This window comes from Ischnura elegans, chromosome 4 (assembly GCF_921293095.1).
Source record: "Ischnura elegans chromosome 4, ioIscEleg1.1, whole genome shotgun sequence".
Lineage (NCBI taxonomy): Eukaryota > Metazoa > Arthropoda > Insecta > Odonata > Coenagrionidae > Ischnura > Ischnura elegans.
Genome location: NC_060249.1, coordinates 58621123 through 59743090, shown reverse-complemented (window position 1 = coordinate 59743090; position 1121968 = coordinate 58621123). Strand labels below are relative to the sequence as shown.

Genomic DNA, 1121968 nt, shown 5'->3' with positions numbered 1-1121968 from the left:
ACTGTGAACTTTCTAATGAATACATGCAACAAGCTTCTTTCTTCAAAAAAAATTTAAGCAAAGAAGCAAAAATTTAGTTAAATATCTATCATGTTTCTCAATTGTTCGGACAGAAACTTTCAGTTATTTGACAATTTGTTATCCCTTAAAAATGACACCACATTGTGATTTGAGTATTTCATGTTTCCATAAAAATAAAGAATCAAACTTGACTGTGGCAAAATCAACATGAAATATCACCTGATTAATGGGAAAATTTGTAAAGTTATTTGATTTTAATTATTGAATTTGTATCCATTAAAATTTTGTGAATGTTTTACTGTGATTGTAATTTCTAATTTGTATATAATGTAAATTTTATAGAATTTTTTTCGTGATATTATAAAAGACAATATTCCATTAAAAAATATACAAATATCCCAACATGCTGTTGATTATTTGTACTAATCTAACCACATGAATCACTTGAAAGCCAATTTAGATTGCCATGACCAGTGGTGTAGCCAGGAATTTCGTTAGGGGGAGGGTCCAAAACCAGAAGGAAAAAATTTGGAAAAACAGAGTACATACTAAGTAGAGGGTTTTAAACTAATTTTAACACTATTAATAATAGGGTGCTTTCCATTTTTTTTTATTGCCTAAAACAAAAGATTATTACTCCTGGAGTATATATTACAAACTTTTAGATTTTTAAATGACGATATCTATTTTTTGCGATTTTGTATGTGAAAAGCAAAAATTTTCAAGTGCGCGACAATGCGACGACTAAGTATGAATGCTGGGAAAAGCCCATGTGACGTCATTCTGGTTCCAGCTACCACCATGTGAGGCCTCCTTGGTGCGAAGCTATGAGCACCGATATGATGCAGGCTGCTAGCACATTGCTAACAGGTAGCAGGATACCCAGCTAGCAGGTAACAGAATACCCAGATAGTAGGTACCACTTGGCTTAAATAAGGATTATAATTACCCTACCCTATGATACCCAATTATTAAGAGATATTTCCCTGAGCTCTGTGCCTCATGCATGCATTGGTAATCTCAGACAATGTAAAACTCCTGACTACTCGTATAGCATCTAGGTCCTTGTGACGTCACATGGAGTGGCATCTCATGGGCGCCAATCTGTCCTTTTTCAAATGAGGTTAAAATTGACCATTAACATTCGTCTAAACTGGGATTTCTAAAACCAAATAATTTGCACATTTTGAATACACTTATGGTGGGTAACAAATCACAATCTATGCCTTTCGTTTTCTTTGATGAAGGAGACTACCCTATTGAAAAACTTCATTTGTTAATGAAATCTTTGGTAAATTCATGATTTTTCATTATTTTTTTTCTTTTGTGAAACAAAGTAAATGTGTTTTTATATTTTGGGGGGGTCTGGACCCCCTGCCCACTCCCCACACTACGTCACTAGCCACGACAAACTCTTCACAGCCTCACTTACCATTTCCTTCACATGCATAGTTTCTTCCAATTGCAAAATATGATTGCCTTGAAATAATAAGTCTTACTGTTTCCAAAAAGCTGCCATTAAATTATGTAAATCCATATTTTTATAAATACAGATAGTGAATCTGGCCAACTACAAGTGCCGTAGTGTATGATTGGCCTACTGCTCTATACAAAATGTGATTTTTTCAGAAAAATATGAACTTCATACCTTCAACAGCCTATTTTTTGATAAAAAAATGAAATATTTCCAAGTCTCAATAGTTTGAGCAACACATATGCATTTGATATTGAACTTATCTTGCACACCTAATTGTTCATAAGGCAAATATATACAAAACCATGATAGGCAAGTAGCAAGACATTAGTTTTGGGAGATGGTTGGGTGGTATATGGGTTTCTTAAATTGATATATTTTAGACCCCCCCAGATGTTTAAAAATAGGCATTTTTTAAATATTGTTAATATTAAGTTAGTATCGTTTATTTGTAGTGTATTACGGAGCCTCAATAATTGAATTTCATATTAATAACTTTCATATTAAAATGAAGAGAAAATTTCGTAAAGCAATGTTGTATCTGATGAGAAGAATGTTAACCTGTCAGATACTTGTGGCCCCCCCCCCCCCAGAAAAAAAATCCTGGATCCGCCCCTGAACCGTAGTGCATACCCTCAAGGCGCAGATCACGGCGTCCCTTATCCACAAAAACAAGCGCGATCCTTCCCTGTGATACACGACTTGGGGAACCCGAAAATAATTCCGAATTTTTACAAAATTATTTTCCTCTTTTTCCACAAATAACCTCAATGAAATCACGGTTAACGGAATAACAATTGATTTGTTCCTATCTCCGCAAGTTATCAGTCCAGAAATAATGGACTTTATCGCGGGAAGTATGTTATTTTCGTGTCCAAAGACCAATTAGATTTCGTTGAAGATTAAGCGAGATGAAGCAGGGAATTTGGAAGCCAACGGTAAACGAACTTTTGAGTTTTGCTATGACGGCAGAGATAAATATAAAGTCGCTTCGCGAGCATGAAGGACAAGCCAGAAAGAGCATGATACGATGTTTTTCAGGAGAGAACGTGGGTATAAGTGAGTTACCTAAGATGGGGAACGTTTCCAAGGTTATAAACATCTACAACAATTCGCTACGCCGCGCCGCAATCACAAAAAACATCGTGATTATTTTAAATTGCACTCTTCGCTATTCCGGAGAAGTGCGAAATGCCCCGCGCCTCTAGAAAATGTCTTCTCTCCCATTGATTCACGATGCCGACTTTTCCCCACACAGAATGTAACTCGTGCACAGTAGATATATGACTCATAGTCACGCATTAAAACGGCAAAAGCATGGGCCTTGATTATTTTGTCCTCCTCAACAGTAACAGCAAAAATCGCCACAAAGGGTACGAGCATAAACTAAGTTCAAACATTGTTTCCAGCTTACGTAAAACCAGTAACCATTTTCGTTAGATATTCACGCTCGATTACAATGCCTTATTTGTCCAAATCTCTCGCTAACCATCCATTGTTTCTCAAGTTCTCTCAGCATTTGAAATATTTAAATGAAAAATATTTTCGTAATTACTGATTAGTTTCTTTTGGGGGGTAGGCCCAAATATGACCTAAATTCTATGCGACGCTGGCGACTATTTGACAGACGCACTATACATAATGCCCCAAAAGGAATATCCTGATTTTTATTTTTTACATTGCCGACAACAAATATCGAACATAAAAACTAATCATGTTCTCAAAGCTCATTAGCGATATCTTGCTATGAGTGAACCATTCTCTCCGTCTAATCATTCTCCGAAATTTTTTCGTAGCTTACGTATGCATTACCCTTAAAAGACTACAACCATTCCGGGAAAAATAAACTATCATAGTTCGCTCACCTTTATAGCCACTCGAGAGGCCTCTTCATAGACCGTAGGCTACTTTCCTACGTTCTCAGATCTGAAAATATTTCATCACTTCTCTAAAAGTTGGTAACATCGATTTGTTTAAGGCCGACGAGGCGCCAAATAAGGGACAAGTCGTCTCACTACGCATCCTTTTTTACCTTCTACCATCTTCGGATTTGTATTATCAAAGATGAACGCCCTCCTAGCAGCACACGCGGGATGAATTTTGCTGCACTCGAGGCGTGGTAGGGGGAGAAGCGAGCGGGTAGGGGACGGGATCGGCCTACTTGCTCTTGTATCCGCGACGCTGCGTGGGCGTTGGAATATTATCTTCGCGGGCGCGGACTCAAATTAGGCATTTTGTGGCTAAACAGTGGCAGATACGTCAAAATGCATGAAATTTTTGCCCTGTAAGATCGGTAACTCGGCAAAATCTACAGGGAATGGCCATAAAATATTATATTTTTCGAATTTTGACCCTCCCCCCCTAAATTGCATTTGAGCGAGGGTCAGGGGTTCACCTAGAGGTCTCAAATTTTTCAGACCTTATTTTTGATCGGTCCCACAACTTTTTTTCATTGGGCCAAATGGATTTGAAAAAAAATCGATTTTTCCGATCCGCCCTACCCCTCAGCGGCCTTTTCCGGCAGTTCTTATAATTTTATATAAATTAAATATTTTTTCGAACCCTATGACTCATGACCGTACCGTTGTAGTTCTCCATTTTTGAGATAATAATTCACGAAATAGTAAAATTTTACGCTTTGTCCAAAATTAAAAGTCGGCCTGAAAATTCGTTTCGTCACACATCACGTGATCTAGATTTAAAAAATTGGCACTTTTGATAACCCGATTTTTTGACCCCCAAATGCCCCAAAAAAGAGTATAAGCATAGAGGCAGTTGGCAACACTGTTATAGATAGAAAATTTAGTTAAAAGAAAATAAATTCCCCAAGGCCCTACTCTTTGCTGGGCAAAAAGGTGGGGGGGGGGGGGAATTTGGAAGGATGACCAAAGGAAACGACAAAAATATAAAACTAGGAAATCACTAGGCCTTGGGGAATTTATTTTCTTTCAAATAAATTTTCTATCTATTACAGTGTTGCCAACTGCCTCTATGCTTATACTCTTTTTGGGGCATTTCGGGGTCAAAAAATCGGATCATCATAAGTGCCAATTTTTTTAATCTAGACCACGTGATGTGTGACGAAACGAATTTTCAGGCCGATTGGAGCACTTTTAATTTTGGACAAAGCGTAAAATTTTACTATTTCGTGAATTATCATCTCAAAAATGGAGAACTACAACGGTACGGTGTTGCGTCATAGGGCTCGAAAAAATTATAAGAACTGGCAGACTGATCACACTCACGCGGATTTGCTCCGAGGAACAAATTTCCGCGTAGGTCTCAATCACACACGCACTCAGGTTTGTGTTAGTCAGTGCCTGTGTTTACCGTAATCGAAGGCTTTATTTCATTTTAGTTGGTCATAACACTTTTTAGTAAACTTTTCTTCATAAAACCAAACCAACCAAACTCTTGTACTCCAAATTCTAGGTTTTAACGCGTTGCGTTATATGTTCTGTTGCGTCTATGGGAAATGGTTTCTCAAGTGTGCCAAGTGCCAAACGTGAAAAATATTAATATTTTTCCGCAGAAACAAGGTGATGTATACCTCTATATTGTACTTATTATACTTCAGGCAATTTTATTATTTATTTCACTTGATGGGTATAATGTGGAAGTATTATTACCTCTCTGCTGTGTTACCGTACATTTTAAAATGGTTTGTGTGAGCTCTTCTCCCTTAATATCCATTGTAACGTAAATTCTTGAATCGAAGTGATCAGCAGACGAAATTTTGCTGCCATGTTTTAACGGGGTATTTAAATTCCTAAGAACGCCGATTTGGAAATATGTGGCTATTAGGACGTAATGCCTTTGGTTTAAACATGGTTAAAAAGCTAATGTTTAGAATATAACTTTACCCAATCAAACTTTATGATGCATCTATTCATTATGAATAACGAACAACAACTGAAAACGTACTAACGAATACGTATTGTACGCTTTAAAATTGTTTAGGTTGACGCGCCTAAATGACGAGAATCTTCGTCATCCGTCCGGAACGTTCGGGAAAAAAATGACGAGAATACTCGCCATCCGTACGCAAACGTGTTAAGATAGTGGACCTGACAAAAGCGTTCCCTTGAGAATTCTGCCTCATTTCTTCCCATTTAAATCGTCTATCTTAACATTATATAATTATCTTCTGTGTATAAAACACACTGATCGGCCTGAAAAAAAGCTTGCTTGAAATTTATTATCGCCCACTAGCTTTGAGTAAAATGGTAGTTGGAAAATATGTGAGCGTGCACTGCGTGGGGGCGTGTATGAGGGATGGAAGGAAAGCCGAAACAAAGTGACCGGACGAGAGTAAATATACATATATACTACAGCGCTCAAAGCGCGTGGCTGCGCAGTGAAGTAAATGAGAAGCCCAAATTGTAACCCCTGCTTCACTATTACAATGGTAAATGGGAAGAGTTAGCAAATTAAGTATTTATAGATTAAATGAAATTCATGATACTTCTCTTTTTACGTGAGTGTAAAATGCAATTATTTATCTTGTGCATTTATTTCAAATTTAATATATTTCCAACCCAAACGAACGAAATGAAACGCAGAAGCCGAAAATCGCCCTTGCTTATGATATATACTCAAGGATTTATTGTATTTTCCAACAGTTGTCAGAATGAACACGAAAGTGCATCGCGTGATCACCCAACTTGTGCGAACTCATGAACAGAAAATAGAATCTGTTTCAATTTGGTTCATGCATTCGTACTTACATTTTCCGTTGCACCAAAAACGTTCATGAATTTTCGCTTTAATTCGTACATGTTCATGTAACGTGTAGCCAAGTCTTAATAATACCACGATCTGAGGGGCACATATCCTGCGCACTCCATTTTTAGACATACGTTCTTACATTTTATGATGCCTGCCAATAGAAAACGATGAATTTAACTGTCAGTATTATGTAAACGAAATACACAGCTGATTGCATGAAATATACGGTTTCCCAATACGTGCGAATCGACAACAAATTATATAATAATAATAGGCAATCCGAAGCTCTCCCTAGAAACACATTTTTTTACTATGTGATTGGGTAAATAAAACCATGATGGTCACCAGGGGGGAGCCATGATTAACGATCTCCAAATTTTGAAACGTTAAAATGACGTGATTTGAAGTTAAAATATTGAACGGCTTTCGATAACTAAAGATTCGTCGCGCTCACAGAACGAACGTGGCTTCGCCACTCAAGTGTTTACTGAATACGAGAAGATTATATTTTTTGAGGAGGCGTTGAGGAGAAGCATGAGGTATGCGAGGCCTGCGAGGCTTTGAAACATCCAAGCCGAACCAAGCCACCAACATGAGGAAGTTGCACTGTCATAGAGGACCACCCACAATTTTCTATGATATTCAACATTCTGCAGCTACCACATGTCTTCACCGTCAATGAATTCTGCTGGAAATATCATCAGAAAAAACACCACAGAAAGTATTATCCAGGCAGTCGCACGGAAATATCTGTGCATGTACGGGAATGTTGAGATTGAGGAGAGGATAAAGTCCCTACAAACATTTTCTAACCTGAAATCCATAGATTAGGCTTTCATTTGATGAAAATTTAAAAAGATGAAGATCAACATACTCTTTAAATTTTTACAGAATTTTTTATTGGTACAGAGCGTTTCGACGCTAAGGCGTCATTATCGAGTACATGCTTCTAATAAACAATTATGTGAAAATTTAAAAAGGTTGTTTATCTTCTTTTATTTTTTAAATCATTAAAATAAGAGACTGTCATTGGGAGGGGTAATAATTATCAGGAAAAAGTTGTTTTTATAGCCGATAGCCGCGAGAAAGTCCCAAAGTAACCAGCAAAACATGTTGTTAGCTTCTTCAAAGTAGGTATTTTTCGATAAATCCAGGCGAAATTTTCAAACGTAACTCGGCAGGGTAAATATTTTGCGACCAAAATTGTTTTTTTCCGTGAATTCTTTTTCAATAAAACTACACCAAAATGCTCATCCAGACTTTCAACTTTGAACAAAAAGAATTTTTTAGACCACACTGCTCTACTATGCTACTCACTTAGTTACTTATGGCTGTTCTTGTGGAATTTGGGGGCGGAGTAATCAGGAAAAAGTTAGCTCGTTGAAAATATTCTAAAAATGTCTCTCAAATTTCTATGGTCGCCTCTGAACAAAGTTTGTTCGGTCACGTACGCAAGGCAGATATAGTGGAACTCTCGTAAAGATCTTGCTCCCATGGGCCACCCTGCGAAATAAAATTATACTTTATTACTCGCATAAGAAAACAACAAAAGGACCCGAGTGCCAAAAGCGTTGTATAATCCACCAAAGAGACTGGGGCCCCAAACCAAAAGTAAAATTAATAATAATAATAATAAATAAGTAATAATTTGTTAATTCCATATTCATACCACGAAATTTAATATCAATTCTCGATCACAAAACTAGGGCGGCTGATCAGCGGTAGAAAATTTTGTGTTGGCAAAAGTGGCGGATTCATATACATGGGGGGCGCGCCCCCCTTGCGGGGCCGCCTGCATTGCCTAATATTTAGAACCACAATTGCAACTTTTTTATATCATAGAATGGCATTGTCTTGTACACGTGTATAATCAGTTTAGATAAAAATGTCTTAAAATGTGCATATGACTTATTTTTCATACGATAAAAGAAAAGGTACATCAAGGTATATTTTAGCGCCCCAATCCTTGAGTTTTTTCTGGTATCCCCTACTGGTTGGCATTCGCTAACTACTTCCGCACCAGACTAACGCGTCGATTTCCATGATTGCCCTCGGCGGTAGTAGTAAAATCGCCCCAATACCTTAAGCCAGTAGCGGATACAGAAAACACTCAAGGGGGGCGCAAAACATATTTTGAGCCACCTATACGTATATCGTAATAAAAAATAATCAAGTTAGATGCAAAGTTTAAGAAAGTTTAATTTAAACTGATCATTCGTATGTTCAATACAATACCATCTTATGGCATAATTAAGTTAAAATTGTGGTTCTTCAATGCTCGGCAATGAAGGCGGCTCCGCCAGGGTGGGGCGCCCACAATGCCCCCCCCCCCCCTATGTATCCGCCACTGCCTTAAGCGCTTTCAGCGATCACAAATCAAACACTCATCGTAACCACATTAACTCATTTACGCCCAGAAAACTTTCTGCTTGCGATTGTGGATATATTTAGGTACGTTCAGTGGCGCTGACTCCATGGGGCTTGCGGAGGCCCGAGCTCCCTCAAAAATTCGTCATGGGGGTGAGGAAAAAATGGGTCAGGCTTTTCGATTTTCCACGGAATGTCCAGATATCGAGATTCGAGTTATCAGGGTTCTAATGTTGTTCATATGACTCTTCTAAAATGCTTAAAAAAACTTGAAACTCACTAATTATAAAATTTCCCGGGGCAAGATCCCCGGTTTAGGCCCCGCCAATATTTTTTGAAAGTCGGCATCTCACTCAAATAGTTTCTTCATAACGACCCAACGTTATGTAGCTACACAGGTGATAACGAGGTCAGAACATAATGTTGTTCAATTACTACGAGCATAGGAGGATCTAGGGGGAGGGCGCGGGGACACGTGCCCCACCCCAGACCCTAAAGAATATGCAAGATTTTTAATACGGTCCCATTATCATTTGTATTACGAGGTATCCTTGTGCCCCCCCCCCCCCCAGAACAAAATCCTGGATATGGCCATGCTTGTGCCCCCCCCCCCAGAAATAAATCCTGGATCCACCCCTGACAACGAGTGACCTTTATAGAAAGGATGAACCTTCAGAACAAACATTTTTGGAGGAGGGAATGTTAAAATAATCTATACAATGCCATTTCCTGTTTACTTTCATGATAATTTCATATAATTTACTGACAGTAGGTGCCCATATTAATTTTCCGTTTCGCACCCGCCTATTTCCATCAGAGGACTTATTTAGACCAGCTTAAAAATAAACTAATAATTGGATTAAGTTATTACAAGCTTCAGCAAAACATTTTTGACGATTTGACAGGGAAATGGAGCGCGGGTTTTCCTCAAGAGCCCCATGTGCTCAGAATGTTAGGTTATGGCTACGGTGGGTGGAAATGGGTTGTTTGCCATAGAATCATAAACTTGACCGTGATTATTACTGCGAACTCACACCTTACCGCAAGAGTAAATTAAAACGTTGTCATCGAAAATAATTGTCCATTCTGACTCTTCATGTAGGTACTACTGATGGTGCTCAAAGTTGCGAAATGATCTTTTAATATATTCTCGAATAGTCGAGTGGACTGCAGGAAGGATTACGTAACTTCGCTCCGAGGCCCGTGAAACGCAAATCCTCCGACGACTACGGTGAAATCAAGGACGCGGAAGCAGGCTTGTATAGCATAATCACTTCGACGCGATTAGATTAATCGACAATTTCCGCAGACGTATCCAGCCACACCTTATCGCAGAGCTACTGAGAAGCGGACGATGTTTTGATGGTTCAATTTTTTTAAGGCGGATAACACATGTGTTATAGTGTCATGTGAAACACGTGGTACGCTTCATCCGTGCGCGCGCGGGAACACACGCCCTCTGGTTGGCAGCGAGAGAACTTATCAGTTACACACCGTGTTCCGCTTCCCTGTGACCAACGCGGAGAGGAATTGTCTGTATAGCCGAGGAGCTCGAAAAACTGCTGCGGTTCACACTGCGGGGCGTCAGTGTGGAAGCGGCTTCGAGCTACTCCAATTACGAAACCACTTTGAAGAGCACTGAACGGTTTATATTGTTGCGCTGCATATTATAAACGGTTGGAGCGACGCAATTCAACAAGACAGCATTGTCGTGACCGCGGTATTGTCGTCGTTCGACAAAGCAGAGCTATTCTTCGATCAAATCGTGAGTGGAGTGACAAGAGAAGGGAAGGAATTCCATCGTTATCGCCAACAACGTTTGACCCTGAGAGACGGCGGTAAATAAGGTACGTAACATCTTTTACGCTCTCCTTTTGCTGATACCTTCCACTCAGCAAAATGATTCAATTTTTGTCTCCAATGTCAAAAACCTATCGCGCATTTTTCCGCATTTAATTCGCAATTTGAAGGAATTACCAGCGGGCGTTTAAGGCTACCCGGTCAGGGGCGCAGCTAGGAATTAATGCTAGGGGGGGTTTCAGGCGCAGCTAATACTGGGGTGCTTGGGGTATTGCATACCCGAAAGGGTAAGCGGGAGGTGCGGAGGCCTTCCGCCGGAAAAAAATTAAGATAAATGGTTCAAAATGGTGATTTTTTTACGACCTTCTGAGGGATATTTTATTAATCCTCACACTATTCTATAAGTAATATTAATCCAATTAAGTAAAATAGATTTAACTTAAAAATTTCTTTGATCTCTGGGGGGGGGGGGTTTTATCCCCCAAACCCCCCCACCCCCTCACTGCGCCACTGTACCCGGTTACTATGCATGCGAGTTCTGATGAAAATGTTTTCTGACTATTATGTCCGAAATCCTCGTCAGAACAAGGTGGTTATGCTGCGCGCGTTTTCTGATATTCTGATGTTCAGCACGTTTCTGTAAAGATGGACGGATTTGATGAATTATATTTTTTTGAAAGTCCGTCAATGAAATTATTTTTGCCGAGAAATACCTCTGTTGAGATATTTTTTGTCTCTCATATCCAGGGCCGGACTGGGACCTCTAAAAGGGCGCTGCCTTCAGCTTCAGAAAGGGCGCAATCCGAGGGTAGGGCTATGGGATATTGTTTTGAAATTCAAAAAGTAAAATTTGAAAAAAAATATGGTATTTTTTCACAACAATGGTTTCAAAAAAGCTATTTTACTATTACAACGTGTATGTGATAGAAGGTACACTAATTTAACAAGCAAATACTCCAAATGACCATGTGTAATTGGCTTCCACTTAAGATAGATATTTTCTAAATATTGTATATTTAATATTTTCAAAGATATTTATTATTAATGTTACAAATTACACTACTGCCACTATTAACGATGTCTGAATAATGGAAAGATAAAACTTGTAAGTAAGATTAAGGTCATAAATGGGTTTTTTATGTATACATTTGTGCAATCCAAATCATACATGAAACAAGAGACGTATTCAACTGTTTTATGAAATAAAATTAATACAAAATACAATTTATCTTTATAGAAATACAAAACAGCCTCTGAAAACTGAGGTTATAACTAATTATAATGAAGGCCATTTTTTTGGAGTCCACTTTTATTATCATAAGGAAAGTAGGCGCTTCATTTCCTTGCTTTGGAAACAGAGTTCATCTATAATTTTTTCATTGCTTATCTTTGTGACTAATTCTCGTTCCGACTGCATCAAGAGGAGAGCTTCCAAATTCTCATTGCTCATGGATGAACGAATTCTCGATTTTATGAGCTTCGGCTTTGAAAATGCACGTTCGCAGCTCACTTGGGTCATCAGTATTGTTTAAAGGGACTTGTAAGCCTTATGGAGTTGCGGATACATTAATGAGTACATGTTGTACTGATAAAGTATCTTGTATGCTCATCTAACACAGGCATTTGTTGTTGCTTTTACACCAAATCGTTTCTACATCTTCTGATTTAGAACTTTAACTCACGTCAATGTCACTGGAGTCCTTCTGAAAGTGATCTTGTAAATTCATATTAAAGCTATGGTCATTGCTCAATAAATGATTCCAGTTCTTCCTGGAGCTTGCCTTTGTCAATGTTGGGGATCACAGAGCACATTTTTTCCAATGCATGTTCTGGTACTCCATTTGTTCTTAACTCAGAGAATCTTACAGGATCAAAGCATGAAAGATCTTGATAAACTCGATTTTGATCTGAAAACCTTGCTTCCATACTGGCGTTAATTTGGTCACCAACTACATAAAACACATTAACTTTAAAACTCTCTTCACTGCTGAATAGAGTTTCTACGACATCATCACTTGTTTCATCTGGCATTTTTTTCCGTTTCTTCTGTCTTCTGGCTGGCAATTCACTCTCTATGCTGATGTTGTTGGAATATTGATCCAGAATTGGATTTTCTTCGATTTTATTAATCAGACTTTTTGACATGAACTCGACAAAGTTTTTTGCAGCATGGAAAATGCCTGAACACTATTCTCTTACTCTCTTAAGACTGTCTTGATCTGATGAAATCAAATTCCAAGCCTGTGCATAATCTAATTTTTTTATTTGAAGATAGTCTGACAAATGCGTTGTTGATTTGAAAATAATCAAGAACATCATAGCAGTTAGGATTGTTTCCAACGACAAAAACTTTTGAAGAAGACTGTTTGCTCTATTGCTTATTTTGGAACTTAATTATTGGGCATTTGCCACGATAGAAAGAGAAATGATCAACTCTATGCACACAGTTTTATGCAGTTTTCCTTCATCTTCCGCCAATTTCATCCAGTTATGGAAATAGCCAAAGATCTTGGAAGTGGCGTCACTCTTTGATCTCCAATTAGTTGCGCCAATAGCACCCAACCTATAACTTGGATGTTGCTCCAAATAAATATCTAGTCTCTTGTGTAATTCCCTTTCAAACACTTGAGTTTGCTGCAGTAAACCAAAAAACGAAATCGAAGCCGTCACAACTTGTGATGTGTCTACCATAACCAAGTTTAGGGAATGGGAATAACACCACGTATGAATGTGGTGTGGGATCTGCTCTTGCAGCCTGGCTAAAACGCCCTTATATTGACTACTCATGTTTGCAGCTCCATCAAATGAGTTGGCAATACAGTTTTTGATATCAAGTCCTGCTTCCCTTATCACTTCGGTAAATGTCTTGAATAAACTTTCTCCTACTGACGACGGCGGCACGCTCTGTAAGCCAATTATTCTTTCATCTACTTCTGTCCCCAACACGTATCGTAAAACAATGACACATTGGTCGAAACCAGAGACATCTGTAGTTGAGTCCATTAAAACAGAGTACGACATAGCTTGCTTTACTTCATCAACGATAATTGATTTGATCAAACAATTTGTAATGTTCATTATTTTATTAACGGCGGTTTTACTCAGAAATGTCACCTGGCTTTCCCTTCCTCTGGCTTTAGAACCATCATCGTCTGCTGATTTTAACGCAGCTTTACTCATTTGAATGTTTTTTTCACATGATTTTCTAAGTTTCTGTCATAATTGCAGAGAAGAAGGGTTGTATCTAAAAATATATCTCTTTATCGTTTGGCGCCATGTCGTCTGATCATAGGTCTGCATTCAGCTCCGCCACAGCTGTCAACGTTGTCTCGCAAAGCGCAAGCGCAAGGCGAACCTTTAACCAAAGCGCAAGCGCGACCTTTGCGCGTCATTGCATTAATAGCATGTCGCTGTCGTCTTGTTAGCTACAGTATAATTTGTATAAGTTGTTTTTGTATACCAGTGTTGGGTTTGAATTGACTGGAGCACCTTTTAGAAAATACGTATCTGCGCCTTACGGGCGCAGGAACGCATTTTTCTAAGGGCGCACCGGCCCACGGGCGGGCCAGTCCGGGCCTGCTCATATCCCACAAACACCTGTTCTTATGCATAAAACTTATCAATTTATCCTCATCGATTGTGAAATAACGAAATCACTCGAAATTTAACTCGTCTAACTCACTAGTTAAAAAATGAAACACTAACACCAATAAAACACCCAAAACAGACGCTAGTCGCGCGAAAAAATCAAACTTATTTAATCGCTCAACTACTTCTCACGACCTCGGGCATATTCTGACGTGGGTAGTCGCTGCCAGTGAAAACACTTTCATTGTCAAACAGGTGTTTGTTCGCACAAATTCGGACGTACTCATCAGAACACATATCCGTTAGAAATCGCATGAATAGTAATCGTAGCCTAGTGGGGGTTAGATCAGCGGCCTCCCCATAATTTCTAGAAAATTTAAAAAGATGATAATTTTTAAGGAGGCTCTACATTGAAATTTTTATATCAAACGATGTTTAAAAATTTTGATGAATATCAATAAGCCACTTGTCATCGCATATCAGAACTCAGACGCATTATCGATTAGAATAGCTGCATACTACGAAGGCGCCACGGAAAGTAATGACCCTCCTCCCACATCGATGTTAATCCGCACATGGGAAATGCTAAAATGATTGTGGTATTAGTGATATTCTCTTCAGAAAACCACCGCTGAAGTTACGAGACACATGGGAATATATGGAATGGGAACATAGCGCTTTATAATGTACGCTGCGTCACGACATTCCATGAGCCCAGGGAGCAGCCGCGGACTGCGCGGCACGGTAAAAACATCGATTTTATTTAGTTTGTTGCGAACGGTCTCAGATTATTTCCGTCGATGAAGACTCTAAAAGGCTTGATGCAATTACGATGTAAATATCTGAGAGCAACTCGGTGTCCTCCTTTTTACACAGCCACACACGGGCAAAAATGTTACTGAAATTAGCGTCCGCCATTTTGTACTGCATCGACGATAAATATTACAAGACAGTAAAGAAATCAGGTTAAAACAAAAGGAAAATAAATGTAGTAATAATATATCATAGCTTTTATTCAATAAATTTGCTTAAAACGATTCACTATCCAACATCCGTCGAGTACGGCAATTCCCGTGGCCAGCAGCCAGCTCCGGGCGGAGCCGCACGTTCGAAAAATCGATCTTAATTTCGGCGTCGCAGATGGTCGCAGCTGTACTTCCGATTATCATAATCTATATACTTTGTTGTATATGTGGTATAAACATCTCGAGGTAACTCGGTGATCCTTTTTTTAAAATCCTACATAAACACAAAAATTCGACGAAAAACAGGGTCCGCCATTTTGTATCGTATTGGTTACAAATACAACAACTAAGTCGTAAAAGTTGATGGTAATCGATGATAACAAACCGTGTAACAATTTTATGAATTTTTGTCGCTATTGAATTACTACTAAAGGTGTGACATTAGTTTAAACATGCTGAATTTCGAAAAAAATTCAAAGCGGGCAATTTGCGCCAAATTTGTTCAACTTTGAGGCTATGTATTTTATATTAAAAATTAGCCTAAGAAAAATATTTTATGTCAAAAAATGCACTAATGTGTTCGCAACAACTGTGCAAAGTTTCAACTTCCATACTCAAAAAAACCATTTTCGAGGTTTTGTCCAGCTTTTTTCGATTTCAGCCCACTGTGGGGCGGTCCCCCTAACACCCCTTAATCCGCCACTCATACCCATGGATTTTTACAATGAAATTATAATAATAATAATAATAAAATGCCTTTATTCGGGTGGGGTTGAGACTAAAAAGTCCCTTCTTCCAACTAAACCCTCGATAACGTCAACGCAAACATATCAAAAAATGGTAGACAAACGTTTACAATACAAAGAATATACAATATACACTGTTTGTGAAATGTCAAAAATATAAACAACTATATGTGAAAATTTTGTGTAAAAAAGAGTACTGTTTGTGGGAAAAAACATGAGGATAAGGGTGTAATATCCTTCAGCGAAAAAACCCACTGCAGGAAAACGCCCACACAAGAAGGGGGCGTGAAAAGCCTGCGAAAACCTACTGAGTGAAAGCTAATGTCATGTTACATGCAAAATACAACATATGAAATTATGATCTTGTCAACGTTGACTTTTCCTAACAAGCCATTCAATTAAGACTCCACTGTGTCAGAAACTGCGTTAAAACTCAAACCTTTCGACACCACTGGTAACACTGGTGATGGGTGTTTTCGCAAATAAAGTTAACATGTGAAGAATCGTGACGGCCTTGGTAATCTGTAACATTCGTGCTCGACACAGCTTAGTTAATGATATTGGCAAGTAAATAAATCACACAGGTGGAAAAGAAAAACGCACTACGCACTAAGAAGCATAAGTACTCAGAAACGGATAAAGAAATGGTACAAAGATCGTCATTATATTTCTTTGGAGAATTAATATTTCCAAATAAAAATAGAAATTCTGCAAAATCTTTTAATTGGAGGTAAAGTAATAGAGAAGATTTCTCCTGAATGAAGTGGTACAATTTGTTGTTCTCTGGTTTGAGGCCAAAAAAATTAGCTAGGCAGGGAATGTCAAGTAGCGATCACGTCGCGAAGTATTCGTTTTAATTTACACATGATATACTCCATCCAAGATACTCCTGTAATTTGCTATTATAACAACTACCGTTCCATACATCCCTACCTTTTCTACCAGCGGCTCTCGTCATCCTTTCATCCATTGGCAAATTCATAATCATCATCACTCAGCAATCCTAAGATTGGTGTGACGCAGCTCTCCATTCCTCTTTCCTATCCACTGGGCCTTTCCATAGCAACATATTTCTTCTCTTTTACATCCTTTATGACCTGTGCTCTATGTAACTCATTCGGGGCTGTCCCTTGCCCTTCTTCCCTTTCACCTATCTTTCTACGATTGTTTTCATTGGGCCATCACTTATAATTTTATTTGTTGATTGATAGTGGAACTTCTATTTATTTTTACGTAATTTTTCTGCATGTAATTTCATGAGCAACTTGACGATGTATTTAACTGCATATATTTCATGTTTGACGAGGGGTTGGATGGAAGATGGGACTCTCTAGTCCCAATCTCGCCCAATAAAGACTTTTATTATTATTATCATGTCTCATTATGTGGCCAACTAAGTCTTCTGGTTAAGGGTTTTAGAAGATGTCACGTTTTTACCACTCTTCTCAGCAATTCCTCACTACTTACTCGCATTTCCAATTTTTTTTCCTCGAAATTTCAAAATTCGCAAATTATTCCGCTAAAAAGCACCAGCAACAGCCAATAACAGCCCATTACGTCCTTCACCCAATACTTCGCTACTCTCCTGATATCGACCGCGCCCATCGCCGTCTATTCTATTCCCAGTTCACCATTCATCTTCATCATGACGCTATTTACCTCTAGCTCCAAGCTAACGCAAGTCCTTGAACTCGAGCAACTATCGATTCCCTATCAGGCAGACGTGTAGTCGATTTTTTTCGGGCCGGTACGGAGTCTACCACAAACAGTTCCATAGCAAATAAAGCCCTCACCTTGGAGCTCCAAAGTGAACCAATGTCTTGGACACATTAATAAACCACTGCAGTGATATTGGGCCAAAATTTATTAACTTAATGCAGTCCAAAAACAGCACAAGATGAATTACAAACAGTGGCGGATCCAGGATAGAGACAAGGGGGGAGGTGTTAAGTAAGAGTAATCTCCCAGCAGTAGTGGGGGTCCGAACAAAATTACCATCCTATCTAGTGTTATTTGGATACCCAAAGGGGAGGGGGGTAATAATTGCCCCCTTAGCCCCTCCCCCCATAGATACGCCACTGCTTACAAAGGACTCATAATAACGAAACAATAATTAGGAAATAGTAAGCGAAAGATCGGCAAAAATGAACAAAATAGTATTCATGAGAATTGTCAAATAACAAACAAAGAATGGTATTCGATACCTCCACTGCAAAAACCCCCAACAATCGCCTACCAAATCAAATCCACTCATCTAGTAGTCCAACAATACAAATCCGCTCAGCTGGCAGTGTCAGGAGCATAAACGCTAACCTACAATCTTGGAGAAAAGGCGGTGAGCGTGCTCCGGACACAGCCAGCTGAGCGGATTCGTATTGTTGGGCTACTAGATGAGTGGATTTGATTTGGTTGGCGATTGTTGAGCGTTTTTGCAGTGGAAGTATCGTAATATTCAAAGAGTGGTGAGAGGAGTGAAGGGAAAATTACGAGGAAGATGGTGCAAGATAGTTGAGGGATGAAAAAAGGCTCAAAATTTGGAACACATTTTGAATCGGAATTAATGAAAGAGGAGAGTCTGAATGGAATAGAACGTATTTAAGAGACAGAAAGGCAGTAAAATTATGGCAATCTGCAAGGAAAAAAGTTTTTTTAAGCAGAGAATTTCAAGCCAGTGATCCGATCCACTCGTAATATTACACCTTCCCTGGCTGCGTGCAAGCAACGAGATAATTCAACGTCAATGAGTGAGGAGTTTATAGTGAGCACTAACTGCTTATGTTTAATGCTTACCACAAACTTCTATTTTTAAAAGAGCAATTGTAAGGTCCAACGATCTTCAGGTTCAAATCTCATACACCTCTTAGATGTTAATACATTCGAAGAAACAGTAGTAGGTACTATGCTCCTTGTGATATGATTGATAATTATTCATTTGAGTAGGATACATAACAGCTGAGTGAGTGTCAGTTGTGTAATAAACTCTTACACAACTATTAATATTAGTTGGATGTATTAATTAATTTTTGCTCTCACACATGGAAAAATTCTTGTCCATATCTTATTTTTTTAAATTCACCTCTTAACATTAGGTACAATTCTCTTCGACGAAAATAATATAAATTTCTGCCACCCACGTCATATAGCACTGTTCGTTCATTTAGCGCATCCATCGCATCGGGCCGCCAACAGAAACATTATTTAAAGATGTGGTTTTTGACCAGAAATAACATATTTCTTAGGCAACCGTCTCGTAAGCTATTTAGCCTGCCTAGATATAACTACTGACGAATTATAGAAAATTGCTGTGTGATTAGTTGTGGATTACTAGGAGGTCAAGTCGTTCCCTCGCCAATATTGAAAAGATTTTAATATGGTAATCACTAAAGTAATTCTCCAACGAAAGTTTATATTTCACTAAGCAATAGTGATAATTTTTTAGACATTGCACCAATGAAATTTCCAAAAGTCTCCGTCATATAAAGAATCGGAATTACGGAAAATAATGAAAACTTCCTAGGTAGATACAGAAGTTTAGTACGTAATTCAAGTGCATAAGTAAAAACGTAATACAAGTAATGTAAAAGCACTTAAACTACGAATGAAAAGAAAAAAGATTAACTGCCCCAAAAGCCCTTCACAATTTTATAGGATTGAAAAAATTCATTTATAGTGAAAAATGCGTATTGTGCGAGCCGGTTTCGTCAAATGATTAAAATTTGGGCACACTCACATCTTTGAGCTTAAATTAAACGAGAACTTCGAGTGAGTATCCAAACAATACGATTGCACAATCCCGGCCATTTTGATATTAACAATCTCAGAAAATTATAATCGCACATTTTCGTCCAACCTTAATTATTTAAAGCCCTTGAAAATCCAGAGCATTAAACAAAATGCCAAAAAGGCTGGCTACCCAAAAAAAACCGTTTTCATGGAAACCGCAAAGTGCATCCAAGAAAATGTTTGCATTGCCATAGCTCAGTAACTAAGGAGTCGCAACCACATGTGCATGGGCAAAAAGTGCTTAAAACTGTCTCCCCTACTACCTGAAGTGTTGCAGCTTCCTCCTAAAACACCATGTATAAAGCCTGAATCATACGACCATTTTATCCGTCGTTTCCGAGTGATCCCTATCGCGATCACTGCTGTGATCACTCGCAAATGATTGTTGCCGGCAATTGTTTTTCGCGATCACTCTAATGATGAGGATCCCCACCACTTTTTTCATCACTCGTCTGTTCGCTTTTTCCGACGCTGAAACCGTCACTAAAACCCCAAATCAGCCAATCAGAACGCATTCCCGTAAGGAGCGATTGCAGCGCAACGCTTGACAATCGTGGGAACGACATAGGTAAACATAAACACGCTATATATTTTCGTTATGCGGGTCCTATGACAACCAGATGTGAAATCGGAAGTAATGCAAAAGGCGACGGCGGGAGGGACCGTGTTATTCAGAGAAATGATCATTCGAGCGACCACTTTTCCGGTCGCGAAAAGCGATCGATTTAGTGACCACTTTTCAGAACGGAAGAAAATGATCGTGTGATTCAGGCTTAACTGAGGGATATCCTCGCGATCCATCGTATTGTTGATGAGCAATGCCCTAAGAACCTTCACCATAGCGGGAGGCGGGCAGTTGATTATAAAAATGAACAACGGCCTTAACCCGTGAGCGCCCAAAGTTTTTTATCACACTTCGTTCATTTTTATAAAATATGATACATATGGGTAATAAAGAATGCTCCTAAAAATTTCCCCGAAATATTGCATAGAACCCGATTTACAAGCCGGTGCTATATGGCACCGCTTGGCGTTAGCGGGGTCTCTTTGCTGCTAAATGTATTTTGAGAAAAACCAAACTTCGTCAACTGTGACCAAAAACCACAATATAATTTATTTATTGTACATTGGCTTTTGAATGGTATGGAATATAATGCTGATACAGCCATTACAACCCCCTTGAACAAGATTTTAGATTTTTTTCTCCACTCGTTAACTTCCCTGTGGCTGCTTTTGAAAAATAGATTTCGGGGTGAGGTTTTTTCCGCAATTGATCGCTCCGAAGTGTACCTACCAGTGCCATTATAGCCCCTACTCCTCTGCTCCATCAGTATGTTTAGTCCGACAAAAAAAATTAGCCCTTCTTGCTGCCTATACTGCGCGCGTAGCTCGTTTGTCTGTCCCACCATTGTTCGTGGCACGAATATTACAAAAGAGGATCCTCAACTCGGCCTCTAAATGTGTTGCCACACACCGCGCATTTAAATGGGTTTACAAAAGTCGCCACTCGCGTCGCTGATGGACAAATTGATCCGAGTTTCACGGGGAAATGAGGTATAATTAGGTTGTCAACCGAAATTTATATACATACATGATGATTGTGATCCATCAAATTCATAACTTTTCATTGTTATTCCTCGCAATTACACACATTATAATGGAAAATATTAGAAAAAGTTGATCGCATTGCAGTCATCACCGCACCGCGGACATTTTTTTTGAAAACCGATTAAAATGCGACCGAAGTGGCCACAGAAATCAGCCTTCTATGGGATTGAATAGGGCCTCCAAAAAAAAAAAAAGACTCGGATTACTTGAGCCTAAGTTTTTTTTCAGTTATAAAATTCTATATTTCAGCAGTTGCTTTATTTACAACACAGTGTTAAAAGGATGTATAAAAACATAAACAGTGGTGTTACAAGATAAAAGAGAACCTGATAATTTTTGAAAGGTTTATTCGGAAAGTTTATGATAGAGTTTTTTTTAGATTTCTGAGCAGTTCCTGGGAAAAATAATCTAAATAGATATTAGAACCATGATTCACTTAAAAAATTGTAATCTGTGGAATTCTCACTTTTCATAGCATTATAATTATGAAATTACTACTTTTCGTCGACTTTAATCTAGTTTTGAAGGGGTAGAATCACGTAAAAATCAATTTCCGTGCTTGTAATTCCCCAAAATTACAATTAGGACGACCCCTGCACCTTCCAGGTGGATGGCCCAAACAGTAGCCCTACCCGAGGGCCCCCAATCACCCCAGACCGCCCCTACCCCTCTACGCAGTCCCCTTGGTCCGTGAGATGTGTTGAATGAACTGGGAATCCTCCCTACCACAAGGATGAGAACACCGCCCAAGCCACGCAGCGTGGATGGATGCAGAGGGGGTGATGCGAGCAGGAATTTTTGAAGGTCAAGGTTTCCAAGTCTGAGATGTCGGCGTGAGAGGGGAGGGTGAAAGGTAGAGGAGGGGTGATGAAGGGGAAGAGTGGGAGGTAGAGATAAATAAAAAAAATCTCCAAGCCAACCAGCCGACGCGGCGGCGAGGAGGATTCCGTTACTCACAGCCAGGGTGAGCAACGTTCGTCCGACGAGCCTCGCGCGCCTGAAGCATTTTTTTTCTCTCTCCGGTCGAGTTTTTCGGGGGCAGTGGGTTTGGGAAAGTCATTCCGAGTCCGTAACCCGCACGAAGAGGTGCACAGCCGACTTTGTGGAACCCGAAAACGGCGTGAAACAAGGTAAAGTTTTTCCTCGACAATTCAATTCGAAAAGGTTTTATTTCCTTACTGCAGTTTTACATGTATGTTCACATAGGAAGGTTTATGTACGTACAGTAAGGTCTCGGTTATACGAAAATATTTCCTCTTCAGGGCGTCACAAATTGTTCTAATTTATACATTGTTTGCGAGCTTGAAGCAGATGTGGTACAAATAAAAAATCTGGAACTCTTTTTTCCTTCGGTATGGCTATTGTTCCGGCACTCTTCTAAGACGTGAGGGAAACCGGCAGAACCTCACGTAGATCGCCGTGTGACAATGACGTTGTTAACGTAACTGCTTGCGTGTTCGTAGTGCTGAATTATTACATCGCAAGTTGTGTCTGTACGGGGTAGTATATCCGGAAACTATGTTAAGTCGGTGAAAGAGACAGCCGTTGTGTGGGAATGTTCCGGTTTCTGGATTCGCATCTACGGCTACTTAACTTGTCTTCGTGAATTCTAAGGACAATCACCGCCTTCCCCTTCGAGAGCTTTCTGTACATGATTGACGGGTAATGAGAACTTGAATAAACAATAAAGGTACGGGTGCCTTCATCATGCCAGTAGTGCAAAGGTCAGCAACTCTAATATAATACTAAAATCTTCTCAGTATTGGCAGGGGACGACTTATCCTCCTAGTAATCCCCAACTTGCGACGGACCTTGATGGCACGCACTTTTCATGACCCCAACGGTTCATAAAAAGTATGTGGGTAGGGGCGGACGTACCGGCGGCTGTCCTATATATGAATATCTTACAGTAAAGTATGCGCGATGAATTTCGCTGCAATCACACAGCAATTTTCAATAATTCGTCAGTAGTTATATCTAGGCAGGCTAAAGCTTACAAGACGTATGCCTAAGAAATATGTTATTCCTGGTCAAAAACCACATCTTTAAATAATGTTTCTGTTGGCGGCCCGATGCGATGGATGCGCTAAATGAACGAACAGTGCTATATGACGTGGGTGGCAGAAATTTATAGTATTTTCGTCGAAGAGAATGTACCTTATGTTAAGCGGTGAATTTTTTTAAATAAGACACGTACAAGAATTTTTCCATGTGTGAGAGCAAAAATTAATTGATAATAGCACTGACAATTGCTCTTTTAAAAATAGAAGTTTGTGGCAAGCATTAAACATAAACAGTTAGTGCTCACTATAAACTCCTCACGCATTGACGTATTGTCCGTTGAATTATTACGTTGCTTGTACGGAGCCAGGGAAGGGGTACCTAAATTCGATACCTCCTCTGCAAAAACGCTCAGCAATTGCCCACCGAATCAAATCCGCTCATCTAGTAGCCCAACAATGCGAATCCGCTCAGCTGGCAGTGTCCGGAGAATAAACGCTCATCTCCTATTCTCCAAGCTTTGTTTCCTTCCGTATCGACCATTCACTCACGCGGTTTCCTGGCCTGACAACTATGACAGTCTTACTTCAGTAACTATCTTCAACGGATAACTATCGGGTAACAATGTCGTTTACTATTAGATGTCGGTAACAATACCCATTCGTGTGTTTGGATTGTTAGGACGAAAACTACAACATTATTATTTCACATGCTATCTATCTGCTACGGTAATCAATCCGTTTGCTTGGAGTTTGCAACAATACCCACACGCAGATTGTTACGATGAAAAGCGGGTTCATTACTTACCACCCCCAAGGGGCGAGGTCTGATAAGCTTAGACGAGAGTCTTCCATCTATTCATCGAATATTTTTAACCACCGTTTCTTAAGCTGGTAAAAGAAAAACTTTCATTGGAGAACCACTTTCAAGACAAAAATCTTCTCAAAATTTCCAGAAATGACGAGGGGGCGGTCCCCTTAATCCGCCACTCATACCCATGGATTTTTGCTACGACATTATGGTCTTTTCAGCGTCGACTTTTACTAAAAAGTCATTCAACTAGGCCTCTACTGCACCAGAGACTGCATTAAAACTCAAGACCTTTCGACACCACCGGTGACATCACACGCGAAAAGGGTTTTGAAAACGAGAACGACCGTGAGAGCGCTAATTCGGAATCTGGTGCACTTTTCCCGTCCTTACGAGGAAATGGGGGCATGAGTGCTTCTGTCCCTGCGCGCGTGCGGACACGTCCATAGCGACGCGTTTTCGCATTCGCGTGGGGAACACAAGGCGAGGCTGAAAATTTCACTGCTGCCACTTCTTCCCAGTGTCCCGAGAACGCTCGCAAATTTCACCATGCGAGGATGCATGCACAATTCATTTACTTTCCGCGACATCTTTTGGTGACATGCAATAGCTCTCATAATCGGGGAATCAGGACCCAAGGGGGTTTCCTCTGAGGTTTTGGGGGAATAAACCCCCACCCTTGAGCCCAGAGAAATTTTTAAGTTTAATCCATTTTACTTATTTGCATTGATATTACTAATAGAATAGTGTAATGATAAGTAAAATAACCCACTAAAAGCCGTAAAAATCACCATTTTGAACCATTTACCTTAAAATTCCGCAATTTATTAATATCGCACCTACCGCTTATCCTGGTGGGTATTCTATACCCCCACACACCCCGGTATTGGTTGCACTGAAACCCTCCTCAGCCTTCTTAGCTGCGCCCCTGCTGTGAGGGTTACAACGCACCGGGGCCGGGACCCAGTAATTCAGCTGATACGCCCGCGCAAACTCTCATTGTCATTGATGAGGGCTCACATACGGAGATAAGTGGTTTATAGATATCCATCAATTACTTTACAACATTGTTTGATAAGTTCTCGCGATCTCCACCGACTCCATGGGGCCTGAGGGGGCCCGAGCCCCCTCAAAAATTCGTCATGAATGCGAGGAAAAAATGTGTCAGGCATGTCGATTTTCCCCGGAGTGTCCAGATATCGAGATTCGAGTTGTCAGGGTTCTAATGTTGATCATATGACTCTTCTAAAATGCTTAAAAAACTTCTAAAAAAAACTCACTATGTACTTATAAAATTTCCCGGGGCAAGATCCCCGACTTGGGCCCCCCCAATATTTTTTGTAAGTCTGTCAGGAACTGCATTACTGGCGAAATTTCGATGTCCGGCAGTAATGCAGTTCCTGACCCGGTGGCGATCCCGATAACTCTTCACGCAGTCAGTTCGCCTGGAAAGCACTAAATCTTTCTCCATTGTTTGATAAGCTGGTGAAATTAAAACTTTCACTGAAGAGCTACCTGAAAGCTTCCAATTTTTGCAGAAATTTCGGCACTGCCGGCCGCCCTATCTTCCCCCCTCAATCTCCCACTGATTGAAAAGAAGACCATTTTGGTAACGTCCAATCATGACAAAATCTTTCAGCACTATATTAACGCAATTTTATGTTTATTTAAAGGGTTTTACGGTTTTGCGATGAGTGAGAATGATAAAATAAATGCCTGGTGTGGGCAACCCGCCTATCACCCTGAATTTCTAGCTGAATGTGGTATCCCTTACCAGGGATGCCGACTTAAAAAATATTGGGGGGGCCCAAACCGTGGATCTTGCCCCAGGAAATTTTATAAGTAGTGATTTTTAAGTTTTTAAGCATTTTAGAAGAGTCATATGATCAACATTAGAACCCTGATAACTCGAATCTTGATATCTGGACACTCTGGGGAAAATCGACAAGCCTGAGACATTTTTTCCTCACACCCATAACGAATTTTTGAGGGAGGTCGGGCCCCCTCAAGCCCCATTGAGTCGGCGCCACTGTCAATTACCATATCAGTGCCACAGCAAAGAGGGGTGAGGTCGGGCACCATCCGAAATGGGAAAATTTTTCCTCTGACCTCGACAACTTGAGCTGCAAGCATTTTACAATTGTATTCAATAGCCCCCAGTAACCTATTCTTGTTGCCCAACCTGACAATCTGCCTCCCATGGCCAATAACCCTAGGTACAGTACTGTCCCATTTCACCTTTTGTAACCTGAATTTCTATTAAAGTTAGACAATAATAACTTACGTCAATCGAATAAATACAGGAAAATAGCAGTTAATAGAGCAAAAAATTGATTGCAATCAGGAGCACACTATTCCCACTGGATATCTTGGCCTAGTTGTGCAATACCGTGGAAAGACACTGTTTTCTCTCACTTTCTCACCCAAGTCTGCAGCCACAGCCTGTATGGGAGGAAGAGTCAAGTGATATAAAACCCTCTCTGAAATATTTTGTGGATGCATTAAACACAAGTGCTTCCAAATGAACACTCATAAGAATCAGTGGTGCCGACTCCAAGGGGCCTGAGGGGGCCCGAGCCCCCTTAAAAATTCGTTGTGTGTGTGAGGAAAAGATGTGACAGGCTTGTCGATTTTCCCCAGAGTGTCCAGATATCGAGATTAGAATTATCAGGGTTCTAATGTTGATCATATGAATCTTCTAAAATGCATGAAAAACTTAAAACTCATTACTTATAAAATTTCCCGGGGCAAGATTTTATAAGTAGTGAGTTTGGGCCCCCCCAATATTTTTTGTAAGTCGGTGTCCCCAGGGTCAAGTGATATAAAACCCCCTCGGATATATTTTTTGGATGCATTAAACATAAGTGCCTCCAAATGAACACTCCTAAGAATTAGTGGCGCCAACTCCATCGGGCCTGAGGGGGCCCGAGCCCCCTCAAAAATTCGTTATGGGTTTGAGGAAAAAATGTGTCAGGCTTGCCGATTTTCCCCAGTGTCCAGATATTGAGATTAGAGTTATCACAGTTCTAATGTTGATCATATGAATCTTATAAAATGCTTAAAAACTTAAAACTCACTACTTATAAAATTTCCCGAGGCAAGATCCCCAATTGGGCCCCCCCAATATTTTTTCTAAGTTGGCATCCCTGCTAAGAATACACTTCCCCTTAAATTCGCCCCCTTCCAAAAACCTTCACACAAATGCAGCCCTCTTCCCCAAATTTGAAGACTATGGTCTTCATCAAGTTAAAAAAATTTTCCTTGCTCACGACTCAATATTCAGCATCAAACTGTTTCTATTCATCCCTGTCGATTGCTTCAAAGTATTGATGTAATAAAAAATTCACATACGCTGCATGAACACAAGTGCATCCTCGTGATTACTACCCATGAACGATGTAACAATTTTATAATGAGTAAACTAGTCTTTATCAGCCAAACTTTAGACGGTCAAGTCATCTTTCTACCTCTGGGCTTAAGAGAAAAACACACAACCCAAGCATGGTAAAAAAATGTTCCTACAGCGGTTGTAAATGTTAATGCAAAGTTCTTTGGCATCAAAGGAAATGTTTAGAATCTATCCTTGAGAATAACTCCTAAGAGACTGCATCTGTTTCAATGTATTGGTAGATAATGATCAAAGATGGGGAGGCAAGTTTTTCAGTAAAATCTAATACAACCAGAGCGTGGATGTGAAAATAATATGATAGGATGACAAAAAGACTGAATCATAATTAAATGATATTAATATTAAGCACCTGCAAGCAAAGCTATTTTAAGAAAAAAGTAATGAAATTCTTTTTTTCCACAGCAAAACGACTTGGCACAATGTTCGGCCCTCTAAGCAGATGGTGGTATGGCGAGTGTCAAAGTAAAGCCAGGCTTGATGGGAAAGTGGCAATAATCACTGGATGCAACACTGGCATTGGAAAAGAGACAGCAAGGGATTTCGTAAGAAGAGGTGACTTAAATGTATTTTTCACAAATCATACTTTAACTCATAAATCAGTCATTGCCCTATTAAATATGCAAGAGGCTATGAAAGTGAAAAGAAGGGATCATATAACTTTGATGGGCCACAAAAAAAATATTTCAATTGAATAGTCCTTTTGGATAAATATTTTGGCTTTCCTAGAACCCCATTTTGTTTGCTTAAGATCTTCAAACAATTAAATGTCTGTTATGGAGGCTTCCGCAGTGAAAAATTAACCCGGAAACCAATTATCAATTAAATGTCAGTCATAATCATAAGACAATCCTGAGGCTAGGTTTGTGAATCTCTTCACTCGATTCTCCAGTCAGCAAATCTTTTCATGTTTCTTTTTATGTGCAACCATGATTGCTCGACACATATATCTACTAATGGCCATACATATTTTGTTGCCCTTCCCTTTCATTATTACAAGGGTTGTCCATAAAATGTTTCCCATGTACTCACAAGGAACAGTACATATAGTCACGAGGAATCAAGCTACACACCCGGTGTCACGAGAGAGTAGCTTTGGTTCCTCCTCTGTGTCGCCGTCCAAGTTATTTGTCTGCAACAATCGGCATTGGCTAGGCAACCATTCAAGTCAGAGCTTCCATTTGCTTCTCCCACTAGGTGTGGCTCATGTGCTGTGATTCGATTTTATGAGCGGAAAAGAATGACGCCACTCCTAAATGTGTGAAGTCTACGGATTTTAGTGTAAGAGCAAACAAGACTTCCGCAATTAGTGCAGAGAATCCAAAGACAGACGTACAGACATCCATTGCAAACAACATGCAACTTCAAACAAAACAATGCAAAAGTGAAAGAAAAATTGCTGGAAGCTCCAGGAGTGATGTTTCATGAGGATTCTTCTAATCCTTCAGTGATTCTACTGACTTTTTGATAGCACATTACAGGATGCCAATACTATCCGCTGGGAATTTCACTCCTCCAGCCCTTCCCAATGATTTCATGAATGGCAGTCTTGACGTAAGCATTGGAAATTATCACTGACATTAAATAGCCTTGAATCATTACTTTTCTTTCTTGGTCATATGGCAATTAAAAATTTAAAGAAGTGAAAAGCAAGAAAAACGATGTGTCTTTTTGCTAATGGATTCAAAGCGGCCATTGCACAGAGGGATTCAAAATTTTTTCTATGAAATGGTAGAACACCCTCCCAAATGTTAAATATTATATTCATGATATTACAAACTGCAATGGGTAAACAATAATATGAATGGCAGTTTGGAAAATATTTATTTTTTTATTATCTCACTACTTATTTATAAACTTAGTTTGACAATCACCTATTGTAACGATATGTTAGCTCTTTTCTCAGATTTCTCAAAGAATATAATGTTATTCATCAAACATCTGTTTGCATAGACCACTTCCTGTAAAATGGGACATCAAAAACTTTATGCTCGTATTAAATTGCCATTTACAAAGCTTATTTTTATTTTTGCAAAACTCTTACAAGTTATTTTTTATTTGAGGAGGCAAACGTGTAAAAACCAATTTTCATAAAAATTTTAGAGGTCAAGGGTCTACTCCGGTCAAAGTGGCTGTGGAAAGACCTGTAAGTCATCAGGCACATGGCCGCGTCTAGTTCTTGCTCTCTACTTTTTGTACATAGGAATGATAATTCTGTTCTTAAAGGGCCTTATGTCTCTCGTTGATTAGGGAACCTTGAAAATCATTGTTAGTGGCTTTTGGGAGCAGCTGCATGTTGCGCCTGAAAGCCGTTAACAACGATGCCGCTCGCTGCGAAAGCATACGTTCCAAGCGAACCTTGAAAAGCTCAGTAATCCACTCTGGAAATCTCAGTGTCTGTGGTTTCATTTTACATATATCCAAGGAATCTTTCCCATCACAACAATCGTGAATTTCCCTTCAAAATTGGTGTTTTCAAAATGTATCTCAATGAAACCATACCAATAAAACTAAAGTTCTTTTTAGGAATGGAATAGTTCCTACCATCTTCTGGAACTTTAAGGTATTCATTAACTAAAATTCACCATTCCTTTTTTATGTCAACAGGATGCCGAGTAATTATGGCATGCAGGGATGTGGAAAAAGCCAACCAAGCCGCAGAGGAAATAATGGCATCAACCAAAGAGGAACCGAAGAATGAGGAGAAGAAGTGTGGTCCAAATGAGTCATCAGAAGAGAGCAAAAAGGAGGATAGCACCAAAGCCATGAAGATAGGAAGTGTTGAGGTTCATCAGCTTGATCTCAGCTCTTTGGACTCCGTGAGAGAATTTGCAAAGAACATACTTGAAAAGGAGCCAAAAATACACCTTCTCGTGAACAATGCAGGTAAGATTTATACATGATGAGAAACGAATAGGTCTGAAAAGAGGAAATCCAAATTCAAATTAAAGTTGGAAGGAAAATATCTCTGTAACCACTTTTTCTATTGTCCGATGCAGTCATCTGTTGGGAAGAGAATGAGCGTAAGCCCGCCAAAGGCTTGGCTAAGAGTGAAGGGTTTGATTCTACTCTGGTGGTTAGTTGGTTACGTCTTGGTACAGAGAAGTCATGTTTATTTGAAAGGTTGAGATTGCTCATGTCAGCAATCAAGTGGGGGAAAGTTCTCTAAGCTTCGTAACTGATTGCAAGTTGAAAATCACCAGAATTCCAAGATTCGTACCTGCTGCTAGCTGCTTGCTAAGAATTTCGACTGTGTAGAGTAACTTGCTGTGTATGATGTCTCGTTTGTTGTTAAATATTTTATTCTGGTGCTAGTGAATGAATGAGCTTCCGTAAAAATCTAATTTGTGGTTTTTCATGGCTTTCAACGAAGTGAGATTAGTGGCAGTGATTCGGTGGGTTGATCAAATAAGTGCTTCACGACCACAGATTGGGTGAATCTTCAATTTATAGTGTGCCATGTTTTCCTTGAATCCAACGGTTGGATATAAACCCAATGAACCCAACACAAAATTATCTTCTGTAAGACTTTCGTTATTTTCCAATAAAACAGCAGTGCAACATGGTTAGCCCTCGAGTTATCTTCACTGAGACAACGGTAGTGTTAATTATATTACATTCCCTAATTGTACTCCAAGTTATTTTTTCAATCATTCCGATCAACTGTCAATGAATTTACTTTGTGTATATTCATGCTAAAAAGGGGAAATAACTGTAGTAATTTTCCACATTTATTAATGTCAAACAGTGTCACTGCTTATACACATTTTCTATCAACAGAAGAAGCTCTTGAAAATGACACATGTATACGTATATGTGAAAACCAGTTGAGATAAATAACAGTGGAAAATTACTATAGCTGTTTCTTTCTTGTTGTTAATCATTTCTGGTTTCTAGTCATGATTACATACGATGTATTTGTTTTATTCATTTGAGTCACTCAAGAGCTTGATCTTGTAACACAGTTTGTTGAGGGGTACTGAGAGAAATCTATTGTCAAGAACAGGGGTCTCCAATTTACTAGACCACGATGGCCACATTCCAAGTTCTGAATCACACTGCAGGCCGGAGAGCAAATTTGCTGATTTCGGAAGTATACTATCTTCAATATGATAGGTATTCGATACTTGAAACGAGTACGCGGGCCGGATCCAGCCTGGGGGCCATCTTTTGGAGACCCTTGGTCTAGAAAGTGAAACTTCCAAAAACATCGTTGAAGAGCCTTTAGTTATTCCCCTGCTCCCTACTGTCACGTTAAGATATTCAAATGACATTTTTGTCATTTAAGATAAAATTCAATCCGGCAAAAATGATATCATCAACAGACAGAATGAAGTCCATGCCTCAATTAAGTTTACAAATGACATGGAACAAAACAGTTCGCTTCCTTTTTTCCACATCTTTGCCATAGAGAAACAAGCCAAATTAGAATTAGACATCTTCCTTTAGAGTATGCATCATGATTATTGCATTAAATCAGACTCCCATCACCTGTATCCACAGAAGCTGCCAGAGAAAGTGAAGGAAAAGAACCACAGAACCATCAATCAATATAATTTATTGAGTAGACAGAGACATTGACACCTAACATATGGGAAAACAGATTTTCCGCCACATCCAAGTCACATAATACACTGCATGCTAGCTTCAGTTTTAAAACTTCCATTGAAAATGGATAAAACTTCTTTTCGTAAAAGAGTTAGGAAATTGAATCCTTTCTTCCATTCTATGCAGTCCAAATATAGACTGCAGGCAATGAAAGACAGGAGAGAACTGAAAGCCAAAACCATGAACAGGACCCAAAAATAAGTTTATCTCGGGTAAAAAAATGGAGAAAGAGAAAACTCATCACAAGCAACCATGTACAAGTCTAAACCAAGTATGTAGTCCTGAGATGGATCAAGTCCAAAGTAATCATACCTTTGGGTGGAGCAGAATGCCTGAGTGAAACATTTTCCATATTATTCGTGCATTGTGAGTTCGATAAAAACAAATAACGATATCCGAGGAGAAAAAATGAATTTTCACCATTCAAAATTTTATAACAACAACAGTGGCTAATATGCGTTAAAGTAGATATGAATAATATGTTACCACTATAATTGTGTCTGAACAAAATATAATACGGAGAGATTCGAACCACAGAATTCGTAACACTACCGTATAAAATCGGCTTGTTAACCGATAAATAGAAAATGGTTAAATAGAAAATACCGAAACTCAATTTCCAAAATGCAATGAAAGTGGCACTGCTTCATTCATTGCAAATACTTTTGAATCCGACTATACATTGAAGTGTTCTGTGCATTTCAATAAACGTGGGCCACGGCAATTGATGTGATCTAAATTTAGTCAACATTAAAATTTTCTTTTATTTGCAAGAAACTTATATTTCTTACTTGAAGTAAAGGTCCATGCTGTTTTTAAAAAGTACCAATAAATTTTTTGCTTTGTTTTTAGGAATAATGTCTTGCCCACCAGGAAAAACAAAGGATGGCCATGAAATTCAACTCGGAGTGAACCATTTAGGTCATTTTCTACTCACCTGTTTATTACTTCATCGCATATGCTCAACACCAGAAGCAAGGATTATTAATGTTTCTTCAATGGCTCACAGATGTAAGTGAACACCAAAGAGATGAAATTCTGTTGTAATATTTCTAGATTCCTCTTGATTTCATTCAATTTGTAGAATGACTTCAAATTCCATGGGGAGCAGTAGAATCCATGCTTGGTGTTTCAGTGCTTCGACTGGGAAAGAAAAGAGATTGTTATCAGGTCACAAATTAAGATAAAAGTACTTGCTCCGAAAAGTCCTATATATAAAAAGTCTTAAACATGACCTTAATCACGATGACTGCTAATTTCCGGGTTCTCCAGCCGCGTCTGTCGTTTATAGTTGACTACAGTTTCGGAAGCCATCCTGCTTCCGTCTTCAGGCCGAAGGTGAGAAGTGTTCATTTTTTGCCGTCTTATATAGCACTGGCCGATCTCCTCCTGTGCGCTGATTGGTCAGAACTCTCTTCCAAACGTTGCTGATTGGGTAGCCGTTGTCCCTGTTAATATTTTGCCTTTTGTGGATTTCAATCGCTTCCCTGATTTGCCTTGGGTAGTAGCGACTCTCTTTTGCCACTATCTTCGCTTTTTCAAATTCAATGTTATGGCCGGCCTCACTCCAAACATGCTCTGCAATGGCTGACAAGTGCAGTTGTTTTTTATTGGTAGCCCTCACATGCTCCTTCATCCTTGTCGCCATTCCTCGGCATGTTTCGCCAACATATGATTTTCCGCAGGAGCATGGCACTGTGTACACGCCTTCGCATAGTGCCTGCGGGATACGATCTTTTGGTCCAGGTACAATGTTTTGTATCTTGGTCACGCAATTGAACCTTGTGACCACGTCATGCTTCCTTAGTATCCTAGCAATACACTCTGACACTCCTGCTATGAATGGAATTGTAAGCCGTGCTGCAGGTTTGGTCAATTCCTCCTCCTCTGTGGCCTGGCGTTCCTCAGATGGTCGTGAGTGCATCTTTTTGACCTTAGCGGCCCTTTTGAGGACCATTATCCGGTCGTAGCCATTCCTGATTAGTGCTTTGGTCAGGTGCTTCTTCTCTGATTCTAATGATCATTAGATTAGTTTGGAAGAGAGTTCTGACCAATCAGCGCACAGGAGGAGATCGGCCAGTGCTATATAAGACGGCAAAAAATGAACACTTCTCACCTTCGACCTGAAGACGGAAGCAGGATGGCTTCCGAAACTGTAGTCAACTATAAACGACAGACGCGGCTGGAGAACCCGGAAATTAGCAGTCATCGTGAACGACGCCGCGGAAACCTACGCACTAATGACCTTAATCAGTGCCTCAGTGTGGACTTCAGAGGTCAAAAACTTTCTTTTGAAATTAATCACCCATTAATTGAAATATCTATGACCCTTATTTCCTTACAGGGGGAAATTTTGACTTTGATGATATGCAATTGGAGAAAGGCAGTCATTCACCGACAGCAACATATGGAAGAAGCAAATTAGCAAACATCTTATTCACTAAGTCACTAGCCAAAAAGCTTGAAGGTAAGTAACATAATTCATTACATAATAGTATATATACATAATCAAAACATCTTTAGAGCCTTTAACATGATTTCATTCATTGCTGCAACAACTCCAGACATTGTCTTCAATAGTACACGCTAAAGCAATATGTATATAAAATAGTCACATTAATTGAGTATCAATACAAGCTATTTTTGTGAGGTTCCTGTTTAAAACAAATTAGGGTTCAGTATCTCTGAGAATTGGCTGGAATAGTATAGTACGAATATTATGATTAAATACTTTTTAGACATGAATGGAAATCCAAAATATGTAAGTAAATATGCACTATCAGTTAGGTAAACAACAGGAAGTACTTATAATTATATATTTTTTTCATTTCAGAAAACCAGTTTTTGACTAAATTATTAAGAAAAAACTTGCCTTTGCTGATTTTTTGCCAAATTTTATGTTATGGGCATTAACTCTGCCAAATCTAAAGATTATTGAAGCATGCTTAGAAGGTATTTTCACTCCAAAGCATAATGTTTCATGTGATTCCACTATCCCAGCAGTTATTGGCTACTTCTTTACAAAACAATTTTTTTCACAACTTCTACACAAGTTTGTCCCAATTTTCATATAGAAGCAATATTTTTAGCTCTCTATAGCATACTTAAATATATCCCCTAGGCATGAACACATTGAAAAACATTTTGTTAATCAAATTTGAAGCTGGGGCTGACTTTTTATGGCTTAGAGATTAACTTCAGTATCCATCTGAAACGAAGGCAGGGGAGTATTACTTGTTGGTTACCCTATAATTAATTCATTGGTATATTAAATACCTACATAAACAGACCCAGTGTCTTTCATTATATCTCTAATTGAGATTTCTATTTAAATTTCAGCCCAACTTAAAACAAATTCGCCATTTCAAATGATGGACAGTATAAAATATGTGGCAATAAGCTGATCTAGAATCTTCTGTTTTCTCCACAGGCCATTTACAAACCTCAATAATAATGTAAAGATACTAATGTACAGTGATTAATGCTGACTTTTTATGGCTTATTTTCTACAAGAATATCTTTTAAACTTTTAATGACTGCTATTTATTAAAATATGGAAAGGGAAAGAACTATCGTGACTTTCAAGGCAGCAATTTAGCACGGATGTAAGCCTCTTTCGTCTTGGTTTTTAAGTAAACTGAATTCACTCACTGAAGTTAATTTTTAAAAAGAATTTTACCCAGTTTCAAATTCAAATTTGACCCGGTTGCCCTTATTTTCTCTCTCCCAGACCTCTATGATAAAATTATTCCAACTCTCAATTTCAGAGGTGAATTTATAGTTACCTGCAAAAGTTTAGCTTAAAAAAGCCACTAAGTCCTAAAAACATGGCATAATTTTTTTATTGTTATTAAAAATTTAGAGTGGAAAAGTAAAATTGTGTGTACATATTTTTTAATGGATCCCTTTGCAATGATCAGAATAAAACCCTGTAACAAGCACAGACCCACAGTAAACCGAAATCAGGAAGAGTTTGCCAAAAATAAAAATTTCAACTTATTTACAGCCTTTAGCCGACTTTATTTGTAGCCTGGAATAAAAAATTCAGATTCTAAAAGATCCATGTTATAAAAAATTGAAGCATTTTTCAAAATGAAATTCATCATATAGTGACAGCCTTTTAAAGTTGAATAAAAATCCATGAGATCTTATGTTTGGCATTGTTAAAACCTAATGAGATTTTAACAAAATATCCCAAAGCTGCTTCTTCCGTTGAATCTCCCTTCAGTGTAACATGTGTGGTAACATTAGGAATACTATAAATGCTACATAAATGGAGCTAATTAAGCTACTTTACTATTTTATCAATTTGACAACATACACATTTACATCCTGGATGATGAAAACCTCAAGGGATTCCAGGATTCAAATCTAAGTCTTTTAGAGGTCAGCAAGCAATAACATTTCCATTTGGCTTAAAATATAAATTTTGGTAGGAAATATAATTTGTTTAGATTTGTCAAATTCTCCTGAACAAAAACCATATTGGATATGCAATTTTTTTCCCTAACATATATTTTTAGTATGCAAAATAATCTCACAAGCAATGTGCCATTGGAGATATCCATCATCTGTTTTTTTTATTACCTATTTTTTATCTGTTTTACCTAATGTAAGAATTTTTATCTGTACACTCATATTTTCATGAAAATTTTGGCCTGGCCATGGAATGTAGTATGTACATGATCCAGGTACATAATTTCACTATTTCCAACACTACATCATCCGAAAGTATCCTGGCAAGTTCAAAATAAACCTTGCACACATTTCCATCTTTTAACCATTTCACTACGTACACCTTGAGTGGTGAAGTAGTATGAGGCAATCAAAAACCAGACCTACCACTCGGAGGGACATATAATTGAATAAAAATATAGAGAACATAACTCATTATTTGGATAAGTTCACAACTTACACACTGCAGTTGCTTAACAATAACTATAATTACCTAATTCACCTTACTGTGATATGGTTCCTACTTAAACACTTCCTTGCAAATTATAGGGACAGGAGTTAATGTCTATGCCCTGCATCCTGGGGTGGTAGCAACCGAATTAGGACGACATCTTCACTCAACCATAATTCCAGGAGCGTCTTGGTTCTACAAAAATGTGAATTTGCTTGGAGCAAAGAACTCTGTTCAAGGTGCTCAAACAACTATTTACTGCGCAGTAGATGAAAAAACTGCGGACGAAACAGGACTTTACTACAGGCAAGTATAAAATAATTGTTGCTAATTACATGTATTATTCTATTTATTGCGAGCTGCATTTAGCCAAACAAATGAAAGTTGCAATAGATAATTTAGATGATCCAAAAGCGCTGAAGTGTAAAAATAATAAAAAATTCAAATCCATCCGGCTTCGACTCTAAAATAATGCCCAGTCTCCAGGTGAACCAATTTTATCAAAGGCTATACGTATAATAGCGATGAAAATAGATTGTAGGAGAGAAAGACGGATGAGATGGAAAAATAGACAGAGAGAAAAAGGAACAAGGAATATCATGACATTACGGGTGAGAAGAGAAAACTACTTGAGAATTTGTATGAGGAGGAGTCAAATGATGTGTTTAATGGAGTGATTGTAAATGGGAGAGGGTATCAGTGACTTCATGGCAAATTTAGTAGTGCTGGAATGCACTCTCCTTAACTTTTTTTAGAAGTGAAACATTACTCTGTGTGTTTTTTATTTAAAGTAATAATTTCCAATTAATTACATTTTTTGTTTTAGTTACAGATGTATACATTAGAAATTATGAGGCAACAAAATTGATAAGTGTCATTATTTCTTTTGTTGACCAGTACTGGAACGGCATTCTGGCACCATGACACTACTCGAGTATTATAAAAATATATAGGCCTGGTCACATGATACAAGAAAGACTTGTTTACAACAACTTAACTTGGGATAGCTGTGTAGTCGAAAACCAACAAAGAGCATTTGTTGGTTCAAAACAAATTACATTGATATACCTCGACTTAACATAGTATTCATTAGTAAAGAAAAGCTTTAAGTTACTGTTAAAGATTTCATTATAGGGATAGTATGTCATCAATCAATTTTGTTCTTAATAAGCCGAGTTGCACCAAATTAAGTTGTTGTGAAGGGGCCTCTTAGCATTTAATAGTAATTTGTACATGCATAAATATGGGAATGAACACAAAATTACACAATGTCACTGTCCAACTAATATGAATGTACAAACATAAAATAGCACCTGTTCTAATTTTATCCATGCATTCACACATGTTACATTCTCAACTACCAACTTTGTTCATGCATCCACACATCAACACAATGTATCCTGTAATTACTGAAGAAGGTAATTCAAAGTGAGAGGGGGAATGGGCCAGGGCAATAAGTAAAATGTTACATTAAAACCGTAGGTTTAGAGTAATTCAATTCAAATAATAATGAGTAATAGTAATGTAAGACTCGATGTGTCTCTCCTATGGAAGTTGTTATGAATCTATGAAACTGCCCCATCAGAAGCCTTTATTTTGTTGGGTTACGAATACATTGAAAATAATGAAAAATTGAAATCATCTTGCTGCCTCTTCCAAAATAATTGACAATCCTCATTAGCACTGGAAAATACCGAATATAAAGATGGGAAATTTGTGGCATTCAGATAGAAATACTCAAGTATATTTATTTTTATTCCAATTGAAATGCATAATAATGTAGAATTCGGGGTAAAATGGCTTGCCTGTCAATAAACATGCTGAAATGACGAGAGCCTGAGGGAATTAGTCATTAGAAGGAAAATTTTTTGGGAGCTACATATTTTATAATGTTATCGGGAAGAAGTTGCATAAGAGATATACAGCGGTGAAAGTACTCCTGTGATTCACAGCGATGACGCAAATGTTGAGTTGCCTGATTTCATTGCATGAAGATGCACTCTGATGCTACTCTGTCTGATACTAATCACAATAAATTTCATTTCAGTGATTGCAAAGTGGCGACTCCTTCTGCCAAAGCAAGAGACCCTGAATTGGCAGAACGACTGTGGCAAGAGAGTTTGAAAATGGTTGATTTAAAAGAAGATCCTACTTTGAGTCTACCAAAGAAAACTACATGAGATTAACTTCGTGGGTTCTACAGGAAACATCTGTGCAATTGGAAGTAAATATTTACTTTCAGGAACAGTGAATATGTGCCCAACATCAAGGAAGTGTAAAAATCTCATGTACACATTTCAATTGCCAAACTTATTCACTGCATTGCATTTTTGAAATAATTTCAGTCCAATAATCCATCAAATATGACTGACCATTTTTTATCTATTGCCTTAAGAATACACGCTACACTGAAAAAAATCTTCAATGAGGCATCAATCCAATCAGGAAAAGTGTGACTTGTTTAAAAACATGTTAAGAAGAAAAATTACATTAAAAATATATTTGTTATAATTTTATACTGCTTTATGAAATTGTGATATGTTCATCTATAATAAATTGTTTTAAAAGTATGGAAGCATATTAATTCTCACCAGATGAGGCAGGGCCATAGGGCGGTGGAGGAGGGTGCCATCCTACCAGGGAGAAATTTTTCCTGGCCAAGGCAACTTAAACTTTGAGTAGGTATTTGCATCAATATTCATTATCCGCCTCCCCTGCCCAGTAACTTACACATTGCCTGACCTGACAACCTGTCTGTCTACCCAGGCCAATAATCGTGGCCAAGTTTATGAAGTGAGGATTGGCGCCGACTCCATGGGGCCAGATATTGAGATTTGAGATATCAGGGTTCTAAGTTGATCATATGACTCTTCTAAAATGCTTAAAAAACTCGTTACTTATAAAATTTCACGGGGCAAGATCCCTGGTTTGTGCCCCCCCCCCCAATATTTTTCGGCATCCCTGGTCGAGTAGTGAGGTTTCCTGAGTACTTATCGTGAAATGAAATGTTCTCGCTAGCATTTCAGTATACAAAAAATTTCCTCATAACATGAATTAAACTGAATGGGGACAAAAATAACATGTTACTAATTTGACACAGGCACAAAATCAAGTGCAAAACGGTGGAATAGTCTCTCAAGAGAATATGATGAAATTTCATTCACTGAGGTAATGTTGACAAGAGGCAAAATAGTAGATATGCTCATAATCAGGCATTGGATTGATTAAGACTCACAACCGGTTGTGTACATGATTCGGGACTACTGAGCTAATAATGAATCAATAAAAATCTACATTAGAAAGAAACTCAAGGGAGAAGAGGTAGAAACCAATTACGAGAAGTGTTCAGAAGATTGGTAATCAACTAACTGCAACAATATCAGCGATTATTTAGGGGAAAGAAAGAAGTCCTTCATAATAAGTAAAAAATGTAAGGTGACAGATAGATGGGATATCGATCAGACTATAATGCTCTCACGCTCTGTAGGCACCCGAATCGCAGTAATTATATAAAATTGGGGTTAAAAATATATATTTCATGCATACCTAAGATGAAGTCAAGGGTCACAAACAGAAACAGGTAGTGCAAAATCATATCTCCGCCAATTGAGGTCTAAATTTTCTCGCTTTTCCATGAAAATTCATTAACACCAAAATATGCAATCCGATATAATAGAAGCATAACTTAACGGGTAAGCATTATGCAAACAGAATCTTAGACGGAATGAATACTTACACAAAAACAGATTTCGGACGCTACAGCGCTTGACCACAAATTCCTTTAGCTCTTGATCTATACGGATCTCGAGACAGCAGATTGAACACAGAACTACAAAATCGTGTTAAAATCTATAATAATGGTCCACATCTGCAAAAAACGTTATTGTTCGAATTATTTTAAACATTCTAATGCCTGTGATATAACTGGTTATCCTAAATGACTTCCATTGAATGAAGTTAATCAATCGGCCAGGTAAAACACGCGAAGTTAGGAATTCTCTTATTGAGTCTCCATACACGAACCACACGAATTGAGAAATTCACGTAATAATCTTCATACAGCGAACTATGTGCTCACTATCTCCTCTCACGTAAATGGAATCAGCAATTTTCATGTTGAATTTTAGGCTGACATTACTATTTTTAAGGTAAAAAGTTAAAATTCGGTGCTATTTAACTAAACACAAGAATTCAAACTAGCACAATGAATTGTTTCAATTGACCTACCAGGAGAGGCGCTGTGATCTCAGAGATATTCCTGTGCAAATTTCAAAATTTTGTTTTAAATGCATGGAATTCCTGTCTCCGACTTAAGTCCACGATTTCATTCGATCGTTTCAAAGGAAATATTTTTGTACTTAATTAAAGCATAGCAATTTTGTAGACACACCACAAACCAAAACCCACCAAATTACCAAACCGCAGAAACCTGACCGACAATCGAAATCGATCGATTCTGCGTTGATATTCCGGTGTTTGTTATGTCGTTATGTTCTGTGATATTCTGGCGTTAATTTGAACTTTTCGGTTATCGTTAGTGCTATCGCTACATTCTGGCGCTTAATTTCTCGTGGCAGAACGCAGATATCCTGCATTTATCCATGTTCGTTATTTGCGAAAATTTGTTATATCCTCCGACTTATGTGCATTTGCTGAACGTCCTCTTGTAAACATCCTGCAGCGGATATGGGACTTCCCAGGATAGGCAACCCGGTGAATTGCTGTAATCAGCGCTGTCTCCCAGTAATCGATTAACGTGACATTTTCGTGATACATTTCATTGATGGTTGATTCAATGTTCCCTCTATGGCCGGTAACATTGTAAAGGCACTCCCTCGATTATAAAGCAAGCATCTCAATCACTTGATCTTTCTTGAAAATTTTAGTGGCGTTAAATCGTTCGAGGCGATGATAATCCGAAAACTTCAATGAGCGTGAATTTGTTAATTTTTACTACTAAATAATTCAATCATGTATTCTGAGTACATTTTTGGGAATTTTTTCCTCTACTCCAATGTGCATTTTCAGTATTTTTCGAATCAATAACAATCATTTTTTTGTGCAAACTGTATTTGTTTCAGAAAAAGGACCGTCCATTTTCTTCTATCAATCGAACTTTGGGTTTGAACTTCGATATTTCCCACAAAGTCGAACTTTTCTTTTCGATTAATAATGGATTTCTCGAAAAATCGATTTGACCGACATTTCCCTCTCACTATGCTCATTCTTCTTCGGTTAATAGGTCGTTGAACTTGGTTATTTATTTCCTCAGACCATATAAGCAGCTAGTATGTATAATAACTACTATAATAAGTTGCTTATATGGTCTAATTTTCTTTCGGTATTCCCCTTTTCATCTATTCAAACGCAGGAATACAAAGTCGTTCGCGGATTCCATGGGCGGGCGACTATTTTGGATGGCATCACTGTGAGTCTTTCTTCGCGCTCCCTTCTCTTTACAGCCATCTCTCTTAAGAATGGTTCGCGACCACGTGACCGCCCATTCATGCTCATCGCTCCGGGTGATGCGATGCTGCCTCGCGATATCGCTCCACGCACTGTGGGCATGAGTGAGCACGTAGCGACTTTGGTTCACTAGAAATAGCCGCGGGACACACTCACAGCACGTGTGATGTCCCAGATCCGAGGAATGCGATTCGGAAGCGGGAAAATTACATGCTTTTCCTTTTCGCAAGCTAAATTCCACTCTATTTTTTCAAATGCGGTCCATGAAAGGAATCCGACAGGCATCGGAAAATTACCTAAACGAATCGAGCGCGAGGAAACGCAGGATCAGGGTGTGGCAGTGGCGTAGCCAGGGCGGGGGTCCAGGGGAGGGGGGTCCAGGTGGTGCGGACCCCCCCCCCCCCCCCCCCCGAAAAATAAAAATTCAATAATTTTTCTTCATAAAAGAAAACAAAATATTTAAAAATCATGAATTTACAAAATATTTCTTTTACAAATGAAGTTTTTTCGATTGTGAAAAGTGTTTAAATTAGTTTAAAACCCAATACTTAGTACCTCGTTTTTCAAAAATTTACCCCCCTGATTTTTTGGCCCCCACGAACGAAATTCCTGGCTACGCCCCTGGGGTGTGGCTGTAATTTTTCTAGGATTTTCTATTGCAACCTCTGAAAACATACTATTTATATAGTCGACGGCATGGTCCTAACATGAACATGAGTAAATAAGAGGATCAATCTCTATTTTCTGTATTATTATCATGTCTCCGGGACTACTAACATATTGCACCCTTAAAATTTCATTCATTGAATTGATTTCATTAACATATTAGTGGTGGGTGTTAATCTAATATTTTTTACTTTAATACTTCAATCGTAATGGACTTAATATATCTATAAAATGTACGTTGATAATTTTTTTTACTTTAATAGCCACCCTCCTGCCCCGTAAATTTCCACAAGCCCACTCATAATTATCATCGCCATGTGGGATTCTGTCTGCAGGAAGGTCCCGTTCAACACCTCTCTCCATCCGCTTCCGTCCCAAGCTTTTGTTTCCTCATTGCTGTTGATCTTTACCTGATATTCACCTGACATCATCTTTGTCTTTCGTAGAAATAATCTTCATGCTACACGAATCGCTAGATGGAGAAAGGCATCATTTCCAACTTGGACGATTTTTCTTTTTTCTCCTTTAAGTTGTTGCTTGGTGCAATAGGTACTCAACTTCTCCTACTAAAAGGAAACATGCTATGGAAAGATAAGCTCGGTGTTATTAGAATGACATTTTTTCATTTAGTAGGTAACGTCGAATCTTGCACCTAGCAAAAACTTTAACGAAGAAAGGTAAATCGTCCAACTTCGACATGATGCATTCCTACAGTTAGCGATTCATACTACGTTATCCCTTCTTCCAAAATCACAGCCTTTTTAGGTGATTGGATATCATCTACTAATATTACCATGACATCTGCGATTCTTATGCTTCTTAGAGCCGGTTTACTTGATATATTAACACGTACGAGTTAAACTCCGTTTGCACGAATGATTTTTGTAGACCGGAACGTGTCATGTACGAATACATTAACTAAATTAGAGCAGGTTCTATTTTCGGTACATGCATTCGCAAAAGTTGGCTGGTTACACGATGCGTTTTCGTGTTCATTTACGCGTTCTTACATTTAGACATAAACTCGTACGGGTTAACGAACCGAGTAAACAGGTCTTTATCTTCCGACCTCTAATGCTCTCCTTCCTCTCTCCCATCAAAAAATGTTTGGATCATTTCCACAGCATATATATTGAACAAGGTTGGCGATAGACAACATCCCTGGCTTACTTTTTTTCCAAGATACACCCATTCTGTCATGTCCACAAAGCCGCTAAATTAAAAAACAATTCAAAAGCGTACCTGCGTCATGAACCCCAACCCTCCGGCTCTCCTTGAGTATCCCTGAGCAAAAAATTCTAAATGCTTTCACGATCCCACAAGTTTCGTACAAAGAACTTTTACTTATCTTTTATCAAAGTTTCTGAAGAAGAAAGCGCTCCAGTATCTAAAAAAAAACGTTTGTTATAGTCTCTTATCTTATAAGAATCGCAAGTTTTCACCGTTCGTGTTAAACGGTGAGTATTATAAAACCGCAGAGCGCTTTCAGCTCTTAATCAAACCCATATTTTGGAAAGTGTTTTCAAGTGAACAACCGATCAACTTCTGAACTAGTTTATTTCCGAAAATCCAGGCACGGTGAAGAGGAACTCCAGCGTTATGAGGCCGAATAACAACTCCAATATGGTGGTTTCCTACTATTTTTTTACTGCCTAAATCGAAAGATTATTTCTCCTAGAGTACGTATTTCACTGAAGCTTTTAGATTTTTAAATGGCGATATCTATTTTTCGCGATTTAATGAAAATTGAAAAATTTCAAGCATTAAAATTATATTTATAACGAAAATGTATTTAAAATAGAAATAATTTGCAAGGTCTGCAACGTGATCGCCATCTGTTGTAACCATTTTGTCTGCAGCTTACTCCCGCAGGTGCATTGTGGTTACAACAGATGGCAGTTACGATGCAGACCATGCAAAATATTTTTATTTAAAATAAATTTTCATTATAAATGCAATTTTAATGGTATAAACAAAACTTATTGTTTGAGTAATTATTTAATCAAGCCCCTGCGTGCTAACTTGCACTGCACGAGCCCTTTTTTGCACTGCAGGAGCGTGTGAAGTGGTTGAATTTTCGTTGAAATTCACTGCTCCACCACTGTAAATGTAGTACAGTGTCAGTAATTATTTTTCTGGGAGACATTTATATGTGTATAAGGTATATTCTATAAAATTTTCACTTGTTTTCATTTAGTCCCTTTTTAGATTTTGACCTGCAAAAATCGATGTTAATAGGCTTTCGGCATATTTGACAAGCTCTAGAGAAAAGGAGAGCGTTCTCAGTGCTATAACTTATACTGCAAGTAGTTTTTAACTATTCAACTCAGAAATAACGTTCTATTAGTGAGTCTCTTTTCCTTCATAAAAAATTATAGCGTTCAAAAGTTAGTATTGACAAATTTTTCCCGAGTTTTTACGGAAAGATTTTGACTGACCGTCTTCTATGATAGCAAAATTTAAATAAAATGGGTTTCAAAAGTTCTTTTCATGATAAACACACTGTTTTTTAAATTATTCTGATTTCTTTTTAAATAGCTTCGAAATTAAACTTTTTGCAGAACACGCTTTTCATCAAAATTTGCCAAGCCGCCCTTTTACAAATGGCTGCCAAAAAAATTATGGCTCATAAATTTTTTCAAATGGTGTTTTGTAATTGTCTACTTGTAGGGAACCATTGATTTAAAAAAATCAGGATAATGAAAAATGTCGAGCAACATTGCCTGGGTGATTTGAAAAGGATTGACCCTGTGTAAAAATGATCGCCATTGTGGGATGTCGGCTTTAATGTAAACTTTTTTATGTTCGCATTGGAGATTTAATATCTTCCTTTTTGATGGAGCAGTCAGTGGGGGTTATCCGAAAAGGTTTTTTTCAGTATTTTTTTTTCAAGATTTCGATGCAGTTTCGAGGAAAAAATTCACTAAATAGATGATAGAACCATACAAAAAAATTAAATTTTATTAGCTGTAAAATTCTAACTTTTAATAGTATTTTTTCTTACGAAATTGTTATTTAATATTAACTTTCATTTATTTCTGAAGAGCCAGAACAGCGTCATAATCCGTTTCCGGGCATGCAGTTTCCTAAAATTTTCCGGGGGAGGACCGAGTACCCCGCTTCTCCCGGTACGGAGGGCCGCATCAGGATCTCCAGGCGAGGGCCCCCTTCCTCCCCAGACCGCCCCTGAATCAGAACAATAGGTATGATCTCAGATTCTGCCATTTTAACATTCTGCCATAAAATCGCATGCGCTGAAGCCGAGTATCTCTCTAGTTCATGTGAATTCTTTTGAGTGTTTGACACCCAACTAATGCACAGTCAATGGGTTACTTCTGGTTTGGCACTCCTTGGCGGAGCCGAACCCTCCTAACGTAGGTAGAATAGGTCGCCCAACCCCTCCGGATGCTTTCGCCGCAATAATGTGCCCGAGGGCGAAGAGGTGATGGTCTCTCCAGACGGGATGGAGCCGAGAGAGAGTGTAACGTTTGCGCCGCAGAGTGAAAGGGATTGTATAAGCCAAGGCGAAGAGATCTGATCTGCGGCGTCTGGGAAAGGGAACTAACTTACTGAGGAGAAAATTCGGGGGCGTCGCCGAGGGAGTGGTAATTTTCTTTCGGCCGACCAACACCTTGGCATTAGGAGATGCAAGAAGACTCCTTTGTTCTTCGGTCAGCTTCTCCCAATCTCGTTCTCCAACTCTAAAGGTCGTTTTACACGGGGCACGGAATTGCACAGGTTAGAGCTGCATTTATTTCTAAAATGGCATGGAATTGCGCGAATGCATGAACGAAAATAGAACTGGGGCACTTTTGCCATCTCACATCCACGCATTCTCGCATGTGTTCCAGTAATTCACCGCTTTAAACGACGCAATTTTGATTGCGCCTTCGCACGTACGTCAGATTGCGCAATTCCGTGTACCGTGTAAAACGGCCTTTTATTTCGTTCGTTCTCGTTCCGGCTTGCTCGCCAATCTTAATGTGAGGACCCTAGAAGCCAATGGGAACAAGTGCAATTTTATAATTTCCGAGATAAATGCAAATTGGTCGGGTAGTATAAAGGACTCCGAAGTATTTGAAATACCAAAAATTATTTTAAAATACGTATTTTAAATACGTTTGTGATTTGTATTTTTTGTTTCAAATGCATTACCTGAATGTATTTTGTATTTCAAATACAGATTTTTGGTATTTTCCGATTATAAAATAAAAAAAATACATTTGTAAAATACTTTTGAAGCAGCTCCGATAACACTTCTGTAACATTGTGCTTCAAGGATTACTTTCTTTAGAATTGTTTTCGTCATGTTTGCAACTATCCATACCGTGCCAAGGGTTGTTAGGTTTTTTAATATATCTTAGTTTCCACACAAATAAATTTTTTATTTGAAAAAACATTCAAAATGCTGTTTTGTAGTTTGTTTTTCAAATACCCAAATAAAAGGTATTTCGTATTTTGCATTTAAAATGCATTTGGAGCGGTATTTTGTATTTAAAATACTGCTCGGCCCAGTGGCGTAACTACGGGGGGGTTAAGGTGATAGATACCCCCCAAAGCCTCAGAGAAATAAAGAAATTATTGAAAGAGATTACCAGTATTTGGCATGTAATAACTGCATCTGCCTAAAGTTTAATCTTAAGAGCAAAAATGACGTTTCCAGCGGGGGTGTCATAGTGCCGTTACGCCGTTCCGGCACTGGTTAACAAAAGACATAATGGTCACACAAAACTTTTATCAATTTTGGTGACTCAAAATTTGTAATATATAAATATTCGTAACCAAACAAAAAATTTGTAATGAAATGTAAATAATAACTTGCAATTAAAACACACACACTAATATTTCATTCCCAAAAAGAGTTGAGGAAAGTGCGTTCTGGCACTGCTTTTTGCCATGACGTCACTGATTTCCAGGCAAGTCATTTTTCAAAAATTTGCCGTTGATTCTTCATCCCCCACCCCCGTCGCCACCCCAGGCCATCCCATCCCCCCCCCCCCCCAAAGCATATCCCTAGTTACGCACCGTCTCGGCCGGTATTTTGCCCAGCCCTGGTGATATATCTGTACCAATGAGGGTAAGGACACTATGTTCATTTTCCTAATTTTTCAGGAGAGAAATTTAACCAGTAATTACCAGATGGTTAGGGTACAATACCAATAGCATTATGATATAAAAATGTCGTAAACTTGTTACCTAACCTTCTAGTAATTATTGGCTAAATTTTTTTAAAATATTAAAACTGCTCTCGTGAAAAATTAGGAAAACGGACATAGTGCCCTTTATCACAGAGGCACAGAGAATGTCCTCTGAGGTTTTGGGGGATAAAAACCCCCCTAGAGCTCTGCGAAATTTTTAAGTTTAAACCATTTTAATTAATTGGATTGATATTACTATTAGAATAGTGTAACAATTAATAAAATATCCCTCAGAAAGCCGTAAAACTCACCATTTTGAACCGTGTATCTTAAAATTCCGCAATTTATTAATCTCGCGCTTACCTTTTATCCTGGTGGGTATTCCATACCCCCACACACCCTGGTATTAGTTGCACCTAACGCCCCCCTCCCCTCCCCCACAGCCTTAATTCCTAGCTGCGCCTCTGCAAGGGAGAGGGCATAAAGGCCGTTTTACACGGGGCACAAAATTGCGCAGGTTAGAGCTGCATTAATTTCTAAAATGGCGCGGAATTGCGCGAATGCATGAACGAAATTAGAACAGGGCCTCTTTTGCCGTCTCGCATCCACGCATTCTCGTATGTGTTTTAGCAATTCACCGCTTTACACGACGCAATTTTGATTGCGCCTTCGCACGTGTGTCAGATTGCGCAATTCCGTGTACTGTGTAAAACAGCCTTAAAGGTGGAGGAAGGAAAAATAGTTGGCGGGTATTGGTAGTGCTTTAGTGGGCGCGGTTGATCCCTGGTGCAGAAAACGCCCGTAAAGCCCAAGCCAACTTGTCCACCTGCATTTGTTTAAGAGCTCGCCTATTTGATTGGACGTTCAGCAGTGGTTTTTCTAAGAGGAGGCACACTCCAATCCTTTGAAGGTTGATTCCTCTCGCCACTTCAGTCGCATTTTAATCGGCTTTCAAAAATGTCCGCGGCGCGGTGATGAGTGCAATGAGATCCACTTTTTCCCATATTTTGCAAAATGTTTGATGAATGAATTTGATAGATAATATCATCAGCATATAAATTTCGGTTAATACGCCTAATTATATCTTATTTCCCCGTGAAACTCGAATCAATTTGTTCAACTTTGAGGCCAAGTAATTTGTTTAAAAAATTTACCAATGAAAAACGGTTTGCGTCAAAAAATGCACTAATGTATTGACAATAACTGTGCAAAGTTTCGAATTCCGCACTCAAAAAAAGTCGTTTTCGAGGTTTTGTCCAGCTTTTTTCGATTTCAGCCCACTGTGGGCCGTCTAGAGAATCCTCTTCCGTAAAATTCGTGGATTTTCCCCTGAGAGCAGGATGATGTCGACGGCGAGTTTCTCCCCACCCTTCCTACCGTACCCTTCCCTAACTACGCAATTCACCTTACCTGTCGCTATATGGGTGAGTGGTAGGGCGGGTCATAGGACACCAACTTGTGTTGGCTTATTGCAGTGTCAATGCAGTGCTGATCGCAGATATTTGAAATTAATTGTAGCCACGTATATATGGCATTTGCATAACGTAGATTGCCCTTAACTTAATTTTAATTTGTTCCGTGCTAAAATGTGGATACGTTGCGCAAGTCAACACGTGAAGGGACCAACTTAAGGCCGGATGGCGAATGACGATATATTGTCGAACTTGGTGACAGGAAACATAATAAAGATACACTTTTGTATGTTCCACAGAAGCTTTAACAATCGACCCAGGTTTCGACAATGCAATATGTCATTTTCAAAGGTGTTCTTGGAAATATTAATGTTTCACGTGAAGGGACATTTTAGGCGATATTCACGCCGATAATTGTCTGAACGTATTGAAACGAATTGTCTGAAATGTCTGAAAGTATTTCTAGAGCTAATTACTATTACTTCTCCCGTATCTATAACAGCTACGAAATATCAATACGGACAAATAATTGTAATTCATTTGCAACGTTCTCTATATTACAAAGGGATTCGTTGAAAAAACCGATATCTTACTTGTAACTCAGTAGATGAGAATCTGACTCGAATAGAACTCATGATGTCGTAGCAAGGAATTTTTTGTAAATTGAGAATTGAAAGTCTCTTCGCTCACAGTTGTGAATAGTTTTGAAGTCGAGTTTTCGCGGTAAAAAAAAAAAATTCATTTCGCGATTATGAATAGCGAGGGATGTGCGAATGCTCGAAAATTTGAGTGGAGTCGAGTAGTTGGTACTCGACTCGAGTGTTTCGAGTAGTGTTACGAATGTCGAGTCGAGTCGAGTAGTTTACAAAGCTGTTGAGGTCAATGAGCTCAGAAATCTGCCGAGAGGAGGCGCTTTCATGAAACCCTTGTAATAATATCGTTGTTAAAGTCAGTAAGTTGTTCTAATGCCTTGGCTCTGAAGTTACAGCTTGATGTGTATGTAGCAGTCAGTAGTCGACGTAGCGTCGGCGACAAAAAACATTCCGTCAGCCGCGGCGGCCGACCGTCTTCCGACCCGGCGCACAGTGGGCGGAAATCGGAAAAAGCCGGACAAAATTACAAAATGGCTTTTTTTGAGTTATAAACTTGAAACTTCGCAGATATACTCAAAAATAATTAAAGTTTATTGATATGTACTTCATTTGACATAGATCCTACCCGTTACTGAGATAAAGAGGCTCAAACGTGAGCAAATTTCCATAAAAACGCCCGTCTTCAATTTTCTCTGAAAATCTTCCAAAGTAAGTGAATGGTGAAGTTATGGGTGGATTCTTGCCGAATAAAAAACCACATAATCTGTTAGCATGGTGTTTTTTCTTTAATTTTCCGTAATCTTAAAGAATACAGCCCATAAATTCTTACCGTGCAGTAACAAAATGGCGGATACTGTTTTTCGACGAAGTTTTACATTTAGGTAGAGTTTCAAATAGGTTTTCGGCAAGGTCGCGCAGAGTAACTTATATGAGAGCATTGTTTGAAGATTTCTTGAGGTCTTTATGCAGTTTTCTTTGAAATAAGTTTGCGTCGCCGGAAATTACATTGATTTTTCGATCGCGCGGCAGGGTTCTTCTCCGCGCGTCGGGAGTTGGATTAGCCGCGCCGCGGTAAGGTTATTGAAGCTGTATGGGTTTTAACGCTCAACATTCACCGTTTTTATGTTTTGCTTCAAGACACCGATTCTCAAATGGTCTATGGTGAAGACAGTGGAGGTTTTTCATGCGATGTACTTGCACGCTTCATCGAAGTTCATTTCGTTATCTTTGGATACGATCGAAGACCATGCTTCTATTAAAAGCGTTCAAACCTCGACAAAGTGAGTTGTTTTCCTGGGACTCATACAAAAAGACCTACCAGAAAGATACCAGCTGAGACCCTTGTACCTTCTTCAATCACCGATCCCTGACCCTCAGGATTCTAATTTCGAAAACGGTCGCCTGGAGCGGAGCCCTTGGCCGTCTTAACGGAGGCATTTCCATGGGAACGAAAAAATGAACGATTTTTGTGTCGCTTCAAAAATTGGCTCGCTGAATCCATAACATTTCCGGAATATGCTTTGCATTACTTTCTCAATACTTCTACGGGAGTTGGCATTTTTGTAAAAATCTATTTTTTTCAAATTTATTGAATAAATACTATTCCACATTTAGCTTTACGTTACAATATTCATACTTTATTCATACGTACCGACGGATCAATATTGACATAAATGGCGGGAATAAATCATTCTGCGACAACGTTGCACTTGATAAAGGAAACTTACCCATGCGGGACTCGAACCCGACACTTCTTTAGCAGGCGAGCATTTTATCCCGCCGCCACCCAAGTCGGCAAATTGAACAAATAACGAACTGCAAAAAGCGTCATTAAATCTAATGTTTTACTCTTGAGATGAAGAGAATAATGTTCAAGAAGATGGCTAATAATGCAGTTTTCAGTGACTTAACATTACTAATCATGAACATAGATTACTGATGGCAACTAAATAATCAAAATTTTATGGACGAAATTATGGATCGCGTGACAATCTCATGTTCTGCACCTACAGTAAGCACTAGAAAGTTGTTGAAGCAGATACGATGAAGACAGGGTAGTTTAGGTAGACAATTCCACGGGAACTTCTAGATTTTTTAAAACGTGTATCATACCCTCAGTTCTACTTTGACTGTGGTGAAGGAAAGTTAAGTTCTCTTGAGTGCGCAGAATTTGTGAAAGTGATTTTAATTTGCTTGTGGAGCGTAGAAATTTCAAACTTCCACTTGCCTGTAAGTACGTTTTTGAAGAAATCCCCGAACATCTTTTTCAAAATAGTTATTTTAATTTATATTATCAATTTTAGCTGAAAATTTTCTTAGCATTCCTTTCCTAACTAAAATAAATTAAAATTTAAATTATCAAATGCCACTGTTTAAATTCCAATCGATACGACATATCCAATATGCATTCAGAAAATCATATGTGGCAGTGCAGCGTACACAAACCAACAGAATATTTATCGATATCAGGTGAACGATATTTTACATCTCCTAAGTTATTCATACCCGACGCTATTGCATCGCAGATTTAGAACCCCATGATTCAGCTGTCCTTCAGTGTGTTGCAAACTAAAAACTATCGTTTTTCTTAATTTCGAAATGACTATACTTCCCTGTAGGATAATAAATTATATGGGTTTTAAGATTAAGAAAAAATTAGGAAAATAAGGTAAGCAATGTAAGCATTACTTTTCCGTTGATCACGGTCAGTAGTAAACAGAACTTGATCGTGTAAAATCCAGAGTTGAAATCATTAAGGCCATTCACCTGCCTTTCGATACAGGTAATGTCTTTCTGATTTTGTAACTTCTTTTGTCTCTTTTTTTCACCTAAAGCGGATGGGATGACAAAATCGTGTCGACGTCGGCAGTGGATTTTCCCAGATAGTGTCATCTAAAATTGTAGAGCCTATATGTGAGAAGTGCCTCCGATGCAATTTAAATTCTTTCTCAAAAGTTTAGAGATAAATGTAATAAACCAAGAGAAAGTGGAAACTTCAGTCGTTACCTGTAGCGCCTATGTTACCTGCTGCTTTTTAATCAAACTAAGAGATACAAGGGAACTCATGACTAGGAATTTATCTGAAGCATCCACTTGTTGCCACATTTGCTTATATTGAGAGTGGCCCGAACTTCCATCAAAACCGTACTTAGAGATTAATCTGTAGTTCACCACACATTTTAATTCTTGAGAGGTGGAAGTGGTGGCTAAGCAGGCTATTGTTACCAATATGGTGTGGTTCAGTGGTGCTTGAAGGTTTACTTCGCACATGGTCTCAGTTATTTTAATTCCTTCGTTATAAGCTGCCTTTTTTTGCTATCGCTATTCTATCATAACTGGGATACAATTCGTGTCCATGGCTCAGAGCTGTCCTACGAAAAGACCGATGTTGACGCTTGGTCAAATCAGAGGCAATCATCAATGACAGTGCCTCTTCCACTGTCATCTCAGGGTGGACCTTTTCACTCGTCCTCCACTTTGAAAGAACTCTCTTAGCCCGAGTAGGGGTCGTAGTTGTTATTTCTGCAATTAGGTGAGCTGCTGCAGTGTCTCCCCTCTCTCTCAAACTCACAGATGCCGCGAGAGCAAGCTCAGCAGTAGTAGCAGTAGTTTTTAAAGTTTGAATTTTCTTCTGCGTCATCTAACACATTAGGTGCGACATTTTTTTGGCCGCCCTGGAATGCCTGGCAAATATAGTATGAATTTTGTAGCATGATGATACAGGGGGAATTTTATTTAGTCAATCAATTTGAGAGGAATAGATTTTTACAAAAATACAATACTCAACCGGCTGTCGTTGAAGTATCGGGAAAGTGATGCATAACAAATTCTGGAAATGTTATAGAGTCAGCGAGCCAACTTTTGTATCGACACAAAAATCATTCATTATCGAGAGAACTCTCTACCCATTTCTTAAGGTATGGCATTAGAATGCGTTTTGTCAGGAAGTCATTGAGAAAATTCAGAGCATCAGGGCCTTGTCTTAAATTCAGCCTCCGCGATAAATAATGGAGCAAATATTTTTTATCGAGTGAATGATTTTTTTACCAAATCCAATTTTATTTTGTAGATATCAAGTCATGTAATAATGTGAGGTGGCATTTTCTATGGAATGGCGGATGGAGCCTATGTAAAATTTAGAAATAATAAATTTGTCGAACCTATGGTTATCCAATGCCCTAATGCGTACACGGGGAGGAACGTATGGTAAACGTGTAAAGACAAGGTAATCTGTATGTCAAAGTAGAACTGAGGTAATGATGCTCATTTTTAAAAAGCTAGAAGTTCCCATGGAAATACCTCCGTTAAGACGGCCAAGGGCTCCGCTCCAGGCGACCGTTTTCGAAATTAGAATCCTGAGGGTCAGGGATCGGTGATTGAAGAAGGTACAAGGGTCTCAGCTGGTATCTTTCTGGTAGGTCTTTTTGTATGAGTCCCAGGAAAACAACTCACTTTGTCGAGGTTTGAACGCTTTTAATAGAAGCATGGTCTTCGATCGTATCCAAAGATAACGAAATGAACTTCGATGAAGCGTGCAAGTACATCGCATGAAAAACCTCCACTGTCTTCACCATAGACCATTTGAGAATCGGTGTCTTGAAGCAAAACATAAAAACGGTGAATGTTGAGCGTTAAAACCCATACAGCTTCAATAACCTTACCGCGGCGCGGCTAATCCAACTCCCGACGCGCGGAGAAGAACCCTGCCGCGCGATCGAAAAATCAATGTAATTTCCGGCGACGCAAACTTATTTCAAAGAAAACTGCATAAAGACCTCAAGAAATCTTCAAACAATGCTCTCATATAAGTTACTCTGCGTGACCTTGCCGAAAACCTATTTGAAACTCTACCTAAATGTAAAACTTCGTCGAAAAACAGTATCCGCCATTTTGTTACTGCACGGTAAGAATTTATGGGCTGTATTCTTTAAGATTACGGAAAATTAAAGAAAAAACACCATGCTAACAGATTATGTGGTTTTTTATTCGGCAAGAATCCACCCATAACTTCACCATTCACTTACTTTGGAAGATTTTCAGAGAAAATTGAAGACGGGCGTTTTTATGGAAATTTGCTCACGTTTGAGCCTCTTTATCTCAGTAACGGGTAGGATCTATGTCAAATGAAGTACATATCAATAAACTTTAATTATTTTTGAGTATATCTGCGAAGTTTCAAGTTTATAACTCAAAAAAAGCCATTTTGTAATTTTGTCCGGCTTTTTCCGATTTCCGCCCACTGTGCGGCGGCGTATTCGGAATAATCGGAGTTAACCTATGCGTCGCCCATACTTTACTGTGTGATACTTTTATACTAATTTCTTAACTCAAACGCTGGGAGAACACGTAAAAATTGTTTAGATTTCTAGGAATAAGCAAGTAACTTTTCGGCTTTCGCGGACATTGCCGGTTTTTCCCTGTGTGACATCACTAATATTGCAGTCTTTTTGACTTTTTGAATATTACTTACGTCCGATATTAATTTTCGATTATTCCTTTGCTGCGTTTCGTTTCCTTCTTGAACTAACCAAACAAGAGTTGCTAAGGTTGATCAAACAAAGTGAGAATTTAAGAAAAAATTGTTTTCATAGAAAGTTGTAAAATGCTTTGCAATGTGAAATAAGATCTGATGCATTCCCGGCGATGCAGGTAGTGAAGGCTGATCGGATGTTCCACCGGGTTATCTCCTCAATGGCTGCCGACGTTTCCTATGAGTACGAGTAATGTCTTCACTGCTTTGCAATCTGTAGGCAGCGATTCTTCGGTGTTTCCTTCAGCATTTACCTGTTTTACGGGAGAATATTTCGCCAACGATCCAATAGGGTGGTTTCCTATTTGTTTTATTGACTAAATCGAAATATTATTACTCCTGGAGTAAGTATTTCACGCTTTTAGATTTTAAAAAAAACGATATCTTTTTTTTCGCGATTAAATGAAAAGTGAACATTTTCAAGCGCGCGAAAACGCGACTGATAAGTATGAATGCTGGGAAAAGCCCCCGTGGCGTCATTCTGGTTGCGGATGACACCGTGTGAGGTCACCTTGGTGGGATGCTATGAGCGCACTTCGATGCAGGCTGCTAGGAGGTAGTATTCTGCCCAGCTAGCAGGTAGCGCTTGGCTTAATTATGGAATAATAATACCTTATCAAACGAAGGAAACTTTCCGATTATAGACAGTTTTAACAGGTGATTATTAAGAGATGCTTCCCTGAGCCCTGTGCATGCATTGGTAATCTCAGGCGATGTAAAACTTCTGACCACTAGGATAGCATCTAGGTCCCTGTGACGTCACGTGCAGTGGCATCGCATGAGCGCCAATCAGGCCATTTTCAAATGAAGTTAAATTTGACCATAAACATTCGTCTAAACTGAGATTTCTAAAACCAAATACTTTGAATGTTATGAATACACTAATGGTGGGTAACGAATAACAATAAATGCGCCTCGTTTTCTTTGATGAAGGAAACTACCCTTTTGACTTCTTCAGGTCTGCTGAAGACCTTCAGTTGCCCAGTAATATGGATAAACGCGGAAGGAAATCCGGAAGAAACGCTTCGTACTGTCATAATCTCTGCAGAAGCCTACTTGGATGCTTTACAATCTGTTTAAAAACCATCTGCCGGAATCGAAAGAAAAAACGGAATCTTTGATATCTCGGCAAGAAATATTTTTTGTGAATGTGAATCGATCGAAAGTAACCGTTCGGGAAGTTCTGAAAGCGTTTGAATTTGAAGATGAAAGTAGTTGCGGAGATTGGGCGAATGGGAAAGGAAATCGCTGTTGAAGATCCTCTCCCTTGATGGGACACCAAATGAGTTATGGGAATGGATGAAAGCGGCCATCCAAAGGCTTCGATCCTGCCGATTACTTTTTTTGTGATGCAATCTTCGGTGGAGGTTGCCGAGTAGCAGCGAAAATCATCCCCAGCGGATATAAGGAGCCCGAAAAGGTGTGATGGAAATGGGGAAAAGGTCTCCCGAGAGTATTTTTGTCGCGGCAATATTACTTTCCACGGGTCTCTTTAGCTCTGTATTTTCCAACCTACCTTAGGCTCCAAAATCATTTCGATTCGTGTTTGGCTTCAATTTAATGAAACACGAAGAAGGACAAGAATTTATTAAATTTTCGACACTTTTTTTTAATTTTGCATCCTCAACATCGTAGGTTTTAATTTTAGAAACGTACTTAATTTTTTTTGGGCGTGCTTAATGAATTGTACTCCTTTTTGAGGATATTAGAGTTTTTTCAAGAAAAAAAATTTCATTGGCATCCAAACGTGAGCATAATGCTATACCTACGGCCTCGTTGCTTCAGATTATGTAAGTTTTACCGGTACCGGTATTAAACAGCACACAAAAAGGAAATGGATGTGGCTTAGATGAGAATGCTGAGATGGATGACGAGAAAAATAAGAAGAGATAAGATTACGATTAAGACGATAAGGGAGATGGCAGAAGTTGTTGATATCTCAAAAAAAAAAACAGTAGAGGTAGACAGGGGCGTACCCAGTTTCAAAACTAAGGGGGGGGTGGGCAAGTCGTAGTTGTTCAGGTTGTAACATTTTAGCACAGAAAAGGTCAATGAAACTAAAATTTAAAAAAATAATGACAGCGCTTTATTAGTTTATCAATTGATTTCCTTGAAACAATAATGATTTTCATCTTAGTTCCATTTTTTATACAAATATAATTTTTAAAAAATTATTCAAATTTCATTTTAAAATAAATTTATTTTCGGTTCTAGAAGGGGCAACTGCCCCTTTCCCTCCATTCTTGGGTATGCCTGCTAAAAATACAATGAAATGCAACAGTCAAATGTTTTGCCCGTGACGGGATATAGAAGACGACCGTTTCGCGTTCTTATGGTTTTTCGCGTTTTCTTCTTCACTATTTTGACTGTAGAAGCTAAACATTTAACTTTAAACAATGTTTAATGATTCACTGTGGTCGAATCTACAATGAGTAAAACAAAACATGACACCACCCTATGGAGCTTCGGCAGGATTTTGTACAAACGCTTAAAATTCAGCGATCTAACTTTTCTGCGCCGATGTGGCTTATTTTTTCATTTTTAGCGTTTTTTTGTTATTCCAACTTCCTTAAATATTGTTATAAATTATAAAAAGTATATTTCACCCACTTCTCTTTTTTAGTGTGTCGGAAAATTTTTACCGGGGTCGTTTCTGCATGCCTGGGTCATGCTTCTGAACTGGTCACCCTAGAGAATACCATTGATCATATGAAAGATGCATGGATAAGACTGCCTACGTCGTATACTGTTGGTCACTCTGAAATTATTTTACCCACATATTCACTCGTAAATGGTTATTCTGCATTCCTACAGAATTTCGCAGGCAAAATAACTGTTTAAATCGACAATTATGATCACTGAGGTAAATATTTCATCCCCATTCTTTTTGCGTATTTCAACGTGATCAGATGTTCTCGCTGCCCATGTTATGTAGTACTTAGAGGGCCTACCCACGTTGGCATACCGGTTCCGGTAAGATCGGGTTAGTTAAGGCATGTCGGGCCCGTACTTTTGTGTGATCATTCATATTGGTGGTGGTGCTCTTGTTCCCTCTTTGCAAACACCAGGAAGGGAAAAGGGTTAGAGATTCCATGGGGTCCTGCAATCTATCTAGAAAGCTCTAATGTGAGTGTCAGGGCATGTGCCGAAGGCAGCTCCAATCCGAGAATAAATTAACGTTGTACAGAAAACATTTTAAAAATTCACTCTGAAATACAATGGAACTTGGATGATTCGAAAATCAAGGGACCATTTAAAAACTTCGAACTATCCAAATATTCGAATTAAAGAAGCCCTTAATAAATAGGTCCAAAATAATAAAATTCATATTTCCAATCAAAACTCTTTATTAAATTGACACTCTTGAAATATAAATACTTTGATTAACGCCAAGATTAAAGTAACCTTAAAACCTGAACATTTATATCAACAAACTCCGAAGTAAAGTATAGTATTAACATTTTTATTCAAACCTTAAAATGTCCTCAGCATCATATGAACTGCTGTAAACTACCAACTTAACTCGCATACGTTAAATCGTATACGTTTAGACAAGATGTCGTACTTTAATGACTAACAGAATATTGAAAAATAAACATATAGCTCCTGGGATGGCAGCCATAAAACAAAAAACTACTGTTTTTCAAAAAAGGATGATTTTTTCCGTTTCCTCGAATTAAGTCTCTCGGCTGTTATAGTAGGTTTTAACGCATTCAAATAGTTGAAGTATGCATTTTCCACCGGTTGTGGCTTTAAGTTTTTAAAACTACGGGGACTAGCCGATTTCCCTATCATCAAAAAAGGCAGCTTTCCGCAACCGTCCATATTTGCTCCAACCAAAGGCGTTACTCTTTCTTTACTTTGTTTTCCTTCGTGGCATTCTTCGTCTTTTAAATGCCAGTTTTGTCTGGTGTGTATTTCAAAAAAAGGTTTTAAATGCACCAATGCATTTTCAAATGCCGATATTATATTTGGTTGAAATGCCGCAATTGATGCCGAAATATTTTCCGATGGTTTCACCATTATTTTGAGTCGCAAATTATAATTTATACCTTAAATTGACACACCAAAAATTCGAACTATCCAAAACAAAATTCGAATTATTCACGATTTTCTAGCATTGTTTGAATAGAAAATGCTAGGGGCCAAGAGAAATATTCGAATTAATGAATATCTCGAATTAAAGAATTTCGAATTATCCAGGTTCGACTCTACTTGACATACTGCCGTTGGAAACTCAGAGAACTTACCTCTATTACTCAAAATGGCCACCCTGCCATACTGACGGAACTGCATGACATCGTTATCGATTCTATGCCTCCTAATTTCTCCACAACAAGGCGACATGTTTAGATTTTGCCGTGGGTGGAATTCGATCTTCGTTCGCTCATCCTAAAAGCAAACAAACGTCGCATTGTGCCTCCTAGCCCTGGATGGCTTTTCGTAGGAGTGTGGACGCGGCAATGGTTTGGGAAACTGGTTTCTTCGGCAGCTTTCTTCCACGCCAGGTGCACAGCTAATGTCACCGAGTCCGATTTTTGATGGGTCAACTCCTAACGAGGGACACCCTTTGTGACTTCGGCTCCTCGAAGCTTTCTTTTCTTTGACCGTTGAAGTTACATTTATTAGGGAAAGTGAGTTCCTGAGCGAGCTTCGCCTCATTAAGCTTTGCCGCGTGAAGGGCAATCTTATGATGGTTTAACCAGTCAGATGAATCCTCACGAGAGAATTTCAGTGAATCCAACATTATCCTCCAAGTAAATGACTGATGTCCATCGGTCAAAAATGTTGCCGATGATCTCCCAAGCGGGTTTTACTACTGTATAAGATGTAGATTTGGAAATAAATACATTTTATGTTCCAAAATATTTTAGCCAAATAATTTTACGGAAAACGAGTAATTCTCTCATCTCTGGGATTACATCTTCTCTGTAAAACTAAAACACAAAGTCCCAAAAACTGCTCACCTACCTTCCGATATCCCTTCCCCTTAAATAAACCTATCCTGATATGCCATGACTAAAAAAAACCGATTGATTCAAACTAACATGAAAGAAACAAGTAGTAGACATCCCGGGAACTATTTTAATAATGCAAAGGAATTCTTCGCTTGAGTGAGTGGTAATAATATTCGTTTGCCTAAGAACCAATTACAGGAGGAGCCAATCAACACTGTTCTTTAAAAACTGGCTCCTACCTTTTCAAAGCATTGATTCCCCTCCTTCAATTCTACAAATTAGTTTAGATTTTTATCACCTCTTCTGCATAGCATGGGGTAAGTGGGGTAAGCACGAATTTTATTAGGGGGGATCCAAAGTCAAAAGGGAAATTAAAAAAAAAACAGGGTACTAACACTAAGCCGAGGTTTTTAAACTAATTTTAACTCTTTCGTGATCGAAAAAAAAACTTCATTTGCCAAAGAAATTTTTGTGAGTCATGATTTTTCATTATTTCTTTCATTTATGAAGCAAATTAATTGTGTTTTTTTTATATTTAATGGGGAGGGCGGGAGGGGTCCGGACCCCCCGAGCCTCTCCCCTCGCTACGCCACTGACCTTACTCTGCATTGGATTCCAATGACATAAGTAAAATGAAGGATTATATGAAAGCGGAGGCAAGTCTATGAGGTTAAGCATCATTTCGAAAAATTGGAAATTTTTATGCTCAATCATATCGTTGAAATTTTATTCATTATTTTTCTCTTCTAAGTTCCTGTATACCATGTTAGTCAATCCTTGAAATGTTCCGACTAATCTGTTGAGACGAAAGTAAAATTCTACTTGTGAAACAATCAAATATCTAATAAAAGTTTGCAATTTTCTTATAAATGACTTTTATATTTTTATTTTGCTATCTTATAATGATGATTATTCGAAATTGATTTTCCCTCGAGTCCTTAATTCCTATAATTTTTTGGATGCGTGGTGGAACGACCTCAGCGTGGAATGATGGTCGAATGATCGCTTCTTTATATTCATACTGAATAAGCGATGAGTATGAAAAAATATTTCTTCAAAGAAACGTTATTACTTACCTTTCACTCTAATTAGGCTTGAATTGCATGCAGCATCTCATTTTTTCCCGTTGCAAATGACTGCGCGTCACCATTTGTAGGGGGTCTGCGGGGCAGAAAGAAAGGGTTGGGCCCCGAGACGCTAATGAGAGAAACTGACCGTTGGCTTTACTTTCAGACTGCGATGAAAAAAAGCTACGTTTCGGAGAAAGGAATTCCCACCCGAAAGGCGCATCGTGGACTTCTTTTGTTCATACCGTCAATAGCGCTGAGATGGAGTTAGGACAGAAAAAGAAAGGACAAAGTAAACACAAAGTAAAATTATATTTTTGAAAAAAATTTAATATATTACAAACCGGTTCATATTTTGTAAAAACGACTTTTACATTTTCATTTTGCAATCTAATAATAACTATTAGTCTAAATTGGTTTTCCATAGGGTCTATAATCTTTTCGTATGGCCGTGGAATGACCGCTAATTGCAATTCGTGCCGAATAAACTATGTTTATGAAATATCTGTACTTGAAGAAACGTTAAAATAAATAAAACTCAAGGAAACGTGGGCTTTACTTGCAGTCTCTGATAAAATAAAAATCTCGTTTGGAGAAAGTAATTCCCTCTCAAGGGCGCAGCGTTGGCTTCTTTTGTTCACGCCGCCAATATCGCCGAGACGGAGATATGGGAGAAAAAGAAACGACAGAGCATATGAAGCAGAGAATTGGAGATAGAAGTCAGCGCGATGAAGTATCTTAGATCGACTTCCATTTCCGAAGGGAAGTTTGCCGTTTACAGTATGAGAAAGCAGCTCACTCAAAAATCAAGGCGGGAGAAAACTACGATAGGCCTTCAACCATTGTAGGCTAGATACGTTTCTAAGGCAATTATTCTTTAACGGAGGGGGGGGAGGGGGCTGGAAAGTGAGATCTTGAATACTGCCGCAGGTACGTGGCTATGAATTTGATTCGGGGGAGGTCAGGGCGGTATTCGGGTTGCTTACACTGGTAACACATGTACGTTCCCACGAATCGGTAAACGATAAATTCCATTAAGTAAGTCATAAAACTCGTTTGCCAAATCCTGAAATAATTTGCCTTCGTTGATATACACCTAAAAGGCCGTAGTTGTTATGCTATGATCTATATGAGTGTTTTTTTTTTTCAAAATCCGCCAGACTTTTCGTCAAATTATAAACTTTACTGTTCTGGCAACAGTGGTTTCTATTTTTTGACTTTAATCAAAAATCGGATCTGATACCTTAATATCAGTTCACATCTTTAAATAGTTTAGAGAACGTGAGAGGATAATGGCCCCAGAGACAGTCGTGTCCTAAAGGCATGTATGGTGGACAGTGGCCACAAGGGAAAAATTTCGGGGGGGGGAAATGAAGACCTCCCCATCCACTGGCTACATGCCTGCACGTAGTGCGCATACCAAGTAGTACCACAGTGTTGTTATAACCTTCCTCTATGGTAGTACGCATTATGAAATTCGGCCATTGAACTTTTCAAATGCGTTTTTAGTCGATGAAAGCGTCCAGCACAAATTGATCGATACGCAGCTGTCATTCGAGGTTGAGTCGAATTCCTTTCCATTTCGAAGTATAACCCTGCCTCCGCTTCGGCCAAATCATATCACAAAGAAAAATGTTTCGTGATACCATTAAGGGTGATCGTAAATTCTGCGTCATTATGTTAAGTTCTCGTACATCTATATCGGTACTTATTCTTGAAGCCTTTAGTTAACTGGGATTTTTTTCTTGAGTGTATCCATACTGCATGGTACTTTTTGGAAAGCCTAAAAACACTGATCATTGGCTGAGCAATCACATTTGCTAAATGATACCGCAATGATATAATATTTTAACATGAATGCACAAAATGGGGGCTTGGTATAGTTAATAATGCGTGAAATTGATCTATTCATTGCTATACGAGGAACTGAATGAATGCTTAATGGGTACTCTCACAGTGGTGGATCAATAGGGGTATAAAGGGGCCATAGTCTTCTCAGTGGATGACACTTATACCTATGGTATAAAATCGAAATCCTCCGATGTTACCACTTTTTAATAGTATTTATTTATATTTTTGGCTATTTTTCCGGCTATAGCGAATTAAAATACTATTTAAAATACTAAAAAATAATAATACGAACATGGGTCTATTTTACCTACTAGCTTTTGGTTCGCTAAAATTGAAAGTGATACCGACTTACCTGGAAAATACGAACGAATATGTGCAAAACCGCAACGGCAGCCTCCGATAAATAAATAACCTGCCATGCCAGTTAGCGTTGAAAGTCTTATTTTAAGTGACTGTGGTAATTCTGTATTTATTTTAAGCTTTAGCGCTCATACTTAGTTTGGTAGTGAAAATCATTGAATATACTGTATTCCGTCTTGCTGTCATACGTGAGACCAGGGTGTCCGTTGTGGAGGAATGCTTATCCGAGAACGATTCAGAAAATAATTTCTGGCTGTTGACATCGGCGAATTTGATTTTCAATCCGCCGACCCCAGTATGAAGAAATCTTGCTTCATAGCAACTGTGAACGATTAGTCGAAACAGCTTTTATGGACCTTCAGATGAACGAACATGTACTGTTTAATTTAGAGGCGGAGTGAAGCAGTATTGATTAAAAAAATACGCTTTTCTAATGGCACTGCATTTTAATATTATATATAATATTTCCGGGCAAAAACACTGCATTTGAATAGTTTTCTGGTTCACGAATAAAAGCTGCACCAATTGGCGCTAGCGCCAACAATTATAAACCTTCTGAGGGCTATGATGAGAGTCCTTTCCATAAATCTTCAATTTCAATTGGCATTCAGGTGTTACCGTCTTCGATAATTTTCATCTATATTCCTCTATGAGAAATTTCTAAATTATAAAAAAAAAAAATGAAACAAAAAAAGTTTTAAAAAGAACAGTACCCAAAAACAGTATAAAATAGAAAAAAAATAAGTTTTTTATCACTCTGGGAGTAAAGCTTGGCTGCCGATTAGGTTTATTAGAAATGAATGTAAAAGAGCCTGATACGGGAGTGAGGATGGGCACCTGCACTTTCTTCTTCGAGTCGTAGAAAACTTATTATTGTTTACTTTTAGTGCATTTTATATTGTTTTGAAAAAGCGTTCTGTGGCAAATGGAGCGATGCACCAAGCTGGATTTGATGAAAACACAAGCAAATAGACCTTCCTTTGGATACTACAACTCGAATACAGAGCGAGAACAGGCTCCCTGCCATTTAAACCACAGAAAAGAGGGAATCTTTTGTCGGAGTGAATGTCATCAAAGTTATTTCGGCCAGATGACTTTTCTCACGCGAAGTTCCACCACGGGTTCAACGACACGAGATGCACGATGCACTTTACGAGTGCACTCCTCGACGGGGTCAGAGCTATATTAAGGAGTCACGACTGCCGCCTCGCCGGATGTGCATGCATAAATGTGCACTCAACTCACACATACGGGAGATTGCGCGCCTCCCCCTGCACCACTTTCGACATCGACCTTAAGGGCGAAGGGAAGAACAGAGAAAGGATTCGCTTCACGGGCGCCTTATTGAGCGCCCCGACACTTGGCGTCTTAACGTCCGTTGGAACATTTCAACCGAGACACGGTGACTCTCGTGCAACGGTCCCAAACGGAAGTGGGGCAATGAGTGAATATTAAAAAGGAAATATCACCATCGCTCTTACAGCCTCTTTTTCCGTGAAAATTACTCGTTTAAAACTTAGGCTAGATCTCAAGCTGCGCTTACACCAGGGATGGCAATCGAAACTAAACGAGAGTCGAAGCCAGTAAAATTTCAATGGTTTAGTTCCTGGGAGCAAAATGTGGAAGCGAAACAAAATGGATTTGAACCTGGAGTCAAGACTACTTCGGGTTACGCAGATAATATTTCGCACCGGAGTGATCACGTGCTTCACCTTCTATCAGTTTAGTTTCGACCCACACACCGAGTACAGGGTATGGTTGAATGAAGAAAAGGTTCGGCCTACCGCCATTGATGCTTGGGGAACTCATATTTATACCACAAACAGGAGACCGATGAACGCGAACTGGCCATTTTTTTTAATCTCAATTTTTTAACCTCTCTACACGTATGTCAAACGTAATGGGTCGAAATTATTCCCTCTCCCCCGCTCCACTCAACTTCTGGGATCGAAACTTAAGTATGAGCAGCGGAGTTTCGATTAATTTAGTTTCGTTCCCGGGAGTAAAGTTTCGTCCCGGGTCGAAACTCCTTGGTGATTTAAATTTCGTGCGGGAACGAAACTAAACCTATGCCTCGTATTTTCATTTCCCTCCGAATTGAAACGAAACATTTTCGTTTCACTTGCCATCCCTGGTTTACCCTGAAGGATATGTTACATAAACAAGTTGCATATAACACTTTTTTTACGAATGTAAACATATTTAACTTATTTATATAACATTTTTTACGAATGTAAACATTTGTAACTTGTTTACATAATATGTTACTTAGTGTAAACACAACTTTTTTCTTCATCGCGCAAATGAAAAGTTGAAATAAGTACGGAAAAATGAAAATTTTTTATTGCTTCAACTTAACTTTCACTCGTTCACTAGTATAAATACACTGTATCATTTTCGAGACAAGCGTCGAACCCACTTGTCTTGCCTAACAGTAAGACCCACTCCCGACCACTCACTGACTCACTCAGTCACTCATACAAATGTTTGGGGTGAACGAGGCAAGATATGAAAAAATGTCATAGAATCCACCCTTCCCTTGAAAATCGACTGAAATGCTTTGATATATATATCGAAAACACTAAATTTTCTCCATAATAAAATAACACAAACTTCCACACTTTTTAATTCCTAAATTCAACAACCGACCATGGTTTCAGCACATTGTGTAATTTTCAAGGTTATACCACCAGGACTCTCTCAATATTTATGGCTCAGGCCAAGGTAGGAAGGAGGTGGGGACTTATGGAACTGGTGTTGGGGGAGTGGGAGGGGAAACAGTCTGGGTGAACAAATGAATTAATACCGATAACAGAAAACTTACAACAAGTGGGTCGTGAGTGAAGGTCAGTGTTTCGACGTAATGGGGATGCTTAACTTTAACAAAGGTGAGTCAGTAATATAAAACATCATTATACAAAGTCCATCCGGGCTATTGGCAATTTCGAATTTTTCCATAAAATCTAATCTAAGCCCTTTGTTATTTTTTTAAAGTGTGGAAGTTACCATTTATGTTCTTTTATCATGGACATATAAATATTTAACTTTCAAAAAATCATGCCGGAAACGATTTTGTACGTTTATACGTTATATGCTAGAAATTTTTCTATTTTCCATATATGAAGACCGGTGCATCCTTCATAATGACTTAAATAAAATATCTTCTTGGATTATCTCCAACAAAATGGATGTTAATGCGAGAAAATGCAAGCAAATTACATTCACGATAGGGAGAAACAAGGATAATAGGTCATGTATCTTGTTTGGGCAAAATATTTTCAACTATAACGACTTAAAATACTTGGGGGTTAATGTCACATCCATACTTGATTGGGGAATGCATATTGAACAGTTGTGGGGAAATCATTTAAAACTCTGCATTGAGTTATGAGAAATATAAAAGAGAGTAAAATAGAAACCAAAGAAATGGCCTGCATAACTATGGCTCGGCCTGTACTAGAATATGCTACTTCGGTGTGGGATCCCCATAGTAAAAATGAATCATTAAAGCTTGAAAATTTTCAGCCGAAGGCAGCCAGGTATACTCTACGGAAACATAGAAGGGGAGAAAGTGTTACAGCTATGCGAAGGTCTGTAGGATGGAAACCTCTAAATGTGAGAAGAAACATCAATGGGTTATGCGGGGTGTTCAAAGCCTTCACAAAAGAACGGGATTGGAAAGAAATCGGACTAAAGCTGGACTCACTCTACTGCATAGGAAGGAAAGATTATAAATTCAAAATTAAGTTTCTTACTTTGTCGTTAGATTGGTAGATTTGTTATTCATGTATGCAAATCTAATGCTGCTACCAGGCAATATCCTACCTTCAGCAATATTCAATAATAATAGCAATATGAAAATGTTGCCGACTGCCTCCACTATTTGGGGGCATTTTTAGGGTAAAAAAATCGAAAATTGTTGAAAATCATACAGTGTATCAAACTAATCGACGATTAAAAGTTAAGTTGTAAAAATCAAATTATTCATCTTTCCTAAATGTATGTTGTACCATATACTGTGTCATTTTCAGGAATAGCATTGAAAATTATACTATCTATTGTAACTAGTCGACGATTATAATTTAGGTTGCAGAAAGCCTAGTTCCCCACTTATTTATTTATGTTATATATTTCCCTATTTAAAATGGAATTCTACAAGGCAAAGGCATCAACAATTCAGTACACGAAAATTATAATTTTCGACTTATCGAAAATGTATCGATTTCGTAAGGAAAACATGATAACAAGCATATTCTGAATATTTTTTTTATTTTTGGTCAACGGATAAAATGGAATGTAAATTTAATCTATTGTGAAGAAGTCAAAATTGAATACAGAATTTGCGTTTTCATCCGGAAATTTTTGGGATGCTTATAAAAGTCATTTGTCAGCACTTTCCCAAAACTCAACTACCTATATAAAAATAACATTCAAGAAAATTCTTCGGTAAATCTTCAAATTTTAGGTAAAGACGATTTTTGACAGCAGTCTTCTTGATTTATGTGCCCTTTATTAATATCAACTTTTGAAGAGCGATCCTTCACTAGAAATGACTGATGCGTCATCTTCATTTTTCATCGAATTGTTTGTCAGGAACTAATACAGGAGGCTATTAGGGTGTGCAATACCCGTCAGGGTAAATTGTGTGGGGCCCCACCCCAGAAAAAATTTCCTATATATGGTTCAAAATGATGGGTTTGTGAGGGATATTTTATCAATACTTAAACTATTCTGTAAGTAACATCAATCCAATGAAGTGAAATGGATTAAACTTAAAAATTTCTCTGAGCTCTGGGGGGGGGAGGGTTTTTATCCCCCCCCTCCCCGTCGCTCCCCCCCTCGCTTCGCCAGTGTGCGCGGTATCCAACGCTACTGAGGAAAAACTGCCAGACGAGTAAGAGTTGTGATTCCTCTTTTGGAGCTACTTACGTGACTTTTAGGTTCCAAAATAAATGATTATTTTTAACTTCAATAAATATGGTTTGAAAATTCTGGCTTAACATGAGACATTCTTCTTCGTTAAAAATCTAAAAGACCAAATAGGGTGCAGATTATTGATTGAATAAATTTTTCCAGGTACACGTTATCCAATTTCTTTGTAACAATATCCATGTTAAATTATTCTACGTATAATCGGAGGCACTGAAAAATCTGGAAGGAAAGTACTTTGAGTCACGTATTAAGTTTCTGTAATTATAAATTAGATGTGTTGGGTTTTTAATGATTATAAAGGGATAACTTTTACTTTAAAAAATTACCAGAGTGCTAAATCTAGCGTATGTTTTGGAGTTCCTTTTTCATTGTTTGTATTGCTAAAACTACGATTGAGATTATATTCACCTCCTCAATTATTTAAATCATTAGTTTAGAAATGAAATGTGATCACTGATCATATGTTGTTGTAAAAAATTCATATTGATTTTATGCGTCATATTGTCCTTTTTACTCGACTATCCTCTAAAATCGAGAGAAAACTTGTCGGAAAATTGTATGGCATACTCCTGCTGTCTTTTTAATCTTAGATGTGCGTTATAAAGTCGAAAAAATTAAATCAAAGTTACGCTCATAATACATGTATCATTGAGCCATTCCTTAATGATGGCCTCATCCTATATTACATATGTATGCCGATGATGATCAATTGACATTTTAAATATGCTTAACGTGCCTCTAGATTATCACTTTTTTGTAATGAATGCTCAATGACCTACAGTTACAAATAATGTCAGCATTTCACTGAATTCGAGTATTTTAGGAGATAAACCTAGCGGTTGGATTGCAACATGCAACGAATTCTCTTTTGCCTCGCTTTCTAACTCAAGTACTGTTTTTCTCGACTTTGGAGTCGACGAATTCAATCAAGGATTTGAATTAGGCAACCACCGTCAGGAGGAGAAACTTATTCCTGCCAAGGCTGCTGAGAGTCTACGTTCATTTCGTAGGCTACAATAGGCAAAAGGAGTAAAAACCTTTCACTTTATGGTTATAAAATGATAGAGGAGATCAAATGGAGAGGCACAGAGACAAACGTTGGTGGAGTGATGAAAAGGTGTCGGGAGATCGGCCACTTGGAAGATCGATCGAGGAATCAATGTTAACGACTACATGTTAACCAAAAAATAACCCGGCTTCACTTCGAATCCACTCATAAATGATGTTTTATTTCTTTTTTATGCGTTTTTGTGAGATTTACCTCCATATTGCCGGAAGGATCATACTTTGTGGGTGCCCCTGGATTGGTTGGTGGCCCAGGGACCAGGCTCCTTCCCTACACATAAATTATAAAATCTACTTCCGACCTCTGTCTGATTTTTACAAATGTTTTGAGTGAGCGAGACGTGATACGACAAAAAGTCGTAAGAACGATCTCCTATAAATCGTCTGAAACCCTGGGAAAAATTTTAGCGAAACTTTAAATCTTTATATATATAAAAGAAAGTCGAAAATCGTGTTAGTTAGAACACTTATAACTCAAGAACGGCTGCACCGATTTCAATGAGATTTGGTTCTTTGGATTCGTCTCAGGCGGGGTTAACATATAGGCCATTAAAAAAAGGATAATTTCACAAAAACAAATTCATCTCTTTCCTATGGACATGCTTTTAGGAGTTATAGTAACACAACAATTGATAAGTCGGTCAAAACTACAAATTAAATACTTTGTTTTGTTTTTACCACTTTAATAACTTAATTTAGTAACAATATTACATTTTAATTACTAAATATATTCAAAATATTAATTAAATTGAAATTACATTTTTAAAATTTAATTCGAGCTGATTGTAAGCCCAGCCGTGGCCCAGCTCGAGTTGACACTTCACTACCGTGTTTGTAAACAAATCTCCAAGCAATTGTTGACAAACGGTAATATCCGTGTTCCGAATCAAAGATGGTTGATTTAGCGAGCAAGAACGAAGATGTGGATGACTAAAACGAGGTAAATTCAAATAGTTCGTACTCTGCATGGATTCGAATCTTTTAAATGTGTAACAAACGAAGACGAAATCACCAACTATCTATCTGAATATTTTAATTCCTTGGACGTACCTGGCTTACCAAGGCACGATTTACAGAAAAATGTAGTTTCTGTGCTCATGATCTTTCGAAGCCTAAACCAACCATAACTATCCAACGGAACGTGTGTGATCATTAAAAAATTGGTGATGAATGTGATTCACGCAACTTTACTCAAAGGAAAATTCAAAGGTTGGGAAGTACTCATTCCGTAGATTCCATTATCTCAACTCATATGCCCTTTTGAGCTTAAACGTATCCAATTTCAAATTCGTTATGCATTCGTGATAACGATTAAAAAATCGCATGGTCATTCTTTCAGTTTTTGTGTTGTTTGTGCTCATGTGCTAATGAAAACCCATGATTTTCTCATGGTCAATTTAGCGTGCTATGTTCACGAGTCGATAAACCATCCTCTGTATTTCTTCCTTCGCTTCAAGTGCGTAGCTAGGATAGGGGGTTTTGGGCGCAGCTAATACCACGGGTCTGTAGGGTATAGAAAACTCGCTAAGGTAAGCGGGAAGTGTAGGGACTTCCCCCAGACATTTTTTAAGATAAATGGTTCAAAATAGTGGGTTTTGTGGCTGTGTGAATAGTTAAATATGTTTTGTTTGTTAGTCATCCGTCCCCCTAATATTAATAACAAAATCTTTCATAAAAAAATTCTCTAAGCTCTTGGGGGAAGGGGGGGGGGTTTATCCCCCAAAGCCTCCCCTCGCTGCGTCACTGCTTTGCTTCGCTATATTTATTTAGCTTCATCCGCTTCATCTTGCGCCTGATACAAAACAAAAACTGTTGTTTATCAGAAGGTGGTTGACGCAAGACATTAAACCCGAATGTGTAGGGCTCACCGTGGTGCGTTTACGCATGCAGTACTTTTACGCAGTGCATTTTTTCCAAATAGAGATACTAAAACTGGCGCGCCTTAAGTCATTTAATTCGAATGCTGCTTCATAGGGTCTTTTTTTGCACGATTTTGAGCATCAGTCAAGCGTCGGTCTGGGGTTGTGTCAACCTGCCCTCTGAAAGTGTACGCAACAGACTTGGACCTAAAAACATTTTTTTACAGCTAATAACGCAAATAGCCAACAACTGAATGCGTATAATTTTTATTTCATAAACTGCTTTATTTAACCACAATGCCCAAAATTTCTTAAGCCAAAACGTAAGAAAATTTGTTGAAAAAAATCCGCGTAAACGTGCTCCGATCCACCCCATGTAGATTCAATAAAGGAAATGTCTTTCTGACAAGCAATTTTGGTACTCATTTACGTAGTTTTATTGAATTTGTATCCTTATTTTATTATAATAAATTAAACATGATTAAAAACGATACAGCCGCTCTTGATTTATAAATGGAGTAAGTAAACTGTAAGTTCATTGATTGTTAGGCGGTACGAAGTTCGCCGGGTCAGCTAGTTTTATATACATTACAGTGTCTCCAGCCGTCTATATTGCCTAATTGGGGGCATTCGTGGGTCAAAAAATCACGGAGAAGCTTGTTAATGGCACCAAAGTCAAAGGCAGCAATTAAGTCAACACCTTGCAACAGTCGGAAAACCTGGAAGCCAAGGCAACTGTTTGGCATTTCCTGGATCCAATTTAAGCAGGTTAGATATCACCAAAAAAGTGATCCTTAAGGAACAAACGGCAGACAATGATTGTAAGGTCTTGCAAGGTGATCAGGAAGGGAGATAGAGCATTCCAGGTTGCGAAAGCGATTGTTAATCTAAAATCGAGAAAAGCAAACACAAATCTTGCATGCGTTTTTTTTTATCAGTGCGGAATTTCAAATCTTGATTATTTGTTGTCAAAAGGTCGACGCAATAAAATTATGTGATGCTAATAATATACCAAGGCTCAAAGTTGGGTATTTTAGGCAAAATTTAAAAGTCGCAATGAAAAAATATTACAAAACCCATGCCAAATGCCGAAACTTGATGGAAAGTGTGAAACAATCCTATGTAAGGTATTTTATAAAATTGGTTTCTTTACCTTGTTAAAAATATAAATGCTTGCATTTTACAAATCGATTTAAATACGTGATTAAAGTCCCTCTTAAAGTTTCGGTAAGCATCATTTCTTACAAATGCCGCTGTAGATTCGTGTTCAAATGTTATTACTTCCTTGCGGCGAATGAGATATGTAAGATACTAAAAACTTTGGCCATATTTACATTAGGAACCATTGTTTTTCAAAAGTGATGAAACTAACGAACTTTTATAGTTTATTTTAGAAGATCGATTAATAATTTTATCAATTGGTTACACAGTAATATATTATTTATTAATTATTCGAAAGAGAGTTTTCGTTCTTTTTCGTAGTGTAGCTATTTTCATTTGCTGAGGAAATCTCGTCAAAAATAACAATCGCGCAATAAGATGCAGTTTTCATATAAGCACTTATAAACAGTATTCTTTTGATTCGTGACCTAAGAATTGAATAGCGTTCTCCACGTTTGATTTCGTAAATGATGTATCTCAATATCCGCCTAGCTATCCTGTTTACGATTTCGCGACATGAAGCATTCAGGTGGATGGGGTCAAATTTTCCTGTGGTGGCATTTTCTCGCCTAAATTACACAATGTTTAATGCCATGTCGACTTTCTTAATTTACCTTTTAATAGCGTTTTTACTATCCTCTCCCTTGTCCATTGTTGCCAGTGCTTAAATTAGAAGGTCGGTCGATGCCTTTGCATGATGGAGTCAAGACTCAGGTAGCTCGCCTGTACAAAGGTTCAACGAGAAGAAGAGGGATTTCCCATTTTTTGTAGCTCTCAAAATATGTCTTTAATGTCTTCTACCTTCAACACTAACGCCAGTAACTAAAGATTTTTCCAAGCAATGTATTTTCAAATTTTGATCTAAAAATGTTATAAGTTTATTTTATTATATATTTTCGCCGGCCTCGGTGGCCATGGGGTGATGTCCTCGCCTGCAGAACCGTAGATCGCGGGTTCGAATCCCGCTTGGGTAGGCATGGATGTTTGTATCGTTTTTTGCTTAATCCTCCGTTGTAAAGGCCTCTATGAGCTCTTTCCGGAGAAGTGAGAAATAAATAAATAAAGTTCCCTTTGGATTTTATGACGTTGTTTTTCAGTGCGCATAAACAAAATGACCCTGAATAATGTAATAAAATAATATAATAAATATGTTTATGAAATAATATCGATCAGTTTTGACACTAGGCATATATTTGACATTTGAAATATTTTATAATACTAAAATATTTAACATGTCATTCAGGCAAAAAAATTATCATAAGATACCGTACAATTCGTTCTATTAATTGAAAGTAAGCACCGAACAGTACTCTTTCATGGGTCATTAGAACATTATAGCTCAGAAAATGAAGTCAAAATGCGTTACTTGAGTAATATTGGAGTCCGCATGAGTTTGTGGCGTCATCAACTTATCTGTGACAGGGTTGAGGCCGTCGATTTTTCATCGGGAATGCTGGAGTAGGTGACGGATTGAAAAACCGAAGAATACGTGTCTATTCAATACTCCAACATTATCACAAAATGCCGCAGCCAGAATTCTTTTTTTTAACGTTGGCAGTGGCGTAGCGAGGCTGTGGGCTGGGGGTTCCGGACACCCCCCTCCCTAAACATAAAAGGACACTTACTTTGCTTCATAAAAGAAACCAAAATGTTGAAAAATAATGAATTTACAAAAGATTTCTTTGACAAATGAAGTCTTTCGATTATTAAAGGTGTTAAAATTAGTTTAAACACTCTACTTAGTACTCCAAAATTTTCTCATCTGGTTTTGGACCTTCCCCCGAACGAAATTCCTGATTACGCCAAGGGGAGAGAGATTTAAGTGTAGGGGTTATTTAATGAATTTTGGGAAGGGGTTCATTTAAAAGGGTACACCTTAATGTATTCCGAAATATTTTCAGGTAGGAGGGGGCTGAACTTCTTAATCCGCTACAACCCGTGATTCAAAGGTAGTGAAAAAAAGGACGTAGCCAAAATTTGTTCTTTATCCACTCGGATTAAAGATTAATTAGTGATTGAGTGAAGAGGGGGGTAACATAATCTTAAATCCAAATGGACTATTTTTGCAACTTAGTGCGATTTAAAATCATGCAATCTCGATAATCCCCATCAATAGATTGCACTGCAGTCAACGAGAATTTATTCCTCCACAATTTCGCATCATTTGGTGCCCTAGTGTTGTCCTTTTAGTAAGGCCAACAACCGCACAACGATGAATTCATTTGTTTTAAAGTAATTAGATTTTTTCAAATAAATTTCCTACGTTCATGCCACGCTGTTACAAAGCTAATCTAACATTCTTATTTATTCCCCTGATCCTATAATGCTCCACACAAAAGAATAAAATAGAAAAAATTCTGATTCAATGAGTGAGAAATTCTCATTCTCATTTAGGTACTAAAAGTTTTTGCCTATATTAAACTAGCTGACCCGGCGAACTTCGTACCGCCTAACAATCGATCAACTTACAGTTTAGTTACACCATTTATAAATCAAGAGCGGCTGTATCGTTTTTAATCATGTTTAATTTATTGTAATAAAACAAGGATACAAATTCAATAAAACTACGTAAATGATTCAATAAAACTACGTATCAAAATTGCTTGTCAGAAAGAATATTAAATGTTATCACAGTTTCTCCATAAATTTTACTTTAGGTTCTAACGATATTCATGCTTAAGTTGAAAGGCCCCTGAGCGAAATTTCTACTTTGGAGAATTCATTGAACCATTTGAGGAAACCTTTTAAGCTTATAGCAATATTGAAAAAAAACTGCCCCTTAATTTCTTGGCCAAAGCGGCATGAAAGTAGGCGGAAGCGGACAGTTTTGTTCTTAGTTGGAGGCTTCTGACAATTTTAAATGCGTGTCGATTAAGGTGTGATAGACTTCATTCGATGTACCTTCAAAATGACACGCGAATTACTCGTTCCATTCATCATCATTCAGTATTCTGCACGCGAAGGAGCAATTCTTTCAGCCTTCATGAGTTCTTTTGAACTTAAGCAAAACTTAAGCTGACCAAATGCTGATTCAGTGTGATATTGTTCATGTTATTGCATATTTTGAATTAATTTTTAAGGAAAACGAAACCATTAGAAAAAGATTCATTTTTAATAGATTTTTAGAACTAATTTGTGACTAAGTTTCCGTGTCCAGGTGCGCAGTTAGGAATTAAGGCTATGGGAGGTTTTAGGCACAACTAATTCCGAAGTGTCTGTGGGTTATGGAATACCCGCCAGGGTAGGCGGGAGGTGTAGGGGCACTCACCCAGAATTTTTTTTAAGATAAATGGTTCAAAATGGTAAATTTTACGGGTGTGTGAATAGTTTGATGCTTTGTTTGTTAGTCAGCCGTCCCCCTCATATTAGTTGCTAAATCGGTCACATTAAAACATTTTATTAAAAAAATTTCTCTGAGCTCTTGGGGGGAGTTTATCCCCTATAACCTCCTCTCTGTGCCACTGTCCGTGTCGACTAGATTTTTGTTATGATTTCTACTCTGCAAATTTCGGCGAAAGCAGCCACTGTCTAGAAAATGATTTAACCTATTACTATAGGGAATGTATGACGACATTAGAACCATAGGCACCGTTTCTAATACAAGTAATTAGTTAATGTTAACGTTTTTGTAAGGGAAGCCTGAACTAATATATTCCTGAAATAATATAGTCTATACTAATATATCCCAAATTAGTGATATTCATTATTAAAATAAATTTTAGATTTTTAGAACAATTTGGAATTAACAAAATACCCGCATGTTTTGGGTAATAACTATTTGTTCCAGACCCACTCACCTCTCCTAATGCAATGGCAGTAATATTTCCATGGATCTATAGTCTTTTTGGCAATTTCACATTCTCATGCATGTGGTGAAATCTAGACCTGCCCCACACGCCTTAAATTGACATAATATTAAACCCCAACCCACCCTCATCTTATCGACTGCCCTTTTTAGCCGTAAAATTCTTGGCCGATTCAGAAATAGGGTGGTTTCCTATTATTTTTTTATTGCCTAAATCAAAAGATTATTACTTCTGGAGTACGTATTTCACGCTTTTAGATTTTTTAACGACGATATTTATTTTTTGCGAGTAAATGAAAAGTGAAAATTTTCAAGGGCGCGAAAACGCGACGGCTAAATATGAATGCTGGGAAAAACCCGTGTGACGTCATTCTGGTTCTGGCTGTTACCGGGTGAGGTCACCTTGGTGCGAGGCTATGAGCACCGCTACGATACAGGCTGCTAGCAGGTAGCAGAGTGCCCTGGTAGCAGGTAGCGCTTGGCTTCAATAAATTTGGCAATTTTACATGCGCATGCATGAGGTGAAATCGGCCCAAGTCAAATTTTATGAAAAACCAAGAATTACTGGTTAGGATAAAATAAATTATCATCGAACTGGTTAAAAAAAAAAGGCCGTGGATCGTTTTTCGGTCAGGTACCTTCCCTCGTATCCCTAGCAAGTAGATTTCAAATCGTAGTTTATACTAATGGTTTATACGAATTTCGTCGCTGTTATCCAGTTGCATTAAAAGTAACCGCATTCAAGCGAGACGACTTTTCGCCGGTCGCCGTTCATTGCACGGAGCCTGAGATGCACCGAGTCGTCTCGTCTGAAAGCGGTCTCATATTTCACGGCACGTGCCGTGGAGGGCGGCTGGCTAACAGACGAACTTAATGGAGTATTAGAATATCGTCAACATTGAAAGTTTTATCGGAGCACCTGTGATAACAAATTATTTATTCGCATTTTAAAGTTAGATGTCTTCTTCGCGAGGGTGGCAGTGTTCCTGAGGGAGAATATGTTTACGTATAAAATAAAATTATATTCAGTAATTTCTAATTTGAAGCTATGGAGTGGTTTAAGACCTCCATAATTACGATAAACAAAACTGTTTGTCCTCCGCCATTTATTAGAGTACTATTCTTACCCAAGGTTGTTAGACGGTAAGGTTGCCTCATTCGTAACTGCGCATGCGCCAGCAGAAGTCCCGTTACGTCACTGTAGACCCTGCATCCCAGCTGATCCTAGCCATTTCATTGTTTGCACGCTAGAAATTGAGAGAGAATAAGTTCCTGAGACCTTACGCCGCCTTGTGTTTAACACGAATCTGAACACATTTCCTGCAATTTCACAGGAAATCGTCTTTGTAATCCACTACTCATAAGACGAACTTTTTGTGGGTGAAGAGCGCCATTAACCCATTTACGGCCAACGTTGCGAAAACGCAACATTATTGATAAATGCAAAAAAAATGTTTCTATTGAATTTTATTAATGTAGAATTCGCTTTTTTCGATAAAAATAAGTTTAAACTGATTTTTAGTGAGATAATAATGACATTTAATAAGTATTTCAATATTTATATAAATACTCAAAATGTGTCAATTTTCGAGTCTCCTGTTAAGCAAGATAAATAATTTTTCCTAAGAGTAACTATTCCCTTTATTAAGTTTTTTATTCGTCCATGCGGACGTAGAAATTTCAATTAACAGATACTAAAGCTTATATTTCGTCAGGGAGTCAACATTAAGCGAAAATCAGATCTGGAAAATAATGTTGCGTTTTCGCAACGTTGGCCGATTCCGATATCTATAGGCAGTTATGCAATCCGCATGACCACATATTTCCGTCTCGTAGGAATACGCCGTTTTTACTGTCAGATATAATCCTACGCATTTTTATGTCTCGTATTTGACAGATATCGTCATATTTGATAAGTAAAATTCTTAGATATTATATTTCCAATGAGATGCTGCATTATTTTACCTAAATCCAATATAAAATAGAGATGCATTACGGCTTGAAAGAAATGAGTCAAATTGAATATTTTTACAGAAGATAACGTATTTTCCAGTTTTTAATTGACATTTTTATCACAACGGATTGAATTACAACAAATAATGATTATTTATGAATTACATGAAAGCATTCCGGGTGCAACGGAACACAAAACTTTGTACTTTCAATCCGAATTAATCCTTCCTTACGAGTTCCTTTCCTTCCTTATTAATCCTTCTCGTACTTCACGATTTAGCGATATCACCGACTTTCACAAAAGGATATTGGGTGAATGAAGACGATAATGTGTAGATTTGGTTCGGCAATGATTGGACCAAAGCATATTTAGATTTATAAAAAATAATCTACATTTTTCAGACAATTCCTGTCTGGACAAAAATGACAGATTTGTAAATTATGACCTCAATTTGACGACTTGAATTAAAATTATTACAATTCGGAATATTAGCGCATAAATTTTGAAATAATGAGCAAATGGTACCTTACTTTGGTCATTACAGTGCATAAATGTTCTATTTAAAACAAGCCTTTTAGATTTTGCTTTTAACTTTGGTTCTTATGTTATTCAGACGGATTTAGGGTTCAACCAGGCGATAGAAAATTACTTCTATCGAAATTTAGGCTTGAAAGCAAGTGTTATTCTGGAATTTCTCAAGGTTATCCCTGATCCCTCGAATCGTCGTATGTTTTTCAATAACGTCTTTTCATCTTGAAGACTATTTATTGTTTTGAAAGAAAAAGGATTATTTGTCAATGGAGCCATCCGTGAAAATACGAGTAAATACGTATAACGGAGGAGTGCCTGATAGAATATAATAAAACCATCGACGTGAAATCTAGAGGAACATGAAAACAAACATTTGATAAAGCCGAAGGTCTTAGTATTGTTCGATGGAATGATAAATAGATTGTCCCTGTAGACAGCAATACAAGTTTTTCGCTTCCATTTGGCACAGGGAAAAGTTTCAGCAGAAAAAAGAAAATACTATTTCACATTCTATTCTATGTTAATAAAAGAAAATACTATTCGTGTTATTGGGGAGTATAGTAAATACATGGGAGGTGTGGACCTATTTGATAATACAAATGCAAATTACCATAGTAGAATTCAGGGGGAAAAAGGTCCTAGCTTATCAACTTACTGGACAGCGTTTGCACTAACGCCAGGAGATTGTACAAGTTATGCAACGGAAGTAAATTTCACTGGTAGACTTCAAATCGTATCTAGCAGGGACGCATCTAAAAAGTGAAGTGAATAAGTCAGTAGATGACGTACCCCTATACAATTCGCGTCCATAAACATAGAAAAAGTTAGGCCACATAATTCATCGCGGATTCGTGAAGCATGAAGGGACGAATTTGGCCATAGAGTTAAAAAAAAGTCAGTAGTTGCCGAAACAGTTTAAAAGCCAAACCATGTTTGAATGCACGAAATTTTATGTTCCATTGCACCGAAAATGCTTGAGTATTTCATAATTAGCCATTAATTGTTGTAATCCAATCTGCAATGATAAAATTAAAGTCAATGAAAAAATGTGAAATACATGCTCTTTAGAGAAAATTTTCGCTTTGACTTATTTCTTTCAAACCGTAAAGCATGTCTATTTTATAGTGGATTTAGGTCAAATAACAACAATACCTCGTTGTAAACATAATATCTAAGGATTTTATTTATCCAATATGACGATATTTGTCATATACGTGGCATAAAAAGGTATAGGATTATATCCGACAGTAAAAACAGCATATTCCCATGTGACGGCAATGTATTGCAATGCGGGTTGCATAACTGCATACAGATACCGGATTCGGCCAACGTTGCGAAAACGCAACATTTTTTTTCTACCATAAGCAAATTTTTTTGAAGGCCCATATTTTCAATTTACCTTATTTAGCATGTTATTAGGTCAATTGAAAAGAAAAAATTATATATTTTCAAGTATTTCTTTACTCGGCCGGTAATAGGTTAATCGTCGGATATGCCAGGCTGCCGTTGTACTGTGGCAACGTGCTCCAACAGCTTGTCGAAAACGAAGAAAGCTGGACGGAATGTCTCATATCACAGACGGATGCTTAAATTGAAAAATCGTTTTATTGTATATATTAACTAATCGAATCATTGACCGTGTCTCGCCCCCCACACATGTGAAGAAAGTGGTGGAAGTGAATCGGTCAGACAACCTAAGTGGATACGCTAAAGATTTCATAATCAAGAACTTAGATGCCCCTATTGCATTGGAAAATCTGGAATTCTTCTCTTTTAAGGCAAATTGAACTTAATATTTTGCGCACTCATTCATGCAGGGACTATTTTGCAAATTCATCGTTTAACTCGTATGCTATGAGTAACATCCTGTACCAATGGTAAGATATCAGGTAAACAAATTTCTAGTACTAAGTCTATAATTTTGAGTCCTTTCGCATGCCTTTGAGAGCTATTGAGAAATTAAAAATCAACACTACGGATCTACGAACTGCTTAACCGACTTTAGCACCCTTCAAAACCTATGGTTTGACACGCTGGTTATCATGATTTCCCGACGTTTAACCCGATGACCTTTGACCCCCATTGTGACCCTCAGAGGTCAAAAAATCAACACTACGGATCTATGAACTGCCTAACCGACTTTGACACCCTTCAAAACCCATGGTTTGACACGTTGGTTGTCATGATGGCCCGACGTTTAACTCTATGACCTTTGACCCCCATTGTGACCCTCGGAGGTCAATTAGTGAATAATAAGGGTTTTTGGACTTTACCAATGACTTGGGCACCCTATAAAACCCATGGATCGACACCTTTGTCGGTATACTATTCTTTTTGCCACCTTTATGACCTTGACGGTGACCTTACTGGGTCAACAGTTGAATTTTCGTGAATAAAAGTATTATTTTCGGGTTTCTCGTGTCCGAAAACCTAAGAATAGTCATCTTGGTCAATGAAATTCAGACTTTTTTCTATCTCGATTTTTTAAACATTGAAACCCCATAAGGCAAATTGAAATTTTTGGTTTGGACCCACATTGTGAGGTCAAAAGGTCAAAATTGTAAAATTTTGCGTACACTCAACAAAACTTAGGACCTTTTCCCATAAGTACATATGCCAATTTTCATGAACATTGCTCGATGCAAAGTTACTAAAATTACAGGTCAAAAATGACACACGACCCTTGGGACAGTCTGTATTTTCAAAGCCCGGCGAGGAATGAAAACGAGCATAATTTCTATTTAAAAAGTTGCAGAACTGTAATTTTTTGAAGCAACTAATTTGGTTTTTACGTATTTTCCTACCAGCCATATTAATCTAAGTTTAAATTATATTGCGGAAGTAGCAAGGAAAACAGTGTTTTGAGAGTTACAGGAAGGAAGTGTGGACACGGAATCAACTCGCACACCTTCCCATTTCATCACTTCATCAGGAAATTATGGCGTCTGAATACACGAATTTATCTTTTTTAAATCTTATCATCATTATTTTCATAAATCGGCCTTCAATTTAAAATTCGGGTTATAGTGTTCGATAGAGGGTAACTTCAAGAACTCGCTGCGGTAAGCAGTTATGCCCGCGGAAAGGCTAGAATTTGAAATGGCGCTGGAAGTTGGGTCTACAGTGACGTCAAGCCAATGGGAGCCCGAGTCGCGAATGAGGCAACCTTTACTCTAAGAACCTTGATTCTTACCGGTATCGGTTAGGTATCTGGCTATCAATAATATATAATGTCTTATGAAAATGACCAAATTGGAGTTATAGCATGATTCTTCAAATACGATGCGGTCGTTTTCAACAAATTCAAAATTAAAAAAAAAAAACGTTTCAAATTCAATGCGGTTTTTTTCTGAAGAATATAATGTTCGGTGGTTAAGTTTTTTTTAAGCCGGAATCAGCAGCGAAATTGGTTGGTATTGAGTTTCCCAAAATTCCCGAAGCTGATGACTCACGTCCATTTAACAAATCGCGATTCAATGAATATCCGGTTTTTCCCGCTGCGAATGGAGCGCTTAATCTTCAATTATTAAGTCGCTCAGTCATTCCTTTCTCCTGCGACCGCTCTTGTTTTCTCTCTCCCTTCCCCTTTCCCATCTCGATGTCCATTAACAGTTCCATCTCTACATTTTCGATTCCGAAAAATTCTCTATGTTGAAAATCGTTTATTCCAGATCACTTCACCTGCACCTAGACCAGTACCCATAAACAACCCCATATGTCTGTACCTATATATAAAAGAAGGGAGATCGGGTTGGTGTGGTGGCTAGAGCGTGGAATTCCCACCCGGCGGGCTTGGGTTCAAATCCCGGCGGTGGAAGAGTATTTTCGGAGACTGCCCGATCCCTGCTTGTATGTCGTGTGGAGAACATTCAAAGCGCAACACTTCGTCCGTCGGATGGGACGTTAAGCCGTGGCCCCCTTGGCGCCTTTCGTTAAGAGCAAGCTAATTCCGACGCCAGGTTTCTCTCCGCCCTTCCTTACCTACCCCTTCCCTCATGGCGCAAATGACCTCAGCTGTCGGTCGCCTCCCCCAAATACCATACCATATATAAAAGAAGATGTCTGTTTGTCTGTCAGCTATACTTTTCCATACGGCTGCAAGGATTGCGGCCAAAGTTAGGACATAGGTTCATCTAATGCTCCCAAACCCCTTAGTGCTACTTTTGGTTTCGTCCAACGGGTTCTTGCATCGTTTTCTCATTACCATTTCTTACGTCATATCATAAATTCTGCGATTGGGAATCCTGCCGGGTAGGCACACCTCTTGACACAGTCAAAGGGAAAACGATAAGACACCTCATTAAATTAATGACACTCGCCTATTTACCTTCTCGGTGCAAAACTTTTTGCTGAGGTATGCGTGTTCACACGGCGTTTTTGGTCTACGCACGTACGGACACACATAACGGCCGCTATACACGGTGAATGATCATGCGAATGATCATGCTGAATGATCACGTGATCATTCCCAGAATCATGCGAGCAAAACAGAACATGTTATGATTTTCACTGAATGATCATGCGCATGAAGGTTCATTCGCGAATTATTCCGTCATACACGGTGAATGATCATGCGCATGATCATGCGAATGAAATCATTCGCCATGTATAGCGGTCTTAACGATCAATGCTGCGGAGCGAGATGGCAAGTGAAACGAAACGAAAATGTTTCGTTTCGACCCGGAGTGAAACGATAATACGAGGCCTAGGTTTAGTTTCGTTCCCGTACGGAATTTAATTCACCAAGGAGTTTACTTTCGACCCGGGACGAAGCTTCTCTCCCGGTAACGAAACTTCATTAATCGAAACTCCGCTGCTCATAGTTAAGCTTCGATCTAAAGGCCGTTTTACTCGGAGCACGGAATTACGTAGGTTAGAACTCCATTAATTTCTAAAATGGCGTGGAATTGCGCGAATGCATGAACGAAATTAGAACAGGGTCTACTTTGACATCTCACGTCCATGCATTCTCGCATGTGTTCTAGCAATTCACCGCTTTAAGGTCGTTTTACACGGGGCACGGAATTGCGCAGGTTAGAACTCCATTAATTTCTAAAATGGCGTGGAATTGCGCAAATGCATGAACGAAATTATAACAGGGGCTATTTTGCCGTCTCGCATCCACGCATTCTCGCATGTAGGTATTCTAGCAATTCACCGCTTTACAAGACGCAATTTTGATTGCGCCTTCACACGTACGTCAGATTGCGCAATTCCGTGTAGCATGTAAAATGGCCTTTACACGGCGAAATTTTGACTGCGCCTTCGAACATACGTCAAATTGTACTCAGTGTGTGTGTCGAAACTAAACTGTTCGAAAGTGAAGCACGTGGCCCCTCCGGTGCGAAATATTATATAGGTTTCGTTTCGCCACGGAGTTTTAGTTTAGTTTCAACCCGAAGTAGTTTTGACTCCGATTTCGTTTCGATCCTGACCTCTGCTCCCCAGGTTTAAAACCATTTCGTTTCGTTTCTACATTTCGCTCCCGGGAACGAAACTCTTGAAATTTTACTGGTTTTGACTTTCGTTCAGTTTCTATTGCCATTCCTGCCTGTACAATTTTAAAATACCTGCTAGTTTAGAATTGATTCTTTTTCTCGTAGGTTCAACCAGTGGTGGCGACCCTCCAGTTGAAGTATATGGAATACCTCCTAGGTTAACGGAAAGCCCGGTGGGCCTATGACAAAAAATGGATATAAAATTCATTATGATTTTTTTGTTCATTCACACGCTTCGGAAAACTATACCCTTTTATTAATTTAGCTAAATATTTCGCTTGTATAGTACTGAAAGGTAAATTTATTCAATTTTAAATTCATTTTAAATTTTAACAAAGCACGACGCGTTTCGACCATTAGGTCATTTTCAGATAAAATAATATTACAACAACATATTGTACTTTTAAACGCGTCGCGCTTCGTTAAATAAATCTGTGGAAAATTACCATATATCGTATATATATCGGCAATAAGAATGTCATTCCACTCTATGTCGCCTACCTAAGTAACTTTCATCGCTCGCTATTGGTAGACATCATGAAATGTAACTAAATCGAAAAGTGGAGTGCCATAAATGATAGATGCCCCTAGGCTCGAGGTCTCCTCAGCAGATGTATTGACGGTAGGCAAGATTTCTAGAGGTTGAAATGTTAATTTCAATCAACAAGGGAAAGTGTTGAAGTTTATAAATAAGCAAAGGGTTGTCAAGGGTAAAAAGTTGTTGACAAGTTACCAGTGCAGATGAATAAAATAAGTTAAAAGACACAACAACATCGTGTATATTTAAGAAGAATGATTGAGTTACAATAAAGACCTCACAGCTACCCTCTCCGTGCCTACGAACATGACTACACGAAAAACATTGTTTACTTCCCAAACATTGACCACCTACGGTGATAGATGTATTAAGCTGTAGCTGTTTTTTATAGTGTGGCCACTTCGTTCCCTCGCTTTGTTCTCGCGACTGGCGTAGAGAATGAAAAATTAAAGTTTTCCGAAATTAGACTGAGCGAGTGGCTCCTTGCAAGTTTTTTTGGTGAAATCAATGCTGCCAACCAACAGGAAACCTCACGCGGCAGGCTGTACGCTCCCAAATCTTGAGCCAGAATTTCCGCATGTTTTTATCAACCGCGTACGCACTTAATAGTAATTTGTAACTCACAGGGCTAGAGAATTCCCTTGGCATTCCAGCATAATAAGGAAGTATACGTTAGCATTTTGCACCCTTCTAGATAGGCGAGGCGGGTCCCCAGTTGAAATATCCAAGTTTGGAACTCTACAAAATCTTCTATCAAATGTTGGGAAACATTATGCGTTATGCATTATGCCCCCTTCTTATTTGTTCACGAGTGTGTAATTTTGTATTCAGATTGGTATGGTGAATTTCTTGGTTTAGTCTTGATAATGCTGCAGTACAGCGAAACATGTCAACTGTAGTTCAATAAAATTTTACGTGGTGTTTCAAAGTGTTTCACTTCATTCTCATAATGGATCTCCACAAAGTATCTGCCTCATCCATTCAATTTATTATGCCTTATGATACCCTCAGCTGAGTTGTGTTTTGTGTCGAATGGCGCTTGTTAACAATCAAACTTCACTAATTTATCGTCTGAATTTGGCAAAAACACAAGTTGTCGATTATGATTTTATGGTGTTCATTTCTGAAGGGTATTATCTTTAATGTTTTATTTTAATACGTGAGTTACTTTTTTATTTCGCTCCATATTTAAGAAGTGTCAATGCCCTCAGGAACACAGCCCAAGATAAAAACTTCCATGTAGATTTGAACCATTCACCCTATGATATCGGTTTTATCTTCTCTTTAATTTTACTCATTCTAGTGATAGGTGATCATTATCACTATGATGTAACATTATTACTCTATTCAATTCTCATTAAATTCGTCGCGCAACTTAATGGTCAATAAAAATAACCATCTAGGTCAACTCATAGTGTCGGCGAGGATTTTTTGCAAACGCTGGATGTTTAAAACGTTTTTGTTACTAGTGCTCCTGAAATAAAAGGGCGTAGTTTCTAGGTATAATGATTAGTGAGGACTTGATTGAGGAAGAACCTTGGATAAAAGCTCTTCTCAATCATCGAAGGGTATACACTTGTATTTTTATATACTAGGTATCTTTTGTTTCGTATTGGGATGCATGCCAAGAAGACTTCTTTTCTACTTGAACGAAATAAGGACGACTCCATAGTTTTTGCATCTTCCAGCAGAACAATGACAGTATAGTATTTCTCCACGTTTTTTATTGCCTTAGTTGAATGTGCATTATCCGCAAGCATAGTTCAGAATAACGAGGCTTGGCCTAACATTATGACCCAGACCAACACCTGAAATACCGTACTAATCAAAGCTCAGACGGCATATCAATCATGAAATTGATTCGGGAGGACATTCTTCAGTTTATATGCTATGTAGCTCCTCGAAGCTAAAAATGCTTCGAGTTCTGATGTGGTTAGAAAAGTTGCATTTAGAAATTCATCAATTATTTACAAACATTATTTGCTAATTGGTGAAATGAAAATTTTCATTTTAGAGAATTTTAAAGATTGGCATTTCTGACGAGTCGATTAACGTTTGAATTCTTCAAGCGGGTGTGTAAAGAGGAAAGAGATAAGTTAGTGTCATGAGTGATCGAGTACTGTGTCCAGAAGCGGTTCAAATAGCGAAAAAGTCTGTTGGCAAGTCGTTTAAAGGGAAAGAATAAGCACAAAGCAAGCTCATTTCGCGGTCCACAATGCCTAAGGTTGCAGGCATAGTTCAGAATAACGAGACTTGGCTTAACTTGGGTTATTGGTATGGTATTTGGAGGAGGCGACCGACAGCTGAGGTCATTTGCGCCATGAGGGTAGGGTATGGAAGGAAGGGTGGAGAGAAACCCGGCGTTGGCATTAGCCTGCTCTTAACGAAAGGCGCCAAGGGGACCACGGCTTAACGTCCCATCCGACGGACGGATGTGTTGCGCTTGAAATGTCCTCCATACAGCACTCAGATAGGGATCGGGCAGTCTCTGAAAATTCTCTGCCACTACTGGGATTTGAACCCGAGCCCGCCGGGTGGGAAGCCAACACTAGCCGCCACACCAACCCGATCCCCAACTTGGGTTATTATGACCCGTACGAACGCCTTATATATTTTAACAATCAAAGCTCAAAGCAAGCTCATTTCGCCGTTAACATTTCCTTTGGTTGCAAGCATATCTTCATCTACATCTACATAACACCCTGCGAGCCACCACTAGGGTGTGTGGCAGGGGGTGATCAATCACCAGCATGAAACATGCAATCGGACTCCCACACGCACACCACACGGTCCAAAAACGTCACGCATGGTAATAAATTATATTACCACATAAATATAAAATGTAAATACTTGTCATCTTTCCCATAAATTCGGGGAGGGAAAGGTCGCAACTAAATCCGCCACTGCACCACCGCAGACTCACTTCGCGGAATAGAATTTTTAAGTCGCGAGGGAGTGTTCTTAACTTTCTTTCGAACGCCGCCTTGGCGCTACGATCGCATTTGAAAATCGGGTGGAGGGGGCAGTCGGCGAGTATACGGGGAGGGGATTGAGAATGGTAATGGTTGCGAGAATCGTGTCGGGGAAGGGGGAAGGAGGGGGTTTAGGAGTAGGGGGACAGTGGTCTGGCGGGAGTGTTTGTGTTGGGAGAAAAGAATAGACGGCCAGTGCGACCTCCGACAACCAGCGTGGAGGGTGCTAAGGAGTCTTATCTGGAGTGTTTGACTCGTCAGTACAGAGTATCGTCTTGAAGGGACTCCACTTCGGCGTGTTGTTTGTTTATCGCTGTACGAGTCTGAAGGGTCGAGCAAGCTGCCTCAGAGGAATACCTAAAGCGGATCTCGTTTAGAGAACTGTTCCAGGGTGGATTTAAACCCTTTTCCGGCGTACAGGTATGCTTTCCATACGATGATGTGGTTTTTCAATAAAATGTCTACTTCACTGAATGTTGTCCTCTGTTCTGAAAGGTTTCAACGATACCTATTTATTATGTTGAATGTTGGTTTAATAGGTTTCTAGCTGGCTAAATTTTCTCAGTGATGATGGTCCTTGGAATATACAGATTATTCCCCGTTTATTGAAGCGATATGTAGGTTATGCGGTTGTTTATTGTGCTTCGAGGTTCTTTTGCTAATAAATTTCTAAATTAATGAGATTAACTAATTAAATTCGTTATTAAATTTTTGAATGAGTTCAATAGGTGTAATACCACATTATGGCTTACGGTTCAAACTAATTATCCCTTGCGGTCGAGGCTTGTCACTAGATTGCGATTTAATTGTATACAATTTTTCCTTTTCCACAGTCATAACTTTCGTTGGATATGCTTTCGTATACACAGCACTAGAAGATACGTCATACGTTTTCCTGTTCCGTACAAAAAATGTTTTTATTGTATATGAAGCTCGATACACAGTTTGGCACATTGAAAGATCAGAGAACCTGAAATAGTAATCTGTTTCTGTTTTATAGTAATTCTGTTTGATAGTTTTAAGAACTTTTCACGAGTGTATTTTTAAGCCCTCGATTAACCTTCGCCTCAATTACGTATAACAGTGTTACTAAATGCTGTATATTTGTGAAGTATTATGGTGTGTAGAAGTGTTGAAACACAATTAATGCTTCGAATGCGGACCTAATTAATGAGCTGATCGCTCATTAGAGTGACTGTTAACAGTACGGAGGGTTCCATTGTCACCGTTCCTTTGATGTCTTAAGTATTTTCCACACCTCAACAAAGAAATCGTTTTTTCATCCGTATTTGCATCGCTATTTCCTTCAAACTGGTGGCAATCGGAATCAAAGCCCTCCAACGGCTAGGGTTAATTGTGTCGGTTGGAATCAGTGGACTGAATTGTGCTGGTAAGGATTCTCAAGAGGAAAATTAAGTTTTCAATGGAATAAAGCCTCCGTAGAAGTGTCCTATTACATAAACAGGATTCATTACTCCCGTTAAATCAGTCTTATTTCGTGACTTGTACCTTGTTTTTATTTAGTTTATAATCTTGGAATTTTTGTGGTACACACCCAATTTCGTCGTATATAAAAAATATTCTCTTCAATATTTTTTATCCTCGAATACAGCACATATTGGCATTTTATATCGGTTCTTTTCAACAAGTTGACAATCACAAGTGCACGAAAAACAATGCCTTGGATAAGGGCTACATACCCACGCGGGACTCGAACCCGCGACGTCGTGTTTGCCAGACGAGGACTTTACCGAGGCCGGGTAAAATATTTTTTTGGTGGTAAAAAGTTTTTACTTAACATTATGTACAGGTACATTTTGGCAGGATTTTACTTTGCACAATCGGAAAGTTTCCATTTGATAGCGTAAGCTTCGATCAATCACCAAGTTCCGAAAAAAGGCAAACTACGTGCGGGTTTCATGCGTCCCTTCAGCTATCATACTGAAAATTCTAGGCTATGCAGAGTAGATACTGTCACATTTTCCCGATTCTCAAGTTTGAAAATTTTACCCCAGTATTTTCTCCGACGTAAATGTTCGATATCCAAGGTACAGGTGAAAGAAAGTGCTACCAGACCCTGGCAAAAGTGCAAAAACTTACCCTTAAATTCAACTTGTAAAATTTATATTTAATGGCTATTAAAACATTAAATAAATCATTATTTGACGTGCCAATCTCATTAGTGTATTTTGGCTACTCCAATAATTCTTACTAATGCATTACAATTTTTATGAAAAAATGTTTTAAACACCCTTCAGTGAAACTGAATTTTTCTAATCTTAAACAACAAAAGGGTATTTGCTAGAATCACGAATAAGATTCGCTTTAAAAAAAGTAAAATGTCGTGCAAAAAGATACATTAAATAAAATAAGAAGATGGCTAAGTAATTATTACATTATTAAGTAAAACAAAAATGGTAAATACTTTTTCTCACCTTGGACCGACAATGGGTTAACTATGGTCCACGCTGCATATTCTGAAAATTACAAGATGATAGATGCAGTTTTATTGGGACGGTTAGCAAATGATGGATTTAGTTTACGAGAGAGATGCTTCCTTTCGAGAATTTTCGTGTATCATATTCCTTCTGTGATAAGACTTTTTTTTATCAGAAGAACGCCTCTTTACGCTTAATTTCCACACACTTTTTTTTATTAACGAACTACCGACCCGGTTTCGATTTAAAAAAAGTAAAATGTCGTGCAAAAAGATACATTAAATAAAATAAGAAGATGGCTAAGTAATTATTACATTATTAAGTAAAACAAAAATGGTAAATACTTTTTCTCACCTTGGACCGACAATGGGTTAACTATGGACACTACGACACTACGTGTCGAAACCGGGTCGGTAGTTCGTTAATAAAAAAAAAGTGTGTGGAAATTAACCATTTTATTTTATTTTATCATCATGAACATTAAACATTTCCGCCTCTTTACGCGTTGTCTTCAACCTGCCGAAGTTTTTTTCCTGTTTTGTTCCTATCTCGATACACCTTCCTGATTTTCTAATAATTTTTGAGATAAAGATGTACGGCAGTTGGAAGTTATTTCATCACCTAGTTATGCGATATAAAACTTTGCTTTGAAACGTAGAGACGCTATCAGAAGACTTCGCGCACATTATGCCCACGTTACGTGATCTCTGCTGACAATAGACCGCATGACTTTCACCTTCCTTTGAGCAAATGGAACGTCTGAATCACACGATCATTTTTTCCATCCATTTCGAGGGACAGTTCAATTGATATTTCTAATAATGGCGGAAATTAATGACCTTTTCACGCGATCATTTTCCGCGATGGCACGAGGGATGGAAATCCCATCCCTTTTTCCGTCGCTCCTCACGTCCCTTTTTCCGTCCCTGAAACCATAGGTACCTTCAGCCAATCAGAACACACGGGCGCCAACAGCGATTGTAACTTCACGCTTGGTTTTTCAATTGAACGACACTTGCATATACGGAGAGTGACGGAAAAAGCGTTGGAAAAGGGGACGGTGGGAATGATAGTGGGAGTGTGATTCAGAAAATGATGGGTCGAACGATTACTCTTTTGATCCCTGAAAACCTATCCATGGAGCTATCATTCTGAGGGACGGAATAAATTATCGTGTGATTCAGGCTTAAGTTTGTAGACATGTAAACCCAATCGTGGTGATTAAAGTGATGTGTTTTCGGGCGTACCAAGGATCGAAACTAGCGGGCCGCAAGACATGGTCGCTCAAGTTGTAACACATGTAAGGTTAAGGAAACTAAAATTTCAAGATAATTATAACAGCGATTTTTTAGTTTTCAAAATTGTTTGCTATTTGCAAAAATATTTTTATTTGTGCACATGTTTTCTACTTATATTTCTTGGATTTAAAGAAAATTTGATCAAAATTTTCGTTTTGAAGTACATTTACTTCTGATTCTAGGAGGGGGGGGGAGGCGGCCCTGGGTACGCGCATGTTTTTGGAATTAACTACGAGCTCTTTTGTCAGCAATGGAGAAAAAATGTTCACAATATTTCTTTCATTTATTCTATTTTATCAATGGATGTTAAGTAATAATCAGAAATTTATTTATCATTGAGGTGATACGTTTTTTTCGTGGACTTTAATGCTATCTGATACGCGCAAATGCCAAAATTCGCGAAAATTAAGTTGGAATACACAGTGAATTGCAATAAAGGACATTGAAGCGAGGCCTATCGCGATATCTCTAGCTTTTCACATTTTTTTTTCACTTTAAAGTTTCTGACCCCTGACTCTTCTTCAAAAAATTTATGTGATCATTTCTCCATTATATCCCTAATCTGAGGAGAATTTTGGAAACTCTGACGTAATTATTAGTGGAAAAGGGTGGTTTCCTATTTTTTTGTTGCCTGAGTCGAAAGATTATTACTCCTGGAGAACGTAATTCACGCTTTTAGATTTTTAAATTACGATATCTATTTTTTACGATTAAAATAAAAATGAAAAATTTCTAGCGCGCGAAAACGCTAAGTCCAAGTATGAATGCTGGGAAAAGCCCGTGTGACGTCATTCTGATTCTGGCTGCTGCCGTGTGAGGTCACCTTGGTGTGAGGCTATGAGCACCGCTACGATACAGGCTGCTAGCAGGTAGCGCTTGGATTGAATAAGATTTATTAATACCCTATCAATCGAAGGAAACTTTCCAACTATAGGCATTTTTAATTGGTAATTATTAAGAGATGTTTCCCTGAGCTCTGTGCCACATGCATGCATTGGTAATCTCAGACGATGTAAAACTCCTCACTACTCGTATAGAATCTAGGTCCCTGTGATGTCACGTGGAGTGGCATCGCATGGGCGGCAACCTGGCCTTTTACAAATTATGTTAAAATTCACCATTAGCATTCGTCTAAACTGGGATTTTTAAAACCAAATAATTTGTATATTATGAATACAATAATGGTGGGTTACGAATCGCAACCAATGCCTTTCGATTTCTTTGATAAAGGAAACTAGGTGCCCTAATACGCTAGGAACACGTTGATCGTTCGTTCTTTCATCGTTCGTTCGTTCGTTCATCGGTGCGAGTGTATACAATGCGAAGGATTCCATCGTCACCGTTCTTTTGTCTGTTTTTAAGTAGCATATTCCGTATTTCCCCACATAAATCGTGTTTTGCATCGACATTTTCTTCAATCTGGTAACCAATGAAAGCCCCGCCATCAGTTGGTGTTAATTGTGCACGTTGGTATCAGTGGATGGAGATGTGTTGGTATGGATTTTTGGTGGTTTTCAACTCTCGTGGTGAAATCTGCGCTCTTGGAAGTTTTCTGACCGGAGGTAGCAATGTTGGAAAAACCACTAGGAAACATTTCCTGCGCTTCCCAGATTAAAACCTTGGCCTTCGAGGAGAAGAGCCAGCCTCTGTGGATACTTCGCACACATCTGCCTCCATTACGGGTCGTTGATACACTTCGGTCATTATTGCTATGATTTGCATGCACACAATACCTTAGTCTGCCACCTCAAAGGTGTTTTTATATGGTGGATTTTGTGTTCAACTTATTAAGCTGGTGTAGGCTCCCGAAAAGGATGTATTGTTCCATACGCCACAAAAACGCACAAAACTATGAAAAAGCAGAAATAAATTTGCAAGGAGAATTCCTGATTGTAGCTTCCATTATCAATAAAAGCCGGAAATCAAGTTACATGTGGTGCGATAATTTCAAGGTCAAATTCATTCACCTTGGAAATAACTGGAATGAGGTGCTCCCGAATTCGTCAGAGTTTTAGCCGAATAAACCCTTTCTATTCCAGAGCTTCTTCTGGGAGAAATCAAATTTCAAGACCTCTCATTTTAAAAAAGTGAAAATTTTCAACTCAATCATAATTATTGTAGCAGCTACATATTTCGCCACTAAACTTAACAGCACAAAAGAACACGCAGTTTAGAACTTTTCTGAATAGAGCTGAAAATGTATACATTTTTGATGTTGCTTAGAGGCAACATTGATTTATAATGGGTTCACCGTGTAGCCAAGTTAACTGTGAAGGAGATGTATTGTGGTGGCTTCTCTTGGTAAAGCACTCGAGGATATCTCGGAAGGCCCTGGTTTTATAGTCCAGGTGAAGACGAACGTTTCATTGGTGTAATTTCGCTTCTGATACGCATTTGCGGGTGAATCTGAGAAGCTTCCGCTGACTTGTCAATTTACATTTCTAAGATTAAATTCGATATCTTTAATCTATCCCTACTGCGATGTGTGCCTGTATTCGTTATCTCTTGTTTTTTTCTACCATAGTCTTGCTTAGTGCGAAGGAATTCTTAAAACATTTTTAGGAATTAAGTATACGATGTGGATCCCAGATAACATGTTTCCTGGCAGAAATGTTTTTGGGGCTAGAAGCCGCGGTTTTCCGACCTTTGCTCGTGAGGATGTAGAAGGAAGATCTATTTTGGATTTATGTTGATAAAATATATACCAATCCCGAGAACCAATATTTAATTGCAAGCACTTTTCTAGATATTTAGTATGCGATATCCAATGTCTGTTAACTTTCTTGAGGTCAAACGTCACCCAACGAAGAATTTCATATTATAATTATATTAACGTAGTATAAAATAGTGTATATTTACGAAATGTGGTAATAATTTTTAAATCACCGGAAACAATCAGTGGCAAATTTCTGTCACCGTAGTGTGGCTTTCCAGGTAGTCTTTCTTGATACAGTTTTGGGGAATTCTTCTGTTTCGTGTGATCTTCGATAGTGAAAGATGGTGGACTGTATAAAGATGAATTTAATGCGCTGCAATTCAGATCTCTGGATTCCAGAAAACAAAGATTTCGCCCATGGGCGTATCCAGTATCAAAACCAAGGGGGGGGGGCAAAACTAGATGTGGTCGTTCAAGTTGTAACTTTTTTTGCACAGAAAAGGTATAATGAAACCAACATTTTTAAGGAAATTATGACAGAAACTTATTAGTTATTATAATTATTTGCTTGAAAATTAATGATTTTAGTTCCATGTCTTATACTAATATCATTTTTCTTCAAAAGGAAAATTTGTTCATGACTTTTGTTTTGAACTAAATTTATTTTCGCATTCAGGGGGGGTTGCCCCCCTCCCCCCCTGGCCCCCACTGGGTGCGCCCATGATTTCACTCGCAATGAAACAACCATGAATAATAGAAACACCGCTCAGAGAGCATGGCACTGCCGAACCTCTCCCTGCCAGAGTTCAGACACGACTGACCCTCACCACCGTCTCGCGCTACACCACCGCCACAACGTCAAGAGACGGAACACTTCCTTAGTTTTTTAATGCACTAATTCCATCGGTGGAAAAATGAAAATTGTGCTGAGATTACTTGGTTTCTTGCGCGAAGTGATTGCTGGTGATTTCAATCTTTACTAATGAGTTTTAGTGGTCCCAGCTGTAGTAATATTTGCCCTAGTGACAATTTAGTGTGGATGCTGGTAGTCGGAGATCTATTCATTCTCCGATTACATACAACCACGCTCTGTTTTTTTTCAATCGCAAAGTGACCACAGTTTCATCACGCAGAGGTGGTCAATCAGACCGCAAAAGTTAGATCTATGAGTAAAGGTGAGGTATTGTGGGAATTGAGGGAGCGTGAAGAAATACCCGGCGTCCTCGAACTAGTTAAAAGCAAAGGAGAAAAGAAGTCGGAAGTTATACCGTCCCAACCGCTGAAATGAGGAACTGCTTTGAATGTAACAGCACCCAGAACTTACTACAAAGGTGTACCCAGGATCAAAACTGGGGGGGGGGGGGCAAGCCGTTCAAGTTGTTATTTCCGTACCATCGAGAGCTCTATACAGCCTTTTACATCGGGATTATTAACAAAAAAATCTCGAAAAATCGATTTCGTTTATGAATCACTACATGAGATGGATCCGATTGGCTGATTGCGACGATAGAGTTTGCTTACATTTTGTTTATTTCGGTTGAAACGTTTATTTGTGTCATTTAATTCTGACGGAAATGTATCAGAATTTTAGAAAAATTCTATTCATGAGTTTTTTTCTTAGCAAGCTGTAGCTTTTTGTGATAGAAATATTGAATTTGAGGCTCCATTGTTGATCGCGGCTTTTCGTTACTGCGCAGACGCCTAGAGCGCTCTTCTTCACGTTTACCATGAAGGTTGTAAATATCTGGGGGGGGGGGGGGCACCACTGGTTTCGAGCGTGGAGCGAAGTGTGGCCGGAATGGGGGTGCTTGGGTAGGAAAGCCACGCCCACTTTGACCAAAACATTGACAATCCCATAAGGGTCGATGCTTCACTATTTGGTGAAATTTTTGGTCGTAACTCGTTAATGCATTAAAATAAACAATGGAACGCACAATCTAAACCTTTTTTTCTTACTTCATTCGTAGGCTACGCGAAGTTATAACTCAAATGTCTTTTCCCAGGGAAAAATTATCATCAATCACCACGGTTACGTTCTAAAACTAGCTCAACTTAAAATAAAATTTTACGAGAGTAAACTAGTCATTTACCTGCACTTATACTGGAATTGAATTTCATTATAGCCAACGGAAATTAACAATTGCAGTAATAAAGTATATTTTGAAGGATATCCCCACCAGTAAAGTGGAAAACAGGCATAGAGTTTATACATTGATAGAAGTATCACAAATGATGGGGAAAATCCTATGGCAATCACCGGCGAAATACGAATGATTATGGTAACATTTTCCACTGAATGTATTTAATTTTCAGAACAAAACTTAGCCACCTCAAAGCATCAGTCGGAGATTAAGTCCAAAAATTGTCAAACCAAGATGGCGGAACATTGACCACGCCAAAAACTCGGAAACAGCGACTCCAGATATTTACAGCCTCCTTGAAATGTACTCTGAGCGCGAAAGTTGCCACCATCTTTAAAATATAGTAATTTCACCTCTGATACGGCGAAGAAAATGAAGGGAAATCTGAGTAGCGTCCATTTAATAACGGCGGCATAACGAGTGACGTCAACACATTTATATTTCACTTTGTTTCAAAAGCCTATGTACTTCGATCGTTAACGCACAATAAACGAGCCGCAAGTCGTTGTACGAAAACGATGTGCGTATTTTCTTACATTCTATTCTCCTATGATTCCAACTCTCATCCGGATTTACACTGAAAATAACGATAAATAATCCAGTTTTCTTGCAACTTTACGACTATCCTTTGGTATCTTCAGGGCTATCTTATCTTACGACGTTAGTTTTTTTATGATTTGGAGATAGTGTCAAGTTATTGGTTATAAAAAATATGATGTACTATTATGAAACAAGCTTAACCGTTTTAGTTCCTATCATTATTGCTCAAACCTTGTGGAAACTCTTGTTCTTCACCTATCCTGCAACCATTTTTATCCTCTAACACATGATGTTTAAATGGACTATGGGCATAAACGTTACAATAACTTCGTAATATTACCTTTTTCCTATTCAATCGCACGTAAACCGCTGGAAAATTATCAAACATGAGCTATTTTTCTGCTCGGCTTCCAAAAAAAAGCCTTGAAACAATCTACTAAGTCATTTGCACATGATTTTCGTCTAAAAATTGCTGTTTCCAACAGCCTAGGGCTGAACCTTGGGAGCTATTTCAAAATCTATTATTACCTATTATTCTATGACCTCGACATGCAGATTTGCATGAACTCGAGTTTTTTGCATGCTTCAACCTGTTAAGCCAGAGTTATTTTCTCGCTGTTTAATCGTCTTTAAATACAGTAATAACGTGGCGCGCTTTCCCTTGACATGCGACGTTTAACTCGAGGACAAGCGTGTATCTTGGGTAGTTATCAATGCCAATAGAGCAAGAAAATATACTAGTTTTCATGGTTAAATAAAAAACACAGTACTATTCCACAACCTTATATTTTTGCAGTCTACTAGTTTCAACGTTACAACGTCATTATCAAGACTAACTGAGAGAAGCATACAACATCCAGCCTTATTTATCCAACAATAGTGTGAGGGAAGAAGGAGGGGGGGGAACTAAATGAGGAGCAGCATTGAGCATTATTGGTTGGGCATTGTTGGTTGGATAGGAGGTTCAAAACAAAAAGTATAAAAGCTTGGGGAGGTGGGTTGGGGGGGGGGGGGGCAAGCTTTTATACTTTTTGTTTTGAACCTCCTATCCAACCAACAATGCCCAACCAACAATGCTCAATGCTGCTCCTCATTTAGTTCCCCCCCCTCCTTCTTCCCTCACACTATTGTTGGATAAATAAGGCTGGATGTTGTATGCTTCTCTCAGTTAGTCTTGATAATGACGTTGTAACGTTGAAACTAGTAGACTGCAAAAATATAAGGTTGTGGAATAGTACTGTGTTTTTTATTTAACCATGAATATCTCATCGTTCCACCAAGTAACGCCTAAATCTGTTGATTATAAAATATACTAGTCTAGGTGGAGAGAGCCTGATGCCAGATAATTTGTTTAGCGTCTTCAGTATAATTTTTTTGCTACCTCATCAGTGAATAAAAAAAAGCGTAATTATTGAGTAACTTTCCACGGTCGGAGGTCGGTGTTAACAAGGTGTTTCAGGAAGAATCTGCAATGCCTACTTCAGGAGGTGGTTGGGGAGACAGTTTTAAGCATCCTTTGTCCATAAAAATGGGGTCGCAACAATTTTTCAGGGGTTCTCAAAATGAGTGAGATCGCGCAATCGTATTATGTATACTCGCTCAAAGCTGTCGTTAAATTAAGCCTAAAGATTAATCGTAACACATAATTATAATAGCAAATTTTGGTCCAACCTTAATTATTTAATGCCCTTATAAATCCGGAGTATGAAACAAAATGTCGAAGGCTGGATACCCAATAAAAACCGTTGTCATGGTAACTGTGAAATGCATCCAAAAATGTTTGCGTTGCCATAGCTCAGTAACTAAGGAGTTGCATGTAGGTATGGAGAAGAATGGATATGGTGAAGTGGATGGAGAGGAGAGGGAACGACGAAGTGCTGGACGTGTTGGGTGAATAGAGAGAGAGCCTCTTGATGAGATACCAAGGTAGAAGGTGTGGGTGGAGTGGGAATTTAGCAGGTGGAGACGTTAGAAAGACTGTTAGAGGGAAAATTTTGGGTAAGAGAGGGGAAGGAAGGAAGAGAGAAAGATTTATTGATAGATGGAAAGAAAATAGGCATTTTAGTGAATTAAAGATGGAAGATATTGAAGGGTAGAGTGGATGAAAAAATACTTCGTAAATGCTCCATGAAAACCTAATTTAACTGATAGAATGCCTTAGTAATAATAGTAATGATAATGATAACAATAATGATGATGATAATACTAATATCATTTCCTTTTGTCTAACGGGCGGACATTTCGAGAGCTTATGAATTTGATGTAGCAGAGGAGAATGAAATATTTGGTTTCGAAGAACATTGAGTTGGGGACAATGAACAAGCGAAATGATACCATTTCGTAAACTTCTCTACGATTGGTTTATCGCATGTTTGAACGGCGAAACTTTATTTTTCCTTAGGCCATTGCTAAGAGGTGGAACACGAAAGTCGTACTAACACGAGACTGAGCTGATCCAGGGTAGCAGTTCTTTGAGGGACGTTTCCAATTTATGCATTTCTCCGGACACGACAACTCGAAAGCGTAACAAGTTATTTTATCCACGATGTGCCTGTCTCTAGCAGTTTTTACAGATGCGAGGTTATTTTATACTGTCATCCCCTCATCATAAAAATATCTGCGACGGAACATAGCGATTGTCAAATTTCTTCATCCAGTGTTATTTTTAGCGCACCTCTTATGAAACTATCCACCTTCAACTCGAAATGTAACCGATATATTCCGAATGAAGGTTTGTCATTTAATTAACTGCATGGATTTAATCAAATCGAATATCTTCATGGATTTAGAGTTCTCGTGCTTTTATTGCACATTAACTGGAATTTGGAGAAAAAACCGTGTGTCAGATTAAATAACCCTCGAGCGATTTTCTGGTTAGATAGAAGAAAACGGCAATATTTAAAGCAATTTCTAATAGAAAAAATTAATATTCCGTCAAAGCAAGAATCTATTTTTTACTTTTTTTAAGTGGTCAAATAAAAAGTCATTGGTTACTGATTATCTTTGCGTTAAAAATTCAGTTGGTCGCTTCAACTCTTTTGTATCTCGCAATACTTTTCATGCATTTACCAATGTGTAGTCACTCTAAGATCCATAAAACTTATTATAGTCACGGAAGATTAAGATTGCCGAGTAACATATCAATCAAAGTCAATCAGTTTGTAAAACTGAAGTTAGCCAAAAGGAAGGCATATTTGGCCTCATTAGTTCTTAAGGCACGATTAGGATTATCCATTTTAAATATTCTGCTGTCGATATTTTTCTCGTTTTCACAAGTGCTGTCTATACTGTTGCTGAATTACTATTTTCCTCGAATTGCGCTGGCCTTTCCATCGCCTATTAGCCATCACCTTGGATAGGACTACTACAAAGAGGCCAAACCCACAAGAGGCCAATATGACAAGAAGGCATGCACTATCACTCGCGTCTTACTTGGAGGCGTTTATGCCAGATGGCGTCGCAAGGCCAAGCATATTTTTTTATTCTAAAAACTTTGCCAATACCAATAAGATAATGAAAGGGAGTGTACGAAAGGCAGTGAAGTTGTAATATAAAAGTTATTCATCAGCTATTTTTGTTCGTCAGTTCTTCTCGGATCGTGAAAAGGGTTTTCATTCACCCTAGATATCCCCGTATATTTAATCCCGTTTCTTGATACTATCCCATGAATACGAGGTACTATTCCACATTAACAATTAAAAAAATGAATTCCTCTCGGTTTTCCATCCAGGGGAGAGAAATTATCGTATCCAACGTTTCGACATCCCGTTCCTCCTCCGAAAGGAATGCTACCGTTTGAGGGACCTCGAAACGTCGATTATCTCACCCGGCTGGACACCCGAGGGAACTTAATGCAATTAATACGCCGTAGAGTACCAGTGTTCTCTTCGCCATGTTATTTTTGTAAGTTGTGACGGTCATGATTGGGATCGTCTCTTTTTTATATGGCAGTTGGCATTTATGTCGCGTACTTATTTATTAATTAATAATACTTAATAAAGTAAGTACTACATTAATTTATTAATATTTAATGCAGTCCAAAACAGCAAGAGGCCAATTGAAAAGGGCTTATAATGGTGAAGAAAACCATTGAAAATAATAAACAAAACGTTGACAACAATGAACGAAACCAAATTCAACAGTACTGTCAAATAACCAACAAAGAGCAGTGGCAGTATTCAAAGCTTAGAGAGAAATATTATGCTGCGTTCATAAAACTCCATGTTCTGCTGGCGTATGTGTTTTCTTTCAAGCAGGCCTTTCTATTGAGATATTACTGAATTAAAACAAAGAATGGTAACACTAATAGGATAGAGAGATACATTATGTACGTTCTATGGCATCGTGCGTTCACAGAAGCCTTTGTTACTGCTGGCATATGAGTTTTCTTTCGAGCTGCCCTTTCCATTGAGAAATGACTGGAAAGCGTGTAAACCTGGTCACGTCTTCGAAGAAGGTGGTTCCATCCAAAAACCTTCGCCACTCCAAGTATCCCATTATAGAGCCCGCGAAAAATACCATCCGCGTGGAAACTGGCTCCGCGACCTATTATAGTGTTGGTGTGAGCATTATATTTTTTTCTATTGAGGCGATGATTGATAGGCTCCCGCGATGATTCCTTTTCGAAAATGCCGGCGCGGGAGAGAGAAAAAAAGTCTCCCAGGAAGTCTGCGATGGAACGCGCCTTGAATGGAACGGAACGGCATTTATCATCCGCGGTCTAAGCAATCCGCTAAGTCACCCTTTCCCGCAGACCAATGTCTATTGTGGAGCGGCGGACATTATTAATTAGGTTAACCAGGAGAAATCCCATTAAGCTTTTCTTTTCTCCGGCCATAGAGGTGGGCTGATGTGTCTTGGCGATGAGCCTCGCGAAGCACTTCCCGTTTTACATTTTTCGGAGCGTATGAGACGCTTTATAGAAGACGTTTACATTTGATATTCTCTTGAAGTAATTTGATACTTTATGCATGCTCGAGTGGGCGTGTGTTTATTGCGTCCCTCGTCAGCTCAGTGTGTAATTATGAAAACTGATCTGACAGGTGGGTATAGAGAACTTCCCCGACGAGGTCATTGACCTGCGAAAATGCACATTTAGAGGTTTTTGGGTCCAGTTTTTTTCCTTGTGCTGTTTTTCCACAATTAATAATCATCAAGGAACAAATATTGCGGTGAAATAATTAATATTCAGGGTTAAGAAAGTGTAAGGGTGATCTGAGAATTCGCTCGAGTTCAAATCGGTCGATCCACATTAAGGATCGAATATTTTTTATCGCACTCACCCCAGTGGCCAGGTATCTTTCAAGGCAGACGTTTTTTTGCATGCAACTTTAATTTGGTTTACATCTGAATAACTTTCTACAGTATCTCTTTCAAATTTTTAGTGTTTTAAGATAAAACCTACTGGTATAATATGAATAAATAATTTTTTATGCGTACTTCAAAATAATAATTTTTATGACATATAACCTCGATAAATTAATAAACTTTATGAAGGAAGCGTGTAGATAACACGAGTTGTCTCGTGATCCGTCCGTAACAGATGGCTCGCGAAACTCGAGTATACTCGTGATCCGTCCGCAATGTGTTAAGAGCTTCTGCTACAACGACTTTTTTTGGTGAGAGGGCGTCTCGACTGATACAAAAAAACATTGCGGTCACAAATTCGAAATCGATTGCGTAGTAGGAAGATCTAGCTAGCAAATTTATCGGCAAGGGAAAAAACCATGACGTTTCTAACACTATGACGCAGGTCAGCCTGCACCAGTTGTCGTTGCAGTTCGTTCCAACTTAAAATTTAGATGTATATATGTATAAACGATCGTTTTCGACATTTACCTGAATCTGAAATTTAATAATTTTAGCATTTACTTTAAATTATTCTCTCAGATGAATTCTTTTTTATACTTGTGATACAGTAATATGTTGTACAAGGTCTACTGTGGTTAAATCGAAAAATTCAAGATGATATCATATATTTTGCCCGCGAAAACCGTCGTTCAAAAAAGTCTGGTCGAGAGGGAAGTATGCATCCTCTTAGAGTCCAGTCGTTGAGAAGTAACTGAAACTTGAGAAAACCGCTGAAACCCTCAATTCCATTTAATAAAGAAACATTTACCAAATTTTATGCTAATAAATAGATTTTCGTTAAAATCCTGACACTTCTCGATCATGGAAATAAAATTTAATGGAGAAAAAATTTCCTATTGGTATAAACAGCATAATAGCAATCTCTATTGTCGTAGTCAATCAAACAGACTCATCACATGCTTGACGGCTGTGCATGAGGGCTGGTTCGTTGGGTCTATTTTGTGTATATTATAATTATATATAATTCCTTGCATGATAGTAAGGTTTTAATAATTGAGCCCGAACAATAGGGTAGTTTCCTTCATCAAAGGAAACGAAAGGCATTGATTGCGATTCGTTACCCACCGTTAGTGTATTCATAATAAACAAATTATTAGGTTTTAGTAATCCCAGTTTAGGAGAATGGCAATGGTCAATTTTAACCGCATTTGAAAAAGGCCAGATTGGCGCCCATGCGATGCCACTCCATGTGACGTCACAGGGACCTAGTTTCTTCACGAGTAGATAGGAGTTTTACATCGTCTGAGATTACCAATGAGGCACAGAGCTCAGGGAAATATATCTTAATAATCACCTATTAAAACTGGCTATGGTCTGAAAGTTTCCTTCGTTTGATAAGGTATTAATAATCCTTAATTAAGCCAAGCGCTACCTGTAAGCAGGGTACTCTGCTACCTGCTAGCAGCCTGCGCCTAGCGGCGCACATGTCCTCTCCCCAAGGTCACCTCACTTTACGGCAGCGGGAACCAGAATGACGTCACACGGGCTTTTCCTGGCATTCATACTTAGCCGTCGCGTTTTCGCGCGCTTGAAATTTTTCACTTTTCAATCAATCGCGAAAAATAGATATCGTCATTTAAAAATCTAAAAGCGTGAAATGCGTACTCCGGGAGTTATAATCTTTCGATTTGGGCAATAAAAAAATAATAGGAAACCGCCCTGTTGGAATCTACTGTGCCATGTAGGCCTTCCTTTGCTATTCTACATGTTCACTTGTTTCACGACAGCGGTATTCTCGAGATTACACTGTCTTTTACGTGGCCATTTAGTTTTGAATGCAAAGCTTTGAAGCGCTACGTGATCGAACTCTTTCAGGACTATCAGGAAAGAATAAACCTTTGTTAGTTCCACGATAATTTATTAACTTGCTACCAGTGGCGGTTTGGGATGCTTTGGGGCTCTCAGCTGGGGCTAATAATGGGTCCCTCCTCACCGGGGAAATTCGGGGTCCTCCCCTGGAAAATTTTAGGATATTGCGGAAATGGATTTTGACGCTATTCTGACTCTTAAAAACCAAATAAAGGTTAAAAAAAATAGACATTTCGCGAGAGAAAAACTGAGAAAAGTGAGAATTCACAACCTAAAAACTGTAATAATCTATCATGTTTCTATGATCTTTTTATTGAGTTTCTTACTTGAAACAACACTCACATCAGTGGCGTAGCCAGGAATTTCGTTTGGGGGGGGGGGGTCCAAAACGAGAGGGGAAAATTTTGGAAAAACGGGGTACTAAGTAGAGGGTTTTAATCTAATTTTAACACTTTTAATAATCGAAAAAACTTCATTTGTCAAAGATATCTTTCGTAATTTCATGGTTTATCGATATTTTGTCTTCTTTTATGAAGGAAATAAATTATGTTTTGATATTTCGGGTGGGGGAGGGGTCTGGATCCCCTGGACCCCTCCACGCTACGCCACTTACTGACATCTAAAAAACCTCTAAAATAGCCTGATCAAACGACCCCTTCAAAAGAGTGCCAGGCTCTCTTTTCTCTTGCAACGCATTTTTTTTTATTTACATGATCTTTTTGCGCTGAGAATGTTGCGATTACAGCATCTAATGCAAAACCTTGAATTTTCTGTTTCAAAAAAACTTTAGTACAAGTAATCTGAGTCTTTCATTATTACACCTTTCATGTATGATTCACGTTAGACGCGAGCGTTGTGGGGGCCCCATAAGCTTGGGGCCCCCCACCAGCGCTCGCCGACCTGGCCAGAACGCCCCTGCTTGATACGTTTCGATACAATGTATAATATACATCTATATACTACCCCGCAAGCCACCTATAAGGAGTGTGGCAGGGGGTGTTAGGACACCAGGCGTTTACAAATAAAAAGGAAGTGCTCTAAGGAAATTACGAATAGCATTTATTATGGTCCTTTAAGGCTCGGGGAAAAACGAATTCGCATATCTAACCGCTCGGCAAAATATCTCTCTTAATTTATCGCTTCTGTCGAACCTGGAAATATAGTGGGGCTCTAATATTATGTTATCCGTGTCGCTCTTAAAGATATCCATTCTCAATTGTTCAAACAATCTAAGCCTAGCGCATCTTCTGCGAAAGTTTACAAAATTCCCCCGATTTATATAGGGGAATGGACAAGGAAACCTTGTCCATACCTCTATATAACTTGAGGGAATCGAGACCGGTCGCAAGTGAATTAATTATTATATAACTAGCAAAGTTTTTTTTTCTTTCCTGATAGTGGTTTTAGTTTTAGAGGAAGGTAAAGAATTATTCCAATGGGTATCCCCAATATGATTGCAACAAAGACATTTGAAGAAGCTAACCGTGGAATTTCTCGGGGAACTGGCGCAATGTAAGGAAATAGTTCAATGCACGCGTTTGAGCTCATCACATCCATCGGCGATGTGACGAAAGGAATGCCTTTGCTCTTTGCTCTCAATGCACGCCGCTGGTCGCGAACATTCCTCTGCATTTGTGCCTCTCTTCTTCTTGGCTTCTGTTCCTCTCTATTGGGGCTCGCTCCGTGTGAGTAAACTTCAACTTGACTTATCTTGGCGTAACTATAAAGTCGAACACTTGGGGAGAGCCTCTACTGTTTCGAAATAACTGGAAGTGGTGTACCTCAAATTTGAATCGTCATAGATAGAAAAATAATCAAATATCTATTGGAAGCAGCCAGTAGCTTGGAAAATAATGGTAGCCATCGAGAGCCGTATGAACTATTCAATGTTCTCTTTAATATATTTCATGATTCATAGATAGTCTGAGCTTTGATTGGTGACCAGTGACTACAACTTTGCGTCTTCAACTTAATTTTCAATACACGTCAAATACTGAATAATTTCTATCACATTAAATCGGTAAATCAAAGTTTTTATCGATAATTAGTTCTCCTTATTCAATATAGTTATAAATATCAATATAATTTCTGGACATTGACGCAAACGTGGGAAAAGGAGTATTTTTAAAATTCATGTATCGGTCAATGAATTTCTCTAGCACCCCAATTTGCAATGCACTCATTTGAACGCTATGTTCGAAGCCATTTTCCTCAGCTATGAATAAGTGTATTTCCTACAAGTTTCTTGCAATTAAACGACAAAACTGGAGACTCTTTCAACCGCTAATGGAAACCATACTGGACCACACGTGACGCAATTATGTCTCCTTACCCAAACCCGCTTAAGGAATTCAAGCGTTAATCGACTCGTTTGATTCATGGGACTGGGGGATATAAAGTCAAGTTTAACCACAATTTTGCCCTGTCTAAACATGTCCTCTTCTATGAGTCTTTCGTGTTCCTTCACCTTTTCCTAATCATAGATTATTATTTAGAAATGTATTGTTTTTCATTTCCAAAAAATGTGAAAGTAAATTTTTTTAAATTACAAAATTTAATTGAAATTCGCGGCAGCGAATTTTAATGTACTGGAAAACTAACAAAAAAATCAAAAGGAAGTACCGGATTGCTTAAAAATATTAGAATCGAAAACGAATTTATAAAAATAATTTCTACGGATTAAATTGTTGAGTTTTTTTTTCAAATTTGTGCAAATATTAATTAGTTTTAAGTTTCGTATGATCAGAGGTTTTCCCGGCGTATCAGTTGCAGAAAAGTTTCTCGGGTTTTCCACCGGTTGATGTCGTCCATGTCTCCCGACGTTTCGATCCGCGACTTGCTGATCATCCTCAGGGGATTGAGTGTGAAGTGAGTTGAGTAGATTCGGAAGATCCCCTGAGGATGATCAGCAAGTCGCGGATCGAAACGTTGGGAGACATGGACGACATCAACCGGTGGAAAAACCGAGAAACTTTTCTGCAGTTTTAAGTTTCGTGTTTCATACAAACATCACATTACACTGACAACGGTATATGTGCGGTAATTTGGTAATATGCTTTTGTGAACTGACTGGTTGGTGTGGGTTTTGGACTCGCTGGTACAGCCTATGAATTGCCATGAGATGAAGTTACACTACTGTGAACAGGGCTCAAAGACTCCGATCAGCTGTTCGCCTCAGCCCCAAGGGCACGCCCGCGCCGTCTCCTCTCTAAGCCTTTGCCAGACCGCGTGCCTAAACGCTTAGCAGCCGGAGAAAGTTCGTGCGTTTGTCTTTTCGTGTTGCGCCCGACCCAGTTTGAGGGTCTTTTTCGCTGCCAAAACAGTTAACAGTGTTCGCCCCCAGCCCACCTGCCCGGGGCGAGTGGCGGACGACGTGCTATTGTATTTTTAAAGAGACAGTCATTCCTTGAGAAAAGGCTTTCGCTCGCGAGACTAGGGAAGTAGTTCATGAATACGCCTCAAAGAAAGCACGGGAACACTCACGGTGGAAATAACCTGCGGGATTATTGTAAAGGCATCTGATGCGTGGGGTAGTGTGATGTATGGGCAATAGTGGAAATAAATAGATAAGGAACGTTCACCCGTCATGAATACGTCCAAAGAAAGAGATCGGTGTCAGAGATATTTTTCTCTCTAATTTTAACTGACATATGGATTCACTGTCTTCGGGCGTATTTATTTGAGCCAATTAGTGGCTCAACTTCATTTTTTGCACTCATAATTGAAGAAATGAGTGCAATAATCAGATAATTACCTAATGTGAAAGTTAGAGAAAATTGGCAAACAAATAATGGCTCTTGTATTCAGTAGAACGTTATTTTTCACTATGTCTGCTGAAATTATTTGGAATTAAAAAAAAAATAATATTGTGAACTGTTGAGATGGGGTAGGGTCTTCATGCGTTTTTTGAAATCTCATTTTTGCAGAAATTGGTCATTATCTGCTTCTTGAACTCAGGTTTGCACTTAATTAATAATAAACGAAATTATAATTCGAGTTATCCTCTATCAGTGGGAGCAACTCGCAACGGGAGTATTCAAACAAGGGATTAAAGCCATAATTTGAGCCTAGGGTCGATGAACAGTAATCGAATTATAGTGAAGGGGAATCAATCGCGATTTCGCTTTTCGAAACAAATAATTTTGGCATTCTTGTTATGTTATTCTTAATGTCGTCATACGTCAGTTTATGGAGCTATGTATACTGAATTTACTCTACTATTAGTTTTGTTTTATATTCGACTCGTTCCTACAATAAATGTTGTGTATCCGTAAAATGATCGCAAGCAGTTTGAGTGTGAATTTTGCTGTTCAGTATCATCATTTAATTGGCAGTTTTTGCATGTTTTTGGTGGGTTTTGAGGAAAGCAGCAATTGATCTCCCTGTAGGGCGAGTGTCGAGCGAATCGCATCTGTGTTTGGAGGACGTCATTTCCTGTGGCTTCAGGATTGCTGCAGCTCAATGCGATAGAGAGGAAAGTACTTACGAAAGAAGGCGCGGGAATCTCATTGTGGCAATGTTCCGTGTAATTATTGAATAGACTTTCAGTGCGTAGTATATAACAGAAGGGAGGAATAACCTATGAATTGCTCATGTACTTACTCACCATGGAGTCAACTCGCGCATTTTATTACCTAGCAAAGAAATAAAACAATAGGTAATTTGCATTGAAGTCTTAAGAAGACTCATGATGTGATACTACCGCTTTGAAGATAAAAGGCATATTAAAAATGTAATGTATTCTAAGATTACCTATATTTAAAATTATGAATCGGATGTTGTTTATTTTTCTTTAACTTATCTTAAACGTTGGACTTGAGAAGCCTTCCTTATCTTCCTTAAGAAGCTCTCCTTCTCATCCCGGGCTACTTATTTCCCCAAAACAACATCCTAATCTCCATCTCTGGAAAAATTCCTCTGTATTTTCGAATTAACTCTTGCACTGGACTTGCATCGAAAATTCAGTCAGTTTTTAAGCATGCGATTGAACAATACAAACCTAAAGTAAATAATTCTTAAACTTAATAAGATTGGCATGACTGTTCCTTAAATAAAAACTTTCGGTCTCTTTAAATAGTTGCAAAGTTGGTTATACCACAGAATATATGATAACAAATAAGTTTAAAGTAGCTGCACACTAACCAAGATCAAAGCCTAAACTGAAAGTCTCAACTTCATCATCATTATGGGAAATCATCAAAGTCAGCAAATTAAATACTTCTAAATAATTTATTAAAATCCTGATAGTTCTCCGTCTTCATGAGTATAAAATTTAATATAAAAAAACCTCGAATCCGAATTGAAAGCAACAATATCGCTGGAATTTCTGCTCCGGGAGTTCACCAAGATCCAATGGCTTCCGTCCCGGGATGCGCCGTAATTCGCGAGCGCATTGGAACGAAGAAGAAAAAATAATAAAGATTAAAATTTCCCCGTCCCATTCATTGGGGAGTGCGCCCTTGGCATTCGCGCCGATTAAAGGCCGTCTCGTTGGCTTTGGCTCGTCAGCACGCGGAAGCTCGACCGATTTCGCCGCTGCATCGACATGCAGCCACGAGCCACGATGACGAATGGGTCGGCGGGACGAGGAGGTATGTTCTACGCGCAGTGCGACGCGTGCGTGTGAGATGGTCATATGGAAACAGGCACGTGGCCAAGGGGTGTTTCATCCACATCTACGTAGTACCCTGCAAACCAACTCTAGGGTGTTTGGCAGGGGGTGATCAATCAACAGCATGCAATAGGATTATTTCCACATGCACGCCACACGGTCCAAAAAACTTTACGCACACTAGCAAATTTTACTACCACATTCATGCAAAGGTAAAACTTGCCAACTACTCATTTAGGTTATCTGCCAATGAATCTAGAACACACAAAACATACTATTAGAAAAAAATGAGAAAATTCAGAAACATGCATCAAGGTATAGGTACATAAGTTTGTAGGCTACACTACAAGTCATCTAATCTATTTTTGAGTTCTAACGCTACCATTATAATGCCTTATTGATCTTGGAAAAAAAGGCATTCTGAATCTGTCTGTTCTACTGTGTATATCTCTTATTTTATTCATATGATCTGATATACCGAACCTGTTTATATGACTCTATTCCTCCGCTCACACCCTTCTTCTTGCGCTCTTCGTTATATTCATATCACGCTAATTATATTCAATGGTTTAAGCGTCGTCAATATGTCTGGTCACTAGAACGACGGAGTGTGAGCCATTTGGGAGATCGGGTTGGTAAGTGATGGCAGGAGTGTTGGCTTCCCAACCTGAGGACTCGGGTTTAAATCCCGGCGGTGGCAGAGAATTTTCAGAGACTGCCCGATCTCTGCTTGAATATTGTGTGGAGGGCGTTTCAAGCGCAACACTCCGTCCGTCGGATGGGACGTCAAGCCGTGGTCCACTTGGCGCCTTTCGTTAAGAGCAGGCTAATGCCGACGCCGGGTTTCTCTCCACCTTTCCTTCCCCACCCTTCCCTCATGTCGCGAATGACTTCGGTTGTCGGTCGCCTCCTCCTAATACGGTAACCAATTTTGGCTATGGCATGCCGTAGTTCTGTACAAAATATCATTTATTTCATAAAAATATTCGCAAGACAGATACAGAAAATCATTAAAGGAAATTGGTGAATGGAGTTATGGAACGAATTTCCCTGGATCACTCCGTTGTTCTAGTGCTAAGAGGACGCAACACACCCGCTCGACTGATCGTATTAATTTCGCCTTCGAGTCGAGTCCTATCTTATCTTGATCCTACCACCCTCTCAGTCAAGTGGAAAAAGATCGATTAAGCCGCTTGCACAAGGAATCTAGCAAACCTTGGAATAAGTGCGTTAACAAGACTTCTTGTTCCCAATTTAAAACGCACGCTTTCGACGTGAAATTTTCTTTTTTTTTTTAATTGTGATCTTAGTCAACATTTCCTATCTCACAAATATGGAAATTTCACCCAGAGAAAATACGGAGTTAACATTTTCAAATTTGAGATGCCGGAAATGTTGACAAGGTTCTATTTCATGTACCTTGAAAATATCAATATTATAACGATACTTGTAAGGGGTCGCACCACCCTCTCGAAGATCGTATTACGTATTTTTTAGTGACTTATTACTCTTTAAAATTATAATCTAGAAATTTTCTAAGTGTTGGAATTTACTTGACTTCTGTTAGCAATTGCTTGCATATCAAGTAAGAAAGTTTTCCATTTGAGAATATACCGAGGTAAAATTTTAAAATTTGTGAAACAAGCAAATGATGAAAAGAGTCTATTGTATATAACTTGAAATTTTCATAACTATAGCGTATGTTTTGTGAGTCAACCAAATGATACGTAAATATTAATGCGTCAAGGGAAACGACGGGTTAAATGGGAATGATGTTTCTTTGTTTAGTAAGCTCTTCCAGAGCAAAAACTTCGTCATAATAAGTCATCAATACGAAAATTGGTTAGACACACGTCTCGATTCCGCTCTCCCATCCGCAAGCCATATCATAGCGATGTTCATACCTGATATTTAAAACTTGGAGTATCTGCGTCTCCTCGGGATAATAATCTGGCGGTTCTCCCTTGCCTTCCACATCAGTTTTGAAACAGCCGTGAAAAAAATGTTACCACGCCTGCAGTAACATGAGTCTCGCTGTACCAATCACTGTGGTCTCCACCTTCATTCATATGAAGAAGAGCTGCTGCCCTCTCCCCAGGGTGATGGGAGGCGTAATTGTTGGCGGCCTCTCGCACGGTGGTCGTGCCTCTCGTCGCCAAGTCACGGCATCTTAACAGGCTTAATGAATCATTTAGATGGCCTATCTTACCCAGGGATAGACCCATACCACCTCAGAATACCACCTCTTTTTGTCCTAGACTACTTATTCCACGAGTAAACTCACTTATAACGCAGCCGACCCCTATATATAGAGGTTAATCCACCATACGCTAATTGGCTAACAGACCCTAGGATTGCTTTGGTTCGGACGCAGTGCCTTATCGTCAACAATTCATTTTAACCAATCGATAATGAATGAGAGGTCGGGAGCCTGAGGAGGAAGGGAAGCATTATGATTGATTTATGTGCTGCTACGATCGACGTCAGCTTTAAGTAAACGAATGGCTTTTAGTACCGATTATCATCATCGCCTGGGAAAAGCAGTCTTTCAAATTTCATTCCTTAGCATTTATCATCATCTTGACATTTACGAAAATAACCGATGCAAGTTTAATCGCGTAGTTGACATAAATGTTGCTCTTGTCGTAATAGCGCTGTAAAGGTGAATGACCAAGCTGCGAAATAACTTTAGTGACCAAAGTATTGCAGTTGAATATTTTCTTCTGCCATATAAGATTATGAATAATTAAGTTGAGGTACCAATTGCCTGAAGTGAATGTCTAAAGACACACATCGAAATTCCAATTTAAGTTGGAAGGAATAGTATCTTTTTCCTTACAAGGCTGCATAAGACGATCGAAAAAACTTATTTCGTTGATAAATGTCCTTCCAATTTTTATTGACATTCATATTTTCTGTCTTACGGCGTGTGTTCTTTTTGAATATTTTTATATTTTACGTCAAGATTGTTATCGGATATTTAGAGTGAAGAGGAGGCATCACTCCCGCTCAGCCCGTTATTTTTCCGTAACGACTAACTCATCGTGGTTTACAGGGTAGACCTTTTTCAACATTTGCCTTTACCTCAAACTTGAAAAAAAAATACTTAATTAATATCTCAGATTTAAATGTTTTGCATTTGAAATATCGGCAAATGTTGAGAAACTAATATCGTATTCAGCGTGCATATATCAACGCAATAACTAAGGTTTTCAACAAGTAATTCGTCCTGAAAAATGGCAAAGTATAAATTGTTAAGTGGGTTTGATGTACTTATCCTCAAATGAAATGGAATGAATTATAGTAAACGTTGTCTCTTTGTTCTAGGCTTGAGTTAATCCCGACTGATTGCCACTGTCATGCATAATTATCCATTGGCCGCGTTTGGTGTTTTGCTTTTATGTATTACTATTATATTGTATGTGCACCATTACATTTGTGGGTAAAATTTTCTCGGAATTTCCACCGTGTTAAAGATTCTATTTCTGCTTACGTTTCGAGCTCCGACTCATGGCTGATCCTCAGGGATGCTGAATGTCGTTTCGAAGAAATCGGCCTTCTTACTGTGGATTTATATGCTATTTCACAATTATATTTCATTTACATTTGCATTTATTGTATTTCTGGGTTGAAAACCATCGTGTTAAGCTAGAAAAGGAAGTTATCAAGGAGGAAGTCGCCAAGTTCATTTAATTTCATCTTCTCCTGTATACACTGCCCAAGATTCCCAAGAATTAACCAATGAAACATCTCTCGAAGTACGTACTGGCATAATTTTGACCTCAGTGTTGGCCTTGAACGCCGTATAAAGTTTAGCCTCCTTATTTTTTAATTAATGCATGGAAGAGCGACCATGCGCATCTTATTTTAGGGATCAAGATTGATACGATGAAGCAAACATACCGGTTGGCTCAGTACCCGATGGTCCAGATTTTTTTTTCTCCAGAGAGGAAGTCACGCGCATCTCTGGGATTTTATTTCGCATGAGGAGAATATCAAGGATGATATGAAATTTGTCAATTGGCCTTTAACAATGGTGTACACTATCGCAACGGGCGATCGCGTTTTATTTTTTTTAATGATTTTATAATAATATAATAATAATATTTATTGCAGAGATTAGAAATTTTACAAAAACTTATAACATTAATCAAAGATGAAATGTCATTTACAAGAAAATACAATGTGAAAAAAAAGTCTAGGTCCCGCTAAGCCTTTCAAGGCTTGTCAGCAGGTGCCTATTAGTTTTTTTTTTTTTTTTTTTAAATTGGTGGTATAAGTAACATTTAATTGTCCAAGTAACCTTTTAATAGAATAAAACATAGTTAAGAATGAGTTAGTGAATGTTTAGATTAATTCTGCTGATGCACATGGAGCTGAAATATGTAACAGCTGACCAAAAATGACCATTTTTCACTTTTTATTTTGGAAAAAGCGATGATAAATTCTTATGATAGAATGATAATTGAACATGTAAGTGAAATTATTTTATTTCTAAGTATTTCATTTTAAACCAGGCGTCGCCTGTCAAATTCATATAGATAAATTTAATTTTTTCCTTTTTTTTAGAAAATTGACTGAAAATTTTCGCTGAGGTTGCTTTTTCCTCCTGTTAGATTTCCTGAATTTTTACTGTAAGATCCCTAATTTTCTAAGTATACTAGAGTAAAAATGAACATTTGCAGAGCCCATTTTAGTGAAAATATTTATTATTTTGACAGTATTTTTTAATTTTCGCTAAAAAATTAAAATGTGCTATTTTTCCCGTATATTCAACATTGGTTGGAGGAAAATGTATGCTCTTGGCATTCCTCGGAAAATAATTTTATACCGCTTTATAAAAAAGCCTCTAATTCATTCTCAAAATAAAAACCCTGCCGCAACCTGCTACCACACCTCTCCTATCGAGTTATGTACGTGGGGTTGATATAAATTTTGACCAGCTTTTTTCAATTTCAGCCCACTGTGTAACGGTCTTTATAACCCAGCGAAGAGATAAGGAGGTCACTGTGGTGAGTGAAATGAGTTTATCGGTTCCACTTATGTATAATGAATTTGATTAAAATAAACTTGCTACGGGATTTCGTAAAATAATCGATAGGAACTAGTAATTATTTTCATCGTATTTACTTTAACTTTGCCCATTTTATGAAATACTGACACCCTTGATGGCTTAATTTCTTTCCCTCGCTGTCATCCTTTTCGCATAACAGCTAGCATGCATATTTCATCGAGCTGTAACTTTCACATGGGTAGTTTACGTGGTAATTGTATCGGGGGTAACCTAATGCTTGAAAGCATTGCGTATGATGCGATAGAAATATTTTAGTACTTGCGTATGCGTAAATAGAAGGGGGGTAATGGTTTTAAGTTCTTGGCGTAATTAAGTCCGCAGTAATTAATTTTTTTGGAGGCATTGGTTTCTGCGAGGCAAACTTAAGGCTATGTTTCCCATATATTTCGGAGTGAAATCCTCATGGTCTACCTCCCCGCTGACTGCTCTATATTAGGGATGTGTGAGAACTCGAAGACTCGAGTCGAGTAGTTCCGGTTATACAGCTGTCGAGGCCGGTTAAGTTCAGAAATCTGCCGACAGGAAGAGCTATAATGAAATATTATTACAGTGGCGAAAATGCTTTTACTCGGGACTCTTTTTGGCAGTTTGGATACATACTCGTATATATAAATTAAATTGACGACATATTAGTGGAGGTTAATTCATTTCAATTGTGGTTACGGAACTGTTCAATACACATTAATTTTCATTCATCTACTAATTATGACACAATTAAAATCGATATTCCTCATTATATTTTCCTTTTTACATTGAGCTAAGCATCCAGAATGGAAATTTCAAGAAGATTTGGAAAATTGAGAAAAAGTTGGTGCATACATTCTCATAATACCAGATCCGGAAGTGACCAGACTCGACTCGATACTCGAGATCAAAAAGCACTATTAGCACATCCCTACTCTTTATTTTATCGGCTAAGTTAACATGACGATTTTGCATATATAGCCTTTTTGATTTCTCCAGTTTCTCTCCAAATGATGTGCGCACTATGCAAGAACTATAATGGCACAGCCTGGTTTCCGGGTTGTCCTACGCGTCTATTGATCTTCGTGACGACGTTTTCACCGGCGTTGCAGCGGGCGTCTTCAGGTTTGAAGCGTCGGATGCAAGTTTTTTTCCCTACTACTTGGACTTGGTTTTGGCTAGGTGCGTCCTGATTTTTTGGTTTGGACAAGTTTTTCTGCCAGGCGTTGGAGAGCGAATAGGTGCCCTCCCTGTTGAAAACAGGTGTTTTGGGCATTTCGATCAGTGGCGCAGCGATGGTGGAGTTTTGGGGGATAAACCCCCCCCCCCCCCAAAGGTCGGAGAAATTTTTAAGTTTAATCCATTTTACTTAATTAGAATAATATGACTTATAGAATAGTGTAATAATTAATAAAATGTCTCATAAAGCCGTAAAACTCACCATTTTCAACGATTAATCTTAAAAAGATCTCTTGGGCAGGGCCCCCGCACTTCCCACTTACCCTGGCGGGTATGCCACACCCGCAAACCCCTCAGTATTGGTTGCGCCTAAAACCAGGGGTGTCATGGTGCCGGAACGCCGTTCAACTCAAAAGACGACATAATAGTCACTGGTTAATAGGAGACTTAATAGTCAAATAACATTTGTATCAATTTTGTTACCACAAAATTTCTAACATATAATCGTGACCAGAACAATTTTTAAAAAATAAAATGCAAATAATAACTTGAAATATAAACACACAGAATAATATTTCACTTCTAAAATGAGTTAAGGAAGGTACGCTCCGGCACTACTCATTTTGCCATGACGTCACTGCCTAAACCCCCCCCCCCCCCCAGCCTTAATTCCTAGCTGCGCCCCTGATTTCTATAGCCTTCCGAATGGGTAGGGGATAACAATGCTTCTCTCTAGCGATGAGTCTAGCATTTTCGAAGTCAACATTGTGAGTTGGTCCTTCCCATTCGGGGAAAAAACTTGCATCCGACACTTCATATCTGAAGACGCCCGCTGCAACGCCGGTGAAACTGTCGTCATGAAGATGAATAGACGCGGAGGACAACCCAGAAACAAATTACTGCACCACTCCGCGGAAGCTTCAATCAACATTTAAAAACTATAATGATCCGACTCAGCGGCGTCAACCTCTTGAATATGAACACTTGCGGCCGTATTCATAGTTTCCTTAGTAAGCTACTAACGCCCAAGTAGCGTTCTAAGTAGTAGCATACTAGCAAAATGGTATTCATAGATCGTTAGTAAGGGCTACTACGCTTAGTATGCTACTATCTTAGTAGCCGGTTCTTAGTCGCCCTCCGGCCTTGTCTAAGGGAGCTACTAAATATGGCGGACCGTTGTGGATGATCGAACTCCGGTTTTATTTGTATACTGTTATAGAGTTTTTATGCATTTGTGCCAAAATGGAATACGAGAATCCATTCTCCAAGTAAGGCAGGCAACGTATGTAGTGTAATTGTTGACAGGAATTTAAAGTTTTTCGTAGCTGCGAGGAAGCTACGACTTGCAGTGAACTTGTGCCTCTAGTGTAAGTGAACACAATTTGTACATTCAGTGCGCCCCTAAGTGAATTGATTGCATATAGACGATAAAGTAAAGAGTGAAGCGACAAGTGAAGTGATTTGTGAGTGTATGAGCTTCGACAAAATGATTTATTTATTTCATACTGGTTTAACCATTTCGATCAAAGGTATCTACTAGCTGTTGCGAAGGGGATATGTTTTATATTTGAAGCAGTTGTTCTTTAGGGAATCAGGAAACGCTTATAAATTTTCATTCGTTTGTACGCTTATAATTTGTGTTTGATTATATTACTTATTCTTGTCACTTTATCGTGAGCTTTCGGCAGTATTTACATTTCGCGTATTTCGTTGCGCTGTTGTTTTTGTTTTGGTTACGGTACGAGTGATAGTGGAGAGTGAGATTGGAAGTATGTTGATGTTACAATTTCTGGTTTAAAAATTTGTTTCAGCATATTTATTTCATTGTCCACGTAATGGTAATGTGAAATAACATCAACTGATTCTAAATCATTAGTGATGAGTGGGAAGTGAGATGTGAAGAATTCTTTCGAAAGTCAACGAGTTCAAATTCTTTTGGTGTGTGCAGAGTGATTGGAAAACTGATTATCATTGTTTACTAGAGTCACGTTAAAGTGTTTTAAATTAAGTGTGAGTCAAGCTTTTCATTGAACCAGTTGATTCAGAATGTACGGATTATAAGTGTCATAAAGACAGCTCGTGAAATGTGAAGTGAAATGTTGTGTGCGTTGTAGTCCTATTTGTGATATGATCAGTAATAAATAAGTAAAACAAGTTACGTTAATTATGCTTTGTTTTTTACATTAACCACCTCTAGTAAACTATATGCCGTATATTTCCACACGCTGTCAATATTTGAAATATTTAAATGTAGCGAAGCAGATTGTTGTTTCCTTGACTAACACTTTAGGAGTTGCAAACATATGTTACTAATTGCTCGCACGTAGGTGTTTGTAACGTAATAAATGTGTGTCATTCACACATTAATCTCAACGTTATTTTCTTAACGTTTCATTTCTGCATTGCAAAAGTTTTCGTTTCTACTCCGACATTGAGGTGTATTTCTGCTTTCCGAATACAGATATGTATAATACTTACGTTGCTAGTTATGTTTTTCCATACTAATCACGCATACACTAATGGAAACAAATATCGGAAGTGCAAGCAATACGCAATTTATATGATCAATAAATATACGGCCGTTTGTAAAGCAATAACTGCATCTCAAACATACAAATGCTTCGGTATTACTCATAAATCTACCCTTTCCCAAAGGTATTGCATAATTTTTGTGTACAGCAATAAAAAAATATGTCTGAGATGCGATATCACATCGAATTATCCATTATGAAGTAAATATTTCAATGCACTTTGCTGAATCAATTTCTTTTGTTTGATAGTGTTACGAATTTTCCGCGCCGCGGAGGAGTCAGATGCAGTGTTGTCAAGCGTAGCCTAGCGGGTTGAACCCAAATCGCTACCGAGTATCGGCTGCCGAGCTGGCTAGTAGCATACTAAGTTAGTAGCTCTTAGTAGCTCACGTAATACAATCCATGAATACCATATCTTAGTAGGCGACTAAAAGGTCTTAGTAGCCGACTAAGTTAGTCGCCCTACTAGCGTGTTTTAGCGGAAATCTATGAATACGGCCGATTGTATCGTGAATTGGATGAATTTAGAATGTGGTAAATTTGAATAGTTAACTGATATTCTATTAAACTATATTGTATTCTACTTAACTATAATGATCCGACTCAGTGGAGCCAACCTTTTGGATATGAACTGATTGAATTGTTAATTGGATGGATTAAGAATGTGGACAATTTGAATATTTAACTGATATCCGGAATAGAGGAAGAATGAATGGTTCGTTCAAATATTCTGGATACCAGCTGTAATGCACGCATTGCGAATTTGAATCCCCCAAGTAATGCTATCGCCGCGAGGAAGCCAAGCCTTTTTTCCCTCCTTCTTTTCTTTCAGCAGAGTTTAATGTAGAGCGCCATGAAGATAAGGGACCAGCTATGAATCAACCTTGACCTTCAGGTTTTGTGAGTTTTATTTGAGGAAAAACGATCTTGCGTGTTGCTGGTAGAATTTTTCTGAAAAGCTCGCGAGATACTAAGGATTGCCCCTTCCTCCCAATATAATTCCTTTCGCCTTACTGAAAGAAAGGCCTGAGGCGGAAATTGACCTATGCCATTAAGAAAAGGTATTTAATCTATACTTTCTTGGGTGTTCCTGATAAAGTTTTCTATGCTGAAATCTCACCCACAAGCCTGATATCGAGGAAAATCACTGTCTTTGTCCGTCATTATATCTATCGTGGCTGCGGATTTCAAATTATAATTTATTTTTTACTATTAGTTATTAGAAGGGATACGTGGGAATATCGCTTTCATTTTATTTTTACTTTCAATTTACATCTATTTTTTTCTTTATTTTCATAGTGTAGCACTAGTAGTTGACGACAAAGTGTAATGAAACACAGACATTTGAAAAAATACGGAATGGTTAAAATAATTATGTGGTATAACAATAATAAATTAAGGAATAAGATATTAAGTATTATAAATAATTATGTTACATTATATATATATATAATTATATATATTGGTAGCCTGATTATCATCTACACAAGTTGAACATCAACATTGAACAAGTTTCAACACTTTCTTTCTTCAACAAGTTGCGCCTGTCATTCACAACTAGATGGTACTGGCTGAAAAACATCTATGCATCCACAATGCTTACTGGTGTCCAGATTGTGTGGGGTGCAGCATTAACAAACTCAGTTTTTTTTCTTGGCAGATCGCAAGAAATATTTGCTTTATATCGCAGAAGCTACTATAGTTCTCTCTCAACCTCTCTTGTAGCTGCCGATGAAAATAGATGTAACCATCTATGAAGCATTAAGACCCAACGTCCAGTGGCGTAGCGACGGGCGGGCTCGGCACTAAATTTACGAATTTTTCCATCGAAAAAGCAAATTTGCGGTTTAAATATCATCAAATTCCAAACATCGCGCCTCTGGCGTATTTATTCACGTGTATCGCATCAATATCGCATTTATCGCATATGCGATTTTCACGTATCACTATTATCATTATCAAATTAGGCATAGTATTATTCACTTGAAAATATTTTTGCCTAGCATATAGTACTAGCAGACTACCCAGCGTTGCTCGGTAAGAATAGTACCTAGAGAAAAAAGGAAACATGGAACTTAGTCATAAAGCAGGATCTTTGTTTTTCCTCCTTGAGCTTGTCAAGAGGTGTGCCTACCAGGCAGGATGTACAACCGCAGAAGTTGTATGGCGTGATGTAACAAAATGTAATGAGAAAACGACGCAAAGGATGCGTCGGAAGTAGCACTACAGGGTTCGAGAGCATGAGATGCAACTATGTTCTAACTTTGGTCAAAATCCGTGCTGCCATATGGAAACACATGGCGGACAAACAAACAGACATCATATATGGTCTTTCTTCTCTTATACATTCCCATTGTGACCCTCGGAGGTCAAAAACCAACAATACGGACCTATGATCTGCCTAACCGACTTTGGCAGCCGGCACACTTCAGAACCTATGGTTTGACACGTTGGTTGCCATGATGGCCCGACGTTTAACTCTATGACCTTTGACCCCCATTATGACCCTTGGAGGTCAATTAGTGAATAATACGGGTATTTGGACAATACCAATGACTTGGGCACCCTATAAAACCCATGGATCGACACCTTTGTTGGTATGTTTTTTGTCACCCTTATGACCTTGACGGTGACCTTACTGGGTCAACGGTTGAATTTTCGTCAATAAAAGTGTTATTTTCGGGTTTCTCGGGTCCGAAACCCTAAGAATTAACATCTTGGTCAATGAAATTCAGACATTTTTCTATCTCGATTTTTTTAACATTGAAACCCCATAAGGCAAATTCAAAATTTTGGTTTGGACCCAAATTGTGAGGTCAAAAGGTCAAAATTATAAAATTTTGCTTACACTCAACAAAACTTAGGACCTTTCCCCATAAGTGTGCCAATTTTCATGAACATTGCTCTATGGAAAGTTACTAAAATTACAGGTCAAAAATGACACACGACCTTTGGGACAGTCTGTATAAGACCGGTTTCGCTAATCATCGATGAAGGATGAGCCTTTGGGAAATTAGTTAAGATGATATCTATATGAATAGCTTTTATTTTTCCACATCTTTGCACGACGACGCAATGTGGGCCATTTTCAACTGACGATTTTAATTTTTTTAAATGTTTTTATCGGTATTCAATTCTTCATAAATTAAGAGTAATACTTCGTTTTATTTGTTGCAACTCACGTCTCATCGCTTAGTTAGGCCACAGAGTAATTATGTGGTTAGGCGTCAGTCATCATTTTTGCCGAAGTGAAGTCCCTTGTTCTGAATCCTAAAGTCATTAGCAATTCATTTGTTTTGCGGACCTGTTGCCGAACCAACCCCAATAAAACGCAACAGCGAATTATCTGGAAACAGCTTATCTCGAATATGTATCCAAGGGTCGGGCGAATGCATGATACGTAGTTCAGCGAAATCCAAGCTCGTAGAAGCTCATTTAGCAATTTTCCTTTGCGGCAAAACAGCATTGAGGAGATATTATCATTGTTCCGTGGAGGGATTCCTCGGAAATCGTCTCCCCAAATTCGAGGAAGGGCCGCTTTCCGTGAAAAGGAGTCGGATCTGCCCATTCCCATGCATTTCTTATCGCAAATTAGCGAACACCTCCGAGAGACGCATGGTTTTACCCCGTTTTATGGGCATGAAACCGAAAAGTCCTGCCTGATGACCGAGGTTAAACACCTACCAATGAAGTATGGGCGGTTCCAGGACTTTTCTGGGGGGGGGCACATAGGGTTACCGTTGTCCCGGGCGTTTTGTCTCGGGCCTTTTATCGCCGGGGATTTTAGGATAGGGCGTTTTGACAGCGACCTAGGCTCAAGGGCCTGACAGGCAATGGGTTTTTCTCATATTTGAGATAAAAAACAACATCGAACAATTACAGTACCGAATATTCTCCTTATTTTATCATGAAAGTTATGAATATGAAATTAAATGATGAGGCTCCGTAATACACAAAACATAACGGACGTATTGATAAGCGTATTAAATATCTTGTCTATTTTTTTAAGCGTTTAAACGTGCCCCGTGCCCTCCTAAATCCGCATATGCTTGTAATGGTCGCAGCCAATCCCCGGCCATTAACTTATTTCCGACCACCGTAGCCGTGCCTACACCCTGCCGCGCTGGGGAAAATGAGGATCTTGATGAAAAACTGCAAACTATTTTGTTTTCAAATATGTTGCATAAAGTTTTTTTTCGACCTAATCCATCTATTAGTTTTTTTAAGCTGGTAGGAATAATCCCACTTGCTGAAGAGACAGGTGCAATTCGGAATTCCAATAGGTACGTATAAAATCGTTTCTGGTTTGATTTGATGGAAGTTCGATATATCCATGATGAAAGAACACAAGTGGTAATTTCCACACTTTTAATTCAGAACTAAACAACCGATCATGGATTCAATACATTGTGTCATTTTCAATTTTTCCTTGGTAATGACACAATATGTTGAAACCTAGGTCGGTTGTTGAGTTTTGGAATTAAAAGAATGTTGACATTACCAATTGTGTTCTTTCATCATGGAAATAGAAGGACATTGAAAGGATGGTTTAACTTTCCTTCATCCAAAACTATGCTTTCCTTGAATATCTACCAGCTTTTTTTATGCTAATAGAAAACAGGTAAAAAAAATGTCTTCTTGCAGTAAGTCACATTAGATATTGACAACTTTACCGAGAAGACAGTAGCCGTGTAGCCTCGGGCCATTCTGAAGGCCGTTTAAAAAGGGCACTTAATAAATCTAACGTCTGTGCGAAGGTGCACTCAAAACTGCGTCGTGTAAAGCGGTGAACTGCCAGAACGCATGCGAGAATGTATGGACGTGAGATGGAAAAAAAGCGCCCATTACTAATTTTGTTCGTGTATTCGAACAATTTCGCTCCATAATGAGAAAATGATAGGTACAGTTCTAACCTGCCCATCGCGTGCCCTGTGTAGAAATCTTTTACAAGAATGCAGTAGCGGATCCAGGATAGGGACAAGGGGGGCTAAGTAAGGTTAAAATTGTAGCTGTATTAGGGGTCGAAAAAAATCACCATTCTATCTAGTGTGAATTGGATACCCAAGGGTGGGGGGTATAGCCCCCTCAGCCCTTCCTTAGATTCGCCACTGCAAGAATACATCACCAAAATATTTATGAGGGTAAGTCAATTGTTTTCCCCGAAGTAGTTGTAAAATTTTATAAATATAATACTCAAGTACTACCTACGAATTTTATGTAAAATTAGAATGCAGACCAATCTGCAGAGGGTGTGCCACTTTGTCAATAGTTTTTCGTCTATGTAAGAGAATCATATCACGTCAACGCTCAATTTTTTCGTCATTTGTTACGGTAAACGGTCGTCCGACTACTTCATTGGGCGCAACACTTGTGCGACCATGTTGGAATTTTTCAATCCATTTGTAGACATTCCATTGTGACAAAACATTATTCCCATACTGTACCGAAAGTCTTCAATGAATCTCGGCCCCTGATACGCCTTACGACCACAAAGAAACGGACCAACGAACGTTGCTCTTCTTTGGTGCAAATACGAGTACAATGCGGATCTGCCATGATTAACAGCACGACAACGATAAGGAAACATGCCTCGCAGCTTAAAAACTTGCAAAAACATAAAAATAAATAAACAAAGCATGCGTCATCAACGAAAACGACAGTGCTACCAAAATTAACAAAGATATAGCTAAATTGCGGACAATAATTGACTTTTTTTTAATCTACTAACCCTTGATTTATGTGGTATTCCATTATAAGTTTTCCTTGATATCAGACAATTACTTATACCACTCATTTTTTATCAGAGCGCGACCCGGGTTTCAATGAATTATCATCATCTTCAGGTGCAAATTAATTTGTGTAATTTGCGCCTGAAGATGAAGATAATTCATTGAAACCCGGGTCGCGCTCTGATAAAAAATAAGTGGTGTAAGTAACTGTCTGATATCCACGAAAACTTAAAAACTAATAATTGACTTTCTCTCGTAATACGAGAACTTAAGACGGCCATTGGAGCGAAACGTCAAAATATCTTCAAAATCGCAAGCGGTCATTTTTTTGCGACGTAATGCGAGCGTTAACGTTTTGCATGAGCACGAGAGGCATTTGCATCGGCGGCGAATCGTACATGGCGTTAAGGCAAAAGGAATGGTGAAAGGAGTCCTGAGGGTTCGCCGTCCGAGAGATTGCACGAGGCGGTGATTGATGGATGCGAGGACTCACTCTCTCACGAAGGCCCGAATGAGTTCGCATTCACGGTCAACGGACCTGCAGGGTCACAGACATTGGCGCTGGGGTTCGAGTCGTCGTCGTGGGCGGGGTACGCGTTCCTGGAGGTCGTTATAATGCCAAGAGCGCGAAGGAAATGACCTCCAAAGAGGGCGTGGATGTGCTGTTTTCTTATTCTTCGGAAAATCGCCAAGTCGTTCATTTTTCATCCTTTTCGTCGTTTTGCTTCTCTTCCCAGAACGACCCGCATTGACCCCTTGTCCAGCTCCGCCCACTTCCTTAACGACTGTCCTTCCCATTAGGAATACATAGGTCTCGCGTGGCTTACGGTCATATGTATGCACCAAAGAAACGGATAAGGAATTAATTCGCCGCGAAAAAAAACTCTTGGCTTTACCATGATTCGAACCCACATCCTCCTACCTCTGATCAAATATCCAACCTGTTTTACCCCCGGAGTGGATACAGTCAAACATAGATAAGCGACAACTGGATAAGGGAGACACCTCTATAAATGAGACTCATTGCCGGGTCCCGTGACTCAGATCAGGGATGGCAAGGGAAACGAAGCAAAAATGTTTGGTTTCGGCCTGGAGGGAAACGAAAACATGAGGACTAGATTTAGTTTCGTACCCTTACGAAATTAAAATCACCAAGGAGTTTAGTTTCGACCCGGGACGAAACTTCACTCCCAGGAACGAAACTAAATCAATCGAAACTCCGCTGGTCATAGTTAAATTTCCATCCCAAAAGTTGAGTGGATGGGGATAAGAGGGAATACTTTCGCATTGCGTTTTATAACGACACATTACGTTTTCCATACATGTAGAGAGGTTCAAACATTGAGCTTAAAAATCTAATCTAAAAAGTTTGCGTTCTCCGTTCTCCTGTTATTGATAAAAAAATATGAGTGCCCATGCATCTAATGGCGGTAAGCCGAACCCATTCAATCATACTTCGCGCTCGGTGTGAGAGTCGAAACTAAACTGTTCGAAGGTGAAGCACGTGGTTCCTCCGCTGTAAAAAATAATCCGTGTTTCGGTTCGTCCCAGAGTTTTAGTTTAGTTTCGACCCGATGTTGTTTTGACTCCGATTTCGTTTCGACCCTGAGTTTAGCTCCCCGGGTTTATAGTCTGTATACCATTGGGTGGCGCACGGGCCCGTCGGCTACCTGAGTCGGCCCCATAGTTTTCATGGTGTCCTTTCCTCCCTCAGGCGCTCGCGGACCGACTCCGGTAGCAGGCGGGCCCGTATTCAGACTATATTATTGGGCCATGGTATTCAGACTATAATGCCTCGTTCAGATTACGATTGTTCCAGCAATCGTTGGAACTATCGTGCATTCACACCAATGTTCGTTACTCTGCTCTACTCTAAGAACCTTGCATTCACACAACGATTGTTAAAACCTGTGCTGCCCTCTAGTGCTGACATCGAGAGTGAACTAAAGTGAACGAGAAATTGGCGGTTAGCAAAGCTGTTGACATAGGCGGGGACAAGATATTACTGTGTTCAAGGTGTATTTACCGAATAATTTTTCTTACGCCCATATTCTTTCTTCCTAGGACAAATCCATGAAACCAAATAGAGCGAAGAGAGCTTCACGAACTTTTCGTCTTTCTCTTGTCGCTTCCTCTTCCGGTCTCCCAGCGCCTAACCATCGTAAAGTGGCAACGTTCGGAACTATGTGAACTATTGTCAGGACATGCATTCACACGGCTGGTTCGGCCAACTATAGTTAGGACGATCGCTCGGACAATCGTAATGTGAACGGGGCATAATTTCTTTTCCTTTCATTGCAACATTTCACTCCCGGTAACGAATCTATAGAAATTTTACTCGTTTTCACTTTCGTTTAATTTCAATTGCCATCCCTGATTTTGACCCTTGAAAGCCTCTATAAGTGAGATATTGTTTGAAATAATATCCATCTTTGAAAGAACCGTTCTCTGTTCTTTCATAGATGGATAACATTACAAATATTCAAGCACCTGCGTCGTGCATTTTTGGTTTTAACATATATCCATCCTCCTACTGCAAGTTATTATTTATTTATTAAAGTATTCCACCAATTAAGGTAGGCTTCCATGGAGTACTTGGGAAGAATTCTGCGAGCCTCCTTTTCCATCAAGCACATCCCTCATCTCAATTCACAATAAGCCCTACACTCTTTCATTCGATCTAAAAATCCTATTCTTTTCCTTCCTATTCCTAGTTTACCTAACATTCTGCCCTCCAACACGGTTTTCAACATCCCATTCCCACTAAGTACTCGCTCCATCCATACCTTCTGCCTCCTCCGTTTTTCATCCCTCTCCTCACCCACCGTGTCCAGCACTTCGTCGTTCCCCCTCCTCTCCATCCATTTCACCTCCTCCATTCTTCGCCATACCCACATCTCGAATGCCTCGAGTCTTCTCTCGTGTAAGTTATTGATGAAAAAAATTGCCTTCATCAATGACTTACATGTCTTGGGTATATGTATATATTGATCAGATATAAAATACGAGATCTTTCTTTGTCATTCGCAGTTTTTTCGGCTCGGTTGTCGTTCTCCCTTGACCTTTGTTAGCTACCCCGTATCTCAATAAAGCGCCTCAAACTTCATTCTCCCGTTCCAAATTCCTTCGTTTCTTTCGCGTCTCGGCCTTATCTTGAAGGTTGGAGAGGACAGACTGCACGACCTGTCTGCGAATATAAAACCTGTTCCATTGCCACACGCCACCATATCGATTGCTTCACGCCCGACTTACGCCGAATTACAATTCCAAAAAAAGGATGCAGCAACATGTATTTATTTCATCAAAGGTGAATGTAATCGCATTCGTACTACTCATGATAATTTTTGGATGAGATCTCAGATTACAGTTCGATTAAAGGTTGCTGGCCCTTGATCGACAACAGGTTTTTAGCTAGGAGAGTTTGTTCGGGAGATATAATCGCCAGAGATAGGTAATAGGGTTTTCTTCATCTAAGAAAACGAAATGCTTTGATTGGGATTTCTTACCCACCATTAGTGTATTCATGATATACAAATTATTTGGTTTTAGAAATCCCAGTTTAGACGAATGGCAATGGTCAATTTTAACCTCATTTGAAAAAGGCCAGATTGGCGCCCATGCGATGCCACTCCACGTGACGTCACAGGGACATAGTTTCTATGAGTAGGAGTTTTACATCGTCTGAGATTACCAATGCATGCATGAGGCACAGAGCTCAAGGAAACATGTCTTAATAATCACCTATTGAAACTGCATATGGTTGGAAAGTTTCCTTCGTTCGATAAGGTATTAATAATCCTCATTTAAGCAAAGCGCTACCTGCCAGCAGGGTACTCTGCTACCTGCTAGTATCCTGCGTCGTATCAGCGCTCAAAGCTTCGCTCCAAGGGCGGCAGCGGGAACCAGAACGACGTTCCCAGCATTCCTACTTAGCCGTCGCGTTTTCGCGCGCTTGAAAATTTTCACTTTTCATTTAATCGCGAAAAATAGATATCGCCATTCGAAAATCTAATAGCGTGAAATGCGTCCTCCAGGAGTAATAATCTTTCGATATAGCCAATAAAAAATTAAATAGGAAACCACCCTATTGTGATTCTGCAATGTTTGGCAATACGGGCGACACCGCAAGGGGGAGGCGCGCGCCCCCTGTACCCCCTATATGTTTCCGCCACTGTTTCCAACCACAGTTTGAGAAACTTCTGTATTAATTTTTCAGCGGGGACGTTATACCTCCCAATCCATCTTCTATGCTTGATTTAAAAATAGATATCGCCATTCGAAAATCTAATAGCGTGAAATGCGTCCTCCAGGAGTAATAATCTTTCGATATAGCCAATAAAAAATTAAATAGGAAACCACCCTATTGTGATCCTGCAATGTTTGGCAATACGGGCGGCACCGCAAGGGGGAGGCGCGCGCCCCCTGAACCCCCCATATGTTTCCGCTACTGTTTCCAACCACAGTTTGAGAAACTTCTGGATTCATTTTTCAGCGGGGACGTTATACCTCCCAATCCATCTTCAATGCTTGATTTGTTTTGCCATGCTTTAGTCCCTTCTTTCATTTGAATTCACTTGCCTATCAGCACCATATACCATAAAATTGGTTTCAATTTTGTGTTGATCGTATTTCAATTGGTGGATCAGCTGCATGACAATTAAAGAATTATAATACAGTAGTGGAAGCAGAACAAGAGATGCAGGGAAACACACTAAAAATCGGCCCCGTAATTGAGTCGAAATATATTTTTTTAACTTGCTGTGTTTCGCTTCCAATGTTCGTGTGCGTATTCTACCCCTCCTAGGTGCACAGATATTTACAGTGGGTATTTTATCAATGATTTCTGAGGTGAATTTCTTTCAGGTCCATCGAAACTAGATGATTGTGTCCAATTGGGAGCCCAGCCGTCGTTATAGTGGCTTTAATTAGGTCCTTTATCGGGTGGCTGCATATCTTAGCTCATTAATCGGCTCGTGTTGACAGGAAAGGTCGTTACGGGGGCCCAAGTCATCCCCTACCCTAGTCTCCACGACCTTGTGGTGAACTTCGAGTTGACTTTGACCTTTCTTTTCGTTTGTATAGAAGAGGATACAGAGCCGGCACGATAGTCCATTCGAGTGTCTTCTGTGCAGCCGGATGCGAGAAGGGTAAAGCCTGGCGGAAGGGTGTGTGCGATAATGATGATTCACTTGTCGGATTTCCTTCGCATTGAAAGCGTCTGGGGATGCTCATCGCCACGCAATGTTTTATTTTCATTCTTGGGCTATAAAATTGAAGCATAATTTGTTCTTCCTCTCCCGCAATGTTATGATAATATTATTTGAGGTAGTGAATTAGTCCAAGTTCAATATTTATATTTGAAATTTCATGCTGATTTTATGGGATGAAATATGACACATGGTAAAATATTCCGAATATCAACGGCGCAGAGGGCAGTAGGCATTTTTAAGATCACATAATCCGCGGTAATAAATAATTAGATAAGCTGCGAGAATTCAAAAGAAAAATTAATATCAATTAAATCGTCACCAAAAAAGATTAATCTCTACCGGTTGAAAGGGCGTCCTCTTATAATCTGCATCTACAAACTACCCCGCTAGTCGCCTGAAAAGGCATGTGGCAGGGAGTGTTACAGCACCAGCCGTTAACACAAAGAAAGGAAATGTTCTAACACTATCATATTCTATCATGTTCTATGTCATAACTCTTAGCATTTATTTAGGCCTTATATCGTACGGGGAAGAAGCGATTTCCCATACCTATCCGTCCGCTAAATATCTCTCTTATTTTATCGTTTTTGCCGAACCTGGAAATGCAGTGAGGTTCTAATATGTTGCTCTCAGTTTAGATTTTAAAGATATCCATTCTTAATTGCTCGAGCAATTTAAGCCTAGAACGCAGCCTCCGAGTCTCTAGCGGCTCCCAACCTAATTAGTTTAACATCTGCGTAACAATTTCTGTACAACCGTAGCAGTTTTTAACGAATCGTGTTACTATAGGTTTAGTTTGTTGTTAGCTTGTGCGAAAATGCGTGTTGATTTCGTTCTCGTTGCTTGGTGTTGCAATGACGACCACCGCCTCTCTGCCCCGACCGATTAAGGTTCGTGGAAGGATAGAGCTCGCGTCTGAACACGATTAACCGATCAATTTAGCGAACGAGCGGGAAAAAACGAGGATGGACGGCAGAAGAGACAATTCTGTCGATGGCGTCAATCGAAGAGAAAAACCTCCGTCAAGAAGGAAGCCCCATAACTTATTGTACCCTCTCTCTCCTTCAGTTGTGGAAACTAATTTTATGAAGCAGAAGTAAAAGTTGAAGATGAGCATACCTCACGCAGTGGTGAAACAAATTAAATTTCTTTTATGCCGGTCCCACTCATTCGTTTTACATTGAGAAATTATACAATACATTGTCTAATACATAGTTACAAATATGCTTGCAAAAGCCACTTCCAGTTGAATATTAAATTCATATTTCCTGTTGCTCGTATTCAAGTTGCATATAATTCAGCTCTGCACATTAGAAAGTGCAGGCAGTATACATGTAGTTAAAGGTATTTATAAGGCTATTAATTCGGTACTAACTATAGACAAAGAGTTTATGCAGCTCTTTGTTCCACAGACAGTATTTTTGTACTATTGGGCTTTTGCCTGGAAACACCAAACTGGGAGCAAACCATCAAGCTCCATATTGCTCGTTGCTTGATAATTAAAGTTGACACTAAAGTGTTTAGAATTGTTTACCATAAGCTGAATCGTTCGATATTTTTTCTTAGATGGTAAATAATTCATTCGTTTAAGTGCCTACGAGGTAAACTGAATCATTAATCATCGTCTCTCTCAGAAGGGGTCATTGAATAAGCTATCTTCCTTATTACTTCACATATGGACAAAATAATTTCCCTGTATTCTTTTAGCGCCTTACGTGCATTTTTCAGATTTTTTCGGGCATTAATAGGAATAATTTAGGATTGGACGCGTGTATACAGAGTTGAGTTTTGGTGATATCTCGCTGGGAGCCCTTAATAACGTAGATCATTAATTCGCTTGCTACCTGTCATCAAGATTATTTCTGGATGGCAGGCTGTTAAAGCCGCTCGAAGTTCAAGATAAGACCTTGCAGCAGACGCATTCCTGGAATGGTATCCATCTAAGATGTGTCCCACGAGCGGTGACCAAGCGTTGAGGTCGGTTAACCATTGATTGGGCAACAGTGACCGAGATCCGTGTCCTTGAAAAACAAAATCAAATTTCCGCGGCTTTGATTTTTCTCTTGATTTCTCTTTTCTTCTCGTATCGATTACCTGGTGTCCGTGAAGATAGGACACCTCTACAAGATGTACGGATTGTGGTATCGCATTCATTTCAAAGAGATAGGCTGAGTAGCTCTCTACAGGGTATATCTGGAGGACTTTGCAATACTTCAGGAGGTGGTGGGGGAGACAATTTTAATTATTTTTTGTGCTATAAACATGGGGTCGCAACTCCTTGGTTACTCAGCTATGGCAACGCAAACGTATATTTGGGTGCACTATGTATTTACCATGAAAGCGGTTTTTCTTGTATACCTAGCCTTTTCGACAGTTTATTTAATAATCTAGATTTTTAAGGACATTAAATAATTAAGGTAGTGCAAAAGTGTGTGATTATAGTTCTCTGAAACAGTCTCAAAATGGCTAGGATTGTGCAATACTCGCTCATTTAAGTTCTCATTTAATTAAGCTCCAAAATTAATTGTTTGACAGTATTAAAATCGCACATTTACGTCTAACCTTGATTATTTCATATCCTTAAAAATCCAGAGTATTAAATAAAATGTCGAAAGGGCTGGATACCCAAGAAAAATCATTTTCATGATAACTACAAAGTGCATCTAAAAAAGTTTTTTCATTGCCGTACTTCATTCACTAAAGAGTTGCGACCTCATTTTATGGACAAAAAACATGGGTTCGCAACTCCTTAGCTATGGCAACGCAAAAATATATATTTGGATGCACTTTGTAGTTACAATGAAAACGGTTTTTTAGTGGGTATCCATCCTGTTTGATAGTTTATTTAATGCTCTTAATTTTTAACGTTAAATAATTTAGGTTGAACGAAAATGATCGATTATAAGTAATTGTCTGAAATGATTAATATTTGAGCTTATTTAAACAAGAACTTCGAGCGAGTATCACCGATCGGATTGCGCAATTTCACTCATTTCGAAATTAATTCGTTTCGTAATTAATCGTACATTTTCGCCCATCCTTGATTATTTAATTTCCTTAAAAATCCACGGAACGTATAATTTTACACGTTTTCGCGTGACCGCCTAAAAATTCACTCGTTCTAAGCACAATTTTCCAAAAATAGAATACAGCATCTCCGTGCGGTCGAGTGAATCAATCATTGAGTTTTTGGTTTTCAGGTGAATTATTCACGATGCAACATGAAAGAAATTTATCTGTAACGAAATGTTTTCCTGCAATTAAAAGAAAATTTGCAACGTGAGAAAGCGAAATTGGGCTTGGCTTGAGCAAACGTTCAGTGGCGCCGACTCCATGGGGACTGCGGGGGCCCGAACACTCTCAAAAATTTGTTATGGGTGTGAGTAAAAATGTGTCAGGCTTCTCGATTTTCCCCGGAGTGTCCAGATATCGAGATTCAGCGTTCTAATGTTGATCATATGACTCTTATAAAATACTTAAAAAACTCACTACTTAAAACATTTCTCGGGGCAAGATCCCCGGTTTGGGCCCCCCCAATATTTTTTGTAAGTCGGCATCCCTGCAAACGTTTGATCGAATATCCAATATTCGGGTTATTTTCTCCTAATAAAACTGTTGCGATTTTATATAAAGTATAGAGAGAAAGAAATTATTTTCTTCAATTTTTCTCAGATAATTGATTTTAGCGATTTATACAAATCGTGATTATATCAACAGATCAAGATGAAACAGAGGATGGTGCCTTCTCGATGAGTGATCATAACCAGTCCGCCAAATTCGTAATGAAAAGAAGTTCCGTCACGTAAATCCGACATTAACGAGTCCCTATTTTGAAATAATCCGAAGCATTTTTTGTAGAGATTGTACAAAGCTCGCTGTGTCATTATACTTTTGCAGCTTTCCTTAATTTGTGTGTTACCTTACACTTATCTCAGTTTTTTCCTACATTCAAACCAAATCTTCTGGAAATGCAAATTGCCAATGAAATCAAGTTCTTTTTCGTCGAAAAGAAATGCCTAATGTGTATGCGTGATGCTTAATATCCGTTGCTAAAGCACTTTACCGTGAGAATAGCCTTAATGACTATACGAGCCTTGAGTAAGATACAGTGTTTTGGAAACTCAGTTGTTTTTTTTTTAAATATTGATTGCAAGCCGAAGTTGAAGTCTGCTTCTCTTCTTAACCGTAGAAATAGCAGTGTCGAGTGTTCGTTTATCTTCTAAATATCTGACAAAAACTTGTAACTCCTCCTCTAAAGGAAAACACGAAAAGAGGAGAGCTCCTTATCCCTGGGTCAACTATGCTAAGGTTGCTCAAAATTTATATTTCCCTGGTTAAATACCATTTCTAATCGAGGAAATTGAATTGATGGCACCTGTAAGTTCAGTAAGTACGTGCAAGTATAGGTGCTTTTTAATGGAATTCTAACTTTGATGAAAACGGTAACAATATTCGTCATGGGACAATAGCAAAATATAAATATTTATAGAGGAGGGTAATCGAAATAGAGATAGTAAATAGAAAACTGCTTCCTTTGCAGCCGGTGTATAAATCACGATTTTTCTCTGTCAATTTTAGGGTTTACATAATATGCTCCAATGACTCCAATTTTGGGGCGATATCCGTTTATTTTTGTCGGAAAAAGAAATTTCAAAAACAGGCGTCTATATGTCTTGTTGTTTTTTTATGACATAATTGCTTGGGTTTATGGCTTCCAAGCCTGATTTTTCTTAACCTTCCTAAATTTATTTTTTTAGCCGGTAGAAGCAATAAATTTTGTTATATGTTTTGTATCACGTAGGTGGATATTTATCTCCTTCAGAACTTGCAGTGAATCTTGCGGAATGGTATTAAACATTAATGCTTACCTCAAATTATGGTAAATGGAAAAAGTTTGAAAGTAAAATGATTATTATTATTGACTGTATGTACTAATATCCCGATTCATTTCCCTCTTCGTGAGAATTAAACTAAAATTCAAACAAAAATTCCCAATTAAATAAACAACATAAAACCTAACGTTGATAGTAGTCAGTCAATCAATCCTAAGTATCTAGTGATCTCGGATTTTATAATTTAAATTTTGGCCGCAGAAGTCTCTTGTTTGTACCATATCTTAAACATGGCACATTACGGTATGAGGCTCGCATCATGTAAGCGCTTTAGGGAGTACACCATCAATATGGTCCTCAAATTTTTTGATCAAATGAGGGCTCATGAATTTAAATCTGCGGCGCCAGTACGGTACGCGGAACAATAATAATCTTTATTTCTATTTTATCTCTTGTACAGATATATCCTGGGAAGAATAAGAACCATATGTTGATTCAATATATCAAAGCCTTTCGCCGGTTGTTTGTACAAATAATTGCGGACAAAGTAGAAGATTTGTTTCAGCTGCAAACGTTGTTTTCAATCACCTGTTACCTCTAATTATGAGAATTATAGAGCAGGGGCATTAATGCAAATATATCATCGGAAAATCAGCTCATTAAAGATTTTGGTAATCACGTAATAGTCATCTTAATTTTATTTTGCTTTCTTGTGCTCTCTCGCATGCCCTTGTGTTTCTTCCTTCTCAGATTTCCGCTTAAACACCTTTTGTTTTATTTTAAAGTAGCCTTCGTTCAAAGTATACATACATTTTATTTCATATTGCAACGCACACACGTCGCGAGAATGAATTGACGAGAATATAGGTGGTTAGGAGTAAAAAAATTAACAAACAATATGGTTGATTTCCAACAGTAATAATACATTTAATGACCGAAGTAAGCTTTAGGAACACAATACATAAAATACTAAATTGCCTGAGGATAATGTACTCTTGCCGTTGGGAAGAAGCCGGGCACGCAAGAGTTCCTTCCTTGTCTGAGGTCAGTAGCAGAGAGCGAGAGACAGGCCGCTTACCAGATCGCGGCGGCGCTCGAAGCAGGCGTGAGAGGGGAGGTGTAGGCAGAGGAGGGGAAACAGGTTTCACGCTGACGATTCACCTTACAATTGGGTAAACGGTGGCGGAGGGTAATTGAAGTTCACACATGCCGTAAAGAGGCCGACACCGTTGGTGAATTCACTATAAATTGTGAGCAGTTCACAGGACGCGAGGATCAGCGGCACGCGTGGATCAATCAGGCACGACGTACTCTGGAGCTTCGCGAGACTGGTACTCTCAGAGGGGTCAAGTCTCAGAGGGGTCAAGTCTCAGAGGGGTCGAGTCTCAGAGGGGTTGAGTCTCGGAGGGATTGAGAAAGTGCCCATTATGGCACATCCACCCACTGATGTGTTTTGAACAAAATGAACTAAAGATGGGGGTGAGACTTTTTCACCCAGAACAGATATCCCTTCCAATAAAGAGCTTCCCCTGAACAATAAGCAAATAAGTGAATTAATAATATTGAAAAAACATTTATTTCTGACCAATCCAAACCCCTCGATATAGCATATTACATTATTGTAGAGTTCCCATAAGTTAATCAGCAAATATTAATTGTTCAACAGACATTATTATTAGCATTACTATCGTTGCACTCATGATACAATATTGGCAACGTAATCATTCATTATCAGAGAAACGATAGTTTAGAAATTACCAAGAAACCCTTAACATACATATTATTTAGATGCCTCCATCTCTGCCTAATTTTACACAATATACTGCTTTGGCAAACAACAAAGATACATGATAAGGAAATAATCAACTTCTGACTTTTAGAGAAGTCCTTAATATTGTCACAGACTTCCATAATCACGACAGATCAAACAAATCTAACAAATAACATTAGTGATAAATCATTGCATAATAGATAGAAAATAGGATAGACGAGTGTGGACCTTGTTATATTATTATTTTTTTTTTATAATTCAATCTTTGTAATGATATTTTCTTATATTTTTTGTTGTATTTTTTTTTTCATTCATTCATATTTTATTTCTTTCATTTTTTAAACCAATTTTGTTGAATATACATATTTTTTTTATTATTTTTTTTTTTTTTTCATTAATTGTTATAACATTTTTTTCTTTTCTTTTGTTGCTCCATTAAGGAGATCTTTTCTGATCCACACTTACCGTCTTACAAACATTTTGGATAAGAATTCAAAGAAAATATTCACTGGAACAAGAGAATTAACACAATTATCAACTTTTCTTCCGTCTCAGTGAGACAAACTAATTAGGATGAACCATAACCCTTTTTACTTGATTAGGCCAAAGCATGAAAAACTAAGGTTCACTATACCAGACATCAAAAGGCATAGACATCATAAACTCCCCATGATAACATGGGTGCAAGGGTGAGAATATAAAGAATTCAAAAGTAGTGATGCAGTATAAATAAATCACTGAAAATTTACACAAGGTAACCATCGAGAAACTAGATGAGATGGTACCCATCAGTCGTGAACCAAGTAGGAGGCAGAGAGAGATGAAGAGTGCATCTTACCATTTACAAATGACATTAAGTCTTTTGTCCACTGCTTAACCACATGTGGATCAGAGAAAACACAATTGCCCACTATATGTCGTAGACACCAGATAAATAATTGCATTACAAGCAAAATATAAACAATTTGAATAAAATCATCCAGCAAAATGCTCTAAATATTACTTAGCCAGTGCCATACTGGGTTTGAAAAAACGTGAAAGAAGTAATTTTGCATGATAAAGAATCGAAAGACAGAGAGCATTCAGCTAAATGTGGGACAAGAATTTAAATGAGCTTTACTGAGAAGCTCACAAACAGGGGAATAAAAACAAGTCAATGGCTGAGGTTAAATGGTCAATTATACAAACAGCCTTATTCAACAATTCAAGTATTCAGTATTTCAATAATTCAATTTAGAATTCTTCTGTCGACAGACAGGATAACCCCATAAATCCCCCCAAAATACCAGCCAGAATACTGCTGGGTGCTGACTGCGGAAGGCAAGCCAACCGGACGATGGGAACGCAACCCCCCTACGCCAAATCTGTGGCTCGACATAAGCCATCTGTGCCAGGAATTTCAATTCCATCAGTGGCAACAGGTCCCATTTTGGGCATTGCAGGTGTTCAGGCCATCAGCCATGAACAAAATATCATCTTCCCGAGCAAACAGCTGACTCGGGTTAGTAACCAACTTGGGTTAACACCATCCCTGGGTTGCTCCCATCACTTCAAAATCAGGCCCCCAATAACTTGGGTTGGCGAGTTGGCTGCAGTATTGACCATGAATAAACTTGGGTTAATGGCATGACCCATAAACAGCAAATAATGAATTCACCATTTGGCAAACAGTGAATTTTCCCACTCACAGAATGAATGCTCTCATAAATTTGTGAAAAAAAAAGCAATAAGTCAAGAGTGACTGGCAAGTGACATCTGGTGTGTGTGACGACATATAGATGGGTAACACAATACCAATTGCACACCAATTCGGTGTAGAGAATACCAAAATTCATTATATTATTCACTTATTTTCATAAATTATTTGAGATATTATTCATATTTTCAGTAAATTATTAATAGACCACTCAAATATGTGTTTTTTATATAATAATACAAGTTGCCAGTAACACAAATTGAAATCGGTAAACATGACATCCGATAGTTTTAGCCAAGTAGACTGGATTAATTACAGTAGGCCTTCAAATGAGAAACATGTGCAATTTTCTCCCTTTTTTGTGACACCTTCAGAGCTACTGTGACAGGAGTAAGCATTTTAACAATTGTGAATGGGCCTTCCCATTTTGGATATAGCTTGGCAGTTTTACCTTTTAATTTGGAACTCAAGTGGTGAGTTTTGAGAAGTACCTGGTCTCCCACCTTGAATTGAACATCACTGTGCATCTTATTGAACCTTACTGATTGTCTCTGATGTGCATTTTTCAAATTACTTAGTACCTCAGACCAAAATGAAGACATATCTTTTGTATCAGTACCATCATTAAACATTTCAGGGGGAATTTCCCAGACATTATTCAATGGGTGTGGCAACTCACGACCCAAGAACACCTTAGCCGGAGAGTGGCCAATACTAGAATGACAAGCTGAGTTAAACGAGAAAGACAGATCAGGAAGAAATTCCTCCCATTTATTGTGAGAATTATTACAGAGAGACGAGAGGGCACATTTCAAATTTCTGTGAACCCTCTCTGCTTGGTTTGCCTTAGGATAATATGGTGAAGTGCAAACATGAGAAACACCAAGCTTAAACATTGTATCATGAAATAACCTTGATTTAAAAGCAGAACCATTGTCTGACACAAGAAATTTTGGATATCCAAATTTGGGAAATATTTTCCTTGTCAAAAGGTTAACAACCAAGGAGGCACTTGCACTCCTGATGGGTTCAATGAAAGTGAATTTTGAGAAACCATCAATTATTGTGAATGCATACTCATTCTTGCTACGGGGCAAAGGACCCACAAAGTCTACATAAATTCTCTCCCAAGGGTAAGTTGAAAGAACAGAAGACATTTGCCCCTGTGGGAGACGATTTAAAGGCTTAGATAATTGACAAGAGTGACATCTTTTGACCATATCAGTGACTTCCTTCCTCCAATTTTGCCACCAAAACTGACGTCCAATTTTCTCACAAGTTTTGGCAATACCCATGTGGCCACTGGTAGGAAGGTCATGAAAATATTTAAATAACATAGGCCTTATAGCAGGCGGTACAACAATTTTGGGCCTTTCAGCTCTGTTTGTGACATGGCACAGAAGGTGGTTTTTTAACTTCCAGCCCGGGTGTGACTCTGGGTCTCTAGATAAATCCTCAATAATGGTCTTTAGACCAGCATCCGAAATTTGGTGCTCACGAATATTTACAAAAGAGAGAGGGACATGATGCAGAAAGAGAGAGCTCTGGCAAGCCGTATCAGACTCATTGGGGCGAGATAAGCAATCAGCAACACTATTTTGCTTGCCTTTTACATGGTGAATGACAAAACGAAAGGCAGATAACTTTAAGACCATACGCCCCACTTTTCCTAGCTGCTTAGGATGTTTGAATAGCCAAGTCAAGGCATTATTATCAGTATACAAGTGAAAAGGTTTAAATTGGACGTATGACCGGAATTTTTCAACAGCCCAACAACAACTCATAGATTCTAGTTCATAAGAGGGCAGACGTTTTTCATGATCATTGAGCATCCTACTAGCATAAGCAACTGGCTTTAAATGACCATCATAATATTGATTTAACACAGCCCCTAGGGCAACTTGGCTGGCATCAGCATACAAGTGAAATTCTTTGTCAAAGTCAGGGAGAGATAGTACTGGTGGATTAGTTAAACACTCTTTTAACTTTTGGAATGCTTCCTGCAGCTCACCGTCCCAACGAAAAACAGCACCCTTCCGTTTCAAGCGAGTCAACGGTGATGACAATTCGGCGAAGTTAGGGATGAATTTAGAATAGAAAGAAGACATACCAAGAAAACGTGACACCTCCTTCACCGATCTCGGAGTGCGGAACTCTCTGATTGCTGCAGTGCGATCTGGGTCCACCATAAGTGCCCCTTCAGAAATTCTGTGGCCAAGGAATGCAATGGATGTTTGGGCCATTTTTAACTTGTCAGGATGTACCGTGAGTCCTGCCACCCTCAGTTTGGATAGCACTGCTTCCACGTCCAACAGATGTTGCTCAAAGTCCCTCGAGTAGATACACAGATCATCAATATAAGGAAAAACACAAGCATATTTAAGGTCACCCAATACCAAATCCATCAACCTACAAAAAATTTGGGGTGAAGTCGTTAGACCGAATGGCAGCCTAGTATATTGATACAGACCGAGTGGTGTAATAAAAGCTGTGTACTGCTTTGCCGTTGACGAGAGAGGAATTTGATGAAATGCAGAATTTAAATCGATAATAGAAAAGAATTTAGCCTTACCCAAATACTGGAAGGCATTTTCGACATTGGGCGTGGGGAAACAATCCGCCTTTACCTTCTTGTTTAACTTACGATAATCGACCACCAACCGATCAGATCCGTCCTTTTTGGGAATTAGAAACGCAGGGCTTGCCCATTGAGAATTAGACGGTTCGATAATTTTATCGTCCAACAGTTTCTTCAAGTGACTTTTCAATGCTTGTAACTTCGGTGGCGATAAAGAATACGGGGACGAGCGAATTGGCTGATTGTCAGTCACCTCCAATTCATACTGTAACAGGTGGGTCGCGCCGCACAGTGGGGCGAAAACCGTTTTGGTCTGCCAAAACCCTAAAATTCATAATGTCCGGATTTTATTTAAATTTTTTTCTCAGGTAATGCAATGTCAGGAGCAATGGAATCTGAAGAAATATTTCCGTTTCAATCATTAATGTAGAGACAGCAACCCTACAAACATGAGTGATGCAGAAATGCATCGCCAGCACGCGCAGATTTTGGTTTCATTCGTCAAGTTCTTCACGGCTACTGCTAAGTACCAGCAAAAAGTGTTTCCCTCCACGAGATAACCAATACTTGATGATCACTGCCTTTAAATATCAGGCCCTAGTACTTCTAGAAGAAGTCATTTTTTAGGCCTTCATAACATGTGCTACAAGTTTCAGAATAACACAAAATGTCACTTGAGCTACAAAAAATGTCTAACGATGTCGGATCGATATATTACTTTGAATCAAATGGTTGTTATGTGCTCGAAGTGCCAGAAAAAAATTGGGTGCTGGTTCGCGCAGGTTTTTGAGATAATTGCTTTAGAGTGCAACTATGTATTACTTTGGTAAGCGCTCCGCGGCGCGCGCCGCGGTATAGGAAGCAACAAAACCTCTCACATATCGCCACCGAGAAGATTTTGTCATTACTTTTTCGCTGGTGATTGAGATAGGGCCAGTGGTATGTAGTAGGGTTCTCCGGTGTTCTAAAACGTGCTCGTGGTTATGTTAACGATATCGAGGCATGAGTTATATAAGCTGTTGATGACGGAAAACCGTCTTCCATGGAAAGAACGTTACCAGCGTGTATATCTTCATTTGGATGAAGTATTTGGTTTTCCCAAAGACAATGTGATAGAGGAGAAAATGAAAAGGACGGCCCGGCGGCTTTGTGGGGAAGTGAGAAAGAAATGGATGGAATTTCACCGCATTGAAAAGGACTTTCTTCGCTACCATGGAGATTGGCTGGATGCGAAAATTGTGATTAATATTCCTGGAACTACAAAAACGATCACAAAAACTTCAGGTATTTATAATATTTTCAACGTAATAATTTTGTATTTAGATTCTAATTAAAATATTTTGATCGATATATTACTTGTACTGTTGCACACTATAATGTATTTGTATATTTTAGCCAAACGGAAGTGTTATCCGTGCAACACTGCGGTCATAATCACTGAACGTAAGGCTGAAGTTAACGTACAGGCCTTACTTGACATAACTGTTTCCAGAATCGCCATGCTGCAAGCGGACGTTATGGAGACCTTTCTCCCATCGTTCTCCAAAATTTACATTTGATCTGCAGGTGGGGGCTTGATGTTAGCAGCTTCCAATCTATGTAAAAACAGGTCTCTAAAGACAATTTTATCGACAGTGATCTTATAATGACGTGTGTCGTCCCTCTTCAGTTGTACTACCAAGAAGACAATAGTGCAAAGGTAGTGGTGTGGCAGAATGTTCGCCCTTCATCTACAAGGTATTGCAGGATTTTAAAGCTAGAGTTTAAAAAAGAAAATAAGGAAACAATTCTTAATGAACAGCAAAACGTTCAGACACAAATTGATAGACTAGAACCTTCGAATGTTGTCATACCGAGTTGTGGTCCTATTCAAGTACGCCATACAATGATAATGTCAATGATTGACGGTAAGGTATGCAACGCCATTACACACACTTCGTCTCAACGGTGCTGCCTTTGTGGCGCACTCCCCCGGGAAATGAACAACATCGACAAAGTTCTGGAAAGGGGAGTTAATACAGAATCATTTCGATATGGACTTTCAACTCTCCATGCCTATATTCGATTCTTTGAATGGCTTTTACACGTAAGCTACCGGTTAGAGACTCTAGAATGGAAAAAAACTACAGATACTAAAGATCTAATACAGAGAAGGAAAATTGAAATTCAAAAAAAGTTCAAGTCTGAGATGGGTCTTCTAGTAGACATCGTCAAGCAAGGTAGCGGCAATAGTAACGACGGAAATACTGCGCGTCGTTTCTTCTTGAACGCTTCAAAGTCAGCCGCAGTAACTGAATTAGATGAGGAACTAATTAGCCGGTGTGACACAATCCTACGAACTCTCTCCTGTGGTTACGCTGTTTATGTGCAAGCATTCCAAGAGTATGCAATTCATACAGCTAGGCACTATGCCCGTCTCTACCCATGGTATCCAATTCCCGCATCAGTTCACCGAATATTAATTCATGGTTCGGATGTAATAGCAGTTGCACTTCTTCCCATCGGAATGTTAAGTGAAGAGGCTATGGAGGCGCGCAATAAAGATTTCAGGAGATTCCGGGAAAAAAGATGCAGAAAAACCTCCAGAGAAGATATTAATAGAGATCTTTTCAACATTTTAATGGTATCGTCAGATCAACTTATCTCATCCTTGCGGCCATTACCTTCGAGAAAGAATGGAAGTCTAAAACCGGATGTCTGCGCTCTTCTTCAGAGTGTTAGTAGATCTACAACGGACAGTGAAAGCGAAGACAGCGATTAATAAAAATTCAAAGTGAATCAAATTTTTTTCTGATATATGTTTAAGAATTTGTTTAGCGTTTAACTTGTTAATATTAGAATTTATTTTGAAAAAGGGTATTATCTGTATTAAGAAGTGATTGATTTGATATTTTACTTGAAATTTATGTAGTGAAAGCTATATTGGAAGTTGAATTTTTATATCTTAAACTATTAATTGTCTTGTAAAACAATATTTATAAAATTTATAAACATATAAATGTGATTATATATGTCCACGTGTTTTTCTCAAGGTTATTATATGATATTATTTCCGTTCTTAGTAAAAAGACAATTAAAAGTTCAATGCAAACTTTTAATTTGTTTATAATTTTTCCGCTTTTCCGTTTCTTAAAATTTTATTGCATATTCCTAATAACCAGCCCATAATATGCAACCATATGAATTTTTATGCAAATCAGACAAATCCTTGATATTTTGCCGACTTTCTCCGAATTTGGCCCCACTGTGCGCCGTGAGAATGACGGACTACATCGGAGAAACGAGATAATACGCTGCTCATTTGTTTTTCAAGTTCAAACGGCGAAGCGGGAGCGTCACGAGCGAGCAAGTGCGAATTAGTTTGGCGTAAATTACTATTTTCGTCATCGGTCATGGATTTTGCCACACAAGTCGAATTGAAATCATGCTCACTACCGTCGTTTTCAGAAATAGTGGAATCCAAATCGTCTTCTATCAGTTTTTCACGAAATGGAAATACGCGATCCGGAGACGACGCAAAAGAAAAGCCATTCGGGTGAATAGAAATAGACGCCTTCTTAATGAAATCCTGTCCTAAAAGACACGGCACCGGGAGAGAACACACATAGAACTGATGTTGCCATGACAACGATTTAATTTTCACACGTAAAGTCACTCGAGTGCGAAGTATAATTTTATCACCGGCGATAGAATGTAATGGAATTGAACAGCCTTGTCTACGACTTCGTCTGCATTTATTAATATTGTTCCAAAATCGTTCATCAAGCAAAGACAGAGTAGACCCTGTGTCAAGCAACGCGTCCCCAGGCACGCCCTGAATTTGAACTGGGATATGAGCAAGGCCGAGGAATGAGTCACCGCAAGCAAAAGTCAGCTGTGGCCGAGACGGCCTGTCTCGAGCGTTCAAATCACGTATTTTCTTTCGACATTCTCGCTCAACGTGACCACGTTTTCGGCAGTAATGGCATGTAAGAGTAGAGGATTGAGGAGAACGAGGAAATTGAACAGTGGGGCGCGATTCGGAAACAGAATTTGAGTACTCAGCTCGTGTCATAAGAGCTTTAGCGGCATGAATCAACATTTTTTCCAAGTCGACCAAATTCGTGGGCTTTTGACAAAAGAGCAAAACAGACTGCGTTAGTGGATTGATACCATCAAGAATGACTTCCACGAGTTCGAGATCGGTAAACTTTTTACCTAGTGCCTTATTTGAAGACACGATAGAGTAATAGAAATCACGAGGGTTTTCGTTAGGGAATTGAAATCTTTTGAGCTTCTGAGAGACCAAACGGTCAAGCTCGCGATTGGAGACGAAAGTGTCCCAAATTTCGGAGATAGTTTGCTCCCAGGAAGCATTCCTACGAATAACACCCAGCCAGAAGGGTCGACAATTTGGTGGGAGCTTACATAGTAAAAGAGTAAATAAGTGAGTTTGAGAGGTCAGAGCCAAATCTAACAACTCTGAGGTTTTACAAATAAAACTAAACCATACACTAGAAGACGAACTTGACGAAGTAGGAATTTCGTCAATCAATTGACGTACTACACGCAGACCGTCCGCGTTATCCATGTTGACTATGGATTCGTGTTGCTCGAGAGAGTTAGCTGAGCCTACGTTTGACTCTACAGCATTCAAGGAAGTTTGGCGAGCATTAAGACGATCACGCCGGTCTGACGACGTGGTGAGATACTCTACCGCGTAGGGGTTTTCTGGATTTTGAGACATGAACGCAGTAATCTACAGAGCACACAAACACTGATGCGAGGTAATAATTATCAGAGCAAGAGACCCTAAATAAGTCACACCACAAGGCCTGAGTCGATGTCACGACACTCTTAGAAAACACAGTAAATACGAAAACAAGTGACTTAAGAATATGCACACCAGAGAACACAGTGAATAAACTAAGCAAATCAGTAATACATACGATAGCAATAGCAGAAAATACCTCGATCAAGGTGCAGTGAAATACAAGTAAACCATTTAAGAGAATATTGTGGAAATCAGTGCCCAGGCAACTTAAAGAATACAATAAATGACACTCCATTAGTTAAACCACCTGTCAATTCGACCAATATCCTGGTCACGGCACCATTTTGCAACGCACACACGTCGCGAGAATGAATTGACGAGAATATAGGTGGTTAGGAGTAAAAAAATTAACAAACAATATGGTTGATTTCCAACAGTAATAATACATTTAATGACCGAAGTAAGCTTTAGGAGCACAATACATAAAATACTAAATTGCCTGAGGATAATGTACTCTTGCCGTTGGGAAGAAGCCGGGCACGCAAGAGTTCCTTCCTTGTCTGAGGTCAGTAGCAGAGAGCGAGAGACAGGCCGCTTACCAGATCGCGGCGGCGCTCGAAGCAGGCGTGAGAGGGGAGGTGTAGGCAGAGGAGGGGAAACAGGTTTCACGCTGACGATTCACCTTACAATTGGGTAAACGGTGGCGGAGGGTAATTGAAGTTCACACATGCCGTAAAGAGGCCGACACCGTTGGTGAATTCACTATAAATTGTGAGCAGTTCACAGGACGCGAGGATCAGCGGCACGCGTGGATCAATCAGGCACGACGTACTCTGGAGCTTCGCGAGACTGGTACTCTCAGAGGGGTCAAGTCTCAGAGGGGTCAAGTCTCAGAGGGGTCGAGTCTCAGAGGGGTTGAGTCTCGGAGGGATTGAGAAAGTGCCCATTATGGCACAATATTACATTTTTTGCTATTCATTAAATTCCACGTTTATTTTTATTCCATCCCCGATTTATTCAACGTCTCGCCCGCACCCGAGAAAAATTCATTAATAGGTATATATTATTTAATTAATTAAAATTTATAAGTAACCATGAACTGTATTAGCTTAGCCACCATAAATAAACGTTAGAAAAAGGTATGACAAAATTGTAGTCTATTCTTTGTTATTAATTTAAAACTGATTCATTTTTCTTTTTATTTTATTATTGCAAAAAATATTGGTATAACCTTTTATTGTTTATAAATCAAAATTATGTACTCATATTCATTCATAGCCCCACTGAAAGTGTGTAAATATACCGAAACGTATGCAAAAGTTGCATTTAAAATTCTTCAAGACCCATATTCCGAGACAATAATTTAACTCGTTGTCTCAGGCGTGACTTAATGGAATCGACTTAGCATAATGCAAAAGAAACCTCTATAATTCCACACTGGAATTTATGTGAAAATTATAGTTTTTCTACATTTCATTAGAATAAATTAGTGTACTACATTCAATATGAAAAATAATCAATATAACAGGTATCCTACGCGAATCAATCTCATACAACTGCTCACACCACCACCCTACCTAGACGGCCTTTTTATATGTCATCGTAAACGTAATATTTGAGGCTATGCATCCCGATCGATGACGAAAACCTTTAGTGACGTCGACGAAGGGAAATGGGACGGTACCAACGGAAGTGATAAACTGGATGAATACCACCCAAAGCTTGAATAAAAAATGTTTTTCACGCATGGGAAGGCATTGTATGTTTCAAGGGTGCATGTAAGGCGCTGACACTCCAAGGTCGACTGTTTTCTTTCACTTTCAGCTCGAAAATGAATGGTTCTCCATCGCCCCTGTGAATTATTCAGTTGCTTTATGGTTGAGCGGTAGCAGTTGACCGACTAAGGTACAAGGGTCCTTCTTTTTTTATGCCATCCATTCTCCCTCGCCGTTATATATTTTCCATAGAAAAGCCGCCAATCAATTTAATCGTGACTGATAATCTTCTCCCCACTATAGCCTTACTACTACCATTGGGAAGCCGCACGAAAAGCCGTGGCGATTATCTTTAGGATCTATTTAATATTTCGTTAGCCGTTATTGTCGATACCGGTATTTTGTTGTTCTCGGAATTTCAGCTAATTGTTCTATGGGCTTGAAATTGTTTGAATCACGTGATAACCGAATTCTTTTTTCACTTTCTTGTGCTCTTTTGCTTCTTTCATTCATATTTCCAATTAAAAACTTTTTTCGTATTAAAATGTGGCTCGTTTAATATATGTTTACCTTATACTTCGGGTTATATATTTTTTTCTCATTTCTACTCATTTTTTGTATTTTTATTGCATTCACAGTTTATTCTTTGCCCTACAAGGAAATATTTTATGGTATCCCAATATATTTTATTGTTTGTTATGTTTCAGTTTGAATAAATCACCATTTCCTTGGAACTTAAGAATCAAACTCAATTCACTTGGGGCGATATCGTGGAAGGAAAGCATTCTAAATCGGATTTCAAACCTTTTCTCAGGAATATATTTGTGACTTTCATCTCTTTTCTTCATTTAATTTCAGAATAATTTTTTTCACCATAGTCTCCACAAAAATGGATTTTATTTTTACTGCAGGCATGGCGTATTTGTTTGCAGCAGGGATGGCAATCGAAACGAAACGAAAGTGAAAAACAGTAAAATTTCAATAGTTTCGTTCCTGGGAGCGAAATGTTGAAACGAAATGAATTTAATTAATTAAACCCGGGGAGCTAAACTCAGGTTCGAAACTAAATCGGAGTCAAAACTACTTCGGGTCGAAACTAAACTAAGGGCCGTATTCTTAGTGGACCCTACATATCCGTCCCTACATAACAAAAGGCCCCTACATGCGTTTCTCAGTCGACCCTACATAAGTGGTGGGGGGTAATTCCGTCGTCAAGTTCTCTGAGATGACGTAGATGATGGCGCAGTGCTAATTTTACACTCTGGTGGTGTAATGGAACTAACTATGAAACTAAGAAAAGACGACCGAAAATTTATGACCGAGCATATTGTTTTTGTAGAGTGTAGGACTGGTTCAGCTACCCTACATCACGTAGGGCCCGTTTAGTTCCAAAAACGGCCATATGTAGGGCTTGATGTGGCGTATGTAGGGCGAGATCGGTTTATGTAGGGGCTGATGACGTATCCAGGGTCGGTTGGCCCTACAGGGTCGACTAAGAATACGGCCCTAAAACTCGGGGACGAAACGAAACACCGATTATATTTCGCACCGGAGGGACCAAATGCTTCACCATCGAACGGTTTAGTTTCGACCCACCCACCAAGTATGAAGTATGGTTAAATGAAGGAGAGGTTCGGCCTACCGCCATTAGATGTAAGGGGCTTTCATATTTTGACCACGAACGAGCGGTGAACGCAAGCTGGCCATTTCATTTCTAACCTCTCCACACGTATGTCACACGTAATGGGTCGAAACTATTCACTCTTTTCCTCCTCCACTCAGCTTCTGAGATCGAAAATTAACTATGAGCAGCGGAGTTTCGATTTATTCAGTTTCGTTCCCGGGAGTTAAGTTTCGTCCCGCGTCGAAACTAAACTCCTTGGTATTTTCAATTTTGTGCGGGAACGAAACTAAATCTCGGCCTCGTGTTTTTGTTACCCTCCGGGTCGAAACAAACATTTTCGTTTTTTTTTCACTTGCTATCCCTGGTTTGCAGCGACTTGCTCTATTTTAACCATAAAATTTTTTCCGGGAAAAAATATACTTTGTTCAAACTCACAGCTCTTGGAATCTTAACGTGTTTTATTCCAACAATTAGTAACAAAAATTAGACTCACTGAACCTTGTATATTCTATGTATATGACAAAGGCTATTGCAAGTTCCAATTTTTTTAATGTCTAATAAAATTATTGTTATTCTCTTGGAAAAATGGTATGGTTACGCTCAGAGAAATTAAGTCTTTTCAATGAATTCTATAACCTTTTTCAAAGAAAAAGAAACTGTTTCATAACAATCCAATATTCTAATTGGATGATAACAATCGCCCTTTCTAAGGCCAAGTGTTTACAAGGCCAAGTGATTACAATTTTCTTATCCAATTCACTGTAATCTTCTGGCACTTGTTCACTTTCTCCTCATTCAACTCAATTTGCGTTAAGCGAATCTTTCTTTACTTAGCCTTGACCTTGCTCTCGATCTGGCTTCCCAACCGATGTCATTTTTGCCCGTTTCCTTCCTCATCCCCCTCAGTCTAATCTTACAAGAATTCGTAATAATATTCAATTTGAAATTACGCAATGTCCCTTCGTGTCTTCAGCGCGTCCATTACACTTCGTTGGTTTAATTTCGTCCCGGAGCGAAACTTCACACCCGGGAACGAAGGTAAATTATATACGTGTAGAGTTACGTTTGACATACGTGTAGAAAGGTTAAAACAGCGCAAAAATCGAATGGCTAGTTTGCGTTCACCGTTATTCTGTGAGTGGTAAAAATACCCCTAGCATCTAATGGCGGTAGGCCGAACCTCTACTTCATTTTACCATACTTTGTACTCGGTCGAAGGTCCCTGTGGTCCCTCCGATACGAAACATAATCCGCGTTTTGTTTCGTCCCGAAGTAGTTTGACTACGATTTCGTTTCGACTCTGAGTTTAGCTCCTCGGGTTTCATTCTTTTCCGTTTCGTTTCTACTTTTCGTTCCCGGGAACGAAACTATTGAAATTTTACTGGTTTTGACCTCAGAGTAAGGATTGGGGTAGAGGGCGCTTTCAGGCTGCGCAGTAGCAGATTCTGTGGTGAACATGGTTACCACGTGATCGTGGGAAGAAGTGCGGGAATCCTTACTCTTCTTGTGGGAAGAAGTGCGGGAAGTGTGGGATGTAAGTGCGGGATCTTGACTACATGCGCAGTAGCCAAAGCGCACTCTCCCCCATCCTTACTCTGAGGTTTTGACTTTCGTTTAGTTTCATCCGTGCTAAGAAGACTGTTAGGGCTTCCAGCCGGGTGGTCTCTCTCCATTCTGTCGACTTTTTGGATGAATGGAGAGATACATGGAGAGAATCGACGTTTCGGCAGTGTATACGCTGGCCAACTTTATCCACTCGCCATTAGCCCTGAGGATGGAACACGACTCAATTTCTGAAACGTCAACAGAGTGGAGAGAGAGCACCCGGCTGGAAGCCTGAATAGTCTTCTTTGACTATACTCGCCGGGTTAGCATCAGATCTTACTTGATCACCTTTACTCCTCACGTGAACCCGAACCCCTTGTCAAGTTTACTTTCCCAAAGATAATTAACCATTAATCTGTGTATGGAATTCAAGGCAACAAAGTGGAAGTAACTTTCAGTTAAGCTTTGAGAAAGTGTTACTTTTCTTAGTTTCAAATAATCAAGGTGCACTAGCCGAGGGAAAGTGGCGCAGCCAGGGGGGAGGTCCGGGGGGTCCGAAGCACCCCCCCCCCCCACCGAAATATAAAAACACAATTATTTTTCTCCATAAAAGAAAATAAAATATTGAAAAATCATGAATTTACAAAACGTTTCTTTAACAAATGAAGTTTTTTCGATTATGAAAAGTGTTAAAATTAGTTTGAAACCCTCTACTTAGAACCCTGTTTTTTTTATTTTCCCTCCTGGTTTTGGAGCCCTCCCCCCGAACGAAATTCCTGGCTACGCCGCTGCCTAATATACCAAAATATCTATCTACCACCCTCCGAGCCGCCTTGGTATGTGTTTGGCGGGAGGTGTAAGGCTACCAGCCATTGTCCTAGACGAGAAAAATAAAAAATAAAAAAATTAGTTTGACCTAGCATTCAATAGTCCTAAATTGTTTGGGAGAACTCAAGCCTATCCTTTCGGCAAATGTCTCTCTCAATTAATCGTTTCAGAATTTGCGATAAAATTAGAGAATGAATGTCATTCTCTGATTTTATCAAAAGGTCGAAGAGCGGAAGTTAATTTGTCCGATTATCATATTAGCTAACTCAAGCCTTGAAGGCCGGTGAATTGAACATGATAACACGTGCCATGTGCCAAAAAGGTAGCACCGTTCAATAGCTTTAATAATGAGCGGCTGGCTATCTGAAAACGATTAAGTATACTATGCATGCTACGTAGAAATCGCCAATATTGTAAATCCAGTCCTGCGAAGCGACTCAAATTTAACACGCGACAATATTATCTTTAAAAATACCTTTTACACAGTGCGCCGTTTAAATTTGAGGTATTTTGCCATGCTTGGCAGATTTTGGGGGACAGCACGGGGGTACGGCCCCCCCAGACGTTAAAAAATAGACAAGATTTTTAAGGCGGCGATGCAGTGCGTATGGAGACCGATGGCTGGCATTTTATTTCACCTACTTTTGTTCTTCGCCACCAAGCCAAAAATTAATTCCGTTTGATTATTTTATACGTGCATTTTTTCGCAGGATTAATGAAAATATAAATTTCGCGTAAGTACAATATACTTAATTTTCATAACTTAGCCCCTCTAAAACGCGAAATCGACTAATTTGCATCGAAATCACATATTTATTAGTAATTTGTTTTTATTTATTTACTTATCAATACACCTGACCATAGGCGAATTTAGGAGGGGCACGGAGGCTCGGCCCCCTTCCCCCCAGACCCTTAAAAATTTTATAGTACGGTTATCATTACGTTCGTTTTATTATGTATATTGCGGAGCCCTAATCATTTAAGTTAATGTTAAATTACTTTGAAATCAAAATAAAGATAATATTTTCAATAGTAATTGTTGTATTTTGTTTTTAATCTTAACTATGAGAAGACTACTCAAATCCTTGTGTCCCCCCTCAGAAAAAATCCTGAATCCACCCTTGTTACCATGAGTCATAATTCACCCCTAAAAATCAGTTTGTAATTTAAAATACAAATTCTGAGCTTGGACTAAATCGCTACAGCAAAAAGATATTATCATAAAACGAAATAATGAAAATGAAAACTCATTCTAATTTGACCGGAACATGGAAATGTGCTTCGTTCCTATGATTATATTATACGAGTCACTCTGTAAGGTATTCGTTCTAAATTTATCAAGAGATCTAAGCTTTTCACGTAACCTCCCTATTTCCCACGCCTTCCCGGTCTAATTCATCTGAAAGCTCTCTGAAGCCCTTTGTTCGCTCGTAGCAGGTTTTGCGTGCAATACTGAGGGAACAACTTGAGTAGAGCGTGGTGAAAATATTCCGTAGATGGTAAACGAGTTTTTTTACAACACACTTTCTCCATTACAGTGCTCCATAATTTTTCTTAAAACTCGATTCAATTTTCACAAAATAGTTATTGCACAGTTATTTAGAAAGCAGATCATTAAATTATCGCAATTCATTTACCTAAAACCGAACGCTCTATAATTTACGACATTAGACTAATAAAAAACAATGTAGCAAAGATTTAAATCGTATACGCCGAACACCGCTAATTGTCATCGTCAGGCGTGCAGCTAAGAATTAAGACTAGGGGAGTTTTAGGAGCAACTAATACGAGGGGGTATAGAGTGCGGGAAGTGCGGGTGACCTCCCCCAGAATTTTTTTTTTAATAAATGATTCCAAATGGTGAGTTTTACGGCTTCCTGAGGGATATTTTATTAATCCTTCCACTATTCTACAAGTAATATTTATCCAATTAAGTAAAATGGATTAAATTTAAAAAGATTTCTGAGTTCTGGGGGGATTTTCCCCCTAACCCCCCCTTGCTGCGCCATAAGTCATCGTCGTCGCGTGAACGTCATAGTTTAAAAATGAATTTTTTCATTGTGAACGAGTTCATCTTCTTGACATTATAACCGAAAACTAAGTCATGTACCCTCGCGCGAAATTAAATTTTTATTCTAAACTTCAGTGAATAGGAAAATAATTTTAGCGAAAACATTTATTCGAAATTCAACCCCTTTCTCTTATATCAAAATCCAAATTCTTAAAGTTGCCAACATAACTGAAATTTTTTTCTGAAATTTATTTGTGAAAAATCCATTCAGAGTTAATCCACTTCTGTTGCTGGAAAGTGTGGGAGGGAAAATACCGCGCTAACTGATCGGGAACATCTCGTGACTTCAACACTTTCTTCTCCCTTTCCACTTTGAACGCATATTTCAACGCTTATTAATAGAAATATGGACACCGGATAAAACACGGGAAAACGTGAGTGTTTTTCCAACTTTGTCGCACATTAAAAAATATTTTGCGTAGGAGCCCATACTTTAAGAAAATATTTTATCATAACAAAAAGGTTTAACGCGATTACAAGGGCGATATCGATTGAATGCATGTTTTAACTCGGTATCTACTGAATAAACGCGATAACTTAGGTTAAAATTTGTATCATTTATAATAAAACTCAACATAATGATGTGGTAAAATGGCAATGCGATGGTAGTCAGCCTAACTCACATTAATCATGTCGGGTCCCATGCGTAATAATGAGAATTTGATTAAAGAATACGTTCGCCAACGTCTATAGATTTTAATTTTGTTATAAAAATGCGGGAATTGGAAATCAAGGTAGGCAGGCTACTTCAGATTCAGTAGATGTCGCGTTCGTCCGGTAAGTATGAGCTGTGGAACATATTCCGTATTCAATTGAGTGGAGACCAGAGGCGGTCGATATTTCGGGTCATTTGCGCCGTTGTAGCACGCGTGTGCATGCTAGTCGAGGGAGGTGTACTTCTTCCCCTCCGCCACTCATTTCATTGACTAAGGAGGACAAAAATTATCCCTCATTAGAGACACAAAGGCTCTCGGCAAACTTAGAAGCACAGCCGAGGCTGCTGAAAGAGGTCGATTAATTTTAGTTGGTGCAAGGAGTAGATAGATATCTTTCCGTACATGCTAAGAGCTGAGCTACCTCTTGGTTGGGCTGGGTAAATTGAGAAGCTGTAATTAAAAGATAAAATGCGTATCGAGTGAATATTCTTGCTGTCTTTAATAATATAACCCGCTCATAACATTATTTTTCCATTGTTTTTTTCTGAATCAACGAAATATTTCACTTAAGTTAGCGCCCAAAGTTTTTTTTTAATCACGCATCGTTCATTTTTATAAAATATGGTACATATGAGCTGAACACAATAAACACAGTCCTAATTGATTGAATAATAGAGAAAACCTACTAGGTATGTGCACCGAAATGTACGCTAAAATTCACATATTACATGCATTGCAGGATTATTGGCTCGGCACTGCACTGGGTGTCATATGGTACCCGTGGGCGTTGACGGGATTTCCGTCTAAGAACCAGAAATTCGATGATTAATAAAAATCGATTATTTGTTAAAATAGACCTTTGCATCGGGTATTGCCTTTGTATTAACCTAGCAAATATTTTCAGGGCAATTAATTCGAAATTTACGTTTTTTTGTACTTGGACGAAGATACTTGGACTTTTCATATACTGCGCAACTTTTAAAATGTGATTGAGAGTGCGTCTAATTCAAGGTAGAGAAGTGGCTTTTCTGGTGTACCTCGTTCAGCATGATGCGGTATATCCCTTTTTCTCGTTCACACTATTCACTTATTTCGCTACTTCATTTTTGTTGGCCAAATTTACTTTCTTTAAATATAATCATTCCCACACCTCCATCGTCATCGATTGGATGAATAATGTCTTTGTTATTTTTTAGCTGATTGTCACCGAAACCTCACGATTTTAATATTCTTTTTTTCCGGATTCACAACGCCATTTCATTTTCACTTTCATGTCTGTGGGCAGTTTGGAAATTTCGCAGTCACCTGAATTGATTTTTCTCTCCCAAACGATGACAACAGTTGGATCCCGAGATAGGGAAACTATGGGTTTGCGAGTGGTAGAAATGGACATTTTTATTGGATCACGAGATTGTATCGTGCGTTGTGGTGGGCAGACCCAGATTGTATGTTTAGCGGGACGTTGGCCTTGCTCATTCGGTTCACACCTTGAGTTCAGCTGCACTCGGAACAAGAGACGGGGCCCTCCTTCGTCATTTAAAGAGACTACGCTATTAAGACTCCATAAAATACTTTATGCGTATATTGTTAAATATTTTTCGCTCATATATTTATTTAGCATTATCAGACGAATGATTCTCAGATCATCAAACATGCGAGAACAAATCGCAGAGATGGGTAAACTCTTCTCGGAATTCCCACCGGGTTGAAGTATACATATTCTCCAACGTTTCAAGCTCCGACTCGGGGCTCATCCTCAGGGCTTCTGAATTTCGAGTTTTTATTGAATAAAAAAAGTAATTACTATAATAAACGACACTTCACAAATTGTAACGGAATGATTTCATTTCACTTGTTCATTGACCTTAAGTCAACGTATTGAAACCAAATATTTCCTTCCCGTCTGCTACATTAAATGCATCAGCACTCGAAATGCCCGTCCGTCTAAAGTACAATGGAAATATTATCAATACTTCTGGGGTATTATACCTATTAAGGTAGGTTTGCATGGAGTATTTACTAAGTATTTTGGCAGTATCCCCTTCCCTCCTCAATTCACTAGGATAGACTTCCCTCTTCACTTCACAATAAGACCTACACCCTTCTATACTATAACTATATAAATCCTATTCTTCTCCTTCCTCTCCTTCTTTTACCCGACATTCTACCCTGTAACACGGTTTTTAACATCCCCTCCCCACTAAGTACTAGCTCCATGTATACTTTCTTTCTCGTCCGTATCCGACCTAGAAGCTGTCTCTCCTCACCCACCATGTCCAGCACTTCGTCTTTCCTCCTCCTCTCCGTCCACTTCACAGTCTTCATTCTCCTCCAGACTCGAACGCTCAAAAAATTCGGGTATGTATTCAAAGTACGGAAAATAGGGTGTGACGAAAAATCATTTTTTCGAATAGCGAATACTCATAGCACTCAAAAGCCGTGTCTATTCATTCTAATCGACGGAAAAATAATGAAAACATCTTGTAATAATTATTAATTTGGTATTTATGACTATAAGCTTGAGATAAGTCGCTTCATTATCCGCTCTTATTAGATGTTATACAGTGCGAAGATATTCTTCTGTAGAGGAAAAATGACAAATTTTACAAACATTCGATAAATGTCGAAACGATGTGATGACTCGAAATCTTAACTTATTTTTTAATTCTAAATGTATCATCAGAGAGCTAAAATAATATAAGGCACTAATCAAATCAATAAAATGCTATCTTCATGTTAAAATTCGATGAACTAATTTTAATTTTTCCATACAAATATCATTCACTCCATTTCTCCGAGAGAATTGTCTTCTTCAATATTTTCGAGGTAATCCGCATATGTTCCGTAAGCTTCATGAGGATCCCTCGGGTGGCTTATGGTCAGATTATTCAACCACCGCTGCTGTTTAGCGTGCAGTTGATTATGGATCATCCGGAGCAATGGGTGAAGCTGAAGAAAACCGGTTTGATGAGGAGAAATACAGCATGTACCCAATTATGAATCCGTATTGATCCTTTAATGTGTGTATTTTCCCAGAACTCCGTTATTTTCTGAATAATAATTTCCCAATTCAAGGCTTGCTGTGCGTCTGTAATAGGATGGACTCGACGCTTTCGATCGCCTCTTGCAATACCTTCGATCTTATAGATCGTGAAAGTATCGAAGTCGATACATCGATCGAAACATCGAAATTTCTGAAATTACATGCATTTTTGGACTTCTTGGAAATTTTGACGAATTAGTTGATTGTAAAAGAGAACTTAAAAATCCAAAATTCGTTCTTCAAAATGATAGTTATTGCCCGCCGAAGGGGTAAAGTCCTCGCCTTCCAAGCCAAAGGTTGTGGGCTCCTATCGAGCCTGGAAAGGACTTATCTGTCTTGGGCATTGGCGTTAGTGATGGTATGTTGTCGAATGTTCAAAACCATGTTGTAATAAGCCCGGTGATTCTCTGTTCATGTATATAATTTAGCAAATGGATGAAAGCGAATTACTAGTGAATATGGAAATTATATTAACAAATATCTATGATTTGTGATTTCGATGCAGAGTAATAATTTCGTTCTGTTAGCGGAACAATGCTTTGAAAATTAAGTTTAACTAAGCTAGGCGAACTTAATATTTTCATTATACCCTTGAAAGAATGCCCATATCGTAGAATACTCTGAAAATAATTTTTGAAGTTGGTGAAGAACTGAAGTAGGAAAGAGTAAGACGACAGCCATCAGTCACACGACGTGCTGCATGGCCGCCTCGTTGAAAAGTCTTTTTCGTTTCCTTAATCTGTTTAGCAAGACTGTTAAGAATTATCCGTCCCTGCGTGTTCTATTTAATAAAAATCGTAGTTCACCTCAATTTTCGTGCACCTGGTGGACCTAAAATTATAAAATAATTTTTTCCCTAAATGAAAATTGTTTTTCCTTTTCTTTTTAAGAGAACATCGTTTGTGTCAACGTTAATACTACGTAAAACACTTAAATCATTTACGTTTCACGTCCTACTACGTTTCTCCAGTTTATACAGTCTGCCCATCTGGTAAAATCGAGGACATTTTTCGAATATAAAAATAATTTTTTCCATTCAAATCACCAAAATCGAACATAGTGCGATGCCTCCTGAATAGGGCTGTGTGTAATGTTTTAAAATTCTGAGCTACGCTTGCGAGCATAAAAATTACAGATCATATGTGAGACTTAGGCTTTACACTTTGACTGGTTCTATGGTTAATAGTCAGGCTTGCTATATAAAGCGTCTTTTTAAATTAATCCTGCTGAGGTCCTAGTATTAATGTAATGACTCGGTTAATAAATCCTGAGCAAATTAGTCCTAAATGTCGTCATTCTAACGTATGAATACGTTACCTACCTTTGGAGCAGTTATGAAATTTACCAAAGTTTTTTCCGACATTAGTCCTTGTTGAACAGCCAGATTGAGAATTCGAGTGTCTAGCGTGTCGTTGCCTCTTCCGACTCGGGAATAACTCGAAAAGAGGACATCCGAAGGAACGCGTGTTTCTCACAATAGGTCGGCGTAGACTTTCTCCTTTTCGAATGCTCATTTATCCAACAAATTATCGTGGGGTTCCAGGGTCGTCCCATATGATCCCGTATGATGCACTGAATTGACTTCCTCTTTCACTTCTTTTAAGATAGACATTTGGTACCAGTTTCTCTTCTGCGTCTCTGGGGTGAAAGTTCAAACGAAATACGGCGTAGTGTCTTCAGCCCGTCTGGGAAATAGAAAAGCTCACCTGCTCACATTTTTTGGGTTTCTCTAATTTGACCCATGGAAATGGCATTTCAAAAGTCTTCTTGGTTGGTGAATGGGATTTCCCTTCGAAATATTTGATGGCCGTTGTGCGAGGATCAAGCAATAGAACAGAAGATTGTCCTGATAGCATCTTGTGAGATTACCGATGGATCATTTATTTATATATTTTTCAATAGCAAACTGCAAGAGTGGAAAACGGTTGATCAAAATACTTACCTTTTAAAGATAAAAAGTGAGGTTATGATATTATTTCATCTCTTTGTAAATTAAGTGAGTAACTTATAAAATAAGGAGTAACTTTGTGTTGGCATATTTCCTGTCGTTAAGCTATGCATCAGTTTTACCCTCTTTGACTATTAATCTCTTAGAGAGCCATAGCCGGAAGCAATGAAACTCAAAAATACCGTTCGTTTGATAATATCCTGCTCCATTGTTTTGTCATTTAATCATTGGATATCCCTGTGGCAATCAATACTTTGAAAATCACTAGTTACTCCAGGCTTTAATTTGTGAAACATTGGGAAATAAAAAGTTAATGACGGCCTCGGTGGTGGCGGGGTAAAGTCCTTGCCTGCGAAACAGGAGGTCGCGGGTCCGAGTCCCACCTGGGTAACTATCCATATCCAAGGCATGGTTGTTTGTGTACGTTAAACTGTTAATAACCCCGATGTAAAGGCCGTATCGGGCTCTTTTGGGAGAAATGGAAATAAATAAATAAATAAATAAATAAATTACACCACGTAAAATACACTATTTATGTCGAGCGTCCCGGGTCTCGTAACATATCTACATCTTCTCATCTTCATCTGCTAGCACTTGGGCTTTTACCCTTTTATGAAAACCGGGCCATGCCCCGATAGTCCTGAGATTGGTTTGATGTAGGTAGCTCTCCACTCAAATCTCCTATCAACCAATCTGTTCACGCCATATACTTACTCTTCTCTTTCAGATCCTTCTTTATCTGCTCTGTGTTTCATTCGAGGTCTTCGAGTGTTCCGTCTTTTTCTTAAGGTTTTTATGGGACTTCTATTCTCTCCTCCTACTCATCTTGGGACTTCCTCATAACTTACTCGGTCGATCCATTTGCTCCTGATTATTGTTCTGTAGCTCCACATTCCGAAAGTCTCCTCCCGTCATTTCTCCAGTACTATCGTTGTCCATGCTTCACTTCCGTAAAGAAGTACACTCTTGGTGTAAGTTCTGAAAATGTTTCATCTTCTTTTATGTTCCAATTTCCAGCTGTGCATCAATATTTCTTTTTGAGGAAAGCTCGCTTCTCCTGGCTAATCTGCTGATTATTTCGTTGTTGTTTCTTCCTTCGTTAGATATTCTGCTTCGAAAATAGCAGCACTCATTCACCTCTTCAGGCTTTTTTTTATCCCTTGTGCGAAAAAATCCTCAGGGAAAAAATAATTTGTCTTGACCAGGATTTGAACCCGGATCCCCCGATTTCATGTCGAGTGCTTTAGCCAGCTACCGAGGCGTCATTCTCTCCTGTGGAAATTTGATAACTACAGCACTCGACCGGAAATCGGGGGATACGGATTCGAATCCTGTTCAAGGCGAATGATTTTTTCCCTTGAGGATTTTTCGCACAATTTGTTCATTGTGGGTGACTGCCGTAAAAAGTTATCACCGTGGCTAGTCCCGGTATACTTCAATTTGTTATCCCTGTTTTAATGTTAGACTCGATTTCTTCTTTTACGCTGCATACCAATACCTTAATTCTTGGGTCTTTCCCACTAACCAAATTCAGAACTTAACGAAGCGTATTATGTACCTTCCCTTATTTACCACTACGGCGATTAATTGTAATTTGTACTGAGAAGTGGATGTAGAACTATGAAAACATATCCGTTGCTGTCATTATATAAAATCTAGATGATTGTCTCCAGGGGCGCAGCTAGGAATCAAGGCTGGAGGGGGGGTTTAGGTGCAACTAACACCGGGGTGTGTGGGGGTATGGAGTACCCACCAGGATAATCGGTAGTTGCGAAATTAATATATTGCGGAAGTTTAAGATAAATGGTTCAAAATGGTGAGTTTTACGGCTTTCGGACGGTTATTTTATTAATCCTTACTCTATTCCATTAGTAATATCAATCAAATTAAGTAAAATGGATTAAACTTAAAAATTTCTCTGAGCTCTGGGGGGGGGGGGTTTATCCTCCAAAAGCCCCCCTCGCTGCGACACTGGTTGCATCAAAAGATAAAATATGTAATGGAAACTTTAGGCAAGTCAGATAGATTTTCATTGTGGAATATGGGAATTTGGGTAAAAATATATATTCAACCTATCTTCTTGACTGCTCTGTATTCTAGAAAATATCGTCGAACATATGAAGATGTACCACTACCTACTGCTCCTTTACCTCTATAATTAAATTAAAGCTAAGATGACTTAGGCTTGTAAATTACGATTTTTTTCAGTTTGGTGGAATCGGCACGCTTTTTCATCTATCTATACGGCGCGCCGTACGCCGCGGCGTGAAATTTTTTTTAAATATATCATAAGTCAACCTGAAGATTCGAGTTACAGATTATATGATCATACATTAAAGCTTCGTTTGCCAAAATATGGAAGAAAAAAGCGTGTCAGCCCACGATTTTCTTTCGTCGTTGTTTTTTACGCAGAAAAAATCTATGAGCGAGCCAATTAAACTGCCGTCCCATAAATGTCTCTGGGCCAAGTCGTGCATCGCAAATTGAGTTAACCGCGACGGGAGTCACACCTGCGGTCGTTCGCGGAGGATCTCTCAAGACGGGCATTTCGTCCGGTCGGTGTTAGTAGGCTTTAATTGGCTCGGGAGCTTGAGCAGCTTTGAGTGAAAGAAGGAAAAGAACTTATGGTAAACAAGTGCTCATCATCACGTGCTCTGGTGGCTCGTGTTTGGTAGGAGGTGACTTCTTCCAGGGAATAAATGAAAATACGGTAAAAAAGATAAAAAACACGCTTCTTCCAAAAATAGTATAAAATGCTCTAAAAATCTAGGACAAATAAGCTTTTCACAACTAGGAGAACAAAGTATAAGTGCTGATTAATTTCATTTTAAATAAGACTGTAGAAGAGCCTGATAGGTGAGTGAAGATTGGCCCGCAATATTAATATCTAAACCATATCAGTACCCACGCTTTGTTCCAGGAGTGGTGGAATGCCTATTTTTTAACATTTTTGTGCATTTAATGCTGTTTTAGGAAAAAGCATTTTTCTTCTAAAAATTTTATTTTAATTGTATTTTCTAATTTTTAGTTGTGAATCATTTAGTTGATTAAACAAGAGCTATTAAAGAAATTTCTGCCAAAAAAAATAAAATTCAATCTATTTGTTTAGACAAGTTAAAGCTTGTTTACGTATGGAAATTTATTAAACTAATTAGAGCACAATGTAAAAACATTCTCGTATCTGATTATTGAACATTGTATAGACTGCTGATGGTTGCTTTCGGGAAATGCTGCGTTGGTAACATTATCTGCTCGGCGTTTCACTCCTCCTACTGAGAGCGTTTTCAAGAAAATCGGAGGGAAACCGTTCTTCTCCCGATCTTATATAGGTTTCGTTAACCCATTGTTGACCCGATTTTGAATTTTCACGGAAGGCGATAGCCGTTGGTCATTATATTGGGCGAGGAACCCTCACCATATATCCATCCTCCCTATTGAACTTGTTTGGCCTTTTCGCTATCTCGACGGATTCCCGTATAAGACGCGAATAATATTCTTCCGTCTTCGCCAATACCCGTGTAGCGTTAAACATTATTTTATGTTTGGAATAAATATGACAATGGGAAGTAGGTTAAGAATCAATTATGAGATTGCATGAATGAAATAGACTTACAGACGAAGCAAGTTAAGAAAAAGTGTGTATGAAGATTTCGTATGATTGGATTGTTTTTACTTTTTACTCGTTTTTGAGAGGAGGATGATTTTTTTCTCCAGGCCATCATTTCTCACGCTTTCATGTTCTATCTTTATCGGCCTAAGGTTTTCACTCCACTCACGCTTCCTCACCACTCACTAAGACTACCTATACATTTTATTTTCGTCATTCTCATATAGCCGCCGTTTCAACTCACACTTGCCACCTCCGCTGTTATTGCCTTCGCTGTCGTTGTTCGTCTTTTCGTTTTAAGGTAATTACAGTTAAGTAAGATTTTGAAAAATTTTACTCTTATTCGTGACAAATTTATGAGTAGAATGATTTTACTTGAAAACCGACTGAATAAAAATCAATCAAGGAGGTTGGTAAGTCCTCCCTCATGCTCAAACTAATGATATGCATCCTATGAAAACATAGATCGACGCCTGATGGAGAATTCCTATTCTTCCGAATTTTTTACCATCAATTATGTTTCACGCAAAAAAATCTGTCTGAAAATCCGTCATTATTCCCTTCCAATCTTACGGGAATAAAAATGTGCTTGGTGAATTACAGAATACATTACACAAACATTGTGATGATGTCTACCATAATTTTTTTACATGTTCTTAAGTTACTTTTTTGCAATTTCGCTGATTGTTTGCCGATTAGAATAGGTTAACATTTAGTTTACTAATTTCGCTGTTTCAGTTCTGTGTAAAGTTGTAATATATAAAAAATGAAAAATTGAGTAATGAGCACCGAAATAAGGATTATTTTCATCCTTATTGAAAAGTACGACATGGAGAATGCATTGACTTCACGACTTTCGGGTAATATCTTTGTGTAAGAAAACATAATGGCGGGCTTAGTGAAATGCTCTTAGGGAAAATATAAATTTTGCTCTGTATTGATACAGTTATTTCTCTGGTGTTACTTTAAAGACACTAAGGAGGCGCCATCTCAAATAAAATCTATACAATTATTAACAAAAATTCCGATTAGTCAAAGATATAAGTGGTCACATTTATAGTTGTTGATTGAAAAAAGGTAAATAAAATTACTCTTCTGTAATCCTGCTCAATTCTGGGTTTTAAAATAATCGAATCTGGCAAAGCATAATACTGAAAATCCTATTAGATTGAAAACTAATCAACTGCCTTCTCGGCGTTAAAATTATGCAAAAAACTCTTTTTCCTGTTTTATGCAGAATCTTTGATTTTTAGAGATTGAAATTCATACATACTTTGTGTCCATGCATGACTATACACAAACTTGTGATTGGTACACTTCATATCTCCATTCCACCCTGTTCCTAGCTGGTAATTTTACCTTCCAGTGATTATTGTCATCAGTTTTGCAGTGTGGGAACTCAAAGCCTTTTTTTTATATCGTATAAAAAGCTAAGTTTCGCGTATGTATGTCTATGCTTTTGTCACGCAGCTTTTAGCTGCTTGTACATCAGTACCTTAGCTTCGGGTATTTCTACAGAATAAGGAAGAGGATCAAGGAAACAATTCGATTCCGTAAAAAAATAATGCTTCAATTCAAAACCGTGGCTGTAATGTTATTTTTCACCGCGAGATGACTCTTACCATGATTCACAAATTTAATTTAAAAAAAAGAATATAAGCACTAAAATAAATAACTACGTAACAGTGCATTCAAGAAATTTCAAGTCGTTTTTATTGATTTAACATAACGCTCTATTTTTCAAAATCTTTAGTTGATTCACTGAGGTTTTCATGCTAATTATCCTATGAAAGCCGCAGAAGACAATAGCACGTATTTTGCTATTTATATATCCCCACGAGCCACAATTCATGCAAAGGTAATCTATAGTAAAACTTTACGATGATACTGATTCAGTTGACTATGTGACTGGGTTAATCTCATTATACCAATGATATTGCCATGAAACTCTCGGGCACTACTGGGTGGAAAAATGTTCTGTCACATAATTGAAACCCTGCATAGCTGATATTCGTATGAACCAATATTAGTCATGGTTTTTGGGTCGAAAAATCACAATTTTTTCTGCTACAAACATAAACTTTGGGCCAAGCGCTCCGATTGGCCGCGAGTTTTCCCTATTTCCGGATGCTCTGGACAACACATTAGAATGCTATTTCTGCCGGATATCGCATGTATTCGATGAATCCGGCAAGAGGCAAAATCTTGGCCATCGGAGAGCTAGGCTGATAGTTTTCATAGCTTAAAAATGGTGTTGGATAAAAAAATAAATAGATCAAAGACATGTAATGCTAGGAGAAATTGTTAATAAAAAAGGAAAAAAACTTGAAGTGATTTTTAAATTATAATTAACAATTGCTGTTAATAAACAATTGTATGAAATCAATGTTCCCTTTGCTATACTTTGTCATCTATTTATTTTTTAAGTTTAATTCTCACACAAACAATACATCAGACGACAACAGTGCATATGCGCAAGTCATTTTTTTATACTTCTGCCAACTAGCTGGTTGAGGTGATTGGCTCAGCGGTACAGTTCTTACATTCGCGACTTCGGCGCTGCCAGTAAGTGAAGTCAAAAACCTAAAAAACATCGGTTAATTTGGTTTCGCCTGACGTCAGGGTTAAAAATTCGTGACAAAATTTTTCTTTGCACTGTATATATTATACCGTTTTCAACATTTCCCTGTGTTTCAAAATTGAAATTTTTATCTTTAAATAATATTACCAGGCCTAATTCAATCAAAATATAATTTAAAAAAGGAGTAATTCAATTGCTCAATAAACACGATCAATCATCTTCAAGCAAACTATTAAATACATCACTGGTATGCATAGCTTCATTCGAAGAGAAAAAAATGAACTCTCCTGTTAAGGCTAATGAGAGAAAAATGCATGTTCTAAGGGCTTTTTTGAATTTAAAAAGATTAATATGTATATATGTGTGGGGCAAAAGAAAAGATAAGGACATTTCGAAAAACTATTATTCAAATGAAGACATTTAATACCAACTATTTATTTGTTAAGTTGATTACATTCTTCTTCATTTCTGCCAGTATAGAGTGAAATGCTAATGATAAATATAAGTAATAATTCTAAAATATATACAAAAACACAACATAAGAAAAAATTACCTTCTAAAATAAATTTTAATAATCTAGAAACATATGAAAGAGTAAGAAGGGGACGAAAATTTTGTTCCAACTTTTCCTCATTCAAATCTTAACGAAAATTCAAGGTAAACAATAATATTTACCATTAAAACTAACGCAATATCATAGTAAGGTAAGTTATTCAATGAAATAAAGCTATATATGCAATGGTAATAATCTCTTTTCTTCGAGAAAAAACATATTTACAAGCAAACGAAATATTTGCAGCGCGTAACCAAGGACAACAATAGCAGTAAGTGAAGCTCATTATCTCTGTGGAGCAGAAGAGTCATATGTCAAAAAACTTTGGCAAACCACTGTGAGTGAGCTACACGCCGAATGTGTAACGTAAATATCCAAATTAAATTTTCTTTATTGGCTAACCTCCTTCGATGCAGCCTCGACCACATTTTAGATTGGTGGAATAAATTGCGCGCGAAAAGGCTAGCCGCGTGGCTGGGCCTTTTACTCATTACCATGGCGACCGTTTAGATCTGTGTTTATATATTTGATTTTCCGCAGTATTTGTTTGAGGGCGGCGTGGTCTTGGTCCTGCGGACCAGTGGATGTCGGAGGAATTCAGGCTGGTGGGAGTTCCCTGAAGACTTCCGGCACCCACTGGGACGCGCTCCGAGGAATTCACAATCTGTGGAACCACGTCGCCCTCCCCCTTTTAATTTTTTCTTTTATTTTCATTTCACATTATTGAATCTAATGAAATATTTTTAAATACGAAGGTCACTGGTTCGAGCCCCACTGACGACTTGAAAGATGGAAAAAGTTTTTTCACATTTTTTTTCATTTATATATTCATAAAATGTCAAGATAGACAAGTATATTTTCAAAATTAAACTTAAAAACGTTTTTCACCTCAAAATATAATTAGAGATAATTTTGGATGTGTTCAGGACGGTAAATAATTCGAGTAAAATGGATAATTCAAGTTTTCATAAACCTGAAGAAGTCGAGTCAGTGACATAAATACCGTCAAAACCCGAACATGCTAAAGGCACGGTAATGTTACAACTGATTTTTTGTCTTGATATCGCAATAGCTAAGCATGTTAATTCATATGGATAGCTCTCACTGGTCATTTCAGCTGTATTTTGTGTTTTTGGATTCACCCCACGTGGGGCCGTTCACTTTTTCGGAAATGAATAAATCAGTTTTTCAGTGAAGCGAGCTAAAATCCGTTAATGGATTCGAAGAGCTTGTAAAGGAGAGAAGTTAGAAGGGTGGAAAGTTATAGGTTAGGAATTAAGAACGAGTTTTATCAATGGCATCGTTCAAATTTAGATTTTCTTATAACAATCAAACAATTATAACAATTATGAATTCTTGGTGTATAATATGTAATAATATACAAAAATATTTAATAGTCCTCCATCAAATTTTATTTCAATTAAAATAAATGAATATATAATAATAGCTTATTTACGCGAGTAATCCGTCCCCAAAAAGGACCGGTCAACGAGGAAGTTTGTGTCCATTTGAAATGAAATAAACGAAATCAATGTCAGGAATAAGTTTTATAATCCTGAAAAATTGCAAATGTTTATTTCAATTCAAATGGATACATACTTCCCTGTTGGCCGATCTTTTTGATTACGGATTACTCATGTAAACAGGTAAGCTATTATTATATTTTCATTTATAAAAATTGAAATTAAATTTGATGGAGGAATATTAAATATTTGTGTATATTATTATTATATACTAAGAATGTATTACTGCCATAATTTTTTTTATTTTTATCAGGATATGACTAATAAATAATAATAAACAATCATTATATATTCATTTATATAAATTGAAATAAAATGTATGGAAGAATATGTAATATTTGTTTACGCAGTTAAATAGTATATGATAAGAATTTATTACTCTAACTACATCATCTTCAAGTTACAAATGGTTTAAATGGTACAAAACGGAGCATTTTGTGCCTTGAAGATGATGCAGTAACATCTATTATTCGCCATATATCGCCTATATTAATTGAATAAAATTCGAATCGAATAAAATTTAAAGGAAGAATATATAATATTTTTAACGCAGTTAAAAAGTGTATGATAAGAATTTATTACTGTTACTACATCATATTTTAGGTACAACATTGTTTAAATGGTACAAAAAGGAACCATTTTGTAGCTTGAAAATGACTTAGTAACATCGACACCTAGGTCGGGAATAAATTTTACAATCGCGGAAAATTGCAAGTGCTTATATTTTCAAGATGGAAAAATTCCACTCCACCATGCTTGGATCTTCGAATTTTATGTCCATTTATTAAAGACTATAAACAATCGCTCGCGAGTAAAGTGATGCACCCTCTTAAAGCCGGGAGACATTATCTGGGCTGACCATCTGGTAGGCGAGAGAATAGAGTGCGAGGAATATGGGTCGGGAAAAGAAGAAGCCGTCCAAGTTGGTTGGGAGGAGAGTGGGTGACGCGGAAGCGACGACCTTCTTAGAAGGGGGGAGACCGGCCGTCTTGAGGGTTCCTTCTCCTCTCAAAGAGTTGGACTGCCCCCGTCGAAACCCTGTCTCGTCCTGCTCAACCACCATAAATCCGAAGGAAATGTTAAAGGTGTCCCCAGGATTCCTTCTGTTTTTCACCCTAGCGTTTAAGATCGTGAATGACCCTTTAAGTAAGGGAGAAACCTTTTGGCAGTTAAGGATTCGCCTGTTTTAAGTTTGGGATTATGTTTTGGCGAATTTTCTTACGGCGAAGTGAGAAATTGTGGACTGGGAAAGTGAAAGGGCGGATACAGTGGAATCCTTAAGAATATGAGCCGTGAGAAAAATATGCGTTTATATCCTTAAGTCGGAGAAGTTTTGCTTTGATTTAATGTAATTTCTAATACTTAGCATATATTTGTATTGAGGTTAAATTTAGAGGTTGGACTTGAGAGGGAATTCGTGTAAAAAGGGGCATAGTTTTGAAACTACTTAGATAAGAAGTTAAATTCGATGAAATTCTGGAAAGAAAGAATTAACTATTGGTATTTTATCTGAAAAAAGTAGAATGATTTTCGATTCATTCATTTTTTTTAATGTGAGTAGTCACCAACAAAATGATAGTGGACGTGGCTCCACCTTTTTTGTCAACGCTTTCAATTTATGATGCTATTAATGATTTCCTGATAGCTCTCTGTGTGTTTCTCTCATTAACTCCAAATAAATCATTGCCGAGTCTATGAGTCGCTATAAATAAAGTACTTTCACTGTCTGCTGTCCTTTAGCACATAAAAATAGCTTTATCTCGTTCTGGAGACTGTTTTGGTCTTGTCTTTGATTCAGTGGCGTAGCCAAGTATTTTTTCGGGGGGGTCCTAAGCCTGGGGAGGGGGGTACGGACCCCCCGGACCTCCTCTCCCTCGCTACGCCACTGCTTTGACTGTTCAAAACTGAAACAGTTCAAAGAACAACCACTTTGCGTAACATTTACGAAACGCGTTTCCTGATAACTCTCTATATGATTCTCTCAGTAACTCCAAATAAATCATTACCGAGTCTATGAGTCGCTATAAATAAAGTACTTTCACTTTCTACGCCAACCCGTGAACTTGACGTCGCGGGCGCAAAACACTATGTACCATCCAAATCGCCAGAGAAAGCGTCTGGGCTGAGAACAAATAGTATATTATTTAGCCTCGTTCCCCCAGAAGACCTACTTGGCCTTGCCATTTTATTCAAGAGAAAATCGAGGCAGATGAGAGGAATGGAAGACGAAAGAGGGTGAGTGAGACGCCCTCTGTCACGTGATGGTTCCCTTGGAGTCCATTCCCACCAGCGCCTACGACTTCGACGGGGCGAAGGAATGATACCGTTGCACTCCACAACGTAGCATTTAGGACGTTCCGATATCGTTCAACTCGCGCTATCTCGATTAGCTTCTACTTACTACACATCAGTGGCTCCAAAACGGTGCCACCGAGTCACGCAAAAGGGTGATGTGAGATTCGAACAGCAGAACTAGCCGAAAATTATAGGCGGGGGAGATACGCCAAGAAATAAACAAACCAAATAAATTCATGTGCGAGAAATGTAGACAATTCGATAAGGTAAGGTAGTAATTTATTCCCGGCGATGTGTTAGGAGTCAGCGTGCATACATATTCTAGCGATAAAAGAAATCAGTGGATAGCGGCGTGACACCGAAGATTCACTATTGGATGAAAAATGGAGAGGTAAAAATTTTTCACCACCGAGATTTCACTCGGGTACTAAAGCAGTAGATTCAACGCAAGGACTTCAAACCCAAGTATATTACGCAAATAGGCGGTAACCATCCAAATAAAATTGTGTGTAAAAGATGGGGTAGTTCACCCAGACCCGGAATTGTTACTCAATAAATGAATTTGGTAAATGCAGGAGCAATAAATGCATGGTGGAGAGTGCATGCAATGAGAATAAATGCATGGTGCCGCTTATCCTGGTGGGCATTCCATCCCCACCCACCCCGGTATTAGTTGCACCTAAACCCCCCTAATTCCTAAAGCCTTAATTCCTAGCTGCGCTCCCGATCACGTGAATAAATTTCCGTTAAACCCCTAATAGGGTAGTTTCCTTCATCAAAGAAAACGAAAGGCATTGATTGCGATTCGTTACCCACCATTAGTGTATTCATAATACACAAATTATTTGGTTTTTGAAATACCGGTTTAGACGAATAGCAAGGGTCAAATTTTATCCTCATTTGAAAAAGGCCAGATTGGCGCCCATGCGATTCCACTCCACGTGACGTCACAGGGACCTAGTTTCTACACGAGAGGATAGGAGATGTACATCGTCTGAGGTTACCAATGCATGCATGAGGCACAGAGCTCAGGGAAACATGTCTTAATAATCACCTATTAAAACTGGCTAAGGTCGGAAAGTTTTCTTCGTTTGATAAGGTATTAATAAACCTTTTTTAAGCCAAGCTATACCAGCCAGCAAGGTACTCAGCTACCCGCTAGCATCCTGCGTCCTATCAGCGCTCAGAGCCTCGATCAAGATCACCTCACAAGGCGGGAGGGGGAACCAGAAATGCGTCGCACGGACTTTTTCCCATCATTCATACTTACGCGTCGCCTTTTCGCGCGCTTGAAATTTTTCACTTTTCATGTAACTGCGAAAAATAGATTTCGTCATTTAAAAATCTAAAAGCGTGAAATACGTACTCCAGGAGTAATAATCTTTCGATTTAGGCAATAAAAAAATAATAGGAAACCACCCTATTATACCTCATTTTCGCGTGATACTCGAATAATTTTGTCCGTCAGCGACACTAGTGGCGTCTTTAGGAACCCATTTAAACGCGCGGTGGTTGACAACACATATAGAGGCCGACTTGAGGATCCTCTTTTGGAATATTCGTGACAATGGTCTTCAAGAATGAGCCGTGGATCCATGTCTCAGGAGCAGTTCTTTTAGCGTCTAACGCTCGACGATAGCTTCACCCAAAACAAAAATGCCCAGTGCTTGCGGTACAATATCGCTCATTATGTATTTGGCCTATTTGCCCTCAGATATCATAGGCCCCGTTTGACCTGTGTCTTGTAGTAATGTAGCGGAGCTCCTTCAGACTCGTACCATTTTGTAATTGCTTGGCAAGACTTTATCGAAGACATTCGTTAATATTACGGAAGTTTAAAGAAAAAATACCTAAAAAACAGATCATATAGTTTTTTATTCCGTAAGAAGCCACCTTTAACTTCATCATATAATTCATTCGGAAGATTTTCAGAGAAAAATGAAGACGGGTAGTTTTATGGAAATTTGCTCATGTTTGAGCCTCTGTATCTCAGTAACGGCTAATAACCATGTCAAATCAAGTACATTTCCATAAAGTACAATCATTTTCGAGTCAACATGCGATATTTCGAATTTCTAACTCAACAAAAGCCATTTTGTAATTTTGTCCGGCTTTTTCCGATTTACGCCCGCTGTGGGACGGTTATATTCAAAGGGATTGCATAGAGGATGCCCAGTAGGGTAGTTTCTTTCATCAAAGAGAACGAAAGGCATTGATTACGATTCGCTACCCACCATTAGTGTATTCATAATATACAAATTATTTGGTTTTAGAAATCCCTGTTTAGACGAATGTTAATGGTCAATTTTAGCATCATTTGAAAAAGGCCAGATTGGCGCCCATACGATTCCACTCCACGTGACGTCACTCGGACCTAGTTTCTATACGAGTAGATAGGAGTTTTACATCGTCTCAGATTGCACGTAGCACAGAGCTCAGGGCAACATCTCTTAATAACCACCTATTAAAATTGCCTATTGTCGGAAAGTTTCCTTCGTTTGATAGGGTGTTAATAATCCTTATTTAAGCGAAACGCTACCTGCTGGCAGCCTCCATCATGGCGGCGCTCATAGCCTCGCATCAAGGTGGCCTCACACGGCGGCAACCGGAACCAGAATGACGTCACCCGAGATTTTCCCAGCATTCATACTTAGCCGTCGCGTTTCGCGGAATGCTCGGCGGAAGCCGCGCGGGGTAAGGGGCCACGTCCCCCCCAGGCTATTAAAATATAAACGAAATTTTTAATAAAAATATCAACAAATTTTATATTTTAATACGAAATTTATAAGTATTTGCATATTAATAACTTTTATTTTAAAATTAAGAGTATATTTCGTATAGTAATTATTGCATGTAGTTTTTAATCCCAAATATGATAATACCGTTTGCCTGTCAGACCATGAAATGAAACCCCCCCCCCCCTCAGAGAAAAATCCTGGTTCCGCCTTGCACTCCATCACGCTTGGATCTTCGGATTTTATGTTGAATATTGACTTAAGCCTGAATCACACCATCATTTATTCCATCCCTCAGAATCATAGCTCCAGATAGGTTTTCAGGGACCAAAAGTGTGATCGCTTGACCCATCATTTTCTGAATCACACGATCAATCCCACCGTCCCTTTTCCCATCACTTATTCCGTCACTTTCCGCATTTACAACTTTCGTTCAATTAATACACGAGCAAGGCGTTGCGATCGCTGTTAGCGGCCGTGCGTTATGATTGGCTGAAAGACGGTATCAGCAATGGTTTCAACAACGGAAAAAGGGACGTGCTGAGTGACGGACAAAGGGATGGGATCATCCATCTTTCCATCCCTGGAGCCATCGTGGAAAACGATGGCGAAGAACGGCCATTTTTCGCTATCATTGGAGCGATCGCTGGCGCTATCCTTCCAAAGGGATGGAGTAAATGATCGTACGATTCAGGCTTAGCCTTTGATCTTATTTATTCCTTTGTTTTCGTTATAAAAGTCATCAATGATGATTTTTATCATTTTCGTTCCCTTTCATAGTTTCAACTAATTAACTCAATTTCATTGTCAGTGACCCACATTCACGATTCCAATCACAAAGTAATCTCCGAACAATCACGAAAGTTTTCCATCCATAACAGCCGACATCTAGAATTGGAATGCTTTCGGATGTGATTGACGGAAAGCTTCGGCCGATCAGCGAGTTGTTGGTTGAAAAGACACGGAAACATTTTGAGTTCTCGTTTCTCCGGCCTCGTTAAAGACAGCTGAATCCGTGACATATGTAGGAGTTAGACTCAATTATGATCTATCGTGGAATAAACATATTCGGGAAATAATAGGTCAAGCTAATCGTAAAATGGGTTTTGTGAAAAGAATATTCGGAAAGTGCGACGATAAAGTGAGAGAAATTAGCTACTTATCCTTCGTTAGATCCCATTTGTGTATACCCTGCCAGTGTTTGGGACCATCATTAAAAAAGGCTTAATAACGGAGTTAGAACGCTTGCAAAGAAAAGCTACCAGGTACGTGAAAAGTCGCTACGATAGTATTGTTAGTGTAACTGACCTCTTAGAGAAACTCGGATTGGAATCTCTGTCAGACCGTAGATTGAAAAATAGACTAAACCTTTTAGATAAATTCAAGAGCAATGTCTTTTCTAACGAAGTTAGCCATATCTTACGAACGCCAGCATACTGGGGAAGATCAGATCATATTAATAAAATATGAGTGATAGTGTGATAACAGACAGATTCAGAATGTCTTTATTTCCACGATCAATAAGAGATTATAGCGGCATCGTTGGAACTCTCAAATAGATTAGATGACTTGTAGTGTAGCCTACTAACTTATATAACACTCAATGCATGTTTCTGAATTTTTATATTATTTCTAACCGCATGTGGAAGTATAATTTTTTAGTATGCGTGACGTTTTTTGACCGTTTGTTATGCATGTGGGAGTCCAATTCCATGCTGCATTCTGGTGATTGTGCACACCCTGCCAAACGCTCTAGAGGTGGCTTTCTAGGTATTATGTCGATATAGATGTGGATGCTTGCTCGTATTTTTTATTACGCTTCGCCAAATAATCATAAACACCTGTGTATTTCATTCGCGTTTCGTATCAGTTGCTCCAACTCAACACAACCCGCTTTGCTGCCGAGAAAATCGTCTTTAGTTTTAAGCCAATAGCCTAATTTTTTAAAGGAAAATATTATATGAGGAGGTGAGAAGCAAAGGAAGTCAAGTGGTTTTTTTGTTCTAAACGGAGTTATGTACAGATGTTAGGTAAAGAAAACAAACGAGGCCAACTAGATATTTAGTAGTACATTTGATTTTCCACTCGATGTGCAGCACAGAACAGAGACTAAATCGCATCCCTTGGCCACCAAGTTTTTTGTATATCTCTTCCATCAATTTCTGTACCTAATTCCATTTATTAAAATACCACTTCTACCCCTTGGCCTACTAACCCCTCATTTGTGATGATAATCGTATGCATAGTAAGTTTTATAAAAGAAACGTATTGTAATAGCCGGAGTTTCCCAATTTCGTCGTAACGTAATATAACTCCAAAAATACTTGAAATAATTCATTCGCTGGCGATTTTTGAGTGGAAATGAGAGACTTAAGTAGGTTTTCCCCTTTATTTGGCTACTTCATGCATTTTGCGTTTCTTTATAACGTTGAATTCATTTCCGTGACCTGAGTTTTTATTGTGTTTCCATGGCCTTCCGTAAATCATAAGGTATATTGATCGTCGACCGAATTTGTATGCACCGATCGATATATATGTATGTATTCGGGATGATAATCTTCTTTCAAAAGCACAGTCTCACGCTTCACTGTCCTCATTCTGCGCGGAAGATTATGGAATGCGTGACGATAGAAAGAGTAACTCTTACTTTTTAAATTTCCTTAGCTTCTTTAAATCACCGGACATTTTTCCGTCATACAAATATATTTTTGAAAAGACTTGCGCTAATCATTAAGTTTCAATGTTAAAAATCCGGCTATACTAAAATGGAATCGCTTTGTGATCAATTAGTAATTGTTGATTTTGTTTACTTTTTTGAATGCAAACCCTTATTGCATCACTTCGACTTCTGCCTCATTGAATCCCAAACGCACGAAGCAATCAAATTGGTCACCTTTTTCTAAGGTCAGCAAACGTCAAAATGCTTTTAGTATAATCAAAATAAGAGCTTCACCTTCTAAAAGTTTGTAAGTATTTTCTTATCTCGATGACATAATCTTCAGTTCCAGTAACGTTCAGGCATGCGCAATCATTTTCCCTTTCCATTCATGACAGATGTTATACTGCCCACCAAGTATCTTTATCTTTATTTATTAAAGGGTGAATATATTTTCCTCGTATTCATTTGAACTTAAGCACACTTATACGTAGTAATGAAATGTGATTTTTTGTGTTCCCTTGCAAAGACAAAAAAGGTTTTTTTCCACATTGAATACAAGACGATGGATTGGTCCCATTCATATAAAATGGGCTGTGGTCCTTCCGATTTGCGTCGTAAAAAACTGAAAAATCAAAATTACGTTTTGCACATTTTTATTTTGCAGGTAATCCGTGCCTTTGGCGACTAATCATATAAATAATCCTGTAACTATAATTTCCACTGATGTATACGAAATTAAGCATGCTCATTGGTAATTATTGAGGGTGCGGTTTTTCATGTAGGAAAATCATTCAGTTTTTCTAATTGAAACACTGGACTTCTGTCTTCTTCAGTTAACATGAGCTGAGTTCAATATGTATTTGTTGATTTTGTTCACTTGTTTGAATCTTGCAAATAATCAATGCATAACTTCGATTTTTGGCTTATTGAACCCTATCAACGGACAAGAGTTGTGAGTCTTTGAGTCTTGGTATTCCTGGGACATGACGTTTAGGTTTAAATGTACATGTACATGACGTTTAGGTTTGTTTATGAGAAAAGTATCTTGATAGTTACTGTTCGCAAAATTTTTGGGTGAACCGGAGTTGGAACCCCTTACTCGCCAGTTGGCACCGCGCGTTATGGTGACTTCATTTTTTTCAACAAATCCCGACTTTATTATCGAAGTGACCAATTTATAAAACGTTGAAGTATGATTTTGATGAAATCTGTGGATTATAAGAAGAATTTGGATGAATATTTTTGAAAGAGGTGAAATATTCTAGCGGATATTTCGCATTTTTGCCTGTAAGTATACGGTCAAAAGTATGCGTTACATTGGTGTATGAAAGAAGGTTTCATCGTCCAAAATCGAAGTAAAATTAATTGTTTTCTTTTTCTGCTAAATTATAAATTTCTTATTAATTATTTCTTTTTGGTGCAAATAATTATGTATTAAAGTTGTATTTTTTCAGTAATTTTACACATTTTTTCAAAAAGTTTATCGTGCGCCGACCAGGGGGTCCAATTACGGTCGCGCCCAATTTTGGTATTATTTTACAAAAGGTACAATCCGGATTTCGCCTTCAAACCTTCACTTTCCTGTAGTGTTTTTGCCTCCTGATTAACGTGGTGACATTCATTCCTGGCGGAAATCAATAGTTTTCGAGATATTTTAACTTTTATGGAAGCGATTTTCGGGTTCTGCGCATGCGCGGCCATTTACGATCTTCACTTACTCACCCTTTACTTTACGCACTTCACCTTCTGCGCATGCGCAAACATTACCATGCCGCCCAATTTAAACTAAGTGATTTACCCGCTTTACCAACTGGACCAGCTCGAAGGATATTTTTTTCTAGTTGACCAAGTCGTACATGTGCCCGGAAAGTGATTTACCCACTTTACCAACTGGACCAGCTCGAAGGATATTTTTTTCTAGTTGACCAGCCCGTACATGTGCCCAGAAAGTGATTTACCCGCTTTACCAACTGGACCAGCTCGAAGGATATTTTTTTCTAGTTGACCAGCCCGTACATGTGCCCAGAAAGTGATTTATCCACTTCCACCCCCCACTTTGTTATGTATTGGACCATCACTAGGGATATTTTTCTCTTGTTTACAATTTCAAACATGTTCCGTGAAACTAATTTACCGCCATTCCAATATGGCCGCGCATGCGCAGAACCCGAAAATCGCTATCCATAAAAGTTAAAATATCTCGAAAACTATTGATTTCCGCCAGGAATGAATGTCACCACGTTAATTAGGAGGCAAAAACACTACAGGAAAGTGAAGGTTTGAAGGCGAAATCCGGATTGTACCTTTTGTAAAAATTTACCCCAATTTTTAAGTACCATTTGATCTACACTATAAAAATTGCTATAAATTCTAAAATCTAATAGTTTCGTTTTTATGTTTCAGGAAATCCGTGCCTTCGGTGGCTGAGTTAGCGGTTTCTTTGCGATGGGGGGTCGTTTGAGCAGCTGGTGGTATGGGGAGTGCAAGAGTAAGGTGCGACTTGACGGCAAGGTGGCCATCATCACTGGATGCAACACCGGCATCGGAAAAGAGACCGCCCTGGACTTCGTGAGGAGAGGTTGGTGGAAGAACGAATGTTACATTACAGAGCATTCTCCCTTAAGGCCGCTTTACACGGTAAACGGAATTGCGCAGGTTAGAGCTGCGTTAATTTCTAAAATGGCGTGGAATTGCGCGAATGCATGAACGAAATTAGAACAGGGGCTATTTTGCCGTCTCGCACCCACGCATTTTCGCATGTGTTCTAGCAATTCACCGCTTTACACGACGCAATTTTTATTGCGCCTTCGAACGTACGTCAGATTGCGCAATTCCGTGTACCGTGTAAAACGGCCTTAAGAGACGTGGCGGATCTAGGGGGGCACGAGGGCACGTGCCCCCCCCCTCCTCCCCAGACCCTTAAAAAATATGCAAGATATTTAACACGGTCCCTTTATTGTTGCGTTCGTTTTGTATTACGAGGTATCCTTGTGCCCCCAAGAACAAAATCCTGGATACGGCCCTGCTTATACCCCCCGCCCAGAAATAAGCGTTTTTATGCGTTATTATGGGCAATTTTTGAGGATTTTTTCAAGTGCTGTCTTTAATTCCTTAATCCTCGCTCATTACGGCTCATTTACCTACTTCGCGCAATTAATATTTATAAAAGCCGAAGTGGCTGTTTAACACGGTACAATCTATTTCATGAACTTTTATACTCATAAGTATACTTGTTCCCCGTAAAGTGGCAAAATTTATCGATACTTTCGCTAAATTATGAAAAATTGCACTATTGAATCAATGATTGAAAGGGGAAATTAAAGTTTCGTTTAATTCATTAAAGTTTTAGTGTATAGTTCAGGGGATGTTTGAATTTTACTAGTGCTTTGTAATTTTTTTAAGTGGCCTACGTAAAAGTCCAGTTTCGGAATAATTGATTCTCGCCCTATAACGTATTAATCGCAATTAGTGAATCCACCGCTGTTCTACCTGCGAATAAACAACTTCGTTACTAGCAACTTTTTACTTTCATTTCCAGCAGCAACTAATTGCAGTCGATCGGCCCTTCTCGTTTCCGAGTTAACGGCCAATAAAACTGTCTAATGGTGACGTTGGGTCGTGGCAAGTGCGGGAATTATCGGACACATGTAGAAACATTGATATATAATTCATCCTAATTATAATTCATCTCTCTCCATAATACATCCCAATCCCTATATATTTTAATGAAGATTTTGAATCGCATGGCAGCAAGGGCGGATTCATGATTTTTTCTGTAGGGGGGGACAAGGGTCTGACAGCCAAATGGTCTTCTAATATTTAAGATAAAAAGACAACATGTAAGAATTACGGTACGAAATATTCTGATTATTTTAATATGAAAGTTATTAATGTAAAGTTATATTATTTAGGCTCCGTAGTAGAAAAAAACAAAACAAGCGTCATGATAACCGTATTAAAAATCTTGTCTATTTTGCAAGAGTCCGGGGGAGGGGGGCACGTACCCCCGTGCCGCTCCCCTAAATCCACCTATGTGCAGCAGAGCTGTAGTAGAATTTGTCACTCAGAGATTCATTCTGATATAGGCCGCAAGACCCAGTGGCGGATACATATTGGGGCACGCCCCCCTAGCGGTGCCGCCCGTATTGCCGCACATTACAGAATCTCAATAGGGTAGTTTCCTTGGTTTAAGAAAACGAAAGGCAATGATTGCGATTCGTTACCCACCATTAGTGTATTCATAATATACAAATTATTTGGTTTTAGAAATACCGGTTTAGACGAATGGCAATGTCACAGGGACCTAGTTTCTATACGAGTAGATATGAGTTTTACATCGTCTGAGATTACCAATGCATTCATGAGGCACAGAGCTCAGGGAAACATGTCTTAACAATCACTTATTAAAACTGCCTAAGCTCGGAAAGTTTTCTTCGTTTGATAAGGTATTCATAATCCTTATTTAAGCCAAGAGCTACCAGCTAGCAGGGTACTCTGTTACCTGCTAGCATCCTGCGTCTTATGAGCGCTCAAAGCCTCGCCCCAAGGTCACCTCACTTGCGGCAGCGGGAACCAGAACGACGTCACATAAAGTTTTCCCTGCATTCACACTTAGCCGTCGCGTTTTCACGCGTTCGAAATTTTTCACTTTTCATTTAATCGCGAAAAATAGATATCGCTATTTAAAAATCTAAAAGCGTGAAATACGTACTCCAGGAGTAGGCAATTTCGATTTAGGCAATAAAAATAAAAAATAACAGGAAACCACCCTATTACACCTTTTTTATAGATATCATAAGATGGTGTTGTCTTGAATGTGTGTAGGCATATTCAGTTTAAGTAAAAATGTCTTAAAATTTGAATGTGACTTCATTATTTTTGTATTACGATAAAAGTAAAGGTACCCCAAGATATCTTTTGCGCCACACTTGAGTTTTTTCTGTATCCGTCCTTGCGGAAGATCAGAAGTATTTGACGTGTTAACGGGTACATTTTGATATTTCCTGAACTTGCACGACTCGCTCCCGACTGCAGTTGACGTAATTTTAACCCATCGCACCACTTTAGTTGACGTCAGCACCACAAAACAAGAGAACCTAGTCTTTTTGTGAGGTTTCCGGAACCGCGGTTCCTTTTAAGATCAACCGCTCCTCAGCCGACGGTTCCAGAACCAAGTTTCCCAAAAACCCTTTCTTTTAACCTGAGTTCGGGCCGGGGTCCTTGCTCAGATCATCGAGGTCCCAAAACCAGTTGCGCAGTTAGTTTCTCTGAATCCATAAAGGATAAGTACTTCTCAGTGTGGATGCTTCTTGCGAAATTATTTATTCTTCTTTTATATTGGCGTTTTTTACATTTCCTTATTCTTTTTTTCAACCAATAAATTTTACATTCATTTTCATCATACATACATTACGCTATTCAGGGGCGCATAGGGGCGGATCCAGGATTTCTTTTGGGGGGGGGGGGGGTACAAGCAAGACCGTATCCAGGATTTTGTTCTGGGGGGGCACAAGGATATCTCGTAATACAAAACGAACGCAATGATAATGGGACCGTATTAAAAATCTTGCATATTTTTGAGGGTCTGAGGGGCGCGTGCCCCCGCCCCCCCCCTGGATCCGCCTATGGGGGCGCAGCTATGAATTTAGGCTGGGGGGGTTGAGGTGCAACTAATACCGGGGTGTGTGGGGGTATGGAATACCCACCAGGATAAACGGTAGGTGCGAGATTTATGAATAGCTGAATTTTAAGATTAATGGTTCAAAATGGTGAGTTTTACGGCTGTCTGAGGGATATTTTATTAATCCTTACACTATTCTATGAATAATATCAATCCAATTAAGTAAAATGGATTAAACTTAAAAATTTCTCTGAGCTCTGTGGGGGGGTTTTATCCCCAAAACCCCCTCGCTGCACCACTGACGCTATTTTATTAGTTTTTTAATTTAAAAATTTACTGTTAAATCATTCCCTAGCCGCTAGAGTGATGATTCAAATTTTTGTAGTCAGTTTGATTATTTTTATCCTAATAAATTGTAAAAAAAATAATTGATGATGTTCTATTGTTATTGCTCTTTTTTAAATCAGAATTCTAGCCATCTGTTCTGAGCATCGACAGCATCCTTAAATGGGTGCTGTATCTTTTCCTTTTGTCAATTTTGATACTGTATATAGCTAATTTAAGAGCGTTGTAGCCTTGTGGATCAAGTGCTTGGCTGGTGCTTGAGAGATCTTTGGTTCAAATCCCAGATGAAGTCCTAGGACATCTCCCGTAAAATACTCAGTGTGCGAAATAGCCTCAGGGAAGTAAGTAGTCTCTCAGCCTTGAATGCATGAGATTTGCATGCTTTGTGTATTCATTGTGCAATTGATTATTTATAACTTCATGCACTTTGCATGAAAAATCTACGGTTCTGATACTTTTAGTATTTTTCGCATTCAACAGATTTTAAATTAAGTTCCTGGTGTGGTTTCAAGAGAAATGAAAGTCTCTTCTAATCAATGTATTTTTCTTAAGACCTTGGCCAAGTTATCGTTGATGCCCAAATGTTAGCACTCTGATACCATCCTTATGACAATGAAAGCTAATTTATGCAATATAATATCATAATCACAGGGAAAACTCTACATCATGCCATAGCTGCATTGTGAATACATATTGTCCAGAGGTGAAATGTTGCCGGAATGCAACGGAATGTGCCATTGCCGGAATGCCATTCCGGCTCTGGTTAACAAAAGACACAATTGTCAAATAACACATATCATGAGGATAAAATAAAATGGTTAACTTCCACACACTTTTTTATTAACAAACTACCGACCCGGTTTCGACACGTAGTGTCATTATCAAGGTGATAATGTCACTACGTGTCGAAACCGGGTCGGTAGTTTGTTAATAAAAAAGTGTGTGGAAGTTAACCATTTTATTTTATCCACATGAATATTAAAAATTTCCACTATATATCGCCGGACACTGTGAACACATATCAATTTTGTTGCCTCTAAATTAATAATTTATGCATATGTAACCAAAACAAAAAATTTCATAATAAAATGTAAATAATGACTGGTAACAAAAAGAGACGAGCAATATTTCACTTCAAAAGAAAGTTAAGGAAAGTTCGTTCCTGCACTGCTAATTTTGACATGATGTCACTGATATCATCTATACTTCTTTTTTTCCGCAGGATGTCGCGTCATAATGGCTTGCAGAGACTTGGAAAAGGCAAATAAAGCGGCAGAAGAGGTATTAGCTGCTGCAAAAGAGGCCGAGGAACTAAATAAGACTGAGAAAAAGTTACCCCTGGAAAATAATTATGTGGGTGAGAAGCCAAAAGTTGAAGTCTACCAGTTAGACTTGAACTCTTTGGAATCAGTGAGGCAGTTTGCTGAGAAGATACTCAATGCAGAACCAAAAATTCACCTACTCATCAACAATGCTGGTAACCTGATTTTTTTATCCTGGTTTATTTTAACGTAGCTTCACATCCTTCAATGAATTTATTACTAATCAATTGCATATGCAATGAACATAGCCATTGGGACAGACACACCCTCCTACACAGCTAGCTCAAATGAACAGTGTACCCTGAATTTATTTGACATGTAAATACATTTTAAACTATTTACTTGACAAAAATACTAATTTAAGTTTACTACTAGTATTAGTTTTTTATACAATTATCTGAAATGAAACTCAAAAATAAGAGCCACATGTCCTTTTAATCATGGAAGCTTCTCAAAAGCAGTTAATGATCAGTGCCGCTGACTCCATGGGGAATGATGGGGCCCGAGCCCCCTCAAAAAATTCGATATGGGTGTGAGGAAAAAATTTGTAAGGCTTGTCCATTTTCCCCGGAGTGTTCAGATATCGAGATTCGAGTTATCAGGGTTCTAATGTTGATCATATGACACTTCTAAAATGCTTAAAAAACTTAAAAATTACTACTTATAAAATTTCATTGGGCAATATCCCCGGTTTGGGCCCCCCCAATATTTTTGGTAAGTTGGCATCCCTATTATTGATAATTTTGGAGGTGAACAATGCGTGAACATATGTAAAAATCCACTCCAACACACATATTCCAAATATTGCCAATTTTATTTCTTTGCCATGTTGTAAAAATATTAATGTGCATTCAGTAAATCTCCTACAGAAATGTTATCCTTAATTTCTGGCAAATGATACGCTAAATTCTAAATATCATTTGTGTTGCCATTTGATGTTTAATTCAATTATTCAATCTGCCTAATGTTTCTTGCTGCTATCATCAGTTTTTTTTATTTTAGGTGGCATTCCACCATAATTAAGTAATGGTTACTGTCGATATCTGCCTCCGGGTAGCTGTTACACTTCTTCACTTGATTCCTGAATCTTTGTTTCACTAGATTGTAGTCATTTTGGAATCTTCTTGAGCTCCTGGTATTTTCTGCCAGAATTTTCCTAGCACGGGATTTTGAAAAAAAGGTGTTGGTAACCACTACCCTTTATGCTGCGCAGAATTCAAGTCATCTTTCTCCTCTTTCATTTTGGTTTCCTTATTCATATTTTCCTGTTATTATTTTGTCTTGATCTTGAATAACGACGGCATTCCAATCAAACGCATAATAAGATTTTCCTCTCCTCTCATCTGTGTGATTACTTCCACAGTATCTTAGTAGACATTCTCCACTTCTTCATCTGATTCTATTGGCAGTTGACAGATGTGATATTTCACTACATAAAAAAATAGAATGTCAGAGTATAGATGCTCCTGGGTAGTGGTCTTCTCTTAGATATATTGCGGGTAGTCACCACAATGAGAAAAATTCTGCTGGAGGGGGCAACTGAAGCCCTCAAAGCCCCTAACCCCCTCCCCCTGACTCTGTGCCCGCATTGGATGCATTTTACCTTACCTATATTTAGTTAATGTTAGAATAAACTTTTGCATGTACCAGGTGTAATGGCATGCCCCAAGGATCTGACTAAGGATGGCCATGAGCTGCAGCTGGGAGTAAATCACTTAGGCCACTTTTTACTCACCTGCCTGCTACTACATAGGATCTGTGAGACTCCAGATGCAAGAATCGTGAATGTTTCCTCAATGGCACATTTATGTAAGTATCGTCGATTAAAATTTAAAAAATACCTCCAAATATTACCTTTTGGGAAGAAGTAAAAAATTTTATGCATTCTGAAAATGCCATTCCAGTTTATTCCGGTTACTTTCCAACCCTGCTACTGCAAGGATAATTTAAGAATGAGTCATTCAGTTATCAATATAAAGTTTAATAATGCTTGTACATTTAATTTGACGTCAATTATAAATCACTTGCTTTCATGTACACTTCAGTCAGAATCTTTAAGTTCATACCCAGTACTTTAAGATTTTTGATGCCAAGGCACGTTATTTTCATTTTGGATTTTAATTTAAATTTTTAATGATGTCCTTCATGGAAAATCAATTTTCTTCTCTGAACTTAAAGGGCATTCAGATGACTCTATAACGGTTTGCTGTCAGCTAGTTGCACTTGTCTCTAAAATTCATCTAATATGGCTGTTTGAATTTTATGATGGTTTTATCAAAAACTGCATTTTTACAAATATTGCGGGAAACTAAGACCAAAGTTCAGCAATTCATTATAGATTACCTTTGCATCTTATTGAAAAAAAATTATGTTGTAATGTACATGAATGCAGATACTATTACAAATTATTATTTTTTACTTCTTTTACAGGGGGAGACTTCAACTTTGATGACATTAACTATGATAAAACTAGGTACTCTGCCACTGCGGCATACTCTAGGAGTAAACTGGCAAATGTATTATTCACCAAGGAACTAGCCAAGAGATTAGAGGGTAACAGAGACTTGTGACTTCTGATTTACTCGGCCTGCTTTTACCTCATTTCATTTCTGAAGCAATGAAATTTTGAGTTAATGCAAAAGAAGTGTTTGTGAAGTAGAAACATTTCACTTTGAATTAACAAAATCGTGGGTTTGTTTGTTAGTGCTTTTTTGGAAATATTGAAACATGACTTATTTTCCATGTTCAACAGGAACCGGGGTCAATACATATGCATTGCATCCTGGTGTTGTGGCCACAGAACTTGGGCGTCACCTTGATACAGCTGTCATTCCCGGAATGTCTTGGATATTTGCTCATGTTGCTCCTATTGTAGCTAAAAGTCCCCGGCAAGGAGCTCAAACTACCATTTACTGTGCAGTGGATGAGAAAACAGCCAAAGAATCAGGACTGTACTACAGGTAACTTTTTTTTATAAAATGAGGCGAAATAATAATTTTATGTACTATTTACTACAGCTTTAAGTCTTATGCTCATACTGTTGAATGTAGGTCATTTTTTTCTCTGAGCAAAAACTGACAATAAATTAGGTGTATAAAAACTATGACTTTTTCCTTTACTTTCACTCAACCAGCTATTATTACAATTCTGCCATTTCCAGAATTCAGATATTAGGCAATATTTATGTGGATTCTATTTATATTGAGATCTTATTTACCAAACTTTGCCACATCAAGTGAATAAAGAACTCGCCTGACATTTTAACACACACATAAAATGGGTTATTTCCCAAAGATATTAATATAATATTTAATTATTTTAATCGAGAATAAGGTTATATATTCATTTGGAATATGCCTTACACAATACATATGTTGAAATCGGCCCTATTTGTTGATCTCCAGTGACTGCCGAGTGAAAACACCCAGTTCAAAAGCAAGAGATCCCGAGCTGGCAAGGAGATTGTGGGAAGAGAGCCTTAAAATGGTTGGACTCAAAGAGGACCCAACGCTCAACCTCCCTCAGAAGGCTAGGTGAGGGGATCTAAGGAGAAGAGTCAAATGTAAGGCTCAAAACCGATGAATTAATGCATAATTAATGGTATTTATTGTCTTTAAAATATTATTTTTTTTTTCTTTTCTTGACCTTGTTTAATATACGATACAGTGGAACCTCGTTAAAGCGAGTACGGGCTATAGCGACACCCCCGCTATTACGAGAGATAGCCGATGCACCGTCAATTGACCCTATAATAAGAGTGTTAAAAAATTCGTTTTTACGAGACCCTTTCGGTGTTGGCTCTCGCCATAGCGAGGGTTTCACCGCCGGAAGACTTTCATCAAGACTCCTTGACCTCTGTAATTGCTAGCGATCTGTTAGAAATGAAGTTAATGGAGTGCTCAGTCTCAAATTTATGTGGTAAACTGTCGTTCGATAAATATAATGATTGACGAAACAATGCTTTGCATGATTTTTATTCAGTGCGGCGCTTATAAATTGTTTGAATAGTTAGTCGTTATTTGAGTAAGGAAATTTAGTGATGCAAAAAAACATCGCCTATCGTCTGGATTTATGCTTACGTTTATCGGATAGATGTTTATCTGTCGCCGCACCACTCCTGTTCCTGTATATCTGTTCGCAACAGGTATATTAGCTATTATTTGCTCCACCTTCGGTAAAGCGACAATTCGCTATAGCGAGTGTTTATTAGTGCACCGTGGGGTGTCGTTATATCGAGGTTTCACTGTATAATATTTCTTGGAGTTTAGGTCAATTTTAAAACAAGTTTCAGCCAACGGTTCGATTTATTTTTAAATCATCATCAGGGCTATGTAAGAAAAAAGTATGAACAATATAAAATACAAAGATTAAAACGATATACAATATTTATACATAAAAAAAGGTACAATCGGGTTTTTGACATACCTACTTTGAGCATATTTATTGATGTTTTGTTGCCAAGGTATTGCCACACATAGGTTACCATTAATTTTGATGATTTTAAAATATTACTGACATAAAAGTTCCAATTTATACAAACTTAAGTTTAAAAATTGTGTTGGTAAATTTGATTTCTATAGCGTGTAACCAGCATCTGCTTTTGCAGCTAATTCCATTCCTGTTACAGAGTTTAATACCATCTTCACAACGTAGTATTATTTCCTTTCTTTTAGCTTTGGACAGACAAGATAAAAACTAAAAAAATAAAAATTTTACAATCACAATGAATGGAATTTAATTTTTTATTTTCTCATTAAATCTTAATTTTCAAAAGAAGTCTCTGCTGACAAGGGTGAAATTTAAGTTCCTTAAGCTACAAGATTGTTTTGAAACCTATTTTTTATTTCTCTTTACTCTTACACATGCAAAATATACCCATCCTTTACTGACATTTTCTGTAAATGAAAATTAAATGCTTTTTAATCAGTCGACAGGTGAGTACCACAAGTGTGAAATGTATAATCTAACTTATGGTACAGGTCCATTTCATTCAAATATTTTGGTGGCTTGATTTTAAATTACTGTACGTGTTTTATTTTTTATTCTTGGGATTGAGTGAGGCAGTTGATACCTGATCCTCTCTGATATCTTAAAGAAGTACAATTTTCAATTTTTTGTGTACATAAAGGACAGCATTTAGACAAGTATTGTCGTGCACAGGGGCGCAGCTAGGAATTAAGGCAAGGGGGGTTTAGGTGCAACTAATATCAGGGTGTGTGTAAATTTTTCCATTTAAAGATTTTTCTGATATAACTCTCCTTTCCTGTATGTCTTCATGTCTGTTTGTGTCTTAGAGCTACCCAGTATCTTCCCCGATATGAAGTATGACTCATGGGAATGTATGATTGTGACCATTTTTAAATTGAAAATAATTTATTTATCCAAACCTCTCCTCCTGATATTTTTTACTAAATTTTTACTGTACTACTATCCAAAGAATTATTTCCATTCCCATTATACCGATACAGTATTCACGTAGTTCCCTTTAGAGTTCTATGTATTTAGTTGGTTGTTGAAAGGTTACCATTATTTTGTATAACGGTTTGATAAAATTTTCATTGGCAAAGTATTCCCTGTACATATTGTTTAGATACATTGCCCTTTAGCTATTAAATTATTTGTTATGTCATAAATTCCTATTTCTGGTAAATTTATATTCACTCGGCATACTGGCATCTGATGGACACCCAGTGACTGTCTACCATGTCCATATGTGAATTCCATAACTGTCTGTATTTAAGGTAATGGTTGCTCACAAGAAGTGTGCCTCCCGTCTTCATATCAGATTTAGGAAGAGGCAGCAGACATCCTTTAAGTGTCTGTTACAGTCTCTCAAAAGATACAGAAGTAGGATGCCAATAGATGGGCAGATCTGACTTTCCAGCTGTGGTTATGATGAGATTCTGAGGCTAGAAATTCATGTAGTTTTCTGCAGTTAAGAGGCTCCATTTGTATAATTATTTGAAAAATATTACATAGTTACTAGAGTACAAATAGCCCTATGATGAAAGTGAATACCCCAACGGTGATTTGAGAACTGCAAGCAAGGACTTGCTGGACTAGACAAAAATTGAGAGACTTTACCTATTGAAAGAAATTATGCTATGGTAAGGGAAAAGCTCCATAGGTGCATCAAAGAGATGAAAACTGTGGTAGAATGCATGGAGCATTGCTGCAATAGAGGCATAGGCGGATCCAGGGGGGGGGGCACGGGGGCACGTGCCCCCCCCAGACCCTTAAAAATATGCTAGATTTTTAATACGGTCCCATTATCATTTCGTTCGTTTTGTATAACGAGGTATCCTTGTGCCCCCCCCTGAACAAAATCATGGATACGGCCTTGCTTGTGCCCCTCCCAGAAAGAAATCCTGGATCCGCCCCTGAATAGAGGGGCACGTGGGACCATTTGGTTGCCATCCTGGCTAGGGAGCATGGGATAGCATTGACTTGGTACTATTAGACTTTATTTCATGGTACATCATGTTGTATTTTTCCCTTAAGTCCCTATGTACAACTGTTTTGTGATTGAAATAAAGTTAGGGAAATTGAAAATGGGAAGGTGGTATGAACCATGGCAGGACATACATTGGACATCCTCCTGATCATGCATGCTGTGTGGATTGTGTTTGAAGTGCTTTTCCCTTTACCTAACACTTGTTTATAACAGATAAATATTGAGCTCCTGTCTGTATTTTAATTGCTATTTTAATTATTTTTCAGTCATCAGCATTCCTGAGCAAAACTGTATTCATAATCCAGATGGTATATCCATACACTGCTTCATAGATAGAAGCACAAAATTCACTCTATTTTGTATAATTCAACTGAAGGGTTTTCTTTCTGATTATTAACATCTCCATCCCATGTAATCTCAAAAGAACCCATGTGCTGGCCACATTTGAAAATCCATGTTTTATACTCAACTGTAAATACACCAATAAATACAACTATCATTTTTTTATAATCAGATAGATTATATTTGTAAGCAACAGAACCTGTCTTGCAATCCTCATAAACTCATTATAGCTTATTCATAGTTTATTCCCTTAACTTTGGCACCTAATATGTATGTAGGTGGTAGTGATGCCAACTTTAGCGTCAGCAGATGAATGGCTACAGCTATTTACCATTGCTGATGCTGAACTTGGCATCTCTAATCCTTGTCAAAGATAAGTAATAAACCCCAAAGATTTTATTTTTATTATTTTTGATATGCGATGTGGTGACTGAGATACATGCTAATGAAGAATCATGCTATTCTGTGATGTCTTCCTTGAATTACAAGGGTAATCTTTGAGTAGTGACCCTAAGACATTGCCACTGTGCTGTAAAATCACCTTCACCTCTGTATTTCTGCACTCAATTATCCCCATGAAATGAAGATCACATTTATTCAAAAGGTAGAGATCAACTTAATTGGTTGCAAATACTTATACATACATTTTTTGAGGTGCATGCACTTCAAACATCCAGGTACTTAAAATGTAAAAGTTTGTCGCTCATTTAAAGGCTTATTAGAAAAACAAATTGTGGCATACGTCAAGTAGAAGTATACCAATCTGTCATGAGCAATAAAATGTTTTTCATAATGAACATTTAATGTTAATCAAAGTTTATGAGGTCCATAATGATAATGTGTATCACGTTAGGATATACATACTTTGGGTTTAGTTAACATTGCTTGGGTTGAGTAAACCACTTTACCTAAATTAAATTATGTATTATATAAACAATTATTGACATGTATATTCATTTTCAAGTGTTACGATATTTATCAGTGGCATTGCTATGACATACAATACTGCATACTATGCAATTTGTGGTTAATTACCAAGCATTAACTGCCTGAACCTGAATTTGATGGTAAGGCACAGTAGTAACCATCCTCTCAATGTTGATGGCACATCATCACCAAAAGCAACAACTCTCCCCACCCCTTTCCTATATTATATGGTACCTATTCATTTAAAAAATAGGCATCTTCACATTTTTCAATCCCCTCTTAATCTTAATCCATCCACTCTTTTGCATCAAACTCTATGTATGGCCCTGGTAGAGAGCATATCATATCCATGTGCACAAATGGTGTGGTCTGGAACACTAGGGAACTGATACAGAATGCAAAGGTAGATTTAGGGGAGGGGCATGGGGGCATTCGGGCCTTCAAGACCCTTAAGAAATAAACAAGAAATTTAGTATGGTTTTCATTACGTCTGTTTTTTTTGCATATGTTGGAGCCTCAATCCTTTAATTTCATCTTAATAACTTTTCTGTTAAAATAAAGAGAATATTTGGTAAACTAATTGTTGAATGTTGTTTAAATATTCTTCGTTAAATTTTGTTCGTATAATTCGTCAAATTTTAATCTTCATTAAGAGATGATTGTTTTGTCTATCAGACCCTTGTGCGCCCCCTTTTCCCCCCAGAAAAAATCCTGGATCTACCCATGATGGAATGTAATTGCACAATAGGTATCCCTAGTTTCTTCATGTGCTCATAAATCCCATGCCCTTTCCAGATAAGGAACTTTGGTTCTATGTCTGTTCTAGATCAGTAATTGTTTCCCTATCAGGAACTGTTGTTCCTTAATAAGTTTCTGGCCGTTGCCTTACTTTATGTAGGCTGGGAATTGGTTGGAAATTTTTGAATTGGGTTTTCATTTTGTCTCACTTGCTTTTGCAGATTTTATAAACTTGCTCTCGTGCCTTTCACATGCTTGATTCAACTTGGTGATAAGAATGTAGGGTTATTTTCAATGCACAAATATTTTGAAAGAATAAATTTCGATAAACTCCATGAGGAAGGGCTTATTTGCGGTCATGTTGCATCAAAATAAATTGTTTCTTGTTGCTCCTAGCTTGATCATGAGTAAAACAGACAGGTCTACAAAATTTTAATAACATTAGTGGTTATGATTACAGCTTGTATCCTCATCAAGTGGTTCTAATCTGTATATGATGTGTGCTGTATCAAATAATTGCGTTGATAAAATTTTTTTGTGGAATTTCCAGTCTATTTTACTGAAGTGTTAGGCTTCCACCCAATCAAGCCGGAGTACAAAAACGGTATTGGTCATAAAGAGTTAATGATGACCATCCACTCTATCCGGCCAATCCAGCAGGCTTAAGGTTTTTCTTGTTCTGTATGTCTCATGAATTCTCAATTCCATCCTTTATCCCTATCACTGTGATGGTGATGTCAATTGCCAATGAATTATGCATGGCATGAATCAACCACAGGTACACTTTTTTTCAAGAAGGACTGCACCTGTGCTCCCCTCTACTATTCTCCGCCCATATTAAATATGTACATATATTTCTTTTGAACATGTAGTCAAGAGAGATATATGTAGCTGTAGAGTTAAAGGGTATAAAGTACCTTCAGAATATGATTTGAGTCTTGGGAGATGAAACTGATGAGGGGTACAAACTGACTTGATTCAACTCTGGAAATGGTGTGAAAAAGTGCTTTCTTCAGATGTGGCCAGACTGAATGTAAGATAATAACTTGGTCGATTTTTGTGGCCTGTGCTAACACTTATATTACGGGAATTTTTTTAAATGTTTTGTTTTTCTGGGATTTCCAGGGAGAGTTAAGCCGCATTAGCGATCCCTTAAGGGAGGGAAAGTGCACTTGGGCTCTACCCGGAGAGCAATAAAACTTTTGGGAAACTGAAGTAGGTAGTCAAGCAATGGTCAAACGTTTAAAAACGTTTTTCCCACAGTCAAAATTCAAAACGATTAAGAATGTTCTCGCAGTCTAAGGGTTAAACCTGAGTGAGCATTTATCTATATACACATGTATGTATGTAATTTTTAAAAATATCTTTAGTGATTGCCTTTGTGAGGACCAAGTCAACCAATGTAAATGCTTTGTATTTTGTGTATTTAGTAGCTAGAAACCATATCCCTCAGTATTTTCTGTAGTAGATAATGATTTCTCAAAATCTGTAGATTTTATAAAAGCAAACCACCAAAATCATGAAGTCTTTTATCTACCACTGTAATTTAGAGAAACATTGTAATTACATGTGTACCTGTATTGAGCCTTGAATTTGTATATGTACATACCGCCTTCACTAAAATTATTTATAATTTTTTTACACTATATTTGTCCCTTTGGTTGTGAGATGGCACTAAATAAAGGTATTTTTTACTAAAATTTATTCAATATTTAAATGTGAGATGGATTTATTGTGCCACATTTTTGCCTTATGTTCTTTAATTTTTGATGAAATTCATGTCTGCTGATAAGAGGGTTAGTACCCATATCATACCAAATTTGAAGTGTTCTAAGAAATTCCAGGTTATTATTAGGTTGAATGTAGGCTACTTTAGAAAGCACAAATATGAACGAAGTAAGTATGTACACCAAGTGCTCAGAATGCAGAATTAATAAAACATGGAAAGATTGATATTGGTGGGCAGCATTTAGCATAGGAGTTGGCAAGGGTGAATCTAGGATTTTTTCTGGGTGGGGCAAAAGGGTCTAACAGGCAAACGGTCTTGCAACAATAACCTTACAAAATATTCTCTTTACTTTTAAAATGAAAGTTATCGATATTAAATGAAATAATTTAGGCTCTGTAATACACAAAACAAAACAAATTTGATCATAACAGCATTAAAAATCTTGCCGATATTTTAAGCTTCTGGGGGAAACATGTGCCCCCCTCCCAAATTGCCTATTGGAGTTGGTGAGTTATAATTAGTGGGGTCAGGTACAAAATTAGCCAGAGGTTTTGCAGAAGTTTCAGTTGAGCATGGCTTAATGAACTTAAGAACATTATTTATACAAGTTAATGCGTTAAAAATTGACCTTATTTTCTTTAATATGCTTTTAGAGAAATAAACTATCATCATGACAGCATTGCAAGTGACCCTCCAAAATGTGAGAAGGGCAGCACCCTTCCTAATTGCTTAAAGTTTCAGTTTATGTAAAGGAGTAAAGCAAAGATTTGATACTTTTATGGAGCATTGCTTAAGTTACAAAATCGAGGCTCCTAAAAAGGGAAAGATGAGAGTAAGAGGTGTTTTAGTTATAATAAAGCTATGGATATTGTACTAAAGCCCCCCTCTAATTTTCATCACTTTTGCAAAAATTTGGAGGAATGAAACGGATTATATTAGCATTTATATATCTTATTAGGTTTTTGAGAGGTGAAAAGTTCTAAAACATGATGATTAATGGTAAGGATGTAGATTTGGGGGGATTAGTTTCCGTCAATGATTAAAAAAAACGCATTAAAATTATCAACCTTTCCTTTTTTTAGCAATTTTTTCTCTTATTTTCTTCATTTTTCAGCTCCCATTTCATCTTCCCCTACCCAAAATATCCCAGAATGATGGAAAAATATATCAACCGCTCATATTAGCAATAATAAAAATATTTAAGAACACGGCATAGATAAAAATGAAACTTTGTGCCAAAATTTCAGAAGGTACGCTACCATGCTGGCAGCCACAATGCCACACATGCATCAACAAAGAGAAAAATAACAAATGAGAAGAACGATGAATAGCATAAGGAATTTGGTATTTTATTTCCCTTTCCCTTTCCTTCTACTGAGGTAGAAGTTTCTCATACAAAAACCAGTAGTAGGCCTAATATACATACCTACATGCCCGCATTCAACTTCTCTGAAAATCTCCTCTCCTTTGGTGATATCTTCATGGAACCGTTCCCAATGTTAATTTGAAACTGCTCATAAATATTTTATGAAAAGGTCCAGGTGTTAATGTAGGAAATGTATTTTTAGCGATATGTTACACCCCATGGCCTAATACGCTGACAGCAATTCCTCGACATGGGCGACATAATCATCACTTCCTTGTCGCCCAAAAAGTTCTAACACACGTTTCAGAATCCAAGGCAAGCTCAATTTTATGTATGAATCAGGTGTTTCATAAACGTCGAATCTTGGAAAAGTTTCCTATTCTGGGGGCCCACGAATTTCTTCCTAGGTTTTAGCCTCACTAAAACAAAAACTTTAAGTTAAAAATTGAAATTCAGCTCCTGTCTAGTCTATTGCTTTCACAAATTATATCATCTGTCCTAGTTTGGTGTGCAATGGTGGAAAGTGAATATTTTATGTCGGAACCAGGGAAACATGAGTGACAATTTTATAACCATAAGTGAAGACTTCTCGCAGAGGCTAGTTCCGAAAGATGTAATGTTTTTCTCAGGCACGGCTGTTGTATTCACAAAGTTCAGAAGCAGCAACAGTAGCCTGACCAAGTATTTCGTCAAATAACTGTAACAAGTGATACAGCAAACAATTGGAGCTTAATCCTAGCCCTGACCGCCAATTTGGCATCCAGAGTTAAATTTATAAGCAGTTTTAAGAATTAAAGAAAGCTGTTATTGTTGAGATGTTTAAGGCAATTTACCGCAAACATAGCTGAAGCGATGAGGATGATTTTTACACATGCGTAACATAATTACACATTATATCACGGTAGTAATCACAACTCAAGCCCACATATAGTGGCGCCGACTCCATGGGGCTTAAGGGGGCCCAAGCCCACTCAAAAATTGGTTATGGGTGTGACTAAAAATGTGTCAGGCTTGTCGATTTTCCCCGGAGTGTCCAGATATCAAGATTCGACTTATCAGGGTTCTAATGTTGATCATGTAACTATTCTAAAATGCTTAAAAAAACTAAAAACACACTACTTATAAAATTTCCTGGGGCCATATCTCCGGTTTGGGCCCCCCAATATTTTTTGTAAGTCGGCACCCCTGCCCACATACAGACATTCACTTGGAAAAAGCCGGAGTAAAACAACTTTTACTGTTTTGCACAATTTAAACTAATTTGAAAAAAGGATCCTTGCCCAGGACACCGAAAGAGTTGACTCTGCGATCACTAGAGGTATACCGAGGGAAGGTGGTGACAATTTCAATATACATAATTGATTTGAGAGGCTGATACTTTGTGGAACTCCATGATTAAGGAGAAAGAATACTTTTTAACTCCAATGAGAATATAGAAATCTCATTCTTATATTATTCGTATAATTACTTTTCCGTTTTTAGCTGCGAAAGCTAGAGAATTGCCGTCCAAGCCTGAGCGGGACAGGCAGTAAAGGCCAGCGTAGTAAAGTGAATCTTCCGACATCTTGCTACATATTTTAATTATTGTTGCTATGCTACACAGCAAAATATTTTTATCATTACTGATATTTCTTGTTGTTATATATTTTTATCGTTCGGGGGAGGATGATGTGAGATGGAAGCTGGAAATTTTATAAAATACGTGAAAATTTGCGAAAAAAAATGCGAAATTGATCATTTGTAATGCGTTTTTACTCAATTTACGGAGACTAATTCCCCCCAAATCTATCTCTTTACCACAAGTATTAAGTTTTTAGGAATTTTCTTCCGTCAAAACCCCTAGAAAAAATTGAAATGCTAAAATAATCCTTTTTATTCCTATAAATGACCGAAAAGTAATAAAAATTGGAGGGGGGGAGCTCCCCAGAAAATGGTGGGTAATGGGGAAAAACGGAGTTCATATTTGGATTTAGGAGGTCATTTTAACATGGAGGCATAAGGAATAGTGTCAGGGCCGATTTTCATGCCGTCCAGTGTAATTTGTAAAATAAATAATGATAATCTCAATAAAACTGCTTAATAGCAGACATACAATGTTTAATTTCAACTACGGAATCTCAAAAAATAGCTTACAGATGAAGTAAATTTTAGTGGTGAGGGAAACGGATATTTGACAAAAAGCTCCTATAGTTCCAGCCCTGACAGTGCTGCAAACATTGGAGAAAAGAAATGTTATTTGTGCTCCATCCCCTTGCAAGAAAGAGAAAGGTGGGGGTTGAAATCAAAGAGATGCATGCTATACCTATATATATGGAAAGTGAGTGAGGGGAAGTTATGAAGGGGGATGGCAATGGTAGGGGAAGGAAGAGAATGCGGTTTCCGGAGGGGAGGTAAAGAGTGGGAGGGGTGAGGCGGCGGAGGAAGTAAGGGAGAAGAGGGGGAGGGAGGGATATCGAGTGATGTCATCCAGCCAGTGAGGAAGATGCCGGCCGGGTAACAACAAAATCTCCAGCCGCCGGTAGCAGCGCTCGATTTCGGCGAAGACCCGAACTCGAGAAGGCTGGGAGCGTGTAATCTTTCGCCACGGCAGTGAAGCGCGGCCGTTCGCCGCTTAGTTGGTCGTGTTTCGTCGCACCAAAGCGTTGCTCGTAGTCCGCACCTCGTTCGGCGTTGGTTGTGGGGCGTGGAACAGGAAGTCGGTTCCTAGAGGGGAAGGGAGGTGTGTTACGCGGAGGATATCTTCACTTGTTTCCAGCAAAGCAGACAACCGCCGGCTGAGTTGAAGGTGAGTGGGTCGCCATAGCAGCCGCTTTGTTTACGAAGGCGGTCATGTCGCGTATTCCGCACGATATTCACGTTCACTCATTTTTTGAGTTGATCGGTCTGGCGTTTCGATCACCTGTTGTTCATGCCGGAGACAAGAGTTCGATTCTCGACAGTGGAGGAGATTTTATTTGATTTGATTTATTTCTTTTAGAGGTCTTCCTTCGCATCCCAATCCACCAATGTGACTTCAAGGTGTACTTTGGACGTTCAATATGCAATAAAATTCGTTGAATGGAACACCGATTCATTTTTCGTATTAGCACCTTTTTTTGTAGTTGAATGATTTAGCTTCTGATGTAGTTATTATTTTAATTAGAGGATGCTGGTTAATGCTTTCACCAGGTTTCCCTCAAGTCTATGTCGATAGTACCGATTAATATGGCCAATTTTAATGATCTTTTCATTGAGTTATCCAATGTCGGATTTTACTGTCGTTCAACGGCGGATCCAGGATAGGGACAAGTTGGCTAGAGGCCTGGGGGTAAACTCGCAGCAGTAGTGAGGGTCCGGGAGGTTACGAAAATTTTTGAGAATTTCGAGTCTTGTGAAAACACTGTAAGGATGACCCATTACTAATTTTACGAATTATTAAGTTTAAAAAATAAACATTTATGTACATTTTTAGTCATTTTACCTAATGATAGGTTCTATAATGCGTCACGTTTTTATTTCTCATTATATAAGGTCCATTACGAATATATCTAGAGTAAATTGGATACTCCAGGGGGGGTAGCCCCCCTAACCCCTCTCTGCGATCCGCCACTGCTGCCGTAACTTAAACTACAGGAATTGGAGGAGTGGGTACGTGAGGGTCATTTGCGCTTTGAAGGATGTCCGACGCACCGGGATTCCTTCCCGTGGCATTTATATCAGTCTGCTGTTATTAAAGGTGCTTTGTGGACCTTGACTGTGAATCTCAGATGAAGCACAGAGTGCTTATTTTGAAGTGCCATACATACACCATAAAATTGGGATCAGCTGCGAAAAATCTCCGTATATGCACAAATTTGAACCAAGTCCGCCTGATTGAGATGTCAAATCTTTAAGCTACCCCAATACCACATCCCCTAAAATGATGTAACGCCTTTAGATGCGGTTGTATGTTTTGATACGAATTACAAAGTAATTTTTTACAATTTTGGGAAATAAATATTAACAAAAATTAGTGATTTACGTCGAAGTTATGAGTTAAAATTGATTGAGGTGAGCTGTTGTCCATATTAGCAGCGGAGAGACCAGTATGTTATACTGGAAGGTTAAATGCTTCGAACCCCAATGAGCCCACTAAATTAACCGTCAATACTATACAATACCCACTTTGTTGCGGGCACCGCATGTAATAACCATCACCTTGGTAGTCACGATCCGTGACGTATCTCAAGTTTTAACATGTCTCATTCATATCGCCCCAGTTCTCTCTTCGAGGAAGACGAACAATAAAAAATGATCAGGGGTAGAGTTGTAAATGGATTTTTATAAGTGGCTTATTACCTGCTGGTCAGATACTGGTGAACACCGTTGTGTGTGCGATTTCCTTGCCAATATTATGCATGTATTTTTTTCAAGTTTTAATTATTCAATTATCCTTTTCTTCGTCATCTGATTGCGTCGACTAATATTTTAATCTATCGCCGAAAAACTCTGTGAACTTGAAAGACTTCTTTTTATCGAGAAGTAAAGGAAATCACCATTCCTTCAGGAACTGTGGCGTTACGAGCTGCGTTGGGATAGGCCTTGTGAAAATGGGCCCGTGGGTTGTGCAAGACAAAGGTTGTGCGGGTAATTCCTTCCGCGACCTAAGCCAACGTGAACAGGTGTTTGCGTCATACGCTTGTAAACATGAATTGAGAGGATGTTAGCTTCCTTTAGAGTCATGAGAAATGGGTTGGGGTCGCTTTTTTAAAATTTCTTTGAAAGTATGGTAATAATGAGATGACGCCTGTCTTTTTGTGATTTTTATTTAATCATAACGATGTCCTGAATCCGAAAATGATATTTTTTGGCGGAAAATAAATTAACCAAAAAACGGAAAAAATCAATTAAAAGTAGTTTTTAATATGTTATTACAAGTGTGGGTACTAAAAATGCTCCTAATTTCATGCTAAACTTGGTGATGCAATTCATTTCTATATTAGATATAAAATAATGTCATTATCACGTGGAGACTCCTTTTAAGAAATGTACTGCGCACTGAGCGATTCTCTGCTCGCACCGCGAAAGACAAATATGCCGAGTTGGGTTTCGTCGGGGCATGGTGTTAATATAAATTACACGAATAAGTCCTTCATAATCATATGAAATCCGAGCGAATGGACGTCGAACTTTCGATAATTTAGAAGGAAAAATTAGAGTCACTAATGTATTAACACCATGCCCCGATCCAACCCAACTCGGCATTTTTGTCTTTCGCGGTGCGAGCGAAGAATCGTTCAGTGCGCAGTACATTTCTTAAAAGGAGTCTACACGTGATAATGAGATTATTTTATATCTAATATAGAAATCAACTGCATCACCATGTTTTGCATGAAATTAGGAACATTTTAAGTTCCCACTCTTGTAATAACATATTAGAGACTACTTTTAATTATTTTTTTTTTCTTTTTTTTCCGTTTTTTGGTTAATTTCTTTTCCGCCAAAAAATATCATTTTCGGATTCAGGACATCGTTATGATTAAATAAAAATCACAAAAAGACAGGTGTCATCCCATGGGATTATTACAATACTTTCAAAGAAAAGAAAAAAAAGCGACCCCAACCCATTTCTCATGACTCTAAAGGAAGCTAACATCCTCTCAATTCATGTTTACAAGCGTATGACGCAAACACCTGTTCACGTTGGCTTAGGTCGCGGAAGAAATTACTCGCACAACCTTTCTTTAATGAATTTTTAATTAATTTTTTTTTTCGTTTTTTCCGTTTTTTGGTTAATTTATTTTCCGCTTTTCCTCCACCTGGGCACAATCCGCATTTATTTCAGTAAGGCATAGAAGCGCGTCATCTTGTGGCGCATGATTACCGAAATTATGGCAAAGAACTGTCAGCTTGTAATTAATGGTTGAGGATGTAAATGTTCCATCTCTCCTCATGGAGGTCATCTTTGAAGGTGGTCTAACAGCCTCGGGTCAAATTCTACAATTATTTCACGCCTTATTGAGAAAAAGATATGGCTTGAAGATGTGTAACTGCATACCCAGGATCATAACTAGGGAGGGCAAGCCATGGTCTAGGGTCATAAACTTTTAAGTCTTTCAACCGCCAAAATCCCGCCAATTCAGCGAGTAAGATGGTGTAGTCGGTTTTTTCCAAAATGACGAAGAACACGTGCAGATGGGTTCCTTAGTCGACGGAACGGGTAGAATATCTGCAGAGCTCAAGTGTCCTTGTTATGTAAGCTCTAGGGGAAACTTAACAGAATCTGAGAGAGATAGCGTCTGTGGACTGTCTTCGAGAAAATAACAACCTCTACGACCCCCACCTCTTTCCCTCCTTGTCTTATTTGTTTGAGATTTTTTTCGTTCAAGTTTAGGCTGAAGATGTGGCGGTGCGATATGGCCCTCCCTTTCCACGCTCTGCTGCCGATTACACCGCCCTAGGGAAAATTTTCGGAGGAAAAATCTAGCTAGTCATAACTCGTGCACTTGTGGTTCATCTGGATATCATTTTATGTTTTACTCATTTTAGAGGAGTCGTGATTGAAGGAATCTGTTATTATTACTGGGAAAAATCTCTCCAGTTATTGCTCGTGTACTCGAAGTACATCTGGATTTTATGTTTTCTCATTTTACTAAAGTATTTAATAGCTAATACCTCAATAAGTAGCGCTGGGACGTATCTAAATTTTACAAATGGTAGTTATTATGGTTTAACGAACATAATATCAGTTTGTGTTCCACCGGCTAGCCTAGGTTTACATGGAAAATTTTACTTGTCACCCCAACCTGTATACTTTCCCGCATTCTGTTTCCATATTCAGTTTGACTTAAGGTTTATTATTGCGCATCATGATTTCAGGAAACGCGTTACCCTCCTTCGCGCTTGAGGTGGTCGGTTCGCTATTTGCGTATGATGCGAAAAAAATTATTGGTATACGACATCCATCTAGATATGCAAGTGAAATAAGAGTTCCAGGAATGTGGGTATTTCAGTCTGTGTACTTTTAAGTTAACATTTTTTCCAGCTAGTTTTTCAGACTACGGTGAAATATTTTGTAATTAACGTTATTGTACTTCAAAAACAGTATTTATTAGGTAATATCTCAATAAGTAGCGCTGTGACGTCCATTCATTTTACTATCGTTGTGCTGCCGACATTGCTAAAGGATTAAACCTTTTAAAGCCAGATGTTTAAGCTCTTAAATTTAAAAGCCATGATTCCCGAAATATTTTATGGGATTTCAAATAATGTTAAGTATTCTACGGAAATGTCAATATGTTTATGTGATGAAATCATTAAAATAAGTATGAAATCATGAGGACAATTCCGTTGGTAGCAGGGACTGGAATTTTGTTGGGGATGTGATATGATTAATCTTGAAAAGTAAGGTTATAGCCAGCGGGTGTACAAGATATTCAAAGTCCCCACCTCCTAAATTTTTGGTGAATTAAAAAAAATAACTCTCAGGATGTCTGAAAAATCCCATGTATCTCAGCAATAAGACGCAGAGGAATACTTTGAAGCAGTTCATCAGATCAGGGAAACCAATGGCTCACCAGAATGGCCTGCAACAGTTTGCTGAACACACTTGAAGGTGATTACATTAGAACGTATGCATGTACACTTTTGTTCAAAGTTAAGCATATATTTAGTACATTATTTGAAAAACATCCACTTCAATCATCAAGGTACTTAATATGTAAAATTTGTTGAAATTTTAAAGGCTTAAAAGAAGAAAAAAATTAGCATTCGTCAAAAAGTAGAAGTGTACCAATTGACATTTGTCAAGAGTAATAAAATATTTTTCTTAATCAACATTCATTGTCATTCTAAGTTTAAGCTCAGTTATGAAAATTTGTGAGGTCCACATAGGTATGTACTTTAGGTTTAGTACACATTGCTTGGGTTTCGCGGACCACTTTTTTATTTTAAGAATTTATGATGAAGAAAACGATGATTGACATGTAAATTCATTGGACCAATACTTAATCATCTCAAGCGACGCTTTTGACCGTCAGGATTCCACTAATTGATTATTTCCTTTGTGACACTGAATTAATTTCCACTGAATATCCTTTAGAAAAAAACCCTTAGTAACTGTGAGAGGGAGATCTGATGCTCAACCAGAACGTGCGGGAAATGGTCTCATAAGTGTGGGGAAAGCTTTTACGGTGGACGTAGGGGATTATATTTATTTTATCACGAAATGCGAGGATAATTTTTAACTACCATTAAGGTGCTAGAGCATTTCACTCGAGTGTGGAATCGAAGATGATATTCCATTTCAGTGACGATAATTATGCCTTGATTGAGTGAGGAAAACTGGAGAGGAAGACATGGTGGTAATTTAAAGTCTGATGGAAGGAAAAGTTTAATTATTGCTCTGAAATTAATTATGACATCAAATTTGGAATCGAAGTTTCAATCTGGATGAACAATTATGGCACAAAAAAGAGAAGAGAGAGGTAGATGTATCATATTATTGATCGTGAATTCGAAGCAACAAGTCAAATTAAATGTCATAAAAGAGTCAATTTTCTGACTATTTTGCCAGTCTCAAATGCTGCGGAGCATGGTAATTTTTAAATTTAACGGCAAAACACTGCCACAGTTTTTTTTTCTATTTCTAAGTCGCCTTTTCTATTTGGTTTCGTCCTGAAGGTTATTTTGAATATGAATGAGGGTAGGAATTACTCTGGAAGATGTGTTAAAGAACGAATTTTACACATCAATATGCGATCAATATTATATGTATAGGGATTAGTTATTTTTCCTTGACCACCAACGATGCACTGTCACAGGCATTTTCGAAAATGTTCTTGTTGTTTCTTACGGAATACTGAAGTACTGAAATTTGCGCCGTGAGGGATTTACTTCTGGAGGAGCACAATTTCCACTTTGATTTTAATGATACTGTTCGGTCAAGAAGTCTACTCACCATGTCGCCTTCTTCATTATAGGCATTATAATTATCATAATAAAAATATTTTATCCGTTTAAATTAGATGAATCTCCTTGATATTCTGAATTGGCTATAAAAGAGTATCTTTTCATGGCAGATTAAATATGGTTTTATGTGAACTCTTATTTGACTCATTTTTGTACAATTCGGTTTTTGGAATTCTATTTATATTTTCTTCAAATATTGGTTGCATTAAAGTGAAGTTAGGCAACTCATACGCTCATGATCAGTCTGGAACACAATTAAAGGCAAGTTTTTTTTATACCTCAAGAGTTTATAAACCGAACACTTTATCCTTGGTATTGCATTTGATTTTATTTCAGTAATATAACTTTATTATAAAATAGGATAAAAAGTTCGTATAAATACAAATTTAACTAGCTTTGAAGGTACTTATTTTATCTCTTCAATTTCCTTACAGTTGTTATTTCGAGATCTGAAAGGTTCCGCTTAACTAAGCAATAAATGATATTCGTATCGGTGGATTGTCTACACTATACTCCAAATTCATTTTTAGTGCGCAATTTAACTTCATTTTATTGCCTGTTGAAAAGCGAAAGAAACCCTCATATTCCGAGGTATTTACCTATTCTATACAAGAAATGGCTTATTTATATTTGTCACCAAAAGTTGGAACTTTGGGGTGAAAATTTTTGAAAAAGTGAGAACTAAAGTGATTTGACTTTCTGTAACTTAATCGAAAATTCGTACAAAAATGACTTCACGAAACTACTTTAATATTTTCTGTTTATATACCTATATTGGTCGACGAATGAAGTCGTCGTAGCCTATAAATAGGCAAATATGTAGGATATCTGAATTTTTCCTCCGACTTCTTTAATCAAAGGACAAACTCAGATACCCATATAGAGCTAAGGTTTACTTAATATTAAGTAGAAAAGGTAAGCGAGCGAATGAGAGGGCTTGGTAAAATGTTTAAGACAGTGTCGCTCTTCGTAGTAGCGTAGTGAACCACCCCACTCCGACCCTAAAATAATGCTATAAATTTTTATCAATTTAAGCTTTTGATGTGATCAGACAATGAGAGGTCAACAATGGAAGTGTTCCTGACATATGGCAATCGAAGACTGATGAATTGATCGACCAAGTACGTAATGAGGAATTGCTAAGAAGCCGGGGCGCAGCTAGGAATTGAGGCTGGGGGGGTTTTAGGAGCAACTAAAGGCCGTTTTACACGGGGCACGGAATTGCGCAGGTTAGAGCTGCATTAATTTCTAAAATGGCGCGGAATTGCGCGAATGCATGAACGAAATTAGAACAGGGGCTATTTCGACGTCTCGCATCCACGCATTCTCGCATGTGTTCTAGCAATTCACCGCTTTACACGACGCAATTTTGATTGCGCCTTCGCACGCACGTCAGATTGCGCAATTCCGTGTACCGTGTAAAACGGCCTTAATACCGGTGTGTGTGGGGGTATGGAATACCCACCAGGATAAATGGTATATGCGAGATTTATGAATTGCGGAATTTTAAGATACATTGTTAAAAATGGTGAGTTTTACGGCTTTCTGAGGGATATTTTATTAATCCTTACACTATTCTATTAGTAATATCAATCCAATTACAAAAATGAATTAAACTTAAAAATTTCTCTGAGCTCTGGGGGGGGGGTGTAACCCCCAAAAACCCTCCCCCCCCTCGCTGCGCCACTGCTAAGAAAAGTGAGAGAAAAGAAATGTCTCCTATATACCCTTAGAAAAATGCGAGACAACTCCCTGGGCCACATTATGAGACATGATGGCCTGATGAAAACAATCGTAGAAGGACAGGTGGGAGGGAAGAAGGGCCAAGGACGGCTTTGAATGAGCTTTTTAGGAAAGGTTATTAATGATATTGAAAAATATTATGCGTCACTATGAAAAGGCTACAGATATTAGAGCAGAATGGAGAGCTGCGTCAAACCAATCTTGCGATTATTGACATAGATGATAATATGATGCAGCGTTGTCAAGCGAATGAAATATTTGCATATCCATACAAATCTGTGCAAAGTTTTTTGGAATATCCGTGTCTAGGTGTTAATAAACGCAACAATAGGGTAGTTTACTTCATCAAAGAAAACGAAATGCATTGATTTGCGATTCGTTACCCACCATTACGGTATTCATAATATACAAATTATTTGGTTTTAGAAATCCCAGTTTAGACGAATGGCTACGGTCAATTTTAACCTCATTTGAAAAAGGCCAGATTGGCGCCCATGCGATTCCATTCCACGTGACGTCACAGGGACCTAGTTTCTATACGAGTGGATAGGAGTTTTACATTGTCTGAGATTACTAATGCATGCATGAGGCACAGAGCTCAGGGAAACATCTCTTAATAATCACACATTAAAAATACCTAAGGTCGGAAAGTTTCCTTCGTTTGATAGGGGAATAATAAGCCTTATTTAAACCAAGCGCTATCTGCTAGCAGGGTACTCAGCTACCTGCTAGCAGCCTCCGTCGTGTCAGCGCTCAAGCCTCGCCCCAAGGTCACCACACACGCCAACAGTTGGAACCGGAAATACGTCACACAGACTTTTCCCATCATTCCTACTTAGCCGTCGCGTTTTCGCGCGCTTGAAATTTTTCACTTTTCATTTAATCGCGAAAAATAGATATCGTCGTTCGAAAATCTAAGAGCGTGAAATGGGCACTCCAGGAGTAATAATCTTTGGATTTAGTCGATAAAAAAATAATAGGAAACCACCCTATTCCCATCTTGGACGGTAACCTAAAAGTGTCCAACGATGCGACCTGCATGACGTCTCCTATGCATGGGAACATAGGCGCCGACTCCATGGGGCCTGAGGGGGCTCGAGCCCCCTCAATAATTCGTTTGGGGGGGCGTAGCCCCCCCAATAATTCAAGAAATTAATTAAGTTATGTTATGCTTTGTAAAATCACAAAAATATGTTGGTATATTTTATTGTCCTTGTTTGACGATAGTTACCTTTTAAAATAATTTCAGTGATGATATAAAACAAATAATTATTACGGTATTAAACAGGTTAACTGAAAAAAGTGGTGTGAATCGTGATAGTGTTTCGGGGCTGCGACACACTTTGAACTTTTCCCGGTGCGTGAACCTTCGGGTACAAACTGGCGGGCCAAGAGGGATGTAAGCCGCCTCCCGGTTGATTTAAATGGAAGAATGACTAATTTTATAAGAATGGAAGAATGACATAAAAATGTGTCAGGCTTGTAGAGTTTCCCGAAGTGTCGAGTTATAGAGAGTCGAGTTTTCGGGGTTCTAATATTGATCATATGACCCCTCGAAAAGGCTTTAAAAAAACTTAAAAACTCACTATTTTTCATCTAAAATTTAGAAAATTTCCCGAGGCATGACCCGCGGTATGGGCCCCCCCAATATTTTTTATAAGTCGGCGCCCCTGCATGGGAAGAAACGTCTAATATTTAAACGCTGAATTACGATTACCTTTTCCCAAAAACATACCATTTCTCAAGCGAGGCATAGCTTTCATAAAGAGTTTTCTCTGAATGTAGGCAAAATGATTTAATTCTTTCTCAACTCTTATCAGTAATTATTTTTAGCAAATGTACTTCTCTCTTAGTAATAGCTGTTGAAAAGAAGACGACATTTTTCACACATTTGAGCTCCCACAAATATCACGATCAGTTTCAGCCGTGAGATATCGTTTATCAGTGATCGTGATAATCACTTAACTTCAACCCGCCGTGTGAGTGAGAAATAATCTTGCTAAGTTCGTGACTTCTGTTTTGAGTCTCGGCCTAGTATTCCGACTCACATGTCTTCTTAATCACTTCCATCAGTTAGTTTCACGTAACCTTCCGATGGAGATAAATGATTAGTGTTATATACACATCAATTGTTATTCCGTCTCTTTTTTCGTGTGACTTTTTTCGTGAATCAGCCCACTAATAGAAGACGTTTCAGGAGGAATCTGCAATATAAAGGAAAGACTAAAACATACAATAACTATAATAAAACTTTAAGCCAATTTGTTTAAAACACAAAAATAACCTGATTGGAAGGTTAAAAAATAGTCATCAAAATGACGAAGGTTTAGTGACCCCGTGACTCTTGAGCCAGGTTTGGTAATCTAGGGTTAAATTTGACAACTTCAAGTTGGATCTTCACTAAAAATCATCTGTGTCGCGACATTTAGCGACCCAATGTCCCCAAAAACACGGTCCATTCATACCCCTCGGCCTCCCGTTCATTTCAACTAGAAAGCAGCCACGTCTAAGACTTTCGTTTCCGTTTTTCTCTCCGTCACTCATACCCGCCCTATTATTCTTACTCCCAATTCCACAGGGTGTTTCAGGAGGGATCTGCAATACTTCAGGAGATGGAAGGGGACACAATTTAAGCATTTTTGTCCGTAAGCATGGGGTAGCAACTCCTTATTTACTGAGCTATAGCAACGCAAACCTTTTTTTTATACACTTTACAGTTACCATGAAAACGGTTTTTCTTGGTTATGCAACCTTTTCGGCATTTTATTTAATACTCTGGATTTTCAAGGGCATAAAGTAATCAAGGCTGGACGTAAGTGTGCGATTATAATTTTCTGAAATAATTAATCTGAAAATGGGTTAGGTTGCGCAATCGTCTTGTCGATACCCACGCTCCCGTTTAATTAAACTCAAAGATAAATTGTCACATTTTTGTCCAAACTTTACTATTTAATGTCCTAAAAAATCCAGAATATTTTATAAAATGTCGAAAAGGCTAGATACCCTGTAAAAGCCTTTTTCACGGTAACTCCAAAAAAATGTATGCGTCGCCATAACTAAGTAAACATGGAGTTGGGACCCCATGTCTGTAGACGAAAAATGCTTAAAATCGTCTCCCCCACCACCTACTGAAGTATTGAAAATTCCTCCAGGAACACCCCGTCAAAATTAGGATAAGCCCAATGAGGAGTCTATGAGCCCATGAAGCGTCTATCATCGCTAGGCGTGAAATGTTTTCCTCTAAGGTCTTCCTTAGCAACTGCATGTGCATGCACCTATATGTAATATGTGTTCAAGTGTAGCCGAGTGATTAATGCGACGGAAACATCCTTTCCGACAGTTGAGGATCACACGTATCCAAGCTGAAGCGATGTTGATATTGTCCCAGTTGAATCTATAGGCATGTTCACCAAGGCTCAATCGACGGCGCTGTTATGGACCTTTCAAATTGCATCATTTATCATTAGCGTCTGTGTTCAAGGTTAGAAAAATGCCAGCGTAGTAATCCTTGGCTATTTAAATCATTTCGTCGAAAAATGATGTACAATGGCTTGGGATGTGGATTCTGATGTCAATATTTGTCTTAATATATTCATGCGTATGAACTATGCAAAAGGTATTGCTCTCTGGTAATCAATAAAATATTACTAAATAGCAATTATAATAAACAGTTAAATTTCATTTTCTATATAATATAAATTTTACTCGTCGGTCGTCTAAGGGCGGTACAAAATGGAAATTGCTTCAATGAGTGAGGAGGAATCATGGAAAAAATAGAAAAAAATATTCATTTTTTTATTTATAATGGAATATTGGTTTCCAATTTCGATCCCATGGTTGCAAACCTAGTCGTCAGGATATTTTGCTGAAATTCCAATACGCACCTGTGCTTTAAGTGAAGCAGTGGCGCAGCAAGGGGTGGTTTTGGGGATAAACCCCCCCCAGAGCTCAGAGAAATTTTTAAGTTTAATGAATTTTACTTAATTAGATTGATATTACTAATAGATTAGTGTATGGATTAATAAAATATCTATGAGAAAGCCGTAAAACTCACTATTTTGAACCATTTATCTTAAAATTCCGCAATTTATTAATCTCGCACCTACCGATTGTCCTGGTGGGTATTCCATACCCCACACACCCCGGTATTAGTTGCACCTAAACCCCCCCAGCCTAAATTCCTAGCTGCGCCCCTAATGTGAAGAGTACTTCGGTGTATCACGTCATCCGATGGATGGGACACTTAATTGCAAGACCTCACGGTCCCACTCGAGTAGGCTTATTTTAACGCTAGATTTATCCACGATTACAATGTTCGGACCACTATAGGAGACTCAAAATTTTCTATTTTTACACGCTTTTTCTTAACTTGCTTCGTCTGTTCCTTTTAACGATGGAATCTTGAAATTGATTTTTAAAACACTTCGTACAGTCGGATCGGCTTGAAATTTCGTACTTTCTTGCCTCGGACCACAATACAACATTCCATTATAATTTTCTTCCGCTGTACTCTAACAAACGAACTAAATATCTAATTTTAATTATATCTAATTATAATTATCTATACGAAATATCTATTTTTTAAATTATCATTATTCTTTCATATGACTTTTCAACCATTGGGTTTACCATAGTTTCATAATACTCATTATATCTCTCATATGTTCATATTGTTCATTATATTTCTCCATCTCAGGGTAATCGGTGGCGACGAATTTAAGTCATCTGAAGGGTGCCGGCGGCGGAGGGGCGACATGGACAACTTGTGGGGTCGGCGGCGTGGCGGCGGGGGCGGTGGCGGAGGAGGCGGAGGCGGCGGTGGAGACGGTGCTGGGGGCGGGGTCGTCGATCGTCGCGCTGGGTCCGGGCGTCGGAGGCGGGTGGGTCGCCAAAGGATCTGCATTCTGGTGACGACCGCTCTGACGGGGGCGGCGCTGCTGGCGGTGCTTGCCTCCATGCTCATCATGGTGAACGGGGACCAGGCGCCCGACGGCGCCACCATCCGACAGTTACACGTGGTAAAAGCCCACTCTTAGATAAGAGTAAAACCACACGTAATGTAGGAGGTGCAGTCATAAGAGGAGTTCTCTATTTCGCTCGTTGAAGGGGGGGGCTCAACCCCTCCCTCCCCCCCTCCCAGATCCCTCGGGAAAAGGCCTGAGGTCTTTTCTGGTCAATCAACCACACAATTACTGGGGTACTTACAATTTTTGTAGAAGCCTATGATGCAACACCGTCCCTACATCCGTTGTTGAGATTATAATTCACGAAATAGTGAAATTACACGATTTGGCCAAAATTAAAATTGCCCCGAGTAGTCTGAATATTGCTTTCTCGGCGTATCACGTGGTCTCGATTCGAAAAATTACATTTTTTAGAAATCGAATTTTAGACCTACAAATGCCCTCAAAAATAGGATTAAGTGAAGTAATTGCAGTTGGCAACCCTGCCATAAACAGAAAATATAAAATTTATTGTTTCGACCTTTTTTCACGGGGTTTTCAGACGTTTTTACTGGGGATTATTTCTATATATTTTTTAAAATCTTATTTCGTCTCTTTCACTCAAAACATTAGTGTGAGTGAGTGAGTCAGTTAGTGAATGATTGGAGGAGGGTTTTTATATAGATGCCTCTATATTTTGGCGGAATTTGGGGTGAACGAGACGTGATACGACGAATTGTCATAGAATCGATTACCCTCTAAAATCACTTGAAAGCCCTAGGAAATATTTTCGGAACACTTGATTTTCCAATTTATACCTACGACAGTGTTGCCAACTATTTATTTATATCAATAGGCAAGCTCGATTTCCTAAAAATGTCAGCCGTGGAAGTTCAATCCGATTGAGAGGAGAATTGGCCGCAAATAAACCGTTCGTGCATTTCTCAATCTGCGCTTCACACAAGCTTCAATAGATGCCGTTAAGAACTAATAAACCACCGGCAGCTTTGAAAGATTACGGAAGTAGAGTCGAAGGCTCTATCATCATTCCTCGGCACTTGCCAATATGCATCCTTTTGATTCGCTGAGAAGTGCGCAAGACGTTTGAAGTTCTTCTCAGTCAAGGGACGTGGAGTGCTAAATTCATGGTTCTTTTGACGTCATAGGGAAGGATTCTAGTCTACTTCGTCAGATTTTGACCTAGTGCTTATTTTATATGCTATAGACAGGAGTGAACATTCTTGCCTAAACATAGCCCCATCATTAGGCAGGAAACGTTCATACGATATATATTTTTCAAATTCCTTGCGAATGAGAATATGGTGGATTATTTTCACCCTTCACTGGAAAATGGGCTTCGCATCAATCGGGAACTCTATTTTTGCGTAAACTTTTTAAGAGAAACAGTATCGCCATTTTCTTTTTTAAATGGATTTTCCACGTTACAATCGCTATCCGATGTTCTTGTATTGTTTATTTTCAATGATAATCATTTAAATTATTATACAAATATGCGTATTCGGCGTTGAAAACCTTATTTCACGATTGTTTTTACTGGTCGCGATAGTATTTTTTTCCATGTTTATCCGCCGTTTCTTCATCATTATTTGCCATGATAAATCGATATGGAATCTACTTCTACCCCTTTCTCTATTATTTCAGGTTTTCCGTCATGGTGATAGGACGCCGACGGACACTTATCCACGAGATCCTTACAAGGACAACTCTTATTGGCCTGAGGGATGGGGGCAGCTGACGAATGTGAGTACGGAAGATAATTTTATGCTGTAGCTGTAAAAGTTTATACGGTATCAGCGGTTAGAATATTTTTTTAACTGCGATTTTATTTTTATACTTAAATCGTACTGATTAAATTATTTGTATAATGTAAATACAGATGTTAATTTTTAAATAGAAATATATAACATTCGGCTCAAATGTATCGAAGTAATTTGGAAAGAGCTGTTTTATATATTCCAGTTTCTAAGATTTAATTGTTTAAATAATTAGATTTTATAAAGGTAACTGTCAAAGATTAACCAATAATAACTACAAATTCGGTTTCAACGGATCAAAAACATCATTAACAAACGTTTCAGACATGGATAAAGTTAAAACACAACCAAAAACGTGTACAGAGGGTGGAAAACATTCTTAAATAGCAAGTTCAAGTTACTGTTGCACACTTGGTAATTTGAGTAGGTATTAATAGTTCACATATACTCCATTAGTTGATTTCATTACTTCCGGCTAGGGAACGTGTTAATTAGAACTATCGCGTTCACGAAATAGTCAGTTACGAAATGTCTGTTACAAATTGTCTAGATTACGAGATGTCGTGGTTACGAACTGTCTGTTTACGAAATGTCGGTTACGACATACCCGTTTACGTATTGACGTATACCATTTTGTACAGCGAATGAAACAATTTGTAGTCTTTTTGACCAATAGTATACGTTTTGCTCCTCGATGATCCTTGGTGGTTTTGTCGATAGTTAGGCCTTTTTTCAGATACTGAAATCTGCCCTTATGTGAAATTTTCACGCAATTTGTTCATTTGTGACACCGTAAAGGGTAGTTGCTCAAAGCAAAGCCCTATGATTCGGCGGGAAACGTTCATACCATTTTGTTTATTCCTTGCGGTGAAGAAGCTCTTGGATCATTTTCAGCATTCAATTCAAAATGGGCTTCGGATCAATGGGAAATTCTATAGGCCGTTTTACACGGCGCGCGCAATTGCGCAACCTGACGTATGTACGAAGCCACAATCAAAATTGCATCGTGTAAAGCGGCAAATTGCTAGAACTCATGCGAGTATGCATGGTTGCTAGATGGCAAAATAGCCCGTTCTAATGTCGTTCAAGCATTCGTGCAATTGCACGCCATATTGAGAAAGAAATGCAGTCCTAACCTGCGCAATAACGAACCCCGTGTAAAACAACCTTATGCGTCAGGGTATCCTGCTGTGCCTGACCCCGACTCTGAGAAATACCCTTATGAAGTGCAATTTGCATAGGTTCCAGGATAACAATTTTAAATGTTGCTTATTGGAATGATTCACTAAATATTATTATTACGCAGGAATAATTGATAATCATTTTGTTTAGAGAATATATGAGATGAGGATAGATCTATATTAAATGATCAAGTGATTTTATGACTATATTTCACATTTATTTGAAACTTCCCTCAATTTCTGAATTGAAAATTGAACATACATATCGAAGTCTAAGAAAAGAAATCCCCCACCCGAACGAAATTCCTGGCTACCCCACTGCCTTGTATCTTATATTGCCTTATTTATTATTCGTATTTCATTTTAATTTAAATATCGGTATTTTTTCACATGCCTCTGCTTGCATTCAGAAAGGGAAGGAGCAACTTCATGAGCTGGGAGTATTCTTGAAGAATCGCTACGGACCGGGAGGAGTGCGAGCCCTTTATGATGGGGGATTTAATAACGCCGAGACCAAAGTGCAGAGCAGCTATCCTGATCGCTGCTTGAACAGCGCTGGGTCCCTTTTATCTGGAATGTTTCCTCCCTCAGCATCACCTGATGGAGTCCAAGTGTGGCTGCCAGGTTTGGATTGGCAGCCAGTGCCAATTCGATATACAGAGAGAGCAGAGGACATGGTAAAGTGCAAATTTTTTTTCTTCTGTTGAAATTACAAGAGTAGTCAATATCAGTAATATATTATATTTAGTCATGTATAACTTACATAAATGCCTTGTAAGTAGGAATATCGTGGTCTTATCTTCAAAATCTCTAAACTTATGTGGGTTCAAATCTCACTGCCATGTAGGTCACCCAACTCACAGACTGTTGGACGTGAGAGTATTTATGATTTAATTTTTTTTTGTAAGAACTGAGTAATTGAAGATTTGGTGTATAAAGTAAAATGTGTTATCTTTTTGTAAGATATATCAAACTCCGCTACTGATATAAAATATTGAGTCATCTAGTTACAGCAAATCTATAGAGCCCATGTTCCACATATATATGTTGAATTACCCTAATTTTACCGCCATATATCTCAAAAAATAGCGTATGGAAATCTCTTTTTCTTTCTTTCTAAGAATATGTGACCAAATTGTCATCAAATTCTTGTTACATTTACCGATGTGCTCTAACTACTTTAACTACTAGTTCGGACACTTATTGTATGAATATACCGGGTGTTTATAAACGAATATTGGGGTTCTAACGCTTTATAATATTTATTAAATTATCCTTCATCATCATTAGTCAACAATCCTAAGATTGGTTTGACGCAGCTCTCCATTTCTCTCTCCTATCCGCTAATCTCTTCATAGCTACATATTTCTTCTCTTTTACATCCTTTATAACCTGTCCGATATAACTCATTCGGGGCCGTCCCTTGCCCTTTTTCCCTTCCACTTGTCCTTCAACGATTGCCTTCATCAGACCATCGTGCCTCAAAATGTGGCCAACTAAGTTGTCCCTTCTTCTGCTTAATGTTTTTAGGAGGCTTCTCTTTTCTCCCACTCTTCTTAGCACTTCCTCGTTACTCACACGGTCAATCCATTTTATCTTCATCATTCTTCGGTAGCACCACATTTCGAATGCTTCCACTCTTGACTTCTCTGCTGCTGTCAACGTCCAAACCTCGCTTCCATAGAGAAATATACTCCATATGTAGCATCTGATGAATTGTTTCCTTACTTCTATGCTGGTATTTTCAGCTGTAAGAAGATTCTTCTTTTTGTAGAAAGCCCTCTTCGCCTGCGCTATTCTACTGTGTATTTCTTTCTTGCTCCGTCCATCGCTGATAATTCGGCTTCCCAGGTAAGAGAACTCGTTCACCTCTTCAAGCTTATGCTTTCCTAGGTTGATGTTTGTTTTAGCCTCCTCTCTTTTACTGCAAACTAATATCTTAGTCCTATGTCCTAATTATCCTTACAGTTATAAATTATACGTCAAATAAAAGAGCAACTCAAAAAGTTTGTTTTTTATTTCAACAATGCACATGTGCGTGTAATGTTTCCGCCGCGATCCGTTAGAAAGCGGTAGTAACACGAATGGCGACTCGTGAACAGAAAGAGTTTTGTGTTTTACAGTTTGCAAAGACTGAATCTGCGCAGTAAAAAAATTGTTATCATCCTTATCCCAATAACACCAAACGGTCATAACGATGAGCTGCTCAAGATGAATGATTCCAACCAAGAGATAAATTTACGCACTAAATTGATTTAGTAAACCAGAAATTTTGAATTACATGTAGACAGAATTGAGTACATATCCCCCGCCCCCCCCCCCCCCCCCGAAATATAAAAAAAACAATTAATTTCCTTCATAAAAGAAAACTAAATATTGAAAAATCATGAACAAAGAAATACGTGAGATTTCTTTGAAAAATGAAGTTTTTTGATCATAAAAATTGTTAAAATTAGTTAAAAACCCTCTATTTAGTACCCTTTTTTTTAATTTCCCCCCTGCTTTTGGACCCCCCCTCCCCGCCCCGTTCTAAATTCCTGGCTACCCCACCGGACTATGGACATACAATGTTGCATTAATTTTTACATTTTTCTGGAAACTGTCACTTTCTCCCCATTCATAGATGATAGCAGCAACCAAGGCTTGCCCCAGATACAGCCGTGACTTGCAAGCAATTTATGATTCGCCAGAAATACAGAGAGTAAACCAGGAAAATCAGGATTTGTATAATCATCTGACGGAAAACACTGGGAAAGACATGAATTCAGTCCTTGAGGTTGAGCTCCTCTACAATACTCTCCAAATTGAGGTACGTCATCTGGGTGATTTATTTTTGTAAAAGCAAGAAACCTCCTCATGTATCGCTCCAGCACATGTTGTTCGCTGACCATTGTTGGCTGATATAAATATATTAAGTAATGGTGGTTTACAAGATGAAGTGAGTGGAGTGATACTTAACCAATATTTTGAGAGAAAATATGAAAAGGTCTTTTATCACTAAAGTTGAAAATGTGGGATTTGCATAAATTTGTAAGCTTAGAAGTTGTAAATATTAACGTAGAAACTGGTTGTGCAATTCTATGTAATCATTTTTGTAATTAAACTCTGAAATTCAATTTTGAAATCAATAATGGCCTTGATATTGAAAGAATATAGAGATGGCATTTTCCACAGGTTTATTGTTGAAATTAGGACGCGTATCGACCCACTAGTCATTATCAAATACTGTACTATTTGTACTTGATATTGATAATGGCCTGACATCATGACGGTCGAAACGCATCGCACTTGAAATAATAAACCTGTGGAAAATGCCATTTCTGTTCTTTCAATGCCAATAGGACATCATTCATTGTGTTGTGGTAGAGGTTGAAAATGAAAAAGGCCTATATTTTTCCAGAAGGATTTGATTCTTTCCCAGAATATGGTGGCTATGAATGTCACTTTGGCTTCCCACCAGGTTAGGCACTCCATTTCCAAAAACTATATTTTTCTGTCTTGTGACTCCTTTCCTACTTCACGAGCTATTCATGACGAAAAATGAAGGCTTTAACAATTAAGTTGATGATGCCGTCAACCCACACCTTTTAAGAGAATTATATGCATAAGTTACCATTCAACCTTACGCCTTCGCCTTCTCATGTTCATTGTTGTTTACACTCAAATGAGACATTCTTTCCCTCTTTTTAAGCAGTTTTCTCTGAACTAGTTCATGAGCCAACACTTTCATGACGTCACAAACTCATAATAATTGCGTGGCAAGTTTTTCATTTTTTTATATTAGGAGAGAATGGTTGAATGAGGAATTTGTTTTAGTTCATTTTTCCAATTCATCACCAAGTAGTTTATCCACCCAATTCTTTGCTCGTTCAGTCAGACACAAAATCGCAAGTTAACGGGTCAGTAGCCTAAAATAATTTTGCTAACCTTAATTTTGTCGATAACTTTCCATAAGCAATTCGATTATATTCAATGTTGTTTCACCCCATTAAACCCTGATGTATCTACATAAATTTAAAAGAGAAAGCCTGCTTGTGTGTCCGCTGAGCATTTCCATAAGGCTCCACAGATTGCACCTTCAGTTAGTTTGTAGGTGCATATCATGCTCCCAAAGCCCGTAGTGCCACTTTTGGTCGTGCCCGGCCCATCCTTTGCGTCATTTTCTCATTACCGTTTGTCACGTCTCGTCATACAATTTCTGTGGTTGGAGATCCTGCCGGGTAGGCAAACCTCTTCACACGCTCAAAGGGGAAACGTTATTGAATGGATTCCACGGTATTAATTTTCTTGGTGCAAACCTTTTTGATCGCATTGGGGTATGCATTCACTCGACGTTTTTGGTATGCGCGCGTATGGATACACAATACCAAGCACAATACAACCAATGTTGTGGAGCGGGGGTATAAGGTGATACCGTGCGCGGTCTACGGAAATCGTTTTTTCCATTGTTACCTGTTACATATGTAAGCCATCATCAAGCCTGCTTCGTTCCCTATATCTAAAATTTCTGCCATGTGACCATGAATTCCAAGTTCCAAGTCTCTCATTTCTCTGGGTATTATTCATCCTTAGTAACGCCGCGCCGGGTGGCATGCAAGTAATTAATAAATATCTTCCAAAACATCAGCCTAAAAGTTTTTTTTAGTGTCATCTTCACAAGCTCTACTCTCCAAAAGGATAAAATAAATCGCCATCATCAGTCAACAAAAATCCATATTGCTGCGTAAAACCAATCAATTTCTCTCCCATCAACAAGCCTTCTCATATTGTAACGCTTTTCCCTTACATACTGGGAGAGGAGGAATCACTTGGAAGGGAAGTTTTTGGAGGGATAAATTGGGGGACTACTATCGGCGCAAAAAAGGTAGAACGCTGAACTTTAAACATTTGTATAAAATCCTGCCGAAACTCCATAAGGTCTTGTCATATGTCGATTTACTCACTGTTTATTCGGGAGAACATAGGCAGTACTTATCAGTGTCGTATCCAGGATATGGACAAGGGGGGGGGCAAGTGGGAGGTAGCCTCCCAGCAATAGTGGGGTCTGAACAAAATTACTTTTCTATCTAGAGTAAATTTGGATACCCTAAGGGATCCATAGACCTCCCTACCCCCTCTCCGGATCTGCGACTGCATTGTAACATACCAAAAGGGTGTGAAATAGGCCCTAAGTTTAGAGCTAATTTGTATTTCAAGTCGTTAAAGTGGGTAAAAATATCGGAAAAATATGACTGAACACTTGTATAAAGTGGCAACCTCCAAAAATGTCGATTTCATCTAGTGTGTGTTTCGACCCCGTGAGGCCGTTTTACACGTGGCACGGGATTGCGCAGGTTAGAACAGCATTAATTCATAAAATGACGTGGAATTGCGCGAATGCATGAAAGAAATTAGAAAAGGGGCTATTTTGCCACTTCACGTCCACGCATTCTCGCATGTGTTCTAGCAATTCACTGCTTTACACGACGCAATTTTGACTTCGCCTTCGCACACACGTCAGATTGTGCAAGTACGTGCCCAGTGTAAAACGGCCTTCAGAGCTAGTGACCCCCCCCCCCCCCAATAGATCCGCCACTGGTACTTACGTTACTTGAAGAATGGTGACGATGTCGATGATGGCCACGATGGTAGGTTGAGACAGCGATATGTCGTCTCCTCCGCGCGTCGCGTCGTCCACTTCTGCTAGCTCGCCGACCGGAGGGATGCGGGTATGAGGATGCGAAATGCGGGAATTCTACTGGGTTGCAACAATTTCCTTCTCCCTTCTGTGCAGACCACCTCCATTACGCTTCTTATTTTCGCTATTTCCTTTGAGTCTAGACGGCTGCTCCGAACTACCAGCGACATACGTTCGCGAACGTCTATCGAGCAAGCAAATTCATTTTCGGTTCGCTCGCTCGCCCACAAATATGACCTTCATATACACTTGGGAATGGTCCCGCTGCCGGTGAGTTCCTACACTAGCTCTTCAGCGTGGTTGATCTCGTGTTCAAACACACTAATGGGGGAAATTGCACAACAGGAGTAATGGGACGAGTTTAACCTTTCCCGTGTTAGTGGAATTCTTTCTTCGGGCATCACGGTAGCGTAATATTTTCCATCGGAGCACGTCGGGGGTTATAGAATAAATCTCCACTTGAGATAAGCCCTATTTGATCCCGGTGAAGCCTTCAGTGGAGGACGGTTTTGAAGGAGTGGGTTGGGAAGCACATCACACCCAGTTTCTTCGCCACCACCGTCTCACCGCGGGGGGTAAAGGGGGGAGGATACAGGAGAACACTCGTCTAACCCCTCGCCTGCGGGAACGTTTTTAAAAGTTTTGTTCAATGACTGCGGGGCAAACGTTTTTAACCACTTCCACTTCGATTAATTTTCTGAATATCGTGTCACTATTCCCTTTTTATTTTTTTGTGGTTCTCTTTTAAATGATAGGTAATGAAATTATATTTTGTAATCAACGTAGAACAGTGAAGTAAAATGTGATTATTAAACATGGAGAACACAGCTATCGCTACTCGAATAAAATCATTTTAATCCTTCCAAGACATCATGCTTCATGAAATATGAATTATTCATGTATACTATGAATGTTTTAACATTGTTAAGCTTTCAAAATAATTATATTGCTAAATAGTGCTAAAATTATGAAAATCCGATGACGAGACCCCTATGAAAAAATTGTATAAACCAGTATAAAATTTGTATACATTCTTATACATTGTCATGACAATTTGTATAAGAATGTATACAAATTTTATACAGGTTTATACAATTTTTTCATAGGGGCATACACTCGTCATTGAGCGGTTTGGCATCGAAAGTTCATGACGAGCTAGACTCGTCATTATAGCGCAAGGGGTTAAACGCTTGAACATTGCTCTACTATCTGCGGCAGTTTCCCAAAATTTCTATTGCTCCCCGGGTAGAGCCCAAGTGTACTTGTCCTCATTGTTGGGATCGCTAATGCGGCTTCACTCTCCCCGACCATCCTTCACGACAGGGGGTGTCTCCTGGCATTTCCTATCGTACTGCCCATTTCTTATTGTTTCCTTCCCGCTGTTTATATTCCTACGACAAGTGCCCAAATGCAGAAAATATTCTCGGGTTTTCCGCCGAGTGATTGGCTCCATGTCTCCCGGCGTTTCGAAGAACGATTCGTTCTTCTTCCTCAGGGGATCTTCCTTGATTAAGAAGATCCCCTAACGATGAAGAACAAGTCATTCTTCGAAGCATTGGGTGACATGGAGCCAATGGAAATTACCCGGTGGAAAATCCAAGAATCATTTATGCATTTCATGCACTGGGATAATCTAAGATCTTACAAGTTCTCAAATGTTGGCCCATCAGTTGGTAAGAAAGAAGGAAGGATTGCCCCGCATTGTAAGGATTCACTCCTTGATAGGCGTTCTGCCAGGCTAGAGGGAAAAATATTTCTTGATTCTCTCCCACACTGGCTGCTAGCTAAAATCATGTACTCCTGCAGCCTAAACAGTGGGAATCAGGGGAGCACTAGGAATTAAGGCTAGGGGGGGTTTAGGCGCAGCTAATACTGGGGGGTCTGAAGGTGTGGAATACCCGCCAGGGTAAGCGGGAGGTGCGGGGGCCTTGCCCCAGTAATTTTTTAAGATAAATCGCTCAAAATGGTGAGTTTTATGGCTTTTTGAGGGATATTTTAAATCCCTCACTTCCTTACTCTATTCTATTAGTAATATTAATCCAATTAAGTGAAATGGATTAAAATAAAAAATTTCTCTGGGCTCTGGGGAGGGGGGGGTTTATCCCCCAAACCTCCCCCCTCGCTGCGACACTGGTGGGGAGGGGGGATAGTAGGGATGGAGGAAATAAAGGAAATGTTTGGGAAAGCACTCACACACCTGATCATAGCCAAAGTCTTCGGCTGATTCACACACCAATCCCTCATTCGGGTGAATTTTGTTGCCCATCCAATTAGGAACGGGTATAATAGGTATAATATCAATGTATTTCTTATCTTTCACATCCTTTATAACATTTCCTATGTAACTCATTTGGGGCCATCCCTTGCCCTTCTTCCCTTCCACTTGTCCCTCTACGTTTGTTTTCATCAGGCCATCGTATTGTGGACAACTAAATTGTACGGTTTTCTCCATAAGGTTTTTAGAAGAATTCTCTTTGCTTCGACTCCTCTTAGCACTGCCTCATGATTCACACGGTCGATCCATTTTATCTTCATCATTCTTCGTGTAAATACCGATTACAAAAAAGGTCTAGAAAACTAAAAGACTTTCATAACCAAAGATTTTTAAATGCTAAGTACAGGGTGTCACTAAAGAGTATATATATTTCAAATTCATATATTAATTAAACTTTAACGTAAACGAATATGAAACTTTACCCACATACTTACAAACCTCTCAAGTTTGGGTTACAGATGTTCAATATGTCCTCCATCAGCGGCACGAAAAATATCATATCGATATTCAAATTCCCCTTACCCGGGCAAGCATGCCCTTCGTCGCATATGTTATGGCAAAACAGATCCAGTTCTTTACAGGTTCTATGGGATTGGTACCATCAAAGTGATTGACTTGGGACAATTTGGTATGATTTTATTTAGGTTGACAATATTACATAATGCCTAATGCAATGAGACAAATTTCTATCACAGTGTCTTCTCTGACCACATTGCAGTTTCTAGGCTATTTCACACACGGTTAGGTGGTTCTATGCAAGAAGCAGTGACCTTAAACTAAGCTTGTAATATTTCTACCATTTCCATCTCCATAAAAACTTATATAGGTAGGACAAACATTGTTCTCTAATTTTTTTGATAAGTAAATTTTAACACACCAAACATGGCTGGAAACTATCCATAAAAGTATTGCCTAAAAATGTTACACAGTTTTTACTTCTATGAATTTCTTTGGTTTTGGGCTCAGCAAAGGGTGACTTGGGACAGTTACCAAAACGTGCCAAGCAAGTATAAAAGAGATCCTGGTTCCAGAAAATACAAAGAATCTAGTGATGAATCAATACAGAAAGGTGTGGATAGTGTTAAAAAGGAAAACCATCCATAAGGAAAGCAGCTGATAATATGCTGTCACCAAATCAACTCTCCAAGGGAAATTCACAGGAGAGAATCTCCATCTACGTGGAAGACAGACAGTATTGTTGGCAGTTGAAGCTAGTTTTAGTGTAAGGAATCTTAAAAATACTAATTGGGGATTTCTTCTTCAAAACGTGATGTCCACTTACTTTTAAAATCGTATCTTGATAGAATGGACTGAGAAGAGATTCAAAATAAATATGCATGGTATAGACTGGGTTCGCCCCTTCTTAAAACGTCACAAGGGAAAATTAACTGTCAGGCTTGAATATGAAGAGAGAGAAGATGAAGCGCACAAGAGCTACAGTATCCTCACATACCGTAAAAGAGTATTTTGATAATTTGGAACTGACAATGGAGGGAGTTCCACTTCAAAACGTGGTAAATTATGATGAAGTTAATTCAATTGATTCAGGACCCTAATAATTTAGTGTTGAAGCCACATTCATGAGAAACTATGGCAATTATAAAGATATATTTGATTTTCCAAATATACCTGATATACCTGGTATCATTGAAGGAGCTCAAATTCTTCGGGTTCTATCTAGTGAAAACCTTTGAAAGCCGGGGTCGTTTTAGGTTTGAAAATGAAATTATGTAATTATAACAATGCTTTTAATTTTTGTTGAAGTTAGATATATTTTAATATTAATACCCTAACTTTATCATAATTGATTGACATATGGGCACTTAGTTTTTTTTATATCTTTCTGATAAATCATTAATTAAAAAAAAATAAACAAATTAGAGACCCAAGTCACCCATATGGACTGCATACTTGGATCTAACATGATTTTCAGGGGGGGTCCCAAGTCACCCCATTATGAGGTGTGACTTGGGACAGTTCTAATTAGTTAATAAATCGGCAAATAATTACCGATTACAATTTATTTTTCTTGCAATTATTCCTGACACAGAGCTTGCACTTTGATACTGATTTCAAAAAATTTAACTGAAATGGGAGAGAAAATTTGAGTTTTGAATGCTAAAACTGTCCCAAGTCACCCACTTTGACGGTACATAAACATTGCCTTTAAGGAAAACCCACAGGGAGAAGTCACAGGGTGTCTAAAACTGTGAACGTGGAGCATGGGCGTACCCAGGGGGGGGGGGGGGCAACTGCTCCCCCCAAGAAGCAAAAATAAATTTAGTTCAAAACAAAAGCTATGAACAAATTTTCATTTTTGAAGAAAAATGATATTAAGATACGACTTGGAACTAAAATAAAAATCATTACTTTTTCAAGCAAATAATTATAAAAACTAATAAATTTCTGTCATAATTTCCTTAAAATTTTGGTTTCATTAACCTTTTCTGTGCAAAAAAGTAACAACCTGAACAACTACAGCTAGTTTTGCCCTCCCCCCCAGTTTTGATTCTGGGTACGCCCAGCCAGGACATGCTAAGGCCACAGCTCTTTTCCGACCAACCCAACAGTTTGGAGGAGTTCCATTCATACACTCACATACTTGACGACTCCAGTGAGGGAGTTTCCCATATTGTTGGAAAATGAAGTTGTCTTCGAGAAGCCTTGGAAACAAGCGAGGCACAAAAATCGATATTTTGGACAAAATAATAATTTGTAATATGCATACATATTCTTTTTGAAACAGCTTGTATTTTATAGTGTGATTTTTAATTTTTGTAATTGTGCTAGGACATGAGGGGTTTGAAGCTGCCTGACTGGGTAAATGGATGGTATCCCGAGAGGATGAGGCCATTAGCCAGTCTCAGCCTTGCTCTATTCACTAGAACCCTGCCAATGAAGAAGACAAAGAGTGGTAAGTTCATTGAAGGACTACATGCAGGGGTGGTCTGGGGTGATTGGGGATTGGTTGACCAGACATACCAATTAATCCGGACATGTCCAGACATGTTTAAATGTTCATCCAGTGTCCAGGCGGATTTTTTAAGTATCAGATAGCATCCTATTTTCTGATCATTATCTACTCTTACTTTACTAAAAATACTTTGAAAACTGAGAACTTCACGGCTGATGTAATTTAATATTGTACCTATTATGGCTATTTATTTCCTTGGAACTTCAATGAAATCTAAATGAACCTCTAAAATTGTTGTCTCAGGTTGGTTTTCAAGCTGGATGGAAATTAATTAGTAACTTGAATCTTAAAATCATATGTATTCTATGTTCTACGATTACAAAAACTGGAACTGATTTTTGTAAAAATCAACAAACAACAATGCACAAGGCAACTCAGAGAAATAAACATTGAAATTGCATACAAAAATATACCAACAAAAATAAGGCACTTAGAAATCGTGTGACCTCTGCTGTCTGTGCCCACCGCCAAAAAACCTGGGACGACAAAATCAAAGACCTCAGCGTTAAAGATAACTCCATATGGCAGCTGGCGCGGTCCCTGAAGAATCGGAAAACACCATCACCACCGGTACAATTCAGCAACGTGCTTGCAGTTACCGACGCCCAGATGGCCGACCAGTTTGCCAGACAACTAGCGAAAACCTTCCAAGACACCACCAACTCCGATGCAGCGGAAGCATGCAATACCTCATCTGCTTCTCTCCGACTCTGCCCCACTCCTCCATTCCCGCCGGTCTCTCCCTCAGAACTGGACTACATAATACAGAAGCTACCGAAGAAGAAAGCGCCCGGACCAGACAAGTTCTCCAACCAACTGGCAAAGCAACTCCCTCCCAACTTTCGCCTGTTCCTCCGTCATTTGCTGAACACCTGTTTTAAACTTTCATATTTCCCACAGCCATGGAAATCAGCCAAGGTCATCCATCTGCCAAAATCAGGAAAATCCCCAACTGACCCTGACAACTACCGCCCGATCAGTTTGCTGTCAACTTTCGGCAAAATTCTAGAAAAAAACCGTCCTGAACCGGCTACTTCCTGAGCTAATGGACAACAAACTCATCCGGGACGAACAAGCGGGTTTCAAGAAGGCGCACTCAACAACCCATCAGATCACGAGGATGGTCGAAAGCATTCAACTAAGCTTCAACATAAACAAGTATGTGGTTGGCGTCTACCTCGATCAATCCAAGGCATTCGACCGTGTCTGGCACGAAGGACTAATCCATAAACTTTCCTCCTTACCTATCTCCACCTACCTAACCAAATTAATTCAATCGTACCTCTCTGGCCGAACCTTCTTCTCCATAGTTAACCACTCCCAACAAAAATAACCTTTTTGAATTACCCTTTCAAAAATGCATCAGGTCCTCTTTTCTCTTGACACCTTTATTTCATTTATATGATCTTTATACAATGAGTATACTGTAAATAAAGCAAATTAATTAAATGTAGGATCTTATAAATGCAAAAAAACTTTGTTTCAAGTTATCTGACTCTTTTATTACACCTTTCTTATACACTTCACGATAGACGTGAGCGTTGTGGGAGCCATTGACGATCACCAACCAGCCGACCTGGCCAGATCACCCCTGACTATATGCTTTAATTATGTTTATGCTTTGCCAGCCAGAGATCATGATGTATCCATGGCATTTAGCAATAGTAGATACTTGTCCATACAAATGGGGAAATCCACAAGGATAAAAAAATACCACTGCCATTCTTTCATAGGTATTCTGGTCATGGATATCAATCACATTGTAAGTGAACGAAAAATCTAAAGTGTGAATGATAAGCATACGGCCCTCCACATTTGGTCCGAACTGAAGGAAGGTTCCTATAGTTTTTAGGTTTCTACTCCTGCAGAAATGTTACACGATCAACAATTATTTAGCATTGAAATTTGGTGATTATTTACTGATTTTGCATCAATATGTACAGCAAACCTGAAATTTGTAAAGAATGTTTACCATTTTTTAGTCCAACATTATTTTAAAGAGGATTCAAGTTCAAATTCATATTTTTATGATAGTAGTACCCAAATATAGGTTTTACTACATACTTATTGATGCAAAACTCAGTAAATAATATACCATTATGTACTCTCTCACCTTAAATGACCAATTCATTCCAGTTATACGGCAAAAAAGATTGGTTTGAATGTGTAGATTAATTCCTGCTCCACAAGATTTTTTCAGCATACATACATAGTTCCTATATTTTTCCAGGGGTGTTACTCTGGGACATGGCTACTCATATGAGCAACATGATATCAAAACCAGAGAGCAAGAATAAGATTTACCTGTACTCGGCTCATGATACCACCATAGTGAATGTGGTGCAAGGACTTGGAATCGGTGATGACAACTTCAAGCCAGAGTATGGAGCAGCGATTCTGGTTGAACTCCTAGAATTTTCCAATGGAGAAAAAAATGTTCAGGTGACTAAATAAGTTGATTTATGGAAGGGCTCTCTATGATTTTGACCCTTTTCCTTTCACAGCAATTTCACTTTTCACTCCCAGGTTGCTCAAGTGCGATTTATGATCGCGTAGGGAATTTGGAAAAAGAGACTAATTCTTTCATTATGATAATATTCTAATAAATATTACTTATTTCAATGAACAAAGCAGCACTAATATTTTAAATGAATTTCTACAATATGAAATGGAATCAAGGTCACAGCCAGTAAGTTTTCATTCAATGGAAGTTGCAGTCAAGACTTTCTGGGGATACATACGAGGGTTGTACCAAAAGTAGTAAGGTTCCAGTATTTTTTACAAATAGAAAAATTTGTTGATTGCTATTAATTTTCACATCATTGAAAAGCTTACACTTTTGCCAATTTTTCAACGTGGTCTCCATATTTTTCAACACACTTTTGAATATGGTGCTCCACCTTTTCCTTAAGTTGAAGAAGTCTCCCACTAGCCCGTTGAGGAAGCCTGTGACCTCTGCTCGGACTTCATCGTCTCTCTTGAAGCGTTTGACACCTAAGTGTTTTGTTTCGGGGGTGTAATGGAACAGCCACGCTTCATCTCTCATGACGATAGACTCCAGCAACTTCTCCTAGTTGCCTCCCCCCTCACATTGTGAAGAAATTTGCAAACACAGTAAAGGTGTTGCTCCTTGTGTCCATCAGTGGGCATCTGGGGGACTCAGCGAGTACTTATCTTGCGATAACCCAACGTTTCTGCTAAAGTTCTTTCAATTGTGCAATTGGAAGCTTCAGGAATGCATTCAACAAGTTCACGCATAGTGACAATCCAATCTTTGATCAGCTCACCATTAAAATTCTGAACAATCACATTCGAAACCGGAGGTCTTCCACTCCGTTCTTCATTGTGAACTTCCGGACGGCCCTCAGCAAAAGCCCTGCACCAATTACTGATGTGCTGAACGGACATGCACTCTTCAACATAAAATTCAGTCAGTCAGCCGATGAATCTCCATGGGCAGTATCTTCCTTGCATGGAGAAATCGGATTACTGCTCGATCCTCACCCTTGACAGGAATGGGGATCAACACTTTCATTGTTGACGGTTGCGAAGGCAATAACGACCGACACAGTGATTCGTGGACGGGGTGACTCGAGAGTTGGGGAACCACTGCACACAGCACAGTTGTGGGATTTATCCTAGAACCTTCCCTCAACATTGTAGCTAATTGAGAACCTTACTTTTGGTACAACCATCGTAGCATTGAGCAAGCAATTTCTGGGATTCAGATAATACTATATTCTTTAACACTTTAAGGGATGAGGGAGTTTGACCCCTCCTCTGATCCCCCAATGCTGGTCGGCCTTAAATGATATCCCAAACTGTCTCAGTACATCCACTCTGGTCCACCATTCTCCAACGAATATAATTAGTACATATATACTTCAGGGTCTTTTTTTGGATTCCATATATCATTGCAACTAAATTCTTCTCTGCTTTTCAGATATACTTGAAAAATAGTACAACATCTGATGACTTGTATCCATTGATTTTGCCAAGCTGTCCTCAACCCTGCCAGGCTGATACTTTCTTCAAACTTGACACCATTACATCGCCTGAGCAGTGGGAAAGCGACTGCCAACTCTGATGTGACATCACCAACACCTTTCCATTTGATGACATATGCATCATAAAGCAATGATTAGGTTTATTTAAAACTTGATCAAATTTTATAATCTGCCTTTCCAGTATTTTTCTAAACCAATAAGGTATTAAAAGTAACGTGAGTCACATATTCTTTCCCTCTGAGAGAAGTTCATTTAGGCTAATACTTATATGAAATATTGTTTCAGCCAACAGTATAAAATCTCATTTTTGTTTGGTAATAATGGTGATTGGGATTGACAGAAGAATATGAAAAATTGATTTCATATCACCCCATAATTTCTTTAAAATTAGTACTTATCAATGGAAATTCATGTATGATCATTTTTTTTAGATTTTGAACAAAATTTATAAGGTAAAACTACATTTCACTTATGACTGATTCCATATCATTGTTTGATAAATATACACAGTGAACATCCTGCTTAAAAATTTAAACATCAAAATACTATTTTTCTCTATAAGATACATATTTTGTATACATAATTGCTTATATTTACAAAATTGAAAAGGTGTTGGTACAAAATTTTCTCTCCGTAAAACGAAGCAATGAAACTGCTAAAAGTTTCAACATGAGCCCCAACATGTAGATATCACATTGATATCTAATGTTTTAAATAAAAACCTATAAACATCATCCTGACTCTTTCACTTTGAATTAGAAAATTTATATTTAAGAAGCTGCCTCACGTCTATTCATAGATTTATGGAAAATAAATTTTATTACTAACACATGAATGCTATTATGATCATTCCTAGAAAATCAATCCTTTGGGAGGAGCTGAAGAAAGATAATACTGAAATGCTACCACAATTTTTTGCCATAGTTCATATAAATGACTTCCATCAGATCCTAGGAACCGAGCCCGATGTTCGTAATTTCAAAACTTAGTATGATCGAATAGTGCCATGTATTTACCATAGGTTTTTTGCCGTACCAGAATTTCTCCGAGTAATATAAAAAATTTCATAATATCCTTCTTTGTTAAATCAAGAGTTTACTGTACCTTCTAACTTTGCAACTTCTGAGGAATAATAATCAATACTTCGAATCAATACCCCGGAGTCATCAAGTAGAGAAGTCAAAAAATTCATCATTATTTTCTCTTCCCAATGAGGTGACTCCCACTTTTCTACGTTCCGTGGTTGCTAAGTCACCTTTTTTCTCTAGAGGGTTTTAATCTAGCTTTTATCTCACATTTTCTCTTCGTCAGGCATAATGAACAAATGGGGCCTTACTGTCCCCCTTAACTCAGTAAATTTGTCCATTAGTCCATCACTTTCAAGATACTTTCATCATCTCCTTAGCTAAACTCAAACCTCATGTCTGAATTTGAACTTGAATAGCGCCACTTCACCCATATTTTGAAAATTTTTGTCTTAAAGAGAATTTTAGTTTTACAAGGGCTTTAGGTCGCATGACAAAAAGACTGCTTTCAAATCTTGAAATGCATGCTCATCGTCCATCAGAAGGCAATGTTAATTATGTAAATCGATTTTGATACCTGACTCATATTTCGGTAGAATTTTATTTTATTACAAAATTTTTAAATGCTTATCAACGAATTTTTAATACTAATTCATACTAGATTGATTGCATAAATATTAACTTACATTATTTAAACATACATATTAAAATATCATTTCTTTAACTATTTCAGTGCAGATGACAGCCCCGGGCAGTCATCTGCTCACAGCCACAGGTGTGGATGACATCCAAGGGCTCTCACGGCCTTGGGTCTCAGATGAATGGGAGTATTGAGCTTCGTGCCTCCCTTTTGACTTGCTTCCTTGTTTCTGCTCTGCAGTTGGTTTCCAGCCATCATATATTGCGTTTCGTTTCCGTATTTCTCCAAAACAATTTTTCCTATATGTTTCGGAAAATCATTGTTTTTTCCAAATTTTCCAAGTGATAATTACCTTGAGCCTTTGATACACAATTTTTTTGTGCTATTCGGACCCAGAAAAATCAGATTTTATATAAAAAGTATTATAACAAAGTGTTTGTGCTCGCCAAGATTTTCTGTGATGCTTCAGGGTATTTTCATTGTAGGCACCTGAAGTTCCAAAGACAACTTGCTTGGCTTGAGACAGTCGATGGAAACAGTGGAAGGTTTTCCATTGATGTTTAGGGAAACATAATAAAGATACATTTTTGCATGTTCCACAGAAGTTTTAATAATCGACCCAGGTTTCGACAGTACACTGTGTCATTATCAAGGAGTACTGTCGAATACACTTTTGTATGTTCCATAGAAGTTTTAATAACCGACCCAGGTTTCGACAGTACTCCTTGATAATGACACAGTGTACTGTCGAAACCTGGGTCGGTTATTAAAACTTCTATGGAACATACAAAAGTGTATCTTTATTACGTTTCCTGTCACCAAGTTCCATCAAATATCGCCTTCCAGCCTTAAGTTGATGTTTAGGGCATAAGTCTTCTTATTGCGGCACAGTGTCTTGGCGAACAAAGACTTGGGAAGACGTGGCTAAGTCCTCGTGGATAAAGACACGCTGCGAGGAGATGTGGCGTGATGCAGGGGTCAGACGTAGCTGACTCCTGTGGTCACGCAGCTGAGAGACCAGATCCGTTGAATCCAAATGCTGGTCAGAGACGACGAAGAAGTCCCATAGTCATCCTGGTGCAAACTCCACCATAAAACTTGTCTCCCGTCGATATGTTTAGCCATCCATGCGTAAGAACTGTCGCGCATGGACTCGCAGCTGCCTCTCCTGCCAGCGTTGCAAGATGTCTCGTCACATCACAAAGCCACTCGGTGATGTCATTCTGCCAACCAGGCGAATCAGTAGTCGAACACCTATCCACCGGTCCAACTCCATGTTGTGGTGGATACTGTGCCACAAACACATTTAATTTTTGTCTTAGAACGATTTTTCGAGGTATCAAAGTTAGTTTTTCTAATTGCTGTAAGCAAAAAGTCACCACATTGACACTGTAAATCTGATGGGCCTGGCCAAGGATAAATTCTACTAATCGAGCATCTATTAGGGAAGCTCTGGAAATTTGTAAACACCCCACGAATTTCAACAGGGACCAAGGACAAACGATTAGCAATGCATGGCTCCCACTAACATCTTGAAATAAAGGAGGAAAATACCAGAATATTTCACCCCAACTCCCCTCTCCCCATCACGGCAATGTATAAACAAATGCACAACCTTTCCAAAGCACTATAGCCCTAAGCGGTCCACGGTATACTTAAAGAAAAGTTGAAGACTTTTAACCCAGAGGTCATGGGTTAGCCCAAAAGTTTCATCAATTGACAGCATATGGACCGAAAAACAACGTCATCAGAACAATGAGTGATATAATAAGAAATTGGCGACTATGGTTTTCTTACAGGCTTACTATGTATATTGGTTTTTCGAGGCAGAAAATTTTTTTAAATAGATAATTATAACTAGAAGTCATATTAACATTAAGAATACAAATATCTTTGCTTTTTAGATTTTTTATGAAATCAATACTGAAGGTGTTATGAAAATAATTCTATCATAGTACTGAACGCAAGTAATTGTCTTTATTTACATACCGATTATGGGAATTCACCACTTAACAGTATCTCACTCAATCAGAAACCAATGAACTGCCAATATTTGATTACTATTTTGACCAGTGTCTCAATGCATTAGCTGGTATGGCATCTCACTCAATCAGAAACCAATGAACTGCCAATCTTTGATTAGTATTTTGACCAGTGTCTCAATGCATTAGCTGGTATGGCATCAATATTCCTTTCCATTTGGAAGCCAGGTATGCCATTAGGAGATCCAAAAATCCATATGCACACACTAATATCACTTAAAATTTGTTTCAGGCTCCAAAAAGGCCGGATCACAGATGTCCCGTTTCGACGGAGGTACTAAGTGGCTGGGGAGTTCCTCAGGAATGTCGTGTCCGTCCAACTTGATTCCAATAAGATGCATGGCGAGGGCAAATTCATCCGAATCCAACATACCATCCTTATCGATATCTGACAACAACCAAATTTTAGTCAGGGCTGAATTAGGAAGTTTGGATTTCAGCATTTCCGACTTGGCAGCTGTGAAAAAAAAACATATTCCATATCAAGATCATCGCACAACCATTAAAATGACTGTTGTTCGAAAATTCCAATTTGAATTACTATTGGAATCGGAATCAAATTTTCACCTTGGTAAATACCCATTTTGGATTCTGATTCTTGACATAGAATCGAGGAATCAAATTGATCCATCTTTAATTACAACTTAAAGAGGAGAGAAGATTACTAAAAGTTGTGCCACATGAGCACACAACAAAAGAAGTTTGAACAACAATCACAGCTGAACAAGAGAATACATGTATCAGAAAAGTATAATTAGAACAATATCAGCATATAGGTGAATGACATCAAGGTAGAGGAGTGCAGGAACTTTAATCAGTTATAGCCCCTATCACTGACCTATTCACATAAATGAAAGAGAAAGGTTCCACCTTTAATCTTGAAACACAACATATTTTTAAATGATTTGAAAATATCAAAACCCATCATGCAGTGGAGAGAATAATTTTTTTTAAAGATGAAATTGAAAATTTCTTTCATTTTGATAGAATGGTTCCAATGCATCCCACCTAACACCAGTTTTAATGAACCGTACTTATCTCTTATGCATACTGAAATATCAACCATCATACAATATGAGAAATATGTATAAAAATCGAAGGAATACCATCACGACTAATTATCGATTTACCTTCTGCAACGTAATTCAATCAGCGTTACAAACTGAAACTCTTACCTGAACCCGAGACTTTTCCGTCAACAGGCCCGAGTGAGTTGAAAATTTTATCATATTTCTCTTTTTCTCTTGAGATAATCCATTCTGATTCTCCTGATCCAGCATCAGCTCCTTCCCCTCGGCCATGACCAAATGGAGTGGAGTTATCAGCAACAGAGTCAAAAGCACCTCCTGCACAGCAAGAATATGATGGGTACTTAGATTAAAAACATGGCCCAGATCAATAATACACTGCCAAGGTCATTCCAGTAATGATAAAATAAGAATTTGTATGCCCACAATTTATTTACGTTTTATTGTGGGCATACGATATCTTCTTTTATCATTAGATAAGTTCCACAACATCTCTCCTGAGAAAGTTGAGTTTAGTCCATTCCAATAAGGTGAAACAAAGACCAAGTCTTCACTGTTCACCCTTGCACCTCAGAATGGACAGTGGAGGAAAAAAGGATAGCATATGGACTGAAAAACAACTTCATCAGAACAATGTGTTTAAATATCTACAGCCTATCCTTCATTCTAAGAAGTCTCATAAAGTTAAGGAAAGAAATCTTCATACCAAAGTTATCGAAGAGCAGATAAAAAGTAAAAAATTATTAGTAGCATATACCTTGAAAGAGGGAATGTACCAACAAACCACTGATATGCTATGTCAAAAACATCATGCTTAATTCAGTTACCATACGTTTTATCCACTTAGACATTAAAAATGGTTAAGGGTGAAACGCTCCACATCTAGAGATTGTGATTAGTAAAAAGATATATGATTAATTTTGAACAGCTAAGCAAGGTGTTGGAAAGAAAATCAGTGGAACCCAAAGCTATTTGCCAGGTGAATCTGACTCATCTATTCATTATAAATGAACCTAAATTTTAAATATGTATTGCCAATACGTAGTATGTGCATACATATGTATGATCGAGATTAAGAGGAAGTTCTGACACAAAAAAATACTTTGTAACTGCATGCAGTAGATGAAAGCTTTACTGACTGGTTCTTTTTCAATGAACATCTGCTGGTTAAATTTACACCAGGCTTAAAAGCACTCTTCCAACTCTGTTACTTACCTCAATGAGATTACCTTCGATGTCTTCTAAGACCTCCTTTTTTACAATGAGAACACAAAATGAAGTCCCATAATATGAAGATCTTAAGAAAATCAGCGACACACACATGAAATAAGGATCAGTGAAGAAATCAGCATCTAAAGAAGCATACCTTTCATTTTGTCTTCCTCAGTATTAGCCTCGTCACCAGCGGGAATCACTGCCATTAGTTTAGCTATGTCATCAGACAACATTTTATCAACAGCTTCCAACATTTTTGGATTTAAATTTTGAAATTTTGAAAAATCTTTATGGATTAATATCTCCTGCAAAAAATATTAAGCATTCAAATTAAATTATTGTACACAAATCAGATTCACATTGACTCACAAATCAGTACATATTAAAATTTGATATGATTTAAATAACAACTCTCACATCAATAATACTATTAGGAATGGACAGATCCACGACCTTCTTCGGATCCGGATCAGATATAGTGAAACATCGGTTAGCGAATGCCTCTGATAACGAACAATTCAAATAACGACCAGCTTTCTGGAACGGATTGTGGTCGTTATCTAGGGTTCTACTGTACTTGATTTCAGGTGTTGGATCTTCAGATATTTTCGGATCCCGATGCAATTTTAATTGTGTGCCATAAAACAAAGTAATTACAAATTCAAGTTTCTTCTGGGAACATGCGATCAAAGGAATGCTATTCACATTTCGTATGCGTTTTAATATTTAAACTGATTAAAAATCATTTTTATAAACTTTCAAGTAATTTGACAGTACCAAATTTTCCTAACACAAGTTTCCAGACCTCCCCCCCAAATGCAAAAATCACTAAAGTCTTTCAGGAAAATAAGGATTGGATTGAAATGAGTTTTCAACAGATATTCTTTAAATCCACAAAAAATGATAGATGGGTTAAGACAAGCAACTAAATTAATTTTTTTCGAGCAAATAATTTAATAATAAAGCGCTGTTACAATTTTCTTAAAATGATGGTTTCATTCACCTTTTCCACGCTAAAATAATACAACTTAAACGACCAAGGCTTGCCCCCTCACCGCCATAGTTTTGATTCTGGATATGCCCTTGCACTCTTAATATCAATAAAAATGTTTCCACACAATGAAATACATTTTTATCAATACATTATTATATTTAATTTGAAAACTGTACCGACTGGAAAATGTTGAATAATTGTATAGTTTTGTAGCAACTAAAAAACTTTGTTTCAATAATTAGGAGCATAAAGAATCCTAAAAATGTTAGAAACGTGACGAATTTGGCCTAATCTTTTAAGTACCTCGTGCATATCATCCAATTGCTGAAATCTAGCGAGACATCTTTGGGTCCAGTAAGTGATTCACCTGGCATTATTTTCTCCAGAAGCAGAGAATGGAAGCAGGTAGGATGAAAAAGGTCAGTGGGGGAGATGAGATAGGGATGAAACAAGTTTACATTGTTCTTATGTAACTTAATACTTTCCTTCAAAGACAATGATTCATGGACTTTGTTGTCTCGGAAAGGAAATAAAATATCTGAGGCATGGGCTAATGGAGGGCTGAGTTTGTTTCTTTTTAATCATCAATTTTCCCTTAAAAATTTCCACGACTGAAAGTCTGTTGAATAACCCATACGAGGGATTTTAAACAAAATGGTTCATGAGTAGGACAAGCATCATAGTGCAATGTCACATGCGAAGAGAGGATTGGAACACTTTCCATTCTTTCTTACGGGACGCTGCATTCACTGAAGCACTAATTTAAAATTTAGTATCCAGATCCGATGTCTTAAGCAAAGCCTCCGAAGTATCAGGTGAAGGGCAATATTCACAGATATTTGGATCCAAGGCATCTGATCCGACTATCCCTAAATAGTATTGTTGGTTTCGATAAGTTAAAAGTACATGACAAATTAAAAGCTAAATTTTCCAAGATACATATTTCAAGACAATTAATTTACTTCTTAATTCAGTACTGCTGTACTACCTGCATCCTCTTTAGCTCTGGAAAATCACCTGGGGGAAGATCCTGGTGTTCCCGTTGAATTTTTTCATAGATAGCCCCTAAATTTTTAATCAGTTCTACTTTCTTAGATTCCTTCCCAAAAAAACGAGGATAATTGGTTTGAAGAGCAGCTATTATGTAGGCATGAACCTAGAAAATTGAAAACAATTATTTTTATCACAGGACTTCTGGTACAAATAGCTCCTATTATTCTTCTTATAGTTTATTCTATTTGACGAGTTGAGCTAATGTCGTAATGGGGCAATACTACCTACTTAGTTTTCAGGGGATATGGCTGCTGAAGGGAGAGTGAATCAAATACTCTTTGGGAGTTGACATACTCAGCTTTTATTGGTGTCCGCTCTTCAGGCCTTACACTTGTCCGGCGGGGCTTTGAAACTGGCGCGCATGGAGGTGGGAGTCTGGGGCAGGATTGATAAAAATCATGATTTTTTCAAAAAAATAATTTTTGTTGATTTTTTTTATTTAAATCAGATTTTATTGATTTAAATCGGATTTTATTGATTTAAATGAGATTTTTATGATTCTCCATTCATCAAAAATTCAGTTACTTGCAAAACTAACTATTTGGGCAGCATATTGGAGAATGATCGTTTGCAGAAACAATAAGAGGCAACATACTCTAAACTCAATACAACATTTAGTCAATCAGGGGAGAGAACCATGGAAATGCCAATGGTATCAAATTAAAAATTACCAGCATAATATAAAATTGCCATTGGAAGTATCAAATGTACTATATTCTGCGGTTCTAAAGCATATGAAGTTTAGAAAAATTCTGTAATTGCAACTTTGTATGGTGCCCACGCTTAGAAGTTAAATCAGAAAACAAATTTTTTTTCAACGGATACACTAGTATTCTAACCAAAGCCAATTTTTTAAATTTTCATGTTACATGCATTCCTACAGTATCATTTCTATTTAAGAGCCAACATTGTGCTGATAACTGTCGATTCATTGTCTTAATTAAGAAAAAAAAATCAAAATTATCCACTTACAGCTTCCTTTTCTTGACTCTTTAAAAATCAAGCATCTGATTAAAATCACCTGATTTTTTAAATAAAATCAAGTGATTTAAATCATGATTTTAATCATGATTAAAATCACTTGATTTAAATCAATCAACCCTGGTCTGGGGTATCAAACTTACTTACTGGCGGCGAGTAGGGAGAGGCGGATGCTGATGGTCGGGTTCCTAGTCGTACCCAGTTTGAGTTCCACACGAGTCGTCATTCGAGGACTACCACAGCTCCCATGTCAAGGTCCTGAATAGTCCCCGGAGGAAATCGCAGAGGTCCCCGAACGACGAACTCTTTCCGACCAAGCACTAACACACCGCACTCACTGCACTCAAAAATGCTCTATATATCTAGTTCCCTGGGTGCGGGTGGCAGGAAGGGGGTAGTAGCAGGAGAGGGGGAGCGGAACATGCTCTGCGTGGCGGAAAGGAACGGTGACGCTACTTTTCCCACCCAGGGGTGCGTGGGTCCAAGGAGCATTTCCGAGAATTTGGACCATGCACTAGGGTACTCTACCCCCCCTCCCGCTGCTACCCCCTTCCTGCCACCCTCACCCCCAGGAACTAGATATATAGGGCAGAATAATAATAAATAAGCATTACTTGGCTCCATGTCCACACTGTGCAAAAAGGGAGTCGTGTGCACATGGAGCCGACTTCTACTGCTTACGACTCCAATATGCACAGTGTGCGCGGAAGGAGTCGTTTGCAAAGGGGAGGGAGTCACGACTCACCAAATAAGACTCTCTCGCCTCATAGCTATATCTGCTGAGTCGCACATTTGAATTGACTCACTCGCACGGTGCCCATCACTAGTAATTACATTATATTTCAAGGGTAGGAATTTTTACCATGTCATAAGTCTCAACACTGGTCAAATATAAAATTTCCATAATTTATGAAATGCTAATTTATTATTATTTCTTTAACAGGAAAAGACATTTGTAGAAATCAAACCATAACGATTCCTTTCACAATAAAAGATATCAAACTATTTTCTTAGGAATGATTATATTTCTCCTCCATAACTTGGGATGGTTCATTTAAAACTACTAAAATGAGAGCATTGACTGATAATCACTTAAATATACAGCATAGCTAGTTAAATGATAAATGCTCATAAAAGGTCAAAAAACAAGGGTTACACTAATCTAAATTAAATCTAAAGTTCAGAAATAAGGACAAACCTCACCATATAGAGAGCTTAACTGAGTAACTTTCTCTGGAATTACTACATGGAGTAAACTGCCAGACAATAATGATCATTCAACTAAAATACCAATTCCACATACCTTTGCCAACCTTGCTCTCTTATACAGATCATTCACCTTTCGCATGGCTGCATTTTTCGGAAGAGATAGAAGGTCTCTAAAAAGGTCATTCTTCTCATCTTCAAACAACCTAAAAATATTATAGTATCCTAGTATGCCATTATTTTTGATTTTTCACATCAAGCATCAAATTAAAAACATCAACATTTTGCCTACGTAAAAAATAAAATGCCAAAAATAACAATGAATCAAATTACACAAACCTCCTATTAATATCATATCTAAGTGGCCGGTCCCAGAAAGAGCCAATATAAACTTGAGACATCTCCGGAGAGTTGAAAACTTTTCCAAGTGACCACATAAGACCTCCATAAACCCTCATCAATTCCTGATGATTAACCATATCAGCTTTGTTTAAAATTATCCTTATCTTGTCATCATGACCTCTGAGGGCTTCCAAAGATCTGAAATGAAATATTTTCACCATGCTGTTAGTCATGAAAGATCTTTAATTACTACAAAATATGGGGCAGGCAAATTTAAACAGAATCATCTATCCTCATGCTGTCCAGGCATCTATGTATTTCTCAAATACAGGTATGGAAAAAAGTAGTTGGCAGGTGGTAGTTGCACGGCTGACACAAACACTTGATGATTTCACCATATTTAATCCATATTATCAACACAATGCCACTTGTAAGACTGTAATATTGAGGACACAAAACACATGAACAAAAGTCAAACATGAACTCTTTACAGCGCTTAATTTAAAATTTCGTAAGTTCACTTTAAATTAAATTTAAAATTAATTTAAATTAATTAAATTTAAATTATCTTAATTTAAAATTTCGTAAGTTCACTTTAAATTACAAACAAAGGTAACCCAAAGAGCAACATTTTGTACACATGATGTCATTAGCGTGTGAAGATAGGGAGGGGTGAAGGATATAAGATCATTATGGGCAACAAAATACTTGCTCAACGATAGCCCTGTTTGAATGATTACTGAAATAGACTTTAAGAAAAGCTAAGCTTATAACAATTTAGATGGAAAATTTGAGTTTTTACTGGTGCACAGTCTGAAGGGGTAATTCTCGGGTTTCCCACAGGAGGTTGCAGGTACAATTGCAGAGAGGTTAGCAATTTGCAAGAATTGCAGAAGATGACGAATTCGAAATGTTGGGACCAGTTACCCCAAACCACAATTCATGGGAAACTCAAGAATTATTTTTTCTAACGTTAGCATATTCTCAGGCAACCTATCCCACAGTAAAGATAAAGAAAAAAAATTTAGAAGACGATATCAACTGGTGGAGGTTCAATTACTACATATGTATAATTTTTATTACAGTGGCAGGGACATGATTACAGATATTAATTGTGACAGTTAAAGGTATGTAACCCTTAGACTGGGTGAACATTTTTAAACGGGTTGCATGTGGAATGCAGGAAAAACATTTTTCAACGTTTGACAATTGCTTGACTACCTACACCAGTTTCCCAAAATTTTTACTGCAGCCCGCATGGAGCCCAAGGGTACTTTTCCCCCCTGTAGGGATCGCTAATGCAGCTTCACTCTCCCCGCCCATCCTTCACGACTTTTCTCCCGGCATTTTCTATCGCACCGCCCAAGTTTCCTTTCCACTCCACGCTGTTAATATGCCTACGACAAGTGCCCAAATGTTGGCCAATCTATTGGTAAGAAAGGAAGAAGGGTTGCCCCAGATTATAAGGGCTCACTCCTTGCGAGGCACTCGGCTAGGCTAGAGGGAAAAATATTTCTTGGTTTTCTCCCGCACAGACTGCTAGCTAAAATCATGTACCCCTGCAGTCAATGGGTCAAGTGTCCCACCCATTCGATGGCATAATGCACAGAAGTGCTTTTAACATAACCCTAAGTTACGAATCCGGCTTAACTTAAATTCGGGTTACCCTCAAGGGCAATGTACTATGCGAGAACAATTAAAAAATGCTATTTCCTACACCAGATCCTTTGAATCTCTTGGCAATGATCAAAAGCTCCTCTATGCAGACTCCTACTCCCTATTTTGCAACACAGCATATGCCTCCTTGCTAATCCATTCCCATGCAGTGCTTTTATCACAGGTATGTAAACTACCCAGTGTTATTTTTTTCGGAGGAACTGAAGATTTCGTACATTAAGTAAAACATTTATAGGTACATTGCAATTGCTCTCCAAAAAACCCTCGGACTACTGAGGTCGGACAGTAGTTTGGGGGAGGGTGCAAGGTTGCCAGGTAAGAAAGGGAAATGCCCACCTCATATGTACACAAAAGGTTTCCCTTAAGAAAGGAGCCAGAAGGGACGATGAGCATGAAGGGCCCTAGGAAGAACCCCTTGCTTCGGTAATTCGAAGAAAGGGCTTGTTTTGGTGGTTCAGGCTTCTTTCGGTGCTTCAAATGCATGTGAATACATTGTATGACTAAGCACGGGTGTGAGGTGCGTTAGGGGGACAGCGATTGGCTGCAAACTGGGCTGGCGCAGGGTTCTCCATTCCTCCAATTGAACTACCATCCGACAACTCTTCCTGGCTGGACTGTAAGCCCTTCTACCTGTCATTGGACAATTCTAGGCGGCCTGAATGTACAGAGGGGTGAACTCAATGCATCCAATACTTTGAGTACGATACAAGGCAGAGGGGGCCTCAGCAGCAGAGAGCGATTGAAAAACTTCTGCTATCCCGTCGACTGGATGCGCCCAATTACACAGCAACGGAGAGCTGGGGTGTGGGTAAGGGGTGGTTCATTCGCTTGAAGGTGCAGAGTGTACTCAATCTCAGGGGCATAGTAGTATCAGGTGGTTTATGGAAGTTAATCATGTCTGGGAAATGTAAATATTTAGGCCTTAATACCAAAATTAAAATTATAGACGAGTGCGAAAGGAGCTGGAAAGACTGATATCGGGAGGCGGTTTGGTGCCCAATCACTTACGTTGTTCCCAATATTAAAGAAAGGTAAAATTCATGCAGCAGTGAATGAACTAGGAACACCCAGCAGCCAAAGATATTTGTGGAAAGGGGAAAATCCGCAAACGGAATCTGCACTATTCAAGTAGTTTTGTCAAAAAGGTCTGCCGGACTTCCCATGTCAACGGTGAGATGTTAAAGATGAAGGCTGACTACATTTCCAAAGGGGAGAAATATCTTCAACCACCATATCATGCCGTATTTCAGTGAACCTTTCAGCCAATTTTCTCAACTGACTGATGTACTGGTTAAAAATTTGAAAACTTGACAAAACTGATATTTTCAGCATGAAGTATTTGCAAAATTATCCAAAAACTTCCACCACACACCAAACATATTGATTCCGACAAGTTACGCTGTTTATACAGCTTTCTTTGGCAATCAAAAAATAAAAGAACAGGACACACACCTAAACTGGGGGAATTCATATTTTATAAAATTGATAATCCCCCATTTCTTTCTTTAAATATGTTGATACTCAACTAGATTGTGCCTGATAATGACTATTTAGTTGTTAAACTTTGTTAATACTGAGGAAATAATATAAAAACTGTAAATACGAACGATTATGAGACTTCGGTGGGTTTATGCAACACTTCTGGATACCACAAGCCCTCTGTTTAGCGAGTAATTTCCAAGGGATTGTGAGCACATGTTAAACCAGACTTCTACTGTAGTAACTTATCAATTTTGATTAAATAATTACAATAAATTTTGCTTAAGTTGTTGATGCCTGCTCTTTTATCACAAATATTGTTTTTTTTAAACATGTGTCATTTCTTTAAATAATCTTTTGTTCACTTAAATTCAGTATCTAAAATTCCAGTATTTTTGAAGGCTGAGCAATAGCCATACTTTCATAGAATAGACATACCTATTCTAGACAACTAGTAGATAAAAAAAGCTATCATAATTAATAATATTTGCCAGAAGAGTTGACTTTGCTTTTTTAGTGCATGTGCATACAATCATTTTATCTATCCATCCACCAAAAAGCATAGCAGTTACACTTTTTTTCAAGATTCAGGTTCTTTTTGGCTAATTTCACTGGACCTATACAATAAGAGTCTCTATTTAAAAAAAGACATATTCTTGACATCTAGTAGGTATTTAATACACCCAAGACATTGAAAACATTTTCTAGACATATAGTGGATATGTACACATTTAAGATATCTAAGACATTTAAACATGCTCTAGATACCTAGATGATATTTCGCTGAAACAGCTGGTGCAACAAAATAATAATCAACATAAATAAATAACAGTAATCAATGAAACACTAAGGTATTCTATTAAAAAAATTAAAGGTATCATAAATGAAAACTTTCACCTTCTAAATTCATCAGATATATCCAACTTATGGGCATCAAACAGAAGAATGATTCTATCCACTCTCTCAGCAAACCACTCAGTCACACCAGCGAAATCGTACCTAAGGATGAGAATAAAATTTAGCAGGGAAACACAAGAATTCTAATAAAACTGATCAATAAAAAGAAGAGTAATTAACCTTTTCCCTACCGTACACGTATATATACGTGTGGACGTTTCCTGACCCGGGAGACCACGGGCGTATATATACGTGTGAGATTTTCCCAGTCAAGAAAACGAAACCCATATATATACGTTTTCGAGCTCTCCCCCTTTCAGGACGGTCGTGGGTTTAGGTCGCCTTTGTCTCGGGACCCAACGCTTCGGGGTTTAGGATTAACCCTCCGAATCCGGGAGCAGGTACCCAGACCCTTCGTCTTTTACAACCTCTCTCAGCGGTAAGGGACAGCGGTCATACAATTGTTCATAGAGTCAATTTTCGAAATAAATATTTGTTCATTTCTCAAGAAATATAAACTAAGAATTGAATTGTTTGTCTTTTGAGCAGCATTTACAATTTTTAAACGAAATTCTACGACAAATATTAACTTATATCTCGAGTTATGTATAAACTAGGGATGGGTCGAATAGTAGATTTCTCGAATTCGAATATCGAATTCGAATATTAAATCATTGCTCGAATATTCGAATACCTCGAATTTCGAATACCTCGAATTTCGAATACCTCGAATACTAAACGATGAATGTGAAAATGTTTGACTAGGTCGCCTACGCAGCAGGAAACCCAAGATTTTGGCGAGTAATTGTGATTGCCTTTAAAGGATTAAAACAGGAATTTAGCTGATTAATGGAATATTTTAATTTTATGTAAACAATAGGGTAGTTTCCTTCATTAAAGAAAACGAAAGGTATTGATTGTGATTCGTTACCCACCATTAGTGTATTCATAATACACAAATTATTTCGTTCTAGAAATACCGGTTTAGACTAATGGCAATGTTCAATTTTACCTCATTTGAAAAAGGCCAGATTGGCGCCTATGCGATGCCACTCCACGTGACATCACAGGGACCTAGTTTCTACTCGAGAGGATCGGTGTTTTACATCGTCTGAGGTTACCAATGCATGCATGAGGCACAGAGCTCAGGGAAACATGTCTTAATAATCACACAGTCTGTTTGATAAGGTATTAATAATCCTATTTAAGCCAAGCGCTACCACCTAGCATGGCACTCGGCTACCTGCTAGCATCCTGCGTCGTAATAGCGCTCAGAGCCTCGCCCCAAGGTCACCTCACTTGCGGCAGCGGGAACCAGAACGATGTCACGCGGAGTTTTTCCCTGCATTCATACTTACCCGTCGCGTTTTCGCGCGCTTGAAAATTTTCACTTTTAATTTAATCGCGAAAAATAGATATCGTCTTATAAAACTCTAAAAGCGTTAAATACGTACTTCAGGAGTATTAATATTGCGATTTAGGCAATAAAAAATAATAGGAAACCACCCTATTTGAGCATTACGCCTCCGTCGTATTTCTTCTTCTTCCCGGTATTTATTTTCCTGCGCAAAATGCTTAAATAAAGTCAGAAATATGTCGTGTTTGGTCTTATTCTTTTTTAAATTACGCGCACATTACTAATATTTCAATCCAATAAAGGTGTAATAACAATTGCCGAAAGTCTTTGTTAGACACCTTTCCGGCTAGTAGATGACTCATGCAGCAGTTGACCTCGAGAAAGGGGGAAATTCGAAGCAGGTAGGTAGAAAAAGGTCAGTGGGTGAGAAAAGGGGGTGGGTGCGAGACACGTTTTTATTTTCTCGCGTAACTTGATATTTTTTGAAGCTAAGGTTTTTGTAATACAATCCCTGCGCTAGCTGGGATCTTTTGTTTGATTTCGGAGAAGAGGAAATCGTCAAGAGTGGGTGAGGCGAACGCTGAATGGAGGGGGATAGCAGATCGTGGGAAATGCGCCAATGTCACTATCCCACGGCACTGAGTTCCTCCCTATGGTAGTTTCATCTCCTGGGGAAGATTCAAAATAAGTGCCTGTCATTATTAGCCACAAAGGACACACGTCAAACACCTCCTCTCATTTTATCAAAAGATGGATGCGGGAAAATGGTCAGTGGGAAGAAAGAGGGAAGGGTGAAACACGATTCTATTATTTTCCGGTAACTTGATATTTTTTTCAAAGCTGAGGTCTTCGTAATACGATCCCTGCACGAGCCGGGACCTTTCTTTTGTTTTCGGGGAAGAGGAAATCGTCTGAGGGGGTGAGGCGAACGCTGAATGGATGGGGATAGCGGATCGTGGGAAAAGCGCCAATGTTGCTATCCCACGGAACTGAGGTTCTCCTGATAGGGGACACCTGGGATTTTCGGATTTTTTTCATCCGATCAATTTCGGTTCCCCACGTCCAACTCTTTTCACCGCTTGAACCCGTGAATTTGATGTATTTCGTCAGCTTGCCTAAAACGGCGCTGCGTGCAGTAGACGACTAGAGTTCTCATTTTTCCGAGTCAACTACCAACGACGTGCGAGCGACAGTGTATGACGCGAAATTCAAAGTATTCGAGACGGTACCTTTGGCATAACTATTCGAGATCTCGAATATCGAATACTTTCTATTATTCGAGGTATTCGAGTATTCGCGGATACTATTCGCACATCTCTAGTATAAACATCAAAATGGAAATTGTTGCTGCGTTAAATGCTTTGATAATGGCCTTAGAACTTCATTTAAAATTTGACAATGCTCAGATAAAAATGAGGAATTATATTCAATGTCTGTAATTTACGTGCAAGCAACAATTATCCATTTGCTATATACATATAAGCAATACATAAGTTGACCGCGAACCAATGCCGCAGGTATGGTCGTAAACCCGGAAAGGAGGGAGCACAACTACTCTTGGAGTCTGAGATAATACGGAGTCCCACCGTGGAGGGGTCGAAAAAGGTTCAGCGAGACCCTTCTTAACGAATGCCCTCCAAAAATGCTCCGTACCACGAGAAAGAAGAGTCTCTTGGGGAGCGGTACAGCAGTCAAGCTAAGACGAAAACTCCGCGGTCTCGAAAGGGTTAAAGCTGCTATTGAGGTTTTTTTTGGCAACATTGCAAAAGATATCAAAATCAGTTCAACACATTATATGTACATATTAACCAACCAGGAAAATCGATTTTATATAAATTTATCAACAATAATAAATATTAACTGAAAAGGGAATATAAGTAAAAGAAATAAGATAAGACTGAAAATTCAAAAGCATGCCAGTTGATATACCACTTCCATAGAAAAATATTTGCAAAATAAAATTAATGAACATTATCGTTCACATAAAATATCCAAGCAGCATACACCATGCAATGTTAAATGAACAGGATCAAGGAAAATAAACTTGATTTTTTCAGTTAGAAAGCACAAGCAAAAGCAGGTTAAGTGAGCATTGACATCATGAAAGACAAAATATCACACAGAAATCACCATTTATAACTATGACGCTGAATTAAAGCATGAAAGTATATCAACAGATAATATCTCATAATAATCTCAAAGTACAAATTTAAAAATAAAAAGGCACAAAATCTATTTACTTATTATTATTGCAAGTAGCAGTACAAAAGATAACACTACCCACACAGCACAAAATATCCATTGGATAATAATAATAATAATAATGTTTTATTTGTCCAGAGATCTAGTAGTACAAGGGATACACTGATATAGGACACGTCAGGTTAAAGAATATATATACAATAATACAAAAAATACAATGATGCAAGATATGTCAAAACATTGTTTAAAAATTCATCCATAGAATAATACATTTTTAGTTTCATAATGTCCACCACATATCCATATCCATGAGAGATGGCTAATACAATGGATATCCATGGCTGTATATCCAATAGAGTACAACAATGAACATCCAATGGATATCCATGGCTAGATATCCATTGGAGACCCATGGTTGGATATCCAAATGGACATCTGAGGCTGGATATATCCATCAGAGTACACTTATGAATATTAATTAGACTTTCTATGATAGATATATTATTGAAATTACACCTTAAGCGTAAAAGGGTAGTTTCCTTCATCAAAGAAAACGAAAGGCATTGATTGTGATTCGTTACACACCATCAGTGTATTCATAATATACAAATTATTTGGTTTTAGAAATACGTCCGTTTAGACGAATGGCAAGGGTCAATTTTATCCTCATTTGAAAAAGGCCAGATTGTCACCCATGCGATGCCACTCCACGTGACGTCACAGGGACCTAGTTTCTATACGAGTAGATAGGAGTTTTACATCATCTGAGGTTACTAATGCATGCATGAGGCACAGAGCTCAGGGAAACATCTCTTAATAATCACCTATTAAAACTGGCTAAGTTTGGAAAGTTTTCTTCGTTTGATAAGGTATAAATAATCCTTATTTAAGCCATGCACTACCAGCTAGCACGGTGCTCTGCTACCTGCTAGCATCCTGCGTCGTATCAGCGCTCAGAGCCTCAACCCAAGGTCACCTCACTTGCATCGGGAACCAGAACAACGTCACACAGGAGTTTTCCCGGCATTCATACTTAGCCGTCGCGTTTTCGTGCGCTTGAAAATTTTCACTTTTCATTTAATCGCGAAAAATAGATATCGTCATTTAAAAATCTAAAAGCGTGAAATCTTTCGATTTGGGCAATAAAAAAATAATAGTAAACCACCCTATTGTAGTACATATAAACGTAAAAATTGATGTCTATACCTTTCTGCATTAAAAATGTAGAATATTATATTTTAATTTCATCAGCAGTTTCGTAAAGTTAGAAATTTAATCTGCAAATTAGGATTTAGTTCATATTTTCCACACAGGCATGTTGCGGATTGCGTGATAAAAGAAAACTGTGTAACAATTTTAATTGACAATGTGAGTGATCATTGGTTTTACTGACGAATACTTTTGATAAAATTTTCTCGGGTCTGGCACTGGGTTAGGTTGCTTAAGGCCTTACCCAAAAAATATTTTATCAATTAGTCACGTAAAGGTGGACAACAATTCTACCTGAAGACGCGAGTAAGCAATGGGAGTCATAAATGTAATAGTGAACGGTGGTGATCGGTTGTAAGCGCCGTTGCTTCCGATTTTTCTTCATGATGACTTATCCAGGACAACTGTGTTTCTGATTAATGTGTTACTATGATTTGTAAAGTAAAGGTGCACATTTAAATCGATTTATTCCCCGAGGCCGATCATACATACTTAGGGCAATAATGAACGAGGTGAGTAATTTTTTATACTCTTATTGAATTTCCTTTTTAACGAGAAATATAAGAATTTTACGTTTATATCCTTGTGGCTAGAGGGTCCAATTGAAAACGATTTATTTTCGCATGATTTTGCGCGTACAGATTGTAAAATATGTTGTTAATGTTCATTAACATCCTAGACAAAAAAATGAAAGCATTTTAAGCTATTTTTAAAAGCATTTAAAAATTAACAGTAATGTCTTGAAACAATGAATAAGTCTACCTTAAATGTTTTTTTTTCCCCCTCGACCCTTAACACGTCTTTCCGTGGCATCTAAAATGTTTTCATGCATATTCACTTAAATGATATTTGCCGAGTCAGTTACATGCTTTATTATTTGTTTCAGGAAGACCAGGAATCTGGCATAGAAAAATTAATATAACTATATAATTCGAGGTCTTTTTACTGTAAATGTGATTATAGTTAAATAAATTTAATTTTGGCATGCAATCGTTGTTTCATTCATCATTTATTTCTCTTGAAATTTCTAAAATCTTGGTATGTTAAATTTATGCAAGATTCTTTTACCTTAATCACTGCTTGACATGTTTAACTATTTATTGTAAATGTGGATACATTAAATTACAGTGGCTGAACAAAGAATATTTTAAGGCATCATTAACTCGAATGTACTTTCCGTTGTGTAGTGCAGGTGCACGCCAGTGTAGATATTTGATGGATCCACTCAGTTTCCTGTAGGAGACATGGAGATTTTTGTTGGGCATCCCCTAGAATTTCCACAAAATCTGGATATCACTTACAATTCAGGAGGATTTATAATATGAATATGCAGTGAATAATTATTGTGGAAATCCACTTTCCACAATATTTAATCACTGCATATTCTACTTATACTGGATAAATGTAGTGAATGTCCAAAGAATTCTTGATAGATATCCAGTGGATGTCTAACGTATATCCATAGTACTGTAACAACACAAGGTCGCTGGGTGGTTGCGAGAGCGAGGGCACGTGCGGTAAATAAGGGTTTGTAAAAGACGGAACCCATGCGCGATAGAGTTTACCTGGCCAAGACCGGCGTGAGCGAGGCGGCGGAGAGGAAGTCAGCTGAGCGACCGGCGAAGAGAGGGGAAGGGAGAAGAGAGTGAGGCGACGGAGGGGAAGGGAGAAGAGAGTGAGGCGACGAAGGGGAAGGGAGAAGAGAGTGAGGCGACGGAGGGGAAGGGAGAAGAGAGTGAGGCGACGGAGGGGAAGGGAGAAGAGAGTGAGGCGACGAAGGGGAAGTCAGCTGAGAAGGCACGGGAAAAGAGGGGAAGGAGAGACCGGTTGCCGCAACGAAGGGAGAGGAGTTCTGGCGCTCTCTCGATCACTGACTGCCCAGCAGTAAGGAAGTCGCCGGCATGCTATGCCGGTGGCCAGACAGACAGGCGGCAAGACGACCGGGCAGTACCAGTAGCCAACTTCACGGTTCCTCCGGAGACCTCAGCCGGGGTCACCTCACCTGTGACCGACGTCCCGGTGCCTCCCAAACTCCAGCCAATACCATCGGACCTTCCGGCCTACGTTGGTAAACTCTATCGCACTAGGTCATTGAAAATTGATTACAGAATTGGGGTGGGTTGGGGTGAAGCATGGGTTTTCCATCCTTTTAATTTTTGTTGGGTCACAATGACACTTTGCTTATGTTTCCGTGCTTTAGCTCTCGTACTCTACCCGCAACCGAGCTCAGCCCATGATTTGGTTAGTTTTGTTCAATGAGGGGATTCTTTGTGGCATTGTTTCTTTTTGTTGTTACGTATAATATCTATTGGATCAATAAATGGTTATGCTAAAACTTAAGAGTCTTTGTGCATCCGCTCCTATACCTGCCACGTGTTTCAAAGAGAACCTATTTCACGGCCCACCGCCGGCTACGCTAGCCCGGCATATTAGTTTGTAGTTTATTGTACCAGAGGGAAGGTGCCCGTACGGTTACAGTACATATGTCCAGATGGAGGACAATTGGATATCCATTGAATCCACATGTCATCATGATATCTAATGGATATACATGTGGATGTCATGGTTACTAACATGGATATCCAGTGGATGTCCAATGGATATCTTTGTGCTTTGTGGGATAATGTCATTGAATTAATGTCTTTCAATGAATACCTTGGAATTTCTGAGTCTCAAAATTATAACCTAGCTACACTCACTCTACATGGCTACTATATTCCAAAAATGCAAAGGATTCCAATTATCACACCTAATAAAAACAATAATTCATGTTAAAATAGTTCTTGGAGTGTAGGTCAACGTATGTTATGCAAAAAAGTTTTAGCCAACGTTTCTGTTTATTTTAAACTATCATCAGGGCTTAACTTTGTACATGTTTAAATGAGAAATATTTTAACATGAATTAAACGAGGTCAAGACAAGGAAAAAAAATAAATAAAAAAATAAAACAATAATTCACATAATGATCTGATAAAGCTATAGGGGGCTCATTACAGGATATGAAGGGAAAATGTAACAATATAACACAAAATACAAACCCACCCTCGATCCACACGCTGCTTTTCACCCGATAATACACCAGGTGTGTCCACAATTGAGATGTTACGAAGAACAGGTGAATCCAGGCAGGAACCCTGGAATCTATTCAGGAAGGTATTTCCAAACCGAGATAAAGGCTTAAATGGAAGCTTTGGGTCCATAACTAAGGCATTTCCAGGTATTATATCCCTCTGTCTCTCATCACGGTTCATCACCACGGTGAATCTACATAGAGGAGTTTATGCCTGTTAGGTTAATATGTAAAACACTCATTCCCAAACTCTAAATAACAACTTTTATCACAAAGACTTGAGTTAAATACCACAGATTGTTACCATAAGAAGTCTACAGAAGACATTTGTATGATATTAATTATGATTTGAAACAGAATAAGGTAAATAGAAAATTTTAATGAACTTAAACTTATTTACTATAATTGAAATGATGATCAGAAAACTGTAAGGAAATTGAATTTTATGCATCTAATATGAGTATATAAATCAAATATTAGATCAAAGAATAGAGCAAAATCTAATTTGAATTGAGATTGAATAGTTCTTATAACAAATATTCTTCAAGTAAAAATGAAAAATAAGGAGCAAAGCATTGCTAACTATGTTATTTGAGTATACTCATGTGTTGGTCACATTGTGCCAATTGCAGTATCTTGGTAATTATTTTATTTATGATTTGCAATTATTTTCTTCTTATCGACTAGGATGGGTTATGTATTTAGGAGTCCAATCGCCATTAAAATTATTTGGTAAAACATTGTATGTGTCCTTGTTGCGACTATGACATAAAAGGTTATGGGCCCGGGCATAGTTTCCATACACTGTGCAACGGGGAAACAAAAAAAAAAATATATATATATATAAATGCCATGATAGGCCACAAAAAAAACATAGGCACAAATAAAAGAGAACTCACACTTTAGTTTCAAATTTTCGACCCCTTTGTGTCTTCGTCGGGAAGGAGACAAGGAGAGACTGAGGAGGAGGACAGAGGATGCCCAAAGGCTGAGGGGATTAGGATAAGATAGTGGTAGGGAGAGGGTGGGGAATGGGGGATGGGAAAGAGGAGAAGGCTATACAGATCAGTGGGCCCTGTTAAGACCAGGCGGGTTGAAAGCTTGGTATAGCCATATGGAAGACTGCTCAAGAGTTTTCAACTCTAGTGGTGAAGCGGAGGGTGGGAGAGAGGCAAGTATTTCTATGTGAAAGCAATCATCAAATTCTTAATTGTGGGAAACGGCGTGGGTAGAGAAAGGAAGCGAAGTAGATTGGGAAGTGGGTTTACAAGAAGCTCGATGGTTGTTAATCCGTAGATTGAGTGAGGTGGTGGCTAAACCAATGTAGAAGGCGGGGCAGGAATTGCATAAAAGGATATAAATTACATTACTAGTTGTACAGGTGGGGGACGGAGTGGAAGGAAGCGGAAAAGTAAGAAATTTGTTAGGAAGTGACTGGGTAATGAGGATAGCACACGTTTTGCACCGAGGTCGTTGGCAAGGGATAGGTAAAGAGCTAGTACGGGTGGTGAACCTTGAGAGTGGTTTAGTCGTTTTGAGAATGGAAGATAGATATGGCGGCCGACGGAAGGATGAAGATGGACAGCTAGAGAGGATTTTTCCAGTAGTGACGTTGTTAGAAAGAATCGGAAAAAGGCTTTTGATGATTCTGTTCAAAGCCTGTACGCCCGGGAAGTATGTGGTGGAAAGGGAGAGATATGTGGGTTGTTCTTGGTATGAATTTTGGGTTTGTAAGTATTGTGTAGGATTTTCTTACGTAGAAGGTTCTCAGGATATCCTCTACGAAGAAGTGAGTGGTGAAGATTATTAAGAAAAATGTCCAAGGATTCGGGATTATTGCAAATTCTGTGGCCTCTTACTGAGAGAGAGTAAGGAAGGGATTGTTTAGTATTTGAGGGGTGACAGCTGTTGAAGTGAAGATATTGTTGTTTGTTAGTAGGTTTAATGTGGACTGAAGTGATGAAACTTTTATTTTCTAGGGAAATGGTAACGTCGAGAAATGTTATTCGGGAGGGGGAGTGGTTAGAAGTAAAGGATAGTTCGGAGAATTCATTGAGTGCTGAAATGAGAGAGCTCAGTGAGTCTTCTCCATGAGGCCAGAGAATAGGTGTTTTGTGTTATGCATTTGTCTGCTAGGTTAAGGAATATTTTTTCTTTGCTTCACAAAGTGTTTGACAAAGGGAAATTTATTTGAGTATATTTAAGATTTGATCACAATTGCAGTACCTTAGGTAATTATTTTATCTTTTATTTGCCATTGCATTCTTCATATTGATTAGGATGAGTTAATATATGTATCTAGTGGTCTGGTCGCAATTAAAATTACATGGTAAATCATAATATCTGCGTCGTTCTTGTGCATATAAAATAATAAAAAAACTAACCACTTTTCTTCCACCAACTATCTTCCCACAGGCAACGGAAAATGTACTTCATGTTAAATTTTAGACAATATAAAGACAACAAAACAACGTCTCCGATGACAGCCGAAAAGCTAGGGGAACACATAAAGAAATTAACTTGAGCGTGACATACTTATCGGTAGTCGGCTCTGGCCCGATACGTAACCCTGGAAAATCATTTCCAAGTAGATATCTAATGAAGGTGGTTTTTCCAGTAGAATACTGCCCCATGAGCAAAATCATGGGTTTAGCATCAAAATCTGCATCATCCAAACGCGTCGAGTGAAAGTCATGGAACTGAAAAAGATGACAGAAAAAAATCAAAGACGCAGATAGCAACGAGTAGCAAAATTGCTGATCCACAATGCTCACCAAAAATAACTATGCCGAAACACCAAGACGCACATGTTACGTTGGAAGTAAAATGCATGCATCATAAATGGTTTTTGTACTCACTTGATAATGCTCCTCCAAAGGCTTAAGTTTAGTCTTGTACATAAGCTTAAGTTGTTTCTCCACATTCTCATGAGTAATAGGAGACTGTTAAAAAATTCAATATAGTTGGTAACACAGCGAATGAAATTAATTATATCTACAGTAATACATGTAATACAGACAGACATACGCACCGACAGATAATATTGAAAAACAGCTTTCAAATTTTTAAACTTCTGCAGGGCGACCATGATTCCCAAAGATGATGAGCTTGTAGCAATATCTTCCACTAATCGAAGCGTATTTGAATGTCACAGGTTGTTCACGGCCGTCGTCCTTTTCCCGCACTCAGCTTTCATTTATTATGACACACCTTTTCTCTCATTCCTCTCGTTTCCATTACTCTTCGTGAACCTTGTCCCTATTCACTATCGGTCTTCGTCTTTTCAGTTTACATCAGGAGATCCCCAATTCAATACTATCTTCATCCATATCTCATGCATTCGATCAAAATACGGCCACATCTGCCGGTTCGAATATTACCGTGGGGAATCGTCAGGTTGGCGGGTCCGCCTCTACCACCCACCGCGCATTTGAATCAATTTAAGTGGGATTACAGAAGTCGCCACTCGCGTCGCTGACGAACAAATTGGTCCAAGTTTTACGGGGAAATGAGGTATAATTAGGGGTATTAACCAAAATTTATAAATTGTTGATGTGATCTATTAAATTCATTACTAATCCTCACAGTTACAAGCATTATATACCAAATTATTGGAACAAAATGGATCGCATTTGGACAATGGAGCGCTGCGGACATTTTTGAAAACCGATTTAAATGCGACCGAAGTGACCACAGAAAGCAGCCTTCAAAGGGATGGCATTGGGACTCCTCCAGACAGTCCCCTTGTATACAGGCATCAGGATCATAGAGGGATAGAGGTTATCCCTCTATGATCAGGACGATCAGGACTGAATCTCGGTGCGCTTCCGCTCGTCATTTGCGGAAATTACAGGTCGCCACCTCGCGTCGCCGCTTCGCACAGTGGGTCCCAAATCGAAAAAAGCCCGGCCAAAGTCAATGTGCCCGCTGTTATAATTTTGTACATATTTCATGAAAAGATTTACTTCCACATTTTTTGCTCGGTTAATTCTGAATCCTTAACTATTTTTTTATGAATTTGCAATAACTTTAATGTTATTTCACATTTAATTTGAGCAATTAATCAATTTTTTCAAAAAAGCCAATGAAATTTAAGACTATTATAAATACTTCATCTTACAAAACTAAATTAGATAATTAGAAACATATATTCAATGTATTCTATTGCTTCTTTTTGGACATGTATAGGTCAGGACTCTCAGGTTTGTTAAATAAACATTGCTAATTATGCATTTCATTGATCAATTTTCCCTTTTCCTTCCCATCTTGAAGTATCCCAAGTCAAACTTGAATCGTGTTTAATTTTCTTCAATTTTTTAGGTTAAATCATATTCCATTTTGCAATTCCTTAATCTTGCATTACCTAGAATGATGGACTGAAGATATATCTTCAGTCCATCATTCTAGGCTATTGTTGGCTTCATTTAAGGTGGTTTTAAGTACTAATATTTAAATAAATACTAAAATTAATATTTCGGCGTCGCTGGTGGTCACAATGACCCTCATGCATGTGCGCTACGCGTCCACCCCCACTGCCCGTCTGCCTTCGCAGACGCGCGTAATATATCTCCCTCCACAGCCTGTCTCACGCGGAAATAAAAGAATCGGCTGGACTCGTCGTTAGTTGGTTTGTTTGGACCTCAGTGAAGGACTGGGCCCGGAACTATGTGCCATGTCAAAGGAATAAGGTGACAAGGCATTTTAACTCCCCAATTATAATTAGTGATTTCCCTACTCCCCAATCACTATAATTAGTGATTTCCCTACCCCCAGCCACAGATTCGAGCTTGTACACATTGGGACCTGGTGGACCCCCTGGCATACTGCGGTGGCTTCCAATATTGCCTTACCTTGGCAGACTGATACACCCGTTTACGGGTTTATCAATTGACCGGAAGCTATTTCCCCATTTCGGATTTCTTGGCCGACACAGTAGCCAAAACATTCTTTCGAGAATGGATTTCACGTTTTGGCACGCTCCACCGAATCACAATGGATCAAACCCGCCAGTTCGAGAGCCTCCTCTGGAAGCTGGCCGACCTCTCAGGAGCCACACATCTAAGGACAACCGACTACCATCCTTCGGCCAAGGGGTTAGTGGAGCGTCTTCATTGCCAACTGAAGGCAGCCATGCACTGCAACGAATCCTAAAGGCCATTTTACATGGGGCATGGAATTGTGCAGGTTAGAGCTGCATTAATTTCTAAAATGGCGTGGAATTGCGCAAATGCATGAACGAAATTAGAACGGGATATTTTGCCATCTCACATCCACGCATGTGTTCTAGCAATTCACCACTTTACACGACACAATTTTGATTGCACCTTTGCACGTACGTCAGATTGCTCAATTCCGTGTAAAACGGCCTTAAGGATAGACAGATCTCTTGGGCCCCCACTCAGCCTTTAAGGAAGATCTTGGGGCTACCTCTGCAGAGTTGGTGTACGGAGAACCACTGAGACATCCCTGGCGAGCTTATATAGCCATCAACTGCCCTCACAATGGAGGAACAGTCCAGTTACGTGATGCAGCTGCGGCGGCACATGTCTCAATTGAGCCCCTGGCCACCATTCCATCATGGTGAAAGAGCATTTTTGTATTTTAAACCTTGGCTGCCTCCACTTCTGTCTTTGTTAGTGTGTCTGGGAGGTGTATGGCACGTAAAAGATCCTGTCAATCCCTTCCGGACTTTTTTCACTGGACCATGAGGACCCCCTCTGAGGGATGGATTTGCAGAATTTTGGATAATCTGGTGAAATTATTTCATCGACCACAATAAAATAAAAAAACAAATATAATATTAAGTTTGCCATAATTTTAATTTGATACCAAATGCCAAGGAAATCTGTTGATATTTATTCGCATCGGTTAAAATTCTTCCATGCATCAAACATCTCACATAGTCACCAGGGTACAGATTGTAAGGGAAGGACAGGGGAGTACCTCAAGGGAATGGTATGCCACAGCTAATGAGTAAGAAAGGGACTAGTTTGGTTAAGAAGGGATGGTTGCCAGCCTTCTCATTCTTGAAAGATTGAGACCAAGGAGATATGGGCCACATAGAGCAGGGAAAAAGAGATGGTTCAATATTCTTGGACATATTTTCCACAATCACTAGTACACTTGCTCATCTTTGTTTCCACATCTGTAGGGTTAAAGCACCTTAGCACCGCTGGTCAAGTCATAGAAGAATGCACCCTATGTGCCTCATGCCTGTAAAACCTTTTAGGAATTAGCAGGGCACTAGCTGATGTAAGCAAACCTCTTTCCAAGCATTCTTAAGGTGGCTTTTAAGATGTTGCACTGAAGCAAACTTTCAACATTGATTCATGCCACCAGATTCCAAAGAGGTGAAAGGTAAAAATAAGCGTCTGCAGTTGATAATGACCTACTATTAGAGCGTCAGTCAATGGTATGGATGAATTTATGGGATGTAACCCAATTAAATGAGATAAAGTAGCAACACATTTGATTTTGTTGTAGGATAAGGTAGATACAGGACTCACTCCATTACACTACCCCTCAATTACACACCTTAAATGACATACTTTTCATGTGGTGGTGTTCATATATGTACTGGCAAAAATTATCTCTCTGTAACCCAAGAGATCATGAGATTACAGGGATACTTAAGAGCAAAGGAATGACTAAGTGGATTTGATCACAAAAGCCAAGACACATGAACAAAGAGAGTGTTGTAATTAAATAGATTCATATATATTTTTTGATAAAGCAGTGTCACAATATTTTGTACAATGAAATGCCATATTCATTCATCTGAACACACAATGAGTATAAAGGACACTTCATACTTAGCTTCTGGAAAATCCATTTACACTGATATTGCTTTTGACTCAGCAAATTCAACATATCAGCTGGGTACAGGAATGGGTGATTCACTGATGAGAAAATAATGACTTATGTTACAGAATATTTCCAACTCTTAAAAAAAGTGCCATTAGACTGTTTCCTCATAGTGTCACTATGTCAAAATGGTGGATGAAGTGAGCCATTTAAAATACAAACAATATACAATAATATATAACGAGTAAAATAATATAACAAAAAGCAACAATACAATGATGGTATGAGGCATTCCATGAGAAGTCTAATTACATAAAGGAGGTAAATATAAATTTTATTTATATACATACATTCAGCTAATTTTTAAACTTAGGCTCGCTAAAATACTGCACACATTCTTAAAGCACTCAGTGCATTGTTAGCATAGAATTAATGTACTTTTTGGCAAAATAATGACTGGTGGGTAATTAATTAACTAAAAGAGATATTGCACCTATTTAACTACATGGTCAATCAGTCCAAGTGGGTGCATAGTGTATATGCAAAGTTAACGACTTCATAGGAACTTACGCTAGAAAAATAAAAATACATTTGTGCGCTTCAAATGAACAAGTATGGGAGCATTGCGCATATTTAAGAATACCAAACTTTGCACAGGAGAGTTTAAGTAATTTTGGAAAAAATTAAAATATACCACTTTCTCAGCAAATATAGGTAGTATTTTTCAAATTTAAATTTGCACAAGATCTAAAAAGACAAGAAAGTGTGAAATAAACCAATTAATTTACCGATGAAACAGATAAGCGTAACAAATAGAATTTGTAAGAATCCTAAACAGGGATAACAAATAAAATAAATTTGATCAAAGCATAGCTCCATATGCTGATACATGCCTAATTAATAACCAAAGGAGTAAGCCATCCAGCAACTGAGTTCTTTCTTCATGCATACTCAAAAATAGGTATCACCTCCACACTTTTTAAGCTTCCACCAAGGACCTTCAGGGTGCATACATTATGCAGAAAATGTCTTTTGATTTACCCATCTTCCTGAACTTGTGTTTTGACAACCCAGGAAGTTATCAATAAAAAAAACACTCCAATGAAAATAAGATCTTGAATGAAAACTACCAATTGACGCCTCAGACGGACAAGTGAAATTTGGGAAAGAAGGTATACTTACTTGCAGGCATTTGTGTATTTGGAATGAAAGAGGACATGGAGACACATTTTTATAGACAGGCTGAGGGTGCTAGAAGGAATTCCATTTAACGAAAGGAAATCAGTCATTTCTCCGAGTAGAAAGCCGTTCACTGCCTGTACGTCAGGAGAACAGCACTCAACTCCGATGATGATCCATTAAGGGAATACGACACTTAACAGTCATCTCACTCAGTCAATAACCCATATACTGCCAATCTTTGAATCAGGACATCACTTGCTTGTCCAGTGTCTTGAAGCAGGTTTTCCATATACGTTCGACAATGGTACCGTGCACTATGCCCATGCAAGTCTGCTTGTGTTTTAACTACTGTAGGCTCTTATGAAACGTCACAGCCTTTTGAGAAATTTTATAGCAAAAAATGATCCTCCACAGTAGAAAAAATTGTGTGAACACAGCATAAAAAAAGTTTCTTTTTTCAACAGCACCACTGCAGCAGTAAAACAAACACTGGACATTCATACGGATATTATGTATAGGTAATAGGTATTCACAGGAACAAATCCTTAGGAAATTCCATGCGTGTTTTTGTAGTAACAAAACCCCAAAGGGAAGCATCTTGATGAAATAAAATTTGGAAAAAATATATACACAAAGCAACAACAACAAGTGGATATCACTGGATATTTGGGAAAAAACACTTTGATTACACTTATAAAGATTGGCACGAATGGGTGGTTCATTTTGGTGAAAAGTAGGTGGTGCGGCATCAATATTCCATTCCATTTAGGAGCCCGGCATGCCATGATGAGATATCCAACAAAAGGAGGATTTGCAACACAGGCATTTGGCAGTTGTGATAGAGGCAACCAATCCTTCTGCACACACTGATATCACTTAAAATTTGTTATAGGCTCCTAAAAGGCCGGATCTCAGATGTCCCGTTTCGACGGAGGTACTAAGTGGCTGGGGAGTTCTACAGGAATGTCGTGTCCGTCCAACTTGATTCGAATAAGATGCATGGCGAGGGCAAATTCATCCGAATCCAACATACCATCCTTATCGATATCTGACAACTTCCAAATTTTACTCAGGGATGAATTTGGAAGTTTAGATTTCAGCATTTCAGACTTGGCAGCTGAAAAAAAACATTCCATATCAAGATCAGGTAAAGTATGACTCCGGATACTGGCTACAAATATAGAGAAAATTCCATGTCTTTTTCTAATTCATGCTACAATATCAACTGTCATACAATGCATATGAGAAATATCTACAAGGTATATCATCACAACTAATAATCACTTTATCTTCCCCAATGTAATACAATAAATGTCTACAGTTGAAACTCTTACCTGCACCAGTAACTTTTCCATCAATAGGTCCCAGTGAATGGAAAATTGTATCGTAATCTTCTTTGTCTCTTGTGACAATCCATTCCGGTTCACCCGATCCAGCATCAGCTCCTTCACCTCGGCCGTGACCAAATGGACTAATGGTATCAGCAACAGTATCAAAAGCACCGCCTGCACAACAAGAATATGATGGGTACTTGGAATAAATGCATAACAGTGATTGATAATACAGTGCCAAGGCCATTCTGTTAAGGTGATGAAATATCATTCATCAATGAGTTTCCACATCTAATGCACAGCTCCATTTTCCCAAGCAATCTCAGGCATTACACCAATTAAGCCACTCTCAGAAGATCAGTCTTTTTGTCTTGCCAAGCCCATTCTATTAAAATTATCCATTCAACAGTTTCCACAACTGACACACATCTTTATTTTCCAAACTCATCACAGGCATTTGAACTGTTACGTCATATTCAGATGATCTAACTCTTTTGTCATGCCATCCATAATCATGCCAGGCTCTGAACAGTTGACTCTGTCACCGATGTTTGTTTGACTATGAATTTAAATTTTTGTGCATATTCCATAGAATTCATCAACCACAAACTGCAGTACCAACAACCAAGCACCATGGTCACGCTTCACAACATGGTCCATGACTAGGGCTCCTAGATAGTGGTAAATAGATATAAATTGATAGCCATAACCATAACTCCTGCCTATCAGGCCGCCATATCTCAGGTATTCCTCAGCCTTGTGCACGGGTCTCTCATTGTCTTTTGTGGTTTAAACTCCAGAAAGCAATGTTTTCACTCACTAAAAAGTCCCCCCTGAATGAGTAAGTAAACCAGTACTCTGAATGCATCACAGACCCATGAAAATTAGACTTAGCTCTTTGGCATTACATAGCTTATTTTGAACTTGCATGAAAATGGCGAAGATCATTTATTCAACTCGCCTTTCGCTTCCATCCGCTGATTCTTTAAATGAATTGCGATTTTGGGTCGGAGAGAACAACCTCATTGTTGGCATGTCTTTGAGTCCTATACAGGGTGGAGAAAAATTGTGTCATGAAATTTTAATCCTGGATAGCTGATGCCTGTGGGGACTACAATTACCAATGATATTTATGTCGAGAATGCACCATTTTTAAACTACAAAAACTATGAGCCATGCACTCTGATTGGCCATGAGTTTGCCATGTTTCCGGATGCTCTGGACATCTCATGACTTCGAATGCTTTACTTTAAAGCAGCGGTTCCCAAACTTTTTCTTTCCGCGACCCATTTTAGCTCATTCTTTTTAGCCGCGACCCCCTAAAAATGGTCGTCCAAGTTTAAGTACGTTGTTCACCATATTATTAGTATCTCGCGACCCCTTTCCGAACGGCCTACGACCCCCTTGGGGGTCGCGACCCCCACTTTGGGAACCGCTGCTTTACAGAGATCACACTGAATACAAGGTATGCGGCAAGAGGGCAAACTCACAGCCAATTGGGGCACTTGGCTCAATGTTTCTGTACTTAAAATCGTACGTGGCATCAAATATGCAGGATTAAAATTTTGTGACATAATTTTTCTTCACTCTGCATATTTCATATGTACGATGGCAAATCATAGTGCCAAATATAAACGAGTGTCATTATGACCATGGCAGCCAATAATGGCATGATTAGGTTTATCTGAAGGTAACCACAGGTCCATGTTATAGTAGGTCAAAGTGCCATACAGTGGATGGTGAAAGACAAAAAGCTGGAACAATGAAAGTAGCCTCGGGGAAATTCACTACAGCACTTTACAGATCTTTACAGCCTATCCCCCTTCCTACTTTGAATCACACTCTACCATTTGACTTAAGCCTTGAACCCTGTTCTCTTTCCCCCCTTCCTTAATGCCCGTTTATTAATCAGAGATTCGACTCGCCTTGGACAATGAATGTGGACAACCTGAATGAATGGAATTCTTAATTACCAATAGGCTCCAGTGGTTCCAAATTAGTTGAACTAAAATCTATACTGCAGCTTCAAAGCGTTTGTAATAAAAAATAAAGTGCAATGAAAGCTCAATTGCAGGTAGTGGCTAGTTAATTCACTTAAGAAAAAGACAAATAAAGAATAGGCAATAGGGATGAAGCTGAAGCAGAAAGCTATTCCTTAGATTTTGAGTTTTGAACAAATATAACTTTTAGAGATAGTTCTCTCAATTAACCTATTCAATTCGACCTATCCTATTCATAACATTACAGAATCTCTCTATCAACCTATCACTGTTACTGTGGCCCCCTATAAAAGCCTGGTTGAGAGAAACACAGAAAAGAAGCACATGGATTGACATGTACTACATATATCGGTTAGGGTTTTGGTGGCAACATTCCATGGAATTAGGAGCAATGACATTGGAATTAGGAATTAAATGCACACAGTATAATTTAAATACATTATTGTCATAGTATGTACTACTACTATTTCCAAGGAAGTTGAGGTGGACCCAAGAAATTCAACTGATTTAGTGAGTGTTATTCTACATATGCTTCTCCATCATGATACACCTATCTGAGTCCTCCACGAATCCTTCAACATATACATATGTATATGTATTCCTAAGACATTCAGCCCAGAAGATAGTCCATCTTTTTAAAAAATAAAGGCATAATTAAACTTCAATGGGCTAATTACTGCTAATAATATCAATAACCAGCGTCGCCAATCCAGGGAGAAGTCATCCAGTCTGGGCAAGCAGATATTTCTGATTCTCAGTATCAATCAATATCTTTTTTCTCTAACCTCTAACATCTTTTCTCTAATAGAGTTCTTGTTTCTTATAATTAATAAATTTATTTCTTATAATTGTATTCCCAATGTAAGACTTGGTACTTTCCTAGAGAACGATGTGGATGAATGCTTAGCAGGATTCCCACCAGGTGAGCTGTTCTACATATTAGAATGGTGGGAATCCCGCAACACATTCATCCACATGATATTCCCAATTTTTGTAATGCTTTACACCGCTTTCACTTCATCCATCACTCTTCAAGGTCCCTAGTCATAATACATGTGCATATGTGCATGGATGTAATAACTAAATACAGTGGAACCTCGTTAAAGCGAGTACGGGCTATAGCGACACCCCCGCTATTACGAGAGATAGCCGATGCACCGTCAATTGACCCTATAATAGGTGGGTTAAAAAATTCGTTTTTACGAGACCCTTTCGGTGTTGGCTCTCGCCATAGCGAGGGTTTCACCGCCGGAAGACTTTCATCAAGACTCCTTAATATCTGTAATTGCTAGCGATCTGTTAGAAATGAAGTTAACGGAGTGCTCAGTCTCAAATTTATGTGGTAAACTGTCGTTCGATAAATATAATGATTGACGAAACAATGCTTTGCATGATTTTTATTCAGTGCGGCGCTTATAAATTGTTTGAATAGTTAGTCGTTATTTGAGTAAGGAATTTTAGTGATGCAAAAAAACATCGCCTTTCGTCTGGATTTATGCTTACGTTTATCGGATAGATGTTTATCTGTCGCCGCACCACTCCTTTTCCTGTATATCTGTTCGCAACAGGTATATTGGCTATTATTTGCTCCACCTCCGGTAAAGCGACAATTCGCTATAGCGAGTGTTTATTAGTGCACCGTGGGGTGTCGTTATATCGAGGTTGCACTGTACTGAATCTTGAACTCACTTCATACAACAACCTATGATTTAACTGAATCTTAATACCCTTGTATATATATACAGTAATCATGTAAAATAAGACAAGCATAGACATCCACATAATTAGGACAGCATTTCACAAAGCATGCGAGGCAATTAAATATAAATTATGGTCAAATACAGCAAAAAGGAACATATATACATACAGTATGGATAGTTAAAAATAAACAAACCTTGGCAAAGACCATGCATGCTCACAGACAGAGGGCCTGTAGAGAAATTATTAATTCATTAACTAAATAAGAAGAAAGACATCATGAATAAATCATAATGGTATGAAAAAACATGCCTTTAACGTTAATTGTATGGGAGGGGTATATAGCTTAGAAATAATTCAATCATAATTTCAACATATAAAATGATATACCTATACACATAGTGTAAGTTCAATGAATAAGAATTCACAGAAACATCAAAACTACAGACAAAGCACAGTTTCATGGAGAGGTAATTTTAAATTTCAACATAAAATGGTAAAAATCACAATTACCTAAGAAACTGAATACCCCTTACAAAATTTTTTTCCAATGTATTTATGTTAAGTCTACAGAGTAACATGCAACAAGAAATACTTATATCCTGGTCAAAAAATGTAAAAAAGGCATAAGATAAAGCTAAAATCTTTTAAAAAGATGATTTGAGAAGCACTGAACCCAAGAAACATTATACTCCCAACACAAGGTAGTTTGTTGAGCAGTGGTGATATCATTAGAGTTTATTTACAATTATGGAATAACCAGTGAATACCAACAGCTTGGTACTCAAGAAGTGTTCTTTATTTTCACAAGGAAAAAGAGCGCTTATTTTTCCGTTGAGCCAAAAATGGATCTTACAAAGAAGTTTCTATTATTTTATTAACCACAGCTAACAGTAAAAGCTACTTGGAATAAAACCATAGGAAGTGAGCAAAGAAAACAATGACATTTGTATAGTGTACAGCAGACTCCCGATTATCCGGCTGCGGTTTACCCCGGTTGCGGATTATCCGTGCATGAGTTAATGGTCCTTCAACATTTTCTGCGATCCTTATAAAAAAATAAAATTGGATGCAAAAGTACCGAGATGTTTGCATTTAAAAAAATACAATGCTACACCGGGCTAATTATTTCCATTACAATCCCCTTCTTAAAATGGAATTATTTAACTACTTGCTGATAAGGAATGTTTTAAGTTTATTTGGATGTCTGCTCTGGCATTGTAGACGACAATCAGCGGTAGGAAAAAACTCTTGATTAACCCCTCAATGCAGTCATGCGTACCCAGTACGCTTCCTGACCGTCTGTATCTAATATTTTTTCTCCGTTAGATATTTCATTTTAAATTAAAACTAATTACTCTGCTTTTTGAAGTAATGTTTTTTCTTTCCGATAAAATATTCATAGCAATTTTATGCCATCAGGTTTTTTAAAAATGGTTTGATCTAATTCCATTTTAAACCAGGGAGCTTACGAATTAAGTATCAAAAATCAACACCTTTCTTCAACTGTAATACATATCCTGAAAACTATGGCCTCTTCTGCTTATGAGACGTCAAGAATGGTCAGCTACTTCACCTTGAGATACGATATCTTTCTCATAAGCTCATTGCCTTCTCTCTGTCTTTTCCTTGTGAGTCATCACCTCGAGCCCCAAGGGTGTTTGGCCCGCCTCGTTAGTCATAAGCGTCCTAAGCGAAGGGGCCATGTGCTTCGCTCTGCATTTATTTTTTCTTTTGTGGACAGTAATCAACGAAGATAAGATTCCTTCTAAACAGTCAGCATATTCTAGGACCCCTTTGAGGCATTTTCTCGTCTCTAGATCGAGCTTCGAAACTTCAGTCCACTAGAACCATTCATGCTGTGTGGTGTTCTTTCAGGCAGTGTGTTGAAATTCTTGTCGGGTGTACTTCCTGTGTGTGGTTATTTTTATTTAAAATTGGGGATCTTATGAAATGGGATTAATATTGAAAGGCAAAAAAGAGACCCAGAAGTGCAGAATGTAGTTAGTGCCAAGCATGGGAAAAGAAGGGACAGCGTGTACTGGTGTGAACAATGTGCAATGGGCTTATGCTTGGAACGCTTCAAATCATGTCACTAAAAGCAGAATTACTGAGGTAAAGTCATTTGAATATTTACATATTGACGTTTGAAACAACAGAACATAGGTACCTATAAGAAATGACTTATGAAATGAACTTTTGTGAGACGCGACTACTCGGCATGGTGCCTGTCATTGTAGTTTCGAACATCATGCAGTGGTTTCGAAGTGGATTTGTGCAAACCACTTTTCTGAATCTGTGACCTCACAGCCACGGGTGCGTGGTTTTTGGAAAGCAGGTGCATATTACTCGTAGCAGTAGGAATACAAGTAAAATCGCTTTATCACCGCGAACAAGATCGCTGTCGGGAAGAGAAAGCTCTTGACGATTCTGGAAAGCAATCTAAAATAACAGACAATGTGCGTAAGTAATAATAGACTGTTTGATTCAGGCAAATTATGAAATTTACAAGAAATTAAAGTTTGGATTTTCGGTGTTTTCTGATTATTCGTGCCGCCTCTCCCCATTATTAGCCCAGATAATCGGGAGTGTACTGTATATAAATATCTAAACATGCTAGCCTAGACTTGACATGGTAGAAGAATAATGAAGAAATTATATTTTAACTACACAGCTAGCTTTTTTCAACTACATAATGCCATAAATCTGGAAATTGCAGCGTAAATTATATTTTCTAGAAGAATAATATGTTTGACGACAGAATTGGAATCATAGTGGTGCTAATTTGTTAACCTTTCCACATTTGTGGTTGCACATTTTAGAAATGACTTCCATTGGGTAACATCTAAGTACTTGTTAAGCTTATAATGAAAACGGAATATTTACTGCATGCCTAAAAAGAAAATTCTTCAGTTTGGTTATACTAAGAGGATGCATTTCTTTAATATACATATGTCCAGAAGTCTGAGCAGTATTTTGAGTAATAAGATTTCAATTCAACCTGACCTTTTGATATTTGGAGTGTAATTTTTCACTCACTCCCAATTTGATTGAGGAATGAAAAGGACCATGCTTCAGTTTAAATAACATACATACGTGCATGCCAAATGATAAACAGAAGTTTTCCCAAGCGAAAATTAATTTCTCTGTTTCTGAATACATCTATAAGCATCGGACATTGTGCGAAGCAACATCTCTGTCCTTGAAAGTTGCACATCTTGAACCTAATCAAGCCCTTGTGCACTACAAATAATGCAGTATGAGATAGCAACATGCATTTAAGTTAGAGCAGATGATATGGGGAAATTCTATCCAAAGAATTAATGGAAGCTGGCAGCAATCATCTGAATTTTGCATGTAAATTCCTTCATTAACAGAAGTTTCAGTCACTTTTTCATCAACACAAGAATGTTATCACTAGATAAATATGCGACGCACATAATATATTTCCATTTACCCAAAATTTTGATTACTTCCAGAAATTAAATGCAATCTGAATTGTTAAAAACAATCGTTTTTTTTGTAACTACAGTTGAGGACCTCAAATCCAGAAAGCATGGGACCGAAGGGCTTCTGGATTTCTGGTCTTCATAGTATATTTAGTAAATTAATTATTTTATACATGTGCACAGGCTTTTGTACTTGATATTTGATATCCTTATGTGTCTCTGACAAGGTTCTTAGCATATGTCCATAGCATGTGCTAACTTCCTACTAATCCCAGAACAAGGCTTGGAGAGTGGTCCCACGAGATGGCAAGTCAAAACACTAGGCAGAGGAATTTTCAAATGTTCTGGATTTCGGGTTTTCCAGGTTTCGGGATTCCGGATTTGAGGTCCTCAACTGTACTTGAGATGCAGCTAGCAAATTAGATACTGATTGGCAATTTTTGCAAGAGATATTATTCAGAATCAATGTATCATAGCAATTTCAAGAGGTGAGAAATGCCTGAATAATGAGGGATATACAGTGAGTAGGTACACTAGCTGCTAGGAATGATGCTGGAATCAATGGCACATCAGAAGCACAATGCATCTCAAGTATGTACTTACTAGCAAGCAACCACATACATTTGTTCACTAACAAAATGCTTACATAATTTTGTTTCCATAAGACAAATTATGAACTTATGATTCTTAAACATCAAATCTCAACAATCAACTCAAAATGATAAACAACTCCCATTCTAATATCTTTGGCTTTGATAATGCATGACATAGGAGTAGCTACTTTATTTTCGCAGACAATTTGAATTTCTTTCTCAGGGTGCCGGGTTAAGTCCACTATTACCAATCAAATGTGCATCGTAAAGCTGTACCTTAGATTGCATACTGGGTATGTATGTGATAGATATGTAGATAGATATGTGCTGCTTTGTCATTCCTAAATTATCTGAGTTTTCATCCGCAACTCCAGATCCAACGCTCATGTTATCAAAACTTCTATGTTTATTTAATTACACTTTTGTTAACCTTTTGCATGAATTGAACTAGCTTGAAAGCATGCGCAGATCTGATGTCATTTTGGTCACCAGGAATACCTACTTTGTGTAATTAGTACTACACTAATAGATATCACAAACCTCACTACATAGTTAGTTAACCAACATCAAAATTCAACTTACTATTCCAGAATATGCAAAGGCAACGGAATTTTGCAAGAGAATTAGAAGAAAGCTAGGAATCAAGCAACAAAAACTTGAAATGAGATAGCTATGATTATTCTGTAAATATAAAAAAAATCTCAATCGTTTTATGAGCGGTCAACAGGTCAATAAAAAATTACATAGTAGTAACATATGCCTCAAAAGGGAGAATGTACCAAACAAACCACTCATATACAATATTATGTATTAATAATATGCTAAATTCAGCAACCACATATATCCTTCCCCACATAACCGTTAAAAAGGGTAAGGGGAGAAACTCTTCATACTAAAGGACTATGATCAGTAAAAAGATATGTCGCTAATTTAAGTCAAAACTTTACTGAATGGTTGCACTTTTTTGATATCTGCTGGCTTCCGAAAACAAGGTTTTCAGGTGTTTTACTGCACTCTTCCAATCAGCTTAAGGTTGGAAGGCGATATTTGGTGGAACTTGTTGACAGGAAACATAATGAAGATACACTTTTGTATGTTCCACAAGAGTTTTAGGTATTAAAAACTCTTGTGGAACATACAAAAGTGTATCTTCATTATGTTTCCTGCACTCTTCCAACTCTGTTACTTAGCTCAATGAGAATAACCTTCACTGACTTTTGGAACTTATTTTTTCATAAAAATTGAAAACACAAAATGAAATCCCACGATATGAAGAATCTATAGAAAATTAGCGAAACACATTAAATAAGAATCAATAAAGCAAGCAGCATCTGAAGAAGCATACCTTTGATATTGTCCTCCACAATATTAATCTCATCTTCAACAGGAATTATTGCCATTAGTTTAGATATGTCATCAGCTAACATTTTATCAACAGTTTCCAGCATTTTTGGCTTTAATGGGTGAAATTTTGCAAAGTCTTCATGTACTAGTTGTTCCTGCAAATAAAGATATTAACCACTCTAATGACCTAATTTCTTGTACAAAAATTAGACACATGGTGCACAGACAAGTAATACAATTCAATGTGATTTACATAACAAAACTCACAGCAACAGTATTGTTGATTTTGGATGAAGTAAAAAGTAAAAGAAAAATTAAAAGTTAAATTTTCAAAGATATTTAAAGATCATTTAATTACTTCATACTCTTCAAATATTCCAAAATAACCAAGATTTCTTAGGGTACAAATTGTAATTAAATATCCAATTTCTCCATATTTCCGGTGCAACCGCGTCGGTTTGTTGGTGATGACAACAGTTTCGCTGGCACTGCTGCCAGCGTCTTCAGGTCGAAGATGATGCCGGTCCACGATTTTCGTCCTCCTTATATAGGGGGTCAGTCCCGCCATTTGTGGCTGCTGCTCTCTTATATAAGGAGGACGAAAATCGTGGACCGGCATCATCTTCGACCTGAAGACGCTGGCAGCAGTGCCAGCGAAACTGTTGTCATCACCAACAAACCGACGCGGTTGCACCGGAAATATGGAGAAATTGGAACCTGAACACCGCGGAAATCTACGTAGTCACATTGTAATTAAATATGTTGTATGAAACCGATTTTGCTGTAAATTGGGAATAACTAATGGATGCAAAAAGACTGAAATACAATTGAAGAAAGAAAAGATAAAATTTAAAATGGGGACGCAGGTCCACTCTAACACAGAGTCAGTTAAAATATGGATTAACCCTAGTAAACTTGAATAATGCACATCCTTGAAGGAATTGAATCTAAATTAATGTCTTCGTTCTAAGACAAGAATACTAATAAAACAGTACTCATGAGCAAAATAGACACATTAATACAGATTCCAAATAAGGTGTGAAAATCAGATGCACAATATAAAAATAACACAAAAATACTGTTCTCCAATACAACATGCACTGAATTCATGTTGTGCAATTCCATACTAATGCATCCACTCAAATATGTATTTATTCCCACTCAGATTATTGCTAATTGCAATCTTCATTCAAAAAAAACAAGCAGAGTACTCAATAAAAATATTCCACAGAGGTTGTGTTTATTATGTCAAAAAACTAATCATTGGAGTTAAAGCCTATCAGTTTTGTTGATGAAATTCACACCAAATGAAAAATGCACAAGACCATAAAACAAGGCCAACGTAAGATGAAGGTTAAGTCTTCGTTAAAACTTTCGCGGGTGCTCGTCATGTTGAATTAAAACTTTTGGGCTATGTCGCCGCGTCAGATTTTGGGTGGCCCCAACGTTTCCCGACCGATGCTGGTCGCTTTCTCAAGGGAATCTGTTTCCCTTGAGAAAGCGACCAGCATCGGTCGGGAAACGTTGGGGCCACCCAAAATCTGACGCGGCGACATAGCCCAAAAGTTTTAATTCAACATGAAGGTTAAGGTTTTGCATCATTAAGTAAAATACGTAAATACAAGGCATAAAACATGCACTACCATAATGAGAAATATAATTGCCACACACTTAAGTATCATAACTACGATTTTAAATTGTTAAGATAAAAAAATTGCTTCATGACAATTATGCATACAGCTGTATTACCTGCATCCTCTTAAGCTCTGGAAAATCGCCAGGGGAAATTTGGTGTTCCCGTTGGATTTGTTCATAGATAGTCCCTAAATTTTTAATCAGTTCCTTCTTCTTATTTTCCTTCCCAAACACAGCTGGATAATCTTTGCGAAGAGCAGCAATTATGTAGGCATGAACCTAGATAATTGGAAAGAAGTTTTACCACAGAGCTTCCAACATGAAGAGAACAAATAGCTTCTATAATTTTCCTTTATCTTACTCCAATTAACAAATGATGTTGGGTTAAAAAAGGCATGTGATGCATCTCAAAGAAAATATGAGTTTTTAATTAGTTTAAAATATGAAATTTGGGCGCTAAATTTCTGTTGAAAAAATTATTTCATACAAGATGAATAGATATTACTCATGTCTAAGGAAATTTACGACTCAAATTTAATAAAATATTGTTCAGAAAATTTTGTCACAAGTTCACGTTTTCTGAGCCCGCAGCTGTCCAGAAACAGTTATATTTAGAGGTTGTACCAATTATACTGATAGTACTTGAAACTTGAACAAGTATCAATTTGTACACTTCATGGAAATTGAAGAAATATAACAAGTACAAAAAATTTGAAGTAATTATATTTCAAAGGTAGGAATTTTTGCCGAGTCATACTCTCCAAGACTGGCTAAATACAAAATTTCCTAAAGTTATGAAATGTTAATTTATTATTACATATATACATTTTTTTACAGAAAAAGAGACTCCTATACATCAAACCACCACAATTCCATGCACAATAAAAGAAATAATACTATCCTCTTTGAAATGACTCCATTGCTCCCCCATGAATTGTATTTGATCATTAAAAACTCTACAAATATGAGAGCGTTAATTCATAATAAATTACTTAAATATTACGGAAATGGGAAACATAGCATACTATCGATAATGAAGGATTACATATTAAGGCAAAAAACAAGAGTTTAACTGGTTCAGAAATGAGGACGGACTTTTGGAAATAGAGAAACAGCTTAACTGAGCATCTTCCCCTGCATTAACACATATGGTCTTTCTACGAATAAGGATCATTCAACTTTTTGTTGGCCTCGGTGACTGCGGGGTATAGTCGTCACCTGCCACAGCGAAGGTTGCGGGTTTGAGTACTGCCTGGGTAAGTTACCCTTATCCAGGGCATAGATGTTTGTGCATGTTTGATTGTTTAATATTATCATAGCCCCATGTAAAGGCCGAATAGCGCTGTTTTCGGAGGCTAATAAATGAATAAATAAACTAAAATGCTAATCCCACATACCTTTGCTAACCTCGCTCTCTTAATAAGATCATTCAGCTTTCGTAAGGCTGCATTTTTCGGAAGAGATAGAAGGTCTTTAAAAAGGTCAATCTTCTCATCTTCAAACAACCTTAAAAAAATGTATACCATCATTTCTGACTTTTGACATCAAGCATCAAATAAAAATACTTATTAACTTTGGCTCTGTAAAAAATAAAACATCTAACAACACAAATCAATTGACACATACCTCCTATTGACATCATATCTAAGTGGCTGGTCCCAGAAAGAGCCAATATACACTCGAGCCACTTCTGGAGTGTTAAGAACTTTCCCAAGTGACCACATAAGAGCTCCATAAACCCTCATCAATTGCTGATGATCAACCATATCAGCTTTGTTTAAAACTATCCTTATCTTGTCATCATGACCTCTGAGAGCTTCCAAAGATCTGAAATGAAATGTTTTCACCAAGCTGTTATTCATGAAAGATGTTTAACAACTACAAAATATGATATAGGTAAATTTATACAGAATCATCAATCCTCATGCTAGCCAAGTACCTTTTCTCGAATAAAGGGAGGCATGAAAAGGGGATGTATGGTAACAAAAACACTCCAGATGATTTCATCATACATATTATCAACACAATTGCAGCTTGTAAAACAGTACTATTGCAGACATTAAGTACAGGAGCAAAAGCTTAACTTGAACTCTTTAAAAGCTTGTCATATCGTAAGTTTACTTAAAGTTATGAAAAAAGCACAAAGCTGAAGTGAAAATTTTTACCCATTAAATTTAAGCATAAAAAAACACGGAGGGCCAATTATATAAGGCCATTATGGATGAAAAAGTATTTACTCAAGAATAGTGCTGGATAAATGATTACAAAAATATATTTGAAGAATAGCTAAGGGAATTAACATGTAGACATCCTCAGGCAACCTATTCCACTGTGATGATACATAAAGAAAATTTAGAAGATATAAACAGGCGGAGGCTAAATAATAAATACATAATTTTTGCCACTGTGGCAAGGACATAGTAACAGTTGTGACTTGTAACAGTTTAGGGTATTTAACCATTGTGGATATGATGCTAAGAGGATGAAAAAATTATAACGGACTTTTGAATAAAAGTGCAGAGATCTTGACAATAATGGATTAATCAATCTATAAGTTAAAATAGGCAATATAAATATGATGAATATTGAGACTGGTGCAACAAAAATGATTATAAAAATAAATCTAGACAGAAATCTATGAAATACTATGGCATTCCATAAAAAAATTTTACGATATCATAAATGAGAACTTTCACCTTCTAAATTCATCAGATATATCCAATTTATGGGCATCAAACAGAAGAATGATTCTATCCACTCTCTCTGCAAACCACTCCAACACACCAGTGAAATCGTACCTAAGGATGAGAAAAAAATTAGCAAAGTGAACCACGAGAATTAAAGTACAACTGATTGTTAAAAAGACAATAATTAAAGGTAACTAAGTTTTTTTGGCTAAATTTTATACAATATCAAAATCAGCTCAACAAATTATATGCACATATAATTACCAACCGGGAAAATCAATTTTAAATAAACTTATCTACAATAATAAGCTGAAAAGAGATAGTGACTACAATGCTTAATAAAAGTTATCACAGACAAAGAGTTTCAAAATTCAAAAGCAAGTTAGAATGCTTTCAAAAATATCCACTTGAAATATAATTTTCCATAAAATATTTTAAAATATTAGAAATTAAATTATAAATATCAAAACTCAAATCAAAAATCAAAACAGGGATAAATAATACTGATTAATGAATATGTGGTTCTTGTCAAACTCTGACATGTACACTACTTATCGTATAAACCAATGAATGCAGGAGATAAAGATTTTAAAGGGGCTGGATGAAAATTGTTTGAGACTAACAGTAGGAATTATGACTTAATGGCATTATGAATCTCCGAGGTGCACATGCTCCAATGCTAACAGCAGTTTTCAATTAAAATATCACTTCAGTGGATCTAAATCCATATATAACCATATAATGTATCATGTAACATATCACAAACATATTTTCCAAGGACTAATACACTTGATGCACAGTCCAATGCATACACCACGAATTCATTACCTAACATGCACTGATTATCTTGTCTATACATAAATACAATTTGAAAAAAAAACCCAAATAAAACCTGCCGAAGAAAAACCCCAAAAGCAAATCTTGACCACTATCCCACTACAATAAAATACTAAATCCCTCCAGGAAATGCATATAAAATAAAATTTTCATTTTGGGCTAATATGGGTAGTTGTTGGAATGGCACTATTTTTTATGTTCTGTTAAATACTCTATCACTATGACAAGAATGAAATCCTCGTCAGTTTTCAAAAATCACAAATATACTAGAGCATTAAAAAAATGCACAAAAAATCAGGCAAACAGCCATTAATGAACAGATAAAATTATTTTCATTCTTTCATTCACTGAATCAACTCCACAGTCACAAGGCACATGAGCAATTTAAGCTGAACATTACTAATTCAAATAAATCAACACTATCAAAGCATTATCTTCCACCCGATCTTACAGGCCTGGATTTTTTCAAGAAAGTACGTTAGTTTGTCTGTTCCACGTATATGTACTGTGCTATGCATGAACTAAACTCAAAGTTACAATATTCAGTAGTATTTCAATACTCAAATACAATTTAATTATCAAAAACATGCACCATATATGAATAACTGAAAGTGCGACTACAAGTACTGGAACCATGAATATTAATACCAGAAAGATAAGGATCACGTCAAATCTAATTCTTGGGATAGCAACTATCCATAATAAAGTGGCAATTTTCTAAACAAGAAAAATAAAAGTGAAGATTACAAGCTCATTAGTATCAAAAGTGAATTTTGAGTGAATATAATGACAAGACTGTTTTCGGACACTTGTCCTCACTGAAACTTTGACTGTTGATATTGATTCCAGCTTTGGGTAACAAGCATGGGGAGCTGTATCCCAAATGTAAAATGGAGTCAAGGAGACTGGTAAGAGGAGAAAAGGTCACCAATCAGAAGCAATGAAAAAGACAGACTTCAACAGAAAAGTAGGCACCTGAGTTCAACTATTTTTCCAAGATCTCATTCCATCATTGGAGGAAATTCTGGACCAAACATAATGGCACACCGGTCCTCAATCACACCTTAATTTTATAATCAATTCACTTGACAATCCTAAAGCCCACAGATTTTGCATTTGACAATTTGCAGTCCATAAGGTCTGTCAAATGCCCTGAGTTTCCAGCTTCTGGATACCTAACCCTGTGGCAATCCTGAGAATTTATCTTTTGTTTACAATACACTAGGAAAAAATGTCATCAGTCAAAAACCAAAAGGAAACAGTGTTATGAGGAGGTTTAATCACAACTCTATATCCAAATTTTCCCCATAACATCATGAGACGAAATGAAAAGTTAAGTTAGCTTAATTTCTTAGTATCCATACTACATTTCAACACTCATTTGATTACTTTCATCAAAATATTTTCACCACCAGTCACTCTTATATTAAAATGGTACTTCAGGTTGCACAATGAATGCTATCCTGTATGTACGTATTGGCAAGAAAAAAATGGTAATTGGTAACTTTCCTTTAGCGGAACATAATGTGAAGTAAATTGGATGAAACTAAATTACATTGGTGATTATTTCACCAGGTATTGCTTGATGCTTTCATGTTACATCCTCTTTGTGAAGTAACTTAATGCCTGAACTGAAATCAGCCTACTATGCCAGAACTCTATTTAGACTAGGCCACAAAATTAATGAAAAACAAACAAGTAGGAAATCAGAGAAAAAGAAATAAGTTCCCCTGAACATAGAAAACGATATCAGTAATTAAAAGCAATAATATAATTTGATATTTTTAAGGCAAATTTCAAAGAATTATCATTAACACGAATCCTACTTTTAATGATAAATTCATAATGTAATTCCCAATATTACATAGATATTTGAATTCACAAAAAGCAAACAGGAATGACAAACGTGCGATATTTGATACAAAATAAAAAAATATACTATCTTGACAAAGAGCACATTTTTGCAAATTTTAACAACTAACTTCAATTTTTTATGTCACTTCAAAACACGTTTTGCCACTAAGTCATGAGAATAATAAGAATTTTTTTCGTAACTCTGCAACTTTCTACATTGAGAAAGGAACACCAAAAAAACTAAATATAGTGATCATTAACCACTATTCACAGAAAGAACGACATCAGGATGCATACAGGAGCCTCTAGACCAGGTTTGGTAAAACTTTTGTCAACTGAAGGTCGAACTTAAGAGCAAACTCTTGAATAACATGCCAGTCCATACAAATAAGGTAAGAGGTATTGCTGGTTTATATGCTTTTAATAACTATCCAGTCCTTACAGCCTATTTAGGGCTATATCCTTAGGCTTGGTAAAACTTCTGTCAACTGAGGGTCAAATTTAAGAGCCAACTCTTGAATAACATGCCAGTCCATTACAAATAAGGTAAGAGGTATTGCTGGTTTATATGCTATTTAATAACTATCCAGTTCTTACAGCTAATTTAGGGATATATCCTTAGGCTTGCTCTCCCATTCTGCACTTAAACACTAAGTCTGGCTATACTATTACAGGCAGAGTATTACTGAAAACCCTCGTTTGAATTGAGAAAAAGTTACACTTCAACACACTTATAATACACTGCTACAGCTCTTTATACTTAAAAGGCTTTCACAGGTGAAAAAATGAAAATGAGAGATTATATTCACAATGTCGGAGAAGCACTTTACAGCAAAAACCTTAGAGAAAAATTCATAAACAGCAAATCAAATTTACTTGCAGTTAGGCGAAGAGAACAGTTACGCAAAATTACTGATTAAATGCAATGCAGTAAAATGAAAGTACTGACACCACTTATTGTAAAATAATTAAAGATAAATAACTACTATTAGTCGCTTGAATGTTATATTTACAGTTAGTAGTCATGAAATAAGACAAACCAAATGAGAACCACATAGATATTTTAGTATGCACTTGCATTCTGATATGATTGAGATTAAAAAACAGTCACCAAGGGGATAATGTTATTGGACTTGAGCATTAGTTTGGTAGAGATATTTTTGGCATCATTTCTAATGGCTGTCAACATTCACAAATAGATAGGGGTCAAAAATTAGTTTACCTGAAACTTGCTTTATGCAGAAATGTACTAGGGATGGCAAAAACCCTTTAGCTGCAGAATTTTATTTGACCAATTAATGCATATGAATTAGCTGGTGATTAAATATTAAGAGCTTTTTCATTTTGGAGGTAATATTTGCTTTACATCTTTGCAGTCACAAGCTACTGCCATTTTAATTCGAAAGAACCCGTTATCGTGCTTAGAACAATGGAAACTAGCCACCAATCTATAGCTGAACCAGAATAATCATAAGTGTAACAAAAACACTGTAGTATGTGGGTCACGATTACAAATCAATTGATCTAACCAAGATATTTCGACTTAAAAAATATTATTGAGAACTTATCATTTGGAAAGAAATAGCATACAACTTACGGACTTACTTACACAAAGCAAACTTATAATAAGAGGAAAATTTCTTACCTGGGTTCTAATGTATCAAGAGTTATTTAGCTTACATTCTGTTAACGTTGAAAAAAGGGGCAAAAAAAAGCAGTTTAGAACTGAAAAAATATATGTACATGGACATCCTCAAAACCTACATTTTCCAGTCCTCACAGTGCCAAAATTCCATGAAATTCCCTGAATTTTTACAGAGTTGAATTAGAGACAGAAATGTGAGCAAGCGACACAATTATGTACACTCATCTTTTGAAGAAATAGTGCCAAATTCAACTTTGTTTATGGAAAAATCAAACAAGTTTTACAAACTACAAATGAAGCTATATTACAGTTATCAGTTAAGAGAGTCCCTGCAGCGAAAGGGTTAAGTATTATCATGCAAGATAAATAGGGATTAATATTCATAGAAAAATGACCTTAAAACAACTGAATGAGGAGTTAAGTGGCCCATACAGTCTTACCCGAAGTATGATGTGTAAGTTGCCCTCCACCCAAACCTACAATGCAAGAGTAATAGAGGTTGCTGTCTCCATCACCTTTAAACAGCTATATCCAAACGCAGCCTCTTAAGGTCACATTGGGCTTCAAGAAAACAAATTAGTGCTAAGAAACTGTATACTTTATAACCTTTCTACCAGTCACTATTCATTCAAGTAAACAATAAAAATGAAAATAAAAAGAAATTGATATTTTTTCATTACAAAAATTATTGAAAGACAGAAAACTGTGCTGTTAACACTTTGGAAAAAGATAGAGATGGCGGTTAATAAACAAAAAAGACAAGCAATAATGGAAAGCTTTTCCTGAATAAAATCCAAACATTTTGTGGCTTCTCTTTGTTACTACAGGTGCCATGATTCAAAATTACCAAATAGAAATAAACTATAAACACCATAGGTAGGAGTAACAATCAACAGCCCACTTCCATAGAATAATATTTTGCAAAATAAAATTATTGAACATTGTACATATAAAATATACAAGCAGCAATATACCATGCAATGTTAAATGAGCAGGATCAAGAAAAATGAACTTGATTATTCCAGATAGAAAGCGCATGCAAAAGCAGGTTAAGTGACCATCGATGTCATGAAAGACAAAATAGCATACAAAAATCACTATCTAAAACTGTGAAGCTGCACTGGAGCATGAAAATAGAAGACACGCCATCTATTTACTTTTTATTAATGCAAGTAGCAGTATGAAAGATAACTCTAATGCTATTGAATTAATGTCTTTCAATGAATACCTTGCAATCTCCAAGCCTCGAAATTATAACCTAGCTACACTCACTCTACATGGCTACTACTTTCTAAATATGCCAAGGATTCTAAGGATCACAACAACTAAAAACAATAATACATACAATGATCTTTCAAGTATAGTAATAGGGGGGTCCTACAACCATAAAGGGAAAATGTATCTATCTAACAAAAATACAAACCCACCCTCGATCCACACGCTGCTTTTCACCCGATAATATACCAGGTGTGTCCACAATTGAGATGTTACGAAGGACAGGTGAATCCATGCAGGAACACTGGAATCTGTTCAGGAAGGAATTCCCAAACCTAGATAGAGGCTTAAATGGAAGCTTCGGGTCCACAACTAAGGCGTTTCCAGGTATTATATCTCTCTGTGTCTCATCACGGTTCATGACCACGATGAATCTACAAAAAGAAGTTATGAAACTAAATTAGCAAAAATGTTAAATCTAATATAACTAGAACTCATACTAAAATTATACACAGAATCAGAACGGATTTCAACTAAATGCATCCAATCGAGTAGATGCTTCAAAAATCAGGTAACTGAACAGAGCAAATTCAAATAAAAAAATGAGACTGAATAGTTCTAGTAACGATTATTCTTCAAACAAAAAAGAAGATAGAAGGTTTAACACTTTGAAGTGACAACTTTTCTTCCACCAAATATTTGCCAACAGAAAAAGCGTTTCATGCTAGATGCAAGACCTAAAATGTTTAAGTTTTTAAGTTTCACCAGGCTGATGACGTTGGCCGTATGTCAAACTATACATTAGGATGACTAATGTATTGGTACAAAAAATTGAAAATAGATTAACATAATCTTGAGAAATCTCGCCTGATCATAAATATTTCCTTAGAAAATAATGCCTTTAAAATAACATCTCCTAAGAAAACCAGAATCATAAGAGAACATCGAGAAAATAACTGGGGCGTGACATACCTATCGGTAGTCGGCTCAGGCCCGATACGTATTCCTGGAAAATCCTTTTCCAGCAGATATTTAATGAAGGTAGTTTTTCCAGTAGAATATTGCCCCACGAGCAAAATCATTGGTTTAGCATCAAAATCTGGATCGTCCAGTTGCGGCGAGTGAAAATCATGGAACTATAAAAGATGACAGAAAAAATCAAAAGACACAGATTGCAACGAGCAGCAATATTGCTCTGCCACAATCCTTAGAATAAATAATTATGCCGAAATACAAAGAGGTGTGTTACGTTAGAAGTAAAATGCATGCATGGTTTTTGTACTCACAAGATAATGCTGCTCCAAAGGCAGAAGTTTGGTCTTGTATATCTGCTTAAGTCCTTCCACCACACTTCCATAAACTTTAGAAGACTTTTTGTGTTCGTCTTTGGTAATCCAACTAAACATTTTGAAATTTTTTGGTGGTTTAACTATCAACGAAAAGGATTGTACTGTGAGTCACTTTCCCTGATGACTGGGGCGGCGTTCTGTACCCAACTCCGGAAACGATGGTGACGTCAACGATTGCTAGCAGACAATAATGGAAGGTATGAAAAATTATGCTACTAGAAATCACTCAATGTTATCACAGAAAAGTCAAATGAAGAGGAAATTCACTAGATTATTAGATGAAAGTAACAAGGTTTAATATAACTCTGGGCCCCTGTAAAAATTTTTCCAGTAATAAGCGTAAATGAATGTATTTCTCATACCTCACAAACAAACGAGCAGCAGCGTTTGAAAGTCGACGTGTCATACGCAGAATGTTGTGGTCGCAAGAACACGGAATTTTGTATTTACTGAAAAAAATCACTCTGAAAATGAAATTTTTAACCGCCTCGTAAATAATCTATCATCTTACTCGTGTACAACCAAAACATCAGATAGTGCCACTAACTTCTCTCGCACAGCTGACGGCCTACATCCCATGAAATCTGGCAAGTAGGTCAATGAATTGCAATCAATGCACGTAATATTTAGTCCTTAGGTGAGGCTCCAGAGAATTACACGTAGGCAGCTCCTGCGTTAGTGATTTGGAACAGACTAAGGATACGCATGGCAGTCTATACGATTGTCATGAAGAACTCGCTTGCAGAACTTCGCGCGCGGGGGTTTCAAAGTCATCCATCGAAGTCTGCCTACTCGGTAACCATAGCAAAATCTGGCTTTTTGCCGAAATTTTATTGAAATTGGGTGCGTCCTCGCAGTGCGCAATGAAGGTGGCATTTCTTGCGATGCATTGCCGCGCGATATTAAGCGAAGCAACAAGTGTGCTGTATTCATTGAAAAAAGAGTGACTACTAGCTTGCCGGCGAAAAAGGACATAATTTTCTGTGCTTTAACCATTCCGGAATGATGAACCGGAAACAGAAGACAGGGAGGTCGGTGGGGATTGTCCTTTTCAAGCCCAATTCATTGTTGCGAGTCTTTGAATGCGTTCTGCTGGCTGATTCCGTCCATCCCCTATCCAATTTAGCCGCGCACATAATACCAGTAACTGACCACTTCCACCTATTCAGCTGCGGTAATGGTGTGGGCACTTTGCCAGCGCCTTGGTCAGGATTTACAGATGCCTGTGCCTGCGGCGTCGAAAGAGGTTCAAATATCACGCAACACCATTCTCGAATTGGGGCGTCTTCCTCATTAATTTCACTCAGCTCGTGAACTTGATATCCTGGCGTGTTCTCCTCTCCTTTTAAGGAAAGCTTTTCTTCCAACCGCGGCCACGCTCAAGCTATGATTCGGTACAGGATGCAGTTTTCAAAACATACAATTATCTCGGATAGTTAATTTTGTGATAATTTTAAGGGCGAGCCAACAAAACTGATGATGATTTGCTTCTCTCGTAGGGTAACAAAAAAGGAATAGTTTTTTTGTTTCCCATAAGCCAGGCAGTATTTTAAGACAATTAAGAAGGCAAAATTTATGAAATGACAATTTTTTGATGAAAAAACATTGCACTAAAGTTAGCGTCAAAATATATGTTAATTGGTCATGTTACCGGCAGGCTTGTGATGCATGGAAATTGCCATAGCTTGAAAAAATATTAGGAGCTTACATGGAAGGAACTATTCCGGATGATCAATTGGAGTTACAGCTGACACCATCTCCCAAAAATTTGGCAAGTTGGTTGAACCCCCTTGGCTCCCCCGCTCAGGTTATAGGGATTATATCCTCTATATCGCTATCATACAACTCAAATAAAAATTAAGGCTTAAAATAATGATAGTGAGGATAACGTATCATATTTTTATTTAAAGTAAAAATGAACTTAAAAACTATGAAAGACATAACTGATGGATAGGAAGTACTACAAGGTAGCTCCTTGAGCCGGGTAATAGAGAGCTATTATGCTAAAGATTTTCCTCATTCCGGGGGAAAGGGGTTTGGGCCCCTTAGGCCTAATAAACACCCATAGCACAGTCCCATAGTCAACAATCTCATTATCAGACGCGGCCTTCCCCAAGGTTAACTTTCCTCGGATACTCGCGCAATCGTCCGACTTCAGCCTTTTTCCTATATAATGTTCAGCTCAGCGAATTCTTCCAGTGGCGTAACTATGAGGGGGGGGGGGATGAGGGGGATAGATCCCCCCCGAAGCCTCTGAGAAATAAAAAAAACTGGGCAGTCGTGGGACTGGCCGACAGAAGTGAAAACTGAAATAATTATTATCCATTTATTTTTTATACAGAATTAATATTATTAAAGAACTAATTTTTCCAGCAATACTCATTTTTCAACAAAAATTGAAATTATTTTTTTCAGCAAACTGTTTATTATTAAATATGTATTAAAAATTCGATGTGTATAAATAGAAAGTAACATCATTTATATATTAAAATATAATATGCTTTTATTTCTTTTATTTTATATGCTTTAAACCTATAATTGTTCACTATGCACATAAAAGAAACTGCCGTAAATTGTACTGATCTGTATTTTTATAGCGTGTACACTCTTCTACACGTTCACGCACGAGCTCTTTATATTTAATGAACTTATATAATATACACTATAGATTTTTATTTTCAATTTTAATATTTTTAAAACAAAAAGACTTTAACAGTCTATATATTAACAATATATTAACATAGTGTATACATTAATCTCTATTAACAGTCTACAAAATAATACGCACTGTATAGAAAAAGTACACATGTACAGTATAGAACTAGAAGCAGACAGATGCCAGTATTCAGTATGTAAAAGTATAGCGGTGACGCAACCTATACCATTGTATACACTATACACACTATGCATATGTATATCTCGCTGTAGCGATCGCGGTGTCGGGTCGGTGACGCTCACGCGAATTCTATGCTTTTTCCTCATCCCGCAAAAGTGCTTAACGCCGCTAAAGAAGTTTTCACTCCAAAAATCTTCAAAACTATTGTCTAGTGTTGACATATAATAACTGCATCTGCTTAAAATTAAATCTTTAGTGCCAAAATGGTGTAAAATGTATTTCCAGGCATGTCATTTTTTTTTAATTTTCCCGGACCGACGTTGCCTGAGGGGGGGGGGGGGGGGGGGGGTCGCCACTCCAGGCCATCCCATCCTCCCCAAAGCATATTCCTAGTTACGCCACTGAATTCTTCTGAACTTGATCTCGCTAATGATATCTGGGTGTTCGTATTAATTCCTGATTTTTGTAACTCTATTTTCAATAGTTATCGATCGACCTTATATTTAAATGATCATCATCCGCATGTAAAATAGGCTACAATAGAATATTGATACATTTCCGAATCCATAGCGGCGGTAACAGCGACGATTATACGGGGCCACCACGATCAGGGGCGCAGCTAGGAATCAAGGCTGGGTAGGTTTTAGGCACAACTAATACTTTGTGGTGTGGGGGTATTGCATACCCGCCAGGGTAAGTGGCAGTTGCGGGGGGCCCTTCCCCAGAAAATTATAACATTAATGGCTCAAAATTACTAGTTTTATCGCTTTATGAGAGATATTTGATTAATCCTAACACTATTCGATAAGTAATACCATAGAGTAAGTATTACCATAGAGTACCAGATAGAATACCATAGAGTAGTTACTTACTCTATGGTAATACTAAGCCATTAAGTAAAATGGATTAAACTTAAACATTTCTCTGAGCTCTGGGGGGGGGGGGTTATCCCCCAAAACCCCCCCTCGCTGCGCCTCTGACCACGATCATGATTTTAAATGAAAACTAGAGAGGTTATATTATACGGCTATAAGGGGAATCTTTCCGTGCAAAGAAGTAGTGCGGCAACTTTTGAAGTCAAGAAAAATAAATGGAAGTTCCATCGGAAAATCATTCTAAGTTGCATTGGAAGATCTTATCTGACAGTCTACTGTGAGTTACCGTATCTACCGATTTGATCGATAGATTTTTCTTCCTCATAGGAGAATCTACTAAAATTGGTAGCATATTAATTGCGTAAGCTTGGTTTCGTTAGTAGTAGGACCTGCCCGCCTTTGTGACGGTGCAGGATTCCTCGTCCCCTCCCCTTCTTCCCCGTCCTACCCCTGGAGGCGTCGTCGGGCTCCCATCGCGGCGGCGCCTCCTTTCCTTGTTCCTTCCCGTCCTTCCCCTTCTGGTGGCAGAGGAGAAAAGCTGATCGCTTATATTCCCTGCTCCAGGAGTGTATCCCGCGAACCCGACCCAAGGGTTTCGTTCCTACTGTGAGTTACCGTGGATTTTACAGCTTTTCTGCGATCGCTAAGGATATCATTGACTTAATTAACCTCATGAAAATAGTGAAAGAATTGGCAAGTTAATTTCCATCCCTATCTAAAATTTCCAACCAGTTCCCAACTAATATAAAACCTATCAATGATAAGGTGAGGTCATTAGCTGAAGTAACTATTGTGGATCTTGCGGACTATGAAACAATAAAATCAGAAATCTAATGCGATAAAGTTCATATCAGTCCCATACATTTCATATAAGTGCTCTACTGATACTCAACCAATTCTATGGATGGAGGGAAGGTTTAAGATCGTTGTTTTTTAAGGGGGTTTCATTACTTTCCACCGGCCTTAGTGGTATGCAATACTTAGATATTCATTCTTTAATTTTAAAAATTGTTTACTAAGCTGATGAAATTACAACTTTTAATGGAGAGTCACATTTAAAATACCGTCGTTTCAAATTTCCAGTTTTTTTCCAGAAATTACGGGGGGAAAGGGGACCGTTTATTCCTCCTTATTATTCCGTAGCTGCATGGAAGCGATAAGTTCCCTGCTGCCGAATTACAGGTCTCAATTTTAATTTTTACAGGGAGCTAGTTCATTTATACAAGTTTAACTTAAGTCCTGTCTTGTTTGACGAAACTGTCACCTGTGGAAAGGTGCTTAGTCCAGCACGGATAGCCTACAGTCGAGCAGTGTTATTTATTTGTCATGAATCCCGTCTTTGGAATTAAAAGGTCGAACTTCTCCAATAAGACGGTTGTCACAGCTACTGCAGGTGAAGTACACTCTGTGATGAAATACGTGTAGCAAGACCTATCGGGGGTCTGTAACACTATCAAGGAAAAAAGGAAGAATTTATTTGTTTTTTTAATTACTTCAACCTCTCTAAAAAGCCTTTGCCCTATTCTTGAAGGTGGAAAAAAAATTACTAGAAGGAGGTTTCAGCAGTCCCAACCAGAAATATAAAAGCATTATAGATTGTAATGACTTTTTCCTGCCGAAAAATAATTGATAACATTTTCATTTTACCTATGAATATTCCTACCAAACTACTGATCCTCAAAACTTTTGCTGAAAGAGAGTGATATAGAAAACTTTGGGGTGGACATCGTCAACCCATATCCACCCTTATGTCTCTCCAAAAACCTAATTCCCCGTCCCCAACACGAATCTAATGACTCGCAATGGTGTTAATTTTTATTGAAGGTAAAAATATTTTGCATCTCTTAACTTTTTTTACGCATTCAGCAAGGGGAGATTAATAATGATTTCTAAGGTTTCATAATTGAGTAAAAATTTTTAACCTCCAAAATCATTAAGGTTATTGGTACGGGAAAGAAATGCTTCATATAAAAGCATAGCCGGATTTAGGGGAGTCCGGGGGCACGTGCCTCCTCCCATACGTTTAAAAAATGGACAAAATATTTTATAAGGTTATCATTACGTTCGTTTTTTATATTACGGAGCCATACTAACAAATTTCATATTAAAATAAAGAGAATATTTCGTACAGTAATTGGTGTATATCGTTTTTAATCTCAAGTATGAAAAAGTCGTTTGCCTGACAGACCCTTGTGCCCCCACCCCAGAAAAATCTTGGATCTGTCCCTGTATGAAAGGAAGCTGGAGTCCTCTAAACTCTTCTTCAATCCACCCATTGGAAATACTAACTCGGACAACGACGAGGCTTTCATTCAGCGCTATTTTTTCTCCCTCAAGTAAAATGTTACCCCTTCCATTTTTTAAAGATGTAGAGGAAGTTTGTATCTACAACGCAGATGAAAATAAAGTAAATCAAAGGGTAGCTACATCGTCAAAAATCGATTTGAAATTTTAAAATTATCATCAAAATTTTTAAATCGGTTGACTTTAATCAAATAATTGACTTAATATCTTCCTTTTCCCAAGATCTTTAAAATGAGCTGTTACCCGGAGATATGACGTCTTATTCGAAAACTCTTTCGTAAAATTTCAGTTTTACAACCAGGGATGCCGACTTACAAAAAATATTGGGGGGGATCTTGCCCCGAGAAATTTTATAAGTAGTGAGTTTTTAATTTTTTAAGCATTTTAGAATAGTCACATGATCAACATTAGAACCCTGATAACTCGAATCGCGATATCTGAACACTCCGGGGAAAATCGACAAGGCTGACACATTTTTTCCTCACACCCATAACGAATTTTTGAGGGGGCTCAGGCTCCCTCAGACCCCATGGAGTTGGCGCCACTGTTTACAACTGTAAAATATCTTGTTAAATATTGCATGCATTGATTTAGGGGTTTTCATTTTCTAATCAGATCTACATCTACATGCTGTCCCGCAAACCACCTCAATAAGCGTATGGCGGGGGATGATAGGACACTAGCCGTTAACATGTAAAAAGGATGTGCTCTTACGAAATTACGCCTAGCATTTATTTAAGTCCTTTATCGTGCGGGGGAAAAACGAATTCTCACACCTATCCGTTCTGCAAAATATCTCTCTTAGTTTATCGCTTCTGTCGCTTAACTGTGGTGGGGTTCTGATAAGATGTTCTCCGAGTCGCTCTTAAAGATATCCATTCTCAATTGCTCAAGCAATTTAAGCCTAGCGCGCACCCTCCGAGTCTATAGTGGCACCCAACCCAAGTCGTTTATCATCTGTGTAACGCTTTCTGCACGCCCGTAGCACTTTTGGACGAATTGGGCAGCTTTCATTTGTATTTTATCAATTTCACGGATGAAAACGATTTGCCAAGTTATGTTAAAATCGGTGACCTGAGAGGCAATCATCAGGTTGGATTTGGATGGGATGACCCATATGAAAGGATTTTTAGGGGTTACCAGTGTCAAGGCTTTGAAATGGCCATAGGAGAGGAAACGTTGGCCTGTTTCTTCATGATGGCCATGTCTTGGTGCGGGTTAGAGCGCGGCCAAATTCGCCCAATTAATAGGGGTACCCTTACATAAATTCCCAACAGGCCGAAAATTAACAGGAGCGTTACTAACACCACTCTCATGAATTCCTGAAAAGTCACCATCGATCCTGAATATGCATAAAGTTTTATTCAAGGTCACGAAAATGTTATTTTTTGCATTTTTTGGCCAAACTGTAAAAATTGCTCATACCATTTCGTAGATCAGGAAATTATCTATAGAATATTCACTAATTTTTTTCTCTTAGATTTACCATTTCTGAGAATAAGCCATTCGAAAGCCACCTGGAACTGAATTCTCCGTAATGTGCATGACTTTATTGTTGCGTTGTCCGAACATTATTAGACAGCTTCAGCTAACTTTTGAATGGCTTTTTCTCAGAAATGATAAATCTAAGAGAAAAAAGTAGTGATGATTCTTTAGATAATTTCCTGATCTACAACATGGTATGAGCAATTTTTACCGTTTGGCCAAAAAATTCAAAAAAATTTTTTTGTGACCTTTGACCTTGAATAAAACTTTTGCACACACGGGATCGATGGGGACTTCTCAGGCATTCATAAGAGTGGTATTCGTAACGTTCTTATATATTTTCAGCTTGCTGGGAATTTATGCAAGGGTCATGTCTATTTTGACCGGGCTATTACCCAAAAATCCATTAATATTCACAAACATAAACCGCGAAAGTTTTAGTAATTTGGAATAAAGACCCATTTTAACTCTCGATTTTTTAAAAGTACAGTATAAGATATACACCTGACACACCATCGGATGAACTCCTGGTTAACACGCGATCGTGCAGCGGTTAAACGTCACACAACATTTTAACGAAAAAATACTAACCACATTTCTCCTTTGTATGTTGTTTATTGTGTAGTGAATTGTGCTTATGGTCATTATCATGATAAGTAAATGGTAAATTCTTTTATGCATGCGGTGGTATTTAAAAAAAAGTTTTTCTTTAGCCTTTCCAGGCAGCAATTATATCCCAACAACACCCAGACTACATTTTTGGCGTTATATATGACATCCGTGTAATATCCATGTTATGCTAATGAACGTTGTATTGATATCTGTCAAATATCCAAAGGACCCGCCAAGCAATGTTGCAGGGATGTCCAAAAGTGGACATGGAGGTCTATATCACAACATCTCATAGATATCTTCACAGCATCTAATGAGTAGATAATGATTGAACCCATTATGGTATTTCGTAATACACAGACATACAAACAAAAAATTTTTGCTCTTCAATTCCATACAGAACATATGCTACCTGCAGCTATGCTGTACTGTCTGGAATTACAATTTTTGATATCACGGATATTACAACTTGGATATCAATGCTACGTTATTTTTAAAACTCGTCGTGGATGTTACAAATAGGATATCTATGTAACCAGTGGCGGATCTATGGGCTATAGCCCCCCGTTAAGTATCCAATTTACTCTAGATAGAACGGTAATTTTTTCCGACCCCCTCTACTGCTGGGATTCAACCCACACTAAGCCCCCCCCCTTGTCCCTATCCTGGATCCGCCACTGCATGTAACGTTATCAAAATATCCATCATGAAATAACAATAAGTTTTGGATATATCCACCATATTTAGACAGACCGATGGATATCGTCTGCTGCTTGGGGTCAGTCACCATACTTTTGGCAACTATAGGCTAGAGAAAGCGAGAGAGCCATATCGCCAATTCCCACGATAATTGGAAATCGTTGTGTCATGCCTTCCTCTCTGGACTCTCTAGGAATCGATAGCTAACGTCCGTCATCCGCTAAGATCTACGAGATCCGCCGTCGCATATCTTCGATCGTGTGGGAACGCAGCGTCGGCTGTGCGCGGTTTGATTCGACGTCTGATCCCCGGCCGGAAGGTCACCTCCCAGCAACGCGATACCAATTTATCACGGATCATCTCATGACAGCCAGGGAGGGCATCCACCATGCCTGGGGTGGTAGGTAATCGAATCCGGTGACCTTAATGGGACAGCCGACGAGCAAATCACCAGAGAGCGGCGGTCCACGAAGGAACAACACTGCCCTAGCAAGACGCCGCCGCCGATCGACGCTGAGATGAAGAGGATCGGGGTCCTAGGCCACTGGCGCGGCTCACAATAGGGCAGTGTCCCGGCGAACCGAAGGTGCGCGCTGGAGACGAAACTGAAAAAAATTACTGCATAGCAAAGAGAAGTGAGGAAATGGGCTACTTCACCAATTGTTATAATTATCGATGAGAAATATAGAGAAATATAAAGATATATTTATAAGAACCTACACTTGGAGTATGCTCCTATACGGAAGTGAGGCATGGACAATAACCGCAGCGTAGAAAGCAAGGATAGAGGCCTTCGAAATGTGGTGCTACAGAAGAATGATAATGATCAAATGAATCGACCGAGTTAGTAATGAGGAAGTCCTAAGAAGAGTAGGAGAGAAGAGAAGCCTCATGAAAACATTAATAAGAAGATGGAACAACCTTATATGCCAAATCTTGAGACATGATGGCCCGATGAAGACAATCGTCGAAGGACAAATAGATGGAAAGAACGAAAAAGCAGACCTTAAACTAAATATAAGGATCTGTTAAAGAAAAATGTGAAAGAGGAGAAATACGGTGGTGTGAAAAGATTAGCTGATAGGAGAACTGAGTGGAGAGCTGTGTCAAACCAATCCTAGGATTGTTGACCCGTGATATTGATAAAGATATGCATAAAGTGGCGATTATTATTCACTTTACTGATTTATTATTATTATGCTAAACAAATTATTATAATTTTCATTGATAAACGTAGAGGAACATAAGGGGGTGGATAAAAAATAATGGGATGGACGCCATTCTGTTTTCCTTATATCTCGACACATATATACGGCATCTGATGCGAAAATTCTTTCGCAAAATTACAGTTTTACAGGATTATAATATCTCGTAAAATACTTCATGTGTTGCAAAAGGATTGAGGAGTTTTTATTTCCTAATATCAAGGGAAGACGATTTGTCAAATTTGGTCGAAATTGGTGAACCATGGGGAAATCGCCAGAAAGACTTAATCCGCGAACTGAATAAAATACAAAGGAAGGCTGCGCGGTTCGTCAAAAACTGCTTCGGGCGAACTGACAGCGTTACGCAGATGTTAAGCGAATCAGGCTTTGAGCCGCTGGAGATTCGGAGGCTGCGCACTAGGCTAAGATTGCTTGAGCAATTGAGAAGGGATATCTTTAAGAGCGACACGGAGAACATAATATTAGAGCTCCACTAAATTTCTAGGTCCAACGTAAGCGATAAATTAAGATAGATATTTTGCCGAACGGATAGATAACGGAATTCGTTTTTCCCCCAAACCATAAAGGACTTAAATAACGCTATTCTTAATTTCCTTAGAGCACTTTCTTAAATGGCTGGTGTCCTAACACCCCCTGCCACACGCCTATTAGGCAGCTGGCGGGGTATTATGTAGATCTTTACGATGGTTTGGAAAGGTAAACCCTAAATTAAGGCGCAGACATGTGAGTTTCTCACATTCAAAGAATACGAGCCAATTCATTTCCCTGAGCCACATCGCAAAGCGAGCATTTTAATTGGGGGTGTCCAGAGGTTTCACCGGAATCGAACCCAGGACCCTTTTATAGGCTAATGCTTTATCCTTTAAAATACCAAGCCCCTACTACTGACGCACACTGTGAAATCATACATGTTGGATAGTGATCGATAAATTATCGAGAATCGTACGTGATGAAGACTTTCAACAGGTGGAAAACTTCCCTAGTCATTGGTTATCGCCGTGTTTATTGTTTTTATTAACCTGATTGGTAGCTCCTAAGTTGTGGTGCACATCAACTTGGTCTCCAGCATAAGTTTTCAAATGCTTATTATCTTGCATCCTCAGATATCTGGGATTCAGAGATCTCCATTTGTTCTACAGTCCTTGCAGTTGCAAAATAGTAAAATTTGAGTTATATATTCGATGGATTCATTATTTTTTTAACATCTTGAGAAAATTGATGCACATTTAAGCATGCAATATGAATTCAGCGTGTATGGAGAACTATTATTTTTTCTTCGCGTGGGGTCGGTCCCAAGGGATAATGAGTCATAGTAACTTTCTGGTTCACCACTATGCTGCTCTCAAACATTCTTCTCGGATATTCATTGTGGCTAACGACAGATTCCTACGAAAATAAAAGCTGGGATGGAATCATATAAATAGTGGTCATTAATACTTGCTAGTATATGGAAAAGGGTTTTTAATAAACTGCCAAGGAAAGCCTGCTCATTGAGCGATACAGTATTAGCAAAAAACAGTAAAAATGCATTGGAGAAATGGCTATGTGAAAATCCTTTGTATTCAATTCCAGAATACTTTTAGATGGAATTTTCAGCGGTTGTGTCTTACATGCTTTGTCATAATATACATGCAGTAAAGTTTTCTCGGGTTTCGCACCGGGTCAGGTCCTCCATATCTCCATCCATCTCCTTATGTACGACCATACCCTACACTCTTCTTATTCATACCTCGAATAACACATTTTAATGGAGCTTCGATGAGAGCTTTAATGGAGTTTTGATGGAGAATGGAGATGGAAGGAGATATGGAGGACCTGACCCGGTGCGAAACCCGAGAAAACTTCACTGCAATTGTTCGCCGGGAAAAAAACAAAAATTATATTGTAATATATATGTCTTATTATTTAAAAAAATGTGTTGTAAGCAATAATTGACATCATCTACGAGAGATTCTCCTTAATGAATTAATAAAGGTTATTGTTCGCAATCAATAATGAATAATAATAAAGATTATTGTTATCAATCGTCGAGGAACAAGTGGATAGCAAGAACGGAAAAGGAAGACCTCGAACAAAATATGTGGAACAAGTAAAGAAAGATGTAAAAGAGAAGAAATACGTAGATGAGAAAATATTACCTGTAAGAGAATTGAGTGGGGAGCTCCCGTCAAACCAATCTTAGGATTATTGACCTGTGATGCTGTTATCATTATTTTCATTGTTATTGTAATACTAATTATTATTGCATCATAGGAAAGCATATTTGCGATTACACATTCGCCTATAATTCATCACTCAAAACACCTGCATTGAATGTAGTCCCAAAGTATCCCCTCACCTTTAATTGCATCCGGCTACAGAGACCCCCGCGAGCCTTTCGTGTGGGTAGACACGCGTGATGCAATCATGTCTCAAGGGAGAAGAAGTGACCACGCTAGAAGGCACGCTATTACCGATACAATGCCCAATGACGCACGACCATCTGCGGAGGAGGAGAAGCGATTGCATCGGGCAACAATAAGTTGAAAATGTGCGCGCGCTATCTTAAGCCTGAATCACACGATCATTTTTTTCGTCGCGAAAGTAATCACTATCGCGATCAATTTTCCCGTCGCGAAAAGCGATCGCTCTAGTGATCATTTTTCTGAATCACACGGTCACTCCCGCCGTCGCTTTTCGCATCATTTCCGATATCACAGCTCGTTGTCATAGGACCCGCATCACGAAAATATAAAGCGTGTTTATTTATCTATGTCGTTCCCACAATTGCCAAACGTTGCGCTGCAATCGCTCCATACGGGCATGCGTTCTGATTGGCTGACATGGGGTTTTAATGACGGTTTTAGCGACGGAAAAAGCGACCGGACTAGTGATGAAAAATAGCGATGGGAATCCTCATCGCGATCGCGAACGCGAAAAACAATTGTCGGCGACGATCATTTCGCCAAGTGATCGCGATAGTGATCACTTTCGCGACGAAAAAAAATGATCGTGTGATTCAGGTTTTAGACTAGGCAAGTATTGAAGACGCCCACCGTAAATCTAAAGCGTGGAATGCGCGGAAGCGCGTTTCACGTTTTTTTTTAAGGTAAAGACATGTATAAAGCAAGAATGACTCCAAGACTGTCTTGTTAGAAGAATAGAACAAAATGCCCTCAAGAATCACAGCAAGATTGGTCCATTCAATACCAAGTCACCTTCAGGCAGTTCTGAAAGCCAAAAGGAATGCCTCAAAATACTGAGTATTGCGTATAAATTGTGCTTCATGACTTAAATTGATATGGAAAATTCTGGTGTCCGATTAATTTTTGTGCGACACAGTTGAAGTTGTTTTTCTTTTTTGTTTAAAGTTTCGAAAGTTTATATTTTGTTGCTGTAGTTGCAGAGTATGTAGGAATAAAGAGTCTATAGAACGCACTGATAGCCAGAACACTTCAAGCCAGAAACAAACACGCAACACAGGGAAAATAGAAATTTTATCTAGAACCTAGAACTGTCCGAATACTTTTTGCATTAACTGTATGGAGTTAAGATTCGTTAACCTATTTTCTAAACTATTATTCGCCATTGTTGTTATCATCATTGCATGGGCGTACCCAGAATCAAAACTAGGGTAGGGGGTGGTGAGCAAAACTAGCTGTGGTCGTACAAGTTGTAACTTTTTTTGCACAGAAAAGGTTAATGAAACCAAAATTTTAAGGTAATTATGACAGCAATTTATTAGTTTTTATAATTAATGGCTTTAAAAAATAATAATTTTAATTTTAGTTCCATGTCTTATACTAATATTATTTTTCTTCAAAAGGAAAATTTGTTCTTAACCTTTTTGAACCTGTAGAACTAAATTTATTTTCGCTTCAAGGGGGGGGGGAAGTCGCCCCCTCCTGCCTCCGGCTGGGTACGCCCATGCATCATTGCACTTCAGCAAACAATATCGTATTCGGTAAACCCAGTCTGAGATCAGGAAGAGAGTCTGGTATAACTGGTCAGTGGCGCAGCGAGGGTGGGTTTTGGGGAATAAACCCCCCCCCCCCAGAGCTCAGAAAAATTTGTAAGTTTAATCTATTTTATTTAACTGGATTAATATTACTTATAGAATAGTGTAAGGATTAATAAAAATATCCCTCAGAAGGCCGTAAAACTCACCATTTTGAACCATTTATCTTATTTTTTCTCAGGCGGAGGGCCCTCGCACCTCCTGCTTACCGTGAAAGGTATGCCATACCCCCACACACCCCAGTTTTAGTTGCGCCTGAAACCCCCCTAGCCTTAATTCCTAGCTGCGCCTCTGTAACTGGTGGCATACCAGACTAGGAGATTCGGGTTTGAATCCCGGTTAAAACAAATGATTCTCTCATTGCGAGTAACGCCCTTGATGATGATTATTATTATAATAAATTAACACACGCTTCTGTCCGTTTCACATCCAAGATCCATTAAAATGTGTAACTCGAGGTATGAATAAGAAAAATGCAGGTTATGATCGTTCGTAAACGCCTCTCCGAACGAGCAATTGAGGTATCGAACGACCTTGGGCACGCACGGACACCTATGTTATCCGGCCTCGTGCACTGGAATCCCCTCGCCATTTGCACACATATCCGTGGGTGTTGGCTTCCGGCGAGGCGGAAGTTGGGAAAGTCGCGGCTCATCCCTGCGCTCGGGTTCAACGCTCAAGAGTGTCTGGGAAGAGATGGAGGGAGAAAGAAAGCAGGCCAGAGAGAGAGAGAGAGAGAGCATGTATAGACAGACGGATTGATTCGGCATCCACAACAATTTTGTCCGTCGGCCTTGGAAGCGGAGAAGAGAGGTTCCCCCACTCTAGTCCCACAGCCAGCTGTGCGTCTGCGATCCCGGAAACTTCGAGTGGACCCGCGGTTACTGAGACGCCTGGCACCTTTCATTTATCAAAGATGCTATTAAGGCCGTTTTACACGGGACTCGGAATTGCGCAGGTTAGAGCTGCAATAATTTCTAAAAGGGCGTGGAATTGCGCGAATGCATGAACGAAATTAGAACAGGGGCTATTTTGCCATCTCACGTCCACGCATTCTCGCATGTGTTCTAGCAATTCAACGCTTTACACGACGCAATTTTGACTGCGCCTTCGTACACTCGTCAGATTGTGCGTGTAAGTACGTGCCCCGTGTACAACGCCCTTTTGGCATGGGCGTACCTAGCGAGGGGCAGGAGGGGGCAGCTGTCCCCCCTCGAAGCAAAAATCGCAAATGTCTTCAAGGAAAATAATATTTTTCGAGCAGATAATTTTAAAAACTAATAAAGAGCTGTTACCGTTTCCTTAAAATGTTGATTTCATTCACCTTTTCCATGCTTAAATGTTACCTGCAACTTGAACAACCATGGTTTTCCCCCCTTAGTTTTGATCCTGGGTACACCCTTGCTGTTATTTTCCTGGATGGAAATTTTATGGATGGATTTATTTCCTGTTATTTTGGTGAATTTTCCTATAGACTAACTACGCTTCAGCCTAGGGTCTTAAGATTAAGAGGGGCCTACATTAAAATTATTAGCGAAATCAAAATTACGCTGTTATAAAAACAGAGATCATTAAAACGATGAACCGAAAACAATGAGAAATTCTGTGCATATAATTAATGAACAATCATAAAAACCTGTTAGTTAAGATAAACGCGTTTGGCTCAAAGGTTCTCGTAAGTGGAATAGAATAGGGCTTCTTTTCATCTAAATCCAGCCTGGATGTCGTTTATACCAAGGCTCCATACATGACGTAACTGTAGGTTTCATCATCATCGGATCTTAAATTTGCTCTAGATAAAATGACTGCGGACGAGGGCCCCCTGACACCGGTTTCTCAGTAATGGCGCAAATAGGAATATGCTTTGGGGGGAATGGGATTGCCTGGGGTGGTGACCCCCCCAAGCAAAGGAAGGGGGATCCGAGAAAATTTTTGAAAAATGACATGCATGGAAATACATTTTACATAATTTTGGCGCTAAAAATTTAACGTTAAGCAGATGCAGTTATTGAATGTCAAAACTAGACAATAGTTTAAAATATTTTTTTCTATTCCTCTAAGGCTTAGGGGGGATCTATTCCCTGCTCCTCCCCCCACCCCCCCCATAGCCACGCCACTGTTTCTCAGGTAGTATTCGATACAGCCCGGGAGTCCCCCGACTCACAAGCCTTGAGAAATACCCCTTATTGACGCGATTAAGAAATGGGGAAATGATTAGATTTGAAGGAATGACGAAATGCCAAGAGAGTCATTATGATATTACATGTAGGGATGTGCGAGTACTCGAAAATTCGAGTCGAGTAGTTGGTACTCGACTAGTTTAGATAAATGTATTATTTAAATTTTTGACATATTACCAGAGGTTAATCCATTTAACTGTTCCTATGGAACTGTTTAAGACACATATTTATTCATTTATCTCCTAATGCTTACACGATTACCATTAACGTTCCTCATTATATTTTCCCTTTTACATCAAGCTAAGCATTTAGAATAGAATTCGTAATGGGATGGAAAAATGAAAATATATTGGAGCCTGTATTGTTGTATTGTATGGTCCAGCAATTAACCTTACTCGACTTGACTCGATTCTCGCGAGTAGTTTTAAACTCGATTCGATAATCGACTCGATGTCAAAAAGAGCAACTCGCACATCCCTAATTACATGTACACTTTTTAAGAAAACAGGCACGGATAAGGACACAACGGCCCATAGGACAAATTAGTGGTAAAAAGAAAATTACTATTATTATCAAAGCCTTTTCTCGTTAAGATCGAGGTCAATTTGGCAGCTTGTTTCCCACAACTCTTGTCCCTAACCTAATCTCGACCAGTCCCACGGTAATGAAATAATAATGCTTCTCCTTTAGCGAGTCTTCAGCGGGAAGTTCTACGACTCAATGAGTAAAAAACATTTTTTTAGAAGGAAAAAAAGCATAACCATCCCCTCTTAGTTTGAACAGAAGTGGATAACAACAGGGGCTCTTCATCGCTTTCAAGGATAAAAGCTAAGTATCAAAGAAAACCAGTAGAACGAGATTTCGGCAATGACCCAGATCGATTTTTCTCTGGGTCGCGCATCAGTTGATAGTCTTATTCGAGTAAGACTACGTTAAAAACGAACTGTGATAAAGAAATTCACTTATCTACTACGCCCAGAAATGAGCGAGGTGCCAAAAAAGTTATTGGTCTACAGTTAGTTGTAGTAACGTCTCAAATTTTGTGATCAGTTACGAAAAATAACCTCAATTTGAAAAGGGAACACGTTACGATTACACGTTAAACTACTTTTTAATTTTCATAAAACATTTCAATAAGTTCCAATATGTTTATAAATTGTACTTGTAAACCAATCAACCTGGTTTGAAGCCCGATATAACTTCATTAATACTATTCACGAGGAATGTATAAAACCATACATGTCCTTAAAGATTGATAAACGAGAATCTATATTTTGATGATTTTTTAAAACTGCATTGTTAACACTCTTTATTTAGAATTAAAAAACAATAATTAAATTTATTCTAAAATTCTTTTGCGAAGTTGCCGTAGAGTACTTTTAGATTTTCAATTACATTGTTATTTTTTTACAATTATTTCACTTTTAGCTCTAAGGTGGCACAATTACAGTTTCTTAGATGATTAAGATCCTTTAATTGGTCAATTTTCGTGATATCTACTTACGTAGATGACTCAATAAGACAATATTTATGGGCCAAAGAGAAATATCCATTGATATTTTCAGCTTTAATATGATAAACTGATGTTTCATGTAAGCAAAAATTGATTCTACCTAAGTTCTTCTTCCTGTAATGCTTTACAAAAATTGTAGGTTAAAATGAAATTCGATTAGTTGTCATTAAAAAAACTATTTAACTCTTTACTTAATAGCATTTCATCAATTATCCGCCTGTCATCCATTACCTATTAATCAGAGACATCATGGCAAAATTAGCAGTGCCGGAACGCACTTTACTTCACTTTTTTTTAGAAATAAATATTAATCTGTGTGTTTTTTATTATAAGTTATTATTTTTACATTTTATCACAAAACTTTTTGTTTAGGTTACGAATTTACATATTAAAAAGATTGAGGCAGCAAAATTGATAAAAGTGTTATTTGACTATTATGTCTTTTGTTAATCAATGCCGGAACACCGCGGCGCGCCGTTTCGGCGCGTTCCGGCACCATAACGCCACTGCTATTAACCATGAAAACGGCTTTTCTTGAGTACCCAGCCCTTTCGACTTTTTCTTTAGCACTATGGAGTTTTAAGGCCATTAAGTAATTTAAGTTGGACGAAAATGTGCTATTATAATTTTATTATTAATTATAATTTGAAACAAGGATTAAATTGCATAATTGTACTGTTGATACTCGCTCAAAGCTCACGTTTAATTAAGATCAAAGATAAATTGTTCTAGAAAGTTATGATCACCGAAAGGCATGGAGAGAACTGAGATTCAACGCTGCGAAAGCCTGAAGCAGAAATGTTTTATTTTTCCCGGGCAGGGAAAATATTTTTTTCTAGTTTACTTTTTATAGTTTTACTTCTCAGGAGGCGCCGATGCATTGTTTAAAGCAAATACAGTACTCATCCCATATTCCAGACCTGTACAACTAAATAACTTTCACCGATTTCATGCCTTCGGGGCAAGGAAATACGGCATAATAAATGGCAACTTACGTCTCAATCAACAGTATTACTCTTTGAGCTTGATAAAACGAGCGCTTTAAGCGAGAATCGACAATACGATTGCACAATCTCACCCATTTTGAGACTAATCATTTCAGAAAATTATAATCCCACATTTTCGTCCAATCTTAATTATTTAATGTCCTTAAAAATCCAGAGCATGAAATAATAAAAAACTGGATACCTAAGAAAAACCGTTTTCATGGCCACTGCAAAATGCATCCAAATACATTGCGTTGCCATAGCTAAGGAGTTGCGACCCTATGTTTATGAACAAAAAATATTTAAAATTGTCTCCTCTACCACCTCCTGAAGTATTGCAGATGCCACCGGTAACAACCTGTATTATAATGCTCAAATTAATTTGTGTTTTTTTTCATACTATGCTGTTTTTGTTAGAGCAACATAGTATTTTTATATTTAGGTGCCGTGCTCCCAGTTGTATTTTTACTGGAGAAAGTAAACAAATAGTTATTTATTTGTATACACAGAAACAAAGAGAGATTAAAATAAAATTGATTGTTTGAGGCGTAACTTGGTGAAAGCGATTCATAATTAACATTAAAAAGAAGAACTTGGTGCTTTCACATTAATATTTATTCACGACCATGGTTTCAACGTTAGACGTCATCATCAGGACCTGATGATGACGTCTAACGTTGAAACCATGGTCGTGAATAAATATTAATGTGAAAGCTCATAGTTCTTCTTTTTAATCTTAGAGGTTCAAATGCTTCAAAATAAGTCGTGGGGGGACTTTACCCTCACATTTCCAGGCCTACGTTCCAGACCAACCTTGAACTTGAAATAACGAATATACGAAATAAACTTCACAAGTTCTAGTTCCAGGAAAAGTGAGGCCCATACTTTCACATTTGTGAACTGTTCCCAGAGATGGTGTTTAGAGTGGGATCGAAAAGAAAGAGAGCGTGGAAAAAGTGCAGAGGCTCTTGGAATGGGAGCGGACTCAGCGGGTTAAACAAAAGAATGACGGCTCGCGAATTTTGTGTGGGGAAATGAGGAGAAGGGCTGACGAAGTCAAACACATATAATATATGTAAAAGGAAAAATCTTAACTGCGATGTCAAGACCGGAGTTTTCTCCGTCCCGGAAACTTACATCAAGTTTTGACGATCCGGTAGTGTGGGTATATCGTCAGAAAACGGAGGCGTTTTTGCCGTTCAACAACCTCCCCTCAACGCCATGTCGAGGCGGAAAATTACCCGATATCTTATGAGTCTCTCTATCTCCTCAGTATCTCCTCATGAATAATCGAGAAGCAACTCGTTGTCTTACACGGAAGTCGGCAATCCTCGTCCTCCGAAATGATTCTACATGACATCCGCACAACAAGTAAACTATTGATTTTTTTACACGAGAGACTCTGACAGCGATTATAAAGGGAAATGCAAGGTTCAAATTCATTAAATCAATGACGAATTTATTTTTTCCTTTTAAGAGTTTAGGTTGAGTTTGTTTTATTGAGGCCGTTTGAGCATGGTGTATTCATGGCGGTGATACGGTGAACTTAAACGCAGTTTCATATGGTGTTCGGGTTGGAGCTCCACGACATCTGGCTGTATCAATGCATCAAAATTCCTTAAAAATAGATTTCACGATTATATTTTGGTGTAAGTTTCGTTAGCGAGAAATTCAAGTCGTCTTTACGACAACTTAACTTGGCATAACTATGGAGTTGAAAATCGTTTGATCGTTTGCAGGATCACATTAACTTAATACGGCGACTAAAGATAGTAATTATTAGGGAAAAGCTCAAATTTCTCTTAAGAGTGACCAATAGTAAGGAAGGTAGTTCTACCCATCGAGAGACGTAAATCGATTTTATGATTGGAGCGTGGTTTTTTCTGTAATATACCGTTGATTGGTCTGCCTCATATTATATCAAGATACGCTAAGTTAAGCTGTTGTAACGTGGACCACGTTTGCGGATATTTCACACTTGTCGTCAGCCGCTTTGCGTAGTCGAAAAATACGATTTAATCATATTTTACGCTATTTACGATCAAATCGGTCGGCGGATTTCGATTCAAATTCATCATCAAGCAGTCGAATTCTCATGCACCGAAGTCTCTTGGTGGGCCAAAGCTCTTATGAGTGCGCTTAAATATAGTCGTCGGATTAGGCTCGTCGTTTCGTCATGCGATAAGTGGAGAAGAGCAAAAATATAGCGACTCGAGAGAGTCAGAGCACCACATTTGAAGCTATATCGCAACGAATGAGGCGGCTCTTATGCGAGACGGGCGTTTTTTTTTCGGGTTGGAATTCCACTACATCTGGCGATAACACAAAAACCAAGCCTCTTGTTTGCTTTCTAAGGCTTCAAAAGCAGACCTCGTCTCCTCGCTGGCAATATGCAGAGCGATTTCGAAGGGGAGTTCTCTGGGCTGATCAGTTGACACGTGTTTGAAACACGTATGCTAACCTTAATCGACACAATACTTCGAAATATACAGATGGATGAATAAAAATTATGAGTTATGGTTTCATTGAGAGAACAATGAAACGTAGCCAAAGATTACTTAGTATTGTTAGATTATTTACTATTAGCACAGCATTTTTCACAAACTCTAAATCGTGAGAAAGATGCGTTTCAGACACACCCAATGACAACAGGAATGTCCTAAGAAAAGTCTATATTCTTTAAAGTGATATAAAATAGTCGTCAATATTCCAATATATTAGTGGAAAGTTGCTATATCATTTATCAACTTTATAAAGGGAAAGTATCACTGTAAGTAACAATCATAACATTTGTTTTAAGATTGTTTATGCACTGATTATATTATCTCTTTTTAACTTTCGCTGGTGACATTCATGTAGATAAATACATTAGGATAGCGTTACAGAGGGCTATTCGGGCTTCCAGCCGGGTGGTCTCCCTCCATTCTGCCGACGTTTCGGAACTCGAGTCGTGTTCCATCTTCAGGGCTGATCACAAGGTAATGTCACTGCAACACTGTTGCGAAAAGTCCTAACTTTTGCCAACAGTGATGATCGCTCTGGCAATTGAATATGATAAAATCAATACAATTTTTACCTTTGTTGGGCCGTTTGGGTGGAATTTTCAACTTCATTTTTAAAATTTCCGTCTGTTTTAGTGTGAGTCTTTTGTATTTTTTACACGCTCTACCTCAATAACATCAATTTAATCGGGAATAATATAAGCAAGGATTGGAAAGCGAATGAAAAGAACTAACCTAATAAAGTTCTTAATGTGTACGGGTTAATTTCTAGTCTAATTGCATATCGATGGCTATGTTCTAACAACACGCATCTCAAAATTTGGCCGGTTTGGCACAGGTATCTTAAACAAAGTGTAATAAGTGTTTGTTGGCAAGTGTATGCTTCTTTTTCAGTTATATGATTTTTTTTGTTTTTAATTTTAGCGAGCAATTAGAAAAAAATAATATTTTTTTTGCTCTCCTGAAAAGTTGCTATTTCTGAGACACGTGTTGTTAAAACTTAGCCATCGATATAAGTGATAATGATAATTGCCTTACAGATATTCATGAGCGATAAGGCGCCGAAATCCAATACACGCTAATCCACCCACAACGTTGTGCACATGTTTGTTATGACTGAAGCGTATGCACGAATATATAGCATGTACAATGGTCGAATATGCAAACCTATGTATCCAATGGAAAGACTGACATTTACTCGTTTAGATATATATCAACTTGGAATGGAATGTGGAATTTGGACGCAGGATTTTTTCAGATGACATTCAGGATGATTCACAGGTACTATCACTCTGCGTTAGAAAGAATCAAGAGACGGAGGTAAAAAGTAATAGATTGCCTGACTAATGCGTTTTAAGTTGCCGTATTTTCCTGAGTTACCAAGTATAGTTACAAAAGCGAGAGTCTCTTTAGGAAAGAATTCGGACGTTTTTTAAATTGGTTTGCTGTTTTACAGTCATTGGAATCTCATGAAATGTTAGAATAAATTGTAATATTGACCCTGGCAATGATTAAAATAATGCCAAGGGCAAGCAAGACTACCATCTTACTTGGCCCCTACGTGATTTTTTTGGTAAAATAGTGAGTTTTTCTGGAAGAGTGAAATGATAAAAATGCACTAGCGTCAGTTTATATTTCAGCTAGTATTTAAATTTAGCTTTCTTGAGTTTTGATTGATCACAATGAATTACCATAATTACAATAAATTTCACAATGGATAGGAATAAAAATTCAAATTGTATAAATACACGCTGCATAGTAATTTTTGGCCGATAAATCAGATTTTTTTCATGGTAAATAAGATAGCTGAACATTTTCTGATTATTTTTTCAAAAACTATTTTTTTGATTTTTCATCCAACTAATTCTGTGGCAAACGATTTATTTTCTCTCTGGTTTTACGCTATACAGAAAGCGATGAATGTTTAGTGGAAGTTCTAATCAGCCGAGCATACAATCATTCACGAGTAATCCAAAAGAATTCGAAATAATTCATAGGTAGTCGGGAACTCGAGGTGACAACCTAATACGTGGAAGATCGAATTAGAGCTTTCTATGGAAGTCTTTATGATTACTCACCGGTCAGAAATCATGCAACAAAAGTAATTTTTTTCAAACGGGAACACCGACTCATTGGTGAGTAACCACAGGTAACCACTCACCGCAGAAACATCGGCTGAGTGCGGCCATTGACATATTTGGCGTCCTTCATAGCTCGGTGGTGTCTCTGATTAGCGGTAGGAAGTTCATCTCTTCATTGCTCTACGGCACAAAAACAAATGAAAGATGTCACATTACACGTAGACGAGAGAAGGACGGCGTATTTTAATACGATAAACAAGTTTCATTGGCGTTATACCTAATATGTTTATTTATGCGTTTCACATTATTCCCAGTATTAAGAATTGGTTTGAGTACAATGAATAACGATAGTCTTATTTTTTATACATAGCTAGCTCCATTTAAATTCCTCTAACCACTTTCGTGGGGACAAAAGTTAAGTACCTCTTAAATTAGTCTTATCTGGCTCAATTTTTTTTCGAAAAAGAGAGTGGATATTTATACCAATTTTTTCCGAAAATGAAAAGGTTGCTGCAAAAATTACATGAATTTGAAATATACGTCATCATTGTAAGAATTATGACCATAGAAGATAAACACCCGGTCAGAGTTTTCGAAAATGGTGCTCAATAATTATTTTCCTCAGCCTATGCACCGATAATTTTTTTTGTCATCTACTGGTGAGCATAACTTAACCTTTGCAGCAAAGAATTGGATGTCAAATAATGTTACGTTCATGACACTAATTGCGAATAAAATCACTCCAAAAAATCTTCAAAACCATGCGAGGCGAAAACATTTTTATGTTTAATTTTTTTAGGAACATAATCAGACAGGGAACTTTGGGCAGAAAAGCATAAACGAGAAACGAATGTTGCACTAGATTATGCGTTAACAGCCTCATAATGGAGGGTTTCATTATCAGCGAAAAAAGTTAACATCTCACACCCAGTGGGACGTGCAAACCCGGTTTTGGGTCAAGGCCGGGCACCTTAGGTACAACCACAGTTTTATAGCACTGTGGAACTCTGCTCGAACTCTCGCTCCGAACTCGTTATGAAATTAAGGGGACGTTGCAGACTTAATATTATTCTGAGCAATATTCCCGCGAGAGTTGCTGCGAAATAAATATTACTAATGACGAAGTATCTCAGTTTTCCCGGTGAAATGACTTGAATGTATTATTCTCGGGTTTCCAACCGGGTAAAGGTCTGCATGTTGTAGGCCGACGTTTTGTTGGGAAACTCTACCGACATCTTCAGGGCTGATGACAATGGGTTTATGGTAACATGTAAAAATGAAAAAAAAGAATAAGTTTCTCTTGATATACGTCCAAATATTGCTCTTCAACTTAGATGAAATCGAAATAATTTTCAATATTTCTCATGAAACTATTTTTTCAACCATAAATAGCTGTAAAGGGTGACATTAGGTAGTGTATCACCTTGTAAACCTGGTACATTCATTCTTTTGTTTATATTCTTTTTGCACAATAAATGTAATTGCTGGTTAAATCTACACATATATTTGGGGTAACCTATACCAATCTATTGATGTGCTGATGGTCATTAACCCTGAAGGTGTAAAAAAGTCTCCCAACGAAACGTCGGCCTACAAAATGCAGACCCTAACCCGGTTGGAAACCCGAGAAAAATTCATTCTAATTATTACTCATCATTTTTTATGGTGTAAATCGTGAAATCTAACCGAGAAAATCGCAGAAAACAACGGTAGCAGGTAGTTTAGAAAGTTTTCTTACATTACAATGTCTTCATCTTCCGGTTACTACCGCGTCAGTCGCTATGTTATTGAGCTTCTGCCAATTCTTTAATTATTTTTTAACTAATCACTTCACACATCACACAGGACAAATATTATTATTTTCAACTAAAGAGTAACTAATCAACAGATTATATCTCTTGGATACAACATGTATCATGTAATGTTTAACATATATGTCGACAACAGATTCTCTGGCACTACTGCCAGAGTCTTCAGGTTGAAGATGCCGGTCCACGATCCATTCCGACAGTTTTTGCTGCCGCTCCCCCATTGCTGTGTTCACATAGCACCCGATGCGGCAGTAACTGGAAGATGGAGAAAATTTAATCTCAAGGTAGCGGAAATTTTCGTTGTAACATTTCCTGAAATTCAATGGCCACAAAATAATGTGACTAAAGACTCATAAAAAAGGTCTAAAAATTAATACCTTGAATTTTAGCGTGCATTTGCTGGCATCTGTGACATTGATTTCATGGTAAGCGTGATTCCAGATGGTTTAATGCCTTTTGAGTATCGAAAAAGTGGAATATTGAACGCCTTTTAAGTATGAATGGGTACTTATAAGCTGGTAATCTCATTTCAATTCCATATCGCTGATAAGCTGGCAGTGAGTTATGAAGAAAACTATTCCAAGCTGAGCCAGGACAGAAAAGAATAAAATCTCTCTGATAAAAGTTAAAGAAAGTGAAGGAGGGTGGAGCAGAAGCGGAGAGGTCCAGGACAGAGGATGTGTGAATTTGAAGACTTAATTTCGGGAATAATAGACTGCCTCATAAATTAAACGAGTAACTTGCGCACCCGCATCATTTACTCCAATTATCTCTCATTAAATACGCGAGGAACAATTGGAGCACATGAAAGGCCTTTTTTACTTTAAGTGCTGTAGATGAAGTATAAACTTATGCACTCATATTCTCATTTCCATTTCATTCACTGGATACTTTATGGGCAATGTATATAATTCAATATTGGAGATTAAGTTTATGATTAATTTTGGCTAATTCAGAAACGCTATTGCTGAAGTAAATTTGAGGGCAAAAGGAGGGAATATTAATATTTTTTAATACCACTCAATGTTATCGTTAGGTACGACCTAATCTCGAACTGCTTAGCGACAATATAATAATTTTTACGAAGCGACAAATAGCATAACCTAAAACGACGACCGGCTTTTAAGAATTATTTTATTTCAGTTTTTTCTCAGCTGCAGAAAATGATAGTAAAACCTGAATATTAGACAACCTATGCCCCGCTAATTTATATTTATTTATTTACATTACCTCATAAACAGCACATTTATGGCCTTTACAGTGCGGTATTAACAATTAAGTATATTAATACACGCCCATGCCCAGGATAAGGATAAGAATAACTTACCCAGGCGGGACTCGAACCCGTTACCTTCGATTTGGCAGGCGAGGGCTTTACCCCGCAGCCACAGAGGCCGGAAAATAATATGAAACAATCGGTCTTCCTGATATCTTTGTTAAAATAATGAAGTTAACACAGGTGGAATAAGTTTACTTTTAGATATTAGTCCTGTTACAACAATACGTGAGAAAAAGTAAATACATTTCATGTTACAAGTTGTCATGTAAACATAACAACAACAAAAAACTGGAGAAAAGATAGAATATTTAAAAGTTGTTAGATTATAAATTCAACACCCTCACTTAATCTAACAACTGACACTGCGTACAACAAAAAATTCAAGTATTTAAATACAGTAGTTTGACACAGTTTAACAATTTGTCTCCAGACAGAGCTTTAGTTAGCATATCAGCTGGCATTTCGGTGCTTGGTAAGTATTTAACACTTACTTCACCATTTTCAGCCAACTCTCTTATGTAGTGGTATTTAACTGAAATATGCTTTGTTCGTTTGTGAAACACTGGATTCTCCACAAGTTTCCCAGCACTCTGATTATCATTATAGATTGTTATCACTCCCATATCTTTAGTTAATTCTGAAATTAATCCTTTAACATAAACAACATCCTTACATGTTTCACATATAGCAACATATTCTGCTTCAGTTGAACTTAATGATACAGTACTTTGCTTCTTGGACATCCAAGATATAGGTCCATTATTATAAGTTAAAACACATCCAGTATAAGAATGACCATCAATTGTACAATTTCCATAATCAGCATCAGCATATGCAGTCAGTTTACTATCACATTTCGTGAAACACAAAGAATAATCAAGAGTACCTTTTAAATATCTAAGAACACGCTTTACAGCCACAATGTGACTCCTACCATGACAATTATTGAATTGACTTAAATAGCTAATTGAATAACATATATCAGGCCTGGTACATACAGAAAGATACATTAAAGAACCAATAATTCTTTGGTAATCAAAATTCTTATGACCATCTAATTCTTTTTCAAGTTTTAAATTAACTTCCATTGGAGTCTTAACTGGCTTACAGCTTTCCATGCCAAACTTGGAAATAATTTCCTCTGCATATTTAGATTGATTGAGTTTTATTGTGCCAGTGTCTTTATTCCTAACAACTGTCATACCCAAACATTGCTTTAATTCGCCTAAGTCTTTCATCTTAAAGCTTTGACCAATTTGTCTCTTTAATTCTCTTGTCTCCGACTTATTATTGGAAAAAATGAAAAAATCATCTACATGAAGACCAATTACAACAAAAATTCCATTATGATGTTTAACATACACACAAGGATCATATTTTGATCTCACAAAATTAATATTTGTCAAAAAAGAATGAATTTTGATATTCCATGACCGTGCAGCTTGTTTTAGACCATAAATAGCTTTCTTTAGTCTACATACTTTATTTTCGCATCCTGGCTCAACGAACCCCTTTGGTTGCTCCATATACAGCTCCTCATTTAGCTCCGCATTTAAAAAGGCTGTAGTGATATCTACATGATCCATTTCTAAGTCTAACTGAGCAGCCAACGCAAATAGGATACGCATTGAAGTCAAACGAATAACAGGAGCAAAAGTATCAATAAAATCTTCCCCGTATTTTTGTGAAAAACCCTTTGCTACCAGTCTTGCTTTGTAGCGAGTAGAGCCATCTGCGCTCACTTTTCTTTTAAAAACCCATTTACACTGAACAATATTTTTATTATTTGGACAGTCAACCAACTCCCAAGTTTCATTACAAGTTAGGGCTTCCATTTCTTCATTCATGGCCTGTTTCCACATATTTTTATCAGTTCGGCCTAAAGCGTCATTCACATTTTGTGGATCCTGTTCATTAATAACAGCAAAATTTTGAGCACCATCCCGAATTAAGAAGGAAAAATTGTCATACTCATATTCATCATTTCTTTGCATAGTAGGGTATCTATCACCTATTAGTACTGGCTGTAGGGGTTCCATACCTAAATCTTTGACTTGACCCTGGTCATCACCACTCTTTTTACTGTTATCAGATTCATCAAAAATTTCCACAGCACCTTCAATACTATTCATAGGGACTAAACTTTGATGGTGAACTGCAGTGACCGACACAATTTCAGAAGTATTGTCTTTTTCTGAAATGGGTACTTCATATTTGGAATCAGATTCAATAATAACAGCATCACGAGTAAAGACAAGTGTTTTAGGATCATCAGCAAGAACACAACGATACCCCTTAGTATTTTCTCCATATCCTACAAATATGCATTCAACAGATTTTTTATCTAGTTTATTATGCTTTACATCAGGAATATGAACTTGTACCCTACTTCCAAAAATTCGCAAATGTGACACATCAACTTTTTCACCAGACCATATTTCCTCAGGTACTGCATTTTCTACGGCAGCAGTTGGACACCTATTTTTTAAATAAATAGAAGTATTCATAGCTTCGGCCCAAAACTCCTTTGGTAATCCTGAATCAAAGAGCATGCATCTAACACGTTCAATTAGAGTACGATTAGTACGTTCCGCCACTCCATTTTGTTGGGGTTGTGTGGGGAATGGTTTTTTGATGAACAATACCATGTTTTATCAGAAAATTTTCGAACTGATGACTAGTAAATTCACCACCATTATCTGTCCTAATTATTTTCAAAGGTTTACCAGTATAGTTTTCAGCCATTGCCTTGAACTGCAAAAATTTAGAGAAGGCTTCACTTTTTTCTTTAAGCATATAACCAAAAGTTTTGCGACTAAAGTCATCCACAAATGTCAGACAATATCTAGCACCTGACCAAGATTGTTTTTCCATCGGTCCCATTATATCAGCATGAACAAGCTCTAAAAGCTGTTTGGCTCTCTTAGCCTTACACTTAGGAAACTTAGTAACCGTCTGTTTACCTTCTAAACATATGATGCAAGGGTCTGAACATTCCTTATTGAAAGCGATCCCTTTTACAAGACCTCCCTGAAGTAGGCGTAAACCTTTTCGATTTAAGTGACCTAAACGTCTATGCCATAGAACATGATCGACTGCACTCACCAACGTGGCCCTCACTTGCTCTTTATCCTGGCTATATTGATCAGCGATATAAAGGCCTCCTACAAGAGTTCCAGACAGTCTAGGTGCAACATTTGACCTTTTCGGGCAGTCAGGACGTATGTGTCCTTCCTCATTACAACCGTAGCATACCACCTTAGTATTATCTTTCTTTGGTCTCCATTGCTTCTTCTTAGCACCTTGAGACAGCAATGCGCATGAACTCTCCTCTTGAAACTTCAGTTTTCTACGAGCACTTTCCTCCAGAAAAGCAATCTTAACTTCGTCCGAAGGAGGAGTCGTCTTCTTGTCTCGCGTCAGCATCATCACAAGAGTCTCATAACTCTCATCAACTCCGTTCATCAGAGCAAAAGAAAGGTACTTGTCCTCGATGATCTCACCCATGTCGAGTAATTTACGATGAGTTGCAATTACTTCATTAATAAAATCTTCTATGCATGGAAATTGGGATTGACGGCTGTTGAACAGTCGTCTTGTTAAATCGAAAACGTGGCTCATACTTGACCCTTCAAATGCAGCTCGAAGACTCTCCCAGGCCATTTTAGCGGATGTAGCAGTTTGGACATGAATATAACAGGAAGATTTAACACTCAGGCATATTTTGGCTAACGCCCGCAAATCTCTATCCCGATTACTGTCCGTCACCGTCTCATTACCACTCACGATATCCCATAATCCCTCTAACATGAGGCTCATTTTCATAGCGAATTTCCACGTACCGTAATTTTTCTGGCCTTCTAATTTGTCAATATTAGGTACAGAAGTGGAAATCGTCACTGGGCATGCCGCCAAACTATCTTCGGGCTTCCGGGGTTTCCCCATGTTCACTACGTTAATAACGGACTATATAGCACTCAATAAAGAAAAACTTTCACGTTCTCTGGGCCCATAACCTGTTAAAATAATGAAGTTAACACAGGTGGAATAAGTTTACTTTTAGATATTAGTCCTGTTACAACAATACGTGAGAAAAAGTAAATACATTTCATGTTACAAGTTGTCATGTAAACATAACAACAACAAAAAACTGGAGAAAAGATAGAATATTTAAAAGTTGTTAGATTATAAATTCAACAATCTTCACATGGATTAAGTTTATATCGAGTAGTAAATCCCTGGGATTTGATGGAATTAGTGGATATCTAGCCAAAGAACTAAATATCTTTTAGAGTCCGCTAATAGCACATATCTATAATTTGAGTATTTCTCCCGGGAAGTTCCTTTTGGAATTAAAAAAAGAAAGCAGTCACTCCGATTTTTAAAAAAAGGTAATAAAGAGAGCATCGAGAACTATAGACCTATCTCTTATTTATTTTTATAAAATTCTAGAAAAATTGGTAGAGAAAGGCTGATAAAAGTTTAGGACAAATTGAACCTCATTAGCAGTTGACAATTTGAGCTCAGAATTGGAATGAGTGCCGAACATGCACTAATAAAATATGTCTCTGTTACCACATTTGATCACTAAAAATAGAAAACTAAAACCATTCCCTTGAAATATTACTAATTAAAAGTAGAGGAGTAGCAAGCTTCCACTAATTCGTTATTAGTGCCGGCGAAAAAGTAAAAAAAAAAATATTTTTAGATCACTTTTTTCTTATCATCAGAAAATACTTTTTACAGCATTTTAATATCATTACTTTTATTGATTTTTTAAAATTGAAGTTTTGAAGAATTTGTAAAAAATAATCGTTAATGGCAAAATAAAAGTAGGTCTTGCGTTAAATATTCCTTACAACAGGTGTTAAGTGTTTCAAATCATAATCAAAATAGGAATTTTTAAAGAAATATACATTTAATTTAGGAGAATTCAAATCAATTTGCAATATTAAAATGCTCAATGACTTCTCTGTTCGACTATTAATGGTAGTTGAGCAGTTTAATCGAGCAGAAAAAGTTCAAAAAAGTCATCTGGTAATAAGGAGGATTTCATTTTGACCAGCGGTCCACTTCAAGTCCAGGACGCCAGGCCTTATAAATATTTTTATTCAGACCCTTCCGTGGTTGCTGGTTGATTGACGCCCGTTGAGTTGACCTGGTTCGCCGCCCGAATCATTTTTCACGGCAACGTTTTAATTTTATTTCCCGACTCTTGTGGTCAGCAGCCGCACCTCGAGCCTCTGCCAACAACACCACATCTAGAAATTGAAGCATCCTGGACACCCTCGCCTTTTTCGCCGGGCGACGATCACGGCATACGAAACATTCATCGCACTCTCTCTCTCTATCTCTCTACAGCTTCCACGCACGCTTTTACCCTGGAGGAACATACTTATGCAGAAAGTGGCCTTTTAACACGTTGAGTATGGCAGTGTTTAAAATCCTTTATACTTCATTCCCCCTGTTCCGGCCGGTATATAAATTGGAATATTTAAATATGAACTCCTCTCTTTAAAATGCCATTGTTTCATTACATTTTAAGAATTTTAATGGAATTGTTTGTACTAAACAAGTATCTACAGGTACAGGTATATATACTACACATCAAGCCTCCTAAAAAGCATGTGGCAGGGGGTGTTAGGATAGCAGCCGTTTACACTTAAAAAGGAAATGCGATATTACGATTAGCATTTATGAAAGTCCTTTATTGCTCGGGGGAAAAACGAATACCATTATATATCCGTTCAGCTCTCTTAATTTCTGGAAAAATACCTCTCTTAATTTATCACTTCTGTCGGACCTGGAGATATATTGGAGCTCTAATATTATGTTCTCCGCGTCGCACAGTGGGCTAGAATCGAAAAAAGCTGGCCAAAACCTCAAAAACGATTTTTTTGAGCTAGGAAGTTGAAACTTCGCATATATATTCACAACTAAATTGTGCAAAACTTCTCAGATTATTTGTTTTCCTGTGTTTCACGTTAAAAATATATGTGAGGTCAAAGTTGAACAAATTTAGCGAAAAATGACGACCCTCGATTTTTTCTGAAAATTCCCAACTTTATCCTCGTGCAGTGATTTCATGAATAGTTTTATCGAAAACACCGTTATACCATCTTAATTGGCAAATCTTTTTCTTCAATTTGAAGGGTTTTTAAAGGTTTTGTTTCATCAATAACCATAGATTTATAACAAAATGGTGGAGCCTGTTTTCAGCCCATTTTTTGGGCTGACGCGTCGCTCCTAAAGATATCTATTCTCAATTGTTGAAGCAATCTAAGCCTAGCGCCCAGCCTCCGTGTCTCCAGAGGCTCCCAGCCTAATGCGCTTAACATCTGGTTAACGCTGTATGGTATCAAGGTATGTGTGGTTGTTGTAAGGTATGATGTTGCTCATCCTCTTTGGTGCGATGACAATACGTGAAACTTGGAAATGCAAAATGGGGCAACTTGGAAAATTGACTTGATTTAAACAAGACATATATGCAGATATTCTAAAAGTGTACAAAAAATAAAAATCATTTTTTAACAATAATTGCCCGTTAAATATGAAAAACACATAAATAATTAAATTAAATTTGTAAAATAAAAGGATTCCGTAGTAAATAATTGTGAGACTTACTGAGGCATGATGTTAGTGATCTTTTTCGGTTGGATGCGAATGCGTGAAAGCTGCAACTTTGAAAATTGACTTTATTTAAACAAAAAGTTAATCCAGACATTCCTAAAGTGTACAACTTGTGCAAAATTATATTGTTAATGATAGATGCGCTTTAAATATGCATAAATAAACATAAATAATTACAATGAATTGTTAAAATAAAAGGAGTCCGTCGCAGAATCCTCGTCATCCGTTCTTAATGCGTCTCAGGAAAAAACGAAGCTTCTCGTGATCCCTACTCCATTTCAAATTACGGAAACGCCTTCAAGTGTCCCTTTGTGGTAATATTCCATATCGTACTTAATTGATACTCGTTCTCTAATCCACAAAATTCTGTTATGAAACTTCCAACCCTTTCCTCAATCAATCCATATATCCCCCCTTGTATTTTATGACCACATTCGTTGGTAATTGTAAACCAAAATCTCATGAGCCGTAATAGTAGTAATTGGAGCCATAATGGGTAGTAATTAAGTTGATCTCCTGATTGTCCGCAATGAAAATGCCCTAATACAAGGAAATCTAAAGGCCAGTATCTTATAGTTGGAAAACTTAAATATCTCCGAAAAGAAAAGTAACAGAAGCAGGCGAGATGTAGAGGAATGACATCCTATTAGTATTGAAAGAACAGAGAGATGGCACTTTTCCACAAGTTCATTATTGAAAGTACGACTCGTTTCGACCGTCAGGTCATTATCAAGTACAATCATTACGTGCAATCATTACATTCAGGTGTTCTTACATTTAAGTGTTCACTTATATAAATCATCGTACTTGATAATGACCTAACGGTCGAAACCAGGGACGCCGACTTACAAAAAGTCTTGGGGGGGCCCAAACCGGGGATTTTCCCCGGGAAATTTTACAAGTAGTAAGTTTTTAAGTTTTTTAAGCATTTTTAAAGAGTCATATGATCAACATTAGAACACTGAGAACTCTAATATCGATATCTGGGAACTCCGGGGAAAATAGACAAGCCTGGCACATTTTTCCTCACACCCATAACGAATTATTGAGGGGGCTCTGGCTCCCTCAAGCCCCATAGAGTCGGCGCCACTGGTCGAAACGCGTCGTACTTTCAATAATATACCTGTGGAGAAGAGCCATCTCTCTGTTCTTTCAATACTAATCTCCGAAAAGGTGTTCGATTGGCTTAGGCAATCACTCGTAACTGGAAGTGAGGTCTAGTCTGGTAATCACAGCACGATGTGGTGGAAGTTATTAATATTAGTTAAATGGAACCTTGAAATATTTCCACTGAATTTATTTGAGCACAACGCGTTCCGCGGTTACGACAACATTCTCTCAAAAACACTTGAGAATTTTGCTGTACAAATGACACGCGTCGGGCTATAATAAATTTAGTGGAAATATTGTAATGTTTGATTTAACGCAACTTACATACATTGCTCTTAAGTTGATGTGATAGAATCCCGATATTTTTGGCATAAGCAAGGCATTCACTTTATTCGGACTACTGATAAAAAGGCGTTGGCTAGTGTTCTATATTCTCGTATTCTTCGTAGTTCTTATTGGAAAAAAGAACGCTCAAGGGAAATTTTCTCACATGTTTCGGCGGAAGAAGCGAAGAAGTTCTAACAAAAATCAGCAGCCGGTTTTGGTCATTAATTGATATAAGAAAGCTGAGTGAACTCCCAATATTATTTAGCTATCTCATGGAATTACGAAGACACCGGAGGATATCGGTCATTAATGATAACAAAAAACGGAAATAAAGTTAACATGGCATGGAAGGGGAAGATGCCAATATCTTGCTCGCCAACCATGGCCATTTGACTTTGTGCAATTATGATTTTTGAGGACTCTCAAGTGACAAACATCAAGAAAATCAAAATAAATGGTTGAAGACAGGGATTTTTGGATCTGGCATACAATTGGAAGAGGCAAGGCGAACATCTATGCTGGTAACGTATCCTAAGAAACATCGAAAGAAAATTTGTACCACGTGAAAACCATGAGACGTAAAATTTTGAAGATTAAATAAATCAAGTAGTGACTTCCAGAGAAATTATTTTACGCATACACTTAAGTGATTATATGATGACAGTATTTCAGACCAACTGTACCAACTTTGATTACATTGAATAAAGGCATAATCGAGTGTTAGAGTATATTTATCGTGATTGGATCTGTGATTAAATGGCTTACAAACATTTCTTTTACGTTTATTTTCATCGTACATAAATGACTTATGTATTGGTAACTATGCATAAAAATGTTAATCAACGTCAGGCAGAGAGTTTGAGATGGAGCGTTGAGCTGTTTGATGCTATAACCTTGACCTTAAGAGAAGGAGATGAAAATAGCCACGAGGCGTTCGAGATGCGGGTTCGGTGGAGGATGGATGAACACCGATGGACAGACTTACGAGGCGACGCTTTGTGTGTCGGGAGGGGACGGGCGGATCTATAAAGACATGGATTATCATCGTGGAAGGCACAGACTGCAGTCGTGGGGGTTCAATTAGACTGGTGACTTAAAGAGGGTACTTATGACATGTAAGAAAACTTTGTAATTTCTCATAATTTATGCTGCACCGTAACAAATGTAGACGTAACAACAATTTTTTACATTTCATTCATCTGCATCTACATAATACCCCGCAAGCCGCCTAAAAGGCGTGTGGCAGGGGGTGTAAGGACACCAGCCGTTATTACATTAAAAGGAAGTGCATTAAGGAAATTACGACCAGTATTTATTAAAGTCCTTTATGGTTCAGGGGAAAAACGAATTCGCATATCTATCCGTTCGGCAAAGCATCTCTCTTAATTTATCGCTTCCGTCGGCCAGTGTTTGGGACCCTCATGAAAAAGGCTTAATAACAGAGTTAGAACGCGTGCAAAGAAGAGCTGCCAGGTATGTGAAAGGTCGTTACGATAGTCTTGTTAGTGTAACTGACCTCTTAGATAAACTCGGATGGGAATCTCTGTCGGACCGTAGATTGAAAAATAGACTAAACCTTTTAGATAAATTCAAGAGCTGTGTATTTTCTGACGAAGTTAACCATATCTTACGGACGCCAACATACTACGGAAGATCAGATCATATAAATAAAATAAGAGAGATAGATTGTAGAACAGACAGATTCAGGATGTCATTTTTTCCACGATCAATAAGAGATTATAACGGCAGCAATAGAACTCGTAAATAGATTGCATGACTTGTAGTGTAGCCTACTAACCTATGTAATAATTAATGCATGTTTCTTAATTCAATTATTATTTCTAACAGCATATAGTAGTATAGTTTGTTAGTATACGGGACGTTTTTTGGACGGTGTGGTGTGCATGTGGGAGTCCGAATGCATGCTGCATGCTGGTGTTTGATCACCCCCTGCCAAACACCCTAGAGGTGGCTCGCAGGGTATTATGTAGATGTAGATGTAGACCTCGAAATATGGTGCGGCTCTAACATTATGTTCTCTGTGTCGCTCTTAAAGATATCCATTCTCAATTGCTCAAGCAATCTAAGCCTAGCGCGCAGCGCTAATTAAATGTTAGGTCAATTCAATATTGTCACTTCCGAGGCAACGAATTACATGAAGAGGATGATGGGCTTGCCACGCGGCTCAAAACCCCATCATCGAGAATACTCATACCAGTTCATCGGGAGTGGAGGAAATTTTGCAATGGTACCCAGCACAAGTTGCTGATCGGATTCTTAAAATTTGGTCAATTTTTTTTCGCCCGCCGGATGAGACGTTTAAGATGTAATCTTACAGATGATTCCGTCGCATTAAAAAAATAAGTATGAGGCCGATGCCAACTGGTGAAACCTATTGAAACAGATTTTGGAGGAACAAAATTTATGACCACGGAGAAAATATTTTTTTCCAAAAAAGAGAGTTCAGCTTCTGTTCATGGGAACGGACGCAGCCCTGCGATCCCGAGGTATCAAGGGAATCGAAAACTTATTTCCACTTTAGTGCAAATGACTGGCGATGAGAATAGAGCAAAAAATAAATTTTAAAAAGGAATACCCAATTCTTCAAGGAGTGTATTGGTATGAGGTAATGATTCTATCAAATGGGGCATTAAGCCAATTTACAAAAACTTGGGAATCACCGCCTTTGATTAGGAGCAGGATGGTACTTGCTGGTGATGCAAAGGTAGTTATGAAGGAGACTCGGAAATTAAAATAAAATTAATGGCAAAAGAAAAGATTCAATGAATTAATAACACATTTCCACATAATACTTAACATGAAAAGGGCAATTAGTAAATAATTTCAGTAATAATATGAATTTATAATTTAATGTATTCGAAAACAGACCACGTCGTCAGCCTACGTAGATGAAGTTTATAATATTCCATATTCTTCGCTGTCTTTCACTACTTGTTTATGTTGACAGAACTAAACCATTCACAGGCACGTTCTTTCTCTAGCCAGGTGGTTTAACATATCTCGGTGGTTAAACTAATTTCCATAAAGTTTTACGAAATACAGCATACAGTTCAGCCATTATCAGTGAATTAAGTTACTTTCTATATGACGACTGTGGAAATGTAGTTAAGTGCCTGCTCGTCTCCAATCATCAAGAACGAAAATTTAACAAAATCCTTTTAAATTCAAATGAATGTAATCAATGAAATAATTATTTACCTTATAGTATTTCTGAAAGAGTTTCACACTCATTTTAAACAATTAAAGGGTAGCATTGCTTTGTAAAATTTCACATCTGTTCCTCCTCTTCAACCAGGATTCAGACCGTCTGAACCTGAGAAACTAACAGTAGGGCCGATATCTGGATTAGTTCGACATACATAATGCAAACGCCTAAGAAGTTAATCTTTTTGAAATAATTAGCGGTATTATAAACTTTTTTGTGTGTTTTCACTTATTTTTGTATAACTTCCAATGATGCGAGCGGGAGGCTTCCTCAGAGTTCCTTCCTCAACGCTTTGAGGCCTGCATCACGCGAGGGGAAATATCAGTTGAAGTGGTAAAAAAAATACGGTAAAACATCCAAAAACTAATTTAATTTATGATCAATGGTCCGTGAAAGCTATGTAAAGGAATTGCAAGCAGTTTCATCGCAATTTCAGAGGAATGAATAAAACGCTAAGTTTTAATAGTCAAGCGAGCAAGTTTTTCTTTATTTTCAGTATTCGCTAGTCAATAACCATGGAATTTTTGCTGTGACGGGACTAATATGGGTTCCTAGCATGATATGATGATTTGTACGCTTTGGCTCATTTTATGATTTTTTGTGTCGGTGTTGGAATAATTGATCGAAAAAACGAATTCTGCAAGTAAAGGAAACTTGCTTGCTTGACCATTAATGGCTAACGTTTCTTTCATTCCACTGAAATTGCGATGAAAAATATATTGAAACTTCAGGCTGCAATGGGATACCGAACATAGAATCGTCCTCGTTTACAAAGACCGCAGAATAACACAGTGATCACACGATTTACAGCTTCATTTCTTGAAACAAAACTCACTAGAGAAAAAAAAACAATTATTTCATGAAAATGTGTGACTCACATTGACCAGCACAAAAAATACTCATAAAATACGTCAAAGCATAAAAATCATTAAATCATGATAAGGACAAAAAGTAGTCCCAGCACAGCACAAATTCAGTGATTACTGGGAAACAAATTCAGCAAATAAAGAAACTCATAGTAGTTATATGAAACAGGCGCATCCTTAAAATCAAATATCTTGAAAAAATTAAATATAAGAATCCATGAATTGAATTTCTCACACAATGAGTACCCTAATTTTTTGATTTCCTATGTGTCTAAATGCCTAGGAAACGACGTCTTTTTTATTTCAATGGATGTAAAATTCTTATAATATCGGCTCTCTTTCACGCTAAAAATCAAGAATGCCAATTAAATTCGTGGATTCGTGGAATATTTGTAGCATAAAATCTATCGAGATCACATAATGGTCCAACTCAATAGGTTGCAATTGCAATTGACCCAAAATTCTTATAATATCGACTCTCTTTCACGGTAAAAATCAAGAATGCCAATTAAATTCGTGGATTCGTGGAATATTTGTAGCATAAAATCTATCGAGATCACATAATGGTCCAACTCAATAGGTTGCAATTGCAATTGACCCAAAATTCTTATAATATCGACTCTCTTTCATGGTAAAAATCAAGAATGCCAATTAAATTCGTGGATTCGTGGAATATTTTTAGCATAAAAATCGATCGAGATCACATAATGGTCCAACTCAACAGATTGCAAATGAAAGAAACCCTTGTCTTCCAATGCTCTAGATACCGTATCTAACGATAAGTGGTGTAATTGAGCGTTTGGCCAACATACTCGGTCCGATGCTGGATGAGATCTTGAGAATCGAGGCGACTGTTTAGGAGTTAATCCGGACAACAATCATCTGAAGCAACTCGGGCGATAGCCAAGAAAATTCCCTCGCCCGCTCCAGTTACAATGGATGGACGTCCTTGCTCGCGCATGAACCCTGTTTGGAGTCTCAGCGTGAACTCTTTCGTGTCGTCCGATGGAGGTCGTCTTTAAGGGCCTCTTTCCGGGAAGCGAAGATCCCTCGAACGATCACGTCGCGTCCAAAATGTCGGACATATGATGACATGCAGTTGTTTTCTCACACTAAAAATACACAATAGCAATTATTAGCATTACTTCATTAGGATACAACTGTCAGATTATTAAATTTATTAAAATTATTTATTATTCCTTTTCCCCATCGTAAATTCAACATGTGATATTTTATTTTAGCATATAATAGTATTGCCAATGGAATATTGTCACAGTGAACTTCTCTCGATTTCAGTGCAAAGGCTAAAAATGTAAGGTCTTCCAATGAAAATTGAGTGAAAAATGCAACACCGCGTAAATTACATGGAATTGCAGCATTTCATTAAATCTATCTCCATGATGGAAATATTGCACTGAATAACGCCGGAAACTGTTTCAGCTCGGCTAATAAAAGTAATTCACAGCACAATTTTATTTATGCAGAAAACTTTGATGATAATTCGGTTTAATATTTAATTAAAGAAAAAGCATTACTATTTCTTGGCTAGAAATCATTTCAGGCTTGGTGTGGTGGATACACGGTATACTCATGATAAAATATAAGCAATAAATGGTAATATCATTGGAAATTACAATGTCGAAACCATGGTCTTAAGTGAAGTTATATATTAAAGTGTGGAAATACAATTTATTGTTCATATTTTATCATGGATAATTTATAATGCTAATTCTTTAATTAAATATTTTAGAAATATAGTAACTTAAAAAATAAATTTTAATAAAATTAAATAAAAAAATGATTTCAATTCAGTAGTTAAACTATGATAAATCTCATGTCTTCAGAATACTGCTTAGGGTTGGTGAAAACAGTTGGGTTTTCGGTAGCTTTATTGAAATTCAATTTACTGAATCAAAATCAAAATGCAAATTGCGGTATAACTCGCAAAATAAAACGTTAGTGACGCAAAATAAAAAATATTCGTTATATTATTTTGTGAATAGCTCTAATGCTCATCGACTGGTCTGTATCAAGCGAGGGCTTCATGATCTCCGGCATGAGCATACGAGGCCTATCGCGGCACGTGGAATCCTTCGCCTCTATTGACGGAGCCAAGGGACAAAAAGTAGAATGCGCCTCGCATCCTAGAGCATCATGATATCCTCTTTCACGCAATGGAACATTCCTATGTTTCCCAACAATAACGACGCTTCACCGTTTATTTGGCGCCCTCCAAACTTAAAGGCGACTAAAGCAGCACCGAGCTGCGTTCTTGACCAACATTCCATATCAATTCCGCTACAAAGATAACGAAACAAATATATGTGCGGCGCATAAAACATAAGGAATCCCTGATTTCTGTCGCTTCTGTATCTTACATCGGGTGAACTTTGACAGAACAAACAAAAAACTATATAGTGAAGTAGATTATGAAGAAGTTGTATAACATAGTATATTACAGAGAATTTGTTAGAGATATTTAACGTTATAAGACGTTGGGACCCTCTCTCCATATTTTAAACGAAGGATCAAATAATTTCACAAAAAAATACCTACTTGTTCATGTATGTGCAGGAGTATATATCTTGTTTTCGCAAATAACCAAGTCGGAATAATAATTATGTTTTCGTTGCATTTTTCGCAAAGTTATTGGGGCGAAAGAACAAAGGCGTTCTGTTGCATATCAAATGAGAATTTTGATCAGCTAGTCCCTTACTGTATATCTTTCGAAAGTAACAGGATAAAGAATTTTATCACTAATTAGCTATAGTTTCAAGATTATAAATATTTGATAACTTCCCCGTGATTCAATAAAGAAGTTAATTTGAACTTTACAACAATATACTGAATTTTTTTTTACATATTAGCTGACAACAGTTATTGGCATGGGTCTTATCTTTTTTCTTTGATCTTTTGCTAAACATTGTAGGATGAGGAATCCATGAGGGAAGGCAGAGAATAAGATGAAAAAAATATGGAAGGGTTTAATGTTAAAGTAGCCCAAGAAAAGAATTGTACAGACGATAACTAATCGAATAATAACCTAAATTTGTCTGTTTAAATCAGAAGATTTCTTACATCTTCCCATTTGAGTTTGGTAAAAGGCGACGGAACACTTGAGATCATACGAGAATTCTATCCGGGTCAAGGTCACTTACATGGTTTGGATCGCTGTCCACTTTCCCGAGGAAAGTTTTGGCTACGTTCCGGAATCGATGGTCAAACAACCCAGCTCAATGTTTTTCTTTCCAGAAAGATCCGATCAGAAGAGACAACTCCCATGTCTTTCACCGAATGGATGCTTTTTATCGAAATAATATATGTCATCATTGAACTAATACATGTTAACCTAATAATAACAAAATTCACTACCACTGGAATGATAGGGGTGCAATGCATAGGTACAAATAATTCCTCTCCTTCAAATTCAAGCCGAGAAAATACTTGCTGAGCTCTACCATAACTTAATGTTGGGCCTGACGTGATATCTCTCCAGTGCATGCTAAAGAAACTATCATAACTGATGAAAAACGCGATAGCGATTAATAGAAAGGAGTTGGTCATCCATCTAACACAATCTTGATAATTTAGAATATACTAATAATTAGGTCAACATAAATGTTAGCACGAAATCTTGGTGCAAGAAAGGAGACTAACATGTAATAAACATAGTTAAAATCACTTTATAAATCTATGTAATAAAAAATAGATTTATTAAAAAAAAATAATTGTTATGATAATTTCTACCGGATGTTCAAACTTGGCTGCATTGTTCACTAACTCATTTAAATATATGGGATTCCATTTTAGGGTTTCTTGGTTAATAAAAGTAATTTAGTAAAATATAATTTTGTAAAAAGTTGATGAAGTAATTTTGATAAACACTTAAAATTCAACTGCCATATAGGAGTGATTTTAAAATGAATATTTTAAAATCACTCATTAATTTCTCACTCACTCACTCACTCAAACATTATCTCACGACCGCTGCGAATTAAATTCTATAGAGCAGTTAGAAATTTTAAAAATTATTGAAAACTAGAATAACACTCTCAAAAACGAATATCTTTACCCATCCTTTTCCCCTATTCTGGCGTCCGTTTCAAAATTCATCCCTCCCTCCGTTAGGTAACTAAGTAGTTACCTAACGGAGGGAGGGATGAATAGTACTATCGACGTAAAAAAGGCAGAACGCTGAACTTTAAGCATTTGTATATCATCCTGCCGTAGCTCCATAGGGTCGTGTCATATATAGTTTCACTCATCGCTTATTCAACTTCAACAACGGATCATTAAACATTGTATAAATGTAAACGTTCAGCTTCAACGGTCAAAATAACGAAGAAGAACACGCGAAAAACCATGCAAACGGCGAAACGGTTGTCTTCTTCTCTCGTCACGGGCAAAATATTTGATGGGCATTTTATTGTATTTTTTATTGATAGAACAACATCTTCGCATAACAAATAGCTTTTTAACATTAAATTTTACCTATTTTCATCCTCCTCTACATTCGATAGCCATCTCTTCCGTAATCTATCTCTTCTTCTAACCCGCCTAAGGGGTGGGGGCCCTCCCCCAGAAATTTTTTCAAGATAAATGGTTCAAAATGGTGAGTTTTACGGCTTTCGGAGGGATATATTATTAATTTTTTTTACATTATTCTATAAGTAATATTAATCCAATCAAGCAAAATGGATTAAACTTGAAAATTTCTATGAGCTATTTATCCCCCCAAACCCCCCCCCTCGCTGCGCCACTGGCCGAAGTGACTTGGCCTCTATCTCTAATCTAATTACACAAATCTCTCCAAATATTTAAGCCGTGGTCCATGAATCCAGAGCTGAGATGAATTTGGAAGCGCAGTAGGATCCCATCGACATAGATATTGGTTCGGATTTCTTTCACAGAACCCCCGTCGCCCAAGCATGAATCGTCGAAATTGTAAGGGGTGACGGTTAAATAGGGGGCGATACTCAACCCGCCAGAGGAGCTAAATAGATATGAATGGAATTCATTCACTCGACCAGATAAAGAGAGTTGGAGGGGGAGGGATGACTCTTTCGAAGGAGAACCGAGGATGTCGAGCCGAGGGATTGCCCATCTGCCTTACGACGGATTCTTCGCGGACATACTTCTCAGGAGGCGCCACTGTATCAGTTATAGCAAGTACAGAACTCAATCACACCTTCCGAAGTTCAACAAATAAATAACTTTTCCCCAATTCCAAACATTCGTATCAAGGAAATGGGGCGTAATATATTTTTCTTATATTATATGCAGGGTGGTGAAAAATTGTGTCTCAAAATTTTAACCGTGGATAGCTGATACCAGAGATCAGGACCCAAGGGTTACAACACACCGGGGCCGGGACCCAGTAACTTGACTGATACGCCCGCGCTCCCGGGTAGGGGTTTGGATGGGAAGGAACAAGGAAAGAGGCGCCGCCGCGATAGGAGCCCGTCGACGCCTCAGGGATGGGGATAGGGTTGTAAGGGAGGTACGCGGTAAACACCTCACCGCTATAGAAGCGGAAAGGGCCTACTAAAAAGCGAAACTTGGCATCAGCCATTAATGTGCCAACAATTTTGGAGGATTTTCCTATAAATAAGGAAAACCCATTGATCAAATCGTTGGAAATAGCTTATGTCAGTAGGAACCAAAATTACCAATGATGTTTAGGTTGAAAACGCACCATTTCTATACCACAGAAACCACAGGAATCTACTGTACTTCATGAGGTGGTCGGAGAGACAATTCTAAGCATTTTTTGTCCATAAGCATGGGGCCGCAACTGGTCTGCTGAGTAAGCAGATTCCTCCTGAAACACTATAGATATTAATGGAAAGTTCTTCTTTTCTCGTGCGGATAAAACGTCCGTGGCTGTTCATCGATTCGTGGCTATTCGTCCATTCAGTTCTATTAAATCAGAGGAAAACATTATTTTAAAATTATTTAGGATATTTTTTCTTGATACAGTGTATACTTTCCTGCACATATTGCATAAGACTCTGTACTCTCAATTATGATTATTTTCAAGGTAAACCATTATTTATCTAACCTTGTGTTTCTACGAAGGAAAATAGTTTGATAAAATATCCTATTCTTGGTCCACAAATGATAAATAACTTAATGAAACTCAATTTATTATTTTACTCTCGTTTGTTAGTAATTTTAATCCAGCCATAATTTTTCTAAGACAAAGATTAACTGCCTCCGAAAATTTGCGACGCGATGCATTTGGCGCTTAGATACGATTGAAGGATGAACAGTAGCCAAAGAACTGTTCATTAATCTCACGCAAAGCTACTTCCTCCAGTGGAATTCAGAAATTATCGCAGCCCAGCGGCGATAGTCGCTAATCTCGCTTATCTGGTGGATATGATACCACTGCGCTCTCGTTCCGCAATTTGACGCCTCTTTATTGGCGCAGTTTATTCATGAGAAATCCACATCCCATGAGAGCATGGTGTAGGTGCCGTGGAGTCCCCGTCTGCAAACATATTTCTACTCAGGGGAAATAAACACAAATCAAGGGGGATTTGAGGCATAGGTCGCTCACATGATCGATAGCCATCCGAGGAGGCTAGTCCATGGATTGAAGTACGCATGGTTTTAAGGAAATTTTCTAAATCTACTCTTTGAGTTGTATGTACTTCATCGACTTACCATCAGTAATACGCTTCCATATACATTTTAATTTATGGAAGTTATATTTTAATAGCCCCATTTTTTACGAACTCATACGGTGATATTTGTCTAAGCTTAAAAAAGATGTTGATAAATGGTAGAATATATAATAATTTTAATAAAAAAAGACCTAATGTTACTGATAACGCAAGAATCGTGATGAAAATTAAAATTTGGCTCAAATTTTGAGTAATTATTTTTTGAGTAATTATCAAATGACGATTTAGTATAAGGTAAATAGCTTTAGTTAAACGAATTTACACAATGGTCAAATCAAATGGCCGGATCAGACTTCATATCAGCAATGATATGAGACCTCGAATGACCTCCATTCCGTATAATAAAAAAGGCGCCTTTTCCGTTCTTGCCATCTACTTTTCCATCGGCGATTGTCTTCGTCAGCCCATCACGTCTCGAAATGTGGCCGATAAGGATGTTCTGTCTTCTAATCAAGGTGTTCACGAGTCTCCTCTTTTCTCATACTCTTGTTAAGACTTCCTCATTACTTTCTTGGTCGATCTTTTTGATCCAATGCACCCTCCACATTTCGAAAACCTCTACTCTTGATTTCTCTACTCCTGCTATTGTCCATGCCTCACATCCTTAGACAAGGATACTGCAGATGAAAGTTATAACTAATTGTTCCCTTGCTTCTATGATTAAATTTTCCGCTGTAAGGAAATATTTCTTTTGGTGATCTCTCTTTTTGCATTACCTATTCTGCTGATCAGTGGCTTAACTAGGAATATGCTTTGGGGGGAGGGGATGGCCTGGGGTGGTGACGGGGGGAGGGGTAAGCGGCAAATTTTACATAAATGACATGCCTGGAAAATGCATTTTACATAATTTTGGCACTAAAGATTTAACTTTAAGCAGATGGAGTTATTGCATGTCAAAATTAGACCATAGCTTAATTTTTTTATTATTCCTGAGATTTTTCGGGGGATTTATCCACTCATCCCCCATAGTTACGGCAATGCTACTGATAATTTCCTTCTTGTGTCTACCATCGATAGTTATTCTGCATCTCAAATAACAAGAGTTCTTTCACCCTTTCCAGTTTGTTTTTCCCTATTCTAATATTAGTCTTGACTTCTTCTCTTCTGCAGAGTAATAATATCCTAGTTTTATTTGTGATTATTTTCAGCTGATATCTACCCATTACCCTACCTGTATTAAACCGATTTTTTTCAAATCCCTCTCTGCTATGACAGCTAAGTCATCGGAAAATCGCCTACAGTCGCCAAGTCACGGCAAGCACGGCATCTTCACAGGTTTCTGCATCATTTAAATGGCCTACCTTACCCAAGGATAGACCAATACCCCCCTTAGAACGCCGTCGCTTTTTTCCAAGACTGCTTACTAGACGAGTGAACTCGCTTATCTCGCAGCAAACCTCTATATCTAGAGGTCGACCCACGATATTTTTCCATCGCGATATCATTAATATTCTAGCTCTTGTTTACAAATTTGATAAGCATACGCAAGATTTTCAGTTTTAGCATACATGAAAATGCGGATTTTTAAACACGGATTTTCAAAGTTCAAGCTTGGTGAGACCAATATTTTTCCAGATCATCACAAGACTAAAGCGCTCATTTTAAAGGAGTAATCACCAAAATAGACTTAATACATCCGATATATAGGAAGGCATTAGTCCTCCTCAGGCCCGGAAATAGGGCTGGGCGGTAGATTTCAGGGGGCAGCAAAATTTGAAAGGTTTATTTAAAAAGTTATTTATTTTTTCTAATTACGTTATTTAAAAGTATTTAATAATTTATTAAACAATACAATTAACCCATTATAACCCAATGTTGCTGCTAAGCAGCATAAAAAATTTATACATTTTCAGCTCCATTCTGAAATAATGTAAACTACGCGTCCTTATATTCTGTAAAGTGTAATGGCGAAATATGTAGCTGCCACAATAATAACGATTGAGCAGAAATATTGGAATTTTTTAAACGAAAAGACTTGAAATCTCCCAGCAGCAGCTCTGGGTTAGAAAGGGTTAGTAAAATTTCTTAATAGCAAAAACACGGTGCGTAATTTCAACTACCGCATCTCAAAAAAACAGTGCGAAAATTCTACAGAGCTACATCATTCCCTTTGATCGGGATTCGAACCCCGATCCCTCGATTATAGATGGAGTGCTTAGCCAGTTAAGCTTCCGAGGCGGCACACTTAAATCGAATGAAAAAAGTAGCTTACGGATGTATTATATATTAGTGGTGGGGGAGGTGAAGGAAGGGGCCGACAAACTGATCTTTGCCCCCCTGACTAAACTCCTACTTCCGGCCCTGGTCTTCTTAATAATGGTAGTTCAACAGGGGAGAATATAATGATAGGATATCCCTTTCGGATTTAGGGTACATACCTACGCCACCACGTCGCAGATTTTCAGCCAATTTGAATTCGCTCCCACACCGTGCTTTGTATATTCTATCGCGTTTCCTTTCCGTGAAGTGATTCACGCCTTCGTCAACCCCACTTCACAACGAACATATTCCAGTTATTTTATCTCCTATTTTCTTATCGGTGCGTGACTGTGGATTTTGCCTATTTGATAAAGAGTTGTGTCCCAGTTTAATCCTCTTCCAGGTAGGTGGAAAAATATTTCTTGGCTGAGAAAGACAATGACCTCATAAAAATAAAGTGAGGACTGTCTTGATGGCGAATTCTCAATACGCTAAAAGTGGCTACGAAATCCTATCCCATTCATATATTACCTATCGATCATCACATTCAAATGCTGGCCTAATAAGAACTACGAGGTAAGTAAATTTTTCGGCGAAAGATTCGAATTTTATTTATAATTTATAGATCCAGTATGAGGTCAATGTATGTATGGGAATAAGAATTACGACAGCAGCATATATTAAAAATATCCTTGAATTTTAAAACGGATGATTAGAATTCACAAATCTATCGGTTTCCAGATCCCAAAGTTTGTTCATATAACCCCAGACTAAGTTTCGAATGACTTACATTTCGGGCAGATGTCGGCAACCTTTTGTGTCCGAAGAGCCATAAGGTATAATTTACAAAATTTCACAGTTTTTAAAGAATCGCATAAATTTTTGTTTCCTTATTATGGTATTGGATTAAGAAGTATATAAATTTGATTTTTATTTGAAATAAACAGCTTAAAATACGAAATAATATTTATTAATACAGAAATTTAAACCTTACATAAATGATTTTGAGTGATTTCTACAGTAGTTAAATCAATGAGAGCACAGTTAATAGTTGATTTGATATCCTCTCTCCCTCCTGTATTCATTTTTGTTATCCTGTTAGCAGTTTTTTTTTAGTTATGAAAAAAAATAATAAAATAAGTATATATTGCGCATGGAACTGCAAGCCAGCAATTTGACATCGAAAAAGTCGAATGTAAATCGCGAGTCATAGGTTGCCGACCCCTGGTCTAGGATATGTGCCACTTATGTTCCTATGCAGGTGCCGGATATGTTCCTATGCAGGGGTTTATTTTTAGGGTTTACATGTCCTTTTAAATTTGCAGCATAACTTTGATCCATTATCCTGAACCAAACTTCATACATCAAAATCTATTAAAACTCTTGATCTATTGAAACTATTGGCGGAAAACGCTGACGAGATTATTGATAGAGGAGGAAAGAAAACAGAGTTTCACTCGGATGAGAGATAATCCGTCGCCTCCGCACGCCTTGATTCACGTACTTAACATGAGTCTCCCCCACTGTCCATTTCTATGGGCCAAACTTTCATTTCACCTTGAGTCCCCGTATCATTTTTCTCCGTTCGCGAGAGGAAAGCTACCCGAGTGGTGGATATATATGGGGGGGGGGCGCGTGCCCCCCTTGCGGGGCCGCCCGCATTGCCTAAAATTGCAGAACCACTATTAACAAGTAACTATTTTATACCATAAGATGGCATTATCTTATTTATGTGTATAATCAGTTTGAATCAAACTTTCTTTAACTTTACATGTGACTTGATTTTTTTGTTACGATAAAATTAAAGGTATCTGGAGATATCTTTTGCGCCCGCCCTTGAGTTTTTTCTATGTCCGCCACTGAGCTACCCATGGAACATTCTTCGGCTTCTGCAGAGAGCTCCTGCTTATGGAGTCTCCATCACATAAACCCCAGCCTGAAATTGAAATAAACTGAAGGATATTAATAGCTAAGCTTAGGAAGTAAAAACACAACACGCTTTTTTAAGCCTTTTTCCCTCTTTTCCCTATTTCATTGAAGGAATGAAAAGTGACTGGAAATTGTACTTTTCAACATGGGTATCATTTTGCAAGCATTTTCATGTTTTGCGGAAATGTGTGCTATTTTAACTAAGTTCTGTCGATTAACAGATTTACCTTTGCTACGTCTCCAATTTTCTTTTTACATTTTAGCATACTAACTTATATTGTAGCTTACGAACTGCCTACACAATGAATGATTACTACTTAATTATGATCATGATCATCAAAACAGAAAAATAGTTCATAGTTCAGTAAATATTGAGGATTGATGGATCGCTCTCCCCTCATCAATTTTTGAAAACCGATTTAAATGCGCCCAAATTGGCAACCAAAATCAAAATTCAAACCAGGTAAAAAAATCAAATAGGACGGATTTGCGTTTCTTCTACGTAGTCCCTTGATAACGTGGTTCTGCTACCTAAGCTGTGCGAGGAAAGTCCGCTACAGCTACGTCATCACGAATGCGTAAGATGAGGATCGAAGGTCGTTCGACTAATAAGGGAATCGTTCGACCAAGGATTGATTACGTTTCCAGCAACACTCGGTCGAGGTCGCGCGCAGCACAATTCAATGGCCTATTAAATTTCGTCATACGAGGCGAGAGGAAACAAAACAAATGAAAAAAGACTTCTGCGAAGCGCATTGGTACGCGAGTCGTGATGGAGTATCGTCATTCACAATCCGTGAGTGTTTGAGTGTGCATCCGGAGAGATTCCACTTTAGTGCTTCACGCGCTCGAGCGCTGTGAGACTCGTTCATACCACCTTTACTTCACGTATCGTACCGTGGATTTTTAATTGAGACTTCAAGAAGACAGTCTACTTCTTTAATCTAAAAATATAGGATATAAATGGGTAAAACTAAGTCCCCTCGGATATGATGTTACCAGTTGTAATTTTGATCGCTTCCTACCGAGGTTGGTCATTGGACATACTCCATATCCACGTAAGACTTAGCTTCTTATGAATCTCAAATATAAATTTCATTTCAACGCTCACTTCAAGGAGGCCCATCAGAGATTTTCGTTTAAATTTACAGCATTTATTTCGACGTATAAGTTAAACAAATTTAAATAATTTAAATAAATATTTTAAAGCGTTAGACGAAATTTGCTTATATTTATTTAGATTGTAAATAGTAAATAATTAAGGTTGCATTAAATGACTCAATCTCTTTGATTTGAATAATAATTTAAAAGTTTATTTTCTAATTATTTCAGTTCAGTAAATTTTAGCTCCTTACTTAGATATTTAATCAAACTTAATTGGACTTGAAACGATTATAAAAAAGTCTAAATTTACATTTTTTTAATTTTTGCTAGGTTTGAGTACTCTGGAAAATATAATCATTCCCCCATTTATTTGACCATTCACCCATTTATCAAAAACAGGTCGTCGTATTTGCTGTAGAGGTCAGATATGCATCGTGATCTTTTTAACATTCGCAATATATTGGCGTTTATGCACGGAGAGTCACCAGTGCTCTAACATAAGAAGTCTTCAAGCCACTTATTAATGACCTAAAAATTCGAACGAACGAAAGACACACACTCTATTCGAACCCATCACGGAAAGTAAACAAAAATAACCGTGTTTTATTTTCCGCTTTCACTTCTCCCAATGAGTTCATATGAGCCTCTGCAACCAGCTCGTAACAACATTTTTCTATGACCAGTGATCAACAAAAATGTGGGATAAAAAAATACTATCGACGGACCATAAATGAAAATTTTACCAACTTAGTATTTTAACGATTCTGCATATTTGACAAAACAAGCAACAGTTCTTCCTGATATTTGGCAAGATTAATATTCTTCAAATACTTAAAAAGGACCTGTACCTTGTACTAAACAACGCTAATTCAGCAGGTTCTCTATGAAATGCCTTGTCATTTTCAGACATACTTGGGTATCAGCAATAAGATTTTTCCTTTCGTAATTTCCATCAATGAGCCTTCAATAATTTGAAAATATATCATATTGTTTCCCAGTTTCCCTTTATCTTTGATCGGGGACGAATTCTGTCGACAAATACAATCAAAAGAATCATTTTGAAGACCATATCTATCCGTAACCTTATTTTTAGGAAGGTGTGCGCCTCAATACTAATATGCTTAGGGAAACATGGTTGCTTAAAATATAATTATACTGCTTTTTTTGTCCTCTGAATCCTTGAGGCATTTATTATTTACTACTGCCGTCAAGACTTACATTTAGATTATTTTCTCCCCTTATTATAACAAAAATTCAACTATTGGCTAACATTGTTGCTGCTAACGTTTTTCTTCTTTAAGGCTTATTTATGGCTTGTTTTCTAGGGAAACTGAAACTATTTTACCAGTTCTGAATAGCGCTCAACAGAAAAACCAGAAAACCAAAGGTAAAGTAAACTCATTTCTTCTAACAACGTCTGAAACACCGTATTTGAGTTTAGACCGCCGTCAAGTACGTCCGAAACTAGTGGGAGGAGACGGCGAAAGAGAGATAAACAGCGATGCATCCAGACAGTCATCTATTTTCCTATTAGCGTGTGAATGTTAATTATCTTGAAACATCTCGCGCCGCGAGCGCTCTTGTCACGCGAGTCCATTTCCAGGAAACGCCGCTACCGGAACTTCGGTGGCCGATGGAAACATCTAACGACACAACGGGAATTTCATCGATCATAAGCATTCGCACTTTGGAATGGATCATTTCACATAACATATGACTGAGGCCAAAATGAAAGATCAAAAACTATTAGAGAGTACCTAGGGATGATATCGTCCGCTCCTAGCCGCAAATTAGAATGTATCCCAAAAAATCATTCCATTCGGGTGAATTTTGAATCCCGGAGAAAATTGTACGTGCAAAACCTGAGCCGTATCTAAAAATTACGTCCACAATATCGTATGTCGGATCACCAGGCTACAAAGCCGTATCCCAGCCATTAATTCAATTTTAATTTTGAGAACTCGATTTTCATTACTTTGTATTAAATTATGATTTATAAATAAAATCCGCGAAAGAATGTCAAAAAATGCCAAATCTCCCTATCCTACGTATCAGGGCGTTAAAACCGAGATAATGGATTTTTAGAGATAAGACACGAAAATATTGCTTTCGCATAGATATACAAGTATAATTTTAAAAAATAGGAAAACCAAGATCCCAAAAAGAAAATCGATATACGGCTATCTGTATTGATTTTTCGAGATAGAGCTTTGTGGACTGGTATTCTGACGTACGATTTTATTAGCTATTTACTTTCATATACGGTTATGTGGCTCAAATTATACACATGCAATTTAATGGACTAGGTATTCAAGATACGCCTGAATGCAGGGGCGCAGCTAGGAATTAAGGCTGGGGGGGGGGGGTTAAGATGCAACTAATACCGGGGTGTGTGGGGGTATGGAATACCCACCAGGATAAGGGGTAGGTGCGAGATTAATATATTGCGGAATTTTAAGATAAATGGTTCAAAATGGTGAGTTTTACAGCTTTCTGAGGGATATTTTATTAATCCTTACACTATTCTACTAGTAATATCAATCCAATTACGTAAATTGGATTAAACTTAAAAATTTCTCTGAGCTCTGGGGGGGGGAGGGTTTTATCCCCCAAAACCCCCCCTCGCTCCTACCCGACAAGTTGTTTGTAAAAACAACTTGTCGGGTAGGAGCGGTCGATGTGCGAGCGTATATGGAGGAAAACATGAGATGAATATGAATGATTTCTAAACTCTCCCCGAGAATCAGGGATGGCGATCGAAACTAAACGAAAGTCAAAACCAATAAAATTTCAATAGTTTCGTTCCCGGGAGCGAAATGTAGAAACGAAACGGATTTAAAACCTGGAAGCTAAACTCATGGTCGAAACGAAATCGGAGTCAAAATTACTTCGGGTCGAAACTAAACTAAAATTCTGGGACGAAACGAATTGCGGATAATGCTCCCCACTGGAAAGACCACGTGCTTTACCTTCGAACAGTTTAGTTTCGACCCAAACACCGAGTACGAAGTATAGTTGAATGAAGTAGAGGTTCGGCCTACCATCATTAGATGCATGGGGCACTCATATTTTTACCATAAACAGGAGAACGGTGAACGCAAAGTGGCCATTCTATCTTTAAGCTCAATGCCGGGATCGAAACGTAACTATAAGCAGAGGAGTTTTGATTAATTTAGTTTCATTCCCGGGAGAAAATTTTCGTCCCAGGTCGAAATTAAACTCCTTGGTGATTTTAATTTCGTGCGGGAACGAAAATGAACCTAGGCCTCGTATTTTCGTTTCCATCCGGGTCGAAACGAAACATTTTCTTTTCTTTCTATTGCCATCCCTGCTGAAAATAATGTGGATGAAATTTTTTCGGGTCAAGAAATTTAAAGCTTACCAACCGAGTAGCCTTGAAAACGATTGACGAGTCGGAACTCGATCTGTCGGCTGACATTAGATTTCCTGTGAAGTCAACTCTTTCCCGAGAGATATCGTTGGAGAACATCACATTATATGATACACAAAGATATCGTATGATCCAAATAATTTTAATTTCATTCAAATTTCATATTTTAATTCCTGATGACGATTTCAAGTCAATCTAAATACGTGCACTAGAAGTTCGACTGATTTGGGCGTGATGTAGTGAAAGTTGGACATATTGAAATTAAAGGTAATTGAACTTTAATGCGTTCCATGCGTTTCGGCTCCTCTGTCCAACTTGTAAAAATCCTTTCCCTCCTCTCCCTCAAATTTATAAAAGTTATGTTCTCATAAGCTACAGTTTCTTGTACCAGATGATGGCTCTTTGAGCCGAAACGCGTCGTACGCATTGAATAATTGTGAATAAGTTCAACTACCTTTAATTTCAACGTGTAGTAGAGCTCATGAAATAAAAATGAAGTGGAGAGAACGATATCTTCGAGTATCATTTAATTGGATTTCTAACCCGGTGGCGATCCCGAGAAAATTTCTTCCAAAAAAATAGCTTCTGAACCATTAAATATTTGGCGTTACCTCTTACACTCTGAGGTTCTGTCTACTTCAAACTTATGTTTAAATTCGCCTCTGATTGTACAGGGATTTATTATAAAATTATATTTATCTAGTTATGGTCAAGTCGATTATATTAAAGGATTCATTGAAAAGCAACCTATTCTGTGATCTTGAAAACTGCCAATCTATGGGTGGAACTTAAGTCAGATATTCATAATAACATAACGATGAGCTCCTGTGAGATAGTAGGTACAGATAATCCCGTCTGGGGAGGGGAAGGGGATCGGGATTCTGTTTACTGACTTCGTCTGAAAGATGCAAAGTGCGCCGGGAATCAAAATGCGGGTAACAATAACTTAAAAAGAACTGTCTACACGATTGAAATCTTCATGAAATAATCATGTGAAAAAGTTATAGGCATAAAGAGAAACTCTGTTGCAATAATTAATGCTTTTCAACGACCACTTCGTTGAGAACATGAAATTCGATGTCTTCTCCATGTTCTACGAGAGTAAGGCACACAAATCCCACTTTTTCAGCCTTATGCGTATTTTCCTCAGAAAGCTTCCTTTTAAAATCCGGTTGGCTCATCTTTCGTTTACTTTACTGTCGGCTCATCTCATTTTCCTCGGCTCATAAGGATTCCATGGCGCCTACGTCACTTTCCGTCAACCAAATCGACCCGAATATCTGTGGTAAATTATGAAAAATATTTGTAGTTTACCTCACCATCCTTATTGGGAACCATTTCAGAAAATATATGTGGCTCATAGATGGCATTGTACACACCTTAGTTAATCAATGGTATCAAAGTTCGCCGTTGAACGTCCATTCAGTGGGTAGGTCGAAATTTGAGAATATAATTTAGAGGGGTTGCATAATTAACGTTAAAAATTAATTGTTTAAAAAATATAAGTAAGATCAAAAAAGAAAGGAATCCATTTTTAGTTTTAAAAAATAAACGGAATGAATTAAAATATTTTGGCGTCGTTACTTAAAGAGTCCCATAAAAAATTATCAATGAAAAGAGATGCTATCGATTTGCAATTTTAAATTTAAATACACTTTTTACGCTAAAAGTTTTGGGTTTGGGAGGGAAAGCACTCATATTTTACGAAATACAACAAAATGTTTATAATTAACGTATGCGCGTAATAATCGTCGTACATTTCCGGAACTATTCTGAAATTTACTTAAAAACTCACGAAGAGAATCAAGCGTCATGAATGTGAAGAAATAAGACCCAAATTTTCCATTTAACCTTTAAGTCTATATATACCGTGGTAAGCATGAGAGGTTTAGTGGTTCAATTCCCGAAATTTATGGCAGGCATTATCTTCATAGTACCTCTTTCAAATAACTCCCAATCGAAATGTACACCTCCTCCACGGAACACCTTTTTACTTTTTCAGATTTTCCACAAAATAAGTCTTTGTATATATTACGATTCTTTTTCAGTCTATCTCAGTCTACTCAGGCATGCTACTACTATTACCATGTACACAGGCATAGAACAACGACCGCAACCGCACAAAATGACGTAACTTCCACATGGCGACCATCACCAATATAATGATACATGAAAAGGCTATGCGCTAAGCTATTAATGAACTTTTACTAATAAAGGTTTGTTTTATGGCAAAAAGTCGCAGATTATACGTAATGTTTATACTTTGGTGAAGGCCAATAGAATGGCGGTAGGTGCCGCGGTTACATACGAGATGACCAATCACCTCATATATTACTATAAATGGTTCAGAATAGATGAAAACTGTGGCTTATATTTCATACCTGACTATTTTAAATTTGTACTAATTATAATAATAATCATTATCATGTTATTTTTGATCTATATGTTTTGCGTACAAATTATATGAAAGATTGCTGGGAGTTATTATAACTTCTAACACAACTCCCTTTAATTTTTTTCCTCGCTACGGACTCGATGCAATGCATAACCATAGCGTAATTCAGAGCATATACTCAAGATGTCATGACTCATAATTCGAGATTCAGCCGAGTGATGCGGGTGGGATGGGGAGGGGATGAGAGAGGGCAAAGTACCTACTTTAGGGTGAAGGGAGGGGGGATGTGAGGGGAAGAGACAGGAGGAGTGGAAGGGGAAGAGAGGGGTGGGAGGGAAGGATTACGATTTGTTTACGTGAACTTGAGCGCGAGGACGAGGTGTGAGCTCAAGAGAAACAGATGACACTCGCTGGAGGCAACGCCCACCGTCATTTCCTTGGGACTCAAATAACTTCTCTCACTCTCCGAACGTTTAATATCTCCTCCAGCGGGCCCTGACTGATAAAAGCCGCTTATCACGACGGAGGAAGCTATGAAAGCGGATAAAATACTTACGACGAAATTATTCACCTACTGCCTTTAAAAAGAACCAAGACACCAGAGTTTGATGAGCTCTATCGTCCAAACGAAGCGATCAAATTCAATTCAACAAAAAGCGTACGAAAGAGAATTTATTTCTACATTGGACCATTTACTTCAAAATATTTTTGGCGTCATACTATTTCCTGAACTTAATTTTTTCTCAAAAAGGTACCCGTTTTTCGCGAGTAAAATTAAGTTTCCCAACTTTGAGCGCTGGGTATTCCCGTAGTTTTCGTTCCAATAACTTGGAATTTTGATACAATAAAGTCAAATCTATTAATAAAAGGCGGTAGAAAGCAATTTTTATGCCACTAAAATTGATGGATTCATTGTAAAAAATGCAAATCTCTGATAACTCTGATTGTAAATTTATTGCTACTGATGTATGCTGTACGATGCATATATGCTTGAGGACTTGGGCATGGGGTACCATATACCTGGCGTATATGGCACCGTCCACGGAAATTATACAGCATTTGAGGATTTTGTAGAAATCCAAGATGAGTCCAAGTTTCACATCGTTTACTGGGGCAATTGAGACGGCAGCATCCACATTATCATCATCACTGGTCAACAGGGGCGGTCTGCAGGGCCGGATTTACCCTAAGTTACGCTACAGGCACCTCTCCATTGAGCGCCCCTCCTCACTTGAGCCGGCCCCTCCCCGATTTTTATGATAAGGCACAGCCATTCACATGAGGTAAGGTTCGTAAAAAAGGAATAAACAGGTGTATGGCTATCAGCATAAGTCTATGCTTGAATTTTTACGCTGGGAAAACATAGACAATTCAATTGAAGAAAAACAGCTTGGAGTAAAACTACATGAAACAGTGTAACTTTCATGCAACTAAAACACTTTATACCCTTTCCAAAAATAATGTCTAGCCTTAATTCAGACAACAAAAAAGAAGAGTTAACTTCAAAAATAAAAACATTACGTACTGCTGTAATTGAATTAACTGCCGCCCTTGAAGGCGCCCCTTGGACTGCGACGCCCCTAGGCACGTGCCTATTTTGCCTTATGGTAAATCCGGCCCTGGCAGTCTGGGGTGCTTGGAGGCCCTCGGCTAGGCCTAATGATGGGGCCCTCCTTACTGGGGAATTTGGGGGTCCTTACCCGAAAAATTTAAGGAAATTGCATGCCTGGAAATGGATTCCAACGATATTCTGGCTCTTAAGAACAACTCGAAAGGAAAAATTTATAGCAATTTCTTAAGAAAAAATACATTGAAAAGTGAGAATTTCACAGTTTACAAAGTTTAATAATGCATTATTTTGGTTCTATTATCTATTCAGCGAATTTGTTCTACAAAATTACATTGAAACCTTGAGGACCTCTGAAATAACCTTTTCAAATAACCCCTCCAGATAAGCATCAGGTTCTCTTTTATCTGTTGACAACTTTATTTTATTTACTTTTCATTTGATCTTTTTACCCTTAAAATTAGTATGTTGAATTAAAGAAACTAGTGAAAATGTATTGTTTTCTAATTTCAAAAAAACTTTGGTTCAAGTAATCAGTGTCTTTTTTTATTACACCTCTGACACACTTTTCATGACAGACAGTGGCGTAACTATGGGGGGGTTAGATCCTCCCCAAAACCTCAGAGAAATAAAAATAACATTCAAAACTATTGTCTAGTTTTGACTTATAGTAAATTTTAACATAACCGTTTAATGAAACCCAAATTTTAAGTGCCAAAATTATGTAAAATGTATTTTTGCAGGCATGTCATTTTTCCAAAATTTTTCTAAAAGGGGGGTGAAAGATCGCTTTTACCCATGCCTTCTCATCCCCCCCCCAAAGCATATTCTTAGTCATGCCACTGATGACAGATGTGAGCGTTGTTGGGGCCTGGCCAGACCGTACTGGCTGGTCAACAATCCTAAGATTGATATGACGTAGCTTTCCACTCAATTCCCATATCAGCACATGCTTTCGCACCTAAGTATTTCTTCTCTTTCACATCTATCTTTACAGGCTACATGATCAAAGTCAGCATCAAATCTGGGGAAGGGTTTCCTGACTCGGGTCAGGGGAGTATGGAGCACCCCCAGGAGAGATGAGCATTCTCCCCTGGTAAATTTTTTATAATACCCATTTATTACACATTATGGAGCCTTAAATTTCATTTTTATCCTTAAAAAGAGAAAAAATTGAACAATTTTAGACATTTAAGAAGTTCAACCATGGAGAATAAATAAATTGTCAACTTGAAGTTTAAAATAATTATAAAATATTATTGTTTCATGCAACAGAAATATGTGAAAATAGCCATGCATTTACACATACACTCCCTTCACCCCATAACAAGAATGCAAAAACTATTATAATAATAAAAATTTATAATAAAAAAAAAAATTTGGGGGAGTCATGACCCCTGTTACCTTCTCCCCCCCAAAATACACCCCATGCTCCATATATTTCATTCAAGGTCTTCCAATTCCATTCATGCCATCCAGTTTTCCTTGATTATCATCATCAGACCTCAGATGCCTCAAGATATGGCCGATTATATTGTGTTATCTTCTTCTCGAACTTTTCATGAGTCTTCTCTTTTCTCATACTCTTATTATGACTTCCTCATTATTTTCTTGGTCAATCTTTTATATCCTAATCATTCTTCCGTAGTACCACATTTCAGAAGCCTCCTCATCTCAATATCAGAGAAAAATTTTTGTTATGTATAAACAAAGGATAAAATGAATTAGGAATATGTATTATAAGATACAGGCTGGTAGCAGTGGTGTAGCGAGGGGGGGGGTCCAGACCACCCCACCAAAATATGAAAACACAATTAATTTCCTTCATAAACCCACACACTGAGTGTGAAGTATGGTTGAATGAAGAACAGGTTCGGCCTACCATCATTAGATGCATGGGACACTCATATTTTTACCACTAACAGGAGAATGGTGAATGCAAACTAGCCATTTCATTTTTAAGCTTAATGTTTTAACCTCTCCACATGTATGTCAAAGGTAATGGGTCAAAACTATTCTCTCTTATCCTCCCCACCCCACATTTGGGATCAAAACTCAGCTATGACCACCGGAGTTACATTTAATTTAGTTTCATTCCTGGGAGTAAAGATTCGTCCCGGGTCGAAATTACACTCCTTGGTGATTTTAATTTCGTGCAGGACCGAAACTAAACCTAGGCCTCATATTTTTGTTTCCCTCCGAGTCGAAATGAAACATTTTTGTTTTGTTTTAATTGCCATCCTTGGTTAACATATTGGCCTATTGGAGAAATGAGTGGGGAGCTGCCTTACTACTTTACCTTAGGATTGATGACTGTTGATAAAGATGATGGGGAGTACTACTTTAACCTTTAAATGTCTATCATGTCCATGCAGACATGAGGAAAGAGCTACACTTGATTCCTGGCATGCATGTGCAAGCACGGAAATTAAAAGGCAATCTAGTTAAATTCGGCCATGAATGATGACCATTAGGTACATATTAAAATCTGGAGTATGAAGGTTAACCCATCTCTTAGATGGATAATTAGTTTTATTACGTTGCGTGATGAGTGAATTTCATTTTTACAAAATGAGCCAAATTCCATACTACTTCACATTTGAACCATAAATGTTGAGGGGGAGCATCCCTGGTGTAGTCACCGACATCAATGATGAAGTTCAAAACAGGTTTTAAAATCCAGCTCTTTTATTCACGGGGTATGGGGTCTACGCCCTTCTAGTCATTATTGGTGTAGTTATAGTTAGTTCTGCTTGGGGTGACCCATCCCTGACCTCACCGGGACAGAGTAACGAGGTCAAAATTTAACCCTACAAGAACTTCACTCTATAACAGTTGATCTACAAGCTTTTGCATCTCACCACTCAAGGAGGTGAAAGATGAAAGGAAGGAAAGAGGAAAGGTCACCATGATGAGCACCAGAATTTATAGGATCAGTGGCGTACACAGATCCCCTTTTTCAGGGGGATCAGTCCTCTATGGTCATCTTCCTTATATTAGCCACTCATAGGATTATCATTTACAACTCCAAATGTTTACCTAGCTTTCTCATTTAAATATGGATATTCAAAATTTCCGCAAAATAAAGCCTAATGTTATTTTATATGACCATACATTGGTTTGACACCAATGCAGAGCATAACCTTGGTATTCAATGGCAATTGTGCCTGTATGGACATATATGTAAAAGGAATATTTCTCAAATTCAGTCAGAAAAAATCAAATTGATGGTTTGAGGCGTAACTTTGTGAAAGCGATTCATCATGAAAATTGAAAAAGAAGAAATTTTATGCTTCCACATAAAATATTTATTCACACATTTACACGACCATGGTTTCAATGTTAGACGTCACTGATGATGATGTCTAACGTTGAAACCATGGTCGTGTAAATGTGTGAATAAATATTCATGTGAAAGCACAAAGTTTCTTCTTTCTCAATTTTCAGACAAAATCAGCCGTTTCGGTTAACCACTCTCTACCCCACGCTCACACTTGGGCTAATAATGCTTAGCAACAGGCTCCTGGGATTTAGCACCTTGCGTACCGGGGTATTTAAATTCCTAGGAACGCTGATTCTGGGTAGAGGTGTTGTGATTGGAAATATGCCTTTGGTTTAAAAATGGTTAAAAAGCTAATGTTTTGAATATAACTTTACCCAATCAAACTTTATGATGCATCAATTCATTATGAATAACGAACAACAACTGAAAACCTACTAATGAATACGTATTGTATGCTTTAAAATTGTTTAGGTTGACGTGCCTAAATGACGAGAATCTTCGTCATTCGTCCGGAACGTTCGGGGAAATAAATGACGAGAATTCTCGCCATCCGTACGCAACGTGTTAAAAGTATGAAAAGTGGTGGTTGACAGGGGGGCAGCTAGGAATTAAGGCTAGGGGAAGTTTTAAGCACAACTAATACTGTGCTGCAGTGTTGCTAATCCGAAAGTAAATTTTACGACTATGGGCTGTGCATCCACCACCCTTTCCACCTACAAACTTTCCAACTCGGTTCTGTGAATAGTTTGATGTTTTGTTTGTGAGTTATTCGTGCCCCTAATATTAGTTACAAAATTTGCCACATTAAAATGTAGAAAAAATTCTCTGAGCTCTAGGGGGGGCTTTCATATCCCCAGAGTCTCTTTTTCCACATCTAAAATCTCAAGTCCTAAATTATTGTCATCTGCTGAATTTTCAATGTTTTGTGGCAGGTTTCCACTTTCATACAACTACTCCATCCTCCCACTTATACTGTACCTTCTCTCGTTTTGTAAACATCCTTTCATCTGTAGTCCTAATGAATAGAAAATCTTGTCATCTTTTGCCATTAAGGACTGAGTTTTATCCCCCAAAACCCCCCCTCGCTGCGCCATTGGTGGGTGTGGACATATCATCATCCGAGCTACTGAGGAAATGATGGTAAGCTGGGAGGAGGGGGATTTATAAATCCACTCACAGAATATATGATGACGGTTGTTTGTATAGGCGGATATTTCTGGGGGGAGGGGGCATGGAGGCATGTGCCCTCTCCAGACCCTTAAAAATTATTCAAGATTTTTAATTATTGTCCCATTGGCCCCATTATCATTGTGTTCATTTTGTATTACGAGGTTTCCTTGTGCCCCCCCTAGAACAAAACCTGGATACAGCCTTGCTTGTAGCCCCCCCAGAAAGAAATCCTGGATCCGCCCCTGGTTGTTTGCCAAAAGATTTCATGAAGACAGTTCCTATGCTACCAAAAAAGAATTAAGGCTTTGAATACAGAGAATTATAAGGACTATTAAGGCCCGTTTACGTGGTACATCAGCTTGTACAAGTTATGTCTAAATGCATGAATGTAATAATGAATGCCAAAAGGTACTGTGCAATCACCCAACTTGTGCAAATGCATGAACAGAAAAAAGAACCTATTCTAATTTGATTCATGCATTTGTACATGTTCTGTTCTGGTCCACCAAAATTGTTAATGCAATCAGACTTTAACTTGTACGTGTTAATGTGTCATGTAAACAGGCCTTTAGTATAATACCACATGCAGTGAAGATAGAGCTGAAAATTATGAATAGATGAATGAAGGTAACAGACAAAACATTACTTGTATGACAACCAATTTACTTTCAGAAAAAAAAGTTGAACCATTGTGCAATAGTGGTACCTAATAAGGCCTTTAGCAGAGAGGAACCTAAGGTAAAGTCAGGACTTGCTTAGTGAATTAAAAAAGCATTTGATCGACTGGATTTAGTGAAGATGATTGGAATTCTTGAGAAAACTGGATGTGCAGGCAGCATCTTTGCATGGTAGATACTGATTAAACTTTGTTGTAAGTATAGTCCTGGCCCAGGGGAAACGGGCTTGCGGCCTCACGCTGGGCAGGTTAAACAATTAACAAGGCAATACAAGACAAGACAAAGATTTATTAAAATACTAGACCGGCTTAAAGGCATCAGTGAATGCCTGTAGTAAGCAGTATTAGGAATATGACAAGAAGTTTAATATAAAATACCCAATTCAAGTGGATTTTTAAAGCTTGGAGAGCAAGGTGCTTGCAACCAAACATAAAGCAGATGGTTAAAATCTTGTGGAAAAAGTAACTATTTGCCCAGAACTTTGGAGGATACATGCCCACACAGAAAATAAACATCTATTAAATATCTAATAGATATCTACAGATAGATAAATACATAGTTATCTAATAGATATCTATTAGATATATTATTGTCAAAACAGCAGCATGTCTAGTAGATATCTACTGTAGATGTCTATTAGATATCTACTGTAGACATCTATTAGATCTCTACTTATCTATGTTTTATACTTATCTTTATCTATAAAAAAATTTCCTCATGCCTATGCTTGATGCAATTAACATTAGTGAAAAACTTGTCTCCATATGATCAAATTGAAACTACAAAATATACTGCCGTGACATAGTATCGAACCCAGGTCCCTCTAGTGAGAGCCAAATTTATTCACCTCTAGACCAACAGATCCTGATACTGAGGTGGCACTATTTTGGGATTATATAACACTTGTTGAAAATACTGCTCGGAAATTAATTAATTACAGCCAAACTAAGGCCCATTCAATGGAACCATTATCAGTTCAGAGATGTGTTCGCTATTCCGAATGCCATAAAAAAATACCGCATTGAAAAAGGCGGAATAAGGTACGTGGTCTCCCCTTGTCAGATTAGGGAAGGAACAAACTTATGTAATTACAATAATTATGGTTATTAGTACTAATCACCTTAATTCTAATAAGGGAACGGCAGCAAAGGGAAAGGCAGCTTGGGGGAATGGATGATTGCTGACGTCAAGCAGTTCGCATCGTTCGACGCATGGATTATTTTTTAAGTCCACCATCGCTCGAGTAAGGAACCAAAAAAATTGTCCCTTAACCAAATGTTAAATCGCTTCCATAGCTCATGAATCGCATTTAAAAAGACACTTTCGGAGATGCATACAAAACCCCCTCATCAACTGCATTCAATAATACTTTGTTCAGACTGTGCCCAAAGTGAAAGCTCCTCTACGCCAAGGCAAACCGCGAAGTATCGGCCAAATCGAAAGAGGCCAAATTCGAAATTTGAAAATTTTGAATGCTTGTATCTCTGAAAATTTGTAAATCGAATGTGCTTAGGAAGAGGACTAACTGTACGTCCAATTAAAGAGCGGTTACGAGTGGGTCACCATGGCTCCACAGGAATGAAACTTATTATATGATGTTGCGTGTACACTGAAGAAAGAACTATAATTGACGCTCTTGGGCACAGTTCACGAAAAGAACTTAAACGCGGCGCGATTATTATAACTTAGCATAGCAAATATCCACCTAAATGCCATTGCTTATGCGTGGAACTTCGTAATAAAGTTCATTTTATAGCCGCCGGGACCGGGACTGAGGTTCGTAATTTCGTAAAAATGAAAATTTCGCAATAACGTTTCTTTTTCTATCGCTTGGATAGGCCTTTTCGTCGGGACCAACAATTTGCTTCGTAATAACGAGAACTTCGTAATAACGTTGTTCGTATTAAGGAGAGTCTACTGTATATCTATTCATAGATAAAAATAGACAATATATAGATATCTATAGATATCTATTTTCAGTGTGGGTGGGCACTCAGTAGAGAAAGGAAGGGAATAGTTCTGGCAAAGGTATTTACTAAAAGGAAAGAGCAATGATGCTGAGAAAGGATGACGAGAAATGACTGAATATATTTTAGATGTGGGCAGCGAGGATAAAAGAGTGGGAAAAATGAATAGAGAGCAAAAGGAATGAGGATTTCCTAGACATAGGGGGGGAAGGCGAGAGGAAACTTCTAAAGGCTATAGGGGAGACAAATGAGGAGAGATTGAATGGATGAATAATGAGCAGGATGGGGATGCTGAAAATGATATGAGAGTAAAGAATGGTGGACGTGGAGGGAAGGTAATAAGAGTCAATGGATAGAATGTAGCTGCAATGGAAACAAAGGTATTTTGCTGCAGTAGAAGAGAATAGGCGAAGTCCAATGTGAAAATAGGAGACCATAGAATTGAGGAGGTGAAAGAGTTCTACTACTTGGGTAGTCAAGTGACCAATAATAGACGAAACAAGAAGAAAATAGTCTATTGAATAGTGCAAGCAAAGACAGCTTTACTCTAAAAGAGGAGTATCTTAACAGCAGGAAATATAAGCATTGAAGCGAGGAAGCTTTTCATTAGGATGATAGTAAGGCATGATTGATGACAGGAGCTGAGAAATCAAGGTTTGAAGATATCAACATGCGGTGCTACAGATAATGATAAAGATAATGTAAGTTATGTGGAGGTCCTATGTAAGTAGGAGTACGAGAGAAGTCTTTTGAAAACCTTGAGTAGAAGATGAGACTGTTTTATTGGCAACCTCTACCTCATCAAGAGATACAATTATCTAGTTAAAATTATTGCTGGAGGACAAGTGGAAGAGAAAGATGGTAAAGGTAAGCCTCATATGAGACACATCACTGGTAGATTCAGCATTAAATTTGGGCAGAGGGATCATGATGTGGATCCTTAGAGTATAACCTGCAGCAGAGAGGAGCATTTTTACAATAGGAATACAAATACAATAGGGAAAATTTGCTACCCTTTACAATAAATACAAGTCATATTTCTATCACATTTGGGACTTGTGGCAATGAATTTGCATGTACACTCTCTTTCCTCCTATATACGGATACAAAAACTATTTGAGTACTAAAATTTAAAAAAATTTGGGGGGGTCATGACCCCTGTGACCTCCCTTAAATATACCACTGAGACACATGGAGTAGGTGATTGAGGATGCAATGCAGAGGAACTAAGTAAGCCATATTAAATTTTCTATCGGCAATTTGTAAGCCAATCATTTATATTTTAAGGTCATATTGATAATGTAGTAGAAGCCATCTCAAAAGAATGAAAAACTTGGAAATTTTCCACAAAAATAAAATTTAGAAATTGAAATATAATTAATTAGCATGAAAAAATATGACCTAAGAAACCTATGGTTGACATATTTCCAAGGATATATAAGCATGCATTTTTAGCAACACCAGCTTTACTCCTTTGTGTTACTCTCAATATCCTCACTCTCCCACATGCATAGGCGGATCCAGGGGGGGGGCACGGGGGCACGTGCCCCCCCCAGACCCTCAAAAATATGCAAGATTTTTAATACGGTCCCATTATGATTGCGTTCGTTTTGTATTACGAGGTATCGTTGTGCCCCACCCAGAACAAAATCCTGGATACGGCCTTGCTTGTGCCCCTCCCAGAAAAAAATCCTGGATCCGCCCCTGCCCACATGTGGTGTATACTAACAGTGTCTTGGCTTGGACATAGTGTCCCATGAACTTCTTGATTAAGTTGCCCTATTAAACTCACAAAGCCATTTGGAACCAGGATAGTTAATGGAGATTAGATGTAGGTAAAAACTATCCTCTGAAAACTTCACTTCCTATTCTTCCTCCATCATATTCTTTGATTTCTCTCACCAAAAAGAAATTTATCATCTCTGTACACATGAAAAGTACTAATAAACAACAATATTTACACTACCATAGCTGCATAATCTCACATAAAAAAATTTCTCTCCCATTTTCCCTTCCATTGTGGCCAGAGAATATGCAACAGTCCGGACTCTATGAATAAATTTCTTTCACATGTAGGCATGGCCCTTCAATGAAGGAGATACCCAGAATCCCTTCTTCGACAAAAAGTTTGTAGGACACCCCAAAACAGCTAGGCAGAGACAATTCTACACTCTCTTTCACACTGTATGACCTTTATTCCGGGCGTTCACACATTACAGAGGACACTCAAAGGCCTTCTCCCCAGTGTCGGCGAGTGTATATATGCATGTTAGCAAGTGCACACCCGAAGGCGATTGAATTATGAAAGGAAACTATGTATGTATTCCTTTACAACAAGAAAGATAAAAATCCTGTCAACATATAGATATGATATGAAGCTCCAAACGTTACAGCTATCTCCTTGGCGAATTCACTGCTCTACTAGAGTGCTGTCCCATGGCATCGCACCGGACGCATATTCGGTCTACGCGATTGCTTATGGGTGCTCGGGCGGGACAAGGGGGGGCATGCCACGTTCAAATGGGTGCTGGGAGCAGACTCAACACAACGCGAGTGGGCATGCGCATATTTGGTGAGTAACTCACTGGTAGTGTAGCGGTATAGCTGCCACCTACATTACCTGTGCTCAGGATCCTAGTCTGTCATTGCATTCAGTGCCATTTAGCAGCATTCATTTGAACTTCATGCCCTTTTTCATCATTGTATATCTTCTCTAATGCACACCCTGGATATCGATGGCTAAGTTCTAACAACACATATCTCAAAATTTGGCTGGTTTGAGACAGGTATCTTAAACAAAGTGTAATGACATTTAAAAAATAAAATTCAAGCAAAAACAACTCTTTGTTTGCAAATGTATGCTTCTATATCGGTTTTATGAATTTTTGGTTTTTAATTTCAGTGTACAATTAAAAATATAAATCGTTTCTTTTGCTCTCCTAAAAAGTTGCTATTTTTGATGTACGAGTTGTTAGAACTTAGCCCTCGAATTGTTACCACCAGACGCCACTGCTTCTCCCCAATCTTTTGGTCAATACTATTACCTCGAAATTTTTCCCACAATGCCCTAGCCTTGTCTTCAAAAAGCCACCAAATCGGACTGGCATCTTTAATGCACTCAAACCTCTATCAAAATACAAAGCAGTAATAAACCAAATCCCTCACTTTGTAACCATGCAAGATGTAAAACATACCGTATCCTAATAACCGAGCCCTTTCCCAATAAATATCTCTATTTCCCTCCTTCTTAAACATCAAATCTTCCCAGCAGTATGCAAAACATTAAATAGTACTCACCACTGCACTAATAATACCCCACTTTTTTCATCTGCATATCCACCACCCACCTTTACCTCTGAATGAATCTCTCGTACTGCAATAGTGTATCATTCCTTTTTTCCTCTCTTCCACTTGTCATCAATGGTTACTCCCACAACTCTTTATTTGATGAAGCTTACAGAATGGGAATATTGGCCTCCCTCTTCCCACTTACCGACCCCCTGGAACTTAACACATTCAGCACGGAGTACGTCAATTGACGTGCTGTGCCGGTCAGACTTTCTCTGCCTCTGTATGTGAATAATATCCACTTTCGAGTCTTCCGATTGTGTGCATGGTCTTTAGCAAGCTTCCCTCTTTCGACCCGTGTGTGCCGTTTGTAAAAAGCAGTATTTGAATGGAAGTTATGGCATGAAAACCACTCTCTATTTTTCTTTCTTATTTTATCGGCCAAATATGATGACGTTTATGAAAATCGGGCCCGCATTGAATGTGTCAACCCAAATGTTGGTCCCATGGCATCTACCAGATGCCAAGCCATTTCCTTTTCTTTACCCACATTGTGTTTTCACAGTAAGGAAATTGCCCTTCCTCGTATCTTATTATTTTAATGTTCTGAATTAGTCACCAATGTGATTTTATGTTTCATTGCATTTCTGGAATTAATACGAATGTTTTGTTGCTTTTGGCATCTGGTAGATGCCACGCGACAACTTGAGGTACAATACATTATATGCTAATTCCTTCGCGATATTAATTGCTAAGTTTTTAAAAGTGTTCAATAATTTAAACAAACAGTATTAACAACTCTTTAGAGCATTAAATTTGGGGTTGTGACTTTTTCCTACACATTTATGATTAAAATTATTTAGATGCAATAAAACTGTAAAATAAAATGCATTAAGTACATATTTTATTTATATGATTATCTCCATCATTTTTATGCATATATTTGATGCTCATGCATGAAATTAAATAATATATGAATGATTTTTTGTAGTTAAAACAGTTTATTTTTACTGGCATGTACATATTTACTAAATGGTGTCTGTGAGATGCCACGCAACAAATTGGGTCCTAATATGTGACATGACTGACTGAGGGTTAAGGACTTGAAGGAGGCATGCATCTGGGTTTTTCATACATTTTCCGCACCAGGGATCAAGTATGCCTACTAAAGCTCCACCAATCCTAATACGCTTCCTTCATGTCTCCACTTCAGACATTTGTTTTTTCCCCAGTCATTCCTGTGCCTTTCCTCTTCAGAAGGGTGGGCTGCATCCCATTGAAAATCTATAGGCATCAGGTGGGTGGGGTGGCAAGTATGGCCTCCCTATGGGGTGCTCCAGGCACAAACCAAGGCAATAGAAGAGATTTTTCAGTAACAGCAGCCTGATCCCTGCTTTATTGTAGCATGTGGTAAGCACTTCAAGTTGGTACTTCATCTATAAGATGGGATATTATGCCTTGGACCTTTTGATGTCTTTTGTTTAGAGCATTTTATTCTGATGTGGATTATGCCCCCTACTATTTTCTATTCATAATCTTAATATATTACTAAAAAATGTTAGAATTAGTAAGCACAAGCAATAGAGGCTAATCTGAGAGACTGGAATTACCAAACTGAATTTGACAAATATTCCTTCAGAGTCATGACAAGAGCAATCGACTTTCATCACCAAAGAAAGTTACGCTCAGCAATAAAACAATATTTCGATTTGGCAACAGGAGTTCCCTCAGCTAGTCCTCAGAATATGAGGGAGGAGTCATGGGCTACCCCAAATAAAGGATTTATACTTGTCCATGTCCTAGCATTATTTCTATGGCTAGGCAATGATTTATATACTGTCTGCCTCAGATCAAATAATAACTGGAATTAATGATGAGCAGAACAGCAGAAAATTAAATGTCCTCAAATATGTATTGGAAAGGACAAACAGAATGCATCTCACGAAAGACTGCAATACAAGCAATAGTAACTAAACGTATACCACACCTAAAAATGAAAATAAGTAAAAAAGAAGGTTTTTATCACTTTGTGCAGTTTCCTCAGAAGATGTCACATACTTTCGTTATCAAAAGTTATAAATGTATCTCATTAATGGCATCAGTCCTCATTGGGTTTGAAGAGACATCATCTGTATTGGGCTATCCAACGGAGCAGTGGCGTAACTATAGATATGCTTTGGGGGGGATGAGGGGACTGTGGGTGGGGATGAGGGAGATTAGTGGGGGCAAACCCCCCAGGAAACGGAATATAACATGCCTGAAAATTCATTGTACATCATTTTCGTGCTTATAATTTAACTTTAAGCAGAGGCAGTTGTTATGTATCAAATCCAGGAAAGATTTTCAAATAATTTTTTAATTTCTCTGAGGCTTTGCGGGGGGGGGGGGGGGGGATACATCCTCTCATCCCCCCCATAGTTATGCCACTAAAAGGGAGGGAGAAATATACTAAGTACGTTTATGACTCTATCCAACAGACTTGGAATAAAATGTATCATCTGCATTTTTTATTTGGGGTCTAATACCCCCTCCCACTTGTCCCTAAGAACAGCAGAGAGAAGGAAGTACTTTACAGGGTTCCTGATTCTTACATGGATGCTGAGTGAAGAATTATGTTTAACGTCTTTACATCATTGCCTTGATAATGACTAGATCTTAAGTCAAGCAATTATGGAAAAATTGGATGCAGCAGTTTATAGAGAGTGAGTTATTTCAATAATGCTAAAAAATGGTTTTTACCTCCATTCAGTCTTGATTTACTGCAATGGGTAATATATGATTTTGTTAGATTAATAGGGGGTTCAAATAATGTGGCCCTTTGTCAAAGCTAAGACACTGTCAGTGGGCTCCACAGATGGGAGAAGGGAAGTAGGTACTGAGTATCCAGAGTGAACCTAGCATTGCCAAATGTTCATACTTATACAGTGGCGCCAACTCCATGGGGCATGGGGGGGGCCTGAGCCCCCTCAAAAATTTGTTATAGGTTGGAGGAAAAAATGTGTCATGCTTGTCGATTTTCCCCGGAGTGTCCAGATATCAAGATTCGACTCATCAGGGTTCTAATATTAATCATATGACTATTCTAAAATGCTTAAACAACTTAAAACTCAGTGCTTTAAAAAAATTTCACTGTAAGGCTTGGGCTCCCCAATATTTTTTGCAAGTCAGCATCCCTGTATTTATACCTAATTATTTAATGAAACGCGTGGACTACAGGTTTCTTTAGTACATAACATTTTAGTAATGCTATTAATTATATTTCTATTTCTTCTCACATAAGTTGGGGATGCCTCATTGCATGCATGCTTTTTTCCCTTTTGCTCATCATATACAGTATATTTTTCACTTTTTAACCTTCATCTTCCTCCGTTATCCAGGTATTTTAATTCTTGGCTATGGCCCATTTGGTATCTTAATCTCACGATAAATTTTGGGCACCCATCTTCCTTGCCTTGGCTGCCTAAGGAAGCAGTATTATCCATCTTGACTATGATGCATTCCAAGTGAAAGCATAAGTTCAGTTATAAGTGTAAGAGGATCATTGAGAAAGCAGATAAATGCTTTAAAATCAAATGCACGTTTTAAATCATCATTAGGCCACTCATTTACCATAAACTGAAAAAATTTTTAAAAATATTTTTGATATAGATATATTTTTTAAAGGGTCCCTTATGATCCTTGTATCCACCCAATCTTAAAATTCATTTTGGTGCTGGATGCTGATCAAAATTTCTAATTCTAAGATGAATTGGCAATTTTTTAAGCCGGATTGAAATATTGATTTCAATTTAATTTTTTTTGGTTTTTTCCCGGCGAACAATTGCAGTGAAGTTTTCTAGGGTTTCACACCGGGTCAGGTCCTCCATTTCTCCTTCCAACGTTTCGATGAACAACTCGCCCATCGTCTTCAGGGATCCAGGAATCCAATGATTGGATTGGATTATCATTGGATTCCTGGATTCCTGAAGACTATGGGCGAGTTGTTCATCAAAAGGTTGGAAGGAGAAATGGAGGGCCAGAACATAGAGCCAAATGGCAAAAATCGCATATTTTTAATCGCATTTTCGCAATGTTCCACCACCTAAAAATTATTTTTTCAATACGCCAACCGAAAGGTATTAAAAAACACCTCCAGGAAACGTTTTTTCTTTTTGGCCCTCTCAAGCATATTTTATAAAAACATGCGTTAGAAATTTTCAAATCAACGCCATATCTTCTTGTCTCGCCCAAAGTTCTTGAAAACAATTGGAAATCTGCTGCATTAAATAAGGTTTCAAATGCCGCAAACCGCATTAAAAAATATGCCTTCTTGACCGAGATATTAAAAAAAAGAATGAAAATCGTATTTTCGATCTAGCCGGCCCTGGTGGGCCTCTAGCGGGCTGGAAATGTAGAGAGGTTTGTCCTATTTGATCCCAAATTGCATACCCCAAGTACGGGAAAAATCCGGGAGGGGGGACTTTTCACCCTCTTTATCCGGCTATGCCCTTTGACGAGCTGTCACGGTAAGTGTCCGCATAATGTTTACTATCATTTTTGTATCGTTTCGTAAGATAAAATACGCTCATTGAAAGAGATAATAGCCAAATTTGTAGTCTACATTTATTTAAAATGATCAAACGACTAACATTCGCTTATATAAATTAGAAAATAGAGATTAACCTTTTATTGTTACTCAAATTTCGACGAAAAAATTATTTAATTTGAAAAAATTAAACTCTCTATCGGCGATCATTATTCTATTTGCAGTGGCATTTTGAATCCGACCAATTGGGAGATTTAAATTCCTAAAATAAGAAAAATGAAGTGGCCGTCGGGTACGGCCACCGCCATTGCTCTGGCGATGGGTGTAATGCTCATCGCTGGCGGTGCAATCGTGGCCATTTTCTGTTGCCAGAAAAGAAACAAGAGTAGTTTCGACAAGGAAGAACCCGAAATGGAGGAGGAGAAGGACTTAGACGACTATGAGGGAGAAGACCCCGAGACTGAGAAAGGAGAGGACAATCAAGAGGAGGTAAGTGCAGGAAGAAACGAGAATATGATTGACATGGCGCTAATGGCTAATCCGAACGCAGAGATGGGACGTGTCGATGAATGCTCCGACAGGAATCTGCGAATGGAAGGGCGAAATTGGGGAGATGGAAAGAAAGTTCTGATTGTATTCACTTAATGAGTGTATTGATTCCAATAAAAACTGAATAAAACTTGAATGTACGTGTTTATATCTCCTCAGGACCAGTAGCTCAGCGAAGGAGGGGGTTTGGAGGATAAACCCCCCCCCCCAGAGCTCAGAGAAATTTTTAAGTTTAATCTATTTTACTTAATTGGATTAATATTACTTAAAGAATAGTGTAAGGATTAATAAAAAATCTCCCAGAATGCCGTAAAACTCACCATTTTGAGTCATTCATCTTATATTTTTTTCTGGCGGAGAGCCCCCGCACTTTCCGCTTACCCTGGCGGGTATGCCGCACCCCCAGACCCCCAGCATTAGTTGCGCCTGAAACCCCCTCCCCTAGTCTTAATTCCTAGCTGCGACCCTGGCTTGTGGAACATACAGGAGATGCCCAAGCATTAAATGACCCCAGTCTCGAGCTTTGAAAAGTTTTTTTCAACAAAAATGAATCAATATACATTTAATGAAAAAATTAAAATTAAATTTATCATTGCTGAACACAATCAAATTTTTGAGGTGAATTTAAACAATTCTTTTACTGTGTAGTCGATCAGTTGTGTATACCTACAACGAAAGTGACACGCCAAGATTCACATAGAATCATCTCAGCAAATCTAGGGGGATCCATGAAGTGGATGAAATCATTTGTACAAGAGGTTTTACACAAAAACGCTTATTGGAAAGACGCGAGAAAAATAAATGAAATTTGCTTTGGCATTAATTCGAAAAGTGTTCTTCCATCAATATTTTTAAAAGTGGGATGAGTGCTCCGAAGTGAATATTACATTATATTCCACTCAAAGTCATCCAAAACGATATAATTAGGTAACAATTTTAATTTCAGAGACGAATGCTACCCAAGAACCTATACAGAAAACTTTGTTTTGTGATGAAATAAGTTCAACTCTCAGCCACTGGCAGCAACATAAATAGACACCATGGCAACTATTTGGTTGCACAAATATTTTTTGAGAGAATACAGGGTGTTTCAGGAGGAATCTGCAACACTTCAGAACGTTGGCACAGCGAGGGGGGGTTTTGGGGGATGAACCCCCCCCCTAGAGCTCTGAGAAATTGTAGATAATTTTACTTAATTAGATCAATATTACTTATATAATAGTGTAAGGATTGATAAAAATATCCCTCAGAAAACCATAAACCTAACCATTTTGAACCATTTATCATAAAAAATTTCTGTCCACACACCTCCTGCTTACCCCGGCGGGTATTACATATCTCCCACACACCCCAGTATTAGTTGCCTCTAAAACCCCCCTAACCTCAATTTCTAGCTGCGCTCCTGCTTCGGGAGGAGGTAGAGGAGACAATTTTAAGCTTTTTTTTCATAGACATGGGATCGCAACTCCTTAGTTACTGATGTATGGCAATAAAAAAACTTTTTTAGATGCACTACTGTTCTCATGAAAACAGATTTTCTTGGGTATCCAGCCATTTCGACATTTTATTTAATACTCTGGATTTTTAAGGACATGAGATAATCAAGGTTGGACGTAAATGTGCTATTATAACACTCTAAAACAATAAATTTTTGAGCTTAATTAAGTGAGAACTTTGAGCGAGAATTGCACAATCCCAGCCATTTTGAGATTAACTGTTTCAGAATATTATAATCACACAATTTCGTCCAACCTTAATTATTTAGTGTCCTTAAAAATTCAGATTATTAAATAAAATGTCGAAAAGGCTAAGCAACCGAGAAAAACCGTTTTCTTGTTAACTACAAAGTGTATAAAAAAATTTTACGTTGCCGCAGCTCAGTAAGAAATGAGTTGCGACCCCATGTGTATGAGCAAAAATACTTAAAATTACTCATCGTCCGTACAGACAGCCGACCCACCGAAGTAATTTTTCTCGACCCCTTAACTGGTTAATATCAGTAAATTTAGATCATTAACTAAGCTTGGAGCTAGTGGATATGAGTTTTTTTTTTAAGCAATACGGTTCGAGATGTCATTTTTGCCGCCATAGGTTATCGGGCGAATTGACTTCCTCGCAAAGGGAGGTCATCGGGGAGCGGACGCGTATCAATAATAGAGTGCGGCAGTTGTTCAACAGTAGAAGGTGATTTTGATAGAGCCATGCGGAGTACAAATCAAGTGAACAATGGCAAAAAATAGGAATGGGATAGAAAAGTAACGAAGAAGTTATCAAGGAAAAGCATTTGAAATTGATCACTTGCTTTGAAAATGAAGAGCGTCAAAGCGATATTTCGCGTAAGTTCAATCTCACGACGTCGAAAGTCCGAAAAACGTCAGTGACATCAGCCACACCAACTTCAGCCAAGCGGTCAACACGTACGCGAAGTTCATTACTGGAAAAAACGGAGACTTTTAATTACCTGGATTTATAATAAACGGTTGAATGACGTTCCTCTATCACAGGCAGTTATTTGTGCAAAAGCTGTGGCTTTATTTGAATCTATTAAAGAAGATGAGGGTGATGATTACTGCGAGACATTTAGTGGAAGCTCCGGCTGGTTCCAGAATTTTAAACTTCGAGCTGGTGTTTCAGTGCTACGATATCAGGTGAATCTGCAAGCATAGTCGACGCCGCAACATTTTCTGATGAACTCCAGTCTGTGATTGAGAGTGGCTCCTTTCCTCCTCAACTAGTTTTTAATGCTGATGAGACGGGATTGCTTTAGAAGTGAATGCAATCTCGTTAATTCATTTTCAGGGAAGATAAACCTGAGTTAGGTTTCGAGGCATTTAAAGACCGTTTCACGTTGCTGTCATGATGCTAATGCCTCAGGGGACTTCAAATTAAAGCAAGTTATGATTTATCATTCAATAACTCCTCCAGCAATGAAATAGTATTCAAAGTAGCATTCGTCTGTCATTAGGATGAGCAACAAAGGGCCTTGGTGGCACAAGAATTTTTTTAGGATGGTTTTAAAATTCGTCAATTGCCGGCAATGCATTACGAACCCATGAGATAACATGCATTTTTTCCTGGATGTTAGCCCACCCGCTCGAATGGTGGGAATTTCAAAAGCACGCACAAATTTATTTCAACGAGAAAAAAACGTCTTTTAATGTGCGCGTACTATTTTTAAAGACATTTTAAACTATAAATGTTTGCATGAATAAGGTATTCTAAGGCTATTTATTGGAATATAGATGGTTTATAGGAGATTCGATACCCAACACTAATGCTACCGGGAACACATCCCTATCTCCCCAATGTTAAAATGCTCTCAAATAACGCAAATTCGTATAGTGCAAAGACCCCAAGGAACGCATCCCTTGCGCTAAGCGAGGCATGGGGTATTCCCATCCCCGGGCGCTATCATTTGTGTGGTTCCTCTTTCTTCTTCCCGTTCTCCAGTGCTCCCAATGTCTCCTCCGTTACATTTCCTAGACCTCTGGAGAGGTCTTTTTTTTTAAACTCCACCTCCTGCTCGGAACCGACCGAAAACTACCTGACCGTGGGAAAGAACAAAGTAATCGCTCGACCTCTCGGCTTGACCCCGCCCGATTTCCACCCCTACCACCCTCACCCCCTCCCCCACAGTGCCCTCACTGATGTGCCCCTCCCTGGAAAACGTAACCCACACCACAACACCCGACTTATGTGCCGCAAATTAAATTGACGTAACTTTCGATTTGCGTAACTTGACCTTACTATGATCCAGGCCGATAGCAGATATATATTAATAATATTATATCTTTATTCCACTCATATGAAATTGCATTACAACAGAAAACCCTTTAAGAATGGTGGAATATATAGGTACCTCTTGTGAAATCGTTTTGGGGCTACCATCATATACTGTTTATACAGGAATGGAGTAGCAGATCCAGGATAGGGTCAAGGGGGGGCTAAATATGGGGTAAACTCCCAGAAGTATTGCGAGTCCGAACAAAAGTACTATTCTATCTAGTGTAAATTTGATATCCAAGGGGGCTATATCCCCCTTACCCATAGATCAGCCACTGCAGGAATCAATATAATAGAAATCAATCAGGCTATCAATACATGACAAATAATTTTCTTTCGTTGAATTCAGTGATTTTTTAATACTCTTTGCATTCAATTGTGATATTCAAGTAATGTACATGCACAAAATACTAATACACATGGTAACTAACTTGCTTTTAGAAAAGCATAACAACTACATACATACAATATACCTTGTATTGAGAACATTTTATGCTACCTTTATTAGCAAAAACTCTACTTCCGATAAACTCTATATTCCACCGATCACAGCTATGTCCGCGCATCAAACATGAAATCAATATTAGACGAATGTCGATAGTTTAGATGACTGATGCATCTCAATATTTCTAGCTCCAAAGGAACGATATATTAAGGGAGATGCTTTGACCAACGGATTTGTATAAGGAAATTAATTGTTTCCCCGAACAATAAAAGACTTTAATAGATGCTTGGTGGGTCTCAGCACACGCGTCTACTTTTCTTTATTTGTTAACAGATGGTGTCTCTACACCCCCTGCCACATACTTATTTTTTCACGGCTTTTAGGGTAGCATCTACTTGAACATAACTCCAAATGCATCGAATATTGATACTTTACTTTCTACTGGCTAATTTCGAGAGGTATTGGATATTTTCTTGACTAATGATTGTGAAAAGCCGCTAATAGTTACTGTGAGTCAACAGACGTTCTTCTCAAGCTTTTATCTCTTAAGCTACTTCAATCTAAGTCACCTTAAGGTTTTGTGATCGAGCCTTTATGAGGACGCATCAAGCCCCGTTCACTAGTTAACTTGGCATAACTTAACTTATTATGAATCAGAAAAATGGCATTATATCCCATCAACAATTATACAATCGAGGCAACGCAGTGTCTAAATAAACTTACGAAATGGAAGTTAGGGTTTGCATTTGGAGGTGTGTGAGATTTATGAAATTAAAGTAATTGCGACTCCTCGGGATAATAATGAGGCGGTTTCCCCTGGCCTTCCACATAGCAGTGCTACAGGTGTTAAAGTAAATGTTACCATGCCTGCAGGGAAATGAGTGTCGCTGCTTTGTCCACCGTGGTCTTTACCTTCACTCATATGAAAAAGAGCTGCTGCCCTCAGAGGCGCCGACTCCATGGGGCCTAAGGGGGCCCGAGCCCCCTCAAAATTTCCTTATGCATATGAGGAAAAAAGTGTCAGGCTTTTCGATTTTCCGCGAAGTGTCCAGATATCGAGATTCGAGTTATCAAGGTTAGAATGTTGATCTTCTTAAACGCTTAAAAAACTTGAAACTCACTACTTGTAAAATTTCCTGGGGCAAGATCCCCGGTTTTGCCCCCCCCCCTCAATTTTTTGTCAGTCGGCATCCCTGGCTGTCCTCTCCCCCGAGTGATGGGAGGCATAATTGTTGGCGGCCTCCCCCATCGCCAAGTCACGGCATCTTCACACGGCATCATTTAGATGACATATACTACCCAAGGATAGACCCATACCACCTCGGAATGCCGCTGCTTTTTGTCCAAGACTGCTTATTCCACAAGTAAACTCGCTTATATCGCAGCTAACCTCTATATCTAGAGGTTGAACCACCCCGGAATTCGTAACCCGGTGGACGCACTCGGTGCCTTAAAGAAGCGACGTTCTTCTCTTTTACAGGTTCTAAAGTATGCAAAAGAGAAGAAATACGTTACTATGAAAAGGATAGTGGACAGGAGAGAGGAATGAATAGCGCCTTCAAACCAATCTTAGGATTGTTGACTAATGATGATTTGCAGGTGAAAAAAAATTAAAAACCGAAGGGTGGCCTTCTGAATTGAGCTATTTGGATATCCTATGTTACCTAGTTATCTATTACTTGAATAAAAAACAGCTTGCTTTCATCTCAAATTGAAAGGAGGGTTAACAATTGGCAACAGAAGAAGGAAATGGAAGAGAAACGAATCTCCGAAGAAATAAAATGATTAAATGAGAAAAGAAAGAGTTGGAATCACTCAATGCCTTGCCTGTCTTACCACTCAGAGGGACCGCCTTGAAATCCAAAGCATGCAATAAATAAAATTTGGGAGGGAATTTGACCCCTAACTTTGAGGAAAGCACTTGAGTAGAATATGTAGACAATGTGTATCTATCCACAGTTTAAATCTCCAACTCCTCTGTCAGGGTTCCAAGGGGTAAGGAATAATTCTCTGAGTACCACAAAATTACAAACACATTATCCGTACAATCAATCCGTCAAAAGGTACATTTTTTGTGCTCGAGAATGACGCCTTTGCGTCGTACCAAATAAGAATTTTGTTAAAATTTACAATATATAGTCGATTCGGCCAAGAAACAACTCAATTTCAATAACTTGTGTACGGCACTTAGTAGCTAGTTCAGCAGAATAATGATAGATGGCGTATATTACACGCTGATCTTTTCTATTAAATACACGAAGATTGGAAGGTAATTTTTAGCTAATACTAATTTATATATTTATAAGAAATAAAAAATAAAACTTTGTAAGGTCCACTCGTGTTTTTTTTTTAAATATGCACGACCCGGGTTTCGTAACGTAATTACATCTTCAGGTGACTGATATTCCGTGCATCTATCGGAAGGGATTGTGTCCTTACAGTCTCGCTCATTTATGTATAAATATAAGATGCATGTAAAATCAGTCACCTGGAGATGTACTTACGTTAATAAACCCAAGTCGTGCCTATTTAAATACACAAGTGAACCTTACAAAGTTCTATTCTTTTATTTCCAATGTGGAGAGATTTCACGTAGTCGAGTCTGAAGTTATCAGTTATACGAGTATATTCATTAATCATAAATCGTTATTGTACTTTTCCACACGATTTAATTAATACGACCAGTAAAAGTACAATAACGTTCTATTATTAAGAATGGATTTTCACAAAGTAAAGCCAGAAACAATCGAGTTTATATATTCATTGTTAATTTCTCCATAAACCCGCCTTAAGTCGGGCTCATAAGTAGCCAAGTTACGCCAAGTTGAGTTGATGTGAACGGGGCACTCCATTATAAGGCTCCAGATCCCTCACCCCCCCTTCTACCTGTAAGTATAAGTTTCCCCCTTCCCCTTTCTCCCTACATGCCAGGGTAACCCTCCATCGTCTTTCCCCAGCATCCCATTTCCTGGTCCACGGACGAAAATCTCTCTCCCGAGGAGGAAGGGGTCGTCGGCGCTCCTTTTCCTCCCGCCCGCGTCTAATTACGGTGAACTGCCGGTGAAGCAGAGGGGGTCTCCACCTCCTGCCCTTCCCCCGAAATTCTTCCCGCGGATCCAATGACCTCTTTGCCCCTGTCAAATGTGTATGTATGTGCCTTCCACGACCACTTTCTCCCTCGCAATACGAATGGAGATCATTGGTTCGCCGAGCGACAGCACGTCCATGCATGAGAAGACGCATTGCTCTCGCTCGAACGATCTTGTTTTATCCTGATTTCTTCCTTTCCTCGATTTATTCTGATTTCCTGTCGTACAACTTGTTTAAAACTTACGCCATCATCTTCAATTAGTGAATAATCATAATAATTGCAAACGGAAAGATAGGCAAGGGACGGCCGCTAATGATTCACATAGGACTGGTAATTAAGAATGTAAAAGAGAAGAAATACAACACGATGAAAAGGCAAGCAGATTGAAGAGACTGATTTAGAGCAGTTTCAAAATAATCGAACGATTGTTGGCTTATGATAATGATGAATAACCTCGTTTTCATTCTCAAGCCGATTTTGGAGTATAAAATACTCTCTTACAATAAATTTGTTAGTAGGAAAACATGCATCAATATCCTGGATGATACACCACATAGGCAAGATTTGAACCCGTGACCTTTAAGTTGGAGGGCAGGGAAGTTAACTCGTCGCCACCGACGTCGGAAAAAAATTTGTCAGAAGTGGGATTCGAACCCACGCCCGGAGAACCGGACTGCGACCTGAACGCAGCGCCTTGGACCGCTCGGCCATCCTGACTTATAGCAGATGGAAAAGTGTAACGGTATATGACTTCGTTTTACGAAAACCCAGTGGCTTAGCCAGGATTTTGAAATTAGGGGAGGGTTAACCTTAGATTTCGGGGCCCTACCGTGATGTATGGAAAACACCTCAGGGCAAATGGGGGTTCTCCCCCGGGAAATAAAGTAATTTTTAGGACTCAGGAAAAGTAATCTCGTGCGAGTATTTAGTAACTTATTAATTGAGGCCATCTTCACTTTTGTTAGAAGTTACATTGAAAATGAGGGGGTGAGAAGCCAAGGGGTACAAGTAATTTTTTTCTCAGCTGAGTTTGATAATGTTAATTATTAGAAGAAATGCACAAAAATTGGTTGCCATGGGATACGAGTGAGTCTCTGTTCTGTGCTGACATCGAGTGGAAAATCAAATGCACTACTAAACATCTAATTGATATCGTTTGTTTTCAATACCTGAATTCTGTACCTAACTGTGTACAGAAAAAAGAAACCACTTGTACCCCATGGCTTCCAAACCACTCAAATGTGTGTGCCGGGCATTGGTTGCTGCTAGTTTATTTATTTATTAAAAAAGTAGAATGTTGAGTTGATTGTCGTCGTAGAAGCCATCTTGAGAAAATAAAGAGCGCGCTGAATTAAGACACTGATTGCGAGTGAGACAAAGAGCTATTATTATTTTAAGAGATTTTGGCATCTCTTTTAAAGGCTCAAGGGAAGGGGGTGGGTTTTAACCCGGAAAACCCTCCAGTGAGAATTTATAACGAATTCGTGTACCCATCCGTTCGGCAGCGTATCTCTCTCAGTCTGTGCTTGCTGTCGTATCTGGAAATTTAGTGCGTGTAGTATTCCTTAATAATTAGCAAGCATTTTAAACGACGAATTTATTTTAAAATGGAGAGTTACCAAACACCATATTTGTATAATACCATAGCAACGTACATGGATGCATATTTTTACAACACCTCCTCCTCCAGCTACGCCACTTCTGAAATCCTAACATTAGCAAGAATACACCAACCTTAAAGTATATAGTCCTTTAATAACTCCATGACACCAACCCACAATTTAATGTCTCCATTTCCTCAGCTATTTTCACTTGATTCTCTATGTCAGTTTTGTGTCATAAGTCGATGAAAGATTCCCGAAGATGTTCTGTGTGTGTTCTGTTGGGGGGTGGTAGAGCCAAAAGGGAGTATTATACAGAGTCCTCAATATTGCCATATAATAACTACGAAGTTGAGAGTAGTGTTGAGAGAGCAATCTAGAGGACTCTGGTATTATACATAATACCCCGTAATGCGCTTCGATAGAAATATGGCGGAACGTGTGAGAGTACCATCCGCTTACATGGGCGTACCCAGAATCAAAACTAGGGGGAAGGGGGCAAAACTAGCTGCGGTCGTTCAAATTGTAACTTTTTTGCACAGAAAAGGTAAAAGAAACCTACATTTTAAAGGAAATTATGACAGAATTTTTTTAGTTTCTATAATTATTTGCTTAAAAAAGTAATGATTTTTATTTTAGTTCCATGTCTTGTACTAATATCATTTTTCTTCACAAGGAAAGTTTGTTCATAACTTTTATTTGTAACTAAAGTTATTTCGCTTCTCGGGGGGGGGGGGGGGGGCAGTTGCCCCTCCCCCTGCCCCCCTCTGAGTACGCCCAAGTCCGCTTACCTATATAATAATAATTAACTTGTACGTTGATAAGATGATATGACTACGGCCTAGCATCTATTGCATTTATGACGGCTTAGCAGAGAGAATAAGCGATGGAAACCTTAAGCTGCAATAAAAACTTCTGCTTTTTACTTAACAAGGCCCATTAGCTCAGATGGTTCGAGCGTCGTGCTAATAACGCGAAGGTCGTGGGTTCGATCCCTCCATGGGCCAATTCCTTTTTTACCGGCTGCAGCGGCGGCGGAGTTAATCCCTCGATGGCCAAACCGAAGGTCGCTGGTTCGAGTTCCACCTGGAATTGTTACCGCTGCCCAAGGCTTGGGAATTAGTGCTCGGTCAAAGTTGAAGTTTGTAATCATCTCCGATGTAAAAGGCTATGGTGTTATTTTGAGGCGATTAGAAAAAATCGATAACGTCTTCCACAGTAAGCGGAATCGTTGGGAGGAGCAAAAAGAATGTAGGAACTGAACAAGGATTCACAGTCTCAAAGATTTTCAATACAAACATTCAGAAAGCGGTGAATAAAGTCTTTTGTTTCAAGAGGTAATAACGAATTCGTGTACCCATCCGTTCGGCAGCGTATCTCTCTCATTTTGTGCCTTCTGTCGTATCTGGAAATTTAGTGCGTGTAGTATTTCTTAATGATTAGGAAGCAAATTAAACGACAAATTAATTTTAAAATGGAGCGTAACCAAACACCATATTTTTATAATATCATAGCAACATGCATGGATACATATTTTTACAACACCTCCTCCTCCAGAGTTAATAAAAAAAATTGAAAACTAAACAACTCTTTTTTAATACACAATGACATAAAATTATTTCTCATAGCTTCATTATAAAAATCATTATACTTTTCAGGTCTTTTTGTCACCCTTCCAAACCGGGTTTTGTTATGTATTTCGTTTGTACCAGTTTGTAACTTTTCCACTATACAGGTCATCTAAATCGTGGTTAGCAAATTCCTTAAAAACTCTCGCAAATGAAGACTGTGTGGTCTTTCGTGTGTGTTCCATTTTTACCAAATAAGACTTTGGCGTTAGTGCATGACCCACTATTTGTAGCATTTCTTAGTAATGAGGAAGAAAATTAAACGACAATTATCTTTTGGAGCTAATTAGGGGAGAAAAATGGAGCGTAACCAACTACCTTGTTCATTTTAAAACACCACAAAGTGCTGGACATCCTGGGTGAGTTCAGGCAGTTATTAGATGAAATACGGATGAGACAGAAAGTAAGGTTGAAGGCAGTACTACGCGGGGAGAGGATGCTGAAAACAGTGTGAGGGTAGAATGTTGGGTAAACGAGGGAGAGGAAGGAAGAGGATAGGATTTTTAGATAGAATGAAATGGTGTAGTCTTATTGTGAATTGAGGAGGGAAGTACATGAAGGAAGGGGAGGCTGCTAGAGTACTTATTCATTATTCCATGGAAACCTACCTTTATCGCTAGATTTGTTTAATAATAATAATAAAATAAAATAATAAGAGCATATATAGAAACATACACATACATATTCTCAAAAGTGCAGTTGTAAGATCAATAGCGTTGCCAGGATTTTGAAATGAGGGGGGGGGGGGTTCTCCGGAGATTTCGGGGCCCTTACGTAGTGTATGGAAAACACCCTAGAGGAAAGGGGTCCGGAGATTTTCAATGCTGAAAATGGGATTTTAAGGACTCATAAATAGTCATTTTGTGCGAGTATTTATTAAAATAAAGTATATAAATTGGAATAAGTAAAATCTTTTATGGCGCCTCTTTTAAAGGCTCAATTCTGTAGTAACCCGGAAAATCACCCCAGTGGCTACGCCGCTGTGCAAGATAATGTTATAAATACATGTATCATATGAGAGACATTCGACCGAGAGGAATGAGCAGACCAGCCTGTGTCTTCCGACATGTTGGTCGGGGGAAAGACGTGGACGATCCATGAAGTTAACCTGTTGGATGTTGGCGAAAGGGATGCCCTCTTCGGAAAGGAGGACTGCGAGACAAATTTCCGCCCCGTTGGATCCAATCAGCGGAGACGCCGGCTTCAAAAAGACTCGGATCGAGCGAAAAAAATATGACACTCCCACGGGAAAAAGTTTGAGGGGCCGCATGCGAAACGTTTTGATTCCGTGTACTCGACCGCCGTGTTTGGAGTGTGCCACGACCATTTCGCCACGCTACGCAAGAAAGAGGGGAAACCACGTGCGGCGGAGAAAAAAAAAACGCACGTCTTTGCGGTTTTTCTCGGACGATAAAAACGACTGGATTTTATAATTGAAAATCCTCTTTTTCCACAAATTGAAAGCCGATTCTCTTCGTGAGGAACGAAGCCATTGGACGTAGTGAAACAGCACCAGTTTCGTCACAAAAAAGAATCGGGTACGCTGCGTATAGCTCAATAAATAGATAATATCTTTCGTGTAGTAACTGGTTGAATCAACTTATACAAACACAGCTTCAAAAGAATACTTCGTTTTCTCGTTTAAATTCTATTAGAATGTAATCTTATTAGATTTGAATTGAAAAGATGCCTTAAAATAATTGACTGAATAATCTTTTTTTATTTTTTATAAATTTTTTTATTTGTATTATAATAGATTAGTTAAAGTTTAAAGCATTGCATTGAACCTGTGATTATAGCATTTATACTTTCAAATACCTAATAAAAGTGGTTTTTTATTTTTACTTTGAAAAAGAAATATTTCAAATAAACTTACGGTTTAATTGATAGAGAAATCAACTATCCAAGAAGAGAAGAGTATTCCATGGCATCAAAGTTTTTTCAAAATACAACTATTAAATGTTGAAAAAACACGATGTTAACACTGTCTCTGTGCCGGTCCTTAAAATAAAAATCCTGAAAGTACTAGCTGAAGGGGTTTACCGGAGTCATATGCAAACTTGTGACCACAGTTATTTTGGCAAAACCGAAAAAAAGAACATCGGAACATAAACAGGCATTCAGAGTGGGATATGCTGATCACTCCATTATCAACGAAAAGCATGCTGACGTTCATTGGTTTGATATGGATAACATCCAGAGGCGTAACCAGGCGTTTATTTGGGGGGGGGATAGAGGGGCACCCCCCCAGGCAAGGTTCCGGGAAAATATTTGAAAAACGACTTGCCTAGAAGTATATTTTGCATCATTTTCGTTCTTGAATTTTAAGCAGATGCAGTTATTATAAGTCAAAACTGTACAATAGTTTTAAATAATTTTATTTTTGTCAGAGGCTTTGAGAGGGATCTATCCCTTCATCCCCTCCATTGTTATGCCACTGATAACATCAGTGTAATAGCCGAAGCAAAAAAAAATTCAAGACCTCGGACATCCCGAGGCTTAAGCTCAGTAAAGACTTATTATTTCGAGATCAACACCATTTGACAACCTTTTCTCGTAGCTATAACAATCACAATATCCGTAAACCACTCAGGAGTAAGTTTTCATTGAAAGAAATAGAAAGAAAGGCCGCGCAATTCCGGCACTGGTAAATAAAAATCTCAATAATCAAACAACACTATTATAAATTTGGATTCCTCTAAATTTCTAATATGTACATTCGCAACCAAAACAAAAATTTATTTAAAAATATGCAAACCAAAATCTGTAATGATAAAACACACAGAGTAATATTTCACATGTAATAAAGATAAGGAAAGTGCGGTCCGGCAGGGCCAATTTTGCCATGACGTCACTGCACAACAGAGATATTTCTCGGCAAAAATAACTTCATGAACGGACTTTCAAGAAATAAAATTAATCAAATGCGTCCATCAGTTACTATGCAGTGCGACAGAAACATACTATCAGAAAATCACAAAACGCGGGCAGTGAAACCGCCTCGTTCTGACGAGGATTTCGTTCGTACTCGTCAGAAAACATTTTCGTCAGAGCGCGCATGCGTAGTAACCGTAGCCAAAGCAGAAGAATACGTCTTTCCCACGCACAATCGTCGACCACGGCACAGGGACAGGAAGAGAAAGAACAATACGACACCAAAACACAATTCCTCCGATCATCCATCCATTTCTCTCCCACCCGAACCCTCCTCACCCCTCCCCCTTCCCCATAAGGACCACGCGACCCCTTATGTGCCGATGTGCCGATGCGGCCGACGTACGCGGTATAATAGTTTTGCCGGGCGGTCGCGCACGTCACGCGAAGAGGAGACGTGGGGGTGCCTTATGATTCCGCGATATTAATGGATGTCCAGGGAAGAAATGGGATGAGGGAGAACCTTTGGCCGGGAGGAATGAGAGAAACAAAGCAAGGGAACTGGATAGGCGCCATCGCGCTGAGGACACCGATACGAGCCGCGGTGCCGCCGTCGACTCAGCAGTCGGTGCTAGAATAATTACACTATACTCAACCGTAGTTTTTCCCTTCTCCTCACATTAAAGATCGGATGTTTTTTTTCAAACTTACCCCTGTGGTTGGTTATATTTCCCATCAAGCTTGTTTTTCGCAGCCAAATGTAATTGATTCGATAACTCAGTAACGGTTTATAATATTTATTTAAAACTTTCGGTATTTCAGTATAAAATATCAAGTCACGCGGTGGTACCATAATTTTTATCCATGAGAGTTAGTCATTAGTTAAAGAAAATACATTGTTTCGACAATTTTTCCTAGGGTGTTATATAATTTTAGAGGGGGTCGTTTTATGACTTTTTGTCGTATCTCGTTCCGTTCACCCCAAACCCCAAACTTTTTTATGAATCAGTCAGTCTGTCAGTGGTCGGAAGTGGGTTTTAAAATAATTCGATTTTTGAGCACAAGAAACAGGATGATACAGGAACAAATTGAACCCACCTAAGGTACCCAGCCTGCTATTGCCTCTAGAGGGTATTTGGGAGGTATACGGGTAAACAATTTAATTTAATCAGCTATATATTTATTTTGCAGAATGCTTGCAGTGAAAGTCATTATTATTTATTGGCAAAAATGATGGAATGTAACTTAATCGAAAATTGGAGTGTCAGAAGATAGAATGCCCTTTGGTCTTCGCAGCAGATACATCGCGAGTAATCACCACAAGGGAAACATTTCGGGGGGGCTGAAACCCTCTAACCCCCCAATGGCTACGTGGTTGCCTCATATTTTATAGGTATATACGTGATCACTCTTCTCGTGGTAATATACAGAGGAGAAAGTCCGCTCCAGGATGGATAGAAAACGAGAGAGAATGATACTGACTGGTTGGTTCCATGGATGTCGCATTTTTTTATTGCTCTTCGACCTATCTTTTCATTCAAACATGTTATTAATATCTCACGGCGAACCTCTACTAAACGGTTGATATTCTTTTCGCGTTACCCCACAGGGGTCGCTCCAATCGGATGTCAAGGCAAGAAGAGAAGGAGAAAGTAGGCATTCAATATTTATTGGAGATGAGAGCGGGAGAGGGAGAATTTTTTAATGTTTCAGGAACTATGGCAAGAATATTGATACAAAAAATAAGCATACATGATAAATAAAATAAGGATATAAGTCAGTATTAGAATATTTTATAAAAAGTGTTTACTCTTGATAAAGCTCTTCCAGAACGCTTATTTCAATAAGAACTTCCAAGGAATGGATAAGTATCTATGGAATGGATTGAATACACGCTGCACATTAATTTCAACTTTAACTGCATGGTTAATTTTTTCATAAAGCAACAAATTTACTAAAAAAAGTTGATAAGCAAAAATGATGAGCATGGTTTCCACAACAATAGAGACGGTAGATGTTGTTCGAATACATTTGGCCGTGAAAACAATTAATTTAATTTAATCAGCTATATATTCATTTTGCATAATGCTTGCAGTGAAAGCCATTATTATTTATTGGCAAAAATGATGGTATGTAACTTAATCGAAAATTGGAGTGTCAGAAGATAGAATGCCCTTTGGTCTTCGCAGCAGATGTTTTTAGCGCTAATTTGAAAAAAAACGAGAGAAATTTTAATACAATGAGCTATCAAAACTTAAAATAACTGGATAGTGGAATGTTTCCAAGGATACGTGAATTCCGCTTGACAATGCTGACACTAATACCTTAATGACTACGAGGTTTTTTTTATCTTTCACTGATCTCTAAAGTTTACATTTTTAACCGAGCGAAAATCAATTCGAGAGAAAAATAATCATTGCAAATTAAGATTACTTTATCCAAATTTTGGCAGGTCAACAAATTTAAATCATGGGCGTACCCAGCGAGGGGCAGGAGGGGGCAGCTGCCTCCCCCTAGAAGCAAGAATCGCAAATGTCTTCAAGGAAAATAATATTTTTTCAAGCAAATAATTTAAAAACTAATAAAGAGCTGTTACAGTTACCTTAAAATATTCGTTTCATTCACCTTTTCCATGATTAAATCTTACCTACAACTTTTAAAAACTATGGCTTGTCCCCCTAGTTTTGATCCTGGATACGCCCCTGATTTGAATGAATGGAAATTGCAGCAAAAAAGTAGATTTTAAATTTCACCGTTAATGATCCTCTCTTTTTTTATTTTGTCTACATTTTCGGTAATAATTGTAATAATTGAGTATCGAGGCCATTATATCAGGTCTATGTAGGTACCACCTCAATCCAAAAAAGAAATACGTTTTCATAAATGCCTTAACCTGCTTCGATAGCTGCTATGAAAATATTAACTGGCTAAAATTAGCCAGTTCCTATGGCTTCATCAAGTGACATTTTATTGGAATCCCTTTTTCACAAATAGCGGTGACCAATCAAATTTCGATAGACATTATAACAAATCAAATTTTGGTCCACAAGTATATTTTTGACATATCTCAGTCATCATTTGCAATGATATTAAACTTTTAATATCGAAAATGATAGTTAAATCATATGACCTAGGGGATGGAGACGTTGAAGCGATCATGGGCGTACCCAGCTAGGGACAGCTGCCCCCCCCTAGAAGCAAAAATCGCAAAAGTTTTTAAGCAAAATCAGTACTGAATTGAGACGAAAGTATTGAACTAATTTTCTTTAAACCCACGAAAAATGATATGTATTAGTATAGGATATGTAACAAAAATAAAAATATTTTTTCAAGGAAATTATCTCATAAACTAATAAAGCGCTGTTATAATTTTCTTAAAATGTTGGTTTCATTCACCTTTTCCATGCTAAAATGTCACAACTTGGCTTGGCCCCCCCTCTAGTTATGATCCTGGTTACCCCCTTGGAAGCGATGTTGGTGTTAAAAAATTGCAATATTTTAGGTATAGAAAATATGAGCTATGACGCTGCTCAGATAATTATAAAATCGGAGCGATAAACAGGCGGGAAAAAGATAAAGGGAGACGGAGCAAAAGCGAATTCTCCCCTCCATGTTCGTTTCCTCCTTCAGGGGTGGTTCGCACGCCCCTCCCCCTCACATCCCATTCCACCCTCTGCCCCCTCTCTACCTCCGGGGCCAGCGCGCAACACTTCAAAGGAAATGACTCCCACCAAAGCGGAGAAAAACAAAAGCGATGAGGAAAGCGAATAAGTCCGATTGGAAAAGGCCCATCGGATCGACCTGAGGACGACCGGAGGAGTAGGAGGAATAAGAGGAGGAAAAAAACGAAAACAAAACACGCACACATGCGCTCACATAAGAGACCGAAACACAATCGCCGAAGCGAAAAGAACGAGGTAGTGCGTCTATCCCTATTCTCTCTCTCCAACGCCGTTACTTAGTGTGGGTATTATATCCGCGCGCTGTTTCTCTCCGATGACTCGTGGGGATTGATGGTCCCACCGGGAAAGAGAGAAAGATCCGCTCGCCACTCGTATGATCCCAATGACGAACATTTCCCACGCCGTCCATTGGCGGTCACTGCAGCCAAGGTTCCCACGTGTCCCCGGTGACGATTCTCCATTGTCGGTCGGTCTCGGAAGCGCAGGGGTTCGTTGAGTACAATCTCCGCGGAAGTTCTACGAAAACATAGTAGGACCATTCTTCCACATGGAATAATCTTTAATTTCCGTTGGAGCATCAAATCTGGTTTCGCTGGTGGTAGTTCGCGTTGCCTTGGTGACGTCGTCAAGATTCTATCATCCCAACCCATTATCTATACCATAGCCCTATCTTTACCATTGAGACGTCGCGTCGTACAGTGGCCTGCATCCGGAGAAAGGAGGACAAAAATAATTTTTCGACCTATCCGAAACTCGTTTGGACTATTTATGTAGTAATATGTCTGGGGTATCACACTTCATGCTCACCTTTTGTATTAACCAATTTGGCTAACTTACATGCATTGCGTCAAAGTAGCGCTATTTCTAACGGGGGGGATCGGGTTGGTGTGGTGGCTTCCCACCCCGTGGACTCGGGTTCAATCCCGGCGGAGGCAGAACATTTTCAGATCCCTGCTTGAATGCTATGTGGATGACATTTGAAGCGCAACAATCCGTCCGTCGGATGGGACGTTAAGCCATGGTCCTCATGGCGCTTTTCGTTAAGAGCAGGCTAACGCCGACGCCGTGTTTCTCTCCACCCTTCCTTCTTTATTTTTCCCTCATGGCGCAAATGACCTAAGCTGTCGGTCGCTTCCTCCAAATACCATACCACCACACCATATTTCTAACGGAAACGTGCTTTTTCCAGTTTTTCGAGAATAACGTATTTTAGATTTGTTTTTAGCTTTACCTCGCCAATTATATTGGGGAAGTAACTTTGAACTATAATGATATAGACATTATACCATCTTAAAATGTAGATATCAACCTTTTAACGGTGTTGATGATTGCTGTAGAAGTAAGTAAAGAGGAGACATTTTGTTCGAAAAAATCGCATAAATGTTGAGTCATGAAAAAAGTGACGTAGACTTTCGCGGATATGTTATTTGGAGACAAAAATGCTCAGTATTAAAAAAGATATTAGTAAGGAAATCAGTTGCGATTTTTTGCAAGCAAGCGAATATCAACGATTTTCGCGCCTATCCACCTTACACTTAAGCGTCAACATGCGAGCATCAGCACAATGTAGGCACGTGGTAAAATGTATCTTCCCATATTTCATTGACAAGGATTACAATAAAACGTCGTTGGGTTCTTGTGGCGGCGCCTCCTTTCCCCATTTTCCATCCTCTCCACCTCCATCCTGAGGTGACTGAGCGAATAATAAGTCTTCAGAACTTGGTCCTGGCCCTCATGGCTGTATCCTCTAGGGACCCACCCTGGGCCCTCAACCGAAGTCCCCGCGGAAGTTTGATGCGTCCATTGATCCAGAGACCTCAAAAATGAGGCATAGCACCAAAAATGATCTTTCTTTCCGAACAAATTGACGGGTAAGGAGTGATAGGAAATTTTCTGCTACTTCAATTAGAAGTGTCTGGGAATTAACTGGTTGGAACAGAACAGTCCGAAAGCGAGCGCAAGCGATACTGCCGGCGTATTCCTAGTGTGCAGTTACATATAGCCTATAATTCGTAGGATGATATCATCGCTGCTTTAGTTCTATTTGAGCAACAAATAGAAAGTCTTCTCTATTTAAAAAACAAATTGTCGGCTTAAGTGTATTAGAGAAATTCCTGCTTCCTCTATTAAGGTCTCTTCACACGGTAAATTATCTCGTGCAAGTTAATGCCTAAATGTATGAACGCGAGAATGAAACACCTGATAACCACCCAACTTGTGCGAATGCTTTAAAACAAAATAGAACCTGTTCTAATTTGATTCGTGCATTTGTGCATTTTCCGTTCCAGTCCAAAAAATATCGTTCATGCAATTAGACATTAACTCGTAATCATTAACTTATCATGTAAAAAGGCCTTTACTATTGGAAAAGGGAATTTACTGGCTGGTATAATCTGAAAGTGAGCCCAATCAAGACTGCTGGCGTATTCCTAGTGTGCTTCTGCATAAGCCTACAATTCTGATGATTATGTCACCATTGTTATAAATGACTTAAATTTGAGTTCTGTGTACTGCAATGAGATGAAATCTGTAATTCTTTAAATTTAACTTTAAAAAGTGCGCTATTTTTATTTGTCAATCAACTTTTTACGATGAAATGAGAACATATGGTACAGAAAGTAAAATGCTATGGCAAAAAGTGAAAAGCTACAGCAGAAAGTGAAATGCTGATACATCAGCTGGGAAAATGAGCCATACGTTTTTACGTACATCTTTCTCTGCAAAAAAAGTAGATCTGGGATTTTTCCAAATTGAAGCTCTGAAATGTATATTCGATGCTTGCAGAAGTTTGCAGATGCGAAATTTATACTTGAAAACTGAAAGCATCCTTATACCCGGCTCCGGCTGATTCTGTCCATGTATACAGCCGTAAAGGTATCTTGGAACGCGGAGTCTTGATGTATTTAGCTAATATCTCCATCTCAGAAAATAATTCATCAGCCATTTCCAAGATTTAGGGATTCCCCAAAGAATAGTTCCAGATTTTTGTGTTCGCAAAAAGTTTGATTATTTTAAAGCTCCGAGTACCTCAAAAACATTCATTACCAGTTATCTCACTTACAATTAGTGAAACACAAAAAACTCCTTATTGCTAGAAAATTTTTACATTGAATTCGACAATTTTTTTCTTATATTCCATAGATATTATTCAAAACTGTCCACGATTCCAACGACTGAGGGTTACAGACGTGGTACTCTAACATAGTGGTGTAAGGGAGAGGAGGGTTGCATAATTTTGACGCAATATGGCGTAAGTTTAACAAGAAATATGACGCAAGCCTCCACTCGTTACCAAATTTAAAAAAAATTTATGAAACCTCCAACCCCCTACATCTTTTATCCCCTAATTAATTTCCTTACCCTACCATGGTATTTTGTGTAAATTGCCGCATTTATCTGTACATCATGCCCATCAGTTTGTGGACTATGACGCCCAGTCCTTGAGAAAGCCATAGGGGTTGAAAAAATCTATGGAATGTACGAAGTAATATCAAATTTAATATTAGTAAAAACCAATGCCGATACGATAAATATCAATTTCGAGGGTCAAAAATGGAATAAAATAAAAATATAGAGGAGGAAGATATCTAATAAAAATCCCCTGTGTAAAAAATAGGTTATTGCTAATTATGATAAAAATGTAGGAGTCAAGTACTCACGTATGAACAGAGGTCAAGGAAAGGGTTTGGACGTCTGCATCAAAATCACTTTCCTTATGATGCTCGCCCTGAAATGACATGAAATATTTCTGAGACAGCGATCGGGAGAGTGCACACATTCATCGATACCAATTTATGCCCATGACTAGGAACTAAAAAACCCTCAAAGCAATAAAAGCAGGATGCAAGAGCTAAAGAGAGAGAAAACAAGACTTCGGTTAGCGCAAAACTAGAATGTATTGCTTTATCCCTCCCCTAAAGATTTATTAACCACGCGCCTCAATTTTGTTCGCCAAATGGAAACCATTAAAATCCATAATACGATTCTCAAGATCGGCGCCTCGGGGATATCCATTCATCAGCTACTATTTCGTTTTAACTGCCACCATTCGAAAGGTTAATAAGTCGACAGACACGGCATGGGACCGCGTAGAGGCGGAAGTGGTAGCGACGAGTTCAAAAGCTCCATTTGTAAGAGTCGCAACCTTGGAGAAAACTGGAGCACGACCCCCAGGCGGGACTTAATAAAGAGTCGAAGAAATTCCTTCCCACGGTCCACTGCGTTAAATATGTATCAACCTCTCTTTTCCGGTGTGACCGCTATTAAATTTCATTATTGACGTCTGTGATGGCCGATAGGTGGCGCCGCCGCCGGTGAACACGGAAAGGAGAAAGTGGTCGCGGGAATTAATTTGCTCTCTCTCCACACGCGAGGTGAGAATCACTCGCCACCTTTCCGGCTGGACGACCTACCACCCAATTAGCAAAAAGTCTGCACATAAAAACTCCATATCCTAAGGTTAGCTGGCATTAAAACAAGTCACATTATGAAGTAACAGGCCACAGAAAAATCATAAAACAACTTTTCCCACCTACAAGCACTTGACCTATATTTATTTTATGATAGAGGGTTTCTTTATTTCTAAGTGAATCAGTTTGTATCCGCTTATAAATTATTTCCTAAAAACAGAATGCATTATGTCACAATGAAAACCAAATGCATTCAATATCTTGTATGATGTTGGGCACGATATGGTGGAAGTTCTTAATATTAGTAAAATAAGACATTGCTATATTTCCACTGAGTTTTATTATGGATTTACGCGTTACAAACACTTGATAATGTTGTATGTAACGACGAAACGCGTAGTGCCATAATAAAACTCAGTCGAAATATTGCAATGTCTTATTTCACTAATACCAAATGCATTCAACTTTGTTAAAACATGCAATATAATTTTCTATTAATAAATTCTTCGATTGAGTATTAATCTTGCGTTTTTAATTTTCACCATACCAATTGGAAATCAAAAACGGAATAAAATATTTCTAATAATAACACAGTAAGAAATATTTATTTCAATAAAGTATAAAGTTTGAGGGGTTATTTAAATGACCTTGTGGCTGCTTATAGGTGCTTCACAAAAGTTTTCTGCTTACTGATCACAGGCTCAAAGAAAATTTTTCGAATGCAGGGTCACTATTAATTTTGTTACTCATTCGTTATTGTTTAATTTTGATAATCATCTCCATGTTTAATTAAATTTTTTTGAACATCGAGCTGAAATTATATACAAAATGTATTGTTATCGAAATTTGATCTTTCTTTAAATTACGGATTTCTAGGTATCCGGAATTTTGTTTAAAATTGATCGCTAAATTCCACATTCTAAATAAATATACATAGTGGGAGATTTTACGCAAGAAATGCATTGTTGCGCATTTTCTTCTGATTTATTCTAGCCCCCATTATTCGTTTTACGTATGTAGTACCATATGGTCGAGAAAAATTTGGATGTCATGAACGTCGTTAAAGTCTAATGAAAGTCTTAATGTATTTTCATCATCATTATTAGACAACAATCCTAAGATTGGTTTGACGCAACTCTCCATTTCTTCTCCTACCCACCAGTCTTTTCGTAGCGACGTATTTCTTCTTCTTTACATCCTTTATAACCTGAACTATGTAACTCATTCGGTGCCGTACCTTGCCCTTCTTCCCCTTCACCTGTCTTTCTACGATTGTTTCCATCATGTCTCATAATATGGCCAACTAATTTATCGCGTCTTTTGCTTTAGGTTTTTAGGAGATTTCTCTTTTCCTCATCCTTCTAATAATGCACCATTAATAAGGCTAAAGGAATTCCTCTGGTTGCAACAGGTTTACGATTGCTTCTACGATTCTTTTCATCAGGCCATCGTGTATCATAATGTGGCGAACTAAGTTCAAAGTCATTGCGTTCACCAATTTCGCAAAAGTCAACAATATTTTCAGTCAAGTAACGTTTATAACCATTAATTCGATCCATCCATCCTCACTCCTTCTTTCGTGAGTGCATCCAGCCCCCACCTTGATCGAGATGAGGGATGACTCCTCGCGTTCTGCTCTCCCCAACCGACCCGTGATCCACGCACGCACAGCCGATGAGGATCGCGGCACACGCAAGCACGCGTGGAACGCACCCACCCACGCGGCACCATGATTTACTCTCCGTACACGGACGCGAATTAACCTCTTCACTGGCCCCAAGCGCGCGCGCCCCCCCCCCCCTCTGGTCAAACAAGAACGAACCTTAACCTCTGGGCTCATTTTTTTCGCCAGCGCAACAGACATTTGTGCTGCGGGAAGATGAAGAGGATGAGAGAAGTTTATGGGCGTTGATAGGGGTGGAAATTTTCGATGGAAGAATGTTGATACGCTCCATCTTCGCAAGAATGCAGGCAAATTCCTTTTCCCCGTTGAGTACCCTTAGAAAAACCTCTTCGGGCGGTTTCGCGGGGTTGGATATTAATCACAAGTACTACTCTCGAGGCAAGGCTTGTAAGCACTGTATTAAACAATCAACTTTTTACGCACGTTTGACATCGTTCCAGATTTAACGAGAAGGAAATGTAATATATCCATGATGAAAAATGATGATAATGGTAAAAATACATGAGAGAGTGACATTTTCATCACCTTGAAAATGACAAAGAGTGTTGAAAGCATGGTGGGAAGTGGTTTTCTACATTAAAGTATGGAAATTACCATTTATACGTTGTCGTGTGCACGGATGCAAAGTTACATACGCCAAGGATAAAATTTTCTGTAAAAAAACTTTCTTAAAATCATCAAGTTGGGCCCGCTACAGTTAATTATAAAAAAAATCATTTTTCTCAGCCAGGATTCGAACCCAGATTTCCCAGATTTGCTCTTCAGGAATGCTATCTATTACTACTCCACTTCACCATCTTATTCCAAAATTATTCCCAGACTGGGTGGGTTCCAGAGTAAGGACTTGAGGCAGTCGGCAATCGGGAGATTCGGGTTTGAATTCCGGCTAAACCAAATGGTTTTTTCATTGTGAATTTTTATCCACGGTGTATATGAGGCTTGTAAGTCTAGGAGACGTTACAGTGATTTTTTTACGCACTGCACCATTGAAAAACAGCTGAAGATAATATACCAGGCGCATTTTCAGCATCTCGCCACATCGGCTTATTTAAACGTAAGTGTAAATATTACAATAGCAACAGTTCAGGACCAGAGCAAATGCAATTCATCTCCCATCCACTCCGAGGAGGCGGTGAGTGAAAACTACGACTATGAATTCCTCTCATCGGACCGAAACGGCGTTAACGCTATCTATATATTTCTAGACCATATGGTACACGCGTGGCGCGAAGAATGAGCCCTGGAAGTAAATCGGAGAAAATGCACGGCAGTGCATTTCGAATGGCCAACTTGGTATCAATGATAGGCAGGTTGCATAGACGATAAAACTGATATTCATTATTTTTATTTACTGTATACAACTTACGAATCAAAAGTTCATCAAGAAGAATTTTTTTATACCACAATATGCACAGTATTACGAATGTATTTATTAAGGTGATCCAATAAACAGGCAATAGGCTCTGGGATAACCTAGAGATCCAATCTGGTTTTGTATCTATGGTATTTTAAAATATTTAAGGAGACATAAATACATTAAATTATTCAGTGGCGTAACTATGGAGGGGGATGAGGGGATAGATCATCCCCCCAAGGTCTCAGAGAAATTAAAAAAATATTCAAAACTCTAGTCTAGTTTTGACGTATGTGACGCATCTGCTTAAAGTTAAATTTTTGTGCCAAAACGATGTAAACTGTAATTCCAGGCATGTTATTTTTCAAAAATTTTCCCAGACATTCCGTTACCTGGGGGTGGGGTTGTCCCCCAAACCCCTTCATACCCCCAAAGCATATTCCTACGTCACTGATATTATAATTATTGTCAACTATTACTGCATGTTGCCGGAAAAATCAAAGTTTTGACCCCTCTCGTCTAAGATAACACGTCATATCCTTGCCAAATTTTTGGCAGTGAGATAGACCAGCGACTGAAATTCGGTAGTTGTGGTGGCTTGCCCATCTTGCCAGTGATGTAATTAACTCTTTAAAAATCTTTCAGCGTTTGATGCCAATATGCCAAAAAAGAAAAGGGTTTTCCTTCAGCCCGAGATCAGTTTCATGCGTTCTGACGCTGCTAACACCATCTTCGCTGGAATGCAGACCGATTTATTTTCCTCCATTCAACGCCCCAAAAACTCTCCACGGGTGATTTCGGAGGGCGATAGATCGATCAGGTGAGGGAAGGCTTGCGCGATGCGAAAAATTTGTCGCAATTTCTCTTTGAGTTATTAAAGGTGGCTTTTCAAGTAATTTCAAAGTTCCTGGCTTTAAAGTTGGAAATACAAGCACCATACACGATTCCATACATGATAGAGAAAAATTAGGTCACGAAATTTTAATCCTGGATAGCTGATGCCAAAGAGATCAGGACTCCTAGGTGGGTCCTCTGAGGGATACAACATAACGGGACCGGGAACCAAGTCAGAGACTTATACGCCCGCGTTCCCGGGGAGGGGTTTGGGTGGGAAGGAACAAGGAAAGAGGCGCCGCACAGTGGGCGGAAATCGGAAAAAGCCGGACAAAATTACAAAATGGCTTTTTTTGAGTTATAAACTTGAAACTTCGCAGGTATACTCAGAAATGATTGAAATTTATGGATATGTACTTTATTTGACATAGATCCCACCCGTTACTGAGATACAGAGGCTCAAACGTGAGCAAATTTCCATAAAAACGCCCGTCTTCAATTTTCTCTGAAAATCTTCCAAAGTAAGTGGATGGTGAAGTTATGGGCGGATTCTTGCGAAATAAAAAACCACATAATCTGTTGGCATGGTATTTTTTCTTTAATTTTCCGTAATCTTAAAGAATACCGTCCAGAAATTCTTACCGTGCAGTAACAAAATGGCGGATACTGTTTTTCGACAAAGTTTTACATTTAGGTAGAGTTTCAAATAGGTTTTCGGCAAGGTCGCGCGGAGTAACTTATATGAGAGCATTTGTTGAAGATGTATTAAGGTTTCTATGCAGTTTTCTTTGAAATAAGTTTGCGTCGCCGGAAATGACATTGATTTTTCGACCGCGCGGCAGGGTTCCTCTCCGCGCGTCGGGAGTTGGATTAGCCGCAACGCGGTAAGGTTATTGAAGCTGTATGGGTTTTAACGCTCACCATTCACCGTTTTTATGTTTTTCTTCAAGACACCGATTCTCAAATGGTCTATGGTGAAGACAGTGGAGGTTTTTCATGCGATGTAATTGCACGTTTCATCGAAGTTGATTTCGTTTTCTTTGGATACGATCGAAGACCATACTTATATTAAAAGCGTTCAAACCTCGAAAAAGTGAGTTGTTTTCCTGGGACTCATACAAAAAGACCTACCAGAAAGATACCAGCTGAGACCCTTATACCTTCTTCACTCTCCGATCCCTGACCCTCAGGATTCTACTTCGAAAACGGTCGTTTTATGACACCGCGGAGTGGAGCCTTTGACCGTCTTAACGGGGGTATTTCCACGGGAACTTCTAGCTTTTTTAAAATGTGTATCATACCCTCAGTTCTACTTTGACTTATAGATTACCATGTCTTCTACACATTTACCATACGTTCTTCCCCGTGTACTCATTAGGACATTAGATAACCATAGGTTCGACAAATTTATTATTTATAAATTTTACATAGGCTCCATCCGCCACTCAATAGAAAATGCCAATGAAGTAATGAAATAATATTGGAATTGGGAAAAAAATTATTCACTCGGAAAAAAAATATTTGCTGCATTATTTATCGCGGAGGCTGAATTTAAGACAAGACCCTGATGCTCTGAAATTTCTCAATGACTTCCTGACATACAAAAGTTGGCTCGCTGAATCCATAACATTTCCAGAATTTGTTATGCATCACTTTCCCGATGCTTCAACGACAGCCGGTTGGTATTGTTTTTTTCTAAAAATATATTCCTCTATTTGCTATGCATTCCCGGGCGGCCAAAAAAATGTCGCACCTCATGTATAATATCACGCAGGAGAAAATTCAAACTTTAAAAACTACTACTAATACTGCTGGGCTTGCTCTCGCGGCATCTGTGAGTTTGAGAGAGAGGGGAGACACTGCAGCAGCTCACCTAATTGCAGAAATAACAACTACGACCCCTACTCGGGCCATGAGAGTTCTTTCAAAGTGGATGACGAGTGAAAAGGTCCACACTAAGATGACAGTGGAAGAGGCACTGTCATTGATGATTGCGTCTGAGTTGACCAAGAGTCAATATCGGTCTTTCCGTAGGACAGCTCTGAGCCATGGACACGATTTGTATCCCGGATACGACAGAATAGCGCTAACAAAAAAAGGACTTTTATAACGAAAGAATTAAAATAACCGAGACCATGTGCGAAGTAAACCTTCAAGCACCACTGACCCACACCATATCGGGAACAATAGCCTGCTTAGCCACCACTTCCACCTCTCAAGAATTAAAATGTGTGGTGAACTACACATTAATCTCTAAGTACGGATTTTATGGAAGTTTGGGCCACTCTCAATATAAACAAATGTGGCAACAAGTGGATGCTGTAGACGAATTCCTATTCATGAGTTCCCTTGTATCTCTTAGTTTGATTAACGACGTTACAGGTAACGACTCAAGTCTTATTTCCACTTTCTCTTGGTTAATTACATTTATCTCTAAACTTTTGACAAAAAATTTAACTTCCACCAGAGGCACTTTTCACATCTGGGCTCTACAATTTTAGGTGACACTATCTGGGAAAATCCACGGCCGACGTCGACACGATTTTGTCATCCCATCCGCTTTAGGTGAAAAAAAGAGACGAAAGAAGTTACAAAATCAGAGACATTACCTATATTGAAAGGCAAGTGGATGGCGTTAATGATCAGGAATTTACACGATCAAGTTCTGTTTACTACTGACAATGATCAACGGAAAAGTAATGCTTATATTGCTCACCTTATTTTCCTAATTTTTTCTAAATCTTAAAACCCATATAATTTATTATCCTACAGGAAAGTATAGTCATTTCGAAATTAAGAAAAGCGATAGTTTTTAGTTTGCAACACACTGACGGACAGCTGAATCATGAGGTTCTAAATCTGCGGAGCAAGAGCGTCGGGTATGAATAACTTAGGAGATGTAAAATATCGTACACCTGATATCGATAAATATTCTGTTGGTTTGTGTACGCTGCACTGCCACATACGATTTTCTGAATGCATATTGTATGTAACTAATAACTTCAGGCTTTACTTTGTGAAACCTCTCCACATTGGAAGTAAGGAAATAAAACTTTGTAAGGTTCAATGTTATTTAATTATGGGCACGACCCGGGTTTCGTAACTTGGTTACATCGTCAGGTCATCGTCAACCTGACGATGTAACCAAGATACGAAACCCGGGTCGTGCCCATAATTAAATAACAGTGAGCCCTACAAATTTTTATTTCCTTACTTCCAACATATTGTATATATCGTGTCGATTGGAATTTAAACAGTGTCATTTGATAATTTAAGCTTTAATTTATTTTAGTTAGGAAAGGAATGCTAAGAAATTTTTCAGCTAAATTTGATAATATAAATTAAAATAACTATTTTGAAAAAGATGTTCGGGGATTTATTCAAAAACGTACTTACAGGCAAGTGGAAGTTTGAAATCTCAAGTCACTTTCACAAATTCTGCGCACTCAAGAGAACTTAACTTTCCTACACCACAGTCAAAGTAGAACTGAGGGTATGACACACGTTTTAAAAAAAGCTAGAAGTTCCGATGAATTGTCTACCTAAACTACCCTATCTTCATCGTATCTGCTTCAAAAACTTTCTAGTACTTACTGTAGGTGCCGAACATGAGATTGTATCGCGATCCATAATTTTCGTCCATAAAATTTAGATTATTTAGTTGCCATCAGATGTTGCCCTAGCTTCATGATTAGTAGTTATGTTAAGTCACTGAACACTGTATTATTAGCCATATTTATGAACATTATTCTCTTCTTCTCAAGAAGAAAACATTTTATGGATATATAGTAGAACTGAGGGTATGATACACATTTTAAAAAAGCTAGAAGTTCCCGTGGAAATACCCCCGTTAAGACGGTCAAAGGCTCCACTCCGCGGTGTCATAAAACGACCGTTTTCGAAGTAGAATCCTGAGGGTCAGGGATCGGAGAGTGAAGAAGGTATAAGGGTCTCAGCTGGTATCTTTCTGGTAGGTCTTTTTGTATGAGTCCCAGGAAAACAACTCACTTTTTCGAGGTTTGAACGCTTTTAATAGAAGTATGGTCTTCGATCGTATCCAAAGAAAACGAAATCAACTTCGATGAAACGTGCAATTACATCGCATGAAAAACCTCCACTGTCTTCACCATAGACCATTTGAGAATCGGTGTCTTGAAGAAAAACATAAAAACGGTGAATGGTGAGCGTTAAAACCCATACAGCTTCAATAACCTTACCGCGTTGCGGCTAATCCAACTCCCGACGCGCGGAGAGGAACCCTGCCGCGCGGTCGAAAAATCAATGTCATTTCCGGCGACGCAAACTTATTTCAAAGAAAACTGCATAGAAACCTTAATACATCTTCAACAAATGCTCTCATATAAGTTACTCCGCGCGACCTTGCCGAAAACCTATTTGAAACTCTACCTAAATGTAAAACTTTGTCGAAAAACAGTATCCGCCATTTTGTTACTGCACGGTAAGAATTTCTGGACGGTATTCTTTAAGATTACGGAAAATTAAAGAAAAAATACCATGCCAACAGATTATGTGGTTTTTTATTTCGCAAGAATCCGCCCATAACTTCACCATCCACTTACTTTGGAAGATTTTCAGAGAAAATTGAAGACGGGCGTTTTTATGGAAATTTGCTCACGTTTGAGCCTCTGTATCTCAGTAACGGGTGGGATCTATGTCAAATAAAGTACATATCCATAAATTTCAATCATTTCTGAGTATACCTGCGAAGTTTCAAGTTTATAACTCAAAAAAAGCCATTTTGTAATTTTGTCCGGCTTTTTCCGATTTCCGCCCACTGTGCGCCGCCGCGATAGGAGCCCGTCGACGCATCTGGGGTAGGGTTAGGGTTGGAAGGGAAGGGACGGGGTAACCAACTTACCGCTGTAGAAGCGGAAAGGGCCCACTAACTAGCGAAACCCGGCATAATATGCCAACGATTTTGGAGGATTTTCCTATTAAAGAGAAAAACCCAGCGATCAAATCATTAAATCGATAGCTGATGCCAGTTGGAACCAAAATTAAAAATGATGCTTCCATCGATAACGCAACCGTTTTTAAACTACAGAAACTTTTAGCAGATCGCTCCGATTGGCCGCGAGTTTGCTCTTTTGCCGGATGCTCTGGACAACTCATGACTTAATATGCTTTGCCTGCCGGAGATCGCGATGTATCCGAAGCAGCCGGCCAAAGGACAAACTCGCCATGATATTATAATTCCGTGACACAATATTTCTTCACCCTGTATGTGGCAACAAAAGGTACTTTCATTAGGAATAACAAATGACTGCTACTAATAGAAAAAGCGAAATAGACTACTGGCGGATGAAATGCAATTTTCCACTCCTAAAATACTTTTATTTTTTCTAAAATTAAAGTTGTAAACGACCAGTTGATGACGGAGCAGTTCCACTACTTTGACTCTAGTGCCAAAACAAAAAATATATAACTAGGGGAGAATCTTTCACGATGAGAAAGATTGTAAATTGGTTTGGAGAGCAAGGCTGCAAAGGAGGGATGCAGAGAGTCCCTTCTATCAAGGTTCCGCAGCCAACACCCTGATATTCTCACAAATCCGCTCACAATCCGTTCCAATGCATCGCGAACACGCCCATTTAGTCCCTAGTGCCCTTCTTCGTCCACCACAGGAAAACTACGAATCACGTAAGAAAGAGGGGAAGACGCTACACATAAGAAATATTCATAATTCACCGATGCATCGATCCTGCTCGAGTTCTATAGGCATGACGGGCTCTTAATATCTCCACACACGTAGTCAATATCGTACATCCGAACAGCACGACTCTCGGTTGATGACCAGCTCACCTCAGAAAGTTGCGTATGGCGGCAGTGCAAATGAATCCTTAATGGTTCTGCAAAACGCGAGACACCCTCAATACAAAGGCTCCGGAACGATGAAGAATAGGGTAGTTTCCTTCATCAAAGAAAACGAAACGCATTGATTGCGATTCGTTACCCACCATTAATGTATTCATAATATACAAATTATTTGGTTTTAGAAATCCCAGTTCAGACGAATGGCAACGGCCAATTTTAATCGCATTTGAAAAAGTCCAGATTGGCGCCCATGCAATGCCACTCCACATGACGTCACGGGGACCTAGTTTCTATGCGAGTAGATTGGAGTTTTACATCGTCTGAGATTACCAATGCATGCATGAGGCACAGAGCTCAGGGAAACAGGGGAACATGATACGATGCAGGCTACCTGCTAGCAGGTAGCCTGCATCGTATCAGCGCTCAAACCCTCGCCCCAAGGTCGACTAATACGGCGACAGCGGGAACCAGAATGATGTTACTCGGGGTTTTCCCAGCATTCATACTTAGCCGTCGCGTTTTCGCGCGCTTGAAAATTTTCACTTTTCATTTAATCGCGAAAAATAGATATCGGTATTAAAAAATCTAAAAGCGTGAAATACGTACTCCAGGAGTAATAATCTTTCGATTTAGACAGTAAAAAAATAATAGGAAACCACCCTGTTCTTCTAAACATACATATTATTTTATTTTACTCGACACCACATTCATCATATAAAAATAAATATGACTAGTTCTCATTATTTTTATTAGAAAAAAAAATAAATTATACGATTGATATAAAGGCAAAGAGGCAAAATGCTGCGGCGCCGTAAATATGTGTGCTAAAGACGCCTATGTCTTGCTCACAATTTCTACGGCTTCCTACGAAGGTTACACTTCGACCAAGTGAATCAGTTCAAAAATTAAATTTGAGTTTTTTTTATACCTTCAGCGATCTTAAAAGTGCCGCATGCTCGGAGAACCTCGGTTACTGACAATGAGAGAAAGTATCCGACAAATGAAGATTTTGCGGACATTATAACCATGAAATTTTGCTTTGGACTTCTTTCAGATAAATTTGACGACAGCAGGCATTCACCAGTTTTTTATTGTGAGCAACTAGAAGTATTTGTTAAGTTAAGTTTTGTGCCAATGAAATAAATTATTTTCTATCTTTCTCTCCCCTGAAGTACTATAAGAATTCTCAATAGAAGATGAAGAATATAAATTCTTGGTAGAGACCTTGAAGAGTTCCGTTTTCAGCTTCCTTTTCCGTCTGCTCAAACCCTATCTTCATCCTTTCTTCTCTCCTCCTTTCCATTTGCTCTCTACTCTACTTCATATCCAGTTCCTTTGTCTCCCTCTCTTCCTCCTGAGAACGTCCGTCCGACCTCTGAAGCCGATACACACCCATAATCGATTCGCACTACGTCCAAAGGCAATAGCTCTCGGCCCATCCGCGGAGGTCCATGTGCGATGGCAAAGGAAGAGGGGGGAGGGGAGCAAACGACTCGCGTCCCACCTGCTCCGATCCTCTCTCGCACAGATTGGAGGAATGGGGAAGGTTGGCTGACCCGATGACCCGGCCCACCCGAAACGAAATTCACTCGGATCCACCTGTTGCCCCGCGAGTCCAAATCAGTGCCGGACGAATGAGACAATAGATTGATTTGACGCAGTTCTCCATTCCGCTCTCATATCCGCTAGCCTTTTCATGGCGACGTGTTTATTCTTTATGACATCTTTTATAACTAGTGCTAGAAAAGCTAGGAGCTGTTCCTGCTCTTCTTCACTTCCACCTGTCCTTCGAAGATTGTTTTCATCAGACCATTATGTCTCACACTATGGCCAATTAATGTTTACCGTACTATTCTCCTTAATGTTTATGGAAGACTATCTTCCAGATTAAAGCAATATTATTTCATCATCATGTAAGGGTTGGTTTAGACCCCGTAGGTGCGAAGGTGCGCAGTAATAGACACCATAGGTACAATTTTCCAACAGGTGCAATTAATAAAAATCAGGAATATGGTGGTACCTAATTAACTCCGAAAATTCATCGCGGAAGTTAATCAGTGAATCAGAGACTCTTAGTCTCAGTGAAACGACAAAACCTGATGCAACTCACAAATTATTGTAAGCGTTACCACAGAATACTCATATCACCATAATGCATGGAATTGGAGGTACCTGAAATAAACTGATAATTGAGGACATTTAGAAAAAAATGAATACCGAATACATGATAATTATGATGTATTATGAATGTAATGTAAATAATCTTGTATAATTAAACACCGAATTACATGGTTACACTAGAATGTTTCCACTATAAAGCAATATTTAATGACTCTAGGCCTAAAATAAGCACAAATTTAGTTAATAGAAACTATTTAACAATTAAATACTGGATAATTAGCTACACGAGTATAGTAGGAAAAACTAAATGAATCACCTTGGATGGGTTTGACTCGATACTACAAGGCTTCAGCGACAATAATATCCCTCACAAATTATCCAGATAGCATTAAATAGATAGATAACGCAAATGCGTTACTCAATGTACGTTTTTGATTACAAAACTGTCAAATCTTATAATTTTATGTGCTATGGGAATTGGAAATGAGCATAATTTTTTTTAACGGTTTAATAAAAAAAGAGAGAGTTGGTTTAGAAAATATAAATGCTTCAGCCAAGCAGCATAAAAATAGCGGTTCGACACAAAAAGCAATATCTTTCTTTAATTTCATTTTCCGGTGATTTTAGGCAGTCTACATTTTTGCGTACAAAAAATAAAAGAAGAAAACCAAGGAAAGAGAAACAACAAAAGGGTCTGGATCCAGAGTGCAATAAATCTAGGCTTTTTTTTAAGACAAAACCTTAAAGTAAATTTGGAGGCACACCTTCATGCCAGAACTGGAAACGCGAGAAGTGCTCAAAGGCCTTCACCCCCTCTCGAGATGATTGTAGCTCACAATCAAGCAGATTGACAAAACTGGTTTCTTCCTCAAAATTTAAAACTCACTAATTTCAATTCACGTCAAGCTGATTCCACGAAAAAATTATCATCACATTAAAGACAATAGGAACGAAACCCTTGGGTCGGGTTCGCAGGATACACTCCTGGAGCAGGGACTATAAGCGATCAGCTTTTTACCTCTGCCACCAGAAGGGGAAGGATGGGAAGGAACAAGGAAAGGAGGCGCCGCCGCGATGAGAGCCCGACGACGCCTCCAGGGGTAGGACGGGGAAGAAGGGGAGGGGACGAGGAATCCTGCACCGTCACAAAGGCGGGCAGGTCCTACCATCAGCGAAACCAAGCATACGCAATTAATGTTCTAACGACCTTGGAGGATTATTCTATGAGGAAGAATAATCCAACGATCAAATCGTTAGATCACATTAAAGACAGCCAGACAATCGGATAAACTAACATTTCGAAGGGAAACTTCATAAGGCTTATTAACTTTAGCATTTATATGGTTTGTTTCTGCCAGCCCCATATTTGCACCGATAAACTAATAAAAAGTACGGGCACTAATGCAGTTATTTTTGCGGGGTTATTTTGTTTGGATTTCATCACAAGGGAATCTAACGAAAGAAATATTTGTAATTTCATCATTTACTAGAATTGCCAAATGGGCCAAAATTATTTCTTAGTTCCTCAAGTAGCACAAGAGGTTCTTATCGCATAATTACCTTTTTTAATGGGATAAAAAAATGGTTACTTAATGTAAAAAATACAAATGTATTTTTTTTGTTAATAGTACAATTAATACAAAATATATTTTGTTTACACGGCAGGTTGAGATTAAACCACAAATTTTCATCTTTTCATGCATTCATTTATGTTTCGTATCTGGTCTCAGTTTGCTTGTATTTGCAATTCGTATTGTAATTTGTCTTCAGGTATTCCAATACAGACATGCCTACAAGGGATTCCAAATTCATCCTTGTTTACTTGAAACATAAAGCAATAATGTCGGTTCAACGGATAAATAAATTTGTTATTAGTATTTATTAGCATTGGTGATAAGAATGACATAGTAAAAATAATGGCAATTAAAATTGACTCTTCCAATGAAAAAGATACGACACTGTTAGATTCAGTAGAGACATGTTGGACCTGGACCATCATAAGATGAAAGAGATCTTGCAAGTCCCACTGAAAACAATTATGCCAGCAAAAAGCGTTTTTATGTTTTCACATAATTTTCGATCGAAATGCGTCGTGTAATTAATTAACCAAGTTGTTTTAGTGGAACTTGCAAGATCTCTCTAGCATGTGTGAAAAACATATGGCTATCGATTAATTGGATTATTTGTGGTCTGACTCAGCCACCATAACAATGACGCTCATTATCAATTGCTGTAAATTATTTAAAATGGATAAATAATCCACTTTGGCTGATAATGACTGGAAAACAACATCCAAGAAATAAAAAAAAACCTTATAGGGATTATAGTTGCATTTTGATTGTAAAAAATTTGGCACCATTATATTTATTAAACTCAAGCGGTGTTGTGGCGTACACCCAAATATATATTGAATACGATTTGGGAAGAGGAAGCGAAAACAAAAGGATTTTATTTTTTAAATATGAAAACAGAAGGATTTTTTAAAAGTATTAAAAAAAAAAAAGATTTCCAGCAATAAAAATATTTTTGTTTCGCTCGATCGACCTATGCCAATGAAAATTCCGAAAACAAAAAAATTAAAAAAGAATGCAAGTTGCAGTAACGGCGTTTGCTTCAGCACGCGTACGCAATCAGGAGGGAGATAAGTTGAGTTGACTTGGGTGGGTCCGAATAAGCACTGGGAAGATTCCAGGGGAGGGTTCACGGACGTATAAGGGAATGCACGGCATGAGATTATTTTTTCGTTTCAAGTCAATCCCCAATCGACTTCGCTGAAATAAAGAACTCAACATTGCTATTTTTCAATACCATCGCCTCCTCCCCACTAGCGTCATCAACAACCAACCACACCCTTCGCATGGCTGTCGTGTGTACTACCACACCCAAAATCGAGGGTAGAACTGTGAGGATTTAGGTATTCAAAGAACGATTGGAACCAATCATGCCCTCTCATAAGTTAATCGATTCATAGTGCAATCTACAAGCCTAAGGTTGGTGTACTAAAGTCCTCCATTTCTCTATTTTGCAAGCTAGTTCTTCTAGTTCAATGATATCGTTCTTCCTTGTGCCCTTCCTTACCCCTTTGCCCTCCTCCTCCTTCTTTATCTCTCACTCGGGGGACTTTAATTGATTTTTAAATATGTCTTCTCATATCTCTCTCTTCTCATCCACTTCTCATGAAAACCTTGACAAGAAGACAGAACAACCTTATGGACCACATCTTGAGACATGATGACCTGATGAAGAGGGACAAGTGGATGGCAAGAATGGAAAGGAAAGGCCTCGAGCAAAATATATGGAACTGGTAAAAAGCACATGAAAGAGAAGCGATACGTAGGTGTGGAAAGATTTACTGAGAGGAGAATTGAGTGGAGAGTTGCGTCAAACCAGTCTTAAGGTTGTTGACCGGTAATGATGAATATAATTCTCAATTAATTTCTTTGCGTTACGGCATGGCTTTTAATTCGGATCTTTCTCTGGATTTTGCTGGCTTCAAATTTCCTCATATCTTCCGTTCATCTCCTCGCCTCTCACCCAATCCGTCCAAATATTCATTAGCACCGGACGCAAGCACAAGGTCTCCAAGGATTCAAGTGTTTTCTAATCAGCATCACGGTTGTCTCATTAAATACTAGGATAATTAAATAAGTCTTTAGGAAATGGTAGAAGAACGAATGATTTTGGGACAGTTATTTTTTATTTTCCACTTAGTCTCCATCTCTATAAATTTTTCCTAGTATTTTTCGAAACACTTTAAGCCGTCTAAAAAGTAGAATGTCGAAATCTCATCAAAATAGGCACGAAACGCAGGAGCAGATCTCCCGTGGACTTCATTCAAAGTAAATTCAATTTCTTTCGGAGTTAACCCTCTCAAAAATAAGGGTTAGATCACCCCACGAAACCAATTTCATCTATTTTTATAAAAAAATGAAAGTTGTTCACTACAATTGGCAACAAAAATGAAATATAGGATGGGTAAAGCTAAAACTCTAACATAAGAACTGACTAGGCAAGGGTGCTGCTTACTAGGGAAAATTAATTTTTGATTTTGAACTCAGCAATCTCTCAAAAATTCTAAGGACTTGTTGAACGACCCTCGCAGTGTAATTCACTCATGAATCCATACGGATACGTTTGAGGATCCATATGAAAGATAAGAAGAATCTGCGTACTATTTTATGAGTGCTATAAATTTGTTGATCCTTTGCATCTGGACATCCACAAAAGTTAAACGGGTTGTATAAACACACTATAAATCCTAACAATTTAAAGCATTCCCGTCGTTATAGTAAAATAGTTGGCATATAAATCAATTTTGCGTGCATTAAAATGTGTCTCTTGATAACTTTTAGATTTATTTTGATTGACTAAAATCATGCTAGTTAACCTTATCAAAAAATTACACACAAAATACACATTACATTACCAAAAATGTACATTAAATTTACCCCGATGTAGAGGCAGATTGACCCAGGATTGACATATGCCCAGGATTAATTTATTTTTAAAAATATATATAACTCATCTTTTCAAGTTTATAATTTCCACCAGATTCAGAAAAACTGTTCAAAAATTTAACCATAATTTCGTACATTAAAATATGTACACAACTAAATAATATATAAAAAAAATAAAAAATAGGGCCAACGTGCCCGGGTCTCCCCAACTCGAATGCCTATCCAGGCCACTCGAGTGGCATTTCAGTGCTCGAATTCTCGCACTCCAGCACATTTACACTTTCAACTTTAAGGCATTCAATTTTATGAAACCATGGTTTTAGGTGGAGGAAGTTTTTGATATAAAAATTAAACGAGGTTGGAAATGGGTATCATCTCTACGAGGCGAGCGAGGGCTTGGGTCATTTGCTCCACGAGGGAAGGTCAAGAGCAGACATTCATAATCCATTTTTTCTTTCTTATCATGGTGCCATGTGAATAAAACGAAAAAAACCCTCTCCGAGCCCATACCCTAATATTATAAGCTTCTCTCTTTCATGCTGAGGTCAGGCATAGTATTCCGGAAGAGAGCCCACAATCCCAGTCATTCATTTCGAGTGGATGAACGAAATAAAAAAAAGAGAATCGAAAAGGAGAAATAAACAAGAGACGAACAATATGGCAATGGAAGTGGTAGTTAGACGGAAAGATGAGGTTAGGAGTCTCTCGTTCTAGCCGGTCCCCTCAACCCCCACAATCCGATACGTCCCCTCATCATAAGCCATCGACGAAAACCTCCACCAACCTTGCCCTTAAGAACCCGAAGAAGAAATGATGATAGGGAAGATGGCAACGTTTTTTTATCTTACGTCCTCTCATCCATGAGACGAGAGGAAAAACGAACAAGTGATCTTTTTTTTCCACTCACAAATCTCTCTTCCTGTCTCGCCCACCTGCTTTGAATGTAATAATTTCCTCTGGTCCACAGGGATGGCGATGCTGGATGGATGGGTCCACGCGAAGATTGACCGAAAACAAACATTGGAGGAAGAAAATAGCGAATGGGAAGGGGAAGTTTCTCGGATGCCATTCTCCCTTCTCCCGAGGGAGGTAATCGAGGAGGATTATCGTCTCAATCACGGGGTCAGACGGGAAGGGAATGAGGGCAGCATTAAGACTTGATTTCCGGTCCTGAGTATCCGATTTCAAATCCCGTCTGTGGCGCTGATGTTGCACGATGGGTCAATACATGAACGAAGGTCATGCGGTGTAAACCTCCAGCACAGTATTACGTACGTACGATGAACCATTACCAGCACTAGACATATTTTCCTCGTTATTATTCATAATAGTTCATATAAAAAGAACAAGCGTAGGTCGCTAAACGCACCAAGGTCATAGCATCTGAGAGTTTTAATCTGGTGCGATGGGTAATACGGCAGAAACAGCCGTAATAATTTTTATGGTGGGCGAGGAGAGGTAGCTTTAAGATGAGATACGAAGGAGACAGAAAGTACGGATGGAGCGAGTACTTAGCGGAGAGGGGATGTTGAAAACATTGTTAGAGGGTGGAATGTTAATTTAACGAAGGAGGGAAAGGAAGAGAACAGGCTTTTTAGATAGAATGAAAGAGATTGAGCTTTATTGCGAGTATTAAGTACTCTATGGAAACCTACCCTAATCGGTAGAATACTTTAATAAATAAATTTATTAGCTCAACCGTTTTCAAAACTAACGCGTAATTCTCAGCAGCTGTCCTGAAAAGTTTACCTGTCAATTTGAAGAGTAGTTTCACGTGTAAACGTTGAAACCCGTTGAAGTAACAAATAAGTGTGCAATATCACTACGGCTGTTTCTACCTTATTACAATGTATTTCCACAAAGAAAACTCGTTCGTATTTCGTCGGAAACTTCATCGACAGTCGATCGAATACTACGGCCCCCGGCACAGGCTGATTTAGAGACGCTTCAAACGCTTTGAGACGCTTAAAAAATGGACAAGATTTCTAATACGGTTACTTTCACATTCGTTTTATTTTGTGTATTACGTAGTCTTAATCATCTAATTTCACATTAACAGCTTTCATAACAAAATAAGTTTGGCGAATAAGTTTTCGGTAATTGTTGTATTTTTTAACATCTCAAATATTAGAAGACCTGTCAGACCCTTGTGCCCCCCCAGAAAAAAACCGGGATCCGCCCCTGGCCCCCAGCACGTAAGGAAAATTTACGTTTTTAATATCGTGCCAGAATGGAACAAATAAAAAGCCCTTTTTGTAGTATGTAAGATATCTTTCCCGATTATTTTCCCTTTCTCGCTCAATATGTAATAATATAAATAATTTTGGTGACTGTTCATACTTTTTCATCATCACCTAGAGCATCAGAAATGTGTAGGTATCTGCTCTCTGTTGAATGCTCACATCGAAATACCTTATTCGTACAAGTGATAATTTTTTCTTGGTCATGCACTCAATGGTTTGGTCCTAATTTCTTCAGTTAAGTCTCACATCAAAAGATGGTGGATGTGAACTAAAAACTAAATGTCTTTATAAAGTCCAATATGATGTTCATCAAAAGCCTATCCCGTTCTTTTACAGAATCACAATTAGAGATTTGCTCTCAATGTAAAATATTGTTTTATTTGAAAGGCCATCGAAAGATTTGATTCTATCCCGGCGAATGGTGGCTGTGAATGTCTCTCGGGCTTCCCACCGGATTAGGCACTCCATTTCTGCCGACGTTTCGATGAAATACTTTCTCATCGTCTTCAGGGCTGATAATAATCAACATTTTAAAAAGTATTTCATCGAAACTTCGGAAGAAATGGAGTGCCTAACCCAATGGAACGCCCTAGAGACGTTTACAAGGTCATCGTATTTATCTGTATTGAACAATAAAAGAGTTCAATGCATGGATTTAAAAAATAGAGGAAAATAATTGAATGTTTTCTGTGGAATAAGTGGAGGTTCATACGATGCAATAACTTCATAGATCTCAATGGTTAATCTGCTTGCAAAAGTGTTTAGGCTGCTTTTATAATCCAGAATTCGGTCCATATGCATTTTTTCTACAATACATTTAAAAATAATTTTCTTGCGCAATATTTTCATTCATTCGCGAAAATATTCACGACTAAAGCGGTCATCATGCCAAATGAAAATTGGGACCTGAATACATAGAGAGAGGGAATTCTAAACGCAGGTAATGACCCTCAGAAATCGTAAGCAAACAAGCGGATAAATGGCCACAACGATTGATAATATTTTTCCCAATCATCTCGTGCCTATCTTTGCCTCCTCTCACCACATGGTTAATGCCCGCCTGTGAGGGCGATGGACCAACAACGAGGGATGGTTAGGAGCCTTGGAGGACTCTTGAGAATCGGCGAAGTGAGGCTGATTGCGGCCCGTACTCAACGCTAATTGGGACTCAATTCCGTCCATCTCCGAGCATGCGGTTAAGGCCGTCTTGTTTCCTCTGAGAGAGAGAGAAAGAGAAATGGAGAGAACATTATATACTCTCAAGCTCCAACCAAAGATGCCACTTTGCGGTTTTAACACGATGACGATGTGATTTCTCGAGAGATTCGTCATTTTTTTTCTCTCGCTCTGTTCTCCTTATGGGAACTCGTCTTCGGTCCCAATTCCACAGCTCGCGCAAGCATTCATCGCCCTTCTCCGTACATTACAAGCAGGGGCGGACTGGGCACGGTAGACGGGCGGGAATCCCTGGACCTGCGAGGGCCCAGACATTGTACATGTAAAATTCATTGCACCAAGGAGGTTGTAATTATCTTGAGGCGCTGTTTTAGCGTGGTCAAAGTTCCGCCATCTTGGTTTGACAATTTTTGGACTTAGGTCTCCGACTGATATTCTGAGGTGGCTAAGTTTTGCTCTGAAAATGTACTACATTAAGTGAAAAATGCTTCCATAATCATTAGTATTTCGCCGGTGATTGTCATAGGATCCTATCATTCGCGATACTTCTATTAATATATAAACCCTGTGTCTGTAAGCCACTTTACTGGTGGAGATATCCTTCATAATATACTTTATTACTGCAATTGTTAATTTCCATTGACCATAATGAAATTCAATGCCTGTTTCATGTTTTCCTAGATTTTAATGCTGACCGTCCCTTGTATCCTTGTATCTTGTGAAAGAGTATTCTTTAAATTCAAGTTACTGATGACTTATGGGTTGTATAGTTCTTTTTCTCCAGAAAATTTTTACGCGATGAAAAATGAGGAGCTTTTACAATAGAAGGGAATACAACTGTGGGCAGGTTTACTAATTCATCAGAAGAACGAATAACATTTAATTTAAAATTATAAATTGAATTGCTTGGTTAGAATGGTTAAAAACATCCACGTCAATGTTTTCTTTTAATTGTTAACCCTTTGAGTGCGGATGGCATAGCATTGATGCCCAGCATAGGTCCTGCCAACGGGCGGGTGGCATCACATTGATGCCATGCCGGCCTATGTCCTTCAATAGCTCCCTACGCTCCTCCGCTCTGTTCTTTCTACTCTCACGATGGTTTCCCGCACGCACATTGGATTAGGCTACCTTGATATGCCTTCCGTTTTTGAAAAAAAGTTTATATTTTTTTAGTACATTTTTTTACATTTATGGAGTACTTTTTAATTTGTAAGATTTTTCGCCATTACAAAAAAATTAAAATGTGATATTTTCTTTACTCTTATGAATATTTGTACTAAATGTTGCCATATTTGAAGGTTATTATCCCCGTTTTAGTCGTATTAAAATTTTTGTAAACAATATTTAGTCATAATCTTCCTTTCATCTCACCGACGAAAAATATTTTCGTATTTCAAAATACGGTCACAATACACAAGCTAAACACAGTTGAATAATATGTTTCTCTTTTTATTATTGTTAAAACTTAATATTTACATAATGCCGTTTTAACTCATAACATTCTTCCATAACATATTTGCAACTCATTTTCTGAACGATCCTATCAATAGAGGTTTGATTATATTGGTTTCGGAAAAAGAAATAGATTTTTTCTACTTTTTCTCATTTATTTCGTTTGAGTTTGTTAAAGTTACTAGGCTCGAATAATTACGTCCACCAATTCGTTATTCACGGGAAATATTAAAGGTTCTAGGAAAACTTTTATATTTATTTCATTTTGAATGAGAAATTAGAATAGGGGAAATCTTTGGGGAAAAAATGATCAAATTTCGGGGCTCAAAAAAAAGAGTCGTTTTATGTCACCGCGGAATAGACTACAAGTCACTCTGTGTCTCCTGTTATCTCTATTTTTAGAAGTATTTTTGCCATTCTTATGAGAAATGCATGCAAATGCAAAGTATTCTGTTATGTGCATGTGGTGGAGAAGGTGAGGTCTTCCTGCTCAGTTTTTTCGACTCTCGCCATTAGTACAGTCTCTACTTCGGACATCTTTCGATTGCGTGCATTTTCACTCCCCTACAGAGATTTTATTTTTTTATAATATTACCGTATAGCCTTTTTCTATTGGAAATTTCAGTATTTTACGTATATTTAGCCACTTACGTGGAATATGGGAAAAACCTTTATTTTTAATTTTATTCTTATTTTAAAAACTCAAGGACCGTTTATTCCTTTAGTGAACTAGGCTTAGAATATCTCCTCGCAATAAAACTACCTCTGGCACAATTTACTCAAGTTTATGCATGGAACACTGCATTGAGTCTTCTCCGCGAAGGTTTTTTTAACTTTGAAGCAATTTACATATTTTACTTCAACCAAATAGAGCTATTATAATTAGAAAAGACCGAGCATATGGATATTACTCGTGGGGAATGGGGAATATTTTTAATCTGGTATACCTAATGTATGATTGCATTAAGTATTACAAGATGGCCATCCATTCCAGATTATTGGAAAATGTAGGAAAATATCTTCGATGTTTCTTGTCTTCACACCACTTTTTCCCGAGACCGATTTCTACTAATTTTTCGTTGCATGCATTTTGGCAGGGACTCTGGAGTAGATGATCCGATACCAAGAGACCCCTTGCATAAAATTCGACCCCTTTTGAATTTATTCACTCAAAGAATGAAATGAATTTACTATCCGGGTAAAGAACTCTGCTTCATGAGTCCATGTTGCTTTGGCGCCACAAACACGGCATAACATTATATATGCTTTCAGGGCCTAATGGCGTCGTGCAAGATGCTATAATTTACACAGGGGCGAAGGATCCTGATGTTGGAGGCAGGGGACATGCAAACAAAGTCGTGCGAAAATTAATCGATAGATTTCATCTCTGTGGACACAGTTTATACAGTCGCGAAGCCACGATTTTGAAATGAGGGGTTTTTGCAGGACATTTTAGGGCCCTTCCGGAGAGTGCGGGGGCCATCTTACCCGTTTTTGGCGCCTCAACGGGGGTTGTAACCCATTACCCCCCCTTCCGTGGCAACACTGCTGAGTTTACGCATAGAAAATTATAATAATCTCTTGAAATATCTATTGAGTTACTCAAAAAAGACACACATATGAAAATCTAAGGACAAACAGAAAAATAATACTCCTCACGTTCTAAGAACGACTAAAAAGTGGCTCTGATGATATATGATGTGCAGAAGCTCCAGGACTGTGTTTGAAGCCTTTTTTCAAAGAATTCCACAATTATTATTTAGTTTTTATAGCATTAACGCAAAATAAAATGTCAAAAAGATAAAATAACTTTTATATGTTTGCATGCAAATCTAAGTTACTGGTGAATTTAAAAATTTATAAATGTGAAAATTAAACTTCGAAAACTTTTATTTGCCCAAAATATGATGCATAGAAAGTGGATGATAACTGAGAACATATTTATCTTCTTTTATAATTCAATTCCGCCATCATTTCAGAAATTATTTTAAGCTTCTTAGTTGCTACGTAAAGATTAGTTGCCCTTAGTCACCTAATGTTTGTGTAACGGGTTGCATAAATATCCGGAGCATTGTTTCACATGGGTGCGGATGGCATCACTGTGATGCCATTAACAAATTGTTTAATAAATAGTGAAATGAATATAAAAATCTTTTTTGTATTGCAATTGTTTACATATTTTCGAAAAACAAAGTGAATGCAGTGAAAAAAAATTCTCCGCCAATGTGAAACAACTCTGAGAAAATTCTACGCAATGAAAGGGTTAATAGGGCAATATACCTTTTAAGAACCCTTAATCACGTCGCCGCCGAGGCTCTTGGGTAACTACTTCGTCCCTGATCACAAGAGACATATAAGGAATACCGAGTGAAGTTTGGGGGAAAATAGATAAAAAACGATCCTACAAGGAGCATTACACTTATTATATGTCCAGTGTCTTCAATTCATCGGTAATGAAATGATTCTTTCATGTTCTCCTGGAAGAGAATTTGCGCTTTGCAGAAGTTTCAAGAGAGTAGCTATTGGGATCTCCACTTCGTAACCTTCAGTGACTTGCAGATATCTCTAAGCCGGTGAAACTGTTGTCATTGGAAATGGATCAGTGCGGCGAAAACCCCAAAGAATACTCCGTTGAATCTTTTATGTCCATAGAACATTTTAAACGCCAGTTAAAGATAAATGACAAGTATTAATCATTGTTATTCAATGAGATTGATTTTTGGCAAGTTGATTTTGTGGAAATTCATGTATAATACTGATTCAAACAGCTGCAGTAATATTCAGGGCCGTTTTAAGGTCATCGTAGGCCCTAGGAACTTTCAAAGTCGTAGGCCCTCCCCCACCTCATTATTAATATTTTTCAAAAATGCACCCACACTTCTTTGCGATTTGAAATCTAAATAAACTTTCCGCATTTTTAATTATTCTATGCAGACTCTATGCAGTTATGATGTAGTGATTCCGGTGATACATCATGAGCTTCGCATTCGTTGTTTATTGTTAATCGTGTGCTTCTTTTTTCTTAAATTTTTTAAAAAAGTTTTAAAGTAAGCTTCCTTTTCAAAACTCAAATTGATAAAAACGTATCTTCGGTCAACGATGGGACAAACACGGCTATACTCCCTGGCATTACTTTCAATTGAAAAGGATTTGATGAGGGAAATGACATTTGACGACGCCATATGTGACTTTGCTAAGACAAAGAGCAAAAAAGTTTATTGTAAAAATACTGTAATTTACAGATCTACAGCACTGCAGCTTGACTTGCTCATGAACTCATCTCACACGGTTACATATAGTTACTTTAATACAAACATTATTAAATTTTACTGGCATTCTGAACTTGTTTTCACTTTATGTTCTGGCTTTCGTAGGCCCTTGAAAAGTCCGTAGGCCATAGGCACAGTGCCTACTGTGCCTAATTGATGAAGAGGCCCTGGTAATATTCCACACATTTTTATTTGCTCAACCGGTTTCAACGCCATCTCATCATTATCAAGAGCTGTCTCAGTTATTATTGTTATTCAATATGAGCATATGGTTTTCTGCAATCAAATTTCTACGCTTTATACTTCACGAAATCACATTCTTATGAGATTTAAAATTCTTTCGGTAGAAAATTATGGAAATCCTACTTAAAAATTGAACTTGCATAAAATTTCTGAATAGGTTGCTAGTACTTTTCCTAGCAAGGAGATAATAAGTGAGAAATATCTCATGAATTTTAACTAATACCTAAAACCCTAACATAAGCAACTCATTTTAGTTGTACTTACACTACGGAATACGTAGGATGAAATCTTTTGCTCGTTACCCTAAACAGGAAATTCAACATAATACGCATTTGGATAGATTCCACTGCAGGTATTATGCACTACCAAGAAGAATCCTAGTTTTTATATAGGGCCGAGCAGCATCAGGAATATTTATTTTGTTTAATTTTATTTAAAATTACCCATAGATACCATGCGTAAAATGCCACGTGAATACCCATTTATAAATATTCTAAACTTGGGAACATAGATATTTCATACGACTGCAGAAAAAATTTGCTTGAACCTCAAACACCGAAGATTTCCTGGGAAACATGAACTACACTTCAGGTTGCCTTATACATGGGTACAGAGTGAAACGACGCCGGCCGAATCACATTTCATAAAAATTCATCACCAACTGGAACAAACATGTCATTTTTCTCCCTTCTTTGTATGGCTCGGGTGAACCCAAACGGATGTTACTTCCAGTATGCTCTCATACTTTATGGCGAGATGAAAATGGAAGCACGATTTTTCCTCCTGTCGCTGAGTTCTCGTTTCATTGTGCATGCGGGAGAAAAACTGTACTTGCGGTTTCGTTATTTGCCATATTCCCCATGGACGAATGTCGGTTGAGGCCGTGGAATATCATGTCGCACAAAGTGAAGGGCCACGTCAAGATGACGACGAGAAGGAATAATTCATGACTTTCTCGGATTTAATAACCTGGAACTTCACGGCCTTCGATAACCCGGCGCATGCTGAATCTCATCTGTTTACCTCCTGCAGAGTATGGATAACACTCGGCTCATAATCTTCATAGTCACGATCCTTCGAGACATTTTCGCAAAGAGTGAACAGAAAAATTGTTCTCAAAACTGAAAATAAGTCCTAATCGTGAGGGGAACGAAATCGCTGTGACCACTATAGAAACGCATTTTAAGAATGATTTATGTTAAATAATTGAGGCACCTTGGTAGTAAGTCAGTTCAACAAATTAATAATGGGAAAATACACTAAACAATGCAAAACTCAGCAAGCAAGTAAATCGTTTCGTATAATCCGTTTTACATACACCACAAGTTGGGTAGATATGGGAAGCATTTACTTGACCGTCAACCACACAGCGTTCCGAAATATACTATGGAGTCGTATGACCTGGTAGATATAACATTCATTTTCTTCCATTCTTTATTGCCTATTATTGCAATCCGGTGCGGACGAACTTTCTTGCTTATCGATATCGATGAGTGGTATTTAATTTTTCAGCATTTAAATCATGAATACATACGTTGCCTCTACTTCTGAGGGATTCATTTAAGGTGGTGATGTAGTTGATGTAGTCATTTTGTAGTGTGCCATGAATAACTTCTTCACTGCTTGAGGTGTTACTCCACTTAGCTTCCAAGAGCCTTAAGAGCTTCCTCTGTAAGTCCGTCCGTCCGAAGAACGAACTGTGTGGAAGACAGTGAGCACTGGCCGTGGCGGATCCAGGATAGGGACAAGGGGGGGCTAAGTGGGGGTTAAAATTCCTGCAGTATTGGTGGTCAGAAAAAAATAACCATTCCATCTAGTGTAAATTGGATACCCAAAGGGGGGGGGGGGTCTATCGCCCCTTTAGCCACTCCCCCCGTAGATTCGCCACTGTGCACTGTTAGTCTATATAATGAGTAGTTGTTGAAAGTATTCAACGTAGACAATTAGCAGTTGAAAAATGGAAATTCATAATACTATGGCTTTTACCAAGTTTGAGCAATTCATTCGCGAAATAAGTGATCAAACAATAGAAACTTAACACTTTTCGCATCACTAAAATTTATAAATTTCAAATAGAGATACTTTATACAATATTGAAGCCAAAAATATCGCATTCCGTCATCAAAAGTTTAACTTCCGAGCATGGATTGGACCTTATGGAAAGGAAAATGATACGCTGGAAACTGACGCGCATGGAAACTTCCTTTGAGCGCTATATCGGTATTCGGGCGCGATTAAACTTTCTAAATTTTTTGCTCTTGAAAACTTCGAAAATTCCAAATTTCAACTGGTGATGTTGATAGTAACGTTCTTATATCGATGCTAGTCTATTCGCAGAAATAATCCGCAAAAATAGACTGGACAGCAGCGAAAAATATAATTTCCATTTAAAAAAATATGTAAGGACCAGGAGCACAACAGATGATGGAAATAAATTAAATAGATACAATAATATTTGCGCACTAAATAAGAGCGATTTCTTATAGCATGAACAAAGAGATGCTATCTTATATGTTCAGCCCCGTAACTACTAATAAAATATGAATAATATATTTTTGCACATGCTGGAAATGTAATGTGGTATAATTCTGTAAATTTTGCATATACAACATGAAATTTAGAAAAAAAATCAAATAAAGCGATGGCCTCAGTTTTTTCATAGTAATATAATTGTAATTGATTTTCATTATATAAACCCACCGTTATGAAGATATTTCCCATGTTTTAATAGCTTTCAAATTTTTGTATTTCCTTTTATGTTAATTTCACAGAATATGAACGCCCGCTTAGTTCTATATCGCACGGACTAAACGTAAGGATAATTATACTCGCGTAAATCTACTCTATATCTTTATGAGGCCTTTAAGCCTCTAGGTGTATTTTTAATATTTTGTCAATAATTGTATTTCGAAATACGGAGAAAATATTTTGTATCTCTCATTTCATTTCCTCTGATAAAATACACGGTGTTTCAATACGGGTGAGATAGCGCAAGCGTATTGTTGATACTTGCTCAATGCTCTCGTTTAATTACCCTCAAAATTTAATTGTTTTAGACAATTATAATCCGATATTTTCGTCCAATCTGAATTATTTAATGTCCATAAAATTCAGAGCATTGAATAAAATGTCGAGAAAGCTGGACATCCAAGTAAAACTGTTTTTAATGTAACTGGAAAGTGTATAAAAAAATGTTCAGTAATTAAGAAGTTGCGATCAAATATTCATGGGAAAAAAACTCCTTAAATTTTCTACTCTACCACATACTGAAATATTGCAGATTTCTCCTGAAAAACCCTGTATATGGTCTCAGGGTCTTTTCAGTATGACTCACCCTGCTTCGTCTGATCCCGTATGTAGCGATGGCCATTCCATTGTATGTATGTGTTCAGTGCGCATATTTCACATTCGATTTATCACAACAATCGCGCATTCCATCCATTCTTTGCCTCCTTTTTGCTTTTCTCGCTGCTGTTCACTTCTTCCACATCGACTCCTCCTCCGCTCCACCTACTCTCGAAGATGGCTTCTGTTTCTGCACACGGCCACCTTGGCGCCCTCTTCGCCCTTCCTCCCACCCTCCGAAAGGGGGAAGGGGTCGTTCTCACGACTTACTTGTCACGACGATTCTTAGCATTCCCCGCAGACTCCCTCTTTGTTGGTTGTGGTGCCTTATGGGCGAAAATTTACCGTCGCCACTGGAATGGATCCCAGCTAAAGGTAAAAGAAAGACAAGGAAGAGGGGAGACTTTTCCCGATTGGGAAGAATCTACCCATGCATGTATTTTTATTTTTATTCCTTTGTGTTTATTTTTTTTCTAATCCCCCAACTCGCCGTCCTTATCCTGCTTGCTCATCAAGGGTGTTCGCGGCGCGCCACCAGGAGAGGAATGGAGAGAAAGACACATGGAACGCATGAGGAAACTCGTCATCGATGTCTTCGTCGGTAGTCACACGAGGACCGCTGAGGTCCACGGCAGTTTTTCAGGCGGAGTAGGCCGAGTGGCTAGGGATGGGCGCTGCTAGAAGGAAACACAGGGTTTAAAATAAATATAGGGTACGGCTTACAAACAGGATACGTTCGGAATACTTGGTCGCAAGATCGGATAGGTCGTCATTGGTCTCATTTTCTCAAGGTTGAGAAAACAACTGTTTTATTAGTAATGAATGAGGACAAAAAAATCCGCAGCCAATAATGCTAATCATGTATTGTAGACATAGACGGTCATTGGTAACATTATATTTCAATAGATTACTTGATTTTACTTAAAAATCTGGCAAAAAAGTCCAAAAGAAATTTTCATCGAGGCAGGACTTTAATATTTGTATTGAAAAATTCAATCATTGGCGAGTCAACTTTGAGGAAATTCACTTCGAAATGAATAATGCACCAGCTTTGTATTTAACACACTATCTGTTTTGTAAAATCACTGATTCCAATGCATCGAATGCCATTTCAACGAGGCAGTTAATAAATCCAAAAAGGGCCTCTTGAAAAAAAAGTTGCTTGATGCGTTTCAACTTGAAAAAAGTAGGACTAGTAGAGATTAAATGTGGAAAAGACCAAGTTAATGAATTATTAATTGTTTACACATACTCGAAGAGTTTGTGCGTGGCAAACCTTATTTATTTCTTTCTTGTGTTTGCATTTTCATGCTACAAATGTGTGCAAAATTGAGCGGTAAAAAGTGTTTGATTTAAGATCCACTGTTGCGTCTTAGCTTAATTGGTCTATCTTTGAACTTTGTTGCTGGAACGCTGGGCTTAGTCTAATTGAACTCCTCCACTCACCGCGTGAACTTTCTCTCCTACAATTCCATAAATAACACTCGGTCTTCATCACATTCAAGGAGTGCTAGACATAGTAGGTGAGGGGATGCAGCTTCCAGATGAGATAAGGAGGAGACAGAAAGTATTGACGGAGGGATTAGGCGAGACTGTTGTATCTTGGACCACGTTTTACATTTTAATTTTTTTACGACAAAGCTTTTTGAAATTATAATACTTAAGCAGTATCTAGCTATACTGAAAACCTTTCCAAGCAACATAAGATATCTTTAAATTATATATTTCTACAACTTTAGAAGATTGGAGGCATTCGAGATGTGGGTATCGAGAAGAATTGAGAAGGTGAAATGGACGGAGAGGAAAAGGAACGATGAAGTGCTGGATATGGTTGGTGAGGAGATGCAGCTTTTAGATAAGATACGGAGGAGACAGAAGATATGGATGGGAGGAGTACTTAGCGGGGAGGGGATGTTGAAAATGGTGTTAGAGGGTAGAATGTTACGGAACCGAGGGAGGGGAAGGAAAAGAATAGGATTTTAGATAGATTGAAAGGGAGTAGGCCTTACAGTGAATTGAAGAAGGCAGCGCTAGAAGGAAAGGGAGGCTCCCAGATCACTTCTTTAGTACTCCATGGAAACCTACCTTAATCGGTAGAATACTATAATAATAATACAACTTTAGTCAAGAGTAATTTATATCTAATGTTATGTAAAGTGGTCCTTTCAATCCTTCGAGAAAGACCCTTCGCGTACTCTGGGTTTGAGATCCTTGGGTGCTTCATGCAATCCCAAAGAATTGGGATGCTTTTGCGCGAGAGCACGGGAATGTGAAGGAGTTTGAAATTCGTGATTCTCGCAGATGCATGCTCCCGTGGACACTGGCGAAATATTCCGAACTCCAGCCCCTCCCTCTTTTGCCCCTCTTTTCACCTTCGAAACACGGACGGTATTTTTTTATCCCCCTCCACGGTCCTCTGCTCCATAGGTGGGTGGTTGGGAATCCCGTCCAAAGAGTGAATCATTCCGTGAGCAGGGATTTCATTCCCGATTGAAATTCCGGCGAGGGACACACGGTATGATAAAAGTTTTTTTTAATAAGTAAAATTCGAATAACACTGTTTCAAATCTGACAATTCAAATCATCAACGGAGATATCGTATGGCCCAATATTTTATTTTCAGAATACTACACGTGTTTCAGTTGTCAGAAGTTTCTGTTAGTATCTGGTGATGATTGTATAACAATTGAAACACGTGTCGTGCTCTGTTAATAAAATTGTGGGCAATACGATATCTTCTTTGATCATTAGTTATGTTGTTCCACAACATCTGTTCGAAGAAAATTGACTTTTTAGTCTCATATCAATAAGCGTATTCTCCGCGACAACACTTATTGTTATTTCTTGTTAACCAAAATTAACATTTCGAATGCCTCCAGTCTTCTCTCGTCCTGCTTCCATTGTGTCCACGTTTCCCCACCGTAAATACTGCAGGTCAAACTCTTCACTAACTTTTTTTTTTAAACTCTTGCACAACGATCCTCTCATTAGCTCCTTCCTGTTCATGAACGCCTCCTTTCGCTCATGCTATTCTCTTCCTGATGTCCTAACTACTGTATCCGTTTTCCTCTAATGTGCTGCCTAAATAGTTGAATTGCTCTATCTCCTCAAGTTTTACCCCACTTACTTTTATGTTAAGTCTCACATTCCTCGTTTGCGATGCTTTACAAAACCACATGACCTCCGTTTTCTTGTGATTAATCCTCATCCCATTCTCCTCGTATCGCTTGTCTAACGCATTCACTAGAGCCTGCAGTCCCCTCGCTGACAGCCTAATCAGCGCCTAATCATTCGCGAACCTTACCGATTTAAACATCATTCCTCCCACTTTCACTCCAGCTTCCAACTCGTCCCACGCTTTTCTCAATAGTTTTATGGACCAATCTCTGGTTTATTGACCTCGATTTCAAACTATCTCAGCGCATATGTTGAAAAATAAAATAGCAGTTATATCTTTTGATAGCTCACTGGATAATGGTTAAATAACTCAATACAGTATACCGTTAAAATGTACAGGTATGCATCAACATTCCGGGGAAAATAAACCGAATATATTCTGGTAAGTATATATCCATATACAAGTAATTATTAATATCATATAATTATTATTATTAACATTATTATAACAATAAATAACGATAACATGAGAGTCAGATTATTGTCGAACCTCAAGAATAGTAGATCAGAAGAAATTTTTAGTTTATTTTCAGTCCGCTTGTACAACCGTAGCGCTATCGTTTTTGTTGTACCCCAAAAAGGCTTAACCCAATGGTGAGAAAATGGGAGGGCAATTCAAAAATATTTTATATTTTCAAAAAGGTCCTGCTTGTGGATAAGATAACGACCCTGCATGACATTTACGTAGGTGTTGATGCATTCGAATGCGAAACGTTTGACTCCTAATTTATTAGTAATTTCATTCAAATTCTAATTTTAATGAGTATACAAATTAACCTTAAGAAAGAATAATACATCAATGAGGTCTTTCTTCTCCAATAACCTCTATTTTTCACCATAGGGAGGTGATTGATCTAACATTCCCCGTTTTCAACGAAAGTTACAAAGATTAACCAATAGCCACGATGTAAGTCAACGGAAATGTACCAAGAAACTCTCTCGCCAGGACAGGGTGTGTGTGCTCTTAGAAATGTTTCGGTAAATGAATACAAAAATGAAACCATGTCGAAATTTTGAAGGCTTGCTTTCACTCGTTCAGTGAGAAAAAAATGCTAGATAAACTGCCAAACCGAAATTTCCTGGTCAAACAAATTACCATCCACTTGAACGGGAATTTTTTTCTTCACATATCCCACGTCCTCCCACTAAGTATTTCCACCACGCTTGATTGTTTGCTCAAAAAACCTCAGAACCCACAGCACACGGGATGATGGAGATGTGTTTTGCGGACATGGTAATTTATGGTCATCGAAAAAATCCTCGGGCAAGAGATTTCGATAGGGTGCTTCGGAAAAAAATAAGAAGACGAAGACGCACTTTTTAACTAACACCGGGTCTCCTCACATAATACAAAAGATTCAGCACATGATGAGGGCGAGGGATAAAATTGTTCATGCCCCAAAAGCAAGTGAAAGTGACGTAAATGAAGCATAAACATAGAGGGGGCAATTTTTTCTCATTTTCCTTTCAAATTAACAGCGTTTCACGCGTTAGGCGCCAATACTTGTTACCGAGATAAGACGCAATGAAGCCCTAAAAGGTAACGCGAAAAACTCTGCTTATGTTGGGCCAGATTGATGGCTGTGAATATTTTCCGTCCCATCCAAACCAATAATAACGAGGTACCTATTAAAATATGCATCCTCTTCTTCTCTTTACTCCCGAGTCTCACGTCTGTTGGATGATGGTTTCCACCGGTAAATATGTTGATATTTAGCTTATTTCTGGCTGAACCGTACCAAGGTACGGGTTTCTAGCTGTGATGAGTGCATTAGTTTTAATGCCGTAATCAGGTACTAGAAGGATATCTGTATTTCTACAAATTATACGCAGTGAAGTAAGCTTAGCTTAAAACCCTGTTAGGTTTGTAAACTATTTCCATGAGAATAAACTATGAATGGTATTTTGGTAAATTTGAAAACTTCCACACAATTTATTCTCATAGTTTATTCTCATGGAGATCAAACATTTCCACAAGGTATCGCCGGACACTGTCAATTATGCTGTAAATTATTCTTTGAAAATAAACGGTATTAAAAATAACGGAAAATGCGTGAATCGAAATCATCCTCCTCAGCAAATGTCTTGGCGCATAAGGTTTTATAGCATTTTCTGTATAATTAACGATGCGGAGTATTTTTATCTTTAAGGTTGAACTACGGAAAGAGCGAAGTCCCATTTTAAGCCTTTTTTACCATTCTTAAAATAAGTTTAATCTGAATTCAAATCCTCGCATTTTACTTGCTTCAGTTATAATCAGAAGTTATCTTTGTTTCAATTTCAACCATGCTCCGGAAAAAAAGAGGAAAAAAGACGTTAATGATTCCTTATTAAACGATTAAAGTTTCATAATGCAATCTCACAACACCCGAATATACTCGTAACACAATATTTGATACTAGAACTCTGGAACCGGTCATTTTGACCGGTTTTGAAAATCATTTTGCTGTAATTTCCATTGCATTCAATCTTCAAATCATTCAATCAATTTCAGTCTCATCAATTAATATGTACGAGTCATACACCTACTACTTCTTTCAACTACCTTTAACCCCGGGATCAGTCATATTGACTGGTCAATAGTCTTACGCAATTATTAAAAATGTGGACCTGGTTGAACTTTGCGCAAACATGACAAAGACGTCACCATAACTAATGCATTCAAAAGAAGAGGATGCATAAGTGAGTAAACCAGCCGACCACGGTATGTTACCAACCGACTTTATGGTCGACTTGTAACAATTTATGTAATAATAATAATAAAAAAAGAATAATGGAGAATCGAACACATTCCACTAAAAATACATGACAGTATATATAGGTATCGAATTCTTGACACAAAAATATGTTAAGATAAAAGACTGATGATTTTTACTTTGATATCTTTGTGATGGTAGTTACAGCTACAGGCCGGAAAAATACTTGTGATTTCCATTACCCGAGAGAGGGATGAACGTTACGCGAGTGGAAAGTTAATAAACTGCCAAAATACGGGGAATGGCACGCAAATGAGCATAAATTCGGTAATATGAGTGTTAATGCAAGACCGTAAAATTGGGGGAAGGGTCAAGGGACTTAAACCCTCTCGAAATATTTCGGCAGATACATTCTCTGGTTAATCTCCTCTCAATGAAACCACCAGAATAGCATAACGCCCTCAGAATAAACTCCTGAAAATTTTTTCTTGATGATCTCTAGAAAAAAAAACTTGATAAAGGTATGTAAAAGAACTATCCATGGTGTCTCCTAAAGAAACGTAAGCTAAAAAAAAAATAATATGATTCTACTGCAAGCCAAAAAACCAATAATATTTCAATGAAACGGCATTATCATTGAGAGGGATGGCGGACTTAAAAGCAACTCAACATCACATGACTGATGTCATATCTTACATTCATCCGTCAAACTATTAAGCTGTCAATTCCTTCCTTTCATATACAAGTTATATAAGGGTTACCTCACTTGACATGCTTTTACAGGGAAGTTACCTTCATCTCGCTTAAGGAGACTTCAACGAACACTGGTTAGGAGTGAGCCAGTGGTACACTTGTCCGAGAAAATAATATGCTCATTAGCGCTTTAAAGTACTCACTTGTCAATCAAATATCAGACGCATCTTTTTCACGAAGCAATAAGTGGCAATTGCATTTGCAAAGTAAGCGAATCATCGTCAACGAAGTTCTCTCTTCAACCTAGGAAAAGAGTCGGTGATAGCCATAGCGCTAGAGTGACTCAGCAAAGAAAGCGATCAAGAAAACCCAAAAGAGATTTTTTAAAATTCTAAGCATGATGTACCAACTTAATTGAATGTGGCAATAGTTAATCGATGGATTAAAACGAGTTATTCAAGTAACAAACTCAATTTATCGTCGGTTCTTAACGACAAATCCTTCCCATTTCCGCGAAAATAATAAGTACCCAGACAAGAGCAAAAATAAATTTCTTGTCTCCTAGATTTGTGAAAAAGATTCGAGAAAAATAATTCAAACAAACATTTAATTAAGTTAATTGTAGTATTGGTTTCATGTACGACAGATACTTATGGAAGGTAGCGTACTCGAAGGATTAGCAGGAATGTGTACAAGTATTGATGATTTGAAACACATTGAAACGTGTTTGCCCAGAAATAAAATGATCAACTGGATACCCTCAAAATTCTGGAAAATGAGAAACATTCATGTAGTATTTATTAGCTGTCCATTAGTTTTCACTAATTTTACCCCTTTCCGCACATGTATCACAGAATGATTCTCCTTATTCAAGCGGATGGGAAAATTCGTATTTCCACAAAAAATTCTGGAAGATGTTAATTTGCGGAGGTGGAGATAGTCACTAGCTCCTTTCAAGTTTACTGTCGACTTATACAGCCTTTACTTATAGAATAAAGACGACTTTCTCTGAGGTGAGAAGGATGCAGTACAAAAAACGACACCTAATTGACTCGTTCAACGTTTATGGTACCAATTAAAGAGCCAAAAGCAAAAACTGATGTAGATAAATCCCAGAATACACTATAGTTCTTTTTCTTTTAAAATGAGACTGACAAGAGAGGGACACAGGTACCCACTGGCTTCATGCAGCATTGTACCGTCTGACTAGTTGAAGTCGGTACACAACGTTGGCTGATCTTGCGGCTCAATAAAAAGACGAATATAATGGTGCAACTTTCACCATATGAGTGATTATTTCCGATGCCGACTAAGCTTAAAGTAATGTTAAAAACGAGACGCGCGAGATCATCGATCCAAATGAAACTATCTTGAGCAGGTGAATTAGTTTTGCTACCTAGTAAGCCGAAAGCCCGGTAACGTTAAACAAACTTTCAAGACTCCATGTGGCACAAGAAAAATATAGCCAGTATAATTGCATAAATAGAAAGGGCAACCCACTTAAAGAATAATCTACTATTAGCAGAGAATACGAGTGAAGAAGTAAAAGAAGGAATCATCATACGGAGCATGTTTCTTTATGTCACTGAGGCATTGACGTTGACAGCAGCAGGTAGAATCAATCATTCGAAATGTGGTGCTACAGAAGAATGATGACGATGGAACGGATCGACTGCTCTCATCTACAAAGAGAGGTAGGTCTACGGTATTCAAATACGCGGTTCGTCATCAAAGAAATTTTCATCACAAAAGTTTAGTGCATTTCATTTTAATAATTCTGCTTCCAGAGGTGACATTTTAACGACATTATTAACAACGCTTAGGCTATTAAAATTCTCAACATACCATTTTCAGACTAATTTACATTTGAGTAAATAATTTTAAAGTTTTTGTAAAAACATTTTTGCGTCATTTTCACTTATTTTATGCATTTGACACGCAAATTACGGCACTTTTGCATTACTTGTGTAGCAACCAACGATATCTTTTTCCTGTATATTTCGAAATGCAAGCTTGTTATTTAACATCAAGAGAAACATAACGCATTGGGACTTCATCACGAATTATGCAGCATCGAGACAGAAACTAACGAATATTACAGCGATACTAAACGGGCGACATCTTCAAAAAGAAGATTCAAAAACGGAAAAGGAAGCAAACGGGATGTAATAAGGAGGGAAAAATTAATAAGAGACCATGCGGATCATACCCAAGCGGCAAAGTGATATCTTTTTGATATAATTTTATGCCAAAATTGTATCACTGGAGATATATTTTAAGCATTGAAAATTATAAAAAAATCAATGACTAAAGTTCTAGTCATATCAATTTGATCCATAAAAGGGATACCTATGTAACATTACCTCAGGACATTTCACGTAAAAATTTCGGCAACACTTCAATTCCGAAAAGAATAAATCGTTCTGTTGTCAACATCTGAAAAATAATTTGGTACGGTGCTATGAACTATTTTAACAGGCTCTGATGCCTTCACACGCTCTTAATTTAACACCTCAAATTTGATTAGTACCTCTGTTTCATCAAGAGTGACTGGATGCATTTGTATGTTGTTTGACATCGCTATTTTAATTAGTTTAAAATTTTAATATCCAAAGTGATATTAAATTATATCACTTTTATATTACCTATGGTATGGGAACGTATAAGTGGTGTATAAATTGATATCCACGAATATTACAATGGTGGATCCTCAACTCGGCCTCATAATGTGATTTCGCCCACCACACATTTAAATGAGTTTACAAAAGTCGCCACTCGCGTCGCTGACGGACAAATTGATCCGATTTTCACGGAGAAATAAGGTATAATTAGGGGTATTAACCGAATCAATACAGATGATGACGTGATTTATCAAATTAATTAATTTTGAATGCCATTCCTTGCAATGACAAACATTATAATGCAAAATATAGTAAAAAAAGTGGATCGCATTGCACTCATCACCGCGCCGCGGACAATTTTGAAAACCGATTAAAATGCGACCGAAGTGACAACTGAAATCAACCTTCTATGGGATGGAATTGAGCCCCCTCTATACGATCCCCTTATTGATACCTATGTAGATTTAAAAATGGCGTATGATGCTGTTTGAGTACATGCAAATCCCGTCCCTGTTTGAATCGCGAGGAATGGAAAAGAATAAAATGAATGAAGTTAGCGGAGAGGGTAGAAGATAGAGAGAAGAGGGCCTGGATGAGGGGGCGATTTAGAGGGAGGGGGAAATGCAGGAATGAGGCTGAAAGTGGGGTGGGGGATGAGGGTTGAGGCTCCTCCCCCGCCCGTGGCGATGTGCCACGCCAAAGGAGACCACTCCCACAGCACAGAGAGAGAGAGAGAGATACTCTTCAGGGGGTGAAAATGGAGGAGAGAGAGAGAGGGGGAATACTACGAATTCCTTCAGTACCACCCTCATGCCCCTCCCCTCCAAATCCCTCACTAAGTTCTACGGGCATTTTTGCCAATAAGTGTCGATATACATGCTATGGTTTAAAATATGTTTCCCAGCAAATAGAGCGGCGTCACTTATGCTTACACGCCACTCATTCGACCTTGGTAACTACCAACGTGCATGCACACGGCTGTGATAACCCAGTGCTGCCTTTGGGCGCCGAAGTTTTGAAAATCACACGTTGCGTACGGATGGCGAGAGTTCTCGTCATTTTTTTCCCGAACGTTCCGGACGGATGACGGAGATTCTCGTCATTTAGGCGCGTCAACCTAAACAATTTTAAAGCGTACAATACGTATTCGTTAGTACGTTTTCAGTTTTTGCTCCTAATTCATAATTAATTGATGCATCATAACGTTTGATTTGGTAAAGTTATATTCCAAACATTAGCTTTTTCACCATGTTTAAACCAAAGGCATTACGCCCTAATGGGCACATATTTCTAATCTCAACACCTCCACCCAGAATCGGCGTTTCTAGGAATTTAAATACCTCGGTAGGCAACGTGTTAAGGGGTGCGAGCTTCGGTAAGGACCGAGGTTGCGTGAGCGGTATATTATACTCTTGGACGAAAATTGCCTTTCGCTATTGCAGTAAGTTCATTTATTTGTTTCTAGAAATCAAAAACAGCACAAAGGCCTTTTCATTGGCCGACCAATTCATAAAAACTTTGTAGAACAATCATCATGATTATTTTTCAATAATCCTAAGATTGATTTGACGCAGATCTCCATTACGCTCTCCAATCTGCTAGTATTTTTATCGAACAGAAAACATAAAAAAAAACAAAACATCAAGGTCAAACGAAGAAAGAAACTTAGGGGTTGGAATGAGGGGAATTTTTCGGAGGTTTTTATAGGAAGATTTGAAAACTGTGGCAGAAGAGATAAAGTATAGGGAAGAATATTTTGAGGCAAGAGAGTTATAAGCAGGTGATTTGGCGGGAAAGAGAGTCTTGTGATATGGAGAGGCTAAATAGGGGAATATGAATAACACACTCATTACGCAATGGGTGGGGATTAATGAGTCACCGAAAGAGGGGAAGAATTTCGTTGGTTTGCAAAACTCCACTGATGACTTCACTAAGGAACATCAAGTGAGGTAAATCACAGCGATGAGATGTAGTAGACGTGTATTCCAAAATCACACAAGTGAAGGCGGGTAGAATAGTAACAAATATATTTGTTAACTTTTCAATCAAAACTCAATATTAAGGAAGATACGCCTTTGAAAATACCGTCCCTGATCACCCTGCAGAAGAGTTATTGTTAGTGATCGAAATATTACCGATATTCCTTGCTTTTTCTTAAACTCTCTAAAACAAAACATTTCATGAGGGAGGCAGTATCCTAAATGATAGGCACAGAAAAATATTTAGATCTTCAAATGCCTCAAATAACATATAGCAACAGAGAAAATCTAATTTTGTGTAACACATTAAAGGGGTGCCATTTAGTTTGTTGGGAAAATTTTTTGGGGGTTAAAATTCAGATGAATAGAACGTCTGAGTGGAAGAACAGTAATATTCCAAAATCTCATTTTTCGGGAAATAAAAGAAACTTTATAACTAAGAAATTTGAAGGCTAACAGAAAAATCTACCTTTGAAATATTGGAAATAATAATAATTGAACACTAAAAACTGTCTTCGAATGGAAAAAAACACAAAGTTTTAGTTCTATATGTATTTACTATAATGTGTCATGGAATATTATCTTTCTTCCTCTTATTAAAGCTTTATCAAAAATAGGAATAAATAACAACTTCTTTAATTACTTTTTGACGCTTCATAACTCTTCCATGTATTATGAAAAAGGGAAAATGACAATGTTTGGGTATTAGTAAACATATTTTTTAAATATAGAAGACTGAGTTGTGAGAAGCGCCCTGGGTGGTAGAGACTAATACCAGGCGAGCACGGTACAACGTCTGATTGTGAGTGGAGGAAGAGTAACATTACTGGAATGTTATTTTTCTTCCACTCATTGAAAAATTTTAAGCATTATTTAAACAACAGACGGAACATAAATTTTACTGTTCTTCCCTGAAACGATAGCACTACATTCAAATTGCAAAATGACTATGGTAACTATTAAATTTTTTTTTTTAATATTACTCAGACGTACAATTGAAATACGAAAAAATCCATCTTGATCAGGAGTTGAAGCATGGGACGATGGCTATTCACACTGCTATGCTGCTACTGCTATAACTCCCAAAAATTTACGAAATCAAGATAAAATATGATTGAATCATTAATACTATGAATTTAAAAACGCACATTACAGTTTTGGGATAACCGCTTAGAACCAATCGGATTCACTAAAGTGTTTAAGAAAGATCAACTGATTGCAATACAGGTATTTTATTGATGATGGAGGGCGTGTCTTTCCAAGTCCTTCATATGACTCGGACGAAGTTATCATAGGCAGGTAAAGAGGCTGCTAAGATGAAGCAAAATGGTTAAGATCTAAGTTGAAAAATCAAGATTGGATAGAAACTCGAACAATATGACTCGATGTCCATTTACTAGATCTTTGGCAGTATAACTCTATTTTCCATTTTAATCAAAAATCGACTTTTTTCATCGCCACGGCGACGATATTTCGATTACTGCCGTTTTCTGTCGATTGTAGCCGTTTCAGATGGGTGGCTGCCGCGTGAGAGCAAGTATTTAAAAATCATATTTTATGAAATTCAATCCTGTATCCTTCTTAATCTGTCCCAAGTACTTGTATTTAGGTTCTTATGGGAAGATTTTCCTTCAATGTTTCGCCCATTGAAGAATACATAGATAAAAGCTACACCAAGTTTGATAAGACCCTCGCTCTTAACACTGATGGGACTCTTAATATAATAAGACGCCTCCCTCAAATACCATCCCATGCCAATAGTGTTTTCAATCATAATCGCTTATATCTATGATAACGCTATAGTTGTAAAAATGTAATTGAAAAAATCACTCATTTTATCATTGTCCTAAGGTATGTATACTGCAGTCACCCATCAATAACCTAGTTTGGATCAGCAATGAGGGTCCACCACCCAAAACCGTCCGTGAAAATGACGTTTATTTCGTCGAGCGCCACAGACCAACACTGAGACCGAACGACCGAACGCAAGCCACCTCCTGCTGTATCCACCCAACTCCCAAATCGAAAGCCAATCCCCCTTCACGCAACTCGTCAATGCACAGCGCCGCCACCGCCTTAAAGCCCTCTCTCGTCAGGGGGTCGAGAGACGGACGATTGAGGAGAGGGCGGAATTCTGTTCTCTTGGGGAGGGGGCGTTTAATCGGGTGAAGGAACGGACATAACAGGTTAGTACTTATATACTCATATATACTCCCGTTTGCAATGGTGTGTGATTGAGGGAGGGTGGGTCCATGTAGCCAGGGGTGGAGCCAGCCGTGACGATACTGCTATTATTACCGCGACGCAACATCTCTACTCTTTTATTTTTTATTACCCAGTCGACGTTAAGGCGTTCGGAGTGGCGTAGGTGGGGATTCGAGTATATACTAGCTTAGAGATGGGAAGGAGATGGAGACGCAGGTGGGCCACTATATAAAAATAGACTGGATTAATTTTGAGAAATAAAAACTAAGGGACTGAAGACTAGATGAAGGTAAAGATAGACAAGCCTATTCGAAATTTTATTTAATACTCTGGATTTTTGAGGAAATTAAATAAATAAGTTTGGACGAAAATGCGCGATTATAATTGTCTGATAAAATTTATCTTTGGGCTCCATTAAACAAGAGAAGACATAAAGCAGATCTCAGGGGAAGTTTTTCGAAATAGTTCACTTTCTCGGGGATCGGGTTGATGTGGTGGCTAGAGCGTTAGCTTCTCACCCGGCGGGCTCGGGTTCTTATCCCGGCAGTGGTAGAGAATTTTCAGAGACTGCCCAATCCCTGCTTCAGTGTTTTGTGGAGGACATTTGAAGCACAACATTCCGTCCGTTGGATGGGACGTTAAGCCGTGGTCCCATTGGCGCCTTTCGTTAAGAGCAGGCTAATGCCGACGCCGGGTTTCTCTCCACCCTTCATTCCATACCCTATCCTCATGGAGCCAATGATCTTAGATGTCGGTCGCCTCCTCCAAATACCATCCAATACCGATAGTTCATTTTATCACTATCACTTAAATCTATAATAAATCTATAATTTTAAAATTGTAATTGAAAAAAATCATTCGTTGTATCATTGTCATAAGGTAAGGATACTGTAGCCCTCGATTTCTCCTCATCCAAGCACATATTTTCAGTTCCCTGATGTTCTCCCTCCTCGTTCCCATCTTCATCCGTCGAGTATTTATCAATAGGTCTTCGTCGGGAACTTTTACTTCAATATTTCCATTCATCGTAAATGATATCAAACAGAAATGCATGGCAAGTTTAGTAAGAACATCACTATTTACCTTGATACAACTCGTTTCATTAGACCTTCGTCGATCTTTAATATCTGAACTTAAATAAACGAGAGCTTTGAGAGTATATCCACGATAAGATTGCGCAATCTCACCCATTTTGGGAGTAATCTTTTCATGCAATTATAATCACACACTTTCGTCCAACCTTAATTTCTTAATTCCCTAAAAAATCCAGAGTATTTAATACAATGCCGACACGGCTGGGTAACCAATAAAACCGTTATTATGCATAAACAGTTTTTTTTTGCAAATGCAAAGTGCACCCAAAAAAGTGTCTGCGTTGCCCTAGTGCTGTAACTAAGAAGTTACGACCTTATGTGCATGGGCAAATGAAATGCTTAAAATTTTCTCCCCCACGACCTCCTGAAGAATATTATATTCCTCCTGAAACACCATGTATATACGGCCTTGGGGAATTTATTTTCTTTCAACTGTTCAACGGCCGTAGATCGTTCAATCACCTATATACATATACTTTGTATTTATCATCGACGAACAATACCGGTTAATAACAAATTAAGGGTACGGCGATGAGGGTTTTTCACGGCCTCTGTACGAGGGGGGCCTAAAAATAATCAGACGGCAATCGCTGCGAGCGTCGCACTTACATATTAGGCTTCTCCCACCAGATGGGTATTATTGCATATTTTATTAGTCAGTATGCTAAACGGCGTGAGCTTAGACGATTGTAGCGAGTCCCAGTGACAGTTTACATTCGAAGATTTTTTTGACTCCTACGATTTTTAAAATGGCTGATATTAGAGAATAGCGTGCGCCGTTGAAATTTTGGTGTCTGCTAGGCAAAGTGGAGTCGGAGACGGTTAATATGTTGTCTACAGCTTATAAAGAACACACCTTAAAAAGAACTCAAGGTTTTCGCAATTCAAAGGCGGCAACATGTCGATCGAAGGTATTCAACGCCCGGGCCGGCCTTCAGGGTCCAGAAATGATGAAAATGTGAAAAAAAACTCGCTCCCTTGCGCACGAGAATAAGAGGCGTACTAATGAAGAACTTGCTGAAAAATCTGTTCTTTCGTGGTGTCATTGCAGCGAATTTTTGCTGAAGATTAGCAAATGAGACGAATCGCGGCGAAATTCATCACCCGTTCGCTGACTCCTGATCAAAATGCGGCACGTGTTGTTGCTTGCCGCGACTTACATTTTTGGTAAAAACAATGCATGACATTGCTTGCTCACCCACTCTACTCACCAGATCTCGCACCTTGTGATTTACTTCGGATGAAAATGGAGATGAAATGGAAATGTTTAGGTCACATTACGGAGGTGAAAAGAAAATCGAAGGCGGCGCTGTAAGGCAACGGAAATTACGAGTACCGAAGGTGTTTTGCGAAGTGGAATAAACGTTTTAACCTATTTATCAGCGTAAATGGAGAGTACTTCGAAGGTGACTAACGTTTGTAACACAAAAAATTAATATAATTTTTGTTTTTTTCTCCCGGCGAAGAATTGCAGTGAAGTTTTCTCGTGTTTCGCACCGGGTCAGGTCCTCCATATCTCTTTCCAACGTTTCGATGAACAACTCGCCCATCGTCATCAGGGACTCAGGAATGCCTGAGGACGATGGGCGAGTTGTTCATGGAAACGTTGGAAGGAGATATGGAGGACCCTACCCGGTTCGAAAACCGAGAAAACTTTACTGCACAAAAAATTAAATTTTGAATTTTTTAGGAATTGTGTTTATTTTTACTCGTAAATGTGAGACTATTTAACACTGCCCGAAGACTAAGTAACATTGCCATTACAGGGAAGGATAAGCAAGACGAAAATGAGAGATTTTCCTGGAGAAATTGGGCGCGACGAGAAAGGAAGGGAAGTTCGAGAGAAGGACGAATGAAAGGGTGGGGATGAAATTCGGGGAACGGGAGAGATTTGAATGGGCGTGTGCTGGGCAGGGAGTCGGAGAGGTTTGAAAGGGCGGGAGGCGGGGGTTGAGGCACGGGCCACGGGACAGGGAGGACCCGCGCACGTGTGGAGAAGCGGCAGTGGTAGCAATTAGAAGACAATAGGGTGGGCCAAGGGCGATGAGGTCAACCCTTTCACTACGCATAGGTTGAGAACATTCCTGGACGGGAAGCCGAGTCATTTCTTCCTGAAGGACTCGTTCACCATTTTACCTTTATTGTCGAATACAATCATTGAGTTTACCGCTCAATTTTAAGCGTTTTAATAGTTCTATGGTTACAATGGAACTTTAAAAATTAAAGAGCACTGTATTTTCCTGTTTCTCGACCCGTCGCCAACATTAGCTTCGCCACGAAAAATCGTCGTCGTTACCCCTTCGGCGGAGCATTTAATAAGGATGTATAAAAAGTGCTAAAAATTATGCGGAGAAGCTCTGTTGTGAATGCAGTTTTATCGTGTATGAATAAGTAAATTATTCATGTAAATCTCAGAGAATATTTTTTTTTATTTACACTAAAAGATAAAAAGATACTGTAGAGAACTTTAAAAAAACCGCAGCAAGAAGCAGAAATGTCGATAATAAAATATCGATTAGTTGTGCATAACAATATTATTGGCATTTTGTGTAATTTTGTTGGAAACTATTAATAGGTTCCCTAAATTCACTGCACTATAATACAGCACTCTCGACGGTCTGGAGAATATGTCAAAATTTGCGATCATTGTTCATTACTGAGGGAGAAAAGGCACATTGGACCGCCGCCAATTCATCCCTCACTTTGCGCTGAAAGACATGTAATTTTTCAAAGCAAGTTCCACGCACCTGAAACAGTCACGCATGAAAGATAATGTATGTACCCAGGAAAGGATAATTCCTCTCAACGTAACAAGCAATTCGTCCAAAAGCTCCTTTCACGCTAATACCCACTAAAGATTCATAAATACACAAGCTCTTCTCCTCCACCTTTCCTTATCTTGATCACCCTTTGAATTATCCTCTTATTCAAAATAAACCAAAGAAAAGGATACAAATTTAACGTCAGATTCACGCAAAAATGACAAAAAATATTTCACGGAAAAGTTGAAGGAATACTAGAGGAATTCTGCGACGAAAGCAGTCAATATTATTATACAGTAAACATGCGGCTCAATTTTATCCATGGTTAGGTAACAGGGGAGAATATTTTTAATAATAATTTTAATATATAAACACTTTTATTTCTCAGAAAATGAGATATAATGGTAATGGTTGTTTTAAAATTTTATAAACAGTCTTTTGGATTGCAATAGCAATACTGCGCAATGTGATGGGAGAACATAACACATTAACTCCTTACTACAGAGCTATAGCATACTAATCATTTTAATAACTAATAAACGGCGGCAAAAATATAGTACTTCAAAAGTTATATTCACCACTTCATGTTGCATCAATGTAAGTACTTGATATGTACACAATGAGGTATTAATTTTACGGAGAATTCTTGAGGTCCAAATAGAAGATTCATTTCAGGAAAAAATTTTAGGGGCTCAATTTTATACTGAGTTCCAAAATTTTTTCCAATATACTAAATAAAAAGCTAACCCACTAGCACATGTAATTTTTGATTATTGGAATCTTTCTTGTTATGCGGTTCAACTGTTACTTCTAACGAGGTTTAGGAGAATGTGAACAATGGCTATGAAGAAGGCACTTACAAATTTTACATTGACTGAAGATATGTCAATGGGAAATTTACGCTTATGGGAATTTATGTACCTTAGCGTTTAGCGAATAGCGTTGACATCATTGATACGCATGAACGAACACCAAGATGTAAAGCTGGCGTTTAACATAAAATACTTTTTTGAGCTTCCTAAAGAGTTTAAAATTATTTGGTATCTTTGAGGTTTCCGCATTTGACGCATTTCCGATATGTGCATATCCTTTATCAGGATTGGTATATTGGTATTTTGTAGCTAAACATTAAAATAACGCCTTTTACATTTCTAGCTGAAATTCCATCAATCATAAATACAGGTTCTTAAGGTTGAACTAATCAATTTATTATAGTAAATTCTGTAAAAATGATATTGTAAGAAAAGAATTGTAAGAATAACAATGAAGTATAAAACCTTGAAACAATATCGTCACTTCCCCTTGAAGTGGTACAAAATTGGGCTCACTTGAATGTGTATAACAGACATGAAAGTCCTGACATACCTAAGAATCATAAAATATAAAATGATCATTGTATGGGGGAAAAATAAATTCAATTGGACGGTTTCTTTGATATTTCACTTTTACTTGCACCAATGTTTTAATAAGTACTTTATAAAGTACTTAGTAGTGGTAGTAAGTTAAAGTAGTGGTATAAGTAAAAGTGAAATATCCAAGAAACCTTAAAATGGAACACCACACAGTTGAGAATGAGTCATTGAAATTCCATTAGCTTTTAATTAGTTGACCAAAGTCTCGGCAAGTCTAATGCATTCTCAGTTTATTTTTGCATCGCTAGGACTTTGAAAAAATCACTTCAATATTTTGTTGAAAAACAAAACTCACGAAGCCAATCCAAATGTTTTTTTAAGGAAAAGAACAAGAGGGCAAATTGTGAATGGTAACCAACGGTGATCTATCTCTGAATCTGAATATTTAGAGTGCCACATTACGACCTCACAGGAGGACATGTATTTCATGAGAATCAATCGGAATCTCGATCACCTCGAGAGAGGAGGACAAATGCGTGGACATCCGTATATGCGATGAACACAAATGTACCGAAAGAGTGAGATAGGGAAGTGAAGGGGGAGGGAGAGATTAATCGCCCGACGCCTGCGTTTCCGGCACAATGAAGCCCCGTGGGGATGGGAATGCAGGGTGGTTGAACAGAAGGGGTTGAGAGAGAGAGAGAGAGAGCTAAGGGTGCTCTCGGCACAGGGCAAAGTGGTGGGGAGAGGCGATTTATTGGACTTCAGAGTGCTTCGCCGCTCTCTTCGCTTTGATTGGGAGTGGGTGTCAGGGGATGGGAGGTAGAAGAGAGGGTGCTACAGAGAAAGGAACGAGGTATGGGTTGAGGGGAATCGCGGATAGCAAGGGAATGCGTGGCAGAGGAGATGTAGGTCGTAGGACTAGGGTCCGGGTCTCTTGTGGTATCATCTCCTTATCTGCAACCCTTAACAGTCAAACTAGTTTCTTTGTCGGGATTGTTAAAATACGGAGTTCCCCATTTGCGCGACATGCCGACTGATTCCATCTTATCTCCCTTGGCGTCCCGAATCTCTCCAATAAAAGAGTATTAAATGATTTAAAATCGTCGCTCCATACTTATAAAGCCATTCACTTTTAAAAAAAACCATGGGCTTAACCATTCCGCAGATAAGTTGATGACGTCACAAACTAATATCAACCGCGTCACTGCTTCTCAGCCGATTTTTGGTGTTGTGCATGGGTCTTTCGTGGTTGGTTGTTGTTTAAGGCCGTTTTACACGGGGCACGTACTTGCACAATCTGACGTGTGTACGAAGGCGCAGTCAAAATGGCGTCGTGTAAAGGCCGTTTTACACGAGGCACGGAATTGCGCAGGCTAGAGCAGCATTAATTTCTAAAATAGCGCGAAATTGCGCGAATGCATGGACGAAATTAGAACAGGGGCTATTTTGCCGTCTCGCATCCACGCATTCTCGCATGTGTTCTAGCAATTCACCGCTTTACACGACGCAATTTTGAATACGCCTTCGCGCGTACGCCAGATTGCGCAACTCCGTGTACCGTGTAAAACGGCCTTTAAGCGGTGAATTGCTAGAACACATGTAAGAATGCGTGGACGTGAGATGGAAAAATAGCCGCTGTTCTAATTTCGTTCATGCATTTGCACAATTCCACGCCATTTTAGAAATTAATTCAGTTCTAACCTGCGCAATTCCTTGCCTCGTGTGAAACGGCCTTTACACTCTATTGAGTAGGTATCTTCCATACTAATAAATGTTTTCTTTGAACGAATATGAGATCCAAAACCTGAATGACATCATCAACTCATGAAAAGCGGGCATATACTTTCGTTTTTTCTTATTTAAAACTTACGACTGAAGAAACGAATGGGGCGGATTTATTTCTTCGTGTTCTTTCTTTCCATTCCATTTACCGAATTTTCTAAATGAAGCACGACTACAGGTGCGAGTGAATGACTCCATCATAAGAATACAATTCCTTGAAAGAAACTTTGCGGATCACTACGTGTTACCTAATATATAATATGTTTTCACATCATCACCCACAGATTTTCCTTGAGAAGGACAGAATACCGAGCCAAGAGCTGGAAAATATATTGGATATCGCAAATAACAGAATGAGTTGATGTTTCGGAGAACACCCAACGTCTCTTGAAAACTTAGTGATTGGCAGTTTTGTCTAATTTTCCATAACAGCTCAATGATCTCAGAGACAAAGGATAAACAATTACTTTTCATCGACAGAACTATGAAATCTAATGGCTTAATCTTGACTCAACAATAAATTTTTGCACAATACCTAGGATATTGCATTCGGATAATTTCATTAAGTACTCATTATTCAGGAGAGTAAGCTGTAATGGTAAAGGGTTTGAAACGCAGGCGACAAAAACTTGATTACTGTGTCTTATTGGCATAAATTCCTACATCCGCACATAAAACTCTACAGATTGTTTAAGAATAGAAGTTAAAATCGCAAAGGAACTCTTGGCTCACAATTATGATGGGATTTCAAAGTCAATTAACATAATTCAGGAGAGAAAGGTAATGGAGTTGAATGTTGGGATGTTCTTTTGATACCAAGGCTTTCCCGAGTACTTAGGCTAATGCTCATAAATACGACAAATAGATGCACTTTCAAGGTGAGCGGAAGAGTATGAAGATGGAATTGTTTACGTAATTGTCCACGCGTCTTTATTTCTCCTCGGGACTCTTCTTCGAATTGATTTGCGGCGTTGGGCAAAGAGTCAAGACTCCCTATTGGTGCTGACGAGCGGGCCAATAAATCACCGACACCGGTGGAATACACGTTCTTGGTGTCACTGCCGACGCTGAGCACTAGCAACCATGTGGAAAGACTCAGGAAAAAGAGTATAACCGACCGTTGATGGAATTGCGAAAGCGTTACTAGGATCGACAACAAAGAAGCAACTCTTCATTCGATTGTCAAATGGGATGAGAGCAAAAAACTATCGGAACGGTTAAAGATTCATGAAAGATTCATCTTTCAACGTTCGTGTTGGCCTTGAGTCTCATGATTATTAATTAAAAATCACTCCGACAGTTAAAATTGCAAATAATTTTAAAGTCGCGAGTAAATAAGTAAGAGGAAAAAAGAAATTGTCGACGTTATGAATCGCAATTGTGAAATGCAGGAATGCAAAAAGCTGAAATGAAAAAAAATATCATAAAGGAAAACATATTAGCTATAGTCAATACATAACGATTAAGCTTGATAAATGTCATAACTGGTTGCTCTGTTCAATTCAACAAAAGATACCGCATCGATTTAGCAGTTTATAAATATTATAGCCTCTTATTACATGTTTTTCCATTGGTTCCGCATATGATTAAAATAATTGACAATTCAATTCTAATTGCCCAGCGTTACATGTTTTTTGCCCACTAGAAAATCACGGAAACAAAAATAAAGAAGAAATCGCTCTAGGTATGTATTGAAATTTAGAAAAACCTGCGCGCCTCGCCGGAAAAAAATACCGCTACACAATGAAGTAATTAAACCCGCACGGTAGTTTGTCGTCTGCGGTCTCTCTGCTGAGGTCGCTTGCGGTTTTAAACGAGTTGGAAATACATTCTTTGAAGTAACTAACCGCAATGCTTTGAGAAATCATAAGGTGCGACACACAAACATGGAAGATAAAAAAAAAGAGTACTTCCTCTTGAACCCACGAGAGAGTTCATCCCTCCTGGTGCATTCATGGAGTACGAGAGTAAATAAAGCACACCACCTTACGGTAGATTTAAATCTCCTCGGAAATATGGTCCCTTCGCTTTTAAGAGACCGGCCGCTTGGCCACAAGCCAGGTAACGCTGCTAAGGTAACGATGTCGGACAATAAAAGCCGACAAAGGGAAGCCTCAAGGGGTGGAGGCGCGGGGGGGTTGGTTCACCCCCTCAGAACACATCCCTCAACAATTCTTCCCGACCTGTGTCCCTATGACAACTTGCGGGGTAATTTGAGCACTATCCAGGGTAATTATCTCAGAGCTTGGACGGCTAGACTGAAGCGAATTGGACGGACGGGACGGGAGGAGAGAGACGGGCACCGCCTATGTCACGCGTGGACTTCCCGCAGCAAATTCAGGAAATAGGGGGCAGGGCCACCGTTTCGAATTTGTTTCAATTGAGAATGCAGAGAGAGGGACGGATCGAGCACAGAGATGGTCGAGTAAGGACTGCTTCTTTTTCTACTTTCTCCATCGCAGGTGAAGCCATCGGACATCCCCAGATAAAATCTTCAAAGGGCGAGTTGGATCAGGGAAAGTATCTGACCCCCCTTGCCCTCAATGAGAACGAAACTCACACGCCAGTGACCGAGTCTGGGGAGAGCTCTATCCTCACCTAACCAAAGTTTGGGTGGAATCACTGATAGAGTGAATAGCGAGAACCGTATTTTTGATGAACAAAACAACAACAAAAGCATTCGTGACGTTTCCTTGGGCCTCGAATAGTCCTTTTCTGCAAAGGTAACCTCAGAACCGACTGTATGGTGATTTTTTCACTTATTTGTATAAGGGGAGCGTGGTAGCCTGATGGGTGGATACTTGGTTACTGATCTAGGAGTCTAAAGTTCGAAACCCGGGTGAAGCCATCGTGCATCCTCAGATGAAATCATCCAAGTGCTAGGTTGACCAGGGAAAGGAACTAGCCCCCTTATCCTGAATGTGAGTGAAACTCACGTGCCAGTATCTGAGTTTGAGGTGAGCTCTACCCTAACCTATTCAAATCATACTTTGGGTTGAATCACTGGGAGATCGAGTATCGAGAACGGTCCTTATGGTAACAAGAGTCTTCTCGAAGTCTCCTTTGGTCTCCAACATTTCTTTTTTGCGAAGTTTATTTCAGAGCCATCACCAGACTCCGCCGACTTCATCAAGGTAAATACTGATTACTCAGGGGGAAATATTTTTTATTTTATGTTTTGAGAACTTTGATAGAGTTTTATCAATAAACTTGAAACATTCGACGGACTGTTCATCGAATAAAAAAGATGTATTCCGCCAAAATTTCTGTGGTAAAGGTCGCCACGATCATAATGATAGATTCTGACGTTTTATCAAAAACATTTTTCTGATTTGAGAACGGTTTTTATTGTTGATCACAAAACATTTGTGAAATTATTTCGTGCTCCCAACCAGGTCAAACGCAAGTCTTCCAACCTGCCTACTGGCTTTATATTTTAATTTTCATCGGCAGATTAAGAGGCTAATTTTTAATTGATATTGCATCTGCAATGTAAAAAAAATAGATACGAGTTTAGGTATCACAAAAGCATTTATGTTACCAGAATACAAGTAGAGAGGGAAGATTCTTGGAGTAGGAATTATGAATAGCAATTGGATTAAGCAAGATAAAATAGAGACGGGAATGTGCATTGATATAATAGCGAATACAATATGCCATTCCTATGCACTGATTGAATGCAATTGAACATAAATTTTGCTAGCACATGAAGGAAATGACTTCCACCTAAGAACTCGGATTTTTTAATAATTCCATGAAATTGAATGATAGAGGGATGATAATTGCTGCTATTGAAGGGGGAAAAATCGATTTAACTTATGGGTAACGTAATTAACCAACCTTACGGCTGAATGCATATGAATTGATGCGATGATGACACCTGCGACGGCCAATACCGAGGAATTATGAAGAAAGCTGACAAATGATATCAAATGTGCTTCAAGAAGAAGAATAGCGAAATTATGGAAATTGAGACACCTCTATGAATGCCGTCGAGTTACGATGACGACATTATTTTATTCCACCATATTTACTGGAATTATTATTACTTTATCACGAGCATTTAAAATTACAAATCAATGCGCAAACAGAATAACGCCATGGATAATAGGAGCAAAAAAACGCATAAGAGAGCCTGGGTATTTAGTTTATCAGTTATTTTGGCAAAACACTAATATGAGGTTACATTTACCTTAATAATAATGGCAATAAAAATGAAATCTGTGACGGTCGATGGATTATCTATTGAGTTATTAGCAAGTAAATTCAGTAATTGAAGCCAAGCGACATCAGATAAGCGGAAATAGCGGTGTAGTTGCCTAAAACAGCTGGAAAAAGTGTAAAATTATAAATATTAGTACACAATAATTCACAATATCTGTACCGTTATTTGACTTCATAGTCTAAATTGATGTTGTATTCGGTGGGAAACAATTTCTTCAATGAAAAATGTGAAAGTATTTGATTATAACTGAGCAGTCGAAAACCTGCGTACTTAAGCAATTGTATGAATTCCGTCATTACTTCTATGCTTGTGATCTAATTACAGCTGGGAATAAAAGCTTAGAATTAATGAAAAAACTCATCATGTGCAAGTGGAAATAAAAGAATAAAACTTCAAAAGATTCACTTGTATCTGTAAAATGTAATATGAGAGATCCTTACAAAGTTTTTCTCTTTTATTTCCAACATGGAGAGGTTTCACAGAGTCAAGCCTGAAGTTACCAGTTATATCATACGCTACGTTAGGAGCATGTTTCTTTACGGGAGCGAGCCTTGGATGTTGAAAGCAGTTGAAAAAAGAAGAGTAAAAGCATTCGAAATGTGATGCTGCCGAAGAATCTCGATGATAAAATGGTTCGACCGCGTAGTGAATGAGGAAGTGCTGAGAAGAGTGGGAGGAAAGTGAAGTCTTCCAAAAACAGTAAGATGAAGACATCACGAGGCATGATGGCCTGATAAAAACAATCGTCGAAGGACAGGTGGACGGGAAGAAGGGCAGGGGACTGCACCGAATGATTGCCATAAGGCTCGTTACTAAGCATTTAAGCCTTTAAGGCCCATTTTGCAGCAATTTGATCGCATATACCAAGATACGTTTTTAGGCTAATATTAATGCTTAGATTCCAAAGAACATTTATATTAAAGCGATATCTCTCATAGTTTCTGAGATACATTCCGGGACGTGAAATAATACAAATCCTCGCACCCTTACGGTCCATATCGATGGCTAAATTCTAAAAACACGTATATCAAAAATAGCAGATTTTCAGGAGAGCTAAAAAACGATTAATATTTGTCAGTTGTACACTGAAATTAAAAACCAAAAGTTCATAAATTGAAAGAGAAGCATTCATTCGCAAACAAAGAGTTGTTTTTTGCTTGTATTTTATTTCAATTTTATTACGCTTTTTTTAAGATTCCTGTTTCAAACCGGCCGAATTTGAGATACGTGTTGTTCGAACTTAGCCATCGATAAGCGGGTGTACAAATCGCGTTGCTGTTCCGCAGAGGTCTGAAATGTGGAAATATGATGAAGTAGCCCACCAACTCATTTTATCACAAAATGGCTTAAATATTTAATTAGGACGGCAATCAATTCCCTGCTCTTTAAACACTACTCCTTCTGTTCCTCATGCCGTTTCATATGTCTTCGAGGACTAAATTTTATTTCCATTCTAACTTAAGCGATGCATGAAATAGTAACGTAATGCTATTAATTTTTTATTAATTATAATATTTCTCATATATTAATGTTAGTACTCAAGTATTTTCCAACTTCCTCTTTGTTTTTGTTGTTTTTTGCTTGTATTTTATTTCAATGTTATTACGCTTTGTTTAAGATGCCTGTTTCAAACCGGCCGAATTTGAGATACGTGCTGTTCGAATTGGCATCGATATGTGTCCCATTGACATAAAAACACGAATTCTGTGTTTTTCGTACCAACTCCATTAGCTAGGTACACACAAAGGATAAACAGAGAGTCCTGTTATAACCGACTTATATCCTTGTTAATTTTTATAAACTATCAAATTTACACTTCCTAAACAGCATTTCAAGTGAAAGTTCTTAACAATATGGAAACTACAATATCTAAAGGATATCACAAAAAGAATTTAAAACTAGAGGCCAATAGCCTATTCTCAACAGAACCAATTCTTACAATTATATACCATCTCATTTAATTTTGAGATAATTTTTAAAAAATTGGGACATGTCCATGGACCTTAAAGAGTTAAAAGGAAAGAAAAGCGTAAATATAAAAAGGCTAGCAGATATTGAAACGAAGTGGAATGCTGCGTCAAAACCAATCTTCGGATTGACGAAATATTACGATGAGTTTTTACTCATGGAACAGCTCATTACAAATCACGTGCATGGAACTCCCGGATTTCCGCCTAAGCTTCGAAATCTCTAGAGGTACGAGAAAATAAATAAAAAAAGGGTGAACAGCTGTCTGGGGTGTGCTAAGGTCATAGGTGAGCGCACACCACAGATGTTTACGCGAGGACTAAAGAGACGAAAGCTTAGATCTTATCGAACGGACGATGGGAGCGGTGAAAGTGAAACAAAAGGTAAACGAAAAAAAACATACGTTCTCAAACATTACGGTCTGAGTTCATCGGCAGGGTGAGAGTGTAATTTTTAAGGGGTCGAACGGTTTGGGCTGAGGTCGAGGAAAAAAATGAACGTCGAATTGACCCCGTGCATATAAAGCTCGAGGGCCAATGGTTAAGAACTGGGACGTGAAATATTTTCCACGCTTATGTGCTCGAGAAAAAAAAAGATGGCGAGATAGTATTTCAGCTAAAACAAAATCTCCGAAAAGAGACGCGCGCGAAAAAATATGGCAGCATATTTCAAAACGTCCGCATCCCACGATTTACGTTCTCGATGTCTCTTCTCGAAGTCATTAAAATACTTGGGGAACATTCTTGAGAGTCGAGTCACTCGTTTTAGGTGCTAATACCGGGCCGAAAATTCTTTTAGGTATTAATTCGTGCAAACGGAATTGCTTTCAGCTCATTCGCATTCGCTATGCAGCTCAACCAACTCAAATTCCGACCCAGCACAATTTATGACGTTAATTAATGAGTTGGTTCATACCGATGCCGAAAAGAATATCTACGGCTTCGTTGTGACACCTAAGCTTCTGTCCTGTAAATTCAAAAATGAAAATCCTCTTCTGCATTAAATAGCAATCAAATATTTCTTCCTTAACATAAAAAACTTAATACATACCTACTTTTGGAATTTATTTGATTTCATATCATCGAATTTAGAACAGTTTGTATAGATAACTACATCGGTTTAGTATTTCTCATCTTCAAAAATGCTCAGGGGCAAAATATATATTTGCTATGAAATTGGCTGGGTATTTAATCGGATTATAAATCGATATTAACGCAATAATGTTTACTCTTTTAATGGATTAATAGCTGCGTTTCACTTACCTCTCCAGTCATAATCTCAATAATGTTTTAAAAAGAGGTAAGGAATTCACAAATGCGATGGTACCTGGCGTGACATTATAGAATGTAATATTCATGTTGAACCAGCACGAAAAGCTTTATATTCTTCCACAGAAAGAATTGCTCAATGGATAACATGGCTAAAGTATAGTTTCACATCCTGTGTAAGAATGTAACATGAACATTGTTGATCTAATGTACAACGAATTCATTATTAGCGTTGATGAAGTCTTCTTTGAAAGGTAAGGCATCTCATAGAAGCGACTAAAACTGCTTTATGATTTCCGCGAAATTATTCCCTCTAACATTACCTACAGAAGACATTTCAGTATTTATCAGGGAAAACCATATGAGAACACAATTCATCGCCATAAGAGTTTGTAAAAATATGCCATAGAACCAAAAGTAGAAACTAAAATAAGAGTTATTACAGAGAATTACCAAAGAAAATGTTCTTATTTGACCATTTACTCGGAAGTCCTGTCCATTGGCTAACAGTAAAAAAATGATTTATATTTGCGGCTATAGGTATTCTTTTTCCTTCACTACACTCGAGCCTTTCACCAGGGTGACTCGTTAGCAGTAATGCACGTCACAATGGTTAAATGATTTCTATGACGGCTAATCATTTCAGACGAAATACATACGTGATTTCTCTAAAGAATAATAGAATTTTATTCCACTCATATTCAATATATTACATCGAGAAAAATAAACCCTGTAATAATTGTGGAATATATAGGTACCCCTTTGTGAAAAGGTTTTGGGGATACCATCATACACGATTGAGAACATGACTGGTGCTAACATACATAAAAAATACATTTATTTCGTTTAATTGAGTGATTTGTTTTCTTGACAATTGCATTCGATTGTGAATTCACAGTAATTTACTCATGGATAACTTTTCTTAACACATACTATCATAACAAACATTCTCTCATAACGCATAAGAATTACATACAATATACAATAAAGAGCAAAATTACGCAGTCATAGCTCAGAGATGAGCTTGAAAACTAACACCAGACCTGTTTGAGTGTCTCGCGGTAGCTTTAAAGCGGTGGTGTTTACCAACTCTTTTACTACCGATCAGGTTTTGCACGAGAGAATGAATGAACGGAGAGGCCATTTCACAATACTACACCACTGTTGACCCTCTTTCAGCCGCATGCCTACTTTCATCTACGACAATCTATGGGGACTAGTGACCTTTCCCCATTCAGCTGCAGGGCCCCAGCCTTACGGCCGATAGTGCTTGACCTTTTTTGCAGAAAGATTTTTCGCACCTACAAAAATTCCGAAGACAATGAATGAAACACCATGTTTCGCAAGAGTATGCCTCGCATAGGTACGCATTCGCATAGCGAATATGGCAAAGAAATAACGCCTTCGAAGACTTAACGGTTAGAACACGCATTATAACTATTTTTGGATCAATGAAGGTTTTATCCCCGTGAGCAACAGCATAAATTGGCGTGAATAAATTCATTATGATGAAAAATAATGATTGAAAAAAATCCACCAGTCACAACTCTACATGACGACTTTATATAGTTAACGTGACTATCGATTGAGAAAATACTGATATCCTCCTTCTTACTAGCTATTTTTTAGAGTAATGTGATTATTTCATTTTTAACTAATGACTTTTCTAATCCCCGCACACAACAGTATATATTCGTGAAAATCAATTTATTATGATAAACAAATAATATGTTAAAAAGAATACACCAATGACAATTCGACTTTAGACACTTAATATTACTATCATTAGGAAATAATATCTTCCTTGCAACTAGCCATTTTTTTAGAGAAATTTATTTACTTTCCTTCTTAACTAATGGCTATCCCAAGTCAATTATCACCGCTTTTAGTAGTTGTGGACCACTGGACGCCCATATTACCTTTTGAAATCCTTAGTCACGCCAAGTTCAGCCGCTGTGAGCGGTGCTAAATCCTTGCTGTAACGTTTAAGTCACCACGTGGTCATAGTTATAATATTGATGCTTAGGACAGAGTCAGATTATCTTCTTACAGTTACCTCTTTGAAAAAATTGCAAAGATAAAATCGAATCTGGAAAATAGACATGCAATTCTCCGTAAGTACTGGTAAAAATATTGTTTTCTTATAAAATCGTTTCAGGCTTGATTCAGTGGAAGTTCGATGTATCCATGATAAAAGAACACAAATGGTAATTTCTACACTTTTAACTCAAACCTAAACAACCGAACATGGTTTCAACACATCGTGTCATTTATCACGTAGTCAAAATCACACAATGTGCTAAAACCGCGGTCGATTGTTGAGTTTTGAATTTAAAGTGTGGAAACTGCCACCCGTGTTCTTCTACCATTGTTTTTTTTTTCCCTTTTCAAAATTGATTTCCCATTCGCCATAATTAAAACGATACAACGGGTACAAAAGGCAGAAATTTTACTTGCTTCAATGAGAGAGATATGTGTAAACGACAATTCTGCTCCGCATAAAAATATTTAAACGAATCAGGTTCAGAAGTAATAAGCCATCGTCAGCTGTTTTGAATAAAGTTTTTGTGTTTTGTTTTGAACAACGAATGTATTATTGCCATTTACATGATGACTCGTCTGTCTCTATCCCATATATTTAATTTCATATTTTATTTGTAGTATTTTTTTACTTTATTTACAATTTAATACTTTATTTGTAGACCTCCTAGCTTTTTCATATTATATTTTATTTGTAGTATTTTTTTACTTTATTTACAATTTAATACTTTATTTGTAGACCTCCTAGCTTGCTCAAATTATATTGTATTTGTAGTATTGTTTTACTTTAATTACAATTTAATACTTTATTTGTAGACCTCCTAGCTTGCCCATCATCATTTCGTCTACCTACTCTTCCCTGGATCTCCAAAGGCCCTTCGGATCGTTCAAGAGCAGCTTTGAAAAGTCATGTTTTACTGAATCTTCGTTTAATTCTTTTTTTAGATTTTTAAAATAGTTTATATTTGTTAAAACTACACATTTGAAGTTGTATATTAAATTTAAAGGCGGTATCGGCTGTTCTTGAATTATTGAATAAATAAAAGAATCGGTTTCATAATTTATAGGTATAAAAAAGCATGAAATTCAACGGGACCTCGAAGTTGGAATAAAAGAAAAATAGATGTTTATAAAAGTCTCAAACTAAACTCCATGGTGGTTGCAGGCTGGTTTCCTGCCTACTGGATATCCCGAAACAGATATTGAGTTTTGCAATTCAAAGACAAACGGATAAGACAAAAAAAGAACATACTGAACATGACAACAATCATACACTCCGCAATTGGGAAACAAGCCTGGTTTAATCCACTATTGACTGCAGTCTCAGACCGTATCGCACTGTAAAACCAGCTATAGAATATCCTCCTCTTAACATCGCGGTAACCATTCATAGTGCTGAATTGAGAACCGTTCACTGTGCATTGTAGTTGCCGCCGGCGACTGTCCTTGTGCTTGGTTCATCAGACAAAATTGACACTAATACATCGAACCGAGCTCGGTTTAAACATCATTTAAACATCAAGCAAGAAGATGAATACGAAAAAAACGACGAATGTTAGGAAAAAGTTAATGGAAAAAATTAACCACAAATTCTAAATGAATGCATGTAGAATTAACCACCACGTGAATTAAAGAGGACCAGATGGAGTTTGGAATAGGTATGGGACGCATGAAAATGTATATTACAATGCATAATAAAGCAATAGCAGACAGAAAGGTGTAACGAACACATCAAATTTGGATCTTGAAAGATTAGGAATTTAATACCTGGAAAAGAAAATTAATGACACCTAGCGTCACTTTAGAGAAATACAGTTACCGGCTCCTGAGCTCCTGAACTTATTTTTAAATAATGGCAAACGATGAGGTTTTGACACATTTAAAGGCAATTCTGAGGATCCTCTTTAGTAATATTCGTGCTATCACCTTTGAGCTGACAAATGACGGCCACGCTCTTCAAATGCGCGACTCCTTTTTACCTCCTCGTGCCTCCAACCACCCCTTTATTATACCTTTCGATTTCCTAGTACTCTCCGTTTCACACCCCTCCCTTATTTCCTCCCTAAAATGCCTTTCCCCTTTCATCCAGTCCATCTGGCCCTGCGTTGGTCAGTGTCACCGTCCTGAAGACTCGTAACGGAACCTTCATTCATATTTGATGCATGAGATGAATGAAGAGGGAGTAACTGAAACATTGAATATTCCTATAATAACGCTGTCGGTCACCTTATCTTCATATATTTCGTTATTTTTCATCTATACAAAGTGAAATTCCATTTGAATTAAATAAATGAAAAGTTGATGTCGTTACGCTGGGTTTCTTTCCTCATTACTTTCTCAGACGGACTGATGTCTCCTCGTCTTCAGTCCCACTGAAGAGTGAGGAGATGCCGCGCTTGTGCCCGTAGAGGTGCATGCCCTGGGGAGGAGCGGTGCGGCGCGCGCCGGCTCGCGTGGCTGTTGGTTTCCGAAGTAAATTAGGCATACATCATGAAATGACGAATCATTAAAAATCAGGTAGTAATAGATAAATTTCGCACAAAAAACTGTCTATTACCCATTAGTATGAAGTTGTGAAGATTGCCAGTGGGTCAACGGAATAATTCAAGCCCGAGCAACTTATGCACACTTAATGTAGTATTTAATGTATGTGTAATGAAATTTTACAAACATTTCGTCACTTTCAAATCGCATAGATAGCAAATATCACTCTATCCGGAAAAAATGTATGAATAATACACCTACCCTATCATATATTGTAACTTTCATTTAACATCTGTAATAACATTTGTTTAAAAATAATGAAATCCATTTTGAAATGGCTTTGTTATTCTATTTGAAAATATTTGCGGTCTGTTTCAAGTAATAAGGTCATTCTCGACTTTATGTGACTAAACTGGTGGCAAATAAATTTTAGGGTATCGGTTTGGTGTGGTGGCTATTGTGTTGGCTTCCCACCTGGCGGGCTCGGGTTCAAATACCGGCAGTGGCAGAGAATTTTCAGAGACTGCCCGATCCCTGCTTGAGTGTTGTGTGGAGGACAATTTAAGCTCAACATTCCATCTGTCGGATGGGACGTTAAACCGTGGTCCCCTTGGCGCATTTCGTTAAGAGCAGGCTAATGCCAACGCCGAGTTTTTCTCCACCCTTCCTTCCATACCCTACCCTCATGGCGCAAATGACCTCAGCTCTCGGACGCCTCCTCGAAATACTATACCATACCAAATAAATTTTACGTAAAAATGAGTTTCCGCTTTTATTCATTAAAATCTCAAGCAGATTTTACAAAGTTTTTGCTAAACAATCAATTCGTTTTTTGACTTTCGTCTCCAGCCAGATCGCCGCATCCGTCCACCATGCACTCCAAGTGGAGGAGAGGGATGAGGGGGAAATAGGTCCAGTGGTGAGGTTGTGGAATTTCACTCGAGGGAGCATTAAGGAAGGAGAGTGGGGGGGGGATTGGAGAGGAGGGGGGGAGGAAGAGTTGGTGCGTGGGAGGAGAAAGATGGGATGGGAGCATCTAGAAACTGGTTTTGGAGGCGGGGGTGGAGAGATAGACGTCTATGGCATCTTCTCCCCTCTCCGTTGGAGAGTGGTTAAGGGGAGCGGCGCGGACGAGAGGGGTAGGAATGGGATTAGAGCTATAAGGTGGAGGAGGATGAGTCCGGACGTACGATAGATGGGCTGGGGGGTGGGGAGAGTGAAGGAGGGATGGGTGAAAGTATAGCGAGAGGAAGAGGAGAAGAGCAGAGAGAAAAAGAGAGAGATGCACACATTTATAGATAGAGATTGGAAAGGGCAAATGCATCGGAGGAGAGGAATCCCAGAGGAGCAGAGCTGCGGATTGTCAATGGACAACGGATGAACCAAATGAATCAGGCTTGATGGAGTGGAATTTTTCCATATTGAAACGAATACTGGCAATTTTCCACGATTACATTCATAATCGTGGAAATATACAGCGTGTTTCAGGAGGAATCTGCACTACTTCAGGAGGTGGTAGAGGAAGACCATTTCAAGCACTTTTTGTCCTATAAACATGGCGTCGCGGCGCCTAGATACCGAGCTATGGGAACGCAAATATTTTTTTTGTGCACGTGAAAACGGTTTTTCTTGGTTATCAAGCCATTTCGATTTTTTAATTAATGATCTATAATATTATTATAATATAATCCATCTACTTAATTACAATTTAATCAATTGATTTTTAAAGTCATAAAATAATTAAGCTAGGACGAAAGTGTGCGACCATAATTGCCTAAAACAATTAATATCAAAGTGGGTGAGATTGTACAACCGTATTGTTGATAGGTACTCGCTCAACGCTCTCGTTTAATCAAGCTCAAAGATTTATTGTTTCATACAGTTTTAGTCGCACATTTTCGTCCACCCTTCATTATTTAATGCCCCGAAAACCAAGACCATAAAATTAAAATTTGACCAGTAATTACTAGAAGGTTGGGCAACAAGTTTACAACATTTTCACATCACAAAGTCATTGCTATAGTAACCTAACCTTCTGGTAATTACTGGTTAAAGTTAAAATAAATATTAAAACTGCTCTCCTGAAAAATTAGGAGTACGAAACAGTAGGTTTACAGTTTCTGAAAAATTAGATTTGACTATACAAAAAAAATGTAGAGCTGCGAGTAAAATTCAACGCTCCACGCACCTTCATCCTTGAAAATATCATAATGAGAATGGATCAATCCCGCAAGTACTTTTTCGTGATTTGTTGACGTATTATTTGCTTAAAACCAACTCCATCACCTTTAAGTTACCATGAAATATAGCGTAGAAGTACGAAAAATATACCTTCAAGGAGAGGAGAATAAGGCAAGGGTGTATCGTACATAAATACCATGAAAATGTCAAGATGATATGGTTGGTTTAAAGGTATTAACTATTTTTCTAAATTGATAAATGTTCTATTCTTGAAGTATAAAAATAAATGTATAACCATGTTAAATTATATATCTGAAAAAGTTAATTTAGCGCAGATTATGGAGATTCTCCGGGAGTCTATTTACTAACGCAAAGTGATGACTTCTACAAGAATTTGGCAGTGAGTGAGTGAGAAACTTCAGGGGCATGCAGTGCAGTTGCTTCACCTGCTTCCACGATCACTAACAGGTGTCAGTTTTCATCCAGCTTGACCAATATATTTCCTTGACCTCGAATGTTTTCCAAACACGTAAAAGATATGATTATCTTCCCAACATATATGAAAAAAATGTTATTTGAATCATAATTTTGGCATTCTCTGGCAGCCGAGGCTTTTTATAGGTCCATCATCATCACCATAAGTCAACAATCCTAAGATTGCTCTGACGCAGCTATCCATTCCTCTCTCCTATCCACTGTGCCTTTCCATAGCAACATATTTATTCTCTTGTACATCCTATACAACCTGTCCTATGTAACTCATTCGGGGCCATCCCTTGCCCTTATTCCCTTCCAACGGTTCTTCTACGATTGTCTTCATCAGGCCATCATGCCTCATAATGTGGATGACAAATAAAAGGTTTTTAGAAAACTTCTCTTTTCATCCAACCTTCTCAACACTTCGCCATTGCTTACTCGGTCGATCCATTTTAGCTTCGACATTCTTAGGTTGCACCACATTTCGAATGCTTCCATTATGCACTTCTCTGATATCGAGGTCGAAGTCTCGCTTCCATAGAGAAAAATGGTCCACATGCAGTATCTGATTGATTTTTCTCTTAATTTATAAACACAGACATCAAATGAGTTGAAGAAAAACTCACCAATCAAACACCTTCTCTGCTACCGTCAACGTCTACGCATCGCTCCCATGGAGAACCACGCTCCATATGTAGCATCTTATGCATTTTTATTAGGTAGAGAAAAAATGTTTTTGAACCAGTTTCTTCTGAATTTAGTCTAAAATTTATTATATTAATATGTGGATGACGTGGTCTGAAAATACATTCTAGGAAGCTTGTACGAAGCTAGGAATACGTAATAGGAATACTGTGGTGACTGAAAAGACTGCTTATGTTTTTGAATAAATGCCCAATACAAAGCACGGTGGAGATGCGTTCGGTCCTGTGCAGAGCGTTATATCTTACAATACATCGATTCACAGGCAGGAACATGTATCGTTCGAAAAATTTTATCGCATAAAGCACAATATCAATTATCGAATGGCATAGAACACGGTGCGAAATTGGGCTGGGAGTTGAAAGGTGAAAGTAGGGAGGGATGCACAAGAGGAAGAGTTAGGTACATGGGAAAGGGCAGATGCAGGGAGAAACTCATCACGGCTGAGAGTACACGCTCTAAAATGCACTATAGAGGAGGCATGGAAAAGAAACTAGTCTTTGATTTATACTTCAAATGAATGAAATATTACACTGTCGTCAAAACATCAGATACAACAGTTATCCGACGATGGAAAAGTATTGACATTTCTCAAATTATCGTGAATCGCGTAATTATTTATGGTAGAAAAATTTTAATTCTTATATTTTCTTCAAAGATTTTGAGCTAACATTACATGTAGACGATAGCGTTTACAGAATATGCATTCCTAATTTTAATTCAGCGGGTCTTCTCCTTTGAAAGCCAGTAGTTGCTATAAAAATTTCAGAAGGTAAGGGAAAGGCCGTGAAAATTACCGTTGACTCTTGAGTGGTTGGATTTATGGAGTGCATTGGCATTCATACATATAATTAAGCTACATATTGGTGCGAAATGTACCTCACAAGGTCTAGAAGATTACCTTCTGATTTCACTAAATTAAAGAAGGTAAAATTTAATCAATTTTTCACTTCACCTCTTTTTTAATACCGTAGCGTGATAGCCAACTCTCTATTTCATGTGACTCAATTATGTAAGGTCGAATTATTAATAACTGCAATGCCACAGCATTTAACACCGTTAAACTAGACCTAGAAACAGTGGAGTAGTCAGGAATTTTGTTCGGGGGGGGGGGGGTCCAAAACCAGGGTGGAACATTTTTGAAAAACAGGGTACTAAGTAGAGGGTTTTAAACTAATTTTAACACTTTTCATAATCGAAAAACATTCATTTTTCAAAGAAATCTTTTGTAAATTCATGATTTTTCAAAATTTTGTTTTCTTTTACGAAGGAAAGAAATTAAGTCTTTATATTTCGGAGGGGGGGGGGGGGGCGCCAGAACCCCCGGAACTCCTACGCTTCTGCCTGAAAACAAATGGAGCGTAAAAAACGATAATGGTGAAGGAAATTGTTGGAAGAGAATAGTTCCCAGGGACTTTCTTTCCATATAATGGTATGTGCTCAGGTGTTAGGGGAAAATTCATGGTTCAATGGCTTATCCTCTATGATCCTGTCAATTTGTAATCGAGGCCATTTATTGTGATCCGCAAAATTTGATTGATGTGAAAAGCCTGAAATTAAAAAAAAAACTTAGGAAGGCTACAGTAACGTTTTTTTGTTACTTATTTGACCTAAAATAACCCAATTACGCGCTACATTGTTGTTATGCTTCGTCATTAACATAATTAGTGATTACGTGACTAGACCGAAACATCAGCATCACCTTCAGTGAAAACTTCAATTTGACAATAGCAGAAACTTTAAAAATTCTAGTTCATAAAATTCAACGTTCTATGCATCAGCGTCATCATCCCCCAAAGCATCATTTTGGGGAAACTTAACTCCGGGGAAGCATTACTAGGTAATTTTATTTTTATTTTCTGACGCATTACTTGCTTAAAACCAATCCCATCATCTTGAAATTATTGATAAATGTAGCATAGAAGCACGAAACACACTATTTCGGAAAAAATTCCCTCCAAGGAACATTTTACGTTGGAAATGAGGGTAATGAGATCACAAGGGCATACTGTACATAAATACTCTAGTGCCATGAAATGTTCAAGATGATAGGGTTTGTTTGATGATATTAACTTTTTAAACTATTTTCTAAATGTATGAATTTACTATTACTACAAAGTTAAACATTCATGGATGACCTCTTTAAACTTTGTGCCGGAAAAAGTACACCGTCCCGATTCACGAGGTACCATTCAAGCTAGTATCATTAATGTAAACTCAAAATAAAGGTCGAAAACACGAATAGAAGTCGCTATGCACCGCTAATTTCCAAGCATGAAAGCTAACCCTCGGCTGAATTATGGGGACTTTCAAGAATTTCTCGTAAACACGGTAAAGTTGAAAAATCGCTAATTATCCAGGATAGAGGAATTTAAGAACCACTCAGGATCGAAAGGATTGGGGAGGTAAATAATCTATCTTTGTAAATTTAGCGAAATTCAACGTTATTCGCATTACTGTCCTCGGAAATATCATTATGAGAGTTATTACTCCCGCATGTGCTTTTTCTTGATTTTTGGGCACATTGAATGCTTAAAAATATCCCTATGATCTTGAAACTATCAAGAAATATAGCATAGAAGTACGAAATACACCATTAATAAAAATTTTTCTTCAAGTATAGGAGAGAAAGCTAAATATTTTACATTAGGAATGAGGGTCAAAAAAGTATATCGTACAAAATATCATGAATTTATCGAGATGATAACGTTGGATCGAAGATATTAATTATTTCAACTACTTTTATAAATTAGTAAATATACTATTACTAAAGCGTAGGTATTAATCGATAACTTCATTCAATTTTGCATCGAAAAAAGTACACAAATCCCATACATGAGGTGCCAAGAATAGATGTATTATTGATTTGCACTCAAAATAAAGGTAGAAAACACAAATAGAAGTCGTTATGCACTGCTAATTTTCAAGCCTGAAAGCCAACCAATGGCTTATAAAGTTCTGTACCTGTTCTGTACTTGATGTCTGTATATATTGTACATAAATTTCATAGAAATTTTAAGATGATAGGGTTGGTTACAAAACATTCACCATTGTAACTATTTTTCTAAATTGATAAATACACTAATAATCGAGTATAAAAATTATTCCTTGCTAAGTTTTGTGCGGGAAAAAGTACACCGTCATCATTCACGAGATAGGTACCATACAAGGGTGAATCATTACTCTTCAATCAAAACAATAGATAGAAGTCGTTATGCGCGCCTCAGTTTCAAGCTTGAAAGCCAACCCTGCTGAATTGTGGGGACTTTTCAAGAATTTCCCGTAAACACGGTAAAGAGGCTGATGAAAAATCGCTAAATATCCGGGATAGAGGAAGTTAAGAACCACTCAGGAGTGAAAAAGGATTTGAGATGAGAGAGGGGAGAAATAATCTCTGGGGATGATAATGATGATGATGGCACCGACTCTGTATCGGGCGGTGCCCACAAATTATCGCGGCCGGCCGCCCTCAACTCTGACGAATCGTGCCCGTTTTATGCACCACCCTTAACCACCGTCATCCCCAACCAACCTTAAAAAAAAACTCACTGACGAACGCGAACGGTCGAGAAATGTGCCCTCAACGTGTGATCGGGTGCGTGTTCAATTAATCGTACACGTTTTTCTAAGTTCGCACATCCTCCTGCGATCGGAGCGCCGGGCGATGTTCGTGTCTCTCGCGAGAGCGTTCGAAAAATTGTTCTCGAACACACGAGAGGGCGCATCATGAGGCGAACATCGCTTCGCGTGTTCCCGGTGCGTGTCTGCGCACTCGAAAGCTCCGGTTGTTTTCGCGTGTTCGTCCCAGAAAGACGTGTCTAGGAGACGCATGCAAGTGTTCCTGTCCTCTCAAAACGTGAAAAATGAATAAATACTCGGAAACTACTAGAGATGATCTCTGCATTCTCTTCGGGTTTTCACCGCGTCCGTTGTGTTTTGACGACAACTGTTTCGCTGACATTGCAGTCAGCATCTTCAGGTCGAAGGTGAGGTAACTCGGAAAATTTTCCGCCTTATATAGGCTGAGAATTTTCCGAGACGCTGACTGCAATGTCATCGAAACTGCTGTCGCCAAAACAAAACGGACGCGGTGAAAACCCGAAGAGAATGCAGAGATCATCTAATCAACGCCGCGAAAATCTTCGAACCTACATTAAACTGCTAGAGTCCGATAAAAAGGGAACACCGATGTCTCCCGCTTCATTGAGAGTTTATTCAATAATCAATATCCCCGTATTAATTTGACAAATTGAATCTATTTAAACTAATTTCGTAAGTTATAGGGATGAGAGGAACTGTTATATTCCATTCGCTTTGTTACATGTGACTTCTACTCATCAGTAACGGTGATTCTTAACTGAGATTGCGACCACCGACGAGAATCACTCGTAAAAGTCAGCCGTGATTTGTGGCGCTGCTATTCCTGCTATTTTGTCCAATTCCAATGAATAGTTCTTCACAAAAGGAAGGAATAAACTTGCTGAAAATTGGAAAATTAGGCAAAATATTATTTTGAGGGAATAGTTCTGGTTCTGAGTTTATATTAACTTGGACATGGTGAAGTAATTGATAAGTGGCAATCATTAAAATCCCGGCGGCATTTTTTAACATCTAGTTAGTTAGCTTAATTTTACCAGTTTATACCATTCAATGAACATAGTCAAAAGAGTAGTCCATTAAGACGGTAAATTTGCCATTTTGTTTAGAAAAAAATGATCGTGTACGGCCCCTAGCCGTAATTGGATATAAAGTTGCTATGAGTTTTTTAACTAATTTTCTCTTTACTGTGGGGTGATAAGTAAAGGAGAAAAATCATCAAAATATAATAATAAAAATGACCAGGCCATTAATGGTATATTATTAAAGCTTCAAATAAATTAATAACCACACAAAGCATACTTCAATAGGAAGAGTTTTACGAAAATTAAGTTATCTTAATGTAAGGGAGAAAAGTTTTGAACGCGGACATCTGACGAGATGTTTCCAGACTCTGAAAGATCTTATCTGATTGGATCAAAAACAGTATCATCTACCGCTCGAACTGGCTAGATAGGAAATATTCCTTACTTTAGAAAAAGCATTCTATCTTCCAAGACGGCATTAATTAAATGATACAACAAGGCCCTAGGTTATAGGGCAATAATTATACGTAGCTACGAAAAATTTCTGAGACTACTAGACTAAATGGGGTCACCTCTTAAGTGTGGTAGGGCGCGAGGTTGTTAACACTAGGTGTGTTGTTAAAGAGCGAGAAGAGAGGATTTTCACTCCCGCAGTATTTCGCACGGGTCCTCCCTTCGATATTTAGCCGCAAGTGGGCTGTTTATTGTGGCCAGGAGACGGAGAGGCTGGGGGGTCACTTCCGCGATCAGGGGTCAGCATAACACCTTGGGGTCACTCGGATTTTTATTGAAGGGTGGAGGCATGCAAGGGAAGGTTGCATGAGATTACTACTTTATAAGTGTCAGAACGATCGTGTTACTCCTCACTAAATTGCCAAGCATACGCGATTAACAAGGCGTCTGCAACAATGCGATTTAATGGAACGTAAAGCAACCAGAATTAGTAATTTTATTCCAGCATGTTAATTCACATTCTTGGAATATGCTGTGGCATCAATATGCTGTGGCTATAGTCCCACCTTGCCCCACGAATGTAATCGTGTAATTTTATATCTTTCAAAGAAAAATGACAAGGCTCTCCTAAGCGTGGTTTAAATAGGAGAAGAATTGGATGAGACTGCAACGAAGTCTTGATAGATTGTTTTACAGATTTTAGCATTCATACATTTTTCATTCATTTTAGCATAGTGTTTCACGAGGAATGTGCAATACTTGAGGAGGTGATAGGGTAGAATATTTTAAACATTTTTTTCCATAAAAATGGGGTCGCAACGCCTCTGATACTGAGCAATGGCTACGAAAACTTTTAAGATCCATTTTACAGTTATCATGGAAACGGATTTTGTTGGGTATCAAGCGTTTTCGAAATTTTATTTAACACTCTGGATTTTTAAGGGCATAAAATAACTAAGGTTGAACAAATATGTGCGAAAGTAATTGTCTGAAACAATTATTATCGAAATGGGTGAGATTGCGCAATCCTATTGTTGATACTCGCTCAAAGCTCTTGTTTAATTAAGGTCAAAAATATATACATGTGCAAAAGTGTATCCAAAACATTTTTACGTTGCCTAAGCTCAGCAAATAGGGAGTTTCAACCGCATCTTAATAGAACAAAAAGTGCTTAAATTTTCACCCTTACTACCACTTGAAGTATAGCGGACTACCCCTGAAACACCCTGAATTTTTCCTCTTGCTGTAATTTGGTGTATTACTTACGAAGACGCGATGCGTTAAATAAAATATTTTTCAACTGTATAAATTAATAAGAACAATATTCAATAATAAAGTATAAATTTGAGGTATCCATTTCGTGTTTCGAATAAAAGATAATGGAGTGATATTCATATTTAAGAAATATTTTGCAGCCGCTACATTAGACTCTCAGAACAAGGGCCCGTTTTTTTCGAAGAAAAAACGTGTTATATGAAAAAGATCACACCAAGGTCAATATTTTACTATCGAAGAATATAATAAAAATGAATGAATATAATAAAAATTAAATATTAAACAAAAAAAATCTAAAAAAAAACACGAGCAAGTATGGCATCAATGACTATGGGTTTTAATTTACACTGTAATTGACAGCGAATTTGAGCAAAATAGCAGCACTGAATACTCGATCAGAATCGTGAAGCAACAAACTAGAGAGGAGAGATCAAATTACGAAATGCACTGCAGGAGTAATGAATCAATGTGAGTCGATTAGTTCCCGACCTGCTTCTCACATATTTCTCTCTAGCATTAGCATTCCACGCACTCGTCCATTAACCCTCATTTAAATGCGTGTGTGAATCGCATTATCATGTACTACGATGCGATGACATGCTCGCGAAGTCGCGGGAGGAGGCGCTCGCTGCATCTCTCAGCATCGATGAAGAATCTGCGACTCCTTAACGACGTCAACAACATCAACAAAATAAAAAATTCTATAGAAACCTAGTTTTTAAAGTAAGGGTACGCATTCTGCGCCTTCCTTGCTGGAGAATAATCTCGTACAGTTTCAGCGGAACACACGAAGTGTTTGGATGGAGGTGGTAGGTCGATGGAAAACTTTCCTAATCGATGCAAATTAATGATTCCCCTCTTGCAGCATCATTTGCTCGGTTTTTTTCCTTTCCTATCGTAGACCACTTATTCTTCATCCCTTTCCCCAATGCCTCATGTCCCACCACTACGAGAGGGATTATGTCGTCGTTACTACTCTCATAATTTATAATTCGTTTCTCCTGAGATAGGAAGACTTTCTATCCTCCTCCTCCAAACACATTTGGAATTGTAGGTTAGTAGTGTAGCACGAAAATGAGTCTCAGGAGGCGTCGGGGGAGGGATAAGTGAAATATTTCGCCTATCATTATCGGGGCACTCCCAAAGAAGTAGTACCAAAACTTCATCCTTCCGCAGGAATTATTAGCATCTTCATCTACATATTACCCCGTAAGCCGCCTTATAAGGCATGTAGCGGGAGTTGTAAGACACCAGATTTTTACATATAAAAAGGAAACACTCCAACGAAATTACGCGTAGCATTTTTTTAAGCCCTTTATCTTGCGGGGGAAATACGAATTCCACCGGTTGAGTTAAGTTTATGAAGAGGGTTTTGAAATGACTTCAGGCTGTATCCACATCCAATTTGGACTTCCCTTTTTTATTCACAATACGGCCTTTCGACTTATTCATAAATACTATTCTACTCCTCCTATTTCTTCGTCTCTTAAACATTCTTCTCTCCAAAACCTCTAGTCTCCTACACATATCATAAAGAAGTTTCCTCTCATCACCCGCCATGCCTAGCACCTTATCCAATTACCTTCACGGGAGAAATACATTATATATTATGGCTAAATCGCAGAAAAGAAATGAATAGAAGAGCATTACAAAAATGGACATTTTGAATGAAATGAATGCTCCACTTCCCCGCTGTCTTTGTCTATTTTTACAAATGGATTTCTAGGATTCTATTTCAATCTCCACCCATTAATTAAATCCTCTCTCAGTAGTGTATGAATATAAATAGCTAATACAATATGCCAGTTTATTTCAATATATTTATATTATTATTATTATATATTATTTATAGAATGACTCACGATGCTTCCCACTATCTAGTCTGAATTTTTTAAGACATTGATAATAATCCATTTTGGCTCAGGAAGGTTTGCAATGCCACCGCGAAAAACCCCAGAATATGCAACCTTTCACTCTATTTCAGCACTATGAACTTAACTTTTACATCACAACATTAAACAGGAAAGGAATTGAAATACATCGATGATACTGGCTCCACAAGAGATTTAAAAAAATACACCCCACTATTTTTTCACACATTTAATAATAGTGATAATATCTAACAGCACTCATTTACCTACATATTCCCCCATAAGCCGCCTTTAAAGCATGTGGCGGGGGTTGCTTGGAGACCAGCTGTTTACATGTAAAAAGGAAATGCTCAAACGAAATTACGTCTCCTAAGTGAAAATAGTTTTTCTTATGCCATCCAATACATTTTACGGGTACGAAGATATCTTTGTCTCCGGCGTACTGAAAGCGACAGCCTTTTTAGCCTTTAACCCCTGAATATGCAACCTTTCACTCTATTTCAGCACTATGAACTTAACGTTTACGACGCAACATTAAACAGGTAAGGAAATGAAATACATTGATGATTCTGGCTCCACTTAAGATATTTTAGAAATAAAACGACTATTTTTTCACACATTTTATAATAGTGATAATGCTTTCTAAGTAAAAGTTGATTTTCGTATATCAGCAAATACATTTTACGGGTGCGAAGATGCCTTTGCCACTGGCTTACTGATAGCGACAGCGTGACTGCACGAGGAAACAGAAACGTTGCTCATGAGGTCAAATATTTGATGATATCTCTACGCAGAGCAGTGACTCAAACTTATACGCATTACATTTCCATAATATTTATATTTTGTTGCCTTACTGACATTGGAAAATATAGTGCAGTGCAGGGAAAACACACATTACACTGAATCATGGGAATGAGTTGAATATTCAAGACGCATTACAAAATAACTGTGGGGAATTGCCTCATTAATAAAGATACGATACACTTCAGCGGCCACACACGAGTGATAAATATGCCTCTTCTAATTTCTCGGGCAATCATTAAGATTCAAGGAGCGTCGCGTTGCTCACAAGGCTGCGGCTAACACGAAAGACGAGTCTCCTTACGGACAGTAACTGTTAATAGCCGCTCGTAATAGCTTAAGAGACCATGCGACCGAGGTGTTTGCTGTAAATCAATAAAAAATACGGATAAATGAAAGATAGGAATCAATTGCTTTTGAATCGCTAAAATTTCTAGCTTACAATAGGGTAGTTTCCTTCATCGAAGAAAACGAAAGGCATTGATTGCGATTCGTTACCCACCATCAATGTATTCATGATACACAAATTATTTGGTTTTTGAAATACCGGTTTAGACGAATGGCAAGGGCCAAATTTTATCCTCAGTTGAAAAAGGCCAGATTGGCGCCCATGCGATGTCACTCCACGTGACGTCACAGGGACCTAGTTTCTACACGAGAGGATAGGAGTTATACATCGTCTGAGGTTACTAATGCATGCAAGAGGCACAGAGCTCAGGGAAACATGTCTTAATGATAACCTATTAAAACTGGCTAAGGTCGGAAAGTTTTCTTTGTTTGATAAGGTATTAATAAACCTTTTTTAAGCCAAGCGCTACCAGATAGCATGGTACTCAGCTACCCGCTAGCATCCTGCGTCGTATCAGCGCTCAGAGCCTCGCCCAAGGTCACCTTTCAAGGCGGGAGGGGGAACCAGAAATGCGTCACACGGACTTTTTCCCATCATTCCTACTTACGCATCGCGTTTTCGTGCGCTTGAAAATTTTCACTTTTCATTTGATCGCGAAAAATAGATATCGTCATTAAAAAATCTAAAAGCGTGAAATACGTACTCCAGGAGTAATAATCTTTCGATTTAGGCAATAAAAAAATAATAGGAAACCACCCTATTAGTAAAAATCTACCTGATTCCCACCGCATACTTACTCTCGCAAGCTCTATATTCTATGAAGCAAGCGTTTTGGCGGAGAATCTGAAGTTCTGAAGATACCGACTCCTTCCCAATAATCACGGGATCGTACATTGAAAAAAAAAATGACTCCAGTTGTCAGAAAGAATGAAAAATGCTAAGCCAAAAAGTTTCTCTAGCCAAAGTTTAGTGCGTGTACATTTAGGTACATTGATGTCCTATCAAATAAAGTGGTAGGTCACGAAAAATAGCAACTTCAAAAAGTTGGATGTGAAAGGAATCGCTTTGCTATCTATGATTAATTAAACTAAGGTAGATATCGATAATCAAATAATTAATGAATGCAGTGATGCAAATAGTTTGGTAGATAAGTAAATTTGCATATATAATGTAATAATCATTATACTTTTATGTCACCTCACCTCACAAGATCTGAAATGAAGTATTTTCAGAAATAAGGGAAAAAATACCAAAGGATTAGTGGCAGCTCAAGGGGACTGAATACCACTGCAGAAAGTGTCTTTGCAGGACGCTACCGTTAATATCTCTAGGAGGCCATTTTTGTATGTAACGAGGAACTGTTTCCACTAAAAAGCATGGGATTTATGTAGCCTTGGTTTGTACGTTTTTACAGTTAAGCATGTGAAACCAGTTGGAAGGAAAAAAATTTCTAACTTCCCAAAAATGTGGTATTTTTCTCGTGAGAATTACTCCGCTCCAAATGGAGATACAGAACTGATCAAAAGATAGCCAAAAAAGAAATCCCCACCGGAAACATATAAATTGTGTTTTTTTAACGTAATCTTTACGCATCATTTGCTAGCTACATTTCGGTACATAAATACATAGGTCTTCGGTCACCTCTCTAGGAATCATTGCATGTAACTTGTCAGAAATCTTACGATCATATTAATGCAAAATTATCTTTCGAAATTTCTTTTAATTCATCAGAGCCCAATAGAGCTCCTGATTTAAAATATATATTTTAAAATGACTCATATTTTTCCAAGATGGGAAATTAAGAGAATAATTTTTTAAATTTTATTTTCACATTTTTCTGAATATTCTTGGGAAAAATCTGCATTGTGACCTCGGGTTTGGGAAGAAAGAGCCATCTGGCTTAGAGTCAATAAATAAAAGGCAAACAAAAATCTGGTATAGTCCAAAGTGAGAGATGAATAGTCACTATAATGTCCATTTGAATGCGTATGTATGAGGATGAGCTGCATCTTATAGAGGAGGCGAGGCGAGTTGACGCGAGGTTAATTTAGTGTTTCAGGGGGGAAAAAAAGAAAGATATAGGTAACGGGCCCTTCAGGGCGATATCCTTTCAGAGCTTTTAAAAACACATTTAAAAGGTCAGTGAGTGAGGGAAGGGGTGTAAGGAGAGAAAGAAAGGGAGGCCGTTCTCTTGAAAAACCAGTCCCATATACACTACCATACAATCTCTTTTTCCATTCAAAGACGAATGTGCGAGAGATTTGTAGAAACACTCTTCATTCCCCTCCCTCCCTTGCCTCCCACGTAAAGCTTATGCTCGTGATACCCTTCGTTAGATACTCGCTCTTCCATAGTCCAAACCAAACAATACTCTATACCATTCGTCTCTATGCTGTCCCGTAGGGTGAATAATGATGCGTTTACTTATCGTCCGAATGGTAATGGATACATTTATTGGTTCAAAGCGAGCGAAATTTGCGTTCGAGCGAGTAACGCACAGACCTGTTACCCACTCGTCATGACACGCTTGAGGATGCCTCAAAAAAAGTGTTTGCCCACGAGAGATACGGGAATTGATTAAGAAATTATTTTTCTTTCGAAAATTTAGAGAATTTATCTTAAAAAAATAAAAGAACGATGTTATTATTCTCTCGTGAGAGCACATTTTGAATACGCTACTAGTGATGGGGAGCCGTACGAAAAAGGAATGGTTTCGGATGTAGGTAGAATATAGCACGAAATATAACAAGGGATTGCAAGGGAAACGAAATGAAGATACAATGCATGGGTTTAATTTCGTTCCCGCCACGAATTTAAAATCACCAAGGAGTTTAGTTTCGACCCGGGACGAAACTTTACTTCCGGGAACAAAACTAAATTAATCGAAACTCCGCTGCTCATAGTTTAATTTCGATACCATATTTTGAGTGTATGGGGATTAGAGGGAATAGTTTAGACCCATTACGTTTGACATACGTGTATAGAGGTTTAAACGTTGAGCTTAAGAATCCAATGGCCAGTTTGAGTTCACCGTTCTCCTGTTAGTGGTAAAAATATGAGTGCCCCATGCATCTAATGGCAGTAGGCCGAGCCTCTTCTTCATTCAACCATTTTTCGTACTCGGCGTGGTCGAAGTCGAAACTAAACTGTTCGAAGGTGAAGTACGTGGTCCCTCCGGTACGAAACATTACCTGCGTTTCGTTTCTTCTCAGAGTTTTACTTAAGTTTCGATCCGAAGTAGTTTTGACTCCGATTCCGTATAGACCTTGAGTTTAGCTCCCTGGGTTAAAATCCATTTCGTTTTGTTTCTACATTTCGATCCCGGGAACGAAACTATTGAAATTTTAATGGTTTTGACTTTAATTTTGTTTCTATTGCCATCCCTGCTTTTATTGCAATAGCAAATGAGACTCATCCTGTCATGCTGAAGATTTAATTTAGTTTTGTAAAGCGGCGATTTCTCTCTGGAGTAAGGGAATTGGGTATGAAATATTCGTTAAAATGCAAGAAATCATATGTAGCTGCAAATATTTACAGATTTATCGTTTACATCAGTATATAGTAAAAGAATTGGAGAGTCCTGACGTCATGCTGAAGGATACCTTTGTTTAAAACAGTATTGACTCTAGAGATATTCCTGCAGAAATCGTGCATGAAGTTTGTGCTAGAAATTCAAGGAATTATCTAGGCTAAACGTAAACACAGATTTTTGTTTATAATAGCATGATCTCATAACATTGGATAAGAAAGGAGGGTTATGAGATATGCACCTATTGTAAGTATCGTAGGGGAAGAAGGCCTCATTTTGTTCAAATTGTTACCAACAGATTAAATTATTATCAATAGATGTCAGACATAAGAAAAGTTTTTACTCCATCACCGCATGATTAAATAGGAGTTAAATATTGATCAGTTGTCCACCATATTAGAGCTTGTGAATTTTTAATTACATTTGCAAATAGACTCTTATATTTTATTATTTACTAATTAGCAAGTAGAGAAATATTAGTTACTGATAAAAAAATTGAATACCACATCGGGAAATTACGAATTTATGGATATTTTCTGGGAAATATTATTTTATTTGAAATTACTACTTTGAAGTCTGTCGGCGAGCTGTTGACCCGATGTGGTGATTGAATAGTCATCCTCTAGTAAACGCTGTAAGAGAACATATAGTATGAAACCAAATCGTGTAACTGAGGGAAACACTTCATATCAAATTACTGCACGTAGAACACATGATCTGTATCAGCTTGAATATGTATATGGTCTACGGAAATGTTCTAAGTCTATCTATGGTCTAAGTAAATGACGAAAAGTGATAGATACAAAGTTAATAGACACGCAAAACACGAGAAAAGAATAAACATTAGTTAGGCTATTTAGCCGACACATTATCCAAAATAGCATTTTTTTCGGTATCGCACTCATTACAGATCACATCAAATGATTAAAATATTATTAGTAATAGAGACACGCCCATCCGAGAAACGAATACAATTTCTCAAGTGATGCCGCATTAATCGACATCAGGGCTATCTCACAGTATTAGCGACCACGAAAAAAATCCCTTGAAAATGATTCGGAGTAACTGATGCATTGCATCTGCCAAACGAACGTTGTAAGTTGCATGCACAGTTAACATTGATAAAAATGAATGACATATATGATTTATGAAATAACGGTTAGCGGTATGTAACCAAAAGCAAGTGAAGGAATCCCAAAAAAATTCATCTTAAGAATAGAAACCCTTTAACATAAATATATTAATAAAAAAATATAGGAAATGAAGTTAGGTTTGTTGGGTGAACTGAATAACTCACACAAAATTTTGTCCAAAATCATGCCTACATGAAAATTAACAAACAATTAAATGCGATATTCCATTCATGTAATTGGATGTAATATTTTTACATTGGAGATGCAAGCAAATTTCGATTTTGATTCTTTAAACCCTGAAAATATTGAAACGATAACGTAGGTTATGCATGAAAAATTAGTCAAGGAAAAGGACAAAACACGACTTAATCATCGGGAATACACCCGTTAAAAACCCTCACTACAACGTTGAAATCACATTCATATTAAATCGAAATTCGAAGCTTGTACGTGGTGGAAGGGATCCATTTAGCAACGAAAAAAAACATCGTGACTTCCACAGTTTATTTAAAAAATAACTACCGGTTTCGGCAGTGATGCCATTATCTAGTGCATAAATACTCTTTATGTTATTGGAGTTTATTGAGAATCAGCTAAAACTGAGAATATATGTTTTTGAGGTTTAAGTCACCAACAATTAGATGCGTCAAGCAATGCATGATATTTTATGAAAAAAGGCATTTATGAACTTAATAATGATGTCACAGCCAGCGGCGTCATAGCAAAATTAGTAATACCGGAAAGAACATTCCTTAAAAAACTTTTTAAAAGGAAAATATTCTTCTGCTTTTTTAATGCAAGTTACGTCTGCATGTTTTTAAATGTATATCACTTTTAAAAATCAACAATCAAATTTTTGTTTTGGTTACGAATGTATATACTAGAAATTTTGAGGAACCACTATTGATAAAAGCGTTATTTGACTATTACTTATGCTTTTCTTAACTAATGTCGGAACGGCGTTCGGGCACCATGACACCACTGGTCACAGACGAAAACGCTAGTAATAAAAAAAATAAATTGTAGAATTCACGACGTTCTTTTCTAACACGTATTCGTAATGCCAACATAGCGGAGTGACTCGTGCAAGTGCATAAATACATCCCCGGAAGCTATCTCCCAAACGTGGACGAAATCTAGCGTGGGCCGAAAGAGAGGGAGAGAGAGGCGTTGTGAGGAATGGTTCGCGTGGGAAAATGTGCATCGTGCGCAAATCGGTAACCGCCGAGAGACGCATTACTTCACACCCCGTTGGAAAGGCCCTCACTCAGCCTCTGCGAAAGGAGCGAGCGAGTGGATTGTGGGCGGCGGAAAAGTAGCCGAAGGGAGAAGGAGCCTTTTTCTCCGCCCTCCAATGAATCCCCACTGTACTCCACGTGATTCCCTTCGTCCTAAACCTTTCCCTTTAAGTTTCTCAGTAGTACTCAATGCCACCCATCACAAATATTACAAAAGAGCATCCTCAAGTCGGCCTCAAATGTGTTGTCAAATACCGCGCATTTAAATGGGTTTACAAAAGTCGCCACTCGCGTCGCTGACGGACAAATCGATCCGACTTTCCCATCACACTCAATGCGGATGCCTTGAATTCAAGGCATCCCGCGCAAGCCTAAGACGCGGATGCCTTGAATACAAGGCATCGGTCCCGTTGGGTTTCTCGGCCCGCCATCTGCCTCCGCGTCTTCTACTAGACCCTGCAATTGTGCCCAGCGTCTCAGTGTGTCTTCTCCTGTGACTGGATGCAAGTCGTTTGCTTGCAGCAGATTTTTTGCCTTCTTTTTATTATAATATATTTATTATAATTTTATTATAATATTTAATATTTTCTTTGTTAATAGTGCAAATTTTAATAATTTTGAACTATGTATGATTGTATACGATTAAGGAAGACGTAATATCTGATATCATTGCAAAATATTTTTTCCGCGTGGCGGTGTGTTGTGATAAATTTTCTCAGCATTGAGTGTGTTAAATGCGCGGTTTTTGACAACACATTTAGAGGCCGACTTGAGGATCCTCTTTTGTAATTTTTGTGAGTTTTATATTTATTTTTACCAAAAGATGTCAGGTGGGAGTAATAACTTCATTAACGTACGAATTAAAAGCAAGAGCTAAAAACCGATGAATTAGACATTGAAATTTAACTTTCATTAGTTTGTTATTATGTACATGGAGTTTTAGCATGGCTATTTTATAATGTCTACTCTTCTGAATTAATTTTTAAAAAACCTAATCAGTACCCACGTTTCATTCTTCGATTGAAGAAAAGCTTGTTTTTTAAATTTCAGTGCATTTTATACTGTTCTTGGTAAAAATGTTTTTGTTTTAATCTATTTTATTTTATTTTTTAATTTAATTCCATGGCGCCTAAACGTAATAAAATATGAGCAACAATCATGAAATGTTAAGGGCGCAGGAAAAAAAAACATGTGATAAAGAGCATCACACGGAAGCATCTTTTAAATTGCGTCGCCTTTCTTCCAACTCTAAGTGCATATTTTTATAAAAAGATGTCGGTGGGGAGGAGTTGGGAAGGGGGAGAAATTTGGAAAACTTATTAACATATGATTCATAAAGAAGAGCCAAAAATAGATGAAATAGCCATAGCCGAGAGGAGGCCGAAGCCGGATTTCCCTCCGCCTTCTACCAACTGACCACACTCGAGGCGACTGTTCTCGTTCACCTTTCTCTTTACGTTTCGATAGAAGTCTCAATGCCAACAATCTTTCAAATTCAACCGTTCTTATTTTTTTAATTTGATAACGCATTGCCGTAGTGAAACTTAGGCAATAATCTTGAAATTTTAAGGATAGAGGAAAACATAAAGAAAAACACGTAAGAAGGAAGTTTTTTTTTTAAATTAGTCGTTGTTTTGTTATTGTTTTATTATCAAATAAAACTGCAAATGTTTACTAAAAGATGTCAGGTGAGAATAATAAGTAACTTCATTAACGTACGACTTAAAAACAAGAGCTAAAAACCTATGAAGTAGCCATTGAAATTTATTTTTTATTGAGCTATTTGCCATTTACATGGAATTTTAGCATGGCTATTTTCTCATAAAAAACAGGCAGCAAAAATTATGTTGTTGAAAAACTTGCATCACGAGATAATACATCGGCTTCAGGTACATTACCTTTGGGAGACATTGAAATGAATTGTTAGGCTCATTAATAATATAAAACTTGAATGGAAACTCAGCATCACTCTTTCCGAATAATATATTACTATAAATTATACTTTACATATAATTTCGTAGAAAGTAGACGGCAAAAAAAAATTCAGTTGTAAAACCTGGATCACAAGATATACATCGGCCTCTAGTGTCTTACAATTAGTTAATGGCGAAACTGATTTAAATTGCGGGGGTCATAAATTAAGTAAAACTAGACTCCATCATGGGGTAGTATTCGTTAGTCAATATAATGAGTCACGAGAAAACAATAGGGTAGTTTCCTGCACCAAAGAAAACGAAAGGCATTGATTTCGATTCGTTACCCACTATTATTGTTTTCATAATACACAAATTATTTGGTTTTAGAAATCCCAATGTTAATGGTCAATTTTAACCTCATTTTAAAAAGGTTAGATTGGCGCCCATACGATGCCACTCCACGTGACGTCGCAGGGACCTAGATGCTATACGAGTAGTCAGGAGTTTTACATCGTCTGAGGTTGCGAATGCATGCATGAGGCACAAAGCTCAGGGAAACATCTCTTAATAATCACCTATTAAAATTGCCCTAGGTCGGAAAGTTTGCTTCATTTGATAGGGTATTAATAATCCTTATTTAAGCCATGCGCTATCTGCTAGCAGGGTACTTTGCTACCTGCTACTAGCCTGTATCGTAGCGGCGCTCATAGCCTCGCAGCAAGGAGGCCTCACACAGCCGCATCTGAACCCAGAATAACATCACACGGTATTTTCCCAGCATTCATACTTAGCCGTCGCGTTTGCGCGTTTAAAATTTTCACTTTAATCGTGAAAAATAGATATCGTAATTTAAAAATCTAAAAGCGAGAAATACGTACTCCAGGAGTAATAATCTTTCGATTTAGGCAATTAAAAATAATTGGAAACCACCCTAATCACCAATACAATCATGAATGAGAAATACGGTTTTAGAGTGATAAGGAATAAAATTTAGGCGCTTACCTCACCCATGATAATAGTAATTAAATATACTGACCAAAATACCACATAATCGGTGTAAATCTTACGTGCTTTCACATTGCATGGATGCGAATTAAAAAAACGTACCTTTCAATCTTAGAGGTTGAAACGGTGTTTCAACCCGTGAGGTAAATTTATTATTTTAGGGAATTAAGTTCACTAAGGGCCCATTTCATCAAATTTAAAGAATGAACATTACTAAACATCACCAGGGTAATCAAGGTCTATTGCGCCGGAGACATGAGAATTATGCCAATTCTTCCCTAAACAAACTGTGATAATTTTGGGGATAAAATATGCTATACCCAGGAAAATCAATGAGCTACTAAGAAATGTTTTCGCCAATACTTGAAATTTAAAATAACTAGAATATAAATGAAATTCCTACAAGATGATTTGAATTTTTGAACTATAGACCTGATTTATTTAGACTTAATTGAAAAACCAACACATTTTATGCTGAAAAATACTATTACTGTAATATGAAATTGTATTGGGATATGATTACCTTTCGTTTAGGTAAAAGTAGGCATCCCTCTGGCCACCGTCGCTGATCGTGCAAGAATTAATTCACCCATTAGTAAGTGTTGGGTGATTTTTATATCACATATTAATGGACAACCCAAAATTTAAAAAGGGCAATCGTGCACATATGTCAATAAACAAAAATTTTGATGCTTCAAATTTTTATCAAAAGATGTCTGGTAGGAGGAAGCTATAAACGCATCAGCGTTCCATTTGAAATCAAGAGCTAAAATAGTTCATATTATCTTTATAATATGATCTGCAATAGTTTATTAATAATAGAAATGGAGGTTTAGCATAGTTCTTTTCTTTTTTAAAAATGATAGATAAAACTGAAGGGCTATAAGCAAACTTGGGCTACTAGATAATCCGTCAGTTCATGGCTTGATAGTTACGGGACGCACCTAAGTGATGTTAAGCATATTTCAAGTAAAGAACATTTCAACCTCTGTTCCAGAAGGTTAAAGTGATTGGTTCGTACGAACCACATGGTCAATAAGAATACTTCTAACGTCAAGATGATTATAGCAATGCACTATCATTAAACTTGCTGTAGCATAATAATTCCAAACTAAATTTTTGCGAATGACATAGACATCATACACTTGCGCTGATTAAATTGGCTTTACACCAGAATTCAAATAAACAGGCCATCCTTGAAGTTTTTACCCACTACTTTCCTGATCATTAAAATTCCACACATATTAGCTTATTATAGGGCATGTTAATCAAGTATTGCATATGAAGACATTAAGAGTCATAGTTGAAGAAGCTTCCTATCCATCGCACAGAAAAAATATCTGAAAACCGCATAACATTAAAAGGGGTTGTAACGAGTGGATAGAACATGCCCGAGAAACCTAGTAAGATTCGGAATATGATTCGGAAACTCGGAATTCGGATAAAACTTGAAACCGTTCTCGGATCTACCTCACGATATTTAAATTTCTGCATAAATTGCATCGCATGTGCACGATGAAGACCTTAAGGTTCGCGACTGCGCGGTTCAAAACAAAAAATATTTTTCCCCATCACCTGGAGGCTACGAGTTATGCTTAGATCGCATGAGCAATTGAGAAAGGATATCTTTAAGAGTGACACGGGGAACATCATATTGGAACCTGACTACATTTCTAGGTCCTCCAGAAACGATAAATTAAGAAAGGTATTTTGCCGAACGGATAGGTATGGGAATACGTTTTTTCTCCCGAGCAAGAAAGGACTTCAATGAATGCAAGGCGTAATGTCATTAGAGCATTTCCTTTTTTTGTAAACAGATGGTGTCCTATCACCCCCTGCCACACGCCTTTGAGGCGGCTTGCGGGGTATTATGTAGATGTACAGAGATGACCAAATGCGTTTTTTCTTTCAATGCTTCCACTGCCACCCTCGAAACTTCCCATCATCGAGACCGTGAATTAAGTTTTTGATCATACTAAACCCAAATGTTTAGTGGTAGATAGATAGACATAGATGAATACTATGAGTGCGGCTCAAAGAGAAAAACAGTTACTCTCTAAAGCAATGGGTGGTATATTAAACCCATTGACTTAGACACCGTGGTTTTTGAGTTCAGCGAGCCGACAGGCCGGCGGCAGTATAATGTCTTCATGTCGCCACATTCTACGAACAATTCAAATCTTTTGACCTATGACGACCACGTGTCTATCGTACTATCTAATTCGCCAACCGAGCCTATTACTGCAACCATTTCAGATTTACTGACTCATAATTACTTCCTTTATCCTGGCCGTTATCAATCCGTGACATAACGCTAGTTTTTCCTCAAAATCCCATCCTCGTCGCTATTTGTGGTATATTAAACCCATTGACTAAGACACCGTGGTTTTAATGTTCAACGAACCGACTGGCCGGCGGCAGGGTAAGGAGACAACTGACTCCGAGCTAAACAAGTGAAGCTTGAGGAGCCGGGGTAGGTGGCGTGCCGATCGAGCCAATCGAGTCTCATTCATTGAAAAACTTCATAATTCCAAATACAAACATAAAACAATCATTTAACCATCGGCGGTCCTCGACTAAATATACGACCACTGTTTTCTCGCTTCGCCTCTCGTCTCGCGTTGATCCTCTTCACAGGATTTCCCTTTCTACCGACCAAAATGGAGAGCAACTTCGCTTTCTGACTGACGGACGCGCCCCTTCGAGTGAATGGCAGCCTCCCATGATAGTCCAGATGGGCCGCGGGGGCGTCGAGGCCGGAGAACGCAGATACACCTACATATATGCATGCTCGCGAGGAATTGACCACCGCCTATGGCCCGAGGATAAAACATAACGCTCGCTCTTCCCGCCCTATGTATGGGATATCGATCGCTATCACCACGATCGAAATGGAGCGAGAGAAATATCGAAAGGGTGTACGCAGTGCAAGTATGCGGGCTTTGAATGGAGGTAGTAAGACTGGCGATATTAACACGTGCAGCGCTCGCCGTGAGTAAACTTTTAATACCTCCTAAGAATCGTACCATCCAGGATCGCTATGCCGGAAATATAGATACATATTTAGAAAATTTGAGCTAAGCTATTACCTCTTGTCTAATCATCATTATCACTGGTACACAATCCTAAGATTGTTTTGACGCAGCTCTCCAATTAATTCTCCTATCAGCTAATCTTTTCACACATACGTATTTCTTCTCTTTCACATCCTTCTTTACCTGTTGCGTATATTTTATTTGTGGCTTCCCTTTTCTGTTCCTACTTTTTACTTATTTCTCGATGATTATCTTTATCAGGTCATCATGTCTCAAGATATGGCCTATAAGTTTATTCCGTCTTCTTATCAAGGTATTCATGAGTCGTCTCTTCTCTCCTACTCTTCTTTGGCTTTCCTCATTACTTACTCGGTCGCTCCATTCGATCCTCATCCTTCTATTTCGAAGCACCGCCATTCTCCACCACATTTCGCAGGCCTCTACCCTTTATTTCTCCGCTGCTGTTTGCCTCTGTGCACCTCAAATTCGTAAAGAAGCATACTCCAAATTAAAAGCTCTGATAAATTGTTCCCTTAATTTCCTAAATACTTACAGTGGGAAATTCCTTCCTTGAATTTCCCACTGTAAGTAGATCTTTCTTTTGGTGGAATGCTCTCTTTACCTGGGATACTCTCTGATATTTGGTAGCGATGCCCTAACTCAGAGCATTGTTCAATATGAATTATGAAACCAAAATTTTTAAATCATGACCAGATAGGATAAATTTTGTTTCATATTTTTATATATTTGTTTCTTAAGCTGAGACGAAATACTCAAACATGGTATCACCTAGGAAGTGGAATTACATTATTTCTTCGCGAGACGAATATCGCCCATGTGAAAGTCTTAGTCATACGGTGAGAGATTAAAAAAAAACTCGAGAGAGAATTTAAGGTGACAGAAGATATTTCCGAAGTTTGCAATACTTGGAATCCTTTACTAGAACTAATATGCTTCCGAAAGAGTCCAGCATTAATCATGATATTTCTGCAATGTACATAAGGCTTATTAGCACAAAATAATGTATTTTTCAAATACCGCTTAATAGGGGGCAATAATTCATTTAGAAATACACTAAATCGATAACCATATTATCCCACCCTATTTTGCATGGAAATCTATGCTTGAACAGTAAATGGCTAATTGAAAGAATACCGAAATGCGATGAACTCAGAAAGTACAAACAAGTATAGAGAGCCTCGGGTAATAAAACAGAGAAGCCGAGGGAGAATTATAGAGAGAGAAATGGACAGGAATACGCGCCCAGGAAATAACTCTTGGCGATTGGCGGAGGAAGGAGTCGGAAACTGGAACAAGTGTCACGGTCGAATGGTTCGCGATTTTGCCGAAAGAATTCTAATGACATCGTGCGTCGGGGCATAAGCATCGCGGCGTCCGCCACAGAGAGACAAAGGGAGGGAGTGCCGTTAGCTTTCTTCGAGAGAGATCCGAGGCAGTCCCGAGTGGTCTCGACGTCTTCCCAATCTCCCCGAAATAGGCTTCGTTTCCCTGCGATTTTCAATCATTCACTCGATGAGTCAGCGGCGATATCGATGAATGTAAAAGATTGGTGTACGTGGAACGAGTTCACGATTCTAATGATAATTCGATTCCTATTCCCTCAAGAATGAGAATGAAACAGTGGTATGAACCAAACGAACTACACAACGTGATGACGAAATCCGTAAACCGTGGGAGGAATCAGCTGAGGCCTTATCGACCCTATTCAGATGGACCTCGACCCAAGTTTTTAAATGGAAAAGATGGAAATTAAAAACGAATCGAATGATATTCTTGGCGAATTATTTTTTTCGGTATACTTCTGCGTAAGATCTGGGCAATGAATTATCAAGTTTTTAGTCCAATTTAAATTATATGATCCAACAAACAAAAACAATCAAACGTACAACACGAGTCTCACCTATATTTCTATTTTTGTACTAATTTATACGGGTGCAAATTCAAATATACCAACACACTTAGACTCGAGGCCGTTACTCAAATGCCTGGATACACTAGCACATGGGTGGATTCAGGGGGAGGGCACGGGGGGTACCTGCCCCCCCAGATGCTAAAAAATAGACAGGTTTTTTAATACGGTTACCATTAAGTTCGTTTTATTAAGAGTATTACGGAGCCTCAAAGATTTAATTTAATATAAATAACTTTCACATCAAAATAAAGTAAATATTTTCTAAAGTAATTGTTGTATTTTGATCTCAAATATGAAATGATCTGTGAGACCCTTGTGCCTCCCCCAGAAAAAAATCATGGATCCACCCCTCCACTAGTAATTGGCTTCATTAAGGGATAAGATATTGTCTTTCAATTGTATTGAGAGGGTGCTGGCGTATTGAGATTCTCGTTCGTAATGCAACAGTTGTAATGCTGACAGCAGCTTATAAGAGGTTGCGCTAGGTTGATACCTCCTTAGGAAGTGAGCAGAAAGAAAGCATAGAAGGATAGACATAAGCGGAGGTAGATGCAGAATCTATAAGAACCTTAGCATAAACACCATCAATAAAATTCTCGCAAAGGGCGACTATGATGGTACACAAACAAATTTGCATTTAGAGGGGAAAGTTAAAAATTAAAGCGAGATGAATCTTTGCAATAATAAAATTAAGTACGGAAACTGCGATTTCACCTAGAAATACTTATTTCAATACAAGTTGAAAATCAGAATTTATGTTGACTAAGGAATTGAGTAACATCTCGAGAATATTATGATCAGAAATTAAATGTGTCGAGCAACAAATACTCCTACGTGAAAAAGCAGTGATATAGCTTGTGATTCCAGTTTTTAGAAAAATTATTTTTAATAAATGTACGTTTTAATATCCTAAAATATTCTCGCAAAATCATGTACACGAAGAACAAAAATCTAAATAAAATGCAACTTCACCGTAGAAAAAGAAATTGATAACTCGCTAAAATAGCTGTACGGCAAAATTACAAAAATATTGTAAAAGGTTAGGGGAGAGTAATGACAGTTTACCTAGCTTTCAGAGTAATCATCATCCATTCTCCATAAATCTAATTCTTTTAAAGGAAATCACCTTTCAGCTGCAACATTACTTTTCCTTTTCAAGGCCCCCGGATGCAGAGGTACCTACTTGGCTTAATTTGGGGATAAACTATCGTCTATCTAATACATAGAGGTATGTACATGGATTAACGAGATTCCCACTGGATTTTTCTACCAATAGAAAAATCAATCAATCTCGTTTGTAAATTGAATTATGGTTTCGCTAGTAGTGGGCACCGTTGTCGTCATGGCAATGCGGGTTTTTCCGTATCCCTAAGCCCCATTGCACACACACCGATTTTGGACGGCCGTAAAATACCGGCCGATATTTTACCGGCGAAGCGCTGCTTGCACACACGCCGGATTTTTACCGGTCAAACGACTATAATTGCTATTGTAGAAGCTATAGTTATTATAGCAATATAATAGTTAGTTTGTTATAGTTGCTATGTTGCTGAGATGGCGCCGTTGATCCACAGAGCCAATGGCCGGCAGCTAACCGGCATTTTACAGGTCCCGGTGCGTGGTCGATATGCGTGCAAGCTCCCATGCCCTCCCATTGTACACTATTGGAATGTGGACGGCTGATATTTTACCAGCCGTCCAAAATCGGTGTGTATGTGCAAGGGGCCTAACCTTCCATTCCCATCCCTTCCTTGGAGGTGTCGTCGGGCTCTCATCACGGCGATGCCTCCCATTCTTTTTTCCTTCCTCAGTCCTTCCCCTCTTGAGACACGCGCCCTTAAAAGTCTCAGAATTAGTTCCTGGTCCTCAGGAGAGTAACTAGTGCGGGCCCGCCCTGGGTGCACGTTTCTACTGTACTGAGAGACAATTGGCGCATTCAGGGGCGCAGCTAGGAATAAAGGCTAGGGGGGTTTCAGGCGTAACTAATACTAGGGGGCCTGGAAGTGTGGCATACCCGCCAGGTCAAGCGGGAGGTGCGGGTGCCCTCCGCCTTAAATAATAAAGATAAATGGTTCAAAATGATGAGTTTTACGGCATTCTGAGAGATATTTTATTGATACTTACACTATTTTTTAAGTAATATTAATCCAATTAAGTAAAATTGATTAAACTTAAAAATTTCTCTGAGCTCTGGGGGGGGGGGGGTTTAATCCCCCAAAACCCCCCCCTCGCTGCGCCACTGGGCGTATTGGTATTCTCGTTCGTAAAGCAACAGTTTACATGTTGACAGCAGTGTATACTAGGATGTACCAAGTTGATATCTCCTCAATAATAGCGCAGAAAGCAAACATAGGTGGCGAGACATAGGCGGAGTATTTGGAACAATCATCATCGATCCTCCAAATTATATAATTCTTTTGAAGACAGCTAGCCACATTCCTGCTGAAACATTACAATCCCTTTCAGCCCAAATACTTCAACCGATACCCACGCAGATTACATTTAGGAGGAAATGCTGAACTGATTAATGGAATCACCATTAGGCCGCCAACGATGAGTCCGAGAGATTCCGCGGGAATGGAAGGAGCAAAAAAAAAACCTCGAACCATTGAAATCAAATAAATGATGGAGTTTAACACCTCTGCAGGCGTTTGGCAAGATGGATGATTAAAGATGGGCGAATCGTGGATTTTCACCAGTCCATTCTCACATTCATTCCGTTCTCAACATCACGTTCCAACATTTCCGGTTCCTCACCCCCCCGAAAAAACAGATCTAGCGGACCTACGGAGAATTAAATGAACTTATCCTTTGACCTTTCGGGAAGGAAAAAATGTAAGCGATAAGTCAAAAAATCTCTCAGATTTATGATCATTAAACAGTCAGGTCGAAAGTGTTATTTCTCACATTTAAAACCGCATGAAATGAAAATATTGCACGAGGAAAGTCTTGAGGGGGTGGAGGAAGGAAGAATTAATATTTTCGTCGCCCCGTTCCCAGGCGAACCGAAATTTTGGACGGTCGGGGCGGGAAATCAATTTTTTTAAGAGGCTTGCTTACTGATTCCAGTGAGGTCCTAGCCGAGGTCTAAGGTGATTTTGTTTTCGTAAATGGACTTAAATACACATAATTTGTCAAAAATCAACGCGAACGACATAATCGTGATAAATGAAATTTTTTTGGCCAGTTGATATCACGTGAGGAACATTTGCTAATGAAGAAAGGCGAAAAGGAATTGATAAAAATGTGGATATATCTCACACTCTTTCACGATGCTCCTTTGCGACACATTTTTTAATTTCAACTTTTCATTTCCGTTACTGTAACTTTATCAAGGAAAATATGCAATGACTATGATTCCATGATATGATATGAGCGTCAAATATAGTTTTGATTGAAGAAGATGGTATTTCACCCTGTATAAATGAGTAGGCAATAAATGGGTGGAAAATACAATTAATATCAGAGATCAACCGCGATGGATTCTAAAGAGCCTTGCTCGATAATGAGTGGTGATTTTTGGGTATTTTCTCATTCAAATTTCTAGAACAATATGCCCTTTTTAATCCGCCTTATTTAAGTCCACTTCAGTTAAAATCAATCCAAGGAGAACTTCCATGGCAATGTATTTTATAAAATCTCATGAAAACAAAATTTAAGCCGCACCAAGGCCAAACGTTATCATTTGGAAGATGAGTTATTCATAAATCGTCAACATTCAAGAAGAGGCTAATTTATACGTTAAAAGTACTTCGCAGGAAATATCAAGCAGGAAAAAAACACGGAAAACGTAATGGTTAAAAATGAAAGAAATCTTTTACTGCCGAGTCCAGTTCATGAAAATTTTTAACTAGACACTAGAAAACTTCTATTCTTCGAACCTTTCTATTATCTTCTAAAAACCTTTTCTTTTTGTTCTACGAACCTAGTACATCACTTTCAGGATTCTTAGCCGAACAAGTCGTGAGATGGAGAGTGAGAGAAATTGGTAATGAATGGGAAGAAATGAGGGACCTGAGTGTAGTGGAATCGAAACTCTATAATGATAACTGGGTCTCGGAGCCGCTAAGGAGGATGTAATCAATATAATATACAATGGATATCCTGATTTTTTATTCATATGCATAGATCGCCTTTATAAGCATATACAACTTCGACCTTCTAAGCCAAGGGTTCCCAAACTGGGGGGGGGGCGCCCCCCTGGGGGAGGGGGCGAGGAGAAAGTCCAGGGGGGGCCTGACACCCAAATGAAATAAACAAAAAAATTACAAAAATAATTTCCTCAGATCTTTGAAATAAATTCTTTCTAAGTTTTCATAATTGTAATCTTTCCATCCTGCGTTTCCCGCATTCAACAGTGAACAAAAAAATCTACCTACTCACCGTATCAAGTAGGCACCTACTTGTACGAGTACAAGTACTTGTGCAAGTAGGAGTTGGTATGCACGGCACCGTGTAAATAGGGTATTGCAAAATGGAAAGCTGATATGTGTAGCGGGGGGGCGGGGGGGGGGGGGCGTGGTACAAAAAAGTTTGGGAACCCCTGTTCTAAGCCATATGGCTTGTCAGAAGGTTCCACTTATACTACATAGTAGCAAATTGAAAGCATAGCATGTATATTACATTTCAAGTTTCAACTTCAAACAAACAAAAAAACAATAATATGACACAAAAAGTTTTAGGAACTATGAAACCAAAATATGAGAATTTAATTTAATTTGCACATTTCAGATTAATTGCAGAAATTACAAGTTTACAGTTTCACTAATTAACATTTTTTCACTTTTCTTTTAATTTCGGCCTAAGATTTTAGATTACATAAAGCCTTTAGCGTACAATTAAAGGTATGAGGTACAACATACTTAAGCAAAATTTTACCAAACATGTAAAGATACGTTTTCAACAAAGGAATGTTACGTTTATCCATTGAATGTGTTTTATTGCATTGGATTTTGTGCTCTTTTTTGTAATAGTTTTCGGTAATAATGAGCCAATTTAGCATTTTATTCACAGTTAATATATTATATTCCGTATTCAAGGACGGTTTTCAGGAAACGCTTACTCCTGGAAGAGCAAGAGACAAGTCGGTTGCCATTGTAAGTCATAAAGTACACGGCGAAAAAGGACGATAGAACAGGAAAGAAATTGGTTATGAATAGGAAAAAATCATGGACAAAAGAACACCATGAATGCTCGGATCGAAACTCTATTATAATAACAGGGCCTTGGAGCCACTAAGGAGGATATAATCAATACATCTGCTCGACTAACGGAGAAAGGTAAACCACGTATTAGAGGCAGAGGGCGTGCTTGGGATCGTATGATGAAAAAGGGATGATAGTGTGAAGGCTTAGAAATTAGAGGCTTCATCATGCGCACCGCTCGAGAAAAGAAGACTAATAATTTCCGTGGAATCTGCACTAATTAGGCCCATAGATCTCCCGCGAGATAGTCACCCAATTAAAACACATCATTCCTCCACTCTATGGCGTTGATTCACTCCTCCCACATAGAAGGAAGGAGGGTAAAAATAAAAAAAACGAATTAAAACAAGAGGAAAACGATAAAAAAAGAAACAATGCGGCCGGCGGACCCTAAATTAGCCTTCGCATTATCGATCCCGACCTAAGCGTTTCAACACAAATTTCGGGCAGGATCATCACACAATTACGGTCGGCCGGCCCCTTTGACCCGTCAAAATTCTCATACTTTTTTTCTCTTTTTTTGAATAATTTTTTTATTTCATTCTTTCTTTAAGACCCCATCGGAAAGAAATCTTTGCCGCTCGGGCCTCATATATTACGACCCCCAGGGAGTGGGTAAGATAAATTCTCTACGAGCCCGCGCGCCTTCTCTTCCGAATGGGTTCGTGTGGAGATATTAAAGGGTGGCGGATGTTTGTACATGGAGAGAAAGAAGGAAGGTGGTGGAGGGGCGGGAACGGTCTCATTCCTTCTCTCTTTTTCTCTCACCCCATTTCGCTATATACACACACACTTCGTTTCCACACCCCCACTCCTCGGAATCATATCGTGCTTACCCATCCTCCTTCGCCCCAGGGAAACAAGAGGTAAGCTTCGAGAGTCTTTCCGCCGAATAAACGAAAATACTGGCGAGGAAAGGCTGTATTTGATTCGACGGAGTGGTAGTTTGGTAATATGGTATCCACCAGCCCTACAATTTTTAAACTGCATTAGTGCTATGAGAAAATCAGAGTAGAGATTCCAAGATTATCCTAAATTTTTAATCAATTACTTGGATCGCAGATATTAAACTTCGTTTAAAATATTAATCGATACATAATACTTTACGTGCTAAATATGGTGTTAAAATTTATTTGATAACCACAAGGCGATGTATGATTCCAATGTTCAAAGATGGCAAAAAAGACTAACTATCTAATGCATATAAAAGTAAAAAAAAAACTTTGTAATTCCACATAAATATTTATGTGGAGGTTATGAAGAATTTTGTTAAGTAGATTCCATAAAGTAACGCCCGAGACAACGAATTATGACTATCTAGTAAGTGCATCAAGTATTCTCATTTAAATATTTTGTAAGTTAAACAATAATTAAAATTTTTTATTGATTGATCTAAGAGGATGTATCATTCCCGTTCGAAAGGTTCTATTTAGCGTTTTTTCAACAAGGATAATACGTTCTAAAATCATAAATCACATTGAAATTATCAAATTGAATTTAATGCCGTGATTAAACGTAAAGTAATATGCATCGATTGATATTTTAAATCAAGTGAAATATCTCTCACTATGAGCATTGATTATAAAATTGGGATAATTTTGGAATTTCTACACCCGATTTTCACATAACACTAATGCTATTATAAATGGTAAGGCTGTTAGATACCATTACAGCTACACAGCTGTCGAAGGTTTTTTTGATCCTCAGGCCATTGTACACACACATAGTGCTCAGGATTAGTAATCTGCCAACCGTATTTGGAACAAAGTAATCTTTTTAGGGTTTTCATTTTTTTCAACCAAATCTGACAATATTTTAAAAACTTGAACTCAGATTCCACCGCAACATTAATTACACAACCGTCGAATGGTGGACATCATCTGGTCCAAGAGGAAGTTTCGAAAGTACATTTTTTGTAAGTTCAACATTAGTTATATACAGAACAAAGTTACGTAAGATGTCATCTTATTTTTGAACCCGGGTAATAAAGACAGAAGTACAACATTTACTTGAACACAACTCTTTAGTTCAAAAGAATAATTATACAAATTTCAAAAGCCGGTAAAGCTAATGCTTAAAAAGTGCTGCATACCTGGATTTCCCTTTGACCCTAAGATTTCCTGCCCCATCCCCTTCGGCCTCCTTCACGTTTGGTCCCCTTCCGGGAGGCGATGATGATGTGCGCTCGCGATTGTGTGTTTTTTCGTCTCGTTCCCCTTCCCTTTCTCCCCCTGACTTCATCACAATCGAGGATATTTATCAAATCATCTCCCAGAGCCGAAACGGACCGAATAAGGGCTCCGCGGCCGACGGGGTGGGAGGAAAAAAATAAATAGGTTTATCTCTGTGTGTGTTTATAAAGAGAAATTTGTTTCAAGGAAAGAATTACTTACGATACATTCCTATCTCCTTTAAGGCCTGAAATTACCGAGAAATAAACACATAAAAGGGCATATGAAGCTCAACCCTCAGACTTGCCTCAGAATCTGCTTGAAGCGATACTGGCGGGAAATGCCGAAGGTATTCAATAAAATGTATCAGGTGCCTGAATAAAATTCTGTTCTATTATTTTTCAGAATATCAAAATGATATTTTATATACTTTTTATCTTCCAATATTAACTTGTACCTATACAATTGAAGGGGCAAGAAGCCAAGGGATACGAGTGATTTTTCTCCTAAGCGAAGTTTGGTACAGAAAATACGCAAAGAAAAACGAGATCCACTAAATCTTTGGGAGTGCATTTGATTTCCCACTCGATGTTAGTACATAACAGAGACTAACTCGTATCCATTGGCAACCATGTTTTTGTACATTTCTTAAATATCAACCTTCCTGTTCTGTGCCTAACTCGGATTAAAGATAACCACTTGCACCCCTTGTATTCTCACCCCCTCAATTAATCTTGATTTTTTTATGCAAGAGTTAAGTTGCTGCATAATTATTTATTCAAACAACTACCTATATAGAAGCCGATATTTTGGCTCATTGCAATTTTCGGTACAGAAGCAAAAGCCGATGTGTCGGCCCGCGGCACTAAGCGGGTTGACTCACTCCATGTTCACCATATTTAAAGGCAATCCTCCATGGGTAAATTTTTGGGAAAAATTTAATTTTTTTATTTTTTATTTTTATAAATGATCTCACGACATGCTTTGATGCTGGGGAAATGTTTTCGTTCTTTCTTTTAATTGATCCCAATTTTTCAATAAATTTGAAATTATAGTTTTTCAAATGTCCTGTCAAACTGGAGATACGTTACCGCGATATGCGTGTTCATTTCCGCATTTTTTTCTCTCTTCGTCATTATTGTGGAGAAAACTCTAAATGAGGGCATGATGCAGCCAAATTAAATTTTTATGCATGGGAATTGATAATTTATACCATTTCCGCTGTCGGAGACTTCCTCATGGTTGTCTTGTGTACCTAGGTTTATCCAAAGGACATCAACAGACACCGTGGAGCGCGAAGGATGCCTGCGAATATCAGAAATGAATGCATGGGCGTACCCAGCGAGGGGCAGGAGGAGGCAGGTGCCCCCCCCCTTAGAAGCAAAAGTAAATTTAATTCAAACGATATTTTTTAACAAATTTTCTTTAAATCCAAAAAAGTGATATTAGTATGAAACATTTCATTAAAATAAAAATATTTTTTCCGAGCAAATAATTTTAAAAAACTAATAAATCGCCGTTATAATTTTCTTGAAATTTTTGTTTCATGATCTTTTATGAGTTACAGCTGGAACGACCACGGACTGCCCCTCTCTAGTTTTATTTGTGGGTTCATCCTTGATTGTAGACATGATATCAATTAGAAGTGACAAACAAAACAAACTAATAATCAGTCATAATGATGAATATTTAGAGAATTTTCCATCAAGGTGTGCATTAATGACTTATAACAAGGCTCCTCAGTTCTTTTCTTGATCTCTTTCTAAGCGTCATAACGTTTTCTCCATCGCTCGAGCAATTTCCTTCGACCCATGGAAATAAAACTTCTCCTCCACACCAAATGCAAGAACCTCCTGAACACTGCTGAGAGAGAGAGACAAGCGCAGCCTATGAATCTTTTTTGGGATTTCCCCCCCTCCCCCCTATTCCAACCCCCTCCATCTACCCATCCCCACGACGTGGAATGGGAACTTCCCGGGCGACCGCATTCAACTCTTTTAGTGGAACGCTTTTTGAACCTGGACGCGAGGAAAATATATTGAAACCATTAAAAGATTATTTTTTTTTCCTTTTTGAAACGAAATGAAAATACGACGGTGTTGATGGGTGAGCCTGGTGGATGGATAAGATGAATCACTCCTCCCTTTATCCGTTTCCTCCTTCGCCTTAACTTCGCTCGCTTTTCTCTCATCATCCCCTCTTTGAATGTTCTACTCACCATATTATTACAAATCCCGCATTTAACCATCGTAGTGCCAGCTTTTTGGAATGGCACTAGTGAGAAATGTCAAAGTTATTTAAAGTCAACGTAACATCTTCGAGAAAAAATTCTTTCATGTTATTATTTTTATATCAACCTGCTTATTTTTTAATGTTACTATTTTTATATTCAAACGTTAACTGTATAATTAATCCTGATTTTTATGCAACATTTGAGCTGCTGAATAATTATTAATTTTAGCAGTAAACTACCTGAGAGCCGATATATCGGCCCGCGGCACTAAGTGGGTAAATCAGTTTCCGTCGTGAATGAGCAATACGCAACAAAATATGATTTCAACTTATTGTTACAATTTTTAGGAATGTATACGTCCACGCAGGACATGAAGCGGGGTTATAAAGTTATTAAGTCCTAATTAAACTACATATCATGGAATTAAGATGATGAAAATATTTTCAATGAACAATTTTCCCCGTAGTTCGTGTTAACTGTAGCAACACTTATCTTCAAATAGCGTATATACTTCAGATTCATACTTTTGATAACTCATCACTCCAATTTAGGAAATAGTAGCGGGCTTGACTTAGTGGAAATCCTTCATTCAAGGAGTTAGAAGGAATTAAAACCTTGCTTTTTCCACGTGGTGATATATTTTTCCGACCATGGTTTCGTCACAGAGTAACATTTTCAATAGACATTGGAAATCTTACTCTGTATTGACACTATGCCTGGAAAAAATAAAACTCCATCTGGCATGTGCTTTAATTCCTTCAACACCTAATTACTCCTATCTGCGTAGTATTGCAAAATTTCTGGGCCTAATTTTATCATCATCTTGATGTCAAGATGCTTTGATGTCAAAATGTCAAGATGCGAAGAAGATTATATTCTATACCAAGAAGATATTTCTCTTGTAACTTTATTTACATTTTTTCCACGCATAACCAATCACCTACAGGAGACCATAAGGTGGATTTTACGATTTTGACTATATACGCATTGGAAATCCCATTTTTATTGAAATTGAATATAATAACGTAAGGAGTACTTTAAAAAAAAGTCATTAATATGTGGAATTGCTTTGCAAAGTTTATGATTACACGGATACATGTTAAATACAACGCACCTAAAATATAATATACTTATCACCGTCACGAAAAATATCACCTTCAATGAATGAAAAATAATCTTACAAACTGTTTTCTTACTAGTTATTTGGAGAAAAAAATGTTATAGCATATGAAAATCATTGTATTACATATATTCATTCTGAGATGTACCTATAAATCCGTTAACAGTATTCATTATAGCATTTCAATGCGGCAAAGTGAAGACGATACAAGTAATAGGGGCAGTTTCAACTGCAATAAAATTATGAATAATGCTCGCCGGAATTTTTAATGCATAAAGGAGTAAATATTCGTCTCCGCTACGGGGAATATATAAAGTCGTCGAATCAGGAAGGCATCAGATTTTAAGATTATAAGTTTATATATTTAAGAAGGAATTTTAGGAATTTCTCCAATTAAATCTCATATAAGGTTAGGGAAACGAAGAAGCTTATCTGCTTAATGTATAGTTGAAGGAACATGCTATAAAACTGTATTCAGTTTAACGCCACTAGCTAGCAGTTATAACAAACAAAGACACATTAATCAAGGTGAACATCTGCTGACTGTATTGGGTGGTCTCTGCTTTTTACCAATCTACGCTTCCTTCCTTTCTATATGCTTCTCCTGTATTTCTCATCCTCCTCCATCTATCCATTCTCTTCTCCGTTCTATCTCTCCGTTTCTCCAGGTGGCGATCGTGGTGGTCTAGCGGAAAGGGAATCAGATTACTATAGTGACGGGCGTGAAGGAGAGTTAAGACTATATACACAACATAATGGTTGAACAAAGTGGAGAGGAAAACGATGGGAGGTTTGTTTGATAAAAAAAGGCGGCGGAGGAAGGGGAGGGAAGCTGACAGCGCACGCAGAGATTGAAGCAGAGGGGGCTGATGTCCGTGGAATAGGAGTAGGGATGAATTTGGGATTAAAAAGTTGGAAAAACAGCCTTTTAAAGTCAAGTCTTTATAAAAATTTCCTTAAAGTATATCTAAAGTGTGGTTTTATCGAGTGGTCTAGCACGATCTCGTAAGTAACTTGTACTGATTCACATGAATTGTCGAATGGGCAAGTTAAAATAAAAGGAAAATAATGTGGATAGCTGGAAAACTACTTTAAAGCACTCATTTCTTTCAGAAAATCCCTAATTAAAGACAGGCATCCTTCGCGTTTCAATCTCAATTTATGCTACATTTTTGGCCAAAGGTTAAAGTTCTGGATAGCTTAACGCCTCAAGTTAAATGAAATCGGGGATTAGCGATTATTTGCTCTCTTCATTCTTTAATAAATAGATACGGTGTTCAAACATGTCCTTAAAGTACATCTTAAGAGTGGTTTTATCGACTCTTAGCAACTACGAGCTCGTAAGTAATCTATGCTGGTTAAGATGGATTTTTGAGTGAGCAAGGTAAAAGAAAAGATTAATAATGAAGATATCCAGAAAATTAGAATGATTGGAAAAAGTTTGAATTGAAAGTAACGATAAAACAAAGGACGCCTTTAACGCCGAAGAATTCCACTAAATGAAATAGGCAAAAGGTAGATATCTATTGAAGAAGGAAAAGATGAGAGAAAGTTCATCTCCTATTTCAATATTTAAAACGGAATGATAAACTATGTTTTTACTTTTTTCTATTCATTCCAATGCACCCCAAAACGCTGTTGGTCTTTTTCATTCTAGATAAATAACACATTGCAAGGGAAAATTACAAGTACTTTTCCTCTGGCCTAGAAAGCCTCACCCAAACGGGACTGAAAATCGTGACTTTAAGTTTTGCAGGCTAGGAATAAACCCGTCGCTTTTAAGGTTAGGAAATTACGTTGTTGACAGCTGACAGAGACTCAGATTATTCGATAAATTTACACCTCTAGGAATATGAAATCGGTGATTAGCGATTGCTTGTTGCTAATTATTTAATAAATAGATGCGGCCTTAAAAAGAGTTCCTTAAAGTACATTTAAAGTGTGGTTATATCGACACTTAGCTAGTATGAGCTCTAAAGTAACTTATGCTTGCTCAGATGGATTTACAAACAGGTAGGTTAAAATCAAATATGATGCTTAGAAATAACTCGAAAGTGTTAATTTTCTTCAGGAAATCCTGGATTAAAGATATCCTCCGAGTTGCAATTTCAACTGAAGTTTCCACAAAAATGTTAAAAAATCGATGTATCATACATCACCCATGATATCTAGGCTGACGTTAAAGTATCATACAACAGTGATTTGAATATGCATACAAACATCAATCATTACCAACCTTACATAAAAAGTTAATGTTATTTATTACCCCATTAAATGATTGATACATCAATAATAACCTTAAACTCATGGCAATTCGCAGTTTTCACGCTTCATTTTACAAAGAATAAGCATTGATCCGTCGTGTCTAATCTACAACCAACATAAAAACAAAAACAGTGACGAGCATGATCTCAGGTGTTGAAAGGGACCATCAATCCACACAGGTATCGCCCGTAAACCCAACCCTAATGCCACCGAGCGTGACTCCCCAATGATCTCGACCATAAATCACCGACTTTCGAAAACAGAACGGTCCTCTCTCTCATTTCGGCCATCGCGAGCTTCATCCTTAGTTGTTTCTTTGGGACAGGCCTTCAGACGGACGCTATGGCATTCAAAGCGAGCAGCAGATTGATTGGAAAAAGTTTGAATAGAAAGTGAAGATAGAAACCAAACACTTAAACGTCAGGGAACTCCTGTAAATTGAATTAGCAAAATAAGGATTGCAAATTAACCCTTTTTAACTCAGAGCTGTTTCTGGGAACAATTGAATTTCAGGACTTTTTTCTGTTACTACGAGAATTTTCAACTCATTCTTAATTATTGTGGCAGATTCATACTTCGCCATTTAACTTTAAAAACAGGCAGTTTGAATTTTTCGGGAAAAGAGCTTAAAAAATATATATTTTTTTAAATGTTACCCAGATGCAATATTGGGTTACAATGGGTTCAGATGGGTTCAATTCATTAAGAATTAAAAATACTTGTAGTTTTCTTGAAAATGACCAACTAAGGGTAAATATAACTGCGAGGATAACACCAGATCACATAATGCAGAATTAATGTGGCGTAAATCATCTAATAAATATCTCTTTAATTGAAAGAGTTGTACTCTAAGGATAAAATTTAAGTCATATTAAACCTTGCTTCATTTTCAACGCGCAACAATTGAGATAAAGGACCTCGGTTCGAGCATTGTTAGATTGAAATCTCAATTGAAGTCACATTTTTAGCCATAATGAAATACTGACGATTTCTCAGAATGTGAAAATTCATTACATTCAAGGTTTTACTTAGAGTAGTCATAACGATTTTAATGACTATACAAGAAGGTATTGAGCATAAGAAATCTCCGTTTTTCAATGAAACGATATTTGGGTGATTTTATTTACAGAATATCCGTCATTTTTGCGCCATAAAACATTTCATTACAAAATATATACACTTATTTCAGCCTTGGTGTCCAAGCAATTCCAGCGAAATGTTACTTAAAAGGGTTGTGTCCATAAAATTACATAACAAAGCCAAAGGACTAGAGTTATACGTTATATTAAACACAAAAGGCCAATTTTTAAAGCAAGCGGCACCCAATGAGAAATAAAGACTAATATTTATATACGGTCTCACTTTTCCATAAAAATGACCACAGCAAAATGGAAACTTTGGATTATGAGTTCGAAATTAGTTTTTAAAAAATCAAGGGGATTAGAACGTTCGTGGTAAACATTTCGTTTCGGGGGTAAAAATATTAAGCGATGATATTTTGAGTAAACCAATGTCAGAGTTTAAAATATACCGTCTACTATTCAGGAAACTTCGTCAGCATAATGACATATCTTTATTCATCATCATCATCATCGTCATAATCATCATCACTGGTCAACAATCCCAAGATTGGTTTAATGAAGCTCTCTACTCTATTCTCCTATCAGCTTATCTTTTCACACATACACATCTCTTTCACACCTTTACCTACTGCATATATTTTGGTCGAGCCATTTCCATTTGTCGGCACTCAGACATGAACTGATGATGTGGCTACGAGATGTGGCTATAGGTCACGAAAAGTCCTCTTGAAAACAACTCGACGCAGCTAACTCGGAATTCATGGAGAGGACCGCTTCAATGGTTTTATCGAATTTGGGTTTGAGTGCCGATAACATCCTATGGTTCTGCGAATACTTAAGTAATACTAAGGGAAATGGAATGCATTAACGGCACAAGTGTACTTAATCCTCGTTAAAGCCCCGAAAAGACTCCAGATATGGGAATTTCCGGGAAATGAGGGTATGTTATCCCCTGAGAGCCATTCAGATTGCCCGGGGTGAAGCCCAAAATAGAATGGAAGAAGGAAGCCCCCTGCTAACATGCACATGAAAGATGGCGAAGATAAACATGGTGGACTCGCTCATTCCCATCCTTAAAACAATTCTTTGGTTAAATTTGAAGTACACTCCTCTGAGAGCGAAGTTTCAAGGTGGAAAACATTGATTAGCGCCAAAAAAATCCTTGCTCACCTCCTCATATTAGAAATAACAGAGAGTTACATTAAAAATTAGAAAATAACATTCTCCGCCTAATAATTGGCATAGTTTCACGCTCGGGGTCGTAATTCAACATGCGTCTAAACTTATAACGAATTCAGAATGAATTGTGAGACAACTCCAATTAAAATATTATCACATAAGCACAGATGGAAGTAAAACAAATAAGGTTCCAATAAAATTTTCTGACTACCCCGCTCTACTCTTCGAAAAATATGCTTAATGAATATTATGGTTTGAGAATAATGAATTAAAAGGCTTTCGTTTATATAAAATTATTTTCAAACCTTGGTTATCATCGCAACGGTTTTATATAATTTGTATAAAAATCTCAATTACATCTTTTTTCTCGAAAGTTTTAGTTGGAACAAAACTAATCAACGCAGAGTTCCACGTGCATATAAAATATCAGGACGAATTTTCATTCTAGTGCACTTTCAAAATCCCTCTTTTCCTCTTCAAATCACGATATTATCCTCAAAACTGCGAGCGTATCATAAAATGAAATGAAATTGAAATATGTAGCGCAGCAAAAAACAACAAGTATGCATATAGATGCACTTAAACAGTGATACCTGAACCAACAGTATCCGTATTGAAAATTGATCCTACAACTAAAAAATTTTTTTAAAAGCAGTGAATTAATACAGATTAATTCACACATTCACTCATATTATAACATGTTGGATCTATTCACTTTTAGATTAATTAAAATATTCGGAGTCCAACAATTTCCTTTCAGTTGAAAAATGATTCATAAATCCGCATAATGAAAACAGACGTGAAGACCTCTACGCAAGCTTTCTCTTATGTAGAAGTACTTAACTCCCTATTATCGTATCGGTAAAATATGATCATTATTCAGTGACGACACCGAATGAAGCCTAACCAGTCTCATCGCGAGCGAGGAAATTGATTTCAAGGAAGATACTCATAAGAATCTCGCAAGTGCGAAGGCACAATAAGTTGGGCGATCGGCCGGCGAGAGGAAGATATTTATAGAGGTGAGGGGTCTATACAGAGGTATCCATAAGAAGGCCTGAAAAAAAACATTAAGGCATTGACTTCAATGAATATGCCCCCTGATCCTATAAAACGCACGCCCGAGGGCACTAAGTATGCATTGACGGCTATTTAAGACGCCGTGGATGTGTGAGAAGGGATGGGAGGTCTTCCTCAGGAACCTATGGATCAATGGCTACGGAGAAAACTTTATTGCACCCCCCCGCGTAGAGGCCTTTCTTCTGAAAATCCATTACTGTTTTTAAGAGGGTGAAATTATTGACTGCGAGGATGAGGGTGAATAAATATTTGACAAAAGGAGGGGAGGAGGAGGATTTCATAGCATTGGATACGTTCAGGGGTAGGAGCGCCAAGTGAGAGTCGATATCTCTGTGCTGGAAAACACAAAAGATCGGCAGGTATAGAATGCGATGCTATGCGAAAAAATATTCTCGCTTTATCGACCTTTATTCTCGTAATATCTCCGTAGCCTCAAAGGAACGTCCTAAAATACCATTCCATTCAGGCGCATCTTGTATTCTTTGTCCACAAAATCGTATTTATAAAGCCTCCCCATAAAATCGTATATGAAATTTCGTCCATAAAATCTTGTATTAGAACACTAGTCCAGATAGCCGCATCTCAGCCAATAATTCAATTTTCGTTTTTATGAACTCGATATTCATTCATTTGCTTACATTATAAGTATTTTATGAACATAATTGTCGTGATTAACCTCCATATTCTAATAGTTAACTGAAGATAAATTTCGTAAATGATTTTATGGACGAAATTTCAGATAAGCTTTCAACGGCTTAAGGCGAGTGTTAATGGTCAATTTTAACCTCATTTGAAAAAGGCCAGATTGGCGACCATGCGATGCCACTCCACGTGACGTCACAGGGACCTAGATGCTATACGAGTAGTCAGGAGTTTTATATCGTCTGAGATTACCAATGCATGCATGAGGCACAGAGCTGAGGGCAACTACTCTTACTAATCACCCCTTAAACTTGCCTAAGGCGGAAAGTTTCCTTCGTTTGATAGGCTATTAATAATCCTTATTTAAGCCAAGCGCTACCTGCTAGCAGGGTACTCTACGCTATCTCCATGCTCGGCAGCAAGCAGCCTGCATCGTAGTGGCGTTCATAGCCTCACTCCCAGGTGGCCTCAAACAGCAGCAGCCAGACGTCACACGGGCTTTTCCCAGCATTCATACTTAGCCGTCGCGTTTTCGCGCGCTTGAATATTTTCAATTTTCATTAAATCGCGAAAAATAGATATCACCATTTAAAAATCTTAAAGTGTAAAATAGGAATCCAAGGCAATTCCAGGTGTAATAATAAATTTTGATTTAGGCTATAAAAAATAATAGGAAACCACCCTATTTTTGTGGTTTTTCGGGTTATAACTTATTTTTTCAAAATTTTAAGCATAAGTCTGCGCATATTGCTCGCGTAAGTGATGAAAGTGGTCTGCAAAATAAATTTTCGAGCCCTGATACCATGCCTGATGATTTTTTATGTTAAATGGTCTCCTGATTCCGAATCTGACGTCTGTTTTCTTCCATCACCGAATATTTTCGGGGAAGGCCCCCTTCTTTGATTTTTATCACTTTGCGATCGTTTTGACAGATGGAAAGGATCATTTTTGCATTTATTTCTCTTCTCAGGTTTTAGAGAGATGAAAAGTTCTAAAACATGAGCATTAAGTAAGTTAGGTAAGAATGGATTGGGATTATAATTAATTAAAATGTGATATTCCTGGGAAACTTAGAGACTTATTATCATAAGTTACGCTAACTTGCCATTTAAATTGTTGGTGTTATGTAATATTTTTATGAGTAACAGTGGAGTTACTTTAACATTTTGGGTTGACTATCAATACTCCAGAATGTTCAACAATGCGATGCAGGTAATTTCGCTAAAAATCCGGAAAAAATTTTCTTTATCGAAGAAATTTGCTGGGATTTCCGTGTTGACTGGACAGCCTGATTGTGGTATGTGACAATATGATGGAATATATAACGTTCTCCATCCAACAGCGAAAATTAAAATAATCAAGCCTGCATTGTTGTCCTGGGCAAGTACGAGGAAGTTGACGTATTATCCTGCATAATACTCGGAGAAATTCATATAGGTAGGACAACCCGCGGACCACATGTAGCCCCTTAACCCTTTAAGGCCGGAATATTTTTTTCCTCCGATTTTTTCTTCTTTTCAGGGATTGATCGCTATTTACTTAAAAACATATATCCCAAATATTATAGAAGTATGTGCAGTGGTTTCATAAAAATGACTAGTGTCCATATGATCACGCTAGGCGGATACCGTAGCAGTAGCATCCCCGCTCGAGTAATTCAACTCTTCGAATAATCACTGCATTTATCTTGCTCCCCAGATAAAGTCTTTGAAAAATATAAAACATATCAATTTTTAAGTCATATTTATTTGTTCTTCAGGACAAAGGATTTATGGTATTAACAAATTAAGCCATGTGATAATAAATATATGTCATATGGCCATGTCAAATTAACATATGTGAAAAATGCATAAACGTAATGTGAACAGCAAAGAAATTAATTTTTTGTGAAAGTTTGCAAAACATGGTACACAAAGCCCTAAGCCACATTTCACACATCGGGTACGAATAGTACTTTGGCAATATTCACCTGCACAGCGTCGTCGATTGCATGGTTCAATCAAATGGCCAATACCGTCGAGGCGAGTTTCATCACTTACTCGGACGTGGATACAACTATTCCTTGAATGTTATGTTGCCTACATAACCTTGGTGTGAGTGGTTTGTGAAACATTCATTTCACCGATCTCAGCATATATAACTCCTAGCCACTTCGTGCTATCTTAGAAAATCTATCCAATAAGGCGTATCTTGAATTTCTAGTCCAGAAAATCAAATGCGTATTATTTAACTGGGATTTCAAGAACCATATAATTTGTGTATTATGAATACACTAATGGTGGTTAACGAATCGCATTAAATGCCTTTCGTTTCCTTTGACTAAGGAAACTAGCCTATTGGTGGCGCCCGGGTAACGAATATAGGGCACAACCTGAGAATACGCTTGGTGGGTCGTCAGAATTAACGCACAGCGGACCTCACCAGCGAGAATGGCTCTCTAGCAAAGCACCTCACAGAGTATTTATATACGTCGGCCCTCATTCGTATTTGCTCGATGACCATCCCCCTGGTCTGCTGGTCTCTCGGGGTCAAGCAGCACGCCACCCCTCCTTCCCAACGCCCATATAACCAACCACGCACTTGAGGTCATCAAGCCGCCGGCGTGCAACTCGTTATTGCATTCGATCCGCGGCCAGCATCGCTCGTCCTCGCCCGGGGAAGGGATGAACCATGGCCATGAACGCGTATCGAGTTACTTGACAAATGGCGAAAAAAACACCATTAATGCGGTACTTTATGGGCATTTTCACGGCGATAACGAATTATGGCTCGGCGGGCTGATTTAGTCATCAAAACCACCTTCAGGCACGCTCCCCCCATTCCCATGATCAAGCTCTACTCGCTGCTGACTTAACTCCCCTACACGTCTTGCATACAGTGAGATATCGCCGGGTTAAACTATTTATCCTTAAGTAATTATCGCGGTAACTATTCGCGAGTATCGGTCATAATTTTTAGCGGAGACTTTAACGCCTGAGTGTGCGGTAGGAAAATTACGCTCGCAGGGAAATTTTAAATACGCTGAAGATGAGTATGGACGCCTGCATAGAACGGAAATAATTGCATAAAAATTTATGAAACTAACCATTTGAAAAAGTAAAAAAGAATTGCGAAAATGTTTTAAATAAAATTCAAAGAAGTTAATTTTTTTTAACTTCAATGACAATGAGCAAACTCAAATTACTCCTGCTTCAACTCCTCTCATGAGACACCTTGCATGCAGTGAGATATTGCAGTGTTAAACTATTTATCCTTATGTAATTATTGCGGTAACTATTCGCGAGTATCGGTCATAATTTTTAGCGGAGACTTAAACGCCTGAGTGTGCGGTAGGGAAATTAAGCTCGCAGGAAAATTTTAAATGCACGGAAGATGAAGAATAGGAGGAAGATGAGGACGAACCCAATCAGTGGTTGGACCTAATAACATATTTTCTAACTGGATATATAATTCCAGAGGCGTCGTTCAGGGCTCAGTCCTTAGCCCTCTTCTTTTCTCGTTATTCATAAATAATCTCCCCGAAGTCATAAAACACTGTAAATACCATCTTTCCGCCGATGATTTCCAGATATATTGCCACTCGTCAATTCCGGACTTGCTCACAATTGCTCTGATCAATGAAGACGTTGAGCGAATGGTATCCTGGACACTGAAAAACCACCTACGATTAATGAATGTAAAACAAAGTCGATAATAACTGGGAAAAGCTACTTGCATTCTCAAATAGATATTTTATCTCTGCCCAACATTCAAATCGGTCACTACACCATACCATATGAAGAAACAATAAAAAACCTTGATGTAACATTTGATAAACATCTTACTTGGAAGCAACAAGTACAAAGTACTAAACAGAAAACCCTAGGTATATTACACCAGCTGTATAGATCAAAGAATATTATACCCCCAAAAATACGCACCATCCTAGTAGAAACACTAATCCTTCCACACCTGGATTACTGCCCTTCCATACTTACAAATATAGATGAAGAAAACAGCAACAAATTGCAAGTGACAATGAACTCGACAATACGATTTATTTCTGACCTCAAAAAGTGGGATCGAATTAGTAGCTCGTATGCCCTTCTAAACTGGATGAAATTCATACTACGTCGCCTTTATCATCTCACCTGCCTCATATACAAAATACTTTCTTCTGGTAACCCGCATTATCTGTACGAAAGATTTATTTGGAAAAGAAATATTCATTTCATACCTACTAGATATCACTACTTTGACATTCATATCCCCCACCATAGAACATCTCACCTCAATATAATATTCATGGTTACAGCTGCCAGAATATAGAACTCACTACCGATTGAAATGAGAAATTTGCCATCAATACATGTATTTTAGAATAAAGAATGTAAGTTGTTTAATAATAGCTCATGGCAATTCCCAGTGTAACTAACCATGCTGACGTGACTGAGTACTGATGTGGATGAGGGGAGAATATATTCTGTATTCGGGTCATTCCATGTGAATTCAACACACCTCTCAACCTGACCACGTCAGATTTCTTTCAAATTTGGTGTATTCAATGGTACTGGTAAGTGATGGAAAAATACCAATTTGTAGAGGCATATGATGATTTTGACAAAAGTTACAGGTCCGCAAATGTTGTAAATTTGTCGAAATTTCAGCGTGTCTCTCTAAAGGTAAATGACTATAATTCCGGTTCTATTCAAGGTAAAAAAATGAAACTTATGTTTTTGGAAAAGTATTATGTAGGGCTTTAAATTGATATGCAACATGGCCTATTTATAATAATTTCAATACTCGAGGTCATTGACCTTGACATTTGACCTTGAATATCTCAAAACACCCGCCCTTCAATTTTTTTAATAAAAATATATGTTATTGCTCATACATTTTACTACACGCTCACAAAATATCAAGATGGCACACATAAGGCATCATGCCCAAAAAATTATTTGTCTACGGAACTACACAAGCAAAATGCAAGAAGTACCACTTAAATATGAAATGTCCATTGTTGAACGGTATAGCTCATGGCTATATCATTGTAGTATTACAAAAAACAATATGATGGGTAGCTTCAATGAAAACACAGTTAAAATTGGTAAAAACCAGGGGTGGTGGACCTATAGAAAATTATGTCATGAATTCATGACATAATTTTCAATAGGTCCTACGTTTCTCTGTTACACCGGAATATTTTTCTTTGAATAAATAGTGATACTGATTCTAATGTATTTAATATGTCTGAAAATGTTGTGTGGCTAGATACCCGGATATCCGCATTCGGGATGTATTTATATGTATAGGTATGCTTTTATAAATTTATATTTTGTTTTTGTTTTTTTTTCCTCTATTTTTTGCATTTACTGAGTCTTGCTGTAGTGTTTTTTTTCTTTGAATCTTTGTCAAATGATTATTACTGATTTGTTGTGCACTTGTAAATTATCTCATGGGCCAAATGGCCCACGTTGATAAATTAATTGAAATTGAAATTGATGGAAGCGCGCATAAAAGGGTAATAATTGCATAAAAATTTATGAAACTAACAATTTAAAATAGTAAAAAAGAATTGCGAAAGTGTTTTAAATAAAGTTCAAAGAAGTTGATTTTTTTAATTTCAATTATAATGAACAAACTCAAATTACTCCTGATTCAACTCCTCTATTGAGAAATCTTGCATATAGTGAGATATTGCAGAGTTTAACTATTTGTTCTCAAGTAATTATCGCGGTAACTATTCGCGAGAATCGTCCATAGTTTTATCGGAGACCTTAACGCCTGAGTGTGCGGTAAGAAAAATTCGCGCGCAGGAAAATTTTAAATGCGCGGAAAATTAGGATGCAAGGGAGCAGAGAACGATCATACTTGCAACTAAATTTATAAAGCAGACAATATAAAAAAAGTATAACAAATGAATTACGAAAGTGTTAAAAAGAAAACTCAACGATGTTAATTTTTTTATATTTTTCAATGGCACCTTCCATACACTACAAATGTATAATATCAGAAGATTCAAACAAGGAATTTTTCCACATTGAATTAAATATTTGTAATTTTCCACGATTATAAAATGTATTATGACTTTGGATTCAGCGTTACTACATCATCTTCAAGGTGTAGTAACATTGAAAATGATGTAGTAATATTGAAACCCAGGTCGTACTAAATTTTATAATCGTGGAAAATTGCCATTATTTATTTCAATTTAGACTTCAAATGCCACTGGTTAAGGTAATTAAAGTTGAAAATATTATGACCAAGTAAACAATACTCCCTTTAATATTATACCGCAAAATTTACTACAAAAATGGTTCAAGCCTTCAAACATAATAAGAATCATTTTCAAAAATTACAGCTCGGTCATGCTCTCTCTATTCGATAAAAATGAAGTAGGCGATTGAAGTAAAAATCAGATAACTGATATAATGGCGAGTCCTCAATATTTCCCGTACTAATTGGTTGTAAAACTCAATGAAACAAGTAGTTAACTACATTTACAGCCTTAAATTGTGGGAAACAAGTAATAAGAATTGAATTTCATTCAACTCCACGTCCTGCTATCAAATAATTTTGCAACATTGGCTTTCATTTAAACCGTTAATTCATACAGAAACCACACCATATGGACTTCATGTTATGGCTCTCAATCGATTACTCCCAAAGAAGAATCTTTGGAATATACACATAATAAAAGTCATTAAACATCTACAGACATCATAAATCTTCTTGAGTAAGCTCGAACACAAATAAATTATCCACGTGCCACAAATGAACTCAAATCGTTTTTCACATACACATGTTTCCCCCATCTTTTCTCGCGTCGAATCAAAACGTTAACATTTTGAAGGTAACGAAGACAGTAAATTATCCGAACGGTTTAGTTTGATCCGAATCCATAAAATTATGAGGAGGGTTACACTTCTCTCCCGTCACGGTCCGCTGCCTTTAGAATCGGTCCTAATCTCCTAAAGGTAACCAAAGGAAAAATATAAGAAATGAGATATTAATGGCGGCCATAAATTCAATCCCTCCTTTATTTCTTCCTCTCATTCTCTCCCACCTACATCAAACTTCCCCTTTCCGCCGCCGCCGCCTTTCACCGTTTGAACGAAAAATGTTAAAAAGGAATCATCGGATAATAAGGAAGTATGCGAAGTGAGGAGTTAACGAGGGTATAAACTTCCTTCTTTGGGATTGCAACGTGGGAAAAACTCCTGCCCACATCCCAACGCCCCCTTTCTCATTGGAAGAGGCCCTTTGGAGAGAGAGATGAACAGGGAAGATTAAAAAGGTGGAGGAGGAAGAAATACGACATCTTCACTCCTCCAATTTCTTATGATATTTTTCCGTTTTATTTTTACTTTTTTTTCTTTTCTCTTTTAGCGCCCCAGCTTATCGAGCGATTGAATCATAGCGTCCCGGGAGATAAAGAGGAGGAGTGGATATGTTCGTAGTCGGATTGAGGGACAGGGGAGAAGATGGGAGGATACAGGCGAAAGATGGTTCACTCCTCTCCAGAGGTTTTAAGGTGGACGATTTACCTCGGCGGAAAGGGAAAAACTCAGAAAGCAAGAGTAGCGTTTCGTACTCAGACTTAATAAGAAAATGACATACATAACTGGATATTTTATTTTAATATACAGCACCTATAAAATGAAAGAATGTATATAATACGTGTTTATTCACTACCCGGAAACATGATCTCAAAGCTCGTGACATATGCTCGTAAAATCTATACAGAAGTGAATATTTTAGAGAAATACTTCTCCAATCTTCCAATTTCTCATGGTATTTTTCTTACTATCTTAGGTATATTATAGGGTACAGTTCAGAGAGCAAGGGTAACGTATGGACATTAGGCTTTCGAAAACAAATGATAAGCAATAATGCACTAATTTAATTACACAGCACCTTTAAAATATAAGAATGGATATTTATGATTTTTTTCACTACACGGAAATTTCATCTTAAAGCTTATAGCATGCGTACGTATACTCTGTATAGAAGAGCAAACTTTCTTGAGGAATGCATCTTCACTCTACTAATTTATTATGCTATTTTTCTTACTCAATAATTATATTAAAGGGTTTAACTCAGAGAGCAAGTGTAACATCTGGCCCTTAGTCTTTTGAAAGTAACTGTTAAGCAATACTGTATATATATAATTTAAATGCACATCACCTTTATATTTCCTTTAGAAAATTCGAATGAATAATTCGTGATTTTTCCACTGGGCGGAAATTTTAGTGGAAAACACGTAAATTACGTCCTAATATTCTATGCATAAGTGAAAATATTCTAGAGAAATATATAAAAGTAGCGTTTGATTCTCAGCTTCTCAGCCTTTTGTAAGACAACACCAAGCAATGTTGTAATAATACTTTAAATATAAATTATCTATGCAACATAAAGATGAATGTATATGCTGACAAACTCGTGACCAATTTCACATATTTCGTAATGAAAGGCAGATTCTCCACAGAGGATAAACAATAAAACAGAGGACACAGACAATAAACAATAAACCACAGAGGATAGCTTGATGGGGATTTGAAATCAGATCCCCTGAATTTGGAAGTTTTCTATCACTTAAACTACCAAGCCCTAAGTAATAGAACAACTGGCGCAAATTCAGGAGGTCCGGATTCGACTTCCAGAGAAGCAAACATTTCCCCCTCCCTCATGAAATTTTCGCACTTTACGTGCACTTGTGGGCAACTATGCAGAAGTACGGCGCTGGCTAAAGCGCGGGTATCTCCTCGGATAGTCCATAATGCAGTTTCACATTCATAAATTCAGCAATGCATGCTGCTGTCATAAGAAGTTAATGGAAAATCTTTGTAGCTATTACGTGATATATTTTATCTTGGGATAATAATAGCATGAAATCATGTTATGCAACGAGGAGAGGTGGGCTGAAGCCTGTTTTCCTACACATTAACACTAAATTGAATAAAATATCACAATTACCATAAACATCTATCTTTACCAAATTGTTCAAAGTACTCTACCGATAAAGGTCGGTTAGAAGGGATTATTTAAAAGGTAATCTTGCAGTCTACTCATTCTTCATGTAAAACTCTCTTCTTTCATTTTGTATAATAATCCAATTTTCTTCTTCTTCGTCGTTTTCCTAACATTAAACTATCCTCGTCCTCTAAAGCTGTTTTTAACATCCCCTCACCGTAAAGTACTCGCTCCATCCCTACCTTCTGTTTCCTCTGTATTTCATCCTCTCCTCACCCACCATGTCCAGCACTTCGTCGTTTCTCCTCCCCGATGAATATGACAAAAACAGCGATTACCTATATTTTGATTATTATATTTCGAACTGCAAAAAAAGAAATTCTTAATTGTCTCGCAGCGATGGATTGCGCCGACGTAGTGCATCCCCATAAGCTTCGGCGTTGCCTCGGAGATTTGATTGGAGGAGGGTAGGGAGGGGAAGGAGGGCGATGGGTGGGAGTGGATGGCGAGGGAGATGGGCTTTACGGGGACGAGTCGCTCTCCGCATCTCCACCCGCCCCAACGGTGATGGAAAGAGGGGAGAGAATCTGAGATGACCCCGGCTGATGCGCTGACCTTACAAATTTTTATGGTTCCGGTAAATAAAACGAGCGAAATAAAATGGGAATGGTATGGTGATGGGAGGGGATGCATAGAGGATAGAGGGGCACGTGAGGGTTGTAGGCAGGGATGCCAACACCTCGACGTGTTCCCACTACCACAAGGTAAATTCCCGAGAGTAAACATATGCGAGAGAGATTATTGGCTTCTGCGCAAGCGACCAATATTGAAAATTTAATACTTATCCTGTATTACGTGATTGGTTATATGTTGGATATCATTGGCTGATTATGACGATAGAGTTTGTTTTTGTGATGTTTACTTCGGCATTAAATTTATTTTCCAATTAATTAAATATACACAAAAAGGAGATGTAACAGGTTTACAATAAAATTTCATCATCATCGACAGTCATTAATGCAAATTTTGTTTGACGTATTTCCACTCAAATATCCTGTTCACACGATGTTTAACACACGCAAGTCTCTCTGATTGTATGAACATTTTTGGAGGACCGGAACGGAAAAGTATGAATGCATAAACCAAATGAGAAGAAGTTCTATTTTCTATCCACACGTTCGCACACTTTGAGTGGTTACTTTGCACATTGTTGTGTTCAATCACGCGTTCATACATACTTTTAGAAATTAACTCGTACGGGTTAATGTACTATGTGAACAGGCCTTCAGAGTAAATCTGTACCAAGAAACACAGAAATAATGCAATTGTATACGAGAAGGAGAAAAAAAGGAAGACACAAGTGACACGTTACTTCATAAGTACAAAATTAATCATCATTAAACATTACTGCAATGACGTAATTCAACTTATCAGTTTGGGGGAGATGAAGGTGAAGTATAATCTGCAAAATATAAAAAACTGTCGATGAATTTTAATGTTTTTCCAATACGGAAAAGTCGCACATAGTTTAGCCATATGTTGCCGGAAACTCATATCTCACTGAGCGATTCAAACCGAAGGTTAGAGTGGATATGTGAGGGTAGAGCTCACCCCAGACACAGATCTATCACAAATTTAGAGTGGGGGCCAGGTTCCTTATTCTCGTTTACCTCGTTCTTTAAAGACTTCATTTGTTGGTGTCCAATGGACGCTAATAACAGAAATGAATCCAACAGAATTTAGTTTTTTCTTCAAGAAGACCGTCATTATTCCGGATTCACAATACCCCGGCCAAACTCATATCTCACTCAATGATTCAGCCCGAAGGTTAGTTTGGATAGGTGAGGGTAAATTTCACCTCAGAGTTAGCCAAAGGCCTGAAAATATCACAATAATTGGATAGGGGGCAAGCTCCTTATCAATGGATCACCTAGCTCTTTTAATATTTTCTTTGGTGTGGTCCGACGATGACAAATATCTTGTAGAGAAAAATAATCGTGCCTAACTCCGTTTTTTTCGAGCAGATTGTCATTTTTTCAGATTCACAATATCCGAGAGAAAAATCCTGCGTCAATTCCCCCCCCCCCCCCCCATCGCCAATAGTACCTTTATTTAGAATATTTTTTTTTTCAGAATTTAGGATATCTTGCTCCTTTTCTTACAATATTATATAGAATATATTTTAATATACGAAAAAGTCCCACATAGTCTAGCATTATGTTGACAGAAACTAATATCTCACTCAGCAATTCAACCCAAAGGTTAGTTTGATAGTTAATGATAAAGTTCATCCCTGAGTCAGTCATGGGCATGTAAATATTACATTTCGGGTAAGGGGGAAGTTCCCGATCACCTTGCCCTTCCAAGATTTTACTTGGGGAGTTCGGAGCTCACCTCAGAGTTAGCCAAAGGGGTGTAAATATCACAAATTTAGAGTGGGAGACAGGTTTATTACCGCTGCATCACCTCTCCCATCTGCGATTTTACTTAAGAGTGTTCGACGATGGCAAATATCTTGTAGAGAAAAATAATCGTGCTTAACTCATGTTTTTTTTTCGAGCAGATTGTCATTTTTTTCAGATTCAAAATATCTGGGAGAAAAATCCTGTGTCAATTTCCCTCCATCGACCACAGTTCCTTGATAATTCTTTCTTCCGACTCTTCATCCACAACTCAGCGACCCCCTACCGCGAGTCGGGCACGTGTTACTGTTGTCGCCGTTTGCCGCACCGGAGAATTCTCCGTGCGTCTCTCTCTCTCGGCGTCCCGGGTCGGGAAAAAAGGAGTCGAGAGATTGACGATGACAGCTCTAACGACGGCCCAAGGGAATACTGGATGAAGACTTCAACCGGCCGCTCCTATAAAAGGGGAAAGAAGAAGAAGGGGACCGTAAGAGGCACCGTCCACCATATGCGTGTGTGCAGTCGGTGTCGCAAAAAAAAGCACGTCCCGCGGCTGTCACTTTACGTTTCTGAGCGGACAATATAAAATCAGTCATTGTCTCGTAAGAGCCCTGCGTCGATTCTTTCTATTTTTGTTATGGATGACGCGGTTTTCTTCAGAGAAAGTGAGTAGTGAACTCGCTACGGGGCTCGTTTCAAAGCGGTATACTACGTCACTTGGTAGTCAGTCACTGGTAAGGATTCCAAGTCAATGAAATAAGATTGTATGCTTTCCCGGCGAATTGCGTGGGTAAGCTTCTCTTGAGGAGCTTAATGGGTCTCCGACGACGTTTCGAGCTCCGACTCGAAGGTCATCCTCAGGGATGCTGAATGTCGTTTTTTTCAATGGATTTTGTTAACTCGGTTGGAATCCCGAGAGAAATTCACCCTCATTCCAATTCCTTGATTTGAGTCGTAATTATGCCGATCTGGGTGACCATTGGGGTGTCCCATGGGAATGAAATTTGAAATTATCAATAACGATTTTTTTAATCATCGTTTTTGCAATTAACACTTATACGTGAAAGATTATTTATCTCTATTATAGAAAATCTAGTGGCCGGTTTGTACATTTTTTGACGGGGCCTATCTTTCCACAGCGGGTTTGATGATTTACTGTTATCGCAGGTACAACAGTACGTCTTGCAAGAAAACTTCCGTTAAAGAAATTCGGAAGGTATGAATGATGTCGATGATACCTTAAAAGCAATTTATGGGGTAAATACCAAGTGACTAGTACAAATGGTTTTTTTGGCTTAGACCGAAATTGAATCGCAGAACAGTGCACTAGTGATTCATGAGATTAAGCAGGTTTTGAAAATTAGGTGATAAATAGACCACCAAATTACCTACGTCAAATAACCCATGGATACTCTTCACGAGGGGATTCTTTCCTTTAAATTCCAGTTCAAGCGGTTGATGGTTCCTCGATTAAAGATGATTTTATTTACCAGTTTTCAGCGAGCAGCACATAAATGACATTCAGATAATTAAAGGATTTCATATTTTTGATCATCACTGTATTCTAGTCCAACTATATCGGCTTTCCATTACTTTTTATTCTTTTCTTTCTATTTTATAGATAAATCATGAAATACAATTCATTATTTAGAATAATGCAATATCTCACAGCGTTCAATATAAGGATGATTCACAATTGAGTTACTTATGAAAAAGCTACTGAGGCGTTATCAAATTTCCACAGGGTAGCCAAGGTAGCTTAACTGGCTAAAGCACTCGGCCGGAAAACGAGGGATCCGGGTCCAAATCCCGGTCAAAGCAAATGATTTTTCCTCTGTCCATTTTTCGCACAACTGAGAAAGACATTAAACGTTTAAACCGGGTATGGGTAATAAAAATAGCATGTAATCCAAGGTTACTCTCACGGCTTCCATAAGGAATACACGAAATAACTCGTTAACATGTGGCAGCATGGACTGATAATAAAATACATCCTAAAGATTCAATCTGTGAACCTTAAGAGTTGAAGGATATGGATATCTTTTTACAGGGACGTCGCGTTTATCAGAAGTTTAAACTGAGGTTAAAAAAAGGTGTTTTATGGGAATAAAATTACTTCATTCATAAGTCAGTCGATCCAGCTAATGATATCCATTATTGATAATTCTTAAAACATAAAACAGTCAAGCTTTACAGAACAGCAAGTGGTTTGTAACAGGCCTAAAAGCGCGAATGAAATATAGCAAGAAAGGTTAAGAAAGCCTAAAGACTTGACCTGAAACAGGTTGTTTGATCGAACATCAAGTTTCGCAGATAAATATGCTGGCGTTCCCGTGTAGCATTAGATTAGCAGACTAGATTTCATCCCTATTTGGATATAGAGACTAGCCAAGTTTTCACATGATCAAGTTTTAAAACGAGTGAATCATCCAGAGCAATATCGATAATAATAAATTTGTTCCGAGTCAAGAGTTTGCAAAAGGAGCCTCTGACTTATCTTAGCTCAATATCCTATAAGTCTTTCTCATTTTTTTCAGCCTTGTCATTTCATAGCGGGAGCCTAGCATGTTTTACTTCAGGCATGAAATAACTCTTCAAATGATTGCATCGGCAAAATAATGAAACTGATTTACTTCTCCAGTCATTATTTCCGTGTCTTATAGGTTATAAGCAATAAATAGCCAACTAACACAAAAATTTATTTCGAATTATTTTCAGCAAGCTGCCAAGAAGATTTTAAAATACCTCTAGTACTATCACTATGATGGCTCGCTAGAGATCCCTAAATGTTCCGAGGAGACCAGTTAATTCCTAAATCATGAAGCATGAGAACTATCAACAAGTTCCTTTCAATTATAAATGCTGAAGAAACCATGGAAAGTAAAAAAGATAATCCCCAAAAAATGCGAATTTGATAGATGTGGTAACATTATGTGACATTGATCACACAATGAAATCGGTCGCAATGTAAATATGATATTGTTGAATGGGGTTTTTACAGGTAATCCTTAAAGGAAGCACATGTAAGGGCGCTTCGCCGAACCAGTGGCGGATCTATGGGGGCTAAGGGGGCTGTAGCCCCCCCTTGGGTATCCAATTTACACGAGATAGAATGGTAATTCTTTCCAACCCCAACTACTGCTGGAATTATTAACCCCACTCAGCCCCCCCTTGTCCCTATCCTGGATCCACCACTGGCAGAAACCAAAAGACAAGGGCAACACTGTAAACCTAACTTCCGTATTATTAACTATGGGAAATTGAAATGGTTAGAAAAAAGTCACTTATCTACCGAATTCCCTCTTTGCTTAACTCCCTGTCTTCAAATCCTTCCCTGGACCTCTTTTTCTCTATCACTATTTTCAAATCCTACCTCAAATCCCACCTGGACAATTCACCACTCCCTAATTCCCCTCCCCTTTCCAAAAACCCCCTTTTTATGTTTCAACATTTTATTTCTTGTTTTTTGTTTCCTTTTTATCTATTGCATTACCTTTAAGCCGCTATTTATTTAATGAGGTGTACCAATGAAAAGCCTTTGTGCCATTATTGGAGGTAAAACAAATAAATAAAGAAAATATTCATGTATATGTTTGACCGACATCCTGATATTTAACTTTGATTGTGAGTGTAGAATTAAATGGTAAGGCAAATTACACTAACAGATTAAAAAACATGAAAACAAAAGCTAATCTCGTAGTCAGCCAATAAAACTCATCAATCAGATTCATCACGTCATCTCGAATTTTTCCGTCTCACTCTTGGTTCCATGCTTAGATGCTGACGAGCAGTCTTGTAAAGATTTCCTCTGGGGTGTAATTTGCTGATATTTACGATTGAGAGTGATTTTTTCGATAAACTATGAGGAAATAAGTTAGCTCGCAGTGGTCTGGGAATGAAGTCATCCCCTTCGATACGACCAGTTCTCCAACTGAACGCGATACTTTCGGTGTTAAATTGAATTGTACTCAGTGCAGCTAAGTATAAAATTCGCCACGAGAGAATCATTTGTCTTGGACGGATTTCGAAGCCGGATCTCCCAATTGCCGATCAGGTATGTCACCAATTATTACACAACCAAGCCATCTTCTTCCTAGGCGAATCTTAGAATGTCTCGAATTCCGGCTATGCCAAAATGCCTTTTTCATAGCGAATTTTATCCTAGGTGTCCTAACTTTGCAACTGCACTCGTGAATGCGTACAAAGTTGTATGTTCAATGCAGCCCTTTGGTGTAACTGCACAATGGTATTCGTTCGTATCCCTGGGGTAAGAAATAAGATGGGTAAAATGGTACACATGAAAGACGATTTATTGACAGTAGCACAATTTAATTACTGCATATTAGGACTCAATTGAATAAAAGATCGTTCTGTGAATCAGCATCGCTCACTTAATATAGATAAGCGTCTCCTTTCCTCTTGTTGCGGTTATTATCATATGCAAACGTCTAGACAAGCCATATCATAAATGGCCTGGTGCTGGAGCATTCCCGCCAAATAACGGAAAACTTCATCAACAGAAAGATTAAGAAACAAAATTGCTCGTCGTCTTTTAGGCCACAGCGATGCACATGACAAGTCCAGATTTACTTCAAATTCAGTAGGAAACGAGTGTAGGTAATTCTAATTCATTCGATTGTATGCTAGTTAACTTTGCGGTGGTTTATCTCGTAATGAGAATAAAAAAAAACTTTTTTAACACGGCGTTCCGGGCGTTTGCTGAGGCTCTAAGACGTTTGCCTTCTTGAAAATGACGCAAAGGCGTTGTTGGAACTGGTAGACGTCAAGTAAAAAATTGTGGAAAATAAATTTTTTGCATTTAATTCATTAGCACTACTTGGTTGACTAACGGCAATGTATTTTTAATGCGCTTATTACCCTACATCGGAGGAAACTGGTAAATTACGGTGTAAAATTACATTTTTTCACACGAAAATTAAAAAACGGAAAGAAATCCAAAGACCATTACACCATTTTTACCCATGCCCAGATTATACGAAAATTTATTTAAGGATAAAGTATAAGTCAAGCCCTGGCAAATCCTCACAAATTTTCAAGGTTTAGAGGTTGGCCCTTCAAAAAATAAAAATAGAATTGTTTTATCCTCAAGTGAACTAAAGATGTGTGATAGGACATCTCCAGCTTCAAATAAGCAAATAAAATTGCATAATTATTCATGCGACTCTAATGTATTCCTTGTTCATGATCTGGAGGGTAGCGCTTTACGGTGTGGGAACGAGGGCTCTTACAATGAGGATCGAGAGAGAAGACTGAAAGCTTTCGAGATGTGGGTGCGAAGACGAATGGAGAAGGTGAAATGAACGGAGAGGACGAGGAGGAACGACGAAGTGCTGGACATGGTGGGTGGGGAGAGGCAGGTTATGAATGCGATACGGAGGAGACAGAAGGTATGGATGGAGCGAGAACTTAGCTGGAAGGAGATGTAAAAGCAGTGTTAGAGGGTAGAATGTTAGGTAAACGAGGGACAGGAAGAAAGAGAATCAGGATTTTTCGGCAGAATGAAAGGGAGTAGGCCTTATTCTGAATTGAAGAGGGAAGTGCTAGAAGATAAGGGATTTTCTCAGAATGCTTTATAAGAACTCCATGGAAATCTTAACCGGTAGAATTAATCAATAAATTTACTATCTCAACCGGGGAGATACGAGAGAGAGGACGGAAGAGAGTAGGATTTTTAGATATAATGAAACGGATTAGGTCCTATTACGAATAGGAGAGGGAAATATATGAAGGAAGGAGTGCCTACCAGAACGTTTCTGATTTTTTCATAAATATGGGTAAAAATAACAGGGCTCAGTTTATGTAGCGTCATTATAAGAAGCCCTTCAGACCGTTATTTTTAGAATGATGGAATATTTTAAATCGGATTAGGCCCTCAGTAGCCTCGTGAAATGTGGGTAGTTGTTAGTTTTATTAACCACGGTCCGTTTTTACGAAGTTCATCGACGATTAATTTTCATCGTTCATTAACAATCCTAAGATTGGTTTGAAGCAGCTTTCTACTTACAAGTTCTCTTGTCGGCTAATGTTTCCCTCCTGCTGATTTCCCCCAAATAGGCCTATTTTGAATTGCAGAGGGGAGTATATGAAGTAAGGGGAGGTTCTCAGAATTCTTCTTAATTACTCCATGGAAACCTGCCTTAATCGGTAGAATACTTAAATAAATAATGTATTTCTTCCTCTACACGTAGGACCGCATACAGGAAGCACAGCAATTATACACACCTCAACCAACATTTTAAAGCCACGCAATTAATTCACAGGAACGCGGCCAAGAAGAAAACATACTGCACCACGCTGTGATGCACTTGCTCGAGGACTTGTTTCTTCGAGACCGAATCGCTACCTTGTGTGACCAGATACAGCTCTTTAAAAGGATCTCCTCTTTTTTTTTCAATTCCCTTATGGGATGGAAAATTAATAGCTCGATGCCGCTCTGGAAAGTGTGGGTGAAACAAGGAAGCAGCGCTGCTAGTCTCTGCCCACGCCTTTTGCATTCGGACTGCCTAAATTATCGCGGTGCACTCCGATGCGAAATCGGTTTCTAACGAGTCCGGCCTTTAAAAGGCGTCGTGGTGAGCAATTCCTCCTTCTTTTGTTTCTTAAGTTGGAAAGAGCAATCAGCGCGAGTCGATCTACGTTCATATTTTTTTCTCTAAAGCGTATTTTAAATGCTCATTCACCCCCTCTACCCTTCTTGTCGCTCTCTTAAAAGTCGACGATATCGTTAAGGGAGCCGGTCTTTCTGTTGAGGTGCGATTAATTGACACCGCTCTCACCGGGGCTGTTTCGCGCACCCCCTACCGGGAAGAAGGAGCGGCGTCGCCGGGAGGGACTGAAGGTGTGGAAGCGTGCGAGTTTCTCGAGTCGTCGGTCGGTTGAGGAAGACGCGGTGTCGAGCGGCCGGGGGCGGAAGACGTTCAGCCGCCGAAGGGTTAATCTGATCTCATTATAACGCACTTGACATGGGATGAGCTCAAGACTAAGGAGATCCAGGCGAGGAGAGGAAGGGGGGATTCCCACGATGAACACTCGGAGAAAAGCCGAATAGAAGAATGAACGTTACAAATATAGTAGTATGCATTCATCTACATCTACATACTACCCCGCAAGCCCACTAAAAAGGCGTATTGTAGGGGGTGTTTGCTATTAAGACATCAGCCGTCTACATATAAACAGCAAAACTCAAACAACATTACGACTATAATTTATTAAAGTCCTTAATGGATCGGGGGAAAAACGATTTCCTATATCCATCCGTTCGGCAAAATATCTCTCTTAACTTATCGCTTCCGTCGCACCTGGAAATAAGGCGGGGAAATTGAGTATGGGAAATTGGGGAGATTCAGTGGAATGACATCCTCATTTAATTAAAATGAGAGGCATCAATTTTCCCACAAATTTATTTAAGAACGTACGATGTACTGAATTTTACATCTATACCAATGTGGCCAACTGCCTCTATGCCTCACTTTTTAGGGGCATTTGCGAGTAAAAAAAAACGATTTTTCAAATATACCATTTTTCGAATCTAGAACATGTGATACGTCGAGAGATCACGTTACGTGCACAATTTACTTGAAAATGATATGGCGATCGAAACGCGTCGTACATTATTAAATAAATTTGTGGAAAAATTGCCATCTCTCTTTCCCATTGAATCAGAATGTATTGGTGCGGTATGCATGGATACTCATTATTCACCATTGAAACCATATGACGCAACCCCGTAACTCCGGAAATATAATGGAGCGACAAGGAGAACATCACATCAAAATATGATGTTCCTTGTCGCTGGGATGGCGAACTGGAATGTCGAGTTACAAAAAATATTGGGGGGCCCAAACCGGGGATCTTGCCCCGGGAAATTTTATAAGTAGTGAGTTTTAAGTTTTTCTTAAGCATTTTAGAAGATAAGATCAACATTAGAACCCTGATAACACAAATATCGATATCTGGATACTCCGGGGAAAATCGACAAGCCCTACACATTTGTTACTCACATCCATAACGAATTGTTGAGGGGGCTCGGGTTGGAGTCGTCGCCACTGCTCTTAAAGATATCTATTTTCCATTGTTCAAAAAATGTAAGCCTTGCGCGCAGCCTCCGAGGGATTATGCATTGAGACCTTAGTAGCTATTTTGGAATAAGGTCACTAATATAATACACCAATTCTCTTGCCAACGTTTCCCAACCTTATTTTTGCGCGATACGGACAGTAATTTTGCAAGTACTGAAGAGTAAAGTAATGAGCAAGGCGTTGGAAAGAGAACTGGTTTATATTACAAGTGACTTCATTCCGAAATAATAAAAAGTTTCATTACTAAAAAAATTATTCATCTCCGTCATTAACAGAAAAAAGCTTTTCCAAATTGAGAGGGTAATGTTCTCAACGCTAACACCTTACAGGTGAATCTAGATTTTAGAGCATCTTTTGTATCCTTCTGAGACAGAGCTAATGCCATATAGCGTTCGCGGAGGGAAACGTGTTGGGTTTAAGAAAATTCTTAATGCTAAAATTTTTTCGCGATCACTTGGATTTTCATAAGGGAAATTAGTCAGATTTCTACGTAATTGAATTGTTTTGTTTTCTTGAAGATGTTTCATACGTGCTCATTTAGTACACCAGTGTCGATGACCCTATACTTCATTTAAGAATAATTCCTTGGACTACTTTACTAGTAGGACTCCGGCTAAAATTAAGAAAATATTTTTGGAACCTACTCACAAACGGCCTACTCATAAATGGGCGCCTCTCGATTCTAGAAAAGATTATTTTCAGCGTTTGAAGACCCAAGAACGTTTTAAACAAGGCACGTAATTGAAAAACCTGATCATATCGACTGATTCGTACATGATGGCGGGGAAGGTTTCCTTAATAGAAGCACTTCAGCACTTTTCCACTTCTTTATTTTTTTTAAACACAACTAGATTTAGCGATTTTGTTTTCAGCATCATACACATGTAATAAATAGATATTGGCGAGGCAATACACCGCATTGAGAAATAATAAATGTGTATTCAAATTATGGAGGGACGGCCAATTTTTCACTAATTCTAAGTAAAGAAACTCCGTATTTGCACGAAATGGATAGAATGAATTAGCATGAAGGGTCTATGGTGAAATATGGTAATAAATCATTGCCATCATGACATACTTTAGGGAATAATAATGTTGCGGATTTCAAACCAATAATTTCAAATATCTGTGACAAGAGTGCAAAGCTGGATTTTATGGAAAATTAAGAAATTGGAAACTATTTTTCACCATTTCTGTCTGTACCAGTTCCTTGACCTCCCGCCACGGCTTGCCCCATCCTCTAAACCTGACGATATCGTGAAATAAGGTGTGATTTTCAATGATATCCCATGTTGAAGTAATAACATTTTCGACTAAATCTAACGGAATATCAGGGAATGTGGCTTTGAAATCATCCCCATTCATATATAAATCAGGTGTCAAGCACAGCAGCATTATAAATTTTAATAGGAATTACAAAGATATCTCCGAAAGGGGTATTTCTTTAAGTTATTTCATCACTATTGTTTGATTCTAAAGAAGCTACACGCCCATCTTATCAATACCGAAGGCTCCCCACAGGGTACCCGCCACTTTCACTCTTTCCCATGACGCCCACGTCTTTTGACATGCAAATGGCGCCACGCACGGAGGCGAAGAAGACAGAAGGTTTCGCTACAGGTGTAAAAAAAAGCTTTAAAATAGCTTCTCATGAAGAGTCGAGTGGGAGAGGCGCCAGTGGTGGGTTAGGGGAGGAGGAGGTGCGTCAAACGGAATAGATGCACCGCATTTAATTCTTCCGTTGTTTTCTTTTTATTATTTCACACTCCCGTCGCTCGCAAATCACTCGCGTTTCTCACGCGAGGAGAGTGAGGGTGGGGGAAGACGTCAAAGCGGTTGAGATAAGTTGATCACCCTGCATTCCGAGACTCCCTTTATCTTAACGCGCAGAGTTCATCGCCAGGGCTTCATGACCCGAATAGCTGATCAAATGACGCTCCTAATCCCACGTCCTCCTCGAACATTTCCATCCATTGAAACGTAAAAAGATTCACCCTCCTGAATGGCACACAATAAACGAATCTACACAAAATTTTCAGGCTTCACTTGGTGGCACCACATGTCTATAGTGCGAAATAAATCACTTAGTAATTTTCCACAAAAAACTTTCATCGGTCCGACCAAGGGCTTCGACTAGCAGGGGCGCAGCTAGGAATTAAGGCTGGGGGGTTTAGGTGCAACTAATAGCGGGGTACGTGAGGGTATGGAATGCCCATCAGGATAGGTGCGAGGTTAATAAATTGCGGAATTTTAAGATAAATGGTTCAAAATGGTGAGTTTTACTGCTTTCTGAGGAGCATTTAATAATCCTAACCCTAGTCTATTAGTAATATCAATCAAATTAAATAAAATGGATTAAACTTAAAAATTTCTCTGAGCTCTGGGGGAGGGGTTTTATCCCCAAATAACCCCCCCCCCCTCGCTGCGCCACTGTCGACTTGCATAGTCACTATCAAGGAAACGTAAATAAATCATATAGTAATGTTCCACAAACACTTTCATTGTTCTGACCCAGGGTTTCGACTAGTACCTTGATAATAACTATACTTATAGTGGTCGAAACCCTAGGTCGGAACAATGAAAGTATTTGCGGAACATTACCAAGTGATTTATTTTGCACTATAAACGGATCTATTGTCTTTATGAAGGCTTCCGCGGGTTGATCAGAATTTTAATCTAGCTCTTCCGGGCAGTGCTTAATTTAGGTACCGGAACGCCCTAAAACTTTCGATTTTTAAAAAATTGTAATAAAAGTTTCAATGAGAAATCATGTTTAACAAAAAAAAAACGGTGACTTTTTTGACATGACCCAACTTTCCGTGAGAGCTGCCGGAGCGCCGTTCCCGTGCGTTTCGGCCGAAATCAGGCACTGCTTCCAGGCTTCATTCTGCGTCTGTCCATATTTATCTCGATTCGGATGAAATACGGAGTTTTCCATTAGTTAATTGCTTATATTTTCTCATCGAAGGATTGGTCAGATTTTTTTTGTGTTCTGATATTTCTTTGGAAGCAGAGAGTCGCATGTTACTGTAGGAGATATTAGGAATTCCGAATATTTGTTAAATATTTGAATCTTTTTCGGGAGACATGCCCTGCGCTGTCTCAATTAAAAAGTTACACTAAATTGTCCGAAAAAAACATGGCTATACCATTGTGATATTCGGTTGATAAATTGAACGAATTCCAAAACAGAGTCGGAAAAATTATATTCCACTATATCAACCAAAATAAGTGCATGCATGAACTTAATTTAAACATTTTTGATGATGGGCACAGTAAAGGTTGTAAAATTCGATTCAAAAGGAAAGACTATTTTATTAGAAAGAGGTTGTATAACTTTCGCGCAGAAAATAAATTTAATTACAACTGTAGTGGTGAAGATAAAACTCTTATGTACCAGTTAATGCCGTTCTACGATGGTGAAATAGATATTGCCGAAAGACTAAATTCCCATCTATTACAAAGTGGCCAACTGCCTCTATGTCTCTACTTTTTAGGGGCATTTGGGGATTAAAAAATCGATGGAAATGAGAAATTTGAACACCATGGAGAAGCTTATTAATGGGAACAAAGTCATTGCCGCAGCCATTAGTTCACACGCAGATTGTAACAGTCAGAAATCGTTGAAGCTAAGAACTGTTTGGTAGGATCCAATTCCTAGGATCCAATTTAATTACGTTAGATATCACCTAAAACGGATCCTTATGAAACCAACGGCAGAAAAAATTGTAATAACTCTCTGGGTGACCAGAAAAGGCCAAAGGACTTTTCCAGGGGGATGGGAGTGGGCCAGAGTACCAGATGGGAGTGGGCCCCCCCCAATCAAGCGAAAGCGAGTCATATCAAATACATGCGAAAGAGAGTTATTGTCATGAATACTACACTGTAAACAAAGAATTCAATCTCGAAGTAAGCAATGACTCAAATTGAACAGTCATTCATAGGCAGAGGAAAACAATGAGGAAACCGAAGAGCTTGGAGTCGAAATGATTAGTCCGACAAGCGACCAAAGGCAAACCGTGCAGGCGTATGAGAAATGTCTGACCCGAAATAAATTAACCTGCACACCTCGTGTGCTCCATTTTTTCAACACGATCCGCCAGCAATGATCTCAGAATGTGATCCAATCGGATGAAACGACGCCTTTCATGATCGAACCTGAGGCAAATAGCCAGGCCTGCGGGAGCTTGTAGCGTGAGATAAATAGATGGAGAAGAAATGGAAATCTCTCAATGAAAATCAATATTTATAATGCGGAGAAGGTTTACCAAACGAAAAATTATTTATCAAATTAGATATGGCGACATATGATGAAAGCCTGCCTTGTATGCATACACAAATAGTAATACAATCCTAAGATTGGCATTTTGCAGCCCTCCATTTTTATAACGAGCCTATCATGGGGAACACATATAAGGAATATTTGTGGAGTCCTGAAGAATTTGGGATTCGTCAAGTTTACTGTGGGAATATTTTCGGATGAGAAAATAAAAGAGAGGTGCTATTTTGCACACGTCCGACCACACCTTGAATGTACAGATCCGGTGCAGAAAGGCGTATTCCGTGAGCTGCGATACATTGAGAGATATTTTGGCGAACGGTTAGGTAAAGGAATTCGTTTTTCCCCGAATTATAAATAAATTTAATTAAGCAAGTGAGCAACGACTAGTGTGGGTGCTACAGGTATAGTACGATATTTGCATGAGGCGAACGACAGCTGAGGCTATTTCATCAAAGGGTGGTATTTCATCAAAGAGTGGTACGGAAGGAATGGTAGAGAAAACCAGGCGCCGGCATTAGCCTGCTCTTTACGTGTATAGGGAACCACGGCTTAACGTCCCATCTGATGGACGGAGTGCTGCACGTGAATTGCCCTCCGAAATTCACACATGCATGGATCAGCAGCCTTTGAAAAGTTTCTCCAGCCATCTTGTTGACGCCTGCAGTTAAGAGGACTGAACTTCACTTTTGACCTGAAGATGCCAGCAGAATGGCTGGAGAAATTGTCGTCGCCTTCAGATAAGAGTACGCGGAGCATTGGCGCAGCGAGGGTGAGTTTTGGGGGATAACCCCCCCCAGAACTCAGAGAAGTTTTAAAATTTCATCCATTTTACTTGATTGGATAAATATTACTTATAGAATAGTGTAAGGATTAATAAAATTTCCCTCAGAAAGCCGTAAAATTAACCATTTTTAACCATTTATCTTAAACACTTTCTGGAAGAGGGCACCCGCACCTCTCGTATTCCATACCCACCAGTATTTGTTGCTCCTAAAACCCCCTCTAGCAATAATTACTAGTGGCGCGCCTGACGCGGAGGAACGCCCGAAAACCGATAGCAACGTTGTACTACCGATCGAAGGATTCCGGATGATTCCTTCAGGATAATTTAAAGGATTTGAATGAAAATGTTTTATAACTGTTTCATTTTATAACTAGTAACATATCCCAAAATAATACTGAAGTTGGTATTTCCATGTTGACCTCAGCTTTAAGTATTTGCTCAGCTACCTTGAGCTTTTCTTTTCTATATACATTCAATCTCAGGGCAAGAACTAATTGGTGTTAAAAGGGGAACTCTGGCCATTATAATTGTCCTGCGTTACGAAGCGTTTTCCACCTCACAACTTTAGCGCAGCGGCGAAAGACATGGCGCCGAAAAGAGAAAGTAAGGCTAATAAATCGAAGTACAGATTGTCCCAAGGGTCGTGTGTCATTTTTGACCTGTAATTTTAGTAACTTTATATTGAGCAATGTTAATGAAATTTGGCACACTTATGGGGAAAGGTCCTAAGTTTTGTTGAGTGTAAGCAAAAGTTTACAATTTTGACCTTTTGACCTCACAATTTGGGTCCAAAACAAAAATTTGAATTTGCCTTATGGGGTTTCAATGTTAAAAAAATCGAGATAGAAAAATGTCTGAATTTCATTGACCAAGATGTCAATTCTTAGGGTTTCGGACCCGAGAAACCCGAAAATAACACTTTTATTTCCGAAAATCCAACCGTTGACCCAGTAAGGTCACCGTCAAGGTCATAAGGGTGACAAAAAGGATGGCGTACCAACAAATGTGTCGATCCATGGGTTTTATAGGGTGCCCAAGTTATTGGTATTGTCCAAATACCCGTATTATTCACTAATTGACCTCCGAGGGTCACAATGGGGGTCAAAGGTCGCAGAGTTAAACGTCGGGCCGTAATGGCAATCAATGTGTCAAACCATAGGTTTTGAAGGGTGCCAAAGTCGGTTAGGGAGTTCAAAGATCCGTATTGTTGGTTTATTGACCTCCGAGGGTCACAATGGGGGTCAAAGGTCACAGAGCTAAGCGTCGGGCCATAATGGCAACCAACGTGTCAAACCATAGTTTTTGTAGGGTGCCAAAGTCGGTTAGGCAGTTCGTAGATCCATATTGTCGATTTTTTTTACCATCGAGGGTCATAATGGGGGTCAAAGGTCATATATGTATGTTTTGAAATAATAGGAAAAGTAATTTCCCCAACCGAAGGTTTTGAAGGGTCACCAAGTGAGTGGCGTGGTACACATATCCACTGCCTTTTCCGACAAGCCCCCCTTGCCCTCTTAGTTTTACGCCGTTGTTGATTATTTATTTCCCTAGACATCCTTTTTCCCGACTCTGTGTCCACATTCTTCCACTACATCTCTCTTCAAAGAAGGTCCTAAGGAGGTCTAACGCCACATAGGACTTTCTTGATAACTACGCTGAAATCCCATTGTTTTTAAAGATTAACATATGTATATCAGTGGTTAGAGCATTTCTTGTCTTTAAATTGACCAATGTTATCACTCCGATTTTAAATGAGCTCTCTTGAAAACTCATATGGTCGACAAATGGCAAATAGTCAGGTATAAAAATTGAATGTTCACTTTGATATATTCAGCCCTGATAATGCCTTTTAATATTTTTCCAGGAAAGTTAAAATCACGGGATAAATAAACTTGAGGAATTCGTATATTGGCTCCAGGAGGAGGAGCTTGAATGCCGTAGAATTTCTTAAAAATATTATTGCCTTGATAACTTTATCATTCTCCCCGCTCTTCCAGAATCCAGGTTTAAAAAATCGAGGTAAACTATTAAAAAAACCTTTTAAAATACCAATTCACGAAATGAATGAACGTAAGAGGAAGAATCTCAGAGCGATTGTAAACGAGAGCTATTCTCGACCTCTGACCAACACTGAAAAAGCAAAAATCTAACATCACAAAATGGATCTTATAGTTCTGAGTGGCTGAGTGATGATAGCAGATGTTTTCAAGCCAGTTATTTCTGATTGCTTGATGAAAACAATCGTAGATGGACAGGTGGAAGGGAAGAAGGGCAAGGGACGGCTTTGAATGAGTTACATTGGACAGGTTATAAAGGATGTAAAAGAGAAGAAATACGAAAAGGCTAGCGGATAGGAGAGAGGAATGGATAGCTGCGTAAAACCAATCTTAGGATTGCTGACTTATGATGATGATCATAATGTGTTCTACCTTTTTTTGGTAAAAATAGTAAATTTAATACACTAAAATCTGCTCATAGGTAGGGAGTATAGGGAAAGAGGTACGAAGGGAATGAGGAGACATTGTTTGGATTGATGGAAGGCGTGTCCCTTGTTGACTCAATAATGACGAGAGTATCTCGTGGAAGAGGTGGGTGGACTCAGGGAAGGGGAAGAAAAGAGAGTACGAAACTCTTTGATGAAGACGGAAGGGACAGATAATAGAATCTGACGTCTCAGATAGCCGGGGAGATAAAAGCCCGCGAGGTCTTAATCAGGGCGATATCTTAAGTGGGCCCGGCTTTAGATGAGAGCGGACCGCTTGTGTGTGGTTAGGAGGAGGGAGATTAGTATCTGTGGTCGGGGAAAAACAGCGACGAGGAGGGCGGGACGGAAAAAAAGAAATGAGATGGTTTCCCAATACGAGTGGGACTGGACGACTTAAGTCTACACCGAAAGGAAACGTGGCGAAAAAAATATAAGCTACAGTATTTATTGCTAGTACAGATTACTATAGTATTAGCTATATATATATAGTATATTATATATAGGTAGGTGTATGATATACAGTATAAGTATATAGGTAGACATACATGAAAGAAGCACTTTCAATTACAGTTTATGGCATTTTGTAGCATCTATTTTTTCTTTATTTTCATAATGTATCAGTAGTAGTTGACGACAAAGTGTGATGAAACACATTTATTTGAAAAAATACGGAATGGACGTTCGCACATTTTCGTCCAACCTTAATTATTCAATGCCGTTAAAAATCCAGAGCAATAAATAAAATGTCATAAAGACTGGATTCCCAAGACAAACCGTTTTCATGGTAACTACGAAAAGCATTCCAAAAAATGTTTGCGTTGTCATAGCCCAGTAACTAAGGAGTTGCGACCCCATGCCAACAACAAAATGGACAAAAAATGCTCAATATTGTCTCCCCTACCACCTCCTGAATTTTTCCAGATTTCTCCTGAAACACCCAGTAATGGAGGGCAAAATGAAAACCCACTCGAGGAAGACTAAAAGGCATTAGTGCATTCTTAGTGCAGAATAACATTAATGAACTAAAGGAACTAGCTTGGGAAAGGGAGAAAGAGAGGAGTGCTATACTCTATTGATTGTTATGCTGTATTTTCGACCTATTTGCACGTGACAAACGTGTATTACGTTTTCTATTTCCATTAATTATACGTAAGTTTGGGTTTATACGTGGGCCTCAGCATTTGGTTACTGTGCAGCACCCCAGTACGTTCATGCATGCATTTAATCTGAAGGAAGACCATAAGTTTCTGAAAGGTTATAGAGAGATGTTCTGCAATCTTAGGATTGTTATACCATGCATGTATGCCATCGGAGATCAATCTTGAAAGTACGAGGAATGGGATTGTTTGAAAGATCTACACCACGATTCGGGATGAGGTTGGCGTGAGTGAAAGATGTCGCCGGAGGGTTGAGAGAGTCGTGGGGTGAGGGGAAGGGGGTGTTGAAAAGCGCGAAGCACCCCCTCCCCCTATCCTTCATAACCTCCCCTTCCATCGCAGCCCAGCACAACACCATCTCCCCCTCCTCCTCCTCTCTCCTTTTCTCTTTCCTCGATTGAAGGGAAAGTCGATACCCGTCCCCCATTCTGCGGCGGCGGCTCAAGTGTGTGTATCAGTAGATATGTGAAATGTTTTCCGGGGATATCCTTTCGGAATGGCGAGAGTTCGTTCCCACGCCCACTGCGGAAACTGGAGCACAATTACAGATTGACACTGACCGACGCGAGACCAGATTGACTGGATGAATGGGGAAAGGAATTTTTTTGGGCAGGGAATCTGGAAGGTGGGTATGTGAAACGGACTGGGAAATCGAAAGTTATTCAATTTTAGGGGATAATTATTTATTTATTATTTATTTATTATTTATATATTATTTATATATTATTTATTTATTATTTATATATTATTTATTTATTATTTATATATTATTTATTTATTATTTATATATTATTTATTATTTATATATTATTTATTTATTATTTATTTATTATTTATTTATTATTTATATATTATTTATATATTATTTATTTATTATTTATTTATTATTTATTTATTATTTATTTATTATTTATTTATTATTTATTTATTATTTACTTATTATTTACTTATTATTTACTTATTATTTATTTATTATTTATTTATTATTTACTTATTATCTACTTATTATTTATTTATTATTTATTTATTATTTATTTATTTATTATTGATTATTTATTTATTATTTATTTATTATTTATTTATTATTTATTTATCATTTATTTATCATTTATTTATCATTTATTAATTATTTATTTATTATTTATATATTATTTATTTATTATTTATATATTATTTACATATTATTTATTTATTATTTATTTATTATTTATTTATTGATTATTTATTTATTATTTATTTATTATTCATTTATTATTTATTTATCATTTATTTATCATTTATTTATCATTTATTTATTATGTATTTATTACTTAAATATATCATATATGAAATGACTATGGATAAGTAAACATGTTTGGATATTTTCCAATGCTGTGATCAACTTAAAGCTGAATGGCAATACTTGGTGGAACTTGATGACAGGAAACATAATAAAGATACACTTTTGTATGTTCCACAGAAGGTTTAATAACCGACCCAGGTTTCGACAATACACTATGTCATCTTCAGTAGTGCATTGTCGAAACCTGGGTCGGTTATTAAAACTTCTGTGGAACATACAAAAGTGTATCTTTATTATGTTTCCTGTCATCAAGTTCCACCAAGTATTGCCATTCAGCTTTAAGTTGATCACAGCATTGGAAAATATCCAAACATGTTTACTTATCCATAGTCATTTCATGCACCAAATACGAACGAAGCTTCAGTAGAGATCCCATACGACAGATTTTCATATAGAGAATGATATATTGACGTAAATGTGGAAAACTGAAAGGAAAAAGTCATAAATGGGTACTGTCTTTCCATACCACCAAAGACTTCGTGATGCCGAAAGTGCCTTTTTCCGTGGCGTATCCTCTTGCAGTGGCGTAGCCACGGGAAGGGGGGGTTTTCGGCTTACAAGTCCTCCATTTGAGCTCGGGTTAACCCCCTTTGCCCTGGGGTGTTTTCCATACACCCGAAATCTCCGGTAAACCCCCCCATTTCAAAATCCCACTATCCTCTTGTACGACTTAGGATGTGCTAATCACGGTTGAATGCGTATAAACTACAAAAAGATCTCCAAAGAGTTTACATTTCATTAGAAGCTCCATTATTCATGGCTTCATGATTCACCTGAGTTTGTTATCACATATAGCAGTAAGGTATTATTCCGTTCCAGACGTAAAGCTAATTCAATGCTGCATTAAAAAGTATTTCAAAATGAGTGGTCAGTTTAGACAGCATCAGTGCATGCTAAAAATGTGTTTCATTTACTATTTACGCGAGGATAGCATATCTGATAATATATTTTACGAGTGGACGCAAAATCGGCGAAAGTTTTAATTTCAAATAGCGCTCGCGGAATCAGCTTTGATCGGAAGCCGAACCCATTGTAAGGCGGAGGTCTACTGTACACAGCACGAATGGGTATTAAAGCATTATGCCATTAACGAAATGGGGAAGCCCAGGATTTTTTTTGGAACGGCCTAATAAAAGTATGGGTACTGTTTCTAAGTACGAGAGTTTTGAATACGTCGGGAAAGCATTTGCATTATAAGAACCCTAACGGTATATTCCTGAAAATAAGACTGTCAACATCCATGCGTCAAAATATGTGGAGTTTTGAAAAATTTGGTGTTCGTGGGAGGTAAAATACTCTCTCCATAGCCTTAATTTTAAATAAATAAAATACGAAACCTGCTTTGAAATAATGCATAGGTGTACTCGTAAAGCAAAGTAATACTACATTGAATGTCTCAGAAATAGCGAGCATCTTCATGTACAAATATTTACCCATTAATATGACCAGATAGCCCCTTCTTTTATAACTTGTCCAATCATCGCTGTGATGTCTTCTGCATGCAGAGGAATGTTTGTTAAAATACAGCCGGACTCCCTCAACAAAAGTAGTCTCGGCTCGAGGTAGCACTAGAAACAGCTCTCCCCCCCCCCCCCCCCCCCGAATTTGCGCAATAATAAGAATAGAATCACGAATATGGCAACAAAAACATTGATAGGAAAATTGCCTGTGCTTAAGAGTGCCTTGATCTGCAGTCGAATGATCTTTGAATTGTGATGGCCATTGTTTGTCGCGACTCGATATTCGACGAAATGATAGCAAACGTGGATTCAACCGTTGGTGAGTCCTATGTGTGCTTTTTTTCTGGTCTTTCAACGCGTGTGGCAGGTCAGAGATCCGGGACGATCACAGAGGAGCCTCAGGGGGAATAGGGGGGAATGATGTCTTCTTATGAGCGCAGCCACCCGTTCGAACACAATTCGTGAGCCCTCGCGATGATGAACCCAAAAAATTCTCGCCTATGTGCCAGCGCTAAGGTATTGCCGGAGAATCCCCTCGTTCCCATTCGTGATGAGGCTGCGAGATAATTCCGAAAAAGGCATCGGACCGAGTCACAAAGTTTCACCGCGAAAGAAAGAGCCTTGAGAGATTCGAGGATACATTTCTGCCGCTGCAAATGGACATTGAGGATAACGGAATGCATACCAAAGTTTCATCCGCTTCATTTTAAAAACGCCATATGTAGCGCATACAAAACAATGATCTCTCTAAAACGGTCTATATACCACGAAAGGTATGAGCTCTCACCACTTCTCTGAATCAGGAGCTCAAAGGCTAGATTCACCGCCGCTTGAATTGCCTACGTTTTTGTTCCTCTTTTCTATTTCGAAATGGAGAGAGATTAATTTTTGAGGTCTAAATTAAATTTCCTATTTCCTCGAGTAGAATCAATTTAAATGTTTTTTCGCTTACTGAGTCTCTCGCTTGCATTAGTTGCATATATGGTTGGAAAAAGAGAAGCGTTTTGAGATTTATGCTTGAGGAGGTTCTCGGGTATTGCTGTGTAGAAAAAATTTTCACTCAACGTTTCACTCCTCCTACTGGGAGCGTAATCAAGAGAATATAATGACCAACGGCTATCGCCTAAAATTCAAATCCGGCACAGCAATGGGTAACGAAAAACATATATAAGCTCGGGAAGAGAATAAATTCCTTCCATTCCCTTGATAACGCTCCCAGTAGGAGGAGTGAAACGTCGAGTTAAAATGTTTTCTACACAGCAATACCCGAAAACCTCCTCAAGCATAGATAAAAGAAGCTGCGAAAATCTTCATACGTTTTGAGATTCTTTCTAGCCACCTGTACAATATTTTGGCAAAATAAGGACGATTTTAATGATTGGGGGGATAATCATCCATCAACCTGCTTTATGGGGTCAAAGTTGAAAATGATTATTTCCTATAAAGGAAAGAGGAGTGATTATTGAATGCTTTTGGATATTTGCAAATTGGTAAATTTGTGGGAGCTGTGATGTGAGAGCCAGTTGCCAGCAATCGCCACCTAAAACTTTAGTACAATACGCGACTACAGTTCCCAGTTGAAAACTTGGCTATCTTCATCACTAAGCACATTTTATGCAGACAATCAAGTAACCATAATTTAGTTTACCCCGTTTCGCGAGAATTGGAGAAGAAAAGTTACTTAAATATTACTTAGCTTCCAAACATGAGATAAACGACAGGCTCCTCTTGGTATTTATATCCACGTCTTTTATTTAATACCATTGATAAATAGTTCTATAAAGCTGATTTGAGGCTTTGATTTCACATTATTTCTGTTTCTATTCTCTTTTAGCCGTAACATTTTTTTCTGTTTCGATTCTCTGGCTCACAGAAATGCAAATAACGAATTCTTTTTTTACAGCTAAAAGATACTTGGAGCATATGTGGAGGAATAAGTAAAATTCACTCAAAACATATAACTTGAACACTAAGCCAAAATATTTTTCATCAGAACACATACATTGAATGAAAATCCGTTGATAATCACAAACAAATACCAATTCCACCTTATCTAGTTCCATGGCCGTGGTAAAATACAAAATTCATACGGATATAAACACAACAAATAATAATACCATTGCACTATAACCGTATTCATGTAAGTTTCAATTGCGCCTGACATGACTAATAAGCATAATCATCATCATATATCGATAGGTACACGCTGGACTCCAAACGAATATCAATGTGTGATGCCGTAAACACAGTTATTCCGTTATCCATGCGGATAAATCAGATGACCATATATATAGAGAGATATTAGAGAAACATGGTGTACGTTCGGTGACGGACGAGGAATATGACAACCAAGTCTGGCACAATGAATCATTATACGCTTACGTTACGGAGAGAGGGTGCATTCATGGGATCTTATCTTAGCATAATCTGTGGACTTGGTATTCCAAATTTATTCTCTCTGCCTTCCCTCGATTGACATTCATCGCGGGTCCCAGTTTCGCTTGCAGCATCCGGCTGCGGTCGCTCCTATTTGATGATGCACAAAAGTTGCAAATGTCATTATGTCATCGACGAGACGGAGATGTCTAGAGTTTGATCGCAGGGCTTGATAACAGCATCGTACCCGTTCCAAGATGCGAGAGCCACGAATACCTTAGGTGAGCATTTGCATCGCGAGATCCCTACCGGTACATTTCTGAGACCGCACTAGGCAGCATTCACGGGTAAAATAGTACAGAGTTGTACGAATAGTGTTTTAAAAGTTAAACTCAGTACTTTTTTTAAATTTTAACAACACATGATATATTCGTGGATCTTTCCATTTTCCTGGTTTTCGCCGCGTTGTTTATCATAGGTTGACGATAGTTTAAGCGGGATTACACCAGGCGTCTTCAGGTCGAGGTGCCGATATAATAATTTTCGCCGCATTTATGTAACCCTCGTTTCTCGCTGCTGCGCTGCGATCGGCATGATTCTCTCTGCGAAAATGCCGATGTCGGCAGTTCGATCACAAGACGTCTGGTGAAATCCGGGCGAAACTGTCGTCAACCTATCGCAAACAACGCGGCGAAAACCCGGAAAATGGAAAGATCAAAGAATCAAGATCGCCACGGAAGGATACAAGACAACATAACGCATGAAAAATGTTTTTTCTTTTTAAACTACAAATGGATATATTTTTCCAACAATTTGCTTTGCAAGGTAATTATTGCTGCCATTTACATCGTTGAAACCTCAAAATTTTTGTTAAAACATATACCGACCCAATTAAATTGTCCAGGATGGTCCCCTTCTCTCATCAACGGTCCAATCACCACAGTGATGCTTCCATCATTTCGAGACATTGTTGATAGAATGTAGTCGATGAGCCTGTAACGCATATTTAAAAGAATGTCCCTGGTAGAAGGATGGAAACTTGGAGAAGGAATTTTTATAGTTTACTTAAATGGCGCTGCTTATGCTAAATTCACGGAGACGCTTCCAAGAATTGAAGATCAAAAGCAACAATAAATTTATTTATACAGGTAGCCGTATTCGGCCCATGAAAAATCCATTTTGTATCACTGAAACATATTATATTTCCACAAATAGGATGGTATCTGGCCTAACACTCCGGCGGCATTCCACCACTCGACGTTGAACCGAAAAGTAAAACTTTGCTTTGTTCCACTTTTATCACTTTACTCCACTTAAATAATGTACTCTTCCACAAGATCATTTCATTTCACGTCGAAAGGAAATCCACAGGTGTTGACTGTTGAATGAAACCGAGGTTGTGAAATAAAATTAGGTACCTGTGAATGTACAAAATTTTTCTTGCTGGTTCAACATAAGTTAATATTTTTTATAATTCAGTAGATTCGTAAATGAAGTACATTGTGAAAAATCCACTTTGGAGCAATTAAAATGAAGATAATCCACACGTCTAAAGTAAAACTTGGAACAGTAATGCTAAAGCAACAAATGCAAAGCGGAAACATGAGGATGGGGATGAATGAGATCAGGAATGTGTTTATGCGACACTTAAGCTACCAAGAAATGAATCGGGAACTATTAGGAAAAGGCCACATTCAGCCAAGCTGGCAATGACCGAATTGCTTGAATGAAATGACCGAGGAGGAGACATGACAATGCAGATGTCTTCTGTGGAGGGCCGTAATCCGAATCTCCCGGACCTTTTCATCAAGAAGAGCCAATTTCGACCATTTACGCAAATAAAACGGGATGCTTTCACGGACCAGCGCTGCATAGAATACGCGCAATCACCGAGGAGAGGGCGCGGCACGGGACTTTCTCGCCCAGCGAACATTAGCACGGTATCATCACCATCACGCGTCAAGACGTAGCCATCCATTATGCCGACCATTCATATTATAGGTTTACTCACGCGGCCCACCGCCCGACGCCTTGGAGAGCTCGAATCGTTTCTTTTTTTTCCCTCTCTCTCATCGTACCACCCTCTTTTGAACTCAAGAGAGAAAGAGAGGGCAGCGGGCTTGCTCTGGCGTCTGTCGTCGGGCGAGCACACGGCCTGCCGAAATTTCACACTGCCCCTCTTCATTTAAAGTGTGACTATCGGCCTAACGCACACGCCCGAGGAACGGGGTGGCGGGGATGGGGTAGTGATGCTGGGGTGAAAATCCACCCAGAAACGCTAACCTTATCGGTCTCCTCTTCTCCTAACCTCAAAGACATTCCACTCTTACGCATATAGGTGAGCAGTGGCGTAACTAATGGGGGGGGGGGGGAGGGGTGAGGGGATACATCCCGCCCCCAAAGCATCAGAGAAATGAAAAAGTTATTTTAAAATATTGCCTGGTTTTGAAATGTAATAACTGCAATTGCTTAAATTTAAATTTTTAGTGCCAAAATGATGTAAAATGTATATATTCAGGCATGTCATTTTTCAAAAATTTTCCCGCCTCAGGCCACCTCATTCCCCTCAGGCCATCTCATCCCTCCCAGGCCATCGCTTCCCCCCACAAAGCATATTCCCAGTTACGCCATTGTAGGTGAGGGTAGTAATATGAGCCATGCATGTATTAAGAGCCCCCAGTATATCTGGTCATACTATGCACACAGTCTAGTGGGTATAATCTGAAACACTAGATTAAGTTCCCCATCATACCACTAAAGCGCTCTGGTTCAGTTGTGGATGATAATTGATGGCTGTAACACGTGCTTGAGTTTTACCTCTTCTGAAAACTTTGTAATTTACTCATTTAGCCTTTAATTACGGCTACTATTCGATAATATTTACTCTTGTAGGCTGTGTAATATTATTTAGTAGGCTTCTAACTTTGATTAAATGTAGGTGATAATCACGTTAGACATTAACAAAGGTACGTTATGATTTGAGGAAATTCGATGAGGCGATGTTGGTAACATGAGCCTCCTTCTATGCCTGTTCCATGAGTCCCCTTCTGTGTCTGTTGCATGAGCCCCATTTTTTGAGGGTCTCATATTACATGCACTGCACGTTGTGTTCCTACGTTTATTATTTTAGATTGTCGGCTAAAAACCCATAAAAGGCCGGAGTGTTCATTTTGACCGTGTTTGAATTTCAAATAGTCTCCACTTCCTTCACGATGGTTAAAAATTGTTGATATTTCACGGATTTCAATGAATTTTTGTCTTTCGACCACACGTCAAAATATTTTAGCATCGGCTGCATGAGTTATGAGATAATTGCTGATTAACTAAAAGCATCAGTGCGGTCATTTTGACGGATCTCAATAACGTTCTGCTTAGTATTCGTGTCCTTAAAAATCAGATTTTTTAAAGGTACCTATCATGAATTAACTGTAATTACGTTAACAATAATGACGTTAACAGATTGAATTCACAATAGATTTTCTGCATGTTTCTGTACAATTTCTTTTTTTTTCAATGCTATGCAGTTATATCACAGGATCACTGCATAGACTACCTCAGAGTTTACTAACCAAAGTTTGTGATCAAGTTGACCATAAACAAGAAAAAAGTGTCAATGAAGTTAACTAACTGATTCTGGTTGGAATCATATTGGGTAGAAAAACTGGAATCATGCTAAAAATTATTAGAATACTAGCTTTATATCTACTCCCATTCCAGTATGATGACCCAGATGTTGGGTAACGGTTCTAGGTTAATTTTACCTGGCAACGGCTAAGTGGCCATTAAAGTATTAATTAAAGCCATTGTGCCACGGGAGATTTTTCATGAAAAAATAAAATGCCAGGAAGTGTAATAAATATAACAAAATTACTTTCTACTACAAGGTTTAGTAATTGTAACCTTGTATCGGGATGGTTCATATTTTTTTAAACTTGCGTAAAACATAACCATGATTCTAGTTATTCTAGGTAGAAATTTTTTTCGCTCACCGCCAAATTCAAGCCGCTCGCGACTTATGTTTTGAGGCTAGGTAATACACTATGAATAAACAATTTCCTTCTGTATTAATTTATTAATTCGATAGTTTTCTTCTCCCCTAAATGGAATGTAGTCATAGGAGTGCCAAAATATTGGCAATAAAGACAATTTATTGGTATCTAACCGTTTTAGTCGCTTAAGCGCCAAATTTACTGTACTACTACTGTAAAAAAAGGTGCACGCTAAGTTTGGCAGTTGTACCCATGGTAATGGTAGAGAATACGCCGAAATAGTTGGGGTAAAAAAATCATATTGAATATTAGTAAGTTTACCTTACCTTCATGCTCATCGTAACCGTGTGAACACAATATCGCAAAGCGGGAAATTATGCAGTGCCAATAAAAAGTATTCAGCAATGAAATGCAACATTTATTCAACCAACAACTCAAAAAAATCAACAAATCGTATCATGAAGGCGGTAATTCTACCTATATGGTTCTGTAAAAATTTCAAATAAAAAAGGCGATGAACCTTTTAATCCCTCCTAATCTTTCTTTTAACCCATTCTCCCTGCCCCTTCATCATTCATGTCAACCCATAATCTCTCGAGTGTGAAATTCCTAAAGGGTCCGGGTCCTGGAGAGAACCCATCTCCCTTCACCGATACTTTGGTATGCAATCGAGGAATCGACCCAAGCCATTCGCACACAGCACATGGAGTAAGACGAACGCTTGAGAACGAGAGACGAAGATGGTAAAAGCAAATGGAAGGACGAACGGGAAGAGGGGGGGAAAATATTTATTTTCATAGAGAATAAAAAAATGGACGAAAAAAAACAAAAAAATCTCGGCGAGATGAAAGAAAAAAAACTTAAAAAAAAACTGCTCGGGCGAGCGGAAAAAATATTATTTTCTTCCGCATCGGCACTTCTTCTCGTATGAGTAATGTGGGATCTCTGTTCCGACCGTGGGCAAGCGATGAGGCGGTTTGAAAAAAATAGCCAAAATAAAATAATGGGAGCGGCGGCTGTTTGAGTGTGTAAAGGAAGATGAGGGAGAAGACGGAGGTGGCCGCCCGGTTATCTGGGCATCTCAGAAGTGCATCACCGTTTCGGGTGCAGAGTGCGACCGTGCTTTTACACCGTGGACCTCCAATCGGAAGCTCCCGGTTCGGTGTCACGTCCAACGTTCGCTTCAACCCAACCACCCACGTCTCGCATAATGGCAGTGACCCGAGGAAAGAAGTGGTAGGATATATAGGTATAAAGTCAGTGGCGAATCCAGAGAGGGGGTTGGAGGATATATTTCGATGCAAGTCACCCCTTTGCATATATAACTGAGATGCATCCTTTTCTTCACGGAATATATCTTCATACTATTCTATTTCTTTGCGTTTATTCTTTCGTTTTACTTTTTACTACACTATTTATACTGAGTCTCTTTCTGAGATTGAATCCTCCTCCCCTTAGGTATCCAATTTTCGCAGTATAAAACGGTAATTTTGTTCAGTTATCGAATACAAACACGTAATGCATTATAGAGACTTACCATGAGGTAAAATATACATAAATGTTTCTTTGAAAAATTAATTATTTGGCAAATTAATGATGAGGCAGCATTAAATTGCTGTCACAAGCCTAGGAATTTTCAAAATATTCGTAACCTACCGGACCCACACAACTGCTAGAAGGTACACTATATAAACCCAGTTTTTTTACATTCTCTTTTATTATGTTTTTAGACAATATTTGTCATTTATAAATAAATTTTTCTTGTTCAAAATAACGTAACATAAACAATCGGTAATATTTTTGGGGCTGGAACGGATTGATGACATTTCAATTAATTTCAATTGGGAAAATTGTTTTGAGATACGAGGAAGGTTGCGGAACGAATCAAACTCGTATCTCGAGGTATCACTGTATTGTTATTAAATTTACTGAAAATTGTGTCACTTGCATTTCCTGTCATTACGTTACAAATTGAAAACACCTTGAAAAAGTGGGCCTCCCACCAAAATGGGCCCCTGGCCACCCGCACCATAAATCCGGCCCTGATTTTTACGCTGGGCAATCCCGCTTACGTCGCACGATTGAAGGTCGTTCACCTGAGGTCCCACTGGATCTCATATATGTATCTTCTTGCCAGACCAATTCCCCTCTTGCAGATATCTTGAGTGCACACGGAAGGCGCATTAATCAGTTCGCCGACCCAAAGTGCATGCACGCGGCGGGAGTGAACACTGGATCCATATTATTTTTCCGCACTCGGTCTTCCTCAAATTGACACCCAATTACGCCGTTTCGACGATTGAATCCGAGGAAAATTATGGCGAAATATTAATGGGAGCCAGTGGCAAAGACAGATAAACAAGTCATCCCTTCGTATATATGATGGAGATGCATCCTTTTCCTTGAAGGATATGTCTTCATAGCATCGTAGTTATGGGGCTGGGCAGTATTTCAAATTCAAGTATTTAAAAATATGTATTTAACATAAATTTGTAATTTGTATTTGGTATTTCAAATACAAGGCCAGACTGTATATTGTATTTTTTATACATATTTGTATACAGACATACAGAATATGTATTACAAATGCATATTTTCGGTATTTTCCCATTCTGAAATTTAAAAAATACATTTGTAGAATACTTTTGAAGTAGATATGATAAAATTTCTGTAACATTATGCTTCAGCGATTACTTCGTTTACGTTAGAACCGTTCTTACATGTTTGCAACTATCTATAACGTGCCAAGGCAGTTTATATATCTTTTAAGATCTCTTACTTTCCATACAAAAGTATTTTGTATTTTAAAAAATATTTAAAATATTATTTTGTAGTTTGTTTTTCAAATACCCCAGTAAAAGGTATTTTGTATTTCAAATACCTTTGCCACGGTATTTTGTATAAAATTTCAAATACTCCTCGGCCTGTATTTCACCCACCCCTGCCTCTTTATATTCGTTTCATTTTTTACTACACTATTGAAGTATCCAGCTGCCTATCTATGCGCTATTCACGACATATTTATCATTTGACTACCGGCCACAAATGTACATATATTTTCATGTCCTCGTGAGACTCATCGATTATTGCATCATTAAACGTTTCCGAGTGATGAAGTAAATAAATCTTACTATGGAAATTGTAACCTCACCATATGAGCACAGGTACAATATGCATAAGCTATTTATTCATGACCAATAGCTATGAATATGCAACGATGTGCCGGCAAGCATGTTGCATGATGGCACATTCTGAATAAAAAAATAATCTGTTCTGAATGGAATGCCAGCCTAATAAAAATTACTTCATTAATACAATACAATTGATGGGCGATGGCATCCCAAAGGTAGCATTTGACTTAAACTAATAGTTACATTAAAAACGACAGTAGTCACAATATATTATTATCGGAATTAAACACCTACTTTCAATAGTACTTCCTTCAAGCATTTTCGGTGTACCTCCAAGGTGAACGTAGGTGCCAAAGAATCACTGATGATGATAAAATATGTTTCATACTAGGAAGTTACAACACCAACAGTAACAGCTTAGGGTACCAGTATTTTATCTGCAATGAATACGTGCCATTCCGTTTACGTCTTTGAAACTTCAGTATGCGCTTAAAACTCCTGTACGATCTTAAATGGAGTTAGAATACTAAAAATGATAATTTAACAGTAAATATTTACGACTATAGGCTTTTCCATTAATAGCCTAGTCGGATATTTCAAGGGATTTGTTCCAGGTCAGAGCTGTCTGGAGTCTACTCTGATTCAGTCATAACTCCTGGTAATATTTACCTCAAACTTAATTATCTGGCAATATGACCAAGGTTATTAATATTATTATTAAGGTCACCCATTCAAATGTAAGTTAGTAATTAAATTGAAAGTTAACGATCGATGCGTGTTTATAAGTTTCTAGTAGTAAAAATTAGCGATGCGTTAAATTATTTTGGTAAAAATAAAGAAACTTTTCCAAAATACGATAGTAAATGAACTATCGATTTTTCCAATTTTTTCAACCATTCATTGCGACAACAGGCCTTAAAACACAGTACCATTACCAAATTCTTAATTATTCACCATGAGATATTCAACGTTAGCTATTCTGATAAAAAACTAACGATTTGAAAACACATTACATTTAAAAAATTCAGATTTTTTAAAATCTTACAACGAAAGAAAAAAAAAGCCCGAAGAAAACACGACTCAAGCAGGATATTTGACGAATGAATACGAATTCATCGACCGGCCGCGGTGACTTATACAAGACATGAAAGAAGATGAAACAGAAGAGGCGACGAAGAAGAGAATGACAAAAAAGAGGGAGCAACCTATCTTAGAGGCAGGTAAATAAAAAAAATACATGCTTGCACATCTATCCGTTCCGACACACGAAGAGACCGTACCTTTGCGGCAGCCGCGCGGCGGCTATTAAACTCAGATATTTCCTAAATGCAAGGCCCTCCACCCTCGACGACCTCTGGGAAACATGGATGGGATGCACACAACATATGAGGCTAATGGTTTCCCGATCCAGCGCGTTCTCCAAGTGCCATTCATCTCCCTCCGACGCAGTCTGACGAAAACAAAACGAAGAAAAAAAACACGGAGAAAAATGAGAGAGGCTACAAAAAATATACCCTTCACAAAACTCCAACGTATTTGTCAAACAAAATGAGATTGATAGCGGAAAATTATGCTTCGCAAAAACATTGCCCCTGGGGGATGAGGGGTTGAAAGGGACGGGGGAAAGAGAGGAAGGTTTCCAAGGAAGAAGTCGAGGTTTAACAAAAGAAACGCGGGTGATTTTTATCCGGGGTTTTCAAAAAAATTTCGACTACTCTCACCTCGAGTCTTTACCCGAAGTTCCACTTATCCGCACTAACATAAGGATTAATTTTTATAAAACTAGACCTTAAGGAGTAATCCTTTTCGTATTTACGGCTAAAAACGGTTTTGCTTATATCGATAATCGGAAATGTTATCAAAAATCAGAATTTCAGATTTCAAATTTCAGAATTTTTCGAACGAATTATGGTATAAACCCTCAAGTGAAACGCAAAATATTGCGTTATTGAAGTATTTAAAGGAAAATTTAATTATTTTACTGCCAATTTTCAATGCTTTTAACTAGCAATTTCGTCTTGAAAAATATTTGTACAAAGCCTTGGACGTGATTATGCTTCAATACGTATGGTATTTGCTTAGCGTTACTTCTGAATAGATTGCAGCTTCCAATGACCAAAAAATACTAAAAACGATGACAAGGTACGGCGACGTAAGGCTATGACCATAATGGAAAAGTTAGCAATAAAGCAAGGAATCCGAAAGGAGAAGAATATATTTAATATTTGGAAGGCTTTCTTCAAATTCATGAAAAGGCATTCACAATTTACCTGTGAGCAATAAAATTTCAATAACACGCAATAAATGAACGGGAGATTTAAATAGCAATCAATCGTAACATGATACATATTTGCGTCATTAAAGTGTCAAATTTAAAAGTTGGAAAGCCTGCTTCGGATGCTATAGCGATAAAAATTCAGAGGGGCTTGGTGAAAAATTTTTACCCAGCGTCATATCGTAGTCACGCACTTAGATCAAAAGAAATGATGGCGAAAATGATGATGAAAAAGCTAAACAGGAAAAATGAGCTCAAGTAATACCTAATTATAGACAAGTCCATTTTTTCACAAGAATCACCTTCTAATCGACCATACGGAGAGGACAATTTTAAACCTACTGAAAAGATGAAGGTAAAAAGGAAGTCTGAAAGGAATGACACATTATACTTGGTAAGAATACTCAAACGAAAATTTTATGAATTTTTTCACATTTACAAAATAAGTGTGGCTACTCTAATAAAATCATAGAATGACAGCACTAATACCATTTTAAACGCGCAAAATATGAGTTCACACTAAATTTCCACCAAGAGTTGCATTTTTACATTGAAACGGTACACTTATCAGCTCTAAGGTCTGTACCGAGTATGTTATATCAAATATTGGTTTACCACCGATATTAATTTTAATAGTGCCTGATGATGATGTAGATTAGAATAACTTGTTGTACTAAGGAATCATTAACTATGGCAATAGTAAGTTAGTATAACGAATATATTAAAATTAAGCACGCTAAGTGAAGCCTGAACTAATCCAGTAGATGTAAGAAATACCAGCAGGACTTCGAAGCAAAAATTTCATCTAGCGACACGTCATAGTCAGACAAGTATAGGGCTAAAGACAGCTTCCTCATTCTTCAATCATTGAATGATTCAACCCGAATACTGGAGTAAATAGGTGAAGGTAGAGCTCGTCCCGAACTAAATTACAGAGTGTGAATTTCACACATTAAGGGTGGGACAGCCAAATCGTCTATCTATGCCACCTCGCACTATGAGGATTCTATTCAGGGGCGTGAGGGGGCTTCAACCGGGATTTGAACCCAAGACCCTCGATCAGCATCCGAGGACTATACCCACTAGGCTACCACGCTCCCCATGTAAACTAGTAAGTGAAAAATCCACCAATCACAGTCCTACATGACGACTTAAGACAGTTAAAACGACTGTAGGCAGACAACAATATGTTCTATAGTCTGAGGTTTCAGGCGAGATGGAGTGGAAACGTCACATAATGAAAAATGAAAAAGCAGGAGCAATTTCCACAATTTTACATTTATTAATACTATCGGTATTAATAAATGTAAAATTGTGGAAATTGCTCATGCTTTTTCATTTTTCATAAAAATACCTTCCTTGCTACGGGATAAATTGTATAGATAAATGTTTTTTTGCCGTCTTAACTAAAGACAATTCCGAGTCAAGTATCGCCGCTTTAAGCAATTGTGGATCACTAGACGCTCTTATTAGCCTTTGAAATCCTCAGTTGCGCTAAGTTAAGTTGTTTTAAGTGGTGCTAAATCCTTGTTGCAAATTTAAAGTCACCATGTAATCATGGTTTTATTAGTGATGCTTAGGACAACGTCAAGTTGTATCCTTATAGTAAATTCTTTAAAAAAATTACCGCGTTCCCCGTGATGACAAAATACAAAGCAGGGAAAAAATATCTTGAACAGCATCCACAAATAGATACGTCAATTTTTTTTACTAGAATAAGCCGCAAATCGACGCTGTAAAGAGGGCTATGATCATGAAGGAGGAGGTAGGGATAAAAGTGGAGTCTTGAGGGGATTGGACCAACTAATGGTCCACGGGAATTCTTTTTTTTACCCCATTTACTTTCTCTTTTTCTTTCTCTCGATTTCCAACCCTTGCGCTCATAATGTCGGAGAAAAAAGGAATTTGAAGGGCACGTGTGACTTGTAAACGACGTGAAATTCAACAAGGCGGTTTAACTCCACTCCTAGAAGGGGAACGCGTTCCTTTTTTTCTCTCTCACAAAGTGTTATTCGGTCCGCCCGTCGAAAAAATCTCTCTCTTCCACACCCCTCGCGAGTTCTCGCCAAAGGTTTCCAATCCATTAAGATAACGAGGAAACTTTTTTCTCATGCGTTTGCTAAAAGAGAACGCTTCAACGGAGTGGAGGGTTGGAACATGACTCTGATGGTTCCGGGAAAATTTGGAATGATCCGCTCTTTTGTTTTGATCACCGAGTAATTCTCAATCGTGTCTTGTAAGTACATACCTAAGCGGCATCAACAAAGAGTATTATTTTTCCCTTATTGTGGACGAAGGCAGGTCAGAGGTCGGAATCAAAAAGAAAAAGATATGCCATAGGCGCTGGGCCGGATTTTCCTATAGACTAACTACTTAAACCTAGGACCTCAAGGTTAAGAGGGGCCTTCATTCAAATTGTAAGAAAAATTTAAATATGGCTAATATTATCCAAAATCTCTCTATTCTAAAAAAGTGAACACTAAAACACTGAACGGAAAACAAGGAGAAATTCCACGCATATGACTGATAAACAAACATAAAAATGAATTGGTTAAGATTGACGCGTTTGGCTCGTTGTGGCAGTTCGGTTGTATATACTATATTCCAACAGAGTATAGTTTATGAGTTCAGTGATTACTAGGGCAAATATTGTCGTGCCTTATGCTACTAAGCTCTGGTTTGTTCTTGCATAAATCTTTTATTATTTCTCGCGTAATTTACAATCTTAAAAATGGGAGGTGAAAGGGACTCATAAGCGGAATAGCTTACGTTCTCTCTCAACCTACATCCGGCCAAATGCAAGTACGCTTCACGTACATTTTAGAACATTTAAGAAAATAAAATGATTTTAAGAAGCTGCTGCCTAATTTTACCGACAGCTTCAGGTAACACATGAAATCCACTTCTCGCCTGATCATATACCTACAAATATTATTCCACATGGGATGCAAAAGGTGCATAAGTTCCTGCTATCCAGTTCTCGCCATACCTTTGGACTTTCGTTTCGTTGTTAAAGAAATGGTACGATTGAAAACCTCACAGTTTTCAAGCTCCCTCTTTCTTAGACGACCATTAAAAACTGTAGGCCTGGGTTTCTGCGACTGGGTGTCAACCATGTAAAAATCTTGAGAATCCTCTACAATTGGCCATCATAGTTCGCTTACTCGCCGCGAAAATATGAGCAGAAGTTTCAACGTAAGAAACATGGAAAATGCCTGAGATAAGGAAAAGGAGCAACGCCAACCCACAACGGAAAAGGCTAATTATTGCCGTGTCACGCATTTAGTCGTCTATAGGTATGGACGGGGATTGTTAGTAGGAAATAATAAACGAACAAGAGAAATTAATTGTGAAATAGAAGTCTGAGTAGGGTTTAAAGGCCCAATGATGATAAAAAATTTAGTGCCGCAAAAACTCTCATAGGACTAAAACACCTATATATGCTATACTTAACGTGGTGATTTGAAGAAAGTGGTCCTTTGCATTACTTTTTTGTTTTACTTTTTACTTTTGAAACGCATTTTAATATACTGCAATTTTTTAATATACTGTATTTGTACTTTTGTATTTCTGTTACTTTGAAAACGGTTCAGGTCCTTTGTATTACTAAGAGATATATCACAAAGAAAGCCACTAGGATTGGCAATGACTGCACAAAAATCTGTTAAAAAATCATTTAAATTTTCCATTTTATATTCATAAGGACTGTGCGATGATTGAGAAGTGTTGGACACTTGAGAGTAAAAGGAAACGACGTTTCCTCTACTTGGCGGGAGACACCTTTTTTAGGACATAGACATTGGGGTCTTAATTTGACATAGAAATAAACCTTATTTTTTTATTTTAATTTTCCTGTTATTTTTTCCAACCTGTTGGAAGAAAGGTTAAAAAATACCAAGAAGGCCAGCATCGAATGCCTGTAATGGAATGACATTGACCGTGAAGCCAAACGGATATGGAAAAAGTAAAAGAATATGTGCAAGTGAGATAATGCAGTCTCGGAGTGCTTAAGCTGTTCCGAGAAAAACCAAGCCCATTAATCAATCGAATGCTTTCCAAACTCAGGCAGATGCATCGGGAGCGTGGACGACTTTGGCGGATCGAAGGGAGGCCACCTTAAAAGCCGCCCGACTAAAAATCTGGACGGGCGCATTTAGACTCGAATGACGACACACACGAATTCTCGACGTCTGCGAGAGATGGAGCCTCCCAGGCGACGCAATCTCGCACTGTGGGCCGATATCGAAAATAGGTGGACACAGTTAGAAAATGCCATTTGTCGAGGTAAGAACTAGAAACTTGCATTGCTGGTTAACAATTAAATCCAGTGGATGCCAATGGAATTATGCGCTCCCCATAGTCTAGATACAGACATGCAAACGGCACTCAATTTCATCAGGGATAGCAGTTTATTTTATTTTACATCTTAAAGAATATTTAGGAGCTAATGGAATATTTTTCCGGGATAAAAAAGGCACCATCCGTTATTATAATACATTTTTCTTAATTAAGGCTCAGTAACAGATATTTTAAATTCATTTTAGTGCCCTTGTTACATAATAGCGAACATTTATTACGCGCAGTATTTCACGTGAACTAGGAAAGTAGTTTATGACATTTAAAAATATATTTATCGTAAAATTCACTTCAAAGATGGATTGGAGTGATTTGAAGGCGTGTATTGAAGACAAATAAAATATCAGCTTCCTATTCAAAACCTTATGCCGATTGTATAAATAATTTTTTCTTCCTCTTGTCCTCATTTTTAATTGTTAATTAGTGTTTAGGACTGCAGGTCATCAAAAATTAACTGCTAAAATTTTGGCAAACGTTTCGATATATTTCTATGCCTTCATCAGGGTTCTTTTGCAATGAATATGATTTGTTTGCCCTTATGAAGGTAAAAAAATTAGCCGAAACGTTGGCCTAAAACTTAGCATTTAATTCTCAAAGACCTACACTCCAAGGCACTAATCATTGAACCCTTGTCAGGGGAACGGACACGGATGCCGGAAATTTGAAAACTCGCGACATATTATTAGCTCTTTCGAATGATAGCGCCTCGCCTCTTCGGAGTCAACTGCGTCTCTGAGACAGGATGCCGTCAAACCCAGCGGGATAAGGGTAGGAAAGATTCACCACCACTCCAATCCTTAAAAGAGCGGATGGGATGGAATAAAATGGTGTCAATTATTCATTTACCATACCTGTACCACCGAAAATAGCTCCATTGAACTTTCACATCGGGGTTTTTAACGAACCATCAAACGCACAGGAACAGCCACGGCCTAGATATGTGTAACCTACCCAAGTGGGACTCGAACCCACGACTTCTTGAAGGGTTGTCATCATTTAATAATGTAACCATGAAATCATCGGTAAATATGATAAGTTTTCTTTATTATAATTGGTAACAGAGATGCAAAATTGATCTTGAATGCCGTTGTTACAAAACGGCGGGCGTTTACTACACGCAGTTATTCACATCACACAGGACAGTATTTAATAGCGTTTAAAAATATGTTTATCACATAATTCACTTCAAGGGTTGATTGAGGTGATTTGAAGGCATATCTGGAGAGAAGTGTAATAATGGCTTCCGATTCAAAACCTTATGAGCATTTTTTAAGACGCATCGCGGGCACCGCTTCGGGTACCGGGAATTGGAAAACCCGCGACTTACTTGGCTCTTTCGAATGATAACGCCTCGCCTCTCCGGAGTCCACTGCGTCTCTGTGACGGGATGCCGTCAAATGCAAAGAGATAAGAGAAGAGCAGGAAGATTCACCACCACTCCACTTCTTAAAAGAGCGGATGGGATGGAAGAAGAAGAATAAAAAAAGGAAGAACCATGGATTCCCGGGGAGACGGTCGATCTCAAAGGAACTCGTGGAAGATGGATGACCTGATCAGCTTCATCGGCCACAATTTGTTTGCATCCGTACAAAAACCGCAAAACATTTAGCCCGGGAAAAGAGAAACGTGAAAAAAATGAAGGCGAAGCCTCTTTGCTCTGCCCAAATTGTTCCATTTATCAACCAGTTCGAGAGCTTTGAGAGATGAAAAAAGGAAGGAAAATCATTCCAGCGGAAAGCTCTACGGAACGCATCTGTCTCTCCAGCCTCTCTCCCTATGAGGAGGTTCTGTTGTTGAGTTTTTTTTTATGCGTGCCAACCTTCGCGCCGCTTCGTCTCAAACAACGTAACATCAATAAAAAAGAACGCCGTAGTATTTTCTTGCCTATACGCATGGGAATAATATTTTGATGCAAGTCGTCTTCAAAGGATGTCTATAATTTTTTTGATAGCGCAATATGATGCCTAATAGCGACACGTATACCTACCATTTACCTTGGCACGCTAAGAGATCGAGGCTCATCGAGGAAAATGCAATAATGATGGCTATTCACCCATCATTACTCACGATAATACTGACTTCTTACGTCTCATGACGAATGCGAGCAAGAAGTCGAATTCGGTTGAAAGTTAAGTAAAATTGATCACAGATATTGTTTCCGGGAATATTTTTATACTAAAAACCTTATACATGCACAACTTGAATTGGAAGTTAAGTAAAATTAATCAGAGATATAGTTCCGGGGAATATTTTTATACTAAAAGACATATCACATACATAAATCGAATAGAAAGTTAAGTAAAATTAATCAGAAATATAGTTTCCGGTAATATTTTTATACTACACTGCATTACAAATACACATTTAACTAACATTTTAGAGACATTCCTCCGCGCTAATATCATCGTAAAAGTTCTCATCAAACGAATTTAAGTAAATTTATTAATCAGAAATATAGTCTCTGGTAATATTTTTATACTACACTACATTACAAATACACATTTAACTAACATTTAGAGACATTCCTCCGCGCTAATATCATCGTAAAAGTTCTCATCAAACGAAGTTAAGTAAATTTATTAATTAGAAATATAGTCTCCGGTAATATTTTTGTACTACACTACATTACAAATACACATTTAACTAACATTTTTGAGACATTCTCCCGAACTAGTATCATTGTGAAAGTTCTCGTCAAGCGATAAGAGGGAAACGTCATCTCAAAAAAAAAACGGCAAAAATAATAACGCAATTACCTCAAAGACAAATGAACGATAATCGCATGTATAAGGATGACCTCAGGAGATAATCCATCACCGAACTTCCACACTCGCACTGCGAGCAAACAGGCTCAAGTAGCGGTAAGGACGGATGATTAACTTCCTCGTTGTCAAATCCCTCTCGTTTGAATAATACCCGATAATATTTCTATGCTTAGGCCACTCATCTGAGATATTTTTATAAATAAGGGCGTCTGTTGCCTGGGGAAGCTTTCAACAAAAATGACAAGAGGAACGTTAAGATCAAACGTAATTATTACCATTGTTGGCAACCTGTATTCTTGAGGAAAACACCTAACCATCACTATTTCTGTACAACAAAGTTTAGCACAAAATGTACAAAAACTCATCTTTTCGATCGATTGGTCCCTCACCATCGTTCAGACATGAATCGAAGATCGGTCATAGTGATAATTTTCCGCAGATGGAATTAACTGCCTGTAAAGTGGCGGATCTATGGGGGGGGGGGGGCCTAAGGAGGCTATGCCCCACTCCCTTGGGTATCCAATTTACACTAGATAGAATGGTAATTTTTTTCCAACCCCCACTACTGCAGGAATTTTGAACCCCAGTAAGTCCCCCCCTTTTCCCTATCCTGGATCCGACACTGCTGCCTGATGACGTCATTTTCTTACAATATCCCGTTCGGTTCCTATATTATAAACGTGTATAATAAAATATAATTATTTTCCTTCGCAGACCAAATAATTACCTCCCACTCAAATAAAACAAGAAGAAGGAGCTCTTAGCACAAATTTATGGTGGAATAGGTAGAAATATTCTGAGGAAAAAAACTGAAAAATATTCGGGCTCTTTTACACAAACTAAGGAAGTAGTAGTAATTTTTTAATACTATATTTTGAGAGCAATTTGAGTGATTTAAAACGGTCGGTAAAATTTGATACAGCTCACCCAAACATTAAACTTCGTACATAATCGGCATTATTGAAAGCGGAGTTCAACTCGAATAAACTTCTTTAGTTACTTCAAGCTGACATACCTGAAGAACTTCGATCAATTATAGCGCAGATGCGAATTTTGACTTCAAGAATATCAGAATAGCCAAAAATGGCATATTTAAAGTTTTGATTCCAATTCGTGGTATCACGTGTGATTGACAAGTGTGACTCAACTCCAGTCAATGCCAAACCTCTAAATCGTCGAACAGAAAAATATTCAGGTCACAGATGGGAATTTTGACTTCAGGGGCAGAGGGTCAGAATCGAGAAAGATATGAAGTAATGGAAAACTTGCGATGTTTAAAAGCTTGTTTTCGAAAAAAAAAACACGATGCTATCGCTAAATGTTAACCCCCTTATCAAAACTGAAAAAAGAGTCCTCTCATCCCCTAGAACACTAAGATAACTTATTTAAGAAAGGAGAACACGAGCGGAATGGCTTGGATCTTTCTCTTCGTCTCCATTTAAGGATCTCGCATACTCCCAATCTTCTACTTTCTATCGTGCGTTGGTCACGGTTCTTCCTGGCGGAGAGAAGACCTTCCACGCGCCGGCTGCATACCATTAGCGAGAAACCTTCCGATTCGGATGGGTCTACATCTTCCGAACGGTGCTTGTGCCTCATCTATACCCACGTGTGCCCGTCTCATTCTCTACTCTCGTCCGTTTGAAAAAAAAGGCATCATCTCCTCCAATTCCGTCGCGCCAAATGGAGAATGGAGACGAGAGGGGAAGAGAATGGCTCGTTCTACCTAATTCTTTTCGATTCCCTTCCGATCAATTCCTATCCGATACATCTCCATTATTCCAGCGGAGTCCACTCTTTTTTTTCACTTCCCCTCTTCACCTTCGCCTGACCATATTTTGCCTCTCTCATAATGGACGTCGCTAGTGACTTGAAATAGGCAATACGTCAGGAAAAAAGTAATTTTTGATATAAGTGGAGAGTTGGGGTGTATTTTGGACAACGCGTGCAACCCTTTGAGAGTAATATACTTCACTATGAGTATATTCCTTTGGGCAGTGACAGTTCCTTGCACTTTAGTTACTGACAACTTCTTACAGCAGTGACGACTAAAACCTATAAACTTTTGCTTTTACCTGGATCTAATAGCAGTAAATAATCCGTGTGACAGCGATAATCATTTCAACTTCATAAGCACTTCACTGTTTAGAACCTCTTCATATAAAATCAAATCCATTAAATCTCACTGTTTTTCGGCAACGTATGGTATTCCTACATCACTTTGGTGTGATAAATAGTATTTATTGCAATCCTAGTATACACAAAAAATATTGAACTCCTACGTGCCTTTATTACTTCCACACCTATTTATATTTGATTAATCTATCACAGAACTATTCTTATGTATAACATTTAAACATACCCAGCGACTCTGCTAGTTTATACTAATAATTATATGAAAATGGGAAGTACATTTGAATTCTAATTAAATTTGTTACATTATTGTAACTTAAAGATAGGAAATAGCCGCTTAATTTAGTTTTGGAACAATATTACTGGGGCCGCATCAAATGGACTAATCTAAGCAGTTTTAAGATAATAAAAAATCGAAAATAAAAAATTAATGTATAACAAAAATATAATTAACCGTCAATAATACTTACTAACCCACCTTGGTTCGTTAAATATATTCTCACTTACTTTACTTAATTCCATTTCCAATTTGAATATTTCATTTCTTGCTAAGATACTTGATAGGGCATTGGAAAACGAATCCGTTTTTCAAATGTTTCATTCCTTGTTAAGGGTTACGTTTTAAACAATTTATTCCGGAAATCTCTCCGTATGCCTGTCCAAGGGTGCAAAGTGAAACTTAAGAAGATATGTCGAGGGATGAATAAAACGGCAGACCCCAGCAATACATGAGTGACTAGGATATAAGAACCTTGTGAGGTGAATGGCCCCCAAGTTTCTCGGCTGAATCCACCCCCGCTGGAGGAGACACTGGGAGGCAGTGGCGTAACTAGGAATATGTCTTAGGGGGGGAGGATGGGATGGCCAGGGGTGGCGATACCTTCCCCCCCTCCCAGGCAAAATCTGGTAAATTTTTGAGAAAAATGACATGCCTGGAAATGCATTTTACATCATTTTGGCACTAAAAATTGAACTTTAAGCAGATGCAGTTACTATACGTCAAAAGTAGACTATAGTTATAAATAATTCCTTTATTTCTCTGAAGCTTTTTGGGGGGATCTATCCCCCTCATAGTTACCCCCCCCCCCATAGTTACGCCACTGCTGGGAGGAAAGAGGATGCTGAAGTCGATCTAAACGGAGAGAAAAGTGGTATGCGGGAAAGACGAGAGAGAGAACGTGTGATAAGGAGATGAATAGAAAAAATGGCAATTTGTCACATATGTGTATTAAATATTTTCGAATAGCTTCGATACGGAAATGAAAACGAATCAAAACACGTCTCCTTTACTGACTTGCCTGTCTCTTGTGTAATTAAGAGGAAACATACCTGTCCCTCGACCGGTATTTTTTGCTCTTTTTTCTCTACTTGCTTCGACTCTTTCATCGATGGAATGCAATAATTGACATTTGCAAACTACTTCCTATTGTCGCATCGGCTTGAAACGTTGCACACTTGCTTGTATTTGAATACAATACAATATTCAATAATCGAACATTTGACATTTTTTCCTTTGTGCGCTAATTAATTAACTGAATTTCCACATGGAAATATCGTTTTAAATTTTCTCGACAAATGGCGTTAATTATAAATATTTTAGTGAAAATTACTTTAAAAGCTCTAGTTTAATCGATTACATAATTCACTACTAAAAAGTAGTATATAAAAATAGAATACAAATGTTAAAAAACACTTTTTTTCCAATGCAGTGTAAAATGCACTCAAAAAACAAGCTTTTCATCCCTCGGAGAATGATGTTGTGGTGCTGATTAGGTTTAGGTATTAATATAGCGTGTCAATCCTTACTCACCTACGAGGAGGTTGTAAATATTTGGAGGCGCTGTTTCCAAGTTTTTAGCGTGGTGAAAGTTCCGCCATCTTAGTTTGACAATTTTTGGACTTAAATTAGTCTCCGACTGATATTTTGAGGTGGCTAAGTTTTGATCTGAAAATGAACTTAATGAAGTGAAAAATGCTACGATAATCATTAGTATTTCGCCGGTGATTGTCATAGGATCCTATCATTCGCGATACCTCGATTAATGTTTAAACTCTTTGTCTGTTAGCCACTTTACGGGTGGGGATATCCTTCAAAATATACTTTATTACAGTAATTTTTAGATTTCCATAGGCTATAATAAAATTAAATACCAGAGTAAGCTCATGTAAATGACATTTTTACTCTCGTAAAATTTAATTTTCAGCTGAGCTGGTTGTAGAACGTAACCGTGGTGATTGATGATAATTTTTCCATGGGAAAAGATGTTTGAGTCATGACTTCGCGAAGCCTTCCAATGAAGTAAGAAAAAAATGTTTGCATTTTGCGTTCCATAGGTTATTTTAATGTATTAACGAGTGACGACCAAAAATTTCACCAAATTGTTAGCATTGACCCTTATGGGATTGTCAATGTTGTGATCAAAGTGGGCGTGGCTCGTCCTACCCAAGCACCCCCATTCCTGCCACACTTCGCTCCACGCTCGAAACCAGTGGTGCTCCCTCCAGTTATTTACAACCTCCTTACTCACCTATCAAGAAGCTCTCCTACACTCTTTCCTAATACTCCTAATCGGCACCCAAGCTTTACTCTGTGAGTGATTGAAAGCTTATTTTTTTTCTTCTCAATTTTTATCTCTTTTTTTTCTGTTTTGGGAAAAAGCGTGTTTATTATATCAATATTATTTTTACTTCCTACTTTTTAGAGGTGAATCATGTAATCGATTAAACTGGATCTGTTATAGAAGTTTATCCCAAAAAGTTTATTATTTGAGAAAATTTACAACGATTATTCCGATTGTAAATTAAGTTATTTAATTTGAGCAATATGGGAATTTTTTTTTGGTAAAAGAGTTTTTTTTGTCTTTTCTATTTTATTTTTAGTAATAAATTACTCACCTAAAACTAATGATATAATCTTATAATATTTAGGGTAATCAGAGTAGACCCGATATAGCATTTGTCTGTGCCTCAAATGTTAAATATTAAATATGAGAAAATAATTGAAAGGTAAATGCATCTAATTTGATGTACAGGCAAATGTCAACTGCGGTCCAATTTATTTAAGATGATAGGATGTGTTCCAAGATGTTAGGATACGTTTTGACGAGTAATCCGTCACCAGAAAAGACAAATGGATCAGGATGTATGCGCCCTCTTAATATGGAATGCGAGCGTTTGCAGGAATTTATGACCGTAGAGGTAGGTACTTTCATGGTAATCACATCACTCATCAGATCATCACGATGAACGTTGAGTATATCGAAACCTTAAACAGTGGATGGAAAAAAAGAATGTGGAGAGTAACTGAGGTTTTTAATTGAAAATTAATGCCCAGGATGTTCTCAAAATGCTACTACAGTTTTGCATGGACCACGATTGAGTGCAACGGGATTTTATCCTAAAAAAATATCAATGGATACGAAACTGGTGCCTGGCAATGGGAAGAATGCATTCTGGCAAACATACAAACTCGACTTGCTCTACTTCTCTACCCGTTCCAGCTCTTCCTAACGGCTTAACTCATACCACATCCTCCCCCGCCCAGGATAGTTGAGCAGTTGTAGATACAGAGAGATGACACCATGACTACAGGGAGAGGCGGAACAGGATCAGTGGAACTATGAGCTCACTCCGCGACCATCGATCTAATTCCTATCTGACCTCCCCCAGCGAACCATCGTTCATCCCTCATCCTCCTCATACCCCTCCCCTCTCTCCCCCTTCCCCTCCTCCCACTCCCTCCCCTCCGTTTTCTTATGAGGACGAATCACTTCAGCTCAACCGGTCTGTTTTCCCGACGCATTACTCGTTTAAAACTTGCGCTGTCATATTCAATATTTAACCCATTTTAACCCAATGTTGCTTCTAAGCAGCATCAAAAACGAATACATTTTCAGACCTATTCAGGAGAGATTTAACCATCGTGTTCTTTTGTGCTGTAAAGTTTAATTACAAAATATATATCTGTCACCATAATTATGATTTGGTAGAAAATTTTAACATTTTAAAGATAAGTCTTGAAATTTTAATCCTCCCAGAAGCAGATCTGGGTTATAAAAGATCAAGGGTACACAGGATGTTTCAGGAGGTATCTACCATAGTACAGAAATCATCTTATCTTTAACCCTGGATAACTAATCCTTCGTAATTTTTACGACTCACCAAATTCAAATTCCAAAGTTTTGGAAAATGAATTTTGTATTTAAAAAATGGTATTTTAAATATTTTCCCCCAGCACCTTGCATCAAAAAGTTTTGTTATAAATCATAATAAAATGAATTATAAAAAAATACTTCCAAGGAAAGACTAAAATACTTTAAGTTATTTGGTTTAATGCACAAAAATAATCTTATTGCAAAGTAAAAAAATATGTCATCAAAATGACGAAGGTTTTGTGACCACGTGACTCTGACCTAGGTTTGGTAATCAAGGGTTAAATTTGATAATTTCAAGTTGGATCTTCACTAAAAATCCTCTGTATCGCAATATTTAGTATCCCACTGTCCCCAAATACACGGGCCATTCATACCCCAGGCATACCCAAGTTTATTTCAACTAGTAATCAGTCAATGCTAAGTCTTTCGTTTCCGTTTTTCTCTCTGTCCCTCGTACCCGCTCCATTATCCTTTCTCCCAATTCCACAGGGTGTTTCAGGAGGAAGCTGCTATACTTCCGGAGGTGGTAGGGGAGGCAATTTTGATATTTTTTGTCCGATAAACATGGGGTCGCAACTCCTTAGTTACTGAGCTATGGCAATGCAAACATTGTTTTGAATGCGCTTTGCAGATACCATGACAACAGTATTGTTTGGGTATCCAGCCATTTCGACACTTTATTTAATACTCTGGATTTTTGAGGGTATTAAATAATTTATATTGGTTACAAATGTGCGATTATAATTGTCTGAAACAATCAATATTTGATTCACATAAATTGCCATGAAAAAAATGAATTTAAATTCCGTTAACGAGATTGGAATTAAACACAATATTTCAGCTTCATCAAACGAGAGGTTTGAGCGAGTAACAAGAATACATACGACTGCACAATCTCACCCATTTTGAGATTAATTGTTTCAGATAGTTATAATCGCACATTTTTCCAATCTGAATTATTCATTGTCCTTAAATTCTGGGCACTGCCTTATCAAATAAAATCAGTTTTTATCAATCACGTCTACTTTTTGAGCCACACGATACTCTCACATTGTCTTTAAGTCTATAGAAGAACTCATTACAGTATCTCAGGCGAAACGAAACGAGTATATACATCTGTCGTCGATGTCTTACCCCGTCAATTATCAGGCGTCAGTCGGAAAAGGTTTAGGCTTACATCAGCCAATAGGAGAGCAGTAATGCTTTTTATGATCCACACTAGATTCAGCAGAGAGCATTCTTATTTACAAAAGGTGTAGAAAAAAAACTAGAGGTAAAAAAAGGAAACTTAGTACAGTTTAGAAATCAGCATGCCTACCTACCCTAATACATCAGCTCAAAATTCGTAATCAAGAGAACTTGTGATACAAATTATCCCCCTGGGTAATTTGTCAAGAAGAGAGAAAAGATACAACAGTTCAAGTATAAGTGATACATTTCTTAACAGCTTGAGTGCAATGAACGTAATATTACGTTCAGGTAATCCCTCTGAAGATTGCCAAAGACGCTATGCTTTAATCTGAGGTTTCAGGCAGGTTTTCATGACGCTATATTACATGTAAAACAATATTTTTTTATGCTGTCTATGAATCAAATAGTTCAAATTGAACATAAAAAATATATGAAGATATAAAATTATTTTATATTTGATGGCTAGAGATCAATTGTTTCAACTTTTTCATTAAAAAAAAAACAATAGGTTTTCATTGCTGCTTGAAATATTAAAAGTCAGCGAACTTTTTTATTCAACGCATTTATTAACAGTAATAAATTTCATTTTTATTAAAATTCTCTTCGTAATTAATACAGTGTTGCTGCGTATGTCTTAAAAATGTCTGAATTCAGTAAAATCGGTCAGACTTTTCCTAAGGGCTTTTAAGATAGCGTCCGGCAATCAAAGTGTTAACCGCATGTCTCATCTCCCTCTGAAGATAGAAGGGGGGGCAACACCATCCCCGACTCCACTCTTTGAGGGGGCACTCGTGCGAAACCCTTTGTCGCTGTGTGTGTATGTACGTCTGCGCAAGTGCCGGTCACTTCCTCTACTCTCTCTCTCCTTTTTTAGATTCTCCTCCTCTTTTATTCTCTCTTTCCCCTTCATCACGTCCCATTGTTCCCCTGCCTATTCCCTCATTCGCCTTGTCATACCTCATCCCGTTGGCTGGTTATCTGACGTAGGTTAAACGCATCTGAGTTAACTTTACACTACAGATTTTATTGAGCAATAGCTTCGGTGATATACAAAGATATCGTACTGTCCACCTTATTTTAATTTCACAAACGCTACAACAAGTGATTTGATTGACTTGCAATCATCATAAGAATAAGCTGCTAGTGTTTGGGATCCTCATGAAATAGGCTTCAAAACAGAGTTAGAACGCGTGCAAAGAAGAGCTGCCACGTACGTGAAAAGTCGTTGAGACAGTCTTGTTAGTGTAACTGATCACTTAGATAAACTCGGAGGGGAATCTCTGTCAGACCGTAGATTGAAAAATAGACTAAACCTATTAGATAAATTCAAGAGCAGTCTATTTTCTGACGAAGGTAGCCATATCTTACGAACGCCAACATACTACGGTAGATCAGATCATATAAATAAAAGAAGCGGGATAGGCCGTAGAACACACAGATTCAGAATGTCTTTTTTTCCACGGTCGATAAAAGGATAACGGCAGCGTTATAACTCAGAAATAGATCAGATGACCTGTATGGTAGCTTACTAACTTATGTATACCTTAATGCATGTGTCTGAATTGTTTTATCATTTCCAACAGCATGTTTTGGAAGTGCTAGCTTTATTGAAAGAAAACCTAATGAGTAGTTGTCAATTTTTGCCTTGGAATGAATGCGGTAGTATAATTTGTAAGTATGCGTAACGTTTTTTGTACCGTGTGGTGTGCATGTGGGAATACCACTGCATGCTGTATGCTGGTGATTGATTACCCCACGCCAAACACCCTAGAGGTGGCTCGCAGGGTATTACGTAGATGTAGATCAGGTACCAGTGGCGTAGCCAGGATTTTAAAATGGGGGGAGGGGGTTACCGGAGATTTCGGGGCCATTCCGTGGTGTATGGAAAACACCCCAGGGCAAGGGGGTCCGGGAGTTCTCCCGCGAATATTTTTGGGATTTTTGACGTTGAAAACGTGATTTTTAGGATTCAAAAACTGTAATTTTGTACAAGTATTTATTAAAAAAAGTAAAGGGCTGTGCTTTTAAAAGCTCAAGGTCGTAACCCGGAAATACCCTCCCGTGTCTACGCTACTGTCAGGTACCATACCAGTAGCAGGTAAAGGTTGTGAAATTAAAGTGGACTAGTGGACAGTGCGTGGTTATATTTTTTGTACGTGGTTAGCGTGGATAGTACGATATCTTTCCGTATCATTTAATATGTTGTGGCACGATAGCTCTCTGTAAAGTTGACTTTATATTTTCGGTGTTGCACTGGGGTAAATAGCTAATTATAGCCAATGTTTCGACCCTCTGTCTGTGAGTCAACCTCAGGGCCGATTTAATACTCTCTCAGCGCAGCCCTGAAAACCACTCTTCACTAGAGGAGACTTATCTCTTCACTTGGCAGAGAAATATCCTGGAATATACCATTTCCCAACTACTGAGTCCAGTGGATATATCAGTGATATTCAGACTTTTTATTCTGATGTCAAGTCAATTTTAATCGTAATAAAAGCCGAAATTAGGCGGTAATATTGAAGAAATATATGGATAAAATAAAAGCCGTTACAACGTTCATCAAAGCGTCAAAAAAGGCACTCCTAAACTCCTAAGCAAGCCTTATATGGGTTTCTAAGAGAGGAGAGAAGTATATTGTAATTTCATAGCAAATCATCTATTAAGCGATTATCCTATAAATTTTTCTCTTAGTGATTCATTTTAATCCTATTTTTGTACGTAAATTAATAGATTATCAATTTTATCGACAACGAATCGTAATCCTTCAAGATTGATAGAGAATTTATCTTGATTCCTGCATATATATCAAAATATTGACCACCTTATAGCCATGAGAATGACTCAATCATGTAAATATAGAGTCGTGACGCTTTCTTGCGAGGAGATAAAAAAAGAGGATGAGGGGCGGGTGATGTGTTAGGAAGTCAAGACTGCCACTATGGAACCGGATTGTGACGTCAATGGCCTACAATCAGTCATGATATACATTCACCATAATAATGCACTGGAGACTAAAAGGTTCTGAAGGATGGGTTGACCTTGGCATTCCGCAAAAGAATGCAAAATAACTTTAGGAATAGCTCCTTCTACAGCAACATACGAAACGAACGGAATGTTCAAAAAATCACGTTTAAGTATCCTGAAAAGTTCGTGTAACATGTAGGACAAGTGCATCGTGAGAAGAAGTTAACTTGCAAAATAACCGTTCACTCGTTTAAGAAAGGTTTAAAAACTTACGGTGGGTGAAATTATGAGCCTATATTCCTTCGAATGTAAGATCAGAACTTTAGTGGCTTAACTATGAGAAAAATCATGGCCATATGCACCGATTAATATTTTCAGAGGCAAATACAAAATAATTGATTAAAAAATTGGGTAAATTAATAAGAAAATATTTATTGTAAATAGGTTGAAAATTTTCATGCACGATTCGTGCTTATAGGACCACAACCACCTTGAGCTTCATCACCAGCAATCACGAATGCAAAGATGGGGTTGCATCGACTCTCGTATACGTTTACGACCAATCAATTCATAAATTTTTAAATTTCCACTATAATGGCTTCAGTGATTTACCCCATGTAGTACATTCCCGGTACTACTCCGCGGTTATTTCTAATATTTCATTTATTTACTATGACTTTTAATAGACCGTTGCGACACACAGTAAACTCAAAATATTTGCTGTCCACACAAAACTCAAATCATATTACATAACTCTTTTGTGCTCATCATTGGAAATTACCAACAATATAGGTATAATTCCATACGATTTCTATCTCCATTCTATATGTCACAGTTCTGCATTCAAGTTACTTAGTACAGTCGCTCACAGTTGCTAAAATGACCTATTATACGAAGAACTATTCGTATAAAATCGGATGAAAAACCCAACATTCATATCTCCGAACCTCAAAGTAAAATTCAATGTGCGTGAATTATTTTATGGCACCATTTAGTACTCTAAATATTATCTGTCTACTTCATTGTTAATTTATCTACCTTTATGCCACAAGGCTCAGTCATAGTACCTATGGTATTCGTTTTCCACTTGGCTGATATTATGTTTGAATAATTAATAGTTCAAATATATTATACTGGTAATGGTATTTACTGCAATATAATTTTAATTGGACCAAAAATATTTTTATGTTGTAAAGAAAATCTAGAAGAAATCTAGTAGTCTAATTCTTGCATTGATAATATTCTTGCATTGATAATATTCGCATTAAGATTTTTTCATTTTTTAAAATAATGAGGCAAATTGTTCTCGCATCTCGTTAGTAGTTTTGTATATGCAAGTAAAAGTGGATATTCCATTGAATCCATTAAAATCGCTATAGCATTTTATATTTTTATGCTACATAACTGTACGATAATGCGACGGTTAAAGGTAAAGCCCTGAACATTTGACGATCAAAACTTATTTCACGCAGTGATTCTAGAAATAACTATGAGAGGAGCAACGAAAAAATTTGAAGAACATAACAGCGGTTCCCACATCGGGGCATATTTTAGTTCTGCACACAGGAACACGTAACTGCTTCAGATTTTCCTTCCACGCTAGATCGTTCAGTTTCCCCCTTACTCATTCGGCCTTCCTCGAAGGAAAAGGAGGGAGAGAAAGAAAGACGTAGCTATTCAGCCCACACTCAACTGCGTCTATTACAATTCTTTTCCAACCCACCTGCTTCATCGTATCTTTCCCTCCCCTAATTTCACCCTACAAATCTTTCTCGTTTTCCGCCTTCAATCTTCACAATACTTACGCTGACGGCACCAGCAATTTCCGCTCATTTGTCCTTCCGATAGTTTCATTTTGATCCTGTAATTCATTGCTTTATATCCATTCCCTTCACGTTTGATGCTCTCCTGCTCTCTTGTCAACGTGGATATTAGTTATTTTTCGCCGTTCAAGAAGATATCCCAACCCGTTCAGTCAACCAACCTGTTATCAGGACGTCGTTTATATCTCTGACCTCAAAGGTTACGTACGACTTTTTAATTTATTCGGGAATAATTCATTTTCACCACCGTGAAGAGTTTCCTTTTCCGAGATTTTTACGGGACACCCATGCGAGCCGTACATCTTCATAGGCGAGTACCACTCCTTATCCGCTTACAAGTCGTGAATGGGAGCCGAGCAAATTTCAGTGAGCAAAGGTAATATTTAGTGCTTTTAAGAAAAATGTTGAGCAAGGAAGTGCAGTTTTACTCTGAAATATTGCGAACATTAAAATTGTCGACCATGCTTTACACTGTGCGTATAGAACTATCTAAAAAATAGTTCAACTCCTTGAACCTCTATGAACATCGGTATTTCGGGAATCGATACAGAACAGGCAAAGAATCGACAAGTTATGCTTACATTTTCTAATTGAATAATTTACGTAGTTAAATAAGAGTCAAGCGCATATAATAAAATTTCATTATTATCAAAAGAGACATAATAAGAAATGACTGATAATGCTAATTTGCGAAAAAATTCGGAATTAAAGTTTTTAGCAGGGTAAGCTATGACTCATATTTTACAATGGGGTAATTTTAAGGCTTATTACCATATTTTACGTCCTAATGCACGACGCACTCAATGATACAACATCAAATCAGATTCTCACATTTGAAGACGCAAATAATATACGCAACAACGTTGACAAAAGCTAATGTTTACAGCATATCATAAAGATAGATATATAAAAAAACTCACGAAAAATGGTGATGAATGGGAAAGTAACCATTAGCATGCGTACTGAAAAGTGAAAGGCATTACTGCAATTAGTCATTTATTCCGATTCTATAGAACCCCAATACTAATCTTGCAACCTCTAACTCAATAGGAATTGCTAGTTCAGCTCTTGAAATTAAGGTACAGGTTTCATCCGAAAGATGGGTACATTGATTTGCGAACATTTAACAATAAACTCTAGTCATCATTCATAGAACAAATTTATTACAATATCATAAAATACTTATAATCTTGATAATTATACAAATACATTAACTTGCATGGCAAAATTTAAAATCATTTCAGCTCATGCATCTCTTATACCTTAAAATAAAGGAGTCCTATGGAAGACTATCAAAAATATGTACAAACTATCCCACAAAATTTACATGGAGCCAACGGTATATACTTTAAATTAAACTATCACTTAATAAGTATTCCAAATTTTTTATAGTGGGAGCTCCATGGACCACTCACGCAAGATTCCAAGATTTTAGCGAATAACAACTATCAGGTGGGTTCATCTTGATGAGCATACAAGACTGAAATATACTATGGACAAATAAAAATGAAAACAAATTTTAATACACTCTTAACAAAACGCACGATTGCAGCGTATCACTCGATTAAATGTATTGCACATGCGGCCTTAAGTAATGTCTAGCATTCATTCCTTGATTTCTTCAAGTGGAATGCCAGCAATGCCTCCATAATGTTCAAACTAGACTCACAAACACAACAAATACACAGTAATACACACATAAGTGACCATTTGTGATAGATTTTGCACACACAGGTCAAGTTCCATCCATTTTACCACCTTTTCTCCCCCGGACTCGCAGACACAAAAGCACAGGCCGAAGACCACAAGTAAACACACGCAGACACACACACAAAACACAAAGTCACCCTTATTACTTTTATCTAGCGGTACGGAGCGGGGGATTGGATAGGAAGACTGCTGGAGAGCAGAGGGAAAGGGGGGTGGGATATGTGGGATTGTCCGCTCCGATAACAAGGTCATAAATTAATACGAGCGGGGGGCTTGGAGAGGAGGAAGGAGGGTTGTTGGATGGGCATACAGGGGGGGAGGTGGAGAGAGATAAAAGGGAAGGAAGGCCAAATGGTCCGTCCCGAGAAAGGTCTCGAGAGCGCAGCTGCGACCCGGAGATGCTCCAGCAACGACGGGCAAGAAAATGCCCCGAGCCGCCGGTTACCCGGTCGACAGCCACCCGTGTTGCAGGCATTGAAGTCTCCAGCGAATCACTGCTGGCGTTCAAGTCTCCACACGGAATATTTACCCAGTCTCTCTCGCTCTCCGCTTAAAACATAATCCTTAACCCCTTTTCAAAGTCACCCGCTATTCACCACGGCGGGGAAACCACGTAACAGGACGGATTCGTTCAAGGAAAAATGCTTCTAAATCCCGCTTACGGATTGAATAGTATACAACATGCCGCTACGCTTCGGTAACGATTTAAATAATTCTCACTCGTTCTTCAAAGGCACTTCTGGACGGGATGATAAGGGAACAGTCCCGAGTCGATTTGCATGGGGTTCGATTTATTGAGTTTCACCGTTTTAAAACGCTGAGTGCGGTTAACTGAACTGGTAGCTTCGAGCTTGACGCGAATGCAAATCGCGGAGCTCGAAAAGGCAACCTAATACTCAAGATTTTGCCGCGGGTACACATCTATACATCGGGTCATTTTCTAAAATATATTCACGGCTCTTCTCACCACAAATGCTGATAGTACAATGGAAAATATTAAAAAATAAATTTTCATACTGGACGGCAGTCAGAGAATCCTCAGGCAGGCGAAATCGTAAAATGTATTTCGCCGGCATCAAGAATCCTAAGCACTTGAGATCCTTGAGTGCAGAACAACACAACCTGCTTTTGATATTAAAGTCATTAATTATAAATTAACAATATATATATAAAAGAGTAATAGAGGAGTCATTCTAATAAAATATCCTTCAAATCAATACTACATTAATTTTCTGTAGGTAGCCATCGCATTAAACGAGGGCTTGTTATGGTCACATTGCCAAGCACAAAGAACAGACAATATAATTGTGCAGGGCAGAAAGATTTTTTATAAACAAATTGTATTTTATTTCATTATAACTCGTTTCATTTCAAAATAGTAGTTTTCAAAAACGATTTCAAGTTGCGTAAAGAGTATTGTAACTGTTTATTTTCTCTTCCCAGCTTGAACATCAAGGTTCTAACGTGCCAATCCATTTTGGTGGTGCCTACCATCAACAGTTTATCCTCTATCACTCCCCACTCCACCTGCCTATCTCTTCGAGCGCTCCCCCCACAACTACCCCCGTCCCCACGTCTTCCTCCTCCTCTTCTTCCTCCTCCTCGCCCTCCCTCTCCTCCCGCTCCTCCAGCATCGCCTCCCCTTCCCCACCACCAATCCATCGGCCACCGTCCGCACCCTGACCCACCGCCGAGCAACACGCCGCACCGTAAGCCATCTGCAGCGACGTCGACGACGGCGACCAGGGCCGGGGCGGAGGGTAAGGTGATAGCGGCAGGGGCGGCGGCGGCGTTGGAGGCAGCAAGGGCGCCAGACCCACGCCGAACCCGGAGGCCTTCACGAAGGAGGCGTCGCTGCCCGGAGGCGTCGGCGGTAGCAAAACCCGGGGGCCCACCAGCCCCCCGGCGGAGAGCATACCTCCGCCGCCGCCGAAGCCCGGACCGCCTCCACCCCCGACGCCCCGACCGAAGCACGGCACGCCGCTGCCCCCAGGGAGGCCCACGTAGCGCATACCCTCGTCCGCCTCGTCCGGAGGCGTCGGAGGAGCCGCAGAGAACGCCAGTACTGCCCTTCGATGCGACATGACGCTTCCGCCTCCCGCCTCGTGTGGACCGCGGGCCTCTGGGTGCGTCGGGCGATGTCGATGGTGGTGATGCGACATCCTCCTCCGGCACGGCCCCACCGCCTCCCTCTGCGGCGGCTCTGCCGACGGCGGAGGCGGCGGCGGCTGCGGGGCCGGGGGCGTCGGGGTCCCCTGTAGGTATACGGGCTGAGCGTGGGGGGATTGCGGAGGGAAGGGTATAAGCATGATGGGGGGCGGCGGTGATTGTGGCGGCGGGGGCGGGGTGGGCTCGACCCTGCGGTGGAGGTATGCCGCGGGGTGGCCGTGGTTGTGCAGGGGACGCGGGGGCTCGTATGCGGGAACGGGGTGCGCGCCGGGGGACGCCGAGGGGATGGGGCCGCCGATGTGCGTCAGGTCGGACATGGGGGGCGGCGGCGGGGGCGCGTGGTGGTGGTGGTGGAGGGCGTGGTGGTGCTGGTGGTGCAGGTGGTGCTGCGGGTGGTGCGGTTGCTGGTGGTGTTGCTGGGGGTGTTGCGGGTGAGCGGCGGGCGAGGCGTCGTGGCGGTGCGGAGGAGGCTGCTGGTTGGCCGCCTCGTACGCTAGCCCGTACTGCAGTTTGCTCTGGACGGCGTAGTAGTGATAGAGCCACGCGTTGGCCTGCATCACGGCCGCCTCGCGGTCGCTGAGGAGAAAGAAGGCGGAATCATCACTCCGGTTGGATTCTCATTGATAAATCCCCAACTTGGTACCTCACCTCGATGGTTAAGTTGGGTTTCCATATGTGTAATACGAGCAAACCATAGAATTAGCCTAAAGCATGCAAATTTCAGGATGGGGGACCAAACTTTCCCCCCTGCCACACGTCTTTTAGGCGGCTTGCCGGGAATTATGTAGATGCAGATTCCTTCTCCTAAGCCATCTCTCAATGCGTTTTTTGAACCAATTGTGACCAAAGGAATGCAACCGGTAATTGTACCTAAAGATCAACGAAGATACCGCGCCCCGAAAATATTTATGTTTCGCAGATTCTTATCGCGGTTTCCTGGTATATGTCCTTCTGAACTTCAACTAAGAGTTGAATAGAAAAAATAATAGATTTCACATAGCTTAATATTTTCGATTCAACATGAAGCAATTTCACGAAGGTGCGCCTGTAACTATCAATTTTCTACCAAGAGATTAATCCCAAGTTTAACTAAGGTCAAATCTTTATAAGTACACAATGCTTTGAAAGTGATAGAATTTCTCCAATTTTCCCATTTTTGCCTTCCCCACGAACAGTTTAAACCGTGCAAACCCAGATAAGCAAAAGCGACTGATTCCGGTATCACTAGGCGGAATTAATCCATTTTATAGTTAGAAAATAAACGTGCTACTATACTGATATTCAATTATATTTTTACTACACGACGCGGGTTTTTCTACAATTTAGTTACATTAGGAACACAGAGAATGATACTGCACTGTGATAAAAATAGTAAATTTATAATATCGAATTGCAAAGCATAAATCTTTTTCCAGAGGCAGGCAGAGAACCACATATTTTTCGACTTTTCGGCACATTTAATGACAATATTTTGTGAAAAAATATTTTAGTTCCATTCTTTGCGTCCCAATTTCTTCCATTGAAGGATAAAAACCAATGTCTGACACCAGTCAACGTTTTATAGTTTCATTATACTTTGAAAAAGTCCAGAAGTCTCTAAATCTTCCCGCCCCCGAAATAAAAGATATGCTCGTCACTGCTTTTTTTATGTTTGCTATAGATTATACACGATGGATCTATACTAATTCTTTATTAAATGACGAGCGAAAATTGCAAATCACCGTACAATAAAGGTTATCATTGTAATATCAATCATAATGGTGGAATACAAACATTAACCTTATAAATAAACACAATAAAAATTCAGTGTATGTAGAATTCCAGTGTATTATTATCTATCTACTCCAAGGGGAGCAGTTTCCTTCGGTATACCGACCAGCCATTTCACGGTTCCGCTGTATAGTGGCACAACCGCGCGTTTAACTGCATCACGGTCGCCTCACGACCGCTGAGGAAGTAGAACTGAGAAGAATCGTTACTCGGGATGAGTTCCCATTTGGATAACTCCGGAGCTTAGATCCTTTCCGACGGAGACCGCTTTTTTTCTTATATGGCGACGGATTACGAGGAGAAGAAGGGAGGATGACATGTTTAGGCCATTAAAGCCACTACGAAATCTCTGCCGAATGGACCATCAAAAACGAATACGGAGCAGAGGTAAAGTGGTGTATCAATCTTCTTATGGGTTCCGTTACAGTTAGACCTGCTCCATACTATCAGCGATGATTTCTTCCATTTGCGATTTTTGAAAGATTGATGTCTCAATATTCTCTCGCCAAAAGCAAATACCAAGAGATTTTTTGGAAATAGGGGTGTATTTGGTCTTCTCCAGACTATTCCACAATCGAACTTTGCTTAAGAGACATTGAAGAATAGAATCTTGCATGTTGAGAAAAGCTGGATAAATGGCTGCTCTCAAAATACTTTGATCGTATACGCACAATATTTCTTATAGTAAATACCTCTACAAGCACCAATACTAGATACTAAATTTTAGTATGGGCACTAGTATGAAAAAACAAAATGGAGCAATGTGGAATGAGATGAACAACAAATGATGTCATTTGGAAAAGGGATTGAGGAAATGTTTTCTAAAAAGTACCACAAGCGGAGAGGGATCAATGGGAAGTTTTCCTGCACAACCAAATATACACAAGCGATTTTCAGATGAAAATTTTAAATTTGTGAGAATCAAGTGCACACTAAAAAAAATTGGAAACTTTTTAAAACTTTTGAATGCATCTTCGGAAATCAGTGATTAACACAACTTCATTTGTAGGTGAAGTTCCATGCAAACTAAAAACTGGCTTTAACTTATACGCCAGCGCTTTAAACTATTGTTTGCTACGAGAAAATTTGCATAAAAGTTTCAGAGATAACATGGTGTAACTTGATATCAGAGACGGTAGATGAACAAAGTATGCAATTATGCGGCCATTGAGGAATGACATATTTCGTTTATCTACCGTTCCTAGACCGGGACATCTCTTTTTACCCCAAAATTTTGAGGGCACATTTCACGATGAAAAAAGTTCGTAATATCTCCTTTACTTCATATTAATTAACATAATTCCTCTTAACATGGTTAATAGCCAAGTAGTTGGCCTTGATGCTAGAGAGTTGTTTGCTGTTGTTGGGGAAGGATGAGTACCACAATTCTCACCTAAGCACTTGATTGGTGCACACTATCACCGGTTGACCTCCGCTGCCGGCACCATTGGCGTCCGTGCCGTTCCCGGTGGTGTTCCCTGATGCACCACCGGCACCCGAGGAACCGCCTCCGTCCTTGGCCTGCAGCACGCAATGCACCCACAGCCAGTCTCCCGACCTCTTCTGCAACCGAACCAGCAGGATGCACGACCTCTCCTGCTCCGACTGAGTGACTGTAAAGAGCGGAAATGACGAGAAAATGAGAAATACACTGCACGCAAAGCACCACCCGAAATGCTGATTACTAGGGCTCCCAGATTTTCGCGAACAAAAGTGTAAATGGCTTTATATTCTTTTTGCAATTTTATATTATTTTAAGTACTTGTTTAATAAGATTACTATCACTATTTACGATTTTTCCATTATTTTGGATGGTGTTCGGACATCACTATCATATTTATAACTGAAAGCAATGATGAGATTGCGAAAATTCGTATACGCGAGAGACAATGGGCTCTACTTATTATTGAGATTTCCTATGCATAGTTCAACCATTCACGCGAACATATATTCGAATAGAACACAGAAAATCACATATTGTGCTCAAATTAGTGTCTCGAAAGCCATAACTTCGACTAGATTCACTTTAATAACCAGGCTTGCGAGATATGATAAAAAACCCGCATTATTAAGAGGACGCATCACTCCGCTCGATAGGCCTCCACTCGCGACTAATCTCTCGTTCAAACCTTATTTTATCATTTTGAAATTTCCTGATTGTAGAATATACCCTTATCAACATTTGCCGATATCTCAAATTAAAAAATTGTGCCTCATAATAATCTCTAGCCTCTCAGGCTCAACCTTGTGAAAGTTCATATTATCGTAATTGAAAAGAAAAACTTTGCTACATTCCACCAATTTATTTTCAGGTACAACTGATTTCGACGCAGCGGCGTCGTCTTCAGGTACAGGTTGTCACATTTAAGATAGTGAAAAATGCTGAAAAGCATTCACGCAAAATATATCCTGAAGAATTCAAGCTGTTTATGAAATTTTGAACTAGAGTTTCATTTAGCAAAACACAAAATATGACCCGTTGAAGGAGTGTGATACTTCCTTTTTTTAGCAATATATTATTTCTTTCCATACACCGATAACAGACGATCCTGCTAAAATATCTTCCAAAGTTTTGTACCCACACGCTTCCTACAGCCAGCGCTTCTGCACGCGGTAAAACAAGAAATCTCACTAGAACATAATTAAGCCTCAAGAAAAAATCTAAAGTAAAAGTGGTGGCATAAGAAATCCCGGTCAAATTTTTATTTTGATAAGCACACGTCATGGGTCATGAGTCAAATTCATTATCTCAAACAGCAAAAAATGGTTACTTAGACGGACACAGAATTACATCTATTCCCGACGAAGAGAGAAGCAAGGAAAAAGACGTAAAGGGAAGAGTTGAATTACCAATTTGAGCAAAGTTACTTCTCATTTTAAAATATCCACAGTGCTGCACAATAGATTCAGAAAAGCAATACACTTACGGTAATTTTATTTTACAAAGTGATACCTGAAAATTTCAGACTTTCTTGAAGCAGACAATTCTTTTTCAATACCTATTAATGTTAAAATATTTAAGCAAAACATTTTTTAGAGCTACAGAAAATTTTTCACTTCTATTATAAAAAAAAACACTTCCGAAATAACAATTAAAATAGCCTTTTGAATTGCCTCATTCAGGCAAAAATAATTTTCCTTTGCATAGTTGCATACATCCGAAACCAAATGAATTAATATCCATACTTACTTAACCGATGCTTTGACTGCGCTTCCCTCATGGAATCCCAGTGCAGGAGATGGTACCAAGAAGCCCCTTGAAGCTCACAGCGAGGGTAACCCAAATGAAATTCTCCGCTGGAAATAAAAAAAATAAAAAATCACACTTTTCATCTACAATTGCGGAATATCCTAATAAAAGGAGAAAAAAATGACATATAATGTGATGAAAACTTTAATGCTACATTAAAATTCCTCTCACGATTCAAAGAAAAAGATACAAACTGCATGACATTAAAATTTTGTAGTGACAAATTTTATTCGTTTGAAACCTAACCGTTAGGAAAAAAATTGTAATTCCGAAATCGAGATGTTTTACTCATTTGAGACTTAAGTTATTACTTAGATTTAACGGCTGCAAACCCGCTCCTTCATAAAATTTATGATTCTTCGATTTAAAAAAAATTAAATTTGACTAAAATCATATTTGATTCGCAGACAACTTCTAAGACCTCTTGAACTTAAGGGATAATATCATACTCCCTAACGAATATCGAGGGATGAAATCACGTATATGTATATATGACCTGGGTAGGGAAAACACATCCAGGCCGATTACTAATTCCATAACTTGACGCTTGAAAAAACGAGAAGCTAGCTAAACAAAATTCCCTCTTTCAGGATTGAAAAGAGAAATAAGAATATTATCGCTACCTACTTAAAACATACGCTGATTACTAAAATAATAAGCGAACACACACGTCGATCTGATAAAAAAACTGAAATCCAGAAACCCGACTTTACCGGTAGCGCCGACCAATTTACGACGCGCTGGCGGAGTCGAGGTGGACTCCACCTTCGTAATTTCGATCCAAACCGCGGTTCCCATTGTCTCTCCCTCCCAACGTTTTCGCATGGGAGTGAGCATTTTTAAGCTTTGAGGGAACGGAACATAAGACCAGGGGGCACAAGAGGAGGAGGTAGGATGGAACAGGCTCGTAGCGAGAAGTTCACTTCGGGGTCTGCTTGGGTGGTGTACGGGCTGCCTAAGTGATTATTCATTTTCAATTCACATGCATCCGAAAATCATAAATTACATAAAATTAAACCACTGCATGAAACTAGTGGCCTTGCACGCAGTCGCGCGAACGGACGCAAAGTTAATTAGGCCAGAGAAGAAGTTCACCATGAAAAAAATATTTGTCTTAGCCGGTATACGAACCTGGATCATTCAGTCAGGCGTGCCAGCCAGTTACACCTCCAAGCCATGTTGTCGGAACGAACTTCAGGATGGGTTTAACCGAACAAGGTGTTGATGTCACATGTCCACATTGTAAGTAATGGAACGAACTGTCGGAGAAGAAAATCCTACTTAGTCGCTATTCGGCGACGACGAATTTCAGAGAACTGCATGAAAAAAGTGACTTTGCTCGCAGTCACGCGCATATGTACGAAGTTATATACATCTAGGATGAAGTTCGATTTGTAAAAATGGCTTCGCCATGATGACTAGATGACTACTCCAAATATTTTTTCAAGGCAAACTTCATCTTTGGTACAGATATATAAAATTGGCTATTAGATTCGTTAGCGTACAGTTGAAACTTGTACTCAAATTCATTTTTTTCCGCCACTAACGAATTTATTAAGGTTAGATCTCCTAAGGCGTTCTAAAATCCGCCTGATTTCACCAAAAAATTGAATTTTAGGGCTTTGGTAGTATAATTTATTACTATCACATTTGGAGAAGATTTCGAATCAGCGCTACCGGTATAGTGGCGTAAGTGGATTTGTATATTTTAATCAGAACGTGCATGGTTGATTATTTTTTATTGGAATTTTTTAAAGATATCAGCAGTATTTACCATTTCTCTTCCCAGTTTTCAGGGAGAAAATATTGTTTAGTTGAAATTCTCGTTTTGTAGCGTTAAGTCCGCGATTTCGAATCCAACCTGTATTTTTTCCCCCTACCCAGATCATAGGCTACGTGCCTTGGAGATGGGGACCATCATAGTCCAACGTCTCCTAAGTCGTACCCCTTCCCTGCGCGTACGGCTGGAATCATAGAGTTAGTAAGCATGACGCTAACGACTGTAAGAGCTACTTCCACTTGGGCAATAAAGAGAAATGTTAACCGATGATTCTGGGAACCCTGAAACAATTTGGCGATGGCACATCAATTTCTTATTTGAAAGATATAGATACAAAGCCTGAAGCACATATGGGCACACATAAAATGAAATATCTGGTAAGAGGATATAAAATCCCATGATAATTTGTGGAGGGAGAGTGGAATGCAATGACCTTACACATTATTGACTGACATTGGCATCAACAGTGAACTCATACAGAAAGTTGTATGCCCACCAAAACTTGAATCACTCACTTTGGATCCGAAGTGAAACGCGCTGTTAGGTATTTTTTTTATTACTTCTGGCATTTTCATATTGTAAAAAATTTCAACAGATACCTCTTTCAATTTCCAATTATTACCTCCTGAGTGGATAATTCACGGAAAAAGCCCAATAGTTCAGCCTTAGTTAGACCACTGCTTGCTCATCAGCCAAATACCCAATCCCAGGAGTTGACAACTGAGAAGTACACTATTCGAAATATTAGCGCCAGTAGTTTACTACTGAGAACTCCTCATAGCTCCATCCTCAAATAATGTAGTGCAATTAACTACATATAACCACCTATTTCTATTAGTTCTTTATACTAATGATAGTATCACAGTAAATTCATCACATTCTGCATCATATTTACACAAATAACAGATGCCGACCTTAATTACTTAAAGTTAACAAAGGAAACTGAAGATATTTCCGTAAATACATGTAGTCTCGTGTCACGTTCTCTTCAGGAAAACAGGATTTCTAAGGACACTCAATATGGCGGAAAGATTTTCTACCTGACTTCACCCAGAATACGTCACACCACCTCTGATGGACTATATACTCTAAGGCTGGAATCTCAGTCGGTAGAAGCCAAACACGGTCGCCTGAAACCCATAAGTCCTCCACGCGCGCCAAACACAGACCCCATAAGAGCACGAACGGGATTTGGGGGTGCCACGCCTGTTTCTTCATCCCCACCCACATCTCTCACACGTTACACGTCACCCACTGAGTGACTCCACAAGATCACCGGGGATGGCCCATCAGAGGACCAACCACCTCTTAGCGCGTCGGGGTCATGCGAGGTCGTCCACATCCAGTAGTTGTTACACTTCTGGCTATCGAGGTCGCGTAATTTCGCTTTGAATACCCGAGTCACGTCGAGGCCCATTCATTTTATTACAGGGCGGCCACAGATTTTGACTAAAAAATCGCCCCACGCCATTACTCCATTCTTATGTTTTTTAAAAGCAACTGAGGCAGACGAGATGTAGTGTAATGACATCCTGAGTTAATAAAAAGAGAGGGAGCAATTTTTCCACATATTAATTTAACAAAGTACGAAGCGTTTCGAGTTTATATTCGCAAAATTTCCGTCTCTCTTTTTCATTAAAATATGCATTTTTATTGATAATAACGAGAACATAAGTATCTGTACCCATGTAAAAATGCATAATCTTAGTTATCCTGGCGTTCAGTCCCCAGACTTTATCAAGGCACCTGACGAAGGAAGAATCTCTCTTACTATACGAGTATTATTTGCATTTGTGGTAAGAACTTATTGTTAAACCATTATATTCAATTGGATTTCACTGAATTTCCGAAATATTGCCTCATCCCTAGCTGTCACCATTTCCATTCTGTAATCCAGCGATGATCCTAAATGATGATAAAAATAAGATCTACCATTTTGTAAGGGATTAATAAAATATATATTGCAATATAGTCATGCAAATGGATCATTGGAGAAATTTTTCAATCAAGACCATTTTATTTATTCCACATAAATAGAAAAAACTTCCGTACTAGCTTCGGCGAGAGGAATATTAAGCTCAAGTGGATTTATACATTTAGGAAATATTATATGGATGATATGGTCGAAAATTATTTATGCCATCACGTGCAATAACTCAATGACTCTCTTTTGATTTTCCCGTCGGCCAGTCTAAATATTGGTCTATTATTCCACGGTTAGGTTTCACAATTATCTCCACTTCTGAGCAACTACTATTTTCTGCCTTAAGTTCTCTCTGCAGTCGTATGTATTTTTTTTCTCGTTGCGATACTTATAGCCTTCCATTTTTTGGCTCTGGATGACCTAGAATATATTCGATGACCACTATTCGAATTAAAATGAATTTTTAAAATTACAGCTGGGCAAAATACAACTACCATGACTTTTATTTAAGGATCTCGAATTCTTTTTCGATAATTTACTGGTACAACAGTGCTATTTAACATAGATAAAGCTATGGAAAAACTACATGAAACTATGGTGAAGAAAAATAACCTTATGCGTCCACGCTCCCACGAAAAAAACGTATCACTATAAAAAACTATATATATCTCTATGCAAACCTCCTAAACGTTTTTCTTCACTCGTTGATTCCAATTCGAGCTTCAAATTCTCATACTTCATACTTCCCACCAGTCGTTTTGGCAGAGGGAGGGAGAGATAGGGATGACAAAGAGTGAGAGAGAAAGACGGAACAAGATAGTAACGATTTTGTGCCACGGCCGCCTCGCATTCTTCCCTCCATCCCGCTCGCTCTCCTTCTATTGTTTTTCTTGCGCCCAGAGTATTGTCTCCTCCGTTGCCCCGCGTGTGGGAAAGGTCCCCCGAATCAAACGTCTAATGGTTCGCCTTTGGACAGGGATACATGCTCGCCCCATGACTGTTTTTTCTCCTTCTCCTCCTCCTTCTTCTTCCTCTTCCGGAAATTGATTTTCGTCAGTCATGGTCCTTTAAACGGAACGGCAGATCGCAGGCCATTTATCTTTCGCCGGCCACACACGAGCTCGCAGAGACGAAGGGATACTTACACACTCTCGCGCACAAAACAAAGAAAAAAAAAATGTAAAACAAGTATTCGGCTCTGTCACTATGGCGAGCGCATCGAGATGTGGCCATTCAACGCGACATTATCCTTCAGTCACGTGCCTGGTCATCTCTGGAGACCAATCTTCTCTCCTCGGCGAGAATGGCGTATATTATGCATGTAATTGTTTCAAATTGCAGCGGGGGAAAAGAGGTATGGACGATGGGCGAGGTCGCGAACATTTTCCCGTTTACAAAGCCCTGCCTTGCGGAAATGGTTTTTAATAGGTTCTTAGGAGTATGAAGATGGTGCGGAATTTCCTAGGAGTTGGACCATGAAAATTACACATCACGGCGACGCTAAGTGGTATACATGGTGATTGCACTGAGGGCTTGATTATCAACAAACCAAATTGAAATACCCTCATTTCGATACAAAGGGAGGAAAATAATGATAAAATATAAACAACAAATGGTAATTTCCATACTTTATGTAAAACTCCGCTATCAACAATATTTTTGACACTTTAAGTCGTTTTCAAAGTGAAGAAAACTTCGTGTGGGTGATTGTCGATACCACGATCGGTAGTGGAGTTATATATTTTAGTGTAGGAATTACCATTTTTTGTTTATATTTTATCATAGATGAATCGCATTTCCACCACGATAAGCCTGAAACGATTTCATAAGGAAGGAGGAACTTCAAACAATGTAATATTTGAGTTTTTCCCGGCTTCTTGTCTGAAGTAGTAATTTTCGGGTTTTCCAACGTGTGTATATTTGGATAACTGCTTCCGACGTTTCGAAGGCTGAGTTCGCCATAGTCTTCAAGGAGTAGATTGTATTTACGCCAGTCAATTTTCTAAAAACATGAAACATTCCATCCATGAAGACAGCGGCAGACTCAGTCTTCGAAACGTCGAGACTAGTTACCCAAAGATACACACGGTAGAAAATCCGAGAATTTTTCTTCATTTTCACACAATTCTCCTCAGTCATGACTTAAATATCCATTGATGTGTGTGTTCAATTTTTATATGAAAATAGAAATGGCTACTTTCGCATATAAAGATCGATTCCCTTCTGAAAAGTAAATTTATATTTAAAAAATAACTGTGGGGAAGTACGATAGGTTGATCATCTGGCTGTTCACCGAATGGTCCCAGGTTCATATCCCGAGTGAACCAATCGGATACTCGCTTACAAAAATCCTCAAAAGGCGTTGTGGCCCAGTGTATGGAATATTCTCTCCCCTACTCTGAATGTGTCAAGGGTGAGCTCTACCCTCTCTTAATCAAACTAATCTCAAGGTTGAATAACTGAGTGAATGGGTGAGAATATCTTGAGAAAGGAAGGACCAGTGTGAAATTTAGTTATTTTCAAGATAATTGAATGAATTTCTTAATATATGCATCCAAGTGAGACAAGGCTGTTGGCTATGATGAAGTAAAAAATGGATTGGAAATTCATATCCATTTTTCATTTTCAATTCAAGTTCATGGAAAAAGTGACTTTGTACGTAGTCATGCGCACGGGCGCAAAGTTATCTATCCCATGGATGAAGTCGCCATGAAAAAATCACTTGGCTTAGCCGAGATTCGAACCCGGATCTCCAAATTTCCGGTCACCTGTCTACCAGGTATGCCGATCACATAAGGTGGTAACATACCTGAACGGCAACTGGGAGATCTGAGTTCGATTCCTTGCATAGATGATTTTTTGATGGCAAATTACATCCTTAGTGTACATACTGTATATATTCATACGTTTCCTAAATTATAGGTCACGTCGTCCTGAAATGATTTAGAGCGTTAGATTCGGTTCTCCGTTTACTTTCCTTGGTGTTGTCACTGGAAAGTTTTCTTTGAAATCAACTCAGCCATCCACTGCTGATTTATACGCGCTGCCTTATGCGGATAATAAATGCGATCACTTCACCGCGCGGTTTCAGAGAGTGAAAGATTCTTGGCGGGATCACTTCCAACGCATAATAAATGTAAAATTAAAACAACCACTTCCTCCTTTTCACGGTCTCTTGTTTTATTGCATCCCGAAGGGCAATCGCCAGCATTTTCACTGCCGTAAGAAATAGGGTGTTGACTTGCACATAATTGGGCGTAGTTCCCACCCTGCAATTTCAAAGCCCTAAAAATAATAACCCTTATACCTGGTCACTAACGCCAAACACATTGATAAATTTATAGTATGGGTCAACAGAGATTGACATAAGTTCGCAATTGTCCAATAAAATACGAGCGCACAATAGCAACAGGTAACTATAAACTTTCTACTGTTCAGATTGGCAATATCACGGCTCTGTTTTTTTGAAAAATACCAATCAATTTTACAGCTGGCAGAGAACAAATTGCAACAATCTATTCTCAGAATATTTTTATTGGCATTGTTAACGATTTTTTTCAATCAAACGAGAGTTTTCCGCATTATTTAACACTTAGTTGCAATTCCATTTTACTTGGGGTACAAACTTGTCGCGGTGGAAAGGCTTGCGAGTTACTATGGTCCCTAGAGCTGCACTGGCGGGATTAATTTGTTGTGCTGCAAGTTGGGAATTATTCGCCGTAAGGCCATCCATGTCAGATAGGTCAAAGGGTAGAAACCAGACGAAAGGTAGTCCACGTGATCGTGTCGCGTAAAAAACAGTGTTGGAATGGAAGCAGAAAACTCTACCGAATTTCTCTTCCCTGAAAACATGGAGCTTGATCAAACGAGTATCGGGTGGAATCCGGGCCCTCGTCCTTAAGGTCTGGTATCGTAGATGGCAGCGAGGTTAGCATGGTCCTCGCAGTCCTTATGATGCGAAATTCTTAAATACTCCATGCAAACCTATCTAAACTGATATAATACCTTAATAATAATGATAACTTCAAATCAGTTGCTGGGAAAGGAGATTCATTAAATTTTATGGTGAGATACCCACTCAGGTGGGATATGAGCCCGCTGCCTCTAAGTAAGCATCAGAGGGGTTTAATTGCTCCTATAGCGAGAATATCCAACTCACTATACGTTAAAGGCTATTAATATCGAGCTATTACGGTCGAGAAAGACCTCGTGAAAAGTAAATATTACCACCATAAGATAGTAAAAGTTTATAAAAAATACCTACATGCAATTATCAAAGAACCATCGCTCACGTCAGCGACACAGCTTGTTCCATCTCAAATTCATCATTTCTTCAGCTTTCTCGGAAACATAATTTGAATATGAAATGAGCACAAAACTATATCATTCACCAATGATTTACCAGCACCCGTTTGAACGTGCAACTAGAGGGATGCTGAAAAGTGATGAGCACCTGCGGTCATAAATCACCAATCAATAAAAGAAAATGCTTCTCCGACAGCCGTTTTGTTGCGCTTGTACGACGAGATTTTCCTTTTAACGATAGCGAGAGAGATACGCCCGCGATAGATCAAGGGAAAGCTGCACTCCCATCGCAATGAAACTCAAGGCTGGCCCACTCTTCTCGAGCGCTGATTACATATTCAAGTCAATAAAAGAAATAGTCAGGCCTAATGTATTAGGTAAACGGGAAAAATGCGCTTTATAATGCTCAAAATCAGCTAGATATCTTTCATGATAATCGTAAATCAGTAAATTTAAAATCTCTATACTTTGCAGGATTAATATAAACATCTCCAGCACAAAACGAACTTTATAGATTTTTGAAAGAAATTACTAAATACCACACGAAGACAATGGTAAACTAACACAGAAATTTGACCGAAATACGGTGTGGAACCTTAAAAGAACACGGTATGAAAGGAATTAGTTACACAAGACAAATTGTCATGGATGTAAAATAGAACCATAAAATAATTTAATATGAAAAGGATAGGAGAGAGGAGTGGAGAGATGCGTGAAGCAAATCTCCGGATTGATGACTATTGATGAATGTGAAATGATCACTCCATATTTCTTATAGTCCGTATAATTTTGTATACTTTAACTCTTATACTTCAACTTGAAGGTTTTCATCGCTATGAGTAGGACACATCCCTTTTATCAGTAACCCAAATTCCAAGCCCCTAGGCCACCTTGATACCTAAGAAAGGCGACAGCAATGACCAATAAATATTACTTGCAGACGCACTTAATGCGCGCAACCAGTGGTACTTCTTTTTTCTTGTGCCACCAATTCGAAATTATATTAGTATAGAACGAACCTTGGTCAATAAACTGTATCTCAAATATAAATATTTTACCTCAAATTAAATACTGTAACAATTTTTTAATATTCATGATTCAGGGAAATTGTGACATGAGATCTACTCTTTACATGGATACTGCTAATTTTAAGATTATAGCGTCTGTATGAACAAAAAGAGTGCAAAAAAGTTGTCCAGCGGGAGTACTGATCCTCCTCGTAAATCCCGCCATTCTCAAGTACTTAAGCCTACACTTGATCCACCGTGAAATCCGTATGCGCCCTCATATAATTCAAAATATGATCTCAACATACATGCTCCAAGCACCTCCTTAATTTTTCAACCATAAATTACTTGAGATCCATTGTATAAAGGCAACGTAATCCCGTGTTTACCCGCCCTCTAGATTCCGGTTTGAATGCAAAGAAATCCTACGCAAGTATTCCACCCTGGATTTCTTTGAACAAGCAGCGCGCGTGAATGAGAGTGCTGATCCTTGGGCAGTGCGCACTGCTGTCGACCGGGAAGTGTCCGCCTCAGAAGAGGTCCGGGAGATGCCGATGCTCGAGCACAGTTCAAGGCTACGAACGCATTTTTACACACCCAAACGTTCTGTTTTCTTTTTTTTTCAAATTAAAAAGGTGCCGAGGGCGGTGGATCCCACGCATGGCAGAGCGTTAAGAGGACAAGGCACGCAGCAGCATGGACTTAAGAGGATACATTACCACTCCTCGAGCCGTCTTTTCCTCTGGCCTACTACTTGTTTAAAATTTACGCTATCATGTTATAAGTTTTTGGTTACCGTAAGGGTACCCACTTCGTGACAGTTTTGGGGGTTTTCATGGTGTCAGCGAAACATTTCTAAAAAGAACTGAAAACAAAAAAAAATTATCTCCAGTGTTTCATAATTATTATACGCAATGACATAGGCGGATTAAGGGGGACGGGGGCACGCCCCCCTTCCCCAGGCGATTAAAAAATAGACACAATTTTTAAGACGGTTATCATTACGTTCGTTTTTTTGTGTTTTACTTATCACCTAAGACCTGAGAACAAGGCAAGATGGCAGATTTTCCGGTCATTGGTCATTAGTTAACATGCGCTCAAAAAATAGCATCGCTGAAGTAAGGAAGGGACTCAAAAACTGTCGTTATCGGAACGAAGTGATTAACGAAAATAAATGTCACAAAGCAACCCCGACCTGCGGGGTAACTTTATGACATGTTTGTTTTTTTCTCTCGACAGATTGGAAATAATGGTATATAGGTAAGACATTTCTCTGCGCCTTAAACTTAAAATTTTATAAAACAATTTTTTCATATGCGACAGATAGCTATCTTTGAGAAACTGGAAAATGTTAAAAAGTGTTAAATTTATAGATCCTGATTTATTTCCAAAAATTTCATGTTCAAACAAACAGGGCAACTGACAATGCTGCGTAAATCGTTTAGTTTTGCAAACAAGAGAGGAACTCTATAAATAAATTTCAAATTTGAAAATAAAATTTATAGAAGTTCCGCGCGGATTCTCTTATTCATGCATCAATTCGAAATCAAGTGTTAGTGGCAGCGAAAAGGAGGAATTCCAAGATATGAATCATATACTTCGGTATCTTAGTCATGCTGTAAGTACATGCGTTCGTCCACTTCAAGAAACGCAACACATTTACCTACGTGGTGGGATGTAAAAATGCAAACAAAGATTAAATTACGAGTGCGTAAATTGCCATAAAAATGGTATCAAATGAAAGACGGTAATAGTCAGCTCTTGCGTATATTTTTATGACTCTCAGCTGAAGTGGCAATTGTGCTTCACAGGTGAGCGGTTTCCACTTTCAACTTGGTACATCGAACTAAAAACATAAAAATATAAAGAGACGATGCTTCTGACAGAGCCACACATGTTTCCACGGATAAAGACAGTCATTATCACGTTTTCGGAAGGGGTCAAAAGAGAAAAAAAAACCGCTGATATATGCTACGTGGAAAGAGTAACACAAATAAAACAAGACACACGCCTTTCGGCGAAAATCTCGACGACGGAATTAGCAAAATAGTGTAATGGAGCCATAATCCACCGACAACCGCGACGAATGCCAAACAATGCAAGGAATTCAGACCTCGCGGGATAACCTTGGTCTGCCGAAAAATTTCCCACGATGACAATCGAGGTAAGCATGAAACTCCCACATAACCATACAACACTAACGGTTCGTGGTTCAATTTTTGGCTACGTTAAAGTCATATAAGGAAAAGTGCAGTAATTTTTGGTCTTATGTCCGTATTTTCAGCAGTATTGTTCTGCCAGATATTTAGCACACAACTATCATTAACAATTAACAGCAGATAAAAATTAACAAACCGACAAAAACTAACCCCAGTCCTCAATCCGAAGTTTGGAGTTAAAAATAAAGGAAACAAAGCGATTGAAAAATGATTTATGATAGTCAAAGAATGTCCTTTTCACAATCTATTCATAGTCGACATTTTTCCAGAAAAGACAAGTTCTAGAGACATTACTTTCCTTAAATTATCCAGTGAATGAGATTACTTCGATTATTTCTGTCTTTCTACTATACCTCAAGTACCTGATGCATGGGAGAATCGAATTTTAGTATTGACGGTTTGATTCTCCGACGTATAAGAATTCGGAGGTGGGATGTATAAAAACAGATATTTTTATTTTCTGCGCCCGGGACCAATAATGATAATAATGATATATATATATGTATAACATTAAAATGATAATGAATGGGATACGTGTACTCACTTGCGGTCCACGTTGAGGATCTTCATGTCGAGGGCGTGGAGGGTGGTGAAGACGTGCGTGGCTCCCTGCACGACGCACTCGCGTGTCTCTGGCATGGCGAGAGGCGTGCACGCGGCCAGGAACACGCGCTCGTTCCGACTGCAAAGCGGCAAAGTGCTCGGCAGAAAGTGACCCTTCACCAGCACAACCTGACAGCAATAAAAGTCAATTGATTACTCACCGCAGTGGCGAGGCGAGAACTAGAAAGTGCCCAGTACCCCCAAAATATGTACACAGAATTTATCTCGTCACTTTATGCACAGTCTCTAATTTATCTACCTGATAAATGTTTTTCACTGTTACTTCAATTTTACTTAAAATTTCAAGAAAAAATATCAGTTAAACTTTATGCATAACCCTTTCATTACAGCAAATAGAGACTCTTGGATGGCTAACCAATCGGCCACTTCCATAACCACGTACTAGCTTTTAAGCTCTTTTTCTCAATATAAACAATATTGACAATATATAAACAATATGCTATAGTATGAGATAATTTTTAGTTTTTTTTCGTGATTTAACAGCTTAGAGCAGTTGGGAAATTTTACGAAGAATAAAATATACAAAGAGAGCAACTTCATTCCGATCAAATCATTTCATCCGCCGTTTAAGGGTAGTTTACATGGAACGTATCTACATTTTGCCATTCACCCCGATATTTGTCCTCCCCGTAGTGAATTTATTTCTTCAACGCAAACTTAATTAGATAGAAAAGGACGTGAAGGGTAAGAAATACCGATGAAAAGCGTTTTCTTCTCACTATGACTCAAGCCGCAATAAAGACGCGAGAAGATGCAGAAAAATTTATCGGTTTTCCATCGGTTGATGTTTTCCATGTCTCCCGACGTTTCGAGCAGCGACTTGCTGTTCATCCTCAGGAGGTCTTCATTCAGAGCATCCCCTGAGGATGCACAGCAAGTCGCTGCACCTGATACGCCGGGAAAACCTAAGATCATGTAAGGCGCGAGAAATTTTCCGCAGATTTATTCGCGGGGAAATGAATAATTTAAAACTAGCTACTATTTTAAAAAGTGAAAGCTCTAGTCAAGGTTTGATAGCAGCACACGCAATATTGGCTCACATCTTATGCCGAATACACACAAGTCGTAAAGCTAGGATCTACCTACACAGTACTTTATTCCTTTACCTTTTGGTCTCCGAATCTCATCTGCCTCCGTGCGTTCCTCGAGACGTTCATCCGGCAGAGGAAGAGTCGCTGATCCTTGTCCATAGGAGGGCCGACGCCGGCGCAGCCTCCGACCACGCCCCCAGGGCCTCCGGGGCCGGCGGCACCCGAACCGCCCCCGCAGAGCTCCGCCTGGATGCCGCGGTGGTCCTGCTTGTCGATGATGTCGTACACGCTGTCGCCGTGAATCAGGAGATCCTCCTTGAAGATGAAGAATCAAGAGGGAGGGCGTTAATTGGATGGCAAAGTAATGGCGGACGACGGCTTAATTACAACGGAAGGCACTATCATTTTCAGCTCCTGTCCGGATAGGAGAGAAAGGGATCCATTAGCGTGCCTTCCCGCCGCGACATAGCTGACCTACAGGTTAATGAACGGTTTGAAGCTATCCTCTTCCCTTTGCGATTGAAGCATGGGAATTTTTATCAATTCTGTGCATACGACGTTTACTTTCTCTAACCGCCGATTATGCATCTCATTTTTGAGAGGGTGAGAAGCCAAGGAGTACTTAAGTAATTTTTTTTATAATATAGTATTTCTTGGAGTTTAGGTCATTTATAAATTAAGTTTCAGCCAACTTTTCGATTTATTTTTTAAAATCATCTTCAGGACTATGTAAGAAAAAGTGTGAACAATATAAAATACAGATAATAAAACGATACACAATATTTATACATAAAAAAGGTACAATCGGGTTTTTTTATACAATATAATTTAAAGAAATATTGTATAAAAAAACCCGATTGTACCTTTTTTATGTATAAATATTGTGTATCGTTTTATTCTCTGTATTTTATATTGTTCACACTTTTTCTTACGTAGCCCTGAAGATGATTTAAAAAATAAATCGAAATGTTGGCTGAAACTTATTTTATAAATGACCTAAACTCCAATAAATACTATATTATATATTAAACAAGGTCAAGAAAAGGGAGAAAAAAAATAATTTTTTTGTAAACAGAGTTAGGTACAGATTTTGATAGAAGAAATATACAAAAACTTGGTGTCCAAGGGATACGAGTGAGTCCCAGTTCTCTACTGCTACAGCGAGGAAAGTCAAATGCACGACTAAATATCTAGTTGACCTCATACGTTGTCTTTACCAGATTAAAATAGTTAACTCTGCTTAAAAAATCACATTTATCCCTTGGATTCTCAGCACCTCATATACTAGAGATAGGAAAGATATTTATATTATTTATCCGATTTCATTTGGATCAATACTACCTCTTAGCCAAGGTAGTACGTGCGAACATTTGAGCATTTGCGAGATAGAAGCAACGGGAACTTTTTAAATAGACATATGGATAGCTGAGTGCGAAAATTTTTAGGAATGGGTGAGTAAAGTATCAAGCTTTGGAGAAAAATGCCTGCTAGACCTGGTACTAATCACCATTTTAACACTCTAAATACAAGTTAACGGTTCGAAAGGTCATTATAAACCCCCAGGTTATATAAAATATAACCCACGCATGACCTTAACACATGTTTACTTAAGGCAAATAAAATGACTTCTCAATGGCAAAAGGTACAATAAGAGTGTAAATATAAAAAATACGTGAAATTAGCTACATACAAAGAGAAATACTGAAATATACCAAAGTACTGAATGAAGAAAGCTTTTCACTATTTAATATTATTTTTTCTTTATATTTACTAAGAGATAAGTAATTTAGTTGCTTAAAATTTTTTCCCGCCCTATTGTTTTGGTAAAATACTTGAGTACTTCTCACTGCTGTATTTTTTCTGCAATTCAAACCCTCAGGTATCATTATCTTCTTAATCTTAGGTGTCGAAAAGTCAAATTTATTCGTTAAGAACAACACTATTACATGGGAAATGTCAGCAATAGTTATAATGACGCCGAATACAGTCATGACGAAAGACTCCATTTTTAAATTTTAAAATTAGGTATCACTTTTACAGGGTTAAAATCAATATAAATAATATGAAGCGTTATGCCGAAAGATGATTCCACTTTGGTCGTTGGGATTGCTGTCGACGGTTTCCCACTGGTGAGTGCATACTTTTTCTGAGAGTGAAGTATTCAAGAGAACGTGAAGATAATGTTTTTCTAGTTACCTTTTCAAAATGTATTCCGAAACCCTCAACCTGGGAACTTCCTTCGCCCTTTCAGCTGAAGGTGAGACTGTGATAGTCACGATCAGCGAAAACAATGCCACAAGAGAAAATACAAAAATTCCTTGAATGGGTCACGTACCAAACATTCACCCTAAAATGCGAAATGGGCCTAAAGGAAAGAATGCTTTGTTTTCGCACCACTGACCCGAATGTGGGCCACTTCCTACTAGGATATCCGTTAATATGTCAAGAAGTTAGGGAAGAGACACACATCTCATTAATAAAGCAGAGAACCTACGCGTCTAGAGAAGAAAATAAACGCCAGGGCACGATGTGACAAAGAAAATTAGCCAGCACAGAGGCTATGGAAAAATAAAACATATGGAAATATATCTAAATAAAAGACTTTTTAAAGCAAACAAAGATTATACTCGGAGATTTATTCCATTTACAAATTATTCTTACCTACGAGAACAAAGTTCCGTAGAATAAGTTGAAATTTAATCAGTTTAGCATTTAGGTAGAGGGTAGCATTCCACGTTTCTTCTCATTTTACACACAAAAGACAATTAGCCGAGTCAGACGGATGGCAGACATGGCCACAATAAAGTAAGATGGTAGGAAAGGCCAATACTTTAAATATAGTTAACTGAACGATTGTAATGGAGTTAATTTAGATTTTGACTTTTTGTCCTGCTAGTTTTTTTAGGGTAATATAGTAGTTCGTAAAATATTTATCGCTCTTCTAGATTACCTACCTCTTGCTTGAACACAAAGTTCGCTTCAGTTTATTTTAAATTCCTTAGAGCTCCATCAACATTGAAGTGAGCCGATTCAAGCCTACACAATTGAGGAAATATGTTGCCACGTTGTGCTATCTCTATTCTTACTTCGAGGTGAAAACACAATCTTGAGCAAAGTTTTCCTCGACATCCAATTACAGTTTGACCAACTTCTTCCTAACGAGGTACTCTGAGACAATTTGAATAAACCAGCAGGAGACAAAAAGTGACAGTCCGCTAAGTACCACGCGGAACATCTTTTACGGGGAGTTTTACATTTATTTTTGACGGACTAAGATATGAAAGAATCCAAGCATATATAGCTATAAATTTCCGCGTAATGAGGTGAGTACCGCAGCCGTTGAAACGTAAGTTGCTCACGTTCATAAACTACAATAAGATCAGCTGAACACAAAAAGTGAAGATAAGAGCCCAGCAAGGGCTCAGAATGAGAAGAAGTTAATGGCAGTGTTCACGAAAAAACCAGTTACATATATAATTCAGAGAGGTCAAATAAGAATGGAAATTGCTTTATCTGAATGAAGGTAACATTCAATGGAAGAGTATTAGCGACTCGACTTTTATGTCTTCTTCTCAGAGTAACCACCAGGCAAGTTTTTTTTTACCTTCCCAGATTTTCTGGTCTTCTTTGGTTGCCACCAACTTCTGTTTCGCTAACACATCATCACCCGATATTTAAAATTTCGATAAAAAATCAATACAAGGTTTAATACATTCCGAAAATCGAGACAGAAGTTACTTCCTTACAAAAATGCTGTATTGCTTACTTCAAAATATTTAAATGAACAAGCCGTAACAATGCATTAATTTGTATATTTTTCAGGTAATTCGAAAAAAAATGCATGATATGGAATTTCCAGAATACTGACGTTGCCATAGGGAAAATCATCTTGTTAATTGTACCGAGGGCTGGCGGGCATCATATTTTTTGTACCTTACTTGCTCTTCATCTTACAAAATAAGTAGGCACTTTACTTAATTAAAATTGCAACGCCTTTTTAGACTTTTGAGCGTTTTAAATAAGGTTATACTTCCATTTGCGGTCTCAGGGATTCAGGACTTCTCGAGCAGTTAGATCTAATCCGTCTTCGTAATTAATCTATCCATCGATATTAAACGTAATTACAGTGAATTAACTGGTGTTTAGAATGAAAGAAATAATTATTTTCAGTTTTTTAGAAGGAAACACGGTATTCGATCACGACATTCTCAATACCAACAACTGATCCAATACTGCATTCAATATTCGATCATGAGGCAGCCCCGCTGTAGTCTCCCAATCTCTACAGTAATATGTTAATTTTTACCATTTCCTTTATCCGTTATTATTGTATAACAAACAGGCATCGAGCATGGTTCAATTATTACAATTATTTTTTCCCAAAGTTTCTAAAACCTTTCTTACTCCATTAACACCGTGAATTTTTGTGATGCAAGAGTGTAAAGACAATTCAAAATCAAATAAAAGGATGGAATTAATCTAATTTCGTCTTTACAACTCATACCTCAGAAGATTGAATGAAGGTTTTCAGAAGTGTTATCTACGGAAGAAAAAATAATTGAATAAATTGACCAAAACTCAATAACGGTATCATTAAAAAAGTAATATTTTCTCTTAGGTGGGGCGAGTGGTCATGCCATTAGGCAGTGAAGTCTTCCGATTTCATCACACTTCTTCCACGAAGCTCTCACTCAGTTGAAGAGCGCGCTGTCGCCTCTGAAATGTGTCCGATTCGACTCGCGCGTCGCCTATCACTGTCTTCCGTGGGCTTCTGTCCTCGCCCACTCCTCGCCAAGTCTCTTCATTAATCATTCCTCCCCTACGTCCGCACTCCGTCTTCTTACGAACTATTCCTTGAGGATCTCTTCCTTTGCTACCGATCCTCTGCTTCGTGTCTCCCATCACCATTATCCAGTCGTATCCAGAGTAACTTCCAGATTGATGGGGCCAATTCACGGAACTATTCTAAACCTCTCGTTTATCTTTATCATGCACAACACTTCGATTTGTACTTACTGCTAACTTTTCTCAATTCTAATATGCTATTAAGCTGACTGAAAATTAGCTGAATCGTTTATAAAGCAACATACCGCGGGCATTAATCAGATTAGCAAAGGTGAAGGACCCCTTCCACATCTATAGCAAACGACGAATTGAAATTTAAATATTTCTTTCGTCATTCAAAGGTTTGAACGAGTACTGAACGTTGTTAGACTTTGATTTGAATAAGAAAGCCGTTGTATCGACCTCACATCAATGTTATGGGATGGAAACGATGAAAACCCTACCCACTAAAATTTTCATAACCACATAATATCATATTAATCTTCTTCATTCCTATATTGGCTCACTTCAAAGACAAAGGCCAAAAAAAAAGAACCCATAATTTTCCTATGTTGCAAAATATTTAGGTTGCTATAGAATTCGTGATATAATTAAATTTAATCTCACATACAAAATAACACTTTGGAATTAAATGTAAATTTACTTCCAGCGACCCCTAAGGAATATCCAGTGCGTCCGCAGGCTTACCATCGATGACCCCTCGAAGTATCTCCTGCCTTACCTTCGATAACGTTCTATTCAAGAACTCCCTCGCACACACATTTTTGAAGGAAACCCAACCTTACTGATTACTGCATGCAGTTTACTTATTGACTCCAGAGCAACATCAGGATAATTTGCTCCAGTCAAGTACGGTTCGCAAATAATAGAGAACTCAGGCGCTCTATTGAGGATGTAACATGGCCGTGCCATACTTAATGTTTCTACCAAGCATTAAAATATTTCAACAAAGAATAGAATTTGAAAGTGATTTGATATCTCAATTAATACGAATTTCTGTATTGTACAGATACACTGTGGAAGCTACATTAACTCTTACAATGGATATAGATTTCAGATCATTAAGTCTTAAATCGTGTAAGTAGATAAAATTAAAACATATCGAGTCAATTTACCTAAGTAACAGTTTTTAGTAGAGGTTGACCACGCTATGTGTATAGTTACTCTGTACCATAACTGCACGTGTCTTAAATCAAAGGAAAACAATCCCTTTGACCACGTAAGAATTGCTTTCGTTTCAGATCGTTCCCATTCGAAAAGACTGAGGATGAATTGCGAAATGTTTCTTCGTATTTCGCGTGGTCGACTCTTCTCAATTCCGTAATTTGCTTTTCCACGCACGAGCGATCTCGTTCCGTTTATCCATTTGCTGTGCGTTATGAACTTCAATTTTGGAAATTACCATGAAAGGAGTACTCAAGGCCTACACGACTCATTCGAAGGCAGTAAGTGCAGGTTTTCGGATCTCTGTATTTGAAATACGAGGAACGATACGTTCATTATCAAAATGAAGGGAATAATTCCAAGTAATTTTTAAACAAATGCTATGATGACTATGCGGCTTTGTAATCTTTAAAAGATAGTCTCTGTATTTTATTTGTATTTGTTGAGTTAGAAAAAATTGAAGGTTTGACGTATCCATGCAGATTAATTATTTATAGCTTAACTAATTTTCCAACCAACTTGGCTCCAAATCCACAAAATGAAAAGGCAAAATCATTACAACTGATCAATATTTTTCTAAATTCACGTAAAACACAAAAAATGGCGTACGTCAGGAGAGGCAGAAATGAATAACAATAACATATATTAGAGATATTATTTTGGTATAAAAAAAGGGATAGGTTGCTGACATATATGTTCCCGCAGTTCTCAAAAACCGACAGCAATTCTAAGAAATATACAAAATAAACGTCAGTAAGATAAATTATTATTGCCACCGAATAAACCTCATTATACAAAATAAGTAGAATTTTTCCTCCCCGAAGAGTTAAAATATTATTAGTATTCTCCCCATTGTTCTGTTACAAATACCGCGCGACTTGGATGGACTAAAAAAATAGAATTTAACGTTGAAAGGGACGAAGTATATCCTATGACAACTTAACGGGTGAAAAATAATGCATGATGATGAAAGTTAAAATTTAGTTAAAACTAGTTATTGGCAGACATTGTGAAAAAAACTCTACCAAAAATGAATAATCAGAAGAGATCATTTCTGGGCTGGCTGTCTCCTCAGCAGATGTCTCGCGGGAAGTCGTCAAGGGAAAAAAATTCGGGGGAACTGAAATCTCCTAGAACTCCCCTCTGGCTGCGTCTCTGGTGCGTCGGATTCCTCGAACGCAATCGCATTCTGTACATTTTATTACCGTCATGAAGGATCGAAAAAAGGTCCCCAAATCCGTACGTCTGTAATCCGCAAATGCTTTTGTCACAGCAAATCAAGAAATTTTCTGCCTACGTTTATACCAGAAATACATAACTCTTTCGAAACATAATACTTAAGCACTATGTTTCGAAAGCACTCAAGTACCATGTTTAGAAGTACTTAAGGCCAGAGAGACCACTAATTGACGTTACCGTAGTAGCAACATGCAAAGTTTGGACGCGCTCGGTCTGGAAAGTCATGTTAGGGGCAATGTGCGGAATTCGGACAGTCGCGGTCAAGGAAGCTTTGGGCACTGTGCGGAAAACGGACGTTCTTATCTACCGAGGCAGGTAAAAAGTGCAGAGTTCGGATGAGTCGGATTCCTCTCCCTAAAGTTTGAAAAACCCTGAAGAGGGCGCAATCCTCTCACAAGGAGAAGACGGGATGGCCCGCCCTCCTTTCAACATGCGCCGCCGTCGCCCCCTCCTCCCCCGCCGGGAAACTATCCCGCCAGACCTCCATCCCTTCCCACAGAATGATGCCCTCCTTTCAGAACATTCTCCCTTCGCTCCTCCTCTCTTCCGATGGCAGCGACGATCGAGGAAGTGCACAGTCACGGCGATATTGGGCGCGCTCTGCGGGGCGGGAGGCGGACGGACCGCGAGCCATCTTCAAGGGATGGATGGAGAGACACGTGGGGAGGAGACGGTGAAGGAGAGCGACGATATATTACGATCAAGAAAGAGACCAAGGAAGGAGGGAAAGGAGTGGAATCCGAAAACCACCGAAAACAGCACTTAATGGCATATGGAAATGAAAGGTATATGAACTTCTCCACTATTATTAAATGCGTACGACGCGTTTCGGTGACACGTTTCGTTTCGCCAACAAAGACATAATATGGTACAAGGCGGTGAGCCGAAATGCGTCTTAGGTATTTAATAATATTGGATATGAATATAATATTTAATAATATTGGATGAATGTGCAACAATCTTTCACCTTTTCATCTTGTTTTTCAGACTTGACACTGTGACACGAAACCCACCGTCGACATTTAATAACTGAGGGATACTGCAAATACCCTTCAATTCAATACACCGAACTTCCCATATATCACGGCTGAATCGGTTGAACTTATTGGATTTTCACATCGGGGTTTTCCAAGTGCACGAACAATCATTCCGTGAACAGAAGCAACCCAACCAGGCGGGAATCGAACCCAAGACCTCTTTGTTTGGTAGGCGAGGACTTAGCCCCGCCGACACTGATGCCAGCGACTTCATATTAACAGCAAGAGAATATTCCTATATAATTACAAAAATTAAATCTCTATTGCTCAACCATTTAAAGATCAATCTTAATTTTTTCGAGGGTAAAGTTCACCGTAGACTAAAATATTTAAAAATTGTAATGGTTAACATGGAGAATATTGCAAATTACTCCGGCCTGTTTCCCTTAGGGCGCAAATTATCGGCTGCCTCGGTCACAACCTCCGATTACCATACCATAGCGAACTACTTCCTCTAATCCACTCGTTTTTAACGACACTCTCCGAGCAGTACACGTGGGAGGGGTGAAGAAGAATGGGAGTGACGCATGCGACTGGTCCACTGTGACTCCTCACATCCCCCGAAGCTATCTTCGCATTCTCTCCCTTTCCTCCTATAACTGCATTCGACCGGAATCAAGGCTCCCATTCTCCCGTGTTCTTTAACGCTCTCTGCCACCGGGTGTTGCTCTGTCCCCCGGTATTCACAGTCAAAATGTTCTCTTCTAAGAAACGGTCCAGTGAAAGGGAGAAAGTATTGGACAGTAGGGTTCTTTAGCAAGGTTCACCGTCAAAGTTCTCATCAGGCGTCATTAGTATATTTGTTTACACACATACTCCAGGGTACTAATGGGCATTATAATATAAACGTTGCAGCACACGGTCTTTCGGTCTGTCACTACCTTTTTTTCCATGGGATGGTAAATAATTATTCAACCCTCTCGTATAGCTACTCTCTCTTAAGGTGACGGAAGACTGAAGGATAACAGCCAAGTCTTTCGCAACATAACACAGTGTTGCTTCTAAGCAACATCAAAAATGTATAAATGTTCAGCTCTATTTAGGAAATAACTGAACTACGCATTACTTTGTGGTGTAAATTGTAATGACGAAATATTTATCTGCCACGATAACTATGATTGAGTGAAAAATTTTCAAGTGTTCAAAATAAAAAATCTTGAAATTTTATTTCTCTCTGAAGCAGCTATGGGTTAGAAAGGGTTAAGTGTATAAAAAAGGATGGGGGTCACCTTAAAAAATGTTGATGGCGTATTATGGAGGGTCAGCCAAAATGCTAATTTATCAAGTAAAATAATTCCATTGTATCACGTTACGTAAAAGGCTTCCGAAAAATATCACCGAATGCCGGTAATCTTTGATTATGGATAAAAATTATTATAACGGTACGAAATCACTCGACGTCTTCACTAAAAAAGACATGACGGAAATTATTATAAACAATTCTGAATTGATAGATGATCCACGAAAATAGCACTAATCGATGAGAAAAAAGTGCATATTGTTAGCATCGCAGCCAGTGAAATATTCAGTAAGGAACGAATTCTATTCCGTTTTTTCCCATTTCATTATCAGGAAGACACATATTTAAAAAACACGCCAAAAGCAGTATAACAAGGATGTTTCGTGCACCAAACGTATTACACACCCCTAAGCCCTTCTGTTAATCATTAATTAAAAAAAAATGTTTTCGCCATATAGCAATCTCTGTGGTTTCCACCAAATTTTATGCAAGCCACAGGAGAAAATAAACCTTAAAGACAATAAAATGAAGACAAAATGTCAGATAGCGGCATTTAGGGGCAGATTACGAAGTAGAATGCAGAAAGGTGCTAAACCTAGAATGAACAAGCTTAAGTGATCACTCTTTCTTCGGAAAATAAAATCGCGATGTCAATTCAACTTGTACGTAATGGGCCAACGATTCATGTAACAATTATTCCATTCGATAGGAACCGGAAGCGGAATAAAACCAAAGGGAAACAAGATTAATTCTACTGGCAAAAATTAAGTACCCTTTACAATGTTTCTTTCCTCACGCTGGCAGTTATATCATCGATTCCGACATCCCAAAAGGAGATCGCATGTGAAAATCATTTGGGGTCTGACACCCAGGAAAACTCTGCCTTGCTCGCCGAAAACTGTTTATCGCATTGGAGAGGAATTTTATTAAGATTAATGTGCCCGAGTTCCCTGCCACGCCTGATTCGTTATTGCGATGCCGCTCCGAGAAGTGTCAGGTGCCAATTCCAAGACGCGAAGGAGGATGAGAGACGTTTCCCGTACACAGACGTCAAAGGATCTTTCAAACGCTTTCCCTTCCTCCTTCACTATCATTCACGGATATCTCTTTAACGAATTTAAAGATGCCGTCTCCCCGAGAATGACCGACTGAAAATATTTTATCAGCAAGCTTTCGCGCTCTCCGTACAATACTTTTGCAAAGGTACCGCGCGGATGCGAGAATATTTTGAAATCTTTTCCCACAGAGATGGAGAACCCAAATTTTCCGTCGATACGCTCCATGAAAACTTATCTCATGTAAACTGTTCCATGGATTATAATTTTAAAATTTTAACTTCATTACTTGTGATATTATAATATTACGACTAAGCACCCTTGTGGGAATGAAGTTTCATTAATGTCTAAGTGTATTATTTTAATGTTTTTGACCTCCAAATTGGGCTTGAGTGTACATAGGGAACGTACGTTAGTCTTTTAGATTTGAAAATCAACTTGCATTCACATGTTGAAATAGCCGACTCCAAGGTTCGGTATAAATAGCCAGCAAAAACTTTGTTTATTAGCCAGTTTACTAAGGTTCCACTGACCATAAATAAGTATGTACTTCAGACCCTGAGCCACTAAGGCCTGCTACCTTTAGATACTGCGTATTCTCAATTTTACTAACAATTTTCTGTGATAGATAAACTGTTAACCTTATTAGCCTGAGGATAAATCTCAGGGAAGAATTAAAGAATAGGCTGTGAAGGAATGGAGTTGATCGTTTATGGTGGAGGAGGTTAGAATAAGTCGTAACCCCGTACGAGGGCAATCCGTAATAAGCACGGAAATATGATGAAAAAATTGAAATGCTAAGCGTATTTCACACACCTTTGGCCTACCACGGGGTGAACAATTTCTTCACCTATGCAAACCAATATAAGGAATGAATTTGTCACTGAGAAGGTGAATTTAATTAATTTACCTTTCTAAAGAATCTAGTAATGAAAACAAAAAATCTCCCGATCCCACCTCCACCCAAAGTGATTTTTCGCCTGCGCTACGGCTGGGAAAGCGAGGGAAATCCGTATTAAGTACGTAGATACGATGAAAATACAGGTATGGTATTTGGAGGAGGCAACCGACAGCTGAGGTCATTTGCGCCATTTGGTAAGGGAAGGAAGAGAAGAGTGCAGAGATACTCGGAGTCGGCAATAGCCTGCTCGTAACGAAATGCGTCAAAGGGACCACGGCTTAACGTCTCATCAGACGGTCAGAGTGCTGTACTTGAAGTATCTTCCACAAAGAACTCAAGCAGGATCGGCAGCCTCTGAAAAATATCTGCCGTATCTGAGATTCGTAATCGGATCCAAGAGGTGGGAGATAATGGTGGGAGAGAGTTATGCTTAATTAGGCACATAACCGGCCTTAAGGTAACTATGCATGAAATTATGACTACGTAGATTTCCGCGGTGTTCAGGTTCCAATTTATCCATGTTTCCGGTGCAACCACGTCGGTTTGTTGGTGATGACAACTGTTTCGCTGGCACTGCTGCCAGCGTCTTCAGGTCGAAGATGATGCCGGTCCACGATTTTCGTCCTCCTTATATAGGGGGTCAGTCCCGCCAGTTGTAGGGGTCAGTCCCGCCTATATAAGGAGGACGAAAATCGTGGACCCGCATCATCTTCGACCTGAAGACGCTGGCAGCAGTGCCAGCGAAACTGTTGTCATCACCAACAAACCGACGCGGTTGCACCGGAAACATGGAGAAATTGGAATGCATGAAATTACTCTAGTAAAAACGGTAATACTGAGAATTTTAGGGTTTAGGCACTCCCTTACTTGGTTGTGCATCGTGAGTTACTCTCATTATCAGCTTTATACAGTACAAAGCACTAAAGAAGAGATAGACAGTCTCTGAAAAATCTATACCACCTCTCGGGATTCGAACCCGGACCTACTGGACAGGAAGACAACACTCTAGCAAACCACACCAATCCAATCCCAAAAATAAAACACGGGTAGCGCTGGGTGCGGTGAGGGGGATACGTGGGGATTAAACCCCCTTGCCGCTCCTCCCAAATAGGTACGCCCAGTCGCCCTTAGAAGAATCACACACATTCCAATTTACGCCTCGAGATTAGCATAATAACACGGCGGGCTCAAAACTCGTGGGAGTTGGAGGCATCCGTCACCCCTTCCGTCCCCTGCCCGACGCGGCTGCATATAACACGGGAGTGTTCGTGTAAATTACCCGAGCTACGCTTTGTATGCACTCTCTCGCGGGAGGAGAGAATAAGATGTAGACAAGCGCGGACACTTTTCGAGACCGCCTTATCGGCCCTCTCGCATCTCTTGCTATCATTTGAGACACGATTTTCGAGCTGTCGTCTCCGGCGCAGGGAGAATCTATCAACGGAAAGATAAAGGAAGAAGAGGATGCAAGAAGAAAAATGCATAAATGTATGTACCTCCTAAAGATAATATAATTAAGATGAATAAACCACTTTCTGGTACGATAATTGACCAAAAAAATGCAAGGACCTCAACCTAAATTTGATATAACTGCATAACTTCGAATGGATAAAGGTAGTTCGTGGAATTTCTGTGCGTTAATGTAATTAAGATTAAGAAACCACTTTCTGGTACGATAATTGACAAAAAATGCACAAATCTCAACCTTTATCTGTTATAACTGCATAAATTCGAATTGAATCATTGGATGAAGGTGATATTAAGCTCGTGGAATTTCCGTACGTTTATCACGTTAGGAAGGAAGTGTATGTTAAAATCGAGGGTTTTTATATTCACCTATACCTACAGGGACAGTACTGTTTAACTCAATGGACTTAGTGGGCGTAATAGATAGAAGTGGCGGGTTAGCGCTACGTTACGGTGAGTACAATTAGCAGGAAACCATGCCATGCATGGACTCCTAAATAAAAATGTGACGTCAGTTTGAGTAGCCACTAGAACCAACAGCCACAATGGTATAGGTACTTAATAAAGGGGCCTGCATGTTTGCGTGCATACATGACGAAAGCAATGATAATGACCGTAGAGGATTCGCGAAATTAAAAAAGAAATATGGCAAATTTAGAAAGCCAATACGAGTTTGTTTCAACTGCACCAATTTTATGAAGACTACAATACGCGTCCCAAAATTGTTCAACTCAAATCATGTCGCATAAATGAATCATTCACTACCTCAGTCATTGATCCAACCGAAGGGTTAGTATAGTTGAGAGGGTAGACCTCATTACTTTTTTATACACAAGCGTGTGAACGTCCAGAGGAGGAAGTTCAATGCTTTTCCCTGGACAACTTTGCTCCGTGAGGAATATTAAGTAGTTTCGTCTGAAGACTTTAGTCCGGGTTTTAACCCGGGACCCTTTGAAAAGCAGTCAAGCGCTCTCCCAACTTGGGGAATAAGCTCTCTCCTAAATGCATAACAGAATTTAACTATAAGAGCAATTGTACTAAAAAAACAAATAAGCAAAAAACTCCTGTCGTCGACACTCCGAAGGAATTTTTCAATTTATCTTCCCTCCGCCATTCCATCTATCCCACTACTTTCCCTCTCAGCTCTCCTTTGATTATTATCGAATGAGAGGATGAGGATGGGAGGTGAAAAATGAATAGCGCAAGGCGTCTCTCGATGTCCCTTCCCAGAAAAGACGAGGAACAAGGGGAGAGAGAGAGAGAGGATGAAAAGCTAGGGAATGAGGAACGGCGAGGGGAACTGGAAGCAACAAAAGGGGAAGAATTTGGGGTACTTGGAAGTCTTTAGAGAAGTGATAACAGAGACGAAGAGTTCTCAGCGGTGACATCATCAGCATGGCGAAATAATTCTTCAATTCCTCTTATACATCCTCATGAGGAAGTTCCATGGTCGTGTGCTAAATATTCATTTCTTTCATGGCCATAGAAGGACGTGAAATGAACTGGATACAATTATCTCGGAATGTCGACCGAACCAATTGTTCAATGATAACTAGAACATTTAGAGACTCGAACTGTTCCTCGTATTCACAGAACATTTAAGTAGTCTAACGCTTAATTTAAGTTGGCAATCATAGGTCAAATTATCCGGTATAAAACCTGAGGATAATTCATTCCGTAAGTCAACATTAAAGGAAGAGATCTTTTTATGAATAACCACATCTCGCTACACTACAAATGCGTAATCGAATGACAAAGGCGAAGAAAACCTCATCAAAACTTATGTGCAAAAATATCAGATGATCAATAAATAAAGGCCTGGGGAAAGAAATTAATTTACATCAAAATAAGATGGTTAGGGGTTTGATACAAGAGGGATTTTTTAATTTATTAAGGTGTGGCGATAGAGGCAATGGCAATTCCTTTCAAACATATTTGATCCCTCAGAGTAAGACGGACAGTACTAAAGAGGAATCACAGATTACCACCAGTTACCACATGAACAATGTCAGCAAACAAGTGTAGGTAATGATGGCAGTTTGGTGCTTAATGATTGTAAATAATCTCTTCGACCATTTATGGTTGTGAAAGCATTTCGAAACTTAAATACTCTTGACTAATGATCGAACACGACCGGATCCACCCTAAATATTTCACATTCCTTACAATGATTAATGATTGTAATGGTCACATACCGGTTTCGACTTCATAATTCCTCGCATTTCCATATACACACAATTAAAATGATGAATACGCGAGATAAATCACCTAATGAGGAAGCGAATGCAAATTTATTGAACATTCAACGGACAAGCCTCACGTGAGACCAGCAAGGTTCTTACGATGCTAAAAGAAGTGTTGACCATCTTATACAAATCATTCAGACTAAAATATTTAGATAAATGCTTACGCAATGTTTTTCTCTAGAAACGGTATTATTCCTTAAACGATGCAACACAATGATGGGTATTTGTAGAATATTAAAGCGCGTTTACCTTATTGTTTTCATTTGTAGTTGCTTCTTTTTTAATTGGACATTAGCTAAAACTAGCATGCACATTTTCCGGACGGAACTTATAACAATTATAATCATGCAGTCATTGCTTTTCATGAAATAATAGAATGCGTATTGCGTGTATTTTCTAATTTTTATAATTGCATCTCTCTCAGCCAACTATTTAAATCAAATATCTTTGATATAAAAAGAAACAAAATTCCCCGATATATTTCCATTCACGCTGTATTTTCTCAATCACATTCGATACACCAAGAATATCAGATTTAGAGAATCTGGAGATGCATAAAGGTAATAACCACTATCATGCGACATACATATCGAGAGGGTAATTAATAGATTTGCAAATCGAAAATGTGTCTATAGTTATTGTTTAAGGGATACACAATGAAATATTTTCGGGATTCCGACCGGATTGGGCTATCTAATGGATTCATATCTGCCGACGGTTTGGAGAAGTATTGCATAAAAAAATCGGTTAAGACTAGAATGGCTAAAGTAAACAGATTTTTTTCAATGATTAATTCTGCTTTATTGTGAATTATAGTCAAAAGTAGATAATTTTGAATATTTAAATTGATGGAAAATTTATAGAAAAAACATGACCGGTACACTTAAATGGGTTGAAATCAAGAATCGAAAAAAAATGAAAAATTAAGCCACATCCTAGTGGAGAGACAAAACCTGGCCCAAAGCCTGAGACAATTTCATCGCATTAATTCACGAAGAAATTATTAAAGCATTAAATCCTTACCATACAACTTGTGCCGGACATAGCAGTGATGGAACTTCCACCGAAACAGAACGAAAAGCAGGAGATAAGAGACTCGACAATTATCTCGACTACTGGACTACCCAGGCTTTCACGAATCATTGCCAAGCCACTTCCTGAAGAAACGAACACCCATGGAGGCAAAGAACCCATCTCCCACACGAATTTTCGCAGATACACACACCAACACCTCCGCATGGTCAATGGAACCAGCCCACGCGCGACATTCGGGAGAAGGAGAAACCTCTGATGGGACACCCTCGCCTGGGTGGGACCATTTCGCAACCAGAGGCACGGCAGCTAGGTCTCTATGGTGCGAATCAATCCAGAATATCGGGAATAAAAACAAACTTGATCTTCTAACCGCACGCTGGTATTTAAGTGCAGTGGTTAATTATTTTAGTATTAAAGGATGTTATCGAGGAGATTGACGTAAATAATTTTGCGAATTATTCCGGCATGTCCCCCCCTCCTAATACGGTCAATTCCGTTCCATTTATGAATCATTTTTTTCTTTCTTCCCTTCTCTCGCTCACATAAAATTCTTAACTCCAACCCGAATTTTAACACTTTCCCACACAGTACCATGTCGTTCATAAAGAACCATTGGAATTTTTTAATACAAAAACCAAAGAAAATTTCTTTTGAAGCTTAACTTCGAGAAGAATAGCGTATATTCAGATAATAAATTAACGAAGATAATTTATAATAAGGTAATAATCTAATAACAAGGCTGATTGAAAGTACGTTACGACAAAAAACACATGTCATTTTATAAACAGCGACGGTAGAATACCCAGCGAATAAAACCTCATTTGAGCAGGCCTGAATTTGACCATGTAAATAGCGGATTACAAGAATAGCGTATTTTTCAAATTAAATATCGAAATGATTGTGTGTATTCTAGAATTATGTGATTTAACTTGCAGTGGAGGACATGACTGTGACGGAGGCAGTACCCAAACATATCCTGTCCCGCATATACCACCCACTTACCTTTATAACCCCAGTTCCTTCAATTTCCTCCATTCCAACCCATTGCGTGCGCCTCACTAGCCCACAAACTCAAAGGAATAAGATGGGTGACATCTTGCAAGTCACCACAGTAGCAGACGGTTCTTTACGTAACTAATGTGAGGATAGAATTGTGTGAACACACTTCCTCCCTCTCTCTCATGTCATATGACAGCAGTTGCTGCGAACTTTTTTTCAAAGTTTTTCTATATTAGCCTCTAAATTTCGATTAATGGCTGTGAAATTACCCCGCGAACTCCCTTACCGACGTTTAATACTTCCAATACTCACTCGTTTCTTTGACATCGTCATTTGTTGGCTGAGGGGCAAAGACAAACGGAAAACAAATGGAAAAACCTTTCAAACAGAAAAACCGCGGTTTCGTAACCCAAGCGGGCGTTCAATACACGACTTGGACATTTTTGGACATGCAAAATAAGAGTATACAATATAGAAAAAATACAGTGTGAAGCCTGAGACTTCAATTAGACAATAAATCGTGTTTATAAGAACTTACTAATTTTAAATTAAGATATTTAATTTATAAATGATATTCACCTCTTAAAAATTAACTCATCCATACTCCTGCTTTTTCTACGCATATTCATTTTGTAGGGTTATAGAATTATGGATTCAATTTGTACTTTAAGCCGTAAAAGCACGGGTAATTACGAATTTTGGAAATGTACCACGTTATGTAGCCAGAGTAAAAAGCATTATTTAACACCTTGTTCTCTAGCCTCTCCACCAATGCAATCCACATCAATTATTACCACCTCACTGCGTCGCTCACCTGCGGGGTGATTCCAGAGAATTTCCGTCCTCCTACCAGCCTCAATCCCATTCAGCTTCTCAAAGAAGAGGGCGACACATTGCAAGTCACCACGGCGACTAAGCACTACGAGAAGGGAGAGGTATTTTGGACAGACCGGAGGTGACAAAGAGCCCTAAGTAACTCTCCCACACTGACGCGACTATGACGAAATGCAGGCGAGAAATGGGAGTCGGGAATGTGGAGGTGTTGCCATGATAACCCAGAAAAAAAGGAGAAGTACGAAGATGATAATTATTCCGTATTTACTTCGAAGTGAAGCCGATATTTGGATAATCTCATACGAAGGGTTGAGAAGTCAAGGGGTGCAAGTGATTTTTTTCTCCTAAATAGATTTAGACACAGAAATTGATTTGAAACTTGAAGAGGGAAAATGAAGAAATATACAAAAACTCGTCCTGTGCTGACATCGAGTGGAAAATCAAATGCACTACCACATGTCTAAATGATATCGTTTGATTTGTTTACCTAATTTCTCTACCCAACTCTGTTTAGAAAAAAATAATTATTTGTACAACTTGACTAGTTGCCCTCTAATATACAAGCGATTAGTTTATTTACGTAAGTCAACTGAACGCTCATAATTGAAGTTCATATCGCTTTAATCTAGACTAAATTTGATACGATCGTTTCCAAGTAACATAGATATAGATTCAAATGTTCGCAAGTGACGCAAGGCGTTTTGGAGCGACAATATCCATTTTTTAAAACTCATTTTTTACCATTAATAGTCATCTAAGAGTCACTCTAAGGCCCTAAAGTTCAAAATTGGATTTTATTGCCACATATCATGCTTCTGCCACCTCATTAGTTTTACTGGAGTTAAATGTGATTGGAATTTTTATTAATTAACAAATAATAGACTGCAATACGGCGTTAATTACATGCATGATAGTAAATAACTAATGTAACGCAATTCAAACATTATTATGACTCGTAATGACATAAAATACAAGTAATTTTAACAAAAACGCTATATTAGTATGTATTGAGAGGAATATTTATCCTGCTGAAAGCAAGCACACTAAAGAGTTCACATTCATATTTTATGTATGAGGGCGCATAGAGGCTGAATGGCCATTAGACGTGTACAGCACAAAAGGCCCGCAACACTTGCGCCAATACAGGAGGATGGATGGCCTAACATTCAATCGGCATAAATTGAATCTCACAATCATTCACCCTTTCCAATTCGAGGCAAGGCTGGAGCGATTGTTTCAATGGGCAGCGATGCATTAACCTTCGCAAAATCTTATCTGTTGTTACGCCATCGTAACTAGCTCGATCGCAGAAATCTAGATTCAGAATCAGATTCTCAAGCAATATCGAGCGATTCCTATGTCATAACATCGACCGCTCCTATCCGCAAAGTAGTATTTGAAAAAATTCATTTCATTGAGGCGTATCTTGAATTCGAGTCCAGCAAATCGCATGTGTAAAATTTAAGCCATATAATCGTATTTAAAATTTCGTCGATAAAATCGTGTGTAAGACTACCAGTCCACAAAAATGTATCTCCAAAATCAGTCCTGATAGCTGTATCTTGACCTATAGTTAAATTTTAGTTTTGGCACCTCTATTTCTATTATTTTTTATTTTTATGTAATTTATGACAATGGCAACATTTTCGCGGCTTATCTCTAAAAATCCATTTTATCAGTTTTAGCCCCCTAAAATGTTGAATGGGAAGATTTGGTATTTTTGACATTGTTTCGCGGATTTCGGTTAGAAATGATAAGAGTACATATTACTTAGAGATAAATTTCCTGACCAATCGATTGACACCATTAATGCAATAATACTGCCCAGATAATATTAAATCTTTGAAAATAAGTTTAACAAACGAAAAGTGAATTATTGTTGGAGACACGGCTATCTGGACTGGTATTCCAATACACGATTTCTGGACCAGGAATTCAAGACATGCCTAAATGGAATGCTTTTTTGGGCATTACTATGTTGACGGTATTTTGTGACTAAATCAGGATATGCTTTAATGTCCATGGTTTGATAACCAATCAAAGGGATGTTTTATTACCAATACTCACAAAGCAATCAGTGTCCGTCATAAATAACTAACATAGTGGTTACAGTTACACTGATGTCTAACGCTCCTCATCTCGTACGAAGATATTCCCCACTAATGATACTCTTTCGGCGGGTAATCTTATATATTTCACTGCAACAAACACTTATACGGTGAAGAACACATTGCAATTGATCTGGAAGACCAAAAGACTTATTTAACTGAGTGAATATACCTCGTAAAATCAACTTGCTGGCTTAATTAAAAAAGGCGATAAAAGTAATAACAATAATAACGGAGCTAAACCGTTTTGGATTCAAGACCACCTACCTAGAGCGGAAAACTGGTTCAGAAGATTCTCATCCGACAGCGGGTGATTGAAAATCGTATTTTGGAGTATACCTACCACATCTCGCGTCATTTCATGAAACGATATCTCTCCGATGCGCATTAAACTTATTTCTTTACCACTAAATTTATCTTTTTTTCTCGTTTCAACCAGTATTTACCGATACATGCACGAATGCTTTGGGATAAACGAAAAGTAAGTACACTCTCATCATTCATTATACGAGCTCTTCCCTTTCATAAATTCGAAATGGCCTCATTTATCACTTGACCAAGCCAAGAATGCGGCAAGTTTTGTTCTCAGGATGCATTTCAAATGCCTAAAAGAATCATGGCCGTAAAAAATAAGAGAGACCCTCACTGTTATTTACGTCATCACATTCACTAGGGTGGGCTATCGCGGCGATTTGGCGTGAAATTGGAAGGGCCCAAGAATTTAAAAGATTACGAAAAGAGAAGCGAGAAATAATATGGTTTCGGGTGAACTGAAGGAACAATATATATCCAGGAGGCTTGAACATGAAAAAACTTTAAACTTTCTTCCTTAATTTAAATCACTCATAAGACACATATGCCTAGTTTAAAGTCTAGAAGAATGTAAAAAAATATATCAGACAAATAACGCTGCCTACTAAGGTAAAACCTAGAAAGAATTGCGCGTAAAATGGAGTAATTTAATCATAATTTGAACCTATTGGCGACATAATTTCATCAAGTTGTACAAGTTAATATACTCAATGGTATAAAGGCGGTTTATTGGGCATCTCATTTGCTTTCTGAAGAACGTTAGGTCCCGGGAGTTAAGTCTTAATCCCCGTGAATAATTTGGATAAACCCAACAAAAACCGTCCATGGAATAACAACTTGATAGTCGTTGGAAATTCAATGAGATGGAGTCATGATATGTAAAATTTAGTAATTTCATACACTTTAACACGACAGAACCGTGGTTCCACTAAATAACGTATTAATAGGAGCACTTTTTATAACTTTTAATGAGTTAATATATTCTAATCTTTAGAAACAATATTTATCAGAAATGAGCGTAAGCGTCATTAAAAGATTTAATGAAGCGTAAAGTAGTCAACGCAGGTCAACTTTATTTCAACACAAACATCGAATTCTTGGAATAAATCATCAAATCGTACGACGGTGAACTGCCAAGTAAAACGTAGTCTCGGAGTAAAGATTTTATCTCAGCCGCAAAGAAAATGATTTTTTTCATCAGTGACTCGAAAAAAATTATTATGAACCATATTTACTTTGAATATCTTACTATTTGATCGTATACAACTTTGTACGTAATCGAAGGTATGGTATTTGGAGGAGGCGACCGACAGCTTAGGTAATTTTCGCCATGAGGAAAGACTAGGTAAGGAAGGGTGGAGAGAAACCCGGCGTCGGCATTAGCTTGCTCTTAACGAAAGGCGCCAAGGGAACCACGGCTTAACGTCCCATCCGACGGACCAAGTATTGCGCTTGAAATGTCCTCCACATAGCATTCAAGCACGGATCGGGCAGTCTCTGAAATTTCTCTGCCACCGCCAGGATTTAAACCCGAGACCACGGGGTGGGAAGCCAACACTCAAGCCACTACACCAACCCGATCCCCAAAAGTTATCGAGCTTTCGAAAGTTTACTCGCTGCAAATACGTTAACTACCATTATCTGAGTGAAACAAAATTACTGTAAGTGGGGTAATAAAAGCACGTTCATGAAAGCACTATCCCAATTCCACCAAATCAGTCCAATTCCCATGACAAAAGAAACCATTTGGGGTCCACAGACACGCATTTAATGTGCCTAAAAATTCCAGCTAAACGCTTTTCACGTCAAAATCTTAAAAGGGACTAGAGGAAGTCTCGGGAATCCTCCACTCCCTCACAAACCACCCTCCGGGCTCCATTTACCAAACCACCGCCACTCGGACCAGGAGACATTAAACCAAGTTTTTCAGCCGCTTCCACAACATTGTCCCGCGACCCTTTCAATGTTTCAATAGAAGCTCTCTCCCACGCGCGTGTAAGATGAATAAAAATTCAACATCCACCTGCTAGAGGAGGTGGGTGAATATTGGTGGGAAGGGGGGGGGGGAAGAAGAAGGGGTCTTTTCAGTTGGAAAGAGGCGGGAGAGACAGCGAGCGATCAGTCACCCCGTGTCAACTGAGAGAAGGAAAAGACATTCCTCTCTCTCCAGCTGCCCACCGCTGCTGTCTGCAACCCTTCTCTCATTCTCCTGTCTCGCCTCCCTCAATCCCAACACACAATTTCCCTCTATCTTTCTCCCTCTCCGGCCCGACCTGAGAGCCCAATTCCTCTGCCATTGTCACACGGAGGCTGTCCCACTGTCAACTCCCACGTTGGCGTTTCATCCGCCCCCCTTTAAAAGTTCCGAACTCCAAACTTCTCTTTCACCAATTTCTCATCGAGACATGGGTGCCGGCGATATTTTCAGCGTCGTGCGACGGCCCATCTTTTACCTGCCCGATGGAGCGTTTATTTGTTGATGCTAAAAATTTACTTTGGGGACTTCCGTCTTCCAGTACTGCAATGCTAAGGTTGACTTCCTGTAGCTCACCTAGCCTTCCGTTTCAAAGCTAGTTCTTACATAGATTCCTAGTTATGTAAGATTTCACTTTTTCCCGGCGTATGATGGCGGTGAATTCTTCTCGGGTTTCCATCCGGGTGAGCTCCATCTCCATCGCTGCCGACGTTTCGATAGAATCCTTTTCTATCGTCATCAGGGCCGATGACGATAGATTCCTAGTGTTATTCTTCCATGTGCCCTTCTGCGTCTCAAGTGCTCATAAATCTATAAATCATAATCTTCGTTGGGTAATTCATTTCTGGTTTAGTAACGGAAAATTTGTCGATCGAAATCTATTTTTCTAGCAATCTGTTTTCAATCTAAATAAAAAGCTCGAATTTTCGACAAAAATCGAAATTTGAATCAAAATATCGATGGTTCGAATAAATCGACGGTTTTTTAAAAATAAAGGTTTTACAAAAACATGTTACATTCAAAAAACACTCAAAATAAACACTAGAGTAGTATAAAAAGTCAAATTAGAATATATACTTGTATAATTTGTAGTAAAATTTTACATATGTACGCACATTTAAGGTTAGGGATCATCGCTAGGAACTATCCAGCTTTACTGAAATTTTTAATAAAGATCAACTGATTGAGATGATTTCTTGGTGATGGAGGATTTCCAATTTAACTGGCCATAGAGAAAAGTCTTTCACAAGGTTGAACGGATAGGCCGGTGGTACCTCTGCTGAGATCAAACGAAATGGCCAAGATCGAATTTGAAAAATCGAGTTCGGATCGAAACTCGAAGATCACGACTCGATCTAGATTTCCTCGAACTTGGGCGATTAAACTCGATTTTCGATTTTAATCAAAATCGATTTTCCATCGCTACTCGTGTTCCGTCTCGCACGTCTATTCTGGGCATGACAACGCATTTAAAACTTACATTTCGACTCGTCCAAATGATTCTGTTTGAAAAAAAATCGCTGCGTCCTGTTCATAGCCCCGGAGAAAAAGGATATCAGCATCGTCAACTAACAACATGAAAGATTCCTCCAATTCTTTCAGCATCCTATTCTACCATGAAGAGGTCGAAAGGCACCGATTTTAATTAAATACCCACAGTTAATTCAAATCATTCAAATCGTTTTTTACAACAGAACACAACCACGCTTATACACAATTATTGTTTTAATAAAATTAAGTGAAAAAAAATTAATGGTAAAGAGATCTGAAAACTCAGGCAGCATCTCTATAACGATATATCGCTGATAAATCACGGTCTGAGTAAGCTCCCAAGCGAGAAGCTAAATTGAAATACTAAGAGTAATGTATTCAAGATTTTAACGAGACGGCAATGAAGTATTCGCTCGGCAGCAATAAATATAAAAATTCAGAAAATTTCATCCTGAAAAAAATTTGAGTCATCAGTGCCTCAGTAAAATACAGGAGAGGGGGGCAGCCAATTAGAGAAACAACTGACACATTCAGTAAAGAAAAGAAGTTCTGCATCGGCTACAAAGAAAAATATAATGATAAATATGCATCAGCAACAAAGCATGATTTCATATGAGAGAGAACAATGGAATACGAGAGAAAAGTATCTTTCAAGGAGGATTAAACAATCTACCATCCAGAAAAGTTTCTCGGGTTTTCCACCGGTTCTTCTTCTTCGGAATCTTCGGAAGATCCCCTGAGGATGATCAGCAAGTCGCGGATCGAAACGTCGGGAGACATGGACGACATCAACCGGTGGAAAACCCGGGAAACTTTTCCGCAACTGATACGCCGGGAAAACCTAAGATCATACATCAATCTACCATCCAATCTTCGAAATATGGTACCACAGAAGATTGACGAGTGCTAAATAAATCGACCAAGGTAGCAATAAAGAAGTCCTGAGAAGAGTAGGCGAGAAGAGAAGCCTCATGAAAACCTTAATAAGAAGACGGAACAACCTTATAGACCATACCTTGAGACATGATTGCCTCATGAAGACAATCGTGGAGGGACAAGTAGATGGCAAGAACAGGAAAAGAAGACATCGAATGAAATATATGAAACAGCTGAAGAAGGACGTGAAAGAGAAGAAATACGTAGGTGTGTAAAGATTAGCTGGATGGAGAATTGAGTGGAGAGCTGCGTCAAGCCAATCTTAGGATGGTTGACCACGATGAACATTTAATTAAGTTGTCAACCAACCACCACGCATACTTCCACTCAAAAATATCATACGCTGACTCCGTACTACTAGAATAAATCGCTCAAGGTGAAACAAAACCAAGTACTATTCCACAGCCTTTTTTATTATTAGTTGTCAACTAGTTCCGACGTTTACACCGTCATTATCGAGACAAACAGCAGAATAAATTGCGCCGACATTATCAGAATAAATTGCGCCGGAAATAAAATAATGAGGTAAAGATAAGAGAGGAGGTTGAATTTTGTAACTCAACTAATCACTTCAAACCCTACGAATGAAAAAAAAGAAAGAAACGAGACCATGGGGGCCAAAAAAATATAAAACAAAGAATTTATAAGCCTTACGCTGGAAGAATGACCCAGCACAAAGGAGTTAAGGGGTCTGCGGTCACGCTTTCCTGCTTACGAGGCATTGATCGCCTTCTTCAACCCTTCACCCCACCCCCTGCGGCCCCGTCGGATTTCAAATGTATTTCGCCAAAAAACATTCCATTTTCGAGGAATGCTATCAAGTGCACATAATCTCCACCTCGTGACCGCCGATTTTTATCCCGTGAGAGGGCAGCACTGTGGAGCAGCGAAGAGAGCGGCCACAGGGTCGCGACCCCTTCTCCTACCCCCCTCTCCCACCCTCACTCACCCCCGCGTCAATTGCCGCGCTAGATGGGCACCTCGCTTAAACCGGCTTCAGTTGTTTTTTCCCAGAATAAACTCGGGCGAGAGAGCGCGATAATATACGGCGCGCATTACTCCTATATGGATCGTCGTCGGAGAAAAGTGCAAGGCTACTCGAGGGCAAACGGGACCCATGAAGAAGGAGCGGTTACATCCTCCGATTACCGATTTTCAATCGTAAATAATACCATTGTTTATTGAGGTATAATTTAAATCAATTCTGTCGATAAGTATACATTAGTTCCTTGCGATTGGACCGACTTACAGTGGATTTAAAAAAACGCTCTAAGCGGATTTTGCTTTTTATGATTTTCTCGCACGACTTGTGATATATTTGCGTCTATGCCTTACTAGTTATAGAAAGAAATTATTTTTACATAACAAAATTTTCACGGGCTGATGCTTTCTAAATTGATTTCTTGTCCGGTAACGATTTCGATTCAGCATGCGATGGAATTTGCTTTACGATCGATCCTTCGGAAGGGATTTTTATTGTAAAGCGAAGGTTCACTGAATTTATACATACCGATTAGAACAAAATGGGCAGTATTAAGTTACCAACTCGTTCTACGTTAGCGTGGTGGTCTGATTACTAGAGAACTTAACTTAAAGGCTGTTTTGAAGTATCAGAGTACCCCCTCTAACTAAATTATAAATTTCACAGTTTTTTTCCAGGTTTTCACGGTCTAAACGTCGTCAAATTCACTTTGTGTGGATGAGTCACAATCACCGGCCGCACTTTAACTAAAAATTTATCAAACGTGACGGACAACGTGAATTCAAACGCAGCAATGAAAGTGCTCTCTCTTTTGACGTCACCTATCGTTAGCAAAATTAAGGGCCGGCTTAAGGCTGTGAGCGGGAAAATGGAAGGTGGCAGGGAAGTGAGGAAGTGTCTGATTTTTCGCCTAAACTGGGGCCGTATTCTGTATTTCGTCGGTGCCGCACCGGTCGGTTTCCCTTTCAAGCCCACCGACTGGACATCAAACCGTACCGACAACGGATTCCGCACCGACGACGACACTTCCAGCGATTCTGTAAGGTCGTCGGTTTCAAACCAGTCGGTACGGTTCCCTCTCCTTCCCAAACAGGGAAAATCCGAATATATCCGAAGTTTCACGTGTCTCCACCAATGAAAGAAGGGTAAAAACAAGAGAAGACTCATTGGCACAGTTTGTTGTCGTCATTCTCAATCTTTTTATTTGCGGAAATTACGACTTATTGCTAGATTAAGATAAACGATATTGGATAAGTTGTTAACAATGCTTATATAATGTGTGGTAGTAATGCTGTACCTACAGAATCGAAGGAAACAATATTACAACATCACAATAAAGTTTGTATGTGATGGAGATTGTTGTTGCTGGAATGAATTATTGAAACTATCCTTGAGATCGTAGTTTCTTTTTTTAAATATTGGTTCCGTATAATGCTATTTATTCATGATTTGGTAATATAGTTGTCATTAAGTAAGTTCCGAATAAATGTTATCAACGGAAGGTTACCCGTAGCAGACGAAAATAGCACACCATGGAACGTGAACGTAGGATTCAAATGCAAATGTAAATGTCATATTAGAGAAACAAGTTAGGAAATTGTTATAAAAATATGGAGCTGGGTGTAATTAAAAGAAGTGTAATGACGAGGAAGTAAATAAATTGTGATTGGGTGAAATACATATGTATATAAGTTGCGCATTCCAAGTGAGAGAAAATGATAATATTGCGGTAAACCTCATACTTATTAACAAATATCTTCTTTTATCGTCAAGGGAATCAATGGTTGACGATGAAATGAAATATAGTTGCCCGTTACAAATGAAAGAAACTGATACCGTGGTGGCAAACTTCATACTTAAATAAAAAGATCTTATTTCTATGCCGAGAGAAACGCCAAATTGATGATTGAGTGAAATAACAGTCGCCTATTCAGAGTGATATAAAGTGATAACATTGCGGCAAAACTCATATTTAATCAAAAATATCTTTTTTATGTCAAAGGAGCAAATATAAATGATGATAGAGAGAGATAAAGCCTATTACAAGCGAGTGAAAGTGGTAACATAAATGAGAGAAAGTCATTATATGTTAGCAAACCTCATTTTTATTAACCATTATCTTATATTTCTGTCAAGGTAATTAATATAGATGATGACACAGTGAATTATAGAGGCGTATTCGAAGGGGCAGAAAAAGATAACATTGCAGAAAACCTCATTATTTACTCGGTGGTGAGATAAAAACAAAATAAAACGTACAATGCGCACCCACGATTCATGAAACCCACTAGTCGGTGGCCGTACCGACACCTTTTTGCTGTCGGTACGGCTACCGACGATCTCCCGTCCTCTCGTCGGTGCCGCACCGACCGGGTTCGTACAGAATCGCACGACTTCTTACCGGGAGTCGGTGTGACGTCGCACCCGACGAATCGGTGCCGCACCGATCGGTTTGGAGTTACAGAATACGGCCCCTGAACAGAAATGAACACTTTGGTTACCGGTCTTCCAATCACAGGCTTAAAGTAAATGTGTCGTCATGGCATACGGACCAATAATTGCGCTCCGAACATACTTGTACCGATAAATGCGTGGAAAGTGTCTGCGCGTGAATGACGTTGAAACATGATCGGCATATCGATTTTTCTTTTGATTCGTCAATCGTAGTTATACAATAAAGTTTGAGAGATTTTTAAGGTTAAATGACAAAATTCACGGCTTTTTCCAGGTTTTCACGGTAGACGAAATTCACGGCTTACACACAGTTCTAAAGTTTTCGCGGTTGAGAGGGACCCCTCAGTATGTATAATTTGCATTGATTCAGCCAATGAATATACTGATGTATATACTATGATTTTAGATCAAATTGGAAAGATTTAGGTTACCTCATTAAGGTTAAGAGATCTTTCCAAGGTGGGTAGTGGTCTGATCACCCGAGCAAAAGATAAATTCTACTCTCGACGTCGTACATTCGATTCTCAGCAGAGTCTAATATTATTCTTAATCTTGAAAGGTTACACTGCCCCCATAAATTTCAAATGCCATCTTCCCTTAATGCACGCATATTTACGCTAAAGAGGCAGAGAAATTCTCAATGCTGCAGTGGCCTGTTCTACGTTAGCGTGGTGGTCTGATCACCAGAGCACTCAACGTAAAGGCTAATATTGAAGTATTTATATCGGGGAGAAAAAACAGCGAGAAAATGGCATGAAAATGAGGCGAATTCACCCTCCAATCAACGGATTTCAGTCTAAACTTCTGCTATTTAATGTTGAAGAACGTGTAATTTGTTTTCATTTTGTCAACAAATGCGCTTATAAATACTTATTGGAAACAAACTGAGCGTCTTTCGATAACCAAAAAAGATTACACGCGCATATCGATCAAGGTAAGAACTAGTTGGGTTGCCAAGAATTCCTTCAATCGAAATGTAAGTTAACAGCTCAAAAGATTCGTACAAAAACTTAAATAGTTTTAATAATTCTTATCAAACATTAAAATGCATGAAAATTCTGGAATAAAAATTTATTCTCATGACCGAATAGCCTTGAGCAAAATATGTGAAAATAGCCGTCCCGGTATACCTTACCGTACCGTATATAATTAGCCGTGAACAATTTGCTATTTTCATGCAAGACATCTAGGGCGTGATAGCTTAGATGGTAGAGAGCTTAACACCTTACCAGAGGTCTCAGGTGAAGCCGTCACACACCCAAAACAAAAAACCTAAAAGATCAAGGAGTCCCAGACTAAGAAATTACCTTTTAATCCTGGGCCTATCCTACTAGTATGATTGACAACTCTCACATCAACGGCTTATTCTAGGGTGAGCTCTACCTTCGCCTATTCATACCACCCTTCGCGTGGCATCACCGAGTGAGTGACACAAGAAATAACTCATTAGAATTTCAAATTGCTTTGGCAGAACTTTTCGGGATTAAATATAATAAAGTTTTCCGAAATTAAGTCACGAAACCGAAATTACCAGACCTCCACCATCGCGATTTTTAAACCCGCAGAGTGGTAGGGGGGAGAGCGGGGGTGTGGTCAAGTGAGGATGGTGGGAGAGGAGGGAGGGAGGCGGGTTTATTCACACGTGGGTGCCTCCGAAAGCACTCCCCTTATGCATGAGCTGTAGAGGGGGTAGGGGCATTCAAATGAGGAGACTGAAGCGCTCCTCAAGAGGATGCATACCCGCAACTCAACCGATATATTCTAGTGACGAATTTCTCGCTTAGAACTTAATCTATCGTCATGCAAGTTTTATGATACATGTAAAATGGACCCTTTCAAACATTTTTATTTTTCATACTTGAGATGTTTGCTTCAGAATTTGTTCAGATGCATTATTTTTTTAAGTTGAGAAACGAGGGGATAAAATTGAATGAGGCAGCCGAGATGTGATATGGATAGATGTATGTATGATGGAAAGAATAAATATTGGTTGAAGACAACGTGATCGCACATTTTACATGAGTTTTATTTTGGTACCATGCGTTTCAACTGCTAGGTCGTCATCAGGTACATAGCGAAAATCAAGTAGAGCTATGAAAGGTCTTTGAGTCGTATGTATACCACTCATAGGGACAAGTTGGGGAGGCAGAAGGAATAATTGGAATGGGTGAGGGGTGAAGTAGTTGGTGAAAGATCGGACGCTCGGGAAGTGGAGTGGCAAGGATATGGGAGTAGCAACGACACGTTAATTCATTCAACAGGGTACTGCTTCCTCTCTTCCAAAGACTGGACGTGTTAGAGAGACTGGAAATTGAGCAAAGACGAAGCAGCACCCTGTTGACTGAACGTACGTTTCCGTGTCAACACCCAATCCTCGCCATCCCATTTCCCAATTTCCCATTTACTATGATACCTACTTAAGCGTTCGTCCTTTCAACAGCTACTTCAACCCTCTCCCATCCTAATTATTCCTTCCTCTAACTTCTCCCTCTAGGTGGTAGACAGGGGCGGATCCAGGATTTTTTTCTGAAAGGGGGGTGGTACAAGGGTCTGACAAGTCTTCTCATATTTGAGATTAAAAACAAAATACAACAATTAGTTTAGAAAATATTCTCTTTATTTTTATATGAAAATTATTATTAGTATTAAATTAAATAATTCAGGCTCCGTAATACACAAAATAAAACGAATGTAATAGATAGCCATATTAAAACACTTGTCTGTTTTTTAAGCATCTTAAGGGTATTTTACGTGCCCCCGTGCTCCCTATCCCCTAATTCCGCATATGGTGGTAGATATACGGATTACAGATCTTTCATTAATGTATGTGCCTCATGATGACCTAGCGGTTGTAACGCGTAGTGCGAAAGAAAAAGTTATGGAAAAGTCTATCTATTTAGGCTATCTTGTTACCTTCAACAAAACAAACGTATGTTCCTAAGGGTCTTCTTCATGTGTTACGAAAATTACAAGATTATAACAAGAGATATAATCGTTGCCTCGGGCGCGACTTCACGGAATCGACTTAGCATAATGAAATGTAAAAAAAAACTTTAATAATTTCACATAATGTATGCGGAATTGTAATTTTTTTTACACTTCATTATGTTATAACATGAGGTTTAAGTGAGCAATCGGTCACCAAAATAGGAAAAAAAACACGACCGGTCGAGAGAGAGGTTTGCTCCCTCTTTAAGGCGGTAGTATACATGGGTAAGTTTGTATCGTAGCACGGGGTGGTCGGCGCGTAACGTTTTCCGTACGGGACATAAGGGTGAGGTTCCCTGTGCATAATAGGCTGCGGTGGTCGACTTTTTGAACACGTGGGTCGATTGCGGAGGACGGGTGGGCGGCCTCAATGGGAAAGAGACACGTGGGGCGGAGGGAGGGAAGAGTGGATAAGCGGATTGCGGGCGCACGGGCGAGGTGGGGGACATAAATATGTCGATATATATCAGAATATTATCGACAGCACGGGTATGGAGGGGCTGGAACTAATGGGGAGGGGCTCCAAAACGTAAAACTTTAATCTACGACTGCGGTCGTAAAAAGAGTGTGCTCATCCAGCGAGCATGTAACTCGTCACACAACAGCTAGAATTAATAGATCGAGACGAGAAATCACTCGACACGGGCGGACGATAGGTTTATTTTAATACCTAAGTGGCTCACAACCAAATGGGTAAGAGCCAGTGTGGACGCCAGTATACGAAAAAGGAATTTATGCCCAAAACAAGGGCACTTAGAGTATATTTCGAAGTGAAATCAATGGTGGAGGCTGATACTTTGTGGAAATCCATTGTGAGAAGTAAAATACTTTGCACTTTTCCACAGTAATATTTATTTAAAAAGGAGTCTCCTTGTTTCACTGCACTCCAGCATCATCATGACTAGCATAGAGATGAACCGTGCCAGAATAAATAGTTACGTAAAGAGGGTGGAGTGGAAGCAGAATATTGTCCTATTCATGGGTTACTACGCGACTGTATATTCTGGCATGGTTATATCTGTCCCGATGATGCTGCATTGCAGTGAAACATGCTGACGCCTTTTTAAATAAATATTTATGTGGAAGAGGGCAAAGCATTTTATTTCATATCCTATATTACTAAGGTGTAACATGGAATGTTTGGGCAGAACGAGCAACTATCGGGAGGAGAATCTAGCCGTTTCTAATGGGCCCATCCGAAGATAAATGATTTTTATTGACAAGGTGAGTGTATAAAACGATTTTAGCAATATAAGTACGAATGAGCGAAAGAAATAAAATGCTAAAAGAAAACTAGTTCAGGTACTGCATGGAATTAATCATGAAACACGAATATTACTTAAGAGAATTAATTATGAGGTAAGAATTTTCCATTACCCTTCCACCCTTATGGATATTGGAAAAGGAGAAATAATAGGATCAATAAACCACAATGCAATATCAGTGATCTCTAAGAAATAAATGGGTAAACAAGTTACTCATAAGTCATAACGAATAAATACATATTGTTCCGCTTACAATATAGGTAGCTATGAAGAGGCTGATATTAAATAATACATCAGAAATATTGTTCGCAAAGGAAAAATTTATGAGCAATACTACGCAATAAAATTATACATTTTTCTAAAATATTAATTCGCTTAAGGTATAACAGCACTAGAAATATAGTAATGTAACACTACAGAGGGATTATAGAATATAAAATTGAGGAAAAATACGATAAATCGCGAATAATGTGATAAATAAACACTAAGTGACATATAATTACAATGTAATTAAGTGAAAGAGCTATTACACAAGTCATTTTTGTTGTTGAGTTACTAAACAAACGGATGTTTACAGGAAACTTTTACTTAAATTCCGTTGCAGATCTTAAATTAAACTAAAATTCGATTCTAGAGAATTTAGTGAGGCCTATCCCTAAGGAGTTAGATGAGGGGGTGGTCAGGGGCCCTCTGATTCTTGTGCCCAAATGCCCAATACTACCGAGAATACCCTCGACGGTTGGGCCCCAAGTAATAGTAAGGCCCCCGCTCATGATCGTGAAGACACCCCACCCCTCATGGATAGGCCATTACCAAAGTCCCTTGAGTCAAATATTCTACCATGGCCCTTATCCTTGAAAATCACCGGCATCACCTAACGCATCTCTAAAGGACGTTTTCAAGAGGACATGTAATTGCAAAATCTGACGTGTGTACGAAGGCGCAGTCAAAAGTGCGTCTTGTGAAGCGGTGAGTTGATAGCACGCATGCGAGAATGCATGGACGTGGTTTCGTAGTTTCGCGCAATTTCACGCCAGTATGAGAAATTAATACAGTTCTAACCTGCGAGAGTATGTGCCCCGTGTTAAACAGCCTTTAAAGCCGTTATACACGGGGCACGTAATTGTGCAGGTTAGCACTGAATTCAATTCTCAATCTTGCGTGCAATAATTATTTCGCCGACGAATGCGTTACCGCTTTACACGGTACTCGCAATCAAGCATCCGTTCACGAAATTCCATCGTCTGTTGATTCGCGAGTTGTGAGTTACTTGTAATAACAAAGAACAAACGAAATTCAGAGCGGAACGTTGTTGGCATACTGGTCTGTTTCGTGTAAACATTTTTTAATTTTTTCGTGTAAACGTGTTGCTGCGATACTATTAATTCGAGTAATACCGTATAACTAAAACATATCGATATCTCCCCTGCAAAAACGCTTAACAATCGCCCACCGAATCAAATCCGCTCACCTAATAGCTCATCTTATTTTCGCAAGTGTTCTAACAATTCACCGCTTTACACGACGCAATTTTGATTGCGCCTTCGTACATGCGTCAGATTGCGCAATGACGTGCCTCGTGTAAAACGGCCTTTAAACATTGTGCAGATCATGCATATGCGAAAGTTCGATAGAGGTAAGGGAAAAGGCTAAAAGGTATGGAAGCAGGGGAATTTATGGTTAAGGATATAGTCTCGCAGTCTGGATGCAGTCTCCGAAGACTCCTTAACACACTCACCATTGAGTGGCCGAGGTACTCCGCCGCATTGTCCGAGATATAGAGCAGCTTCCCTCCCTGAGTCATCATCATCAAGAAACCGCTCAGCGCCTGCAAAAAGGATGGGACGAAAAGAAAGCCATGAGAAAGGGAGGTTTTTTAAAAAGTAATTCATTTATTCCCGCCCTTTTTTCCCCTTATCCAACCTCTGCTTTAGCACCCCGACACTCTCTTTCATTTCTTTCTTTCGACAATCTCTTCGGCCGATGCGAGCTTCGACTTGACTCGCCTCAGAGTGGCTGAGAAAAGTGGACAGGGCACTGCAAAGACAAATCGCAGTCCCCGTACTCCTCCTTCATGCCGATACCACTGATCGACACAGTTTTTGTAACATACATTAAATATCATTTTAACAAGGAGAAATGGTGTCCTAAAAATTGCATCAAAAACAAAAATTTACCTTTTTCGCAAATTAATCCAATTAAACCAATGCAAACACGTCAATGTGAGTATGTAGATATTCTTAGGGCCGTTTTTTATTATGTCTGGCTAACGCTAACTATAAGGCGATACAGCATTCCCATTTGCCTGGCGGTGGCTGAATGTTCTGGTTAGTTTCTGTATAATATCAAATTTCAAGCTAAGCAGATATCTGAAACACCGCCAAGTAAAGTGAAAGGTTGTATCATATGGTTAGCACAAGCAAGAAATTATTAAACCGGCCCTTAGTGTAAAGCTTTAAGTAAAACTCCTTTCTGGTAATACGTCAAACTAAATCAACTTTTACCTTCCGTATTTGAGCTGAGGTAACACGGTATAGATGTTTCGAGGAAAATCAAGGGATATATAACACCACTTCTCGAATAAGATACTATGCTTTGTTGGCATCAAAACGCATATCAAAATGAATAAGTGACTATTAGACCACTAGTAGTATATTAATGATCTCGAGGACCAAAAAATTAGAACCAACTTTTCAAAACTTCCATTCATTATTCTAAAAATAAGATAAATTACTCAGGGTATAAGAATACTAGAGATATGACTGTAGGAACTTCACAGAGCATGGAATTCACTGAAAAATTACGATACGATGCCAATAATGAGGTGATTGAAAAAGTTATTAAGACCATACCACAAAGCAATTACGCAAACGACTTGTTACCCGAGTCATTTCAGTAGAGGGAAGAAGTCGACAAGCGGATATAGTGCGGGGCCTTTTATTTCATCTTTTAGCATTCTTCAAGGCCCTCCGCGCGATTCGTGCCACGGACTGCAAAACGCCAAGTTTGGCATTGTGATACGTCTCTTTTTATCTCCTTCCGTTGGGAAAACTCTCCACCATCCCTCTGACATCTCCTCCCTGTGTGGCACAATATTTCAACTCGAACGGATTGATTTTTCCGAAAGATAGAAACAAAAGGTGCGACTCTGATGAGTCAATGCATGGAACCGATTTAGCCTTCGAATGACTTGAAAGGAACTGCCTCCCGTTCCCAAAAATAAATTGTAAAATTTAAGAGACACTAGCGTGACTAATATGACATTGAGAGTCTCCTCAGATACTCAGGTGGTCTTCGATAAAAAAAGTCGTTAAAAAATAAGCAGATTCTCCCCGAAAAGCTCCTTTGCCAAGAGAAAACGGAACTGTTTTTATCTGTTATGGCACGAAATTGTCACCAAAAACTCGTAAAATGACCTGCGCTGAATTGCTCTGATATAATCTTGGCCATCTTGGGCAGAATTCGAAGAATGAAAGGATGTTAACGATACTTTGGAGCAATGAATTACATTTTAATGCGAGTAAGTTTCCAACGGAACAAGAAATAACCGCGGCTTCACCTGTTTTTCAGGAATATTTTCGAAAAATTACTAATTTCTTTAAAAACACTCAAGCAAATAATTAAAATGACTGATAAGATAATGTTATATCTGAATTACTTTTCATGAGAGAAAACAACAAGTGGAGCAGCGAAAAAACTATTAAATTTATTTTCAAAGCATTACAACAAATGAATATACCGTGCAGTACAGGTATTTTTTGGTATTCACATAAGTACAGTTATTTTTAAGAGAATGACTGAATTAGATAACCTAATAAAGTACGCACATAACCTATAACAGAGCACTTTACCCCAATGGTCGTGATAGTGAAGTAGTCTCTCCTTCTAATCACAAGCGAATATATCACTCAGTAAACACGGGTCAAACAAGTATTCCTGGACTCGCTGCTCTGGTGTATATTCATACATCCATCTTCAGTAAACATTAACCTCATATATCATGAATGTTAGGGAGATGGAGAATCTCTTTGCTGCAGTAACGGTAGTCATGAACGCAATGAATCTCTGGCGAGTTTGAAGAAAAACTACGCCCAAGAAACGAACGATCGGGATATTTTCAAAGCAGCCCACGAGAGAAAAACAATTGTTACAATCATTACTCACCATAATTCTCTCGGAGACCAATTATTTCAGTTTGAATTGCGCTGCTCAGTGGCTGAGGTGCAAGATTTTCACTGAATGAGAAAAGGTTTGATACAGGCCCAATTATCTCAACAGCATGGCCAAAGCCATTAATTTTATTCGTGGAAAGCAAAACAAAAAGAAGACAATAAATTATGCACTCTGGATTCTCTTCCAAACCGAAACGGAACTGACTCATGGCTGAAAAATTAAAATTACAGCTGTTAAATATTTCCAGGATAATCATGAATGATCAGCCAAAAACATCCCATTTAATAAACCCTTTTTTCCACGATATGATTAATATTTGATTAATGATGAAACTATACTTGCCGCGAAAAAGCAGTCCATTTCCAAAAAGTGTATAATTATTGCGAATCGTGATGGAATCAACATTAAAATATCCTTAAAATGTATTAAGAAAGACAATTTACTCCCGCCCTCGCGAAATTTCAATAATGACACGAACAGTAACGATGTAATAAATTAACTCGAGAAACCTGTTCAGAGGGTAGCCGCGGCTTCACATCTGCGCACATCGTCTCTTTGCCACTGAAGGAAGGTCACGACTCGGGAAAAATTATCAGAATCCCGTATCTGCCCTCATGACGTATATAAGAAGATGCAGTCATTATGTGAATATTAGCACTAACAAAATTGAAGGCATTTAAAAAAAAACCTTCAGTGTGAACACGCAAGCCTATATTATAACCCCATCGGCGAAGTATGTCCAAAGATACTAGCCTACAAGACTTCCTTTGAAAAACAATAGAATTTAATTAAAAAAATGACTATCTAAAATATGTTGAGAACAAGTGAAAATAAAAATCTCGTAATGAAAGCAAAAATTAAGTGAGACAGTCCCCGTGGAAACCCTAACACGCCAATATGAACGTTTTCCGCCAAAAATTTCCCCGCTTCAAAGTAACTATGAGATTGGAAGAGGGTTTAAACTGGTAAAACTGGTACTTTAATTCAGAATAACAGCTTTCCCGGGATACATACTGTGCTTAAGAATGATGAAGATAAAATGGATTGACCGTGTGAGTAACGAGAAAGTGCTAAGAAGAGTGGGAGAAAAGAGAAGCCTCCTAAAAGTATTAAGCAGAAGAAGGGACAACTTAGTTGGCCACATTTTGAGGCACGATGGTCTGATGAAGACAATCGTTGAAGGACAAGTGGAAGGGAAAAAGGGCAAGGGACGGCCCCGAATGAGTTACATAGGACAAGTTATAAAGGATGTAAAAGAGAAGAAATATGTAGCTACGAAAAGATTAGCGGATAGGAGAGAGAAATGGAGAGCTGCGTCAAACCAATATTAGGATTGTTGACTAATGATGATACTGTGCTTGTGTAAATATATGCATTTTCAAATGACCTAGCTTATACTGCTTCTGTAACGATTTATTCCTCATGGATTCCATGGATTATGGGCTTATTTCATTTGTCCCTAATAAAGAAACGAGAGACATTGGCAACGCAAATAAAAATTATAAATAAAACAATCAGTAACCAAAAGTTTTTCAAACAACATTACAAAAATTTCTTATGCACACATTTTCCAAATTCATTCGAGCTATAATGTAAAATCGTATCAAATATTTCGTTTGAATTGCCTGGCCTCATCATAAAAAAACACATAATTTTTATGATAAATCAACTTTCGCCGAGCGTTCGGACGCGATTCAAGAGTAGCAAATAAATAGTTGGAGAGAGCATTAAAGGTTATATATTTCAACGCATCCGTCGTAGGTCAGTCCAAGCACTAGTTCAAATACCATTATTATTTTTACTGATTGAATAAATAGATTATAAACATTCCAAAGTTTTTATGTAAACCAATAAATAAAAGAAGGAAGCATATAAACGAAGCTACTCCGCAGGAATAAAAAATGACATAGATGGTAGATGAAATAAAATTTAGAGAAATACCATTTCGAGACTGAATCGAATGGTTAGAACTAACTATCGTTACAAAAAATGTGTAAAGTATGGCCTTCATGTCATTTAAAATTGGATTTATTGAAAATAAGGCACAAAGTATAAAGTTTATAATAAATAAATTTAGTAGGAAAATTGTGACGCAAAAAATAGATTGGTATCCGTGGTGAAAATATGATAATGCATTAATAGACCGGCACCGGAATTGACATTTAAAGATGAAAATAACAATCAATTACTTCATGAAAACTCAATAAACCACACATCTATTTTTTTAAAATAACGCACACATTTTCTAAATATCTGGTGCGGTTGGAGTGGATCCGTTAGCATGGGTGAGAAAATTCCTTAGAATATTTCTGAAAGTTTTCCTCAGATAACTCATCAGAAAGAGCATAAATCCCAATTTCAGCCCAAAGAAACATTTTTCCACATAAATATCACCAATTTTCTTGTTTTGAAACGAGAAAAATTCTTTAAAAAAATTCGAAATAGTCATATTTTTCACAAAAAAACAGCCTTTCCACTTTTCTTCGAACAAAAAAATATCCCAATCGGCGAGAAATCTCTCTCTTCAAGTCCCAGCTACGTCCCCGTGCCAAATTATAAACTGCGAGTACTCTTAATATTAGACAATATTATACATGAGAGTTCCCATGCGTGGGCAACATTATTATCTCCCGCTCGAGACCATGGAAACGACCTCCAGACATTGTGCTTTTGAGCTCCGGACTAATACCAGATATTAAAGGAATGGGCGCCGAAAAAAAATGTTTATAACGAGGGAGTTGAGAGGTTTGGACCATGATGTGGAATGGGACCATTAAGGAAAGTCTGGATGGGTAGATTGTTCATGTGTGGCCACACATGTGTACGTGTGTGATCGTGGCTTGGAAAGACGGAGAAAAAGAATGGAGCAGCATGGGAAATGGACACGAAATAGTGGAAACGCACGACACGATAAAAACGCAGGGAATCAAAGATTTGGTTCTTTCCCAGCGAATAGATTCCATGAACAGTTCTCGGGATTGCAACCGGGTCAAACTGCATTTCTGCCGACGTTTCGATGTCAAACTCACCTATCGTACTCAGGGCTTCGAGTGAACCTCACTCATAGCCAGTGGCGCCGACTCCATGGGGCCTGAGGGGGCCCGAGCCCTCTCAAAGATTCGTTTGGGGGGGCGGAGCCCCTTCAATAATTCAAGAAATAATTAAGTTATATTATGCTTTGTGAAATCAAAAAAAATATATTGTTAATTTTCACTTCCCATGTTTGACGATAGTTACCTTTTAAAATAAATTCAACAATGTGTTAAAACAAATAATTATAAGGTTAAGCAGGTTAACTGAATCAAGTGGTGTGAATCATGATAGTTTCGGTGCTGCGACACACTTTGAATTGAACCCCTTCCCGGGGCAAGACCTCCGATATGGGCCCCCCCAATATTTTTTATAAGTCGGCGCCCCTGGTGCTGCGACACACTTTGAATTGAATCCCTTCCCGGGGCAAGACCTCCGATATGGGCCCCCCCAATATTTTTTATAAGTCGGCGCCCCTGGTGCTGCGACACACTTTGAATTGAACCCCTTCCCGGGGCAAGACCTCCGATATGGGCCCCCCCAATATTTTTTATAAGTCGGCGCCCCTGGTGCTGCGACACACTTTGAATTGAACTCCTTCCCGGGGCAAGACCTCCGATATGGGCCCCCCCAATATTTTTTATAAGTCGGCGCCCCTGCTCATAGCACAGTCAAAGCCCTGAGTACGATGGCCTAGTCGGGCATCAGAACTCATCATGCATGTAGAGGATCGATTTGAGTTCAAAGAAATGCGAAGAAAAGAGAGGGCGTGAGAGACAAAGTATATTAAGGGTGGTCGAGATTTTCATCACATGATTAATGGAGGGCTTAAGGTCTTGAAAAGTAAAGATAGGAGTGTGCCAGTTATTATTTTTACTCCAGCACCCGAGTAGATAGCTGGGTAGTCCAAATTCCCAGGAACTCCGAGGAAGTTGGAAAATACTTAAGTACGAATATCAATTGTTATTGAGAGTAACAATGGAAAATATTTTGTTGCAAAATTTTGTTTGAATAAATTTACCGTAAGTACGAATGCTACTTAAGCGGGTTAAAAAATTGCGTAGCTGTTCCGCGGATATCTGAAATGTGGATTGTGAAAAAGTAGCCCACCAACTCATTTTATCTCAAAATGGTTTAAATATTTAATTAGGACGATAATCAATTTCCCTGGTCTTTAAGCGCTCCATCTGTTTCTCATGTCGTTTCATACGTCTACCACGGCTACATACTATTTCCATTCTAACCGAAGCGATGCATGAAATAACGCAATGCTATTAATTTTTTATTTATTTTACCATTTCTCATACTACGAATGCTACTTAAGCGGGTTAAAAAATTGCGTAGCTGTTCCGCGGATATCTGAAATGTGGATTGCGAAAAAGTAGCTATTAATTTTTTATTTATTTTACCATTTCTCATACATTACGTATGAGAAATGGTAAAATAAATAAAAAATTAATAGCATTGCGTTATTTCATGCATCGCTTCGGTTAGAATGGAAATAGTATGTAGCCGTGGTAGACATATGAAACGACATGAGAAACAGATGGAGCGCTTAAAGACCAGGGAAATTGATTATCGTCCTAATTAAATATTTAAACCATTTTGTGATAAAATGAGTTGGTGGGCTACTTTTTCACAATCCACATTTCAGATATCCGCGGAACAGCTACGCAATTTTTTAACCCGCTTAAGTAGCTTTCGTGCTTACGGTAAATGTATTCAAACAAAATTTTGCAACAAAATATTTTCCATTATTACTCTCAATAACAACTTCTATGAACAGAATTAGCGAGTAATTATGCTCGCACAAGTGATATTATATCGTTGCATACAGGTAATTTAAGTTAAAGAAGCCAAAAATAAGTAAAATAGTTACATACTTAATAATAAGCCCGCAAATAATGTAAAACCTATTACATATAACAGAAAAATCATAATTATACAAAATAAAAATTTGAATATTACCTTTGAGAATCCTACGCTAGGGGTGTTGTGGATATGTGATACTGGATCTCGCCGTTTTAAAACTGAAAAGAAATGGGAAAGACATATTAGCATTTCCTTGCAACTTTCAAATGAAGCTATTTTTTAGTTTTAAACACAGCAAGAATTTCAGGACAAAAGCGTAAAACATCTTGATTACTTGTTCAACCAAAAATCAGAGAAAATCCATAGAAACACGAAACGATGAGTTACTACTCCTTTTTCGTAGATAAACTAATCAACTGGGGTGGTCATTACATTAGTCATATGAGTGGCGGAGGGTTCAGCGTCTCGAATTGTAGAGATAAGAATAACCATATTTCTTCCGTTTCAGTTCCCGAACTTCTAATCCAGTACCCTGATTTAGCCAACAGCAGCTTTTAATGTTAGAATGAAATTTTATCCTTCTAATAATGGTGAATGACACGTGCAATTATCATTATAGTTGTTATTCATCCATGCATGCAAACATTAATACACAAAAATGCAGTGCATCTCAGAACGACGTATAAATGCTCAACCAAGCGGCAAATTAATCTCTGATTAGAGGAAATGGAATGTATAAATAATATTAAAATAAATTACATTGAGTGATTCATTTCCGATGAAAAGCTTCCGAATACGCGAAGAAAGCATAAGGATTGAGGAGCAAGCCATATCGTGCATTCTTGATACAACGAGAGGTGTAGAACACGAATATTACAAAAGAGGATCTTCAAGTCGGCCTCAAAATGTGTTGTCACCCACCGCGCATTTAAATGGGTTTACAAAAGTCGACACTCGCGTCGCTGCCGGACAATTTGATCCGAGTTTCTCGAGGAGATGAGGCATTATTATCAGTGACAACCGAAATGTACAATCATGACGATATAATTTATAAAAATCATAACTTTTCATTGCTATTCCTCGCAATGACAAACATACTGCAAAATATTGGAAAAAAGTGGATCGCACTGCACTCATCACCGCGCCGCGGACATTTTCGAAAACCGATTAAAATGCACAAGGGGGCTGCAAAGAGAGGCCCAATGCCATTTCATAGAAGGCTGATCTCTGTTGCCTCTTCGATCGCATATTAATCGGTTTTCAAAAATGTCCGCGGCGCGGTGATGAGTGCAATGCGATCCACTTTTTTCCAACGTTTTTCGGTATAATGTTTGTAATTGAGAGGAATAGAATCGAGCTTTAATGGATTTGGTAGATCACATCATCATGTACACAAATTTAGGTCAAAACCGCTGATTATACCTTATTTCCCCGTGGAAACTCAATTGGTCCGTGGATCAATTTGTCCGGCAGCGACGCGAGTGGCGACTTTTGTAAACCCATTTAAAGGCGCGGTGATTGACAACTAATTTAGGGGCCGACTTGAGTATCCTCTTTTGTAATATTCGTGAAAATGCGACCGTGGGGCATTCTTTGGGATGGAATTGGGCTTCCTCTACGCAGTCCTCTTGGGTGAACTGGGAGCAAATATCGGAGCGCTCGTATCATTTCCGAGTTCTGCGTGATGAGATAGGCCCTCATGAAATTCTAATGGCCGTCCCATTTCGTCACATTCGCCTCGCCCTTGAACCGATGGGCGTCCGAGCGAAGGGCACGGCCGCGTTGCGTGCTCGATATCGCATCCGCAATCCGATGCGCCCGCCAAAACACTTCGATCGGAGTGAATCACGCGCGCGATAGCACCCAAGCGATATTCCACCGGCCATCGCTCGAGAATGCGGAGCTAGGAGGAGGAAGACTCGGTCGTGTGTCAACGGACGACCCGTGCCAGAATTGAGGTTGCATTTGGAAACGAAAAGGGGAGAATTTCTTCTGATGAAAGTGAAGCTTCGTTCAGAACTACTAAAGGGGGACGGATTATCCGACTAAAACTATACTGTCATCTTGAAAATTTCACAGTATACATATATAGGAGACCATTGTCAACATCTTCTAGATGCAAATTCAGACAGGCTAGTTATAAAACGCAGCGTTTGGTCATGCCACTCATTCAAAGTCCATCGTCGATCTGCAGTAATAAGCTCTGCGTTCTTTGATCCAGAAGACGTAAACTGGTTCAAGCCTAATGAACTGAGAACTAAGGACGGCTATAGAGGACACATTAATAATTTATCATTGTTTTTTATAATCTACACCCTGATAATATAATATATCACTAGGGTGCAGATTGTATGTTTTTGGGAATGATCACGGGAGAATTTCTGCTGGTGAAAGTGCGACCTCGTTCAGAACCACTAAAGGGTGACGGATTATCGGATGAAAACTAAGCTATCATCTTGAAAATTTCACAGTATATTGTGTACACCGTTATCAACAACTACCAGTACCACGAATTTGATAATTTAAAACTTAATGCTTATTTTAAGTTTATCGTTTTCTCGTATTTAATTTTCTAATATTGGAGATACAGGAAAAATGTCAATAGGGTCTAATCTCCTTACTCTGAACATTTGAAAATGATATCGTAAGCTTTACGCGAGTTAACTATCATTAAAATATCTGTCACAAAAAATCATCAAAGTAATCTGTCATTGGAGCGAAAATTATGCGGAGAGATATGCCTTTCTTTGTGACGCATAATCTATTTTGAACTTATAATGTAAACGTTTTCGGGGTATAAAGAGTAGCCTTTCGTCAACATTTTCTTTCATCTCAAAGCTAATAATTTACATCACAGAAAATAGTGAATGTGAGATACATGATCTCAAGTGTTAAACGCATAATCACTGTCGTAAAAACACCAATTCACGAGGAAAGCTTATCTTGCTCGAATAGAATTATTTTGTCTTAATTCCCTGTGGTATTACCTTATTATTATCCACACTATCGTTGTTGAAATTTTCGGGGAATATACATTGAAGCTTTATTGACATTAGCCAGTATCTCAAATATAAAAATTTGAGCTTCGAGAAAGCACACTGTTAAAATTTTTATGTTAAATATCCGTTTTAAAAGATATTAATTTTAACGGGTCCATGGTCTACTCTGTACACCATAAAAGTTTGAAGAAAGAAGAGTAAGGAGACTGAATACGTTACTGCTATTTCAAAATCTGGCACCCATTGCTAAAATAGGCACTTTTAAAAGAACTTTCTATTAATCGAAACATTTCCATCAATTTCCTTTCTATTAATAAAAAGAGGCTGATTTCCTAAACCACGCTTTAAGAAACATTTTAAGGATTAATTTTTCAATTTTAAGCATTTATTTTTTCATATCTGGAATTTTAGAAACATTATCACGCCAGTTAATGACGCATAAAAGAAAATTTAAAGGCTTTTCAAAGCTCCCACTAAGCGATTCACTTCGAAGATTGTCATGCATAGGTGAAGTTAGAGCTCATAACAAACTACGCTATTGGGGTGCGAACATCACACAATCATGGTAGAGGGGGTCAATTCCTTTCCTTTGGCCAAATCTAACTGCCCTGTTTTAACACTGCGCAATTTTAACCCAGAGTTCTTCGGCCAGAAACCCAATTCTCTACCCATTAATCCACCAATTTTTCCCCGAAACACTGCGAATTCTAAAAATAAAATCGAATTGGCCACGCAATGAGATCTAATTACGTCGGGAAAAAAATCGGAAAATTCACGAATAGGCCGTAAATATCGCTTAATAGGCTCCGCGATGATGCGGTCAAGAGAGTTGATACTTTTTTTCTTCTCTTCGAACGAACCTCAACAAAGGCGGTGGTCTCGGGTGAATCTCTACTATGGGGCAACGATAGCTCATTTGAACCTATTATCGCCGTTCTTCGGATTAAACCGCACTCATTACTGCCGCTCTCATGAACGTAATGAGAACACTTCTTAACAAGGCACTAAAAAGAGGTGGGTAGGAAAATTTTTAAGGAGGAAAGAATTTCATAAACACATCTCACCAAATCGGAAAAAAATTTGAAGGGTATCGTAAAAAAACACGGGAATAAAATTCCACAGATAACTCACGTGCGCACGCGCGCTATTAAAATGATTTTCACCTATTTTTACGGCGGCAGGAGGCTTTAGAAAAACGATAATACTCGAGAGTTAGGTAAAATAGCCCTGAAAATAAGTGGCGAAGAGGATAGGTCCCTAAGTGGAGGTCTGATTAAATGCAATTGGAGGGCGGGAAGTGATGAAAGCCTGGGAAAACTGAGGATATCTGAAAGATAGCTAGAGTTCCCAACATTCTTCATACGAATTCCTCCATTCATATCGCATGTATAAGTAACATATAATATTATTATTTTTATTATTATTTTTCTCCCCTCTCTTTCCCTATTACAAGCATTATTCATCCTCATTACGTAACTATAAATAATGCCAACGAATTCAGTCTTACAAAAAAATGAAGATTATAATTAACTAGTAGATATATTAGGGATGATTTTTTTCAATTGATAGATGCTAGATCACTCTGAAATTAGATTAGTAAAACTGGAGATCAATTTATTCGTCGAATTACATGTATTTTTTTTCGATTTCGACGCTTCTATGTAGACCTTTCGACGCTACAACTAGTTAATGACAAGATTCAATTTTTCGTTCGTTAAACGGAACTCGCGACCATTATTTATTGCTAGGTAAAGGTTATGCATAGTGATTTCAATAGGGAACGAGAGGGGGAGAAAAATCACAAAGCAATCAACCACACCAAAGAGAAAAAATAATGAGAGCGAGAGAGAGAGAAATCATAGATTTACCCTGAGTATCACAAATTCAGCAAATCGCAATATAGAAATTTTACGACTTAAGCACAAGTCAGAAATGGCATTCTGCATTTCAGCGAAATCACTAATCCATGAGAATGCGTAATTCATTTCCAACAGATCGAGTTGCTACAATGATATTCGATCATTCTTGAATTTAAAATATTTCCCATGCGGGACTAGCGTGATCTAAATTACAATGAACAGGAGAAGTGCACACGGAATTAATTCATAGATAATTATAGGTGTATACATTTATTTTACACAGTAAGTAATACAAATTTTTGTCGGTTACTGCGTGCATATATCTGACCAAAATATTACTATTAGTGACTGAGAAATGATTAAGCATAATTATAATTTAAACTTGTGAAATATTTAAGTGAAAATTCAGAGAATGCTTTTGACATATTAAAGTATGCAGACGCAGGTTTTGCAATGGTCGAACTCAAACGTATGCTTTTAAATGAATGTTGATAATTATTCGTAGTTTACTATGAACAAAAAATCCATAATTTTGCCTATAACTGACATTATAACTTTCGCAGGCGAGGTCGTCAGTTTTAACGGACCATCGTCGGCAGTGTCACACAAAACAAATTGATATAAGACCGTCGCTAAGCACTGTCTGTCCGCTAATAAAATTCCTATAGTACAAGAATGAATATATGTAAATTTTTCACACACGTTTCATTGCGGCAATAAGCTTGAAATTACTATCTCCACTCAACATCTCTGTCACGAGATAACTTATCCCGCGACCACCTTGCTATAATGAAGTTCGCCTGGGCAAAGGAAAGGACTGTGGGACAATACCGGGCCCCGGTTTTTTGCCGCGTTCTGCAGCGATAAAGTCTCTTGACCATTGAGATGGGAGCCCCAAGGAGAAGGTCTCTTTAAGTCGCCCTAATAAAGCCGTTCGTCTCTCCCGCAGTCCATTTCCCCATCGTCTTGTCCAACTAAAAGGGCCTCACCCCTTTCCTCTTGTCTCTCCCATCTGGATTAAGGCCCTTCCGATCCTTAAACCTTTCGCCCCTCAATATCACCCTTACCCCCTCGCAATTTCTTTAAGCCGTCTCCCACCCCTTTACCACACACAAAACTATCACCCGCCCGCCCCCAACGATTAGATCAACAGGGTAGAAGAAAAAATGAGCTCAACATCCGCGCGTATCTTCACCCTGAACCCCTCACACTAACCAACAACACACACAAATACGCTCATGGAGGAAGCCCTGTCTTCCGATCGTGATCCCGTCTAGACTAGATAAGGGTCGAACCGTGGTCCCCTTCGCCCCCGGTCCCAGAGAGAGAGAATCTATTTAAGAAGTCCCTTCGCCAATCTATTTTATCTCCCGGAGATGTCTTTCTTCTCACCTCAACAAGACACAGCATCCCAGCTCCCACAGATCCCTGTATGCTCCTCACTTGCTCCTATTACTACAAACACGAATTTTACTATAGAGGCTTCTCCAGGTGGCCACTACATACGCTGTCAATCACCACTCATTAAACAAAAAATATTGCAAAATGATCCTTGTCTAGCTCTATTTAATATTTCATGAGGTACCCCTGTTTACACAACGTTGGTGAAGTTGTGTGGACGTGAGGTATTCCTGGGATTTGCCCAAAGAAACTACATAAGATGTATATTTTTTCCACTTATTCAGCACGATATCCAATATAAAACATCGCTATAGGACCTACAAATGTTTATGATTGCATATAATACAAATAATCCGCATTTCACAGGTAAATTATTGGTGACGTTAACAGAAATTTACTATCGAGATTTTAAATTTACATAAATTCATAACTGTTCAATGGTATTCCAAGTGAGTGCAATTACTAGATTGTATTTAACAAAAATAGGGAATATATCGCTGCATGGTGAAAAATTAGATAAAGCAACAATGATTCAAATCGATTCGTTCGTCTAGTGTGTTATTCCTTAGGATATGGCGAAATGTTCGGCACTTATAAGTTCCAGTAGCAGCAATATACAGAAGCACTTGTCCACTTAAATTTTGGATTATATAGCATGCATGAAAAACATTTTGAATGCAAACCCTAGGAATCTCCTAAGAAAACTTTCTTAGCAGTAAAATCTATTCACGACAATCGTTCAGTAACTCTCTACTGAATAGGTAATTAATATACATATATATTAATGTGTAGGTATATAGGTAATAAAATAAAATGCGAAAAGCTGCCTATTATTTACTTACCATATCAAGTTTTCAATCAATATTAAACCAGTCCATGAATCTCAATTCTAACTTCAAATTAGGTGGGTCAAAAACGTATGGAGTATTCAACAATATGAATGCAACGCCTGGGTTAGTATTTTGAAAAAATCTATTGAAACGCAGTTTCTGTAGGACTTGCATAGCCTTAAACATTTAAAACATCAACACGTCTGCAAATCGCAAAGTAAATCGAGCGGCGACTAAGGAACCCGTCTAGCTCCTTGAAAATATCTCGTTACGGGCGGGAGCCCGCTCGTTTCATGGGTATTAGGCCAACAGAGAGAGAGACCCGTTGACTTTAACTGCTCTCACATCTTGACTCGGGTCGTTTATTTCAGCTCCCAGAGGTCAGCTTGGAGCGTGGAGTAAAGGGCGTTGTGGGAGATGTCGTCTAGTGAGCTCAGTGCAAGCTTATTTCTTTTTCCACCATTTAGATAAGCGAGACGCAATCGGGACACGCTTGGGGCCAATCCAAGCGAAAAGGTCAATTTGGCGAGGACAGAAAAAAAGAAAACGAAAGCAGGCATCAATAAGAGGCACCGTGGCCCTTTAGTCTGCAGGGATCCTAATTAAGAAATAAATATTCTTCAAAATTCAAGCAACAAATCATTAAAAATAGAATCAACAAGAAACAAAATTTGCTACAAAATATCTGTTAATTTCCTAAGAAATCAAGGGCAGGGAATGTCCATCCAGCCATTAAAGACGACGCAACAAATTTTCAAAGACCGACAACACCTTTATCTGCATGACGATGTGTCTCCACCAGAAAAACTATGGCATATTGTGCTGCCGAAACGTATAAATTAAAGCCGATTTAGAGAATAACTAGCCGCATCTAGGTGCATTCAATTTTCGGATGACGTCTTTAGCTTTAGGCGTTCTTAGGCTTCTTAGGAGCAACGCTGATTCTATGAAATATATATGTATATGTAAAGCTGACAACATAACAGCCTAAAATCTAAAATACATGGTATCAGGGTTCATTACGAGAGTAATTGCATGCATAGTTACCTAAAGACCAGGGATGTCTCTAATTATACATAACTCTATAGCTTTCACCCCGTGGTTTCGAGTTCACATCCCGGCGGTAGCGGACTTCTCCAGAGCCAATAAAACAGAAGATTAGACGCCTATCAAATTTACTTAATTGACCCGTATGAACTTGTATAAGATCAAATATCGTGTGATTCCGGCCTTAGCATGGGATGAGCTCAAAACCTCGAGTATCCAAAGCACTTCTCCGGGTTGAAAAACTTAGTTAATGCTGGGAATCATATTTGCAATTGGAGGTAAAGATGAAGGAAATTCTCTTTCCTAGTATAATTAATTCGGGGCAATAAAACAGTCCTGTCCGAGACATGATGATTGAATTAGAAGGTAACAAACGCCTGCTTGATTTCATTTTATAAATTCATCGAAAGATAACTTACCACAGGAATTATTCCTTTTCATTTTCAATGATTCGCGCGAATAGGACTTGTGTTCCCTTTCACAGTCGGCCATTCAGGCAGTGACCTTTTAAGTGAGAGATAAACGTCGAATTCCTCGTGAACCGCGCATTTTTCAACTCAAGTCTGCGCAAAAAAAGATCTGATAGCTCGTAACTTAAGGTTTAACTATTCCCCTTTTAAAGTTCACGCCCAAATAGATAAATTACTCATGTAAAGCTCCATTGTGAACCAAACCAGATAAAGGCATTTTTTTTGTCGCACACCTACCGAACGGAACATCTTGTTCGTCCGTCCGGATTTCTAAATGCACATTCTAACGAAGCCGATAGTCGTCAAACAACTTCTCCTATCGCTGCTTCAGACGGAAAGATTAATTGGGGTTAACAGTACCATGGGGGGGGGGGGGGGAGGAGGACTGATGTATGCGCCGCCAAAGCTGGATAGGCACAGCTCAACATTTAAGCTTGGTTCAGCTTCTTGCCGTTTATCGGGACCATATCATCGCCACCCGCACCCCCAACAAGACAGAGATCAGTGGAGACGGAGAGGCTAGTTCAGGAGGGGGGGTGGGAGGAAGGACCACCTCTGGCGGAACAGACCGCTGTTAACATTCTGACATCGGGCGACTGCGCGTAGAAGGACGTCATCACAGAAAAAAAAAGTTTCGACATTGACAGAGAAGTTGTCACATAATCAAAGTTAAGGCCATTTTCATGGAAATTTCTCTACCTAATTTCATCAAAAATATACTGAGATTTGCACAATCCTTTGATTTGGAAAATTCCAGTTAAATCCCAACATCTCCATGGTCCCATGTGAAAGTAATTCACTAAACGTGAAATAATGTGGATTAAAGTTGCCAAGTCGAAACGGAAAAATATAATAATTTATACCATTCTGACAATAATACAGGTAACTCACGACAATAAATTTTCACTTTCTAGCAAGTTAATTCTTGAAATGAGGACAAAATATTTTATGTGCGCAAAAATATATTTCTTCTACGCAAAATTATATCCTAAATACGCCTTTCCGGATTTAAGAAAGTACTCTTCATATGATATATTGAGAGCTACCTTAAGAGAACATTAGTTATTTTGGAGAATTATTTAAAACTCAGCACGATAAAATTGTTTATTAACGGGGAATAGCGATGACGGCCAAAATTCACGGAATAAATAGGCAAAATAGGACTATCGAAATAAATTATATATGGCTCATGACGTCGGAGATAAGACGTAAACTTTCTCAAGAAAATAATGGACCGAGATACCGGATAAAGAATAAGCATTGCACGATATCAACCTAAATCATCATTCTGCATACTTATAACATATGCGTCTGACCAAAAGAGAATATTACTGCATAATAAAGAAAAACCATAAAATTAGACACATTACGAAAGAAATTTGCTAAAAAATTTATTTATTTCGCTCATTACAGTGAACACACTCTCGAGAGAAGAGGGCTTCAGTTCGATTTTGCATGATTTTATAATAAGACTTGAGCCAGAACCCCCTTACGGCAAGAAAGAAAAACGAAGTGTTTCGTCCCGATTTCAATTAAAGTGACCACTCACATAAATTACGTTGGAAAATTATATTATTTAAAATTTTATGTTCTATCGTAACCTACGAGTCGAGATATAAGCGATTGAAATGAGTAAAAAATAATCGTACCCCCCACAAGAAGGTGACGTCACATTCACCGTCTCTATGAGTGACAATCCGCCGCAAGGAGAGCCTAATATTGTGTCTGTTAGCAATTAAATTCAAACGATGGGAAGAACACAAGGTAGGGAAAAATAATAGATAGATATTTCTTACGCTCATTAAAAAACATAAAATAGATACCTACTATTTGAGAGAAGGTAATATCCGACCTCGAGTTAACATAACAAACAATATTAAAATAATAACCCGAGAAAATGATGTTGAATTAATCGTGAGAATAATAGAAAAACCCATTCTCAAATTGAAAGAAAGACCTTCACTCTGGAAATCATGGCTTTATAGTTCACCTAATTCTGATCCCCAAATTGTGGTCGAATGAGAAAGAAGCTATAATTTTCCTTTTTACGAAAAAAAAGAGAATTAGAAATGATATGAGTAATCGTCTTCAGGAATAAGAAGTGTTTTTTGTAACTAACCGCAGGGAAGAAGTGTTTCCGTGGAAAGATGTGCCCGAGACCTTTTGCACACTCATCTCTGAATGGTAACTGTTCCTTGCACCAAAACAGGCATATGCCTCCAAGCATAAAGGGCCGCGGTCAAAGTTAAAGGAGGACGTCTCAAAACAGTTTCGGGATCATTTTAATTTGATAAATCTTCGAAGATTAATTCATTCAAGGCAGTCCTTCATATGCAATTACGATGCTCCGATTAAAGGACTCGTCCTGGGAGACTGACAGCTGATAAAGAAAATTATAGTGATTAAATCAGCCCCAAAAATCACCTCCTGTGGCGCTATGTATACCAAAATAGCTAAGAATGGGAATAATTATTTTCACTCCATGAAAAATTACTAAAAAAATTTGTGGAAATACAAAAAAAATTCTTCGTCGTAGTCCACAGACCCATTCTGAGCACGGGATAAATCAGCTTTAATTTGGCTTTCTACTAAAGAAGAGAATCAGGAATGATATGAGTAATCGTCTTCGCGAATAAAAAGCAAGTGAAGAAGTTTGAAATAACAAGAGAGAAATGGCAATTTAAAAATATTATTGTAATCGAAATTAAAATATGGTAGCCAAGAGAAAATTTAATCACAAACAATGAGGGTTTACAATATTACTATCATAAGGATGAATTCATCACAAAATCGTACAGGCAACCTAAATACCCAGTGCCTGATTCACATTAAATATTGGCACGAGTTGACTTCACTTTAGAAAGATTGGTCATACGATGAGACAAAATTTTGGAGAGAAAAGCTAAGCTTACCATACAAAATAATCATAACCTTCGTTTTAAATCTATAGCTTAATAATTATTCATGCTGGTGCTAAATATTGACAAATCCTTTTACGAAGAGAAGCAACTAAAAATATAGCATTCCTTTCCTAAGCGCTGAATAAATGCAATTAGATAAAACGGGGAAGGTACTATTTGAGGGAAGTTATCAGCTCGTAAAGGTAGACACAGATTATCGCTCTTGATAATTACGTACCTTTACTATAACATTACTTTCGGATAAATTGGAATGGGCCACTAAAGGAATCTGTCCGCTCAAAAACACTATAGAGAGGTCATTAATAGAAGTGAAGGGTGGAGAAGAGTCATTTCTTCAACACGTTGAAAGGCCGTTAACAATAGATTTCCGATCCCCATTTGGATGAAAAGAAATTATGACTGATTTTTAAAATAGGTTTTGTCGCCATAAATACTCCCGAGATGATTATTATACCAGAGGACCTCAGCTGCTGAAACAATGATGCAACTCTGCGGCCCAAAATAGTACAGTGATTTATTCTGACGAGGGGAGTTTTTAATAAACCCCGCGAAAGCACTGCTTCACCTGCGAACGACAGAATGATTCACGCTGATTATTCCAACTCTAAATATATTACCGGCCGTAAACACCGTCGTCATTTCGGCCGTCGAATAGTCCCACAACTCGAGGCTCGGTTGAGACTTCAAATCGACTTAACGACGGAGATATTGAAATTTAAAAAAATCAATCAAAGTTACTTCATTGCATTCGTCACAACGCTAGCAGCTACCTCGAGACAATTAAGATCTCAACAATCAGATCTTCCTGAGTGCCAACTTCCCATTGCTCTCGCAAGAACCGTACTTGCGAGCGCGCATTGATCGCATTAAACTGGGTCAAACAGTCCCCGGTCAGATCGCTAAATAGAGTAACAGACCACACCCTCGAGTTTAAGTAGACTTATCTGCGCTCGCATCTTATTCGGTGCCTGCTCTACGCTTCTCGGCGAGATAACAATGAGGTTTCTTAGAGGGTTCCGATCGCGCAAACTGCGAAAGCAAACCCGTATCATACATTATGCATTGCCAGGAAACGGCTGAGTCACCACGCACCGTGGCGCGGGTGGGTATCATTTAATAGCGAAGGGACGGAATTAATTGGAGCGGATAATTGGACGGCAGTTGCATAGTATATCTATACGCAATTAAAGGCGATATCCACAATCGGGAAATTTATGGATCGGAACACGCATTTTCACCATAATGCACAGTAGAGTGAGCGCAATACGTGTCAGTCACTTCAATGATTACCTATTCTATGCATCCCCAAAGGGCGTGTGCGGAATTATTCAAAGTGTACTATCCAGAATTTATGATGCGTAGAATTAAAGATTTTGCCAATTTATGTGAAGCTAAAAAGGTAGGTTTTGTGAAGGTAAAAATTTACAAAATATTACATGCATTATAAAATGGGCAATTACATAATAGGTACTTTCACCTCTTACAACCAGTCGATTGATCGTGAGTTCGAATTTTGCCTTTGGCAAGGGCTTGGAGGCAAACAGAGGTCGAGGGTAGATAATACAAAAATATGAGAGAAATTACGAAATTCGAAGGGCATAAAGAAACATACAAGGTACCAAGGTGCAGCAGATACTTCATATAGTACTTTGTTTAAAATGTGGCGATTGAAAACTTAATAATTACGAGTGACAGTATCAATTGTAGGAAATCATTGTCGAACAAATTATAAGGTAATTGATGATTGCTAGCACAAGTCTCATTCAAAATATTCAATTGTCTTACAACGCATTCACTCAGAATTCAATAATATTAAATGAAGGATTATATGATTGGGTCTAGTTGCATAAAATAAGGTATGAACGAAAATAACATTTACTAAAAAGAGGTCGGATTCTGCAGTCCACTCAAAATCGCTCTTAGTCATTGTTATACAAGAGAGCTGATTGTGAGCATAGTTTAGTGAGCAAAGATTGTTAGCGCACAACTTTAATATATTTTTTCATAACGATATATAGAAAAATATAAGTTTATGTGTACGTGCCAAATCAGAATCACTTTAAAATGACACCGAGAAAAGAAGAGAAAAGGGTTAAAAATTACAAAGAGTAGGAAAAAGCTTCTTCGTACATTGAAAGAGATAGCGACTTGGACTGACGCATTAGTCCATCTATTAGCCATTATAATTACTAAATAGGTAGAATAGTTTGATTTTTATACAATTATAAAAAAACGGGTTATTTACGCTGAATCCACAGATATCCGAATCCAACCTAAAATAATTTAAGATGGGAACTGAAAAAACTGCGGAAGAAAGAAAATGAGGTCTCTTTTTTACAATATGTACACATATATATATGTATCCGTTCCAGAAATAGGTCAGCTTCGCGGATTTCATAAAAAAAGAGGAGAATGAAAAATACCAGGACGTTAAGAGAACATTTAGAGGGTGTTTTTTTGTCCCGTACCAGCCCCAGATGAGCATTTACGAAACGTATAATCATTCGAAGCGGAAAGAGCGAGAATAAAGGGGAAAATTGGCCGAGAACACTTCATCTCCAACTGCCGACAGAGAGTGCGGGAGACGTACGAAAGAAAAAAAAAAACTGTGAGCGAAGAATTCTTTTCGTCGTCACTCTCGAAGCTGCGGCTTCACGTGTACTCCCACGCCCTCTAGACTCGATTGACTCGTTGCAATCCTCACTCGCCTTGCGATGCAAAGGGAATTCTTTGAATTTCACCGCTGGAATCGCGGGAACATTCCGATTCCCATCATTTCTCTATCTTCTTGTACCAGAGCTAAAATAAAGAATGATTAGCATAGCCGCACATACCAAGAAAGTGACGACCACGCTGTTTTTAGGAATTGATCTCAAATGCGAAAGGTCTACCTTAAGGTCCACATAAATGCTAGATGAAGTACTTTAATTCCTAGCCTCTGATCCTGACGACAGAAGTTCGATTTCAGCTATAAGCAGCCACATGCAAATTGACGATCAAGTTGTTTTTAGGAATAGTTCTCAAATACGAAAGGTCTGAATTAAACACACATGTTAGATGAAGGACTTTCAGTTATTATTAGCCTCTTATCCGGAAGATCAAATTTTCGATTTCTGCGATCCATAGCCATGTACAAAGAAATTGACGACTTTTTACAAAAAAAGTCAAAATAGTAAATGCCTGAATCAAAAACACGTGTTTGATGGGAACGTTTCAAGTACTGGCCTCTAATTGTGACGACCAAAGTTAAACTCCAGCGATGAATGAAACTCCACATACAGAGAAAATGACAACATCGCACCCTTTCCAAAAATTCTCAAATACGAAAAGTCTGTATTTAACGCAAACCTTTGATGAGGAACTTAAAATACTTCAATATTGAAGATGCAAGGTAGATCACTGAGATGGCGAGTATTTTTCAAACTATTTAAATCTACCAAATACAGCTTTTCGTTCAACGAATAGGAGGACACAAGCCCTCAAAGGCGTCATTGATCATCCACCAACAAGCGCCAACTCTTCGTATCATTCTTTGTTTAGCAATTCTTAAATAACGCTAGGGATTCTTAACAACAGCGGAGAACATACAACGTTTCATATTGCAATCCACTCGAGGAGTTTTTCCCTAAATATATAAATTGCGAGTTATAAGTTAAAAAAAGTTTATAACTTCGTTAATTTGCAAGCCAATCGTAAAACGGGATGTTTTGCGACTGATCAATAAATTCATTCAATAGTTGAAAAATGTTCCGCTACGGAAGGTCACGACCACGAGATGCAATAATAACTCATTACTCAAGAAAGTTACCTACCCAAACTTTTGGCCATAACGTAAGAGAACTCACTGATAAGGTATTGAAAACCAATGGCTAGCCGTGAAAAAAAAAGAAAAAAAATGAGCAATTATTCTGCTATATTTGAGCGGATGCTTTTTTCACCTACCTCTTCGATTCGCGAGAGACGAAAAAACTCTTTGACCCATGGCCTAGCGCTCCTATCCCAAACAATTCGCACTGGACTCCGGATACGGACATCAGGAGGAGGATAGGTACGCTCTAAAAGGACTGGGGATGAGAAGGAGCGAAATTAATTAAAAAACCTGAAAAACTTATGATAAATTTGTAGGAGGAGAAGAAAAGAGATTACGTCACGCGATTCAGTTCTCGGGAGCGTATTGCCTTCGGACCGCTATGCGAGCCACGGGATCTGGGGATGAGCTGGAAGTAAGGAGAGGGTGGGGGACTTAGAGGGAGAAGGGGAAAGATCAGTGGAGGCCGCTGGGAGAGAAGGGGAGGGAGTTGGGGCTGAGAGAGGCTCATTAGATGGTCCGTACGAATACCGCCCAAGGACCCAGCGGTAAAAAGGCTGGCGGGGTGGGAGACACCTGTTTCCCTAATCTTGGCATTGTCGTGAAGAGGATCTTTTGGCCTTTTCCAATGACGTGATAACCTATTCAAATCCATTCCTTTTTTTTCATTATATCTAACACCGCTCAGCAATTCCATCCTTCTCCCAGCCATTCCTTGCGACATTTAAGCGCAATAAATTTGTAATTTATACATCATCATCAGAACCAATATGCAGTCGAGTATATTTTTTAATTGGCCTTGAAAGAAGATTTTATGAGAATTGCGTAATTCAAGAAACTAACAAATATTGGAGTAGCTGAAAAAATAAATCAATTCTCTCAGTGGCAAATATTACGGCGGTGCAGTCCCGAGCAACATATTAAAATAAATTGGTACGTTCTAACTAATGGATTGCCCTGAAAAAAGTTGATGTGCCGAAGGTAATCTCTAATAAAATTTTACGAAAGCCAACGTATGGCCTACCACATTTCATTTCATCGCAAATGAAAGATGCAGAAGACAAGGTGTTCATGGTGTGGCCGGATATTTCTATAATATTTAAATGAAATTGAAGGATGATTTTCATTTAGACTGAGAGAAATTTGCCAAAAAAAAGTGGTGTCTCGATAATCCAGCAGATATCGGACCAGAGCAGAGTCGAATTGCGGAAAACACCAGATTACGGGAAATTACTAAAACTGACGCAATTAAGCGGCAGAATCTATGTTTCATTGTATACATACATATATATAATATATTGTACTGTACACTACATTAGTACACACACGCAATTGAAGTGAAAACGTACAGTAAAACTACAATAAAGAAACATTAGATTACATTACAGTGCTCTATTGTTTTATATCAATAGTCCAATGAACGTTTCATGCATGTGTCCCTTCTTAGTAAGCACTTCTTCCCCTATTTTTTGAGTTGAAATAGGCTCAACTGCGAAGTAGTGCTACCCGCTTGGTAGACGCCTGTATAAAACTCCGGATTACTGGCAGGGCCGGAGAAGTGAAGTGGGAGATTATAGAGGGAGTACTGTACCTCGATAAAGAAAGAAATGGTGAGAGAGTAAATATAATTCGCAATAAAATAAATTATGGTAGGCCATGGTTTGCTTTCGGAAATTATTATTGGAAGATTATGTTAGGCGCATTAAGTTTTTTCAGGGCAATCCATGTGGAAGAACAAACCAATTTCTTTTTATATGTTGCTCGGGAAACCACCGTCGTAATACTTGAAACTGAGAGAATTATTTTTATTGTCCAGCTTCTTCAATATTTGTTAGTTTCTTGAAACACGTTACTCATATCGATGGCTAAGTTCTAACAACACGTATCTCAAAACTGGGCCGGTCTGAGTTAATAATGCTACTACTGTTAATAAAAAAAATTCAAGGAAAATACAACTCTTTGTTTGCAAATATATCCTTCTTTTACAGTTTTATCTTTTTTTGGTTTTTTAATTCTATTAAAATTATATACAATTAAAAAATAAATCGTTTTTTGCTCTCCTAAAAAGCTGCTATTTTGAGATACATGTTGTTAAAACTCAGCCATCGATATAATCTTTCAAGGCCAATTCTAAAAATACTCGACTGCATATTGGTCCAGATGATTCATAAATTACAAATTAATTGCTCATTAGTGTCGCTATGATTGGCTAAGTGAAGGATGCAATTGCAGAGCGGTCTTAGACATAATGAAAAAAAAATAGATTTGAATAGGATAGTCCTTGGAAAAGACCAAAAGATCCTCTTCACGACAATGCCAAGATTGGGTAGAGTAAAGAATAGGGAGATATAAGAGTTGTGAAACAGCTGGGGAGAAGGCCGATGGAGAGTATGGTTGCGTAGCGGTGCGTGCGCTTAATTCCCCGTATCCAACGCAGCGAAGAAACAACAAAACGAAAAACAAGTGAAGGTGGGAAGGAGGAGGAACGGGTGGGAATCTGGTGAGAAGAAGGAGTAGAAGGAGAAACGGATTAGAGGGAGGAGGAGGCGGTAGCCTGGGAAATATTTGGAGGAGGCGTCACTTTACGGTTCCATCGATTCGCAAAAAAGAAGTGCGTTGGCGGGGAGAAGCATGGAATGATGCTAATGGCGGAATAAATGATCTGTGGGAAAGGAGGTAGAATTAAAAAGATGGGAGCCACGTGGGAACCCCTCGAAGATTCAATGTTTTTTCTATCAGCATGCAACCACAAAAAAAACTCGTTGGGTCTTTTACATATGGGATGGTAACATAAAATATGAAATAGAATTTTGGTTTATCTTGGTCAGTAATGAAAATTTGCCACGTTAAACCAACAAAATCCTACCACAAAAATTAAAAACGTTTTCAATACTAAGGCTGGCATTAATCACCCATGAAAAGAGACCTGTAATGACGACGGAAACTTTTTATCCACAGTGACTGGATGCAGATGAGTTAAGAGCAGACGGATTCCAAATATTGAAACCTACTCTCTCACAATGAATAAAAGTAATTATCTCTTTGCCAACGCTTATAAAAAAATGTATTTCTTATCCCCAGTACCTAAAACTTCACTGGAATGCTTCTAGATAAAAACAACCTAGTAAGAGCGAAAGCATGAATTATTACATAATTTTTAATAAATGGTTATAATAAATATAAATAACATTGTTACATATTTCGTGAATAATAATAAAATTATATAAACAATGAACATTGACAAACGCCGAATAATTAAATAGAAAAATCTTACCCTGTAGGGATTATAACCAGCAGTTTTTAGTTCAACACGAGAGTGATTCGACCCACTGCCACCGAGACGGGCAATCTCACAATATATATACCAAAAAATGTAACAGCATCCTCAGGGGAAGGGTAATAACACTTTTCATCAAGTCCAAAGTTGATGCTATCAATTAATATGTTAAATTTTAAGTTCTAAACGTTGTTCTTTCTCTGAGAAGAACATTCCCAAAACAGATATTTTAATTACGAAGCCAAATCACAAAAAAATATGAAGAAAGGACTTCGAGTATCGTTGTGCAGTGTTCAAGGAAAAACTGAGATATTATTATTATTAGAGTATTCCACCGATGAAGGTAGGTTTCCATGGAGTAATAAGGAAGTAATCTGGGAGCATCCCTTTCCTTCCATCACTACCTTCTTCGACCGCCTACAAGCACTGTAAGGCCTACACACTGAAAAAACACTTTGGATATGAGAATCGTAGGTTTGGGTGTCACACCCAAACCTGAGGTGAAGGTAAGGACTTGTCCATACATTTGGATGTAGCACCCAAAGGGAATGGGTGATGAGGAGTTGGATGTTCCAACTACTCCTTTGGTTGCTACATCCAAAGAAGATTGACGAGTACTTTGGGTGTGAGAACCAAAGCGTTGGGTAGCTCATCAGAACAACGTTTGGATGCCGAATGAAAACTTTAGATCACCTGCCCAAAAGATGGCGCCCCTACCCCTTCCTCCCTCCTTTTCAATTCCACTACATCTTAATATTGTTCTTTTTCAACACATTTTGAAATAGGCCACTAAGACAGTGCAACTAAAAAATGAGAAAACCTAGCTCTGTGGTTATCATAATAACTATTATCACATAATTCAACATATTGTAACATGCGCGGGTGGAAAAATAAATATCCATATTTGTAGATCACTAAAAAGAGCATTTATTTCCAATATATAAACACACAGTTACATCAAAGTCACTCCAAACACACAATTTTTCTCAATCTCTTCTTGTTCATTCTCCTCTCTTCGTCAATAACCTACGTTGCCAACGCTCTCGATGATTACTCCGCAAGGCTCTCGATGAATCCACCGTTATAATATCATAAAAAGTACACAAGACACGTGAATTAATATCATCATCAAATTCTATGCCAATAACATAAAATATTATTAAAATACAATCATAACATATTAAAAATATCATCGGGAAATACTAGAAACGTGTGACAATTTAACCTCAATAACAGAAATAAAGGTCAATGTTAATAAGCACAGCAGCACTGCCGACAAAATATGATCTGAGAGTTTGAATTTTGTTTTAATAATAACATAGAGATAACAATGGGAATCTGAAGAACTCATAAGCAAAGGGTGGTAGTGCGGGCATGAGAATTAATGCAACATGGCGGTGAGAATTTACACAAAATGGCCGTGAGAATTAACAATAAATCTCAATTTCATTGCAACTTACCTGCGAACACATGGATATAGGACCCAAGTCCAGCCTTCGATAAGAAATTCGCCGTCCCCTCGTCCATAATCTCGAGCAGCAAGAGCAACGAAGCACAAGCGGCAACAGAGTTCGCCCGTTTTGCCCACAACAAGTCCACACGTGTCTACGGCTTCAACGGTTGAACACAGAACTGCGGGTGCTAGAGAGCTTCATGGGATTGCCACCAGAGCGCATAACAATAGATTTAGATTTCGCACCTAAACCAGCAGAGTGCACCAACCATAACTTTGGTTCTCCCATCCAAAGGACGTTGACTGAACGTGTTTGGTATGACATTCTTTGCCTTTGGTTCTCACATCCAAAGAGTTAGTTCTGACGTCACATCATTCTTGATGGCTCATCCAAACCTGCCCGCCCAAAAGGGTTTAGGGTGTAGCATCCAAACCTGTTCTTTCAGTGCACCCTTTCAATCTATCTAAAAATCCTATTCTCTTCCTTCCCCTCCCTCGTTAACCTAACATGTCCCCTAACACCGTTTTCAACATCCCCTCCCCGCTAAGTACTCCCTTCATACAATCTGAGGGATATAATCCATAACATGGAAAGAACTCCGTAATCTAACAAAATAATTCATTGACACAAAAAATACTATGAAATACAAGTACACCACGTCCAACTAGTAAAAACTTACCACAAAAATTAAAAACATTTTCCATACTAAGGCTCACATTAAAAATGAGGCTTGAAATGAAGATAGAAACATTTGTGTCCACATGACAGTGACGGGGTGTAGATGTGTTAAGTGCTGACGGATTCCAAGAATTGAGGCCTTCTCTCTCTCTCTCTCACCGTATAATCTGGCCGTGAGAATTTTTAATCGATGCCAGTTGGTCTCCGTCTTCCTTCTCCGTCTTAATCGTTCCGAGAATTTGCATTGCGAAATTTTGACGCGGGAGGGAGCAATAATTGATTGCGGAGGAAAATAGCCATTCGGTCTTTAGCTCACAGCGATGCCGCCTAAAGACACATTTTCGAGGAAACAAAATATTATTACGCAACTATTATTTGAGTAGCGTAATCCGTCTGGATTTTCCGAGGAATTTGGATGTCGTGCCATATCATTCCTTTACCATCTTTCCCGCCTTAAGCATTGAATATGAAATGAAGTAAAGAGAAGACAACATTTATCCACAATATTGAAATAAATACTTGCAACTTTCCACGATAGTAAATTTGTACTAATTACGACCTAATCACCACGCTTGAATCTTTGAATTTTATTTCTTTAGTAAGCCATCATTTTCGTCAGTTTCATCGCAGTCATGTCAACGTACATATTTGTATTTTTATGCTCAAATACGTAAATCAAAGTAAATCATTGCCACGTGAAGTACTATCAACCGCAAATATTTTTGTAGCATACATTATTATTAATTCACCATCATCGATCATGATGCGGAAACAACGAAAACTAGAATTCAACACTGTAACCTCAGCAACAGATCAAACACAGTAACAAATCCTCCGCGACTGCGCGACTTTCTTAGTAATGACCGGAATATTATTAAAGCTTGGTCTGGGATTTAAAGTTCACCTCTTGGGCGTTAACTCTACAATACAGGTAATCGCTAATTAAGAGTAATTAGTAATACAGTCGGCAATTACCGGCAAAAGATGGGATACTCAAACACCAAAACACCAAGCCCACCCGATATTTCGACCACACCTAATGAAAAAATTTAACAGAAATTAATCAAATCGAGAGACTTGATGGCCACTCTGATTAGAAATTCAATTCGACGCGCAATTTTCATTAAAAACGAGTGCGGGTAAAATTAATACTCGCGAAAGATTGAAACGATAATTCAAAGTGTCAGTTTTCCCACGAGAGCTGATACCTCCACCTGACACCACTTTTTGCAAAAGCGTCCATGAATGAATGAAACTTATTAATTTTGCTGGGTTTATCCCCATTGAGAACAAAAAATATATGCATTTTTGAGCTACATAATCGGAAAAATCAAAAATTTGGAACTAATATAGTGAAAAACTAGACATAAAATAATACAATTTTCACAGTTTAAAGGCTAAATGTAAAGTATTTTGGAAATAATTTAACAAAATTCATCTACACACTTATTTTTTTTAAATTTAACACTAGAAGAACTGCTGTAAAGCGTCATTAATAAATATGCAAACATAAATATTAAAAGCAATTACTACAATATACAAAAATAACATTTAGTGGTCATGGAGTACTCAAAATTGTAGATTTTATAAAAATAGTTATAATATAGATCAGTTTCGCCGTTGAGCGGCATCGTCAGGCTAACGTCAAGTGTCGAAACTGGTCGATATCAAGTTTATTTCTATGAAATTTACAAGGTTTTTTAATTCAACATTAAGCAATTTCACGAAGGGACGCCTCAAACTATTAAATTTTATCATAAAGTAACTTATTATAGAATTTCATCTTAAAACTAGCAATGGAAAAACAATTCTATATTTTATTGGGCAAGATATTCCAGATAAGTTGAGACAGGGTGTTATAGTCAATGATAATAAGCTTTTAATTCTATCAACCACAAATAACGCGAGTCACAGGCGGCAGGTTAACAATTATTAATGGGATACGGAATACTGATTCACCAATTCTCAAAACTGAGAGAGAGAGGAGTCGGGTTGGAGAGTGAAGCGAAAGCTTATAAAATCGGGGCAGTATGGCGAAAGCGTAACGCGATAAAAAATGCACCATGTTCCATTTCACTCCAGCCAGAAGGCGAAACTGGATTATTACCCGAGGGCGTGGTGAGCATAAAAACGGTTCTCACGGTCTGCTCATAACACAAAGTATCCTTCGAATTTCGACCAGTTCTTTAGTTTAATTTCGCTATCGATGGGAAAGGAGAAAATTCGTTCGTGGGAGACGGTCACGTGACTTAATTTGCCTTAATCGTCCAAAGGGCGAAACTTAAACGCGGCACGAAGCGTGCATAATTAGGAGAATTGGTTGACCCACGGGACAGAGAATGACACCGCTCTGCAGCGCTTTACAGCCTGCGGCTGTATAACATGATCAGTATACGCGAGCCGGTAAAATGAAATACATATGAAATCCCCACACTGCATTCACCTGAATTCAGACTACTGTAAGGGATATAAAGAAACGAAAGAATTATTTACGAGAAAAATACATAATGTGCTATGAAAGTAAATAAAATGACATAAAATGTCTAACCAATTCAACAAAAAAACATAGCTTTCAACATGGAACGTATTCATATCCCATTTCATAGCCAAAGAAAATTAGAGTCGTACCGAACACCATTGGTTGAGGACTGCCTTAATCAATTATTAATACGCGGTGAATTGAAAACTGATCTTAACTGAGAGGAATTAATTTATAAAGTTTTAACGAAAGATAGACCTTGATTTTTAATAAAGCTAATACCTGTGTATTGCCTGGACAAAAACTAACCGAAGTAGCAAACACAAATAAAAAAGAACACTTTTCCCTCAACATGTTTAGCACGGGAAATCAATCCGCGAAAAGCAGGAATAAAAATTAAGATCCATATACTGAAATTCACGCAAGCAGAAAATCACCAAGTCACATGCCTATCAGCGTCACCGGCGTATTCTTCCATCCGAGGCGTTCCCACGGCTATTCGAAATTTACATTTTAACCACCCTGTGGACATATGGTATATATTTTTTTTGCGAAAAGTAACCTCGAAAAATTCCACGAGGAAAATAGATAGCGAAAAAAATAGTATGAATGTTCGAGGCGAAAAACGTTCCTACCGTTTTGAGTTCGTCACCGTAAATATACCCTTCCGCTCGGAAAAGTGTGCAATCAATAGATCTTCCACAGATAAGGAAAAGTCAGCGTAGAGATTTGAGATAGGAAAATATCATTTAGCTCTCGGAGCTCATCTACATTCAAGGTCATTAACATGGATCTTCGCAATTTTCGTGACGGTTGAATTTTTCCGCTCGCCAATAATTATGGACAGAAAAATGTATCTGATTTCAGATATGAGATATGGCATTGGCAAAGCAGTGCGATTTCCGTAAAGTCATTTAAAAACCTAAGCCATTTTGGCCGTAACACGATTCGGACGTTTCTACGAAAAGGAATTTGGTAAAATGTAATGGTAACTAACTTCTGTGCCATCATTTTTTCAACGTTTTCAATTATACACCTTGGTAATGTAAACATTTTAAAATAACAGTCCCAAATACTTAAAAGAGTTATATTTGGGTTCGCTTCGCCGATTGTAAAGGCCTGGTTACACGATGCAATAACACGTACGGGTTAATGTCTAATTGGATGAAAGCGAGAATGAACGCCAAAATGCACCGTGTAACCCAGGGTTACACGGTGCATTTTGCATTAACCACCAAACTTGTGGGAATGCATGCACAGAAAATAGAACCTTTTCTAATTTGGTTCATGCATTCGTACATGTTCCGTTCCGGTCCACCAAAATCATTCAAGCAAACGTATATTAACTCGTACGTGCTAATGTACCGTGTAACCAGGCCTCAACAGTGTAACACATTCAAATTTACGCAGGGTTAACCAAAAATAAATTTCCGTCTCATTGACATAACCGCGAAATTTTTAACACTTTGTTGCGCATTTATAATATTTTATTTCTCATAGACTTTTGGAATGCTCAATCGTCAGCGCTCATAGGGTTAACTAATGTAAAAGCGCGGAGGGTGAGAGCACGTTTAGTGGCCGAATTCGTAAGTAGAATCCGAGGATACCAATTAGATCTTACATTCACTAAAGGGCAATTTCCGATTTCTCTTACCATTTTATTGGAAGTAAGCTGTCATTAGATCGTAAATAATATATTTTATGCATTCATATCTATGCATAGCGCCTTTTAGTTGTCATTCATTGCTAGAATCCATCATTTAAGCATTGTGACGGTGGTTTGTAGATTTAAGGCGTTTAAGGCAACCAACGTATCACAATCTTTCTTTTATACCGTGCAAAGAATATTGATTTGTATCGGAGTCACGAATTTATGGTCGCAAGGAACCGTTTGTGCATTTGCCATGAGCTATTACCTGATATTTCAAGTAGAATTTATTATACTTCCTGAATCTTTATCGCTATTTGTCGTTGCACCTAAGTATCGAAATGCCTCCTCAAGACAAAGAAAAATCTTCTCCGCCATTTTCTACTTTATTTTTCGCAGTGAATCGACGATTCATTCTATTAAACCAATGATATCATCACAACCAAGGCAACTGAATATAATAGGCTCAATTCCATCCCGTAGAAGGCTGATTTATTTGCCTGTAAGGTCGCATTTTAATCGGTTTTCACAAAAGTCCCCGGGGCGGTGACGAGTGCAATGCGATCGATTCTTTCCAATATTTTGCATTAAAATATTTTTAAAGGATTGAAAAGAACCAATATTGATAGATCACACTATTATGTATTAAAATTTCTGTTCATCATCATCATCACTGGTCAACAATCCTAGGATTGGTTTGACGCAGCTCTCCACTCAGTTCTCCTATCAGCTAATCTTTTCACACCTATGTAATTCTTCTCTTTCACATCTCTCTTTACTTGTTCCATATATTTTGTCCGAGGTCTTCCTTTTCCATTCTTGCCTTCAACTTGCCCTTCGACGATTGTCTTCATCAGGCCATCATGTCTCAAGATGTGGCCTATAAGGTTGTTCCGTCTTCTTATTAAGGTTTTCATGAGGCTTCTCTTCTCTCATACCCTTCTTAGGACTTCCTCGTTACTAACTCGGTCAATCCATTTGATTTTCATCATTCTTCTGTAGCACCACATTTCAAAGGCCTCTATCCTTGCTTTCTCCGCTGCGGTCATTGTCCATGCCTCACTTCCGTATAGGAGCATACTCCAGATGTAGGTTCTTATGAATTGTTTCTTTACTTCCATATTTAAGTTTCCCGCTGTAAGCAGGTCTCTCTTTTGGTGGAATGCTCTCTTCGCCTGGGCTATTCTGCTGATAATTTCTTTCTTGCTTCTCCCGTCACTAGTTATCTTGCTTCCCAAATAACAGAATTCATCCACCTCTATCAGTTTTTGCCTCCCTATTTTAATGTTGGTCTTGACTTCTTCTCTTCTGCTGCATACTAAGATCTTGGTTTTCTTCGTTCTGTTAACACCTCTAATAATACCTTACTTCCCCTTGAAACTCGGATCATTTTGTCCGTCAGCGACGCGAGTGGCGACTTATGTAAACCCATTTAAAGGCGCGGTGGGTGACAACACATTTCGAGGACTTGAGGATCCTCTTTTGTTATATTCGTGATCACAACACACTATCCTCGACGCATCGGTCATATTGGCAAATCACGTCAGCGCCACGATTATTCCAACATGGGATTCTCAAGTCTGCTTCTAAATGTGTTGTCAACCCCCGCGCATTTAAATGGGTTCACACCAGTCGCCACTTGCGTCGCTGTCGGACAAATAGATCCGAGTTTCACGGAGAAATAAGGTATTAATAATTAGGGGCATTAACCGAATCAATACAGATGATGACGTGATTTATCAAATTCATTACTTTTCAATGCTATTTCTCGCAATGAAAAACATTATACAGCAAAATATTGGAAAAAAGTGGATCGCATTGCACTCATCACCGCGCCGCGGTCAATTTTGAAATCCGATTAAAATGCGACCGAAGTTCCAACAGAAATCAGTCTGCTATGGGATGGTATTGGGCCTCCACTATGCAGCCCCTTCAGCGATTCTCCATCGGTGATTAGAGTCTCAAATATTCTTATATCAGTGCCTGAGGAAAAATTTTGAAATCCAATTTCTCCCATAAACCACAAACCGCTTCGGACGACCAGATCGAGACATTCCCCCCTCCCCCATGCCTACTAGGAGAGGGCTAGGCGCAACGGAGCACTGGAATACCGTTATTCTATCGATTCGCCCCGGCGAACGGGATCGATGTTAACACATCCAAAATCCGCCCACGCCGATCGCGAAATCGCTCACGGAATGCAAACATTCCAGCCGGGAGAGAAGATCGGGTACGGATGGAAGGACGGAGAGGAGGGAAGGCAACTTCAAATAAAAGAAAATAAAAATACAGCACCCACGAAGGGCCGGTTGATTACATCAGTAAGTGTAATGACTTGAGACCGAAGGGAGGGAGGGATGGAGTCTCATAAACCCAGTGTCGGCGATCCGGTTGTCCACGGGGAAAAAAGCAGGAGGATAAAGTGAGGGTGAGGGATGAATTTAGGGAGTCATATGTGTAGCCAAAGATAAAACATTCTCCAATCTGGTGTAATCAAGTAATCTACTAGCTGGAAAATGTAGCATAGGTTTACCTTCATTGTTAAATATGCCGATGCTGATAATGTGGAAGAACATCACAAGTTTCCACATTTCTGTCACCTAAATGTGTTCTGTTTACTACATCAACTTTTCGCCATTTTCAGAAGCCGATGAAGATTATTGGCTAGAAGCCCAAGTGTAAATGGTAAAATTGGGATGCCCAATCTATGATAAAAGCGATTGTTTTTGTAAGAGAAAAGAAGAACACACTTTGTGCTCCAGTTGTGAAAATGAGAACTACATTTGTGACTTTTTCAAGTGAACATTTTATTGAAAATTGCTATTTTTTAAGCCTTTGCGTTGATTTTTCAATGAATAATAAGTAGATGATATGGTATTTCACTTTTCTATAGAATGATATCCAGAATACAAACGTTTCCACATTACCAGCACATTTTGGAAATCTAATCAAAGTGCCAATTTATAATTTACTATTATTTTTACGAAGTAAACGATAAATTTAGCATAAAATCAAAATCGGTTATTAAGGGTAGAATTATTTGAGTTTTTTTCATGAATTCAGAAAAATTACACTGCTAAACAAGCCAGTTATAGCCTAATTTAAAACAGGGTTTCCACTTTTGCACCACTCCCTATAGACTTTGGCGCATCCGTACTAACGCTGAGCTGTAAATGGGCATAGCGCCTATGCATATGCTTCAATAGAAATGCAAATTTCAATACAATACTTCAGAAGATGGTGGGGACACAATTTTAAGCATTCTGTTGTCCATAAACATGGGATCGCAACTCCTTAGTTACTTAGCTATGGCAATGCAAACATTGTTTTGGATGCACTTTGCAGTTACCATGGAAACGGCTTTTCTTGGGTATCCAGCCTTGTCAACATTTTATGTAATACCTACTCTGGATTTTTAAGGACGTTAAATAATTAAGATTGGACGATAATGTGCTATTTTAATTGCCTGAAACAATTAATATTTGAGCTTAATTAAACGAGAGTTTTGCTTATCAACTATACGATTGCGTAAGTTTACCCATTTTGAGATTAACTGTTCCATAGAAATATAATCACTCATTTTCTCCCTTACCGCTACCTGAAGTATATTGGTACACTACTTAGGTATCAAGAGAACATACTTAAGTCTAAAAGCTCGCTCAGACTATACTCGACGGTTAATAAGTTGAGCCTCTCTATCATTGAGTGGTCAAGATCCAATATGCCACCTCACAATTTTAAATGAAATATCTCACGTAAAAATGCTCCCACGAGTGATATTGTACTCCAGTAATTGTAGTTTCTGATGGACGGGAAACCATGTGTAACTGCAGTCTAGGTAAAGGTATTCTTTTGTAAATTTTACCGTTATTTTTACGTCTTGGCTATTACCCCGGATTGAGGTACCCCGGCCATTCGGGTAGTAAGAAACTACCATTAATCTAGCTCAAGTGAGTTGAGTAGATGGTAGTTTCCAAAATGAGAACCCTAATAGTGCAGGTGAAGTCAAGTGTGCCAGACTGAGGTGTCTCGGACATCTAGAAAGGATACTTGAAAATAGGGCAATACCTACGGAGGACATTTAGTAAGAGGGTAGAAGACTTCCGGGATGACTGCACAGAAGCTGACCGGACGACATGGGAGATGGTATGGTATTTGGAGGAGGCGACCGACAGCTGAGGTCATTTGCGCCATGAGGGAAAGGTATGGAAGGAAGGGTATAGAGAAACCCAGCGTCGGCATTATCCTGCTCTTAACGAAAGGCGCCAAGGGGACCACGGCTTAACGTCCCATCCGACGGACGGAGTGTTGCGCTTGAAATGTCCTCCACACAACACTCAAGCAGTGATCGGGTAGTCTCTGAAAATTCTCTGTCACTGCCGGGATTTGAACCCGAGCCCGCCGGGTGGGAACACTACACTCTAGCCACCACACCAACCCGATCCCCGACATGGGAGATGTACAGCAGTGAATTGGTTTAAGTAAATTCCCACGTCGAACCCAGGAACGTTCAACTACGGTTTTAATCTTTTCGCGGCGCCTACGGAGTTTTTCCCTGAATATAACCTAATATCCCTGATGTTTCGATGACTCCCAGTTCTTTTATTTGACATTTCCCTGACCGTTATGGACCCTTGGCTTCTGGGAGGAGAGCACGTGGAAAGAGAGACAAGAGGAGGGCGCAGACGAGATTTAGAATGGATGGAACGAGAAAAGAAGAGAGAGAGAAAAACAAAAAGAGGAGAGGCTAGAAGGGGATGGGAAGAATAGGGAGGGGAGGAGGGAGGAAAAAAGAAGAATGTTTTGGTGAAGAGTGTGGGGGGGAGGGGGGTCCGTCCTTGGGGCTTTGGACTCTAGTTCCGGCTTCCCTCCCCTCCCGCCCCTCCCCCTCTCTCGCGAGGCGTTGAACCCTCCCCTCCTCCCTCCCTTTTTTCTCCCAACATTGAAAAGGAGACTGAGAGAGTGGCTGAGGAGTAGGAAGGTGCAACGAGTCCAATCCCCCACTGTACCTCAAACTTTTACGCCCCCATCCCCTTAGAATCGTTTCGCGTCACACAATATGCACCATCCAAGAAGAACGAAATGAAAGCAATCGCCAAAAGCTTTCGCAATCGACAGCAAAAATATCGGAGCAGAAAACATAAAATAGGGGAATGTGAGAGAGGAAAAAGGCATACATTCTTCGTGCAACTATTTGAATGAATATCGACCATTTACAAAACGTACCCGCCTAAAAATAATTCAGGAATGCGTTGATTATTAAAAATAAAATTTATAATAAGTCATTTCACCCAAAAAAACAAATAACTCATAGATTTTATTAGGAATAAATTTGAATGAAAATCATTGAGTCTTGCATACGAACACCGGCATCCATAACAAAACGGCCATCTACTATTTCTCAGCAATTCAACTCAACAACGGCTCAGAATTTGAAATGTTCAATAGACGTGGTGTTCAAGTACAAAAGGTGGCATTTCCCTGTTCATGCACTCCTATCGTTTTGGCTAATATCCCTGACTGTGACACCACGACGATTCCTGTAGTACAAAACGGAAATGCATCGATGGTACTTGTACTCTCATGCGCTTAATTGTCACTATTTTCTGAGACATACTTGACGTATCTGTGATTATTACTTCTCAGGATCAATAAGAATAACAACAATAAATATCGTAACCGCATTTTATACTTTAATTTCAAAATCTACCCACTGCCCTGCGATACACAACGAAACGTAATAAATAAAATTCGTAAAAAAGCAATATAAAAAATTTAAGGAGAGAACCCTCACTACTACACTATTTACCTCCTTGGACATAATATAAGCATGGTTTTTGCTTCATAGAAAGAGTAATGACAGTAGACCTATTGTCCTAATTTTACTGTTTCCTTCCGAAATACACTACTTTATACGATCCACAACAAAAATTATTACAACGAATAAAATTCTTTAAAAAATAATAACATGAAAAATATGCGAAGTGATCCTCCACGCTACACTGTCTACCTCCTCCTTCCATTGGGGTGGAACGGGGCGATCTGGAGGCAGAGGAATGCGGGGCAGCCCCGCCCCCGCCTCGCTCCTCCGCCCACTCTGACCGGGCCCCCTCTTCACCACCACCCACCCCCGGAAAAAATATATAAAATCCTCCTCCCTACCTCCTTCCCCTGCCCGTCGAAACCCTCGCACCCACCCGCCAGGCAGTCATCATTTGGCACTCTCCTCTGGACCCGAATCCGTTCCGTTCCTCTTCCTACTCCTCCAGACAGTAAACACGACGTGGTACATACCTACGTATGCGACCTCCACCATCATATCTATATCTCGACCACTTTTTTCATCCTGGTAGACCTAGATTTCGCGATTTCATCGTAGGTTCGAAAAAGCGGTGTCAAAAATGGGGCACCGTTCGCGGTTATGGCGTTTTTCCACGAAAACTAGACTACCGCCTTTTATTCAATAAATATCAGCTATTTAAGGCGCACATTTAACTAAGGTTATAAAGTTTAAATAACAAATATAAACTGTAAATAATTCTAAGATTAGTTTTCTCTACATCCATTTTCTTTTTTTTCAGTCTGAACTCCCTGCAGCAAACAAAAATTTTATTTCTGAACTGATTTCATAATTTCTGACACTGCAACCCATTCTCTCCTCAAAAGTTATCCACTGAAATGAAATTCAGAGTTTGCGACCCGTAAATTCTATCTCAGGCTAGAAAAAATCGCTTTAAAAAAACGATAGAATTATTTTATACGTCATGGCTATGCGAATATACCCAGAAGGTTAGTCATTAACTTTCAATGATGGCCCAATACCTGATGTGTTTTTTTAGTTTTCCTCATATAACCTATAAGTTTCATTCTGAGTATTGTTAACTTATCGTGCTACGATGCACAAATTCATCTATTTTTACATTTGAGCGTTATCATACCCCAAAAGAGACCGAAACTACCGAAAGACTAGTCGCATTCATCGGTATTTAAATATTACTCGGTTACAGCAGATTTTTTCAAGACTTTCCTTGCAATTCCTTGTACAAGAGGTTGGCTCTGCACTCTTTCCTATGCACTCGATTCCTCTTTCCGCATGGCTTCACATCGAATCGTAAACGCTTCCTGCCCCGTCCCCCTCTTTATCAGGGCGTTAGCTAGTCGTGTGTCTCCACGGTCGCAGGTTTCATTCCAATCGGGCTTGCCAAGAAAACTTTTCACCGATACCTACCACAAGACCGTCCTCGATAATCCATAACCGTGAAAGGATTTGCGAAGAATAAAAATCGCGCAATGAATTAGTCAAGTGCACGAGCGAGTTCGGTTGTTTTGCTCTTCTGATAATATGAATATCCATCTCCAATAGTTATCTCTCCCATCATTTACAATTTCTGCAATAAGCCACAGCCTAATTTCAAGCCATTTATTGCTTATCCTGAGTTAGTTGATTGGAATACAGGGTAATTAGGTAGTTCCGTACGAAAAGGACATTTAAAAATGGCTACTCAAAGCATCAAAGCATGTCGACGAGTTAAAATGCCTACGATAGCTCGCAAATGAAAGCTTCATCGAAAAATACTTGCGTAAGTACTTGTTTATAACGTCATAAGAAATATTTTTTTTTTAATTTTACGAGAATTTGCCAAAACGTAAGGCAGGCTTATCAGTCATCACTATTAATTCCAATCGTCGCAGTTTATAACTAAAAGCGGTATTAAGTAATGAAGTAGATGCATGCAAAAACGAATGGGAAGAACCGATAATTAAGTTACGTCAGCAACATAGCGAATATACTTACTGTAAGAGTCCTCATCGGCACATGACAATATATAATATATACAGAGCTATTTAAATCCATGCTCCCACGAACCAGAGAAATCATGTCAGACTTTGTTTTCCTAAGCGAGAGAATAATAGTTTAAAAATGAGTTATAATGTCAGGACATCCCATTTTTAATATAGCATAGAAAGATGGGAACTTAAATCAGATAGGCAAAGCTCACAACACTCCCAGGATCCATTCGCCACAGAAATCTGCAAAGAAACCTAGTCTTCCCCTCAGCTATCATTATCCTCTCAATGCCATAACTCACTCCGAAATCATATTCTTCAACATTTGCTCCACATTTGCTCTTCAACCTTACTAGGCCCTCATTTCAGTCGTCATTATAGCAGGCGGATGGCCTGAACCCGAGGGAAGTCGTCTAGGCCTCAATTTAGGCCACATTAAGTCGTTTGCCTGTCTCGACTGTTGGTTTTTCAAAGCATGTCTCCCCTTGTAACCCATGCTTCCATTCCTCTACGGAAATACCTCATGGGCCTCACTTTGCTGCATTTCCTTCTCATCTTTTCTATCGTCCATCATTATTTTCCTCTCTAACTCACAAGTAAATTTCGTAAGAAATGTAGAGTTCAAGTTCAAGAGAGAGGGTTCAAGAGATAGCTAAATTCATTGCCACCAATATTGAGGGAAATACCAAGAATCATTTGCCAGGGTGGTATGGTATTTTGAGAAGGCGACCGACCAGCTAAGGGCATTCGCGCCATGAGGGAAGAGTAGGTAAGGAAGAGTGAAGAGAAACCCGACTCCGGCATTAATCTGTTCTAAACGATAGGTGGCAAAGGGACCACGGCTTAGTGTCCCATCCGACGGACGGAGTGTTGCGCTTGAAATTCCCTCCACCGGGTATTCTCTGAAAATTCTCTGCGGCCATCGGGATTTGAACACGAGTCCACCGGGTGGGAAACCAACACTCTAGCCACCATATCAACCCGATGCCCTTTATTTGCCAGTGGTCAGAAACAACGTCAAACACTTCCTTTCCTCCTCTCAATGCTGTAGCCAACGGTTTACGCATGCGATCCTCCAAACAGGAGACGTTTACTTTTAAGTTTATGTTATGAAATGTACGTAACGGAGTAGCTATAATAGGCACAGCAAATACAGAAAATAAAAAATACTTCTCAAATTTCGGGAGGTCACAATAAATTTATAAAAGGTAATACCCATTGCCCATAACCGTAAAATCTAAATTTTGAAACAAAACTATTACAACAATTAATAAAAAAAAGTATAGAGTTTAAATAACAACATAGTTGGCTTAGTAAAATACGGATTTTTTATTTTGCTTAGGTATCTATCATACCTCCTCTTCAAGGATACCAACATTGAAATAATCGTTATCTTCTTGAAACATTCAAAAAGGTAAATATTTTCATATCCCCTTCTTTATCCTTACATCTTAACAAAAAGCTTTATTTTCAAGTTGAATGCTCTCTTTGAAAAATACTGAGAATTTGTTTCGGATGAAGGTGCTGCTGGTCGATGACGCTACTTCACAGAAACCGGTCTTTTCATATTTATTGCCGCCTTTTGTCTTAAATGTACTGGGGGCGTTTTCAAGGTGGAATTTTTATTCCAATTGAACAATAAAATTCCAGACTTGCCAACACCCACGCAACAAAGGTTCCTGTTTTGCGAGATTCAATTAGGGGTCGTTCGGCCATTACATCATCGAAGGGAAGTTTGAGGGTTGGGTTGGCCCATGAAATGCTGGCGGGGCTGTTTCCTGGCGAGCGAGAACTTTGCGACCTGCAGATAATGAGACAAGACTCGAAAATGACCCCAAAAACACCCCTAAAATTAGCGCCAAGCCGCAATGAGGGAAAAAGTGGAATTAATTATTCACTTACGGATTTCAAAATTCAAATGTCAAGACAATTTTACGATCACAAATGGGCTTTTTGAAGGTGGTTACGGCAATAGTTATAAAAATCGACAAAAGGAAAGATGTTTAGGAAAGCTTTTCGACATTTATTTTGAAATCCCTTGGAAATTGAGGGATCCGAGTTCAAATCCCGGTCAAGGAGAGTGATTTTACCTCTGAGGAAGTTTGGATATTAGATTTCATTTTAAAATATTAACTGATGTTTAAATAAGTATAAAAATTTTCCAAACAGTCAGTTACAAATAATATTTTAAATCGAAACTTGAAGCACGTACGTGGTGGAAGGACTACTCCATATTAATAATGAAAGACAATTTGCGTTTTTCCACAAGCTTATAAAAATTTCTATTTTATTACCTGTGTCGGCTATCACAGCTAAATCAAATAACCTATTTCGGCTATTACATTGGGGTGACTTGCATTTAGATTTAGCATTTGATAACGGTGTAATAGCCGAAACCGGTAATAAAATAGAAATTTTTATATACTTGTGGAAGATACAAATTGTCTTTCATTATTAAAATAATATTTTCTCTGAATTGTTGCAATTCTATCTCAACTGGGGTAGATATCCTTGATTTAATTCCGCAATACTTCCATAAGACGTCCTATTCCCATAAAGCGTGCTTCTCTTGTCTGTTAAATAACGCGCAAGCTTTGATATTTCACGTTCGAGTGCACAGATTACACACGCCTCCGCCGACCGGGCGTAACGGATGAACTGCGTATTTGGCCTGACCCTCCGCGGATACTAATGCTGCCCATGCTGATGCCAAACCTCTTCCTTTCCTCCTCATCCTCCCCACAACCTCCTCCTTCCCTTCTCGCCATTCCACTTTTATCTGCATCATAAGATATCGGAATGGTGTCCGGACGCACCTTTTGGACCTGACTTTTTGGCTTCATGCCTGCCTACGACACCGTTCTTCCTCGCCCCTCCCCCTTCCCTTGTCCACCCACTCGACCACCCCCCAGTCTACCTCCTTGGCCACCCAAAAGCACCCCCAATTCAACCTCAACATCCCACCCAACACTACACATCATACTCACTTTTACTGAGGCACCTTAAGAGGAATAATCATTACAGATCAATTGGTCATTTTTTGTCACGTATAACTCTTTTAAATCTTTTACTTTTGTCAAAGATGTGATGCTTTCCCGATGAAATGGTACGATGAATCTTTCTCAGGCTTCAATCCGTGTACTCTCTATTTCTTCCGTCGTTTCAAGAGAATATATTTCGGTCAATGGATTAGCATGCATTAGAAAGTTCGGAATAGATGGAGAGCCTGACCCGGTTGAAAGCCCAAGAAAGATTTATTCCTTCACGTTTATATTTTCAAGGTATATGAAGACTGAACTTTTTTTTTAATTTTTCCTGCCTATATTTCAAATTTGAAAACTACCTCAATTACTTTAAAGACAAAAAACTTCATGAACTTCATGTATGATATTCTGTGAAATGTCGACAAAGGTCCGTTTAATGTACTTCATGTAAATTAAGTTTTACACGGTTCATTTAATAAAGACAAAATACGACCGATCCGAAAATAGTTTTGCGTGCTCTTGAAGGAGGCTTAAATGCGATAGGGTAACAGTTTAATACAACGGACGGAAAGGAAGATTTGGGAGATGCATTAAAGATATTTTAGAGACGCTGTTGAGCCTTGAATGTTTTGCTTAAAAATAAGGCTAGTACATTTATTTATCAGTACTTAAATAATTAAGCTAAGATAACTGCCACATACAAACGTGTGTCAATAAATGGTCACATCAAAATAGGACCAGATTTTTCTTCACACATCATCATTCTTGCTACAAAAGCTACCAAGATAAACTTTCAACCATATATTTTGATACCTCCACTGTACAGCCGCTCAACAATCGCCCATCGAATCAAATCCGCTCATCTAGTACTACAAGGGCGAATTTGATTCAGTGGTTGATTTTTGAGCGTTTGTGCAGTGGAGATATCGTTTTCTACTAATATTTCAATTTTTCACGCACACCAGCTCAACATGCATTAAGTGGCGGCAGACATAGGACGTGATACGTTAACATAAAGCAAGAAAAAAACGAGATTTTCCCGGGAACATAACGCCGCTTCCGACACGATGCTCGACCCCTCCTCTACCATTTCCTTTTCGGGTGTGGGCTCCAAATTTGAATGGGGATGGTGTAGCAGGCAATGCGGAGTGAGGCGAGATATACGACCTACGTCCCGTGGAGGTGACCGCAGAAATACAAGGTGCTAATAATAATTGTCCCGTAATTTCTTCATTTTTTCTGCCCTCCAACTCCGGGATGTATGCTCCTCCCAAATTGTTTAAATAAACAATAAAACTTTCCATTCCTAATTCTTTTTTATCTGGCGTCGAAAAGCACACTCCTCCCTCGTAAAAATGTAAAAAAAAACAAAAAAATAAGTTTTCCCCCTCAGCTCCAGGGAGATCCTCATTTCGAAAAAAATAAAAACCTTTTTTAAATCTTTTTTTCTCCACGGTAAAAGGACAACTCCTCCTAAGCAAAAAAAATAAAATAAATCATCTAAAAGACTCAAAAGCATACTCCTCCCACAGAAAAATATAAATTAAAAAGAAAACAAAAAAATAAATGTAGTTTTTTCTCTTCATTTCCAGATATCCTCATCACGAAAAAAAATAAAAAAATATTTTTTTCAATTTTTCCCTCCACCATTAAAAGGACAACTCCTCCCAAGAAAAAAAAATACGTAGAAACCTCAACTCCTCCCTACTCGGTAGGGCCAAAGTGTTTCCACCCTTCCTGTTCCACCCCCGCTCACCCTGCTGACACCAAGCGGACGTAAAGATTCGGACTGGGCTGGAGTAGAAATCCTCGCAGCGGACCACTGAGAGAGAGAGACTGTGCCTTTCATTTCTGATTATTTTTATTTTTTTTAAATCCTTTACAAGTTCACGGGTGGCGTTCGGGAGGAAGAGGGCGGGCGACGCCCCGTCTTGGAGGTAATTGCTCCGCGGTCCACTGAGTCCACGAAGACGCTTTTAACTCCTTCTCCATCCCAGACCTCCTCCTCCCCTTTTATGTGTCCCCCTCAGCGTCGTTAACCGGTCCGGGCCGCAGCAGCACGCGCTGCCCCAGCGAAAAGGGGTGGAGCAGCGACGAATGTTTATGCGGTTCGTTTCCTCGCGTCTCGTGTGCGCGTATACGAAAATCATTACGAGTGGAAGCAACCGTTTCGAACGAGCAAGAAAGAGAGAGAGAGATGTAACAGAATGAAAAAATATACGTACGATTCTCCGCGTGAAAATTGTGTCAGGGAGCAGAGTCAAGGGATAGTTTTTTTTGGTAGCGAGTGTATGAGAATCATCACAAAACCATCGCGAGCGTGTAAAACAAGGCGTCGTTGAAAATATGTCACGATTTATCTGAAGAAGATTTCTCAATCATTTTGACCATTGCTACTATAGAGAACAGAAATGATGCTAGTGTCCGCATCCGATTTTTTTAAATAACAAATTTAAAAATAAGGTCTCGTTTGAAATTATTTGTTAGTATAAGTGACCAATTATTTAAACATATTTTGCAGATGATCAATGGTAAATCGTAATGCTTTCTCTATCGCCGATTTCACAACATTTTCCCCTCAATATACCTATGTAAAATTTTGTTCGGCAGGCATAGTCACAACAATTCCAGCTAATTTTTCAATCGCATTAGTGTTACTACAATTCAAAAATTGAAATGAAGAGAAAATGGGTGGAGCAGGGATGAATATTAATGCGGCCCATTTCTTCGAGTCTCGTGTGCGCGAATACGGCAATCATTACGAGTGGAGGCAACTGTTTCGAACGTGCAACAGAGAGAGGTCTTATAAAATGGAAAGAAATATTTGAATTTCTCCGCGTTAAATTGTTATCAGGAAGCAGAGTCACGGAATTTTATTTTATTTTTTTGGCGATTCGTTTAGTAGCCATCTCAATCGTGTAAAACAATGTGTCGTTGAAAATTAGCCACCTTATGTCCGAAGAAGAGGATAGATCGATCATTTTGACCTCACTCTCTCTTGTGCGGGGCAAATAAATGTGTATTTAGCGTCTGCAACCGATTTTTTTAAAAATTACGAATTTAATAATATGGTCTCATTTCAAATAATTTGTGGGCAGAAGTGACCAGTTAGTTGAAGTACATTTTTCGGGAGATCAATGTTAGATCTTATTTATTTCCCAATTCAAAACATTTGAATCAAAATTATATGTGTAATTCACAACCGCAACAACACCAGAAGATTTTCAATTGGATTAGTGCTGATACAATTCAAACATTAAAATGATTTTAGGCTCCGAAAATTAAGTATGAATTAGTTGGAAAAGACTTTAACTATGAGACATCCTAGGTTCAGTAAAATATTAATCACCTATTAACGAGTGTTTTACGTAATTCGTTCGATCCAATAAGCATGAACATTTCACTTTCAAAATTGTAACTATCAAATATAAATATTCAGAAACAAGAAAACCTTCCTTTGCCAGATAATGCATGCCACATTAAAGCTAAGTGATAGGAAGATTTTTTAATGACGTAGCGTTGGCTGTAGAATGAAATACATTACTCAATTCATGTGAGCAATTAACTAAATAGAAGTACATGAATACTTAGTTAGTGTGAATCAGATGTAGGTATACATTTATTCTAAATACAACAGGATTTTAGATTAATTGAATTTAACTAAGTACGAACCTCAACGGATGAGAACCTTAACGTATTTTAGACGCGAGTGAAAGAAGACATTCGTATATTTAAGGCCATGATAGCCGATGGGCTTGTCAGTCAATCTAAAGTATATTGGCGCACTGAGGTACGTGCTTTGGGTTGCAAAGCCAAGCTTCAACTATCAAATATCGGAAAAGGAAATAGCAAAGGAAATAAATGAACGGATAAAGCAATTTAAAAAGAAGGATGGAGATAAAGTGAAAGAAAAGATACCTTTTTTTGCTAACAGTTCACTTGAGGAGACGAAGAGAGGGAAATATCTCAGCGGGCAGCGTCATTCAGCTTTTTCTCAGCTGGACCCGTTCTTTCTTAAAACGAGGACCATTTGATACGGTGAGAACGTAAAGAAAGACATTTAGGGTGAAAAAGTGGTCTTCAATGCCCTTTGTTTCCTCGAACTTATCAATCGTTTCCTCGGCCAACCCCACACCACGAATACCGGACTTCTTCTTTTGTGTTTTGTCTCGCTCCTGGAAACGACAGAAAAGCCTTTTTACCCATTTCACGAGCACCTTGGGAGAAATGGGATCTCTAACCAGAGAATAATGAGGAAGCTTCGAAATTTTTAACGAGATAAGGTAGATGGACTCTTCCTAAATCCTCAGAGTTCCTCATTTTCCGAGTCATTTTATCAACACAACCAAAATTAGAAGAGTAAACACAGCAAATACAAGTAGAACTCATTTTCGCTAAAGTTATTCTGAAGTCGAAAACATTCTGAGTCGAAAGAACACTGTGTTATCCATATTATATGTTTCCAAAATTCTATTTAAAAACTCGAAATAGTGAATAGATCTCACATCAATATCGTTGTTTCCTCAAATAAAAATTCGCGCGTGCTTTATACTTGACACACAAATTTTGATCATTCACATGGATAGGTGGGATTCACTGCCATGCGTACTGTTGGTGTATTTATTATTTCATTTGATATGAAATCCATCAATCTTCACTACCATTAACATTAATGCCATAAGAGATCAGTTAAGGGCGTACAGCAAAGTGATTTCTTCGTCAGAAGCGCGAATGGCTCAAACACTGCCACTCGGGACGTTCCATGCATATTAAATGATACGCCTCAAATAAAATAGTAAGACACAACGATGATTCTAATGAATCCTTGATCACGCACTTAACATTTACAAATGCGTATTCATTAGTCAACGAAAATTTTCATGTGTGAAAATATGGGGTAGGAGATCAAAACACATTGATACGGATAATAACGGGAGTTCAAGACACGAGCATGCTATTTAACATGTAAATCGCAATACGATTCGCAAACACCCGAAGGAAATGGTACTTCTAAAATACCAATTTTTGGTACGTAGAGACATTACCAATATTTTATGCACTTCATTGCTGTTCCTAACCATTGAAGGAGTTCGCATTAATTTAGCATGGGTAGATTACCATTTTGTATTCCGAGTCATCAGAAATTCATTTTGTAAATTAAGCCAAACTAACTTTCGATATTAAGTTTTTAAACCAGTATTTTTTAAACAATAAAATTGACAATTTTTTGAATGAAGTCATTATTTTAAATGGCCGTAGAAGCTGACGAATTTCACTTCTTTCTGCGGCCCTACCCCGTGAAGACCTGAGAGGATTTAGTTGGAAGGACGGGAGAGAATGCCTTTTTGGGAACAGGTTGGGTGAGAACAAATAACGAAGGCAATAAATGGCCCACTATAATCACGATCCACCCTCTCCGCCCACAGCCAGCCTTCTCCTCCTCAATTCCCTCGACTTTTATGATGGCCCGAAGTGTTGGTGAATATATTCGCCCCGGACGCCCCCAAACCTTATTACAATGTCCGACTAATATGTGGGCAAACAAGAGTGAGCAAAACGTGTTTATGGCCGTCCCCGAATTGTTCCGAGTGCCCCTAAAACAGGAATGAATTCATCCGTTTGAAGAGCGAGTAGGCAGAGGAGCTAAATCGATTTATTTCGCTCTTCTTTTACAAGGTGCGTGGTTAGCCGGCTAACGAATTCCCGATTTATTTCTAATGAATAACACGAGAGGTTCCTTGATTAAATGTCAGGAAATTGCCGTGCAGTATAATGGATTTTAAATTGTATTGGGAATAGGAGCGTAGATATGCGTGAATATCATGTTCCACCCTCTCTTATTGTTGCGGGAAAGTAAAGGACAGGATTTAAGTAATTAAAGAACAGAGCTAAAAGATGTTCTCACATTACATTGATGTTGGTGGCAATCACATTCAGTAAACAAGAGTGCCCGAGGAAAATTTTTCCACCGCATAAATTATATGTGAATGGAATGTTTGAAACGCCCTCGGCCTTCACAGCAGGACAGTTTCGATGCTCGAATTCACAGGAACAAAAATGAGTGAAAGAGTTCAAGAAAGACAGATGCCACATCGACCGCCGGCTCCATCTGATATATCTAAGTCACTACACTATGTGAAAGGGATCTCAGAAGCCATTTTCCTGAACTATCTGAAATACCAAAATTATTACCCAATTAGGTAATTTTAGTAGAAACTTTGGGACTAGGTGTATCTGTAAAAACGTTTTTATCATTAATAGCCTTTAAAGGTACATACTTGATATAACATAATAATAATATGAACCATATCGAGCCTAAAATTCCTCTCTAAAAACCTCATTAAGTCCGTATATCCATTCACAAACAAAAATCTGAAAAACAAGTAAGCATACAAAATATATAATGCGTACAAGAAATTTCTCTAACACTTGTCATCTGTTTACATTCTCTTACCTCACTTAAAAGGAATTGAAGCACTTGCAGGCTAAGTCTAAAACCTTCCGCAAGCGTTGAGTCTAAACTATCGATTTCAACATTTTTAAAGGTAATCCTGAATAATATCAAGACTCTGAGAAAAAAATAGCACGTAATTTTTGTGCCCGAAAATTTCTAGAGCTTAAAGCAATAAGCACTATATTAGCCGAATTCAGGCTAATCGCAATTCACATCGGCAATGGCATTCCGTCGTTTCTCCACATAGTCTTGTCTAAAGGCGACAGCAGTTCTCCAACCATCCTGCTGGCGTCTTCGATGCCTTGAAATTGGCTGTCTTATACAGGCTAATCACAATTCACATCGGCAATGGCATTCCGTCGTTTCTCCACATAGTCTTGTCTAAAGGCGACAGCAGTTCTCCAACCATCCTGCTGGCGTCTTCGATGCCTTGAAATTGGCTGTCTTATACAGGAAATTTCTTGTCGTTGATTTGGTTAAACCTATAGTCGCAGGTTGACTCTCATGGGACCTTGATTCTGAAGACCCTTTCCCAAGCGTTAGCTGACGTGTAGCCGTCTTGGTTGTGATTTTCTGGCTGCTTCGTTATTTCTATTGCCTCTCGGATTATCCTGGGGTAGTAGTGGTTTTGATTGCAGATGACCTATAGCTTCTCGAAGTCCAACGTGTGGGCAGGTTCCGACCAAACGTTCTCCGAGGTAGCGGAAAGTTCAATTACGTAGTTCAAATCATAATTCGATTCCCCACCCGGGCAGTCTAGGAGAAAAAAAGATTTCGCAGTCCAAAAGGAGGGAGTTTCATTCTCGACTGAAGAACAGCTCCCGTTGATCTCACTTGAGGTTTCGGGTCGAAGACGCACGACGGCGTAGTCGTGACACCCTCAGCACCCCTGGTATGCAACCTAAGCACGAATCACGGACGGAACGAGGAGAGGAGAACCTCATTCGAAAGAATTCAAGGACACTGCACAAACTAGTATAGCCACACTCCAATTCTACCAAAGAGGAAAATTTTCGGGGTAAATTATGAGCAAACTGTAGCAAATAAATGGGCGTAATTAATTGGCTAAACGGATAAGCATAACGAAAATATACGGAGTAACATTTTTTACCTAAAACAATATATTAGAAAGAAGTCAAAAACTATCGGTCAAACAGGGTGTCCAGCCAAATATGGGCAGAAAAATTCATGTATAATTCTCAGTTTTCTGGGGAAATTTGACAAAATTCCAGGTTAATCTTACGTGATTACTGCGATAGATAAGAATTTTAAAACACCCAAAATTACTTCAATAAATTTTAATAATATAACAATAATGTACTTACGAGGACAAGGAATAGGCTAGTAAGCACACATTGTATTTAAAATTTAAATTTACTCAATGCGTCAAGTCAAATTAATTCAAGACGCTCCTTCGCTGGCGTCACCTGGAATTCTATTCTTCGTGTTTTTTTTTAATATTTATGGAGTCAAGAGTGCTAGAAATTTCGATTCTGTTGTCTTGTCTGAAATTCCACGTTTCCATGAGGCTGTCAAATTCTAACAATATACTGCACTTAAAATTACGGCAAAAAAATTTTGGTCCAGAAAATGGGTGTTAAACTGGAAAAATATTATCTGAACTAAATTTCAAACAAAAGTTTTTGAAATTCCCGGTTGGAGCAAAAATTAGTGAATAATTCATGCATAATTCCAGGGACTTAAAATTCAAGCATAATTCCCAATTTTTTCGGTCGCTGGACACCCAGTCAAAAGACATTTTTTAGCGGAAGCCACTGAAGGAATCTCGCACACTTGAAAATATTTCGTGGATTTGTCAACCTTCCCGGTTTTCGCCGCAGTGTTTTCCAGGGGTTTCGCGCTTCGGCTACGACAGTTTCCCACGGATTCCACCAGACTTCCAGCAGAAGTGATAGACCGACGACTCTGTCGTCAAACGCTGATAATCAACGCGGCGAAAACCCGGAACATTGAGAGATTCACGAATCCAGAACACCACAGAAAACTACGAGCCAACATTAAAATTATTTCTGCCCTAAGGGCCGAGATAACTATTTTACTCACGTTGAGCACGTAACATTTCCAGCTGTAAACATGACCGGAAGGATCGTATTCAAAACGAAAATATAATAAATTAGAGCCAATGGGAGGAAAGGAGAAAACGAGAGCTATTTTTGTACATCCTTGAAAGGCCTTCAACCCGATATGATCAATAAGACGACGAAATGGGTAGGCACATTTTTCCCAGCAAAATGCGAATTCTCCCGCATGGCGAAAAATTCTCTCCCGCTGGACTCCACCACTTCGTCCAATTTTTTTCTTTCTCGGTAATAGTAAGGGGCGTTTGTAGCTGCTCATCGCGTCTTCTGTGCGTGTTGAGGCGTCCCTATCCCCCACAGCCGTCAACCTATCTCGGCCAGAAACATATATGAAAAATACCCACCGCGGCTCTTAAAAAAGTATCACGACTCTCAAACAACGCGTGATACGGAAGGTATCATTACGGCCGTGAACTCGAGAGGGGGAGGAGCGAAAGAAGAAGAGGAGTGGGGTGGGACAAAAAAGAGGTCTACCCCAGGCTTCGGGTTGAAAAAAAAATAGACTTCCCCCCCTGAGGAGTTCTTCAAACAACCGCACTTTGCCCGACGGATAAGGTGGTGAGGAAATCTCTGATATTAGAGGAGTTAGAGTCGATAGCGTAGGGATATATCTTTTGCCGTTTATTCGTGGAAAATTTCTGATTATGCCTGGGTCCTACGAAATACGATAATTTTTGGCACACCCTGGAGCATATATGGGTTTGCTCGTTCTTGAAAAATTCTGCACGGACATAAAGAAGAATAAAAGTTACAAGGGCACGGGAAACGATTTGCGATCTAGTGAGAACTGTCGATTTTGGTTCTGGAACGGCGCGGAAGGATTGATTTCAAAACAGAAATGCAATGAAGAAGGAGAAACTGAGAAAAATAGAGTTTTTTTTTGACATCCTTGAAAAGACTTCAACCTTAAACGATCAACAAGAATACGAGATGGGTATGCAGAATTTCCAGCGAAATGGGAAATCTCTCGCATGTAGAAAAAATTCGCAACAATCTAGCACGCCTCCCATTTTTTTCCCCCCATGATGAGTAAGGGAATGAGCATATCTTTTCCCGTATCTTCGTTACGAATTTCCGATTACTATGTGTGTCCAAGGAAATGTGACACTAATTGGCACACCGTGAAGCATATGGGTATGCTCATTCTTGAAAAGTCTGCTCGAATGTAAGAAAGATTAAGTTACAAGGTCAAGGGAAACGATTGCGATTCAGTGAGAAGTGTCGATTTTGGTTTTTGAATGGCACCATTTCCGTACCCAAAGGGGCTTTTCACCTGAAAGAGATTCTGAGAAATAAATGACAACTCTTAAACAGAAACAACAAGATTACCGTCATCATAATCACCGTGAGAGTTTTAGTCCACATCGAAATAGGAAATGTATCCTCTGTGGAACATTTCTATCCACCAGAAGTTGACTGTGAGAGGTGCACGACTTATTTCAAATACTGAACTTAAAACCATAAGACTATAAAATTCAATGCAAGAAACACAATCGATTTTTGCGTTGAAGTTCTAAACATTCCGATCAAATAGATATTTCACGAGTGGTATAAATCTGCACATCTTCAAACCCTACGTCATACGAAAAATTATTCAACTAAGCTAATGTTTGGCTGCAGTAAAGATTTTTTATATCCTAGCTATGATTCGAAACTATTTGCCTCATTTTCTCTCTCTGTTTATGAATTTTACGTAACGCGTCAAGTTTAGGGATCGTGGGATTCTCAAATTTCAAACATTAACTAGGCCTATCATTTGTAATTTTATTTTATTTACTGACAGAGGTTTTTGTGCCCATTGCTGCTTTGGGAAGAGGATTCTTATGACTTTCGACAAATAATCAGTTTAAGATCGTTGTTTCGGTACGTTCAAAGTAATCGGCTCTGTTCTTTTTTCATGCTTGTCATAATCACAGCATCGATAATTTTTAGAATATCACCACGGTCAATTAATTCACCTAGTGCTCATGAATTTAAGCTGGCGTTAGTGCAATCTTTGGTCTGAACGATGCATTTTGAAGCGCACTTCCATACGTTTATCTTGTTTCGCAATTACACTCCATGGAGTTAAATGGGCTTAGATATGGAAAATAGTATTTATCGAAAAGTCTTACCCTGCCCAACTTCCCCACCGTAACGAGCCCTCATGAAATAGGGCTCAAGGAGACTGAGGCCTGAGAAGTGACGTGCATGTCTTCGCTTGCGGGCGTGACCAGCCTGCTGAGGCACAAAATTATCGTGACTCACGTGCACCGAGGCGAAGGTGATCGGGAAATAGAAAGTATTCAAATTATCGATGAGGATTCGTACTCCTGCAGCGATGGATCCGCAAAAAAAAATCAGGAGGAGCTGGAGTCGCGTGTGAATGTTTGCTTTTCGGGAATTATCGGCCATCTCCCCCTTCAGGGCTCTCGATCAGTCCAATACGATCCCCGGCAAATAGCATGGGCCGATGGGGAATCACCCAAACGTGATCGACGGATTGGCCGAGGCTGCTAAGCTCAAAGTGGTCATCCTCGGTCATTTTCTCCACGTCCGCAGCACTGAATACGGAAGCAACTGTTACGACGTCGTTCGATCACGAATCATGAATTTTTCAACCCGATACGTAAGGTTATACGAAAAATAAACCAGAGACTCAAAGGAATAGCTTGAGGGAGTTTAAATTGTTACGGGTTCCATTTTTTTGTGCTCACGTTTAGATTATACACGTCCAAACTTAAAAGGAAGTTATAATTTTTATCGGATTGATAAATATTTTGCCGAATTTTTTACAGAAGAATGGCAAACTTCATATCACACGAGTAAAATTTTGAAATAAACTTTTTTTAATAATCAACTAAAATAAGCCTGGAAATGGGCTGTTACGTCAATTTTTGAAAAATCAAAATGCTGTTTTTTTATTTTGCTCTTACAACATTGGTTTTTACCAGCATAGTTAATCTTAATTTTTTACCCGAGAGTAAAGTTGCTGCAAGTTATTATTTTGAACAGCTACCAATACGATATTTCGGCACAATTCGGTAGGGGAGTAAAAGTCGATATATATCGGCCCGCGTTACTACTATGGTTAAGCATTCCTGTGTGCGTGAAATTCACCGACCTGTGCCATAGTTTAGAGTGACCTCTACTCCTCCAAATATATACCAGCCATAGGATTCAATTAATTATTGACTAACAAAAGAACGAAAAAAACTTCCTGGGTTGGAAAGAGGCTGGGGTAAAAAAAACTGAAAATCCTGAAAGCTGTTTCGCAAAGGGACTACCACGTTGCAAGGCATATATTTTGCAAGAAGAAATACCCTCAAGATAGCAGCATTAAGGTGGGAATAAATGACTTCGGTAATTTACTATTTTATTGATGCGCTTTAACGCTTTCGTAACTTCCATTTAACAGACCCCAATTAAATTTTTACTACCCATTAAAATGGACTGGAGGCGTCAAAATGATGAGTATCTTAATCATGGATAATAGCTTATCTTTACTAGCCGATCGCGCAGGGAAGCTTAAGCACTTAAATTTCAAAACGTACGAGTGATTTATCGAAGTAAATTATAGTAAATAAAATTTTATTTGAAAGTTTAAAAGAGCACCATCAAATGTAATCGAATCTTATTATTACGTCTTCGACCAGTTCATGAAGCATTTTTTCCTCATCATTGAGCATGGTAAGCCGAAGAGGCCATAAACTCCTTTGACACAAAGCTGTGTTAGCCTCCCAATTCACTTCCCCACATTACGTTTTGATATAGCGAACCCGACTTCTTACGCAGACCTAAGTCAATATCACAAAAAATAGTCTTCCCACGTATCTAAGGCTTTTTTATACCAGGAAAATCATACATACTTCATAATGTCATTGATTACACTACCTTGATTTCTAAAATGCCAAATATCTTTAGATGTATCACTTACTCATTCGCCAATCCGCTTTTACTTCACGGTTTCCCCACCGCTTACTTTCCTGAGCATCTTTAGACTTTTTTTCACAATTTCTCCCATTTAAAAGAGTAATTGAGTGGTGTTTGGAGGAAATGACCGAAAATACAGGCCATTTGCGGAATCGGGGAAGGTAGGAAAGGAAGGTTAGAGAGAAACCCGGCGCCGGCATTAGCGGTGGTCGTGTATTACCCCGGTCTTAACGTGCCAAAGACTTCACCTCTTCCCAAAGTGAATGTTCGCCTGCGCTACTGCTGGGAAAGCAAGGGCAATCCGAATTAATCATACTAACATGGTGATAAAAATTTACGGTATTTAGAGGAGGCAATCGATAGCAGAGGTCATTCGCGGCACAGGGGAAGTAGGGATGGAGAGTGGAGGGAAACTCGGCGTCGGCATTAGCCTGCTCTTAACGAAAGGAGCCAAGGGGCCACGGCTTAACGTCCCATCCGACGGACGGAGTGCTGTCCTTGAAGTTCCCTCCTCAAGGCACCCAAGCAGGAATCGGGCAGTCTCTAGAAAGTCTACGCCACCGCCGAGATTTGAACCCAAGCTCACTCGGTGGGAGCCCAAAACTCTAGCCACCACACCAACCCGAACCAAGGAGTAATTGAAGGCCTAGGGTTACTCACATTTTGTTGTTTACGTGCCATTCGGTTCACTTAATTTTTTTTCACCGAAATCAAAAACCCATAAATAGCAGCAAATAAGATAAAAAATCGAAAAAGTGCACAAATATATTTCTTCATTGAAAAAAAATTATTAAAAATACAGGCGCAAGCTCAAAAAAATCCAAGGGAGACCGAAAGAGTGAAACTGTACACTAGACGTAAAAGAAAGCTATGAATTTAAATACTGCATGCAACATCCACTCATTGCATAGGAATCCGATCCGAGTTGCACTGAGACATCTATCGGCAAACGGTTTCTAAATGAGGTTGCAAGGAGCTTGCCCATTTGGTAATGCCCCCATTGTCTTTTACTACAGACGCAGCGACCGCACAACCATAATATCTGCTATTCCAGGCACGAGAGAGTGGCATCTATATTTCTGCCGTCTAATGTCAGGCAGAGAAAAAGAAATCGAGAGAGGGTGGGAGTTCATCGAGTAGCTTTCCACGGAAATAAAACAGTGCTGTATGGTAATATTCTATGGCATCCCAGACACAATTGGTGATTATGATTGCAATAAATAAATTCTAACTTCCGTAATAACTTTAATTATTTTTCATATCAAGTCAAGGCTACACTTTTATTCACACTCCACACGCCGATAGTAAGATTTTCACCATTATCAAAAGAGCGAATCAATCATAAAGGCAAATCATCAGGTAAAGAATCCATAATAATCAAGGTACTCGTAACAGTTCATACCTTATTTTCACAGTAACGACAGCAATAATAAATTATTGATTGAAATATTACGAATAGATGAAATTGAAATTATTAGCGTCTCATCTAAACATCAACACCGTTATATTTTCCAAAACAGCTTACTTATATGAAGCTCTTTGTTCTCAAATTTCTCTGAAAAGGAAAAAAATTATGCTCAGGAACTAATTAGAAAAGGTCTCTATGTGTTGAGAAATACGACGAAATTTACGGATAGCAAATGACAGAGAACTAAGGGAAAACCACAAAGGCGCGGGTTAGAAATGAACTGGAAGGGGCGGAGAATATATGTACTTTAAATAAACGCTGTTTTATTTACATGGGGCCAAAATTATTTCATCTACTGCCCGCTAAAATTTAAAAAAAAAAATAAAACTACAAATGTCATGTTGAGACCTGCTAAAGACTGGCTCTTCTCGCAAGAAATAGTTGAAAATTTATTTTGATGTTATTTACATAAAACACTTATGTATCGTTTACTGCATTATTATGTTTATTGGCATACATTTTGTTACTTGATGGTGGCTCAATTCTGGTCCTATGACCTTCGAGTACACCTAAAGCTCCTTCTCTTTTTTTCATTGCATTAAGATGTAAAAACAAATGAAGTAGTAATAAATTATTATTATTATTATTAACATAACCTATTGACAAGAAGTCACCAAAAAGGCAGTAAAACTATAAGGAAAATAAAAGGCCTGACGAAGGCCATTCGATGCAGGGTAGGAGCCAGTAGAGGACAGAGAGGCCGAATAAGGAGAGTAATAGAGAAAGAATGGAGGGAAGAGGTTGTTTTAAAATCTAGATAAATCACCGATTATTACATACTTGGGTTATTTACACCAAGATTAACATTCAAGGGCGTACAGGTGCAAAGTTATTTGCACTAAAGATGACATTTATCAAGACAAAATCAGACCAGGTATGCTATCAGTTATACAATTCAGGTGGGGTTCAAATTTTGGCTGAGCCAAAAGATTTTTTCAAGGCGGATTTTACTATAAAATTGCGCCCGTGCGTATGAGTGAGCACAGAGTTACTTGTACACGCCGTTCTTAAAAATACCCACGTATTTTGCATCACAGTTTAAATATGCATCGCTAAATTCGCAACTGGTGCCTTAGTCAAAAATATTTTTGCAGTGTTCATTACGCTTTGTTTGAAATCTAAGCGGACAAAATGTTGGATTTCAGCATAAAAACTAATATCTGTTGATTAAAGGAAAATCAGGCGATGAGTCCACTAAACCCATGCCTGGAAAAGTATTTTCTCGACAACGGGTGGTGGCGCTACGACTGTATCTCCAAAAAATTCAATGTGGGTATGAACCTCCCAATCCTCTCCGCTCTCAACTGACTACGGCTTTTAAGCCAATATCTCTATATAGAGACAAAATTATGAAATAAAAGAAGAAAGGGAAATTTAATAAAGGTTTCCGGTTGCATCGCACCTAACTTAAAGTAAAAATAAAGTCTAGAGCAAAGATTAATCAGATTCATCCTCTGATGAATCAGTTTATACAATAATATCGATGCAAGCATTTTCGAGTCGCTGAAAATGAAACAGGAAAAAACCTTACTTGAGAGTCATTGTATTAACCTACTTCGCTTAATATTCAGGATAATAAATTTTTTTATTCTATCGACCCGTTTGCTCCTTGGATCACGATAACGCTTGTTATCAAGTTATCAACTCCTGAACTACAAGAGTGCACCCAACGCCCGTGCCGAAGGCGAAACATAACCCCTCAACCTTTAGCCTCACATGTGGGTGTGGCATATCCCCAGAATAGATACTACGACTAAAAAGTATAAGTTAGGTATCTTAAATGCATCCGTTTCTATTTTAAACCTTCTACGTCCAAAGGGGAACCTTTTCACGATCACTGAGCTCACTGTGAACAGAATCTTCAACCCCTTATCACATAAAAACAAGAGAATCTGCGTCGAAAACTAAGGAGGAGAGGAAATTTTTGCTGACTGCGTTGGATAAATTGTTCCTGTAAAGGCGTCAAGTGGTTTATCTTTCAGAAATTCCTCGAAACCATACGGAATTTGGTCTCTTAGGAACTCAGACCAACTATCACAATATAACTTAGGAATGGAGGGGAAAAATTCTTTCGGCGGTAACAATTTTCTTCCATATTCAGCCACTCAATCTTTAATTAAAACAAAAGTTATCATAAGTCGCCCGCTACTACAACAGATACTTCACACCACCAGAGAAGCTAGAAATCCAGTGAATGGCAATGCTGTGAAGAAAGCCAGGGATTGGACGGGAGTACCCAGTGACGTCAGTTACTTTCCACGCTTCTTCCTGTGAAAGGTTGGAGAAATTCGACAAACCACTGCCAACAGAAAATACATAAATAAGTAGTACGGCTCTCTTGTACCTATTACATGGATTATAAAAATGGAAAAGTTACGATATTTACTTTTCAGTGCTCAACTTGAATCGAAAATTTTAAAAAAATCAACCATCGAGTACGCCCAATGTGTGAGTGGTTTTCAATTTACTCACAATAAACATGTTTGACGTACAAATGAGGTGATTACACATGATGTTGGAGGCAAATTCATGTGACTATACGCATATTTATTACTTCAAGAACAACCGCCAGCGATGCGGGGAACCAAGACGGACGCTACATATTCAACTCGCGGCTTTCGCGATGACAACGTACGTCCCATTCATCAGAGCAGGGCCATGTGTTGACACGTGACGACAGCGAGGCAATACTACGAGTGCCCACGCTGGACGCGGCGCTATAGGGCGTGGCCGCAGACTATCACCGAGACACCCGCCCATCAACAGATGGGAGACGCGGTTATGCAATCCCAAAGCAACGGCATTTCACCCTCTCTATCCCTGCAGTTCCCTTTCGTCGTTGTTGTGCCATCTCTAGAAACGTCTGATTTTTTTCAAATTGTAGTTTTTTCTGTGATTATGCCTTAATTTCCGGTATATCTGAGGACCCTTGCAGCCAAGGGGTACAAGTGCAATTTTTGTAATTTTGGATCTAAGTGCAGATGATGGTTGGTGGGGTACGCAGCATTGTAGTAACCAAGGGATACAAGTTAATAACTGAATCTAGGCGTCAAATTTTAGATTATATTTAGATTATATATTTAGATAATGCTTATCAGTGATTTTATTTGTCTCACTTGTCTCCCTTTGCCACACCAATATTGTGTTCCCAAAACACCATTACCTAAACTTACCTCCGAATTATAATAATTGCAATTGTACTCTTTGGCTTCCAGGGTCCACATTTGAAAGAAATACAATTGCTACTGGTGATATGGGTTTTCTTTTGGTTGTGCAGCGGTTGTTGATAAACCAGAGGTTGCATTGTTGGATTTGAGGGAAAGTGATAATCCATAGCTGAAAACTTTGCGATGATTTCTGGGCTATAATGATATTTTCAATCACTGTAAATTGTGTATGTAATAGAACGAGATGTCAGACGCAATCATTCCTTATATTCACCTCGTTCTAAGCGATATTTACGTTTCCAAGACATTCCCACAATATTCTACCTTCGTCAGTGACGTGGCTTATCATGAAGAGGCCTCAGTCAATTGTAAGCCCTGCATTTTTTCCATTCCACTGAAGTTACCTACACAAGAAATCTTCATAGTAAGTATTATCACGAGTTGTATGAAATCAAACCATCAAATCATGCTCTGACACAAATTGAAAACTATTGTACTGTTGGTGAAAGTAGAAATTATCTCGGTTGGCATAACGAAAATAGTTACTCAACGCTTTATTATCTTGAGAAAATGATGCTTGAGTATCAAAATCCATAATGAAATACTCGACAGTAACCTAAAGAATTAAATTAGTGGATCATTAACTCCATGAAAGGTTTTGGACACAGAAAAGTACTAATTTTCTTTAAGACGTTTAATGGAGTATTACGTCCATAATTTAGAGAACATTTTGAACTGTTGCTCAAAGTTACTGGCCATAATTATTTTTATCTGATGGGTTTGATGTGACTATTCCTATAATTGTCACCATTCGTACACAGTTCTTATGAAAATATTGTCTGCGTTTATGCATAAAGTCGTAAATTACACAACTACCTACCTCATTTCACTATAGCTGTGGATAAAATTATTTAAGAAATGAATAAAATTAAAAAGCAATAATATTGATCACGAGTAGAGATTCACTCACCATGATACACAAACTTAAAATGTTGTGAGTGAATAAATTAAATAAATATCTACACACACTTTAATTCTCTAGAGGTAAAAAGAATATCCTGCATGGAAATACAGAGATCAAAAATGGTTGATTTGACTAAATGAATGAATCTCCTTAAGATATCTCTGTTGGCACAGCCGAAAATTACGGGCAGGCAATACGAATAATATTTTTATAAAATCACCGGGACTGATACTTATCTCTTTCTTTAAGTAAATCGTTTTTCATTGTTTATTGCGTAGATTGCAGATCATAGGGGTCATTATGGCACGCCGCTCAGTCATTCAAATTGCTTAGCTTTGCCTTGTCATTCCACAATTTTCTCTCCATCACTCTTTCGCCACCTTGGATTATTTTTTTTTATGAACCCACCTCAAGCTGCCTCCTCGACTAATTCGGTCTCCCTCAGCCAAACTCTCAAAACTCAGCCTCACTCCGGTGCCCTAAGCACTGACAAAAAAACTCCTTTAAACGAAATTTCAACTTTTATATGATCTTTTTTACTTGCCTCGCAAAGAATTCTACAGTTATTCAATAGAATAAATTTGCCGATTTACCTAAATGAAATAAGAAAAATTTTGAAGCAATTTAAAAAACAATTAAACAGTTTAATGGAAAAATTACCCAATCATCACTTTCCGAACTTCAGGGGAGATAATAACATTAAAAAATTCGTTATAGCAAACTAATCAGCCATAAGTTATAATAGTCCAAATCCGCATCCAACCGTTCACATGTCAGTGCCAAAAACCTATTCATCGATTTAAAACCAATTTATAAAAGAATATCAAGAAACTATTTATAATGATATTAAGTTCTTGGTGTATAGGCCAATAATGCAAAAGTGATCAGCTTACGCTTCGGTATATTTTAAACCATCCTCAGGCCTTTAAATGAAAAAATGATTGTACAATATTGATACAAATAAAAGGTTACAACTTGAATCAGGTCAGTGAGATACACTCGTCAAATACTTGGATTTGCACTTCGAAAGAGACCTTAATTCTGTCGAGGCGTCATTCGTCAAACGTTAGGTTACTATACTAGCTGAATTCTCCCTTCAACCTTCGCCGTACCAAACAATACACCACACCTGTCTGGTTTTTGAGATAATATAAACTGTAGATCACCTTACTATGAAAGCTTTATCTAATATAAGCTGCTGTGAATCAATATTACAGGCACTGAAGTATAAAAAAACATGCCGTACCGATATCAGCATACCACCATTTTGGATACATAAACACACTGAAGTATAAAAAAATATGCCGCACCGATATCAGCATACAACCATTTTGGATACGTAAACACATGATCCTCGACATGCAATCTGGACAGTTTTATTTTCATCTTCGAGGCTGAAAAACAAACACGTCCTTTCGAAGCCGTAAGCTATTCCTTTTCATGTACCTCTTTCTCCCAGTAAATAAACCATAGGCTACACCGCTGTCATCGGTACGCAATACATTCCTATTCCTTCCGTTCTTTTGAACATACTCAGGTCCGATAAGCACTACATTTTCACCTGCATTACCTCACTCACTCACGCTCTTTATATTCCTTCTGAGGATTTGGCCGGCTGACTCATATGCTACCGACTAAATCAACCTCAAGAGCGACGGGCGTCGCGGAGGAAATGACAGGCCGGAGTATTTATTCAACGAGGCAAGAGTCCATTAATCGACCGATCATATTGGCGAGAGAACTCGCATCGAGAAGATCGCGCACTCGAGATAAGAGAACTGAAAAGTGGACATTAGGAGCAGTCATCGCGGGACGATTCATAGCAGACGTGTTTTGACTACTGTACATAATGCTAGACAGAGAAATCTAGATCAAACAACCGCGGCAGTAAGTTTGATCCATTCCGCGCAACGCGAGAATAGATATCACACCAGTGAAACTCACGTCAATGTCCAACCATAAAATAGGAAAATTAAGAATGCGGATACGGGAGGCTTCCTCTGAACTGGTGTTTAAAAAGCAATCTTCACTTCGTTAGGGGAGCAGGATCCACTTTGCTATGCCAAGAAAGGAAAATGAAGGAGTCTCTAAATAACGGGTTCAATAAAATAACGACTAATTATTTGATAAATGATAATAATTAGCCACCTACTAAGTTTTTGGAGTACTTGCGTTAGAAACATAATGTCTTAACTTATAAATACTATTGCTGTCGTTAGTATCACAGAGGCACTCCCGTGTATATATGTCATCCATAACTATGCCATCATCAAGGTTTGCTTGCGATTATGTCACCTATCTAGAGTAGCCAACAAATTCATCTGCAAAATCTAACTTTACAGTTATGTCCAAGGACGGATCCAAGATTTTTTCGGGGGGAGGGGGGGGGGCAGGCAAACGGTCGTCTCATATTTATGATTAAAATCAACACACATACAACAATTACTGTACGATATATTCTCTTTACTTTCTCAGGATAGTTATCAATATAAAATTAAATAATTGAGCCTCCCAAATACACAGGAAACGAACGTAATGATAACCGTATTAAAAGTCTTGACTATGTTTCAAGAGTCTGGGGGAAACGTGCCCCCATGCCACCCCCTAAATCCGCCTATGGTTATGTCCATGTTGTGACAAGATGACGTCAAGCCACATCTGTTCCAACGACCGCTTACATTGCGCAAGACCATCCATGCGTAGTTCCATGTTACACCACGTGTACATAATTTATTTGAATGACAATTCCTTTTATCATAAAATTTATGGTCAAATTGTGGGGTAAGCATGCGCGGTGCACTTCCAAACGATATTATAAATCAATCAATTGATAGTTCAAATAAAATATTTTCTTCAATAATCTACATAATAATAGAAAATATTTAGTAATGCCCCCAGATTGTTATTAACCCAGCCAGATTTCGGAAAACTATGCTATTATCAAGCTTGGCTTACAATTATGTTACATATCGAGAGTTACCAGGCAAATTCATCCATGAATTCCAAGTTAACAGTTATGTCTATGACAAGATGACGTCAAGCCATATCTGTTCTGACGACCGTTTCACATGCAAGCGACCTACCTTACGCAGTTCCACGTTATACCGCGCGTGCATAATATGGTGGAGGACTACCGCTATCATCCTACAGTGTTGTCTCACCAACACCACTCCTCGGAAAACTTCCATTTTCAAGGTTTGTTTGCGAATATGTAACATATCGAGAGTAGTCAGCCAAATTCATCCACGAACTTTACAGTTATGGCCATGTTGTGACAAGATGACGTCAAGCCACAACTGTTCTGTTCACCGCTTTACATGCATGCGGCCTACCTTACGTAGTCCCATGTTATACCACGAGTACATAATATGGCCGAGGACTCCCGCTACCGTTCGCTGTCTCTGTACCTTCGTATCGCCACCGCCACTTTTTATTTTCCACCACGAACATCCGAGCCGCCAACCCACGCATCCTCCCCCTCTCCCTCTAATTAACGGTCCGCAGGGATGCATTCTTATGCCGCACTTCCACTCCACCTCCATCTATCTGCTTCCCTCTAAAGCGCCTCAGCACCCTCTTTTGTTTCGTCCCTCCCATCCACCCACGCGCGCAATCCTCTTCGCGGCCAGCGGACACTCACTCCTCTTTCCCCAGGCGGCGGCGACAACCAGGGGGAGGAGGGATGGCTCGTTTTGCATATGCTCTGCCGTATTTAGTAGGATTTTTTAAAATTATTTATTCAGTAAATGGAGTTTTTTTCTTTCTCTTGACCTCGATTTTATCGTTGATTAGTGTCTTGGACAGTAGGTCTTTCAGAATTAAATGAAAAATTTTTGGCCAACGTTTCGGAGTAATGTTATACCCTCTTCAGAACTATTTTGCAACGAGTATGATTTGTTTATTAACACAGACATTACTGCCAAATTATAGGCCAATATTTAGGTATTCATTATACCTCCATTAGAGTTTTTTGCAATGAATATGATTTGTTAATAAACAATAATTAACAAATCGTATTCATTGTACAATATTGTATTGTTGGCGTTGCAAAAATTGTGCTGTTTATAATCAAACCATGTTCATTGCAAAAGCGGATTTTAATCAAATTCATTGCGATCCTGATGGGGTAATAGAAGTGTACTGAAACGTTGGCCAAGAAGTTTGCAATTAATTCTTAGAAGGCCTACACTCCCAGACACAAATCAATGCTATTTGTGGAAGTAAAACAAGATTGGATGTTTTCCCGGAGAATTGATAGTAACTTTGTGAGCCAGCAACCGAAACACAAACAAACAAAACAATATTCAGCAGCCCTGAGGATGATCCCCGAGTCGGAGCTCGAAACGTCATCAAAAGTGGAGTTTTTAACCCGGTGGGAATCCCGAGTAAAGTTTAATCATGAATAATAAAGTTTCCTACCCATTAAGGTAGGTTTGCAAGGAGTATTTAAGGAGTGTTCTGGCAGCCTCCCCTCATGGACTCCCCTCTTCTATTCATACTATGTCCTACTCTTTTTCATTCTATCTAAAAATCCCATTCCATCTCTTTCTCTCCCTCGTTTACCCTATATTCTACCCTATAACATCACTTTCAAAGTCCCCTCCCCGCCATGTACTCGCTCCATCCATACCTTCTGTATCCTTCGTATCGCATCTATAGCCTGCCTCTCCTCACCCACCATGTTCAACACTTCGTCGTTCCTCCTCACTTTCGTCCACTCTAAGTTAATGGATGGTCAAACCATCGCTGAAAAAAATGTTTCCAATCCAGCGCACACTCATTAACGTGAGGATACCTTTGTCAGAGGGAAATTGAGTTTTCGAATAAATATTACTTGTTAAAAAAGTACTCGACGAACGATGAAAAATAAGTTATTACCTGCCACAAAAGCACGCTCAAATTTCACGTAACGGTATCAGTGAGGTCTGAAGACGGCATGTAGTATGGCGTATCGATATTTTAGTATCCTCGGCATGAGGATACTAAAATATCGATACGGGTATAAACAGCGGTTTGACGTCTTCTTTCTTTTTACAAATGAGACACATGACGAGTAGCAACGTGCATATGGTTATACTTCTATTGAAAATATTTTTTATATTACCACTGTGATGTTACTAGAGTCTTGAAAGAAATGGATAGATAAAATGGCAGGAAATTAAAATGTGAAATAAACGCCGGAATATTGAGCCTATACTAAAATTATGAGCAAACGTAAGTGCAGCTTATGCAGCAAATATATACAGTGAAGATACATATAATGCAGCGAAATTAACTACTGGGAGGAATGACGTAAAAATGCAATCGCATGGTATATTTCCATCCAACTACCAGTAGAGAATAGCTTGTAAAATTATCCCTCGTTTAACCGTTAGTTCAACTTCTTCAAATCTTTTTTTACTTTAACACATAACGTTGATTAGTGTCTGGCACTGTAGGCCTTCAAGAATTAAATGCCAACTTCTTGGCCAACGCTTCGGTATACTTTCATTACTCCATCAGGATTGCAATGAATTTGATTTAAATCCATTTTTGCAATGAATGTGATTTGATTAAAACAACAGAGATTTTGCAATATTAACAATAGAATATTGTGGCATAATTATGCTTTGTTAATTACTGTTTATTAACAAATCATATTCATTGCAAAAAAGCCCTGATGGAGGTATAAAAATATACCTAAATATTGGCCAATAATTTAGCAGTAAATTCTATGGCAATAAGGCAATCATATTCATTGTAAAAACCCTGATTTAGAGTAAGATAACCAAAAGTAAATAATGCGAGTTCTCCTTCCGATGCTTTGCATCTCTGGTAGCCCAACTTCCCCACGGTCTCTAAAATCTCTTACGCAACCAGTATTGCCTATTTTTCTGACGTTAGCCAAATCAAGTTCTACGCTTTAAACCTAATGAACTGCCTTGACCCCACTAATACATCTCCGAGCACAAATGTTCACATGCAAACTATTTATTATTACTTATTTTCACCATTAGTCATCTAATTCGAATTAGGTTGGCACAAAGCATCAATTAGAAGCTATTAAATACATCCCACTCTATATATTTAACGATTATTAATACACTGAATTAAATATATTATTTACCGGAATAAGAAGAGATAAATGAAAACGTGAGCTAAGATTCGCTTGATAACAGTGCCACGGAGACAACATTTCTTCAGTATTTTAATCAGAAGCATATAGCTCTAAATTACAAGCTTATCCCTGCGGTGCTTCCGTATCATATCACTTTATTTGATCGTGATGTTTAAAAAATAATCAATGTCGTTAACCATCTGTGGAGCGTAATTTAAAAATAGGGATGACGTTATTTGACGTATCATTTGGGCGTACCATTCCATCAAAGATGAACTCATTAATGGAGGCAAAAAAAAGTTTTTCATCAGTCCAAATGAAGCTGAGGCATGGGTGGTCGAAGAGGTCCCTTCAATCTAATGGGCATCATTAAAGCTAATTACTTTAGCACTCTCAGAGTATCATTCCCCATTAACGTTTTGCATTCTTTTTCAAGATCGTCTCCCCTTTGTAATGGCAAAGCATCCATTCATCAAACGATTTCCACGCCTAGGGGTGGTTCACTCGTTTGATCTAATTACGGATAAAGACAAAAAATAATCCAAAACCATTGCGGGGACTAAAAAAATATTATGTTTTTAAACGTTAAAAAACTATTTACTAACAAAGAAAAGCTGCATGGAAAATAAAAAAAATCCATATAAAAGATAAAAAAGAAATATTCCAAAGTAAAAAAAATGTTCGTAACCTAAAAAATATTTTCCGTATCACGTAAATTAAATTAACTTTGAATCAATTTACGGGTGTCAAACAAGCGTAATGAATACTTTACAAAACCTTGAACCACCCTTCGTATTCTTCATTTTAATACAAAATATGAAAAAATAATCTTCTTATCATCTAATCATCTTAACCCTCATATGGATTTACAAATTTTGTTACGTCGTTGGATTTTCGGCGCCGCAGCGGCGCCGCGTCATTTTTTGTTATTATCTTTCAAATTCAGCGTGAATTTACAAGTTTTCTGATTGATAATGGTAAATACATCTATTAGCTTTATTTCTCACCGTGTTCTCCTAGATTTGACCCATTATTGTGGAAGTTATAACAAAAAATCTTGAACGCTGCATTCTTTTCCATTTGTTGCCGTATTGCTCTCTATTTCTGTTCCCTTTGTCTGTTATTTTCGAATGAAAGATTTAATTTCGTGTGTAATGGTTGTTTGAAATATTTTTTCTCATATGCTGTGCTGAACAAACTCCGCTTTTTAATGTTTATATTGTTTATATTTTTATGTATCTAAATACTAAAAATGAGGACCGAATGAAATTCGTTTATGCCCATATGACATAATTTTCATTCCCTGTGTCCAGCCATATGTTTTGTCTTTGCAGTGTATACAGAAGGATAAGTTATTAAACGTTAATAATGAAACAGCTGTAGGTGAAGTGAGAAGAAACGAGTGTTACTTTCGTGATTTTTACAAGATTCTGGCGATAAAGGCAAATCTCGCGAATACTCTGGGAGCTTATAACCTGCAGTTAAAAAAATAAAGTCCTATGTGTTTTGAAATATAACGAATAGGGGATAATTAGCGATGTGTCCAACAACCCAACGCCGCTTCGGAGGTGGAGCTAGAAGAGCCGTTATTTTTTTCCGACCGCGGAGTCCCATTCCCTCACTGAGGACGTTTCCTTAGACATGAACGAGTAAATGTGATGCGTGGGAGTGCACCAGCTGAGGTTTTACTCCTGAATAGGTGGGAAATCCAAACTTCTTAGAAGTATGGGTTATAGGTGGTAGGGAAGAAGGAACAGGCGCCTTTTTTCTTTCGTCCAGCTCTGCAGGAGGGACGGATGGAAGAATGTTCTGAGGTGACAAAAATACCCTCAAGTTGGGAGGACTTCCCTCATCTTTTCTTTCCGTAGAGTTTCACTGACCCAAACATTGAGACTATCCATACCTTCCCACTAAGCTTCCTTATTCGTCATTCACCGCCTTCTTCCCCCATCCCACAAAACTTGATTGAACTTCTCTCCACCCTAATGACCCACCCGAGCTGGACCTTCTTGGAATGAAGGGAGGGCCACTGCGAGGCGTTTTGACAAGGCTTTTGTCCCCTGTCCCTCATGCAGCGATGGAAGGATAAAGAAAAAGAAGGCTATTGTATCTAATTGTCTCCTTGCACTCCCAACCTTTTTCGCGATAAGGGTTTTCTACTCTTACCTGGCCTAACGATCTGGGTATTCCCTGATCCTTGGCAGTCGACACACTACCACCCCTTCTCCTCTAAACAACTTACCTGGCATTCCTTCTTCTTACTCCTCCTCACTCACCCCTTCACTTTAGTAAAACCCACTATGAATAAAATATCTGTGCATTTGAGTACAAAAAGAAACGAGAATTATATTCAAATTTTCACTTCACGGAAATTGCCTATTCTCCTATTCATCATGAAACGATTTTTACCATGTAAATACTGAACTAATGGTCAGGAAAAATAAATTATTTTCTATCACACAATTAGTTGGGTAGTTATCTTGATTTCACCCCAATGGTAAACTGTCACATCATCGATAATTATATAAACGCCAGCAATTTTGTATAGACCACCGTAGCCGCAAAGGAATATTTTCGAATGAGAGGTACAAGACATATAACAGTAGCCGTGCGATGTGTTCTTCACGGTAGTCGGTGAAACCTCTGAATATCCTGGGAAGTACAGTTGCTCATTCAACGAGAAATATTCACACAACGGTGAGAAAGCATTATTCTACGATTTCGGATAATGCATTGTGTAAAAAAAATTTTAGAATTGCTGATTGGTGTAATTGTAAACAGAGTAACACTGGGATTTACTCAAAGGTGACTAACACCACTGCAGGTATGTGGACACGGAGCGGAGAAGGTGCCCAAGCAAAACTAAGACGGAAGCCATGGAAAAAACAACCTAACTTAGCCATGGGTTTCTATGAATAATTCTTGCAAAACGATGAATTTTTGTCAATGAATATTATGACGAGGCTTAACGATTCTTAGCTAAAAGAAAAAGTACAATTGGTATTTTAATATTTTCCTTTTGTTAAACAATTTCACTTGTTTGATAAGTTATAAATAATTAATGATAGGATTATAAATAGATTATAGCATTTCATACGAAACATAATTTCTTTGACATTAGCGTTCAGAGTGCAGTCCCTGACGTAGCGACGAGGAAATAATCGGCCCTAGGAAAACTAAGTCGGAGGCCCAGGAAAAAAGAACTTTAGCCATGAGTTTGTACGAATAGTTCTTGTAAAAATATGAAGTTTTGTGAATGAACATTATACCGAGGCAAACATTATAATTCTTAGCGAAAATAGAAAGCAAAATTAGTATAGTTATATTTTCCTTTTGTTTAACAATTAAATTTTGTTTATAAAGTTGAGAAAATTAAATAATATGATTATAAATAGATTATAGCATTTCATACGAAACATAATTGCTCTTACATTAACATTGAGAGTGCTGTCCCCGACGTAGCGACGAGGAAATACTGAGCGCCGCAGCGGCGCCAAAAATCCAACGACGTAAGTTTTTTCATTAGAGGCCAATAAAATGTAAACTATCAACACTATGCAAACAAAATTTTGTACGTAGACGAAAAAAGCAGAAAAAATAGACTACTGAAAATTTCAAAATGATCCATGGGAATGGAAAATTTTTACACCACTTTTAAAACCACGAGCGCCGCTAAGGCGCAGCAAATCCATATGAGGGTTAATATCTCAACGCACTCAGTTAAGTGTCCTTTTTCACTAAAGAAATATTGGAGTTGCAAGCTCAAAGCGAATATGGTATTCATGAGCTCTAGAAGTGTAAAGTGACAAGAATCGCTTAAGACCAATGAATTTAATTTCCAATGGATCGTTTGAGGGCGACGGCGAATGTTATAGAATATATATGTAACATTAAAATCCATACCGGCACGAAGAGGGATAGTACCTACTAGAAAAGATGAATTATGACAACTAATTTCATTCACAAAATATACAGAAATATAACCATTTAAAAAATGAATATCGGAGCTCTTCCATTTCAAGGACTAAGTTGCAAAACCAATAAAAAACTATATTATTTATATTTTAACCAAAGGAATAGATGATAAATATGCGGCATTGGAGTTTACCAATAATAAATACATCCCAGTCCAGAACGTCGAATGACATAGGAAGCGATGCCGTAGTGAATTAAGCATACAGCTAGTTCCATAAATGACGCAAGTATTCGAGCTGATAGATGTAAAGCGAAGAGGTAATTTATGATAAATTTACCTTGATAAAATGAAACACCTTGATCAAGCTGATAGGTTCACTGTTTTTGCATAAGTTGAAGACTACAACATAACACCCAAGATTAAGATTATTCAATCGAAACTAGGCGTGATTTACAGTACCACCGAGAATAATATTTCAACCAAAATATTCTCCGCTTTTAATAAAATAAAAAAAATCAAAGCAATACATAGATGTAAATCTATACATATATAAATTCGTCGAAATTTTACTTTGGTCAAACCAAAAACGTACTAATAATCGCTTCGAAATCCGTCCGTAATTTCCTACATAATGGATAACGTGAGTGGTTTTGAATTTAAATTTGTAGCCGTGTTCTAAAACAGCTCAAGTACATTCAGCAAGTTCTAGAAATAAATCAATATCTCTGAACATATTTAGAGCTATCAAAGTTATCACTTATGCCAATGTCCCTGAGTATTTATATATTTCACGACGCATGTAAGATACCTTCACAGAATACATGGATAAAACCGATCTAGCAGCTCCATAGATACTTAAAAAAACAGGTAATCTCAAATTTTAGTCAGACCTTTGGGAGATATAGCATCATTTAGGAAAAAACGCTAGTACTACTCAGAGGATGAGTAGGCTTGCGCCCCTCACCAAACAAGGAGAATGGACCATTTAGAATATCGCAATGAAACGAACGAATGCACCCTCCCGACACGATTGACCAAGAGCACGGGAAAAGCACAGTAGACTGATGGTTCCCCATCAACTGCACCTCCACTGTTATACCTCACGCTTCAGATAACTGGCAAAGGTCACGACTGTACTTATGGTTGTCGCCTTGCTTTAACGATACCATTACTATTTGCTCTAGCGGTTCAAACCGCCACTATAGTCCCACTTTCGACGTTCTTCATGCAGGGGAATAATCTGTTTTAATGCGTCGGAAAACTTAATTGCCTCCTTAATTTATCTCGTCTGAATGCGCCCGTGCACCAAGTATTCCTCAAAATAAAATTGCAAACGATAGCAGACGCGATTATAATCATTAAAAGAAAGAGAGAGTAGGATACGATATTTACGAAGGCATTTAGCATACCAAACCTCACCACAATCAAAATTCCATTTCCTGGCTTGCTAAGACTCCCTCTTCTGCCGGCGCTATTTAAATCAATTTTAAACCCTCGCGTCCACGAGACCGCAAGGGGACGATGCAAATCACGGAACATTTTCTTACGGCTGGAACCATTGAATTTATAACGATTTAACCAAGCCCCGTGGAGAGCAGGAAATACATTCGTTCTCCCGCGATAAAAACCATCGTATATGGTGAGGATAAAACGGGGCGAAAAACAAGCGAAAGGGGTCATCGCGCAGGTTTATTTACAGCATCCAAGGAGAGGAAATCTCTCCTAAGTTTGCTCTTCTTTGCGGCAAGAAACTGGGCTCACGCTGAGGTAGCAGTAAGTCGTATTCGCGGCTAAGCGCGGCTATAGTTAAATATTTTGCTAACTAACCAACGTTGAAGGTACCAAAGAGGACAAAAGCGGAATAAATTAGCCTAAAGACGTCCATTGGCGCTTTTCTTTATGGATTTTATGGTCGCTTACAAACAGAATGGTGCGGCTGAGGAGCGTAATTGAAACGTCTGAAAGCAACTAGCCGCGCGATTCTTGCAGCAAATACCTCGTTACAGCATCACCACGCAATTTTCCACGAACTATATGACTTATCAGGATTTAGCAGAGTTGGAGAAGGAAAAAAACCGAACTGGATCTACCCCATAAAAACCTGTAACACGTAGGCGCTAACAACATGAAATCTAACTTTTTTTCGCAACCTTGGTAAAAACTTCTTCTGGTGTCCTCACTTATCACGGGGAAGGAAAAAAACAGGTGAGAAGTCAATTCGATACTAGTAAATAGATAATCTTTCGCCAAAGCTTTATTTCCATTGCATGACTTGTTATTTAAATTTTAATCATGATTTTTTGCTAAAATCAAAAGTATCTACGGATTTTAAAAGTACTTCTAGTTTTTTAACATTACTGACAAGTTCACTGCTTGTGAACTGACCAGAAATGCAACTTGCAAGTGTTTTGCCCGCCACTATTATGACCGTCTCTGAATAACAAAAGATGAATTGGCATAAAATATCATTTCTCCTACCTATTGACCTTAATGTATCTATTCAAGAGTCCCTGCCAAATTTCACGAGTCTTTTACCCTCAAGAGGCTCCGGTACAATTATAAAATATACAATACAAATATAATATCCATAAAAAATAATGACATGAAATCAAGGCTAGATGAGAAGTATATTAAGTAGAGATTCACGCTTCATATGATTTTTAAGTTACGTAGTATTCTCTTCGATCTGAAGTAACCACAGATTTGAAATGCTGCTTTTCAGTGCTCTAATTAAATTTTTGCTCATGGATAATTGAGAAATAAATGTAGCAAGAGAAATTAAAATATGCAGTCAGTATCTTACAAAGAATAATGATGACCTTATATGCACTGAAAATTACGAGGCATTACGCTCACAAATCGATTCATTCAAATGGAATCTTAATAGGCTCTATACTCAATGCAGAGAAATACGCATTTCCCCCGTCAGATCAGTAGCATAAGAAAATGGAAGCAATGTTTTGCCATTTCAACGTCGAAAGAAAAGGGAAAAATCAAATTTAATGAGGATAATATCCATGGTTGCTTAGGTTTTTCATCCACAAGGATTAGGTCACTGACCCATAGGGGAAAGTTGAAATTTTCAACGAATTAAGTAAAAAAAGAATTCTAAAAATTCTTATAAATTAGAGAATTGCAAAGAAGAAGCATTATGGCTTCTAGGCAATCGGATGAACGGAGCATTCCAAGGATGATATTTAAAGGCCATTTCATTCGCTTGCTCCATATTCAGTAAAGCCTGACAAAAAAGCTAAATCAGGAAGATCAATATTTTTCAGTCAGTTAGATTTCTGTACAGCATCTAAACACTGCCCCCTTAGCACGTGTTATTCCATCGAAAAGCGATCTTAAAAAGAGAATGAAGGAAATAGGTTTAACACTGCTTTAATTCTAAAAATCTACCATGATTATTCCAAAAGTTTTTTTATGAATAAATTTGATGTCACTATCTAATATCGCCACAAATTCTTTTTGCGTAGAAATAAAATGATATCAATTATGCGTATTAGTAATTGCCGGCCACTAAAATCTTCGCAAAATATTCTCGATTAAACAAAATAAATAACGGCTGAAAGAACTCTTAACTTTATGTAATAAATCGAAACCTAATACGACACTTAATTTTATATATTTAAACGTATTTTAAACCAAATTAGATATTATTACGGTACGAAAATATTCCGGCAAGGATGAATTTGATTAAGAATGGAATGAATCATGTGAAAAGCAAGCTGCACTTTGCCACTGAGAACGTATCAAATGCCATAGAATACAAGGGCGCACCCAGGATCACAGCTAGGGGCGGGAGGCAAGTAGAAAAGGTTGATGGAACCAAAATTTTAAGAAAATTATAACAGCAATTTATTAGTTTTATTATTATTTGCTTGGATAAATAATTATTTTTTATTTTAGATCCCTTACTTATACTTATATGTATCACTTTTCTTCAAAATAAAAATTTGATCAAGAATTTCGTTTTGAACTAATTTATTTTCACTTCTTGGGGGGGCGCTGCCCCCCGCTGGGTACGCTCATGATAGAATACACACTATAATGACCGAAATGGACCTGAAAACGTAACTACATACCATGCACTCACATAATCCTTCTTGATTTACTTATTTGATTCACCTTCTTTCTTTATTCTAACAATCCCACAAATTCTCCCCCTTTACTGCCTCTAGAAGTGGTCTCCCTTCATATTTACTAGTATTTGACGCTACATTTTCAGATGAATCGTTTGCAGCGAGACTTAGTGAATTTTCTTAGTAATGATTTGACGTAAAACTAAGCATTTTCACGTAGAATGATAACGGAAATCACTAATTTTCAAGACCCGAGTTAATCTCAAAGCAAAAAAACCGGTTTTGCATTCAAGTATTAGACTTTTGAGACTTCACGGTTTTGAAATCACTTAGTTTAACATCAATTTATCACTGGCCCTTGATTAATAATAGGCATCTGAAACGATGATGCCAGTTATTTTCTAACTCTTATACTTTTTCAGGCTACAAAGTAGCCTTCTTTGTTTCTCCCCAAGTTTAGCATAGCTAACAGTGAATTCGCTCACTTTTCCAATTCCTCCCTTCCACTGTAGTCGCCACCTACCCCTCTCCTCTAATCTCATTCCCCGATCCTGCACCCTCCGACCCTCATTATGCAACACCCCCGCGTCCCATTGTTCCACACCTCTTATCGTCTATGTATTCTCTCTCCGCCTCCTCCAACTCCTTAAGATATTCACTCATTATTAAATACTAGTAGGTAATTTCTGCAGAAAAATAATTTTAATCAGGGAATAATACAAGGGCGTGCTAAGGGGGCCGTCGTAAAAAGTAAGAATACCTATATGAAGTGGAAGTAAGGAGTATTTTAACGACCCATGCGCGTAAATATGCCTAATCTATCCGAAATAAAGCCGGACCTTCCCAGACGCATAATACGAATCGCACTAGAAATTTTGCTGAGTTTTAAAGCACTTAATCATTCCGCTAACCTATTCATAGAAATTCATTATACATGTGAAAAATAAAATCATGATGCAAGCGTCAAGTTGGTTAGGTAATAAGTGCATTACAAGACAGTGACTTGGGAGGTTACAATTCCAACAATGCTATATTGACGGAGTCAGCTAATGAACGTTTTTTTTCCTTTCCTGGAAAGGTCGGGAGATCACGTTAACTCGGGGATTTCCCATTCAATATTGGTCACATAAAAAAAAACACAAATCCCTCTTCTGCTATCTTCACCTACTAACTAAAGATAACAACACATTATATTCAATGAAAACTACGAGGCATTACGCAAACAAATTGACTTATTCAAATGGAATATCTTACGGCAGAGAAATACGCATGCCTCCATCAGATCAAAAAATGGAAGCAATATTTCGCAATTTCAACGAAAACTGAACAGGGAAAAATGAAATTTAATGAGAGTACCCATGGTTGCTTAGTTTTTTGATCCATAAGGATTATACCGCTAATTCATTGGGAAAGTTGACATTTTCAGCCAGCGAATTAAGTAAAAAAATAATCTAATAAAGCTTAGAAATTTACAAAAAAAGAGTAGCACTGCGGATTCCAGGCAATTTATTGAACGGATCATTATAGAAAGATGAAATTCAATCGCCATACCAAGGGGACTCCAATAAAGGAGGCTCAAGAACATGGCGGTTGAGCGTTATATCAGTTGCCGTATCGCACGCATTTTATTCGGCGACGCCACAAGGCAGTGGTATCTCGTTCAGGGTGACTTTCGCCATTGACCGTACTGGAAGTGGCATTTTTTAGTTGACAACCGTCTCGCATGCGTTTTATGTGTGGTGTATATGATTTATTGGCTCATTTGCATTTTTACTGCTCTGTATTTCTTGGTGAAAAGTGGATATAGATGACATGTTGCGCCGCGAGTGTTGATTTTGAAATAGATAGATAAATAAAGATATTTATTTCGCAGCCCAAACATTACACGTAGATACATCGATTAACAGTAAAATAAGGCAAACCAGAAGACTCAATCTTTTGTTTGGGTTGCCATTCAACGAAAATAAGACAATGCCTGTTATTGAATTTTACAAAATAGTGAAAACAAAAGCACTCACATGTGATTCAACATAGAAGCAAGTGTCCTTATGCAATGCATAAAATGAATAAAAAGTATATGAACAAAAAACCATCACAAAATTCAATTGGAACACAATAATAGGAAATTAATCTAACAAAAATTGTAATCAAATGAAATTTAAAAATAATAGATAATAATAAATACGATTTTAATGCGCGCAGATGAACAACAATTCCTGCGGCAGATTTGAGTATCCTCTACTACTATAATATTCGTGCGCCATACGCTCGCTCTATATGTGAGGATACCAATCTCAATGAAGCAGTGTCACAGCAATCGGACGACACCCGCCTGCTCAGAAAGCGACCAGTCACCAGGCACCAACTTTGCCCCTCCCCCCTCCACCCACCTCATCTCAAAAAATTCCCTATCTGCCACGTAAGTTCTCATTTTTCCCACCCACCCCTTCCCCCTCCTCCTCCCCTCGAACCAAACCGCCCCGAAAAAATTCCCGGCCTCGTGAAATTGGGAGTCATTATTTATAACAACTGGGGCTCTCAACTTTGCCCCCAAAAAATATGAAGGGAGAGAGAAAAATAAAAAAAAATAGTCGAGTTCATCCAGTCATTCTCATTCCCTTCACCCACTCCTTCCCCTGAAGAGAGAGATAGATAGAGAGAGAGAGCATCCCTATTATATAGGTACACTTACAACATTTCCCTCTCTCTCTCTCCCTCACCATCTCTCTTCTCCTCAGCCTCCCAAGGTGGTCCTTCTCGTCTCACGGGATGAGTCAAGTGCGTGAGGAGGAATGCGTCTGCGAGAGGCGGGAGCGTGGGTGGATCACGGGAAGGTGGAACGGAATATTTGGGATATTTTCGCACTCCACACGCACCTTAATGTGTAGTCCCTGTGGCGTGTCCAGAAATTAGCTTTCCAGGAACTTTTAGATGAACGTGTCTACTGGGAGGTCAAGGAAAAAAGCTAAGGTTTTTGCTCTTTGAAGTCTGTACCAGTTATGAAGACTTTAACCACATGCATCAACAGAGTGCTTTAAAAAATATATAAATCCTGCTATGTGACCATGAATTCCAAGTTCCGAATTTCCCACTTCTCTGGATAGGAACTGTCTTCCCCGAGCAACGCCGGGTATCCTGCTAGTAATGTATAAAATCAAAACTTTTCACCAGGTAAAGCCGGAGATGTTCGTCTTGCGCCAGATACAATAATGCCAGATGCCAGAGAATAAATATGCATGTCCATAAAATGGTTAGATAGAGCTAATTAAAGACAAATTGTGCTCAATCAGGCAAAATAATATTTTTCCTCAGTAATAAAAAAAACTGAAATTATTTAAGTCAAAGGTCTATAGCTTATTGCTTACCACCACGCTGTAATTTTGATTGTAAATTGTATGTCTTACCGTTGTATACATTGTATAAAACTTGTATTATTGATTGGATATTGTATAATATTTTTTTCTTTTTCTCTATTACTGCTCACAATGAGTAATTGAGCAAATATATTGAAGTATGTATACATGCTTTGTAAATTGTTTTGTTCTTAGAGGACATCAGTCCTAGAATAATAAATAATCTTTCTATCTATCTATCTAATGAGAGGAGAAAAGAGGATTTATATAAAGTAAGAAGGTAGTCAAGAATCATAGAATGAAAATAACTAAATTTCAGAAGTCTGATACCTCATTTACCTCCAGACAATGAGAGAAATCAAATTACACGAAGATGTTGGTGAAAAATATTTCCAAGTTATGATACTACTGATTGTAGCAAACTCAGGAATCGTGGAGTCTACGCGACTACAGCACTGACCAAAAGATTGAAGGTACCTTAAGTTTAATATGTAGGATTTGCATGACTACTTCCTTAGCCGGGGGCTCACTTATACTTTAAAAATCAATCTTCGGGTTGATGTATTGAGTGGGCAACTAATTAATATACCGATTTTCCTTACTTGGATATTTTCTCTAATTGGCAGTGTTGCAAATCGAAGGAAAGTCCCGGTCCTTTTGAGACCGTAAATATGCACCGAGAAGGCTGCGCCGATAGAGACAGCACTTATCGTGGAACTGCAATAAGAAGATGAAATAGAGGGACGAAAATATAATATCAAAAAGCTGACATATGATTACGAAAATAAAGCGGACGGTAAAGGACACGAAACGTCACTCATCATAATTTTGACGAGGTCATGGTCAGTTGCTCCGGTTGACGTGACCCTCTTGCACAGCTGTACGGACGTACGCAAATTATTGAGCTGGTTGGGGCAACCAAACGTTTTCTTTTCAATCATTCGACTAGAAAAGATGAGAACAACTAAGTTTTCTAACGAATAAACTGAAGTGAGGTGCATTTAAATTCTTCAACTCGTTAGGTTTGACGACATTTCGTAATCGGGTAGAGTGCGTTGGCAATTACTTTCCTAGTTTTGCCAACGATATAGTTAATTCTTCCCACACCGAAAGGTCTCTTTATTCTATTCCATCGGCAAAAATATTTATAATTCGACGGACAAAGATGCTGGGAGTATTAAAGCAGATTGCAAAATTTAACCATTTCAAGCTATTCAATGCCTTCCTCTTTGAAGACGATTTTCCAGAGGGTAAATCTCCTGAAGAATGAATTATTAAGTCATCGAGTTATAAATCACCTTGCTGGCGAGATAATGCGATTGAGAACACTTATAAAATAATTTCTAGCATTTAAAAAATTTTGATAAACTGTTTCTGAAAATTTGCATATTATTAGTATTTTCAAAAAATTAATTTAAAAACCAACAGAATATCACAAATTGAAAATTAAGACAGTGACTGAGAATTCTTGAAAGGTAATTTTCCCTATTAAGTAATAAAAAAATGTAGCTTTGGCTCTCCGAGTGAACTAAGGTCGCTCTATTAGGCCATTTAATCTAAAAAAAATTGTCAATTAGCTTTAGAACTTCATGACTCTTATATGTCCTGCACTCGGAAACAAAAATTTTAAATACGCCAAAGGATGAGGTTCGCCTTGAAAAAATGTTTCACTTAACCGGGATTAAACCCGGATCTCCCGATTGCCGGTCAGGTGTGTTAGCCAGTTACACCTGACCTGGCCGGCAATCGGGACTGACAACACACCGGGCTGACAACACATCTGACCGGCAATTGGGAGATCCGGGTTCGAATCCCGGCTAAGTCAAATATTTTTTCAAGGCGAACTTCATCCTTTGGTGCATTTAACTTTGCACCCGTGCGCGTGACTGCGTACAAAGTCACTCGTTCCTGCATGGGTTTGAATAAAAATATTCCCACGTGAAAAAAAACACAAGTTACTGGCCAACGCAAAATATAGGGATTCACAGAAAAAGTAAACTAAACGTAAATAGCCGAAATACTTAAAAATATCAATCATTCCCTCCAGATTCATTTCCGATTCCCTTCGCTTGTACCACCTCGCACGGCATTTTACGCGGAGAAGATTTATGTTCCCATGCCCTCGAAATACAAGAGAGAGAGAAAAAGAAGAATCCGTCCTTATTATTTCCCACTCATCCTCCTTCCTTATTTTGTTTTATTACCACGGCAACCGCCCACCCTCCCTCGTTCCCATCGGCTAGAGAGAGACTTGAAAGGCGCGACAAAAGATGAGATAGGAAAAGAAAGAAGAAAAAATGAAACGAGAGGGATAGGGAAGGGGAAAAAGAGAGAGAGAGATCCTGCTTTTTAACTAATTGTGATCACTTCGGAAGATTTAAAAGGAATTATTACGGACGCCGTTTAACGTTCCGCCAGCGCCGACCAGGAATTCCCGGAATGGAATCTCGACGTTTCTTCTTCTTCTTCTCATAGATGGACCCGTGGGAGGACCTCCCTGCAGCAGCCGAAAAGAACAACGGCAAGAGAAAAATAAGAAGCGGGGTGTATGTATAAATATCCAACGTTTAAGTAATTGCGGCGAGAGGGAGTTCTCTCATTTTATTTTTTTTTTAATATTCGTGAGAATCTTCAAAAAAAAGGCGACGTCATTAACAAGGCCGAACTCACGAATCGCCTAGGCTGTCTAGAAAGTGATTCCAGTTCCCTTTTTGCTAATGGGCCATGATCTCCCGGTAAAATTAATTTTTTTCTGACCAAAGCAGCGGGGCAAATATATCGTCCCTCTAGAGGGGATTCAGATTTATTTTGACTCTTAAACAATTGTTTCAGAAATACATTTAGCGTACTAGCTGCGTTTTGATTGTATTTTTTTATAAAAATGTAAAACATTACAAGAAATGCTGTACGAATCTACGTTGTAATATACCTATATCGCCAATTTATTTTTTAAAAAGTCATCCGATATTTTTCATGTTTTTTAAATATCCACTTCTCACGACGAACACAAAACAAGATATTAATTTATCCACAGGAATTCTTCTCAAAATCTTTCTGTTTTGTTGAAAGAAGTGAGTTTATTTTATAAAGCCAGCTAAATATGATTTGTGAGCAATAATTCATGACCAAATCCGTATGAAATAAATTCATCACATTTTTGGGAAGGCATTTTTGGATTAACCACTTTTTGAGCCAGTAGGTATTTATCGCAGAAATAAATTATTTGATCAATGTAAAGGCATATCCCAAGAAAGACAGAGGATTTGTCGAAAGTAAGTATTTACATTTCTTCGCAAAACCACTAAATGATTTTCAATGAAATTTGCACCCCACATTCAAGCAAAAAGTGATAAGAACACATTAGATTAGAAAGCGTTAGTCAAAATTTTATTTTGATAATAAAAGGGCCACCGAATTAATGTCTATTTATTCTAACGGTGTAAGGCATTCTATTAGCTGGGTCCATGGAAACTTCAGAAAATATTTTTTTCGATTACTAACATAAACAGGTAATCATTGCATCACATTAGCCCTTATAAGCAAGAAACGAAATAGCGCTCCGAATTTATCAGTAAAATGAACTCATATTTACTTAAAATATACATATAACCACCTAATTCCTTCCCTCTCTTATTCCTTCCAAACTGCAATGGCACCGACCTGCCTAGTTGTCTTTACAACGACTCCATCATTGATTTTTTGCCAAGTTACATCAATCATTTATAAATTCGCTATTGAAAATAGATCAAGAACATGAAAGGTTGAAATGACAAACACTCGCATAAACCTTGATTTTCCCTTCAGATCATAAGGAAGGGAAGATTACAGCTAATAGCGAAACAGGTTAACAAAACATAAATTGTAAATCGGCCGTATTATAGAGTTGAGAATTTTGAAGCTCAGCGCGATTACAACCAAAATATCGTCACATCAACGATAGGTAATCGAGCTCACCATCGTATCACGCACCATTGAGCATCCCTCACGGCGATAGATCGAAGGAGACCATTAAATAGCCCACACCGACCGACGTAAAACTCTAATCTGACGCCGGATTTCACACTTAATTCCTGGAATCACTGATGGCTCATCGGATTTATGAAGCCGTCCCTAAAAATAAAAACCCGTGACACCTACAGCAACGAGATCACCGATCTTTAAAAATATGTTTCACCCTAGATAATGCTCTGCTGAGAAAAAAACGAGCTCTTCTAAAAAGTTCGTATTGACAGGTTAGATGAATTATTTTACTGGTGAGATGGTTGACTATTATGTTTAAAGTTTGTGTTCATGGTATTAATATTATTAAATTTGAACTAACACTATTTCCATTTATTAAAGAAGGACCTATCGCAAATTCCATTAAATATTTTTTGACTCTACCTAAAGAGTTAATTTGCCAAATGCTCAAAATGTTATTTTGCACAGAGCCTTAGCTATCCTTTCGCTGCGTCTGCTGCTTTACGTTTCACTTGATACCATAAAAATTACGTGTGTACCTACTCCGATTGCACGAATGGATATGTAACCTACGATTTAAATGGAAAAAGGCGATAAAAAACTTTCATAAAAAAGAAAGTAATATGCATGGCCTTATGTTAAAAAATAATGGTCGTTAAAACACACGTAGGCGGAATGTCTTAATATTTTAACAAAAACATTTACTTCGTCTTAAGGGAAACCCATTAGCACAGTAGATGTGATGCATCCTTAGAGGACGAGTTTTAAAAACCCAGTCTCCTTCCTCCAAAAAACCAAAAAAGCCCCATTACTCACTCACTTTACTACCTTCATAAGAATATATATCTATTTTCATCCCAAGTGTTGAGAACAAATGTTTTCCAAATATAAAAAATCAAGCTGAACGAGAAACGCTAAAGATCCAAACAGATAATTTGTTCCCGTGCGACCTACTCCACGAAATTCAAGTATTATATTTATCTGAAAAACTATCCAAATCTTCAAACTAAAAGAAACTAACCATTGTACGGAAAATCAACTGAAGACAGAGAAAACGGGAGGGTGACAAAGGATGAGTAAGCACCATCACTTTAATGTATGTGAAAATGACTACCAGCACGCAAAGGAAATCAGTGCATACGCACTCTGAATTCTTCTATAACTGCTTTTACAGAATGAACAGGTTTAAATGGGCTGAATATTATTTGCCGAAAAAAAACAGAAATAAAGCACAAAAACACATCGATCCACTTATCTAGCAAGCCAAATTATTTCCTTTAATATTTTCCCCACTTCGAGAAGCGACTTGGAATTTTGAAATGGCAATCGAAGAAGACCGCGTGATGACACGGGCGATATTACAGAAAGAGAGAGGTACCCATCTTCAGCTGTACTTTAGGAGATTAATGACCGGCTCATGCGAGCCGTGGCAAGAACATTATTATATGAACGGATTGTAACGACGTTACCGCTCGCCGGCAGGCAAGAAAGGAGAAAGACAAGGTCTCTTTTCATTTCTTTTTGAACGTCTGGTACATATTATTTATTTTGCCAAGTCGCCCATCTCCGGCTCACGCCAAGACTCACTTGTTTCCAGTTACCTTTCGAGAGCCTCTCACTCTCTCAAGTTCTCCACTCAACGTACTCTCGAAGACGAAGGCAAGAGCTCTTAAAAAGGGGTGGCGATGCATTGGGAGAAGCTTCCACGGCGCCACCCCCATAACAGACCACTCTTCCTCCCTTCGGAAGGGCTCTTGAATATAAATATTCAGCCCCGCTATCATCGCCTTCGATCTCATGAGGAAATGTTTTCGCGGGACTAAGAGAACGAGCTCGCGGATTCAGAGATTGAAGCACAATGCTTCGGAGTGGAAAGAGCTGTTACCCTCTTTGGCTCCTCTCTCTTGTGGCAAGGGGCCAAAGCTAGGAGCGGGCCGGAGGAAGGAACACACAAGCAAGGGGAAGGAATGAAAGGGGGAGGTTTGGCGAGGAGGGAGTTAAATATGGCGAGGGAAGGAAAAGAGATCGGAATGGTATGGCATAAGGGTCGGAGTGAGAGGCATTGAGGTGCATTCCGAGAGTTTCCTCCTATTTAAGAGAGCTATCCCCACTCCTTCCGTCTTAAAACGTCAGCCCCCTCCACTACTTCCACCCCGTACCTACTTCGACGCCAATTTAATTTCACTCCGACGAAAGCCTAACGGGTCGCAGTCCCACCTGACTCGCCTCCACTAAACCAGCAGGTCACTCGACTCATGATTGGGATTTTTTTTACCGAAGCTCTATATTCACCGCGAGTTTTATCACTGATTGCATCGAATCAAAGTATCCACTGCATACTTGAGTTATAAATTCGCTCCAGTTGTTATTCGAGATACTATTTCGTTGCTAGTTCGTGATAAAAATAACTGCTAACCAAATTTGGAAGTTTCACCAATTCGAATAGCTTTATTGAGATCATATATGGCAAAGGAAACTGGTGAAAATTTGAAACAACCCTTCAATAACTCAGCTCTAGCGGAAATCAGACGAAATAAACGCCTATACACAAGATCATGGTAAAAGTAAAGCGAAAGAGCCAATATAACTAATGGAACACTTAAATCTCACTGAAATAAATAAAATAGGAATTATTCATTCAGTTACATTCAAGCTAACTCCTTCCATAATTAAAATACAAAATTAATTCTAATTTTTACACATAATAACCCTGAGTGCAACAACATCTCTCTCTTCCTTTTTCATTTTATCAAGATGAGCAATTCACTCGAAAGATATGAAGGAATAATGAAAAATTTTATTCATCAAAAGTATCAAAAACACTTTGCACCTACATTTTGCATATATTATATGATGAGCGGGAAAAAACAGGTATAAGAGTGGTGAAAATTATAGGCTCGGGGAACACGAGTCTGTAGTTCTACAAGGCTGATAATGTTTTAGTAACTAGGCAGAAACATCCTTCAATAGAATACAGAGAACATAATAAAAGCCGCAATATATTTTCAAGTCCAAGGAAATTGATAAAAAATAAATGCAGAGATAAATGATTCCATTTTTGCCACAGGCCATAATTAAAACTAAATCAGCACTATCCTGTATCAGATCAAAACTTTAAATAATATGCACTCTTTTTCTCTCTCGAGCTGATATCTCATTCTGCTGAAGTAGCTAGCAGGTATGTGTATTTAGTACATATATGAATCACATTACACTGCCGACTGATCCTGATGATCATTTTTGCGGTGAGTACATTTACCATCAACCACAGAAGTTGTACTTATGCAATAAAAAGCATAACCAAAATCGACAAATGAGGCTGAGCTGAAAGCAAAACTACAGCTGAATGGATGAAGGAGCCTGTTCTTGGTAGACAGGAAAGCAGAAGGAAAGTCGAGAAATGCGGAAGGACAGATTATGAGACGCATTAGTACCTGCACCCTATAAAATGTAAAAAATGATACCAGTGAACTCGGAGCGCAGAGGACACAACAGTGAGACTACTTAAGCGACCCGTAAAAGGAAAGATATGTGGCAGGGAACGGCGGTAAACGAACATTGGTAGCCCCGGGAAAGGCATGAAAGTCCTGCAAAAAAATAAACATGGCACTGAGAAAACACTTGGAAAAGAAAGAGCAACTAACGGAAAATGACATGAAGGCACATAAAAACTGCAGAGAAGTATTAGTAGTAAACTTTTCCGCTGTAACGAGAGCTGTCTGAAAGGGAGGTTTTTCAAATACATTAAAATGGTAGCATCGGTGACTGAAGAATGATGACGGGGATGAAAGTTCTTTGAAATGTAAGGGCAGGAGGGTGAAATTCATCGAAATACGGAACAGGAAGAGGACGGAAAGCAATTGAACTCATTCTCCAGAACAATAATTCAATTTGTGGCTAGTAATGGAAGATGACACAGAGTGAGGAATAATTACAACCACCAAGGGACTGGACTGTAATGAAGCGATTGTGAGATGGGAAATAATCCGGGGAATAAGAAGACGAGCCGACAAGGAGCGGACATATTGTATCAATTTTAATTAATAGGTTTCGACTGCATAATTTTCTACATTATTAGAGGCTACAACACGGCTGTTTGTTTTCACGCGAGTTTAATAGCAATGCACTAGTTCTCAACTTTCTAGTCTTCGGTAGATATTTCGGTCAAGCATTTATTATTAAATTTGATGGAAAATATCTTCCCAATAGTAATTTACGTTTCATTTCAATGAAAATAACGGGCAGTTTGAGGTACATTTGAAAATGAATATAGAGGTATGGTATGGTATTTTGAGGAGGCGACCGACAGCTTAGGTCATTTGCGCCATGAGGGAAGGGTATGGAAGGAAGGGTGGAGAGAAACCCGGCGTCGGCATTAGCCTGCTCTTAACGAAAGGCGCCAAGGGGACCACTGCTTTACGTCCCATCCGACGGACGGAGTGTTGCGCTTGAAATGTCCTCCACACAACATTCAAGCAGGGATCGGGCAGTCTTTGAAAATTCTCTGCCGCTGCTGGGATTTGAACCCGAGCCCGCTGGGTGGGAAGCCAACACTCTAGCCACCACACCAACCCGATCCCCGAATATAGAGGGTCTGCGGGAGAAGTTTAAAAAGAAGATTTTTAAGGGATAATAATCGATTTAGTATTTAAGAAGACATTTTGAGCGATTGTTATATCAGCTCCTGAAATGATGATCAGGCTGCCACTTCGAGAAAACTAAATCTATTAGAAAGAATGTTAACCCTTAAAAACTTTCGTGAACACGAGGTAACAAGCACGATAAAAACGCCCAAATTAATTGCCTTACTGTTTCATTTAAAGACATATATAAATAGTTTACTGAACATAAATATACCATTCCTCATTCATATATATAGGAAAAAGAAATTGGAAAAACGTCCCACGTGAGAAAATGAATCTTTTATCTATAAATAATGCGTATAGCCTTGGTTTTCTTATAGGACAAATAAAACATAAAACAAACTCGAAATTGTAAAAACAGCATTAATGGTTCACTCTTACCAAAATCGCATTTAAATTTAGCAACTTCATGAAACGGATGAGATATAAGACTACCCACGAAGAGTAAATTTATTCGAAAAACAAACCACTTAATTAGTTAAGAAATTAATAGATTATTACTGCTCGAACTCGCACCTAAAAAACTCGATTCTTCGACAATTAATTCCATTCCCCCCCCAGGAAAGAGGGTTAATTTCACTCAGGGGAAAAGAATCAATTCAATGAAAACTGAAATTGAACATGATAACACTTCTCTCAACGACACGTTGCGTGAAGTCATGACAATTGAGCAGGAGCGGTGGGTGATAACATTAACGTTCAAGAGTCGTGTTAGTGAAACGATAAATGCATAGTTATTTTGGCTTGAACGAGAGAAGCACGGATTGGATCGAATATTTTCAAAATGCGGGTCTTTCTTTCGTTTACCTGGTATGTGTTTGTGAAACTTCTTAATACTAGAACCATACGATTACTTTTGTCACCTCGAGAACACTACACCCATTACAAGGATTCCTAACCTGAGAATATTTTTCCTTCGTTGACACAATGATTGCAACTAAAGAAAAAATGCCTAACTCAATTGTTTTATTTTTTCAAACAAAGACTTTAGAGATAAGCGTACTGATCATTAAAAAGGCCATTCCTCATTATCAACCTGGTTTCCGGTTTCTTATTGGGTATCTTTACTTTTAAATACGGGCATTGTTACTCCCTCAACTGAATCAAAATGGGGAACGAAAGCAAAATGAAAAGATTTTTCACGATCACCGACCAGGATGCCTGCGACTCCGTCTCTGGGTCGCAGGCCGCGTCGATGATGAGCACACCACCACAGGCAGGGTGGGTGGCTTTGCTGCACACGTTGCAATCACCACCATAACGTCATAAAAGGCTCGGAAAAAAAAACTGGGACGGCTGGCGAACATTAAAACACACTTTCCTCTGCCTGCTGCTCCTTCGTTTGAGCCGTAAGTGATTTTTTGAATGTGCCATCAAAGGAAGGGGGTCCCTTTCACGAGAGGGGGTTAAATAAGGGGGTGGGAGTTTGTGGGGGTCGCTGGACGGATAAGGACCTCTCCTCAAGCAGCTCGAAAGGTGGCGAGGGGTCAAAGAGGAGCGGAGGATGCGCCATGCATAAACATACCTCATCTCTCTCTCTCTCTCGCCCGCCCACTCGTGTGCTACAGTTCCCGACCTCGTCGAACCTTCTTTTCCTTCCTTCGCCCCACTGCCCCCTCCACTCGCCTTCAAGTCTTTCACCCCTACGCACCATTCTCCACCCACACACACATACACTCCGCGTGCACATCATCCTTCCGGATCTCACTCCACGCTTCCTCCTCCTACAAATCTCCATCCTTCCCACTTTTCCCACCATTCCTTACCCCTAGTTCTTCCCAGTGATATGAGCCGTGCAAAAACCCAATGGGAGGAGTCTCATATGCAACGGCTTTACATACAGGAATTGCGAGGGTTCAAGGCGAACCCCGCCAAGGGTACAACACACCGGGGCCCGGAACCAAGCCCGAGGCTTATACGCCAGGACACCCGGGGAGGGGCTGGAGAGGAAGGAAAAAGGACAGAGGCGCCGTCGCAATCGGAGCCCGCCGACGCCTCCAGGGAAAGGAAAGGAATGGAAGGGCGGGAAATGGGGATAAAACACTCCAGTGCTATGGAAGCAAAGGAGGCCCTACCTAGCGAAACCATGTGTACACAATTAATATTCTACCAATTTTAGTAGATTTTCCTATGGGGAAGAAAAATCTATGGATCAAATCGGTAGATGGCTTTACATACAGGATCATAAAAGCTTTTCACAATTTTTCAAGAGAAATTTTTTACCCTTGAACTAACCCACCTTCCTTACATCTTTCACTTTTTCGCCATTCCTTATCCCCAGTTCTTTCTAGAGATGTGGGCCGTGTAAAAGCCTAAATCCATTTATATGCGTGGAGGGTGACAGAAGATTAAGTGACCTACTTGGTTATCCTCTATTATAATACTCGTGCCCCAGTTCCATCAAGTAAAAATTAAAATTTTCTTATTTTTAACAGGTCTTAACACCGCAGAAAGATTTAATAAACCAATTGAATGGAAAAAAACGGGTACTGGTTTGAGCCATACCATTCTCACAACGTTCAGATTTACGCTGAGGCCAACTACATATGCCTCTATTCAGTAGATAAATCCTTTTGTCATTTCAAGAAACACGTTTTGAAATATATAGCTCAATCCCTCGACGAGTCGCTTTCAAGTCATTGATGCTCTATATCAACAAGGTTTTTACAGTCACAATTCCGTTCAAGTCATCCCAAGAGCTGTCAATGCTGGCACTTCAGCCTTTAAAACTGGGTCCCCGGCAAGCAAAAATCACCCTACTCCTGCGGCCTATTTTTAATGGAGTGAGGTGGATTTTTAAGCCCCACGATAATATACATGTCAGCGAGAGGAAAATTTAACGCCTCATTTACTAAATAGTCCCCGTAAACAGCAATAAAAATCGAGGCAGTAACTCACAACACCTCACAGTGAAAGAGTAGATGCCTGAATTACAACACTGTTAAACAACTCGTAAGTGGTTCTCTACCACTTACGCGGGCAATAGGAAAGGAAGAATCTCCTTCCGCAGTCCGGTTGTAAACATGTTTATGTGCTCTCCATATTGACAAACTTTTTGTAGGTTTTCCTGCAAATGATACTGGAATGACAACGCAATCAATAGCATAAAATACAAAAGAGGAAAAGGGGCGCTGAGGGGTTTATTGTTGCGAAGAAGTTGACGAATTTTCTTTACAAGAAGCTAGAGAAATATTCTTCATATTTTGAACCGAACTGAAAAAGCCGATAGAAGTGATAGGAAAGTTAGTATTAAATTAAGGTCAGAACATTAATTCAGGAAAAATTTATCACTAATTATGTTTCCAAACACAAAAAGATAAAATATTATTGCACATAAGTATCGTGTAAAAGGCTATCGACCATGGATAATTTACTTCGGCTTCTCAAAAAAGTCATAATCCCATTACGATCATAAGTTAACCATTCGTAAGTCGCTGTGCCCAACTCAAATTTCTGAAAACTTAATCGGAAATGCTAGCAGTAGACCTCAAACACTGTTAAACAAGGAAAGGCAACCCAAAAACAAGAATTTGTATATTTTGGGCAGTCTAACTTCATTGATTCTTCCCTTGATTTTGATGTACAAAAATATGCACAGCTATATTTTTTTAATAAAAGAAACAATATTATTACAGCAGGTGCATACTCCTTTTCTTTGGAATCAATTGTCTCCAGTTCCTATTCCATCTGTGGCCTTCCTTTGGCATTCTTCCCATCTAATTTTCCTACACCATGCTAGATACACTCCCAATACCTACCCTCGGCTTCAAAAAATATTACAATATCATCATCATCATTAGTTAACAGTCCAAAAATTCGTTAGACTTTGAGATCCACTCAATCTTTCAACACTTAATATTTTTACACTGAAGTAGGCACACTTTTTACAATGAAGTATTTCCCATTTGAACTTCATAATGCCTTCTTTCATAGTGTTCACACCACCTGCTGCAATCTACGACTCTCTCTCGATGCAGTTTCACAGTAAATACTCCCTCAAACATCGACACCAAACACCTTTCCTCTTCATCTCCACCTTCCCTCGCATAATTTTCCATCGGCCCCTCATGACCACCTCATCCGGAGCACCTCCTACAGCCCACCGTACAATAAAACCGCACGCAAACACTTCCCTCCACATAGCCTTGCCCCAACACACCCCCTTGGCATAAAACCTCCCTCGATGCGTTACCCCCAGCACGAGTGGCGTGTGCCCTATCCCTCCCAACAATCGACCCCTAATCCTCTCCTCCCATAACGACCAACTTTTACCCCTACGGCCTCCGTGGAGGTAAGTTCCCTCACGCCCAGCCTCCATTCAGTCCACCCCTTTCAACTAACTGCCCCTCGCCCACAGCCCGTTTCGCGCCTACCAGTAATTACCACCTCTCGCCTTCCTCCATTCCATCACTGACCAATCCATCTCTCCCTTCTTCCTCGCCTCTGCACACCTCGCTTTCCCTCATCCTGCAGTCGTCAGAGATACGGAGATTGAATTTTAATGAAGACATATTTTTTAAAACCCAAAAAGTTGAGGGATTTACACCTAAATACCATACCGAAAGTTGCCACGATAGGCGCAAGGTGGAGGGTGTTACGATACCAGCTGAGGAAAAAGAAAAGGACACAAGCTTTCTGAGTTCCACCTGGCATATATTAAGTCCGTTATGTTCGGGGAAAAATCGAATTCCTACACCAATCCGTTCGGCCTAATATCTCTCTGTTTTTCAATTTCTGTCGGATCTAGGAATTTATTGAGGCTCTTGGATGATGGGCCCCGAATTGCTCTGAAATATTTCCAAAATTAATAGCTCATTGAATATGCTGAAGCAATGTAAGCCTTGTATTACCGCGTGAGACACGTTGTTTCAGAAAGAAATCTATCTTGTTCTTTTAACTAATATTTTTTATATCGACCTAAATTTTGACACAATATGCCTAATGGTATTAAGTGTGACTTAACCTAAGATAAAATTAGCATGACGTCCGTGTGCGTTTTTACTGAGTAAACCATACCTATCAAATACGTCCCCAAAATATTGCCGAAGAACGTTTTAAAGTTGATTTAAGACGCACGCTACCTTTATTTATCCCAAACGTTAAAATTTAAGTTAAATATAGTTCAAAATTTCATTGATTTTTAATTTTTTTCATACAGTTCTCAATTTATAATTACCTGTAAAGCAAGAGAAAATATTTATAATATCACCTCCGACACAAAACAATATGTTTCAATTTGAAAATTTGCCGAAAAGTGAAATCGAAAGAGAATTTCTTGGGATGACTCAATGAAATCACGAAAACCCAATAATCGCCCCTGGATTTTCTATCATCTCTTAAGCTAATGGGCATTGCTGCTGGATAAAAGAGTGGATTAACAGTGATTGATATTATGTGACATGATAGGCGCGAATAAGATCTTATCGCCAGATTAATTAAATTCCAATGAAAATAGTAGTAAGACAAGAATTTATGGAAAGCAAGCTCGTGAAGTATTCATGATTCTTACTCAAGAGTCGAATTACGATGAAGGATGCATCACATAATTATAACGACTTTCTATAATTACCCACGACTGTGTAATACTGTGATTTGTTGGGTGGAGAGTTCGTCAGAGTCATTCCATCGCTAAACAGCCAAAAAAAAAGAAGTCATTTCATCCCGTTTTAACGAGCAACTGCGAATAGAGCGGTGTGCATTCAACCTAACACGAATAGGATTCCCGCGACGCATCAAAGCATTTTCTGAATGCTTCTTCTCATTTGCAGTGACCCGAATGGATGAATGAATGAATTCGCGTGCAAAAGAGGGAAGAATGAGAACTCTGCACGGAATGCGGTTGGAACGAGACGACAGAAAAGCGAGAGAAAACGCAAAAGCGGTCACATTCCGTAGTACCTCTTTCCTCCTCCCTCACACACGCCACCTAACCGGATGCCTTGATTTGTTGACGCGCTCCTCAACAATGCAGTACAAATAGATACCACCCTCCATCGCCTTTGTCCTCTCCCGTGCCTTTAGCGCGTACGAGGCTAAAGATTCAACCCCCTTCTCTTTTTCTCTCGACTTCAACCCCCTCCCGGGACGACCCTATTCATCCGCCTCCATAGGTGGCATCCCCTCGCGGGAGGCTTGAGAACTTTTCTGCACGTCCTCCCACGCACGCCAAACCCTGAAACGTGTGCCACCTCTCCTCTCCGTCCAACACCACATTCCCTTCTCTTTTCCATCCTTAAGCACTTCCGTCCCCCTCAACTGAACCATCGTTTTATGCTGAAGGAGAGGGAGGCTACCGAGATGACTGACTGCGTTTATTATGATAACGCTTTCTCTGCCTCCCTCACACCTTCTCATGATTCAGAATTTAGTTTTTGATTACACTACATCACCTCCTCATGATAGATTCGACTTGGAGCCCATCGTAGAATAAATAGCAAGAATTACTCAACTGTAACCGTCTTTTTACGCTGAAGAATATGGAGACTAAGTGAGTCTCGGCTTTCGGGCGTCCCTACGCGTCAAGTTGTCCATAGGTGACGACAGTGGCTTCAGAAGTTACTTCTGACCTGAAAACGCCAGCAGGGTAGCTGGAGAAACTGTCTTCACGAACTAGGGGAACTACTTTAGAGATAACCTACGAGGGAGACTATTGTACCGACTATTCCATGTATATCCTGTGAATGATGTAAACACAAAGGCGACAGATGCATTAAGGAGTCTGGGAGTAAGGTATCTAGGAGTCACGATAATTCCGAACCTATGGTGGATAGTGTAAACATAAAGGCGACAGATGAAGTGAGGTATATAGTGGTTACGATAACCTCGAACCTTTCGTGGGGACCACACACACAAAAAATATTTGTGGCAGAGCCCTGAAGAAGCTAGGATTCGTCGAGCGTATTGATGGAGGATTTTTGGACGAGAAAGTAAAGGAGAGGTGATAGTTCGCACTCGCCTGGACAAACCTTGAATATGCAGCAAGAATACGGTGTACAAAGACTCAATCGGTGAACTTCATAAAATAAAAGGAAGGCTGCGCGATTCGTCAAAAACTACTATGGGCATACAGACGGCGCGGGCGTTACCCAGATGTTGAGCGAATTAGGCTGGGAGTCGCTGTAGACTCAGAGGCTGCGCGCTTGGCTTAGATTGCTTGAGTGATTGATAATGGATATATTCAAGAGCGACACGGAGAATATCATATTGGAAGCCCACTACATTTCCAGGTTTGACAGAACCGACATATTAAGAGAGCTATTTTTCCGAACGGATTGACATGAGAATTAGTTTTTCCTCCGCACAATGAAAGGCTTCAATAACTTTACTTGGCAAAATTTCGCTAGAGCATTTCTTTTTTATGTACAATCGGCTGGTGCCGTAACACCCCCTGCCACATGCCTTTTGAGGCGGCTTTCGGGGTAGTACGTAGACTTAGAAGTATCGCGATGATCGACTGCGTTCATTCTTTTTAGGCTACCTCAGCCACCCTCGCATCTTCCCATCATCGATACCCTGAATTTTTTATTACAATAGATTCCCGCCTTACAATGTGTTCAACTTAAGGCTGGTTTACAAAAATAATTATCAATACATTATCCGTAGGGAGCACTTACAATTAGCATAGCATTCCAGTATCAATACGTCAATGGCGGCTTTCATAAAAAAAAATTTCGCGGAAAATGGTGAAGAGCGTGGGGTTTGATCGAATTTGAACAAACGGGAAAATTTGCGTTGAGCGCGCAATGCCGCAATCACTTGTCGGAATTCTATTTTGTGCTTTTCATCCGCGTTTTATTAACTCAAACCGTGACTAAGGGCTAACCGTGAATACTCTATTAACGGCTTCATAATTCTTCTCTTTCATATCCATTACCACCTGCTCTATTTATCTCATCGATGGTCTACTTCTGTCGTACGGGCTGCTGCATATCAGTTTTGGTAGTCATTACAAAAGTACGACGAAGAGATAGAGGGAGGGAGTGCCGAGGAAGAAAAGAAAAAAGGAGGAAACAAGGGAGATGAGGTCAGAAGGAAGGTCACAGAGGAATTGAGGAGTGGAGGAGAAATAGGAGGAAGAAAAGATAGAGAGAGAGAGAGGGAGAGGCGAAGGCAAACAAAGACAGAAGTGATGGACGGGGCGGATAATTTACTGACGCGAAGAAGAGACAGCATAACATGGAACGAGAAGGAAGAGGAGGAAAAGGCCGCCAAAGCCTGATGCCGCGTCGCTAAGGTTCCGACGACCCTACGCGCTTGTTCAGCGCAAAAACTTAAAAAGTAGTAATAATTTCTGTCTTAAATAAATATCGCAATTAAAAAAACTTTCATGCATGAACTATCAAATTTGAACATTCATTTATAAGAGAAATATAATTTCTCGCAACATTTCATGACGTGACAATAAAATATAAAGGATCACCATTCATAAGGTTCACATGCGGATCCTCATTCTACTGGCCTCTCGATGAATTTCGCCATCACAACCTACCAGGACTAACATGCCTCTAGAGAAACTGGGTACGTAAGAAACAAAATTACCAATCATTTTGCATTTAATGTAAGACACGGCATCCGGCGTTACTTTCGGCGAACTGTTTCATGGTAAACAATAATAAAAATACTTTGTTATATTCCACACTTTATTTCATATGGTACGACCCCGGTTTCTGCATATCATTTTATCATCAGGTATCATCACCTGATGAGAGCAAGTATCATTTGAAATAAAGTGTGGAATCAACAAAGTATTTTTATTATTGTTAAACACTTTGCATTTAGGTATCTGTAATGTAAAATTATATTAATATACTATCCTGCAAGCCGCCTCGATTGGCGCCTGGCGGGGCGAGATAGGATATCAGCCGCTTACAAAAAAGTAAAGAAAATCAGGTACTAATTGGAGTGAATTGACCACTGAATCTTACCATTTATTTAAGTCCTCCATTTATATGAGGAAAATGAATTCCTAGACCTATCCGATCAGCAAAATGTGTCTCTTATTTTATGATTCTTGTCACACCTAGAAACGTAGTGAGGTTCCAAGATGACGTTTTCCGTGTCCCTCTGAGAAATGTCTATTCTTAGTTGTTCGAGCAGCTTCCGAGTTCCTAGGGGCTCGCAGCCTGATTCGAGTAAAATTCCAAAAGACCAAAAGTTCAAATACTAACAGGAGGCATCCAGAGGGCATCCACCAAGCAGGTAATCCGGGGGACATTAACTTTCTTCATAAAAATATTCCACCTCCAAACATCACGACTTGTAAAATTTCTCGAGAAAGACTTTTAGCACAAACAATACGCAAAAAAGTTTACCATATTTCTAATCTGCTGGAATAATAACTTATATTAGCCAATTTGGCGGAATAAACAAATCGTGACGGAATTTCTTTTTCGATAACCATAAATGAAATTGAGTATTAAAACAAATAAACTTGTAAAAAATGGTGAGTCAATATCATTTGAATCGGGGTACTTTTTCAAACAATTTCAAGAATAGTATACTGCAACTCAATTTTTATCAGCCACAGTAGAAGTACCGAACGGCAAAGCGAAGGAGGGAATAGAGAAAATAAATAGAATCGAATCGGAAGAGATAGAAAGAAGAGGAGCAAGAGAGCCGATCCCCTCCATACAACCCCCCCACCGCCTTTCTCCCACCTTCCCCCTTCCTCCGTAGCCTCCTTCCGACCACCTCTGACCCCTGGGTGCCCACCCTCCCACTCTCTCTCTCTCCCGGCAGACCCGTTTACCTCGGGAGGGTGACTGCTTCGGCAGGAGGAGGAAGAAGAAGAGATAGGCGCTTCGGGGAGGAGTTGGCGTCAGAGAAAGAGAGAGAGGGAGAGAGGGGGCGGGGGTGGATGCGGGAAGATGGATGGATGGGGGGCGGGTGGGGTGAGGGGGTGGAAGGTGCAGGGAAGCAGAACGGATGCTTCGAGGGGGTTGGGCAAAGAGAGGGGAGGGGAGGGGCAAGGGCGGGAATGGGTGAAGGGTTAAAGAGGGGAGGGCGAGGAGGGGGAGGGGGTTACCTGCGAGGTTTGAGAGAGGCCAAAATGCAATGCGATTCTCTTCATAGAACAATAAACCTAAACATTGCCCCTTATCATAATGATGCGCACATATTATCAACTATGATGATAAAATCCCATATATTCGTCGCATTTCAGTCAGCAATGATTGCCGTCTTTCCCGTCTCTTCATCGACTTCATGAGGATCATGCATTGTCGAAATTAAAATGAGAGCCTTATCATTAATCACCTCGTTAACAGACATACGTTTTTGTTACTAAAGCTAGCAGCAGATAGGGACAAGGGGAGGCTGGAGGCTCTCATATCCTGAATATATTCGATAACTGAACAAAATTACCATTTATTTAGGGTAATTTCGATACCAAAAGATCTCTGGGGATCCCTTACTGAAAATGGCTGATATAATTTAAGTGCTATCAATATTTTTCATATGCTTAAATGAGCATCTACATGAGAACGATTAAAATTATAATATCATTATTGTCGATATCGGGCAATCTTCTTCCAGCAACATTTATCTATAAGTAAATGAAAAGAATAATTTTGTTGTAATTCACCGATTTATTTTCAGGTACAACAAGTTTCGACGAAGCGGGATTATCTTCAGGTATCACGCTACATCGAAACTAAGAGTTAGAGAGGGGAGGATAGCGGTGGGGGTTTCCTATGAGGTTTTGAGAGAGGCCAAAATGCAATGATACTTTTCGTAGAACAATAAACCTAAACATTGGCCCTCAAGAAACTAAAAGGCAACATCGATCACGTACAGACGTTTTTAGATTTAAAGATGGTAATTTAGTCAAGAAATGGAAGGCTACTCTTTTGTAGAATAATTCTGCTGAGATAATTAATAGAAATGAATTTTACCCCTATCGTGTCCGGCTCAAAATTGTTGAACTTCATGTTATCGTAAATGAAAATTTAGTTTTTACAATCCACTAATTTATTTTCAGGCGCAACTTCTTTCGACGCAAAATATGGGACATTGAAAACGATGGGAGCTGAGTAGCATAAAAAAATATGATATTGAGCAATTAAAAACGTTTATAAAAATTGCTAATCACCCTAGTCTTAAAATGGCATCAGAGCACCGAGGAAAGGTAAAATTTATTTGAAAGCATGTTCGATGCACAGTGCATGGTCTGAATTCAGCCTGAGTTATCCACAAACTTCAGGGAGTTCGAAATACTGTCATTTATTGCAAATCCATGGGAGCACTAAGTCTAATTAGTAAAGCCTTTGGCTACTTGTGGGAACCATGTTCTAATACAGGGCTATCTTTTAAGACTCAAAAGAGCCTTCACGGTGCAATTATCTGATATCATGAAATTTGTTTCATTGAAAGTGGTGGAGGGATATAAATCAGTGTATATTTCGTGAAAAAAGCATTAAAAATACGTCAACGACCATAAAGGGAGCTTAAAAAATTAAAAAAATAATTTGCAGTAGAAATGACAGATTACTAAAAACACGTAGAAAGTAGTTGAGAAATGTTATTGAACGAAATATGAATTACATAAACTGAAACCTTAAAAATAACTGGGAAAATTCACAAATTATCAATATAATTAAACTTTTTAATGGATAAAAATTATAAAATTTGATTCACATATGATGTATTAATTCACGGCCTTTTAATTTATTTTATTTGTATATGACTTCACTACGATAAAAACAACTTTTTTCCACTGACAGTGCATTTCATATAGGCTTCTAGATTATTTCAACTAATGGATTCCATCTCCATAACATTGATTACGAAATGACTACACCACTTATGTGTCTGACGTTCACACATACATAATGGCAGGAGGAAAAGTAGCGGAATGGAGCAAATAAAAAAACGACGACACACCACAACATCGAAAGGATGGATTGTCAAGTAGTTAGATCCCGGAGAAGTAGCCATGGGACTTCCCGGAAGAGCAATGTTTCACGTTGCAAGAAAAGAAAATACATGCTCGATCGGAATGCACTGCCATCGAATCCGATCAGATTCCATTCCGTTTTAAATGTTTTATGCGTCGCTTAACACTGTTTTATGCATCTTTTCACCGTCGTGCCGGGATGTAGAGGTGGGCGGAAGGGAGCTGTAGACGGTATGAAGAGGATCAGAGGGGCATGGGAGCCAGCAGGAGATAGATATATTTTGTCAAGGAGATATTGCCACAAGGAGCCGAGGAGAGAGGCGGGTACGAACGACGAAGTAAAAGATTTATGGCGAATCGGAACATGTGAAGAATTGATGGATAACCGGTGAAGGACGAAAGAGAGGAAAAGGAAGCGCTAAAGAGACAGGAATAGGCAGCAAGTAAACGGGGACATCAGAGAAGGTCAGTTCCATCGTTAGATAAGGGTGCCATGATCCCTTGGAATAAAAAAAGTCTTCCGCTAGGACGTAAATAGTTGGAAGTTTGATTGAGGGGAATGTTCTACAAACATTTTTAACGGAATTAATGTTTATAATATTTCTTTCGACAATTGTAGTTTAATCTTACAGGGCTTCCCTTGAAAGGTATTGACAATGATAAAAGAAATCATTAGCAATCCTCTCCTCCTCACAGTGGTCATTTTTTTATACCAGAAACGATCCCGGTTGGTGCAAAACGAGCGTGACTGGAAATGGAGAGATACCTTACACCAACTACAACGTTACAGGGTTGCGCAGAGAAACTATTCACTTGGCTTAAAACGACGCCGATTTGGCGACTGTTGTATTTTACAAAAATTAAAATAGGGTGAAGATTTTATGATATATCTCATAGCTAATTAATAACTTAGCATCTTAACAACGAGTTCCTCTTTTTCAAAATCATTTTTAAAGGTGAAGTCCACAGAGAATAAGGTATTGAAGCCTATTCCGAAAAATTAATCACGAAGGCACCAGTTTTTCAGAATAATACCATTAATATAGTAACTGTAGCAATTTTCCCACAAATATCACCCATAAATAAACTATTAGCGATTGATTTTCACTCCAGATACCCAGAGAGATAAATAATTACGAATAATTCCAGAATAAGAGCGAAAGAGATAGGTTTCACGATCTAAGAGTGGATACAAAAACAGAGAGGCATGGCAAATCGATTTCAGATGGCCACTGGCGTGTTCATATCGGTGGATAGGGCTCATTCGTCTCAGAGCGTATCACCTTTGATCCGATGAAAGCATGAAAGAAGACGAACTCAATCCCGTGAACCTCCGCCCTCGCATGCCCCAGCATCCCACATAAAGAAGTTGCTGCTTCATCCAAACAGAAGGTCCCGTTGGAGACAGTCCACCGCGGGACCAACATGTGAGACTCGGACGCTATCCAAAGATATCAAAAGCTTACTAGATTTAAAAATGTTTGCCAGCGGAAAAGGAAGTATTCGGACAATATACGGGGGAAAAAATTTGGCCACGAAATGTTAACCATGGATACCTTATGCCAGTATGAACCAAAATGAACAATGATGTTTGGGTCGAAAATGAACCAATTTTAAAATAAAGAAATTTTAAGCAAAGCGCTCCAATAAGCCGCAAGTTTGCCCTGTTGCCAGATGACATTGATGCATCGCAATTTTCGGCAGGTAAAGCATTCGGAGTCTTGATTTGTCCAGAGCATCCGACAACAGGACCAACTCGCGGCCAATCGGAGCGCTCGGCTCAAAGTTACTGTAGCTTAAAAATGGTGCGTTTTCGACATAAACTTTTACACTAATTTTGGTTCCTACTGGCATAAGCCATCAGCTACTGCATTTAGTTTTTATATGAACTCAAAAATTACACAAATCCTTAGTGGACATGGACATTTTAGAGCGTAAGGGAAGAGAATTAAGAAAAGGGAAGATGGAAACTGCCCAGAATGCGGAGAAGAAGACACATTTGCACATATAATTGAAGATTGTATATGGTTCGAAACAATGAGATACACGATTTTGAATCACAAGTGGGAAATGAATAGAAATTTTGGGTCCATAATTAGAGGGGCACCAACATTCTCACCACATCTATTGCACACATTCTCCACACAGACCCCTGATTAGCATTATTCAGAAAACCTGAAGTGAGTAGATAGAAGAGTGAAGAGTGCTCTGAAGAGGAAGGAAGAAGAAACTTCGCGAAATGAAGAAAGAGGAAGAAGTAACCGCAGAAGAAAACAATAGAAGAGATCGCAGGCCGGGGCATATCTTGCGGGAGAAAAAATTACTGTATTATTTCGTATTTTGTTTTTTTCCTTGACTATCCGATTTTATTAAATTCGTTAGTTTAATAAGAATTGTTTAGTTTGAAATAAAGGGGGACTAAGTTAAATAATATGAACCATTGCCAAGTAACCATAAACGCGGTGAATGTCTGTTGACACAAGTACGCTCGGCGATTCTCCACCTGCGCGGCCCTTCACGTTTTCCGTTTATGGTACTACCATAAAATGGCCACGTTCGCGAGGAGTGACTGTAATGAGAGAGTAGGATAAACAGGGAGAGAAAGAGAAGGGTGGGTTGGAGCAGGCTCTCTTCGTTCTCAAAAGGTAAAGAATCCTCGAACGCGAAAGGACACTAACAACTACCGACAACAATTAGACAAGACAACATCATAGAACTGCATTTTTTATGGTAAATTTGGAGTGAACCTTACGTTTTGACGACGAGTTTTTTTTATTTTACCTCCACTTCACAACCACATTGGAGGTGATGCCATGCGATCATGTTCTTCAAGTTAAAAAAGATTTTTCTACAGATTATCTTCACATTTGCTCCCATTATCCGGGATCACGACCACCATACATCACAGCCTCATTTTTGGACAGGCTCAGGAGTAAACACATATTTTTCTAAATTGCCGATAACCATACCTTGTTTTAAGTAGAATGTAAGAAAAAGTTCACCGGTAATTATTTTCAGATCCTTCTATTCATATTTGAATGAGTCTTTATAACATTTCATGAGACGATATTGGGGTAATATGCGAAAAAAGTAAAATAAAAGAACATGCGACTCAAATACGAATAATTCAGCCGGACGGTTGTCAACTAATTATATTTGATTAGGCACCACTGGTTTAGGTACTTGAGCGTCATTCATGGGGATGTGGGCCCCCCACATTTTGGAGGAAACGTACGGATACTGCGAATTAAAGGAATAAACATTAGATTAAAATTAAACATTTTACAAGGATGACCAGCACAATAATGTTTTACGTGACAAACCTAAACGCTTTAGAGTTCTTTGAGACGACATTTGGCTAAGATGCAAAAAGTCTACCATGGAAAATAATAAAGAGCTCAAATACGAAAAATTCAGCACGGGAAATTAGATTAAAATTAGACTTTTTGCAAGAATGGCAAGCACAATAAGTTTCATTAAGCGCCCCGAGGAGAAGTTTACAGGAATAATACGAAACTGAATAACATAAAAATCCTATGGCACAGCTTCGACAGCTCAATCATTTTCCCTCATTAACCGGGTATAATTAAGTTGAGGAATAAATAATGCGTGGAAACTGAAACTGGAACGATTTTCATTAGAATTCGCTCACGGATTTTCATTCATTTTTCGACTACATCACCTACATTTCCGCAAAGCAGTGGGTTTTCACATCACTCACACTTAACTCTTTCCAACGTCATTTCATATTTCTTAAAATACAACGCGTTTTCCACCTCGGCATACGAGAAAGTCACCAACAACGAATGATTCCACGAAGCCATATAAAGGTTGCCTTTTATCTCACGATAAGTGTATGCAAGGTATGGTATTTGGTAAATGGGCGAGCGAATGTTTAAAAGGTGTAATCGAAGACAATAGTCGCATGACTGTGTTTGTTTCAGCTGGACGTGTTCTAGGCGTTCCAAAGGGGGAGGGGCAGCGGAGAAAGCCAGCGTATCCTTTGGAAATAAGAGTCTCCTCGCCTAGGAAGGAAACGGTGAAGCGATTTGGGGAGGAAAAAAAAGAGCTAAATGTTAACCTATTCCCAAGACTAGTTGGAGAGAACATTTCCCAAGGAGGTGGCGGATTGATATTGCGCAAGATTTTGCGGATGGAAATCGCTAGTTCACGAATTTTGCCGGGACGGGAGGAAATCGATGCGATTCTGTAGTTTCTGTTAAGGCTTTCCATGATTCTTTCCTTTGTGACTTACAGACGCGTGATAACCGTAAATGGGCGTCATTATAAGGTGTGAAGGTATTCTCTACCGATGGCTATACACACAAGTAGGAAAGCCTTTGTAACCATACAAGTAAGAAAGCCTGTGTAACCATTTGAGATATCCGCAAGCCACTCCTTCATGTAAAGTAAGATACTTGGAATGGTACAGTTATTCAAACGTGACCTACGTCTTCATATTTCGTGAAGAGTTCTCGGAATCGCCACCGGGTCAAGAACTGCAAAACTGCCGCCGTTTCCATGTCCGACCCGGCCATCGTCCTCAGGGCTATGAGTGTCGAGTAGAATTTTTCTTTACCCATATAAAGTCACTCCGGTGGTCAGGTGACCGAGATAACTGTTATCGTGAAAGAGTGAATTAACAGAAAAATAATAATATTAATATTGAGACTTGGTATTTTTCCACAACCCCCCAAATATTCGTCGTAAAACTGGTTTTAAAGAATAAAGGCATCCTCAGGACCAATTAAATACAACGGAAAAATACAAAATACAAAGAAATTACAAGTAATTTTGGCGAAAACATTCTCCAACGTCATTATAGAAATCGAGTCCCAACTTGTGGAAAGATGTGAAGATGCGCCAATATTTGGATCTAATAGGCTTTCATCAGCGGCGCGCTCTGATTGTCTGGCGTGTTGGTGATGATGTTACCCAGCCATTTTGAAAATAATTTGAAAAATCTCACTCGACACCTACAGCCCCGAGGACGATGGCCGAGTCGGACATCAAAACGTCGGCAGTTATGCAGTTCCTGACCTGGTGGTGATCCCGAGAACTCTTCACGCAGTCTATTCACCGGGAAAGCACTAAACCTATCTACATCTTCATACTACCCCTCTGTAGGCGTGTTAGGCGTCAACCAGGACCAAAATAGTAAAATTAATTTCGCAGCGCATTGTGAGAGACGCCCGAGTTCGGCCAGCATTAATAAGTCTCAATATTAAGAGAAAAAGGGGATTCCTGTAGATTTCCGTTCAGCAAAATATCTCTCTTAGTTTTACATTTTTTTCGGACCAGGAAATACTAGTATCGTAAAGTATGCTTCTGCGATGATGTTATTCTCATCATTATTGCTACAAAGATGTCTGTTCTCCATTGCTCAAGCAACAGACCTCAGAGCCTTTAGCGGCTCAGCAGAAAAACGATGTGATGTAGTGGAAGTGATGAATAATGTTGAAATAAGGAACGGTAAACTTTCAACATATGCTTTTACAGTTTATTTGTTTTAAAATTTACAGTTCCTTCTTATATTTAGTTTCCCAGAATATGCCACATTAAAACAGCTATGCACGTAGTTTTAACAGTGGATTGATCTTTTTTTTTTAAGTATACCGGGACTAGCCACGGTGATAACATTTGCGGGAGTCACCCGCAATGCACATAGTGCGAAAAGTGAGATTTTTTTTTGATGATGATTTTGTTGATCTTTCGCACGATTTTTTAAAGATGGAAAGTAAAAAAATAAAACTTTGTTAGGCTCACTGATAAATTTAAAAGCAAGACCCGAATTTTGTAACATGGTTACATCCTCAGGTGAATATATTATGCACGCATATCCCTTGTCATCAAGTCGGCTGCGGTGATATAAAAGGAGGTGCATGCTTGATTAATGCACCTGAGGATACAACTATGCTATGAAACCCGGGTCGTGCTTTTTGAATATACTAGTTAAGCCTAACAATTTTTTTATTATTTCATTTTCCATCATGGAAAGGTCTCACACATTTAATCCTGAATATATAAGTCTTTCTATCATGATTTCGAGTTATTTTAAAATAAAAATTAAATGATGATGGAGGAGAATTATCATCATGTCATAAAGGTGAAATCAATGAAACACACTTTCAGATTTCACTGAAAAGCAATATCAGCGGGTAAACTTCATGGGCCCAGAAAAGATTTAAACTCAAGGGCACACCAAGTGTCAAGTACGGAACTTAAGACCTCTCACCTCAGAACAAGGAAATTTCTATGAAAAGAACACCACGGTTTTTCAAAGGAAATCAATTGAATGCGGGGATGCTGTACAAAGAAATCGAGTGCCAGAACCGTTACATCGAAAGAGACTGCGCTGAAGAAGAAGGACATCGAGCGATTGTAATGCTTTCTCAGACATGGGAGACCGGCAATTATACGCCATCGATAAAAACCCACCAATCTCGGCGATACGCCGGTGTAACCTGTTAAATACGGGTCTAAGACGGGAAATGAGTGCCATGCTTCACCTACAACCCCATTAGCACAAAACGAAGTTCGGTGCCGTTTCGAAAGGTCAAAGATGACGGGACGCAGTGAGAGACAACACGTGCATTTTCTAAACACGCCAATAAAGATTTTATTGTACCATTCAAAAGCACACGTACGAGACGCTTACGCAACACCACCGTTTTTAAGAATCAAATACAAGCGTTGAAAATAAAACTACACGGCTTGGAGTCCTTGCACGAAAGTTTAATTACTGATCAGAACAAGCAGCTTTAGACACAGCTATGTACTAATGAGTAAGAAATTATGATGATATTTCTGTAAGTTGGAAAAAAAATTAGGATGCCATAAAAATTTTAGCTCAACAACAACCTGAATATGAAAGAACATAACGGTTGTAAATTCACTGAGACTCGAAATACACTAAAATATCACTTCCTTGACTGAGAGATCACACTGAATAGGTCATTTCAGATGATACTGAAATGTATAAACGAAGAATGTTCTTAATAAATATATGGTGTTTGCTAGAAGAGGCTCAAAAGGTGTTTTGAAATCCATTGCACTAGTACAAAGTTATCTAAATATTTATGCTCGACATTTTCACGCAAGACCAAAAGCAAGAAGAGTTTTCAGAAAGACTATTTCGGAACGAGAGTAAGTTTCATAGCAAAAGTAGAGACTTTTTTTTAGAAATATGGTTCCAGTTTAACTCAGTTGAAGGTTATCAATTGATTATAAAAATTTTTAATTCAATTGAGAATTACATACATTCCTTTAACTCTGTCGAAGCAGCATAATTGTAAAGAAAGTCGTCGATATCCGGGAACGTACTTAAGCGGCAATACGTTCGGTCAGTATAGCAATAGATTCATGGTTACAGCAAGGAGTTTTAGCAGAAAAAGTTGTCAGAATTTACAAATTAATAGAGAGTTATTCAGTGCATGAAGGGAGAGTTTCTTGGGGTGAGGCGTCACTTAAGTCTTTATTATTTACTTCATGAAACGTTGGAAACTTCGTTGGAGCTAGGTGGGATATCAGGAGTGTAAAGAAAGGCACTGAATGGTAAGGTGAAGCAAATCCTCAATTATGAATACGTGCTGGGGATAGCAAAATTAGAATTTCGGATATTTTACGATTCACCCGAAAGAAAGCGCTTACCCAACGTCTCTAGTCGGGCTGGCTGGCTTAGCCGGGCAGGCTGGTTACACGGCTCTAAACCGGGTAGTGCCGTAAACAATGCACCCGCAAACAAAAGCCTCGCGTCACAGATTCTCTAAAACAATTATTAGCAGTTTGTGCAGCATTCATCCGTGTACATAATCAGAAGCACGACCCCAAGGTATTTCAAAATCGAGGAAGAGGGCTAGGAAATCCTGGGAAACTCTAATCCGGATAGCTGGCTCAGTTACGGTTTAACGGTTTCAATCCAGGGTAGTCCCGTGAACGATACTCCCGCAAAAAAAAGCTTCGCGTCATAGACTCTATATGACAATTATGAGTAGTCTGTACGGAATTCGTCCGAATACATGATCACTGTAGAGTCACGATCACAAGTCATTTCAAAAGCGAGGAGGAGGACTGTGGGATCCAAGGCCGCCACGATATAAAAAGTCCAGTTTCTGGAGAATCATCGGATCAGCGGGCTGTTGAGGGTGCGGTTCATCAGAGCCCCCTCGGGCCACGGGAGTAGCCCCCGACTACCTCGAAATTAAGGTCGAATATCTGCCCTCGCCCTGTTGATGGTGGGAGTCATTCGCTCCAACAAATCCCCGCACAGTGGAGCAACATGGAGTAGAATGTGGTTTCACCGATTCGGAACTTTTACTCACAAATCTCTAAAGTTTAAAGGCCATCACACCCACACAATCTGTTTGAAAGGAAACGGAATTCAACATTTGAATAGCTTTTCAAGAAAATTCCCCAGAAACTCTTAATACGCAGAAGGAAAGTAAATCCAAGGTTGCATATCCAATAGGGTCTCGATTTACCGTTATTTGCCGGGATGAAGTAAGCAAGCCTTTTGAAGTACACAAGTTATGCTTGAAAATTACTGGGGGTGAAGGATAACACTTGTCTATATAATACCACAAGTATATAGTCTGACCCCAAAGGTTGTCGGTCGTTTTACGAAAAATGTCAAATATTCAGAATTGTGTCCATGGAGCCGAGGTTGATGAGTTTCCTCCGAAGGTTGGAAACGCATGCATACAATTTCCTATGAAATAATCGACGAAGGCGAACGAACTTAATTTATTTAGCCATAAAACTAGCTGCATTTAGAAATGGCTACACGAACAAGCAAACTCGAAACCAGATAAGGAAGTGAGACCTTGGATCAAAAGGGCAGGAACACAAGTCATGAGAAAACCAGTACACCTATTCTTTGTTCCAAGCAGGCATCGCAAGATATATGGGTATCAAGCGAATATTTTACATCAGTTTTACCTGATGGAAGATGCGTGATAATTTTTTCAGGGAAATTCGATACCCTTGGAAAACCTAACCTCAATCGAAGCCCAACGCAATAACAAAGTCTGTGTCGTCAATCACCCTTGCAATACAAAACAATTATTCGAATGCTTGAAATCTTTAGCCTAATTTGGAGGCTATACATACGGCACTAGGACGGAGAGTGATAGGTTCTATCAGACTTGAAAACAGTAAGGACATAATTGAAGCCGTTTTCGGAGGCAAAGGGAGGGATATAATAAAGGACCAATCGAATAAGCCAACGAAATCGCCGGTAATTTTGGATCGCCATATAATTTTTATATTTATCGGCAATCGTAAAATCGTAACATGAAAAACTAAAGAATATCACACAAAAAATTATTCCCATGAAAACCCGTCATTGGATCTATTTCCATTGTGCTATATAATAAACCAAGTATCAAACAAAAATATCGGTTAAGAAAGATCTGAGGTTTTCCCGGCGTATGCTGTTGTTGAAGTTTAGCCCAGATGAATATGGACGACTCGGCCATCGAAACGTCGGCAGAGATGGAGAACCTTATCCGGTGGCAATCCCGAATAAACTTCAACAAAAATATCGGTTATTTAGATGAATGAAATTGAAATTTCGTTCCATACATACCGGCCTTTCTCCAAAATTCCCACAGACCAGACGTTAAATTAACAGACAGAATGGATCCTAAAAGACCTAAAGGGTTTCACACACCCATGAAGCCCAAAAAATATTAGCGCAGAACTCAAAATTCACCTGAAAAACCAAAAACTAATACCAGTTACGAAATGGTTACAAATTAGCAGTCGAAAAACAAATCACTTTGCCAGACTTAAAAATCAGTTAATCAAATGACTTTAGCGACCATTTTTTTTCATGAAAAACTAGCTACACTAGCCGATACCGTAAACCCCACAAACATAAGCATACATTTTTTTAGAATTTCTCGCCTTTTGCATTGCTCTTTCCACCAAACACTAACTCATTACTTGAAAGCTGAACCAGTATTTTCCCACACACCAAGCCACCCCCGAGGGAAGGAAAACGGGCGTATGCTCGCAGACCCTCCTCAAAATATCAGAAAGAGAACTAAGTGCTTTTTTTTCAAACCAGTGAATGGAGGACAGGTCGGAGCAGGTCTTTCCCACCGTGAAGAGACTACGGGGTGGGGCTGATAGCAAAGGCCAGAAAATTATAAGATAGGAATGCTCCAATCGTATTTATTCACTGGTACTCTAGCGCCCGCAAAACATTCGACTACCAATCCACATAAAACTTCGACGGTCCATCGTTTTTAGATTTCAACGCTGAACTCTTTGGTTCGTATCAGAATATTTCAACACTTTCTTTAGACTGTAATTCAAATTAATTCACTTTACTTGAGTACTATAAACACGTTTCACTTTTCGAATTTTTAAATTAATAGAGAAAAATTAAGTTCCATCAGATGTTAAACCCGTACAGAAACAAATAGAAGAAACAACTGAAAGGAAAAATTAAATGAATAAGATAAATGTGGACGTAGGTGGCAAATAAACGGAAAAAATAGATTAATACCCAGAAACATTTCCCAGATGAAAACCCTAGAGATCAGCCCAGCCAACCTTAGTTCCCTTTCTTTAAATTATTTTATTCCTTCCTTTCTATTTATCATTCAGCAAAAGTTGGAGCTAAATCCAACTCACATTCTTGCATTAATAATTGTTGTATTTCTGATGAAGTTTTGGTTCAGTTGAATGAGTTTTACCATGCAAGAGAAGACAACCTAAAGTACCACCCGTATATTTTATCACTATACTATAAAGCCTACTTCCGGCCACAGACTGACTGACTGATTCATACAAATATTTAGGGCAAACGAGACTAGATAGGACAGAAATTCATAGAATCGACCTTCTTAAACGTAGTCTGAAACCCTGGGAAAAGTTGTCAAAACACTTAACCTATAATAACGATACTAACTGCCTTTATGACTCTACTTTTTGGGGAAATCGGGGGTTAAAAAATCAATTTCTCAAAATATCATTTATCGAATCTAGATCACGTGATAAGACGAGAAATCAATGTTCAGATCGATCGGAGCACTTTTAATTTTGGCAAAATCTTGCAATTTCACTGTTTCAAAATAAAGTTACTTTTAAAATGTAACTTTTCGAGTATAGGCCACGTGATACGCCAAGAAAACAATTTTCAGACCCATTGAACCACTCATAATTCCGACCAATCTAGTCATTTCACTATTTTGTTAATTAACATCTCGGCGACAAAGGATGATACGGTATTTCTTCACAAGATTACATCGGACGGAGAGCTAATGCCCCCGTATATGTATATACACCAACACATTCCTATTTGGCGAAAATTAGGGATATCAATTTTCCCGCAAATTTATTTAGCAAGGTTCAACAAGTTTCGACCATCAGGTCATTCTCAAGTACACTGTGTTGAGATCCACGAAATTGTAAAACTGTACGATTTGGCCAAATCTAAGAGTGCTCCGATCGGTTTGGAAATTGTTTTCTTGACGTATCACGTGCTCTAGATTCGATAAATGATATCCATGAATAATGTCGGCCTCGCTGGCAGCGGGGATAAGTCCTCGCCTATTATACGTCACGGGTCGCGGGCTCGAGTCCCGTCTGTATAGGTTGCCCCTTCCAAGACATGGCTGTGTGTGATCACCTGTTGTTGATTATTTACACTCCCAATTTAAGGCCACATTGTACTGTTTTACAGGGTAATTGAGATAAATAAATGAATATAAAAAATCGATTCTTTGATCCTTATAAGCCCCAACACAGTAGAGTTGCAACACTGTTATTTATGGAAAATCTAGTATATATTTTACGTTATTGAATAACATTGTGGAATACTTGCCGCCTCTTTTTTGATAAAATCAGGATTTCATTCAACTACACCTTACCCGGCTCGGTTACCATTCCGTACACAGAGAGTGAAAAGAGCTCGAAAGGGAAGAAGGGTTGAAAGAGTGAAAGAAAAAGGACGCTGGCGTTGTGGAGGAGTGGTGGTGATGGTATGTGAGGGTGGAAGGTGAGGGATGGGCGTTTTAAGATCGTAAGAGAGCACTCTTTGAAAAGTGAAAGGGACATTAAGGAAGCGAAACGGTGGGAATGAGGGCATCTCGCGCAGGGAGCACATGCACTCGCACACACATACACACACCACTGAGGTGGCTCTTGAGAGAGGGAGAGGGAGGGAGAGAGGAAAGATTTGTGAAAGGTAAAGAAGGATATGTTGCCCTTTTTTTAAAAAAAACACAAGCAAAAAAAAAGAAACATACAGGTGTGGTGTGGCGGGGAGGGCAAGGTAGAAGCAGTCTCTTTTTCGCTCGTTCTTCCGCGAAGTTAACGATGGGAAATAAGCGGTAGACAACTCACGCGTTCAGGAGGAAATGTTTTAGCATTAAAGTTATTTCTTAAGTATTTCCGAGACGAAAGCAAAATCCACAATTTTCATGACCACGTTTTTATATTTCGTTTAGTAGTTGATACCACGGTCCGTTCATGGACGATGATGCCAACCGTGGTATTTAATCCGCTGGACAGAAAACGAAAATATGCAGGAGTATTTAAATGCCGACGCATAACACTGCTAATAACTTATTTCACAAAATTTACATCTCGTATTTTCCATCAGTTAGGAATAGATGGAGATTAGAGCAATTACTATAACATAGCGTCGGATGATTTTTCATCTCATTAGATGCTTGATATATAATCCGATCATCAAAACTATCTATTAGTTAAATTTAAATTGGAACAAATAATAGAACAACTATTAATGTGTAAATTTTACAAAATTGTACGCGCAATAATTGACTTTAAAACAACGAATTAAGAAAAACCTGTATTTAATTTTAAGTTCGTCTGATATCAACAGCCGTAGAATTTTCCGCTATTACCACATAATACTGCCACTCGCTCAAGTCAGCATGGAAATAAAATCCATTTCACAAAGCAAGCCCCTTAGGGACAGACCTTGGTAAACACCAACTTAAATAACTCAACAAATTCTTTCGTGTAGATGGCTAGCACATATCACGACACGACGGATGATTTATCATAGGATGCTGCTGAGATCAAGCGAAAAAAGCAAGCGAAAAGCAAGAGTTTAAAAATCGAATACGAATCGATACTCGAAGATCATGGCATGATATCGATAGCCTCCATCTTTGTCTGCTACAATTCGTTTTTTTTCCAAATTGATTTTTCCATCAATAATAATAATAATTTAATTACTCCTACACTTTTTTACATCTGAATAAAAAATCATCACTATACCCATCGTCTACGAACCAATTCCCGAATATGCGGCGACGATGACGACACGTTGGAGATGCAGCGGGTGACGCTCGCTGGGGAAGCTGCGCAAGTTCGCCGAGGCTGGAGGGAGGAGCCGCGGGGAAGAGTCGGGGGTGTTTCCCGAGGCGGCTCCTGAATGGAAGACGGCTCGCTTCATCCCTACGCAAGCGCGCCTCTCGCCTCGCGCGCTGCTCCGCGTGGCGTACGGACACGCATGCGTCGCAAGGCACGTAGCATCGCCGAGAAATGGCTGGGAGAGTGAGAGAAATTGTATGGAAGACGCATGCGCGACACGTGAGCGAGACACACTGGCGACGCATGCCCCGAAAGCGATCCGCATCTATTCACATAAAGAGCACGGCTCTTAGTTTATATTTTCCCGGTAGGGAAAACTGTTTTGCGCATACGCTAAGCATTTATGCTGCGCTCCGAACCGACTTAGGACAACTTTACTACGCCTAATTCCATCCAACAATATGCACTAAATTCTCGTAAACGCTTATGTTCGCATGCAAGAGTAAAGCTGTAACGATAGAGCGATCATGACAAGATGAAAATCATAATCTTTGATACCGGGATCAGGGGCTCATACGTTTAGAAGTATAACTCATGTCAGAGTAACTATAATACAAAATGGCACTTAAATGAAGAGTAATACTATAACAAAATAAAGAGTACGGTGGGGTAATAAATTATGCACGTGTTGACTTCAAATACCTACATCACAGGATAAAAACCAAACTTGTTGCAATTATTGGGAAAATATTGCATTCTCAGCCCCCAATAACGTAATGATAGCAACTTTATATCCGCGGGAAGCTTCACTATTTATTACTACTTTCTTTGGTACTCGTATATTAATTACGAAGGCCCATCAAACAGTAGCCACTGGTTACGCACGGGTATAAATATTTATTTAAAATAAAATCACCAATGATCTTTCAACATAATTAAATACAGTGCATTTTAAACCCACTTCTGAGACGATAACGTTAATTTCGATACTATCGCAGTTCCGACGCATCAACTTGTTTCGATAAGTATGTGGCTTTCGATCTCTACGAAGATGGTCCCCATTGATTAACAAGTGTCTTCATGGCTATAATTTATAAGATTGGTCAGTGCCTTGAAAAGAAAATTGAACCCACAGCAGGTTAGGAGGTCAAAAAGAGAAAATTAAGATAAAGTATACGTCAAAGAAGAAAGAAAGCTCTTGAGAACAAAAGTTAGTAAAGTTAGACGTAGGAGTGGTGAGCAAAATGTATGGAATGCCGATCATATCGAATTATTACCAATACATCGATAAAAAAGAGGTAGCTTTGATGTAAAGTCGTCAAAAGATCTCCTGATGCAGCACTATTATTAAACTGTCACGGTAGTTTATTTAAAAACTACTTTCCTAACCGGCTGAATGAATCCGATAGAACATATACGAATGGAAATTCAATGCAAATGAAAATTTTGTAACTGCAACACGTAGTACGAGTAGATAGGTAAAAAACATGATCTATTAATTGCACGACAACTACTATCGGCATTTAAATTTAATAGAACACCTTGCTTTTGAATTTCCAACGATGCGATGTGAACAGGGTAACAGGCTGATTTGGGCGGGTTTATATTCGAGTAGGTATACATATATATATGAATAAATTTGCCGTGACGAAGAAATAGCCTGGAGCGACGCGATCGAAAATTGAAACACGAAAGGCGTAGGATGCATCATTATGTATATACTGCCCTTGGATCGGATGCCATACCCAGGATTTTTCGAGAAAAATTGCGCAAGGAAGTCAACATACTAGTACTTTGAACGACTTAGCAAAAAGAGAAACATCATGTATTCATGCGAAACTGAGCCGATTTATTGAGAGATTATGTTAAAGTCACATATTTCCAGTCAATAGAAAATATGTAGCAGTAATACCTCAGTATTGAATGTTACATAGCTATAAGAGCAGCCACAATAGAGGGAAAGAGAAAGGCGATGAAAACTTCCACGGAAATTTAAGGATAGTTAACACTATTTTTCATAAAATACTCACTACTGCAAAGCAAAGACTGTTTCACATATAGATCTTACACAAGGGCCAAGCCAAATGCGTGCAATATCACAAATTAAGGTCAGGGAACTAATTCCTTTCCCTGAACGACCTTCAACTTCAAGGATAGTTCATTTGGAATGGCCGAAGGACTCGGAACTCGGCACTCTACTATCAGAAGCACTACGCTATATCCACAACGACACATGCGCTATATCCACTGCATACGCTGCCAATATACAAATGGAGAAAGTAAAGCATTTTCCATTCACTCAACCAATATTCCGCCTTCAACGAATTTGATTCGGCGCTTAAAACCTTCAGTTGATTATTCTTGCGTCCCCCCCCCCCCCCCCCCCGATGCTGCCAAAAATATGGCGAAAAAAATAATTTCAGGAGTAGAGAGATATTTCATTCAAAAAATGAAATGCAACTTGTAATCGCATATTAATTTTATATGAATTACCAATCCTTACCTACTACACTACATATTCACAGCATGGCAAGCGTCGGTGGCGTCGAAGTAAAATTCCCGCCAGACAATCCGAGGGTCACGGGTTTGAGTCCCGACACAGCATGTTGTCCCTATCCATGGCATCGGTATTTGTTATAATCCTACGTTGTTGTTTGTTCGATTCATCCGATGTAAAGGCCTTCAATGCGCTGTTTTATGAGTGATAAGTTTAGATAAATATATACATAAATAATTTCTCAATCAGCATGGCAAGTTTCAATCATTCCCACGGAAAATGATCAACTGAAGGTTTTAAGCGCCGAACCGAATTCGTAGAAGGCGGAACATTGGTTGAGTGAATGGAAAATGCTTTACTTTCTCCACTTGTATATTGGCAGCGTACCTTCTCGAGGCACTTCCAGCTCATGGCTTCCTCGCCTGCGGGACAGCATCGTAATTGCGGGTGTGAGAAATATCTTGCACTCGTCGAGAGCGCACACTATTAAGGGAGAGTAATGGAGAAAATAAAAGCAAATCTCTCTTATCGCACAGAATGAATCAATTCTTCCAGGTAGTGGGAAACCTGCATTCTAAAAACCCTCCCCACTCAGGGAATTACATTTCCATAACTGAGGATGCTGAATGACTCATCGCTCGAGGAGGGTACACTGGAAATCTCTCAAATGCGTGTGAACCTTTTCAGTACCAATGATTTGTCGAATGATTTTCTCTTCTCACATGCTTACGGTTTACTTTTGCTAAATATCTATTAAGTTGCTCCCACAAGAGATTAAATAAAAAATGAAAGAATAAATTTTGTTAGGTTCAACAAAGTTTATTATTATTTCATTTTTCATAATGGAAAGGTTTCACACTGCACCTGCAGTCAGGAAATATAAATATAATATATAGATATAGAAACCTAGTCTAATATACCCTGCCGCATTTGTTACACATATTCCCGCTCATTTCAACACCGTCTCGCACATTAAACTTGAGCGTGACGTAGTTAGCAGTGCAGGTCCAATGGTCAAATATAGATATTGCCCATAGTGACGCATGATATCGTATAAAAAACAATCCTCCTCAGATACTTGTGTGAGCCATCTCTCGGCAATAGAATCCAAGAGACTTCACGTACAATACTGAATTCTTTTACTCACAAATATTCAAAAACTCCTCAGCAGTGGCAGTAGTCAAACACGAATTATGGGTCATGGATTGCACTTACCTAAAATAGAAAGAAAATACACAAAAGTCGTTAATGATTGACAGAAAAAATTTCAAAGGTTGAATATGAATAATATATGTATTACATTATGTAAAATAGTAGTTAATGTTTGATAGCGAAGAAAAGTGGAACAGGTAGATCAAGCAATCATTCAAAATATCTTTCATCGTATGAATAGAATGTTAACAATATACTAAACGTCTCAACCAATCTTCAGGTATGAAGAGATATCAAACAGGACCAAACATTACGAACTTCGATGCTTTCATGACTACATGAGAAATAAAATAAATTTCAAATTCCTCGATACATCTCTCACCAAAGTCCAATAATAAGATTATCCACATTTTTTAAATTTTGAAAAGTTAGCGGCACATAAAATAACATATATATGTAAGTAGTAATTAGAGACAATTTTTAATAATCACTACACATGTATATCTCTGTAGTTATCTGGACGAAAAAGAACACATCTATACATAAATCTATATAAAAGCAATAGAAATAATATACATCCCCGAGAATAAAGCTATGGTTATTATAATTATTTCTCAAATATATTCAAAATTCATTTCATCTATAACCAGTCTTGCCATATTTCAACACTTTTGTAAATGCAAAAAAATCTTTATAATCACAAAGAATATGTATAGTCAATGCAGTGGCGCCGACTCCATGGGGCTTGAGGGGGCCCGAGCCCCCTCAAAAATTCCTTATGCGTGAGAGAAAAAAATATGTCAGGCTGGTCGATTTTCCCCGGAGTGTCCAGATGTCGAGATTCGAGTTATCAGGGTTCTAATGTTGATCATGTGACTCTCATAAAACGCTTAAAAAACTTAAAACTTACTACTTACAAAATTTCCCGGGACAAGGTCCCCGGTTTGGGCCCCCCAATATATTTTGTAAGTCGGCATCCCTGAGCCAATGTACAACTATAATACTACCTATTCCATTTTTTTCTATTTTATCTTCCTTCTGAAAACAAAATCAGTAAAAACATTACATTTTAAACTGTTTCTATGCCAATACACAACTTATCGAAAAATTCTCCAATTTCCAGGAGAAGATACTTAGGCGTTAAGCACATAAGTAGGGCCGTGTTGGAAAGGAGAGCATTGATAGTAGAGAGCACGATAAAAAAGTATATAACTCGGTAGAGGAGGTAGGTTGGGTTCATCCATTTTTGTTTCTTGCAGCAAGCGAGAGAAAGAGAGACAATCCCTCGCGATCTTCAGACAAACGGCACACTGGGGAAATTGATGGACGTCACCCACGAGGCAGGGGAAGGGAAAGTTGTGGGAGGAGAGAGGAGTAAAAAATGGCAGGCCAAAGGAATCCGGGGAGATGGGTGCAGCAGCGAGGGGACGACCTGCCTAAGCTGCTGCAGCTGGGAAGACTCCTCGGATTCGCCCTCTCGCGAAAGCTAAAGGGATATGTAAGGAGTGAAAAATGGCAACTCTTTTAAAAGAGCCCGAGGAAAGGAGGCGAGAAAAAGTGCAACCTGAAGTGAAGCCGAAAGCTGAGAAACGGAAGAGAAATGCGGTTAAAGAAGGAGGATAAAACTACAGCCTCGATAGCATTTACTAAATCTCAAATATATATTTTCCTAAGAGGTATTTCCCAAAAGGTATTTCGAAGATGCGACCATCAGATTAGCTCTGAAGGAGGCTACTATGAATCTACTAAGGAAATTTAAGGATACCTTTTTTCATAAAAAAATATCACTCAATAATGCAAACCAAAGGCTGGTTCACATGTATGAGTGTAGATCATGGACAAGGATCTTGCCAAATACGAGTAACATCACACTTTCTGGTAATGAAACCAATTCTATTCTCAGGGCCACATTGAACTTCAATAGGGTGGTTTCCTGTTATTTTTTATTGCCTAAATCGAAAGATTACTACTCCTGGAGTACGCATTTCACGCTCTTAGATTTTTGAATGAATCTATTTTTCGCGATTAAATGAAAAGTGAAAATTTTCAAGCGCGCGAAAACGCGACGGCTAAGTAGGAATGCTGAAAAAAGTCCGTGTGACGTATTTCTCATTCCATCTGTCGCCCTGTGAGGTGACCTTGGGGCGAGGCTTTGAGCGCTGATACGACGCAGGCTGCCAGCAGGTAGCAGATTACCCTGCTAGCAGGTTGGGCTTGGCTTAAATAAGGATTATTATTACCCTATCAAACAAAGGAATCTTTCCGAACGTAATTTTAATGGGTGATTATTAAGAGATGTTTCCCTGAGCTCTGTGCCTCATGCATGCACTGGTAATCTCAGACAATGTAAAACTCCTATCTTATCGAATCGTCGTTTTCGAATGAATCTTATGGAAATATTGCAATTTTTCCTATAAATTGCATTAAGAATTCATGGAAATGCTTTATCCTAGTCATAAAATCCTAGGCAGAAGAGAATGGGGAATGGAGTGAAAATTGGGAACCTTAAAGACAGGAGACAAGAGCCGGCCCTGGAGAGAACCCGAATGCGGAGAATAGGGTTAAAAGGGAGAGAGAAGTGGAGAAAACACCATAGAAGGGCAAAGAAGAAGTTAAAAATAAACTTCTTGACGCTTACGAAAAAGCGAAAATTTTTTCCTCCTGGCTAGATAAAATCCTTCGGCGGCGAGTACGTGGAATTTCGATGAAAAACGCTTCGGCGGGGGAGTCGATGGGAGCGGTTGTCGGGAACGAAGTCGTCTCTCGCCGGGGGATAAATCAGCTTGCCCTCGGCAAAAGGCATTGGGTTGTTGAGAGAGGGGAAGAGTGCATGTAAGTAAAGCAAAAATATTGCCACGGCAAGTGTTCCTCCGCTAAGTGACCCCCTATATTAGAAGTATTTTATACCGCCGACCATGGCGCGTTTGTCGGCGGTCTTCGACTTGGTTTGGTCCGAGTTTTTTGCTCGTTACCGCTGTCCTTTCTAATTATCGATATCCTCGAGGTAGTTAGCAGAGCAATTAGCGAATGCATGGACGTTGGCACTGACTCATACTTCGGAGACTCAAGAGCATCTTCTCCGCGTCCAGAAACTAGGGACATAAATAATAAAGACATGCGCACAGTCATATTTTGTCCACAAGAAATACTTTTTGAAAAGCATCATTAATATTTTATGATTGCAATTGTTCAAACGAAAAAAATTTCCCCAATGATGTGTCGGGAGAGCACCCTCCATTTTCTTCCTATTTCTGAGGGTCGGCAAACTAATGGCTTATTTTTTTTCCTTTTCTGTTGAAAAATCGTTAACACTGACAAGTAAGTCTTTTGCCACACCCGTCTTCACTTTATCTAGAAGCTATCACCTCTCCAATTCACTTTCATTGAGAGTAAAAACTGGAATGCACTTTTGGTTAGTCAATTAAGACACTTCACTCACATACCCATTAAATGTGGACACCACTGTTACTTTGAACTAATGATGCTTGTGATGAAAACGCAAGTACTTTTCACAATGCGATAGCATCGTTATTCACGATTTAAAATAGTTCCCTATAAAATTTAAATGCCTTATATATAATATGGAAAGAGTGGAGAAAATAGCTTGGAGAGAACGCTCACGATAAAGCGAAAATGTTTCCTCCTTCGGCTACGAGTACATGAAATTCCTATGAAAAACGCTTAATATTATCCATTTCCGGAATTCAATTTTTAAATTGATCTATTACATACACATGGGTACATGAGTTAATTATATTTGACTATATTGGCAGTATGCGCTAAAAACTAAAGATGAGCCTAAAATGCTGGACAACGTAACATTTAAGGCCATCGCAGCTCTTCGCGAAACAGTGTGCGAGGGAGGCAGTGTTTCTACTTCTAATGCTCTTATACTATTATTTTATTTATGATTTTTTGCGCCTTCAAGCAATTCTACACGTATATGTATATTCCTTTTTATCCATTTCATCCATTAACTAGAATCAATTGTCCCAAAAAATAGATAATAAATTTTTCTCCTCTCCGGACTCTCTGTTTCTCCTCTGAAGAAACGTTTCACGTTACCTGAATTATCTACATTAAAATATGGTAACTCTTTTAAGCCGTTCGATAAAGGCTTTTTCTCTCGTGGAATTTGGGGAAATTCATAGCAATAAACTTATACAAAGTACATGGGAATCTTAAATATCCCCATGCGACATTATTCGTGCTCATGTTAGTATTTTGTTTTTCTAGGATATGTAATCTGACATCATTAAAGCAAGTATACCACGAAAAAAAGGATTTCTCAATCAATGTATGGACTCCACAAAAGTCGTTTATGTGGTGCAGAAGAGAAGGTAGTGGCCGGTACCGGAATATCAAATAGCAAAAACATAAGTCTCCACATATCCTCCGCAATAAGTACCGGGTATTATTAGCGGTGAGACGCAAACATCAGGAGACGTAGAAAAAAAGAAACATTACGGTAAAAAGATTCTCAGCGCAGTAACAATAAAAACCTACCTATTTGAAAATAAGACCGATTCCGAATAACACAAGTACCAACTGTTTCCTTAATTAAAGCGAGATCAGTAGCCCCGGCCACTGAGACGCATAAGAATGCAAAAGCCGCGAAAGAGACAAAAACTTATAAGCTTCTCCACCGGCGGCCGATTATGAAATGTGAAGTCGGTCTCCTACAACCTAGGTAGGGATATAAAAAAATAGATCACGGTGAACAGATAATTATAGACCGTCTGATCGGAATGAGAGGGAGGAAACGGAACCGTTAAGCTCCGACACTGAGGCGCACAATATCGAGTGAAAGACGACGCCGAAGTTCACAACTACCACCCATACTCGATGCATAACACACCGCAATCCCACTTAGCCGCCCGATTCCATTGAGGATATGGCTTGGGGAGTTTCTTTTTGCCGCGGTCGGATCATTACGAGGAGATCGTAAGCGGCACATATTAGAGGAAGAGTGAACTTACTACGCGCGATCCATCCCGCTGTAGAGGGTTAAGAAGGGCTAGTGCACTGGAGGGAGAGAGGTTTATAAAAAGTAATGGGCGGGGAAGGAAAACTAACGGCCAGTAGTGGTTAAACACAGCACCAGAGAAAAAAATATTTCCAGGGGTATCATTCGGGAAAGACTCTTTCCCAGTGAACTACATATGATGGCAAACAACCCTGATGTCAGCATCTGACGAGAACTTCACCGTATGAAACCACGTTCAGAAATAAAACTTACCGAACTTTTAAACAATTAGTAAAATTTAAGCCAAAAGCGTAGCATTCATGATAGAGTATAATTAATAATATAATAAATAAATAATAAACTTAGGTTGTATATTTAAGTGTAGAAATTTCTGCAGTGTTTTTGATTTACTATCGATATATCGAATTTCCACCATAAGTATCAAGCCTGAAACGATTTCATAAGATGAAAATCGCAGTAATATAAGGTTAAGGACCTAACTTACTCCCAATGTACACAGATTCATTCATAGCATTGCAATCCGGTGAGTGGTATACCGCAGCCCACTATTTCTTTTTCCCGAAGCAGGTTCTCATGATTTCCTGATGTTCTTCTACCTTGTGTTTATGTGTCTTAAGTAATAATCTCTTCGCCCTCCAATGGAAGTTATGCTTCAATCGTTTTCACCATTACGTATGTAATGTGTGAAAACAATTGAAGCATACGAAATAAATTAATTATACATATACAATTATACATATTATAAATTAATTAAAAATAAGCAATGAAAACAATTGGCCGCACGTAATGTTTGTCTCATGAGATGCCCTATGCACCTGGTCCCTCTTATGGTGCTCGATAGTTTCTTTTCATCTGTTCACTTCCACGTATCTAATATCATCCACTCATTGCATATCCAACACCCGCGGACACACAACGTGTCTTTAATGCCTCTAATCTTTTCTGATCACCCTTTTCAATGGTACTCGTTTCTCATTCGTAGAATGCCACGAATGTGTGTCAATATAGTACAAAAATATATCTTACTTAAGAAATAAACAAAATCTTATACATTTGCGTCCACACTAAAATAAGTAATACATTCAGTACCTCGAAAAAGGTTCTACTTTTCGTTACCGGGGTCGGTCTGTATAATTAATTAGAACATTGCAAAACATTTTCTCTTTCACTTTAATTGGAATCTCATAAGTTTATGCCGTAAACCGCTTATTCTTCCCTCCCCTACAACTCGCTGATCTCTCAGCTCAAAAGACAATGGAAAATAAATAAAAAAACCTCACGAGGAGCGAGTAGAGTAGAGGAGGTAAAACGGCTACGATGACGAGGAGGGGAGTTCAGGAATGCATATGGCTAACTCGTGGCGAGAAGAAAACAAAACACGACGATTGGGAAACGCCGAGGCTCATCAAGCCCAAATCTACAGCCGCATGGAGAAAAATCACCATGTTATCGAATACCGCAACGGCAGTAAAAGGTAATCCACACCGTATGCGAACGTGTTGTAAGCTCTTTCCCATTGAGGAGATTCCATCGATTCCAGACCATTTTACTTCAAGGGAGAGCAAAAGGCCTGAGAGGTTTTACCGCGTATATGTTCGGTCCAAGAACTTCGAATGAATGTGAATAGCAGAATGCGTCCAATCGAAGAATAACTGAACGCAAAACGTATAGGGTACTACTCTTATGAGGCTAACCATTTTCTCGCTTTTGTATGAAATAAGCAAACATATTTCAGGATCAGCGTCTGAAAAGCTCATTAAAACCATACGCCTAATGCGGTTGGTACTCCCAATAAGAACTACTATTTGGTATTGGTACTGCAATGAATTGACACTAGAGTTTAGCATAAAAAATATCCAATAAAGATTCTCCTCAAAGATTTATTCGGGCACTTGCGAGGACGATAAACGATAGACTTTGAAGATGAAATTTGGGCGAGCTCTTGCAGCAAATACACACGAAGTCATGGATCTACTTCTCTTCACCTAAAAGTAAACCCTGACCCACTGACAACATGTATTTTAATATTGCCTAGGCCTTCCACAAAAGAAAATTCACTCTACACTTTCCATAACTGGTTTCCAAGACAACACAATGGCGATATTTATCAAGAACCCTTTCATAAATTTTTACGCTGGTGGTAACATTTTTTACTATATAAACTTCATTCAACTTAGGTAATATAGGATACCAAATACCATATGAAAACAATATAAATAATAAATGACCGTAATTCAACATTAAGTATGCATAGTAGACGATCAACCCATTCTATTTCTTATCTTCACCATTGAAAATTTTATAGATTAATTCCATTCTTTCGAGAAGGAAAACTTATCCTAAAAAATTATCCAATCAGATGTAGAAAAACCCTCATTCGTATGTATCCTTAGTGGCACACTGAAATGTCACATTCAAGTATGCCGTTCAAAAGTGGCACAAAAATGGCGCATTCAAGTGTGAAAGCGATCTGTCGCGGGGAAAAATATAATGAAGAATGTGACAGATCGAGAAGACAAAACACGACCAGCCAACAAACCATTCAGTGATACAGCGAAAGCTTCATCCCGAATAGAAATAGAGGAATATCTTTTCCCGTTCTTGCCCACTACTCGCCCTGCAGCTAAATACTCGTTTGGCTTCTCCCCGGGACGGATGGCACCAACTTGTCAGATCGACCACACTCTCGCAATTATAAGGAGGGGACGGAAAGGAAGAAAGGGGGAGGGGAGAAAGATTACTAGGGGAGAAGGTTCAAGGAAGAGGGGGAGTAGCGATGGAAAGCAGAGGGAACGTAAGAGCGAAAAAGAATAACTGATCGCTTACGGAGGTCCTCCCGAAAGAGTAAATCCATAGATAACAAAGATCTCTCACGGTGACTACGCATTAACCAAATCTGAGCCCAACACTGAAACTCACCATGCAGGTGTTACTAAGAGCGATGGAAAATATTTGCCCAAAAAATATTTATACAGAGATTTAAATATGATTCCGATACTCCTCTTTCTTCGTGAATATGAGATTCAACGCAAATAAAATATTAAATCGAAATTAACATAATAAAAATAACATTTATGTTAAATTACGGCGTTACGCTAATAATATTTATCACGTGATCTAGGAGTTTAAAATTTCAGTCTAGGTCTAAGAACGCAGAAGCCTATTCATGTTTCTATCTACTCAGAGGGCTCCAGTACCAAAAAGAGACTCCGAAATTCAAGTACACTACCATTTATTTCCTTACTTTCAGTGAAAACGGTTAGAACGAAAGAATATTCCATTCTACATGGGACACCCCTTGAATTGTAGTCCCAGAATAGCATTTGTAACGGCACCCAGTAGAACAGCATTCCGATACAGTAAATTTGGTGTTTGAACTCTTTTTCGTGAGCGCATATGAACAAGCTAAAAGGTCGAAAAAGATTCGAGCCCGAAAAAAGGCGGAGCACTGCGTGGAAAGTATGCAAAGAAAAAGATACGGAAGAGAGCGTCAAAGCAAGTGGTGCATAAACGCGCGTGGGAGGCGAGAGAAGAGGCGTGGAACGAGGAGAGAGCAAAGGGGGAGGGGGAGGAGGGGTAGAAGGGCATCGGGGGGAGGAGGAGGAGATAAGTGTGTGACAGAGACTTAGGAGCCGCAGCCGCGGCTGTAAATTAATCTTCGTTCAAAGAGGTGACACAGAGCACACGGGGAAGACATGAGTAGCATCGCTGTTTGCCGGCAGGAGCAAGGGGAGGGATGGAGAAAGCGAAGGAGGGAGGTAGAGGGTAAAGGAGCAAGATATGTAGCAAACGAGGATAATAAATATATATACATACAGCTATGCATCTATGCAGTGGCGGATCCAGGATAGGGACAAGGGGGGGCTGAGCTGGGGCTAACCTTCCAGCAGTAGTGGGGACCGAACAAAATTACCATTCTATCTAGTTTTAATTGGATACCCAAAGAGGGGGTAATAATAGTCCCCTTAGCCCCCCATAGATCCGCCACTGTGCCTATGTAAAAATGGATGTTTTCATTTCCAAGATAAATAGACTATGACACCGATCTCCTACATGCTACGCCGAAATTCGCCTCGATAGCCATGTGGCTGAGGATGTAAGGACACGAGCCACCAATAAACAAGCAAAATTAAATACTGAGATAAAAAAGTGCGCCTTGTAAAAATTTGACAAGTGTGTCCCACTTTGAAAACAGTCAGCGGTAATCTATCGTTCATAAGCTTGGACAATTAGAAAAAGGCTATTAAAAAAGGAATTAATGCCTTCCATATCTGGCGCTGAAGGAGAATGCTGTAGACGATATGGACGGACAGCGTGAGCAACGAGGAGGTATATCGAAAAAAAGGAGACGAAAAGAGACTTTGGATCACTGATCGCCGAAGAAGACCACGGTGGACTGGCCAAACGAGGACACAAAGAAGTTACGTAAGAAATATATTGGGAGGGAAAATGCATAATCTCCATTGCAAGCGTTTTTTTTAAACGGAAGGATTGACTAAAAATTAATGGGAAGGTCACCAGAAGAAAATAAATAAAAAAGTGACTACATCTGCATCATACTACCCCGCAAGCCGCCTCTATAGGCGTTTGGTGGGGGGTGTTAGGACACCAGCCGTAAAAAAATAAAAATCAATTGCTCAAACGAATTAACTCATAGCTTTTTATTAAAGTCTTTCATTGTTCGTAAAATTGAATGAACAGTATCGCACTCAAGCTTACCTGCGTCGTTCCAATGTCAGTGTATGTATTACCGGAGCGAATAAAAACAGAGCGAGTCTAGAACAGATCAAGGAAGGCAAAGGAAAGAAGGTGAAGGAAATAGTATGGGAAAAATGGAGAAAACCAATCTGGCGCTGAAATATTTAAAAAATTGAATTAATATCATACGTAATAGGAAAATGGGTTTACAACTTTGAGAGTAAAGTAGATTAGTGACAGAGTTATTGATGCGTTTGCGAAATTTTGCAATACTATGAATAAATGTGAATCAAAGAAATATATCTAGGCAGTAAAACGTCAACGGGGTTTTGCCATAGTGGATATATTTTACGGGAGGAGCAGGATGGGGAGGAAGAAAGCGCGCGGTCGTTCGTCACTTTTTTTCCTACCCCTTCTCCCGCCGCGTCCTCCGCCGGTGCGTGTGCTCGGCTTATTTCTCTCGAAGTGTCGGCCTGCCACCGACACCACCCACATCACCCTGTAGGAAATGAGTCCCCTCCTAAACCTACCGGCCCGAGTGCATCCCCCGCTCCCTCCCGCCGGAGGAGCAGCTTTTTTTTCTCCGAATGGTGTGTAACGGGGTAATTTCTCTCCTGCCTCTCCCCTCTCCACTCCTCGGCGCTCGCACATATAATCCCACTTTAACTCCCACACCTTTCTCAAACGGCTTTCTGCCACAACTCTCTCGCATTCCTCCTCTTCTTGCTCTCGGTCGCAGCGAATGAGTGATTTGGTCGGAGAGTAGGAGATCGACAAGGCGTCCATACCACTTTGCAGCCTGCTTCAGTCAGCGACGTGTCTACCAACGACTTCGGTACCACCATTCAGGCCACTTCGGCCTGAAGCGCAGATAATTTTCCCCGAAAGTGTTTAGCAGGGATGCTTGTGATGCATTGGAATGAAACCGAAAAAAATGCTGCATAACATAAATCCACACAAAGCGCAAAATGCTACGCGATTCAAAATATTCTCAGTGAAACTTTCTTACTCAAAATGAAACAGTTCTACATAGTTAAACTTATAAATTCAACTGATTCAGGAGCGATACAGTGGAAGTTCGACATATTGAAATAAAAGTTTTCTCAAATTTAATGCGGATGAAAATCCAATGAAAAAAGAGTACTATTATTATAAAGGTTATGGCTCTGTGAGCAGAAATTAGTCGTGCACCTTAGAATAACTGTGTAAATGTGCAACTACATTTTATTTCAATAACAAAACTTTATGTTTTACTAGTTCTAGTTTAAAAATTTCTAGCTCAATTTGAGAGGGCATCACCTTTCATTTTTCCGACTGAAACGTTTCTATGCCTGTGGCCATTTAAAAATATAACACCAAAAAGACATAATTGGAGATAGTATTTATTTATGCTATAAATTTTCTCGGATTTCTCTCTCCGACATCCTTATTTTAAATAAAAAAAAATATAATTTGAGTTCAATAAAGAAAGAGTACAACCTGAAAGAGAGGAATGAACTGATTAATAGAATAACTACTTAAATCATTCCGCCAGCACGCAAAATCTAAATCATACATATATAATCTTGACTAGTAATCTGAGAATTCTGTGAGTTGCCTGTTTTTGGCACCTGTATTTCTAGAAGGCGTATCATGTGTTTAGGCTTCCTTAGGAACGTACCGCAGAATTTTACACCACCCATATCGTGAGTGGAGAAAAACCCATTCACGCGGAATTCTAAAGCCCACGACTCCAGGATAAATAACAGATACGTAACATCTGCTTTGAGAACCTGCACGTGCCTAAATGAAATTTTCAGAGGATGTAGGCAGCAATCTTTACCCGTAGATTAAGAAAACGTAGACATAAAAATGAAGCTCTTAAGAACCCTTATGAACCGCCGTCTTCCCTCACTGCTAACAAAATATAATAATCACCCTTTTCGCGGATTCCGTACAATTTTTTTTCTCGCGTGGCGGGCCAAAGTAATGAAGAAAGAAGCGACGCGATCTAACCAAATCGCGTGCTACCGGCCAACCACCCACAGGGGTCACTCTTTACTTGACCCTTTTGAGGCTGAATAAAAAGTAGTCATTATGGCCACAAGAAAATTTCTTCGTCGTGACTGCATTTAGATTCGCACATTACAGACACCCTCGCCATGGGTCTGGCGAGCGTGCGAGCGACCGAGCGATATCCCGCGAATGATCAGTCTCAAGGGGCACAACAGGTGGACCCCATATACACCGCTCACACCTGCCAATTGTAATTATTTCTCATGACCCAAAGTGGCGAACGAACCTGCCTCTCCGGCACACCCGACCATTTAATTCTACAATCTAAGGAGATCGTTCGAGGTACGGGGTCGCTTCCATTGCGAAGATAAGTTAAAATATTTACTATACAATGATAACAAATAACGAACCACGTTTTAAAAATATTTTTCCGCTTTTTGGGCAAAAAACGGTAAAAACTGTTGGTAGAATATTAATGTAAAAATATTGTCGATAATATTAATTTACTTCACCAACAATTAATAATAATAACAGTTAGTTATATGCTTTAGTGTAATGACTGAAATTCCAATACACAAACAAATTGAATCGGGCAATAAAAATTCAAGACCAAGTATACATACACTACGTACCTAGGAAGAAAATGAAGAAAGTTTTAGGTAATATTTCGTATAGACATGAGGAGAACAAAATGTATTAGGTACTGGATTTAAAATTACAGCAACAGTAGGTACCCAGCAATGCAGCCGAAGGGCAGGGTAAAAATTCAGCCTTGAATATTACATACTTATGTGCATTAATATTAATATCTTCACAAGTTTCATAAATAAAATCTTTGGATAGAAGACATTTTAGATGCTGCTAACGAAAATCAGCCAGTAAATAAACGCGGGCGACTCGGACGCAAGTTCTGACGATCAAGGTTTTACCTAACAACCAGACTTATTTCAATTTTCACACATATATAACTGAGAATAACTGAAGAATTTTGTAACAGATAGGATGAATGATACCGCAGTCAATTTCAACCCATCACAATTTCCCATGTTCATTAGCTTGAGAAATAATGGTATTTCCGAAATGAGCACTGAGTGGAAAGCATTTTTGTTTCGATTTTGAAGGCGTGAAAAAAAATCGCCAACGAAACTATCATCAAACGAAACTAACGCATTAATTTGGATTTCTACTTTACTCCCAAAGTAGATTATCCCCTTTTCCAACTACGTATGAGACTAATGCGTGCTTTGAAACGTTTCAGCATAAATGACACCACATTACCAAAAAAATAAAAATGAGAAAATTTCAATATTTTTAGCATAAACCTAAATTAAAATAATGGAATAAACCGCAGAAAATGGTACAGAAAAGAATATCAAAGAATATTTGAGTTTAACTCACATCAGATAAATTTGACGTGCCTCGGCGTAACTTTAAGCACAATTAAGCTGTAATTGGGGGTGAAAATGTGCGAAAATCGTAAACACTATTCTGTTTATGCTTTGATTTGAAAAGTAAAAATCTTTCAAACGCTTCACGGTATAATTGACAGTCTCTTCACCTAACTCCGAAGTGCATGCAGGGGTGCCGACTTACAAACAATATTGGGGGGGCCCAAACCGGGGATAATGCCCCGGGAAATTTTACAAGTAGTGACTTCTAAGATTTTTAAGCATTTTAGAGGAGTCATGACCAACATTATAACCCTGATAACTCGATTCTCGATATCTGGGCAATCCGGGGAAAATCGACAAGACTGACACATTTTTTCCTCACACCTATAACGAATTTTTGGGGGGGCTCGGGTCCCCTCACGCCACATGGAGTTGGCGCCACTGAGTGCATGGTATATCTACTTCATTGTTGCGTAAAGCAACAGACCATGCGTTCTTGGGAATTCTCGTAGCCAGACAACGAGGACCTCATTTTGAGCCATCCGAGAAGAACGGATAAACTACCGCATTTCCTCTCAGCTACTACAACCGATCGTGTTTCCTGGGCTCACCCGTTAGACCACCATTACGCAAACACGATGGGTGCATTATTCTACGCGAGCTGCGAATCCGCTGTACGTTCAGCATCAACCGACGGTTAGAACTAATGGCACCTTGACAATATACCGAGAGGAGGGGACGGGATGGAGCCGTAGAACAGCATCTTTCCTAGGCGGAAGAATGAAACCCCCGAGATCCTTTGTCTGCGAAACGATGTCACCTGTGTTATGGAACGGCGTTCCAATTTTAGGAGTACATTCCCCTTCATAGAAGGAAGTGCGGGAACATGGGAGGATGAGTTCGAAGGAGCCAGGGAAGGGATTGTGCAGAGTTGGCGAAAAAACGGAACACAAGGCAACATCAACACACCGCATCTTGCAGCACCTGTATCACTCAACGAATCCAGGATTACAAGTGTATCATATCACCAGCTATATTCATAATGGATATCATGTAGCTGTTTTTTAACGAATGAGTTAAACTTTGTTTTTTAACTCAATTTTTTATCAAGCCATCAAGTGAATTTTAACTAAACCATTTCATAGAAACCATGGCCGTGTTTAATACAGAATTTTGCGAAAAAAAACAAATTTTATGTCAATCATTCAAAATGTCCAGCAACTTCTACGAAATATCGCCGAAAAACACCAACTATATCAGGTAGCACGATATGAAAGTATATCAGGTAGCATAGAGTTTGAGTTCGCAAAAAATGAGGACGTAGTTGTGCAATAAACTCTGGTCCACAAAAACAGTTTTATAAAAATAATCTTTCGTTCAATTTTTCCCGTTATTTGAATATTTTACTCGAAAATCATTTCGACTTTTACAGCAACAAAGTGAAACGAAATTTTTTCATACTAATGCCTCCGTAAGGTTAATTTAGTGTACAAAAATCATTGGACACGACCGGGATTAGAATCAAAATCTCCAAATAGCCAGTCACATCTCTAAGCGATTTTTTTTTCTCAAATGAAATATCCACTCAGCTTGAATTCCGCTCAAGGAAAAAGATTACATTATGTCACAGCGAATTTCATGATCGAGTGACAGACAGATATGTATTCGTGCAAGTAACTGGGTTTTGCCACGAAAGCTTTTCTTGGGTATCAAGCCTTTCTGGCGTTTTATTTAATACCATAGATTTTAACGACGTAAAATAATTAAGTTTGAACGAAAACTTACGATTATAATGGCAAGATACCCAAGGAAAACAGTTTTCATGGCAATTGCAAAGTGCATCCAAAAATGTTTCCTTATTTGTGTTGCCATAGCTCAGTAACTAAGGAGTTGCAACCCCATGTTTATGGACAAAAATGTTTAAAATTGTCTCCCCTAATATCTCCTGAAATATTACTGATTCCTCATGAAATACCTTTTGCATACGGAATTATTGAGCAAAATTTCTTTTTTCTACTACTGTGCTCAAGTTGAGATTTAATGCTGACCTCAGCCATTTTCAACGTTTTTGAATGCCAAAGCACTGCAGAAACAAGTGAATTTGTACGCAGTCACGCGCACGGGTGCAAAGTAAAATACACCAAAGGATGTAGTTCGCCATGAAAAAATATTAGACTGGATCCCCGCAAAGTCAAATATTTTTTCATGGCGAACTTCATCCTTTGGTGTTTTTGAACGCATTTCACTTGAGATACACTTGCCCAGAGTAAGAGTGGATTCCAAAATACCGTAGGGAAACTAATGCTTAAGCGTATAAGGAGTTAAATAGGGGTGGGAAGCGAGGTTGTTAAAGAAGCAGCAGAAGCGATGAGGAAATGGCAGGGAGAGCCGGGAAACAACCATTACTCCATAGCTATGATGCGCCCTCCGCCCTTTTCGCCCTCTTTAGAACCGCGAGCGTACTTTCTCGCACGCATCCGAGGAAGACGCCCGTCCGCTTGTTTCGTCGTCGCCGTAATGAAGGATGGGACGAGGGCGATAGGTGACGAGACGACTGCGCGGGAGGGTCTAAGGCCAAGAGCGCCCTCGATAGCGTCTCTAAAGAACGGAGCACGGAACACCTACTGGGGTAGCGGAGAGGGAAAGGTTTAGTTGGGTGCTCCTCTTCCGATTTTTTCCGCCGTTTTTCCGTGAGGCTCCCACGAGTGTATTCAAGGGGAATCATCTGTTCCTCTCGAGCAGGGACGGATTCAGCATCGAATTCAGAGGGGAATGTTTCGGAATAATTCTGAAATGCTATAGACAGATAAATGTAGTAAATTGAAGCGCGTGAACACAGTTTAAAATAAATCCTGGTTAACTCCTCTTCAACATGATATATAAAATTAACATAATAAATACTTTAACACGACTTTGACAACTTCACCGGTGAACGTAGGACATCGTAGACATAATAGTCGATATTGCAGTTTATTTGCTAATTGTAAGATCAGGTCAATATAAGGGCAGGTCGAGGGAAGAGGTATTTTTCCTTATAAAAGCAAAGTTAAAATACAAAAAATCATAGCCATTAACATAAGCAGATTTAGGGGGAACGTGTTGCCCCCCAGACTTTAAAAAATTATACAATATTTTTAATACGGCCGTCATTAGGTTCATTTTGTTTTGTGTATTACGGAGTCTCAGTCATTTAATGGTATGGTATGGTATTTGGAGGAGGCGACCGACAGTTGAGGTCATTTGCGCCATGAGGGAAGGGTGTGGAAGGAAGGGTGGAGAGAAACCCAGCGTCGGCGTTAGCCTGCTCTTAACGAAAGGCGCCAAGGGTACCACGGCTAAACGTCCCATCCGACGGACGGAGTGCTGCGTTTGAAATGTCCTCCACACAACATTCAAGCAGGGATCGGGTAGTCTCTAAAAATTCTCTGCCACTGCCGGGATTTGAACCCGAGCCCGCCGGGTGGGAAACCAACACTTTAGCCACCACACCAACCCGACAATATACCATAAAGAAAATGTTGTATCTTGTTTTTAATCTCAAATATGAGATAATCGTTTGCCTTTCAGACCCTTGTGCCCCCCAGAAAAAATGCAGGATCCACCCCTGACCATTAACTATGCTAAGTTACTTGAAAAATGAAAAAAATCTTCTATGATCCCAGAGTTTTCGTTAAAATGGCTTAATCATCCAAATTTCTATGAGGAAAACTCGACAGTGTTAAGGACTAAAAATGTATGGAAAAAGAACCATAAACTTTATTTTTGAAGCGTCGATTTTACATATACAATGCATGTGAAATGTAAATCACTACCCCTGCTCCTTTCTCTATCCTCTCCCTCGGAGGAAGACGAGGAAAACTGGGAAGAAAAAAATTGATGCTGACATGGAGGATAACAGTTCACGTGAGGTCAGGATGAAAACGAGGGCGACTGATTGATTGGGTTATACGGAGCGATCTATATAAGGAGCGGAAGTTCTTCTTCGACCGAGGTCGATGAAAGAGAACGGAGCAGGTACCGTAGTGATGGGTGGGGGAGTGCCTACAAGGCAATGTTGCTCCGTCTTTGTGATTTAAATGCATTCTGATGAATTATTTTCTAATTTTAGAAGAAACTGAATAGGTCCTCGCGCGTGAGAGAGTATTTTAACACCACGCAACAACCATTTCAATTATCTCCGCTCTCTCTTAAAACACTCATCACGAACAGAAATAATGCACTTTCACATACCTAGTCATAATATCTTATGCTACAGATCAGATTAATGCATCGGTGCACAACGGCAAGCTGCATTTTTTCATTCGTAAAATTGATGAGCGAATGCAAAAATATGCGCTGAGGTCTGAAGCTATTCGATTTATTCATTTAAATGATTTTCGCACATACAGCCGTAGCATCAATTTAAAGTGAAAAGTTTGAAAAACATTAACTGGTACAAAATACATTAACAACATAAAGACCAACTAAGAATTAACCAGAGGAGAGAGGAAACCCTTCAATTAGCTGACAGAGGGGACAAAACTTTACTTTAAATGGAAAATTGAGCACCTTCATTTGACTTCTACGTAAATGTTATGAACATTGATCGCAAATAAAGTAAATTTCTTACCTAGATAATTACCTGGATGTTCAGAATATAACGCAAGCAATACAAGGTAGCATGTTTCTTACCGTAATCAGGTATTTATTGGTATCATGTAGGCTATAGCATCCATTTACTCACGAAAAGCAAAATTAATAAAACATAAAGTTGTTCTTAACTCCAAATGTTACCAGGGAGACATTAGGCTTCACTCGCACAATTTTTCTGATTGGTGGCCATTAAATCGCAAGAAAAAATAATCATTTTGCTGAATATTTAAAGTCATGTGAGAGTTATCACCCACGCTGACCAATGGGAAAAATTAACGAGTGAGAGATCGGGGAATAACACTGCAAAAGTTCTTTCACCGTCATGCATAAAAATGCAATAGCCATGAATTTGATTGAGAAATTTTTTCAGTCAACGTCGATTTATGCTTGTTTTTTCCCATGGCAAAGAGGAGAGGATGGAGAATGGACTTGTAGGAGTTTGGAGAGGAAAGAGATAACGGAATGAAGACGAGAGGAGGGAAAGAGGATGGGGACGACTGAGTTGGAAGAGATAAGAAGCAAGTGGCGGACAGGAAAGAGGAGGAGGAGGGAAGTGTCGGACGCAGGAAGGGCGAAATAAAAAAAAGGTTAGCGCCAGCGACGATAAAACTACGAACCGGACGAGAATCACCCAAAAGAGTAAAAGTGGATCCGAGAGAAAAAGGAAGAAAAAGAAATTCTATATACTTTCGGAAAAGCTTTCATGCTCCATATAAACTTGTTTTTGCCTCCGGCGTCGGAATATTCAATCCAAAAATATTCTCATTCGCTAAAATTTTCTTTTATCTCCCACATCGAGAGAAATAGAGCGACTGCAAAAATGTATCAGCAACCGAATGCTGTTTTACAATTCCTTGACTATACCTTGAAAACTTACGAGAACGACTGAGAGATACTTCGTAAATTGGTTGTTATATTTTAGTCTTTCTTGTAATTCAGCATCATGGCTCTTTTTCAAACATATCTTATTTTGCTTAATTTATTAATACATTCTAGATTACGTTTACGTTTTTACATCGATTTTGTGATACAAGAGGAATGTTTTTTATTTTTATATTTTAATTGTACATTGACTTACATGCTATGATGAAACGAATACAACATGTATAATATTGGTAATTGTTGAAGTCAGATTATTAGTGTGGGAGTACGCCGCATATCAAAGGTCAGTGAAGCAGAACAGATACTTAGGGGGAATAACGAGCAAAGATTTTCTCCCACAAAAACTATGGAAAATGGACCAATGAAAACGAAAGGCTAGATGCGAAGATTGAAGATAGCAAATTCATAACTGAAAAAAGGAGAAAGACTCATTTTAGGAGCATGGGTAAAACAGCCATGCAGGTGATCAAGAAACTATAAAGGTGAAGAATTAGCTCAGTATTATGGTGTGTTTAAAGTTTTACAGTGTCATACAATGGAACTTGAGCTATCGAAAGTACTACAATTCCTAACGATCCAGCAAAATAGAAGAGCTCAATTTTCCCGCACTCTTTTTCTAAGCGCATGAAAAAAATAAATACATCATAATGCAAATTTAAAAAATTTCGTAATTTCACATACATTTGAGTACGTCCTGGGTTGTGATGTAGCACGTCATCATCTGGTGCCACATCCAAAGATATATCTTACATTAATAAATTTATGTGAAATTACAAATTTTTCTACTTCTCACTATATTACGTCGATTCCATGCAGTCAGGCTAGAGACAAGAAATTAGATAAATACCTCAATTGATACAGAAAAGTACCAAGCGCATGAGTGAAAATGGTTTAACTAAAAAAATGAAACGCCCACGAGGAAACGAACACTGAGGTTGTGGGGATTATTTCGAGCGCTTCCTCAACAAAGGCTGTTCTCATAAGTCACATACGTCCTTAATTAACATCAAATTGAAATGGATTGCAATAGAAATAGTCTCTTGCGATACGATGCGATAGCGATATCTCGACCGACAATAACTTACACTTGAACGTCCCTGAACGGCACTGAATATAGATTCATCAAAACATTTTCATTGATCAGGATTAAATTAACACCACAAGAATTCACTGTTTGGCATTCGCATTGAAATCATTCACTTCCGAAGTACTTCAAATAACAGACCTACCTTCAAGAACTTCACTGAAAAGAAACCATAGACCTCATGTACAACTCTCCCACCAGGTATTCATACATTCCACCAGTGATGGATAGCCCAATTCATTCGGCGAGAGCCAACAATTTTTCAAACTCAAGCTAGCCAAAGACTTTAGGTCAGAAAGAGAATAGTAAACGCTGGCTCCTTAACTAATTACAACGCTTACGTCTTTGACGGATCTTCGCACGAAGACCTCTCGACCTCTCTCTCTTCGCCGGGCATATCTCTTCGACTGGTTGGACATTAACTTGGACGGGGTAGGTGGGTATTTGTCGACCGCTGGGCTTCCAAATAATCTACCACACTGACCCCGATACATTGCGTCTAAAGTGACCTGACTAGAAGAGAAGAGACTTCAGCAGTGTTTAGGCTTGCGGTGATCGAATCGCGCGGGAAGGAAGGAGGAAGAATGAGCATCTCTCGTTCTCCCCGGTGGCTCCACACCCGCGTCCCGCCTTCGTGCAACGCGCGAGAGGGTGTCTCTTGGCGGCGGCGATGCCCTGGGCGGATAGTGCATGAAATATCCCGTCCGTGCCCCGGACAACGTTTTTGCTTCCTCGCTGGCGCGGGGGTTCGCTCCAAGATGAAAAGGGACTCGGGGGTGAAATGCGGAAGGGAAGAGCTTAAATACGCCGTTATGTCTAGGCGAATCAAAATACTGATAAAATATGGACACAAAACATTTTTACGTGAAATACGAGTCCTAAATACAACTTTTAACTTTTAACCCACATATGAAATCCTACTGCTGCTCATCTACAATAGATCTGAATCTACCTTGAATTGATGACTTCTAGCAGTCATGGTTGCATTCAATACCTGTGGCGATCGTAAATGGTGCTATTATCTTATAAGAGTGTCTTGGAAGCCAAGGGGTACAAGTGATTTCACTTTTCTATACAGAGTTAGGAACAGAAATTAGGTATAGAATACAAACAAGATCAATTATATACTTAGTCGTGCATTTGATTTTCCGCTACATGTCATCACAGAACAAAAACTCACTAGTTTCCCTCGGCAACCAGGTTTTTGTGTATTTATTCTAACAATTAACTTTACCTAACTCTGTTGAGAAAAAATCACTTGTACCCCGTGGCTTCCAGCCTACTCATATGTTGCTGCCAAGGAGGTTTGCCTTCATCTTTTATATTGTTAATAAGAACGCTTAGCAGATATGTTTTTGTTTATGGAACTTTTTAAGGACAACTTACGAAGGCTATATAAGAACATAGAATTAAGCAAGAAATGGAAAATCGAGCTTAGAGTTACGTCAAATCAATCTTATTATTATAATGAGATCAAATTATATGTAATATTGCTAATACAAAGGTAAGTTTTTATTTTGTCGTCACGTCATAAACTCAGTTCCCTTCCAGAGGTTTCCATTTTTCATCAACCTTAATGCTACTGCTTCTTTCATGACAACTTCTAGAGTACAGTAACAACTTATTTTTATCCCAGGCTACGTTCAGCCATTTTCAGAATATTAGAATGATCTCTACATATTTTCCACACTCTGGGTGAAATTTTTTTCAAGTCTCTTCCAAAGATTACCAAATGCGAGCACATGGCTAGAAAATGGAGAAAGTGATGAGAAGTGAAGCCATCAAATTGTATCAAGTAATGGAGAACGACGGAGCTATCAATGGTAGAAAAATGCTCGTTATATTCATCATAAACGTTTAATGTTACATCTGAAGAAAGGATAATGACCTATGGGAAAAATACACATCCCTTATGGATAAAATTTTAATAAATAATACTAGGGATGGAAAAAAAATCAAGGAAAAATCAGCCCCAAGGGGAAAACAATAGCTTAAATGGCGGAGATAAACAGCTATCATGTAATTCCACGGAGAAGGTGTCACTCTTAGAAGAATAGCAAATTTTCATTGTTATATTTATAATGAATCGTAGATAATTTGATTCATAGATAACCAAGGAATACGGATGAGTCACTTTTCTAAACGTTGAACACGATAAGCAACCTAAGGTAATACCAGAGTTCTTGAGGCTGTGTACTCACTCGAAATACATTTTTTCACTAAAGATTGAGAAATTATTCGTACACATACGATATGCGCCAATCTAACAACAACGATCTGGGAAATTTTGGTTGATAAGTAACCTTAGAAGTGACTCTGTGAAGGATATATATGGATTCATAAACCCAAAAAATTAATACGTATGACTATCTTTTATTTATTTATTTTCAACTTCTTCGTAAACAGCACATAAAGGCCTTTATAACGGAGGATTAACAAAAGACGTCACAAAAATCCTTACTCTAGATATGGACCACCTACCCAGGCGGGATTCGAACCCACGACCATCGATTTGGCAGGCGAGGACTTTATCCCACCGCCACCGAGGCCGGCAAGTTCATATTCTTTGCTCTATCTTACCTCACAAGCACTAGTAAAAAAAAATTTTCCACAGCTTTTATTCCAGGTTTGTGGTTAATGCACATAATAATAACTATAAAAAGGTTCCTAAATTCCTATGGAAATTTAATGGCCAAAATTTTAACTAGGGAATCATAAGTCCGTGGTTTGAGTACCGGTGAATATTATCGCATGGAAATTAATGTCTATTGATACTAATTATTCAAAAATGATTTTCAATTAGGTTTCCCCAGAGATTATTCAATTAAAGCATACGTATGATAGCCGTAGCATAAGCATAAGGATACAATTTAATTTCCATGGAAGAAGATAATTCGAATAGACTTTGGCTTATTGATGATGGCTTATTCTTCTGACTGATGTTTCCTTGACTTTTTTCCGTCACAAGTTCACTTTCCTAGATCTGGTCATCCAAATTTTCCCCGGAAAGGATATGTATTTTTCCCATTGGTCGATATTCATTAATTGCATGTGATAGTACAGTCCTGTGAGGAATTTAACTTCTTTTTATGCCATTTTATTCGCGAGGAAAATTCCGATGGTTAGCTCCAAATTGTGCCCGGCAAAACGATCGACTAGAAGCGGGGGCGAACTCGGAGTGCTCCCGCGGAATGAGGCAGCGGGACCCCGGGAGAGAGGTTAGACACACTCGAGGGTCGAAGACGGTAGTGGGTGGCAGCCGAAGAGAGGGTGGAGAACAGAAGGGAGAGCGAAGGACACCCTCCGCAGTGGAGACTTTAACGTCTGCACGGGTCCAGACTCTGGTCCCGTGCAGACGTTAAAGTCTCTGGGGACGACGACGGGTTCACGCGGCGGCGGCCGGCGTCTCCCCACCCTCCCCATGGGTCGTGGGTCTTGTCTTCCGACCCCGAGGAGGGCGCCCACCCTCTCTCCATTCCTCCCACACCACCCCCTTCATTGGACATTCAGGGGCCAGCCACTGTCGTAGTCGGCAGCATCCCTCCTTCTCCCCACCCCACCAGATTGGACATCTCCTTTTCTTTTGTGGCAAAGAGTTTCGATGTAAGTTATAGCCACCGACGCTCGCGGCGAAATCTGCGGGGGAAATCTTATCGCGGAAGGAAAAAATTGAAGGGGATCGAAGGGTTGAAGGCGAAGAGAGGAAGGGGGATAGGTAAACCTTTTCCCCCGATTTCCGATGAAAAGGTACAAGCTTCGCTTAGGAGGAAACCCCGCTGCCGGGAACGTTGGATTTTTGTTCATTGTTCTTTATTTTTGAAAAACGCTACTGGTTATATTTCCTGTCGAAGGAAGCACGCATTTATTTTTTCCGTTGCTTTTATATCCGATGGAGATATAGGATGGTAGATAATTCTGGCGGTGGAAATGTTGGTTTGCACACGGGCGCGTTGGTGACTAAAACGTCGTCCTACGAGATGTGAGGACGCGGAGGAAAAAATATAGACGAGTCCAAGCCAGTCAAATCCTTCGTCTACATATCTAGGCGCAAGCCACTACGAGTTACCAGTCTTGGTGACTAAAACGACGTCCTAAAAGATGCGAGGATACGATGAAAAGAATATAGATGAATCCAAGCCACTCAAATTCTTCCTCTATATAGCAAGGAGCAACTCACTGCGAATTACATGCAACTGTGACTATTACGTCTTCCTACGAGATTCTAGGACACGAAGAATAAAATATAGATGAATCCAAGCCACTCACACTATTCGTCTTCGTATCTAGGAGCTGCGAATTAAACGGAAGGTGTCACTCGAGCTAGAAATTACACGGAAAGGAACTTACAAAATGAGGGCGTCTACGATAAAAACCAGTGTAATACACTGTAAAGGCTTATAGCCCATCACACCTGAACTTATTACACATTATATATTTAAAATGTATACAAAATATAACGTCAAACACGTTCAGAAATTTTGGAATAATTTGACAATTATTTTACCTCATAAGGAATGACTCGTTAGAAGCTTAAAAAGTTGTAAGGCCGCTGTGCCCCTTGGATGGTGCAGGACGTTTGATTTGTGGAACTAATGTTGTGATAGAACCAAAATTATCAATATGACTAGGTATTTGAATCTTTCAGGTATCAAATCCATTGTAAACGAAAATATGTAATAAATTCAATTGTGAGTGCGAAGCAAGGGGAAAAGGAAAGCTATTATTTATTACAGAATTAAATTAATAAAAAATATTTCAAATTGGAAATATCTTAAGGTCAGTTAAGATAGCCCTGGCAGCGCTAATATCATGTCACCTTTGCATGATAAAATGATTTCTATCACCTCCTTCCCAGAGCTAAATGTCGATTCACGGATAGTTCAGGCAGTGAAGCCCGTAATACTCTCATTTCATTCCCATTTCCGCTAGCATATTTAAAATTTGAAATTGGCTGGAAATTACGAAAGAGGTGTAATCGATTTGAATCATTCAAAGTTTACGGAACTATAGTGAACCGCAAAAGAGAATTTTAAAATTTTTCTCCTGTAGTCAACAAGTATATATGTATTATTTCCTCTACTGTGGTGTAGGTTCAACTCGTGCATATTTCAAATACTCTACTAAGAATAAGGTTCGCAGCGGATGTTTGTCCAAAAATCGGAATGTCACATGACAACCGTATAATATTTGTGTGTTAATTTCAAGCCCCGGAATTAAAACGAGAAATGATGATTTAAGTGCTGCCTATGCTCAGAGGTGCACATCACCGCCGTACCCCAAAGCAATCGGAATTTCAACGTGCGCATGCAACGACCGAGGAAGCATGGATCTTCTATTTAGCGTCGGACAGCAGATGAGAGAGCATTTGATGGGGTTGCAGAGATGCGCGCGGCTATTTTCCGTAAAACACCTCTCAGCAATCTCGCGAGTAATTATTGTCTTCAACTCAGCGGCCTTATTGTGAAGCTTCACGTCGAGAGCAAGCAGCAAGGATGATTGACGCATACAGAATGGTTTTCGGTTACCCAAAGATCACGTAGTACGTGAGAGAATGCGTGACTGCACCTTAAGTCACGCTTTTTAGAACAACAGCTGCTTGTAATAATCATAATCAATATGAAACAAGCAAAATTTGAAATTCATTAAAAGTCTAACAATTAACAAGCATAGCAAAAGAAATTAAGGTCATTTTAAATAATAAATTCCTTCAAATAATCAGCAATTTGTAACGCCGTCATATTTGTGTTTATTGATTTTATGTTTATTGATAAAGTTGTTGCTACGGGTTTGTTGGTTGTTGTGGGTTGTTGACTGTAAAAATGAGAGAGATTGTGTCGCGTTACAAATATATAGAAAATAAAAGAGCATTTTAAAAGTTTAGTTGTTGGAACCAATTCGTATACGCAAGTGATATTTCCACTGAAATCTACTAGAGAGCGATAATAGCAAAGGTGGCGTTACAAATTATATTTTTGATAACTATTTTTCCGTTTGAAATTGCAGGCCTCGTAAATTTGTGTTTCAAAACATTATGTCTCTGCTATGTTGATTCTAAGATCGGAAGCGCCCTGGTGACTTATCTCAAGATGCTGACATTTATTTAAAATTGTGATCAGAATAGTTTAATTACTTATGATACATTTATCTATCACCATCTTTGTTTGGATTATCAGCATTTAAACTTAATAAGCCGGAGAAATATCCAGAGTGGCTTTCGGAAAAGACCTATTGACTTGATAAAAAACAAACTTTTATCATTGGATACAAGTTCAAGTTTAACATTACAAGGATTCGAATATATGATTTTGTAGGATTTGATCGGCTGCAGATGCCGCAATCACTCGTCTCATTAATGAAATATGACGCATTTTTTTTAATACGAGGTAAATGTTCTTTTATATTAAAATGGAGACTCATTATATTCCTCGACTTTCGTTTGAAACTCATGGATCATTAAGGTCACAAACTTGTGGAAAACTTTACGACAAGCATTTGCGTAGGTAAAAAATAAAGACTGTCTGAATGTGTAAAAATTTAAAATTAAACCCATATTGATATTAATCGCTTAAACGATAATTATGATACTTATTCGCGCTCCATTACCGTTTCATGAAGTTAACTGAAGGGAGAAGCATGCTAATGGCGTTTTGAAAATCGGATGCTTCATCATATTTCGATCTACAGAAAATAGAGTTTAATAAAGAGGTACTGCATGATATTCAATCTCAAGAAATGCCTATGGCAATTAAGAAAAGGGGATCTTGGCTCACCGCGTGAGAAACATCTATTATGTAACGACTCATCGTTAATCAGCATATCAGCAGCTAATTAAAGAAAATGCTAAGTCATCCTCGAAGAAAGGTTTCCTTTTATCCACCGAGGAAGCAACTCCATGACAGCGAAATGAGTATATTTAAGATATCACCATACCCAATGAACTGTCGGACTCAGTTACATAATGTTAGTAGGTAATTGAAAAATCTCGAATGAAGCAATCAGAAGGAAGAGCTACTTTGCGTGGAGAAACAATGTATTGGTAGTATAACATATTATTCATAAAGTGATGAGCGTTAATTGCATAATAATTCAATTCAATATTCTAACATTCAATGCATAAGCACAATTTAGGAATCACATTCCTGTGGGAAGAGAAAAAATAGGTACTAAGGTCGGCTCCTTGAGTTCAATTTTCATGATTACTCGCTTAAAAAAGCATTTTTTTGATTTCCTGCATTCGTAGTTCTCTCTACTATTTTTTGGTTTTCGGATACCAATAAAAGTCGCTCACGAAAAATACTTTATTCGAGTTACTATGCAATAAGTATTAGCCTTCAGTTCTCAGCCGCGAAGGTACGTCCTTAGGGTACACCTAGTATCAAGGCAATGGTTAAAGAAGAATCAGTTTAGAAATGAAAAATTGAACTTCTAGCACTCAGCCAACAATTTGCTTTTTAACATATATATACACACATACACACATTAAGTTTGTAGCGTGTCAGTCTGTCAGCATTTTGTGCAGTCACATTTTAGGGTCTCTCTCAGACGTACCAAGTGCTACGGGGATGGGTTTAGGTGCGTTCGACGCGGAATCTATGGGCACAAATTTTAAACTTGGCTGCAGCTCGACATTGCGTACAGTTGCGGGCAAAAACAGACCATAAACAGCCTGCCGATAACGGGAGACAATAAGTGGCAAGCCACCACAAGTCAACGACCGGTAGCGCAGCAGAGACAACATGGCAGTGGGACAGGATTCAATCTACCAAATGAAAAACTTCCGTAAAAAAATACGCGAGATGCATAAGTTTCACGTTGTTCACTCGCGATGGGTCTCAAGCTAAGGTGCACCACGCCAACATCCCTTGCAACTGTATGTGAATGCCGGATCCGTACCACGGGCGGACAAACGTTTCTCAAATTAGCGGTCGAGTTTAACACCTTCGCCGGCGGAGCACGCCTCACACACTTGACGTGTTTTCCTAAGCTAATCGTGAGTGATTGATTAAAGGGAGCGTACGAAAACCCCATATTTGAAAGCGTCTCCAATTATAACGCTGGAGAGCTGAAAAGACCAGCCTTCGTCCTGTTCCAAGCGGTGCGGCTCGTCTAGGATAATTACGATTATGGCAGCAATAAATCACTTTGGGCAAACAAGACGAGGGAATATCACTTTGTGGAGACGGAGCTGGGCGGGTAACGTGAAATTGAGAAGAGTTGGTAGGTCGAGAGGAAATAAAAATCACTTTTAATTGAGCAGAAAAAAGGGAAAATACCGACAGAAAGTGAATTTTTAGACAAATATTCTCTACATTATCCAACAGGTCTTCTGGATTAGTTTTTAACTTGCCTCAAATGATGAAAACGTTAAAGTACACAACGCAATGGCCTTCTCATTAGGCGTATTTCCATAGAAAGGACATTGTTTGGTAGATAACACAAAAGGACAGGAAAATACAGCCAGAAAGAGAACTTTTAGAAAAATTCACCAAACATTCTCCAATATGTTTTCTAGATTTATATGCTTCCTAGTTTTTAACCCGCTTATTTTATTGTTCTCATGTCCTAATCCTGCATAGATATACAAGGGGATTTACAAAATATAGAAATCTTCCACTTAGCATGAATTTGCGCGTGGTTTTTTTTAACTATGCGTTATATTTTTCTGACCGTGTGGTGTGCATGTGAGGATTGTCTTGCATGCTGGCGATAGATCACCCCCCGACATTAATCCGAGAGGTGGCTTGCAGGGTATTATGTAGATTTAGAAGGACTTTTTGATTTTGCGCTCTGTACACAACACTTGGGGCAAGAAGTACCTTATACACTCCTCAAACGAAGGACGTATAGCTCGCGGCTGCGTTCGTCTTCCTTCAAGAGCGAATATTTACGCGAGGGCACCAGGCTCGAAGGAAAAAAAAAGTTCGGGCGGTGAACTTTGCGAGCGTTGAGACTATGGATGGAGAGTGACGTCATAAAGTACGAGGCCGGCAAGAGAACAATACGGCCACGTGACTTATGTTAAAGAGAGACCTTTCGGAAATAAAGATACCTTGCCTACCTACCCTCTGAGGGATCGGAACCACATGTTTTGCAATTCCAGTTCGATTCCTCAAGGAGGCAATTTGTTTTCAATGTTTATAAAAGTGCGACCGTTTCCCGCGGAAAAGGTCACCCGTCCTCGTTCCCGTCTTAACCGGCGTGGCGTGTTTACACCGGCGTTAAACACCTCGACTCTGCGAACCACAGACGCCGCCGACGACAGAGTGACGCCGGCGAGGCACAGAAAAACCTAGGATTGTTGAACAGTCAGTGGGGTGCAATAGAAGGGATAAAAAGTTGACAAGAGCCCCCCTTTGAAACACCATACAACCACAGAGAAAAATTCCAGCCTCTGGATTAAATAAATACTTGTAATTCTACTTTCTTCTACAATGACGTATCTTACACACTCTGTAAAGAGAGACGTATACTTCACGGCTGCCTTCACGGCTGCCTGATGCAGTAACATTGCAAGTATTTATTGCAGAAGTAAGTAGAATTGCAGGTGCTTACATTTATATTATATTGCACGTTACTACATCATCTAGAAAGATGATGTAGTAACAACGAAACCGTTGTCATAATAAATTATATAACCATAGAAAATGGCAAGTATTTATTTCAATATGGAAAATTTGCACTACATCACGGTTTCATCTTCGGATTTATTCTGGATTAAATGTTCGGTGACAATAAGAGTAATTAATTGAAAAATGGTCAAGTATTACAATTACATTTAAAACTGAGAGCGTAACTAAAAAATGTTGAATTTAAAAGGCAAAAAAAATATGCATGATTATATTAAATCATGACTTTTAGAGAAGGTGAGATGAATATACGAGAAAAGAATCGCTCTACTTGGTGTAATTTAGGGACCTATTGCATTCGCTTTTCTTTATCCTCGAGACATTTTGGCTAGAAGAACGAAAAAACGGATCCTGCTTACGGGTGATAAATGGTCAAAGAAAAAAACGAAAGGCATGAAGACAGTTCCTCATCACCAGTGATATGACAGAATTCTTAAATAATAGCACTGCGACAGCCAAAAAGCGAAGATTCAGACTTATTTTTGAGTGCCACTAGAAATTCCGAAGGAACGACCGTTGCACTGCTGTGCGGAACGCGTTGCAAAGAGATGCTGAGGTTAAGGGCTATGAAAAAAATTAAAGAGCATTCATATAAGACATTTAGATGATTACCTATATAATTGTATATGAAATTCCACAAAAATTAGGCAAAAAGAATAAATGTATAAAACTAAGTACCTATGTATATAACACTGCGACAGTCACTAAGTGATACCAACAGGAAAAACTAGAAAAAAACTATAAAAAAGGTGTTTAGTCGCCAAAATACATATGTACAGTAACTCTCGCTAAACTCAAAAATAATAAGTACATTATCCTAGGGAGCTAATTAATACCGTGACAGCCACAAGGTAACGTGAAAGGGGTATAACCAAAATTTTTTACCCACTGCTCAGTTAAACACAGACCGATATCTACGCGAAAAAAAATATTTAAAAAATTCAATAGGTAGTTCTTAATCAACCGAAAAGCAAATTTGTAAAGATTGTAAGGATGTAGGAATGAAAGGTCATGGTTATTTCCGACTGCCACTAGAAATTCCAGAGGAACGCCCGTCGCTTCGCTTCTTGCTTTTTCTGGCTTGCGTGGGGCCATTACGCTCAAAATTAATCGCCAGCGTCGGACGAGCGATATGGCTCAATGCCTCCCGTCCGCCAAGATAAGAGGAATGCGGAGGTAGACTCATGAGCTTTCGTTAAGCTCGGGCAACATTAACCGCATTACGAACTGCCTCTCCGGAGCATAAATCTGGGGCCCTAATAGGGAGAATGGGAGGCCAGGACCCGACCGCGGAGTAATGGGTGACGCGATGATTGTCTCGTAGTTTTTCATCTGCCACCTTACACATTGCGTGGTCAGCGTTATTAAGGGAAACCCGTGTTTTTCGTAATGAGGATAAATTTCCGCGTTTCAAGAATACTTTCTCCGGTAAATCATCCCCCCATGACGGATACCAATAGGCATGATGAACGATTAAAGCACTAACGGTTTGTATCCATGGCAGTGACACATATACCATGCGATTCATTCACATTGTGGAAGTGACTACTCTCTATCACAGCAACTTTTATTAGGAGTATTCTTCTTAATGACGTGCGAAAATAAATGAAGATACCTCATTTTCAGTTTCTAAAATGGAATACCAATAGCCAATTTTTTTTACATACAGCAATTGCATATGATGGGATAAAAACAGGAGCGCGCATGAAATATAATATCTTGTAATCGTAGATATCGTTATAATAGGATCAATATAATGTATGTACATTGTATACCCAGTCTAACTCACTAGGCTAGTTGTGGAGAGAGCTCACCTAAGACTAATTACGACGCTAGTGAATGGCAAATATTTCTAGGAAGAGCAGCCTAAGGCCTAGGAAGTACCAGTTTTAGAAGCCTTTAGTAATTCTTATGCAGTAAAATGATAACATTTTAGTTTGAGAGTGTTCAGTTCACTTGGAACTGAATCCGAGAATATTCGATCAGTTGCCTTATAAAGCCGCCATGTTCCCTAGAGCACAAGCTAAGGATCCTAAATTTCATCCCAGCAAGAGCTTAGTAGGCGTTTTGCCCTCAATTTATCACATAAAGTAAATCGAAAAGGCGAGGCAAAAAGCAGCAAAAAAATATACCGGAAGGTGATGAGACAAAAATCAACCCTAATAATCATAAAAAGCATAATTTTTCAAGGTGAAAATACTTAATGACATTAATGAAAAATAAACCTCAGCTATAGAAATTCATTTTCAAGGCGCTGATGGTACCTATGCAAGCTCATTACATACATAGAGGGAAGGGGGAAGAATTTCCTCAGTATATAGTTCCTGAGTATCTTAAAAATAACCGTAATCAGCAGAAACCTTGGTCAGTTAATAAATAACTATTCAAATAATATATAAGCATTTATAAATTTAATTCACGTCAAAGGCTATTGAAGCGTTTTTTTCCCTCAATATGCTCCCAAATTGATGAAAAAAGAGTGAGGAGAAGTATATAAAATCAAATAAATGATGGCAAGGCGATAAATAACGAAATTTAGTATAAACCAAAACGAGAACATGGACTTAAAGTGGTATTATCTGGCATACCGCGGGAAACATTTAAAAAATCTTTTATCGTGCAAGCACCACACTCTATAAACAGTTGTGGGAAAATACAATAAGAGTCATATTTTGAAAATATACATTAAGAAATAAAAATCTTCGTTCACCGTTAATAATGTCTGTAGTATCATGGGTTCTTAACAGACATAGAATATCAAAAAGGCTTTGGAAAATATTAGAGGATACACATACAATTACGTCGATTGTATTAAGTATCGCTATAAATACTGCTAATAGAATCTCTAATATAATAAAAGGAGCACTACAATGTCTAATTGTTGCAGGTCTCCCCAGATTGTTTTACAACTTGTTAAATTATTGCTTGTTTCATATGAAGAACTTGTGACTTGTCGATTTCAAAAGTTTTAATTTATTAATCGTAATTCAATTTGTTTTTTGCTAATGAATTATTGGAACACTATGGGAAAATCACTGGAAAACGACCCAATGATTTTTTTGACGTCTTCCCAAAATATTTTGTACCGTGCATCGCTGACACCGAACTGAAAGACGGCTTGAGAGAAGTATAGGATTCGGGAGGGTGGAGGAAAGAAGAGTACGGGAAAATGGGAGAAATGAGAGATGTAGTGGGGGGGATGGAAGGAAAGAAATAAAGATAGGAAGAGATTGAAGGGAGTCCTTTGGAAACATTCATTATACCTCCTACGCATCCCTCCCACGGGTCGTCCCATCCCTGCCGTAATGAGACTAATGGAGGGTTGGAATTGCAGCGGCCCCGCTACAGAGAAGAGAGAAGGAAGGGCTCCTCCGGTGTGTCCCGCAGTGCTGAGGAGCTGTTTCTTTTTCACCTCGATACACACATACACACACACATGCATACTAGCCGCGACTTAATGCAAGGCAATTGTTTTTAATCCGTCCTCCATTTTGTGGCTAGAGGGTGGAAGAGTAGTCGGGGTGTTCGTGGTATCCTAAGGAGCCGTCAGCCGAGAGAGAAAGAGTTATAGCAGTCACACCGGGCGACATTTCTCTGGGTTACGCCGAGGGAGAGGGAGCCAATGAAAGTTGAGAGAGAGAGAGATAAAAGAGGAGAGAGAAGGAGATATCAGCCGTAATTAATGCACTCAAACACAGCTCTAAGTGGAAAGATATTGTGCTCCGCTCGGATCAGTGATTTTAATGCGACAATTCTCAAGGTGACAATCAATCAAAGATGTTCACTCATTGTATGCCATCATTCAGCATTACGTGAAATTACGATTAAAAAAATGTTTTCAAATCGTCAAGTAACAAAGTTTTCCTAATGAAACAAGCAACAATGGGACCAGTTTTAATATCATCTGGGGAGAGCCTCAACAATTAGATATTACGGTGCTCTAATATTAGAGGTTAATATCGAGGTATATTTTCCAGCGATAATACAAACGACATAATAGCATGGTACTTCCTTAAATATTTGCCTAAGCGTCTTAACTAATTCTGTGAAGATTCCATGATGGTAAAAAGCTAAATTTATAAATCGTGAGAGCATTCGTCATAATCGTCGTCTAAGTCATAGAACAAAATTATCTAAGGATTAGTGTAGTTATGTTAAACCGGAAAACGCTTGAATATTTTACGCGTCATGATACAATTTCGACGATGGACCAATCATTATACTAGGATCGGGGCGAGACATTCTCAAGCTTATAAGAAGTAAGTGGATGGTAATAGGATACATATTTAATATAAAATATTTTAAATATGTGATAACATTGATAAAATGCGAATATATAATTAGTCTTCTGAAAATTGCAACAAATTTATATAATTTTCTAGTAATTAAAATGTATTTAAGCATAAATTAGCCCCCGCTCATCCTAAAAACAATTGCGCTTAGTTTATATAATATATGTGAAACAAATTCGAAGAACCTATAAGGAAAAGGGGAGAGAAAAGAGGGACTGATCTTAGGACTTGTATAACTCACAGATCGGTAGTTCAACTACAAGAAATGCTTGGGGATCGAGATCAGGAGGACGAAATGAATCATCAAGTGACACCCGTCCCCTGATTTTACTGAAGGAAGCTTCTCTTTTCCAGTGACTATATGAAGGAAAAAACATCGCGAATACCCTATTCGAAAAGCCAAACACAAAACTGTACAAAAACAAATTAAAAAGGTGATGCAAGACACACGTCCGAGAAGAAATTACACACTCGAGCGAAGCCCAAGCTTCAGCCATCCATTTGGCCAGAGAAAAAAATGTCTCGAAATTTGACGAGGAAAAAAAATAAAAAGAAAACAAAAAAGACACGTGAACCGCGCACACGGCACATACTAATGCGTTTCCACAACGGATTCCCCGCCGCGGTGTTCCGAAAACGCCAAATATAGATGGAGTCCCCATTTGCCGGGACGGGGGAAGAATAGGTAGGAAGGTATATTAATCGAATACCGCGGGGAGGAAGAAAGACGATGGAAAAAAACGAGGCGGAAAGGGAAGAAAAGAAGAAGAAAAAAAACACGATCGGCGGCTCCCTCCATCACCCCCACACACGTGACGGTCATGCGGGGCACGCGGCGAAACACATCATCCCGCCGCGTAATGATATACGAAAAACAAAAGAAGAAGGAGGCCCGTGTGCTGCGCGCCCCGTGATGAAAAGCTTGTGGCCGAGGGAATAAAGGCAACGAGTGCGGTCATTAAGTTAATTATCCCGGACACAAAACTTCTCCCTACCCACACTCCTCTATTGCGAACTACGGGGAGAGAGAGAGAATATAGGGAAGGAGATGAGGAAGTCGCACCTGAGCCGCGGCGGGAGCAAAGCGTTGAGGTTATTAAAGAATGGTGGGGATGTGTAGTAGTGTGGAGGCGGATTGAGGAAAGGACGGAGGAGCAATGAGGATTGAAGGGAGGAGTAGCACGTGACGCGAAAGAAGGCAGCGTAGAAAATTCGGAAAAAATGGGGGAAAAATGCGGTTAAAAAAAATTGGCTCGGGGAGACGATTGTCTTGGTTGTGACGTCACGCGGACGTGGATTAAGAGACTACAACATTGGAGGACTCCTAAAAAAGAACCATTTCTAACGTGACGTCATAACACAGTACAATTTTTGGCATTGCAAATTACTAGAAGCCACTCCTTCCCATCATCATGTTCCAAAACCAAACTTCAGGATTGCCTTTGTTGTGACGTCATGCGGAAGCAGATCCTGCAGCTTCACCATTAGAAGATTCTTAGCAAAGAACCATTTCTAACGTGACGTAATAACATAGTATAATTTTATTTTTGGAATAATAAAAAAAAACTAGAAGCCACTCCTCGTCGCCACCGCGTTCCAAGACTTAAGGAATGTCTTGGTTGTGACGTCACGCTTAAGCGGATAATGGTGCTACAATATTGGAATACCCCTTAAAAAGATTCATTTCTAATTTGGAGTCGTAACCCCGACTAATTTTATTTTTGGAATTCAAAATGCTAACAGCTACTCCTCGCCGTCTTCGTGATCCAAAACCAACCTTATAGATAATCTTCGTTGTGACGTCACGCAGTAGCGGATCAAGCGGCTTCACCATTAGAAGATTCCTAAAAAAGAACCATTTCTAACGTGACGTCCTAGGATTGTATAACTTGCTTTTTGGAATCACATAATTATACGTTGTATAAGTATTCTGCATGATCCGTTCGTGATCACCTCAAATTTTTATGGTACTTCTCAAGTCTTTGTTATTACGTTAGGCAGGGGATGATGTTTTTCTCATTATGAACCACATGATTGAAATACTGAAAGTATATTAATCACTAATGCAAACACAAGTTCCAAAATCCTACGACATCACGACAACCTTGAACATTAAGGCAATAACTTTTATATTTTTACATCTATCACTTTAGTGCTCGGTCAAATGTATTTTCTTCTATCAAGGAAATCACAAAGCAGAATCTTAATAGTTGATCATTTACTGAAACACGAATTTCCAATCAGAAGTATCGGTATCCAATAATTGTGATGCTAAACGCATTGTATCGCTGTTAACAGACCATATGTTGCTCTTCGTGAAGTGAATATAGGCTGGATTGTAAAATAATTATTGTTCATATGTTCTAACCTTACATGGATTTCCTATGGGATTTACTAACCGTAGGCAAGTTTTGCATTACCATGAATCTGAATGTTTTAATTATTATTACTATTACGTTAAATGGCTTTTTATGACCATGTGGTGTGCATGTGGGAATCCTATTGCATGTTGGTGATTGATCATCACCTGCCAAACACCCAAGAGGTGGCTCGCATGGTATTACATAGATTTAGATTAAGCAGACCTCGAACACAAGATTAAAATTCACACGCATTGGTTGCGTGTATTCAAATGCCACTAAAAATTGTTGGCTCGGAAGCGGAGCAAATAGCACCACGGAAAACCTCCCCTTAGGGTTGCAAATTCAGTGCACTGCACACGAGGCTTCTTCGATACACACTTGCAGGGGTTGTAAATTTCGCTGTTTATAAATATCGGGATTCTGAGAATATTAATTAACTTGCGGTACACGCAATTTATTTAAAGATCCCTTTTTGAGCAATTGCGGAGGAGGATACGCAGATCAGGAAGTTGATACGCCGAAACTATAGTTTCAATACATAATCTCGTTCCACTGGAATAAGGCAATTAATAAATAGAACACAGCATGATAGGATCTTGTCACGGAAATGTTAAACAAGTTTATCAATATAAACAACCACGAGGCATAGTGTTCTGAGAGCGAAATGGAGCAAAAAAAAACTTGCCGTCGCAGAATGAACTTAGGTAAGACAATGGTGGAGGAAGACAATGGTGAAATGCTACGCGTAGAGTGCTGTGTTAAATGGATATGAAACATGGACCTTAGGAAGAAGAGGTAGGGAAAAGATAAATGCTTTTGAGATGTGGGTGTGGAGAAGGCTGGAGAGAGTGAAGTGGGTGGATAAAGTAAGGAATGAGGTGGTGTTGGAAAGAGTTGAGGAGGAGAGAACACTACTGAGAAATGTAATGAAGAGAAAAGGGAATTGGATGGGATATGTTTTGAGAGGGAAGGAAATTTTGAATGCAACAGTCGAGGGAACAGTGGAAGGAGAAAAGAGAAGAGGAAGAAGAAGGCTGAAGATGACGGACGCGGTGAAATTAGGAAGAAGGTGTAAGGAAACTAAGGAGGAGGCGTTGGACAGAGTGTGCTGGAGACGACTTTGGTGTTTGGGACCTGCCTGTGGAGGGCAGAAAACCAGGTTATGACGTCGCAGAAATCTCTAAGCAAACGAAATAAGCTGGATAAATATTAATCGGCGAAGAGGAAATTCGACATGGTCGCATGAAATCATTTGAGGAATTAATACAGAACGTGATGTGTTTCATTTGTCCCACTGTAGTGATGATGCAGCCCATCTTCTTATGCATACAATTGGTTTACTCATACGCATACTATATTCTTATCGACGCCAAACTATCCTTCAAAGTTGAAATTTTTAGCCAATTAAAGCTTACAATTAGATTTAAAAACAAGGACGCAGACTGATTTTCCCAAACAATACCACACTTGAAAATAACGCCACTGTATGACTGTATGAAAACAACGCCAACTCCAGCAACGACTCTTGAGAATATGAAACAAAATTCTTTTCGCCATCCCTACACTATTGATTTACTTTGAATGACTATGAATGTCGCTTCTTACTTACAACCGAAAACGAAGTAAAAACCATATAAACCAAACTGTGAGTGAATTATAAATAAGGAGAGGAAAATTATTATTGTGATGACGCCGAGGTGTAGAAACGTGCCGAAAGGCAAAACTACACAAAGGTAGATCAAACGAGGGTCATATAATGAATTCATTTCCAAGATCCCTATATCCAACACTAAGATAAATTTGAATTTATCTGGCAATTACTGGTTTCCAAACGTCTATTTCTTCTTCTTGCCCCAGTATTCAATTACCTAAATCGTCAACTCTCCATGGCCTTAGTTCATTTGCCAAATAATTATCCTGAAACGTACCGAAAGCACAACTAAATAAAGACAGATTAAACGAGTATCATATACCAAGTTCATTCGCAAGATCCCTACATCCACCACATTGATAAATTGAATTTATCCGGCAACTACTGGTTTCCAAACCTCTATTTCTTCTTCCAGCCACGGTATACAAGTACCTAAAGCGTTCACTCTCCCTATTCGAAATTCATTTGCCAAATAATTGTCTTCTCGTCGCCTCTGCCTTTTTTGTGCAAAATCACTCTCTCCCCTCCCGCCTGAATCGCCGTGAAGACCTTCCCCGCCTTCGCGCTTGGTAATTTATCGGCGTCTTTAAGCCCCCCACCACGTGCAGGCCTCGTGACATCCATTTCCGATGAGCTGGCGGTCACGTGCCGTGAATAATAAAGACAAATGGGTCCACACTCCATTAGCTCACCCCCCTCAACCTTCCCCCTCCTACTCTGCCACCTCAAGTTCCGTGTTTGCCTAACAGTTTTCCACGGACGCGGGAATTTTTGTCACTAGAGCACCCAAAATTCAGCCCACTCAACGGATTGAACACAGAAAAATCCTTATGGTATTAAGGCTTTCATGAAAAAACCCATTCCTACTTTTAAATGTATCCTTCACTTATAATTGCGATGAATACATTTCTTTTGAATTAATTCAACGCGTTCGATGCCATCGGCTAAGTAAAAACTTTGATACTAAGATTTTACGAGGATTCACATCGGGCATTTAAAAAGTGGCACACATTATTTGTAGAGTATATCATAAAACATTATTCACATACGAATGAACTACAGCATGAGTTACAACAGATACAACGGGCGCATAAGAAGTAGTAATGGGCAATTCGACGACAGCATTAACTAAGCGCGGTCTCCTTAGAAGAATTGCATTCTTTTCCCTTAATAATCACGTGAAACTACGCTGACTTCAGCCATAGTATATATTTCCCAGAGGGAAAACAGCAATATCACTAGAATCCGTCAAAATAGCTTTAAAATATTCACTTGGCCTTGGCGGTAGCAGAAAACACAATAAATTCAAAACGGATGACGGGTATCTAACTCATTTCGTCGCAGCTGATTATCCATCTCATTATGGCAAATACAAACCAACCGTCAGCAGACAACGCCAAGATAAAGCGCGAGTTTTCTTCCACACAGTCTAGGCCAATTACTTACCGTCCAATAGTTGAATGAAGGGAGAAATAGCTATAGAAATATCACTGTAGAAAGTAGCTTTCTTTAGCAATAGATAGTAATGATAACAATAATTGTTTATTACTCCTTTCTGAAAATCTAATTTCTAATTTAATTTCAGTAGTAAAAATCTAATAGCAGTTAGTTTAAAAAATACAAGGTTGAATACTTGAGTAGAGGGAATTTCTTTCTATGAGTGGTAATGCCAATTAATATACAATAAAATGCGCAATTTTTACTAAAGATTAAATTTCATAATTTGTGATCACTTCAAATACACAATGTAGGCAATTATTATATTTAGGCCATTCTCCATTTTTATCTTCATGAAAAACCTGGAAGGTGAGGCAGGTATTCGAAATATGTTTTTAAGTGGAAAGGATCAACCTCCAATTTCCATGAGGATTAGAACCTAAAGCACTTTATGAAATACAGCCTGGCATTATCCATTTACTCTAAATCATACTCTACGCTCGCTAAAACTATCCCGACCAGTTTCTCTGCCTCCGAATATCTTTCGTAAGTCTAATTGGGTACTCATCGTACTGAACACATTCTCTCTAGTATTTGTAGCCGTCCTTTGGCCGGCTTCATAATTTCATTCTATGGCTCGTGGGAACTATAGCAGTAAAGGGCCAAAGCTCCAAGAGTCTTGATCGTAATTTCAGGGTTATGTAACCCATACGACGCTACTTATGTTCATAATGAACGCTGCAGCCAAGGTTAATTATTAATACACTTACTACACAATTACACAATTACTAACACACAATAATTAATTAATCATACCACCGAAAGCAGCACATATTAGCCTTTTGTATCGGTACTTTTTCAACAAGTTAAAAATTACGCGTGCAAATACAACCATGCCAAGATAGAGGAAATCTACCCAGGCGAGACTCAAACCCACGACCTACTGCTTGGCCAGAGAGGACTTCACCCCGCCGCCTCGAGGCCAGCGAGGTCTCAAATTAAATCGAACCCCGCGGCATCCCGAATTCCAGAAAGTGGAGCAAGCTCGCCTATATCAATGCTTAGGATAAAAGTAATGGAAACAAAATATAATGTATATCAGCTAACGTTGGGGATTAAAGCCTCAAGAAGAATATAATAATTGTATTTCATCTCATGAGTTTTCTCACAAGACACCTGTGCAAAATCTCCGTCAAGATGTTTCAGACGATCAAGGTTCCCATCTCGGCTGCAAGTCGACAGGAGCATTAATTTTCGATAGATACATAACGCTAGAGTATAGATAACCTTTAGAAAGAGAATATGAATGCGGGCTTTACTTCCTTACTCATTATTCAGGATCTGCGTTTTTTTAAAGAAATTAACTACACACTAGCATTAAACTATGGACTAGTGATTTAATAAAAATCTCATGCCTGGCAACCTTTAACTCCTCCAATTTATTGCCGCTTCAAAGGTTAACGTGATTATTTAACGTCCTTGCCACAATGCCTATTTAACTGTACTGCCCACGCGAATGAATTGTTTCACCTGCTCCAGTTCGTATCCTTCTCATTTAATGACCACTTTTGCCATATTTGTCTTTTATACACTCATACATTAAAGTCTGTCAGCATGAAAATGAACACACTGTAACGGTAGAAAACACATGCCAATTATCTTTCAATGCAAGGTTATCTTAAAAATTAAAATTCATCACAATAAAAGATTTAAAAATAACCAAGGGAAAGAAGGCGTGCCCAGGAAGGGAAGCTGCCGGATACGTATGAGACGAAGGCTGTAAGAACATGAAGATTTCGGGTGCAGAGCGCTGAGGTAAGGATAATGATAAGTGGGGAGGAATACATCAAAGAACCAATCAATTGAGGACAGGCCAGCCCCACCTCAAGTATATACTCAAGAAACTTAAATCTACAAGTTCTGATACGTCACTCAGAATAATTTACCCGAAAGTGCACTATTTCAATAAAATTAGAAGATACGAAAGAATTCACTAATAAGAACAACTGATCTGAAAAACAGACCAATTCAACATGGAGATTTTTCGAACGTTTGCAATATAGCTGGAAAAATTTTCAAGCCGAGGTGGGTGCCTGCTCATATGTAAAACGTAATGTATTACTCCCGCAATAATACGAATTCATGACGATATGTTATACTGGCTAACTTGAATAAAAGCACTAAACATTCAATTAGGTCCTTCACGGAACGATAGATTTTTGATAAACACCTTAAGTCTACGAAGAAAACATTGAGATAGTGCATTGTAGTTCTATTATCATACTATTGATTTACTAGACTTATGAGTGTTAGACAATTATCACCGCTAATTCTGTAGAAAAACAATTATCCTATGGTTCGCAAAATGAACAAAGGGAGTCTGAGTTCAAAATGAATATCATTTTCTAAGAAAAAAACTCAGGTGTGAGCCTTACCACAAAACTAGCTTTTACAAAAACTCCCTTTCCATCTACGACAATATTACAGAAAGCATGAAAAGGTTCGAAGTATTATTTTATGATACACCTGAAGAGAGATCGAAGCTTACATCGAAGATGTGATGGTCCCAGTCGAGAACCGGCTTTCAACTAGGATCGAAATTTATTCCATGCTAGGTCACACCTGGAGAAGTATGTAACATGACGTTCATTGGAGCCTTACGAAGTCGCTTGCCTCCGAGGGTCAGAGGCTCCACTCTGACCTCGGTAGAAGTACTGAGGGCGATAGGGGGCAATCTGACGACCTACCATGCTGGTTATTGGGGAAAGAGAAGTGGCGGGGAGATGCGATTGAGCCGCACTTCGAGAAAGATCGTAAAAAAAACGACGCGAAGTTCAGGATTATCGTCGCGGGATGAAAGCCCACATCACACTCCGACTGGCTTATTTTTTCCTCACTCTTTCTCCCTAGGATAAGGATTTGTAGAGGGGACGTCGCTACCTTGGTCCCAATGCACCTCGACTGCCTGAATGGTAGGGTGGCATTTGGTGACGAGACATGCACATGATTAGTGAAATTATTAATCATCGCCGGCCATTTTGCTGCCACGAAAAATCATTCAAAGGAAGGTTAGTGACCATTAATAGGTGAGTAAAGTAAACATATTTTAATACATTGTATTTTATTTTGTTCTAGATGGGATACGGAGGAAAAGGTATGGATGGAGCAAATACAGAGCGGAAGGGGATGTTGAAAACGGTGTAAGAGGGTAGAATTTTCATGTCTCAAATGCTCATTTGAGGACCAAGTCTTCGATTTAATTAAGCTATATAAGACACGATTATGTCAAAAATTCGCGGTTTGATAGAATGTGTGATAAATATAATAAATATTGCAGTGAACTTGATCTTTTACAATAAAGAGGCAGATTTTGTAAAGCTCTGATGTTGCTGATGGATTACATGTCCAAATCCTGATATTTTAGATGATGATTTAGATCATGATTTAGATGGATTACAATGACTAAAAATTGATACATTCTAATGAATGGGACTGTATATCCACGCGTATTTTATATACTTTATATGAATTGGGTTTTCCTGCAATTATCTACATCTACGTGATACCCTGCGAGCCACCTCTAGGGTGATTGGCAGGGGGTGATCAATCACCAGCATGCAGTATTATGTTGTAGACAAAACTGTTAAATAAATAGAAAAATACCTGCTATCACCATAATAATAATAATAGAAATAATGAGGGAGGCGGCAATGAACTCACCTTGTGTGAAGTAGTTGGCCTTGCGCACGTAGACGCAGACGAGCGCCATGAGCTGCAGTTGCGAGAGCCTTTGTCGCGTGGAGGGGGGCAAGGGCAAGAGGTCTCGCAGTTGCCCTATCTCCGCGTTGATGAGGTCCCTCCTCAGCTTACTCGCCCCCTTGGTCGACTTACTGGCCCCGCCGCTGCCCCCGCCTCCGCCCCCGCCGCCCCCACCCCCGCCGCCCACCACGCCGCCGCCGGCCATGGAGCCATCCACTCCGATGATACTGCTCATGCCACAGACACTACAAAGAGAAGAAAATACAAATAAGTCACTATTTTAAAATAACAAATGCTTTTAAAACATGGAGTGCAAGTATGAAGAGACTATCATTACGAATTTATTACGATATTTAGGGCCGGTTTTATAATGTCTGCTCAGCGCTAAGAATAAGATGATATATACAGCCTTTACTCTTTACCCATTTTGCACGGTGGTGGCTGACAGTTCTTGTAGCTCAAAGTCCGAATTTATACAGAAGCTAATCAGAACTTTTAACAACCAATATGCAAGGTTAAAGACAGATTCATCTTATGGTTATTATAAATCAAATATTATAAAACTTACCCTTGATGTTAAAACATTTCCTACACTGAAATCGAAAAACTATATAGGTACATGAAGAAATAAGGTTTGTTAGGTTCACTTATATATTTGAAAAAGCATGACCCGCGATTCATAGCGTAGTTACATCGTCAGTTTAATATGTTATGACACCCGGGTCGCGCTTTTTCAAATGCATTGGTGGCCCTAATAAAGTATGCTCATTCATTTTCCATAACGGAAAGGTTTCACACGGTTAAGCCTGAAATCATCAATTACATTTAGGTACATTTCGAAACTAGTCAATATTCTAAAACAACAAATGCCCTAAAAAAATGGAATACATATATAAAGAGACTTGATAGAAAAAAACTGATAATGACTGCCAACCTTTTGAAATTCAGGCCGATTCAGTAAATATATGGTAATTATTTGCTAGTATTGAACTCTCTCGGCTGTGAAGTTGAACAGATGAAAAAATATGTACCTAGACTATTAATTCAACAGTTTTACTTCGTGATATTTCGCGGTATTGGGAGTATTGTGCAACAACTGACTAATACTCTAGAAAATTTCGTGAAAATAAAAACGGAATAGCAACATAAATGAGCATTCTTTATGTTTTCGGAACTACACAAAACATTGGTATTGCAAGATAGATAATTTGGACAGGGTCAAAATGTATACTGAGAGGTTCGCTTCCGAGATACCAAACTATGTTGGTAATATTTAAATATTAAATTATTTAATATTTGCGCTCTACAAAAGAATGTAACAATGACGTACTAATAGAATAAAGAGCCTATAGTGTATACAAATTAATCAATAGCGATAGGATGCCTTCAGGAAAAGAGCAGTCCACGAATCACTCGCGCAGGGAACAAAATTTACAGTACTTGAAAAATTTGAGTCAGATGGATGGAAGCATGGCATAAATTAAATGGACCTGTTGGAAAATAACACCAAATCTTAATTCTAAACAAAAATTTATAAGTTGAAACGAAGATTACTGTTCGTATAATACGTATATTAATCAACACCGATTTTTTAAAACCTTAAAAAAGTTTCGAGAGTATATCAGCGTAGAAAAACACCAACACTAATTGGTCATTGACTTACATTATATGTGTCTTGTAATCACTGGAGTGTTACGTGCTGCTTGCAAATAGTTTTTCAATCGCAACTAATCTGTTACGCAAGATTAAATACACCGACCTCAAGTTAATGCTAATTTTACTGAATTCTCGAAAGTGTTAATTGCGCGGCTACACCAACCACCTGTTCGCCCAGAGCGACGGACGATAAATAAAGAAATCGAATTAGAATCGAATCCCAGACAATTTTTTTGTACTTAGACAACGCGCCGGAGTTAATTTTCACGTGGAACAGAAAATTTTCAGGTGGCGGCGATAAAATAACGTTCCCTTTCGGAGAAAAACGAGCTCTCCCGACGAAAAAAAAACGAAATCCGAACGAGCAGTATGTTTAGCGCGGTCACTTGACTGCGGTGCGGAATCCAGCGAATCGATTCATTTTTTTCCTCCTTCTCCGTCTCCTCCTTCCTACCAGAAGAACAGGGAACACACAAAACGAACAGAAATGGAGTGTAGATGAGCGTATTTTTTTCCCTGTGGAGAGAGAGAGTCAGATCGAATCGATAACTCATGACGGATCATTTTGAGCGCCGTTTTTGTAAATCTTTTCCCCGCAAGACGGGAGTAGGAGTGAGAGGAAGGATGGCTACCGTTCTCGGAGTAACCCGAGATGGGTCTAAATGACGGCGGAGGACTAGAGGAGGGGAAGGGGAGAGAAAGAGTGTGTGAGGCGAGGTTGGAGCCGTTGAAGGGAGGAGTTGAGCGGAGATCAATTATTGCGGAGGTGCGGTTTGAACGAAACATTGCGCTTTCCAGCTTCCCTCCGTCGACTCCACGTGTTATCCAAGGGACAACAGCTCCCATGTACCTCATTCCCTCCCGACTCGAAATTCCCCACTCTCCCCTCTTAATCCTTGTCCAAACCCCAGAATGTGCTTGTCGCGAGGGAACCGAGGCAAGTAGGAGACATTTCAAAGTCCACGGATGAGGAGGGAAAATAATAGTCACAGCTTGAGTTGGCTTGGTAGCCAGTATCAGGGCATCCAATGGAAGACTGATTGTCTAGAGCGAGAATGAGCATTGCTGATGATTGGCTAAGCGGAACAATGAAAGAAAAAATCAAGTGATGGATTTCCCCAGTCTTCGACTTCCATTTGAAAGGTCGACTGTTCGAATCCCGGTTATCCCATTCTAAGGGCATGGATGTATGCCATGGATAGTGATTGCAAGTTTATTGTGAAGGCCTGTTTACACGATACATTAACACGAACGAGTTAATGTCTGTTTGTATGAATGATTTTTGAGAACCGGAACGGAACATGTGCGAATGCTTGCACCAAATCAGAGCAGGTTCAATTTTCTGAGCATGCATTCGCACAAGTTGGGTGGTTACACGGTGCATTTTGGCAATAACCCGTACGTGTTAATGTACCGTGTAAACAGGCCTTAAGAGTGGACAGAATTACCCAAAAAATCAAAAGGTTTGTAGCAAGGGAAGCGAGGCAAGTAGACGATTTTTCGGAGTCCAAGGAAGAGGAGAAAATAGTAGTCACAGCTCGAGTTGGCTTGGTAGCCAGTAACAGGAAGACCAACCGCCGAGAGCGAAAATGAGCATTGCTGACGATTGGTTAAGCTAAAAAATAAACAAAAGAACAAATCATGACGACGGGTTTTCCCCGTCCTCGACTGTCAAGCCATAGGCCGAATGCTGTAATCCCGGCCGGGAAGGTTATCCTGCTCTCAGAGCTTAGATGTATGTCATTGTGAGATCATAATAAGAGAGGGCAGAATTGTCAAAAAAAAACTCAATACGTAACCAAGCTCGATGTCAAATGAGCTTATTGGCGGGTTGAAAAAGATATGAGACCAGCAGATCGTTCCTCAGAAAATTCGAGCTAGTGCAGCAACAGAAAACGCCACTCTGATTTAAAGTCTGAGGACTTAAAAACCATCTAGCACCAAAAGAGACGTGAATATCGTAAATAAGCAACAGGAAGCCGCACATACGCATGCTCTAGCCGCCTCATTTTTAAACAAGTAAGTTTTAAGTGAAAAATAAAGTATTCATTGTCAATTGGGAGTAAAATAAAGTATCTACATAATTAAAGTATAGCTTCCAACTTGAATACTTGTCACCTGATACGAGTATTAAACTGCTGGCTAGCTTGGCTACGACAATACTCCGCCAGATAATTAGCATACTCTATAAAATACCAGTACTTTCCTTTCAAACTTGAAGTAAAATTGTTCAGAGAGAGCGCCAATATGCTTTACAGAGACTTATTTTAGTAACTCCGGGGGCTAAAATATTACTAACACGCCTGTGGCTATCAGAGAAATGCAAGAGAAAACAACTGAAGATTCAATTAATATTCCATTTTGAACCTTTTCCATTCCTCCTCATTTCTAAGGGGTTGGAAGTGAAAATGAAGATTTACGATGCTAATCAGATTAATGAACAAATGCAGCAACAAATTTGGGGAGGTAGAAACTTTTAATGGATGGATGTTAAGATGTAATCGAGATAAATGAAAGATCAATTATGTAAAAAAATCAGATAAAAATATTTCGCAATAACCAAATGACACCGAATTAAAATTATTAACTCACAGGGATAGCAGAGGAGGCTGATAAAATGAGAGATTCGATTACTCCAGTTTATGCTCACCAGCGCAGGCTAAAAAACACAGATGATTCCATCACACCTTTGGTTAAGACGGAAGGGACCGATGGGGCATGATGGTTAAGAAACGAGTACACTACCTTCAATCTTTCCGGCACGATCGACTCCGGCTGAGTACTAAACCGCAAGAAGAAAATCTCTCAAGGAACAAATAGAATTCAGCGACTTCAATTTATTGTTTGGGTACAACTATTATCCAGCTCATACATCCACTCCCAATGCGGACTGATTTCCTTGCTTAGACCACCATAACACAAAGAGTTCGAGTTCAGGGCAGTGTATCAGTGCATCTTCCGCGGTTTCTGCCAAAAAAATCATTCTTCAACAACACCGAGGTTTTGTATCTCCAAGGAAATGTTCGCGCGCGGGGTAGGAAGAACCTAAAAGGTCACAAGTACAGTTTTCCGCCTTTATTTCACCCGGGCACGAGAAATTTTTTCCTCCACACCCTGCCTGGAGCTAGGCGCGAGGGACGGAAAAAATGGAGAACGGACCGCGAGAGGCGCTTTTAATTCTTCGTAACGAGGCTTAATTACAAGGGGGTACATTACGGAGCTCAGGGGTTCACGCGAAGAGATAGATAGATGTGTTTGTGAGTGTGTGTGAGAGCGCGTTATAACGGATCACCGCCGGCGTCGCTCGTCGGCTGATCCTCAATTTCGCCGTCCACCTTTTTTTTCATTCCCAGGAAAAACACCGAGGAAGAGGAGAGAGAAAGATGTGGAGCTGATCGCAGACGTCGACCCTTCGCCTGGCGGCCGTCGCCCATACGCCCTGCCGGCGAGGTCGGAACGCCGCTGCCGCAGACACCAACACCACCACCACTCTCTCTCTCTCTCTCTCCCGATGAGGAAGCGTGGGAGTTTGGTCGGCGGTGCTATAATTCTGTCATCCCGTCCGCAAATAGCGAGCTCATGTTTTTGTTCCTATCCCCTCGGGAAGAAGCGCCTTCAACCTCTCACCCAAGTCCCGGGGGGATGGTAGGCAGATAGGCGGCCAACTAGCTGCTATTCGAGAATCTAGCCAAGACAGACGCCAACTACTGGACGAATTCGGAAGTAGAGCTCGTCGTAATTAATATATTTTATTCGTACATATTTATGTTTAATGCCTTTTAGCTGCCATTCATAGGTACATTCATGATTTGAAGGCTATTCATGATTTGGTAGGTTGAAGGCTATTTACGTAACCAGCGTATTACAGTTTCTTTTCTACCTGCTAAGAATGGTGTTTTCACTGGAACATTCATGATTTGTACGTTGAAGGCTATTTACGTAACCAGCGTATTACACTTTTTCATTTCTACCCTGCTAAGAATATTGTTTTTTATCGGATTCATGAATTTATGGTCATTATCAAGACTTTTTAATAATTTCCGTTACCTAGTATAGGATATTTCAGCTATCATGCATTACTTCCAGATAATTTATTGTTTTATGTCATTGTCCCCAGGTAACGGCATACCTCCTCACAATCTTCCTTGACATTCTCTACATTATTTTCAAATTGGATGGACGATTCATCCTATTACACCAATGTTATCATCGCAACACTATCCTCGATACGTCGGCCATATTGAAAAATTACGTCCGCGTCTTCAGCGCCGCCACCGGTGACTATACTCTCAAATAGTGTGTGGATGGAGATTCTTCATGTAATTATAAATCTGAGGTATTTCGCCTCCCCACCACCCTTCTCCAAGCTGTGCAGTCACCTGAGAGGTAGTGAATACGAATGTATTGGTTAGTTTTTCATTTTGAGCGTGGAAAATGCGTCGATGTTCCTCGCATCATAACACGGAGGAAACCCAATATAAAAACATCCATATCTTCCATCTAGCTCCCAAGCAATATTTTTGATCGAATATTCTCGCGCATTCGTCTAATATTTCTGTTACTGGTCGATTCCAACTTGCGTCGTTGGTTACTTCCAACTTCTACCAGAGACCTTCCGTATTCATTTCGAAGGACGCATCTCTCAATTTTTATCGCTCTTTTACGTAACTCGCAACTAGTTTAAACGCGAATGATCACCCATAAATATTCAGGATATTTAGAGAAGATTCTAACATACACTTTCCAATATCTTAAATATAAACAATTTCACCTCAGTAATTTCTAAGAGGTAACTCTTTTGTCGTTGAGTTAAAATAAAATGATAACAATTGTTAAACTGAAGCATTCCAAAAATTATAATACCATAGCATAAGTTTAAAATGCGCGATCTCCCTTAAAAAATACAGAATCCTCAACAAAAATATCACTCACACTTCTCGCTAAAACTGGCGTGAAAGATAACGATGCATAATGTCAAAGGGCTGGAAACAACGTCAAAATTCAGTCCTTTAATTAGCAGTCTTCTGATGGGCGGCATTATGAATGTAAACATGTCTTTTTTCAATAACATTTCTCTTAATTGTAAGCCCTTTTGTAATGGTAATGAAAGATATTTAGGTACTGCCCAGAAATTACAGCGATAAATTCCGGTTATAAAGTAAAAGGTTATATAATCTAGTGATGAGCCGTTTTCATTGAAAGTGCATCGAGGTACATAACAAAAAAATATAAAAAAATAAAAAATATGATAAATGTAATTTTGCTAATCATTTATTATGCAACTGCCATAGGAGCGATTTTAAAACGAATATTTTAAAATCGCTCCTATGGAAGCAGCGACAGCCGTCAATTAGACTCTAGAGAGCAGTTGGAAATTTTAAAAAGTTAATTTAAGTCAGGACAGCACTCTGATAAACGAATATTCATCCTTTTTTCCTATTGTGGCGTCCGCTTTCAAATTCATATCTTCCTCCGTTAGGTAACAACGCAACAATAATAAATTAAATACATCATAATTTACGCCTGAAGATGATGATTACTCATTGAAACCCGGATCGCCTTATGTAAAAAAAGTAGTGGTATAAGTAATTGTAAAATGTCCAAGAAATCATGTACCACAAAACAAAAGAGAGGGGATGACAAGATTATGTAGTAAACACGACGAAAGATACATTTCCATAGGTATTTAATGCTGATGAATATAACATTTAAGAGATATGTTGGCAGGACGACTGATTCAAAACACACACCTTATCACCATCATTACGTGTGAAAGACTAAAAACACGAAATTTACCAAATCACTGATGCGGAGGAAAAAAATTCAAATCTTTTTTTCTCAGGAATATTGTGACGTCTTTACAGCCTTACTTCGAAGAAAAGTAAGAGTATAAATATCCATTTCAAAGGTAGATAATTAAGAGTATAAAATAACCATTTGATGGCATATTAGTTTCTCCCCATGATATATAACAAGACAATTTCAATGTTCCAATAAAACACTTTCAGCGACCATAAACTTTCCCTTTCACGGTTTGTAAATAGAGAAGTACAAAGATTAATAACTCAGCCACGATAGCTGGGCAAGATTTCTATTTTCTTATCAGTAGTTGCCAAGCTCACCGCTCGGAAAAGATAAAATCTGGCAACCGACCATTGATTCTTAGTGTATTTCCTTGATGCACTTTGCGCACGAGCGTTGTACTCCACAAGAGTAACTCGTTGAGAGAGACACGATTTATTGAGATTTAAAGACGCTTAAATATCTAAATTATATTTCATCAACATCTGCCCTAATATTTATTCCAGAGAACAATAAGCAATTAAAATCTCGCCAGAAGGGAGTTACAGTTATTTAATTTCCTCGGCATACACCAGTTGGCTGCAGAGCAAAAATCGTAAAATGCAAACTGTATGACGAGGAACTCATTAAGAGTTAGCTTTACAAACATTGTGGATTGAAATGGCGAAATGAGCAGCGCCCGCAAAACTCTGTTATTTCGTAGGGTGCAGCGTAAATCACGCAAATATACAAAGAAGAGGGAATAAGCCAAATTGATCGGCTTTTACGCCTCTTAATAATATTTTACATCCAAGATATAATTGGATGACATTTATGAAATTTAGGATGCTACATATTCCATAAGTTTAAAGTAAAAAAATATAAATTTATTTCGAAGAATAAAAGATTCCTCATAAATAAATCAATAGAAATTACTTTCTAATTTTTATATATTTCAGAATAATATTTGTGAAATGATATTCATAACGAAATGTAGAGACGAATTCGTTTGTAACGATAAGCTCAAAATACCAATAATAAGAATTTAGATAGAACGTTAGAAAGAAAAATATTTACTGTTTAGGAAAGTTCTAATAGCAATATTAATAATAATACAGCTTGGAGACACATATACGATTACAAAAACAGGCAAACTTTTCATTTTTTGAAATGTCTATAAATAATGTCTTCCAATTTCATAACATAAAAATGTATGCACCTACGTTAAAAAAAGGCAATTGGAGTTAAACACCATGCTGGATTATTTACAACACATAAGGTGTAAGTGTTTTTAACTTAACACGTGATAAATTTATTGTTTGCAGTTCTTTTTTCGCAAGAATACCCGAAGCCTGGTGATATCCCGTAAACATATGGTTTCTTCTCTCACGGCGTTCGCGTGATCATCTACTATTCACCCGCTTGAAAACATTCACAGACGATGAACATTACCAAAATGACGCGCATGAAATTGTTCTCTAGCATAAGCTCACATTTTTTGGCATCTATGTAATTAATCTTTCAGCTAATAAGACGGCCAAGACTTCTAAAATTTTCTCTTCCTTAAGTGTACCTGTGCTGCCAGTGTTTACACTCAAACCGGATATCACGAATTTTTTTGTTTATGAACTAGCCTTAGAGCAGGAAATTAGGCCACGAGAATTCTTAACTCTTTTATGGAAAACAGGCATAACATAACGCTTTAGTAGAATAATTAACTGCGAGATTAATGATTGTGTGATTCTTTCATCTGAGTCAACATGACAGCTGGAGCACCCTCAACGTTAAGATCGTCAAGGCACAGTAAATTTTCACCTTCACCAGTCACCTGCCCAACACCTTCACCACAAATCCCCTACCTTGAAACAAACAGTGCATGCAGAAGAGAAAATAAGCACCGAGTAAACAAAAGAAATTTATTATACCTACTACCTATTAATAACAGGCCGAACCCCAAGACAATGAGAGTTATAAGCGAAGAAATCCTTGCGAAAGTTTCCTAGAATTCCGAGGAGCAAAAAATACTTGAAGATATAAAACTATCTGAGCTTTACAAATCTGAATTTTCCAGAATGAGACACTTAAGCATTAGCGACAAAATTTTTGACGCTTCCCAAATGAATCATTGCGGTAAAATGTTATTTCAAAATTGGAGAATCACCAAAATATGCAAATAAATTATTTTTTAGGAATCCATTTTTTTAAAGCATACACTCCATCAATAGATAAAGCATACTTCAGTTGAAAACGTAATTCTATTTTCAGAAAAATGTTCCCAAAGCCTAAGAATCCAGGCCAGTAAAAATTGTAAAGATCACACAAAAAACTCTTTACAGAACTTAATCTTCAATAAAATTTGTACATCACTGAGCCCGATTATATAGAACCTAAAGGGCTGGAAAGTGCACGCCACAGTTGATTGAAAATATCACCATATTAACATAAACATTGAAAGGTCCGCTGAATTATGGGCTGCTATTAATAGTAGCCAAATTATTGGGGATTAGAAATGATAATTACCATCAGCAAGTCTAGGTTTTTGAGAGAGAAAACACAGACAAACTGGCAAAAAAATTAACACAGGCATTTTTTAAGTATGTATTATTTAAGTATGTATCACAAACACTTGCCGAAAAATCTATAATAAACACCTCAAAAAGCTTCCACTGCTATTAACTTGAATAATGAATTGAGAAAAGATGCAAAAAAATTCTCAAGCCAATGAATTAAACTCTTGTGATAATCAAGTTACAAAAGAAATGTTAGACAATCGGGTCTATCCAAAACCGTTCAAGGCAAAATCAACGGAAAATATAGCGCAATCGGTAAGCATCACACCGGAAACATCTCTGACGCCTATATGACTATGTATAAAGGTACTAAAGAAGCAGTGTAAATAAGAGAGAAATGAAATAGGAGGGACAGCCGAAGATTTTAGCGTGGGCGCTAAGAGGCCTTCCTCGGCTGAACGCGTGAGATACCTACACTTTATTGCTCAACTATCCCAAAAGGGAGAAAAAACATCGGGAGACTTCAACACCAGTACACCTAGGAGGTGATGCCCAAGATAACCCAAGAGAGGGGCTATTACTTTGCATGAATGAAAAATGTTACTAGTTCACAACATAGGAAACGAATATAAGAAACTGAGGCAGTTGCGATGTGGTAGGATGACATCCTTATTTAATGAAAAAGAGATATGGCAATTTTTACACAAAATTATTAAATAATTTATTTTTGTATTAAGGTACAAAACGCGAGTCGTCCGTCTGGTCATTTTTAAAAACAATGTGCAACGAAATTATACTTGAAAAAAAACCTGACGGTCGAAACGCGTCGTAGCTACACTATTAAATTTATTTGTGGAAAAATTTCCATCCCTGTTTTTCAATAAAAGTAGAACCGAAGTTTCAGTAAATGGTAAAAGAGTAATGCAGAGGCGTAGGAGGCTAACTGAAGTTTTCAGCCTTCCCCGGTGGATTTTGCTGATGAAGGTCTCTCGGGTACCTTCCCGAGTTAGTTAATCCATCTCTGTCAACGTTCCGACAAATAAATAAGTGTTGTTGTTCTCAGTGGCGGATATAAATCACTCTTTCATCAGTACTCTAAATGTTTAGTGTGAACATTTTTTCTGAAACTTCGGGCCGTATACTACAAGATCGCAATAATTCCAGGGCATTTGTTCCATCTGAGATTGTGTGAACCTGGTATTCTTTAATTAGATTTGAATGTAAACGCAGGAACAAAAACTCATCCCAACTATAAAAGGAAATCAAGACTCATAATCACACTTCAAAGGAGTTTTTTGGTAGTCACCTAATTAAGACATTTAGTTCAAATTAGTATCTATATTCCAGTTGAAGTAACCATTTTTCCTATGGTATACCAGCATCGCCACAAGAGCCAAAGTAAAATTTCCATTTCAAAATACGGTCTCCAAAAATATAAATTGAAAAGTTTAATAATTTTATCGCCAGACTGAAAGTATAATACCAAAGAGAAAATTAAAATTTGCGGAGACAGGGGAGGGGTTGAAAAAATATTGCGGTTGTGAATAATGGAGGGAAGGGGATCAGAGAATAATCACCGAAAAAATTAAAAATCACTGTGCCCACAGGTGGTATTGCATCAGAGTAAGAAAAAATGGTTGGATTGAATGACAGTAATGTATTCTCTAATGGCGGACAACGAGGTGGATTGAGGAATTCAAATCGAGTAGGTAATCTATTACAATATTCCTGCTGAAGTTGTGCTTTCGTTAGCAAAGCGTCCACAAAGCTTATCTCTTATTAATATATCCCTAAAAATAAGCTTTGCTGAATAATAATGGGCATTAAATAATAATAATAAATTTTATGAGCCGAAAGTTCCAAATGTATTAGTTTTTTTTTTACAACTACTACATTGATATTCTAGTTGAAGTAATAATTTTTCCTATGGTTACACCAGCATCACCACGAGCGCCCAAGTAAAATTCCCGATTTCTTAATGCACTTTCCAAAAAAAATATAATGAAAAACGTAGTAATTTTATCGCCCGTCTTAAAGTATAATACGAAAGATAAAATTTAAATTTTCAGATACAGGGAACGGATGGGAATATTAATATCATGGTTGTGAATGACGGAGGAAAGGGGGTCAGACAAAAATCACCGAAAAAAGTTCAAAATAACTGAGCCCAAAGGTGGTATTACGTTGAAGTAATTAGTTTTAAAAAATCCCACAGGCTGAATAATAGTAATTTATTCCCTATTGGTGGAAAACGAGGTGAATTGAAGAATTCAATTAAAGTAGGTAATCTATTACAATGCACCTGTTAACGTTGTTTTTTCGTTACATAGTGCATCTCATATAAACCTGCCCCTAAAAATGAGCATTCGTAAATAACAATGCTTAGTAAGTACTATTAAAGTTTATGAGCCAGTTTCATGGCCAGTTCCAGCTGTTGTCACAATAATATTTATGGTTGTTCAATAATGAATAATTTTCAAGTAATCATTTTTCCGATGGTTACACCAACATCGCCACGGGAGCGTAAGTAAAATTCCCGATTTCAAGATGCAGTTTCCAAAAAATATAAAATAAAAAGCCTAATAATTTTATCACCAGTCTAAAAGTATGATACTAAAGAGTATACTTAAATTTTCCGAGGCTGGGGAGGGGATAAAAAAAATATTCCGGCTATGAATGAGGGATGGGAAGGGGTCAGACAAAAATCACCGAAAATAGTTCAAAATAGCCTAGTCCAAAGGTGATACCTAAACTCCGAAGGGGGGTGTGAGCGGGTTGAAGTATTGAGTGCAAGCGGGAAGGAGTTTCCTCGAGTGAGGAGGGTCCACTCAGGGGGGAGAGGGGAACGTGGAGGAGGAGGAGTCATGGTGTGGGAAAGTTCCCGCTCGGGAGATTACGCGTCCGAGCCACATTTCCACGGATCGCATCTCATTACGCCCGGAGCCGCGGAGGCTGGAATCCGAAGTGGGGGTGGCGCTAGCGAGGGGTTTGCGCGAAGGGAAGAGAAGGGGGACTCTCGGGGTTTATTCGCGCGGAGCTGGTGAGAGGGATGGGAGAGGATGGGAGGAGGGGAGGGATCCGATAGGGGTTGAAGAAGAACAATGAGGAGACGACGGTCGCGGGTGGGGAGGGAAGGAAATCGGTATCTGCGAGGCCGGAGCCAACCCAATCGTGTTTAGCATCTTCCTTCAGCCTTTCTCCGTCTGTCTCCATATACAAACGTAAATAATAAATATATATACACAGGTATAGATATGCAGGTACACACGATAGAGAAAAAATATATCACGGAATTTTGACCCTTGACAGCTGATGGCAGCAGGAACCAAAATTACCAATGATATCTTGATCGAAAACGCACCATTTTTAAACAAGGAAACTTGGAGCCAAGCACTCCGTTCGGCCGCAAGTTTGCCCCGGTGCCGGATGCTCTGGACAACTCAATACTTCGAAAGCTTTGCCTGTCCGAGTTCGCGATGTATCCAAGGCATCCGGAAACAGGACAAACTCGCGTCCAATTGGAGCGCTTGGCTCAAAGTTTCTCTAGTTTAAAAATAGTGCATTTTCGAACAATTTTTCTCCACACCGTATTTAAATCTTCGTCCACTTTCCACTCCTCTTGTCCACAATCAGAACATATCGTGGAGAACAAACATGAAAAATATTTGTGGAAGAGCTCTTAAGACGCTAGGATTCGTCATGCGTATTGCAGGAATATTACCGGACGAGAAAGTTAAAGAGAGGTGCAATGTCGCACTCGTCCGGCCACACCTTGAATATGCAGGGAGCAGATGGGATCCGATGCAGGAAGACTGAACTTAATAATATACAAAAGAAATCTGCTCGATTCCTCAAAAAGTGCTAGGGTTGTACAGAAAGCGTCACACAGATGTCAAGCGAATTACGTTGGGAGCCGATAGAGACTCGGAGGTTACACAATAGGCTAAGATTGCTTGAGCAATTGATAATGGATATCTTTAAGAGCGACCCAGAAAACATCCTATTAGACACCCACAAATTTTTCAGGTGTGACAGAAACGATAAATTTAGAGAGATATTTTACCGAACGGATAGACATTGAAATCCGTTACCCTTCCCCCCCCCTCACGATAAAAGACTTTAATTAATTCCAGGCTTAATTTCGTCAGAGCATTTCCTTTTTAAGAGTAAATGGCTGATGCCCTAACATCCCCCGCCACGCGCCTATTGAGGCTTCTTGCGGGGTAGTATGCAGATGTATCATGACTTCCAGCATTCTTTCCGAGTATATCAATCCACTTTTCCTCCGCCCAGGCTGAATTATTTCCTTCGACTCTATATCCGCTAAAATAGAGGATGGTGGAATATTTCACAGCTAACTCACCACCATTTCCACATCTCTTGCCTCTCCCTCCCCCTGGGATGGCTGCCTGCCTCCGACGCCAATTTCGTCTCCTTGCGATGATTGAGAGAGAGAGAGAGAACGCGGACCTCCTCTCAGCATGCCCGCTCAACCATTCGGTACGGTTCGTCTTCCCGGAAAATGTCAGTGATGAGCGATGTCAAAAATTACTGCTTGAGAGATGGGTGGTGAGTGCATAACTCTAGAGAGTTTTCCTTACATCTCATGACACCAGGTATCCAGGAGATAACGAATGCAGTGTCCTAAGAGACAATATTACATCGCATATTTGTGAATATATAATAAACATTTCGTATTAGCCCAACACACGGGTATAACAAGGAGTATATCAAGTTGATTAAATTTTTAATACGTTTTAATGTTGTAGAGTGTGCAACTAATTGCCTACGACATTTATGAGAGATGGTGGTTTGATTGAAAGTCATCACATTGTTCACAATAATTCAACGAACGAGAATGCTAGAGACAGATATCTTTCCCGATAAATAAGGATGAGCAGATCAAAGACTTTTCACCTTAATATTAGGAATATTTTATTTTCCTAATATTAAGTAGTTAGCAGGGTTTCTGACTGATATTACTTTAAACTGTTTAAACCTATATAAATTTGCTATGCTAATGGATAATTCCATGCATCTGTTTCCGCAAAACCATTCTCTTTTTTTGGAATTAGTCGGTTCCGTAAATTCATATTTTCAGCTGTAGTCAATTTAGGACTCCACAAATTCATGAAACGTCCTTTTCAGGGAAACAATTGCAGCGGATAGCTATACTTCTTGCAATTAATTGCAGCGGGTGATGAATAGCTATACTTCTGAGGAAAAACACAAACTAGCGAAATAGGGTAGTAATCAAAAAGGTAGCCAATAAATACATTTTTATTCCTTTATAATAAATAAAAATTCCAATAGTCCCCAGTCTTTAAAATTTTTGGTAGAAAATATGAGATCAAAATGCCTCAATATAAAAGAGAAGGATAAGTACGTGAAAACTTATGGTCGGTATAGCTACATCACTCTACCTTTATACGGAGTAAAGCCTAGAGTTTCTTTTTAAAAATTATACTGTCATTTTTTGTATGTTTGTCATCCCTACCAGGCTTGGGATAATCTCGATTTAATCGTTGATAAATGTAATTCAAATTATCAAATCAGCGTTTGCTCACGATTTGTAGCTTCCAAATGTTCCCGATACTTTGCTTCCTTTTTTCACTTCCATATTTTCAACCAACCACTTCCTTCAAAAAACTTAAATACCGAATCCGACGTTGGAAAACCAAAAAATATTTACTAAGTACGCCTTCGGCATGCTCATTCAAAAATTCAAAAGTTTGTGACACTCGATATCAGTTTTGCGATGAATACTCACATTTCACAAAACGCTCTAGGTTCCAATGTATATTTGCAGGGGAGTATTTTCCCTAATTTGTACTTTTTGGTGGTAATTTAGTTTCATGGGGCACCTTCGGCTACAGCCAAATCTTGGAAACTACCCAGCATTAGAAAAAATAACGAATCCTCACACATTAGCGCCAAAATGCATGCCTGATAACGCGTTAAAATTGATAGAAAGTGTATTTCTCCGGAGTGGGATGAAAGAAAATGACGATGAGATAAGATCGCGCGAGAGTGGGGAGAGGAGAAAGTACCTACACAGTGGGGCTCCGGGGTGAGCCCATTATTTTCATGCCTAGGGTGCGAAGAACTAAACGCGGAGGGGAACGCATTATCAAAAGGATACTTCGCCCATTTTCACGAGTAAACAACCCTAATGTCATATATTATACCTTCCTTCGTCTGCCATAGCAAACTGCAGGGTATAGAAATAAAATTACGAGGCACTTACGATGAATTTTTCAATGAAAATTTCATTCTGGATTTGTTCAATTACCTTACACCAGAAATTATCTATGATTAAAGTACTTTCGAACCATGGGAAAACCAACAGCATATCTACCTGTTGACCAACTGAATTAATTTTGTATCACAATGACAATAATTAGCGACAAAAATGTTCGTACATTAATAAAAAAACAATTATAAAGCAAACTCGACGCCGGAATTACGAGGAAAATCTGTCAATTAGAAAATCCGAAAAATTAGGTTAAAAGCACACGCGAACTCCTGCAAAATGATACTTTGTACAGTTCATTAATGCCTTTTTTGTAATATTTTGGTCAATGTAATTAATAAAATTAGAAACTAAAGTAAATCTTTCAAGGTTCGCCTAACTAAAGTACAGTTTAGGCAATTTCTATTTGACAACGAGCGTCCGATAGGTACCAGAAAGAAATCTCTCTTCTGCCACCAACTAAGATTTACCTCAAACATAAAGATAAACTTAAAGTTAAATTACAAGAATTTGTAAACTTTTTTAAAATAAGACTAAATCACAAAAGTACAATATAAAATTAATTTTTGACTGCGTAATTTAAAATAAACATTCTCCTTAATGCCGACATTGCCAGAAAGATTCCATTTCTTCATTTAGCACTTTTAAAACTTCATGAAAGCTGTTTGACTAGGCGTTTCATTGAAAAATGACTACGGCGCCACAATAAACACTTTATACCCAACCTTATGAGCACTTCCGCTTTCTTCACTTCAAATGTTGATGGGAAACTCAAGTCAGAGCCCAGCCTAAAATTATCCAACAAATCTTCTCCTTTTTTGGGGAATGCCGATGCAAATCTTTGTGAAACTTTAGGAAGAGAGCCTGAAATTTTTTCCTCCAAGATAAAAACTCTCCGTATAACGTAAAAGTGGGGAAAATGTACACCATGAGTTATTTATCAAGACACCTATAATATTGAGCAACATTTTCCCCAAATTTTTTCCTACGCGGAGGCGACAATAAATGACAAGTTACGATCAATTTCAATTTAACCAAAAAATATTGGGAATGTCCAAAAAAACGAAGAGAGATTGATGGATTAAGTTAAAAACGAGCCGAAATACTTCGTTAGCATCGATATCCATTGAATTCCATCAATTGAAACGGTAAAAGAAGTATTACGAAAGGCTCAATTTTGGACACTTCAGTTTCCGTCGCTGACTAAAAAAGACAAACAAAATTAATAAAAATACGTTCGGGTGTTCAATCAGATAATTTACGTGACTCATAGATGCAACATTGATTTTATCACGCTGAAAATTCAGGATACGGCGGCACCTTGCGTTAATGAAGTCCACAAATAAAGATAGACATTCACTCAAGGAATACTTATAAAGGGATCTACCAATTTCGGCGAAAACTTCGATGCTTTCTTCCTAATTCATTTGAATGCTCAATTCCCCAGAGAAATAATTAACTGAATGAATGACCCAATATAGCAGTTGCATCCGCACAGGTATTTCAATTCAGCTAACACACGGAAAATTCTGAAATGACCCAACAATAATGTAAAAATTCCGTGTTTCCATTAATAACATGACCGGTAGGCATGATGCCAGACATTAAATTCCTCGCCGGGTGCCACTAAATCATACCGTAAGGTAAAATGCAAGTAATACAATGAAGATTCTTCACGGGTAAAATCAATAATCCCAAGTTGAACTATGCTTAACTTTCCAATTGATTAATAAAACAATAGGTACAACATTCAACCATAAAAAGCTAAATATAAACAAATAACATTCTTACTATACATTATATACTATTACTAGACTATTTTTATAAATTATATACTACACTATACAAAACTATAAAAAAATACAGAGGACATGGGTGTTAGTGATCGTTCATTGTAAATTGTTTATATTCGCCGTCGTAAAAGGTCAAATAAGCGCTGTTTTCGGCACAAATAGCTAATGAATAGGTAAACAAAATGAAGTTACCCTTATTTCAGGGGACGATCCTCAGAGTTACGCCATATTCACGAGTTTCAACGCAATCGCCATGGATGAATTATGCTGAATACAAGAATATGAGCCTCGGTGAAGATGACGCTCCTTCAAAACCTTCGCGTTTCGATCGGAACACCGTGGGACCGATCTCATAAACAAAAATGCAGCCCACAGACGTTACCACACAGGGGCGTACCGGAATAAATTAACGTGAGGGGGCGGGAAAAATCAGTAACCGGGCAATTCCGCATGCAAATCCATTTCGATGCCCACTCCTCGATTCAGTGCGTGGGACCGGCAATCGGCAACTTCCATTCCACATATTCACACACACATGCACACTTCCTTAATGACAAAGGAGAATCCTGAAAGAGGGCCGGCCACGCAAGACGAAACTTCTTCGGCCACGTCAAAGTGAAAAAAAAACAAGTGACGGATCACCTCTCTCGAAAGTGAGCGTTCTCTCCCCTTATAAAACCCTCCTGGGCTAGTATGACGATGCTCCTCGGCCCGAGTTCCAGAGAAATGAGTGTCGGAGTGAAGGATTAGCATGGGATGAGTTATAGCCGTTCCTAGCGGTGACCCCGCGAGGTGCGGAGTCCAATTTGAACGAAAAGTTTGTCCTGTGTCATTGGATATACATCCGTTTTGACTATGATAATTCTACCAAAAGTGCGTTTAAGAAAATAAAGAGTATAATAGTTTTAGGTATTGGTAGAAGGAATATGCTCATTATATTCAGAAAATCAAAATTCAAACTAAAACCTGCGGCTTGGATCACAATGTTAATGATACAGAAAATAATATTCCAGAAATTCCAATGAGAATTAATAATATAACCTCTAATGCAAGTACTCAACCTTGTTAATGAAGCAGGGACGCAATCAATCAATTAATAGTGGAGAACATCTACAACTAATGAAATTCTTATAAACCAAAATCCATACTGACCTTTGGCTTGAATCACTAAGTCAATGATACAGAAAGTAAACATTTCCTGAAAACTCATTTAAAATGAATTAAATATCCTTCTGTTCAACCGCTGAACCTTTTTAGTGAAGCAGTGCTGTAATGAAATGAAGAGTAAATTTCTACTACAAGTGATGAAATAATCCAATGCTTCACGAAAGAAACAGTTATATTTATGGTATTTTTTAAGCAAATAGAAAAGAGAAAAAATATAAACGCTGGCCAAAAGTGAAGCGCAAGTTTCAGCAGAACTTAAGATGTAATCATATTTATTTTCACCATCATCGATGTTGGGAAAAGTGTAAAACATTGTTCATCGTAATGCTCCTAATGTGTATCACTAATCACACCATTTAATCGGCCACACAACATAAACCGATAACTAGAAAACATGCCGGACACACACATCGCTCATCCTTGGAGGCAATGTAGATTAATTATTTAAAAAATAATTTTTCTCCAAAGAATCTAACACGATAATCAGTAGAGATACTATTTTTGTAATGAACACATAAGAGAAAATATACATAACTGAAAACGGGGGCCAAAAGTTACGCCCGAGTTTTAGCTGTACCAAAGCTCTAATTACATTTGGTTCCACCATCATCGATGCATGGAAAAGTGTAATACAAAGCTCACCATAAGGCTCATAATATGTATCAGTAATCACACCCTCAAATCGGCCTCACAAAAATAAACCGATAAACCAGAAAACATACCGGACATCCACCGCTCATCCGTGGTGGTAACGCGCCAACGCTAAGGCACTACCTGCCCCCCTGGGGGTCACACGCCCACCTCATGCATATATGCTCTCTCTTCCTCCACCACCCCCACCCACACCATGCTATCGCACAACCCCCTCCGAACAGATGAGTCCCCCAACGCTGGCCATCATCAAGAACCGGCCAACATCCCCGCCCAACGGAGCACCGTGATTACCTTCCCCATCCTTAATACTCCCTTCTTTTGATTGACCTTGGGGGTGGGACGGGAGAGGGTTGGTCGGAGGAATTTACGGAGGAGAGATGGATTCTCAGGAATGAAGGGGCCGGGGGAGTGGTGGAAAAGAGGGCGAAGAGAGGAGGGGGGAAATAAGGGCCTTATCAGATCTGGATCTCTCTCCTGTTCCCTCTCCCCATTCTTCAGTCAGAAACCCCCGCTGACGATGACGTTCTAATCTTTTTCCGCGAGGAGGGAACGGCATGGGTGGACTGCCTCCAATACTCGCGCGGTACACCCGCGCTATCTGACGTAACCGCCTCCATCTACATCTGATTAGCCCCGTAGAGGTTCTGGTATAGTAATAATCTATATAAAATGGTACGCAAAGATATCGTGCTACCCTCTTATTTTTTTTCAAAACTCTACACGTGTTTCGATTGGTTTGCAATCATTATCAGGCACTGAGTAGAGTTACCCTTGCATATTTGGAATATTCCACCATTAAGAACATTAGGCAAGTATCTAAACATGCTGAGAGTAAAATTAGCTTGGTGGAAGAACTAAGAAGTCAGTTACCTACTTCTCCCATTATAGTATATGAAAGTGCTTTCAACGTATACCATGAGATACCAGTAGCTGTGCTCATATTTCATTTTTATTATGATTCTTACGATCCTTTCACACAATTTGAACATGCACTTTGTGCATGCTTTCGTTGTTAAAAATCAGTTGTATTCTAACTGTTATATACATAATAACACTGACAGAAGCACCTCTATTAGGACTAAGAAAATTGGGGATATCTAGATGCATTTTCAGGAAATAAGATGCACCATAAAAATCAAAATTATTATCATACGTATTCGATAAACCTCTAATAGAAAATGCAGACCTTGAGGCGTGACTTCGTGAAATTTCTTCATGATGAATAAAAAAAAAACTTTTGTGCATTTCACATAAACAATTTGAATAGCATAAATACATAAAAATTTAATAAATGCACAACTAACCATTTTCGTAACGAAAATGGTTAATTATGACTTTATTAAAGTTTTATATATTTATGCTAAAATTTATGCTTAAAATGGTTGATATTAAAATTATTTATATGAAATCTGCCTGTTTTTTTTTATTCAACCTCTATTAGAAGATAATATACTTATGTTTTCAAGAAAATGCCAAAAAATTCGTTTTACAGAGGTACCAGTTAGAGATGCAGTTTATGTTAAATAAAAACCTTTTATGTCATACTCTCCCTGTATTCTATATCAATTGAGTCAGTAGGGGTGGAAGGCTGGCCAAGATGGGGAAGCTAGGAAGGAGTGTATGGTGGTAACTTAGACATACGAAATTACCTTATGGAATTGGATCCTGTATTTGAACCTATATCGCACAGCGACGAAACTGGTTGTTACTAAAATCATTTCATTTTCAAATCTTATCAAGCCTTTCTCTATCCTATATGTCACCAAGATAGCTTGTACCTTCAGATTCTCGTTGTCTTTTGTAAAACTATTTCCAGCTATATTGTTTGTTTGTCATCTAATTTATATATCGTTACCTGGCCCCTATAAAAGGGCAACTGTATGTTGTATGTGGTTCTGTTTCTTTAAAATTAAAAAAATAAATAAAAATAGAAATCCTGTGTGAAATTTACAGTTTTTTATTTAACATGAAGCAATTTCACCGAGTCACGTTACAAACCATCAATTTTTTTAAAGATGCAGTTTACTTAAAATCTTACGTAATTAATGATCAACTTTAATTTCAACACCGTTACGTTGGTCAAGAGAAAATGGAAGGAGGTAATGCCCTGACATGAACTGCAAAAGGGTCAAAGGAAGGCACTGTAGTATAGCAGGTATTTATCGGAGCCAGATAGAATGCGGACGGAGGGACCCCACTAGGAGTGACGAACGACGCACATATGAGACGGTACACTTCCGCCAAAACTCCGCCGCGAAAGAAGTACCGACCTGCGGTCAACATCCCGTATCAGATCGGACGTCGCGAGGGAAATTAAGAGTCTCCGTGGCAATGCAGGAGCCGTCGGTCATTGGTCATTATGCTTCCAAATGCGGTTCCGGGACGATCTTCATTCGCGGAAATTCCTGAGCGTACGAAGTCCGTCTCTACTCGATATATCACGCTCGAAAAAATGAATAAAAATTAACATCAAGGAATGTTCGTGGCACTGACTCGGAAAAATTGTCCCTATTCTGGCCTCAACGGCAGCGGGGTTATGGCTTTTAATCGCATGTACGATCGCAGGTTGGCATGCCAACCGGATGGGTTTATCGCCAATCAGGGAATGGGAGCGTGTGTAAAGCTAACTGCTGAAGGGGGCATCATAAAAATTATATCGCCATTTTAAAACGCATTTACCAAAGTTCGGCCTTCCATTTTTTTAAAGAAAACATACTGCAACTTGGACATGGACAAAATAATTTTACTACTGTATGAAATGAAAATTGCTTTCACATTACGATACATGGAAATTAAGTTCGACTAAGGCATATATGATAAATTGGTTCATATTAACGAAGTTACCATTTCAGAAACATTTAGAATACCTTTTATTGGCAACGTCCCATTAGAAAGTTTATTATTATAAGATTATTACTGTTGAAATCACTCAACGCGTTAATTAAATGTAATTGTTACTTTCTTTATCTACTTCTCGCATGTCAAGCTCAACCACAAATTTGGCAGAAATTCTTCACAGTATCATGTTATCAGCTTACCTAATTCTATAGCATGAGGAAGATCAATAGTGAATCAACAAAAAGGATGTATCATACAGCTCTAAGCACGTAAAATAGGTACATAAACTGGAATTTTACTACAAGATGCAAAGATTATCACGTAAAGAAAAAAAACAGCACGAAAGGGCAAGTGATGCACGCGTACTCATCCTTTTTAAAATTTTCAGACCCATCCATCGTATACCACAATAAAAATAATGAGATCATTTTGGTTCCAGTTGCATAGTGAGTGTGATTCAGGAAATCTCGAAGGTTAGGATTCTTCCTTGTCGGGATTTTATCAGTTATATCCTCAAAAAATCACTCATATCATCATGCTCAGCAAAATCATCAACGACGATGCTTTGACATAAAGCTAAATAATATATAATTTTTACCTGCAATGCATTAAAAACGTTTCCTAAATATTTCAATGATTTAAACCAGGATTATATAGAATGTTGATAGTGAAGGCATAAGTCTCGCATCCGAGGTACAGTAAATAAGAAAAGAAAATGACCGAATTGTCAGACTGTTTTTGACATCAGACGTATTTTGTGATAAGTCCAAGTGTAGACGAGATATGATGGGAACAACGTGATGAATTGAAATAAATATAACGGGTTCTTTACCAATTTTTTTACGGCGAAAATTTGTTGTGTTATAACGCGTTTCGACATAGAGCGTCATAATATAAATCTTAAATTATTAAATTTAAAAAATATTGTTTTATCGACCAGATTATGACGCTTGGAGTCGACACACTAGGTAACTCCAGTATATGTAATGAGGAAGTGAGCAGAACAAAAAGTTTTACTTACTTTAATTCGTTAAGTTGTTACACCATATCTTGTCTACTACCAAGGACCTATACCCGAAAGAAGTCTGTTGTCAAAGAATTCCGGGAATTCACTCATTTTTTACTGTATTTGCTGTCACATATTAGAGGCCTATTATATGCAGCGGCTGCCATCTATTCACATAGACCCAGTTCACTATGCTGAGAAATTCTGGCTATAATTGACAAATAATGTCCACTTCTTGCGAAAATTCATTTTTTTCTCCGCGTTTCGACGCATAGCATCTTAATCAGGTGATATAAATAATATTTAATAATTAATTAACATGATGAAGACGCTAAGCGACGAAGCTGGCATTAAATACACAAATTTACGCCGTAAAAAATTGAACAGCACAAAAAGTTTTATTTACTTCAAGTCTCTCGTGAACCTCAAACACTCTCCATCTTGGCCACTCGGCGGATTAGCGTGCTAGTGTGAGCTACGCCGGCATAATTAAAACTCCCAAAAATATATTCCTTCCCCACTTATGTTTTTTACGACTGAAAGATTGTTTAAAAGCTGCGGAGGCGAAAACTTATGAGGTCTTGGTGGGCGACTTGTGGTATTATAACGGCTGGGACGGTTAGAGGGAGAGAGAGAGAGAAGTAGGATGGATGAGAGCGTACGTCTGGGCGTTTCTCACGAACTACGGCTGCGTGCAAAGCCTGTGTTTTGCATTCGCATATCTATAGACACACACACACACTCACACACAACACGGAGAGAGAGGGAAACTCAACTCGCTCAACTCAGCGTAGCACGCACGCGAAGAGGCAGTTTTCGCCAGTCGGAAAAGCCGCCATGGGCATCCCCACATCCTCACCCACACTTTCAATTTCCGCCGACGGCTAGAAGCAACAACAACAGCAACACGGCATTGGATTTCTCTCCGGAGGAGAAGGAAACTCAACGTTTCCCTTTATTCCCTCTTTTCTTTCCCCACGACATGTTCCCTCCTACCAACTACCAGCTAAGAGGGAGAAAGAGAGAGAACGCCCAGAGGCATTCGGCAAAGACCAGGAGCCCAGGGAGGATGAGGTGAGGATGTGAAGGATGAGTGGGTAAAGGGTTACAAATGTTCCCACCCTCCTAACTTTTTCAACTCTCCTCAAACCCCCTGCCCTTTTCCTTCCACCCTGCCATCATGCCGTTTCGCTACCGTGTGCTGTGCTCGATAGCCCCTGCATTAAAGAGAGGGAAGATTCGCCTTACTCGATCGAGCCGGGGGATGCCATTTATCCCGCAAAAGTATAACGTCTTCACCGGGGAGAATACGAGGCTCCGCCTCCAAATCTCCAAGGCTAAACTTAAGGCATGTGAGTCCGCCAATTTGTAAAGTACACTAGTCTTATATTACCATCCTGTACTTTTCTATGAACTGTTTCGCCATTTTTACGTCGCCACTTTAAGTGCTGGAGTATGTTACGCCACACATTTTGGCTTTCAAGATATTTTTCCGATATCACCATCCTAAAATAGAGGATACCATCCATTAACATCCTATAATTCCGACAATTTCATATTCTCTCTTCATGCATTATGAATAGGTCTCAGTGCATGAATTGAATGCCTTTTCAAGTAGAATATAAATACGACCTCCGAAGATTTTAGTGAGAGGGAGTGAATTTCAGTATGATTTCCCTGTAATTTCGAAATTAGCCCATGCTAAGCCTTAAATTACTGACAACAGCAAATTTAGGGAACATTACAAATATCTAGCGATATATCCCGAGAATTGTTGTCCACAATACTACGGTTTACCCATAATTAATATAAAATGTGCTACATTACACCAAAAGTTACGGTTATAGCTATGAATCGTTTCCCTTTTCCGATACACCTACTTCCCACCTACTATTTAGAACGTTTAAATTTCAAGCATTTTAATAATTTTCTGTCACATCTAATTATAGTTTTACCTATTTTTAAGCATAGGTAAAAATTAAAATTAGAAAAATTAACAAGAAAAATTTACACTTACATTTCACAGAATAAGATTTTGGTATTAACTACATAATTTCTTTACATCATTTTGCACCATTTTGAACAATGAAGTTTTAATATACTATTGAATTTTTCTATTGTTTTTCCAATGCCTTGGAGAAGACGTTTATGCTATCCGAAACGTTGGAACAACAATCATATTATTTCAACGGAGACCAACCCCACGACACCCAAATAGTCATAAAGAAGATATTGCCGAAATATGGAAATTAATGTTAAATACATCTACAGTTAGAAACGGTCTCTAAATGAGTGTATTTAATTTCAAATACTTGAGTAAATTATCCGTAGAGATTAAAAAGAAATTTTTACATAATTATGAACACTGAAAATGGACGAATACAAATCACGCCCATCACTAGGATACATACTTTTATGGCATTGATCAGAAAAGACTTTCCGTAACACGCAATGACTCATTAGTCAGGAATCCCTCTCAGCTGTGGGAAAATATCTCGCGGAATGGTAGATGAGTATAACCCTCATCCCCCTTTCGCCTGATCCCAAAAGATCCCCCCCCCCCTCCCATCCCCCACTTCAACTTTCTCCCCTCCCCCTTTCAGAGCTCACCAGACTGCGCGGAGCTAGCCCCACCCCACCCTCTCAAACCCTCCCCCCTCTCCATCGCCACGTTAATTTCGGCCTTCAGACCCGTAAGATGAATTCTCCCTCACGAGACACAAAACCGGAATCATTCCATTCCTGAGAGAGAGAGAGCATTCTCGTGCGGATATCGCGTATTCTTTGTTTTTTTTTCTTTCTCTTAAGTTTTATTTTCGCTCTGTTGCAAAGTTGTCCGGGCGGATGGAGAGATATCTTTTAAGGGAAAAAGTGGTCCACATCGGCACGAGATCATCCCTCCTCTTCCTCTTATTGCCGTTCCGTCAAGTTTCCCACAAACACACACACACGTCAATGGCACACACATGCCGTCATTATGATCCCCTTCGTTTTTTTCTATCTTTACGTCTCTTCGGGTAAAAACAAGAATGTTCACGATCAATCTCCCCTTGATCGGAAATTTTTAACGCCAAAAATTCGGTTTCTTCCGTTGGGTGATGTGTACGATTAAGTAAGTAGATGAGGCGGGCAGGGAGGACCCGCATATTTTTGCTTTGCGAAGCGTAATAAAGACCCTCGTTCTCCTTCTAGCTCGTAAGGCAGGACCGTGGGAAGATAAGGATAACATACTTATATCCGAGAGAACTGCTCCCTTTCCATCGAGATATGCAAGGTGAGGGCGAATATTAAAATATTACAGCCTATATATGCAGTGCTATCCGATTTTTAGATGCGTAGTTACGTGAAGGGAATTTGCAATTACTTCTATAATAATATAAAAAGGTTTATAGAAGGGTTTCTGATCAGTCCAATTGAATTGAGCGTTTATCACAGATATTATCTGTGATCTTATTGAAACTAGCAACAAAAATTTATTGATCTTTAATCCAAGTTGACTACTTTAATATTTTATGAATGCAGTCCTCAAAAGTGCAATGATAAAAATTGAAGATTTTTCCGTATCAAAACACTCCACCCACCCTGAGCTATTTCCTGGGTAAGATTGTTATAGTTATGATTGATATAATTACTATATAATTGTTGAATTTATTCCCTATGTTAGATGGGCTAACTATAACTAAAGAAGCAACAAGATAAATCGTTTGATTATAATTCCGAATGCATTTACCCAAGGGCAAAGAAACAAACTAAGTAGACTCGCGCCTTAGTTTAAAAATAAATTTACAATAAGAAAGGATCCGTGGAAACGATTTTATCGACACGGTATCAATCAACATATTAAAATTAACAGTAAAAATTTAAAGAAATCGTTAAAACAGTCTTTCCAAAATAAGAGAAACGATCGAACGAGAAAATTAAAGAAAAGAACAAATATTCAATAATGACAACGGAGAACTTGCTCCACAGGGTTCTTTGCTTACTTTGAGGCTTGGGTTTAAGGTAAAATAATATTACAGTAACAGTTAAGACAACTCTTACAGCAAAAAAACAAAGGAATTGACGATTATAAATACCTCAAAATTTATAAAACAATCTTTTCCTATCCATTCCCATATCCCTATATTGCGGTGGTAAATTTCCTTACAGTATAGTCTAAAATAAAAAAATGCTTCAAAAAATCACACAACAGTACAACTAAAATGTTTTGTTGACTACATAAAACTGACTATACAAAAATTTGATTTACGACAAAGTAATAGCTACAAAATCACATAAATGTGCTGTATGCGAGTAAAATACTCTACTCGAAAACTATTATAATGTTTTAGCAAATCACAATTTTTTTAATGCATAACGGCTCCGTACATAAATGTGAAAAGCACCTCTTGTCCACCAAACACTGAGTTGATAGGTGCTGGTATCGAAAATTCCCACGAGGCATTATTCGGAAGCTTGAGCTATTTTCGTCGATCATTGAAACGGGAAGAGGGTCAAAGTTTTCTCATTGGCTTGAGATTCTTGAAAGGACGGAAAAATTGAAGTCTCTGATACATCATACACGACTCATAATTCTTAAATTATACACTGCGATAGGTTCAAAAGGGGTTATTTTCAAAATACTGTTTGCACAGGCACGGCAATACACAATCCATGTCCACGAAACGAAAATCCACGCTTTCTACCGGCTGTTTTGCATAAGGTGTAAGGCCCCCCGAGAAATTTTCGGGAAAGATTCTTCTCCTTATCGGAATATCGAAATACCACCCCGTATCCGGAAGTAGGAGCGCGTTACGCATCCTCGAACATAAGCAGGGGGTGAAGCGTGAGGGGGAAATTTTGCGATTTTCCAGATTCCCCCCAAAAAAATGGAATACCGTTATTTTGACAGATGTCATCACTTACGATCCATGGTCACGAAATTCTGGTACAACACGTTCTACCAAAAGTAAACAAGTTTGCCTCTTCATAGCCAAAATATTTACCAACGTATATTAAGAGTGGAAACATACGCACAGCTTTTTCCAAATCTTCGAAATATTATTTCCTATTAAAGCAAAATTATTCCGATTTTCAATGAAAGAAATAATAAAATGCAATGTAATAAAGCCTCATGTTAACATTTCTTATATGTATACGATTTGAGAACTAACGTCAGCGTAAGCACAGTAGGGCACAACAACGCTAAATTTTCTACGCTTACTATTTTATTGAGGCATTCCACCGATGAAGGCAGGTTTTCATGGAGTATTTAAAAATTATTCAGTCAGTCCCCCTCCCTGCATGGAATTCCCTCTACATTCACTATTATGCCTACCACATTTCATTCTATCTTAAATACTATTCTTTTCCTTCTCCTCCCTCGTTTAGCAAACATTCTATTCCCAAACCTTCCAACTCAAAACTCGCTCCATCCACAATTTCTGTCTCCTCCGCATCTCATCTTGAATTTCTACGCTTATCTTATTTTAACAATTCATATTTTCGCAAAGTTACATGTAAAACTAATTTAACCAATTGGTATAACTACTAGAGCATAAATTCGCTTGGCATGTTTTTTTCGTAGGGAGTGATTAAAAATTCCTCAAAAGTCAAAAAACACAAAAAGTAAAGTATTAAATTCCAGGCAATTTTTATCACAAGTGCCATTTTTCATACTTAAACTATACTTCCAAGAATGGCATCACATAATTCGTTGTTTCAGACGTGACTTTATGGAATCAATATGAAAATATGAAACGCAAAAAAAACTTCATATTTCCACATGAATTTTATACTGTACGGCCTAAGTTTCGAAGAAGCACGTAATCATCTGAATGTTTTATATTAAATTATCAGTATAAAGTTTTTTCATTTCACTATGCCAAGTCGATTCTAGTCACGCCCGAAACAACGAATTATCAACAGATGATGGTATACCACATCGAAGACTAGGTCGTACTGTATTAAATTTATGCGGAATTATACATTTTTTTTACATATTATAATATAGGCATAACAGACAAAAAGTACCACATTACAGGATGCGTTCGTCGCTTTACTTATCAATAAGCTGAATATTATCCCATTTCAGCCAAAAATAGTTTTTAAACAAAACAACCCTTTTTCTTTCGACCAATGGGAACTCTCGTGACTGATGTCTGAAAGCCGGGAGAGCTGAAAGGAAGCATTCCTACGCAGGACAAAGTGATCGCAGTCCCCGGACGATGTAAATCAGGCAGATCCGTCCTCATTTGCGGCTAAACGGGGCGTGTGCTCCCGCCGATACAACGTAGTAGAGGAGGAAGACCGTTAATTTAACGACTAAAAGGCAATCGGGCCGAATCCCGTGATCGCTAGAAAATTCTGTCGCTTTTCTCTCCCTTATCCTTTGCAGACATTCCACCCCAAACCGACGCGGAGGAATGAAAAAAAAATACCCGAGGAGAACACAAAAGCATCAGAAGCACCCGTTTCCTCCTTGACAGCCATTAAAAAACCTTTTAAGTAGGGAACTTTACCCGCACACAACGGAAAACATCCTTGATACGTTTAAAATAGTATCCCTTGGTCGTCGTCCCAACTCCTTTAACGCCCATTTTAATGATCGCTATGCGTTGGTGTGGGAAATAGGGAACTGTTTCTCCCTCTCTTCCAACCCTCTTATCCAATCGCGTGGGAGTTTCGGATTTTCTCGGGTGTGTATGTTTGTGGTAGCTCTGTGCCATGACAATCACGAGGAAAGTAGCAGTGGAGGGAAAGTCCATCTCCTCCCGACACAGCAAGTGACCCGCGGTTGAACATTTTTCGCCCACGCCCACGAATGGAGGGAGACGAAGAGGACGCGTATACGACCGTCTCCCACCCCTAAGTCTCTCCCTGATTCCCCGCCACCGCAACCGTACCATTCTTCTCTCGGCAAAGGAGAGCACGGACACCGGCAGATAGTCACCGCCGCCATCACTCCACCAGCGTCTCGCACATCCCTCTTCCATCGCGAGGGGGCTCCGGAAGAGATACGACCGCTCGAACTGCTCTTCCCGGCGGGCGACGCACTCGGAACAAGGCGGCGATTGCAAGGGTCCGCGTGGAGGGAGACTTTGGTGAAGCGTCGAAGGAGATTGGGGGCGGGAGAGGAATAGAGAGTGAGAGAGAGAGGCCAGATGATACAACAGCATCAACACAGCCTCCCCGACCGTGGGTTACCGTCCAAAGAGGCTAATTAGCCAGATAGCATCCCTCTTTCTCCTAGGAAGGCAAGAATCTGCCCATTGATGCGATTTCCCACGCTCAAAAATGCGCTACTCCTTCGTACCCAAACTCTTGTCGGCTAATTTTTGCTTTCTCCTCAGTGATTCAGGGCCTTACTCGAGGGAAATAAAATATTTAGCGATAACGGCACCGCTTGCAGTATAAACACCGCGCCAAATCAAAGTGTTCTCGATTCATTCTTCCTCCCAATGGAAGGGCAGTAGGTGGACGAAAAAATAATACTTTGTATGGAATGTAAGAAATCTTAAGCGCTTACTATAACATTCGGAGAACCAACCACTTTCCAGCACAATAGCGGGGTTACACATCTTTCCTATACTTTATATCTTTAGAGTCTTTTTAGGAACAATCAGAGCAAAAAAAACAGAAAGAAAGTGAAAATTATGACATCGCAAAAACCTCCAGATATACTTTCAGCACTGCAACACTAAGGCTCTTTTATGAAACAATTACACAGAACCAAAAAAAGAGACACAACTGGAAATTATTTCCGCGATAATCAACTCAGTAATTTCACGTAGTTATGCACAAAGAGGGGAGAATATAAGTGAATTTGTAATCCTCAAATAATGACACTAAAGATAAAAAATAAAAATAGATCGTTATTTAAAGGTATAGATGTAGATTAAAGTTCCCAGCTGCCCTAAAAACCCCAAAGCTTAGGATATGAAAAAAATCCTCAAAAAACAACTCTCATCTACATACCAAACTACGAACTCCCAACTACATAGTATTCTCGCATAATCAATTGAAATCCAATTAAGGAGCTTTTTAAACGTTCTCACCTATACAAAGTAGCTTTATCGAGACCTCATCTAATGATACTACAGTATGTACAGATACTAGGCACAGGGACCGATTATGTCACGGAAATGAAGTGCCACAATCGTAATATTTTTTAAACCTAATATAAATATCAAGAAATACAGGTTAGACCTTTGCTTAGCATTGGATAGCAAGATGAACGTTTTTCGATCGACTACACCAATGGAACAGCAGGTTCCGCGGTTAGCATAATTATAAATCAAGACATAAACGACATTCTTAAAACTAGAATAAGGAATTGCAAACTTCAGTAGATTAAGGACGGTAACCATAAATCTGTAATCAGAGTTCCGGGAAGAAAGAAGCTTAGATAGAGTAAAAGCGGCCGCGCACGCACTTGAAAAAAAAAGAGAGCGCCTATAAAGCGAGGCCCAACCACCGAAGCTAATGCACTCGTATGAAGAGCACGCGAAGTGGATCATTGGATTTTACAGGTCCCGGCAGATACGAAATTAATGCATCACGGGGAGCCATCAAACGCCACGCCTAACTGAGAAAGTAAGGAGAAACTAAAGGAAAGTGGACATTGGCCGACCACATTCCGGGTGCGATAAAAAGCTTGAGTGCGTAATAGATAGGTACCATGAGCAAGTGAGGAGAGACGAAAGCAGATAACAGAAAAATCGGGAGAAAGACCCGGATTAGAACGCATTAAGTGTGCTCTCGGTCGGCGTAAAGGAAGAAATTCCCAAGACATAAATGAGTGGGAGAAGACGCAACGACGATCCAAGCCGGAGAGGAATTGGGATAGAGCCAGGCGGAGGTAGATAATGCCGAGAGTATCCTGTGAAGAGAGTCGAGTTCCCCCGCGGCAATATTAAATTCTCGGTACACTTAATATCTCCTTTATCTCCTTAGCACCCACGTCCTACGCTCCTCTTTAACTCCCTTGATTTATTTCGCTTTTCAGCGCTCACCTGTTTACACTTGAGCGAACGCTGCGCGCTTACTTCTCCTCCTGTTTTATTTACTCATTTTTCTTTCGCTTCCTCGCCACCCCGACATCAAAGCAGAGATTGGACGAGACCGCGCGCTGTCTTGAAGGAAAGATGTTTGATGAAAGACCTGAGGGGTGGACGTAGGAGTATGGTTTTGAGAAAAAAGACAGAAAAAGATTCAAAGCGAAAAATTGTGAACCATTGGGGGGATGGGAAAGAGAAGAATATATGGATGAGAGAAAGGGAAAGAAAATAAAAAATAACCCACGCGGTAGATAAGAGTCTGGCGTTAAAGTCTCCATTGTTCCCGCACCGCCGTTATCGCATCTCGTTCGTACAAAACGGCGCTGATGTTTGTCTACTTTAAAATACATACGAGCGTGCCCACTACTATCGACCGCTCACCCACTTTGCTTCAACATCGACCGCAACAATATGCTTCCCTTTTATTTCCCTATCGACCATACCTCACTCGCAGTGCCACGGAGGATAAGGTTGTCTTGCCGTGCCGCGGGAAAAAGAGAGGAACTTCACCAATAGTAGGAGCTTATAAAAGGAAATCCAAGCGATGCACATACGAACGGTGGGAGTTTTGGTGGACCGAACGAAACCGAACCAACCCACACGGACGACTGCCTTCTTTTATTATTTTTTTTAAATCGATACGACCCATGTTATTGCACCTTATCTCTTATCGTAACACACTGGACTGAAATTGGATACTCCTCTCCTTACCCGATAGACTCGTAAGATTGTCCCCGACCGCGCAAGAAAATGAGTCAACGGAATTGAAAAAAAGAAGGTGATGAGGCGAAGAAGTGAAGCCAGCGGTAGGGCGGAGAGCGCGCGCCGGTAATGAAGTGGAACGTGCGGTTTTTCGGTGGAGTGGGAATGGGGATGGAGAGTGGGAGAAACATTTGTAAACGGCGAAGGGGGAAGGGGAAGGGTGCACGCGCGAGTTTCGGATCGGTGTACGACTGTGGAGGAATCTGCGTTTAATCTCAACCCTCTGATCTCCATGCATAGCTATCTCATGAGGACGAGTCGCATTTGGACATGCCTAATGGTTGTAACTTGAGACGATAGAACACAAGTGGGTAAACTTTAGAGTGGGAAAAATCAAGGAAAACGCGGTTAGATATTTTACTTCTTCTACAGGATACTCAAAAATCTCACTACCTCAATTGACTGGGGACAGCGAGAACACAGTCTGTTCATTGCCTCAGTAGACAATTGCTGCCACGAAATCCAAAACAGTACCATTCCCACGAGGAAAATTTTTAGACGAAAAACTTCTTCTGTATGCCAGACTCGTTCAAAGAAAAAATCTGAACACTAGCTCTGGTGGCTCCAAAGATTTATGCATAAATAAAGCTCATCCAAAACTCCAACCATGTGGTTCATGGCAGTTTTGGAATTCAAGGCATCCATTGTTCTGTGAAGTAGTTTCCAGAATACTTTGCAATCATTCAGTTCACAGGAGTGCTGCGGAGGTTGTGATACGCAAGGTACACAAGGTATCAAATAAATGGCCGCAGAGTTTTTCCCTTATGTTACGCCTTTTGGTGTAATTTAAGAGATTAAAGAAGACAAATTGGTTCAAAAGCAAAAGAAAGGTTTTACAACTCGCTGCCGCCTTCGGCATAACAAGCTTAAAAATGAAACGGTTTCAGCGATAATTGTTTGAAAATTATCCATGTTGGAAATATAACTTGGTAAATTACTTTTATTACAACACGACCCGAGTTTTAATACTCAGGTGACATGGAGATGATACTAATGATAAATATTGAATCCCTGTACGCGATAAAATCAAAGTGAAATTCGCAAGTTGTAACTATTTCCAACAAACTGAAATGAGCAATCAAAATAGCGTTTGTATATTTTATAAAATTTTCAGCTCTTTCGGATCTGATCTTATAAACATTTCTTAAATAAAATCCTGTTTAAGTATTGAGTTGTCACTCATCTTCCTGCGGGAAAACGTACAACAGATCAGAGACCTACCGCCAAAAGGTAGGAAACGAAAAATTGCAGCGATAGGTGGGAATATTTGCTATTGGTTTTATTACGCATGGACTGAATAAGCTTCGTTTTGCTTACAACTTCGAGTTCAATGCAAAGCACGGTACAGAATGGTAAAGCGGAGAGGAGGATAATGCGTGGTGATTAAGGGAGGCTGCTTAATGCCGGATGCGTAGCGTCCGACCTTAACGGATAAAGAAAAGAGGGGTAGAAACTCATAAATGACGCTAAGTGCGCTTCATTACTCACTCAGAGAGCTCACCACGGTGGCAACGGAGGAAGAAAACACACGAGCCAGTCAGTGTCCTTATCTTTGTGCCATATGCGTTAGTTTCTACAGGTAAACACGGGTGAGTTCATCCATTTACGGATAAATAAACTCGTGCTCTTCCGATATATTTTTACGTAGATTTTTTTGACATTTAAATTCTTTTAATCTATCAAGTATAAATGACGTAAAATATTTAGAAGCTCTAAAGTCGTCCCGTTTCCAACTTAAACCTACACCCGTCGGTATGAGATGACAAAAAATTGCTCTTCACGGAACAATTATGAAATATTATAAGCTCAGAGGGAAAAAGGAGGTATAAAGCGTAATAGCATTTTAAATCTTTCTTAAACCATTATTTTGGGATTCGCGAACATCATAAGTACCTTCGTAATTGCAACGGAATACAGCATTCGAAAAGAGCATAAATTACGCAACAAGGCATATTGAGACCTATAGTATGGTCCCATCCATCTTATCCTTAATTCAATTATCAACCTCATGGCACTTTGATCCACGTAAAATTATTAATACATTTCACAGAACTCATGACAGTTAAGCGATTCTTGCCAATTTAAATAGGTGCTGAATTACTTCGCCCTACAAAATAATGGCAAGTGGCTGAAGAAACCAAAATTTAGCGAGCAGTATCATTTTAAGCTAGTAATTCAACCACATAGACTTTATACGTTATATTAAACGGTCATCCTAAATTCGTTTGAGCGAGGACACGGAGGTAGGGCTAAAATAAAAAAAATATTGAGAAAAATGACTTAATTACCTGCACGCGGAGAGAAATTCTTGAGAGAAAAAAATAGTCGCGAACACCAATGCCTTAATTTACATTCATACTTGAAACCGTTAAACAATCCTCGGAATCACAGCTGTTCGGAAGTTCCGAGCAAAGAGAGCTAATGACGATGAAAACACAGCACCTGTCTTTGCTCTTCGCCCCCACGGCCTACACCTGCCAAACAAAAGGCACTAACCAGAGGAAGAAGAGGACCGGTGCTCGAAAAAAATCTTTGTTTGCGCGTTAATTTTGGTGTGGGGAAGACGGGTATGGTTCCCTCGATTAACATTCGGCTCTTCCCTGAAGTAGACCGTTACCTTTCTGTAGAAGAAACTATTCGAAAGATTCCAGCAAATAATCACGCCGGTATACTGTAGTTTCCAGTAATTCATACATGTACTTGAAACGATATTCTCGGACTAACATAGTACGACTAGCGTTTCTTCGAACCTTCAAACACCCCAAACTTGGAATGAAGTGTCCGAAGAAATAACCTAACTGTGACATTTACGCGCCTATGGTTTAGTATGGGGTGAGGTCTACCCTCCCCTATACATACCTTGAATCACAAAGTTAGTTATAGAAGGAACTTACTTTCATCACCGCCCTTCCCCTATCTACTGCACTTTTTTAATCGTGTTTGCCAAGTTATGCTATTAGCAGCAACATAATAGTGAAAATTACAATATAGAAAACACCTTATCATTTTTAGGAGGATTAATATTTAACTAAATATGGCATGAAGATGAAAAATATGCGCACGAGTGGAGATGAAAAGATGATAAGTTTAAGTTCCATATTTTGAACGTTAATATCGGACGAATGAACGAAGAACGATGGATATAAAAATGATTGAATGTGCAAGTAATGAGAAACTGCTAACGTGAGTGGGAGAAGAGAGAAGCCTCCTAAAAACCTTAAGCAGAAAACAGGACAACTCAGTTGGCTACATTTGAAGCTTGATGGCCTGATGAAGACAATCGTTGAAGGACAGGTGGTAGGGAAGAGGTGCAAGGGACGGCCCCGAATGAGTCACATAGGACACGTAATATATAATGTAAAAGAGAAGAAATACGTCATTATGAAAAGTATAGTGGACAGGAGAGAGGAATGGAGAGCTGCGTCAGACCAATCTTAGGATTTTTGACGAATGATGATGATGAATATTGGACGAAAGAAATATTTCTCGGATAAATTTTTCCCAGCATAACTAATCGCTTAAAGTAACATACACAATAATCAACAAAACGGGTATTCCCTAAATGCCTTAGAGAACATTCACGCAACATCTTTTCTAAATTTATTTATTATACGACACCACAAATGCCACATCCTTGAAAATATTTATCAATGGTACTGGCAGCTGAAACTAAAAGTAGACTAGATATTCGAACTTACGGAAAATAAAACTGGTTAACATAAAAAACAACGATGGAACTTTTTGTAACGAAGTAGTAGTATTGTGACGAGTAACTGTGAGTTATTGGTCATTTGCAGTTAAATATTCCACAAATTTATGATGAACCACGCTATTACTAATTCATAGCAAATAACATATTACAACGTATGTATTCAGGGACTGAAAAAATTCCTCCGATGAAAAATATTTAGATGATTAGCGCAGGAAAATGTACGCTTGAAATTTGGAAGCAATGACGGCCTTTATCGAACGTAATGGAATTTCGACGATTTTGTATCTGTACCTACAGTTACGCCTGACTCCATCGCAAGAGCAGCGACGTGGTTCATTATCTTTTTTCTACGCGCAATTATCCGTAATGCGAGTCCAAAGGTCGACCGTCCGCAATCGAATCCCAGTAATTTCTATGATTGCTCATAATTCCATTCCCTCGATGGCCGAAAGGTCATTTAAAATCAAGAGGAGCACAAGCTAAGCCTGAGAATTCCATTGCAGCTGATTCCTTATTTCCTAAAGCATACTTTGATCGATTGTGAAATCGTTGCCATGGAGCAGATGACAAACAATTTCGTCATTACGAATCCGTGATGTGAAAAGTAAATACCTAACATCCCAATCACCAGTCACAGAATTATGACGTATGACCTTAATTAAGACCAACTTTTATTTAACGAGAGTTAACGCATTCGAATGCTTTTGCTCTTAGTTCTAGGACATAATAATCATTAAAAAGAGCCAAGTATCAAACAACTGCATACCTAAATGGAAAACTCGATTTAGCTGTATCACTCCAATTGCGACTAATGCGAGTAAATTAGCAAAATAAATACAAGAAGTCGTATCGATAAATAAATCATATCTACGATAACATGTCATGAGGTACCTCAATGCTAGTGGGGGAAAAATCAAGAACCCAGTGAAAGGCATTGCGTTGCCACTCCTGGAAAATCAATATAAATAGTCCCACTTCATGTACATATAATGAAATGAAAAGGAAATTGGCTTACAAAAAAATAAAACTTTAACAGTTTCAAACGTCAAACAGGGCCACGATGAAGGAAGCTATGTATTATTTAGAAGTATTTATGATAACTTGCTGTTAAGAGCCAGGGGTAGAACATATTTGATACGATTTTATCTCCTTGAAAAACTGACGATGAATGAAATAAAACAATTCGAAACGAGAAGAATAACTTGACTTACACCTTGAGAGGATCAAATACTGATTTCTATGGAATATAAAATGGAATGAAAAAGCACACAAGGGTTTTACGAGATAGAACACAGCACAACATAAAGGAGGCACCGATAGGAGCAACCGAAACCTTGGCGATTGACGTATGATCAGAGGTACAGTCTAATCTTACCGAGTGATTTCTCCAGCAATAAGTGCGTCATCTAGAAACATTGAAGGGTATTCAATTAATTGACGTCATTCCAAGCTCAATCCAAATCATCATTACATGGCAATACACACAACTTCCCTCGTCCTCGCTTACTTTGGATCTGAGATGATATTACGACTTTCTATATGAACCTCTTTTTGAATTACAAGTAACTTTAACTAAACCGTAATTTTATTGATGAGTAGTGGATGAATGAAGAGGATTTTTTTCTGCATAAATATCTTTTTCTTCCATCCCGCAATAGAATCGAGAAAGGTGATTTCAGTCCTTAGTGCCTGGTTTAAACGGTACATTAGCTCGTTAAAGTTAATGTCTAAATGTATGAACGCGAGAATGAACGCCAAAACGCACCGAGACACCACCCAACTTGTGCTAATGCATGAGCAGAAAATAGAACCTGTTATTATTTGATTCATGCATTCGTACATGTATCGTTCTAATCCACCAAAATCGTTCATGCAATCAGACAGTAACTCGTAAGTATTAATGTATCGTGTGAACAGACCCCATTGTTACAGATAGTGGCATACAAAGTGGCATACTGATAGTGGCACACAAAAACGCAACAGACCACAGTCACCGTAAATAAGGAAAGTTCAGCTTAGGAAGTTCCTTAACCTCCTTCCCTTCCGACTCATTAGAGGGCAGTGGTGTCCCTCATACCACCCCAGCCAAACCCACCCTTCCCATCATAGGGGGAACGGGGAACACTCGCGTGCCACCGCGACGGACACAAAGTATTATGATTCGTGCGAGAATTGTCGCGTCCTAGCGGAAGGATGGCCGCTACCGCGGCTGCCGTGCTGTTGTGTGATGAGATGGGCACAGGTGCAGCCACAGAAGTCAGGCTCAGTCACAGGTTCCTTATTTAACTCACACTCGATATTTTTCGTTGACACGCACGAAAAGGATGGTGGTCAGCGTTATCTATGAGAAAATGAAAAATAAATGAGCTGCGGTGGAAATTTCGCATGTGTCGCGTGACGGAAGAACGGTTTGTCACAAGAATAAATTAAACCAAACGGGGAAACATACCACGGACCAAAAATTTCCAAGTCACTTTGCAGACCACTATGCTATCCACGATCCTGATTGACCATGTTTTATCTATAAATATGAGCAAGTGTTGATAATATAGCGTAACAAACATTGTCTCATTTTCAGTAAATACTGGTAAGTTCCCCCAAAAATGATCAATGAAATAAAAAATTAAGATGTTAAGAATGCATATACTAAGCATGTCTCTCCGTTTTCAGAAGGTGCTCAACATAAACCCGACCTTTAATTATAAAGTCGAAGATTCTGACCAAAGCGCAACCCCTGTTCTTATAATAACCAATGAATTACTAAATATGTTAACGACTAGGTTTTTCCACTCAAAACCTCAGCTTAAGGCACTGTTATGGATAATTGAGATAAAAATGCACAAGAAAAATCTTTTTCTTTATTAATTATTTTAACTGAAAAACATTAATTCCTTTTGTCAGCTTAACCTTCTTGGCAATTCTATTGCGTCCATGCTTAATTAAAATTTAAGTACATAATTAATTTTTTAATTCAAAATGAACCATACGAATTCTCGCATTTCCAAGAATGTCAAGCCCAGAATATTCTCCGGCAAAAATAAGAGATCAGGCGTAAGAACATTAAACATGCCACGACAAGCCTCCAAGAATTAATGGCGAAATATTGCAACTCCGATCATGAATATTTCGAGCATAAATAACCATACTTGGGAGAGACGTGGGCACTAAATGTGGCGAGAAATAACAGGCTCTCGTTTTACGATCTCTTAAATGAGAGCGGACCCCCTATTACCGGCGTGGTCCTTCCGAGGCTTTCGAAGAATAAAAAAAATCTAAAAAAAAGAAGAAAAAAAAGGCAAGGGCTTGAGGGTAAGGGGTAGGGGGGCGGAAGGAAAGAGATAAAATTCGGAGGCAAACACAAATTCACGCCTTGTCGAAAGGAACGGCGCGTGCGTATGACAACCGGTGTCGGGCGACGCTGAAGAATATACTAAGGTGCTGACGACGCACGCTTCGGGGAGCGATATTTTATGTTTTTTTTTTGTTTCGTCGTCTTCTTCGGTCAGCTTTGGAGGGAAGATGGGAAGACAAGGAGCAGGTGAACTGAATCACGAAGGGTGGGGTGGGCGTAAAGATTTGGAGGAGGAGGAGTGGTTTGGGGCCACGAACGACTTGACACACGCCAGAACAAATTTTAGGGTACCTGTCAAGTGTCCGGCAGGAAGAAGGTGGGGATGGGTGCGTATCGGGTTTGGAAAGAAGAGCAGCGATGAAAGGAAAGATAGGCCGAGAGAAACTGGTGGAGGACGTGGAAATTATTGCCGAGGGGAAAATTAAGAACTCATCGGAGGGTCTTTATAAGAATTAATGAGCATACAGGACTACACCATTGGCATAGGTAGTGGAAACCTTAACACTCACTCGCCAGTTGTACTTGAGTAAAGATTTGGAAATCGGATTTCGTGAAGAAAAAAATTACCTACATCTTTTATGTGAAAACATAACTCCGGACCTGTACTATTGGTCTCCTTTCAAGGGCTATTTTCATAATTCTTTCACACGTCCATCTATAGAAGAACGATGAAACTTCAAAAAAAAATAGCTGATTTCCGCAAGGTGAATAAGTAGCATACCTTTATGCAAGTGAAGGGATGGCCAAAGGTTTTGATGTTATAGGCAATGATATCCAATATATATTTCAAATTATCAATCGGAGAATAGAAAGAAGGGTAACACGAATGGCAATGATATGAACAATGGAGGAAAATACTTTGTGAAAGTTCAGGTAGTGTAGGATATGAAGTAAATTTACTCTTTTCCCCTCTGAGTTAGTATTAACGATTCTTCTGAGCAGTGAAACATGTTGACTTAATTTTGAATTAATATTTATGTGGAAATGACAAAGCATCTTTACTTCATAACCTATAACAGGCAATTTTGAATCCGATGTGGCTTAGGGAATGAGAAAAATCTATGTGTATAGGAGAGAAAATTTAGTAGAATTAAAATTAAATTACTTCTTAGACAGAATTCTCTATAAATAGATAAACTCTTTTCTTATATAACGAAGCTTGTCACCAAGGGAAATACTTCATTCCTCAAAAGGCCACCGCGGAATTTCTGTCGTCGCAACAACCCAGACAACGGTGATCAAGACCCGACGTTTCCTTGATGATCAAGAGGGAGAAAATGGGGTCATTAGTCGGGAAAGATACCATAGGCACGGTATGAGGACAGAGGAGAGGAATCCCTAACAAAAAAACATCAATTAGCGCTCACACCTCCGCCAATACGACTTTGTGCGCGGATAATGGGAATACCAACCCCGCATCGCACCGACGCGTCGGTCGGGTAGATCGTAGATAGGTGGTATAGGTTAGCGGGGGCAGGATAGAGCCCATGGCGGTGTCTGTGTGTGAGTAGGTGGTAGAGGCCTGACAAAAAAAGGGTGAGAAGGAGGGCATTGGGAGCCTCCCACGGCGGCGCGGAAGGTGACAGCGACCGACGGCCCGAAGGCGATAATTGGCCCCGTCCAATTCGCGCGGCCGAGCCAATTGAAGGGGCAAATGGGGCGCGGGTCCTCCTGCTGAGGTGCAGGCGCGAAGGAAGGGCGAACTCCGCCAAGGACGCCTCCCCCAAATTCAAGTGCACCTGTACGATCTATCGATCGAATCCACCATGTGCGTCATCGATTTCAGTGCATTGGAATGAGAAAAGTCACGAAGATTTCAAATGAGGATGCTCATGTAGGCCTCTAAATGTTTTGTCAACCATGGCGCATTCAAATGAATTTATACAAGTCTTTTACGGATAAATTGATCCGAGTTTCACGGAAAAAGAAGGTATAATTAGGTGTGTCGATCGAAATTTATATACATGATGGTGTAATTTATCCATTTCATAACTCTTTAACGCTATTCCTTGCAAACACCATACTGTAAAATATTGGAAAAAAGTGGATCGCATTGCACTTATCACCGCGCTGCGGAAGTTTTCGAAAGCCGATAAAAATGCGAACGAAGTGGCAACAGAAATCAGCCTTCTATGGGATGGAATTGGGCCTCATCCATGCATTCCCCTTGCTAACAACTTTTGGAGAGGTAGCACATACTTGAGTGAACTTCTCAAGAGCGAATATTTTATTCTTCCTTCTCCTGAAGGTTATGTTATCTCCATACTTCGGAAAGAATTAACCCAAGATTACCTTCTAAGGTTTCTTGGATAGTTTACTTTTACTTATACCACTACTTATTTATATGAAGCGACCCGGGTTCCGATGAATAATCAAAATCATCATCAACGTGGTCAGTATATCTCTCTGAATATCGTTATCGAGCTTGGCTTTGAGTCTAATAATCAAAATTCTATTCATAATCTACGTTCTTTTCTTCCAATTGCCCTATTTACCGAAACCCGGGTCGCTTCATTAAAAAAAGTATTCATATAAGGAAAAGCGATCTATTCAAGAAACCTTATAATGAAATACCATATAATTTAGAATGACTTAGTGAATTTTGTTAGGCGTACCTTTTCAAGAAATTTCACTCAAGAGCATACTATCGGCTCAAATTACCTTGGAAAAGCTCACAATAAATCTCTAATGTCTTCATTTGCCAAGTACTAAGTTTCAAAGACGATGAGAAACACTTCTTACTACGTACAACGTGATCTGATGTCTTAATAATCCCTTCATCGTGGAGATCAATACCTCTATATCAATGACGAGACAGAGAAAAGCAACACCTTGAGTGTTGAAAATGAAAGCCAGCTACTTCATGGGCGCAAATTAATGCGCGGATACAGATATGGTATACAATTATTTCCGCCCATCAGAGGATAATGCACGTGATACGAGGCTTATGCAATTTCCTATGGACCCATTAGTACTGATTCATCTACTTTTAGTGACCTTACTAGGCATTGAGGAAGATACGTGAGAAAACAAACATTACTCTTTTTGAAGTTTTTGAGTCTTGCTAAATTTTATAATGGCTGCACTGTTTCTTATTGAGTAATTTAAAAAAACCTATGTAAAAAAATATTTAAAATTATTAATTATTTATCATCTTGGCACATAAATTTTCCACAATAAATCAATCCCTTTGATATGTTACATCTCATAAGATTATGCCCAAAATTTACCCCAAGATGAGTTTATGGCACCTCATTGAATCTAGATGAAATACTCACTACAGGGAGTGGCGATCAGGAAGAATTTTTAAATCTCCAAAAATTACAAAATTCGAACCTAGTTGCTGCGAACGGAAAGCCATTCAAAACCAACCAACCACTACCCTCCCCTAAGAACTCATAACGGACAAAATGGAATGAAGATCGCCATTTAAGTTTCCAACCGTGATCCGAGCCGGGCGAATGCCCTCGGACCATGTTCCGCATGCATTTCGAAGGTAACCCTCCTCGTGAGTGATTGTTGGAGGGCAATTTTTTCGAAGCGATATTTCCGGAGCGATCAGAAAGACGAGAGAGAGAAAAATGGAGATGTATGTTGTGAGGTGGGATGGGAGGGAAAGAATCGAATCGAGGGAGGATGAAGAGGGCGAGCAGCGAAACGGAAAGAAGTGAACATTCGAAAGAGGTTGAGTGTATGGGGGAGAAAGAAGATGGGGAAGATCGAAAAGATGGGAGGGAACAAAAGGGTAATGTATAGGAGAACATTTTGGAATGAACATGAAAGACTGTGAGGATGAGAATAGAAGAGAAAACCATATGAGATTGGGCGAATAAAACAAGAGACATTGAAGAAAGGAGAGCAGAAACAAACCTAGACCACCTGACATAGATCAAATCACGAGATCATCACGGGAAAAGTGTTGCCTTTTCGAATGAGATAACGCTAAGACGGTAAGAAAAATAAATAAAATTTTGGGGGCAATAGCACCACCACAATGTAACACTTTTTAGCGGTTAATTAACGGTTCTACTAAAATAAAGATATAGATAATGATCATTTCACATAAAATGAAGTTTCTCGGACGAATTTACTAATAAAAATTAACCACTATTATAAATATAATCATTAAGGTAGATTTTGATGGAGATTACCTATAACCAACTCGGTTAGTACCTAACTCTTTCCTTGAATATCCTTCTCAATCTCGGTATTAAGTCTATACTTCTAAAGTGTATCCATAATCTACGTTCTTTCCTTTCTCTTTCCCTGATTACCCAGCATCATACCCTCTATTAATGTTTCTTGCATTTTCTCCCCTTACAACACGCTCCATTTACACCCCTTCTCTCATCTACATCAATCCTTAAAGTTTATGCCGTAAAAACCATTACTAACGGTTCGTCATTGAAAAAAAATATTTGACCTCTAATATTTATAATAGGAAAGGAAATGAGAATGTTTCGACGGTAAATTCCCACTGTGGAAGTTTTTAAAACGACCTAATATTTAAGTATACCGGGACTAGCCACGGTGATAACTTTACGGGAGTCACCCGCAATGCACAATTGTGCGAAAAATCCACAGAGAAAAAATCATTCGACTCCCGTAAAGTTATCACCGTGGCTAGTCCCGGTATACTTAAATTCGTCAAGAGAGAACACCCCTTGTGTTCAAAGTTCGGGCTTTACTCTCCGGCTGTGGCGCCATGCGCACGATTTGGACTGCTCGTCGCATAATATGCTCGGCAGTCCATACCACCATGTCCGGTATAGTCCACAAATTTCCACAGGGAAGAATGACGCCTCGGTAGCTCGGACGGAGTGGACGTGTTTCGGAGCTATCTGTGAGTCAGCGACCGAGGTTTTTTTTCCCGGCGATCGAGCCCTTGATCGCCGGGAACGTGGTTTTTGCGTTCCCGGTGGAGTGCTTTGCCTTTCGGTTGAAGGCAAAAGCTTTGTTTTTTGTGGGTTCGCACCCCTGTACCAGGGGTGTGCGGACAGTGTTTCGTGTCGGTGTACGCAGAGCGAGCCGTCACAATGCCAGTTGAGAAGAAGAACACTCTCCGTGTCAACATAGAGAGTGTGAGTGAGGCGCCATCAGTCCTTGAGGTCCACCAACTGCTCGGTGGAGACCTCGGGCTGAAGACAGAGGAAATATACGGAATCAGGCTGGGTCCGGCAAGGAAGTCGATCTTCGTCAAAGTCAAGCAAGAGACTACCTTCGAAAGGATTATGGTGAAAGCGGGTGAAAAATTCCAGTTCCCGACCAAGGGCCCCCAAAGGTTCTCTTGGTGGTGCGAGTCTATTTCCGAGAGATATACGTACGTTAAAGTGTGTCAACTACCCTTCGAGGTGTCACGTGAGCAAGTGGAAGCTGCATTGTCCAAATATGGAAAAATATTCGCGTATGTGGAAAATAGGTGGGCCGGCGATGGGTTACACCAGGGCACTTTGACGGGCACTAGGACCGTTAAGATGTCCCTCACTGAAAATATACCAAGTGTCATTAGTATTGAAGGTGAACGCGCTGTCATTCATTACGACGGGCAAAAGTTAACGTGCTCAAGATGCGGGAGTGAAGATCATTTGAGGCTACAGTGCCCCAAAACGAAGGCGGGACCGTCATACGCTAATGCACTTAAAAATTCTGGCGGGGGGGGAGAAGATGAGAACGACGAGGAGAGGATGGACATCCCAGTAGAAGACGGGGGGGTAGTACAAGTGGCGGAGGAGACGCCCAAATCGGTTGAAAGTGGGGGCAATGTTTCGCAAAATAACGGCGAAAGTGCTGTGAGTGCAACAGAGGGGGTGGAAGTGAAGAAAAAGGAGAAAAAGAGAAATAGGCAACGTAAGAAAAATATATCCAACGGCATAAACAACGACAGCAATGTGCTTGTTTCCTCAACCGAGACGGACACGGAAGAAGCAGTAGTGTTGGAGAGAAATGTTGTAGTGAAGGGGGGAAAACCCGATAGTAAAATTGTGGAAATCATAAGTGAAGGGGAGGGAGGAAATGTTTTAATGAATGCCTCAGGCACTGTGGTTTCGACCGAAATCATGGATTTGAGGGAGGGAGGTTGTGATGACAATATGAAAGTGCTGGAAGAAGAAAAAACGTCCTCGGCCGTTGGGGGGGTGGGAGGGGAGGGAGTGTTTTCTTCCTTTCTTACACAACCAGGTCCAAGCAGGCTGTGGTCGCAGCGAGACGACGAGGAGATGGGCTCTAGTGATAACGCGGCCCTCACCCCCTCAGAGGATGACGAAACGAATAGAACTGCAGCCGCAGTCGCGAAAAAACTATTTGGGAAGGACCTCACACAGAAAAAGAAAAAGAAGTGGAATGACAGGCTTAGAAAACGAGGCATCAGAATCCAGGGTGGTGAGCACAAAAAGGAATAAAAAAAAATCGTCCAATTAAAAAAAAATAAAAAATTATGGATAATAATTCCTCCAAAGTCTTTGTAAATCTAACGTTAATTAATTTAAATAGCTCTTGCTTTGCTTTGATTATAACTATGCATTTGAATTGTCAAATAACCCTTGCTTTGATAATCAGAGTTGTTTTATATGAACCATGCCGAGGGCCAGACTTTACTTTCATTCCTTACTTTATAAATTTGAACATTTTTTCTCTTGAATATTTTTCTTTAAATACCGAAGCTGTCATGCAAACGGTTTCTGTTTGTTTCCCCAACATTAGAAAGAACTTTTTTCAAATACAACAATGAGTACCTCTACAAGTAAACGAGAGATAACGGTGGCGTCACTGAATGTGGCCAGTATTACGAATAACTTAAAAATCAATGTTATTAAGAATTTTATGTACAATGATCTAAAAGCAGACGTCATCTTCATCCAAGAATACAAAGAATCGACTGCTTGGCAGAGCAAACATTATTGTATATTTGGCAATACTGATGGCTCCTCTCTAGGTACAGCAATTTTAACTAAAAAGTCTTTAGAGGTAACGAATGTGCGTCGTCATGCCTCCGGGAGAATAACTGCACTGCAAATCGGGGACACGCACTTTATTAACGTATATGCCCCTGCAGGAGGTGGGATGTGGAAGGACATGCGAGAGTTCCTGGCAAGCGAAATTCTGCCTTACGCATGCCTTTTCAAGGACAAGGCTATAATGGGGGGAGATTTCAACGCTATATATAGGAGGGAGGACAGCTCGGCAAACAATACGCAAATACGATACCCAATAAACAAGACATTTAAAATTCTAGTCAGCAATATGGACGCAATAGACACCGGTAAAAATACAGCTCAAAACAGATTACAATTTACCAGAATAGGTACACACTCGAAAACCAGAATCGACTACATATTTATATCACAGAAACTAAAAAATGATTTAATTCAATATAGTACGACCCCTATTGCCATTTCAGATCACCACGCAATTCACATTAAAATTAAACTGGACCTTGTTACACAGAGGACATACAATAAGAAGGAACAAATTTGGCGCGTAAATACCAACTTACTAAAAGATGTAACATTCTGTAAAAAGGTTGAATATGAAATATTAAGGCTCTCAAACCACGCTCTTAGCGAAAAAGACATTTTAACCTGGTGGGAACAGATATTTAAAGCAGGTATTATAAAAAAACTTAAAAAACTAACTAGTGATTATTATAGAGAGAAAAATGAAGGAATAGCATTTTATAGAGAGGTGCTTCAACAGCTGATAGATTCAAATTGCAGGACACCCAGTGTAAATTTCGAAATTAAAGAACTAAAAAAAGAAATTTACAGACGGGAGGTGGAAAAGCTTGCCCCGAGGGAATGGGAGAGAGGGTACGATACGAGTGAATCAGAAGCTCTGACTTTGGAACAAATACGGATATTAATCAAAAATGCGAGTGGAGGTGAAGTGGGAGGGCTAGTTGACTCCGAAAAGCGGCTCGAGGAGGCGACGAGCTTTTACAGTCGACTTTATAATCAGTACGGGGTATGGGAAGACGGAGATGGGCCGCCTATCCCCCCCCTCCCCAAGCTCAACCCCGAAAACACGAAGAGCTTCGAGGCAACGATCACAGTAAACGAAATAGACGATGTGAAGCTAAAGCTGAAAAAGGGAAAGGCTCCAGGGGAGGACGGTCTGCCTAATGAGTTCTATCTCACATTTTGGGAACAAATGAAACCTATTCTATGTGCAGTCTTTAACGCCATCTTAAAAAATGGGGAAACGTGTGAGCGGATGAAAAATGCATTAATCACACTGGTTCCCAAAAAGAGAAACGCGAAGCACCTTACTGAATTTCGGCCAATCTCTCTGTTAAATACAGACTATAAGATATTAGCCCATATTGTCGTCCAAAAAATGACCATGATAATGAATGGCGCAGGCCTAGAGAATCAGTTTGGAGTGGGAGAAGGGAAATCCTCAATTGACGCTTGTATTTTAATCCGGGACATTATTCTAAGTAGCATGCCAGAAGAGGAAAACTCACTATATATTTTAACTATTGACCTAGAAAAGGCTTTTGACAACATCAGAACAGAATGGATTTTTAAGATTATGAGAGAAAAACATTTTCCAGAAGGAATTATAAGCATGATTAAAACGCTTTATCATGAGATTACATCTCAAATTAAAATAGGGAACAAATTATCCGATCATTTTATGATTAAAAACTCAGTCCGACAGGGGTGTCCGTTGTCTATGTTGCTGTTTTCTTTGGCAATGGAGCCACTTATAATAGACTTGAAACACAGCATCGGAATCAGGAGGTGTGGAAAAAGTTACGCATCCTGTATATATGCCGATGATATAACTGTCTTTGTAAAAAATAATTTAGAACTAGACAGAATAAGTGGAATAATGGAAAAATACACCTCAATAGGCATGAGAGTTAACATGTCCAAATCTGCTCTCATCCATGTTAAAGGGATAGAGTTTTCTGATACAAAAGGTTGGAACAAAGTCGATGGCCAAAATATATTAGGGCTATGGTGGGAGAAAGACCTTGCCGCCACCATTAATAAAAATTGGGACATGGCAACCGCAAAAATTCGGAAAACCATATTTGGCTATGCGGAATACAACACGCAGATTACATCAAAAATAAAACTACTCAACGAAGTTCTATTCCCAAACCTATGGTATGTGGCTCACGTCTGGCCAATGCCTGAAAGAGTAAACGCTAGCGTTATAAAGATGACGAACAAATTTATTTGGAGCGGCTTCCTTCAAAAAGTTGCAAGGAAAAGGCTATACGCGCCCCCAAAACTGGGTGGTCTAAACCTAATCAACACAGCAATAAAGGCACGGATAATAGCTATTAAAAATATCGCTAAGATCTTACACGCAGATGATAACGAAAGAAAACGTTTATTGGTTAACTCCATGGAAAAAACAAGGGGGCTGAGGTACTTTAAGAAAATCGTGCACGAAGCAAATAATTTCGGGGACAAATATGCATTTAACAATACTCTGCAGTCCACTAAACAAATATACGAGCGCATGCTAAAGGAGGAGCTGGAAGCGACTCCTTACACAAGGTCAAGCAGAACCTGGGAAAATTACTCCAGGCTGGGAAGTGGTGCGAGGGAGGCGGGCATAATGTTCAGCATATGTTCGGACTGCCTGGTGACTAATGCCATGAGAAAGAGACTAGGTCTACGAGCAGAGGACGAGTGTCCGGATTGTGGGAGGCATGACGACATACCGCACACTGTTCTTGGTTGTCAAGAAAAGCACGATGTATTTTGGCAAACGTTGAAAAACATATATAAAGAATTCGATGCTTTCGGCACGGGAAGAATTAACGATGAGGATCTATTAAAATTGAATTTCCAACTCTTCCCATGCACGAAGAAAAAGATTTTAACTGAACTTGTGGCTGCTTATGTTTTTAGCAAACACTATAGAGGAGACATCAGGTATAGTTTAATTGAAAAAGTGAGATTTCTAAACAAAACTGTAAATATTACAAAGGAACAGAAGGAGTGGTTGCAAAATGTTTTTTAATAAAAAAAAAAGTAAGTGATCTCTGCTTTGGCTCATTTCTCTCTTTCTTTTTCTTATTATATAGTGCTGCCTATGTATATCTTCACTCTCTTTTTTATATAAATATTTATAAAAATGCATGTATAAAGGTGTGCCATATAACTATTCTAAATATTTGTATAACTGTAAGTGATTTTAAAGCATATTTAAAAAATATGTAAATATGTAAATTTTTATATATTGTACTGTGCCAAAGTAAGCAATAAATGCTTTTTAAACGTAGCTTAACTGGCTAAAGCACTCGGCCGGAAATCGAGGGATCCGGGTTCGAATCCCGGTCAAGGCGAATGATTTTTTCTCTGTGGATTTTTCGACCTAATATTTGTTTATAAGTGAAACCATTGCCTTGAAATCTTCACAACAAAGAGAGTAAAAACTTTGTCAACATTTACCTTTCCATGGACTATAAAAAATGGAGAAAATGCCGAGGTAAAACTTAAACATTTGAGATTTAGGAAAATATTAAAAAAGGTCTACTAAATATTCTCTGCGGAAACTTAAAGACGATGGCTTGAATTTTAAATAGCGCACGAAAAAGGGCACATCACACATCAAGAGGGAGAGATGCATGATGAACTCCAAAAAAAATTCACATTGCCCCCCTGAACGGGGAAACTCTTCAATGAACGTCTCTATCGCATCTCCGGGCGGATCAGGAACAATAATTGGGAGCTGCTCGGAGATATAGCGGGCAGGAAGGAAGAGAGAGCATTGCTTCCCACCGAACGCAAGGCTAAAAGAAGAGGAAGGGTCTTGACGAAAGTCCGTGGTGTGAGGAGGGAGGCAGGGGTGGGCGGAACATGGCGGGAGGGAGAAGTGGGGAGGGGGTAAAAGGTTAAGAATGCGTCGGAAAAAGAAGCGCTCCCACGGAAGACTTTTGAGCACAGGGCGGGATGGGGGTGAACGGCAGGGGGTGAACTCGAACCCGGGGAGAGCGATGGGTGGAAAAATCGATGGACTGGTGTACAACTGACATAAAGGGGAGTGGTCAAGGAGAGCCTTTGGATCTGGAAAAGTTCTTCGCTAGGGATATCCATGATGTCTTTAAGGATTTTACCCGGACTGCTCAAGATGAAGGAAGGCTATTTCTTCAAGTTTCAAATTCAGTTACTAAATTACAGTTACATATGACTTCGACTATTAAAAATCGAATTTTGATTCGAATCGAAAATTAATGTTATTGATTTAGTCTAAAATCGAGGAAATCCAGATCGAGCAATGATATTTGAATTTAAATCAAACATCGATTTTTCAAACTAGATCTTGTCCATTTCGCTTGATTTCAGAAGCGTCTCTGTCGGCCTACGATAACGTCATCCGTCCTAGAAAGAAGACTTTTCTGAGGCTAGTAAAATTGGAAAGGCTCGTCCTAGACCATCAAGAAATCATCTCAATCCGTTGATCTTACTTAAAAATTTTAGTGTATACGAATGGTCCCAAGAGGCATTCCCAAAACTTAAATATGCGACCATTTGTAAATTTACACTACAAATAATTCAATCATGTAATCTGATTAGATTTTTTGATATTTTCTCTACTACTCAAATGTCTACTATGAGTGTTTATCGAATGAATAATAAACATGTTTTTCTAAAAACTGTATATTTATTTTAAAAAATAATCGCCGATTGTTTTCGATAACCGATCTTTTGATTTAAATTTATATTTTTGTTTAAAAGTTGATCTTTTCATTTCGATTACAAATCGAGTGCTCGAAAAATCGAATTTGATCGGCATTTTTACATCACTATCTCTCGGGAATAAACCGTTATGAGTAGGCTAATGCCGACGGCGGGTTATTTCTCCACCCTTACTTCCATACCCTTTCCTCATGACGCGAATGATCTGAACTGTAAGTAACCTCTTTCAAATACCGTGCAATAACATCAATGTCAAGACAAATCAGTGCCACATATCGGTTCCCAAAAACGCTTTCGTGGCGCTTAGAATTCAGATGTGGTCCGGGTTCCCCTTCAGTCCGACGCAAATATCTCCCAGAGCATGTTTCTTTTTTTAGTGAGCGACCAAATGACTTCAGATTGCCGAACCACTGACGGTTCCTTTCGGATAATATATTGAGGAAGCTTCGAGGGGGGGCCGTTCGTCGTCTTTAACTCGCGCGTGCTCAAGAAAGCGTAACGGAACGAAAATAGAGCTGTATCATGTTGCCCGTCTGGCCGAATCAAAGAGGCGTATATAGATCAAAATTTGATCTCCGCGGCTCATAAACTCGTATTAATCCGACTGGCAATGAGTAGGTATTTTGTCCGGGGGAAATTCAATGGGGGCTGAAATATGCAGCACCGAGGCAGTCAGGCGAAGAATGAAACGGCGAAATCTTTCCCTGCCATTTATTTCTTGACAAGAAAATGCTTTTTTTTATTCCTCTTCGCCACATTACTCATGACCATCAATACAAATTCTCGCATGTGAGTGTTACCTTTCACAAAATGATACCAGTAAAAGACGCAGAATTGCAGGCGTTTTGCGGAGCCCAATATAAAATAACTTTTCATTCAAGGAAAGGTGCTTCATCCTTCATACGAGTACAAAATAATAAAAGCTGAATATGCTTCTAATGGCATCATCATCCATTTTGTCCTGATGCACGATTCTTCACGGGCACCCATCGGAATTCAAACACATGATGAACTCGCAGCTTAATAGATGCTCAATACTGAATTTATAAGTTTTCATAAACGAGGATAAATATAAGACCCATACACAAGCCATTTTTATTGTAATATGCATTAAAGTTTCCCTTGTCAATAAGAGAAAACTAACTCGAAACATTAGTCTATCGTAACATAAGATTCCTACGAAAATGGTTGATTTCAAACAGTAAAAAAGGATTCCGGGATCCTCCAAGTACCCACTTGGATCTTGAATCTTGGCAAAAGATTCAACGATTCGGTGTGGATTACCTTATTCATCTTCATACATAACTAATACCACCGAATACATTCACAAATAGGTTTGATTACAATAAAATGCTTACGCGCTCAATTATTTGCATGCCTGCAGTATAATAATCCATTATATTTTGTTTTTCAAAGAGAAAACTTTATATATATAATAATATATAATATCTACCGATTTATTAAAACGATAATAAATAAGATACAAAAATGTGAATACAAATTCAAGATAGAAAAAGATAAATCTTTTTCTATCTTGTTTCTTAACAGTATAGGTCGAGAAGTGAATCAGTATGATTTCTTCAGGCATGAGCAAATATTTTCAGACTAGCCCAAAATCATTCGACGAGGTAGGACTAATTACCTACCTCGCAAAACTCAACTGCCAACCATCAAGAAACCGCACAGATTAATAGGAACGATGAGGGCATTGACGACTCCCACCAAATACGTAACCTTTCGGTTGTACGATACTTGCCCTTACTCACGTTTATTATCCGGCGTTCTATCGCGGGTGGGGGAGGAGGGGTGAAACAAAAAAGAATCAAGAGGAGAACTGCTTTCGAGTATGCTAAGGAATTCGACCGACCATCATGATAAAATACCTCCCTCACCATATTCGACGGTAGTATAACCCATGACCTCCGCCTCCACGGCTATACCTACGCCCCCGGACCCAGGAGAGAGACTGGTGGTTGGGGGGGGGAGGGGCAAACAAAAGCAACTCGTCTCCTTGACAACAGGTGCGGTCATCGGGACGATCCCCGCTTACAACCAACAATGCTCCTCGGCCTGATTCGTACCCTCGTTTGTCTCGCAGAGAAGAAAACCACAAAGGGAGGAGGAAACAAACGAAAAATAAAATGAAATTACAAAAAAAAGTATTCCATCCACCCGTTGGCTGATGGACGAGAGAAGAACGGATTGAGCAAAGTTTTGAGTGTGTGCTAAGGAGGCAGGGAGGGAGAGAGAGAGAGAGAGAAATCATATTAATCGAGATATATGGCAAGGCGAGAGAGAGGTGTATAAAAGTAGGAGGAGCTTTCGGGGTGAAGTGTGGATAGCGGGAGGAGGGTTAAAAAGGGGTTGAAGGATAGGGTGAGAGGGGGTGTGGACGCCTGGAAAAGGTGCCTGGAGAGAGAGAGAAGGGGAGGGGGGACTTACTAAAGGAGAGAGGGAGAGATGTTTGAGTTGTTGATGAATGTTTAATAGGCGTGGTCTCAACCCCCCTCCCCCTTTCTGGCCCTTGAGTGAGAAAAGATGCCCGTGGAAAACCATCAAAGGGCCAACTCTCATAGCCGTTATAGGGCCGCGGAGAGGAGGAGGTGGGGATTTTTCTTCAAAAAGAGGAGGGCAACCAAGGAATCGAGAAAAAAATTAAAGATTCCTTCCCTCTTTTGTTTTAACCCACCCCGCCGAACGTTACCTCGACGTTCCCCCAACGTTACCGGGACGTTTTTCCACCGCGGCCGATCGATCGTTTGCCGGGGGGACCCGAGTGTGAGATATTTGCCGATTGGTGGGGAGAGAAGAGGCCGCCCGCACGTAACGATTATGAATGACTAACACCTTTTGTGCTCGGCCCCCTTCGCGAGGCGTCCGGGGTCGATGATGATGATGACGTGATAAAAGATTGTTGAGGAAGCAAACAAGGATGGAGGAGGGGGGGGGGGGAGAGGGAGGAGGAGGGTTGCCAGGTGGGCGAAAATGGGAGGAGATTCGAAGGGAAAAAATATTATATATAAATACACACGCACACACAAACGGAACGATATTGATGATGATCCCGCGAGAAATAATAGGCGTGAAAAATTAGCGGCGAGTCCGGAATTCCAACGGGCGGAGAGTGGTGGTGGATAGTGGGGGAAGGGAGAACGTATCTCTTCCATCTCTTTATTCCCATTCGGGTACTTTTTAATTTCTCTCCTCCCCCCCCAGACGAGATGTGGTGGAGAATTTTTCCCAACCCGGACAATCTTCAGGGCTTAGACCATTTACCACTTCAATCCTCTGGTTATTGCTCACGGCGTGGAGGCGAGGGCAGGCCATTCTGCGAATCGTTCGGATTCCTCAGATTTTTCAATTGGCACCGCGTTGTCTGCGAATTATAATTCCTAGCCGCAGAAAGGAAATCAATGCGGCGAGGGAATTTTCGAAAGCCATCCTCAACAAGTAAATTTCCGGATATCCATGCTATATTTTCCAATGACAGTTTTTCAACGGATTTTTAAGGGAATTCACTCTCACAAAAAATAATATTTTTAGTAAATTCCACGCTTGTTAATTTGCCACCCTGGTTTCGACAATTTTTCTTGTCACTATCAAGGGCATAAAACATTCGCTTGTGTTTGCGTGATAGTAACAAGCTAAATTGTCGAAGCATGGATGGAAAATAAGCAAGTGTGAAATTAACTAAAAGTATTATGTTTCGTGAGAGTTAAGGTATCGATATTCCAAAAAAATGACGCCGTCAGTCCACTTCGGTATTTTTAAGCACAACTACACATTTTCAAATGATAAAAATAGCTTTGTTTTTTCACAAATGTATATTACAAATCTTCACTATGGCCTAGGTTTCGAAGGGGATATTCATCAGCGGGCTTAATGATGTATTTCCTCAAAATAAAAAATCCTAACAATAAATGCGGAAAAACAAAGCTTTTCTTGTTATTTCAAAATCACAATATAATTCCACGAGGTCACGCACGAGAAGACAGAATAACTAAACGTGATGCACATTTACTAAAAGTATTATTAAAGATGTTTTACCGGCGAAGGTAGATATACAATGAGCATTTAGTGATTCATACTGGCAGTCCTCTTCTCTACTTTGATCTTTCCTTAAGATGTATTTCCTTTCATTAGATTTATAAATCAAATGCTATTCCTCCGTCTTCCCCGATTACTTAATACCCATCCCTATAGCACCGATTTTAACATTTCATCCACCCCTACATTCCAACTATCTCGTCTCTTCCGTATCTACTTGAGTAGTTTTTATTCTCGCCCACCGTGTCCAGCACTTAGTCATTTCTCCTTTTCCAGTCCACTGCACGTTTTCCATACTTCTCCAAACAAACATCCTCTCCAAACAAACATCCATACCTCTAACGTTTTTTCGCTCTTTAATCTAAGCCTAAAATATATATTTTAATGGATTAAAAAGTGACGGCATAAAAATTAACCAGAGATTGATATGAAAGTAAATTAAAAGGGTCCAATATAAGCTACATAAAGATTTTGAAGGTCTCACGCATTGTTTTTATTTCTCAAAAAACTACAATTTATAGTAAGATACCCCATAGAACGGGAAAATTCTTCTCTATATCAATAATAGCCTAATTTCTGTAAAGGGAAATCAAATTGTGCCCTCCATCGTAATAGGGTACCACAAAATTTAGCAAAAACGTACCGATGTAATGAACGAATTTTTACTTTAGAATATTTCAATGCAAATATTGATTTCTTCATTGATGAAAGATTTTTTTAAGCAAATTGATACATTTCAAGCATTCACAGTGAGCAAATATGTATTTTCAACCGAAGTAATTAGCAATGCCACAAGTTTCATTCCTAATTAATGAGGGTTGAAATGTTCAACAGAATGATCATAGCCAAAAATATTCGCAACGCAAAAAGAAATAATGATTTGTTAAATCTGCAGGGTATATATCGTTGAACGCCAGAGTTTTACATGGATTTCAGTTTGCAGGTTTCAACTAGCATCGAACACAAGCACTTGATTATTCCACGGCACAAGTCGCAGGGAAAGAATTAACAATTTAATTTTCTAAAATTAAATTATCATCGCCTGCCTATAAATGCACCATAAAATCGATCTACCCAGTGAATAAAACTTCAAGACGAGCATAATAGTCGGAGAGAGCTAACATTGGGCCATAATAGAGAGAAGATGAAATCGCGGATGACGAAGGGGAGCAGTAAAGACGAGAAAAACAAAAAAATGAGGTAATACGCAGATCGTATGGAGAGTGCAATCATAGATGAACCGGTAAAAAAAAACGATCGATCACTAGAGAAACAAAAAAAGGCAAGAGCGGAACGAGTGCGGAGGGTGAGGACAGTACCCTAAAGGGAAGGATGGGGGTGGTTACGGAGCGGTTGGAGGCAAAGGTTAGTGGAGATGGAAGCACGAGAAATTGGAGGTTGAGGAGAGCGTAGGAGGAGGAGGAGAGGTCAAAAGATTATGAGAAACGCAACGACTCCGATGGGCAGTGGAGAGGAGGAGAGAGAAAAATCCCCTCTGATTGCTGCTCTGGGAATCCCTATGCCGTATCATTAACAATGCTGAGTTCACCTCCGCGATTGCAAAAGACAATTGGGTGACTAACAAATGCGGATGAAGGGAGAGGACGGACAACCAATCGCAAACAAGCACACTCTCGCGAAGGCCTTCGGTGCGGTAGGCGCGCGTGCGACAGTGAGTTGTGCGCGCTGTAGGAACGGGAAGTTCATCTACGCCCAAATATAATGACTCTCGGTAGTTAATTATCACAAAAAACTACCACGGGGATATTTCACATTCTCTTGAGGACTTGCACGGGAGATAAAGCAAGCGGGAGGAAGGACGGTCTTGGTGTCTGGGTTAGGCAGGGGTGGAGAAAACTGATGCCGCACTATTCATTCTCAGCGTCGAATATATGCGGAAGGTGGTAAAAAGAGGCGACCCAAGTTTCAATGCGGAGACTTCGATGAGCGGGAATGGAGACTTCAACGCCAGGCATACTCCCACTCAATAGACGTTCAAATGGAAGAGAGAAACGCTTTACAAGACTCACCTCAATTTGCATGCTAGAAGTCATTCGTAAAGCCACCTTAACAAATGTGTCAGTCAAATTATCATCTTAAACTTTTCCCTTCGAATTCGAGAATGACAGCTCTTTTTGCCCACAAATGATCACCCTAATGTCTAAATTATTTTTCCAATCCTTTAGCGCCTTCTTGGAAGAACCTACGTGATGTAAAATCTAATAAAGGTGATCTAGAATATAAAAATAAGAAGAAAGAAAGGTGTTTATATCTCAACACTTGTAAATGAAAACAAACTTTTGCATAGCCTTTGGCGTTTAGGGAACGTGAAAAACACATTTTGGACAATTTTCTCGAACGTTTTGATGTCACGCATTAAAACATTATTCATGTACATAATTAAACATATGCTCTTAAACATTTCAAACCAGAATAAAGTTATCTCATTAGACTGGTGATCCTACAATTTAATTTGTGAACTTAAATTTACTCCAGAAGATAAATAATGAAAAATAATCACCTAGAATTTTCAACGGCACGAGAACTCGATCCATGATCAAGGTACCTCATTTTCTCAACTATATGGATTTTAATAAAAATCGCCAACTATTTTCCTCTAATCACCAGAGATATCATTTGAATATACGGAAATCATCTCATTCGAGAAATTTAATATGCGGCGGAATAATTGAATCGAAGGAACGCTTTTTGCAACTACTTGCAAATGCGAGAACTCCATCCTCATTCCTTTGGTAATTCAAACCTTCTCACACTCTGAAACACACTCCTACCATCTTTAATCTGCCCTCGCCGTTCTATAGCGAGCATATAAATCCACAGCCGCGCAATCGCATCGCGCAATGAAAACAAAAGGCGTAAATGATGATCCATTCTGGATCTGACGCCGGCGACCATTGAAATACCATTAAATATCCTCGGTATCATCATAAGTTACCTCTTTATGGCTATAAAACGAGCGGGTAGGTTTAGATCACCGGATGATTTTTTGACGGCAATATTAAGTCGTGCCCCAGGGGGGCAGTTTGTTCGGCGGAGCGAAAGGAGGAGTAGGAGGGATCGTATAAAAGCGATGAAAAAGGAAGCCGCGCGTAAAGAGACAGTAAAAGACAAGACTGAAATTAACAAGTTCGAGGAGAGTTTTTGGGTACATGATCGCACGTGTTATGACTCTTTTCTCATCTCGAGCCGTTATTGGAAGGGAACCTTAAACTCACAGCGAGCTCATCGTTCCTCTTCACCGATATATTTAAGGAAAGCAACACGTATGCCGAAAGGAATCTTCCCATTTCCGAATGAATTTTGCTTTAAGTCGACAAGCTAAAACATTTATTCTCTCCTGCCCAGGTTGTAACGGCGCAATAATTCACTGAAAATTATGAATCCATTACCAAGCATCTAAACAAGTCTATATATAAATTTCGCGACAGAAATCATTAACCATCCCCGTCAAAAATGAAGAAAGAAATTATCGTGTTTACTTTTTGTCCATATTAGCCCGTTGCAGCTTAATTAAAAGAGCCCTAATTTTAACAAACCTTATCCCTCCATAATTGCCATAACGTCTCTTAAGTAAAAGATTATCAAAGTTTACCACCGTAAAAAGCACTTGGGTAAAGTATTTTCAGCGTAAGAAATTCTGAGAAGCTAACGAAATACATAAATAGCTGCAAAAACGCCAACTCAGTACATCGCTGGTTTATCTTTTCGGGGCAATATCATCTCGTTCATCAAAACCCTAGTAAAATCAATTTAATGTCGTGATGGCCGAATTAAATTACTCGAGTACTATTATAGCTTATGGTGCCTACGTATTTGGCAGAAATAAATTAGACAACTCAATTGCACATAGCATTAAAAAAGATGATTTACAAACATGAGATATAGCAATGGTGTAGAAAAGAGCAATCAAAAAATAATGGTGAAATTTCACTCTTATAATAACTAACTTCATTTTATCATCATTACCATACCGTCTTTTCAGTAAACAATGAGCATAGTTGACCACTGTAAAAAGTACTTGAGTACAATAGTTAGTACATGAGCTGATAGTTTCAAAAATACGAATAGAAAATATAACTATAAATTGATTGGATAAGTAAGCGGTTAAAGAAACTATACCATCACCCACATAATAACGGAGTGAGATGGAAGAACGAAAGAGATATGCACGTAAAAATAAAGGCACAATTCGTGAGGAAATGAGGACGGCTATTGGATGGATCTTAGAGATGCGGATAAAGAGAAGAGAGGAAGAGAGTCATATAGCCAGCGTGAAAGAGAGAGAATGAGCTAAGAAAAAGGTTTAAGAGTAAGATAAGCGGCGGAGAAAATAAATAAGGACATAAGAACTTCGGAGGGGGTGGAGGGCGGTAGATTAAAAAGAGAGTTGGGTACGAAGGTGGGGTGGGGGGTTTAGGGGGGAGAAAAGGTTGAGGGTTGGTTGGTGGGAAGGGGGAGTCAGGAAGGATGAAAAAGCTGTGTGTGCCTGAGAGGTATTGGGTTGGGTTGGGAGTGGATGGATAGGGAAGGATGAGGGGAGAAGATACGACCGGAGAAAAGAAATAATTAGAAGGGAGGGAAGGAGAGGGAGAGGGGGAGGGGAGGAAGGGAAAGATTGGATCGGCGCAAGTCGAGCTTGTGCGGGCGACGATAAGTATTTACCGAGGGCACCTCCAACCCATTCCTCCGCTCGCCACGGTCGGCCGATGAGGCTGCAAAACGGGGCGAAATGCTAGTGCCAGCTAGCATGTGGAAATGAGGAAAAACGCCTAGGATTTGGAGGAGGACGAGAGCGGGATATGTGCGTCTATAGAAGGTGGAACGAATAGTTCTCGGGATCTCCACCGGGTCAGAAATTCCATTGCTGCCGACGCGACGTTTCGATGTCCGACTAAGCCATAGTGAGGATTGCAGTTCCGATTGGCTAGCATGTTAAATATGAGCACACGCTAAGGATTTAAAGGAGGACGAGAACGGGATATCTGCATCTACAGAATATGAGATGAAAAGTTCTCGGGATCTTCACCGGGTCAGGAACTTCATCACTGCCAACGTTTCGACGTCCAACCAGGCCATCGTGAGTACTACCGTCCTGATAGGCTAGCACGTAAAAAGTGAGGAAAGGCAAAGGTTTTGGTAGAGGACGAGAACGGGATATCTGCATCTATATAATATGGGATGAATAGTTCTCGGGGTTTCCACCGGGTCAGAAACTGCATTAAGAATAATAATTTCGGCTATCAGCCCTAATAATAGCTTATTCCTCCGTGAATTTCGGATAGCTATACCCGTCTCCGACAATAGTGGCTGCTTTGGAGGACCCGTTTAAATGCGCTTAGGATGACAACTGAAATAGGGGCCCACTGGAGAATGCTCTACTGTAATATTCGTGGGTGGGTGGTTGGAAATGAGCCGCTCGCACGCAGCGCCTTATTTCGCTCAATAACCATTATTTATTTACTTTTCATAGACTGCAGATATCTTCTATCGACGAAAGATTTGCTACTTTCCCAGCAAATAGATTGCGTGAAGAGTTCTCGGGATCGCCACCGGATCAGGAACTGCATTGATGCCGACGTTTCGACGCCCGACTCAGCTATCTTCCGGATATGGCGCACGATCCCTTGTCCTTGGGTTTACCAAGGAAGTCACTACCGTCGCAGACGTTTAGAGCAATCCGTATTCCACGGAGAAATAAGGCATAATTAGGGCTGAGAGCCGAAATTTATAATCGTGACAATGTGATGGCTGAGTCGGACATCGAAACGACGTAATTCGCAACTCCTGACCCGGTGGAGATTCGGAGAACTTTTCACGCAATCTATTAAATGGGAAAATATCAATCTTTCGTCTATGGAATATTTCTGCAGTTAATAAAACGAAAATAAATTCTGGATATTCGTCAAAATGAGATGTTGCATGCGAGCGACTCTTTTACAACCATTCACCCACGAAAACTGCAATGGATAATTCTCCAATAAGCCTCTATTTAATTTGTCACCAACTGCGCATTTAAATGCGTCTAAAAATTGCCATACTTAGATACTTAGATATTTCATCAATATGAAGTCAAAATAATCATACTTTTAAACTTTAATAAGACTGGCGATCGGGAGATCCAAGTTCGATTTCAAGCTAAGTTAAATGATCCTTAGTGTACACACCTTTAATAAGAATTAATAATTTTTAATATTCAAATAAAGGCTTGGCTTTCGAAAGCAAAAAATAATTCGCGCCACGATGCTGCATAATTGTGGAGAGGGGGGAATTCAGTCCATAGAAGAGGAGGGTGTAGGAGGTGGTGTTTAGGGGGGAGCGAAAAAGTGAGATGGAGGGTGGGGGGGATGAAGAGAGAATTCGTCAGGAGGGGTGGGGATGGTTGAATATAATGTAATGTGGGGCGACGCAGATGCCTTCGTGTACGCCAAGACGATTGCGGACTGGTTGGATTAAAACCTGCTCGAAAGGAAATGAGCCCAAAGAGCGACGCGGGAGATTATCTTCTTTGAAGGGTTCGATAATCGACATTGTGACGGAATGTGGCAAGATTCGCAGGGCTGCGCAGCGGTGAGAATATCCAACGATTAAAATATGAACAGGAATACGTTCGACGGAATTAAAAGTTCAAGCGCAAGCGTAGGAAGCGTTCTTTTCAGTTGACTTGCAAGTGTTTCAAGTATCGCAACACGGGGAAAAAAAGACATCAATTATCAGAATGGAATCTCGAAATTAAATCTATTTTTCCCTTGTAACCTAAACCTATTCGGATCAACTTCAAACAACACGAACATTTACATACTACCCCGCAAGCCGCCTAAATAGGAGTATGGAGGGGGGTGTTAGCACACCAGTCGTTTAAATTTATAAAGCAAATACTCCAACGAAATTACACCAAACATTTATTAAAGTCCTTTATCGTGCGGAGGAAAAACGAATTCCCACACTTATCCGTTCCGCAAAATATATTTCTTAATTATGCAATGTAGTGGGATATGATAATATAATATGGTATATGATAATATGATGCTCTCCGTATCGCTCTTATAGATATTCATAATAAATTGATACTGCACAGTTTCATCAAAAAGAATCCAACTCCATGGTGATTCAAAAAAATGCCTCAAGTAAAATAAAATCTTCTAAGGCATATTGACCACTTATAAATGGATAATACGTTAACATCAGAGTCAAAACTGAAAATTGCAAATAATTGCAGAGCTTGCAGGCGTCTTCAGTTTTGAAGACGTCTGCAGGCTCCTTCAGACCTGAAGACGCCTGCTGCTACGCTGGTGACACTGTCGTCACGAAGATCAATATACGTGGAGGACAACCCAGAAGCCTAGCTTTGCCTTCTGCACCACTCCGCGGATGCCTCCATCAACAAAAGATAAACTGAGTAAAACAAAAACTGCACAATTCACCGAGAAGAACCAACGGCAAACAAATTAAGTCTTAATGGAGGAAATAAATTGGCAAGAGATCCCAATTTAGAATAATACTCATGGCTTCGAGAGAGTATAAAGGAGGGGAGTGGGTGTATAGCGCCGAACGAGAAGGGAAAAGCGCAACAAACACGAAGGCCGACCGAGGAGAGATAGAATGGAGGCGGAGGAATCGAGGGGAGATAAGGCTGGCTGTGATGCGGCGGACGGCCGGGGGTTCGGCCGCGAACGTGGAGGTGGGAGCCTGGGACTGTGGAAATGAGATACAATCCGACCAGTGTTTGAGGAGAGTAGTGGGCTTATCGCTCCGGAGTTCTGGAGTTTTATGAAATCACGCGTGAAGATCCAGAGGGGATTAGATAACATAATGAAAGACTTGACGAGGAGTGCTGGAGGAGGGGTTGAGAGAGGAATGGGGGATGGGGTGAGTGAGAGAATGAGAAAGAATATTCCCGATAGAGAGGGGAATGGGAAGAATTGCTGAGGAGTGAACTCGAAATGATTACGGCAAAAAAGAACACAAAAGCGTATCGACTGCATTGCTTCGCCACACTTTCGTCGGTTGGCGTTTCGAAATCTCGTTTGAGTCCAGACTAGGTGTCGTCAACAAGGGCCTTAAGAGGAAAATATTGGGATAGTTTTGATTTTTTGGTCTTTCATATTTATTCTCGAGGTGCTGAATCCGAATATGAGGTTTCTTAGTGAAATTTCGTGACGCATCATTACAAAACAAGGTAAAAAAGAGCAAAAATGTTAACTTGCCCAGCGTTTTTATTACTCGTAATTTGTTGACTTTAAAGGAATTAATTATAAGGTAAAGCATGAGAGTCCTAGTGATATATCGTCAACAAGGGGCCTTGCGAGGATAGTATTGGAGTATTTCTATTTCTTCCTCTTTCATGTTTTTCTTGGGTGCTGAACCCGAATCTGAGGTTTGTTTACAAAATTGCGGGCAAAAATAGGCCAAAAACTGCAGATCTTTTTGCTTCTTTTACATATAGACTTTTAACGAATTATTTTCCGTTCAAAATTAAAATACATAAAATTTCCTGCCAATTTTATCCCATAGATTTTTTCAAAAACCACCATGAATCCTGGAAAATTAGGCGAGCGCTTTGACAGTTGGCATCCTAACTGAGCGTCAGCTTTTAACCTACGAGCCTGCAAATATCATTACTAAACTTAGAGGATATGGTCGATACATAGGAATTCGTAGAGCGCTGAGATATTCCTCCAGCGAAATTGAGTAGAAACTAACGAGATGCTTGTCGTTGGTTGCAGGATACGATAGATGGAAATTTCTCGATTTAAAATTCCGAGTGATTAAAACCCAAGCTCCGAATATTTTCCACGATTGCTGCTAGTACACAGCAGTTCATTAATCCATAGACTGTGTGTTCAATGATCCATCCGCTGATTACTCACAATAATTTTTTTAATGAAAAAATTGGGTGGAAGTCGGATATGTCTCATTGAGGTACCTTACGTTGCCTAATTGTTAATGTCGAGGTGACCTCAATAATAAAAACAGAACTAATAATGAAAACCCTATTTAAAGTTTATAATTTCAATTTAAGTTTATGGAATTAAAATTAGCGCTTTCAAAAGAGCATACAGAGTGACCGTTTTCTACAAAAATGTGAAATTTCTTCAGAAAAAAAGGAAAAATCTGTAAGAAATATTGCGCCAGATAAGATGAAGTTTGTACTCGGGAAATTCCCTCGGCTTACCCTCACTTTGCATACCATTGCGCATTATCTGCGACTACACGTCTCCTGCACTAAGATTCCATGACGACTATTTGATTTTATTTTTGAGAGAATTCATTGATGACTGATATTCCTTTCGGCATCCCAAGAACTCGCTCGCAGACTTGCGGAAAGTGATCAGAATGAAAAGATTACATAAAGACAAAAACTAAACGTGCTTGCACTCACATCTCACGGCTAATTCTATCCAAACATAGGGTATGTTCAAATTAAAAGAGAAAACGCGATAGTAAACGCAACTAATTTATTCCTAATAACATGCTGTATTCACAAAATACCTACAGGGTGAAATGATATTGGCAGGATTGATTTTGATTAATACATGACACAGATGTGGATAACTGAAATTGACATGTAATGCAATGAGTGCATAGATACAAACACCTTTTATGACCAATTTCCAGCAATAAAGCGATCTAAGATACATAAATGTTAAATAATCACAGCATTTAAGTGTAATGAGTGGGATAAAATAATTCAAACTCACCTGGATGTCGTAAGCCAAGTATGGTGAGAGGTATATATTTTTATAATCTTCAGGCAATTGAAATGATAACCACTAAATGTTTACTAAAATATAACTCGAATGATCCCTTTATAACTCCATTTATTTCTATGGCGTAAAAATATTGTGTTTTAGTACCAATGATAACAACATAATAATAGCCAATGATGTCAACATAATAAGAACCCATTAGAACTACGAGAATATAAATTTTTAATGTCTCATTTTGAGCAGTGGCGGATCCAGGATAGGGACAAAGGGGGTTTAGAATTCCATCAGTAGTGGGGGTCGGAAAAAATCACCATTCTATCTAGTGTAAATTGCATACCCAATGGGTGAGGGCTATAGCCCCCTTAGCCTCTCCCATTGATCCGCCACTAATTGTGAAGATAACATAATCAGTCTATTTAAAATATAAAAATAGTCAACGTAGGAACATCGTGGGATTAGGAATAGTGGGATTTTCAATGCGCGTGCCTAAACAGCGGTCAAAAACATACTTTGCAACAGTCAAATGAAAAAAGGAAGATTTTTATGTAAGTACACATCCTTCAGTATCAAATAGTGTAAAAACATATATTTAAATTCCTATACCTGGAATCATTACCTTAGGATAATAAAAATACAATTTTACATTTTTCATCAACGTTGGAAAAGTCACACAGAGTTGTGAACAGGAGTTATGAAAGTAAATTTCCCGTTAAGCCGTGCTGGTTACAATAAGCGACAAAAATATTTGCAAGACCATTTTGCGTCATTATAAAAAAATACACTACATTCAATGAGGAATGTGAACCTGTACACGGAAAATATTTTATCATGAAATCATCTCAAGTCCACTCATTCCTAAGCACAGAAAATAGCATATTTCATTGGTGATGTCATAATAAGCTAAACAAAAAAGAGAAAGTCTATACTTGAGCTTATCTGAGAGGCTTCTAAGTTGAAGCACTTGATTAATATATCAACCTAAAGGAAAAGAGAAGGATATAAAGGAAAGACATAATGCCAGGCACGGAGATAAGCAATGAAATAGACCTAACGTAAACGTTGTATGACTTCATTCAAGCTGATGAGTCACTGGATTAAATAACTAAAGGAATTTTCACTTGTTCAGAAAACAATTCCTCACTTTGCTTTCCATTCTAAGCACTCAATTAGAACATGCGAAGGGTAAAATTCCTACCGAATCGTTTTAGTTTTAAAACAATTTACACAAAATGAGGCTGATTAACAAATGCTGAGACGGAAAACGATTTCTTTATAACACTAATAATTCCATTAATACCTAAGCATGGCTTTCATTCTAAGTGTTCGAGCTTTTAAGAAATTCTACAGACGGTAGCTCGCTATTAGATGAGATACCTCAATTAGTAGGCCTACTGGATAGGAAACGCTCCTAAGCAAGTAATATTTTAGCATTGGTAAGAATGAATATCAAACAAAAATCTAAAATTCCACTAGCATGAGGAGTACCTAGTTTATGATAAGCCAAAATCGTAAGATTACAATGTTCGACAGGACGGACCATATATGCAGAGAGTACATACCTGGCCCGCATTCGGAAACTAAAATGGCAAATATTTAGTTAAATGCAAGGATTCACTATTGAATTTAATACAACAACAAAGTGAAACATGAAACAATAAAACTTCAGTCCGCTACCGTAAGAGGGAAACGTACCTACATCTGCCTAGAAAAGATAGTTACAAACGCTCGCTGAGTAGAATGACAGACGGATCAAGATTTGCAGCTCACCGATTCAATTTTAAGTAGAGAAAGGCACAATTCGTACACATGAATGATACTATTCCCTTGAAAGAGATCAATCATTCCAGAGATGTTATCCCATTTGGCCGCGCTATTGCATCAAACATGCGCCCGATATTCATTTAACACGGGAGTTTTTATACACGTGCAATCCGGTCAATTTCAATTGATGCGAGTGCATCTCATATCGGGGTAGCTGGGGATGAAAAAAAACGAATCAACCAATCGATACCGCTGGAAAGCTGGAAAATATAACTTTCAAGTCCAGTGGAGCGCACCAATTTTCAATTACCCGACCGTTAGATCTCATTTGCGTCCCAAAAGGATTAATTTGTCATTCACTACGCCGCGCGCCGCCGTCAGCTCCAGATAAAACATTGAGGGTGAAAATAAAGAGGTAGGTTAGGCATACATATAACGAAGGCCGATTGAATTGCCCGCTGAGACGACTTTTTCCCTCGAATTCCCATTCTCTCCCATCAGCCTAAGAGAGTGAGAGAAAATTGCAACCTAGTCTCTTTTTTCATGCACCCTATATCCCGCGACACCTGACCCCGTTTCCATACCCCCAGCGAGACTCTTGAGTAAATAATAGAAGGAAGAGAGTATGAGGGGATAAAAGCAATGGAAGTAGGCGCGAATCGAAAGTCCATATCTTCACCCACCATACCCTTCCAACTCCCACTCGACTACCACCACCACTACTAAGCGAGACTAGATCGTATAATAATGTCCCTCGCTCGTAAATCAATCCAGAGTTAATTCCAAGGACTCTTTCATTCCGCATCGTATCTCCGCGACCGCCAACCTTTCGCGATATTTCTGGAGCAGGTTATGAGCATTAATTCAGGCGTATAGAGAGAGAGAGGGAAGGAGGGAGGTGAGTTAAAAGGGAAGGGGAGAAAGAGGAGAGGTTGCAGAAGAGGTTTTATGGGAAATAATAAGGGGGATACAGAAGAAAAGGGAGATGGCAAAGGCGGAGCGTGAGATCGGGGGTGGCCGGGTTGAATCTATCCTGGCCGTTTCCCTCTCTTAGCTCGGCGCATTCAAGTTCGTACCCACGGGGACGGGGCGAGCCTTGAAGAGGCAAGGAGGTGGAGAGAGAGATAGAGATAGAGGGAGAGAGCGGAGGAGATCCTCGCGCGGCGCGGATTGCGCTGTCACATTCGCCGTAATTGACGGCCTCATTGGCCTGCTCATAGAATGGTGGACTATGAATTAGCGGTGTACCTCTTTCTTCGGGGGGAGAGGCGGCGGGAAATGCTCCCTCTCGGATCGTCGCAAAAACCGAACGGCTTAAAAAGAAACTTAAGCCAGAGAATAACGCTTAAAAGAAACTTTGGTCAAAGGAGAACACTGTGTACAAACCCGAACCGTGCACCCCTTCGGAGAACCTGTCCACGAATATACAGAGAGGAGAAAAATTGTGTCACGAAAGTTTAAGCCTGGATAGCTGATAATAATTGGATCCAATGTTGTTTAGGTCGAAAACACACCGTTTTTAAACTAGGGAAACTTTAAGCCAAACGCTCCGATTTGCTGCGCGTTTGCCCCGGTGTCGGATGCTCCTCATTACTGGGAACGGGTTGCCTGCATTTGGCTTAGCCTTTGTCCAGGTCATCCGACAACAGGGCAAACTCGTATCCAATCCAAGCGCTTGGCTCAAAGATTCTTTAGTTTTAAAAATAGAGCGTCAGGACAAAGAACTCGTTTCTTTCCTTTCTTTACCTCCGCTTCTCTCAAAGTACATATCCGTCCGTTCCGTTGGTCACATTGTAAGCAGTTTTATCACATGCTTTTTCTTAACTTGCCACGATGTTTGTCTAATTGATTCCTGAAATTGATTTTTAACCCATTCCAATGGTCGGATCGGCTTGAAATTTTCAGTACAGTTCAGAACTAGTTGACAATGAATTTCAGAAATATTCTCAGTGCTGCAGTTGGGAAAAAAATTTAGGCGGAACTCACCAAAAATTGCCAACAGCTGAACATGTATCATATATCCGGCCGCGATTGAAATGTCATACTCCAACTCTCATATTAGTTCTAAGTTGTGCCATGAGATAACTCCGAACAAGCAAATAATCATTTCCGATTTTTCTTTCTGAAATTCACTGGACAATTTACAGTAGGGATATATTTTACAGATTAAAAATTTTGTTTAACCGGTACGCTTATAATGAGATTGGGTTTTAGGGGGTACGCCGTACCGGCCCAACTACAACACTGACTATTCCTAGGTCTTCAGCGGCAGAATGAGCCACAATTTTTGGCAGTTAAAATTTGAAGTGGTCGATCGGCTTCACGCAAAGAATCAGTATTCTCATTCTGCATCACTACACTTTCATTATTTCATGTATAAATTTAATTGTACTATCATTTCAAAGTCAACAAAGATGAACAAATTGAAGCAAAGAAATTGCATAAAAATAAGGAATTAATGAAGGGAAAGGCCAGCGAAACTAAAAATTTTACAAACGCAAGATATTTTAGCAAAGAATCGGTTCCGTTACGTTATGGTCCGAATTTGGGATCCAGTACAATAAATTTCAAACGTACGTATTGAATATTTAATCGGCAGAATCTTCGATAATCTTTCTTAGTATACCCTACACACGATAGTAAGACTTCAGTAACCTCATTTTGAAACATTGCCCTCATAGCTGCATAACAACAAAAATCACAAGAGAAAAAATGTAGTGGGTTATAAAATATGGATGGGATGAAGTGCGCGCATGGACTTTGAAACAGATAACACGAGGTGAAAACACATAAGCGGATAGGCGACAGGATGGTAGGTAAGAAAGGGTTGAGGTCTCTCTCACAAAACGATTCTTCGCCTACGATATAAAACTCAACCTTCACCCCAGCCGGTAATAAAGAGGCAGGAGGTCTTTCTGTAATTCGAGTACCGTGTTTTATACGCCGTTAGTGGCACCTATTCCTCGGCCTCCCCTCACTCTTTAGGAGTCTTTTTGAATGATACTCGCTGTCCGTGAGACCGAGCTTCGAGTCTGCTCAGGACCCCCGCCAAGCCGCACCAAAGCGACAAAGATTTCCACTTTCCCCCTCTAGCGCCTAGCATGCACGCATATATACATCGAGTCAATCAAATTTTATTTCCCCGTGTATTACGCATGGACGGGTATATTGCGGCGAGCCGGTGTAAGGTTACAAAAGATTCGATCCGAAGAAGGTAAAGGGCAGAGAAGACAAATCAATTCAGTTAAAAGGGGTTGGCGAGGATGCTGGGGAGTTATCAATATGGGGATTCAAATTCTTTGTCAAATCGCACGCACATAAAATGATCATCTCGATACAAATCTCGATGGTCTATGACGTAACTTGAAATAATTGAGAATAAAATTCAACACTAATTGCCCTAACATCCGATACGACAGCATCTGATTCAACCATTACAGATCAAAAACAGGACTCATGGCGTTCAAAAATTGCTACATCTGATACGGCAATAATTATTTCCATTATAGCGATGAAAAAAACTGGTCTCATTTTTAATAGAATTTAAAAAAATTCACTCACTCTCGCATAAACTTCCTGATAGTATTTCCTGACAGAAAATCACGTAAAACATCAAATCTATAAAAATAAAATAATATTGAATGCTCACCGGTAAACAAGTTATAAAATACATGCTCGTATGTTTAAGAAGAAATTATTCAGAATTGTCAAGTGCAGAAATTAACACACACTCCTATCGCTTAAAGGAAGGAACTGATAATACGTAAAAAATAATAATTACTTCTTTTGAGCTCACGTGAGTTAAATTTTTTATGCTTGCAGTCCTAGTCATATAAATTAATTCGTTCTAATTAAGTAATTCTAATAAATAATAGCACTAAAATGATTCTACATACAAAGTAATTCTAATGAATTAATACTTTCGGAAATATTAAGAGTTTGAAAATGCTTAATGGTTACACGTAGGACATTTATTCTAATTTAATATTATTTCCAATATATACACAAAAATATCACATAAATTGCGATGTATACGATACATATAATGTGATATTCATCATCATCACCACTGGTTAACAATCGTAAGATTGATTTGACGCAACTCTCCACTCAATTCTTCAACAAGCAACTCTTTTCACACCGACGTATTTCTTCTCTTTCACATCTTTCTTTACCTATTCCATATACTTTGTTCGAGGTCTCCCTTTTCCGTTCTTACCATCCACTTGTCTCTCGACGATTGTCTTCATCAGGCCACAATGTCTCAAGATATGACCTATAAGGTTGTTCCGTCTTCTTATTAAGGCTTTTATGAGGCTTTTCTTGTCTCCTGCTCTTCTTCGGACATCCTCAATACAAATCCATTTCATCATCATCATCACTGGTCAGCAATCCTAGGATTGGTTTGACGCAGCTCTCCACTCTATTCTCCTATCAGCTAATCTTTTCACACCTACGTATTTCTTCTCTTTCACATCTCTCTTTACTTGTTCCATATATTTTGTTCAGGGTCTTCCTTTTCCATTCTTGCCTTCCACTTGTCCTCCGACGATTGTCTTCATCAGGTCATCATGTCTCAAGATGTGGCCTATAAGGTTGTTGATTCTCATAATTCTTCTCTAGCACCATATTTCGAAGGCCTCTATCCTTGCTTTCTCCGCTGCTGTCATGGTCCATGCCTCACTTCCATTTAGGAGTATGCCCCAAATGTAGATTCTTATAAATTGTTTCCTTATTTCGAAATTTAAGTTTCCTGCTGTTAGCAGGTTTCTCTTTTGGTGGAATGCTCTCTTCGCTTGGGCTATTCCGCTGATAATTTCTTTCTTGCTTTTCCCGTCGCTAGTGATCCTGCTTCCCAAATAACAGATTTCATCCACCTCCACTAGCGTGAGCTTCCCTATTTTAGTGTTAAGGCTTTCATGTTTCATTCACATACATTTGATATTAGTTAAAATAAATCATTAAGTAGGTACTGTAATGGCAATGTATTACTTTAAAAGGTAAGAAGTTCCAACCAACGCAGTCGACCATTAGGATCATAAACAAAAATGTCACGAAAATAATTATGAGAGAAATTCTAAATCCCGTTTTTTAACTCGAATTAAAAATAGAAAATATCCGGGAGGCTACGAGCTTACAGCTCATGGAGCAGCACAGAAACTCTATCGTCTATCACCATTGCGAAATCAGAGAGCAATCATAACCTCCACTTAGAAACCTCGAGGGTGCCATTAAAATACGGCGAAGGCAAAGACGCCGGGCATTAAACCAATTAGGCACTCCAGTTCCCTTTTCCTAAGTCCAACAATGCGAGCTCTACCATTACACCTCCTCCGCTTTTTCATCCCCTCGGACTGTGCAGTGCGTCAAGCAGCAAAGGCGGACATTAGCGAGCTTATGATTCTCGAAGGCAAAGGCCCGTTTGGAAGCAAGAACTTCTCTCAGTCCATTTCTCTCTCTCTCTTATCAACCCTTCACCTACATCTCCGGCAGAGCCGTCAGCGCGGGGCTTATTTGCAGCCCGGGGAAAACTCTTCGCAAATTTCTTCGAGGAAAACGAGGAGGAATTACGAGAACCCACCTACCTCACTACCAACGGCGTTTCTCCGCAGAAAACGTTGATTAAGGAGAAATAATTACGCACTCTCTGAGCCCCTGACATGATTGGTGTCCGACTCGCATCGTGACGGAAATGAGGAACGGACGAGGAGAGGGGAAATAGTGTGTGGGGGAGAGGCAACAAAGCGTACACGAATGCAGAATAAAAATGGCAGGATTACACGGACGTTTGGGCATCCCGAGTCTAATTCACTTGCGGCCCACGTTGAGCAAATGAAGGGGGAAAGACAGATGTAATGGCCATGCTGAAAAGACGCGAGACTACTGCAGAGATAGTATAAACTTGATTCCGGGCAGTTCTGCTACCGGCAAGGTGGAATACAACCACTTTTACAGTGGTATACGACTTTATTTTGTCTTCCCGGAGCATTAAATTGCAATGCGGTTAGCACGAAGAAGCTATTCTTGAGCGCTATGGCTGGACACATGTTTTCTAAGTTGTTGATTTGCACTTCCTGACATATATACATGGAGGGAAATTATACGGGATTCTTTATCTTACTGCAATGATAAGAAGTGAACAAAAAGCTATTTACTTCACTGTGGAAAATTTCAATGAGTTAAGGTAGGAGAACCAAAGCCAGTTCAGTTCCGTCCTAGAAAAAAGAACTCGATGTTAATTGAGGTGCATTTTACATATCTGATATGTACGAGGACCGTTTTTTTTCAAGCTCCGGTGGGCCATGAACATAAGACGAAATGATTGATTGAAATTATTTAATAAGTAAATATTGATCACACTTGTGGTGTCCTTACGAAATAAACGCTTCGGCGATTGAGGGATTGGTCGTGCCTGCGGACAAGCTTTATCATACCTTCTTCATGGGGTGTTGCCGCCTATAACTTTCAATGAATGTTGCCTTTTTCCGGAAGCTCATCGTTCGTTTGAAAACGCTTCCCTTCAAGCCACATCTTCATTTCAGCGTATAGATGGAAGTAACACAGCACTAGGTCGGAATTGCACCGTGGGTGATCGAAAATGTCCCATTGAAATTGCTCAAGGAGCAGTTGGGCTGCTAAAACGCTGAGATGACGGTCGTTTTCAGGGATCAGAGCACTTCCAGAAGTCAGCACGTCTCTCTTGTTTTGTTTTGAATGGGAATGTACGTATTTTTTCACACTGTTTCACACTCTAGCCACGGTGCATTAAAGAAAAATTCTCTTTTTTCGGCATTAGGTCAAGACATGTCAATGATGAAGCCGTTCGCCGAGTTTTCAGGCTGTCGCTACGCAGTGCAGACTTGGCAGGAGAATCAATTGAAGCAGTGTAGTTAATGAGATTGCTAATAACCTTAAACTAACAACTAACGGCCAGAATGACTTGATCGTGTGGTGCGGAGGGCGCGCAGGTGCCCTTTCTGCGCAGTGCCCGCCTTTCACTCGTATGGTGTTTTTACTGAGCTATCGTAGGTTAAAAAAACGGCCCTCGTTTTATATTAATTTTCAATTTATACAGACTACTGACTGAATTATGCGTAAACATTTTATTTTTAAGCTGTATCGGCGGTTTTCATTTAGCTATAGTATTTCCGAGGTCGACTAGAAGGAGAAATATATGCTTTAATTAATCCAGATTGTGGGTCAAAGTCATCGAAATTCATCAAATATTGTCTCATATGAATCTTTTCCAACTCTTTTAAATCTGATGTCTCCTAACCTTTTCTAGTGTAAAAAAGAAACACGACCTTATAAGAAAAGAAACCCATTCACTTACACCTTGTTGTAGACTATTATAAACACATTTGTTTCAACTAGTATACGCAGCAGTTCGACCCTATAAAAAATTTGTGAAAATCCCAGATGGATGACGATTAACTGAAAACGGCATAAATACTCTGCCTCAGGAGCTGGCGAATGGCGTCCTGCTGGCGCAAAAAGTCACGCGGTGTGCTTAACTAATCATTAATTATTTTCGAATTTACGACGTTTAATGTGACGTCACAGGGACCTAGTTTCTATACGAGTAGATAGGAGTTTTACATCGTCTGAGATTACCAATGTATGCATGACGCACAGAGCTCAGGGAAAAGTCTCTTAATAATCACCTATTAAAACTGCCTGTGGTCGGAAAGTTTCCTTCCCCAAGGTCACTTCACACGACGACAGCTGGAACCAGAATTACGTCACACGTACTTTTCCCAGCATTCCTACTTAGCCGTCGCGTTTTCGCGCGCTTGAAAATTTTCACTTTTCGTTTAACTGCTAAAAATAGATATCATGATTTAAAAATCTAAAAGCGTTAAATGCTCACTCCAGTAGTAATAATCTTTCGATTTAGGTAATAAAAAAATAATAGGAAACCACCCTATTCCGTGCCGCATGTAAAACGGCCTTCACGGTAGAGTAAGGGGCAATGGCGCGATTCAAAACTTCCGGGGGATGGTGGAAATGAACTCTGGCTACGGGGCAAGGGGAGATCCACCCGAGGTTGATGCGTGGCAGTCCCGTCGAGAGCGCAGATGCGAAGGGCGGGGACACCATGGAAGATCGTACGGTGACCGAGATTTATGGAGGGCGGAGGAAAAGGAGTCGAGACCGAGCAGAAAACTTTAATGCGAGAAATTCAAAGCAGCTATGCAGATTTCTGCACACTATGAGGTAGGATAAGATAGATACTAAACAATTGGGATCCAGAATAGAAGAAACAAAAGAAAACGATCTTTTTTTAATAAGATAACCATTTTCTATTGTCAAGCAGAGACCTTCGGTGCCTAAAAATTTATTTCGAATTAATGATGCATTCCACAATTATAAGTACCCATTTCAATTTATGAGTTCATATTGCTCCACGCGAAGATTTGCAAGTAAATTAGATTTGGTTAAAAATTCTCCATAACTGCGGAGAACATAAATTGAGATTTCAGATGAAAAATAAATACTATAAACTTAAAGGAAGTTCATCCATTGTTCATGAGTTCATAGTGTTCCGCATAAATATTTTCGACAAAAATTAGATTCAGATTCAAATTCTCCGTAACTGCTGAGAACATAACTTGAGATTAAACTGGGTATGAATTTTCAAATTCAACATGGGCGGCGGCTCAGGGGAGCAGAGGTTTGATAGCCTCCCTAATCAAATGCAGACAAAATGTACCGAGTTTTTTATGCTCAATAACTCAAATCAAGACTCCCATGTACTTAAATTGGATAGTTTGTACCAACAATAACTTTTGATGTTTTTAAATCCTATAATTGACAATCTTTAAGTCGCTGGAAAACAAACTTGACTTCATGACAAATCCTGCGAGCATTTCTTTTTTCTTTATTTAAATTAAACCTCCAAATTAATTTATCAATTCCAAAAAAGCCCTTCGATTTTTAATTGATGCTTTCGACATAATGGGAAAAAATTTTATAGGGCAATTTCTCAAAAATTTCAACAAATATGCGGAAGGTCATTTCTTTACTTTTAATTCAAAATCTCCCATAATCGCAAATTTTCTCATACCTACTGGACCTGTTCCTACTAACTCCTACGCTATCCAAATGCTTTATCATGCCTTTACGACTAATATATCTATGTTCTACCTAGATACAGTGAAAATCCGAGTTAAAAGTCGCGATAGTGATTTGGCTTCACTGACTGATGTTGCCTAAAAACTATCATAAAACGCCCGATGAGCAATTTAAATACCAAATTCCGGTCAGTGTGGCATTTGTACTCGGCATAATTAGCTTAACTTTATGAAAGGGCCCAGTGCTGGGAAAGAGCGGACCAATATCTGACTTCATCTGGTTTACGTTAAAATAAATAACAGATACAGTTTCCAGCGTAATTCGCTGGTTACCTTTGTTATTTAACACAACGAAAGAACTTGTCTATTTTCACACTTCTTTATTCATACCGACTCAGGTTTCGGCACAAAACCTTGATAGCCACACGTCTTGAAAATTGCAGAATGTGCCGAAACCTGGGACAGCAGAAATAAAGAAATGTGGAAGTTGAAAAGTGCTTTAATTATGTTAAATATAACAAATAAGTAACTTAGTCACGTAATTTTTTCACAAGGAAATGTATGAACACAAGGAAGAAGAAGTGCAATCATGCGTAAGTTTTCCGGAGGGAGGCTAAAATGACAACGAGCTGAGGGCGAGGAATAGGAATGGAAAATGAGGAGGAAGGAGGAGTAAGGGTGGCTAGGGCATTGCGATGGAAAGGGTGGGTTTGGAGCAGGGGGTGAACGAGGGGGAGGGAGGAATACGAGAAGGGAAAGTGGATCGGGAGAAGTAGGCGGAGCTACGTGGTGGGGTCCAGCTCCCACCCTCCAGCCTCTCTTCTCCCAACGGGGTTGGAAAGATCAGGCAGGGGGGGATGGGAGAGGAGACCTCGACCCCCGACCCCAGCAGAGGGAGAGAGAGTGCGCGGGCGTCGGCAGAAATCCCAACCCTTCCCAATCCACCACCTACCCCACTCCACAGAAACCCGCCTTAGCCGAGCATCTCCACTACCCAGTACCCTCCTCCAAAGCAGCATACGACACACCTCTGCGATTTAAAATCATGTTTCAGCATTTTTAACAACAAACACCTCACTTTTTCCAATAATTTTGCTTAATTATTTTATGTGACTATTCCGTGCTTGGCCTGTTTTTCCCCTGAAATCCCAGAGGGCGTAGCCTGTGTTCAGGCGAGGACTTTACCCCACCTGCCATCGGGGTCATAGCGTCAATATTGGCACGTAAGAACATAAATCTTCCTTAATTTCAAGCTATAAAACAATTTCAAACGGGGAAAACTCGGCCGTATACTACACACATATACGATTTCTATCCATCTTCCAGAATTCATTCAGCATGCATTTCAAATTTTCAAATTGTTATACTTCATTTAACGAGACGATTCACTCCCTGGTCTGTAATGCCCTAGTCTTTGTCTGAAATCCTAGAGGGTGTAGCCTGTGCTTGGTTCTCCCTGGATCGGAACAGGATTAGTCGGGACTCAAAACTGCGACCCTAGGATTGGCAGGCTACGACTTTACCTTGCCGTCATCGGGGCCAAAACGTCAACCTTAGCAAGTTATTCACTGTTTTCAAGATATAAAACATTTCCAAGCGGGAAAAATTGGGAATGCACCAAAAAAGCATGTTTACATGTTTAAAATGTACCATGTTTACAAGGACGTCTGCCGTTACTCATCCGTCACCGACCGCTGGCGAGCTGACACTACCGAGTGAATAGAAGGGCTGGAATATTCCAAATATTCCAAGTTTTATCAAATATTTAGAATTTTCTTTCCATCTTTGATGCTGGCAATGTTCTAAAGCATCTTACTAATTACGGCAGTGAAACCACCACGCTATACGATAAATATTAATTATGGTATATCGCCATTAAATACGATGGGGTGCGTGAAAAACAAAAACAAGTAGAGAGTTTTCTGCACATCTATAAAATTCGATTATATTGATATTCGTAGTTATAACGATTTATTCCCCTTACTTCGATGTCATGTTAAATTGAGGTTCAATTGACGAACAAAACCCAAAATACGAAAAACTGTGTTAAAAATGCTATGCCGGACATCAATTGTACTGGCATAAATCAATGAATGCAAGACATTTGTTTTTCACACTTGCAAATCGGTTTCATGCCACTACAAAATGGAGCCACAAGTTATAAATCATCCTGTAGATAATCCTCAAAAGATTTAATCCACTTTCTAGCCAGCTTTCATATCGACATCAGTTCAGCCCGGAGAGATCCCATTTTTACCTCAAGCAGAGTCACGACCCGTGATATCGCCAATGGGATATTTTGGCGAGCTCATTTATTGCCGACGCCCAAAGCCGAAAGGCAAAACAAATGGCGACACGACTGGACGCACCGCTGGGCCGGGCGAGGAGCGGCGCTTCGCTTAGGCGCACGGAGCTGGATGGACCGCGCGCCAACGAGCGGAGAAATGGAACGCCGCATCGGGGATATTCTCGATCTAACCTCACTAAAGGAGACGTCCATGGATCGAGCCACGTCCGATTTAGACTCAAAACCAGGCCCAGAACTAGGGCGGGGAACGTGATCTGGTCGGCCAATTTCAGTACGAGGAAAAATTTTCAAAAGTTTATTTAACAAGTTGGTTAATTGTCCTAATAAAATTATTTAACAATATTTATTCATTTATAAATCATTAAACAATAAATTTAATAAAAATTATTAATAACAAACATGCGGTGTGCAATTTCAAACACCACATCTCAAAAAAATATCGTACGGGTATATTTATTAATTGCTACACCTCCGAAAAAACACTATTTGGCCTTTATATCGGGGTTTATGATAATTTTAACAATCAAACGTTCACCCTGCCCAAACATCCATGCCCTGGATATGGGTAACATAGCCAGGCGGGACGTGAACCCGCAACCACTGGTTTGCCAGGCGAGGACTTTACCCCACCGCAACCGAGACAAGCAAATAAAATACTTTAGTGGTGGAGGAGAGAGAGGGAAGGATGAAGGGATTGGGGGAAGGGGGGGAGGTAAACTGATCTTTGCCCTTCCTGACAAAACTTCTAGTTTCGAAACTGCTCAAAACTCTCAAAACATTGAATTATTACATTCCATTTAAGTTGTGCTTGGGTAATTTAGTTCATTCTCCGATTGTGCAGATGATAAATGGTAGTCCTCTTGTGATAACAGGTGTATGTCACAACGAATGTGAGGAAATATTATTTCCGGCTTTCACTAGAATCTTAAGAAAAGAAAGAACATGTAGCAAAAATGCCATATTTATGAAGAATTAATATACGGAACGCGGCTTGACTTCCATTCCATCATGATTAGTTTTGATATTTGAAATAAGATAGCTTGAATAATCCCAGGTTGCCTTTAAAAACGAAATAGATAGTTACGGAGTTTTGAAGCGCATTTTGCACCAAGACCTACATGGAGGAAACTATAAAACCAAATTTACCAAATGCTTATTTAGCTCCACCTGCGATTAAAATCCATAACTAATTCACAACTAGAAAATCATCAAGTTGGAAAATAAGTTTACATTCGCAATCAAATCCTCTCTAATCTAGAGCAATAGCTTCTCCAATTAAAAGAAGACTTTTTGTGGAATCGGGAAATATGAGAATATGAGCTCTGCGGCCTCGAATACAAATGGTATTAGGAAACGTTCAAAAAGAAACGTAACGTATTACACTCGTCTGTTTGACGCTCGTCGGTTATACTGAATTAGTTTGCGGGGATGGGCCAAGTGACTTAAGGAACCAAACACAGCCTCTTAACGGGCAAGCCTTGACCCTTACCACTCATTCACACACATGCACACACAAAGATACTAATTAAGGCTCAAAATGCCAGGAAAATAAGCTCAAAAGTGCAGGTCAATATGCATATAAAGACAAAGGAAGTGGGTAAAGCGCTATTCCGGCCTCCTTTTCAACGCAGGGAGTATAATGTGTTCACAAAACCCCACTTGATTGAAGTGATCACAAAAATAAATCCTTTCGCAAAACATGTATCATGATACATAAAACTAAATCACACATCATGATCCCCACCAAACCTGAAAATAATCCCTAGTGCAAATGGAAAATGAAACTCCCCCCAGACCATTTTCTTTTCAGTTTGGGGTCACGGATAGCCCAAACTTCCCGACGAACTTCTCCATCGCTCCGGGGGATGTAAGTGAGAGAGAAGGAGAAGAGGTGTGAGAGGTAGAACGGTTGGTTTTTCGTGCATTAATCGATTTTGTCCGTTGGTTTAGTTGAGCGAAGCGTGGAAGATACGTACGAGACGAGAGCAGAGGTGAGTAGAGAGAAGAATGGGGAGATTTTCCCCGAAGCGACTTTCGAGAAGGAAAGTAAAATTGAGAAAAAAATATGAACCCATACGAGACAATCCACTAATATATTTGGATGCCGTTGGGATAATTACAGAGCTATGGTTGTATTTCTGAACATAAGTATAAGCTTTCCTACGTAATTTCAAAAATGTGTTCTTTTCATTGCATATGGCTGGCAGAATTTGAACGATGCGAAGCGCAATACAAAGCAAAATTTTATTAGTAAATTATAATCTGGTGATATACGCTCAACAAATTGTTAAATTAAAAATTGAGACGTACATAATGACGGCTATATAAATTTCTTTCTATGCCTTTCCCCTGTCACAAAGAAGAAAAACAAATCACCACAAGTAGCTTCCACTATTTATTCGGTACATAGCTTAGAAGATACGGCACCGCAAGATATGAAAAACTCAGGCGTTATGCCCGGCTGGTTGATAAAAATTTAACAATTAAAAAAATAAGTCCACCACCAAAGGGTCAAAGTTTCTGATACAAAAACAATCGAAGGATTCTGATTTAAAAAAATAGAAATTCACGGTCTCATTAGCAGGTGTGTCAGAAATTTCATAACACAGTTTTTCATAGGCCATAGATCGACGATCTCAAAGCGTTCATGAAATGTATTATTAGATGAGGGAAAACTATTTGAAATGCCCAAAACATTTGTGCGAAACAAAATATATTAGGGAACGCTTCAATTTCTAATGAACAAAAGCTCAGGCACCTATAGTATTTACGCTGACTTGAAGAACGCTATTTATTAAACGTGATACAGTCGCCGACAGGGTCTGCCCGCGAGGTATATTCACACATTCTGCCTTATCCACACACACACATAAAAGCAAAAAAGAATGGTGGGAGAGGAATGAGGTGGTTGATGAGGTGTTTGCAGCAGAGGCGGTTGGCCGGTTAAACGACAAGAGCCGGAGATGGAAGGAAGGAAGAGAGAGGGAAGAGGGGAATAAGGGAAGTGTGATGAATGGAGGTCAAAGGCGAGGTGAGGAAGGAAAAATGCACGAGATGGGTTTTGGATGAGAGGAGGACGAACGCGTCCAGGGAGAATGAAAATAGAAAAAGAACAAAAGGATAAGGACCAAAAGTGGCTCCCCCAAAAAACAACTACGGCCCCGCGAGAGAGGTTGCTTGTGTGCTTGCGGTTGGGCGATTGATTGATAGTTTGCATTAACCCGACGCTCTTTTGTCCGGCATATATTAACTATTTAGGACGTTAAAGCATAAATAAGGATTATGTGCGTGAAGCCGCTCCGCTTTGGGGGAAAGGAGAGTGTGTTGAAGGGTGGTTTTTGAAGGATGTGAGGAAGGGCCCCATGGGATGAGACGAGGGAGGTTAGCCTCCTCCACACGAGTGGGGGAGATGAGGGAATGGGAGGGAATTCGACAAACGTGAAGGATCGCTGGGAGCGGGCCTAGGACGTTACGGGGTTATGGGAGGGCGAGCGAGGAGAGGCGGGTGAAATTCATTAGGTTGGCCCACACACGCAACGAACGCGCCCGCTCAGGGGCACACGCCCCGATGCGAAAGCCTCCCTCGAGGGACGGGGAAGAGAGACCCGAGAACGCCCGAAGTAAACGCCGGCATCATCGCGATTTTCAAAGGGCCATCCACGCCATCAACCTTCCCCCATCCTCCCGCCCTGGGGCCTCACTGAGTCCATACTCCATCGATCAAGAGACGATGCCTTTCGCGGCAGCCGCTGGGGCCTTTAATGCGCACTCATACGAGCGCCGTCTCCGATGAATCAGCAATGCGAGGGCATCTGCGGAATGTTTGGCGAAACCGAGCAACGGATTGCTGAAATAGAATACTATTCGAAGTTTTGAACGACTGGAATGGAGCCCAGGAGCGTTCGCAACGCGGTTTTGGCCGCTAAAAGCCTTCCAAAGCTAATTTTTAAGAAGAAAATGGATATTATTATCCCTGAATGTAATTTGAAAATGATCTCATTACCATTTACAAAATCTTAACATACTGTTTAGTAATTTTATCAATAAAAAGGTACGTTGATCTAAGTAGATCAACTAGATCAATTGGTATTAAGATTCTCTGGTTTATTTTCAAGTTGCATCCCCGAAAAGTATTATTTGAAAATATGATGTTTCGTGAGCTGTTACTTATTTCGTAAGCTGTTAAAATATTCGTATAAAATCTTGACATTGGTTATTAGTATACTGATACTGCGGTAGGGTCATTTTGCCATCCCCTCCCTCGTGATCAAGATTAATTTGTAAATTCAAGGATACGACTTTTTTATTAATAATATATTCTATCCCTAATCACCTTATCTCTTCCAAGGCGTAAAACACCTTCTGTAAAATATCATATTAACACCATTAAATACAATGCTTGTCCAAATTATTTTTATTCGACCTCAACGACAATGAACTATCATGCATCAGGATAAAATTACAGCATGATGCCTCTCAAATGCCATGACTTAGCCTTATTAAGCATACCTTAATATATAAAAAAGGAGCTGCGACGTAATAGAAAACGCACTTGAAAAAAGCGAAATAATTATGGTATTAAAATAAAAAAGGAATCCAAAAGTAATAAAAATATATTAATGCATTACATGGTTCTGAAGAACTCCCATACTGTTATGAATTCTAACGCATAGATTTTTCAGCCGAGTTCAATTTTGTTAACTTATGCACTCATACCATCCATGTTTGATTCGTTATACATATCATGATTCACAACGTAATATAGCATGGCATTAACGATGCAATATGGGTCACCCAGTATGCACAGTCGTGATGGCGAACACAATTTCCATTCATTTTCATATATCCTTCCGTAGCCTTGTACAGTCTGTGTCTTTGACCATAAATCAGTAAATCGACAAATTAATAGCCATACGTGAGATTTATCTCACTCATCTGCGGGCACTTCACCACAAGAGAAGCTGACGTAGACACACTAACCATTTAACTCAACGAGTAATGTCATCACCTAGGAAGCACTTGAAGAGGCTATTTATTTTTAACTGAATATCAGATAGGGATTATGTGGCGAACCGACCTTACGCAGTAAACCTTTTAATTAAGCTCTGAAATCAATTTGCGCTGAACCGCATATCTATCTGAAAGCATTTTCCGATACTTGCATAAAATGAGCGGTAAACGTTATTTGAGATAAGGATCTCTCAGTAAAGAGAAAATACTGTCCAGCGAGCAGACAAAAAAGGAAGGACCCGACACCACCGGAGTGCTGCCCCGAGTTTAGAAAGTCTCTCAAGGTAAGCAGCGATTCACATCCAAGCGAGGATATAGCGCTTAATATACCGATAAACTAACACCGTGCACTTGACCAGTAATGCAGCGCCATCAATCAGCCGGGCTACTTCCCAGCACATGCGCGGATGCATTTGACTCACCGCACGTTCAAATCCCCAAGGGGGGGGGGGGAAGACATACTTCTAATACGCCTGGCCATGAAACAAAAGGATCAAGGCAACGAGACATTGTAACACCTCTGCAAAAACTTTGCCCCCCAAAACTATTAACAAGGAACAGCAGAAAACAACTACGTACAAGAAACTTTGAATAGATGGGCTATTATCCACTTAAAGGAAACGGGTATTCGGGAAAGACATCTGAATGAGATAGAAAAAGCCAACCATCCCGTAATATGACAACTAAGCCCCCATTATGTAATACATCTCCTCAATATCTCATCCACACTCACTATCAGCTAAAGATTGCTTATGGATATGTTGGCATACATTTAGGTAAAGCGATTTATTTCCTGATTAGTGAACATTAAATGCTTAAAAAAAATAACCGTCTGTTATGGATTTGATCACAAATAATATTTTCCTTTGATAACGATGAAAATTAATTGTTATTAAGGCTTAATTCCAAATGTAATAACATTGAATTTCCGTAAATAATGAAACGACTAGTGACTTAGCCGTCGACCAATTGGACGATATGTGAACACGAAAGCACATGCTTAGTAACTACACATTAAACACTCCTGACAGCAAATATTTACCAACCTGATAATGCACTATCAGCAGACCAAAAAATCACCAGCAGATAAAACTAAAAATATGCTGAATTCTAGTTCAAGCGACATATTTTAGACCGAGTCTTATCAATGAGAAACTTATGCCAAGAGTATTGTAACGTTTCAGATAATCACACAAAATATTATGCCTTGTTATTGCAATTAACGACAGAGATGGCCCATAGGCTGATTTTTTCATAGCAATTTCTCGGCTTTTAAATACATTCCATGCTCATACTTTCCTATATGAATCGGAGTTTGCATAAAAATATGCCATACATTCCAGTAATAAAACAAGTGCAAAATAAAAAGAATGAAATAAGATATATTTACAGCAGACAGATGGAAAACGAACTCACAGATGCACAAAAAGGAATAGCCAACAGTGCGGGGGAATCCAGGAAATATTTTTAAGCACTCCACTCACGAGCACACGAAATATTTTTAAGACACCATCGCAAATAGCATAATCGTCGCGAACTTCACCTAGCTTTCAACATTTCTGAAAACTATCCACCAACTACTTCGCAAAGTTTTCCCTACCCTGACGGACTGGCTACTAACCTTGAGGAGAGAATCGCTAGTCCACCTCATTTCCCTACCCTCAGTATGCAGGACCGGGAAACTTACATAGCTGGCGCGTCCGCAATCTCACACACGCACGTCGAGAGAAAAACAGCAGACGATCAAGCCAGCGCAAGCGTCCATCGGGAGGCTTTGCGGGGGCGTGAAGACCGCGTGCACTTACGCATACTTATTGAGGAGGTGCCCGCAGTATAAGAGTACTGCCAAGCCAGCACTTTTTGAGCCCAAGGCACACAAACACACACGCATTTTTACCGCAACGCCCGTCGGCCATTTGCCATTTAACACGTTCCATCATCGTCGCCATCAAACGCAAAGAAACGCGGAGGAGAGCGCGCGTCGGAGCGGCAACAGCACACCTCATCGAAAGATACGCCGCGGACGGCAATTTATGACCCCGACAACACCTCTAACACGTCCTCCCCTCTGCCCTCACCAAGTATATCCACGGCATAAAACGGGGGAAAGAGAGAGAGAGAGGGAAAAAAGACAAATAATGGGACGAGAGGAAATCAGGTGGAGAAAACCTTCCGACCCCGACAAATTGACACGGGGGATGGGCAGTGGAAGGAAAAAAAACTCACGCGCGACGTGCCGTATTTGTTTCTCCGCGCGAGTCGAAAATCGTCGCCGATCGCCGGCGTTGGAAAATCACCGGGTTGCGTTTCCTTCAGGAGACTCGGGGTCTGGCTCACCTGTGAGGAAAACAATGATTGGAAGCAATTGAAGAAAAACCACCACACACTCAGAAGAAACAAATAACACGATGAGACTCACACACAATGTGTTCAGATAAACATACACATATTTCAAATTGAAATAAATTATCAACATGCCAAGGTCGTTCTGCAATAGCCTTAGACTTACATTCCCACTATGGGCTTTATCTAGTTTTCAAAATAAAATGTATCAAACTCTAACGTTAGAAGAAGTGAGTCAATACCAAAATATTTAAGGGAATGGAAGTGTTTTGTTATGTAGCATTGAAATAATTAATTTCCAAAATAAATTTTATCCCAGAGTTATGACACAGAATGAGTACATACTTCAAAAACCCAAAAAATACCATGAATAAAAGGAACTCTATTTACGAAAAATATGTAATGTGTTCATGATTCATGATGAAATGGTTCCACCATATATTACCTGAACCATAGGAATTTTCAAGAGAAACATCCTTTTCGATGTTCATTCAATATAAAAAATATTCTGTTGTAAACATACATTAATTTCAACTTTTCACTGACTTTTATTGTAGGTACTTGTCACACGAGCTAACCTTACTACAATTATAATTGGATAAGAGTGACTTGAAGATCTTAAAAATACAATTTTGAATCACACTTGAGGTCTTAGACAAATTATGCCTGCAAATGATAAAACTAATCATGATATCATGCGCTCCACATTCTGACCGAGAGTTTATTTGCGTTTATGCAAACGCGCATAATACTGCGATATCTTTAAGATCTTAGATATATATATAAATATAAATACTTTTAAGTCAATATCAATACACATAGAAACACAAAAAGAAACACTCACACGAGATATTAACTAGGAGCTATCGAAGCACTTGACTTCTTCTTCAACTAAAGTAAGAATCATTCTTACTTGAGTTGAAGAAGAAGTCATGTGCTTCGAAAGCTCCTAGTTAATATCCCGAGTGAGTGTTTCTTTTAGTGTTTCTATGAGTATTGATATTGACTTAAAAGTATTTATATTTATATTGCGTGCTACGTGCATCTCGTTTTTAAGCTTCAATCTTGGACCAATGTGCGTATTTGTTCTTGTCAAATATATTTCTGTGCCCTGATGGTGGCAAAACAGATTGTTTGAATCTAACTCCATCTTGAACTCTGTGAGGAAGAATATAAAATGCTTCGAATGATTTTTAACATCAAAGGAGGAAATGTGCTGCGAAAATACCATTTGACTCGATCGGCATTAAAAGTCGGATCTCTTAAGATCCCCAGGACTTAGGACAGCATGATGTTTAATTCTACGATTCGAATACCGATCAAGTCAAATGTTTTATTTTTTTCGTCAGGATATTTTCTTCTTCGGTTTTATAATTATTGTATGCATGCGCGAGTCTGCGCGCAAATTTGCTTGTTTAGAAAGTGCTTTCGTTTCAGTTAGACAGCACTATACTCAGCAGTGCTAGCGTCCAAAAGTTTAATTCTTACATCAAAACCTAAATATATGGGCTAAAATCTCAACACTATTGCTACTATCATTATTAATATTATTATTAAAACTATTTCTTCAAACCTACTTCCCATACCCTCAGCCTCCTCAGTCCTCAACTCATCCGCCTTTCCCAAAAGATTTTTCTTACATCACGTAAAATAAATTTGATCTCTTCCCATACCCTCGCATGAATGCTGGAATCTTTCCTAGATAACGCCACTCAATCATGACGGGAAATAGCCTCAGCTGGCCATCCACAGCATGTGCCGTTGTACACTTCAACTCATAATGCACCCAATGCAGATGGCTATTCAATGCCACCTGTGAACTCACAGGTGTAAATGCATACGAGATACAACACCGAAGAAAATGCGGGAACGATGCATCTGGACGCCTCGTCGTAAAAACAGTTTATGCAAAAACACTACTTTGAGATACCGACGAGTGTTTCTCCTCTATCTTACCAGCGGCAAGGAAAAACGCTAACTCAGAACTTCCCACGGCCACGAAAAAAATTTTTACGAATGCTATATAAAATAAATAAAATATAATATACACTTTCGCCGGAACTCTTCGCATGGGAATCTTCCATAACCAAGCTGGCGCTAAACCACGCGAGAATAAACCGAGAACTACGTGATGGAGCAGAAAAAAAATATCGTTAAACGACCGGGCGCTCGTATGAGTATAATGAGGCTGCGTCCTACCCGTGAAAAAATCGCCTCGGAAACATACGCTCCACTAAGAGACTGCAAGGGCTTACTCCCATTTTCCCGACAAGAGCACACGACAACAACAGCTGCGAGGAAGAGGTTTTTGAGGGACAAAGCGGTTGCCAGTAGTGCGACAGGCGAGTGACGCACGATACACGGGGTTCAACCCGACCGAGTGCGAGAGTTAGTACCCGCGTGTCGTACCCGATGTAATCCCCCACACGCGGGATTTTTGCGAGACGTTTCGAAAATTAACAGCGTCGCATCGCGATGCGGAGCCGCGAGCCCGAGAGAGGGGAAAATCCCCGTTTGATAAACGATCGCTTGGTGGCGGATATAAAGGAGAGTATAAATTCTGCCTGGGATATAGACGATTATTTTACAAGACGCACGGTTGGCTGACTGCAGGAAGGTAAAGGAGCAAAAGGGAGAAGGATAACTTTTCCACCCATTCTACTGCGCAAAGAGAAGGAAAAAAAAAATAACACAGGCCCATTCCCTTCGACTTTTTTCACGGCTCAACCCCTACACCTATCCCTTTCTAACCCCTTCTAGCTTTTAAACTTAACCCGCGAGAGAGGAGGAAAAAGATGGGGGAGAGAGCAATGCATCTTGGGAGCTGGATGTGTGACTGTAAGCAGATCTGGAGCGACTTATAAAAGGATAGGCGGGAGAGGGTAGCGGGTGGCTGTGGAGTAGCTGACCTGGTTTCCAAGAACAAACTGCAGAGCACCGCAGAGAAGAAGAATGCACCCGATGGAGACTGAGCGAGTAGGTACGTAGGTGAAGTGTCAAATAGTGGAAAAAATGAAGAGCGCGGGAACGGGAGCGCATAACTTATCCGCGAAGCACGGTTGCGATTTTTTCTCTCTCTCTTTCTCCTCTCCGTGGAAGCGAGAGAGAGAGATTCATTGAGCTCAACCTCTCGCAAGAGCATCACCATTTTGCTCGAGCCTAAAACTTCCAGGCCAGCCAGAATGATGGCCAACTCACTAATCTGCGGAATAATTTATATCGGTTTCCGCGCAGCGTGCGCACAAATGGTGCGTTTAACATGGCTTCGTATTCATTTATGGCGATTCGCTAACGTTCGTCAGATCCCTAGGAACAGAAAAATGGGAGGCGTCAAACGTATTTCGCGCTCATGTATCCCCTCCTATACGTTGTTTCTTTCGGCAAGGGACATAAAAATCATTAGGTTTGAATTGATGATACATTTTGGGATCACACAATATTTTTTACATAACTATTTTTAAAGTATTCAGGAGATTTCACCACAATGTTATTTTTTCTTGCAGGTGAGAAAGTTTCGAAATATTTAGTGGTTATTGTACCCACTCCACCCAACGAACTACGGCTTTGACTACGCAACTTTCAGGCGTTACTTCCAATAAACTTTTTTAAGAAATCAGAAATTTCATTAGCTCCAGTGATGACGTCCGCCAATGCGAATTGCGAAGGCACATCAGAGCTTAAACACAACAGATATCACGCCAATATATGGCATAACAATCATGATAACAGCACAAATAGGCATATCTTCAATCTCTTAGTAGTAAACATGCAAAATCAAGTCGAAATACAGCAGTTGAATGGAAATTCAGCTTAATTCGACTCAGAGTTTAATTATTTATCCAATTATTTTATGAAAGAAATCTGCAGTGATACGTGTCCATGATCCACGTGTCCTACGCGTGCGGAAAGTATCACGTAAAAGCATTATTATTAAAGGCATGTTTACCCGAACAAATTTTTATACGCATGCAATTTAAAAGGCATTATAATATTCTCTGCTGATGGGTGTGCAGGGGGGATAGGGATCTTTCACTTAAAAAATGGTATGATGACAACAGCATATTTTTATCACATATTTCTTGAAAGAAAAAGGGACTAAATCAAAGGCGAGGTTTATATGTTTAACTAACCCGAAAAAATACTCTCGTATAATCAATATATTCTTGTTCATAATTAATGCATTTTTGAGGCAAAATAGTTTTTCGTCAGAACAATGGTAAAATAAATATGATACTCTTGTTCTACCTCTGACCTTTTATTAAGACTAAATTTAAACGCTAAGTTTCCATCAAGGTTACGCTAAAATTCCTCATCATGAAATGATCCTCTCCAATTCCTTTTGGTTTTTGCTCGATCCTCGCAACCAAACGAAACCGTTCGACTATTTTTCAAGGCCATAGAATGCTCATTATGAACCATGCCATCTCCGTATATCTTGCCTTTTATTAGATCCTTTGCTACCGCACGTCAACCAAACGAATTCATCTATTTACGTTAAATAATGAAGAAGACGTTTCCCGAACACCGTCACGCGCGAAAAGAGTGCGATTGGCCTTTCTCAAGGGAAAGGACGTCACCATGTTCCTCAACAAATCCACTCGCGTTTCAAAATTAATAGCCCATTCAAGTGATTATCTGAACAGTTTATGATCCGAGCGAGCTTTCGCGTAGTCAAGGATATATTAAGTACTGATGTAAAGTAAACTTAAAACTTAATTCACCTCTTATTAAGAGCACTAAATCCGCTCCTAGTAATATATTCGCCACTTGAACGAAAGAAAGATGGCGAGAAGGTGGAATAACTATGCATTTGAGATATTTTCCTCAGACAAGGAGACTTTCTTCACGGACATCAGTAATAGTGGGATATTAAATTGCAGTTTTTACTTTTGAAAAGCGTTCAAAATAACCAATTAAAATTTTGGCATAGTTATGGAATAAAAATCAGAATCTAAAATGTATTGGCACTCCCAAGGAACCAAGATTTAAATAAAAAAATATTGAAAATTGAGACAAAATTTTAACAAAACCATTTCTCGAGCTTCGACGAATGAAATTGGCGACTACTGCTGAGAAACTTTCGTCTCTTTTTTTATGGCTTCCCATTTAAAGGTATCTATAAATTGCCGGAAATAGAGATCTCAAAATTCGAGCATGCACGGAACCAAAGAAAAAATATGACAGGGTGAAAGGTCGTGCGAACGAAAGGAAAAACTGAATACCCAGTTCTCTGTTGCACTGCAGCTGAACTTTCACCCGTAAGTTTCGGATCACGAATCTCACAATTCTCTGGACCCCTATTAAAGAAAAACCAGATGGATACGTATCCACCCACAATATTTACCATTTTTGCAGGGGAAAAAAGAAACGGTGGGATAAATCTCCTACGCTTCAACCACGCGTATCGACAAAAACGATACACTAAAAAACATTCGAATAGTAATGAACGCATCAATAACCAGATAAAACGATCAGCAATATTTGGCCATAAGTATGAATGAAAAAATAAAATAAAGTAAATTTCACCCGATACTTGAACTTGATCCAGCGCAAGATGTGGTAGGTATGGTAAGCAAGTTATTGGCACCGAGAACTGAATCCGGTACAGAAGATACGATTTGTATCAAAAGGTTTCACACGTACATTTACATGTTAGAAAGTGAGGAATTCGTGCTTATCAATCGTAACTTTTCCGTTTGGGACTGAAACAAGGACGAAAATAAATCAGCATCCGTAAACTTTCTGAACCATACAGTTAACGTTTATGTCATCCTAAGAACGGACAGCCGGCAAATACCTGTTGAGCTATTTGCTTCTTTCCCCATATTGAGCCTCCCTCTTCAATTGAACCCGTGAATTTCAAAACGTGACCACTCAATTAAGAAAATTTTTTAAATAAACAGTTTTTTCGTTGCATCTCCTAAGCTTCCAAATCACTTCATTTGTATCCCATGTAAGAATATGTAACAGATTTTATAAATCCTTTGCAGAAAAACATCAAAGCAATAGCTACAGTGTTCCCGATGATATTAATATCCTAAATTCTAGGCAAGAGAACAAAGGCCGTTTTAAAAACCATGGTTACCATTATCAATTACGCCCAATCCGACTAAATTTATCTACGTAACTAGCTTTCTCCCCTTCTCACTTAAGTAAAACCTTTCTCTCCAACATCTCTCCAATGCTTAGTACTAATTCCATTCACGCCCTTTACAACCTCTACATTTTCCTCTTAATAAGTTCCCTCGAGTGCAGTATCGTGTGAAAAGCAAAAACTCTTCGCATCATACCCTCTTCACGCCAGTCCATCCATCTCCATTAAGATGGAACGTGAATGAGAGAAAGAAACACAGCACTGTATATAAGCGGAAGGTTTTGGGCGGAGGACAGATGGTTTGGGAAGAACAGGCCCCCAGAGGCTGAATCCAACCTTTTACACGAAAGTGAAGGGGACTTGACACTGATTCGAAAAGTACCTTGGGTGGGCCGGAATAGGAGGGAAAGGGAGGTGGAGTGTGGCGTGTGCTGGAGGACTATTCTCGATGCCAACGGTGCGGAAAGAGGCGATAGAAGGGTTGGGCGATAGGTATACTATCGATATATCGATACTTATTACTAAGAAAAATTGATGTATCGCAAGGTAGCTATCGATTCGGCAGGCAAATTGAAGATTATGGTTGACCTGACGGTGCGATATATAGATGCCCAATTGGAAATAGAAGACGTTAGTCTCGAAAGAATCCAATATTTCAGAGGTGATACGACGGGTGGGGCGAAAGGTATGCCGAAAGATGTCGATACTTAAGGGGGAAAATTGATGTATCCCAAGGTAGCTATCGATTCGACCGGCAAATGGAAAATTATGCATAATCTATCGGTGCAATAGAACGGTGCAACTCCTTATTAAAAAACGTAAAACCTCGAACGAATCCAATACTCAAATGCTCCATAAATTCTGACCATAAAGAATACTGAAAGAATTAAATGCTCAATACTTTATAACTTTGATTCATATTATTTTTTGTAAGTGGAGTAGGAAAAAAAGTAAGCATGCTTCTAACAGTTTTCGACCCACTCAAGTAGGTGTACATACACTGAAAGAAAAAAGATCGCATACTTTTGTGGCAGTGAATTTTGGAAAAAATACTGTCATGCGGCGACCGTAAATAGTGCCACAATACATCCACCACGTCGAGGTCTCCAATGTGGAGATGGATAAGTTAGAAGATTTCCACATTTATCTTGTTTATTATTCAGTGCTTACTCTTTACAATCACAGTCTCTGACCTAGATGCATAAAACGAAACATCCAGGCCTCCTTGGCAGCAATACAAAATATGATGGCACCATTTAGAGTCGACACAATCAGGTACATGATTCCCGATAAATTTTGGAAAATTGGCCTCATATATTTTAGGTTCACCGCATGATTGAACATTGACGAAATTCGCGATGGTATATCGAAGACAAATTATCGATTCATCGATCAATTTGATGCATAAAGCGACTGGGAAGAGGAGAGGTGGAGGGATACGCTCTCCAGCTTGTTTGTGTTTGAGGGTGGAGCGTTGGGTGGAGTTGATGAATAGGGCGCGGGGGTGAGCTGCGAGCGGAGGCAATCCATCGAGGGGAGGAGGCGACGCGCCGCCGTCGTCTCGCGCGGGGTCAGGCAGACGCCCGCCCCGGGAAGGGGCCAAAGATGCACAAGGGCGAATGGTGAGAGCAGCGGGCGGGTCGCATGGAGCCACCGCGAGGCGCACCCAGCTAACTTTGCCGAAATTAGTATTTTTCCGTAGTCAATAACGCAGCGTGAAAAACAAGAAATGAAAAATCGTGACATTTATTTTAAATGCCGATATTTATTCTTCGTAAATGAGCGATTAAATTGCATGTGGATAGAATTGCAGAGATCTCAGACGAATCCACACAGACATCTGCAGCGTAGTTTTGGCCGCGGTATCCGGGAGCCTTAACACTAATTGTATAAACAGAGCGCTCGAGTAGGATGAGCAGTGGTAACAAAAAATTGGGTCCAACAGCGACACCACGTGATTTCATAGCATTTGCTCACTTAAGGGAGACGGAATCTCAAAAAAGTCTGTACCAGCAAAATATACAAAATTTTCAAATCTTGCTATTTGAGATATTGTTACATTCTTCTTGACGATTAAAATGTAAACTATTTTAATTGCGCCGAAATACAGAATTTTCATGTTTTTCGTGACGCCAGTTTTCACAAGCTAAAATACTTTGTCACATAAAAATCACAATGAGAACTGGGAAAACGTTAGGGCATGGATGCCTTAAAATCCGTGGAAAACCATACCCTAGAACTACTTTTTCCGACGTATTTCCTAAATTCGATGGACGTAAAAATTTCACTCCCGTTGAACCCAACGCTACGATTCGAGGAATACTTATTATGTATCTAACGGGCTTCTCTGTGATAGAGAGGATGATAGAGAGCTTTTTAAATTTTTTTGTGCTAGTGCATAGCTGATAACAAAATCCCCTTCGAAGAATTATTATGCCCGATAGAAAAACAGCTGTAGAAAAACTATTTCCTACGGTGACATATCATCGGATTTTGCTTTGAAAAATCTTCGTAATAACTTAAAAAGGAACAATTACTCATTCACTAGAGATTAAAAATATACCTACTTGAATTCTATTTGAATAGCTTATGTCGGGAGAGCAACCGAGGCGATTATAGGTGATCGAGGAGTCACATATAACCATTCTTCGTTCAAATGACCTTTGACCTTTGAGAATGAAAAATCAACTGTAAACGAGGAAAAAAAGAAAATGAAAATTCTATCTTCCAGTTCACTTGGCCTAATGCTATACCAGACTAGAGTATAGCTTTCGTTCCACAAGACGAAGAGGTGAGACTCCCTCGCACACTATGTTTGTTTAAGGCTTTCCCAGAGCGCTTACACTAACGAGTATAGGAGGATATTTGACTCGAGACGGATAGGCGTTGACGTGGGACCAGTGGGGGTGGGGGTGAAAGAATGATTGATCGCCCATTTCGAGGAAATAATTCTTTTATTTTTCGTTCTATAGCTCGGGGGAGTGGGCTCGAAACGATAATGTCTCGCGCCGGATTGACAAATGCGAAAGAACCATGGGCTTTTAATAGCGCGTCCATTAGGTTTCAAGGCGACAGGCCATTGAGACTTGCATGCCAGATGCACAGGCGGACAAAATAAATGTTTTATGCACAACTATTTTGCGGCCAAGTCGAAAGGACGTTATATCGTAAAACCAGGATAATTTAAAATAATTCTAAGTTTTTACCACAGTTGAAGTTAACAAAATGCTACATATTTTAAAAGTTGTTCCTTAGTATGCGCTATAAAAAAGTTAAACCGAAATCCAATCAACCAAAAATATAGCAAGCAAAGGTATGCTCATTGCCTTGAAATTCATTCAGATACCACATTTAATTCGTAGGTTTTTATTTGGCGCGGATCATTGAAGATAACTCCGAGTATAAACAAAAGTTCGGGCCAGTGATAAGGAAACCTGGTACCATGTCACCAGCGCGATAATTAATAATGCCACATGCAGGGTAAGAAGGGCTAGTTCTTTTTTATTTGTCGTCAAGTCCATGAAAATTTTTCATCAGAGTTTCCTTTGAAGCTACTCCCGGGTACGAAACTGGTATCTTACAATCAGAAGCCTTGTTTTTTTTGTCAAGGGTTTTTACCTCTAAATCACCACGTTTCCATGTTTCCTCTTGATATAGCTCATATAAAGCCTAAGCTGTGTACTAAGGTATCAAATTTAGAAAATTATCTGCGACCACTATTTCGTATTATTCATAAAACTGTTTAGCTTAAGTATATATTAATATGAGCCCCATCTTATGATTCTTATTCTGGTACCGTTATGGAATGAAAAACTCGAGGAATTTATTTTTACTTCCTTAAACGCTTTCAAAGTGGGTTAAACGAACGTGCTGTTTTATTTTTATGAAGTTATTATAACTGTTATCGATTTTCGCAGAATAATGGAATCAGCTTTATAATTCATTGATTCTTAAAATCAAGAGTCCGGACATACATTCCAACCAGTATAAGTGTTAACATTAAATTGATTTCAGAAATTCCGCGGTCTCGCGCTTGAGTTTTTTAATTAAGTTTCCAACATCTAAAGCCATGAATTGAAACATAAATTCCTCAACAAACTACGAAACAAGGGATGTGGTAAACTTAAAATCTGCGAGGATAACGGTATATTATTGAAGGAAGGCAATCAGCCTTTCCCACAAACATATTCCAACATTTTATATCGTACGAAGGGTCATAGAAGAGACGGGAATAATGCTGGAGACCTGACCTTTTACAACTAGCGCAATAAATAGAGAAATCCAGCCATTGTGGATCCCAGCGGGTTAAAACATTCTCGGAAGCAATCACATTAATCAAAATGGTAAAGACGTGAAAGAGGTGCCTTTCAGGAAGGTCAAGAGCGATCCGATCTCAAGAGAGTCTTTAGCAGGTTATGGGCGTTAATATTGTGAAAGAACGTCGATTAGGGTAAATTTAAGATGAATAACGCCGGAAAGTGATAACTATCTACTTTGCATCACAGTGAGTCGTGAAAGCCACGAGGGTGAGACAATGTGGTTCCATGAATTATTAAACCTTACTTAATACTTGATAATAAACTACGTGGTGGCGATGGTTGATGGAATCTGAATGATAAAGTCAGAAGAAACGCTATATTTAAATTTTTAATCAAGCAATAAAAGTATAAAATTTAACACGTATAACTTAAAATTACACAGATATTTACAATAAAAAGGAATAAGAAGGGGTAGTAATTGATGCAAGAAATTTAAACCACTGTGAGCTGAAAATTTCGTGGAACAATGAAACTTATTTTTAAATGAATTCATATTGCCGGCCTCGGTGGCGGCGGGGTTCTCGCCTGCCAAACAAGAGGTCGCGGGTTCGAGTCCCACCTGGGTAGGTTCCCCGGTCCAGGGCACGGTCGTTTGTGTACGTTTACTTGTTACATTTATTGAACACCCCGGTGTAAAATGGCCAATAAGAGCTGTATCCGGTGGTTTGAGAATAAAATAAATAAAATAAATAAAAAAAAAGAAGCGAATTTCCGCCCAATATATAGCTAAACAATTATGACAGCAGTCGACGTAGAGGCAATCGTGTTTGGATCTGGTTTAGTCCGAGTCTGTTTGAATATATTGTTCTTTACAGATTAGCCAAACATTCGGTTACTATAACCCTATTTTAGAATAATCCCTTCAACTGAAAACGCCTGATATGAATAAGAGCTGGAAATTCTCATGTGAAAGGAAAACAATACATTCAGCGTAATCCAAAATTAAGCTGCGGTTATCGACCACTGAGAACATTTAAGAATCCAAATGTTAAAAATAGTGCACCATTTCAACTATCTTGAATTAGTAGAAACATGGCATGCAGGTACTAATGCAGAGCGGTGAAAAATAGATGCTAATACAACATGAATTCTTGGGCGCAAAGTTAACAAGACTATAAATAGCCCAGAGGAATAGACGGAAGTCAAAAGGTTGGTTAAGCCTCAAGAGAAGAAGTTCATCTGCAACAATGAAAAATGCGGAATAAGAACTCAGGCTCAAAATATACTAAGTCACTATGACCTTAAATTTCCTACATACTACGATTAAAGTGTTTACTCCGATATAAATATTTAGAATATCTATTTTATATGGCTAAAATTTGGAGAAATATATTTGATAAAGCAACATAGAACTGGCGCTACTTGAACGTAATGACAAGCTGAGGATAAATGCATTTATCATTGTTTACGCGTCCTCTTGCATATCAACACGTTTACTCAAGCGAAAAACACAAAAAACGATGCACCAATTCGGAGGCGGGGAAAATGGCTTTTTTTCTTAAAAACTTCCACGCCATTGTTTGTCAACCGCGATTCATTTAGAACGAGATAAAATAAGAGGGGTTATGAGCAAACACAGAATAAAATGATGATGATGATGACTCGCTTGAGGTGAGGCCAAAATCTTAACAAAAAAATCCTTTTTTTCCCCACAAGGAAACTCACCAATTCGATTGACCCAAAGATACACCAACTAGGAGGGGGCACTCAAAACATCAAACCACTCACACCGCGGCAAGTCGAAAAACGGACGAAATGAACCTGCCCTTCTTCCCAAATCTACTCTCTCACTCTCTTCAGTTCCCATTCTACGCATCTTTTTTTTGATCCACCTTAAACGCACTCGGGAAGACGCACACCTCCACAGGCCTGAATCGAGCATATCCACCCCGCATCCGCATGGTTTAATAACCAAGAAAAGGGTTAGAAGCTTAGCCCCCACCCCTCCTCCCTATCCACTTTTACGACACACTTTTACCCTTCGGTTAAATTTTTTCTTCTATATATTTCAAAACGTCTTACCCTTCTTCCCATCCTCCTACACCACCACTACCACCTCCTACCCTTGATATTTTTTTGTAATCAATTACCACGCGAGCACTATAAAACCTGGACCGCTCGCTTTCTTTTTTATCAGCGAGGCAGAGAGAGAGAGAAGGGGAAAGGGAAGACGAGGATGACATGGCAAAACGACTCCGTTCAGATAGATAACCTCTTTCTCCTCCTCCTTCCTCCAGCCTTAATCCAGCCCGTACAGCTGGTCCCTCCCTCGCGAGGAGAGAGAGAGGTAGAGAGAGATGCCCATTCCCTCCCACAACTCGTAAGAGCCCATCCGATGCTGATGCACACACACACACACACACCCACCCACCCACACGAAAGCACACCGCCACCACACTTCTCCATCCCCTAACTGTCCTTCCCCTCCCCCGCCCATCGCAGCATCCACACACAGATGTGAGGCGGGTCAGAGACCTCTCTCGGAGAGAATGTTTCCTTCTCTTCGCTTTCCATTCTCGTTCGCCTCCTCTGCTGTGGGCTTACCATCCTGATCTGACAAACCCTAGAGAGTGTATAGCTTTTTTGGATACTTTTCCTCTTTTCTCTTCTTATTTCATCTTTTTTACCGCAATGTATCCGCCTTTGCCCATATTTTCCAATTATAAATTCAATATTTTGTTTATTATGAGCTCTTTTATACGGTATAATCACAATATGTTCTTAATAGACAATGTTCAGGAATAATAAATCATATTATTATCATAGTTATTGTTTGATTTATTGTTCTTTTTTACGTAAAATTTATTTTTATTATTATTATCATCCCGACCTCCGAGATCTTTAGCCAATCGCAAAATACTTTACCGGTTTGCCATTCTAGCATAAACAAAATAAACCCTTTGGTTGAATGCTATCTCCCACAAAATGTTAAAGAAAGCTAGGACCCGTTGATGAAATCCGAAATCAAACAAACCCCATCGCTGACTTAAAGAAGAACACGATATTTCTTCGACATTGGGCGTTGAAATCTCCCCATTACGACCGCCTCAACTGTGTCACTGATTGAAGTGACGATGGGAGAAATTAATATACCCTTAAGGGAAAGGAGGGAAAGATGGTAGTGAAGGAAACAAATACGATCACTAAACTGAAATAGCAATCTCAATTAATAACAAGTGATCCGAAGACAACGCGGTCCCAGGGTTTATTAACCTTACTTTATCCCTGATGATAAAGTACGTGGCGATGGTTGACGGAATCTGAATGATAAGGTGAACCGAAACGCTAAATTAAAATATTTTATTCAGCAATAAAATTCTACAATTTAATGCAGACAACTTATATGATCATAGAAAATTTTCAAGAAATAGGAGAAATACTAATTGTAGCTAGAATATTAAAGCCGTATTTCTCTATTTATTCCCTGTGAGCTGGAAATTCTGTGGGACTAAGAAACTCATCTTTAAACGAATTCGCCTCCTCTGCAATGGGCTTTCCATCCTGCTCAAAGCACGGGATGCGATCCTATGAATGTCCTAGGAAATTTTGTGGCCTAAGACTACAGGAGGTGGCATGAGTCAATTACATCTAGCATCATAGTACCCTCAAATTTTGAGCTGGACAAGTATTGCCAGTGTTACAACGGTAAGAGTGCTTTCTCTTTAGCGAAAATCAAACCAATCACAGAGACTCAATCTTCGGGGAGTTAATTTAATTCAAATCTGATGAGCCTGGTAAAAAATAATTTTTATTTAAATATTTACAGACTAAATATTATCTCAAATGTTGATAACAATCCTTTTTAAAGGTGATGTGGGCTAAAACACCACGAATTATGAAGAAATTAGCCAACTGTCATCATTAACGTCATGTTTCTACGATTTCTGTCCTCTCCCCTTTTTCACTTCTTCACTTGCCCACGAACACTGAGCATCTCTACTCGGAGACCGTTATCCTCTAGTTTTTCTCCATGAAGTTTTCTGATGATGGGCTCAAATACTATGAGTAGACTGCTTCTTAATCCGTGAAGAGTAATAAAAATAAGCAAAATCTTGATGTGCAATAAAAAAGTATATTCGCTCACCGAGCGAGATTGATTTAAAAACATATTTGCCACGGCTGTTATTTAAGTCATTCCATTAAATGGTTAGTTATTACTTCAACACCTTTGAGAGCAATGTATTCCATTATAGCGTACTAAAATATTTTAATCTCACACTGCGAATCACGGAGCTTATCTAAGCAAGATTTCCTAATGGAAAAGATGACAGACCCCGATTCGGAGTAGAGAAGGGAATATCAAATTCATACCCAATTCACAACCGTAAAAAAATGCAAGTATGTTAATGCAACGTCAGAGATATATATTTTTTGCTTTCCAATTTTTCCCTAAAATAGAAGCTTATCCCCCAATGAGCTACTTTGGAAAGGATTCCCTCGCTGGAAGGTATAATTAGAGTGTTCATTTGACCCACATTAAATTTATCTCATTAACTCTCGACGAGAAAACTGGGTTAATAAATGTAACCGTACCACGAGTTACTCGATGAAGTTCTTCGTGGCAACGGGAACAGGAGGCAGTGAAGTCTGGGTCATCATAGCCCTATACTTCATGATCAAATAAGATGTAACAATACTCTACGCAAACAAGTATGATTGCGGTGATGGAAATAGCTTCAGGAAGGGAAATTATAATCGGCTTCCTATGTGGGCTGAAATGGATTGTGTATCGAGCATGCAGCATCTACCCCAGTAAAGAAATATTTCTAAAGTGGTGATATTAGCCAATATCTAGTACAGATATGTTTCGGATAAAAAGATAATTTTAGAATTCTTGCTCTAAGAAAAATATGTGGACTTAAGCGTGCAAAAAAATCATAACGTAAACAATTAATTTTCATTTTCTTGAGTGTGCATGGACATTTCGAGAATTTCCGGTTTGGCGGGCAAATTTTCAAGGTAACGAAACGAAACCTCTCTCTACCATATAACGTCAATAAAGATTTCCCTTTGCAACTGAATCATATTCGAATATCTCCTATTAAATTTATTAGATGCGTTCATCAGCCAACTCGTGCCAAAACAAAGATATCCATTAGAGGACAGAGAAATCTGAAGAGCAATAGCAGCAAAAATGTAGCCTGAGTTTATTGCCGAAGTCGTCCACACAAAAGAGCGTGGCCCAAATACCTGATATCACGGACCGGTTTTAGATCACTGAACTAAGAAGCTATAAACTAAATACCCTTTCCTAAACCAATATAATGCTATTCATTAGAGGCCGTATAATATACTCCAGTAAAAAAGTGCCAAACATATTTTTCTTTTATTCACACCGATGTGCGAAATAAGACACTATCCAGAAGTAATAGCACACCGAAAGAGGCGGTTGTTTAGACGGAAGTTTGCAAGTATGAATGAACGAGTGGAACGCCATAATTGACAGAAAATTTTATCTTCGATGGAAGTACTGAGATGACATCCATATAACTCTAAACTAAATTTACTGCCCATCAATGAACTGACGTCTGAACCGCCAACTGGGTATGGCAGTGTAACCAGTCATACTAAAGTAAACGGAAGCGTAGAAGAGAATCGAATAAATTAAATGAACTGAATTCCATATTTTTGCACAGATATTCTCAATTTACTGTAACCGAGTCACTGCAGTCAATGGAAATTGAATGATTAATAAAAATAAAAAAATTTGATCCAACTCGCATCACGAGGAGATATGTTTGGAGATTTCAAAAGCTTAGGTACATGCGGATTTATACTCATTGCTCTCCGGCCAGTGTCCAACGCTGAACCGGTTTGTCATCCTAGTATAAACAACAAACATACTATAACTGCACTGAATATCGTGAACAGAATACTCAATGGCATTGCTGAAGAGATTCCGGACCGAGTTTTTCAGCTCAAAGTTAGCGAAAAGCCGTCGAAAACGTTAAAAATGGCACCATATCGGACTTAGGATGCAATACAAGGCAAGCAGCGTAGTTATTGGTTAGAAAAGGTGATACAATATGTCATCCTTACTATGTAACAGCGGTGTAGATTCCACGTATTCAACGTAGGGGCCCAGTCACTTCCCCATATCCGGCTCATACGGCGAAGAAAGTTAATGGAGGGTGTATTCGCCACTGATTTTAATAAGAAAACTATGTGAACTAAATTTTGCAATGTTTCATTGAAATCTCACCCCCAGAACCGACTCCGTGAAGGATGAAGAATGACACCAATCGGTGACACTCTTCACCGGAATGGCGATGGATGAAAAAATACCCTAAATGGAAAGGTGGGAAAGATTAAATTGAAGGAGAAAAATGGGATCACCACACGAAAATAGCTACCTTGGAACTATTAAGATCAACAACCTTGTAGATGAAGATAATTTCACCTAGAATAGAACCCAGAGATCTCCTAGTAATGGCCAATGCTTAACAGATTTTCCATCCCAGTACACACAAAATTAACTCTTAAATGGCATGCCTCGTGCAAAAATGTACCCAACAATATAAAGGAAGCTAGTACCCACTAACGCAACCCAAAATCAGACAAAACTCGTCGCTGACTTTAAGAAGCTTTATTATCGCCTTAACAATGGGCATTGAAGTCTCCCCACTCCAACCGCCTCAACTGTGTCACTGATAGGAGCGGCAATGGAAAAAATACGCCGAGAGAAAGGGGAAAAATATTGAAGTGAAAGAAATAAATGCATTGAACACATTTAAATAACCTCCATGGAACTATTTAAATCAACATTCTATTACATGAAGGTAATTTAATCTGGAGTAAGACCCAGAGAAAGGGGAGAAAGACCAAAGTGAAGGAGAGAAATGCAATTAGCACACATAAATAACCATCTTGGCATTAATAACATCAACAATCTTGTACATGAAGGCAATTTCACATGGAATAGAACCCAGACCTCTCCGGCTAATGGCCAATGCTTTACCGGTTTGCCATTCTGTTATAAACAATATTAACCTTTTAGTTGCATGCAATCTCGTGCCAAAATGTACCGAAAAACATAAAGGAAGATAGGAATCATTGATGCAACCCGAAATCAGACAAAGCTCGCCGCTGACTTAAGAGGTACGCTTTATCTCTTCAGCACTGGGCGTTGAAATCTCCCCACTCCAAATGTATCAAATGGGTCACTGATTGAGACGACAATGGAAGAAGAAAATTCCCGGAAGAGATAGGGGATAAAGACAGAATTGAAAGAAAGAAATACGATCAGAACACTCAAATAATCACCTTGTAGCTATAAACATCAACAACCTGTACATGAAGGCAATTTCATCTGGAGTAGGCCCCTGAGTTGTGCGACCAACGGCCGAATGATTTACCGGTTTGCTATCCTGGTACGATAATCAATAATAATATTGATCAATGATGAGGTTTACCATGACAAAATACTTGGCTTAGCCAGTTTTCATGGCGAACTTCATCCTTGGTTTATATAAATTTGTAATCGCGCGCGTGACTGCGAACAAAGTTACTTGTTACATGCAGTGCATTAATCCTTTAGTTGCATCCAATATCGCATATAAATGTATCCAACGATATAAAGGAAGCTTGGACCCACTGATACGACCTGAAATCAAGACAAAACTCGTCGCTGACTTTAAGAAGCACGCGATACCTCTTCAGCATCGGGCGTTGAAATCTCCCCACTCCAACCGCCTCAACTGTGTCACTGATTGGAGCGGCGATGGAGGGAAAAAATATCATAAGCGGGAGGGGAGGAAAGAGAAAAGAGCGAGATGAAACCGAGAGAAATGCGATGAGGGTGTGTGTGAGTGCATCGATACGGGATGGGGAGGAGGAGGAGAAGAAATGGAGCCTCGGGGGTGGGGAAGGCGGTGACGAATTGGCGAGGTCGCCAAAGGGGCAAAGGAGCGATTTGGGGAAGGGGGGGGAATGCTGGGAGGGACTGCTGCCGGGGGGCGGGGGGGCGGCTCATTCCGGAGGGTGGGGAGACTTGTGTGAGCAGTGAGTCGGTCGGAGGCATTGTGGGGGCGTAGCCGCAGAGCGACGGGTGGGGGCAGCGGGGGCGGCGGCGGTGGCGGCAGAGGGAAGAGAGAAGAGAGAATTCCCTTCGGGGGCGTGTCGAAGTGCGGGAGACGCCGGGGCGGCCTCCTTTTTCCACCTCCTGGAAGGGGTAGAGATCCTTCATTCCCCACACCACCGATGAATACACACTCACACTGTAGCCTCACGCACGAGAAGGAATGGAACGAAATTAAAGTAGGAGACGAGAGGAAAAAATGAGAATTGAGGTGTGGAGAAGCGCAGTGGATGCGGGCAACTTGGTGCGTTCAGGAAACGCATCACTCCCGCTCAGAGCCTATTTCCGTGACGTATTTATATCATAAAATATATCATACTGAGATTTTAAGGGAGTATAAACTAGACCCTCGTCAATATTTGCCGGCATATAAATTCATTCCAGGCTCCATTTCGTGGACGTTCGATATATCCATGATAAAATAACACAAGTAGTAATTTCCGCATTTTTAATACAAAACTCAACAGCCGACCATGGTTTCAACACCTTGAAAATGACACAATGTCCTTAAACCGGGGTTGGTTGTTGAGTTTTGTTTTAGAAGTGTGGAAATTAAAATTTGTGTTATTTTATCATGGATTTGCCGGCATCTCAAATTTGAAAATTTTACCTCGGTATTTTTTTTTTCAAATGAAAAAATTCTAATTTGAGATAAAGGAAAATGTAGACAAACTTTCTTTTTCCCTAAAAATAACAACATGACGATAGAAACAAGTGACAAGTCATAAAACGACAAGCATTCTTAAACGGCAGGAAATACCTACGGCCAGTTGTGCAGGTGTAATACGTCCTAGTGGGATTACGAGAATGAGAACATAGGGTAAACGAACTTAAAAGCTCTAAATTCTAAGTAGAATTCTACAATAAAAAGCTGTACAATTTGAGGTACATCACTCTCAATAAATATAATGTGATGAAAAAGAAAAGACACTAACACAATTGTAAGTAATGTGGAGGAAGCAATACGATAAAATGTATGAGTAAACGCTATCTAAGATTAGTAGCTTAATTATTAGTGGAAATTCTTGTCATTATATTATATTCAGGCATCATAAGAAAATGCAAACCCCGAGAATTCATTACCTAAGGGTGCTGAGGAGCGTCTACCTGAATATTTTGTTTTTATTTCGAAACCTCGGCCTAAGGAAAGTTGGTGGCTTTATAGCAGAAAAGCAAGGCTCCGGTAAAAATAGGTTGACTGGCATCATAATGGGTGTCAAATATCCCATCATGATTTTGATTCTGATTTCACTTACATAATCACATGTTAGTTGTATTTTGGCTTTAACTCGAAACTAGCACCAATCAATGTCATTTAGCTTCACAGCCGCGCGAAAATAAATATTCCGCAGAGAAGTTTTCAGAACTAGAGCAATGTAACTTTAGTGCGCTAACGCTTAGCAATTCTACGTTAATTCTCACCTAATTAAAGTATATTATGAAATTCGGAATCACATCATATCATGAGGAGGCCTTGTATTCCATGTGACTGACTAAAAGAGAGATTGAAAGACGTAAAATACAAGCGAATAATGACAATTAGTAGGATGCTGGCAACAAACTTATGGCAAAAAAATCCATAAAAATTCACCCTTCATCTTTTGATGAAATACTAACTCCACGAACAGAAAGATATCACATAAGTAATCCACAAACCCTACACCGCACGAATTGATAGTGGAAGTATTCACATTGCCGCCGGAGCTGGGGAGACTCCACGTCGGAAAATGATTTGGCGGCGAGAGCAAAGGAAGGTAGGCGGAAGGAGAAGTCTTTAATGGTGGTCTCAGGTGTGTTGAGGGTGGTAAGGTAGGAAGAAAAAAAGGAATTGAGACGGGAGGCGAGAAACAAATGCGAACCGCCGTGCGCTATCGAAGACGTGAGCGGCAGGATACTTCCCTTACGGGAGCCTCAGTGCCACGCCCCTGTCTGCACCCGGCCACTATTACCGATCGCCCCAAGTGCACCGCTGGCCACAACCGAATCTCTAGATTAAGAAATTTATTTCCGCCTATATTACTTCCCTATCTGTCTTCTTTCAGCTTCCTCCGCATCATAGGAAGTAAAGTCAGAAATTATTAATGTAAAAATAACCTTCGAAACGCGCATAAGAACTAGAGTTTATTTTAGTTAAAAATGGAAAAATATATGGCAAGATCAAAAAAGGAACGTGAGCAATAACCAATGAAATCGGATAATGTAAGATTTTACACTTTCCCAGTGAATACAATGAATAAACTTCTACTACTTCTTCCGCCTATGCTACTTCCTTATCGGTCTACTTTCAGCTCTCTCCGCCTCGTAGGGAGTACAGCCAGCAACTATTAATATATAGATAACCTTCGAAACACACAAAAGAGTCTATAAGATCTCTCATAAGAATAAGATCGCTCGAATTTGCGTGCGGGTAAGAAAAATTAAGGCAGCCTTCGTTTCGGGTTCCGTCTCGTTACCCATTTTCAAGACTACTAGGAATGTAGCCTGAATAGATAATGAGAATGAAACTCTTAAAGCCGGCTACCTTATTTTTTCTAACCCGCGCGCCAAACCGTGAGAAGTTTATTGAAATCGGATAATATTTTAAAGAAAAATATACATTCATCTACAGAATTTAAAAGGTAAGGTAACCGCAGATAAGTCTGAACGAAACGTCCTCGCAGTTACACAGAAAGTACTATATCGAGCGTTTGATTTATTCAGTTTGTCAATATCTAGGCTCTAAATCTACTCCTACAAGAGGAAAACAGGAATCTTAATGTCGAAAGATTAAATACTTCTACAATGATAGAAACGTAATAGAGTGAAAGTTTGAATTGAAAAGATATTAAGGCAATTATCCAATGAAAAATACAATATAAATAAGCCAAAACTACTAGCGAAAAAATAAATATTTGATCAGATATGAAGATGAGACCCAAAGACCTATAAATGCTATCTCATCTTATTCCAATAACAAACATCAACGCAAATTATCAGTCTCACGGACTAGATTTAATTATAATCAGAGCGGCTAGGTTATACAAGCAATCAAAATGGCTATGCCCAGCAAGTAGGCGTGAGAAAAAGTAGAAATATGATTAAAATATGAACTGAAACTATCACGAGGTAAATAAACGATATCACGAGCCTTATTACAAGTTATTGGCAAGATCCGGAAACAAAACTAATGGAATCGATAATCTTTTGGGAGCCGATGTGAAAAAAATCAATTTGAGTGAGAATAAAATCGCGATAGTGCGATTATCAACGCAAAGAGCAATCCCATGATGAGGGCGGGTGAATGGCGCAACTCCTAGATGCAGATGCGAGCTCGGACATTCAACTACTTACCCTTCGCCGCGGAACAATTAGAGATGGCGAAAGCGAAAAAAGATAGCCCCTTTTGGAACGCGTAGGCGAGCGATTCCGGAAATACAAGTTCTTATTATCATCTCAGCTGCACTTCTGAGTTCATGCCATCAGATACCTTCGGTTCGGGACCAGGAATACAGAGGAGGCATTCGAAGGCTGATAAAAGATATAAGGAAATAACATGTTTCCCAGAGGATCGCATTAATGAAGCCAACGCCGTGAAGTGGAGTGTTATTAGACGTAATGGTTGCAACTCACTCCGGAGCGCCTCATTCTTTTCTCGAATAATTAAATAACGTATGCTTTAATTGGAAACAAAAGTAATGCATATGCAAATGAACATTCTTTTTCATCATTTAAATCCGATGCAAGCATCAATGGTTGCAATGATTTTAATTTGTTTCAATAAAAATTTAAGCTTCAAATAAAAAATTTTTAAGGTTTCTTGGATGAATATCTATTAGTTTAACTACATCCTTATCAAATAAATCTACCAGGGTTTCGATGAATAATCATCGCCATATAACATGTATTATTATTATTGATGATTAAAATGCTTAACACCTATTGCCGTCGAATCATATCTTTGATGAATGATCATTTCAAATCAATCACTTGATCATCCCCGTTGGACTTGATCATCCCAATTGGAAAGTGAAGCGCGACCGGTATTCAAGATCGATAGGACATTTTTCATCTCTTTTGCTATAAGGTGAAACAGCAAGTTACACTTGTTGCAATGCCACAATAAATAATTTTCAATAAAAAATACCTTAAATTAACCGATACGAGAAGCATAAAATTTAGCGAACATATTGCTCAGATTCCAAGAATAGAGAACGGAATGAGTTTAAAGAGACGCATGATTTTTTAAAAATTCACCGAAACGATTGCGTAATTGCCATGAAAAGAAAAGAATGAATTATAAATTGTTTTAGAGAAGATTAGTAGAGTGGCGTGGTTTTCCATTTGTTTTTACTTTTTTATTTATTAAATACAGCAACTCAATGTTTCTTACAAAGTATACTAAATTGAAATAAATTGGAAATCGTACAACATTTGTACCGTCGTAGGTTTTCCCGGTGCATCAGGTGCAGAAAAGATCCTCGGGTTTCCCACCGGTAGATGTTTTCCATGTCTCGGGAGATGTTTCGCGGGTTTCCCACTGGTTGTATGGAAAGTTTCTCGGGTTTCCCACAGGTTGATGTTTTCCATGTCTCAGGAAACATCGACCAGTGGAAAATATCAACCAGTGGGAAATCCGAGATACTTTCCATAGAAAATTTTCTTTTAATGTGGCAGCAAAACATAAAATGCACTCTATATAATTAATTTAACATTATGGTTAGCCATCTGCTAAGCCACTCTGGCTTATCGGAAAGTACCTTTTATGATTTATCAGTTAAGTTATTACGCATCTCAAGCGATATTAAGGAAAAATAAAATTGTAAACAAATAAAAATTTTGAAGAATAATTGGCCCAAGATGATTAATTTGGAGCGAAAACGAAGCCAATCGTGCTCCTTGGGCTTAGCTGACCACGGACACAGCGGCAGAAAGTGTTAACTACAGAAAATCCAAGGAGAATCGAGGAAAACCATTCGATCGAGTGTATTATGAGCCAACGGGTTGTGGGAGGAGGGGAGGGAAGGTTAAAATTTATTTCGGCAGAATTAACTACGCATATCATCCGAGCGCGACCGCGTTCCGCGCGTCTGAAATGCGAGATAAGGCGGCACGACGCACTCGTGTATAACGGTTGGCCCCGTCAAACGATGCAGCGTGGAAGGTTTGAGAAGATTAAAGGGATCAGGGTGCTGACCCGATACCGCTATTTCCGATTCAACTCCACATCGATATTCTTTATGCCATGGCGAAGTCATAAAACGAATCTGGAGGGGTGGATGGAATGGATTTAAAGAATTCTTCTGCCGTTGTGCGGCTAAGAAAAGTTCAACCCGTAAAGTAAATTATTTTATTTATATTTACATATTTATATTTATATAATTGCCTTATATTTACATAGTTGATTTTGTTTATAAACCTAATGTAAAGGCCTTAGCGCTGTTTTTGGCGTTATATAAATAAATAAATAGAATTGAAATTAAAGGGGAATAATTCGTCAACAACTGCTGAGAGTGAGCAGAAAGTGTTACAAAGCTTTAGATTGGGAGCTACTTGAGTCAAGGAGGTCACGTTCTAGGCTTACGTAACAAGAACAATAAACAACTCAACCCTATCAGAGCGACACTTCATAGGGCAAAAGGATATCTCCTTACGATAGAATTGAAATATACAACCACATCCTATATAAACGATTAAATTAGAGAAGCACTCCGCCGAACGGATAGGTATGGGAATTATTTTCTCCCGCAAACAACAACGGACACTGATAAAAAAACAGACCATGCTAAGAAAAATCAAAACGCACTTATCGGTCTCTCTTTTAAGTTAAAGGATGGCATCCTTAAAACCCCATCAAATGCCTATTGAGGCGGCATTCGGATTAGCAGGTGTATCCTGTTTTAAGAGTACCAGAGACAGCGTACTACTGCCTATATCAGTTGACTATCAGGAACGGGTGTGGATGTATTAGAGGGAAACTTGAACATATTAATACAATTACTTGTACTTCTCAATGAAATAATTATATCATATGGCTTATGGTACATAGCTTAGCTTACTATACTAGGTAAAAAGAGTAAATTTTTCCTAAAAAATAGAGAACCATTACAATCAGTCGTTAGTTCTATTATACAAATACAATGCCTAAAAGACACATAGAATGGGTTGCATTGTCTACATATTGATTGCGTAGTACCAGAGAGGAGTACCTCGATAGTACCGAATTGGTTGTATTCCTCCGGGAAAATAATTATTTCACAAGATTGCTAATAGAAATAGCCTATATATGACCTAAATCCCTTGTTTGATACGCTATCATTACGACAAATCCTAAGAGAAGAATCACCCGATGTAGCAAAAAAATCCACGTAATCAACGCCAATTTTATCGGTAGTATCGGCAGAGGCCGACACGTTAGCATGAGGTCAGCCGTATGGAGAGAAATCTTCAACGATAGGAGACTAAGGCGAGAAACGGTGGCAGAGAGAGCGAACGCGAGGAGTTTGAATTCTATATATATAATAAAAAAAAAAAAAAATATATATATATATATACACACACCACTTCCTCGCATTACCCGATGCACATCTCGAGATCCCCTTTGCACCTCCACCCCCGCCTAGCTTTCAAAGGGTGGTAGCTCTCCCGCAGAGTGGAGACGGACTGACGGAGCCACTAGATGGCGCCTGCAATTACTCAGCGAGGGGAAACTGCTTCCTCCTCCTCCTCCTCTCAGCTGCCGCCAACACGGCAGACGTCGCCGTTGCTGCTGCTGCACCCTTCTTTCCCCGAACTCTACCGACACCCTTCTTACATTCTCCCAGCCGCCCGCAGCAGCATATGGTCGCCTACAGCACCTATGCTGGATTCCTGAAAGGCTCTCGGAATTTGACAATGAACCTCGAGTTTTCCATGCAACCATGAGCATAATTAATTCTCGTTTTTCTCCTTTATTTAATTTTGCACGGCTTCAGGTGTTGCATTAGCGGGTCGTGAATCACCCCGTGGACTTGTTTCTAATTGGTTAATTAAACAACCTGCTCAGCACACTTTTTTACACCAGCGATGCAACCAGTTTTCGCGCCCGTGGATCGCGCTGAGAAGAAGACAATAGGTGAATAAAGAAACTCGTACAATGCCTCTTGGTTAATTGAACGGTGGCGCTCCCTCAACATTTCTCCAACGATTATATTGAATTTTTCACAAAAAATGCATGGTTCATTCGGGTTTTTAGTGACGGGAGCATCGCTAAAAACAAAAGTTCTCCATGTTAATGCCACGATCATCTGTACATTCATAATAATATATTCTCAGCCCAAATTTCATCATTCATGCGAGTATTTCATCACCATTATATCACAGAATCTCAGAATCGGAGATTTAAACAGAAGTTCTATGTTAGTTCAATAAATTATTAATATTAATACAATAGGGTGTCAATTTTCCTCAAAGAAGTTTGAATTACTACCGGGTGCGATACAGTTCACATAACAGCCAGGCGATGATGTAACATAAAAAGGACCGTATCGAAACCAATACTAATTAAATATTTTATATCGAAAATTAACAGTCTGTTTTATTAATATGGTAGACGTCTACCATAATAAGCCTGAAAACTCACTCTAACGCACACCCAAAAGTCTGAAAACATAGTGTTCAATACACTACTCAGCCAATATGGCATAACTTTCAATGCAGATTTCGAGGTCTTACATTCACGCTACGTGGAGCTTTCGCGACTTTGCCAGGCTAATGTTCTCGACACTTGCCGGAATCAAACCTTCCGGAGCGAGCGATCATAACTCTTTCTCTCCCTCCTCCCTCACAGAGCCTTCCTCGGACGCGAGTACGGCCTGCCTACCCCGGGGAACGCTACCCGCTCAGTGATATATCCTCACGAGACTTGAGATTACGGCGGAGTAAACGCCCTATATTATAAAGTCTGCGGGCATATATCTCGGCTTCCAACCCCTACGACGGAGGGAGCGTGTAGGGGTAGCGGAGGAGGAGTGGAGGTGTTTTAAATTACACCACGCTGCGAAGTCAAAACGGTGGTGTGGAGCAGAAGGAAGTGATAGAGAGGCGCACGGTGCTTCCTCCGCACAAGTGTACGTGGGAGGGAAAAGGGAACTTTGGAAAGATATAGGTGGTGGATATCGGGGAGAGGGTTGGGGTCGCGGGGGATGGGGAAGTGGTTCGTATCCCGCGGCCAACCAACCACTTCACTACCGCCGCGCACTGCAGGCGCGGCCTCTGAAAAGCCGACCACCCCCACCGCCCGCACCGAACCGTCCGAAAGCCCCTGAAATATGACGTTAATATCGCTAAACTGCTCCGCCACCTTAATTTACGACCGAATCCGCCCGGTCGTAATGACCCATAAAGGTATATCTCTTTAATTATTTATTTATCCATTCGTATTATTATTTTTTTCGCCATCGTAACGCGGGGAGAGGAGGGAAATATCACAACAGATAAATAACAAGGGGTCCGTTGATATACTCTCCGCGCGCGCAGCTTGCGATTCATAACGCGCCGGATTGGGTGCTTGCACAATTTGCCTCGGTCGTTAATATCACCTCTGCGTCCGCCCCGGGACCGTAAGATTGTGCAAATACCGTGCAACATTCGCATTAATTTCCATCGCACAGTTGTTAACGGTCTACCATTCAAAGCATCGACTGTCGAGAGAAAAGATACGTATCGTTGCGCATATAATCAGGACGGCGACCTATGCTCTACCACCACCGAGTTTTCTCTCTTCAAGAGAAACTAACTTTCGTACCCATGATTACACACGCCCGGTGAATGAACAGAGGTAGCGAGTGAGGTATCAATGGCCAGGGAAGACAAAATTACGTACTTCATAGCACACCATACGCTCCAATAACCCGAATGAGCTTCACCAATTTTATGAATTAGTCCCCTCACAACGCGGTCGGAAATGGTGATCCAGCAACACAAAAGACAAAAATCATAGTCAGGGTGTCTAAAAAAAGTTGCAGTGCTTAATATAGCATCATAAACTCCATATTATTTATAAAATATTTACTATATGCATAAATATTTCTATAAATAATAATGGAAAACATTTCTCAAATATCTTTCAAAATAGAGCCTTTTTTCCTTGAGGTTAACGTCACGTTAAAATTGCAAACATGTGACCAGTTAGCACTTTTAGAAGGTAGGACAATTGCCTCACCTACTGGCTGTAAGGAGGCCAAAAGAGATTGTAGGAAGGGAATAAGGCGTTGCACGTAAAACCACCCGAATATATATCAATCGAGGATCTTCAATATACTCTATTCAGCCGAGGTAGGCACAACAACATTAGTACCATGGAGGGAAAAACATAACTGATAGGTAACATCTTCCTCTGTCGAGGAAAATTATAAAACGCATGAATAGGAATATCACATTTAATTTATTGATCACTTCCATTTGTACATTTTGAAGAGCTCACTGCTCAACTACCAATGTCAACTGCTTCCACTGAAGTAGATTTCAACTGCATATAATACTTTTTAATATGCAAGCATTGACAATTTGCAACTAAAGAATGTCTTCTGGAATTAATTAAAAAGAGAATGTCAGGTTGGTGGGAGATTTCGGAGTCTAAGGTAAAGACCATTCAAATAAAGAGATTTTTCTTAGGTTTGAGCTCGAAGCGAACCCAATTAGGGTAGCCCTTGGAATGATTAACCCTCGGAACCCTTCCTCAGGTTCCGAGGGATAATCAGAGATCTATGGAGACAACTGAATAATTTTTACTCTAGTTACTTGGATACCTATTGCAAGAGATAAACAATATATCATGCCCTGCAGATAGGAAAAAAATATTTTTTTTCCTCTCTGCAGACAGACATGGGGCGTGGACTACGTGTGACCCTTGATTAAAGGTTACCTTTGTCTTTAAACGTTTTTTCATTACTTTTCACGGCAGGTGAACGCATTTTCACCGTTCTTCACTTCCATTCAGCGCACACTCAGGTGCCTCAAACACGAGCGCGTGCTATGACGTGTTGCCTCAAATAATTTTTCGCCATACACTTAGCGCCCGAGTCGACTTTCTTGTTAGCACCGCGATAGCATTCTCTGGACAATGAGCCCGAACAAACAGGCAAGCAAGACGTCACAATTGCACTGCCAACAGTACGGCGCTAAGCACACCTATAGCGATGTATCGCATTGAATGAAAAGACTCGTCCGGTTAGTTTTTCTTGGGTAATTTCGCAGACTGCTGCCAATGTCGGGGTTGCATACGGTTTAAGTTATGACGAAGAAGATTAACAGAGTCATATGCATTAAATTCAATCCAAGGAAATTTTGAAAAAAAATGTTAGTAATGGACGATTGTGATTATCGATAGGTAGATTCCATTGAAGTATAACAACATTTTAGTCATCAAACTCACCTCCGGGATCAAAATTTACTCTACTTTCCTCAAATCTGATTGTTTAACAATATGACATGATAGAAAAGGAAATTCTTCTGCTAATTAATACCATAACCTAGAGTAAGAAATCCTAGAACTCTCTAAAAAATATTATCCACCTGAGTTTTTGGACGGACATAAAATTTTAACTGATAATTTCAGGCTTTACTTCGCGAAACCTCCCCATATTGGAATTAAAAAAATAAAACTTTGTAAGGTTCACTATTATTTTAATATGGGCACGACCCGGGTTTCGTATGTAACCACGTTAGGATGTAGCCACGTTACGAAACCCGGGTCGTGCCCCTATTAAAATAATATTGAACCTTACTAAGTTTTATTTTTTTACTTCCAATAAAATTTTAAGCAATCCCTCCAACAAGTACAATGGAGACAATAATAGCTTAGATAATAGGGAATCTGTCCCATAATAAGTATCAGGTTTAACCATCAAAACTACACTCAGATATTCCCCACCAATTCAACAGCTACGTGAACAAATGGAACAAAGTATTAACGTCTCCATAAAGCCTTTTACGCAACTAAACATGCCAAGAGGTCACAAATTGCTCACATAATAATGTTTCCTTTCTTCCACTACAACGATCATTGAGACCTACCATAACCCTTGTCTCGCTTAAAAATGTCATAGTCTTCAAATCACATAAAATGTTATTTTATTTCATCATAATTTATCACGGATTACTAAGGAGTATAACGGATATTAGGGTGGTTTCCTATTTTTTTTAAATTGCCTAAATCGAAAGATTATTACTCCTGGAGTACGTATTTAACGCTTTTAGATTTTTAAATGACGGTATCCATTTTTTGCGATTAAATGAAAAGTGAAAATTTTCATGTGCGCGAAAACGCGACGGCTAAGTATGAATGCTGGCAAAATCCCGTGTGACGTCATCCTGGTCCCGCCTGCCGCTGTGTGAGGTCACCTTGGTGCGAGGCTATGAGTGCCGCTACGATGAAGGCTGCTAGCAAGTAGCAGAGTACCCAGCTAGCAGGTAGCGCTTGGCTTAAACAATGATTATTAATACCCTATCAAACGAAGGAAACTTTCCGACCATAGGCAATTTTAATAGGTGATCATTAAGAAATGTTTCCCTAAGCTCTGTGCCTCATGCATGCATTGGCAACCTCAGATGATGTAGAACTCCTGACTACTCGTATAGCAAATAGGTCCCTGTGACGTCACGTGGATTGGCATCGTATGGGCGCCAATCTGGCCTTTTTCAAATGAAGTTAAAATTGGCCATTAACCTTCATCTAAACTGGGAATTCTAAAACCAAATAATTTATATTAAAGGAATACACTAATGGTGGGCAAGGAATCGTAATCGATGCCTTTCGTTTTCTTTGATGAATGAAACTACCCTTTATACGATTTGCAATCAAGTTAACGCAAAGTTTGTAAAAATTTCCCCCTATACATTTTATAAATCCTTGCACAAGACAATCTTTCTTCATTTTTAGGAATTATACACATGTTTTAGTATCATTAAGAATTTTACTTTTAAATAAAAAAATGTAAAGACAGTTCACAAGTCCATGTGCGCTTTCACGTGGACTTTCCAGCTTAGCTGGTGGCAAGAGAAATAACACAAGGAAGCAGGCAACGCCCTAAGTAAGTGACGCCCGCTTCTTTAAGTACAAATCGCACTTACACCTTTAAGGGAAATGCCTGAACCTTTGAAGAAGTCATACACACACTAATAATATCTGTTAACTAATGGGTTTTGGGTACACATGGGAACTTAGCGTACTATCGCAAACCCATCTCCTTTCCCCGTTTTCCTGGAGAGACAGGAGAAAATGGCCTTCACATTTGCACTGCGACAGTAAATAATAAGCGGTCTTTAGATGCTTAAGCATTGTTGCGCAAGACAACAATGGGAGGCGTTGGAAAAAATCTGTTTCCGCAAAAAAATATCCATTTTGCAATATTTCACAGAAATCAATCTCCAAGGAAAATTTCAACGGAGGGAAACCGGCCCATGACGTTGACTGATCGCTGTCGGTTTACAAACGATGCGTCTTCGCATTAAACTTTCCCTGGCCAGAAACTATCATTCGAATTGCTAGCGAGCTCCTGAGTCCACGATATTTCCCCAACGATTGAGAGTGACGAAGGCCATGAAAATACTATATTGCTTGATACTCTCCTCACGCGAGAGACGCTAAAAGGCGGGAAATACATCCAGCGTTAATTGAAATATTGCTCCGGGCGTAAACTATTGCTATGAAATCTCGCACATTGGAAATAATTTCCAAAAAACAGTTTATGTACAAGAGTAGAGCATTTAATAAGGTATACCAAACCAAATATTACATTGTATACAAGGTCATTTATGCATCTAGGACCTAAAGTATAACTTACTACCATTCCAAATAATTCATTCCTATTTATTTCAAGAAGTCTTAACGGAATGATTACTGGAGAAAGAGAATGTGAATCCATACAAGTGCTGAACTCACTTCCTGTGATTGTTACATCTTTTAAATTGCCATTTTCACTATAATGTGACGTCTCTTATTCTTGATGTCATATTCAATCAATCTGCTGATTAAAATAAATATTTCTTATATTTTTGAAATGTTTCGTTTTTGCTGTTGCAAGTTATAAACTATATGAATCCGTTAGTGTTTCTGAGTTCACAATTTCCCAAATTTGAGAAGGTGTGATATACAGGTACCATTTTGACTCCAAAAATAATCTCCATAGTAAAGTATACAATATACTATGCTATCCAATTTTGCAATGTTTTCTGGAGAATATTACTCAAAATTCAAATTTATGTCAACAAAGGCCAGATCTCAAAATTCAAAACATGAAATGAGGTAAACTGGAGACAAAATGGGAAAGCTTGAATAATTTCCTGAATCTGGAAATGCTCTGGTTTGCAAATATCTTCTTTAATACACCCACGGTATAAAAAGATGAGGGCGATGAAATTTAACGCAGTTAATAAAATTCAGGTACGCCTCACTCATTACTGGGTCTATTGCAAGAAAAATATCCAAAAACAATCAGGTCGCTCATGAACATGCATATATTTGTATACCGATGAGTATATTTGTACCACAATAAATAGAATATTATGATGGAATACAACGAAAAGGTAGGATCAAATGGGAAATAAATACTCACGCCTGGAGTAAATCTCTTTTTCACTGTCTAATTTAATATGTGACGAATTCTGCACAGCATCCAAATGATACTATTCTTTTAGGTCCCAAAACCTTTAATTCCTCTGAAAAAAACCCAGCCATAGTCAGGTTTAATTCAACTTTTAAAATACATTTTGTTGCTTCGAAACACTGACCCCAATGAGCCTAACACGCGTGGCTTAATGATTCGGGAAATGAGTGTGTGTTGTGACTCCAAGGTTCTCAGACAGAAACAACGGACGTTTCTCAATGAAAGTTGATATCCCAAGGCATTAAGTCAGGTCAAGGATGGCAGAACATTTTGAAGCGTGAATACTGACGGGAAAATAATGATATAAAACAAAGAATTCAAGAAAAAGTTTAGTGATCGTGTGCTGAAATATGCTGATGAACGGACATCATTTAACCTTGAAACTGGCGTTGATTGACGTTATGAAACATGGTCCTGCAAAAGAGGTTTTCACTCCGAGCGGTGATCCAGCACCAAAAGAATGAAATTAAATAAAAAATATTCCTTTGCCTCTCAATATGTGCAAACGAAATCTCAATCTGATTTGTGAATGAAAAACTTTGCTGTTGTAGAAATTTGGAACTTTATTTTCCTGACTAGATTCGATACACTGTAATATATTCATAGGACTAGCCACTGTATCATATTCATAGAACAGCAAAGTTTTTCATTCACAAATCAGTAAGATGGATTTCTACAACGTGAAGGCCTCTACTATTCAGTGCATGAAATCTCAATCCTAAGCATGCCAACGCTGCTATATTCTTTTTACCAGAGAAAAGCAAATTACGACAAAAAATAGAGTACGAGATATAATATTTCATGAAAAAGGTAGCATTTCATTATAGGCCTCTCATCCGCCACAAATCCTAGAAGTATTCCAAGCAATCATATGATCATGTTAATTAATAACATTTCAATAGCTCTGCAAACGGCAGTTTTAGGATTTAATTTTCAAAAGCACTGAAATAATAAAAAGTATCCACACCCTCTGATGTCTATTGAGGAAAGTGATAATATTCTCTTAATTTATTTTGATTTTGCACCACTATGGTCGATTAATAAAAGATGAAAGTGATAAAGTTTGATGGTGAACACGGCAATAATTTTTTTGTCGACATCTATTAAAGCGACGGTATATAATTGTAATTTCATGCATATAATTGTACATAATTGTAAACTGTAATTTTATTTCATAATTTCTTTCATTTTCTCAAGGAATTTTTGAAAGCAAAATACGTATTTATAGTTTAGTCTTGCACATCTGAAGTGAAAGTCGAGCGTTTTTTTCTTTCTTGACTTTGTAAGTACTGTCGCACTGTGGTATACTTTCCAGGTAGGTACCATAGATTTTACACCATGAAATGGAAAATATTACCTTGAGTATTTGAGCAATATTCAAATATTAGTCGAGATTACATTTTAAATAGGTAAAGAAAGAAAGGAGGGACCATAAACGGATTTACAAACACCGTGAAATTAACGTAACAGAGCAGTGGAGTAACGAGGGGGGAGGTATGGGTGGTCCGGAACTCCCGGCAATATAAAAACACATTTACTTCCCTCCATAAAAGAAAACAAAATAATGAAAATTCATGAATTTACAACAGATTTCTTTAGCAAATGAAGTTTTTTTTATTATGGAAAGTGATAAAATTATTTTTGTACCCTGTTTTTAAAAAAATTTCTCCCTAATTTTGGACCCCCCCAGAACGAAATTACTGGCTACCCCACTATACCAGAGTGAACCAGTTGGCCTACAAAATGACAGGACCGCTGTAACTTCTCTGCTATTCCGTGGCATCGAAATATTCCAACGCATCCTTCTTCACAAGCATGAAAGCAAGCTCTCCGTGAATGAGGAAGAAGATAAGTAATAGATGGGTCAAAAAAATCCCGACGCTTCACCCGACGACCTCTAGGACTTCTTTTCCATTTAAGAGCGCTTTCAAGATCGTTATTTTCGGCTCAAGGGGAAAGAACGCCGAGAATCTTCGGGCAAAGGAGAAGTTCCTTCCCATTGACGACCACGTCGATACTGAACAGGGGCGAGGGAGGTCAATGAGGCAGGACATAAAAATGCATGGTGGTACTAGGTGGAAAAAGAATTTTTCTCAACATGAGTGCACAAAAAAATGAGCAAAACCGTAAAACACCAGTAGGTATTCGGAGAATCCACTTCGGTGATGATTCTGCAAACAAGAAGAATAAACAGCACAGATTTATACGAAGGACGCTCCTCCCAGGGCCATTGGTAATATATTTTTCTATTGAGGCTCATGAGAATATTACTATAGAATTAATTCTTAGATTATTTTATGACAATCTTGAATTTTTTACCAACTTCATATTTTATTAAGCTCTTATTTCTATATTTTTCCATTAGTACAGCAATTTTACCCGATTTAAAAGTCCCAATTGAATACGCTCTCATTCGAGGGGAGTAAGCATGATAAAATAATCTCTCCCAGCCAACTTGACATATTTATGCCGCTTGGTCGGTAATACAATGCCAAGCTAGAGCTAATTTTCCTATTTCCAATCTCTTCCGATTCAAAATATGAATATAGTTACACCAAAAAGACCATTTGGTCTGATAATTCGAGGAGGCGACCGGCATCTGAGTTCATTTGCGCCATAAGGGAAGGGCAGGCAAGGAAGGGGGGAGAAAAACCCGGCGTCGGTATAAGTCTGCCCTTAAAAGAGAGCCTTGAAGGGGACCACGGATTAACGCCCCATAGGACGGACGGAGTATTGCGCTAGAAATGTCCTCTACAACACATTCAAGCAGGGATCGGGCAGTCTCTGAAAAATCTCCGCAACCGCCGGGATTTGAACCCGAGCCCACAGGGTGGGAAGACAACACTCTAGCCACCACACCACGCTTGCCCGTTCCACGAATTTAGAATATACAGCAGGGGTAAGTAATCCGCAGTCCACATTCCTTATAATTATCGTCAATATTGCACTTGCAATAACGAAATTAAATGCTAAATGTCAATCAAATGCTTATCAATCGCCTTATACATTAAGTTCACGAATAATTATTCCCTGTAAATAACACGAGAAAATGATAATCCAATGGGAACAGTTAGCCTTACCTACTTGCAAATTCGGCCCACAGCGACATGCCAATTTGATCATGCTTCAGATACATAAATATCAATTTTAACTGATGGTCTACAGGAATGATTAAGCTGCCGAGCCTTTTCACAGAGAGATAAGATTTTCCGAACTCGGTGATAATATAATCATTATCCAGAAGCTACATCCGTTTCTCCCCAGAGAGGGCGATGAAAAATCAAAAATGTTAGCTGTATACTTTATAGCTACTATAATTAGAAAGTTATAATTGCAATGGCAATTAAATTGAATTTCAAATATTTAATATTTAGATGAATTTTGACTTTAAATGAGTAGATTTAGATTAGTTTGGTTTCAACGAGTTGGACCCATTTCGTAGTTTATTTTGAACAGCACAGCAACCTGATCCCAAAAAGACTAATTTCACAGTACTTATAATCAATCTTGGTTCGCCACAACTATTCCATCAAGGTATTGGCCGCAAAAGTACGATTTATCGCGAGTTTGAGGGATGATATTTGTGCGTATTTGCGCAGGAGAAGCACACGGGACTCCTATATAGAGGACCGCACATGACCGCGCGAGGCGCACCGCCGCCCGACTGGCGAACTCCGCGGACGTTTGCTTAGCGAAGCCGCGCTAAATGATCAGCGGGAAAGTACGGTGGAGTGGGATGATCAGCGAGCGGGGGCGGCAGACAGGGCCGCCCCTCTCTATTGGCACTTTGCCCCGATCGACCCACGGGCCGGCTCAAGCGCGCCGTGTTTGCGCCCGAGGGCGCGGGAAGCGCGAAAGAAAGAATTTGTTGAAGTGATCCATTTCCACACACGCGAGTATTGGCGACGATATTTTCCCCTTCCGACGGCCTCGAAGTTCCTCCTCAGAGTGGAAGAGAGAGAGAGGGAACATGAACGTGTGCACAACGAACGAGGGTTGGGGGATGGAAGTTTACTTGGGAAAAGGGTGGAAATGAAGGCAAAGCGTGTACGCGTGTGTTATGAGTCTTGTGCAAAACGCGCATGCTATCCAACTTGTACAAAGCCGAGGCGCCCAGACTGTCTCGCCGAGGGGAAAGCGAAAAAAATACGAGGAGGCGCCGTAACCACGCCGTACTGTATTTTCCGACCTTCTGCTTCGGCCGGCGCAGCGTGGAGTACCTACGTACCTACCAACCTAACATTCACATATCCTCCTTCGCGCCACGTAACGTAAAGAGGGAACATTCTCCCCCAAGTTGGAATCTGAGTACAGCAACATGGTCTGCACTTGATGGTCTGGCGCGTAAATTTACGGTTTAACCCATCGCCGGACGGATAAGATCACATACAAGGCTGATTAGGACGATAGTACGTATTCGTTTTTATCGCCCAGATTAAGCAGTGGATATGGTTGACGGTTGATGGACGGACAATTTACAGCGATTTTGCGGCCTGAATATATAAAATTCTATATTAATGCTCACGGGAATATCTGAAATCGTGTGACAACGGTGAGAGAGACTAGTGTTCGTAGTCTGTATTGAATTCTAGGACATATGCGAAGAGGATTATTGTAACACCGGCACTTTCGGTGAAGCATTCCCACGATTTCAACCAGTCCTCAAATTACAAACCTAGTAATATGTAAGAAGTAAAAGAGTCTTCAGAAAGTTGACCATTCAAATGCCGACTCAATATTTTCATTATATAAGTAACTGCTCCAAGCACACATTTTCCTGGCGGCATTAAATGACATTGTCATTGATAGCATCAATTAATCACCGTCAATGATGATGTTATAACATTTTTTCTATGCTTTCACTTGCCAATGAAACTCAAGCAACGCCTTCAAACCTACGACTCCTCAAGAGAAAGTAATAATATATTTTGGAAGACGAGAACGGAGAAATAAGAGACATACTACATTCGGCAAAAGCTGTCATTGGAAAGTAGCTAAAAACTATGTCAATAATGCTTTAAATGTTCACATTTAATAGGTGGCGAACGTTGTTCGAGGCCAATGTATTAAATATCATGAACAATAAACGCCTAAGGAAATGACACTCAAATGCGCTAATTCGATATTCTTAACGAAAGAAACTGCCTTTAAGAGACCAGCTAAGGGGTGCAGGATAAAATAATTCACACGAGACATTCTGAGCTTGGATTATTTAATCGACCTCACATTCCCCGTAGCACAAGCAGTTACGCTACGAGGTACATTTAACTTAACGATTTTCAAGAACCTAACCAACTAAGTGCAACCTTGACAAAAAATAAAATAGCATGCAGTAGTGAAGAGGACCCAAATTAACTTTATAAGTCCCCACAACCTTCCACCACGGAGTAACAAACGAAATAAAAAATTAACATCTAACGGTCCTTTCGCTTTTAAAGTCGTTGCTGTTAACGACACAGAGAGAATGTCTTTCAAAATAACCTTTCAGTGTTGTGATGTGGAATAATAGTCGGCACCGGTCACATAACTTCCTCTTCATGGAATATTTTCCTGACATTTTTACAACCCTATAAAAACCCCTGCATCACTTTGAGATAGGATATTTTCCAACGCCTAATACTTGGGATGAGGGAGCAAAACAGGATTCTAGATTGTTCTCATGATAAGTGAGTACATCTAAAGTAATGAGAAGGACGCAAGAGGCTTGAAGACTTTCCTTAATAATACGGCTAAATGGGACGACGGCTGCTCTTTTGAGGTTTTCCGGAGGAGAGCTGGTGTCGGCAAGGAAAACACTAAGATCATATCTGTCTAATCGTTTTCCGCTGAATCCATTCCAAAGGTATGATATCTCAAAGACTGCCAGCGAATGATGTCACGTCCCTTAGATAAATACACACGATCTTAAATTACGGAGAAATGTTTAGATCAATTAATTTAGAAAGATAAATCCGTTGGAAAACTCTGATTCGATCATTTCCTCTACCAACGGTACAAGACTATTAAATACCCACTTTTTCACTAAAGATAGATAATTATCAGGCTATAGAGATTCGCCAGGATGTTATACTTAATGTTTTCAGCAACAAAGACACTGGGAGAAACTTCAAATAATGAAGAAAAGACTCCGTAATTTTTCTGAGAAGAGATGTCTACCGATACACAGTAATACAAGAGGGAATTTAAATTACTCGGTCAAATAATTAAATATTGAAAATTTACAATTATTAATCATGTTTAGTCACGCAGAAACTTATACGTAAAAATTTTACACGAAAATTCAAGTATCCTAACAGCAAACAAGTAAAATTATAGATTCTGGATGTTTTAATAAGAATCTGAAGAAATATTGTACTAAAAAAGTCAATTCAGATAAGCGCGGTAAATTGCAGTTTAATATACCTGGGGCAGTAAAAACCTTATGTGTTTCGACAGTAGCCTAAACAACGTCAAGATCATCCACACGCCTTCAGTAAAGCTGTATTCATGCGTCGAAATTGACTGCCATAGAAAAATTAATATAGAAATATAAATATAGAAAAATGAACTACCGTTTACTCGCACATTTGGAAAGTGACTGTAAAGCATAACGAAAAAAGTGCCAATCGATTGAGAACGTGGTTGATCTATATTCGATCGATGGGCAAAGTTGAGGCAGTTCAACTTCGAATCCAGTAGAAATCAATTATTCAGTATGCATTGCAAGCGGTACGCGTTCACTTAACTACTCAGGCAAAGAAAGAAACTAAAGTATATTACGAGATAGCCGAAGACTATCCAACAGCGTCATCTGCAAATGCATATTAAGAGCTTAAACTCGGGAGGCTGGCTCATGAGACCCGGGTTTGAATTCTGGTAATCATTACATCTTTTACGTTTGGAATCGTCTTATTGGAAATATACTGACTTAAAATATGCATAATGGCAAACTAACCAACTATTTATCGGACATCAAAGTGATTCCTACCTTCCTTTCCCGGTTCTTTATAAAGTCGATGGATACGCTAGTGATAAAATCAAAGTTGACAGTATCATCGATCACGAATCAATAAAAGGACATTCAAATGAGCTTTATACTGAGACATCTCACTCTGAAGTCATCGAGCTTTCCATTGCAAGAGGCCTTCAACAGCTTGCAGCGTCTCAATTCACCTTCCCCATCACCCGTGGGCGGACCTAATATGATTACATCATCCTCCGACGTTCAATACCATTACATATCCGTTCACTCTTGAATAAGGACAATAAAAATAAACGATTTTGAGGAATTTTCGACAAGAATCTCTTGATCTGACACATCTAATTTTAGAAAATATATGAGCCGGCAAAAATAAACTGCCTCTATGCCCGTCCGCTGATTGCTGCAATGGGTGCAAAACTAATGAATTTTTCACTGCGATCCAGGGAATTTAAGATGACCAAGGAGAGGAACAGTTTAGGTTGTGACTTTCCAATGGAATGACACTCAATTTCGGCGCAATCCTTCGCTAAATGAAACGCGTACGAACGAAAAGGAAAAACCTACCATCCACCAAACTCTAGGTTGTTTACTTACGATCCTCTCTTAGAAGCACCGAAATGCCTACGTACCTACGGGAAAATCTACGCAAAGATACTTTTCTTGCGTTTATAACAAGGAGAGCCAATTCTACTTACAAATATAGAAACGAAGCAATTAAAAATAAACCATAATAGTAATAAAAATATCTAATCAATTTTAAACTTTTTTTTCTAATTTAGGACCTGAGGAAAGGTATAAATGGCTTCAATGACTTCAAGAACGTCGGATATCCATCAGCAGGACACTTCGAAGCTTTACAATAAATTCCCAAATTCACCACAGAAAAAGCGCCAACCTCTCTACCCACAGGTAAGCTACGTCTTTGAAATCTCAAATGTTTAGACTATCCAGGAAGCATTAGCGGTTCTCCGTTCCTGACAACCGGACTAATTTTACGGCATCACAGAATTGCTTCATCCGTCAACCCCGGTCTTTAAACGCGCCTGCCAAATACCACTCACGAAGAAAATGCTTGGCGGACAAAAATATACACTTAGAGACCATTTTCCTTCTCTGCGGTGGAGACAGACGAGTAATAAACTCAATTTTAGCTTGAAATAAATTTCCCCGGCATTCTATTCGACGTACCAAAAACTCGGTGATATATCTGGAAGGTTTTACTCGCAGCAGGCCATCCATTATGTGCGCAGGCAAGGGGCGACTCACATTGCAAACGCAGCGATGACGGAGTTGTGTATTTCGACCCTAATTTCAAAACAGACAATTGACCTCCTTTCTCCCACCGATAATGAATCTGATTACATCACTCCTAACGGTCAATTTCCACCCACAATAAATTCACTCGAATACTTTTCCGTAGCTGAAACAATTGATGTACACTGATGATTTCCTCTCTCCACAACAGAAGGAGCGGCAATTTTCTTTAACATAAATTAGGTCTCTGCGATGAAGTTACGAATCAATTCAAGGCAAGTAACTTTAACAGTTTATCGATGCTGGTTAACCCTGAATGATCGCGCAGTAGCCCAACCTTATTGATGAGTGGAAACTATCACCGACTAATCCTTAGCACAGGTAATCTTTTCTATTTCGTGAATACCTTTATGGAAATGCGATATGAGATCATTAGGACTGACAAATCACACAGAAAGAAAGGTAAAAGTAGCTTTCAGGCACATGGATTCCGATTAGTAAGTGATGCAATACAGAAAACCGAGAAAATAAATAAAAACATTAAATCACTAAAGAGTACTGAAAAGAATATTTGCTGGGCTTGGATGAACGAAAGGTATCGAAAAAATGGCGACGTTTTCGAGGCATGCAGTGGAAGGAAGATAATAATTAGTAAATATTGGAGAATAACATGAAAAAAACACAAAACCAACACCTGCAATGACACATGACAGTAATAGTTCGTAAATACATCGAATTGTCATAAAACTACTGTTTCAGGTTAGCAGGATTTAGTTATTGTTTAGTTACTATTTATCAGTTAGCAGCAGGCACGCTGTGAGCAAAAATGTCACTTACCTACTCTTTGAGTATGTGATTTCGTTATGAGCTAGGCCCAAAGAACTGGGGGATGTGTGTAGTTTTAGAGGGGGCACAATTTGAATGAGGTCAAACTGAATGACAAAAATTTTATACCTCACCACCAAAAACCTTCGGTGGCTTTGAATCTTCTGTCATACCTCCGCTCGCAACAGCATTGCTATGAGCTACGTAAATGTAACTATTAAATGCTTTCTTAATCGTACACAAGATTTTCATCTGCTTTTACCTTATGATGCGTCGGCATTTGCCCCAATCGTAAATGAATGTAGATGGATAAAATTAAAGGTATCCTCATCATATTCCACTGCATTAACAAATGTTAATCTTTTGCAGCATAAAAAATAACATTTACGTGGAATCCCAAAGAAATTAACAAATTGACGCCGTAAAGTAAACATCTACATCCACTAAATACCCTGCGAGCCATCTCTGGGGTGTTTGGCAAGGGATGATCAATCACCAAAAAGTAAAGTTGTAAGCATCGTAAAAAGAGGAAATATTAACATATTCTATGAATAAAACCAGTCCGATCACTTCAGATCCCTTTAGCTTAAGCCATTCGATTAATCAAAAAAATTATGTTAGAAATCCCAGATGAAAAATCAACATATGAAATGAGTTCAATTATAATTTTGGGAATAAACACAGTATTAATTCGTGTGGCATTTGGAGATGGCCCTTAAAGAAAAGCGCAGTCTTCTCCCTCCGACTGATGATAATGGTTTGTTTAAAACATCGAAACGTACGAACCTAACGCGTGAGGGTCTCTTTTTATGTGTAAGTGTTTTAGTAATATTCTTTATATTTAATTTATGTTTTACCGGAACTCCGTTATAACTGGAATTTGGACGAGTGCATAATCTTAATAACTAACAAGAATGTAAATTCATGGAAAGGGAAAGAAGCGGATTGGAGCACTTATCAGAAAAGGACAAGGACAACGACGCTGAGGTAGTTGGATAAGGTTAGAAATCAGATGGTAAAAATCCGGCCTAACTATATCCATAAAATTCATTCATTCTAGTGCTACAATATATGACCATGTGGAATAATTTTATTTGCGCAATAGTGCAAGATCCACGACGACACCCAGCATATCGCGGATGCAGGCATTCAACGAATCACCTGCCGGCGGAACAAAATGGCCTTTATGATGTCGCAAAATGGGGGTGCGGAGCGTGATGCCATCTTTCCCGCTCAAATGCTAAAGATTGCGCGCGCTCGCATGAGGCATTGCCGCATTCAAAGGACAGTCATTGAATCATCTCCCCGAATATGGAGTGTCATCGTTAGAACCCGGCGCGGGAGCATCGCTCGTTGAGAACACTTTCTGAACATAGCTCAACATGGAGGCTGTAAAAAAAACCTCGTAAATTTCCAAGTGCGCCATACTACAATGGAGACATCTACATTGATACATAGGCACTTAAGATTTTTTTCAATATGAACAATAACGAAAAACCTTAACTTTATAAACCCCCCAATCCTCTGATTAAAAAAAGCCAAACTGCCTACGTGAGGAAATATGATATCAGAATGCAATGCACTTGCAACGATCTAGGAAAACCAGAGCCCTCGTCTGATGGGTGAGTCTGCACTACACATTTGAACGCAGGGAAAATAATTCGGTGAAATTATAGTTAGTTTAGGGGTAGAATGTTAGAGATAATAAGGCTGAATGAATTACACTGGAATTACGTTTGGAACATAAGAAAACAATAGAAACATTTCCACCCACAGATCGTACAGAACCAATATAACCACGAAGTCGCTCGATATTTAGTTATTTTATGTAATTTACACCTCGAAAAGAGGTACGTAACGTACATTAGAAAAAATACCTCAAAATAAGTTCGCCCTTGGTAAAGGAAAAACGTCGAAAATATTAACGTAACAAGAATACCTTCTACCTTGACCCCACCTATACGCACCAAAAATGTTGCATCTTTCTGCGAGAGAAACTTAACCCTGGCTCTTCCCTATCTCTCTCCAGCCACCAAAGCATTTGCCCTAACCCATCATGTCCACCGTCCGAGAAAAAAATAAAGTACAAATAAAACAATTGCCGAGAGTGAGGCGCGAGGGTAAATCTTCGCATCTCACTACGACCTTTCCCTCTCCATTTGAGAGAAAGGCAGAGAGAGAGAGAGATAGAGAGAGGGAGGAAGAATAAGGACTCAATCCTGACCGATCGAAGGGGTCGACCGGCCATTTTTTTTCCATTCCCAACCCGACCGATAAGAAGGAAGACGACACCGGGTATGGATGGAGGAGGAGAGCACCGCATTTGAACTCGCAACCCCATTCGAGAACGCTTTTGTGCCGGACCGACCCGCGAGCCTTGCCTTATACTGGAGGTGAGGTTGGGGCGACGCGGGGTGGAAGGCGGTGGACCCAGGCGCCACTGCGGGGGAGACCCGACTACAGAGGCAAAGGGCCGCGAAGAGAGCGATTGTTGATCACCGCACACACTCTCCGCTAGGAGGAGACCCTGAGTATCGGCTCCCTTAACCCCTTCCCTGCCGACTCTCCCGTACACCCATGCGCAAACCACCCTGGAACCGATCTAACACGCGTAGTTTGTGTGTACTATCGTCTTATACCCCAACATACGGGCGTAGTATATCACCCCCATCCCTTAAGACCTCATTCTCATGCCTTATATACGCACACACGCTTGCCCAGTCTGGTCCCCTTACGTTACGACGTAGATCACTCCTTGTTTGGAGCAGTTTAGGGGTGTGAGGGGTAGGGATGTATACTTGAGGACCACATAAATAGATTATATACATATATAAAAACCATATGCGCCCGGAAAGTATCACAGCGCCAGATGTAAGATACTTTCAGTACCAAGTACAGAAGGTTGTGATTTTTTTCCAATTTTTTAAATAAAAAATAAATAAAAGAAATGCAGCAAATTCTCTAGCTGCTTGGTCACTTATGTAGGCCATTCATGTGATATAATATACATATTTATAAATAAATAAAAATCGTAAGCACACTGGGAAACAGTATCGCGTCTAAGTACGAAACCTTACGAACAGGAGGTTTTGGCTTTTTTTATTTAAGAACAAAAAATAAAAGAAATGCATGTGCTCTCGCTGCTTGGTCACATATGTGCTCGTATGCATGTAGATTTATATAAATGTGTACGGATTCCCCATCCTTTTCCTCCCCATCCTCCCCCGTTCCCTCTCCTCCCAGGGTCCTCGCGATCGGACAATGGACAATACCCAACGGAAGAGTCACTTCGTAGGACGTATAGGTGCATTGTCACGATGCCGACGGTTACCCATGGGAAACATGGTGAGGGGGTGAGGGGAATGGGGGTGAGGTTGGACGATGGAAAGAACGGTCGCCTCCCCCCTCACCCTACGCCTCCCAGCGATTCGAATACCAACCTTTCAAACTCACAGGGAAACCTCTTACTCTCCCCCCCCCTCCCCTCCTGCGTCCCTGGATTCACTCCCGACATTCGTCTACGAACAACTTTATTTCCAAAAAGCCATCCCAAAACTTACACGTTTATGATGGTCCTAGAGGAACTTTTTGTCCGCTTGGTGACTGAGGAAATAAATAACTCAACGGACTAGAGAGCTTAAGTTACAGGGACACTCAACAGGGCAATTGTCGATCACAGCTTAAACCATGGCCTGAGTTTTTAATATCTTGCTGTAATTTACAGTTCGACGATTTACTAATCGAAAAAGTCTGTCCCGGTACTTACAATCGGAGGAGATAAAATAACGTAAGTAATGTTAGTGATATAATGTTTCCCTAAATGTGTGAGTAGCTCACCGGCGCAGAAATGTGTACAATAATTTCAGAAATCAACCTGAGTACGGAATTGATGGCTCCTCTAGCTATAAAATATGCTATACCGGAACGAACTACGTCATCTTTTGCCTACGCTTTAGCATTCAAATTTATCCCTCACAACTATTGATTTGATAGAACATTTTTGCTTGTATTTCTAAAAAAATAATAAGCGTTACCGGAGAAAATATTGGAAAAAAATACAATTGGAATACCGTATCATCGCAAATATCTGTGGCTGTTACTTCTACAGTAAATTTCCTGCTTGACTGAAGGCTAATTTTGATTGATTGAGCACATTTTTGGAATGAAATAATAAAAGGAGGTGCTATTGCTATGATTATGTTGGGTATATGATAAGGGAATATGTAGCCCCAATAAAATCATCACAATCTCTCTGATATTGGACCCATTTCCAGTGGCTATAAGTAACTGGATTACGGAATTAAACCTATTTAATCACCCATCCCGGACCGTAACGGATACCTCATGGAAAGCACAGGGTTGCTACGCCCATGCATGGGAGGGAAGAGTAGCAGACACCGTTTGTCGGAAGACCACTTCGGCAAGGGAATTCCTAGAGGTTTCGGTAAGGGGAATGCATTTTTATTTTCAATCCACCATTTTCAAAGGAAGGTACCGGATACTTGCATTCCATGGGGTGCACATACAACTAACTCCACGAATGCCGGCAGTAAAGACGGAAAAAAATAAAGAGAAGAAGAGGAAACGGAGAGTAAAGAAGAAGGAGGAGGAACAGGGAGGTAAACGGATTGCCGTTTCTCCCTCCTTTGAAGTAAACGGTTTTTAGCGCCATTTGAGTCGCTCTTCCCCTCCCCCACCCACGTCCCAATCCTTTTTCACCGAAAACCCCACCCCACTCCACCCACTCCCCTACTTACCTCCCCCTTCCCACATCCGACTCTCTTTTTCTCCGCTTATTCCTCTCCGTACTGTCTCCAACGCGTGGGATATTTGGGATGCCTTACATTGTGAAATACGAAAATCCAAAAATATCCGAACTTACAGGGGAAGAAGACTTTTCAATTGCTTATTGCATAAACAAAGTGATGCTATCTCATATGCATTTATGTATTATATTGCCGGCCTCGGTTGCGGCAGGGTGAAGCCTTCGCCTGCTAAGCACGAGGTCGCGGATTCGAGTCCCGCCTCGTTATGTTGCCCCTAGCCAAGGTATGGTTGTTCGCGGTCGTGTAATTGTTAACTTGTTGAAAAACCCCTATGTATACCCCCACAATATGACCTGTTTGCAGAGGTATGGGAATAAAATAGCCTCGATTCCAATTATAATGCAGGATACGTAATTTGATATATTGGTGCAAATGTGATGTAGTACAATAGTTTAATATATTTAAATATGCATAACATGCAATGCATAACGAATGTTGCACTAAATGATTGATAAAAAACCTTACCATTTTTTAATGGAATTTCGCACAATATGATAACGATACTTCGCATATATTCCTTTGTTTTATATATTTGTACTGCCTTTGTAAGAGCTTCAATTTTCATAGAATATGAATGTGCGGTTTGTTTTGTAATCATATGTACTGGACGAACGTGTGGGCGATTGTTCATTTGCGAATCTATTGAATTCACATAAGATGCTGTGTAGCCACCAATTATGCTTCAAGATTTTTATAATAACCACAAATAGACACAAAATAAATATTTTTCATCTCATCTAAACGTAATCATCTCATCCTTCTCCCTTTCTCTCTCCACAACTTCCCTATATAGCCAATCCCGAGCTTCCCTACTTGCTTAGTAGAGGGACATCGGAGGTCAAAAATGTCCAACCCATCCTCTTCCTCCACCTCCGAAACCTGCGAAGAATTCTTTGTCGCTTCGGATCCGTTTCGAGAGAGAAAATAAATGGGCAGACCACTCTCCTCTCGCGCCAATGTATGGTAAATGCTTGGCACGCGCGCCACGTGAGAAGGCACGCGAATAAAATTTTGGCAAACCCGGATGGGTGGCCGGCGATAGTCCTCCGGAATTCCCAAACGACGCCGTAATGACGATGGAAACTCATCGTAGTAGCGGTGGGCAAGCGTTGATCTAGCAGCGAAAGAGTGGACGAAGTGGCTGGAAACTTAAACTGGACGTCCACATTTGAAAGATAACTGCGACTTTAGGTATTCATTGACAACTTGATTAATACTCTGCGTCCGATGGCTGTCATCTTGGATATTCAACGACTCAATACTAAGGACATAAGACACAACTGCGAAACGAAAGAAACACGTAAAAAAAATTCTCACATAGAGTTGAATATTTTCCAATTTCCATAGACGGGAGGAAAAATGTGCATAGAAAAAGATAAATTTAGGAAACATTCAATACTTGGCTGAAACCAACAGTTATTTCCATGCATCATCATTTGCAAGAAAATATAACAAGACAATACAATAACTGAGAACTGAATTTTTCGCTGTTTACTCTGAGATTGACCATTTAATTACAATCAATCCCATCAATATATGAAAGAAACTATGAAACTAAATAACTATATGAAACTTTCTCAGAAGTTAAATTATCATTTAATTGTGCTAATGGCTAGTTTATCGACTAAAGTTAAAAATGGGAACTACTCATAGTTATTCATTACCATAGATGCATTTTGGTGCACCATCGTCTTTTTTTATGATTCCAATTACTTTGATAGCCCATATTAAAAACAAATCTTCAAAGGAAATTTCCTGAGATCTTTTGAATACTCCTAGTAATAAAGAATAGATGCTCACTGGATGAAAGTAAGTACGCTTACAAGCAGAAGCTAAGACATTAGTTGTTCACATGAAAATAATGGGAAAGCAATGCGAATGTGTAGCTCCATGATACGATGGTCACCAGTGGCGTAACTAGACATACAATTTTGGGGGGGATGGGGGAGCCTGGGAGGGCGACCCCCCTGGCAACTAGGTGTCCGGAAATTTTTTGAAGAATTACATTCCTGGAAATACATTATATACAATTGTGTCACTTAAAATTAAGCTTGAAGCAGATATATTTATTACATGTCAAAACTAGACTAGAGTTTTAAATATTTTTTACATTTCTTTAAGTCTTTGGGGGGGGGGATCTATCCCTCCCATAGTTACACCACTGATGGTCACATGACAAAACCCCTGTTATTGACACACATTTAATAAAAATGTCAATACGGTAATAAAATTGACGCAGCGATATTCAATCAGGAGAGGCTACTCGAAAATTTAAGTGCAGTCCAAATTAGGATAAAACGAGAGGATGAGAATTAATGATAACTGCGATACCGATTGCTTGTGCCCGCTGGGGATTCAACGCCTTATTCGCAAACGGAACACAATTACAATCATTATAGAACCCCATCTATGCTCAAGTGTACATCAAAGCCAATTTATTTACACTCATCTGCATTCTCCTCTGCCGGGACTAGCGACGGGATGTTGCACACCATTTTATAAGTTGCGGGAGATGACGAAGCCCTTGGCATCATTTTCGAAAGCCATAATTCCTTCGAGTATTTTCTCTCCTCAATCGTACATTGCATCTAACCTCAAAATTCAAACGGAGATAACCTATTCCCCCCGTACAGAATCCGATGCCGAGAATTCCCTTCCTTCCATCCGCGATGATTATTTCCCCAACGTTATAAATGGGAGGAAGGGGAGTGGAAAACTTCAATCCGGCACCCGCACCAGTTCGTTCCCCTCCCTTGCGCAAGTCGGACGCACCCTGAATATTCAAATGATGGATCAAGATGACATTTTCGGAAATATTCGAGAAAGGAAGGGGTCAGATGGAAACGAAGGGAACACGAAATTGTTATCTGCCCAAAACTTTTTCACGATTTTTTCTCTCGGATTTCAGAGGGGGTGGGTAGGAGGGTGTTTAAGGAGGGAAATCACTACTTATTATTTTTTTTAGGGTCTCCCTCGTGACTATGGGAGGAAAGCTGTTATTTGAAAAACAGATCCTCCTCGCCGATTATGAGTTCCTGTTTTATTTTCTCGAAAGAAAGCCCCCTATCTCTTTATATCCCTTCTCTTTCTTCAATTCCTCCTGTCCGTTTATTCTAAGCTAGTTCATTCACTCACTCCAAAGCGCGCGGCGAATCCTTAAATGAAGACAGAGCCGGACTGACGTGCGCGGAATAATGTTTCCCCAAAACCTAAATATCTACGATAATCGAAAGAAAGACAAAAAACGAATAACCTGACCATTTCATGCGACACCCTTCATCCCATCGCGATATTTTCCGATAAAATTTTCACGAGGGAAGGTAAGTAAATAATGCAGTGCCTTCACAAATTGCTGAGAACACAACATGAGGGCATTAAGCCCCTTGTTATTCAAATACGAGTGCTCCAGCATTAACTTTCACAAACTGCTTTCTCTTCCTATGGAAATTTACTTGATCATCTTCAATTTATTCTATCGCCATGAACCTTAAGCCGTAAGTTTTCAGCGAATATAGCCCTGTTGAATAAATTGCCACTCCGTGAAGGAAGAAGCTGAAAAAGGAACTCCTTAATTTGTCACGGTAAATCAGAGGGAATTATGCCTGGAGCATTTCTTTTTATTTTTGCCAGCTCCATTTATATGATTCGATAAATATGATATGAAAATCATAGAAAGCCAGCCCAATCCAGAAACATGCTAGCCCTTTTAATTACAGCCTATTTTGCCTTGTATACCGAAAAATTGCGTATTTGTTGGTTTGCGCTTAAAATTTTATATAAAGCCTAGGACGAATTTTCTGGAGCTAATGTTTTTCATGTGCTCTTCATAATTACGGGAATATTAGAGCATGAGAAATACCAAAAAGCAGTTAAAATAAAGCTGGATAAGCACAAAAAATAAAAGATTCGAGTGTGTAAAGACCCTATAGCCCACTGGCAACATAAGGGCTAGAGTAGAAAATTATTCCAGAACAGACTAACTTTAAAAACGACAATTAAAACCGAAGAAAATAACCAGGATGAAAATTGATGTTTATTTCAGCGTAGAAAAATAACTAATAATAAATATGGATAGCACAGTAGAACCTCGTATATCCGGGTTTACTAGGACCGGACATTGGGATAAACCGGAAGCAAAAGTAATATCAATAAAAACGATAAGTTCTGTACTTTAATTGTAAAACGTGCCACTTATTTATCATGATATCAGCCATAAGCACAAAGTGCGGTGAGGCACCAAGCACGATTGTGGGGGAACGGTAATTTTGTGACTAAAAAATTCAAAGCATTTTAATGGTGTGACTGTAGGCAAGTGCACGCCTGAATACTCTGGGAATTTAAAAACGGTAGTGTTTGTTTAATGGAAGTGATACCTGAGAAAAAAGAAACAGTTAAGTAGGAAGGTGCGTCTTCTTTAAGTCACGTAAACGAGACTACCGGCGAAATGGTTAGCATTATAAGAACTCCCTTTTCAGACCATCCCACGAACCCCTTGGACACAACACCTCAAACCCAAATATTGGGATTGGGGGAAAAATGTATTGTAAACTTGTATACCTAGAACAGCACCATCACTTTTGAATCGTTAATGAATTTTATTGGAATTACTGTAGTTTCCGGCCTCGGTGGCGGCGGGGTAACGTCCTCACCAGCGAAACAAGAGATCGCGGGTTCGAGTCCCGCCTGGGTCGTTTTCCCCGGTCCAGGACATGAATGTTCATGTACGTTTACTTGTTAACTTTGTTAAATACCCCGTTATAAAATGGCCAATAAGAGATGTATCCGGTGGTTTGAAAATCCAATTTAAAAAAATAATAAAATAGAAGTTATAATGGCAGTTAATAGACAAATTACGCCGCAAATATTATGAAGAGAAATAAGCTTATCCTCAATCAAAGTAGGGTATAAAACGGTCTTTCAATGATAATACCACTACTTCTCGTAAGATAATAAAGGAAAAGACACGGGAACTTCGAAACGCCTCAAATCTCATCAAACACACTACAGAAGGGGGCGCAAAAGCTCCATCGATAACATTTTTTTACTCTCACAGTCTTTCATCATTTTTTTCATTGCTCACTTCCGATACCTTCCCTTCATCCTCCACACTCCGGACAACATACTCCCTCGTTCACATAAAAAGTGCGGCTTCCCATATCCCCATAAAACGCATCCTATATTTCTTCCCTCTCCTTGGTTAGGCGTTCACACACAGTGCTTTTTCCTTGGTCGCATGCATTGTTGTTTATCCTTGGCTGTGACCGAAGGGCCGGAGCGGAGCAGCCGGGACGCTGAGCTGAGGAGTCGGCGGCGATCGGAAATCCGTGGAACACGAGCGGGAGAAATCGAGGAAGCTGCACGAGAGGAGGCGATGTTGTTCGTCCACACCGTTTGGATGACCCAGGCCGCTACATATTGTGCTGAGGGGTCAATACACCTCCGATACTTCCCAGAGAAATACCTACAAACCTTCCCATATACTATAAAAAAGTTGTGTAAAGTCTCATCGGGATTTCCAGCGGTTTAATTCGCTTGTAACACCAACGTTTCAATGAACGACTCGTGCTCCGTCATTAGGCCGCTACATATTGTGCTGAGGGGTCAATATACCTCCAATAATTCCCAAAGAAATGCCAACAAACATTCCCATAAACTATAAACAAGTTGCGTTAAGTCTCATCGGGATTTCAACTCATTTCGTTCGTTTTTAAGACAAACGTTTCAATGAGCGTCTCGTCCATCGTCATTAGGCCGCCACATATTGTGCTGAGGGGTCAATATACCTCCAAACCGCCCCATTAATCATAAACAAGTTGCGTTTCGTCTTAAAACCAACGTATCCATTAACGACTATTCCATCGTCATCAGGGAGAGAGAATACTTTTAGCTAAACAAAAAACGTTAAGAGTTAACAATAAACATATTGAAATGAAAGGTAGTTACACTCTTCCACAATCATTCAACGGGTTCCATTAATTAATTGTAGAAAAGTGGTTTCATTTCAATGTGTCGAACTTCCACTGCATCGAGCCTGAATCGGTTGACGCCATTGACTATAAACGTTTACAACAATATAGTTACTTCTGATCAACCGGAAAAATCTAGTAAATACCCATAACAAGGAGTTAAATAGCTAATAAGTTCATACCCAGTGTCTCGATTAAAACTGTTTTTACAAAGCCTCATCTCAATACTTTTTCCCGAGGAGAGTTAACGCAATCGATTTGCTGGGAAAGAAGTACATCGCAATTTACATAAACAAGTTGTTTGTGGTGCCTTGTGTCTGGTTACGCTCACGAAGAAGCTAGGTTCCCATTGAAATTAGAGATTTTTTGAAGTCTTTTATCACCCTCTATTGCACTCTCTATGAATAGACTAGGCTAAAATCCAGCATTTTAAAGAAATATTCTTGCTCTAGTCCCTGGTAAAACTTATTGTTAGTGACTCAAGTATTATTTGTCCTAACCCAATAATTTACTTCCAAGCGAAAAATAACTAAATAGCTTCCCAATAACTAGGAATTTTGAAAAAGAAGATAATGCTGGAGCACACAAATGTGCAAGCAATCGGATTCACCTTTTCTGCATGAAATTCAATGAAATCGATTTTTTTCTCGCGTTCACCGATACTGGTTTTGTTGAAATTAAAGCACTACATACAATGTTATCTATATATTCAATGAAATCGATTTTTATCTCGCGTTCACCGATACTGGTTTTGTTGAAATTAAAGCACTACATACAATGTTATCTATATAAGAACTGCAAAATTACAATTATAAACACATTTATAGACAGAGATAGATAGGAAATTAGTTTTCTTCGAAATTTGCTTCCATGTGACAAAAACGATTCGATAGTCCTGCCTAAGTGAAGTGTAACATATAATTTTGAAATAAAATTTGGGAATTTTTACTCAAGAGGAAATTCTTACTGGAAAATTAGGTAAAATTACCTTTGTACGGAACAGATTGTTGCAGTGTTTCAGGGCTTACGTTTTTTCCGATCAATTCCAATGGAGAAACAACGTTTGGAAATGATAAGTCGAACGAAAAATGATCATCATATATATCAGGCGAGTTATCGTAAAAAGAGGGAAATATAGTTACTTCTGATCAAATCTTCTGAGCACACAAATGTGTAAGCAATCGGATTCACCTTTCCTGCATGAAATTCAATGAAATCGATTTTTATCTCGCGTTCACCGATTGTGGTTATATATTGGTTACTGGTATGGTTATATATATTATTTAATACATCAAAATTAATGGTAACCTAGGTTGTTGCAATACCTTAGAAACAAAACATAAATAAATATGTTCAAAGTTTAGAGGTATGTCAAAATTTTTTGTATATTCCATTCTGTTCTTATATATATGTTTATATATACATATTTCTTTAAATTATATTGTATTATATAAAAAAAACAATTGTTCCTTCTTAATGTATAAATATTGTGTATCGTCATATTCTCTGTATTTTATATTGTTTCACACTTTTTCTAACATAGCCCTGAAGATGATTTAAGAAAATAAATCGAAACGTTGGCTGCTAACTTTTGTATAAATGACCTATACTCCAGGAAATACCATATTATATATTGGAAATATAAGTGGGACAGGACGGTAATGCGTACTTGTACCCCTCCCACTCCTGTTACTTCGCGCCCACTCCATTATTAATGCAAAATAAACAAGGACCGGGTCGACTGGGCGGCGATTGCCGAGGGCCCCGAGCTTAGGGGGCCCCACAACGCTCTTATCAAAAGTGAAGTTTACATGAAAAGTGCAACCAAAACGAATCAGATTGCTTGAATCGAAGTTTTTTGCGATGAAAAAATTCTACGTTTTCATTAGCTACTTTATTTACATCATACTAAGAGTAAAAACATTAAATAAAAATGTGATTAAATAAAGGAGTCAAAAGATAAAAGAGAACCATACGCTTTCCTGAAAGTGTTATTTGAAAAGGTCATTTTTTATTACAGAGTAATTACAATGAACAAAGACATTAAATTGATGATAGAACTATAATACATCATTATAGTTTGTAGGCTGTGAAATTCTTACTCTTCATTGTATTTTTTCTTAACTTTTATCTAGTTTTTGAGAGCCAGAACAGCGTCAAATCCATTTCTGGTCATACAATTTCCAAAATATTTTCAGGGAGAGAACCCCCGAATCTCCTAATACGGAGGGCTCCATCATGAGCCCCATCCGAGGGCCCCCAATCACCCCAGACTGCCCCTGACTAATAATAAAAACCTCCTAGAATGTTTGGCCATTATCTTGAATAATGATAGACAGCGAATGAAGGTATGAAATGAAGTCCTTCGACGACATTCCATGCTTCAAAGGGTTTCAAATGACGTAATGTGGAGTCAACCTCACCTGATAAATGAAAAAGTACGGAGTATCGTCAAGAACAACGATGATAAGTGATTAAATCATTTCGTATAAGATCCATGACGTATAATACACAAAGCTTGTGGGATACGATGAAACTCAACCATTTCAAAACAAATAATTAAATGGGAATCGACCTTAATCATGATTTATGTCCTCAAATTCCGCGAACAAAGGACCACTTCATCAAGCAAAGGCCTTGATTTACTGAATTTTGTAACAAAACTGACTCTCTCCTCAAAATAACTTTAGAAGATAAGGAAATCAAGGCTATCTCGATAGTGATTTACGACGGAGCAGCGACAAGTGATGCAATAATTTTTTTTTCCTAAAATTATGGGGTGAAAGTTAACCTCAATCATCCACCTTACTTGCACAAGTCAAAGAAAAGATATTAATAGACGCATTCACTAGAATTTCTAAATTGACTAAAACTCATACCATAAAACTTGCAAGTAATAAAAAGGTCAGTAATAGCATCAAGCATGTAAGCGGGTGTGTGATAAATATATTGACACTTTTCAAACCATAAATTGCTCACACACTCATCAATGGCTTAAGCCAATGGCCACAATAAACTCGCAATTACACTCGTATACATTAAACTATGTTACCTACATTTCAAATTTCTAAAATGCACAGGAAAAGCTTTAGATGTAATGAAATGTTTCTCTAGCAAAACTAAACTCCTTTCCACCATTTACACTCTCCTTTCAAAGAGGATACTCAAATGCGAAAACCTTGCAGTGGTATAACCACCTATAGATTGAAAAATTTTATTTCTATTCGAGTTCATTTTTCTAGACTAATGGAAATGTACCAACGTATGTCGAAAAGTTTGGTTTAAAAAACACAAAGGTACGTAATGTGATTACATGATTTTATTGCGTAGTGATTAAGATTGTTGATTTTGCATGGTATTTTACAGAGGAATTGGAGTAAAAAAGCATTTATAGTCCACATAAAATTGTTACAAACACTAGAAATTCAATTCAATACCGTCAATAATATAACAGAAAAATCTCGATTTGGAAAACCTTGGCGCGCATTCACTATGTCGACTACAAACAATTGGATAGAACTCAAGAGAAAATCAACTATAGCACGTAATTGTAACAGATTACGAAGTAAAAATAAGTATTAAAAATTCAAATGAACTTAATGCCAATTTTTAAATGCCCAACTCGTTTCTGCCCTGTCATCAGCAATCTTGGCATGAAAAGAAAACTAAGGAAGAGGGATTGTAATTGAAAACACCAAAATTTTCGTTAGCAAAGCATAAGATATTAATTTGAAATACACGAAATCATTTATATCTGGTAAGTATAAAAATAAAAATTTAAACAAAAGCAAGTTCCTTTAGCTTAAAAGTCAAAACAGCACTTCTAGACGAAAAAGAATTCAAAACAGCAAAAATAAGAGCGTGATTGAACTATCCCCACGACATTTCTAATGACCCTCATTGTATATTAGGGTGGTGCGAAAAAACTCAAGTTCCAAATTTCGTGTCGTAATAGTGCGGAAAAGTTGCGATACGTTAGTACAAGAAAAACAAAAAAAGAATTATTAAAATCGGACGTCATCTTCCGATCCCGCAAAGCACCTGAAAAAATGACAAAAATGAAAAAAATTGTTTTTTTTTCGTTGTAAAAAAATTAAATAAAATTAATATCTTTTAATGCTGTAGCAAAAAATTATTACAAATAGCATAGGTTATTATTTATATATGCATATTTATGGCTTTTTACTGTTACTACCGATCACCCAAGATCATTAAAAATGTATAAATTTTGCAATTTCGCCTATTTTTCAGAGTTTTGTAATAATTACTTGAGTATAATTTTTGAGAAGTTTTAATTAGCTCTTTAGATCAAAAATGACAATAAAACTGACCACTAGAATTGAAAGGCAAAATTACACTTTAAAAAGGCAGCGTGTTAACCCTATTGAAACCGAAAGTGAAGATGTTGAGGTTTTAAATGACGCAACGCAAAGTTCAACAATCAAGGAGAAATTTACTGACTAGGAAGATTACATGCCTAGTACATCCAAAAATATATAAATCATAATGGCAAATGAGGGTAAAATTCCAAAGTACAACTTTTCATTGTGATCAATACGGGGTGTCTCACCGTACAGCTGCTGCTATAGCATCAAGTGCACTTGTAGACATTGGAGTTATAACTGAAGAATATACTTCTAAGTTCATTGACCGATGTAGAATTAAAAGGGAAAAGAAAAATAATATAAGCGATTTACAGCAAATCCATTTTGATTTAGGTGAGCTACACGATTATACTTTGACGGAAGGGTAGACAATACCATAGTCTTATAAATGATTGAATCGAAGGAGTACTGTCGGACAGTTATAGCGGAACACCATTCTCTACTAAAAGGATTCCCGGATTTTGTGTATTTGAGTTATGTTTCTCCAAGCTCCGGGTCTGCTAAAGATATAGTGGTCTCCATACTATCTTATCTCTCTGATCAAGGAGTATCATTAGAGTTCTTAGAGTTAGTTTGCTGTGATGGCACGAACATCAACATTAGATGGAAAGGTTGCACTATTAGAAAGCTTGTAAAACACCAAAGACACCCGCTGCAGTGGGCAGTTGGGTTACTTCATTTCATTGAATTACTTTTGCCATATATTTCAGTATTTAGATGGTGAAACAAGTGGCCAAAAATCATTTATTGGGCCAATTGGACTAATATGAATGGTTATGGAAAGCTTCCAAACTGCATTTCCAAACAATTGAATGTGAAATTCTACAAGTTGATAGATAAATTTTGAGCAAGGACCTAAGATACCTTATTGACATTAGTCAAGCAATCACAAGTGGCGACTTTCCAAATGACTTAGCAAACCTGGATACTGGACCATTTTCACATGCTAGATGGCTCGTGTGAACAGAGCAAAGGAAACCTCTCGATACATACCTGGATATTAAAAGAAAGTTATTTCCTTGTTATTGAACGGAACTCTAACTTTGATCACGAAGAGAATGTATTAATGGCGATGGTTTTTGATTACAGAAGGCACATTAGAGAGCTAGGGCTAAAAAGAGTATTTAAAGCCTGACAGACTTAACCAAAAGGCAAACCTATCGTAAACTTCATTACTCCTACCACGAACTTCGAAATAACTGACCATATAGAATTCATTGACTGGAATGTAGTCAAATTATCTACTCCACCTCTTCTTATGAGAATAATTACTAATGAAGAAATAGCTTCTTTCATTGAATCTGGCGATAAACAAGATTGGGATATTATAACTTCCCATATCAAACGCAAGCAATGGAACCGTGTGTGAAATTGGTAACGGAGGCATCCCTTAAGCTTTGTGGCTATCGATCCAGAGATGGATTTATTAGGGCTAATTCAAATCAAGGTCCATTATGCCAGACCTTACCACTAAATCGCAGTACAAAGTAGTTTTCAAAAGTTCAAATTTAAAAGAAGGACAAAAAATTTAAATATTGTAGAAGCAGTAACCCTCATTGGTTGGATGAATGGAGGGTGTGGGTAGAACTCAAAGTGCAGCCACCTCTCCGCGGTGAGTTCTGGGTTGTTTAAATATTATGAAATCATATATAAACAAGGGAAGAGCTGCATAATCAAACATGTATTTTAGACTAAAATATTACCATAAGTTATTATGACACAAGTCTGAAAAACCGGCTAAATTGAAAAATTTATACATTTTTAATGATCTTGTGCGATCGGTAATAACAGTTAAAAGCCATAAAAATGCATATATAAATAATAACCTATGCTATTTGTAATCATTTTTTTGCTACAGCGTTAAAAGATATTAATTTAATTTAATTTTTTTACAACGAAAAAAAAACAATTTTTTTCATTTTTGTCATTTTTTCAGGTGCTTTGCGGGATCGGAAGATGACGTCCGATTTTAATAATTCTTTTTTTGTTTTTCTTGTACTAACGTATCGCAACTTTTCCGCACTATTACGACACGAAATTTGGAACTTGAGTTTTTTCGCACCACCCTATTGTATATTTCATGATCACCAAGATTACCATTAACGAACAAATTTTGTTCGTTATGTTGTAAATATATGAATTGGTTACATGCATATATTAATACATACGTTGTCGGGGCGACATAAGCCAAAAGTTTAATTGAACATGAACTTTTGTTCACTGAAGAAACAGATTTTCGGTAAATATGCGAGAAAATTTAAATATGCGAGATGTATCGATTTTTATGAGTAAGGATTCATAAATACTGCTACATCATCGGATGTTGCAACCAACCTTACTTATTTCTCAGCCAAGCCAAATTAACAAACCAATTAATGTATTTACAACATGGACAAAAATGTCACTTCTATATAAAAAATAGTTTTAATTATGGTTAAATATTTTTACAACACGGAAACACTGTGCACAATGAGGAGTTAACATTGAAGTTTTATTTTTTGCACGGCATTGAAAATTCCACTCAAAAGGAAAACAATAAAAGGCAACATACGAATGGCAAGACAAAAGGAAAGTTATCGGGCCCAATACTCCGCACCTCCTCCTCCCGTGATTATCTTTTTATATTATTGCCAAAATTAAGACAGAAAGCTCTAATACATAGGAGAAAAAAGAGATAAAGATACTGAGTGATGGGATGATATGAGTGGCATTTGGCTGTCTAGTAACACGGAAATATTTATGCATAATAAAGGTATAAACATGGCCAGTTATCATTGAATTAATCAAATCAATGGTAACTAAAATCCAAAAAGTACTTCATTTTGATTCGAACGATAACGTCCCGGACAATGGGATGATACGAGTGGAATGTGGCTGTCTAGCGATGTTTCTTTTATCCCATTAAAACTTACGTGCTGAAAAATTATCTTCCATCGAAATTTTTTTTCCATCGAAAATCAATCGTAAATTAAAAGTCTCCAAGTAATTATCCAACCACATAGGATACAGTTGCATCTGACTCCCAGAAGATAACATGGAGTTAGTCAAACTTATGTTATCAATGGCGTAAAATGACAGGATGTTTAGAGAAACAAAAAGCATGGCTATGGAGAGCCTAAGTAATTGACGACCACTGCATGAAAAATCAATAAAAATTACAATAAAGATTTCATTTCAGGAGTATTCCTATTCATCAATCATATAAAATAACTTTTTAACCGCAAAAATGTTGTAGTGAAAAGCATCAGATATGCAATCGAATTAAGTAAGAAGAATAATAGACTCAATTACCTAAGGAATCCGTTTTTTTTTAGATTAACTAAGAAGGATGCAAAAAACCTTGAGCTTGCCATGAATGAGGGCATTTTCGAAAAATCGGCACGAAAAAAGGGCAAATAACGGATAAGGTGTCTGACCATATGGGGATAGAGGTGGCGGAGTTTATTTTCGGTCGAGGAAGAAAAGAGTATTCGAGGGAATTCTTCAGGATGGTGAATAATGAGGAAAGGGCTCAGTCCATTCAACCATTCTCCACCCACCAACGGACACCCCCACCTCTCCTCCCCTCTCCCGAATTTCGTCGCCAAGACTACCATTGTCTTCGTCCCCATCCCCTCCGGACGGCCTGCGCGTAGAATTTGGGATTCGGACACGCGTGTGTACCCATTCGCAAAGAAGAGTTGCCTGCACTGGGAGATACGCTTAGTGGGTTTTAAAAAGCCGGCAGTCCATATTTCCCTTATATGCTACGCTGTATTCTCCGGAGAGGATAAATGCATCTGGGACGAGGCAAAGCAACTAATATTATAGAACTACACATTGATTGGGACCGGACTGAACTCGCGAAAATATCGAACAATTCGAAAATTTATGAAAGATGTTTCTAACACTTGGTATAAAATACCGTAGGAAATATTTCATTGAGAATCAAAATCCAAGACCAACATATAAGAATTGATTATACCATCTACGGAAGATCTGTATCGTGCTGCTGACGACGTTGATTTCAAAAAATATGTTTCTAAAGGGTGAGCTATCACATTGTTTCTTCCCCAATTAACCAAGCCCTACGCGCATGCAAAATCTTTTTAAACATTTAACGGCTTCATTCGGTTTGAGTGACCAGCAGAGAGTTGATTTTCACTCTAGCGGCGCTGTGGTGAACTTAAGATTGGAATAGAGAAGGCTATCAATAGCGTAAGGAACGCTGGTCTATCAAGATGAAATTTCATACTTGAAGTCTTATCTTTATTTTCTTCTTTCCTATTACTATTATAGTTACATAAATGTGAATGGATGTTGACATTCGTATAAGTAATTTCATGAATAAATTCGACCAATAACGAAATATTACTGCAAATAATACACGGCTGCAATATGACGGTATCGGAGATAATATAAAAATTACAACAGTGTATGACAACTACCCAAGGCATAAAAACAATCTCTCAACCTAGAAGAAGCGACATAACCATATTTACTCGTAAGTTAATAATATCACGCATATATGTTATAATTTCGGAATAATTAAAATACATTGATAGAAAATCACATTATATACCACATCCCGATCAAAAATGCAGGCAGAAACTAGCCTAACTCTCGTGGGTAACTGACGCAACTGCTGTAACTCAATCAAAGACATTATGAACCTATTAGAGAAACAAAAGCTATAAGACCTTTTTAAGCCACTTTGCTTCTTTTCAGTTGGTTAAATCAATTCTCAAACTCCTATTTTTTCACGTATCACGTCTTATTTTCCGTAGACCTTTCCAATACACGAAGAGAGGACGAGAGAAGAGGGTAGGAATAGAACTGGATAGGAAGCAAAGAGGAAGTAAGTCAAAAAATTCGGAAAGGGAGAGATTAGTTGGGAAGAATCCAGGAGCATGCTCTTGCGTGGATCCGCAGAATAGGAAAAGGGTGTGGAAGGGGGATTAGTGGGTGGGTTGGGGAAGTAAGGGAGCAAAACCTTTGGTCTTCGTCGTGCCCGGTTCGACAGCGCGACACGAAAGCACTGTATACAATGAAGGAGTGTGAGGGGGGTGGCATGGGGTGGCAGGGTAAGAAGGGGGAGGAGGTAGAGGAGGAGGGGGGAAGGATAGCTTGGAAGACACCTCTCCCCCACAAATACCCTCTAAGACCACCCCCTCCCCTCAAACCCCACCCAACCCCTACTATTCCACAACCCTCTCTCCTTTTCCGAGTCATCTGAAATATCGCCCGAGCCCATCTGATGAGGGTGGCTGCTTTGCAGGAGCCGGCTAGGGGATGTGGTGGCGTCTGGCTTACGGGAGCAGGAGCCAGGGGTTGGGGAGGGGAGGTTGGGTTTTATAGCGTGCAGGGGGTTAAATGGAGAGGGGAGAAAAGAGGGAGGGAAGGTTGAGGGTATCAGCAAGTACGGAGAGGTGCAAAGGGAGGGAGGGATGCTCGAATCTGCGTGTGATCGCGCGCGCGTGTTTGTGAGCGGGCATCCGTGGGTTGTGGGAGAGATTCTAAGAGGCGCCTCAGTGGCCGCCCGAAGATAAAAAGGGTTAACCAATGAGGTTGAAACACAGGGAATGCATCCACTGCATGAGGGACTTTCCACTGTTTTAAAGACGCCTTCTTGCAACTTACAAGTTAATGCAATTAGTATTCTAGAACTGCGCATGGATTGGGATCAGGCTGAATACGCAAAATTATCGAATAATCCGAAATTTAATGAAAGATATTTCTAACCCAGGGTATAATATACCATAAGTAATATTTCATTGAGAATTACCACCCAACACTAACACATCATAAAATTAATCATCCCTTATACCGTAGATCTTTGCACGTTAGGCTTAGATTGCTTGAACAATTGAGAATTGATATGTATAGGAGCGGTATGGAGAACATAATATTAGAGCTTCACTATATTTCCAGATCCGACTGAAGCGATAAATTAAGAGAGATATTTTGCCGAACGGATAGATAAGGAAATTCGTTTTTCGCCCGAGCCATAAAGGACTTTAATAAATGCTATTCGCAATATTCTTAGAGAGCTTCCTTTGTATTTGTTAACGGCTGGTGTCCTAACACCCCCTGCTACACCCTTTTAGGAAGCTTGCGTGGTAGTATGCAGATGTAGATCTCTGCCATGCTACTTCCGAAGTTAAATACAGATTTTGGAACGTTAAACTGTCATTTTGTTTCTTTTCCCGGTAAACTTAGGCTGTTGTAAATAGTTGTCTCAGTCACGTAGCTTGACTCTCAAATAGTATTTCTCCAAAATACGAAAACAAATACCCTTCCGTGCATCAGGGGTTTTCCGCTTTTTCAAAGACACCATCTCAGTTACGTAGCTTAATGCTCTATAACATTGCGCGAAATACGAAAACGCATACCCTTGCAGGTCTGGGCGCCACCATATGAGGACCTATTTTTAATGGCCTCCTTTTGCTATCATATGTGAAATTATAAAACCTCAATATTATTACTACCAACGCCAGCGTGATTTTCGCTGTTTTCACGAATATTTAGGGTACCTTACATTTTTTTCACAGGACATTTTTAACATATTTTTATAACTTTCATAATTCTTGAAAATGTATTCTGTGAAGAGATGTGGAGAAGAAGATAATGGATTGAGGATTGGAATGCTCTTCAAGCTTATTTGGTACAAAAATAATCCCTATCTATATAAGGATGACTTAATGTAATACAACGCTAAAACAATAAGTTTCTATCATTCATATAGAAAGATAGACATTATTTTTTTTAATGCTAACTAAAACTTTGATACAACTAATGACGCGGAGTACCTCTTTATTGCTCCTCCAAGTGTAGAGAATTCTTAAATCAATAGGAACATGAACAGCGACCACAAAAATCATAGAGACAGCCATGCTAAAAAGTGGCATAGCGAGTGGGGTCCAGGAGGTCAGGACCCCCTCCTTCCGAAACGAAAAAAACAATTACTTTGCTTCATAAAAGAAAAAATATTGAAAAATCATGAATTTATAAAAGATTTCTTTGAAAATTTTTTTTCGATAATGAAAAATGTTAAAAAATAGCTTAAAAAAGTCTGCTTAGTACCTTGTTTTTAAATGATTCCCCCTACTGCTTTGGGACCCCTCCCCCCAGAACGAAATTCCTGGCTACCCCACTGATGTTAAAACTACACAATGGAAATTAATCTCAATCCTTTGAGTTATTAACACACAAAGTCCATAACTGGAAACAAAATGCATAAAATAAATGCTGCCGACGATAAAAAATATAAAAATCAAAAACAAATTTGTGACCTCAACCAGCTTGGATCTTTCTGACTTTTCTGAATGGAAAAATCACTATTTAAAAGGTTTCAAAGGAAATCATATAAAGATTCGTGTAAAAATAGAACAAAAAACAAATAAATTACAATCCTTTGAGTTAATTTGTCCAACCACACAAAGGTCGTAACTACAAACAAAATATATGAAATAATTTACCCTGACGATGAAAACACGCGTAAATAATAACAAAAAAATAAAAAGCAAACTTTTGACCTCAACCTACATAGATTTATCTCGTTTTTCTGACCGGAAAAATCAGTTTGTCACAACTATCAATAGAAATCGTAAAGAGAGAGAGAAAGAGAGTCATGTAAAAAATACACAACGGAAATTAATTAAAATCCTTTGAGTTATTACCACACAAAGTCCGTGACTGGAATCAAAATACATTAAATAAACGACGCTGCCGATGAAAATACGACTAAAACATAAAAAAATCACAACAAAACTTCAACACTAGGCCCAGCCATGATGCATGTTGGCGGGAAGGAAGGGGGAAGATGGCGCCTGAGGCAGTGATAGGGAGGGCCAAGGACTTGGGGAGGCGTGGGAAGAAAGCGCGCGAAGAAGAAATCGACCGCGCGCGCGCCGGGAAGAACCGTCCGAGGATGGATGGGGCGTCGCCGAGAGAAATCGTCCTCGACCGGCGCCTGCTCCCCGGCTCACCTATTCTAGATAAGATAAAAAACGGTCCAAAGTAGGACGTCATGAGTTACGGCGCGCGGACACATCGGCGTATCAGGGCAGGTCTCTGAAACGGAAATGGGCACAGAACAGCTGGGGGTTTTGGCTGAACAATAGCACAGGTAAAATATTGGTCTCCTGTTGGGATACCATCGACTGAAGATGATACATACTATTTGGTATTATATGACGCACGAAATATACGTATGTAAAGAAAAAGATGAGAGTATATAATAATTCCACGAGTTAAGAAATCAATATGAATGAATAAACAGGATTGAAAATAATGAGCAACCCGATATAACATGTTAAAATTTCAATTGATGGAAGATTTTGTAGAACAAATCTGCCATCCCTTTCCTCGAATAACATACAAAATAGAAAATATGGAAGTATTACAAGACTAGTAAAATAACTCCTCTACCTAACTAAAATATAAAAAATCAAGAATGCTGTTGGGAAATAGATGAACAGGAATTGAAACAATCAGCAGCACCAGAAAACATTTTGAAGTCTCAATTAAGAGAAGATTTTGTAGTACAAAAATGCTATTCTATTCCTCGAATAAAATAACTAAATACGTGCAGGCATTCAGGAAAAAGATTCCGTCCGCTCGTACCTAGCCAAATAAAGGCACAAAGTTGTGGATAACAAAAAGTTTTGAGGAACGAAATAATGTTATATCATGATCGCATCACAAAACAAAGAAATTCTAATTCATACAAAGTTCTGATGATAAGTAGGCGATAGACGGGAAATACGAAGAATTCGGGCGCCAGAACTCAAATTGATAGTAAGTATACTATCCTTATAAATGAATGCAGCAATAAGTTCCCTTCAGTGCCATAATATACTTACGTCTGTGATAAATACATTGACAACTGTAAAGAACCCTCATATTTTTCGCGCTGTTTGCATGTTTCTATCTTCTACCAAACTTAACAAAAATCACTCCAGTAAATCACTCAGTCCGGTAAATAGTCGGCGATTCGCCGGCCTGATACGATTTTCCTTAAAGTAAGCCAGCCAATAGCGTGATTGTCGTCGTTGCCTATTAAAATTTATTGTAACTAATGAACAAATATTATGCCAAAAGAAAATATTATATACCAAAAATTTAAGTATGAGGGACAAGCCACGGTGATAACCGCACGGATTCACCCGTAATGCATAATGAGGGTCGAAATGCACCAAATGGCAAAAATGTTAAGGCAAAAATGATCCTATTACAAATAAATACCTTAATAATGCCATAAAGTTCCACATTTAATTAAATATTACGTCAATGAAAAATTAGAAAGAAATTTTGGTCCGAAATTTCCATGAGAAATTAAGAGGTGAATGAGTAAAAACGAATTTGGAAAAAACGAGAGAAAATTTTCCCATCCGGTACGGCTTCAATCCCATCGTCTTGGTCGTTTTATATCCCCCTTGGGCATCCATGGATTCAAACCCTCGCAGCTTCCCCGCCTCCCTGAGAGCCAAGAAACACTGAGCATCGCCTTCTCCCTCACTCGACACATCCACCTTAACACGCCCCCAATCCCGCCTTCCAAAGCCCACCCCGTGTTCTCCTCCGTCTTCGGGTCAAACTCTTCCTTCAACCCCATCTCTCTTCAGCTCCCCCAACATCCAACCCTCGCCTAACAGTAGTCCCCTGACTTTAACTACGCAACAGACGTCGACTACCAACCTTAACTCCTCCATCCCAAACCATACTCCAAACCAAAGCTCCCACAAGGAATTCATCCCCCTTCGCCCTAACTCCGGCTAAAAATTGAAGTAGAAAAAAATAAAGGGAAAATCAAAACCGGCGCATTCCTCTTTGCCCATGTAACCCTCTCCGCAACACACCATTCGTTCTCCTGCGCTACACGAAATATAATTTTTTTTCTGAACCTTTTCATTCCCATCCGGATCATTCCTATAAGCCATTCTCCATGACAAACGTAGGTATTCTGGGAGCAATTCGAACCCCATTCGGTTGTGTACCTGTTTCTTTTCTTTTACTTTATTTACCCCATATTCCGAGCCCATTCCTCTGGTCTAGTCTTCGGTGTGGTCCGTGTTCGACCCCCAACTGGGCTCATCTCCCATTTTTCGACAATCTCTGCCCTCGAACCCCCCCCCCCCCCCCAAGCTCAATTTCCCTGAGCTCTAACACGCAAGGGTCACCCTTGTTGACTTCGCGATCCGACAATAAAGCTTGTCCGACAAAAGTGAAATGGAACTGCTTCGGGGATGGCGCTTGTAAGAGAGGCTTGTACCCTCTACGGGAGTGGGGGATTATGACCTCTTTCTCAAAAGATCTATTGAGCTTTCTAAACAAGGACTAAGGAGCTTTTATTTGGCTTAGGCAGCTACACCACTGGGAAAAAATTATGTTATGACGCATGCATAGACATGAGGGTTGAGGTGAATTTATGGAAAAATAATAAAATTTACCGCAAGTTTCCCTTTTCTATTTGTACGCCATACCATCACTAATGGAAATTAACTTACCAATTGGAAATTTTGAGGGTGAATATTTAATAAAGAACTCTCTATAATGACGGAACATTGCGTAAGCTTAACCGGAAGATTAGTTAGAAAAATAAATAGTTGTAACCTTCATTTGTTTTAATATAATGTCATATGAGGCTGAATAAGAATCCATACATATAATATTTAGAAAAAAAATCTAAACAAACTGCCAAAATAGAGTGATGGCAAGGAAAGAATACAAGTGATATAAATGGCTACAAAAATAACTCTACGATTGGACACAATGGTGAATACAGCTCATTTTCGGCCTTACTGGAACTAAAAAATACATTTTTTCAGGCAGAAAGCACGCTGCCAAACAGATTGAAAGGGTTTACTTATTCTAGGAAAATGTTTGCTCCCTGATTAGAAAGGGATGGCCGGATGGTAGTCAAGTAAATATATACAGTCACATAATTTTGGCCAACCTCGGATAAACGAGTATATTATAAATAACTTGAACAGAGTAACAGAATAGTCAACATATTAACTTTATAATAGGTCTAAAGAACTATCAATCCTCATCCGACAACCGCTGGCGCTATGAAAGCAATCTAACCGAAACATTTAAACGTAGTTTAAACCTTAAGCCATTAGATAATCATTTCCAAACGAGATCTTATAGCCACACAGTATAGCCATACACGAAGACACTAGAAGAAAGAAATATTTATGAAGAGAATTAAATGCTAACAATGCCCAACGAGAAATAGGTAAAGGCAGGCGCCATGTTGGAATTTTGTAGACCGACCTCCCCCTATTTCTCTAATTCCCCTCCCTCTACTTAAGGGAAGCCTCCCCTTCGCATCCCCCGAAACCCTCCCCTTGTCCACCCTCTCCGCGATCTATTCTAAACAACATCCCTCTTCCCCACTACACCCTCTCCAGCGCATTCGTCGAATTACCTCGCCTTTGTCTTCCCTTCCCAAGGGAGACTTCGGAGGGCGCTGTCTGGGACCTCGACGGTCTTCGCGGAAGGACTGTATCGGAGGCGGGAGAGAGAGAAGAGACAATCGCAGAGGCCACCGTTTAAATCTTGCATCGGAGGCATTGCGACGTCAGAAATCGACGACGGCCGATCGCCGCAAATCATAAATACGACAGAGAGAGAGAGGGCGACTGGAGAATGATTAATTCTTTGAAGGGGGGAGAGCCACCGACAACAAATTCAGGGTGACCGTCTGCAAAAGGATGCGAAAGTTAAGGGTGTCAGGTGATGCACCCTGATCCAATTGCAGATTGCATACGACGCACCAATGCCACGCACGAGAAATATCATGCATTCTTCGGAGTCGATCGTAGGCGCAATAATCCTTTTAGGAAGGCCCCTCAACAAATGACACATTCTAGGCGTTTTACCATTAAAAATAGAGTATTAACCTTTAAAAAAAAGTAAAGATAAAAAATCCACGAAATTATCTCACGGGAAGAAAATACAAATAAAAATATTACAGAATGATTAAATTATCATTCCTATGCTCAATGCCACTGACTACTTTTCTTCCACTCACGAAAGTCAAAAATCAAGCAGTATAAGTATCACAGATTGAGAAGGTAGAAGAAAAGCATGGGTGAGAATCTATCGGTTAGTAAATGTAATTTACTTAGCTTTACTTTTAGGATGAAGTTTCTAAAAACATAACATAAAATCTATATCGGGGAAAAATACTTAAAATAGTGAAAATTTAAGAAAAAAATTGCTGTCAAGACTAACTGCTCCAAAGGCATGAAAAAAATTTCAATCTTGACAAAATGAGTTACCTTTCCTAACGTTACGTAACATTATTAATACCACGAATCAAATGCAAAAAAATGAAAAGTATGGAAAGAGGAAAATGAGTATTTCTTATAGCATGGAAATCGATTTTTGAAATTAAAAAAACAGAAGAACTTACTCGGTAACTAATATCGACCAAATTTATTTTCAACATGATGAATTCTGACCAAGGTCGACTACATCTTTCACGAAAGATAATTGCTGTAATTTCTCCATTAAATTTACAATCTGATTAAATATGGAGGTAGTCCGACGAGACAAGTCAGTTCCGGGTATGGGTAAAATTTTCCGGATGAAATGATAGGGTTTATAAGGACAAGGTACTGATAGAAAGTCATTTTATAAGTCTCGGTAGTTACCTAGGAGTTACTAAATAAGAAAAAAATGTCAAAAACTGGACGCTGAACTGGACTTCACCCATAGCTCTAGCAAAAGGGAGCCTTTACTGCATTCATATCGCCAGGGGGTAGGAAAACGAGCCGAATCATATAAGCGACCAAAATACATTCACCAAAACTCATAAGAAAAACTTCCTTTCCCCTCCGAGGCAACAACAGGAGGGTTAAAAATGCACTCTCCCCACCCAGACGGTTTTCCAGTCGGTCCGTCTTCACCAGACCATAACACAGCGACATCATATCCACCATCCGCAGGCAACGCCGAATTGAAGGAGAGGAGGACATCAGTCACAAGCCGCGCAGCCATTGGTCACCGCCATATTCCCCGCATTCCTCGCAAGAAGGATCGCCATGCACCCCACTCTCCCACATAAACACACAAACGTACGAACTCGAGTAACAAACTTCTTACAAACCCACGACCCCTTTACCTTTCCCACCCGCCCACAACCTCCCTGCAAACCCCCTCTCACATACACCCCCTCATGCGCCCCTGCCCGCGACCCTAAAGACCGCCATCGAACCAAGTTCTTCCCGCGGACAGCTCAGAAACTCTTCCTCCCCTTCCGCAGAGCCAGAGAGGCTCCCGACGAGACGATGTGACTCACTGCACGATCCGTCGTGAGCTTGAGAGAAAGAGGAGGGTGGGTCGGGTGTTCCGGAGGAAGAAGAAAAAAAGGGTATGGTTAGGAAGAAGTAGTGCTGATGGTGGTGGTGCTTTCTATACTATAAGGGAGATGATCTCTAAGGAAGGAGTGGACACTGTTGTGACGAAGAGGGCGATAGGGGAAGAGGCTGAAGAAACGGGGCGAGAGCGAGAAGTCGCAAGACTCAAAAGGAAAGTTTTTATGCATACTCGATTAGTGGCGCTCTAAATGACTCCGAAGAAATATTCAGAGAATATTGTAGGAGTTGGTTAGATCATTATATTCATCAATAGTCATTAATCCAGATTAGATTAATTAAGATTAAGGTCTTAAGATTTTTCCAGCGTACAGGGTTTTCGTGTTCTCCACCGGGTAATTGTCTGTATGTCTCCCGACGTTTCGAAGAACGTCTTGTTTTTCATTCTCAGGGGATTTTCTGGATGAACTCACATGATCCCCAAATTAATAATGAAAAACAATTTCTTTCTTCCACAAGTTTATAAAAAATTCTATTTTATCAACGATTTCGGCTATTACACCATTATAAAATATTATCTTCTTCATTCTTCCGCATTCCTCACTCGATCTATCTTCAATTGATTTTATCACACGCGTCCGACCAAGTATTTCATAATGGTGTCATAGCCGAAACCGGTAATAAAATAGAAATTTTTATTAACTTGTGGAAGAAACAAAGTGCCTTTCATTATTAATATTAAGCCATTCCATCACGTACGTGCTTCAAGTTTCAATTTAATTGGTCGCCTAAGGATAAAGAGCAAGTCGTATTTCGAAACGTAAGAGGACACACAGCCAATTAATTAACCGATAGAGAACCCGAGAATTCTTTTCTGAATCCTAAAATCGGTTTGACGCAGCTCTCCACTAAATTCTCCTATCAGCTAATTGCTATCACCTACATAATTTTTCTGCTTTACATCCTTCATCACCTCTGCTCTGCTCTTTGTATCTCTTCCGTGGTCTTCCCCTGCCGTTCTTCATTACAAACTGTCCTTCAAAGATGCTTTTCATTAGACCATTCTGATCCCTCATGATTTGGTCGATTGAATTGTCCCGTCCCCTACTCAATGTTTTCAAAACACCTCTCTTCTCTCCTACTCTTCTTCAGACTTCCGCATTTCTCACACGATCTATCTTCAATTATTTTATCACATGCGTTCGATCAATAACCTCTCTTACTTATCGAATGGCCAATAAATAACAAATAATATGTTAAATTCATAGTGGAAAAGAAGAGTAAAATTTTCAGACAAAATCTGCAAAGCTGCATTAAAAGAAAGCTTCAGTGCCGGATAGCTTAAAAAAATTGATCGCTCATCTGATTTAATAACAACTGATTTTATCGAGTTGAATTTAGTTTTTACGCCAAAAAGCAATGATGTGTATAAATTGTGCCTTCAAAAATAAAAAAACATGGCAGGAAACAAGTATTTTGTATGTATTTACTTTTACTGGTTCAAACGTCAAAGAAAAATATTTTTTCAAGAAGACTTTAACGGTTAGTGTATACCTTGAAAAGCTATTAATTGCTGGTTAAATATGCAAAAAAAGTTTACCAGTGAATAAATTAATAATTTGGATAATTATACGAGCAGAGGATGCGTAAGTATTTGGTGGTTACTTTTCATAGGTTCGAGTGTTCCAGAAAATAGAAACTCTTGCTTAAATTGTAAAAAATGAAGCCAATTAGAATGTGGTTCATATTATGGTTTTACAAATTATTTTACACGCAAGGGGAAGAGTATAATATAAAATTATACGTACAATCATTAAAATTACTCTAAAAGGTAATCCCCAAAGGTAGTCCATTTTCACGCATTCCATCCGTTTAGGGGCTCAACAAATAAAAATCTTGTCTCTTTATTTCTCGATGAATCAGTGAACGATTACAGAAAGGCTATTTTGAGTTTGGCAACAACCCAGACAAATTTTGCCTGAAGGTATTTCTTGTGAACAGTAGTTTATCATATAATCGGCGATCCTTAAAATATCGCAAGAACCATCAATCATGTAAACCGATCGATAAAAATCCACGTCAACCGTCCGTTAGCCTGATTAAAGGCCTTGCCAGGTTGGAATTGGCCCGCGGGTCATTTTGGGCGCCATTGTTCTAAAGAGTAACGACCGAGTGGTAACGGCAATACGGAAGGAAAATTGCAAAAAAGGAAAAAAGTAGATGATTAAAGAGACTAAGGAAAATGAAGTGACTGGAGACAGACTCAGCCGACGAACGTCATGCACAGAGGGTAGAATAAACCTTCAGGATGGCACAAAAATGGATGGCGACAGATGATAAGAATATGAGTCCTGGGGTACGTATTTCACGCTTTTAGATTTTTAAATGACGATATCTATTTTTCGCGATTAGATGAAAAGTGAAAATTTTCAAGCGCGCGAAAACCCGACGGCAAAGCATGAATGCTGGGAAAAGCCCGTGTGACGTCATTCTGGTCACGGATGCCGCCGTGTGAGGCCACCTTGGTGCGAGGCTATGAGCGCCGCTACGATGCAGGCTGCTAGCAGGTAGCGCTTGGCTTAAATAATACCCTCTCAAACGAAGTAAACTTTTCGACCTTAGGAAATTTTAATAAGTGATTATTAAGAGCTATTTCCCAGAGCTCTGTGCCACATGCATGCATTGGTTATCTCAGACGATGTGAAACTACTGATTACTTGTATAGAATCAAGGTCCCTCCCACGTCTCGTGGAGTGGCATCGTATGGGCGCCAATCTGCCTTTTTTCAAATTAGATTAACATCGACATTTAACACTCGCCTAAACTGGTATTTCTAAAACCAAATAATTTTTTCATTATGAAAACACTAATGGCGTTTAACGAATCGCAATCAATAAGTTTTGTTTTCTTTGATGAAGGAAACTACCCTATTGAAGGGTGTAAAGGCCGTTCTACACGGGGCACGTTATTGAGCAGGTTAGAACTGCATTAATTTCTTCATTACGGCGTGAAATTGAACGAATGCATGTACGAAACCAGGAAAAGGGCCACTTCCCCTTCACGTATTCTCGCATGCGGTCAAGCTATTCACACAATACAATTTTGAATATGCCTTCGCACACAAGTCAAAATATGCAATTACGTGCTCCGTGTAAAACGGCCTTGAGACAGTAGAAAAAAATCACTTGATAATGATGCGCTGATTGTCTGAATAACTATCTTGGAGTTTCTTTATACAACGAATCGTTTCTCAGAGCAGATTTCCTCAATGAAATAATTATATTCTTAAGGAAAACACTCTTCATTTAGATCTATGTACTTAGGCAGCAAGGCTGGCTTAGCATGAAAAACTTTAAGCGCATTCTCAATAAGTATAGATCCTTATCAAAAACTAAAGACTTAATTGAGTACCTATGGAAATGGCTGCACTCCACTTCCGAAAGTCTACAAGAAATGGGGTAGATTTTAGAAAGCAGGATATTTTTTCTTACGAGTGTAAATTAACTGTAAGGATGTCACTCCTTTTCAAGGCTGTGGAGGATAGTTTTATTGAAATTGTAAAAGGTGACTATTCAAGCATCAGTTAAGTCTTAAATGCAGTGGAAATCGTTCGCGTAACAGGAAAAATAATCATTCCCGCTTTAATAAAACCTTTGGATCCTAATACAGAAGCAAAAGGATAAGTAAGATTTTAATAACACATAAGTAAATAAAAAGAGGTTTAAACTGGTAGAAATATGTAACCATTTGGATTTACATAGGGCACATTTGCCATTCTCAAAGTGAGCGGCAAATCGGTTGCCTTGAAGGAAATAAATATTGTCTTGTATCAAGACTGTCTATACTTAGGCTTATTTTTCTTAGAAAGAACTAAATTTATAAAGTTATATTGCAGTTGATATTGAATGAAATGGGAAAAATGAAAGACAAGAAATAGTGCAAGTTGGAGAGAAAAGAGAAGCAAAATTTTAAATGCCAAAAAAGATACTGTATCTACAAACTCAATTATTATAAAAGATTCTGGATGTTTTAGATGATATTCCCAATTCTCAAAACTAAAAAATCCTTAACACGATAAATTGAACATCACATGTATTAAGAAGCTAAAATGAAAGTGCAATGTACTCGAATAAAACTGATAGCAAGCTCATGATGCAAATTTAAGGGTTCTCAGGTAACCACGATGCCAACAATTATTCCATTAGTCATTTTCTTTGTTTCAGAAAACCTGTTAAGGATTAAAATTTCAAGATGTTTCTTTGGTTGCCAGGGGAATTTCCTTCCGATATCGGTGTAATCTTGCTCGCGTGCTATCAGTCACTTTTATGTTCTTCTTCTTCTTCTCTTCCCAAATACACTAGTCAATCGAGGTGACCAGAAATTTTCAGCATAATTTGTTAAAACAAACTCCCTCTAACAATCAATTAACTTGAAAAAAAACTAAGTTCCTTAAAACCATTAAGCAAATTTTTCAAATACTTTATTACATCATTCAAGATTTGTTTATGACGTTTTACCTTGAGAAACAAAAAGCATGGGGATCGGGTTGGTGTGATGGCTAGTTCTTTGGCTTCCCATCTCGTGGGCTTGAGTTCAAACCCCGGCGGTGGCAGAGACTTTTCAGGGACTGCCCGATTGCTGCTTGAATGTTGTGTGGAGGACATTTCAAGCGAAACACTCCGTCCGCCGAATGGGACGTTAAGCCGTGGTTCCCTTGGCGCCTTTCGTTAAGGGCAGGCTAATGCCGGCGCCGGGTTTCCCTTCGCCCTTCCATCCTTCCTTACCCTACTCTATGGTGCAAACGACTTCAAATGTCGGTCGTCAACTTGATAGATCATACCTGGGAATAATTAGAAATGATCAGTGATGAGATTATGCACAGTATTTCATTTAAATGGCTTTTTGCAAACGTCCAGTGAGTTGCTTCGCAAAAATATTTGCTACGATAATTTTGCCTTTAAAATTTACGAGAAATTCACACTGAATATTTCATAGCCTTCTATAAATGCCTATCCAGACGCCGAGTTTCTCTCCGCTCTTCCTTCGAAACCTTTCCTAATCCGCAAATGACTTTTGATGCCGGTTGCCTGCTCTAAATACCATCATTCCGTGCCAAACAAAAAGGACCTACTCTTTCGAGCTGCAGGAGAGAGGACTTACAAGAACGACAAACGCATAAAGAGAGAGTTGTAAAGTGAAGACACAGGAAAGGGGAGAATTAAAAAAATGCTTGGCCATTGTTGGGGTGGAGAGTCGGGCAGTGAGAGAGAGAGTGAGATAGAGAGAGTCGTGGGAAGAGAAATGCGGTAAGCAAAGGGGTGCACCATGGGAAATTTATAAGAGGGGGGGAGGGGATTAACGTAGGTGGAGAAAGACGATAGGGTGTGTAGAAAGGGGGTGGGGGGAAGAGATATCAAGCAGTGGGGGGAGAATCGCGTGGGCGGAGTCAGGACGGAGGCAGGAGGGGGAGGAGGAGGGGTGGGGAGAAGAGGGGTTGGGGAAGACGGGAGTCGACAATTGGAAGGAGGAGGGGGATGGGGGGCACGGGAGGGGAAAGAGAGGAAGTATTTCCCTCGGTGGGGAGTGGTGTGTGGCAGAGTTGCAGTGTGGTTTACGGTGGGCTCGCAGGCCGTGCACTTTTTTGACAGGGGTGTGTCGTCAAAATGATTTCCGCCACAATCACCATTATACTATTCACTTCAACCCCTTTCCTCTTCCCACGCAGTCTGAGACTCGTATCTCGTATCCTCGTATCTCTATGGATGTCTCAGGGTCGTATTCCAGTAATAATTGTTGTAAATAGTTAATACATTGTTCTCCAAAGAGAGAAAAAAAGGTATAGCATAGGAACATGATTACATACATACTGGAGTAACTTAATTATTATAAAATATTCTAAAATTTTGCAAAATAAAGGAAAGTAATGCAATTCAGAATGCTAAAAAAAAACAATTGTGGTACCCAGGAGAATGTGACTTTTATTTTTCAACGCTTATAACACCAGTTGAAGGTGTGGAGAGATAGAGCAGGTAAATCATAATATATATCATTATACGACGAACCTATATTATGATCACACATTACGATTCATTAGTTAACACAAATGAAAACGGAATTTTCCTCAAATGTTATAATAAGCTGCAAGAGCATGAGTTTTTGAGTTTATAAAAGTAAGAGAAGACTGATTTAATCTACTCGTCATAAGGATTACTGAAAATATCTATTGAATTTGCTTAAAAAGTTTGGATTTTCACAAGTATCTAAATAAAAACTACACACTAGATTAACTCTGGCCAAATATAAATCATTCAAATGAAATGAAAAAAAGAGATATCGACATAGCAAGAAAATTTAAGTGATATCAAATATGACGGTACATCGACTTCCACCTAAACTATGAAGCATTCCAGAGTTTCTCAAACATTCCCACCCGTAAATAATCGCTTTTAAGTTTCCCAACGGATAATACTGAAAAAAACATCCATAGTCTCCTTCATTAAGGATATTACGAGGGTACATGACGGGAAAAGGTTAGATTACAGAGGGAGAGAGATGGTGAAAACAGGAAATAGGCGACGTAAAAGAGAAAAGGAGGATATAATGAGAGGGGCAGGATGGTGAAGACTGGCCGTTTTTTTTCCATCGCCGTGTTTATATAGCGAGGGAAGGCGAATCAGTGATTGGCCATCGATTGGAACCGTCTTCTCGCGGTTATCCCAACCCCAATCGCCATTATTTTCCCCCCGAATACTTTGTTTCCATTTCATGAGCATTTATTCTCATCCTCATCCTTCCTTTTTCAGCTGATTCGCCTGTAGTTTTGAAAAAAATGTAGGTCAAGATCGTTTTCCGAGTAATTTATTTTTAATATTAATAAAACAAGCATCTATTTTTGAGGCAAAAGTTGAGTTTTTTTGCGCAAAAAGGAAAATATCGACATTAATTTTTACAAAAATTTCAGTTTTTACAAAAAAAACACGTTATTTACTCATTCTAAAAACACTCAAAATGCATATTTGAGTGGTTGGGAAAAACATATAAGTAGGATACATACTTGGATTGTTGTTAGTAAAAATTTACAAGTAAATTAAAATTTTGGGGAATACGTTAAAATTTTGGGATCACCGCTTGGAATCATTCGGCTTCAATAAATTTTTTAAAAAAGATTAATTGATTTAGATGGTTTCTTGACGATCGAGGTCGTGTATAGCCAATTTTCCAGTCATAGAGAATATTTTTTAGATGGAACAGATGACGTTATCCCTGCCGAGCTCTTTCCCTGAGCAGTAGCGTGGGTGACTACTACGCGTAGCTGATGATAAGATCAAACGAAATAGTCAAAATCTACATTAAAAATTCGAGCGAAAAATTTGGATCGAAACTCGGAGATCATGGGACGATCACAATTTCCTCGATCTTCGACTATTAAAGATGATTTTCAATATTGATCGTAATCGATTTTTCCATTGCTATCCGCCTGATATCGCCAAGGGAACTATTGTCGTGCCTCCTCGCGGTCACGGGGACTTGCTTTCCCGCGATCTTCATTTTTTTCCATCATGACGACCGAGGAGCAGCTTTCTCTCAAGAAAATCCGTTCCTGTTGTTCGACCGTCTCATAGCAACGCTCACAATTAGTGGGAGACAAAACTTCATTAGAGTAACGAGCTGGTAATCCCTCACAATCATAAGAAATGTGGGAAAATATCCGAAAGAACGACGACAAGCAATTATGCCGGATAGATAGTTTCCCCATGAAAGTGATGATATTTTTGAAACTGAAATTTATGATTAAATTTGGAAAAGCATATCCCTTTAGTACAAAGCAGTTGCCTAAGCCACCACGCAACACCTTTAATTCTAAATTCAGTATGTGCTACGTATCTAATACGTAAAATACAATACTAACATATATAAAACGGCTAAAACTCGATGCATCACGTAATCTAATGGATTACACGCAACACTGCGGTCAGCACGTGAGAATCTTGTAAATTAAGTTTTACAAATGTGTACTTCAAACCTATTATTTTATTATAGTAACAGCATACGTAATGGTACAGTTTTCAGCAATTTCTTTCGACGCACTTTTAAGACATTCCTCACATCACTATGAGGGTTTTACTCGTTACAATGGAGAAAGGTAATTCAATTTAATAGAGGTTCCTAAAGCGATAATTTCTACAACAATAGAGACCGATTGGCAAATAGGTCACAAATTTATTAAAGAATACAATATGTTTATTGCACATACTTCATATGTTACATGCCAAGAAACTTATAGCCTGGAGACTGAATACAGTTATGTCCTCAGCTATGAGTTCCCAACATTGAAATTGATACTGCCGTTTATCGCACATAAGCTTCTGTATTGACGTCCCATTAACTTGGAAAAGTAGTAGTCATAAGACGCTTATATTATTATCGGTATTCAATGCTCGTCATGTGTACTGTAATTCATGAAGACACGGTAGACCGTTACCCTCATGAATGTGTTCGGCGTGCCGAGAGAGTGGAGAGAATAATTTATGAGGTTTTAGACAAACGTTTCCAAGGACATTCAGTATGTCCGGCTTCATTAAAGTAACGAAAAACAACACACCTGATTTTGAAATGTCGTAAATCATTCAGAACACAATGCAAATTTTACACCTATAAAACCGTTAATGCCCACTTATACCTTCAATCGAAAAAATACATAATTTTGAATAAATTGATATGCACACTCCTATTAGAGGGTAAGAATTATCAATTACGAATTTGAATACTGTTAGTAATAGTAGTTAATTAGTGTCTTATGACGCACTATTTCGGTGACATTAACCCCTATCTCATTGATATCAGTAATTGAAAAAGAATTACAAACATCGCATTCCTGCAAAATTTATTAATATGCCTAATCCGTAACTTATGATACGGTTTCACAATTGTTATTAATGTATTGAATTTAAAATATTGAAAGCACTGTCATAAATATTTTCTGCACCTTAGCCTGTTCCTTCAGTTCAATTTTAATATAATAAAGGTAACTACGAAAATAGCTCAAAAATATTGGGGAAATAACTCTTGGAACGTGGATAGTTTATTAATTGCATCCACTTTATTATACGATTAATGCAAATTATAGTTAACTTATCAGTTCCCATGCTCAGTGGTTTTAGTACATTAATATTATTTTGCTGATTTTGAGTTCAAAATATCCCTATTAGGTAGTTAAAGTTGTTTGTTTGTTTATAAATTTTTACTTTGGTTTCGAGGCAGGAGGGGTGGCACCCTCAGGTGACGTTGGGTAATTATCCTTCTATTTTCGAATGAACTAAAATATAAGATGGGTTTCTCAAGATTTACATTAATTTTCATTATCCGTATTTCAAAACAAAAATGTATGCATTTTGAATTATTTTTAACTAATTATTTGTCTATCAGTCATAAAATACATGGATGAAAAGACAAGAGACACGTATTATACTTAAAAACTGGAAAGGTGTTTGTTTCCTGAATTTATTTTCTCCCATGGAACTCATACCAGCTATGAATATGAAGGCCAAAGTTACATTTAATGCACCTAATCCTTGTCCTCTGGTGGAATTTAGGACAATGACATTGAAAACAATATCTGACATGTTCATCTACATCAACACAAAGCCGAACTTCAAGGGGAAATTTTGCGGCCACAGCTCCTCGTGCAGTACTTGATGTAGGTGGTTTACCGTATAGTCCACAGTTTACCTGCACAATACTTCATCTGAAGTCACAGCACGAAGTCACGAAAATTTTTCAGTCGTATTTTCTTCGAGTACTCACCAAGTATTTTGGCAGGCCGCATCTAGTCCAAAGGCAAATAGGGGAAACCACCGCTTTTTTCCCTCTGGCTGACTCTCAAGGAGTTAGATTTTCGTCAGATCTCTCCACCTCCTATCATATCACTCCCCCATATATTTACTGTATTTTCATACAATAAATAACAATAATAATGATAACAATAATAATAAAATACAGTATTTACTGTATTTTTGTGGGACATTTGGAAAGGTTAGATCGGCAGAGGTAGGGCGCGGACGGGATACAGAGAGCTAGTGATTAAGGATATTAAGCAGAAGAATTATTTTATGTAGGCGTCAAAGGATCAGTCGATGGGAGAACTGGCAAGAGGCAGAAAACTTAGTAAAACAAATCTAAGGATTAATGAATATTGATGATTGGACAAAGAGGCGGAGGAAAGACGAAGTGCTGGACATGGTGGGTGAGGAGAGGCAGATTTTAGATGGGATACGGAGGAGACAGAAGGTATGGATGGAGCGAGTACTTAGCGGGGAGGAGATGTTGAAAACGGTGTTAGAGGGTAGAACATTAGGTAAACGAGGGAGGGGAAGGGAGAGAATAAGATTTTTAGATAGAGTGAGGGGGAATAGGCCTTACAATGAATTGAAAAAGGCAGTGCTGGAAGGAGAGGGAGGCTTCCAGATTATTTCTTTAGTACCCAATGAAAACCTACTTTAATCGGTAGAAAATATAATAATAATAATACTGATTGAATATACTAAGAACAATATTGATTACAATTCTCTTTCATAATTTCTCATTAAAGTGCATTATTTGAAGCGTTAAATGACTATTATTTTCTCACCATACCATACTTGCCTACCGTGGCAAATTTAATTTAATTTCTCACTAATACCAATGACAGAGTAAAACTATTTTTAGTAGGAAGAATAAGTAATATTAAAACGCTATACCATACGTAGTGGCTTATAAATTACATGCTGAAGAATACAACGGGCTGCAAAGCCTCACCCTTAAGTACAATAGAAGAATATACAATACAATATCTCATTGATATAGACTATCGCCACGTGGTAAAAATGCCCTGAGCTTCTCCCTGCTTTTCAATACATTCATATACATAGCCTACGTAGATTTTCATCACATTGAAAGAACAGTTATGATACTCTCAACACCAGGCTAACATAATTTGGCATTTCTAAATTAATACTCTTCAATAAAGTTTAAGAAAATGACTGTTTTTCATTGGAACTAACGGCGGAATCTTGCGTTTCCCTTAACAGCCGAAGAAAAATGAAATTTTTTCTCGAAAATAACTTAGGTCGTAAGTTTTTATCACCATTAATTTATGCGTGTGAATTTCTTGGACGGCGTATTTGGGTACACCGTCTTTCAAGGGTGCGGCGGACGGTTACAAAAAATGACTTCATAATTTTTTTTATACCAACATAATGAGTCACTTACGGAGGAGGGGCCCGAACGTGTTCAATTAAGTCAAACCGCCGAATGATTGAAAAAAAAGCTCCGCATGAAAAGAGTGGACCTCTCATGATCACACCGGTCCGCCGAATGACCTCCGAGCCGCAAAATGGCAAGGCATCGAACGAACGAGCCGGCCAAGGTGCCCATCTCCTCAACGTGGGATGCAGAGATGATATTCCAGACCCATCATCATTTCCCTGAGCCAGCAAAGGAGACACTGAATCTCCGATTTCACGCCTTCAGTGCACTTACGCCCTTGCATCGTTCGAGCCGAGTTTCACGCATACCTACCTGCGCTTCGACCGGAAAAATCTCACTTTCACTGAAGCCGTAAAACCCTTGTCGAATAGGGAGCCGAAAATGAGCCGTGGGAGCAGCCCAGTCTTTCTTCTCAAATTATGCCCGAAGATTTCGAGGATTCGATAATAAAACGGGAAAGAGAACCTCGCCCCACGAGATTAACACGCGCAGCTTATGAATTAAGCGGCTCATGCAAATGGATGCAATGCACAAAAACTACCCAAAACCCATATGGGTGAACTTCGACATGCATACATCATGGCACATTTAAGAAACAGGTAAGTAATACTTCAAATAGAAGAGAAATTTGTATATATATATAAGATCAGACTAAGGGACATGAAGTCCGAATTCCAGCTATGAAAAAGTATTGCAAAAGGAGTTGAACATAATTCGGGTAAATATTGTAAAAATACTTTGTGTTTTTGGCGAAGTTCATAATCCATCGCGATGATTGAAGCACATGAAAGTTTGATGCACTTAGGATGTAATTTTATGCCGCATTTTACTACATCAAGAGAAACGAAATATAACGGCAAATAATATTGCTACCGTGAAATATTATAAACATAATTTTCCCTTATTTATACTAGTTTAGAATTCTGAAATATGATTTGATGCTTTCCCGGCGATAAATGAGGGTAAAATGAAATGATTACAATGTTATCAGTAAATGTAATGATTTCAGTCCTAAGGATGAGCCCCGAGTAGGAGATTGAAACGTTGGCCGCGTAAATTAACCCGGTGGGAATCTCGAGAAGAGTTTACCTAATTTTAGATTTACTTTAACTACTTTAGACGACTTTACTATAAAATAGTTTAAACTTAGTATATATGCCCCACAGTTTAAACCCGACATTATCTATAACAATACACCAATACCATAATTTTTTAACGCGGTGCCTCATGGAATCAGAACAAAACCTCTCACGACCAACGCGGCGAAAACCTACAAGATGGAGAGAGAGAAAAACATGGCTGAATAGCAATACAGTGTCACAGTAAGACCACGCAAGGAGTGACTAAAACTACTAAACCGACTGTTTAGTACCCCCAGGGGAAGGAGGCGGGTGAGTGGAACTGAGAAAGATGATGTGCCACATTAACAACAAAAGGGATATTATGGCCCAGCCTTACGAGGAAAGTTGATGGGTTGGTAGCCCAGGGAGTGGCCGCAGTAAGGCAGGCAAGCGGGCAGAGAGAGAACGCGGGGAGTAGAGGGGAATGAAGAGCAGGGGACGTCAACGGGCCAAAGGAGATGAGAGTGTAGTGAAGGGATTGACGGCGTGGAGAATGGCACAGCGGGAGCACCTCGGGAGATGTTACACCCTCCACCAAAGAACACACTCTTCTCAGAGAGAGAGGATGGACGGGCGCCTGCTTAGTTTATCGTCCTAGCGAGATAATTCAGTACCTACCTCCCCTTCTCTTTATTTCTCTCTCCCCTCTCTCTCCAAAAATATGCACAAAAAAGTCGACGCGTCGAGCCAACACAGGATGAAATTTGAGGAAATTTTCAGAGAAAATATTTCTATATCACCATTAATTGAGGAGGTCTATTCGCGGAACGAAGTATGCGTCGTTCCCATGAAATTTTCAAAATACAATCTTTAACTATAATTCGCCGATTAACGGCCACGCAAAGTTTTCTCGTGCTTTAATGTCTGGGGATTGGCCATGAAAATCTGCATTTTGGCACAGGCAATAATAGCAGCTTTTTTCTAAGCATAGGGAAAATGTTGATTTCTGCAAGAATATGCAGGCCTTTTTGATAAAGAAATCTATTATAATAGCATAACAATCACGATTTGTAAACGAAGGTGAACTAAGTAGATTTGTTGGGATTTTTCTCCGCATCTCAAACGTGTATTTTGAGTGTTTTTCGAATTTTTAATAAACAGGGTTTTGTACAAACTGTATTTTAAAAAAGAACCTCAGATTTTTTTCAATTGATAGATCTTTTGGTTCAAATTTCAATTTTCGTCGCAAAGTCGATCTTTTAATTTCGATTAAAAATTGATTGCTCGAAAAATCAATTTTGACCGATATTTTTCCATCACTTTATTTAGAGAGCTCCGGAGAGCATATACAAGAAAACGAGGAAGGTACAAATACAGTTAAAGTAGGAGAGACGGAAGATAGAATGAAAGTGAATGATAATTAAGGAAAAAGGGTCGAGGCTTACATATCAGCGTAACCTTATAACATGATTGCTCTTATATATTGAATGTGATATTTTTAAAGCTTAAAAAGCAATTATATTTAAAAATTCAGAGATAAAAATGTAAATAAATCAATAAATACAACACAATTCAACTCTTGTGGGTATCAACCTTGCGATATATCCGTACTTCTACAATAATTATGTGGAGTAAATCAACCTTCAACATTTAATCTCCTTGTTTGATTAGTACTGAACATTGGACTGAGCGCTTAGGCGCCCCTTTCGCCTGGCGCCCTACGCGGCCGCGTACTTTGTTTGACGCTTAAACCGGCCCTGAATACAGGTGAAGTAGGAGAAACAGAGGATGAAGAAATGGAAGTGTGAGAGTAAGAAAAATGGAGAGGACTCAGGTAGGCACTGTGTTAGGGAAAGGGAAGCTGGGGGGTGGAGGGAGCGGAGGAGGGTGATGGTATGAGAGGGACAATGGACACATTGTTCGAGGTGCGTGAAGGAGGGTCAGGATGGAAAGGGGAGGGAGGGGGGAATCGAAGAATTGTTAAGGATGAGGACTGAGATGCGATTGGAGTCGGGGAGAAGAGGTAATAAAAAAACAGCATCGAGTGTGACTGTGTGGACGGCATAAGGGACTAGTACATCGGGATGGCCATAAGAGTGGAGTGTGGGAAATAGCAGGGATATGATTGTCCTGGGAGAAGAATTTAACGTCGCGAAGAGTAGAGATGGGAAGATTTACCAAGAAGGCGATGGGTGAGATACGGCGAAAAAAAGTATCGATGAAGAATTATTGACAACCTACTATTATTTCACACACGCTTTTTTTAATTCATAACTTCAAAACGGTACAGTTACGTTCCCTTCCTGTTGAGGACCTCAAACATAGTTGCAGACTTCGTTTTTGCGCCAAAAAATATTAATTTAATTGCGGTCACGCTTAGTTCCTGACGAAGACCTCGATCATAATTACAGACTATGCTTTTGCATTTAAAAATATTAATTTAACTGCGCTCGCATAAAAAAAACAAAGAAAAAAAGAGTTTTGGATAAATTTATTTAAGAGCTAAAGATTAGTGATACTTTCGTGGGGCCAAGATCCATCCAGGTTCGGAAATGTTCTGAGGAATGGTTCGGAAAAGGGTCGCGATCGAGCATTACTTGGGTGCAATATACGTGGCTGGATCTTGGCCCCGTGAAATTATCACTAACCGAGCTAAATTTATCAGCGCTCTCATATATTATGCTTTTTCTTTGACTCCCATTTTTGACTGTTCTTCAGCACATTATTGAGAAAGGCAGTTCATGCCCACACATGCCACAGACCACATGATCTAAATTTAAAAAATACAAATCTGAGATGAAGCTTGCACTCTGTTGTAACACGATTATGACATAATAAATAAGAATTAAAATTTTATAGGTCACAAAGAGAAACAACATAGACACCAAAGAATTTTATTCAATGAATTCATATGCAGTCTTAAGCTTTCGTTCCTGTCTTTGCTTTCAATCCAATTATCGATTCAGATAGCTTAATTTTGTTCCATAAAAAAATTTATTACTGGGTAAATAATGCTGTTCTCCTTTGACAGTATGTATCAAATCACGTAATTGGGAACCATAAAGAAATTTTACGATAAGAACACATGTTTGAGCCCAATATTTCTCCCCCCACCCCATCAACAATAGAAATGACTATGAAGCAAAAGTAGTAATACAGTGGAACTTGGTTATAACGTCATCAAAGGGACCAGAAGATTTTTAACGTTATATCCGAGTGACGTTATAAAAAAAGCAGCCTTAAATCTGAGTGACACCACAATTTGACATTGCACAAACAAAACACAACTAACGACGCATAAAACAACTGTCAACATACGCGATGCTCACACGGAGGTAGGTAGTGATGTGACTGATGATCTACCGTAACTAACGAAACAAACAATACAATACAGTGTGCCTGTGTCAGTGACCTTGTAGAATGTGGGGGTGGGAAGAGGTAAGACCCAGATATGCGTGACAGCCCCCGCTCCCTCCAGACACCAATTAAACAAAAGAGTTGCATTCCGTCACCTGCTCAACGTCCAGCTTGTGACCTGTTTTTGCTTTTGATGTTTCTACACATGGTTTCTATGAACTTTGGGACATAATACAATCGCACTACCACTTTTGCAACATAAGAACCGCAAAATTTTTGACGCTACACCCGAGCGTCGCAATATTTGTTGACGATATAAACGGGTTTTATGTACAACATAAAATGTTCAATTTTGGCTGGTCCGTATAAAATGTGACGGTAAACCCGAGTTGACGTTACAGCCGATGCCGTTATAACCAAGTTCCACTGTATATAGTGAGTAAAGAAGAGCTGTAAAGAGGTAAGTTTAAAGAGTGTATAGAGTGAAAAAGAAGTAGTATCCCTCGCCCCACCCCAAAGAACCCCTAATCAACACAAGCTATTCTCACCAGCCTAGCGACACTTTATCGTTATGTATAGTGAATAAGCTCCCCCATTCAAAAAGTCAACACACAAACTTTAAGAGAACCGTTCATCTTAGCATGTATCCTTTTGTTCTCGGGAATTTGATTCGCCTTTGTTTATTCATTTCCCCTCGTCGGTATTTACGTCATTTTTTCCATGACATCCCCCTTTGCAACAGATCGAGGATGAGAACGATATAAAAAAAGGAGAGAGCGACCCGAGAGGATTTTTATTTGAGAAATACGAGGAGGATGAGGTGCCTATATTTCACTTTCCGACCTGGATGATGAATAGGTTTATCTCTGGAGAATATCCCACCGTTTTCGATGCGAAAATATTTCTCCGGGATGGCGATTGGGAGGTACACGTGGAAGGAGAACAGTAGAGGAACTTTATTCCCGGGGTCTTGTACCGAAACTTCCATTTCTCTCTTTGTCTTCAACCCACCCTAAAACGACCTTTATGTCTCGATAAAGAAGATCATATGCCTCGTCCCTTATTTCGGACTTCAATGGTCTTTTTTTTCGTTCCTTCGTCATCTTTATCGGCATACACTTTCCCTCCGTCTGAGGTACGGGGCACCTACCGGTAAGGACTTGAAAAGTAAAATAAAAAGAATTCCAGTTCGATTGTTTTCCGCAACCGTCATTTTTTACGATAGCTCTGATCGCCACTGAAGGGAGAATAGATAGCGGTTGGAGGGAGAGAAAAGAGATGTAGGAAGGGAAAAACAAAAAGGTTTAGCGGTGACTAATACATTATTCCAAGGGTGATGGTAACCACGTGACGTCATGAGACGTTACTTCTTTGTCAAACGAGGTACGCAGGGCCAAAAGAAAAAGATTTTCAAGCTGGTGAAGAGGCGAATGAAACGACTACTCCATATGGTAAAAGCTCTTGGAGTAAACCTTACAGGAGTTATTTTCTGGAAAAACAGTAAATCTAGCTTGCACATGAAGCAAAAAGCTTCAAAGAGCTAAAATAATTTACACGTTCTATCACTTGAAGCCTTATGAACCAGGAAATATAAAGTCTTTTATGATCTGGTAATATCTTTTTAAAATCGGCATCTCATATGCAAATATCTATAACATAGATCAATGGGGAAAATGAGTCTTTTTGGAAATTTTTCAGACAACCTCGATAAGCGTTACGCCTAAATTGAACCAATTGGTTGGAAAAATGTTTCACATTTTGATGGTTTGAGGTGACCTCCCAACCCTCCCTCCCCCTCTAAGCCTGGTAAAGTGGACCTCTGTAGAGTTCACCTGATGATGACGTCTAACGTAAAACCATGGTCGAGTATATGTGTGAATAAATATTCATGTGAAAGCACAAAGTTTCTCCTTTTTCATGTTTCACATTTTATTTCATTGCACGAATCTCACAGTTCGGCCTGAATACAAGCTATAGTAGTGATTTACAGAATTAACTGAGTCAATATCAAATAAAATAATCAACAATTATTTAAAAAAATGAGTATTGCAAGAAAGTCCGTGGTAAATGGTTTTACATGAAAAGAAAACAAATTTTATCGTAGCAATGGAATTTTGAAAAAAAATAGAAAACATAAAACCTTTCAAAAATCTTCACGAATTTTCCCTAATAGACCTGCTACGATGAAAAACTCACTTCCATATGAGGAAAATTTCAAACTATTTTTTAAAGAATGGAAAAATATAATTATATATTTTTACACATTTAAAGGTGCGCTAAATATTCCGCCAGATAACGGAAGGCTAAGTAATACCTGAACTTGAAAATAAAAACATTCTTTTTGCGAAGCTTACTTGGCCAACGAACAGCTGAAAAGCTGGTTTCACCAAGGATGGAGATGGAATGTATATCTAAATCATGAGATATGGAATGCATTCTCTTTAATTTTATGATTTCAGGATACATTAGGATTAATATATATTTTATCGATATATAACAATATAAATTGGCTACAAGAGGCATTTGAATTATCCGTGATGGGCATTTTATATAACGTAAATAGCGATTAAATATATTTACCGATCAACGAATTTGAGTTCAAACGGTCGCAGATACATCCTTCTCACCGGCACAGAAATTGACTTGAGCAAAAACGGCATCCTACTGACCGTCTCTCAACGCTCTCAACAGCGAAAGGGAAGAATGCGCTGAATATTAAACGCCACCGTAGGTTATTCGAGACGCGACTTTTACGAGTTGAAAAATTCAGCGGGCAAATCGTTCACAAACTGCGCACCGCACCGTAAAAAGAAAGAGGGAGGAAAAGATCTTTTGTTTGCTCGCTCCCTCATCCCAAAACACACGCATACCAACTCTTCCCCAACTTGCGGCTTGAAATTTCAAATCGGAATATAATTTTGCAAGACGACAATTGAGAGGAGGCGCAAGGATTTACCGTTGCTCCCTCGCGATGCGCCAACAATATCTCGTCGCGGTCCACGGCTACGAGAGGGATTTGCATTATGCGTGATGTGCATTCGAGACGCCCCTGATTGGTTCTCCGAAATCGCAACGCGTCCCTTGGATTGAATATTCGGCGTCCTTTGCCCACGTCAACATATCATTTCACGCGGAGGCGAGCCAAAAAAAATATGAAAGCAAAGAGGAAATAATAAAAAACGGTAAATAAAATAAAACGAAAGTCGGATTTTTAAAAAAAAAGGTTCGTCCTTCCCCACCCTTATCTTTTTTCCTTCTTTTCTTGAACATGGCGCTGTCTTCTGGCGAAAAAATAAAGAAGAAACAAAAGAGGAGAGATAAGCGTGCATATGCACATAACGCACGATCGAGGATTTTCATGGCACCGCTAAGCAACAGTCATTCGATTGTTGGAATCTTTCGTCGTGGATTCCTCTCTCGAGAAGGTGCAACAATTCCGTGCTTCTTTCTCTTCTTATATGACGAGTCGTCAACTTCTCATGTCCAAGAATAGCGACACTCTTGGGAAAAAACGGAGTTATAATCCGACTCGTAATGCATAAATTTACGGCTTGAGCCAGGCAGTGTTTTGTCTTAAGGAATGTCATTATATCTACAAGTGTTGCTATTTAATTTTAGAGGAAAACACATGAATAGACTCAGAAATACTTCAAGAAAAGGCATTCGATATATAATACATTGTAATGAGATTAGGGTGAAATTGTTTTGAAAAAGCTCGTTTTTCGAATGACTTTATGACCGAGAACTTAAAATAGAAGCACAAATTTGTGAGAGGGATATTCGGCACTTTTCCGCAAAACCTAGCGAATAAAACAACTATCTTACGTCACGTACAAAAATGGGCATTGCATACTACAATATTGCATAAAAATACTTTATAAAATTTTAGCTAATGAGGGAAAAATACTGGTAACTAATTGCACGTTATTATTTTTAACTCGTGCATGACGTCCATTTATAAAAAGATGATATCTCTTTGAAATTACTTTGACCAAAAGTAGTCCATCAGCTACCTGAACCTGAAACTTCTACAAATTATCCATTAGCCTCGATAAAGACTATCTTGAAACCATTAGTCCTCACAATTTGCTTGATAAATCAATTATTTGTGTGGATGTATGCAATTATTCTATGATTTTTCTCTACAAGGACTAACTGGAAAATTAAATCATACCTAAAATTCTCAGCTCATGACTCCTATATTAAACAGTAATAAACCATTTTCAATCATCTCAGAACATACCTCTGGAATAACTGGCTTGATTAATCAATCGCCCAAATTCGGACAAGAAGCCCAGCCAAAGCCATACCCACCATAATAGACCCACTTCCATATCATGCACAAACACCTCACGGTTATAAACAAACGTTAAGATAATTTTCATAATATATAAGCATCATGCTAATCAATATTAAAGCAATCAATTATTGGGAAAAACCAGACTAGGAATTGCCACTTCATTCTCTAACTCTTAAAATAAGAAGAGCGTCTTTCAATTTGCGATACACATAGGAATATAAGGGAGATTTCTTTAAAAATTGGGTAATAAAATCGGTTAATAAAGTTGCTGTAAGGTATTCAAGCAAAACAGATAAATCAGGGGTCAAAATAATTGAAGAAAATGTCTACTGCTTAGATAAGGGAAACATTTATATGATTGCGACTGGTGCAACGAGAGAAGCAACGAGTACATCGTGGTAAAGGAGAGAAAAGCAGCATAAAAAAGTGGCGATCAAAAAAAATCAGCTATTTCTGAAAAGAAAATGCATCAGAAGTAGCCTTAGCCGTCACATACCCCATATCAATCGCCTAGCACATATGGTAAGGCCTCAGGAGAGAAATGCACCCCGGCTACACCACCGGAAACTCAATCTAGAAATCTTTCACCTCCTGCAGGGAGGCGATAGGAGACGGACTCGGCCGAATGCATCTGCGTGCCAACGCGAAAACAAAAGAGATAGAGAGAACGGAAGAAAGAGGCACGAGCGTGATATATGTGCGGCATTAATCGCACCGTGGAAATTCTAACCGTGCGCAAATTGCCGCGTGCGTATACATTCAGTTAAAGTGTCCCCCCCGCCTCCACCGAGTGTCCCTCAATCAGATACCGATATAAGCACAAGGAGGGTGCGCCGGACGGTGATAAAAAGCGATCGCCAATCAATGGTCAGCTGAAAATGGCCGCCCGCGAGCCCTAATGGTAGCACTTGGCGCAGTATTTTTAATGTCTCCCCTTAATAGGAAGGAGACGGAAGGAGAGTAAATCAGAGCGGCTCCACCTTACGCGCGCGCGAGAGACAAGGCAGGCGCCCTGGAATGCGGAGCACTTGCGAGGCTCAACTCTTACGCTTTTCAACGGTCAAGGGTCAACCACTGTCATAATTTATGGGCACCGCGCAGCTCTATGATGAATCATCCATCCGCTCGATGCCAAAAGTCGCGCTGAATATATAACTACCCCATTTGCCGTTTACGATAATTATCGGGCCAAAGACTGAAATGATAGCCTTCCTGCAATCACCTCGAGCGTGTTAAAATTCCTTAACCGATCAACTGTGGTGAAATCGATTGAGTGCATTTTAGAGAAACGCCAATGAAAAGGGCTTGCAAAAATCTAGCCCCACCCATTTTATGGCATCAAGACAGAGCTCAGTCATGTTCGTCAATGGAGGAAATTATTTTCCTTGATAATAACTACGTTCGTTTTCGCAGAAATAAATTTATCCCTTGGGAGGAAATTCACTATTGATCTTAGATTTCTTAGATGGCATGACGTACGTACTTGAGAATCGATGGTGTTCGACAGAAGACGTCAGTAGCTAATAGTAAATAAAATGAATTTTCACACCCAAATTCCTCGAAAACAGTAGACAGAATCGAGGCGTAATCATGGTTATATGCACCAAAGATATCAGATACCACCTTAAGACAATTTAAAAACTCAATCTTATAAAATAAATTCACAAAAATGGAATGCGAAGAGAAGAGATCGGCTGATTCCTATTATAGCAAAACTAAATTAATGTAAAGACTTAGAATAAGCACTGCTCTTCCCGCATTTTTAGGCTGTTTAATGGAACGACTAGCGGGGAAAATAAAAAAGAAGAACCGTGAGTGAAAATACCAAGGGCAGATTCTATTTTTCGTGTTTAACGAAAAGTAGAGGAAGATAAAGCATTTACGTTATCTTTAAGGGAGATGGAATTCCAGATTACTTGGACTGGAATGGACGGAGAGTAAGTTATGGTGGAATTTATGAACAAGTAAGAATTCAAAAAATGCAAAAGTAGGCCAAAATGGTAATGCCCTATCACAAAACTGGGGGAAAATTTTACAAAAGACTGAACCATATTTGATTACTGCGCTTCCTTGGAAGTAATGTTAAAATATTACTGTTCTCCATGAAGACAAATCCAATATACCTATGCCGCAAACATTCTATTTCTGCCTTCATAAAGCACGATAAAGGCGAACTAAACGCAGTAAAATAAAATACTCAACTACGAATTAGTTATTATTAGAGGTAATATACTAGGTAGATTTACGTTGCACACTTCACATTAGTATTAATAATTGAATTCGGTAGTTCCGTTTTCATACTGAATTTTCATGCTTAGCTCTGCACTCGGCGGAACCTTCGCTCTTCATTGTAACCATGAACCCCTCCTCTAGACCTCTAATAAAAGTCAATGGGAAGGCACTTGTGATCCGTATGAATTATATAACAAATAAACTAACTGGATAATTATTTTGCTGTTGTAGCAAGGATCACTGGCTTCTCAAAGATCATAACACTTTTCATTTTGTAATATGGAATGAAAAAAACTCAAATAAGCCGAGTAATATTTCCCAATGCTCGTCCACCGAGCAAAAATCAATCACTCTGTTGGTCTCATTTGCCAGCAGGACAAGCACTAGGAGTTATTATACGGCCATTTGAGCTTTTACATACCATATTAATTATTTGAGGCCGTAGAACTCAATGCCCCCGTTTTCTACATTTTATTTTGCGTAGCAATAATTCGATAGTATTGCAAACTGTTTCGGGAGGTCAGTTCTACAAAATAAGATAAAATTTATAGGGCTAAGTATGTATTTTTTTAATTTGAAACTGCCATTAGTTAAACTATTGTCAAAGAAACAAGTCTACTGAAGAAATAAATAAATATACTGTTTCATACGGCCATTTTACACCGACAAAATTAACTTAGGTCTCCCTGCAGTGCAGTGAAAAATTGAATCGAGATAGAGACAAAGGGCAGAAAATAAATGCTAAAATTCATGCCTGCGAGCCAGCGGAATAGGGCATGCTATATTTTTATAATGACTGCATGTATCACGCAGCGTATTGGAGGGCTTATTTTGTAAAACGGTCTCCAGATAACATGCAATAATGAGTAAGGTGAAGATTATAAATACCAGATTCGACAACGGGGCAAACTAAATAACTGCAAGCGTTGCAAGGGCTTAGGGCCTGGCAGCCAAGTGGTCATCTCTTAGCGCTTACCTGAAAAAGAAAAATGATAAAATTTAGCAACAATTTAATAAGTGAATATTCATCTCGCATCAACATCAAGCATAAATACTGAGGATTTATTTTCAGGTCATTTACAACACAAGATATTATTTAAATAACGTTAATAACAATAAATGGGAAAGCAAATAAATATTCCAAAGCGGCCAAAACTTCCGAGAATAATGAACGAAGACAAGACAGTTTTTATCGGTCGCTTTGGGGATGATAAACGTAGTCACAACACAGAAACCTCACACCACGCATTGGAAAATTCTAGGAGGCAACTCTGACCCTAGTAAATACCCAAATAATTGATTTAACTTACTCGTAGACGCTTGGAAGCCGCAGTACGGCAAGTAAAATAACCAATTTTGCAACTGGATGGCTTTAAGGTGAATGTACAGAAATGAACAGTTAGGTCGAAATGAGGTCCCACAGCATCCGGGAAGGCAGAAGTCAAATAATTAAAGTGGCAACATGATTTCACAATAAAAATACGCTATCTTACGCATCGCCGCGGTCACAAAAATTGAAGCACATCTATATATCGGTTGATGCCCACAAGTTGGAAATACGAGAGGGAGGGCATGAGGTTTTGATGCAACAACGCGCTTCTCTTTGATGTTGAGAAACACACCGCAGACGAGGCGGGAACTCGAAACCTCCAAGAATCCCAAGAATGTCAATTCGCGAGGGGAGGGATCGATATAGTACTCACTCACCGCGGGAAAGAAGAGGGAAGAAGATAAAACATCTGAAGAGAAGAGAGCGAAGTCAAGAAGAAGGTGGATAGAATGAGACGGCTCTCGAAAACCCATATCGACAAGTGCAAAAAAAAGTTATACCTCGGGGGGAAAACGCTGAGCGAAAGTGGAAAAATTGAAAACTGCGGACACCTCCCGGATTTTCGGTTGATGTATGCCGCTAACCACGGAGGCGGAGGCGGAGATTAATAAACCCGTGCGGAAACAAAACGAAGAAAGTCCGAATCCCTCCATACGCGTCGGCAATCACACCTTTTGAGTCCGTCCCTAAACCGCCTCGCGGCACACAACTCCACGTGGAGATAGGGAGGGAATAAATAGGATGTCTATATAATGGGAGAAGACGGAGAGAGAGAGAGAGAAAAGATGAAGACGAGAACGCGAAGGATGGGGAATCGATGGATTCTTGGCAGGCAGAGGCGGGCTTCCTCGCATGGAAGCAACGCGAGGGAAACGCGTCGGAGAAGACCCGTATCAGGGTTGAGACCTTTTGCGGTCAAGCCCGAGGTTGTGCGATGGGAAAAATGTGAATAGCTCCCCCGTACATATAACTTCACGTGTGCGTAAAATGAATGCTTCTGTGAGATGATAGCGTCAGATGTTGGAGAAGAAGAAACATAGGAATAGAAAAAGGAAGAGGGAAATGATTCTTTTTAGAGAAAAAATATGATTTCACATTTACTGTTTAAGGACAAGTGCGCATCAACAAAACATGACCACTAACTTACGACAGATACTTGGGAGTGACTCACAACCTTTTTTAAATATTTCAAAGAAATGAATGCTTATCATTAAGCGCTTTGGTCCGTGGAAAAAAATCAGATTAGAAGGTTTCGTAAGTTAAAATTACATTCTAAGACATAAGATCCCGCAAAAATCATTTCCTTCACCGACCTCGGTTTCGTCACAACACAGTTACTTGGCTGACTGTGAATACTGACTTCAAACATTCCAAGAATCTTGATCACGAAAATAACTATTATATCAAAACATTATTCATTGCACTAAAAGAATAGTTTCATTGGAAAAAATATGATAAAGAAGCGATAAAGCATTTGTAATAAGTTCAAAGATTCATTTTGAGTTTTCTTCAAATGAATAATAAACATGTTTTGTCCAATTGTATTGTTTTTTGCATGACTACGGATTCACCTTGACCTCGTGGAAATTAGTGTTCTATTTCATAATTAAAAGGTACTGTGGTCTTTCCCACCCACTTTTGACACTGAACATCCAAGAACTACCAACAGAAAAATATGAAAAAGAATTAAAACAACGGTCTTTTTGTATGAAATGCACGGAAAATACCCCAGCACGATTTAATATGATCGATTGTGTTCTAGGGAGTAGGTACGACCTCGATCGTCAAGAAAAAATCTCATTCATTTGACCTTTCTTAAAAATTGTAGGTAAGCCGAATGTTTAGAAGCGGCCAGGCCAAAAATTAAATTTGTGTGCATTGTAAAATTTTATTACTAAAAATTCAAGCATGTATTCTAAGCAGAATGTTGTAATTCTTTGCGCTACTAAAATGCGTATTTTGAGTTTTTTGAATGAATAATAAACGTGTTTTTTCCAACTGTGTTATTTAAAAAAATGACCGTAGAGTTTTTCGAATACTTAATACATATTTTTGTTCAAATTTCGATTTTTGTTGAAAAGTCGAGCTTTTCATTTCGATTGAATATCGATTGCACGAAAAATCGATTTTGAACGACATTTTTCAACCACCATCTGGAATACGGTCCTAAGAGTAAGTATTTCAAAATTTCAAAAAAGCGCGAGCAAAATCAGCTCTGATTGCATGTCGAATCCATCATCAAAGGAAACCGCATCGCACAGCGGGGGTCTAGTGTACTAAATATTTCTTCCACACGGCGTGTTGGACGGAAGGAGAAGGGACGGTGTGATATATGGGTGAGTGGGGGGGGATAAGTACCGTTCTTCCTCAAAAGACGTCCTTCCTCCCAACAATCACTCTCCCCCATCCCCCCTCATTTCCTACTCTTGAGATGTAGCCACCTCCCTTATTCCTTCCTTCCGCTCCCCGGCCGCCCATCTCCTTGGGAGCCACGGCACGCGCGTGACGCCTCGCCTCGGCACAACCCAGGAGACAGCGGGCAACACGCTCCTCCCCAGACGAAGGGAGGGATGGAGGGAAGATGGAAGCCAGGGCGACCGCAGAACACTAGGAAGGAAGGACGTCAGCACAGGATGAAGGCAACACTCGTCCCTATGAGGGATTGTTGCTATTTTATAATTATTTACTGGCAGGCCACACGGCGTTGCTCGGTAAGGAATTAAAATTAATTTTTAATTAATCGAATTTAAATAAGAGAAATAAGTCTGCCTCTGTTAATTGTAAATAATGTGACCTAAAAAAATGGATAATTTCCACTTATGTAGCTAATTCCAAATTGTAGTCCGAAATTGTAATACTGTTCCTTTTGTCACAGTAATAGTGGAATAAAATATTAACAAGGTGACGTGAAAAGGTGACATACAGAGAATTGTGAGGGTGGACAATCGTTCTGGAGAATTATTGTATTTGGTAATAATATATTAATATGCTATGGTGTACTTATTGCATTAAATTTTGTCACAAAGTACTGTTTTATATTAAAATAAATGTAATAAGAAAATTAATCCAGAGAAGAGGGAAACTTGGAATTCGTGATGACAGGATTTTTATGTTTCCTCTTTGAGCTTGTCAAGAGATGTGGCTACCCGGCAGGATTTCCAACCGGAGAAGTTGTATGACGTGACGGAACAAACAGTACAATTAAAGAGGTCTTATAGACTTTTTTTGATTTAATTAACATATATAAAATAAATAAATTGAAATGACGTACGTGAATCTTTATGCATATCGTAGTGCGTGAATTCAAATTTTAAGGAATTCCGAAATCTTCCATTCAAAATTACCTCATTTTTTTGATTTCTTAAAGCCAATTGGCTTTCGATTCCATACCTTGCCGCATGTTACGCGAAAACACTCAATGCATGTTCGGAGGTGCGGTATTCATTAAATCCTTGCTTAAATTTATCCGAAACAATCATTAGGCGAAGCGAAAAGGAAGGGTATACTTTACTTTGCATTTATTCCAAGAGGCGTGTTGGGCATTAACACGGTGACGTGAACAGGTGACATACAGAGAGTTGTGAGGGTGAAGAATCGTTCTGGAGAATTATTGTATTTGGTAATAATATATTAATATGCTATGGTGTACTTATTGCATTAAATTTTGTCACAAAGTACTGTTTTATATTAAAATAAATGTAATAAGAAAATTAATTATTTTCTATTATTTGCATTTCACTTATGAAAATTCTACATAAATGATTTTCTTGGACGAATTTAAATAAGAGAAATAAGTCTGCCTCTGTTAATTGTAAATAATGTGACCCAAAAAAATGGATAATTTCCACTTATGTAGCTAATTCCAAACTGTAGTCCGAAATTGTAATATTGTTTCTTTTGTCACAGTAATAGTGTAATAAAAGATTTATTTTCATAATATAATTATGCCAAAGTCGAACTGACGGCTGGGATAGAAAGAAAAGGGAAAGGAATATAGTGAGGGAGAAAGGAAAGTGGATAGGTGATAAGACACCGAAAACTTAGCTTAAACACCTAGATTGTGGGTTTGGTGAGCAACCCAAAAAAAATCGGAAATTTCCACTTTCAACTGCTTTTAAATATTGATTTAATCGTTTAGACTTTCACTATTTCTTGTTCTTCAATTTTTTCCACTATACATTTATATTACGCCAGTTACAACGAAAATGACAGTGTGTGTCAGTCAATCTGAATTTGCATTATTAATTAATTACCTTGCAACTCTAAACACTTATGGTCAGACTACACGGTACATTAACACGTGCGAGTTAATGTGTGAATGCATGAGCGATTTTCGTGGATCGGAGCGAAAGATGTACGATTGCATGAACCAAATTAAAACAGGTTCTATTTTCTTTACACGCATTCGCAAATTGGGTGGTTATATGATACACTTTTGCGTTCATTCACGCGCTCATACATTTAGACATTAACTCGTACGGGCTATTTTATAGTGAAGCCAGGCCTATATTCTTTCAGCGAATACTAATCAGGCCATGTTCGCCTAAAGTGGTCCTAATGGGGAAAACCCGAACTGACGTATAATAATTTGTTCTCTGGATTTTACTTAAATATACTTTGATTTTATCACAAAACAACCTTCCCCAAAATTACGCCAGAGAATTTTGATTTAATTCACTGATTTTGGAAAAAAATTCCATTATTTCCTAGCTGCACAACTTTATAACGGCGCCAATAAAAATGCAAAGGTCATTAAAAGTTTAATTAGCTATTAATTAGCCATTAATCGCATACATTATACTATAATATTAATAATAACTGAATAGAATTCCACGGACGTGATCTACATACAGCTACAAAATTCATATCAAAAGGATCACAACCTAAACACATAAAAGAACGTTTTAGCCTTTCTAAAAATATGATCGTAAGGTTGCTTGGAAATAAGAGTTATGCTGAGGAAAATCAAGGTCGAATAGCTAAGTAAGAAAGGATCTAAGGAAACATAGTTTTTGTCACTAAAAAAGATAAGGAAAATAATTTAACTTGAGTTGTCTTGAATCACGAAGGGCGGAACACTTTAGAAATACGATCCTTGTATACAGCACACTGATGACTACGCCTAGTCACCATTTATTTAACACTCTTAAAGGTACATGTTAATTCCCTCACGCCTGTCGAGGACTTTTACCGCAAATCAACATCCGCGCTCATTTTACCGGATTACTTGGCAAAAGAAAACACTTCTCTCAGTCATCGAATAAATCTATGCACCCCATGCGTTGTAAGCGAAGAGTGCTGAAGTCTGTATCTTTACCCTATAGACGAGTAATGTGATACATGTTAACGCGACAATAATGTTAACGCTCCGCATTTAATAAATGAATGAGGTCAGCCAAAGGTCCGTGGTTTGATTCCCGGTTCAGAGGTATTTGTTTTTCACGGCAATTTATGTAAAGCACCTGATGATGCTGCGCAGAAGTGAAATCCTGGTCGTGATTTAATATGCATTTGGAACTGCAGTGTTACATTTATTTTGTCTCTATGGTGGAAAAATTCCACCCAGTTGCGTCGGAATCTGTTTCGTTTTCGATGAGCCTGCAGGCAAAGCGCCTACTATTGCAGACCTTATCCAGATCAAAATCGAAGTTGCATAGATCAACAATGTACTGCCGTCGGCAGCCAGCGACGAACTACTTTATTGTTCTTTGGCATAGATCGCGCTCCTGCCAATATTATTCTTTGAAGTAGATCGTTTGCGCTTGAAATACCTCCACAAAACATTCAAGTGGACTCTGAAAATTTTCTGCCACCGCCGGGATTTGATCTCCATCCCAACGGCCAACACTCTAGCCACCACACCAATCCGATCGCCGTTCTTTTTGTTTCTCACGGCAAAGTATCGTAAAAATATCTTGAATAATGTATCATTATATCAATTTATTGAAAAATTGCTTAAGGTTTTTGACAAATTTAGTTTCATCAAGTTAATAAATTATTAGAGATAGTTTGATTTTATCAAACCTCCAAGGTGACCTCACCTTAACGTCCCATCGGACGGACGGAGTATTACACTTGGAATGTCCTCCACAAAACATTCAGGCAGGGATCGGGTAATCTCCGAAAATTCTCAGTCACCGCCGGGTTTAGAACCCGAGCCCAAGGAGTGGGAATCCAATACTCTAGCCACTACATCAACCCGATCCCCCGTCACACCAATCTTAGGAATTTTTCCCGGTGATTATGATGCTGATGTGCTGCTAACATAGTGATGCCGAATATTTTTACATTTCACTTACGTTGGTTTTTCATTTTTTTAAATGGATGATAATCTTTCAGTATACTGTGAGTGTCCATTCCAGATTTTCGCGCCGAAACCTAGTGTGTGTGTCGGCCACCTGATGATTCGACACGTGAAATACAGGCAAATTCGGTGCTATATTTTGACCCTCTCCGCTAGTTTTCGCACCGAAACAACAAAAAACGCGCATGATTTCTCTCGAGAAGATGTATAAATATGTTTTAAAATTATTACATCGTCATCGCAGCAAGCAAATTTTGGGCTGCCTCGTAGCGTTGCCCACAAATGTGCGCAAGAGCGACTTGATTCGCGCCCTGATCGAACGACGCTTGGGACCCTGGTGATAAAATTCGTGTGCGCTTCGAGTCGTCTTTTTTTTACGACGCGCGATGAGTTACGACGTTGGCAATCCGCTGCACCGAGGAGTGAAAAATGTTGATGAGGCCGATGGGGTTAACACATTGCCGAAAACGGAGGATATGAGATGACTGAGAGGTAAAAAAAAATCTCTTCTCTCCCCGATGTTTTAGTAAGTGTCCCTATTCCGAAGCGTTAGGTTGCGTAATGGTGAATAATCTTAGGCCTTGCAGCCATTAGGCCCTTGAAGTTTGCTCTTCAATTTTTGGTGGCCGGTTAATCACCGTCTCTTAAGGAAAAAACAGGGACTTAATTCAATTAAAATCCTCCCCGGGCGTCGGTGATGCTGCTCCGTCGCCCGCTAATTGCCGCAAATTGTTTTTTTTTCGACCCGCGAGCGCGCTGAACAAATATCTTATCCGCAGCATTGCGCCTCTGCCAGGGAGGCTAGGATGAGTATAATGAGCAGCGACCTGAATTTCGAAGAAATGTCACGACGGGCATATGTCCACCGGCGTGTGCTGATGGCTCAATGACGAAACTCTTTACACACAAGAGAAGTAAACGAGAGTGGAAGCTGACGTATGACGATTAGATAAAAATATATCTCACATATTTCACCGCGACTGGTAGGTCACGTAGTTATTTCAACTTATGTCATCTGATTACTTCAAGTACGTCACGCCGTAAACATGAGCCAAAGAAATATTGAACTGAATACTAACTACCATTAGAATACTCCAGGCGAATAAGGAATTCCACAAATGGGCAATTCCATTTGTGACGGAATTACCTTTAGAGAAAATCATGCAATAGGATATTTCGATTAAATTGTAGAATACAATAAAAATGGAAAACTTGTAACTGTGCATGATCAAGAAACATTTACGAAGGTGATTTTCATGTACATAAACAAACCTCCGCCCCTTTCCACACCGTCATACGGCCCCGGGCCGATCCAGTAAGGTACGATTTCACTTGCTCTTTTGGCTATTAAGTATTATTATGTGCAATGTATTTTAGCATGTCAAATCTAGAAGAGCAGTGATTTTTATTTTGCTAACTTATTTGGCTAATAATGATTGTGCTTTGCTTTATTGTGCCTTTATTTTGTTGAACTATGTTAAATAATCCGCAACTGATCTGTCGCCATAAATGCGAAAAGCGAAAGAGCAGGTGAAAACAAACAGCTACTAAAGCGCCAAGGGCCTATGTCACCTAGAGGCTCGGAGAAATGAAAAAAAAAACACTCGCGCTGTGCCTGTCAGATCCATTGCGCCCGGCGGAAATTTAAGCAGTAAAATACTTTGGCAAGCGGGACTTTATCTGTTATATACAGACATACGCATACGAAGGCAAAATGCATTCATCGAATACCTACTCAAAAACACCTTACCACTAAACAGCTTCACAATAGTGTGAGTACCAACCTACCACTTTTAAATGGCGATATGAAAACAGATGTGAATGATTTCTTTCGCCGTAGCATGCCCTGAAGAGTGATTAATTCATCTAAAAGAAATTGCGGCCGATCCATGGCTTAGTTTGTGTATAGTCAGGCCGCCTAGCCGCCTGTAGCCGCCTACTTATAAGACCCAACGTCTCCCTCGGAAGGATAACAAATAATCTATGTGCCCAGATGCCCGGCGAATTGCTCATATTTATTGTGTTCCGAGTAAAAAAGAAGGAAAATGACAGCTCAAGATAACTTGATAAATTAATCATTCCTCGGAGCCCACATGGATTACAGCTAGATCTCTAGATTTCCATGATCGCAACAGGACTGCAGCGTATAATAAACCGATGCACTAGTTAGCTACGCAACGGCTTAAGCACAATGGGTATACTAAAATAAGCACACGCATTTTAAATTGTACACAAAACGTTTCCACCACACAGAGGACATTTTTTCAACTCATAATCGCGTCACAATAGATTTAATGGCACATTATTAGACTGAGAAACCAGATTTACATCGTGATCTATGTGATGATTCCAACACTTCGAGGAGGGTTAAAACTAGGATAAATTTCAAAAATTAATTTTTTTATGATTTGAGTACCGATTGGAGACAGAGTTGCTTCACCGTTTAGGTAAAATCTGAAAATTACGCACAACAGTAACCTATAAGTCACACAATTTAGTTTATTTACAACACATTTCACGAACATTGAATTTACAGTCATGACAAGTACTCATGAAATTCATCCGTAATATTTCAATCCAGCCGCGCAAACGACGGAGAAAATCACATGCAATCGGAATGGAACGGGAATCAAACCACAGGCCTTCGGCTTTCCGGGCCATTGCGCTATCCAAATTCCTAACTCATGGCAATTGTACCGAGGCTCTTGGTACTAGATGTTAAGCATCACCGTCAAGCGTGGCTTTAGCGCAGGTTTTACTGCAACAGGTTGTGGCTTCGTGGAAGCCCTTTCTCTCCCTCGTTGCCATCTTGGATGGAACGCGAGGGATTAACATCATGTACCATGAGCTTCGGTACAATGGCTCGGAAAGCCAAAGGTCCGTGGTTCGACTCATGGTCAAGGGGAATTTTTTCACATGGCAATTCATGCATTTATGAAAATATAAATCAATTGGAGTATGCTGAGTCAATCCTCTGACTGCAGACCAATCCAATGGCGTAGCCAGAGGGGGCTCCGGGGGGTCCGGACCCCCCTTCTAACCCCCCGAAATAAAAAAAACAATTATTTTCCTTCATAAAAGAAAACAAAATATTGAAAAATCGTGAATTTACTAAATATTTCTATGACAAATGAAGTTTCTTCAATAGTGAAAAGTGTTAAAATTAGTTTAAAACCCTTTACTTACTACACCGTTTTTCAAAAAATTTCCCCACTGGTCTTGGACCCCCCAGCCGAACGGAATTCCTGGCTACGCCACTGGACCCATGCCATTCAATAACGACCGACCATTTTCTGACCAATCTCTCAAAAAAGGAGTTTATTAAATAAAATAATTATAATTACCTACCTTAGATTCTTACACTGCATTACTTGCGTGGTAATATTAAGCTTAGAAATTAGACTACCTTTAGGTCACCTCCGACTTACGGAAAATTTTTCGAGGATCGTTAGTGTCCGTAAAAGAGAGGTTTCACTGCATACATAATTCATAGGCCTGGTGTTCATTCCCTGACCATTTATGGATAGGCCAGTAACGCTAGACAACACAATTAACAGTTAATGGTATTGAGCGCAAACCAGATCTATATTTAAATTTCTTAATAGACCGCTCTGGCTTACTCAAACCTAGCATATATTTTTTACTTAAAATCAAGATTTGATTCATACACAAAGCCGAGGATATGCCAGCGCAAACAAGGATCTCGATAAATCAGGACTTAGGCCTGACTAACGTGTCGCAAAAATCTCATATCCGCTGCCTAGATTCATGATTTAAGGGGCTATTTGTTTTTTTTGCAATGCACTGAGCTGAGATGAACTATCGAGTACTTTGAAATATGTTTCAAATCCGCATAAACTAGAACACAGTGCCCCAGTGGGCGAGGAGACCCGGCAACTAGTTATGCAAATTGATTCTTAAATATTTATCACATGATAATTCCAGATGATATCACTCCGGAAGAGCCCATAAATCCCGATTAAATTTTCCATAACTACCTTCATCATTCCTGCGATTGGGATTACGTCTATCTCCGAGAAGTTATATATGTAATTGATATGATATCTGGAGATAATTTTCATGAATGCCGATGACAAATCACACTCGGTAATTATTTTACCCAATCAAATACGTTGTACTTCTATGTTATCCATTATCTATAGATAGATGATCTCGGAGGAAGGATTCCATGGACAGACGCTGCGACACTGAGGCGTAGCGTATTCAAAATTATTTTCAGCCATAGAAGAAAGTATAAATCAATTTACCATGCAAAGATAGATGATCCCTTCAGTCCTTTATGGCCTTCAAAAGCAAATCCGATGGATTTGTGTCATTTCTGTTTTTGTCCCAATTTAATTACTTGGCTTCATATTTTACCCTTACTACATAAATCAGGTGGGCGTATAGGATAAATTACAACAAAACATCCAAGAGAAATCGATACCTAAAACGTTCTCTTCATTCACCTCAAGAAATCCAACATGGCAGCAATTCCATCAAACGTAAAAGGAGGTATTAATTTTTCTATACCTATTTGAAAGCTGATAATACACAGAAACAAACACTACCAATTATGTCCGTGAGCGATAAAAATTTTACGACGACGAGATGATAAAATATGCATGGCATCTTATGAATAAGAAAGTAAATGCTGACAATGACTTCAGGTATGCGAATTTTTTCACTTCTTCATTCTCGATCAAGTTCTAAGTCTACGACTCAAAAGACTTGAGTCGGTTACTGCTGCGGGGGTTGAGGATTTTTGTGTCCTTCCCACTTGCACGTCGGCTTTTGAATAACGGCTTAGAGCACCCGAGACCATGTTGCGCATTATAACCACTCTCTCTTTCATTCTACCCTCTCTTCTCTCCCTCCCCCCCCCCTCGTCCTTGCAAAGCACACAACCCTACCCCCCATCCCCCGCCCCCTAACATCAATGTCCAACGGTGTGGGCTTGGTCGTCAGACGGTGCCGGACTGCGAAGGAGGAGGACGACAATAAAACGAAATCCCCGATGGATCGAAACAGTAGCGGAGGCGAGGCGCGACGTCTCCCCGAACCGACGGACGCAATGCGACGTCAGACTCAGAACGGCGCGCCGGCAACGAGAGAGCGTCAGTGAAAGGAAGCAGGCGCGAAAGGCAGGAGGTCCATCTTCTGCCCCCCCTCCGAAATTTTTTACCGTGTTGTCTACTCCAGTGCTCAATTTATAAAATTTTAAGCAGGTACCGGAACGCATGCCCACACATTCAATCCATACGTGATTTTCAAATATAAAGACTCTCTTAAAACTTTCGATTTTTTACCTCGTGATAAAAGTTAAAATTAGGAAAAGTTTTACCAAAGAAAAAAATGATGATGCTATCAAAACTTCTTTTTTGTATACGGTACTCAAAAATGATCATCATTAATAGTGCCCAATTATATCGGAGAGGTGCCGGAACGGAGCTCCGGCCGAAATTAAGCATAGGTCCACCCGCGATACAGCTGCTGCGGAGATCACAATCCCAAGGGCGAAATACTAATCTGTGACACTCCATTTTTTCGATATTGTTCCATTTCATGATCCATGCCAACAGCAAACGATGAGTTTAATTTTCGGCTCTATGCGGACGAAATATATAGCTGACTTAATGAAATGTATGGTTATCCGATGCGTGCGATGTGACGAATATTACAATGCAGGATTTTCCAGTTGTGTTGCCACTCACCGCAGTGATTTCATGACAAAACTAGCAGTGCCGGAACGCACTTTCCCTAATTTTTTTACAAGTGAATTATTACTGTGTGTGTTATTTTTTCAAGTTATTATCTACATTTTACTACAAAAATTTTTCTATTGGTTACGAATTATATATATTATACATTTTGATGCAGCAAAATAGATAAAAGTTTTATTTGGCCGTTATGTCTTTCCTTAAGCAGAACATTAACGGCGTTCCGGCACCATGATACCCTTTACTCACCGCGAATTTAAATGAGTTTAAAATTGTCGACGCTAGTTTCACTGATGAACAGAGCGATCCGGTTTTCACGGAGAAAGAAGCTATTAATTGGGCTTTTAATCGAAATTTATGTTCTGGATGACGTGATCCATCAAGTTCATTATTTTCTGATCCCGTTCCTTACGATCGCAGAAATTATATAGTAAATATTGATAATAAATGGATAACTATGCACTTTTTGAAATCAATAAAAATGCTTAAAAACGGCTATAAGCCGCGTGGTGTATCAGATTTTTGCCTCGAAGTTTCGTGACCGACTGCTGGTGACTTCTTCAAAGAATTTCCCTTGAAGAAGTAAACGACCGTCGGTCACGAAACGCCGGGTAAAAATCTGATATACCACGCGGCTAACACTGGTATGTCCCTTTTTAATCACAGTAAGCCGCGAAAGCTTAAATCAATGAATACGATTACATTACGCCCAAAAAGGCTACAAAAATCGAGCTTCAACAGGACGGACTAGTGCCTACTCTATTATGTACTCTCCTTGGAAAGGAGAATAATAACAGATCCGCAGTGTAGACGGAGAATGACAAGACTGTGAAGAAAAGAAAGTTGATGGAGTCGTTTGCTTGCCGGAAAACACGAATATGTGCAGGCGGCGTAAGCGCATGAGCGGACTGGACGCAACTGCAGGCATATCATCCGACAGGGGAGGAGGGCTGAGTGACCCGGTTATAACCGTCATTACGGGCTTAAAATCGCCGTCATTCCCGATCGTACGTATTCGAATGCGATGGATCGAAAGGGATGGAGAGAAAGGGCTTCATCCTCTCATGGACGCTGAAATGGAAAGAGATGAAAGGTAGGCAAGGAGTGAGGTTGTAAAGGAAAAATGGAAGAATTCCTAGATGGGGTCTTGTAATCGAGAGAAGAAATGACGTCGTGGAGGGTGAAATAGTGAAATCTAACACTCAAATTTATAACGTAGCGCATTGTATTAAAAACTCATAGAATTAACTCGCACTGTAGAATTAACTCATTAATTTATTATTGTTTACCATAAATATTTCGCCATTTTATTTGTATATTCAGAGTTGAAAAAATGTGTAGTTCTTCATTGAGGTTACGCGGTTAATGGTTGATGGAGTAAAATCAAACTCTCGAGTCTTACCGAGTGGTAAGGGTTATCTACTGACGTTTCGCAACCCCTGCTGGTGGCTTCTTTAAAATGGTCCAATAATCTTTGAAGAAGCTACTAGCAAGGGTCGTGAAACGTCGGGATATAACGTGTACCACGCGGCAAAGCCCAAAAAAGTTTTATTTTATTTAGCCAAAATGTGTGGCGTTCATAAAAGAAACGGGCATTAATACGTGAAGCGGGGATTGGCAATGGAGATCAAACCAATAAATGAGTGCGGTCTCGAAAGAACAATAAAAAAGTGATCTCTTACTATTACTGAGCTGTTAAGGAAAAATAATCACGACATCACACATCTCCCATCTTTCCCACTATCCTTTTTGCCGCAATCCCCTACAGAGCGTTTGTCTCCGCTTTCTGTACCATTCATCCTTATACCTAATTCCTCTAATCCTCTTCCTTTTTTTCATCCACTCAGCTGACTTCTATCACTTGATTCAGTACCTACTCATAATTTTGTACCTTGCAACTAGCACAAAGTTGACAGACGATCTCTTTATCACCCAAAGGCTACAGGCATCGAATTTAGGACTTTTTTAACTAAAAAATACTCTTTAGGACAACATTATGCCCGTAGATGCCGACTAGTGACTGTTATTCTTGTATCAAACGACTATATGTAAACTATATTCATCTGGGAAGAAACGTCCGTGTGGAATATCCACAGATCCAATGAAAGGACGAATTATAAAGAAATTGCGCGGCATTACGATTTTAATGATAGTTCCTTATTAAATTTTCTTTTCCCTTAGCACTGCATTCATTTAGCTCGGTATACTGAATCCCTGAGTTTTCGGGCCGAGGACAAGTAGGTAAACTTAAAGATAATCGCCTGACTAAGCCTTCATCCACGGCTTAAATGCGGATTCGGAGTGTCATGCTTTAGGATGAGCGGCCGATGAAAATTCGCATCATTTCACATTTACTCGACCAATAAATTACTTGATTAAAATCCGGAGAAAGTAAGGTTGGCATACATAATAAGTGAAACTTGGTTCCATTATCTTGCAATCCAACCAAAACATTCTCGTTTCCACAAAAAAAAGCCTGATTTTGGTGAAAACCCAATCGAAACGATGCATTTCAAGATGTGATGCACAAGAATAGATGATTTAAAATGTAACGTAAAACTTAAGAGAAGAGCCTTCAATCACCCAACTTCCGGATCTATTAAAGCTCCTTTCGCTACTGCCGTCGTACTACCTAACCTAGTCGCACTTACGGCGAAGATTGAATGTGACGTCAATTTCGAAATTGTACATATTACGCCACCATAATGAATATAGCACAAAGCCTACAAGACTGATCTTTACACCACATGATCCGGAAATAAGATCCATGACTCCTTGCAACATATGAATTCACAATACCCGAGAAGAACCTATTAATCGCGGGTCATGAAAGTGTCAATGAGGAAAAGCTACACCACTAAAATTTCCAACGCTTGCTTTCTGAAAACTATTAAATTTTCTTCCTAATATTTACTCACACCTATTTCTACGTATTAACGGCTCAAATCTATTGGATCGCGAAGAGAAAGTTGTTTTATTGCCGCAAATAAACTCAGGCCGGAGGTAACGACAGCACATGGAAGGATCATCATTAGATTCACCACGTGCACTTCTGCACACATTTCTCCAGATAGATACTAATTGCGCAATAATTATGACAATGAAAGAGTCCAAATGGAAAAATAATACCATATGACGGTGATCCTAGTATTTTATATCACTGACAGTCACGCAGAAAAACCTATCGAGAGGATTAGAACAATACTTCTTATTAGCACAGCGATGGAAAATAAAGTGGTGAAGAAATACCTCCACCTGCTCTTAAATGTGACTGTTAAACAGCGGATGTAATATAATAGGTTAACTAGAATAACAACACCAGCGCAGAACTGAAATTGCTAATAATATAACACGCGAATCATTCAACTTGCTGAGGAAATCAAACTAATTGATACCGTTATATCCCGCTGACACGTGAAGCAAATGAAACAATTTGCACGCGGATAACTACAAATTACTCGCATAATTTTCCATTACGGCCGACTCGGATTGATAAACGAACTCCTTGGCATATTAATTGCGACAAATTATTTTCTTAAAACATCAGAAGATTAGATATGAAGCCGGAAAAGATCCGAGGAGATAGCGTGTAATTATAAAAAAGCGAAATAATCGAATAAAAAAAATTAAAAAAAAAGAGAAGCGGAAATTTTTCAAAAAAATCCCGTCCTTCACTTGTGAAATGAGAGTGGCGTCAAAAAATTGAGTTGGGCAACGGTTTCCTTTATTCACTTCGCCTCCCCATTTTCTCTCTCGGACGCGTCTCTCTGGACCACCCTCCTCCCCCCCTCTCCTCTCCATCATCTTGAGCCCGGTATGTTGTTGTTCCTTTCCTCAACGCCGTCATCTTCCTTTCGCAGCCGCCTCCACTGGTGCTGCTGCCCTTCCTCCTTTTTTTTCCTCGATATGGAATTTCCACCCTCGCCCGCCTACTCAATCCTCCTCCACCTCCTTCCACCGCCCATTCACGCGATGACCTCCATATTTCCTCCGCAGCCTCCCACTTACATCACCTGACGTCCGCGGCTCAGCCGCTCGCTAACGCGCGAGGTTTTCGTACACGCTACGAAAAAAGTTTTTTTTTAGAGATTATAATCATAATCATTGGCACTTTTGTTCCCAATTAATTTTGTAGCAATGATCCAACAGTTATCTCTGTGTAACGCTAGTTTTTGATGGTATTTTATTGGATCCACACGAAAAAATCAATGCTAACGGTGCAAAAATTCCACTAGGAAGAAAATATTTCATCTTGGCCGAGATTCGAACTAGGATCCCCCGATTTCCGGTCAAGTGCTTTAGCAAGTAACGCTACCGAGTCATCATTGCAATGATAACAACATCATTCAAATAAGAGATTATAATGATAATAATTTGCACTTTTGGTCCCAATGAATTTTGTAGCAATGATCCAACAATTATCTTAAATGATAACTATTGTGTCAACAATTCCTCATGTATTATCTCAAATACATTAATACTATTTTTCCGCGCTATTATAATAAATAAATGAGTAAATTACTGTCAAACCACCGTCAACTCACGAAAATACTATATCCAAATTCAAATTACATCTTAGCTTCAAATCAATTCACGCAATTGATTCACAGAAGCTCCACACGTCATTGCAAAGTAACATGGATTAAGTATATTAACAAACTCCGCATGGGATACAAAAAAACTGGAATTGGCGACACTTCGCAAAGTAAGCACCTATATTTTGCAGGTAAAAATGCATTTAACGAGCTTTTCAACCAAAACGGAGAACGCTACTGAAAAAAAAAACCTTTTCGTCAAAGTGCTCCAACTCTTGGTACAAGCAGCGAGCCAATCAAACAGGATGGTAGTCAAGGGAACAACGATTCCTCGATGCAACAGCGAGAGTAAATAGGACGGAAACGGGGGGAAAAAATAACAATTGGCTCTGAGTCTGGAGGAGAATAAGACCTCACCGCAAAGAATGGTATTGTGACGAGAGAGACCGAAGGAAAGAGCAAGATGCGAGCAGTGGGTGATGGGAAAAATAAGTAAGAAAAGGACTGAAACGTAAGAAAGAGAAGAGAATGAATGCAGGATTAGGAAATACCATGATAGGGATAAATGACGGTGCAAGAGATTAAACACGCACGTCCACAGAAAAATCACAAATGTTGGAAAACTATGGTACGGAAGGACTCGATGGTTTTAGAAACAATTAACATTACAAAGGCATTCGTGACTTCTTGTATGATGTGAGGTACAATATGGCGGAAGTTCTTAATATTAGTAAAATTAAACATTGCAATATTTCCGCTGAGTTTTATTATGAAACTACTCGTTTCGTCGTTACAAACAACATTATCTTATCATAACAATATTTGATAATTCTGTTTGTAACGACAAAACACGTAATGGCATAACAAAACTCAGTGGAAATTTTGCAATGCCTAATTTTACTAATATTCATAACTTCATTGGTATTATAATAGAAGGTAGGAAAAGTAATGAAACTTACTGCAGCACCAAAAGAGTTTCATATTCGTATAGTAATTTTCGCATTATAATATTTGGCATTAATCATTTCATTTTTCGTTGAATTGTAATATAATATTAAGCATTATTTATAGAGAACGGAATATCAGACGATGAGGCAATGGAAAAATCAAAATGTTTAATATATCAAGTTTTATTACAAATAATTTGGCATTGATTATTTAATCAATTGATCAAATAGTTCAAAAAAGCAGTTAATCTTACATTTAATGAAGGTCTTCGCCATACTTTAGAAGATATTGCATTGCATCATTTTTATTCATGCCTAAGCTTTTTGTGGAGTATTTTTTACTGAGACTCTAACCCAAAATGGAAAGAGCTTCGTTCGAGTGAAATATTAAAAAATGTGCCTTTTCAATTTTAATGCATAAACTGTTGTTTATAACACTTTACCGGTAATAGTTCATCAAAAACGTATTTAAATCTTTTGAAACTTCCATATCCTCTTGATGAAATGATTTCCTTTACGAAAATAAATAACATCACTGAAGAATAAAAATTACATATTGATAGTTTATCATTTAACATTTCCAAAAAAATAAAAAAACAAGGTCTCTAATCATTCCGCACTTTGAATTATAGCCTCTGGACATTTGTTCAGTAATCTGCCTGCTATGTATGCCAAATCAAATGAAATTCGAAAAATTGGAAGTAAGGAAATAAAACTTTGTATGGTTCACTGTTATTTAATTATGGGCACGACCCGGGTCTCGTAACTTGGTTACATTGTCAGGTGACTGATCTTGCATGCATCATACATTTATACACAAAGTACACAAGTGACCGTGAGGACATCTATCGGAAAGGAAAAGGACTGGTTGAAAGGGCGGGGGGTGAGGGTTAAACACGGAATGGAATCCCCCGCCCTGTCAACCAGTCCTTTTCCTTTCCGATAGATTTCCTCACGGTCACTTGTGTACTTTGTGTATAAATGTATGATGCATGCAAGATCAGTCACCTGACGATGTAACCAAGTTACGAAACCCGGGTCGTGCCCATAATTAAATAACAGTGAACCTTACAAAGTTTTATTTCCTCACTTCCAATATGGAGAGATTTCACAAAGCAAAGCCTGAAGTTATTATTTATAAAATTCGAAAAAGATTAATCAGCACTTCCAAACAATAATTGCGTATGTAAGGTGGAGTTAAGCTTCGATTTTTGTTATTGTCGCAGTCGCCGTTAAATCTCCCTACAAACCCGGGATACTTTCATGGGAAGAGAGCGGAAGTAACTCCACCGTAGAGGGATAGTGTGTTACGTCACTACTCCGCGTGTACAGGAAAAACGATAAATTTCGGTCGACCACAGGGCCAGAATCACGAGGCACCATAGTCTTCTATTATAGATGGATAGATAAGACGTGGGTGGGAGGCAGGCTGGAGACGGCCGCGGGAGAAATCGAGCAAGGTGAATTGGACCACGTGGGACAGACGCTCGGGGCTCCGAAGGTGGACGTCTGCCCCCATAATGGTGTTCTTTTCTCGGACGGACGGGAAAAGAGGCCCACGGCAGGGCGGCTGGTGGAAACGGAAAATCATCGGAAAGCATGCAACCTTCGATCATCATCATCACCTCAGATCACACCTATGCTCAACATTCACGTACATAAAATTAACTAGTAAGGGGCAGATGTAATTCGTTTACTTTTCCTTCGACCAAGATACCGGTTAAGGAAACTACCGACTTCAATTATTATATTATTTTGTCGTGGAATATTTTTTAAAATTCTGATTCCCACTGATTATGCGGCCGTTCAGCGTCTATTAAACACAAAAGCATAAGATCGTATGAGGTGAAAAAAAAGATACTGACACATGATCATAAAATGCATTATTGACAACCTGCTACAAAGAAAAGCCAACGAAGAAATAAAAAAAATAAAAACACAACGAAAATAAATTGAGGTAAATAATAATAAACTATATGTGAAATCACTTTTGAATTTTAATGATGATCTACTCTTGAATTTCAATGATGAAATAATTACGATACACTTCAAGGAAAACTGTAATTACGACCGACATAGTTTTTGCTTTGCCCCACTTTCTCCAGAATAAAATGAATTTTAGTACACACTGAAGGATTTATTATGTGGACCAAGCCTAAAGGAAGTGAGTTTCGATAATTATCTCGTGAACTCGATACGAAAAAATAGCAGACAGTAGCATTAACATGTTACCTGATTTATCGACTCTCTTTACTGTCAATGAAGTTCTGAATATGATGAATGAAGTGAATCATTGTATTCATAAGGATGGAGTAAACCCCATTGAAGGGAAACTTACAGAGTTATTTCCTAAACTAATATTAGTTTTATTTCTCTAAAACTTTTACATGGAACTTAAATTCACGGTAAAATAGCTTTCCGAACACCAAAAGCACTGAAACATAATTCAAACTTAACTCTATACAAACTGCCAATACAAATACTTTCAAATGGGTATAACTAAATGATCCAGAGACAATATTGCATCTTAAAACTCATTACGTCATGAGGGCGTCATTGGAGCTCCCCTCACCATTAAGTGGAATGAATTCACAACAGAAAATACTTCCAACGCTAAATTTAAAAAAATAGATAATGAACAATCAAAAGAAAGAATTAGACAGTCTGTGACTCGACATGTATCCATACTTAAAAAATATCCAGAAAGGAATCTCTTCAAGTTCAGCGCTATACTGCCTGTTCGCAAGAGAAATGCATAGCATGGATTAAGGAAATTATTAGCATTTAAGTATCTTTCTATTCCGAAAGAAGACAATACATTCCGTAATAAAGGCTAATGCCACATGCCATTGGTTCTACTTCAGTGAGCGAATTGAATATAAAGTATCCATTCACCTCTACGGGGTTAATTTTTTCCATAGCACGGCAATCAAAGTTTAGTGAACCCAAAAACCAATGCTGAATAGAGCAGATTCAATACAAACATCTGCGATAGCAATAACGCATTCTCCGCTGGTCTTAATTCTTCATTATCTCCCCGGAAGAGCAGGGCACATGAATAATGCATCGGAGTAATTAAAACGGTGCCACTAATTCCACCCTTGTCTTCAATATAAATTATATTTTCCGCTCTCTCCATTGGGTATGAAGGCAAAAACTTGCCGATCATCATATCACTTAGCTTTTAATTGTAAATGAAAGGCCATCGGACTAACGATCAGCAATAGGCATCTCCGAATGAAATGATTGGCAATTAAATGGCAAAAAATGAATAGACAAATGATAGCACCGTAACTCAAGTGCTTTCACGGGTTATTACAGAAACATTGAGATGCTTTACACACAATTCACTTATACCACCATATAAATCAACATTCCACATTCGAGAAAGAAACTTTTTTATGGATAGCAATTCATCAGGTAAGCACCAAAAGCCTTGAATTCACGGAAGTAAATAATTCTTTTGTCGGTAAAATAATATCGCTTCTACCCCGATCGGCCTAGTAACAAAGGAGCCCATAAAAATTAAGATATATTTCCGCGGCCACTGAACTACGAACGATGACCAAATGGGGCAATAACAAGAGTATTGTGTGGTTACAGAGTAGGGAAAGGCCGGTAGCCCTTGAGATTTTTTTCTTCGATGGTAATTTTCACTGGGGCTTTTCAGGAATATCGTGAAAACTATTTGAAAAGTTAGAGTTCGCATCAGATTAGTTCCAATCTCAGTGTGGACGTTTGGAGCTCTATGTTGCATCTTCTACACAATAAATTCACATGTGCAACCATCCTCGGAAATATTTTCTTATTCAAGTATACTGGGACTAGCCACGATGATATTTTTACGGAGTCACCCGCAATGCACAAGTGGTGCGAAAAATCCACAGAGAAAAAACCACACCTAGTCCGGTATAGTGATCAAATTTCCACAACGGAGAATGACGCCTGGGTAGCTTAACTGGCTATAGCCCTCGACCGAAATCGGAGGATCCGGGTTCGAATCCTGGTCAAGGCGAAAGATTTTTTCTCTGTGGATTTTTCGCACAACTTGGAATTACTGAAAACGTCGAGAAATAGTTCCATTCAGCCAGGAAACTGTAAGAAAACTGAGCTAGATCTGAATTTACTTGTCTCACCATATGATGTTGTATGTAGACGTAAAAAATGAATTGCAATGAATAGGTATAGAGCTGACTAAGAATGCATAGATTCCTGCATAATTATCTAAAAATTATAGGAAATATTTTAATACTTATTAAATATGATTGCGTTGTATGTAAAATTTCACGTGCAAGTAGTATAAATGATATGGATTAGAACTGAGGGTTAGAATATTCAAATTGCAAGCACAGTAGGTACCTTTAATGATGAGAATATTGCAATAAAAGCATTTTCACCTCCTAGTTAGTCAGAAATTTAGTCGAATGAAGCATTTTGCCATTTGCAGTCAGAAATAAATTTACTAGGGTGGCTGCCTGAGTCCTTGATGGTCCTCGGTGCTTCAATGCTGCACGAATAGGAAGCTGGAATTGATAAAGCTAGAACTAATCTTTTCACAGCATGATTTGACGTCCGTGGCAGATCTATGGGGGGAGGGCTATTGCCCCCTTTGAATATCAAATTTATACTAGGTAGAATGGTATTTTTTTTGGACTCGCAATAATGATTGAAGGTGACCCCCTACTTAGCCCCCCCCCCTTTGTCCCTATCCTGGATCCGCCACTGGTCTACGGACTAAGTTTTCCTAAGTCGTAAACATACTCAATGGCTTGAATAAATCCATTGGAAAATTTGAAATCAGGTCACAGCTTAATCAACCTCCATCTCATTAATACACATGCACTGAGGTCAACAACTTCCTACTCGTCCAGCCATTACCCTCACGTAAATGTAATTTATTTGTTATTTATTCATTCCTGTATCACCGAGAACACCATCATTGGCCACCCTTTACATCGGGGTTATTAATTTAACAATCAAATGCACAGGAACACCCATGCTTTGGATAGGTTCAACCTACACAGGCGAAACTCGAACCCGCGACCTCTCCTATAGAAGGCAAGGACTTCACCCAACCGACACCGAGGCCGGCTGTTACATGAGGAGTTTGTCGGCTCAAAAAAAACATTTGTACATTTGGGAGGTCTTCCATCTCGAGGACCTATTACAACGTCGAACCCGACGTATTCAATTCTCGTAATATTTATTTGCGTCCCTGGCAGCCTCATTAAAGATTCCCTCCCCGCTCATATGTCGTCGCCGCGTAGTCCTTACCCAACGTGCCCTCTCACACTGGGATAGCCGCGGAGGATGGAGAAGACCCTATGATCTACCGTGCGGAACGGTACACAATGGTTCCCGCAGTCATCAGGAACACAAAACGCCACCCGACACCCCTGCTAACCTCCCCCAATCTACACGGTTAACGTCGTATGCTCAACCTCCCTCCATCCTCCACTGTTTTTTCCTAAGAAATCCCCCTCCCCCCCCCTTGGTGAAACAGCCTACCCATCATAATCCTCACGGATGAGAGGGGGAAGGGAGTTATATTGGCAGCAATCTCAGGCGGTTCAAGGGGTGGGGGAAGACTTAGCAAATATTTGAATGGGAAGAAAGAGAGGGAATTTGCGATTCAAGATGCGAAAAGAGTTTTATTTTTACCCCATCTCTTGGGCTACTCCAACTTCTTCGGTATCCATAAGTTTATCTAACATAGTTCAAAGCTTATAATTCAAGCTGGAACAGCTTCCTACAACATTCTACTGTCCTATTTTGAAAATTAAGGCTGGAAGTCGCTTAACTACTCCATCATGCTGGCTGATATTTAGGTTATGAATTTAATTTTTGACATCACTGCAGAAGAAGAGTGGTAGTAGATACATTATAATTGATGCTCAGTACAGGGTCGTGATGGATCACAGTATTAGTGATGAAGAATTTCGTTTTTTCCTGCCGTATGATCTGCATGTATTGTTATATAATATACGGCTAAGTCTGCCATCGTTGAAACGTTGGGACCATATACCCAAAACAATACCCGGTGGGAAACCCGAAAACTATTTCAGTCACCACACGTAAGGATTAGGAGAAAAGAGGATTAAGCAATCACAAAAATTGTCTTAAGTAATACTGAAATGATACCTTCGGAAATTTGCTTCATGATGTACACAAATTCGCATAATTATCCTCACATGAAACTTCGGACACCGCCTCAAGCACAAGATGGAAATATGAAAAACCCATAATAAACGGCTAAAGCATGCATAATGGAAGATTTAATGGGGATGTGGCGGAGGCATGTAGGGGACGGATGAGTGAAGAGGAGGGATGGGAGGAGACGGCAGGAATACGACATTCCACTCAGAGACACCGGCGTCATGTGCGCGGATCCACCGCCTCTCAGATTCATGCCGCTGTCGATGTCCGCGCGGGGAAAAAAAACCACCCCCGACCTAACCACCTGCCCCTTCCATAAGCAAGCGGATTATATGCCGCCACGGGGAGAAACTGCAACCGACTTGGAACGGGGGAACAAAAAAAGGTAAAAATAATAATTTGAAAAGGAGAAAAAAAAAAGATGGGGACAAATTTAAACAAACAAGATATACAGACGACGGCTGCAATGCGTACGGCTGGACACACACACAAAGAGAACGGACCGACAGGCGGTCGAACAAACAAGAGAAGGAAGAGAAGCGAGAATCCCCGAAAAATTCGCGGAAGGATTTTTGAGCGGAGGAGTGGATGCGAAGAGGGGTATTAGAGAGTAAAACAGGAGGAAGATGCCGATGGGAGGGGAAGTCACAAAGAACGCGCGGGAATAGGGTGTGGGGTAGCGATGAAGACGAGGGAAGGGGGAGTGAGGGTAAAGAACAAGGAGAGATAGGGGCCATTATGGAGTGGGATTACTTGCAGGGAAAATATGCGCTGCTGAGAGGGAAAGCAAGGAACACAGGCGGCGGCTTAAAGCTCAACGCGGGTTTATTTTCTTCCATCGCTATCACTCTCCCTTTCCATTTTTTTCTCCTCCCATAATACCTTCTGCCTCAAAAAAGAAATCCCACCAATGAAATAAAGTTAACTCAATCATCCTACAAATTTCAAAATATTCTTTTCCACTTTATTTTAACTCATTAATAAAACGTTTTGACTAACCTGAGTCTCGTAGAAAGTGTAGACTTGTATGCCGCAAAGTTGTTAACCCAAAAGTTTTATTATTTGAAAAACTATGGACTCCGAAAATTTGAACAACTTCAACGTTAAAACATTTCCGGGTGGAAATGTGTAAACTGTATTGACTGTCGTTGGAAATTAATTTGGCTTTAAACGCGATGTCATCCTTTTCTAATCCACTTTCCGCTTCGATAATTTTAGCTGAGTTTGCTTCCGTTGTATAGCTCCTCCATCCCGGTGTAATCCCCAAGAGGACATCATCCTATTTTCAATAGCACTCAAACTCCAAAAAAATTGTATTTACAACCACGCTATATCCCATCCTACGGAACTTTTGCATCAGTTAACTCAACCTCAACAGTCCGTACATCACCTCTCACCCCCTGCCAGCCGTCCCTGTGGGGGGTAGTAGTGGTCTGTGGATGAATAGGCACCTATTTCTCCAACTCACTCCGCCGGCTTGTGTCCTATTCCGCAATGAGAAGCGACGGAGCTCGCTTAGCTGTCGGCAATTGTCTCTCCTACGGCTCTGCCGCTACTCTCTTCCCCTTCCGCGCGTAATTGAAGGCGATTACCATGAAGATGGCCAAGAAGCAGAGTATTCACCGCCGCCGCGACACTGCCGGAGGGCATTTTGTAAACACGTACGCTTCGCGGCGAGCGAATAAAGGAATGAAGTACACGCGCGGCGATTCTTCGCGGCGCGTAATCAGGCGCGATGATCATTCGCTAAGGCGCTCAAGATCTTCGTCTTCTTTTAACACAGTCATCAACCGTCATAACATCATCACATTTATCACAGTAGTGATAGCATTATGACACGGTATGAAAACAAAAACGGGCATTGTGGACATCGAACACATTTATATGATCCAGTATAAATGGAGCTATGGAATAGAGTTTTTTTAATGAAGAGTAGAATTAGCAGGAGATGGCAGAAGGTTATAGTGAAGGAAAGAATCGAAAGACCTGAATCAAAAATATTGATGAAGCAGGATATATTTGAGTCAATAGTGGCAGAAGATTATAATATGTGATATAGAAACCAGCACGGACTGAGTAAGATACCAAGAGATGAGAGGGGAAGTAAAAAGGAGTATGGAGAGATAAGCATGGTGAAATACATTATATTATCACCTTCACTGACGCAAATTTTGATGGATCCTTATGGCTATGGCTTGAAGCTTTAAAGACGTACGCAAGTAAGCTCTCTTCCAAAAATGGCACGGTTCAATCGTAGGACATAGTGATAGATTTTGGCATCATTCATCCAAAATGGGCTGATAAAGTTATACTAAAGCTTTTAGATCATAAATATTCTTTATCCAGGTTGATGATAGACGAATCATACTCTCCACCTTTCTGAGGGCAACGTATTTCAGTAAGGTAAAATGTGACTGAGCAATAGTCGCAAAAAAGACGAGCTTTAATGCTTTGTGACCATAGAGTTGAGTCTACAAAAATAAATAGGTCTTAAACGATTTTTCCGATGGGATTTTTAAAAATTAAAACGGAAACCTTGACCATTAACGTTCACTTTCTTAATAAGCCGTGGGAACAATAGAACAACTCAACACTAAGAGCCGTCACAAGGAAACCAGCGAGTTGACATTCTGCACGCGATAATAACTTTTACCTTGAAAATTATGATACAGAGCCTTAATGCGACGCAAAACAAATGAGCATTCCAGAATCAAATAAATTATCCCGCGAGATACTCATTGCATAATAATATGCTCGAGAACCAATGGTGCCATCCCTCCACCACTCCGCATAAAATTCAACGCCAATGGTGAGCAATAAAAATGCCTGCACTCGCAGAGGGGGATGGAACACCACCAAGGGACTAAAAGTGCGTCGACACCGTCAAAACACGGATCTGGCATTAAAAAAACCCGAAATCGCACATCCTCCCCAAGAAATATATATACAGATATATGATAAAATAAAATACGTCGACACGTCGTACTCAGGAGCCTTTTTAAAATGACTCGAAATCGCCCCATCCACACGGATGTCGCCGCACGGTTGGGACGGTTGAGGTACATACATACGACTCCGCGATGAGGGAACTAGCTCCGACACACGTTCTGAGTGACGCCGAACGGCTCGCTTGTTCCGCCTTCGGGTTGGGTGGAAGGAGTCGATTGCTTTAAGGCGTCATCGATGACGTCTCGTCTCCTCAACGAGGGAAACTCGAAATGTTTGCACAACGAATGGGAAAACCCCAACCGATCGCTCTTAAAAGAGATCGGAAATATGCTATACGGAGGCGGCTTTGTTCCCCTTCCTCTCACCGCTCACTCCCTCTGCCTCCTCCTCTCTCTCCTGAACTGCTTCCACACATTCGCACACATACACTAAACCTTCCCATCAGCTCCTCAACATTCACCCGTTCCCCGCGGAAACGTGACCTAAACGACACGCTATTTATGGAAAAGATTCGATTCGCACGCGTCCGGCAGCTGTTTTTTTTACCTCCTGAATGGCTCACTTCACGACTTCACCACCTACGCCAAATAAATATTTAAAATAAAAAAGCTACACCCAGGGAAAGTTCATATGGTACGGAGTTTTAGGATGCCAACGATCCAAGTAAGGATAAGAAATACAGTGCTATAATTTCATAGGGATGGACAAAATACTTTAGGAATTGGTTACTTTTGATTTTATACGATATTGATAGCTGCGATTGCCGTCTTACTGTGATACACGTTCTGATAGAATGCATGAAATACTCACTTCAATGAAGGAGACCATTTGACGACAAGGAAATTGAAATCCTCCTGGGTTATAATATAAATGCAATTATAATGTAATCCTCTAAATCACGAATACAGGCGTAACATACCCTTGTAATGCCAAACAATAGGATACCCTTCTATACTGAATATTCATAACACGAATAAATAAGCTTCCTTTTACGTTAAGAACAATGAGCGGTGCAAATGACCCTGAAGTGGCAGCACCCTTGAAACGTACTACAACTACTACTGCAAATTGTCAACAAGTAAACTGGTGCCAAAAACATTTAGAATGTCACCGATCGAAATAAGGCTAGTCAATATGGCGTTCAAATAAGGGAGATAAGGACAAACATTTACTTATATTTTGTACAATTATTAAGGTTCTATCTTAATGCTTTCGGGTTCTTCGCCGGCTTACTTCTAGCATGATGACCGACTTATTTCGTCAAATTACTATTAGCTCAAAGAAGGTAAGAAATATATTCAAACGTAGTGTAAGTTAATACCTAGTGGGTAGTCTGTGGGAAATGGCAGAAGAAATTACAGAAAAAAGTAAAATAACTTTGTTTTATTCCACACTTTATTTTAAATAGCACGACCCGGGTTTCAGCATCTAATGCTATCATTATATCTTATAGAAGAAATTACAATTACTTTTTTGTAAAGCACGTGCCAACTTTCTAATCACAGCCTAACAATACTTTCGCTTCATCGTTACGTTTAATAAGGAAACGAAAGTATTGTTTTAACCTCTTTATGTCGTTGATATCTACTTTTGCTAGTGAAATGCTTTTAAGGAAACAAGAGTTTCACAAAATAATCGACCGAGTTGCTGCTTAACATACCTACTGAAACACTTTTTTTATATTGAGCAGAATCGGAATCGGAGCCAATCGCGTTAGAAATCTACAACAATGAAGCTCGAGTTAAATAATAAGAGCATAAAAAATGCATCGCAAGTGAAACGGCTGAAGTACGAGCTCGTACAACAATGAATATATCAGCCGGTCAATATCTCTAGAGGAAAGGAGACGTTAACTTGTGCCAAAAGAGCTGAGATCCTTGAAATCCATGCTTACCCGGTGAAATCGAACCAAAATTGAACATTATTGCCTAAAACGTGAACTTCTTGAAGTAATTTTTTTACCAAATTGAGCACGCAGCAAACAGACTATTACGGAGTAATTCACTTAAGCTCGCTTTTTGGAATATCCAATACATTAATGACGCATAAGCGCTGGGTAAATTATTATACACGCTATGACAACAAGAACCCGTTTGAATGTTTTCAGGTCATCACCGTGAAAAACATAAGTTTTCAATCAACAGTTGTATCAATACCTTAATGTCGCTGTTGGTAGAGACGAAATTGAGCAAAATAGGAGATTTATTATGTGTAGAAGTTTACATGAAGTTAATGTAAGGTTTATGAATATTGTCTTGCATAAATCATTTGCATCGGAGGCTACAGAAGAGAATACTACTCCGCAGCGGAACAAATGACTAAGTATCCATAAAATGAAGCTCAATACCAATTTTTGGTAAAAATGTAAGTTTTGGTGATTAAGTAATTACGTACACTAAATTTAAGTTGTTTTGGTTGAAAACTTACATACGCATAACAATCGATCCTGAAAAAACATCTACGCAAGTATAGCTCTTTCCTCCAGGCCTGTTCTAAAATCAGAAATCCAAAAATCGCCCAGAAATTGAAAAGGAAGGACTTCCGTTCGAAATCAATCAATAATTTCACATAATTTTTGAGCACGAATCCACGAAATAAAAGACGCTGATGCAAACCTCAAGCTCAACTCTAACATTACATTGAATTCTAGCTTTCAAACCTCAGGTTGCGCTTTTACGTAAAATCACAATTCCATCATAACATATGATTCTTCAATGTGAGCAGAAAGTCTCAATAAATTATAATAAAATAATTGTAAAAAAGATGATTTCTTCTTTCCATAGAATTTTCAAATTGCTTTTTTTAAGCTACTTTATAGGATAAAGAAACACTGTTTTAGGTGTCATGGGGTAAAACACATCCTTCCTCAAGCTTGCCCTTAATACTTTTGTCCCGCTAATAGACTTTCAAAAAAATAAAACGAAATTTAAACTCAAAAGCCCACTACGTTAGTGTTCGTCCACTTTTTTCCACCCACATTCTCAACTCGGCATGACTAGATGCATAATGGTGAGGCCAGAAGAAGTGTACGAAGAGAGAAAGAGAGAGAGGAGCGTGGTGAATGGTGGTCGTTTTTGTTCTAAATTCTGATGGGGATAAAAAAAATAGGGTCCTCCTTTGACAAAAAAAATCCCATCTAGCTGCGGAGGCGAGAAAAGAGGATACCACTTCGGAGTGCAGGTAATGATTTAGCGAAAATGTCTCTCGTAAGGGGGCCTTTAATGGGATGCGAACCGATGTCTATAGGGCTCGGAGAGGGGAGGGAGTATAAGGCAAAAGGCGTTGAAGACGTGGAGAATGGAGTCTGGGGCGCCACATATCCTTTCCGGACGTTCTAATCTCCGAGAAAAACCATAAACCCACACACGCGCTGGCTATCGGCATAAACATCCACCAAGGTGTCACCACCTTCTCCTCGGCAAAGCGAGGCTTCCACTGGAAGTACGAAAATGGGAGTAGTTGTGGCGCGGTACTTTTTTTTTTGGTCGCTAAAACATATTGGAGTCTATTAAAGGAACAGTCTCAGGCACAAGATCTAAGACTAGAACGGAAATATAGATGAAACTCGGGTGGCTTTTAATTTCGCTCGTAGTTTCCAAGGATTTTTGCATTTGCACTTGAACGTTAACAGATTCAATAAGCGATTATTAAAAGTTTTTTTGTCATGGAGACGACAAAAATTCATTACCCGGAACCTGAGTCAATTGGACCAATAAGTGTAATTTGAGCCCTATGCAAAAAATACATTATATTTCATGTGAATGGGAGTAATTATTTGAAAGATCTCTTGTTATAAGGCTATTGTTATAAGCAAGATTTTTATCTTTAACTGCCGCCTATTGAATGCGATATATCAATTTTTTACGCTGGGCTAAATTTACCCTCACGGGTCCAGGTAATCTAGGTTTACCGTTAAGACAAATATCAACCAAATAAAGTTTTTATAACTGGTAGTACATACAAATAAAACATAACTATTAGAACTCGCGGATAAGCGTAAGATGATCCTGAGCTAAACATTCAATACGTCATATACCTAAGCTATCGATTCCATACGTCATACGCATAAGTAATTCAGTGTGAAAATAATGTCAATCCTAGCTTGGCTGGTGAAGAAAAATCATTCAAATGCTGGTACTCGGTCACTGCTATAGTATATCATCACAATATACATGGCATTTAAAGGTAATAATTACGGTTAATACAACATAAAATGAATTACAAAACTAGTAAAAACTGCCAGGCACCAATAAAGATACATAATTACTCGATTTTCATTCAAAAGTAATGAAAAAATGTATGTTTATAACTTTAATCATTTAGACTGGCCATAAGCGTTTATCATATGTTGCCAACGAGCGAGGCACAGTGAAGTTGTATCATTAGAATATTAGTTAGTAGAATTATGAACCTCTCTACGATGCTCTAAAAGGGCTTTCACTCATAAAGACTTACACAAACTACTTGCATTATATTTCCGGCAACTTGCTTTACACAACGACCATAACGGAATGGTTTCACATTCAAGAATATTACAGGAATTTTTGGAATAGGAAGGGACGGCGAGGGATGAAAAGAATACGCGCTGAATTGCTAAGTTGACGTGGAGAACAAAAAAGCGAGGGAATAATACTCGTCTTTGCAAAAACAAGGAAAACTTTCATGTCGGAAAAATAAGCATGCCGTACCGCAGGAACACTTCACAGGAGAAAACCTGAATGACAGCCGATTATCAACGTTTTACCATTTCTTTCGATTGCACTAAACCCGAAAAGCAAAAACGTGATGGTTACGAATGCATGCTTGGAAATCTTAAGAACCTTCGCTGGAATTCTAAACATGTGAAATTTTATGTACGGACGTCATCCGTGATATCAGCTCTCACATCAGCATTAACGTAAGATATACGCAACCAACGCGCCAAAACCAGCATCTAACTGAAATGGCAAAACGCGAAATAGTCTTACGTCTTGAGAAAATATTTCACAAGAAGGAAAGATGCTCTTGAGCAGAACTTGCTGAATGACAGCAATGGGAAGTAATACATGCTATCTCCGAAGATACTTAGCAGTTTATTTAATTTAGTACAGGAAAAAGGTTGATCCTTAGGAAGGAAATTTGACAATTCAGCAAATGCAGGTTCTTTTAGTAGCTGATAACTACAACTTAACGCATAGAAGGTGGGTCATGGATAAAATACGATTCAAATTTACTTCCATGAATTGGTCTCCATGACAAAACATATGCACAATAAAAATAATTTTATTATCATAATCGGTATAATTACAAACACAAATTGAGTCACACAAGGGACCACTCTTCATTTAGCAAAATAAAAATGAATATTTAGATTAACTTTCACTGAAACGGTTGAAATAAAAATCTGACATAATCATAAATGAAGATGGTACTTATGAACCCCATTCATGGGCCCTTTTTACATGGTAATTTGAAAATTTATAGGTTTTTTAAAAATATATGATATTTAATTTTTAATGGATTACCGCAAAGTAGCCGAAGATAGTATTTATTCATTAAGCATTCAATAATGTAGGATGTATTGGCAAGCTTCCTGGAAGTCCCCTCCCTGAGAGCCAGTAGAATTGACTGCATTGTTATAATTAAGTATAATTAAAAATGTAATATTCAGCTAATTCGCATTATAAAGTTAAAAAATATAGAGTTAGCCCATAAAATGAAGTTTCATTTCAATTCGTGTCTAGATACGCCATTGGTATCCCAAACAGTAACGATTGTTTCCAACAGCTCAAAAAAAAAGAGACGAAAAAAAAGGAAGATAAAGTTATGCGTATCCTGGACAGGCGCATTCGGAGGTTAAGGCCGAAAATTTAAACCGGTAGTGCTAATTTTAGGCACAAGGATACTGTTCGTACGCCGCACAGATCCGCGATTAACGGTCGAGCTTCAATATGTAGTTGAAAGACCTCTTGTTTTAATGTCCTCGTCCAAGATTGATTCCTCTCGGTCCTGTCGTCGCCTCGCTGCCGACGCACCATACGGCTCATTCCGCACATCCGGGTCCGGGAGTAATTTTAAGAGGAGCGTGAGTGGAACGAGGAATGGAATAAAAACCCCGTTGAATTTTATTTACATCTCTTAAGTTTTGGCTAAGTCCGGCCGAATCCATCTCTGAGCGTAGTCCTCTATCATAAAAGTCTAACCGAGATGTGAAGTAAAAAAATTATAATTGGCTATAAATCAACAGTAATTCAATCTTAATCAAAGGATATGAAAAAGTGGGAAAAAATTAACAGTAGAAAAATAAAAAATTCTTTGTTCCTTAGATAAAAATTACAATTTTTAGATAAGTATTTTACATTACTCATATTCTTTAGTTATTATATAGATATATATACTACTTCATTCAATCACACAACGCCTTAAGTGCAAACGTACAAATAAATTCACAGGTAAAGAAAGAAAGGGATAGGAACATATAACAGGAAAAGAACGAGGACAACGGTGTAGTAAAAATGCGGCCTGACTGGGACTCGAACCCAGAACCTCCCGGTTGCTGGCCGGATGCTCTACCTATTGTGCTGTTGCGCTATACATATGCATATATGTCAGACTCGACAAAATTAAAATGAAAATGTATAAGCACTGCATGAAACAAGTGACTTTGAGCTCAGTCACGCCCAAGGGGGCAAAGTCATATACACCAAGGATGAACTTCGCCATGAAAAAATATTTAACTTAACCAGGATTTGAACCCGAATCTTTTGGGTTTCACCGAACACGGTGTTGACATCCAGAATTCCATTCTGAAGTTCACTCTGCGAAGATAGCTTGGTGATGTAATTGCCTGACACGCCTAACCGGAGATCCGGGTTCGAATCCAGGTTTATCCAAATACTTTTTCAAGGCGAACTTCATCCTAGGTGTATACATTAAAATTTATGTTAGAAGGCAATCCGTCGGTCTATGCTAACTTGTTCCACGTTCTCGACACGGGCGGCAGGTATAGATGCATAATGGTGAGGCTAGAGAAGTGCGGAGAGAAAGAAAGGGAGAAGTAAATGAGGCATTAGAAGCTGAAGGCTGTAGTAAGGAGGGAAGGGAGAGGAGGGAATAAAATCCCCGTTGGCCGTGTTTATTTTATTCGAAATTCCAAAGTTTTAGTTGCGTCCAGCCGGATCCATCCCTAAGGGCAGTCCACCCCTCCTCCCCTCTCGAAGTCTGCCCGCGAGGCGAAGTATAAAAAACGTGGGGAGAATTAAGTTCATTCATCCCAAGGCCGTAAAAAAAGCAGCCACCTAGGCACTACTGTTTTGACAGCTCCGCAGGTACGAAGCTTGACACTGCCAAAAAAATGACCGTCTTTGAGTAAATTGTCTGAACTCTCCCATGAAAAGCCATAACCATGTAATTCGCTGCCAAACCCATATCGTCGAATAGTTTAAGTTTATTAATTTCGTTTGATCAGAAAATTAAAAATATTACAAACATATGATGTTACATGCGTACAGAAACTTTTCTTCAGTCTCAAATGAACTGTAGGCAAGTGAAAATACGTGACGAATTCAAGATTATTAGGTTTAAAAAAGAAGTATATTGTACGAGTATCAAAATCAGTAATCATGTATCCTACCATATATGTTGTGAATATTTATGAAAATTTAACTAATATGAGAGCAATGACGTGCGAACCGCAATAAAGAGTGAGCCTTACTAAGGCTGATATGTTGTAATTGCCATTAGTCTCAATAGGTATATAGGGTCCATTGATTAAATTCTTTTCATGTGAATTATTCTGCTGATAATTATTTAAACTGTATGTATAATGATGGGTGCTAACGAAGGCATATAGTATTGGAGTATAGTATATAACATAGTATTTGATTTAAATTAATGAATTATTTGATTTCTCGCCAAGTATTCCATAAAAATTACCGCTTTTTGTGTCCCAAATTGCATCCTAAGAATTAAATTCTAAATACTGATAAAAAATTAAAACTGTTACCATCCTTAGCTGAAGGGCATAATTAGGGTGCTGAAGGCGACTAATTCGATTCAAAAGGCAAGAACGACATAAATTCGATTAGCAAAAGCTATAGAATCCCCTGAATTCACGCCTCATCGAGAATTCTCGGCTCGTGATGGTGATGAAGATATTATGATGTATTGATGACGCACCGATCCCAAATTTTTCCATCTTTACCACTATCTACTCCCACTTGCCTGTTCTCCATCGCCCACTGCGGCCCGCTAGACCATCCACGCTTGAGAGAGTGCCTACGCAACTCACGATCATCCCCCACCCTTGTCATCGAATATTCAATTTATACATAAACCCTGTCCTTGTAGGACGGAGACGAGAGGTGGGCCAACCACCTTAAAAAAAAGAGGACGTGAGTGTTTAAGGATCCGACAACTCTTGGTCACCTCCAAAAAACAGCGCTGCTCCAATATACCGGATGCAAACCTCCACGACGCGTTTATGGCCGTCCTTCGGGCGAAAGCGCGCACATGGCATGGACAAGGGTGAGGAAACAACACGATGAGGACAAGCAGCGATACAGGTGTTTCCACGCCAACGCCCCCATGTTACAAGGGCATAGCGCCTCATCACTACATCACATATCCCATCATTTAAATGGATTTAAGTATCCACATGTTTAGAAGAGAATCAGACAGCAACACCAAACGAAAATCAAGCGCCTTTTTTTTTTAAAGATCGTAACTTTTCATTATAATCTAAAGTCTACCATCAAAATAATTATCAACTCCCCAATAGGGTAGTTTCCTTCATCAAAGAAAAGGAAAGGCATTGATTGTGATTCGTTACCCACCATTAGTGTATTCATAATACACAAATTATTTGGTTTTTGAAATACCGGTTTAGACGAATGGCAAGGGTCAAATTTTATCCTCATTTGAAAAAGGCCATGCGATTCCACTCCACATGACGTCACAGGGACCTAGTTTCTACACGAGAGGATAGGAGTTATACATCGTCTGAGGTTACCAATGCATGCATGAGGCACAGAGCTCAGGGAAACATGTATTAATAATCACCTACTAAAACTGGCTAGGGTCGGAAAGTTTTCTTCGTTTGATAAGGTATTAATACACCTTTTTTAACCCAAGCGCTACCTTTCAGCAAGGTACTCGGCTACCCGCTGGCAGCCTGCGACGTATCAGCGCTAAGCCTCGCCTCAAGGTCACCTCACCGGTCGGGAGGGGGAATCAGAAATACGACGTACGGAGATATTTCCCGGCATTCATACTTGAGCGTCGCGTTTTCGCGCGCTTGAAAATTTTCACTTTTCATTTAATCGCGAAAAATAGATATTGTCATTTAAAAATCTAAAAGCGTGAAATACGTACTCCAAGAGTAATAATCTTTCGATTAAGGCAATAAAAAAATAATAGGAAACCACCCTATTCAGCCAAAATTAAATTCCGCCTTAAATCTTAGAAATCTTAAAATTCGACAACTCAACAAGCCGTGTCACTTTCGACTGCGCCAACCAGACGGAGATAATAGTCATAACATTGCTATGTAAAAATTGGCGCACTTACCATTAAACTGTTGCAATAAAATCCAATTCCACACGGAAGCAAACTTTACCGGCTTTATGATGAATATTAAAATGGAGAATTAGGGTGACACGACCAAAATTGTATATCCATTTGGTTGGCCAATTAGGGTATTGCAGCATTAACTGAAAAAATTCAAAGACCCAAAAAGGATAACTAAAGCGCATCAATTGAAGCAATTTATTTATCAGACTTATTCAATCATAGTTATTTATCACGGTGAAATCAAATCAAAAATCTTAAATATTATTCAGATGAAAAATTCCTATTTTAATATCAATGGAGGAAAGATGGAAGAAAACACTAGTATTCACTGAGCAACAAATTATTGAACGGTAGGAAGAGAAAATTAAAGCCTACGAAACTTAAAAGTAGCTCCGGTTTGAAAGCCATCCTTCAAGTGCCACTATTCTCATTCCTCATACGCTTCAAGCTATCGACGTCTAAATGACTCATTTAATTTTCGAATCCGACCACTTACGGCGCAGCGCGACGTCCGGGTGACAGAAAATTATGCTAATATATGCCCACATTCGAATAAATCACGGGGATACTCCGCGCATCATCCGCTTCCCAATACCTTATTGTTTTCTATTCAAGGTGGCGAAGCCTCAAACGTATTAGCTCTGGATGCTATCTACAAGAAAGGATAGAAAAAAGTTATTTTTCGCTCCTGCGTAGATTGAAATAGATAGTAACAGTATCACGTGATCCAAACCCTCCGACCCTTCCAGCTGTCTCCGCTTGGGAAGGTCGCTAATTGCTTAATTAATTTGAAAGAAATGTTAGACTTTTAGCTTATATCCCTGCATAAAATTGTGAATTATATCGCTGCATTAAAAAGTGAATTTAAACGCAGTCACGCGCACGGGTGCAATTTTATGCACCAAAGATGAATTTTACCATGAAAAATAATTTGAGTTAACTGGGGTTCGAACCCGGATCTATGGATCTCGCCTGGTTAGAAGATGACTTGGCGGTTTAACTGCTAGCTTACCTCACCGGCAATTGGGAGATTCGGGTATGAATCCTGGCTAAGCCAAATGATCTTTTCATAGCGAATTTCTCCTTGGTGTACTTTAGTGTATTGATTTTTACATTATTATGCATACTATTCCGACAAATTTTTTATTTACACTTAATTTTAAACCAATTAAGAAGAGGTGGATAAATTTTTTCAATAAATCACATTTATTATCCTGGTTTAACTAACTATTCACCAATATTTTTAGGGGATTTCAAAGTTGCCCTCGGCTATTGGCACAGAGTATTACTCCATGCTATTGGGTACTACGCAGCCATCTTGCACTCTCTATGAGCATATTTACACCTTGAATATTCAACTCTTGAATTATAGTTAGCTCAAAAATTTATAAAATGCATTTCAATATCCGGTTCGTCTCCGCAACGGTCAGGAGGAACGGGATGATTTTTCGGTGTCTTACCCGGGCGAAATTCTGAGAAGATCATCGACCGAACTCTCTTGAAAGAGTGAGAGAAAAAAATAATAAATGGTCTACGACCTTATTTCGGGGTAAATTAACTCAAAGAGCAACACTTAGGAAGGAGGGGAGAAAACTGGAGGAGGGGGAAAAAAACACCGTCGACGACACGGAACCCGTTTCTTATCGTTACCAAATTATTCCCTCCGGAGAATCTCCTCGTTGAACGGTATTAGGCACGCCGCTGGTCCGAATAAGCTCGCAATAAAATGAGATCGAGAATAAATACCCACCTCGGCACCTTTCGAAAGGTTAGGTTCGGGTGCTTAATGATACGTTTACAGCCAAAATCGAAAGAAAACTGGCTGACGATGGCGCTCAATCGCTACCGACACGTTAATCCTGCTCCTAAAACCCAACTTACGAATTTACCACACTTTCCAGCAGGTTAGAAGAGGAGAGCAAGGGTCAAAGGTTATTGAGTATTTTTAACTAGGATTATTTAGCAGAGGAATATTACGGCACGCGCGGAAGTAAAGTAAATACGAATTTCATCCAGAGTTGACTTAATTTAGAACAGTAAACATAGGTATATTCCACCATTCCTTGATTCCACTATTAGCTCGTTCACCATTTTCACAATCACTATTTTCACGTTTTTCCAGTACTTTCGATTGTGGTAGCGTTTGAAATGCATAGACCTGTTTTTTCCGTAAATTCGATCCCTCGGCTACTCTTCAATTAACACGAAAAATCGGCGGCCTCAAGCCTCTTTTAGATCAGTTGATGACGTCATGACATCATGCCGAGCAACCCTTAGCAACCCACTCTTTTGAGCGATTTCTTCCCTCAACAAGCGATTCTGAGCCTGAACGAGTGAAAGAACCGGAGGTCTCGTGACTTCATCAACTCATGAAAAGTGGGCAACAACTATCGCGTTTTCTTATGAGACAGCGACAGAAAGAGGAAGATTTCTTTGTCTTCAAAACATAACATTACCTTCCATTCAACCAATTCTTTTATTCGGTTGTGATCTTTGGCCTTATTGAGCGAGAGCTTTGAGGGTGCATCAACAATACTCCCAAAGTGATTGATCACCCCCTGCCAAACACCCTGGAGGTGGCTCGTAAGGTATTTTGTAGATGTAGATGAATACGATTGTGCAATATCACCCATCTTGAGATATATTGTTAAAGACAATAACGATCGCACATTTTCGTCCTAATTTAATTATGTAATGTCCTTAAAAATGCATAGTATTACATAAAATGTCCAAAAGTCTGGGTACATAAGAAATTACGTTTCCATGGTAACTGCAAATTGCATCAAAAACAATTTGCTAAAGTATAGCTAAATCATCGAGCCAGAGAAGCTAAACTCTCGTGACATAATTCATTTCCATGATGTAGTTCCTAAAACCCTTCTATAGAAAGCATCACGAAGCCACGTTCTTGTTCGGGTAAGGGAGAAAAAACAGGGAAGACGATAATGTGAAGGGTCCATGAAAATAATTACATTTTTTATGAATGGCGTTGATTGGCACATTAAATTCCATCTTGCCATCACCTTTCAAGGGGTAGAAAGAGAGTGCTTATAGATGGCTCCTCGGCGAATCAAGAGCGGATATAATATTAAACCGCTTAAAGTCGTGGTCGTCGAATACCCTCCGATCCTCACCCCCGCATGCCATACCCTTACCGGATCATCCCCTCCTCACCCCATAATACCGAAAGTGAGGAAGGGAGAGGGAGGCGCTGAGTTGGACGACAGCAGTGCATTGCGTTCGTCATCAAAAGCTTCCAGCTCGCTCCCCGATCAAGAACATTGGGATGGGATAAGTGCCCGGTAAAAATACGAGAGAAAACCTCAGACCGCCATCCAGCAAACTCATCCGAGCTCGATGAGACTGCCATCTCAGTCAAACTTGTATGAATTGATGAAAGATGGAGCCTTAAAAGGTTCAGAGCGAGTGAAAGAAATGAAAAATTGGATAAAGGATTTCCCAGGCGGATGCGACTTTCTTTTTTATTTACGGTCCACATTCTATTCCAGTTCAGCCACAATGAACCAAAAATTTTCTTCAAAACCACAGTTAAAATTTCCGTCGGTCACAAACTGAAACATATTGCAATCTAAACAACCTTTAGAGCAGGTATCATCCGTAAAAAATGACTATTTCACACACCTCATAACACAGGATTACTATTAGCATATCATCAATTGCAGTAGTCTATCAACCAAGCAAGTTTAAAGGGAAGAGTAAATAATTGTGAAGTGTAGAATCAATATCATAGAAGGTAGATTTGTAAAAAGAGAACTACTTAAGAAGGCTCGGCAGGCGTCAATGTAGCATTTATTTTCTGCCATCTTCTATTCGATCCAATCAAGCATGGACTTATATAACCGAGCACTAATACGAGGAGCATAGGTCGTACATGAACACAAGGGCAGATCTAGGATTTTTCTGAGGGGGTCACAAGGGTTTAGCAGGCAAACGATATTCTCATACTTAAGATTAAAAACAAGATACAGAAATTGCTGTGTGAAATATTTTCTTCTCAAGAAATTTATTAATATGAAATTAAATGATTGAGGCTCCCTACTAATACCTAATACTCAAAAGAAAATGAACCTAATTACAACCGTGTTAAACATTTTGTCTATTTTTTAGGCGTCTGGGGGGGGGGAGCACGCGCCCCTTACTAAATCCACCTATGAATGTACTCACATTTTTTTTATAAAAATCATAAAAAAACATTCATATTTTTCGAAAAAGCTGTATAGACACCGTTAGGAAAGAGAATTTTTGATGAATGAAATAGGGCGGAGGCCAGCGACAAGACTCACGATGAAAAGTCCAATCACACATCACTCAGATTTTGATGCAATACTAAGGTCGGTTTGGTAAGGTGAGGGTGGAGCTAACCCCAAAATAATCTACTAGCATGTATATTTATTATATACATATATTATGGATAGTTCTTTTCCACATATTCCCAGATAATTTTAAAATGTATCCAGAGATAATCCCGACTACCTCTCAAGTTATTTTTTAGGGGGTGTCCGAAATGCTATTCGCTAACACAAGAAAAATGTCTAGAACCGGCCCTGAGTATGATGGAAAATATGCAGAGTAAAGGGTTGGTTGGGAGGGGATGGGTGAAGGTTCCCACCACCTCCGCTGAACTCGCATAAATTAACGCAAGATGAGACATGACGGTAAAAGGTCGAGCGAAGAGGAGAGAGAATGAGAAGGAGAAGATGAAGAAAAAGAGGATAAGACTATGGCGGGTGGGATTAAAAAACAAAAGGACGAGCGGCAACGCCGACCCAGAACCCATCAACACGGCAACCGGTCGACTCGGCGCCCAGGTCGAAGGATAAGCGAAGCGAGAAGACAGAACGAGGAAAGAGGTACACACATGCACACCGAGAAAGAAAAAAAAAATAGGGATGATGACGATGATGATATTCCTATACATCTCCACACTACGTAAGAGAAGGAGACCCCGTTTATCCCTTCAAAACATTTTTTTATTATTTTTTTTTCGTATCATCCATTTTTTTCTAGTTTTTTTTACTGGGGGTGAGGGGTTGGAGTGAAGGGATCAAAAAAATCGCCGCCCGATCGAGAGAGCATCAAAAATATGAAATGGTCTCACTCACACACGTCTCGATACCCTTTTGCCCATTTACCACGCTACGCTCATTCGGCTCATTTTCCCCCTCTTCCCTACCGACTACGACCCAGCTTAAAGGTTCCCGAATCCACTCAAAAGCTTCCCGTCTCTCTAAAGACGCTCTTCTCTCCTGCCACACGTTCCCCCGTCTCCTCGCGCAAGAGGCCCCAAACCATCACGTAACACGCAGTGAAGGAATGAAGCAATCCCAGCGGTGAGGAGAATCAGGGGTTGGTGAACCCCGAATATCGAGAGCTGGAGAAGAAAAAAATTGAAAGATCAGGACTTGGGGCGATGACAATTTTTCCCATATCGTGGAGACACCGATCGATGACAGGGTTCGATATCGGTAGCTTCGTTAGAAGATCATTTATCTCACCACTTATGTGTTCCATCATGATTAACTGTGTGCTTTTTAGTGAAAATATTAGTACAGAAAATCGTTTTGTATACCTAAGAAATGGAGTTGAGAAGACTACACGAAAAGCCTACATTTTTTCCAGTTATTGCTAAGAATATCATACTTCATACTCTCGCATTCAATAGTAAAATTTGGTATCTATACGCAAATGTAGCGACCACATACGGGATCTATTATTTTAACATTATTTTTATAACCGATCTTGTATGTGAATACATATTATAATGTATTTTTAAGACATCTTACATCTACCTGCCATCTACCCTAAAATTCACTTTAATAAAAATGGGCTTCGATGCATATTTATTAATTACTCGTGCACAGTTATAATGAATTCAAGACTTTGTTCCTAACTTTTCAACTGCAAGTGTGCAAAGGAAGGGAATCCAATTGCATTTGGAATCATGTCTGCTTGCCAACATTTTTCTTTTAGCAAAAATCATTCTCAACGCATTAATGAGTAGGACTGATCCATTTAAAGCCGGAAAAAAAGGAACAGAATCAGGCGAGATATAGTGGAATGACATCTTATAAGTATTGAAATAACAGTGAGATAGCACTTTACCACAGTTTTATCATTGAAAGTACGACGCGACGTACCACCTGACGGTCGAAACGCATCGTACTTTCACTAATAAACCTGTGGAAAAGTGACATCTCTCTGTTCTTTCAATACTTAAAGCCGGAACTTTCAAAGTGACGTTTTTAGATTGGACGAAAACTTATTGACAGAAGTATCTACAAAACGAAAAGTATCGGAATATGTATAAAGAGTTCGATACCTAATACCCGTCGCTTGAATTGTTCAAAGACGTATTGTACGATTGGTGATGGCTTTCCGGGTTTACACCGCGTTGATTCATGTTTTTGCGGACAAAAACATGAATCAACGCGGCGATGTATTGTACGATGTTCGGCGAGATGTTGTGGAACATATTGCAATGATAAATGAAAAAACTTTTGTGTATGACCACAGTTTTTGAAGGCGTACGACGCGTTTCAGCGAATCGACTTCGCCATCATCAGATACAAATACTATGTTTAATATTATTAATAAACTATAATAATATGTTTGTGCCTGATGATGGCGAAGCTGATTCGATGAAACGCGTCGTATGGTAATAAAAACTGTGAAATTGCACAAAGTTTTTTCATTTATCATCGTTCAAAGACTTTAAACTAATAAGTACACTCATTCGAAATCAAATGGATGATTAAATCCCAAGACTATTCCCCGACTGCATTTCTTCGCGGATGGATAGCAAGATAAATTATTTTTTCAGCCAAATTGTTTTTTTTTACCTACCCTCATGATTTTGAAGTTTTTGGTGACGGACAGACTAATTTTTTACACATTTCTCAAACTGGAACCATCCACTTTAAATTCTTGAGAGACGTGTTCGGTGAGAAGTTCATGCCCTATCATGAAAAGAGGCGATGCATAAGGAATTAAGGAATAAGTAGGAATAATACGCAGAAAAAAGAAGCACATGACTAAAGAAACACCAACCTAACTCAGCATGATTTATAAAAACAACGCGTCACGCGAACGAGTCTTATTCTTCAGGCATAATCAGTATGGATACACTTGTGCCTACCGTTTCGACCTTAGCTTGGCGCGTGAGACAACGAAGTACTTCACACCGCAACTTAAGTCTCTCAACGACTAACTAAAATAATTGTTTTCAAAATCCTCACAGGCATAATTTATTTCAGCGCTGTAGCGTAGGTACTGAAGAAGTAGAAAATATAAATAATACTCTCGCGCTAGCATTTGAAATTACCACTAAGTTTTCAGTAGTATCACAATAATGACTATATATATTTCAATATCTATTTACTTAAATGCACCACACTGTTTAGTAAAGCATAGACTGTCATCATTGTTGTGGAAGACTAATGGAATTATCAAATCCAATTTTATTTTGAGAAACAACAAGTTGAATGACGCAGTTGATGTTTTTCTGAGCTATAGCACCACCCGCTTGAGGAAGACAAACGAGCCGGTCAGCCCAAATTACTCAGTTGAATGCGCTATTGGGTAAACACACGTGGCAGGCAACGAATTACTATATCCATTTCAAAATGACGGAAGGCAGTAGATTATTCTGTTAGGGAGAAAATATGTGTGACTCACAGCTGCGATGGGAAATGGCATCCAACTTAGGTTTGATGATCTTAGCGCTTTTTGATGATCGCATCGCCAGGGAGTGCCCGGGGTTATCCTGCTTACCTGGAAAAAGATAAAAGCGATTGCTTACGTTAAGGGACGTACATCACCCAAGAACGAAATAAATGAAGGTATAAAAGCACATTATGCAAACAATATCAGCTTGATGAAACCAAATAGCTACTATTTCAGTACATTAAATAAAGAAAAAATAGAAAAAAGAAGAAAAAAATTATTAAAGTGGTTGAAAAAAGAAGCAATAGCCAAAGGCCTCCTGTTTCACGAGTCTACCAACAGCGATGAAGAAAAATAATTAAAATAGGGTATTTTACGAAACACAAAATATGCATAAAAACTCGTATAAGGTCGACAACTCCATTATCGCCAAATTCAGTTAAATCAAATATAAATTTATACTTAAAAACGAGTATTGTTGCTAACCTATTCTCATCCCAGCGTTCAAATAATGGGCTTTTCAAATCGTATTTAGATTCATTTCTTTTTCATCCCACGCAAACCTTACAAATTCCAAGAGCTCCACATAAAAAAATTGTAGTATATGAAGGAGTTCAAAGAGGGAGAGAATTACTTGATCAAGAGCTGGAGGAAAGAAGTCATTGCAAGAACTTCTGTTTTTCTTATTATCCAGTAGCCCCGAAAGCAGCACAAGTTTGGCCTTTTTTGCGATGACAGGGATCATTCAACAATTAACAATGGGCAATTATAAACACCCTTGTCCTCGATAGGGGCTACCTACCCAGGCAGACTCAAACCGCAGACCTTCGGTTTGGCAGTCGAGAACTCTACCAACCCGCAACCGTTATTTCAAAAGCTAGGTTTCATGGCTATAATTTGACGATTACCCTTTCTTTTGTTAACATAAAATTTCAAATAATACCTCTTTCAACTCAAACATTCGCGATTCGTAAGCCGTACACATTACCCTTCATCTCGATCGCGCTTTTTAAAATGAAATCAATACAAAGGGGGAGAGCTCTGCACGATAATGGTCAAGAAGATCATCACCGCCTAATTTGAAGGGTGATTGAGAAAGAAAATGCCACGGGCAGAAAATGGAAGATTGGAGCTACTACACTTTGAGTCATTCCACGGGTATATTGTAGGCACAGTCACATTTGAGCAGTGATAAAAGCATTTATGGCAGCCCCTGTTTCCTATTGAGAGAAGAACGTTGGGCGGCTCCTATTCTGCTTAGGGCTTCCGCCAAAGATTACGATGCGACCGGTTTCACCCCCGTGTCATCCCCTGCGTTCGCCATTCACCGAGTTCATAACGCAGTGTGAGCGCAGCTACTGTACAAGCGCACACTGGCAGGGCGGAATAGGAGAGTGAATTATAACCCCATTCACATTTTTGCAAGATTGACTCAACGCGCAAGTCGCTTCCGCAAAGGGAGTTCTGAGGTACTCAAATCTCTTCCAATGTAGCAGCCATAGTTATACCAGGAGAACGAGCCCGCGATCTCACGGCTTGTAAAGGGAAAATAATACATTTGACTACACAGAGAGAACTTGAGCACTAACTTCCGATACGTATACTAGAGCGTGTTGTTGTAAAGAAGAGATGCCGGCAACAATGACAACTTCCCACTGAGCGCCACCATTGAGGAACAGGCATAACTTACTGTCACTACACTGCCTTACTTCAGTGCATCATCGATTATTTTGTATCATGCACTGAAGTCCACAAGAATGACTCCGGCATTCACCACTGCCTAAATGTGTAGTATTGCTGATATTATCAGAACTTAAAATGCATCTGCATGGGATATAAACGCGAATATAGGGTAATAAAATCAATTTCCGATAGACAGCATTAATAATTGAAGTCTGATACTTATACTCAAAATCTACACTAAATAAAAGTACCCTTGGACCCAATGCGACGTAAGGATCCTTTCCTAACGAACACATACATCAAAAGCCTTCTTCAAGAAGATTCCACTTCAATTATTAATAAATAAATAAATAATTTCTGAACTCAATGAACTCAAAAATACTAATGGCAAGGGCTAAAACTACACCAAGATCATTCAGATAATACCATATTTGAATCGACATCGGATTTCTGCAGGACGTAATCATTCACATATTCGTAAGGTTGCGGACTCGTTTGATACAAGTTGACTATAAGGAGACCACGCTACTTAAACCATGAATCGCATAATATTTTCCGCTGAGATGTGTCCGTGAAATAACCTTAAGCCTCATCGAATCAGGTTGGGAGAGATTCCACCGGGATCAAGATGGCAGACTCAATACGGCGCGGGGTCGGATTCCGTCCGCTGGAATGAAGAACAGCTAAACCCGAATTACACAGTGCACAGCAACACACTACCGGTTTGATCGCGGCCGGGTCAAGCCCTCGAGCCTTTGTCTCCCCCGCCATCGAACGCAAAGCCATCTCGACGCGAGTGGAACGAATGCGCCGGAAAGAAAACGGTACAAAGAATAGATTACGACTAGTCAAACTTGTACTTCAGGGACAGAATAAGAACGACACGTCAATATAGCTATCAAAAACACAAGGCATCATCATATTCTCTTACAGCATCAATAGATATTATCCAGACATAAAATAAAACAAAAGCTGGGGACTTTATTTCATAAATACGATACCAACGAAAAGTCATGTAAATGACGTATTGGCAGCTTTTTCCCACAATTTTTCAATTCCGCCCTTAATAAACTATATTTTAAACAGCCGGAATTCAAACAGGTTATGCTCTGCATCTCTACGTAAGTCACATTGGGAATACCTCAGGCAGACTTTGACCCCACGATTCCAAGGGTAACAGTCGATACTTTAATGCTGCCAGTGAAACCATAAAACCGATTTTGAACCTGAAGCTCTCTGAGCAGAATCATCTCTTCTAATCTTGCCAATTTAACCTGTGACATTTCCAACCGATACAGAAACTGGCAAAAACATAATTTCACTGAATATAACCAGCATACATACTAATCGTTGGCAATTCACGCTGAAGAGTGTAGTTTGGCAATGCCATAAAATAAAGAGGTAATTTTCCATAACGTAGTGTACCTCGCTTATTCATTCATGGTATTATAATTATTATTTTATTTGCGTGTTCTAAAACAATCTCCAAATTGATGTTAACTAATAATTAGATGAATTTCGACATTCTGTATTTCCTATTGATATTTTTTAACCCTTTCTTACTCTACACCATTTTTATCTTACCGGTTTATCTAGATATGAGGGCTTATAGCACATAAGAAGTGTAGCTCACAAGGTTACCATGCTTGGGAATGTTAACTAATATCTTCACGGACTTCTCAGCCTCGGACAGAATCAGCAATGAGTTACTGATATGCGCAACACCGCTTCCATACCATTAAATAGAAATCGTTATGAGCATCTACATCTACATAATACCCCGCAAGCCGCCTAAAAGACGTGTGACACGGGGTGTTAGGACACCAGCAGTCAATGAATGAATCATTGAGGATTAATCACGGCAGTTAGCCATTGAAAGAAAATCCAGCAACAAGAATGAATTAAATCATTCTTCTTAGATGCATATGTGTTAAGAATAAAATAAATAGAGATCACTCTTCACCCGAATACGATAAAGGAAAGATCTCAGCCCTCTCAACGCTCACTCAAACGAGTCCATCGTTGAAGTCACCGCTCGTATAACTTTTATACACGCACGATAGTCACACATCTTTATTTTCGATCGTTAAACACGTTTTAATTGAAATATTAAAGACAAATCGATGAAGAGTTTGGAAATACGACTAGATAGTCACCATAAATTTTGATGCGAAGAAGTCGACATGCGTTACAGAATAAGGGTAGCAAGTGTCACGGAGGGCGGAATTTTGAGGGAAGGGCGGTGAACGGACGAGAGCGAGTCCAAGAGACGAAGTCAGGTTGGGATCACCCCCATCGCCAGGCCATCTCCCCGTCACCTCACTCCAATGCCAGCTAAAGAAGTATGGGGAACCCCAACCCCAGACTCCCGCGATGCCCCCCCTCTTCCTCCTGAGCTCACCTGGTAGGGGTGAAAAATCACGCCAATAAAGACGAAGCGTTGCCACTCATCCTCGCCTCCTCCTCCTCCATCCTCTTTGGATTCCACCCCCGCCCCCTTCCTACCTCCCCCCCCTCACCCTACTCTCCCCCTCCCTCCCTCTCACAGCCTTTACGCCTTTGCGTCGTCGTCGTCTCTCCCAGCCCGCGCGCTCTGTTCCGGCTCACAAGGTCAGAGAACACGGAACTCACTTGCTCACTCGCCATCCCCACCCCCTTCTTATGATAATACCCAGGGAGGCGCGATGACTGGGCTCCTCATTCCACCGATCCAGGTTCAAAACCCACCACCGGCGTATTTAGGCGGCAGCGTTCGAAGTGTCCTACCTATCCCCCCTCACTCTCTGGGACGATTGAAATATGGAGAGTTTTTAAAGGTGAAGACAGAAGTGCGCTCACAGAAGAGTGCTCACTTAAATCGATATATCTCGACTCGAAGTGTCTCGAAGATATGACAGTCAATACTCGAAGTGTCGACTCTTAACTCGACTTTCTTATATACGACCTAGAAAAAGCCGAGACAAAATCTGGGTGCATTCAAGACGAATCTCTCACCATCTTATCCTTGAGAGAGAAATTTATAGCCATTAAATTAAACCTTAAGGAAGAAGTAGAAATACTAGGATTCAAACAAATTCTAATTTTAAATACTTTACTTGCTTTCTTTTTCCATTTCCCATGACTTTAATGATGTTGGAGATTCAATTTTGGTCTGAACTTTCGATTACCTACTGCGATCCCACCTAGATCGCTCCTTTACGTATTTACTCTGAAGATCAAAGTCGGAAGTTTCCCGCATTAAAAACTACAAATAAAGACGGCGTGGAAAAGTGAAAAAATTCTGCGCAAGTTTACTACGCCTCTACCACCTTCACACAATTCCCGCCACAACGAAGCAGGAAGAGCCACCTCCAATCCCCTCGCTCTATCTCTCTCGCATGCGCCTGCAATCACCAGGACTCCCATTCCCATCGCCTCCGAGAATTTTCATTATTATTTTCGTTTTATCCCTTTTCATCTCCTCCCTCCCCCAATCCAACGCAGGTACCTCACACTCCTCAATCATGTTCCTTCCCCACAACCTCGCTGCCACTGTTACGTCTTTCCTTTACGCGATACGGAATATCTCCTCCGGGCGGTTGAGTTGGATGTATGCCTCGCGGTGTCGGTCGGATACACGTCTCGGCGCGAAAAGCGAGCCTCAAGACGTCTTTTCGGCTTGCTTTCAAGGCGGAACATCGAATTTTTCCGGCGGAATGAGCTACAAATGTGGCGATACTCTTTCTCCCGGTGGTAATAGAGCCCAATCTAGATCCCGCATCGGACGAGATGGCCGGCAAACCATTCCAAGTTCGAGAGATCCAGAGCAAATCATTCTTCTACCTGATGACGGCTGATGATACTGTTTGGCGCTAGCCGACGATGTTCCAAAAATCTTCTATGCGGCACCACAGGGGCGAATTCTGACGAAGAAATGATAGAGTAGCAGCAGAAATTTTCCAAGCAGTTCGTACAGATTAGAAAATGATGTAATAGAAAATGGAACGGAATGAAAATTGATAAAAGTGAAGGAGACGATGGAAGTGTAAAAGATAGATAAAGAGTAATAGATAGGATAAACGGAAGTTAAAAGTGCATATGCTGACTAGACCTGAATACTGATCGCTGTCTTACTCAGTGGTTCAACACAATGGTTGGTTTGGAGAGGTGATATAGCTCGACTAGGATTAAGTCACAAGCGTGCGAGTTACATGCACTGGGTACGGGGATCAATTGCTTTTCCAGGAACATGAAAGCTACGAAAACTTTTTTACTAGGGGTTGTACGCAAGCTTCACCCAGGTTTTGAGCCTGTGGTCATTCGGTCAAAAGTAATGCGCTTTATAAATAAGGCAACAAAACTCCGCCGAAAATACTGATACGACGATTTTAGGGGATGGATTATTTAAAGCATGTACAGTGTAAAACGACTGAATGTTAGCTTACGGGCTTACAAAGAGAGCTACACGTAGCCACACGAATCGTATAGGAGAAAAGACGTGGCACTTGAAAATTATAAAAATGAATTTGCTTTCATTTATGACTTAGGTAAGCTTTACATATAAAAGTCAAAATAAAACAATGACCCTGAACTCGAACTGAAAAAAAATAGATTATAAACATGTTATGAAACCGATTTATGGCAAATACAAATCATGTGAAATAATTTAGTTCTGAAAAAGAGATATGCGTGAAAGAGGTCACACGCCACGACGCGAGAATCTTTTATACAGGTAAAAATATATCCCATTCAGAAAGACATGAACCCATTAAAAGTAAAAATATATAAAAGTTTCCCAGACGGCACATAATCCTCCGTATCTAATTCGTATGCAGATAGTATTCATTGACAAAAAGCGACGGAGCGGTAGTCAATGGATACTATCTGCATAAGAATTAGATACGGAGGATTCTGTGCCGTCTGGGTTATCATCTACATATTTTACATTTCACTACATCTAACAGCATTGATCAGGGTACAATACTTCTGCATATAGAAGAGCGTAACCGGGTTGGTATACTAGTGATGGTAGAAGAAGTTGCTAAAATAGGTACAGCAGACTCCCGAATATCCGGCTGCGGTATAACCGTGTTGCGGATTATCCGTGCATAATTTCACTCTCTCTCGATATTATCTCTACTAATCGAAATACAGTGCGTATCCGCTTGGCTCATTCCAAAGGCAGGTAACCATTGTCCAAACATCTATTTCATACCATAGAAATATATTGCGCTAAATTGCTAATCTGAGACTATCACTTGAAAGAAATGCTTCCTAAACGACTCGAGTTGCTTGGTTCAAAAGAGGATCCCACGCTTTTCAAGTAAAAACCAATGTTCTCTTTATTGGAGGACTATTGTCATTATCCCAAGACAGGCGAGATTTCAGAGTCAAACTTCTTCATATAATGTATATCTATGAGCCAGATGTCTGTAATTATCCTGTTTCGAGCTAACTTGACGCATATTATTATAGCTATTCTCAGGCCGGCGATTTAAAAATTTAAGCTCATGATTCCAAGAGATGTGAGAATTCAGGAAGTATATGATCTCACTTCTGAGGCGAACTGCTGGTTTATTCCCAGAATTGGTTACTCCTTCCAGGCAGAATGAGTACTGATGAGGCCGCTATGAAATCTGGAGGTAATAGTATATCGATACCTACAAAACCTCAAAGCTTGATTATGTACTCAGTTTCACGAGAGTCCCTACCGAAGGTTGGTGGGCCTCCTATCATTATCATCTTTGAATAAAAATACGGTAGCAAACAGATTCGTTATATATACCAACGGAATAATGAGCTATAAACTATATGAGCGTAGTTTATAACACGTAATTCGCACAAGATGCCTAATTCATAAATATACGATCAGCTTTTGGTCGCCACCATTAATTAGCATAATCCCACCTCTCTCATCATTTGCATGGATAAAAGTCCAGCAATATAACACGTAAGAATCATAAAAGATAAATTCATGGTCCCTGTTCATTCAGATATCAAGGAAAGAAGATTTTCTGAGACGGTTTTAGTTTTAAGAATAGAGAAGATAATATCCATTTAAATCAAAGCTTCCACGTTAGAATCCATACACAGCTAACGCGTTGTGAAAAATTACTCCCTTTTGGCGTCACGCAAGACGAAAGTGGGGCCTGCAGCAATTTAGCAAACTAAAAAACTTAAATCAATTGAAAAGATTCAATCGCCTCATCGGACCTGATAAAGCTCTTACGATAAAATATCACCTGCCGATACGATTGTGACTTATCACCCGATAAAATATCACCTGCCGATAAAATATCACCATGTGACGGATTATGCACCCTGATATCGCATATTTAGCGGGCGATACATAGCTATTGCAATTTTTTATCGAACGAAGATTTTTTTATTGAGCATGCTATTTTGATTTTGCTATGGGACAAGATACTTTTGCGATTTTTATCGGACAGCCATGCGCCGCCAATCTTCAAAACTCAACCTTGGACTTCAAATATGTTAAAATAGCGTAGCTACGTTGGAAACAAGGATGAAAGCTTCACGGGTTTCTAACCGCGTCAGGGTCTGCATGGTGTACAAAATGACCCGATTGGAGACCTAAGAAGCTTTCATCTATACTATTCACCAGGAAAAGGTCAGATTCTTGAAAACAAGGACATCTGACATGACGAAAATGATAGTTCCTATATAAGTCTCATTTTCTTCAGCGGGGCTTAGAAACGCCAGGATATCTTCTTCAGAACTCTTCCCCAAGCATATGAGACTGTATTCTTGAAAATTTCGACTCGATCTTGGACTTCAAATATGTTAAAATATTGCGATAATTTCCTATTTTCCTATAAATCGCCCACACCTTACTAAATCAAGTATTCGATGGAAAAAGTAATGACTTTAGCGTAGCTACGTTGAAAACAAGGATAAATCTTCTCGGGTTTCCAACCAGGTCAGGGTCAGCATGGTGTTTTTCATGAAAGTTTCTCGGGTTTCCTACCGGGTCAAGGTCTACATGGTGTAGAAAATGCCGGCCGAAAATGAAAAAAAGAAAACCGGGAAAAGCTCAGATTCTTGAAAACAAGGACATCGGACATGCCGAAAATGATAATTCCTCCATAAGTCACATTTTCTTCAGCGGGGCTTAGAAACGCCAGGATATGTTCTTCAGAACTCTTCCCCCAAGCATATCAGACTGTATTCTTCAAAATTTCGACTCGGTCCTGTTCTCCCGGCTGATGGTGCACGCGCATCATCATCTTCACACGACGGACGATGCGGGCGAGGGGGGGGGGGGGGGGGGGGAGAAGCCCTCTCTCAACGCAGCTGGATGACCGACAGCTCGACGGGACTCCTCTCACTCCAGAAATCAACCTGCTCTCCTCCAACACTCAACGTCACTTTTTGTACCACCTCCGTCTACAAGATTGAAGGGCGGAATTAATATGGGAACGCTAACGCGACCATCGCCGATCGATGCTTTCCTGTAAGGAACCAAAACCGATCTTTTCCCGGCAGAAACGTCGGCAGACATGTTTACCTTTTTTTATTTTTGCAATTTTGGGCAATCCGAGTTCAAGAGAAGGGTAAATAGCTACCCAATCGTTATATACTTACGTTAACGTGCAGTAAAACTAGAAAGGGTAAGTTGCATAAGTTCTGCTAAGAGTAAATTGTGTCAAAGTTATAATTAAAAACTAGCAGTAACACTCCTAACCAACTTTATGGACTGACCGACCAATCTTAGCTATCAAGTTCCATTATTGAAATTTGAGACCTTAGCGATGGAAACTGACTAAGTTAAGCCTCATAATTATGAAAATGTACTAATTCACGTCTTAGCCCTTAGAGGAGAATCTGCAGTCACAAAAATCGGACCGGTTGGACTGGACAATACTGCAGACCTTTGTGTCACTATGAAAATTTATCGTACTGCAAATTAGTGTAAACGTATAACGAATGATATTTGTATCACCGATTACAATCATTTCTTCACCGATTGAAGGAATGGCGCAGGTAGGCTCTCCGGAGTTAGGACCAGTAAAAATTGGCGCTATTAAGAACAAAACAAAATATAGGATAAATAATATTATTTATGAATTAAAAATAGAATAGGATACCTCAATATGTAAGAAAATATCAGACGTATCTCTTAAATCGAAACACAATACGTGCACATAAATAAAGTCTTACTGACGGAATAATCTTTAGATGTACTTTCTGTGAACGAGGCATGTTAATGTTTCGGTGAATGAAATAAGCTGTGATAGATTTATTACTAATAGCGGCTATTCAACCATGTAGCTGTCAAAATTAATCGCCAAGACTGATATTAGATCTTAGAAAACATAATATTAGATTTCATTCAATTCTCGACCGACTACCTCATTGTTTAACCACTTGAGGCTCTTGGCCCTTCTGTCGTGTTACTGGCAAATGACACTCACCGCGGCGTGAAATGTCAGCATTCAACCGGAAAAAGTGGTAGACCTTTGAAATTAAATGTCACTGTCTCACTATTATTGCTGCCGGTGTACTTGCAAAGACATCTGATCTGAATTGGCAAATGTTCAACCATTTAAATAAAATATCTAAGCTTATAGTTCCACTTCTTAGTTCGACTCTTATACCACTCAGCAGCGCAACCCTTGATGATAAAAAAACTAAGTAAATGTGTCCTGCCATTTTTCTCAAACTAACAACCAGCCACTGTGAGATAAAATGGGAATAAATGTCAATACCTGCAATAAGATAGGTCAAATCATTATTGAGTAAATTGATCGTAATGATTTGTTTACTTCGATTCATGTCGCCGTGAGGGGAAATATCGATGCATTCAAACGAGCTAAATCGTATTTCTTGCGAAAACCTTTATATTTCCAGAGTGTTTGCAACTGTCATTGATATCACTTTCCTGAAGGAAAAACTTATCCACGCTCTAGTGGAGTTTGTGTGGTTGTAGATTACTAGATTATAATGAAACGCCAAATAGTGGCGCAAACTGAGGACTAAATAACTATTGTTTAAAGGACTAAAATAACTACTGAACGCAATTGATTTTTTTCACAACTGCTAAAGTTTTTTGTGGCTCACAATTCCCATACTTCATAAAATACAACGAATAGAAATTTCTCGAGGCATTAACGCGACAACTACGCGACATTTTGACTAACAGTGACGCTATTTTTTTACCACTGCACTGAATAAATGGAAGCAAGGAAGCTGACGCAAAATCAACTATTTTGACTGTCAGATGTACCTACCGTTCATCACAATGAAATTAGAAGCACTCCATAATAATTCATCAAAATACTTCGGAGGCAGCACTTACAATGGGAATCGTTCTTAAAGCACATTAGTGACAATAAAATAACAAAGGTCGTTAAGTGCGGTGGGATCGGGAGGGAAATTTACCTGCTGCCTGCATCAATGCCAAACCTCACTGCAAGATCAAAGAACGGCTCATTGACAAAAACTTCACATCAGATATAGAACAAAGTTTCTGTGAACTATGAATTTCATCAGGGCGATTTATTTTTTCTTGGCCATGTTTGCTTTAAATTACCGAGGCACGTCCAATTTTGCACTTCCGAAACTTGTTCCTAAAATCACTTGCCTCTCCATGCAGCAGATACAGTATGTAGCCTCGAGCATGAATAACAAATTTCCGTGAACTATGAACTTTCTGTGAACTATCCGCCAAGGCAGCGGTAAGTAAAGAAAGACATTTTACCAAGTCGCCTCTTTAACTTATCAAATATATATAAAAAATCGCCGATGTGTTGAATAATTATCTAAATAGAACATTGAATCAGTCTATGGGGTGAAATCCCGATATATAGAGAACTCACGAGAAAGGAGCAACAATTTGAAATGAAGCCATTTTCAAGGTTTCAAATACATTTCTCTATTGTCTTAAGTAATACCAGCAATATCGGCGTGTTTCCATTTTCACTCCAGGCCACTTTGTAATCGTACTGACCGCTCCGTCAATACTTGGTCTGAGTCCACAATATCCGCCCCCATTTGTCCCCGCTTACTTCTTTTCCAGATTTGATCACATAAATCACTACGTCCTCCGTTCTCACTCAGAATCTCAAGATACCTGACCGATCTCAAAAACCTTCCCAAGCACCGATCCCAATTTTATCTGTCAGACAATCTATCGCATTAAACACATCCCTTCCGCAGCTCCTTCATTATTCCTCTCTCCAGCAGCATCCAGACGCCCTTGTGAGCCCTTCTGCTTCCACACAATACACCTATGCAAGACATTTTTTCTTAGTCTCGGGCATTTATTTTTTTCTTGACCTTGGTTGTCTTAAAATTACCGAGGCACTTAGTCCAATTTTGTACTTCCGAAACTTGTTCCTAAAATCACTTGCCTCTCTTATCAGCAGATAAAATGAGTATCTTCCAGCATGAATAGCAAACTTCCATAAATAACAAACTGCCTTGAATGAAAAGTCAACCTTGTGCAATTCGAACTTTCGAATTAAGAAAACCACAAAAAGCCGAAGTAATGGTATGTGCGCGCATTTTGTAACTTTTACCTCTTATGATTCAATGATAAGTATATTTTGAATATGTTTTATGATTTTTTTAAACTAATCAAAGTTTTATTTTGAGTTTTAATTAGTATTTTCGAATGAATAATAAACATGTTTTTGTATCACCTGCATTTATTGAAAAAAGAACCATAGATTTTTTTGATTAATTGATATTTTGGTTTAAATTTCGATTTTTGTTGAACAGTCGAGCTACGGAAGGTAATTGCTTTTTTTCCAGGCGAACAATGGCATTGAAGAGTTCTCCGGTCTCACACCGGATAAAGCCCTCTATTTCTCCTTCCGACGTTTCGATCAGTAACTCGCCAATCGTCCTCAGAAATTCAAGAATTCAATAAAATTCTAAGATTTAGGATTCTTAGAATCAGGGATTTATGGATTCCTTAATCCCTGAGGACGATGGGTGAGTTGCTCATCGAAACTTCGGAAGGAGACATGGAAGATCGTAGCCGGTGTGAAACCCGAGAAAACTTCACTTCTGGTCGAGATTTTCATCTCGATTAAAAATCTATTGCTCGAAAAATCGATTTTGATTTTTTTAGAATATTTTTCCTCCACTAACCACATGGTATCCATCTCCACGATTTTCATTTGACCCGTAAACGTTCTGCCACGGAACCCTAGGGGATTCTCCATGGACCCCCACCCCTTGAACGCAGCGCACCTCCAAAGCATGAAGACGAGAGAGCTTACCCCGTACCTACCTCGTTACCGTCTTCCCCAACGACCGCTTCACACTACGCTACACCTCCCTCGAGTCTCTAGCCGTTATCTGCCTCATTTGGGCCCTATCTGCTGCACACTGCCACCAAGCAAGAAGGCTGGAGGGGGAAGTTGGAGAGCTGGTTACCCCGTAAGCCTCCCAACCTCGACGCCAGGGGCGTTCATTTGCGCCGGGGAGAAAAAGAGTGAAAATAAAAGAGAAGCGGTCATCCTTCCTGCAGTTTCCACGAATTCGAAACCATTAGGTTAAGGGTCCACCGTATTATCTTCCGACCCCTCGCACTTTTTTTCCCCAACTTATTTATTTTTACTCCCGTGTTACTCTCTCGTGTGCTCGTAGCCAACAATTCAAGAAGCATCGAGATAAGGACGGTCCAGGTTTTTTTATCTGAATGTTAACAATAAGATCTTTGGGCCGCAAAAATAGCTAGATTAATTTAATCGCTCGACCGAAGACTTAATTTATTTTCTTTTTAAAGACTGTTGGGAATGCATTTGGCCTTATCGTTCCAACGTGTATAAATTTTCTCAATGATAGAAGGCCTTTCATGAGTTGTGCCATAGATTATACTATACACGTGTAAGCTATATTTTTCTAAAATCCCCATTTTATACTACCACGTACATTCCATACATATTGACGCGTATTGACGACAATATTATGCGAAACAATTAGTATATATACTTAATTACTTCGTAATAAAGTATCAAGGTCATACAAGGGAATAGAATACTCAAACACTCATTAGTTACTTTTTCCCTTCATTACGAAAATATATAATACAACTTATGATGCCAACTGGATGGATTAACAACAAAATGAATCCTAGGAAGCCGAGACCAAGTGTAGCTGGAACGGAACACCAAAAATAAGAGCTGCATTAAACTATGCATCTTAAACGTAATAAATAATATACAGAATATGTTAAAAATGTGACAAATGGCGAAATTAGCCAAAGCTAAATGAAGCTACATGGGTCATTCAGCATAGTAATATATTTTATTCCGGATGTTGTTTCCCTCTCTAGGAACTACTAGTAGCAAAGTGTCACTAAGCTGCTTGACTGTTAGCGGTAAGAAAATTATTCTCGCCGAGTACAAAACCTACATCAGTATTTGTTCCGGTACCGGGGAAACCCGATCACTCTATAGTGTAGTGCTCAAATATCTATCCTTGTCGTGGCTCCGCCTACGACTGTTAGAGACCATTTATAAGGGAATATTGGGACACATCTCCAAAATTCTGTTCTCATTCCCGGCACAACAGACCATTAACTATTTAGCATAAACCATTTCTCAAAGCCCACATTGCTAGCGCTGGTCGAAACTGAAAACGCCAGACAGATGAAGCAACTGGGTAATTTTTTCTCTCACTCAAGAGGAGAAAGACTTCGTGTGACTTCCCGTGTGGAGCGACTATTAAAATATGGCTGGCAAGGGAGACCATTAATACTAGCGACTGTCCCACCCGACGGACACTATTTCCCGCCCAAACATCGTAAACGAGCACTCTCATTAAGGAATTCTTTTCTCCGCTATCTCGCGCATAAGCGAGGAATTTTTTTGAGGCGTTTCTGGGCCTACACGATGCGAGCAGAGGAAGAGAAAAATGGGGAGCGAGCGGGCCACCAACGAGACAAGACTTCGTATACGGAATACTCGACCATTGTGCGCGAGAAAATGGCGCGATACGGCAACTGGGACATTGTCACTTCGCCACTTTTCTTCCACCTTTGTGTTGTCCACCTTCACCCATTAACACACTAGCATCATAAGCTCACAGACGCTCTCACAACAAAAAAGAAACCAGCATGATATATCCGGGATCGTGTGTGTGTTTAAGCCCGCGACAAACTTACTAACGCTTTAATGCCGAATTAGTTCTTTGCGCCATCATTGACCATCGTACCTCGCTACTGCTTCCGCGTCGCACACCGTATCATACTTCATCTAATTTTACGAGGTAAAGTGAAATACACCGCCAAGAAGCGTGGCTCGGGGTGATTCCACACCAGTCATGAAGCAATAATACTAGCCTTAATCAGAAACACGGTCGCTTGCCGGCCACAGGCCAAGCACGCAGGACACAACGTTCAGGACAACGGCACACGGTCAGACCAAACTAGGAGAGTTTTAACGACACAAACATGCAACCAATCAAAAACTACAAGCTAGTGATGGGAAACGAAAATTTAGTGAAGGAAGTGATTCATGCATGAGTTATTACATGCCATACTTTAATGCGTTACGGTTCCTCATTAAATATGCCCCGTACTTATCTCCTACTTTTGGTACACGTGGGCTAAAAACTCTGCTTAGAAATACATCCTTATGCATTCATACATATTGACGAAAATTATGGACATAGTAAGCAGTTTATAAAAATATGCGTATTTTAACTAATAATATGTCCAGCTAATATGGCAAAAGGGACATTTTCAACAAGCTGACGTGTTTGGACTCAAATAACGGCGTTAATTCGCCGAAAGCAAATTAAATTCAACGATGATGGGAATATACTTCACTTTGATATAAATCTTGTATAATGGACCTCTTTACATAATTTATTTGTGAAAATAGATTTAAATTTAAAAGTTAACATTCTTTCTTTACAAAGGTATGCATTACCAGATTTCAATTTTAATGGCGGAAATATCCTGGCATTACGGTTCCATGACACCGGCCTTCCAAAATGTTGCAAGGGTGTCCTGAAAACGAGACAAAGCTTCTCTTAGCCTTCAAATAATTCACGCCCACACCTCAGCAAGTATCCTATTTTAATGCCTAAAATATGACGGCAAGCTTTCACAGACGAAAATGGGACAAATAAAATTCCGTCAAACGTAAAAGATTTTCCTTACACGATCATAATGTGAAATTTAGGCAAGAAAAAAAACCTCGAGAACTCTTAAGTTCTTTCCCTCAGGCGCTTTTCCAAGTACCGCCGAACTAATAACACAGCTCATGAGCGAAAAAAGCCGAGATACACGTCGATCACGGACGCTGAAACGATTATTTCGCCGCATTTCGGTTATTCTAGATACATAAATGTCAACACGTCTTAAGACGATAGCGATCCGACGGGCTCTCTCTCCCGAAAAATGAATATCCTCTCACATTTTTCCCGGGGTCACTCTCGGCCTAACCTCGGCGCTTGCTACGCCCGGTCGTTCTCTAAAGGTCGTAACCCCTGGGGATAATAATAAAACATGGTGTTATAAATATGACTGCCTTCTCTTTTCAACTCCTCCGGGGGATGGCGCGGAAATTTTTAGTCCCTTTAGAAGATCTTTGAACGTGAAAGAGATCCGTCTTGACCTCTGGGGGCTTCATGTTGCGCAAAATTTTCGAGGGAACTGTCTCACTTTCCTTAAAAAAAAATCGTGTGTAATGTTCCCCGACTCCGCGAGATTTTGGCGTTTGCTAATCAGATGGTTGAAAGGGACCACCTTCCACTCCAGATTATCTGAGCCTTTTCTGCTACAATTTTCAGTGCTGTCTTGAGAAAAAAACAGGGCTCAAGAACTTCAACCCTTGAGGGACAACAATTTTCATGATTTCACAAAAATTAAAACAGTTATATAAAAAATGAGTCAAATATTGGAATAAATAGGTTTAGAGAAATGTAAATAATACTCAAATATAAATATTCCAACAGATATAGCGGTTGCCAACTCTAAATATGTTTTACGGGGTAATTCGTGGCTTCAGTATGAACCCTAAGCACAATCAGGTTTGGTTTCAATTATTTTCATGGACGAAAATTTTGGCACATAGAACGCAGTTTAGACCAAAAAAATGCGTATTTTAAATGAAAACGTATCCAGCAAATACTATGCATGGGAAATTTTTAGTTAGGTGACGCATTTGGACTCAAATAACGGTTTTACTTTAGTTTTAGGTTAATTTAGGTTTTAATTTAATAAGGGAAATAAACTCCACCTTGATATAACTCTTGCGTAGAGTACCCATTCATATAGGCTATTTGCCTAAATAGATTTTTTTAAACTGTTTTACGGGATAAATTGAGACTTAGTATGAACACTAAGCACAATAAGGCTGGCTTAAATTATTTTCGATTCTCTCCTTTTTCTAATTTCACAGAAATTCCTCAAATTCACGTTGAAATACCTTCTCTAATTTCAAAACCTTCCCAAATATCAATTTTTTTCAACCCACTCTCCCTTCCCTCAACTCTTTCCAGTCATCCATCAACGGCCTTATCCAAGTCTACCATCTCTTTATCTCCTATCTCCTTCACCATTCACATTTCATCACCGCATCATCCCAATCATTACATCACTGCTTACTCCGTTCGTGTCCGAGTACCAATCATTCTGATCCCACATCACCAGTACCCTTCGCCCAAAATGTAAACACAAACTCCTAATATACTATCGAGCGTGTACCCCTGCACCACGAAATCGGTCGTTTCTCAGCGGACACACAAAATAAGATGGATGCGAGAATGTGGAACCGAAAAATCCTAACACCTACCCGAGAGTTTTTAAATGGCGCTTAAAGAACAGAACACCGTTCGTCGAGCAGGGTCTTTGCCTGAAAATTTTAATATTTAAAACGTAAAGTGACAATTAAAACGAGAGAAGGGAAATTCGGGCGCTGATTTTGAGCAGATGAAAAATTGAAGTAGGTGGAGTGTGTTGAATTAATAAGTAAGTAGTGGTGGGAGAACTTGTGTAGGACTATAGAAGTTGGGCATGAAAACTATCTCAAATATTGCGCTGTATAATCATAATCTACATAACATAAACTAATTTACGAGCTGGATTATTAATGCAATACAGCAACCACAATTCATGGAAATCCGGATCATTCAGCTACGCCGAACGAGTTAACGTCATGGAAACAAAATTACATCAGATGATTACTGATTGATAAATATATATCCTCTGATTGATTCTACAACCAGATATTGGAAAACCAATTGCCATTATCTCACAATCAGTTCTAGTCAATGACTTTTCCACTCCTACAGCAACTGATTCTCTCTTCACCCATGTATTCATCGAAGTCTTTGTTTGTATCCAACTCTTCCTGAAGCTATTTTAAACGCTTTTTATTTTTCAATTGCCGTCACTCATGAAATTTCTCGTCCATCACTCACGCGAAGGAAATCAGTCTCTTTTTATCATGCAAAGGTCCTACCAAGGCTTCTCCCCCACCATATTTGGCCTATTCCCTCCGTTCGAAACTTCCACCCCCAATTTTCGTAACATCCCATCACACGCCCGTTTCCGCGGTGACGTCCACTCTCTACTCCCATGATGCCCCGCGCCCAGTTCCCCCTCATCCCCCTCTCAACACCCAAAGCGTCCCTATCCGTTCCCCAATCTCGCCCTTTCTCACACCTTTCATTCCTGCCTACTAAAAGTGTCCGTCTTCCTTGTAAACCCAGATCTTCCTCGTCCTCTCCATCTATCCTGCTCGGCAAGCTAGATGTGGTGTGAGGCTAAGGAAGGGGGGGGGGGTTCGCGAGGGAAGTTATGAAGATGCATCACTCCCTCTCCAACGCGTCAAATGAATGGTTTGCGTTAAATACACCAAATGATGAAGTTCGCAATGAAAAAATATTTGACATATCCGGGATTCGAACCCGGATCTACATTCTGCTGGTCAGGCGTATTAGTCGCTAACATCACCAAGTCATTTTCTCAGAGCGAACGTAGGGACTTCATGCAATAGTTTGCTGGTTAACTTCGTGGAATATTGACAGGATAGATTAAGAAATAAACTTTTGTCATATTTCACACGGTATTTATATTTTTTTTAACTCTACCGGTATCAATCTTTTCAGGTCATAATCAAGAAGTAAAATAACGTCTTTTATTTCTACCTCTTCATAATTACCTGAAAAGGTTAGAACCAGTAGAGTTTTTATAATGCATACTGTGTGGAACAAAACAAAGTTTATTTCTGAATCTACCTCTTCAACGAGTTGGTATAAGAAGAAAGACACAGTATGGCCGTTGCAACGGTCGTAGTATGCTTTTCCTCGCAAATTATTATTTGTTTAAAATTTAAGATTGAAATTTTTAGGGTAAATAGGGTATGGGATCCGAATATTCTATCAAAACAAAGTGGAATTCCTCCATGCTGAAGTAATAGGGTAAAGATTAATAAAGAAAAGATTTTTCATTGTCTACTAGAGATAGTGTACGTGATGATGACGCAGTAGCATTTAAACACGTTGAACTCAAAATTGTAAAGGAAATAGCAAAATATTTTCTATATATTAATCCTCGTAACATTTTCCACGACATCTCGTCCGACAACGTTGAATCTAAGGTGAAATTCCCCACGAAATAAATTTTAATCCGATCCAGATTTCAATGTGACAGCATCATCTTTAGGTTGGTGTGATTAAATTTTATACTGTGGAAAAGTGTGCTTTGCCGTCATAATACACGAAATACACCAATTTGTCTTAATTTGCTAGAATCTCAAGCATAAAATTTTTATTTACATATGAGGAAATACCGTGGCGAAATCATAGCCGTGAATTGCGAAATATTAGAAGTCTACTCAGCTAAGAGTTGAGCTGCAAGCAACTGTTTCTGTACACTATCATTGTTACCGAGGTCACCACTTCCGTTTTACCCCGTTAATAATTGTATTATCATGCGTAAATTCGACTTAGAGAGAAAAATCGTAAAAGCAGTTCTAGTGACCAACCCAACCATACCTAAAAAGAAACTGATGATACCACAATCCTGCTAAGTAGGCTAGTTCTACATTGAAATTCGTAGCTCCCATTTTCAAATTCGAAGTACAGGCAAATATCGACTGTAGTCTACTTAGTATGCTGAAAATTTCTTGATCATAGCATACGATTTTAAATGAGTGATATACCACGGAAACAGATCGGATCAGAGGGATTCACGCGTACTCTTAAGGAGAGAAGAGCATGTCGGGAATACTGCTGGATAAGTGACAGGACTGGATGGCTCGCGGGGGATAAATGGAACGTGACTTTGCAGAGCTTAGACATGATCAGTTTGCGGACCCAGAATGAAACGAATAAGATATCAATAACGTGGATAGCAAAAACCCTGCGGCGACACAGCTAGTGATTAAGTAGGCAACTTTAAAATTATGAACTGCCCACACTCTTTGCACAAAGAAAACGAAGATAAAATCACAAGTATCTTTTCTCAGACTTTTTCAAGCCAAAATTTCCTCACTCATTACTCGTTCTTTTCCCAAGACCATCTTGCAAAGCGTGGATTTAGGGTTGTCCGAAGGCTTCGCACGGGTTATGAATCCGAGGTCCTTTCGGTTACCATGCAAATGCTATACCAACTAGGTTTTCGTTTTCAACTGTCCTGTTTAAAATAAATGGAAATCGGGTGAGCATGGCAAGCGAATAATTTATTAAGGATTATACCCCTTAAAATAAGGTTATAAGGAGTGTTTCGCGAGTTAGCAGAGCCAGTCCAGATAGGACTTCTCTCTTCAGTCAATAAAAATGTTCATTCCCTTTCATGATTTCCATAAATCCTAGCATAAAAATCATGCTTAAAACTATGCACAACATAAATTTGGGAACAAACAGTGGACCACATAGACATATATGCCAGAACAGGCCGACCGCGGGCGCTCAAATGAGGCTCGGTTGAAGAGCCCACAAGTGTCGGAATCTCCGTACGTAGGTCTCGTGCCGCGGGGCTACTTCCGAAGGAGAGGAGGGGAAGATATTTCGTTTTCTTCTCCGGAATGCATATTATTTACGTTCATTAGCCGGACGCGTGGGAGTGCGAGAGAAGGGTTAGAGAGAAAAGAGTGACGCGGGAAGAGAGATGGATGGGAGAGGAGTAAGGGGGCGGGGGAGAATTGGCGCCGGCTGCCACGAGATGAGATTCTCCCACGAGGGAGGAGGAGAGAGAGAGAGAGATAGGATGGGGTGGAGAGGTTAGGCAGGAGTGTTGGCGGACGGACACGAGGACGACTGGGTCAGCATCCAAGATGTGGCATGATACCGAAATATGTAGAGTAAAATGTTTCATCATTCGCACACTTACGAGTAAAGGAATGGGGGAACTAAGGAATAAGATTGAAACCCCCAGCTATATAGGTAGGAAAGATCATCGATACAAGATGAAATGCCGGTCTCAAAAGACTGAAGTAAAAATGTTCTCATACCTCAACAAGACGATCAACGAATGCAAATGACTACCTGCAGAACTGTTTCAGCCCTATCCTGGCAGCATAAAGATTTTCAAGAAGAGGCGTAGAAAATTTATCTTGGAAAAATAATTTCATTTCTATTTTAAATTTTCACAAATCTAGTTTCATTTTGGAGATGTATTTTCCTTTAAAACATTTTGATTAAATATAAATTGTTACCACCTGGCAAATAGCCAAATAGTAACCTGTATAATAATGATAATATCTGGATCTATAATCCACTCCAAAAGCCGCATCAATATTTGTTTGGCACAGGTTTTAGGACACCAGCCGTAAAAAAGGGAAGGAATTGTGCGTACAGTAAAAGTACTGAGTCCTGCTTGGCCATTATTTCAGCTACTTAAAGGAGGAAAAATGAATATTATTCATTTTAATGGTAAAACAGCGAAAATGAGACTTTTACAGCGGGAAATTCTACTAAACAACAAGGTAGTATGATCACATACGATACGTAGAAGACCCATGCCCCGGATAGGGACAACCTACCCGGGTGGGACTCCAATCTTTAACCTTTGGTTCGGCAGTCGAGGGCTCTACCCCGCCGCAACCGTTGGCGGCTATTCTTGCTATTTTACGAAATAATGCGACAACTGTCAAAGCATTGTTTGCATCCGCCACGCCACGGCACGCCGTAGTAATTACTAAAATAATAACTGATGTAATTAAAAGCCATACATTTTGCTTTGTTGTACAAAAAAACAACGAAAAGGAATGCGTGCTTTGAATCTCGTATTTCTTTCATGATTAGTTTTGACAAAGATTGTTAACTTATAGCAATTGAATAAAAAGAAATACACTTTACCACGGGGACAAATTTACGGTAGCCCGTAATTAAAGCATTTCATCGGCCACCATCAAGGGCATAATTCAATTAACTATAGGCGATTCACCTTAATCCTGTGCTGATACATTAATTAAATCCTGGAAAAAAGTGAATAGAGTAAATTTATTCGCAACCTAATTAGTGTAACTTATTCAGTTGCGTCTTAAATGTTTTTAGAATATAAAATATAGCTAATACTAATTAAAAACGCTAAGTAAAGGCAATATGCGTCGCTAATTGGAGAAAATAGGATATTTTGGATAATAAATAGATAGGATAAATTGGAGAATATAGGATGCCAGCGATTTTCGGAAGCTTTCTCAGGGTAGGTAATGTTAGGATTTTTGGGGATAAAATGGACGCAAAATAGGAATACGAAGAAAAATAAAAACTAAAACCTGGAAGGGAAGAGCAGGGAAGATGAGGGAGATTGTGCGGGCAAGATGGAAGCAGATTTGGAGGCATAGGGGCCAGGTCGCTTTACCCGCTCACCTTCCTCTCCGCGTGCCTTAATTCTTTTTCCCTTCGACCACTCCTCCCGCCGCCTTTGGTCCACCTTTCCCTCATCCCATACGAACGCAGGCTTTTCTGGACCGAAGTGAGCACTGGGGCACAGCCGTGATGAGTGGATACGGGAATGGGATGGGATTATTGGGAACCTCGAGAGACGGTGCCGAGAAGATATGCGGTTTGGATGCTGTAGCGGAGGGGATAATGGTAGATGGGGAGACCAGAGAGAGAGAGAATGGCCAGGGAGAGCCCTTCCTCTCCAGCCACCTCGAGTAGTCTGTCTGGGAAGGAGCAATGGAGACGGAGAAAAGCAGGTAAAACCATTCAGAGCTCAAGGACAATATTCCGAAAAAAAAAATGTGGGATAAGGGGCTATTTTAAGTATTCACATGCTCATTATTAACCCTAACCCCTGGTTTTATAGTGTCTCGTCAAAATTTTGCGAAATTTGAAAATTTGGAGTCAACGAATTCTTTCATTTAAAGTGCTAGTATAAGCAAACGTTATTCTTGGCTACAGCTCTATACTGCGAAATTCGGATATTTTTAAGTTATGGTTACTGGTATAATTTTCCACTCTAATACTGGTTTAATAATGGCTTGTTAATATTTTCCGATGATTGAAAGTTCGGAGTTGACGAATTCCTTCATCTAAAGGAATGAGTTTAAGCAATTCAATTTATTTCTATAATGAAAAACTGTGTCAACTTCATTTCATAATTATAGTATTAAGTTGAAATAGGTTTATTTAAAAGTAATGTAAATGCGTCAAATTTATTAATCCATTTGAATACTTTATATTTTTTTGTAGTGTTACATAAGAATCACTAACAAGGAGACATCGCCAAAGTGATGTTTGGGATCTGGATGTGGATGTTATTTTCTAAAACTATATAGGTAAGGTAGAAAAAGTGTCACGGCTTTCTTCCACATAGGCCCGGGTTCGAGAGATGCTCGTTTGTAAAGATTTCGCGCAGCATCACATCCATTGAGTTATCTCCATCTCTCAAATATGGCCATGGCGGTGTGATCTAGGGCGGTAGTCTTTAAACCTGTATAAAGTATCTAAGAACCGAGTCCCAGTGTCGGAAATAGGTTTTCTCTCTTCTAATTTTTGAAATCTGTTACATTTTATCCCCACTCGTTTTATTAAGTTACTTAACGATTTTTTAAATTTATATCAATTTTTGGACTTTAAACAAAACTCCGAATTGTGCCTTACCACGCGAATTAGAAGGCGAATATCTCTCGAACCCGGGCCTATGTGGAAGAAAGCCGTGACACTTTTTCTACCTTACCTATATAGTTTCAGAAAATAACATCCGAATGTAGATCCCGAACATCACTATGGCGATGTCTCCTTGTAAGAGCACATTGGTACATTCATAATAACTCTTAGTGGGACAATTATCTTCGATGTCTTTGCCGTCTAAGTTTTATAGTAGGTCTACGACGCCGAATTCCTCTCAATCCTATCAAATGAAATCTCAGTGTTATTAACCCAGTCCTAAATGAGATTAACTCTATTCCGTTGATAACCCAAATTACGAGCCTGCCAACTGTAGCTAATAGCAAGATTTTGTTTTCACTATATCCGGTATCAATATTGACAGACGCAATCAAAATGCTGTACTCTCCAAAAAAAATTAGATACAATGGTTTTAATGAATCCCTGATATACTTTTATTTTATAAGCATTCCAACGCTAAAATACTCGAGTATGTCTCCGGATCAATTCCTCGATCGATTACAATGCCAGAGGATTCGTCAACCATACCCGGAGATAAAATATACCTAAGTAAGCGCTGCACCTAAGTCAGTCATTATTACCTCTGCTTAAACTTAACGGATGTATGTAGTCCAAGAGTTTGAATAGTCGCTAACAAGAGCTTCAACGAAGACATTTTAAGAAATTTCATCACCGCTGTGGTCCATTTTCATAGGCGACAGATATAAAAGGGGCAAACGCAGTGAAAATCACAATAAATTCCTATATCCTGCTTAAATCTCAGCACACAGAGCCCATAGGGATAATACCATCTCTCATCACTAATAGGCGTGATGAAGAAGAACTTACGGGTAAGACAAGAGAGGGCAAAAAGAGGGAGATGAGACGAGAAGAAGGGATCCATCCCTTTCAAACCGGACGGGGCGCAACATCTATGGTCCTGGCATGTTGCTTTGAGGTACACCCTCCGCTGAAACCGCCTCCTTTTCCCAGCCACCTCGGTTCCCCGCGGTCAAGGGTGGAGGGAAGACCCGGGGAATGTGCGGCCGCAGGGGGAAGGAAGAGAACGAAGAGGAGGGAGGAGTTACCGCAGATAGGTGATTGATAATTTGATCGACGGGGAATAAATCTTTTTTCCCTCTCTCTCTCTCCAACGCCTCTTTTGTAGTCTTCCGATATCTTTCCCCTCCTCCCTTACTTCCATCATTTCGTATACCTCTCTCTCTCTCCTCGGGCAAAATATATGTATGTGTGCGTGTGTGCATTAAAAACATTTTCCCACCGGTAGCAGTCGTGTTTACGAGAATCGGCCCCGCTCTTATTGAGAGGTTCAATCTGTCTGCTGCCCAACCAATGCGGAGGTCGCCGTTAATATTGCCTCGCCTGTCAAGGCGGGTGTTTACAAATGTAGCGGCGCTTCAGAGGAGGGATGGAAAGCTCTCTCCGAGGCCGGGATCATTCCTGAAGAAATGGACTTAACACTTACGGGAGCCCTTTTCTTAGGATGGTCTGATAGGCATCAAAATTTTAAGGCACTGAGTCATGGGAAACATATTCGAGTCGCTACTGAGATGGACATATATGCTCGCAGCAAATTGAACGATTTTATGGGAGCCATCTCGCATTAATAATTTGGACACATTTCTACGTCGTTCCACAAAGACGGACAACATTACATTAGGGATAAAATGATTTTTAATTAATTTTAAAGTGCCATAAAAAACAGACAACGGTATATGAAAAATGCTTCTCACTTGATCGCACCCTAACCAGTTCCATTCATCACAGATTATTTTGTGAGAAATACTATAAACAATGTATTAAGCAAATGAGTATTTTGTCTCGGAACTGCATTTATTTTTTCGTACAATTAATCCAAAGATACAAACGAAATTCAAACTGCTCTTATACTTTTTTTTTCTAAAATCCAACAAAAACAAGTTCTCTCGGTTTTTATGATTAAATGCTCGAAAAATATATTGCATTTAAAAATCATTAATACTAATATTTTCATTACTATTCCTGAGTTTATTAGGCGGAAAAAGATACATCGAGAATGGGCAACAAAGGAATACTCAGGCAACTTAAACACTCCTCTACAAAGAGTAATTACAACCGCTTTAAATATTATTCCCTCATTAAGTTCACTTAAATGACGTCCTAGAATAAAGATATCAATAGCGATAAAAACTATAAGTATGTGAGAGTCCCACTGAAAATGTTTTTACTACAAGAAAACCAAATTAATCACTATGGTTTTCGCACACATAATACGCACGCCTCATGCACGCATTTCCTTCGTAAAAATGCTAATAAGAACTAATAACTTGAATACCAGTATTAAGGGATTTACATTATTTGCTTGTTGTTGAATCCCCTAATAAGCCAGGGGATAACGGGAACAAGCTTGAAAAAATAGAACAAAGCCAGATCAACTGTTCCAAAACAGACTTTTTTTTAACGTTTCCCTCCAGTTCACAAGCAATTCGTCAACCGAAAATCGGTTACGAAGGGGACGAGGGAATCGAGCCGTGGAAAAAGAGATGGAAGGTTTAAAAAAATTAACAAAAATCGTCACATGTCAATGAACTCATGTCGAAGGGACACGACACGAGCATTTCATTTTTAAGAAAGGCCGGAAAAAAATCTGCTCGTCTCAAGAACTGGCTGGTTTTCAGGACCGAAGAGTAACACAAAAAACGAACAACACGCGCTCGTGACAAAGAGGAGAATCTTTCCCAGAGGTTGAGTCAGCGATTCACACACCAGCCCTTGACTGGTGGAAAAGTAACAGAAGAAGGTCGCTTTCCGTGGCCGGCGCGCAAGTATCTACTCGGTCTCACGCCGGAGTGGAGGGGATGTCAAAGTGTGGAAAAGAATAAGAAGGAGAGGTGGCGGTAGGTACGATACTTTAAAAAATAAGTCGTCAGGCGATTGGATTCGATCCTCCCCCCCCTTGGGATCAGCGATCATAATTTCTCCATCCGCCACGCGTTAACCGCAATTATCCCCGCGCCGAATTTTAGTGCGCGCGAGCTTTTCTTCTTTTTTTTCTCTTGGCTTCTTTTTCGTTTTTCCTCGGTTGCGGAATTCCGACCGTGACACCGTGAGTCACCGGGGGCAGCACGCACAAACATGGACAATCCATTGTTTCCCGTTGAACCTTCCGAGGGCTTCCCTCGATTTTTTTTCTTCCCACCTCCCCCCAAAACTCGCCTTCCAAAAGACGAGTGGCACAAGTAGGCGTGCCCCTCGGACACTTCCCCGTTTGACTCCGCATTACTCGCATTGCCGGCCTCAGTGGCGCCGGGTTAAAGTCACCGACTGCTAACCTAGAGGTCGCGGGTTCGAATCCCGCCTGGGTGGTTTGACCACCATCCAGGGCATGGATGTATGTGATTGTCAAACAAGTTAATTGTAAGAGAGGACTATCTAGTCCTAAATTCGCTCGTAAAATAAAGACGACATTAAAGACGACTGACGCATCACACTCCCATACAATTGGTATTTAAGGGATTCCACAATAGGGTTTTCTCATGGAAAATATGTACAGAATTTTACAGAAAATACCCGGCAGGCGTCGTGTATTTTCGAAGTTCTTCACGTTGATATCATCATCATTAGTCCTAAGATTGGTTTGACGCAGCTCTTCATTCCTCCCTCCTATCCGCTAACCTTTTCATAGCGATGTCTTTCTTCTCTTTTACGTCCTTTATAACCTGTAACTCATTCGAGCCCATCCCTTGCCCTTCTTCCCTTCCACCATGTACGTTGATAGAGAGTAAAATGCATTCATAAAAGAAGTCCATTTCGCAAACGAATGTGAATAGTATTATACAGGGTAATCATTAATGAAATATTTATTGTTCTTGGACCTTTATGGTCCACTAAGAACATACAAGGGCTTACATTCATATTAGAGCTCAGTGCACAGAAGAATAAGATACATGCAAAAAAAAATAGAAAATAAATTGTAACAGAATATAGTGGCATATTGGTACAATTACATTTTTTCTTGTAATAGCATTTTAGTGAACATTAGATTTTTAAAAGACATCAGTGATTTTGCGGTTTTGATTGGTTCAGGAATACCATTCCATAGCCTTGACCCAACAACTGAAAATGAATTATCAAATGCAGTGGTTCGATGTTGAGGAACAATTAAAAAATCAGCTGATAATCTAGTTACAACATTGCGATATTTCTCTTTACTCTGAAAAAATTGCATAATGTATTCTGGCTGTTTGCAATGAAAAAGTTTGTATAAAAAAGAGGCAAGCATGTATTGCCTCCTTGTTTTTGCTTAAAGCCATTCTAATTTAGAGAAATAAGGGGATATATGTTCATCTTTTTTAAGATCACAAATGAACCTAACACACATATTTAATTATTATACAGGGTAATCATTAATGAAAGGTACGATTTCATTAATTAATAGGAAGATATTAGGGATAGGGTGGCAGAGATTTATCCTAGGCTGCCCGATCCCTGATTGAGTGCCTTGAGGAGGGCACTTTAAGTGCAGCACTCCGTCCGTCGCATGGGACGTTAAGCCGTGGTACTCTTGGCACCTTTCGTTCGGAATAAGCTACAGTCGACGCCGGATTTTTCTCTTGTCGAGCGAATTCGGGCGTCTATTTTGAAATTTATTAACTACATAAAAAAATATGTTTGAGATGGCAAAGTCGAAAAATAAAAAAATATAAACAGTGTGTAACTCTGTTTTCATTAAAACCATTTCATTAAAAACCGCACCATTCGTCTATGATAACCCCTTACTTCATATTCACTCAATTTCTAATTATTGACACAATCGCACTTCATTACCATTCCTGCCATCATACTTGCTTATAGTTCAAGAAAACTGCCGCTATTGTTCAATTCAGAGAAAATTTTGTAATTTTTTTAGACACAACATTATTTTCAAAACAATACGAAGCGCAATATATACAGAAAATTAAGTACGATATAAGCCTTTTCCTTAAAATAATACCCGTGAGTTTCATGGTGATCAGTAAAATGGTTTTAAAGTCTATCGATCTTTGGTACTCAGACATTCATTTCTATATTTATAGAAATGGCGAGAGGATGTGTCAATGATTAATATAACTACATAAATACACACAAATTCGGGGAAAAATGTTAATTATTTCAACTTCAAAAGTACAAGTACGTCTTTTAAGAGACATGTCTCCCAATTTACAGGCTACATTACATGCTACGGCTTAATAAGAGTTTGTTCCAAGTTTGCTCTGGCCCCGAAATGTGCAGGAAATTAATTATAATAAACGCCTAAGTAGTCATCAACTTTTGGTATTAAACATGCACATTTTTACTCGCCAACCTAACTGTGGTATATTTTCCAACAACCGCGAGAGTTTCATTGTCACGTTCGCAAGTGGCAGTATATCACTCAATGGAGAAGTTGTCATTCAGTTTCTTCAGCCCTTTCCACCTTCCGATAGAAGCCACACGTGTCGCATAAAGTTTATAATTAAAAATCCTACTTTCACGACGTTGCATTTGATAAAAAATTGAGTAGGTAATTGGTACATCGAGCTTTATGAATTCTCGCAATTTTTATCCGCGTGAAATACAAAATAAATTTGGAAGGAAAAATGGATAAAGTTCAGCAGCATTAAACACTGATATGCGACCACATTTTCTCTTTACAAGATATCCTTAATAACAACGGCAAGAAAAAAAACCAAGTTAGCAGCTCTTAACACGAGGAAAGTCTCAATTAAACTTGAACGCACAAAAAATATAACTCCGTCCGTTTTCCGCTTCGGGCATTTTATGCCCACAAGACGAATGGAAAGTGTTTCAAATGTTGATAGGAGACCATTGATTACATTACCCCCAAAGAGTGAAGGAAGTCATAGTCGCATGAATGGAATGGAAGCCGAATGGATGGAAAAAGATGCACAAAAAAACTTATATTCCACGATGTATAGCCACAGGGGGTTGCGCCGTCATGAAGACGGCACTCAAAACAAGCGACTAGCGCCGAGCGATGAGCGCGCGCAACGTCATTACGCCTTGAGATCGCTCTTTCAAATGAGACAACTGGCCATAACACACCAGGCGAGGATACATTCAGAGGGGTAGGAGGAGAAAACAGAGCGTTATCCGTTATACGGTATACGGACTAAAAAAGAGATGGAGTAAAATTTTGTAAAAAGAAAAAAAGAAAGTATACTTATTATACGACAAGGACCACGAAGCAATCTAATCAAACAAATACATGCCATCAGGACGGAGGATAGCCGAGAGAGAAAAACGACCGAACATTTCGAGAGGTTTTGGTAGGGAGGAATGGGATGCGGTATGGAAAGAAATGAAAAAAAGAATACAAGAAAAAAGGATTGGGTTTTAAAATGCGCACAGCCAACCAATGACCGGACAGAGCCCTCGAAAAAAAGATATAAAATAAAACAAAAAAACACGAAAGAAAGAAAAGAACGTGGCAGCACGCGCGAGTGAGAGGCCTGAATGACTCCATCAAAACCGCTCACAAATTGGTCATCAAAGGGCAATGCAATTTCGCCATCTCCCCCTTTTTCCTCTCATCCCACTATACGTTTGGACTCGTTTCTTCACTCCCTTCCGTCCAACTTGTATCCTACCACACACTCCCATTTCCACCCTTTCCTTTCCTTTTATTACATCCCCTTATCCCACGATACGAATGCCACCCACCCACGGAACACTACCACTCAACCACACCACCGCGGGGAAAGAATTTTATGGCGGTTATCTGTCCGGGCAGATCTCCGCGAGACGTCAATTTGAAAGTCCTCCCCTTATTTCTTGTCTCTTTATTTTTCCACGTCAACCAGCCCCTCCTCTCGCCAGCGGAGACATTTCACTCAATCTGAACGCTTTCTTCTTATCATGCCTTCCCCCTCCCCCAGTAGGAAATCACCGCCGCTTCTCAATCGCCACGTTTTTCATTCTTCCCCTACCCCTCTCATTGCATACAGTAAAAAAATCAGTACCAATTGTCAGAGCTTCATAAACAGGGCAACACTTCTTCATCGAGTGATATAATACGCAAAGAAACTAATAATAATAAGACGCCGTTATTGGGCGAGATTGGGACTAGAAAGTCCCATATTCCATCTAACCCCGCGTCAAACATAAAATTTATGCAGATAAATACAATATCAAGTTGCTCATGAAATTACATGCAGAGAAAGTACATAAGAGACATAGAAGTTCCATTTTCAATCAATAAAAAAAATTATAAGTGAACAAAGTTACTATTGTATTCTAAGTGTAAAAAAGATGTAAGCAAACGTGGGAAAAGCCTAAGAAACTAGGTACAGCACAAGAAGAAAAAAGTTGAAGACCATAGGATTCCAGCTCAATTTTCACGCAGTAAGACGTCGACCATCCGGATAAACTAAAATTAGACTTCTGGATAATCTGAAAGTCCGAATTTTCGAAATGAACGATCAATATAGCGGGTAAATACGACAATATACCTACTCAATTCGTTCATAATTTACTCCTTCGTGTAGAGTATGTTTCAAAATGACAATGCATTAAAAATATTCGCGATTGGATCGCATAAATCATACTGCACTACATGTAAATGCATTCACTTTCATGCATTGTTCCTCAATAGAATGAAATTTGAGAAACGGAACGATCAGATTTTTGCGGTACAAATTATGTCGCTCAAAGCAGGTATCGATACACGAAAAAAATAATTCTTGAGCAATACGGTTAGTTGGTGTATTTCTGCCTCCCGTTTTAATATAGCCTAGAAATATACGGGCGTTTACTACGGTTCTTTGGATACTAAGGATACCTAAAGCTAAAATTAGCTAGCCACAGTACAACAGTCGCTAAGAGAGTCGCAATTCCTTCGTTAAATAGAGTTATCGGCGGCTAATAATAACCAGAATAAATTCCCAGTATATAAACGAAATAATACGCTACACAACCAAATGAAACGTGCATGCATGCAGTGGCGCAGCGAGGGGGGGTTTTGGGTGATATAACCCCCTCCCCCAGAGCTCAGAGAAATTTTTAAGTTCAATCCATTTTAGTTATTTGGATCAGTATTACTTATATAATAGAGTTAGGATTAATCAAATATCCCTCAGAAAGCCGTAAAACTCGCCATTTTGGACCATTATTCTTTAAAAAAAATTCTGGAGGAGGGCCCCCGCAACTCCTGCTTACCCTGGTGGGTATGCAATACCCCCACACCCGTATGTATTAGTTGCGCCTAACCTCCCCCCCCCCCCCCTAGTCTTAATTCTTAGCTGCGTCCCTGCATTTATGTGAACAGAATTTTACTTTAAGCACCGCCCGATGATAGTCTTGGGAGTTAAAAAAAAGAGGAGAACTCACGCACTCGAAAGGTAACACACACGAGATACATACTCCCCAGTGAACCCGACCCGATATCCATCCAATGCGGAAGTTTCTCTCGTTTTTGCTGTCAGCGCCGCGGTCCATTTCCGCCCGTCTGATCAAGAGATCGAGAATGATCACTGCATAAGGCGGGTGGGTGGAGAGACCCTTCCCATCCCCCTTCGCTGCGTGAATTTCGCCGACCGGCCACGACGCGCATTGACCGCGCGGGCAAAAAAAATATAGAAAGGCGCATCGAGAAAAACCCCGCGCGAGGGAGGCAAACTCAAAAGACCGCTTATACTTGTTCGGGTGCGCAAACCCAGGCAAATTACGTCCCTCCCGTTCTTCTCCTCGCGTCTTTTTTGTGTGTGCGCGCAGACAGACAGAGATGTGGGTTCCATCCCTTCCCACAACACCCTTAGGTACCTTTCCCCCCGTCAAACAACCCTCTCCTCGCCAATGGGCACACAAAACTCCCCTTCCCACTGCACTCGAATTAAACCGTATTATGTCCGCGAGAAAGAGGTGGGCGTCGACCATCCGTTCCCATGTGATTCGCGTGAGTTCATGAGATCGAACCGGAAGACACGCAAGGGCCGAAATGCGAACTAAAAAAATAGAGATCCCGACGAAAAGACGTTTAAAGATCACACCGATTTTTTTATTATCGAACTGAAGACCGGTGGCCTCGAATTCTGGGCATCATCAGATATATCAATAGATAGCAAAAAAAAGGTCTTGAATCGTTAAGAGTAACAGTGGGCGGCAGGCTCCATTTATTATATTACTATGCATATGATTTACTTATTTTTTATCACCAAGTGAAACTCAATGGCATTGGAGACGTTATTTATTACAAGTGTTTATTAGACATTAATATTCCAAAATAACAGTCATCAACTAGATTAGGAATCGGTGATGCGTACAGAATAATTTTTATAAGAACAATTGATAATGAAGAGTAATAATAGTAACTTCTTTGATGCTAACAAGTTCCCCGAATGACTAGCATTTTAGTACAAACGAAACGCATCTAATACCACCCATACCCTGAAGTACCCAGGAGGGACTTGAACCCGCGACCGGTTGGGCGTTTATTGGCATTAGGAAAGCCAATTCATCGGGAATCCATCCATCGTGCCAAATCAGTAAGATTAATATCATCAGGTAATTTTTTTACATACTTACTAAACACCGCAAAATAGGAACAACACCGTCACAATAACTATTGAACCAAGTTGAGTGAAGAAGATCTTGTCGTCATAAGAAGTTTTCTACCACATCCTAATTCCCCTATGCGAATATTTTTTTTCTTCTCACAGTCTCACCTTACATCCAACGTGAAAAGACTGCCTAACTCCATACAAAATAGATTAAAATAACGGAAGTTATTTAGCGTCTGAAGAAATGTCTCTAGTCACCATAGACATACCTACTCTGGAAATGTTTCGGGTGAAAATATTTATTCTAGCCACAATTATGGGTAACATTTTATGTTTTGGAGATTTCCAAGTTTCACGAAATCCTTTACTCGACAAAAAAAAAAAGAATCGGAAAATTTATACCCATTTTCGGATTACACTCTCTTTTATTTTTCCAAACATCAGCGATACATGGCCATAATCAATTGTTTTTACCTTTCATTCTTTGCGCTACATCAACATTAACAAATGTAAGCACATATTTTCACAATAATAAACCAAGTATGTAAACATCCATGATATGTGGCGTAAATGGAAACTTAAAGCTTGTACGTGGTGGAAGGGCTCCATATTAGCAATAAAAGACACTTTTTTACTTCCACAATATAATTTTATGTAGAGAAAGGAACGAAGTGTCTTTTATTTCTAATAGGTGGCGTAACTGGTAGCATAGCTGACCGGCGATCGGGAGATCCGGGTTAGAATCCCAGCTAAGACATTACATATTTGGTGTATGCAAATTTACACCCGTGCGCGTGACTGCGTACAAAGTCACTTGCTTCTAGCTTAAATATCATTAATGTGCATTGGATAATGAACCAAATTAACCTCGAAAAATAACGCGATCATCGAAGGATCCACGAAATCGTTCCGAGCACGATATTAAGAAATCCTGAGCGAATGAAGAGATGGTTGGTAATGAATTTTATTGCTCCAAAATCAATTATCGTCGATCATTAATTCCGAGCGCTGTGCACTGTTCAGGCTCACGAAGAGATCTGGAGGGCGATAAGATCTGGGTTGAGGAAATCCAAAAATCTTAAATTTCTCGAAGTCTTAATGAACACGAAATTTCTGCAAATGCCAAACACCCCCGGATCAAAGATTTTCTCGATTTCGCAATCGGATTTACGTAACAGTATTATCAAATGGAGATCAAATGGGGTCAACAATAACACATTTCCTGAACAAAAAAAAAGTCGAAAAAAGTCTATAGCAGCGGAAAAATGTTTCCGTATTAATTGGATAGAAAAGTACGATAGTTCCCAGTGAAGAAGACACGAAGAAATGCTTCTCATTAATTTAGTCTAATCATCACTTAAATGTCAACTAATGTGCATCATTTCTTCTTCTGAGGTTCAGGACTAATTCATACCTTATTAATAGAGATGCGTGAAAATCGCATGTGCGATAAATGCGATATAGATGCGATGTGCGCAAATAAATGCGACATAGATGCGATGACTGGACTTTTATGATATTTTTACGCAAATCTGCCTTTTCGACGGCAAAGTTCGTACATTGTGTGCCGAGCGCAGTTTACACGCTCCGCCGACACTCACCGCTTAAAGCATGTGAGCGACTGGCCAGCTGCTAATTGGCTGGGACTCTACGTGGCCGCGAACTACAAGTGGGCGCGGGCAATCTACACCTCCGCCACTATATGTCTTATTCATTCATTTATTATTGTTCTACAACATATTTATTTAAAATATTCTGTATTTTGTCATATAACTGGGTTTCACTACACGTCATCTACCTCATTATGAAAATAAAAAATAGACGCTACAAAATGCGATAATCTCTAATTGAAAGTGCTATAAAACAAAAATGAAAGTGCGATTTTCACGTATCTCTACTTATTAATAGTCATTGGGTAAACCAATTTCAGATTGCTGCAATAACTTCGTGGAATTGACCGACTAAATTTTGCAGCGCAGCTGCAAGTAAATTAGAAACGATCATTTTGTACGGAAGTCCGAGGACAAGAGACTGAAAAGTAGGCATTTCTCGCATGCATTAGACGTACCCTTTAACCTCTCCGTGATCAGCTGAGACGCAAAGCCATAACATTTTAGATCCATAGCGTATGATGCAGAAATTAAATTACTCCTGAGCACAAGCAAAAATTACGACATCTTTCGAGGTTTTTAGATCAATAGCGAGAGGAAACGCAGGATACTAGGGGAGAATGAGATGACCTTATATTAAACTCCTCAGTACAAACACGCCTTAGCGTGATATAGAAAAGGTAACTTCGACGAGATAAACAACGCAACTATGACCTTCCAGGTAGAAAATAAGCACTGCCGTTGGTAAGACAAGAATATCCACATCTATATTTCACAATAAAATTTTTGAGACTCATTTCCCACAAACGAGGTAAAGGTGACCCGAGACTACATTGCCAACAAAGGAATCAAAGAAAAGAAAAAACAAGCTACCAACATTCCACCTTCGCCCTCACAGTCTACTATCTTGTGTCGAGAAGAAGGGACCTCTATCTGCAGGTTTAAAAAAATAAGTTCTTTTTTGGGGAGGAAACAGTGAAAAAAATTGCAATCTCTTAGATCATGGGTTCGCATCCCGACGGCGAAGTTGATGGATGTGGGCTGAGGCGTATCGAGGGAATTCCCACCCTTTCTTCCTTACCCCCACCCCTCCATTCTCTCTTTATCCTCCGTCCATATCTTTGGGTCGTTTGTCGTCCTAATTAAGCTTTAGACTGACGTCCCTGAAGGGATTTTAAAGAACCTAACAAGGCGCCTCGGACTTCACGGGGTCGTCTGGTCGAAGCCAATGAGGTAGGCAACAAGGAGGGGACAACAGTGAGTTGATAAGGTGACCGGGAGCTCTGTGATTGGAGGAGGGGAAGGAGAAAATAATAATAATTCGTCTTTATTGGGCGAAATTGGAACTAGATATTCCCTTCTTCCATCTAATTCCCTCTTCGTGAATTACATTTTTGCCGAGGAATACATTGTCAAGTTACTCTTGAACTAAATGCAGTGAAATGACAACGAAATAGCCTTAGAATTATGCTTTTAAAATCAACAAAGAAAATGCAAAGTTAACGAAGTTACATTTACGAAGTGTAAAAAGATGTGAAAAAACGTGGAAAAAAACCAAAGGACATTGAATGTCGTCCTTATTGAATAAAAAAACCCACTGCAGAAAAACGCCCAAGGGATGAGAGTGAAATATATTTCCATTTCGTGGGAGTGCAGGCGACAAATTTTTATTGCTACGCAGGGCGACCTACCGCACACGAAATTTCGCAAGAGCGGATCCATTTTTGTGAAAGTGACAGCGCTTTAAATATCTGAGTTGTGATGCCCTCATAAAAAAGTCGTAAAAAAATAGGAAGGCCCAAGCGACGACGAACAGGAGAAAATGGAGGATGAACTTCCCGAAGGTAAGATATAAGGTACCCAAGACGAAGCAGAAAAAAGTTGATGAAAATACATGGAGACAAGGCTGTGAAACATTCACAGTGAATTGCTCATAAAATGCTAAAGACAAAATTATCCATGAAAATATTTTTTGCGAGGCAACTCATGGAGTTTTTGCGAACGCATTCTAAATGACGGTCTCCATTATCTCCTGATTAATTATTTCTAATTATTCCCATTTGTTTTATTTCTACTCGTTTATTTCTAATTATCCCTTAGCAAAACTGATAGAAATTAGGCTTTATAATTTAAGACAATATGCAACTGTCAAAAACGTACTGCATCGAGATTATTACAAAGATAGTGACCCCTCACCAATTATTAAAACATACAATCATTAGAATTAAATATTTACTGAAAATACAGCGTTAAAAAGAAAATGTCTACACGTTCTTCACAGAAAATATGCCGATGGTTTTACATCATGCAACTAAAATTATGAAGAAATTAATGTTGTCTTAAACGCAGGGATTAGGATGATATTGTAGCACAGGAAAGATACCTCAAAACTTCCATACACTTTTTACCTATATAATTTCAACAATCACTTCCACCAAATACTGTATACAAATACTGTGTACAAAATATACTTCATATGGACAGAAATCAGGATCAAAATGCTTAAAGTTACATACAGAGCTATATTCAGTGTTAAAACTGATTTTTTTGAAATCATGAAATGTATTATTTCATTCTCTTACTAGGTTTTTTCAACCCGCATCAATCAACCAATCGGCAGAAAGTTAAATTTAAACCTCTGAAAAACTCTTCTCTCATTTCTCTAATGCCTAAAGCTTAAAGTATATGATCTAGCTTTTTAAACACTTCCATGCAAAAACTTATATATTGCATGACCAACTGATCTGAAATTTCATAAAAAATAGTCTTCATACATTTGAATTTTCAACGTTTGAGATATATTACCCCAGTATTATTCTTCCTCATTTATGACCCCACATTCTCTCTTACAACATTTCTGCACAATTGCAATGTTCCGAATTCTACGATAAATTATAATCGGTGACATAGTTCATACCTCTAGGAAGAATCCGCGTAAGGCCTATTTCGAGCAGAAATATTCTCACATAACGCACACCGATTTTCTCCATCGAGAGCTCATACGATGAATAATAAAGATGGGTAGACAAGCTCATAACTCGATGCTGCCTGCAGTAAGACGCACCGTGCTCATTAAAACGTAATCCCGAGGACATAAAGTCTTCACTCGTCGCCTACCGTTTCTCTTTGCGGACCCTGTGGCTCGGTTGCAATCGCAGCTACTGATTGGAGCTCCATAGGCAGGACGCACCGCGACCTCTTCCCCACTATCCCGAAGCCACACTCCCGGCGATTTAAGATGATCGAAAGATTTACATTCGAAAGATCGAACCGCAGCCACGGACGGCACCGTGAGGGAGGATAAAAAGATGGAAACCCGAGTTAACCTTTTTAATGGAAAAAATCCTTTCTCTCCAACTGAAATCCATTACCCCCGTCGCACGCCCGTGGCCCGCAGCAACCGATTTACAACCGCCTTCGCCATCTCCCTCCCTCTCTCCAGCCGCTCAATTGAGCTTTCGATAAGGCTATCGTTTTTGGAGCAGCAGGGGCCCTCAAAGAGCAATGCCTCGTTCACATTACGATTGTCCGAGCGAACTTCCAAACCAGCGGCGCAGCTAGGAATTAAGACTGGGGGGGATTTAGGCGCAACTAATACTTACGGGTGTGGGGGTATTGCATACCTACCAGGGTTGGCAGGAGGTGCGGTGGCCCTCTTTCAGAAAAATTTGAAGAATAACGGTTCAAAATGGCGAGTTTTACGGCTTTCTCAGGTATATTTGATACATCCTATCTTTATTCTATAAGTAATACTGATCCAGATGAGTAAAATGGATTAAACTTTAACATTTCTCTGAGCTCTGGGGGGGTTTTATCCCCCAAACCCCCCCTCGCTGCGCCACTGGTCCTTACTATAATTGGCCGAACTAGCCCTGTGAATGCAATGTTAATGCATGTCTTGACAATAGTTCACGTAGCTCCGAACGTTGGAGACCGGAAACGGAAGCGACAAGAGAAAGACGAAAAGTTCGCGAAGCTCTCTTCGCTCAACTGATTTTCATGGGAAGGAAGAATATGGGCGGAAGAAAAATCATTCGGTAAATGCACGTTGGACACAGAAATATCTTGACCCTGCATACCTCAACAGCTTTGCTAACCGTCAATTTCTCGTTCACTTTAGATGTCAGCACTAGAGGACAGCACAGGTTTTAACTATCGTTGTGTGAATGCACGATAGTTCCAATGATTGCTAAAACAATGGTAATCTGAACGAGGCATAAAGCCAGGTTCACGCGTCGAACTGGACTGCAATAGCAGTGGATCCATAACATCTCCCATTACCCACACCCATTACCCACACTAAATCGTTCCAAGAGTGGCAGTGTGCTTCGGGATGGCATAGGTAGGAACACAAAACAAGTGGCAGCTATGAGGAGAATTAATTTCATCCCTTCTTCTTCGTGAGAAGATTAATAAACTTTTGTCTTACCCTGGATTGAATGAATGATTTATTGATGCTCTGGGAAATCCAAAAGAAAAAATAACCTAAGTTCAGAATACATTTTGCCAAACGATACGATAACGAAGGGAGCCCGACAGTCAGTTGAGTGGTGATTTGGAAATTGTGGGACTTCCGGCGTATAATATACAGTCCACAAAAATAATAATATTGTCGTTTCGTGCTCAAAGATGATAACATTAGTTTTAAGCATGAAATACGTTGCAAAATAAAGAAATTACGACCTATGAAGAAGGACTATAAGAATCCTCTTAAATTCTGCTAAATAGAGTCGGATTGAGAATCTACCGAGGGAAATACCGGCATCAGAAGCGGCGAACGAAAAAAAATCTAATTTTAAGTGAAGAAACTTCAGTGAAGGGATATTACCTACACGTACATATTTCTGCTTGTCAATTAACCGCGCTGTAGTCCATCGGTGGCTACGTGTGGCCACGGACACTTCGCTTTTTAAGCACCGCGGCGCAATATCGCGCGTTTAAAAAGGTTGGGGCGAGGGGGCGGGAGTTTTATCTTTAGTACCAACTCTTTTAAGAAGATAAATGGAAACCGGCAGTGGCTTGGCTTATTGACGGATTCTTTTAGCAAACCGGAATATTTCCAGAGTCCTAAGAATTTCCATGATCTAGGTTCCTACTTCACCTTAAACTGAACCAAAATAATTACGACGAGTTAAAGAAATATCTTGCGATCCCACAGCAGGGTGAATTACTCAAAAGGGCGCCTCACTTACACTCGAATGGTATTTTATCACTACGTAGAAGCATTTAAATACTTAAGATACCATCTTTAAATTTTCAAGCAGTATATTACAAACTAAACTTAACAGTTGCCCATAACAAATACTTTAAAATTTTACCACGGTACTTTCATTTAGGTAGCATTTTTTCATCTGATGAACAAGCGATTGTTGACAAGAGCTTACTTTACATACCACACACAAATTTCAAGATCGTTGGCGCCATGGGTCGCGAAGGTAATCCTACACTAAATTTTGCAAAATGCATGGCTAGTTCGAGACGCTCTTAGAATAACATAAGATCAGCTGAATTCCCGTTAGATCTGGATGAATACATATACCTATGTCCAGTCTGGTTGCCGCATCGGTTTTCGCTTTTTAAAGTCCCGCGATATCGCGCGTTTCAAAAGGTCGGAGGGGGAGGCGGGGGCTGTACCATGCTCGCGTCCGAGTAGGTGTGTGCGTGTGTGAGTAGGTATATATTCGCGGGCGCCTGCCAGCGTGTTCGCGTCCGATCGGTCGAAGGAGATCGTAAAAACTCGCGAGCGGAAAACTGGAGAGGAGAGGAAGGCGGCGGGCCGGGAAGGTTTGAAGGGGGAATAGGCATAACGGCGAGGTGGGAGCGGAAAGGTATACGTTATAAAATAAGGTTGCGGGTGGAGGTGTAAATAAATGTGCGTATAAAAGGGCGCCGTGGCCACACCTTTTTGTTTCCGCGAGATATGCGGTAGAGAGAAAGAGACGCGAATGTCAAAGGTTGGCCTCGCACACACCGCGGAAAAACAAGAGATCTTTTTCTCCACCTGAGAGGTTATGACGGCAGGAGTGCCGCGGATGACCTGCGATAAACGTTGGGTGATTATCGTAAAATTGTACGCGACCGTTCTTGTTCGCACTTCAAAACAGTCATTTTTGCTTTGTAAACCCACCAAGCGTTTACTTTACCGTCCGAGACTCCTCGGAATCGTTGAGATCATCCGTATCATCCCATTCGAGGGGGTATTTCAGCGTATCAAATTCATTTTAATCGTACTCTAAGGGTTGTGTGGTATTTTGTTTCCCGAGATAAAATTGTTTTCTCTTAGAATGTGTAAAACTGTCATTCATAACACGAATAAAACGTATAATTCCTCACAGTAGAAGGTGAAATAGATGCAGAAAAAATTTTAGTACCATTTCATCTATTCCTCCAGCAATAATTCTAAACCAAGTAAGGCTTGTTGGGCCGTAAGTGTCAAGAAAGACGTCTCACTCATAATCAAATTGCATAGCTAAGTCGAGACGCTGTTGAAATACCTTCCCTTTAGACGTGGATGAATTCAGATACATTTTTCTGGTCTTGTTGCCGCATCGGTTTTCGCCATAAGCTCAGGGTAAAATAGAATGAGGCTAGATCATACAGATAGGGACACTACTGACAACAATTTTTGATTACATTATAATAAATAGACAATTTTGCTTATCATGTCATAATCTTCCTTGAAAAGTTCTGCGATTGTATACACTTCCTGACTGGAGCGAGAAAAAAACCTCTTCAGGCACTAAGTATTTCAACAATATTTGCCTAAATTGCACTTGATTTTTATTAGTGGTTTATAGACATTAAGCTACTATTTACAGTCATTACCGAATGGTAGCATAGGAGGAGCATAGGTAGCTACAATCCACTAAGTCACTGACCAAAAAAAAAAAACAAAGCAGGGGATACTGTTAGTGTATCTGCAAGAAGTGTATTTTATTTTAATTAATACGGAATAATCTCAACACATGAACTCTGTAGACGTAATAATAAACAAAGATAACAAAATTCCACCAACAAATAGATCGTGATAAGAATTTTCCTAAGAAAACAACAAGACGAGCCAAACATTGCTTTCATACTTCCCCCTGATTTTATATGATAAGGAGGGAAAAATGCTTAACTTTCATCCATTTCGCTTGCTCATTTTTAATGTGAGCATACCTTCATAACAATGTACAGTCGCATGAAAAAATTAATCGCATTGCAAATAAAACTAATTTATCGCATCGAGAATGACCAGCTCTATTTAATGCACGCCGCGGTAGCGATGCAAGCGTACTTAAACTATAAACCATTAAATCATGAGAACGGGTTATTTCCTACGCTTCAAAAAGCAATGCCTCTCCGCTAAAAACATTTCCTTTCCGCTTTGAAGAGGAAAACTCGGGAAATATCCACCGCATCGACCAGAGGAAACGCCGCAAACCTATTCAATCTCGCCACCGTGGATCATACTGAAATTTCGATCTCGGAAAACCTACGACGCCGCGGGTAACTTTTTCATCTCCCTTTGTATCGTGTCCATGTGCCGACTCCTTTTCATTCTGGGCCACAATCCGCTCTCCAACCCCTTCACGCAGTTCTTCTACCTTCCGAAGCCGCTGCAGTTCCATCAATACATCGCTGAGTGAAACAGTCCGGACGCCTTCCGCCTACACCTCCTCCTCCTCCTCCCCTATCAAACGCGTACATACCGAAGAGGTCTTTGCAGCAGGAGGAATGGATGAATAAAAGATGATAGCCTTCACATATTTCTCTCTCTCTCTCCATCCGTCCCTCACACCACCACAATTTCATTTACTGGATCACCTAGGAGACAAACCGGAAGGGAATCGCAGTGGATTAAAGGGATGAGACCGCCATTTATTATTACCAGAATACCGCATGAGTGAGCGGACGGAAGTTGAATATTTACTTTCCCATGCCACCATTTCCAGTAGACAAATACAAATAAATAGCCTCGATAGTCTCCAGCTTGGGCTTCAGGGTTTCTGGATCCTTATGCCCATATCTAATTCAACTACGCACAAAAGGAGTTTCAAGTGCACGGGGCCAAAAGTGTGTAATATTTTCCCCAATACAATCAAAAAACTAATTTTTTGGTAAATATATTTGGGTTTAGGATCTCTAGATCCCTATGCCCAAACCTAACTTAACCATGCACAAAAGGAGTTTCTTCAATTAATTTTTTTCTTCTTATCTTAACCTCGTTTAATTCATGAAAGGAGTTTCATTTTTTAACGAGTTTCTTGTTAATGGGACCAAAATTGAGTAATCTCCTACCTAATGCAATTAAAGAAACTAATACTCAATACTTTCTCAATTAACATTACTGCTTTGGGATATGCTAATTAAAATATTATAACTGTATATGATGCTGAAATTACTTTAGATGATATTGAAACGTTATCTTCCATGCTTGACTTCACGTGTTACATATTCTTAGATGTTTCTCATTTTACAGTCACCACAGTACTGAATTTGTGTTTCAGTTGAAAATTTCTTTCAATATTTTTCCATTGGTAATTAATTTTCGGTTATTTTTCTTCATTTCCACATTCAAGAAATTTGAGTTAGCCTAACTACAGGCTTATTGCCTCAAAGGATACTTTACTTTACTGGACGGATATAATTTTTCGATTAAATAAAATTTCCTATTCTAATCGTCCCATCACCTTCTTGATTATCAACAAAGAGGAGAAAGTAAGATGACAGCAAGTGTAGCGTTGAGACTTTTTTCAAGAACGAAGGACATTACAGGGAAGATTTCTGAAGAAACTGGGTTAAGCTAATGTATTTTTGACTTCATAAGGTTTGAAGACGTATACTTACACCACGCTTGTTCATATTTCTTTTTAGTATTCCTATTCATAACATTACTATCCCGAACCAATTACCGACATAAATTATCAATTGATAACAGCTATTAGCTCAGAATTTTGCCTTGTTTTAGCCTAAATATTTTTCTAATAAAGCCTTGCGGTGTTTTGCACTTAAATTCAAATTTGACCCTTTCGTCAGCAGTGACTACCCAAAATTTACAGCTAACCACCAAAGAAATTTCGTAGTGTATATTCCTGCTTTCTAATCTTTTGACAATCCCGTATAATTGCACAAAAGCATTACTATTTATCCACACAACTAGTTGGGAACACACAAACACAATATAGCATCGATTGTGTTTCTCCAATTGACTCCTACCTTGAATGAACATTGATATCAGTCAATTTTAGTTCAAAACGCTCCACCTTCTAACCCCTCGCGCTCACCCTTGCTTTTCGTCATCGTTATTCAACGACGGAGAGCGATGAGGGGAGGGAGAAGACAAAAAATGAGGCTAAGCTACTAAAAAAAAGCTCGATGCGAAAATAAAACTCACTCGGCCATAAATCAAAGTAGCATCATTCACCGTTCGAGAGAGCAGTAAGGAAGGAGTGGGGGAAGAAGAGGGAAGGAAGGCTATGGGCTACGGACGCCAGGGGAAAGGAAGTGAAAGAATAAGCTAGAGGCAGAGCAGGGAGGAGAGAAAGGGAGCAATGAAGAGAAAAAATGGAAGATAGAGAGATGAAGATGAACACAAAAAAGAAGGATGCATGGGGATTGAGTAAAATACGGTCGCTGGCTTCCCCGGCGTATTTCAACATGGAAGGGCATTCGGGATATCCACCGGGTCAGGTCCTTCATGACAACTGATGCTTCGATGAGCGAGTCGTCCATTTTCATCGCGCCCTGATCACGATGGACGAGTCGTTTATGGAAACGTAGGCCGTAATGGAGAACGTGACCCGGAGGAAACCCCGAATAACCTTCCACGACAGGGTATTTAGTGTTTGTGGTAGTTTGAAATATACACTTTACACCTCGAGGGGCTGAGTTCCAATCCTGTAGCCGAGTGAGATTTGTTGGATGAATAGGGTGGTTTCCTATTATTTTTTTATTGCCTAAATCGAAAGATTATTACTCCTGGAGTACGTATTTCACGCTTTTAGATTTTTAAATGACGATATCTATTTTTCGCGATCAAATGAAAAGTGAAAAATTTCAAGCGCGCGAAAACGCGACGCGTAAGTAGGAATGAAGGGAAAAAGTCCGTACGACGCATTTCTGGTTCCCCCTCCCGCCTGGTAGGTGACCTTGATCGAGGCTCTGAGCGCTGATAGGACGCAGGATGCTAACGGGTAGCTGAGTACCTTCCTGTCTGGTAGCGCATGGCTTAAAAAAGGTTTATTAATTCCTTATCAAGCGAAGAAAACTTTCCGACCTTAGCCAGTTTTAATAGGTGATTATTAAGACATGTTTCCCTGAGCTCTGTGACTCATGCATGCATTGGTAGCCTCTGACGATGCATAACTCCTATCCTCTCGTGTAGAAACTAGGTCCCTGTGACGTCACGTGGAGTGGAATCGCATGGGCGCCAATCTGGCCTTTTTCAAATGAGGATAAAATTTGACCCTTGCCATTCGTCTAAACCGGTATTTCAAAAACCAAATAATTTGTGTATTATGAATACACTAATGGTGGGTAACGAATCGCCATCAATGCCTTTTGTTTTCTTTGATGAAGGAAACTACCCTATTCCTGCTATTGAGCAGTGGAAACATAATAAAAATACATTGTTTTATGTTCCATAGAAGTTTTAATAACCGACCCAGGTTTCGACAATACACTATGTCATTATCAAGGTGACTATACACAAATTTGCGACCTTATATGTACCAGGGAGGGGGGGGTAACACTCTTGAGGACCGGGAACCAATTCAGAGGCTTTTACGCCCGCGCCATCCCAAGAGGGAAAGGATTGAGGAAGGAAAAAAGGATGGGAGGCATCGCCGCGATGAGAGCCCGACGACACCTCGAAGGAGGGAATAGGAATGGAAGGGAGGGATAGGGAATACCGCCGCTATGAAAACGACGGGTCCCACTTTTAGCGAAACCATGACTTACAGTATCTTCAAAAAAGAAAAAAATTCCTATGAGGAAGGAAATTTCTACGATTTTTAGTAGATCTGCTATTGAGCAGTGAATACACCCTCAACTGCGACACTGCGTTCGCCAGATAGGACATTAAGTCGTGATCCCCTTGACAAGTCTCATTGAGCGTAGGCCAGTGCTGATGCACGAATTTCTCTTCCCGCCCTTTCTTCCCTACTTCCCTCTCACCTCGCAAATTACCGAAGCTACCGGTCGGTTAGCTCCAAATCGGAGGCCATGGAAGGAGAGGGCACAGACTCCAGAACAGGAGAGGCAAAGAAGGAAACGACAAAAGGAAATGGATGAAGAAGAAGGAAAATAGGACACGATGACGGAAAAGGATGAATCAAACTTAAAGGAATTGGAAATAGGAGGTAGCACAGCAAGTGCAGAATGGAGCTACAGGAGGAGAAAGAAGAAGAAGAGGAGAAAGAATGGATATGAATAAGGGGGACAGAAATTGTATGTGTCACGCCCATTCTCCTTCCTCATTCTCTAAAAATAACAATATTTGCATAAATGTGAAGCTTGCATATGGGGTGTTCTAGTACACCAGCCGTTAAGCAGCAGCACAACTGTAAGAGGGCTTAGAAATAGAATGCGCTCAAATATGTTGAAATATATTTTAAACACGTGTGATGAAATGTATGGATGAACTACAGCCACACTATGAGATGTACTGATCCATATCTCAAGTTTTATCAATAACATAATATAATATATTTAATTATCAATTAGGAAAAACAAAAAGACAGCATGGATTTTCGTTAACTTATTCATAAACTAGTACAATGGGTAGAATTTGAGTATTTCCCGACGTATAGTCTTTAGTCATAATTCTTGGGTTTCCAATCGGGTGTGATTTTGAGTAACTGGTCCATCTTAACGTTTCGAAGGCTTATTCTGCCATCGTCTTCAGGGGCAGAATGTGGAGCCAAAAGCCATATCGCTATTTTATTAATTAATAGCCTTCGATACGCTGGGACCAATCACCCAAAACCACACCCGGTGGGATACCCGAGAATATTCCTTGAAGAATAATGGGCATGAACCTTTGCGAGAGCAGAGCAAGCGAAAGAGGGAGAAAGAGCAACAAAGGGGTGGAAAGAGCAAAGGAGGAGACGAAGAGAGAGAAGGAGGCAGGCTCACAGGAGAGGGAGGATGGGTTTTTAGCTTGAGTTATGGTCCCACTCTTCCGTCATATCGTGTAATCTTCGCCTTAACACTAAGAAGAGGCTACCCCACAGACTCCCTCCCTCCTTCCCCGGCGGACTAACGGGAAAGGGCCGCGCTGTGCTCCCGGAACCGTACGCGGGTGTGCCCCCCCACGAGGGGGCGACTGGATTCTCGAAGAGGGGGGGGGGCAGAGCCGGTCTCTCATGAGCAGCGCCACCACCGGCAAAGCCCGCCACACCCACGCACATCCATATATATATGCGCCAGGAGGTGAGTGACGGGGAAAAGAGGGGAGGAGAATGGGGAAGGAGATTCCGGGCGGGGGAGGGGGGCATATTCACCACCCCCACAGGTAGGAGTTGCACGGAGTATTAAAGGTGGGGGGGTTGAAAAGGGTTGGGTGGAAGAGTGCGGGAGGACATTAAGAGGGCTTGCTGCCGTGAAAAGTGTTAAGCTCTCAAAAAGTAATGGAGATCAGCTGGTTGGTCCTTCATCAATGCATGGAAACATTTAGCAATGCTGGATTTAAAAATATTAAGCTGTATAATTTCAACTGATTCAGGTGTGATATAGTGGATGTTAGGCATATTGAAATGCAAGGTAGTTACACTTTCCCACTATTATTTAATGCGTCAAATCTAACAGAGCCATCATCTGGATCGGCGACGTAACTATGGGGGGTGATGGGATAGATCCACCCCCCCAAAGCCTCAGAGACACAAAAAATACTTAAAACTATTGCCTAGTTTTGATACATAATAACTGAATCTGCCTAAAGTTAAATTTTTAGCGCAAAAATTTATTTCTAGGCATGTCATTTTTTAAACCTTTACCCGGACTACCTGAGGGGGGAGAAGGACGCTGCCCCAATCACCTCATCCCCCTCCCCCAAAGCATGCTCCCACTGATTTGGATTGTACCAGTAACCGTACACACGTTTCATGCGTATTAAATGATTGCGGAAAAGTAAAACTGATTTTCATTTAAAATATAAAGCTTTAATTGAGAATAAACGTATGAATTTTAAGTAAGATATTCAATGACGTCCAGCAGACGAATTTAAGGGAAAAAACTCGAATATGTGTATGCTATACACATATGATAGATCTATATTTATCGATTTACCCTATCTTTTCATAAAAAAACATTTGCCTCTATGAATATTAATCTGCATTAGAGAATAAAAAAAGATATTTTTACGAGCGTTTTTCAAAGAAGCCGAGAACATGAGGTTATTAAGAAAACTCAAGATCCGCGTTAGCATATTTCATATTGTCTATTCGTCATTATATTTTACTACAGACATTAAAATATATTAATGAACATATTTTATTTAATGTATACACAAATTAACGGTAGATTTCCTTCGTTCCCCGTCATACCTGTAAGCAAGGGGCTAGCGGAGTAGTATGTTGATATAAATGCATCATCCGAGGACCGAACTTAGCTACAATTCTTTTTGTGGTCAGAAAATGCATTTTAAGAGATGAAAATAAGGTAAGTTTTGGAAGTCAATTTTTTTCTGAAAAAAAAACTAATGAAATGAATCTTAAAAATGTTACGCAGCAACTAAGCCATGTTCGGAAAAAATAAATCACCATGCGGAAATAACGAAGTTTTTATTCCTTCAACTCCTACGATGAAATGAAAATAGTCTCGTGATACCTACATTGATATCCTATAGGTACATACATCCTTCCCTAAAAGTAAGGCTAAACGTGGTCGAGGGCCAATGAAATAATATCGATAGGGGATAGTACGCTTTAAACTGAGGTAGTGTACCACTTGAAAGGGTGGGGAGGAGTCGCCCCTACCGGGTGGAGTGGGGGGGGCGGCGACCTTTCCTTGAGCGGAGGAGGCAAATGAAGGGGGCGTAGCGAATTCGGGGAGGAAGGGGCGTCGGAAAAACGGTCGTCTTGATGAGCTGCCGGGGTCAAATTGCCGTGTCCGAAAAGGAGCGTGTCTGACTTCCGAGATCTGATGAGGCTCACAAAATAAAAAATGTATAAAATATAAGGGAGAATCTTTCATGACTTCCTACATTGCAGAGCCACTGTGAGAGAGGGACTTGGTTCGGATGGAGTTTCGTGAGATAACTAAGAAGTGCAAAGCGCTGCCCCCTCTAACTCTTTATATTACAAATATGATATCAGGTTTAGCATGCGCATCACTAGGAGAGGAATGTGAAGAGACGCAATAGAGATCCTTGAATCTACATTCGTAACTCAAAGAGTCACGCGTTAATACATATAAGACTTGGATTAATATTTTTTATTAATTCAAAATCTAAACTAGAAAATTACAATTGATACATACAATGATTATTCTTATTTGGAAAATAAACTATAATCATACCCCAATATGGAGTAACCAAGACTTTAAGTAATCGTAATTCTCTCCGTTATCAATGAAATGTAACACCTCATAATGAGACTTGAGAATAGAAATTTGATTCGAATGTCTCCATTCTTCCGGTGCTACCGCGTCAATTGTTCATTAATGACAATAGTTTCGCTGGCACTGCTGCCAGCGTCTTCAGGTCGAAGAAATTGTCTTAAACCAACGACCGACGCGGCGGCACCGGAAGAATGGAGACATTAGAACCTCGACACCGCGGAATCCCACGTAGTCACATTTGATTCGAGTATCTTTAATTATTCTAATGGTTAAAATAATAAAAAATTAGGGTATATTTGGGTAAAAATCCATCCCATACTAGATATATGCCTTCCAATGTGTTATTATTCGCGTTAAGAGATTATATAGTTACCCTCGTTTACGGCTTTTTTCACATACAGAAACCAATATACACATTATCTGGCTAGATTTTTAGTTCTCGAGAACATATAAAACCAAGTACGTTATTTTGATAGGGAAGTGCGATGTAGCACTAAAGGATGCTGCAGCCAGCATCAAATCTGCTGATGTTCAAGACACTTCAGAGTTCCCAAGGCTTGACAATAAAAACAGCAACTGTAGGTCATTGTATTAAATCAATTGCGCTCCAATTGCAGAATACGGTAATTGACGAAAACCAACACATCATACACGACAAAATAAAAAGTATCAGTGCGCTAAAGCAATACGAAAAAAGAGAGCGTAAAACAATGATCTTCGTTCAAATCTCTATTACCTCATCACAATACAATGCTAGCCCTGAGAGAAGTACTAAGTATACTTACATCTCCTTCATTGGAGACTCGGAGGCTGCGCACTAGGCTTAGATTGTTTGAACAATTGAGAATGGATATCTTAAAGAGCGACACAGAGAACATAATATTAGAGCCACACTATATTTCCAGGTCCGATAGAAGCGATAAATTAAGAAAGATGTTTTGTCGAACGGATAGATATGGGAATTCGTTTTTCCCCCGAACTATAAAGGACTTTAATAAACGCTAGTCCCAACCTCGTTAGAGCACTTCATTTTTTTTCTAGCTGTAAACGGCTGGTGTCCTAACACCCCCTGCCACACGCCTTTTAGGCGGCTTGCGGGGTATTATGTAGATGTAGATGCAATGCCAGAAAGCCGACGCAAATTTTTTCCTAAAGTATTAATACTAGATCAAAATACCTTAGCAAATTTTCTTCGAGGAGTGAAAACAAACCTAGCCAAAAGTAAGGAAACGGCATCCTATCAAGCACCGGCTACTGCCGAAAGAATTGGGTCCAATCGTCGACGACAAAACATACCACCATCACAGCCAGAATTCGTGGTGTGAGACCGCATATTCTCCACCTTTTTATTAGAACTCTCATAAGGAGAGAAGGAAGTAATTTTCCCTCGTTCCACTTCCCAGACGGCCAGAGGAAAGAAAGGGGCGCGAAATGAGTCTGATTGGAAATAAATAAAATTTGGGAGAAAGAGATCGCAAAAAAAATTGACCTTTTGAGGCCAAGTGGCGACCACAAGTCATTATATAGGAATAAGGAGCCGAATAAGATGTAAAAACATTAAACATGAAACCGACATTACGTGACGGTAGATGAAAATCATTTTCATGAACATAATTATTTTTAAATAATGAGTAGAAAAATGGTGGGGTCGGAAAGATGAAATATATTAATTATTTATATACGAAAGACTTATTTAAGCTGACAGTACCGGTCATTTAGCTTTCTTGTAAGATCTGGAAAGGGTTGCCGATAAATGTTAGTGAAGCAATGAAAAGAAACGATACGTCGACAATAACCAAACCAAATACGACGAAGGCGGCAAAATATTTTGGTACAGTGTACAATGTACACTGTGCATCCGCTTTGACGGACGAGGTATTGCCGCTGTATTATTCCTACATCTGCGATTGATGGAAGTAAAACCAGTTTTCCTACGCATGAGTAAAACCAAATCCGTGTAAATTATCGTGGGAAACATAGGACTTGAACAGAATACGGAATTTCAAATCTTTGGATTGCTATGGAAGATTATAAGATACCACGCGGTTCAAGAACTGAGATTACCTATAAAAACTCACGATAACTTGACAGAATCAGCAAGAGAGATAATGATAGATTGAGCAGCATTAAAATTGAAACTGGTACAAACACATGTAGGCTTGATTGATGTCAATATCCGCATGTTGATTCACGATAGAGTCAATCATGAAAAAGAGAAAAACTCCATGATTTTAAATGCATAATTAAATATATATGAAGCATAACTGCTATAACTATCAACTCCATACGCAGCAAGCACGTGGAAATTGTTTCAAACCGGCAGTTCGATAATACGAGTTACGAACTGGCAGGAATTTCCACGAGGAAATATGCCGATTTTCTGTCGATGCTCGATTTCGACAATAAATCTTTCAAGGAAAAATCTACAATAACTAAAAATTTTCAGTTAACTTTTCTCGGGATTCCCACCGGGTCAAAACCTCCATTTATTCGGGAGAATGGCAGTAATGAAGTCTTTAACCCGGTGGAATCCCGAGAATAGTTTATTCACATAATTCGCGGGGAAAGCATAAAATTTTATTTAACTAAAAAATTATTATTTTAATGGTATCCTCATCCGATATCCTAAAAAAAATTAGGCCACGAGCCAGGTTAGGCATGAATGGGACGTGGGAAAAAAGACACGAGATAAAAGCGATGAAGGGAAGAGGATGAGGGAAAAAGAGAGAAAGTTCGTAAACAAAACACACACGCGAACCGCGCGAGACTGAGGACGTGGCTGATGGTGATGGGGTGGTGGGGAGGTGGGGATTGAGGCGGCAGCCCAGATCTCTGCAGCCTCCGCCCCCGCGCAGCCGGTGGGGGGGCGTTGCCGCCGAGGAAAGAGCAAAACGAAGGGAGAAAGAGATACTATTCCAGCTGTCTGCCGCCGCGCCCCCACCCAACGGTGAAGCCACCATCCCATCCGCCCTCTTTCTACATCTCACACAACTCCCATTCCTCCCCTACTTTCATAAAAAAGCCGTCCCCAGCATGCAAAGCACTACGCTGCGCAACAAAAGACTCGAGGCTTTCTCGATGTATCATCTGCGGGTAGATCTCTCGGGTTCCCATCCGGGTAAGTTCTTTAGCCTTCAATATGTTCCGGTGGCTTATGTATCATCTGCAGGTAAATCTCCTCAGTTTTGATAGGTATGGTACTAGTAGAAGATGACCGACAGCTGAGGTCATTTGAGACGTGAGGGAAGGGCATGGAAGTGTGGAGAGAAACCCGGCGTCAGCATCAGCCTGCTGTTAACGAAAGGCGCCAAGGGGACCACGGCTTAACGTCCCATCCGACGGACGGAGTGCTGCGCTTCAAGTGTCCTCTACTCAACATTCAAGCAAGGATCGGGCAGTCTCTGAAAATTTTCTGCCACCGCTGGGATTTGAACCCAAGTCCACGGGTTGGGAAGCCAACACTCTAGCAGCCACACCAACCCGATCGCTCTTGGTTTCTGTCCGAGTAACTTCTTCAACCTTCAACATGTTTCGGGGGTATACTTTTCCGCCATCGTGGAAACCATTTCTCTGTTGACTACACTAAGCAATTTGGAGCAGCTTCGATAGGCGCAGTCGAATAAGAAGTTAAGAAAATAATCACTGGAAAAAATAGCTGCCAATTGAATGCTAAAAATATAGCCCACAAATAACCTATGGGAAAGCAGAAACAAGAATAGCTTCATGAAAATAATGAGGGTCAGACTGTGAAACGGCATCTTCGACCTGAAAACGCTGGCAATTGTGCTGTTGTAATTTTTTAAATCACCAGAACAACCGACACCGTGTAGCCCTAAAAAGGAGACATTAGTTGCAAAACACCGCTGAAAAACATACTTCTTACGTCATTTTTAAGGCAGTTTTACACGCAGCATTAATAGGTGCGCAATGATGCATGCACTCATTCGCGCAGCCAAGCGTGCCTTTAAAAAAGGCTAAATGCAAGCTACTTCACGGGTATTTCACAGTGTGTATTATGAAAATTCTTTTCGTAAATTGAAGATTTAAATAAGGTAGACATATGGGCATCGGTGAAGCAGATACATATTGTCAGGCACAAAGAACTTTCAGGGGCTCTCATAAAGATCTCAAAGAGACAACTCTTTTTCATACTTGCCTTCCGATAGGGCCTGCTTTGGGACGAAAGCGTCCAAAACATGTGCGTAACATTTTAAAAGAGATTAAACATGAACAATCACATCGATAGAGTCATGGGTAAGTTATTTGGGTCGAGAGCAAGTAATACCAATTCTAAAAGCCAATGCAACTCCTATAACGACGAAGACAAAAATTTGTAAACCGTTCATGCAATCCATTCTACTGTGCGCCTCCCTACCGTGGAGTGGTTTGTTGAAAAGAGAAAGAATTTCAATCGCAAGATATTACGTAGAATACGTCTGTGGTCCGTATCTTAAATAAGACATGTATTAGTGAACAACTAGGCGCACGAGATTCCAGATGCAATAAAGCAAGGTGACATCAATAAAATAAAATATAAAAAGACAAGCAGAAAATTATCATCGAAGACTAGGCGACACCGAAGCCGTAAATCAACTTAAAAAATTAAGAAGACATTATGAAAAGAAGTAATTTTCACGAACGCAAGAGACACAGCCAAAGAGCGTAAGAAGTTAGAAAACGTCAGCCTCTAACAAAATTTAAACCATACATCAATAAAGTTAGATTGGAAAAAACTAAGATCACACATCAATAAAGTTAGATTGAGAACCATTGAATGGCTACTGTAACCGTGCATCAGACGGCACATGTGAATGCCTCTTCCTGAGAAGATATAGGCCTCTCACTCCACGAACTACTCAGAAATGTGCCATCCTCCAACTCCCTCTTCCACCTACCTTCCATTCCACCCCCCGTTCGGGTTTTAGAAATCCCCGCCCCTCACCTTCTCCCATTCAGATAAAAAGACTCCTCCCGTATGGATCTCCGAGAGAGAACGAGATAGAAGGAGAGGGAGCAGGTTGTGGCAGCGCGCGGACCCTGGAGCCGTTTTGAAAAGGTCGAATCTCTTCCTCGCACTCCCACGCGCGGCCCAGGCAACGGGCATAGAGGCCTGGGTTGCCTAGCAGACGCTTGACTCTGAACTAGTCTAGCCATTGTGGATTCAAACAACTTAGACGCATTGACTATCTTGAGTGGTGGCGAAATCGTAGTGGAAAATTCTTTCCAATGCAACATGATCACAACTACCCCACGTCACCCTTCCCTACTATCGTCTCCGTCTATTAAAGTCAAAATTCCAAAATATTTTACAATTTCTAGGTTGACAGAAAAATTGTGAAATTTCCCTAATAGAAAGACATGATCGGTTAAACTACTATAGTCTATATTAGTAGGTAGATTCCACATACATATCCTACAATCAACAGTTTAATAGAAAGATCTGAGGTTTTCCCAGCGTATGTTGATGTTGAAGTTGTTACGGGTTTCCCACCGGGTGAGGTTCTCCATCTCTGCCGACGCTTCGATGGACGACACGGCCATCGAAATCCACAGTTCAACAGAAAAATAGTTGGAGTCTAAATTTTTAATAAATGTATATAAAATGCTAAATCAGAGGGAAAATTATCAATAAAACCAATTAAACAAAGCCAGAGTTTATTCAAATCGAAATTCAAAGGGATTTTGAGTCACCACTTTTCCTTCAGAGCCTAAAATATCGTCAATATTTTTAAACTTGAAAAACGAAAGGGATAATGCATTTTGGATTCAGATCAACCGTAGGTCTCGCGTGAGTGCATTGAATACTATTTCCTATCACTGGAGAAATATACCATTTAATCCATTAAGTACGCTTAACCGTTCTGCTACTGCGCATAATCATTTCGTGTGTTGCAAGCAACATACACACATGAGATGAATGTGGATATGTTTGATTTATTAGATAATTAAAGAAGACAGAAGACGTGAGACATGTTGATTTTAATGCGGAACTAAGGGTCCGAGGCTCAATAATACTGGTCTTGGCTTTAACGAACGATTTACAAAATGAATAATGACGTTAAACTGTTAAACCTCGACTAATACTTCAAGGATGTCCATCAACTAATTTATTGCAGAGCTCAATGGAATTGGCAATCACATAACACGATTTGTAGGTTAATGCCCATAAATCAATTTGACGCGAAACCTCTTGCTTTTCCTTTCACAAAAATACTACCACGTGACGAACCCATGAAGGTGCTATGGTCATTTAAGGTGCTATGAATTCAATGCATGAAAATATCAAGCCAATGGTGCATGCGCAATTAGCACCACTAAATGCTAGAACACAGGCAGACACGGCATCATAGAAATGAGCCAGGAGATTTCACTATAGCTTCCAGACTCGCGGAAATGATACTACACAGAAATAACGGACTGCTCTAAAATGAAATTACGACCGACATTCAACGTATACATAATTATCCTCACTAATATGAAGATAAAAAATTGAATGGAAATTTTCATCTCGAATGAATACACATGATTAAATATATATGATGGCAGAGAAAGATAATGAAAACCTATTTGTGATTGAGCTAAGCTACTGAATCATCGTTATTTATTACGATGTATTCTGTTTTTTGTCGGTGCCCACCATTAGGTGACCTACTGCCATGAGTATATAATCCTTTTCATACTCCAGCAAATGACGAATCTATGCAAAGGAAAGAATCGCACGTTAATAGATAGAGTATGTTCACATTTAGCGAGCTACGTCAGTTAGTCCTTTAAAATATATTTAATCCGACCACATAACCCTCAGTGAAGAATTTTCGTTTGTGGCATAAGAAAAAAAATAAAAACGTGTGGAAATGACGCTTACTTCAAAGAAGCACAAAGGGAACCAAAACGGAAAATCTGCCTAAGAATTACGCATTCTGCTGAAAATGTCATCATCGCCAGCCCAGAAACACAAATAGGTAAGGACGGGCACACTTCACCAGCACAACCGCAGGGGAATGAAAGGGAGATAACCGGCTTAATACGACCTCACTTAGCGGACAGATGAATCTCTCCCGAGTAACAATGAGGCGAAATGGTGATATTTCATACGACTAGCACCCTTCAGAGAGAGAGCATTACATTTCCCCAATCGTACAAAAGTAGGTACGGATTGCAAGAGTCCCACGCGAAAAGGCTAAAAGGCTCGGTGAGAAGGAAGTGATCGATGTGAGCGGGTAAAAGGCGAATACGGTAGACGTGGAAAGGGTGAGCAATCTTTCTTCTCTCAGAGCACGTAGAGAATTAAATAATGAGACCCGTGGGAAACTTTCATCCTTACCCTTACGCGGAGAAAAATGGGAAGGGAATGCAAAATGCTGGCCTTACCCACCTCGGTATGGATTTCATACGCGAGGCACTATGACACACTTGCCCGTTCGGAGCAACAATGGCAAGGAAACCACGCACTGCCCGTTCAGTACGGATCGCAAAACGGTGACCTCACGTCTATTTAACGTCTCCCCGCTGTTTTTTTCTTCCTTCCATGACGAGACCACCTCGTATCAGTTTTTAAAGGAAGCGTAAATACCACTCGCGTCAAAATATTTGACACCTTCGATCCAAGTTCGCCAAGGAGTTTCCTAAAATTTTTCAGCTCGAATATGACGCACTTTGACGGCGGAAATTTTCAAAGAATGCCATTCAACAGAAACTGAGAATCACCGTATTTGAGGCATAACAAGTTTCGCTAAAGAATTATAGACACCGATATTATGAATAATATGGAGGAAGATTTCTCAACATTGGCGTGATAAAATGTAAAAATCGTTAGCTAAAAATAGCCCGAAGGTTTTCGAGAGTGCAGTGGCTAAGTAGAACATTATGATAAAGAGTAATTTATCATAAATTAGGCCAAGCGGGACAGAAACTTGAAGTTAACCTCACCAATTTAATCGCCAAAATAAAAATTAACGTCACACTGCCTTCATTTCTCACATTCGGTTTTCACATACTTATTTTGATGTATTATATATAAGTATCAATAAATATATTTCATCATCATTCGTTACACAAAATGTGAAAAATTAGAGCAAGCAAAATTTTAATACCCCTCCTCCATGTATAGAAATAAATCGGCAACACAGGCAAAAATTTAGCAAAATGAAGCCACCATTTGTTTCCAGGGCCAATTAAAATCGCTTGCGCAAACGCAGTGCATATATATTCCCCATCCTTATTACTTCCGTCACTCTAAATCCGGCTATGTCACCAAATCACTGTCCCATTTTACCTTTCCACATCAACAATAAGCATCAAAGAGCCTATCCTATGTTCACCCATTCCTTCGACTCCATCCTTCACGAATAATAATCAGACGACAATACGAGCGTGAACTGTGAACTCCTGGGTCGCCATACTGTAGAGCCGCCTATGCAGGAGAACACTTTTACGGTGGATATTAATGCATGATTTACCTCCGTCCTTGACTTTTGAAACTCAATACAGGAAATGAACCGCGTACTTTCGGGCATAAAAACAACACCACCGCCATTTCATGTAGTACTCCAGACGTATGGAAATGATAGAACAGTTTCAATACGCACATCACGCAGGAAATCATAAAGTGACAACCAATTTATACAGGTGAAACAATAGGACGAGGTAACGCGTGGGGACTGATGAGAGAGTCGACTGATATTTAGTGCGACTTTCATTGGAGAGCTAGGCGTTATATTGCTGTCTGACAGACTAGGTGTGCCCTAATGTGAAGATGATTTACGCAAAAGAGTTATTGTGATCAAACACCAGAATAAAAATTCTAATGGAAAAAAATTGATGTAAAATATGAGCATAGGATTAACGAGCACTTAAACGGGATGAGGATCTGTGTGCGACTATAATCTGACCCCAACGCCAGAGGGATTTACGATGGTTTTCCAAAGGGATAGAATAATATTTAAGCGCATGAAATGAGCAAAATTATTTCTTCAATAATTTATCTGTGCAAATTGAAACCATCACAACTGTTAATATAAATAGGCATTGTTGCAAAAAATCAAAATATCAGTAATGAATATTGGAGAACCACTGAATGATTAGACCATAGATAACAAGCGGTCTAGAATTGTTTGTCAGTTTTAGGTTCGATGGTTAATTTTGTTATAGGATAGATATATTAGCCTTATTAATGTAAAAAAGTGTATGTAGCATATTAAAAATAAAAGACTAAATTTCAAAAATCAATTTGCATAGCTGAAGTAAGCTATCAATTAACAAAATAAACTTTAATATCAAAATTTATTATTTTAACTACTAAAAATTTTAATCTATACCACAAGTTTACATTTTGACTGCAACAAAATTATCACCAAAAACTTCCCAGTCCAGTACCTAGTGTCCAGTACCGAATGATTTTTTTAACTGAAAACGTTTCTTATGAACAATACAGAAGGATAGAAATGGCAAACAAGTTACTTAATCTTAAATTTACTTAACTCTTGGTAGCTAAGGATAGAGACCTTTTAGATAGCTGAAAATTGTCAATAATCCAACCATAACCATCCCCCTTTTTTAAACAACTAGCCAATGATAGACATTAAAACGGGCCTCTACATAAGATATCCTTTCGTTGAGATATTTTACCAAGCCCCACTTCCTCCAGTAACCGCCTTCTATCACCAGAAGATCGAAACCTTTCCTTCAACTCTAAGATAACACAGCACCACAATCTCAGTACGTTACAATGGGGTATTGGTATCAAGTTATACTTATACCTTCGAAATTATCATTTGGGGAGCAGAAAGCCTTTGAAATAGGAGCGAAAAACGTTTTTACACAGCCCTCAGCTCGGCCTAAGCCAACCTCTGCCGTAATTCAAGATTTGAAATAATCATTTTCTAAGGAAAACAGTTTAAAATGCAGCGTATCGTGAAAACTTCTGCAAGAATATACCTGTGCTGCCTAAGATAATGACTTTAAATCGCAATTAAAATCAAATTTCATATTTTCTAAAGCAGATTTAGCGGCAAAAACTTGTAAAAATATTAACACACCCTAAAACACATTTTTAAAGGACTTGGTACATTATAAGCCATACCTGCATGAAATTTTTGCGGATAGCTAAAAACTTGGCTGAAACAGGAACCTGAAGCCCGTGAGATTTCACAAATTTCCAAATTGATGGAATACGAAGAATGAGGTGGTCCTTCTAAGTTTCACGTTCCACAAAAATTTCGAACTCGACCCCAGCACATTATTTTGGGCTAACCTCGTTCGAACTCACGGAAACTAGTCTCTGAAAGCAATGGAAGCGAATGACTTTATCCATTCACTTTTTTGACGTAAAAATTAATTGAACCGTCTCGATTGGCTGAATCCGCAATAATGGGAGAAGGGTGGAGGAAAGGGTGGATTAAGAGAAGACTTTCATGGTCTGATGAAAATATTTTCTCTCAACTACGTGATTATATCCTCCTTCCTCTCCCTGCAGCTTTATGCGTTGCTTATTACCCGGCAAAATCCCAAGCCTTGTGATATTCGCGCGTATATACGATGGGTGCGACCGCGAAGTCAAAACCCGAGCTGTAAGCGAAATCCTTATTCCTATTTTACGCTTTGGGTCTTATGGTTGCGAAATTTATCGCCGGTTAGTCACCGCGATCGTGAGAAAAGTCCACGATCAGCCACCATTGAGCGGGGAACTTCGCCATTGCCCAGAAGAGGATAATAGATGAGATTATTCCAGAGAGTTTAAAACTCCGTATAGGACGCAGCTGATTGAAACAATCAGCCAAATTCTCAAACGCGTCACCCTTTTAATTAATTATAATCCGTACTACATTAGCCAACTGGACACTCATTTCACTCGGCCGTAAAGTTAATGAGTTTAATAGACGCCTGTAGGAAAGGCTTTAAGTTTCGCCATCGTCGAAATTGCACCTATTTTCACCTTGGGAGTGTTTCAGCTTCTTGGGAGCCATTACCTGGCATAGATCACGCCTCCGCACCCGGTAAAGACGCAGACAATCGCAATGATGATGATGATGGGCTGCTCTTGAGGCGAAATACCCCACACTCTCAAGTGCTATTATCCGGACGCGTAAGAAAGACATCATGCGCGCGCAGCACACACCGCGCATAGAGTGAGAGGGCGTCTGAAATTACTCGTTCTACGGGTGATCTTTATGAAACAAGGACTTTAAAAGGGATGCCCGCTGACCCTGGGAGCTCAAGATTGTAACTTGAGGCTTGGACAGCGTGATGGTCAGAGCTTAATTCGAGTTCTCAAGCTTTCTTATCGTCAAATTAAGCGAATTTAACGCCAATAGAGCCATTCACGTCGACAACCAGCCGTGCGGGTGACCCATGGTTCACGGACATGAATACCTACTCGGTCGAGTGGTCATGTTAATCTTTAGATTAAAGGGTTTGATGTGACTCTATCGCCATATTATCCCGCAAAAATTTCTCTTTCTTTAATTTTAATTGGGTTTTTCACCAAAACAAAGAGAGCGATGGTTCAAGAATTCCGAGTAGCTAATATTTCTTTAGAACACTTATTTTAGCCCGTGTTAAAAGTCAACAATCTTTCAAGTTAACAGGCATATTTTTATTACTAAGAAATGGACTCCAGCTGATTTAAACATTTTCAGAGCTAATCACGAAACATAAAAATCACGCGGCAAGGTCACGTTTAAGGAAGCACAGAAAATAAAGCTGGCTCGCCCACCCAAATTTTTTACCCATAATAATGGTAATATTTTTTGAGTGACTAAAATAATACGTATGAATGAATGAAGTATACATTAAGAGAATGAAAATAATAAATTACGAACAAAAAGACACATCCAATCGTTTACTTGATGATCTTTTCATTTATGTACGGAGATATGACTGCAATATAACAATGGAGAAAAATAATTGCATGACAACTTAAAGAACTGACTCCAAAATGTCTTCATAAAAAATAGACAACTCACCGAAGCCAAAAATGAATGAAGTACAGAAGCACGATAGGTATACTTATGAGAATGCAAGAAAGAAATGTGAGGGTATTTTTAATCGCATTCAAGGAGATATTTCTTTAGCCCCAAGTCAAACGTACGTGAAATAGCTCATAATAGACGCATTGAAGATGTATATTTCACGCAATTACTTTATGAGCCTCCAAAGTAATTAATACCACAGCCATAAAGTAATTTCTAGACGGATGTTCACGGTGCTATGCAAGAGACTCGACGTCAAGGATGATTGCAAATTTTTATCCACGAAGCCATTCATTTCTAATATTGTCAGAGAAAGGCAGCGATAGGAAAGAAAGCAGTAGAACATAATTAGGTAACCACCAAATACCTGTGGGTGAATTAATAATTGCTTGAAAAATACCACAGAACTCAATTAAGTGGATAGTAAGAACACAGCCAGGTAGAGGAAATGCATGTAATTTCAATCAACTGGGAATTCTAAAATTACCATCTTACTCCACAAAGAGAATTTGTGAGAGAAAAAATCAACTCCAGTAGCCATCCATACAAGAGTACTAGAAACCATGAAAGTTGTCACGAGGAATATTGTCGGCGACCGAAGTTCCGTTATTTCCGAGATACCGGCACTCAAAACTAGGAGTAAATAGCAGAGTAAACAAATGTGATTGTTTCCCTCATATAGACACTCATGTGAGCAAGGAAATTCCTCTATTTTTAATGCTTTCTTTCATGAGAATGGAAATATAACCTTATAGAAACTACTTCTTTCGTCAACATAATACAAATGATGTGGTTATGGTGTATATCCTAGTGAGAGAGCAAACTCAATAAGAATGCGGTAGTCTAGTCTAGAGGAGAGACTCGTCAACTTCCGTAATTATCAAGAAATAGCATCGCAGGAATACCAGTGATGGCCATAATTTATCCCCGACATTCATAAGGACTTAAAAATACATAAGGACATAAATATCATTCTCAATTAATTTCAATTTCTCTATCGAATCTTCTACACACTAAAACGAACGCTTTTCCTTCGCATGTATATTTCTGATTTCCTTTAGAAAATCAATTCATATTACCAATTTATGCATGATACCAACAGAAAATTTTTATGATTTATCTCAGAAGTATTTCCATTTCATACCAAAGGGTAAGGAAAACCACGTTCAGCATCGTTGGTGCCCATCGTCGCTAATTTATACCAGAAATAGCTCTCCGACGGCGTCTGTGAAGAACAAGCCTTATTAATCTCTTGCCCACAACCGAATACTCATAAATATTAAAGCTCCAGATAATGCTACACAGTACATATTTTCCTGCAGTTCAAGGCGCTCACTTTAGCAAAATAAGTAATTAAGAAACTGCATTTCGTTAGGTAAACTCAAATCAAAATCAAATACTCGGGTGAATAAATGCATGGTCGACTATATCGAGGACATACAAAAATCTAAGAAATTAATCGAGGAAAATCAAATCACATAACGAGCAATGGGTATCTAGGTGGATGCATATATAACGGAATGTGGGCATCTTTGCAAAAGCAATACCATTCAATTTTGAGTAACGGTTAATAATAATTACTTCATATTTTTCCTAAAAAATTTTCAATTCCAAACGCAGACTAAAAATAGACACTTAATGGAGAAAGAATGCATTAAAAATAATTTTGATAAGGAGTACCCTCACCCACGCGAACACAGTAGGTATAACGGTAGACATATTGATTCTCAAGGCGAAGAGAACTCAATGATTCACATCCTAAACTGAACAAAGATCTATTCTTAATGAATCTCCGTGAGTTTCTCCAGTTGGACAATTCATTCACAAGTTGGAATTTCACCCTCGGAACAAACGCTGCGCGGGATATTTCCACATCGCACGAAACTCGAGTAGAACCGTTTTCCCGTCGAGATAACCAACCTTTCTGCACGCGCACGAGAGAGAGAGAAAATGACTGGGATCGCTTAATTATCGGGAGGTTGAACGAGTTCGAGGGAGGAGAGAGGGCAAGGGAGTCGAAGGGGTTGAAAAGGAGGCGCTCGTCGGCCGACTGGAGCCACACACGTCGATTGCTCACGCCCTGGAAGTAGTCGCTGGAATCGAAACTCCAGGGAAACCTACGCCAAAAGAGTTGGGATTACGCGGCTGGAGCCGTTACGGGTCAGGCACCCCACCCACAACACTCCAGAAAGTAGTTACCAGTGTATACACCAGCAAGTACACGCATATGTATGCTTTATTATTTATACTATTATTGCTCTCAAAATATGGGAATTTCTAGTTTCCAAGCACCAAATAAAGTAATGTAATGAGATGCTTCCAATTACTTAGCATGTCACCATCAAAAAACAAACTTTTGCCTTCTTTTACTATTAGTAATCCAAATGAAGGAGAGTGTTTATTATGCTCACCAGTTATGCTTATGTATGTATTTAAGTGTTAAGTAAAGTTAGTAATTTTCATTTTTATTTTGAGCAAAATATGGATATTCTACCATAAATCGCATTAATATGATCATTTTAAGAGTACAGTGTCCCTTATTTATGCGTTTTAAATTCACCATTTATTTTTTGCCATTTAACCACATTTACAATTGCTTTGCAATTGCAATGCAATTCCTTCCACTTAACCTTCCCATTCTTTCCGCAATTAGAAATATCCGGAAGAATATTCTCGGAAAATGTTAAGTTCCACCGTGGTAACCTTTTCTTGTTTTCTCGAGGAATTTTCAATGAAAATAAGAAGGTTCAAGGCCAATATACACTTATATAAAACACATACTAAAAATAATTAACATCACATCCATCAAATAAATATCACACACCTACTAGAATCGAAAATAAGATCGTGAATCTCCCCAAATATACTCGGCACTCAGACGTATACCCATATTTAACCTTAGCTTGCAGTAATTAATTCTCATAATTCATTTGAAAGAATATTCCATGAGTCCCTTTAAATCATAAATAGGAGTCCTATGAAAAGAAATATCTGAAAATGGTTTGTGGCGTTGAAGTCTCCACGGATGAGTATCAGAGTAAGCCAGTTGAGTTTACAATATAAGCATTATTTCTCACTCAGGTACCGTTGAGATTCACTACAATTGAAGCTTCGGTTGGGAATATGTCCTCCACGATATTGTTATACATCATCAAAAATTACGAGTTTCTTTGCTTTATTCTCCCCATCTGTTGCTATTTATTTCTAGTCCCTGTTTTGTGCCGCACACACCATCGACGTTGACAGCCGGACATGGTACAAAAAATACGCCCAGACGCCACCACAACCTATTTTCTACCTGTGCACATATAATGAGTATTACTTCTTATTTAAAATGAAACACTATTGTTTTTTTGCGATGAGGAAGGTATAAAAATTCCACAAAACGACGCCGTCAGCCTTTTCTGATAAAGGAAAAGAACGTTTGCGCATACATTTATTATTTATATTTCCAAGGGCATACAAATACGCATCCATTCAAGAAATGTCATTACTCCCATATAACTCTGAAATAATTCTCAGAATAAAAACTACGGGGACACTCAAACGGAAGATTAACACGGCTGGTGCAGTTCCGAGTCAGTCACTTAACTCCCGCACTCCAGAACGTAGATATACGTATGTACTCCAGAACGTATACTCACATATATATATACCGATACATCTATTCAAGAAATTTCATGCACCCACTATACTCACAAGAGCTTGGCGCCCGTCCAAGTTTCTTTGGCGTAACGGTTCGCGAGCATTAGGCGAAGAGGGGGAGGGCTGTTAGGAGGAGAGATATATACGGAGAAGGAAGGAGGGTAAAGGGTATGGGTTGCAACGGCGGAGTGGAAGCAAGGGAGGGTAAGAATGCACCGCGCGATAGAAGTGCACGGGGCAGGAGAGTGATGGACCATAGTTAGGAGCATGACTAGAGCCATTGTGCAGAGCATTCGTTACACCAACCGTAACCTCTCGGGGAAGGGCTTTCGCTTTCCGGCACACATACAGTACCTACCTACCACCACCACCACCCCGCGAATGTAAATATATGTATCTATATAACGCACTCACCCACGCACACGTGGAGCACTTCTCATACGAATGGGGGTTTAGAATTACGACGCTCTCCCGACGCGGAGGAGCGGAGTGAGCGGGGTCGTTTTAGATTCGATGCTCGGCGGATATTGCCGGAGCGAGCCGCCGCTCGCAAACAATAGTGGCGACGGCGAAAAGTGGTCATTTGGCTATAGGCGGGGAAGAGGAAGGAGGAGGAGGAGGATATGGCTTTTCCTCCCATCGAGAAGATATCGCACCGGGGTCTCCTTCCGCCTCTTTATCCCCTCGGGTGGCATCGATCCCTTTCGGAAGATTGTCACTTTGTCACAATGGTCGCCGGGGCACGCGAGATGCAAATTTTATATGCATGAACATGTGAGCGTCGGGAGACGTTCATGGTAAAGTATGAAACAAAACAATCTCATCTCCGCGTCCGCTATACTACAGATATTGGGGAAGTGAACACATTTCATGCATTCATGAAGAATGTAGAGGGAGAAAATATGTAAGCTAATATTAAGTCTCGCGGAGATACTTCTACATTCCACCCCGCAAGCCGCCTCAAAGGGCGAGTGGCAAGGGGCGTTAGGATATCAGCCGTAAATGTTAAAATAAAAAATTCCCTCATTATTTGTGCGAAAAACGAATCCCTACGCCTGTCCTCTCGGCAAATTATCTCTCTTGATTTGTTTGCTTCCGTCGGACCAGCGTAGACGTAGCAGAAAAGTAGTAGAGTAGTAATAAAAAAGTAGAGTTTTAGACGATCAGTAAAATGATAACAACGTTCGATATTTTAACGACAATAGGAAATAATCAAGTCACGACCTACTGAGTAGCAAATAAAGGTAAAGTATCAGCGGTGAAGCGGTGTACGCTAAAGCAGAGAAGAGAGCAACAAACTGTTCTTATTTCAACGAAATGACACTAGGGAAGACATAATATCCAAATAAAGCTTCAATTATAATGATGAAACGGCTATGATATCTGAAAGAGAAATGAGGTTTATGTAAACTCCACAGGATTCCCCTTCCTCTGCATAGAGATTTCAACGCCACTAGCCAAAGAATAATATTCCTTCCCTTAGAACACGCGTTTATCTATTTTAAGGGATACATAGAATATATTCTTTTAAATCAAATGGAAATCTGTCAAAATAAAGCCTAAAAATAATAAAAATTACACATGAAGAATAATTACTACAAAATTTTCCAACTTTTTCTTTTTAATATTGATCCTCAAACCACCTTTTCAATTCTTAAAGCGTTAACTTGGCTGGTCTTTAAGTCATTACGATTCTTAATTATTAATCAAATGGGTCCAAGTTTCTCCATTTGAATTAAAACGAGCCTCAAGTAAATTAAAACAATTTTCAAACCCCAATTCGAGGAACTTTTCACCTAAAGCACATTTTAGCTTATTTTTACGCAGTATTTTTATCGCCTTTATTTGCAACAAATTCGTCGATCCTGGCATTATGTTTCTCAAGACATTAATCCGGGTCCCTGTCAATCGCTAACTCTTTCCACCACTTCTACGACACGGGCAGATTCTGCACTTGAGAAAATGTGACTCGAGATAGGTGCGATCGAAAAAAATTATTTAATGAATACTTTATTTTCTTAGGAAACACATAAAATATTTTTCCGTCACAAACCTCACACGTCATGCAAACAAATTTGATTTCCGTTTAAATTTCCGTTTTTCCGTCACAAACCTCACACGTCATGCAAACAAATTTGATTTCCGTTTAAATTTTCTTATCGTTCTTCTGCATAGGCACGGAATTATTAGGACCGGAAATATCAAGAAGACTTTCTTTGGGTGGTGAAAAAAGAAATTGAAATCGGTACCACAACATCCACTTCCAATATTACGAAGGGCTGACGGTGTCACATTGTGGAATTTTAATTCCTTCCTTCACATGAAACGTAATCCTTTTGTTTATTTTACGTCAGACCTTAATAATGACATGCTACATTGCATTAAACAGGGTCGGAAAAACAGCAAGTATGGAATAGTTTAAAGCTATTATATTATTCTTGAGAATGGAATTCCATTTTCAAATCATTTCTTGTTTTCCTCATCTAACTAAATCTGGAGAAACACACTTCCTTAAACTGTGAGGCTTCCTTAAAGAACAAAATAAATACTGCATAACTTCATTCTACCGCATGATTACAGGACGGAGACATAATGATTTAATGCGACGTGCCAAAGAGGAAAGGAATATGGTCCCCAAGTGTCACTCTGACGTGACTGCAACAGGAAGAAGCCATTACCGCGTGACAGATTGGAGTCTTCGATTGAAAAAAGAAATATGGGTGCATAATGTTTTCGGTTAAATGCAATCTGGATCGGGAGAAGAGAAACCGGAATATAAAAGAATGGATTTAAAAATGGTAAAAATGAAAAGGAGAAGAAAGAGAATAGAGGAAAAGGGGTCACACTTTGACAGGAGCACTGAGGAGTGGGGAGAGATTGGAGGAATAGCACGAGGACGAGCTGAGGGTAGGATAAGGAGATCGCTCTCCGCCGAACGGTTGTCACTTATCGGACAAGCGCGAAACGAAAGATAATAAAGGATAACTCAGGGCGCTAGAAACGATTTAACCTCCTGACAATTCTCTTCTCTTCCTTACTCCCGTCCTCGCCTCTTAAAGACTCGGTTCATGACCGATTATAATTTACATCTAGTACCATAAGTCTCGGTACAATTGCCACGGGAATTCTGAAACCTGGAAATCGTAGTGGTCTGCACAGTGGCCCGAAAAGCCTAAGGTCCATGGTTCGATTCCGGGTCCAGGGGAATTTTTTCTCAGGGAAATTCATCTATACTCGATCATGATGATTGGGTGGACCGAGTGGCCGGCTACGCAGTGATAAAGGCCCGGGCTCAAATACCAGCACAAGTGTTGGTTATCCAGCCGAAAAAATGTTCACGAATTGACTCCGCTAACCTCAACAACAGCGTCACTTATTTCATAAAGTCTAAAAGCAGCACAACTTAATTTGCCTAGCCCTCGAGTTTAACTATTCCAGCAACCAAAAGATATCTCTTACGTCGAAGTTCACGCAACTGTTTTAAGAATTTTACGTTGGCTAACACACTCAATACAAAGTCTTGAATGAGCGTTGTAGTCATTACATCATCAATTCATAACTGGAGGATCGAAAATTGCCAATTTATACTTATTACTTCACACAAACCACAGCTCCCTGCGCCCCGACTCACAATAGCTTTTATATAGATTTAGATCATAAGTCAAAAAGCAATCTACGGCTATCCTTTCCATTTTTTTATTCACTGAGACGGATAAAGACTCAATGCGTTCTCCGCCTCTGCCTAGAGCGATAAAACAATGGAATATGAAAATTTTCATTGAATAATATGGCCATAGAAATCTCCAGGAATGGGAATGATTCGGTGGTAACATGAAGCACAATTATTACTGGCTTACCGCACTCAAAACTACGATAACTCTTAAAGCTTACGAGGAGATAAATATAACAATAAAATCCAATATGTATATCAACATAAGGCTGGAAGGCGGTACTTGGTGGAACTTGGTGACAAGAAACTAATGAAGACACACTTTTGTGTGTTCCACAGGAGTTTTAATTACCGACCCAGGTTTCGACAGTACACTATGTCATTATCAAGGTAATCTTGATAATGACATTATACAAGGTTATACCTTGATAATGACATAGTATACTGTCGAAACCTGGGTCGGTAATTAAAACTCCTGTGGAACATACAAAAGTGTGTCTTCATTATGTTACCAATATGTATATATTCTAAATTAACTGTCCTCAAATCTGAATTCGAACGAGAACCGTAAATATTAGGATACTATTTCTTTTTAACGGTTCAAGACATTGGCGTAGCCACGGAGGGGGGGGATTTCCGAGGTATAACCCTCCCCCTCTTGAGCCTTTAAAAGTACTGCCTTCACTTGATTTTAATGAATACTCGAACAAAATTTCTGTTTTTGGTTCCTATTAATCGCGTTTACAACTTTAAAAATCCCAAAATTTTCCGAGGAAGGGTATCGGACCTTGCCCTGATGTAAACACACCCCGGAACGGCCGCGAAATCTCCGGTAAACCTCCCACATTTCAAAGTCACTGACTCAAGACCTGGATAAAATAAAATGAACGTATGTGAGAGAATAGTACTCATTAGATGAGGGTTCTGATTGCTGCTGTCTCTGAAAAGTAGGCGATCAAATGATTCCCACTGCTTGATTAATTTCTGGAGCGCCGTTTGGACTTCCACCAGCGCTTATAATACGTACAATTGCTTCCCATGTATTAATGTCGTATTTGCCGGAACGCACTCAACTGAGACTGATTAACGCCTTTAGAAAACGGAGCGAAATGATTTCAACGAGGACAAGAGCCATTTGTCACGATCAGACGACATTCACCGCTTTAGATGTATCCACAATGAGAACACACCAATGTATGACCAGATTTCTTCCTGTCTACCGTTTAACTTTCATCAGCAAAAAAATATATATCTGTTTCAATACCCGGAGGCACCGTTATAACATGAAATTTTATGGTGGTGGCGACCTATTATCACAGAGAAAGCGGTTATTTGGCTGATTTTTGTAAATTAAACACCTTTCTCCAGCGGTAAAGGCTTTTAAGATAGAGCTAGGAAAAAATACAAAATTTGCGATCATTTACTGTTCAACTAACTTCATTGCTGAAAGCATTACAGCAGCCCAAGGCTCAGCTGTATCACCTTCATAACTTATTTTTGTTGAAAGCTGAAGAAAATTAAATTTTTTTACTGCTAAGCGCGACTTTCATATAGATATTTTATTCTTGGCATTATATCTGCCCTTCTAAATCAGTTCACTGAAATCTACAATGAAAACTTCTACTCAATGTCGTTTTAAGTGGTCAAGAATGGTTTAAAATATTCTCTTCCATAATACCTGGGTCATAATATTAGATGACAGCGCACACGCCATATTTAAAGTAATAAACTTGGTTCGGGGTCTATTTTCAAAAGGAAGATTGCTCGAGGGATTTTGGGAAAGGGGACCGATATGCATAAATCGATGACACAAAAGATATTTCAACAAAGATTACAAACGACATCCTGGAATTCTGTTCGCAGCATCTATAAAAGATAAGACGCTCAAATCATCTTGCATACCGTGGAGAGGGGGAGCATAAAAAAACCGTATTCGCACTATCTTATATTTTCATCAGTTTATCGAGGAAAATCGACACCACTGATAATCGGCATAGAAATGGCCCATCACGGGGCTCTTCCATCTATGAATACATTCAATCCCCGAACGCTTTGATACTGAGCTCCGCTAAAAACTTGGAACATACAGATTGTTTCAGTAGGTATCTGCAATACTTCAGGATATGGTATGAGAGACAATTTAAAGCATTCTTTGTCAATGAACATGGTGAGTCGCAACTCCTTAATTGCTGAACTATGGCAACACAAACATTTTTTGAATGCGCTTTTCAGTTCCCATGAGAACGGTGTTTCGTATATATCTAGTCTTGTCGACCTTTTATTCCATGCTCTGGATTATTAAGGACATTAAATAATTAAGATTGGACGAAAATGCGCCATTATAATTGTCTGAAATAATCTCAAAATGGGAGAGATTGCGCAATCAAACTGTTGATAATCACTCAAAGTTTTCTTTTTCATTTAGTTCAAATATTAACTGTTTCGGGCAAATATAATCGTACATTTTCGTCCAATCTTAATTTCTTCATGTCCTTAATAATCCAGAGCATTTAATAAAATGTCGAAAAGGCTAGACGCCCAAGAAAAATCGTTTTCATGTTAACTGCAAATAGCTTCCAAAATAATGTTATTGTTGCCATAGCTTATTAACTACGGCGTAGTGGCCCCATGTTTATGGACAAAAATGTTTAAAATTGTCTCCCCTACCACTTCCTAAAGTATTGCAGTTTTCTCCTCAAACTCCCTGTATTTCACGCGCAGCAAGAGTTCCTGCACGCCAACTACTTCATTGACGTGGTGCCGGTCAGGACGCTGGCACGAATGGACTTTGAAAAAGCTGAGCCAGCTGGACCTTTTCATTATAATTCAATATATTTTATACGCCAATGACTGAATTAAAGTAAGATTAACGCAAGGCACTCGTTTAATCAGCACGTATTTATGGATTATTAAATTGCGACTGGTACAGAAAAAACTTAAATGATTTGAAAACAAATATTTAGAGAGAGTTTGAAACTCAAATGGACAGAGAAGCATAGATAACAAGAAGAGGGAGGAGAAAGTGGATGGTACATGGCGCAATTTCAAGTGCTTCATGCATGAATAAGTGTTTAAATTTAGATTTATACTTATATCTAGATTTATAGTTTCAAATATACCATGGGGCGTGTCATGGAAACTTGCACGGCAACAGCAGGCATAAATACAGAAAAGCTGATAGCTATATTTTTCTTCATTTTTAAAACACAATATTTTCGTTACAAAGAATGCGGATTACATAAAAATGCTATGAGGACTTAAAAAGCTTAAATGCCTACTGTTGAGGAACTCTGTGACGAAAAGTGATGCATTACATCAAATACAGCTGAGCATATCATGCACGCAGGGGAATCGTAATATTGGATTGATTATTTAAAAAATTTGATACACATTAATTTTCGCAAAAAACCCAAAAAAAAGTTTCATTATTTCCCTCTTAAACATACAACATTGGGAAAGATCTAATGTTTACCCATCAACGACAGGATCCGACAGGTTCAAGTTGAAAAGACTACGAACAGCACAGAGCGAATTCACCGACATATTCTCTCCTCGATTCAGATGAAGGAGTCACTATTTAAGAGGGTCACATTTTGATGCATATTAATTTTCGTATATAATTCAAATAAATATTTCATAATTTCTATCTTAAACATACACGAATTTAGAGGGATTTAATAGTATTTACCAGTAAACTACAGACTCCAATTTACCTAAGCTGAAGTGACTACGACCAAAATAGAGCGAATTTTCCGGTATATTCTCTCGTCAGTTCAGATAAAGGAGTCGCGCATTTCAGAGGGTCAGCCACGACGAGGGATTATTTAAATGAATCGGGACCAAGTAACCCGAAAGAGGACGAAAAGAGAAGGGAGAAGCGCGCGCGTAGCAGGTTAATATCGAGATGAGGAGAGAGGAGCAACCGGAACGGCTGAAATGAACGAGTCTCGCTCCGCTCTTAAGAGCTCATCATAAATTTGCAAATCGTTTACATTACAACGTCCCATAATCGAACCGTTACATAATTCAGAGATAACAGAGAGAGAGGGAGGGGGGGAGAGAAAAGAGTCGCTGGTAACGGATTTAAGGATATGAGTCACATACGAGGGCGAGGAGCGGGGTGGAAGTACAAGGGCGATAATCGAGCGAATGTGTTGGAGCGAAGGAGGGCCCGAGACCCATGGAAGATGGGAATTTGCAAAGCGCAAGAGGTACAACGCTACGGAGAGATGCTTGGTCCCAGTAAAATATAATTTTTTACGGTATTATAAGCGTTACGGTAAGGCACCCTCATTTATTTTCGGCGAAAGACGCCGTAAGGTCTTTCCTTGAGTAAAAAAATACTTCTGAGCGAAGAACCAGCAAGGAATAAGGTGGAATCTGATATCAGCATATGAGGTTAAGATATTTGCTGCGAGTCACATTCAAGCATATGCATTAACTTCTCTTCAATACTTTTGGCTGGTTGGTAGAAGAAAACAGGGTAGCACTTTTTCCATAAGTTTTCCTTGTAGTAAAACTTATGGAAAAAGTACTAACTTAATAGTTTCAACCGCATGGTCACCATCAGGTACGTGAACCATCATGTACCTGATGATGATCTAGCAGTTGAAACACGTAGTACCAGAGTGAAACGTCAGGAAAAATCCATCTTGTTTCCTTCTGCATTCTTTACACTACATTTCGCCTCAGTCAAACTTACTGCTGGGTTAAACGATAGAATACAATCGAGGTACATGGTTTAAGGATTATGAGACCACGAGGGGAATGAATAAAATGATATAACACGATAGGGATACAGGAGAACACACTTTTTGAGACGGTGTAAACAGAATGTTTTTATGAACCACCAAAATTCAACGCGGTAACTCCCTGAGGAACACCAGGGAACCAAATATGTAGGGTTACGGGAAACTAAGACACGAAATCTTTTATGAAAATTCATTAAATCTGAATGGTATTTAAAATATCATGGTACCTTTCACTGTCGTAATATGCAGCAGTTAAAATTAGTAAATTAAATATCGGTCAGTCTGTCAGAAGAATATATACCTATTATTTAACTCATTCGTGTAACTGGATAAAACATCCGAGTCAAAAATCCTTCTCATTAACGCTTAGGGGTTAGCTTAAATATCATTTACCATCCTAAAAGGTGACTACTGAAGCCCAAATGCAGACGATAATCCATTAATCCAGATTACACCATTAAAATCCAGACACGTTAAATAGACTAATTTCGAATATGAATGCAATGGCCGAACGAAGCAATCAATCAAACAAACAATCATTTAACAGTATCAGCACTGTTCAACGACCTAATTTTTTGCATCATTTTGGGAATACATGGCCAAGTCCTCGAATAACGACAACGATAGGGCATAAGAACACACGAATATACATACACAGTGCATACCAAAATACGTATCTACCGTGATTTTCATGATTTAAGTGCACCGATCAATCAACGAGATCATCGCAATTTAAATTACAGCTTTGGGATGTGCTATTCGCAAAGTGTAGATCTCTTTCTCATCGAGATAACCGGTCTGCTGCTAAACTCCAGGTCCAAAGGTTATATGCGAGAGGTTTTGAAGCTACCCTAGTTTTAATTCTTATCTTAAGATCTTCCAGAACGGAAGCCGGCTACCGTATCAAACGATGCCTTTTTTTACGTTACAGCGCCAGGAGACACATCCTGAAAGCTTTCCGCATTCTTTGGGCTATCCTTTTTTTACTCGACTCCAAAATGTTAATATAGCCAAATGAGATGAATCTATAAATTTATCGGGGTCCTTTTTTCACAGCCCCGAGATATAAGTAGCAGGCTGGAAGCGCGTTGAAGGAGTCATCCGGTGAAGCCCAGTGGGAAAGATATGTAAAATAAGATGAACGGTAAGATTAACGACCTACGAAACAGCAGCGCCGCCCCGAGATAAACCAAGTCCATATCTGATGGATTGAAAAATGCCCTCATGCGATGTGATGACAGATTTTATCAAAGGACAATGTCAAGTTTTCGCGTGGTCAACGACGTAGCCGAACCGAAATTATTGCTGTTTCATGTTCATGTGCTTATCGTGATAATATTTTGACAGCGGAGAAGAGCCCAATAATCTCAAAATATTTATTTGTTATCTATTTTGACCCCGCTGTGCCCAAGTACTTCAGCGCTCAAAAAGCACTTTCTCATTCCACCAATATAAAGTACAGCATTGGCGTTTACTAATTGTAAGACACAAAATCATGGATTGTACAGGCACTCTTCCACCAAAATAAAGTGTAATACGTTTTCCCTCTAAAGCAAACCAAATTGTTGACTTTTTACGGTATAGATAAGCGATAAAATACTTTAGACGCCTGTCACATTTCGAATGATTTATTTCAAATATATATGGTAGCCACATTCATGTGCACCGTGAGTTGCTCCTAATACAACAACATATAATGACACATGCATGTAATCTAAGGGAATTAAAAATTCCTACAGTTATTTAATATAGCAAGTAAGGCTACCAAAATTCAGCAAAATACCCAAAGTGGCTAACCTACTATTTCTAAAACTAAGAAGCACCGTAAGTAAAAAAATAAGTACGCTTCAGAAGGCCATTATATTCTTGAAGCGTGGCCCATAAAAACGTGTCTCCATGGTGATGCTGACTTCGTAAGTTACCGTTTTAATTAAATCTACATCTACTTCTGCCATGATCCTTATCCATAATTTCAGTCACAGAAGAGGGCGCTCAACACATTTTTTCTCTTAGACAGCGTATTTGAAAAACATACAGTTTTGTCCCAACCAAGTACAGAAAGGCTGACATTGAATTTACGATACAGCACAGTAATGCCCGCTATAATGCGATTCAAATGTAACACACAAAAATTAATATCTTTTTCATTTATTTCTTGAAACCTCTAGAGATATTTTGAAAACTTTAAGGATAGATATGAAGTCTAATAGAGATTTCTAAATAATTTTCCTTGAATTCAAGAAGCACGAAAAAAGTAGTTGATTCAGCGCGATTTTGGAACCTTTTCTCTGTCTTCAGAATATTTTTCATCAATTGATCCCATACTATCGAAAACAGCACATTTCGGCCTTAATATCGACAATTTCACAATTAAACGTGCGCGAATAACCATATCCTAGATTGGGGCAACCTACTCAGGTGAGAATCGAACCCGTGACTCTAGTTTAACGGGACTTTATCCCGCCGCCACCGAGGCCGAAAAACTATAAATCAAAAATCTACGATTAAAGGAACACCGTCACACAAAACCATGTACTTGGAGCCGAGAAATCAAGCGATGAATACATGAGAATGTTGATGATGCGTAGCTAAACGCTTCCATTCGCATCTTATTAAATCTAAACGACCTGCAGCACATACCTGACAACACCTTCCGCTTTAGGTATTTTCAACGCGTATTCCAAAATAAGATTCCCAAGAGGGCGGGGCACTCGGTTGCTGTTGAGAATTTTTCGGGTTCAAATCCCGGAAAATGCTTTTGGAAAGCACCATACATAAATCCTCGAAATGCGGTGAAGCACAGAGAAAGGATCCACATCTCCATGCCCTAAGTGTAATAAATGCACACTTCCACATTTCAAGCATTACCTTCTCGAACCAAACATTTAATTGAAGCATTTTGTGAATGACTCTGAGGAACGATTTTAAGAAAATTTCTTCCACTTCCATAACATGCCAAGTAACGAAATTAAATACGCTAAAATAAACCCTGTCGAGCCATAATGAAGGTTAAAATAATTATAATCAAGCACTCCGTCTCAATAAAAATAGCTAATACCACTTTATTTACCTCAAAAGACTCAAAAATGCCCACTTGATGCATGGTATACTTTAGACCCGTATTGAAATCACAATAATTTCATGTGTATGGATTCCCAATGTTATAAACATGTTTGGTAATCAACCGAGAAATCAATGCGTAAGAGACGCAGGAATCCACAAGGATAAAAGCTTCTACTTTATCATGCAACCGCGATACACGGCGGGTGTAAGAATATCAGGCTTAAAATAGTGCAAACCTATGCCCTCCAGTTATGTTTGCCGCGAGGATGTGATGAAAGGCTTCCCCAGCCCTTTCGTATGCAATGCATGCGTGAATATCATTATATCCCTCCCCCGTTGTTATCCATGATTTAAAGCATCTTTGAAGTAAAAGCATGCTTTCCATACCCTCCTCTTAGTTTATATCAGCCGCACTAGAATGGTTACTAACACTTAGTCGCTTCGAGATGAGCCGGAATCAGGATCACAACTTTGATATGCTTTATGGTTTGGGCAAATATTTATACACCGACCGTGGTTTATAAAGCACGACATCCGTCTCCAGTGCCACAGTGTGGACTTGATACGTCAACACCTTCCTCGGTTAACCCAGTCTCAGATTCACCTTGGAATGAGATGGCTTGGTTGCCGAAATGATAGCATACCTGACCGAAAATCGGGAGATCCGTATTCGAATCCCGGCTAAGGAAAATGAATTATTCACGGCGAATTTATTACTTGGTACAAAAATAGTAAAATTATTAGTATACTCATATTGAAACACCAACAATCTGCTTTAACTATCGCATTAGAGCACACCAAGGAGTGGGGACACGCCAGCATCGGTTTGTTTATGCATCGCTAAATCGATGAAGACTTAGACTTCGAAATATTCTCATCGGACTTAAACGTTCATGCGCGAAGCCAAGACTGGCGGCTATAACTAAATCTCAGAAGAGGCACAGCAGCATATTTCTTGCGCACGACGTCCAACTACCCCCATCTATATTCACCAAACGGAGCTCGCATTAAATCCCCACATCAAGCCAAACGTCGGGGAGTTACGGTAACTTAAAACCCGCCACGAGGAACACACACAATTTTATTTGTGGTAGTGTCCTAAAGAAGTTAGGATTCGTTAAGTGGGCTGTGTAAAGGTTCTCGGATGGAAAAGCGAAAGAGTTCTGCTTCTCCGCACTTGTGAGGCCGCACTTCGAATACGTGGCTAACATATGGGATCCAGAGCAAAGATATTTGATCCGTAAACTTCATAAAATATAGAGGAAAGTTGCGCGATTCGTAGAAAATTACCGCACAGAGCGTTACGCTGCTTTCATACTGGCTATGCTAAGAACCAGTGGCGTACCGAGGGGGGGATCCGGGGGCTCCGGACCCCCCGAAATATTTGAGCCTAATCACTTTGCTTCATTCAAGAAAACAAAATATTGAAGTATCATGTCTTAAAAGATTTCTTTGTACAGTAAAATATTTCCGATTATGAAAAGTGTTAAAATTAGTTTAATGCCCTCTACTTAGTAGTTATTACCCTATTTAAACAAAATCCAACCCTGGTTTTGGACCCTCCCCCGGACGAAATTCCTGGCTACGTCACCGCTAAGCAAAGCTAGACTCAGAGGCTACATACTAGGTTAAGACTGCATGAGAAATTAAGAGCACACATTTTTGAAGGCAATACGGAGGACGTCTGAGAATCGCAACATATTTCCAGGTCATAAAGAGACGATAAAAATAAATTACATATCTTGTGAAGGGTAGGTGCAGGAATTCGTATATTATCTGAACAATAAAGGGCTTAAATAAATGCAAAGTCAAACTCTAGCGGTAAAATTTCTTGCAACGACCATCTAAATGCATATGTATCTTCGTACCCGTTGACGGGTGTTGTCCAAACAATTCCCACCACACGCCTATCGAGGTGGCTGTAGGGGTAGAATTTAGATGTAGACGAGAGTGTTTCAACTGCACCCTTCACACTGATGCCAAATGGTACGCTGCTGGGAAGTATTCATCATCATTGGTCAACAATCCTAGGATTGGTTTGACGCAGCTCTCCACTCAATTCTCCTATAAGCTAATCTTTTCACACCTACGCATTTCTTCTCTTTCACATCTCTCTTTACTTGTTCCATATATTTTGTTCGAGGTCTTCCTTTTCCGTTCTTGCCTTCCACTTGTCCTTTGACGATTGTCTTCATCAGGCCATCATGTCTCAAGATGTGGCCTTTAAGGTTATTCCGTCATCTTATTAAGGTTTTCATGAGGCTTCTCTTCTCTCCTACTCTTCTTAAGACTTCCTCGTTACAAACCCGGTCGTTCCATTTGATTTTCATCATTCTTCTGTAGCACCACATTTCGAAGGCCTCTATCCTTGCTTTCTCCGCTGCGGTCATTGTCCATGCCTCACTTCCGTATAGGAGCATACTCCAAACGTAGGTTCTTATAAATTGTTTCTTTACTTCCATATTTAAGTTTCCCGCTGTAAGCAGGTCTCCCTTTTGGTGGAATGCTCTCTTCGCCTGGGCTATTAAGGCAAATAATTAATAAAAGACGGATACAAAAACATAATTCCTAACCGAACCCTTTCAGCAACTTATAAGCCACTTCGGTCAAGGTATTACGTCCAAGAAAACTCTGTCACTACCATGAGTCGAACTAATTCGTAGTCTCAGGCGTGACTTCATTGAGTTGACTTAAATAATGATAAGTCAAATTTTTTATTTCCACATAAATTTATTAATGGAGACCTAGGGTTCGACGTCGTCATCTGGTTGTTTTGAATAGAAGAAATTTTGCATTCAACTCTGCCAGATGTGCCAACCTACCACGCCGAAACCTAGGTTGTCCATCAGCAAATTTACGTGAAATTACAAAACTTTACTTTTCATTACACAGGAGTCGAACCTTGGCCAACGAAATAAGAAAAATCAGAACTACAACCACCCTTCAGCCCTGATCAATGCCTACTTCCGGGTCCTCTCAAGGTTACCCTTCCTCCCTGAGACGGTAAATCAAAGGCCTATTTCAATGCACTCTCGCAGGTACTCCTTCGCAAAGCGGCATCAACACGGGTTGAGTTATATCCCTTCGGCGGCCTAATGGATGTTGATGGATGGACCGGCGGACGCCTCGGCGAAAAATGCATCATCCTAAAAGGTGCGGGTGGCCTCTTAGAAGATTTCCCACCGCGCTCGCTCATTTCCAACCATTGATTGGAATACTTATTGGGGCAAGTGGGAAAATGAGAGAGCAAAGGGGTGCAAAAGATGCCGACAAAGAAGAAACCACAAAGGGGCCGAAAAAAATTGAACACCCCCTCACTCACAGCAGAATAGACCACGTATTTTCAACACAGCCTACCGCTGTTGCATCGTTTCCTATATTAACGAGACTGTACCTAATACCACCTCCCCACCTCCTATTGAACGCGTTAACTATCGAGACATTTGAAGTCGCAAAGGAAGCATGCTGTCGAATAAGCAAGCTTTTGTTCTCGATAATATCTGGAACAATAGTGAAAGGTAACGACCGCCGGCAATTAAGATTGATGAAGGGGAAAATGAGGTACGGGAAAATGGAGAGAGTGAGGCGGGCAATGCTCACTAAGAGAGTATAGGGAATCTTTCAAAAGGATAAGCCTTCTGAGTACATGGGACGTTAGTTAGGCGCGTAAATGTAGTAACAAAACGAGGATCGATACATGATTAACCTGGATTAGCTTTCCGTCAATTTGGAAGCCGTCGCATTCCTCAGGAAAGGATATAACTGGTGGAAAACGAGTCTCGCAATTCATTTGGAGAATAGGCTCTTCTGAAATAGGGTAACATGCAATGCTAGTTTAACCTTTTGACGGTACAGAAAAAACAACGAAGGGAAATTATACTTGCCGTATGACAACAAAATTGCACTAGAATCAGCTAATTTTAACCTAACTCGTTTTCAAAAATCGCAGCAACAATTTTCATCGGAGTATTAAAATATTTTTAGTTTCAGCCACGATTTTATTATTCGTCATTGAATTTGCTACTGCCCAATGTGAGTAATTAAACACGTTTTAAAAATACCGTTACCATACCATACTATTACGAAATATTTTTAACTATTTTCATTCTAATATTGCGCACATTATATTGGAAACAAATAAATCGTGGCTACCATGCACAATAATAAACAAGTCCCTAGTTTCTCGTTGAGATGCATTCAATGCCCCACAGAAAACATTGCATTTTCTTTGCATCGTCTTAATCTGCCGAGAATACCAAATGAATCACTACAGATGATGAAAAATATATGATATAGGGAGGAAGTATTATAAAAAGTAATTCGTGTACAACGAATCCACAATTATTGAAATATAATAAAATGCTATTTCATTCAATGTAGCGAAGGAAGTGGCTGTAAAAGCACTAGAAAGAATATAATTTCAATGAACTCTCTTCCAAATTAACGGAAAGATAATGGAGCCAGAGACAGGAAATTTTGTATTCGACAAAGGATGATATGCCAAAAAAAAAGAGGTGTGGACAATCAAAGGAGATACGGAAAATTCTGCACTAGATGACAGTTTTGCTGACAAAATAAACCATAAAAAGACCTGAGGATAACTTCGAGATATTTTCTGATAGGTACAATAGACGCAAGGGAATGACACTGTCAGAAGTGAAAGAGATCTCCAGGAGGGGAAGAAGTCAAACCTTACTATGAGTACTATTTCTCGACGGCAAATTCCATTGGTATCCCTGGACAAACGTTTCTTTTACTATGGCAATTTCCATAGCCAATGAAATTTTCTACACACGCAAACGCGATCGATTCCATCCAACACTGACCATACTCGAGGATTCTGAAAAAGACGCAACACACGAACAAAGTTCAAACCCTTCAAGAAACGACCTTCGACGACTCATTACTCGCGGAGGATAAAAATAAAATGAAGAAAAACAGGCTCAAAATATGCATATTTGGAACGTTGAGAAACGGCGAAAAATAAATGAAAATTAAAAAAAAAAGGAAAAGACAACGCTCACTCGCGAAGCGCTTCGCATTTTTTTTTTCTTCGTCTATTTAAACATACGACTTCTCACGGCCCTAAATTATTCCGGCGTGTCTTTAGGGTAATCGAAAAGAGAGGCGTGAAATTACCCCGCATGGCACGGGCGGCTCGGCGGCATTGACGAGAATCGAGTTCGCGGTCAGGCGGAAGAGAAGCGAGCGGGCTCCCCCTTTCGGGAAATGGAAAATATCCTCGGACGGGAGGCCGCGGGAAATGAGCGAGGAGGAGGGAAATGCGCTTTAGGCCCGTTAGAAAAATGGTGAGAAGAACAAAAGACGACGCAATAGCGTAGAATAAATAACTTTTAGTCCGCAGACTACAAGGAATGTGTGGATTATTTCCGAGCTAATGTAAAAATTGGCTCAATTGCACAAAGGGTTTTCCCGGTTTCCGTTGACAAAATGGCAAGGAGAACAAAAGACGACGCAATAGCTTAATATAAATTACTTTTGGTGGATTGTGGATTATTTTTAAGTTAATGTAAAAATTGGTTCAATTACACAAAGGTTTTTCGAGGTTTTGGGAGAGTGAAATTTATCCACAAGATGAAGTTAAATGGGTATCCTACGCATTTCACGAGAATCTTCCGAAAACAGAAAATAACTTTAACACAAAATCTCTCCTCAAGCCGTTACGCAGTGATAAAGTAGGCAATAATAGCTGAAATAATAGGGAATATTTACGAATTGAATTAAATGAGTTAATTAACAAAAAGTATCATTTAACTATCTGAGCAAATATGTTCTTGTAAAATCTAACCTTTTCTCGAAAAATCTACACTTATAGGAGATTATGGCTAAAAATTAAAGATACCTTCTCACATGCAGCTGCCCCAGCGGTTGAAGAGGCAACATGAACAGACCACAAAAGCACAAAATAGTAAATAATAACTCTCAGAAGGTTAATGAGTAAAGGAAAATATCCAAATTTCAGTAAAACTAGACGCATTTACAGCATGGATTTCCTTTAAACCACAGCCAAGACTTTTTGCATAACGTAGTCGTTACTCGAAGAAGCACAAATAATTCCTACTATCGACGCGCAAATGAAAGAAATAACATTCACACACCTCTATGAGCGACGAAAAAAATAACAGTATAAAAGTTAATTTTTAACCAGCATATCACTGAAAATCAGCAGAATATTTCGAAACACAGTAAAAAGTGGTTCGATACAAATGGGAGTACCTAAAAAGCAGGCAAGAAGGAATTTTGCTCTGCGTAACCCTTACGAGGAAGTTAAATATTATAGCAGATCAGTCCAAAAATTGAAAGAAAAATAAACCCCTCTCACATGCCGCTCCTTCAGTCATTAAAGAGGTAGTTATGAAAAGACGACAATAGCGTAGTAAAAACAATAGTATTGAACCGGTATACTATGAAAATAGAGGGGGAAATCTCAAAATAAAGTATTAAGGCTTTAATTCATTGAGGTTGATCTATCTATTGGGACAAAACTTCACGCATTTAGCAGGTGAATACGTCCAAGCGTAGGTAGACTTTTGGCACAATTTAACCGTTGCACAGAGAAATCATATTTCTTAGGAGATCGTAGAAATGATTAAGTAACCTTCACGCATATTTATACGTGCTATTTTAGTCAGTAAAGCGGCGATAAGGATATCAGAAAAATCGCTCTACGATAAATAAAAACTTCCAGTTTGCGTGCTAGGAATGAAAACGAGGCCATTTTCCACGGACTTTATTTCCAAGGATTCATCAAATGATTTTTTACAGGAAGTAGACATATTAACACAGCCAGACCCGTAATCAGTGAAATTTTATATATTTTTGAAGATCTTAACAAGAAAGTTAAAAGAAATCTTCGAACAAAGAGTCGGTAGTGACAAAATTGACTAATTAGATTGTCTCCTCTTAATTTTTTTCTAAAACCCTCATATGACTTCATTCCAATTTTTCTACGCGACAAATCTGTTTCACTTTTATCGTAGAAATAAGACTCGGTTGACTACTAGTCTAAGCATAAGTGCTGTCACTAACCTTATCCATGCATAAAAAATACAGAAACAAAAGTAAGTGATCTGATTACTCGCCCCGAAACATAGTGCTTTTAAAATGATAATTAAATTTAATAAAAAGAGAAATAATACAGCTCATTGCATACTCAAGAAGCTATAAGCAAGGAGGTAAAATTAAAATAGTAACCATGTCCCAGTCTCCAGAATCCATGAATGACAACTAACTTCAACGCTGAGGCGTGGCCCTAAAGTGCAAGCTGTAAAAATGATTATTCTTTAGCCTGAAAAATTCGCTATTTTTCAGTTATTACCAAGGGCTTACGCTTGGTTACGCCTCATTCATTAAGCATATGAATTCCAAAAATCTCCGACAAAATCAAATTTTTAAGTCAATCACGCTTTGTGAACTTTCATCAAAAACTTGAGTGATAGCAAGTTTCTGCGCAAAGCCATCGATGCGCAGTAATCAATTTGGTACGCCATCTATAGCTTCAGAAAAATAAAAAAAAAACAATCTGAGCTTTTCCCGGTGAATAGCGTGGATGAAAGCTTCTCGGGTTTCCAACCGGGTCAGGGTCTGCATGGTGTGAGCCGACGTTTCGTTGGGAGACTTTCCCAACATCATCAGCCCTGAGGATGTTGGAAAAGTCTCCCAACGAAACGTCAGCCCACACCATGCAGACCCTGACCCGGTTAGAAACCCGAGAAGCTTTCATCCACATAAAAAAAACACTTTGCTGAAATCGGAAATCAAATAAAAATAGTACCTTTATTTTTCCCGACAGAAATTGCCAAATAATTAAATTAAGATAAAACTAGATCACTTTAAACACTTTAGATCAGAAGGATTTGGTGCTTTCCCGGCGAATCTTGCTGATAAAGTCTTCTCGGGAAAGCAGCCGGGTAAGGATGGGCGAATTCGCCCTGAAGACGATGGCAGAGAAGGCCATTGAAACGTTGGCAGCAATGTCCATACTTACCCGGCTGATTTCCCGTGAAGACTTTATCAACTTTAGAACAATTCACGGGACGACGGGAGTCAATCTACCAAAATTCGAGCGTCGAAATCACTCTTGCCACGCTCCTATGGAATCGAATATGGTATACGGAAATTCGCACGAAAAATGCATATGCTTAAGCGTGCGCCTTGGAAGCCCTCTCCAGTTCATACTATAAGCAATTAAGAGGGAGTGGTGAGTGAGATAGAAGACTTTCATGCGCTCAATAGCCATGGTCTAAGCTCTTGATTGCGCCCGGCCCGCGAAGTGCCGTTAGAGTAGGATTTAAAGAGATGTTATTTATGCACGATAAAATTTTAGTGCCAGAAGTTCCAGGCCAGCCAAATCAATTAAGCTTTCGAGAGCTCTTTTCACCAATTATATAGTATCCATGATATTTCAGAGATCCCATAATTACGCATTTTACAAAGGAGCTGCATCTTAAGATGATAAAAGCTATAGAAATTGTATCGCGTGTAAAACTTACAGCGTTTCTTATATAATCTATCACTTGTAAATGTTTCAAAGCTCACTAAAAATGTTTAAAGTAACGGCGAAAATTACATGCAATATGAAGATGCAACGGCGGCATATTCTATTCAGCTAGGCCTCATAGCAATTGAAAGTTTCCAAATAAAAGGTATTTTTAACGCAAGAAAAACGATGTCGTATTGGGTCCATCAACTTTGCGATACACAAATCAATTGAATCCTAATTAAAAATCAGGAGGATGACCCTTGCCACTAAAATTATACCACCGCTTATAGCCTCCGAGGAAAATTGCACGCGTCACTTTAGGAGTCGTCACACGTCAGTCGCTGGGCGAAAAATTAAGGCATTCTCAATAATTGTTAAAATGATATTGGCGTGTCTCAATGGGCAAACGATGAATTAGCTGCGTATTTACGGGCACGGCATAGTTAAATGCATGCTAATTCTGTACGTAAGAACATTAATTTTTTCATACAACCGCAAGCAAGTAAATACCGTATGTGACTAAAATTACCCGCTTCATTTTAACCTGGATAGGCATAATTTACAACGCCAATAACAAATAGGAACACCCTTCCTTATCTTCAAGAGAAAAAAACTACAGTTCAAGATTATAGATTCTGGAATGAATTTGTTTCACAGGAATGATGCTGACAACAACGAAGTTCAGTTCACAAAAATCACACTCCCCTGCCAGCAAAAATGTAGAATATTAATTAATATTCCAATCCTTTGCAGATACTATTAATAATAAATGTCATAGTACCGTAAAATATAACCACTTCTCAGCCTAAACGCATAGAAAAGGTTAAATGTATGGCGAATAGAGAAAGCATTTCTAATGCAAAATAAAGTATAAATTTGAGGAGAAATTTACTAATGAACCCTGCCATTGAAATAGTACCGGATCAAAATCGAGAAATAGCATATTTTAGGTCAACGCAATAATTTTCCACTGACTGGATTCAAACACAACAACATTCGAGCTTTTCATATCGCATACCCTTCTGAAATAATAAATCGAAACAAGTCTGAGGAACTTAATGATAATTGTAATCACCCGAGAATTCCATGGAAAGATATCAAATGTAATTAAGTTCTCTTCCATGAAACTGCTTCCAGCATTTGGCTACATTTTGAAGATATGATAGTAAGTCGGACTGTAATGAAATTAAACAGGAAATACACAGGATAACGCCCACAATTACGGCACCATTGGTTAAAAAACAACTTAGGGCTATAAATCTATATCCGACCACAAAGAGACACTAATCCAAAAGAGACACTAATCCATTTACGGAAAATTGAGACAACTTGTACATCTGCACAAACCGTAAGGACGTCATGCAAGGAAAGAAAAGGAGAGATGGAGGATAGGATAATAGAAATAGACAAGACAAGGGGAGAGCTTACATTCAGGATTGGAGACAAGAGAATCCCTTTCCGGGACAAAAAATAAGCTATATCGAGCGGCGGGATTGCAAACCTAAGCGTAGGCATTTCCGGCAGATAATTCCCGACGAGAGATAATCAAAAGCGGTCGCCAATAACTGAACGTCAACCCCGCCGACTCCGAGGGAGAATCGGACCTCGAGAGACACTTCATCAACACACTCGCGAGTACTTTTCTCTCATCCCCGCCGAAGCTAACACATGCAAACACATACCGGACTACCGGGAGCTTTCCTCGAAATGAATGGACCTATATACATTTTTCTCTCTCTCTCTCTTCAAGCCACTGCGGCGTCTCCGCCCTCAACACTTTTCTCTCCAACCCTCTTCCCACACATTCTCCCTCCCGTTCGTGCATGTGTGCACCGGCGATCAAAACTCCAGATTGAAAATCTAGCTCGGCAAAAGACACAAACTTATAAAGGCGACGCGCGGTGCCACTATATCAAACGGCGCCTTATCACTCCCGAGTCATCGCAATTACAATGCGAGAACTGGACCGGGCACACGCAATGCAACGCGTGCACACGTTCGGCTTCCAACGAGACGAAATGAGATACCAGTCCTCTCGGAGCACGTGAACACAATCGCTCCGCGCTGTCATTTCGCGGGGCGGATGTTATGGAAGGGTTCTGGATGATGCTCTCTGTCGAGGGTCCGGGAGGTTGCGAGCGATCGGTGGAGCAGCTGGAAACGCCGCGTTTGATGCCAGGGAGTGGCTCAAAAGTTGACAGCGTCTTTTCTTTTCTGGCTCACAACCTATAAAATACTAACCTTGCGCGAGATCACGACCTTCTTCATCGTAAATCCTATTGTAATTCATATTCTTAGAGATATGTGAGTGAAATAAAATACAAGCAACTTCCTGATCAAGAGCTTTTGCCTATCAGAGTACTAAATGGACAGCGTAAATTGGATAACCACTCTAATGCTCGTGCTATCGGATAAACACTCTAATAATCGTGCTATCAATGATCTGAAATTATTCGCCGCATAGAAACTGTATTACTTTTAAAATATTCCTCACGAGGATAAACTTTCTCATTTCATAAAACCACTATCGGACGACATAAGCAATTGCTGCACCTGCTTGAAAAAATATGTCTTCACTAAACTTTACAAAATATTCCGCTTGAAATGTAATTATACCCTCCAGTCAAACATTGCAATTCCATTAATTAGAGGCCCAACGAGAGGGCATTATCTCTGAACTTATAATATCCATTTACCTCATTTATTTCTATTAATAACGGTAAGGGTCACCTTTTACTCAGGCGCCAGTTTTTAAAACTAAAAAGAGGCTAAATTTACTATCTACCGGTTTCAAGTTATTAGATTTTTATTGCAAGGAAATATTCACTTGAAATATAAAAAAAATCCGATAAATTAACTAAATTTTCAAAAAACACCCTAACATCGTAAGTTAAAAACCAATTACAATGAGAAATCAGAATTCAATTTCATCCATTAAAACAGAAAATCGGCCTTAAAAGATATATGCGAATTCACTTTTTGTAAAATTGACCCAATCACAGTCACAGATCCATAAAGAGGAGAATATATTCTAGTAACCACATAAAGAGACGGGAAAAAATGATGCACGTATATTGGTACTATTGCCAAGCGTTGAAGTCTCCAAAGAGTCCAATTTTATTCACGACAACACTCGAGCGTTGAAGTCTCCATAGAACAGCGAACAAGTAAAACAACCTCAATGGTAAAAAGGACATGGAAATGAGACTAACATAATCCATTCAATGAGTGCCAGCGAATTGCTTGACGAGACGGAAAATCACAACGGACCCTCGCAATGGGAACGTGGGCGGCGATTGCTGGAGCTAACTGGGAGTGCATCAAATGGAAGGGGTACGAGCATCGGACTGCACTCTTGAAAACAAAGCCACGCATCGCGTCGGCCGTTCCACTGCACAATACCAGGGAATTAAATCACAGAAAAACATTATAAACACCAGATCGGCCTGCATCACAATGTTCATAACACCCGTGACTAATCATGGATATGTTCAAGACCCATACATAAAGAACCCTTAGGTCAATAAGTTTGCTCTTTGTCATGGTGATGCATTAACAGCCAAAGACAAGATTATATTCCAACCCTAGAATAAAATGCCCCGCTAAACTTTTAAGACGAGGAACATAATCAACTGTCCATCTTAACCACCAATCCCTAACAGTAATTGCAAACGAACAAACCACGTAAATGTGAAATGTCAACCGCAGTTATATTATTCTGGGGTTTTACGAGCTTCCAATAAGTATGTTACATATGATCATCTTAGTAAGACACGAAACAAATACAATGTTCACAAATTAGGAGAGTAGGAAACTAAACCGGGAAGTTACAGACTAGACCAGCGTGGCTAGAAAATAGGAAACTGTAAGCCAATTCACAACACATCCAAAATCGTGCCGCACCCAATTTTACCGATGGCCATACATCACAAAACACACCAACTTCACCAACACACTGATGCGAGAGGGGCACACCTAGTACACACACGGTGAGAGGGCGAACGATGCTTCATAATTGATTGTACTCGCTCCCACAACACGTCCGAGACGGCACAGCGAGGCGTCCGAGAACACTTCGCAATAGTGGGCGTGCCTCGAAACCTCCGCGCCGGGCGAAGACACACGCGACCGCCGAAATCAAGCAGCTAGGGCTGTTGGGGAGAACGTGTTGCCGCCGAAGACCGAAGAGGGGGGTGCTCGCTCTGGGGGCAATGGGGAGAGATATGGAGAGGGTGTGGTGTCCTCACCTCTGTGTCCTCGCGTATCCTAGCACGGTGCTCACGAGGGTGTCCGTCCTGGAGAAGACGACCTCAGAGGCCGCAGCAGCATGGACACCGAACCTCCGACTCGTAACCAACAACACCACCACCTTCTTCCGCGTGCTCTCCGGCGGACCAGAAATAAAAAAATGTTTCTTTGATAGGGTTCGTAAGCACAGGGCAGTGCGGTGGACTCCACACGACTGAGGTCTAAGCCTTCGCCTTACGCCCACGATCCGACTGGCAGCCTTCCCCCACCATTCCATCCGGGCAGACCCCCCTCCGCTCTCTCCTTCCAACTCTCCCTCCACAGAGAACATCACGCAACACCACCCCCACCTTTGGCCACCCATCCCACACACACAGGGGATACCTTACTCCCTTTCCTCTCTCTCCCGCCCCTTCCTCCTCTGGGCCCCACACTCCTCCCGCTTCCTCCCCACTATCCTTTTTCCCTCAGCGCTTTCCCATTGGTCGAACGGCCGGGACACCGTGCTCCCTGGGCGGGATCCCGAGGCGGTGGAGGGCGGGTGCCATTCCGCGGCTATGAAAACAAGGGCTTCTTCTTCAAGGAAGTAAAAACCGCAATGGTATTTTACGCCGAAAAGGTATTGTTTTATAGTTTTAAGAGGGTGCGAGGGATGGTAGGCTCATTTTATCGCATTTTTTTTCACGAGTCTGATCTCGAGCCGTCAAAGCGGTGGCGTACAGCCTTCTTTCCGGAAGTGGCTTCGGAGGAGACTCGAAGAGATCATTGCGGGAACTTCAGAGAAAACACAAGGCGTTTTTTGCGATCGAGTCAGATGCTGCGGAGCATGAGTTCTCACAGTCCTTCACTAGACCGCAATCACACACGTATGCCTAATTATGGAATATAAATTCACACTGGGTTAATCATAAAGGAGGCGCATCATTAGTTTACTAAATAATACTCTACTGGTCTACTAGTAATACTAATTGAATATTTGAATGCTTCCAATACTTTTTGTATTACTTACCACAAAAAAGAAGGGAACAAACAATCAAGAAAAGCTAAATAAAATTGCATTCTTTCTCCGCATTGAACTTTTGTTTGCCATTTAATACTAAATGAACTAACTGCTCAGTATCACAAACCTATAGGGTAACTCTCTCACAAATACAGAAATAAAAATTTGAAGTATCTTTATTTTCCATAGCTACAGCCGTGGTCAAGTAAATTTTTTTAAATAGGCAAACCTCTTTTCTCACAGTTATATACTCATCATACGTACACAATAAGGTCACAAAGGCAAAATTAAGTCTATCTTGATACAAGAAAAGAGAGGTAGTAAGTATTCTAACGGTTAAGGGGGGAGGCTCACCTGGAGCATTTTGAGAAACGGCGACCCATATCATGGAAGGAACATTTTTCCCCTAAAACATTTTACAAATTAAATTTTTAAACACGCAGACCAAAAATTTTAAGCATGCAAAACGATACGTAAGCTAAGAGAGAGGTGATTTATTCACGTTTTTTTCGTTTTTAAACGTATGAAAATTTGGGAAATTACGAGCAGTTCTTATTTCATTAGGACTTTACATTATTATGTAGCAAAAAAAGAAAGGTGTGTAGTGAGATTATCATTTACCCATGCCAAAAATATCCAAAAACAACGACTCATTGAAGGAAAATAGAAAAACTATCCCTGCAGGCTTGCACAAAATGGATACAATAGATTGATTCGCAGTCGGCCTGCTTGGTAACCGAGTATTTACGCAACTCTTTTCCTCTAATGCGCATTTAAGAATAAATTAACCTTGCAGCAAGGTCGATTGCGTTCCATTTCAGCGTCAAAATAGGATGCCGGCTCGAATGTAGCTTCAGTTATGGATTTCGTTTATTATTTCACATTAAATATCACAGTAATGCGTAACAGGAATAAAACAGGTACTTCGAATGAATCAACTTATTCAAACAATTTTCAAAAGAAACCCTTCTCCTCGTCTCCTATCTATGAAACCGTGCACGAAATTTGACCTCCACGCTCAGAAATTTGTAATTGAATCGATATTTTACAATCATTTATTTAATTATATGCTTCCGCCGATGATATGATCTAACGCAATCAAAGGGGAGTATTATCAAAACCATCTCTTCGTAGGCAATTGAGACAATTTCAGGATCACATGCATCAAAATGAAGTGAGTCTCATGATATTAACATGTATTACCCACATTTTACACTACCAGAATATAAATTTATGGGTCAACGCCCTTGCAAGTCCATTGCTTGGAAAAATTTGCATTTTCTTTCGATTTTTCAGAGCAACTGTATGAATGTGAAAAAATATACTGTATATGTTTTATATTTGCGCTATTACAACCATTATTATAAAAAGTAACACGACGTGGTGCCTAATATGGTACAAATATGAAAAATCATACCATCACGTAATGTTTCTAATTATGCTGTACATAAAAAGTATACGTATTGTGCAGATTTAAATTGAATCAATATTTTATTGAGAAACTTCAACAAGTTGAGTCACCCACGACAGCCAATTATTAAATTAACCCATTCTGACTTCAAAAGCGGCATCAACTTAATGATCACAAAAAAAACGTTGTGAGGTGATCACAATTCATTTTTTCATGATTCTTATAATACGAAGCGCCGTACAGCACGGTCTTTCATAATAAAGGAACTTTTATTCTAATAATGATTTAATTTTTTTCTAATAGCATTTCCGTATGAGCCTACTAAAATTTCTCTAGCTTTAAATAAAATTTTCACAAAATATATTCCACCCTAATTCATGGAAGGAACACTTTGTTGAACGGCAATAGAGTACAGCATAATTGGAGGGCACGTTTCTTAATGTTCACGAAAGAAACATTCACTTCTTTTCTAGGTAGAATGAGGACTCAACAGTTTGGCTAGACCTGGCGCATATGCCCTCTTTCAACTCACATCACTTGTTTAAACTTTAGGTATCATGCTAATAAATTCAATTTATACGGGGAAGACACCTGTAAACTTTTACCCGTATCCTATTTTAAGAAATAAAGGTTTATCGTAAGAGAACGTTGCGGTTTGGAACATGTTTTAATGAAAATAGAATTACTTACAAATTATTTTTTTTATTTTTGTATTGGTCGACTCAAACATTTTTTAAATATATTTAATTAATTTCATTGTGTGCGTCCTTACTCGCTAGTCAAGAGAGAAACCCGCCGTCGATATTAGCCTACTCCTGACGAAAGGCGCCAAGGGGATCACAGCCTACTAAGGGGATCAAAGGGATTCGACGGATGAAGTGCTGCACTTAAAGTGCCCTCTTCAAGGCACTCAATCAGGGATTGTGCAACCTCCAAAAAATCTCTGCCACCGTCAGGTTTTGAACCAGGAACCAATGGATGGGAAGTGGACAATTCAGGAGTAGGCAAATGTCGTCGCCATGTTTCTCTCTTGCCGAGCGACTAGGGACGCACATTTTGAAATTTATTAATTATTTTTAAAAAACCGTTTGAGACGACAAATACGAAAAATAAAATGCATAAACTTTGAGTAATTGTGTTTCATTTCAAACATGTTCAAAACCGCACCAATCTTTTATAATAATCCTGTATTAATTAATTCTATATTCAAAAAAATACTTCAGTAAAATTTTAAAAGTTGAGACAGTTAAACACTGACAAGAATCGAAATTTTAACAGTTCTTAATTTTGCAGACTTTAAAGAATGGATACCCCACAAAAAGAAAACAAAAAATGAGGGGGTGAGGAAAAATGTTTTTTTTAACAGTTAGGTACAGAAATTAGTTTTAAAAAAACAAACGAGATCAACCAGATATTTAGTAGTGCATTTGATTTTACACCGGATGTCAGCAAAAAACAAAGACTCGCTCGTGTCCTTTGGCCACCAAGTTTTTGCATATTTCTTCTATCAATTTCTGTACGTAAATCGCTTAGGGAAAAAAATTACTTACACCCCTAGGCTTTTCACCCCCTCAGATGAGATACCAACAAATGCTGAAAATAATTACTTGAAAACAACCATAAAATATCAAGTGGATAGATACAGATGTAAAGAAGCAATTGTTTCAAATGCTCAACCATTTAGGTTGGTTTAAATGGATCACTTGAGAAGCATTCTGGGAGTCCCCCATTCCTTCCTGTACTTCCCTCTTCACTTCACTTTAAGTCCCTACTACTCCCTTTCATTCCATTAAATAATTCTGTTTTCTTCCTTCCCCTCCCTCGTTTACTTAACACTCTAACCTCGAACACCGTTTTCAACATCCTCTCCCCGCTAAGTACTCCCTCCATCCACACTTTCTGTCTCCTCCGTATCTCATCCAGTAGCTGCCTCTCCTCCCCCACCATATCCAGCGCTTCGTCGTTCCTCCTCCTCTCCGTCCACTTCACCTTCTCCATTCTTCTGCATACCCACATCTCGAATTCCTCCAGTCTTCTCTCGTCCTCCTTTCTCAGTGTCCGCGTTTCCGCACCGTAAAGCGCTACATTCCATATCAGACTCTTCACTAGCCTTCTTGAAACTGTTATATAACGAACCTCTAATACGTCATAAAAAAAGATGGTCGGCCGGGAGCGATGCCAACTCCTCAAGGGTCGCCACCTCTTCCAAAGTGACCCATGGAATTTCCTACTCTCATCGTAAACATTTCCATTTGAATCCTGGCACTGCCTGTCTCTCGCCGTCTCATAGCACCGTCTACCTTCTCGAGCTCTGATTCGCTCAGACGTTCCGTCTCCTCCAGCACGTCAACCTTTCATCCCAGAACGTCAGACACAGTGTGACGCCATACCGTCTCAACGAGCCAACCACCCAGTTAGTTCCTCGCCGAAACAGCCGTCCCCGGATCCATTTAATCCCGATTCGATTCACTTAAAAACTTCCGCATTTATTACCTACTTGGTCTCCTCTTTTTTGATCCCTTAAAGCGTTTTCACCCGACTAGGCATTTCAAAAATATAAAGATTATTTTTTTTTACATAATCGCATCCGACACGACGAATATTTTCACCATTCGTAACGCATTTCTATCCTACTCACTTAGAAACTCATTTCACTTTCAAATTGAGACGAAATTGTGAACGGCCAGAGTAACAGATGTTTGTGTTAAAGTCCCACGTTAAGACGAGCATAAGTTAAGTATTTCGGCACACGTATAGCACATGGATTTGATATTCAACGTTTACATAAAGTCTCGTTACATGGGAAGTTGTTACACAAGGAAAATCGTTCAGTAAACATACCTCAAGCTCTTTGTTCCGAGTTCTGTGTTAGTACTTCATAAGACCAAAAACACGCATTTCTAGATAGGTTTCTTAAATGAATCAGTTTAGCGTTTACGCTATTCTCCAAAGCGTGCACTTAATTCCAAACGGTTCACTACATATTCCAGCTCCACCATAAAAATTGCACTATTGCACAGCAACCAAAAACCACTTGCAATACGGAAAACAATCTCAATTAATGGGCATTACATTGTATTCAATCGAATCCACCTCATTAGATTCTTGTTCCTGGTTCAAAATTCTTTCTATACACCAGACCAAAACCCACATTACCTCATGGTGCCTATAATTAATAAAATAATACGGTACCTTCCTTATTAAATTTGATTCCTTGGCAACTTTATTTTCTAAATCGCGCTCCTAATTTTAATTTATTCTATATTTATTCCACTCAAATTCGAGAGAATCACACCACTCCGTAGCAAAGAATAAAGTAAAACTGATTACTGTTCCCGACAGGGATATTGTATAATTGTTATTTAAACGGCTAAGGAAAATATAAATGGCAACGTAAATCCCCAAAAATAAAATTCGAAGTTTTTGATCTTCTTAGAGCCTTCGTGCGTAGGTTTCCGCGGCATTGTTCACGATGACTGCTAATGTCCGGGTTCTCCAGCCGCGTCTGTCGTTTATGGTTGACTACAGTTTCGGAAGCCATCCTGCTTCCGTCTTCAGGTCGAAGGTGAGAAGTTTTCATTTTTTGCAGTCTTATATAGCACTGGCCGATCTCCTCCTGTGCGCTGATTGGTCAGAACTCTCTTCCAAACGTTGCTGATTGGGTAGCCGTTGTCCCTGTTAATATTTTGTCTTTTGTGAATTTCAATTGCTTCCCTGATTTGCCTTGGGTAGTAGCGACTCTCTTTCGCCACTATCTTCGCTTTTTCGAATTCAATGTTATGGCCAAGAATGGAAATGGAAATTCTTGGCCATAAAATAACATTCTAGAGTCCTGCCAAATTTAGGAATTGAAGGGATTCCGAGAACTTTGGTGACAAGAGAAAAGGGAATTTATGTCATGTTCTCAGGGCTACACAAAAAATATCAAAATTTCAAATGCCTCCATCAATTTTAATCGAGGAAATTACGACAAATATGATGCATTTTCAGGAAATCGATTCATATTTTTATTTTCCGGTTGAACTGCAGAAATAATTAAACTACATATAAAAATAACATTGCAAATCGTGAACTCAAGAGCAGTGTTGTGGTCGTTGAAATTCTAATAAATAGAAGGTTGTATTAATGCCTACTCCAGCGTTAATGATACATTAAATGATCCAGCAGATCCGACGAAAAATGGTTGCAGTTTGTGGAGTCAACTTATTAATCAGTATAAGAAATGTAATTGATTTTCATTGGCATTCTCATACATAAAACACCATGGGTAAATATTGATAGATAAGCACCACAGCGGAAAATTTACAGCCGTACCAGCTTGACAATATTTTGTTACACCCTTCATGATGTTAGGTAGGCTTTCAAGATTAATACCCGGCAGCGGGCGATGTCACTGTTAACGATAGGGCTCACATGAAAATAAAACATGCAAATGAATGACTCTCGATAAATTCCGAACAATTTAAGAAGGGAAAATTATTAATTACAGATTTATTACGGCGTGCTGAAGTTTCCGTACGCCTTTCCCCTATCTTCAATCCCAATCTCGCAAACGCTCGCGTCGTTAACAGTTAATCATTGGTCTCTGAATCATTTATTCGACTAGGATGCCGAAGCTCAGCTTCTTAACTTTGAATACAGATGGCATGGTGTAATTGAAGCTGAACATATTTCTGTGTTCGGAAAAATCAAGATGCCACCGAAGCAAGGTGTTGCTGCGACAAGCTTAATTGCAAGTGCTCCTCGAAAAACAACATCCGGTGATTAGTTTCTCAACATAAAAAAATCAAGAGCCTAGAATTGTCTCAAATATCTCCATCATAGCATGAATTGGACGATGAGTAACATCAATAGCCATGATCTGCGAAAATTATGCTTAAAAAACTGTGAATATTTCCAGAGGATTTCACAGCAGAGAAATAAAAAAAATTATAAAAATTCATTTAAAACAATTCTCCTCTCAGCTAATCTTTTCACACCTACGTATTTCTTCTCTTTTACATCCTTCTTTGCCATTAACATGTATTTTTTTCGAGGTCTTCCTTTCCCATTCTTGCCATCCACTTGTCCCTCGAAGATTGTCTTCATTAGGCTACCATGTCTCAAGATGGCCAACAGGGTAGTTCCGTCTTCTTGTCAAGTTTTTCACGAGGCTTCTCTTCTCGCCGATTCTCCTGAGGTCGTAATCATAACTAATTCGATCGATCCATTTTATCCTCATCCTTCTACTGCAGCATCACATGCTAAATGTCTCTAACTTAATTTATCCTCTGCTATAATTGCACATGCCTTACTTATTGAAATCTATCAAATGAAATACTGATCACGACTATAAACTACTTCCCTTCCCAATCGAGATTTTCATAACTCACGGCAAGATAGTAAATTTTCATTAGCTCATTCCACATATTACGACATAATGAAGTGTGATTAAGTTCACCATACATCAATTGCAAACCATAGCAAACTTCTAGAACATACAATGGAAAATTTTCCACGAAAAATTGCATTACGTTTTGGCGCGATATCGCAAGTTAAGCGCAAAATTTGAAACCGAACTATCTTCAATGGTCAAAATAAACACTAAAACCATTAATTCCGTAGAAAATTATTTCTCAGATACAAAGGCTATTGCAAAAATTGACAGCGACATACTGCTAGTTGCCAAGACGAAGCCAATCAACACGCCAGATGATCTCAATGAAGAAAAAGCAATTCAACAGCAAAGCATAATTAGCGGTGTAAACCCTAAAGCACAATAGACATTCTGCCGAAGGCCTTACGGCTGATTAATGATTTCTCTTCAGGGATGAGGTAACAAGAAGTCCTCGTATGAGTAAGAAGTATGAGTGAGTTCTCGATTATGAGAGTGGCTAGTTTCCCCTTAAATTTTGCAATATGGAGATAACTAATGTTCAGTTTTAAAAAAGGTATAACTTTAGGAAAAATAACAAATTAACAGAAAAATTTTAAACCACTTTTATAGTCTTCCTTCGGAGGGAATGTGCTGTGTTTTGGGGGAAATATTAAGAGTTATTAGGTAAAGTTTATCCTTAGTAACTAGAAAAAAAGGCCTTGGGAAGAGGATCAATATTATAAACTATATTCTACGTGAGAAAGGCGTGTAATTTTCTTTTCATAATTAAGTGGAATTCGAAATATCAATTGAGATAACATAGAATGAACATATAAATAATAACATAAATTTTCTTATTTTACCAGTGCATAGGAGCAACGAACTGCTGAACAGACTACCTCACGGCTGAACCCAATGATGTGAAAAGTACGTCGATCCACAGGATTGAAGTGGAGGTGATGGTTCCGAGATAATATCACTGCAACAAAATAGAGAGGACATTCAGCTGACAAATATTTTTCGATCGCATTTTGGTTTTAAACAAAAGACGCATAATCTCCGTAAAAATTGCGAATACATTAAAAAACCGTTTTTATCGTAATAATACCTCGAACAAAAATTCATCAATATTTAAAGACTTAACTATACAATTGCTACACCTTTCTCTGCACAAACTTAATAATACATAGGGTGAAATCTACTTTCGCAATTTACAACATAATTATAATTAAAAGGATATGTCTTCCCTGAGACTTTTTTTAGCACCGTGAAAGCCCATTTCTATCTTTAGCTCATAATTAAAAGTTAGGAAACACAAAGTAAATAGCTTCACAAAGCATTTAGTGCCACGATAATCACATACAAATAGATACACGTTTATTTTCGACGTAGATAAAACACAACTTATAAAATAATGTACCAACTACACACAGCCGTGGCAGGTTAGGGGCAGGTCGGACGTCTCGACCAGCCAAGGAAAATTTTCACCTGATCTTGGCTTTTTGGAATTGAATTTTTTCTAAAGAGTCACCAAAAAGTTTATTTTTATATCGATTCCCCAGTCCTTATCTTAGTATTAAGAATAGATTTATAAGGTACTATAAGATCTGTCTGTCTTCCGATTCAAAGCGCACAGGCACTCAGCCAGGGTGTGTTACGTGTTACAAAATAAACAACTTGAACTACAAGCATTTTGTATTAATTATACCCCCTGCCCCAAGTAACGTATACTTGTTGCCCGACCTGACAATTTGTCTCGCCTGGCTACAACCCTACACCTACATATGCTCACTGTCTTGCAAGGATATATACATACTCTGAGAAAACCTCACTTCAAGCCAACATTTACACAGACGGCATGGTAATATGCCGACGCGGAGAAAAATAATTCTACGCAGAATGCATCAGTGTAAATGGGGACACACAAAAATCTCGTCAAGGAGGAGTCTTCGAAATCAACAGAGAAAGGGGTAGGAAGGTATTAAAGCATACGAATGTAGTGCATCCCTATCCCTTTTCAGTACGCTAACGAGTATTCTACATTATCATTAGCAGAAGCGCAAAAGTCGTGGGAATTAATGGAGGCTCCCGAATAAATACTGACTTTGAATATACAATTGTCCTCGTAAATCTCTCATTTCTCATGCGTTACTAGGGTAATATGATCTGCGCAGTGGCCACGAATGAGCCATCTATTCGAGGCACGTTTCCGGGTTCGGAGATATTTTTCAAGTTACTTATTATTGGCCGTCCCCCTTTCAGGATCATGAACACTGAGTGCATTGTTTAATATTTAAATGAAAAGGAAATAGATAAGACACAATATCTCAACCCATATATAACTCGGCTTAGCCACCTTAGACTAGGCAGAGAGTAAATTTTGACTAAGATGCTTCAAGTTGTACACTATACATTGTTGAACAAAGAAATCATACAAACAGGTGCCCATTCATACAATATCAAATTCGTGGATACGAACGCTTTGTGTACCAACAAGGAAACTGCTAGCTAGAGGGAATATTAATAGTTAAGGATAACTATAATAATGAGCACAACGATACATGGATACTTAACTTCTTCTATCCCATCACCTTCCTACCGTAATCCTCTCTAAGTAAGAGCCATAGAACGTTGTAAACATCCACTCAATATGATTTGAAAATAGTCCGTTCCGAATTTGCTAAATAAGCTGATATTTTGCTTGCAGCTCACCTTCGCTAATTTCGCATCAATCGGTTCAGGATGCATCATAATCGATTACTTTTCTGAAACTCTAACTCACAATTTACATCGAATTTTAGACCAATTGGCCAGGGAATGCTTAAGCTGCGGAAAATTACCATCTGCCAAAGTTACCATACACCCGATAAGACCGTTAGATCAGCATGAGATGATCCCAAGAGAAGCGAGGGAAGAGTAACGCCGTCGATAAACTGTGGATATTGGGCGGGAGTACCAAGTGACTTGGAACACTTTCAACGCCCATCCAGCAAAAAAGGTTATGAACTTTGACATACTTCGCCACTGATAAATAGACAAGTTGGCACGATATCCAAATATGGAAAAATGCACGAGAAATATTTAATAAGCTTTCTCATAGATGGTAATATGCATCAATCTCTTTCAGTTGCAACACCGTGTGGCTCTTAAACAAAAAAGCTTTGGAGGTCTTTACCGAGCTATCATCAGGGTATTAAAGAAAATATGTGCCCTCTAATTTTTCAAATCAAATCGTGTTAGATGCTAAAAAAAATTCTCAGTCCTCACGATGTGACCGCAATGGCCGCGAAAGTAGTAAAATTTAACTATATGTACACGGCAGCATTTCCCAATTGATGGCATTACGAGCAGGGCAGGGCTCGCACATGGGCAGGGAGATGAGGTTGAAGAGAATCACGGCGTCGGCAACAGTCTACTCAAAACGAAAGGCGCCAAGGGAACTAGAGCTTAATGTCCCATCCGACGGACATAGTGCAGCACTTGAAGTGTCCTACACAAAGCATTCAAGCAGGATCAGGCAGCCTCTGAAAATTCTCTGCTACCGCCGAGATTTTAACCCGGACCATATGGGTGAGAAGCCAGTATAATTCACAGTGTCCGGCGATATCTGGTGGAAATGTTTTATATCCATGAGAATAAAATAAAATCGTAAACTTCCACACAATTTTATTTTATTCTCATTAGAAGCCAGTAGTCTAGCCTCCATATCAACCCGATAGCATTTCTCAATCACCACAAAATGTGAATACATTCGGAGCGGAAGCAAGAAACTTAAAGCTATGACAATTAAGCTGCTTCTGAAAGCGAAAAAAACTAGGGAGAAACTACTAAAGAATTTATATCCATCGCATTTTTTCCACGATTGAACTCGTCTCTCATTCTTCCCCGAAACCATCATCCAGACAACCGGAGTCAAAAGAACTTGAAGAGCTATTCACGTTTGCAGCCGAGTTGGCTGACGTTTGGTTGAAAAATCCGTAAGCCTTTCGAAGGAGATGGCATGAATGCTCTGCAAACGCTGGGTTTGGCTGTGTCGTTCAACGTGTGATAACTTCATTGGGTACAGTGTGAAGCATTAATCTCCCCATCAATAAAGCGCTGACATTATAATAGGGTGGTTTCCTTTTATTATTTTATTGCCTAAATCGAAAGATTATTACTCCTGGAGTATTCACGCTCTTAGATTTTTGAATGACGATATCTATTTTTTGAGATTAAACGAAAAGTGAAAATTTTCCGGCGGGCGAAAACGCGACGGCTAAGTGGGAATACTGGGAAAATTCCGTGAGACGTATTTCTGGTTCCAGCTGTAGCCGTGTGAGGTGACCTTGGGGCGAGGCTTTGAGCGCTGATACGACGCAGGCTGCAAGCAGGTAGCGCTAGGCTTAAAAAGGATTATTTTTACCCTATCAAATGAAGGAAACTTTCCAACCATAGGCAGTTTTAATAGGTGATTATTAAGCCATGTTTCCCTGTGCTCTGTGCCTCATGCATGCATTGGTAATCTCAGACATTGTAAAACTCCTATCTGCTCGTATAGAAACTAGGTCCCTGTGACGTCACGTGGTGTGGGATCGCATGGGCGCCAATCTGGCCTTTTTCAAATGAGGTTAAAATTGACCATTAACATACATCTAAACTGAGATTTCTAAATTGAGATTTCAAAAACCAAATAATTTGAATATTATGAATACACTAATGGTGGGTAACGAATCGCAATCAATGCATTTCGTTTTCTTTGATGAAGGAAACTACCCTGTTATCCTGAAACGTTTCCGTCATAAACAGCAACGTCGTACTTGCGAAAACGGCAAGTAGAATCACAATAACAAACAGAGAGCAGCGAAGATGACAGAAAGAGGGACGACTAAAATGAACAGTTAAGTTTCCAGAGCATAATGATTTTCATTTAACTGCAGCGGTTGACGCTTGGACGAAAATTTTCAGCGAGTACGGGCGTTTCTGAGATAAAATTAGGTACGATACTTCACTCCTGTCACTGCAGCAAGCTGTCGCTTCACGTTCTTCGTGACAAAAACTGATAGCTGGGTCTATAATTTTCACACTCTTTAAAAACTTGCTTAAGCTGTTCATCATTTGGAAGGAAAAATTATTGTGTGATACAGGCGTTTGGGGCAGGGATAAGGAGAGAAGAGGGCAGAGTAACCATTACTTCAACGGCGACTTATTTCCCACCTCAAAGAGTGGAAAATATAATACAAATAAGCAGGAAGAAAGTTCATCTACATACTACCCCGCAAGCAGCCGCAATAGGCGAGTGGAGAACGGTGTTGAGACACCAGTCGTCAACAAAAAAGTGAAGAAAGAGAAAGAAATAGAAGTTGATGAGCGTAATAAGTCTCACCTAGACTTATTGAGGTCCCTTAATGTTCGGGAGGAAAACCAATATCCATCCGCTCGGGTGAATATCTATATTAATTTTGTTTCTGTCAGACCTAAAAGTATACTACGGCTCTAAGAGGATTTTCGCCATATCGCCCAGAGACTCTTCTTAACACCTCAAGCATCCCAAGCCTAGCACGTAAAAACCGCGAGGTATAAGGCCAATGGTGCTTTTTTGATGGCACAGGAATGAATAAATAAATAAAACGTAGCCTACAAGTTTCCAGAGACTCCCACCCTAATTCGTGTGACATATGAGCAACGCTCTGTGCTCGCTCTCGGGAGTTTTCAAAGTCGGTGTTGGATGGGAGACGACAAAACCGAGACGGATTCAACATCACGTCCACTGCCCTCTCCCACACCCTCTCAGGATGCGAACCCGGCTCCGCAGGGGCGTGTGCGCGGCGTGAGTTGGCGCCGTCGCCGGTGACGAACGACGCCCTATCTCGAGATCGTCGGACGCTCTCCGCCTGTGCTCTCTCTTGAATCCACCCACGCGCCAGAGAGAGCACAAACGTGCTGCATACACACTCACCCCCAGTGAGTGCCTGCCAGTGAGTCACTCGTTCGACGAGTGAGAGTATTTAAGGAGAGCGGACATTTTGAGATCCATCGACCGAGTGGAGATATCGAGGGAGACATGAGCAATGGGGAGGGTAACGAGAGAAATGGACGGGAGGTATTCTATTTTGCGACTGTTGACACCAGTGCCTGTCGGCGTTCAGGATTGTAGATCAAAAGGCAAGAAAAAGAAGAAAGGAGCAAGCAAAAATAGCTTTAGCATCATTTTGTATTAAAAACTTACACTTAGATTAGCTGATAGGATAACTGAGTGGGGAGCTGCGTCAAGCCAATCTTAGGGTTGTTGACAAGTGATGATGATGAACGTAAACTTCGTTTTTCGGAATTTTTTATTTAATCACGACAATAATTTCGACGGTCTACGTCATCCTTTGGTGAGAAATACAGTGGTGCACCATCGTAAATAACATAGGTGCGATACCTAAGATAGACATAAAAACTAGAGGGGATGGGGGGCCTATACAGGTGCAGTTTGGAGACTGTAGTAGACTTTAGTTTTTTCGTCTACCTCAGGTCTCACACCTGTAGTATTTAAGATGGAGCATCAATGTATTCATCACCAGAAGATAGTAGAATAGAAATTCTGTGGAAAAACGAAGTTAAAGTTATTCAATAAAAATGTTCAGCAAATTCTACAACGTATTGACGGAAACCAACTTTAAGGAACAGCAAGGGGTTGTTGACGAGTTGATTTTTTTTTAATCTTCGTATGAACAAAAAACTGATTTACAAAAAAGGAGTGAAAAAAGACCTGTGGCCACAGCGTTTAGCATACTTAAATAATTCCATGGAATTAAAGGCAGACTAATTTTTAAACCATCATCCAGAGAAAAATATTATGAAAGAGTAATGGGCAGAAAATTAAAATCTTATTACGGTCTTAAACTTAACGAATGACTTTTGGCGATGGTAAACAAGGATTATTTGTCAAAATATATAGGAGTGGAAATCAAAACGTTCAATCAAATTCGCGCGTACAGTAAATGAATCCCTTAGTAGATCCCTTAAAATACTGCGGTCAACTGAAAAAAGCGAGAGGGGATACTAATGTATACAAAAAAATTATCCAAAAAATAATATTTCATCCAAATCACCGTCGGAATGCTGACTATTGGTGACGAAGAAAGTGATATAATTTAGATCTGAACGATTACAACCGTAATTTAATCTAATTGGTATCATCTCACAATATATTCCTCACCTAAAACAATGGAATCGCAAGATGATGATTAAAATCCTACATGAGCCCTCTTATTCCTCTCACAGTATTGTTACGGTAAAGGCAACGCGTTGAAGTCACTCGGACAGCCCACAAACAACCACGCACATAGAATTCATAGTATGAAGTATGTAAGTAATTATTCGAATTAGGGTCAATCTTTAACGAAATTAGGTAAAAAATATCACGTTTGAAGTACGAAAGAGAAGTAATATGTCTCGTTCTTCCGTTCATCTGGCATCGCCAGAACCTTAGTTAAATACGTAGAGAAAGACTATCGCCATTGTAGAGAAGGGAAACCATTCAAGTGGAAAATTTTACTTTTTTGACATGATTGAGGCATATTAGGAAGGTAAAACTCTATCACAGTCCTTAATGCTATCCGAGACAATTGCGCATAAAAGAAAGAGCAAGGAAAACTTCCAGTACTGAGTAGAAAACATTTACATCCAGTCACTGGTATTTCAATAAATAAAAATCTCCCAGTATATAGAGATTAATGTATTTTCTTGGACTACCAGCATGAGCCATTTATTGCAAAAGAAACAATTCTGAGAAGATTGAGGATTTTCAAACAATTAATTGCCATAGCACCAATTTTTTAGATTCCCGATTAACTGTGACTAGATTCTTGAGGCATTACACTAAACTCCTTTCAAGGCGTATGCAAATGACCTGATGCATCTAAAAGGAAACCAATTGCAATTCCGATATAAGTGAATCGGATAGCGGCACGTTGAAATCTCCTAGGCAAGCGAACCTGAGGGATTATCCTGCATTTCGGACTTGGAGCTTTAACTCGGATGGCGTCTCGGATTTAACCAAATTTGGGCTTTGTACAATAGAGTACAATAAAGTGACCGCAAACAGCGCGCGAGTAACCACTCACTTCCACAAGAATGGTTCATTTTCATCGTATCGTTGGATCGCGGTTATCGGATTCCGCGGCCGCTTCCTTCGCTCACACTGGAAAGGTCGCACTGAACCCCATACATATTTGAAAATCCTTCCCCTTTTTTGTGCTTCCGAGAACAATTAAAATCGCTTAAGAGGTGTATTGCATCGTGCCGAAGCAACTGAACCCGGTCACCGCAAGGTCCAGCCAAATGAGTCGTCTCGCATCGTGTCGAGAAATTAATGACTCATTGAACGATTCACTTGAAGAACCAATCAAACGGCAACCCTAATGTGGTCATTTTCATACGGTAACACAGAATAATCCAAATGGTGCGAAGGTGAACAGAGAGTTTTATGTGGAAACACGCCGGCCCGCTTCTCTTCACCCGTCCCTCATTTCGAATCTATGAGTCGGCCTTCACCAATTCCTCCCCCTTCTCTCCCTATTTCCGTTCGCTCCGTGGGTAGTACCCACTGAGCATCACGATCTGCCCTTCCAACTCCCTTCATAATCCCATCCCAGCACCTACCCACCTTCGATCCTCCTTCGAAACCCACCTCTCGTACACAAACTACCGTTAAGTCCCCTCGCCTCTCTCTCCCACCCAACCCCTTCCCCCACACGTGAATCTCATTTCAGCAACCCCTCCCACCGGGTCCGGCCCTTTCACACCTAAACGAGTAGGACCCAAGGGGGACTACCTCTCACCCTCCTTCTCCAAAACTAACCCTTCAAATCCCTATCCGAAAAGTCTACACCTTCCCTTCATTCTCACGCACGGGGAATAAGAAAGCGTGCCCAGTGTTTTTTGAAATGAAAAAATAGTAATAAAATAAATACGATTCCCCTACCGAGGGAGCATGTACGCACGTCTTGGCTTATACAGTGCCATACCACCGCCCTTTGTCTTGTATCCCCGGCCTTATAAGAGAGGTGGGTAAACAAAAGAGGTCCACGGGCCGTGTGCCGCGCCCTCTCCTGTCATTCGCGTGATGTCTCTGTATATATCTCTTTCTTTCTGACCGTATTATGTACACACACACAAACTCTCGTACGCTGACGAGCACGGGGCTTTCTCGCAGTGGCACGGGTAGAGGTAAACTCCCATCCCGGTCAGAGACTCTCATGAAATATTCGCACGTTTTCTAGACGGGAAGTGTGGTGGCTAGAGTTTTGACTTCCCACCCCTTGGACTCGGGTTCAAATCCCGGCGGGGGTAGAGACTTCCCAGAGACTGCCCGATCACTTCTTGAGTATTGTGTGGAGGATATTTCATGCGCAACCCTCCGGCCGTCGGATGGGACGTTTAGCCATGTTCCCCTCGGTGCTTCTCGTTAAAAGCACGCTAATGTCGACGCCAGGTCTCTCTCCATTCTTCCCTACCCTTCCCTCACGACGTAAATGACCTCAGCTGTCGATCGCGTCCTCCAAATACCATACCATACATTAAATTCGTCCGTAAAATTATGCGTTACCTAGGTGGCACCTATACAAGCCTTTTGTTACGCTGAGGAATTCTTTTCAAGTGGCAAAAATGCGTAAATATTGTATATTTACGACTTAATCTTATTATTACTTAAACAGCACGTGCATGATTCATGCTGCTATGTACTTAATATTTATCTTCAAACTTTGATAAGGACGATTTTCCAATGATTTTTAACATCAAAAACATTTACCATAGTTGTTTTAGCATTAAATAAGCATTTGTGGGAACCGTACCTCATTTGTTTATCATTAATACAAATTCAATTCCTACCTTTGCGCTGCCGTCGGTTGAAAGAGCACAAAGGGCGCAAGATTTTATAAGGGCAGATAGAGCACAGTGCACATGGTACACCCTTCTGGATTGGGACACGGCCCTAGACAGGAAGACAAAGTATGAGCAAAATCTAAAAATTTAATTCCTGTAATGAGTAAGATACTTTAAACATTTTAGTAGTGAAAATTTACCAATGGTACGCAACCATTAGAGGAAAAACTGAATTTTCGCTAATACGGGTAGTTCTAAATTCGTCGATGTCAAGAACTTCCTCCTACTCCGCTATATTCTGCATGAGCAACTTTCATGCACATAGCACAACAAACCCTGATTAACCTCCCTTCGTGTAACTCCAAAGTGACAGTCATCATAACCCTTAAGGCAGAGACCACATAATAGCGGCTGATAGTAGTATATTTTACAAGGCTCGGACACTGAATTGCTAGAGAAAAACATGACTAAACTAATAATTTACAACTGCGTATTACTTAAGAGTTACTAAAATGCCAAAATACTGAATATAATGTATCAAAAAGATTACTTAAATGTATGGAATATATTTCCAAAACCTAAAATAGTTGAAAAAATATCAGGCAAACAATATAAGTGAAATTTAATATTATTTAATCGATCAAAATTGATAGGTAACAACACATTGTACCATTAGCTTAGTAACCATAAACAAACATTGCAGTAAAGGTGAATGTCAATGTCCTAGTTTCCTTTTTGTTGATTTCCCACTGATTTTGTTTTCTTGGTTAAGCTCTAAACTATTGTAAAACATTGTTATAACCCTGCATTTAGATAATATCTCAAAATTATATCAACTTTCATTTCAAGCCCTGACGGAGGAAAATAAATGTCCGACACATCGTCATAAAATTGCATTTTTGAACACAAGACCTGCACATCAACAAGCTCTTCTCTAATTAAGAGTTAACTTCTCTAGGTAAAAACCTTCCGAAACTGCAAACCACATTTCCATATTTTGACAATATTGAACGCAGTTTATCGATCCATGCCGCGTCGGCAATTCACGTGTTCGCCAAATCACGGGAAAATGTAAGTTACGACCCAAACGCTCACTAAACGAACGACCAAACGACCCGCTCACTAACGCTCAAACATATTCTCCCATTAAATACCCACATTTCTTCAATCTATTTCTCACGAGAGCTGACCCAGCACAAAATCTATTCTACGTCTTTCTGTTTTCACTTGATATTAAAAATGTGAAATTATCCGTTCAAAATGTTTTCATGAAATAATTTAACTGCTACTTGTGAGGAAGTATATTTTAATTATCTGAAGCTGGAGCTGAGATTGAAATACCAGAGAATAAAGCGCTGCGGTAACTAAGTGAAAGGCTTTGTCCACTTATTGGGAAACCTTATGAACTTATTTACAAAATATTATCGTATCCTCTGATTGAAGTAACTGGGCTATAATTATTCAGCCTACTGGTCATATGTTACACGAGACTAGAAAGCTTGCAAACCAGCTAGTATCCTCGCCCTTGTACTTGATCTAGTATGGCGTGGAACAGGGTTTACGATACTGTTGACGACAATAAACTTAACCTTGCGTAAACAGCCATTCAACTACCAAGAATTGTCTAATGACATGAGTTGCAAGGCATGAATATCGCAACTGTGGCATGTTTATCTACGGAATGTGTTGCTATTCGTGACTAATATATCTATTTAAAATGCTTCGTTATCGATTCCCAATTGATAGTAACTCATAAAATCTTAACAACATTGCAGTGTGGAAGTAAAATGAGTACCCAGGATTCGTGAGCATGAGTCTCCTCATTTCCCTATAAGGGAGAAAATAGAACCGTGCACTTAAAGTGAAGCAGTTCTTTCTTCTCCCATTCATGGCAAAAACTATGATCACAACTAGGGTTGTGAACAAATGCAGTCTCGTTTTAACGTCACAAGGTGAATAATTGTAAGTGTGATTAAAAGGAAAGTAAGCAACAAAAAAATTAATGAAAACAATCTGTTCGTACAAATTACCTAATTAACAAGTTAAATCAAAAATTACCATCTGCTGCTTTACCGACACAGAAGTGAAAAATTTTTTCCCTCAAACTTAATAGTGATGAAGGTTCTCTACTGTGTCCAATGATTCGATAAAAGAGTTGAGCATCGAATGGCATGCCTGAAAGGGAAACTGAGCGTCTTTTGTTTATATCAATAGATAATAAGGTGCTAGCTAAAGAATAGATAACGTTAATACGTGAGAACTCCACGAAGGTGGAGTTTAAGGGGAATAATTGTTTTTCTTTCACAGTATTTTCAACGAAAATACAGAATATTTCCACGATGCTTAAATAGGCCCTCTATGGTGCCTTATTTACCTTCTTCAGATCGAATATGAAAATATTCCAAGATATAATAGTCATTTTGTTATGGCTAAGCGGATGAGTTAACATAGCAAGATACGGCAACTCCAACAAAAAAAGTGATTTCTTCGGAAGTGGTGGTCAGGGTTCGTCACTAAATTCGGTCTAATAATTTGTATTTTTCATACTTTACACCTGATCATAAATCAACCGCGCGACACCTCCCTTGCCTAATACTTATCTTTCTGGACCATTCAACGCAGCCAGTCAGTTTTTAGAACGCATGACAGTCGAAATTCATTGGTACGACTATCGATGAGAAAGGACGGGGACGGAGTGATTCAGCCCTGTCTCCGATAGAGCAGTCAACTCAAAACGTCACTCGTATCGAGACGGTCTTCCTTTCAAACAGCTTTCAGAACCGACTCGATTATCAAGCGTTACCCATGAGGCCAAACGATTCGGGTCACCCATGGGTGGTCGGATTTATCAATGCATCGCCGCCACGAAGAATTGACCCGAAGGTCATCCCATTACGTTCACGAACATTTGCCCATTACGTTCGCCGAACAGGTGCGTCAAACAGGAGAATGCAAGGGGCAAGCAGATCGTTATGCTACGATCCGTGGCTCAAAATGAAGAAGTTGGTTGAAGGATGGTTGAAATGAAGAAAAAGATTGAAGCGGCCATTTCCTAGTGCTTGTCGCAGAGTGATTATAATTATCTATCCATATTATTGCAATTTGCAAAATAAGTCGAGCCTGGGGACTGCAAGAATAGTCTAATAGCTGTTTACGGATTGAAGATAAGTCGAAAGAAATTTTTTCTAGCGGGGGCGACCGGGCCGGTTTTTCCTATAGGCTAACTAGGTTTCAGCTAAGGGCCTTCAAGATCAAGAAGCATCTAAATTCACACTAAATTCCACTTCTTAAATTTATTATCCTTACCACATTTATTATGAAGGTTCACAACTGGCTGAATTTAGCATATTGATATAATAACAAAAGTATATCACAGCAACAAATATAATTATCCCCGATATAATTGACAAACTTAAAAACGGGAGGTGAACGGGCCTCATTGGTGGAATAGTCCAGGGCCTCTTTTCCTCTAAATCCGCGGACAATGTTATGTTTTGGGGATTCCATGAAGTGTGGCTGAAGATTGTTCCATCAGGAGCATATGTAATAATTACATGTGAGCTACCTTGATTAAAGTTAAACCAAAGCTTTCAGCATCTCAACTAAAACAACTATCAATGGATTAACTTTTACACACTAAAGCCAAAATATATAATTTTCAGACGGCTCAGATTAGCCGTTTATTAAAGGACACTAAAGCATCCTCCGAAAAGGACTCTCGATACCTGTCTTCCAAACCTCCTCTAAGATCCGAATTAAGCTTTCGACGAAATTAAAATGCCTTAAGTGAATCCTGTATAAAAAACAGAAATATGCAATAAGTTTGAAAAAGCATGGGAGGAACCTTATGGAAATCTAAATTATTTAAAGCTATAAATAATTTATATCGCTCAACGAGCGACTAATTTTGGAGATCCTTCACAATATTTCGTGTAATGACAACGTCGTTTCATTTCTTAGGCTCCGTCATTTTTTTCTTTCCTAAGTTCCGACGCCCCTCTATTTATATTTACCAAATTCAATCTCCCTTATGATTCAATGCATAATCTCTTGATGTCTGTCCTCAAAATACGCGGGTAGCCAGAAAAAACTCATGATATATAAAGCGTTTCCTTACATCGCCTAAAATAAAGTCCGAACCAAAACCACCCTTTCAAACCACTTAATAGCAACATTTTCCCACAGCACCAACAAGAGTAATGTGAAAGACCATAATCCTATCATCGGTGGGGTTCCTAAGGAGTTATGAACCAGTCCGCCGCAAATAAGGTTTCGGTCGTGGTTTCAATATGATTTCATGCGGGGAAAGTAGTAGACGTAATAATTAAAATTACATTTAAAATACTAACAAAAATACCAGAACTATTTCTGTCACAATATCTACTAATACCACGCACTATTGTTTATTATTAGAACCTCCAATTCAAGAAAGGATCCCAATTTCTTCATTACTATGGAACATATATTAAGATAAAACAGAAAATATTAGCAGGAAATAATCACATTGTCAACAACAAGGATACACAGCGCTAACATACCTATCATTTGACACTCGATGACCACTAGAGGACCCTATACCTTCACATAAAGACACTTTTCATTAACCTACTTCGAAACCTCATTATTTTAGAGGAGTGAGTTAAGCACAGCTTATACTCTATCCGAGCTCCGAATATCATCGTTTTGACCAGATATTCGTAGTAAAGCATTCTACCAGACGATTAAGCAATCCACGTCACGAAAAAAAAACAAAAGGCTTGAATTATAATCTCATGTAAGAAGATACTAAACAACAGCCTTTACAAGTTATAACTATGGATTCTTATCTCTACAAAACCTTTATTGTGAAATCGATACACTCTGGCGCACTCTCCAATGCAGCTGACACGCTAGCCAGGGGACCCGTGAGCTCGCACCAGCAGATCAACATAAAACACGACCCGTAATCGGGCACCGGAGAGTGAGCGGTTTGACAGTTGTAACATTTCCTTCCCTCTCTTTCTCCATCCGTCGGCACATGAGTAAAAACTCCGCGTACCTCCCACGAGCCGCGGATGACTATGGACAATCACGACCACGAGTATAAGTAGATACTGGATCTGCGTCGGCAGAGGGCGGTGCGTGTGAGCGCCTTATTCTTGACCTTCCACCCCTTGTAAAGAGCTCCTAAGGGTCTCCACACGCTCGTATGCCATATGCAAAAATAAGCTTTACTATTGTGGTTTATTTCAAATCCGCAGCTCGAGAATTGCGGCGAAATTCTTATGAATTACCACGAGAAAAAAATCCCTTCTGGACCGGGCATTGAACTACCCACCTTTACCTTTCCGGGCCACTGCGCAGAACACTACGCTACTTGCACTAAATTTGGGTTAAAATTACAATGGAATTAAATAACCTGGATAGCGTAGTGATCCGCGCAATGGCTTAAAAAGCCGTTCGATTCCCGGTCCCGGGAAGTTTTTTTTTCTCTTGGCGATTCATTCGAGTAGCTATACTGTTTCAATATATTGATTATAGTATTCTACCGATTAAGATAGGTTTCCACAGAGTAGTAAAGAAGTAATCTGGGAGCTTCTCTTTCCTTCATTCACTGCCTTATTAAGTTCACTGTAAGGCCTACTTACTCCGCAAAATAACAGAATTAATTTCCTCTACCAGTTTTTGCTTCCCCATTTTAATGTTAGCCTAGACTTCTTCTCATATAATCCATACTTCCTAATACTTTGGTTTAAAAATGAATAACAATAAATACAAAGATACAAATTCAAACAAATTTAAGTACGCGGTGAACAAAAACACATATAGTTGCTTTCTAATGAATATTCTACTCCAATATTCGTGTTCAGAACAACCACATCACAAGCGAGAAACAGCGACGCAACGCCGGCCGCCTTCCTTCATTTCTTTCACATACGCCGCGTCCCGGGATCGGCCTCTCCGTTTTAACAGTTCGCACGATTGAGCCCTTTCCATTGGCCTTATCTGTAATCCCTGCCTCGAATGCCATTTAATCCATATCTCTCTCTTCCTTTTCGCTCGTCATTTCTTTTTCATTTCCCGGCCGCCAAAGAGGGAGAGGGTCAATCGTGCCACGCCGTCAGAAGCACTGGAGTTGGGATCCCACCTGTTCCTCCACTCTTCCCACCGACTCTACATCGCACAACTCCCACTCTGCTCTCTGAACCGAATTCTGGACCTCAGCTCTCTCTTCCGTTCAGGAAACCATCACACCCTCCTTCGATAGCCTTCATCTCCGCTACACTCACTTGCCATATCCACTTTTTGATATTCCACTATTTCTCCTTGGCAACTATTCAACTAAGTTTGCAGCGAGCTTATCGATGGCTAAATTCTAACAACACGCATCTCAAAATTTGGTCGGTCTGGCTTAATACTGGTAATACTGTTAATACAAAATAAAATTCAAGCAAAAAACAACTCTTTGTTTACAAATGGATGCTTCTTTTTCAGTTTTATCTATTTTTGGTTTTTAATTTCAATTACAATTAAATCGATTAAAAAAATAAATCGTTTTTTTTTTGCTCTCCTGAAAAGTTGCCATTTTTGAGATACGTGTTGTTAGAACTTAGCCATCGATATAGGATCCAGATCAGATAGACTTAATCTGTGAACTTAACAAAAACACATGGAAAAGCTGTGCGATTCCTCAAAAACTGTTACGGGCGCACAGGGAGTGTTACAGAAATGCTAAACAAGAACCGCTTGAGACTCGGAGGCTGCGAGCTAGGCTTAGATTGCTTGCGCAGTTGAGAATGGATATCTTTAGAAGAAACGGAGAATATCATATTTGAATCGCATAATATTTCCATGTCTGACAGAAACGATAAATTAAGAGAGATATTTTTCCGAACAGATAGGTATGGGAATTCGTATTTCCCCCGCACTATATAGGACAATAATTAATGCTAGGGGAGACCGGGGTACACTTCACGGATTAACATTTTTGATGTCTAGTATTTTTTTCTCAATCTTGTTTAAAACCGAAATAAATCCACCATACAGAGAATTTCCTTACGTACACTTAAGTGTGTTTATAGTTTCCATATATATATATTATCAATAGTCCCAAAAATATTATTAGTTGGCACAATTAAAGAGAGTAAACTTACCCAGTGCTTACGGAAAGTTAACTTAACTAACTATTATCTAATTCTCAATCAGCACATAAAGTTTCCGACTAAGCATATCGTGATTCCCCAAATAGTCTAATGCTAAAATCGCAAAACCAAGCAAACACGCGTTACGCTCATATCAAGATGTGAGAATACTCTTTCCTGCGTTATCTTAAGTATCATTAGTGGAGTTATCTCGATTGCAACACCAATTTCAACAAGTTCCTCAGGTACTCAAATTAAGAAAATTTGAATATAATTACGAAAAAGTAAAAATATGGAAATCATAGTTTCAAAAATTTTAGAAAAAATTCAGGTTTATTTTCTTTTCGGCATCCAACAGAGCTTCTAATAGGAATTTTTCGTGCTAAGATGTAGAGCACTGTACTACCCGAATGGGCATCTCCCATAAAATTCTGAGGAAGTGTTTATTTTATGCTTAAAGTGCGTTTTCACACGAGAAGGAATAACACAAAACTCTCATAAAATTTTAAATACATTATTTTTACGATATCACCCAATGAATGGTACGCATGGTCTCAATCAAATTCTATCTTAAAGAAGAAAAAGTATACCTGAGGTACACCGGCAGTCAAAATTTCTTGCTTCTGACTACCTTCTGAAGGCTAGCAAGCCTGACCGGCAATCGGGTGATACGGGTTTGAATCCCAGCAGAGTTATGCATTTTTTCATGACGAACTTCACTCTTGGTGTATAAAACTTTGCACCCGTACAGCATACAAAGTCACTTGTTCCATTCAGTGCCTTCAAAATTATTTATAAATATATAGTAAGTTCCTTCCTTAAGAAACAAGGAGAGATACCTTCGTTTACTCGACTTTACCAGTCCCTCGCTTACTAAACTTCAACGCCAACCTTTCCCTCTATCTTCCACCTCCATAACTTTGGTCACTTGTTCCATGCAGTACTTTCAAAATATATTTATTAATATACATTTAGTAAGTTTCTTCCTTAAGAAACAAGGAGAGATACCTTCGTTTACTCAACTTTACCAGTCCCTCGCTCACTAAACTTCAACGCCAACCTTTCCCTCTATCTTCCACCTCCATAACTTTGGTCACTTGTTCCATGCAGTACTTTCAAAATATATTTATTAATATATAATAAGTTCCTTCCTTAAGAAACAAGGAGAGATACCTTCGTTTACTCAACTTTACCGGTCCCCGGCTCACTCAACTTCAACGCCAACCTTTCCCTCTATCTTCCACCTCCATAACTTTGAAGGACGTAGGAAGACCTGTCCTCATCTAGCTCCATATAATAGCTTCCCTTCCTTGACCCTTCCTCCCACACTTCAACCTCAGCCTCCCACCTTCCCATCCTCCTCCCAAACTCCCCTCCTCACCCTCCCTCTTTATACGCCCTACCGAAAATATTTTCACGGACGATGAGTTATGATTTCCCGAAATAATGAGCGGAGTTGGCCGGGAATTACGGCGGTGGCGGCGTCTGGCGGTCGGGAAAGAAATTGTGCCTCGACCTCACCCGTGACCCCATCCTCGAAACCTCTATATATGCCTTAATATCAAGGAAACCATCCTTATTATTTAATGACAACAACGACGACGGAATATCTTCCATTCCTACATCTCCCCGCAGCAGGCCATACCTCTCTTGGGGAGATTCGTTTATAATTACGTCCCTTCCTCGCATGCGATTGCCTTCCTCGCTCGAGTCTTTTCTGCCAGCTTATCTTCAAAAGTGAAATCTCGAGTTGAGTGACTCCGCCGGAAAATAAAATACTGTTTTCCGCGCGATGATGGACAGTAATGTGCTTTTGGAGTTATCAGAAGGTCGTCTTCTGCGTTGTTGAAAAACTAACGTAAACGATTATCTGGGGGAAATAATGATGCTATGTAAAATTATACGGCACCAATACGTTAATTTCGTAGCACTGGGTAATTCCACGTCCATTATAAACGCATAACGATCGATATTGTCCTTGACCTCCCCGATTCTTGACCAAATTTTACACGATGGTTCTCGTTTTACCGCATGACTTGACTGAAAGAGCATCTATTTTGAGATGCATGACCACTCTTCTAAAACAAACTGATCAGTTTAAGTCAAAACCAAGTAATTACACACACATTAAGTAAGGATATTGACGTTGTGCCAAATAAAATGCTGAGACAGTGTTATTTTTTCAAACTACTTTTTCACGAGAGCGAGAATTGCCAAAACCCTCATCAAGTTTTTTCCGATAACACCCAATGAATAATACGCAGGCTCTCAACCCAACTCTATCTTAAAAAGAAAACTGTTATATTAACTACAGTATTACGGCAGTAAAAGCACATATTTCTGACTTCTGCCTCACATTTACACAAATTCTGGGCAAAAACTTCACACACACTATAAATTTGTTTGTTCGCCAAAATTTTATAGCAGTAAAGGAAATTTACAGGAACTATTTACAAACCTGGTATAGCCAGCCAATTTTAACTTTTTCAACAAGATTTTACCCTCGGTTGAAAGTTCGTTTCATTTTTGTCAGCCCATGACAGTAAATCTTAAGTACCTCAGTCCTGTAATTTTCAAGAAACAGAAATATATTAACCCAAATTAAATGCCTCACAATTGTGTAGCAATTTCGAAGTTTTTTTGTGGCTATTTCTTGAACTAATATTCAAACTTAATCATTAATAAGAATCGGGATACCGTTCCAATCAATTTAAATGTGTTAGAAAACTGCATTTTCATCTGATTTTAAGTTATCCTGAAAATTTCAGCTTCATAGCTAATCGGAAAGTGTTATGAATGAGTTGTAAGATTTGACCAGGAGAAGGCGATAAACAATAAAACTAGTTTATGTAATCGTTGTAAAAATGAGACACTGTCATTTTAAATATTTATGTGATAATGTGATGTGGTATTATCTCACGGATGCCATCCTACAGGCAAGCTTTGGAGTTTTCTTCATTAAATCGAGATTTGAACGCATGTAACAGAGAAAACTAAATGTATACCACATAGTTCACAACGCACCTAGAAAACTGCCATTAAAGGGAACTATACTCCTATGCTTAACAAATAATTTACGACCAGTTTGAGGGCGACGACGACGGTTTGAGAGCAGTAGAGCATGTAAAGGACCACTTCTATTCGTTTGTTGTTTTTAGAGCATCGCCTAAGCCGGAGATGACATGCCGAGATAACTGAGTCCATCCCACGACTCAATTTGATTCGTCAATTAGCGTTCACAATAGCAATGCCCATAGACGGGTGAGGTGCGCCGCAAGAGTACTTTCGCGAGTAGATTGGACCAGGTAATTCACTTAACGCCACCCACAACGTTCCAGAAAGGCTGCATAATTGACGTATGAACTACATTTAAGAACAGCAAGAAATGCCACCCGTCATTAGTTCAGCAAAAATTATCCCACAAAAGGATGCCGATAACCGCAAAAAAAATGTATGGAGCGAAACGAAAGTCATACCAAGAGGCTTATGTTTTCCGAAACGCATTGTACAGTAGCAGAGAATAGAAAGAAAGGTAAATAGTGCAGAAAAAAATTATATCCAAGGAGGTTATTGAAAAAACTCATTTATATGACATCATTCGTTCCCGCAAAAATTTGAACATCCTTAGTGTCCTTCAATGAGGAAGGTAAGGTAAAAAAGAATAATGTGGTTATATTCTTTTTACTCGGGAGGAATGGATTGGCACACCACTCTTACTAATACACTTATCAAGCAATGCGAATTTTATTCAAATTATAACGTAAAAATAACGAAACTGAAATGATAATTATCCAATAATAACTGACAAAATGAAGTGTTTATTCATTACGTGGAATCTGATAATACAAAATCTTGAGCGATTTACATACCCAGCCACAAAGCTATATCTACCACCTTTTACCGTCGTGTTCAGTAGATAACAATTTGAACGCATCCTAGTATTAGAGGCACCGAAGAATAGAATCTGCACAAATTTCTTCAATTATAAATGAAATACCGGTTCAATATTTATTCTACTTATCATTTAAGCAATCAGTGGCAAAAGTGGTCTCATTTTTTAAGTGAGTAATAAAATTTTTGTATATTAGCTGTGTTGTAAATTACAGAAAACTTATCTCACAGGATACTCAGTACTTATTTAAATTATCAGTCACAAGCCAAATGTTCTCATTTCATGTAACCCAAATGCATTCATAAAAATTGGCGTGAGATTAACTTTGAGAAGATTTATGAACTGACGATGAAAAAGGCTGAAGTTCCCTATTTTCGTAATAACTTCGTATAGAACGGAGAGCACCAAATGTGACGAGGCTAGTCAATTACAACGGTCCCAAGAATAAGACAAAACTATATATAATAATTATCCCCATAAATGATATACTTCACCATCATTTGGCTAAGGATGGATTGATGATAGAAGCAAGTAGTCTCAAGCAAGCATGCTTCGCAGGAAAAATACGAGGAAATAATAACGATGAACGATCGAAATAATTAGGAAGTTAAACTACTTGTATGGTTAATACCCTGTCCAATATTAATTTCGTCCCCCAGATATTCATGATTTAAGGATATTACCATGAATGAATAATTTCCAATGAATATGAAATCTTGAAATTGTTAATATCAAATAAAATCTACCTTAATATATAAGGAAATGTTAATGAAAACTTTCTGGGTGTTACAAACGGTAATAACTTATAGTAACAGGGGACAGAGTTATTTGAATCATTGCATGACAGTGATTCCGTGTGCAATATGTTTTTTATTAGTTTTTTCAATCATTTTTCACAGCTAGCAAGAGCATTGACGTACAATTGCAACCTCACTAAATGTAAATACAAACTCCACACTGATTCATGGGATCCTACCTCGAGTCTAAAAAAATCTGACTTTCCCAATGTGTAACAGTTCCGATGAAGATTAAGATCCCAGACTAAGGAAATCGTTTCTAGCGATATTTTTGTGAAGAAGCACGCTTTTCTAAGCGGGGATCTGTGATAAAAAGGACTCCAATCCTTTCAATTTTCCTGTAAATATATTGATGAACGAAGCCCTCATACAGCTTTATGAATGGCGCACTTGGAGTCGACTTACTGAGTAAAAATTAAACAAACTAAATAATTCATACCGCAAAAAGCTTGGGAAGCATAAGGGAGGAATAAACTGTATCAAAACCAGAAGTGAAGGAGCTCTTATTTCACGGTTGGCTGATTTTAAAATATTATATTACAGTATTAATTACATAGCATACTCATGACATTGTTCTTTCATCATTCGATGAAACATTTTCCAACCGAATAAAACAAAATGTACTCTTCTATGGTAGTTCAATCTCTCAAAGGCCACGGTGGCAGCGGGGTAACGTTCTCGCCTGCCAAAGAAGAGGTCGCGAGTTCGAGTCCCGCCTGGGTAGGTTCCCCGGTCCAGGGCATGGTTGTTTGTGTACGTTTACTTCTTACATTTGTTGAATACCCCGGTGTAAAATGGCCAACAAGAGCTGTATCCGGAGGTTTCAGAATAAAATAAAAATAAAATAGAAATAAAATTATTACATTTAGCAAAAAACATGGCCATAACATCATTTAGATGACTTATTGCTTCAGTAAAATCAAACTATTATAGGACACTTCGTAAAAAATACTCTTTGAATTCAATAATTTTGTGCTCGTTTGAAGTCATCTCTAACTGACTCTTATCCCTTTCTGTCATATTTTCGAATTTATTTGCGTTGAAATCGAGAGCCCTCCACCAAATTTTCCAGTATGTCATCAAGATAGGAGGTGAAGGAGACCTTTGAAGTCTTTGCTTAATTGCTCACTTTGTGCACACTTAAACAGCCTTTAAATATTTCTACCCCTATATAGCTTTTCCCTTTCCTCAGCATCTTTACTCCCGAGTACATTAACTTGTACGTATAGAGTAAAAGAGTATCCCGAGTACATTAACTTGTAAGTATAACGGTCGTACATTAACTCATGCTTTCAGCCATCAGCTTCTTTAAAAAAACAACTTCCCTCCTTTCCCCACTACCAGATTTTAGGGCCATCCAGCAGTCCAATTCTATTTCGCGGCCGATCTTACAATGTTTTACACAAAAAAACAAATGTTTATGAGGCCTGTACTCAAATTATGCTGTCTTAGAGTAAGGTTTACGCACATTTCATCAGGCTGATGGAAATCCATTTTCATGGAAAGAAACATGAGAACTTACCGAGTTAGGCAACCATTTATAGCAAGAAAAAAACCCTTTGAATTTTTGATAAGGTATCCACAATTTTTCCTTTGGATATCACCGAATTGATTACCGTGTCAACTTAAGCAACATAAAGAATAAACACCATATACACTTAACCTAAATATTATTACCCAGTGCTTACACGTTAAGAATAGATCATGTATTGATACTTGGTTTATTATTTAAGGTCTCATACGTTTAAATTTAGTTCAATGAAACGTGTATACCACTCACCTTAAAGTGAGTCTCCTATACTATTGGCTCTACAATATAAATGTATCTAAATAATAGGAAACATTTTATCCATCGGCTATTGAAAAAAGAGCATTTACTTCCATGAAATTTGAGGACATAAACTTTGCAAGAAGACATTTTTGAAGCCCACTAACATAACTGAAATAGAAGAAATCACAGGAGTAACAATACTCGAGTAAACATCAATCCTCTGTAACCGTCCGCCCACGATCGCACTGACTTGAGTCAATAAAGCCGTCCACGCAGGTAGGAACAAATGAAAGGCGAAATCGGAAAAGACATCGAATGAGCCTGAAGATCGTCAGTTTTTCTTTTCGCACCCACCACGAGCATGAGTTACCAGCGAGTATCGCCCTGGGAACCAATCCCCAGGACAACTTAACTCTTTCATTCCCACGACCTGATTCAGAGCAGCATGCACTTTCTTCTTATATAGAATAGGGCTCTTGTAACTCCAAAGGACGCACACGGACTCATGCTGGCAGAGAGTGATGACCTTTCCCTAAGCATAGATTAGAAAGACTGATTCCTCCGACCGAAAGCAACCCCTACAAGACAAAGGACAAGGAATTGTTCTTAGCGCTTGGACCACGGAACTAAGGTAAATGGCAAAGCAGACTGTGAGAATATTAAGCGTGAACCGTATAGCTCACCTAAATTGTAATCAGAAAAATATATTTTAGCGACAGGGAAATGACGCAACACTTCCGTAGATACCTAATCAATTAGAATACTAATTAATTAAACTGTGGTAGTTATTATCGAAAACATTATATTTTCCACACTTTTTAAAGCTAATTAACTTGTATTTTACAACGACACCGATCCGCTGAATCAAGTACGTAAATATTTTTTTAAATATTTGAAAATGGTACGATAATATTACAATTTATTATAAATATCAGTTTCACAACGTATAGCGCATTGCATTTGAATCTCAGGTACATCCACTATTTGGCTCTAGATAAGTTCCACAATTTAATAAATATTGCGACCGGTTTCGATTACATAGTATCATCATCAGGCCCTGCTTTATCCCGTCATCCCGCCATATAAGTCTCGTCCCGTATATATCCCGTCATATAAGTCATCCCGCCTGATGATGACACTATGTATTCGAGACCGGTCGCAGTATTTATTAAATTGTGGAACCTGCCTTTGTCTTTCCTTTTTTGTTTCATCATGAAGGAGTTCCATCATGTCTCGCCTGACACGATAGAATTTATCTAGATAAGTTGACAAATAAATCCAAAAAATTATACAGATATTTCTCTCTAGTAAATTTGAACACTCTCGCGGCACAATGTCTTAATGAGTTCAAAGAGCATCAAATAAAATTCAACAGAAAATCAATAGCTGACATAACGAACGTGATATTTAATGGTTTTTGCTCCATTTAATCTTTAACATTAATAATTAAAGAGCCATTAAATACTGGCAATATACGACGGAAAAACGTAAATTAGGTTTTCAATTAAATACTTACTTAATTAATCAAAGACGGAAAGAATTAATAAATCAAAGACGGGAAACCTTGACTTTTCCAACCTTGCCATTCAACGAGCACGAATGCGATAGCTCGGTCGATTAGCTATCGGAACGTTGCGTCACGCATTTTTCCCCAAGCGTCTGTTTACAAATATAAATGCGGGAATCTGTCCGAAGCTTAAGTGAATTACATCAGCGTTTATGCGTCAATCAATTCGCAAAGCTCTGGGTAAGGAACAAGTAACGCCTCATGATGCGGTCAAGTGGTAACGCCATGGGTCTGATGAGTACAAAGTGTAAAGATGAGTGAACCCACGACCAGCTAATAGATATCACTTGATGATCAGAGATGAACTATGATCAAATTCATGAATGAGACTAGATTAAAGATTTACGGGGAACCACGCAGACGCCGATTGATGCAGTTGAAGTGGCCGTGCTCATGACAATTCGCAAAGCGAAAAATGACGACACGGCCACTATGGCTGCAACGATTCGATCGAACACAACCTTCAATTTAATTGCGTTTTATCCCTCATTCATAATCACTCATTATTAAATATTGGCTTAGTATAGAGTAAACGCTTTAAGGAAACCATACCCAGGAACTAGCTGGAGCACTGGTTTACTCTGTGGGTGTCTCCGTGCTCTAGCTTTTCAGTCAATCGCAGTCCACACCATATCACTCTTTGAAGTACAAGTATAATAATAATCACCTTAATTTTCCATTCAACGAACAATTTTAGAGATGCGAAATAGAAATAATTCATTAGCAATTGCACTTCCTCATTCATGGAGGTAACATCCTATTTTTAACACTAAAAAATATTTAGCCGCTAAAAGCGCAATTTTCAAAGCAAAATAATCGAAGATGAAAATAAGAAGCTGAAATAATATTTCATTATTAATATATGATAATATCAGTACATTTTATTACCCAAAAACTAAATTTCAAATAATTTAAAAGAACAAGTCACGAACTTAATTCCTTTTTTAATAAAGGTAAATGTAGTCAGCATATATTGCAATTTCTTTTAATATAAAGTTTCTGAATATCAATTACAATCACTTAGAAGTTAATTAACCACCATCGTACGAATAAGCTAATACATATTTCTACCGTCTTTCTCGTCAATCTTCGTCTTCATTCCAATTCAAAAAGGTACCATAATCCGGTCAGGGGCAGCGATTGATTCGGAACAGATCAGTCAAAAGGATGATTGTTATGATCCATCGCCTTGCATTTAATATCTCATAGGATAAAGCAATTCGTCGTTGAAATAAATGTATAGCATCAATTTTAACGCGGCAATACTAGCTGAGTGTACGAAAAATTCCGTCGACTAAAATCATCAAAAGATGTGATTGCAAGAAATAAATGCAGAAATGCACAATTACAAACTTATTATTACATACCAGATTTGGATATTAATAGCTTTGATATGAAAGGGTCAGCAACTTAAATGCTGTATAAATCGACTTTTTCCATGGTAATTGCCAGGTGTGGATAAATTAATAAAATAAAAAGGTCAAGAATCTATAAATTCCAAAAACTTACGTTACAAGACCGATATTCCTTTATTTAGAAGACGGAATGCTAATAAAAATCGACAAATTAAGGGAAATTTCACTTCACAACTTGCCGATTATGCACGCTCTCTACGCCACTGATTGACAGACTTCGAATAATAATGGCGCACTGCACTTAAATGGAAAACAAGTCGAAATCGTCAAGTTAAGGAACCCTCGACGATAATTGGTACACTAAATACTACAGGAAAAGAGCACTTATGAGGCTGTGAAGGCTGCCCAAAAAAGGTATACTTACTACTAAAGCTGCTGTTTTACATATTAACATAGAAATTAGTATTTCCCTGAAATTTCCCTGGTACTTCCAGATAATATTCCATGAGATTTCCCGGTCTCGCGAGTTCTTCACAATGCTGAACACGATGCGCATTTTTCAAGGAAGCTTCTTTTCTATTTCAGTGACTTTTATCGAGAGAAACATTTTGCCGAATGCTAGGCCTCTGTTCTTCCATGAAATATTGAAAAAAGTCATTATATAGTGTGACTTGGCAGCAGGGTGAAGGTAGTAGATAGCAAGCCATAATATTAAACTAAGTTTTCTATGATCTACAGAAATGGGAAAGTAGTTTATTTCCTAGTGAATTCAGGAAAAAAAGCAGCTGCCTCAAGTTGTCAGACCCACCCCTATTTTTCAGCGACTATCGTTTAGAAAATTGAATACGACAAACAGAATTTCATAGTACTTAAAGTTATTAGAGAATTTGGCGTTAACAATTTGTATATTTTGCCATAAACAGTGTTATAATAACGTTATAAGATCGAATAAATCGGAAACAGTAAATCATCATCAGGAACGCTTTCAAACAATTTGGTTGAGTTACTGGCAAACACAATAGTTTTTTTTCATGGAATCGATGAAAATATCTGGGTGTTTTCCCGAAACATAAATACAAATACTTTTTCACATCACACCTCAATTCTCTCCCTCTCGTAACACTTCAAAGATTTTCTCGATCATCGGAGATAGATAAGGCTTCGCTCTAAATTAAATTTTATCGAACCTTCCAATCAGATATCGCACCGAGACTCCTCCTGGACATTGAATCCACTCGAAGAATTCGCGAATGAGACAAAAAAAAACAAAAGCGCCAGAGCTTGCGCGCACATAACCGGTTACCGGCCTATACTGACGTCAAACTGCCCCTCGCCCCTCAGTAAATTACATATACGCACGTACACACATACACATTCATTTTTTTCATTCCACTTGAAAATCTACATAGGGAGTAAGGAGTAGAGAGAGATGGGGTAGCGGTATGTATCCTAGTGTTGGGGGGGTTGGCCCCCTTTTCTCCCTCGGGCCGTTACTCTCCTTGCCTCCGTCCGCCACCCTCGCAGCGACAATTAAGACCAACAAAACGATCACCAGATTCCGCCAGCAGATAAGGAGCCACTGTTAAAACCTCCTTGCGGTCCCATTCCCATAATGCCACGGAATAAATCAAGACGCCCACGCTACTCGCAAAGAGTCCCCGGTGGCATGTGGGAGTAGAAGAGAAGGGGGTGGGGGGGGTGGAAAAGGAGAGGGATGCTCCAGCAGCGAGGAAGAAGAAGGGAGCCCGCAAGCACACCCCCTCCACTTAGCTCATCCTTTCTCTCAAACCCCATCCCCTCCTTAAGGGAACCAGTGACCTCCAAAGCCGGTGAACGCACAAAAGACATCCTCAACAACAATCCAAGCACACACCGACTTTCCTTTTACGAATAAGTTTCGAAGAGGTAAGAGCTAAAAAAAATAAAAAATAAAATAAACTTTGTATCGAGCCCCTCTCATGGTTCTCCCTTGTATTGCCGATTGCAGTATTTAGTAGCACCGCGCTTCCTGGCCCGAGCAATAATTCAACGAGGTAAGGGGACTCTCCTTTCGTTCCCGCAACATTCTCATTGACCTATGAGCATATCCCTTCCCTAAGCGGGCGACAGTAGCCATGACTATCCGCAGGCACGGTAGCTCTTAAAGGTTGCTGCGGATTAGAATCCCGCCCGAGGATGGTAGTAGAAACTTTTTAAGGAGGGAGTAAGGGGGTGAGTTTACGTACCGAGATAAAGCTATCTTCATTAAGTGTCTTCAAAACGGAAACAATTGAAATAACTATCATACAAGGCTAGCATTATTGACAACTTATATAAATTACTCGTGAACTCCTAACTAAAGCCGTTGAACTAGCGAAAGACACCCTCAAAAATATCCACGCACACCAACTTTCCTTTTAAGAATAATTTTCGAAGAGGTAAAAGGTAAAATAAAAAAAATACCTTCATATCCAGCCCCCCTCGTGGTTCTTCCTTGTATTGCCGATTGCAGTAGTTAGTAGCGCCGTGGATCCTGGTCCGAGCAATAATTCAACAGCTCTCATTTCGTTCCCTTAGCATTCTCATTGACCTCGGTGCATATCCCTTTCCTAAGCGGGCGACAGTAGCCATGACTATTCGCGGGCACGGTAACTTAAAGGTTGCTGCGGATTCGAATTCCACCCGAGAATGGGAGTAGAAACTCCTGTGAAGGGGCTAAGAGGGTTAGTTTACGCTACCGAAATGAAACTATCTTCATTAAGTGTTTTACAATGGCAGCAGTTGACTTTTACTGCGACACAAGGCTATCATTATTGATAATTATATTAATTACTCGTGAGCCACTTACCAAAGACTTAAGAACAGACGCGACGGTCGCGTAAGGAGGTTTACAAGTGCGCAGATGAGATGCTTGAACTTCAGAAATAACAATCAGATATTTAACCTCGATTCCTTTAGTCATCCATGGGGTACGACTAGGAAATCTTTCAAATGAAAATTTTTTCATAGTCATAGCAACGGACGAGCATTGAAAGTTTGTTTAAATGAAGCGGATTGCAGTGATTTAATGTTTGTACATGAAATCGTTCCTTTTCCTTACATGGCTGCGATAAATGACGATTTGCATAAGACTAACTTCCTACTGACGTTATTCACCCTCTTAACTAGTGATTAGATATTGACATAAGCCGTCGAGTTCACTTACACGTCAGCGCCGCTCCCCCGATTATTATCCCTCACGCATTCATGGGTCACCCATAAATATGACGATCATGAGGTGTATACTATCGCAGACAAGGAAGATGAACATTATCTCTCAGACATTACACACGCACACCCACATGTTCGCGTTTTGGATCACGAAAATAGGGATGGAAAAGAAAAATGATTCTTTTTTAAATAAAAATCGATAAAGAGTAGATGGTATCAGCACAATGCTATAATTTTATTTCGTAAAATAATACTAAATAATACTTTAAAAGCGATATTTATTTACCGAGGAGCAGTGACGTGACAACGAATATGCTTTGGGTGGGGGATGGGATGGTCTGAGGTGGCGTCCGCTCTCCCCACCCCCCCAAACAATGGGAAAATTTTTGAAAAATGACATGCCTGAAATTACGTTTTACACTATTTTGGCATTAAAAATTTAACTTTAAGCAGATGGAATTATTATGTGTTAAAACTAGACAATAGTTTTAAATATTTTTTTCTCTGAGGCTTTGCGGGGGGGAGGTCCTATCCCCTCATCCCCCTCCCATAGTAACGCCACTGCCGAGGAGGGTGAAACCAAGGACAATAGGAGACGTCAATATCAATGGAGAAAGACGCAAGATTGCCAACTTCACGTGCTACAAAATACGCACACCCATGTGATATGAACTAAACGTATTATAACTTAATTGTTACTGCAACGTTTTTCAAGGTATCACCTTTAAGCATCATTTATGATTTTAAATTTTTATTTAATGAGCTTATTATTAAGCTGTTAGATGAAAAAATTGTTTCCAAACACTCCTTTGACCACCAAAATACTAGTAATATTGAAACGAGACATCACTCCAACAGCCCAGCTAAATGTAAATGAACTGTTTGATTCTAACTTCTGGACATTTGGATGGAAACAAGTGCTGAATGCGCTAAGTACAGGACAAAGGTAAATTATTAGGACTTCACTGCCTAAAAACTAAATTGAGCGAAGGCAAAGATTTCAACGAACATCTCAAGAAAATATTCCACGTTTAGTGCAATGAGTGAACAAATCTTTATTTAAGTAATTCTTTGGATATGACTCGGCAATCTTTAGCGATAAATGTGGTACATGCTCACAATATCGGCTAATAGTTGAACTTCGGTAAAAAACGCACATTTGAGCGATTGAATTTTTGTGCACGAAATAGTTCAAAAATTATCCACCCAGCTTCGTCAATGAGCGACCAACTAGCTACCTAAGCGAGTAACCACTTGAAAATGATCTTCAATTGCTTTCGTGAATATTAAAGAACTCATTAATGGCTGCGCATGTACTGTATAGGCCTTGCGTTCCTCCTTTTTCCGCGGGCGTTCGTTCTTCCCTTTGATACCACCAACCCGAGGCTCCCCGGCGCGAAACTACGCGAAGACTTTCACCGAGCAACTGACTACTCCTCCCTTTGGAACCCCACGCATCGTAGAGAGAGAGAGAGAGGCTCACCTGCGCACACCCAGCCCGAATGAGCGGTGAAATAAAAAAAATAATACATTTACCGCGAGTCGAGGTCGGAAGAGTCACTCCACCCCCGCGCGCTCCTCCCATTATGAGGGGCGTTAAGGCCCACCCCTGAGGCGCGAAATAAAGTGGAGGGCAGCGTATTTAATTTAATAAAGGAAAGGTAAGACGATGATGATTCGCCCTTTTCTCTCTCTCGCTCTCTCCAGGCAGGAGCGGCTTGATTTAATTTTTCTAAAGTAAAAAATAACACGCCTCGTTGGCAAAACGAGTTTCAAATATTGGCTCAAGCTTCGAGCCACCCAAGTACTCATGTTGAAGGTGAATGGCTCGGATTGAGATAAAGGAGTTAATTACAACAGCAGAAAATACATCAAGACCAATCAAAATTGAACAAAAACTATGATAACAGCCGTTTCCCTGACTTGGCTAACAACAGCGAGGAAAAAAAAGTTCTTCACATTATGAAACAATAACAACAAAGATGTCGAATGCGTCAACTTTCATAACTTCACCGGACAACTAGTTCCAAAGAATCAACGTGCAATCTTCGAAACCACAACGTCTACAGGTATATTTTCTGCTGTTGATTTCATTCATAAAATTCTCTATTACAATACCTACCTCTTTCTTACGGTAATTAAACCCGCAAAACCCCAAGTCGCAATGACGAACCACCATACATTAGTAATATTTTCAGAATAACCGCAAATTTTAAAGGAAATCTTCGAATAATTAAAGAGAGCGAATCATTAGTAGACCGTGAGCAAATTAATAACATGAGCAATTTCATTAAGACGGCTTAAATTAAAAATAATGGCGTGAATAAATTTTGGTGTTTTTCTTTTCAAAATATTCTTAAAGTACTGCAATACTTTTGAAAACTATCTAACTTCACATGCACTTAGCAAGTTTCATGCCATTTATGCATCATGAATTTTTCAAATTCGTATATATCAATGAGTTTTGCATTCTTGATTTCGTAGTTCGGAAGGGACGAGAAATGTGTTCCAAAATCACTATCCTCACCTCACACCACCTATGGGCTATGCATACCGAAAGTGCTAATTTTGCACCGCTTGCATCAAACCCTCTATAAGGAGTTTTAAATGTGAGTAATACATATAAGCTGCTACCCTCTTCAGCAGCAACATCTTATGCAACCTTAAGTATTAAGCCTTCAGAGGAAAATACTTCAGGAAGATTCATCGCAGATGGAATCACGGAGCAAATCAGTTTCCCAAGGATGATTATCCTCATTGACCCGCAATCGCCTCTCTACACCCGAAAACACATCATCAATCGGTAACTCCTCAGTAAAATAATAACATCAACTCGCCAGAGACATCCCCTGTACATCAGAAACCTACAAAAATATCTTTCAGTCTCTCTTGGTGAACTTTCTTCTACAGCAAGATTAAAAGTGTTGCGCCGTTTTCGTATTAGGTACTTTTCTCTTCCAACAGCTTCTTTTTCAACTAATGCGACCGTGATAGAGAAATTATCTGCCACTTTGACAAAGATATCAAAGTTAACCTTGATAATTTGAAAGTGGCGCGACACACGATGAAATCCAGCATACATATTAAGAAAAGAACGCCACTTCTTGCAGAGGCTTCTGCAATGAGTAGTAGATAATCTTAAGTTTTCCGGGTTTCTACCGCGTTGTTTCATATCTGACGACGACAAATTCGTCGGCGAACCTGAAGACGCTGGCGAGATTGCAGGCGAATCCGACATGTAACAACGCGGAGTAAAATCCAATAGTGTGAGATCAAGCATGCAATTCCAGGAAAAACACACCCAAAATGAACTTTTATGTAACTTTTTAAATTAATAAATGCATTATTCGAGGAAGAGCGTCTTATGTTTTCTCCAAATTTTTGTTCCGCTCCCAGGCATCATTAGCTCCATTCCGGTGACCTACAATTCATTCTCCGCGGCCACACACAACGACTCTCTTTCTATTATTTCTACACAAACACACAGCACTCGATGAGATCACACCCGCACTCCCATCGCCCGGAGCTCATTATTGAATATCGTCTAGTCTCAATAACGAACTAGACAAAAGAACATCGCAATTCATAGCGGGGCCGCCCTCGCTTCCCCGCTGTGGAAATTGACCGATCAGACTCCGAGAGGATAAGGTATACGTTGCGCCATCAGTTAAACCTCAACAGACACCCTAATGCTGCTTACATGAAATAAAATTAACAGTTTCATTGACATGTACTTCATATATGAGGGGGTGAGAAGCCAAGGGGTACAAGTGATTTCTTTTTTCTACACTGAATTAGGTATAGAAATTAGGCATAGAAAACAAACGAGATCAATTAGATACTTAGTAGTGCATTTGATTTTCCACTCGATGACAGCGCAGAACAGAGACTCACTTGTATCCCATGGATACCAAGTTTTTGTATATTTATTCTAACAAATAACTCTATTGAGAAAAAAATACTTATACCCCTTGGCTTCTCAACCTCTCATATAACTTAGTTATCACGGAGCATGAAAGTCTTCTTCGCCAATTAAGTCCATATTTCCTTACTGCCCTCAAAGAGGATGAGAAGTAAGTTTAGATATGAAATCAGCAATAATCCCTCTACTAGAACGTAGGCATCCTCGTTTTCTAGGTAGCTTTTCAGATTTTCGTCAATTTGAATCGTTAATTTCTACGTTATTTCCTTGATTTTCAACATTATCTCCTTTTTTCTATGAAAGGCTCCACCTCCCTCTTTCTTCCGATAACAAGAAAATTAGCCAAGAAACAGTAAAAATTTTCTATTAAATATTCTGAAGATAATCACCTCTTGCAAATAATGAACATACTTAATGAAATTAATAATGAAAGCAAATAATGAACATACTTGGTAATTGCGACTAATGACTACGAAAACATATCTCAAGCATGAGAATACTGTAGCAGTGGTTACGTTAAAGTTTCTATAAGCAATTTTTAAACAATTCCACCTTGAGAATGTCATTCAGAAAAGTAAGACTTATACCCAATTTTGTTTTGATAACTGCAATACCTGTTATCAAAACTCGAAAAATCTGAGGAACTCCCCAGTAAGTATCCAACTGCCCAGTCATCTGCACTTGTAATTTTCAAAAAATACCTTATCTAGACGACCAGTTTCAGGCCTTGGTGCGCTAGTCGCCGTATAAAGAGCGTAATGCAAACGGGACACTACTGACCTCCTTCCCTTTCACTCTTCTCCCCGCACCAAATGCACCTCTAATAGAAAGGTAGCCCACAATCCCATGCCTGCAATCGAAACCCGAAAAATCCGCGAGCCTCCTCAGTAAAGTTGCCAACTGTCCAGCCGAAATTTTTCAAAAACAATTCGGCAGAGTCAAATATTGCGCGGTCACGTTGATTTTACTGCTTATTTGTATTCTTGAAATTGCGACAAAAGATCCAACCGCACTTGTAACTTTCAAAAAATACTTATTATGGTCCACCAGTGTCAGGACGGTTAAGCTGATTTTACTGCAGTCTTTTCTCTAAAGAAGTTACAATAAAAAATGCATCCGCACTTGCAACTCTCAAAATAATACATTGCCTCGACTACCATAGCCCAATGTCAGGACACCAGCTTAGGTGGCCTAACCGCCGTATGAAAAGTGAGGTGGAAACTGGACACTACTGCCCTCCTATCTTAGACTCATCTCCCCACTCCACGTTGGCTCCTAGAAAATACGTAGTCCAAAAAATACAGAGGAGAATTTTCCAACGCGACCCGACAGGGTCGAATATTGCATTGTCAAGTTGATTTTCCTTTTATTTTTTTTCTAATGAAATTGCGACAAAATATTCAGCCGCACTTGTAACTTTCAAAAATTACTTAGCCTGAACCACCAGTGTCAAGACAGTTAAGATAATTTTACTGCAGTTGTTTCTCCAATGAAATTACAACGAAAATCATCCGCACTAGCAGCTTTCAAAAAAATACATCGCCTGGACCACCACAGCCCAGTGTCAGGACACCAGCTTAGGTGCGCCAACAGGCACATGAAGAGCGTAGCGCAAACGGGACATTACTGCCCTCCTACCCTAGGACTCTTCACCCACACTACATTGGCTTCTAGTAGAAACGTAGTCCCTCACCTCCATCCTTCTCACGTGCCCCTCACCTCCTCCCTACACGTGAGGGGGACAAGACCATCCTTCATGGAGTACCCTGACGCGTCCCGCCCTCCTTCCAGCTCTTTGTCTCTAGAGGGGGTGGAGGGGAGAGCCGCCATAACATGCAGTGGCTTTTCATGAGAAGGGCGGCGGCGGGCGGAGGTTTTAAGATGGACGGGACGATGGATGAGGGAGGAGGACGAGTTAGGAGGAAGAAAAGGAGGAGGAAAGAGAGGTGAGAAGGGCCGCAAGGAGGTTCAGCGAGGGGGAGAGATGGAGTGACGTGTGGGTGGCAGGTCCGGATGGGTCACGTGCGAAGGATGGAAAGGTGACACGGACTGATAGCATTGAGGGAAAAAATAGGGTGGGCCGGAGTAGCGAAAAGGTTTAGCAGGAAAAATTAGCAATACATTATGCGCAGGGAGCACTTATCACTAGACGCATGCGTCATTGGCGGGGGTCATAGCGTAAATGAGGGCGGAACCTGGAGAAGTTGGCGCGAAAATCACAGTGTGTGGTTTGGTTAGTTTTGAATTGACTTGAAAATTAACGTGGAATTCCAGGTTCGCGCAGTGAAGACGTAATTTTCTTGACTAATTAACGAGATTTTACTCCTGTTTTGTTAATTTCAACCGTCGATCGTGTACAAAGACGTCTTGGGACGAAAAATAACATGCTTGTAATATGAAACGCTAACTCTTAAAAGATACCGAGTCAGATAAAGAAAATATTCTACTTGATTTTAATAGCGATTCGGTCAGTTTACCGTTAGATCTCCAGAATAATCATGGCGTTCAGTAATTGCAATTTATATCCATAAATGCCCAAAAGCGTGAAGATAATTATTCCTTCGCACGAAATCGAAATTAATGACTTCGAAAACACGACGGTGTCATCATTTTGAAAAAAATATCACAATCATTCACATAAATTGGCAATTGGAAAATATTTCCTAGATCCAAGAATCGAACCATATGTATTTGGCATTTCGGAAAATATTTTCTATTGCGCATAAGTCAGTATGAAAAGAAAAATATCAAATGTAATCGATGCTGGAACTTCGATTCGACGGAAATGAGGAGCTGCATAGGAAAAGATTAACAGTTAAGGATTGCAGTGACACAAGAGTACCCTGAGAAAGAAAAAGTTCAGATGAAACTCACAATTGCACCTTTCAGACGGTAAACGCAGGCAATCTAGCTAGCAGTCCCCACATACGTGGCCTCATATACGTGGGTGTGAGTACGTTAGCACAGCTCAGGTGACGAAAATTGAAGAGCGTTGATTACGGGGAGAGTGAGAGGACTATGGAATAAATGAACAAGAGACGCACACTTACATAAAGGCCGTTTTACACGGTACACGGAATTGCGCAATCTGACGTACGTGCGAAGGCGCAATCAAAATTGCGTCGTGTAAAGTGGTGAATTGCTAGAACACATGCGAGAATGCGTGGATGTGAGACGGCAAAATAGCCCCTGTTCTAATTTCGTTCAATTCCACGCCATTTTAGAAATTAATGCAGCTCTAACCTGCGCAATTCCGTGCCCCATGTAAAACGGCCTTAACAAGACCCCCATAACTCTTTCTATTGTGTTCGATTATCTCCATCATTTGCAATAGGAACGAGAATCAGCTTCACTTGATGTTGATCATTTATTTTTTTATCCATTTGTTTTCATCTCCCCGCAAACAGCACGTTCAAGCTATTTACAAAAGGGAATTTACAACAATCAACAATGGAGGACAGTCACAAACACTGCCCCAGGTAGGGGCAACCTACCCTGGCGGGACTGGAACCCATGACCTACGGTTTCGCAGGCAAATACGTTACCCCGTCACTACAGAGGTCGGCTATTGATCATTCATTAAGTGAGTGAAATGTAAATTGAACGCCAAAAAGTTCACACGCCAGCATATTAGTGGCAGCAATGAACCACAAAGATTTCCAAAAACGTTTTTTGCAAGACATGCTCAGAAGTTTTTCCCTACAGCATTAGTAATTTCTAATAAGTTAGACCTTGTAACATAATGTAAACAAGCCACCATGTTCTTTGTAAATAGTTTAAGGGCCGTATTTATAGTCGTTTCCATGGAAGACTTCCACAAGTCTTCCATCCGGATGGCTTCCAGACGACTTCTCGACATCGGTATTTATAAACCTCTTTTGGAAGACTTCCGACTGGGTGGCTTGTGGGTGTTATACGTGGCAACGTTGACAAGGACAGGATAGAGATTTGTTTTTCGCCGTTCCATTGTTTCTAGCTTAACCGCTGGAAATGGCCAAACAAATGTTGTTTATTTTCGGAAATAGAAAAGAATAGTTCACTAGATGTGGGTGAAAACGGTTTGAGATCACAGGAAATTTGCAGGAAATATTAGAAAGAAGCAGTATCACGAGGAAAAATAAATCCGATTATAGTTTTGAGAAATAAATTCAACTGAATCAGCGAAGTCGCGAAGTTTCTTTTCATGATGAAAATCATTGCCGATAAAGGATAAATTGAAATAAAGGTAAGAGAAATGTGATTGATTGAGTTGAATAGATATGCAGCGAATATATTATTCTCCGTTAAACATAGCGGGAATATATTGTAGGTATTATGTATTCGTCAATTTCGTTAGCATTTTACGGTATTGCTTTTATTACAGTGTCAACAAAAATTACCAACGTGGTTTCGCGTGCTGAAGAAAGCAACTGGCGAATAAACCCTGAGAGATAGTTAAGTAGTGAGGAATCGAAATGTCATTTGGAACCACGTTACTTGTTGATTTTATGTTCCAACGTGACAATCTATTACAGGTAACACAATGGTCAGCTGCTTGTTTTTTATTTATTATTTCTCTTAAGTAGTTCTTTCTTTGACATACGTTAATGTTAAGTGGTAGATTTAAATGCCAGTCATTATAACTTGTAATCCTTCAAAACTCACGAATATTCTCGAGTCAAATTCTTCGTTTTAGTTATATATATCTCAAAAAAATTTATGTCGATCAGGGCCCTTTCGCCTTTACTAGTGCCATTTCTATCGGACAGTCGATATAACTGGCCTTCCCTGTTCTGTATGAAATTTTTTCCTTGCGAATAAATGACATTATTGAGAGAAAAAAGTTCATGATAGCATTAATAATAATCTGGAATGGAATGCCAATCATGAAGGTAAGGTAAATCAGCATTCTATCTACATCATTAATGTACTGAGCCTTCAGCTTGATGTTTAGTAATTGAAAAGGAAATGTATAAATGATAATGATGCAATTACCAAATTAAGCAAGAAATTAAATTTTTAAATAGTAAATGCAAGAGTAATGATAAAGCAATCGAAATATGCAATTTTGGTTTAGGATTAATTGCTTGCTGCTTATTTTATTAATATTCATCCATTTATGATATTTTCAGCCTGAAATGTTTAGGAAGAAAGGTCTAAATTAGGGAAGATGGAATACAAAATTACATGCTGATTATCTTAAATGAATAAGAGAAACTTTTCACTGGATGAAATGACAACCCAGAATTCTCATGTGCAAAAACAAGTACATTGGAATCAGCAGCAAGAGAAATTCGAGAAGAGTGAGGAACTTGCTGAAGCACAAATTCATATTTCTGTTAGGAGAATTCTATACCTGATTTATTTTCTTATATTGCATTTTTTCCAATAAATTATTATTTAAATATTTGTGGTTGCCTATTCCATCCATTCAGAGGATATCTAATGTGAAATGGGGACACCAAGTTTGGAAATCATTGGCATGATAATGGTGGTAAAATGTAAATATTTATGGGGGAGTGAAGTGGCTATTTTGCCTATATTATATTATCATATTCATGCAAATTATTATGTGGCCCATATACATCCTAATACAATGAATGAGATCCTATGTCAGATAATTAAAATTTCATTCAAAAATAGACCCACGATGAACAAAGTTAATATATGTTTGCTTCTTTTAAAATTGAGGTGGCCCTTAGAAAAATTGTATGATATAACCTTATGGGCTGATGGGATGATGGGAGATTTGCCTTTGGTAATGTGGTTAATAAGTCAAATTTTGTAGGAAATAGTGATGCAACCATTGATACTTATGAATCTTGACTAGTCCACAACCTAGGGTCTATTGACTCGAATCATTCAAAGTGACGTTCAGAGCTTAAAAAACTAGTTTTAAAAATTGAGTGCCTTAGTAGTAAGCTAATTGAATTAGAAGTACTAGCAGAGATGGAGAAACCTGAATTTATCTGGGTAAGTGAACATTGGATGAAAGAAATAGCCATAACAATACCAGGCTATGTTATTGGTGATTCCTTTCGTTGGAAGGATCATCGTAATGGCCTATTTATAGGTGTAAAATGTTCAGCAGTGTTTTGTAACATGTCACATTTGGTGAAAAACCTAAATTCTTAACTGTTCTTTGAATTTGCTGCTGTAAAGTACACTATTGCCCATAGTGATTACATTTTTTTTTATCAGTATGCATATTACCCTGCTTACTGCTTTAACAGCTTCTTGGAAAATTTAGATAATCTGTTGTACAATTTAACTAATCAAATGTCAAGGCCAACTGTTGTACTTGGTGACTTCAACTGTAATTTATTGAAGGATGGGTAGGATAAAAGACAGTTTTTGCAAATGTCACAGTCCTATCATATGAAACCATTTGTAAAAAATCCAACAAGAGTTACAGCTGACACAGAAACACGTCTGATCAATGTTTTTTCTGATTATAATGAAGTCAATATTATTACTAAAGTATTTCACCCAGTATTATCAGATCATTCGGCTATAGTATCTATTTTCCATGTGCATGAGGAGCATCATCAGGCAAAAACACTAAGAAAATGTAGGTTCTTCAATGAGCATAGTTCGAATTATTTTTGTGTCCTGTTGAATCAAGAAGATTGAAAGGCATGTATAGTAAAAGATCTTTAAATGATAGCTAAAACAAACATTTATATAGATTTAAGTATTACTTCGATTTAGCTTTTCCACTGCAGTCAGAGCAATCCAGGAGGGACAACACCAAAAATTGGGTTATTACTGAAATCTAAAAATTATATAGATAGGGTGCTAAAAATGTTGTGTATGCAAATTCAGTCCAGTAAAGATGATGGGTTGCAACATCAGTATTCTCTCCTTAAGAAATATTTTTAATATCTATTGAAAAAAAAAACAAAAAGGTAATATGTAATGACCAAAGGTTTCGAAATACCTCACACTATTCTAAAGTAGCTGGGGGATCTCAATACCAACACCGTCATACTGCCTGACCAAGTCACCGATAATCAAGAGAAAACTACAACAAACCCAGTTGTGCTATCCAATGCATTTAATTGCATGTTCTTGCACCTTTACAAGGCAGCCCATTCCACCCAAATAAGAGCTACTCAGGTAAACTATAAGATATGTTGCCCCATGTACTTCAACTATGCTTAGAGAGTGAACTGTGCTCCTATTTTACCAGGATAGGCAAGAAAAACTTTGCTGAACTAGATGGAATAATGGGAAATACAATTAAAGAATGTGGGACCCTCATAATTAAGACCTTTACTATCAGTCCCTGGAGGAAAGTATGTATCCAGATTCCTTGAAGAAATCCAAGGTTGTCCCAGTATGCAAGAATAAAGGTGACAGAAATAACCTGCAAAACCGCAGTACATTTCTATACCACCACAATTTGGCAAATTATTTGAGTGTATATTCTGCAAAAGGCTCATTGACCAACTTTATAGACAAAACATATTATCACTTCACCAATGCGGTTTTCGGCATGGAAAATCAACAGGGTTGGCTTTAATTAATGCCATTGACAATGTTATACAGGAGATGAATAGTGAAAATAAGGTAATGGGAATATTTTTTTGATTTATGCAAAGCCTTCGATGCTGTGGTTCATGTCATATTACTTAATAATGTGAATCAATAAGTATTATGGGTGTTCAATTAAATTGGCTTAAAACATATCTTCATGAAAGAAAACAGAGTAGCCTACTGGAAAATGGGACTATCTATTTCTCCTCTATGTTAGAGGATAAAAAAGTTTTACCATGGGGGTCTGTGTTGGGTCCTTTGCTTTTTTTTAAATATTCATCAATGACTTACCCAATAAAATTGTAACTTCCAACATAAAGTTTATTATGTATGCAGATACTGTAACCATGTCATAAAAAAGTAAAATTGTTAGCATGATAATTGATGCCTGTAAAAATATAATGCACGCAAACATGGTGTGATGACAATGAACTAAAGTTATATGATGATCAAACCAAGGTGACATTGTTTTCTGTTAAGCACAGCCTCAAGGAGAATGATCTGCTGTGGTGCAAAAATAATAATTTGAATAATGTGGAATGTATAAAACTTCTTGAAATTTATTAATTAGTAATTCAAAGTGGGATGCACATAGAGCACACTTGTGTTAAAAAGTGAAACCAATATTTTACCAAATTTCAATACTAAAGCACATTGCAAGCCAGAACGTTCTGAAAACCCAATGATATTGCTTATTCTACTCTGGGATGTCATATGGTATCGTGATATGAGGATCTTCCTCACTACTTGATTTGTTCATCATATAAAAGAAGTTTGTGGGAAGTATGTGCAGATGAAAGTATTGGGCTTATTGTTGCCCTTTCTTCAAAAGCCTTGAAATACTTACTGCAACTTGTATAAAAAGCATATTGCCAATTTTATTATGAACAATAGCTTCTATTCATATGAAACCGGGAGATGTAATTCTTGTCAAATTATCTAACTTTACCCTGCAATCTATAAGGCCTGAGTTCATGAGTATGAAATTGTACAACAAATCACCTGCATCCATTAAAAATATGAGTAGTGTTAACCTTTTTAAAAAGACAGTTTCAGTTTATTTACTAGAGAAGTGTTTTTGTCGGGCAAAAGAATATCTATACAGTGTATTGTAACATTTCCTTCATAAATATATTTTCTTTTGACAGGCCCTATACACTTGATATCATGTATCATGATGTATTATGTCCTCTGGGAAACTAATAATAATAATAATTATTATTATTAATGAAATACTACGGCATAATTCGTCATGTATGATGAGTTTGTTAAGGAGTTTCCATTTATTCTGCCAGTCAGTCAGTCTGTAGTCTTGTCTTATTGCCTCTTAAATAACATATATAAACTGTAACTAAAATTTTCTGAAACTGCACATAATAAAATATATTAATTTCAAGCTGAAATACACTGATAGGATTGGCAATTAATTAATAACACGGTGGGAAGTATTTTTAAAATTGTAGACCTCAAACGAAACATATTTGCCAGAGCTAGCAAGTATATTAATCAATTTCATAAAACCCATAAAAATCAAGTACTTACTAAGGAAATTAAATTAATTGACGTTTACCGTTTGACGCCGGTGATGTTTTGGAAACTATCACTTTTGGCCACGTTTATATTCAAATTGACAGAACAAACGTAAATAGTAGACATTAGAAACAAGAAAACACTTTCGCCATGTATTTTAGCACCATTTATTATTAAATCTGTCAATAATTCATAACAGATAACACTCGCGATGTCGAGTAGTTCTTGCTATGCATTAATGCACCAAAGTCATGATACGTAGCACTATTTCAAACACGATTCCACCGAAATTTTCTGTTGAAAACTAGTACCGTTACATAAACTTGTGATCACAACTCGTACGAAGAAATTCGGAAGGATTATGAGCATCAAGAAGGAAATAAACTTGCAATCCTGCGTAAAGACACGTCATTCCCTCTACACAACTAAAAAATTCTTCCGTCGACACTGCATCGTCCTGAAGAGCATCAAAAGAGTGTAAACGGAGGTTTCTGGAATTGTTTGGCGACCGATTTCATGAACGGGAATATATCTGCATCCTAAAGATAGAAACAGAATAATTTTTAAACCGTGAAAAAACTACAATTAACATTTAAGCTATATCGCAGGAATACTTAAGCATATGATATCATATGAATCATAATAATAGCTAATAAGGTATAAATATATACATAACTTCAAGAGAGTACTACAGAAGCAACTGAGCCTGAAAAACATTACACAATAACACAGAGATTCTTCTTCATCTCGAACTAATCTAGTTGCTGCTTCCACCACTTCGCGATTATGTCGCAGGGCAAGCTTGAATCCTCACCCAGCTTGTTGTGACAATGGGTGTATTCCAGAAGGTTACTATGCGTCTATAAATACCGATTTCGTACTTGGAAGACATGTGGAAGCGTTCTATCGATAGAAGGCTCCCAGAAGCGGACTATAAATACGGCCCTATTAAACTAACAATGGTAGTGAGGGACGGAGAGATTGTTATGAAAGGAAAACGGGGAGTCGTGTATGGAGAGAAGGAGGAGGTAGACGTGTTATAAAGAAAGATCGGGAGAAAGACTAAAGTAGCGGTGTATTGAGAGAGCAGAGGAAGAGATACGGCAGAATTCAAGATCGGCAGGGAGAGGGAGAGAACGCATAGAAAAGGAGGCGCCTACGAGAGGAGAAGAGAACGGGAGGAAGAGATACGGCAGAACTCAAGATCCACACGTACGGATAATATAAATGGGATACGGTAGTACGGATAATATAAATGGGATTGTGATAGTAATGGTGGCTTTTTGATGTTGTTTTTTTGCTCCCAAGTTTCCAAATATAGAGCTTGTTTTTGAATTATACTGAAATTATTTGTTAAGTTAGTAGTGGATATTTGAAAACGTTACAACCTGAAGAAGAAGAAATCATATAAAAAATGAAACCGATCACCATAAGATAAAGTTTCAAACCTTACTTAGCGATATGAGACATATACGCGCAATAAAATTTGCATTCATGAACCACTTGAAACATTAAGAGGGACATACTCGCCTTTATTCAGCGATAAGGTGGTAAAGCCCATACAAAATTAAGATAGAATTAATCAAATAAGAGTTTAAAAAAAAGTTTATCTCTAAAACACAGGCTATCACCGTAGGTCGTGTGCCCGACTCGTGGGAGATAGTGTACGGGAAAATGAGGCTTCTATAATCGAAGAGAAGCAAAATATGACAACTGAGAGGGCAAAAGTTTCAGAGACGTAAAAATAAGCACTAAGCGAATGTAATCAAGCTTTCAGGAGGACAATAAAAACTATAAGAGTATGTTTGTAGAATAATACTGCGGGTAATAATATGTACGCTGAATGAACTGCATTCTTATTCTCTCCATTCGGTGAAGAGGCTTCGTTGCCCCGATTTCCTCGTTACATCCTCGCACCTCATTAACTCTTCTCTATAGAAACTGGCACTTTAAAAACGTTCCTTTCCAAAGGGATGATAAGACATATCGCTTACCTATCTCTAAGTATATTTTTCCAATGTTATTTGAAAATTATAACGACTAATACGCGGTTCAATTTACATAAACATAAAGTTCGTAATATATATTCATAAAATTGGAATATTGTAATATTTCCTGAATATTATAAGCTCATTGATCTTTACAGCAAAAGATAATTCCTGAAAATTTGAATAAATTTAAATTAATCGGCATAAAAATGATTTTTTCAAGCACAGAACTCTACCAATCCTACGCATAAAGTGCTTCGTAAACTTTCCGATCGATATTCTCTCGACTTTTAAAAATATATTTCATCTTTCCCGACAAAATTTATTTCAGATAACATTCTTAGTCTGCCTCTTTCATATCCACCAACCACATTAAAGAGCAACGATTCTAAAATAATTACATTATATTACTCAATAACGTAACAATAAAAGATAATGGCGTAAAATCAGATAGAGATAGATTAAGCTTCACTGCAAGCTCATTTGATTGAGGAACGAAAAGAGGTAGTACATTTGAAAAAAAAATTAATGACAGTAAAACGTTTCTCAGGTTTTGAGGTACTATTGGAACTTGAGTGGCTAATGACCGACTCTTACTGCTTAATGGTTGACTTCAATCACTCGTCTCGCACCAAAGTTAATGAGGCTAAGATTGTAGTTAAGCAAGTAAAGCGCGCACCCGTCGTCCCAGGACTTGAAATGGGTTTTTGCGGAGGAATATTTCAAAACAATGGCGATGCCAGCCGTTTCTCGCGCAGCAATCATCACAATAAGATGATAAAATAATTCATTCTCATTTTTCAGAGTAAAATACACGATAGAGATCCAGGATTTCTACATGGTCACTCAAAGTAAATGTGACAAAGTATGTCGCGAGAACTTTCGACGGGCGCAGCTGATTCGATAGGCACAGCGCGAAAGTTCAACAATTTTTATCTGCCACTAGGTGGCAAAGTCACGTGGCTTTCTTATAAGCTGTTTATTTTGGCATGTTCTATTCAGCCTCTCCCTTTCCTTTAACATCGAAATTCACCACACATGGTTCAATGTTGGTTCCGAGAAGCTCACTGTACCCTGGCTTTCCAAGATTTTGAATATTAGTATTTTCAACGTAATATTAGTATTTTCTACAATGATAAATTATATTGATGAAGTCTTCTCGGGAAATCAGCTAAGTCAGGATGGACATTGCTGCCAACGTTTCCCGAGAAGACTTCATCAACAAGATTCGCCTGGAAATCACCAAATCCTTCATAAATTACATTTTTCATTTTTATGACTATTCGACTAAAATATACTTGTCGAATTAATTTTGTGATTAATTTTGTGATGAATCTTGTGATTAACGTTGACACCATTACTCCATATCATTGTCAAAAACGTTAAATACCGTGTAGCATCAGTATGCTATATTACTTCGTGGAACCTACATTAAACGTCTCCTAAAATAAGACAAAGAATGATCGATGCCAGGTACTTAAGTCATCGAAAGAGGTAAGGAAAACCTTAGACCGATATAATAATAAGATCGTATAAATGAGCAAGTTATGAGATCATTATGTTTTTTTTCTGATGTATGCCTGCACCTGACCTCAGTGGTTCAAATATTGCGCCTGATGGAAGACTAAACAACAAATCTTGATAGCCTTGATTTTTATTGCTTCGTGGAGAGGATAAGCTTTTGAATGGAAAAGGAAATAAATATACGATAGGATATTATTATATATAGGATAATATATTTTATAAAAGCATGCCTAGATTGGTTATTGTGCTACTTCAATAGAAATTCGAACTCCTTATAAAAAAATATTCATGTTTCACCCATAGATAGACCTGAATGTATTACCTAGGGCAAGAATTGAGTAATACAGCTGATTCTCATGGTTTGGGCTACTTTTTGTAAGGGGGAGCCGCTTACTTAGTAAAAATCTCATTGAATAGAATCCAATCAAGGAATTACTTAGAGTTTTCCCCGGTCAATTAAGACATGAAGTCGTTTCAATAAGACACGCGTCCACTGTATCTGCCAAATAACTAAATATATGCAATTCTTTTAACATATGAAACCGATTCTGTTAAATGACTAATCCTGAGAGCAAATCCATATTACCTGCCTCTGCTTCAGCCAATGACACACGTGAGGGCTGAGATCAAATTTTAACTTTTCTCAACTCCCAGAATTTCCGATAAATGTTATTTTTTTAATTTTGTTAATTATATTTTGCCTAATTTTCCTTTGTAATAACTTAGGTGAAAATAGATAATTGAGGACTAAAAAATTACATAATAAATGAAAACTGAAAATATATAACTGAGAAAATAAGCATTAATATTCTC

The 1121968-nt window shown here is 38.9% G+C and overlaps 5 protein-coding genes and 2 non-coding genes across 10 annotated transcripts; 3 read left to right on the top strand and 4 right to left on the bottom strand.

Moving 5' to 3' along the window:
• Positions 1-9915: 9915 nt before the first annotated feature.
• Positions 9916-39381, top strand: LOC124157563 (retinol dehydrogenase 12-like). 2 transcript variants are annotated; one of them, XM_046532395.1, is made up of 7 exons: positions 9916-10437; positions 27703-27852; positions 29905-30183; positions 32758-32916; positions 34250-34372; positions 36910-37117; positions 38859-39381. In XM_046532395.1, the coding sequence occupies exons 2-7, from the start codon at positions 27720-27722 to the stop codon at positions 38989-38991; spliced, it is 1035 nt and encodes a 344-aa protein (XP_046388351.1). In that variant the 5' UTR covers positions 9916-10437; positions 27703-27719; the 3' UTR covers positions 38992-39381. The 2 variants fall into 2 exon arrangements, with proteins under 2 accessions (XP_046388351.1, XP_046388350.1); XM_046532394.1 differs by lacking the exon at positions 9916-10437 and adding an exon at positions 22009-22210.
• A 48973-nt stretch (positions 39382-88354) lies between these two features.
• Positions 88355-227810, top strand: LOC124157562. The gene is made up of 14 exons (XM_046532393.1): positions 88355-88587; positions 177134-177308; positions 181918-182172; positions 183668-183826; positions 184448-184570; positions 184770-184977; positions 185422-185550; positions 208941-209262; positions 210850-210948; positions 212554-212820; positions 214767-214952; positions 222886-223009; positions 225300-225511; positions 227013-227810. The coding sequence occupies exons 2-14, from the start codon at positions 177176-177178 to the stop codon at positions 227154-227156; spliced, it is 2361 nt and encodes a 786-aa protein (XP_046388349.1). The 5' UTR covers positions 88355-88587; positions 177134-177175; the 3' UTR covers positions 227157-227810.
• Positions 227811-230696: 2886 nt separating this feature from the next.
• Positions 230697-252925, bottom strand: LOC124157561 (EH domain-containing protein 3-like). Of its 2 annotated transcripts, XM_046532391.1 has the most exons (11): positions 252525-252925; positions 252352-252435; positions 252029-252192; positions 249466-249687; positions 241656-241757; positions 237600-237800; positions 237358-237466; positions 235009-235176; positions 233178-233331; positions 231959-232129; positions 230697-231240 (listed from the first exon to the last, which is right to left on the bottom strand). In XM_046532391.1, exons 1-11 carry the CDS (start codon positions 252579-252581, stop codon positions 230996-230998), a joined length of 1677 nt encoding a protein of 558 aa, XP_046388347.1. In that variant the 5' UTR covers positions 252582-252925; the 3' UTR covers positions 230697-230995. The 2 variants fall into 2 exon arrangements, with proteins under 2 accessions (XP_046388347.1, XP_046388348.1); XM_046532392.1 differs by lacking the exon at positions 235009-235176.
• A 3263-nt stretch (positions 252926-256188) lies between these two features.
• Positions 256189-279815, bottom strand: LOC124157560 (EH domain-containing protein 3). 2 transcript variants are annotated; one of them, XM_046532389.1, is made up of 13 exons: positions 279664-279815; positions 279479-279580; positions 279054-279293; positions 278740-278903; positions 277980-278201; positions 272226-272327; positions 271156-271356; positions 270927-271035; positions 269644-269808; positions 267896-268049; positions 262705-262740; positions 258814-258984; positions 256189-258596 (listed from the first exon to the last, which is right to left on the bottom strand). In XM_046532389.1, exons 3-13 carry the CDS (start codon positions 279171-279173, stop codon positions 258391-258393), a joined length of 1650 nt encoding a protein of 549 aa, XP_046388345.1. In that variant the 5' UTR covers positions 279174-279293; positions 279479-279580; positions 279664-279815; the 3' UTR covers positions 256189-258390. The 2 variants fall into 2 exon arrangements, with proteins under 2 accessions (XP_046388345.1, XP_046388346.1); XM_046532390.1 differs by lacking the exon at positions 262705-262740 and having other exon boundaries at positions 279664-279811.
• An 80530-nt stretch (positions 279816-360345) lies between these two features.
• On the bottom strand, positions 360346-360429 carry Trnal-cag. The gene has a single exon. It is a non-coding gene; the product is annotated as a tRNA-Leu (tRNA).
• A 1817-nt stretch (positions 360430-362246) lies between these two features.
• Positions 362247-362320, top strand: Trnai-aau. Its single transcript has one exon. It is a non-coding gene; the product is annotated as a tRNA-Ile (tRNA).
• A 180789-nt stretch (positions 362321-543109) lies between these two features.
• On the bottom strand, positions 543110-1067732 carry LOC124158148. The gene is made up of 9 exons (XM_046533332.1): positions 1067359-1067732; positions 754620-754903; positions 603422-603483; positions 595989-596078; positions 561753-561992; positions 560567-560754; positions 548728-548834; positions 546931-547150; positions 543110-544343 (listed from the first exon to the last, which is right to left on the bottom strand). Exons 1-9 carry the CDS (start codon positions 1067721-1067723, stop codon positions 543110-543112), a joined length of 2790 nt encoding a protein of 929 aa, XP_046389288.1. The 5' UTR covers positions 1067724-1067732.
• Positions 1067733-1121968: the final 54236 nt, after the last annotated feature.

Excerpts from the sequence above, each read along its gene's own strand:
- LOC124157563 (XM_046532395.1), top strand. The coding sequence starts at position 27,720 with ATGTTCGGCCCTCTAAGCAGATGGTGGTATGGCGAGTGTCAAAGTAAA. Across the intron at positions 27,853-29,904 it reads AAGGGATTTCGTAAGAAGAG|GATGCCGAGTAATTATGGCA; the intron begins GTGACTTAAATG and ends TTATGTCAACAG. Across the intron at positions 30,184-32,757 it reads CCTTCTCGTGAACAATGCAG|GAATAATGTCTTGCCCACCA; the intron begins GTAAGATTTATA and ends CTTTGTTTTTAG.
- LOC124157562 (XM_046532393.1), top strand. The coding sequence starts at position 177,176 with ATGGGGGGTCGTTTGAGCAGCTGGTGGTATGGGGAGTGCAAGAGTAAG. Across the intron at positions 182,173-183,667 it reads CCTACTCATCAACAATGCTG|GTGTAATGGCATGCCCCAAG; the intron begins GTAACCTGATTT and ends TGCATGTACCAG. Across the intron at positions 185,551-208,940 it reads AACCTCCCTCAGAAGGCTAG|GGTAATCGGTGGCGACGAAT; the intron begins GTGAGGGGATCT and ends TCTCCATCTCAG.
- LOC124157561 (XM_046532391.1), bottom strand. The coding sequence starts at position 252,581 with ATGGTCGCCCTGCAGAAGTTTAAAAATTTGAAAGCTGTTTTTCAATAT. Across the intron at positions 237,467-237,599 it reads AGATATGATATTAATAGGAG|GTTGTTTGAAGATGAGAAGA; the intron begins GTTTGTGTAATT and ends TAATATTTTTAG. Across the intron at positions 233,332-235,008 it reads CAGAGCTAAAGAGGATGCAG|GAGATATTAATCCATAAAGA; the intron begins GTAGTACAGCAG and ends TATTTTTTGCAG.
- LOC124157560 (XM_046532389.1), bottom strand. The coding sequence starts at position 279,173 with ATGTTTAGTTGGATTACCAAAGACGAACACAAAAAGTCTTCTAAAGTT. Across the intron at positions 278,904-279,053 it reads CTTTGGAGCAGCATTATCTT|TTCCATGATTTTCACTCGCC; the intron begins GTGAGTACAAAA and ends CATCTTTTATAG. Across the intron at positions 278,202-278,739 it reads CCTGAGCCGACTACCGATAG|ATTCATCGTGGTCATGAACC; the intron begins GTATGTCACGCC and ends TTCTTTTTGTAG.
- LOC124158148 (XM_046533332.1), bottom strand. The coding sequence starts at position 1,067,723 with ATGGGTGGCCAAAGGTGGGGGTGGTGTTGCGTGATGTTCTCTGTGGAG. Across the intron at positions 754,904-1,067,358 it reads GGATACGCGAGGACACAGAG|TGTCTGTGGCATGAGCAGTA; the intron begins GTGAGGACACCA and ends TTCTCTTTGTAG. Across the intron at positions 561,993-595,988 it reads AGTACCTCGGCCACTCAATG|GAGGATCTCCTGATTCACGG; the intron begins GTGAGTGTGTTA and ends TTCATCTTCAAG.